A 915,533-nucleotide genomic window follows, 5' to 3' on the forward strand; every position below is an offset into this window, starting at 1 on the left:
TCGCCTCGCCCTCCCCACCCGCCGGCACGGACACCACCACCCCCCGACGGCAGCGGGCCCGTACCTCGCCCCCGGGGCCAGCCCCTCCCCCGCGCCATCCCGGGGCCGCCCCGGCGGGGGAGGCCGCCGCGCCCCCTCGAGCGAGCCCCATCCCGCCGGCGGCGGCGGCGCCCGCGGCGGGGCGGGCGCAGGGCGCGGGGGGCGGGCGCGGGGCGGGGGGAGGCGGGGCGGAGGCGGCCGGAGCCCCCGGGATCCGCCGGCACCTCCCGGGCCCGGCACTCGCCGCCGCCGCCAACTTCGGCCGGGAGTCGCTCTCGGTGCTGCCGCTCCCGGAGCCCAGCGCCGCCGCGGTGACGGGGAGCGCAGCGCCGGCAGCCTCCCCCCACTCCCCTCTCGCTGCCGGCGGGGGGCTCGGCCCGGCGCGGCGACGGGGCCGCGGCCCCCGGGGCAGGTGCGTCCCCTCGCGGTCTCCGGCCGCCGCGACGCCGCGGAGGGGGGCGCGGAGCCCCGTGCCCGCCGCGGGCGCCCGCTCACCTGCCGCCGCCGCCGCCCGGGGACGCGGCGCCCGTGAGATGCAGGTAGGAGGCGGCCCCGGCCCGCGGCGGCGGGGAGGGCGGTGGCAGCGGGGGGAGGAGGCCGGGGGGCGGGAGGTGTTTCCCCGTGCCGGGCGGCGCGGATGCCCGGGGCCCGTCCCGACGCCGGGCGCCTCCCGGGGCGGCCCCCGAGGGGGCGGGAGGTGGCGCGGGCGGTGCCGGGGGGTCGCTGCTTTCTCCCAGCCCGGGAGACGCGGCCGCCTTTCGCCGCCGACCACCGGCAGCGCAGCCCGGGGGCGCCCCCGGCCCGTTACGGCCGCCGGTCGGAGCCGGGCGGGGCAGGGGCTGCGGGGACCGGTCGGTGCGGGCTGCGCGGAGCCCCCGCGGCGGGCGGCCCGGACCGGGGAGAGGGGCCGTCGGGGGGCCGCCGCCGGGCAGCAGTGCCCGGGTGAGCCCTCCACACCGCGCAGCAGCGGAGGGGGGACCGTAGCACGGGGCAGGGGTCTGTCGCGCGGTGGCCCCGGGGTGGCCTTGGTACTGTTACCGCGGTGGGAGAGACCGGCTCTGGCGGGAGAGATGCTGCTGGGGCATGAGGCGCCGCAGTCTGGCATGAGAGACATTGCTGGGGTGCAGGGGACGATCCTCAGGGGTGGCAGACATTGTACTGGTAAAACAGATGTTCCTCAAGCATGACAGACAAGAGTTTGGCAAAACAGATGTTACTGCGGTGAGATGGACGTTACTCTGAGCGGAGGGATGTTACTGTCGGATGAGGGCCCTTTCCTTAACCGTGAGCACAGCGGCTTTCCTGAGAGCATGCAAACCCTGGCCCATGCCATCCTCGTCACCCATGTGCCCGCAGTTTGGCAGCACGTGCTGTCACAGGCCATGGCATGCGGTGTGGGAGAAGGTGCTTGTGTGTGTGGAAACACCAACATATAGCAATGGTGTGTATGGTCTCACAGTACCAGGGCACAAACATCCCTGTTATGTCCGTAACAAACATGCTGTTTTATGAAACTTGTTTTTTCCTGGGAATTATGGTGCAATACTTCCCGTAGTGGTATGGGTAAAATAACTTCCCCAAACAGATTTTCATATCATGTGACGTAATTCATTGCCCCATGTTTTTTGTACTTTTCCTCTGCCACTGGATGAGCATCCCATGGCAGAGGAAAAGAACATCTGGGTGATTTACCTGCCTCTTAATGCTTTCCTGCCTGCACTCCAGCACGTGATCAGCATCACCCTTGCTCTGCTGCCTGCACCCATGTACTCACCTGTTCATCTTGGGGATTGGTTTCTTTTTTTGTGACAGAGCTGTTTCTCACGCACGTACCGGCATTTCTGTTCTTGTTTCATGTTCTTTATAGCCATGTGCACGCGCATCATGCTCCTCGTGCACCTGCATGTTGTCAATATAACCTGCTCTACCACACATCACCCGCACACACGGACGGTCTTTTACACCAATGCCTCCTTGCCTGCCTACATGTTGTGGGCTCTTTGCTGTTACCCTTTATGTGAGCTTTTGTGTCCACCCAGCCTCAGGTACACACGTATAATGGGCACACGGGGTATCACCTTCCTTTGCACTCACCTTTGTCCGTCTGCCCCTTCAGAGCCTGCCTGGTACATGCGTATCTGTAATGTCTCCCATGCCTTCCCCTGCAGGTGGGAGCTCTGCAGGGGGGCACCAACACTCAGGTGTAAACCTGCTCTTGCCCTTCCTTGACACATTCGCTGCTAGGCATCGGCACATGGGCTGAAGGAACCGCTTTTCTGGTGGTGGTGGGTTTCACCTGCGGATGCCTGTCTTCTGTCACACGCACAGATGCTGTTGTAAATGCGGAACCAAGTGGGGTACATGCTCTTCGTCCCAAAAGAGAATAAAGCGGGCTTTCTCAAAGTTGGCAGGAGAGACAGACTCCTCTTAAACCACTGTCCTATGCATGGACACCTGGGTTTATCCAAGGTGAAGGTTGGGCACTCCAGGAATTTGGGTGGAATTTTTTTTTACCCCAAGCATCCAATGTATGGGATAAGTTGCCACATGTGGCAGTGAAGCTAGCCCAAGTACTCAGGTTTTTTTCCCTCCTCCTTTAAAGAAATTAGCCAAGTATGTGAAGAGAAAAGCATAAGGTTGAACTGCCAGTGCAGGGTAGGAGGCAGAGCTGGGGAGGTGAGCTGGCCCCATTCCAGCCGTGGGTTTCCTCTGCTCCCAGGCTCCGTCGCACATTTCTGTGCCTGGGAGTGTCTGAGATTCCTCCCTTTGGGAAAGGACCCCCTCCCTAGCTCCTTCTGTGCCTTCAGTATTAGCAAACCTCTCTTCTCAGTAGCTGTAAGCAGCCCGTGTGTCCTTTCCCCTGTCTCGTGCACATACAGTGACAATGTCCTTCCATATGTGGCTAACCTTTGTTTAGGGAAAGCTGAAGCTGAAACTGTGGCTGCAGGCTCCAAGCCCTGAGAAATCTTTTCTCTCAACCCCTTCCCTCCCAATGTGCCTGAATTCATTACCTCAGTTGAAAACCATGGAAGTTTTGAATGAATTGGGTCTAAAAAGTTGGGGGGGTCCTATGTTTTTTTCAGGTAGTAAAGTATGTCCCAATTGTGTTTTCCAGACTTATTCTGCAAAGACCAGAAACACACCTTCTTCAAGAAAAGTTCACATTCTTGTATAGTGAAGTCTCCAGGAGCTTGGACTTTTAGGAAGAGACCAAATACTGTGAAATGTAAAAACATGAATATATCAGTGCAGTCACCTTTATTGCTCTTTGTTCCTTTCTCTAGCCCAGTAGGCGCCTCTGTTTCTGAACTGCTTCGGATCTTGAGTCTTTTGTCCTGAAGTTGTTGGGTTTGGATGTCAAGGCGCACAGGGAAAGCAGTTATTTTCTGAAAACTGCATGATTGCTTATTTGAATGAATATAAATTGTTTCTATCCGTAAGATCTTTTCTCTAATGGCTGATCAAAGTTCGAGTGAAAACCATTTCATCATTTCCAAATTAATTGGACACACACACAATAAGCGTTTCAGAGAGACTTGTAAACACAGTACTTTTTAAATCAGGATGCAGATAGCCAAGGCATGTTGTCATGTAAGACAGAGCAGTCCATGATTTTGCACAGAAAGGGACCTTTGCTCGCTGGAAAAAGGCATACAGACTTCATTAAAATTGAAGGCAGTGCAGAGCAGAGTCATGGGAATTTCTCCCAGACTGGAAAAAGCCCTTTTCTAGTGGGAGACTTGAGGAATGTGGACATAGGTAGCATTTCAGAAAGAAAATCAAGAGGTAGTGTGGTGTGATACCTGAATGCTTTCTGCGGCACTGAGGATAACTGGTGCTTGGAGAGCTTTCTAATTCAAGAGAACTTGAATGTGTGGCTGGGCGTTTAAGCAGTATGTATTCACGTTCGAAACAGGCAACATTTTTAACAGCAGGGTGATTAACCATTGGAACAAACAACCAAAGAAAACATTAGCTTCCCCTGCTCTTAGAATCTTCAAATAAAGACTGAATGTCTTTTTGGAAAAGACACTTTACTGGAGTGCAAGTTCTTGGGCTCACTGCAGGGATAACTGGCTGAGCCCGTATGGACAGAATTACAGATGAGACCAGACCCTGTGATCCACCACCCCCTTCCAAGCGTTGGCTTAGGCCTTGATAAAGCTTACGCAAGCCTTCCCCTGCTCTGTATGAGGTAGAGCAATGGGGTCACTGCAAGCAGATTGTTGCTTTTCAGCACAGCTGTTTGCACAAAGTAGGGATGCTCTCGTGTGCCTTGTAATTGCACGGCCTCTCTCCATGAAAGAGCTTTGCAAGTGGAGCCCGTTGCAGATGGCAGGCTGTTCGTATTTGTGGATCCTTCATTTGCCCTTGCGCGCTGCAAATGGGCAGTGGGGTTTGATGGCTTGCAGCAGGGCTGCAGGTAGCATGGGGAAAGGAGTGGTGTGTGTTCCCTCCAGTTCTTGGGGTCTAGACAACTCAGGCTAGAGTTTGGCTGAGTTCGCAAGACTTTATCTCCTTGTTCTTGCATCAAGTGTCACGAGTGATTGCCAAGCCTCTTCTTTTACCCCTTTTTCCCTCAGAAAGGGGGCTCAGCAGGGCTCTGCCAACAAATGGCTACACCAGTGCTGTGGCCCCCATGTTTCTGGTTGGGTTTTCCCTGGTACTTTTCCTTTGCACAGACCCCATTGCACTGTGCCTGCCAGGGACTGTGGTTCTCCTCAGGCTGCAGTGTCCTGCACACTTTCCCCCTTCCCAGGGATGGTGCCTGGCAGAGAGGTGCTTGGAGCAAATGATGGGGAAAAACACCCATGCCCTCAGGCGCTCCCCCACCTGCTTGCCCCCGATGGCCCTATGCTGGGGTGCCCCAGCTCACGGCAACAGCCCCCCAAGCGGTTTTTTTGGAGGGTCCTCCCCAGGCCCTGGCAGTGGCAGATGGTGAGGGCTGTGTGAACCCCGTCTCTTCCCCTCGGTATGTTTACCTGTCTAAATTTAACTCCCCAGCCGGCTTCATCCATCCTAAGCCGACCTGTTCTCTTGTGGCTGAGCTGTGGGTCTGGCTCCTGCTGCAGTGTTTCCTGGCTGCCGCGGCCTGGTGGTTTGCCGCTCGCTCCCTCTCTTGGGTGGACGCTGGCTCTTTCGAGGTCCCAGGCAAGCCAGTTCTCCCCGCTTGTAGGTTTTATTTTTAAATCTGGTTGTGCAGCCCTCGGGACTGGAGGGTCCCTTGTTCTCTCACCCCAGATTGCCATGAGTATTTACTCTGCAGTGGGCTACAGGAAATCTCCCCTTGTCCCGCTACAGACCACAGCTGTTTTCCTTCTGGCTGTGGTTGCTCCCAAAGGGAGACCAGGCATGCTGAGGAGCTCCCTGGCCATCTCTAAAGGGATGATGCCTCTTTTTGCCCCCAGCAGGACCCCAGCGGTGGGGTTGGTAGGTGCTTCCCTGTGGAGGAGTCTTCCTCATTTCACTTTGTTCAGAGCTGTGCTTCTCCGAGCTGGCTTTTGTCCCGGTTTGTTTGGCAACAGTGATGTGCCCCTCAGCTTCAGAGGAGCTGGAGAGTGGGAGAAGCAGGGGAGAGGGAGTGCTACTGTTCCTATCAGGCTGGACAGAATTTGCTTTCTTTAGAATTTCAGCATTCGGGACAGTAAATATGGCCCAACCTGGCAGCCTTCTCCATCTAAATAAAACTGTCAGGATCAAACCATTCGTGTCCTGCATAACCCCACAAGAGACCCCCCTAACTGATCTCTGTTTTTCCAGGCATGCCTGCTTGTTGTGTAGCTAATGCTGTGGTCTACCACATGAGAGAGAGGGTTTGAATCCTGGCCGCCTCTGTCACTCTTTGAGCTAACCCGGTGGCCTTGTGTTTAATACTCTCATATTCAGAGGAAAGGTAATGAAGGCCAGGGTTTTCAGCAATGACTAGTGATTTGGGGTATCCGACTTGAAATGCTGTCAGAGATCCCGATTTTTTTCCAGAGTTCAGCTGTTTCTGATGCTTGGGCAGGCTTAAGTAGTCTGGACTTGATTACTCAAAATGACTAGCCCGTTTTTCAAACCTTCATCTTGGGATCTGGAGCAGAATTAGGCAAAACAAAATGAGATCAAATAATGCATGATGTAGGTCTCTAGCAAGGATCCTCAGATGGGAGTGAGTCTTCCTAGAGTGGGAATTGGTTGTGGCCGGAGAGCTCATGGCACTGTTGTGTGCAGGGATTTGAAAAAAGAGTTCTTGGTTTAGTTTAATTTGTGGTTTTCGATAGCTCATGAGAAAGGCTCTAAGGGTTTGATAGTTTTTCTCTTAGGGAAAGGAGAACAAATTCCTATCTTTATATATATATACATATAGATCTCTCTCTGTGTGTATATATGTGAAGTTCAAGTCTTAGTTTATTTGATGGGTTTGGGGAAAACATTTTTTCTGTAAACTCTCCCATCTCAGTTGGAGATGAAGGAAACTGAAGTGGTTGGATGGTACACGTATTTTGGATTGGTTTTTTCATCATTCAGGGCTGAGGGTTAACAAAAGTTGTATCAGTACTAGTACTTCAGTGGTCTCCCTAAATTTATCTTCCTTTTCCAGTTGTTCTCTGTTAAGCTTCTTGACTGGTGTGATATCATTTTTTCACTGAGTCCTGAAGCATTGTAGCACCTCTGTTATGGGCAAATTGGAATTGTAAAGCAAATTAAATGAGAATCTCCCTTGCTTTGCTGTGAAAATGTTTTTGAGCTTTGTTATGCATCAAGGAATGGCAAGAGAAACATATGAGCCCAAATATGTCTTCGTTAATGGAACATTTTTCAGAAAAAATAATTTTGTGACTGTCAGGTTTATTACTCTCTGAGGTGTTCCTAAGTACTGCAAAGTTGTCTCTAATCATAAAAAATTGATACTGTACAAAAGAAAATGAAGATCCTTTTTTTCTTCCTCTTTTTACAGACAGAGCAATTCTAGAGGTCTATTATATTCTGTGGCCCAGGTTTGTTAATAATTACTCTAAATATTGGTCCTGGCAGAATGTCAGGGTTTGGTTTAGTAAATATTTTGCCGTTATCATTTCTGTGTCACAGCTGGGAAGGTTTGGAGTATCTTGTGGCTGTCATCACTGTTGATTCTGCCCGGATTTGCATCTTTGAAGACTAACTGGAGCTTTATAATCTTGTTTTGAGATGATGCAGATACTCATGGGGTAGCCCCATTACTCTACATGCTGTAGTGGAAGCTTCTGGTTTGGGGCCAAAATGTCAGCTCTCGCTCCAGCGTGTGGTGTGTACAAACCAGATTTCTCACCGACATCTGCAGCCTTGCAAGTGGCTGCAGCTGTTATTCCACCTGTGGAGATTTCGCAGCCTGCCATACAGGTAGAGTGGAGTGAGTGCTCCAGTGAATTATGACCAATTACCTGTCCCAATTTATTTTCTGTTTTTATAACTATTCCCCATTTCCACCTATTCTTAACAAGCTGTTTGGGAGTTTTGCCAAGGTACAAAATGAACATCTATTAATTTTTTATTAACGGCAAGAAAGTTTTCAGCTGGGTAAGCTTGGTAAGTGCAGCACTGTTTATGTTCAGTTTTTACTGTAGCTGCTCAGGCTCTTTCAGCATCTCTGCCGTTTTCCGAGGAGACGGCGCAATCCTGAAAGGCTTAAGAGCTGCCGCTTTTCATAGCGTGCTGAGATGATCTAAGAGTGTATTTCTGCACAACAGTTGCACTCCAGTGGCTTAAAATCCCATTGCACATAATAGCCAAACTTTTTGTCCATGAGGCATGTAAAACTTCTGTATCTTCTGAGAAAACGGTGCCATTTAGGTCAGAGTGGCACACTGGGAACAATCTACTCCTATCAATCTCTGTCTGAATTTGGCTGCTTGTGTTAGGTCATGTCTATGGTAGAGTAGTGCCAGCATGGCTGGGCAGTGCCAGGCTCTTCTGCCCACATAGCTGTGACATCTTTCCAAAGACAGTGAATGCAGGCAGCAACAGCTCCTGCAGGCATGGCTGTGTCCACATGGGCATCTTTGTCAGCACAGCAGTGTTCACTGATGTGTTGGGGGGGGTTATGACATTTTCTTGTCGTTCCATGACCTAACAAAATTTTATGGGGTAAACTTGATAGTCTGGACCATGCCTTACTTATAAATGCCAGGTAACACTTCTAAGTCAAGCATAAAACCAAGCTACAAGCAATAGGGAGAGTCGTTCTGTTTAGACAGAGTCAGTTTGTGTTAGCTAAGCCTAACTTTAGCTTATGGACAGGGCTGAACTGGGAAATGTATTTTGAATACATTAGAGGTAAGGTCTAATTAGTCTGTCAGTTCATTGCCACTTGTGGTAAACCTGTGTGAGATCTGAGTTGGCAAACCTTGTGCTTCATGCAGTTGATCCCAAGCTGAGCAGCTGGGAGGTGACTGTCATAGCATGCCTCTGAACCAGCAGGGACAGCCTTGCCTGTCACCTATACCAATTTCTGCACCTCCCTGAGGCAACAGGGACAGTTATCCTCTTATTTCCCAGCTGATCTGGTAACTCATTCTTCCTTCTGGTAGAAGAGGTGGTGATCTTCACAGAGCCCAAAACCTTTGTCAATAGCCAGGGAAGGATTATCTGGCAGACCCGTGTGCAAGAGGACATGTGTGTGCTGCTGGCCTGCAGGGTATGCTGGAGTTGGGCCAGGGATGGGGGAGGATGCAGCTCTGTGGAAATTGTGGCTTATTCACATCTTGGGACAGGCATCAGAGGCTGCCATGGGGCGGGCACAGCTTTATAAACTCAGCCTGGGGATGAAAAAGGTCAAAAGCAACACCCATTTCCAAGTTATGGATTGCCATCCAGAAGGTCCATCAGTCTAGCAGGTGCTGGTCTGATGTTGAAAGCCACGGAGTCACTTGAACGCGATCTGTTTCCCGTTTGGGTTTCAGACAGATGTTGCTGCTCTGCTCAGTCACAGTTGTGACTCCACCTAAATGCATTTTACTTACCCCTGTGGCTCCTCTGCCTGAATGTGCAGGAGCCTTTGGCTTTTAATACCAACATCATCATGTCAAATTCAGCACTTGATCCTGTCACTCCTTCCTTGGTAGGGCTTTCTTTCAGTGTACCTCAGCATTGTGCTGAGTGGATCTTTCAGATCATCCTGATGACTTGCAGTCTGAGGTCCTGCATCTGTGACTAGTTGCCATAAATTGACTTGCTGTGCAGTTTTTGGGCTGCATGGACTTGCATGCTCATAGCCATTGTCCCATGTGTCTGAAGCAGTAGTTGTTAGTGGTGTAGCTGCCTTTTCCAACGTTTCCAACCCCACATTTGGGATATACTGCTTTCTCTCGTTGTCCCCTCTTCCACAGAAAGCTCTAGCTGGTTATTTCTGCACAGGGCAGAAGTTGCTGGTAATCGTATATCTGCCTAAAGATGTCTTCAGAAATTGTGTGGATTCCTGGAGCTCAAATTAGGCTTTTGTTTGTCTTTTTTTGCAAAGAATTAATATTAAATAAGTAACAAGTGGTTAAAGGTAATTTTATGTTTCCAGAGGCCCATTTTCCTTTTCCTTTCCAAGGTTTTGCAAAGCCAGCCTTTGGAAAGAGTCTGTAATCTTGGATGATGATGAAGTGATTCTGCTTTGGAGGGTATCTAGGAGTATCCTCAGACCCTGCTCCTCATCTGTGTGTAGAGTGGGTTTCATTTTGTCCACTAATCTGAAACCGTGGACCTTATCCCCTAAATTAAAATTTCTAATTGCTCTGTAGTATTACAGGTTCCTAAACAAATCTGGGTGCAGGTATTCCAAATTCCTGGATTTGTATAAGGAATCTCTGGTGTATCCCCAGTGTGGATATGCCCATTGCAAACACACGTATGCTTGGAGCAAGTGCTCAATCCTTAGGCAGCAAAACAAAAAAACATAGAGCTGGTAAAATAAAGTCTTCCATAAGAAAACATAGTTTGGTCTAAATTGAAATTTTCAGAAGAAAAACTTACATTTCCATAGTGATGTTTCAAAACCTAATGATTTCTGTTTCCAATTGACATTCAGACTTTAGTGTCATTTTAAGTTGAAACCTGAAACAAGAGCGTAAATTCCAGGACAACATTCTCAAGTCTGTCATTTTGGATCAACATTTCATTTTCATAGAATCATAGAATACCAGGTTTGGGAAGGATCATCTGATCCAACCTTTCTTGGCAAAAGCATGGTCTAGACAAGATGGCCCAGCGCCCTGTCCAGCTGAATCTTAAAAGTGTCCAATGTTGGGGAATCAACCTGGGAAGATTATTCCAATGACTAAGTGTTCTCATTGCGAAAAATTTTCCTCTTCTTGTGTCCAATCAGAATCTCCCCAAGATTAACTTGTACTCATTACCCCTCATCTTTTCCTTGTGCGTCCCTGTAAAAATGGAGTCTCCATCTTCGTAGTAGCTGCCCTTTAAGTACTGGAACATGGTGATAAGGTCTCCCCTAAACCTTCTTGTATCAAGGCTGAACAAACCTGGCTCTCTCAGCCTTTCCTCACACAGCAGGTGTCTCAGTCCTATGATCATCTTTGTGGCCCTCCTCTGGACCCTCTCTAGCTTGTCCACATCTTTTTTGGCATAGGGGGACCAAAACTGAACACAGTATTCCAGGTATGGCCTGAAAAGCACTGAGTAGAGCGGGATAATGACTTCTTTATCTCTGCTGGTGATGCCCTTGTTGATGCAACCCAGCCTCCCCTTGGCTTGCTTTGCTGCAACAGCACACTGTTCACTCCTGTTGAGCTTCTTGTCTACCAGGTCCCTTTCCACAGGGCTTCTCCCCAGCTGGGTAGGTCCCAGCCTATGCTGCACTCCTGGATTATGTTTTCCCAGGTGCAAGACCTTACACTTGTCCTTATTGAACTTCATAAGGTTCTTGTTAGCCCACTCTTCCAGCCTATCCAGGTCTACCTGCAGGGTGGCTCTCCCTTCCAAAGTGACCATTTCCCTACTCCATTTGGTATCATCAGGAAATTTCATCAGGGTACTCTTGATCCCATCATCCAGATATATCTTCATTATGAAGATATTACTCAGCGTTGGGCCCAATATCAATCCCTGGGGGACCCCACTTGTGACAGGTTGCCAGTTTGAGAAGAAGCTATTTGCCACCCCGCTACGGGTGCAGTCTGCTGGCCAGGTCCCCGCCCAGGGCACAGATCCCTCGGCTAGAACATAATACATCAACTTCTCTAGAAGGAGGCTGTGGGAAACCATACTGAAAGCCTTGGAGAAATCCAGGTAGATAATGTCCACTGCTTGCCCCACATCAACCGAGCAGGTTACTTTGTTGTAGAAGGCGATCAGGTTTGTCAAGCTCGATTGGTTCTTGGTGAATCTGTGCTGGCTTTCCCCAGTCATGTGCTTCATTTGACTTGTGATAGCCCCCAGGAGGATTCGTTCCATAACTTTGCTAAGGACTGAGGTAGGACTGATGGGCCTATAATTTCCTGGACCCTCCTTTAAGCCCTCTTGCAGAGGGGGTTGACATCAGCCTTCTTCCAGTCTTCTGGGACATCCCCCAATCTCCACTTCTCAAAGATTATGAAGAGTGGCCTTGCAATGACATCAGCCAGCTCTCTTAACACCCTTGGGTGGGTAACATCAGGGCCCATCAGTCTGTAGGGGTCAAGCTCCTGTAGTAGTTCACAGACCAACTCTTCCTTCACTGATGGTGGGTCCAGCATTTGCATCAACCTGGATTTTTGTTCCCAAGGTCTGGGGCCCAGTGGTGCTGGTAGGCAGAGAAAATGCTGGTAAAACATTTTGAATGTTTTGTTTCTATCAATAATGTCTTGAGTTCACCACCACCACCACCACAACCCCCGCATTTTCAAATCAAAAGTATTTGGAATTGTTCATGGCATGAAATAGTCTAATACTTTGACCTTTCATCTTTATTTGGGATGCAGGCAAATGTTGAAATCCCAGCCCTTCTTGGGGAACAGAGATTCCATTCTCTGACCAGATCCACAAAAGTATATTTCCACTGGTTTTGCTGGCCAGCTACTTCAATACTTTGTGTGTGATTACTTGTAATTCACTGCAGATTGAATCCATGGTGTGTCCACATGGCTGGTCTGGAGAGGCTGAGGGCAGTTAATCTTTCTTGCTCTGCGTCGTGGTTTCAAATTAATATCCAGATTTCTTTCCCAAGATAAATTTTCCTTTTGAACCAGCATTTGGTAGTGCACTGCACAGCTGCCTGATACATATTCCATGCACAGATGAGGACTCTGGTGCACTCTCAGTCTAGCTACAAGCTCTCATATGAAATCAGGATGTTTTAACATTTGAGACAGCTTCTTGGTCATCTATTGTTTGCAATCTCACAGATTGCCATATATCTTTCTGCTCAGAAGTTACTTTTTCCCCTTCCCACCATTGTGGGGAACTTTTTCCTGCCAGGCTCTGCGCAGTGTGTCTCTGAAGGAGTTTTATGGTGTGCCCCAGAAGCACGCTTTTGTCAAGCTGCCTCAAAGCATAATTCAGAGAAAAGTCTCTGAAACAAGAAATCTCCTTTTCTGTTTGGCTTTGAGGTGTTATCTCCTCTCTTCCAAAATGCAGTTGGCTCCATCTACATCCCAAGCTGTTTTGTTTGGAGCGAAGAGAGCTCAGAAAATCAAGGGAGGCCACACACATAAACAACTGTGTGTGAAATCAATTAATCTAAATGAGCAGGAGACATATTATTGAAGGAGAAAAGACTGGTTCTCACAGAAACCTCCCTTGTGTACAGCATTGGCGGGACTGTTGCAAACATTGTGTCACTGGAACAAGGATGAGCTAGGCGAGTATTTTAAACTCTTTGGCTAGCATTAGCCAATATTTAGAGGAAGCGTGGTGTTTGTGTTTGAAGAGTCTTCCATGCTATTGAAGGCACCTGCATTTTGACATCTCAATTTCGAATATTTGCATCATAAATTTTGTTCTAGGAATTGCATTCACCCAGTCAGGGATAAGAAGCTACGCCTGTCACTCTTGTGTCTTCAGGCAGCAGATATTGTCAGCAATATGTACACAAGCAACCTACAGCATAGGAATTACATGCAGGAGTTTTTATAAACAGGGTTTTTTCTCAAATTAGAGAAAAATCTTATGTTGCTTTCTTAAAAATCTGATAAGAAGAAGAGGTTTCCTCAAGCTTTATGCTATAAACTGTTATTCATCTCTGTGGTTGCAGGACTGTGAAACAGGACACTGATGTGCAGGGGTTTCTAAACCTGGTTAGCTCTTGGATCGTGGTCACACATGGTGGCAGTGCCCAGCTTTCCCGTGGGAGGAGGGTTATTCACGTCTCGGCACATTGTGGTCCTGTGCTTTAGGGTGCCCGAGGGTCAGTGATTATGATCATATCCCAGTTCCTTTCTGCACCTCTTTAAATAATAGTCTCCTCTCTCAGCTGGCTGGCATGGGGCAGCGATAACGTGTGCTGGGAGCAAAAAGCTGTGCTTGGCCCTTCTTGGCTGAGGGAAGGGCATGGAAAGGAAGCCTCAGGAGAGCTCTCTCTAGGGGAAAGGAACAAAAGATTGGGAAATCTAGGAGGAAACAGCTACTCCACTCAACCTCCTAAAATGTCACAGGAGAGGACAAAGTGCAGTGCAACTCTGAGAAATCAAAAGTCTTCATGCTTGTAGTGCTACTCAGACATTAAAGTCTTTTCATGGCTACAGACCTTCCCTGGCCCCACCTTACCTCCCATTTGGGGATGAGGAAAATGATAAGAGCAATTGCTTTGTGTTTTGCATTGAGGTCTCCCTAATGAATCACACTCTGCTTACTCCAGCTCTGAACTGAAAGTTCATCCTAGGGAGTGAAAGGTTCCCAAGGGCTTGAACTAAAACCAGCCATGTTAGGAAAAGCTGCAGGCTAGGGCTCTTGATAGGATACTCCTGTTCACACAACCTTGTCATTAGGTTTTGCCTTGATCTCTTGTTTCATTTCTAGTATGTAATGGATAATTTTCCTGATTTGAGAAGAAAAGAAAGTCCTTTACAACTGAGACTTTGGTGTGCAACTTTTTTGATTTGAGGCCAGGAGATTGTCCAGCATGGAACCCAAGAGGATGGCCTGTGCTCCTGAGCTGCAGCTGGGAGCTCTTCTGGAGAAGGCAGAGAGCCCCCTCTGTAGCTTTCTAGGTGGACGAGCATCATCACCACATGCAATGTGCTGGTGCCAAAACCCAACAGGTTGGTGGATGCTTCTGAGCAGCCACTGCCTTTTATTGTTCTGATCACCATAATTTGTTTTATTTGTTATCTGATTTGATGGAGGCTGAGAAGGAGATCACTTGCCAGGGCCCTCAGGGCAAAACCTGGGCTTCCTAATGCTAAGCTTGCTTTCCAGCCCTCCCACAGCCCTGGGGTGACCCCTGGAAGCATCTATCCAGGGAGATGGCTGCTAAGTCATTCGCAAGTTAGCTGGCTATACACTGCTGAAATTCTTCTCCCTCAGACACTTTTCTAGATACCAAAAGCAACCAGTGTGCTTCTTCAGGCACCCAAATATTGCTGTTAAAGTGGCTTATTGGCCTCCAGTTTCACATCTATGGAAGGTGAGTCACAGCGTGTTCACATGTCCGAGATGCTCGTGTGGTGCTTTACCATTTTCTCTGACAATAAGCCTGAGGAGGTAGGGTAGATGTTGTTCTTGTCGCCTATATTCCCATCTGGCACTGGGATGGAAATACAAAGAATATCTGACAACAAAAATAAATTAAACTCCTAATTTCCAGAACCTAATTACAGCTTCTGGGTTTGCTGCCTGACTTGAAAATAAAACTCTTCTTGCAAAGTTTCCTTGTTTGGTTTTTTTTGTTGTTGGTGGTTTTGTTTGTTTACTTGCTTTGTTTAAAGGAAAACAAACAAGAGCCATGCTACTGAATAGGAGAGGGTGGTTGGCCCGGTTCATTTGCCTGTATTCTTCCCTGGGTTCTGTTCAGCCAGTTGTGCCCCGTGCTGTGCTTTGGGAGGAGCGTACCAGGCTAAATATATCTGCACTGCCTGTGAAATGCAGTATGGGGTGCTGCGTCATTTGGTGGAGTTTACTTGGAAACTAAGGTGGGAAGCCAGCTTTTATTTTCAGCCTTGGGTCAGATGCATTGGTCAGTTGTCTCACCCAGAATTTTAGTCTTGATCAGGAGCTTGTCCTTGCAAGACAGACATAAAACCTACTCTCTAAAAAGCCAGGCTAACTGCAGCAACAAAATGATGTTGGGGCAACCATATTTTTGTGGTTCAGCAGCCAGATTTACGATCTGAGAGCTTCTTCAGATAGGTCACCTTAAAAAAAGAAAAAAAAAATCATAGCTCAAATATCATGGCTTAATGAGTAGAGGAGTTGGTGTGATGCTGCATGCTCTAAATATATCAGAAAGAACTCCAGCACTGGCAGCCTGCTGACAACTGGAGCCCTTGGGCTTTCACTTGTGTTGGGACAGAAATGTATACCCCCAAGAAATGTGTCAGGAGCAGATGCAACTTGGTGACTAAAGAAGACTTACATTTTTTAATTTCTACTCCTGCTTTTGGCTTGTCTTCCTCTGCTGTTTCTGCTAGTGCAGTGGGAGTGATTTCACAGGAAGGGAAGGTATTCCCACAGCATGGAATGCCGAGGGGTGGGTGCAGCAGGAGGCACACCTGAGCTCACTGTAGTCTCTGCCATGTGCAAGTGACAGCAACAGGGCAAGTGTAGCCGTATTGGTGACACAAACCTAGCGGAGACTCACAGGGACTTACGGAGGCAAATGGGTAGGTGGAAACCCTTGCTCATTCTACGTGAGCTCACCAGGATCACCTGCCTGCACATCTAGTATACATCAGTCACATCTCTGGCTGCTGAATACATTTTTCTATCTTCTTCATTATGCCACTATAAGTGAAAGGAATGCCAGTGTCACTATATGGCTGTTTTACTAAAAAAGAAGATAAGAAAACTCTTCAGTATAAGGTTTTATATTTATCTAGGGAGATAATGATGGTGCAAATGATTTGTCTTGTGGTTTATAGCACGTAGCACACTGGGGCATCTGAATATTACTGTGGTGCAAGGCACACATTGCAGACCAAAGCCATACCGCTTTGCCAGCAGAGAGCTCCTGGCACGCTGGGGTCATGGTCTGCACCGAGGGATCCTAGAGCTTTGAGATGTGCGCTTCAGCCTAATGACAATAAAATCTTCCAGGTTTCTCTAAGAGGATTCAGTTGTGAGCGTGAGGGCTGGGCACTGGGATTTCTGGTGTTAACCCAGGCTCTATGACCTCTGGTAAGCCTGAGTGCCTCCGTTCCTTCATGGGCTTCACCTGGGTGCTGGTGGCTGTGAGCAGCAGAGTGCAGATGATTGCAGTTTGCATTTGAACCTGCCCAGGTCGAGTTTCTGCTCTCTGTAACACAGGAACATTGAGAGGGCAGGTGGGAATTACTTTTCCTTAGCTTCCCTCTGGGCTCTGTGTCTGATCCTGCTTTTTCAGCTGTCCAGCAGTTCCTAGGAAGGTGGTAGATAAGTGAACAATTCTAGCAGATACTGTTGATGAAGTTTGGTAGCTTTGAATCTCCTTGGCTTTCCTGTACTTTGTTCCTTGGTGCTTTACATCCACAAAGTGGTCCGTTCCTTCCCTCTTCCCCTCCATCAATACCCCCACCTCAGCCCTGAGGAGTTGGTGCAGCTTCTGTAGCTGGGATTACCTGATTTCAGTGACGGGATGTCAGGGCTTGGGGAAAGGTTTTTTTCTGGCAGGGTTAGGCAGAATTCAGAAATAGCTGTCCCACAGCCACGTGCTCCAGCTGCTGTACCACATGCTGTGGCACAGACTGAGTATTTGTGTCTTTTATTCAGCCGTTATGTGAAAAGTAAAGGCTGTCTGCACAATATGCCAGAAAGATACCTCTGTTAGGTGAGGAGGCACTGGGTGGGAGCGTGTGTCTCTCTCTAGTCCACCTCAGGTTATTAACTAAACCATAATAACATGTAATTAACCATTCAGAAATAAGTGTTGCTCAGTTTGCTCCCTTCCTTCTCTACTCTTAAATCCCTTCTCCCTGTGCCCGTTATCACTATGGATCACCTCCTGGCCAGGCACTTTGGCCCTCTAGTATCCTTGGGCAGGTTGCAGCCTGAGTGTCTGCTTTTCGAAGAGCATCTGTGGCCTTGCCTTGGATCCAGCTGCGGAAAGTGAAACTCACTGAATTGGTCCCTGTGCCTGCACAGAGGGCAGGTTGTGTGAAACCCCCGAGCGGTAACACTCTGCTCGCAAGGACAGCCTGTGGTTTTGCCCATCAGTAACGCTGCTAATGCTCAAGCTGGAATTTCTGGGAGTGAAACTGGGAGTACAAGAGCGATTTGGTCTGCATTTCAGTACATTAGTGTCCCCAGTCACTATATGCTGCGACTGCACGGCAGCTGATCTTATCAGCAGATAAAGGGCAGAGATACTGAGTTCCTGAACTGCAGGTTCCCAGTCCCTTCTGCAGAGGGACGTGAGATAGTGTCAGGGGATGTGCTGCGCAGGAGAAAACATGCACCTCTCCACCAGTGCTGCTCCCTGTTGCAAGTGTGAATGTAAAGCAGTGGCTAGATCCTGGCAGACCCTGCTCTCCCTTTGGCTTCTGCATGGGACTCTCATTTTGGTGCCTTTGAGAGAACAGATGATCTCAGGGCTGCAGTTTTGGGGAGCAGCCCGGCCTTACAGCAGCAATTCATCCAGCCATGCCAGCTGGAGTAACCAAGACCTTCCCTGCTGCTGGTGGGCATTGGCTGCAAGGGGGTGAGGAAATGGGGGGCCAAAAAGGGGAAAGCAGCCTCAAGACTGGAAAAAGCAGGAACAGAAAAGGAAACGAACAGGGCAAGAGCATGTGCTAACCCAGCTGGGATGTGGCATGTGAGAAGGAGGGTGCAGGTTTGATTACCTGCCTCCCCAGTACTGACACTGCATGCTATGCTACTGACCCCGGCACAAAATCTCACATAACCGATGGGTAGTGGTGTGCATGGAAAGAGATGGGGAAGCGGGGGATGTGGTAACACAGGTTAACCCCACTGCTGTGAGCTCTCCTCTGTTGGCATCTATCTCCTCTTCTGTGTTTTCTTACCCATGCTTACCTGAGTCGTGTCATCTCCCAAATAAAACCTGCACGTTACTCACGTCCTGTGTAGGAAATTTGCAAAGAAACCCCATAGCTGAAGAAAACAAAGCAGGAGATAACTTTTTTATCATTATTATTCCTCAGCCATTACTGAGCCAATGTTCCTGGAAAAAAAGAAAAAGGGTGCCGTGTCACAGGAGAAACAATCTGTCTCATGGGATATAAAACTTTGTCTGACCAATGAAGGTCTCCTGGCACTGATGCAGTTGTTCCCAGGTTTTACTGTGCAGTACATAATGTAAAACATGATAATTCCTTCTGTAGTTTCCGTAGAAATTTTTCATTTCCTAAACAAGCGTGCTGTGTTCCTACACCCTGTGAAGCTGCCGCCATGTGCTGCTCCAGCAACTCTACCTTAACAGCTTGGCCGGTTTGCTGGGTGGTTTGGAGCCTTTTGATGGAAGGCGCTATTTAATTATCAGTGGTGTTATGTTCCCAGAGCGCGCTACATGAAAGCAAAATACCAGCAGCCTGTAATTAATCTAAGTTAATGTGCCACTGTTTACACTTCATCTCCCAAACCAGACAGATGTAAGAAGACACCCAGCCTTCATCTGGGATCCTCCCAGGTTATTTCTGAGCTATCTTTGGAGAACTGCAGTAAGCCTATCTACCCACCCTGCAAGTCCCTCAGAAATTAGTAGCTTTAAGTTTTCTAAGGAATGAGTGGGAGACTTTGTTTCCTAGCAGGGAGCAGGTTAATGCCTATGCATTTGTGTTACCACAGCTGACACTGCCTGGCAGGGGACAGAAGCACACACCTCCTCCAGTAGTCATGAATTTTGCAGTGTGAACGGGTCCAATGTAATCAGCCCTGCTTCTTCTGTTGCTCCCCTTGCTTTGGGTGAAGAGGTGGCAGCTGGCAGTGGGGATGTGCTGGATCTCTCTGGTGGAAAGATGAGTGGTTCTCTGGGACTCTGGTCTTAAAAATAAGTATCATGTGTTCATTTCCAATCACTCTGCTACAAATATTTAGCAGGAAAAGGTGATGAGAATTCTTAGAGGTGTGGAGAGACTGAAAAAATTACGCATCCTTGGTTAGACTGAAGAGTAATAAAAACCAACATGACAGAAGTATATAAACTTGGAAGTACAGAGAAGTAAACCAGGCATTCCTGTGCATACTTCCACATAATACGAGGTTTTCAATGAAACTGAAATAAAACATCTGATGTAGGTGAAACTTACTTTTTTCTAACAGCACATAAATAGTGGAGACCAAGAACATAGTAGAATGCAGAAAGGATTAGACATTTATATGGATAAAAATCTGATGCACAGTTTATGACATTTGTTCTAGCTGTTTTAGAAGGTATCAGGCCTCCTGCTCCTGGACAGTCTTCCAGCTGCAGCTGGTTAAATGCTCTTCCAGGCCCCATAAACTCTAATTCCTTTCTTTGAAGCATCTGACAGTGGATGCTAGCTTAGAGGAGTCGTTGCCTGAGCCTTGTGTTCCCAAACATTTCTACATTGAATGATTACTATAAACCTGGCTGGGATCAGAGGTGACCACAACTCTCTAATCACCTGAAGGCTGAGATGTAGGATATAAGGATGTTGTTGTCGGCATCCTGGACTATAGACACAAGATGACAATAATCCATCTTGTCAAACCACCAACTCGGTTGTCACTATTACCTCTTTGCTAGTCATCCACCCCAGTGGTGTCGGTGGGTCTGAGCCGCAGTAGGAAACGGTGCAACATCCGAGCTGGTATGGCTCCCATCCTCCTGGGGAACCATGAGTTTCAGGTGTTCCATCGGTGTCTTTTTTCTCAGCAGTATGTTTTGTTCAGACTGAAGTGAGTTGTAAGCAGCTTAGTCATGTGGGGAAGGCTTTCGTGGGGTTTGACTTTTCCTTGTTGAGTACATCTTTGTGTTCTAATTGTTTTCAAGGAACGCTGATATATCCTGCTGCGGATATACTGGTGCAGAGTAGTCCCCCCAGTGCTCTGGGCATGTTGTACACTGGGGCGTCCCAGGGATACTCGGGACAGGCTCCCTGCTTCCACACCCCAGTGTTTTGCTGGCTTAGCAGAGGTAGCCTGCTAGCATTGCTGGCCTGGAGGGGAGAAAAAAATTGTAATATCCAGTAGAGGGTGCTCATAAACAGGTATCTCAAGTAATCGGGTACCACTGGGATCTCTGCACTCCAGCTCTTTGGCGGCCAAGCCCCAGTTTTCGGTGCCGGTGGCCATGTTCACAGGTAGAGAGGGCCAAGTGGAATGGGTCTGGAGGGCGAACAGTTGGTGCTGAAGACCTGGTACCCACACCATCACTGTGGGTTGGGGGTGTTATTTTGGACTAGTTTTTGTCTGGTCCCACAGTTATGGAGGAGGTGTGTGAGGTATCTTCAAGCACGATCTCCTGTGCAGTTTCATCCAGAGGGAGTCCAGCTTGCAAGCTCTAAGGCTGCCTCAAGTTGCAAACCACCACATGGGCCGTGGGACTGATGGGGGATTTGCTTCAGAAGTGAATCCCTGTTTGAACTACAATACTGCAATACCGGCGTTCTCGTGGCTGCCTCGGTGTTGGCAGCGGTCAGATCTGCTGTCAAGTCCCTGTCACCCATGTTGAGCTGATCCTTTTTGCCATGCAGGTGAGTGCAGGTACTCCAGCTGCTCTCCATTCAAGGTAGTTTCCAGCCTTGGAGTTTTGAACCAAGTTTATGCCTAAACTGAGCTCAAACTCTCCAAGTGCATTCCGGTCAAAGCTTTCAAGTTTGATCAGATTTTTTTTCTTGTCCAAGCCAGAAGGTACAATGCAAAACTGTAACTTGGTCCCAGCCTGTGCTCAGAAGGGTCACAAACCTTTCGGTGAACCTGGGCTGAGTTTGTACCAAATCCCAGAACCAGGTGTGTTTTTCAGACTGTGTGTTGTAAATGTCACATGGCTCTGAAATGGAGTCCCCAGAGCAAACACAGCATGTGATCAGAGCCACTGGGATTAGGGAAGAAGAGGAGGAATTTTTCTTCAGATAATTATAGGCCAGCTGAGTTGCCTGTGGAAAAAAAAAATCCTGCTAATGCTCAGCACCTTTAGAGCACTTACGGTAGAGTAGGCATCACTGAACTCCTGCATCAAAGGGGGAAATACCTGTCTGGTCTGTAAACCAAGGCACTCCTGAATTAAAGAAAGATCGTAGGTCATGATTATATCAAATGCAGAAGACTTTACTGCTGTCTTTACAGAGTTCTCTTATTTTCCCTAATGCCTTTTCTACAGAAAAAAATCTTTTAACCTTTTGTCAGCATACCTAATTAATAGCGCCATCTCACATAATTCATCTTTATAGTGCTCTTTTACACGGGGTTTTCCACTGCTAGCTCTCAAAGCATTTTACAAAAGAGATTCTTCTCATGGTCCCCCTTTTGTATATTGGGAAAGCAAGGGAGAGGAGAAGGTAGAAGAGACATGCTTAGGATATGTGGCCAACCAAAGGTGGGGTCAGCGATAAAATTCCAGATTCTTAGTTTTGGGCTCTGCTGGAACTGTTCCTCCAACCATCGAAATGCAGTTAGGGCTGGATGAAACAGAGCAGCTATTGAAACAATTCAGGACAGAAAGTGGAGGAAGGCAAAAATATAATTACGCACATAGGGAGCAGTCACGTAGCCAAATGCCAGCGTCTGTGTAAAGTGACATGTTGTCTTTAATAACCACGAGTGTGGTCAGGCACCCATTTATTTCCTCTGAGAGACAACGCAAGGAGCAGGTCAGCGCCCTCCAGCACGATGCTGAAACACTGGGTCAGTGTTGACTCAGAGGAAGGAGCTCCACTGCCTGAGTCACCCGCATTACATCCTGAGGGACCCTGGTTTCCCCTGCAGTATCCAGTATCGGCAAGTCCCAGTGCTGCCATCCTGCTGAGATCAGATGAAATCATGACCTGCAGTGGTCTGGCTGCAGTTAAGTATAAAGAGATACTGAAAAAAACACATCTCACGCTTAAGGGCTAGAACTGTGGTGGGGTTTTGTTTGGGTTTTTTTAATGATTTTGTCTTGAATTACAGATTGACACACACACCCCCCCCCAAAAAAAAAAAAAAAAAAAAAAAAAGAAGAAGAAGAAAAGTCGTCTTTAACTAACTTGGTAATAATAGTATGGTTTTTAAAGTACTTGTTTAGCCAAGCTGACTATATGCTTACACAGCTACCTCTGGCCTGGGAAAGATCGAAACCACAATGGCTAAGTATAGAGGCCTCTAAAATATCTTCATATATACAGTGCCTGAATACACAAACAGAACTGGTCTCTCTTCTGTCTACAGGAGCAATATTTTCCATAGGATTTGTATTGACAGAGGTTTTCCCCCTAGAGTTATGCATATTTATTAAAGTAAAAATCCTCCAGAACTGCATCCATGTGCTGAACCCCATTCCATGACCACCTTCAACCTGACACAAGAAATATAATATCTTCCCGAAGAAAAGTAAGCACTTTTTCATTCTGTGGTGTAGCAGGCTCTTGACCAGGGATTGGTTTTGGGGGGTTTCTTTGTTGCTTTGAGTGTTTTTTCTTTTGTTTGTAAAGATGGGGGGGAACTACTGCCAGGATTTCAGCCTCAGCTCTTGAGAACCGCTAGCGCATGAAGGAGAGATGCTCCTGTCCTTGAAGTGTGGTAGGATCCATGGACTAAGCGACCAGAGCTGCACTAGATGCTGGCCATACCAAGACGCATTTGCCTCGCTAAAGAAAGCATGTCCGTACGCAGCGTGAAGTTTGCTGCTGGGATAAACTCCTCTTTGTGTTCAGTGCTTTGTAGTCTGTTTTCTGGAGCGCGAATCTGCATCTCTCTTGGAGCCTGACCTCTGACTTCTCTGTGTGCCTCCCTTTAATTCTTTGACTTAAAGTGCTGCAGTTGCTTTTGGGTAGTTGTGGGCAAAGCAGTTTTTCTGTTCTTCCTCTGTGAGTGTGATACCTCAAATATGTTCTTGCCAATTCCCAGCTGTGGGCTAGTTTTGTACTGACACAAGATATTCTTGGGTAAATGACAGATTTCCCTGAACTGGGGTTGGCGCTACTCACTTTGCACGTAGCTGTAGGCAGTGCGTGACATCGTTCTAGAGGGAGCCAGGAGGTGGTAGGAGTGGCACGCTGAGTGCATGCCCAAATTATGTGCTCCGGGGAGCAACACCTGGTTTATGAGACGTGCAGATGTTGCATAGGTGGTCCTCAGGCGCTTGTAGATTTTCGCGTCGTTTCTACTGTGATTATCTATAGTGGTTCTGGATCGTCTGCTGGCACAACAGCAACCCTGGAAACCCCCCAGCTTTCATAATAGAACTTGTCTTTCCCTTTTGGATACAGCAGCTTCTTTAAATGTTTGTAACAATATGCAGCTGAATATATAGACAGTTCTTTCAACACCGAGTCCCTGTCTGACACAATATGTCTGCAGTTACTGCACTCAGGCCGTGTTTTGAAACCCTACTGTCCACAAGGCCCGTTCTTCAGGGAAATGGTATGGAGGGGGCAGAAATGAACATGCGCTGGGACTTCGTCAAGAGCTGTTGGGAGGCTCTGACAAATTTCCTGTGCTGTGCCTTGGGCACAGGAATATCGGTGGTTATGTTTGAGACTTCTCTGTTGGCTTCCATGCAGAAATCTCAATTGTTTGGGTTTTTTTGAACTTCCAAAAATAAGCTTTTCTGTTCTTGTAGGTGTGTACTGCTCTTGGTTTAAGCACAAAGCATCTGAGATGTGGAGGGGTGGCAGGGTTTGCCTGCAGCTAAGCAGTGAGCCCAGAGCAGAATCCACTCTACTGGTTTTCCTGACAGGTACAAGTCACCAGAAGCTCCCACGTTGCTCTGGGACATCTGAGTGCCTAGATTTCTAAAAATTCAAGTTGTAAGCCTCTTCGCTTCCCTTGCTCCACTGCTGCTGATGCCCATTCCATTGCATACCTGCACATGAGGGTAATACTCTGTGTAAGACACAGAGTTGCAATTTCCTGGATGAGTAGTGTTATTTCTGTACTGTATTGCAGCTTGGCACTTCTGTTCTGCTGCTCCAGCGATGAGCCTGGAGCTGAAATTGTGTCTCGAAAATAGTAGTGATAGTGCAAGCAGGAAACTAGTACCTAACTGTGCACCTTCTGAGTACAGTGGCAGTCAGCATGACTACTCTGCTGAGAGCTGGAAAGGGTTTTTTTTCACTCTGTTTATGCCTGTGAGACATCCTATACTAGTGACAGAATTGACAAGAGCCCATGAAGTTCAAAGGTCTGTAATGCTCATGCTGGGGTAGTTTTGGTGCAGTGTCCCACTTGGACAGGAGTGGTTCCAGTTGTCATGGCCTGTCAGTCCTCTCTTTTCACTTGCAGCATAAAGCTATGCTAGAAAAATTAGCTGCTTCTGCTTTGTGCAGCTGTGTGTGAAACACTGGTTATCATCAGTCTTACTGAACTGAGCACACCCTCATGTCTCCATCAGTGGCCCCTGGGTAAGGGACAGAAATACGGTCCCTGTTGACTCCTGTGGGGAACACTGCTGTTAGATCGATGAGTACGAGAGAACACCCGCAAGGAGGATAAAGGAATGGGGCTGGCAGGTATCTACAAAATAAAGTAGCGGGATTGCTGGGACAGAAGGTAGATACTGAGTTATCTACATGTCTTAGGAAGCTTTAACAATTTACAAGCGGCAAGTTGTATCTTTATAGTATCTTTATGGTATGTATTATAACAATATTGTAAAAGATAAAATCTTTATAATGTCCTGGTGAGCAAATCACTTTACATTGTTGGCATTCTCATGTCAACTCTTGCAGGCCACGAACATTTGCGAGGATCGTAATAGTTTGCAGACATGTTTATCGCACATGTAGAAATCCACCTGTATAACGCAGCATGATAACTGGGCTCTTCACGAGGCAGACCCTGCACAGAGGTGGAGTTGAAGCATGTTGCATCCAAGGCGCATCTGCAGGGAGCGAAGCGTGAGGACTAGGGGAAAGGAGTTGTGGTCCAGGCCATAAGAGGTTGCCCTAAACAAAGAACTCCTCGACTCTTTTCTGTTGCCCATTGTGCAGAGCTTTAAAAAACACAGCTTAATCTGGAGATAAAAAATAAAATATTTAAGGTGAATAGGGAGAAAAATTATTAGAAGTAAACTGGAAGTGGTTGGGTAAGGGGGCTGCACGCTGTGTCTTTAAGGAGAGTTTTAGGAATGGGTAAGATAAACCTTTGTCAGGAATGATCCAAGTATATTTGATCCTGCCTCCATGCAGAATTTGGATGGTGATCTCTGGAAGTCCCTGGTGTTTCAGTGATACTGTAAGTAGGGCTTTTCAAGGTTATCGGTGGATAGCAGGCTGTGTATAAACTCCAAGAGTGAGGCTCACTGACAGCACTCAGGAACAGCAGGCTGGGGGGAAGAACTGCTTCCTTGGAAGTAGTAAAAGATGGCTCTCCTGTGGCGCTATGCCCGGCACTCAATTTATTAGGGAGAGAAGATGGAGCTGGAACTGACTCTTCACCTGACCTTACATTTTTAGTGCCACTAATGAATTGCACAGGTCACATACTACACTAGTAGTTACTGGTGATTCTGTGCCCCTTATCTTTGAATACTCAAGCTATCTTGGAGAGCAGACTCATTCGTCTTTCAGAAGTTAGACATGTGAAGAGTATCTTAAAGCACATCAGCTTTAATGAGCAATTTTGGGCAGGCTAAGCCATTTGTCTTTTTATCTTATTGTCTTAAAACTCTGCAAAAACAGTGTCCATGTGAATGGAGAGAATGAAGCAGAAAGGGGCAAATGACTTGATCCAAAAAAACCCCAAACCAAAACAAATGACTTCTAAGCAGTATTCAAAATTGCAAAATCAAAATCCCCAGCTTAGGCACCACCTAGCTCCTGGAGGCATCTTAATTCCACAAATGCCTTATCTGCCTTTTTCTCTGTGTTTGTTTGTCTGGTTTTTTTAAAATTATTTTTGTTTTAAAACCCCTCAGGTACTTAGGTGCCTGCCCAAAACTGCTTGACTCTGATCATGATCCAGAAAGCAAGCACCCTGGCCCCTCAGCCTCCCCAGGCGCTCTTGGAGCACACCTAGCACTCACGGACACGCTAAGATCGAAAACCCAGTGGCAGCTGCCACTTTGTTTTGAAACATCTTATATAGCAGCCAAATGGTTGGAAGGCTCAGGGATCAAAACCTGCTTCTCTGTTTCATCCAACAGCTGCTTTATGCAGCACCCCGAGGGGTTTCAGAAGGAGGCTGGCCCCAAGAGTAAAAGCTGGTGGTCCATAGCCATTGCTTCCTTTGTGTACTCTGCTTCTTGCGCTGAGTCTGGAATAACCATCCACACCATAGAGCAGCGTATATGGAAATAGCAAAAGTGGCTCCTTCTCCTGGCTGTGGCTGGAGGGCCAATGGTTAGTGCCTTCTCCAGGAGAGGTAGGTTTGAAATGCCGCAAAGGGAGGCAGGAATTAAAGAAAGTCTCCCGCTTCCTCAGGCTACTGTTTAAAAGCAGGGCATGCTGCTGCTTCCTCTGGGTATGGCTTGCTTGCTTGTGCACAAACGGGAGTGTGGCAATCTGATGGCAGAGGAGGAGCACTTAATTCTGGGTCTTGTGTGAGCGTAGGCAGTTCCCAGTGGCTCGGAGCAAGGTACGGAGCCCCTCAGGCAGGAAAGCTAGTGGCCTTTCTCTTCTGGCTGGCCCATGCTAAGCATGCTGACAGTAAGCGGCTCCATGCCTGGCAAGAAGTTGTTTTGGAGCCTCAGTGGTGTCTGACTCTTCTCAGAGGCCGTGAAAGCACCGAGGACCCTAACCCCGGCATCCGCCCTTGGAGCAAGGCCCTTAAAAGCTGGGTGTTGCAGTATATGCATCTCCGGTGCCAAGTCTTTTTTGGAGCTTGCTGCAAGTAACTTGTGCAAGGCGTCCTGCATAACGGCTTTGCAAAGCCAAAGCCCAGCCTGTCCAGTGGACCACATCCCTGCCTGCTTCTTGGTTATTCAGTTCAGCTAGGCTCACAGGACTGGAATAGGTTGCTTTTTCTCAAGTTTTTTGTTATAAAAAAAACCCCAAACTCCTAGTGTTGCTTCTGTGGAAAAGCATTTCTGTTTGTTGCATGGTGCTGGAGTGGGACTTGTCTAACCTGGAGGCTGGGGCCTGTCCTGCAGGACAGCGAGGAGGCGTGCCGCCCAGCCAAGCCCTGGCTTCGCTGCATCCAGCTGCAGTGGTTTAGGTTTCTGGCTGAGTCTGTCTGAAAGCGGCACAGAGCAAAACACAAAGAGAGGGAGGGTCGTAAGTACCGCCATTCTCTCCTGATAATCCCTTAAAAAATAATTGCGGGCCTAAACCTCTGGCCTCCAGCAAATTTTCCACTCGATTAGAGGCTTTTGTGAAGCTGGGGAAAGGGACACGCAGACTTGCACATTGTGCCGCTGCCTGAAACTTCCAGCTGGGATTTTTTCCATCAAAAGAGGATTTTAGTAAAACCATTATAAGGGGCTTAGTCACAGAAAAGCAGTTGAGCTGAGACAGGGGTAGATTAGCTTTAACATGCTTGTTTTTGGCACTAGGGACAGGGTGGAAGTTACACCCAGCCGCTCACATGCAGCCTCCCCCAGCCTCACTGACTCCCTGGCAGGTGTGTGCAGGAGATGATATGTCATGTGTGTCCCCAGTGTCCCCCTGGCACTTGCATCTGAAGCTGGCAGAGGTGAGGGGAGGGAGCAGGCAGCCCAGGCATGAGTCCTCACGCCGTGTGGTCTGGAAACCAAAAGTCACTGTCACTTGGTCGGTCTTTGGTGTGGTCTGGGTGCGTTTTTGCTAAGGGACAGGTGCCTCTCGGGAAGGAGAACCGTGAGGGGTGATAGCATTTGCAGCCTTAAGGACCATGTACCGCTGGTGCCTTTGATCTGTATGGGTGGTCGCTGAGCGTCTCCGCAGGGACAGTCCTGGTGAAGATGTACACAGAGCATCTGGGAGAGCTGCAATCTGAGCTGTACCTGACATTGTGACTGGACATTGGCCTTCAGGGCTGTCAAGGCAGCGCTTTTTGTCAGCTCCAGTTTTGTTTGGTGAAACTGTCCATTGCCTGAAATAAAAGCCGTGATGGCGGCTGATGAGTCTGAACAGATAGGGATGGTGGTTCCTGCTGCTGGGAGCTCTTCCACAGCCCTCACTCGTACACCACAGAAGCACTGGGTGGCACAGCCTGGTGTGGGAAGAGTAGGAAGATATCCTCTGCACTGTTTCTCTGTTCTGGCCCTCCCTCTCCAGGGCTACCTTAGGCTGGAATACTCATTTCAATTTTTGCTGCTGCAAGTGGCAGAGGCCAGCAGGACTGGAGACAGCAGAGGTGAGTGCCAGGCACTGTTTGGCTACTCATGAATTTGGGATGTTACCTTAGTAAAGTTGCTTTCACCTCTCTGTCCCCATTGGTGATGATTTGTCCCTTTCTGATGTCTGCATATGTAATAAGCTGTGCAGAAGGTGATTATTAATTCTAGTAAATTATCAGGTATATCTGCTTGTGAAAAAGACACCATCACCGTATCTGTAGCAGCAGCATGAGAAGTGGATTAAAAAAACCTATTCAAGCTTAGGTGCTAAAGTGGAAGGACATTCATATGGCTCCAGATACCTTAATCGCTGTGGGGATACCCCGTGGAGTAACTGTACCAACAACACAGCCCAGCCCTGCACAACAAAACTTACTGAAATAATCCAGTCCTGCTCCATCACCGCTTTCACACTTGCATGCTTTACAAAAAAAAAAAAAAAGAAAAAAGAAAAAAGAAAATTCTTAGCGTCACGCTATAGATGTCAAGAGGTGTGGCCTCCAGGCAGGAGTACCAGGTCTAGGATGGATGTTTCCCAGCAGGCGGCCAGTTCAGCTGAGGCGCATGGGTGTTGTGCAGCGATGGGCTGCGTTGACCACCCTTCCAGCTGTGCCAGCTGTGGCTTCCCGTCCTGGTTCGTGGTTCGAACCCTCAGGCCCCTTCACCGCCATCAAGTACCGATGGTGATGACGATGGTGATGACGAGAGCAGCTCACCATCCCTCGGGGCTCCCCGCGCTGCTGTGCGCCCACCCAGCCAGGGCCGCACGCCTCTCCCCTGGTGACCCCCGAGCGACACCATGACCCCCTGCTGCGGACCGCTCGCGGGACAGCGATTTTAATTAACGAATGTGTGAAGCTGTAATTAACTGCAGCGAGAGGCGTCGTGCGGCGCCGCGGCCCGGGCTACACCGACCCGCCGTGCCCCGCCCCGGGCAGCCGGGCCGCGCTGTGGCGCGAGGGGCGCGGGCGGCACTCGGCGGGCAATGCTGCCGCCTGGCGGAACGGCGCGGCGCCGCAGGCGGAGCCCGGCGGGGGGCGGCGGCGGGGGGGCGGGGAGCCGGCCGGTCCCTGGAGGTGCTGCGAGGTGGAGAGAGAAATTCGGGGCTGTGCGCCTCTGGGTAAGGGGTGGGGATGCAAGGGGGTGGGTGGGGATAAGGATGCTTCACCCAGCCAACGCATAAGCCCCACCGGTATCATGGGCAGCACTCACTGTTCTCTTACCCGTGCTGTCCCCGCCTGGTTTACTGGGTGGTAAACAAGCGGCCCGAGGGACCCCGTTGTCCCCATCACCTCTGGCCAATCCACACAGGGATTGGTGGCACGTAGGGAACTTTGGCCAAGCGGCCGGAGATTTGCCAGAGCTGAGCAGCCGGTGTTGCGTCCCAGGCGGTTCCATGAGCCTGGAGGAGCTGGCACGGTCCACTCAGTGGACTTGTGATGGTGCGTTTACTATGATCTCAAAGCGCAAAAATCAAGGCGACCACGCCAAGGGGTTATGCTTCAGTTAAACAGCACAATTTTATTGTTTGCCGTTAAAGCAGCGTGCGATAAGTAAAAAGACAGAAAGTGAAGGAAAAGATAAAGTAAAAAGAAAAAGGAAAGAGGATTATAGCTACCACCACGGGTCCAAGGCGTCCCTGTGGTCCCAGGTCCAGGCAGCATCCCACCAGTCCTTCCGATTGTCATGATCCTTGGTGGGGAAGATCTCAAATTGGGTTGATAAAAGAGTCCTCTTTTATGCCAAGCAATACACGTTGCTCCTCCTCTGGCCCATGGCTTGTTGTCAGTCTCTGCCTTCTCGAGCAAGGTTATCACGCATGTTATGGTTCATCGTAACAACAGTTGTATGCGACCTTATCGTAGTTGTTCCTTCCAGCACCGGGTATCAGGGAGCGGCATAGTACTCCTTGTACCATGCAGTTCTCCTTCAGGGTCTCGGCGTCTCGGTGTCCATGAGGAGCACATTCCATCTCCAGGTCTCTGTTAGCAATGTTGAGACAATATCATTCTGTTTAGACCGACTCTTACAGGAGCCGAGGAAACCAGCTCATCTGTGGCATGAGCAACCTTACGGGATTTCTCCCCAACATGCTGCAGGAGAAGTTTATAGCGCTGGAGGATGCGCATAGTTCACGCTGAAGCTGAGGCTCCGGGCATGCAGCTGTGGCTGTCACGGAGGGAGATAATGGCAGGGCCTTAGTGCTGCTGGGCGCTTGGCTTGCAGCTCACCAAACAGGGAGAGAGGCTGCTGGCCACGGAGCTGCAGCCAGCATGCCCCAGGGTGCTGTCTGTACACCTTTGGTGCCAGCCTGCCAAGCCCCTTCAGTTGCCCAGGGGTTGTAAAGCTGGGATGTTTTGGAGGAGAAGGAGGGGAAGGAGAAGGAGGAAGAGGATGAGCTTCATCCTGAAATCACTAAACTGAGCCCGGAGACACAAGACTTAAAGGAAGGAAAATAACTAGGAGTTGCTGCCCATTTCTAGATCTGTAGCAGAATACGAGTTTGGTTTATGTCTCAGTAACCGTCTCGTGGAAATACTTGCTCAGGGCATGCATCCAGGCCCTGGTATTAAACTTTTGACACCCTTTCCAAAGCACACCTCAGGCTTTAGGAAATCTTTTAGGAAAATCCCATTTCCGTTCATCTTTCTGTTGCAAGGACAGATTGGGTTTGGATTTCTTCAAAATCTCTATGGTGCTATTTCAGTGTGGGCTGCCATCAAGCTAATGCATTTGGTAGATTTAATTAAAGAAGAGTGAGAAGCACTAGCATGCCTGCCAAATATGGCTGGAGTCTAAGTTCTGGCACAGGAGCCCAACGAACCCTCTCCAGCTCTTTCTTTCGTGCAGCGTGGGGCTGGGGAATTGCGTGGGACGGCCTCGCTGGCTGGCTGTGGCGGGGAGCGTCACGCAGCCGAGCCAGCAGCTCTGGCATGGGGCCTCACTGGTGTCCTGAGGGGTCGTCACATCCAGCCTGCACCACCTGGCTGAGTTTATCAGTGATCTCTTTCCTCCACAGAAGGCACCACTACAAAGCTGTTGGCTAAAAGAATGGGATCTCAGGTAGAGGAGGGAGAGAGAGAAAATAAAAAAGGATCCACTTTGCTAGAAGCATCCTGCGTACATACGTGGCAAGGCTGCCAGACTGGAGGAACACCTACCCTTGAGCTGTTAATGGCAGCCTGTGCTAACTTCTAGCTTTGGTTCCAAAAAATTTGGGTGTCTTGGCCACCCAGCTCTCATTTTAACTCTTCCCTGACCTCCAAAGGGCAGGTTCAGTAGTAAGCTCTGTATTATCTAGCGCAGAGATCACCTCTTGTCCTAGCAGAGGCCCCAGGAGGTTTGCATGACAGCTGCCCCATGACCCTGTTATTTATTATCGGGGAAACAAAGGGACCCCAGAATCACCACAACAAACTGATTCAGTCGAACCCACAGCATGGGGCGGGAAGGTGTAACATGTATAAATCTGTCACGCACAGACCTCCCATATGCTAGTCCGCGGGCAGTAGGACCCAGGTGGAGCCGCCTTTTGCTCCCCATCTCCCAGGGAGAGGAGCCAGCCACTGGCTTGGCCAGGGGAGCAGCTGCTGCAGCAGCCCGGGGACCCCCTCGCACACGCAAGGCTTGGCCACAGCTTGCGAGCCAGCATCCCCCACCGCCGCCCCTCGGTCCCCGGCTGCTTCCTCTCCTGCCTGGTCCCTTCATCCTCTCTTCGCGTCGCTCCTGCTCTGTTCCGCTTTCTGCCACTAACTCTGGAGCGTGGCCCCTCTGCTCCCCAGAGCCACCGGTCCCTAAAGTGGGTCCCAGCTCCACCCTCCATCCTCCGTGGCCCAGCCTGCGTGGCTGCAGGCGAGGGACCCTGCAGCCCCAGCCGGCACGGCTGGCAGGGCTGGGAGTGCTTTTGCTGGGCGCAGCAGCAAAGGCTGGCACCAAAGCCACCACTGGGGCTCTGTGGGCTCCCTGATACTGATGGGAGACTTTCAGCTTGCTTTCAAATAGTGGTGTTTTGTTGGTGGGTTTTGGTGGGGGTTTTTTGTGGTTTTCTACCCCAGTTGCCAACTGAGTCATGTTCAGAAATTCAAGAGCGGCTGGAGAGTGAAAATTAAGTTTCCTTGTTACGCTCAGGAGTCATGGGGTAATTGGTCTATGGTTGTTGGCAATCGATTATTTATTTTAAGAAACGCTTTTCTTTACTAATAAACACGTGTGTTCCTCCAGCCCTGGCCTCACAGAACAGGGAGGCACACATCTGTGCCTCAGGAGGTGCTGTCACACTGGGGCGTAAGGGGAAGGCGTGAGGAGCCCTTGCTCCATCTACGGGAACAGCCCAGGGTGTCTAAACATTGGGCTTCAGGGTGGCTTTGGTTTCGGCAGCTTCCTTTGTCTTGGGTTCTCCTTAAAGAGCATGCCAGGCCATGTGGGCAGTGCTTTTGGCTTGTTATTTTTACATGGGGAGAGGAAGTTGGGGTTTTTTGGGGAAAAAAAAATCCTGTCCTAGTTCTGATTACAGAACTTATGAGTGCACAGATGTCCCATCGTTATCCATGTGAACATGGAGCTTAATAAGGAGATGCCATTTTCGCTCAAATCCAGCAGAAACTAACCTACCTTATGAGAGATGTATCATTTGACCTATCCCTGGCTGGAACTGCTGCCTACCCCAGGAACATTTACATTTTCAGAGGTAATGGGAACCTGACCTGGAATTCCCGTTGCTTTTAACATTCATACATACATCCTCTTTTTTTGGTCAAGAAGTTTCTGTAAACTTTTTCTTAATGCAGGAAAGACAGACCCTACACCTCCTTCCAAGTAGAGGAAGATGGATATAGTGTCAGGCTCAATTAGATCCAATTGTGGTGGCTTTCCCGAAAGCAAACAATGAAGCTTTTGTGATGGTCTCCCCACAGAAAGCTTGGAAGTCTTGGAAAGAAGGTGGAAAAAAGAACACGCATCCCAGAGACTAAACCTCGAGACAGCCCAGGTCCTTGGGATGCGGAGGAGATAGTGTTTCTTTTCCGGAGGGCCAGAGCTGGGCACTATTCTCCCCTTTGAAATGCAGCACTGACATAAAAGGGGTGAGGTGGTTAGAGCTGGCAACAAAAGAAGTATGCCCAGTCCAACCTCAGCCAAAAATACCTGTGGCGGCAGAGGCTGAGCCCCCGGGGTGGGCGCGGAGGGGACCTCCGCATCTGTCCCACCTGGAGCAGCACCCCGGAGCCGCTGGAGCTGGAGCAGGGTAGCGCAGGGGGGAACAAAGTGGCCTGCTCAGCGCTGGAAGTGCTTAAAATGCAAATGTACAGGAACTTCAGACCATCCCCCTCCCTCCTCCTCGGCGGAGGAAAGCAGCTTAAATACAGCCAGGCCTGGAGAGGAATGTTAAAAAGAGGGGAAGAATCGCCCTCCTCCTTTCCACAGGGACCCGGCCCGGCCAGATTGAGTATGCATGACTGAGCAAGCAAGCAAGGACAGCTCCTCTTTTAACTTTCCTGAACAATGGCTCCGGCTTCTTCCACCATTTCGCATTCCCCCTCCTTCGAGGCAGGAAGGGGGCAGCGGGCGAGCCCCGCCGCCGGGCTGGGGGAGACGGGCTTTGTCGCTGCCCTGTAAGCACCGCTTAGCTCCATCTCCAGCAACAATAAAAAACCCACACCGTGGAAGGCTACCAAGAGACCCCATCAGGTTAAAAGTCATACATTGAGGCAAAAGATTATGGCATAGGACAAAGGACACCTTAATTATTCAAACTTTTTTTTTTTTTTAACACATTCCCATTTTACTTCTTTAATCTTCTCCTGGGCAGCAGAAACCAGCCAAGCCATTTCAGATTTCCCAGGTCCTCATGTGCTGGTGAGGGCACCCTTTTTGGTGGTTGTCACTGCTGGGAAATGTTTTTATTTGATGGGTCTCCCACCCAGGGTGGGCCTCAATTTAAATCACAAAAAAAAAACCCTTAGCTATCTACCTGGAGCTTTCAAAAATTAAGAAACACAACCCTTCTGTACCCCCTCCCAAATGTCTTCGTCAGCCACTGAACACTCACTGGCTTGGCAGCGAGCTGCAGTGCTTTGGGTTTGTCTGACCTCAGACTGAGCTGACACTTCACACCGCCGGGCAGCTGAAATTCGTTTCTCCCCACAGATGCTGCGAGCGCCCTTGCAGACAAGGCCGGTCCTCCCAAACCCCTTCCTTATGAGCTCTTCATGGTGATGTTACTCAACATCCTGCACAGGAGGCACCAGGCTCTCTTCCTTCCTTCTCCTCCTCTGTCGCTCACTGGAAAAAGAGCGAGCAGCCCCAAACCCCCAGCATGAGTCGCACAGCATACTTACCAAACCCAACAGATAGACAGATAGATACACATCTTTAAAAAGCACAGACAACACAGATACAGCTTTTTTTTTTAAAAACATACTTCATATTTCCTCTTTTATTATATAAATATGTTTAACCTTTTACTGTAAGAATATAAAATGTTTTAAGAGGATCTTTGTTATTTTTTTTTATACAAATTCACAAACAGTACAATTAATCCATAGGGGTCTCTGGGTTTGCGTTAACTCCGTGGTCTGGCCTGTTACTGTGGAGGATTCGAGATTTTGAACAGATAAGCATAAAAAAAAAAAAAAAAAAAGCCATGATATTTTTCTTTTTAAAAAAAAGGCAAAACCAAAACAAAAACCAAACTTCCTCTTTAAAATAATAATAAAAAAAATATCTAAAGACCCAGCTCCATTTTATTGACAGAACAGAGATAAGACAGATGAACTTCAGTCTCCTCCCCTTCACATTGCAGCCTCGGGGCCTGCAGGCCAGCTCTGCTCCTCTCCACCTACAAACAGGCAGCCTGGCATAGTGACCTTTTGTAGGTGATTTGGGAGGGGAGGGGAAAGCATTTGCATATATCTATATATATAAATTCTTTTTTAAACAAACTTGCATTTTACACATTTCTGTTAACAGTAGCCCAATCCTCAGCGTGGATTCTCATGTTACATGTTTGTGCTAGAAGAGTAAAAGCACAGTTCGGGTCCCCAGTCCCTGGTGAAGAGGGAGGGAGAGGCACAACCAGAATGTGAAGGTGGGACACAGTAGGATAAGCTTAAAAACAAAAATTAAAAAAAAGGGAAGGGAGGGGAGGGGGGGGTGGAGAAAAAGAAGAACAAACCCAAGGGGCATTATTCCAGTCTAGGCACAAAAATGTTTCAGTCTCAAAATCTCTTTCCTGTAAGAATTCCAGGGCTTTTTTTTTTTTTTTTTTCTTTTTTGGCGGGGGGGGGGGGAAGGGGAAGTAACAAATTAAAACGAGGTAGCCAGACATCATATATATATTTATATATATAGAATATATTCAGCAGAAAAAAAATGTACTTAAAAATCCACAAGAACAGCAACTTCATATGTCTTTAAAAATAAAACCATGTAAGAAAATGAATACTGTAAAGAGGAGAATGAGTGAGGAAAACTGGGATCAGTTACAGGACATAAGCAAGGGATAGATGGGAGAGTAAGAGGCTGTTTTTGTAGCAGTAATTTTTTTTATGCATTTCAAAATAAGAACAGGTCACAGTATCTCAAATGAAGCAGAAATGAAGCTGGAGATTCTTCGTCAAGTCCCCTGGTTAGAGGGGAGCTAGCCACCCCTTCTACCTGCTCACCCCAACCCAAAGAGGAATGGATATGTAGCTGGATATGTCTATCCCTGTTGCCAAGGAGGGGAGAAAAAGAGAGAATGATGAAAGGGAAGACGACTCTTGGTAACTCCTCAGTGTCCCCCAGTGCGCAGGAAGGCTTAAGAGACTGGGGTCTATGTCCAGGCCCCACAGAGGCAAGAGAAAAAGGAAATGGTATCTTCATCTCCAGTAGAGAGATGGGGGGAGAGAGAATGGAGTGCCTAGGCTTTTCCATTAACCATAGTGCAGGATGACACAGAAACATACTGACAAAAGAAAAGGCTGAAGCTATCCCTAGTCTCAGTGCAGTGGAGAACTGGAATAGTGGGAGGTTGCATCCGCCCACACCAGAGAAAATAACATGGAACTGGAGAATGAAAACAGATTTAAAAAAAAAAAAAAACAACAAAAAAGCCAAACAAAAAAAAACAACCCCAAAAATACCAATGTACCTAGGGAGCAGTATTTGTCACAATTCCCAATTGACAGGGGAGGGGCAAGCGCAGAGGTGGAATGGTTATTTTACCAAAAGCTGTGTCTGTGCCCAGTGCAGAATGACTGGGTGGCTGGGTACATAAGTGTAGCTAGGAAGCCTTTTCTGCTGTTGTTATTGTTTGTTCCCATCTCCATTCCCACTCTCCTTTATATTAACAAAAAATAATCTATCCTGGATATGTGGCAGAACAAGGGTCTGCCTTTATCCATCCTTAGTGCACAAGGGGATGGAATCAGGGAGTGGGGATAAAGAGGGGTGTCTCTAGCCCCAGTGCATAACGAATGTGGGCTTCTACCTCTTCCGCAGGGAAGGATGCTGTGAGGGAAGGGGGAGCTCTGTCTCCCCAGCGTAGAGCTGGAGGCGTGACCTGGAAAAAGGATAGGTGCTTTTTCTCCTCCTGCCCCACCACCCTTCCTCCTCCTCCTCGTCCAGAGCAAGGGTAGGTAGGCAACACAGAAGGGTCGAGGATATACACTCTTTCTCTCCATTTCTCCCTCCAGTGCCAGGGTGTGTGGGTAGCATGGCTCTGTGCGTGCCCCTCTCTTCTCTCTTTCTCTCCTCCATTGCAGCAGTCAGTCAGTCAGTCAGTCAGTGAGTCCCTCCAGAGGAGATGGAGGTCTCGGGGTGCCCCCCTCCTCTCACCTGACCTTCTCGCTCTCAGTCATTTCCCAAAGTCCCAGGTTGAGCACCTTGAGGCAGGGCAGCTGGGTGATGCGCTCCAAGCCCCGCTTGGTAATGCGGGTGCAACCGTAGAGATCGATGCCTGTGAGCTGGCTGAGGTGTTCGGCAATGAGCTCCAGGCCCTTGTCAGTGATGCGGACGCACTGGCCGATGTTGAGGGTGCGGAGCCCGTGCATCTGTCGCACCATGCGGTTGATGCCCTCGTCGCTAATGTGGCAGGAGCAGAGGGAGAGGGAACGCAGCCCATCCAGGCCCTGTGCGATATAGGCTAGGCTTTGGTCTCCCACCTTGTCACAGAAGGAGACGTCGAGGCCGGACAGCCGCAGGCTGCCCATGGCCAGATGCATGATGCCTGTGTCACTGATGTTGTCGCAGGAGCGCAAGTTGAGGCTGCGCAGGCTGCTCATGTGCGACAGGTGCAGCAGCCCCGCGTCCGAGATGCCCCCGCAGAAGCTGAGGTTGAGCTGGCGGAGGCGGCCCAGCCCGCGGGCCAGGTGCTTGAGCGAGAGGTCGCTGAGCTTCTGGCAGTCCTGCAGCGTGAGCTGCTCCAGGCCCAGGCAGCCCTCGGCCGCGCTGCGCGTCATGCCCGCCAGGTGCCCGATGCCCACGTCGGAGAGGTGCCGGCAGGAGCGCAGGTTGAGGCTCTTGAGGCGCTGCAGGCCCCAGGCAATGAGGAGGAGGCCGGTGTTGGTGATGTTGCTGCAGCCCCCCAGCTCGAGCACCTCCAGGCCCTTGAGGTACTGGGCGATGCGGCCCAGGCTGCTGTCCGTGATCTGCTTGCAGAGGCTCAGGTTGAGCGAGCGCAGGGAGCTGATCTCCGCCACGAAGGCGTGGCCCAGCCCGTTGTCGGTGAGGTTGTAGCAGCCGCTGAGGTTGAGGCTCTCGATGTCCGCCATGCCCTGGATCACGTAGCTCAGGCTGCGCCGCAGCGACAGGATCTGCACCCGCCGGATGCCCCGCGCCGCCAGGCTGGGGAAGAGCGAGGGGTTGGCGCGGCGCAGGTGCAGCTTGGCCTCCACGCCCCGCCAGACCGAGCGGTGGTAGGCGGCGTCCCGCCAGGCCGTGCACACCTGCGCCGCGCGGCCCTTGTCCCGCACCTCCAGGTACCCGAAGATCATGGCCAGCAGCTCGGGGAACAGGCACGAGATGTGCGTTTCCATCGCACGCCCGCGCCCGGCCGCCCCCGCCGGCGCCGCGCTCCTCCTCGCCGCCGGGCCCGGCCCGCTTCCGCTCGGGGCCCGCCCGCCTTCCGCTCCGCGCCGTGCCGCGCCGCGCCTCTGCTCGCCGCCGCCGCCGCCCTCACATCGCCGGCCCGGGCGGCGCGGCGCGGCCCGGCCCGCGGGAGACGCTGCTGCGCGACCGCCGGCCCGGCCCGGCCCCGCGCCCTGCGGCTGCCGCCTCTACCGCCGCGCCGGGCGGGCCGCGCCGCTGCTGCCGCCGCGCTGCTGCCGCCGCGCCGCCCCGTGCCGCATCGTGCCGCCTCCCGGCGGGCGGGCGGGTGCGCCCCGGCGGCGGCGGCGGCCCCCGCGCTCCGTCCCTGGTGCCGGCCGCCGAGCCCCGCCGCCTCCCTTTGTCTCCGCGCTGCCGCCGCTCACAGCCCCCGGCCCCGGGCCGCCTGCATCCCGCGGCGGCGGCGGCGAGAAGGCAGCGAGGGCAGGGGGTCGCGCCGGCCCGGCCCGGCCCGCCCCGCCGTCGGTACCGACTCCGCCGCTCCGGGCCCGGCCGCCGCCGGCCGCCTGCTCCGCTCCGCCGCGCGCCGCTCGCTGCTGGGCCCCGGCGCCGCGCTCCGGCCGGGCGGGAGGGGGAGGAGGCGAGGCGGGGGGCGGGGGGAGGAGGGAGGGAGGGAGGAGGCGGTGCTGGGCCGGGCCTGGCGGCGGCGGCGCCGCTCGCGTTACCCCCGCCCTCTCTCCCGTCCCCGTCTCTCCCCCCCCCCCCCCCTCGCCGCTTGCGCAATGGTACGATCCGGAACACTCCGAGCTGTCGCCCTGGAAACAGCGCGGCCCATTCGCTGCGCCCCGCCGTTAACCGTTGCTGCGCCGCCGCCGCGGCGCCCCGCTGCCCGCCGCCCCCGCCAGCGCCGCTCCGCCGCCGTAAGGGGTGCGCGGGCCTCTGCGCCCTGCCCCCCGAGCGCCGCCGGCCGACGTCGCCCCCCTTCCCGCCCTGTCAGCGTGGGGAGGTCGCGGCTGGGCGTTGCGTTGTCACCCTTGGGTGACTCGTCCCCGGCTGGGCGGGGGCGGCGAAGCGCGCCGTGGGGAGGGTCGGGCCGCAGATGGCGGGCCCGCCGGCCCCCTCACCGCAGGCTTCCCTCCTCGCCCGCCGCCCGGCAGCCTGCCCCACGCCGCGGTTTGCCCAGGGCCGCGGTGGGCCGGCTGGAGAACGAAGCCCTGAGCTCCCTGGGGAGCCCGGCGCGGGCGGACCCCGTGAGGAGGGAGAGACGGCGGCCTGTGCCGCTGCGTGGGGCGAGGGGAGCACGGGCCACTGCCTCGCCGTGCCTGCGGGAGCACGGGCGGCTCGGCCTCGAGGCTGCGGGACAGCTTTGAGGACCAAAGATCGAGACCCCTCTGGCTGTGCGTCCCTGCAGGAGCCATAGGAGCGCGGCTGCAAAGAGCTCGGAGACCTGGGTAACTGTCAAGGTTGCTACACCTCTGGGTGGACCATCGCAGGGCCTCTGTGATAGGAAATGGAAAAACTTATGGAAACTGCTTTCAGCTAACGGTTTCCTTGAGGCAGCTCTGAAAATAATTGAAGTACTCACGTAAACCGAGCCATTTCAAAAAAGAATGTTTGAAATCCATGTTTCCTACAGGTCTGTAGCCTCGTGCAGGGGTGGCTGCACATGTTTTGACACTGGGCAGTATTGTGCAGCATTAAAAATGGGTTAAGTTCTACCAGAGATCAGGTAAGGCTTTTCAGAACAGTTTCAAAAGAGGACTGCACATCTGTGCCAAAGGGCTGTAAAGAAAAAAATAAAGTTCACATTTGTTCAGCACAACAGGGTGCATTCTTAATACCGTTCAGATTACTAAAGTACTACAAAAATCAGCCTAGTAACCAATGTGTTTGCTGTACAGAGTTTCACTCACCTGAAGGGACAGGCTCTATTTAATCATCATCTAAATTTATCTGCTACAGAAATGCCTGTGGCTCCATCTCCATGTACAGATTCCGTGTTTGTAGACTCTGTTGACTACTTGGAGGTTAATCATTTAGACTTCTACTTTTTCCTTTCCTTTTTGCTTTAAGTTGGAGGCAAGGCAAGTTGAAGGACTCTGAGGCCCTGATTCTTCAAGGAGATCCCCATGCATACAAGCATTGCTATCGACATTAGCCTGCGGTTTGGCAATGCAGAAAAGCCAGCAGTGCGACTCCTCTATTATTGGCTCAAAAATGGGGTGGCCACATGATGTGAAGCGCTAACCTGGTATTCATTCACTCACTGCTCAAGTTAATTCAAGAAGTTTTTAACAGGTTAACTTTTTACTAGCAGGCTTTATGCTGGATCAGGTATCACTGTACACAACTCTAGCCAGATCAGGTATCGTCTGCACCCCTGCGGCTGGCATATGGCCAGCCTAAAACTGGCGTTGGCTCCGTATTGTGCGCTCTGGCTCATTCAGCAGAAGTGTGATCATGTGCCTTGGCCCAATCCCGATCAAATTTGTACTCCTGGGTGATCCAGCAATGTGTAGACCTGGTTTTAATGATCGTGGGGCCGCAGTCCCACACAGATGCTGTCCCGGGGTGTCACCCAGTATGAATTGTCCTTGTAGCGTTATTTAGTTAGTTTTGTGCTGTTGAAGGGGTGGTGGTTAACCATTGGGTTAATAAGAAAAAGATCAGGGGCAATACATTTTGCTGAGCAGCCGCACTGCAGACCTACTGCGCTCAAACCAGTTGTTGAGCATCGCAACTGAAAAGGAGATTTTCTGTGAAGTGAGGAGCAGGTGAAAGGTGCGGCGTCTCGCGGGCTGCGTGGGCCTGCCTGGGTGAGGATTGCTCGGCTGAAGACAGCGGGATTGCTTACAAAAAGGCTGAGTCCAGTAGCCACCAGGCAACATGTGAGAGAAATGTGGTATAAAGGTGGTGGTGGTGTATCTTGGTGATTGTTGCATTACTCATAACTGGCAAAGCTACAAGCAAGTTATACAAGTAATTCTGAAAGAGTGCTAATGAAGTCTTTTACCGTATTATCCCAAATTCAACTGCAGAATCTTACCATGGAAGTAACGCGGTATTTCCTCTCTCCCAGCCTTCACGTTACCTTCAAACCACATTTGAGGAGGAATGAGGAAAGGCGTGCTCTTTAAGGCATAAAAGCTCACCTGAAGTACTTTTTTTCTTTATGTCTTAGCACGTTGTGTCTGTAACACCTGTTGTGTGTAACCAGGAAAGGTTAGAAATAGATGGTGCATTTTCTGGAGACCCTGCAGTTCCCTTTCTCACACGTATACTTTGAGCGTCTGCTTCCTTGTGAACAATTAAGATTTACATGTTAAATGGAACAGCCCTGGAATTTGAACTCATAATCCTAATCTGCTGTGGGGCTGAGTTTTTTGTGGGGGCAGGGGAGGCACAGAAGATATTTTTCCAGTAGATTTTTATTTCTGACATATCTAAGTGACAGATGTTTGGAAATAGAGGTTTAGAAAGATGAAGTAAAAGTGTGTGAAAAGGGCCAATCTATCACATGGTTGGTCAGCTGACTTTGTGTTTCCAGAAGTAAGGAAATACATGCCATGTTTTTAAATGATCTCATACGGTATAAATAGGAGGTGGTAATCACCGTGCGATAAACTGCGTTTTATTAAAAATCCCTGCCTGCCTGGTATGCACTCAGATGGCTGATTGTCCCCCTGGAACTGTCTCCAGCATTCCAGCCCCTTGAGCAGCTCCCAACAGCCGCTTTCTCTTTTTGAAAGCACTTGCCAGATAAATGTTTAATTCTTTTTTTCCCCCCAATTACCACTGGTGTTCGGTGGAGGCTGGACAGTTTTGCTTGGCAGAGGTTCAGGAGAATCTGTGTGACTCACTTGTGGCCTCTGTGATTGGAAGTAAGTCGTGCTGATAAAGCTGTCCCATCGTCTGTCCTGTATCTTTTATTGCATTGTTGGGCATAGTGTCCACCAGGTCTTTCTGCAGCTGCCATCTCAGTCTGCCCGTGTTTGTTTCTTTTGCTTCTCAATTTGCAGGGTAGCTTTTGGCTCAAATTAATCATTTAAGAGAAAACAAATGTGGAATCCTTCCCTAACCTTCCTTTTCTTCTGCCACCCTACTCCCTGTGCTTTCTGCATTTTTATGGCTTCAGCTGTGGAATGGAAAACTCATGAATTTACCCACAGGAATATTCCTGGCCTTTGGCCTCTTCTTAACCTATGGGTGGTGGCCACCAGCACTGCAGGATAGAAATGACACAGAACTGCTTGAATCGTAAAGCCCGTGGTCTGCTAACTCTTCTCTCTCTTTTTGATCCCTTTAACCTTAAATTAATTCCTAAAGTAATCTATTTTCCCACCTTGCCTAACCATACTTCTTTCGATGAACTAGCTCCTTGAGACTGTGTTCCTCCTTGCCTTCTCTTGTGCCCCGCAGTTGCTAATCCCTTTCATTGCCCCACTCAAACACGCTGTCCCACATCCCAGCATCTGAGGGAGCGGAGATGACAGGCAGCTTGGATTCATGCGCTCCGCTCGCTATGGCTAAGATGATCAAAGGGATATTAGGGAGGCAGGAGCCTCAGTCATGCAAACAGCTTTGGAGATCTAGGCTTTCATTTAAAACAGTGATGCTTTTACTTCCACCCTTGAAAGAAACAAGGCATGGACAGCCTTAGCCTCCCTCATCTGTTGCAGAGGCTGTAGGCTGGTGCCTTTTGGGGTGTAGCCTGATATAATCTGTTAGATAATTTCCTGTGACGAGCTGATGTTGGGTTTTCAGTCCTTTTGTCCAGCACACCACTACATTACTTCTCAGTTTAAAGCATTTTGCCGCAGTCTAAGCTGTAGTGGGGAAATTTCACCTCTCCAAAACATGCAACTGCCTTAATGAGTAGTTCAGTTGACACTGGTTTGGGACTGGTTCGAATTCTAATGTCAGCCACGCTCCAGGGGGCTGCAGTTGTCCTTCACAAATTGGCTTCCAGACCTTCATCAGATTTGCAGCGCATCCACAAAAATCAACTAAACCTAATACAACCCATGGTCTTAAACTGGGTTTAGAGTTGGTTTAGTGGAACTTCTTAAAAGTCAATTTGTGGAACGTTTTTTGTGTATCAATGAGACCAAAACGGTCCTTTAGCATTGATGACACCTAAGCCACCATCTTCTGACATGACTCAGGAAAATGAGGGTGTCACCTTGTCATGGAGAGAACGTGGTGCTCATCAGCATTTCATGCTGAGTGGACTCCTGGCTACTACTGCAGTGCTTTTCTGCTCCTAGCAAGGTGTCAGAGAAGCTGCGCCAGCGTGTTTTAGCCTTTCTTGAAGGTAAAGCGAAAATGATCCCCTAGAACGCTTCTGTGAATGCAACGAGTAATTACATGACAAAGATCTCTATTATGCATTTAAGTTATGCATTTAAGTGTAGGCAGAGCAGATGTGTAATGTGCATAATTTAGATTCATAAGCATATATACATATCTGTGTACATGCACACGCTCATATTTAAATCAGGATAGGGCTGTTAAGTGAATGGATCTCCTTTGGAATTCATGCTTGTCATGATCTTTTTTTTTTTTTTGACCAGCTATTATAAAGAACGTGTAACTAATCAGTGGGTTATTTGAAAATGGTAACATTAGGATCCTCTTGCATGCAGAGCTTTGTTGCGAAGCTTAGGTCACTATGAAGCTTTTCTGAAACATTAAAAACTAGTGCTTTTTCTGTACTTTGCAGGTATCATGTTGCTTGTATTTTAGGATTACATGGTTCCTCCTGCAAAAAACAATTCTGATCTGCCATGTGTTTCCCGGTGTCGGGGGTGGTTTATTTGAAATACAGCGTACTGTGAATATGTAGTTAGGTGCTGGGGCAAAATTCAGAGCTGATGTGTCAGTGCAGACTCCAGCTCTAAATTTGAGCCTTTGGGATTTAGGTGTTTTCTTCAGGTTTTGATTTTACTTGTCAGTCAATAGCTGACAAGAATATAACTATGCTGGTATGAGGAGGAATGGTCAGAGGATGTAAAGTGTGGGAGGTCTGGATTATATTCCCAGTTTTGCCATTAAATTGGCCAGCAACTGTTGCTGCTGTAACAGACTGAACCAAGCACAAATGAAAGGATCGCTTAAAGAACCAAAATAATATACTATGGTCCAGGCAACTGCACTTAAATGCCATGTACCTATCACATATGTTTTGGTCTGCTCTTGTGGGACAGGACTGTCTGGTGGTTAGAGCAAGCGACCTGGGCCCCTGGCCGCAGGCGATTCTCTGACTCCGCCACACGTGTCACACCCTTCGTGGCTTATAAGAAGCTCAGTACTCAATAGTTAAATCATTAAAGGGAAAGTGCTCTGGGAGGGTAGCACGTAAAATCTGAAGCCTCGGCGGTTGCAGTTCATTGCACTGGGTGCTATTTTAAGTGTTGGGCTTTGTCATTTCTTTATTAGCAGTACCAAAGAAGATTGAGATGGCAGAAAATATCTGATGTAATCATTATTATTAAAAGCAGTGGCACAAAAACAAAGAGACCTTTCAGGTAGTAATTGCTTTCATAAGCGATTCCTGGGGATTGAACTCTGAGACCTCTACAACTTGATCTAAAAGGGACAGCCCCTGCAGTTACAGCAGAAACATGTGTGTCCAACGTGCTGTGTGGTACCTGTTACAGCAGCAGGTTTGTGAAGTCTTCCTCTGTAACGGCTGTTCTGTCCAAAACCCAGCGGAGATGGCTGGATGCTGTTTGTGTGTAGCTCCACTGACAGCCAGCACGTTCAGCCTGGGGTGGAGATGTTCTGGCCTTTGGCTGAGGCTGAAGACGAGTGGGAGCAGCCTCCCCTCCGCCAAAGGTTTCCATGCAGTCAGGGCAAATGTAGCAACACTGGCCAGCTTGCAAGGTAAGGGTTATTTGGCTACCAGGTAAGATTCTTGGTGTCTTCTCTGTCAGAAGCTCCAAGGAGGAGAAGGCATCAGGAGCTGGGCTTGTCCTCTCCGGTCATGGCTTGCATGGGGCCCCCAGGAGCGAGGTCCAGGGATGGGTAACTCATACATTCTTATGACAGCAAGAGTTAGAGGTAACCTTGCAAGAAGGTAAGCTTGGCCCAGGGACGGTACAGCTGTAGCTGCCTGGTTCTTAAAACAGAGCATTTTTATACCTGTGGATTACCACAGCGTTACTTTTAACTATTAACTCCTCCCTCTCTGGGCCGTGGCCACCAGCACATTTTCAGGTAGTAAATAGCATTCTAAAATTGGCAGTTGACTAGAATCAGACAACGTTATGTCACCTGCCCTACAAGCATCGTCTCCAAAGTAAGTTCTTAGAGGAAAACTGAAAATTAGGGCAGTACTGTTTTGGAAACATGCTGTGGAAATCAGTCATAGTTAGAGCCCGGCAGAAACTGCAGGTGAGAGTTACAAAAACCAGTTTTATAGAAGGCAGGATAAAGATACAAAATACAGTTTTATACTTAATGGAGGATTTGCATTAGTTCTGGCCAAAGGAAGGTTACTTTAACATGTTCCTAAAAGTAACAGCACAGAAACTGTTAGTGCTAAATTCCCCTTGTTTTCTGAAAGTTACCTGCTTGCTGCAACTCCGTGGGATGCACAGAGAGGTGTGGCAAAAGGAGGTGCCTTTCAGAAACTGCTTTTGTTCTTGCTTCTGTTCTGGGATACATGTAGACACTCTAAAACCCAATTCAAAGTGCTTAATTCACCAATGCATGTTATCTACCCGTGTGTAACAAAGATCTTGAAAATCCTCTCTGAGAATGCAGGGGTAAAATTAAGGGCAGACACAGACAGGGTGGGAAGAAAGTACAAAGCTCACCATGTTGGAAGTGGAAATATAAATGGGTAATACAAGATCTCTGTTTTAAGCTAGTTCGTTCAACTTGTTTCTACGCCATTCAGAAAAAACACAATAATCCTTTGCTTACAGTATAATCTTCTCTGTGACAAGACCCTGTCATGTACAATGAGAACACGACTTTCTTTAATCCAGATGGTTCCAAATATTTTTTTTAAAATGTGTGTGCACAGGAAAACATAAGCTAGAAAAACTGCTTTTACTCCTTTTCCCCCAGCATACATGCTGACTAAATTATGTGGAAAAGCTGCTTTCTTTCCACTATTTCACCCCTGAGATCTAGTATTTTCCTAGTCTTGTCGGTGTTGTTGTTCCACACTTACTGCCAGAAGTCCTGGTCTGTATTCTTTATGTTCCTTTTGGAACAGTGAATCCTTTCGTAAGGTTATTCCTTGATGCCCTGAAGCAGGAAATGTAAACAAAAACCTTCAGACGTATTGAAACCTGTGAAAATGTTTATAGAATGGCAGTGGTTGCCAGGATGTGGGAAACAACAGGTAGCTAAATAATACTCCTTTGCATAGCCATAGCACCTCTCCTTTGGTAAAATTAGAGATCTATGTAATCATCTAATACCTGCAGCTTTGTAGCATTTTGGGTTGCTTTGCAGGTTTCAGTCCCATTGTATCCACGATGAAACTGAGCCCCGAAACGGATCTTCTGCATGGATGGGAAGTTAGTACCTGCGGCTTAACTTTGTTTGAAATCCTGGATGTTTGGGCTCACATCATCTCACGCTAGGTGCCCAGAAATATAGGCATGAAATCGGTTTTTGGAAACTTAGGGCTGAATGACTTTCCAGTGTCACATGCTGGGTTTGTTGCAAGGCCAGGAATACAGCCCAGATCTCCTGGCTGCCTACCCACTGCCTGAACGGCGAGGCCAGTCCTCAGCTCCATTTCAAGGGATCCTAGAGAGCACTGGCATTTTATCAAGTCAGCTGGCAACTTTGCTATATTTTGTTTAGAATGGTTCACATTCTTCCATCTAACTCCCACACTGAAAATTTCCAGCTTCCTATTCTCCCTGAGCTGTCCCAGCAAGATGTATTGAATATGCAGATGTGATGGCACACACTCACACACGTGCTTTTCCTGAAGCAACCCCTCAAAGTTTGTTCTGGATGTTTGTTTTACTCCAGTTCCTCTAATCCCCAATGTGACATTAAACAGATTTTTTTGTTTAACCTTTGTATGAAATGCTCTCTCTCCCTTTATTTGTAAGGATATGCTGTTTTAGTTACATTTTATTATATTCCCTTGTGTGTGGAGGAGACACTGCGTAAATGAAAACATATTATAATTATTACACACCACGCACAAATGTCTTCTCAGACATCTCCCATACATGCCTTCTCTAGAACATATTGAATGTGTATGTCACTGTATTTTGAAACCCATTCATGTAATAAATAACTGTTTTCTCTCTATGAGTGTTCAGCAATGTGAGGGCTGTTCACTCGAAGCCTGGGAAATGCATCCCAAAGGCAACTGAAATTGTGACCGAGAGCAGGGGTAGGAGCTAGGAAGCTTGGTAGCCTGTTTCCTAATGATGAATCTCTCAGTACAAAACTGGCACCGGGCTTGACTGAAGAACTGCACGCTGTCAGCGTGAGTGAAGTAAAGACAATGAAAAAGCTGGCTTCTGCTTCAAGTGAGGAAGTTATTTTGCTGGAACAGCATAAATCCTTAATAGGATTTCTTGCTTTCCCTGCAATATAGAGACTCAGGCAATTCCTTCTCTCTTCCTACACCTTGCCCCCTGCAGGGATGGGTGCATATATCCTCATACGCCAGCTTTCTGTGGTCCACACCTGCAAGCAAGGACGCAAGACATCACACACGTCACCCACCCTTCTGTGCAGTGCAGCATGCTTCCTTCAACTGCAAGAGAAGCAGTCCTTACCTCCTCTACAAATACACTATTTTTTTCAGGACAAACACATTTTTCACTGCCAAGAACTTTGTATTTGTCCAAAAAAGCCAAGACTGCATTCCAGATGTACAGCTGTTCCACCTACAGGAATTCCCTAGTCCTGTCTAGTCAACATATTCAGAAACATATTGCCAGAGAGGATAAATATGTTGAAGATAATGAAGCAAAAAAATCTCCAGTATTGCAAATATGCTTTTAGATGGCAGCATAAAATAGATCATTTTAATTTTTCCCTATTTGAGTGGCAGTTGGAAAAACTGAACCCACTGGATTTCTCCCACTGGGTTCATGTTTTCCCTTTAGCTTCAAGAGAAGAATAAACACATTTCTTTCTTTGAAAGAGAGCTGTCTACTATAGACCGTTCTCTTGGTTTTTGTAAGTTCTGCCTGAGTTATTACTGTGAGCATGGACTTAATAATAACTGTATCTACATATTTTCACTTTTAAGTGCCTTAGATCCTGTAACGTATCACAGCATCCACAGGCAGGATCACAATACCAGTCCTGAAATAAATTTACCTCCCCCTGGCAGATGAAGAAGCTGAATTTCAGAGTCTCAGTTAGTTATAACCAAAAGGAGATGGCTAAGCAAATCAGCAGCAGTGCTGGGAAGGCAAGGTCCCGACCTGACCCCTTGCTGTAGTCACCAGACACAGGGTCAGATCCCCACCTTGCCTAGATCAGCAGAGCTCCAGACGAAGTCACCGCAGCAAGGACTGTTCGTGCCAAATTGTTGGCTTTGTACGTGCTCCTTGCTGGAAATGCCAGTGCAGTGCAATTTAAGTGCCACGCGTTATATGGCCAAAGAGTACCATTAGCATAAAGGTGCGATGCAGCCTCAGTGACTGGGGAGGGGAGGCAGGCTGTCCCTGCACGGGACCTGACCTGATATCCACCCTGTGCCCAGGGTAAAGTTTGGCCACAGGAGAGGATTTTAGCCTCCGTCTTCCAAGCTCTGGTTACTTCTGAAGAAAATGCCCTTCCCTCTGACAAATTAGTGCACGACCGTATACTTACCTGAATTTTCATCAGGGTTGAGAATCATTCAGTAATTACTTCTTTCCTTCTTCAACTGTGATTCTGAGACCTGTTGACAATCTCACACCATCTGGTGCTGTAGATGTATGATCATTCAAAGGTGACATCAACCCACATTGTGTCAAAAGAAGCAGTCCTGCCCTTCCTCAGCTCTTGGTAGCAAACTGGATTGAAAAAATGGTTGGCATTAGAAGTGAAAGCATCCAAGTGCCTTTCCGAAGTGTGCAGGATCATAACAATTTGAATCAGATACCCTTATCCAGCCTAGCTGCACCTGCTGCAGGAACAGTGACTTTTAAATACATATTGGAAGGGCTGCAAAATGTGGGTACTACCAGCTGGGCTCTTAGAACACTTAGGGCATAATTCTCCAGCGTCCATCATTCATGGGCTTGTACACTACTTTCTGAGTAGATGAGGTGTTAGATAAGCACCTTCGTTTTCCAGATAATTTAACCTCTTGGAGTTTTTGCTTCTGGTGGTTACAACATTTTTCATGTCAAAAGCAGGAAAGGAAAAGCACAGTTTTCCACAGGCACCTCTGAAATCTGATTCCTCATTTTGAAGCCTAGGTGTGGGCTGAGCTCTTTGGAGGATAAAGTCCCCACTGGTCGAGTGTGGGATGTGCTCAGAAAACCTCATGATGGGTGTAAAGCCGGTCTGGTGACAACTTGCACTGGTTGTGTTGATGTAAAGCAAGTTTGTTAGCCCTGCTGGGCAAGCAGGGCTGGGGGGGGGGAGAAGATGGATGCTATTCTAGTGGCTGTACCACCAGCAAAAATGTCACATCACAGTTCATGTTGAGGAGAGAAGCAGGAAAAAAGCATAGCTTTTTTTGGAAAGCTTTTGGATAGCTTTGGCAGTTAAAATATCTATATAATATGCTTTGAAAACTGAGTCAAATTCAAAGTCATTGAAAAGGAATAAATTTGAGTAAAGTGCACTAGCAATTTTAGTTACTTTTCCAGTTCTCTTTTCTTTCTGCTCAGGGGAGGATTTACAAAGCAGCAAATACTAGTTGCTACACTGGAAACCTCATCTGTTCTGAAGCAGGTAGTTTTATACAGAGGCATTTTACTACCATGTTATTGCACTTCAGGCCTTGCTCTGATAACACAGGGGCTTTGGCAGCAACATGGGTTTAAGTAGTTCCTGTCCAAGAAGCTGATGCTCACCCTCTGTGTAGCTGTGCCCTCAGCCTGTCGCAGTGAGCTGTGAAATCGGTCAGGGAATGAATCCACAATCAAAAAAAACTCTCAGGAATACAACTTTCCTTGAAGTGCCGGTGCAAATCCATCCAAATTTAACTTGGGTGAAGGTGGTACTGCTGTGGCTCAGCCCCCTCCAGCCGTGTGTTCCTGCCCTGCTCCACAGCACTTCTGATATCCACGTGAACCAGTCCCGGCAGTTAAATAAGTAAAACCTGGTCTTTTCTTTTTGTAAGTCTAATTTTGAGTCATTTTAACTCCTTATCTGGTCTAACTGCTTGTATCATCAAGGGGCTGCACCTTGAAAGAGAAGTATCCTGTGGCACAGGGCTGGAATGACCCCCCCCGGGTGGGAGAGAGAGGTCTTTATTACCCCGGTAATGCCGCCAGCAGAACCATATTGTCAGGCTCCAGCCTTGGTTTTGGCATCCTGAGTTTTAAGGGACAAGCTGGCACATGAATAAATGGGCATGAGCTGACCATGAATAAATTTAGACTGGAAATTAGAGAAAGAGTCCCAGCTTTGTGCGTGGTGAGATGCCAGACAGAGGAGGGACCCCAAATAAACCACGGCTTTCAAGGTGCTCACTGAGTTTATGTATGGGATCATATGATGTGTTGCTGAAAAGAGGCACAACCCCTTGTTTGTAATATTAGACCTTATGTACTTAAAAAGAAAAAAAAAAGGCAATTTAACTGAACAGTCTAGTTAAATCAGTACAGATCTTAATTTTGAAGGCTTTGCTTTTGGTTTAAAGGGTAACTAACCTACACAGCACTGATATATTGATATAGCTCTTCCAGATTAGGTTTCCATGAATGCACATTTTGCTGAAAATTTGTACCTGGAGACTCTATTTAAGGAGGTAATAATGTTATAATAGCATTTTACAAACAAGATCTGAAATAGGATACTTCTGTTCTCTGCGGTTAGAATTGCACATACATGATTGGTGCTAGAATAAAGGTGAGATATAAAATGATCATCTTTTGGGTACAAATGTACATGCAGTCTGTTCCCCAGACAGTTTGAACAGGTTTAGCTTAAATCTGTTGCATCCAGAATTAACAGGAAATTCCTTCACTGAAGTGTGACAGTGTACAAGGTAAGTTCTGAAATTGGTTCAATCAGTGTAATCTTCTGATATAGACAGGGCTTTATTTATAGTGTTTCAGCCTTTTCTATATATAATTTTCAATATCAAAATATAATAAGCATGCTTGGGAAAGTTTTTTTTCTTTGGTTTGGAAACTGCGATAACTATGTAGGTGATGCAGTTGATACACTGGGGGTTTATTCCCAAAATGTTTTGTTTATTACTTGTGCTTTGAATGCACTGTATTTGAGCAGGAACAACATTTAATTCATGGCAGAAGTATCTGGTGGTCAAAAGAATGGAAAAAGCAATCAGATTTTAATTTTGATCCTGATTCAGCAAAACTGTGAAGTGTATGCTTATTTTCAAGCACCTGGTATAATGGTTTGCTGAATGGAGGTAAATCTGCACCACATATTTACTACTTTGAACCTGTTACTCAGCCCTTCCGGCACCTCCCTTTCCCTTTCTGTAAGGTAAGGGGAAAATAGTGGCTGTTAGAGCTGTGTGGTCTAATGTATGGGGTGTACATGCCTGCTTTGCAATTCTGAAATGGAGGAAGAGCTGATCATTAATATTATTTTCATTAGACTGGACTTCATAAGAACATCTTTGAAGACTGTAACAGGAAGGAGAGAGATTAAATTAAATTTGAATTTATTCCATGGCTTACTATTTCCTTTGGAAATGTATATATCAAGCTTTTCTGGCAATGATTTAACTGACAGGAGGCTATTGATCCGAGTCAGCCTGACACCGGTCCCTGTGACCTACACCAAGATGCTGAATGTCCAAGACAGAGCAGTAACTGTGCTTCTCCTTGTTTCCCCTGGTCATTCACTCCTGAAAAGCTAAGAACCACTGCAGCAGCAGCTTAACTGTATTTTAAATATTTTACTTTCTTGGCCAGTTGATGTAATTATTATAGTATGGAACAAACTAAAAGGAATACATACTAAGAGCAAAAATGAAGTCCAGGCCCGTGAAATGCAGAGACATAAATCTCGGTTTGGGACAGCTCCAGTGGGACTGGGAGAGCTGGACACCCCTGTAGGGAGGATGAAGTGTGCTCTGTGCTTTGCAAGATCAGATGAAGGAAGAAAAATCAGCAAGCTGTTTCCATCCCCTGGTCTGTTCTGAAATCTCCGCAGAGAAGTTGCTTCGACTTGGATTGCCTTTCGCTGCCTGCTTGCTCATGCTGTCGGAGAACTTTGTCCTCTTATCCTTCCTAATCTTCAAGGAGGGCTGACGTATGTGCTTCTAACCACCATAATCTGAGTCCAGAGTTCTCATGCAAATCCTGCAGCCAGCATCAGCTGTCTAGCAGGATGAGGGCTGCCCTCCTGTCACTGCTTGAGGGGTCCTTGGCACAGTCAGCTATGGCAGGTAACAAACCAGCTCCCAGGGCTGGCCCCTGGAAAACAAATAAAGGAGGGACATACTTTCGCCTTTTCACTTTCCTCATGTCTTACTCCTCTCTAGAATAGTTAATCCTCCATGTAAACTTAACACGGGAAAGGTGTGGGCTAGATGGCCTGAAGGGTAGGAGTCTTTCATTCCTAGAAACCTGCGATGTTGGGGAGCAGCAGCATGGACTTCCTAACCCTGCCTGGGCTTGTGTTTCAACTTGACCTCCTGTGGCTCCTTCAGGGGGGTCTGGGGAACGATTTCTGAAGAGGGAATTGTTAGTGCAAATTAAGGAGATGGGGTGCCTGTTTGGCGAGTAAGCTGTGACACTGTGGGCATGTTAAATAAGCCGCTGAATGGTCAGCAGAGGATAATACTTGGTACTTTTTTCCAATAGATGTATTTAGTGATTTGTTAGATTATGACTATACATAGTGGAGCTGGTCTAATTTCTTATACGTCTTGCCCATATAATTAAAGATGCTAAGAAGGTTTCAGTTTGTGATTACAGATGATTTGCTGCAGTCCCAGAAACCCTGGTATTCTAGTAGTCATGGGAACAAGAAGTGCAAAACTGGGCCAGACATGTCCCGGCTCAGGTCTCTGGCTCTCTACTGAGGTCACCAACATGCAAATAAGAGTTCCCATGGAAAAGGGTGGCCTGGATCTGTGCCTGGGAATATCGTAAATATGGATGGTTGCCAGGCAGCTATGTACCTGCAGGGATGGATTTATGTTGCTTCCTTCTTGATTTTGAAAAATCAAACCCTATTTTGTTTTAGCATATGCAGTTTCTGCAGGTGCTTCGCAGGTCACTGCTTTCCCTTGGGATGTCTGGGGCTGGTCTCAGTGGGCTCAACACTGGGATATAGTCTGCTGTAAGAGTACAACTACCATTTAATCACCTTGAGAGGGAGGAGGGTCATGTCCTGGTGTATCCATGGAGTTTGCTCCTTTTTTGGTAGTGGGTGAGATGGTCTTGCTCTACGTGAGTTTGTTGCCCGCCATGTGAAATACTATGGCATAAATGACAAAGTTCATAAGGCTTTACATATATTCTCTATCTTTCACTAATGAGAAGCTGTTTTATTCCTAGAACCACTGTCCTTTATACCTATTCTGGTTTTAAACGATGAAAATGTTTAGTATCTGGCCTCTTTTGTTGTCTAATACTTCTGCTTTAGTTGCAGCTTTCCTCCATTTTTGCTTTCCTTGGTGAGGAACTTCAGGGAGAAGCTGTCACTGGGTCTGCTGAGACTAGCAGGTATATTTTGGCATTTGCTGCACCACATGCCCGGGTGACAGTGAGACTGGATGTCATTGGCCAGGGGAGTCATGGAAAAATGAAAGAGCAAGGTAGTGGTGAAAAGAAATCTGGATCTGTCAGCAGGGGTGACAGGTGATGAGATACAGAAAAAGGTAGCACACGAGCACATCAGGAGATAAAACTGAGTCTGTAAGTTCCAAAAGAAACAAGCAGGACAGAAGCAGGAATAGTCTGCCCTTCCAGTGGAGACAGACAGCAGGTAACAATTTGAGGAGGCAAGACAATGTCAAGACAAAAGAGGCAGACACAAAGGACTGATATGCTGGGATACTTTGAGAAGGTTTTATTAACACCTTCTGTAACACCCCAGCTACATCTTGGCCTATGGAGGTGACTCCAGTTGCTGCTTAAGTACTAATCGCAATACAAATAAAATGATGCATTTAGATCTGGGAAGGTCAACACGGTGGTACAGTGCTGAGAGAGGAATGGCTTGGCAGCAGGGGAGCAGCACAGGCCAAATGAGTGGGAGGTGGTGGGATAAAAGATGATTTAGGTTTCAGTGTGAGGGTTGCAATTTACCTTTAAGGGACTTTTTTGTTTGTTTTTTAAATCTACACTCCTTCTAAAACTGGTTCAGCTGAATGGCCAAGTATGTGACTTTAATGAGATTCCTGAAATCTTAGTAAGAACTGTGGTTAAAACCAAACCTGGCTGCCAGAAGCACATGTATAGCAGGACATTATGGTACATCTCTTGGTGCTGTCAACCAGCAGGTCCGTGGCACAGAACCAGAGGGCAGGGATTCCCTTTCAAGCAGCACATGTAAACCCTCCTTCCAGGGCAATGTATCTCTGGCTCCTTAAGTAGAGGAGACTACTTAAGTGAAAAATTTTCTAGTCTTGGTGAAGTGTCTTATGTCAGGGAGAGCAATAAATGTTTCTGGATGCACTGGACATTGCGCGGCATTAAAAAAAAGCATTGAACCACAGTCAAGTTGCAGGAATAAACAGGAACTTGAAAGAAGCTCTTGATCCTTACAACAAGAATGTACGTCCAGTTCTCCCAAGCCTGGGAGAAACCGGGCAAATTGCACACATGAGGATCATTTGAGTTACATGGAAAGAGACCTATGTTTTCTTTCAGCATGCCTTATAGGACTTGCTAAAAATCTGTGTCGCACTTGAGTACCTCCCATATTTTTGAAAAACAATAAAGGGTAGAACAAGGAACTCTCCTTTTCTCATTTATCAGAGCTGTCTTCCAGCTAGGGTTCAACGTTTTTCAGTCTGCCAAATCTTTGCAAATGATCTCATGGACATGACCTCCCCTTCTTGGAGTTTTGCAGCTTCCCTCCAGCAAATGTGGTGGTATTGGGAAAGCAGTGATAGCTCTCCAGCTGCTCTGCCGTGACTTTGGAAACTCAGTGTGTAAATTTGTGCTTTGTGCCACCGTTGTCACCTCTGAAAAGCAAACAAAGGCAAACCACAGGTACTAACTTTAGGCAGCCAGCCAACACAGTAGACAGTTGCCTAGGGCAGCAGACTGTTGAATGCAGCAGAATGCCAAGGCTTTACAAAGATGCAGGCTTGCTGCTGCTGCTCTTCCCTCTAAGAAGGGAGCATTAGACCTTTAATCTGAGGTTGAGATTCATGTCCTGTTTCCAGGAGACAGCTCCCTATTTGGCCTAGGTGATCCTCAGTGGTCTGGGTGCAAGCACCTGCAGTGCTTGAGCTGCAGTGAGGGTTCTGTACTGCTGTCTGAGTGAGCCAGGCCCACTGAAAGGGGTAGGATGAGGCAATAATCAGCAGAAGCGAGAGCAGCCCCAGGTTTTGGAGTTCTTTCTACCGACCCTTCTTTCCCTACTGCACTAGGAGCAGTGTGAGTTGGTGTGAGTGGGATGCCGCTGGGGAGGGATGGTTTGGGAGGAAAGTGGGAATCCCTTGGGTGGCAGGGGGAGGATGGGGTTGATGGCCAGGAGGGGTGGTCTGCCTGGAGTGAGATTGGGCTCTCCTGGATCTGAGACAGGGTTAACCAGGGAACAGAAAGGCAGGTGAGACCAGCTTTTTCCAGGGCCTTCCCAATACCCACTAGTCCTACCCAGTACCCCTTCATGTCACTTATATGGAGCACCCCAAAATCCTGCTCACTCCTAGCCTCCTTCCCCTGAAACCTCTTAAGTCATCATGACCCTGCCAGCATCCCAGTTGGTCACCCAGGATTACCCACTGGCAGCTCCTTACCCGCCTCTCTTACCTGATGCTTTATGGACTCCATTCATTGCAGCCCACCAGCAGCCCCGCTTCACCCCACCTCTCATCCTCACAAAATTTCATTGACTTCTCCCACCCAGCCCTGCTTTGGCAAACAACCTCACCAAAAGTGTTTGAACCAGCCCTGCAGCTGGGCTTAAAAAATAACCCAAGCTTTTTATTTACAAAATTGAAAGCTTTCTTTCAGGATTTTGGTGGCAAGTAGAAACAGGCGCAAGAGGAATAGACAGTATTCTTCGGACCACCAGCCAAGTGTTTTGCAGCTTTTTTGTCTAGAGGTTGCTGGCTGAGGCTAAACCACTCCAACAATGCCTCACCTGCTATTACCGCTTTATCTGAAGTCATAAACACAGCCGGTGAAGAAATTACTTCCAGCACCTTGAAAAGGACTGAATTCCATAATTCACATCTTAACAGCAGTTGCTCTCACCAGCAGCAGAATTTAGGTAGAATTCAGAGTTTCAGACCTTTCCTGCTGAAGCATCTCCTTTAGTTGCTGCCTTTGACAGGATATTAGGCTGCCGAGATATGTGATCTTATCCCATCCGGCAATTTTAATGTCTGGTGTTTCAAAATAAGATCATTGCCTTGCTTGTGCTTGTTGGTGGTCAGGTTGCTACTAGAAGTATTCACAACACTTTGCTGTTGCTAATTGTCAGCCACCTTCACATAGTAATACTTAAAATGAGATATTTAATTAATACTGTGTGTTTCTGGACCAAGTTTCACATGAGCACTTCCCATACTTTAGCAGCTGGAAGGGTTTTTCTTTCCGCCATACCGCAGTGCCAGAGGTGGGCCACCAGTCCAGCACTGCATGGTGGTGCATCCGTGTCGCTTCATGGAGTGCTGCGGCTGCGCACATGGGCTCAGAGAAACTCACACGAACGCGGACGTTGACATCACTTGTATTTGTGGAAGTGCCTCATCGGCTGGTGCTGTCTCACATTCCTGGCTGGGAGAGGCACCAGGGCGGCTTGCCACGGTCTACTCCTTTCTCAGAATCCGCGAGGAGACTTGGTGAGGGCAAAGCTTGGAGATACACCTCTCCCATTGTGTCATCTATTTACATGGTGCATGCCTTGCGTGTGTGTGTGAGACAGCAAGGGCTTTTGTTTCCCCTGCCCTAGTTCTTCCTTCTGGCTGTGGTAAGATGGAAAGGTGGGACGCTCTCATCTCTGCCAGCGAGAAGGTTTTCTGTATCTGAGACTGGCTTGGAAATTCTTTAGATGACATCACACCATGTCTGTGCAGACTCATTGTTTGTCATGGAAAAGCCATTCATCCATACACAACTTCCTTCCTCCCCAGACTCCCGGAGATAAACTTTCCATTCTGTCTATTCCCTATAGAAACAGACCCAAAACATGTATGCGTGGCTACACACACATACACCTCGCCATCCCTCCGTCACGCTTGGAGCTGTGGGAGGAGGAAAAGGGAGGATATAGAAGATGGGAATAAAGTCACCCTGTTTTCTTCAGACGTGGATCCTGCTGTGCCCAAGCAGTAAAACTCCCCTCCCACCGAGGTTCTGGGTCACACAAGGCTTTTTTGTCCTGAGGCTAATTCTGGCACTTGCGGCCCCACATCTGCCTGCCAGGTGAGATGGGCCACCAGCTGCAGGTACAGCACATCTGGATGGGGGAGGAAGCGAAGCATGCTGCAAACAAACACAGCAAGTCCACCGTGGCGGGTGTGAGGAATTTGATAAAAAATATACTTCAGCGGTCTGAGCTGCCGAGTCTGGTGATTCATGTCTCGGGTGCTGCTCGTGAGGCAGAGCGAAGGGCTGGGTACTTGCGGGTCTTGGACCATGTACGCCGTGCCCACAACCTGGGGGGGACCTGCACGTTCAGCCTGTGTTCAGGGAGCCACCACCAGAGGGGCAGTGGCAGGGGGACACCAGGCCTGGTGAGAGGATTTCATGGGAGACGATAAGGGGGCATTTATCAGTGGTGGAGATTTGGGGACTGTGTGGCACAGGATAGGACAGGATGGTGGGAAGCCACGTAGAGATGGAGGCAGCAGCAGCGGTGTCGACAGCTGTGGCATGAGGGAGGCAGGGTGCGAGGAGTGTTTGTTCCAAGTACCCGCACTGGTCCAGGATGCCTGCGTTTGCTTTCTGCTGGTGTTGGGGGGTGAAAAGGGCCGAGGAGCTGCCAGATTACCTCTGCCTTTGAGGTTCCTGGTGGGTCCAGCGGGGAGGGGAGAGGGGTGTTTGGACACGAGGAGCCTTTGAAGCTTTTCCCCTGTCCACCTCCCCAGCCCATAAAGCCATTAGGCTGTGGTGCCAGCCCCGTCTGCGCGGCCGCCGGCAGCCCAGCCGAGCCCCGCAGATCCCCGCCCGGGGCGCGGGGCTGGGGCCCCGGCGTGGGGCCCCTCTGGAGGCCGTTTTGGGGAGGGGGCGGCCCATTTCCGAGCCGGCCCTGCGTTACGGAGGCAGCGGGGCCAGCGCGGCGCTTTGATGTGCCCCGCCGGCTCCCTGCACACCTGCGGCCGCGGGGCTGCCCGCCACGGCCCGGCCCGGCCCGGCTCGGCCCGCGGTGGCACCGGCGGACCACGGGCCGGGGGAGGGGGCGCATCAAAGGCGGCCGAGCGGGGGGCAGCCGGGAGGCCCCTCCCGACGCCCCTGCGGGCGAGGCCAGCCCCAGGCGTCCCCTCGCTCCCCCGGGGCCGGACAGGGAGCGTCGCTCGCTGCGGCGGAGCCCCGGCAGCGCGGCCCGGGCGGGAGGCACGGCCGCCGTCGGAGCCCCCGGGAGGCGGCGGCCGGGGGAGGGTCCTGCGGGGGGCGGCGGGGCGGGGTGGGAGGGGGCGGCAGCCGGGCTGTGCTCGCCGCGCCCCCGCCGCACGCAGGCCCCGCTCAGGGCTTCTCCTCGGCGCTTCTCCGCAGGGCGCCCCGTCCCGGCGGCCGGCTCTGCGGGGGCTACCCCAGCGCCGCCGCCCGCAGCCCACCATGACCGGGCCGAGGCTGGCCCTCGCCGCCGCGCTCCTCTGCAGCTGCACCTCGCCGGTGGCCGACGCCAACTCCTGGTGGTAAGTGAGGGCGCGGGGCAGCCGGCGGCGCCTTTGTCCGCCGCCGCGGGCCGGGGGCCGGGGGCCGGGGGCGGGCGGGGGAGCGGGAGCGGGGCGGCCGCCCTGCGCTCCCCGCAGGAACTTTCCTGCCTCCCGGGCGTCCTTCGCCGCAGCTCGCTTCTTTCCAGGTTCCCCCCTCCCGCTGACCCTGCCTCGTTTCTGGGGACGTGGGACGTAGCCCCTCTCTTCCAGGCGTTTCTGGGCTCTGTTTGTAGGGGCTTGGTGCAGCCCCGTCCGGGCTTTGAGGATGTGGGGAATGCGGGAGGAGAGGATGGGTAAGGTTTCCGACCCGCTGCCAAAAGCCCCGGGAGCAGCCGCGGAGCCCCCTTCGCCTAAGGAGCGAGAAAAATAGCCTGGCTTGAAGGCAGGCATGGCTCGCTGGCGGTCTGTGAAAAAGCAGCTCACTTTCTTCTTTTGCAGAGAAAGTGCTGAGCTTTCTCTCTGCCCCCTCCCCATCCCGGGTGTCCTCTGTGTTTAAACTCGGGTTACAAACGAGCTGTGTTCCTCCCGCTAGAGCCTTGGAAAAGCCTTGCATCTGGCAGAGCCGTAGAGGGAGGCAGCTGACATGAGAAATGCGCCCGGGCTTTGGGAGCGGGGCTGGGCTGGGCTGGCGGGGAAAGGTGCCGGGCGTTTCGCGGAGGGGGCCTCTCCCTCCAGGCTCCCATGGATGTTTTTCTCATCGTAGGTCTTTGGCCATGAACCCCATCCAGAGACCTGAGATGTACATCATCGGCGCGCAGCCGGTGTGCAGCCAGCTGCCGGGGCTCTCCCCCGGGCAGCGCAAACTCTGCCAGCTCTACCAGGAGCACATGGTGTTCATTGGGGAAGGGGCCCGCAGCGCCATCAAGGAATGCCAGTACCAGTTTCGGCAGCGGCGGTGGAACTGCAGCACGGTGGACAACACCTCCGTCTTCGGGCGGGTCATGAAAATAGGTAGGAGTACCCGGTACAGGGAGGTGCTGGGCGCCGGCTGGCTGTCCCTGTGCAGTGCTCTCCCTTTCGCCAAATACACACGCAGGAGTAATGAACCCCGTTAGCACTGCTCCTAAAGCTGCGCTTAACGAGCTTTTCCATTCCCTGGTGTGCTGGCATTGCTTGTGTGTTGCCCGCACCTGGGTGGGTGGCAGCAGGGCACCTGAGACACAGCAGGAGTTAGTGGGACACACACACTTTCTTCGGGGGGGCATGGGAAGGTCAGGAAGAGAGAGGCTGCTCTTGTTTTGTGTGCGTGTTTAAAGGTAGGGAGGGTAGAAGCTGGAGCCAGGAACAATGGTCCCATGCTATCATTCCTAGCATCTGGAGTGCCCTCGGACAGGGAATGCAGCCTCGACATGTGGGAAATGCAGACTCCTCTGGCATGGGATCTCTCCCCCACCTTCACTGTTCTGCCACTTTCTGTGTAAACCTAGGAGATTTTTATAATTCCTGCCCTGCTGGCCGCAAGAGGCACATTGACAGGCCATTGCTGCACTTGAATTGAGGTGTGACCTAGCTGCATTGTCCCAGCTCCTTTTGAAATGCAGTCATCTGATGGCAAGAAACTGAGAAATCCGGGCTCAGTTTGATGTGTCCGACAGCCAGGACAATAAAGAAAAGGTGTTAAAACAGTCACTCAACTCACACACACACACATGCACGCTTTCCAACCCCTGGGTAGAGGTCTTGTTTCCCACCCACAAAGCCAATCATTTACACTGAAGAACCAGTACTATTTCTTGGTTGTGAGGTCAGGGAAAACACTTAGCAAGGGATGGGAAAAGACCTTCAGCTCCTGCACCCCCAGCTGCTCCCAGTATTGCTTGCACCTTTTTGTCTTCACTCTCAAAAAAACCTGCGTAGGCAGCAGGACACCGAGATGCATCTTTAATACGTCTGGGGTGTCAAGGCGATAGGGCACCAGGGTAATCAAGTCCTGTGATCCCTTCCGTTTGATCCTGAAATTCTTATCTGTCATCTTAGAGACTTTTATAGATTTTTTTTGCATGTGTTACTCAGTCTTTCAGAATTTCTAATTCAGCCCACCACAGCCATTCTAATTCCTCCCTTTCTGTCCAGCTCATACCCCAGCAAATCCCTGCTTCTCTGGGATGTTCCCCTGGGAGATGCCGTTTCCTGAGGCGTACTTTCAGCTCTTGATGCACATCCAAGGCATCTGCACCCTTGCTCTCTTGCTTTCTGATAGAAAGGGTGGTGGCCAGGTGAGGCTGCATGCAATCCCAGATTGTTAAAACTTGTGCTTTGGGGTATGAAAACAAATTTCAGCCACCAAGAAAATACAACTCCATCTTTTCCTTCTGGTGTCCCTCCCTCACATGTGACTTATCCCAAATAATAGGGTAAGTTTAAGATCCCCAGAGAGATCCTAGTGACTCTGCAAGGACACAAGAAAATAGGAATCTCCCCTTCTGGGGCAAACCTCTTCTTCTTCGGTATTTTCCTGCAGCCCTGGGTAAGTCCACACTTGGAGAAAAGAAGTAAGGGTGAACTAAGACAAAGCAAAGATCAGAGCTGAAGGATGAAAAGCTGTCAGGAAGGATCAGAGGGTATGCAGGAAGGAGGGACTGGAGCGGAGAGTGGAAGAGGAAGGATCTTTCCCCTCTAAAATTAATTTGATCCTATTAGTTTAGATTGGGAGTAGGTTTGTTTTTTGATGAGGAAAGAGGTGTGGTGGGTATGTGATGGGTATGTCCGGTATTCCGGCTGCTGTTTGGTTTGTGTGCACGTGCATTTGTTTGTTAGGAGCACTGCTCATGGTAATGTCTGTGAGGTGATTGCCTGCTGTTTAAAAACCTATCCTAACAAAGAGTTTTGAACCTATCTCCTTTAGATTCTCTGGTTAGTTAGAGCATGTTCAGGTGTTTATACTCCAGCACAAGACAGCACAGCAGTAGGAGAAATGTCACTATAGGTGGCCTGGGGTATTAAAGGGTCTGTGATGATGCATTGCTGTTGTCTGTGTCAGTGACAAGCTGTTGTGGAGGGAGATGCTGCCTCTTTTCTCTTAGCTCCACCTTCCACTTTTTCTTACTTTGTAATGAAGCTTGCTCATCATTTCAGCAAATCTAAATTTCCATGCTGAGGAAGAAAACAAAGCCTTTCAATCTCTCAGGCTGTGCCAACTATAAAGTAATTCTTCCCTGCGATCATACTGTGTGCCTGTCTCCTTGTTTTCAACCTCTGAGCCCCAGTTCTGGACCACAGCCCTTTTTCTGTACTCTGTGCCAATGGCATGAGGAAGGTCTGGAGCCCAGAGTATCTGCAACAGTGCAGAGGCATGCCAGAGTCTTGAGGGAGGGAAAAGATAAGAAGGACCCAGAAGGTGTGTAGTATGCCAACAACCCTCGGCTGCCCACCCACCGATGCAGGCATGGTATATATTATATGATTTCTTGAGCTGCACTGGATTGTGAGAGGGGAGGAGAACCTACCCTGGCCAAGTCCGAAGCCTGGGAGATCCTTGTAAGAGCATTCACTCAGAAACCTGGAAGATTTGTTTCCTTTCCCCATACCAGAACTTGGCTCAGCTCAGAAATGGGAGACCTAGTTGGTCTGTGTTTAATCATGACACCTTCATTTTGTGCATTTCATAGAGTGAGGCCGTCCAACGATACAAAGCTTTTGTGGAGGCATCCGTAGCACTGAAGTTGGCTGCTTTTTTAGCATTGTTTTTTCCCTACTGTCGTGGTGTGAGAGTTGCTCTCGCATTTTAAATGTGGTTTATTCAATAATGATATCTGGTGATACACAAAAATTATCCTTCTGAAGTTGCTTCTTGTTCTGTTGATACAGATTTTAGGCTGCGCACATGTGCATCTCTCTCTATATATGTATTATTATATACAGACACATTCCTTGCTGCTACGTTTATGAAGAAGACAAAGCTCCCGAAAAGGTCATGTTAAAATTTCCTCATGGGAGGACAGAATGTATCTCCTTCAGTGCAATCCTAAATGCAAGGCTGGGGTTTCCAGGTTAGTCCACTCATTTGTGGAACCAAAGATCTTATCTCTTCTGCCTTTTCAAATGTAAAAAGAGTCATAAAAGAAGAGAACAAAGAGAAATATTTTTCCTTCGAGACTGGCAAACTCTAGGGATGTGCTTTTGAGAAAAATGAATCAGCTGAAAACTTTTTCATTAAAAAAAAGTTAGAGCAACACATTTTTCTCATCTTTACGTCGATCTCCCCGCTGGGATCCGTTCTCCTATTTCCTTTTTGAGCCGCTCCAGAAAAGCGACCCGTGGGGACCGACACCTCGTCTGGGTACTGCTCACGCTGGCACCCTCGGCAGAGCCCCCCAAAAAGCTCCTGCTGCTGGTGGCGGTGGCTGGCGGGCACAGGAGGGCAGCAGAGCTCCGCGGAGCTCCGCGCCGGCGGGCAGCGCCTCCCGCGCCCGCAGCCCCCGCACGGCCCGGGCCGCGCAGGGCACGGCAGCCCGGCTGGCTCCAGCCCGCTGCGCGGGGGGCGCGGGAGGGGGCAGAGGGGGGGCTACTGCCTGACCATCTCTGTAACCTCTGTTCACGTTCGCCTAAATTTGGGGAATAACAGCCCTGCCTTTTGAGATGGCAGCGTGGAACTGGAGTGAACTTTTGAGTTGGTCAGCAAAAACCCAAATAGTTTTCCAAGGCTGGAAGGTGTGGCAGGAGGGCAAAGAAAACTAGGGTTTATAAGCCCGCAATTGCCAGCTACAAATTTGCTTTGTGTTATTAGCACAGGGTTTCATGCATGCAGCCAGTCCCACCTCCCAAACCAAGCCACGGTCTTCCAAAGCTACATCTGCTGAGCACCATGGTTTGTTCTGCTTTGTGGGCAGCAAGGGGAGGGGGGTGAGCGCCACTGTGACTTGTTGCAGCCTGCTCAGCAGCCTGAACAACTCATGCAGATCTAGGGGCTGCGTGTGGAGTTGTGCAGCTACCTCTGAAACGTGAAGACGTTTAAAACGTGGACAGTAAAAGTGTAAATCCAGCCTGTGCTTTCAGAGATCTCAATCAAACTGTAAGGATGCTAAGCACCTGGAGTCATGCAGGCTCTGTCGCATAAGCTGTAACACCCGGAGGTCCTTCCCTTGTATTTATTTTAATCCCTGTAGATGCAGGGAGTGCTTTACTTAACAGGATGATCCTACTTAACAGGACGATCGGTGCGTCTGCAGGGCTGTCACCGTACAGGCACAGACTGGTAGGGGCAAAACTGCTCATTGGACCATTACCTTCAAATAGCCATATCATGCAAAACAAACTAGATGAGTAAAAGCTTGATTTTGATTATTGAAAAATGGCCATAACTCCCTTATGGGCCAGTCTCAGCCGAATTACCTTAGCTAAGAGTCACTCCTCTTTACCTCTTGAACCAGGGATGTTTGAGGGACATAGTCTTCTCCTGATGACCTGCTAGTAAGGCCCTCCCTTCTATATTATGTGTCCTGTAGCATTTTATCAGCCTTGTGCTGTATTCCAAAGCAGAAGCCCTTAGTGTACAATTCTCATTGGGGAACGGGCAGGGGGGGGACACAGGGGCAGCAGCAGCGGCTGTAAATCGCAAGCTGTTCTGCAAGGTGGATGCCATTGACAGCCTTGCCTTTATCTTGGGTCATTACCACTAAGCTGGTGATAAGCTGCTATTAATTACAGATTGTCAGCACATGCAAATTGGAACAAGAGCATACCAAAAGCATCAGCTCAGTCCTGCTGAGGGAGCTGGCACTGAGAGCCTCGTGGGCTGGTGACAAACTGTTCTTGGAGGATCTGCCCTCTGATGTCATTCAAATTTGTTTGAGAGCATCTTGCTGGGTTTTGGTGTAAATAGCTCTTCACAATCAGATTGTTTATTCCAGTGAAGCATTAGCAGTTGTTCTCTTTATCACCTGAAAGTTTGGTGACACACAAAATTACTCTGAAGGTGTCAGGTCAGTTATTTATTACACCCCGTGGTAAAAGTGCAGGTGTGGATTGCCTCCTTTTCCTCATCCCCCTCTACTCCCCCTCTTCAGACCCACAGCACTCTCTGTGGGTCTCATGCAGTGTTCTGGCTGTGTTGTGCCCCGGTCAAATTGGGGCTGAATCACTGCCAGGCATACATAGCTGGAGACCCAATCCAGCTGCTTGGCTCAGACTCTTAAGCTGTACAGAGCATACACTCAAAGCAGGGCAGCCTCTAGTAAACCTGCTAATGGAAAGTCTTTTCATTTATTATTGTCTACATGGGAAAGTTCTACTCGTTCCAGCACTGTGGTTCTGTAGGCACTGGGAGAGTCTCTGCCTTGATACTTTATTGTAAAAATGGGTTTCCTTCAGTTTTTCTCAAAATAATTCTCAGCTGACCTTACGTAAATATAGCTGATGTTTTACTTAGTCTTACGTAAATATATAGTCTTATCTATGATATATATTATATATGATACATATATCAAATGTAAAAACTATAGTCTTATGTAAATAAGGTTGATGAACTGAAGAGCCCTTAAAGAGCACTTGTCCCAATTAAATGAAAACCATTCCAGAGTGATATCTGACTTAATCAGAACGCTCCTTTTACACAGACCCAGGGTCTCAATGATTATTGGCAAATTCAGTGGCTAAGGCAACAGCTGTATTTTCAGCAAGGGAATAACCCTTTTGCTGCTTGAGTTTCCTCCAGGTTAAAATGAGAGGATGCTGAAGGGGAAAGAGACTGAGCAGTCCCTGTCTGTGGTGTTGCTATTTCCTTTGGGCAAGGCCCAGAGTTTCCAGGGCTCTTAAATGGACAAACATAGGTGTAATAAAAATAATAATCCTTGAGGAGCAGCACATACAAATTGATGAAGAACATGAAGAACATGCTCTTCCCAAGAACGTTCCTGCAGGCAACAGCAGGAATCTCAGACCCTTCCCTGGTGTGTGTCAGATAGTCATATTTGGGTTTGATCCTGTTTACAGACTGCCAGCTCTGGACAGACAATTGACTGTGAAATGAAAAAAAACAGGGTGCAAACCATGTGTTAGGGCAGACAGTTCCCTCTCTGCTAGAACGGGGTGGTGCCCCTGTGCCTGACCACCCCATTCCTATGTTCCAGTTAATTCTGTGCACTGTCTCCGAGCACACCATGTCCTACTTTCCAGAAGCTGTTTGCTGGCTCCTTGCTGTGCATTGCATTTGTTAAATGAGATCTGTCTCTTGTTAACTTTGCTTCTCATGTCTCTGTCACAGGTAGCAGAGAGACTGCTTTCACCTATGCAGTCAGTGCCGCTGGGGTGGTGAATGCGATCAGCCGGGCTTGCCGTGAAGGAGAGCTCTCCAGCTGTGGCTGCAGTCGGACAGCCCGGCCCAAGGACTTGCCCCGGGACTGGCTGTGGGGTGGCTGCGGGGATAACGTGGAGTATGGATATCGTTTTGCCAAGGAGTTTGTGGATGCTAAGGAAAGGGAGAAGAACTACGTGAGAGGTTCAGAGGAGCAGGCTCGCATGCTGATGAACTTGCAAAACAATGAGGCTGGTCGTAGGGTAAGTTGAATGCTGACCCTTTCTTCTTTCTCAGAGGCAGATTCAGAAGGCTTGAGATACCTAGATACCAAATTACTTGGAGGTTTGGTGAGGGATAGTCCAATGATGCCCCAGTAGCAGTGTATGGTGACATTTTCTGCATTGTAGTGAATATTACCGACAATATTGACAATATGATATTCCATTTTTGATGGCAGGCTTCTGTTGCCAGCTAAAGCCAGTGAATTTTTGGGTCTGTTGAGATACTGTATGACATATGTGTGCAGGCATGTAAACACCTGCCAAATAAACTAGGTGCTACCATGACGCACCTGCAAGGTTTACGTCTCAGAAACTGTCTTCCCAGAGCTGGGAAGTGGCAGGCTGGTGCTGAAAAGAAGAATCTCTTGGCTTGTGGAGTTTTCTTCTACTGCCACCATTCAGATTTAGGAGAATGTAAGGCCAGAAGCAAACATCCGATCAGGCTACCTGGCTATCTCTGAAACTTACGCCTTGCTCAGTTACCTGGGTATTGGGCAAAATAAATAATTTGCATCTAGGTGACAGACATTTTCTGAGAAGATATACAGTTTTGATCTGGAGATCCCTAGGGATGGAGAATCCACCTCTTCCCTTTGTAGTACACTACCGTCATTAATCACCATGTTTCAGCGCAGTACCCCGTCATCACATGAATTTATCTGGCATCAGCTTCCAGTCAGTTCTTTTTCTGACTTTTACAGCTAGATCCAAAAGCCTTTTAGTAATCGGAATTTCCTCTGACTAGAAGTATTTATCTGCTGTAATTTATTCATTCACCACTCTTTCTTGACAAACTCAGCAGCCATCAAATCATTTTCATGGCATTTTAGTGTATCCTTTCCGTTTTTTCCATATCCTTTTGGAAACTAGATACCGAAATGATGTGCTGGGTTCTGGTATTTGTATATTCTGATGCTGTAAACATAGGTGAAGTTGCCCCCTTTGTATGTGTTCAGCGTATGCACATATGCTTTTTACACAATTCCTCTGTCTGTGATTAATAGCCTGGAAGGTGTAGCATCAGTCATATGCAGTACAACTGTAATCCTGCCTCTTTCCAAATGGTAGAACAGGAATATTTACTTGAACATTTGTGCCTTTTACATGGGGTGTTTAAAATGTTTACCGTTCTTCCCTAGTAGTGAGCTTTTCGAAGGTTAATTTTATTTCTAATGCACATTAAACAATTCTAAGTGTACTTAGACTTGCTCTTTTGTACACTCTTAACTAATATCCTTAGTTCCCTTACCAATTTTATGCCATTTCTTACTTCTAATAGTTACTGAATTACCTTTCCTTTTCCCATGTGTGCCTGTCTTTTCTGCGTGTGATTTCAGCTTCATTTTGCCAGCAAAGAAGATTTGCTCTATTTGTTTGATTGTGAAATCAATGCGTCAGGTTGAAGCACTGCAAATACTTTATGGTTCTTTTGCAAAAATCAAATTGGGGTAAATTAGCAGTACGTCAAAAACTGTGAACTTGAAAGCTGTAGAACTCACTGGGTTTTTGATTTGGCGTTGTGTTTTCTTTGACTTGGAAGGGCAGAGGATCTGCATTTGCTTAGAAATGGGGGGGCATTCCTCCATGGTGTAGCTGCCTGAAAGTAACATTCTTCTCTGCATTACTTGTTTTGAACATCTATGTCTAGAGTCATGAACTTGGACTGCTACGAAAAAATACCCTGCCTAAAATAGGGAGTGAATATGTTATGAGACTTTTTTACAGCCAGTCCCATTTCCTTGAGGGATCCAGAGACAGAATATGGCCAATAGTTTGAGGTGCCAGTTGAACTGTAGTAACACCTGTGTTAGAAAATCAAGTCAGAAGATACTTGCTCCACAGCATGGGTAAAACACTACCCTGTCCTGTTATTCTTGTTATATGGGCAAGAATCTGACTGAGCTGTGATTTTGGATGATGGTATGGTTTTAGATGGAAGAAAGCTTTGTCTTGCTTTAAGAACAGACTTAAAACCAGTTATGTCCAGCCTACTACGGTGCAGAAAGTTGTTTAAATTGTACTTGAAATGCTACAGTGCCCGTGCTTCTCTGGACTCCATAGGCAAGCTCTCAAGGCGATTTCAGTTAACACAGGACCTGGACAAAAGCTTTCCAAAGGGGCCAGCAAAAGAAAATGTTATTTCAAGCTTGGTTTTTGTAGACTCTGTAGAACAGATGGCTGTAGAAAATAACCTTAGATTCAATGAATACAAGTAATTTTAATTATATTAAATGGAAGTATAAACCAGTGTGTAATTAAGCTTGTGGATTTCAAAGAACAAACTGATAAACTAAGAGAGCCAGTTAGTAAACTCAGCCGAGGAGCTCAATGTGGAGGAGGTCTGGAACTTTTTCAAGTCAAAGATGCTAAAGCCATTACAATTCTGCATGCCAAGCAAGAGGAAAAAGCTTGTAGGAAGACTATCCAGACCTCACTGAATGAATAACTACCACAGAGAAGCTGTTAAGAATAGACTGAGAGCCTACTACTAAGAATGGAAAAAAAGAACTGATAGCAAATAAATAATGGAAAGGTCTGTCTTAGAGGTCAAGAAGTGTAAAGATGAAGTGAGAGCAGTAAAAAATCATGCTGAGTCAGACCTTGCAAAGGGTAGTAAAATAAACAGCAAAGTTTTTTAAATTTTGCAAATAGGAGGAGGCTGGAAGAAAGGAGACTCCTAGTCAGTGAGGATGGGGCTGAGTCTAAAGACAGAGTCATTTTGGTCCCCAAAGTGAGTGAGTGCTTTACCTGGGACTTCAAACTGGAATGGGGGGCATTGCTCCCAGGGAGGGGTACTGCATGCCTGCTGCACAATGGAAATGTCTTTTTCTGTCCTCGGCGCTTCTGCCTAGGGGAATAAGTGCTTGTAGTGTAAATTTTTTAATCCCCCTGGGACCCTGCTTTTTGGGGGAAGTCAGGCAGAGTGCCCTAGGGGCAGGCACAGTCTATCACAGTAGGCAGTGGCCAATGGTGTTGGCATGATGTGGGAGCGAGGAAGGCATGAGGAGGCAGCTGGAGGAGGCAGCTGTCTTGTTCAGACAGGTAGCGGAAGAAGAGCTGAGCAGCAGGTACCGCAGTTTGGGGTCAGCAGACCCGAGATGGGTGGGATGGTGCCGGGGGCTGCTAATGGAGGGGAGTTTGGGATCAGGTCACATGATTCAGATGGCAGTCCAGTGGCAGCAAAGGGTTGACAGGACAGAGGTCTCTGGGGTAAATGAGGCTGGAGCTTTGGGGTGGATTGGGTGGATGAGGATTTGGGGGTAGTGAGCAATGGAGGTGCTGGGATCAAGAAAGGAGGTGGATGTGAAATGATCTAGGGATAAGACCCAGGATGGCTCTGAGATGGCATTGCTACAGGTTCCAGGGTTGTCTGGTCAGGATGGTATTTGGGCAGTACAGGGCAGCCTTTCCTCTTGGCTCTTAGAAGTATATTAGCATGGGAGCAAAGGAGAAGGGCTGGAAATGTAAATTATCACCACCAAGGTGGGTGCAAAGCTCAGGTAGTGTCATAAAGCTCTCAAGTCATGGGGAGTGCCCACTTTCTTTCCTGGCACTCTGAAAAAGATGGCACCTGGCAGCACAGGCGGTGTTACAGGAGGACGTGGGGGAAAGGATATCTCAGAGGAAGGGGCAAAATGGGAAATAATTGGAGAAGAATTTCTCAAAGATTGATCACACAAGCATTTAGAACATTACTGATTTCCTAAAAAGCAAGCTAGATCTGACAAGTCTCATTTATCTGAACTTCTGTGAGACATTTAATGTATTTCCCACATGAGAAATGCTTAGTTAAATTGGGAAAGGTAAGGAGAAATGCAGCAGCTATGAGATGGACAAGAAACTGATTCAAAGAAAGATGTCAGTAAGTTGTGTGAAAGGGCATCTCTTGGTCTTAACAGAGCTTAATTAGCAGAGTTCTTTCAAGGACTTGCTTCAAGACTAACACATATTATTTTTGTTTCTCAGCCTCAACACAAGATTTAGGAATGGGATGAAATTTACTGATGATGCAAAGGTGGCAGGTAATACGAATACAGGGGAGAATCTGAATTTTGTACAGCAGCTAACAACATTAAGACCATCACTTGAGGTCTTGTATAAAAAACATTTTTAGTCATTAGGAAATGAGTAGGAAAGAATTGGTTGCAGCAGTCAGCTGCAGATATAACATGGCTTGGAAGGTGGTAAATACCCTATAATTTACTAGGGAAAGCCTTTTTATAAAACATGCGGAATACTAATGTCATTGTATTGAGCTCTTGTGAGGCCCCAAAATATTGTATGTCTCATATTCCCAAGCAAAATGACCTCAGACTAGAAAAGGCTTGTTATGGCTGACCCAAGGGATAGGAATCTTTTCTTAAGAAAGTGGCCTGGAATAGCTTGCCATGTTTAGCCTAGCAGAGTGAAAGTTGAGAGAGGATATGACTGATGTCTGTGTTAGTGGGAGAAATAATAGGGAAGGAAAAGTACTTTCTAAGCAAAAGGCCAATTTGGCACAATTGCAAATGGGCATAAAGTGAATACATTTAGGCTGGAAATTAGAAAAAGATATTTTATCATTGGAATAGTGGTCAGAATAATGGTGGCTGAAAACCTAATTGCTTTTAAAAGGGCACTCTATACATTTAAGGAAAATATCATTTGAAGTGGTGCCCACAACAGCAAGAGATCATACTTAATAACCAAGGAGGTCTCATCTCATCCTGCATTCCTAAACTTCTGAGATTCTGGTTTTGAAAGTAGGAAGGTGCATGTGTAACTCCATACTCCCAAAAGCTGGTGCTGAAAGAAAGGAGTACTGGAGACATGGCAGTGAGCACTGCGAAGTGTCCACCGGGTGCTATCCCACATACAGTCTTGCCCCACTTTCCCAGGCAGCATTTCAGTTGATGTCTTCTGATTTCTAGGCAGAGTTTTGGCACGTCCCCTCACTGAGTTTCCTGTAGGTGAGAAAGTTCTCCTTGAACCTCGAGGAGCTCTGGTGGCAAGAGAGAAGATTGTCCCTGCTCTTCATGGCTCTCAGAAGGAGCTGAGAGGGATGGGAGCGGACCAGAGGTCTTTCATCTTTCAAGCAGTCCTGACCTCATCACCCCTTCACTCCATGTCAGAGTCTGTGGTGGCTCCTGGCTTTATTGGCCTTGTTTGTTTGTCTTTGGCTGTTATCTCAATACGTCCTTTCCTTCCATCTGTCTTCTTCCAATTGGTCTCCATTACCCTCTCTTATTTCCCCCCATTCCTTATCAGTTGCCCTGTCTGGCAAACTGTGGCAGTCAGTCCTTCCGTGCTGTTTACCCAGTCAGCATATGGCAGGTCTCAGTCATCAGTCACTCAAGCCAGTGTCAGAAGAGCCTGGAAGGGGGTCTGGCTAATTGACCACATAGGAATTCCCCATTAATTCTCTTCCCATTCCCATCCCTGCAAGAAAAGAATTGGAAGAGAACTTGGGCTTATGGGAAGGGGCTTTAAGCCTTTCCATTAGAGGCATTTTCAACCTGCTTAAGTGGCATGGCCATCGATCAGACCCTGCCCTCAGAACTGCATGTGGGGTCTGTTATTCTTTACCTTGACCTGAGCCTGGTCAGAGAGGAATTCTCCAATTTCCTCTGCTTTCTCCTCATCTGGGCAGCAAAGATGGAGAGTCATTTAGCAGCTGAAGCTATGGTTCCCTCCACAGGACGCTGATAGCGGGAGCTGCAGGGGGCTGAGTGGCGCCATGCTTACCTGTGATAACTGGTAGCATTTGCATTCCCCAGCACAGCTACTACCCACATGGGCCAGATGTTTTGAGCATCAGTTGCTTAAAGCCAAGTCAGAGTGAACTCAGTCCCATGACATTAACTGAGAGGGATCAAGTTGCAGTGTTTTCCTAAAGGAACAAAGCCCAGGATTAGGAAGAATCGTAATACTTCATAAAAACACATGCAAGGGCAAGGGAGGCATGAGTGGCCTGGGATTTGACAGAACCATAACCAAAAAGTGCTAACACAGGCTTATAACAAGCAGGCTGGCAATGCAGTGAGGATATAGTGAGTGTCTGGGGCTCGGGAAATTCAGCTGTAGCTCTGTCTGGTTATAGTACAGCAGGAATCCTTAAGTAACGGTGTGGTTGGTCCTCTGCAGTTGTAGTTTGATCCAAGGCAAGTGCTTAAGTCCCAGCCTGTAGCTGTTACATTGCGCCGTGAGGGATTGCCTCAGTAAATTGAGCTCTGAGGAGCAGAACTAAAGCTTCTCTGTTTTAAGGACTCACTCCATTGACTTTCTCAGGAGCTGGATTGGTCTCCATGTGATTTAGCCATTAAGCCAAATTGAATCTTCACTAGCTGTCAAAAGCACTAGATGTTAGTTAGACCAGGAGCAATCAGTTGCTGTAGAAGAACTCTGACCTCTTGCTGCTGGTCCAGAGCGTAGTTGTAGGCAGAAGGTTTTGCTTGCAGTATGCTCAGTTGCCTTAATCACCTACTCCTTGGCATGCGAATGCAGAGAGCTGGGAAGCTTTCTTCTGTGTCAGTGAGTGAGGCAGAAAAGAAACCTCAGTGTTCTGCAGCAGAAAAACCTGGCTAGAAGACATACTGCTGTCACCTTCAGAGCTTTTTCCCATGTTCTTTGATCTGCCCCACCAGATAAGGTTTGCAGCAGATGCCAAACACCTCTGCTTGGCACGAGGGATCTGGCAGAGGCAGTGTCCTGCGGACGTGCAGGACGCAGGATGTTCGTGGGAGAGCAGATGTGAGACTGACTGTGAGAGGATGATGAGCAGGGGCAGGGGGGAAGCTGCTCCGGTTGCGTGGGGATGCCGGCTCCTTGCTTTGCAAACTGTCAGCGCTCGTGAGTGCTGACGGGATCTCACGTAGCCTTGCAGTTCGGTGCCTGTCTCTGAAAATAATGGAAAGAACAAACCCAACCTGCATTTCAGTTTATTTTCCTAGGTTTTGAGCTTTGTTCTTCCAGAGTGTTTTTCAATATTTCTCTCTCCTCCTAGCTAGTGTGGGGAGGAGGAGAGGAACTGCTGTGCTCCTTCACATCATGTACTTGCTCTGCTGAGGGTTTAATGCTCACTGGCCTGAATTTTCAAGACTGTTTGCCGATTTTGATGCCGGATTTTCAGGGGTATGATGCATCATACAGACTCCTGAAAACGTAGCTGAAAATATCTTGGAAAGGACAGCGCCGAAAGCTTGCATTTGCGGTTTAAAACGTTAGGCCTTTCCGCGCGGCGGCAGCCCCGTTGGTGCAGGGACGTGTGTGGACACAAGATGGCGCCGGCTTGCAGTTAGGGCCCGCGGCCGGGCGCCTGGGTCGCACCTCGAGCTGAGGTGAGCTGCTGTGCTCCAGGCCAGGCCTGTCCGTCTCTCCCACCACCACCACCCCTGCTGGCTCCTCCTCTGGAAAATGATGCCTCCTCTGGACACTGCTCCCGAACGAGCTCCTCTCGGCAGAGATGGAGGGAAAGGGTGTGGGTCCGGGGGTTTATTTCCGAAGGATGCAGGTGCATCCCTGCAGCGATGGCGTCGGTCCCTGGTGTGGGTGATAGGACATGGGATGGTTCCCAGGTGTTCCCTTTTCTCAGCTCTGACGAGAAAAACATGTAAGACTGCCGTGGTCTGTGAGACTGGGGGAATTTCCAGAGTCCACGCGGAGAGGACTCTCTCATCTTTCCTGCTCATGACCCTGTTGTCAAGTCAGAAATCTGCCAGAGGAAAAGAAGGTGGGGTGGGGGAGCCATGTTTGGAGGCAGCATGACCAGAAATAGAAATATTTAGGGAACAGGAACGCAGCAGTCGCAACAGGAGGAAGAGGAGACTTTTGTCTTTCTGAAGGGTAAAACAACAGAAGTTGGGGGGGTAATCAAAGTAGTTATGAAAACGTGATGAATTCATTGTAATTAAGTCAGCTGCCAGTGCAGCAGGAATAAATGCAGCTTTGCCTGATGGCATTTCTTTCCCCACAGGCGGTGTACAAGCTGGCAGACGTGGCCTGCAAGTGCCACGGCGTGTCAGGCTCCTGCAGCCTCAAGACCTGCTGGCTGCAGCTGGCTGACTTCCGCAAGGTGGGCGACTTGCTGAAGGAGAAGTACGACAGCGCTGCTGCCATGAGGATCAGCCGCAAGGGCAAGCTGGAGCTGGTGAACAACCGCTTCAACATGCCGACGCAAGAGGACCTGGTCTATGTCGACCCCAGCCCGGACTATTGCCTGCGCAATGAGACCACTGGCTCTCTGGGCACCCAGGGCCGACTGTGTAACAAGACCTCGGAGGGCATGGATGGGTGTGAGCTGATGTGCTGCGGACGGGGTTATGACCAGTTCAAGAGCGTCCAGGTGGAGCGTTGCCACTGCAAGTTCCATTGGTGTTGTTACGTCAAGTGTAAAAAGTGCACAGAGATCGTCGACCAGTATGTCTGTAAATGAAAGGAGCCACCAAAGCAACAAATCTATATTATATAAATCTATATAAATATATTTTATATTTGTATAAATAAACAGATGATGATAATAATTAAAGAAGCTTATTTAAGAGACATTTTGGTTTTGAAATTTCCCCCATCAGGCCAGCTGGTTTGCTATTCCTTCAGTTCTGCTGGGGAGTTTGTCTTTGGGTGCATCTCCCCTTGGATGCTTGAGTCAGGGTGAAGAGGCAGAGGAGGTGCTGACAAAGTAAACTGCTCCCCTGCATACAAGCACATGCTATTTCATTACAGAAACAAAGCCAGCGAGGAGAAGAGTGAGTTCTTTCTGCTCTCTCATCGGTAAATCTCAGCAATTTGCATCATCATTGCACATCTGAAATGACAGCCAGACATGGGTGAGGCCTAGTTACATGGGCTTCAAACCCTGCCACCCCACTGGGGAATTTGGAACCAATTCTTGGTCCCTTTAAAGGGCTTTGTCACATTAGAGGGAAAGTTCACCAAGGCTCTTCTACAAGAATATGGTTTAAAATTTGCAGTCCTGTAAACTGTTCCTGGACACTGCACAGACCACAGTGTGGTGGAGGAAGGTTAACAACCTGCTGTTGTGAGGAAGGAAGGTATGACCTGTGGCTGACCAGTGCATAGCCTGGGAGTCCCCGTGAAGCCAGTACCTAGCTCTTCTGTACTGCCTGGGCCAAGGGGAAATCTGTCCAGCTCAGACTACATGGCTACATGCACAAGGGAGATTATTTTTTTCCCCCTCTTAATCCCATGCTGAAACTTAATTTGTCAATATAGAGGAGAAGCTGCTGGTGCCCAGGGATGTTTGCGAAGACAATATACTTCATACTTTGTCAGCAAAAAGAAGCATCGCATGCACACACATGCGCGTAGCTTCATAAGCACTCCTCACACTGCTGCGGGTTTTTCTCTTTGAAGTGAATGCAGGTGGTCACCTTGTTCAGCTCTTATAAATCCTCCTCACCACCATCCCAGATGTATAGTTTCTCTTTAACATTAAACACCCCTCAATGACATTTCTTTCCCTCTGTTGCTTGTGTATATGTCTGTTTTTGTTTTATTTTTTTGGTGGGGTGTCTTTCATTTTGCTGCTCTGTATTTCAGAGTCCAGGGGCCATGCTCTTCCCCAGCACAGGCTAATCACCGATACATTTTCTCCCAGAATTTGGGTGTATGTTCACCAATGGGTTTTTCCTCGGTAATAAAAGAGTATAATAAAATCATACTAGGGCAGAAGGCATTACCAAAGTCTGCTAATCAGTCTTACCATGTTGGGATTTCAGTAGAATCCAATTCATTAAGCAGGGAACAAATGCTGTTTCTAGCACAAGACATTTCCTGTGCCTCTCAGCATCTGCAGAGTTCATTTGCAGTCAGAACAATCAAGAGAAGCCATTTCCCAAAATATAAGGGTTTGCTAATATACGTCCCCTTTGTTACTGACATTCCAAGGGTGTTGGGTTTTTTTCTCCTGTAAATTTTAAAATGTGCATAATATGCCAGTGAGCAAAGAGCCAGTCATGAAGATTGTTATTTTTATATTAAACCTCTGTTTCTTATAAAGCATTGCAGTTTTACAGATTCCACCATTTCAACCACCAGAGAAGAATTTATATGTACCTTTCATACTTCAAATATTTGAGGACTCCAGAAAAGCACAAGGAAGAAAAATTATGTTTAATAATTAGGAGCTGTTGTTTTTTTTAACCGATGTGTCCAGTTTTTATTTTATTTTTTTTAATCCAACAGGCAATATATTTGCTGGCATCCCAGAATGCAGTTTCTTGGAATATAAACAGTGGCCTAGATTTATTTTATTATATAAAATCCAAAGCCAGTGGTATTGTAATTCAAAGTAACGGAAATAGTTTTCCATGCATGGAAAAAATGTGAGTGCAATGGCCTGATCCAGCTCCCATTAAACTTCAGTGGGAGCTGGACTGAGCCCAAGATTGGATCAAATGTGTAAGCTATTCACTCCTGGGATACTATATGTTTCTAGTCCAGTAATAAAACTTGCTCTACCTTGGATACATCTAAAAAAGACTTTGCCTCCCACCACCCTCACCTCATGTTCTTGTCCATCCTTATTGCGTCAGTACTTAAAAGTGTCAGCTATTTGTATATGACACCCTCAGGCATTGTTAATGTGCCTAATAATTCAAAATTATTTCATTTGGCCTTTCTGATAAAGACCACACATCTAAGGGATTCGCAAGTCTCTTTGCAGTTCGGCACCACAATTTATTTTGTGGGTGTAAACAACTTTGAGGGTAGAAATGTTGTCATTGTTATGGCTACTATTCATCTGGGTGTCCCTAGGTATGTCCTTTTTTCCACTGAAAATACTGTCTGGATGGAAAAAAGATTATTTTTGGCCTTTTGTACCAGCACTCCGGACCTCTGGCAGCCTGGTTGGAGCCAGCATTTCCTACTGAATAGGGACTATATAGCGATAGGGGAGAAGTGACCACTGGATTTCTCCCCCCTCCACTTTTTTCTTTTTTTAACAAGAGCTAGGTTTCAGTCTTCTCGACTTTCTGGGAGTTTTGTATCCAAAAATTTGATCCCACTAAACTCTAGCTTAAAACTTAATTTTTATGGTGCCCACACATAAAAGAACCTCCTTCGGGTGGTAGTAAGTATAAAATAAGAATACAGCCAGATTGGTTTGATGCAAAGCCAAAGAAAGTCGAACAGAAAGCTGTAGCAGAACTGCTTCTTTACCATGAGAGTTATAAAGTGGATTTTAGGTTGTGCCTTGTTAGATGCACAAAGTGGTAGAGGGATGTGGAGGTGGGAAGCTAAGCTTGATTTTGAGTTCTGCCGATTACCTGCTTTGTAATTTTCAACAAGTTACTTAATTTCTTTGCATTTTAGCCTCCAGCCTCCTTCTGTATAAAATGAGGAGCAGAATACCTCCTTTTTTCTGCAAAGCTTTTTCAGAAATACAGCTGAGAAGAACCATAATTGAAGGCCTACCTTCTACGCTCATTAACTCTGGCAGGCAGACAGCTGTATCCCCATTGTGCAGGGACACGCTCAATCCGGGACAAAAAGGCTCAGTGACACCTTGGGGGGTCAGCTGCTCAGAGGTTGTGGCTGGGGGCTCCGCAGGAGGCTTGGAAGCTCAGTTGCAGTGAAGCCCTAGTCTGGTACAATGCTGGAGGAAAGACTGTTCTACAAAAGAGAGGTGAACTTTGGGCTTGTTTATTTATGGGTATTGAATATCTCGTAGCAAGACTAAGGCCTTGGGAGGTTAGCCTGGCTTCTGAATCAAATACCTGCCTACTCAAATTCTGTTTGCAGTTTCATATGGATAAGATATTCACACAATACGCTATTATATAGTATGTGCTGGTAACTGGCTGCCACATTCCAACCCTGAAGTCACTGCACTTCAAGGCTGATAGAAATGACCACCCGTAAGTCATGTAAAACTAAAATATTTTGGAGTTAAAGGCACTATGCAAATATACGGTTATTGCAAGTCAGTCAACATCAGCTCCTAAACGGAGCAGAACAGGATGCAAATCTGTCATCATTTTCCAACCAGCTAGTAATACATAAGTTACAACGTGAATGAATGAGGCCTTAGTATTTTCTGCTGCAAGGTAAGCCAAGCAATAGCTGATCCTAGAACAAACAGAAACTTTCATTTGATATCAGTTATGGTAAAAAGATAGTGTCAGGGTTGTGAGAATATTTAAATGAACCTTTTAATACCACCAGACTCTAGGCCATTTGCATTGTCTGCAGGCTCCCATTCTTTGTCCCCAAAAGCTGTGCCTACCTGGAGCTCAATATAACAGAGACTGCTGCCTTTTGTGATTCAGGAAACAGCCAAGTGGAACCCAGATACACACTGTGAGTGTAACTTACACTTTCTATATGGACCCAAGTTTTGTAGCCCGGACAAAGCATGAATGAAGCAGATCTTGTTCAGTCATATAAAATCAAACATGCAAGGGTCTCTCTCTGCTCACTTGACCCCATCCAGGGAGAAGCCTAGTAGGTTTAAATTACGCTGTGGGAGCAGTCATCAGTGGCTACAGAAATATAGACAGTATTTTCATCAACTGACGCAGACATAGAACATCCCAAGGAGACCTTGGGAAATAACTTCCAGTGACTAAAGGGCAATTCTCAAGTGTCTGTCACAAGGTTTTCCAGAACCACCTGCTTATATGGTCATTCATTTAGCTTTTGTTTAACTACATTTCAGGTTAAGTAGTTTCCAGAGGATACTCCACGAAATCGAGTTCGCTGAAGGGCAGGCTCTGAAGGAACTGTCATACAACAGATAGTGAGCAGATGTGAACATAATATTGGATCCCCTTCTCCTCAAATGTAGGCTCTGGCTATGTCTAACCCATGGGACCCAGAGATGCATCCCATCTCCTTGGTCCAGATATGTATCCTGGCCAAACCCTGCCTGCCTGCCTGCTAGGGCAGCGTGGGCACCAATACGCTGTGTGCAAAGGCTGATGGATGCAGAGACCATCGAGTGGGTAGCCTTTCCAGCATAGATAGCTGGTGGCTTTGGGACTGGGCCATGTCATGAGCATATTAGCTCTGAAGTCTAAATATAACCAGCCTCAAAGATAAGCAAAACAGATTTCCATGGCCAACAGGACACATAGCAGAAAGGACAAAAAGAGTGATGATCAGCTGTTGTAAATCTCCAAACAACAGCAGTAAAAACTGTTAATACATATTATTAATTAACTGTTAATACATATTAATAATATAAAAACCCCAGTATAGTAGAATGATCACAGCATACTCATGCCTTCCATCTGAACGACAACTGCAATCTATTCTTTTTGCATTAGAATTCAAAAAGGCATGACCTACTCACAGCATTTCCTCGAAGAGAGACAAAGGGGGAACAAGCAGCAGGGTTGGGAGTTCTCCCTGAGAGCTGGGATAAAATGCAGCAGCCATAAAATGGAGGACTAAATACTGCCCTGTGACACTCAAGTTGGACACCTGCCCTAAATTTCAGTTAGCTCTCCATACCGCCTGCCTAATGCAAGCTGGGCCTGATGGCCCCATGGAGCAGCAGCAGCTCTGTTTGGAACTTGGTGGCTGCAGCAAGCACCAGCCTTCAGCAGTTTGATAGGGCATGGGGTGAGAGTCAGGCCCTTGGTGATTTGGGAGGTGAAGAAGACTGTAATAAGGAAAAATTACAAAGAAAGTGAGCAGGCACTGCTTTACTGGGAGGCAGGGAGATTATAATACCACCCCCAGGCCCTTTCCCTTTTAACATTGCCCCATGGTGCTGTCAAATGGTGGCAGCCATCCTGGAGAATTCAGAAGGAAGCTGCTCAAGTGTGTTTGCCAATAGAGGTGAAGAAGTTTAAAGGCTTGTAGCAATAAGGCATATCCTGAAAAAAAAAAGAAAAAAGAAAAAGGGTGCAGGCTCTTCCTTATCCTAGGGCGGTTATATTCTGAATCATAATTTGTCTTTTGGCTCTTCCTGGAGTGCCATATAGCTGTGTCAGTTCTTGGCATGACTGCAAGAGGATCATGATCACGTGGGATGGACAGGATGAGGCATTACCATGCAAGGACACATTACAATCCTGCTTTTCAGGGAAAAAAAAAAAAAAAAAAAAAAAAAAGATGTGAGGAAGACCCAGTGTCATTTAATGACTGTCACAGTCATTGTGCTGGAGCTAATTGTAGCCCTGCCTTGTTCACAGCCCGAAGGACCTGCACAAGTGCTTGGCCATTACCTTTCTCAGGCTGAGAAAACATCTAGACCAGGTTTTTAGAGCGGCAGCCCTCTGCAATTCACTGTGATGATTTTGCCCAGTTTCAGTTTCATTTACCAGAGGCAAATTTGTTTTTGCTTGCTCAGGAACAACAGCGGAGTTAACTAATAACCTTCCAACTTTCACAAAGTACAGGGCTATGCATGTAGGACAAAAACATTCAGAGATGGAATTAAGGCAGTGAACATTTTATATTAATGCTACAATTTCTAGAAATTCTTTATAAATTGTCAGGCATTACATTACTTAGTTTTAAAAAATGCGTCTTTCTGAATGAATACTTTGCCCCAAATGGCAAAGCACAAATTTACTTTTTGACTTCCAGGCTCCCAAACCTGAATAAACCACCCTAATTCCTTTTATTTAATATTTAATGAAACAGTCAGTATTCCTATCTCAATTTCTCTCTTAACTGGTTGCGTTATGGTGACAGGAAACGACAAACGAAAATGACATGCAGTTTTAATATAATTTTCGTCAATGGATCTCAAAATATTTTAAAATCATTAGCACCATTTTAGAGATGAAATACTGAAGACGGAGCAGGAAATACTTCATCTGCCAGGCACGGGGTGGAGCTGGAGCAAGCACTGCAGCTGTTACTCTCCCTGCTGCTGCCCCACGGCTGTCAAAATACATTTTGATTGATGAGAGAAACTGTAGATACATATAATAGTGCAACTGTGCTGTTTGTTAACTACCTTCACAATAATAAAGACTGTAATGAATGTGTGAGATGGGATATATTTTAACTGAGAGAATAGGGAATCAGTTCTATAAACAGTTTTAAGGAACGGGCAATATGTATAAGTTGATGGGTATTAAGAATCAAAACATTTCAAATATTAGTTGATAGGGAAAATTTTGCTTCCATTGAGTATCTTGCTCACAGTCAGTGGTTTGAGCTAAAATTTCTGGGTGTGGGTACAAGTGTATTGATTGGGTTGTGGCTCAGCAAAGCACTAAAGTGCAGAGCCCACGAATTACAGATGGGTTCCTCCCAGGTCGTGCAGTTGTTTTTGGCAATTGTTAAGATTGTACTCTGACTGTATAGTGTTCCCTTAGTGCAGGGGTCCTCAAACTACAGCCTGCGGGCTGGATACAGCCCCCCAGGGTCCTCAATCCGGCCCCCGGTATTTACAGACCCCCCTGCCAGGGGTTGGGGGGGAAACCAAGCAGCCGCAGATGACTGCCTGCCACTGTATCCGCGCACCAGCCCCCTGGTTAAAAATGTTGAGGACCCCTGCCTTAGTGTTTTGACTAGTCTCACTGTACAACATGCAGGCATAGGGTTTCCACCATTTTCTCCACAGATGTGATTTCAGGAGCTGAAATCGCCACGTCACATAGCTTTTCCTGCTGCTCTGCCTACACTTCCCACTACTTCAACAGAGGAACTTCTTGTTCTCTTTGGAGTTCCTCCTCCATGCCTCTAGACCAGACATGGATGTTTGGGCCCTATCACACAAGCCAGGCTTCCAAGACACCTCCAGCACCATCAGGCCTGGTAACACCATCTGGTTTTCACCAGCTGCGGCCTCCCCACCCCACGCCACGCACACCAGCTCCAAGCGTCAATCCCCAGCCAGGGCGGCTCGGAGTTGTCACGACGGGTGGCCCCCTCGGGCCTATTCTGTCAGGTCGCCCGGGGCTTTCTGTGGCAGCGCTTTCTCTAGGAGAGCGCGGCTGCTGCTCTGGGCCCGGAGGCAGCGGTGTCGCAGGAGAACCCTCCGAGGTGCGGGACGGGGGTTCCGCCGTTCGCCGACCCCTCCCTCCCCGGGAGACGGGCCGGGTGCGCTGGCCCTGGCCCTGGCCCGGCCCTCCCTGCGGGTCCGCCGCCCCAGCCACCGCCCCCAGGCCGTGGCCGCTCCCAGCCGGTCAGCGCCAGCTCCTGCCACGAGCGCGGCGGCGCCCGCACGCGCTCCCCCATCCCGCGCGGCCGGGTGCGCGCCCCGTGCGCCTGCGCGGCCCCTCCGCACTACGCTGCCCGAGACGCAGCCGCGCTCGCTCCCCGCGCTTCCTTCCGCGCGCCGTGCGCAGGCGCGGTGGCGCGTCCCGCATTGGCGGCGGGGGCCTCGTGCGATGATGACGGTATAGGGCAGGGAGGAGGCGACGGGGCCGGGGAGGCGGCGGCGGCAGCGGTTGCCGCAGGAGGGGGGCGGCGCGGGGCGGCGGGCAGCACCTCGCGGGCGCCGGCCGTTGCCAGGTGAGTGCCCGGGGGACCACTGGCCCCGCTCCTCACTGGAGGGGCTGTGCGGCCTGGCCGCCGCCCGCGGGGCCCGGGGGCGCTGGCCCGGGGCCGGGCGGCCGCCCGCTCGCCGGGACGGCGAAGGGGAGCGCCCGCTTCCCTCCCGCCGCTCCCCGGGGACGGTGGCGGGTCGGGGGTCGGGGCCGCGGCCGCCCCCGGCGCGGGCGGGTGGCCGTGAGGGCTGGGGGGAGGCCGGCGGTGGCCGCTGCCCCCGGCCGGGGCCGGGTTTCGCCGGCGCGGCGCGGAGCGGGCCCTGCGGGCGGTTGGCCGGGGGCAGGGGTGAGCCGGGCCTGCGGTCAGGTCTTCGCTTAGGGGCACGAAGGAGCACTGGGAAGAGCTCGGCTGGAGGAGGCTTTAGGCGCTCTAAGTGGGTCAAAAGCGCTGTAAGTGGGTCTTGTTTGTAGCCTTCTGCACACTTGTTGCTTGTCAGGGCAGGCAAATGTGCTGTTGCTCCTAAAATCTTTTTATGGAGGCGATAAAAATAATTCCTCCACTTGCACAATATGTGTGAACTTTGCTTTGCCTGCAGAGCTCTCTCTGTGTGTGCTTATGTGTATGTATGTATAAAGGTTGGAGTTATTAACAGTAAATAATGTAAATATTCAACACTAGTGTGACCACAATTTGGATATTGCCGAGTGACAGTTAAATAAACTCTTTAAAAGTGGGGTTTTTTTTATTGTTATTCCTGAGAGAATTAGATATTCATGTCTTGTTTGCTTAGGATGTGCAACAAAGACGTTGAAACATATGGTAATCGACTAGAAGACAAAGAAGATATGACAGCTGTTGTTCTCACTGAGCTTTTCAAGCAGTGTTGGTTTCTTTTTATGTCTGCCTTAGACTTAAAACTCAGTTGATTTAGTGGCTGTAGTAGATGTGCGTGTTGGCATTTAAGAAAACCATTAACATTAAAGTATAACTTTTTTGACATATAAGCTTTGTCACTTTGTGCATGTGAACTATTGTATCCGCCTGTCATGCAGCAGAAAAGCTTTTAGGTATTAGTCTTTATTTAAAGATACGTTTTGTTCTTAGTATGGCATTGAAGTTCATGAAACAGTTGTGTATCGCAACTGTGTTGTGTATTTTTGGAAGTGGACCAGGTTTTATAAAATTAGCCAAGTCCTCCGAGAAAACCCTTCTGGGCATAATCTGGTGTTGAGGTCTTAATGTGTAATTCAAACTCTTGTTTTCACTGCCTTGCTGTAGTCAGTGTCAGGGAGTATTAAATTCTTAGTTCTGTTCTGGCCGTGGTCTTCACAGATCTAGTCTGGAAGTCAGTGAAGAGCTGTGTACTGTACAGTCCTCTCTCGCAGTACTGTTCTACAAATCTTCAGCTTTCAGAGGCCTTTTTGTAGTATTTCAGTAGTGAGGTGCTTGCTTTCTACAGAACCTTAATGTGACTACTTAAAGTTTGGTGGTAGCTGCTGTAACAGAGGAAAAGCATTTATGATCAACAGAAGTGGGTGTTATGTCATGGAGTTATGGGTGCAGCACAGTCATAAAACACAGTCTGTTTTCCTTCTTATCTTTGGCAATGAACGAATATTGTTTATGCAAGAAAGGAAGAGATTGTGTTTTGAGTTTGTTTTTCCTTTTTCTGTGGGGGTACTACCCAGTTTCAGCTGTGAACATTTTATGTTGTGGCTCTTATGTTATAACTTACTACATGTAAACTTTATCTGTACTGTGACACTTAATCCTATATGAAGACTGAGTGTGTGTTAGTAGGCAACTTGAAACAAATTCATTGTTGTGTTGGAAGTGTAAGATTTGTTGATAAAATACGGAAATAAGTCCCTTGTCTGAGCTGATGGCTAAATATGGTTAAATAAGCCTGCGGATAAGGTTGTTGGCAGCTTTGTGGCAGAAACCATGGAGAATAGTTGCTAATGTGGAAAACTGAATTGGAATTAGAGATGGAGCAGTTAAAAGCTGCACCCTGACTCAGGCCAGGCTTTCAAAATTATGCTTTCTGAGTATAAATCAGACTCTTGTCCTTCACACTAGAGTTTTTTTGGTTTGGGTTTTTTTTGGGGGGGGGGCATAGTTAAGCAAAACCTTTCATGCTGAAAATTGCTTCAACTGATCCTTATCTATTATATGCATGTTCTCAAACAAAATGAGATGAGTATAGGAGCTTAAACTGTATCAGGTCTTCAAGAAAGCTAGACACAAACGAAGGGCTCCCCCTTACAACTCCATCGGTGCAAAGACTGGGGTGGGGGTGTATCAGTGCTGTTGAACTGGTGGCATTACTACTGGTTTGCTCAAGTGACTAGTGAGCAGTAGTTTTGGCAATGTGGGTGAGATTCAGACTTGAAGCCTGACTTTTAGATACAAGGTAAAAAGGCTTGAGTTTAGAAAGCTTGTACTTGTTCTAGGCTAAGAGTTTCTGTTGATTTGTCATGAAGGAAATAATTGGGAGAGCATGTAGTGCCAGTGATTTTAATGCTTGGATCTCTGCTGTTATGTCTTCAGTTGCATGTTCAAGGAGCTGTGTCAAGCATTCATGTACAAGAGATAATTAATATTAGACACCAAGAATTTTGCAAGTTTTACAGGTTTCTAGTTGTTGAACTGTATTGACAAAGACACTGTGCAAAGAAACAAGGCTTGCTTTCGGCAGTGGAGATGCTGTCTATGCATGAGGAAAATCTTGATGAGGAAGCTTCAGGAGATCATTGGATTATTATGCAGTCAGCAATTCAAATGCTTAAATAGAAGTAGTTCTGAAATGGAAATAGCAGTTTTGAGTATTTATGATCTGAAAGTGTCTGTGTCTGAGTCATTCAGTGAATTTTCTGGCAGACGGTGTTGGTAGATTTGAAAAGATGTTACACAAGATAATGGTAGCAATTATGAAAAAGTCTTTGGACAGTGTTTAAGGGGAAGAATGTTACTTTAAACTGTATTGATCTCTGATAAAACTGGTTTTAAATACAATGTCTTGTATAAAGGACAAGGCATTTCATTTGGTTGTACTTGACATGGTGACTGGCAGCCTCTGCTTTTCAAAGCAACATGTTTTTCAAGACAAGTTCAATAAAGAAACTGGTTTTCAAAATTATGAATAAGGAGACAAAGTACTATTTCAGCTTCTTCAGAAAACAGATTTGTGAAAACATTTTAACTTTCACTTGTTTACTTGAATATGCTACTACTACTAGAACATTTTACTTTTGAAGTAGGATGCTGCAGACCATTGTGTAGACTAATAAGCAAGAGGTGAATTGTTTCCACATAGTTCCTGTTGCTTTGAAAAGAACGATCTCCTGCCTTCTGTGTGGCAGACTTGAGAGATTCAGACTTTTATCATCAGGTAACTGTAAAACTGAGCTGGAGTTCTGACTTTCCCAGTGATTACATATGTTTTCTGAAAAGTTTATCTCAATGGTTTTCACATAAAAATAAAATCTTTATCCTAGTCCAGTTTGAAGATGAACCTCCAGGTTTCCTTTCAGGACACTGGCACTCTTTTTGTGTATGGAAGACTGCTCACCACGTTGGGATGTGGCAGCTGCTGCGGTGGTAAGCAGATCGCTCTTAGGAATGGAGGTGCACAACTTACACTGCTGTTTCTTGATTTGAGGAGAAGCAAAGAACTTGAATCAAGGAGGTGTTGGCAAAATTAAGGTGCTCAGAATTGTGAAGAGGAATTATTGTATGTTTAATACAACTTGCCCTCTGATTTAACATTATTTTAATTTATAACTTATTTGGAATTTTCAGAACCTCATGGAAATATCTCTGTCCTTCGCTCTGTTTTAAGTGGCATCTGTTTGACTTACATGGCCAGGGTAGGGAGAAAATTACTGTCTAGGTTTTGCTTGATTACTTTTATTTGTAGCCTAATGGTCTCTTGAGCAGATAATATGTTGTAGGGGTGGTGGGTATAAAAAAAAAAAATGACAGTTGTATGTGTTGCATGTAGCCATCATTACTCTCACATTCTAGAGTTGCAGGTCTCTGCTGCTCTGTTAGTGGAGGAGAGTCTCTTTTTCTGGCCATGCAGGATTCTTTGGCCTTCTGTGAACGGCATGTGCGTTAACAAATGTTTTGGGATTTCTCACAGCTGTCTTGTAGCTAAATTGCTTGCAGAAAGGTGTCTTCAAATGTATAGGTAGGTAGATAGAAGGTTCACAGGACATGTAATTAATGGTGTAAAAAAATTTGCAGCATGATTCAGATAAATTTCAGTAGCTGTGAAAATGCAGTGGAGTCTGCTGGGATGTGCCAGCTGCTGTAGCTCTCTGTGAACAGGACTAATTAAGCCCTTGTGAGAACAGAAAATAGTCAGGCACTATTTACAGGAAGAGAGTGCTGGAACAGGCAGAGCTATAATCATTGGCTCTAAAGGTACCTTTAGACAGCAGTAAGCAAGAGAGTAGACAATTTACTTGCAGAATAGGTTGAAAGTCAAGCCTGAATACTTAAAATGGGTATTGCAATGTTCTGCCAGCAAATCTAAGTACATTACAAACTTCTGCAGAGACCTGCTGCAGGAAAGTCTACTTCTTCCCCACCCCCAATTCTTTTATTTCTGGCAGTTTTTTATCTCAGGGTGGTTAGTATTCATATTTCTTCATCTAGTGCTGAAAACCAAACTTACACTAGATACAGACTTCATAATGTTACAACACTGTCTGCATTTGAATAGGTCATGTAAAAGTCCAGCTGCCTTTGCCAACATTAATTGTTTTTTCTAAATATAGCTATGATCATCTGTGTGTATTCAAAGGTAAGATGTGGCTAGCCTGACTTTGTCATACCAAAGCCACTTTTCCTATCAGTTTATCCCATTTTCCTCCTTCTCTTCTTTACCAAATTAAATGCTCTTTTCCCCAACCTATTTGTTTCCATCTGCTTAGAGGATTGCAGAGACTGCTGTTCCTTGTTTGAAGCCAAGGTCAATTGTGCTGCTCTGTTTAGGTCTAGAAGATGACAGCTTATATGCTATAGATTTCATTAGGAGATCACTGCTGTGTTAAACAGTTCCACAGCTTTTACGTAAGAGTCGTTTTGTTGGTAGGATCCTTTAGTGGGCTTTTCTCTGTTTTACTGACAGCATTCTGGTTAGATTCCTGTTTTAGCTCCTTACTGATGAATGTTTATTGCTTGACTAGTATGATTTTCTCAAAACGTCATGTGTTTTAGTAAATTGGATTGTGTATGGGTATTTGAATAAACAGGCTGTTCTTCTTCTGGAGGGAACATGCCATGGACCTTCTATGAAATGTTTTCTTCGCATGATTCTGAAGACTTTAATAAAGGCACTTGTGGTCTTTTGATTTCTTGTGCAAACTACTTGGTGAGTGATACTAGGTTTTGGGACCTGTTACCGTGATAAGGACTTCAAGTCTGCCTATGGCTATATGTTTTTTCTGAGTTTTTGTAAAATGCATGATGAAAACGGGATCGTTGAATTCAGGTGGTAAAAGCTGCCTTCTGAGAGAAATACCACCTCTGTCGTCTTAGATTAAATCTGAATGGTAAAATCCCTTTAGCTAATCTTTAACTCATGCTTGAACTATAAATACTTAGATCTGTGTCTCCCAGTGTGCAGTAGGACTTGTTTTAAAAAGGTGTGCAATGCAGGGATAAGTATAGCTGAAACCAGCTGTACTCTCAGTCCTGAGAGTATTGGCAAGCTTTTACCTGCAGGGAAAGGGGTTTTAGCATTTGGAAGTGGATGGCTAGTAGGACTTGAGATGAAGAACCACTGAATGTGCATTTCAGCTTCTCTCAGCTGATGGTTTAGGTATGCTTTTGTTATGGAGAATATTGCACTCACTGCATTTCCTAGTGGGCTGCTCATGAGATTTAGTGGTTGCCATTCCCTGGTGTAAACTGAAGGATGTACTTTCTCTGTTTTCCTTCCCAATGCTTTAATGTATGTCTTTGTCTCCATGGCTGGTGGTATTTGTGGGCATGTTTTACATAGACAAATACTGGTGGTGTGGAGATAAGTTAGTGGTGGTGGGTCAGGTGCCTTCTGACATGGCAATACAACCAATTTGCTTGTGAAGAACTGTGTGCTTTGCAAATTGCGTTAGTTTAAGCAATTATTTGTGTGTCTGTGTATTCCCTAGAACAGCATATAGCACTGTAAGGCTGATAACAGCAATGTTCTGCTGTTCTCAATGTTAATCTTGTAGGCATTTTTTATTTTATTTTAATGGAACATGGCTGTAGAAATAAAAGGAAGAGCCTATTCATAATTCTTATTAAAGTAGCTATGTGACAAAGTGCCAGTTGTTGGCTTTCTGCCTGCTGTACCTTCAGTGGGGAACGAAATGGACTATTTTCTGAAGTAGGTGTCCTGAGAGTTGAGAAAAGCATAATGGAGTCAACAAAAGCTTTACTTAGTGGTTTTCTGACCTTTATATAGTTCAAGCTAAGAGGAGGATGCTGAAAAAAGGCTTGTGTCCTGATGATCTTAATGTCCATGGTTAAGTGCAACTGTTCTGTGACTTCTTAATAAATGGCAACCATATGAATTCTGCAGCATTAAGGACATAGTTCAATAATAAATGTATTATAAAAATACTTTCCTTTTTGCAAGCTTTACTAATGCAGTGAAGGAAGTTGCTAGGTAGCTTAGACTTGATTTGTAAGATACTTCTTAAAGAGCAATTTTCAAATATGTTTTTGGTATAGAAGAGGAATGCTACATTTCTCTGACTACCTGATAATTATGAATTACTCATGTCACTTCTATGAAGGATATAAAGGAATTTTATTTTTTTTGGTGGTGTGGGTTTTGTTCTTAAGTCCTCTTCCAGAAACACAGAATGTAATTTGCCAAAGCCTCCTTTTCTTACTATGATTTTTCATATGTATACTGGCATTCTTTTATCAACTAGAACTGTAGAGAAGGAAGGTCAGTAATAAAACATCAAAACACTCTGAACCGCAGAAATCCAGTGTTTGATTCAGTAGGAGGTGACATTGCTAAAATAATTGACATGATGTATATTGGTTTTAGCTACTGTATCTGTAAAACTCCTCAAATTTGGCCATGACCCTATACTCTGGAGTTTAAAGGTAGGATATTTCCTGTCTTCTCCTGTGAAGGTAAACTCAGGATTTCAAGTTAAGCTGGATAGAGAGCGAGAGAGGCTGACCAAGTTTCATAGCACTTGCATAAATGTTTCTGTCCAAAACATCTAACTAGCGCGTGATGCTGTTGAAAATGCCAGTTATGTCAACTGATTTGGAAGGACTCCAGTATACGGGTCAGTGTAGTGAAATGGAGATGATAACACAAGGCTATCAGAGACGATACTGAAAAATCTCAAATACTTGGATAAGGTCAAGGTTGATATAACAAGTGCAGCTCTGCATGACTGTGGATAACCTAGGTCCACTTCAGGTTTTGAGCAGTGGAGTTTTAAAATGCTGTGGGAAAAGCAGTACAAGATGTTCTCAGGACGACATTGGTTTTTCATTCTTCCATGTAAGCCCTTTCCATCTGACTTTTTCTGTATCAGTTAACCAGTTCAAATACCCCCTTGTTACACATCACAGTAAAGTCATTGTGAAAAACAAAGCATGATCACAGAACCCATGACTGTTTTACTCTGAAAACTCATGTCTTGGCTCTGTTTCAATAGTTCATTATTATGGAAGTGCCTGAGGGCTAGTCCGCCTGCAAGACTCACATGAATATTTTGTACATTCTAAGGTCATCCTTGAAAAGGTACAGTTCCACATTCCTGTTCTTTTAGCAGTAAGTATGATGTGTCCAGTAGTTCTTGTAGTACCACCTGAAATCTTACCACTCTTTGAGAGGCCTTATCCTATGTAGAGATTAAAATTCCCTGAAAACTCGATGCTTCTTTCTTGGAGATCCGGTTCTGAAGTAACAGAGTATTTGAACACTTTATAATTCCAAGCCAAAGGAACTCCTGAACTGGGTTGTAATATAAGTCTTTGTAATAAATGAACAGTTTATGAGCATATTATTTGTTACAACATTCAAAGTCACGGGTAACAGTGGTGGTATTTGGGGTTGACCAATGCATAGTCGCATAATTCCTGTCATAGAATGACGTTTAACCATGCTAATGATGAAGTAATTGAGAATTGCTGGCACTTAAAATTAATTACTAGGCAGACATAAAAAGGAAAGCTGTAGAATGTATGCATTACTGCTGCTTGCATTGGAGACTGCTTCTTCAGGGGATGTGACAGGTAGTAGACCTGTATCAGCATATTGTGCTGATGGCAACCCAGTTGCTATGCAAGCATGTAGGATGTGTACGCTAAAACTGCTTCTCCTCAGTGATTGTCCAGCTGTCTTTATTAATCTTTGAACTTTGGATTTGATTGTGCTGAAAATCTTGGATCATCTGGTAAGTTGTCTAGAGAATTGGTTATACTAGGAGGCAAGTGGTCTGTCAGTGAAAACCAGTTCTATTTTCTGCTGGAAATACCGAGTAAGGAAGCCATACAACTGTAAAACTTTAAACTGTTGGGTGTAAGACTTTGTATAGAAATATTACCAGCACTTACTGTACATGATGTAATACGTGTAACATTTAAGCCAGCTTTTCTGTTTTGTGTCCTATTTGCAGGATGGATGAAGTACGTTGTGTAACTTACAAACCTTCCCTCCTCTGCTTGAGTGCAATGAATGTCAGTTTGAAGTTGGCATGTGAGTGCTGTATGCTTTACAACTCCAGTGACACAAGATCCTAAGATAAACTCAGCCTTCGTTTAGGGAAATTTTTAGGCTCTAACAACATGCCATCAAGTGAAGCAGAGAAAATGGAAATGGGTTACAGGAAAAGTCCTCTGCATTCCTTGCTGTTTTCATGCTGTAATATTTATGTCATAGAGGGTCTCTCCCAAGCTCTGATTTCAAACTTCCGTGTAGATCAAAAGCAACATTATATATGGCTTGACAGAAGTCCTTTCTGACTAACGTTAGGTGACCTGAGGCAGATTAACTTGCGGATTAATGTATTTGACAGTAATAAATCAGTTTTAACAAGTAGCAAAGCAGAGATTTGTTTGGCAGAGTTTGAATAAAATATGGAATCTGGAGTTACATTGAGCATTTTATGGAGAATGATGTAGCTGAGATAGTTAAAAAAAAATTCCTGCTTTTCTTGGTTTTGTGCTGATTCCTCTTTATAAAATTCATATGTGTTTTATTTAAGTCAAAGTTGTTATCTTGGTGAGTGAGCCTACAGAAATCAAAGGTTTCTAATTTAAATGGAATGCATGCATTTGTGATCCACTGTAAATGTTTACAAGCTGCTGTATAATATATATACTCCTAAGGACTTTTTTTCCCCCTGTCTGTGTACATTTATTATCTAGTTTTAGGACAACTTAGAGAAACAGCCTTCATGTTGATTTCACATCCTTCTTGTAGGAATCTTGGACATTAACTTTACCAAGCTTTAATTCAAACGTCAAGAACCAGAGGCAAGTTTAAGGTGAGAGAAATTAATCTATGTTTCTTCATAGGTAGCACAGCTGTTTGTCAGAGAGTAGTATCAAGTTAGAGATTAGGAATACTGGGTGTTTTTGAGAAGTGTATTTTAGTGGTTGACTGTTGTATGTTTCCTTATTCATGAGAGAAGGTAAAAATCATTGTGTTTAATAATCTGTATGCAAGAACAAATACTGGGGCACACCGAGTGTTTTGATTTCCTTGAGCCTCTGGAAAAAGGCAAGTCATTCTATTGAAACTTGGAATTCCAAAATAGTTGTAATATAAACAAGGCTGGGTCAAACAAGAAATCCTTCTGGCTCAGGATCCTACCTTCATTGTGGAGCTGCTGCTTAAGCTTCTGCCCCGTGAGACTCAGACCACCCTCTTGTGTGTAACCCAAGCAGACCATGCGGTACCCACCAGGTCTGCCTACAAGCCATGCTACAGAAACATCTTTACATTCTCATGCTTGCTTTGCTCAGCTTTCTTGCCCTTGTGCCCCACCCATGCGCAAAGTGACAAGGCTCCTGCCTGATGAGAAACCAGGAAGCTTTGGACTGGCTTGTGCTCAGCAAAGTGTGTATTTCACTGGGGATTAGTTGATGGGTAGTGTGAGAGTTGTGCTAGGGGTGCACTCAGGGTATGATTCCCTTGATGTATCTCTCTGCTGCAGAGTGAGATCCTGATAAGCATATGCCAAATGTGCCAGGTTGCAGCACCTCCTACTGAGGCTCTTACTGTGTTTTGTCCCTAACCTTTCTATTTATACCCTTTGAGTCTGAAGCCTGGCCAAGTTGTGGGACCACCTACTGGTCCCAGCCAAGCTAGCTATTCAGGGGAGAAGGAGGAAACTTGGCAAATGAGGTTCTGGCAGCTACAGGGTTTTTCTATTCCCTTGTCCTCTTTTGTAAGTTGCTGGCTAAAGCATGTCTCCGATCCCTTTAGGGATTTGTTGGCATTGCTAGGGTGCTTTGCCCGGTGTCTCTGAGAAACGTTCTATTTCAACCCTCATCCTTTTTTCCATGGAGTTTTTCATTTTCTGTCTCATAATCATTTGACTTTTTCCCTGTTTTGTCTTGGTTTTATTCATTAGGCCCCTTGCTGTCCTTCCTTGGAGAGGACCATAAAGTTTTAGTAAGGATGCCCATCCCCTAAGGGAGAAAATAGCTTCTAGAGCATGAATATGCAAGCAATATAGGGTAGACATGCACTGGTATTTAGGGCCTTCTAGAGCTAGCGGTGGTTTCATGTGCTTGATACCCTTTGATGGATTCATCCTGTGTGTTTGTCCAGTTTCCCTGTGAATCCTCATCTTGTAGCAAGGAGTTCCAAGGTTTACCTGCTTGATGTGTCAAGAATAACTTATTTTTGTGTTTGAGGTTGCCATCTGCTAACTCTGTGACCCTACCTTGACTGACAGGCAGTGCTTGGTATTTTAACTTTTTCTTGTTTTGGGTGGTGGTGCTGTTGTAGGCATGGAGATTGGGAAACGTTGTGCTGTGTTGAAATCTTACTGCAACATTGAGTGGTCAGCTGCAAATCCTTTCTCAAATCATTTGGTAAATGTGTAAAATGTGATCTAAAACTTCTGAATTATTACTGATTGAGTAGCATGTGATAAAAATAGATACCAGGTTTTGTATTTCATAAATGCAAGGCTTGGGACACTTTGTACTCTTGTTTTCTGAGCTACAGTTGCTTGCTGGTCTATATAGGTCACGACTTGCCTGGTTGTCTGGCAGATCAGTTGTCCTCGAAGACTGTACTTATGCTCTCTTCTAGTGTACTAAATTCTCAGTGCTGATTATTGACTTTTCTTAGGGCTTAGAAATCTGTTGGTGTCTACTTTTTTTTTTTCCCCGAAAGCTTGCATGCCATTACTGTGCTGTCAATAATGGAAAAACCTTTTGTGCTTTTCATAATAGTATACCTGGGGATTTTAGAAATGGATAAGGCAGTGTTTATGCCTGTTTATATCTGACCTTCTGTATAGAGTTCTTGGCTAGGTTTCCCAGTACATACATCTTTGGTATACAGATAAGTGGTTGGCTTCTACATATAGCATTTGGTCTCTACTGAGAAGCGTGGCAGGCATTTTCTCAGTATTGATGATAGCTGGCTGTCTGTGTACATCAGATGAATGTGAAGAGCTGTGTTGCCTCTCAGTCACAGCCACAGGCTTGATAGTCTTTGCATCGAAATTACACTAGATTATTCTCTTTCTGTAAGAAAAATAAACTTATACTATAATGCGATCCCTATTTGCTAACTCCTTGACAGTAGGAGTTTTGTCAGCATAAGGTATTCTTTCCACCTTTCCAGAGTAGTTTATCTGAATAGTTTTACATGTATTAACACCCCTTACAGATGCAGTTGGGCTAGAGTAAGAGTATCTTCAGTGGGTATTTGAAAACTAGGACAAATAACTATTCAGTAGTTTGCTGACCCAATTCTTGCTCTCTACTTGTGTTCCTTCTGTCTGGGCCCTTGTCCAGGAAATCAACCCAAATTCCTACCCTTCCTACTCTTAAAAGTGTGGATGTTTATCAACTTGGCCATGTTTCCTTCCTTTTCTTAGGGTTTCTTAAAGAAATTGAGTGTCTTCTGTGATGTCTATAACTTCTTTTTCAAACAAAGTGCAGACAGTGACTGCTTAGCTCAGTTTTTTGTGTTTAGGCATATATGAAAGGCCCTTTGGTACAAAACAATATTGACTGGGTCACCCTGGCACAAAGAGTTCCCTCTGGGGAAAGAATGTGTTACAAGTTCAGATGGCCCATTTGGTTGCTTTTCCTGGGGCTGTTTCAAACTTTGTTATTATATTGGAATTTTCCTGTGACATTTTAAAGACTAACAGTGCTCTTCAGAGTTGCAAAATGGGAGGAGGAATGGAGGACTCTGTCCACATTGTTCCATTTTTGTTTATGGGTGAAGGGGAAGTACCCGTTGTGTGTTTGTATACAAAAATAATGTGTGAAAGTAAAGCCAAGAATTTATTTATTAGTATAATAGAAATCTTAACAGTTTGACTCAAGAATCATTAGTCTAGGCAGTTCTTAAAGAAAAAATTAACAAGTTGCAGTTAGAGTACTTACCTGCATTTGACAACATTTTCTTGTATGTAAAATTACCACATATACTTTTTGGCTTCTGTCCCTTCCTCTGGAGTTTGTTTCACTCTTCCATTGCTGCTCTGAGTCTTTAAGTTAGCAGCTTTGGACAGCTAGAGAGGATAATGTGAGGTTGTCAGCCTTGGGAGTAGTTTGTTGGGAGGAGTATGATGTTAATGTTGCCTGTTTCTCCTTCCTCCCTCTAGGATGCACTTGGAGTTTTTTTGCTTGCTTGCTAACATGCTTTTACACCTCTTTTTTTCTTTCTTCATTGGTCTCTGCAGCTCCAGGTTATGTCTGAATTTACTAGATACGGTGCCTCTTATGTATGCTGGTTTCTATGTTTCTTGTTACCCCTAAAGCCAGGCTTGTTCAGCTCCAGGTCTGCATTTTTTTTTAACTGACCATTAGTGAATTGTCTATAGCCACGGGGTCTCTGGTGGCAAGCGTGTGCCCCACGTCTTATCCCACAGCTGCACTCCTCTGCACCACATCCCGTCTCTGCATTTTTCAGGGCCCCTGTTGCCATACTAGACCAGTTACTTCTCCACGTCATTGCAAAGGCCTCTTTCTGTGGAGGGTAGCTAGAGCTTGTGGCTCTATGCAAAGCTTATGGCTTGCTGCTGGCACTGGTAGTGCTGTATTTACAGGGCTGCATGGTTATGATTTCCCCCTCTTGTTTGATGTCTGCAAATCCCTGCTGACCACCCGTGAGTCGAAGAAGGGTGTGCAAACCCTCTTACGGCTGCAGGCACCCGAGCAGGACTGAGTGAAGGATCCTGGAGGCATCTTCTCTTTTCCGCTTCTCTTGCCTTGTGGTGACCTGTGTAGGTCTGAGGGTGGACAGTGGTGCTTTATTGTGATATATAGCTATTGTTAATTAGTGTAAGTGCTACACATAGTCTTGTGTCTTCCTTTATGAATTACAGTAAATGCTGTCTTCTGTGGTAAAGGTAACCTGGATGTCTTAACTGCAACTTTTCCTGGTTTATGCGAAATCATGGGTTTGTTCCTGTTTTGTAATAACGTATTTATAGGTATAAATATTGTGTCTATTTCCTTTGAGGATTTTTTTTGCTTAATCTCCTGTTGCTATCTTCTGTTGTGAGTTATCTACTGTAAATAGTTTGACATAACAATCTTCATTTTTCCTTTAATGGTGCTGATTGTCATTCATCCAATGTTACAGCCAATCCTCGTTTTACCAAACAAGCAGTGTAGCTCTGTTATCAAACTGTGGATTACACTTGCATAGTTTAAAGTAGGGACAGTATATATTTTCACTGGAAGTATATAGGAGTGAAGTATTCCTCATTGCCACAGCTCACTTACATCCCCCTCCCGAGACAATTCCAATGTGTATTTTAGGGGGCTTTTTTGGTTGTTTGGTTTTTTTTAGTTGGAAAAGACATGGATTGCACCTTCCCCCCCCCCCCCCATCCACGGCTATCTGAATGCATCAGTAAGTGATATTAAGTCACATAAAACATCTAATGTTTTTATTCCCAAAATGTTTCATGGTTACTTGGAGCATATTTATGACCTTAAACTGTTTCAGACTTTACGTTTTTCACTAGCATAGCTGTGCTGATTAGACTACAGGCTGCAGCTATACTAGCAAAAACCTCCACAGGGAACACAGTTATGCTAGCAAAAGGTGTTATGCCAAGATTGTTAAACAAACCACAGCAAGATGACTTTGTGTGAGTAACTTGGTCTAGGTCCTGTAGATGTGCTTTGAGTTGAAGCTACATCCCTACTTAAAGGGTTTTCATGTATATTGATAATAATTTTGGTTCTTAGAAATTTAGCAATAATCTCACAGGGTATTGTAAGTAGACTGTGGGTGTTTTGCCATCTCTCCTTAGTTATAGGACTATCAAAAGTAAAAGATTAACTTAACATTTTGACTCTTGAATTAAATCAGTGATGTATTGTGATATCAGTGTCCTTGGTCTTGTTCCAGAATTTGAGATGATTTCAAAACAACGTTACTAGGAAAGAAATACAGATCTGAAAGAGTAGTACTAAATGTTCAGAGGCCAAAAGTTCATTTCAGCTGATTTCTTAACTCTCAACAATTATTATCTTTTAAAAAACAAATTATTCTCTGGCTATTGTATTAAGGAACTTAAGATATGTAATTAATGAGTAGCTTTACTTGGTCTTATCTAGAACTTCAGCCCTGTAACTAAATCTGCTTCTGACTGACGGATTAGGCGTAGTCTAGTTACAGTAGATCTGCCTCTTTTGCTTAAGTCTCTGTTAAGAAAGAATTTGAAAAAGATACTGCACCTTTTTTTGATCTTAGACTGATAATGCTGTGGGTGTGGATGTTGGTTGTTCTTATAATGTAACATTTTTGCTACAGAAAAGTAGCAAATTGTTGGTTGTCTGACTTGTGGCAAAACAAAATACGCTGTTTTCAACTGAAGAAATGCCATTGTTGAGCGTAAGTAAAGGAGAAAGTTTTCTTTGATCATAGTTTTTACAAATATGGCAGTGCAAACATGTTTTGTAGGCCAAATCTCTCAGCCAGAAAATAAAACGTGGATGAGCAAGCTCACAACCTCATGAATAAAGCTTACCAACATTATCAGCAAAACTAGAGAACAGGTGCTTTCGAAAACTGGGAAGAGTGTGATGGTCAGCTTTTTGCAGCCAAGCTTCTGAGATCATGGCTGCTGTACTAAAATCAGTTATCTTTGTGTGGTGTTTGATATGCCAGGTGTGGTCTGTATCTGGTCAACAGGTCATAATAAAGGCTGTGGTATGTACATATATGACAATTAAAGGCTTGGACCAGCTGTCAGTCTGTAACAGGTTAGGCAAATACTGCCAGTAAATTACATAATTAAAACCTTGGGGGTGCGGTCCTGGCCTTTCTGTCATGTTGTCCATGCTGCTTCTCTGATAATGTATTGAGCCAATTCAGTTTGTTAGTCTTGATAGTAATCGGTTATCTCGTTCTCCTCCCTGGGTTAATGTTTTTCTAGACTGCCACCTGGAATGGGTTGTGACAAACATCAGTGCTTCTTGGGGGGGGGGGGGGGGGCAGCCATGAGAAATGAGAAGTGGGGCTGTTTGATGCCCACCCAGGGAAGAGTGGGGGCTGCCGCCTCTTGGCACCAATGAGCCCTTAAGTCTGCACAGTGATGGCATCTACATAAAGAGATGTCCAAGCGAACTGGTAAAAAGTACTGAAGGCATCTGTCTTAAATGCTTTCCTGCTTGAAGTTTGCAGCCTAAAACATGTGTATTCCTCTTTGGTTTTAAAAGCAAAGTGATAGTGTTTGGTTTTGTACAGTTGCTCTAGATCTTAGAGCATTTTCTTGACTCTTAAAAGATCTCGGTTTGGTTTCTAGGGAGATTAAAATTTATGCTTCCTAGGAGGGGAGTGTTGTATCTGCCAGGGCAGAGGAATGTTTGCACTCTGGATTGCGGCAGTTAATCTTGGTGCCATTTACATTCTTATGCATAGATACTTTGTGTTAGTGAGGTTAAATGAATGTAACTTCAGTGTAGTTGCCTACCTCTGGATTTTAGTGCCTGCTCCCAGGACTTTGGTTTCTTCATCTTCACCAAACAGTTCTGTGAATCAGATGTTGTTGAGGCAGTAGTTAAAAAGATGTTGTCTAAATTTTCACTTAAAAGGGAAGTAATGTCTGATTTCAGTCTTTCACTTTTAGACAGTCTGTGATCCAGAGTGTTAATAACAAACTGCATCTTTTTGTTGCTGCAAATGTAAAGTAAGTTGGTGTGAGTTACATGCCATAGAAATAACATCATAAAAGGGGGCAAAGATGGAATGTTTCTCACTTGGAGAAACTGAGCCATTTAATGAAAAATGAACCAAAAGCAAGTTTTCCAGGTCTGGGCTGTGGATTTTCATGGAATGTGATGCAAAAAGAACTTGAACTTCTGTTCCTTGTCTTGTACTGCTTTTGTGAAAATTCTCTTAGTTTAGTTTTACTCTTCAGTAAACCAAATTTACAGCAGTCATCCAGTCTGTAACAACCGGACTGACATTGTGTGCTGGGGGTGGGCCAACCTCTGACATAACACTTTAACCCAGTTAAAAAGCTGGGGTCCAATTTGCAGTACAAATTGGACGAATGTTGTAACAATGTAATGAGATCCTCTGAAATGGAAGCATTTTGTTAATGTAGGCAGGCTGCTGGCTTGTTCCCTTTCTTAGGATCCAAATGCATCAGAATGGGCTTGATTGTTTGCCTCTGCAGCCTGCTGTGAAATAGCTTAGGCTGAAGTGTCCAGTGACAGTTTACAAGTTACAAAGGCAGCTTTTTGGCCACTGACCCTCCGCGGGAGTCTAATCTTTGTTTTGTAGATGTCTCTTTATCTAGGGAAATTACATCTAAGAGAAGAGGTGCTGGATTGCTTCCTCATTGTTCCTCATTGTAAAAAAAATTACTTCCAAAGAATTTTTACAGCCTGGTTTGTACTTTAGGGTACATCAAGAAAACAAGGTTTTCTGTGATCCCCGCCCTTCTCACGTTCGTACATACATATGCTTGTTTGCTTTGTTTTGGGCTGTGGTTCAGGAGATTATCTGGAATGTTGCTATGGATGTTGAACACCTTAACTGAAAAAGACAACTGAATCATTGAAAGACTCTTGGAAAAAAAAAAAAGTTTTAAAACCCCCTTATTTCAAGTAATGCTCTTGAATCTTTCAGTATTACTGTTTTGTTAACTCTTTAGCTGTAGCCTTCTAACTTAGGGGCAATTCACAAATTACTTAAGATGTATGGATTTCTTGTATCTTCTGCTTTGCTCTATGCATAATGAAAAAAACAGCCAACTAGTGGATAGCCCATGTAGTTAATAAGTGATCCAGCATTGGTTAGCTGGGCCACATGTATGGGTGACTCTCAACAGCAGTCTTAAAGCATGTGACAGTGCTTGCTGTCTGAGGACAACTTCTTTCCCTTACCCAGCTGTATATGCCCGCCTTGTATTGGCACTGGTGCTTGCCCAGTTTCCCTGGTAGACAGACCAGGGTGCCATATAGGCAGAAAATTAAAGACCACCACCTCCCCTCAAAAAAAACCAAAAGCACAAAACCCAGCAGCTCGTTGTTGTTAAGCTCGGTTGCCCATCAGTAGTGGTGCTAGAGAGTAAGGGGACCAGATGGGTGACAGAATGATGCTAGTGTCACCTGAGACTAATTTAAGCTTTTGTGTGTTGTTGCTGAATACTGTTGCTGTCACTGTTCCATTTGGGAGGGACTACTTGTGACAGAATCTTCCTACCAGAAGATAGTAGTAGAAATACAGTGTGCTAAGAAAGTTACATTTTGTTTGGTATACCTTATTTCAGTTGAGGTAGTGAAGTTTTAATGAAATCAGCTATTTTGCAGGCAAAAAGTCCCCTCCATAGCTCTAGGTAAGCTCTGTTCTTAGCACAAACAATCTGCCTATGGGATGTGCTGGAAGTGCTTTGCCATTTGTACCTGTGCTAACAGTTCTAGAAATGGAGTTGTGCCCATTTTGTTACTAAGGCCTAGTCTAAACAACTTTGGATTTGGTAAAGTTACTCAGCTCTTGGGTGGATTACTGTTTGGTTAGCTTTGCTCTTCTACTGGCATGGATGTAGCTAGCCAAATAGTGATGCTGTTGTAGCTGTGATGGTGCATGGACACAGGTAAGGCAAAGTTTGTAGACTGAGGTGATATCTCTTACAAGACTTTTCAGGCACTCTGGCCTTTCATTCAACATTAATGAATGTTCTGAGAAATGATGTAGCCTGAGACTTTCATGATGACTTTTGTCCTTTTGATAACTAAGCGCGATTAGGGAGAATAAGCTAATCTTACAAAGATTGATCCAGTGTGTATACATTGCTTATGCTAGTTTAGAGGTGCTTTGAAGAGGACTAGCAAGGAAAGAGCATACACTGGATGCCATTGCCTTCCTGAACAGGAGTTTTTATCAGGCTTTTGGATGAATGAGAGGGGAATACAATTTTCATTCTTACAAATGCTGGCTACAGACAGAATGAAATACCGTTGCAAGGGATCATTCTTTTGCTGCTTATAGGAGGAATGTATTGAGAAGAGTTGAATGCTGGAGAGGTTGCTTTGCTTTAGGGGTAGTGAGAGGTAGTCTGGCCATCTGGGACAGTGTTGTATCCTAAAAAGGGAGTGCCAGATCTCTTGAATTTAAACTGCAAGCATGACCCTTAGTGGGCTTTCTTTGTTTTGCTACCATGTGGCATTGTTTAGTGGGTAGAAAACCAGTGCTCATGCCAGGTGAATTCTGTGAGGTTAGAAGGGCTGTATCACTTTTCTTGGGGAATATCCAGGAAAATTGTTCAAAGAATAGTAACATCATCTTGTGGTGCTTAACTTTTGTGGAACTACTGTTTCCTGTCATATTGAGGAGTGAAGCAGTGTCTTAAATATGCTGTAACTGTGGATGTTGACTCCTCTGACATTGCACAATTGTGGTGAACTTCTGAAATATTATTGCCTTGTGATTCTCTTTTCAGAAAGATGATGAGTGTTTGTCTATGGCCTGAAACTGGCACTGCCTCTCCTCACTGTGGTGGTGACTTCTGAACTGGGGTGAAGCAAGCAGCTGGGAGTGATGACCACTTAGGCTATTGTAGGTTATGTGGTGGCAGTGGCATATTAAGTTGACGAAAGGAGTGGTATGTTTTGTGTTTATATGCTATGTTTAGAACTATGGTAGTAATAAACTGGTATGTCCTTTCTAAAAGCTGACTTAGCCTTTAGAAATTTTCTGTATTAAAAAGAAAAAAATAACCCAACAAACCAAACTCTGTAGCTGCTTCTCTCAGCTGATTTTTCGACATGGCAGAAACTCACTGATTGATCTAGATGCTGATATTATGTTTATTATATATTCAACCATTAAGTAGATTTTAAGTTGTACATGGCAACTTCCTCTTTAAACGGAAGCTAATTTTAATGAAAGTTTTTAGTTTGTTGCATGCCACAGAAGAAGTTAAAGGAATTATATATAAGATTTATAATTGTAGTGGTACAAAACAATCTTTTCCAAGACCTCAAGTGTTCCATAGCTTTCCATTCTCTGGTTTTTGTTTTCATGAGCTGCCTAGTCTTGGAGACAGAATGGGGCAGTAAGTCTCTTCAGTGTTTCAACCATTGTCTTCTGGCTAGATGCTACTGACCACACTTAGGCTTCCTATTTTCTTAGGAAAAGGTAGTCATAGTCATTCAGACCCTTCACTGAACTGTGGAGTCATAGAAATGTTATAATAGAAATTAAAGACCATCTATGCCTTTCCTATTCCTAATCTCAGACTGCTTTCTTTCACTTGTGAGCAAACAGTTCTGGATACTAGCACTTTTCTGTTGGCAACTCTGTGCTGTATTCAGGCATGTGTTTTTGGCTTTTGTAGTACATTTTAAAAAAGGACTAAAACCCAGTAGTGATGCTTTTGGACTCTTTTGACTTGCTTACCTTTGCATGCTCAGTAAGGGCAAGTGTATTCAGTACTAAAAGGATCCTGCATGAAAGTCAATATGGAAACATCTTATTTCATTGAGCAATTCCACTGTTACATTTCTCAAGAAACAACAATTTCTATTTATGCAGACCTCTAAAGTTGAACTCTACTGCTGAATGCAAATCTCACTCACCAGAGGCGAAATGCATCTTTTATTTTAAACCTTAGTGATTGCTTGGCAGTGAGTGCTAGCGAAGTAAATATTCAAGGCCTGATTTAAGAAGTCTCTTGGCATTCTTGTATCTTTGTATATTAGAAGAACCTTTCGCAAGCATTTTGGTCAAATGTGGTTAAGCCTGTTGTGTTGGTTGTTACTGTGTCTCTTTGAGCATTGCTCCCACAATGTCATAGGGGTGATGTAAGGACATGCTCTTAGGCAGTATAGCAGGTAATGCAGCACACAATGGAAATTCTATTGCTTAAAGCTGGTAGAAAGAAAAACTAGTAAAACTTGCTGGTTAAATGTCCAATGCAGATTGAACAATCTGTGAAACTTAACTATGGCTGTTTCAGCTAACTACCTGTTTGAAATGTTGTGTGGAATATCAGGGGGTGTGTGTGTTTGTAACTTGTTTACAAACAGCTGCTCTGCTTGCTTGCATTTTTCTGGGTTTAGCTACATCTTCAAATTGGTACAGTGTACTATACTGAAATTGGTCTCTTGTAAGTTGCCTTTTAAATTAAGACACCCAATAAGTTTCATTTCAAAAAACTTAGTTGAGTTTTGCCAAATGGCAATGTGATGATGTCTTGTTTCTCGCATAAAAGTAGAATTGTGAGTTGGCTGCTTGAAATACGACAAAAACAGTCAAGATTTTGGTTGTTCTGTGGCTTTCTAAATATTTGTTCTTGGTCTTAAAAACTGCTTGCTCAACTTCTTCATTGGGCTTCCTGTGTAATGTTGTTAAACCTTGGCTTAATTCTCACAGGGTGATAGTCCTGTGGCTCTGTGTTTACCAAGTAAACAGTTGTGGCCATTTTAGATGTTACTTCCCAGATGGAGGTTACTGACCCTGTAGTAGAGTTAGCAGGAAGGTGGGCATACCATCTGCTCTGCTGTCATATTGTAAACTTAGCTTCTTGGGTGATGAAAGCAGTGTGCCATACTGAACTCGGACAACTGAGGTATCATTTAGTTTTGCAAAGTCTGTTACCTGCTCATTAGCAGCTCTCTCTTCTGGGGATTGTCAGGCAGCTGGGAGGATATAATATTACAAACTGCTGCAGCAAAATTAACTATAGCACATTTGTCAGAGCTGAGAATTAGCTTGCAGTTATAATATGCAAATGAGATTAGTCCCTGAAAGGAAGGAGTGCATTATTTATTGGCGTTTTGGATGTGACATTTTATTACAAAACTGCCAATATCAATCCCCCATCTTATAATTTTAATTTGCCCTCCTGCGTTATGGCAAAGTTCAGAATCTTTTATTGGGCACTAAAATTCCAATCCAATTATGCACCCTGGCAAGTTAAAACATGTTAGATGGGTTATCTTAATATTATGTGTTAGTCACATGTAAGTACTTAGATGCTACGGTAATAAGAATGACACCAAGTGATTAGTGCGAAATGAACAGGTCCTTATTCAAAGTGATTCTGAAGCCTCAGCTGAGCACCGATCCATGCTGATGGTTTCTGGCACTCATTGCAGAGTGCGGTGGCTGTTGTGCCTCCCAAGGCTATTGAACATCGCACAGTGACGTACGAGATAAGTGGGTAGCCAACAGTAATCTTGGATAAGGGCTTACATTAACAGGTTGTCATTGGGTAATTTTCTGCAAATTTTAATTAAATCTTTAGCATCTTGAGTTACATTTACCTCATCTTTTTTGCAGTGTTGTAAGCATAAAATATATTTACATTTCGGAGTAGGAAGCATGGGTTATGGGTTTTTTTTTGGAAATTACCTGTTCCTGATCGCAGTGATAGAATGAATGGTGTTTAACTCTGGTCTGATTCCTTACAAAAGTAAAGGTACAGACCCATTACTAGCAGTAATTGTGAATATGTTGTTTTAAGCGAGGGAACCATAATCACTGTGTGTACTACTGCCCTCCTTGCAGTCTGTCTAAAGTTAGTTGGTGCTTGAGCTCTGCTTGCTTGCTATTACTTGAGCAGCTGTACCAGTACTTAGTGTTCTAGTTTTGGTGACATCTAAACTAGATGATTGAGCTGGTAATTACAGAATGCCTTTGGTAAGTAGGTTATTTGTAAATAGTATTAACAGCTCAGTTTTTGCAATTCTATAAAAATAAAAATAAATTCTAAAAACATCACTGTGCCTTTTGTGAATTTAATGTTTTATGGAGTTCACTTTCTATCATGTTTCAAAGTTGTGATAGGATATGATAATATTAGTGGTTGCAGGATGAGAGAATTCATTGTCCAGCAGTGTAGAAGTCTATATAATTAATCTTGTGGGAGTTTGGGCACACATAAAAGCAGTTGTCATAGCTGTTCAGTAGCTTTTAAGCATGCTCATCTTCCAGCCAACTCTCATACTCACTCTTTGTTTTAACTTCAGTTCAGTTACACAAACTGTTTGCCTTTCAGAGCCAACACATAATCAGCCAAACTGAATCAAGAGGAAGGAGAATATTTGCGAAGGCTCCCAGCATCTCATGAATGAACTAACGGAACTCGATAATGCTGGTTCTCCAGAGCCAGGTCTACGGCTCAGAAAAGGACACATGTCTGACACTACAACACCACAGACAGCCTTTGAAGAGGACAGCTCTGAGCAGAGGCTTCTTTTAGTGGAGCCACCTCTGTCTTCTGACCAGGAAAATGTAAGTTATATGATTATTTGTCAGATTTGCTAGGAAAAATACGTTTTGACGTTAGTGCTTAAATAAGTCCCAGAAATGTGTACTGTGAGCCTACAAACTCTTTATGCCTGCTAAATAGTTGTAATGAAAGCAGGAAGATGCTAGAAATACTCGGTTGAATGTATGGGAACTTCAGTGACAAGACAGGGCATAAGTGTAAGTTTACTAGCTTTATAGTTTTTATTTTCCCCTCAAAGAGATGGGACTTGCACTGGTGTTTGTTCTCTGCTGGGATACTACTCTTAAATTTTTTTTTTTGTAATGAACTTCTGATTAATTATAGTGAAAGGAGAAGATCTACTGACTCTGACTGAATGTAATCTCAACTGTGGCTCGTTGCTGTTGGTTTAGCGATGAGGACAGAAAAACCTGTTTGCAAGCATTCTTGTTGGAAGATTGGCCATACTGGGCTGGACCAAACACACATAGTGCACAATACGCTATCTCGGGACAGTAGCCAGTAACAGACTCATAAGGAAGATTACAAGGATGGGGAATCATGTTGTGTTACTTCCCTAGGACACTATCCCAGCCTTTAGTAATTGGTGGCTCACAGATTTCCTGAGCCAGTGGCAATGTTTTTGAATTTTTGGTGCATGAGCCTTTGTAAATTTTAGCAGTCACAACATCCTGCGGAAAGGCGTTCCACAGTTTAATTAAGTGTTATACGAAGGTAACGTCCAAGCATTGGACAAAAGTACCTTCTGGTTAGAGCGTTTCAGAACTGTAATTAATGCTTCTCCCAGGATATATACAGATGGATATCAGCACAGTTAAGTAGAAGAGGCATTCATCTCAGGCTCACTTTAAATTTATCATGGCTTAATGAGTTTACTGTATCAGTTCAGTTATAGCAACTGTGTGATTTTAGCCAGCAGCAAAAATGTGCTGATCCTACTCAGTGTAGTCTTCTGTGCAGGAGAGCTGGGCTGTTGCTGTAACTGAATTTGCCACAGGTTCTGGGTGTGTGCACGGACAGCTATCGTGGCTCAACTAGCATGAGAACATGTACTAGACTGTTTTAACTGGGTGAGTTTGAGCCCTTCTGGAATTTAGTTTCAAGTGTCCTAGTAATAAGAAATCAGAACAGGTATTCACGGCTAATAAGCCAGGCCAATGCACTGTAAGTTGTACACTGCTATAACTTCTGTAGGGCATTATCAGCAAATACCCAGAGTCTTTTTTTGTGTGTGTGTGTTATGTGGAAGGTTGTAAAGCATGTATATGAGGTGCAAAGTCTTAGCCCATAGCTCATCTTGCTAAGGTTAGAAAAAAGAAAAACTGAGTTGTGCTAGCAGATATTTTGAACATACATATGTTTATCTTACAGTGTATTTGCCATCATCTTTTTTGGAGGCTGTTTTCCTTCTTGTCTCTGACTTTCCTGGTTGAATAATGCGAGTTACCTGTTGCCTGTAGAATGCTCCTAGAATCGGCTGGAGTAGAAGCCCATAGCTGATTATGTTCCGTAATTCTTTCTTTACATTTGCTTAATTAAACAGAAACTATTTGGATGAGTCAGTGTTTAATTTTAGAATTTTGGAAATAAATTGGTTAAAGTACTCTCATTCTCTCATGCTTTTTCAGACATTCTTAGCATGTGTTAGTGTTTGTTATGGTTTTTTTTTGGTGTGGTGGTTTGGTTTTTTTGTTTGTTTGCTTGCTTGTTTGCATTGATCCTTATGACAAAAGTATGTTTCTTTTTGTTTTGGCTCACTACAGATACTTAGCTGTCTTGTATTTCATGTCTTCTCTCTTTCTTAGTCTCCTAAAATGTTGCCACAGAAATTTTTTTTTGCCATTTATGTGTTGGCGTTCTGTCTTGGACTGTATCACTTTCTCTGCCCTATGTGGCCTCCTGCCTTTTTGACTTTTTCTAGTCTAAGCTTTTATTCCTTTGTGATTTCTTGTTTTTAATACTGTGATACCTTTAAATGTTTTTTCTTCTTAAGGGTTTGAATAATTGATGCTTCAGATGGATCATCCCAAAACATTCTGCTGTTAAAAGTACCAATATTAGCTTCCCACATGGCCTTTATTTTCTGACATACCGCAGTGTTCTAAATAGTCTGGAAAAAACATTAAGCTATATATCCTCTGTCTTGTGTAAACCTTAGCACAGCTGTTACTGAAATCCCAGCTAGGATTCACTTTTTTGCTCTACTGTACATTCTGGCTATGTGCAACTGCCTTAGAAGACATGACATACTAGTTGAAAAGCATGGTTTTCCTCTGGTTTCGAAGAGGCTGTTCTTTAGATGATGGTAATACAAGGTTATTGTTCTGTAGATGGCAGTAGTACTTGGGCACACAAGCTGAACATAGCCTTATAAAAGGACTCAAGCGATGGCTGCTGTGTTAGTATTCTACTGGCTAAATGCAACCAGGTTGAAGCTGATGGTAGCAATCAAGGAATTCCTGTGTTGAAGAAGGAAAGTCGATGGTCCAAGCACCATGATAATTTAATATGCTTTTAAATGCTGCTAGTTTTGACAAGTTAATCATACTGCCTTTCTTGAATATCATAACACAGATGTATTCTAGTAGATACAATACTTGCCCGAAATTTACTGGGCCTAAGACTTGAGGTATTACTGTAAAAATATGTGTGTATTTATCCTGTGGTAATATTGGATTGTTTACTTTTCTGCTTGCCTCCTATCACCCTATTTATATCATTGCAGCTCCTTTATAGAAAATCCATCCCAGACTCTCCTATACAAGATTGCTTTCTGTCTGCCTACTTGTATATCCACTTTCTGCTCCATGTGTAGGAGGAAGCAGTCTGAGCTCTTAAGAGTTAGGAGTTTTGATGAATTTGATGAATTATTTTAATAGCCTTTTCTAAAGAGGTGTGTGTAAGCATACCATTGTTTTGTTCAGAATTATTTTCCATCTCTCCTGGAGCTTGCATTGTATACTACCTGTTTCTAATTTTGATGGGCCAAAATATAGGTCCTCTTTAGAAATAAAGCATCTTCATGGAAAAAAATAGAAATGGTATTAAGAAATCAAATGTAGCCCCAGAAGTTTTTTCTTAGACCTTTGTCCCTGACACCAGTAACCTACCTGGATGGTTGCATAGCTGTGAACAAAAAATTACATTAGATATTACTTTCTGTAAATTTTGCCGTTCACTCAATACATGTAGCAAAGATTTACTAGCTGTGTTGAGCATGCTTATCCAAAACAATAAAACAGCTGCATTCTTCTGCCAGTGCTGTTAATTTGCCAGTTTTATGATGAGGCTTATGAGAAGATACGGATCATAAAATCAATATCCTTTTACACCTGAACCTTTTAGTCTGTGTTTTATCCCATAGCTCTGTCTTCTCTCCTAGAGTGCGTATATGTTCATAGATTATCCCCTCTTCCAAGTCTCTGTTCCAAAGAATAGATACACATCTTGCTATCTTGTTTAAACAATGCAATTAGTGTAGTGGCAGAGGAGTGGTGTACCTTCCGTGACTGAGCATTAGTGATCATTTATCTGAATGTCAAAGATTTTGTGGTGAGAAAAGGACCAGGCAAGCTGCATAGTTCTTCCCATTTTTTCAGCAGTTTAAACTTTTGGTTGTTCCCCTTCCCCCAGTTCATATGTGCTGTGTGTGTGCTGATAAGGCATTTTTCAGCAGATGCTTCCCTTCTGTAGCATGCTGGATTGCCTAGCCTTTGGGACAGCATTCATTCTCCTGTCCTAGAGTTTCTGTGTCTTAACTGCCTTTATAATTCCAGCAGTGATAGTTCCTAAAGAAATCTCACTGTGGCTTTGTTAAGCAGACACAATCAAATGCATGTGACTACTTATAACCTGATAAATGGGCTCTTCGTGCAGCCCTAAAACCTGTGTTTAGTTCTTTCCTTTTATGCTTTAACCTGTCAGTGACAGGAGATGAACAGAACTGTTTTCTTTGCCTTTGTTCCAGTCATCAGACTTCCGTGTTCCTGAATGATGATTTCTTTCATGCAGTTGAGCTGCATTGCGCAGTTGTCCTGTGTGGCACTGAAGTGTGCCCGTGGAGTGGAGACCTGTTGCTCTAAGTGTTTGATGACCTACAGTAAGGGTTTGGGAGGAGGTGTGCATAGCTCTGAAGTCATCTGAGTGGGCAGAAAAAAATTGGGCAAATACTTACCTGGATTGCTTCTTGGGGAGCATGGGTTTTGACTTTAAGTGGAACTTACTTGACCTCTGACAAAATTAATGATACCTGCATGTAGCTACAAGAGTCTTTCTAGAGCATAAATACCAAAGTGACTTGAGGGAGGGAGGCAGAAGGATGTAATGGATTTTAAGGTACGAAAGGATAGTTTTAGAATAATTGAAGGTGAGCAAATGACTTGAGGCTTTTAACTTGAATTGCGAACTTAAAGCCTTTTCTATTACAGAAGTGTGTACCTACTCTTTACAAAAATATGACTGAAAAAATAGTTATGACATTAACAGAAGGGTGTATGTAAACTCGTGGAATTGTCAGCTTGCCTTTATGGTGCCTGCTGAGTGCAAAAGATTTAGGCGAAGTCTTGAAGGTCAGAGATAGACAGTTGTCTTAACGGTCTTTCTGCAGCTGATACTCAAGTTCTGATTGCCTTAATTTTTTTTCTTTATAGATTTACTTGGAAGTTTCTTGCCCAGTTTGAAACTATTTAGCTTTATTTTCAGTCTAGCATTTTACTGTTGGTACTTTGGAGTTATGATTAAAAAACTTGGCATCTGCTTCTGTATTTGCTTTCTTCCTGCATTGCGTTACAGGTTTTGTTGGTAGAGGTTGTCTTTTGAATGTGTATGGGAGAGGCCTGGCATAACAGAATTTGGGGTCCCACCAAAACATGTTTGCTTTCATTTTAAAGCAGACTGTTCAAAATTTGTTGTTCTGTAGACTTCTTTATCACCTCTTCCTTTCTTCCATTTTTGTAACTCTTGGGAAAGAATGTTATTTCTTTGAAAGCATGCAAATTGACATTTTTACTTTGGATCAAAAAATCTTAACGTCTGAATTTCTCCTTCACTTGGTGTTCCAAGTAGTGGAAGTAATGTGTATTTTACTCAGACTGCTAGTCACTGAAGTAAGTGCTTGAATCTAGTATCTTTACAAATAGCTTTTTTTTTTAATGGCAGAGTGTGGATATATCTCCACATATTCCCACTTAAACAGTATGAAACACGTGATATGTCTGTGGAGATAGTTTACAGGCTCCACAGGCCTGAGTGGTTGGATGCTGATGTGTCCTTCACTGACAGTTGGCATGCCTGGTTTATTAACAGGCTTTTAGAGCTTGAATGTCTGCAGAAAAGGCACAAACTGGTGACCTAGTCAACCGTGAGCAGACAGTATTCTGCACGGAAGTCTGGTAACGTGTAGGAAATGGCCATGTCTCTGTGTCTGCCCCATCTCCCAGAAAACTCTCATGTAAATTAAGAAAGTTGTAATAGGTTGTGGCTTGGTAAGTTGCAGCAAGGTTCAACTGTCTCCTATTAGTCTGAAGAGTCTTAGCTCTTTGAGAGGGGAGGTGTTGGTACTCTGCTGAGTTTGCCTGCCTGCCAGCTGGTTTTGTAACCACTGCTTGCTGTGCTGTGTGTTGAAACTAGGAGAGGGAGGGAGCAGTTTTGTTTATAATTCACTGGCACAACTGTTTCCCTGGCCAAGGGTTAGATTCCACAGGTTTTGCCTTTGTTCTCCTGGAGGTTGTATCAGCCGGATCTGGGCAGCAGTACAGGACATGAGGGCCTTTCACAGTGATAAGAGTGCTGTACTGGTGGGTTAACTTGCATCTTCCTTCAGCTGCTTTAGACTGATTGACTCTTCTCTTATGTTGAGTTCAGCAGTGCACTTTCAGTCTCTCTTTGTTTATTTTTTAACAGAGCACTTTTTTTCCCTAAGCCCAGCATGCTTGTTTTTTTCTGCTGTCAGGATTAACAATGACAGAGGAGCACAAAATGGCACATGTGAATCTTCTGTAGTAGAAACAATTTCTACAGGGTTTGCTCCCGAGTGTATTGATTAGCACATGTGGGCATCGAGGTCCTTGGCCCTTGTCAGGTACTGGGCAATGACGGAAAATCGGTAGTTGCTACAGCTTAGAGATTCAGCAAACCCTTTTCACTGAAAGATAGTCCTAATAAGGGTGTACTAGCAAGGTTGCTGAAGCCAAAATGTGAGTTTGTCCTAGGACTAGTTGCTAAGCGAGTGTTAAAGGTTAGACCTTGTTTTTAATGAGTGCCAGCAAGCAGGCATCTATGACCAGTTGTATAAAACCATTTCCAAGTGCTGTACTAAATGGAGTGTAGCTTTTTATAAAAAGGTGACCTACAAAGGAGAAATGCTCAACTCCAGGAACCTTTGAGTACTTAACATTTTGACCAGTAGGCTGAAAGGGTCTTTGGCACAGTGCTAATGAAAGACTTTTTTTGGTCCTGTGACAGCAAAAACAGCTTTGCGCACCCTGCGTAGAGGGTGAATGTAGTTAGCCTTTTGGAAGCTGTGGTGTATCTCTGTTTACAAGCCTGTCAGATTAAGAAAGAACATAAACTCTAAATGGCAAAGCTGTTATTCTAAAATAACGTGGTATGTGCGGAAGCTGGAGGAAGTCAGGGAAAGTTTTAAGGTGCTGTGCTTTTCCAGTTAATTGCTTACAATCCAAAGAACGTAAACTGATGAAATTCTGAAAAATGTGCAACGAGCTTTTAGAAATGGCATGGCACCAACCTATCACTGCTTTCCCTTTATGAAAGACGGGTTGGTAAAAGGTCAGTTGACAGAGTGGGTACAGGAGCTGCTGAAAAAAGCAGTCTGGCTAGCTGAAAAGGATGTTACAGGACTATGGTTAGAAAAATAGCATTTTTATATTACAGCCTTGTGAATGTATCTTGGGCATTATGTTGAATGCTCTTGAGTTACTGAATCTGGCATGCTGCCTCAAGAAATGTTAAATGACTTCAATGTCATGTTAAACACTATTAATCATTCATCTGATGAGATCAAGATAAAAAAGAGCAAAAATTCCAAGTCTTTGTGTCTTCAGTTTAATATGGGGGGTAACAGTGGTATTAGAAAACTTATGCCTGCATTTACAACTTGCATTTTCAGAATAGAATTGTATACAAGTACCGAGTTGTATGATTAACACCAAGGTGTGGGATATTAAGTAATTTACTTTCTCTGAACTGTCTTGCCTGTGTTACAATGATGTGTTCATACCAGGACAGAGTTCTGGGGGGAAGCCTCTGTCAGCTGAAGGAAGCAAGAACTTTAGAACGTATTGAGACTGCATCGCGCTTTGGAAATTCCTGTGACGGGAGCTTTAGGGCACTGGTGACATCTTGATGGTGAATTGCCATCACAAACAGTTGAGCTTTGAGACATGGGACTCTATGAACTCCAGAATTTAATGCTACATAGGTATGTGCGCAGTCAGTTCGGCCGTCGAGTAACTGAGCAATGACTCTGTCCAAAAAGGAACCTTAATACAGGACAGTTCTGCCCTTTCTGGGGTTTAGGGGACTTGTATTACGGTTACGAGTATTACTGGTTAATGTGTGTACTTCTGGTTCTGCGTCAAATACCTTACATGCAACCAATGAAAACTGTCAAATTTCTGAAGGTGTGGTCCTGAAAGCTGTTGGAAGTTCTGTGAATACAGCAGCATTTTGAAGTGATCATTAGTTTAACCTTCCTTAATGCATGCCTAACTAGGTTCTTAGGCTCCCTTTCTAACTGATTAACACTACGCAAAGGAGGCCTGAAGATCATTTTGCATCCAACTAATATGTGTCAAAAAGAAACCTGGCCTCACACATGATCCCCAGAAAGTATTCTGTAGTGGATCTCAGTAAAATGGGAGCTGATGCTCCTGTTGTTTCTGTTGCACTAGCTTGAGCTCTTAAATTGCTTGGTTATTTGAACCAACTTTATTATCTGATAGGAAGGTCACCTAGCAAAAATGTGAGTAATTTCTGCCAGATTAGTATTGGATCAGCTATTCAACCCAAGGATCAGAGGGGTGCTAGAAGCAGTGTAAAGGAAGATTGGGATGAGAGCGAAGAGAACCCCTTTTGCCAGAGTAAGCTTCTTGGGTGGCTTCATTCAAGTGATTTGTTTCAGTTTGCACACTCTAGTAAACACAGGTTGATGACATTTTCTAGCAAAACTGCAGTCTGAAGTGATGAACAAGAGCTTGCTTGTCATCTGTGCAAGTAACATCCACGTGCAAACTCAGATTTGTAGAAATCTTTAAACTGACATAGAGAAACTCGGACCTCAAGAAACTGCTTTTACCATTGAAGTCCAAGTGGGAAAAGGATTTCTGGAATCTTTTTCTTCCATTACAACTTGACTTCTAACAGCCTTTTCCATTGTAAGGGCATTAATAAAAAGTGTGTCTGTTAACAGATTTGAGAGCAGTAGTATAAAAACTGTTTATCTATGTGAGAAGGATAAGCTGTTGTAGTAAACAAGAAGTATATATTGCACTTACTAGGGCAGGTTTTACTGAGATTTTCACTGAAACAGGATCTTTGGCTATGTGATCTGACTTTTGGACTGTATTCAAGCAACAAATTGTACTAAATTTAAACTTCTACAGCAGTTGCACAAGTTTAAAAAAAGTAATATTTTAATGTTAAACTTATTTAATGGTGGGCACTGTGCAATTGGGCTCTTAGGTTTCTTGCTCTTGTTTGCTCTGGTGCTCTAAGTCTTGGTTTAGGCATTGAACGTTTTCATACCTACTGAAGCATACACCGAAATTCTTGTTTAGAAGATGATCTGTCCCTTGAAGTGTGTTGCGTGGATCTCTGTACAAAGTGGTATAATTAAGTCTGATTTCTACCTTTCTTTTACCTTCTTGTCTATCACTTACTACAAAAGACTCTGGAAAACCTCCCAAAATGAACTGAATATGGATCAACCAGTAAAACTGTTTTCATCTGGCCATTGTCACTTGTCCTTCAGGTTTAGTTTATTCTCTGGTACCATTATTCAACCTACAGATGCTTTTATACTTCTGTCGTGTAATTTCCATTCTTGTTAGGTATCTGTACTATGTTTGTTGGTAGCTTTAACACTTTGAGTTTGCAAAGGGGGTAGGATTAAAGCTGGAAGAACTGTTTGGCATTTTGATGGAACTAGGTGTCCAGACTCTCTCAAGTTTAAGTATACAGAAGCCATGATTTCTGATTTGTATGAGTGATTTACACATCACTGCATATGTGCAGCAGAATGACAGCTGATGATTGCAACAAACTTGCTTGTGAATGTGAATGAAACAAGGGAATGAGGGTTTTTATTTAAAGATACTCTAACATGCTCTAAAGATTTCACAGAATGATTAAGTCAAAATTTGAAGCTGCTTTTGAAAGAAAATGAGTAAATTAGATGACACAAAAGAATCTGAAACGTTAGCTGAGTGAAAATCCTTTTGGTCAATGATCTAGAAAGTACAAAGGCAAAAATTATTCTGAAAGCACTTGATCCAGGCTATACCACACCTCATTAAAAGTGTCAGTATCAGTGTTTTGTTCTGGGCTCTCATTTCTTGCGTGGTTTTAGGCAAGTGAGATTATTTACCCAATGCGTTCCCCATTTTAAAATGTGATTCTGTGGATAGAACTTAGAAATAGTTGAAAACAGGTCCTAAAGCATATGCTTGTTTATGTTCTAGAATTTTCTTGAATTTCTGATAAGATCAGCCAAAGAAGAGAGAATGGGGGGAATCGATACAAAGGAACTTAATCACAGTGGAAATCTTAACAACGATATGCCTTCTGAACCAAAAAGTGGTATTTTTTTCCCCCTTCAGTCATTGTCTGAGGAATTGAAAGTCAATAGACTCCCTCAGGTTTCCAAGTGAAAACTGGCATTGGTGTTGCACTCCAACTATAGCTTTCCAGCTTCCAAGAAGCACAGTTTTCTGTTCTTTCTAATAGGATGATAAGGGAAGGAGTTGAGAGAGGGTGTGTATTCCAGAGCAGACCTCATTTTGCCTCCATAGCGAGAAAAGGACTAAGAAGCTGAGCTTTAGGTTTTTTCCTTGAATGCTAATTTTGTGGTTTGATGGCAGGAACGAGATAATAAAATCAGTTCCATTTTCTGGCAGTAATCTGGACTGTGTCTATGATATGAATTATTTTAATCACTAAAAGAAGCTCAGTAATGATTTATTTGTAGGCACGTTGCCAAAATGCAAAATTTTGGACCAGTTCATAAATAGCTGTGCTCTTCGAGCTTTACAGTCTGTTCAGATTTAAACCTTCCCATGATCTTAGAAGTGAAAGTACATGAAGAGGGGGAAATGAACATTTTTTTGGCTTTGAGTCACTGGGCAGACTGCAGTGAATACAGGCTTTGATTCTGTAAGGGACCTTTTTTCATTCAGTCCAACCCAGTTTTGTAAATTGAGGATTACTAAGTTGTTCACCCCATTCCAGCTGGTTATTGTGTGGTGCTGGGGGAGGGAATAGCTAAAAGGCATAGTAGTGCTTCTTGTATCAGGTATACTGGAACTTAAACACCAGCCTTGCTTTTCTGTAAGGTGTTTCTGGAGATGGAAATTTGTGCAGACTATCATGAGCATCTCTATCCAGACTCCCTGGCAGGGGGCTTGGGCTAGATGATCTTTAAAGGTCCCTTCCACCCCAAACCATTCTATGTTTCTATGGTTGTGAATTAATTATTTATAATATTGAAATCTGAGAACCCTAACCAGAGAGATCCATTAGTAGAAAAAGCCAATAAAATTGACAGTGTGGGAAATAATGTCAGTGAATGTTGTTGAGTCAGAATGAAACCAAGTTTGTTTGTTGTTAATACACTTTCTGGTCCAACAGGACATGTGTCTATCTTAGAGGGATATTAAACCTATTTACATTTTGATGTTGCCTGATGCCTTCCATGGACTTAATGGGATAATTTAGGCAATGAAAGTTTATTTAATACTGTCTTATAATGCTGTAGGATCTGGCTGGAACTGATCAATATTTAAATCAATAATCAGCTATAAAATATGAAATCGTTGCCAAGGCTTGCTCAGAGGTGGTGTTGACTGGAGTGGTAAACGAAGGTGAGTAGACAGTAAAAGGGACATGGATTATCTACAAAGATGCTTTTAGTCAATCAAGTTGTCCTAGTGTGGACAAGTGTGAGGTCATACATAAAATGCAAAGGATGTATACTATATATTACATAGCAGAGATCTGCATTCTGGATAAGTAAAACTGGGTCAAGAACTATGGGGGGACAGCTCTTCAAAAGGTGAAGCTTCAGTGGCTACTGCAAGCCTTGGGTACAAAAGCAAGTACTAGCATGTAATTTCTCTCTCTTGGAAAACTAAAACATTGAAATCTAGATAGCTTACTGTAGGTTGGAAGAAGTCTCCTTGTACTTAAAAAAATTAAACCTTTAAGCAATTTGTTCAGTGAACTTGTTGATGGATATAGTTAACAAGGCCTCACTTTAAGGAGGGAGCTATAATGTGGGACAAATATGCAGCCAGATCCGATCTCTGACTCAAAATTCAGGACATTAACCTGAACATTATTGATAATAATTCATAGATAAAAAATGTGAGGGTATATACTAGATTCTCAGCTGCTTTGGCATTTTCAGTAAGTGGTCTTGATTTTAAAGTTGTTAAACTTCATATGCAAATAGAGAGAAAAGTGGTGTGGTTTGTAATATGGAGGAGCCCAGTCTCAGAGCAGACTGTGGGGCTTTCCTGGCTTGGCCATAAGGTGCATAGCAGCTTTCTGTGGCAAGCCTGAAGGGTACAGAAGGCTCATTCTTTCTTTTCTAGCTTTCTCAAACTTGTTTACCTTGGAAGCTGAAGCATTGAGGGGAGTCTCTGATGGGCCATGAGCATTGTAGTAAGCAAATGGCAATCAATGTAGGACTCTTGTGGTCCCGTTGATTTTTTTTTTTTTTTTTTTTTTTCCTAAACGGAAAGCTAGAGTGTATCATAATATGTATGTGATGTGATAAGTCAACATAGGATAGAAAACTAACAAGTAATTAGTGATGTGTACAGCTGAATATCCAGGCTCAGGGGTTTTATTTGTTTTTGTTTTCATAATTCTCTTGTTACACCTTGAAGATATGAATGTTTCTCCTTATTTGAATTTTGTTTAAAACTCTGAGGTCTGTTACTGCTTTCTTTGATAACTTGCCTTTTGTCTAACCAGCAGAAGTTTCGTACTAGTTTCTGAAGTATCTTGAAAGTCAAACAAATGAGTCAGTGTCCATTACTGGATTATGAGCTGAACAGAAGTGTCGGTTAAACAGAATAGAACCTCAGATTTGAACTAAAAATTGAGGTGAATCATTTGTAACAGGGTAAACTGATTCCTCTCCTTGGCTTGCCTTTTATTATCCTAAAATGCCAGATACATTGTAGAGGTACTAAGGCAGGCATAGTGATATTGAAGCATAAAATAGGAAGTAATCCTTCCCTAGAGGTGGGTAGGCTGCAAGCCTCGGACTCAGTATCTGGGCTTTAATGAAGCATAACATATAGAAGAACACTGCTTTCTCCCAAACCTGGTGAAAACATGTGCAAAATGGATTAGACATGTGAGTTGTTCTCAGATACCTAAGAACGTAATATTTTCTTTTGCTGGTTCTTTTGAATTCCTTCCTCAGTGCTGTACAAGGAAAGAAGACGTCTTTATTTGCCAAGACCTCAAATCGTAGTTTTTCTAGGGAAAACAGCATCACCTTTCTCTGTTCATCTGTCTACAAAGCATTTTCTCTATTTATTTATTTTTTTCCCTCCAGTGTTCTGAGGATTATAAACACAACGATGAGTCACCTCAAGAAGATGAAGGGTTTATGGGTATGTCACCTCTTCTACAAGCCCACCATGCTATGGAGAGAATGGAAGAATTTGTGTGTAAGGTAAGGTTATCTGAAAACTGCTGAAGTAGTTTCCTTGCTTAGGAAGCTCCAGTGGGCAAAAGGCTGCGCTACTAATGTGAGAGCAGGTACACACCATCCCTGCATGGGCATATCATCAAGATATATTATATCTTGTTATCACTAATAACACTACAGCTTCTCAGGATCTCAGTCTGTCATAAATGAATGAATTGTAAAGCATGGAACAAAAGGGATTACAAATGAGACTGTAAAGCTGATGATGCAACTGAGGAGTCTGTCTTGAGAAACACTGGTGAGTGCAAAGCAGAATAAAAGCCTTCTGGTTCAAGGCACTTTGATTTACAAGGTCATTTTTTTCTGAGGTTTCTTCAGACTTGCAAATATTTTGCTTTTCCAGCACCATTTGCATCCATTGTAGAATAAGCTTTGTCCCTCACTTGAAAGGAAATCAAGGTTGTGTTAAAACTAATCTAAATAAATCCATTGTAGATTTTGTAATTGCTGACCTTGGCTCAATTTTTGCTGCTACTTAGAGCCATGGGGCTGTATCAGTGTCTTGCCCTCCTTTCTTAGTGAAAGGAATGCTGCCCCTTTATACACTTGTTCGTGCTGGTTTTAAAAACATCAAAGAATAGTTCATACTGAGACACCCTAGTTACTTGGTAGTCTTTAGTGTGGGGGCTGGTTTTTTTTGGTGTTTTGGTTTTGGTTTTTTTTTGTTTTATGAGTGTGGTATGTTTGTGTTTTGTGTTCTTTTTTTAAACTGTGCATCTTTTCCACTTTTCAAATATTCTGTAGGGTTAGTTGTGTAAAATTAATTCCCTCATGCTGTTCCTACCTCAATTCAAATTTTTGATTCATGAAGTACACCAGTTATTCTTTTTTTAATGTATTTAAGAACCCAGTCTTTAACTGGGTTGGTTATTCTGATTGGTTTTGTTTTGCTTCCATAAAGGATTTAAAAATTCTGGGTTCTTACTGTTGAAACAGAAATAAGAATGTAGCTTTTTAAACTTAGTGTTTCAGGATTCTTCAGGCTCGCTGCTGTGTTACTAGCCAGATGACAAATCCAAGGAACACTGCAGAAACAACCCCGGTACATAAAGCAATTCCCCGATACACCTCTGCTTGGCAGTGCTGCTTCTGTCACCAGACTGAAGACTCCATGTATTTTACGTTACTGAAGCAGTGCTAAGAACACCTGTGCACGCTTTTCCCATTTGGAACCAGCTGCAAGAATGGATGTGTGCACTTATGTTCTCTCTCCCTTTAAAGGAGAAATCTGATGGAATTGAGAGTCATGGATCTGTTGCGTTTAACTGATCTGTCATCATTTGTTTTGGGAGTGTGGGAGCAGTTGTTCTCCAACCTGCATCAAGGGATTGGACGCTTCTCAGTGGACTCTTGCCACTTCACGCTTTCTGGCCCATATTGGTGCTGATGCGTAGCTTTTTCGCTAGACTTCCCCAAATGCTAGCAGATGTATACTTGGATGGGCTTGTGGTTGGAAGACCAGGCTTTCATTATTTCTTGGAGAGAACTAGCTGCAGGCTTCTTCAATTAAATGGAAAGGATGATCTTTGAAAATAACAGAATGTGGAAATGAATTAAATGCTTCATTAGCAGTAAAAAAGCCCAATAGATGTCCTGTTCAATGAAATGCTGAAGTATTTCTTTCTCTGGTAGTGTAGCTCAACTTCATGATATGTTTTCAATAGGGAACAGTGACTTAAGCATTATATTTCAAGTGTAAAGCCTTTTCCCCAGACATGTGTGTCCCATCAGCCCTTTTCTATATACTGTACTTACCGATAAACATTTCTGCTAATAAGGGTTTTTTGACTTTTGCCATACATCAGTTGAAGTCAATTCCCTACATTTAACTAAAATCTTCTAACTTCTAGGTATGGGAGGGCAGATGGAGAGTCATTCCCCATGATGTTCTGCCTGACTGGCTAAAGGACAATGACTACCTGTTGCATGGACACAGACCACCCATGCCTTCTTTCCGGGCTTGTTTCAAGAGTATCTTCAGAATACATACAGAGACTGGTAACATCTGGACACATCTTCTAGGTATTTTCAGCTTGCTTTAATGCTAATTGGCTTTATTGCTGTCTGTCTTTGAGAGCAAGATAGAAAGGGATGTGGGGTGGTCAGCATTATCATTCCAGTAGTAACCTGTTAAATTAAAAGGTTGGTAACCCTCTCCTAATTTTTTCCCATGAGGGTTGAATGGGACTTTCTTAATTATGGCATTCAATACAAATGAATGGACTAAAAAAAAATCCTGAATGTTAATAAATCACTGGTAGGTATTCCCCCCCCAGATGTGTAGGTGTTAATTGAGATCACATTTCTTGCCACAGAAACACACTTAAATTGCAGCTTATATGAGTGGCTTTCAACTTGCAAGGAGCCTTGAAGGGAGGGAAAACTCTTCTCTTTGGACAGGCATCTTGGAAACCAAGTAAAAATGGAGAGTCCGTGCAAGTCTGTATTGTATCGGTCTAAGATGAAATGTGGTTGGGATGCGTAACTGAAGCAGGGCAGTACTTTATTCTGCATGTGCCTGCTGGTTGTCATGCAGCTCCTATGTTTAGTGCTCCTGTACATGACAGTTACACTTTTAGAAAGAAAAGCTTTCGGTGTGCATGAACTTGACGCCTTTCTGTCTTTCTGTTTTTCAGGATGCGTGTTCTTTCTTTGTCTGGGAATCTTCTACATGTTCCGGCCAAACATGTCCTTTGTAGCACCTGTGCAGGAGAAAGTGGTCGTTGGATTGTTCTTCTTGGGAGCCATACTCTGCCTCTCCTTCTCATGGCTCTTCCACACAGTTTATTGCCACTCTGAAGGTGTTTCCCGGCTCTTCTCCAAGTAAGTGCCTAGAGAGGCAGGGTAGGCCAAATACGAAACAGGTGGGAAAACAGGGTTAGGGTTTATGTCTGGAGCTCCAGTGTAGGAGTTGTTTGTTGCATGATGGCACATACTTTGGAGCAGAGTTGAGCAGAGATTCAGTGCAGCTTCTTCTAATTATTGTTTGTTTCAGCATGAGTTTTTGTGGTGCTGTTTTAGTCTTAACTCCTTCGTTTTCTGCTGTTTGGCAGGTGTGTGCATGCATCTTATTGCTGTAAGTAATAGCTTAGTTGCAAAACGTTGAATTTTTAATGCAACTGTCAGTTCTTGTCGTTTCAACAATTCTGAGTAACTCTGAATCTTAAACTTCTGTAAGGCAGCTCCACAATATGTGTCAGATGTCTTGGTCTTTTTGTTTTACTATGTGTTCTTATTTGGCTGCTCCTAAATATCTCTTACTTTCTAAGATTACTCAATCTAGGATTGTGTAATCTGCAAAACCACCTCTGAAGTAACCCAGCAATTAAAATCCCCTAAAAATTAACTCCATCTTTTGTAGGAGCATTTTGTCAATTTGTGGTAAAAAGCAACTGCTGTAGGAATTCCTTTTCTTCACTGGTGTTTAGAAACAGGGTTGAAAAAACGCAACATTATTCCCCAGTGGTCACTTTAAGCTGATGCCTAACTAACTCCTGCTTCTCAGATACTGAAGTGTTTGTATTGGCTGTGCTCTCACAACATTGTGTGTGCCCTTTTTTGTGTTTAGAGGACTCTTTTTTTTGTGCTGCTTTTTTCCTCATCTGGAGCTTAAATCTGAGTTTTCTTCAAAAAGCTTTGGTCTAAAGGCTGCTGTAGGTATTGCTGATGGCTGTCCAAAAATGGCCTTACTAGCTGTCTGTCAAGGTAATCCATTATTGTAGGAGGGGATTGGTGGAAGAGTTGCCTTCAGGAAGAAAGTTGCAGTAGTGAAAATAACTTCATTTTGCAGAGAGAAGTAGACAATTGGTCTACTAAGGACTTCCAATGGTTCACAGTTCTTATCAAACACTTTTGTTTCCTTCTAGGCTGGATTATTCTGGCATTGCACTTCTCATAATGGGCAGCTTTGTACCATGGTTGTACTACTCCTTCTATTGCAACCCTCAGCCTTGCTTCATCTACTTGATTGTGATTTGTGTCCTGGGCATTGCAGCCATAATTGTCTCACAATGGGACATGTTTGCAACCCCTGAATACCGGGGTGTAAGGGCAGGTAAGACCTGAAGTTAACTGTTTTGCTTCTTGACTGCCTTGCCTCCTTCCTACTTGCCACTTAGAAAAAGTCTCAGAAAGACTTAAGAGAGCATAACTTTGTAGAAAGCTAATGTTCTTGGATTGGGAGCTTGATTGATTTTCTTTCAGCATTTGTTATAGCCAGCTGGATGCACAGATAAGGGCTGGTGCAAGTCCTGGAAGTGCATTCCTGAAATGGACAGTAACACATGCAGTAGGAAAGGTAGTGCAAAGTATTCCTAGCTATATCTAGCAACTTTGCTCTCAAAAAATGATGGGCTGCTTGGTGTGTGTATGTGTACTTCTCCTGTTTGTCTTGTCTTTGTAGTACTAGGCTCAGACACTAGCAAATCATTGAATGATTGAATTAATCTGGGTGATTTGCCTAGATAAAATACATATTTAAGACAAAGAGCCTGAACAAAACCAGATTTGATTTCATGTTCTGAGGTAGGAAGAAAGAGAAAGCTTTAGGGGGTAGCTATGGAATGTGCACACAGCTGGGTTGAATAGTAGTATTTCTTGTTACTTAACCTGCACATGCTGTCTACAGTAAATCTAGATTTCCTGGACAAGCTGTAGGTATACTTTCAGAGAGTTCAGCCTTCCAAATTTAAAATATGTGGATGGGACACGATTATTCTGCGCCCACCCCCTGCCCCACCCCCTTTTTTTACAAGATATCTGTACTTGCTGATAAAATCTAGATGAATAAGCTGTGTTCTCATATATGGCAGATAAGATGATCTGCAGATGCTACTTTTCTGTTCCCTAGGACTACTTGTACAGTATAAGATAAATAATCTCTTTGTTGTCTCCCCTTGCCTTGCGTTTGGGAGATGATGGTAGAATGAGCCGTAGTTCGTGTAGTCTCAGTGCCCTCTACCGACCAACATGTGCAACTGACTCTGCGTTAAAGCTGGCAAACGCAACCAGTAAACGAAATATTTCAGCATCTGCTGGAACATATACCTAGGTAGCTTCTGGTATATGAAGGAAGTCTGTGCATTCTTCAACTTCCTTTACAATAAAGCGCTTCTGGGGACCTCCGGCTTCAAGAGTTGTCACCTTTCTGCTGCTTTGGCAAATACTGAGTTTTCTTTCCATAGCTTTTATGTTTTCATTGTCTCCCTTTACCGCCACTGTGTTCAAACCTGACTCTCCCACATTTTCTTTACCTCCCAGGAGTATTTCTAGGTCTGGGTCTTAGTGGGGTTATTCCCACCCTGCACTTTGTCATCTCTGAGGGGCTCCTGAAAGCAGCCACAATGGGGCAGATAGGCTGGCTGGCACTCATGGCATGCCTGTACATCACTGGTGCTGCACTATATGCTGCCCGCATCCCGGAGAGATTCTTCCCTGGCAAGTGTGACATCTGGGTGAGTCTACAGGATGACTGGATGAGGAGACCAACATGAAAGCTGTTCCCCTTGAGGCTGGAGGATGTTGTGTCAATGTTTTCTAATTGCAAGTATCAAACTGCTGCACCAGAAGCATAGGTCTTCAGGGGCCAAACAACTGTGGGGTCTCTGAGCCCTGCTTACCTGGTGCCTGCTGGTCTGAGGTAACTGCTGGTGTGCAAACTCAACCCAGCACATGCACTAGATAGCTTTAGTAGATAGGTAAGCAACTTTTTGAACCTTTTTGTCTGTGTGTGTTGAGAATCCTGCAAATACATCTTAACCATGCACTACTCTGCACAGAAGCAGGGTATTTCTCTCATGTTCACTGTGTTCTCTGGCACCTTCACCATGTCTGGCAGCTCATCTTGTGCAGCCAGTGAAAGTGCTGGATAGAGATGGTAGACTTTGGAGGGATCTGTGGCCCAGAAGAAGGGAAAGTGGGGTGAGCAGGCGAGTGGGTGAAGCTTGGTATGAGGGAAAGGATCATGAAGTCTGTGGAGGAGGGATTGCATAGGGAAGATGTAAAGAAAGGAATAGGGTGAGCAAAAGTAGAGATGAGAGGATGGTGTGCCTTTGGAAGGCCACTGTACTTGCACTAGCATAGTTTAAGGCTGCTAAAAGGGACCAGAAGTGAGAATGAGGCCTGGGTTGTTTGAGTGGTTTTGCATGGCACCAGTTTGCTACGTCTGTTTAAATGGCCAAACAAAGCCTTGTTATGATAATGAGCTAGACTCCAAAAGCGCTGGTGTACCACCAACTCTTCCAAGCTTCCCATGGAGCCTGCAAATACACATCTGTAGAAATTTTTCAAGAGCATTATCCGTATTTTGGTATGGCTGCCCTCAGACGAGGGCATGCTTTGTCATGTAGCTCCCTTCTGGTTTTCATTCTGCTGTACTATAATCAATAGCATCCAGGGCATTCATTCAGAACATCTGGTTGTTTCTAGGTTTTAAAATAATACCATTTTTTTCTGTTCTGTTTCTCTGTGGCAGAGAAATAAAATAATGTTTAAAATCCACTTAGCAAAACTCGTGCTTGTGACCAGAGCAGAGTTTGTATCTTTTATCTGTATGAGAGCCCTTTTTACCAATAAACCACCTGTGTGGTGTGGAGGAACTAATTTTAAGTGTCCTGCTTTAGCCTTTTGCCCAAAGCTCTGAAATTATGCTTGTCCCTTCGCAGAGAGGTGTGACCAGCTGGTTAAGGTGACTGAAAGAAATGGATGTGTGTGGGTGTGTAGAACTTGATTATTTTGCTAATGATGGGAGAGGGATGGACTTCAATACACAACCTGGAGAACTTTGCAGCTTGTGGTTTGAGGTACTGCTACGTGTTACTGTGTACTTCAGCTGAATGTGTGGCTTTTTTGGAAACAGGGTAGTGCTAGAACCCAAAGTACCCCGGCTGAACATAAGTGTTTTCTTTTCTGCAGTTCCACTCCCATCAGCTGTTTCACGTCTTTGTAGTGGCTGGTGCTTTTGTGCACTTCCACGGAGTTTCAAATCTCCAGGAGTTCCGTTTCACAGTTGGAGGAGGCTGCACAGAGGAAGAAGGGATGCAGTAAAACCAGCCTTCAGCCCAAGATCGTAACCAAAACAGTACCGCAAGTGCGGTTGAAGCATACAGGCTAGCAAAATGAATACCTAAGAAGAATCCATGTTTCAGCTGATGGGACACGGAGCTTCATGGGGATTCTGACTAACCAAGACAAATTCTATACCTCAAGCAATGGAATGAATCAATTTGAAGACCAGGAAATTCTGAAACCCTAACTTATTCTTGGGATCTACAGATTGAGCTACAGAGGACCCTTTCCAAATCGGCTTCTGTTCAATGCCATATTTATTTGTAGAACTGGGGAGGGATAGCTTAGCTGTTTCCTTTTTTTTTTTAAAAAAAAAAATCTAGGTTAAATTTATATCCTCTTGGAGGGTTTGGGAGTTGATTTTAGATGCTCTTTTGGGAGAAAAACAAATTGTAAATAAGATTTCTAACTTTCTGTTTAAATAAAATTTATATAAATGTTTTAAACAATGGGATGGGGGGGGGAAAAGGGTTTTTGTAAAGAATGCAACATGCAAGTACCACACACTGTTTCAATTTTGCACAAAATAAATGATTGCAGGAGGACCAGGTAAAATTCCCAGGAGTTAGGCATGTTGGCCCTGCAGGTTTTCCTGGTGGCCAGCATGCCCTGGGCAATGTGGGGTCCTGGCCAGCACTTGGAGTAGGTTCAGTACATGTGTACAAGGGTAGCGAAGGCTGGATTAATTGTGTTGTCATCCAGGTCTCAGTGTTAGCAAGTTTGTTTATTGAGCAGCTTGAAAGATATGTCTGTGCCCTGCCTAAGCATGTGGGACAGCTGCCTTCCAAGTTTGTGCGGCCTGTGTAGTTCTGGATAGTGGATCTTAGTTGGTTGGTTTGGTTCTCATCGTATGAAGTGGAGCACGATGGGATAACTGCACATGAAACGGTAAACAGTCCAACTCCATCAGTGCCTGCCTATATCCAAAGGCCCCCGTTGAGTAGATGGTTGCCATTTGCGGGCCTGCTCTGTTTTGTCTGAACAAGTGATGGTAATACACTTGTCAAAAGATAGTTGAGTGTGTGAGAGGAAACAGAGGTGGGGTTAAGATGGGCTGGTAAGAGAAAGCTGTGCGCTCCAGGACTTGGAGTTAACAGTTACTGCAGACCTCAAGCACATTACCTTCTCATGTGTCAGGCTCCATGTGCCAAGGGAGTCTGCAGGTTTTTCTTTTTAAGAGGAAAAATCCACAATCAGCCCAATGCAGTTCCTTTTATTTTTTCTTTTTTTTTTTCTTCCTTAGGTCTGCTTCCCATCTGTGCTTTAGCAATGGGACTGCTGGTATTTCTTAAACCTAAAACTAAGAGTTCAGTTGGATTGCTGTGGAGCAGATGCACCTCTTATATAAGGGGAGGCATATACCCTTCTCTTTGTAATTGATGTAGCTTGATCTTTGGAGCCCAGTCAGAAGCCAGACTGAAGGAGAATCTTTGGAGTTGTAAGGTAAAACTTGAATGTTTTGTTTGTTATGGCACAGGTATTGCTTGGGGTGTTTAGTTGGAAATTCAGAGCAATTACCTCTCTCACAGGTGAGTTAAACAGCTCATAAAATGCTGTATTTCACAGGGAAGGAAAGTAAAGGGAGGGGTTTTTTTTGTTGTGTACGAGTTTATTTTTAAGACTTCTGCAAGTATGAATTTTCATCAGTCAAGAGAAAGTTGTGAATTGCAGAGACCTTCCCATACCTTGAGTGTCATGAGGAGTGTGTTTTGAGGAGTTACTTTGCCTAACGGAGTCAAGTAGAAGCAGAACGCCTTCCTAAAGTTGACTGGATTTTAAGGCTTCACCCCTTGAATGGAGCCTTTGTAAAGCATCCGAGAGCAAGGTCAGCTTCAGAAAGAGGTGCTGCAGGAGAGTCTGCAAGCTTAGAGGGATGTATTCTCAGTAGGATCACTACACTGGATGCCTGTAGGGCCAGAAGTAGTTCGTCACAGGTCTGTGTGGTACTGAAAGGAAGTAAAGAGCAGTATTAACTTGGATGTAAGAGCTAATAGCACTGGCATCCTGGTCAAAGATGTAGATTTGCTTGGCAGGAAGTATACTGGTGTCTGAGGAAAGCATGATGGTACATATCAGAATCAGAGTTGTCTGTAAGGCACTTCGGGACGCCTCTGTAACAGTACCAGCAGAAGTGGCAGTCTCCATCCTGGATCATCCCACGTTCACTCCTTGAAGGGTGATTGTAACCTGGTCCTACGCAGCACAGAACTATTACAAAAACACAGTATTCCACCTGCTATTCTTAACCCAGTCAGTCTCTCCGTTCAAGAAGTTTGTGTGTTCCAATAAAAACGACCTAGCTGTGCACTTTTCTGTAGCTCTTGCTGAGAACTCTTCCCAGGTTGGCACCTGAATGCCTTACTCTCAGCAGTCAGAGGCTTGCTTGCTCTGTGTGCAGGTTATTGCCATAGAATAGTTAGGACCTACAGCTTCTTTCCTTCCCCATTAAATAGTGGCCTTGTTCAGTATATTTCTTTTTAAAAATTGCTTACTGTTGGAAGCAATGAAGCACATTCTGGGGTTTTGATGGTTGGGGACTCTGGTGATGGTTCCATATAAGATGGGATCTTATTACTTGCTGTATTCTTAACTTCTGCTAATAAAAGAACCAAATGGATTATTGTCTAGTTTGGGTCTTTCCACGCTGTGTGTGAAGCTTGAAAGAGTCGCTGTCACTTTCTTCCTTCCCAACGCTTACAGGCAGCACTTTGTAGGTAAAAGATTTCTGCTGGTGCAGAAACCAAACTGATACCTAAAGGCTTGTTTACCTGTGTTGAACTGATGCTTGCTGTGTGCCTTCTCGAGCAAAAGCCAGTGGGTGGGGGACTTTGCGTGACTAAACATCAGTTCTGCTGTGTGGCATCCTCGTGAATTACAGACATCAAATCAGGTATGTGCCTAGTCTTGATGTAAGATTTCAATACTGTCTTGTGCTTGTAAGCATCGCAGCAGACACAGTTGTCTATGGATTGTGCTGCCTCTTAGTTTCAGTGCTAATCTTGAGGGGAAATTTCTTTTTTCCAAAGTCTAGACTTTTATTCAATGCCCAATGGAGTTGCCAGTTGTAGTATGGGGCTGGATAGTGGTGTGGGAGAAGGAGATCCTGTTAGGTGTGTCTTGTGCCACCGCTTCATGAAGCTGCTTGTCATAAGAACTCCCGTGACATACAGTTTTTTCTGAACTTGCAGAGAACAAAGAGTCTGAGACAACATGTATCCCATCCCATGTCTGCTTGTTTTTTGACCTCTGCCATATTTTAAAACTAACTTGATGAAGTGGGATTGATGTTACTGCCGAGTTTCATCTGTTTTGGAAAGCTTAGCTGGATCTGTGGTGTTAAGTGAGAGCATTAAGCTGCAAGGTGGACTTGGGGATGGCTAGCCTTTGTCTGGTCTCTTTCTCCATCCTCCAAGCCTCCATCCGAACCTAGGCTAGCTGTAGTTTCAAGTTACCTATTTTTGCATGTTTAGAGACACTAATTGTCGGTGGCTCAGTTTTCCAGTTCCTGGTCTTGCAGATTTTAGGGCAGACCATGTGTACTGTCCCCTTCCTTGCTCCGAGGTTTAAAAGGGCTTTCTCTTAGGGCTGCAGGTTGAGTGCCAGGGGCTAACAGGCAGGCAAGGTAAAGGAACAAGCTGGCTAAGGAGTCAAACTGGGTGGAGTGTGGTGAAAGGAGCAGTAACTGTGATTTATGGACAGTATTGGAAAGGTAAAGGTGAAGTGCTGGGAGGTGAGAGTTTGCAAGGAGAAAAATAGGCAAGAGGGATTGAGGGTGGGAGAACAAGAGCTGGGGGGAAGAGGGTGGGTGCTGGAGACCTTGGTGGCTGTGGCTGAATTTTTAGGTGAGTTGAGGTGGGGAAGAACTATTGAATTCCTGGTGTAGAGGAAAATGCCTCCTAGCTTGTACCCATGTAAGGGATTGATTGTAGTCTCCTGGTATGCAGGCTTAAGAGCTGGTAGGGGTGGGAAGGGAGTGGGTTTTGGCTGGGGAGGGAGTGGGGCCTTCTGCTCCTTCATTGCTGTTCCCTGGCTGTCAGCAAACATCTGTGAGCTGCCTGGGCAAGATATGCCTAATCCTCCTCTTGTGTTGGCTCCCACTGAGTCTGGGCATCTACGGCTGTGCTATTTATCAGTTACTTGATTCAAGATACATGTTTTGCAGTGACTTCTAAGAGAGCCAGTTCCAGTAAATGACCTGTGACAGCTTGAGGTCTCAGGATACATATTTTTTTTTATATGCAAAGCAAACTCAAGGGGCGTGGAGAACATCAGCATCAGATTACACACTTATTACACTAAAAGAAACTTGCTGCTTTAAATATAAATTGCATTTATTCTGTTTTCAGAAAGCAGAGTGGTACTTGAAGTTGTTTAGGCAGGCTAAAATTGTACGTCCTACCATTTCTGCTTGTCGTTGTGGCCATGCTTTGTCCTCTCCCGAGAATTACTTGCTCCATTCACTGCAAAGGGTGAACGTACCCTGAGTGTGGATTAAAGTGCTGCAGTGAAGGTGAACATCTAATGCCAGACATTAACTGGAAATAAATGAAGCATATGATTAGGGTGAAGGAGCTGAATTTGGGTTAGTTGAAGCTATTACAGGCTTCCCTGTAAAACTGAGTTCTGTTTTCCCTTTCTTTTCATTGCCTTCTGTGTGGTATCAAGCGATTTGTTTGAACCAAACTCTCCTGTTGGTCAGTGCTTCTGTATTTGTCTGGAGTGCCCAAGCTGAAATACTCCAGGCTGATTTCCAGGAGTGCTGGGCACTGATGTCCTCCAAATGAAGTTCCCTAAAAAGATCCGCTCTGTGGAGAGGATTCCTAGGTCTGTATTGCTCTCTATGAAGAAGGAGCACCAGCTTTGAACTCACAGCAGCATCAAGTGCCTCACACCTGATCAGCTATTTTAACAATAAGCAATGTAGGAAAAGCGCATGAGGGAGTCCCCTGCCCAGCCTCACCTGGGCGGTGCTGCAGTTCAGCTGCTGCAAGAGCACCACAGTGTGACCCGTCCGTTGTTCACCATCTTGCTCACAGTCAGGAAGGTGGGCTGCTTGGGGGAGGGGTGGCAGGATGCGAGCCTAGCCCTCCTCTGTGTGTGCAAGGGCATGGTTTGCCAGCTCAGTATTACTTCTGGCATTTCCAGGAACTTTGCCTTTGCCCTTCTCTCCTCTAGTAAAATTCATGTTTGAACAACGGAGCTATTACTGTTCCTGAGCTGGGAAATGTTTGCACTAGAGATTCACGATCCTGCTTATTAGCAGCTTCATCTCTGTAGTGGTAAAACTGGGCACAGAGGCTCTTCGCAGTTGGCATAAAAACTGAGCTGGTCTAGTTGTAAATGAGATGGGAAAACCATGGGCCTGGCTGGGTTCCCAGAACAACAATGCGTTTCCCTGACAGAGGCAACTGATACCCAAGCCAGCTCCAGCAGCTATCTTTTGTTTTTATCTCTAACCGCACTGAACCTGTGCATACGGTTTGCAGTCTGCCTTAGTGTTGGATCAGTGTGCTACCAACGTTGCAACATGTGTGCATCCCTGTGCAACCTGGGCGCTGCTCCTCAGAATGCCAGCAGGAAGGACAGTGGTGCCTGACATCCCTGTTGAGCTCTGCCAAGGCAGAGACAGGGCTGGGTGCACTGGGCTGCTGCTGGCAGGGGCCTGCCCGGGGACAGGCAGCGTGCCGGGGCTGCCAAAAGTTGAGGTGGCGGCGGCAGCAGCAGCAGCAAGCAAAGCAGGAAGACCTGATGGAATTTCCTGCAGGGCCCACGAGGTATTTACTGAAGAATCATGCCTGGTGGCGTTCAAGCGGTGATACTACGGTTTGCATCACGCACTGATGACGAGCTGCATTGCTGTGGCTGATGTCATGGCAGGTAGCAACAGTAGTGTTTGCTGGCCGAGTGACAGAAGGTGTACAGGCTCCTTTCAAGTGCAGGCAGAGGCGGCCTAAGGGAACCTGCAGCTGGGGCAGGGCAGAGGCCTGGGGAACTGTCTGCGCCAAGGGATGGGGGAGCTCCCGAGTGTCTGGGGGGGATGGGAGCAGCAACAGTCTCCAGCGAGGGTCCAGCTGATGATGGAGTCATTCGGCACATGGGAGTCTGCCCCTTCCGCAGTGTTTTTGAAGAATTGCTTTGTGCAAAAGTGCATGCTGCGTTCGGCTGCCCTCGGCCCCCCTGCAAGCGGAGGCCTGTGAGCGCCCAGCGTTTCTGTGCTAAAGTACCATTGGGCTTTATCAGCAGAAAAAGCATCCTGGGAAATACTCCCAAGGAGCTCGAGTATGAGCGGTATGCATGAAACCAAGCAATGGTACTGGTCCTTCGCTGTGGCAGAGAAGAGCACACACACACCTTCCCCCTTAACCCACTTGGAGCATGTGGCTGTTTGCTGTGACCACTGCCATCCCCAGCCCAGGATGTGCCAGGCTTGTGCTAAATATAAGCCAATTCAGGCCAGCCTGCTGAAAAGCTGCTGCTTTTGTGCCTGCTCCCAGCTGCAAACATCTGCCGTAAATCCAGGGCTGATTTTCCTACTGTTTTGTAGGATGAAGTAATTCCTGTCTGGCCATACTTGAAGGTCTAGTCATCCAGTCATCTGTCTGCTCTGTCCCAAGGCGTGAGTCAAGGGAGGGCACGTGTACATGGTGTTGTGCAAGGTGCGTGTCGCTGCCCACAGCTCAGACTCCCTCTGTGCCCACCGCAGCATTCAGGAGGCACCCAGGGTTACCTCAGCCTGCAGTGGGGTGTTTCTGATGCCTGTAAGGAGGGTAACAGAGAAGTTTCAGGTCTCTTCCCAACTCCCTCTCCACCTGCCTGGGAGGAAATTGGCTGCAGATTTAGGGCTTGTGAAGCTCCTGATTTACGTGGCAGCCCGATGTGGCTGGGTGGGTCTGACAGACACTCATCACTGCAGAGCACCGCTGGGGACTTCCCTCCCGTCGTGTCTTGCCTTAATAGAATAAACCCTGATGCCTGCAGTTTGCACATTTATGGGGGTGGATGGAATCTTGCAGGAGGTACAGCTGTGATTTATAGTGCCGTATCAGGACGGCAGCAGGATGCTGCTCAGTGGGAAGTGAGAGATGGCTCCTCTCACAGCTGTTCTGCTGCTGGTCACATCCTCTGGCTTCATCTCTGTTTGCTTTTGCTGACCTATTTTTGTCTGCTGTGCCCAGCACATGGCTGAAAAAGTTGGGAGCTAGAGCAGTAGCTCTTCCTGGAGATTTTTCTCTTACTGTAGGGCCGTGAGCCACTATCTGCCAGGTAAGAAGAGCATGTGGTGGAATTTGCTTAACCCCATGCTGGAGATCAGAAATGGGTAGATGTGCTTGGGTTCTGCTTTGCTGGCAAGGAACAACCAAGCCATTTGCCTTCCAAGGCTAAAAGCGTACCTAGGTGCAGCTCACCCCACTGTGGATCAACAGCACCATAGGAAGAAAAGGGCTGTGTTCGCCTCGCAACGGCTAAGACAAACCCCTCATGGACAGAAGCAGGAGCTTCTGTAGCAAAACCAGGTGCTGCAGCATGCATGTGCTGGCTCCCCTGGGGAGCGCTGGCATGGGCCTCCTGCGAGCTGCTCCAGGGCAGCTGGGGGGGTGGGCAGGGAAGCTCCCCTCTTCCTCACCCCTTGCAGTGAGCCTGGGAATGGGCCTATAAATCACACTCCGGAGGGGTGCCTGGTACTGTCCAGGTGGTGCTGCTGTAGCTTTCCAGGGACCCTGGGGTCTTCTCCATCCTCCCCTACAGGACCTGGATGAGGAGGGATGCTTAGGACATTCCTATCAAGCATTGGGTACAAGTGTGGGGGCATCGTGGGAGCAGGTGGCCCAGCGAGGGGGCACAAGGAGATGTCTCCCCCCACAGCCCTGCAGCCAGAGGCTGAGGAGCTGTCCCCCAGGATTGGGGTGCCCCCAGCTCAGGTGGTGGGGGCCTGTGGGGTCATGCCTTACCCTTGCCCCCTCACAGAGGCCACTCTCCTCTGGAGACACACCAGAGCATCTCTTGACTATTAGCTGCTGTCTGGTTTCACACCCCAATCCCCAGCTCAAGCCCTGCAGCGGTGGGGTGGGGTGGGGGAGCTGTTTGCTGCAGGGGCATTTGGGGGGCAGCTGGTGAGCGCTGGAGGAGGCGGCACGTGCTGGCGGGTTGGGTTGCGATCTGTAGGACTCAGCCACACAGGCAGAGGTGAGTGCTTGGCACCCGTTGCCAGCCCAGCTGAACCAGCCAGCCGTGCCCACAGCCCAGCTCTCGCTGCCTGACAGGTGCCCGAGGAGCCCCAGCATGGAGGCACCAGCTCTTTTTGCTTTAGCCGGGTGCACCTCGGTGCCAGCTGCATGAAGCCGCTCACGGCAGCGGCTTGACACTTGGTGTGCAATGGTGTGAGTGGCTCTGCGGCCTGGTCCCCAGTGTGCACTCAGGTTTTAAGTCGGGGCAAACCTTCACCCTTAAACCAAAAAATAAGATATAATCCAGTTCTCAGCCCTATCCTATTCCCCCCAGTTACAACCTATGTGCAAATTTGCTGAGTTAATTAAGCCAGGTGTAATTCACATCTTCCCTGTCTCAGTGCAGGTCTCTTTACAGGACTATGTTTATTGCAGATTAATACACCTGAAATCAAATATGGATCGCATGTAGCAGGGCAATGTGTTTTTGCGTATTTTATTTTTTAAGCTGACTGGAGATGGGACTGCTAATCCTTTCTGACAGGGAGGTCACCCTTCAGAGTGGTGCCCCAGGAGGGCAGGCACCAAGGGCAAGCACGCAGAATGGGGGGAGCTGTGCCAGCCAACAGGGGATGCCCTGAGCTGGTGGCTCCTCAGTCTGTGAGCAGCTTTTGATTCCTCAGCCTTGACAGCAGCCCCTTTTCCCTCTGCACTGCCTTCATCTTCCTCGGCTGCTTCTGGCTCTGATAAGGTCACTGCATCTGAAGCCTGGAAACCATCTCCATCTCCGTATGTACTTCAGTACTGCAGTTGTTCCTCTCCTCTTTGCCCAAACACCGCCTCCAGCGAGGCAAAATCAGCCACGGCAGGAGCTGTAATGCCCTGAAAGGTCCCTACCAGGACCTGGTTGTGACCAGTACTGTCCCCTCAGCATCTGGTGACACTAGTGGCAAGAAGCAGCATACTGACCCTAGCACACCAGGGCTGCGTTTGTGGGCTCCTGCTCGTGTGGGGAAGGGGACAGCCCTGGTGCGAGGGTAAAGCCCTTTCCCATACAACTGCCCTTTTCAGCAGCTGCATGTGGGTCTAACGCTGGCAGCGGTGGCTGCAGGAGCGGCTGGCTTGGTGGGCTCAGTAAGGAGCCCTGCAGCTGTGCACAGCCAGCACATGGAGGGCAGCGAGCAAGGAGGGTGTGGGCACTTGTCCTGCAGGAGGTGGCAGCTTGGTATGACGAGTCACACCGCTCTCAGGGGGCCTGGAGCAGTGCACGAGGCTCGCAAAGTGGCCCACTTGCAGAGGAGGCCAGGGCAAGGTTCTGCCCTGCTGGGCTGCTAGCCTGCACCCCCGGTGCAGCCGCGGTGTACCCACAGGTGGCTGCCGATGGGGATGGTGCAGAGCTCAAGGTGAGACCCGGTTGCTGTCTGTAGCTGCTGGCTGTGGCATCCCCATTCCTGGCATGTACCCTGCCGGCGTCGGGACCCCCACCCTGCTTCAGAGGTGACAGAGCTGTGGGGTGCAGCTGGCTGCTTCACGGTGTTTGTGCTGTGTGGCCAGAGGCTCTTCTTCCCATGGCAGCACAGCAACCAGGAGCTCTTCTTGGCACCCCCGTTTTGTGGGGGGAGGGCCAGGCCACTGCAGCTTCGTTTGCAGTCCCTCCACCAGCACCCTGTCCCTGTGTGTTTGGCAGAGAGAGGGTTTTCTGGGATGTAACGTAGTGCTGCGCTTTGTACCAAACATGACATGCTGAAGCTGAAGTATCTATTTAGAATATACCATATATTTGTTTTTAACGAGAGGTATGGAGCAGTTAATACAAAAAAAAAAAAAGGGGGGGGGGGGAAATCAATGCTCCCCACCTGGGGTCCATAAAGCGCTGTGAGAAACAGCCCGTGCCCACCAGCTGGAGATGCCAGGCTCAGGGCTGCTTGCCCTGGGACAGCCAAGGGCAGCTTCAATGAGCACGGCGGTGCTGCTCGGGGGGGGAAAGTGCCCGTTTCGTAACCACTTCTGCAGTGAAATGAGCAGGCAGTTGGAAATGTACCTCCTCTTTTGGTGGGTCATACGTAACTCCTTCCCCGAGGTAAGTTCACATCTAGACAGGAATCTGGATGCCGTGCTAGCGGTGGGTCTCCTCAGCAGAGCTGCTGTAGCTGCAGCTAACTAGTCACGCTGTGCTACCTCCCGTTGTTGTCCAGTTAGGTGTTCAGTTACTGCGGTTCAGGTCAGGTGCCGTGTCCTGCCCCTGGGGTCCTGGGCAAGGACCACCCCCAAGACCAGGAGATGCTGCCTCCCTGCTGGGAACCACTAACGGCCCTGTTCTGGCACGGCTGTGCCTGGGCTGCTCCAGACCTGGGTGCTCAAAATGCTGGCGGCTCCCACCAAGGGACAGGCAGACGGTGTACCCTGCCCCCCACCCCGCTTTCCTGAGGTGCTTTCTGCCTCCGGGGCTCCAAAGTGGCTCCACAGGAGGCAGGCTGACGGTGAAATGCCACCCATGCCAATGACCTTGGCTGTCCTGGCTGTGAGCCGGTGGCTGGGAGGAGCAGCTCGGTAGGCGCGCGCCAGGGTCCCGCATGGGCCTCTTGGCGCGGGCTTTCAAGGATCGGCACCACGCTGGACCCTGTGGTGAAGGATGCAGGATGCACTGTGCCACGTCGGTAACACTCTGTCTCCCCAGGGAGCTGCAGTGGGCACCCCAGGATGGCCTGCGCCCCCACCTCCTCCCCTCCTGCCGCTCGGGCCAGCAGAAGCCCAGTCCTCCCGGTTCTCTGCCGCGTAAGGCGCTTTGCAGGCGGCGTCACCGCAGGAGCAGCACCAGGGGCAGAAGGAGCAGCATCGGTGAGACAGACAGCTCGGCAGTGCCACCGCAGTCCTGGGCATTTTCCTGGGAGATGGGAGAGAAGGCATCAGCTTGCTTACCCCCAGGGCGGCTGCCGGCAGAGGGAAGGGAGCCCACTGCTCGCCTTTGGAAGGGGGAGCAATGCCTGTGGCCAGAAGGAAGGGTCACCAGGTGCAAAGGAAGGGACTGGTTTGATGCCTGCAGGCCACGGTGGTCACCTGCAAGCTAGGAAGCCACTTGTGTCCTTGGCTTTCACCGTGCCCTGCCCCACACCCTGAGCCCCATCCCTCAGCCTCAGAGACCGCAGCAGGATCAGCTCCTGCCAGCAGGTCCCCCTTGCAGCTCCTTCCAGAGGCTGCTGCCCCTGAGCAGGTTGCCATGCCTGCTCCTGGCGCCGCGGGGCAGGGACAGGCAGCTGGGCTGTCCTGCACACTGCGAAGGTGCCCAGACCGAACCCCTGCCAGCCTGGCCGGGCGGGATAGCTGCCCGGCTGCACCAAGCCCGGGTTGCAAGGGCTAGTTACAGGGATCAGGGCTCTTCCAGCGGGTGAACCCCCAAAGAAACCCAGCAACCCTGTGATGTCTGAGCTCAAGTCCTTCCCAGGTGTCACTAGCGTGACCGTCCTCCTGCTAGGAAGCCCCTTAGGGAGTCAGGCGGCTGTGTCTAGGTCCAGCCAGCAGCATGGGCACGTGGTACACGCAGCCGGGGTGCAAGAGGAGGTGTGTGCATGGCCACAGGCATGCCCGTGGTGGACCCAGCCGCGTGCTCTCCCTCCCTCCCGCGCTGCCCCAGGGTACCTCAGGGTGAAATGCGTGGCACGCGTCCGGCCGCCGCCTCAGCTTCTGGGACCGCATCCGTTCACACTTCACTGAAGCGTTATGTGCGAGGCTGTTAAGGACACAGGCAGCAGCAGCAGGGAGGGGAGACGAGCGCTGCACAGACCCGCAGGGATTGCTGCAAGTTGTCTAGGTGTAACTGCAGAGCCTCAGAGACAGAGCAGGGAGGATGAGGGAAGGGCAGGTCACCCTGCATGGGCTGGAGACGTCTCCTAGCACTAAAAGACAGCAAGGAACAACAGGCAGCTCAAAGCGGCGAAAATGCCAGGGCAGGGCTCAGCTTCACAGTGACAAGCTGCACCACATCACTGCCCTTATGAGGAGCAAGGGATGAGGACCCAGCAGGGATGAGTTACGGAAGCACCTGGGAGCAGTGCTGGGGAGCCAGCCCAGCTGCACCCACCCCACCGCTGACCCTTTCCTCTGGCCTGTCCCACCCTCACCCTGTACAGCACATCTGACAGCCAGGCAGTGGAGGCTGGCTTCCTCTTGTGGGGCTGGAAGGCAGAACTGTTACCTCCTCTCCACTGCACTGCAACCCCACCTGCTCCATGTCTCTCCCCGCCTGTCCCACAGTGCCCACCATGCCTGTGGCAATTGCCACAGGAGCACATTTTACACCCTAGCAAACACAGAGATGAAAGGGCCTGTGGAGCTGTGTGTCTCTGCTGTGTGTGGAAGGATATATTTGACCTCTTTTGCATCCAGCAGGACAGGTGGGAAGATGCTGCAGTCGCAGACAGCATCTGTGACGAGGAGCAGCAGGTTACTGTTGGTGATCTGCTGTGCCACAAACATCCTGCAAGAAAAAAAGCAGGTGGGAGAAACCACATCTCTCTTGCTGCAGTGCCAGAGCAGCTGCCCTGGCATCACCCAGTCCACAGCATAGAAATCAACAAAACTTCGGAGATCATTGGAAACGTGATGTCAGCAGAAAGCAGGAGAGACACAGCAAGCAGCCATACGCACGGGGAGGTGGTGTTAGCACACCTCTTCGGCTGCAGGATGCTCCAAAGTGGCTCAGATTTACAACTCCACGCTAGGCACAAAAGCCAAAATCAAACCCAAAATGCAAGAACCCAACCAAAAATACCAACCAACAAACAAAACCCAGCACAAGTCTCTTCCGAATGGGGCAGGATGTCACAGCAGATGACACCTGAGAAGGCCTGGTTTCCATCCAGAGGTGTGCCAACGCCCATTCAACTTACATTTATGCATATGCTTATATAATCCAAGGATGTATGTACTACGTGGCCCTGCAAGGAGCAGAGTTTTGTTAAATTTCATGTTGCTGGAGTGGGACATAGAGGATCCCAGTAGCACTACACGTTACGTTGGTGTGATGGGACTGACCAGCTGGTGCTTGGTCTTGCCTACTGCCACGAAAAACACACAGCTTCACTTTGCAGCCACGATTTTGCCTGCCCCTTCCCTTCCTTGTTGGACAAGCAGACTACGGAAAAGGGCTGGTGACAAGAACCAGCACGTGCCTATGGGGATGTCTCTAGATGCAAGCGTTTACCCAAGGATGTGCACGTGAGGGCTTGCGGCAGCGCTGCTGCCCAGTTGCGCAGGCAGCAGACGGCTTGCATGGGCAGAGCAGGATGAGGGCAGGCACGTGCTTTGGCTGTGTGCAGGGCTTAGGGCATGAGTGTGCGTGCGTGTGTGCATGCACAGGCAGCTCAGACACGTCTCTGTGCTCACGAGGCTGCATGTGCCTGTGACTGTGGGTTTGCACACTGGCACGTGCACGTCTACGGCACCCCTGGGTGCGCACGGAGAGTGGCAGGGGGTGCGTGTCCAAGCGTACGCGTGCTGGTGTCACTGCAAGGTGCCGTACATGTCTGGGCATCTCACCAGCCTACGCCTCCCCCCGAGTCTGATGCCTCGCAGGCATTGCCTGCCCTCTGCCAGCACAGAGGCTGCAGCCACCCAGAGCCAGGCTGACCTGCCTGTGCTGCTGTGCTCCACTGCCTGCTGGCAGCTGTGCTGCTGCTGGGGACGGGGCGGCCGTACAGCCCTGGCAGGGAGCCTGCAGGCTGGCCTGGGGCCACTGGACACGGGGAAGGCCAGGGATGTTGGGCTTGGCATGGCTGCACTGGTGGCGAGGCTGCAACACTGCAGCCAGTATGTGGCTCTGTGCACTCTTGATCCTGCTAAGCGCTTCTCAGCCCAAGGAGAGGGCTTCTGGATTAGAAATACAGGTTTGTGAGGATGTGCCCGCTGCACCGACCAGTCTGGCTGCACTGGAGGACCATCCTGTCTCCTTGGTTTTTCACCACCTAGGCTGGCTGCCTTCTAGCCTCGGGATTTCTGTATTCACATTTTAGAGGTGTTGAATGTCACATGCTGCAGCTCAACCATTTCATTAGTATTCCTGGCCGACGACTGTTTTGGAAGCTCTGACAAGCTGATTTTAACCCATGCACAAATTCAGTAACCAGGATAAAAGTGCTCCGTGCACCGACCTGCAAGCCAACTTTTTGGCCAGGATGGAGCATGCAGCCTACCCTGGCTCCTCTGGGAACCACCTGGACTTGTGAAACATGACCAGGAGAGCCTGTACACCTGGGCCTGCCACTGGCTAACGCGCCACAGAGCATGTGTCTGTCCCAAACACCTGCATGAAAGATGCACAAAAGATACGCCTGGAATCCAGAGGCTGCAGCTACACCTGCAACTAGGAAGCAGCTGAGCAGGATGGTGCAGCTGCTGCTGCCTCCAGCAAGGAGGGGTCAGCTCCAGGCTGCGTTGGTGGCAGCAATCTGTGCAGCAACAGCTCAACACACCAGCAGGGCAGTTTGGGGGACTCTGGATTGGCCCAGAGCTTGTTGCACCTACACAACACCCTGTTGTCCCTAAATCTGCAATCTCTTCTGAAACAACATTTGGCAAGGCCTGGTTTTCCTCAAGTCATGTGGACTAGCGCAGGCTGTTTTCCTAACCTTTAAGTCTTTCCTGCAGTTGATCCAAGACTGAAGTCAGACTAGGTAGGATTGGTTTTGGTGGTGTTTTGTTTTTTTTTTTAAGAGGGATTCCAGTCAGATCTGTTTGGACGCCTCATGTTAGGAAAAGCTGGACCAGTGGAAATTCATCCTTCTGTCAGCTTTCCGCACGTGATTGCTGATGGTGCTACGCAACTGCTAAAAACTGCCTGTTTTCACAACGACTTTTCTGTTATTTTGGACTGTTCATTCTCTTAAAATGAAAATGGAAAATAAAAAAGTGGACCTGTGTTTTCATTTTTTTTTCAGTTTATCACTTCTTTTTTCCCCCTTCCCTACTTTTTTTTTTTTCTGTAGAAAAACAGAAAAGAGGGAAAATAAAAAAAAGGAAAAGGAAATCCAAAAGCATTGCGAAAAAAAAAATTCTAAGCAGAAAACTTTTGCCAGAAATGTGAAAAAACAGAAAAAGCTTCTTTCTGAAATCTGTGGAATGGAAAGATCTATCTCTATCTCTATCTCTATCTCTATCTCATCTCTATCTCTATCTCTATCTCTATCTCTATCTCTCTCTATCCCTATCTCTATCTCATCTTTATCTATATCTATAAATAAATACATTAAAAAAATGCTCTTTCCCTTGTTCTACAGTCACCTCTGCTTATTAACAGATGGTTTTAATTTTTTTTTCTCTTTTATTGAGAAGTGATAGCTTGGTCACTTCACCTCCTCACTGCCCAGCGTGGCTGTTTAGCTCTGCTCTCTGGCCACAGCTGTGGATGCGGCAGTGGCCACACCATGAGCACAGTGGCAGGGGACTCGTCTCAGGTGCTGTCGTCACCGGTGGGCTCTGTGACAAGGCTTGCATGCCATCAGGACCTGGGGAGCCCCCCAAATGAAAGGGAAGCTGCAATTCTTACTTTTGGCAATCTCCACAGTCAATCAGCCCATTGGTCTCCTTGATGGCCGGCTCATACACGAAAACGGGGTACTCGGTGTCACAGGGCTGCAAGGTGTCATGCTTCTTGTGCCTGTGAGCTGCGATGGTAAGGAGAGAAGGTGAGGAATGAAGGGCAGAGGATCTTACCGGTGTGGTCTGCACAGATGGAAGCATTTAAGACTGGTGATGTAGGTTACAGAAGGAGCCCTGCATATGTGTGTGTCCCCCGACAGTGGCCAAGAGCAGGTGCCTACCAGGGAAGAAAGGGAAGGAGATGCTGCGGAAAGCAGCCAGACAGCAATTCCTGCTCCCACTAGGTGGTGTGGGAAAACCAACATATGTGAGAAATGAAATGCGCCCAGTATTCCCACTCGCCTTCCCCAAGCACGCCTGGATCCTGCCCTGCCGAAGCCACAGCCGTGGGGCCACAGCAGCCACAGCACCCCAGGGACCCCCATGGCCAGTTAGGCAGGGACATTTGGGCACCGGTACCCCTGAGTTCAAAGGACAGGGGTTGTCTACCAGAGCAGCAGCCTTAATAAAGTCCCTCCTACCTAACCCAGCCCTGGTTCATGCACTTTTTTAAATATTCAAAGCTGTGACTGAGCTGGTCCTTCATGCTGAGGGATCTGCCCCTGCGGGGATCCTGTGTGTCCATGGTGGGGTTCTCCATCAACCGCTGATCCTTCCTGAGCCCTCTGACGTTTCAGAGTGAGCCCACAGCAGGCAATCTGAGGGGCTGAGTATGTGTCACATCAAAAGAAAACACCGCCAGCTAACAGCTCTGGCCTGAGACCACAGGGAAGCAGACAACGGCTCTGGAGGACCAGCAGAGACCCAACTAACACAGAGCGCTGGCTCCTGGAGGGAGCCATCCCCTGCAGAGACAGGGAGCAGCTGCTCCATCACTCATCAGTTGCACTCTGTGGGAATCCCAAACTGATTTGGGGATGAGGGGGAGCTGAACCACTTTGCTGAGCCTCCCTTCAGAAGCAAGGGCATCCTTTCTAGGAGTTCAGCAAAGTCCGTCTTGCCTGAAACTACTGCCTTGGGCCCTTCTGGCAATTATTTTCTGCAGCTGGAGGTAGCAAAGCCAGCTCCTGCCTCTGTAGGACACAGGAGAATGTCGCTGCTGGAAATGTGAGGCTTTGTTGCTAGGGCAGAGGTGGTTGCGGCTCAGCTAACAACAAATATAAGAAATGGCTTTTACATCAGCTTTGGGTCTGAGCACAAAAGACTCACTCTGCAGCCCTGCACCCGCACAGCAGGCAGCCCTACCAGGGGAACGGGCAGGGAGAGAGTCCTTCTGATGCGGAGGATGACCCTTGCAGCAGTGGTGCTGAAGATTTATAGAAAAATGCAGCAACATGAGTTTTAATCAGTGAACGTATGGTAAGAAGGCACCAAGAGGGCATCCATGATTCTGATGGGTAATTTGTATCACTGGAAAACCCTCACCGAAAGGCATGGTATCCTCTCCCCCGACACGGCCTGAGCACACAGCACGAGGCAGGCACCACCCTGCAGAGCCTGCCATGCAAACAATGCAGATTACACAAGAGAGGAAAGCTGGATGATCTTCTCTGACTTTTCTCTCCACTATGGCAATCGAGTGACACAAGACATCCATTAAGAGCCAGGAACTGCAGCCCAAGCTTCCCTCTAATGCCTTCCTCAGGTGAATATGATGGGTACTCAAACGCTTCCCTGCGGTACAGAGTGCTTGGTAAGTTGCACCTTGTGCTTTTCTTCTGAACGTTCAAAAAACATCATTCGCAAAGCAGCCTCCTACTTCAATCCTTCCGGACTGTGGGACCCACCTTTTGGTATCACGGTTAGGTGCATTTTGCACAGATCCAAAGCACGCAGGGTTTGATTTCAGCATGATGCTTTGTTCTGTATTCACCCTGGATTCACACTAAATTAATCAGCTAAAGTCATGCTTTCAGGGTCTGGCAGAAACCCTGCTGCCAGCCAGGAGCTGCCTGGCTGTGCTCTGCCACCATTTGCCATCCCTCTGTGCAAACCCGACACTGCAGAAGTATGGAAAAGCCTCTCCCATTTTTACTAATGGAGAACACCCTGGGTTAGTACCTGTCACAGGGATGAACAGTCCTGAGGATATTCTGGACGAGCAGTAGAAGGCCCTGTTACTGAGGTGAATTTCAAAGGCTTAGACATTTCTGATGAAACACACAGAATGTTTTTTATGCTGTAAAGAGAGAAGCTGCAAATGCTTTCCAGCTCAGACTGGCTACTAACTGTATTCTGGCCACCGAAGTCCCTGATGGGCTAAAGGAATGTGAGGAACAGAGCGGGAACCCTTTCCCTCAGCCTTCATTCACTGTACTAGTGGCTGGGAAAACAGCTCCAAACTCTGAAACAGGTGGCTAGACTGTCATAGTCTGGGCCATGGACAGACCTTCTTAGGGACATGCTTGTGGCAAGACCATGCATTGGTCCCTCAGACACAAACCATCAGAGTCCCATTGGATCCCCCCTGGATTCACAGCACTGAGTGACCAGAGCTGTCACCACAGCTCAGCTGTTGGTGATGGACTGTGCTGGTTCTTGCTCAGAAGAATAGCTGTGATGACCACAAAGGTGACTTGATATAGTTGGGACACATCTGCTTGCAAGAATTTAGCGTGTTCCCCATGTCAGGAGTGGCAAAGGGTCCTGACATAGCAGAGACTTTATCCAGGTCCTCATTTTTCCCCTGTTCCCGGTAAAAAATTACGATCTTCACTAGCTCCAGCTTCCTGGTATAGTGTCATCAAAACAGACGGAGTAAAAGCAATATAAAAACCAGTGGTGTGAAAGACAGGGTACAGAGAGGGGGTGAATGAAACCATTGGCTAGGAAAATATGGGATGGAAGGAGATCTGAGGCCTCCCAGCCTCAGCCAGTGTTGAATCAGGGCTGTCATGCTGGACTTGGAGGGCTTGGAGAACTGAGCCTCAAGGGGAAAGTCAGCTAAAGAGATGGCATGATCCACACCTGGGACAAGCCTGACCTGCACGCAGGGGCCAGAGCTGTACCTCGGCTCCCAACACGGGACCAGAGAGGCAACGCCTGAGCCGCAGTGGCACTCGGAGGAGCAGCTGGTGCATCTGGAGGTGTGCAGTGGGAAGCACACCAGGTTTAGTCCCTTCAGGGGCACTTTTGCCACTGGCAATACGGGCTCAGTCACTCACAGAAGCCACGTTTCTGTCTGGGTCTCGCATGACCGCCTGCGACTTGACTTGCCCTGGGTTAACTTTATCCCGTGCACCAAGCTGTATTTTTAAACTCTGCTAAATTGGCACAAGTCCCCTCCACAGACCATCTTAAATCAGTTTTTGGCACAGGCTAAATGAAAAGAAGCCACTTTAAAATCTCCTAACTTCTGCACAGAGACAAGACCTATGACAGAGATTATGCTTAGGCCTACCGCCACTTAATTTGCTCGGAAGCAACGCAGCTGCAGCAGTATCGAGAAGTTCAGAGAAGCCCAGCAGCATGTACATCATCAGCAAAACGCTTGGGCTGAGCCTTTGCATGCACATGCTGGACATCAGAACATTATCAGCACTCTGAGTCTGGTGGTCAGGGATTAGTAAACAGCCAGAGGAGCTGATAACAAATTGCAAACTTTATAGCAAAGAGTGAGTTAATTCCAGGCTGTTGTTGCTACCATCTGCACTTCCAGAAAGACTTTGTCAGACATTTGGCAACTAATCCTCCTGAGTAGCAAAGGCAGCCGCCGCACCTTGTTATAAACTATACCACCCAGATTGTGAATTCTTTCTCACCAGCATAAATCATGCACCCAAGTCAGCGGATTTACTCTGGGACATGAGACAAAATCTGCCACTTAGTTACAAATACAAACCACAGAATTTAATCAATTATCTTGTAAAATATCCTCTGTGTATACTAGCATGCAGTGAAAAAGAAACTTCCGTGAGCTATGGAATTCTAGAAATAGTCCTTTCTAGGCTGCATGCCTTGGCTGGAGGTATTTTTGGCTTAATGAAAAGCTTTCAAACCTGTGGTGATGTCCATAAAAGCAGAAGCCCTTACAAACAGAAAGGAATGAGATGCTGAGAGCGGTAAAAAATCTGGGGAAGCAAACATGTCTTCCCATCGCTTCTGAAAACAGATTTGCATGATGCGTGCAGTCTGCATATATCATGCCCATATTCCAACAGCATGACTCGCCCTCCCAGAAAGCAAGAGAACTTGGGAAGCAGAAATAGGCTCAGCGCTGCAGAGCCAGAGGTGCACAGGTCAGGCAAGGGTGAGCATTAGCTCCCCGACCATTAATTCCTCTGCACATATCCCTGAATAAATGTGTGCTCAGTTTCCCTCTCGCAAAATGTCTCCTTCTCTTCATATTTTTTGCATACACCAGCCTTGGCATGCAGTCAAGAAAATGTTAACATCTCTGGCAAAAATCTACAGCCCTTTCTCAACAACACGTGCAATCCATTTCTTCCAGCCCCAACAGTATTCTTCCACTCCGCTCCACCCCCTACCCCCCACACCCCGCCACCATGGACACTAATTTTTTTCATCTGTAGACACCCTTTCTTTCTCTTCCTCTTCTTCATACAGTAAGACACATTCCAAATGTCTCTGTTTCTCTATCTCCGTCTCACACATACGTCTTGCTGGGCAGAGAGCAAATCGGCGAATACAGGCTAGATATGGAAGCAGGGAGATAGAGACACAGCCACAGTCTGGACTCTGTCTTGGAGGGATTTCTAACTTGCCTGTAGGAGCGGATTTATGAGCTAGAGCATACACTTATCAGCTGAACTGCTTGAAAGCAGTTCTGCATTATCCTGGGGCTGGGCTGGGATTCATCAGAGGGAGCTGAGCTGTGTAGTGTGGAAAAGAAGACTTAAGTTGCCTCTTAGTAACTGAAGTCTATGAGACCCGTATAGTTTTTCCTGCAAGAAAGCACGGGTTGGTCTTTGGTTTTGGCATAACAACAGGAAAGAATGGGACAGCTGGGAAGCAAAGTGAAGGACATGCCATGGTACATGGGCTATGGGCCCACCTACACTGTAGTTACGAGGGATGGTGGTGTTTGCGCCCACAGGTCTTGAAGCGGCTGGTGTGCCCCTTCTTTTATTGACATCTTGGTGACAGACCTTCAATCACCAGCTCAGCCAGCTAAACAAGCAAGCGTATCACTTGCTGCTTCGCAGTGCAGCGAAATAGAGCCAGGCACTGCTTTGTCCCTGCCGCACCTTTCTGCAAGCTCCCCATTGTCCAAAAGGTGGAAAAAAGTCTTTCCTAGCCTGCGATTTCTAGCTAAATCCTCCTCTTTTTGCTGTTAAGTGGTTCTACTTACAGTGATGGAAGACAGCCTTGGCTGGAGAAGTCGCACGACACACAGAGACACACAATGAAGATGGAACCACGTGAGAGTTGCACATGATGGCACCGCAATGAAGAGATGAATTTTCATACAGCAGTCACGGGGGTGATGTGGGAGAGAGATGAAGAAAGCACAAAAGGAAATGGTGATGAGCAGGGCCGCAGTGAGAACCCCCCTCCTTTTTCCTCACATCTCCTCAAGTGAAGGCTAAATCAAACTGCGGTCCCCCAGGAAGAGCCACGCTGCCTCCTGCACTGCCACAAGCACTGCCCTTGCTCATCTGACTCTTCCTCACCGATTTCTGCCTGGGGCACTCCCGTTATCCTGATGCATGTTAAGCAGCAGCCAGGGCTGTGTAGAAGAAGATAGCTGCAACTTCTGCCATCTCTGGCAATCTTCTTTGGAGGCGGTGAGTGGGACCTAAACAGCATCCAGACATCGGGCTGGTTCTCTGACTAGAAGGAACTCTTGCTTTCTAAAAATGACTGTTTCCCCATTACACCAGGGGAGTTCAATGCAGAAGACTCAGCGCTGCAGCCAGCAGGGAAGGTACCACTGTCACCACTAAAAGCACCATTAGTGCTGAATAATTAGTCAGGATGGAATAATGGCACCTACATGGCTGTGCAGAGCACTCCTCACTTTCCCCTTTGGGTCAGCTCAGGGCCATGAACATCCCCCCTGCCAGCAGGGGCAGGGATGGGGCTGCAGAGACTCCCGGGACGTTTCCAGCAGGCAGCACTGCAGCTGCAGGGCAGGTCACTGGATTTCAACCCAGACATACCGCTCTGCTGCACTCAGCTGCTGTGCAATGCCACGTGCTATCATCTTCTCTCCTCTAGAGAGGGTCCACTGGCCAAGTGTAGACCCTCAATGTGTTATGGAACCTTACAGGTTTCTGGCTAGCTTCCTGGGACCCCTGCTAGGCTCCGGAGAGCCTGCTGCTCCAGCCCTGCTCAGTCCTGTCTTGTAGGCCACCTTCAGGGAAGACTGGAAGTCATTCCAACTGAAGGGCTTTGCAGTTGATGCTCTTTCATCCCACTGCATGTAGGTTGGGAGTCCTTGGGTAGAAGAGCCTCCCTCACCCCAGCAGTTACCCTGAGGAAAGCAAGCAGTGTGCTCCAAGCTGCACACTCCTCACCCTGACCGCTCTAGTGCTGTGGCAGCCTGAAATGGGGGTGGAAATGGGGGGAGATGGGGTGGTGGTGGGACCTGGAAGCTGGCTTCCAGTGTTTGTGGAGGGAGAGGTGGCAGGGCAGACAGCAAACTCCTTGAACGAGGCCAGGCTCCCCCATACAGCTTCTTCTGCCACCAGTGGCTGTAACACGCACATGCTATGGGGCGGCTGGACTCTTGTGTACTCACCATCTGCCAGGTTGTCTGAGTGCCAGAAGCTACTCATGTTAAACTCCAAAAGGAAGCTGTCAAAAGAGCAAGAACAGAGGATGCTTTTTCAGCAGCCTGGAAGGATGCAGGTGTCAGGGAGATGGCCCCGTCGCCCAGCGAGTATCAGTTCTAAAATGTTTACTAGAAATTTGCTGGCAGTGGAAGTCTGAGGTTTCTTTTTTTTTTTTTAATTTTATTTTTTCCTCTCCACATGATAGAGTGTAGCTCTGTATCATGGGATCTGTACTGTGCAATATCTGAATGGGCTTTTTCCTGAAGTACGTACTGTGCGGGGGCCTTGCCAGTGAAGGAAGGAATGAGCACAGCAGCCCCTGAGGCTGGGAGGGGATTCAGTCACTGCGAGACCCACCTGAGGAGCAGGCACGGATGGCCATCAGGGAGCCCATACCCTGGCTACTCGGAGGTACCTGCACATCACATTGAATTATTCTGTACCAATACGCTCAAGCTCTAGGAGCTGGATCTTTTCTGCACCTTCCCTTTTGCACACCCAGCCAGCTGACCAGCGGAACTTTCACCCTGATTTGAGCTTGACCTCCGATTCCCCCCCACAGTTTGAGGTGAGCCCGAATCCAGGCTTGATTCAAGGCCTCCCCTCTCTCCTGCCTTGCCTGCCACTCAGCTCTGAGCTCCCTGGCTTCCTTCCTTCAACCTTCACCCCCTGCGAAACAACGGCGTGCGTTTGCTCATCACGGGCAAAGGAGACAGGCAAGAGGACTCGGCATCAAGGATCTGCATGAGGTCCCAGGAGACCCGAGTCCTATTTCTGACTCTGTCACTTTGTACTGAGTGACTTCAGGTAAATCCCAGACCCACTCCAGGCCTCTGCCTCTCAAAATGGGAATAGTAATAGCTTTCTGTCTCCCAGGAGCAAGGTGCTGAGCTGAATGTCAGAAGGCTGAGAGCAATGCCCTCCGCGGGGGGCTCCGCCTGCAGCATTCTCAGCTCTCGCCCCCATTGGTCTGAGCCTCCCAAACACCCCCATCTTTTGGTACTCACATGAGGAAATCACTTATCAGCCATTTCACTGCAGCTAGAAAGGCATAAATTGGCTGGAGAACAAAAGAAGAAATGAGAAATACCATAAGGATCTGGTCAGAGGGTTTATAATTGTTATGCAGGACCCCACGTTTCAGACCAATTCCCTCTACTGATCAGAGTGCTTGAAGACAGACTGGAAATTCAAGGTCTGGGCATCACTGGAAAATGTTCAAAATACATCAAAAGCCAGCAGAGCTGCCTTGCTACTAATAATATCTTCTCACCCCCTCCCCGTCAGGGTCAGGGAGTTTATCACAAATGTATGAAGGACTTTGAAGATGTAATTGCTTGATGATTTCTCTCCAGTATGGATGACCTTGAGAGCTCAGAGCAGGAGAGAAGCACAGCTAAATGGGACACCACCAGTTTAGGATGCTTTTATGTTCTGATAGCAAGTGGTGTTTCTGGGACAAGTGACAGCATTGCCCAGGATTTAGTATTATCTGCCATTGATTGATTATGCTTAACTGGGCTTTCATCCAGCTTTTCCTCAAGATGGCATTACTTCTATGATCTTCCTGCTTTTCAGCTACAAATTGGAAATCCAGCATTGTCCCAGGGACAATCCATCTGCAGAGGATCCTGCTGCTTCTTTTCTTCATGGCAACTGTGTCTAATTTTCATCTTTCCCTCTCATAATCATGCCTGTATCCTCAAACCCAAAACAGATGCAGCAGTCACAGGGCACAAGACAATGTTCCGTAACTTACTTATATTCACCTAAAATAAGTCAGCAAAGAGTGAAATGTATACATTGTTGGGAATCGGACCGATTTTTATGTATGTATATGAAAAATGGACTTTTCTTGATTTCTTCCTTTTCAAGCATTTTGCTAAGATGGGAAAAAGAGAGAGGGAGGCTGAATTCTCATCTTTTTATTCTCTTCCCAATTCACCTCATTTTTGGCAGCTCATATTTTGTGACATTTCTTTCGGTAATCAGAATTGGAGGATATGATCGAGCAAATATTTTCACTATAATCACAATATTTTATCTATCCAGCTTAAGTATAGCCATTGCAAAGTTTAATTTTTTAATTGTTTAAATGATAACATGTTGTTAAAAAGTAGCATTTTGTTGAAAATTATTTTACTAGAAAAAAATGACAATGTCACACTGTAAGAAGTACTGCCATACCACATTTTAAAGTATCAAAAACCTGATCATAACAGTTTAGGATTGCTTCAACTAGTTTGAAGTGGCCTGCATGTTGAGTAATTACTTCTGTCTGTTCAAGGCCAGGTTAGGAAGGTAGAGTGGGATTAGGTTATTAGCTTGTATCAGCCTAAACAGAGGTTGCATTTGGGTACTGCAAAAAGATTCACTCTGATAGTTTGTTCCCTGGGCTATCAGCATTTCTCTGCAGCTTTTACCCCTCTCTCTCTTGCTGCAAGCCCACTCATGCTTCCCTGAAAGGCTGACAGTTTTCTCCCAGTTGCTCTGTTCCCTGACAGTGCAACTCTCCCTTTTGAGCTGCTGAGTAAAACCGTGCCCTGTAAAAGCATTCCTGTTCATTTCAGCTGCTTGCTGGTTCCTTGGTTTTTAGAAGAAGCCTGGCAAAGTCTAGTACCTGTTCTCTCCCTGGTCCTTCTGATTTTCAGTGGGATCCTATACGCCAATGGAGAGCCAAATTGGAAACCACTGTCAGTGGCCATCACTGCCTCAGAAATCTGCCTTAGGTGAGTTTGGGCATTCCCATTACTTGAAAGCAAACATCTACTAAACTCTTTTGGGGAACGTGCTACATCCGTGTGTTGGAGATGGCCTAGGAGAAAGCCTCTGCGGCCAAGCCCAGAGAGGGCTGCATGCTGACAGATACGTACGCTGAGCAGAGGCCGGGCTCCACTGTGGTGGTGGTAGGGTACTTTGCACATTGCTTGATAATCATACATGGTCACCCTGCAATCAAAACAAAACAAGTGAGCAGTCAAAAGCAAGCAATGCAACTCCCTATGGGACGCACACCTCAGCTTTTTCTAAAACATTTCCTGTACGGAAGAACTAAAGCAGTGGCCTGCTTACACGTGCCTTTGCTGTTTGGCCCATCCTGGATCTTGCAAAGCGGGAAATACAGGCTCTGGATTAATGTCACTGGGTCAGTACAGGAGGAAATTTGTCCCTAATTCCAGACGGTGAGTAAAGCAGGCTGTGAAGGAGGAGAATTATAATTCTAACTACCTCAGGTTCCCTTAGTGCCTGTTTCAAGCCACTGAAACTCTGAACTCTCTTTGACATGGGCGGGGGGAGTGGAGTGAGGCGAACAGAGATATATTTAGTAGTGAGAGAAATGTGCTCAGCCAGCTGCAACGCTACATCTGGGGGGCTCTCAGACAACTGCTCATAAAAGGGCTTTCCAAGTGGCAGAAGGAACTGAAGCACTTTATAGCCAAAATGCCAAGAAATGTTTCCCATAGCATCTTGCCCTGGAAAAGACAGAGCAGCAGCTGTTTTCCAGCCACACGGAGATCAGAGTTACTGTCCTTCTTGGTGCTTTGCAGCAGGTGGAAGGGCAGGAGATGAGGAGAAACAGGGTGTGTGGTGATGATGGCTGAGCAAGTCAGGGGAGAGGGCAGGTAGCTAAAGGAGCTCTTGTATCAAGAGAGTCACATGCATCAGCATGTGCATATTCCTCTGCTCAAGTGCTGCTTATGGGGACCAATAAGCTCTGACCCACACACCAGCTGAAGAAAGAGAAGTACAGCACAGAGATCCCCTGCTTACCGCCTGAACATGCCCATGTTTAGCAGCTGGGTCATTACTGAGCCTTCCACTGCACCCAAAAATTTTCCAGTCTGCAAGCATAAGAAAGGAAAAAAACAGAATAAACTGACAACAGTAAAATTTCCAGATTCTCAATGGCTCCAGCCAATCCAGTCTGTCTGGAGGCCTACTACACATAATGAGGGTTTTATAAGGAGGTAGCACCGAGCTTTGTCCTTTGGCTGGCTGCAAAGCCTGAGGGAGGACTTCCCCCATCGCCAGCTGGGCATCCTGCACCATTCCTATAGCACCTGGAAATTATTTAGCCCACGCAAGTCCCTACAGCTTGTGACAGAAAAAGGCAGAGACCCTCAAGCTGCAGAGACCAGGCATGTTGATTCACTGGAAGCCTGGGCTCTCCTGTGGGGTTTTGTGAATCCACGTTCTCTGGATGTGAACGCCTGAATCTCTTCCGCTTAAGCCTCTCTGCTTGCCCACAGCTTCAGGGGCTTCGGACACCCCTGCTCTCCTGCTGCCCCAGGCAGACTGGCTCACCACGCATAAGTGCACCGTACAGAGTTATTTAGGTAGCAAATGCAATTGTACAACTCACTGCTGCGCAAGTTTGAAGCAGACAGTAACCCAAACAACGTGATACAAACAAATTCATCCCTTAGCTTACACACTACACACTGGCACAGCGAGAACTGTAGCACAGGCCCCACCCTAGCAAAAGCTGCATTTGGGGGAGCAACAGCCCCCAAATGATGCTTGTGTGCCTGAACTGAAAGTGCAGCTTGTGGCCCTCTTGTCCCATTCACGTTTCAGAGTCAATAATCCCAATTACAGTCCCTGCTGCTTTAAAGACTTCAAACAAACAACAGTTCTGGCTTTCCTGATTAATAAACCATGACAAATCTATTGCAAAAATGCTTCGGATCTGCCAAGTCCACTGCTTTGTTTGCAAGCAAGTAAGTAAAATACTCATAAATAAAAGTGCAGATATGAGCTGTCCTCTGTCTGTTTTCCTGGCTCGTGGGTCTTGACACGGTAAATACCTCCCATATGTTATGGAAGTGTTTGTATATTGCAGTTTGAGGGGACATTTTACTTTTCCACTGATAGGCCAGCAGTCATTTAGCACGTATTAGAAGATGACAGATGACTTCACTTATCTGACTGGGGCACTTCCACTAAAAAAACCCAACCCTCAGTCAGATTTACCTAAGATCATACGGTAATCATCTAACAGTAGTGTTACGTGGTTATGAGCCTCTTCTCAACAGGCTTTAGAAGGTGTTTCACCGTATAAATTGATAACACAACATCAACTCCCCCTCGAGCATTTAGGCTGTAATCGTCTCAGACATAGTCAAATGTGTCTGAGCAAGCGCTAACTTTTTTCACCTCCCTCGCTCTTTCAATCTGATTAGGGTGGTGAGGAGGCCAGCTGCTTCCATTTAATACCCGTCTGCAGCCCCAGCGGGAGCCAGAGCAGTGGGATTTAGCGCAGTGCAAGCTGCAGCCCGTATGGTGAGGGGGCCACTGCAGGACTGCAAATGGGGCCCACCCTGTCCAGGGACACTGATGTCTGACCAAATTTCTCCAGGTAGAATGTTGTTCCTATAGGTAAAAGTATGAGGAGCTATAAGTGTAATTGAGAGTAAGGACTAGGGAATGTGTTCAGAAAAGCATCAGCAAACTGGCCTTTAACATCAAATCAGGCATTCAAAACTCAGCGCTGCCTTAGGTAGTAACACAGGAAAGCATCACTTGGCAGAAACCAACGTGGTCATATAATGAAGCAACATTTTGCAGAGCAGCAGCTCTTGTTACAACCCGCTTTCTCCAGTGATTGGCCGCTGCTGTCCTAGACATCCCTCTGCTGTGTATCTCCAAATTCCCAGCTCTGGGCAGGTTTCCACAGGCCCTCGCGATTTCAGCGGTTCACAGCACAAAGCATGGCCTCTGACATCCTCGTGACACATGCTGTATCACATTCCCCTGCAGCTGAGAGCATACAAGTACACATGCAGGCTGTGCACAGGAAAGAGATGCATCCTGGAGCACACATGTGACTCAAAATGTACATCACTGCTCACATGTACATGTCTATGCTTTGCTGGCTTGTTGAGCAGTTTGCACTTTCGGTACACACAAAAGCAGTAGCCAAACAGGCTCTGCCAAATGGGCCAGGCTTTGGGTGAGGGGCCAGCCTCCTTGCTGCATGGCTCAAACAAAGCCAGCCCTTGCTTCTCCACAAGCTCTGCCCAGCCCTGGTGGGATCTTGGCCTTTTAGTTGCCACTTTGCACCCTGTCCCTGGAGTCCTGCCTGGGCAGAGCATGCAGGCATACCCTGCAAGATGTCTTAGGGAGAAGGCAGCAGTACTAGAAAAAGAGGTTTAATGAGCCAGGGGACACCTGGATGCAGAAAGCTGAGGGAACTCAAGACACTGATCTGCAGCTGCGCCTCTGGCTGGCAGTGAAAGGTGGCTAAAAACTCAGGGGTGGTCATAGGACCATGGCTGCAAACATCAGCAGAAACCTAGCACGGAGCAGCCCTCGCTGCAGCCCAGCCAGAGCCTGCTATTTACTTTCCCTTCCTCCCCTGCCCTGGATCACCTGGTCCTGCCCTCACTCAGTCCCTTCTCCTGGCTCTGGCTATTAAGTCTTTGCTCCCTCCACGATGAATCTAGATGGGGAGATTAGCTCGAATTAAGAGATTACCCATTCTTCCCCAGGTAATCCTGCAGGGAGCTTCTAACTCGTCACTCATGAAAATCCTGAGTCCCTCTTTCTTCCCGGTGGCTTCTGGCTGCCAGTAAGCTTCCTGCTGCCTTCACACAGAGGTTATTGTAGCCGATCCCCCATACTGATCCCTCATCCCAAGGGCAGAGGAGACCAGAGCCTGAGCCAGGCTGTCCTTAGCCCATTCCTTCATGAAGTCGCTTTGCTTTCCAGCGTGGTCACCCAGGGAAGGTGGTGCGGGCAGCAGGCAGCCCCGGGCAGGCAGTGAGGCTGGGTGAAGCACCGCAGCTCCAAGGGAGTCAGATGGAGCAAAACACCTCAGAGCCCCCAGAGCCGGTCTCCAGCACCAGCTGCTCGCCCCGGGGGCTATGGGGACACAGGCATTTTGGCAGCTCTCCGTTATTCTTAGCTTGCGCTTTGCCCCAGGAGGCAGGTGGTTTGGACATGAAAGCTCCTCAGTTGCCTTCCTCAGGGAAGCAGGGATGCACGTGGGGCCCTGCTTGCGCTGAAGCTGCCACTGCCCATGTGGCTCAGCACAGCATCCTGACTCCTTTGGCATCTAATAAACTCACTCCCATCCCGGCTGGTGGGGCAGAACAGGAATTGTGTGGGCAGGCTGCCCTTCTCCCTGCTGCTGGGCTGAAATGCTGGCCCAGGCAGCTGAGCCACTGGCATGGGGAAGGGAGGGAGGGCAGTGACTTCTCTAGAAAGGCAAAATACCCCCAAAAATCCAGCAACAGGACTTTTTTTGGCATTATGCTAAAGGATGCACTGAGGGAAGAGTGTGCAGGGGGGCAGGGAAGGCCACTTAGCAGCAAGTGATCCCACGCAGCAACATCCAGGTGGCAAGGCTGTGAAACTCAGGGTATTGATTTAATGCTGCTGCTGTCTTGAATTCCCTGTAGGGTTTAACGCTGTGGACACTCATGGTGCCACCAGGAAATAAAAGCAGTAACTGGAACAACATAAAGAAATCAGAAGAAAAGTAGTGGTGAACTCAGAGGTCAGGGAGGTAACAGCTGGAAGAGACCACAGCTGTGGTGCCAGCCAAAATGCTTGCTCTTGGAGGCACGTGGGTAATGTTTATAATTCACCTAAATCTACTATAATGTTATTTTTCTGCTAGTCAGATCTTTCAGAGATGAGATTTTGGAAAAAAATTTTTTCCTTAAGATGCAGGAAGAATACAGAGACAGAACCCAGGAGGGTGGTGCTGAGGACAAACAGCAGACATTAGCTGAATGGATACATGCCACAGGACTCAGCACAGCACCTCTGAAAATGCATGGGAGTCAGAGGAGGAAACAGCAACTCCTGACTACCAGCCCATCACAAACATACAGTAGGACCTGGCATCCCAGAGTAGGCAGCCAATACAAATTTACAGCATTTTCCTCCCTTATTTTTCAAATTTTCTTTGCTTTTGTTTTTTTGGCACACCGCATCATTGAATGGGCACTTTTACTGGAATGTTCAGTGTGCCAGGTAGGTCACACTGTTTTCCCAACAGAAAAGAGGTTGGTTATTCCTTCCAATATGCTCCCCTTGATATCCGTCTGTATCACCCCCTGGTGCCACTGTGTTGCTGATTCATTTTGCCTTGTGAGTCTCAACAGTTCTCATCCTGGCCTCCCTGAATCCACTGTGTAGTGCCTGCAGAATTCACGATCTCACCTTTTTCTTTTGCCAGCCTGTTCTGAATATGCTAACCAACACAAGCCCAGATGGGAAACCATGGGACTCATATAGATGATGTTTTCTGTTTAAATACCAGTCTAAAAATTCCTCTTCTTTCTTTTCTGTCCCAGCTACTTTGAGGTCTTTGCTGCTACTTCACGTTTCACTCTTAAACCAGAACTTCTTTAACAGCTTCTTGTAAGGGACTCTGTTCAAGGCTCATAGAAAATCTGAAATGCAGCAGGTAATCCATTCTCCCTTATCTCCTGATTTACTCACACTGTCAAAGAACTATAGCTGATAAGATAGGTTTTCTTTCTTTATAGAAGCTGTGCTTCTTGTCCCAACCACATCCATTGGGTGTTCTGTTACTTTATATTTAATTTCCTTTTCATCCTGTTTGTCACATCTTGAAAAAAGTAATTTCTGGAATTGGATCTACTGACTTCTGGAAATACACACACTTTTTTTTACTGAAGTATTTTTTAACTCCAGTACTATGGCAATTTCAATGAAAATCCACACTTCCGTCAGTAACAAACCCACTTCATTTCCCGTTTCTTCTATAAGGCCACTGTTGCTATTGACTTATTGCTTTGTAGTTTATGAGACTGTTCCAACACACTACTTTCTGACATCCAAATCTATGGTCTTTTATTATTTTGAAACAAATAGCTTTGTGGTGAATTTACTGGAGAGCAGAAATGTATAGCTAAACCATGCAGCATTGCCTTTATCCAGGCTGCATGAAATGTCACAACACAAACTGTACTCCTTCATCTCTCTAGAAACGGTCAGTGAGGCACTGGTAGCAGGAGGAAAGGAAGCAACTTCTGTTGCTTATTTTTTATTACTATTCTGAGTCTTTTTCCTTACTCCTTTCACCTCTGCGAGTCCAGTAAATCCTCCAGTTTAGGTGTGCTTCTATTTCCAATTTGCTTAAATGATTTTGTCTTCCTTTTTGCTTTTGGTATTTTTCTCTTACCATCCCCTCAGTTTTCTTTCCTGAAAAGCACCTGCTTCGACTTCAGAGGCACTCAAAAATGCTGCTCCTCTCCCTTTCCTTCCCACGTCAGGGCATGCCTGTCTTCTGGGACTGTCTCTGATCATCTTTCAGTAGCATCTGTGCCAAGGGAAAGGAGTCTAATTTCCTCATTTCTAATAAAAAGATATTTTGACTAGTTTCTTCCTTATCACTGCAAACTTCTTCCTCACCTAGAATGTGCTGTCACTCTGCCTGGAGGCTTCCCCCTTGCTGCACAGCTGAATTAAATGACACCATGGCCACCCTTTTTACACAACTGAACTTCATTTGTTTCAAACAGCTCTGGTGGGTTATTTAGGAACAAGCCAAGCACACTCTCCTCCTTCTCTTATGCTCGCTTACCTCTGCAAGTCTTTTGGAAACAAGTATAAAGCCATTGTTATCAATGAGGAAGCAATTCAGTATCTGCAGAAATGAAAGAGAAGTAACATTAAAGACAGCTTTTTTCATGGTTTTCTGGTACGTACTGCTGTGTGCAGGATGGAGTGGTGTGGGCTTGTGCTTGTGGCAACAGCCTCAGTATTTCCATGCCTAGCCCCACGGCCCAGCTACTACTGGTTTTACACAATTTACTTTTCCTTCTCTGCCTCCATTTTGAGGTATTTAGCTCATGAGCTGTCTGTGACAAAGATTGTCTCCTGCCAGGGCTGTGTGCAGGCCTAGCAGGCTGTGAGCCATGCTTAAGAAGACAAGGCATCCTGCAGGAAGCAACAGTATATTTGGAGAGCACTTCTCTTTAAGTAAACAGTATCTACTGCTTTCCATCTTCAGATTTCAGAGATATAACCACCCATGAAGTAACCCTCCCCTCACTGCTGAGTATCAGTGCTGGTCTTATTTTTATCTTGCAGAGCAGGAAATGGAGGTACAGGTTAGGTCTCGCAGGGAAAATCTAGGATGAAGAGCAATTCCTATGTGAATACAGAACAAAACCTCTGCTGATCCTGCTCTGAAGGGCAGAGGACCTCCTGTCCCAAATATGCCTGAGACCAAGGCTGAAGCAGTGGTGTAAATGCAAAGAGGTATGCATGTCATGCTGGCAGCCACTCTCTTTGGAAGACCTGAGATGACAGTAAGATAGCCTTAGAGGAGACTGACTCTCCCAAGTCACTGGTGGGTATCCCCATGCCCCTGCCCAGGCTCAGCTGATGTCTCACAGCTGAGAGGAAGACCTACACTGGAGGTTTGTCTCAGCAGCACAAGGACCTGCCCCAGCTGTGCAACCTTTTGTGAGGAGACGATAGGCAATACCTTTTTTTTGAGCAGGGGGAGACAGAGACCTCCACAGAGCAGGCAGTCAATCACACCCATCACAGATACAGGGAAGAAATCTGGGCAACTTACATCATCCTGACAGCTTAGTGGGCAGGCACCATCGAAGGCACTACACTGGAGAGGAAAAACCGAGAATTAACCACAGTATGATTTCATCTTACAGTCTCCCCCTTGGGACTGCTGAGCTAAAGGTCTTTATACCAGCATCCCATAAAGCTCTGCAATTTAGCTGGCATTTCCACCAAGACGAGCTCTACAGCACGAACACGTACCACCCCTGACCTTGGCCACTCAGTGGCTCTGCGTGCTCCCCACCTCTCTGAGCAACATCTCCTCTGGCAAGGGCTCTGATCCTGCACCTGCCTCCCTGACATGCTTCCAGCAGTACCTGTGCACTCTGAGCAGAGGTGGCACTTGTAAAGAAAGGGACAGCATCAAGCTCTGGCTGCGAAAGCAAAGGTTACTGTGTACCAGTGAGAAACCAGCATGCATTTCAGTGTCTGCTAGTATCTGGACTAAAACACATGGCATGGTATTTTAGATCAGGATTCTTCTCAGGCAGGGATTTTTTTGTTGTTGTTGCTGTTGGTTTCTTTATTCTCCAGACAGCTAATGATAAAATAGGATGTGAATGGTGCTCATGTAGCCCAAGGCACCATCCATTTGTTTCATTTAGGATTTCTGTGTACCAGACTTGACATGTGTTTCACAACAGTGAACTGGATGGGGACACGAGGGGTTAAGTGGTGAGTAACAAAGCCCTTCAGGTTGTTCTGAGTGTGCCGTGGCTGCATGTGTCTGTCTCTTTGTGTTATTTTTTAATGCTATTTTCTGTAGCAGCAGAGGGAAGAAATCTGACATGGTGTTGCCATTTCTGTACATGGGGTCCCCTTCCTGCCAGAGGTTTGCTGGGGTCAGGGAAGGACACTGATGTGTCACGTAGCCTGTCTGCTCTCGGCTAGCTGCCCTTTATTTCTGCAAAACCCTTATGCATAAACCTCTGCCCCCTTTCTGGATGATTCTCAGCAACAAGAGATGAATTTGCCATTTCAAATCACAAGACCGTTACTTTCAGTTAGAATTTGTTTCTCCTCTTGAGTTCTGCAGAACAAACCCAATAGCTTCAGGTTTCTGTCCCTCAACTTCAGAGGAGGCTCAGAGATGCCTGGGTTTGTTTCAAGCCCCATGGTTTGCAATATTGCATGCTCATGCTCTGACTCCAACTGGCTTTTTGAGGCTTTAGGGATGACGGTTTAAAAACATCCCTTTACCCACAGCTGCAAGCATTGTCTCACCACAAACCAGCATTGGGTTGTTTTGTCTCTGTGGACATATGCATAGAGATGGCCCTGTGCTTCATCCCTGGTGGGTTCCTTCCTTTGGTCAGCAGAGAAATGTAGCCACGATGAACAATTATTATGGCCTTGGGGGATAGCAAATACAGCACCCAGAGATTGGAAATCAGAACAGAAACCCAGGTGAACCAAAGTGGTTTCCCACAAGAAGGGCCCGTGTCTCATGGTATCTTCCTCAGCAGTGTGAAGACCGAGACTTGCTGCCACTGCTCTTCCAGACCTGGAGATGCTCCAGCGGTGCCCGGTGCTGGGGTGGCCATGCAGCAGCAGCACTGTGGCGAGGAGCCCAGTCTGAGAGCACCAGCAGCTTGCAGGGAGCCCCTGGCAGGGGCAAAGCTGAACTTGAGCTCCCTGGTTGCTCTGAGACCACATCTACTGCGCTATAGGCACAGCTCCCTCCTCAGAGAGCAGCCTACCTCACAGCATCCTCCTGCTGTCGGTCAGGTCTCTGAAACGCTGCAACCCAGAGCGCTTTCAGCTTTGCCAAAGACACTTAATTACTGTGAAGACAAACACAGCCTACAACAGGCTTGGACTGCCTCCAGTGACTACAGACAAGGGACAGTGCCTATAATATGCTGGCACACAAGTGACACAATTACGAAGCTGAGCTGTGGCAAGGCATGCCAGGATGCCTCCCCATCCTCAGCTTTTGTCTACTTACATCAGTGTCATTGGGCTGGGAGATGGGAGGCACAGTATGGACATCCAGAGTGGCACAGCATGCGGTAAAGCAGGAGAGAGAGAGAGAACAAAAATCTGTTAGTCATTCCTGTCAAATGGTGGTCATATCCTGCGAAACTGTACGCAGGCTTTTTTCATACCAGCACCTCCAGGGCTGTGGCTTGCAGGCACCTGGCACGCAGGCCTCCTTTCAGCTTCTTTAATGAGGCTTCCCAGTTTCACTTAACACACATGCTCAGGCTTTGTTTCTGTGAGAACTGCCCGAGTATGGCCCTCAGGAGATTTTTTTTCAAAATGAAGCGTGCTCTGCTGATGCTTCAAGATGTGCTCATGTGCTTTGCAGAAGTCTTTTTAGCTCAGGTTAGGTTTATGTGATCTCCCACCTGCGAGGATGCTCTTGCCACCGCAGCCAATTTTGGGATTTTCTGTTCCCTGTGTGGGCTCGCCTCCTGCCCTCCTATCTTCCCTGTCATCCCAGTCTGATGACAGTTCCCCCTCCTGACAGCAGAGAGCTGCTTCTGCTGTGTGCTGCTTCGGTCCTGTCAGTCTCACCTCCCCTGAAAGCAAAGCCTGGGGGGAAAGCCCCTGGGTGGTAAGGGAAAGGTGTTTCACTTTTCCTGCCTCCCAGGCTGGGGGGGGGCTGTTTTAATTATTCCATTTCTCTCAGTCCAGCAAGAGTGTCCAAAATTAGGACAATGCTGAAAGCTTATCCCTGGAGCAAATGATTTTTGTTTTGGCAAGCTGATAGCGTTTTGTTACCATCATCACAATGCTAAGAGAGGACAGTAGATTTTTTTTCCATGTGCCCAAAATTGCAGATTTCCATGAGGCTTCTGAAAGGCTGAATGAGCACAAACATATTTCCACAATTAGATGTGTCATATGCAGTAGAGTTAATGCCAGGCCAGGATGCTGACACTGTCAACACGGCATTTGTAGAACAGACTCAGGGCTCACATGGCATTAGTGCCGTCAAAGGATTACAGAAATGTGTGACTTCAAACTAATCTACTTCACAGACCTTTTAATATGAATTTCACAAAAGCCTTCCTCAAAATGCCATGGGATGTGATGTAATATAGCATCGACCTAGCTGACAAAGAGCATTAAATTGTCTCTCTGAACAATTGCTGATGCTCCTACCTGTTGCATGGCCATCCAAAACTTGCGTTGGAGCAACTCCAGCTTAATTTGCACACCCACAGCTATGGGAAACAAAAAGGGGGGGGAGATGAAAAGAGGAATGTGCAAGAGAGAGAAAGACAAACACAAGTTAGGAAAGGAGGAGTAAATATTCGCCTGAAGTGATGGGATGGAAATCACAATTGCAACCTGCTTCCAAGTGTGAACGATAAGCATAGGGGGATCAAAGCTGAGTCAGACTGCCAAGTGAGAGTCAGAGGTTTAACAAGGTAGAGGAAAAGAGGACACTGACTGCAATGAGGTACTGACACCTCCCTCCCATTAAATACCATGGAGCTACAAACAAATTAACAAACCAAACAAACAGACAACCTCCCCTAGAATACCACAAAAAAACCCCTCAGGAGATCGAGCATGTGAGCTTTCATCTTTGTCTTTTGTGGATTTGCCTGGCCAGGGAGGATGTTTCTGATCACCCCAGCCTCAACTCCTGCACCACACACCATCAATCAGAAATAAAGTAGGCCAGTGCAAGGAAGGGATTTATTCGAAAACCTACTTGTCTCAAGGGGAGACAACAGTGATTTAGATTGCTCCTAAGCCACTACAAAAGCACAAAAATATCAATGCGCTTGATGGAAAAGTGTCGATTAGAAGTAGCGCTTCGTTACCTAGTCCTAGCCTAGTGCACGCTGGGCTAAGCAAATGTGCATGTGTGTGTGTGTTTCTTAATGAAGTGCGTCCTAATTTCTTGGCTTAATTTCTCTTCTATTCCCAGCATCATGTTCCTGAAGTAAGGCATAGCTCCACAGGAGAAGAAATAGTGCAGGGTCTCCCCGACAGAATAACCTGGCTGTCCCTGGGTAGGTTGCCTACAAGCACACATAATAACCAGTGCGGTCGTGCGCAGCCTGGCACAGTGATAGGGAACAACAGGGCTGTATGTCAACTAGTTGAATCCAAGAGCTCTGCAGGAATTACAGCCTCAAGCAGGACCTTGAAATAGAATATAAAGTGCAAGCAAGAGAGAAAAAGTATAGAGAGGAAGTACAGAGAGGGAGAGTTTGAGCCTTTTTTCATAACCACCAGTATCAGGTGGATGAAGTGTTGCTGTTCCTACAGATTTCCTCTGAATTAGCAGGAGCTTCAAAGGGGGGAACAGATCCTTTAAATCTGAATCATGCCATGTGGGTGCTTTTAAGTTAACAGTATGATCTGATGCTCTAATTCAGATGGGTATGAATTAAAACCGGAGTATGCAATGGTATATTTTCTTTCAGCATGTACAGAGACCCTGGCATCTGGCATCAGCTCTGCCTTTTACACCAGTGTCTGTGTCACATTCCCAGTGCTGGTGTATCTTACAAAATCCCATTCACAGGCACACTTCTTACCCATCTTTCCCTGCTGTAGATTGAATCTCACTGCCTGTACACGGGGGAAAGGAATGATTTTGCAGAGCTGCCTTGCCCTAAGCCTCGAAGAACACAAACCAGACCAGACAAAGAATGCAAACAAAGGAGGAAGGACAGGGCTGAGTCCAGTCCGGGTGAAGATTCATAAGCTTCAGTGGGGCTATCGCAGGCATGTTTTGGCTCGGTGCCCCTGCTGACAAATCGGCAGTCCATGACAGAAGGCAAACAGTGCTGTTGCTGCTGAGTCCAATGAAGCCCACGCATCCGATTTGGTATGTAGCTTTAAATAAATTCATCATTATCCTTTGAAACCATCTCAAGAAAGAGTTATTTCCCTTATCACGGCAGATCACATCAATGGGACTGAGCATTACCAAGGACATAGTTTTTATGAGACTTGAAGAGGAGTTGATACCTACATAACTAACCTTGCAATGCAGAGACTTACTCCATGGCTCATGTTTGTGCCAGTGGGAACATCTAGCTTCAAATTGTTCTTTGAAAGGAGCTTAGCCCCTGGTTGTGAATCCTTGCCTCTGCCCAGGAGGCATGAGTAGCATGTACTGAACTTGGACAGAATTGCCTGCAACATGAAGAAGGAGAGTACCTGGGGGCTTGCACCGGTGGCCAGTGGCAGAGACACAAGCAGTCTCCCATTCTCTTTTTACCTCTCTCCACCCTGCTCACAGCCATGTCTAGCCCGTCTGTGCCATCCATCAGCAAGCTTCTTCCTTTGGATCAATCTTTGCACCCCTAACTTCTCTGCAGGGCTTGTGCTTACTCACCTTCTCTGAACTAGCCCTTTCTTTCCTTCCCAGTGGTCCAACAATTTGCCCATTTTGCTGATGAATAAATCAGGCAAATTTATAATATGGATTTATAATCTACAGAATTGTGTGCCCATCCAGTGAGCACAGCTCTCCACATCACAGCGCAGTCTGAAGAGATCATTGAAAGCAAAGCTGGAGGCTATTCTGTATTGCAGTCAGGTTTGTCTGTCTGGATGGCACCTATCACAGGGAACCATACTTAGCAGGATTGCTCCATGCCAGTCAGTGTGGATTGGCAGCTCCTGGCAAGAACTGTGAGAAACTTCCACACATTCAGGTGACCTGATGAAGACATGGGAGCTGAGGGAGAAACAGGCCACAATCACCCTTCCAGTGCTACTAACAAATAGTCACCTGGGTGCCTTCAGGCTGTTGGTAAGGTCGGGGAGAAAAGAGGAAAGCAGTGATTCAGTCTGAGGTAAGGATGATGCTACAAGCTCAGGTGAGAGGGAGAAAACTGGAGTAAACCCCTGTCTGCTTGTTCCAAAGTATACTGATCGTTAACGAGCCTTTTTGCTCTGGTGGTAAAGAGTATGCTGCAGGAGTGGGAAGATCTGAGGTCCATGAAACAATGAGTGGCCCTGGCATGCAGCACAACAACCGTAGAGTCCTCAGAGAGATCATGGCTAATAGTTTTACTCCTACTCATGTGCAAACAACCTGTGTAACTGTAGCATCCCAGCAATGAAATAGAACATAAGGTCAAGCAATGCTGCACACCTTGTATAGTTAGATGTTGCTTCACAATGCTGATGAGCTACCCAGACCTGTGCACACCTTCCCACCAGCAGCACTCTGCCTGCAAAGCCAAGCAGTGCCTGCTGCATGGCTGCAGCTGGCTTTCTCAGTCACATGCTGCCATTCACTGTGGAGAAACAAGTCTTCCCCTCCACCTGTTCATCCCTCCGTTGAGCATGTCTGCCTCATTAGCTCATCCTCTGCTTGTCTCTCTTTCGGTCGGCCTTCCCTGGCTTCTTTCTTTGATTATCCATATGCTGTTCTCAGAAGGAGCTTTCCCCAAGATTTAATTTATGGGCCCGCTGCACAACAAAAAAGCATAACAAAGTCTCAAGATTACATCCTGTAGAGTGCTAACCAAGATTTACCTTGCCATTCACAACCTGTTTGCATGGCAGCTGGTCCAATGGTTAAATAAAACTCATGATTCAAATGGAAGAAGGTGCCAGAGCAGCAGAGCAGCTCTGCCCATACTGTCCTTTTGCATTCCTCATTCCCTGTTTCTGAAATACTCTCATTTTCCCTTCTTGAGCCAGCAGCCAAGCTGGCACACTCAGATTTCTACTTGAAGTCCCCTAAAAATTTTACTTAAAAAACAACTTCCAGGCAAATGAAAGTGAACAAAAATCCCAAACCAAGGGCAGCCTGCTTATGACACTGGACCTGACAAAAGAGGCAGTTCAAGTGCATCAGCAAAAGAGTGATTCTCGCAAACCCGAGCTACCAAGGTCCTCAGCAAGCTAGCAGAAGGCAAGGAAGGGGTCTGATTTGGGGGAGGGGGGCAGGTTGCAGGAGCCCATGGGAGGGCACAGAGGAAAGCCTGACAGCGGCAGCGGGCTGGATCTGGGTGCTCACCACACACCTGTACTGGCAGGCTGTGTCAGGGAGGGCAGGGCACGCCTCTGTCACTGCATGGATGTAACTGCACCCGACACTTGTGCTGGACATACGGCTGAGCACGCTCCCCCCGCCGCACACTGAATTCAGTGGGTGCAAACACTCCTCTCTTCCACCCATTCCCCTCATCCCATCTACCCCCTACCAGCACTCCTAAAGTTTTCCCGGAACCCCCAAGGAAACAGACACCGGCTTGTGCTGCATTCAAGCAAGGAAGCATTACAGCAGCCTGTGTGCTCAGCTGGTGGGGATGCCCACTGTGGCCGGGCAGGATGCGGCCAGCCTGCGGGGGCACCTCCCCCCGCTGCCTCAGGAGCACCAGTGGAAAGGAGGTGCCTTGCTCCCAAGCCCCTTGCTTTCTTCCCCGCTGCCTCCACTTTGCTGCAGCCACTCACCTCACCCCTATACAAAACCCAGGGCTCTTCCCTTCTCCTCCTCGCGCCTGCCTCTCCGGCTTTATTGTCATCAGCCATACCAGGCAGGGGAGAGATGGAGGGAGGGGAGGAGGTGTTTGGCTCAGTGCCTCCTGTCATAACCTGTGCCTGACCAATCTGCCTCCCGAGGGGCTGTGAGGAGCTCCCCCTGCTCTGGCATCTCCTCACCCCTCCTTGAGCCCTTCAGCTCCCGGCACCAGAGAGGGATGGTGGCAAGGGGGAGAGGAGGGAGAGAGAAGGACTAACAGAAACTGCCCTTTCTCCAGGATGGGTTAAGAAAAATGAAAACCTCCTGAGCTCTGTCCTCTGGGTGTTTCGGAGCAGATCTTGCCTGCCTGACGGGGTGACTCCTCTGCACTGTCTGTGCGCGCTCCTGTGCGTGTGCTGCTGCCATCGCAGATGTACCCCCAGCTGTCACTTCGCTGCGCGCAGTCGCTCCCTCTCCCGCCTCTCTCTCTCTTTCCCTCTCCCTCTATTTATTATTTACGGAGGATTATAGTCCCTTTCCCACGCTGCCATCTCACTGCACGGCTCCTCTGCCCTGCACACAGGGCAAGCGGCTGGCTAAGAGGGGCTCCTGCCAGCTAGGGTCCACCAAGAGCCCAGCTGGCAACGGAGGGACTTTCTGCTGGATTTGTTTTGGGATTGTACTGGGTTTGCTGGAAGAGCTGCTGTTCTCACAGGAGGGTCCATCCCAGCCCGAGAGAGGTAAGTAAAGACTTCTCTCTTTTGTATTTTCCCCACTCCCCAGCTATGCAAGACCAGTGGAGCTGCCCCCCAGGAACCGGCTTCCCCAGGGAGGAAAGCGGGGGTCAGGGGCTGCACCGCCTGCCAGACAGCACAGTGCAGGAGTCCTGGCTGTGCGAGGCTGACGGGCAGCGATCTTCCCAATAAGGCAGAATGACAGCCCTGCCGCAGAGGCTGCTGGTACTGGTTCCAGTCCAGTTTCAGTGTGGGCAGTTGGGAGCAGCTTCTCCCAGCTGTGAATGGCACCAGCATTTTTCACTGCAGCACAGGCAGCTCAGGTGCAGCTTTGAGGCTAAGTGCTCGCTGCTGTGGTCACTGGGTACCGGCCAGCTCCTGGGGAGCTGTGGCTCTTGTCCCCTCCTTGGTGCCGTGAGAAGGGCCAGCATGCGAGGTGCCACTCACCTGACCTGTGGTGGCTTTGCTGGGTATCAATTTGGTCTTAGCTGTCTTAAAGAACAACCTAAAATGGAGAAGCGAGGACCAAAATTGAGCAGGTCCAGCACTCAATACACCGCTTTAGTACGCCGCCCATATATATGTGTAAGAATGTGTGCGTGTGTGCGTGCACATGCATGTACAATTTCACACAGAAAGCTCACGGACACGACCACAGGACATTAAGCAAAGGATGCCATATCACAAGTAGAGCCAAAAATAAGTCCCAAGTTGCTTCCAGCATCCTTGCAGGCTGAGCCTGCGATTTCTGAACTTTTGGGCAGAAGGCACAGGGCTGAGGGTGGGGGTAAAATGCAGCACAGAGAAACTTCCTCACCTTTTCTGCCTCTGCCTGGGGGGGAAAGGGGGAGAATGAGGTCCCGAATGAGCTGATGTGAAGTCCCCTATGGATAGGGGTATATATGTAAGTGTTAGTGTGTATTTCTGTGTGCGCGCATATGTACGTGTATGCATATATACACATGCACAGACATGTGCACACATACATCCCACACAGAGCATTCTGCTCCCCCCTTCTCCCTCTGCTTGCCCAGTTTCTTACTGCCACTGCATCTCATGCTAATTAAGAGAGACATGTAAAATCAGAGCTCTCCTGGACTGGGGAGAGAGGATGCTTGGAGCTGTTGCTCCAACCAGGTCACGACCGAGCCAGGGCCCAGGACTGCCGTGTGGACTGTCAGGTAGCCTGAATGTGCCACATCCAGTGCATCCCTGATAGCAACAGTAACGCGCAGGGTACAGCACTGCTCTGCTGCTGGTGCCTGATCTGCCACCCAAGGATGGAGGGAGAAACTCAGATCTCATTTTGGAAAGGGCTGGAACAGCTGCTATTGCAGGGTTTAAAGAAGGAAACCCTTAAGAGACAGAGGGACGCTTAAGGGCACACAGGGACTTGTCACGAAGCAGGGGACATTTCTAGCAGTGAGGAGGAGGGGGTGCCTTCCAGAATTGCAGACCATTTTTCTTCTGAGCTTTGTTGCTCAGGTCTGTTGGGGGGCGGGGTGTATGTGGATCTTCCTCTAACTGCTGTGGGCAAACAACATTTGCAAGGGAATTATTCTACATGAGTGAAAGGCTTGGGGGAGTTGACTCCCTGTCAGACATCTGTGCCGTCTCTGTTAGTGTATCTTGCCCACTTGGAGGAATTATGGTAAATCTTGAGCAAAGAGGCTGTTTGTAAAGAGAAAGGGGGGAAGCCTTCTTATGTAATTTTTATACCAGATCATAGCTTCACCCTTGCCTCCAGCAAAGTGAATGCCACACGCCAGCAAGGTGCACTGCCCATTCAGGTACAAACTACTCTGGCTTGCTGCCCTTCCTCTGGCTTTTCTAAGCCTGATGCAGAAAGGATTTTCTAGGCTTTTCAGCACCACAAAAGTCTGATGAAGGCAGACCTGCATCTCGGTGCAGCAGGGAGGGCCAGTAGCAGCACAGGGTCATGAGGATACCTGGGCCGGAGCATCCAGAGAGCAGCACAGGCTGGAACAGGATGGGTAAAGCCTCAAGCCTGCAGGAGAGCATTACTGGGCAGTTCTTCAGTGACTCTTCAGCACTTGCCTGTTGCTGATTCAAAAGAGACCAAACAGTTTCCTTCACTTGCCATGTATGGTTACAAGCATCTGCTTACAGTGCTTGACATCTATCCCAGCTCTGGGTGGCTCAAGCCATCATTCAAGTGGCCATACTGGGACACTCCTGCCAGCTAGGTAATGCTCCAGAGTAGCACACAATGAAACACACTCCAGTTCTCAGTGGAAAGGAGCTGGAACTGGAGTCCTGGGCTGTTTTTGTCCCTACTGCATCAAAATACCTTGTAACACATATCTTATTCCTGCCATGGCTGTACCAAAATGCTGGCTCACAAACATGCTTTGTGTGGCTGAGGGTTTCCTAATAGCAAGATGCGTTTCTTCCCATAAACCAGTTCAATTCCAGGCTGGAGAGATGGAAATAAAAGTTGCTTCATTTGCGAGGGGTGGGATTATGTGAAATACAGTTTTATTCACATTGCAAAACCAAACAGTTGAAAGTTAGGAAACGCTGGGATCGGGGGCAGCGTGCCATCTGCACCAGGTTGCAGTCCTGACTGGTAGGATCACATGCTGTATTTTCATAAGCTGCCCCATTCAGGGCACTGGCTACACAGTGCTCAGGGAGTGAAGCAGGGGGCTATTATTTTTTTTGGTACTGCAAAGTGTGTGCCTGTTTTATTTGTTTACTGCCTGACATCTAAGCCCTGCAGGCAATACATCATTATTCATTGTCTTGTGGTGTTCTGAAGATGTTTGCTGCTATAGTTGCCTTGTAGGTGATGATAGAGAATTTATGCTCCTGATGAGGCAAGACAGACTGGTTATTTTTCTTGCTTTTGAAGGGAAAAGAGACTTCCCTTTTAGTCGCATGGGGAAAGCACGGCAGGTGCAGAACCAGAGCTTGGGGCCTCTTGGCTCTCGGTGGCATTGAGTCCTCGAGACTGTACTAGTTTGCTGGCTAAGCTGCCAGCATTTTGGAAAACAGCTGTGAGTGCTCAGCATTTCTGCAAAATGGCCTCTAGGGTCTCATGTTGGGCACCCGCAAAATTAGGAATGTACAGACTGCGGCCACCTGCCAAAACTGTGGTTTAATATTTAACGCTGACCATATAAAAATAGTCTTATTTATTACAACATCCTCATTGTCAGCTTGAGTATCATGTGTCATTTGCATTGAGTATTGGGCAGGGTCCTGTGAAAAAAAAGAAATAGCACTTGCTCAGGTAAGCAAAGGCTGTGTTATCATGTGTACGTGCAAGTGGTTGAATTAAGGTTGTGCAGGTATTAACTCACATTTAAGTGCTTGGCTTTGCAAGCCAAATGGCATAATTTATCACAGGGCAACTTTTTAAAAAAACAAGAATGACACTTGGTTCTTTTTTATGAATGGGAAAGCAAGAGAATTTCTGTTAATTTTACATTGCAACGCCCCACACCTGTCACGGGGAGGACTAAGACTTAAGTTTACAGCAGGGCCATACAAGTCCGAACTTCACGACTGCAAGCAAAGGATATTACTTTGAAGCCAGGCCCTGCTACCATGCTCCTCCTCATTCCAAGGAGGCTGGGAAGTTAGGAAGCTTGATTCCCCATGGACCATGCTCTCACATGAGGAATATAAAAGTAAGACCACATCCTGAGTCTGGAGACAACCTGTTAGAGGCCACTTGACTTAGCACTCATCACTTGGGCTGTCTTTCCACTCCTGGTGAGGCTCTCTGCTGCTGGTGCTCCCCAAAGCAGGGTGTGCTGCTGCTGCAATTCTGCTGCAATGTATCTGTATGGGGGCAGAGGGGCTGAAGGTTGGGCCCTGCTCTCCACACCACTCACTTTTAGTGATTTTGATGGGATGTGAATGTTGCCATGAATGTATCTCTTCTGTGCCTGCAAACCCTCCAGAAAACTAAAGTAAAATTTGAAGACCTTCCTCAGCCTTAGCAAGCTCTGTAGAGTGGGGCTGTGATCTGTGTGCTAACCCAGATGCATCCAAGGATCCTGGCTGGAGCTCTGGGTTGTGAGAGCTGTCACCACATCTTGTTGAGCTATGGGCAATGTTCCCAGCTTATAAAGTGTGTAAGTGTGTCCCAGAGATCCTCAGGCATCACTGGAGCTGCAGGCAGCAGTCTGGACCCCATGCAGTTCATGTGGACTTTGCAGGGATGCCCCTCTTGGATGCTCTGGGAAGGTGATAGGGGGGTGACGGGAGCAGAATTAGAGTTCCAAGGTCTCTCTAAGAGGCAGCACCACTGACCTCATGCCACAGTGGCCACCAAGTGAAACAGATCTATGCAAGTCACTAAGGCAGAACAAGGTCTCCTTCGGAGTTCATTATAAATGCACCATGTATGAACAATGAGAGTCAGCCCTTCCTTGGGAGGTTTGCCAGGAGCCGTGTGCACGCTGGGTCACCAATCCCCTTACGATAAGAGCAGAGAGGATTTTTACTGCTGGCATCTTGTGCTCTGCCCCACTGCTGTGGACACATGGATGGTCCCTGCCCCTGTGGACATGCCCAGGGCACAGGCTTGTGAGGTGAGACAGTAGTGAAGTTCTTCCCTTGTCCCACCGTGTTTTCTACCTTCTTTCTCTCCTGCTCCAACTGCCAAAGTGGCAAGCCCCTACCCTTGCAGCCAGTGGTCTCATTCTGAGAGGCTGGCAGCCAGGAAAGCACAGCCAAGGTGCTGGGTGAGGAAGAGGAGGAGGGACTCTCTCACGCAGCAGCTTAGGTGGCAGCAGTTTTCTATCACAATGGCTTCTCCACCAGAGGCAAAAGTAACAAGAGTCAAGTACGAGGAAAGCTAGTGAGCTTGGGGTTCCAGCATATTTCAGAACACAGACTACGAAAAAAGGCAAAGCCACTTCTTGGGCTAACAAACACATGAATGATGGCAAACAAGCAGGTGTGGGACATTTTGTGTGCACAGGATCACCCAGGCTTGCAGAAGTTCACCTGATTCTAGGAATAAGGAAGCACAAGGAGAAAGGCTTATGGCTGAAGTGCCTTGGCCCCTGTAAGATATAACAGGGGCTTCTTGGTATTAATCTGGAAGCCCCTTGAGTTGGCAGTTCAGCTGTACTGTTTGATAGACATCTGGCTTAGCATTCCAGGGACAGACCTGTGAACTGAGATCCTACACTGATAAAAAACCTTACATTTTCCTATCTTGCTGCTAAACTGATGCCCCTCCATTGACTACTCTGTGCGTGTAAATGTATCTCTCATCTCAGACAGGCTGGCACCTTCCCTCTTATGGATCTGCCGCATCTTTTGCCCCCAGTAAGTGACCCACGGAAGGCACTGGGTCATCTCAAAATTTCTGAGCCCTTATAGAATCTTTCACAAATACATACCCTCCTTCTTCAATACTATCCAAATAAAACCAAGAAAGACAATACTTTGGGACTGAGAGCACCATTTGAGTAAGAATTGTGGAAAATACCTGTGTGTGGGGCGGGGAGTGGAACGAGGACCACAGAACCGGGATTCTCCCACCAAGCCGCCTTCTCTGCCTGGAGCCTCTCCCTGGGGTGTGCCACCCACCCACACCCCCAGGGTACACTCGCCAGGAAGGGGGAAGTGGCATTTTAAATGCCAGTGAGCTGAAGGATGCTCATGGAGTGTAAAGGAGGAACTGCAAGCAGAAGCCTGCCTCCCTCAGACCTGCTGGGTCAGGAGTGGCCGCAGTCCTGTCAAGGGACTGAGTGCAAGGATTAAGGGCTTGAGCTACTACTGACCATGGGATTAACCCCCGCAGGAAATTAAAGCTGTAGAGAAGGCTCTTCACTCCACAGCTGAGAGAAAAAGAAAAACTGGGATCTGGATTAGAACTGGCAGGGCTGGTGACAAGCCACCACCCACAGCCAACTGTTCCTGGCTGGATCAGAAAATGTTATCTCAGCCTTCATGTAGAACCCCCCTCCACATCTCACTCAGTTACCAATTTTTGCCAACAGTGTGAGAAGAACAAAAACATCACTCTGTGGCAAGAAAAAGAGAAGGAAACTGGGCAGCCAGCTCACGTGTCCCTCCTCTGAGCCTCTCTCCCACTCTCTCACCCGCTTCCCTTCTCAGCTGCCTCCGTTTTGCACGGAGGAAACATTCACGTGGTCTGTCGCGTTCAATAATACTCGGAGAAGATGCTGGCACACACATGGCTGGATTTCTTCCTGTCAACTGCCCCCTCAGCTCTCCTCCTCCTGCTGCTCTGGGCCTCCTCCATATGCCACACTCTTGCTGTGCTGGGACTTTCCTGTCACTCCTGTGTTGGATATCCCAGTCTCCCCACCTGCTTCCACAGCTTCCTAAGGAATCCCACTTCTCCACAGCAGCCTGGGTGTTTCCCATCAGTGTTACATGCCCTGGCTTCCCTTTGGATGTTTTGTGCTTTCTCAGAGGGTTTGATGAGGCCTGATGCCCTTGGTATTTCCAGCCCCTCCAACATCTCCCAGTCTCATTACTGTGCATTGGTCAGGGAGGCTTGGGATGCAAATAACGTTTCCTGGTTAAGGAACGGGATGAGGAATCAAGAAAACTGGCTCCTCTCCCGATTTTGCCACAGTCCTGTCAGGAAACACTGGGAAAGCCCGGCCAAAACTCCTTTATTCTGTCTAACTTTGATAAGCCCTACAAATCATTTCTGCAGGACAGGAGAGTATTTACAAGCCCAAGTGATCCAGTGCGAGCACTGCACTTGGCAGCTTTGAGAATCCTGAGTGGGGAACCAAGGTGGTCTCATGATGAAGTATCAAAAGCTAGGCAGCTGAAATTTCAGCCAGCAAAGCTCAGCAGCCATTTTTACCTGTAACATAGTTTACCCCTCCATAAAATGGGGATAAAGCTGATCTTTCTTGGAGGGGCTTCAGGAGGAAACATTTTTTAATGCAAATCACATTTGTGTTTCAGAGGTGCCTACACATTGTCATTCCAAAGATCAGAAGCTTTTTGACCTCTTCACATTCCAGAGAATAGGGCGAGGTTTTTATTCACACCAAATCAGGAATGTGGCAGAGTCCTTTACAATACTGAGTGGGTTTTGCACACTTTCTACTTACTTTACTGCTTTCTGTATGAGATGTTCTGCCGAGCTGTGATTGATCACTGCAAGTCAGATGGCACCATTTCTTCTGCAGCTGGGTGTCTAGTATGAATTTAAAATATGCTTTCCATTGATTGTGACAGCACAACACTAATGAATCCTGAACACATGTGTTAATAAATCAGTAAGTGGTGGAAATGAAGCCCCCAGCTATTTAGCTTAGCAGCTCACTGGGGCAGTGATGCAGACCGTACGTTTCTACAGTGCTGCTGAGCCTGGCTGCCACCTCTGGGTGCTTTTCCAGTCCAAATAGAAAATAAATGAGGAACTGCTGCTGAGACAATGTGACTTCTTGTGGTCAATCATTTACAAGACTAAATCAGGTCTGTTGGGGGACTAAGAATGGGCATCATCTCCGTGCCATCTAAACCCACTTGTGGTACTGTCAGCAGCACGATTCCCCACTAGGACTCATCAGCCAGGTTACTTTATGAACTTGCAGCTGCTGTGGTCAGGCTACATGGGTGATGTGTTTCCTGCCCTCCCTGACTCTTGCCCCGCAAAGACTGATGAAGGACCATACATAGAACAACATGCTTTAGTCACTGGATGCTAGGGTACCACTGCTCCCCTCTGTTATGGAGTGATGGTAATAAAAGAAGAACCTTAAAAGCAACAAGGAAAGGGGAGGCAAAAAAGATAATCTCCTTCAAGTGTCCTCCATTCCCTCCCTTACCTTCCTACTTTTCTGATAAAGGCTGAAGCAATTCAGCATTGGAAAGGGGAAAGGGACTTTGCCATCGCTCGTCAAGGAGAATGTGGGGGAGGGATGAATATCTGTGTGTATCTCCTGATAATTTATCCCTGGCATCTGTTGCAGCCTCTGCTACCTACCCTTTTGTAATATAGGTCACCCACAGGCCCTGCCAATGCTCATAAGCCAGGCTTTTAGCAGAGTCTGATCCCTGAGCCGTGATCCAAGGGTTAGTGCAAAGGACTAGGAAAGAGAATGACAGCCAGAAGTTGCTGGGCTCTGTTTCTGGCAGTGGCTCATTCTAGTTACACAGTCACCTGTCTCTCTAGCCTCAGTGTCCCCATCTGGAAAATGGGATAGTTTTATTTACCTACCTAGAGCAGAAGCACTACTGGCTATGACCTCAGCCTTACTTCTGGGGGTCATTAAACACAAAATAACATCACCTACAACTGTGGTTAAGAGCCATTCGTGGAGCAGATGAAAAGCTTTTGATAGAAGGTACCACAGAATTGGGGAGTGTTACTAAAACAGTATGCGGATGCAGTAAACTGAAACCCTCCCCACCCTCACAGCATGCTCCTTGGGACCCTACTCATGAAAGCTAAAGCTTTAGAGTGATACTGCAAACATTACTGGTGTCTGGGCAGGGAGAAGGGAAGCACAAAATGGATAGAAAGCCTACTGTAGCTTTTATGCCCTGGCAAGTGATGCAGAGTCATTACAATCTCCTGAGCATCCCCCCACAGCAGTAAAGTTCCCTGTTCAAGCTAATTAGGGGAATCCTCATTAGAGAGTCCTCTAGAGTCTGACAGCAGGCCAAATGTCCAAGTGGCACTTCAGCTCAGTGTATTTTTGGCCACTGAAGCCCATGGGCCAGAAATGGATGATTTCATTCTGTTGCTTTGAGCTGAAACTAAAAAAGTTGTCTTTTACTGTCCTATATCAAACAGCAAGAAGAAAAGGCCATCACCAGCCCCACAGGCTACTCTGTTCATTTCTCCTGAATCTGGAAAAGGGATTCAACTCCAGGCACATGGAAGAAAGCTCTGGACACTGTGTCCCATGGATCACAGGGCATTCGGCTGACATCTTGCTCCAGGGAGAAGGAACCATCTAGTAAGCCCAGAAGAAAGCCTGGTTTGTGGAGCCCTTGGGTGACTTCAGAGCGTTCAAAGCTCCAGCAATGCTGATCAGCCTTGAGCCCCCAAACCCAGGCAATGCCATGCTAGTTCAGAATTGACAGCATGGTGCCTCTCCTCTTGCACTGGGGGCATATGGGGACACTCTTAGGTCTGACAGAGTCCTCGCTGCTGGAGAAGTCCCTGGCTGTCAGGCTGAAAACAGCCAGACTGATTCGGTGGTGCTCTGGAGAGCCTTGAGGTGTGGGCAGGTGCTAGTTGCCCCAGGACTACGGGGTTCCCAGTGCCGTGTTGGCAGTGAGCACAGCTGGCCTGGTGCTCTGTAGAGCAGAAGGCGTCTCTTGGGCCACAGTGAAACAGCTAATTAAGTCAGAATTCAAGACAAGTCAGAGAAAACCTTTAAAAAAGACACTCTCAAAAATCCTTTCTGCCTCCTTGCTGTCTCTTGGCTGCAGAATATTAATCACTAAAGGTCTAACATTCATGGGCAATAGATGCGTGGGAGAAACTGGGTTTTTCTGGTTCCTTGGAATTAAAATTTCTCCATAAACATACTCCCTCATGGTATAAATGCAGCAGCTCATTGCCCCTTGCACTTCAGCAGTCAGGAACCTATTCCAAATCCACTGCTCTGCCACCTGAGCATATGTTATACTTGGAGAAGCAGGCAATTTTGTGCAAGACATGGATGTTGATAAATATGGGTTACAGAAGAGTCCCTGGTACATGTGCAAGCGCAGCTCTGTGCACATATTTGTAAATGTGAGCTAGATTGGCAACTACATCTGCATACGTACATGAAGATATCCACTTTTAAGTCTTAGAAACGTGTATAAGTGCATGAAGGGTGGCTGCTATCTATGGGGCAGGGAGTGGTGTGTTTATGTGACATGCTTTTAAAATAACCTTGGGTTTATCAAGGCGCCTCCATCTTTGTGCATGTTGCAGCACAGGAGACAGCACTAAAGCCTGAACAGGTGTTAATCACTATGCACTGTAATAAATTCTAAACATAGGGAAAGGGCTTATTTATACATGGCTGCTCCTCCCACCCTGCACTCTGTACTTGATTCTTGGTGCTGCCTGAGAGAAAGAGGCGCCCGTGAGGTACCAGAAACGAATGCAAAAGCTAGACTTGCCCTGCCAGAGCAGAAGGAGCTAGGGGTAGAAACCCTGACCTCGTCACCGTCCTCGCACCCGGGTATGCTGGTCCTGCTCTCAGCCCCCAACTGTTGCCTGGGGATGGCGTGGCTGAATTGCACAGAGCAGTGAGCAGGTTGGGGGACACAAGCCCATGGCCTGAGAGGGGGCCTGGGCTGAGGGGTGATCGCAGAGGGAACCCGTATCACGAAGCACCCAAGGAAGCTGGTTTGGTTTTTTTCTTTTTAAAAAAAAGCTTAGCCCCCCTGATTGGAGCTGAGCCAGCTGATACAGATGGGGTGTTACAAAACAGAGCCAAAAGGCAAGAACACAAGGAACAGAGCTATCTATAACCCTGACAAAGTTAGATGGAGTGAAGGTGGGGAAAAGGGAAAGAGAGCGTGGCAGGCAGCCCCTGATACTGAGAGCAAGGACGCGATTGTTCGGCAATGGGATTTGGAGCTGATTGACTCCCGCTATCCAGCAGGCAGATAAGGCTCTGTGGCTGTCAGCTTAACTCTGCCGTTTATTCCTGTGCTGTAGGGAGTTAAATAGAGCACACGGAAAGCCTGCTGCCGGGGAGTGAAAGTCAAGGAGGGAGAGGGAAGGAAGAGGCTGTAATCGGGCACTGCCCAGGGAGTCGGGTGGAAGAGGCTGTGGGCAGAGACCTCCAGGTAAGTGCTTGCGAGTTTTCATCCTCCTTGTCAGTACTGAAAGCTGGGGACAGGAGACTTCAGGGGGTGGCATTTAGGATTGAGGCATTGATATGGGGGATGCTGGAAGTGTCCTCAGTCAGGGCAAGTGCAAGCACTGAATGGGGACAGCTATTTGTTGCAGCTTCTCCTTCACCAGGGACTGCAGGGTAAGGGCTCCAGCTTGTTTTGGGGAGTGAGGGGTTGCAGTGGGTGAAGGTTGGATTGGTTTTGGTGCCGTGAGAGGTATTCATCTATTTGGTGCATTGGCATTTGGGTAAATGATCTAAATAGCCTTGCAAAATGTACTAGTCCAGGCACTGAACCTGCTCATCTCTTTCATTGAGATGCTACTTTAAGTATTTCCTGGTGGTTTACATTCCCATATAAAACAAATCAGTCATGGGAGCCTGGGGGAGGGGAAGCAGCTGGCACGTGTGTGGGGAGAGTGTCCTGGTGGGAGTGCAGCGCCCAGCTAAAATAATGGCCGTGGATGTTGTCAGAGCCCCTCAGAAGAGATGGAGGATGGTTTATTTCTGTACCCTGGTTGAAATGTGTCCATTTACTTGCCTCCGTGACTGCGGTGGCACGTCAGAGAGCAAGCAGGAGACAGGAGGGTCTGTGGTGTTTCCCCTTTTTCTGCTTGCCTGTATCCAAATGGGAAGTGGGAGGGAAGTTGGAACCTGTTGTCAGTCACTTATTGTCAGGGGAGAGTTTATGGTCTTTGGGTTTCTAATTAGACTGAGCATTTTTCCTTCTTCTAATTAAGATGTAATTCCTCTCTTTTCAACACTCCCACTCAGTCTCCCCCGCCCCAGGTCCTCCCTTCTCCTCTGAGGCTTGCTCGCTCTTCAGCTCCTATAGTTGCTGCAGTGTGAAATCCCTGAGCTGAAGCCGTGCTCTGCTAAGCCCTGCTCTAGCCACCACATCCATTTTACCTTAAAAGAGAAAGGACGCACCGGTAGGGCAGGGAGAAGCAGCTTGGTAGCTGCTGGTGGCCAGAATTCAGTGAGCTTGAGCTGTGTGTCAGGGAGAGGATGCACAGGTGGTACCAGCCTGCGTGGAGGCAAAAGGGAATGAGCTGGAGCCTGCTGTCCTGGCAGGGTCACCTCAGCAATTCATCAGGTTAACCTTGAGCTGAGGCTAATGTAGCTACTGTAGCAGGCTACTCAAGCATAGGCTTGTCTCTTCAGCACTTGGGTGAATCAGGTCTTATTTCTGCACTGCGATGTTCAAAGCGAATTAACATTGTGCCTTTGTCGTGCTGCGCCTCTTGAAAAACCCTCCACCTCTCCTCCAAAACTAAGCTGGTGCAAGGCAAAACTCTAGTTGGGGAGGGCAAAGGACAACACTGAGCCCAGCCCTGTGTTCGGTGCCCCGGGAACAGAATCCCACTCGCTTTGCTCTGCTCTCCCCCTCCAGGATCTGGCAGGCAGGCTACAAGGTCATTCCTCCTCCCTTTGGGACCGTGTGCCAGGCTGGCTGGTGGATGTGAAGACACGCTGGAGAAGACAACAATGCTGCCTACAGCTGCTGGCCACCAGTGGAGGAGCAGGTTCCTCATGAGATGGCAAGAGGCTTGTCGTAAGTAATGCCTACTCAGGTACTAAGTACAATGATCCTGTTTGTCAAGGGAGTGGAAAGAAAATAGGTCACATCAGGGTTAAGAATAGGGGAGAGGGACAGCTAAGAATGGAGATGTTTGAACTAATTCCTGATTCCTTTAGAGGCCAGGCTAGCTGGGAGGGAGAGCGAGACTCTAAAGCTGAAGATGGGCTTAAAGTGGGACAGCAAGTGATGATTGCTTCTGAATTCCAGTGGGCCTGGCAGGTGAGAAACAGCAAGACAGATACCACTGCACAAAGATTCACCCCAAACATTTCCCAGATTGGCATCCTGTAAGCTGCAGGCTCCTCTCCGTGGCAGGGGTTTATACATAGGTTGCTGAGCAAGGCTCCAGCCTTTCACAGCAGCAGTCATAACAGATCTTAGAAGGGATGCAGGATGCAAATGCAGAATTCTCCTACTGGGCATTGCCACATGTAGTGAAAATCAAGGAGTAAATAAAGACGATCTCTTTTAAATTAAATTGTAGAAGTTCAGCCTGTGCATCTTCCCAGTGGACTGGGGCATCTGCTACAGTATTCCTGAGTGCAGAGCAGAGACTGCTGGGGTGATGTGGGCTTCAGGGAATGTACCTGCACTTCAGAGAAGCATCTGGGGACTGCAGCAGAGGAAAGGGAGCACTTGGGAGAGTGTCCATAACTACTGCATGCCTTGGCACCAAGCAGGTCTGTGGCTTCCCATGTTCCTGTCCCCCTGATCCAATTTGGGGCTGCCACTATAAGAAGCTGGGGGAATTACTTCCTTCTCCAGAAAACAGGTATCTTTGTAATCGGAATCTTTGTAATCCATCCTCACAGACTATACTGCTGTATAAATTATTTATAATGAATGCTACTGAGTCTTGACTTAATCTGATATACCTGGCTCAGCTTTCTTCCACCTACTAGAGTCACCAAACACCCCACAAAGTAACTTCATCATCCCTTAACATAAAAACACATACTACCCATCCTTCTGTAGGGCTGCAAGACAGCTTCAAGTTCTGTCTACTGTTTCCCTGCCTCTCTTCCCTGTAGAGCTGCATCATAACCAGTGTGATGAATTCCTTGGCCTCAGCTCACATCCTACTGGATGCACCTCTTGTAGGGACTGGAAATGAAATCAGACCTTCTCCTCTGTACGATTTTAGTAAAATATTTTCAAGGGCATAAAGCAATATATGGGTAACAGGACATTTTTGGCACATCCTACGCTGCTGCAGAATTTTGGCATAGATCCAGTTCCTGAACATAACCACAGCCAGCTGCCTGGGACTTTGTTTATACCAGCCACTGCCAGCACACATACTGGTGGAACTCCACAGTGACCTAGTCAGGGCCGGTGGCTGGGTAGGCATTTTGAGAGATAAGCCCTGAACAGAATGCCACCTGTATAGCATTACACAGAGTCTGCTCTTGCCTTTCTTGGTGTACAATGCAGCTAAGTGTTATCATCACAGCTGTCAATCTATTATTAATACTGTACTTTTGTTAAGCATCCTGGAAAAGACAGGGTCACTCGAGTGACTCACAGCTTGCTCTCTTCCCCACTCTGGCTCCCATTCTTTTAATTCTCTCCCTACAACAAGAGCACGATGTATTCTGAATGGAATTAAATATCAGCCAGACAGACAGTACCTGCACTGCACCAGTCCACAGGCTATGATCTGCTTTCCCGGAAATCTCTGCTGTTGACCCCAACCTTTGCATGACAAGAAAGCACAGAGATTCTCAGGGTAAAGATCTCTCCTGTATTTCACCATAAGGATCCATAATTATCATTAAAGCAGCACACAGATTGGCACAGCCTGGGCTGATTTACACCTGAGATCCCATCTGTAGGACAGAAAAAAATTCTTGAAGGAATTGTTAAAGATGGATGGAATACAAAAGAGCAGGGACACTCCCTCTGAACACTTATCCCTTGGTCCTTAATGAAGTCACATAGCTTAGGATCCAAACTGTGTAGTTCTCCTTAGGCTACCAGTCCACAAACCTGCCAATTCTCACAAGGATTGCTGGGAACACAAAAAGGCCCTATGCAGGATGAAGGCATCTGAGTATGAAGGCAGCAATGCTGACAGAAGCCAAGCTGATATAAAAAAATGGGTTATGGGTTAGACTAAACTCTGGAGAGAGTGGTGTGAGGGAAGAGGGGAAGAGCATGGCTGACTGCAGAGCTGTTCCAGGCAGAGCTTTTCCAGAGCATGGGTCTCCACCAGCTCTTTCTCCTGTGGCAGTACTTTCACAATTAAGAAACAAAACACCTGCTTGTTGGTTCTTTGGAAAAAAGCAGGACAGAAGAACCTGGTTTCCAGTCCAGGAAAAAACAGTGAGACAATAAATGCATCCACCTTAGCTATAGCTCACCCCTAGAAAGACTCTACCAAGCCCAAGTGACTGCCTTCTCTGAAGAAAAGAAAGGGAAAGGACAGGCCATGACATACAAAGTTGCTTCATTTTTAGTCAAATGCTCAAACTTGTCACCTTAAAAAACAGTGAGGGAGCAGAATTTGCTTCCCACATTGAAGAAACTAATCTCAATTCCACAAAAGGAATTAAGATGAAGGATGCAAATGTTTTACATAGTCTGCTTAAACATAACTCCCACTTCTCTAATGACAGGAGGCACAAAGCTTACTTTCCAGTTGCTGGTACTTCTTTGTCACAGAAATGAGAGTTCTAAAAGCCACTGGCTCCCACTGGGCGTTGGTAACAAGTGCCTTGATGCCACTCACAAGATCTGGACCCATGTCTGGAATGGTGATCCACAACAGCTCTAAAAAATGCTGGTTTGTGGATTATCCAACTTTACCTTTGAGACACTGCAGGAGCAAGGGAGTATATGCTAACAGCTTTCCTAACATCGCTTTCTTCAACTACCAACCTGCAATTTTTATCCTCATCTTACTTGCTATGGGCAATTTTCTTCAGAGGAGATACTTGTGGGGCTATTGCTGTTGGATTTGGAGACAATTCTGAAAGCAATGGCAAGTACCAGGCGTTGAGTGGTTTAGGGTCTCATTGTTACTTTTTAACAGCTTTCTTGGTCATCCCTTTGTAATGTAATCTAATTCATAAAAAAGTCTCCTGCCACAAGGCCCATGCAACACACTGTGGGTACGGAAAGCAGATGATACCCTGATTTAAAGGCTAATCAGACCTGAGTCTAATCTATCACAAAGATTAGGATTCAAACTGCAGGAGCACCACTGAAATATAGGTTGTAGGTTGTTTTTTCATTTTTCTTTAACACTTTTCATTAACATGTCTATTTCTGAAAAAATAGAGCTTCTTAAATATATACCTGTCCCTCCTCTCTCAACCCTGACTGTTTAGAAAGACCTGTCCTTTACCAGAGGTGACACCTCCCACTGCTCTCTGCTCCATCCTCCTCTGACAGACTCCAGTGCTCTAGTATCTGGTGGCAAAGTCCTCTGGGATGCACTGTTCCAACTTCCTTGTGAAACTGGAAGGATATTTACTTGCTTGCTCATGAAGAAAACAGGCTAAGAAGAAAGCGATGCTGCCAGGGTGCAGGCCTGCAGTAAAGGGACGTAGCTGTAAGGAAGTTTGTTACACTGCAGGGCGTTGCAGCAGAGTCTCCTGCTCTGAGGGTCACATTGTAGCCATAGCTGTGCTCAAGGCAGAGATGGGTGAGGATGGGAAAGCACTGCTCTAATCCAGGTACTCTCTCTCCCCTGTTTTTTACCTACCAGTCCTTGGCTGTTGGCTGTCGCTATGCGCCGCTGAGTCCTTCTTTGCTTGTCCTTCCTCCTGCAAGTGTAACAGTGGCAACTTGGAAGTGGACTGTAGTGGCTTGGGCCTCTCTTCCATCCCCTCAGACATCCCCACAAACACCAGGACCTTCCTCTTTCTCAACAACAAACTCAGCATCCTGCCCGGAGCAGTGTTTTCCAACCTCTCTGCCCTACAGAGGCTGGATCTATCCAACAACTTCTTGGACCAGCTCCCTCAGAACATCTTCAGCGACCTGGGGAACCTCACAGAGCTCCAGCTGAGGAACAATAGCATCCGGGCCTTGGACAAGGACCTGCTACAACACACAGCTCTGCTGCGCCAGCTGGATCTCTCCATCAATGGCCTGGCCCAGATACCCTCGGGCATCTTTGATGACCTGCCTGCTCTCCGCTCCCTCTCTCTCAGGTCCAACCGCCTGCAGAGCCTGGACAGGGTGACCTTCGAACCGCTAACCAGCCTGCAGCAACTCCAGGTTGGGGATAACCCCTGGGAATGTGACTGCAATCTCCGAGACTTCAAGCACTGGATGGAGTGGTTCTCCTACAGAGGTAGGTGCTTGCGCAGCGGGAGCCAAGTGCAGAAGTACTGGTCTTCCATGGAAAGGCGAAGGCAGGCAGGGAAGAAACATGAGCAGATACCTCTGGCAGGTCAGGCTGACCTGAATGCCTGACCTTAGGTGTGAGGAGCATGAGGACCACGCTATGATGCTAAAAGACAAGTTTAGCTCCACCACACCTTCATATAGCAACACTGCCAGGCTGAGAAGTCCTCTGCAGCCCCAGATCTCCTATTTCCTTGTTTTGTTTCTAATCTGAAAGATTACTTCTTTTTTTTCTTAGGAAAGAACTCAAATAACACCAAAATTTTATGATTATGAGTTCCTCTCACCCTTTCTGCCTAAAGAGAAGAAATGCTTTTGATGCTTGAAAATAACCATCCAATTCTCTCTCTTAAGCCAGGAGAACTAAAAGCCAGACTTGGCTGTAAAGCATCAGGTTTGCTTTCAACAAAAGAAACATAGGAAACAGTGCCACTTAGGAAAATACTGAAACTAGTATTGGCAAGCCCAAACTAAAGTCCAAATTTACAAGCCAGGCCCCAAATCAAACTGGCTATAAAATCATCATTTCAAACCAAGCAGTTTTTGACAAGTTTGTATTTCCAGCTTTTCCCTGAAATATGGAAGGCTGGAAAGGTACATATCACTTAGCAGGAATGCCGACAGGATGACACGCTTTGAGGAGCTGAGACTCCAAGAAAGATGGCACATTTTATAGGAATGACAAGTGAAGGCCTGACCTTCTGTCACTGGAGCCAATGAGTAGGAAAGGGTCTCAAATCATGCAGATAGCAACCGTCAGCTGTCACATCCCTGCTGATCACAGCCATGCCGCAAAGCGATTATCTGCGTCTATGGCTAGCTACACTGCAGTCTGAAATATGCATTTATGTGAGCAGAATCAAACAAGCATATGAGTGCCACTTTCCTCCTTTTTTTTTCTTTTTTTTTTTTTGTTTTTTGGTTTTTTTTTGTTTTTTGTTTTTTTTTCTTTTTTGACTTCCATATCACATAGTCTATGGAAAGCACATGGAGTTAATTTTGCTTTTATTTCCCCTTCCAAATAAATTGCCCTAACTTGCTCAAGCATTTGTTTCAACATCTGGCATTATCTTCAAAGAAGGGGGATGGATTTGTTGTTAGAAGATGGGACTGTGTGTCTTTTGCTGTTTTCAGAAGATAAAGCCTGGTCCTATCTTTTTGTTTAAATTTCTCCTTTTCTAAAACGGTTCTGCTGACACTTATATAACTCTCTAAACAGTATGAGGCTGACTTAATAGATGGTTTCCAAGGGCTTTCATGTCTTGGCCTCAAAGATGTCTATGCAGATACTATGCACCATGAGCTCTACTGTCAAATCCAACCTAGGCAGAAGCATACCAACCAGCTGCCGTGGTTGAAGCTGTTCCAGCTATAGAGGGCTAAGGCATGCAAAATGTCTCCAAGTTAGGCAAAACAATCATTTTAATGGATACTATGTGTGCTCCTTCTGCCTGACGCATGGAGGCACAGTCATTCCTCCTGCCCTCCACCTCTGACAAGCACTGAGGATCTGGCAGGCTCTCTTGAATACTCTCTCTTCTCAGCAATGCATTCACACAAGAAGGACTGGATTTTATGGCCCCAATGCTGTAATAAAGCAATTCCCCACTTGATAACCGTAATGCTGCTATGCCTAACTTCTATAGGGCAAAAATTTAGCAGAGTGAATGGAGTCATAGGAACTTATCCCACCTAAGGATCTAGCTCTGCTGTCAGGGTGAAACTGTGGTTCACTCCTATTATCTCTATTGGGACAGGTGGGAAAATCGACCAGCTGGCATGCACCCTGCCCAAGGAGCTGAAAGGGAAGGATATGCGAATGGTGCCCATGGAGATGTTTAACTACTGCTCCCAGCTGGATGATGAGAACAGCTCTACAGTGCTGGACAATACCGGCCCACCCTGCACTAAAGGAAGCCCAACTCCTTCCAAATCTAAATCAGGACCAGAAACAGAAGTGGAGCCCAGTGTGGGATGCCCTCAGAAACAGCGATATAGGCCTGTGAGCGTGCGCCGGGCTATTGGCACTGTGATCATCGCAGGGGTGGTTTGCGGCATTGTTTGCATCATGATGGTGGTAGCAGCTGCTTACGGTTGCATCTATGCCTCCCTTATGGCCAAGTACCACCGGGAGCTAAAGAAAAGGCAGCCACTCATGGGTGACACAGAAGGTGAACATGAAGAACAAAAACAAATCTCTTCTGTGGCATGAAACTCTTCTAGGAAGGAAGGGACAGCAATGAACAGAGGTACCTGAGAGCAGTCAAGCATGGGGTCCTCCCAAAATACATCTTCCCAGACAGACAGACAGACTGTGCTATCGCTCCACTCACCCAAGTAGTGCAACATGCTTCTGGGGGGTCAGGGAATTTCTGTTCCCCTGCCCCAGCCCCATTTTGTGCCCTTTCACCCTTGGGCCCTCCCAGACAAATAAAGTAGAGTCAGACCTCGAGTGCTTGCTGTGCCTCATGCCCTTGCACAGAGCTTCCCTCGCATGCCTGCTGTGGAGGCAGCTGGCACCTTCTGGGAACCTGTGTCATCCTCTCAGCTTCAGTCCTGAGTCATCCTGTATCCTGTCAAGGGCTCTCTGCAAACAGAGAGCAGCTCTGTGAAAACTTATGTGAGGAGCAGGACATCGGAAGCGTCCATGCCTCACCGTTAGGGCCACTGCTGTTGTGTGACAGTAAGTTGCTGCCCATCTTACAAGTCAGTGCTGCCGAGAGCACATCAGAAGGGAGGGAAGGTCCCTAGGGGATGACAACAGTCAGGGGGAGATTTCCCTTCTCACTGTTAAAGGTGGAAAGATACCTGTATTACTCTAACACACTGTCAGGGAGCATAGTGTCCTTCTTTTTGCTCCTGGCCAAATCTGCAAGCTGACACACATCATCTGCTATAGGTTCACAAATACAAAGCTGTCCTGTACACACACACACTGACTCATTCTGATCCCAACACACACAGAGTCAGCCCCAGCTCCAGATATCCCACCTGAGCATGCACAGCCACACGTGCCCATATCAACCTGCCCTCTGCGTGCAGCCATGAATACATTCAGCCACTTTACCTTACTCTTATCATAACAGTGCATAGAACTTCCTGCTTCAGACAAAATACACGCGCCCTGCCACCGAGGAGCCAACAAAAACATCTCAGCCATAGTGCAGAGTCAGTGGAAACAGTCAGGAGAAGGTGGATAGAAGCAAAGTTATTAAGGTTACAGCATGAGTCTGGAAATAAGTACACAGCATGAAAAAAATAATGTGTGTTCTTGTTATCTATTTTATGTTTTCTATGATAAATGGAGAGGGTAAGGATATAAAGCTTCCCTTTGGAAATGTTTGATTAGCAGAGCAGAACTGGGTCATCAGCAAAGACCAGGGGAGGTGGCTTACCAGCCTCAGTAGTGCAAGCCATGCTGAGGAGTAGTGTGAGCCTAGGGGAAGGCGGCAGGAGAAGACACACAACCCAAGAGCTGGCATGGCTGGCAGAGGAGCAAACATGGTGTATGGAATAGGTTATGCGGCTGGGGTGACTGAAGAGAGGGGGCACAATCTGGAGGGTCATGAGGTGCAGGCTGAAACCTGGACCACAGTGTGGCACAGGTGGGAGAGTCCAGGAAGGGTCTGGCATGGTGAGCAGCACAGCCTGCATACACGCCCTTCACAATCACTGCTGTGTTCACTGCCATCCACAGCTGCACGAGTGTGCCCACACACACTACTGTGCACACTGCCACTGTCACATAGGGTGACTTCCCCCAACCAGGTTTTAAAGTCCTCAGACTGCAGTGCCTCCTATTAGTCTTAGCTCCTTCCAACCTGACAGGGAGGAAAAAAAAGAGTGAGAGGGGAAAAAAAATGAAAGGATCTCAACATACGGACTCATTTTGTATCACTGGAAGTGGGATAAAACACTGTCTCCAGGGGAGAGCACACATTGCCATGGTAACCTGCTCTAACCCGTCACAGTGGGTATTCCTGGGCGAGGAAGACAACACCGAAGGTCGTGCATCTGCAGTGCCTGTGGATGGTGTGATCCCTGCCATCAGGAAACAAGCTGGCAGCCAGCCCAGCTTTGCAGGGTGTTTCGCTAGCAACCTGTGTTCAGAGCCCAGCACGCACTGCAGCGGACCCTGCCAGGGCATGTCACCTCTTCCTTCTGCTCCAGCTGGATTCCAATGCCTTCGGACGTCTCGCAGCCCTCCTGCTCGCTGCCGCTGGATCCCTGTGGAAGCAATGCATGCTGGCTCCTCACCCCCTTCTGGTCCCAGACAGGTGGTTGTACTGACCCGTGGGCACACAATGCCAAGTCTTTAATCAAAGCCTTGAATGGCAAAATCCTTCCTGGCCTATCCAGGGCCACTAGAGGCAAAGAGACAGGATGCTCTGGACTGTTTCAGCATGACTTCCCTTTGACACAGGGATGCACAGGACAGGGAAGGATGTTCTTCAGGAAGCAGAAGACCAGGCTGCCCTGGAAGAAGGACTGGGAGAAGCAGTCCACCCACAAGTGTGTGCACACATTGCATCCCCACTCCTAGCACACTGCTTGTAGGGAAGAGGAGGAGGGGGCTGGCAAGATGTGAGGAGGAAGGACTCTTCCCCCATGCACTGTCTAGCCACTCCAAGCATCCCATCTGCTGCAACCATAGCCTGCTCTGAAGGGCAGAACTCTGAAGGGCAGCACTGCAGACTCCATCTGTGTGTTACTGCTGCTCCACATTCCCAGCAAGCCAGGACTAGATTCTGCCTGCTGGATCCAAACCTCTCCCCAACCTCCCTCTCAGGGGAACTTCTCCCTTTATCATACTGGACTCCGCAATCATACTTGAAATGGGACTTGAGTCAGAGTGGTATATTTATAGATCTATATTTTACTTGCATCAAATAATGGTGAAATATTGCACAAAACAAATGGGATCTATATGTGTGTGTGTGTGTGTGTGTGAGTGAGCAAGAGAGTGAGAGAGAGACTTTTTAAGGAGATAGACTAGAAGTAAAATGAGTGGGAGGGAGGCAGGGGACAACGCAAGGGTTGGAGGGTGTGAAATCCTCCTTTCCCTGTACCTTCCCTGTGACCTCCTCCTGCCCTGACCAATTTTTCTTTGTTGCTATTATTTTCTATATCTTGTGTTGTGGGGCTGATAATGACCTTGCCCATCCTTTCCTTTTTGGTTTCATTTATAAGGCAGAAAGTCTGGATTCATTTCAACCCTAGCCAAGGGACTGCTATGTTTAGAAACCCACCCAGGAAAGGAGAAAACAGAAAAGGGGAGGAAAGAGAGTTGCTGAGAAACATGAAGGCTGGCTGCTATGGGAAGTCCCACCAGAAAGCAAATACTGTGCTTGGAAGGACAAGGCCCTGTCCTCTTTCATGCAGAGCATAGTAACAGGGTTCACTGGGAAATGCCCTCTTTATACCACTGCTTGCAAACAGGCTATTAGTCCGTTCCCTAGCACACCTGGAAAACAGGCTGCCCTAGTGTGACTGAGCTGCTGTGCTGTCCACAGGCACTCTGAGGAACATGGTACCCAGCACGGTCAGAAATTCAGCTCTCCTGTGGGATACTGGATACACGAGACCCAGTGCTCCTCGTGTGCCCGGGCAATGGGTCCCTCTGGTGTGTGGGAACAGGGTCTCCCTTAAGGTATAGCTAGGTATGGGGGGAATCCCCCTGAATGCACCCTTGGCTGCAGGCAGGTCTACCAATGCTGCATGCAGGTGTCTGCCCTCAGGAAATGGTCTTCTGGGGCAGACAGGTCCAACATGTGCCAGGGCAATGTAGGGGCTGGCAGGGCCACCAGAAACACCCCTCCTGCTCCCCCCACTTCCCTTCCCCACACACCCACCTGTGGTACAGGCAGGCGTATTTCTTGCAGGGAACAGATGGCACTTGTAATTCCTTTTTCTTTTCCTTACTGTTTGAGGGAGAGCAACAAGATTTTCTAAAATGATTGAATGGAGGTTTCTTTGGCATGAGACAGAAAATTTTTAAAGGTATATTATATTTCTGGCTTGTTGTTACAGAAGAATAATAAAGAATGTATTTTCCTATGCTCCTTCTTGTTTAAATGAGATCTCTAATAGCAACCTTCCCTCTGTCTCCTACCCCCTGCAAAAGCAAACACTGCAGGGATACAGCTGGCCAAAGGAAAAAGCCCCTAAATTCCCACATATGTGTGCTTGCCTGTACATAGTGTTTGAACTTGGAGTGAGCATGCACGGACATACACACACTTAGACTGTATCAGTGTAAATCCTAGAGTAAATACTGCAGTGAGCATGCACGGACATACACACACTTAGACTGTATCAGTGTAAATCCTAGGCAAGCACTTACCCATAGCCAGGGCGAGGCTGTAGGACTAAATGCACAGTTAGTCAAGGTGAGACCCTAGATCTAGAAACAAACACACAGTGCTCCAGGGACACAGCCAGACAAGGGTGATTGTGTAACAAGGATAAGGTACTGTGGCAATCAGCTCATTACATAAAAGTAGAAAGGGCCAAATTAATCCCTAGTGTAAGAATGCAGAAGCCAATGGAGTTATATTCAGGTCAAATCTGATTCCAAAATTATTATTTTTTAAAAATTAGAGCATAATGTTCAATAAAACAGTAACAAATAGTGAGCTATGAGTTCCTGCATTTCCAGATTCCTGACCCTCCTGAGCAAGGTTATTTTGAAATGAATGGAAATTGCTATCTAATCCTATTGCACCCCCAAGTACACAAGCTGTCACCCCTACAGCTAGAAGAGTCTCTCCACCAGCTGTTCACTGGCTTGGTCTATCCCACACAGCTAAGAAGTTGAAATTCCCCATTTTTCCATTTTTCCACTTTCAGTGCTAAGCATACACGATACATAACACGCTCTTCCTGTGAGAAAAAGCTCATCCTCATGCATGTGGAACCACCAAAGACGTTAAAACCTGCCATAAGCAAACCCTTGTGCCACCGTACTCACACTGTTACACGCGGGCACACTGTTATACTCAGTCTGATCTTCAGGGAGAAACTGGGAGCAAAACCCAGATACCCTTAATCCAGTAACAGCTGAGGCATCTGTTCTGCTGAAAAGGTATGTGCCGCAAGAGAATCACCATTATTGTTTAACAGTATGGTGTCTATGACACATAGTTTAATCTAATTTTGCCATGTAGGTAGAGGAGGGCACACAGATATTACTAAGTAGTTCATATAATACCAGAAATGAGAACAGAAAAAAAGCAAAGCCAACACACTCATCCACTGACTCTAAGCCTTTTCAGTGCATGTATTATCTGGGAGCAGGCTGTGATTTTCTGTGATTTGATAATTATAATTTGATTATTATTTGATATTGGCAAATGTATTTGCCCTGAATACATATCTACTCACACACATATGTAACACCCTATATATAAACATGTAATTATGTAAATCTATATAATACATATATAATATATAAAACAGAATTCCTCCTCAGCATCTTGTTCAGCAGCAGCTTGCTGTGCCAGCTTGAACAGCATTTGCTAGCACTGATTGGAAGCACAGGTCAGAGGGTCAGCTTCTATACTCTGATTAGATAAATGCAGTCCTAGCATGGGATTTCTGCAGACCAAAAGCCTTCCCTCTGAGAACACTGCGTAATACAGACAAAAGTATAAGTATTCCCTGGCAAGTACAGTTACAGAATGGAGTGCAAGTAAATAAAGATTTCCTGTGTCATTTTGGGGAACTCTCCACATCAACAGCCATCCTGCAAATCTGGGGACAAGGCAGCACCATGAGAGCTTTTGTCCCTTTAGAGGGTGGGAAAGAAGCAATCAACAGGGGCTAGACCTCTCTTTCCCACAGCAGGACTGTGCTGCAGCCAGGCAGAGGCCACATGCAGGTCACCTGGAGCCAAGGAGAAAGCAAAGCGTGATGCTAAGAATAACTCTGCCTTGTGTGGAGCTCCTGGGCCAGGACAACAATGTGCCGCTCTTTGCTCAGGGCTCCAAGTTGAGGTTTGGCCCTTCGTATTTGCTTTTTCTGTGTCCTGACTTGGGAATAAACTTGTTTGTTAGAACAGCTGCAGAAAATCAACTCAGAAAGGGCACTGAATGAGACACAAATTCAGGTATTTCATTTGAGGAAATACGCACAGGCAATACACAAATATTCAACCAGCTCTCATAAAGCTCAAGGGAAGTATCCAGAGTAACAACAATGCTTTGCATTTCTATAGTGCTTGCCTTTGGCAGCTCTTTGGGAGCTTGCAAACATTAATGAATTCACAGAGGCAGAGATTCAGAAAGTATAAAGGCCAGAAGGGACTTTAGATCATTCAGTCTGACCTTCTGCGTACCACACGCTACTTGGAAAGTGTGCAGAAAAGAACCACAAACATTATTTGAGGGCGGCAGAAAATGCCTTGCTGTGAAAGGCTTAAAGAGCTCAATCTGTTTAGCTTATGAAACAGAAAATAGAGAAGCTATCCTGTAGAAAGTCCAACAGTGAGTGTTTACATACAGCTAAGGCGAATCTTCCAGAAAGGCATCTGCCTTTGATTTAAAAAACACTGAAGAGATGAAGAACTCCCTTTTCTCCTGGTACCTTACTACAGTAACTACTCATGCTCACCATTAGCATTCATGCTTACTATCTCATTTGAAACTGCTTTCCTGTCACAGGTTTTTGTCATGCTTTTCTCCCTTAGATTGAAAAAACAAATGTTCAGTAACCAGCACCTCTCCCTGTGAAGGTACCTCATACTCTAATCAAGTAATCTCCCAGTCTTCTTTTTGGTAAAATAAGCAGGTTGAGTTCATTAAGTCTTGCGCTGTGAAGCATTTCCTCACCTCTGGAACAACACTGTAGCCTTTTGAGTCAATTTTCCCTTGTCCTGTTCGAAGTATGCTCCACATCCATCAAAATCCGTGCTCTGTATTGTAAATACTACTTAACTATTGCCATACAATAGTAAATATAACCTTTCCCTACTCCTTGCCACCAATGTCTCAGAGCACACTCACCAGGCTGTGTGCATATTGTTCCTACTTTAAAGATGGAGGCATACGGAAATGCTAGGGCAAAACCCTAACAAGTCACTTTGAGGGAGCCAGATTATGGGAAACTGGTTCTGATCCCACTCATAACAACATTTATATTAGTATAAATTCACTGGATTTTAAACAAGAGTCTCCAGATTTTTGCAATTATTGGCAAAAGAAAAATCTAGCCCTTTATTTAAACTGATGGTCCCCTTCTAGCAGTCTCCACTTTCTCATCCACTCATGGTCTTATATGGTTATCTTTCACATCTCTCCCACTAGACATAAATGTCTTCGATCCCCCAGTTATTCTTTCTCTTCCCCTTATTTTCATTCTCTTGTGAGTGATCATCCCCTTTTCAGGGACTGCCTCTGACCAGCTGCTTTTCAGATTCTCCCTTTTCTGATCTCCTCAACTGTCACTTCTCAGCTGCCACAAAACACACCAGCCCCCACACGCCCATCTGCTTTTTAAAGGCTTGTTATCATAAGCAGGGGCTTCTCAGATCATTCTTCTTTACTTTGCAAAACCCAAATCAATCAAGAGAAACCACCACGCTGTCAAAGGCTAAGAGAGGGGGTTAGGTCAGCCCTAACTTCTGGCCTTCCAGGTGCTTGTGCTGGGGCTTTCAGCTGCATTAACAAGCATATTTTTATTCAGTCACGACTAAAATTATGGAGTGTGTGAATTATTCAGTAAAAAGGCCCGGCCTTGTACCCAAAAGGAGTGCTGCGATGAACAGGGATTGCCCTGAGTGACCACCCTGTATCTTGCTTGCTGTCAACTGTACTGTAGCATGGTGAGACAAGGGACTTCAGCAGTTCCCTGGTGATGGAGAAGGGCTGCAGGGTAGCTGAGTCTCATCTCTTTCCATTCAAGGCACCACCACCTTCTTACAGTCTCTTCTAGCTCCAGCTAAAACCCATTTGTCTTTTTACCTCAGATTCCACCTAAAGCTGTATTACCTTATCAGCCAGAAACCCTCTTCTAGTTTTCTGTCTTAACTATTTTCATGGCCTGTCTATACTACAGTGTCTTCATACAAGCTGTGTGCTTTAAATGCTTCCTCCAAGACGCGTTTATTACAGCAATCTATCCACTTCAGCCTTGGTTGCATGTGGTTAAACAAACGGGGTACTCCCAGGCTCCTCTCACAGAGTGAGGCTTCCTTTTCCTCTCATCATCTTTCTGGCCTGTGTGTACCCATCTCAGCCTGCATACTTTTGGCCAAAACTGTAACACAAACTAGAGGAGAGGTCTCACGGGGCTCTGTGTAGGAGCACCAATGCATCCCCATCCTCACTGGGAACACATCTCCAGGTATGTTCTAGGACAACATTTGCTTTGCCCACAACTACATCACACTATCACTTGCTATCATCCTACCATCCCCTAATACAGAAGTTCTCAGCATTTTTCTCCTGAGCTTTCTGAGGATACATTTACCACTGAATCTACCCAGTTGCCTTTTGGCAAGGATCCCAGGATGGAACTTGGCAGATGATGAAGGTTCCCTGAAATTTATGTGGGCGTCAGGGGGTAATACACTGAAGATCCTCACTGAGACTTGGCAAAATGGGCCCAACAGCTCCCATAAGACAAGGACTGCCTCTAGCCTTGCTTGCTGTGCTCTCTGCCAGATCTCACAGAGTTCCCAGCTTACAGAAAATTTCTAATATTAGTTCTCAAGCATATGACCTTGTCTGTCATACTACTGAAATTCATTCTGTTGCTGGTACTCCTGCCAAGGTCAAATAAGGCTTTCTCTACTATATCCTGGTCCTTCCCTGTACTAGCAATGCCTTCTAGTGTTGAATCATCTTCCTCACTACCTATTGCTAGCTGAGTGAGGGTCTCAGGTCAATGTAAGCAAAGACTAATCCATGGGTGACCATGGGGGAGTGCTACAGGTAACCTTTTGCTAGACTTTGATAGGTGATCTTGCTGCTGCCATCTTCCCAGACTGACTTCTGCCTCCCTGCCCCTCACAACTCCTCTGCCTTTCCTGACCTCTAGTTAACTAATTGTTTATGTTGCACTGTATCACGTGCTTTACTGAAATACAGAGATGAAACCTTTGAAATTTCTTTTGTCTTCCAGGAACAATCATCTGAAAGAAAGCTTTTGGGTTAGTCTGGCATGATCTAGCGTTGATAAACTCATATTGCTTGACTCCCTTTCCCCCTAACTGCTTGGTAATAATTACATTTCCCTTCAAGATCTCCTCTAGCGTGCTACAAATGTTACAGAGGTCACACTTACAGGTCTGAGACTGACCAACTTACTTCTCCCCCGTTGTTAATCCTAACTGCTGAATTTTCACTTTTCCAGCCTGCATGGAGTTACCACTGCAGGTAGAGGCAAAAATAATCCCTCGCTACAAGCCTGTTTTCATGTGCCAGCTCTCCCAGGGCTGGAGGGAGGCTGTCAGGCCCAGCACTGTCAGTGCACTAAGCAGCTTGAGCTGCTTACTCCCCGTGGCCAGCTTGTTTCTTTCTCCAAGGACAATACTGCTGTCCTTATCAATAACTTGGGCACAGAGTCCTCTTTGGTTTTGGCCTAGACTACCGACTCCTTGACCTCGACTTCACTCTTCCTGCCCAGAAGTGGCCCCACTTCTTATTTTTCTTTCTATATTTTTTTCAAATAGCTGAAGAATATTTTGCTGTTTTAATCTTTTTAATCTCCTTTGCAAGGTCTAACTCAGCTTGCTTTGTAAGCAATTCTCACTTTATCCCTACATTTCCTGACCTCTAAGACCTCTAAGCTTTCTTTGCTGTCTGTTCTTTTCCCATTCTACGTAGGCTCTCTGCAGAGCCAGCTTAAGCGGCCTAAGCAGTTGCCTGTGGTGGCAGACAGATGGAAGGCAACAGAATCGGGCATTGCCATTTACTGACTCCTCCCAGAAATGTGGGCTCCATACTGTCCCCAAAAGCTGAACTGCTCCCTCCCCACACTCCAGGCTTTGCACTGCTGCCTGTGAAAGCAGTGCCAAAAGCCAGCAGCCAGACCACCCCTCCACACATCCTAGGCAGCAGTGTAGTCCACACGTAGGTATTTCCTGCACACACCTTTCCCCTGCCTCCCCACTGCCTTGGGAAAGCCTGGCACTTCCCAGGTGTTGTGGTTTAAACCCAACCAGCAACCAAGCACCACACAGCCGCTCGCTCACTCCAGAGCTTCCAGGCAAGGGCTCCCAGCCAAGCACCCCGGGCAGAAGCGGGAAGACTACCTTCCACCCGCTCCTTCCCCCCGCCATCTATGCCTCACCATCCAACACTGAGCCCATATCCGCTGCAACCCAGCCTGCATTCAGCACCTCCACATTTACTGGCAAGCCACGAAGATTTGTTGATATTCCACACCGCAAGGACAGGGAGAGAAAAAAAGAGAATGACTATCAGTACAGTCTCTGCACGGTACAGATGGTGAGAGCACAGTGTAAGAGCATTAGGGAAGAACAAGAAATATTTCTGGGACTATTGATGTGATGAAGCTCCAAGCAAACTGGTCTGGCCTCATAGCTGACCCTGCTTTGAGCAGAAGGGTGACTAGAGACCTCTTGAGGTGCCTTCCAACCAGAATTATCCTATGGTCCTATGAGTGGGGCTTCTGTATCCCAGTGAGGGAAAGGAAGAGAATAAAAAGGTCTTAGGAGGGGAAAGAGCTGGCAGTAGGAGAGCCATTACACAGCCTTGTGATGGGGACATTTGTGCCTTAGGTGGATAGGTAGGGCAGGAGAAGAACAACTCAGAAAGGAAACAGGCTGAGTTTGGCGGTAAAAGGAATGTACCTCAGGAGTAGACTGGAGCTGCCCTTGGATCTGCTAAGTTTCTGTGGTTCTCACCCTGCAAAACTTGTCTGCTTGTGCCTTGGCTGAATTTAAGCCAAACCATTTTACAAGACGTTTCCTGTAATTTCCTCTGCTGTAATATTTACCAACTTCATCCCTACATCTACAGACTTCTTCTGTGATTCCTTGCAGCATCTTCTTACATGACTTTGTTCCTCTGAACTATAGGTCCTAATACAGCTCATGACATCAACCACACCTGTGCTATGGCCTATGGTCCTTGCATGGACAACATCGCTTTACTCCATGTACTTCAGATGCACAGACATGGGCTGTTGTGGGGGGACAGGTGTAAACAAGGTAATGCACTGGCCTTGCATTCACACAGGGATTTAGGTTTTCACCCTACTTGGTCAGAGGTGTTAATGCCACTTGCTTGGCAGTCTGTGGATCTTCACACAGCTCCAAACGGAAGGTCCTGGCCCATTTGTGTCCCTTGCCCTTTGTCAGTCCCCCTGTATGCTCAGTGCATACTGACAGACTCTACACACTGGGTACACTTCCATGTCCACAGGGATTATTCATGTACATACCTGCATGCACACACAGAAAACACGTGTGAATATGTAGCCCCACCACAGACAGGAGTAAGTGTAAATCACTCCGTGAGTACCTGTACCTGTGCACACCCCTAGTTACACATGCAAACAGGTATCACAGCCACACAACACACTGAAGAGAAACGGTTTGTGTATGCAAATATACGCAGGTATGCACAATTCCCTTCATAAACTGTGCAACTACACACACTCTACATGCAATGTGCTCCCATGGGCCCACGTGGCCCTGGGCACAGATACAGGACCCTGCTGGTGCTAGCTAGGTAAGAGTTAATGCGAGAGAAGCTGGGAAGGAAATTAAAAGCAAAAAAAAAAGTTGAAAGCCCAGCACATGATTCTTCTCCTATCACATCTGTGAATCCTGGAGCGCGAGAGTAATTGTCTGCAATGAGTCAGACCAAAAGGCACAAGGAAATGGTTGCTATGGCAACCTGTGCACTGCTCTAATTCGGCTCAGAATTAAAATGATATCAAATAATTTGCAAGCAAAGGGAACATGGCAAAGGCGCTGGGTGCCAATCTAAAAAATCCAGCTATACACATCTCTCCTGAGCCAGTGTCAAGGGCTCTTTTCCCTTCAAGCGTGACAACCATGGCAATCAGAGGAGCTATAGACGCAGCAGTGATGGATAACCTTAGGCTAGATGACTTCTGCTGCGCACAGGCAAGAACAGGCTCCTGGGCTGGAGCTCCAGCCTGGAACAGGCTCCAGGACCAGGGATGTCCTGGAGCAATACCTCATCAGACCCCACAAAAGAAATCCCATTGCTCACAAGTTGTTTTGGTGTCCCACTGAGAAAATTCCTTGAAAGGGCTGGTGAGGGCACGGTCTGGGCACAGGCACCCACCCACTGTGGGGACATTTGCTCTGTCCTGGGTGAAGAACCACCTGCATGGGCCAAGGAAAAGATGGCTGATTCACTTTTTTTAAAGAAGGTTTCTTCCTGGCAAGTGCTGCACTGTGCAAACTCTGGCACCCAGCTGAAACTACAAGGAAATATTTATTCTACAGAATTGGCTATTGTCTTAGCTTTCTCCCCAGCCAAGCGCTCATTGCAAGGCAATAGGTAACGTCCACACACACAACGAGGAGGCACGATCCTCATACTGAAGATCTTACAGCCCATGCAGACAGCAGATACACCATGGAAGAAAAGGAAATTGCTGATGTCCAGCCAGGGTGGGCAGAATACTATGAGAGATGTCTCACATACCTATTTTTAACATTCTTTTGAGGATAAAATAAAAGTATTTGACCCCCTTGTCACTAGTTGCTGTCTGTGCATGGAGACATCTATATGGAGTTTTTCAGGCAGATACTTGCTCTCTTCGCCTGTTCACTGACCTGGCTGGAGGATAACCAGCTCTGAACAGGGAACCATGTGGCCCCAGCACTGACACCTTGGCAAAAGGCAGTCTTTGTAAGATCACAGCTAGTGCAAAATCAGGCAACCACCTCACTTTTGTCTGGCTCATAGAACACCTTGTGTCTGTTCCAGAAACACCCCAAAAAGCAACCTTTATGCTTACTGGTCTCTCCCCCAAGGCTCAGTATGAAAAGTAGAATGCAGTGGATGGCAGGCAGGCAGATAAATGGATGAAGGATGCAAGAGACACTGGTTTTGGCACACCAGTGGCACCATGTAATATTGATACCCTGGCCCGCGGAGCATTGGCTCAACCCTTAGGCCAGCCAAATGTGTACCGACTGATAATGGCTTCCAGACAGGTGTCCTGAGAGGTGGAGAAGGCACAGCTGCTGTTAGTACTAAAATCATCAGCATTTCTGCCTTACTGAGTGCCCCTAACACTTACTATGACTCAGGTCCAAGGCACGGGCCCTTTCAGATGTCTCTCATTTTGTCATATCAAAGGGATGCCTGAGAAACTGCCTGGGCTTCAGGGATTGCCAGAAGGCAATGGCATCAGGCAGAAACCAGATGCTGCAGGTGATGGGCTGAAAACAAGTTGAGTCTTCCTTCTTTCTACCCCTGCTGCCCCTGGATGCTGGGGAGACTGTCATTTCCATAAAGGCATCTGGTGATGCCTTGAGAGCTCATAGAAGTCCCTGCACTGAGACAATGTTGGCACAGCCTCCAGCATTAAAAGAGGGACAGCATTCCTTCTCAATACTGCAGTGCACATTTATAAGATCAGCTGCTCTCAGGTTTTGTATGGCTAATGTGATGCTGGTTTCCAAGCCAGCCCAGTGAAATAATTTTAATTTTCCAGCATGGATAGAGCTATTCTCATGTAAAAGGTGCTTATGATATTGTAGGTTATTTCCATGCATTTCAGCAGCTTCTGCAGGTGCAACTGTCACTTTCTGGAGAGAAGATTGAAATGTTTTATCCACCCAAGCAACAAAACTGTAGGAATACAGACTTGTGTGTAGATTAGTTTGAAAAGATGCCACAGAACAGAACTGCTGAAAGCCACCTGCAGCTCCTCTCTCTGCCTGCTGGTAACAGACAGCAGGTAGCCAAAACTGGGGACCAAGGAAGAGGGTGGAGAGACATCAAGTTGGCCAATAATTGCTTTTCAAATGAAGAGCTTCCACCAGACTGATAGAGGCTGGATTTTAACCAGAGGTATAATGGCAGTAGTACTCCCCATTATCTATTTTTCAGACTGATTGATTTCAAATACTTTTGAAAAAACCCTAAGCTTTTTTGAAAACCTGCTCCTGCTGTGAGTACAGAGCTCTTCTGAAAATACTAGCCTTTAATAATTCAGTGTCCCAAAACTCTCTCTGTAAAATAAAGACAATATTTTTTTTTCCTCTCACCCTAGTTGGAACTTGCCTAGGACTCTCCCCAAATACATCTTTATATACGGCTGGTGTCATGAGATAATGATTTCAGTATGGTCCAATCACTGCAGATAAGAACTAACAGTAACTTTGAACATAAACAGAGGAGAGAGGTATCATATAAAATAAACCGGCATCTCCCAAGTGCCCATTTGGACCGTATTTTATCTGGCACCACAGACCCTGTGTGTGCCCCGTGGTTTGCTGGTATCGGCAAGGAACCTAATGGAAAGAAACCCCTACCTGTCCCTGGTGGGACTGGCAGCCAGCTGACAGCCACGTAAGTCAAATAGCGATAAGGTCAGGCATTGAAAGAGACGTCATACCACGGCCCCAAGTGACAGCTAAACTCCTGTGCAGATTCCAGAGGTTTCACTGAGGCTTTAAATCACTAAAAGCTTCTGTCAGCAACTACATGTGACTTCTGCCTCACACCCCCTGAGGACCAGAAAGCTCTAGGCTACTGACTCATGGGAAGGAGCAGATGACAGCGCTATCTGGGGCAGGACTTGGCTTGGGGAGAGTGCCATCACAATTCCTTATTTTTCATTTCCAACAAAGTTAGCGTGCGTGAAAGGTACTGGACTGACATCCCAGGAGAAAAGCTGCCTTCTAATTAATTATAATTAATCATTCAGGCATTACTTAATGGTTGCATAGTGCTTTGCAGTGCCAAAGCACAATATAGCAGGTAGATACTATAATTCAAAGATATAGCCAAGACAGAAGCAGAAGCCTGTGTGGCTTCCCACCAAGGAGACCACACCAACTCACGTCGCACAAGTGGACCCTGCCTTGGTTCCACCATGTCCTCTGAGACCTGCAGGTACCTTGAATCCTTTGTGCATCCCCTTCATGCCCCAGGTACAGGGGCTTGGCCCACAGCAGAAGGAGAGGGATGGTTGAAAAGGGGAGAGGGTAGGGCAGGACAGAGGACACAGCTCCTCCCTCCTGAATTTGCCCACCTCCCTATCTGTCCTTGTGTGGAGCAGCATCTCTAATGGTAAGAGGAGCACCTCATACTCCCCCCAAAACTGTTCTGAGCTAAGCCAGACTGAAACGGGAGGAAGGAGGCTCTTGCACTCCCCACCAGTCCCTGCTCTCAGCCCTCTAGCCCGGTCGCTCTCTAATCCCGACTGACTGCTCCGTCATTCCCTGACAGCACCCAGGCCTGTGTCATCTTCCTGGACATTTGATTTTTCTAGTTTGCCTTTCTCTGCCTTGGCTGGGGACTGCTGTTCAGCTACCAGAAGAAAAAGGGCCCAACACTCCCTGTCACTGGTGTCCTCCCCATGGGAGCACTGGGGGTGCTCCCTTCCCCACAGGCATGGCTATAAATCCTAGAGCTCAGTTTTTCACTGCATGCATAGCGAACATTTCAGAGCACTTACAAATCCCCCCCCAAGCACTGTCAAGTCAAACAAGTGACAGTAATGATCAGCAGCAGAATGACAGGCCGATTCATACCGCTTGCACTTTTATAGGGGCACTTAAAAAGTCTCTGTTGTTCTCCTTCTACAGAACTGTGACAGCATTTATCCAGAAACTACTCAGATATGTGGGTTTCTGGGAACCACTGCTGGGTACCAAAGTTCTGGTAGTATCCTAACTCTATATGAACACATATCAATCCCACCGAGGGCTGATGCCATCAAAATAACAATAACAACAATCTGCATCCCATTCTGCTCTGATTGCCTCTTGCTGTGTCTCCACTCATTCCCCTTCCTCCACCTCTCTCCTGCACCCAGGATGGTATTGCACCACTGCCTAGCATCATTTGTGCTGCAGCCTCTGCTTGTTGGGGGAGTTTGCCCAGAATCAGGTCCTAGCCACTCAGGATTATTATGTTAGTGTGAGGGGAGATGAAGAGAGACCTACATCCTTACTCTCAAAGCTGCTATCCTCAAGATCAAGCAGTATTGCAATAGGTAGTGTGACCACAATTATTTCCCTTTTTTTTTTTTTTTTTTAATTTAAAATTACTACTGGTACAAAAGATTCAGATGATGAATCTAGACACTACTAGAAACAAAGCAAACAGTAATATAGATATAGTACTTTTTTTGCTCCCTGAAACCTCCAAAACATGGTGTAAACTTACGCCCAAGCCAGCAGATGGGACATACCTCAGCAAACCCTTGCACTCCCACTGAAGTCAACAGGGGCTACAGTTGAGGGCCTGAAGGACTTTGGACCCTTTGGTCCATGCAGCCCATACTTTGGATGAAATATAGGTAGTTTTTATCAATGCATAAGGATTTATCAATGCACACATCCATCTGTGTGTACCATGTGTGGAAGCAAGCAGAAAATGCTTGTGGTCAGGTCACCCAATGTGCCTCCTAGTGACAGAGACCATGATACCTTTAAGGAATAAAAGCAATTGAGAATTCATTTCTGTGTCTCAACTTCTGTGGTTACCAGTGAGGAAACTGGTTTGTTCTGTATCGTTTCCACAAATGACAGATTTTTTACTTTCTTGTTATTGTTTTATCATGATTTCTTTCCCTACCCTCTGCTGCTTTCTCCACCCTCCTCTTCCCTCTGCAGAGGATCCTGCCCCTTCATAGCACGTCTACACAGACAGTTGATTCAACATAACTGAGAGGGTGCAAGTCTCCACAGGGTTTGTGAAAAGCACTGCTGACACAAGAGAAATGGCTCTTTCAGAGGCGTATCCTCCTGCCACTTGTTCTTGCTTCAGCTCTTCCATCCAGAAGTTTCCTTCATCGTATTTATGCTGTGCCAGATGAATTGCTTGTGTACCTCCACTCTAACTCACAGGTCAGGAAAGGGAAGGAAAAGAACCATGAAAAACAATCTTTTTTTAAAAAAGATGGTTTTTCTCCTCCCAAATTCATGCTTAGAGAAATGCTCCAGCACTGCACAGAGACCACTGGTACAGTTTCAACGATATTTCATTCTCTGCTGGGTATATTCATAACAGTGCCAGCTAGTATCAGTTTCGAGAGCAGTTTCTATGACCTAAGAACCTACTTAACATGAACTTCACTGAAACCATCTCTTTTTCACAGGGGTCTCTGGACAGACTTCATAATGATTTCCTGGCTTTGGGCTTGAAATGGTGGTATATCAGGAAAAAGTGCTATTTCATAACACCCCTCCTTCAGCTTGTAAGTACTTTCTCAATGCTCAGGTCATACTTAAGAGAGTACCAGTCTCAACTAGAACTTACTAAAAGCCTGGAAATTAAGGAACGCTTCATCAGATACACTTAAACTACCATAGTTTTACTGACCAGTAGTACTGAAGACCATTTGTTGTATCCCGCCCAGCCTAGGCAAAAGCGACGGCTCTCTGATCTGAACGTACCTGTTATATGGCCTTCTATCGACTGGATACTCCTATAATGAAGTCACTGTTTGTATCTATTCTACTCAGTCATTCCTTCCACCATACAGGACTCCATTAACAACCATTTTTTCACAAGCAGCTTTGCATCTCAGCATATTTCTGGTGATAATTACTCCATTACCTGTTCCATCAACCTCTTCCCTTAATGCTTTCAGTCTAAAAAAAATTCCACTGAACTACATTCTCTTTTACCCCAATACTCCTAGACAGCATTTAAGTTGGCTATGATGTCAGCATTATTGATTAATGTTGCATTTCACTTCTGAGTTTACAGTACTTCCATAAAGGCTGAAGCATCTGCTGCAGAAAACGGTAACGCTTCAAAAGCTTTGAGGTTCTTGGAAATAACGTGCTTTACGAGTTTTCCAAAAGTAGACACAGAGACTAGTGAAGGTCTCCCAAAAGGGGTTTAAAGCTCACATACAAAGATAAGTTCGGCAATCCATACGTCTCACTTAGAAATCTAGCAACAAGCCCATTCCACCAGCAAGAGTTACTTTTTCAGCAGAGATAACGATGGAGATGCATGAACATGCTGTTCTTCCAAAAACAAATGTCTCCTGCAAACAGTTCAAAACCTGCACAGTCTCCTCAACCTACTCATGCTCCAGAGAAATAGTCTCAATCCACAAATTCACCAGCATTGAAGATGGGAAGCTTCCATTCAAATAGCCAATTTCCCTTTCAAAAGCCTATCTGCCATTCAGTACCTGTTCTAATATTCTGTTTAGCCTAGTTTTCAACATCACAAGCTATTGTGGCTCCCATCATTTCCCTTGAGTGACAAGCTAACAGCTCTCAGCTCCCACTCTCAATACAAGATGCAACCATTTCATGCAAGATAAAAAGAGAAAACAGAATGTCCTACCTGCAGCAATACCCATCTTCCCATCCACAGACACAGCCACAGCTGTGCTCACTGTCACCACTTTTGGTAGGCCACCTCCCTCTGTCAAGATACAAATACAGCAGGCTTGGTTAGCATACCACCAGAGAGGAGTGAAATGCAGCGGGAGCAGCTTGTTCACACATTTTCACATTCAGGCCGGTGTGTACAAGTGCCTCAACCATGAAACATCCATGAGCTTGGAAAACTGCATCTTTCAAGAAACATAAGCAACCTAAGGGACTATGAGTAGATTTTTTATTTTTTTTTTTTAATTCTAGATAATGCCCCATGTTAAAAGTAGCATCCTCAGCATAAAACATGAAGGACTGGCCTCCTCAATTTCAGCCATATACAGCTTCCCTCAGGCCAGAAAGCTCCACCTTCATGCACCAGCAAAACTTTGTACACAGAGGAGAAGCAAGACAGGTAATTCTGACACTGACTCTCACACAGCAAAGGCCAGGCTTACACTTAGCTCTGTTACACAAGCCAGGCTAGCACTACAAACTGGAGAGACACGGGTACTTCCAGGGTTCACTCCATTTTAGAAACAAAGCCTTCTGGGATTTTGCTGCCTAAATTCTGTTATGCCCCAGGGTCCCCCAGTTATCCTTTAGCTGCTGCTTTAAGCGCCTTGTAGGTCCTGTGTCACATCTGCCAGCCCCATGCAGATCTGTTAGCTCCCACAGGGCATCTAAAATAGCACGGCTGGATAGGTTTAAGCAACCGAACCCTACCTCCCCTCTCTTTGTTAGTGCAGTTGTTTCAGCCTGCCATTGTCCATGTGACAGATTCCATTTCTGTATTTTTTTAAAGCGATTAGATTAGCTTCAGCTGGGGCACCTCTTTTGGAACTGCCAGGGGACAGTTTGAAGGTCAGCATGATCGATTTAGTCTGCAACTGATTCCCTCCTCGCGTGCTGTACAGACAGATGGTCAGGGATTCTTTCCCTCCCAAAAGCTCCAGCATTTGTCACTGCTTTCCGTTTCTGCCTTCCTCTATCTAGGTGGTACCCAGTGTATCTAGAGCACAATCCAGTGTCTACCACAGTTCAGTCTGGAGTCTCTCACTTACATTTTTTTTTTTGGACTGAAGCCAGATTAACTTGCTCAAGGACATCAGAAATAGTAAAGCCCTTGTGAAACAAATAACCAGCCAATTTATGCTCACATGCCTTAAGCTTGATATTGCCTCTGTCATGAACTCTGAAAGTCTTGCCCTTCCTTGGATGGGACAAAGAAGCAAAATGAGCTTAGCATGTCTAGAAAAAAAAAAAAAATCCACCCAACACATGACAGATCTGGGCTGTAAGAACAGCTCTACTTGACTGGCAGAGTTTTCCCTGCTGTCGTCTTCCCTCTGGGACTTTTGGGTACTGAAAGGAGGTGCCCTGGATAAATTATTCTGATGACCTGCAGTTGTTCCTTACTGGTTTCCTCCCCAACAGGGAGGTCTTTGGTTTTTTTCCTCTTACGTGATGAGAAGTAAATCTACCACAAAAACCCCTTGTCACTTGGAGGGGGGGGGGGGGGCATGTGAAAAACATGAAAAGGGGACCTCGGCATCTAATCATCAAGAATTTAATAAGAAACTGGCTGGTGACCTTTTCTGGCCAAAAGGTGGGGCACCCCTGCTTCATCAGACATCAAGGAAGGTCCTGAACTCTGCTCCAAGAGTGAAACACTGTGGCTCAAAAGCACTGAGTATTATTTCCTGGCTCTTCCCAGGCATGTCGTGTGATCTCATGGAACACAGTCTTTCTAAGCCCAGCTGCTCATCTCTAAAAAACTTAGTAATTTCCTTTACAGTTTAGAGCATAAGCCCTTCAAGGCCAAGTACTACTTCCTACAATGTGCCTGGAGGGTTATCAGGTGAATGGGGTTCTGGACTTGACTGAAGCTTCTGACCAATAGCCATGTAATACCAAAACCAGTGGCAGCTACTTGTCTTCTGTCTTTATCCGTGCAAAACTACCTGTGACTTCTAGGGAAGCCACAACCCTGATGTTTAGCCAGCCGTGGTTACTGTGGCCTGGGTAATGGTTACCCTTAGGAAGTCCCACAGGGCATCACTGCCTGGTTTTCGAACACATGACCTATTTCAAAGAGCAAATGTTGTGGCACGCAGGGGAGTAAAAGGTCCCTCCTGCCATGCCACCCCCTCTCTCCACACTTGCCTGTTAAGTGAGGTGTAAGGGTGCTGAGCAGAGAGAGGCTTTCATGGAAGGTTTCAAGTATTTTCGCTTTACATCCTGGTTCATCTCTTGCCTCCCAGTCTGGTTTTCTCCTCTTTGCTACTTGCTTTCCCACCCACCAGCCTCCCACCACTGTGCCACAAAAAGCTTTAACAGCTAAAGTGCTGAGCTCCTGACAGAGATGGAGAACTAAGGGCCAGGGAAGAGCACAGAGGGGATTTCTGCCTTCTGTGTAGGAGTCTCACGAGTACTTTGTTTTGATTGTTTCTTTCTAGGCTCTTCTGCTCTCTTTCAGCCTTCGAGGAGGTCCTGACTGGCCCTGCAAATGCACAGGAACCAACACCCTAAGCAAGAGACACTGAAAAGCCGCTGCTTGCTTTCCTCTTGTGTTTGAGCTCGAGTGCCTTAGTTAGGCAAGAGATGCCATATTCTAGCAGCATGATCAGAAGGACACAGGGCACCGATGAGACACTGTCACCAAGATGACGCCATGGAAAAGCCTTCCCCCCTTTTCTTCCACCATCTTCCACAACAAACCCATCCTTTTCTGTCATGGAAAGTGGTGATGGGAAAAAATGACACTCTCTAAAGTTAGACTTCCTGACCGAGTGCTTGCCGATTCCTCACCAGTCACAGCTGTTACTGTCATCCAGTATGCCTGATGGTGCTGCCTCCCAGGCCTGGCCACACCTTCGTGTGTCACTCCTTCTGTAACACCATTTCCTTCCCCTTCTCACAGGTTCACATGTTCTCTAGACCCACAAGCACTTTGTGTTCGCCTACCTCCTGCCTCCCTAAATCCTTAGGTCTACCCAAGCCCTGCATTTCCACGTGTCCTTCACCTCCTCTGCACCCTCATGCTGCGCCGCCCTGCCTGCCTGCCTGCCTTCCCCGCGGCTCGTAGCTTGGTCTTTGGCCACGGGCCCTCTGCTTCCATGCTGGTGTGAAGGTAATGCCAAGAAGCCAGGTCTCAGCACTGCACACTAGGCGGGAGGCGGCGATAAAGGGATCGGGATGCGTGTGGCGTGGGACAGACGTGAGGCGTGAAAAGCTTTCCCTTCCCCTCTCCTCTGCCCTGGTGTCCGGGCTGGGGTTACCTGAATCGTCTTCTGCCACAATGCTGTAGATGAAGCTCCCGGAGGGATGCTCGGCGGCCCGGCGGTACCACAGAGGGAAGTGGTCCATAGTGAAGATGCTTTCCTTGTCCTTCTGTGTCAGGAATTTCCTGCCGGGGAAAAACCCGGGGCAGCCTCTGCACACCGTGCGGGGGAGCGGCAGCCCGCCTGGGGCAGTGCAGCGGGACCCTGGGGCTGGGCACGTTACCTGCACCTCCTCACCTGGGGCTTCCCCTGAGGCACAGGGACCCCCGGGGGACCGACACGTGACAGCGCTTGGGTCCTCGCGGAGCACCCCTCGCCCCGGGGACGCGGGGCAGCGTGCAAGGCCCCCCGTGCTACAGAAAGGCGGGCACGCCGCCCTGTGCTTCGCACCCCCCGGCAGGGGCGGGCCAGCGCCGCACCGCGGGGCGGGCTCCGCGCTCCCACCGGCAGCCGGGCCGAGCCGCCGCCTGCCGGACCCCACCCGCCCGCCTGCGGCGCAACTGCCGCCATTTTCCGTCAGCACCCGGGGGCCCGGCGGCGCCACCGCCCCGCGCCCCGCCGCGCCGGGACCGGCGCCTCCGCCGGCCGCCCGCCAGGTGCCGCTGTTGCCCCGGCCGAGGCCCTCGGCGCCGGCGGCGGCGGCCCCGAGGGCGGGCGAGGGGGTGCGCGGGGCGGCCGGGCGGTGCCTGCCCCGGCTTCCCGCGGCCGCGGGGGCTTCGTCGCGGGGGCGCGCGGGGCGGTGGATGTCCGCCTGCCGGCGGGTTACGCCGTGAGGAACGAGGGGCAGGGCCGGCAGCGAGGCGTGAGGCGCGGCCCGTGAGGGGTGCCAGGCTGGCGTGTGGCCAGCCGAAGGCCATCATTTACTGCAGAGAATGGGGAGCAGGTGGGAAAAGGAAATTAGATAGTCTCCTACAAAAAAAAACCCAAACCCCCAAACACCAAAACCCAACCCAACCCAACCCCAGCCCCACACCACACCGAGGGCCTTGCTGCTGTGGCTAAATGCCAAACTCCTAGAGACGCAGGGACTGAAGTACTTGAGGAAACAGGTGCTCCTGAAGGCAAAAGGATGAGTCCTGAGGGCATGGTGAGACAGGCAGCGGGTGCTCAGAGACACCTCATGAAAATTAGGTGACTGGCTTCCCTGGAGGTCCCTACATCTTGCCTGACAAATCCCCTTTGTTTTCAGGCTCTTGTTTTAATGTACGTTTTGATGTAACAGTAATTATTTATACGGTTCCTTCCTTTCTGGGGATTCCAGAAGTACCTCTGGTGTGATATGTGGGGCTCTGACACTGCAGTGTGGTGACTGTGGCTGTTTAAAAGCACTGAACGATGCTCCTGATGAGCAGTGTGGGGTAGGGAATCATCATATTAGCCTCCTGCAGCACATGTTTTCTCCCTCGTTGCCAGAGCCTGACTATTCTTGACTTCCCATGGCTGTCTCAAAACCACGAAGAGTCACCTTTCAGGCACAGCAGAGCTCTCTGCCTTGATCAAATGGCTCTGTGACCTGACCTTCCTTACAGCACCATGCACCAGTCTGCATATTCAAAAATGCAACACAAATGCAAACTATACCCTTTCCATGTCAAAACCCTCCACTGAACACACACTTTTGCCTTGAGGGAGAGGACAAGAGAATGAATCATATATGACAGATGTCAGTCACATCACTTAACGCCTCACTTGGGAGGCACTGGGATACTACTGCGATATGGGCAGAACAGAATAAACCTGGAAGAGGAATTGAGACAGAAAAATCAAACCTAGCCAAGCTGGAATATCACTGGAGTGCAGAGCTTCTGCACTGCAAAATGGTCCTGGGGGTATATAATGACTGTGGATATTTTCTCTGTTAGCTGACTGAAGTCAAGTTTTTCAGATTGAAGTTTTTCATTGAAATGAATGCACTTTGGGACAGTGTTTTAAGAAAAACAAAAAGACCAGAGAAAGACAAGGGACCTCTATCCTGACTATAAATCAGCACCAATGCCATCAAAGTGTTGCTTCTTTCCTTTCTGTTTCTGTCTCCAAATACGTTTCTAAGGCTGGCAGTGATTTCATGCTACCTCTTCAGAGACACTGAGAGAAACCCCTTAGTGCGGTTTAGGGACTTACTTGTTGGAAATTTTCTCAGAGCCCACGTATAGGGCACTCCTCATGAGTCCAGCCCGAGTGCCCAGAAATGCCATCTCAATACCTGTCTCAGTCTCCCTGTGGAACAGAAACACACAAGCAGAAGCAAACAGTTCTCAGAACAACCATCTCACTGCCCCAGGGTGAGGGGCTCTCAAACTAGAAGCTATACCTGGAGATGTGGTCCCAAGCTCACTTGCAATATAACCCATTGACACCAAGAGTGACACTGGCTCCTCCCTGCTAACAGCAACAGGTTGTTATTGGCTAACAATTGGCAGGCCTAGACTTGTACCTAGATTCACACCTTTGAGGTTTGCTCATTTCATTCTCTTGTAAGTAGACCATAAGCTCCTCTCCTCCTGCTAGCCCTGCCCCATGCTGCTTGCATGAGGCTGAAGTGAGGAAGAGGAACTGCAGAGAGAGACCAGCTGTATCAGGGATGTTTGAGAATGGGCAGGGTAGCACAATGACTCTGAAGCAGTAGATTGATTCTGACACATCTTGATGGAGGTATCAAGGGCACAGCTACATGGTGAAGAGCCGGCTGCAGTGTGGTGGCCTTAAAGTGAGAAGGGTGTGTTGGTGTGGTTGTTAAAGATATGTTGATAACTGGGTGTGTTAGCATGGTTGCCACTGGCTTACCACTCTATTAGTGGTAGGGATCCTTGTAACTGAAATGGGGACACGAGTCCTGTGGCCACACATCTGTGTAAGTAACATACTATCTGCTGAAAGAAGATCTGTATGACATGATACTAGATAGTACACGCAACAGGTGTCTCAGTGGAAATAATAAAGTAGAAAGTTGTTTATTGAAGCCAGCCTGTCCACTCCCTTCCTGAGGCTCGATCTGAAGGCATCACCAATAGAGACAAGATCAAACTCCTTTTTCTTCAGCGCTTGTTAAAGAGCAAATTCCTTTCCACCTGAGATGGAAGTTCTGCTGCAGTCATGTGGGAACTCAAGCCAAACCACGCTGCTGCCGTTCAAAGGCATAACTGATGCATGGGGAAATAACTCATAACTTTAAACTGAAATGCTCTCAGGTGCTCTGGGATACCAAACTGTCAACTAGAGAGGAAAATGCAGTGCATCTGAGTTAGGCGCTGCAAAGAACTGATGCTGAATACCCCTTGCAGTGGCATATGTGGATCACTGGTGTCCTCCAGTGATATTCAGACATGAGTTGTGTTCATGTTGCTTTACCAAAAAAATCCCTCACCAAACTAAAAGCTCTCCTGAGAAGGCCAGCCTGCTGAAGTCAGCTCCTGAGAGATACGTCTTGAGTTATTTCTAAAGCTATTGAGCTATTTCTATCAGCTTTTTGAGCTATTTTTAAGGTTTCTTATATGCTGTGCAAGGGTCTGTGATGGTTTTGGGCACTGCATAAGCCCATAGCATCTGGAGATGCATCTTCAATGGTGTTTTACCCATATTTATTTCTCATACACTTACACGGACATATTGAGGGCTAATGTTGTCCAGTAGGCCTCCATGGGTGCAGTAACCACTGCATCAAACAGCACTTCCTGGACCAACTCCTCATCACCTAAGAAGGGAGAACAAAAATCAGGAGAGAAAGACATGTTCCTCCCTAGATGTCTTAGAGAGTCCCTTGCTAAGGAGCACCTGCCTAGCCAGGACATTGGAGCGATATGGCACAAAAAGAGGCCACCTGTTACAGGGCTGAGAACAGGACTTTTCACCCTGGATGGCAGAGAGCACAGGAACAGATGTTCCAGCTGAGATCATCAGACAAGTTCCCCTGCAAACTCTTTGCCTTGCCAGGCCCCACATGTCTAGGATGTGTCCAAATCATATTTGATTTTCCTCCACAGCACTTCCAAGTCTTCATGTTTTCAGGCCCCCTGAAGCTTTCCTCCTCCTCCCCCGCCCCCACCCATGCCAGACTCTTAACTCATATATCTCCTCTTTTCAGCCTGCTCCAAACAGTCAGGAGGGGTCTGCTCACACTGTGTGAGAGAGGAACAATTAATGGATTACACTTGATTTTAGTTTCAAGAGATTCCCATCCTAGTGCCAAAGGCCTGTACCTCTCAGGTGGAGCATTACATGCAAAAGCTTGTACTTGGCACAACTAAGGGGGCTGAAGCCATGGAGAGTGAGATGGGCTGAAGGACAACCTAAAGCTAAATTGCTGTAGGGAGTTTCCATGCACAGCTGCCCACCTCTGCCCCCTGACAGAGATCCCACTCTGTAGTGGTGCTATATCAGCTGCTTGTGTGGCTACACATCACCTGGAGAATGGGACCTGCTGCAAGGGATGAGCAGTGGTGGTGGCAGGAAAGCTAGTAATTCTGTAACAATTTTTTCCCTGAATTAGTTACCAATTGTGTTTGGAAAAGAAAATTAATAATCCATGTTCTGAAAGAACCCATCTGTCTAGATGGCACTGTGCAGCCCTCGGAGGATGCTGGCTGGGGCCCTGGGGAGCAGAGTAGTCACAGCAGCTTTTCTGGCTCCTCCTGCCACTGTCCCCACTAGCCCAGCTGGTCAGTGTGTCTTAAATATGGTGTGCAGCCCCTGCCAGGCTCCAATCAAGCAATCCACTTTTTAGTATTTCCTATGCTGAGACCTTCAGCAAGGCCGAGTTATGTGACAGATTGAAATGGAAAAAAATTTCTTCAACAGAGACAAGGAAGTGGATCCTCAGCTCATTTCCACTTGTGAATTAAGCTGGGCTTAGAGTTCAGTCCTGCCTGTGTGAGCAAGTGCCACAGGAGCTCAGTCTGACACCAATCGGTTTGTCACAGTCCCCTCTCCCCCACTATGGGCACAGGAAAACGCCAACAGGGCCCTTTCAGTGCCTGGGACTCACATTCCAGGTCAGGCTCCTCTCCGGTGAGGAAACGGATCACAGCTTCCAGCTGGTTGAGTTTCCGGTGGTCTGGATCAATGTCAGTGATGCAGTAAATCCTGGTGGGGAGGGAAGAAGAAGCCCACAAGGGCAAAGAGAAACCACAGTCAAGGAAATGCTTCTGGAAAATAATAACTGCAAACAAAAATTCAGTGAGAAACCTTGGGCTGCAAAGATTTTATGGCTGCTGTGTGCTGTGCCTGCTCAAAATCTAACAATGTGGCTCTAAGTCAAACCCTACCAATAAACCAAACACCAATTAATCTGACTGCTGTGCTTAGCAGGGCTGCTGTTATGTTCTCCAGCATAAGCTCACAATGTTACATAGCACTCCCAAATCCCTCCAGCAGTTTTCTTCATTATATGTTGTGTAAGGTGTATACCTGTATCTGTGTATACAAAACAATGTGATGGAGACACCTGAAAAGCAGTCATGTGTAATGTGGGTAAGGCTAGACTGGGAGCAGAAAAAGCAAGAGACAGAAACAAAATGTGAGATGAGGAACGATCTTGCAGTATGATACGGTGGCAATGAAAGCTGTCCCAAAGGGACACAGCTGCAGGAGCCTTAGGACACAGTTTGAGGAGAAGCAGGAGAATATATTAACAAATGCTCTGTATTATAGAAGAAACCAGTCTTCTAATTCTACTTCCAGTTTTGACCACTTCATTGTCAGGACAAGGGAGAGGAAGGGGTTATAAGGGAGATTTACAACTCACAGAGGGGCTGAAAGGAGTGATTTATGAGAGGAGTCTAAGAGAAATGAATATGTAAAGTGTGGTAAGCTGACACCCCAAGTTAAGAGTAGAAGAAGGAGAAGTCACTGCTTGTGTCACAAATGCACTGCCTGTGAAACTTGACAGTGCAATGAGAGGTGTGAAGGGCTGCAGGGCTTGAATATAGTTATTTTGGCTTTGATACAGGCTGGGTTCGTGTGCCTGAGTGTAGCTGAATGTTGGGTTCATGAAAATCCCAAACCTCACAGCAATAAATGGAAAGTGCCATGCTTCACCCTGTTTCATATCCAAACCAAGCAAAACCATAAATTATGCTGGCTATTGAAACAGGGGCCATAAATCACCTCCATGTTCACTAGAAATTAGGTCTAGGCTCAGTTCAGAAGAATGCTAACCAAAAATAAGCTAGGATTTGAAAAAACATTTCAAACTCTTGCCAAGCTTGCAACAAAATTTTCTGACAGGTCTGACATGCTGTAGGTTTTGTAGCACAATTCTGAACAACGCAAGGAGGAACAAAATGAGTCTGAGTGCAGAAGACTGAGGATAAATCTCAGGAGATGTTTCTTAGCAGAGGGATGTGCCAGGCCTTGATGCGTCTCCCAAAGGAAGAGGTGGAACTGAATTGCCTGGAGACAGTCTCTTTGCAGGTACAGCCCCTGAACAGCACTGCTTTTTCTCTCGACCACGGAGGGTGGTGAACTCAAGCCAAATTGCTGGCAACTTTGCCAAAATCTCATGACAAAGTCCTGTGTCATCGACAGGATTTCCCCCACTTACCATTCATTCGCTAAAGACAAGTCTGGCTGGAGCAGGTCATGCAAACCTGAAACCAGATAACACACGGGGCATTCAGTTAGGCAGCAGACAGGCAGAAACATACTGTGAAGGGGAAGTGAAGCAGTGAAGTTCAGAGTAGCTACCTTGTCCCTTAGGACAGCGTAGCTGTTTCAGATTAACCTACCTTCTTCCACTGAAGTGTTCCCCAGCAGAATGTACTCCCCGTGTCCCCTGGACAGTACAACACCCAGGCTGAAGGTAGGAAGAAAACCAGAGGGCTTGTCAGCAAGAAGAGGTGTAATCCCTAAACACGACACTGCGTTCCCTGAAATTACAACCCTTAAAGCCATTAACTCCCTCCACAGCTATTAAAGAAAAGAACATCATCAAAAGAGGATTAAGTGAGATCCAGCTTCAGCGCAAAAGGCCAAGGAACCTGTCTGTTGAGCTATGAGACATTTTCAGTGACAATTTTTTTTGCTAATGTTGAATGTTTAGGACAACAACATTTCTCAAATTTGTGCCAATTTCAAACCATTTCAGCTGGGGAAAAAACATTTATTTTTTTTTGCTTGATTTCTTATGTGATGTTTTATAACTTTCCGTTTATAACAATGTTTTGTTTAGCACCATACACCAGAACATAAAACATATTTAGCAGAACTGCAAATTGAAGATATCTCACTTCTCTGAAATGAAACAACGTGCTTCACCAGAAGTACAGCTTTTGGACTCTGAACTTCAGACAAATTGTAATATTCCCTTTGAGTTAACCCCAAACAATATTTTAATAGCTATAGGAACAAAGAAGTCAGTTATTCCCACTGCTTTACTCATGAGTTGTAGCCAGTTTTACGAAGGGACCAGTTTGCAGACTGTTGGCAGACTTCTAATACACTGTATTGGTGTCATGCGAGTCCTTGCTCACCTGAAGGGTGTGTCACTGATGTCCGTGAAGAAATAATCATTGGTGAGGAAGAGAACTCGTTTCTGGAATAACAGTATGAATAAGAAAGTGAGAGACCATCTGACAGACCAAGAGCATAGTGATGATGGGGACCTGGGATATAGGTCCCCAAGGCTAAGCAAAAGCAGTTGATCTTTACCAATGCTTCACACCCTGCTAGGGCTGGCTGGAGCCAGGGATGAATGTGCAGTATTCAGCATATTCAGCAACTTGTGACTTTCAGGATCCAGGCAGCCACTTTATCTTTCCATCTAGGGCTTCAGTTAAACCGTTCTTTGCTCTAGGGCTCCTTGCACAGGCTGCAGGAAGGGGTGGGGGGAAGCTGCCTTCCCTCCCGCATCCTTAACACACTGGGGGCTCTGCTGCTCTTTTGCTATACAGAGCATCCTTGATGGCTTTGCACATCATCATCATTCCCAGAAGGGGGGCTCAGCGGGGCAGGTAGGAAGGAGAGGTGGGTTGGAGGAGAGGCAGGATAGCAAACCTACCCACTGTGTGGGTGGGCAGTTGAGGCCACGTCTCCCCACTCCTGTGGGAAATGCTGATATTCCTGACATTTGCTTTCATGTCAAACTGGAACAAAACGTTAACATATTCTGATTTTGTTAAAAAATGTCATTAAAAAATAATTAAATTTTCAAATTGAAAAAAAGTGCTGATTCAAATCCAAGCCATTTTGATTCACATGAAAATATTTCTTTCAGACTGACATTTCAACTGAAGTCATTTCAGATTATTGAAAGCTGCTTCAGAACTTCAGCTGTTTGCCAGACTGGCCTTTTCCTGTAGGAAAGTGTTGATTTCAGTGGAACTCTTTTCCAAAGGAGAATAGTTTTTGGAAAGTTTCTATCCAACCCTTATGCCAGTATATGAACCCTAATATGTTTAAAATCCCAGCCCCAGTCTGAAAACGAGGTGAGAGGATGTGTGTGGGAGACAGGGAGTGAACACAGAAAACTCAGTGTTCCCCAGGGAAAGCCGTGCCGGCTCTAACCTGCTCGTGTTGTGCAGCAGTAGAAGTGAAGCGGGGCAGGAAGGGCGAGCCAGTGCCAGCTCCACAGCGTGCCCCAGGTTTGTGCACAGAGCAGATGGGCTGATGGGGATTGGGATGGGGTTATTGTTAGGTGAGGAGGTGGCAGATGGCTCAACCCCTTCCCTCCCTTCTCTCTCCAAGCATGGCAGTTGTGTACTGCTGAGAAACAGGGTTCAAGTCTTTTGCTGAGCTGAGATATTCCCAAAGTGCTGTGATATCCCCAGGGAACATGGCATGGTGGTGTTTTGGTGGCTGCGGGAAGGCACAAGAGGTATTAAGCCTCCCTTTCCTTGCCAGTCTGATCTGATGGCAGAGGTGGGAAGGCATGGGGAAGAACGAGACCTGGGGGCATAAGCCTGTCCCTGAAGGAAAGGGTGCAGTAGAAAATGGCCCAGAGGTGCCACTACTCTGAGACTCTTTCCTTCAGCAGGGCTTGTTCTGCTCATCCTTTGTTCCCGTGACCTGTCCCTCTTCTGCACATGCAGCCACTTAGCACTTGCATCTGGTGGGAGGGAGGTCAAACCCCTGTTTGGACTAGGGGAAGGGATGGTTGGCCAGCTCTCCCCAAGATAGCTGGAGGCATCACCACTTATCCATGGGAAGAAAGAGAAGCAGAGGCACCCTTGAGCCAAGCAGGGCTGAGCATGACCAGGCAGGACTTTTCTACATAGTGCAGAGCAAGGGAGAAGATGAGAACATGGGTGTGTTGACACAGTGATAGCTGACTACCAGCACCTGCGGTCTGGGAACACATGTATTTCCAGTTTTGGTACTGTCACTGTACTGGGCAGCTAGTCCTGGCTAATGCCATTATCAGTGGTTTGCCACAGCTTCTACCCATCTCCTTGCTATTTTGCTTTCACAGTCACAACCGTTTTGTACCCTAGGTGCAAGCAAAGGCATTTTTGCCACTAGATCTCACTAACAACCACCCCTTGTCTTTGGCCCTTGCTTTTCCCTCTCTATCTCACTCTGCTCTCAGTACCTCCCTGGGATCAACCTGGCCATCAACGTTTGTGTGGCTGACAGAATAATTTCTATCCCCTTGACTCAGCCCTTCTCTCTACAGTCTGCCTAACTCATTCTCTTTGTTTCAAATCTCTGTCAGCACTTTCTTTGTTTCAACACCGCTCTGCTTCATCAGCTAGCAGAGTACAAGTGGGAATCGCCAAGTTTTACTTCTGGTCCCCACTCCATGTGTATTCTGAGAATAGTAAAACTGTCACATACTCAGCTTCAGTCTCCTCTTATGCTTCATGAAGCTTGCAGAGTTGCAGAATAAAACAGGTAATATCTCTTACCAAGGCTACTTTTTGTTATTTTTTTTCCTGGGTAGGGGAGTAGAAAGATGTCCCTAAAGTATTGAACTAAAAAGGCATCTTTGGATGACTCAGAAGAAACATTATTGAGGATGCACAGAGACAGAGAAAGAGGTTAAGCTAGCAAAATAAGCGATCTAGGCTTACAAAGAACAGATCTTGCTGGAAAACCCTGATTGCTTTCCTGACAGAATAACAAAGGTAGTGAATAAACAGAATAAAGGATGTGCAATGTATTTGGATTTATATATAGCACTTGAAACAGCTTCTCATGAAATTTTATTCTAAAGAATCAGTTAAAGTGGACTTAAATAAGATGTGGAGTGAGAACCAGCTGCAGTACTGTAAACAAAAAGAAACGGTAAACAACAGGACATCAAGGGAAAAAGATTTAATGAGAGGCAAAGATAGACTGTCTTAGGAGCCTTTATGCACAGTGATCTGTAAGACAAAATAAAATAGTATTTATCTGCACACTGAGAAAAAGTCCCAACAGCCCTAAAAATTAGAAAGACTGGACAAAAAAGAGGAGTGGGATTCATGTGAAAAAATGGCAACTGGAAAAAATAGCTAACACGGAAACCAAGACAGCTTTTCCGGCACAGCTGTGGGAGGGAGAAAAAAAATGAAGGGACAGCAGAAAGGAGATCTGGAGCTCCTTGTTCAGAAATCTCCTATTGCAGAGAACAGATGCTGTCCACAGAGCAACAGGGAAACCGTACTCAAATAATTCAGTGATGCCCTGGTACCTGTGCATCAATGATACAAGAGGCAAAGGAAACAAAAATAATTGCTGAACTGCTTGGACTGAAAAGTGGGCAAGTTTTTCAAATGCAGGTGTTGGCAATGCCCAGGAGAGGAAGGGCAAAACCATTGACAGGTACCTGATAGTTGCAAACACCAAAAATAAAGAGAATTTAGTTACAAGATCTAGCAGTACAACCATTTGGAGGAAACGGAGGGGTGTCTTCACTAGGAAATGGCACCATTTCAGCAGTGGCTGTGAGCAGTTTATTGGAATTGGTGATGGCTGTGGCTTAGCATGGGAACAGTTCAGCCAGCCTGATTGCTGAAAAAAAAGCTCTCTATAAAAGATGGAAAATTTTCCTGAAATATGGAAGTCTTCTGGGCAGTGAAACTTGCAGGACTCTGGAATACTTCCTAACAGGAAATGATGAAAGCCAAAATCTTTAGGAGAGTTAAATAAACCTGAATGAAAAAGTACCAGTGAATGTAAATGTACAAGATAATTTTGCACTGATTCCAAGTGAAGATGTGTAACCCTGCATTAGAGCTGGTAGGGAACATTCAAAAGGCTCCATTTCACTAGGATTTTTCATAAAACGTCTGTAAATATTTGCATAGAAATTTAATCCTGGACTTGGATAAAGGAAATCACATTCTGACAGAGTGAGGGATAAAGTTTTCATGAGTGTTTTCAAAGTGGTTTCAAAACCTCTTTCTGTCTAGGTCAGCTCAACATAGTCTTCCCCATTCTAAACTCTTGAAGATCTCTGATTCATTTCACAGCCCTATAAACAATGAACAACATGCTTTTTGGCTTTGCCTGGAGAAAGCAGGGAGCTGTGAGGCATTTCCAATACCTTTGTAAGAGCAGAGTGCTGGTAGGTATAAAAAGCAGTTTTAATGATGTTCTATTTTATGTCTTTAGCACGTGTTATGTATGCGGTGAAACAATAAAATCCGCACACTCAGAAATGCTGAGAATTAAAACCACATCCTTCGTGGTTCTTCAGCACCCACTTCCATCCCCTCCCTCATGTGACCTAACAGAAGGATAATTTCTTACCCCTTTATCCACAGGGACCTTCACATCCATAGAGAGGTAGCCTGTTTCCCCATTGATCATGGCAGTTCTCAGCTGCAGAGATGAACAAGATTAGCATTAGTGTCTCCAGTCAGGGCAGGATAGGAATTAATAGAGCTGCTTGTCATTAACGTACAGGGGCTGGAAGAAAAGAGTGACTGTGGGTTCACCCCCACCCCCAGCTCTTTCTTGCTGCTTCAAATGAAAACCTGTTCTCAGTGGTCAGGATCCTCATTCAGTCAGGCTAAGTGACACAGGATAATAATGGCTTATGCTGAAAACTTGATATATCTTTTTAGCAAAAAGAAAGGATCTGGAAGCTATGAAGTTGCCAGTCCAAGTTTCAGACCGTTTGGCAGCCAGAAAGCCGTTAGCACAGTGCTTTGAGAGCCTGGAAGAGGAGGCAACCGAGACACCCACTAACTCCCCCAGACCAGTTCCAAAGCTCTTTGACATTTCAAAACTGATTTATAGATTATAAGCTGTATTCTGCACAACTTTTAAGGTGCGGCAAAGCAGCTGTTTAACACAGCACAGCAAGACTCTGTGATAGCAGAGCAGTGAGAAGAGCAGTTTATTCCATCCAGGTTCCAAAGGCAAAATGTAATTTTCACATCGACTCTCAGCCTCTTGCAAGAAAGAGCCAGGGAATTTTTCCACAAGCGCAGAGGCTTTGACTTTAGGTCCAGCTTGCCAGAGCATATCAGCCTATTACTTCAGCTTGGATAGAAAAAAAGGTGGGAAGTAACTTATTCATTCGCACAGATTGCTTCCTTACTTCCAGAGAAAGGCCTCCATTCAGGTGCTGGCCAGTCTCAACTGCATTTGCTTTACAAGGCCACAGTTTTGTTTATGATGACTGCTTGATGTGGGTTATTTACAGACCTAGAATATAAAGCTTGTGTTTCCCAAGGCCCATGCCTTGGAAATCAAAACACTGACTGGTACTATTACTCCTTTTTGGCTAAGAGTGTTTGACCTCCTGCCAGAGCCACGACATATGCTCATCTGGTCTGACAGCCTGCAGTATTTGCTATGGGTTCTGGGTTTAGTTCAGATATTGTTGTTTCATCCATATCTTCTTGAATGTCAGGTGTCTTTCACTGCCCCATAAAGCAGTGGAGAAGTAAATGAGTGGATAACAGATCTCCTTGGATCTCCTCAGCTCCAGCTAGTCTGCAGGCAGGCTACTTGTCCTCTGCCCAGCCCCCAAGTGACAGTGGCTGTAGGCTGGTGCCGCAATCCAGGCTTGCTGCTTCTTCCTCAACAGCTTCAGCTTCTCTGGCATTGAGAAGTGTTGTGGTTTAACCCCAGCTGGCAACTAAGTACCACACAGCTGCTCGCTAACTCCCTGCCTGTCCCTGCCTCCGAGGGATGGGGAGGACAACTGGGAAAAAGGTAGAACTCAAGGGCTGAGGTAAGAATAATTTAATATAATAATAATAATCATCATCATCATCATCGTCATGAAAAGGGAAGAGAAGGGGAGAGGAGTAAAATCCAGAGGGAAGGGAGAAAAGAGAACAAGGGATGCACTATACAATTGTTACAATTACTCTCCACCCACTATTGGATGCCCTGCCAGTCCCTGAGCAGTGGTAAGCAGGCCTTGGCCAACTCCCTGAAGTTTATATACTGAGCATGACGTTCTATGGTATGGAATAGCCATTTGGCTAGTTTGGGTCAGCTGCCCTGGCTGTGTCCCCTCCCAATCTCTTGTGCCCCCACAGCCCTCTGGCTGGCAGGGCTTGAGAAACTGAAAAGTCCTTGACTTAGTATAAACATTACCCAGCAGCAACTAAAAACATTAGTGAGTTATCAACATTATTCTCCTACTAAATCCAAAACACAGCATTGTACCAGCTACTAAAAGGAAAATTAACTCTATCCCAGCCAAGAAGGCAATTACAATTCTGGTGTCTGGGAGCCCCCATAATGCTCAGTCCTTTTCAGGCAAGACACTTCTGGCAGCGGCTGGCCTCCACTTTGAAAAGTGTGTAGCAGAGTTTGCATGGAGGGGTGCTCTGGTGCATGCTGGAGCACTTGTTCCTGACACCCCGAACAGCAAAGTGTCTTGCTCCAGGGCAATGAGTCTGTGCCATCCCCACCACTGGTAACAAGTGCTGCTGACTCCTTCTCCTGCCTGTTTGTGTGGTTTCAAACCAACAGAGACATACAGTTTACCTGAGGGGTCTCACAACATCTTAAGTGTTTTGCCACTCAGTTTCAACATCTTTGCAGACTAATTTCTTCTTCAGTGGTTATGTCAAGGGTGAAGAAAATCTGTCTGGGTGACAGCTCCTAGGCTGCTGGGGAGGATCTCTTGACCCTTCTGATTTCCCTTCACACTAAGAATATCCTTGTGTTGCTTTTCAAAAGCCCAAACTTCCTTGCTGCCTCCCTCCAGATACTATTATCACGCATCAACTGGTATTTTCCAGATAGTGCCATCTTCCCTCCCCTAGATTTCTTTTTACCAGCTGGCTATATTACACATCATTAGCACTTGGACATATTTTTCCAGACTGAATTTGCTGCTTTTTAGTGTTGCTGAGATTATACTGCAACTGATGTTGAGTCTGTCATTGATCTAATACCATAGCTGCAAATCTAAGTGTTGAAATGTTGGCAGCTTTCTGCTGCAGTGGGTGTATCTTGAGAGTCTCTAGACTTGCTGAAGTCACACTGCAGATATTGATCGTGTCACTGAATGTCTCTGTACCCTCGGTGACTGCAACCTTTCTTTATTCTGGAAGATGCAGTACAGGAACACCAAGTAGCTTTGTTCTTCATGCTTTTTTTGCCTTTTATTTTTCACTGGATAGTTTTACTCTAATTGCCTGTGGACAGAAACCTTGCACTTTGCATCATATTTGCATTCAGGTATCGATGTTTTTTGGTCAGGCAGGAACATGTTAGCCAAATAAATATGACAGCAAAGTCATCATGTTTCCTGGATTTTTTAATATTTTTTTTTAAATAGCAAACTGGCTAAAGAGGAACACCTCTCAAAGTGGCTCCAGAGAGAGAGAAAATTGTAATGGGAGCAGAGCTCCTAGAAGACATCAGTGAACCCACACAAAGCCATTAGCAACCTGCATCTTGGTGGTTCCACTGCATGTAAAGCCTCTTACTTTGTCTTGCTTTCCATGTTTCACACCCAGTTCCATTGTGTTTCATTTGTCAATTTGCCATTCTTCCACTTCCCAGGTTCTTTTGGTGTGTCCTTTTGTACTTGGCCTGCACTGGTAGCAGTAGCTACTTCGATCCTCTTGCTGGGCAGTTTGTTTGTCCTAGCAGTTTAAGTGGATATCTATAGTATCAGATCCATTTATCTCAGCAGTGTCCCCTGTAATCCAGAAGTGTGTGTCCCACGGCTAATTCTATCTTACTCCAAATTCAGTTCTTAGTAACTTAAGTATCTCTACTCCCCTAATTCTTCTGAGCAAAAGAAAACCAGCCACAGAGGAACCTGTCTACCTTGTCATTATATCTGGGTTCCTAGTTGTGCAGTGCAGCCATGTCCAGGTGTTAAGGTGCATACTGTATCTTGTTTATCACTTTTAAATAATTTTGCTCAAAAGACAGTAGAAAAGGTATTTTCTAATCTTTTCCCTCTGGGAAGCTGGTTTTTTTGGTGCCTCCACACCTGTGCAATAAGGTGAGTTCTGGAAATTTGTTTTTCCTCAAGTGTCTAAATCCCTTGTCCACCTTACCTATTGGTAATAGTGACCACAAGCTTCAGTCTCTTTTTGAATGTACTTTTTTCCTTGTTACAGACCTCATTAGCTGAGTGGCTTCAGCTGTATGTCACATACTATGTGCATGGGACACCACCATACTCCTAAGTTCTCTTGGCTTTGTATTAAGATAGCATCTGGAACAAGTACACACAGACTGGCTTCCTGCAGCACCCTCCAAAGTTATTCCTTCCCCCTGCCAGCGCTTTTCCTGCACGTTCCATGAGAAGGAAAACTCATACTGGGAATGAAGACAAGCACTTTGTAGGGAAGCATCATACTTGTCCTCTTTTAGAGCACTAACCTCTCTTAGGGCCAGTCAGGCACAGAAAAAAACAGGAATGCCTGCGGCTCCCCCACCCCTTCCATACAGGCACACAAAGTAATAGAAAGAAGGAGCTACAAAGGCAGCTAAATTCACTTTCTGATACTCACTATTTCATCCTGGTCTTCCCATTCCACTTCTGAGAGATCTACACTGTTGTAGTTTGGCTTAGGCTTCAGTTTCTTTCCTTCTTTATACTGGCATTTATTAAAATAAAAGAAAAGGGAAAAAAAGAAAAATACCCAAGTAAGTGGCTAGATAACTAACTTTCTAAACTAAGCCTTTAAGAATTGATAAGTAATTTGAAAACTAGGCGTGTCTCATTTATTTTCTGACTAGGAAGGCAGTGTTTGGGTGCAAGTGCCTTCTTGGTCTCATGCCATGTATTTATGCGGGCAGTGCAGGGCTAGGAGAGTTCAAGTGGGAGAGGCTGATCCAGGAGCAAAGGACAGGCAGGAACACAGGTAAACTTCCAGGTAAAGGCTACAGACCTCCTCTGTGACAGCATTCTTCTAAATAGATCAGCACAATACACTTGCCTCCAGTTCTTTCCCCCAGCTAAAAGTGTAATTCCGTTACCACGATAATACCAGCAGGAGATCTTTTCTGAGGAGAATTAGGCTTTGACTCCACTGACAGAACGGTAGGCTTTTCACCTAGGGCTAGCTGATGCAAGAGAGCTATTTCCCTGTAATCTTCCAGGTAAAGGGAATGGTGCGAATCTGACTAAGAGAGGCCAATTTTACGTGGAAGATAAAGCAGTGCCCTCGCCTAGCTTTGCCGTGCTCCATCCTGGAAACAAAATGTGTCCCTTCTTTTCACATACTGAAGTAACTACCCGTCCGTGCCTGTGGTCTCCCTGTGCAAAGCTGCCTCTTTTGAAGACCACTGCTGTGAAGCCCTGTGGTGGCCCTCTCTCTTGCCAGTAACCACACTAATGCTTATAGCTGTGTGCAGGTGGATTTGTGCCAACAGGCATGTGTATGAAGTGTAAAATCATTGCATGCCTGGGTATCTGAGTAATGAGGCCAGCTGTGTGTTTGCAGACAGATGTGTGGTCTGGAGCTCCAGGTGGCACCATGAGGGAGAAATGTCCTTGTGTTGACTCAAGTTCCAGAAGGTCTTCGCAGCCTACTGGTCTCTAATTTATCTCTGACTTACCATGTTACTAGGGTTTGTGGTACCTGCTAGCCTCAGATTCCCAAAATGTCCAACACTACAGCTGCTGGGTAGCTATTATGGGGTGCTAATCATGCTGAATCTTCTCGTAGGAGATATGCCCGAGCAAGGGAAATTGTTCCTTCAGCCTAGCAGTGAAACCTTGCATGGACACAGATACATGTGCACCCACAGTACAGCAGATGCATACAAATATAGCCCTTGTGCACTCTTATGGAGGACAGACAGGCAGGGTACATTATGCTCCATACATATGTCTGCATATATATATACATCTATGTACGTGGAATTGATTTCTCTGGCCCTCATGCTCCTGGGTGCCTATATATCAGAGCATGGTAGCCTTCACAATTCAATAAAATATAAGAAATCAGGAGCATCCCTGAAAGTCATGGTTTCCAAGTAAGCAAAGGTTTTCAAATTCACAGCTGTACATACCAAAGGACGGAGGTCTGGGTGTGAAAGGATGTATCCGTTGTTGGTGTTAAGAAAGGCGTATCCATGGACACCCAGCTGGAGAAAGAGGCATTAGAATAATCAGTGCTTTAGCTAAAACCACTGCTGTGTAATGGATGCCACTGGTACCCTGGCACCACCAGGATTCAGAAATATTTTCCTTTTAAAGGTATTGACCAGCAGAATGTAGGGTCCATCTCAAACCGTTTATCTCTGGATCTCTGGCCGCTTGCTTTGAGCAGGCTGACTATGCCTGGACGCACAAAAGGATGGGTCAGGTAGTTGATTTGTGTACACATTCAGAAAAAGATGCCCTCCTAACGTCTTTTTGTCCTCGTGGACAATTACCACCCAGAGGCAGAATAAGCTCCACACAGCAGGCACAGCAGTGCTGCACATAAAATGGAAAACGATGGGGAATGTTGTAAACAGTACCGGCACAGTGGTGACAGGTCTGTGTGCCCGTCACTACACACACAGAGCAGTGAACAAACAAGTGAGTATGAATCTCACAGATGGCTTCCCTTGAAACCTGGTGAGTCTTCAGAGGAGCTCTGCATTATGTTTCAGTGTTGGCAAGACCAGACCTAGCCTAGGCCAATTGTACAAGCCTATAGTCTTAAAATGCTTGCTAAGGAATAGCATGATCTAAAGAGAGCAGGCACTGGCTGACCTGATCTGCAGGAGATTTCTGAGAGAGCAATGACTCAGATTAAGCCCATATATAATACAAATTCCAGATAAAACCTGAATTGCTAAAAATCTGCTGATAGCCTGTGCTTGCCAAAACAAGAGGTGTCTCAAGGAAAACAAGAATGGCTAGGGTTTCTATCTTCAAAAAAATGTTGCAACTTTATATTCCTATAGAGACAATCCTGGAGGGATAACAGTAGGGAACTGGGGAGGTAAGCCATTTACAATCCATCTGTGCCTTTCTGGAGGGAATGAATTCTTTATTTCACACATCCCAGATAAAAACTTTGGACTCCTTCTATGTGAAACAGTTTTATGCAAAGCACACTGAGCTCAGCTCTGTGTGGTAAGAATAAAACCAAGACATTGGATCAGAACTATAGCAAACTTCCTTGTTGGCCTATTAAAGCTGAAATTTCCCAGCCCAGTAAGTGCAATCATAAATGTACAAGCTTGCAAGGGCTGTAACTCTGGAACTGGTCCTTTGTAACCCGTATGTCAGGGGGTTCAAGTGCAGGATCATAGGTTTCCGAACTGGTCTTATGTTGGAAGAGCTTCTGGAAAGTTGTGTCCTGCTTCTGTTGTAGAGAAATCCTTCAAATAATTTTCCCTCCTTCCGTGGCATTTCTTGGAGGAAAGAACAGTGTCCCTCCTTGGCCCAGAAGAAAGATATCATGATACATGGCCTTTGAGTGATGTGGAGGGAGGAAGGTGGAAAGGTATTGGTCTTATAGAGAAAATAAATGCGTATAAAAATTGAAGCTTCTAGACAAGGTTCTCCCAGATCCAAACCAGTTAGCTTTTGTATGCTAGTGAATGCACCCTGCCACTCAGTTCCTGGGTTGCCTGATGGATCATTTCCTACAGCTGCATGTGAATGATCTGCCCTGCATCCATGTGGGGAAGTGCCAAACATATTCATAGCTTCTGACAGCACTTTCAGTCCTGTGAGTATTCAGCAATCAGATTTTGGACAACTGCCTAACTGGTAGTAGTTGTCTGATAGTTATTTAAGAGAAACCGAAAACTTGAAATGATGGCTCAAATTGCCTGATTTCATGGTGATCCTCAGATGGGCTTGCTGTCTCCTGGTGTGCAGACTGATTGAAGAAAAGGACACTGCACAAAATTTACAGCAGAAACCAAATGAAACAGTGCACCTCTGCTGGGAGTTCCTATGGACGAATGTACTTTTTTAGATATATTGAACATAGAGTTAATGGAAAATTGCTGGACTGACAATTCTGGAGAGCGAATACTCTATCTAGGTACAGCACAAGTGAGTGAGAGCCAGCTTCCTGCACACTGTCCTGCCAAGAAATCTTCGTGCTGATCCGGAGAAAGTAACCTCTAAGCATGACAAAAGTTGGCTCGCTATAGTCCATTCAGTCCTCAGTTTTTCTGCTAAGAATATTGACAGTGAAACTAATTTATTTTTTGCCAGTTGGCATGGCAGCTTTTGTTCACTGGGAACTGGATATAAAACTTAACTCTGAGATAGGCTGTCAGATTCATATCTCTGAGGGATTGAGGTTGGTGATCATCAAGATGCAAGGTTTCCACAATCTGTTGCCAATCTACTGGATCATCCATTCCTTGTGTTTCTGAAGCAACCTAAGAGCTTCTAGTAGTGAATGATTTCCCATGTGCTATATAGAAACAACACATTACCACATCCAACATGTCTTGCTTTATGCTCATAGTTCTTCCTAGAGGCAGAGGGATGATTTTTCAGTCATGCCCACTGAAGAATGGCTAGTGACTTTGCTGTGCAAAATGACAGGTTGCATTAGCTCAGTCTTACCTTATACCGTGGAGCAAGTTTTAACAGCTCCCTCAGTGGTACGTCAGAGCCCACCACACCCAGGAGGATACCATGAGATCGCTTAAAAACAAAGGAGAATCCTTTTTCAGAAGCAAGGCCAGGGTAGTTTTCTATCAGAATACACATTATTGCCTCCCTACTAGTCTCACATATACTCTCTAGGCTTGTATGAATATGTTCATTCAAAACCAACTAATGTACCTCAAAAAGTCTAAAGAGGTGGCTCCAGTGTTTATGGAGAGGAGTATTTCAACCCAATACTAGTCAGCATTTTTTACTATGATTCAGAAGTAATATAAAATCACTGAAAACAAGTTTTGAGTGCAAAACCCTACATTCAGTATGTGTAAATAACAATAAGGACAGGGCAATCATGCAAGACAACATGGATCGGTTGACAACTTGGGTCAACTAAACCAAATGGCAAATACAAAATTGTTAATCTAGGAAAAAAGAATGCAGGAAATCCCCACAAAATGGGAAGCTGGTTGTTTAATAAGCATCTGGGAAGCATGATGGAAAAATGACACACAGGGTCCCAGTGCAGCGCTGTGCTGATACAGGTTGAGGCTAGTCTCGGGTGGAGAGGGCAGACAATTGTTTTTAGGACCTGGATAGCAAGTTTGTCCCTTGTACAGCAGTGGTAAGGCACTTTCCACCATTTTAAAAGGATGCTGAGAAACTAGAACTGGTATGCAAAACAGTGTCTAAAAGGTTTCAAAACTCAGAGGAAATGCCCTTATTTTATCAAAAAGCAGACAGATTTGACTTCATTGAAGTGTAGAAGATGCTTCCCAGGAAAAAATACCAAAAGGGTACAGGCTTTTTAATCTAGTAGAGAAAGCCATTACGACAAGAAGGTGAGGCCAGACAAATTGAAAGTGGAATTTAGACACCAGTTTTTAACAGAGAGTGGGAAACAATAATGGAGAACTTGAGGCTGGATGCCTTTCTTCAATGACACTTTTGCCAAACACAGGTTATTGGGCTCAGAAGGAACTGTCTATATGAAATGTAAAGGTCTGCAATAAAATGCACAGACTAGACAAGGTAATGATCTCTTTCAGCCTGAAACTTTATGGGTCTGTGAATTAGGCTCAGTTTGAAAATGGAAGGGATAAAACAGGGAGAAGTGTCATATTTAAAGGGGTGTTTTGAAGAAATAGCATTCAGAGGAAATGACAGGCTATCATGTTGTCAGATAGATTATCAGCTGCCCATCCTGCCAGAGGTCCACCGCAGTCCCTAATGGCCGGCTGTTCTTTCAGAGATCCATTGGCTTTAAAAGCCCGTGAAGGGCTGCTGCATCCTTTCATCTGTGCTGGCTGGAAGGAAAGCGAAGCCTGTGTTGCACTCACCGTCTCGTTCTTTTTGCTGAAGACTGGCATAGCCACTGTTGTCATGAGCAACAGACTTTGAGCCTGAGATGCAAAGAGCTGCCACAGAACAATGAGCTGTGTGTTAGCAAATGCAATACCACAGATAACCCGAACGAGAGGCACTGGAATTCCCAAGGACCCCAGATGCTGATTACAATTAGCTGCCTCCATGCCTCCCACACCCCTTTAAAAACAAGATGGCAGCACTTTCCAATACTCTGTGTCCAAGAGGGTCATGAGATGGATGCTTGCTCGTGTGGGGTGATGAGGACGGGATGAAAGCCAGTGTAATGTGTTGAAGCAGGATAAATTAAAGAGCTGTTCTAATGAGGAGACAGGTACCTGCAGAAGTGGTGGCACAATTTATAACCACCATGTATTGGGAGTGTAGACACGAGCCCTTATACAACAAGTGTAAAAACCATCAACACAAGGAGCACAAAATAGAGAAAAGCAACACAAATACAAGCAGAATCACTAACAAGGTATCTTCTATATTGCAAACACATGAATACCACAAATGAAAAACACCACAGGCAAATATTTAAAATATGCACAAATACACACGAAGCCTGCTTATATATACTTGTTACTCAACCATCTAAGCTTAGGAAAAACAGAAACAAAATCATGATCCAAACAGATAAAACAAGGTGATCTATCTCTACAGAAGATACAGGACATGCATGTGTAATGGGGTAACAGATGCTCACAGTTCTGCAAAAGACAGGTGCTCTAAAAACACACATGAAAGGAGGTAAAACAGGCAAGACATGCAAAGGAATCTCCCAAATACGCCTATCAAAAGGACCTGGTCCCTCAATGCCAGTAGCATCCTCCTCCCATCTCTTATTTGGTCAAGTAAGTAGCAAGGCAAGAAATGACCTCCTGTCTCCATTACTATACATATTGGGAGCCATAAAGGAGCCAGTCAATAATCTATACAGTCACTTGATGAAGATTTGAGCCTGGCAGCTTGAATTACTGGTCTGGATGATTCTTTGTGGAAACTTGCCGTTCACAGCAGCAATTGCACTACCACACAGCAAGTAAACTTCTGTGGTGCTTGCTGGACATATGGAAAAAGAGATCCAGTGAACTAAGCTACTGCACAACACAGGCACCCCTACCTACTCCAAACCAACAGCACAACACAGCTCTCCTGTACATCCAGCATTTCCTCTCTTCTTGTGAGTGTAAGAGGGCTCCTTCAGTGCTGCAGCCCCCACCCCCCTCCAGATGTACAGGCCAGCTGTGGCTGAGTGCTGGCACCAACACACCAACTTGCACATGGGAGACAGCACGCTCACAAAACACAGGGGTGCAGTTACCTCCTCAGACTGTGGCAGCTAGTGAGAGACATGGATGAACAGATGAATGAATACATGATTGGAGGAATGAATCAAAGATGGAGAGGCTGGGGTGGAGGAAGAGCATGGCCAGCCAAGCCAAGAGACAAGAAAAGAGATGCAGCAAAAAAAGTGTAGCAAACAAATCCCTGTGGCTGCCTTGGTGCCAGTGCCAGTGGTGGTGTGCCTGCTAATAGAATAAACTTGCTGGGTAGTTAGTAGCATTTCTGGAGGTTTTGCTTAGCACACTCAAGTATCATGTCCCCAGCTTTCACTTGGCACAGCTCCTGCAGCAGAAGATATCTCCACGTCACCCTCATAGAGCTAGTGTGCCACAGCTGCAGCCTCAATGGTCAGCCACAGCGCAGTGGCGTGGGATGGTCCCTTCCCATAAGAGCCTCCTGAGTATAACATCTATGCACCGTGACAGTGCAAGCCTGGCTGCCTCAGAGGTATTTCTTGGGGTCTGTGTGGTCTAGACTCTGAGCATAACATCAAGCACTGCCATGTGTGACCTGGACTTCCACATTTCCTGCTACAAAGCTAGGCTCAGTACCCCTGGTTTTACTTCAGCTCAGAGAGTTCAGGTTTCTCACCATGGTTCTTAAACTTAAAAACTGTGGGTTCTCCCCAAGGCCATGGCAGACATGCTAAAGCTGCTGCTGGCCACACCAGAGCCAATAACTTCAGTCCCACAGTGGGATTTTGTATGGAAACACTCTCAATATTTCTAAAAGATTTCCCACCTCAGATAGTATAAACAGTCCTGAGACCTCAGGTTTGTTTCCGGAAGAGGGTAATCTGACTTCTGGTCAGCTGTAGCTGTCACAGTTATGCAGACACTTCTCTGGGGTGAAGAGTCCAGCACAGGAAAAAAAACCCTTTATCTCCTTGAAAGCACAGAAAGCCCCAAAAGAACTAACTTTCTTTTTTTTCTTTTGGAGACGTAAAAAGAGTTGGAGATTGAGATTGAGGAATGTCTTCTATTTGGGGAGGTGCAGGGAAAGGTTCCTTCAGTGGTGGTCTACTACTTTGTCCTTCCCTTCACTCCTTTGAATTTCAAGGCTGCCTCGGCAACATACCACCGCAACAGCACCTGCCCATGGTCTGAATGCCGTCCCGTAGGGCAGACCTGAGACAAAGGGGGGGCACGGGGGTGCTGACTGTCTGGTCCTTTGTGATGTGTCCTTTACCCACATCTGTGGTGATGTTGGGCCTTGCTAGCTCAAGGAGTGAAACAGTGAGCCTGTTTCCCAAACTGAGATCTGTATCTTTGAGAGGCAAAGCGGTATGCATTTAGCTACTGGGCTGGAGGAAATAAATCTCTGTGACCTGTATCCTGAGCTGTAAATCATCTTTCCTGCGAATAATCCTTTAGAAGGTAACCTGCTTTCATAGAAGCACTACTTAAGTCATGCTGTGCCTGTGTGATTAGTCCTGGGCTCCTGGGTCACTGCAGGTTCAGTATTCAGACCTGAGTGTGCATACACATCTCAACACCAGGAGTGAGCAGAGTCTTAGCAGAGCTAGAGACCAGTAATTTCTATCAACCAACTCCTGGGTTTACATAAATTTCAGGACTTCATTTAGATTCTGATACACATAAGATATTTAGAGGGGAAGCTGGAACAAGTTATATGCCTAACATACTAGCTGGGTGTCTAACACCTTTGCCAGTTTGGCCATAGGCCCTGCTGTTTGCTGACCAAAGACTTGTGCTGTAGGTTCTTACCGCACTGTCCATGTAGGCTTCGGTCCAAATAATGTCATGGTCGTGGTTGATGACCATGGGACGGCTGAGCACATGCAGGTACTCCATCACATTTTCCTGAACATCCGCCAGCGTTGAGATTTGAGTGTAGTAGCCTTCAGGGAAAAACAGAGATGTGAATCACTCTGCTAATGCATCTTCTGTATTTTTAAATGGCTGTCCGTGCAGAGCTAGAACACTGGATATCAAAGATACTATCTACCCAGACAGTTTACCAGACCTTTACAAAAAGTGCCTTCACATGTCCTGTAGCCACAAGCTTCTGTGGACACATGTTCTGTGGAAATCTAGAGTTTCAAAGCACTGTCTCTGTTCTTCTCAAAATACCAGACCAATGCTCAAGGTGAGAGTCTCGATATAACCAGAATCATGCTGAGCAGGTATAAAATGTTGCTTTGGGTCTTAGGCAAAACCATCCACTAATCAGGCTGCTTTTGGTCCTAAAGGCCAATCATATGCAAGCAAAGTATTCCACTAGGCTACCCACTTGGCCTGCCCAATTTTATGTTAAGCCAAAACACGCAACTTCTCTTCCAAACTTTTTCTAGTGCTCTACTCTTCAGTTTGCCAAGCTTTACATCCAAGGATGATGACTACTTCCATCTACCCATTGGAATCAGAATGTGAATGTGCAAGTTACGTATTTCCACAGATTTTCCCCTGCAGATGGACCCGTAACAGCCTAACACTACAACAAAGAGTAGAGAGGAAGAATGTTTTCAAGTTATCAAAAATTCCTCAAAATTAGCTGCTTAACTGGTTAGAAATGCTAACAGTATAATGACACAAGGATTCTTCTCCTGTTTCTCACTACATGGAACTGATTGGTTGTACTTGGTATAGGATGGAGTATGTGAGATAGACGGAAAACTTTTGTTATCGCTAGGAAGACACTGCCATGTGAAAGGGCTCATGATCTGATAAGCTTTGTGATGTGAGAACAGATTTAGTGTGCTTGAAAACAAGGACTACAAGAGCTATACAATGTGTAGAAATAGAAGAACCAAAATCAGTGAGCCTTCTGCAGAGCTCAAGTCTGGTAAGTGAGAATTCAAGTGCAAAGAGCATATTTCTGTTCTCTGGTTATTCAAGAGAATCCATTCTCACATTTTGTGGCAAACCAACAGCACTGTGAATTCCTTGTCACTAATCTTATGGCTGAATATGCAGTCTGAAATCCAGGTTTTTGTTTCATCTAAGAAAAACTAAAAATATTATGTGTGATTCATAGTGCTAATAGATGACAGTTTGAGCCTTGAACGTCCCCAGCTCACCGACATTCTGCAGGCCAGCAACTCTTATCTTGTCAATTATTTTCAGTAGCAAATGCATCCATGCATTTCTTAGTCTGCTGGAGACACTGCTCAGACAGGAAAAGAGCCGATATACCCAGCCAGTCAGCCCCCAGCTCCAGTCTTCCCTTCCTTTTCCTTTTTTAGCAGGATACTTGATGTAGCAAGCATTGCAGACTGCCTCCAGGCACACTGAGGCCAAGTCATGCCCAAACAGGTAAGACTTTTTTTTCCCCTTCTCTTCCTTTACCCTTGCAGACTCTGATAGGGCTAACTGGACTTTTTAACTGGCCCCAAACGCATAGAGGTGACTCACCTACTCCGAATGGATTTTCCCGTTAATGCCATTTCCTGCCAGCTCAAGAGAATATTGGTTTTGGGGTGAGTTTAACAAGCTATTCTGGGACCTCAGTGAAACCACTGATGCACAAACAATTTGGCCAAGACTTAAGGGTTAACCTGCAGACCTTGTGAAAAGTGCTGTAAAATCTTTAAAGAAGAGATGTTCATTTTACATCTCAGCCAAAAGATGTCAGGCTTTCTGACAGGGTTTTAGACAGGTTGTCAAAAGCCAGCAACTGGGACACAGTAAGCACAGGGACTTAGGTGGACTACAGCCAACATGAATCTCGGTCATAGTGTCCCTTGGCACTGTGACAGGAAAATGTGGTGGCTCAGCACGGAAGACTTGTGTTAGTTGAACACAGGCACACTTCACGTGGACTAGCAGGATCTGCTTTTTCCTTAGGTTGCCTTCCAACTAAGGGCTAATGGGCCCCAGTTGCAGTGGGTAAGCCTTAGAGGGGTCCAGGGCCCCATGGTGGCAATCCATGTGTGATGGGGGTTGGGGACCCATTTCCATACAGCACCTTTGTTGTTACAGGCAATCCATTTCACGTTGGGGGCAAAAGTGACTTCCCGTCCAATGAGGTAAGTGAAAACCCGGACCTGGGAACAAGAGTGCAAAGATAGAAGAATTAGGCTGTAACGGTAACGTGCTACCAAATCCAAATGGCTGAGCTTTGGCATCCTGTTATACACTGATGTGAATGCCTGTCTGTGGGGCACAGCAATAGCTCTGCCTTCACATGGAGACAGGAGCCTCTTGCTCCATTTGTTTTGCATTTTGTGGGCTGGAACTTAATTTCCAATTACAATAAGCCCAGAAAGCCAAGTAGCACACAGGATCATCTGAATAACAAGGCAGAAGTGCAAATTCTGTTTGATTTTATGATAGCAGCTCTGCCAGGCACTCAGCAACCACATGCGGAGAGGTTTATAGCTCACAAGAATCCTTTACCCAGGGGAACAGCTGGCCGCATGAATCATTTAGAGAAAGCTTCACCATTTCTCTTGTGTTTGACCAACAACAAAAGAGCCAGTCCTGAAATAAACTGCTTTAACAGCCCCATGATCTGGTCTCTCAGTAGGCTCCTTCTCTCCCTTTGTGCATTGCTGCTAGCTGCGATGAGGAAAACAAATAAATCAGGAGGGTTTAGGATGAACTGTGGTTTATTCCCCTTTCACAGTCTGCTCTGCCAGTACAAGCCTGTAATCACAGACCTTGACGTAAATAGGGCTGGAAGGCACCTAGAAGGGTTGTCTGGGCCATTCCCCTGCCTGCCATAAGAACTAGTAATAGCCAAAACTTTTCCAAACAGGACCAATGATATACAGTCCTGGATGGGATTAAAATTCTTTGCAAAAGTTTTGGTGTGGGGTTTTTTTTTTTCCTTTTCTTTTTTAAAATACTTGGGTCAGTCTTCATCATCTTATCAGGAGACTGTTTTGATTGCCCACACCTTTAGAAAACCAAGTGTATGGGGAAAAAAACACCTAACTGACCTGCAGATATCTGTCTGTGATCCTACTACCTCTAAAATCACTGCAGCAGGCTCCTGCCTGGCTACTTTTTTTTGTGTTTACAGCCGGATTCGCATGGGTATCGAAGGATGCGAATGCTCAACTCTGCTAGACGGCCCTGCTCACGCTCTTCTATTCCCACCATAGCAGAATAGCACCTTTCCTCTCCCTTTCTATTTATCATTTCCCAGACAAACCTTCCGATCTGGCCAGTTGTATTTTTCAAACACAGCTTCGTAATCCTCCACTGCTCCGTCTGTGATCAGCATGATAGCTTGGTTACACAAGCCTCCTTGACCAGCGTCTCTGAACTACAATCAGAGAGAAAGAGCATTAGTTATCTCAGCGTAGGCTCTTTGTGTGTAGTTGTAGCGTATTTATTCATGTTGGGCCAGATCCCGAGTCCCTCTTGCAAACCTCACACTGTGCTCAGAAAGAGTTCCGCTTGCATAAGGACTGTGTTTGTATGCTGCGTATAATTTTTTTATTTATACAGCCCTGCTTAACACATGTAGACACAGCAGGCTTTACAGAAGTAAAATAGTAAGGAGAAAATCAGTGCCGTGGAGGAAGGGTGTGATTCCCTGCTGCCTCACCTTTTGCACAGTCGCATTTGTTTATGCAAAATGACTATAGATTGACCATAAACACTGCAATTCTGATTTGACAGCAATAGCTGTCACTTTTTATGGCAGAAAATGCGAGAGGAGGGGGAAATCAGAGTCATTATTTCAGGGTAAATCCATCAATCTGCCAAAAAATAGCAGGGAAAGGCAGGAGCACATGAAAAAAGAAGGCTACGGCCATCAGAGCTGAAATAAGTTATGAATCTGTCAGATAGAAAGGCCATACATTGTGACAACAGATGACTGTCATTATTATCTGTGCACAAGTGATATTTAAGGTAGAGTGGAATTATGCTGGGACTCTAGTACAAGTGTTGATGTGCTCCCAAGGACACATGGAAAGGTGTTGAACAGGTATGTTCTAACATGCAAGCTAGACCCTGCCTGTTCAGCCAGTAAGACCAGTGTTTGAATGCTACTTATCTAGTGCTCCGGCATGCAGAGCCGTGTGCCTCTCATGCCCTCAGGTAAACCAGCTCTAGAGGACCAAGTGCTTTATGCAGCACCAACGCAGGTGTTGAATTAGCAGTCACCAGAGAAGGTAACAGAGGACATCAAGGCACAAAAATAAGCAGCTGCTTTGCTGCAGCTCCTAGCTCAGTGTCAGCATGCACCTTCTCCCTGCACAGCATCTTACTGCTTCTGTGCCCTGAGCAAGGAAAAGTCTAATCAACAAAGGAGGATACAGAAACTGATGCAGAGTGAAAAAATGTGGGAAGAGGAAGATATGTCAACTCTGCACAAGAGTTTAATGAGAGCCGATGGCATGAGATGGAAAGCATATGGGAGACTAACTGAAGGGTGACTAAGGTTATATCAAACACAGAAGCAATTTTAAACTGGAGAGGCTAGTTATATCTTATAAATGTGGGAAAAGGTATCCAAGTGGCAAGACTGCATAAAATAAAAGCAAGCACTGGATGGGAGAACAAGAGCACGGGGTGTGAACTGGGACTTTTTAGATGTTTTAGGCTTCAATTCACAAGTCCCTTCTGATTTGGTAATGCTATGTTAGGGCAGAAGGCAAATGTCTTTACCAACACGGCTGGTACTGTGGTTCCACTGCAAATTAACATCATGACCATCTATACCTGGAAGTCAACTCCAAGTCCAGACTTTCCCAGTCATTTCACCACTCCTACAATTACCTCTGTAAGTGTCCCTTGCAACGAAATTACCAGGTTCAGTGCTAGTATCACCATAATGTCTCCTTCCGCCACCATTCACATTATCAGTCCTGCCTCCTTCAATGTTACTTTTAGTACCACTGAAGTACCTGCTACTGTATTGCAGTAACCATGGACTCAACAGCTTCTGAATGACCACACGTATGAAAGAACCCATCTCTCCCAGTTTCATGATAATCCCATTACTTGTATCACTGACCAGAATCAGCACAGATGATCATGAGAGAAGGGTGGTGTAACAGCATCATTTCTAACTAGCTGTTCTCAGGCAAAACATCCGTGTGAATTCTTGAATCAGGATGAGGTGGTTGGGTGTGCTCATCCTCATTCATAGCAACAGAGCAGCACATTCAGGGGGAGACAGACTGTACTTCCCCTGCTGTGGTCATGGCACCCCAGCAGTGGGGATCTCCCATGTCTTTCTTTACAGAGTCCCCAAGGTCTGACATTTCCAGTGGTCCAAAAAGCTCCTACACCTTGTACCATGGAACAAAAAAAGAACACCAGTGCCAGCTACAGGGTAACTGGAGCTCCAGGAGGGGTCAGAGCACATGTGCCCCCTGTTCAGCAAGGAGATTCAGGGCAAAGGCTGAGGGTGCACAACAGGAACAAGCACGGGATGCTCTTAGGTGCAGACAAAAAGGGAAAAGCAGTTGACAGCAACATGGGATTCTGCTACAAACCATCAGGTTGGAAAAAAACCAAGGAGTCTCAAGTAAGCTACTCCTAGGACAGAGATCAACTGCATGCAGATTAACAGAGAGAATGGCTAGTGTGAGTGTCCATGAGGGAGACAAAGGATTATGATAGGGTGGGGGGGTCTGTCAGAGTGAGGTTCGGATCACAGATATGTGAACCTGCTAGTTACAAAAGCAATTTATTCCAGCCTGTTGCAATCTACGTGTTTTGACTATTATTAAATTAACACTTAATTAAGATCACCCACCATTTCATCAAACTGTTAAGACATCTCTTCATGTAGCTTACTTCAGACCTCATAATACTGAGATACGGAGAAATTAGATGCTGTGCCAGAACCAGCAATCTCCTAATTACAAAAGTAGATGATATTTTCAACAGGGAAAATGCGATCATCAATGTCATAGAAATAGAGATTAAAAAGACAGATTTAGAAAACAAATGAACAAGAAGTAATCCCTGATTTTTAGGTCCTTTTGTGGCTGGCTGCAGCTGTAGCAAATGATCTGACAGCATTCACAGCAAGCTCTGAGCATAATTCCCTATTCTGAAGTCTTGGGAGCATGAAAGAAAGGGAGATGAGGAACAAGATGTCCACAGAACAGATGTCTGTAGAGATGCAAGCTAGAGCTGCAGTCAGTGAATGAGGCACAGAGCTACATATTTTGTATAACTTTGGTCACGTTGCCAGGAGTAACAGGCATGATCTAATTAATTCAGGGTCACAGTCTCTTGTACTTCCTTGTTTGCTCACTGCCATTTACTTTGCAGTTATAGCCTGGCAGACATACTACTTGAAGCAATAGGAACCATCAGCGTAGCCCTGTGATGCGCAGACACGCTTGCCATTTATAACACATCTGGCCAGATGACTGAGCGGCTCCTCTCTGTCTCTTCCTGCCCCATTCTTATGCAGACCTGCCTCCAGAATTACTGAAAATTCATACTTAGTTGAAAGTGTGTCAGGGGTAGAAAATTAGTGGTAGAGAAGGAAACAGAAAGCCAGTGAAAAAGAAATGAGAGATGGCATTAAGCAGAAGGCATAAACTGGTAAACAGAAAATCCTGGGCCTTGCATATCCTGAACAATATGCTGCAGAATCCAGATCCATAAAAATGTGAGTGAAATCAAGAAAATATTTATAAAGGTTCAGAGAAGAAGCAAGAAAGGAACTAAAAAGAGTATGTTGCCAGATGATAAAAAACAGAGGAAAACGGTCAGACAGAGATGCTTTTATAGTCTCCATACCTCATCATTAAAAGGACAATATTGTAATGGCTGGGTACACTCTGAAGTGATAAGAAACAAAGAAAAGAATTCATGAATTACAGGCAGGGTCACAAAGTGGTAGTGTTAAAGACAAAGTTAATTGAAAGCATTTGAATAATCTGTGCTCAGCAGGAAGGGAAAGAATTGCAGAAGGTGTTGCTGAACTACTTGCCTCATGGGCTGAGACCTGACTGGGACTGTATTGAGATCCCAAAGGATGAAGAGGGAATCAACAGAAAACATGTTACAAGAAGGGAGGAAAATAGATGAATAAGTTGTCCTTAAACTTCTAGCACATTGCTAGAAAAATTAGTAACACAGTCCTCTTACGAATGTGCAAATTAAATGCTTCCCTACACAGGTGGGGCATAAGAGACCACAAACTCCTTTGATTGCTCACATCAGCATTATTTTTATCACACCCGTTTGCTCAATTTACACAGAATTTTACATCTCACTGAAATCCAGTTTGTTACATGTTTCACCATTTCTTTTTCACCTATAACTATTTTGGAGTGGCCTATCCATAATTAACCTCAACATTTGTATGATTTCTGAGCAGCAGCAAGTCGAGGCACCATTAAACCAGCTTGGTGTTAAGAGGAGACATTGTTCCAAGGTGGCCTCAGAGAGCAGAGCATGGAATTTCTTTTCCTCCACAGAGAACACAGAAACATCAGCTTTCAAAATACCTGCTTTGAGCAGATGCTGAGAAAGGAGGACCCATAAGAGTCACAGATTTTGTACTATCTCATCTTTAAAGATTCATGTATAACAAATACATGAATATATGTATGACTCTCTTAAGATTAGGGGGGGGTGTTTGCATAGGTATATATGAACACACGTGTATTTGGCATGTCTATAAAAATATACAGGAAAAATCTTTACAATTGAAGTATGTAGGAACAGATAGTCAGAGGCTCAAATACTGAACAGGAGGCTGAATACTGACTGGAGAGGAATACCACAGAGGCAGGTCAGCTGAATAGGAATTAACAATGTGACAGTGTCTGAAGAAACGTAGCTGTTGGCTTATGTTGTGTTAAGAGGACTATGGTGTGTAAAACAAGGAAGGTAATTATTCTGCTCTGCTTGGCATTTGATAGCTCTCAGCTGCAGCACTTCCACACTGATGGGAGGAGGATGGTGTTTCAGGGAAGGCAGGCAGCTTGGAAACAGCCGCGAGCAGAGCAGCAGCCAGAACAAAGGGGTATAAATCCTACAGGAAAAGGGTGAGAGGACAAAACATACCGAGCTTGTTGAAACAAAGAAGACAGCAGTGAGATAGACTAAAACTGATAAACAAGAAAAGAGCTCAAAAGATAGCACTTGACGCCTGAGAATTTTGAAGCACTTTATAAATGTATGCGGAAGACCATGGTTTCCCTGGGGCACATATTTTATTGAAACCACTTGGTGTGTAGCTAAATTGAAATAGAAAGTTTAAGTAGTTTATTGAGCATGGCAGAGAGGGGTAGGGGAGGCTCTGGCTAACTGTTCTCCTGAAGCTGTTCTGCAAATTGCATCATGGATTAAAATATGTCCTGTCTATCCCAGAACATAATGCAGGAAAACAAAGACGTGAGAGACCATGCTCTTCTTCAGCCCCTCTCTGCTACTCATACCTCATTGAGTAGGTCTCTGCTGGGCTATTAATTCTATGAGCAATTGGACTGAGGAAAATTACCAGGGAAATTTTGCAATCGCTTTCATTACAGATATTATTACTGGCTGTCTATTGTAATCAGCAAAGCCTTTTCATCAGTGTGATGTAGCAATTTTCATTTTCTTGCGTATGCTCCTGTGAACAATAACAGGACAGTCTGTGAGGAACAGCCATGATTACAAGCTGTGAATGTGAATTTTGTCTAATGGGAAGGGGGTGGGCAATTCCACCTAAGTTCCCCCTTCTGCCACCTGCATGACTGCAGCAGCAAGATTCTGTTTCAGGGTACGCTAATGCAAACCCTTTTCCTCCCCTGTTATTCATATAAATGTAAGAATCTCTAAGAAAAGATGTCAGAGAGTCTTTAAAGCATACAAGCACTTGGCAGGTGGCACCCTTTTGCCTTAAGCTATGGCACTTGCAGAGCCTGTGATCATCCAGCTGGTGATATCAAGGCACTCTTCAGATGAGCCCTTGCCAGGGAAGCTACAGTGTGGGGAAGGCTGCTGCAGGACAACAGGAGTGTTTCTACACTTGCATGCCTATGTATGTGCACCCTCTGGCACTGCTGCATGTGCACTGAGATACAACCTCTGTGTCTTCTGAATGTCACCAGGCAGACAGAAATCCTGGGATGATGCTGGAAAGTGAGTTGCAGGAGGTCCTGCAGGCCTCCTGCCATATGCACAGCCATCTCACAGCTGGCTGCAAACAGGGCTCCCTGCTGATGGCTTCAGTGACCTTGGACTGAGGTCCCATTTTGCTAAAGAGGCAATCATGGTCCACGCTGCAGTGAATGGCATGCTGCGAGAAAGCTGCGACCAGCATTACTGGGAAAGGAAAGCTGGGTGGAAGAGATACAAAGCCCTGCTTCACATCTTTCTTTGACAACAAAGTTACTGTTTCTGAACTCCTGTTCCATGGACAACATTTTCCAAGATGCAAAGAATTGTGACACCAGCAGTCACTGAGACAACAGCCACCTTTCCTCACCTGCAGATGCTCAAAGGAAAGATGCTCAAATGCCTGAGTCAGTTGCCCTCTACCCAGACCTGAGGTGATAGTGAGAGGCATGAGGGAAGCAGCACCTTACCTTGGGAGTGACTAACATCAGGTTTTACCACCACTAGGTGCTGTACTGTCTAAGAGCAATGTCAGAGCTGTTTTGAGCTCATTAGCCAAGGGAGAATCAGCAAGGATCAAGATAAGTGATGACTGCTTAACTGTTGACTTCATTTTTGATGCCAAATAGAGAGGAAAAATATTTTCTCTATCTGCCAAACAGTTTCTTCTGTATTACTGCAGTGGAGTTACGCTAGTCCACTGGTCTGCATGGACATCATTCTCTCTCTGGAGGTATTTTTTCATCCAGCTATGTCAGTGAAGGACAGTTTTTTCTGTCTCAGCTGTTCCACCATATACCTTCTATTTCCAGTGGGCATGCCTGGCTCAGAGTATGCAGGGTTTTATGAAGGTCCTGCCTCCTGGAGGCTTGCGGATTGCCTAGTCTAGTGAACCATGCCTGCCAGAAAGGAGAAGTGAGGTCTGCTCATTAGTGGAACCAGACCAGTTTTGGTGTCAGTGCCTGGCATGATCAGCTGTTATCTCAGCTGGGGCAAGCAGGCTTGCTTTAGGGTTATGCTCCATTATTCTCCACTGAGACCTTCAAACCTGTGCCGATTGAGAGTCTGCAGTTGTACTGCATTGGGCTTCTTTAATCTCTTGTCTTGGTACATACCTAGTGCTACATCAGATATTAAGAAATCATTTTTCCCCAGTGGAAAAATTGTTCAAATATTCTGATTCATACAACGCAGGCCTATATAGGTTCTGGATCTTTGGTTTTAAAGATAAAGTTTATCTTACAATAAAGTGCAAGGATATATGCAGACAAATCTAGCAGGCATCTAGCCCATGTAATTGTTCTAGGTTTATATCATTACTGCTTCCCTGGTTGTCTCAGTAACTATCTTCCTCCAAAGATGTTGAACCACTACTACTAGGAGTGTTGCCAATGTATTACTGCAATGCCAAGGCTATACCACACGCTCGTCAGGTTGCCATTAAAACTGTTACGCTTCTATTACAACTGATGAGTCAGCTCAGTTACCACCATCCCTGGGTTCAACTCTGATCATGCTTGCACTAGCTTTAATTAGGAACAGTATTATACCATAGCCAGCAAACTTAAACTTTCAGTTTGCAAAATAAGTAAGAGTGGAGAATCCTTCCCAGAGTGTCAATACCTCTAGCATACTACCTTTAACATCAAAGCCATCATTATGGCCACTAGCATCATACTGTGTACATGTTTTTATCATCGCCAAAGGCACTGGCATCTTTAGGCCAACCCACTATAAACAATGCCATGAGGGGGTGGGAGTGTTCAGCTGGTTCTTGGTCCTTTTTTTGTTAACATTTCTTAAGAAACAGAGTTAAGTTGATGCTTACCTGTTTATTGAAGTCCCAACTGTTCGCATAAGGCAATGAATTACTTATGCTTCTTACCACAGGACATGATCAGGCTGACTGATTAATTCTCCTGAACCTGTGATTTCTTCCCCAAGCACGGATACTCAGCAAAGTAACATTAAAATAAATCTGAAGCCTGAGAATAATTTTTCATGTCTTCATCAGCATCCACTTCCAAGGCTCACTAATAACATTACTTATGACCAGAATTGTTGCCCTCAGCTGATCCATTATATTTTACTGCCACCACCTATAACCAAGGTGCCTGGGTGGTGCCCGGCTGTGGGGCTCATTAAGGAAACGCTCATGAGGCCACAGCTTTGTGGGCTCCTGGTCCCTGCTGGGCAGGGATTGGCAGTGCCAGGGCATCGTGCACAAACTGACGACACCTCCCCAAAGCCAGGTCACCCCTGCACACTGCTCATTGCAAATCTGGGGCCTGTGAGATGAGCTCATACCACCTCCCCCCTGCAGCACCACCAGGGATGTGCTAAGTCATTAGATGTAGAGGGGAAAGCAGGGGTGGGCAGGGGCACTTGTGCTGGATGCAAGCATCAGCACCAGCTCTCTTACCTCCCTCAGGATTTTGAAGGACTCTGTCAAAGCCTTGTTCACTGTCCCCACTCCTTTTGCCTGCAGTTCATCCACCAGCTGCTTGAAGTGCTGGCAAGAAGAGAGAGCAAAAGGCAGCAGTGAGTTGCAGGCAGGGTGCTCCCTTTGACCGGGGGAAGAAAGGGTAACCTGGAGAAGTCTGTGCCATTGGGTTCCTGATCCTTCACCACTGCTGGCAGGGCAGTGCAGCACCATGATGGGTGGAGGTGGGAAAGTCAAACGGCCACTGCACTGGCAGTGCCATCATGTTGCGCCTCTGCCCTGTCATGGCAGACTGCATTTCTCAGCCTGTGGGCTGGGAACCATTGGCAGTCCATGAAACATCATGCAAGGGACAAAACTCTTAGAGACCGGACTTTCCCTTATCCACGCCTTCAGCAAAAAAAAAATATTCCTGTGCATGCAAGAGCCACAGAATTGGGAAAAAAAATTCTGAATGCTTGCCTACTACTTAAGATAGTGTAAAATAGTGTCCAAAAGGCTTGGGGATCCTTTGGGAAACACTGCAGGAGACATCACCCCCTAGAGTCATACTCCATGACCCAGAGCTAAGCTGGGAAAGAAATCTGGTGAGAAATCTAGTTGTTGAAGACATGGCGGGATGTGCTACCTCTGTGGTATTAATATAGAGAGAAGAAGGCAGGAAAAAAACCGCCAAACAGTAGGAAGGTTAAAAATACAAGTCAGGGGAGGGCAGTGGAGCAGCTGGATGCAGGCTGACCACCTTGGGGCTGCTGAGCCCTCCTGGATCAGAACAGCAAAATCCTTCCCCAGAGCAAGCCTGCTGGTGGCCCACCCTGGCAAAGGATCAGGCCGGGCTGAGGATGTATTCATCAGGAAAGGGCTGATTTTTCTCTTTTCTGAGGGCTGAGGATGTGGGGTTGCAGAGATGGAGAAACTTTGCCCCCTGCACACTGCCTTTCCACAGCAGTCTGGGCCAGGTCCGCTCCTGCTCTGGCAGCTGTGGTGCCAAGTCTGTGTTGACACGGGGAAGCTGGTTGCTGCTGTTCAGCTAGCCAGCTGACCCCATGTTACAGTGGCTTCGTGTAAGCAAAGGTTAACCATGGAGCCAGCGCAAACCACTGAACTGGTGCCTGTTTCTGAAACGCAAAGCCACATGCTTCTGGGAGATTGTTGTTTCTTGTCCCTGGAGTTTCCTGTCACAGCATATTAACCCGATGTAGTTCTTGCATTAAGAGAGCTACCTGAATAACATTGATAGGAGCCTGGTACTCACCTCTCTGTTATCTCTGTCTGCTTGGACCAGGATGCCCTTAAAACAGGGTTCAATAAAATGAACATAATCATTATACTGCAAAGAGAAAATGAAAAGAAAGGGGTTGTAATGGGAGAAAATTCACAAAATGGGTTCCTGTGCTAGGTGGATGTTCAGAAAACAGTATGGAGCATTAAGCCATTTTATACATATTTCCCTTTAAGAATTGTTGTAGTGATCAGGGCAAATTCTAATTTTGATAAATCTCAAATTTGTTTAAATAACACATTAATTATGGTGTCTGGCTGAGTTCTATCTGGGCATATCTAAACATACAAAGCTCCTTTTTTTCACTCACACTGTAGAGAATTTCACACTGTATTAGCTTGTGCCCCTGCTTTGCTTCTAGTACTATTTGCACACATTTTTGACTTCCTGAGACTCTGGGAGTTCCCAGTCACCAGCTGAACCTTGAAAAGTGGTTTTGTAGCCCAGTGTCTGATGCCTCTGGAGGATGGCTGAATGATAACACATCAAGTTACCACACATCCACCGAACTGTGACAATGAGTCAGGTGTGTGCTTCTAGCCTGATACATATGTGAGGTAAAACAATCCCATGTAAACCTTTTCCTGCAAGGCTTGGAAGAGCATAATTCATAAGAGCATGACTAAGAGGCCACTGCTACTTAACTGATCAACAGGAGTTTAGGTCAGGCTATAATGTGTCTGAGCCGGTAGGTTCCTGGTGTAAGTACAGTAAAGGAATATGCATTATATGTTCTTTCTGGGATTGTTTTTGAAGAACAGATGATATTTCAAACTCCTTAAATGACATCCCTTCCCTCTTCTGCTACACTGTTCACTATTACATCTATCCAGCTTTATAGAGACAGAGCTGTCACCACTGGAGTTTCTATCTTACTCAATAAGAAGCTATTAACAAAAAGCAGACTTCATATCTCAGTGACAGTGCCCCAGCAAACTCGTATAGAAAAAGGAGCCTGGGGAAAGGTATAGTGCTTGAAGTAGGTTTGAAAATTAGGAGGTGAGCAGCCACTTGCCTTTCACCTGGCACCAAAGTCCCCAGTCTTGGAATGGATCATGGAAAAGTTTTGCTTTCTGTGGTCAGTGGTGCTGGTTCTCTGTGGGTAACCAGCCCATCCGCATCCTGGCCAGGGCTTAAAATGGGAGAGTAACACTGAGGCAACCTGGCCAAACTCCATGCAGACCTGTGCAGGTTGACTCTGAACCAAATTGCAGCCTTGCAGGGTGTTGGTGCACAAAAAGGCATATGGTGGTGATTTTCTGGCCTTGAAACATCATCCTGAGTGTTATACGGCTACCGGACGCAAACACGGTATTATGCTATGCTATGCTAGGTGCATTTATTAGCTCAGGTGTCCCTACAGCACTTTGTTATCTGTTGCAGTCACACTCCTAAGTGAGCAAAAAGATGTAGTTGACATTCTTCATAGTGGGGGTGAGATGACTTAGCAGCCACCCTACTCACCACACAAAGCTGACTTCCCAGGGCAATTGGTTTTAATCTCGCATCCAACGCAGGTGCTAAATGTTGTAGGTACCACCACTGTAATGCCTGTAGTTTGCCAAGGGGACTGAAGAGTTGGTATGAGGCACAAGGAAGACAACTCAGTGCTGGAAATGGGACATACTTACTGCAATGATGTTGACAAAATCGTTTTCTCCCAGAGTATCTAAAATGGTGGTGATGGTGTGTTTGGCAATGGTCATCCGCAGGCCCTTCATGCTCCCACTGACGTCCACAATGATGACAATGTCCTTGGGAGAGGTGGCTGCTTGGATGTACCTTTATAAAAGAAAGAATACAAGGAAGCAGCGTGAGCATATGGGGAGGAGGAACACTGGCTGTGCTGCTGTCACATAACGCTCGCTGCAGCATGACATGCACCACAAGCACAGCTATCCAGCAGGGTCGGGCTGGGCATTCGATGGGTCCCTTCCTACCAACCTGGCTCTCCTGCTGGCCCCAGCATTTCACTCCCCACATTGGCAAGTGCTGGGCCTGCTGCAGACATATGTCCAGATTCAGCTGAGAGTGACAATTGCTAAAGCCTCATTTAGCTGTGCTGAATAGTCTAACTAAATGCCTTGCATTTCTGGAGGCTGAACAGCTCCATCCCTCCAGTTGCAGAATTATAAGGAGGATGGGACTTAGGAAGGTTACACTGGTGGCAATTTCCGTGTGGCACATGTTAAATGCCATATGGAAAGCTGGGGCTGGCAGGTGGTAGGGCTTCCTAACCTGCTATTGCCTTCGTTTATGTACCCTTCATCTCTTGCAGGAGCAGCATGGGACAGTAACTGCTGATCAGCAATTCACCAAGGTGTCACCTTGGAAAAGGGGAAGAGAGGAAGACTGCTTTGGCCAAGTTTCTCCAAAACTCTTACCAGCCACGATTCCTGCAGTCAAAGGAGATGACTCCATTCTCATCTGGTAACCACTTTATTCCTGAAGGGAGCAGCAAAAGAAGCAATCAGCTCACACAGACAGGCAGGCATCTGCTCCCCGCTCCCCAGGCACCAGCACTTCTGCTGTTCACTGCTGAGACACAGCTACCCTGCCAGGGCATACAAGTCTGGCCAGCAATAGCAGCAGCCATTCTGCAGAAATACAAGCAGATCTGCGTGGTCTTTGACAGTTCTCCGTGAACTGTCTATTACATTTCTATTTCTATTAAAAAATGTACCCTAGGCATAGTCTGTTCAAATTTGGGGAGCAGTTGCACTTACTTTGAACTTTTTGCCACTTTGATGTAGTTCTCAACATCTTTTTCTCCCCAAGGGTGGCTGAGAGCATAAAAAAGCAGCAGCAGTGACAGGGATGTGTCCCAGATTCCTTACTAAAGGCTCTGTTCACAGTCATCTCTGCTTTCCCCTTCCACAACACGTGACAGGTCACAAACAAGGGCATGCAGCCATCTGACAAAGGGGCCACCAGGCCAAGCTACAACTGCAGAAGATCTCATGGGCTCCTCCGAGCATGGAGCCTCCCTCTTGTGCCATGACCTTATGTGCCGCCTGCGGTTGGCGAGTGGATAACAATTCAGACTGACCAGCTGCATCTGCCATGTGTGGCCTCAGAGATGAAGAGATGCTGTGGCAACCACTGAAAACCGCAGGGTAGCATGAGGCAGGGAGCTCTTCTGCAGCCTCCGCACCCTGCCTGTGAGATTTGCAGGTCCTACTATGGTGTTTTGTGAGCTTTTTGGAGGGCAGCCTGCCAGAGGCACACCCCTGCACACAGACTCCTCTGGGCTTGCAAGGGCAACACGCCTGGGGGGCTGGTCCACATGGGAAAAAGGGATTTATGCCTGCAGTGGACACTATTTCTTCAGCCTAACCAGCAACAGTCCGTGCATTGAGTATTTTGCTCACTGCATCCTGCCCTTCATGGGGCCATGCTGCCCCCAGCCTTCCCAGACTGGGCTCTTCAATGGCACGGACCCTGTCCTGCAAGGCTACTGCGTTGTGCTGAGAGACTGAAGCTGATCTCTGCTCTTTTACCTGGGTAGAGCCTGAAGAATCCAGTGGAGCTGCCGAAGTACTGCCAGGTCAGCGTGGGATCCCTTTCGAAGTTGTCCACAAAAATAGGATTCAAGGCTTCTGACATGTAAACGCCATTCAGAATGTCAGGGTCTGTGGGGAAAAGAAGAGAAAATGAGGAAAAAAGTGTGCAAAAGAGGGGAGGATACCCGCCACCCCCGATGGAGGAGAGGAATGGGAACAAAGGCAACCCCAGGAGGAATGCAGCCTTGTCCAAAGCTTTGACATTGGGCAGAGAATTGGATGCATCATTCACATAAATCCTGGAGGGCAGGTCACCACCGGCCACTACAGGTGATGATCTCAGCTTGGTCATATGCTATTATCCTCATTTCTCCTTCTGACCTTGTCTGCCCTTGGGCATTATGTCTGGCTGGAAGAGGCTCCAAGAGACCCGGAAAACCAGCAAGCTGGTGTGCTGAGCACACTGGCACACCACACAAACAGGACTCAGCTGCTACCTAAGAGGGGCCATGTGGCTGTTTAAGGCAGCTAACTGCCTGATGCACCACTAAGTGGAACAGCCTTTCTACAAAGAGTGCTTAAATTTATGCTAGATGTAATTACCTAACACAGAGGAGATCTAGGATTTACATACTGTCTCTTTCTCTCTCCCTCCCCTCTTTTCCTTAGCAATTCTTTCTTTTCTTCTTTGTCTGTGCTTTCTTTCACAAAGCCCAGGCTGTCCTCCCTTGCCCCTGATCTCATCAGAAGCACTAGGAAGTTGCCGATTTGCAAGAACTTGTAAGAGGTAGTGTATATTTAGTGTCTTGTTGACTCATTGCCTCAGGAGACCAAACAGAACAGCAGCAATAGAAACAGGGAATTATAAGAAACGGGTCATTGTGGGATTAACTGTATTAACGTTGAAAGGGATGGGGCTTTGACCTACCACTTCCTGTTAGTCACTTTACTAAGGGCAGTTTTGTTCAAAATAGGGGAAAAATTGAACTGGACTCCCCAGTGATGAGGCCGAAGTAACTCATGCAGGAAGGGAGCCAGAAGAGTTGTGGAGAGCCAGGCTTGTTGCTGTTTGCAAGAGAGAGAGTGAGTACTGCTGGGCACGGCTCCCAGGAATAGCCCTGGGCATGGAAGCAGTCCTCCTCTTCCTCTTCCATCTCCTGCTCATCCTCCAGCTATAGCCATAGCAGCTGGATGGTTTGTGTCAAGCTGTACAGGCAAGAAATCAGCTAGCTTGGGGAGTGCCTCTCCGCTGCCTCTGACAGCGACCATTTGGCCACCTCTTTCGGTATGCTGCTGTAGCTACCCACAGCCAGCTCTGCTGGTGGTTCTATTGTGAGCAAGATTTCAGTTTCTCCGCTGTGAGACCAGATGGAATTAATTTAAAATCATGAGAGAAATAGAACTCCCTCTATTGTCCCTCTAAATAACATAGCAGTTGTGAACACGGTCACCAGTGCCTGCCCCACCTGGTCCTGAAGATTGTAAATGAGATCCATCCATGAGCGAAGTAATGGTGCTTTTGTTTTCTTGCCAAAACTTATGCAAGGGGAAGAGCTGATGGGGAGGCAGGGAAGGAGCCAGTTCAGGCAGCTTTGAACATTGGCCAAAAAGAATGGTAAACTTAGGACAATTGCAACTGGTGCCTCAGCCTGCAGATGTGGCAGTGTGCTGACCAGCCTGGAGATGGACTGGTTTCTGGTGTGTACCTGGAGTGGTGTGAATGTGCAGGGGGAGAGGACACAGTCTGGGCACAGATGAGGCCATGTAAGCCTTGATGCCTCCCTGGGCTCCTGCAGCTGTCAAGGTGCCAAAGGCTTGCTGAGAATAAAAAATAGCCCAGAAGAGTCATGTCCCAGTAGCAGCTGTGAATTACCCCCAGTCCCCTACTGATATGCTCACTGGGAATAAAGAGTGTCCCTGTAAGGTGTTAGTGATTTCAACTGAAATCAAGGAGATCCTTGACACCTAAAGACTTTGATAGATCTGGCCCTTTGTGCAGAGTAACAATTGCCAATAAATTCACATCACAGTTTGTTTCACAGCATCTTTGGTTGGGCAGATGAGCCCTAGGCAATATACTGCCTGCCTGAAATGGAGGACTGTCCATCATTAGAAGACTTCCAAGAGCAGATTATACCTAAGCCCTTTCACAGTGACAGGCTGCAGCACAGACATGACTGTGCCTTGGGACAATACCTTTCCAGCCCTGTTTTCTTTTGTTAGGTTGGTTTTTTTTTTGTTGTTGTTCCCATCCTTTCTTTCAGTATTATTACTGGTAATTTCCACAGCAATCTACTAGTAGTGAGGAAGTAGAGGCCAATAGAGGCCATTACCTTTGTTGTAGACGTTGGTGGGAAGCTGGATATCACTGTATGTTGTGTTCACCAGCAGGTTATTGAAATGCTCATTTGGCTCCAAAATGAATTCATCTCCAAGATCCACGTAATTGTCATTTTCATCCTTCTCATTAATCAGGACAGAGTTATAGTAATCAAACTGTTGAAGATGACAATGGAAAAGAGAAAGGCAATAAGAGAGAATAAGACAATTACTAGTACTGCCTGAAAAAAGCCACTCTAATAAAAAAGGGACATCTGGAGAATTCAGGTTTCAAATAGGATCAAGACGAGCAGCAAACAAGAGCCATTACCAACTGAAAAGTGCTAAGCTGCCCAAATGGTGGTTTCTGCCCAGTTTCTTATTGTCAGGTGGCCACGTGACTGAAAGTGTGATCATAACCAAGAGCAGAAGAGCTACCTGAGAGCAAAGGGACACAATAGCAGACTCCTGTGGTCCCTCAGAGCTATTTAAGCAACGAGCCAGGGAGGTGGAGTGTCTCACTGGGTCCGGCTCCCAGGTTTGCTACAGGACATGCAGATGCTGACCTTACTTGCCCTGTCTCTACAGCTGTTGTTTACTAGAGTTAACTCCTGATGCACATCCAGCCAGGATTATCCCCTCACTCTGTCACTCCAAGCAGCCGGCACTCGTCAAGAGCAAAGGATAGAGCAGAAGGTGCTCAAAGACAACACAGTTTTTTCCCTACAAAGGCCATCAGGCATTTAGCATCTACAGTCACTTTAGTATCTTCAGGACACTCTCCACCCTTGGGTAACAGATAATCTTCAGATGTGTTGGTTGACTTTATCCGAGGGCAGACGTTATTTAAAGATTTATGTTCAAGCACTAACCACACTCAAGGGGGTGTGAATTGTGGGTGTGAATACAGTCATGTACCCCAACTCACCCATGACGCTTACTCTGACTGCAGCTGACCCAGACAGCACGCCTGTAATGTGATTCTTAAATAAAGAGGTAGGAGAGGTGAAATTGGTATCTAGCTTGATTTTAAAAAGCATTTTCATTTCCACTCTTTCCTAGAGTGGAAAGATGTACTTGCAGGGGTAGCCTGCACTTCTGCTAAGACCTCTGCGCTTGTACTGTGGACAGCAGACTTCCTTCATCAGAGTTTTCACTCCAGTTCCCTTTACCAGCAATAATTCCATAGCTTGGCTACAACAAACAGTTATTAACAGAGAGCCAATTATCCAAATTGCGTGGCAGCACCAAACTTTCACCTAATGGGAAGTCCTGGCGAGTGTGTGTCTGCAAGGGCAGAGAAAAGCTGGGAGCTGTTGAGAAAGACGGTGAGAAACTCAGCTCATTGGGATTAACGGTTTGCTGTGGGTATGGGTAACAACATCCTCCTCATTGCTCACACACTCAACTGTCAGCTCATTTTCCAGTCAAGTAACCCACAAAGCACCAGCTAATTTGTGCTAACACATCACATAATGACAGTGTTGGTGCAGTAAATGTAATGCCAATAACATCATGCAGCCCAATGTCTACCCAAATCCTTCGCCTCCCAGAGCCATAGGGACTGATCTCCTTGGTGTTACTAGGTTTGGGATCTGCCAAGGGAGTCTCTTTCTTCTACTAGTTTCTAGACAAGCTGAGCATCCTGAAGACAAGGAAACTCCTAACCTGTCCAGGAACCTGAGGTGGCTAAGTGCAGCTAAGCCTGCCTTTTGGCTAGTCTCTCTGAGGATGCGTGATATATTTTGTTACTGACTGGGATAAACTTACCTCCAGTGAGGAGTTGTACTCATGGTTCAGATCTGCATCTTCTGCTGCTTCCACCAACCTCTAATGCAAGCACACAGAAAGAAAGATGAGAGGGTGCTGTGGAAAGCCCCCCAGAAGCTCTTTCTGCTGTATCAGCCATTCACACATTTAGTGAAAAGACACACGACTGCCTCCTTCACCATAACGCAGAATCACGGGGCTATAAACTTCCCTCTTACTCTCCTTTTCTGCTGACCTGTCATTCTGCGCTGTAGCTTTACAGCTTGGAAGGTATATTCACAGCTATTTATTGCCAAGTATATTCACACCTACTTACTCCAGAGTCCCTACTAAACCCCCAAACAATCTTAGATATCACAGGACATATACAAAGAGAAACATGTCCATTTAGAGAAACAACAGCCAGAGATTTAATTTCATTTTCCATGGGCCCTTCCAAAAAGCCATGGGAAAGGCATTTCAGACCCAGCCTGTTGTCAGAATCTCATCAAAGGAAAAGGTCTTGTGGGAGTCTCAGTCTGGTATTGTTACCAAGACAAAGACCATGACTTTATTTTGTAAATGGCTTGGTGATGCTGCAGCCATTTATAAGCTCTTACCATTTATGGAAGGTAATATAATCAACTAGTATTCTCCACTGTGGTGCTTCAGGGCACTAATTCTCAACTGGTACAGACTGGGAAGGAATCCAGCCAAACATGCACATGTTTTCAGAGTTGCACAATCAGTGACAGTCTCAGCAAAACTACTTTTTGCTCCTTCACAAAGGATAAGGCAATCCAAACACTGGAAGAGTCTGGCTATGAATTTAATGTTATGGGCCAAAGCTCTGGGTCTGAATATGCCCACATTTCACTTTGAGATTCAAATGATGTGTTTCTGGATGACTTTTCCACATTAGACCTGTTAAACAGTCAAGGCTCTGTGACTACAGAAATATGCTTTTCATAGTGGGTAAATATAAGGGAATACGATAGAACCTTAGATGCAAGAAGTAAGAGGGGCCATAACGATTACCTGCTCTGATCTCCAACACAGCAACAGCTAAAGACTTCTTGTCACCTCCTCCACATTTCCCCATGTACACAGCTGGAAATCCAAGCGCCTTCCTTGTGGCTCATGTTCAGGGGCTACAGAAATTTCCCTTGAGCCACACACGCAGCTGAGACAAGCTACTAGTCTTCAATGGCCAGAGCGCAGGACGAAGTTTATTTTCACTTGTGAGAAATTTTTTTCTCTTTAAACAGCTCTTTTCTGCTAAAGGAGTGTTCCTTCCCTGATATTTATTCCTAGGCTTTGTTTTTATCTTATTTCCTACTTTGGGCTGAGGGAGAAGCCAGCGTTCCCTTGTCTGAACGCCCACATCCTCCCACCAGTGTCTACTTAAAGCTCAGAGTGAGCAGCCAGCTGCACCAGCAGGCATTTGGTTGGGCAAGGAAGTCCTCATGCAACCTCTGCACCCACACACTCCTGGTACAGGCAGGAGGCCTGCACTTACTGCGCCAGGGCTGACAGAAGAGGACTTCCTTCCCATAGCCCCTGTGGTCATACCTCAACGGCTTCGACCTTCCTACGGAGCATGCTTTCCATCTGCTCTGAGAACTTCTTCACCAGCTCCAAGCCATCCACCTCTTTGATCTTCAGAGTTGGCTCCACATCTTTGTACTTCTACCCAAAGGAAAGCAGAAAATCCTGCTGAGCAGGAGGCTTATAAGGAGAGGGGTCAATCTATTATTGTTAGCTGGGTATTGTCTTTGGTGAAGAAAGATGTGTTGAAAGAACTGGTCTCATTTATCGCCTTCTCCCATCTTTGTCTTTCCTCCCTTTTCACACCATAGTTCGGGTGTGTGCAGATCACTGGCCATAACACAAAACATTTTGACTGAGCAACTGATCCAGTTGTGAACCTGTGGCTGTTGAAAACAGCAATGTACCTGAAGCTACAAGTAAGTGAGAAGCAGAATGCTGCCTTGGAAAAATACACATTGTACGTACATCCGTAGTAACATTATACAGGTGATCCTCCCTCTCTGCTCTGCCCTGGTGAGGCTGCACCTGGAGTGCTGTGTCCAGTTCTGGGCTCCCCAGTTCAAGAGAGACAGGGAACTGCTGGAAAGGGTCCAGCAGAGAGCTATGGAGATGACTGGGAGACTGGAGCATCCCCTTTATGAGGAAAGTCTGAGAGAGCTGGGCCTGCGTAGCCTAGAAAAGAAAAGGCTGAGAGGGGATCTTATCAGTGTATACAACTATCTTAAGGTTGGGTGTCAAGAGGATGGGGCCAGGCTCTTTTCAGTGGTGCCCAGCGACAGGACAAGGGGCAACGGGCCCAAACTTCAACACGGGAAGTTCCATCTGAACATGAGGAAAAACTTCTTTACTTTGGGGGTGACAGAGCACTGGTACAGGCTGCCCAGTCTTCTTTTTTGGAGACATTCAAAACCCACCTGGATGTGATTCTGTGGAACCTGCTTTACAAGAACCCACTTTAGCAGGGGGTTGGACTAGATGATCCCCAGAGGTCCCTTCCAACCCTGACCATTCTGTGATTGTATGCATCACATACCTGAAATTTGCTTAAGCCAGAGGGAAGTCAAGCTGTATGAAGCTGTATGCTGTCATGACATTGCCTCCTATGTCACATGTGCTCTGGGGCACTAGTGGAGAGATGTCATGCTAGTGCATGTCCTGTCCTCCCACCGTGACATCTTACCTGTAGGGTAACTTGTCAGGTCTGCAGCAGGAAGGGTCTGCTCAGCGCTTAGATGGGAGACAGCCAAAGGAAAGGTCAGCAAGACAGTTATGATGCTACTTATTCAGCATGCATGAGCATGCTTTAGACCAAGAGCACCACAGAGACGATTCCCAGAAACTAGGAATTACGAGCATGGCTGCTTAGGGATTCCTCCACGGAGAGAGATGCCATAATGAGGAGTGTCTGGATCTGACAGCCTTAGAGATACCAGTTTCTTCTGGCTACATTTCATATAATCTAGGCATTAAAAATCTGAGAGTACTCCCAAACTGGGTAACTGTTATCTACTTCCCTCTATCAGCCCTTTCAAGACTGGATACAACAGCCTTTATTTCTTCTTTTCAAAAAATCCCAAAGCTAACAGAGATAGGCAGAAAGACAGAGTAAAAAAAAAACAAACTGCAGAAGGATGCAATAGCATTAACCTCGTTCAGAAAAGACAGACCCTTATCTCCCCAGCAATGGGGAAACACGAAGGCAACTGATTGAATTTCCCTGGTCCCTCATCATCATTTCTCTCTGCAGTGTATACACATCCCCTCCATCTTCATGTTTATTAGCATCATAACAGCAATCTCAGCCAGAACTGGACTTCTTACGCTGATATAAAATGAGGTGGTGGAAAGGGTAAGAGGATGGCAGAAGCTTTAGTGGCACTTCTGAATTAGAAGAAGGTGGGGGCGCGGGAGTGGGTGGGGAGAGGATTTTGCGTATCTTTAGAGTGAGTGAGTGAGGCTCCTTTTGTTCAAAAGAAACTCATTGACCATCCGGGAGGGCAGCTGAGCACAGACGGAGTAAGAAATGCCTTGAGGATGGGGCAGGCTGAGGAGGTCAGACAGAAATAGCAGCATCATCCAGCCTGCGGCAGGCATAGCGGGGAGGCTGCTCGCTCTGTCTGGCGTGATTAACAGCGAAGGTTTTACTGGATTAAAAATGCGAGGCCTCGCATCCCCTCTGCTGCGTCTGGGTAGCTGGGGCGGGCAGGGGAGGAGGAGAGGGAGGAAGAGGAGGAGGAGATCGGGTTGAGCATGAAGGTTAGTGTAACCATGCTGCCAAAAGAGGGATGCGCAGCAGCAAGCCCCCAACTGAAGTCCCTGGCTGCTGACGAGACTGCAGCGCACATCCCAGCTGGTGCCTGTCCCATTTAACTCCATGTCATGCTTTCATCAGGAGGGAAGTGATCTCTGCCAGGCTAGGCTTTAATCAGGCCCTCCTCGGGGGGAGGAGGGTAATCTCTCCCAGTAAAGCTAGTGAAGGGGGGGACCACATCAGCACAGGCAAGCAGGCGCTTTACAAAGTGACCTGCTGTCAATTACCTTGGGTCACATCTTGAATTAAAAAGAACAGGGCTCTTTTCCTCTCAATTATTTTTTAATGTGCTTTTGACACATTGACAAGTAGATGTTAATAGGGTATAAGTAACCATGAGCGATCATGAGCAGTCTGCTAATACCGAACACACATCTCAGCCCAAGGAACTAGCCAGAGCTGGGAAGAGAAAAAAAACCAACAGAAAAAGACCCCAAACCACCAAACAAATAACCCAAAAAACTTTCTGCATTTTCAGTTGGCTGTGAGGAATACACCAGGTTTGAGTTCAGATCCCCTTTTAGCTTTTTCCTACAAACAATCCAGCAAACCATTCTGTATCTGTATTCCTACCACTAAAATTTCCTGCTACTAATGAATTTTCACGGCAAGAGTTCCTAAAGGCAGGCAACAGAGTAGTTAGTACCTGTGATTTCAATACTGTTACCAGACACCGTGGCTGAAAGTACGCAGCATATGTCAACACAGGTGCTTATAGGCAACCAAGATTAACCTGCCCAACGTGAGTTTAGGGTTCAGGTCATCAGATCATTATGATTTACAGAACAGGAATCAGCGACAGGCTTAGGAGAACTGGCTGAAAGGATCTGATGTTGAAAAGGGGCCACATTGTTAACTCTCATCTAACAGAAAATCTTTTCACATTCATCTAGTACTTAGTATTCCCTTAAAACAGCAGGAGCAATTAATTAAGATTCGCCTTCTGCAGTGATGGGGGTGGTGATTTAAGAGTAGAATATCCAGGATCCAGTATCCTAAACTTTATCTGTGAATAGAGATATGTCACCAAATATATTTTCTTGGTCCCAACTCCCTGAAACTTGGCCCATTGAAGTACACAGTGTTGCATTACTCACTGCTAGTGAAGTTATATTAAGAGTGTGAAAGACATCCCTTTCATCTTCACCTAGGAAAATGTCTTGACTGCACTTCTTGAATTTGTCTGTTCTTTGCTATGTAGTTATTTGTATTGTCTTCTAGCAATTACATAGCTGGAACCAAGCCCTGCTGTCCTTTCTCAGCCCTATCCACCGCGGAAGACAATGGGCGCCTCAGCTACAGAAGGAAGCAGGAGGCAATTCTCAGAAATACTTATGAGTCGTTAACACAGTAGGAGAAAAATCAGGTTTTGGGCCTGCTGAAGATGGTGGTGTTTCTGTCACTTGAAGGCAAGCCCTGAGAAGCACAGAACCACCATGGTATCCTCCTGGCATTGCTGTCATTGGTGGTCCCAGGTCTTTGGTGGCTGCCAGGCTAACTGCAGCAGCACAACTGTGACAAACAGACCGAATAAGCCACAGGCTGAAACCTTCTGTTCCTTAGCTCTGGACAGATGCTACTGCCCTCCCCCTATTCAGCCTTTTGCATTGTCTCTTTACTCCAGCAGTATTGCCCTCAGCTGTCCTAGACCCCAGCCAGCATTTTAATACAGACCCATTATCTGAGCCAGGTTTAAGTGTGCAAGCTTATCTTAAACCCTGCTGCATAATAGTCAAGAGAATAGAATGAATGCTTCGGCCATCAAACCAAAGCCACTCTTCAGCTTTTGCTACCTCTGTGAGGTTTGATTTGACGATATCCTGACTGCCTGGGACTTTCTCAAAGCTCTCTGATCCAGGGTAAGAACCTGCCCTTGTGGATTCAAGAGATGTCTACTCGTTCACCAGGTCTCTGGGAACAATAAGACCTGGTAAGAAATTGACTGGGTTTGCAACATGTCCTGGTTTCAGCTGGGATAGAGTTAATTTTCTTCTTAGTAGCTGGTGCAGTGCTGTGTTTTTGGATTTGGTGTGAGAATGATGTTGGTAACAGATGTTTTTAGTTGCTGCTGGGTAATGTTTATACTAACTCAAGGGCTTTTCAGTTTCTCAGGCCCTGCCAGCAAAAAGGCTGGAGGGATACAAGAAACTGGGAGGGGACACAGCCAGGGCAGCTGACCTAAACTAGCCAAAGGGATATTCCATACCACAGAATGTCATGCTCGGTATATAAAGCTGGAGGGAGTTGGCTGACACCTGCCAATTGCTGCTCAGGGACTGGCTGGGCATCGGTCAGCAGGTGGTGAGGGACTGTATAGTGCATCACTTGTTCCCTTTGTCCCTTCCCTTTGGATTTTATTCCTCTCCCTTTCTCCCTCCTTTTCATTATAATAATATTTGTTACTATTATAACCTTTTTCTCTCCTCTTTTATTTTATTCTAATGATGAAATTGTCTTTATCTCAACCCTCGAGTTTTACCTTCCTTCCCAATTCTCCCCCCCGTCCCTCTGTCAGGGGTGGTGGAAATGCACGAGTGAGTGGCTTTGTGGTACTCGGTTGCTGGCTGGGGTTAAACCACAACACAACATGGTAATATGGTTCTTCTAGGGGAAACAAACGAAAACCAAGAAGAAAACCAAACAAACTCAAAGCCACAGAAGGAAGTTTATGCTAAATATTAAAGAGAAGGTTTACATGGAAAATATTCAGTAACAAAGCAACAATATCTAGTTACTTCGAGTCTATTAGGCACAAGGGAGACATGAAGTAAAATACGAAAGGTGCCATTATCTCTCAGTTTGTATTTCCTTGAAGGCAAAATACACATCGACTCAAATAAGCACCAAGGAAAGAACTGTCTGGGCCCCTTCTGCTGGTCTGTACTTACTCATGCCCACAGAGAAGTATTTCATGTGAAAAAGAGGCGATGGCCCAAAAAGAGAAAGGTGTCTGGGGAGCAGATGTGTTTGGATTTTCAGACGTCATTGTATCTGGCTCCCCAGGCCTGACTTGTCTGCAGGCTGCACCAGTGTGGTGATCTACATAAAGCTATTTCGGGTCTGCCAAGGTGCATCTCATGGGGCATGAAAATGTTGCCTGTTAGTAAAAGCTTTGTCTTCGTCCTCCTGCAGCTGTCCTGCAGCAGCACTGTCAGGGATGCAGGGGAAGCCTTCCAGGATGGTCCCTGTTTTTGAGATTTGTGAGAAGGTGTCTGACCCAATGCTTGCTAAAGAAATGGAGGCCAAGAGAAGTACTGAAGAAGTGGGTGCTGGGCTGGTCCTCCTCTGTTTCCTTAGTCCCAGGGAAATAAGGGGAAATGAAAAAGCTCAAGAAGTGGGATCTGAGGGTTAAAAGGTAAACCTGAGCTCTTTAAACTGCTTAAGTAAAGTTAAGACAGGGCAGGACATGCATTTAGATGACTCTTTACTGGAGTGTTAACAGAGCAAGGTTGGATCAAGCTCATCTGTACCCCCTTATACAGTGGTGATAGTGACTCACTGAAGGACATTTTCCCTCTTGAGTCATGGGTGACACTGTCCCCCACTCAGGTGTGTCCAAAGGCTGTGCAAAGCATGATCAGTCTGTGCTGCATCCAGGCCTTGACACATGCAAGGGCAAACCAGACACCTTCCCCTCCCCAGGAACAAAACCATGTGGATGTGGACTGGGGCAGGCAAGTGCAATTATTCTATAAGGCTGTCAGACCGCCACGGAAACATAGCTCTGCCTTAACTCCCCATGACATGAATGCTAGATTGAATCTGGTTACATTCAGGCTTCTTTTTAATCAGAAATTATTTTTCTTTGTTTCCAGTGAATTAAACCAAAAGCTGATTTTTTTTCAGGTTCTGGTTGCCATGACTCTCATTTTTAGTGGCACTACACTAGCATCTGCAGGTCTCATATAACCCCTGCCCCAGAGAGATCAAGATCCCGAGAGACAAAACATGTAGTGTGGACAGAAGAACGTGAAATGATCTGGTGCAAGATCTCCAGAGGGCCAACACGGCACAGCTGTCTTGACATCCACCTCAGCGCCACATCTGCTATCCTTGGCCTTCATTGTTAACTTTCACAACACTGGTGTTTTCAATCTAACCCATGTTCTCCCTAGTCCCGCTGGCTTTTGGACCTTAAGGAACATGAACTCCCTTAATCCACTAGTAGAAACAGCCACAGAAGCAGTGCAAGTTGCCTGTGTTGAAGCACCCCTATACAGCATCAGGCAGAGATACCTGACGGTCAAATAACCCCAGTCTATCTCCTGCCCACTGGAGCTCCAGCACTCACCAGAGGTGCCTTAGCATGACACTTTGCCTCTGGCAGTTATTGCTTGAGGACTCTGTGGAAGAATAGACAATGCAGAAACGTCATCAAAACTGGTAAAAGCCAAACTTTTGCCTGCATGTATGCAGCCCACCACAGCTGCCTCATGAAGTATCTGTATCAGGGCTGACAGTTTTTTATTGCATGGTGGCACATTCCTCCTAAGAAGCGCTGATGATCAGTATAGACCTTTATGATGGATGCTGAAGGCTTTTCTTGGCCAAGCCTAGCGAAGGTGATGCTGCAGGAGATGCTCCCTTAGTCATGACAGAAAACAGCACTGTGAGGGGAGGGAAACTGAGGGCTCAGCAGCAAGGCAAGGCAGATGATACCCAGATCCTTTTGTTTGCACTGGTATATGGATGTTACTACTAATACGAGGACAGAAATTGGACACCCAGAAGGCCTGAGAGGCAATGCATGTTTTGTGTTGAGAAGAACCAGAGAAAGAGTAAAGAAAAGGAACTGGACAGCCACATGAGGTAGAGGGGCAAGTGCACCCCTTCAGATGCACTCAGCAGCCACCAGGCCCCTTGAGCAGTACTTAGGGGGTGCTGATCCACACAACCCTGCTGCTGCAATGCAGAGTTCTTCAAGCTTGAAAGAGGAGCAGCCATTCACCTCTGACTTCAGGAATCAAGGTAACGGGGCAACTTTTCTACAGCTGCAAATAGGACCATTTATTTAAAGCCCCTGGAGCTACACCCTTTCATGCTGTTAGAGTTCAGTGCAACAGTGCCTATCGTTTGATGACCAGGCCACGCAGAGCTCTGCACCTCTGAAGGATCACAACTTCCAGAGCACCTGCCTCAGAGACCCTGTTCAAAGCGGAATGTTAAAGGCACAGTTGGAAGAATTTATTTGTGACTGGAAGGAGACAGATGAGGAAGCAGAAAGGAGCAAGAGTGCCAGCTGGAGAGCTGCAGGAGGGGATGACGGGGTGACAATGAGCAGGTGAGTGATAAGAAGGAGGAGAGGGACTGATATGCACTTAGAAAGTGAGGGGAAACTTGAGGAGTACTGTTAAAAAGTATTTTTTTAAAATGGGACAATTTAGGTGGTGTTTGGTCATGCTAATGAGAGCAGGAAAGGCATTAGATGGATCCCCCTCCCCAGTTCATGGAGAATGGCCACAGGGCATCACTGTACTTATGGGTATGAACCTGCACGGTTTTGAAGGTTAGTTGGAGACCTGCGTATTTTGCTTTTTTCCACCCCAGGGGGAAACCTTGAAGGGCTACGTAAGGAGATGACCCGCAGCTTTTGCCTACCTTCTGCAACAGGAGAGAGCCTGAATACTTAGTCACAACGGAGTACAGCTCCCCACTGAAGGCATCTGCCCAAGACTTCACACTAGAAAGAGGAAAAAAAAAAGAAAATCAGTGTTAATAATTCAAAGTCAGCAGAACTGCTTACTTCTTCAGACAGGGAAAAACTCCACCTTCCTGAGTACAAAACCCTTCCACCTGCCCTGTATTTCTCTAAGCCACTGCAGGGACAATGGCAGTGCTTCCTCCCCAGACTGCTAGCCAGACAAACAGTAAGGCAGGAGGCAAGCACTGCTCTTAGACACCCTGTCCAGGACACTGGACAACAAGGAGAAACACTGGGTTCTGCTGGTCTCAATCACTATGTTTTGACTCGGAGTGGAATTTGTCTTGCCTAACTTTAGAGGTACAAAAGTTGTACATTTGGTCTTAGATTATCATCTGGTTTCCTCTACTGTTAGCAAAGTGAAATAAATAGCTCTCTGCAGACATCTATTTGTCTTCACTGACTGCAGACGGAGCCTGGAGTGAAGGACTAGACACCTAATGTCAAGATTGCTGAGGAGAAATAAGTGTCAGACCTGAACAAAGTTGTCAAGATTCACCCCTTGCCTTCAGTTCCTAGAGCTGCGTGGGGCAGAGACTAACAAGCCAGATGAATTCACTGCTCTCAGTGGAGATGTTATGGCTTGATAACACCAGAGTAGATTATGCACCTCATCATTGTAAAACACTACTCGCATTTGTGCCATCCTGTAAATAATTGATGATAGCAATACCACATGGAGAACATAAGGATGTTGAAGAGCAGCCTGAACAGTGAGCCATCCAAATCAAAATAGATGGCTCTCATAACTGACAGAGCACTTCATCAGAAATCTGTTACATGATTCACATTAGGCAGTTCCACCTACATGCAGTTCCTTCTACAAGGATTAATTTAGGAGAGATTTATTTAATGGAATAAATGGTTTTCTTCACTTACCAAAATACACTACTTATTTATGGGGTGCAGAATCTTACCTATGGCTTCCAGTAGATTTCTTCCAGCCCTAACAGACTTCAGGGCCTAATTTCTCAGTGCATTGCACCAGTTTTGTAGCAGAATAATACACCACATACTGCTGAGCTCTGGAGTAAAGCCAGCACAGCAATGGTGGAATAATCACAACAGCTAACTTTAGCCTAGGAAAGCCTGTTTAGGGCCCCCTCTTGCAAACAGGGACAGATAGGCAGCTATAGCAGATAATTTGGAGCATACATAAGGCTTCTGCTCCTAACTGTACCTCTCTCCACTGTCCCTACAAGGAGTGTAATGAAAGAGTGGGTGCCTTTGTTAATCACTGCTTAATTGACAACAGGGCATCCATTTCTAACCACTGAGTGTGATCTAGCACCAGTTGAATGCAATAAGAATGAGATTTCCTCTTTCTCTCTCTCTCTCTTTTTTTTTTTTTTCCTGGGGGGGGGGGCGGTGTTTTGTTGGGGTTTTTTTGGCCATTGTGCTCTGCATTTTATTTTGACAGCCAGAGCTTTTATCTTTACATTTCATTCTTAGAGAAGAAAGAATGTAGTTATTTGCTAGGAGACCAGGATTTATTGCCCCATATCAAAGTTATTCTAGCAAGCCTAGAATAAAAGAGGAAACCAGAAACAGGAACCCCATGGGATGCTTGCCTGTTTGTTGTAGTGACTAACACATTCCCTGAGGTATGAGGATCAACATTTAACTCAATGCCCATCTGCTGCTGCTGGTTTTCTGACTTTTATGTACGAGATGATTTGTGCTGATATTAACTAATATTCTCCAGTCTCCTCACCTTTTACTGTAGAAAGTGAGAACCTAAACGTGAAGTTTGGGATAGTAATTTTAGCAGGGAGGTTTATGTTTACCCCATTTTCCTCCCTTAGAAATGAGGTGCACATGATCTCGCTCTTTCTGTTTTGTGTCGTGTCCATGGCCATGTGCGCGCTCCTGTTCCTTCCAGCACTCATCATTTTTCAACACAGCAGGGTGGAAGATTCTTTGATATTAATTTCTAACCAGTGGGTGTGGCTGGGCAGCTTCTGCAGAAAGATGCTCTTATTGAGGTAAAAGGTCCTCGGTACTAACTTAGCAACCATCAGTCAGCAGAGAAGCCAGCCACAGGCAGCTTCACAGAAGCCCCAGCCCTGCTGCTTGTGGATCTGCTCATTTGTGTAGTCCTTAAGTCCAGCATGACTTGGGATTCTCCGCTTTCATAAAAACAGGAAAAAAGAAGGTGGGTTTTTAGCCTTTGAGGCTGTGGCAAAAGAAGCTGAAATGTATGAACGCTGAAACTTCCAGTAACAGCTGAAGTCAAGGAAAGAAAAGGTCGGGGCTTGTGTAATTTTGCAATTGCTATGTGGGTACCCTGTGTGTCAGGCGCTCCCCTGGGAGGGCTCTCCCAGCCCGCCTGGGGCAGCAGCTGCTCCAGCTTGGCAGTGGACATCTCTGCTGGTCTGAAATCAGAGGAGGAAGGAGGCACAGAGGAAGGGGGAGCAGAGAGAAGGCCAGAGGCTCGCATCTTTGGAGTGCTGGTTGGAAAGTTAGGGGGCACAGAAAGGTCCTGAAGCCCTGTGTGACAGGGCTGAGGAGCGGGTAATTAAAAATACATGGTGGCGTTTCAGGGAAGTTGAAAAGAAGGCAGGTGAAGAGGCAGAAACACACTGTCATTTGCATATTTAAAAGACAATTTTTTGCCAGGGAAGGGAGTGACCTTAGAGTACTGGGAAATTAAGGGCAGCCTGCCGAATTTAAATAGGTTTCCTTCTTTTCTTTGTAAACAAGTGAGAGAAAAGATCAGCCTAAAATTCACCAGGTTGCAGAGAAATTTCATCTAAGGTTGCTGGCTTTGTGAACTTAGAAACAGATGTACAGAGGCAATAGGGACAGCCTGAAGAGGCTCCTCTTCACCTCTCCCACCATCATTTCCTGATGGTTCCAGTACCCCAGGAAGCAAAGGCCGAGCAGCCATTCCCAAATCCTCACTATCCTCACAGCTGCAAGCGCTCCTGCCTGTGCCATGGCTAGCTGATGAGAAGAGTGGTGGCCAGGAGGGAGGAGGAGGTAGTTTTCATGCTGAACTTGCCCCCCAGAAGCATTGCTAGTAACTGATTGAGCAGATTTTTGCACCAGTGGGTTAAAGCTGAGTGAGCTTTGCAAAGACGTGAATGAGGTGGCGATGAACTGGGCATGGTGCAGCAAAGCCAGACATGACTTGGGGAGCAGCTCAGCCTCACCTGGCCTTGTGTCACTTAACTGTAATTGAACCCAGCTGGTGTTTCAAAGGCTGGTCCCACAGGATGTCCCACAGGCACTCCCAGAATATCCCTGTGTAATCTATGGAGCAGGTCCCTTTTCTTCTGATTTACTCCCTTTGGTCCTCTGGCCAATGTATTCTTCTACTGAAATTTCATTTCAAAAGGGCAGCTTTTGAGTTTTAGTTAAATTCATGAATGGATTTGAAACATCAAGGTTCAATTCAGCTGTTGGTCTGGTTTTGGTACCAGGGGAGAAAAGTGGGTTTTTTATTGTTTATTCTTCATTCTTGCACATGACAAAGTTCCAAATTGTGCAAAGTGACGTAACTCTTTTCTCAGTAGCAAAGGGCTATCACATTATAACCAAACACATCAGAAAAGGATTTGGTCAGAGATTGCCTGCCTGTAATCCCTGCACTTGCATGCAGTGGTGAAAACAGCAGAAAGGACAGGCTGGCTTCTTAATGCCACAGATTTCAAGGCCAAAAGGTATTTCTGTGCAGTATTTACACTGGGCATGGAAAGTTGATTTTTATTTTGTGTGGTTTGAAATTATCACGTCAGATTTTATGCTGTGAAACTTCTGTGTCCTTTTTGTGAAACCCAAATCAGAAGCATTTTCCTGAGGAAGGGCTTGATAGTGCAGCCAAGAATAAAAAAACGGGTGGCAAAGTTTCCTGAGACCCTGCTGGATAAAGTCAGCACAACTCTTGGTAGTCATGTGGGCTGTAATGGTGAGCACATCTGCAAGGGTCTTATCGGCAATTTTTGAATGTATAACATTTTTTCAATCTCAGGAAAGGGCTTGAGCTGACTTCAGTTGATGTATCAGACATATCTCCTGCTGAAACTGAATGGCAGTGTTGTCTTTTCTCCAGACCAAGCCACTGTCCTGCATAGACAGCTCCAGAGAATCTGCCTCACAACAACTTTTACCAACTGTGGTGCTGACATTTTTACTCCTTAAAGAATTTAACTTGACTAAATCAGCTTAACAAGGTGAAGTTTTTATAAACTAGGTTTGCTGAGAGCTGTTAGCCTGCTGGTCAGCTGCTTGGAGATGCCACGCTGCTCGTGGGGAGCTTTCCAGTAGTGCCCATGCCAGAGGAGCTGCTCGTGCAGAGCAACACGCACATGGGCACGGGTGCCCTGCAAACCCACATCCAAAAAGGTGCATCAAGATTCCCTGCATGTGCACTAGCACTTGAACCCAAATGCAGTGCATGCACAAAACGTGGCTGTGCTTTGTATTGCAGGTCACCTTTTCATTCCTATGCTCCAGAGCTCTGGGAAGGGCTATTACGCCCTGTGTAGTGAGGTGGAGCAGGAACAAGCAAGCAAAGGCGCTGTGGCCTCTTTCCCCTATCTCGCCGCCCCCACCAACATCCCCTGGTGTCCACACACATGAATAAATGTGTGTGTGTATTACCCAGGCTGTGTATGTGCACACCAAGGCTTTTTTTCAGCCATCAGTGTACCAGTAAGGGATCAGAGCTCTGGAGCTGCAAACCTTGCACTGCACAATCTGGATCTCATGTGTGTTGAAGAGATGCACCTTTGTTTGCTCAAACACCCCGTGTGTATGCCTCCCACTGCCAGATCCTGATGAGTGCTAAGCATCCCTGGGGTGTCCCTAGTGCCAGCAGTGTCTGCTGGAGCCACTCTGCTAAACTGGAGAGCTGCTAACCTGAGGCTGCTTACATCTGCCTCCATGGCTGAATCTCCACAAGTTGTATCAGTGATGGGGTTTTATGAACATGTCTTTAAATTGGTTTTGCCTTCTGCTACCCAGTGCATTAAGCAGAGCATTAATAGATGTCAAAGTGCTTAAATAAATGAGTATCATTGCTATGCTTGATGAACAGGGAAAATGAGGCATTGCATCCACTCTGGTCCTGGGAACAGAATTTGTGGCTCCCATGCCCATGTCCTCTCCCAGGAGCCATTGCCACTATCATAAGGGAATGTCACCTGCCCTGCAATGACGTGCCCCTCCAGAGGAGCCTGCACCCGCAGTGCCTGCCACCACCGGGGAGGCACTCCCACCCACGTGCCCATGGCATTGCCCACTTCACAGCACAAATGCCCCACGCAGAGAGAGGGAAATACTTACATCTCCAGTGGGATCTTCGTCTGGGCCCTGGCAGAGGGCAGGAGGCAGAAGAGCCAAAGCGTCATCCATGGGAAAGCCCAGGGCCCCATCCTCCACGTGCCAACCATCAGCAAGGGGACCGGCCGGTGGGGTGCGGGGGTTCTCTGCCCTTCCTGCTGCCCCGGGGGGGGTCCCACACAGCCCCTGCCATGCTGCTGGGCTGGGCACTCTGCCGCTGTGGGGCCGAGCCCCGGGTGACCCCGGTTGCCTGTGCCCCAGGAACGTTGCTTCTGCTGCCGGGTGCTGTCAGGGCTCTCCAGTGCAGGGCGGGCGGCCAAAAACCTGCCGCAGACCCTTGCCGGTGGGCACCCACGGGTGCAGTGTGTCTCCGTGCCCCGAGGAGCAGCCGTGCCGGGAGGGAGCTCCGTGCCGGGAGCCGCAGCAGCTACGTAATCCCCCGCCAGCCCCTTAATCCCCTCGCCAAGCAGCAGCGGCCACAGATTTAGGGAAGTGGAGTGGGATAAAATCACCCAGGATTACTCTGATTCCTGAAGACAGGTCTTGGCTTCTCCAGCCAGAGGTCAGGCCATGCCTGCTTTAAAGGGGGCGCATCCACACCCTTGAAATTTCCCCCCCACCCCTGACCTTTCATCTCCGTGAGCAGAGCCCCCCTGCCGTGCTGCAGGACACCAGTGGGTTGCTCCTGCAGGTGGCCCCAGCACCATCACCTCCCCTCTGGGTACCTGAGGTTGGGACCAGGAGCGTGGGGTGCATGGCAGGCTCCTGCAGGCACCAGCGGGTTCGTGCCATGCCTCCGCTTGGCGCTGAGGTTTGCACAGGACCGATGAGGCTGGGCAGAGCCGGCACCTTGGCAGCATCCAGCCCAGGTCCTGGTGAGGTGCTCATCCTCCAGGCCATGAGTGGGGACCTCCCACAGGTGAGAGGAGAGGAGGGAAAATGGGCAGTGGGAAGCAAAGATGGCATGAAAAAAATTACTCTGCTGGTTTAAACTGAGCATCTCCTAATGTGAGTGATTATTTATTAATAGTCGAATCTTTCCATTTGGGCAACATTCAATTGAGATTGCCATCCTTTCATCTGTGTCTGGAGACCAATGAATCAAAGGAGCCCAATGGCTGAACTTGATGAATAGTAGCAAGTAGCAAACTGCACACACAGATGAGGGGCCTGCTATATAAGCTCATTATCGTCACAAGAAGTATGAATTATAAATAACTACAGATATGTCAGTGGAAAGATTATAGATGACTAGAGTGACCTGTTGAACAGTTTGACTCCATGGCAATGAATTACCCCATTTATTAGAATATCTTACAATCATCTTCTGCATGTTTACAAATGCCTTATTTAATACAAAATGCAAGGCCACGCTAGATCGTTACGTTTCTTGTAAAGATGTGGAGGAGGAAACTGGATGTCAAAGCACTGAAGTAAAACTAAGGCATGTATTACAGATGTGCCACTGAGCGTTGTATTGGTGCCTGTTGTAGTTTTAATTCCAGCTGCCAACTAACCACGCAGGCACTCTCTCACTCCCCCCTGGTGGGATGGGGGAGAGAATTAGAAGAGTAAAAGTGAGAAAACTCATAGGTTGAGGTAAAGACAGTTTAATAAGTAAAGTAAAAGCCGTGCATGCAAGCAAAGCAAAGCAAGGAATTCATTCACTGCTTCCCGTGGGCAGGCAGGTGTTCAGCCACCGCCAGGAAAGCAGGGCTCCATCAGGTGTGACAGTTACTTGGGGAGACAAATCGCCATCACTCTGAACTTCCCCCCTTCCTTCTTCTTCCCCAGCTTTATATGCTGAGCATGACGTTGTGTGGCGTGGAATATCCCTTTGGTCACTTGGGGTCAGCTGTCCCGGCTGTGTCCCCTCCCAGCTCCTTGTGCCCCCCCAGCCCGCTCACTGGAGGGTGGGTGAGAGGCAGAAGAGCCCTTGGCTCTGTGCAAGCGCGGTGCAGCAGTATCTAAAATATCCCTTACATTATCAACACTGTTTCCAGCACAAATCCAAAACACAGCCCCATACCAGCTACTGTGAAGAAAATTAACTCTATCCCAGCCAAAACCAGCACAGCTGCTCATCAGATGGGATAACAGAAGTGGCAGAGGAAGTACAGAGAAGGGAACAAACCCCTGAAACATGGAATAGAGGTTAAATTACAAGATGAAGAGGCTGAAGGCCTGGGGTAAGCAATTACAGGAATAACTCACCTCAGGATAGGATGGTGTCATCATTTATTACAATCTTTACTCCAGACTGAGTATCATTTTGAAAGTTATGATCTTCTTCAAGCAGAGGTTGTAGGCCTGAAGGGCTGAAATTTCCAGATGATGTTCTTAAGTCTGTGCAAAGGGTTACACAGGAAGGTTGAAATGGTTCTTTATGACCTTAAAATCTACAGAAAATCAATTTCTACACACACAAACACTCTAGAGGCAGTCCCTTCAGGGTACTACATAGCAGTACAGCATATGCCATGGTCAGCGTATGGAGGCAACAGGCGGAGCAGATCTGGATGTCAGCAACACATTTCTCACCTGGCCAAAATGTGCTATGGGGGCTGTTGCCCCCAAGAGGGGCACTAACAGACCTAGATGGCTCCAGGGGGAATCTGGAGGTGAGGGCAATGCAGAGGAATGTCTTCCCACCCCCCCCACCCCCGCACCCCACCCCCCGAAATGCTCAGTGCAGAGAAGGGATGCAGCATGCTGCCCATGGGAACAGAAGGAGCTGATTGCCCTTCCCCTGACTCCGGATTCACACTGCTGGGACCAGGGGCTGGGCTTCTGCTGCCTCCTCCTTCCTCTGCAGCCTGAAAAGAGAAGATTGCTCTTAGCAGAGCTAGAAAGACTGACCACTAAGGTCTCATTTCTCCATGTTTACCAGGATTAAAAATGAGGGGTAGCATCCAGGGTGGCAGGCTCCCCTGTCTGGATACTTCAGGGAAGAGATGATAAAAATTCATGTTCTGAAAAAAAGCTGAAATGAGGTCTGAAGGCAGGAGAATCAATATTTTAGATAGTATTTTTTCTCTACATTTCTCTACATGCATAAAGCAGCATCAAATAGTTATTGTGAGTGATTTTTGCAGGATCTTTTGACTAACCCTTCCAGCCACTGTGTGCTATTTGCAGCTGGGACCCAGTTTAATCCAGATGGGTTCTAGCGAGAGCTCGTGGTATGTTTGGAAAACGCTGAAACACTGATAGAAAAGGCAATGAGACAGCAACATGCTGAACTGGGGGATCCAAATCCCTTTATTTGGACTTATCTCATTTACTGGCTATATCACACTTAACCCCTTAATGGTCTAAACTTGCAAGGGACTGAGATTTGAAGATGAAATGAAAATAGCACGGAAAACTGAAAATCCCCAGGTGACTAGAGGGCCCTTAATGGGATTAGTGTGCATCCAGTTACTTCTGCAGAGCTCATCCACGACAGCGTGTGAGCACAGTGGGAGCATGGAGAGGAGAAAAACGATAGCAGGATTTGACTGGGGAAAAAAAAATCCTATGATAAAGAATGAAAGTAAACACCTAACAAGGAGTAAGAATTTACATCTACAAGAGATATGGGGTGAGTCAGTACAGCACATTAGAGCTAAATTTTCAAAACCATGGGGCAATAAAAAGTGTGATTTTGTGCTGTATTCACAGGCAGGGGGAAGATTTACCAGCTCTATTTGTTTCTGGTTTGACTAGACCCTGAGTTCAGTTTGGATTATGTTGTTATGAGAATATACTGGCAAATGTCAAGACAGCCAAAGAACAAATATAATCAAAACAGTGGTGTAAGCAGTGTATGAGGAGAGTTTATTAAAGATGGTGGAAATCCTCATTTGTTTAATGCATTCATGTGGTGACCCTGACGTGGAAATGCCTGAGCAGATTAACATGCAGTCCTACGGTGGGATAAATATAAGGACAACGGGGCAAAATGAAGAAAGGGGAACTCTACACTAGAGCAACAGAGAAAGCTGATAAGAAAGATGTGCTGTGCATGGCACAACCTCTTGAGGCAACCTCTCTCCATGCAGTACTGGTCAATAAGGCAGATTTTGTGGAAGTCAAGTGCCTCTTTATCAGAAAGCCAGCTGGAACAGGGGATGTGGCAACAACCTTGAACACAGCAAAGAGAAGAGTATGCAGCTTCGTGGAGATGAAGAGCAGATGGGAGAGTGTCTCAGCCTCCTCAAGCATCAAGCTCCTTGTGATACTACTCCTATTGCCAGGAGGTTTACTGAGCTGAAACTAGTCACCAGAGACACTTCTTCCCCCTGGCACCCGTAGTACTCATCTCCCAGCTGGCCCATGTGGTGAGACCTATTTTCTAGGTACTTTGAGGCAGTGTCTTAGGGCCCACATGGAGTGAGCATCAGGGTCCTTTTTGCACTATAGATATTAGGACTGGGGAAGCGGTTGCAAGACATCAGCACTGACTTGTTCTTCATTCTGGAGACACCAGGGTCTTGCTGCGTGCCTGCCACCACTGCATACGTCAAAGCAAGTCTTTGCTCCATCATGATCCTGAACTTATAATCACTTAATAAGAATAACTTGTTTTGATTTTGAATAACTTAAAACAAGGCACAATGGGAATAAACTACGTGGTTCACAGCAGATGCCTTGATCTGAGATCATAATCTTGTGCCTCTTATTATCTCTTGGCAGGACTCCTTAGGTAAGCATCTGGGTACAAAAGCTCCTTTCTATCCTGGTCAAACGTTCTGCTTGTGAAACTGCACTCTTAACAGTGTTTGGGCTTGTGTCCTTTTCAGGAGATATGAGGACAATGTCTCTGGGCTGAATAGGTTTACCCATTCCTCGGTGTGGTTTGAAAAACAGTCGTGCAGTGTTTTGCCAATACTAGAGAATCTGATCTCCCTGTCCTGGCAGCTGCCAGGAGGAGGGGGCCCTTGCCAGAAGCAGCAATGGAAAAGTACTTTTAGTCATGGTTTTACTGGCTGGTCATGCAAATCTCTTCTGATCAGGTTTCAGTGCTGTGGAGGGTTAGCACTCACAAGCTGAGTTTGCAGAGGTGCGGATTTAATAGCTGAGCAGGGACAGGGAAAAGGGCTGCAGGCTCGCTTCTGCATGAGTGCTGATGCTGCATGCAGGCCCTGGCTGGGGGCTGGGGGGTGTCCCCGCAGCTGAGTACTACCTTCCCTCCCCGTTTGGTCACACTGGGGCCTGTGCAATACCAGATGAGCTCTGGGAAGCCTCAACACAACAGGGAGATGCTGTTGGAGCTGGGCTGGCCACATGGCTGGCGGCATGCCTGGGAGCTGGGAAGTCTGGGTTGGTGAGACCCGAAAGATCTGCAGCGCTGGGTGGTGCTGGGTGAGCACAGCCCCTTTGATTGACCCTTTCTCATCACAGCCATTGTGGGAAAATGCTAGCTCCCTCACTCCCAGGTGTGGTTTGGATTAAATTAGCTGCTTTTAACACCATCTGGGTGCAGAGGAAACGTTTGATACAGTCTGAAGCTGTGCATGGAAGGGTTCTCTGCCATCTGAGACCAGGCTGATGAGTGCCAGTGGTTGCAAGGAGACCCTGATGTGACTCCACAGAGGAGGCACACAAAAGTCTGTTTACCATGGGAAGGAAACTAATACCTCACTATGATCTCTGTAGAGCAGGAGAGATTGACCCCTAGCATGACACAAGGGGGATAATACAGGTAGAACAACTGACATGTAGGCAGACTTTCTTAATTTCAGGTTGACTCAGATGTAGTGAAGAATGGATGAATACCCAGCCTGCAGAGCATCATCAGATGTCAGCAGGATGGCTTGGACCAAATGTGTCCTTCTAGATGCCACATTACACCCAGCTGCTCTGTAAATATCTGCCTGCAGACTCAGTCTTCTGTGAGTCGCATGTTCTCCCTGTTGTTTATAGAAGCAGCCACACAGGTGTCATATTAATTAATGCCTTCGGCTGGTTACTTTGCCTTTTTTCCATTCTATTTTTTTCCACAGCTCTGCTCTAAATTTAGATTTGTTTAAATACTCCAAGAAGAAACTAGCTTTTTTTTTTTTTTTTCTAGCAGCATGTTAAACCCTCATCAGGCAGAGCATTCTGAGCAGCAGGAAATTTATGGCATGGAGGGAGACACCAAGGGAGAGCAGAAGGCACAGGAAACAAGCAGCAGCGAAGCATCTTCCCAACACCTCTGAAGACAAGGCTAGAAAAAGAAGAAAGAAAAAGGAAAAGTAATTGAAAGCAGGTGTTCAGTTTGGGCACTGTGAGCTGATTGCAGCTTTCCTGGATGCTGTCACAAAAGCACCCTGAGTAAAAGTTAACTTCATCCTTATCTTTCCACTCCCAAAGGGTTAAACTTAATCTTTTCCATTTCAAGTTCACATGATCTGAAGGAACTTGATTAGGAGGAAGGGAACCCTCATTATAAAAGAGATTGAAGCCTTTTGTGATAAGGTGGTTGCACTTAGAACAGCTTTTTTGAGGAAGTAGGCTTTGCTTCATGGGGAGCCCCAGGAATTGTGGTGCATCGTGACTAAATAAATTATGTCACTTATGCTGCTAATCTCCACAGCTACAAAGACACTTGACTCTGTACGTGTCTAGCAACATCTTTTATGTTGCAAAATCCTTCATATTAAATGCCTGATGCAATGGCCCTATTCAGAGGACATGCTACAAGTACCTCCTTCTCTCCACTCAGTGTGTTAGTAAGGATTCAGGATTTTGCAGGGTTATCAGGACAGAGGTATTTGGGCCAAATTAGGGCTGCTGTAGTGTGGCTGGGCTAGAAAGAAGGAAGGTCCCTCCTCCCATGTGTTCCCCTGTCAAGGTCAGCAGATGTGGAGGGTGCAGAGAGGAGTTACTTGCCTACGTGGTCTGATGTTACTGCCTCACCTATTTGCTGAAATCCTGATGAGGATTTATTGGGTAACAGTTGTGGGGTGCTTTGGAAATACAGGGTGCTCTCTAATTCTCTGCACTCTTGCAAAGGGAGACGGTATAACCTCTGGGGCTGAGGACCATCTTCTCTCACTTGGCAAGTGATCTACACGGGCAAAGCAGCAAACCACTCCTCTCCCCTGATTTATTTGGATCACGCTGTCAGTGGTGCAGGGGTTGAACTGAGCCTGCAGGGTGGTTTTATCTGTCCCTGGCAATAGGAGCGGGTCAGGAGCCAACAGAGCTGGGCTGCAGCACTCTGCAGACCTCTCTGTAGTGATCCGGGCATTAAACATCTGCCTGTCAGGGAAAATGGCATCAATACAGATGAGCTGACTATCCCCAGTGCAGTGTCTGTGGGCCATGGGCTCTGCAGCTGTGGGTTTGCACAATATATACAGCAGTCATGCCTGGCCCCTGGGGAAGCTGCTGCACTCTACTGTAACATAAATAAAGGCAATGTCTAGGCACAATGATTTTTTTGTTGTTGTTTTTTATTTTTTTTTTAATTTTCAAAGATTTTCTGTTAATTTTATTTGGTTTGATGATGATACTGAGTGTTCACATAAGAGCTATTGTAGAAATCCATATTGGAGTTTCTGGAATATTCAGAACTCAATTAAAAACCTTAAAAGTTTGATTATTTTTTTCCGTGCTTTTGATTTCACAGAAGGGAGCAGCGTTGCCAAAATTCTAGGTCACATATTATAACATTTCATGCTTTTCTCCTTTGAAAATAGGAGTATTTTTTCCCCACAAAAATCAGAGGCGATCAGTTTCAGTGTGATTAAAGATAAAAGCTGGGCTTTGGGTACATTCTACCACACATTGATGTAGGTGTAGATAAAAACAGTCCATTCTTTCATGAATATTAATGAAAACATGTTTTGTGATTTTAGGCAACCAGCAATTGTTATTAAAAATACCCTGACAGTTTTGAAGAAGAGAAAGGGGTGGAGGAAGGGTCTGCAAGGCTTTCCACATCTGATTAATACCATGTTGCAGCATCTTGTGTTTTGCTCCGAAACTACTTTGCAGCGGAGTGTGAAAGGTGTTTCCCTGACCTGCAGCTGCTCAGTGAGCTGACGGGGAACAGTCCTCAGCCCATCTGAGCACAGCAGCACCAGCACTGTCTCCTTTTAAATTCTTTTAACCTCTGGTTACAATTCAAGTCACTTCCTGTCACCCTAAATTGCCTCCGAGTCTGTAATTAGCTCAGTCACCTGCCAACTTTCATAACACACACTCACTCTTCCTCCCTTCAATATCTGACAGCATCTCGCTCGGCGAATGGCTTTCAAAGAGATTTCCCCTCCACCCCTGGGGTTTTCGTGCTGTGAGCCTGCCCCAAAAGGATGAAGATACAAATCACGTCGTGCCCAGAAGGATCATTAAACGCCGCCTTTGATTTCCTTCAAGGAGCACAAATTAGCTGAGGAAGCAAACCAGTGCATTTCTTCTTAGCAGTTTTTGCAGATGTTTCTTAACCCCTGTCGGCAGGAGATGACAGACCGGTAGCCCCCTGAGGTGAGGTCTCTCCAGGTTGCAGCCATCTCATCCTGACATGGGTGCTGGCCAAGGAGACTCTCATCCCCCAGGAAACAATAGCTCACAAGGATTTAGCCTGGTTTAGGCACATATGTTATGAGAGCAAATAACCCCTCTCTTACTGCTGGAGCATGTAACGGTGTGCAAAGTATGTGTCTGAAAAAATCAGTTTCTAGCAGCCTCTCTTATTGTGCTGCTTTCTGCTGTTGTCAGCATCTGGGCAGCATGTGGGACAATCAGGAGACAGAGGGAGGGACAGCTCGGCAAACCATTTACCTGCGTTGGGGACAGAGCGGTCTGCAGCACGCTCGATATAAAACTAAGAACTACATTCACTGTCCATGACAAAAAGTTGAATTTAGAATTACCAGAGCTAGAGTTAAATAATTAATGCATGCATATATTGCAAAAAAGAAAATTTGGATTCCAAGTTGTGATGTCTGTCTAAAATCATCTGCTATTTGCTAAAGAAGCACTCCAACTGCCTGCCTTCTGCTTAGTGCAGCATCAAGGGTGAAGTTAACATCTTTCTGAGCCAGAGGCTCTTGAAGTTTCAGACAGAAGCCAAACAGTTGTGTCCCGGGGGATTCCTTCGCAGGAAATCTGATGTGCATAAAATAGGCAGAGCGGCACTGAAATCTCATTAGTGATGGCTGCTTGCTGCAGCTCTGACCTTCACTTAATTCGTTCAAGTGGTGCTGGAGTTAATTGGCATTCTCTGTTTGGAGTGACTCCCTTTTCTAGCTGCAGTTCAAACCGAGAGCTACTCTGCTTGCCAGGCCTATAAATCCCCTACGAAGAACAAGCATTACCTGGCTTTTCTTGTACTCTGATGTACAGTCTCACGCTCTGACAGCCTCTAAGCTACTTCATGGCTGTGTTGGGGCCAAAATGTCACAATAGGCAATAGTGAGACACGTGTTGCAGTTTGCATGTTGGTAATTCTGGTGGAGCACTTCTGCTCCGGACGCTTAGAGCAGCCATTAGACTGTGATGTCTTTGTCCATTTTCAAAGCACTACATTGCAAGAAATGAAGACCACATCTGAAAGACCAGGATGGATGGAGTCAGCAAAGCTGTTCTGGCAATTCCAGTCCAGGAGTGTGCTGGCAAATTCTGCTTTGAAGGGGCATGTCCCCATGGAGGTGGCTCTTGCAGGGTACATGAAAGCTGCACCTAATTGGAGGGACAGGGACGGGGGCCTCTGCCAGCACAGGGGACCCAACACCATTGGTGGGGTGTCTCAGGAGAGCCCTGGGCAGACATACACGATGTTTCCATCGCAGGCCAGGACACCAGTGCTCCTAGCTGAGCAGCCGCAGCCGTGAGGTGACCACAACCCAGCAGCAGTGGCATGCTGTGCTGCACAGGGACCTGCCTCTTCAGCATTAGGGGCGTACGTGGTCTAAATTATTGCATCAGGCAGGTCATTCTCAGGTTTCCCCCTGCACCTTCCAGCTATATAAGGCTCTACCAGTCTCTGAGTGTCACCTACCTGTGTGGAACCCATTGCTGGAGGGAAACCAGGACCAAACACAACAGCTGGGTTTTACAGCATATGCTGTGATGCAGCATTACAGTTACCCACTCTCTGTCGCTGAGGCGCAGGGCCAGGCACCTCTGCCAGGACACTCCGCTTGGTCTCCTGCACCAGCAAATTCCCCTTAACTTGCACCTCCATCTTGCAAGCTCCGGCTCATTTAGGAGGTGACTTCCTGAGACTGGCTGTGGCTTTCTGCGGGTGCTGGGGCAGTACACAAGGCCAAGACCCAGCACCCCTCATCCCACTCTGGCGATGTAAATGGTGCCCCAGATTTCACAAGCCCTTTGCTGGGGCACCTCCAAACTGTACTGTGGCTATTATTGCAGTCCTGGTCAGTTTTGTCCCATCTTTAAAGTACCATGAGCTCCTACAGGTCTTCTAGAAGTTTTCCAGAGCTCTGCTGATATTTTTGCCTGCGCGCTAATGTCTGGCTTCACATCTACCAACAGCTGCTCTCTCCTTGTCTACCCAAGCAGAAATAGAAACTGCAAAGGTTGTTCACTTCCAAAGCTTTCCCTCCAAGGATGATCTCCAGCAGCAAAGGGCAGGCTGTTGTTCTTCCTCATCTCACTAACATGAACATCTCTTGAGGGTGATCAGGAAGGAAAGGAGCTCGCTGCTTCCACAGTCCTCCCAAAATTCTGGGGCGAGGCCAGCAGGCTTTCCCATACTGCATGCTGCTGGTCATACCCAGCCCAAAACATAAAAAATAAATAACCTAACGCATCTAGTATGGAATAAGATGGAAGGAGAGGAGGTGGATGTAACTAAAACCCCTTAGAACAGATTGCTTAGGAGGACTAGGAAAACTGACAGGCTACAATAGCCATGGAGCCTTTTTCCTGCTTTTTGGCAGGATTTAGTATGGTGCTGTACATGTTAACCAAGTAGAAAATTGGTATTAGCACTAGAAAATTGCAAGTTGTGCATATGGCAGTTCAGGGCCAAGAAAGTATAGAAACAAATGCAGATAATGTGCTTGAGAGCACACAGTGAACTCAATCTCGTGCAGGGGCTCTGTGTAGACAAGGTGAAAAGTCACTGCATTCAGGAGTCAGGAAGATGTTTCATCACCCACAATGGTTTTCAGCATTGCTGAGCAGTGCTGTGCTGGGCCATGGGCTTCCTCTGGAGCATGAAGGCTGGGATGGCAAAGGACAGGGGCAGAAACAGATCTTGATAGCTCAATCCTCCAATCTGTTCTGGCAAAATTGTGTTTGAGGGGAAGTAGCTAACACATGGGAGGTTTTTCCTTTTCTTCTTCCCTCTGAAAATGGACTTCTTGTTAATTCTGGGCTTTTCTGAAATGGTGGTAGCAATTGCTCACCTCTGGACAGACCATCAAAAAACCTTTAAGACTCCCATTAAGCTGCTGCAGTCATCTGGCAGAAGAAAAACATTTCTAAGGAGGAAGCGCAACAGCAGCTTTGTCAGCAGCACATTGCAAATCACATCAGAGACTCTGAGCAAAGAGCCAAGGGAAGAGTAGACGCTAATGAGACAGGAAGGATAATGGGGAACCTGCACTGACTGGCCTCTTTAGTGTCGTCTCTATTACACAGCTGGAGAGAGTACACTTCAGAGTAACAGTAATTTATTTTTTGATCAATACAGGAATTGCATATGAAAATACTGTTGCTGTTCTGTTAATTCCTGCTGGCTTTGTTCATTCGTCTGCCCTACAGCAGCCACAGGGCACACCAGGCTGTCACATGCCAGCCTGCAGGACATTGCAGAGGAATGGGAAGGGGAAGGGATTCCTGCTGGGTCATAATAGCACCTGCAAAGGGAAAAAACATAACATCAGAAATCCCGCATTTGTGAGGACTCACTTTTGGTTGCTAGGCTTCTGCTGTTGTCTCTGTCTGTTCTTTGCTTTTTCCAGTTTTTGCCACCTACACAACATGCTTATCTCTTATGAAGTGCTGCATCTGGGAATCAGAGTAGTTTGGGCTAGACTGAAGGATTTTTCTGTTTGCTGCAAACAAAAATGAAATGATGGAGAGAGGAGCAAAGCCCCAGTGAGGCGTGACTGAGCATCAGTCTCTGCCTTTGCCTTTCGACTTCTTCTGTGACCTCCATAAATCCATTACAGAACCACTCTTCATGTCCATTTTAAATGGAGATAATATTTCCTTCTCTCTCCTTTGCAAGGGTAATTTGTATAAAAAAGCACTTCTAGATACTTTGTCTCTATCTAGCTATTTGTGTAAAAGTACTTTTAAACCAATGAAGACATAGAAAAATATATGTGAGAAATAGGAATCCTTTAAAATCACGTAAGAGTTTTCATCCAAAGATGTTTTAGTGGATTATGAAATAATCCCTTCCAAAGAAAGAGCAGATCACTTTGGGTTAAATATTGACCAGAGTGTTTGTGTCCCTCTGTTCTGTACCTGAAGCTACCCATCTTCCCCACTATCTATATATTCAGACCTGCCCCCCTCAGCACCAGTGTAATTAAACATGTTGTTAATGGCGTGACAAGAAGAGCCCCTAACTTTTCTCTTTCTATCACCTCCTAAGATGGTATTTTATCTGTGACATTTTCCCTTTTCATGAGTTGGTTTCTTCAAGGTATGTGCAGCAGCACTTGCACTGTTACGCTTTGCAAAGCTGAGTCTGCTTTGGCTGCTGCTGCTGCCTCAGAAATGAGTGCTTGCTGTCTTCACCTTTGGTCGTCTGGCTGGTTCAGCGCACTTGACACCAAAGATCTGGATTTAGCAGCCCCCCACAGTGAAGGATTACCTTAGTGTTTCTTCTGAACTTTAATGCTGTCTAAATTTCTGCTTTTATACAAGGAAGTGAAAGTTTTCCTGAACAAAATCATGTTTCATTTGTGCTTTTCCATCTCCCTGTTCCCTCTTTCAGTTTCCACACTTTGACGTCTGTTCCTACAGGTGACTTGAAAATTCCCAGCTTTCACTTCTGTTTAGAATTATTCACTGACCTTTCAAAGACCTTGCTGGATTTTCTTGAGTATATAGCCAGCGTTTCTTCATATCTCCCAGTCAAAGGAGTTAACTGGAGACTCTTCATCTTCTTTATATTTCTACTCATGCCTTCTATCCTTTCCTTGACAAAGCTTGTGTTGTATAATCCCTGCAGGGTCTTTTCTCAAAGATAACAAAGCTTTTATTTGTTATAGGATTCATCACCTTGATCTTTGGGCCTGCTGATATTGACCAGACATTCCTAAGTTGTGGCACATTTTTGATGGGATGTGATGTGATCCACTTGAAAGCAGCACATGGTGATGGCTTGTGCTTGCTTACATGGCAGACAAGGGCAAACAGCTCCCTGCGAGCAGCTGCCCGGAGGAGCTGGAGATGGCAATCATAGGAACTGAGGCAGTGCTAGGGAAGAAGACATAAGCACTAAGTTTTGGCCTTCAGGTATAGAATCAGGGGAAGGGAAAGGTGTATCACAGGAGGGCGAGACAGCAGGGACGAGCAGCTGAACCTGCTGGCAAACGTACTTCTGACAGAGATGGGAGTCACACCTCTAGTGCCAAACTGCAAGCATTAAGTATGGGATCCCTGAACCATGTTATGATACTACAGCCTGATGGCTCCTCTAATTCAAAGTCTCAGTCACAGCTCACTGCATCCATGAGAGGAGCCAGGAGGGGCAGGACTTCCCTGGTAAGTACCTGAGAGGGGAGCCTCAGGCATTAAAATGAAAGCCTTAGATGAAGGCAAGATGCTGGCACTTTTACTAAGTGGTAGGTCTGGGGCTACTGCTCTAAGTGGAAAGAAGGCTGCTGTTAGTGAGCCAGGCTGCTAAGCAGCAGTAAAAATGAAGGAAAACAGAGCTTTTGTTCCCAGCCCGAGTAGTCCTGCGCTGGGAGTGCTGCCAAAAGCCTGCACGCTCCTTTCCTCTCTTTCTCTAAACACTGTATTGACAGGCAAGTGCTGCAGAAAGACACACAGGTAGGGAGGTTTCCGAAGTGACATAATAATAATATCTCTCTCTGGTTTAGTACCTTTCAGAAGCAGATTTCAGGTACTGGCGGGAGAAACACAGTACCAGTGGCTGCACCCGCAGCTGCAGGGTGTAACAGAGATTTGCAGCAGCACGGTTCAAGGCAATGCACAGCAGCTATGCATTCAGCACATGGGCCTATAGAGCAGGGTGGCAGTACTCGGACAAGAAAAGCATTAATATTTATCTAGGATCTAATGATGGGATTAGCATCCCTCTATACACATGGTAGCACCTGTAGGACTTTGCCATCATTTCCCATAGTTTCCTCATGGCGTGACAGCAGGCTATCCTCTTTCTGATACTAAGATGTCACCCTTTCTATTTCTTGACTTCAGTTTAGTTACCACATGCCAAAGGGTTTTTCTCTTCTGCCTTTATTGATGACTATATTTATTGGTGATGTTTGTGCAGACACATTGTTCTGAACTCAGAGCTTGCTTTGCTTTTCGTGGAATTTGTGTCCAAATATAGTAAAAAGGGCTTTTACTTAATATATGCCCCAAACGGTTTAAAAAATTTTATTTTTATTACATGTATGACTAAAGCTGCTGTTCTCAAAAAATGTGTAGTGACTTCCTATTGTGTACACCAGATGTTTATTATTCTAAATTCATTCCTTGGAAGCTTTTATGATGTTGCTCACCTTCTAAAGGAAGAAGCATTGAGATCACTTGCAAGTCAATTTTTTTTCCACAACAGCTATAAAGTAAAGGTGTTCATACACTGGACACATTTTCTCCAAAAGGTATTCTTTAAAATTACCTAAAAAAATCTCTTTTTTCTTTCTCCTTTATCTTTCTGCATTTCAGCAGTTTTTTTCAGCTACACATACAAAAGCAATCTGGTTCCTGCATTTCACATTCACTTCCATGCTGGGCAGATTTACATCTAAACAGTCTGTTCAGATTTGATGGTACAATCTTCATTAAATAAATATTATTTTTTTTTTAAAAAGGGAACATTCACTCAAACATCTGCTGTATTGTGAAGAAAGGTAGGGGCTGTACTGGTTCACTGCAGGATGGGGGGGGGGGGAAGGTGTTTGCAAAAGCTAACTTTAGCCCAGTCAATCTAATCTGCCAAGCTAAATTAGGTTTGTACTGACACTTGCCCTCAAGAGGATCCTGTCTTTCCACTGGCTCTGCAGACAGCCTGGAGAGATTGGGCTCACGAACAGTAGTTACCCTTTGTGGAGGTACGTGCAAACACTTGCATGGATTTCCACACGGAGCCAAGGTAGGGGCTAACAATGAAGTCACATGGTGGTCTTCGTGACATCTTCTGAGTCTCAATGCCAGGCTAGGGCCTCCAGATCACAGTTTCACAGAAGCTGCAAGTCAGTCTGAGGCAGCGCTGCAGCACATCCCCTGCCTCACTTCCCTCTCCCCACATCCCACCCCCTTACCCTCACGGCTACACACCCCTACCCACACATGGATACAGGTGCCTGGGCTCCTGCCCACTGAACTCATCCAGGTTAAAACCAGCCTTGGCACGGAGGGGGTCTTAACCTGGACTAATTCTGCTGCATTGCATTTTACCATGTAGCCATCTCAATCAAAATAAAAAAGGAAAAAATAAAGGAAAAAGGAAGGAAAGACTGGTGTGGGAGCAGCTAGGAGTGGGTGGCTGGGATGGGCTGCCTCTTCAGCAGCAGAGCCAGCCTGAAGTGTTTATAAAGCTACAACCTTTGTTTCTTTAGTGTCTTGCAGAACCACGTTTTCCTCCTCCTGTTTGTATATGCCAGGCTCCCTCCCTTCTGTATTTACAACTCGGCTGCACACACATTTACATCTAGAGGCCAGAACAAGCTAGTTAAGAGATATCTGTAGCAATTTGGAAAAGTCCTTAGGATTTAGAGCAGTAAAATTTACTATGGGTTGACTGAGGATTAATTTATTATTATTTAGTGCATTATTAATCTCCAGGACTACAATTTTGCCTTTTCCTAAGTTTCAGGATCCCTCTGGGTAAAGCTGCTGCCTCATAACATTTTCTACATTACAGCCTCAAATGCTTACTGGAAAATGTCTTTTAATTTTGCTTTTTCTTCAGCAAAGATCTCCAAATTTGCTACAATATTACATCACAGGTTAATATCCTAAAGGGACAATGATATCTCGGATACTCACCCCTTTTATTACTGGAATTTCAAAGCTCCACATGTTCTAAATAGATTGTCAGAGGAGACGAAGCATCTTGCTCCTGGAAAATTTTATTTTGCTGTACAATTTTAATTATCTCCTTTGCAGCTACAACAAGGAGGAGTAAATAGAGGAGCAACAGAGAGCTAATGAATAAAAATCAAATTAAGGATTTCAATTTTCTGTGAGAAGGGCCTGAGGAAAGATTTGGATGCCTTCATTGAATATTATAGATTTACATGATAAACACTGACAGAGATTATGCTTCACTGTTTCACCGACTTTCTTCTCCTTGTCTTCTCACTGTAGTTTAATAGGTGTGGAATTCTCTGAGGAAGTGGACAGTGGTTAGGTGAAACTGCACTGAAACCTAGTATCAGTTCAAGGCTGAGACTGGGATTAATGCATAAAACACTGCTGCAACTTCTGGAATTCTTGCTAAACCCCAATTTACAAGGTATTTATTCTACTGGCAGAAAAAAAATCCAAACCCTACCCAAAACCAGCAGTATTAAAAAATACACAGACAATTTAAAAAAAGCATTACACATGCATACTGTGGAAGCATCTGAAGTAGAGTTAGTATGATTCTTACATACCTTCTGATTTTCTGCTTGCTACTTCTTTTCCTTTTTCAGATTAAAAAAACAGGCCCAAAGAACGGCAGTCCTAACTGCTGTGGCCTTTTCTCTCCAAAGGCCTTGCTAACTTAAGGGCTCCCTAGTTCTAATAATGTCATAAAAAAATAAGGCAACCTGAGTGTTCAGAACCACTCTAGTTCAGAGGTGATCTATCAAACCTGAAATAAAACATTCTGATATCATGCACAGATCTGGCCGCATGAAGAAACAGTCGCAGCTGATAAAAAAGTTATTAAACAAAACACAATACCAAAAGGCAGAGATTAAGTTTTCAGTATTACGTGAGTATCCTCCAAGCTTTTCCACGGTACTGGAAGGCTCCGACTATATTTCTGGAAAAACCCTTTTTCTGAGATAGATACTTTAGTTTGCAGTAGAAAGAAGAGAGAAAGGTCTGCAGTATGGTTTTGCACTCCAGTATGACTCCAGGTTCAATTTCCAGTTCCCAAATGCCTCTGATGAAGCAGATCTGCCATTTGAAATGGAAACCTAGACAAGAAGTTTGGCTTCATTTATCAATGGAATTCTCTCACTACTTTTCCTCTTCTGTTCATTGTCACAAAATTTAGTTTCTTTCTAAGCCTTTCTATTTTACCTCTGTTGTTCTTGGTAAGCATGCAAATCAGCTAAAACAGCACCTCCCTTCTTCACTCCAAAAAGGCAACTTTACGCCTCCTGAACAATCCCAGAAATCCCTTATAGCATAATACAGTGAGATAAATCCAACTCCGTTGGTGTTACTTGATGTAAATGTAACCAGAAGGAAGGGCAGTGAGAAGAAACCCTGAATTAGCTCTATCCTTGTCTGTTTTAAGATAAGCCTCTACTTGTCAAGCATAGTACCAATACGACTGTTGTCGTAAGCATCAAGAGTTAGAAGATGTTTTGAAAAAATATGCCTTTAATTCTTGAAAATGATATGTTACTCTGAAAAGCAATAAATAAGGATGTTTTTTTTAAATTTCTACTTGCCTTTTTTGTAAATGTTTCCCCCAGTGTAAAATGTATCCCACATGACTAGAAAACCCATCACAAACACAGTTTGAGATGCTTAAGGATTATTTTTACCCACCAATTACAGAAGTTCTACATGTCAAATGAGGTCTTAACTATGTGTCCCCATGATCTTTAAATTGCACTCTCAGATAATGCAGCATCACAGACACCAATTATGTACATATTTAGTTTCACACAAACTCTCCTGTGTAGATTCCAATTTCTTCCACACCAGTTCATTCAGAAATAATACCAATTAACCCAGTAGAATCCCATAAATTATAATGGCTATATGAATTATTGTGGCTACAGGATTAGAATTAGGACTTGCTATCTTTAAAGTCTGCCCTTCCTGGTTCTTTTCACTGAGTCTGGAAGAACTGTAAGCAATTTGGTAACAAAATGGAACTAGAATACAACTTGCTCTCCATGAGCTGTAGGAAAAGTCTAGCAGTTTTGTAGGCACAAGTCTCTAGGGGTTATTCACTTGTGTATAAAGAAAGTAGCTCAACTTTTTTTTTAATTGATTTAGGCACTTTCCCAAGGAATGTGAGCAAATTCCCCCTCCTTGCCACCCCCCCCCCACCCCCCCCCCCCATCACAACATTAGAGAAAGGCCAGATGTATGGGGGTAGGGGCAACTGTTTGCATCATTAGAACTATGGTAATTGAAACCAGCATCCAAATTTACACTGAAGAACCTTCATAGATGAGGCTACTGAGTTGTGCCTACATCACTGCCCACAGTAAAGAAGAGTGTACACTCATTTGTGGATTACAATTAGATTCTCTGCACCCACAAAAGAAATACTTCCTCAGCAACAACTTTGGGTTTCCTGAACTGTAGTAAACTGGCATTTTAGCAGCAGATGCTAATAAAACTACACATTAAATTTCTTTCAGTCATTTATTCTAATCGATTTAAAACCTCATGTGTCTTCTGCCAAGTATAAAACCATTTTAAAGTCATACAAATACAAGTGACCCAACAATTCTAAATACATAGTCCATGGTACAATTGAAATCAGCACATAGTAGGGATTATTCATTTTATTTTCTTTAGAAATGGATCAATGAAATCACTGTGCTCCAGGAACACATTAAAAAAAATTTAATAGGACTTTTACACCAGGTAGCTTTCCCCTTAACAAAGTTGTACATTGCTTGTAATAATGCAGATTGGATCTGGAATAATAGAAACATGAATCCAATGCCACCCCAGAGCTACACTGAGAGCAAGTACATTCACAAACACCACCCCCTCCCCCCCTGCCCCTTTCCTCAAAACACCTGCAGCGTCCCGCTTCTACAGCTAGCTAAAAAAATTCTTGTTAAAATAGAAAAAGATTTTTCTACAAAAATTTGGGGGAAGTCATGACATTTCGTCTAAACTGCTTTGCAGGCAACTAAGCACGATGATGCATCAGTCTTCTCAAGACTTTCCCTTCCCAGATGTCACCCGGATCTTCCCGTTCCTAAACCCGGTCCCACATTGCCACCATGTGGTCAGAGGTGGCCACGTTCACCGGGCCACCTGGGTATGACGTTCCAGAGAAAATCCATGACAAATACCTAGACAATGAATAACCACGCTGCAAGTAAAAAAGAAAACTGAATTCTGAGAAGTAAGTCCTTACGCAGGGAAACCAATGCTAGGTATGGAAAAATATAAGAAAAATAATTTAAGATATTTTGTGATTAAGTCTTCAGTATCATGACGCTCCCCTCCCTAAAGGCACAATCCATTCCCGCTCACTTCTGTCTCAATACAGCATGTACTTGCCAACAAGCAAAATCTATGTGTATGCAAAACGCTTAAGACCATTCATTTCTTTAAACATAAACGTACTTGAAAAATGTGAAACCTTTTTCGTGGAGTTCAGGAGGCAATAGAAATTGAATTTTAAAATCATCTTTCACATAGACTTTTTCATTGCTGCCTTTCTCACACTGAAGAGATATGCTTCATAAATAATATTTAAGAAGTTGTCGTCGTTCTGCAAAACAAAACAGATAATTGTTAGTGCATAACAGGCGTTTTGGGTAAAGACATTACAAGGTTTCTTCATTTCATGGACCAGGTGTTTTTCAACCTTACTGTATTTTAAAAAGTGAGCAACAGGAAGGTGATTTCCTTTACCGAATATATGTATTATTTCCAAGCCTTGCTAGTAGTCTTAGAAGAACTGGACATGAATATAAACTTGACTGCAGCAAACACGACTGTATCTCTATAAGAAGTAATGAGCACACAGAAAACAGATTTCCCAAACTCACAGTGGATTTAATTTGCATCCACTACTCTTGCATGATAGTGTGGTGATGATACAACCCTGTAATTTCTGCTCTTTGCCCTCATTTACCTAGGGATTTCCTTCAGTAGTTTCCTCTATTAGGTCAGTGATAATTCCAAGCACATCTGAAGGAACAGTGAAACACCCTGGGTTTTTATCCTGTACTAAATCCTGCGTAGGCATATCCTTGCATCTTGTTTAGCTCTTTTAGACTTAATGCTCCTGACTGATGCTGCTCCTTTGGCTCTGATGCTTGTTTAACTTTTTCTTTCTAAGGATCGTTTTGCAAGAATGGGTCAACCCACATTAAGAAAGATGTCCTAAGTAGCTCACATAAACATATGAGTGTAATTAAAATCAAGATACTATTTGAGGAAAATCAGGAGCATCTGAGGTTGTAGTTTTATATAATGGAAAATAACAGGTAAGAAATTGGCAGAAAATAATTTCCAGGTAACTGCCACCAAAAACAGCAGGGTCAAATGCACATTTTACAAGTAAGTTTCAGAGGATAAAATTCAATTTTCCTTGACTAGTTTCCTTTTTCATTTCATATATGGATTTGCAACTATCCAGATACTCCAGGTATGTAAAGACAGGATAATGTGGTATTTTATTTTTTAATCCCAATCTAAAAATATGGGGTAAAATGAGAAAAGCCTCTGATTTGTTAAAGATTGTATTTTTTTCCGGGTCTATATCTTAAATCACATTTTAGGTAGCTTTAACATTCTAATAATTACTTTTATTTTTACTCCAAAGCCACACATGCACATAGTTTTGGCCTACAAATTGCATCCTTAAACCTCTGCGTCTATTCCTTGTGCTTTATAGCCAGGTCTTTAGTTATATAATCTCTCCTCAACTTCTACTGTTCAGATATTCATCACATGGCAAGTTAAGGAAAAAAATATTCATCATCACTCATATCATCCCAGAGCAGTAAACAATCATCTCATACATAATGTTAATGCTTTGTCACATTTAAACCTGAAAAACTGCAGCAAAAGGAATTTTAGCATTTTAACTAGAGAATTACATTGCATACACCAAACTAGTATATTTTTAGGTTATCTAACCCATATTTTAAAGTTGCTCACAGTTATTCTGCAATTTTAATTTCCCGTCTGAATTCCTCTTATTCCTAACATGTGTCTCTGAAATATTTGGCAGCCAGGATAATCACCCATTATTTAGCCTTAGCTAAAAATATAATAGATATCTCTCTGGCTTATAGGCCAACCTTATGAAGCTTTCAGTCATCTTTGTTCTTTTCCATCAAATTCATTATCTTTCCCGAACCCCAGAATCAGATGCATTAATCAAAATGCAGTCAAGCCAGTAGTGTGAGAGGCTATCACATCCCCAGTCTATCCCATAGTGCTCTGTTAACATGCAGCCGTAAGCAGCACAACCTCTAACGTGTATTTTTATTATTCATTTGGCCTCTAGACAGACAGATGCAACTGATTATAGGGTGCTTATATCAAAATGGGAAGCAGGATTTTAGGCAAAGTAGAATTCTTAGTGCTTTACCTGGATCAGGTGCAGAAGTGTTTCCTGCAGCTGCATCTTTGTCATTGAGCTGCTGTTGACCGCAGATGGCTCAGGGGTTTGCAATGGCAGAAGAAGGCTAGCTGAGCTAGCAGCAGGTTCTTGGCTTGCTCCTGCTAACCGCCCACTTTCATTTGCTTTTGGTGGAGCCGGTGTAGACTGAGTGAACACCATTGGGGACATCAACAAGGTAGGAGTCACAGTGGCAGGAATGCGTTGAGGTGAGATTACCTGTTCATATAAAAATGAAGTCATCAATTAAACCTATCTACTTAAGTCTATGGGAATAAAAATGATGAAGGCTGCAGAACAATTGATTGGCAACATGTACAGAGACTGCTGGAAATTCATACAGTTACGTGAAGCTCCAGCTCAGGACCACCTACATGATCCAGGTAAAAAGGTCTTCCACCCAAACTGAGATTGCAGCAATGGATTCAAGTCTGATTAAGTCAGATAGGCAAACGATCTTAGGACAAGAGCATTTTATTACAGAAATCAGACTACAATTACGTATCAGCAGTCTTAAAGAATGCAGCTGTTAAGTCTTCTACATGGGGACAGTAAGTCATTAAGTCTAATCTTTGAGAATATACTTACATGCAAATATCACTATTAAAGACAATCTTTATACCTAATACTAGAAAGTATTTTCCAATTATAACTTCCAAATTACTTTATAAATATATATGTGTATATATTTTTTACTTCTCATTTTCCTTAAGGAGAGGGGAAGGAAAAGATCTGAACAGCCACAGTGTGCTGGTGGCACCGTCAGCAACAGAACTGACTCCTAACCAACACGCAGCTGACAAAATCAAAAAGGCCCTCAAAGAGAAGGAAAACCTTGATGCTGCAGTAGTTCTGCAAGTTCTCTCAGTATCATATCCATGCCAACCTGCAAAGATGTGTCAAAAGAACTTTTACTTTTAAATTTCACAATGCATCTTAGAACTGCAAAACATGAAGGACTAGCAAACACCATCAGAAATAATATACAACATAATAGAAAGTTTATTCACTCAGTTTGCTGATATTAGAGCTCTGTCCAGGTAATTCTATTGATAAATCTTAATCCTTAATCAGCCATCTCCTCGCTATTCAAGTATCTGATTTTTTTTTTCAAACAACAGAACATACAAAGGAATTGTTATGAGTCACCAAAGCTCCTCTCTTTTGGACTGGAGCATGATTTATTGCTGCTGTATGAAGGTGAAAGGCTACTAAATCCCATCACTCTGTGTTCTGGGTTACATTTCAGTTTTGAAGAAAAAAATAAATTAAGAATAAACCTCTAAGGTTTATCTCCTAGGTATGCAAACTGAAGTAGTTTAATGTTAAAGAACATTCATATTTTTTGTAGCTCGTCTCACTCCCAGTTATGATTGTTCTACCCAAGACATTTCTGAACAATGTTAGTTAGACTGCAATACAAAGAGAAAAAGAAAGAAACAAAGAGGACTGAGATCTCATGCTGTTTTATACAAAATTTAAGGAAGCAGAAAGACCAGGGGTCAGGAAAGACTCATGGATATTAGAAAGTATGCAATGTGCACCTAATGCAAAAACCTCCCAGTTCACTTTTTAGGTAAATATTGTTTCTCATATATAGAGTACTACTTAAAAACCAAACTCTTGACCTACAGCTTTTTTCCTGCCCCATGGCATGTAATCATAACAGCAATCATCAGGTCTGTGTTAAAAGCTCATGAATGAGTTAAGGTATTCCTAACTCATTGCAGGTTTGCTTCAAACAGTAAGGTAGTGCATATGTTTGTGCACCTATGCTTGAAAAAACAATGTTCATTTTAGGAGAAAACCAATGTAAGTCCAAAGTGACATCCCTCTGTGGAACGAGACCTTCAGACTGTGCACAGATGTTCTCCTGTAAGTGAAAAGGTTGTTTTCCTGTCTGTGGAAGACTGACCAGCTCCACACACTTAGTACAATGCTTCTGCTCTATTCATCCATGCAGATGAAGTAACTCCTTCTCTACCTCAAGGAAAACTGGCAGGGTTAGCTTAAACGAGATGATTCTTCCTAATGTGATTTTAAAAATGCATATACAAACTGCTCCTCCAAGAGCTGGAACCTCCACCAAAGGGATGGTGGTGAGCAGCTGGAAGAGATAAACGGTCTCACTAATGTAGCTGAATCTATGACAGACTAGGTCAAAGACCTAGATGACACGTCCTTCAAAATCAAAAGACATTTCTCTCTAGAGTCCAAGGAAAATAAACAAAACCTGAGACAAACTGTGCTCCTAATAATATACAGTTACTACTGTCAAACACGTAGACATGTTGTGGTTTAAAAGACATACAAAAAATTATTTGTTTTCCCTGGACAGACACAGCTTTTTGGTAGGACTTGCCAAGCATATGGGAACTATATGGAATAAGCAATATTGCCATCTACTGGTGACACAGCTAATATATACAGGTTACTGCAAAATGAATGTGTCAGAAGAGTAGAAAATATATGTATCATTTTTTTCAGTGCATAGCATTTGTTTCTGTAGGCAAACATGAAAATGTATTTTTTGCTAACAGCTCATGCTCAAAGCTTCTGCCATTTAACAAACTTTTACATAAACAACATTTTTTTAAAAAAACATACAGGCAGATTTCATTTTAGATTTAGCTCGATCACCTTCAGTCACTGGGACAACTAACACTCACCAGAAAATGGGATGCTGATCTTGGCATTACTAGTGCAATTCCTATAACACCATGCTTTTGCTGAAAGCACTAAAAATGCTCTGCAGGGACATTAATAGCCTTTGGGGAAATCTTTTAGCTTTGAGTAATTTCTCAGCAGACATAACAAGCCCTTCCAAAATTCTGTTAATCAACTTCTTTTCCACAGAATCTAATCTGAGTTGCTTGTTCATCCAGCCTGTACTGAACTACCTTCAGCTTTATCAGGTCAACACTTAAATCTCTGAGTCACTAGTAACAGAGTAGGAGTCTACCGTCAGTGGTGCAGCAACGAAGAAAGAACACAAGGAAAAATGTGCAAAATAATTGTTGCAGCATATAGTATTCCTTCTCTGCAGCACAAATGCTCACCAAGATATCTGTTTGATATTCTGTGTGGCTGCTGGCAGCTAAAGAACATGATAGCTGGCAAATTCACATAACACCATGAACTAAGGAATGCACTGGATCTTCTGTAATGCAAACTGGCAGCCATTCTTGCTTCCTACGCATGCAGAATCCCACATGCATCAAGTGCTCCTCTGGAACATCAGCACCCGGTGAGTGCTGTGGGCCTCTGTTTTTCATGGCATTACTCAAAACTGAGCACATTTAAACTAAGAATTGTTCAGGAACTTTAAAAAAGCTGGCTACAATGCTAACATTACTTTATCTTTCAAGTTTAATTCAGCATTTTTAAATGTTGTTTAACTACAGAATCTTAAATTACTTTTCAAAACAAATTTAATGTACCTATCTGCATTCCTCTTGTGCATTTTTACAATCTCATGCAGAAACTGCAGTCAGGACAATTGAGAGGTAATGGTGTGATGCTCATACTAGGTACCATGCACATATGCAGAAGACGTAACACTACGTACAAAATACGTTATTGATGGAAAATGCTCTAAGAAATGAGAAAAATGGGAGGCAAGATACATGGCCTTCCAAAGAAAAGACAAATTTGTGTCAAGGTTATTGTAAGCACTTTTAAAACCATAATTCTGATTAACATAAACACTTAAGCATGCATGTATCTATAATCAGGGTAAGTCATGCCTAATACTAAGCATATGCCTAAAAGCCCACTGCAGATTAATGCTTTTTTATTGCACCTTAAGCACACGTTACTCACTGTCAGCATAAGGAATACTTCACAGAATAGGGCTGGCACCAGACCAGACCGAATGCTTCCGAGTATTATTCTTCAGCTTTTGCTTTTTTGATCCTCTCCCCCCCCACCCCCACCCCCCTTTTTTTCTTTGTAACTGGTCTCTTCCTTTCCATGTGGGAGATCACAGTTCTTTTACACCATATGGAGATGCAGCAGAAGCCAATTTAAACTTGGACTTGTAATGTGTCAATTGTGGAAAAGATTGTTGCTTTCATTTTCTTAGTGCTGCTGATGGATTTAGGGTGTTCCTTTAATATGATCTTTTCAACAACGGACACTGTCCAGATACCTCTCTACTCCTGTCAGACTTTTTAGAATTTTCTTTCTCTCTATGCTGAATTGAAGATGCAGTATCAAAAGATAAATAATTACAAGAACAAACCTTTTGCTGCATATGTCAGAATCTGCTTTGATCAATTTTGCATGAGCATGTGCAAATATATTAGTGCCAATGCAATTTCACTCGAATGTCTGTCTGCAGGCACCGCAGCTCTTAAAGCCTCTGGTCTACAGCAAGGATGGTATTATAAAAAGATCAACATCGGTTTTAAAAGTTGTTTCAAATTTTTATTTTCCCTCCCCCCCCCCAAAGTAGCCATATTTCGTGTGGCTAATTCATGGCATTCTACAGGAATACAGGCTTGATTATTCATTTTCTGCCTCCCCCCCCCCCTTTTTTTTTTCTTTTTTGGCAATCTGCTGCATGTGAAAAGAGGCCATTCCTCACAGACTGCAGAGCTTTTAGGTCTCCTAAACAACAATTAGTCATACTTTTGTTATAATTGTTAGTCTATGTATTAAACCTCATAAGCAATACTAAATGTGTCAGAAGAACTGCATCGAATACTGTTTTGATAGCAGCTGTGGCTGTGTCAGTCCCTGAAGCCGCTCCCAGGCAGTCTCAATCTACCTGGTCTGCTCATGGCCATGCAAAGTGAGACTCAGAGTCTCCTGCTTTTTTTTTTTTTTTTTCTTTTAAAGCAAACTTGCAGCAATAATCACAGTGAATGCAGCGAATGAGACTTATTACAGTGAAGATTCTTCTCTTCTCACCAGCTATTGTTCTGTTTGTACTCAAGCAGTAAAATTACTGAAATTGCATTATGTCAGACCTCAGTAATTCCCATTCCATAGTGCAACTAATGCTGGCATAATTTTTTTCAGATAAACTCAGACACTAAGTCATTAGCCATATCAGCATCTATATGTATTTTTAATCTGAAAATATATCAGCATACTTGCCATTTTTTATTTATGGATGCTGACTTAACAATGTATAGCCTGGCCCCTGTCTCGTTTCACTTCCACCTTCAAAGTAGGAATGTTTTATGCCTCCACACTATTGGTGCATGTACCAGTGAATCAGATAATTCCTTTCATTTATAACAGGCGAGTTCCATTCCCAGTGAAAACAGAAGTAAATTTTGTGACTCTGGATCCTCTTTTTATTCATTAGCACTCCACTGGAAAGTCAGAGCACCATCTGTAAGCAACTGATCCTGAATAATTTCAGTGACTAATCCCCCAAAAACTTTCACACACGTTCAAAGTCATGCTGCTTTAATTAAAAGAGTAAAAATAATGATGGTTATTTGCTGTATCAAATTAATCTTCTTGTGACCTCTCTCATGGAATTAGAAATCTTGACCTGTCACAGTTTTAGTCACAGATGTGGCCCTTAGTATTAAATGACTGTTTTGGCCTCTTCACATGTAGGATAACTTTTTAGAATAAGGAGGATTCTTGGAGCATGCTGAAGTATTCTGTAGTCTTTCATTCAGGTTTTTAAGAAGTTGCAAAAGAAAAGCAGCTTTTGAACTTTACAATAAAAAGCTAATGCTTTTTCATTTGGATAAATAACTTCTAGACTCCAGCACAAGGTCAGACTCCCATACAACACAAGTCTTGTGGACAGTCTGTCCATAATAAAGGATGTTAAAAGGGGCTTAGATGCATCCCAAACAAGACATTTAAAGACATTCAGATGTAGAAGATCCTACAGAAAATAAAGTTGTGAACAAAGACACTAGTTGTCCAGGATGGGGCATTTTGTAATTACATGTGAAGCTTTTCCAAAGAACAGAAAACAGCAGCCACCAGAGACACAGTCTCTGGTCTCTTGACATCTCCTGAATTTTATAAGGTACAGTCTGACTTTTAGGGTTATCATCATCAGAATTAAGGGGTTTGGGTTTTTTTGGCACAAGTCCTTTTTTCAGAATAATACATAGCAAATAAAAAAATTGCTAATGAATAGCTAGAAGTAGTAGCTATGGTACAAGATAGTTAATTCACTGATACACAAATACTTTAAAAAACTGCTGTTTGAAAATAAGTGACCTTTTAAGAACCTTCAACAACTGGCATACAAAGGGATGCATACCTGCACAAAGAAAGCTACAACTAGTTTTGTGAGAAAAATTATTAAACCCAACATATTACACTCTGTAACCAGCAATTATACCCAACAGCCTGAGACCAAGTATGGCAACTGAAAACTACATGACTTTTCAAAGTGCCTCCAGAAAAACCCCAAGACTGCAGTATTTGTGGTCATTACTGATGTGCAAGTGATACAGTCTTCAGTATTTACAGTATCACAGCTTGGTAAATTAGAACTTACTTGATGTTGTTAAATCACCACCTGCAGAATGAATGACGTGCAACATGTAGTAAGAGAGTAACAAGAATATACTGGACAAAATTAAACACAGAGTAACCTTACAAAACACCAAGTTCAAAAGATTGCTATATTTTTATTTATTTTAAATGTTGAGGTTTCCCATTTACCTGAAAGAGAGCGCTCTGTTTTTCTGTACCTGGTGCCTTTTCTATCCAGGAATCCAGTGGTTTCAGCGGACTGGTATTCTGAGTAACAACCGGAAACTTAGCTGCCAAGGTTGGTCTGCTGGATACATGTAACTGTTGTTCTTGTTGCACTATGTGGAGTTTTTTCAGTAACTCTTGAGGTGAAATCACCCCAGAATTGGCTGCTTGATTGCCCGAGAGAGAAAGTGGCTGTCTAGGAAGTTTGGATTGTTCCTTACCAAGTGTCTGAGAATCTAAAGTCTGGCTTGGTAGGGAACCATTGAAATATACCAAAGGTGGCTGGCTCATATTATTTACTGTTGCTGCTGGTGCTCCAACAGCAGCAGGAGTCCTGCTGAACACTGAAGCTGTCGAGTTCACAGATCCTGTTGCGCTGGGGTCCATTTTAGTCACTGACCCTGACTGACTCTGTAACTTCTGTAATAAGCTCTGAGCGCCAGCAGTATCCTGAACTACATGAGATGTTGCAATACCATGAGAAGTCACAGGTTGGAAGAGTCCAGTGAAAGTCTCACCCACAGGGTGGATATTGCCATTTTCACAGAGTCGGTTCTCAGGAAACTCAGCAAGTGGATGAAGGTCTGTCCCACGCACCATAAGCTTCTGAATGGCGGGGCAAAGTTGTTTCTCGGCAGAGGGTGAATGCCTGCTGGGTTCTTCATAGGATAGGGAACGTACCACACCCTGCCTAACAGGAAGATTCTCTTGATGCTGCTTATTAAGTGGTTCTGAGACATCCGGCTTTTCTTGTTTTCCAAACAGTGCTGTCAAAGACAAGTGCTGTGGTTCAGGATCCACGTTCTGTGAGGGGACAAAAGAAAAAAGTAAACGTAGCTTCCTCACGCATAAGTTACATTAAGTGGCAACAATATTAAGCCAGCAGTATTCAAAGAAAAGCTGAGAAAACTGCTATGCTCTTTTCTCCCAAGAGGATTTTTAATAGTTTTGTCACATAGGAAGGGCAAGAAGACAGTTCTCAAGCTGCTAATGTGGGAACAGTGAATCTGAGATAGCCATGGCTTCACTTTAAATACCAAGAAAAAGCATCTTCCCTTTCAGTCATCAGTACAATGTTAGTAAGAGAAATCTCCCCACGTATGAAGTAGGGCCACTTATTGTGCATCTCCCTGTCACAGATGAATTCAGCTTTTAGGATTTTGCAGCGTGATTTAGCTTGAAAATATATCAAGAGACATTTCTTTATTTAGATTAACTCAATTCACCTTAAAAAAGGGACACAAAAACTGTGGTGCAGTAATTGACTAGACCAGCTTGCAACCAAAGCAACATCTGAAATTTGAGAGAGAAGTATTTCTTTGTTGCATCAGGATAGTAGGCCTGTAATTTAAATGCTCCCACATCATATGGTGGGGGTTGTGGAGCTTTTTATACAACAGATTAGTTTTGCATTTAAAATCATTCCTTACAGTGGTTCCACCACCAATTCTTGCACTGACCTTCCGACTCAAATATTCCTACACAGTTACTCAATCACAGCAGCACTAGTCAGAAAACACGCAAAACATTTTACCTTGCTTTGCTGAGATACTCGTTGATGCTGATTTTCACTAGGCTTCACTGGAATTGGTTTGATTAGGTTGGGGTTGTTATAGATTGCTGAGGAGCTGGTTATTTGTTTTGGCTCTGAGCAGGTCTTGCACTGCAACAGAAAATAAGTATTTTTTAGTAAGTGTAACAGTATCTTTTCCCTTAGTTCTCCACTATAGTAAAATACAGGCATAGCCAGGTATTCAACAACCAAAAATACTACTCCGAGCACTCATTATGAAATACTATGCTACTGTCAGAACTGTAACAACTGCAACGTAATTTTCTAAAACGACAAAGCACATGTCCACTTGATTTCAAGATTTCCCAAGTATGAGGCTTCCCTCTAATTTAAATCCCAGTTTTCTATCTTCTGCTTTTCCCACACTTAAAAAAACATAAAATCATTTTTAAAAAGCACCTTATAAACCAAGCAACAGACGTGCTTTTCCTGCATCAGTAGGCAGCTAGAAGTAGTTTAGATACATGAAGGATTAATGTGCCCATAAAGAACATTTTAAATGCTTTTCATTAAAAATTGCAATTATAACTCACTCTCTTACATAAATATTCCACATTGTAGGAATGTGGAGGATGCATATACCCACACAGAAAAATAATTAAAGATTTAATCAATTTGTAGAATCAGTATGTTTCCTTATTAAATATGACAGGATTAATAACAGTATTTATAAATAAAATGGGCAGAGACAGATGACTAGAAGTGATCAGGGACATGAAATGACTGATATACGAAGAGAGAAGGGCATGACTTAATTCAGAAAAAACACAGAAAATGCAGCACAAAAGAGAAATAATGAATGGAATACGAAAATGTGAATAAGATGGTCTTATTTACATTGTACAAAACCCAAGAATACAGTTAATGAAACTAAAAAAGTCTTGGGTATACAAGGAATACAAAGGAAACAGTATATTGGAAGTCATTGTTGCTCGATACAATTGAAACCAAGAAACTGGGAAGAATTTTTAAAGAATTATCTAACAAAAAGTTAATCCTATCTAACAAGAATATTCATAGTTAATTACCTGAATTTGATGGGCTCTATGTTTTATACTGCAGGACTAATGGCTGGGTAGGGAATGATCGGTTTTGGTTTCTCATTCTTTCCTCCAAAGAGCCCAGTCTCGTGCAATACGGGGGACAGAACTCTGGACCGAACAGACTGCCATATGGACACACAGCAAGAGCCAACTGCTGTGCAATTATGACAATGTCTGTGTCCTTTCCAGAACCTTCTGAGATAAACTCCTTAGGATGAAAATGTGTTAGGTGAGAAAATAACCCCCACTCTCAAATATACAAAACTGATCATTTAATCAATTTCTGGCACCCACCACAACAGTGAACAAAGACACATTGGTTCCAGGGCTGATCAGTAAAACACAACTTGAATTCTCCAAGGGATTCAAGGGACTCTAGGAGGTACTCAGTGCCTTCTTTGCAACACTGGTCCTCATGAATCCCAGGCCCTTGAGGCCGGTGGGACAGTCTGGAGTGATGAAGACTTACCCTTGGTAGGGGAGGATCAGGTTAGGTAGCATATAAGCAAAGTGGACGTACAAATCCATGGGACCAGACTGGATGCACTCATAAGAGCAGAGAGAGTTGCTTCTGTCACTGTGAAACCACTATTTTTAAAGGTAATGGCAACTGCGGGAGGTTCCCAAGGACTGGAAGAAAACAAATGTCAGCACCAGTACCACCTTCAAGAAGGGCAAGAAGGAGGATTGAGGGAACTTCAGGCCTGTTTGCCTCAACTTGACAACTGGGAGAGTGATGAAACAAATGGCTTTCTAATGGACACCATTTCTAGACATATTAAGGATATGAAAGTGATTGGGAGTAGCCAGCATGAATTTATAACAGGGAGACCTTGCTTGCTCAACCCCGTAGCTTTTTACAGTTAGATGACTGGCTCAGTGTATGATGGAAAAGCAGTGGATATTGTTTACCTTGACTTTTGCAGAGCTTTTGACACTGCCTCCCATAACACTGTCAAAGACAAACCGATGAAATGCAGACTAGGTAAGTGGACAGTGAGGTGGATAGAAAACCGTCTGATCTGCTGGACTCAGTATATTGTTGGCGTGAAGTCCAGCTGGAAGCCAGTCACTAGTGGTGTACCCCTGGGCTTGACATTGAGGTCAATACTGTTTAACATCTTCATTAATGACCTGAATGATGGGACAGAGCAGGCTTGCAGACAATATAAAACAAGAATGTGTAGTTAATAGACTAGATGGTTCTGCTGCCACAGAGACCCTGACAGGCTGGAGAAACCAGCTGACAGGAACATGAAGTTCAGCAAAGGGAAACTGAGGAAGAATAACCCCTTGCAGTACAGGCTGACCAACTGCTGCTGACCGACCAACTGAAGAACAGCTTTGCAGAAATAGACCTGGGTGGACAAGAAGCTGAATACGAATCAGCAACATGCCCCTGCGGCAAAAGAAGGCTAACAGCATCCTGGGTTACATTGCCTGGCAGAGCATTGCCAGCTGATCAAGGGAGGTGATCCTTCACTTCTACTGAGCACTGGTGAGACCACTGGTTAGACACTTCTACTGAGCACTGCAGTGCTAGGTCCAGTTCTGGGCAACTGTCATGGCTTAACCCCAGCTGGCAACTAAGCACCACAGAGCTGCCACTCGCTCCCCATGCATCAGGATGGGGGGAAAGAATCAGAAAAGTGAGAAAACTCATGGGTTGAGATAAAGGTAGTTCAATAAGTAAAGCAAACCCCCCACACACACAAGCAAAGCAAAATGAGGAATTCATTCACCACTTCCCATGGGCAGGCAGCTGTTTGGCCATTGCCAGGAAAGCAGGGATCCATCACGTGTAATGGTTACTTGGGAAGACAAATGCAGTAACTCTGAATGTGTCCCCCTTCCTTCTTCTTCCCCCAGCTTTATATACTGAGCATGACATTCTATGGTATGGAATGTCCCTTGGGCTAGTTCAGGTTAGCTGTCCTGGCTGTGTCCCCTCCCAATTTCTTGTGCCCCTCCAGTTTTTTTGCTGGCAGGGCCTGAGAAACTGAAACCTCCTTGACTTAATGTTAACATTACTTAGCAACAACTGAAAACATCAGTATGTTATCAACATTGTTCTCATACTAAATCCAAAACACAGCACTGTACCAGCTACTAAAAAGAAAATTAACCCTAACTCAGCCAAAACCAGGACAGCTTCCCAGCACAAGAAAGATGCAAACACACATGAGTGATTTCATTGGAAGTCTATGAAGCTGATTTAAGCACCTGTCAAGCAAGGAGAGGCTTAAGTCTCCAGAAGAGAAGGCTCAGGGTATAATATCAACATGTATAAATACCCGATAGGAAGAAGTAAACAAGACTGAGCCAGACTCTTCTCAGTGGTGTCCAGTGAAGACAAGGCAAAAGGCAAAAAACAGAATATACAAAATCTTGCTTAAAATTAAGAAAAAAACTTTAAGGATGTTTGAATGCTGGAACTGGTAGCCCAGAGAGTTGTGGAGTCTCCACCCATGGAGATATTTAAAATCTGACTTAACATGGGCCCTGAGCAACCCACTTTAGCTGATACTGCTGTAAACAGGGAGGCTGGACTAGATTATCTCCAGAGGTCTTGAAGATTTTGTGAGTCTCTGCTGAAAAAACATCTTGTGGGTGTTCGGACAGTCAAGGACTCCTGCAATGAATTTCTGAAGACATGATCCTGCTAAGTACAAGTGTAGTTCCACTCATGTACCTGGGTTTCTTCTATTGTATGACCATTTTTGTTTCAAATGTTGCTCTTAGAAATAACTTTAAAGTATGCACAGGCAATCATGCCATAAAGTGGTTAGCTATTCAGTTTGAAGAACTTTGCCTCTTCTTTCCTGCTATACCCCTACTGCATAATGTGAGAAACTTCCTCAAGCACTAGACTGGAAAAAAACATGAAGAACAAAGTACTGACTTTGCCAGTAATGCAGAGCTTCACAGCAAAACTGAATTTCAGTTAAATATAAGTGCCTCATGGCTAATCTGAGTGGGCTGCATTCAAGATGTAAATATATTTAAACTGTATTTAAACTCAGCTACACTTTTTGCCCTCTCGGGGCAAAGGGGGAGAAATAAAAATCAAAGAAATAATTTTACTAAAATGTGGTATCTCATTCATCCAGAGCCTTGCTACCCATCTCACAGCACAGTGCAACGCTGATGACTAAAGATGTCCTAAAATTCAGATAAAGAACTAATTCCACAGACTATTCACCGTAAGCACAATAGTTTTCTTTTAAAGCTAGTTTAAAATCCCTTTTCTGTGATTCAAAGTCTGATTAATGGAAGCACTCAACAGAAACTGAAGTTTCAGTTTTGCCAAGCAATTATTATTTAAAATAGTTATGAATGGAATGCTATAAAAAATCGTAACAGAAAGAAGTAATACTAGGCAACCCACAACACTAAAATATCTATTAAAGCTTTTACACTACGGAAAAGTTCCCTTTGCATTTATTAACTCAGAGTTAAATTTATCAATGCACTGCTCAAAAAATTGTTTTCTTAGGTTCTTCCAAGCTTACACATTGTTTAATGTTGAATTTGAATAACATACTTTTTTGTTGTTTTCTACAAGCTTTATTTTCTCATAATTTCCAGGCAGTTCATATGGATTCTCAACAATGTCCTAGTATGGAGCCTTCTGCAACTTCATCAGTTTTAAGCTTTAAATACACCAGGGCAAATGACGGAATTATTCTTAATCACTTTGTCACTGAGTTTCTGACTGGTGACTTATGTTGTCCCTCATTCACTTAAGGACGGCTAAGCATCTAACCTAATTAATTACCAGATTTTTTTTTTTTTCATAGTCCAAGTAAGTGCTTCCTTTAGCCCCTATCTGATCTATACTAAAACAAATAAAGATAATTTTCTTTTTTAGATTGGACAGATCCTACATGATACTACACATACCAAAACCACACCAGTGAAATTAAATGGCTTTTTTCTCCCGAACTGTTTTCTTTCTAATGATGCTGACTTTTCTTCAATATACCTCTTTCTTGTTGCTATTTTTCAGCATAGCTTTTTTTGGCCAAAATACATATAAGCCTATATTTAAACTTTTTTCTTTAACATGATGCATAGCATGCTCTTTGCATATTTCACAGTTAAGTCCTGCAGAATTTGAATAATACCATTATTTCCCCAGGGTATTTTTATAGGCTGAACTCATCAGAAACCATGAGTACCTTAGATGCCACTCTCATACTCTGCATGATCACAGAACTAAGCTTATAAAAATGAGGTGAGAAGCAGTACAGTCTAATGGAGTTATCACTACATGAGTGTTTTTCAGACCAAACTCCTCAGCAAAATGAACAGCAGCATACACAAAGGCCTATTAGAGAATGCCATTGACCTGTCTCGGTATCATCCCCATGATTTGATAACATAGCTAGTAGGCTGGTATCAAATACAAAGAAGAATGTTGAAGAGTAAAAAATCTTGTGATGATTTCAAAGGGATCTGTAACTACTGGAGCTCAGAATATAAGGTCATTTTGGCAGATGGGTAGCATGGCCTTGCTGATGAGTAAGTTAGCAGCACCAGAATGACATTTTAAGCAATTGTCAGGTGGACAGGTAAAGAAGATATCAGATGCCATCATCAAGAAACAGCATCAAGCAACATGAAAGAAATGTCACCATGCTCTTGAATGATAGAACCAGAAGAATAGTCATCAGCTAAAACACTTGACGATTACTACATCTTGCTTCACAGGTCTGTCCTTTAGTCATGTGTCTTGTTCAAAGCAATGCTCCTACAAAAGATTAGTAAGAAATCAAAAGGTTCTAAGATCAAGTCAAAGAAAGGCTAAGCAACACTGGAAAAAAAATAGACATAAGTGATCAATGTCAATCAAAAGGAACAAGACCATCACTGAGGATGTTTTAGGCAAGTCTGGTATAGTCAGAGACATCTGAGGCAAACAACTGCTCTGTGTTGTCAGATTTCACAGTCTACCTGTACAATACGAAGCTTAAGCTGAACTCGACATCGTCAAAGGAAACACGATGACAAGCACAAATAACAAATGGACAAGCGCAGTACCTCAGTATTGCAGTTCTCCTGAAGCAAATACCATGTCACATCCCAATCTCATGTTCTGTGGCAAAAACCTGACTTTGAAACATGAGAGCTGCAGAGACCTGCCAAGTTCAAGGAGATGCTAGAAGGAAAGAAGGGTCATCCAAGACCTGATAGAACTTAGAAGGGCTTTGCAGATAGATGTCTATACTGAAAGTGATGAAAAGGACTTTGAAGTTGTCAGAGCTCGAGTGCAAAGCTAAAAGCCCTGGAAACTGGGAATTTCTACCTAGCCTATGTAAAGCAGCCACAAGATGACATTAATGAACCATCACATGAAGGCGTACAAGGTGCTCAGCAGAAGAAAGGAACTAAGGAGGACAAGAACTGTCTCAAAGAAGAGCAGCACCAGCAAGGATTTCCAGTCAGAGCCCTGCTTAAGTGAGACACACAGAACCAATTCAGACTTTTTAAGAACAGTAGCGTAGACTCTGCATCATCCAGGCTGAGTATGGCACAATGCCCTCAGGGAAGCTAGGCCTTCTGGATCCTACTATCAAGTCTTTCACACAGCTAAATGAAAAGCACCTGAAAACTTAGAAACTATATTCCTGTTTGGGCAGGACAGTGCCATTGGAACAGTTTGCTGAAAGACAGTGAAGAAGTAGTCAAAGTACAGAAACAGAAGTCCAGAGACCATTCTTGCTTACTGACAGAAATGATGTTCTTATCAAATGGTTGTGTGTCCTTAGTAATGAAGAAGGAAGCTTCAGTTATTCTGGGCACATCAACCAGACAAAGGACATCCACCTAATCTGAACTTTAATAGATCAAAGATGGTGTGGTAAATGGGTAGATGTTGTAGAACTGTGCAGCACAGACCTAAATCCAGAGCTTGTCTTTAGTATAAGACATGGACAATGGTTGAAGAGAAACACATTTTATCATGCTTTGTTCTGTACCCTAGCAGCTCTTCAACTGTTTATCTCCTTAGCTATCATTATGAAGCCAGCTAATACCACCTCTTCTTACCAGAAATCAAGAAAAGGCAACTGCGTACGTAGTACATTTTCCAAAAAATACTTTAATGTTTTAGCAACTCAAAGCTCCATTAAAAAAAAAAGGAGGTGGAGGGGTGGGCCTTTGTATTTTATTTTACATGTAACCTCTCAAAGTGTAAATTAATTAGGGAATAAGATATACCCTTACAAGTTAGTTACACTCTAAAAAATAAATCTCATCATAGGACTTAAAAAAATTGACCAAAATTTACTCAGATGCTTTGAAAATTGATGTTCTTATCCTACAGCTCCAAATACTTTAAACTGCAAACACTCCTTTTTCTCCAAAACCACACAGAATTCCAAAAGGAGAACACCATATTTCATAACTGATTTCAGATGCTGACATCAGCATTATAAGTTGTATGACATACTCTGGCAAGAAAGTAGATATCATAAAGCAGGCAAAAAGCATGACCGCTCTGAAACATTGACATTAACATACAAAAAAAAAAAAAAAGGTCATTGCCTTTATTTATCACACCCTTCTTAATTTTATACTTCTAATGAAATAAGAAAAAAATTTTACAGTTCTTAAGAGGTCAGATACTCCTAGCACTCATCTCCCAAATGAAGAGGAATTTTGCATGTTACTTCCTTAGTGAACCCTTAAATGCGGAAAGATTAAAGATTAAGTAAGAAGAAAATTTGCAAAAGATCTTAATTGCAGGGGGAAAATTAAAAAAACCCCAACTATTATTTAAACAACAGATCTAGAATTTCCTCTCATTTGTCTTGATTTTCTGTGTGCTATTCTGTGTGCTAATGTAGAAATGGAAGGTAATTTTTTTTAGATCTATTACCTCCTTCTCACAGAATCCGAAGACAGCCTAATCTCCAGTTTTCCCTTTTACAGTATTTTTAAGGTTATTTGATGCAAACTGCTTAAATATTTCATAATATCTCAAATCACACTCTTTTACGCCAAGACTAGATACTGATTCAGTATTAAAACATAGAAAAGATACCAGGTTTTGAAGGTGTTTGCCCACTATAACACATTAAATTCCTATTACAGAAAATATGAAGATCCTAAGATTCAAAAAAAGCTATACCACAACAAAAAGTGCTACATTTCACCATAATTCAAATAGTTTGCTACTACCTCTCTGAGGATCTTATTAGTAGCCACATTTCAGAAAAATAACTTTTTCTTTCTTAAATTGCTTATGTTAAGATATATATGTTTCTAGACACAGACCACTTATGAGCTTTGCTATTGCATGACAACACATATAAAATACAGGGAACAGCAGTAGGAACCTGCAGGCTCTGTAATAATTTGCAGCATATATATGAATAGTTAAAATTATTAGATTTTTATTCCCCAAAGTAAAATGTTTTTGATTGCTCAATAACAGAGAATGTTATTAGTCCATTAGTTACTTGTTTATTTAGAAGCCTCAGAAGACCAAAACAGCACATGGACTGAAATCATGCTACATTTCAACCTTTTCATTTCCTGCCATTAGTGTTTGAAAGTAGCTAACAACCGCAATTAAAAGCAGTAACTTCACTGCTAAAGGTCTTCTCTGAAGGAAGTTACTTCTACAACCACAGAAACTATTAGCAGGTTTGAATACTTCACCCACACAGAAGACACAACTTCCAGCGGCTACTCAATAAGCACAAGAGCTTCACGGGTCAAAATGCAAGCCAATTTATACTTATTCTTACCTGCTAGCATTCAATAAATAATCAACCATATACATATTCTCCTTTCAGAAGATTTCATTGACAGCATTAATTTCTTTTGAATCTTAACCAAATTCTGACAAAACTTTTCCACCAGCCACTTCTACACAGAATGAAAGCACCCTGTCCAAAATCAGTTTCACTTTGAGTAAAACTATTTAAAAACAAACTAAACCGAAACCTTTTATGTTTTAAAATGTAAAGTGTGAGCAAGTTGGTATCATAGTATCACCAAAAAGAAATGTCCTCTTTTTATAGACAGCAAGTCTCACCTTGGTATACTCATCTTTGGCCTTGGTAAGCATCCGTAAGATATCCACTTCTTTGTTATTAGCAGAATTCATTATCATTGGGGACAGTCCTGTTCCCGTTCCCTGCTGTGCTTTGAATTGTTCCTGCTGAGTTAGGCTAAAAGTTGGAGGTGAGAGGAGAATATACAAGACAAAAAACAGATATAAAAAGTTTAACCACAACTACATTACAGTAATTAATAAAAATCGAAATATTTTCATTTCCCCCATCTACATTAAAACATGTGTAAAAAAATCTCTATGAAAAGATCTATATTAAAACAAAATTTGACCAGGCATGAGATTCATTTTCTCCAATCTTGAATACACTAGGCCACAGACTAAAATTTCCATAACTCAGTCACAATTTCTATACCCAGAAGGGAAGGAGCAGGGAATTTAGAGTGTTATTCAGTTCTGCTGGTGGTGGAGGATGGCAAACATACACAAATCAGTCATTAACTACTAGCAAATGACCAATTTCCTGCCCCAGCTGTTTTATCATTATTGTAGAATGCTGAGAATTAAAACATGCAGCCAATTGGCTGAACGACAGGGTATTTTTTATCTATATGAAACACTGCTATTATAAACCACTACACGTGGTTTACAATTGCATGAATCCTCTGAAAACTAGTTTTTATTGTAGTAAATTACTAGTCTGAGATTACTAATCACCACCGACTGAAACTTGAGCTAGTTAACTAAAATCAGCTGTCAAAAACCTGCGTTTCTCAGGGTCCATTGCTTATTTCTGTAAATTCATCCCCATCAATTATTTCTTGGGTCACAACTGACTCATTGTAGAGCTGTAGGATATACAGCAAAACCAACGAAAACGCCTAAACAAATCCCCACTACTGTCACAGTCTGTGTTTCACAATGTTTTGTCACTGCAAAATGAAAACCAGCAGGTATTACTTTAGAAAGAGATACTGAGGAAACATGATTACCCTCCCATCCAGTATTTTATAACAAATCCTATCTGGAACATAGTAGTAGAAGAGTTAAAGCACTTTGCTATGGACTGAGCTGTGCGAGGATAAGCCTTGTTTGGGCTTGTACTGCAGGGCACATAAATGGGCTTTTGGGCATTCTGTAACTTTGGCAATCAAAATTGATGTCACTTCCTCAGCATGCTTCTGGCTACAGAAGCTGTTCAGACTGGGACAGATGACCTGAAAAGGAGAGATTCACAGGTCTGACAGTGCCTTTGTATTGTGCTCTGTTAGTACCTAATGCGGTCATCTTGACTGTATCCACCTCCCATGGCTTTTCTTGGGATGACAAAGACCTGGCTCTACATCATCCTTCCTCCTGTCCCTTAAAAGAATTGTGACACAATGACATGTCCAACCCTATATACCACAGGCAACTGGTATAGCCAATCTCTGCCTGTTCCAATCCAGCCCCTTTACTATCCTCTACATTATAGCTCTGAAAACTTCAGATTGCACATGTTGATAAAACCCTTAAGACTTCAGCTCCTTCCTCCTCCAAACAAACAGGAAAACCTGCACAATATAGTCATAAGAAACGAATCACTGCAAACAAGCCCATCATTAGGCCAGTCAGAGGGTAGAGCAGAAGAATGAGCCCTGTCCATCCCGGACACAAAAAGGAAGTACTGACAGTGAAAAAACTATCCATGACCTTGTTAGATTAAAATACAGCTGAAAATACAGTTCTGCTTGAAATTCTAATCTTTGATTTGATTGCAAAATTAAAGACTGTATAGCAAATCTAAAATAATATTATGTATGTAAAAGTAATGATTTCAAAGCTAATTAAAGTCTTGCTTTATATTGCAAAACCAAAGTGAATTTTGTACATTTTGCCAAGAAATGAGGAACAGGAATTCAGCCATGATGTAGAAACAGGATATAAACCACAGAAACTGTGTTATTACAGTATGCCTTCATGATAGCTCACACTTACATTGACATAAGGAAAAAAAGGTTAACAGCAACATTACAAAAGAAAACCTCCCTAAACTGAAAAATATACTAAACCCCCAAAGAATACAATTCTTCAAAACAGATCTCTGAGTCATCAGGAAATAAATAAAATGAACTGTTACACACTGATGTAGCTGGACAGCTGCACAGCATATTATGTAAAAGTATATTGCAATACAGTGACTTCTGATTATACGAAGTGCAGGTGTGACAACTTTACTTGCAGCAAACTCTATAAATACAGGTTTAAAGTAGAAAGGTATGACCATCCTAGTAATGTAATGTGCATGTATGTACAGAAATACATACATAAAAAAAGCACAAAAAGTCTCGTTTACCCATCACTTACTTTTTCATGAGCTCTGCAATTCTTTGGCATTCTTCCTTATCATAAAACCAAATCCCATATATGGACACTGTAAATGCACATCAAACACAAACTATGAGCATCTTCTCAAACAGCAATTCTACCTGGTAGATATTAAAGTGACCTGTAAAGGAATTTTAAAATTTATTTATTCTTATGTTTTCCCTATCTATAAACATAGGAATGACACCTCAGATCCGCCAAAATAAAAAAGATCAAAACCATATTTCTAAGGATGTAAATTACAAGCTCTTGAACCTTCAGTAAAGGCAGAGGTATTTGATTCTTTTCTTTAGAATACTAAACTAGAGGGTTTTCTCTTTAAAACTTGTCCTCTGTCATATTTTTCAGTTGTTATGTCATATTCATTAGACTCCAGTGGCTAGCATACTATGGGTAGTGTGACATGCATTATGTAAGCAAGCAAGATCTGTTTAGTTTTCAACAACATTCAGGTCTATCTTAAATATCATCAAAGTTGTCAGAGTAGTATGAATGCACCTCTGCCTCCCTGCAGATTTCCTATAACGTTCCCCGTTATTTTCACTGCCAAAGAAGTAACTATCCATAGCCAACCACAGGGTATCTAGGTTCAGACCTCCACTAAAGTAAGCACCTGGAGCTTTGCCCAGCAACAACAGATTTAAATTTACTAGTAGTTCAAGATTCTCAGACATATACAGCACTAATGAAACCATCACGATGGCAACAGCTGTACTGGAACTGTAGTTAGTGTAGGTTCCACAATCATCATAAACAGGGAGCTTTTTCCACTCACAACCATGTTATATAGCCCAGGTAAGACAGCCTGGGAATAAATCTACAGCCTTAACACAATCTGTCTACATTTGTCAGGGTAACTATCCTAGTTTTAACCTCAAGCACAAATCTGCTATGAGAAGAGGAAGGGAGAAGCACTTAAAGGCTTAACATGGATCTTTCCCTCTCTGTCACCACAACCTTGTGTAACATCCACATTCGTTTTACATGACACAGTAGCAAACAGGTAGTCCCTGTGTTTCTTCCCCCTTCCCTGTCCTACCACACTGCAGGCAAGAGTTTTCCCTTAATCTTCCTAAGAAATGGCAACTCCTAACATGTCTTCAGACACCGTAGGGGCTAGATTTTACTTGAAAGGCACATAACTGGATTAAATACCTGTTTAAAAGCAATCACAACACTGACCCTGATCATGTTATATTTCCTTCTCTTAGCAGAATCCAAAAGCAATCACTTCTTCAATTCCACAGAACCAAAACCATGGCATATGAAGTGTAAATTGGCTTTGTTAATGTTTGGAAAGAAAAAAAAATGTACAGCTGTTTGTAAGGCACAAGTGTAATACTTATCTCCATTCCTCCTCAATTTTTCAGCCATGTGTTGTCTTCTCCATAGCAAAAATGGTTCAACTGTCTAATACATTATACTGGTGAAAGGCTTAAAAAAACCCATAAACCAACAGCCATATTGTAGACAAACAATAAATAACTTTTACAAGATGTACAGGCCTTTTTATGATTAACTTTTTAAAACTGTGATGATGATTTCTATTATTCACCTAAAAAAAGCCAAGTAACACAGTACGTGCCAGTGGTTCTACAAAAAGTGTAACATAAGAGCTGATCTGAACTGCACAAAAAATCTGTTTTGTAACATAGTTATTAAAATATGCATTTAAAAGAGACATTAATATTCTAAAACATTCCCATAAGCATCCAATAATAAACTGCAAACCTGTAGAAAAGTGTGCGTATGATTCACAAGGTTCCAAAACACTGACCTATTATGCAAAACTACACATCCTTCTGACAAAAACACCTTTGAAAACATGTTGCCCATGCTACAAGTTACCCTAGTGTAATAATATAGCAAGCAGACCAAAACCTCCAGACAAGTCAAATTTGTTTTAATCAAGTTTCTTCTTTGTTGTAATAGAATCTCCAGTGCAGTACAGTACTGATGAAACTTGGGCCATCTGCTCCATCTTCTCAATTATTTTTTTTTGTCTGCCACAGCTGGTGGCATCACCGATAGGTAAGGGAGGTTGAACAGCTTCACCTTTTGGCTGATTGATCAAACATGTTGTAGACTACTCATGAATATCTAATAAATTTGAAAGCTGAAAGTCCCACAGAAATACTGCAGTGCTTCTGGCCATTAGAAGTCGAAAGAGTGGAATCAAGAACAGAAGCAAGCTAGCTTACCTCAACTCAGTGAAAAACACAAACTATCTGACTACCAGTATAAAAGACCATTTCAGATTTTACAGAACTACAACTAATATCTTCAAATATAAGGGAAACAAATGCACAGCCATTTCAGGTCACAGAATAAGGACACTAATTATTGCCTGTCCCACCATACCAAACCACCACTCAACAATACATCTCATCTTAACTGAAGCTTTAAGTCAGGATATTGCAGATCCAGAGACCTTTAGTGTAGATGTTACCTGAGCTTCAAATCGACTCACCCACATTTACTTTCTCACCTCAGTTAAATGTTACTTTCAACCTAGACTAGGAAGCACCGCTGAAAGCAAGCTAAGACCAAAACTCAACATCTTCTGAGCTTACAGTTCTCCCATTCAGCAGTGAATTCATTCAGAAGTGGACAGTCCCCCTCTTCTTCCTTCCACACTTCTTCCATCTGTCCAGAACACATGAACACTTCAGAAATACACTAAGAAATAATGACACAGCCACTCTGTTTTTTGCAGGACAACGTATCCCAAGCTTTTTCATGCACGGGAGAACAATGGACCAGTGAGAAGGCAGTAATTTGGTGGAAATCTGAGATACCAGGTATCAAAGTACACTAATGTATGTTTTCAGATTGATTGCTCATCATGTGGAGTAACCATTGCATAAATCCATACCACCACAGTATATTCTGTTATAACCTACATTTAAGGAACAAAAATGTAAATAATAGTAGTAAAAGTGTGTATTAATGGCCATCTTTCTTGCTTAATGACAAATACAAAATGGCAAAACATTTTTTTTAATGTGTATGACAACACACAAAATGCCAGGACCAGCAAAAGAACCTGACACAATTACAAACTTTAACTGTCAAGCTAGGAAGCTGGCACACTCTCCATTAATAAAAACTAAATACACATACAATACAAATTTCACTACAAGCTTTCTTCCAGCATGAAAACACTGAAAATCTTACCAGGATTAAATCTAAACAGATTACTTTAATCCGTCTTCCATCTCTATCAGACTGTTAGATAAAAAGGAAATCCTGACCTAAGTATCATCTGTAGAGTAGTAATTTCACTAAAATGTTCATGTTAAAAATGAATCATTTAAACAGTGGAGACACAACTGAATCACTAAACAGCAGAGGCACAAAGCAAATTCTTCTACTGCCACACAAAAGAGGAAAAATTAAGTCACTTTTAGGCCCAGCTTGAGCTATAAAGTTAACCAAGAACAGATTATTGTAAAAAAACAGAAAAAGAAAAAACAAATTGAAGTCAAGTATCTTCTGCTAACCAGCTGAGCCACTTACATGAAAAGCAGCTAACAAAAGCCCCAAAAGGAGAGCTACTTTTATACTGACAAGATAGTACACATCTGTTCATCCCTTTCAAAAGTTCCAAAGTAATTTACTAAAACAAATTAGATTTTGTAATGAATTGATCACATTAAAGAAAAAAAAAAGAAGGCACCAAAGTTATGATGTTGTTAACAAGATTACGCAAAACTAGAAAGATGTAATACAGCTATCAAATCAACAAGATACAATTAATATTGAACAGGAATAAAATAAATAATGTGGTTGAAATTATTAAATATTAAGGGATATCAGTCTTTAGAATTTTTAGAATTTGAAAAAGGTAGGCTACTCATAAATCAAAACTGAAAAATTTTAATAAAATCTGTGGTGCTCCTTTAATATAGCTCAGAGATTGAATTTCATAAAGTATACTATTTAAGCTTTAAATCATGACTTCAGAGACGATCCTACAGCTTCTGCTTTACCAATTTCATTTTTTTTGGCTATGGATATCTCCTGTCCTCACAACACTAGAGCACTCGATACTACTTATAAGCAAAAGCTGACAGATGTTATCTACCAGAATTACAGATGACAATTTCTAACCTCTCAAAATCCAAAATGTATTTATTTATTATTATGATGAAGAATATCTTATTGATTTTCATAATTATGCTAAGTATCCTATTAAAAAGGAAGAAATTTCTCTTAGATTATTTATTTTACTCTTCATTTGTCTAGCTTCAACTTCCAGCTATTAGGTTTCTGTCTTCTGGATAGATGTTTCCATTTATCAGAATTTTGGGTTCAGTGTACCTGCAACACATTATTTTTAAGCTATTGCTCCACAGACTGCATACAGTATTTAAGCCTGGTAAAAATAAATAATTATTCTTCAACTTCCATGGTTTTTTCTTGATATCATGCTTCTTAAGGTACTTTATTCCCTACCTATGGCCTAGACTTTTGCTCCTGAATATGTAAATCCACTCTTGGCTACATTAAAACAGTTTCTCTATGTGCATCTTACAAGGTAGCCAGACACCTTTATGCTGGTCATCACTTCTCTTGGCTGTCCACCATTCATATAATATTTGACTCTTCAGCACACTATCAATACCCGCATTTCATTTTCTAATACTTTCTAGAATATTGCAGTCTCCACTTTGCAGGACCTAGTGAAAAAAGAACCAAAGTAGGTTATATCCACACTAACAATTTTGAATCGATGAGTTCTTGACTTAAAACATGAATTAAAGTATGCCGTGTTAATTTTGTGCTCGAACCCTTTGTCCATGACACCGAATTTACAAGTAAGATACAAACATATGATGTTCCTTCCACTGTGCTCAGGCTCAAGTAGTGGTGAAGGAGACTTGCCTGTTGAAGCTCTACATCCTGCTCTCCAGCATAAAGCAAGAGAGGACTGCAACAAAGGAAAGAACACACAAAAGCAGCTGCACGCTATCTTGGAAAGCTGAATTCCATCTCTGACACTGCCCCAGAGATATTATGCAATGATACGTTAAGCTGTGAAATGTCATCTTAAGTGGCTGTCATTGACTGTGTACTTTTCATTTGCCAGTGTTTGATTCAAGGTCTTAGGCCTGGGTGTAAGATTTGAGTGCATGACCTCCAAAACCACCCGTTACTTTTAATCACAAAGTCTCTAAGAAGTGTTTTTGAACATATGAATGATAAATACATTGGAAAAATTAGGCCCAAGTAATTAAAGCCAGACACCCTGCATCTATTTGATCTCTGTAATTGTAACTACTCTGCCCTAGGATCCCAATTTGTAAAATGGGAAGAATAATACTTCTAATTTGAGCAAGATACAACAGTTCAGCTTATTCACAAGTTGTCAGCTATTATACTGATCAGTATCACTGAAAACAACAAGAAAAAAGCAATATTGCAAAAGATTATGATCACATAATTTAAAATTCCATAAGTAAAAAAAAAAAGGGTGCACAAGCAGCCGTAATTTTGGTATTTGCTAGTTTAGGAGCCTGAAAGTTCTTTCAAACACAACTGATGATCAGACACGGAGAGTAAAAAAGCTGTTTTTCAGCTTGACCAGTCAAACTCAAGTGAGGAGGGAACTGTTCAAGCAACTTTCTTAAATAAAAAAAAACCAAACAACCCCAAAATAACAAGAAAATATACAACACCCCACAATGAAATGCAAAAGCCTCTCAACCCCCCTTTCCCCAAAAGCAGATGGTTTTAGAGTGGGCAATGCTGATTGGCAACACAACCAAAGTCAAGAATAAGTACGTCACCACCATCTGTTTAATCGTGCCTGGAATTATGTCTTAAAAATCAACACAAGAAACATTTTTTGTTAATGGGATGAACCCTGAAATATCCTTGCCATCTTCTACCAATCATGAAAGCTGGGTGAACAATTTGCAGAATTCCAGATAGAGCCAGTAAATATTTCACGAGGCAAAAAAAGGGACAACTCTGAGATGGTGGATTGTTTATTAAATCATGTCTGTTGCTCTACTGTGATAGCCTGACTTCAGGCAGATTTTTAACCACAATTTATCAGAAATTCTTTATGAAAGAAACATCAACTCTGTAGCAGACATAAACAAGATCAGCTCACTGGAATGCCCCTTAAATAGCCTCATAGCTAAAGTTATGTTAGTACTGTAGGAAATTTTAAAGCCCATTGATCCATTTATTTCCACAAAGTTCAGCAGATGTAAGAGGCCATCAGCAGGTTCTTTACTTTTCGGTAACAAGCCCAAAAGCAAACTGAATTTGCCAGATTTCCCTTAAAATTGCATTCTGTTGATGCTACAAGAAATTTTTAGTCACAACACAGGAATAGCATCTATGTTATGATCCATCTGGTTTAATGCATTTATTTTTTTTCCTCCACCACTGGTTCTCCAGTCATAACCCCTGCCATTGCATCAGTTCCAACTGCTTTTTAAATCACGATGATGATGACACAGATATTAAGGCAGGAATTCTGAAGATGCCAGACTATCAAGTTCTTAAACAACAAGTTGTTCTTAATAAATGCTTTATTGTTCTTTTTATAAGTTGTTAAACAACAAGTGGTTCTCATTACTATTTCACAATAGACTTCTGAAATGTCCACATCAGACCGGAGCTCCAGTGTCTTTTGCAATGGAAATGATTAAACAGTCTCACCCAAGGAGTGTAAAAGCTAGGTGAAGAGGCATTAAGATAAACAAATGGTGGGAGAAAGTACTGTTCCATTTTCAATATAGAAAAATGACAGACACTGACTTTAAAAAATTGAGTGGAAAAGTCTGCAGGAAGGCTAAAAACTAAATCCAAATATCCTGAGTCAACAAAAGCAACCTTCCTGTGAAAAAATTCCATCAGAGGATGGGCTAGTGGAAAAGAAACAACTCCTCTACATCTGAAACTATTACCTCTATTAGTATTAGCTTACCAGTAATCTATATTCTCTGCTAACTTTTAAAGCAAACTGTAAAACATGTCTTCAATGCACTGAATTGAAGCCAGGCCCTGATCTACAGGAATCACCTGAACATAACACAAAAATGCTATTACATAAATCTAGGCTAAATATCTGTAAATCCTACTAGCAGAAAAGCTAACACTAACATAACACTATCACAAGTGGAAGAGGTTAAACTAGAAACCATGCTTTTGATTCTGTGCACATCACATTGTACCTTGTAGCTAAAAGCAATGAGAACCCTCCTCCATCAAGGAGAAGGTGACGATACTGCCTTTCCAGCCTGGAGGCAAAAAACCAGTTTGCTTTTATTTTCAAGAACAGGAAGGAGAAGCTGACTTTACCTTCTCTGTATTTCCATACTGCCTACCACTAGGTTAAGAAAAGTAGCAGCTTCTGTTATGATTCTTATGGAGTATCTGGGCTTCTAGTCCTGTGGGGATAAAGCCTGCTTTACTGCATGTGATATACACGGTTGGTAGAGGACTCATCAGGACTTGAACATCATTATTTTCATTTATTATTTACTCAAATATCAGAATATGTTCCCAATTAATTTTAAAGTGCATCTCTGAGGTACTTGACAAAGGTCAAAGTACTTCTCTAATTCCAGGACTATAGTAAAGTTCAAAGTCAAGTTCTCTTCCAACCTCTGTTGATGCCGCTTTTTCAGGGAAAAAGAATATTTTAACCTCAAACAGGTGTTCAATAATATGTTATTTTATGTTATTTTTTTCCTGAAACATGAATTTTTACTATAATAATTCTGATTAGCTGTCACCCCAAATGGTTTAACTCCCACAAAGTAATGAAAAACTTCAAAAAGGGCTTCATGAGGAAAATGGACAACTTTAACTATAGATGATATTTCTACTTTTGACTGTTGTGATCTCATCTCTTATTTCTTCATTGCATATCTTCAGATCCTAAGTATTGGAAATACATTTGCAGATCTGGACTAAGTTCTTAACCTGCAACAGCAAAAATCTAAGTTGCTTGTGTATACACACACACTTGTTCCTGTAACAAGTTACACCTGAGAAACACCATCAGATTACAGAATTTAAAAAAAAAACACCACCTTCGGATTTTTGCATTTGTATACTCTGTACACGCCATCATTTTGCAGGCAGGCAATTACTTCATTTTTCCTACACTATTTCTGAAATGGTTAGGAAAAGAATAAAAAAAATAGAAAATAGAAATGGGCAAAGTCAACTACTCTTCCTGAAATTTCAAGTGCTTAGTTATTTACAGCATACCTTATGTATTTGCTTTTATTGATTTACCACAGCCTGTTAGTGTCATATTCAACACATTAAAAAGTTCTTCTCTACTACTGTATAGCCATTCCTTCTCTTACAGTCAGCTGTTACATTGCCTTCAACAATATCTGCTTATCTGTAGAGTTGCTATTGGAAATTTTTAAGTACATACCATTTTTAGTGATACAGTACAATTTCATGGGCATAGAAAGGCCTTTCACTGCTCTCATGTAATGACAGGTAAACACTAATAGGTTTACAGTGCGCTCACAAGCTATATTTCAGTAGATGGCTGCACTGTGGCCCCTTTTATCATTCACATATGGCCACTGAAATTTTACATGCTTGAAAACTGAGGGATCATTAGATTTAATTTTAAAGTATCAAAAAAATGTTAAAGATACATTTTATGACCTACTTTTTTCTTGTGAAAGTTGCAACTTAGTTTGTTTCATGAAGATACAAATACCACCTCTTTGAACTACATTACTGCTTTTTCCTTTTGATTGCTGTAATTTTTTAATGTATTTGTGTATCTTTTTTTTTGGTGTGTGTATCTTTTTTAACTACTGATGCTAGTGTTCAGATTACTATGAACATTAGCAGTTTACTGACTTTTCTGCCTTCTCGCACACAAGACATTCTGTGTGAGTATATGGACAGAGTAGAAACAGAATGTACTCCTAAGATCAAGTTTGTCACCAAGAAAATGCAGTTTAAGCAGTAAGCATTTCCTTGTTTTAAAACCTGTAATCCAACAGAAAAAAAACACATTTATCAAATTCATTTGATATTAGCAGCTAGACATTTCACAATAGGAGCACTGGGAGGTATCCTGCAATTTTGAATCCCTGAATATAGTGATATATTTAAATCCAAATAAAAAATTGGAATTTTGTATTGGGAGATTTTCATTACAGCAATTGTATTATTTTCACAGAGAAATTAAAAGCATGTATTTCATTTTGCTTTACAAGTCAGCAGTATTTTACTAGCTCATGAATAATCCTTCAGGAATAAAAAAATATCTGTCATCATCTGCTTCCTCAGTCTCTCCCCTCCTTCAGCTTTTAAATCTCTCAGTGCAAATCTGAACCTCTATTTTTTCTGTTTGAGACAGATGTACAAAATATTCATGTGAGAGAAACCAGAATAAAAACAGAAAAGAGATGACAACAACAACATAAAAAAGGCAGCAAAGCACTGAAGGCAGGCATATGATACCTTACACAAAAATCCAATGTTATTTCTCTCCTTTTCTAATCACTATGATTTGTCATTAACCTCTTGAGAGACGCTACACATTCCTGTGTAGAGGATTTAACACTCTTATGTTGTTAAGTAAGTTATACTGAAATTTTACAGAAAGGCAGTTTGTGGGACAGAGACAAAAGAATTGGTGGAGCTCAAACTGAATATCCATATCCCATCTACGACATTGAGTAGCACCAGATGATTCACAGGAAGAATCTTCCTAGTCCATTTATTGTTGACTTCTGACCTGAAGCGTGTGTCTTACATCACTTACATTTTTCTTCCCTTGGCTACAAGATCTCTGGTTGGTTTTATTCATATCAATAATATCTCTGCTATGCAAAAGGATTACTGAAACAGGCTCCAAAAGACCTAGGAGTACATACATCCAAAATAATGAAGCTAGCAGGTAAAACCACTGTCTTAAAATTAATCTTAAAAAAAAAAAAAAGACATTATAATAAGAGGAATTTGTATTTTATTACATTTCATTAAAGAAAGCTATGCATTGCAAAGCCAACAACTGGGCTGCAGCTGCAACCATTAAAGCACAGCAGATAGCAAATATTAAGCCCAATGCTGTTGCTAGTTTGTATGCCAGTTAAGATGAAAAAGCAACACTGCATTTGCAGTCTTAGTGAAATTCCACTGGAGCAGTTGCACCGTGTTTCTGTATAGAACACATTCCTTGTCCTTTAAAGGGTATGCTATCTTATACTTGAGAAGGGTTTCTTTCTTTTTTCCGCCTGTAATTGAAAAGTATTGTTTACTGCTGATTTAAGGCTTGTTTTGACAAAGAGAGAGCTGATGAGGCACTCAAGAGCTTGTATTAAATCAGTATTAGACAGAAGTGAGCAGCTTGTATACGCACTGTGGGATATACTTGCTCACATATTTATCTTCCATGTTTTGAGAGAAGGTTACAAATATTTTTATATATATACACACATATAAAAGAGTGCGAGTGAGCAAGCTCACATTCCAAGAGAAGTTTTCTGGCTATGTCAGGAGTGAAGTTCACCCCCTCCTAGACAAACCTATTTTTTTCAAACACAAGAGGATATTATCAGAGAAGTCCGTGCTGATATACAGAAACCAGAGATCGTCATGGCTCGGTGAGGTGATGAGCTGACGGGTGGATGGCCCTCATTATCTTCACTTCTCAATCCAATTTTTCCTGAAAAACCACAGGAGGAGGAGGAGGCTCCAACTGAGCATAAGGCACAGAGGACAAGAAAAGGATTAGGAGTGAAGAGCAAGGAAAGGAAGGATAATACAAGAGATACTGCAGAGGTTTCAAAGAGCTAGAAAATAGTTTCTAGATTAAAAGACCAAGTTGTCAGTAGTGTAAAGCAACATCCAGGTTTTAACTTCTGTATAAGGCTACTACATAAAATAACTTTGAAGTAAGAAACAACTGACCAAAAGGAAGTTACCTTTACTATATATAGAAAATATACTCAGGTTCAGCTGTTTCAACGTTCCTTGGAATTTTAAAATGTTTCAAGCCTTTGTCCGGCAAGCGTATCACCCACTACCCAGCCACCAGCCAGGGGAACCTGAAATGAAGTATAAGGGGAAGCTGGTGCATGAAACTCAGCTTAACTGCTTCTACATCAAACCTGGAGGTAAGACAACATTGCCCAGTTGTGTGCATGCAAACTATACCGGTATCTACCTGTTGGGGTAAGTATTCCCCTTCTATTTAAATTGAACAGCCTGTACAATGTATGAAACTAATTACTTATAGCAATAGTTGGCATACTGTACTGTGAAGTCCTGTACGTGTCATCACACTACCACAGGATTTAGGTAATTCTGGGAATTCTCAAATCTGTGCAGTTAAGTAGATGGATGGCTTCCCCTTGTAATATATTGTCTTTCAAGCATCTAATGAACATCACTTTCTGACTTCCACTTCCGACAGGAGAGAAAAAAAAAAAAAAGGTATGTAAGCATAAGGAACAGGAAAGAAAAGACAAAAAGGCTAACAAGTTTAAAAGCTCAAAATATTAAATGCATGTGTGTGTGAACAGACTAACCTGAAAAGATTTCCAAAAGCAACAAGCTCTGTAATATTTTCATTTGCTGAAGAAACACATAGGCATTCACGTACATATTTACACTGGTCTGAAAACATCTTCCATTTAGGCTTTACAAGGAGGTGGGTATGAAGTAGAGGGTATACAGGTAGTCACATGAAAATAACCTCTTAAAAAAAATAATTATCTGTTCTAACTTGAACTCTTGAGCTTTACTGCATCATATGCCTATCTTATCTTGAAAAGATGTCCGGAATTCCCAGCACTGGCAGTACACTCTCAGCAGTAAATGTCCAGACAAGCTATTATGCTGCTTATATGCTGACATCCATAAATGGGAAACAAAGACTGCGTCTAGCAGATATATGAAGTACTATACTCCTTCCATTCTATTCAGAAACTCACCCACGACTGCAGGACACTCGATAGGTACTTTTAAATCTATTCCGTATACTTTTCATACCAATTTGTTTGCCCAGGCAGGGATACAGTTCTACCATACAGAAAATAATTATCAGCCATTAAAAAAACTGCAGAGCTTTGTTATCTTAGCTCCGTAGCCTGTTTCTTCTCACATGACATATAGTTTCTCTGACTTTCAGATTGGACTCCATCGGTCCACATAACTGAAAACCTATGTTAGTATTACTGCACTTCTTTTCCTTACACATTTTTGTTACCACCTTCATTGCAAAACAGAAACACATCATTTAGAGCGAAAAGATGGCTGCGGTCATCATAGTTACAGTTGCAAAAAGCCACTTTACAAATGCAAAGCATTCTAAATTGTTTGCTTTGCTAGCCAAAGACTTCCACAACTGGTATGAAATCCTCAGGGTAGGAAGGGTGAGGAAGAAACAACAAAAATATCCTTTTAGGAATGTACGAATAGAAATAACTGTTATAAATTGGGCAGGGTGACAAGGGGCATGGTTTTACACATCAAAACTTCTATCTTAATCTTAAAGCCTTCACAACTGGTATGTACAATTTCCACTGAAAAACATGTATTTATTTACGTTAAAGGAAAATATGAATAATAAGGCAGCCGTGGAAAAAGTAAATTTAGAAATATTAGTAACAATAATTTCGTTTAAAAAAATGAGCAAAAAAGGGATATTACAGTTCCTCTCTGGTTTTTGTTTGTTTGTTTGTTTTTTTAATTATTTAAACCCTAAAAACCTAAATCACAGAATTACGTTTATCCACACTCTGAAGCAGAATTAACCAATACCTGCTAATCCTAGAATCGCATTAATAATTTAGTTTGGCTGGGGCCTCTGCAGTTCATTTAGTCCAACCTTCTGCTCAAAACAGAGCTAGCTTCAGTAAGCCAGAGTTAGGAAAAGAAGAAATTCTGATCAACCACTAGTTACCATAGAAAAGTATATTCTGTGGCACTTTTTCAGTCTATTTTTTTTTTTAAGTAATTCTCACCTATGCAGACTTCTTTGCTCTACAACAAATTATCCAGTCCCTTTCACTACATTAAAGATCTACTCCTGCTTCCATAGACTCAAGCAGAGTTTAGTTACAGGTTTCAAAACCAGCAGCATCAAGTTGTATACTCTAGAACAGGCAAACCAACTATTCACTAGACAGCAAGGTCATGATTCCTGATCTTAAAAATCACCTGCCTTGAACCAGCACTGCTGCATGTCCATCCACACCCGACTGCAAAACAGCATTTACTTATGCCATCAAAATACAATAATATTCAACAGGCAAGCTTTAAAGATTTTTAGGTATCCTTGAAAATTAAAATGAGAGACAGAAAGCACAGAAGTCTAAAATATAATGTACTTATTTTATGGGTTTATTTATAAAAATGAAAATAAATATCTATACCATTTCCAAGGGGCAGTTTATTATTTTTCCTGACATTCTGACACAATTTTTACCAACTTCTAAGCACATTAAAATCATTAGACGATTGAAGTATAGACCACAAAGGGAGATACCACATGGAAAATGTAGTAGGAAATTAGTAATGTTTTTATATATGCCTTATAAACTGGTCTAAGAACAGATGATTTCTGAGTGTAGGTACAAGGAAGTCTGTAAACTAAGCGCTTTACAGAATCTCACATTAAAAAAAAATAATCATAATCACTATGCATTTGATAAGCAAGTTTCTTCCTGCTATTTATTTGCTTCTCTCAAGAAAATTTGTACATGACAAACTATAAAATAATTAAATTGGACACAAACTGTAAAACAGGTTTAAAAAAAATAAAAATGCATGTAACGTGACAAAGCTTATGCTATGATGTTAATTTTCTGGGCTTAGAATCAGCTCTCTACAACATTAGTATATTTTCAGTATGTATATTTTCCTTTTAAATTTAGAAAAGAGAAACAGTATCTATGCCTAACGTGTTAGCATTCTAATGCTCTCAGCAAAACTGAGTTTTCACTTAAGGTCAATAACATCCAGGCAAGATAATAGTGACCTCTGCTGCTGTTCTGTCTTGCTGGATGCATGATGAATTTTTATAATGCTGATCAAAGGAGAGAAAGTAGAATCGGAAGAAGGAGGAGTGAGTTGTTTATTTCTCTGAGACAAAAATGTTTCCACGGACATAACCTCAGGTAAACCACAAGCATGAACAAATGGCAGTAGTCAGTCCAGGCAAGATTTTAAAAAACAGGCTTTAGCCAAATCTGTTTAGTAAACAATAGGCTGAGAAGAACATACTTCTAATGAGGGCAGGGTCCTTCTGCCAAAATTACTTCAAGTTTCTGTAGTTTGAGCTTTCACTTTTCAAACACTTTTTTCCACATTGACAAAAATTTTTCAAAGAGTTTTACGCTACAGAAATATTTTCTTCAACAAATCGTGCAGGTTCTAGCAGACCAGAATAATAATTCTGCAACCAAACTTAATCTAAAAAAACCTGTTTTTAAGTTATTCAGCTGTGACAAAAACACTGTGTTTTGTTTAATGATGCAGCAACAGAAAGCCACGTAATATTTCTGAATCAGCAGACCACTGAATTTAAAGAAAAATAATACAAACTGAATGAAATTAAAAACATCTAAAGGTATTTATTTCAAAATTCAAAAAGACCAATGAGCATCTGGGGAATAATCAACTGAACACACATTTCAATTTACTGTGTTCATCCTGTTTTGGTGTTTGGGTTTTTTTGTTGTTTTTTTTTTTTGTTATTGGACCAGCTACTGTATGTTGCCCCATAGGAGGCTAATAAATAAGGCTCTCCATTTTAAATTGACAGTTTTACCAAAACCAAAAAACAAACAGCAACTCTATTACATCATAAAAACAAAATCCCGAAATATCTATTTTGCCTGTCTCAATGGAAACAATTGAGCAAGTATTTGTTTTTTGGTCAATATGCAGAAGGCTGAATCTAAATATATACAGAAGTAAATTTAACCACCAAATTCTGGTTTCATTCTCAAAAATCATTTCAGAAAAAAAGACGAAATTTAAAATTCTGAATTACAGAATATATAATGTAGTATAGATTTAAGAATCTATTTCAGGGTAAAAAAAAAAGACACTATAGTATCCAAAGGAAGACTGTTTTTCATGACATTTGTTTTTACGTATCACACAAATTCTACTGCTGTAGTCTCCTGCTTTCCCTTCAGAAGTAAACTTCTAATAGTCTTCAAACTAAGATGTTCTTCACAAGAGAAATGCTATTGCAGGGTAATGGGTTTTCAGAAACACCTACAGAAATGGGACACTTGTTACCCATTTAGTATACTTTACCAGGATGTATTTACTTAGAGGGGTGAACTGAAACGAGACACAATCAGCCTCCAAGAAGATGAGCTGTTCTATTTGAGAGGGCTCTAGGATGGTGTAACATAGAACTTAAGAATGAAAAATGTTAGTCTGAGAAAATATACACCATTAACTTTTCCTAAACATTTTACAATCACTTGCCCCCAACCATATATTAAAACTAAATTATTATGACCTACAGGGGAAAAAAACCCCAAACAACCCACAAACAAAAAACAAAACTTACGCTATTTCTTTGGACAGCTGGCAAACTTCCCTCTCTCTCCCATCCCATCTAGTGGATAGCTTTGCAGTGTGGGAATCCGAGAAAATAATACTAAATTTTTAGGGTTCTGACAGACATATGATGGCAGGTTAAACTGGACAACTGAAACTAGTGTGAGGCTATATATGTATCACATGTGTCTAGACAGTTTTACCAAAACCAGGCATGTCTGGTCTGCTTTTGTACCACTTCCTGAACCCCTGCAAAATCTCAAGTTCAGTGGAAAAATGTCGCATCTGACTAGGAAGCTTCATTCCGTTTCAAGCTTAGGAGATGACATGATCAACCTTGCTACTAACATGGCACAGAAACAAAAACTAACTTCTATGCCCAAATAGGTACAGAATCTAGTCAGATATAGAGTATTCGTTGATCTGTCACACAATTTCTTTCTCCACTTGCTATAGCATAAAATCACCCAATTACCCTGTATCAGATCATCATCATCATAATTAGCATACTAACTATTATAAGGTAGGATCTTGTATTTTTTTTTTGGCAGCTGAAATGCTCAAGGTGAAGCTAACTCTTGCAACTTAATATTCAAAATTCTCTGTGTCCTGTAAACACAAAAAACAGTATTCAGTGATGAAACAATAAATTAGTCAACTCAAGAAATAATTCACTGCCCCAAAACACACCCATATACAGCTGGTACAATATATACTTGGGAATAGTTATGAGTAAATTATTATATAGCAGATCAGTGCTAAAAGACGAAAATGAAGTTATTTTTACCAGTAATTTACAGTTGTGCATTTCTTCTGAACTTTTTGATATTAATCAGCATAGTCTTATGCAACAGGCTCTAAACACTGGTTTTCACAACAAATATCACCAAAGAATAGGGAAAAAAGTAGCAATTATGTAGTTAAGATTACTCAAATACAGAACTCAGGAAATTTTTTAAAACCTTAAAATCATTAGATGATCTAAACAAAAACAGAACTATTGTTTTGCTCTTAGAAAGAATCTGAAAGAACTTTAAACAGTTAAGATTAAAGGTCACATTGAAAATACCTATACGATCCATAAACCTTCTGTTTCTTGGTGGACATGGAATTCTCCTGGCATTAAAAACCCTAATTTCAGCTTCCCTCCTGGCTTTGAAATTAATAACTTTAGCTCTAGCCTAACATACCTCCCAAACTAATCTTTTCTGTGAAAATACTGGATCAGTGCAAACATTAACTGGCATGGATCTCAAATCCAGCCTGAAAAATCCTGGGATTAGATTGTAGGTGTCTGCAACACGGTGTTTAGACAGCATTTCAGCTTCAGATGACCAAGATCATATGGAACAACAGAAGTAATATAAAACCCAGTAGAGTAAAACCTAAGATCAAAACATTCCTTTCCTTATTTTAAGAATTCATAAAACTTGTATTTGTTGTGTATAATTTTGGAAAGCTTTTTCTATTGTAATCATATACTGGATGCAAAGCAGTCTTCACAAAATGATAGCTATAACATGACAACAGGTTGGTGGACTTGTCTGGTACAGAAGTACCACCTTTTCCTGCCAAGAGCATTTATTTTAGACTCTGTGATACAACCAGACATAGCTACTCAGCTGTACTGAAATGAAGTTGATTTCAACAAACATGCAGAGTATTGGAAGAAACAAAACACTGGGCAGGACACTTCTTTATTCCTCCAAATACTTGCTTTTGCATTTTTCTGAAATTTGCATTGTCACAAAACCCAAATGTAAGGCCTGTTATATGGGAAAGCAACTACACCGATTAGAAAAAAAACACAGGAAACTGCTATGTTATATCTAATATGCAGATATGTATGAAAAATAGAGTAAGAAGTAACCAGGTCAAAAAAAAGGTTAGGAAAAGATAACTTGTTTCCAGATCCTGTTAAGTATTACTGCCAAACTGTCCACTGTTTTTCCAAGTAAACAGGTATTATTGAGTACTCCTTGTTAGTATCTGGAAGCAGGAGATGAAAATAATAATTGAAGATTAGGGCCTAAAACCCCCAGTTTTGGATGAAAACTTCTTTTCATAAGGCAGAAGCCTGAAGCCTTAGTTTTGCAAAAATTATAAGGATAATTGTATAATAAAGCAAAACACAAGGAAAATATTAATATAGAAAATTCAAGATGGAAATTCAGAACTGTGTTTGGATGAGACCCTGGTGAAAACAAATACTTCATGTTGAGAAGGTTCCTTTATTTTATGTAGCAAAGGCTTTGAAATACACAGTAAGGAAGAAACAGCTAGAGGTATTTGCATCTCGGTGGACAAATCACCACGTGAACGATCTGTAGGGACCTGAAAAAACCCCTGGAGATGTCAAATGAGGTGGTAAATAACTTTTCTTCTATGGGTCTGTAATGCCAGTTTGCTCTGGAAACACAAACGATTCCATGAAAATCTGAGAAAACAACAATTTTTCCTTTGAAGTACCAAGACATTCAATTTTCTTGAAGAACTACAGATTAAGCCTTTGTAAGAGTATTTTAGGAAGATAATAAACTAGGGGTAACACAATTGATACTAACTGAAATCCTAAGCTAGTGGATCTATTTAGCAGAGCAAATATGAATCTTCTCTCTTTGATCAATCATCTCTTTTGATGAAAAGACATAAAAATTCTTAAATAACAGATACAGATTTATCCATGGTTAGATCGAACAGCTAACTGTGGTAAAAATCAGACCCACAGGCCCAGGCTGAAGATGACTTCATAAAACCAGGAGTACACTGGCTGTGGATGTTATTTCTTTTTTCATGGTTACACTTAAGGAATGATACAGTAAAGAGTGCCATGAGGTCAAGGAGCTATCAGGTCTTGTGGCTGAGAGATCCTAAACTGAAAGAAAGATCTTGTTACTTTCATGTTGCCACTGGCAAATGTCAGCATAGGTGTTGAGGTTTCACTCCAGCCTGCACCTCAGCCCCACACAGCTGCTCACTCCCTCCCCTTGGTGGGATGGGAAGAGAATCAGAAGGGCAAAAGTAAGAAAACTCCCAGACTGAGAATAAAGATAGTTCAATAGGCAAAGCAAAGCTGTGTGCACAAGCAAAGCAAAACAAGGAATTAAATCGCTCCTTTCCATCAGCAGGCAGATATTAAGCCATTTCCAGGAAAGGAAGGTTTCATCACATGTAACATTTACTTGGGAAGACAAACACTGTAGCTCCAACATCCCCCCCTTCCTCCTCCTGCTTTCCCCAGCTTCTATTGCCGAGCAGATGTCATATGGTGTGGAATATCCCCTTGGTCAGTTGAGGTCAATTGTGCCCCTTCTCAAATTCTTGTGCACCCCAGCCCCCTCACTGGTGAGTTAGTGTGAGAAATAGAGAAGGCCCTGATGCTGTGCACACACAGTTCAACAGTAACGACCCTAAAAGAACAACTGCTTAGACAGAAGAACCCAGAAAAGAAGCTCTTCTGCATTCTGCTGTTGCAAAATTAGCCAAAAAGACCTGGACAAGGACATAGGCCCAGCGCAGAGAAGCACATGTTAATACTTATATTTGAGACCCTGCAAATCTAAAATTCTGCCAGCTCTTGGGGAACAAACAGCTTACACCCCCCAAAAGCCCCCAATTTTTCTCCTAATAAAAAGCCAAATGAAACACAGTTTACATGTAGTAATCAGACTCTTACTTCATGCCAGCATAAAGTTACAACTTCTAATTATTCTTTATGCCAATTGTCTCAACAAAAATGAAAAATGAATACATCACATTTCAAAAGGTAGATATTAGCATATACATACATATACTCCTAATGGAATTTCAAAATGAGATAAAAAAAGATTACATATACATAGGAAAGACTCTTCAAAATCAGACAGGGTAACTAGGTCTCATGGTCCTTAAAATGTTAATGTCTGGTCTAGTCTAGGTTTGCCTAGAGATGTCTGCATTTCTTTTCAGTTTCTTTGGGAATTTCAATTCTTTGTCAGCCTATCAAATACTCTCAAAACCAGAAGTTTCATTTAGGCTATTTAAAATGTTAATTTTCTGTTGTTTCTACCACACAGTGTTTGTGAACAATAGGATTCCCTCTTGATATACTTTCCAACTCCAAATTAGTTTATGAAGTAAAAAGGTCTATCAGATTATCAAACTGGGCTGCTTTGCAAGTCAAAAATTTCCTCTGCTTTTACTTCATCCAGAGGGACCACTTCTGCATCACAGTTTACATAAAACATTTTTGCAATCTGCTTTTATGCATCAAGCACAAAGTATAGATCATACTACAGCTCTGCTTCTAAGTACAGATATAAACTCTGTATTTATAACTGCTCATTCTCATATAATTGAAACATTGTAACATCTTTATGTATACCTGCATGTAAAAGCACAGCTTCCTCATGTCTTCCACTTATTTCTGAGTTTGCCCGACACTTGCTAATTCTTGTATAAAAATAATAATGCAAGATAAACACAGAGTCCAAAGCTTTGTCTTTCATGAAGGTTTAAATTAGGCTCAACACTATGTTGTCAAGAGTTACCCCTAATAGTTGAGAAGTAACCTGCCTTCCAACTTGCTGTAAGGATAGTATTTTGGAGCTGGAACAGAAGACAGGGTTTGAAATTGGCTGCATTTGTCTATTTTTATGCAGAAAACCAAGACTACAAATATTATGATGACCCTCAGTAGATCTGCTTTATGGCAAGACTTTCCGACACTGACTAGGGCATATTCAGAACACACGCAATATCTCTGTGAAGTCTCTAAGCTCATTACATACACACGACCACAAAAGTCTACTATTTCTTAGTTAAATGAAGAGATTACTGTTAGAGCACTTTCTAATACTTTCTTCAGAAGTGCAGCATTTTAGGAAGCACTGCACAACTCTTCTCTTTCAGCACATCAAAAAGCAAAATGTATTCCTTCAATTGTCACTCTTAACCAGCTAGTTTCAGCCCTTGAAAGCTGTGGTCTAATCATTTGGACTGCCTTAACCAAGAGACTGAAGAGGAACCCAACATATCACATACTTACGTCTGGCATTTCTGTACAGTAGAAAAGGGTCCTGCAGCTGGAAATCAAGGTCTTTAGTAATAGGTTCTGTTCGATTTTCCATGCTTAGCCTGTTCATAATTGTGAAACCATGCCTGGGAGAAGCCGATCTGAAAATTATCAAGTAGAAATCAAATCAAGTCAAGAAAAAAAAGATATTACTAGAATTTCTTCATCGTATAGTTCTCCAAAATTGTGGTTTTATTTCTAAGAGATACTAGAAAAAACTAATTTTGTTGCCAAGGAAGTAACAATTGATTCTTGCAGTGTTTTGTGCAATCCTTTTAATTATGGCAAACCCTACATCATGTATGAGAAATAACAGAAGCACCATTGGTCTCACAACAGCTAAAGAGAGTATGCCACAGTTGCAGCACTACCATTTGAGGTCCACTGATTTAGTCACCGCATAATCACATCTGCATGTGCACTCTCCAAGTTATAAGGCCTACAACTTCTGAACAGGCAAGATGTTACAAAATGCCACTCCATCCCAGACCACTACCATCATGTTGTTCAAACACCACCATCTACCCTGTAGTTTCTTGCTGGAGCAGGAAACAGCAATTAGAACAATTCAGGCATGGGCCAGAGCAAGTGTATTTTTTAACACTTAGGTTAATAATTGCAGACAGTCATCCCAGACAGGATTTTTCCATACTCTCTAAAGCATAAGAACAAAAGCGAGGGTGGTGAGACACTAGAACAGGTTGCCCAGAGCAGCTGTGGATGCCCCATCAGTGGAAGTGTTCAAGATCAGGCTGGATGGGGCTTTGAGCAACCTGATGTAGTGGAAGATGTGCATATGGCTCTAAATCATTATGTTCATTCATGGGTGTTACACTTCAAGTCACTTAAATGACTTTTATTAATGTCAGCTGTTAAACCTATCATGATCCTGAAAGGAAACATTACTTTCAAACCAAGTATGACAAAAAAGGAAAAAATGATGGCTAAATGTTTGGGAAAAGTGTCGTCTCTGGTAATTGCTAGTGTATGGATTTCTCTATGAAATCCAAAGCACAGGAACCAGCATTATAGGCTTGGAGTCAACAGAAAATTAAACAACAGTGGAACCCTTAACAAGAATCCTTGTTTGCAACAGTCAGTACTTCAAACAAACAAACAGCCCACTTCCACTGGTGCTAACCCAGTTGGAAGTCTGAGTTTTTGACCATTCCTCAGAATTTGCAAAGATGAGAGGCAATAAATAAGTCTGCTCAAGTAAAATGGTCACATTACTCTACACTGTCACAACAGTCATGAGAAGCAACAAAGGCAACACCCATGGTCTCCAACCTACGGTCTATTGGCATTGTCTTTTCCACCGGGCTTTCTCTGTTCAAAGCCACAGAAAATTAAAGTTAAAACTGATGGGGATGGCAGCGTATGATATTACAGCTCAACCTGTTCCATACTGTTGCCTATAGGGCATCCAGGGTAGCCAACCTCTGCTGTAAATGGAAACTTCCTCAGGCAATAAAAAGAACAATGAAAGATCATAGATGCTACAAGTGCCAGGTTACATGTTGTCAGTTCCAGAGTTTTAAAACCAACATACCAGAAAAAATACTACTTCTGGTTTTTGGTACACAACTACTGCTCCACTGCTAGCACAACTAAGGGCTAGTTATTTCCTCTTGTGCTGGTAATTATAATAGCATCTTATCTCCACTTACCTGAAAGCAGCTTAGAAAAATTACTGATGACAATTCTACTGCTGGTACAAAAGAGCTCGAAGGATTAAACCCAGCATTCCCACTTCACACAAAGCTCACAGTCTCTTGGGCCCCTCTATCACTTAACACATAAATCTCTCACCTTCTGAAAATAACCTCTTGCTTTCCGAGTTCTCCTACCAGAGAGATGTTGAAGAAAAAAGTTTCTGCTTTGGTGTCCCATCCCAGCAGCTACTGCAAGACCTGCTTACCTTACTATATTATTTTCCAATTTTAACAAGAGTCACAGGGAAATGCTAAGGCACTAACTTGGAAGACCAAACATAGGGCAGGCTTCACAACAGATCTAACATACATGCTAGAATAAATGCTCTGAAAAGCCACAACCAGAGCTGCTGCTAAAAGCATTAAAAAAAAACAAAACCAAAAAACAACTATCCAAAATGTTGGATGAAATATGCATAAAAACTTAATAGTCAGACACATGCAGTATGGAAGTTTCCTAAGTAGGGAACACAACACTTCGTAAGTTTTATCATTCCCTCACTTTAAGGAATATCTTTATTTATTTCACTATTTGTTTCTTGGGGTCTTTTTTGGTTTTGTTTTTTTTTTAACTGCAAATGCTACATCCTACTTAAAACAACGTAACAGTTTTCTATGGTTTACCCACATTAAGATTTAAATCACATTTGGAAATCTTCCCAGTGTTTTCTTCCCTGTATTTGCTTCTGCCAGTTTCAGTTTCCTTTCACCCTTGAACAAGGGGGAACATTTTACTTCATTCAGCCATGCTCCATCCCAGCTAGCTTTTCCATATCCACAGGTTTCACCCACAGATGTTAAAACATTATGTCCTCACCTTGTGTAAACAAACAGTGTTCCCTCCACATCAGTCTTCTCCTGAAGAAAAGGAAAGTCAATGAAGTTGAAATCAGGGCAGCATTTTGCTAGCCATCAGTGTGCCCTCCTTTAGCTCTGTCTTACCAATATCATCAGTTACACCTCTCTCACCTAAGCCATGAAAAAATAACTAAACTCAACTTCATCGGCTGGTGGCAAGAGACTAGAGCTAGCACAGGTCACCAGGCAGCTGACCCAAGTTTTGTGACAAGATATGAAAAGGCTAAAGGCTCGACATCATGAGACTAAACACTGCGCTCAATTAATTCTCCGCTACACCCGAAGGTGTCACACAGGCCAGATCCAGGGAGAGGATTTTCCAAACGGTGCCTGCCCTCTGGGGTGACCCTCGGTGCCCGCCCTCCGGGGTGACCCTCAGGCCGGGTGAGGAAGAAACCAGCAACAGGCAGATTGTGCAGGTTCTTCAAACACAGGCCCTAAGCTGACCATCACAGTAAACCACGAACTACCTGCAAATAGCCAGAATGTTAAATTACCAAAAGATTCCCCAAATTAAATGTTTTTAATTTTAAATGGTCTTTTTAGTATTCGTAACTCCAACACTCTTTTACACTCATTTTGGTCTGTTAGAGATGTTTGAATGGCAGACGAGCTCCTGAGGCCCATGCCCTAGTTTAAACCCCAGCCTGTACAGCCCTAACATTTACGATAAAATTTTACAGCCCTGACCTTCACGATGGAACTTTTACAGCCCTGCAAGCCTTTGAAAACCCACTTCCCAGGCACCACGGGACTTCCCACAGTCCCCAGACAGCCTGAGCCAGGCCCAACCCCTCACCCATCTTGAGGGCTACCAGGGGCACCCCAGGACACAGGGCCAGGCCAACACCTGGGGCAGCCCCTCAGCACAGCCCTCACCGCCACCCTCCCTCACACCTCAGCCATGACAGCACGCACACCCCACTCCCTGCCCCGAGGAGAGGGGCGGGGCCTCCTTGCCGCCCGCCCCCTGCCCGACGCCCCGCCCCCTCCCGGCACAGGCGGGGCCACTTCTCGTCCCGCCCCGCCCCTCCCGGCAGAGGGTGCGGGGAGGGGCGGTCTCACGTACCCACTCGTTGGCGCGGTGCCCGAACGTGTAGAGCGCCACCTGGCTGGCCACGTCCACGATGCTGCTGATGTAGGGGTCCTGCTGCTGCAGCGCCGCCAGGCTGATGTCCAGCCCCTTGCCCAGCAGGGCGGCCCCGGCCACCGCCGCCGCCATTTTGCCTCCGACAACAACACAGGGTTCCTAGTAGGCGCAACTAATCCAACGCCGAGAGGAAGGGTGGCGGCTCCCACCCCCGCCTGCCCAGTCGGAGCCAGAGCGGGCGGGAGAGTCGGAGCCCAGCCGCCGCAATCGAGCGCCGAGCGCTGGCGGCTCAGGATTGTTGCCGTTGGCGACGGGGCAAGCTGAAGGTCGGCCTGGCGGGGCCCGCCCCGGCGCGGGAGGCACGGAGCGCCAGCCGGTTTCGCAGCCCCTTCTCCGGCAGCGACCCGCGTGCGGTGGCTGGTGCCCCCGCCGTGCTGTCACTATTCGTTTCCAGGCCTCTCCCTGCCACCGGGGAGGCCACAGACCGGCTTCCTTTCCAGAGTGGCAGCTGCGCGCCCGAGGAACAACATGGCGGGAAGCGCGGCCGGGGCGCAGGGCCTGCTGGCTGCGCCGAGCAGGGCGCTCCTGCGCGCCCCTTAGCCTGAGCAGGAGAAGATGTGGGGTGCACCACAGCACGCGCAGCCTCGGGAGAGCAGGGGGGCATACGCAGAGGTGGAGCCGAAGGCACATAAGCTCGGCCTTACATGTGCATGGAAGCATTTGAGTACGCTGGGACTGTGCAAAGTTAACATGTGTGTCTGTAAGGACATGGGTGCTCCCTGTGCCCTCAAACATGCACCACTGCAATGCGTGCCTAGCACCTGGCGCAGAAAGAGAAGCTGGCTCATCGATGAGTATACACAGCCTGTATTTGCTAGCATACCCTCACAGACTTCTGTAGGAACTTAAGGGAAAAAAAATATGAGTGCAGATTAAGCCATCATACAACCCTGGTACATATATATACACACACACATGACAAGCAGCTGAAACACAAACAAGCTCCATGATATGGAGATCCACAAACAGCAGAGGAACAGATGGACAAGACCATGAATTTAGTTACCATATTTTCCTGTCAGACACACATATTTATTATTAATATATTGATATCAACAGTTTACAGAAAATACATGAACTTTATGTGGCATGAAGATAAACTCAATACATACATTTAAAAGATTTGCTTAACCATTCAGCCTGAACCCTCACAGAGATTTTTTTATTTTTTTATTTTTTTTACTTCATCACCTCAGACCAACATAGCAATTTTAGGAGTTATCACTTTTTGTATATGGAAGCAGCAGAGCAATGTATTTCCTTCCAGAGAATGGAATAACTAAAGGCAAAGGTAATGGATGCTATCTTGTTTACTTGTAATATCCCCGATGCAATATATTTAAAAGGACAGAGAATTGATCTAGGGGATGAATACTGCCATTTTGTTTTCTTCCCTCCTTTTCATTCTAGGCCAGATGGAGCCTGTGGGATAGAGTGAGCAGTAGCATCTGCTCCAAGATCAAATGGGCAAGCCCAGATGAAGAAGCTTCTATAGTGTGAAATGGCGATAGGAGAGAACTGAGAGACAGCAAGCTGGGAATCATAGTCTTAAATGTAGGGAAAGCGAGTCTCTTGAGTGGAGTTAAGAATGGTCATGCTCTCAGAAAGGACAGAAAGATAGACTGTTCTTTGGGACTGAGGATAGAATATGTAGGTTCTGTGCAGCCCAGAAAGTCACTAAAAATTGGAATAAGGATCGACAGCTTCCTCTGCAAGCATACTGTGCAAGAGGAAACCTTTATACATACCCTTTTATTATAATCTGCCTCACTCTTCATTCCTCTTTTTCTAAAGCCACCTTGTTTCAGTTGGGGCTGTAATGAAACACAGCTTTAGAGTTTAGAAGTTTTAAAGTGGTTTTGGTATACTCGTGGAAGGAAAATGGCTCTAAGCAGTTCCATTGCAGACCTCTGGCTGACTTACAGATCCTGTAACAACAAGGAAGATATATGGGCTCATGATGAACAAGAAAAACTGCTGACATGCTATGGAAATGACCAAAGCAGAATGGCAAAAAAAGAAAAAGTAGGAAGTAGGAAAGTCACATGGCTCAAGTAGTGAACAGATGCACAATCATTTCTTTTTGCTGATCAGATAGTCCTCAATTGCCAGTTTCCAGGCACACCTAACTACATTCCTCCTTGTGTTGGAGTTTCTCATTCCCATCTCATATCCAATTCTTTGGCAATTCTCCTGCTTACAAAAAGTCCGGACTTGTCACCAAGGCATAGAAGTACCAAACTCTTGTAGTCCCACTCCTGGAGTTTCCCTTTTCAGATGCCTTTGCTCCCTCTAACAATAATACTTACAAAAAACGGTGCCCTGGGGTATGTTTGGTGGGGTTTTTTTTTGTGATGGTGGGGAGAGGGTATTGCAAAGTCCCATAAGGAAAAATGTGTTATAGAAAATACGTATTTCAAAAGCTTTTAATTTGAACTGGAAATAGTTACTCATAACTGCTGTTGGGTAGGAGAAAGCAGTATACAGAATTTAGAAGATGTTATCAGCCCTGTTCCAACCAAAAAAGACGTTTGATGCAGAAATAAGGTGTCTTTCAACTTCTTCAACTTGCCTTGTTTCTGTTGTTGCCCTTTTTGTCAGGTCAAGCACTAACCAACACTTGAAGCCTTGCACGTTTGTGATCTTAGAGAGACAGACTGGCTCAAGTGTGTCTTCTGCTCCCTTCTCTTGACATAGAAAGATTGTAGTGTACTGTTTCCTTGAGCTCCATGGAAGGAAACCCAACTGTGACGTTAAATATCTTGAAGTAGGCCTGTCAAAAATTTGCCTGTCTGTTTTTGGTGCCCTGTTTCTGGATGCTTCTTCAGTACTACCTTCCTCCTAGATTACTGCACCCCTTTTTGACATAGCTAGACAGACAGTTCCCTAGCCCTGTATTTTGAGTCAGTGAACCTGTCAAGCTTCTGATCAGGCCTTTTTATATTTTCTGTTGCACTGTGTTGTGGCTTCTGCTGGTTCCAGCTGTTTTGCTATGTAAGTGGGATGTAATTTCTCCTTCCATTTAGCCTGAAGTAAAGGTACTTAATAAAGCCATTAGTTCTGCCCTGCTTTATGGAATCACTTCATAGTAGGCTAAAAAATTTCCAATGAAACAAGATCTTGTTAAGAGAAGCAGTGTGAATTCTCACTGCAACTAAAAAGGTAAGGATGTTTTAGCAAAAATGTCACAGCTTAAACAAGTTAATTCTTTAAGCTGCAGTTATTTGCTTACAGTCAGTAATCCAGTAGTCCATAATAACATAATATGTTTATGAAACAAAATAATTTTCTAGCTTTCAAAATGTCATAATTTCATGAAGTATATAATTATAATGTTGCATTTCTGTCTTCCATCCACCTGGATACTATTCTGTTAACCCCCCCCAAAGACCTATGCCTTTGACATAGTATGAAAGGCATTTTGGGTAGGTAATATCCAGACCAATTTAGGGCAAAATCCATGCAGCGTGATGTTCCTAAGGTCTCTGTTAATAATAAACATCAAGATGGTTAGGCCAAACCTTTTCACAAGAATTGTTCAAACAGATATTAAGCCTTCACATTAAAGAATCTATGGTACTTGTAAAGACTAAGCTGTGCCTCCTACAGCAAATTACCAACACTGAGGATATTTTATGTGAAAATATTTGGTGGCACTGCTGGTCATATGCAACCCCTGTCGCAGGTCCCAGCCGTACAGTCCTGTCATTCTGGCACCTTGGTACTTTACTGGTGCAGGTGCATATGTGGCCACAGCGTGAACCAGTCAGACTGGGTAAATGAACTGATTGAAAAACAAGCATTCATACTGCTGCTGAGATCACAGCCTTGACTGGCTGTTTTCCTACCTGTTCACATTCAGTCCTTTCTCTGAGCAGCAATTTTTTTAATAAACAGCAGGAATCACTTGAGCAAATGTAGTGTTGAGCACCTCATTTGCTTCCCTTCCTCATCTCCAGCCCCTTTGGAGCTGTTACTGCATGGTAGTTGCCTTTTCCTTTTTATTGATTCCCCAAGGCTGCCATAATTTTCTTCTCACTGTGACTGGTGGCATCACTGCTGCCCTGCTAGCAGAAAGGGTGCTGAGGCAGCATTAATAAGCTCCTCTTATCCATACAGGGCCACTTGAATATCTTTGCGTGGTACTTTCCAGCATGCAAGCTTCCTGGGGAACAGTGGGTTGCTCTTGTGGAGCCAGGGTGATCCCACAAGGCTTGGTTACCATGTTCCACATATTTCTGGGGATGTACTTGCAACTTTGCAGCATGGTAGCTCTCACCACTTGGGAACTAGTGCCCCTGTGGTTTGTGCTGAAGGCTAGCTGCATCCCTTCCCAGACACTTGAAATGTACAGTTTTTCCTGCCCACATTTATTACAGCCTCTCAGTAGCTAGCATTAGAGTGCTTTCCTCATGCTCAAAACTTGAAATTGCTGGTTATACTGTTGGACCACTTCTGAACTCCAGTCCTAATGGTTAAAGCAATTTTAGTCTTTTTGTTAGTGATTTATTACTTCCTAAAGGTTCCTTAACGAGTATAGGGTCAGAATATATAGTTTCATCTGGTGCAGTTATTAAAAAAATATCTCTCTGCACTAAAACTAAATCTGGTTACTTTCATTCCATTTCAAAACAACTCTCCTTCCTGTCCCCAAATAAAACCCAGTGCATGCACATATGTGTCTGTAATGTTGCTCCCTGGTAAAGTTTATGAGACCATTTTGAAATTTTCTGCAAATGTTGGTCCACACAAGAATGAGATAGTATTCTTTGGCATTGTTTGTTTTGAAATTCTGATATTATACATACCATGTATGGAATAATTAACTATAATTTACAATGATTCAGTTGAAGGTTGGTTTTATTCTGCATACAAGAGCCTTACCAAAAAATCATTTCTTTCCTTGACTTACATTTTGCTAAGTGATTCTCATAGTAAGAAACTCTACACTTTTTCTTTTGCTGTACATTTATTTGCAAGATACTGAGCTTTGCCTTTTTTGTATGCCCAGCTTCTGCTACTGGCCTAGCTGGAGGAGAACTAAAGGAAAGTTCCCTACTATTGTTAATTGAACTATAGTTTTTTCTTTCTAACTTCCTATGTAGATATTCTTCTGGAGTGAAGATTTATTTTTGATTTAGCTTTAGCCACTTTTCAAAGGGCATAATCTGAGCTAAAAAAAAACCCAAAAACAACTTAATACCAAGAAAAGACTGTTTCAGGAGGAGGAAGGGAGAAGCTGTACCAATATAATTGCTTTGAATGATAGTGTTATACAGAAAAAAAAATTGTTTCTTGTGTACATTTAATCAGTAAAAACTCTGATTTTTATCAGCGTTAGATTTTCAGTGTTTTAGGTGACTGTATGATTTCAGTGTCTTATCTTTCAGTGTCTTATCTTTCAGTAGAGCAGAAATGAAAAAATGATAAACCTAAAAAAGACTCTTCTGCATGGAACATTTTTTCCCAGTTATACTAGTTGATAAAATACAAAGATGTTACCTTTATTCACAGACTTTGCCTGACTTCTATAACTATACAATTATGAGTATGATTCTGTCAGATCTTTTAATAAAATTCTAGATTACATCCTCCAGCCTCTCCCTAATGCTGAATGTTCTAAACATGCGTTGCTGATTTTCCTGCTGTACAAAGTAAAAATACTGTCAAAACTTGATGGCTTTTTTTCACCTTCTTTATTTATTCAATGTAGCAGAAATCACTGACTTCCTTCAGTAATATTTCTCATAAGGTTTAATTTCACAAGTTCCTTTACTTTCACCCACACACAACTTTACAGGTAAAAAAATTGAAACTGGATTTTACTATGAGAAGACAACCATTTTGGGGTCGGTATTTGAGTTCTTCAGTGATTTTATTACCACAACTATATGTGCTTATAATAAATAAAATATTGTTGATAGCCAGTATGTTATTGGCATCCTGATAAACTGCCATAAACTCTTTCTATCCATCAGCTTCATTCTTTGCAGTTGATCAGCTAGACAAACTACCAAAATACTGATGAGGATAGGGCATTCCTGCTGTTTCCCATAGGTTAATAAGATGTAACAGTAATTATATCTTACCAAAGATAACATCTTTCCAACCACTTCTTTCTGGTAATCACCATTTAATTTGGCAGAATCAAACACCTGTAGCTCTAAAAGAGCTGTTTTCCAACTAGTTACAGAGAAGATGGCCTCATTTAATTAATTCCTAATATGAAAAGTTCCATTAGATAATTACATGAAGTCAGGACCTCATTTTTACACCTCACCTGGCATAGGAGCTCTTGATGTATTAAGGAAATGGCATCATGACAAAGATGTGCTACTGTTGCTGCTGTGAAGAAGCTGGTAGCAAGGCTGGAGGAGTACTGGGGCTGAGACTAGCCAGGGGGGCTGGGATGGGGTGCATAGCGAGTTGTGCCTGTGGTGCTAAAGTATCTTATTAGGAAAATGAGTTCTGTAGGTCTAAATCAGCTTTTCTTTTTAGTTAATTGATGAAGTGAGGAGGAGCTCTGAACAACTGTTACACCTGTAGCTGTTACAGTGTCACTTTATTAAAAGAATTTGCATTATTACTGTCTCTACCGACAGAAGTATCTTCTTGGGTTTTGTTGGGGGGTGTGTGTGTGTTGTTTTTTTATGAATAATGTTCGTGTTTATTGAAGACTAATGAAGGATTTCATAGCTTTAGACATAGCATAAGTGAATGAAGTTAGAGTGTTGTAACAATACTGAATTCTAGAGAGCTACAACAGATAAATGATGCTATAAGGAAGGATCCTTAAAACTAAAATAACCAAGCAAGTCAAGTGGGGTTTCTGCATCAAATATTCCCCCAATATTTTTGTATTTTTGATAGCTGCTCATGAAAATTGCCATGGGGAAATTCTTGTGGTGCTGATGGCTGTTTCATATCTGTTCCTGCAGGTGGTAAGAGTTTGTGAAGGTTCTCACAAATGTATCTTTTGCAGTTAAAGTTAGGCTTAAAAGCTATGGTATATGTCTTTTAATGTGAGATCACCTAATTTATAGTACCATGATTTTTATGGTTTTGGTATAACACTTTGGATGATCATTTTTATTTTTTACTGGCTCTATTTGGCTAGAAAATATCAATGATCAATGAAGTAATTGTTTTAAAGTAAACTTCTGTTCAAACTGATAACTGACTTTTTTCTTTTGTTATGCAGCATGTTGTAATAAGGATTCACGACTACCTCCATGCTTTAAATGCAATTACTTGCTTCTTCCTGAAACTTAGGAATGCTTTGTTTTGATTTTATTTCTTCAGTATGGTTATTATTTGTGCTGCTTGAGGCTTCTATGGGAAGAAAGGAGCTCAGACTTGTGTAGCAGAAGATAAAACTTGATAACATTTGAACTGTTGGAAATAATGAATGCAGTCTATCCCTGGTTTTTAGGAGGGATGGATTTGGGCAAAGACACCTTCCAGCAGGCAACCAATAGAATATTTAAGCACTTTGAACAAGATTTTGAAGTGGATACTAAAGGTATTACCGCCACAAACCTCCAGTGGCTATCTGAGTCTGGGTTTATTACACTTGTGTGAATTTGTTTCTTCTGGTGAATTCTGAGAGCTGTGAAAGCATTTGGTAGTCCCTTTCCTACAATCTGATCTTGTCATTTTCTGGTGATTCTGTGCTATGTCTTCTGTCAGATTAAATTTACAGGCATATTACCTTGCTTGACAGAAACGTGAAGTACTTGAATTTTTCAAAGAAAAACTTCCACAACCAGTAACAGGCTGAGGCTTATTTCTTCCTCTTATTTTTCCTGCTGGTTTGCCCAAATGTGTTAATTTTGTTGTCATCCTAAATTAATTTTATAAATATAATCCTCAGCTGAACTTGCTTTGTGATCTACAGTGAAATTGCTGTGTCACTTAAGCACTAGTAAACCTAACAAGACCATGTAAAACTGAACAGGTTCAGGATATTTTTGTGAAGGTGCTTCTGGTATTTACTCTTGACTTACTACTCAATTATAAGGAAAGATCTTTCTGAAGCAGTTTTATGTGACTTTGTGGGAGTTCAGTTATTAACTTATTAACAGATCAGATAATATAATGTATTTCATGGTGCTCTCGCAATCACAGAATGTTTGAGGTTGAAAGGGACCTCTGGAGGTCATGTTGTCCAATGCCCTCAAGCAGGGCCACCTCGAGGAGGTTGCCCAGGACCTCTGATACTCCAGTTAGGGAGATACTGCAACCTTCTTGGGCAGCTTGTGCCCATGCTTGGTCAACCTCACAGTTAAAAAAAAAAAAAAAAAAGTGTTTCCTGATGTTCAGTGTGAGCCTCCTCTGTTTCAGTTTGTGCCTGTTGCCTCTTGTCCTGTCGCTGGACACCAGCAAAAAGAGCCTGGCTCAGCCTTCTTTGCACCTTCTCTTCAGGTATTTATATATATTGTTAAGATACTCATGAGCCTTCTCTTCTCCAGGCTGAACAGTCTCAGCTCTCTCAGCCTCTCCTCATGGGAGAGATGCTTCAGACCCTTAATTGTCTTTGTTGCTCTTTGCTGTACTCTCTCCAGTATGTCCATGTCTCTCTTGTACTGTGGAGTCCAGAACTGGTCCCAGTACAGCAGGTGTGGCCTCATCAGTGCTGAGCAGAGGTGAAGAGTCACCTACTTTGACCTGCTGGCAATACTTTACCTAGTGCAGCCCAGGATACCACTCACCGTCTTTGCAGTGAAGGCACATGACTGGCTCATTCAACTTGGTGTCCACCAGGATCCCCTGGTCCTTCTCTGCCTAGTTCCTTCCATTGTTGAACTTCATGAGGTTCTTGTTGGACCATTTCTCCAGCCTGTCGAGGTTGCTCTGGATGGCAGCATGTCTCTGGTGTGTCAGCCACACCTCCTAGTTTGTGTCACTTGCAAACTTGCTGAGGATGCACTCTGTTAAACAGGAGTTTTACATCTTAACTCCTTTAGTCCTTATTCTAATTAATATGATTCCCACCCCTTTCTGGTGCAAGGCCCAGGATGTTTGGTTTCATCTCTGACTCAAAAAGAAAAAGGGTGTGTAGGGGGTGGGGAGGGGAAGGAGGGAGAGAAAATGCATGAGACAACTTGGTAGTTTGGATATTAAGGAGAGAGAAACATTGGGAAAGAACTAGTGATAGTATTGCATTATTGTTGGTATGATACGTGAGCATACAGGCTGGGAAAGCAGGGTGCATGTGCAGTCACAGCTGATGAGATGAGAGGACAGAAGAACAAGGAAGAACTGGGATGGATTACAGGAAGCAGAGCTGAGCTGGAGCAAGACCTGCCATGGTGGAGTGGAAAGCAGGATTAGCATGTGGGCAAAACTGAAGGAGGCTTGCAGCTGGAATGAGACACCTGCTAGGAAGAAACTTAAATAGGAAGGACAGAGCTGTGTAGATCTTGGGGCAGAAAAATTCAGGTAGACTTTTATAATTGGAAATAGAGTAAGAGGAGTGTTTAGAGGTTTTGATAGAATGAAATGCTGATCACAAGGATAGGTAAAACAATGTGCCATAGTTACTGAAAACTGCCCTTCTGTCTGCCACAACCATTTTTTAGGTCACTTTAATTGCTACTTGTGACATGACCTAGTTGGAAGTGGTTGCTGTTATGGAACAGAACGTATAGAGACTCTTTCCTCACGCAGCACTGAGCAATTAGGAACCAGATACAGCATCACATACATTTCAGTGGCTCTGTCACCGAGTGGTTTCTGATAGATACAAAACAACAGGCCTGCTTGAGGAAGAAAGGGACATGGATTTAAGAGTTGTAGAAGTTGGTTGACTGTCAAGAGAAATGTTGTAATGATTGATGAAGCGTTTAGGAAAGGATAAAACCTGCTAGAAAGCATCTCTTTTCCCTACAACTTGGCAACAGTTGCCACAAGATGTAAAAGCCCCCTGTACAGTTCCAAAAGAGATAACAGTCTAACATTTTCAAATGTTTTAGTAGCACTAATTCCCACTGATAAACAGCAGTTACATTGTATCCTAAAAGTAACTGTATCTCAATGGAGACTGCTGTTTGAACGGTGGTTTAGGATATAGGAAGAGGAAAGGGCACTGGGTACTACCTTTAAAATTCTATCTTGGATATTGCTGTTTGCAAAAATTATATAAACTAAGCTGTTTTGTCTGTTTTGTTGAGCTTTAGGTAGTATATGTATATGTGTTTGTATTTAAAAAAACCACCAACAAAAAGCCAAAACAACAACAAAAAAACCACAAACACCAAAGAAAAGGCAAAGGAGAGGGGGGCTCATTTAACTTGTCACTAAAAATTTCAAGCAACGAAATGATGTAAAGCTTTTCTGAAGTTTGATTTCCTCTAGCATTTGGTTATCTATGTTAACTCCATCAGTGATGGCACAATTTTCATTCAGTGTAAGTGAATAAGATGGCTTAGCTTGTGGATTTTTCTTTTCACATGGCAAATCCATCTGGCTATGCTAGGAGAGAATTATAAATGTGTTAAGTTTGTAGTTTCATTGATTCTCAGGTGTCCTGTGGTACTGAGGAATATGATCTTTGTTCTGTGAATGAGAATACTGTTCTTAAACTGCTACAGTAACAGAAAAAAAAAAATTATCCGAAATTTGCCTTTTCCATGAAAGTGGCTCTGAACAGATCTTTGATTTCAGTCTAAAATAGTAGCAACAAGAATGAAGATTCCACAGCATTTCTGGGCAACCTGTTCCAGTGTTTTACTACCCTCATAATGAAAATTATTTTCCTTATTTGTAACTGGAATAGCCTTTGACTGGTCTGCTGCCTTTCATCCTCTCACTATGTAACTCTGGCAAGAGGCAGGCACCAACTTATCTATACTCTCCCCTTGAATACCTGAAGACAGCAACAATGTCTACCTTAGTCATCTGTTCATCAGGCTTAACAAGCCCAGTTCTCTCAGCCTGTCCTCATATATCATGTGCTTCAGCCCTCTAATTTTCTTAGAGGCTCTGGACTTCCTCCAGTATGTTAATATCTAGTACTACATGGGGTACTCTGGTTATGGTGTCACAGAATGACTTCCCTGTGATATGCTGGCAACATTATTGCTAATTAGGTCCAGGATGTGGCTGGCCTTCACAGGCAGGGCATGCTACTTTCTCATTTTCAGCTTGTTGTCTACCAGAACACTGGGTCCTTTTCTGCAAAACTGCTTCACAGCCTCTACTGGTACATGGGACTATTCATTCCAGGTGCAGGATTTTGCACTTGGCATTGTTGAACTTCATGTGGTTCCTGTCTGGCCATTTCTTCGACCTGCTGAAGTCCCTCTGGATAGCAGCTCTACCTTCCACCATACTGACTTCTGCCCCGGTTTGGTGTCATCCAGAATCTAGCTGAGAGTGCATTCCTTCTGATAGTCATGAGTGTTAATAAAGGTGCTACACAGTATTGGCCCCAGTTTCAATACCTGAGGGACATATGCCATTAGTAGTTGGCCACCAGTAGACTTTACACTACTGAGCACAACCTTTTGAACATGCCAGTCTGGAGAAATTTTCATCCTTCTTACTTATCCAGTCCACATCTCTATAATTTGACTACTAAATATTATGGCAGACTGTCAAAGGCTTTGCTAAAGTTGAGGTAGGTGATGCCCATTACTCGTCCACTTGTTCATGGAGCCAGTCATCTCACCATAGAAGCCAGTCGGGTTGGTCTGACATGATTTGCCTTTGGTAAATCTAGTCTGGATGTTCCTTTTTGTCCTTCAAGTGTTTGAATATGGCTTCTGGGATGACTGACTCCATAATCTTCCCAGGAATTGAAGTTAGGTTTACTGCGCTACAGTTCCCTGGGTCTTCCTCCTTGGACATGGGTGTGATGTTTGTCTTCTCAGTCATCAAAAACCTACTCTGATAGTCATGACCTTTCAAAAATGAGTGACCTTGCAGTGATGTTGGCCACCTCTCTCCATACCTTCAGATTCAGCTTGTGTCATTCCAAGGATCTGTGTATGTCCAACTAGCTTAAGTGCTCCACTTCTGCAGACTGCCACTGGGCTCAGAGACCTGGAAGGCCTAAAGACAAACCTTACTAGAAAGGAAAAAAAACCCAAAACACAATAACACTCCAAAAATGTAAGGCAAAACAGGTATTGAGTACCTTAGCCTTATCAATGTCCTTTGTCACTAGTTTCCCTGCTACATTGAGCAGTGGGTCCAAATTCTTCTCAGCCTTCCCTTTGCTGCCAGTGTGCTTACAGAAGCCCTTCTTGCCTTTCATATCTTTCACTATTTCTAGCTCCCTCTGAGGTTTCGATTTCCTGACTCCATCCCTGCATTCTTGGGCCTTCTCTGTGTATTCCTCCTGGGTACTCTGTTGCTGCTTCCACCCTCTGCGTACTTCCTTTTTCGCATTTGAGCTCAGATGGGAGTTCCCTTTTCATCCATGCTAGCTTTCTGCCATGCTTGCGTCACTTCTGCCTATCAGAACAGCCTGTTCTGGTGCACTGAAAAGGGGGTCCATGAGGACCAGCCACCTGTCCTGGGCCACTTTGCCTTACAGAGCAGCCTTCTGTGGGATCCCACATAGCACATTCCTAAACAAGCTGACATTTATCCTGAATTCCAGAGCTGTGATTCCAGTATTTCCCTTGCTCACTTTTTTTCTGGATGTTGATCTGGGGAATATCATTTGCTGCAGCCTTAACCTTCACATCACCCAGCTGTTCATCCTTTTTCATGAGCAATAAGTTGAATGCCTCTCCTAGTCATCTCATTGATAATCTGCATCAAGAAATTGTCATCAACATCTTAACATGATTATTCATGAGGAGGATTTGATTTCATGAAATGTCTAGTTCAAAATTACAGACTAAAGAAGTCTGAGTAAGTTTCCAAAACTACTGGATAATTATCCAGACAGAACCGTTTAAAGCTCTCCCACTCCGTACATTAATAGGAGCCACAATATTCCCATGCTGGCTATGAGGGGAAAAATCAATATCAGCAAATGTACATTCATATTGATTTATCTTCCCTTTTGGTTTTCTAATTTAGTAAAGGCTACTAATGCAACATTACATAAAGATTCTCAGGAGAGTAAAAAGGCTAATAAGATCAGGTATCACTGTTTGTTCTGTGGAAGTGAACTGACTACTGTACGTAGTCAGCTGTTGAATTGCCCAATACAGGAAGGCCACTGTGTACTTTTGAGCCATGTATCAGAGGGCTTCATTACAGGGAAGTGGACTAAAAGGAGACATCAGAATGACTTTTTGGAATGCAGGCCCAGCATGCTGTTAGGATATGCATGTTAGAGAGGAGATGTCCAAGGAACCAAATTCTAAGAATTTTTTTCACATAGTATTCCAAGAAATGTTGTACTTGTATTTGAATGTCCTATTATACACATCTGTTCAGACCAATTAGTAACCTTTATCAAAGTAGGATGGAAAAGGGTTTTCTGGTCATGTCCAAACTCATATGCAAATATTTGATTTTTAAGATATTATTTCATGTATTGTATGTGGAAAAAGCAATGCATTAAGAAAATGATGTTTGCTTTGCTTAATCATTCTAAACAAATTGAAGGGGGGAAAGTGTTCTTGTAATTTGAAAACTGAAATTTATGACTGTCCAGAACACCAGAAAGTTGTCTTGTGGGAAAATAAGTCAACTATACGCATACATGTCATATACTTAGAGATGAAATTAGGACATGATATAGTGCAAGCTTTTGGTTGAAAGGATATAAAACTTCAGAAACAAAAGCTGTTATTTTCACAAGCAGTGTACACTTCACACAGCCATATAAATCTTGTAATGCTCTCTCTTGCACTGAAGATTAAATGGCAAGATATTTGACCTTATAATTAAAATATATATTCCTTGTTATGTTACAAACATGGAAGTGCAACAAGTTATAAAATAAAAACTGTATTATCTATGTTCTTATTGTACATCATCTGTATATACAGATTCATGATTGGAAGTACTTTTTGCATTCCACATAGCTGGGTTTTCCCCCACCCTCTCACCCCTTTTTGAGGATAAAACATTCATGAGGGCGCTGTCCAAAATTAGGACATCTCCTTATCCTACCAAAGGACAAGGAAAACAGGAGATTACTGAAAAAAAAGATTGAATAATTAGGTCATTGAAGGCCCAGGTTCATAGAGGTATTTACTGTCCCAGAAGAACAGCTGATAATCTGCAGCTGAGAAATCACATGTTCAGGATGATTGTAAAAGTTGAGTTCTGTCTCTCAAGCCCCAAATTCCTAATTTTTCCAACCTTTAATTAATTTGGCCATCAAGGCATTCTACTAGAGATGTAAATGCAAGAACAGACTTTGTCCCACTATAATTGATGGAAAATTCATTTTCATTAGTCACTTTCATTGGACCATCAACAAGTTGTTGCTTATGAGGAAGGATTACATCTTGATTTGGAGTACCAAATCAGAAGGTGGCTATCTCCAAATGGCCATGACATCATAGTTTAAAAACAACTGTGTTCAGACTGCTTTTTCCAGGTTGTCCACCAGCAGAGTGTGACTTTTGCCTGGAGCTACAGTAATAGTGGCTTGTATCAGTATAGAGATGTGCCTTTTTCCTAAAGGCAGAGATTTTACTGTGAATATGACCTCTTTACCAGTCCTTTGGTTCCAGAGGCAGAGAAAATAAATCAATATCACAGAAGCAAGGTATTCCAGTGGCCCTATCAGAAAGCACTACTCGAACCTAACTTAAATATTGTAAGACATAACTCCATGGAAACAAAATACAAGGTTGCTCAGCTAGGCTTAATTCTTGTTTCTTTCACAGAGTCTTTTGGATATAATTTTCTTGTTATGTGTCTCCCGAAACACACAATTTCACCTACCCATAAATTTAAATATACAAAATGTTATTACTGCACAGTTTATTAAAACAGCTGAAACATTGCTATTCATAGCCCTTATTTTGCCATTTGAAAAACAGGAGTAACTGGTAACAAGCGTGAGTGATCATACTGTTATGTCAGCCCTGGAAAGAAAACAGGGACTAAAATTGCAGAAGATGTGGAAGCTGCTCCCTCTGAGCAGAACAGTGCTAGACATCCAGGCATGGAGTATCAGTCTAGCTTCTGAGGTCCGTGAGTCTAGGATGTTTCTGGCCCTATAGCTTGTTCTTTTTCCATATTGAGCATACAGAAGCCACAATTCCACAATTCTTTTATGGAACCTTAATTTGACAAGGTTCAAACCATGTACATGAGAGAAGGCCTTGAAATCTGAGCAATTTTGCTTGTCATATCACAAGTTCTAGCTCTGAAGTATTTATTACCCATTTTCATTGGGAATTTCTCATATATGAATTTTTGAATATTGCAAGAAACAACACTTCTTACCCTTCTCTTGGAAATGCCTGATTTTGATTTTGATTTTTCAGAAACTTGTAGAATAAATTCAACCTGTAGCCTGAGAAATTTGAATCCAAACAGTTAAAACTTTGCTATCAAAACCTGAAAAGAATGCTTTGTAGTAGATGCCTTGTACTTATGTTGTGTAAAAGACAGTTATTTTAAAATGAAAATCAAATTACAGGGTACCATTTAGTAATACCATAGTTCATGTGTACTAATATGGCTTTTCAGCTCTTTCACTACAAGATCTCAAATAACTTCAAAAATACTATCTCAGTGAGATGCAGAAATACTATATTCATCTTATTTTTAAGTAAAAATAGGGGGCAAAGGCTGCAATTGGTCAATATGAGTGAAGAGGCAAGATACATTTGAGGTTGAAATAATTTACTAAGTCCTTCCTGTTAACCTTTGAAACTGGAGCTCTTCTTTCTGAAAGGATCTTTGGAAAAAACTTAGTAGTTCCATCTTTGTTTAGGATCACTATATTATTCATTCAAGTCAGTGTGACTCTTTGACTGCAGTAAGGTTTTGATTAGGTCTCATTGTTGCTTGCACAGTCACAAAATCTTGCTTAGTGAAAGAATCCACATATTTTTTTACACCCCCCCCCCCCCCCCCCATGTTCCTTTGTAGGTAGTGTTCTGCATGTGCTGCCGAAGTACCTGGTCAGTGAATTAAAAAGTATTTTAGCTATTTACTTCCATCATTTTTGTCTAGTTAGTGCAAAACCGTGAATTCCCATGACATCTTGTTGTCTAGAAAAGTGCTTGTCAACATACAGACTAACTTGGAAAAAATTCTGGATAGCTCCTATTAAAGAACACTCTTGGTGCCCTTTCTTTAAATAAAGTCTATTGACTGTAAATTAAGTGGACACTATCAAACAAAAATTTGTATAGGGAAAAATTTTAATGCATTTTAACCATAGGCCTGCATCTTTTAGAAATAATTTTTAAAAACTCAACACTGATACTTTTTATCTTTTGCTTTTCATTCTTATTATAATGATCAGTGTCATTCTTCATTTTTAATCACTTCCACCTTTTATTTCTAATGCACTAGTCAGTAGTTCTTCATCTTATGTAGATTGGTGAAGTTATTAATTTCTTTTCAACCAAGGATTTGCCCATATTAATGAAATACATCTGAAGATACCTAATACATCACCTGTCTGAACAAATTTCTGCTGGTGATAAAACAATGAGAATTTTTAAAAACCATATTTCCAATATTCAGAAAGTTTGCCAGTATTGCATGTAAACGATGCAGTTTCCTTCACTGAGATGTCAATGAATTATTAGCGTCTGCGGGGACACCATTTTCCCCAAATCATCCTCAGACTTCTTCAGAGGTTTATAGCATGTGTTACTTTCCTGAAAAATATATTTTCTAATTATTAGTTTTCTAATCTGAGGAATGGAGGCCTACGTGTAGTTTTCCCCTGTCATTGTTTATCCAAATGCCTGGATGACATTAGCAAAATACTTGAAACAGATAAGTCAAAATTCAGTCTCAGAGAGTGAGATGAAGTGATGGATGGATGGGAAAAGTAATACAAAGAAATCGTGATGCACACTGCCTCCTGTCATGAGGAAATCTGCCTGAAGATTGAAAGTGTTTGCAGCCTTATGTTTTCCTAGGTCTTTCATTACTTCCAAAAATCCATAAAACTTTTACTGCAAACCAAATCTCTTCCACCTGAGGTTAGCAGGAAGAATGCATGTCCTCATGTGTATCTTAGGTTTAGTCATAGAAAGCCACGTGCATGCCATGATCAGGTTTCATTCTTGTAACTGTCTCCCTGGTGCTCTCTTTGCCTGTAAAATGTGGAGGCCAGAATCTTTGGGGAGGGGAACACAGAGCACAGAAGAAAGATCGATTTGATTAATAATGTTACAAGAGGCTAAAAATCTTGGGAGTATACCTAGGCAGAGATACAACTAGAAGTCTGCAAGATGTCAAGTGCTTTTTTCCATTTCTGCAAGTTTTAATAACCAATTACCCTGCACTTACAAATCTACTCCTCCCACCCCTAGCTGGGAACACACTAGCTTCCACAGTGCCTCTCAGATGGAGCGGAAAGGTGGGAAGAAGGTCAGTACAAACATCCTTACTAACTGTATAGTACAAACGTCCTTACTAACCGTATGTGGTGGCTGGGAAGTAAAGGGTGGAGGACATGACAATTTGGCTAAATCAAGATATGTCTTGAAACCAATATTAAGGAAGAAATTGTCTTTCTCTCTTTGTAGTACTTTAAATGTGATTTGAACCAAGAAAGCTAAGTAGGGATAAGAATGAAGAATGAAAAACTAAGAAGGAAGTATGCAGAAGATGCTAGGTGTTATGATACTTTAAATAGTGCCAAGTACTGAAGAATCAAAAAAAAAAAAAAAGTTGCACATTCTTTTTTTTTTTTTTTTTTTTTTTTTGAGGGGGAGATGGGGAGAAGAGCAGGGATAGCTGGTACATCTCCTTTATTCACATACAGTGTATTTTAGGATATACTCTGGCTTATCCTCTGGAACCTGAACAGTTTTCATGTGTTTAGTAAGCCACTGAATAAGAGAAAGTATCTGTAATAACAAAGATCTTTAGTAAATCAGAGGTCATTGATCTTTCTCTGATTATTCAACAGTCATTCTCACTTGGGTATTAAGGATGATAACACTGTCTTCCTCAATATTTTGTTATCCGGAGAGTAAATGATTCAGGAGCACCTTCTTTATCTACCACCTGTAGTAACTTCCATGTGTTGGCCCTTCATAGGCCAACATTTTACTCAGTGAGCTCATGTTCACCAGTAGTTTTCCCCTGACCTTATAACTCATGGCTCAGTTCACTTGGTGGGTGTTTTTTCCATTCAGAGCTGAAGATAGTTTACTTAGAGAGGGGAGTGCAGAATGCTTTTTGCTTTGCCAGACAATCTGACACAGATAGCTGCAGGTAAGTGGTACCCTCAGTCCCTCCCAGAATCGCTTCTTACATTCAGAATAAATAAGGTGGTGGAAAACATCAAAACATCTTTGTTCCCACCCTGCTGCATGCATGTTTTCTGGTGCGAGATGGTAATTCAGCTGGTGATGCATTCATGATGTGCATTGTAGTTTTTCAGGTTCAGTTCTGCCAGATATGCAAACCATAACAGGCCAAATGCCATCTTTTACTTTTGTCTTCAAAGAGCTGAATTTGGCTCTGGCATTAGTTTTAACTGTTTAAAGTTACAAAACAACTTTTTTTCCTTTCTTTTAACCCTACACAAGCGAGAAGGCTACTCGTGTTGCAAAATAATTGAGTCAGAGCCTGTTGCAATCAAAAGATGATTAGTTTCTTGTGTTTATGTGTGTTCTGATGTGAACCAATCTATTATGTCTGTTTTGTGTTCCCAGGGATGCACTATTTTTATGTGGAACTTGCAAAAGCAGACACAGTTCACTGATGTTTATTAGTGACCTTGTCTTGTCCTCTGAATTATGGACAGTCTGCTTTGAACATGGGGAAATGCTACCAGCAGATATTATGTGGATGTTCAGGTTTTTTGTAGTTTAACCTCTCCAAGGCCCTGCTGCAGTTCTAGATGTAAAAAAAAGAGAAACTGAATTATGGGTGTTTAAAGCTGAAATATTTATAGAAGCAGTTTTTTATTTAAAAATAGCATTTGTGCCTGAGAAGATCAGATGTACCACTTCAGTATGAAAAACAAAACCAGATTTTAGTTGATTTTATTAATAGAAATTGCATGAAATTTGATAATGTAATTTAGCTGAAAATATTTTCTTCTAGTCTAGGTTTTGGAGTGTTTTTGTGTTGCTAAATGTTAAAAAGAAAAAAATACTATGTATTTTTTATAGTTAGAGGTTACAAAGACAAATAGCTGAATTACTGTTTATGAAAGAAGAGAATATACCAAGTATCAGAATAATACTCTAGAAATTAGATCTTAAAAAAAAAAAAAAGAGGTAATTGATATCAGAAAAATAATTTTGCTTACTAAAGAAAGGCAGGATTCCCATCTATCACCAACAAAATGCTACAAATTAAGATAAAACTGTGTTCTAGAAATAGATTAAAATTAAAAACTGGATTATCTAGGATCAAAAGTTTCCTTAATTGTCTGTGAGGGAAGCTTATGGGGACTTTCAGAATCCATCCTTATTAAAAATGAAAAGCAACAGTACATGGAATCTTTATTGATTTGAAGTCACTATTGAGGTTGATTAACATTTTACCTGAATGAATGTCAAGTACCACAGAATGTGGTCCAATGGATTTTAAGGTTGTGGCAATCTTTAGTGCTCCAGTATCAGAAGTGTATCCAGATTTGGTCATTTGGAAATACTTCCTGATTTGAGAACTCATCTACTGATGGGATTGAAAGAGTAAAAAGGTATCCTATGTTTCTCTTTCAAGGCTCAAGCAAAGAATGTAGCATACTGTGGTGTTTTTAAAATGCTAAATTGTGACAGGGAGTAAAATGAATGACTCTTGAGTTTTCAAATACTATCTTAGAGCAATCTGAGGGGAAGTGGAGTGGCCTCAGAGCAATGATCCACAACTCCAAATAAAAAGTGTAAATTTGAATGCGTTTTGGAAAGTTTTGCTCCACTTTCTTCAATATTTGAAAATACTCCCAGTACTGTGACAACTTTATTGAATAAAAATATGAAGGAGAAGGTCTGCCTAGGACTTTGGGTACCAATGATTGAAACCAAAGCCTGTCTGAATGAAGAGAAAATTCCTGTTTCATGTTTCCTTAGAATGACCAATCTCCTTGGCTCTGCAGCCCGCTCTCCACAACCAGCATGAAGCAGCACTCTTGATTAGTCAAGAGAAGGCAGCATGCAGCCATTAATATTAACTGTATCACATCACACCATCTGGCTCCACCAGCTTGGAAATGATGGCCTGTATTTTTTAGTCACAGCTGACAGAAAATAGCAAATTAATTGGAAGTACAACTGTGATTTACCTTTTACCCCTTACCCTTGACCCACCACGGTCTACCATTCATTTTGCCTTTGAAAGACCTAATACTTCTAACTTTATAGGTTGTTCTATTAAGAAGAGTATATTTATTGTATACTAGAGCACGAAGTATATAAAGAAAAACAAGAAGTAGGTGGAAGCTGGTGTAGAACTTAAGTTTTATTTAAAAAAAAAACCCAAACTTTTTTTTTACTAAGGACTTGAAGGAATATACTCTTCTATGAGGCTCCATTTAACATGTAATCTCAGAGGTATTTATGGACAGAGAGAGGAATGTCAGCATGTAAGAATACTACTAGGCAGCCACCTACTCACCTTTTTATTTCCTAACACATAATTGACCTGATACCCTTGCTTTATCTGAAAATACATTTGATCTTACTTCCATAAGTATAGTTCTGCTACAAGGAAAGTTTCCAAGATACCTGCAATTTAGTCTGGTTGAATTTGAGCATAAAGAACAAGATCTTATGTGCTGTCTTCATAGATGCTTTAAAAATTAATTAGCCCATGCTTTGCAATGCTTTATATCATTAAAAATGCTATGTAAGCATTATAATTTGGTTCATCACTAGAGTGTAGTTCAGCTTTTAATTGCTTTGTTTGCCATATTACCAGGAGTTGAACTCTTGCAAAATAAGCAAAACCAGTCATAGTTATTAATCGAATGAGACTTCAAGTAGAATTTAGGGTGACACCAGATGTAGTAAAGCTAGTGAGCAGATTGCATTCTTCTCCTGGAATAAGTACTGAGCCAACAAAACTATATGCTTTGGGTATCACTGTGCTGCCTAATATCTTACCATTCTGTAACTAACATACATCTCATAGCTCAACAATTTATGGTCATTATAGATCTCACTGAACCTTTTCATAAAGTTTAGAGGACAAAGCCAATTTCCCATTCTTACAATTATATTCTGAACAAGTTCTTACAATACCTAAATAATTTCACATGGCATTTTTCAATTCCAGTCTCAAAGTATGGTACGTTGTTAATTCAAAATGAAGCTTTAACTCAAATGTCAATTCTATCTTTGTGACTAGTAAAAGTATTTTTTTTAAAAAAATTGTGCTCTGAAGTTTTTTGGATGCAAGGCACTCTGAATATCATCAGTGACTGTATTTGATGCTGCTGCAGACTATGGGAGCTTCATCTCAAGGACTGAGAAACTTAGAACATGGGAAGTCACGAGTATGTTCTTAACTAGAGCCAGAACATCAGCTCAAGCTGATTGCTCCTTTGTGTCACTCTTAGGGCAAGAGTGTGATTCATCACAGCCATTTTGCTGAATACTGAACTGCAGATGCATCTTTATGGGTTAGATCTTACTTCCATTGAAGACTAAATGGCATCCTGATCTCATTTGTTATAATGTAAGTTGGGAGTAATTTAGTAAAACTGATTGACCTACATTGGTATAATTCTTGTGTGAGATCTTGTCAGATTCAGCAGCTTCACTGGAAATAGGCTTGGTCTTAGCAAATACATATATTTAGTTCCTTTGAAAAGCATGTGGATTTCCCATGCACTGGGGAGCATGTCTGGATTCTGACTGGTATTGACCAGTATAGTATTAGTAAAATAAACTCACTGAACATGTTTAAGCCATGTGTTTTTCCTGTGTGAAAGTCCAGGCATGATGTAGCTTTCAATGAATGACTAGACCACCATCTCACTTCCATTTTGACAATAATACCATCTGCCATTCTTTCATAGTGTGCTTGTTCCTCTATCTTTGTAACTGCTGATGACTACATTGTTTTGATATGCTAGGCCAGTTAAGCTGCAAAAGTCTAGTTTAAAAATAGCTGTATGATTTTAAAATGATTTTTAAAACCTGGAGGAGCACAGAAGAAAAAATTGTTTATATATGGTTATAGATCTATTTCTGTAGTTCTATTTCTGGTAAACTGAAGCTATCTGATACACTAGACTAGCATAGAAAGTAACTTTGATGTAAGTATAGATATGGATTCATTTTGGCCTGTGGTCAGGATGATCTTACTGGCATGTCTTTGGGTCACTAGGCCAAGGAAGGTTTGTTTTGGTTTTTTGTTTTGGGTTGGTTTTTTTTGTTTGTTTGTTTGGTTTAGGTTTTTTTCTCTTTTTTTTTTCTCTGTAGCATTCTTCTATCAACTTCTTTTATTTTGAGAACAGAATTTCCTTCCTAGTTTCTTCATTCTTCAATGAATAGATGTCTTTCACTTCTAGACATCAGCTAGGCTGCAGAACAGCAGGACAGTAATGTACAGCTAAATACAGATACTCAAAACGTGAAATCTGTCAGTCCATCCCCTGGGCACAAGTCTGTGCCTATTCATGTTACAACAACAGTCACATATCTTATTAAATGAGTTACTCTTTGTGAAGCCCATGTATTGTGGATTTGCTCTTCTATATACTGCATAAGCTCCACTGTTGTGCTTGTGCTGATAAAAGAGATCCTTCCTCAGGCTGCAGTGAAAGCCAGCAGCCCCTGCTGTGCATGGTAGCAATTGCCATAAACACTACAGACTTGAATGAAAGAGAAATGGAACCAGAGGGGTGTAATAGTCCTATATTACTTAAAAATTCAATTTCTAAATTCTCAAACTCTACTTATCCTGAACTTTTAGACTACCCTTTTCCTTTGGGATTGACAGGCAGCACTGACCAGTAGAAAGCTCGGAATGTTGATGACTCCATTTTCCTGTCTTCCTCCAAAGTTCAAGCTGTGTTTCTTCAGGAGGTGGCAGCAGATGATACAGTAATTGTAAAAGTCAGAGACTCTCCTACGAGACCGAAGAGGGGAAAAAAAATGATCCTTATTTCTGTCCAACAGTTACTCAATTAAGTAACAGAATGATCAAGCCTTTTGCATTATGATGATACAGATGGCACTAAGATTTTGAGCTTTTTGTGTTCCTTTGACACAAGAGAAGTATCCCTCAAACTAAAGGAAGATAGTAAAGTACAGCTGAAAGTGAATGAACAGTTTTGTTTCACCTGTTCTTTTTTCATAATTACAGTATATCAATAGACATTTTATACCAATTACAATAAAAGAAACACCAGCAAAGTCTCATAAAAAATTTGGCATTATTACCCCTTTCAATCTTAGAAACAGAACAGCTTATGTTGGAAGAGACCTCAGGAGGTCACCTACTCCTGCTTGAGGCAGGGACCAGGTTGCCTAGAGTTTTGTCCAGTTGACTTTGAAAACCTCCAAGAGATGCCCTTCTAAGAAACTTGCTCCAGTGCCTGACGGCTCTCAGGGTGAAAAAAGTTTTCTTTCTGTCAAGTTGGACCATTCTGTGTTTTAGTTGATGACCATTGTCACTTGTATCTGCTGTAAAGAGCCTGGCTTTGTTTTGTTCTGGAAGTATAGAAGAAGAAACTAAGGAACTGGATAGAGAGACTTCTTCAGGGATTTGGTCATTAAGGAGCTAGGTCTGAAATATTCATCTTGCTTTCACTCACCCAGTCTTCTGAAGTCAGAAGGCTCAAACTGTCTAATGGAAACACAAGTAAATGAGATATAAAGGACATCTGAAAAGGCAATCAGAGAACTAAGTGGGAAATGTGTCCTCTTTTGTTCTCTTTACAGCTTGTTGCTTGCACAACATTGGGTCAGACATTTATTCTGTTTTCCCCAGTTTGTAAGATTACTTATAAGTATTATATTTTATCAGTTTATTGGTTTAATGTCAAAAATTCTGGATCAGGATCAAGGCCTGAGTTCTTTATAACTCCTGTTTTTTCTGATTTAAGAAGAAAATACAGAAAGTTGAGGAGGACAGGACAGCAAGGAGGCATAATGGCAAGGAATGTAATGATGCAATTGCATATTCCTGCTATATGTCTAATGGGCATTCACTTTCCATTCTCTTTTGATTTCATTTTTTCTTATTAGAAAATTATTAGTTTTTATTCCCATAGTGTAAAAGGGGAAATTAAATAAAGACTGAAAAATTCCATGGTACTCTGAAAAAGAGTGAGTTATCAATAACATAATCTATTCTGAAACCTGCCTATTTTGTTACTTTTCAGAATAGTGTAATCTTGATTAGCTGGTGAGGAGGCAGCAAGTTTTCCCCTCAGTGTAAAACTATTACTATTTTAAATTCCAGCAAAAGGTGGTCTTCCTGTAGTTCTTGCTTACTCTGACCTTAAATCAAAAAGTATATGGAACCTGATATGCATTTATTTTAGATAAAACTGCTTCCCCACCCCCCCACACCCCCTTTTGTATGTGTGTCTTAGAATCTTAGCTTGGTCATTCTTGGTCTCATGGAGTTCTTGAGAGGCTGTTCTTATAAACTAACGTACACATCAATGTCATTATAAAATAACTGAACTCTTACCTATTTATGTTAAGGAAATATAAATCTTTCCTTCAGAACATGTAGAACTAGTGAGTAAAGATTTTAGAGTTGTTTATTTGTTTCATTTTTCTTATCTACATGTTTAAGCAAAGATGGGAAGAAATGAAGGGGGAGACATAAATAAACTTCTGATTGCATGCTGGAGGGGTAGTTTAAATAACAGTATAACATTTTTCTCAGCTGCTAAAGTTTTTTTGAGAAACTGCAAACATAACCAAGATTTCTTATGCTGTTGACTCAGAACCTACGTTACTGTATTATCCCCCAAATCAAATAATGCTCTCAACTTTGCTGCCTGCCACTTCACCCATTTTACTGCCTCTGTTCCATCAAGGTTTCACTGCAGCTAAGGAAGCTTTGGAGGGCACATGTTCAGGAAACTACCCATTACATATTGCTACAAGTATTTGGAATATTCTGCAGCAGTCATGGCGTTCACAAATAGTGACAGCCACACAATCATTTTTAAGTTAAAGTTATTTGAATAACTGTTGTGTACAAGCTCAAATCCATGCAATTGAAGCACATTTAATTTATCCAGTATTCAGGAACCTTTCCAGGATGCCTTTAATATCTCTCCAGCAAAATACACTTTGAAACACTGTTTAACACTTCTAGAACTTCTGTAATGTTTTAATGAAATCCCACTAAACGAGCTTTTGGATGTCCTAGGAGAAAGATCAGTCAAGATGGAACCATAATGAAATATACAGTTTTAAAGTTGATGATATAACCAATTCAATTAGGGTTTGTGTAGCATTTGCTTATGGTGTTTTGATGATGATCTTTATGGAAATAAAAAGAGCTATTTTGAGCAATCTATTGGAACTAATTTTGTTTTAAAGGGTAGTTTGGAAAGAAGGGCTTTAGATCACTTGAATGCAAGGTTTAGGTGGTACTGAGATAACCCTGCATAGTCTGTAACCATACAATTCTGGAAACTGGAGTTGAAATCAAACATTGCTACGTGTGGAAGTTGTCTTTAACTTACCACCCATTTGAATTCACCACAAAATCATTATTCAGCTAAACACAATTACCAGCCATTTTAACAGGAGGCAGTGGGTAAACTGCAGGTTGTAGGACAGATTTTAAGATCACGTGAAATAAAGGTGCTGTAATTAAAATAAAGGCTGATTTCTGGGTGTTATGATTTTCTCCATTTTTGAAAGAAATAATTGTGAAAAAAGCCAGAAAACCACAAAGATTGCATTATAACCAGGTACACTTACTAAGCAAGTTTAGTCTTTCAGTATAGAAAAACCCGTTGTTCAAAATGAAATGTTGACATTGTGTGTAAGGCCAATGTCACAGTAACTGACTATACTAACAAACTAATCTAATCATGTTTCTTATGGCTGATACATGAGACCATGTATTTTTAGACCATTGTATCTCATTAGTGATTATTGTAGATCCTCAAAAATCTGTCAGAATTCTAAATTGTTGGCTTCCTTGAGTTTGTCAATAATTTTCTACATTGACAAGGCAGATTTAGAAGTTCTGAGACTTTAAATGCCAAAAGAGAAGGAAGGAACTTAGTCTTAAAGCTCACATTTATATTTTTTTATTATTTTTTAGCTTAGTTTATGACTTTTCTACTTGGAATTAGTTGTACTAGTTAAATATATTTTTCTGCATGGCCTTTTCATTTTGACTTTGTGTAGTTTTCATTCTTTAATAATCAGATCAACTGAGGTTTCCAAATGCCAATGTCCTTCTAGTCACTGTAAAGTCTTCCTTGACAGCTTGCAAAAATTTACTCTTTGAAGAATCCATCCCTTCCAAAAAAAGTCCATTTTGTACTTGCCCTAAATCTCAATTTACATGTGATACTTAGTTATGAACAAGAATGAAACTACATATTCCAGAATATTTTGTAGAACTATGTTAGAAGATTAGAATGGTAATACTTTCTTCATTTTTGTTGTGTAAGCAGTGGCAAGTATCTGAGATCCCCTGAACAGTTTGCATGAAGATTTTTTTTTTGCCAAAGTGTAGGCTGATTGGGTTAAAAATTCATTTTTCATTGTAGATCTCCATGTAGACATTATTAGGTCATGTCTTTTGTCTGACTGATGATTTCAGACTATTATTATTGTTATTGTTATTATTGTTATTATTATTATTACTATTATTATTAAGAAGTATTATTTTGCTTTTTTGTCTGGTTAGTTTTGGGGGTTTTGTGCTTTTTTGGTTTTTTGTTTGTCTTTGAATTGGTGGTAGCTAATGATGAACTGCTGAGTTTAAATCTCTTTGTACCAGTACATATCCAGTCTAGATGGGCCAAATAATTTCTTATCTAAAATAGAAACAGTGCAACACTTTAATTGTCAAGTTCAGGTCTTCCCTTTATGCTTTTATGGCAGAGTCAACAATTGACCTTTCCCCTCCTTGAGGAACAGGAGCTACTTCTGTATTGAAATTCTGCAGAGGTGTTAGACCTTCTCAGAGTGCTAATTAGCTCTGTGGTCGGGTGTCTGTGATGGCAATGGCACAGTGAAAACTGCCACAAGTTCTCTTCAAGTCTGATAAGCATACCTGTGTTTGTATTTCACTTGGGCTAAATGTGGATTGTGTTGTTTCAGATTGTTCAAGTATTTGTTTGCTGCTACACTTCAAATCTGTGCACAAATTCATACAATGCTACCAGTAATCATTAAACACTAATCACCTTTTTACAAGCATAAATGGTGAGCTCTTTCATTTCTGCAATTGGAATTTAAAAAGCACCACTGCCACCACCCATCGAAATCACAGATCACAGCTGAAAGCTAAGATAGCTAGCAACATTTGAATAAAATCACACTTTCAGCTATCCAGGTTATTTTCTAGAAGTTCTGCAGTCTAGAAAATCAAACCCTTACTTAAATGCTATCAATTTAATCTACTTCCTTCTCTTCTGTGTCTAATGACAGTTTATTCTAACTACTAGCTACTTTCCTACCCAGTTGTCAATTATTTCATTCTTTTTTCCCCTTAGATCTAATATTTTCTATTGTTTATCAATATTAGGCCTTAATATGCTCTAGTAGACCACACGGATTTCTTGATAAATCTTACCATTTTCCTTCTAACTTTTTGTAGTTGCTTGTTGACATTTGAATGTAAATATAAAGCTAATGACTAAAATTTCAAAGCCAAGTAGCCACTCCTATTAATTTCAATGTGAAAAATACAGCTAAGTTTTCCAAGTTGACTTTGAAAATCAGTCTTTCTTACTGTACAAAAATTTAAAAGTTTCTGTGCATATAGCACTGTTCCAGATTTTAAGAAATTAAATCACCTAGAAATCTTGATCATCAACCTTCCTTTTCTCTTCCATCCCAGATTTCTTTTTTCTTGAGAAAGTCCCCTGTGTTCTAGGTAGTTGATAGTTTTGAAAGGTCTGTAGTTTCCTGACCATACTTTGAATAGCTTTAGATAGGACTATCAATTGCTTTCATTCCAATTAAAATTAAGCAACCAAACAAAAAAGTAAAATAAAGAACATTTTTAGAATCCATACTCATATATGTGAACAGGTATTATTCTTTTTTAATAACAACTAGGGAGTTCAAATGGAAAGGATGATACTCACATTTTTAGATTATATGTAGTTCAGAACAATCAAAAATAACTTTGAGAACAATTCTGAAGAGAGTAGTCCCAAAATATAAGAAAAATTTGCTATCATCAATATTTGATTTAAAACAAAAATTACATTGTAGTCATGGAACACCAGCAAGTACCAAACGACCCAACCCAATCTGTTATGCTGTGTATGGACCAACAATGCATAAGTTGTTAAGAGTATTATGTTATTAATACACAATGATTCTTCTAACGCACCTAGGACTGATCAAGCTATTGCTTTGGGTTTGAATGGTCTGAAGGAAACACACACTAGACAGAAACCAGAATTATTTACATGTTAGCCTTTGAAAAAGGAAGGTCAAAGTCTTCAAGCAAAGATTGCACTTTGTTTAGATCCCATTTATTTAAATCAGTGACAAAAAAAAATATCATCCCATAGTTTTCAGTACAAGAAAGTGCTGATTCTTATGGGAAGCCTTCTCTGTTGGCAGAGGTGCAAAACCTTAAATCTTCTGGGAAAAAAAAAACACCTTTCAGCAAAAAGAGCTGACAAATATAAAAATAATATAAAATAAAGAACTCTGGCACTACTTCTCTGAGCTGGCCCTGGAAAGAATCACATTTGTATGTGAGATGTGAGCCTTAATACTGTTTCTGGGGTTAAATAAATTTATTTTCCACTTTTGAATAATTTACCTTTTTATTTTACAGTAACAGACATTACTGCCAAAATAGTGTGAACATAATCTACAGCAATTAAATAGCTAGACAAGTTATGCAGTAGGCCAGATGAAAACCCTAGATAATTTTAAAAGTACTAAGATTGCTTAAAAGAGCCTTTTACATAATTTTGTTATAAAGACAGTTCAATGCAGAGTTATTGTATGCTCTTGTCTGTTTTCATCTCACTGCTTTCTACCCCCATCTTTAAATACAGCATGCCAGTAACTCTCCCTTTTTGAATCAAGGAGACATTCTCCTGAGAAACCTATTGAGGTGATTTCTGTTCTGAAGATGGATGTAGGTTTTGATACTGGATTTTGAAAAAGCTGTTGTGCCCAGTATACTCTATATATGGCTGGGTAAATGGGAATGACTACTACATTGTACACAGAACAAAAAATTCCTGACATGCAGAATGGACTGTTGCATGTTCACATCATGCACCCTACAAATCATCTTTGACACTTTGTAACTTTAAATAGCTGTTTTTCAGAAATCTCTGTCTTGGTACTTTATATGGCCATCATTACTATTGTTCTCAGAGCAATTGGAGAACAATTTATCTCCTCTTAGCATTCCTGTGGGGTCGAAAACTAGTAACTCCACTTTAGAGCTGGCTTAAGGCTGAACATACATTGGATCAGTTGTCCGATCTATAGTCGTCTGCTTAGAGGAAGTCTACAAGCACAGATTCAGCCTGGTGTGAGATACCCTTGTTTCTGATGATTACACTGTCCATCTTACCTCCAAATCTGCTGGCTGCTGTATCAGGCAAGGACTAAGAACTTTCTAACTATTTTTTGTATTAAAGGAATAATTCTTCCACAATTTTTTTCAAGATCTCTCTCTCACTTGTATACTCACCTTTGGGCTGCATGTGTGTGGATCTAACTCTGAAGAAGGCTAAGTGTGCTCCCTCTTCAGAAGGCCTTAAAGCTTTTCAGAGTATCGGTCATTCAAAAATAATAGAAAGCCTTCTAATTTACTTAAGCTGTATGTTCTACCTTTAGAGTCCTGGCCCAGAATGTACCTGATTGAAGAGCACAGGATTCAGAGGCCATGCAGGGAAAGGCAGTTGTCCTCCCTGATGTCTCCAAGCTGCAGCTCTGGAATCCCTAATAAAATCCCTTCTCTACTACCTATATGAAAAATGGAAAAAAAGTGTAAAGAATGGAAAGAAACAAATTTTAGGCCCATTGAATTTTCCTGTGGAGGGCAACACCTCGGGTTCTTTCCTGAGAGAATTATTAAATGTGAGTTTCAGTCATCATGTTATTAAGAAAAAAATATTACAAGCACCTTTACTTCAAATGCCACATCTTTACCAAACCTGCTTTCATGGACTTCATCTTGTAGTGTACTTTGACAGTACAAATGATTTTGGGGAAGCTGTGATGTTCACTCATGCCACCTGATCCTCCTTCATTAGCAGGATCTTTCCATCTTAATCCTACAATCGGTTTCTTTCCGCTTCTCTGTATAGAAAACTATTTGCATCAGAACTGCTGAGTAAGGAAACCTCAAGTTATAGTAGAATTTTATTTATGCTGAAGAAATTAATGCCAGCTAATATTCTTGTTTCTTGTTCTATTTTTCTTCTGTAATTGATTTTTGGTAATAGGCCCAACTTATGTCCTACTGTGGGAGCTTGGCAGAGAGAGAGGGATAAAGAACAGAGGAAAAGATTTGTAGGTGGCAGGGACAGCTTGTGTATGTGGCTGCATACATACGTGAGCTGGCATAAAGCAAGGCTATGTGGATGTTAAGTATTTAACTAATACTGTATATAAATCCTTAGCTAGCTGAGAATGTGACCCAAAGAGGGCAAAAGAAATATTTACAGATGCCCCACTGGTGTTTGATTTCTGTACAAGAGTGATCAGCATGCCCTTAATTACTTCCCCAGAGATTATGTCCATGCAAGGGTGAATCATGCAACTCTTGGTTGACTCATGGCTGGAAAAAAATGGAGTTAGCACAATCCAAAATGGCAAGGATTTATGGTCACAAGGAGAAAAATAAAATATATATTTGCACAACAAATGTAGGCAGCGAAGGATTTGCTGTTCAGTCCTTCTTATAATGGTGAAGCCAGGACTTTTTTTTTTTCAAGAAAAAGGCAACTCAAATTAAAAATGAAAGCTAATGTATTGCCATTCCACTTCTGGCTCTGATCTTGCTTGATCTGGTAAGTTAAACAGGGTAAGTGCATGTGACATTATTAGAGGAAAAACTAGGGAATAGAGGACAGAGTATTTTAATTGCTCAGAGGAACTCTTCCTCCTGAGTCAGAAACAAAGCTGCATCTCTACATGCTGTCAATGGCAATATGTTGTTGGTGAATTACCCTTTGAATAGCATCTAATACAGAAGTTGTGATGATCGGTGGTTATTAGAAACCAAAAAGACCTTTTTTTTAGGAAAAGTGCTTTGGCTGCATCCAGTTTTCGGTAAGTGCTTTACATCTATTCCAGTCTTTTTGTAGTTCTGAGTGGATGTGTTGTTTTCTTGTTTCTTTGCCTAAATCTGTTAGGTGGTGGTGTTTTCTATTACAGTTTGAGTTCCATCCGAGAGACAGCTCATTTAAAGTGGTGGGGGGAAAGCCTCAAAAAGAGACGGGTATTTGATACATTGCACTGAAATCCATGTGAAGGGAAGGCACTAAGTTTGTTTGAGAGTAATTCCTTTATAGGGGTATTACCAACTTTAAAATACTCTTTTTCTAGTTGAAGTGGAAAAACACTTGAAAGGCAAGAACTACTGTGTTTTAAGTTCCACAAGCAGTATTGCATGCATGTGATGTTAAACTGGTACTCTGTTATCATGAGAACTGACAGCCACGGATTTGCATGTAGGACACAGCATTGTAGACATTCACCTCCACGGCTGTCAGAGCGGTTTAGTTTCTCAGGTTGTGGCAGTTTCTGCAGTGGTTCCTGAGGGGTGTTTTTGAACTCTGCATCTCTTGTTTAACATGGCAGCTCGGAGAGTCCAGATATGTTTAACATGTACTGCATTCAGTTCACATTTCATCTTAAAGAAGTCATTTTTGCTCTCTGTGAAGGCTTCAATTACAGAGGGCCAAATGACAGGCATAATAATTAAGGCAAGTGGTGGGATACCAACAGAGCACTTTGGTGTTTCCACCAAGGATTTTGCAAATCCTAGATTGATTAATCTGTTTAAACATCTGTGCATCCTCTTGTCTGGGCAACTGATCCCTGGGTATCTCTTTCCCTTCTGCTGCCTGCCACCAGTGCCGGTCTTTGCCTGCTCGTAACGGAGCAAACGCAGCCGCAGCCCGTTCTTGCCGTTTCGCTAAACGCTCGCACGCGATGCCGCCGGTAACGCTTCGGCAAACGGTGCCGTCCTCCTTGAAATGCAGCGCACAGTCGCGTTCGGTAGTTGAACCGCAGGGCAGAGCCCACAGCACCGAGAAACCGGATCGAAGCGGGGCCGGCGGACGGCGGCGCCGGCTGCCGCGGGGTGCTGGGCACGGGCGGGCGGCGAGCGCGGCTCCGTGCCGCCGTGCCGCCGTGCCGCCGTGCCGCCGTGCCGCCGTGCCACCGTGCCGCCGTGCCACCGCCCCCGGCCCGGCCCCGCCGCCGCCGCTCCCCGCGCCTGTCCCCCCACTTCTCCAGCTCGCCTCCTTGACGTCATGTCTGTAGCAAGGCTCCAGCAGGCGCAGTGAAGGCAGGCAGCGTGTTAAACTTTCAGATCAAGTCCGGCGGCTCCTAACGCCGTGCGCGGGGGGCTGCGTGCAGCCACCGCAGCTGGAACATCTGGAAGCGTTCAGTGTGTCTGTCTGTCGGCAAGAGAGCGGGGAGCGAGCGCGCTGAGGGAGGGGAGGGAGTAAGGGGCTGGGACTGTGCTCTCTTCCTCTGCAGAAACAGCTCCCTGCCAACACAACGCGCTCAGAATGGCTTTGAAGAGGAGGAGCAGCAGCATTTGAACATCTCTCTCTTTTTTTTTTCCTTCTTCCTCCTTTTCTTACTCTTGTAGTTGGTGGATTTTAAAAAGACATTTAACCCTCAGAGGTTTGTCCTGGATGCTTTTGCTTTTGCTTACCCCCCCCGCCCCCCCTCTCTCGCGTTTCCCCCCTTCCTGTTCTTTTTTATGGTTTAACAGCCAGAGGTGCTGTGCTAAATTCTTGGAAGGGGCCCGGATGTACTGAGGATGCATTGCAATTTCACTAAAGGAGGCAGTAGTGGAAAGGATCAGTTTTTGGTGTTTGATGCAATAATGGGAATCAGGTAATAATAAAAGGGGAAATTCTACAGCTCCATTCTTCCTTGAATTTTACCAAGCCGATTTTCGGAGGGATTAATCTGGACTCGTTTTAAATGGTCAATGAAAACAAGAGGATGTACATTCCCGAAGAAAACCATCAAGGTAAGCCTGAGATTCACCTCCGAGAATGTAGCAACCATTCTCTCCCCTACCCTTTGTCCGTAATCGCTCGGTTCAGTTCAGCCGCTGCCGCCTCTGCCACAGCCAGCGGCAGGCGGAGGGGCCGGGGCAGAGCAGCCTTTGACACCGGTTTCCACTCGGAGCACACGGCTCCCCTCAGCCGGGTGTGCTGCAGGGAGACCCCCCCAGCCCCTCGGGAAAAGGATGTTTCGTAGGAAGCCCCGGCCAAAGAAAAGTTGCTTTAAGTCCCCGTCGTCGCCTTCTAAGGCGGAGAGGCGCCCGGCGAAGGCGCTGCGCTGTGGCCGGGGGCTACGTGAAACCGCGGAGCAGCCCGCTCGTCCGTGTCAGAGGAAGATTAACCAGCAGCGCGGCCGGGATTAGGGGATCTTTCCCAATTAATGTCGTCCCGGTCCTCTTAACCCCATCTGGGTACGGCTGCCTAAAACACCGGGAGAGGAGCCCTTCCCTTACGCTATTCCTAATCTCTCACACGAAAGGGGAGGGGAAGGGGGAATTATCTGTTTACACACATATACGCCATACACGCGCACATACCGGGAGAATGAGGGACACCTCGTGAGGGGAGCGCCTGCATTAAAATTGAAGTTGGGTTTTACTTGGGGCAGCGATTTCTCGCCCAGCTCCTCTCAGGGTTGCCCGCATCATGGATACCAACGCGTGCTGCTGCTCCTCGGCATTACCAAATGTCCCCCCCTATTCCCTGTAGTAAAACTTTGTTTGTCCAAACTCCAGAAGCCTCCCCCCCCTCCCCCGCCCAACCCAGAACTGCCGTTCCTGAAGTTATTTTTAGCCTGTTACCTGCATGTTGTCACCCCCTCCCCTCCCAGCCCTGGCTGCACACACACGTCGGTATTGCAGAGCAGACAGAGCCATTTCCATTCCCTCCCTTCGGCAAGAGAGGAGCAGTGCTCCAGCGGGAGCGGGCTGCCTCTCCCTTGCCAGCAGAACCCCCCAGCCACGGCCAGCTTCTTCCTCACCTCCCTCCTCACCCTCGGCCTTGCCCTACAGGGCAGCCCCTCCCTCGACCCGGGCTAGCTTGGCAGCCTGCAAACGTGTCCCCACCCGCCGTGATTGCACACCTGCTCTGGGTGCGAGGGTGCTGGGGGCAGCAGCCTGGCAAGGGCCCCCAAACCCCTTGCAGAGGTGGCCGAGGGTGTAGCTGGGGTGATGCATTAGCACTGTGGCAGCCCTTAATGGTGGGGGAGCAGTGGGTTTCAGAGATAACACCACCCTCCTTCCCATTAATACAGATTAAAAAGAGAAAAAAAAAAAGCCAAACAAAAACCAAAACACCCAGCAACCCTAACCATAGCCACTCTATCAAAATGAGGTGGGAGGGGAAAGGAAGCAGCCCCTAATCCAGAGTGCTCCTTCCAAGTGGGAGCGAGTCTGCAGCACATGCATTCAGCAGTCATAACTGGGCTGGTCTTCCTGGACTAGAGCTGATAAAGTGGACGAAGAGCTCAGCCTCCATAGCAATATACCAACACTATGGCAACCTAAATCCAGCTCCCTCCTTATCAGCTGCAGTGATTATATAATTGGAGGAACAGTTTTGCATCTGTCACTTGATGCAGAGTGTCATTACTCACAGGTGAAAGCAACTTCTAAAGCAAACAGAAAATCAGCTGGGTAGAAGAAAGTTCTGTTCCCTGATAGTGCTCAGGCTGCCATTATTTACAATCTATTTTTATTTTGTGCAAACAGCACCTGAAATGTTAAATTCATCAGTAGCCAAGAAAACCTGGTGGCAAGGAGATGGGAACAAACCAATCACAATGTGGAATGGAGTAATTAAAGCAACCACAGATTCCCAGTTGCAAGGTAGAGATAAGAAAGAGGAATAGATTGTAAAGCTAGGTCTGTGATCCTAGTTTGCTCCTTGGCTATAAGAGGGGGGGGTTGATTTAGGTAAGTCCTTACTCTTGCATTATTTTCATTTGCTGGTAGCAAGGTGAATGTTCCAGGTACAACCGATGCAAGACAAATTTGTATCTGTTCTTCAAATGTGACTGACACAGATAGGCCTTGGCTGGTAGTTGCTTTCTGCACGTATTTGTTCTCAGTTAGCCCCTTACCAGTCCACCTGAATAGCCTTATGCTCAGGAGAACTGGTGTAACAGTGGCTTAGCTAAATGAAGTGTGCTAGAAGCCATTAGATTGCAAGGACTGTGGGGAAGAGGAATTGTATTTGAAAGTGCTTTGTTGACTTCTTCACTCCTAGTTTGGGTAGGCTTGTGATATACTTGCTTTACACTTTTGACTATGACTTGGTAGAACTAAAAACCTTTCATCCTGAAATAAGAATTTCCTCATTTTTTTGGATGTTGAAATAGAAGTCTACTGTGTCTTCATTGCAGTCTTCTATCGCACAAAGATGCAGGAGCGATAGTATTATTTGTTGATGCCGAGATGCTTTTCAGTGTTTATTTCTGCTACACAATGGAATGTATTTTTATAACAATTAATTATTCATTATTACCATAGAACATGTGTTTATCCAGATATTTTTAAAAAGCCACCCGACAAGCACCAGAAAAAGCTTTCAAAACTCACTACATCCCATTTAATGCACATGTGGGATGGGGTGGAATCCTAGATGGGCATCATTAATGCGCTCCCTCATAATACTTTGAGAACTTGCTCTCGCAATGGAAAATCGGTTTGCAAACCCACGCTCCGCAGCCCTCTCACGGGAGGCACCGGGATGAGTCACCCCGGCCTCTGGCGCTGCGAGTTCCCAGCTGCGCCTCGTTCGCACACCTCGTTACGCCGGCGCCCGGCGGGATGTCTCCCGGTGCGATGCGGTGACCAGCCCGGAAATGCAACAAACCCGCCGTTCGGCCGCGGCGGGCAGTTCCGGGGGGGGCGGGCGGGGGTCCCGGCGCCCCTCTCCCGGGAGGTGGCGCTGCAGGGCCGCGGGCCGGGCGGCGGGGCGGGCGGGGGCGCTGCCGGGAGCGCTGCCGGGGCCGCCCGCGCCGCCGGGAGGGAGGGAAGGCCAGATGTAGCACGGACAGGTGCGTACCTATCCCGGGATACGGTTCGTTGGGCGTGAGGAGCCCCCGATAGGTCGCCTGTTCCATGTAGTGCCGATTCTCTGGGTGGAAAGGCGTTTCTGATACCGTGCCTGAGCCACCCTTCCTGCAATTCCAGATAATGACTTTGGGCTTTGTCCTTACCGTGTATTTTGAACAGACTTCTACCTGCTGCTCGTAGAAAAGGACTCCCTTGGGTATTTGTCAGCCGTAATTAGGTCTTCTTGCAACCTCCTTTCCTAACCTGCACGCACTCTGTTCTTGAAATCTTTCCCTGTAAGAGAGTCTTTTCATAGTCCTTTTATCTTCTGCAGCTGTTAAATTAGGAACTAATTAGTATATCCGTTATTTCTCGGAAGCCTACTGACAGCGAGAGGGTCAAGGCACAGGCACAGTCCCTAATGTGTTTTCTGACCTGAAGCAAGGGTCGAGCCCACAAATATTCCCCTTAACTTTGCAGGTATTGATACAGAGATGGTTGTGTACACTTTACAGCTGATTTCAGTTGAAGGGTTGAAATTAGTCCCATGCTGTGCTACAAGACAAAACCATTGGCGATATAGACTAGAATTTGTTGGATGTTTGCTTTAATTTTCTGCTCTATTTTCAGAATGCCGGTTTTATTTCCTGTAATATTTTTAGGGGCATGCTTTTACGTGTAGGAGAAACCATGCTCTTTCCATGGTGACAAAGTGATCAGATTAGCAAACCAAGCCTTAGGTTTTAAGTATTTGTTTTTGTGCTCTCGTTTTGCTGTAAACGTTTGTCAGAATAGGCATTAGTTTTGGGCATAAATAATGCAACAGCTTATCTTCAGGATTTTCAAGGGAAAAAAAATCTGAATCAGTTTTAAAATGCAGCACTAAAATGCCAACCCTGATGGATTTAACAATAAAAGCTTGTGTTTATAAAGTATGATGTTCTACTTCAAAGTACTTGGAATGTTCAGTAAGTGTAAAGCATTTAATTCAATATAATATGAAATAGCAGTGTAATGTAAAAATATTTAATGTAATGTTAAATAACAGTACTTAAACATTCTGCATAATACAGTGCACTGCACGCACTTGTGAAAGTTGCCAGTAGTCTTCAGAAAAGTATTTAAGTACTTTCGACTATTTCCTGGCCTTAAAAGGAGTATTTAAGTGTCTTGCTAAAGGCATGGAATTTAAGGCATATACTTTTGAAAGGTTTTCTTTGAAATTGTCTCCAGTCATAGAGACCAGTTTGGGTTAGGTCATCAGTGTTCCTATTGACTGATTCTTCCTGAAGTTTGTGAGCTTCTGCCATCACAAGCACTTACTTGTGAAGACCTAGCTACTGCTTGCTCTGCAACGAAAACACCTTTATGAATCTCTCTCGGTTGCATCTCTGCTCCACAACTGAATATATTTTTTGGGTAACGTTTGTGCAGTTCACTGCAGCAGATGTGACACACCCTTGCCATGTGGAATCAATGTAGCCTACCGAGATACTTATTTTTAATTATTTGTCCTCACCTTTCTGTTTTGTTTCTTCAAAACACTTTAGAAAGCGTGTCATATAACTGCAATATAATAACTATGTATGCTTAGGTTTGGCTGGCTTGCTTTCACTTTTGTGGAAAATGAGTCTACATCTGTGCTTCAGATAGGATTCACCTGAATGGCAATCACTCTTAAATTTAGGTTTCGTGGGAGTATGAATTGTCATAATGGCCATTTGACTTGTTAGGAACTGTCTTGTTTAACCCTTTCTGGGAATTAATTCAAGGGAACAGACTTACTGAAGTTCAGGAACAGCAAATACAAGATCTTCTGAGCAAATGTGTTCTCTAAATTTATTGTCTATCAACCAACATAACAGATGTGACTGCAGTAAAAGTCCCTCTTAAATTATTGAAAACAACAAATCAGATCAGCACTGAAGAAAGCTTTTATCAGTGGCAGATATATGCTTTACAAAACATAATGTTATTAAATGGTTCAATTGTGTTTTTTTTTTAATTTAAGACTGTAGACAAACCCGATATATTTGAGTCAATCATTTATCTGAAACACTGTTTTTTATTTTGATAGTGGGGATGAGATGAATTTTAGAGAAAGTATATAAATCAAAATGTTTATTATTGGATTTTAGCATAATCAATTTCAAGAAAAGAAGACAGTATTAACCATTCAGGCATATTGGTTACAACTGAATACTTTTCCTTTTAATGTAGTTCATCTATTAACTAACACAAAAGTGACTTTTTTTTCCCCTTGTAATCTTACCAATGGAAGTTTTTTTTTAAAAATAATGAGTATTTTTACTTTACTGGAGTAAAGGCATTGGGTGTTTAAGCTCCTCCTTCCCTTTTCTCTTATGGAAGAGGAAGTCACAGTCAGTCTTCTGTGCAGAGAAGATGGTGATGAGCTTAAGGTGCTTCTGCCAAAGAGTAGGTATAGTTTTAGGTGGCAGAGTGCTCCTGTTGGGAGCTCTGAAATGCAGAGATGAAGTTATATGATCACAAGGGCACCTGTTGCTATTGCAAAGTTGTTGTGGAATAAGTAAGGGTGTAGTCAATAGTATATATAAATCTTTGTCTGAAAGAGTCCTCAAAAGAGTTTCTGTCAGTTTCTATGAATGGGACACAATGATGAGAGTGATATAAACTTCATTAAGGGTCTGAGAGAGATTCAGGATAGCTCTCTTTCCACTGGAATAGTCACTGTACTGTGTGTATAGATTTCTAGAACAAAAGGCCTTGCTAGATTTCTTCCAGAAACCTAAATATAACTTCAGAGGTTGTATGGTTTGGATCGTTGAATTTGACAGTCCATGGTGGGGTGGGGAAAAAACAAGGAGAAAAGATTAACATATGTGTCATAGAAAGTGACAGAAGATCTGATGGGATCACAGTTTGTCTTTATTTTGTCATATTTGCAGTTGTCAAGATACCAAGGTTGAATTATTATGATCTACAGTTGAAAGGTCATTAGCACGCTTCATCTTCAAGAGAAGCTTAGATTGAGGGGAACCCACTGATGATGGTTTTGAAGGTGGTCTGCTCTGTATGTCACCTTCCCAGGCATGTTTCCCAGAAAGGATAGTTCTAGGAGACACTGCTCTCAATAGTAAGTGGTTCACTGCAAAGAATTGCAATTCTAAGGAGCAGGGATTGGATGGAAGAGACCTGCAGAGGCTAGGTAGTTCAATGCCCTGCTCTCAAAACAGGTCTAATTAGATGAAGTTGCTCAGGGCCATGTCCATTGAAGATCCAAATCTTAAATGTCTCTGAGGACAGAGCTTCCATGAACTCACTGGGCAGCCTGTTGTGGTATTTAGCTACCGTCACATTAAAAAGCAAACACAAAAATCAACATTTTTTTTCCTAATATTTACTCTATATATTTATATGTGTATATTTTAAGATGGAGAGTTAAATGACATATACCAGCCAATAGATAAACTGCTACCATGTTTCTGTGTTTAATCAGACATAGTAGCTAGCCATTTGTGGAACCCGTGAGATTAAGTACTTGAGGGACTTCTGCCTCCACGCATCACATGAGTTTCAGAGTAGTTCGCTTGGTTTTTAGAAATCTTGTCAAAGTTTATAGGTGAGATGAGATCTGCCTGGAGTCTCAATTGCTCCGATAGACATGCTGTGTTTGTAAGTGGGTTGTTTTCCTGCACTGTACTAGAATAGCTTTCATGCAGAATTGTGGCTACAGAGACTGGCACATGTAATGATGAGGTAGAAGAAATCTATGAGTCGTTCACATTAATGCTCTAATACAGGGGTCCTCAAATTTTTTAACCAGGGGGCCGGCACATGGATGAAATGGCAGGCAGTCATCTGTGGCTGCTTGGTTTCCCCCCGCCAACCCCTGGTGGGGGTTGGGGGTGGGGTGGGGTGGTGTCTGTAAATACCGGGAGCTGGATTGAGGACCCTGAGGGGCTGTAGTTTGAGGACCCCTGCTCTAATACATGTTAATACAGCAGGTCAATAGATGAATCCTGCTATAATCTACAAACGTTTAGCTGAATTTAATTACTTACTGTTGGGATATATATACCCACACATAAAATCGCCACGGGAGTGATGGCTATAGGTCTTGAATCCAAACAAGATTAGGGTCCTAACTTTGGTTTACATCCCTTTTTCCCTATGGACTAAATAAAATTGCGATAACTGTTAATGGATGTTCTCTGGGGTATTAGAAGCTTATATAGGAACTCTAAGACTATGTATTTACAGAGGAGTTCTGTACTTTTCCTTTTTCTCTGTGTGTGGTATTTTTAGTCCCAGATATTAAATTCTAAATCACAGTGGCTGTTTCAGCAGGCAAAACATTCATAATCCATGAAAAGAGACCAGCAAGTTGAATCTCCTTCAACAGCTGGGAGGAGTTACCAGAGTACCAGTTAAAGCCTTGTCTGTCTGTCTGTGTGTGGTGGAGGGGGCAGGTGGGTGGTATTTAACCTGGCACCTGTAAGGAAATAAAATAAATCCACAAGATTCATCAGTCTCCACAGCTGGACACCAACAAACTTAGCACAGTTAAGAGACAGGAAAAATTCGTTGCTTTGATAAAACCCGGAAGATTAGAATAAAGTAATTCTTAAGGGTGACTGGAGATTTAGCAGTTTACAAACCAGACCTAGAAATGACCAAAAATTCTGACTAACCCCATGGGAACATTCTTTGCATCTTGTACATAAATCTTAAGAGTTAATTGTTTCAAGGAAGATATTGTTTGAGATCCATCAAACCTTAAAGGATGCTTTATCATATGTTTAAAATACACTTCTCTAAAAGGTATTGTTATTTATCTTAAATTTTTCAGGTTTTCTGCCCATGATGTGGATGGTTGCCTTTGGGTATTTTGGAAAAAACAATTAAATATGACTGAACATGACATTATAATTACAAAGTAAATATGCTCTAATTGAGTAATTAACTCAACATTTCTTCCTAAAGGCATTGTAGGAACGAATGCTGTTACTGAGCAGATTTCAGATTCTTTATTCCAAAGGAGAAAAAAAGACTTCCATTCTTCAGTATGGCTGGTTAGTTGTAAGACTTCCTAAGATTTCTCAGTTTTTGAAATTTAATAGGTATGTTTTTTTTTATACATCAGATGTTCCTCTAATGCTTCTTGTCACATGAAATAATCTTTTAAATATACAAAAAGAGTACCTGAGTCTCTTTGCTTGCAAGTCTGCCCAACTCTGTCAGGTACCAGCTATATTCTGCTTCATGCATTATTGACCAAAATAATAATTCTGAAATTGAAACTTGTATGATATAACAGTAGTAGAGTTCATGAATTTGATACTGAAACGCTACAGTGGACGTGTGAGAAGCAATGGAATCCAGGTGAATTCAGGAATTAAAATTGATGTTCGCTGAAGATAGAGGGAAAATTAATTACTGTACTTAAATACACTGTATAGTGTACGTATGTTGAACTTATGTTTAAATCTGATACAGATTGACAAATATTGGGAGGCTGAAAGGTAAGACTGATACACAATGCCACATTTCACTGTGTTTTCTATCCTGTAGCTTTCAAGTGGTTCACAAAATAATGTTTTCCATGCAGACCCTTTATGTAAATATTAGAAATCTGGATTTAGCTAAGTATGGGGGAGTCTATTTGCTAATTTTGCCGTCAATATGTTACATTCATCCCAAGGAAATCAAAGTCATAAGCTCAAGTGCCATCAAGAAAACTGAGGAAATCCAAAGTGTCCATTACTTTCTTGAGTTGTAAACAAATAGACTTATGTAGGGAGGAAAGCTTCACCTATGTGCTGAAATTCTCATATGATACTTAAAATGCCTGTTATTACTGTTCTATAAATTTTATAGATGTGCAGAGTGTTTTCAGGTGTAATTTAAAATTGATTTGGTGTCTTTAGAGAGAAAAAAAATGCATTTATAGAGTGACAGTTGAAAGTGATCAGGCTTAATTGTGGTTTGAATGGAACTTTCCTGTGACTGTATTCAGGAGCAACAGGTAGGAGTAAATTAAATAAACTTTTTACATCGCTTTCACCTAAAAAAAAATTTAAGTGAAAAACCTGAGGCTTGCAGACATCAGTTAGGTTTGGTGCAGGCAATGTCAAAATTGAATGGCTTGAATAATACAACTCTAATACCTTTTGTCTGTCAGGTTCTCTCTGACTTTGGCTCAACTGCACAAATCCTGTGCGTGGGAAATGTTTGTTAACAGGTGTTTGGGATGTGGTAGTCCTCTATATAGCAGTACACTATCTGCTCTGCTCTGAAACACATTTCTCTAACAAACAACTCTCTTCAAAGGAAACTGTAATGAAGCTTATTGCTTAAATCAGAAGTGGGGGAATCCCAAATTCCTGGCAAGTTCATGAGGGACTATGCTGAAGCCTAATTTCTTAATTTGTTTTTTGGATGTACATTATGACCAAAAGAGTTACAGTTTAATTTTGGGTTTGGAAGCAAATGCAATGGAATAATGGTGACAAATAAATAGAGTATCTCTTGTCAATTTGACCGTTATAGCAGAAGTCAGAAATAAAAGCAGAGTGTGAAAAATTAAGATGAACGTGGCTTGAAGGCTTTTATCTGCTTTAAGGCAAAGGGTGTCAAGAAAGATCATAAGAGATGAAAACTTGTGTCTTAATTAGCATGCAGTGATAAAAGCTGTTATGCATGCCAGGAAGTCAGTCAAAAAATAACTAGAGGTACTTGCTATTGACTGTTCCTAAAAACAAGTAAAGTGTTTTAAAATAAAACAAATTAAAAAAAAGTCAGATATCAAGCTTCAGAAAATTTGAGCATGGAGCTCTACAGGTGCTTGGCTGAATCTCCAGGCAAGTATCTTAGCACATGGTCAAACCTGAAGCGCTTTAAAAAGGATCAAATATTAAAATATGAATAATTCAACAAAACATTGCAAAAAATTTCAATGCTGATAGTGCAACTTCTGTTACTGCCTATAAAATATTATGCTTGGACATCTTAAGTGCTTTTAGTTTGCAATGTGAGTTACACAACTTAAAGAGTATCTCTGTCAATAGATATGTAATTGACTAGAACATACATCCTGCTGTCTTAATGCAAAGTTTGTATTGAATTAAGTTTTTTTCAAATTTTACAGTACATATGGGTCAGAAGTTTTCTATATATTTTTCTAGTATGTGGCATTCTTGTTGAGAACTTTACTGTTACCTTGCTTTGCCCTGATTTTGCTGTTATTTCACCAGAACACCTTTTACTTCTATTTTGGGGTATGCATTTCTTCTGTTGTGCTTTAAGGTGGTTTCTCATGGAGAACATTAGTGTGTAGAATACAGAGCTAGGTTTGACTGGATGTTGCTAAGGATTTTGGCATGCATGCTGTAGGGCCAGAGGATGCATTATTTACAAGAAATACGGATGGGAAAACCCTTTGTGGAGTCAATTCTACAAATATCAGAGGGTGGGAAATTTATTCTTATAGCACATATCAGTAGTGTGTTGATATTTCAAAAGGAATGTGATGTAAGCTCATCCAGATGGCTTAATACATTGGTGAATTTTGTTACTTGTCTCCCTGCGTCAGTGTTGAAATACTATTTTAAAATACTATTTCAAGACAGAATTACTGTAGAAGATGGAAAGCCCTACTTGTCATCTTAGGATTTAAACCTTTAGTTCATGTAGCTAGTTTTTTTTAATAACAGCAATAGAAAATATATAAACCTGATTCTGCAGCTACTAAACACTGAACAGAGAGATTTGACAGACTGCCAGGTGCTATTTGGGAGATTAATGTGAAGACTAGAGTATGGACATTTAGAGGATCAGACTGTATTTTAATTTATTTCTGTGTTAGGATGTGGACTTCCAGAAAGTCTGTCATACCTCCACAAAGGCTATATTTCCTTCCTTCTTGAAGGCTGGCAAAGAAGTGTTTTCTCTGAAGTTATCTACCTACATTCTTATATATTTACATGGTCACGATCCCTGTAGTATGAACATTTCCCAGTGTTAAGAAGTCTATTGCTCTTCCCAACATGCCAGGTCAACAGGCTTGGAAAATTAATTTTCCTCATTAACTATTCTGTTTGTGCATATGTGAAGATATGACTCTGGGAGGTACAGGCAAAGAAATTAATTTGGCATTTCATTTTAATAAGATGTGTGTTATGAAATGGTGTGTAGTTACTGAAGTCATCAAGCCTGTAACAGACACAGACATGGCAATACTGGGATGCTCAATCCACCTGGGTGCAAGCCTGGGAAAGCAGCACCTGCCCTGGTGGTTCTGACTGCACAAGCAGATTTGAATCTTGTGATATAGTCAGAACAACAGGTTGGTTTGTTGTACTGGTCCAGCTGTGGTGCTCAAGTGCAGGGCTCCTGATGGGTACCCCCATACAACTATTTTCTCATGATCTGCATTATCCCCTTTCAGTTCTAATGACTCTCCTTTTCTCTGACTTTGTGCTTCCCTTCTCTCTCCCTGTCTTCTCCAGAATAAACAACTCAATCCTAGTTAGGTTTATTTTTTTTCCCCACTAGTCTCAGCTTTTCTACATCTATACCTAAATTTGGTGGTTTTGATACTGGTACTCAGTAATCCTGGCCTTATTTGGAATCACTGTCACAGCTACCTGGGCACTGTTGGCCTTGCAATACTCCCCAACAGGACTCCAGTACTTCCCTTCAACTAACTGTGAAGTTTGGTCATCTCGGACTCAACTGTCTCTTAATTGTGTGTGAAATCTGGCCATTCCTCACAAAGCTACCTGTAACTCCCATCAGCTTCTCACTCTGTTGTCATGTCTGGTAACTTCTCATGTCATATCCAGTAGTTTTCCATGCCCTGTTCGTTACCCAGGCCAGGACTGAGTCATCTGCCTGCAGCTAATACCTAATGCCATGTATTCCGAGTAGTCTTAACTTGGACAAGTGGGTGCTGTACCTTAATAAGCAAAGAGGATTCTCTTCTTTGTACTTAACAATATTTCCCTGGTGATCAGCAGTTTTACACCTAGGAGATGTAATGGTCATGGAAGGAGATCAGTATCTTAGGTTACCTGAAACAAATGATCAGGCAGATTTGGTTAAAGATCTACAGGTTTATGAGGAGTCAGTGCAGGATCTTGGTATGAATTCTGAGCAAATACTTCATCATCAAGGGGGGTGTGTGGGGTTTCACTCTTGGATCTAAGTTGCAGAGATAAAGTATGCTGCTCTTGAATGTAGATGTTCCCATGATGAAATGTGAATCTGATGGAAAAGGGGACTGCCGTCTGGCCTCTGGGGACTGCACATGGTAGCATGTGGTGTGCGTACAGTGTACTTGGTGCTAATAGATAAGAGCAATTATGTGTCTTTCTTCCTCCCAACTCATACTTATCAGTAGGCACCACCAGGGCTTCAATAGCAACCTAGGTATGCAGATATTGCTGATTGTATCTGCCCACTTTCCAGTATGTGTACCATGAGGCGTATTTATTTTTTGCTTTCAAATAGTTGGAAAAAATTTATCTGTGCTCTGGAACCATTAGAATGTCTCAGAGATGTCTGCAGTTGCACTGTGCCTACACAGTTGTGTGTCTGTATGTATGAATCTCTAGGCAGAAGTATAATTTGTTTAGTGGACCAGAATGAGTAAGTGACTGTGATTGGAAGGATCTAGCTGTGTTCTGAAAGATTTGGAAAGGAATAAAATAGTATGAAATAAGAGAGAAATGGTTTATGTTTCCAGATTGTCATTCTTCATATAGTAAAACTAATAATTTCATTTTACCTCACTGTAGGTGTTTAAATTGTCTAGTTGGAGCTAATCATGTAGAGTTCCTGTGTAGTCAGTGGAGAGGAAGGCAGCCATGGCCACAGAACATCATAGATACCTAAAATAGGTGGAGTGGACTGCTGCTGTTTTTTTTTTTTTTTTGAGGTACTTAACTCTGTCTTGAACATATAGATAAAGCTTTGATGACTAAGTTAGGCTAAATGTCAGATTTTTAGAATGCTAGAACTGGTGACGTTAATTCCACCTTCTGCATCTGTGTTGATTTCTAAGTCAGCAACAAAAGTGCCGTGTGAAGAAAGGAGTTATGTGCCTTTAACAGGTTTTAGGAAGTTACCTGTCTTTTAGGTGACCGGTGTGAATGCAAATATTTGAAATGTATACTTCCTGCCTGAATACATGCCATTAAATAAAAGAGATTGTTAAAGAAAAGCATGGCGAGAAAAACAATAACTCAGGAAAAATCCCTGTTGGAAATTGAGGGAAGCTGCTTCTTGAGGAATATCCCTGGCTCCATCTGGAGTGAGAACAATTAATTTTTCCCAAGACCATGTTTAGGAGTGTAGAATATTGTGAATGTAAAATAGGTAGCGTCAGGAAGGAGATGGGGCTTTCCAGGCAGTGTCAGAGAAGGATGGCAAGCATGCCAGAAGACTGTGTCAGAGAAAACCATGCTTTAATCAGTTCAGTCTGGTTCTCCTAGCTAGCAAATGTGGTTAGCCGGACTGGCTGGAATATACAAAATTTGCAAGGAAAGATTAATAGTTAGGTAATAGCAATGTAGAGAGAGTTCTTTACACTAATGCTTTGGTTTGTGTGTGGTGTTCACCCAAAATTTTGAAAGTGCCATTTTGGAATCATTGCAAACTTAGTCACAAGGTCCCAAACAGAAGATAAATTAAGGTGCAAAATTCATTTTGGCCTTGTTAACTTGGCAACTTTGTTCAGTTTTGGATGTGTTCTGCCTGTCAGAGCCTCAGTACCAGACAAAGTGTGCTGGGTCAGTGCCTTCAGCAAGAAGGATGCAGCCAGAGGAGGAATAGAAGGATATTTCATTCCAGTGACATCAGGAGAAAAGGTTAACACATCAGCAGGGCAAGTTTTTATTGTTGTAAATAAAGGGTGGCCAACACACTTTCTTTGTATCTTTATAATACTGTATTATCTCAAAGAACATGTATCTTCTCAAAATTTCTTCCTCTAGCTGCCACAGGCAGGGATATGAAGCCTTTATGTATCATCCTATTATCTCTTCAGAGCCTCTTTTTCCAGAATTTATAGCCTTGACTCTATCAGGCTTCCCTTTGCATAAGCTATATAGTGGCTGAACACCTGCAGTGCCCTGGAGGAAAGGCTGTGCTGCAGCAGCTATGGTATGTGAAGCAACTATTATAGTTTCCTGAAGAGCATCAACAAGAAATTCTGCTTACAGAAATTGTCATCTGCAATGAGGTAGACCAGTTCAAAGTGATACTTGCCCTTCTTATGAGGTTCTGGTAAAATAATTGAATTTTTTGAACTCAAATTTGAAAACTGAATTTTGAAAATAGGAAGAGATATTTTTTATGAAATAACAATTTTGAAAATATAGTATTTCCCGTCAGTGGCTTCTAGTTTAAACTTTCTATAGAAATAGCAAACATGCTATGCCTCTGTGGAAACCTATTCTGTAATTTTGCATAGAGTTGTCTATGATGCTCTCTGTCATCATTTCACCATTTGCTTTTGAATGCTCTTTCACTGCCTGTGCTTAGTAATGATACAGTGACTCAAAATTTGAGACAAGAGAATGTTTCAGGAAATGTATAGATTGAAGTGGGAGTAATTTACTTAAAATAACATAACTGTTTTTGTAACACTACTTTCTGATTAAGCCATTGTGCTGCAAATAACTTGAAATAAGGACAACAATGGGGATCCCCAGTCTATGTGTGAAAATGTTGCATTTATCCCACTACAGGCCTCATATGTTCTAAAGGATACCATTTTACAGAGAAATTTCCAACTGATGTATTTTAAATATGAACATAACAGCTTTGTGTTTCCTACTGTCCTTGGGTTGTCTGCGGGTAACAGATTTTTGATGGCATCTTGCAAGCTGAAGAGTCTCACCCAGCAGTTTCTGAATCCTGCTGTTTGAGCACCAGAAGGGACATTAGAAAACATACCTAGACCTGACCTGAGGAGACAAAGTGGAAGTGACCCCTAACATTACACAGTTAAGTTTCCCACTGGTTAGGCCTCCTCATTGTTAGCCACGTATATATATTTAACTTCATAAGAGTTATTGCAGTTAGTTGAAGTGGTCATGTGGTGTCAAAAATCTTTCACATGCTCACGCTGATAAATTGCAATGAATTTTTTTTAACTGTCTCTTATATAAGACTAAATGATTCGGATATCTTTAGTCTCTAGTTGTAAGGTATTATCCCACTATATTTTCTTGTACCTTTTTTTCTCAGTTCATTAAACTACTACTTTTTTTTTGAGGTGTGGATTCTAGAATCGGGACCTGCAATGTTGTGTTCCATAGTGATGCTCTGTACAGCTATGTTACCTGGACTTTTAGGCTCACACATAAATTGAAACTCATTGAAGTCCATGTTGTCTTTGCGTCGGCTCACTCTGACCATGAGTTAGAGCCAGCCAACTGGCTCTTGGGACAAAGCAGCTCAGACATGAGAGGAGCGTGTGCTCTGCTTCCAAACAGGGATGGCACAATACCAATGGCAAACTCCAGAGGTGACGAGAGCCTGGAAGACTTGGGTTTTCAGTTTGTTTTTCATTCTTCCTCCTAATGAGCAGTAGAAATGTAGAACTTCCTGAGAAGTGTTCAGACGCTATCAGAGTATATGGTTTGTAGGAAATTTCTCACTACTTTTGTGAAACTGATCCTACAAAGTGCAGAGCACCCCAAGAAAGGAACAAAAAAGCCTCAGCTTTCAGAGTCTTCAGGGTGATCTGAAAGCTATCAGAAAGGCAGAGCTGGAGCAGTGGCTGGAGCACTAACTCAATGGCAGTGCTAAAATATTACCCACTGCATTCTAAGCAAGTGCTCTACAAACCTGGTGTGCATCTGCCTTTGCCACCTTTGCTCTGCTATATGTAAATTCAGTAATGATCAATGAATCCGCTTTTATATAAGCAGGATATTTTATTTTTAGAAAGAATCTATAAAGACTGTCTCAAACATTTGTCTGCATCTACTGCAGAAAAGGTCACAGAGTAACTGGTTAATAATGTTTGTATAGACAACCAGTGACATAAGAATCATTTCAGGGTTACAGTGCTCAACCAAAGATGTAAGCCAGATGCTGTTTTTTCTCATACAGGTGCTTACCAAGATTCTCTCTTGCCAAGTTTTGCACCTTTTATCATCTCCCCCCCCCCCTTTTTTTTTTTTTTTTTTTTGTTACTTAGATTTTGAAATGCTTTTAACTAGCAGAGCAAGTCAAGAGTGCTTGGTTTTGCATCTGGGTATTACACATCCTTAATATCCAGACTTGGGACATTCCCTAAGAGGATACCAGTAAATAGAAAATAATGCTAGAGAAAAATCTGCATGCTAGAGATAGAACATATTACTTCAGATAATAATAAAAAAATCAGTAAAATTATTTTCTTCTATGTAAAGTGACTGTAAAAATATAACTCTAAATCTGTTAATGCTGCAATGCCTCTAGAACAAAAATGTCTAGTTTGTGTAAAAGTATGGGTGGCTGTTTTCCCCCAGACTGCCTTTTAATATCGCCGTGGAGTTGAAACAAGCCGCTGTTTTCCTTTGTTGTATAGCATGGTTTATATTCATGTGGTTAGTAATTTTCTGTGGGTTTGCTTTAATGGAGGCTTGCAAGGACTTCCTTTTTCTTGCTTTGCAGAGCACGTTGCATATGGAGCATCCTCTTGAGATTCTGTGTATGAAAGGAAATAGGACAGGACTGAGGCAGCATTTTTTTTTTTCTTTCCTCAGTTCAAATTTTGCCATTTCTCATTATCTTTTTCTAGCACCTTAATGATGGCAAGTTACATATAGCCCTCCTGTTCAAATACTTCTATTTTGTCTAGAATTATTTAAAAATAAGATAACATCAGATGACTGAAATTAGGAGAAATCCCAAACTTATGCATTCACTTGCTTAATTCTTTAGATTTGTAGAAATTTTTGTATAGTCTTGTTTTTCAAAACTTTCTTCTTCAGTTGCTTTTTCTGATGTTTTTTTGGCTTTACTCCAAGCAGCAGGGGGAAAATAATCACATTTTAAAAATAGAAAAGTGTGGTTTTTAGAACACTAAGAATAATAGCTGAAATCAAAGTCAGCTTTGACACTTGAAACATCTTTTAATACCTTTCCTTTGAAACTGCCTACACTTCAAGCAGGGAGTGCATCTTTAATTTAGTAGGATATTGCATACATAATCTAAAATTAGGTGAATGTAGATTAAAATAAATTCTAAGTTTTGCCTTTCTGAAAAGCAACAAATAGTTTTTAGGTGACTGTTCTCTGGGGGTGCTAATGATACAACTTACAGATGTCTGGTTTTCACAAAGTATAAGGTAGTAGGTACCTCTTAAAATTATATGTTCTCTTGGTATTATATTCTCTTAAATTGTATGCCCAATACCTGAATGAACCTTTGATTTGGGTGCCTACTGTGGTCAGTTCTTGCAATCCTACATGCAGACTCAGAGACAGTAGTGGTGCAAAGTAGGGTGCTGGATAGCCGAAGAGGTTGGATGAAATTTTGACCGCTTTGAATGAGGGGGCTAAAAAGGAGCGATGTGGACCAGATGGCCTTCAGAGGTCCCCTTTAACCTAAGGTATTGTAGATAATGTGGATTAGTGGCTTTCTGATGTGGATATCACCACTGGGAGTGAGGGGTGGCAGGGAATACTTACAGCTTGTATGGGAAGGTTAGATATATACTCTCCTTTTATACACTTGCTAATCTCTTTCCAACAAATTGCCTGCTCTCTGGAGTTGCATAGCTGAACACTGACTCCATAAACAGCAAAAAGAAGCAAAAGAACTCAGCCTGTAAGAATTTCCACTGTCTATCTTTTGTCAGGGCTGATCTCCATTTAGATCTGGATGCTAAAGGTGGTTGTTTGTGTTTTGAATTTATTTTTCTTTTTTTTTTGGGGGGGCAGTGTTGGGTTGGGTTGTTTCTTGGTTTGTGTGTGTATCTATCAAAATTCATATTGTCTGTAACTCGGATACAGACCTATACAGAGATCCCTTTGTGCTTTTTTTTGTCATCATCTGATGTAACTGAGAACAGGCTGCTATTTCTGGAGTGAGAATACTATGAGTTGTGGAAGAATTGTGATTGATTTTTCTAGGATGAAGAATCATTGAAATTGCAGGCTTTGAATTATTTAGATATAATATATTTGTACGCTTCCCAAATTTTGTCACATGTTTTGGGCCAAAAGCAGCTACAGAGTTGTTTTGTACCTTGTACACAAACACATATGCATGCATGTACTCTCCACACATAAGTGGAAGTAATTTCATCTCATTCAATCCACTAAAATTTGATGTGCAATTAAACTTCTGTTTTTGATTACTTTTGTACAATCTGAAGATAGAATGGTACTTCCAGCAGATGGTTTCACTTGTATGTCAGACATCTGTCTTACGAATGGAAAAAATGGTCCCGTGCATTGACTATAAAGAGAGGTTAGACAAGATCCGTTTTTTAAAATGGTTTGGGTAGTGTGATGCAAACCACTTTAACAGGTTTGTGTACTGATTTCTATCCCACTCTGCATTGTTAGACAAAGAATCTGGAGACCATTTAATAAAGAGTATTTTAAACCTTTAAGAGCTTCATTTCTGTAAGGAAGTTATATTTAGATTACCCACTAAGAGTAATCATTCACCAATAAGAAAATGATTAGTTAAGTTTGTCAGAAGAATCCAGTCTGATGAGTTACAGTTAATCCCCAGAGGAATTTTACTGAAGTCAAAGAAATTTTACCAAAGATGTGCTTGATCCCAGGATCCTTAATGGTGTTAACTTTAATTAATTGTTGAAGGAAGGAAAGTGTTCCCTGACTTGACCTCTGAAAGCTTAATCTAGGTGCCACCAGAAACATGTCTCAAGAAACCAGAAAGGATTCTTTGTGAGTTTCTTTGCATTTTCTTGTAGCTTGACAGCCACAAGAAAATGCACATGCTTCAAAGGCAATTGGCCCTTTAACACACATCCCCCTACCCCTGGCCTAATAAATTTATCTACTAGAGAATTTGTAGTCCAGCTGAGTTGTATTATAGACTTCTCTGGCTCTCCTGATATCTACATCAATTGTCAAACTTTTAATATTAGACACTTGCCTTGGGGCTTAACATTTAGTAGGCTCCATGCTTCTTTACCCCTTCCTCCTCCCCAAAAGAGACCTTAACTCCCAATCTAGTTCTCTTGAATCCATAGTTACAGAAGAGAAAATTAGAAGCTAGATGGATTTTTGTGACTGCTGAAGATTTTCAGACTTGTGGCTTTCTAGATTCTTCTGAGTCAGATTTGACAAGATGCCCCTTTGGTGAAGGAGGCAGAACAGATTGTTGCTTTACTTCTGTTTTGTTTAAGAATGGAAAGACAAAACTACAGAAGTAAAAGGAGGGACACTCAAGTGATGAAATTTTAGATGATAACTTATCACCTGCTAATTAGAAGGAGGCAGAAGGGGAAATTCTATCATTAGTAGTATTGTAGGCAGCTGTAAAAACCCAAATTTGCTCTCTTCGTTGAAATGGACTTGGTTTTTTTCACATTTCTAGCTAGCAGCTCACCACATCTTATGTTAATGGCATGCAGCAAAAGAAAAACCCAGCTCTGCAGGGGGGAGATAAAGAAAACAAAGATCTAGTTGCAAATGAAGTATGGTTCTTGAATAAGATTTTTTGTTTATATTTAAAAAAAATGTTTAGTCTCAACTATGGCAAATGAATAGTCTTAAATCACGTATTTTTTATGTGTGTGTTCTGAAGCCCCGAAACAATTTACAGGAAAAATTCTTTAACTCGTTTATCTGGGCTAACAACTACACACTGAGTTTTAGTCTGACATGATGTTTAAAAAGAGTATGTGTGTATTATAAATTGTGTTATAGAAAAAGCCGTAGTTTGGGTTGAAATCCAGCTTTCATTGTAACTCCTATCTCTACTTACAAATTAACTCCAGAAAAATCTTTTTTTGGGAAACACTAGTGTCACTTTAGATGTTAGCTGTCAGAACTAACATCTTATCAACTTTTTTTTTTTAAAGGCAAATAAGGAAAAAATCATGCTTTAAAGAAAGTGAGTTTTGTATGTCTGCAGCCCTGCATTCATTAGGGGAAATATTCAGGGTTGTCAGCTGAAAATTTAATAAAGATGCCTGGAAAAGTCTGCTTTTTCACATAAAGTGGATTTATTTCACTTCAAGGTTTTAAACTTTGTGTGTGGCTAGTTGTTACTGTCCTGGGCTACTGAAAGACTTTTAGAAAAATATATGTGCAGAATGAAGTTTAAAACCAAAGAAACTGAGTTCAGAGTTCTGGGTCAGTCACTGGACTGGGGGCCCTCACCTCGCCACCCCCTGCCTCCGCCCCGAGTGATGAGTGTGCGGGGCAGAAGCCTGACAGTGCTGTGTAATGTCCCTGCGATGGCCTGAAAGTTTGACTGAGGCAGGGTTTACTCGGAGGGGGTCTTTTGGTAGATTAACTGATGGAAGAAATACATAAGTTTTCTGTGGTAAGGCCTTCCTTCAGGTCAAACTTGCTTTAGACTAAGAAAAGAAACTAATTCGCACTATAAATCTTGCCTCATACGTGTGATTCCAGAGAAATGTTTTTTCTGGCCTGGTCTAAAAGACTTAAATTGTGTGGGAGGTACTGCCTCCAATCCAGGAAGCCAGTACATGTGCTTCATTGTCATTACAGTTAGAAAGTGTTTTCCGAAGGTAAATCCTGATTTTTTTTTTCTTCCTGCAAAAGCCGTTGCTTCTACTTATTCACTGTGACTGTGGTGACAGATAGTTCCTTTTTGTTCTTTGAAATAAAATACATGTGCATCTAGAAAAATATATAAAAACATATATATGTGTATAATATACACACACTTAAAGACTGTTATCCTACCCTCCTCACCCTCACATCCTCGGGAGCAGCAGTCCAAGTTCTGGCATTCCCATTTCTGTCTCTGTGCCTTGTAGTTTGCGTTTTTTAGGCCTTTGGTTGGCCTCTCTGCTCTCCTCTGGGCAACCTGAACGGAGCCATGTCTGTCTTCAAGTGTGGAACCTGAAACTGCTCCCTGTATTTCAGCTGAAGCCCTGCCAATGCTGAGCTGAAGAGAAGGATTACTTGTTGTGTCACATAGATTTCATCCCTGTTTATATACTACATTGTGATGATTGCCTTTTGTGGGAAGAAGGAAGTATGACAATATCAGCTCCTGTTTTGTTGGGGATCTAACATAACCCACAAGGCTTTTCTGAAAATAATTTGGGCAGATGACTCATTTTGCTTAAATACTTTGCATTTGTCCCTGCTGAACTCCATTCTGTTTTTAAGACATTTCCTCCAATTCATGAAGTTCATTTTGAATTAAAATCCCGTTCTTCAGTGTATTTGCTTTGCCTCCCAGCTTCACAGTTACGTGCTCATTTAATACCATTCACCATGTCATCATCCGGATCATTACTGGAAACATTGAACAGAATCAGATCCAGGGCAGGCACTTGGGTACCTCCATGTGACACATCTTCCAATTTAGATGGTGTACCAATGATAACTGCTCTCAGGCATACGCTGGTTTCATACTCATGTTTTATAGCAATTTCTTTCTTGCTTGTATGTCCTCAGCATCCTTGTGAAATTGTCATACAAGACCTCATAAAATTATTAAAGTCAGAAGATGTGGCACCTACAGCTTCCATCTTGCCTGTGAATTCTGTTACCCAGATCTGGAAGGAATTAGTTTTCTTAGACACAATGTATTCATGACCGATCCATGTCTGCTCTTTTTTTCCTTGTCATCCAAGTACTCGCTGACAATTGTTTATTTTACTTATTCCAGATTTTTTTTTTTCTGGAGACTGAAATTCAACTGGATTTAAATTTTCCCTCCTTCCCACTTTTTAACTGGGAGGTCCATTCTCCCTTTCTCAGTCCTCTGAGATCTCTCCTGTCTTTCATGCATTCAAACCAGCAGCTAAGAGCTTTGAGATTACTTCAGAAAGCTCTTTAAATGTTCTGGTATGTTCTAGGTTGTGGTACTTAAGTAGCTGAAACAATGAATGTTGTCTAAGTAGTTTCTAACTTGTTTTCCTTTTACAGTTGGAAATGATACCTGTTTTGGTTTGGGGATTAATTATGCTAGTCACCTGCTCTTGATGGGTTTTTCTTTAGTAAAAATGGATGCCAAAAGGTCACACAAAACTTAAGCCTTCTTACAGTCGTCTGTCAAATGCTCTTTTTCCATTGGTTAATGGATCAATCTTTTCCACATTCTTTCTCCTGTTAACAGATGATCTCATACACTGCCTTCTTGTGTGTGTGTTATTCTTCATGTTTCTTGTCAGGTGTCTCTCACTGCAGAGAGTTTATTATTTTTTCTGTGTGCTTGAACTGGTTTTACACATGATCTTAGTGACACGTTTCCTGCTTTCTGTTTGTTTTCTTTCAGTGTTCAGTTAAGACATTACAATTTAACCAGTACTGTCTTCTACTGTACCCACCTTTGCTTTGGAGAAAAATACAGTTGTGCAACACAATTTAAAGGTTTGAATTTTTAGGATTCTGGTGTGTTTTAAAGTGATGGCAAAAAAGAACAGTGACGCTCCGTATTGGCATAACTCTATTTTCATTTAAAGAATTAATCTAATCACAAATTCCTCAAAAATAAATGTGTGGCTAGCTAGATGAAGTCAAGAAACTCAAAAGTTACAGTTCCATTGTGTCATTAACTTGCCCGCTTCTCATATAGAATGGTCATGTATCGTTTGTTTTTTAAATGATGCTTTTGAGATAGTTAATAGGTGGTATGATAGATGTTATTAGAATGGAAACAGCACTTTTTAATAAAGGTATTAGTGGTCATCATTGTATATTTTAGTAGTGATTATGGTGAAGACCATTTTGGTGATTTAGTTGTAAGCTTACAATGTCAGGTGTTTTGTGCGACGTTGTTCATTTCCTATTGTATAGCAATGTTATGTGTTGCTTTTTTTCTGACTTAACTGATTTTTGAGACCTGTATTTCTGTTGTTTCTCCATTTGAAGTACTTCTGCAACTTTGCATTTTTGCAGAAATTAAAGTCTTTTCCAAAGACTTTATAATCAAATTTGTTCACTTACATGGACTTTTCTGTTTAATTACTATTCAAATGTTTAAACTCATGATCTGTAGCACAGAAGAGCTTTGTGAACCAGCTGCACATAATCACCAGTACAAATTCTTGATAAAGGGTGGGTAGGGATCAGCAGGGTGATGATGCTGTGGATCATCATGCTTAGTGCGTTACTGCATTTGGGTGGGTGCTGAATCTCCATTTCCCAGTTCTGGTCAACTTCCAGCTTAATAACAGTATAAACAAATACAATTAAAGTGACTTGGGTTTCATGAAACTTCATTTGTAGTGAGGAAATAGAGTGAAATATCTTAACATTACAAAATGAAAACAGCAAATCCAGTAACTGCAGCTCTTGGGTTACAGCAGAGTTTTGTGGTGGGAGAGAAATGAGTGCCATAGGTGACATTTAGCATGATGCTGTACAAGATCCATATGAATTGTGTTCTGTCTTATTCCTAGGAATTAACACTAAACATTTAGATTATAGGGTAGATTTTTTTTTTTTTCCTGAAATTTTGGCTATGCTGTCTTTGAAAATATTTTGCTCAGTTCTTGAATGTCCTTTCTGTGAAGTTGCGTGAGCTTCATTCTTCAATTTGAGCTATTTCCATAAACTGCCTGTAGATCAAGGGATTTGTCACTGCCATTAATTACTCAGTATAGTCTGCAGCCTCTGAGCTTCATAAAACAGACAGATCCTTATCAGTAATCAATATTTGTTAATACAAATCTGTCATTACTGACTCATCTTTTGAAATCAATTTGAGACAAAGCACTTTATTATGAAACTGGTGGTCATGTTAGAAGCAAAAGCAATGAAACCACCAGAAGTTGCGTCCTTACCTTTGCTGGCACATGAAAGTCAAAATGGATGGACTTGAATCCTCATGTGAAACCTAACTAATAAGCAGTAATAACAAAGAAGCTTGACACATTCCCAAATTGCAGAAAAGTCTTCATTAAGATGCAGCAGCTGTTAATTTTCAGGACCACATGGTCTAGTCAGCATGATAAGAACACAGGGCGATGGATCAGCAAGTTTGCTTTTACTGGAAACCACACACCTCTTATACATTCTAATGGGTCAGTATTAAAGAAGAGCTGGAGAATAATTAGAGTAATTTTCCATTTATTTCTCTTCCCAGCATGCCTCAGGCTAGGGAGGTCAAATAGATGCTAAAGAGAAAAACTGCATCTGGAAGTAGTCTGAAAATAAATATGTATCCTATGAGTAGTGCTGTGTACAATTTGCTTAGCTTTAGAAAACTAAGTTTGTCTGCCAGTTGATTACCAGCTTCATCTAGGAAATCTGCTTAGCCTGTGTGATTCTGAAAGCTCTCTTTCTTCCGTTTCAAAATTTGAGGGATGTGAATTAACTATTTCCCGCTTCTTGTTTCTTTCAGCTTTCCCTTTCACATATCGGAGTCATATTGCTCACCAGCTTCCTTTGGCTGGTTTGCAGCTAGGAGTTTTTTCAGTGAGCAGAGACAAGCTCTAGATTTTGCTGCTGTGCAATAAAATTGTAACAACCTGGAAATCTTATGGTAATGCCTGACATAAAATAACATCTGACCCCATCATGTCCTTCCTTGAGATTCAGTGAGATAAATTTTAAAATCTTGTATGCTTTCTAGGTAAAGGCACATCCTGTTACACTCTGTGTGTCAATGTAATTGTATTTATTCTACCTGCTTTAATTCATTTGTAGTGCAGTCATTGCTGTGATATCTTGGCACTGCACATCCACCTATGAAATATGCATCTTGGATAATTACTTTTGTTCAAAAACGGCTTGCCAGTTCCCCAGTTTAGAAAGTCTGTCTTTCGATATTTTAAGAAAAAAAAAACAAGTGTCATGTGGTCTTCTGCTTGTTTTGTCTCATAGTCTATAGAAGCCACCTGGTCTATTTAGTAACACTGTATTTCTGTTAAAGTGGAACAGTCAATAGCAGACTTTGAGCCTGCTTTGAAATAAAGGTGATCTAACTCCTTTGCTGGGTTTCTACTGTGTGCCCCTTGTGTGTACACTTTTTCAGAAGCATAGTCTGCTGTTAAGATGTGAGGGGAAACATAGTCCCTTGAGTGTGCAGTGTTTTGAAACTGAACTCTGGTTTCATAGCCTGTGAAGGAATAAGATCTGTAGACTATTTGGGCTTCCTTTTACCTGCATCTGAACATGTGGGCCACAGGCAAACTCACAAGTCCACAAAAAAGATAAGTAGTCTCAAAAATCTTCTATAGGATGTATCTAAACAAGACTTGCTCCCTAATAAAAGTTTGCCGTTGTGACTTTCTGTGGATTTTATGTTGCACTTTTCTAACATGGCTTATATTTTGTTCTATGAAGTGTCTGTGGCAAAGTTTGGTTAATCTTTCACAAGTTCTTGAATATCTCGATTGAAGCATACTCCAAAGAGTAAGGGATTCTGTTCTGAAGTTTCAAAATTCACTCATTTTGAAGTGATTGAAGCTTTGAGTTGCTGAAAAAGTCTCACTGAAGAGACACCGGTGACTTAACTGTCTTTACTGAAACAATGGAACAATTGCACTAGCTTGAAAGGGTGACTTTTTTTTTTAAACTACTAAGACCTTCTAAATATCAGCCACATGTCATCTGAAATACCTATTCTATCATCATGATTTGGCAAAAGCATATACTTCCTCAGTTTTGGCTAAAGAGGTGTAAAACTTGGAACTGCTAGGTCTTAGCATTCTTGTTAATACTTTGAAAGTAAGTCTTACTCCATTGATTTCAATAGTTCATCTGTCTTAAAATCAGTTTATCAGGATAAGGACTCTGTTCCAGTTTCTAAATATATGTTGGTTGGCCTAAACTATCTGCACAGCATCCTATAGAGCACAAAAGCTACAGTTTCTGCTTTGGTATACCTTGTAGTCAGGTTATTCTTGGGCTTATACATACATGTATATTGCAGAGAGAATTAATCTCGTTGTTAAAAAATTATTTACCTTGAGGTAATCTTGAAAACATAAGGATTTTTGTGATGGGGTTTGAATATCTCATTTGGGTGCTTTGCTATGTACTAAATAGCATAGTGCTGCATGTCTGTGGTAAAGTGATGAGAACTAGCCTCATCTTTTGAGCTTCCAAACAATCCAACTTGCAAAATGTGTGGGTAAAAACGGACCGTTTCTTTTCTGTGAATCCCTGGAGACTGTATTGATTGGAGGCACTTCTAACAGCTTAGTGTCCATTGGGTCTTGTTGGGAGACTGTTGCAAGACAAATGCTTGCATAGTAGCATTACTTTAAAATGAAGAACTTGAATTGGAGGAACAAGCTGGTAGTAAGTGGATACCCTATACTTAACCTTAGCTCTTGCTTTTACGGATGCTTAAGATTACTGATACTTAAGATATTAAAAAACACTACTTCTCTTTTCTGTTGCTTAAAAAATATCTTCACAAATTTCTGGTTTGTTTGTTTGTTTGTTTTTTTCCCCTTTCACAGGTTCCAACTATGGGAGTCCCCGTCCAGCTCATGCCAACATGAATGCCAATGCAGCTGCAGGGCTTGCCCCAGAGCATATCCCTACTCCAGGGGCAGCGCTGTCCTGGCAAGCTGCAATTGATGCTGCCAGGCAAGCCAAACTGATGGGTAGTGCTGGCAATGCAACAATATCCACAGCCAGCTCCACGCAGAGGAAACGGCAGCAGTATGGAAAACAGAAAAAACAGGGTACTACCACAGCTACACGTCCTCCCCGAGCACTGCTGTGTTTAACACTGAAAAATCCCATCCGGAGGGCATGCATCAGCATCGTCGAATGGAAATATCCTTTTTGATGTTCTCATTTGGAAAAGAGCAAATTGTTTGTGCACATCAGGTGCTATTCATAAGTGTGAAGAAATCAATACATTAAGTTGAAAGGCACCACTGGGAGTTTAAAGTACACAAATAGTTTCTGATGTCTTAACTGAGATCATTTATGTTGGGGTTAAAAAAGTAGTTTAGGACTGGAGCCTTAACTATACTTTTGTGTAAGACGCCACTAGAAATTTAAATGATAAAGGTTAGATATTTGAGGCCAGAATTGAACTGAGACTATGGGATTGACAGCAGCTGCTGGCTTTCCCCTTTTTTTTTTTCTTCCCCCCCCCCCCCCCCCCCCGGCACTCCAATAGGTGCCACCAGTTAAACAGCTCTGATACTTTGAATCATATACTTTTTTTTGTTAAAAATGTGGCATCACAATTTCTACAGTATGGAGAAAAGAATGCGACAAAAGGAGGAGAAGAAAACCCAAACGTACGCATAAGATCCTGAAACAGGGCTAAGGTCTGTTAATTATATTGGAATTCCACTTAAACTAATAAGGCTTACTAATATATGGTAAGAGATAATGGTTATTTAGAAGCAGGGGAAAAGACAGGCAGTAAAAGTAGTGCTGCAACATGTACAAATGCAGTACAGGGACAGATCTAGTAGTCTGAACAGAGACAGACTGCATCACAGGTGATGGATGATAACCACTGACACACAGCTGCAGAGTCTAAGGGTCAGTGCTGCTTCCCTGGAAAGTCAGTGAGAGTTTGGCCATTGGTTTCATCACATGGAAGGAGCAAAGCCTTTTTATTCACCCCAGTCTGATCATCACAAGCTGGAATTTGAGAATTTGGTGTGAAACACAAACTGAAATAAAATATACCTCCCTGTCCTCCCCAAAGAGAAACGAAGACTAAGCCTGAACAGTAATTGTCAGTACATCATAAAGCTAATGGGGTCTTTCAGCAAATGCAAAAGAAAAAGCATGTTGTTAGGCATAGATAAGCATGTCAAGGGAAGGCAGTACATAACTTGGCAGTAGTTAATATGATGAAAAATGAATGATGGCATTTAAGACAATGTGATAATATTGTTCCTTTGGGGTCTGGTGGGATGTTAGAAAGATGAAAACAGAATATAAGTATATTAGGTCTTGCTGATGTGGACGTATTTTTCAGATGAAGAACTTGTTAAAAATGCTCCTGTCAATTCTTAAGTGTCCTTAAAATACCTGCCTGCCTATTCCTTTCTTCTTCAGATGCTAATTTTTAATCCCCCTGATTAAGTTTGCTACTTTTTATCCCTTCTGGCATAGCTCTGATACTTTAAACATAAGATGATGGATGATGACTAACAGGATGAAGCTGAATATTGGTTTACTTGCCAGCACCCCAGTAACCACATGTCTTTAAAGAAAGAGCACAGAGTGACATTTGATAAATGAATAAGATCAGCAATGAATGATGGGAATAATGTGTTGTAACACAGGATACAGCACTGCTGAGATCAAGAGAGGACCAAACAATGCGATTAAAGCAATCCAAAGGTGCTGATGCTTGCATTTTTTCGTATTGTTTTAGGTGAGTTGATGGAAGTATTTTTTTCCATCAAAACCTCTCATTGGACATGTAGTGTTTATAAATGTGAAACACTTCGATGACAAGTAACGATGTCAAAGAATTGTGATAAGGTTTAATTTCATTCTGCACTCTGTCTTTTCCTAATTGCTAAAAACTACTGAGAATAGCTTAGCTTAATTTGCTGAACCACTGAAGTCTAAGCATAGTAGATATTAAACAAATATCACATGGTAGTTTTGTTGTGTTTCTTACACGAACGTTATAGAGTTCAGAGGCTGGAGGTGCTATTGCATATAAGAAGTGAAATGAAGTAATTGCCTTATTTTGCAAAGATTTAGTTGTGTACTTAATTTTCTGCTTTGTATGTACTGTATTTATAGATTTTATACTATTTTACTGTGCATAAAAAGAAATAAAAGAAAATATGCATAAACAGTGATATGTTAATAGCTAATAATCCTGTCAAAACCAAAAAGTCTAAGGAAAAAAGTGATTAAGAGAAGGAAAGCCTATGGAAATTCAGGTCTTCATGCAGCGAACACTATATATACAGCCTGGGGTTTCTGAGAAGTCCCTTTGATTTCACATGTAATCTCCCTGCCCTAATCTGTTCTTCCTCCATATTATCATATATCTCCTACTATTTGAAGGTTTAAGCATGGCAGCCTGTCAAATTTGGAACCCTTTGACTTTTCCATATGTGAAATGTAGAACATATCTGAGCGTACACAGTGGTCAGGTGCCTGGGATTTGTGTATGTCTTGCAGTTCAGGCTGCTGCACATCCCAATCTCCAATTCTTTCCTGCTAAAACCTGCTGAGAACAGTAGTCAGCTGACCAAAACCATACATGCTGTGTTGACATTTGCTGCAAAGCCAGTCCTATGGTAGGTAAATTCATGCTCAAATGCACCCGATGGCGCAGGTTAAACTTGGCAATCTCCCTGTCCTATCCTGCTCTTCATTTCCCTCTGGAGTACTGACGAGTTATCAGAGAGCTAGCTTCCAGGATATTCCTGAAGGCAAGTAAATGTTTCCAAACTCAGACTGGAGACCAGACTTACAGTCTGTCTACATTTCACAGCAATTAAGGTTAAGGAGTCCACTGAAGAAGATTAAGTACAGTGCAGCAAACTGGTCAGTAGAAAAATGCCCTTTGATTCCAATGGACAGTCCAGTGGAGCATCAAGGTTGTACAGGATTTGTTTGTGGAACACCCCAAATGTTTGGGATTTTTTCCCTAACAAATTTGATGCCTGGCTGAAATGCTTCTGAATTGGTGCTAGTTTCTCTGTTATAAGGAACTCTTAGGTTCCTGGTGTCCCTAATATACTGTGTGGGCACATTTGTTTTCCCTATGATGCCAAATAAAATGCAAATAGAAAAAGAAATGCTCCTTCAAATAACTTTTAAGCAAAACAAGTATACATGGCAATGTGCATATTTTTGACAAAGGCGCTTTTTTAACTTTGTCATCATTTAAACATCTTCTAACTGAGTCTATGCATGTATTTCTCAGGCCCTTGCATTAACTTTGAGATATGAGAGACAGAGAGATTGAGAAAGGGATAAAAAAAAATACAAACCCAACAACAACAACAAAAACCCCCAAAACTTTTGTTAAAATTATTTTAGGGTTTGTAAATGCAGATGGAAGAGACCAAGAGAAACTAATTGTAAGATGAAAGATGACAGTCCAAGAACAGGCTTCTGCTATTAAAAATAGTACAGCCACGCTTGAAGGAAAATAGGGAAAATGCAATCTAAATAAATAAAAGAAGAAAAAACTTATAAGAAATCTGTGTTTACTCTGGCACGCGACTGGCCTACACTGCTTTTGACATATTAGGAAGATTCTTGGCTGGGAGCTCCTAAAAGCACTTAAAAAGGCATGTGTTTCTTTTCAGAATATAAGGGGCTTGGAATGTCTTCTTTAAACAGAATTCTTATAAATCTTTTTTGTTGGTGGTTTTTTTATTTTATTTGTGTGTGCACATTTTGGAACAATTTCCTTAACTCCATTCCTCAGACCATTTGAAATAATTATATTACTGACTATTTTTGCCAATTGTGTGGCCTTAGCTATCTATATCCCCTTTCCAGAAGATGATTCCAATGCCACCAATTCCAATCTGGTAAGTCCTTGATAGTGTTTAGTCTTGCTATTTTGAAAGTTCTTTTTGAATGTGACCAGAGAGACTGTTGAAGTTAGGGAACATAAATATATTCACCAAAGATGAGAACTTAATAAAGTAAAAATTGGTTTTGAGTGCTATGTCTCCTCTATTCGTGTTACCACATGTTTCAATTGAGTTGGTTTCAGAAAAGAATGTTCCAAAAATTGCACAGGTTCTGTATGTGATGTTTTGGTTAACAAATTTCTGCATGCTGCAAAAGTGCTTGGTAAGTTTTAAACTGCAGGTATTTGTGGAAGTAATCTTTTAATCATGGATTCTGTGGTGGTTTTTTGTCTTAAAAAGTGCCAAAGCGTGAAATTATACTGTCCTCTCAGGTGATACATGAGAGCACAGCTTGACGACTTATTTCAAGGAAGTACATTAATGCTTGCATTTCACAGATCTGTGTGTTTAATTGAACAATGTTTGTGGCTTTGGCATTTTTTGGTGGTGTTTTTTCTCCTTTTCCCCTCTTGTTGGGGGATTATAGCATTTCCTCTGTCACCACTGATGCTAATGTTGGTACTTTGGGATAGAGCTGTTCATGTACGAAAGTAAGAGTGTTTAATTTTTGGCTTAGCATGAAGTCATAGCAAAGAATTCTGTAAGGGCACAGCACAAACCAGCTCTGAATGCAGTTAACTGAATTAGCAGAAGACATTTTTCTTCCTTTCAAATATGTTAAAGAATCTCCTACTCATCTGGCTGGATCAGGATGAAAACTTGCTCCCAGAGTTTAAGAGTTGGGATGCTATTTTCTGATTAAAATTTACTGAGACGTTAGAAATTTTAGAGCAACAGAGGAGGAAAACAAAAGCCATAGTTCTATAGTAGGGATAACTGGGATGGCTGACAGACATTGCAATTAAAATGATCCATGTGGTTCTTCTAAGTCAGTCATTTGATTAAATATCTCTTGAAGTTGTATAAAACCAAATTGTGCACTTCAGGACTTTTGGAACAGTACTTCTGTGTTTAAAAAGAAAAAAACCCAACCAAAATCCCAAAACAACAACCACCCCCCACCCCCCCACCCCCCCAAAAAAAATTGTAGTGTAGTGCTTTTCCACTGTAATTTCTTTAAAGTTTAAAAATAGGAGCAGGAGGAAATAAGTTGTTGTTAACTTTTAATTATTCTCTATATTTACAGAATATGTGAGTTGGTTTTGTTTCTCTTTTATTGCTGTCTCTTTGTTAGCTTGACATAGTGTTTAACAGTGATGAATTGTGTGGTGTGTGTGTTTAAATTGCTTCAGTATGGTACCTTTCAAAAACAGATATCTTTTATTAAAAAAAGCAAATTCAATTGACCCTCTAGCAATGAAAGACAGAATGTTGTTTATTGCACGTTCTGACTTGCATGGTTGAAGGAGGAAAAAGAAGCAGAGGTGAAGGTCAGAGGTCTCTTAATTTGTCTTGAGTTTAATTGGGTGTGGGTATTTGCCTTATTTCAGTAGGGAGACTGCTGGCTAATACTAAGTTAGGAATATATTCATAATTGAATGAGGTGTATTGAAACTGTTCTACTATAAGAAAACATATGCACCTTGTGAGCAGAGCTGGTATTCCGCATCTGTTTTCCAAGATATCTTTTGTATTGTTTGGTCAATCTATCAAAACACACCTGTTATTTGTGAGTAGGATTTAAAAAATCCCAGCCAAGCAAGAAATACTATCTTGGGAAAGTTTAGAAATGTTATAGCCTTAAGGATGAGGAGGCATTGTTAATTTATATAAATAAGCTATAAGCTATTTCACAGAAGTAAGGGGAAAAGAAAGTAAAATGGGGAGTCTGCTTGACTGCACTTTTTTCCTTGGGTCTTAATGCAAAAAAGTAATTAAAAACAGAAAATGGGACTTGCACTAGGGGAATTAAAACTTTCTTCTACACTGTAGATCAAACCCTGGAACTCTGACTGCTCAGTAGCCTTTGGTCCTGTGATCTCCTGTTAGTCCCTGTTTGTGGTTGCTGGATTTTGTGTGTTTTGGTTGCGGTTTGTTGTTGTTTTCTTGGGGTGATATACATATATCTTGGCATGTATATACTGCTGTTGGGAAACACACTTCTTGAGTGTATGTCATGTACTGCATTCCAAAACTTTTCACAGAACTGTGAAGAGTTGTATGTCATGATTAGCGAGTAAAGTACTGAGTAATAGGCTGGGGAAGTAGAGGCAAATGGGCAAGATAAGGGTGAAAAAATGTTAGTTGTGTTTTGGAATGGTGTTTTTGAATGGGATGAAAGAATAGATGAAACTTGGAGTTAAAGAAAAGCTATTTCAGATGGCAGGCACTGCAAAAGAGTGGGACTTGGCTCTTAAAGGGCCAAACTATACGTGGAAGGCACTAGAAAGAAGCTGGGGTTAATAATATTTTCCTGTAAAAGGTTATGTACTCACATGATTATTTTTTTCCTACCTGTGAACATGTATTTTGCAATCAGATTTACTTTGTAGCCATGAAGTATAGAGCTCCAAAGGTTAAATCTGAAATTGAAAAGGAGTGTATGTCTGCGGTGTGTGCACTTAGTTTAATAGTGTGCACAGATGTGTGTACTGTGCAGAAGTGTGAGTCTGACCAAATGTATACAGAATCTTCTTAGCTGCCCAGAAGAAACTTTCACTTCTGTAGGAGCTCTTGATTAATTTCCATTCTGCAATTTAGTTTTTTTTAGGGGTAACGCTACCACAGAAACTCCCACATCCCTGATTTCCTTGAATCATCCCTAACTTCCTGAGACGTGGAGAATCTATCTACAGAAAGCATATGATCAATAGTAACTGTTTTACAAAGTCTGAAAGTGACACAACAGTTTTCCAATAAGCTGCACTTTTCCCTTAGGGTCCAAGTATTTCTGCTCTAAGGTTTCATCATAACTTTAAAAAAAAATGTTTTCTTTGGGGGTTGAGGTGAAAATTCAATCGATGTTTTTAACAAGCTAATGGAGTAGAGGGTGGGGAGACAAAAATAAAGGAATTCTAAATTGTGCAAGTGGTTTCCTTTCCTCTGTAAAAGCAGAAAAATGATAGCTAAATAATGTTGTAATAAATAATTGCTCTATACAAATTTCAAAGATGTAATCAGCCATTGGTCAAATAGCGCATACTTATTACTGTATGTCTTCTATGGAAGCCTTGAAGAGATACATGCCTTATTTGCCTGTACAAAACCAGTAACCTATAGCCATATCTCCATTTCAGTAAGCCTTGTATTTAGGTGCAAGACCTATTTGATATGATGCCACAGTAATGAGTATAAGCATTGAAACTAAATACAGAAGAGTCCAATAAATAATTCCCTCCCTTTTTGTGTTAGTAAGGAATTGTGATTAGCTGTTATGTATTACAAGTTTAGGCCAAATACCACACAGATGTTCAGACTGCTTCTCTGCAATCTGGCTTCCTATAATAATAATTCCTATAAATCCTCAAGCCATTTTTATCAAGCCTACAGATTGTAACTTGGACTGTGAAGCACTTGCATTTTTCAAATGTACGCTTATACTAAAACCCAGATTTTGTGTTTTTATGCTCACTGCAGTGTCTTTATCACTGGCTTCAAGAAAAATGCATAGTAATAACAAATGCTTGAAATTGGCTTCAGTAGTTTTTGTTTCACTTCTGCAGTGTACTCGCACAAATGGAGAGGAGTTGCACCCAATGGTGCAAAATTTTTTTTGGTATTAATGAACTCTGCTGAGATTTTGCATGAATTTAGAAGTAAAGAAAGGTCATGTGTGACCCTGTGCAAAGAACAGTTATGTAGTCTCTTCATGCAGTCAGGAAAATTGGAGCTAGTTTGAAGGGAATTAAAGTTAGCCAGCTGTAACTGATATAGAGGCTTTCTGCTTGTTATTCCTGCAATTATGCATTAGAATAGAGATAACATACATTTAGGAATAAAACTATAGACTGCCTAAGAGAGGAAGTTGAGAAGAAAATGCTTCTGTCACTTTACTGGCAATTGTAAATGGCACAAGCCTGGTCAACGTCACGGCATGGCGACAGCATAATGAGGTTAAGACCAAGGTTTACAGTGCGATCTGTGGAAGATGACTCAGTCAGTTGTTTGTTTTGGAAGAACAGCAGGAGAAGATTCCTTGTGTTGTTTTGATAGCTCTGCTTTCCCTCCCTCATCCTTACAGGAAGGTCCCTGCCTCATCCTTATTACAGGAAGGAAATCCTGTTGTACACTAGTTAATTTTTTTTTTTTAAATCTCTTGTGTTTATAGATGAGCTTATAATGGGATGTCACCTTCAGACTAATTTATTAAACGTGAAACAGGACCCTGTAAAAGATGAGATTTCTGCTTGATTGTTGGTGTTTGTGTTTGTGGGAATGCCTGCCTATGGAAAAGGGGCTTGCCCTTCAGGAAGGTATGGCTGCTCTATTAACTGGTGATTATGGTAGTATCCACCTGAGCAGGTGGTTCTTGTACAAAAAAAAAGAAAGTGTTTTTGATCTTTCTGCATTTGCAGCAGACTGATGCAATAGGTGTGGATGTGGTGCTATATATATGTATTACGTTTCTAGATACTGGTATAACAAACCAGTATTTTTTTTTATATCAGAGAATTCTGGAGTCAGTATATTGAACAGTCTCAATTTTTCTTGTGCAAAGTCAGAAATTGTTAGAGAGCAAAGTGGGGGTGAAGGGGTCAGAAAAAGAAAGAATGGGCCTTCTGGATAAGGCTAAGGAAGACTACTGCACAAAAGCTTTTGGTTCTGTCATTGCTATTGCCCTCCTTTGTGACAGTTCTCAACTAGTAAGTGAATACAGTAATGAGCTATGCTAGCATTAGGGGTGAGGTGCAGGGCAGGACAGAGTGGATACCAAGATAATAAGCTCTGATAGGTTTATTAGCTTGGGCCTCATGCCAGGATGGTTACAGCTGGGGGAAGTTACAGAATTTGAAAAGTGAGGAGTAAGCAACAGAAGCTGGAAGAGAAGAGCTGAGGAGACTGGAAGGGGACTGGAATCAGGACAAGAAGAAAGGTGTTTGTTCTGAAAAATCCTTGAGGACTTTCTCCAGAAAGATTGCAAACCACTGACCTGTGGGATGCTAAGGAAGTTGAATAGTATAGAATTTAAGCTTAGCATTTCCCAAAGTCCTCAGAAGTCCTGCCTCTGGCAGAGAGAGGCTGATACTCAGCATCTCTAGCGTAGTAAAGCACAGGGTGGAAGAATAAGCATTGGGTTTGAGAGGAAGACATTCAAGCTTGTCTGCTGGTTCTGGTGTTGGCAAACTATGTGTCTTTGGGTAAATTGCTGTCTCAATTTTTCCATCTGTAAAGTAGGTTGGTTACTGCTTTCATGAAGGTAGTTAGTGCCGTACATCACGCAGACCATTATAAGCAATGCTGTGGAAAAGACTGTCAAGAAAAGAATAAAATCTGTAGCAATCATTTTCAAGCTGGTGGTCACCAACTGAACAAGAAGGGTAAAAGGTAGGATGGAGACCTCATTTCTTTGTGCTGTCGGGGGCAGAATTTAATTACCGCAGAGAAGCATGTAGGACTGCATTGTCACAGTTTGCTTATGTGTGTTGAATTAATTTGAAGGGGACTCAACTTTTGGTGCTTAAGTTTGCAGTCTTTGTATCTTTAACATAGTGGTGTTACTTTCTAGGTTTTGTGAAGATGAAACTGGTAAAGCAGAGATTAACACCTATATGTGTTACTAGCAGGACCAGACCTGTTATGTTTTCTGGGCAGATCTCTGCCACTTGATTTGTCTGGATAATCAGTAGTGGTATGAGGTGGTTCTCTGTGTTGACCAGGTGAGGATAGGATTGGGAAAGTTTGGCAGAGGGATTCAGAGGTGTTTGCCCACAACAGAGGAATAGAGGATTCTATTCCAGGGTCTGGACATGAAGGTACTCAAAAGGCTCTTCTGTATTGGTATTTTACTGTAGAAAAAGGACTTTTTCTGGCTCTTTCTTCCAATAATGCTTCCTTCTGAACCTCCTCCCATCTCAGCTGTAGTTGTCTGGGCTATAACTCTTCCTCAGTTCTGCCATTTCTGTTGTTTTTCTTTAGTGGACTTAGAGTCCATATGTCAGGTTTCTTATCTTTCTACCACTTCATTAGCAGTTTTCTGTCCTGCACAGGGCTTGCTGTTGAGTCCCGATCAAATCCCAGCCTTCTGCTTCTCTTCATACCAGTTGGTTCCAGTGTCCTCACCCAGTCTGTGCTGATTGTTTACCATCTCTTGATCTGCTCTGAGATTTCTCATGTCTGTGTGACCCATTTTTGTCGCTTTTTTAATTCACTATCTTTGCCAAGTAATTTTTCTCCTTCCAGTCCAGCTTCCATCAGACCTGTGTTTTTGCTTTCCCCTTTTACTCCTAACTGCAGTTTTCCCTCCATAGTGGTTTCATTTGTGATTCATTTGATCTCAGTGCTATCCCCACTTGGCTTCAGCTCCCTGACTGCTGCTCTTGCTAATTCTAGTCCACTCCTAAACCTGGTCTCTCTAACCCAGTGCTCCTTCCAGCTGCTGATTTCTTATTTTCTAGGTCCATTCTCAATGCATTGGTCTCCGTCATCTGTTAAACTGTTTTGCCTGAAACATTGCACAAATAGTCACCCTGAGACAGGAGCCAGCTTGAACTGTAGTATTTAATTGGTAAAATCACAATTAAAAGCAGTGCAAAACAGTATCTTAATAATGGAAAGTGTTGTGTAGTTTTCACAGAAGTAGTGCTAGAGATTCACCTCTATTATTATCTTCCATATTAAAATGTAAAACAGTGCTTCACTGAATCAGTGAGATACTGGAAAGTGGCATAATAGGCTTTCAGAATTATATATAATGCTGTAACGATGTCAAGTACATTTACGTTATGCAGTATGTAATGTAGTAAAGAGGAGAGGATTTAGAGATACAGACCAAGGGTAAAAAGTAGGTTTCAGATAGAATTTGAAAGAGAAACATGTGCCTTGGAGGCAAAATTCAGCTATTCGGGAAGGTCTGTCCTGGTTTGGAGGAGCTGCAGAGGAAGGACCTTTGTACAAACAGCTACAAGATTGGTAGAAGAAATGGATGATTATATTTGCTTACAGTAGGACTGTAAGTTGAGCAAAAAAAAAAAAAAAATTGTTACACAAACTAGTCCAAGGTTATAGAAATAGTAGTTTAAAATTTGCAGGTTGTATGTTTCTGTGTAAGTGATTTTGAAATTTTAACTATATATTTTGCTTTTGATTGATGGCAAGTTTATTGGTTTAGTCCAAACATTAAGCCATTTATCCAGTTTCTTTAGACAGCTCTGATTACCATTTTCCCTTTCCTTATGTGTAAGCTTTCTAAATCTCTGACTTATCAAGTGTGTTTTATAATTTTTTTTTCAGGTAGTAATTACTGTTGTTTATCAAACATCAAGTTCACTGTAAGATGCCTTTTTTTTTGTGGTGTCCTCTTTTGTTTGTTTTTTTTGTTTTGTTTTGTCCTTGTTCAGAAAAGATAGGAAAATTGTGGAAGCAGGCCAAATAAGAAATTTTAAGTACTGTTGTTTACACTGTAGTCTAATTCCGGCCCCTGCAAAAGTAACACTGTCTTTTAAAAGCAGTGGAGACTTCCAAAATGGCAGATACTTTTTGTATTGCCTTTTTGGTACAAGTATCCTTCTTCCTCTGTAAGTCTGTGGGATATTAGCCTTCTGTTAATGAGTTCATCAAAATCCTTTTGATGATGTTAGGAAATAGAAATTCAACAGATGGTTTTACATATGATCTCTGGATTCCTTTATGTATAGTTTGTATTATACCATATTCTCAGGTATATATATGTCAGGCAAACTTCCCGTTGACTTCACTGCAGTTTACTTGACTGTCACCAAAATGCATCCACTAATTTAGTGCATGCTATTGACAAAAAATTGTTGAAATGTGGGGCTTTGCTGACATCTACAAAATCATTGACTCTAAAGGCAATACTCGTTGTGCTTGTGCAAACTAGGAAAAAACCCACCAACTTTTCATAATGCCCTTAGAAATAAAAGAATGGATGTGCTGCTTGCCAAGGGGCAGAATTGCCAGAAGGAAAGAATGTTTTGTATGTTCATCAATGTTTGGCCTGGTTATTTCTCTCGAGGACAATTCCTATTTTTTCATGTTTTCCAACTTCTAAATCTTGAGGGTCCCTATGTCATAACAGCTCTGAATGGCAGACAGCCTGTACTTCAAAGCAAGCTAATACCATCCTTGAATTTCACTTTTGAGTAATGCTGGATGACTTACAAATGAGTTTGTCTACAACAGGGGTCCTCAAACTATGGCCCGCAGGCTGGATACAGCCCCCCAGGGTCCTCAATCCGGCCCCCGGTATTTACAGACCCCCCCCCCCCGGGGGTTGGGGGGGAAACCAAGCAGCCGCAGATGACTGCCTGCCACTGCATCCGCACGCCGGCGCCCTGGTTAAAAAGTTTGAGGACCCCTGGTCTACAACCTCAGGGAACAAAATCTCTTTTCTTCTGCAATAACCATGAAAAGCCTATACTTACCAACGATATTTCTCTATTAAGAATATGGTGTTGGAAGCTCACCAGTTAGGGGAAGGCTTCCAGTAAGCAGCAGGAAATACCCATTAACATCTCTTCAGTATGTTGCATTTCTGGCAGATGCTGGGAAGTTGGCACAGCAGGTTATCTCCTTAAGGCATCCTTAGCATGTTCTGTTTCACTTAAGCCTAGGCAAGGGAGCTCTGGGCCATCTCTGGGCTGCAGTGTTTTTCTAACATTTTGCTAAAACCTTAATAATTTGTGATGGTCTGTGGGACACTAAAGAATGCATATATTCCTTGGTTGAGACACTTCAATGATGTATACCTATAAAGTTTTGTACATGCATGATGTGAACAGATGTTCCGATGCTCATAGTGAGCTTACCCATGCAGACCTCAGGCTCTAATGCAGAACACCTGGCCAAAGGAGCATACCTGCTCTTTGGAAACCGTTACCACCCTGTGGTTGCTGGTAGAACAGTTTCTTTAGTCTCTCTGACAGTGGTGTCAGCCCCTTTAGCCCCATGCACTAAATTTGGATTTGGCAATGGCACGAGCAAGATGCTCAGCTCCCACAGTACAAGCTTTCCAAAAGGAGCACGTATGTGGTTCCCCAGCTTGCTGCATTGGCAAGTGTGCAGCTGTTTTTCAGGCTGTCCCGATAAACTTGCACTGATGGAGAATTTGGGGTTTTGAAATTCTTCCTCTTCTGCCGGCTTGCTATTGTCTGTTGCTTGTAAAGTTTATATTTAGGTAGCTTATATCGGAAATTGGAGCAATCATATTTTGCATATGATTATCTACATCTGATATATTGACATATTTTTTCCAGTTAGCAATAAATGTGCTTAATCTCTTACTGTTACTCTTTGATCTGAAGCATGGTGAATGCTTTTCATGTGGACATTTTAAAATGTTTTAGTTCTATTACATACCCTCAAATATAAAACCTCACACAAAAGCGGAACTTGCATGTTATTTTATTATTATTATTTTTATCCACTGAATACCACTTACAGTGCTGTTTTCCTTGTGTGGCCTTATTGTTTGTTAGTCACTTAAAAACAAGAATCCCTTTTTAAATGAGATTATGCAGCCAAATGTGGTCACAAAAAGAGTTCTAAAGATCTAGTTGCATAATTGTTTCACAATCTAAACTTGTATTTAAAAACAAACAAACAGAAAGCTTCTCCTCATTATGGTCACCAAGATAATGTCTGAGTCAGAACAAAAGGCACATCAATGCCCTTCAGGAGCAGCTGCCTGAGACGAAAGACTGCAAAATGAAATGACATCAAAGAGAATGAAAAGCTCCTATTCACCTCCTTTAGCTGTTAATGCTAAACCATAACAATGACAAAATAGAATCTCATATGCACATAAGATTTTTACTGCTGTAGTGAACAGGTATTGAGGTATTTAACTGTTAAGGATTGTTTTTCTCTAGAATAAGGAAATCTGCTGCCTCTGTTCTTTAAAGCCACTGCCGTCCTTTCAACAAAGGGACAGAACTAGAGGATTTCCAGCTTCCCAGTTCTATTAAATGTTTCGGATGCCTCCTGAGTCCAAGAAGCGGTTTGCACAAATCATGAATAATCATGTGCAACTATAATAATGGAGCACTACTATATTTTAATCTAGGGTTTTCTATAAAATCTAGTACTCTATGTCAAAGTAGGTAAAGTTGGCATCTGCATGTAGATATCTGGGCTGGAAGTGCAGCTGTGGTGTACACCTGATATTGCATTGATTTCTATCAGCAAGAAACTGATAAATCTCCTTTCAAACCTAACAACTTGTATCCTAATTTCTATAAGTCATTAACCATGATTTATTCTTCCCTTATTCAACCTGAACCAGGTTTTAGCTGTGAATCAAGGCACTGACTTTTTTTAGATCTCTTATTTAACATTTTTATTTTATCCTACTTATCATTTGACAATTATATAATTTTTATCCAACTCAGGGGTGATGCTTTCATCTTGACATAAATAAGCTCTTGCTTATAGCCGTTCAAACTCCAGCATTACCTTGTACTTACTCAAATGTTTAACACATTTTACAGCTCACTTAAAAATTACATTCCAGTTTCAGCCTCTTTTTTTATAGTGGATATAAATATTAATGTCCAAATCTATTTTTTTTCTCTGATTTTCATTGTCCTTATGATAAAACCAGCCCTGCTGCTACTTTGTTTTCCTTTTTAAGCATAAGACTGTTGCATGCAAGTATTTGACGACTGTCCACAGGGGAAAAAGGAAGAAGCAGATGAAGCAAAGCTGAATATTTTAGCCTTTCAGTGGCCATAAAATATGAGAATGTGCTTGAGTCTTTCAGATGATTGTTCTGTACTGAAGTCTTATGGAGTGAAAGAAAAAGGAGGAAAAAATATATGCTGAAATGTTTGTAACTGTCAGAATGTTTCGCTCTCCTAAGTTTTGAGCATGTACATAGCAGTAACCTCACAGAGGAAATGGCTATATGAGGGACATGGTGTTTTAAAGGTTTAAGGAGCAGGAGCTAACCTAGGGAAAATACAATGCAGTATTTGAGAGACTTGCATGCTGATACTACTATTGAAATATTTGATAAATAACTTTTGAAATTAATTCAGTCCTGGCTGACAGGTCCTTTTGGAAATGTTTACCTTTGCTTTCACATTTCAATACTGTATTGAAAAAGGATACCACAGAGATATTGATCCCCCTTCCAGAGGAAGAGAGATCACAGCTTGTATTCAAGCAGCTGCTTGTGTGCTTTCCTTCTCTATTCATCTTGGTTACTCAAGTAATTTTCCACAGTAGGCAGGTAACATTGTTAGGCTCTGGTATGAATCTAAAGGAGTATGCTTAAAACAGTCAGCATGTTTTGTGGTTCATTCCCCTCCCTCCACCATCCAGACCTGAACTAACGTGGCTTCCAGCCTGTGTGCCCGCTGCTGCTCTTCAATAAAATACAAAGAAAGGTTTCATTGGATAATAACTTATTATAACATACACATTTTTCCTTTTCTTTAAAGAATAGTACTTTCCAAAGAAGGGGTTTTGAGTCACTGGTTCATCATTATATCTTGGCTATTTTAAAAGGCTCTGTTGAACTAACACATTGAAGCAGAACTTGAAGAGCATGGTTCCACCTTTGCTAGGATCCAGTTCTGAGACCATGGGGGCCTGGGTTATGGATGTTTCTGGGTGGTGCTCATAGGAACTCACATCACTGGGAGGCTGTGCAGTTGTCAGAGGTAGGCCTTGTCCCTGTCATTCCCTGTTTTCACCAAAGCACACACTCATAGACACAGACGTTCAGGCTAACAGGCACCAGTCTGGAGGCACCTCCCTTGTCTCTGTGCAGACACAGCAGCAGCTGCGTGTGTAGGAGTGCCTCTTCCTCTTCCTTGCACCTTCCCTCCTGTCTCACTGGGATGGGTAGCAGGTCCATTTCACAGTCTGTGCAGGAAAGGAGGCTGTTCCACTTTTGAAATAGTGGCAGAGCAGGTAAGGCTTTTCACTGTTCTCCTATGGGTGACTTTTAAGCTTTTGATCAGGAGAGTGGTGAAAATTGCCTCTAACCAATGCATCTGCATATAAGGACAGAGGGCTGAACGCAGCTAAGTACAGTGATAACCACGTTGCTCGGTGTGCCTCTGGCTATAAAAACTGATGTGCCTTTACTGTTCCAGCCCAGAAGGCAAACTGGGCTCAGCAGAGCCTTTGACCTTTTGAAAGCATTAAAATCCATAGGGAGCTGAAAATGATTCCTTATTTGTTGAACTGCTTAAAATAAAGTGGCTTATGACCTCCTGAAAGTATTTCTGACCCTGTGGGACTGGGAAGACACCAAATGGACTATCCTACAGCAAGACCCAGAGGTGAGCGCAAGCTCAAATTTGCAGGCAAACTCCGTACGTCAGACTATATTGTGAAGTGGGAGATGGTGATCTCAAGCATCTAATCTTGCTTTCCACTTGTTATACAAATTCATGCAGTAATTCCCCTATCAAGAAAAGGGAAGATGTGTATAGTGTATTTGTAAGGGCGACCACAATTCTAATTTAAATCCGCTTGAGAATAATGTAACCTGAAGAAAAAACCTGAAAAAGGTTTTTCTCTTTCCTCCATACATTCTTCTACTACTATACAAATTTACATCAAGAATGAAAATGTCCTTCCTAACTCCATGCAAATTCTAACAGATTATGCTTGAGTCATGGCTTAATTATCCCTATTATAAGGACCTTAACTTTTTTCTGTGCTTTCATTGATTCCTGATGGTAATTCTTATAGGTTTTTTTTGTCCTGAAAATAATCAACATCATCTTTGAAGGATGGACATTAGAGGTAGACAAAGTTTTCAATAATGCTCCCACTAGCACAGCATAGAAAATTAATAACTCTTCCCTGGTTCAGTTTTTCTCCTTGGGCATCCTAGAATTTTATTAGTCATTTTATCCAAAAACGTTGCCCTGATGCTTGTGTTCAGTTGACCTTGAATGTGACATGGAAGCAACCCTGGAGAGCTGTTGCTCTCCAATATGTAATGACAGTTTGGCAAGTCTAGCCTACATTCCTTGATCCCAGGCATGTGCCTTTGTTTTTAGCTATGCTGAAACACATTGTTCAGTAGTTCCCATTTCTCTGACAAATACACCTAAGCTTGCACTGCTTTAGCAAAATTGGAAGCATCCGGACTGTTCTCCAGTGGTGAGTGTCCCTCAAACAGCTTGCAAACAACATGTGTTTCTTCTGCTGTCTTATGTATGTCTTCTCTTTGTCATACCTGCTGGAACCCCATGTCATATACAAGTAATTATGCAGTTACTCTGTTCTGCTATCAGTAAATAAGTTTTAATTGGACTAGAGAGCAAGAGAGACCAATTGTGAGCTTTGAGAGTGTTGTATTTACTTGCCATATTAAAACTTGTTATTTTAGATCCCCTGGTCTGAATCAGAAAAGCAAGAACTAAAAGCTTGTAAACAAATCCAGATCCTGCTTCCTAAGACACAGGTGAAAACATATTCTCCCCCATCATACATAAGTGAGAAAAGCAGTGATGACTGTAAAGCAAACATTAAGGGGAAAATGGCCCATGGAATAATGTACAGAAAAAAGCACCAAGTGAATTTTAAAAAGCCCTCATCTTATGCCTGGTCAGCAAGGATTGTACAACAATTTGTTCAGACATTTAATGTCAGGAAAAGAAATCGTTTCTGTTTCAGGATATTTGCCGCTTTCTTTACAATAGTGAAATGCTGTATACAGTCCTAAATGTTTTGGAATCTAATCTCATCATGTCCATCAAATGACCATGCTCGAGGTATTTATTGATGAGGCTGGATAAATCCTAGCTGAAGAGAACACCACTTGTCATGGAGTGAGTAAAATCCTGGGCATGATGCCAGACTCTCAGGGACGATTTTGCCTTGATGGCATATAGTGATTTATACTTGTCTTTGCTTCCATCACTGAATGCTGGAACAGGGAGAAGGGAGGAAAAAGGAAAGCAAAAACACTGTATTTTCACAGGGATGTTATTTACTTAAATATTAAAATCTTCTCATTGCCTCAGTATTTTCTGAGGGGGGACAAAGTAGACTTCTAACTTAATTTGAAATTATATAGTCTGTGCAAAACATGAATTGGATATGATGGTTGTGATGACTTTTTCTCACCCTAAATTAATTTTTTTGATGCTGAAATACTCCTAATCCTGTGACACAAGAGGCTAGTTTATGTTAAATAATCGTAGACTGGACTGCTGATAAATAGGCTGAGTTCTTGGTAGAATTTTTCTTGTTACTCAGTGATGTTTTATTTCAGTGAGAAAAAGTTCATTTTCCAGTCTGCTTTCAGTGAATCATGGTGTCATGGTTTAACCCTGGCTGGCAACCAAGCACCATGCAGCTGCTCACTCACTCCCTCCTCACCCAGAGGGATGAGGAGGAGAATTGGAAAGTAGAACTTGAGGGTTGAGATAAGAACAATCTAATAGGTAAAGCAAAAGCTGTGCACACAAGCAAAGCGAAGCAAAGCAAGGAATTAATACACTACTGTCCATGGGCAGGCAGGTGTTCCGCCATCTCCAGGAGAGCCGGACTCCATCATGCATAACAGTTACTTGGGAAGACAAACGCCATAATACCAGATGTCCCTACCTTCCTCCTTCTTCCCCCAGTTTATATACTCAGCATGACACCATATGGTATGGAATGCCTCTTTGGCTAGTTCGGGTCACCTGTCCCACCTGTGTCCCCTTCCAACTTCCCCTGCCCCTCCAGCCCTCGGGCTGGCAGGGCCCAAGGAACTAAAAGGTCCTTGACTTGGTATAAGCATTACCCAGCAACAACTAAAACCAGCAGTGTGTTACCAACGTTGTCCTCACATCAAATCCAAAACACAGCACTGCACCAGCTACTAAGAAAATTAACCCTATCTCAGCTGAAGCCAGGACACATAGAGAAGTCTATACAGCTTAAAGATGGAAAATGACCAACACGTGGAAGCCTTTTATAATTTCAGTAAAGCTTTTTGTTTTACTAGCTTATTAAAATGAATTTTTGTGCTTGGGAGCTGACTGACTTGTACAAGGAGCAGGAGTTTCCACCTACTCCCTGTAACTTCACAGGAGAATAATGTTCCTAGATAAAGGTTGAGTCAGGAGAGAGAAATGCCTCATTCTTTGTACTGTTACCCTCTGATATTACTTCGTGAACAATCAAGAGGTTTAATCTGAAGTATTAGTGTTGTATAAGAATGCAGAAAGTTTACGTTAACTCTGGGGTCAAAGGAACAAGAATTTGGAAGAGAGGGCCATTGAGGGTTAATAAACTGTATTAGGCTGAGGAAATCCCCTGAGCTGTAAATAATTGAAGGATGGGAGAGCATGCAGGAGATGTGCATGCCTGTCCTGTGACAGGCATGGCTTTTCCTTTGGCTTTTGATTATGTTCGGTCTTGGAGACATGGTGTTGAGTTAGATAAACCCATTTTTTTTTTTTTTTTGGTGCAGTGGGTGGGTAAGCCGGTAACCCAGAATGTTGGGATTGAAAATCCAGAAAGAGTTCAAGACTTCTCATTTTATGGTTTTGTGGCCAACCTTCTGCTGCCATGGAGGGGTAGGGAAGAAAAGAAACTGATGTATTTTGAATATGTGGGACTCATAATGCTGAAACTGTCCTTTAAGGTCAGTAGTCTTTGTCTTTTAGTGAATTTGTTTTAACAAAACATAATCATAAGTGAAGCTGAAGGTTTGTGGCTTGTTATTGTAATTAAATCTGAGGAAAGAGGAAGGTTCAAGGTTGTCAGCTGAGAAGATCATTCTAAGACTGGAACGTAGGAGCCTCCAAGGCTAGACATCTGAAAATGCACTTTTACCTCAAATTGCTAATTCTGTTGATAATAAGCTTTGGCTTCGTATATATTGTGGATCCCAAAATAATTTGGGAAATGAAGTCTGAATGTGACTGGCAAAACTGTTCATAGGGAATTTTCTTTTTTCACATGCCTTCACAAGGGAGAATTCTTCCCAGGATCATCATTTTAATTGCCTCTTAATTAGGCTGGTCATCAAAGCTATGTTTTTTAAATCCAGAGCACTAGTGATTCCTGCCATGAGATAATACTGTCCAGATATGTGTAAGGTGGCATTGCTAACAATAAAACTGAATTCTGTCCTTTCCTGAATCTTTCAGGATGCTGTCATGGATTGTCCAAAGCACTGAAGGTGAAAGTGGTATTCCTGTTGTATGAGGAAGTCTTCATTTTGGGAGTTCAGTAGCTGTGAAAGAGTATCCAGCAAAAATTCCTCATCTCAGGAGATGGCAATATCAGCTATAAAATAAGGAAGGAGACAGATAATATCACAATATCAGTTTGTTCATTTGTGATACAGACCTCTATTCAAAACATATCTTTTTAAATCTAATTTTGTTTTCACACTGCAGTTAAGCAAGAGAAATTGGAAATCTGTGAAGTGACACCACACATCCAGCATTAGAGTCTTAGCAATGTAGTGTCACAAAGAAGCTGACAACTCATCATCAGACTTGTGACACTTTTTTTTCTGTTCACAATGTCCTTCAGTAGCTTTATTCAAGGAGTTTTCGGTGGAGAGTCACATACAAGGACTATGAAGGAGATGGCAGGACCCAGGACATTTCAGCCTCTCTCCAAGGAAAACAGACCTAGCAGCACGGTCTAGATACTGTCCCTATTTTCATCAATTCCCTAGCAAGTTTGAGCCCAGATATAAGTGTCCCAGATATTAGAAAAATGGATCTCTCTAAGGCCTCAGAAACCTTGCCTGAACAGAATCTTCTCAGTCTTTCCAATAAAGTTCCTGACTGGGGAACTTTCTTAGAAGACAGCTTAAAGAAACAGGCTATGCTTACTGCTTACACACGGTATCAACAAGTGCCAGCTCTAATCACACAGGGGTATTCTACCCATTTTTAGCAAGGTATCTGCTTCCCTTTTAGTCTTTTCACTTTCTACATAGGGGAAGCACAGCACCAGTTTGACATTTTCTGGAAGTGATGTAGCCAGTTTACCAACTATGCAGAGGTCGTACTGTAAACCATTCAAAACTGGGTGTGCAGGAACTTTGAGGCAACTGTGTTCACTCTGTATTAGTAACGGAAGTGAATGTCTCTGGGCTCAGGAACTAGCCTGGGATGATCTCTGTGGCACCTGGGTCAGTCTCTAGTGTTGCCTGAATTGAAGGTCTCGATGCTGACTCTTTATCTTGAAAAATAACCTGCTGGTTTTGCATTTTTTGGCATTTCTCAGATTCTCTAGGAAGACAGTTTGGAAAAATTGTTCTGAAAGCCAATAAGAAGAGACTGAAAATCTTTTTGGCTTGGGTTTTCTGCGGGTTTTTCTATTAATTTTGCTTTGTTTTAGCACACTAGTGAATCACCAGGATGCCATTAGAATCCACAGATTGATATATGACCAAGTCAAGGTCCTTTTCTCTATACACACGCCTCTGTTAAATTTTGCTGTTAAATTTATCTTTTGTTGATAAGGTTTCTTTTATGGACCACTAGTGGTTGCTGCTGATCTCCTGAGGATGCTAATCTAGTGAAACTTGGAATTGCTGTTCTGAATTTCTAAAGATGGGCAAAGTAAAACTGCTGGGTTACATAATCTGTGGTTGGATCTACTTGACTTCTAATTCGCAATTGTTCTCTCTGAATCAGCAGATGTGGAGGGTGACTAGCATGAACCACTTTCTGGTTCAGTGAACTTTTGGGAATCTCAGATTCAAAACAGGACAGAAACATAGGAACTCATCACATAGGGTCAAGAGGGTTCTATAATGACTCTTCAGGTCACCAATTCCTCTTTCTGAACTTACTGGAGGTTCAATCTCCATGTGAAAATGTTGATGAAGCTGCTTTTTTTTTGTTTGTTTGGTTGGTTTTTTTCAATGGCCTAGATGTCTGACCAGAATTTGAGTTAGGTGCCTGGATTTAGGAGAGGCATCAGCTCCTATATGATACTTACTTCTCCAAGAGAACAATTTTAACAAATATAAAGAGAACATCGCAGAGCCCATAGAAGTATCATCTGTTATAGTATTTTCCACTTGTAGATTATAAGTGTACATATCATGACAATGCCTTTATAATTTTAATAACAGTTAATACACTGATTTGAAGAAAAGCAGTTCAGTTTATTAGAAACACAAATACACATTTGAAAAGGCTCCAATAGTACATAGGACAAAGAAGTTATAAAATGGTTATGAAACTCCTTGAGTTGAAACTTTACAGTAAGTGATTCAAACTGATATTCCTAATTCAACTAGCACAAATAAATCTAATAAAAATATATATGACATAAATTATGTGAATAGCTCTTACTGTAGGCTCTGAGAACGCTCTGAGTATAAACACTGATAACCACTTTTGAAAAGACTTAATTTAAAACTGCAGAAGAAAATGTTTTTATTTTCCTCTCTACATTAAATTGTCGTTAGCAGAAAAATAGTCACTAGCAATTTAACTTATGTGTTTGTTTCTTGAAAGAACTTTATCAGAAAAAAATAAGGAAGTTATAGTCACTAATATTTATCTGATTTTTTTTGAGCAACATGGAACTATATAAAATAACATGAGCAAGATAATGTGTAAATACTGATTTTTGAATTGTTACCAATTGTGAGTTGTTTTGTGGTTTTTAAGTGAAATTGATCTCTCAGAGTTGCTATGTCCCTTCCATTACAGGTACAACTACTTGTGGTATGGTTGGCAAGACGTTAGTTCTGAACACATGTCAGTGCTTGCTGTTTAGGAGAGCATGTCTGCCTGTGTGTTTGGGAGGGTGGAGGACGGTCTGTGGTCACCACTGTTCAGGTGAGAGCAGTATAGTAGCGGTCAGCTTCTGAGAGGGGTTTGAGAATTGGAGTAGGTTGAATTTCAATAGGCTGGAACTAATTCTAGAAGCATTGTGTGTATCCTTATGAAAATATCTTCAAATATAGTTTTAGATGAAGCTGTCTTCTCTGGTTTGCTATCTTGAGTAAGTACAGCCACACAGTGAAATAACACTTGAGTAGCACATAGCATTTGCATTAGCAGCACAAGAGTAGTGCATAGATTGATTCGTACCATCTGTGCCATTAGACTGCAGTAAAATTATGTAAAGAATCAAAGCTGTTAGGAGCCTTAGTGGTAGGCCAGACCCCATTGTGCTATAGATTATAGAGAATAAAAGATGTTCCTTGCCCCACATCCTTTGGCGTAGTGCTTGGAAGAAGCAATCCTGTGTAACCCAAAGTGCTAGGTTCTTTTTCCTGAGTCTGAACAGAGAATGTATATATAAATACAGGCTGATACCTGAGTATCAAGAGCTGTCTCAAAGCAAGAGACATGTATCATAGCAGATTACTGCTTCACATGCCTATGTTTAAGAATGTGTGAGTTTGCATAGCATTTTCAGTTTCTTAAGCTGTACAAAGTGACCAAAACAGGAGGAAAATGTTTAGGACTACTCTGTCATAGCGCTGTATCTGTCAGTGTAGTACTGATTAATTTTTCTTTTTAAGCTATGTTTTCTTAAATGGTACAATTGGAAGAAGTGTCTGTTGGCTCTTGCATGTCTAGAAGTACAGTAAAGTACTATTGCTATTTGAAACAAAATATATGAGAATGTAAGAATGTCAGTGGGATTTTTCTGTGCTTTATAAAATTAGTTCTGAATTATGATAGTTGTGTTTCCATCTGCATCTAATGAATGTAAAAACTATGGGGAAGAAGTTTTTAATAGAAAATATGCAACATTATTCCAATGATCTTATAGTATTCTCCGTAGAATAGCTTGTAGGCCATGTCAGATTCTCTTTGTTTTGTGAAGAGAGAGAAAACAAATGGTGCTAGTGTTATCTTCAGGCCATGTTTAATATTACTTTGCTGCTTTTTATTTTTTCACCAGAAGATGAATGCTTAACAGTTGCAATATTGGATACCCCACCGTAAAAGTTTTGTGCCACCTTTACTGCATGTCACATTTAAATTTAGGGCAGCAGGCTGGATTCAACAGATGGAGTTGCTTCCATGCAGTTAGGATTGTTGTCCTGAGGTTCCAGTCAGTGGCATGTGCAGGTGTTCCTTCCTGTCTTACTGTGAATAAAGCTAGTTAGGGCTTTGAAACTGCTGATACATACTTGTGGGATCCTTCTCTCCTGCGTGCTCTCTATAATGTTTAATATTCCAGTTATCAACTATTCTGAAGGGCATGATACATGTGGCCACTGATTTGAACTGAGTTTTGGCAGAAATGGGCAGGCTTTCGTTTTAGAATTTCCTTGAAGTACTTTACATTCTTATTCAGTTTATGTAAGGGTAGGACAACATGACAGGACTAAGGAAGAAAAAATGTCATTTACTTTTCAGAACAGGGCAAAGTAAATTTGAAACAAACTAAACCAAACCAACCAACCAAAACAAAACAGAAACAAAAAAAACCCAAACCAAAACAAACAAAACCAACCAACCAACCAAAAAAAACCCCAAACCAAAACACCCCATAAGGTGGGATTTTGCCCAGGTTTTACTGACCCTTTCCCTTTGCCTGGAATAAATGTCATGAGACGCCACCATATTACATTGCTGACAAATGTTCAGAACCTGTGTATTCAGCCCCATCACTAAGGATTTGAAGAAAAGAGCATTCCCACTATAATTACTCAGTCCGCTTCCTACAAAATTTCTGCTTAGAATTTGTATTCAGGTTCTCCTTGTGCCCAAACTTCCTTAATTTTTGAGATTTAATGTTTGAGAACTGTCACAGCTTGAATTGGTTAAGCACCAAGAATCGTGGATATAGCCACAGTATTTTGAAGTTGATCTGTGAGTCGTTGGTTTGAGACTGTGGCTAAAAGGTTATGTTCTTTAATTTACCAAAAGTTTCCAATCTTGTACTGCTGGAATTAAAAATAAATCAGGAAAGTGGTGTAGGTGGAGAGAAGGAACAATAGGCAATGAGGACAGTAGTCTCTCACTGCCTTCAGATACTTCACAGGTGGATAACAATTCCAGATTGGAATGAAGCACAATTTCTTATGAACTATGGTTATGATAACTACGTTAAAGAATAGTAAAAGTGTCTGTTAAGAAAAATATGGTTTATAACTAGCAATTTGGAATACAGTCATCAAAATAAGCTGCATCATTATTCTGTGGCCCTTGCAGTTCTGCTTTCTCCTTCCTTCCTTGACCTCTTCCAGCAAATGCGATATAAACACTTCAAATTCTGCATTGCATTCCTGAAGTCTAAAACAGAGGGAGATTTGTTGTTACATGTTTACATGCTATAAAGCATTGATATAGGACCAGGACAGAGAATGAGAGATTTCTGCTAGATACAGAGTGATTCAAATTGAATAAAAAATGTAATAATTCAACTTCAGTCATTGTAGTGAGTCACTGTCCTGAAGACTTTATGTTCTAAGGCAGACTCTTCCATCTTTTCTTTGTGCACAACAAGTCATTTGGAAGAACTGTGCAGCTGGCAGGGAAGAAGTGTGGGCATGTCTATCTCCTTGACAGGCCTGACACTCTTCCAGCTACATTAGGTAAAATTAACTGATATACTAGGGGCAACTTCTAGTTTGTGCCAGAACAAGGAAAAAAGAACACCTTGAGCATGATTTACCTTCATTTTGTTTTCCATAGACTTTACAGTAATTGTATCAAGGCTAAACATACTTGCTAGAAACACAAGTAATTTTTTTTGTTCACATATAGCTATGTGCAGAAATTTGTGAAATGCATATAGGTGTTAAACTGTAGGATTTACTGATAAAACAGTGTGGTAGATGGACTTCAATGCAATAATGTAATGGTGATAACAGTTTAATTATGCCATATACTTTGACATAAGAGGTTAGCCTGCGGTAATCAGTGAAGTTCCTTGCATCTCTATACTTCCCACAGGTTCACAAATTTTTAGTCTCATCCAAGGGTATGATGGAGATTTTGTGCTTTCCTATGAAATTTGAGAAACTGGCCGCTACCCAATATAGGTTATCACACTAGATTCATTATTTGACTGTACCGGATGTTACAGGGATTCTTAAGAAAATTTATCATTCTCTGACGTCCTATGTATCAGGGTGGTGGAGCTTTCATTGTGTGGTTGTGCTTGAAATTCGGTAGTCTGAGTATTGTTGTCTTTAATCTGGAGTATCAAAATTTGTATTCTTGATAAACTCATGACTATACAGTGGTATTAAGACCAAAAAGGAAGAATGTAACTATTTTTGTGTCCATATATGGTGCAATGTAAGAGGGATCTTTTAACTTCAGAATGTGAACATGCAGTTTTAAAGATGAGAACAGAGTAGTGCTGTAGTGAGCTTTAGGGTGTTTCATGAGAGCATTGCTATTGCCACATTACAAATTAGATCGGCTTTTTTGTTTACTGTCCTTCTTTTGGTGGAGGACCCATAATGGTGTCTGAATAGAAGACTGGATGAAGAAAAGCCATTATAATGTGCAAGCTTATCTGAGAAGAAAAACATTTTTCCTCATACCAGTTGGCTTAGGCTCTAAAAGCCATTTTATTCATGTGCATTCCTTTTAAAACCTCACGGAAGTTCTGAACTCCCTCATTTCTTGTTGCAGTGAATTCCAGTATTGATATAAAAGTTTTTATTTATTTACTCAGGCTTTTTTCTGCTTCACTTGTCAAATTTTCTGGCTGTATCATGAAAAATAAAAGCAAAACACCAAATAAACTCTAAAAAACACACTTTAAAAAAATAAATAAAATCCACATTTCAGTGGCCTTTATTCTTCATCCTGAAAGTTAAAGTAGGAGCTGTATGCTCAGCACTTTTCAAAAAGTAAACCACTGCTTAAGATACCCAAGTATAGGCATAGAATGCTAACTTCGAGCAGTCACTTTATGAATTCTTGGCTTTGGTTACAAATATCAGTGAATACAGGTAATAGCTGAAGCATTACCGCATCATGCCAGAATCTAAATAGTGAAAAGACCTCTGTGATAATAGATTGAAATCTATTATGAAAGCATGAAGGAATTATTATAATTAACTCAATATCGAATGACTGAATAACACGTGAGGACATATTTTAAATAAATACTTTTTTTGCAACACAATAAATATTTGGCTTTGGAGCACATACAGGAAGAGGAAGGACTTAGAAGTTTCTTTTTGGGACTGATGGAGGCAAAGAGGGCATCACAAAGGTTACCAAAGGGTCTCAATGATGTGCCATTCCCTTGTCTGCCCATTTTAGTTTGGAAGGTAAACTCACCTGCTTTGGGAATCATGCTGTTGTACTAGATGGTGGAATGTGACTGCTGAATCACTGGCAGACGTTCTGCATGCTGCTACCCAAGCTCTGTGTATGGATATCCACAGTCCTGTGAAATGACAGAGCAGACCACTTGACGCAGCAATTGTTTTTACACTGGATGAATCCAAGTTATTGCCATATTCAACTGTCTCCAGGTTTTCCCATGAAATCAAACTCTTCTTCCTTCCCACCCATTGCATTGTGCAGCAGTGAGCACAATGCACCTGTCCTCCAGTTGCTCCAGTCCATGGATGGGTGCCCCTCTGCTACTCTCAGCTGCCCCATTACCACTTTCTTTTCTCTGTGCTAATACTGCTGCTGCCGGGATCACAACTTAAAGAACTGTCTGAAGAGCCGGAAATAGTAGGGTGGTAAATATTTCTTATAATGATGGTAATTTTTACCAGTTTACAATGGCAGGAATGCATAGACCAACCCTTTTTACACAGGGCTAGGAGTAATTCAGCTATTAAGTGAGGGAATTCTAATTTATTAGCAGAGGTGTTTTGATGGCAATTTACGTGGTTTTATTATTGTGAGGCTTGAAGGAAAATATTTAAAATGTGGTTGAAAGTTAGATGGAAAAAACAAGAGAGATGTTAAACTATAAAATCATCCTGAAGGCGGCCATTTAAATGCATTTTTCTACAAGAGTAAAGGGAATAAAAAATAAAGGTACTAAGTTTGACACAATAAATCATAAGAGAACTAATTCATTAGAGCCTGAAAAAACTTTTAAAAACCAGAAATTCTGTCCAAACACCATTAGTAGATTGGAGCACAAGTTATGACACAACCTGAAAATAATATTTATTGAAAGACAAGAAGATAAATACAAACAATAAAGTGCTCTGAATATATGATATAAGGTAACTGAATATATAAAGAGTCATATCTGCCCTGGTAACAGATGACCTAGAGAATCCTCAGTGTTGCAGCAAATATTGAGGAAACGGCTCATTTAAAAGTATTTTTTTGATAGAGATATTTAGCATGGCCTCAACTGAAGATAAAACTTTAGGAGCAGAGTTCATGTCTTTTAATGTATTTGCAGTTTGATCTGCTTCTTGACCAGCTCAGGACTGACTGGCGTTTTTTGGATTGGGGTGATGGCAGTTTGATGATTTTTAATTATCTTTTATTTAAATACCTATAGTAATAATCAGAATACAGGGGGAAAAGGAAAGCACCAGAATCAAATTACGTTCACAGAAGCATTTCAAACAGATGGACGACAACTGAGAAGTTTGGATTTGTATTCCAAAATCTGGTATGATTTAGCATATTATTTTATTTCCAATCAGTCTCTAGATCTAAAGCATGAAAAGAAATGGCAGATATGGGTGAGGAAATGTTATGCATCCACAAAAACAACTGTGATCAAAAGACTTGAACTTGTCAGAAAAAAACCCACCCGACAATCCTCAAACTGTTCAGACTCTGAAATTGAATCTATTTAAAGACAGAATTGTTTAAAGACCTGAAATCTCTTTTGACCCCAGAGCCTGCTTTTGAGCAGGAGGCTGGATCAGATGACCTCCAGAGGTTCCTTCCAACCTAGGTTTATTTTACCATTCTTTGATTCCCTCTGATCCGTTTTACAGTAAGCACAGAGAGGTAAATTTTACCCTGTACTTGTGCCAGATAACTCAAAGGCATTGCAGCACTCCAGGAAATGCCTCTTTTATGGTACAACTTGCCACGCCCAAGTATCCCTCTCAGGGAGCATGTTGGCTGGCATGTATGTCAGCAGTGGGCCTGGCCCCTCCTGGCAAGGCAGCACAAGGTGGGTAGGGTCCCAAGGTGGTTGGATGTACAGCCAAGAGCTGCAAAGGTGCAAATGCTACCAGGAGTGAAGTGAAGATGGGTGGGTTAGGATTTGGATTCCCATCCTGCAGCAGATACTTTGCAAGTGAACCGCTGAGCTTGTGCTCAGTAGCAGTCATGAATGATATTTAATCTTCCTCTATTTGGGAATTAAATATGGCAAGTTGTGTGTTTGGAACTGTCATGTAGTTCATGTTCACCTACATGCGTATTGTACCTGTTTTGTAAGAGTAAGCCCAGATAAAATCATTTTCCTTTTTGAATAGTCTGGGCAAAATTATTTAAAACAACCCTTGGGTTTTGATGACACTCTATGTTCATTAGGACAATATCTAAATCTGCTTGAAACCTGGCTTGTTGTAGTCCTCTATGCATTGCTTGGTGCCTAGCAACCATGATCAGGGCCAGTATTTTCATCCACTTTTCCTCTGAAGTGTTTTCCAGTTTCTTCTAGCTAGGGTATGAAATAAAAACAGCCTGAGAGACACTTATCTCTGTACATAACAGCAATAGTTGGTTTTATGTACTTCGGGGCAAGCTTACTGTGGTAGGAAGCCCTCCAAATCATTCTTCATTATTATAATATTATGATTTTGGATCCTTGAATTTAATCTCTTGGAAACCCTTCCCATGCATGTGGTAGGAAGATGCAAGAGTCTGTGCACTCTGTCACTCAGAAAAAAAAAAATCACAGGTCATCTGCAGGGAGAAAGAGAAATGAAAAAAATAGACCAAAAGGTTCATTTTCCTGAAGTTGTTTCTCATGATAACACATTTGAAGAATAGTCTTGAATGCTTTCTAAATAAGCAGACAGCTTGCAAATACAAACATTTTTTCATCTCCGTGCTTTTTAGACAATAATCTTATTTTCTCAATATTAGTAACTGCAGGGGCTTTAGGGGAAAAACTGCTCTTGCAGCAGATGTTAAACCAAAACTGCATAGCCTAGACCTGATGTGCAAACTATTGCTTTCTTGGCGAGGTTTCAGTTGGAAGGTATGTTGTTCAAGCATTGTCCTTTTTTCCCGTCTATTAGGAAGGTATAGTGCCTGCGTTACTTGAGTGGTATCGTGAGACTTGTATATGTATTTGCAAGTGCCATTTGTCTGTTGCATAAGCCTGCTTTCCTCAGTAGTGGCTTAGAGCAATTATTTCTCTCGGCAGTAAAGTAAAAGAAGGCAATAACAACTATGTTTGTTCTTTCTTTTAAATCAAGTAGCTTTAAAATTGACCATCAACATTGCTAGATGTAACATTTAATTTCTTTAGAGTTTAATAGCTCAGCTAGGGTATGATGGACCTTGTAGTTCACGAAGGTTCATCTGAGGCAGTTCAGGCCACGCTGCCGAACTCATGGTTCACTCGGACAATAGCAATGCTTGCTTTAATGGAAACACGGTTGAAACCAGGCAGGAGCCTCTGGACTTCTACTATAAGTTATTTGATTACAGTTCATGGGAAGCTAGTGAGATGAGATAATTTCTGCCCATAGGAGACTCTTATGGTGATGAGCTATTTGTGAAGATGAAATGGTTTACAATAACAACAACAACAACAAAAGCACCAGTCTTCCAGTCTTGGAGCTGGATCCTCAGACTCTGTAAACTGGTGTAACTCCACAGATTTCAATAGGACTAGGTTATAACTGTTTGAAAACATGGCTGTCATGTTAAAACCATACTTAACTGTGTTGGTGGTGGGGAACAACTTACCTATAAGCTCCTCTTCCCTTGGTCTTTCCTTATTTTACTACTTTGCTGCAGTCTTCCAACCTACATAATCTTCTTTTTTTTCTTTAACAGTCATACCAAGAAACAAAATCTATTTGTGCAGTTACAATACATTTCAGGAGGCTGTCCTCAGAGACTGGTTGATGTAGCACAAACAAACTGAGGGTGTATTACCTGAGTCATATGAAGTATGCTGTTTGAGTGAGAAAAGATCTTCTGCAAATATTCTTTCAGATGGTGACTGAACTTTGCCTAGAGGAGCTTTGGGGTTTCCTATCTGATTAACTCACTTTCCTGAAACATTGTACTCCAAACTGGGCTTCAGTATCTAAGCAAATTTAATGCTTATAACTTTGAAATTAAATGTTATGGATTAAAGTCTGGTTGTCTTATCTAATGAGAAATACATGTGCATTATCTCTTGCTGAGTCAATGGCTGTTCTTTCTCAGATGCACAGGCACTGTATGCCAGTATGTATTTGTAATTAATTTGGTACTTACTGCTGCTCAGTCACATCCCAGGTGAAATTTTAAAATATTAAGCTTATGTATATAACAGTAGAAGGTCATCTGGGACATTTGTTGTGTTTATTTCCTTTGAAGTACCAGTTCCGTTTCAGAAGCACCTTCAAGTGTTAAAAAAAAATGATATATATAGCAAATTATGTAACATAGTTAATGATATTCCTTGATTTGATTGCAAACTTTAGTTTTAGAATGGCCTACTGTCCCAGTTTTGGTTGTAGGGGAGAAATAAGTTAACAGTAGAGGGATAGGAGATTATTCTTTTTGCCAGCTCCATAGTCTGTGTGTTCCTCAGAGCATGAGGAGCAAGGAGATTAGCAACACGATCATCAGAGTGTGCTTGTTAAAATGATGTGTGGAAGGAAGGTGGTTGAATTCGCTTGAGATGGCATCATCGTATTTGTCATCATATTTCCTCATGTGTGCTAGCTTTTTACTTGGGACACCTAGGTTCTTGTGGTAGCCCATTTATACAGAGATGAATGAACCAAGGCAGCGGGTGAGAATTTTTTGATAGAAGCCTCATTTTTAAGAGAGCGAACAACAAGCAGTTGTGTCCTCTAACTGAGATGCAGCCTGAAGAAACATGAGTTTCCAACATATAGGCTGCATAAATGACAGACTGAAATTTTCTGAGTAGCACATGTGTCACAATAGGCACTTTTTATAGCAATGTACGTAACCAGTTTCTGCAGGAAAAGCTTTTTGAGTTCAGGGTGGAATTTATAGTTAAGATGAGAAAACACACAATCTGAAACAGCCACTAAGAGCTCAGTGTCAAGTGCACTTATTTGATGGGGGTGATTCAGATTCAAGTCTTCAAACAGCTCAGCAGCCTTTTTAAGTGGTGGCTCCTCTACCCAGCAAATGTCCCAATTATCAGGTTACAGAATCATTCTTGGCTTTTTACCTGTCAGAGATATTCTTGGTAAACATAATTAAATGCAGTGTGGAAAAAGTGAGGGGACTGGATCTGTGTCCACATTTAGGACAACCACTAGAGATGTGCAAAAGAGATTCAAGCCTGGTCTGCAATCATTTATATTTACATACTTATATATAATGTATGTTATATACTTATATACAATGTAGGTTACCATTATACATATATATAACGAGGTATCTCCAATAGGAAACCTTGGGAGAGAATAATTCCATAATCTAGTTGCTAAGACATTATTTTAAAAAATTAAGATTCACATCCTTAAATAAGCAGAGTAAAGATCTGTACTGGGATTTCCCAAACCTCATATAAATGCTGTAATCACCTGCAGAGCTACTGGTTATGCTGTGGGTAAGGGCTCTCTGTTTTTTCTTGTAGACTTTAGAACACCCTCATCTGTTAGAAGGATTTGTTTCACTTAATTTCAAACTCTTGCATTAGGAAACTACGGAACTATTTCATGCTTAGATTCAGTTGTTTGGGTCCAGATGGAGCATTACATGGTGCCTCAGTGTTAAATAGGCAGCTCCACTCCATTGTGTGTATATATATATATGTATATTCTTCTGTTGCTGCTGTTTCATTATGACCCTCTGTGGATGAAGGATGTGCATCTCTTACCAAACTAACTATAGCTGGCTTCTCTTTGCAGTTCCCCATATAAATGGTCAGAAAGAATGATGAAAGCCAGTAACAGCAGCAATACCATTTGCACTATTAAACTGCCTTCATTGTTTTGAAATGCCTCAAGTGTATTACAACAGGAAAAATTTTAGCAAAACGCCTGTGCATGTGTCAGTGGGATGTTTCAATTACTTTAACCCTTATTTAATGAACTACAGTAAACTAAGTGCTTAAAAGCCTTCTAAATAGTCACAAAGGTTGTAAGCAGCTTTTTTGAACCCAAAACAGGCAGATGAGAAACATTATTTAAAGGAACTGAATAACTTTGGCTCAAATTAGTAATGAGATGAGAGAACATTTTACTGCTTCAATAGCTTGTGTGAAATGAATTGGTGGCCCCAGTCCAGTTTCTAGTAAATGTTTCACTGCTACAGTAATAGTCTCTCTATAAATCATTAGTAGTGCCCACATCAGAAAAGTCACCACTAATATTTGACCGTAATTGGCCGAATGAACATGTTCATGCAGGATTGTCCTCAGTGCCTTTCAAAGGAGTTTCTCTTTGCTAATGTTAAGAGGCATTGGCAAGGAATTTGGGTGGCGGGGTTTGGTAAGTGCTGCTGCAGATGTTCTTTGGGTTAAATGCCTTGATTTCTAATTCTTTAGAAGTTCTAATTCTGTAAAAATGGAGGAATGTAAAGAAAGGCATTGGTCTATACAGTCCTGACTTTTTTCCTGTTCTGATGGCTGATGATTCGATTATTCTTATGCTGCTGCCTTTGCAGTAGTATGGACAATAGTATCAGTAGTAGTAATTCTATTTCTGGGTGTTCACAGAAAATGTCTTCTGCAATTCTTTTCTTTGTTCTAGCACTCACTGCTGTTTTCTTTACCTTTAATACAGTAAACCTGTTGTATACTCGAAGAGTTGCTCTGAGTTGGTTGCTATTTTAAGTTTTCCTTATGAGAGATACTGTCTTGCCTGCTTGTCCCATTGTTTGCCCTAGGGAATCTCCACAATATGTTCCTCTTAATGGGAGCTAGTAAGATGTGCTTGGTCAAGCTGCCAGTTTGTCGGCAAAGAAACCTCTTCAGGGTCTTAAAAATCTGACATCTGTGTAACAGTGCAGCTGTAAGAGCCACAGGACTGTGTTATTAGAGCACGTAGGACAGCCATTACAAATAGGTGAATCAGTCTGGATAAAATTAGAACTGACTCTGTTCTTTACCAAGTCCTTGAACAAAACCTAGATCAGATTACTTTTAAAGTAACTGTCAATCTCTCACAGATTTTTAAGTGGAATCACTCATTCAGGACTCTGATCTTTCAGTTTTGTTAAGCTCTTAAAGTTAATCCTCTTTTGTCTTATTTTCATGCACTCCACACTTCCTTGTTCTAGTGGTGGCCCTTTGTGCAAAGTCTGCATCATGAAAGGGTAGCTGTTCCAGCCAGACTAGACTTGGAGGGACCAGAAACTTCCCCATGGAAAAATAAAATCAACCCAACCAAATACAGCAAATCAAGAAACATAAATTCCCACATCTGCTCTTGAAAGACTTCCTTCTCTGTTAAAAGACCAAAGGGATTTGGTAAAGGTTTGGGTAATCAGCCGTTTGGTGTACTTAACAGAACCTCAAGCCTCAAGTGGTTTAACTGTCACTGTTGAAAGTTAAAAAGGCTTTCCTTGCTTGAGTGTATGATGTGTATCTATCAGCCAGTCTCTTTTTTTTTTTTTTTTTTAGTGTGCTTCAGACACAGTAGTATGCTACAAGCATTAGCAGTCTTAAAGGTCAGATGAAGTCAGAGAAAAATATTCCTCCATGATAATGAAATAAAGCCAGAGCTGACACTTCAACAGTGCCAAGGAAAATGCAGTCTCTTTGCATGCGTGCGCCGCACCTGAATCAGAAAGCCAGTCACTGCATTCTTTCAGAACACCATAATAACTTCATAAAGAGTTGGTTCCACAGAGAAACAGAATATTGACTCCTGAAATGAGAGTTTTGTTTGGTTTTCTTGAAACACTAATTAAGAAACATCAGTGATCCACGTATTGCAGCTAGGAAACCGGCAGCAAAGCCTATGCTGGTTGCATTTGTATAATCTTTTTGCTTATAGTAGGCTAAAAGAATAATATCATTTGAGATCTGAAGACTAATTCATTAGGAAGGTGTTGGATAAAATCATGGAACTTTTTGATTTGTCTCATGCTACTTTATTTCCATATGCTGTTCAAGATAATTGGTAAGTAAGACTTCAGAGTGGCATGACAGATGATGCTAGGAATGGTACTTTGAGGTTATTTCAGTATTTACTCTACAAACATATTTAGTGTAACTGGGGAAGCGTGGTAAAATCAGAAAAAACAGAAAAAAAAGAATGGCCCAAAGGCACTCCCTCCACAGCAAATACTTAAAGGTTGGATTTTGGAAGGCTGTTTTCTCACTCAGCCCTACTGATCATGGAGTCCTAACTTGGAGTAAACCGCAGCAATGTGACTCAGTCATGTCTGCTGGGTTATAATATAGCCCTTGTTCTGTTATGAGTTAAGAGCCACGGGAGTCTCCTGCAGTGTAGAAGAATGAAGCCTGGGAGGTGCACAGAGCTGGACATGAATTGCACACCAACTGTACAGAAGCATCAGTGGAACAGAAGCAATCATGTAGTGGTTCTCACACTGGAGGTAGGTTAGCAGTTGTGTGCCTATTGACTGTTAAAAAAAAGAAAAAAGAAAACCAATTTACTTTAGAAAAATATTTGTTTACATTTTCTGGAGCCGCAGTTATATTATCTGCATTATGATCATAACATTGTTTAGGTTGGAAAAGACAACCATTTCCCTGAGTGTCACATCTACAAGTCTTTCAAATACCTCCAGGGATGGTGACTCAACCACTTCTCTGGGCAGACTGTTCCAATGCTTGACAACCCTTTCAGTGAAGAAATTTTTCAAATGAATCAATCTATAAGCTCCCCTGGCATAACTTGAGTCCAGTTCTTGTCCTATGACTTGTTACTTGGGAGAAGAGGCTTGACACCAACCTTGCTGCAACCTCCTTTCAAGTAGTTGTAGAGTGTGATAAGGTCTCTCCTCAGCCTCCTTTTCTCCAGGCTAAACAACCCCAGTTCCCTCAGCCGCTCCTCATAAGACTTGTGCTTTAGACCGTTCACCAGCTGCATTTCCCTTCCCTGGGCACACTCCAGCACCTCAGTGTCTTTCATGTAGTGAGGGCCCCAGAACTGAACACAATAGTCAAGGTTTGTCCTCACCAGTGCTGAGCACAGGGGGATGATCACTGCCCTAGTCCTGCTGGCCATGCTATTTCTGATCCAAGCCAGGATGCTGTCGGCCTTCTTGGCCACTTGGGCACACAGCTGGCTCATGTTCAGCTGGCCATCAACCAGCACCCCAAGGTCCTTTTCCACCAGGCACTTTCCAGCTGCTCTTCCCAAGCCTGTAGTGTTGCATGGGGTTGTTGTAACCCAAGTGCAGGACCCAGCATTTAGCCTTGTTGGAAGTCTGTTCTCCCTTCCCGCCTCCATCTAATATATTGGCAGATAATTCTCTTCAGAAATTAAAGCTGCTTCCTAATTAGGCTAATCTTTGGAAGCTAATGGAGTTTCTAGAACATTGATGATAAAATATATTATTTGTAGAAAAGTAACTGTCACATCATGTTCACTGGCCATTTTCAAAGTCAAGAGTAAAACGTCTTATTACATATAATGAGACCTTCAACACTAAAAAGAAAATAAAATTTCTATGAAATCTGAAGAGACCATTGGCAGAAGGTCCTATGAATGTATATCATTCCTCCCTCTTGACACACAAGTCTCTTACCTCACTCGCTTGTGACCTCCTCAGCTAGTTTCAAACTCCTGATCTTCTTACTTCTGCACCTACGTATAACCCATTTGAACCACAACACGGAGATGTCAGTTCTGCTCCTGAGTCTGGTGCAGAGGCAATTGGCTCAATGGGACAGAAGCACAGAAGCTACCCTTTAGGCAAAATTCCATTAGGGTCCTTCCTCCTTCAGGACTTTAGGGTGTGTGAGATGATGGATGCTCAGAGAAAAATGTTAGAGAGGTTTGAAATATGTGCAAGTCTAGATATGACTGGCCAGGGGGAGGTGATCATGCAATGTAAGATCTGCTTTGAAAACAGGCCTTGCAAAAGAACAGTGGGTGGAACAGTAGGATAACTTCATCCTGTACTCATGAGAGTTGTAAGATGCTTCTGTCCTTAATTTGGAGAGCTTGACCTTGAAAATAGACTCACAGAATAAGTTAGGTTCATAGGGACTTCTTAGGGTCATCTGGTCATCTACTCAAAGCAGAGCCAACTTTGAAGTTAGATTGAACTTCATAATCAGATTGCTCAGTGCCATGTCCAGGTGAGTTTTGATCATCTTCAATGATGGCGATTCCACAGCCAAACAGTTTGACCACGTTTGTGATGAAGTGTTTTTCATAATATCTTATCAGAAATGCTGTACTAAGGTTTTCTATGTATGTAAAGTCTAGTCTGAATTACATCCTGCTATGACAAAAAGGATATATATGTAGTTTGAAACTGTTTGCAATTTATTCCAATCAGAACATTTCAATACTAATTTCTTTCTGTTCTATTCCATCTTTTTTGTCCTGGCAAACTCTAGTTACAAAAGTAGAGGAAATACTTCCATTCTAAATAATTTTTAGGCACATAACATTAGGAGAGAAAGCAAACGAGGTGTATGAACTCTGGGAACTAGATAGCTTTTTCTTTCACTCTTAGTCTTCAACATCTGTATGTTTCTATGGGGCACCAAAATGGAAGGTATTATTTCTTAAAGAAAAGTTTGATTCCTTTTCATTAGATCAGGTTTTTAAATGAACATATAAAGTCTTGTGATACCAAAATTACACTAAAAAGATGAAAAAAAATCCAAACCACTTAATATTTCTATGTTAATATATACCTGTGAAAATCATACTGTCCTCTGCAGCAGTAAAACCTATATATAGAGGAAATAAGTATCTAAATGTCTTCTCAGTGTGCCAGGAATTAAAAATCTGTACCCTAGAAACACTTCCCTTTTTTGTGTTTTGGATGGCTTCTAACAATGTTTCACGTTGTTTACCATTTTCTGTGGGGTAAATGTGTTTATTATGTGTAGGTATTTCTTCCGTGGTTTTGCTTTCTTGAGTGAGACTTTTCTAGCCAAGCAGCTTTCCTTCCTATATAGGCATCTTTTGCACTGGCTCCTTGATTTGACCTTTGTTCACCTGTACTGCTGCTTAATCTGACTTAATTTTGCCAAGATGTGCCTGCTCGCTTTGCCCTTCCTTTAGGGAACTAAGCACTCGCATCTTGTTAGTTTTATTTCACTTCATAGCCAGGTGGTGTCCATGTTCAGACCATGTTCAGACTCCTCCTTTCTGTAAACCTGAGTAACAATAATTTTCCTGCTGTGGCAGGGACACCTTCCACTAGACCAGGTTGCTCAAAGCCCCATCCAACCTGGCCTTGAGCACTTCCAGGGATGGGGCACCCACAGCTTCTCTGGGCAACCTGTTCCTGTGCCTCACCACCCTCACAGTAAAGAATTTCTTCCTAATATCTAATGTAAATCTACTCTCTTTCAGTTTAAAGCCATTCCCCCTTGTCCTGTTGCTACATGCTCTTGTAAAAAGTCCCTCTCCAGCTTTCCTGTATGCCCTCTTTAGGTACTGGAAGGCTGCTATAAAGTGTCCCTGGAGCCTTCTCTTCTCCAGGCTGAACCCCCAACTCTCTCAGCCTGTCTTCCTTCATAGGAGAGGTGCTCCAGCCCTAATTAGAATGTTTTAACATGTTTGTAGTTGCCAGTACATCATTAATCAAAGATTTAGCAGGAGTTTGTGGCCAGTACATTTGGATGTGTATAAGAGAACCAACAAAGTCTTTTTGGCTTTTGTGAATTCTTTTTTTTGGAGTAGGCAATGAAGAAAACATGCAGAGATCTAAAAAATCTGATCTGGGAATCAAAATTTTATCTTCCTTTGGGGTCTGACATTTAGTTAGGGAGTAGTCCTATCTCCATGGTAAAACGCCCACAAAACAGGAACACGCTTCCAAGATGGATGTATCAATTAATGCTTTCTTCCTGTTAGACTCGAACATAATTGATTGGTTTGTGGAGCTCTACTGGCCTTAGAGATCTGTTTCACCCTGAAAATTGCTCACTATATACACAGCTTGTTTTTGTGATGTGTTTTTCAAATCAGATGTTCTTTGCTGGAAATACTTCTTGTCTTTATGTGGAATTTATATGTCTGTTATGCTTTTATACTTGAAGATACTTTTGTTTAGAGACTAGCAGGGATACTGTTTCCTTTGCAATAGTGCATAGCATACCCTGGGCTTGTATATAATCGTTTGCATCAACCACATGTGAGGCAGGAGTTAGTAGCTGGCTGCAGACAGTGCCTAGGAGATACATGGCAGGTTTAGCAAGCTTGTGTCGTGCAGATGGAAACTAAAGACATGTTGTTGATACACTAAGGGGTAAAGGAACAAGCTTTTATTTTCAGGATGACTATGATAGGCAAACGTTTCTCACTAGATGTACATACAGTTATGGATATCGATATAGGTACACAGAGCTATTCAGAACCCCAGATTTCTACAACAAATTTTGATTAAAATTAATGGTTTCACTTTGTTCTCCAAATTAGCATGCATCCAGAGGAGGGGATTTTGTTTGATTTTGGTTTTGGTTTGGTTTTGTTTGGTTTTGTTTCCCATGATGGAAGTTGCCTGAAAACTAACATGTTTTGTTAAATGTTTTCTTTGTCATTACTGACTTTGACTAAAAAAAATTAATGACGTACTGAGGAAAGTTGCTGGTCACTAATGAGGCATTATCACTGCCAAAGAAGAACTGATATACAAGAACTTGATGATTAGACTAAAGTAGTAAAAATCAGATATGGTCTTACAGCACAAAACACAAGGTCATGCCTTAAGTACTAACAAGATGAAATTTTTAGTCTCCTCTGGAAGAGCATTTTTGGGGAAAAGCTAAGATAGTTACAGTTTGACCAGAGGATGAATACGATTTTACAGTGTAACTTAGCAGGGAGGGAAATTAATGTGTCACTTGTGTCAACAGAAGTCCAATAAATTGGAAGAGGTATTAACCCTATTGTACATGGTACTTCACAGATGATGATCTTTAATGTTAAATGTTAATGAAACAGAATATGGGGAAAGGTTAACAAGAGGAGTGGGAGAATGGAAACCATTATCTATCAAGTTGATTGCAGTAGTTTCACTAGTCCTGCTTAACAAAAACCAAAGCTGGAGAGAGGGTACAGTTACTGCCCACAATTTCTCAGGAAATAAGTACCAAGGAGAAAAATACTTTGTTTAAAGGATAATTTAATAGTTTATAACATTCCTGGGGAAGTAGTTTATTACACTGTTAAGCCTCATTTTAAATTTGTGCATGCTTTTATATAGAAACAAACAGACAATTTTTTTTTCATTCCTCACTAACACCCAAACAGCCACCACTTATTTTGAAGCAGAGAAAGTAATAACTTAAACGGTCATGAATAGCAATGTCTTCTATATAGAAGTGTGGGATTTGTAGTGACTGTAAATACCGGAGTGCCTCAGCTGTAAAATGGTGCCTATGTGAGCAACAGCACGGCACCCTCTAAGAGTCTGTCAGATCAGTCATTCAGTTATTGATTTATCAATACTGGCTTTTGTAAGAGAAAGCCATATGCTGAATCATGGATGAGGCTTTCTGCAAAGATCCTATAGAGATTCTGCTGTGTGCTTCCCCCCCAGTATAACCCCAGTATATATTTAAATAGCCAGTATAACCACAGAGAAGCTCAGGAACAGAATTTTCCCTGGATGCATGTTTCAAGTTACGCTACTGTGCAATAGCCCTTGTGCTAGCAGAATGGTGGAGGCCGAGCAGAGCAGAGGGTGAGCATCTTGGGGAAGTGAAAGAGGCCTAGGTCTATGACTACTGAAGAATGTTCTGCTGTTCATTACAAGTGGAGACAAATTTACATAATTTTCACAGTCTGTCCTAGTTAGATTGATGTCCATGTTTCTCTTCAGAGCAGCAGAAAGACTAAGAATGTAACATCATACATTTGGAGTGTCCCATTCAAATATTGTGGACAGCATGACTGCTTTTTTTTTTTTTTTTTGCTTTTTTTTTCTTTTTTAATACCCTAATAGAGTCTAAAATCCATTGCATCTGCAACTGTGGCTTGAAGTAGGGTTTTCTGGTTTCTCAGGGGTTGGAATAAATTGAATACTGGTCACAAGTGAAGCAAGCTTATCTAATAGATTCTGTAGATCTGTAAGTTTCCACAAAACTGGTTTGATTATGTTCTCCAGTATCCCCTTCCTTGTGATCAATGATAGCATCCCTGAGGTGCTAATATCTCAAGGTCAATTTGCAATTTTATTAGGCTTTTCTGGTCCTCTCATTTTGTGAAAAATATGGCTAGTGTTAAAGAAGCAGCAAAGGAAATCTAAACTTAGCAAAGTGCTGAAAAATGCTTGCTTTTTGCACTCAATTTTTTCACAAGGGTCTGCAAAACCCTTAAAAACAATTGCATAACAACTGAATAGGGCTGGTCTGGACTCTTTCAGCTAAATGTTTCATCTGAAAATGAGTTCAATGAAAAGAAAGCTTTTGTAGGGACCTAGCACTTTTGACAAAACTTAAATCAGGAGGGATTCTGAGATCTTGGATGGGATTCCTGGCTGAAAGCAGGTCTATGGGCTATAGTTTGCAAGTCACTGGTTTCAGTACTGGTCATTGTAGACCTCTTATTGGTGCTACAGCTGGAGAATCCACAAGGACAGAGAGCAGAAGTAGCCAGAAAAGAGTTATCTGCCTGAAATAACAGAATTGAAAGCAAGTAATACTGCAACAAGTGCTGTTAAAATTACACATTCTTCAGAAACCATATAGCTATTTGAAATGAGGTATTTACCACACCAAATAACTCTACATCAAAATGAAATCTGTTGCCATTCATCTCTCTTGCATTTGATGTATATACAACAAAAATTTATCAATGAGGTTGCAGACTGTTTTGCAAGGGCATGAATTTTATGACCTTCTCATCTGGCCTCATTCAAGACTCTGAGGTGCAATATATTCCATCAAAAGGGGGTCGGTGCTGCATGTTCAGTCTGTTGAAATACGAGTCAGCTATTTGGAAGAGGGACTACTGTATTTTTATTTTTAACACATTGTAGAGAGTTTTGGTAGAAAACTAACAACGTTTTTAATTGTGTATTTATTACTTTTATGCGGAATTATTAATCAAGCTGTTTAAAGGTAACAATTAATAGAAACAAAATGCTTTATCACATTTAGGATAGAAAAATCACATCAAAGAAGTTACAGCAGCATTTCAGTTATTTTAAAAGCTTTCCCACCATCTGCCCTTTACAAACTGCCCTAATAACTAGAATGAAATAACTTTCAGGCAAGTTTGTTCTGTTTTTTCCTACACATTCTTAGGTAGGTTTGTTCTATAAAGAAGGGAGAAAGTGATGCAGGGCCAAACCATGTGTTTTCCAGTATATTCAATCTAAACCACCCCTGGTGCAACTTGAGATCATTTCCTCTTGTCATAAGGCTTGTTGCTGGGGAGAAAAGAACACCCATCTCACTAGAACCTCCTTGCAGGTAATTGCAGAGGGTGATAAAGTCTCCCCTCAGCCTCCTTTTCTCCAGGCTAAACAACTCGGAGTGTGAGTGACAACACCCGCTTGTGTGAGTGACATATTTTACAACCTTGTGCAAAACGCCTTTCAGTTTCTTGTAACACTGTATGAAGCTCTAGCCGACTTGGTCAAGGAAAAAGGTGTAATATAACAAGAAAAGGTATACTGAATCTGAGATGAGGTTTTTGACCTCAAAAAGACCACCATGAATGATAGCTCTTTGAACTGTGTTTTTTGCATAGGTTCTTCAGGAAAAAAGCATAAGTGATAGCGCTTTCTGTCACTCCTCTGCTAATAAGTTTTGAGTTTCCTGGCAAATTTTAATCAAAATTAGTATGTAGACAGAGTTCTCAAAGGTGTTCAGTTCCTAAAACAGTTATCAAAAAGGGTGGCTGATTAGAGGACAGAAAACCTGTTAATGGCCCCACTGAGAGAATGACAGAGAAAACTCGACAATTATCCATTGAGTTTGGCAACAACCGACTGGGCGGTCAGCACAAGAATACAAGTCAAGCAACCAGCATACGAATAGCACATCAGCAAAGAGCATGTGTGGCTCCAGACAAACTCATGCTGTGCCTTTCCCAAACAAGAAAGGCCAATGAGGTTTGGAGCAAATGAGGAATATTGCTGCTAGGAAATCATTTAAAGGAACATGGAACATTGAGAACAGTATGGAGAAATAATGCAAATATGGAGAGGAACAGAAGGTCTTTTGTGGATAGCTGGTATCGCAGGTATCTAGGGAAACGTAGAAGATATAATGGAAGTACAACAGGAAACGTGATGAGTTGAGCTTCTTGTCATAGAAGCAAAGGCGGCAGAAGATGTCTGGTGTAACTCTGTTGGAACCCTGACTTTATTAGTTCTCCTGACTCAGGAGCTGTTTTTTCCCGTTTGTTTTCGGGGGCTGTAGACTGTTCCTCTTTTTAAGTAGAGCTGAATATGGTAGGGATGCTTGCATCTCTCCATAAGGGTCCTCATCCCAAAGATGGGTTTGAATTGTACTGGGTTTATTTTAAATGTTGTGCATATTTGCAGACTCCATTATTGAGAAAGAAGATAATTTTTAGGTTTAATTTGACTCTGTTTTGTTTGTTACATTCAATATTTTTTTTAAGAGATTTGTGCTACATCAGAAACCCTTCAGGAGAATCAGAAATATCCATATTCAAGAACCTCATGTTCTTTGGATGCTGATCAGCATCTCTGTTTTCCCTTTTGCACTTCTTTTTAGTTGAAGTAAAAGAATGTGTCATGCTACCTTTATTTTCTTTTTGTTGTAGTTGTCGTTTTAAATGTTTGAGGCTGTCCTTGGAAGTCAGTGTTTAATTTATCATCTCATGTTGGTTTATTCCTCACTTAAAGTCATAACTAAAGCTGATTAAATCTTTCCTTTTCTCCCAAAGAAGATGTTTCAGTTTTGATAACAATTACATAAAATCTTGTTTAGAATTTCAGCAAAACAGGTACGGATTAGTGTAAATCGATGCATACACAAAATATGGGTGATACATGATCAAGTCCTTCATCTGCTGATCAAAAAACAAAAGAAATCAAAACTTCAAACACTTTCAATATGTAAATTTGTTGTTTTAATGCCAGCCTTACCAATATTCCATATGGATAACAGTTGTTTGAAGGTGATGAGCCTGTTTCAATGAGGTGGTCTAGAATAATTAAAAAAAAAATATGGTAAAAACTATAGATCTCTATGTGATCTTGTGATCTTAGCCTTTCCAAATGGTGTATCTAGTTTTCAGAATTCATTCATCCCTATGTATTAGCACCCTGAATAATTTTGAGAAAAAAACAGTGGAGAACTGTGAGTGTTGTGAAGAAATTAGGTTGAAGCACTAGGGTGGAGAGACAGGAATGAGGCTGGCTCGGGGCTGGCAAGTCTCCTGGCCTCTCTTACGAAGTAATTCTCAGAAGGAAAATGGTGCAGAACTCCTGCAGCAGATCAACGGGTTGATTTCTAGCCCATTTTGAGAGCTTCCCAAGAGGTAGGAGATGGTGATCACTCCTGAAGAACAAAGTTCTGCTCAGTTCCCTTGTACATATCTGAGGAAAAGGCACCCTTCCAAGGGGCATATAAAATGACTGTCTTGAATCTGAAGATACCTGCTGGAGCTTTGCATGTTCATTATGCCCACTTTCTACTTTCATAACTGACTCAGACCTCAAAGCTTGAAAGACTCCTTAAATTGCAGTTCTTCTCAGAAATGCGACTTTGTTTAAAAAGAAAAAAAGATGTGATAGGTTGTCATGTTTCTCTCTATATAACTTCAGATCAAATATATTTAGATTACAGATATTTTTGCTGTCAACCTTGCAGACTTAGCAAAGACAAGCCTGATTCTTTCCTACTTGCACATCATCACCAGTAATATTCTGCAGCATAGATTTGACTCTCAATGAAACCCATTGTTTCAGTGTAGTTTTACAGGTGCCGTAAACTTCCAGATCTGACACTTCAATGGAAACTTACGAATCGATATATCAGCCAAAAATGAACCTTTCTGACTTTGATCTGCACATTTCTTCCTTGTTGATAGAAAGAAGAAAAGTAAAGCAGCACCTAAAGCTGGTATAACAATATTGTGTAGCTAGCATTCATGTTGATAGAATTACTTTCATGGGTTGCTTTGTAAAGGAGAAACCATAAAGAGATTTGTGAATCTTTCAAGTATATTTGAGTCAACTACAAGTTTTTAGTGGAAATTAGCAGCAATTCAGTGGTTCTAGGGAGGATTTTATTGTAGGTTTTAGGTTTAATTAGAGTTAACTGTAAAAAAACCTGTTCACACTGAAATGTATATGCATTAATGAAAAACCATTTTAGATGTGTACTTTTGTGTCAGAAATTCTGCAGTTCTTACCCAGCCAAGGGACAAGAATAGTGTCCTGTAACTTATTGAATTTGTTACAACATAGCAAAACCACAAAAGAGTCTAATGAAGGAAAAAGATAAATATGTCCTCATGTGAAGGTATTCCAGAATATCTATTTTATTTTAAATTGATACTTTGCTGCTATATTTCATATAACTTCTGTACATAAATGATGACATTTTAAAGAGATTTGGCTTTCTAATGACTAAGTGCTCCTTCCTTCCTAACTAAAGGTGTAAGAGATGGTCATGTTACTTAATTATTCAGAATGGAGAGGGTGATACAGGAGGCAATTCCAACACATTTAGAACAAAAAATACTTCCTCAGATAACATAATAATTTTATAGTGCATTTAAGGTGAAATTTTCTCAAACTGAACAATGGTCCGGTAGAATTTGAGAGATGAGATTGAAGCACCCTCATTCTAGTGCTGCACAAGAATGAGATCTGTGTTCGGTTTGGGTACAGGTCTCATCGGCAGTTCTTCCTTCAGCGTGCAATCTCTGAATTTTGGATTAAGAGAGAGATATTTGTTGTGGTTTGCATGCTTCTTGGTGTGGGACTCCAACTAGATGCTTTCTCCTGCTTGTCTCTTGGGTTTTTTGATCTGAAAACAAAGCTTTTATTTCTATATTGCAGTGAAATAGGTTAATGTTATTGCAGCTTTTTTCATGTACCTCCTGGAGTAGCTATTGTTTAAACCATAAAATATAATCTAGATTTTAAAAAAATAATCTTGAGGCTAGAAGAAGGATATATACAGAATTGTTTGAATTTAAGTGATATTTTAATGCCAATATTTTGGAGGAAAAGTAATAATCGGGTTTTCTTGAGTGTATTCAATTCAGCTAATGCTTCTGGGCTGCAACTGTATTCACTGGAAGAGTCATGTGAATGAATGTGAAATGAAAACTAGACAGTTTCTTGTGTCTAAAATACCAGATTTTCTCCTCCATGGGAAATTCCAAAATTTGAGTAGAAAATATTTTCAAGTTGGAATATACATCCAACATTTTTTGAATGAAGATTCAAAATATAACAATCACTTTAGTGGTATCAAAACATTTTGATTAATTTTATTTCCCCTTTTATATTGTACCACTTCACTAAGTATAATATATATTATTTTTATATATACAATTACAGTTAATAGTTTAACATGAGGAGGAGTAGATTAATTGCTACATTCAACATCTGAAGTGGGAAGCTTTGACAATTTTCTGTCAAAAATTTAGTTGATATCAACATGTCTGCAAAACATTGCAATTCCAATAAAATTATTTTTATGCAAAAGAGAACTTTTATGCCATTGTGGGGATTTTTTGTTGGTTTTTGGTAGTTTGGGTTTTTTTAAGCTTTAAAAGATACCAAAAGTAAGACTTACTGTAGGTAACAGAAGTGCAGTAGAAATAAAATAAGAAAGACTTAATGAGACCATTTGATGATGGCTGTTCCATTATTTTCCATTAGTACTGTACATCTTAGAATTAGAAATAAGAGCTCACCTCTCCCTTCTGCCTCCCCCACCGTGCAACCCTCCTGACTGCCTCTGTGATACCAAGTGAGGAAACCATGCTCTAGCGTTGCTAGCAGCCGTGGCTGGGCTTTGCTCTGTGTACCCAAGGCAGTGTTCAGGCCCCCCGTTTGGGTGTTGCTGAGGGACTTTTCCATGGAAGACTTCTTGGGGAAGCTTCCCCCTAAATAGTTAAGCTCTGTGGAGGCAAATGGAGTCTCGTGCGTGGCCCAGAGAACAGAATGTCTTTATAAAGTCATGCGGCTTCATGCTCCTCTTCAGGGGAACTGCTAATTTGCACCTCCATATATGCAAGAATTTGGCTCAGGCTAAGGAATCCCTAATTATATTTTAGAAACAAAACTAAGAAACTCAGAGAGTTCAAAATAACTCTTTTGAACTGCAGAAAACATTGTATCTCTGGAAACCAATGCTGGAAGGGTATTTGTGTTTCCTGAGGGTATGCAACAAGAGGGAAAAAATCAAGTCAGATTTTTTCAGTATTAGAGTTTGTGGCTTCCTTAAAAGTTATCATTATATGTGCAGTTGCTTTGTGTTTTCCTGTGAGTTGAAGCCCATCTGGACAAAAATCAAATTCTAGGCTGAAATCAGCAGAGTTAAGATACAGTTTCATTAAGTGTTCCGTGTGTCTGGCTAAATTAATCTTATGTGATACTCAGCAAGTCAAAATGTATAACATTCAGTGATGGATGCCAGAACAAAGGGAGATGGATAAGAATGATCCTTCTAACTAGAAGAGACATTTTAATTTTAAGTCCTTTCTGAAAACAAACAGTCATTAGTAAGAAATCCAGCTGCCCTTGTTTTAGCTTTCTTTGTATTGTTCTTGTTCATTTTTGGAAGTAATTTTCCACTCAAATGTGGCCCTTTTTTTTTTTTATGTAGCGCCTTTGTAGGGCGTGTAAAGATGTATTTTTAGAATATTCTCAGTAAATCCACTGCTTCTTTATGTCACTGTTTCAAAGGTCCTTGTGCACAAGGATGTTATTCCAGTTTCTCAGATCTACCATGCTGCTATTAGGTGTTTATTGTGACATTTTCCACTTGCCATTGATTCCTAATATACACTGAAGAAGATACAGTATTTATTGAAACATGGGTGGTGGAGGCAGAGGAAAAAAAGAGAGAACCTTTTTCATTATAGTGCAGCTGATGTGTTATGTCTTTCTAAACACTGGGTCATGTACAGCATAGAATTTAGGGGGAAAATACTGTCTGGGCTGGGTGCTTGAAGTAGAAGAGGACTGAATATTTTCATTGAATTTTACTGAAACATACACATTTTGCAACATCAAGATGTTTTAGAAGTTCCTTTTTTTTGTTGCCAAGTTATTAATTTGAAGCAACAATGTTCAAAAGCCACCAAATGTTTCAGTTTAGCATCTTCAGCATTGAAAGTTTACATTATTTTAATCTGCAGTTACTTTCCATTTCAGAATTCCTTTTTGGTTTATGTCATTACATTTTGTTTTCAGTTTACAAAAAAAGAAGAAAAAATGTTTACTAGTAAAAAGAATGAATGTTTCTTCAGATTTTCCTTAATTGAATGAAAACAAAAAAAAGTAAAATTCCTTTTTTAGTTAATGCAAAAGAGTTTTTATTTTATACACTGAAATGTACTCAGACTTGATATTTCATCCTTTGTCTAGTGACATTCCTCTTCTTGTGAAAGGAGTCAGCTGGACAAGCAATTTGGCCCAACACTGCTGTATTTCTGCCATGGGCTTATCCCTTGAAACCTCCAAGGAATGGTCCCGGGGAATCCAGCAGCACAAACCCATGCAGATCTTGGAGTCAATAACTGTAAACCACTACTGGTTAGGATCAGACTTGATTTTGATATTTTATTTTAAAGGGACTCTTACAGCTTTCTCTCCTCTAAAATACTTGCCGCCGGGAAGAAAGGTGCTGCAGATCAGTCCCTCCTTGTGACCTTGGTGTGAGTAGTGGTTGGGGTTTTTTTGGAGGTTTTTTTGGTCATGTGTCCATGTAGTGATGAGGAAGAAGCAGTGAAGGCCACCTTTTGTTTTCTTAGTTGCAACTTTTATTAACTTCTGTTGGAAAAAGGTTTCACTTCAACAGCCTTTCCTTCCATGGTGATGAGCCTTTGCAGCGTTTGCTTTCATAAACCCTGTTACAGCTGGACGTGGCATATCTTGTATTCCCATCATGTCCTCGATCTGAGAATGCCAAAGCCCTTGATGCATTTGGTTGCACAATATTCTAAATTGCATTTTCTCTTACTTTATAGGGTCCATATGCATAGGGAATGTTTAGGGATGGAAATGAAATCTAGTTTTTCTCTCATCCCTCAACTGCAGGACAGTTCCCACACAGACGATGTAAACCAGCAGAGCTGCCACGCTTTCCGACTCTGCTGATGTAGAGATTAAGAAGGTTTTTAGTCTTTTATCTGTCAGTTTCTTTGAATATTCAGAACAGTTTATCTCCTTTCCTGCTTTTTAGTCTCATGTTTTCATTGATTTGGAAAATCTTCCCACTGTCGTGTTTTGGTTGTTTTTGTTGCTTAGAAAAATGTGCTAATTTTAAAAGGTGATCAAAGCCTGCAGAATATAAACACCCCGTAACTGCAGAGATCTTGAGGGAGTTTTATTATTATTTTGCCTGTTACACATGAACATCTAGGAAAAAAACCCCGACACCTTTATTTTTAGGCCTTGCTAATTCTCAGTCTTCTCTTAGTTGCTGGCTACCCGGCAACAGCCAATTGCCATGGCAACGCCTCTGATGAGCCAGGCTCAGCCTGTCTGTCTGGGTCCTCTGACAGATAGAGCTGCAGTGGCTTTATGGCCACCGAAGGGCATAAACCGACAGACTGCCTGCTCACTCGAGATGCTGCAATCTTGCCCGGGACATCCTGCTTGCTGTAGAGGTGGAAGGAGAAGGAAGGGAGGAACTTGTTGCCTTGGGGGTCAGATTTTTGTTGGGAAAGAGAGAGCTATTCCTGTCATATTCATCTCCTCTTTTGAGTCATTATCCAGACTCTTGATGCGCTCATTATCTTTGTTCAGTTCACAACTGCAGTTGCACTGGTATCTGTTTGTGTTCCTTACTCTGCTTACTGAAAATGGTTTTTCTTTTACTGTTTCTGTTTTTTTTCTCTTAGCCAGAGGCACCCAGCCCATGATGCTAGAATATGTCCTGATTACATTCAGATGGTTCATGCCTGGCGTTGTACCTTCTGCAAAACACTGGTGGTAGTTTTGTCACTGATGCTAGAGTTCTGCCTAGGGTGTGGTGCTGAGGTTGCAAACCAGAGCAGAATTTTGACGATGTAATGTAATTAGGTTAAACTAGCCCAACAGGAAAGAGCTATTCATCCTTTTGTAAACTAATGTGATACTTAATGCTAGTTCAGAGGTTAGATTTCTTATTATTGTTTGTGTTTATTCCACTGAACACTCAAAACATAAAATTTCTAGTTTCTGGGACCTTGGCATCAAAGTTTGCTAGAGGAAGTTGTTAGACAAAGGCCATTCTCTCCCCTGGATGTTAGGACACATTGCTTGCTAGCTTTGCTGCCTGCTTTGGATTGCTCCAAATTCCATACCTTGGTTGTAACTCGGTGGAATATGACTCAGGCCTGACTGCTTTTCTTTGCAAGGTTGATGCAAATTTGAAATGATTGGCACCTTTGCATTAGAAAATGTTTTTATTGACATTCTCCTCATTGTGACTTGAGGAGTGAGTGGATCCTGCAGGTGAACAACTGGTTGAACAGCTGGTTTTGATAACAGATTCTGCTTTTATGGCCATGGGGTCCTCCTTAAGTATCAAGGACTGTGAGGGAGGGATGGGATCCACCATACCAAGTGGGTCAAAAGCATCTTTGCCAACAGGCTGGCCAGCTGGGTAAGAACTTCAGGCTAGGAGTGATAGGGGAGAGGAATGATGACCCACAATCAAGTGACAAAGGTGTGGACTGAGTTCATAAGAAAAGGGTGCAGTGTTTTCCAGACAGGAGAGAGCTCTTAATCCATAACACTGAAGAGGGTCCGCATCAAGCTTATGTATGCAATAAAGAAGTGCTACAAGACAGCATTACAGGAAAAACTTTCATAACTTTTCTGGAAAACCAGCAGGTCCCAATCTGAAGAATCTACTAATGCACATAGTGTAGGGAACAGACAGGAGGAGTTAGGGGTCTGCAGTTTCAGAGCTGTGATCTCATCTGAACTGCAGACATGGTGGGAGAGCTCACACAAGAGCAGCACCATAATGGATGCATACAAGCTCTTTAGGAAAGATGGGCCAGGACAGTATGGGAGGAGTTACTTTTCGTGTGAGGGAGTGGTGGGAGTGTGTGGAGCTCTGCCTCTGGAGCCAGCTGAGACTTTATAGGTTAGAGCTATATGGAAGCCCCATGTGGGTGACCTTGCAGTAGGGGTCTGCTGCGTACCCTCTGATCAGGATTAAAAGGTTGATCAGGACTTCTTCAGGCTATTGAAAAAGCCTCATGTTCAAAGGCTTTGGTCCTCAGGTGGGACTTAAGCCACCCCAATATCTGCTGGAAGGGCAATACAGGAGGCCACAAACAATCCAGGAATTTTCTGGAGTGCATTAGTGGTAACTTATTGCCAGAGGTGATCAAGGGCTGACAAGAAGAGGACACTGATGCACCTCATGCTTGCAAAGCAGGAAGAAGTGTTCAGGGATGTTAAAGCTGGGGGCTACGTTTGCTGCAACAACCATGAGGTGGTAGAGTTCAGGATCCTGAGAGAGAGCTAGACAGCAGGATCATAACCCTGGATTTCAGGAGAGCAGACTTTGGTCTGGTCAGGGATCTGCTTGGAAGAATGCTATGGGAGACAGTCCTGAGGAGCAGAGGGGTCCAGGAGAGCTGGTTGGTTTGGTTTTTTTTCCCAAGAATTGTCTCCTCAGATCTCAAGAACAGTTGATCTCAACGTGCAGGACATGGAAGGTGGCTGGAGGCCTGCATGAATGAACACAGAGCTCCTGACAAAACTCAGATTTTAAAAAGGGAGCAGCCGATAGGTAGAAACAGGGCCACGTGACCCAGGAAGACTACAGGGACACTGTCCAAATGTGAAGGGATGAGATTTAGAAAACCAGAGTCCACCTGGAGCTGAATGTAAAGAACAATGTGAAAGGCAACAAGAAGTGCTTCTACAGGTATATCAGCTGTAAGGAAGTGGAAGGTAAATGTGGACCTGCTGATGAATATGGTGGGTGACCTGGTTACAAAGGACAGGAAAAGGCCAAGGTACTTAATGCCTTCTTTGCCTCAGTCTTTACTGGCAAGACTGTCTTTCAGGAATCCCAGGCCCCTGAGACTGGTGGGAAAGTCTGGAGTGACGAAGACTTACCCTTGGTAGGGGAGGATCAGTTTAGGGAGCATGTAAACAAGACGGACGCACAGAATTCCACAGGACCTGATGGGATGCATTTACAAGAGCTGAGGGAGCTGCGTCTGTCATTGCGAGACCACTTTTTGTTGTTTTTGAAAGGTAATGGCAATAGGGAGGGTTCCTCAGAAGTGGAACATGCTGTGTTGTTTTTTTTCTCTGTGAAAACAGAGTGTGAAAACAGAGGGGTGTACTAATCATAATAGAAGAAAAAGCAGATTCAAGAATGCCCTCAAAATGGTATTTAGAAGCTGAATTTCTTTTGGTTTTCCAAAAATCTGAACCTACTAAAACATTGTATGTCAAACTAAATCAATGTCACTTACAGAAAAGCAGACTTATTTTCCTGGAAAGTTCACTTGTTTCAAAACTTGATTTTCCTCACAGAAGTTTCTGTGGGAACCAAAAGGCTACTCTGTATACTCCTGATTTAAATATGGTACCTGCTGGTTTGCCATTCCTTTTGGGTTGATGTCAGTGTAACCAACTTGATCAATAAACATGTCATGAAGTTCTTTGATGTTGTCACTGCCATTTTGAACGTGTAAGGGAGCTATGAAGTATGCTTCCTTAAGGCAAAAGGAGCAGCCTATGGCAGGTCTGCTAATGGTCAAACACAGCAGGTACTATGTGGCGCAGAGCAGAGCCAGCACAAAGGCAGATCTAGGACACCGATCACCCTCCAAAAACATTTGTGAGGGCAAATGCCTCCCAGGGCCTGCTTTCAGAACTCAGTGGGAGCCTTTGCCTTGTGCTCATGAAGTGAATGATAGCAACGTCTCTTGGGTCCTGCTGAGTTTCCACCAGCATATTCAAATATTCAACATCTTGCCTGGGAAAGAAGCATGCCATTTGATACACTGCTCTTGGCAGGTAGATCACTGATGTTTGCCTTGGGAATTTCTCATCTTGAATCTGGATTAGTAGTTTTGGGACTTTTTTCTTTTTTTCTTATTATTTGTATTTTCATGTCTTTGCTTTTCTAAATATTACTATTTGTTCGGTTCAGTAATACCACTTTGAGGGTTTTGATAATATAGAAGTGAAACGTTTTTGATTTTTACCCAATAATACCCAAATACACGCTATTAAATATGCTTCCTGTCACGTTGCTTTGAGGGCTTGTGTTGCCCATAAAAGCACTGATTGATATGCTCATTTCCCTTATCTGTCAGTGAATAGAATACTCTGTGACTGGTCTGGTATTTTAGTAACTGTCACCTCATACCACTGTTAGTAGAAGTAAAATACCAAGTGCTAATTCTCAATTCTGTACTTGAACTTGACTGAAATTCCTGGGTCGGTACAAACTAGGTAAGTAATGAATTTGTAGAATACATGCCGTGATTTAAAAAAATTGGGCATTACCTCATTTTGATATTTTTGAGGGAATTTGAATGTATATGTATTACAAGAAATGATGAAATCTAATATTTTTACCATTTACTTTGCTTTCTACACCATTCATAATTCATGGACGAAATGCTGTATTGTTACATGTGAAATATGTTGATGATTATATGCAGCTGCACTTACTATTTTAGATTGAGTTTAAAAAAAAAAAGATTTGCTACAAAGCTACAGACAAAACTGATTGATCCTTACTGATTGAGAGTATTATGTTTAGCATCAGTGGGAGTAAAACCAGTTTCTTGGTCTTGGTGGGTGGGCTCTGCATTGTTGAACTCTGTGAATTAAATGATTTCCCAAACCAAGGTACTGACCTACTTGTGGGAGAATAATTTTTAAATAAAACCTGTGTTTTGAATTTATTGCATATCTTTAGCTATGTAATACAGCAATCATTACAATCTCATTCCATCAGTAACTGATCTTTACTCTGAGTCTAGATTTCACTGGTAGATTGCTGAGGTTCTCATGTAAGGATTTGTGGAAGTCATAATAAATAGGAATTTAAAAAGAATTTAATTAGTGCAAAGAAATTATAAAGGTTCAATCAAATATTTATAAAAAGATTCCTTTTTTTTTTTGATCATAAAATAACAGTACAATTTGGAGCTACTGCGTGGCCTTTGCAATCCGTGGTAGTTTTCAGGTCACTGAAAATGTTAAGGTTATCTTATGTTAAAGACACATTTTATTCATTAGATACCTCCAAGAGGCTTGTAATTTTAACACTTAAAAGCTGAAGTTACAGTATTTGTTGCCTATACTTCAGTTTTAGGCCTCCAGAAGTCAGCCCAAGCCCTTAACTTAGCTTGGGAGCACTGGGAGTCATCTTGGTATCTGTGGAAGTTGTCCCTGGAAGTCGTAGACAAACTTTGTAGCAGAAAAATGTGTGTCTCTTGCTATTAAGAGTGAGGAAGCTATTGGAAAGAATACATAGACAAAAGAGAAATGAAAGAGAAACCTCTAATCACTCAAATGCTCTTCCAGTATGAGAAGTTAGCAGCACTGGGCTGCATTGTGTTCATAGTGATAAGATAGAAGATGACTGACACCTTTGGAAGATAGGGAGGAAACGATATGTTGCTATGAGCTTTGCAAGAGGAACTTCTTTTAAAGTTGAGATTATTCATACAGCCATCATTCTTTATTTTAGCTTATAACTCAGTTTTGGGGAGAGACTTTATAAATGTTCCCATGGGGTTTTTTCCAGATGTAATTACCCTGCTGACACAGTAAAACACTTTATTTTCTCGATAACATAATCTGTCCAACAAACTGTCAGCAGGATGGGGGATGCTTTAGAATACATCTAAGCTACAACTCTTTTTGCAATCATAGCATTGTTGCAGGTGGCTGCTTGTAGTTCATCATTCTTTTGGGAATAAAAGCCTTAAAAATTTGCAGAAAAGTGCAGCTATTACAAATAGCACTGTGTGTCAGCGGGAAGGACCATTGTCCAGGTAGGCTTTTAGAAATATATTCAGAATTGTAATTGTGGCTGAGCTACAGTTTATTCTCTCTTAGCATCCCAGTTCTTGAAACTGGATGTTTGAAAAATAAGAAATGCTGCTCCTCTCCTATTTCTGTAGGCCTGGCAGTACTTTTCTGTTAGGAGTTTCCCCTGCCAGCCACATGCAATTTCCTCCCAGTTCTTTCCAAATTCCGTTTTTTCCCTCTCTGCCTCTCTTCTCCTGAAGCCTCTCACCATAGCTGGGATATAAATACAACTTGCAAATACACAGCACTTCAAAACTGTCGGGAGCACTTAAGAGAGAGAAGGGCATGTGGGAAAGTTTTGGGTCAGAAACAGAACCTAAGATGCATTTCACCAGTAGCTTTGAGGGGTGTGCCAATAGTTTTCTTTAACTTCCCGTTGATTGCCTTTAAGCAACAAAAGCAGAAAACATTTAGATTGATTTCTCCCCCCACCCCCCTCTTCCTAATCCATTAAAGTTACTGGGTATGTAACTTGCCTAAAGAGAGAGCCAGTGGGCTTTGATGATTCACGGTGCTAAAAAGAGGAATAAATACTGAAATTCTTTAGGAGAACGCATCTATGCAACTCGTCATTGTAAATTACAATTATGGAGGAGAGCCTGAATCCTTTTATTTTTAACTGTGAAGGGTTGACAGTGTGTTATGTAACTTCAAAATATTGCCCTCACACTTCCCTTGAACATCTTACTTAAAATCCAGGAACAAAAGCATATGAAAAAAAGTACTTTGCTGTATCATATCATCTGTACTGTGTGCTCTGTAAGCATCATCAGGCTGGACTGAATGTACAGTGCTGTATACTGTTGCTATCACAGATGCATTTTTGCAATCAAAAGTTTCCCCTTTCACCAGATGAAAAGATACTTTCTTCATGTTCATTACAGTGTTTTAAGACATTAGTGCTCAGATCCCTTCAGTGCATTAGACAGAGCATTGCCATTCTTTTTTTCTCATCAGATGAAATAATCAGTTCTCTGAAATTGCATTACCTTCAGATAAAACAGGGAAGAATATGAGCTCAAGCTTTGACAATCAAGGCTTACTTTAGGTAATGCAGTTAACCACTTGAAATAGCAGAGGGAGACATCTGAGCCATTGCCACGTAGCAAACCAGCAGAAGACAGGACATTACTTTTGACTTGTTCTATGACACTGCATGCCTATTTTGAGACAAAACATAAGGCAAAGGTCAGTCCACTTGTGATAAACTTTCAAGCTGACTTAGCATTAATAGGTGAAATAGAGATGAGAAGCTGTCAAGAAAAGAATAACAACATTATATTTTCATGAATTTTTAGATTTTATATAGAGCCACAGATGTTTGTGGCATTCTGCAGGCAAATAAAACAACAGCTCCTGTCACTGAGGAATTAAGAATACAGTGAAATGTTACACAGTAAGGGATGACAGTATCCACAGGGAGATTAGCAGAAAATGTTTTCATAGGAGTGAAGTATCTTGTAATAGGTTTATTACACACATTTTGATGTCTATCTAATAAAATGTCAAAGCAAAGCTATATTTAATACTGTAAGATTGCAATTGGTGTCCCAGAATAAGGGTTGAGCTGAAGGTCATTGATGGAAAGATGCCTGAAAAATTTAGAGCCATCAGGTGTCTGAAGATGAAAGTCTGGATCTGGGAGAAAACTGCAAGCAATGGGGAGAGCATGGTTGAAAAAAATATGTATTCTGCTAATTGCCAGCAGGTAAGACTCAGACTAATTATATGTCCCTGAAATTTAAATTCTGGTTGCCATCCCAACCTAAGGAAATGGATCTGTGTCTTGGTGCGTAGTCCAAGGCTATTCAAAGGCCCCATTCACTTCCACTCTCCTATGAAAAAGTGTCTTTTCTCTCCCACTTTCTTGTGGGTGAAGGGATAGTCTATTGCAAGGTGGTGGGAGTGACCAAGCAGTCAGCGGAGGGAAGTGAATAGCAGGAGACAGCGGTGGTCTAGATTCAAGCAATGAATTGAGGGAGCATTTAGACCATTTAGGCTCTACGGAAATAAGGGAATTAAGCAAAGTGGGAGAATTTTCTTGTAACGGCCTACATGGCTAATCAAATCACACTAACTTCAGAAAGCACTGGTTTGGGGAAAATACCCTCTTTTTTCTTTCAGGCAACTTGTAACATGGCTTTTCTCAGTGTGCTGTGGAGGTAAAGATGTAGAATTTGTTTGGAGGTGTTCAGTTGAGCCTTCTGTGTTTTATGACTAAAATGAACTTGCTACCTCTGCTTTTGAAGAACAGAGAATATTTTCCAAGAAAGTTTGAATTTTTTCCTGTTATCCAGAAACTGAAATAAACTCTGTTCATAGAGAAGAGAATCTTCAGCAGAGACCTGCTGTTTCTTAAGAAATACTGCTTCCTGTTTGATAACTGCAGTGTTGAATGTCTTAAAAGAGACTTCATGGCATGTTGAATGTCTTAAAAGAGACTTCATGGCAATGTGTAGTTTGCTTTTTTTTTTTTTTTTTTTTTTTTTTAATCCAAATACGTGAAGATCAAAGTTTGAATTCAAGGTATTTCTGCATGACTTGTAGATATTTGGATTTGGACAAGAAAAAAAGTGAAATTATCCATTGGCAGAATTTGACATATCACAAAATTGTTAGCATTTGTCATCTGCTTAGCAGTACCTCTGTTTTGAAGTGAGAGATGGGGAATGGAGTAATGATTGCATATTGCAAATAAAATTCTGAATTTAAGTGGACTTTGAAAGGCATTGAGGACGGACTATTGGGTGTAGTTTAGTCAAAGACATTTATCAGCTTTAGGGGGCTGTGGTTAATATGTGTGATTTTTCAGATAGGAGTGCTGAACTGGAACCAAATAAAAACATTGTCATGAGTGTGCTTTTCCAAATGCATTTTGGACTTCTGAATCTTTTAATGAATCTTGATTATATTTTTTTTTTCTTAATCAATCTATAGATGATTAGATGTCTAGAGATGTTCCTGAAGATCTTAGGAATAAAACCATGTGCTTTCTTTCTTTGAGAGGCTTAGTTTTCTGAGTTAATAATTTTAGCTATTTTTAAGCCTATCTAAATACATTTGGCATGTAAAATGACAGCTGGAATGCACATTGTGTGCTGCTGAGAGGTGTATTTCTTAACAAAGAATAACCAAAATCTACCAAATCCATTTTAGTGCAGGATAACAAAGATAATATCTAAGGAAGGTCATTTGCTTCCCCCTCCACATGCACAAGAAAATGCTACTTTCCTGGCTCAATCCAGGTTTCCTTAATCAGTTTTGACTTGGTCATTATTTAAACAGGCACTTTACTAACTTCACATTCACTGAGGAAGGAACAAATAAAAATACAGGAACTTGCCCCTGGAGGCTTCTTCATGGTAATTTAATATAATGAAAGTGTGTTTTGGGATTAGAAGAGAATTCCATTGGAAGGGATGATGTGCTTTTGAAGTGAAGAAAGTACAGTTAGCTGTCACAGAGTCATTCTAAACAGTTTGTGTAATAAAAAATTGTTTACACTTCTATAGGTCCTTTCAGTCAAGAATCATGAAGTGCTTTATGAAAAAGGTCACATACAATTATCCACAGTTTGTAGATAAGAAATTGAATTAAACAGTATTTGAAGTGCAAGTCGAAGGTCTCAAATGAAGCAGGCATATCCAAGTTCACAAACAAACTTCCTTTTTAAACTGTAAGACCATTCTTCTAATCCTCATGACACTTCTTTTTAGAACACAAACTTTAGCAGATTGCAGTGAGATTTTTCTAAACTGACAACAATTTGGGCTTTATGGTGACTGTTCTTAATTATGCAAATTTGCAATTATTGCACAAACTGAGATTTAGGACTAGTTGGCAATTATCTTTTCAAACTGCTGTTGGCCAGTTGTCAATGCTTTGGATTGGCTGAAGAGATTCACACTTGGGTGATTGATTGACCTCTATGTGAGCTGGTGAGCTGCCTGGGGTTTTTTGTTGTTTTGGTTTTGGGTTTTTTTTCTCTTCTCCCCTTTACTGTCCTGGTGGCTCTTAGGTTTACTCAGGACTTTTAAATGCATCTTTTATGAATTTGGTATCTTAATGTACAATTTAATTTAGTTACATATTTCAGGCACTAATTTCCACACAAGAAAAACTGCATAAATTTTACTTTACCTAAGAATGGCTGAAGTTGAATCTGTCAAGGAAAGTTAAATTCTTGCTGCACACTTCCACTGTCCTTCTAAGCAATTGTCCAGCACTGCATTTGAATGGACATTTTCAGATTCAAGTTCATGGTTCAGTATTAAAGACAAGAGATCTACTTCCTGAACTAGCAAAAATTAGGACCCAAAATTTAAGTCTCAACTTTCCAATATACCTTATTTGATGTCAATGGGAAGGCACAAGAACAGATTAGCCTTCCTTTCTGACCATTAGCATCCTTCAGTTCCACTCTCTTCTTTTGGCTGGAAGCATATTATATGTCTTTTGTTTACATTCTTCCAGTTCTGTTTCTGTTGGTGGTTACTTACTGTTTTATGGCCCTTGGTTCTCTTGCATCTGTCTTCCTTGTCCATTTAACATCATAATGTCTTTGAGACAGCGACTGTCTCAGCTGATGTAGAAATATGATCTCTGAAGTGATGGGAATTGAACTTCCATAAGCACTCTCAGTAGTAAAAAAGTAAAGCTTCAGAAAAAATAATAATTCCTGCATCTTGGCTGATATGGAAGAACATTATGCAGACTAAAACTTTTTCAAAACCTACCCAAGAAAGTACTTAAGCATTTGTTTCAGTCTCTTCGTAGGACTGCTGCACAGGCCTAAAGTTAATCATATTCTTATGCATTCTTCTCTATCCAGAGCCTGAACTATATTCTGTTGCTGTGTGATTATTTGTTCAAATGAAAACTTGCATTAAGATGGGAGTTTTTATTACTATTATCCTTTGTTTGGCAAATTGCATAGAGAAGCCACTGGAGAAATAAAAACCAAAAGGACAGGTAATGTGGCATAACTGGCCAAGAGAGCCCCACTGAGACTAAATCTCATCAACATTGTTGTAGAACTGGACTGCGTAATCTCTTTCCTGATTTCTGTTTTGCATGAAGAGATAGTTGTCACGTACATCAGTAGTAGAGAAGAATCCCATCCATGCAGTTTAAGTATTTTTCTTTATTAATCTTTGAGAAGGTCTATTTATGCCCTATTTTGTTCACTTGCATCCAGTAAAGTAACAATGAAGGAATCACTTCTTAAAAACATCAAACTTCAAGCAAGAATCCCTCCACATCACTGTGGAGGTTTTTGAAGCCGGGGATAACCTTTGTTCTGAAGCCAAACTGAACTGTTTAACCTATGCATCAGTAACGGCTCTTTGCTATTAACTTTGCTATTAGCCTGTTAGTTTCATGAACTTCAGAAATGAATTTTATTGGCTATAGGCAGGCTGCAAGATCCAAGATCTTGATGTGACCATGGTTAGCTAATCCGATGGATGACATAATTTGCAATGATATGATAGTGATTTGTTAGACGTTTTGCCATCTAGCTGAATTGTGCCATGTAAACAAGGCCCTAGTGGTTTGAAATGTTAAAACAAAATAGATCAGTATGTAAAAAATCAATGACACATCTGAATAGCATCTGGATATGCAGTTTATCACATAGATTTCAATTTGGTATATGCATGAGCATAAAATATAAAATATGTATGAGGCATCCTCCTAGACCTGTAAACACAAACTACTTTGTCTGTCATTAGATAAGCATTAGCAGTCTGCATCCAATTCAGAGAGAAACCTGATCTCACTTAAGATTAGGTTATTCTTAGTGAGTTGATAGCATCTGGGATTAGGCATTCTTTTTCATTCGTGGAAAACTGAAAGGAAACATTCATTCATCATCAGAGAGGATGGCTTCTGTGGTGCTGTATTATTATATAAACCTACCAGAAATTAATTCACAAAGGATGCCTGCAGAATATTGTCACAGGAAATGAGGACCAAGGAGACCTTCTGCATGGTTCTGTTCAGTTAGGGGTGCCAGGAATCAAAACACCACACATCTCTGCTTGTTTTTGTTGGGTGCAAATAGAGAATCTGCTGAATAGACCTTTAGGTTTTAATATGATCTGTCCCAGCTTTTATTTATCTGTTCCTCTCCAGTCTACAGGTAGCGAGTTGAATTTGCTGCTATGGTAACTTGGGATCTAAATCCAGCAGAAATTTTTCTATTTTAAGTATTTCCTTTTGCCATTCTCTCCATACTCTTGCCAGAGTCATATTCTGAAGTTGTATTAACAGATAAGTAAAAAAAACCTAAAATTGTATTTTTTTTCAAGTGAGAATTCACTGTGCCAAGAAACAGCTGGATAAATTAGTCCAGACTGAGGAAGGTGAGGTACAGAAATGCTTGCTATATGTCTCCAGTGCTGTGTTGTTGTGACATTACCAGAAAACAATTCAAGCAGGATACTTTCAAAGGTCTGCAGAGGGAAGATGACACTAATTATATTTGCAGATCATAAGGATGTCAGTAGGGACTGTATGGCGCATGTACCGAATTGCAGGGCTTACAGGATTGATGTTGTGGTTTAACCTCACCCAGCAACTAGGTACCACGCAGCTGCCCACTCACCACCACCACCACCACCCCTGGTCCCCCGGTGAGATGGGGAGGAGAATCAGGGGAAAACGTAAAACCCATATGTTGTGATAAGAACAGTTTAATAACTGAAATAAAATATTATAATAATAATAACAACAACAACAACTGTAATGAAAAGGGAGATGATGACAACAACAACAAAAAGAGAACTAGAACCCAGGAAAGACAAGGTATTCACAATGCAATTGCTCACAGCCTGCTGACCGATGGCCAGCCAGTTCCAGAGCAGTGATTTCTGCCCCTCCCTGGCCAACCTCCCTGTTCATATACTAAGCGTGACATTTTACAGTATGGAATATCCCTTTGGCTAGTTTGGGTCAGCTGTCCTAGCTATGCTCCCTCCCAGCTCCTTGTGCAACCTCCTCGTTAGCAGAGCATTGGGAAACTGAAAAGTCCTTGACTTAGGGTAAGCACTAGAAAACACACTGATGTTTTAGTTGTTGCTAACAGTATTCTGATACAAAATCCAAACCCACAGCACTGTAACAGCTAATAGGAAGAAAATTAACTCCATTCCAGCCCAAACCAGGACAGTACCCACCCCTTGTTCTATACCATTTGCATCATGCCCAGGTCCCACGCTTTCTAATACATCCCAGTTAACCCCATCACTTTTCCTGTCATTTGATATACACACAGAGGTATCATTCCCTTAGTCTATGGGCTATCCCTATAAAAAATCCATTGAGTTAATTTAGTCCATGACTTTGGGCTGCATCTGTCATAACAGTCTTTCAGGGCAGGAAAGATGGTGTGTGGTGTTGGATTGTTGTATGCTGAAGCCAGTTCTGATTCCATCATCACTGTGCTTGTCCAGTTTCATCAAAGTTCATTCATCATTAATCTGTGTGACTTTTACATATGGCATATAGCCATCACAGAAGTGATGATATACTGTATTATATAGCAATTGTCATACAATTTAATTCATTGGCTATTCTCACCCAGAATCAAATCCCCTTGATGCACACAATGGACTTCCCCATCCTCCCACATTACCCACCAAGTGCACCCAAGTCCTTAAGCAAAAGTGATCCCACAAATGCATTTGCCTTTGCCCGAGGCACAAATAACCCAGACTGTTTTTCCTAGCATATTTTTTATGTGCACTATGGGAACTTTATCCCCTTCTACAGTTATGTAAAAGTTTTGATTGTGCAGGGCCATCCTGACTGGCAGATCCTCTAGTGACTAACCAGTGGCTTTTGCTAATGTGTATCCCAATGTCTGAAGATCCCACCACCATTGCTCTCAGTGTAGCCTTTAACAGTCCATTGTATTGTTCAATTTTTCCAGAGGCTGGTGTGTGATAGAGAATGTGATATACCTATTCAATACCATGCTTTTTGGCTGAGGTGTCTATGAGGTTGTTTTGGAAATGAGTCCCATTATCTCTGTTATCAATTCTTTCTGGAGTTTTGTGTCTCCATAATGTTTGCTTTTCAAGGCCCATGTTCTGGGTGGTGGCATGGAACACAGGGTATATTTCCAGCCATCCAGTGGTTGCTTCCACCACTGTAAGCACATGGCACTTGCCTTGGCAGGTTTGTGGGCGTGTGATATAGTCAATCTGCCAGGCTTCCCCATATTTATATTTCAGCTATTTTTCTCCCTGCCAAAGAGGCTTTAACTGCTTGGCTTGCTGAATTGTAGCATATTTTTCACATTAATGAATAACCTGGGCTATAGTGTCTATGGTCAACTCCACCCCTTGATCATGAGCCCATCTATACATTGTATTTCTTCCTGGATGGCCTGAGGTGTCATGGGCCCACTAAACTATAAATAATTCCCCCTGATGTTGAGTGAACCACTTCAGTCGTAGAAGCCTGATCCGCTTGGTTGTTTTGATGTTCTTCAGTGGCTTGACTCTTGGTACCTGAGCAGCTAAGTAACATACCTTCCCAGCCAGGTTCTCCACACAGGCAGCAATAGCTTGCCACAAGCAGCCCAGATGGGTTTGCTTCTGTGCTGCCAGTTACTCTGCTTCCACCCGCCCAGGGTATTTTCCACCATCCAAGAGTCAGTATAGAAGTAAAGTATTGGCCATTTTTCTCGTTCAAGCAATGTCTAAAGCTAGCTGGATGACTTTCTGCTCTGCAAACTGACTCAATTCACCTTCTCCTTCAGCAGTTTCTCTGGCTTGTTGGAGGGGGGTCCATACAGCTGCCTTCCATCTCTGATGCTTCCCTATAATATGGCAGCACCCATCAGTAAACAGGGCATATTGCTTCTCATTTTTTGATAATTTATTATACAGTGAGGCTTCTTCAGCATGTGTCATGTCGTCCTCTGGTGACATTCTGAAATCTTTGCCTTCTGGCCAGTCCATGATCACTTCCAAGATTCCTGGACAACTGGGGTTTCCTATTTGAAGTATCTGAATCCACTTTCTCCATGTAGAATCAGTTGTATGATGTGTATGGGAGACCCTTCCTTTGAACATCGAGCCCAGCACCAGCAGCTGGGGTGCCAGGAGGAGCTGTGCTTCAGTACCAATCCACTTCCAAAGCAGCTCAAACCCCTTCATAAGCTGCCAGTATCTCTTTTTCAGCTGGAGGTACAACAAGCCTCAGATTCTCTGTATCCTCGACTTCAAAAGCCTTGGGGTTGATGTTGAGTCTGCCCTGGAGCTTTCCGCTAGAGGTTCCAGGTAGGGCCATTCTCCCTGGCTGCGGCATAGAGCACATTTTTTACATCTTGCCCTCCCCAGACTGGCCCAAGGGCTACTGCATGAACTATCTCCTGTTTAATTTGTTCGAAGGGTTGTTGTTGCTCAGGGCTGACCTTTTTTATCACAATAAGCTTAAAAGCAACTATGTTAGCATCTCCTCATTTTGTTCCCTTTCCTAGAAAAGTAAGTAAGCATAGTTCATAGATTCCTTTGCAAAATCTTTTCAATTTAAATTGAAAAAAAAAAAAAGAATAAACTTGTTTAGGAGATGGAGAAGTTCAACTCTTTATTCTGACCTAAACCATACACACACACACACACAAAAAAAATTATCTATAACGACTCCCTGGAACTTGTTAAAAATAAGGGATGAAGTAAAAGAAGAGCAAAATCATACAAAAGTGTACTAAAACACATTCCCTAAACAATTATATTTTAGGGGAGAACTGATCAAGAAGAATAATCTTAACATTTTATTTATTACTTGATAATTTAAAAATGGGTGATGATAAATTTAAACGTGAAATTTCAAGCACTGTATGCTTACATTAGCATGAAATTGAACCATTTATTCCCCCCTGCCTCTATTCTGTCTGTATTCTCTACAACTAGATTCTCTTAGTCAGACATAATCCCCATCTCATAATGCTTTCCTTGCTGTTGTACAAATCCTACCCCACTTCACAGTGAGGTGGAATTTGCTGTAATTCTCATCTGCTGCTGGAATGCTTGGTGGAGGAAATAAGCCAATTTTATTTTGCTTTTTTTTAAAAAAAATAAACATCCTAAGATACAGATATAAGTTTTATATTAAGACAACTGCTCCTCTATCATGACAGCTTCATTTATCTTTCTGCAAATATTTATGGATATTATTTGATCTGGACTTCAGAAGCACTTAGTAGAAATGGGCAGAAAAGGCTGTCTCCTGTCCTGTGAGATGCTGCAGCACTGAAAATATTGATTCATTTTTTTAGATGGACAAATGTTTCAAAGTAAAGAAAGATGCTCCTAGAGCAGTAGGACAGGCACTCATTTACCATGTTAAGATCTATGCTTGCTTGGAGCAAAATTTTAAACTTCCCTCTCCCATTGGAATATGAGTTATTTTCTACTTACCTAGATTTCTCTAACTGCCAAATTGAGCTTGGTTGAGCCATTCTCCTTTTTTGGGTCAGAGAATCCATCTTTGTTGACACAGGCGTAGATGTTAATTTTAAGTTTTTATTTCAAGTTATCAACACCTTTCTGAAAAAAAACCCAACCCCAAACCATTCAAAAATCTTTAGCCGGCTTTCAGAGATGCTATGGTTGAAGTGCCTTCTGCCTGGTGACTGAAGTCAGACTTTGGACAGGACCCTTTGTCTCAGATGTTTGCCCTGTGTAATGGGAAGCATAACACCTGCCTGCCTCACACAGGATTTGAGAGGGTGAGCAAATTTATGTTTGTGCCTTACTAGGTGTTCTTCCTAACGCTAAATGCTGCCTCAGAATGAGAGTGCTGACCTTGAAACTGGATGTAGTACTGTTATAGGCACAACTTACTACAGAGCAAATGTGCCACCCCCCTGTTTATCACTTAGCCAGCTGTTTTGCTAAATTGCAGCTCCTTTAAAATTACACTCTAATTTATCAATAATTCACCGGTAAAGTCTTAAGAAGAAAACACTAGATGCCATTTTGAATAGCTCCACTATCAAATGATAAGCTATTCAGAGAAAAGAGTGGGAATACTGCTGGGATGCTGTCTCTCTGTTACCAAGGGAAATTCGGTTGACATTAGAGAAAGCTACAAGACAACAGGACTCGGGAGATTATTTCACAACAGACCTTTGGTACACACGTAACAGAATGACGGAAAGGGAGAGGGAAGCCTGTGGGGTAAATATATTGATGCAATCTTCTTGCAGCTTTGCAGGCTTATCTGGGTATTTAAAGCCCACAGAAGAAAAGCAGATCAATGCATAAACCAGTGTACTGCGCATGAGCGCAGGGGCTGGCATCCTGCCACGTTCTACCGACACTGCAATTAGTCAGTGTGTGCTAAACAGATGTGTGTGTGGTATCCCTTTAGATCAGTGCTAGGCTTAACTCTTTCGGTATGGCTGGCACAGCACGGGGCCTGAGCACAGGGTGCTGGTTCTCTGCGCTTGTATGTGGGTCTGTCCTGTCTACCGAGTGTCTGCTCATCATGCAAAACGCTGTAGAGGGGAGGTTGCAGCAATGCGTTTACTTTCAGTTTTGCTGTGATAGAGTAATTTCAGTAGGATTTATTGGTACCTTGCAAGTGGGACCTCTCTCCTAACTCCTTTTTTCTATTCGTGCTTTACTGTGTGACAGAACATTTTTAATTATGTATCTGGATACGGGTGTGGATATGCTATATATATGCATTAATGCTGTAGTAACACTTAATGGCTGAGATAGTGCATGTTAAATCATGGCTAGATCAAATGGATTAAATCATTGCAAATGATTTAACTTGTACAGTAATTTACCTGCCTTCATTTTTGGTTTGCACTGAAGTTCTGACAGGCTTTTAAGCATAAGGGTACATCCAATATATTGTAAATTTTCTTCTAATGAAAACATATTAATGAGATTATGAGAGGTCTTTGGTCAAAAATACTGTATGTTTGTAGCTCTATCCTTTTGTATGACAGAAGGTGAAGAAACCTTCTCACAAAACAGTTTCCATGCAAAATATCTGGACCTTGGAACACACAGTTCCCTGAAACACTGCAAAATCAGCCCCAAGCTGGAAGCTGTGCTGCTCATGGCATATACAGGGCTGGCCACCCCCTTGCAAAATCTGAGATCATACAGAAGCCAAAGTTGTCTTATTTTTCAGTTCTGGTTATGCTTGCTTGTCTGCTTGGTCCTGGTGATGCTGGTCTTCTGTCAGGTTTATTTCTCTCCATGCCTTCCCCTTAAGTCCCTGAATTTTTAAAATTTATCTATCTCTTTTTCCCTTAGGCTTCCCTGGGGATTTGCTTCATGTTCCATACCTTGAGACAGCAGCCCTTAGAGTCCCTGAATTGGGTAACAGCTGCATTTCTTTTTCAGGGACCACCCGGTAGCTCTGAAATGAGCTGCTCTGTGCAGGTGCTCTTTAGCTCTTAATAGGAAAAACTCACCATTGCCTCAGGGTCTTGGGGCCACTACTAATGTTAACTGTGGTTATTTATACATGGTAATGCCCCATCCTGCTCAGACTGTCATTTTGATGCCAGCAAAATTAGAATAGTGTTTGTATTTATAAAGCACCCTCCATTTCTTATTTTATTCTGTTTGTTTAAACAAAGAATTGTTCATTTAAACATAAAAATTCAGTAATACTAAATAAATAACATAGTATTAAAATGCAGACAGATTAAAAACAAAGGCAGCATCCTACTATCCCTTTTTCTCCTACACATTCGCAAGCTCAGAAGGGAGACAGAGTAAGATGTAGCATTAATAAACATAAGGCCAGAAGCAATCATTAAATAAATAGCATTAAAAATTTTCCCTTGATATTTAAAAAATGCTGAAGGCTTTTGTTTAATAAAAAATGGGTAGGAATATAAGATGAAATGGGTGTTGTAGAGTAATGAGTTGCAGTGTCAAGAAATCAACCATGATAATGTACAAAGACCCACCACTTCAACAGGCAGCAGTGGAATCCCTGGAACAAGGATGATGTCAAGTCAGTACAGGGGCTTGTATGTTGTATAGGGTCCTTCCAGTTGGGGTTTTAAAATTTGAGGTCACCTCCAAGTCAAAATACCACTCTGAGCAGCCCACAGAAAGCACTCACAGCAGACTAAATCTGATGGCTCTCTGCTGAACAGAAGAGCAGACGAGCTTATCCTTTCTGAACAAGCTGCAAGCTTCAGAGCTGCTCTGCAAAGACACACAACATCTCCAGCCATGTGGTGGTCAAGGCACATGTTGCTGATGTGAGGTTGCCATGGGATAAGTAAGGGCACAGCATATGCAAACTACGCAACAGGAAAAACATTTTCAATCATATATTCACATCTCTTTCCAGAGAGAGTCAAAACTGATGTCAGGATTCAGCTCACTTGATTTCAGCTTCTGTGAAACTTTGGAGGACCACAGAAGCGGGAGCCAGCAAGGGAAGTGGTAAATTGTCTAGTTCCAAACTGAAGTCTAGGCCTGATATGTTCAAATCACCAGCAGCTTTAAAGAAAATACCTGTTTCTACACATACTGAGGATTGTAGAGTGGGAAGTATTTTCCACATACAGACAATGCAAAGACTCTTGGCAGTTATAAGACTCTGAAGAAGCTTCTTATTTAATCTGAATAGCTGACATCTCTGAACTATGATGTACATAACAGCAGCTTGTACAAAAGTAGTGGAGCTAGCTTTAAAACTGAATAGCTTGGCTAGCAGTAGCTCTTTAAACACAGCAGCAGAGAGGTCAGCAAAAGCTAACTGCCCAAGTATTTTCTGAGCTTCTCAGGAAAGATTTGCAGCTTGTTCAGCATTCTGGGATTCTCCAGCCATGCTGGTAGCAGAACATCTGTAAGCACTGTTTGGGCTTAACTGTGTGAACATAGATCTGTGTGTATATCTGCATACACAGAAACTATTGTGGAGATAGATATTTTATCTATGTCTGAAAACACAGTTTATAGATTTAATGTAGATTTAAGGGTAGGATCTTCATATATTGAAACAGGCTGTCCAGGAAAGTGGTTCAGTCACCATTCCTGGAGGTACTTAAAAGATGTGGTGCTCAGGAACATGGTCTAGTGGAAGCCTAGGGACATGGCAGTGCTAGGTTAACAGTTGGACTCTCATCTTAAAGGTCTTTTCCAACCTAAACGATTCTATGATTCTATACCCATTCACTCTCTACAGCAAAACCAAAGTAGTTTATATTGTTCGTTTCTCCTCCTGTGAAACGTAGGTCAGAATATTTTGCATATAGTGGAAACTCAAAAGTTCTTCCAAATGAATGTGTTGATGGTATTCCTGGCATCATATAGAAAATACTTGGTAATGAAGAGCATTTTTGTTCATAGATGGTGTGAATCCAGACCATTCATTACAGACCTCTTAAATCTAATTGACTTTTATTGTACCTACAAAATGGAAATGCATTAAAGAGCATCTCCATTTCACTTATAAGACCAATAGCCAATTTTCTATCCTATGTCTTCTGAAAATTCTTAATTGTCTTCCATAATCAGATATTAGGAGTATAAACAAATATATGAGATGGTAAGAGTGTTTTTTTTAATGCAAGGTATGGTGTAAGCATCTAGGAGTTAGGTTGCCGCAGCAGTGTTTCCTATTTTTCTTTTGCATTGAATTTTACTTTTGTAATTCCTATTTCTTGTTCAGTTCTGTATAATTTCTTAAAAAATAAAACATTAACAAAAGTAACAATTTCTAACAGTTGCAAATTATGTGGTCCCCACAGTTTTTACTGAGGCAGTAGGATATCAAGACACCCCAAAGGGGGTTCACAGTTTTTCATGTAGAATAGTTAGTGTTCTGTAGCATCTGGAGACATCAAAACCCATAGTTTTCCTAATTTTTCTCTTTCTGGCTTCCTCGACAAAAATTCCACGAGCAAGATCACACTGGTATGCTTTGCAAAAAACCTTACTTGCCTGAACTATTCTGCAAGTCGAGGAACATTTATTTTACCCTCCAGAGCAAAACCAGGTAAAAGCAGAACTATCACAAGGTATTTTTATTGAAATGCAGATTTCATACTATTTGATCTATTTGGATGCATGCAACATTTGAACTCCATAGTGGTTTGCCTTGAGTAATTTCATTTGCAATGACAGTGGCTCTCATTTCTGTCTGAGACTCATTATGCAACTGGTGGGAATCATCATATTATGTCCAGTCTCGCACATACTCCTTAGATGAACTATCAGCTGGGGGGCTTAGATACAAGTCTTGTGTTCACACTCATTCATCTCTGCTGGTTTTGAGGGACTAGTAATCCATCAGTCCATCCCATCTTTTCCAATGACTAGGTCATCCAAGCTTCAGAGCTGTAGAAGAGTTACTCAAGTAGAATATCAGATAATATTTGGACAGCCATATGATACCACTTTGTTCTGAAGAACATATTCAGCTATCGGAAGGAACAAATTTGTTCAAATAAGCCTTAAAATGGACTTTATGGACCACAGACATAGATCTTTGTCCCAAGGTGCTTCACATTGTTGCTGTTGCTTTATAATGTATGCTGAAGTATGCATTTTTGTCCAATTTCTCTTCTCTTATTCTCATCTTCTCCTCTGGGCTTAGCAGTTGATATCCATAGTAGTTATTAGGGATGAACAGGGAAGACTCTGAGTCTCATAATGAATGGGCCAGTGCAATGTGCAAAGCACATGCTATATATCACACTTCCTCTCTTCCACTTTTTCCCCTAAGTTCCTTTCTGCTGTAACAGTTTTGCCATATTTCACTACAGTTAATAACATGCTTTAAATACAGCAGGCCCTGCTTGCATCAGTAATAAGACCTCCTTTTTTTTTTTTTAAAGGGTGGTTTTAATACTAGCAAGTGGCTGCTCCTGTGATGTTTTCAATATGTTGTTAATCCACAAGTACCTGCTCCTGTCAGTGGCTGAGGGCCCCCTGTGTCGTGGGTAGTGTGCTTGGCTTCCCTTGATTTCAGCAGAAGCCGAAGGATAATCAGTACCCTGCAGGACAGGCCGTAAGTGAATGCTCCAGGCAATGGCAGCACAGAGGGGTAATCACAGAGCTAATGAAAGCAATAGGTGGCTGTCTGTGAAATAGTGCTTTTCCTGTTGAGTTTGTCTTGAGACATTAAGAAAAGTTTTGCTTGAATTAAGTGTGTATAACAACAGCAACAACAGCAGCAAGAAAAGTAGGAGAGATTATTCATATTTCAAGTTTCTGTTCTCAAGCTGCCATGCTAGGGCTGCTCAATGGAAATCGCTGGAGTTCTTAGATACAGAGGAAAGAATATTTTCCCATTGGCTAATAGCACAATTATTTTTACTGAAATAAAAAAAAATAAAGTATCCCTCCAAACTCAGCTTAAGACAGGATGAAAAATTTCTAGCAAGACAGTTACATGTCAATAATGTGCAGTGGAAAAGAATATTTTTCAATATGTGGCATTTAACAGCCTTAAACTAGATGTTGCTGATGAGTATTGCTACCTATGGTAGCTTGTTTGTCCAATAGCAGAGAGCAAGTGGGGACACAGTAGAATGATGTAAATCTAATACCAAAGAGAACATTTTTTTTAGGCTGGAACTAGAGGGTTAAATAGAGATAATGACAGGAAATTATAACAAGGTAATTTTAGACCTGAGGGGAATAGATTGTGGAACAGAGAAAAGATGGGAACCCTAGCTGTTGACACATTTAAATATAGACTGGACAAAATGTTAATAAATGTACAATAGGGAGTGATTTGACATTGTGCTGAAGGAGATGGAAAGGATGCAGTAATGACTCTTAAAAAGAAGTGTCAAGTTCTCTAATATACTTTATTATGAACTTTGTTTCACTTTAAACATGTTTATGTTTGATATAAATACAACAGAATCTGTCCTATTATTGAAGGAAATTTTGCGCTGTCTTTTTTTTTTTTCTGCTCTTTCTCTGTTCAAGCATCACACTTTTGATACCAACCCACTGTCCTTCATTGTCTTGTAGGGCATAGGGGGCTCTGCTGACTTGCACCTAGTAATTGCATAGACAGTAGTCATTTATCTTTTTTTACCTTAAAGGCACTAACCTGTTCAGTTTTAGCAAATTGCTCAACAAGTAGCTCCAGAGAAGTGAATGGCATTCAGGTATGGCCCTCTGAATCTGAAAACCCACTGAAACTGTGGAAAGGAGGAATATTTTTATGGGAGCAGTCAGCAGGATCTGTGAGACACTGTCTTGATATTTTCTGAACCTCCTGTCAGTATCCCACAGTCATAAATCACCAATACTAAACCATTGAAAACAATCAACAGTATCAAAAAGATAGTTTTTAATTTGCAGGCAAAGCAGTGTGAGAATGGTGGAGCTGCCATCTAAGGAATACATTTTTTATATGATTGAGTTGTGCTAATTTAGTTTATCCTTTTAAGCTCAAGCAAATCTTCAGAAAATTGTGTTTGCTTTAGTATAACATGTTGAAAGATAATTAACGGTCCTTGACATTGAAGTTGTAGGTCAAGTGTAAGAATTTAGCGTAAATCTAGGGAAAAGTACCTTTCCAATGACAGATAAAAATAATTTATATTTGGTACTTTTTTTCATCCTGGAGGAGGTCCAGATATTTTGCAGCTACAGTACACGTGATAAGGTCTTCACTTCTCACTGAGAGGAATTTATTGTTTACAAATTGTTGGTTTATAAAATGTCCTGAACATTCTATAGATATAGGAGAAGTCGGTCATTGTCCAGAGAGTTTGTAAGCTAATAATAATCATGGTGCAGCAAGGGAGACATGATAAAATGAGGTCAACAACCAGTCTTAAGATTATAACATAACTGAGTAAAAGTCTTGAATGTAGAAGTCTAGTAAGAAAATATTTCTCTGTACTATATTTCCCTCAGCTTACTAAAATGATTTTAACTTGAGAATATCCTTCTTACTAATTGTCACTCCTTACTCTGGCATTTCACTTCCCAGAACATTCTTCCTTCTACTCCCCTCCCTTCTGCTAGCCACCAATCTGGCTGCTTCCTCTGGGGCACTACCACAGGCCTTGTTGAGTGAGGAACAGTACAGAACATAGGTGAAAACCAAAAGTGAGGAGTTGAAAACAGATTATAAAGTATCCTCATTATTTTAATGTACACCAGAATTATGCTGCCTTTCTGAAAATACATGGCTTGGCTTGACTTTACATTCAGATGAGTTCATGAGACAGCAAGTAAATTATATATTTTGTTGGAGAACTATATAGCTAATCAATTACCTTTCTGAGATATTGTATGTTTTGAGGTTCATAGTCACATCAATTAGGAGGAAAATGTGTCCTCCTGTTCATATGTAGTGTTCATTATCTTTAAATTATACATAGCAAAAATGTATTTTATGCATCTCCTGTCTTTCTTAAAAGAATTGACTAGATTATGTGGTAGGAAACCTCCTTGAAATTCTGATCAACAAGAGAAAACAAGTCACTTATCAGAGGTGTGATAGCATAATTTTAACCCAGGCAGCAAAATAAAGAAACGTAGTACGCTACTGAGATTTTTTTTTTGAGGAAACCAAGCACTGATACAGTTCAGTATTATAGTTCCACTAACAGACAGTCCCCTGGAAGTGGAAACCCAATATTCTGTCTCTCACTTTGTTTTCTTCACAGTGCTCCTTCCCTTTCTTATGGTCATACTATTTCATAAGAGAATATTAGATGAGTTCCTGTGAATAAAATTAATGGTATTGAAGAGTTTTTCCTTCTTTTAAACTGAGTTGAGCATTACGACATGAGTTGCTCATCCTAAATGGAAAGTAGTGAATATTCAGCTTTTTTTGCTTCTCAGGATGTGAGCATCCCATGCCTCAGTTCTGAAGCAGAAGGAACATTTTTTGTGTTGGAAGGGCTTTGGATCTATAAACATTTGATCTATGGTCTCTTAAACAGTTTGAGGTCCCAGTTGATGTCTGAGCTAATGGCTCATAATGGCATGTTTTCAGCTGGGACATTCAGTATTGAGGGCTGAAGGAGGATCTGCCTCACCAATGTCACACCTACATGGTATGATTTTTTCACTGAAGTGCATGTTAGTACTGCAGCTATAAAGGCTTTTTTTTTTTTTTTTTTTTTTTTTTGAGGGGTTTATGGGGATTTCTGCTTTGGCAAGCATGGAGGGAGAGGGTATAGGGCAGGCAGTTTAGCCTGCTCTTCAACAAGTCCAATGGAGCTGGGAGTGTATCCGTGATCATATACTCCATTGATTTTGATTCTTTTCTAGATTCACATAAAGAGAAGTTTGAGGATGCCTTTAAGCTCAGGAGCAGTAACTGTCAAGTATGAAAGATATGCAGGAGGGAAAAAAACTGAGCAGTGAAGAGCATTTCTGCTCTGTGAAGGCATTATGTAGGAAGAGCAAAAAGGTTTGGCCATGGGTGAGTGTTAGTAGCTGTAGTTAAGGAAGGGCAGGAAGTTGGGGGCATCCTGAATTCAAAGTTGGGGACATGTGGTATCAAACAGGGCAAGACAGAATAAAAAGCTGTCCATTGCTAAATAGTGATTTTCGTAGCAGGGACAGAAGTATGTTGAGGAAAAAGTAGGAAAGATTTAACGTTTATTTTATTCTGTACTTTACATTAATTCTAAAAACGTGTGAAAGCAACTGTGTAGCAGCCAATTCTTTGTGTCACCTCCTGTTCACCTGCCCTAGAAATGTTTTTATTAAATGACCCAGATATCTCAATAATATCAATTAAAAGTAAGGGAGAGGGAACATAACTGTATGTGCAAATTCCTGAGCTAACAGGGAAGGGACAAACAAACTTACACTGCGTACTCAGTTTTGTTTTCCTTTTTGATGGAGTAATTGCCATTTGTACAATCTTGTTTGAAAGAACTTCTGCAGCTCTTAAGAACCTTGTGATAATAGGCTTTTTGTAGCACATTGGTTAGACACAGCTTTGTTGCATTCATGTTTGCATGTTGGTCAACATTCAGGTGAAGAAGACAACATCAGTCTGTCAAAGCAAATCCACTGTATCTCACTCTGATTTGCATTCTACATGCCATGTTTCAATTTTCCATCATTAAATAATAATTTGTAGCTATGTAGAATCTTTCATTAGGGATCTCAGAAAGCTTTACGAACATCGTGTGAATGAATGGAGCCTTGCAACATGTCTCTGAAGTACAACTGGGTAGGAGTCATCTCTATTTTATGCAGGAGCAATATAGGACATTAAAGCGTAGGCAGATAGATTAAGGCTCTGAATTTCACCCCCAAGTTGTGAAAGGACTATCTCATACCAAACCAATCAACTGTTGAACATGTATATTTGCAAAAAGTTGATATATGTATATGCAGGTAACTTGAGTGCAGTTTCAAATTAAAACCTTTTTTCTTCAAGGTCATGTAACGAGTTTAATCAGAGCAAGGAAGAGAACTTCTGTCTTAAGTCTCCCTGTACTGTGCTTTAGACATAGAACTATTTATCCTCCTTGAAAGACTGAAATTAACAGGGAAGTTGATATATCCCAGTGAGGATTCATCCTACTTAGAGCTTCATGTAGGCCTCTCTGATTTGTTTTTTCTGTTTGCTAAATGTTTTTTTCTCACGTTGTCTTTTCAATTGGATTGTTCCCCACTGAGCTAAAAATAAATGTCAAACAATATGACTTAAAGAAAAATCTGTGTGTTCCAGAACTGTCTGCTTTCCCCAGGAAATACTAGCCAATTAATAAAGCAGAATGAGGGATTTTGCCTAGGGAGCCATCATGAAATAAGAAGTGTGTATAAATACATGCACAAAGAGACACATACAAACCCATTAAAAGAGCATTTCATTTGGACAAGATCTACTTATCAGCGTGGAAATTTATGAGGCACTGCAGAGCATGGACAAACACAAATCATGGGGAGGATGCTATTTTGAAGGGCTGATGAAGTTTTCCTTCTATATTTTTTTGTTACTGCAACAGGAAGCATCATGAAGACCTTGAAGCTGTTACTGGTTAACTCTGTGCTGCAGAAGTTTTGAAGTAGTTGTTTTCCCCCCAAACCCTTAGGAGGATGTTACAATTTGGTTATATACTACCATTTCCATACTAGAAGAAATTTCCCTATGTCATACAGCTTGAGTGTCTCTAATCACCTCCAGTAAGAGTTTTACCTTTCTCTACGGAGATCTGCTCTAATACCCAATTGCACTTAGTATTAAGATAGTTCCTTATAGCTAATGAGACATCTGGCTGAGGTTCAAAACCAGATTTTGTGTGTTGACTTTGTAAAACTTGCCTGTGTTGTTTCTACGTCATCTGTGCACATTAAATGTAATGCATATTCATCTCGCAATTACCCATACTTGTCTTGACCTTTTCCACCTAGAGGCTTGTATGTGTTCTAAGATGGAGCTATCACAGCCATGCCAGGTGGGAAAAAAGGCTCCTTAAAAGAAAGACTTACCATTACAAATGCCAAATTCTTAAAAGGAATATCTCACTTTCTGAAATCTTAGGGATTACTAGTGGCAGAGGCAATAAAAATCTTCAAAGTGATTTGTGAATTATTAAATAAATTTCTTTCATACTGCTTTATTACTCATAGGAATTGTATCAATCAACAGTGAGAGCTAAATTACTAGATCAGTCAGAAAATATTGTTGCTGCTGAAGAATCAATGCTAATTGAATCATTAAGGCATTATTATATGAAACACAAATAACTCAGGATGATAACTCTTTGCTCTGCTTGATCTATAGTCTACAAAGGAGACATAATACCAACAATCGTAATGCTTCATTGTTCTCCTCCTAAGCATTATCTTTTCTCAATACAGTATTTTTCTCTATAATTTTGCTTGTAAATCTCCTACTAGTGAAAGGGGGGGGGGGGGGGGGAGTGGGGGGAGAGGCAAAAAAGCTGACTTAATGCAGTATACATTTACACTGTAGTTCAAAGGTCAAACTTTCTTCAGCCAGACTCCCACTGATTGCGTGAAGTTCAGAGCTGGGGACATTTTTTTGCTTGAACTGTTTTTGCACTTTTGAAGAGCCTTTTCAGTGCTGCCCTTACTATGTTGTTTGAAGCAAGGTTGGATCTCATGGAAACTTTTGACAATCTATGGTAAGACTAAGGGAACTTAGCACCTTGGATCTCATCTATGTGAGTGTTTTGCCCTGGTTTACTCTTCACTGACAGCCAGAAAAGTTTGCTATTAATGCAGGAGGTGAAGGATGTGGGTGTATCAGTATCCATGAATTTATTAGGTTCTGGTCACATGCGATGAACAAGGATGGTGTGGTATCTTCTGATTGCTGCCCAAGCCTTCTAACACATAAATAACTACAGTCAATTTGCTAGACTTCTCTGCTGTGAGATTCAGTGAGCATTTCTCTGTCTTCTAGCTGTCATAATATCATTGTATCATGGCAAAAGTATAGTGACAGTCCGGCAGCCCATGGATTATGTATGTATATGTGGGTGAGAGAGGAAGTGAGTATATATGAGTGTTGGTGCATATGTGCTAGTAGAGGTGATGAGGATAATAGATGGAGGTTTGCTGGGGTAGATGGGAATAAGAGCATCTATGCAAGAAAGGAAGTGTGTGAACATGTAGGCTAGAGTAGGTTTGAGATGGTGTTTTTCTTTTGTTCTTCCTACTCCCTCTATTTTCCCATGAAAAAAACAACTTTGGGCTTAACATATGTGCTTGCAGTCATAGCAGGATTTTCATATATGGGGTATGCTTTTTTTCCATCTTGTCCTAACAGTAAAACCTGCATCTTGTGTGCCAAAGAAACCCATGGTGTTTCCAGCCTCTTGATTTCTCATCCTTCTGGATCAGGAACATCATTTTTATGTATAAGATAATACCTTTTACAAATTGACACCTTCCACACTCGTCAAAGGTTTGGAGTAGTGTAAATGCATATGTATGTGTGTATATATAGTGATCAGGTGAAGAGCTGTATGGAGCTGGAAAAAATAAGTCAAGGAATCACAATATTCTTTAATTCTAAAGTTCATTGGCTGCATTAAGATTAAGGAATAAAAGAATTTGGTGCCAGCAAAGGCCTGGAGTGCACCTTTTGAGTGTCTGTTAGTGTAATTTAATGGGCAGAGCAACACAGCTGCATCACTTTTCTGTTGTGGTTTTTTTTATTATTATTATTTTAAAGTAAACATTCTGTTTTGTATTCATGCTGATGGCTCTGCCACAACCTTTCCAGGCAGTTTGCCTGCCAGTCCAATGTATCAGCTGGGAAATTTATAAAGTGCTTTTTTTCTTTTTCTGCCTTTTCCATGTTTCTGCGCCTCATGAGTACCCCAAAGTGAGTGGTCGCCAAGTTCTGTAATCACAGGACTGCAGATGCTCATCATTATAGGCTGGTGTAATACGGTGCAGGATGGAGTGGGGAGGCAGAAAACATCATGGAAAAATTTTTATTCAAGTCAAAAGGTATCTGAAGATTTTTTCTTGCCTTTTTTTTCCCCTTCCCCCACTAAAGTTTCCAGACATACATTCACACCTCACCCAATGAAATCCTTATCTTAACCACTGTTTGCAAAAATTGGGTTTGTCTGTTTGGTGAACAAACAAATCCATGTGAAGTCACCTCCATAGTGAAACAGAAATTGTTTTAAAATACCCACAGTTACAGAATAATTTTAGGGGAGACATTTCTGGGCATATCAGATAGTTAAGAAGTAATTTCCTAGGTATTGAAATTCAGCTGAGGTACCAGGCCAACAAACACATGCTGTGAATATATGGGGTCTGTTAGGAGAGACAGAGATCTGATACAAAGCTATTAGTGGTCCCTACCTACAACCACAAAATGTTTCAAATGTAGCCACATTCTAGTACTAATTCACTAACAATTCTTGCAGTACTTAATTTTTTTCTTTGGTTAGTCTCCATTTGTAAGTCACCTATTCCCACCTCACTCAGCTAGAGGTGCTACTAGCTAATACAGTGAAAACACTACGACTGAATTGAAAGATTCACAGCCATTTGGGGGATTTAAGTGATTTGCTATCTCATCTGTCTTGTGCGTTTCTTTTTTGGCTTTCCAATAAGGACCTGTCAGCAGTTTCTTCAGACCTCTGAAGTTTATTTCATGGGGTCTGTGACTAATCCTACTGACATTCTTGAGGTTTATTCCATGTTTTTAGTAGGGACAGGATTTGATCTATAAAGAGCATAAAATTTTTTTTAAAGGAAAAGAAAGTATCCTAAGCTCTATTTCACGTTAGTTACACGTGAAAAGTTCTAACATATGGAAAAGTGAGGCCAAGGATAAAATGGAAAGAAGGTCCTGCTCCTGAATACTGAAGAGTCTAAAAGTACCATAAACATCTAAAGATAAAGACACAGAAATCAACAAAATCTTTTCCATCACTGGTGATTGTGATACATCTCAAATCCCAAATTCCTTCTACAAGTATGATTTGATACCTTCTTGGCTCTAAAGTTTATTAATTTGTCTTACTAAGATAAGTATATTTCCCAGTTGATTTCAAGAGATTTTATTCCCTCCTGCATTGCTCCGTGTTTGAACAACAGGGCTTAGAAAGATTTTCCTTGTTTGTACATGAAAATCGAAAAACAACTAAGGGTAGTGAGATGCGCTTAATAAGAATAATGAACCTAAGTCCCATTTTGGAGCTGCACCTTCAGAACATCAGTCGCTCCATGCTTATATTTCAAATGTGCACTTAGGCCATGCTTACTGTCATTCACGTGAGAGCTGTGGGGAGGATTTAGACCTCACAGTCAGGTAAAGCTAGAGATGATCTTGCCTTTTAATGAAGCCTAACTTTGTGAACTTAATACTATTCCATTCTTCCTGCTGCCTAGCTTCTGTTCAAAAGGTACATCATCTGTTGATTCCTGCCTCTAGAGGTGTATAGTGTATGAGGTTTTGGGTTTGACATATCTGGATGATGGCTAGCAGACAACATATGAATCTAAGAAATGTTCAGAACAGAAAAAGGACACGTATTTCTCTATATCTGTTTTCACCCTGCTTTTGTGATTTTTCATTCTGTCCCTTGGTAGTCCTCCAAAAATAAATTTGGACATTTCAGTTTCTGAAATGCTTTGATTTTAAAGGCTTCTTCCAGGAAGTAAATTTAGCTCCCTATCATAAATCCTGAAGAAATTATCAAAGAAAACAGGTGATTAAATTTTTCAGTGTCAGATTCTCAGAATCTCTTAGACTGCAAACAGATCATCTAGGCCATGCAAACTGAATCTTGCCTGAATTAAAGCCTAGTTTCTAGGTAGTTTGAAAATAGTTGTTGAATTCTCCCACCAAGTGGGCAGCTTCTGGTTGTGTGTTCCATAGGACCTTGCATGCTATCCTTCCATGCAAAATTTCTCCTACTGTTAAAAAATCTGTTGACTGGGATCAGTGGCAGCAGCAGACTTTCTGCTCGGTCTGGTGCCAGTAGTTGGCTGTGTTGGGACCTAATGAAGCTAAGTTGAACACAATGAGATCTGTTTGGAAAGTGGCCTTTGGACTAGAGGTATGCCGCTTATAATGGTTTGAGAGGAATGTTTTGAATGGATCGTGAATGGAAAATAAATTTACTGAACTGAGCCTGATGGTTTAGTAGTGAAATATTCATATTGGCTTCACTATCATGGAGAGATAATAGGAAGCACTGACTCTCCATTTGTTTCCCGTGAATGTCCCATTCTGAGTCCTGTAAGGTTACTTACTGTCAGTGATCTATGCAGCTTTGTCCCTTCCTAGCTGCAGCTGTATTATAGCAGTGGGAGAGAAGTCTGCTCTCTGTTCTGCCCTACTTTCTTCCTAGGCTATGGAAGTCAGAGGGAGAATATCACTTACATCTTCTGGGGGCAGTGGTGCCTCTGCCGAAATGTAGTCCCCCTTCTCCTCCAGAGGCACTTGAAGCAGCTCAGGGTAGGAAAAAAGGGAGAACAGACTGATGATAGATAATGTGAAATATCAGAAGCAGTTCAGTTTGGCTTAGTCAGACCAATAACTGAAACCACAGCTGGTCTGCAGACTGTATCCTGAGCGCCCTAGCTTCTGCTGCTGCTGGCCCCTGTCTGCAGAGGTCTGCCCAAGCACTCAAGTTAGGGAACTTCTCAGTCGTACACATTCTGAGCCCAGCCCTCTGTGTGTTTGTCTTTGCAGACTCCCTCTCCCTGCCCCGGCTTCCTGCACCCCTCTCCCAAGCTGGATGATACTGTGTTACATTCTCTGTGTCCCTGAATCTTGGCAATCTTGCTAGAGAATGTAGCAGCTCTCCAGCTGCTCTAGCTTGACCCTGTTAGCTGTGATTTGTAAGGGCTCACACGCTATGTGGCATACAGCATCCTGCAATTACTTTCTTCCCCTCTGCTTGCTGCAGCTCAGACCCCTGGCTGGCTGGATGCTGCCCAGGGCAATTCTCTGCCTGCTGGTGGCTTCCTTGTTTAAACACTATTCTCAGCAGAAGCACAGTTTGGTTGTAGAGAGTCTGTCCCAAAGCATTTACTGTGAGCTCTCCAAATCAGTTCTTTTAATACTCGCTGTGAATTGATTAGCTTCTGCTTTTTTACGTGATGGTATGACAGTGCATCATATTGATGTTGGGACACTGTGATGTTTCATTATGCAGAGCTGTATTTGCAGCCTTTGTTGTTGAATGAGTATGTGGTTGGATATCGCTCACAATCCTCAAACTCTCCAATAGTTTTTGCTTTGTTGGAAAATGGATCCTGTGATAGTATTAATTAAAACTTACAGGTTTCAATAATTTAGGTACAGATTCTGCCTTCAGCTATCTCTGTACTTTTCACAAACAAGTAAGAGCTCTATGTTTATTTTAGATCCATCTGGCCTCATCTTCCTTTGATTTTTCAGAAAGGCAACTGCTACTGAAATTCGGTGTAAAAATAAGGAACAGAAAAATATAGAAACCTCCGTTAAAATTCAGCTCTGGATAAGGCCCTGAGTTTTCCCCTTCTCAGATTTTACCAGAGCATCCCTTACTCACAGAGGCTCAGCTCCTACAATCCTGTCTCAGGAAAGATTCAGATTTAGACTTTAACACTCCTGAGCTATTTTGAAATCTAAAAGCACCTAAAATGGCTCAGGCGGAGTCTCCATTTCAGGATAATCATCCACGCATTTTACATTCCTCCTCAGATTGTTTATGATGAACATTCTCTTAATCTTGCTCGCTGTAGTGCCATCTTCTTTGTAAGAAATAATAAATCAAGCTCATGGTGTTCTTTCCTCTGCCCCCCACCTTTAGTCCAAGGCCTGTGCAAGAATGAGCAGACCCAGCCCTGGTGATGGTGCAGGAATGCCTGGAATCTCTCTAATCTGTTTCCAAGGAACATTTCCCAGTGGCATGGCCAATGAGCAAGGAAACTTTCCTTTCCTTTCCTTTGTAATAAAGCTGAAGCCCTTCCTCCACTCATGCTCCTCAATATGTTTAGCTTCTAGCTGCAAGCAAAGAGTTGGGTCCTTGGTACCATAGAAACTGACAGGTGATAAATGTTGCTGGTTGGCATCCTACATAGGAAATAGATCATAATGGAAAGGTGGTGGCACTACCTGATGAATGAGAGTTGTTTTCTTTTACTGGCACAAATTCTGTTACCCTCATGCAGGCTTTACTCTGTCCCATGAGAGTTACCAGTGATGCTCAGGCTGTGCCTTTGAGCTCTGAACATTCATGAAAGTGGAGTGTGACACAAGGAGTAACAGTAGATGACACTTCCCACCCACTGCATTAAAGTCAGAAAGTAATACTGTGTTATGCCCTTGGAGGGGGAAAAGGCTCATTGATTTTTGAACGTTCATCTGTCCTTCTATGCAAAGTGAAATATTTGAGATACTCAGATGATGGAAAATTCAACTCACATAATTAGAAGAAAATCTAGGTCCAGGCCTCAAGTAAAGTCTAAAGGCGTGATGAAAATTAAGCTTCTGCATCTTTCATCACCCCAGATGGGGAGCTACTGAGATCAGTGACTTTTGAAACCACACTGCGTTTCTAAATATTCAAATATGAGTTAGTAGCTTCTTTTCAGGAACCTGGTTATTGAAACACATAGCACAGTGATACAAACATTTTTCTTACTCCTCCTCCTTTTAATAAAGATGGCACTGCTTTGCAGTTCTTCAAATTATCTATAATGTCCAGCAGTTTGACTTCAAAACAAACTTCAAGTATTTTACTCTTTTTAATGCATAGAGCCATATCACATCCTTGTTCAGCAAGCTAATATTATAACTTCTGTTTTGAGATTAAGGGACGGAATGATTAAGATGATTGTCCAAAGCTGCTGAGAAAGTCTCTGGTAATGCTTTAGATGAGAAGAAACCCTGGTTATCAATTTTATTATTTTTAAGGCTTTGGTTGTCTTTGGCTTTAGAATATTCTAAATGATATGGTGTTTTTTTTATAAAAAAATGATTATTTGTGTTACTTGAAAGAACAACAAGGGAAATGGTTTCATTACTTTGTTTAACATTTCAATTGCATTTACAAGTATAAAAAACATGACTACTTTAGGGTTTTCTCCTTGTTAACTACTGAACACTTTTTTTTGACTAAGAAACAGAGAAGATGATAGGAAGTCAAAAAGTACAGCTAGGAATTTTGCATCAGGGAAGGGTAACTCCCCATACTTGGGCAATGGAAAAAAATCTAAGGGAAAATGTTAAAGCTTATAAATGAATTACTTTCTCTTATTCAGTTTGGATTCTTCTGATGATGAATGAAAATTTGAAAGTTTCTTCGGTTTCTTTCTTATATTAAACTTTCTTTTCCTTACAGGGAAGTTAATTGATAAAAAATAGTGAAAAGGCATTTAAATTCCCTTTCCAAAATTTAAAAATATAATTATAAAGAAAATGTTTTCTAAAAACAATGGCACTGAGTAAAATTAGGTTATCAACCAAAATAATGAATACTTTTTTTATCAAACTTTTTTTTTCCCTAGCTGAAGCCTGAGGCCTCTGTCTAAATCAAATCAGTAAATCTGATTTTAAAATTAAAACTTCTGTTTCAGCAAATTAAAATTTTACCTAACCATTGCCTTTCTGTCAATATTTTGTACAATATTAAGTAGGTATATTGTTGGGTCTTAGCTTTGGTGAATGTTCATGCAACAAAAACCGGTATATTAAATGTTTCATTTAAAAGCTTTAATTTAGCTGTGTTGAAAGTGGTATCATATCCATGGATTTGTTTTTGTGATGGATCTTTGAAATTAAGCAGTTTTCAGGGGAGTGAGGGACCAGAGAGTTGTATTTGACCAGAGAGGGATCTATTGGAAAGTCTTTAAGCAATATCCACACATGTACCTGCTACATGTGTGAGCCTTTGTAGTGGGTTTTCCATTTGTAAGCTCACCAGAGTAAACAGTAAATGAAATAAATTTTTGAATGTGGGGAAATCCTAGCCCAAAACGATCTAGATTCAAACTACTGAAAAATGTACTTGTATTTGTGCTGGATTTGGTAAATTTCAATTACATTTCAATTTAAATTTCAATTTTAAGCATGTAAAAAAATAGTTAAAGTCAAAATATTTCATTCTTTTCAAAATTGATTGTATGTATTTTGATATATAAAATGGTAGGAAACACTTCACCCAACTTGCAAGTTTTCAGCTTTTAATTTGGCGAGGGAAAGGGAAGTTGTTTCTCATCAACCTGAAAAAAACCACCTTTTCAGCTCTTGCCTAAGCCAGAAAAAACAGTAAACATTTGTTTAGCTCTAAGGAGAAGTCTGATTTCTGTATATCAGAAAAAAATCTGAATTAGGATTCAAGATCCATGGTGTAATTTCACTGTCTCCCAATACCTCTCCTCTCCAAACTTGTGATTTCCTTCCTCAAACTGCTATCCATGCTTCCTGCTTTCCCATGTAATTCAACATAGTTATACATATAACCAGCAGGGCAGCTGCTGGCGGGGGACCTGAAGGCATTAAACCAGTTTTTTCACCATGTCAGATCCTCACCATCTTCACTTTGTGGCCTGTTGTGGCCAGTTGCAACTTCAGGGTAATGGCTGAGAACATCCTGCAGTAAATTTTGCTGTTCCAACAGCACAAACCACATGAGTTAAATGAGAGTCTGTCTCATATTGATGGAAGTGGAAGGGCTATTGCACACTCATAAAAAATTTGGGTTCTGTTCAACGGAAAGCAATGGTGTAACGTACACATTAAGAGCCAATTAAGGACAGTGTCATTATAAGTAATCTTCTTGTTGGATAGCTGACACAGCTCTGTGACTGTGTCTTATCCTCTTAAGTTATGTTGAAAACCTGATTATTCTGCTTCCAAAGGATAAAATGTTCTGGAATTTAGTCCATTTTATCTTATGTCTGAAGTGCCAGTGCCTGGCTGCCACCTGTTTTGTGATATTTGGCATTCTGCACGTATGGACTGTTTCAGAATCAAAAGCATGCCCCTCAATAAGTGATAAAATAGTTCCTTGGGCTAGGCAATCTAAGTGCTCTGCCAGCTGTAAGGGTTTCATTTTACATACATATAAAAATAATGTTAAATAAGAATTTGTTAAAATGAGCTCACAATCATTTCCAAGAATGGGTGTGCTCATGCCACTGGAGTACTGAAATGCAAAGCTTTGTACCTGGTCACGTATTCATAGAGCTATCTGAGCAGGAACTCACCTTCTCCCAGTTTACTAGGAACTAAACTTGAGATGGGCAATGTAGGAGCCATATGTTCCCTTCTCATACATACATCTGTACTGGAAAAGTTTTCTGAGGGATTGCATGGAGCTTCTAGACAAAAGAAGAGGGAAAACACAGATTCAAGTTCCATCTCTGTCTGCTAAGGACTATGTACTCAGACCTGGGTGTCTCATATGCCTGTGACTGCTATAATCACAAGAATTGCTGCTGAAAGGGGCTATGTTTTGTTCTAATCTGGGACACACACCAAAAAAAAAGAAATACGAGAATTTTCTAATAAATTGAATTTATACTTTTCGTCTGTCCTGGTTAGAAAATGGAAGAGAATGTCTTATGATATTAGAAAAGTTGACTTGTGTTTAAATGTGACATAGAAATGAAGTGGAGGGAGCATGAGCAATACCTTGTGTAAGCATCGTGAACTCTGTAGCTATTTTGTTGCTCCAAAATGAAAGTTTCTAAGAAATGTCAAATATGCTTTTAGTTCACAAAGAAAGTGTCACTGTTTCTTTTAGGAGAAAGGAAAATTTTTGGTCAGGAAACAGAAAAATAGGGAGAGATACGGAATAACAGCCCTTTCAAGAGCCCAAAAATAAACATTTCTGTTCACGCTGCTCTCAAAGGGCATGTGCTCACAGAAACTAACAAACACTCCTTTGGGAAAGTTAGCAAATGAGTACATTTTTGTGGAAAGCTTATATTTTTTGGCCCAGGTTCTGATCTGGCACCTGTTTGACCTGGCAATTTAAGCTCCTTTCTGAAGAACAGGGTTTGTCTGTTAACTATATTGGAAATTGGAATCTCAGTGGGAATTTGTGATCTCAGTTGCTTGTAAACAGCCTTTGTCCTTCCACATCTGTCTTCCTAACCCCTGTAGAATTTAAGGCATACAGAAGCCTCCTAAGCAATGACTTGTGCCATTTCACTGATTTTTCTTCTATTACCACAGGTAACAACAAAAGCAGTGAAATGAAAGCTGTAACAAGCTGCTGCTTTGGCATAATAGCTTGGAAGTACTTTACCCGTTGTTAGTATGCACCTGGTGCACTCTCGGATAACACCCCAAGCAGGGACCAGAATAAAAAATGTACCCAAATACGTATCTGAAAACAATACAAATTATCTTTGACATCGATAGGATCCTGGATACACTGTATGTGTATTCCTCACATCTGGAATGTGTTGGCTGTTGGTTGTATTGCTGTGAATCTCATCTTCCCTAGAGATTTTTTTTTTAAAAAAATAATCTTCCTGCAGTTCTGAGAAAGGTAAAGAAGAGAGGCAATAATTGATTCTAGATGAGCAGACAATGACCTGTCAATTCAGTGTCAGGGATCTGGATCTCATACCTCCTTTACATTTTAATTTTCAATTACTTTGTAAGAATTTCTGAAGAACGTAGGGAAGTTATGGTCGGATTTGCCACCCTGAATCAAGTTGTTGGTTCCTCAAGTTTAATACCTTTCTGGGAGTGGCCATCATTTGAGGTATCAGAAAAACATAAAAAACCCCAACCAACCAACATTCAAGGAATGCTTGATCTTTCTGGGATGAGGCATAAGACTCCTGTTCCCACAGAAGTCCATCCTGGACACTGAAAATAGCTTGCATTGTTCCAGATGCTATTGATAAAGTTATCCAACTCTACTCCATATCCAAATCAAAAAGGCCTCCTCTTTTGATTTACTAATTTCTTAAGTTCACTATAAAAAGATAAAGAGAAAATAAAGTTTCTTTTTGATCTACTGAATTTTAATTTTAAAATGGTGTTTGGAGTTGTGTAGTTCCTTCTAATTTTTGTCATGTCTGTGGTAATACCTGGTTTTGCATCCTGTACCTCACAATACAGTTAAGTTGAACTACAGATCTGGATCAGTTTGCATCAGACCTATGGATTTGGGCTAGTAGGCTTTCTTCCTTGTAGACATGCATACTTTTTACATGCCTCTGTTTCTAGTGCCCTTCCTGACTGCACTTTTGAACTGGTTTGTCTGCCTTAAATTGTTATTAAATCTCTGTATTTCAGTTTATAGTTCTAATTTAGGAACCAAATAGATTATTTAATGTCTAGAGACCTCTGAGTTCTTGTAGATGTTTATTAGCTTTTGGTGTGGAGCAGACAACTTAGAATTAAAAAAACCTCAGCTGGAACCAAAGTGCAGCGTAATCTTTCACAGTTTAGTACTCTGTTGTTTCACCTCTCTTTCCTCCTTCTCAGAAGGTCATGTTACAGTGTTAAGTGCAAATTTCAACGTAGTGTTTCTGTCATAATGGCTTTGCTTAGTGATTTGGTTGTGCCATATAAACAGAATGACTCAGATATGTTGTACTGAGTGTAGACTTTATGGCAAAACTGTCAATCTGAAAAGTTGTTCAGCCCTTTTTTAAAATATTTTTTTTCAGGCTTCTGCAGGTTATTTGATGAGCCAAACAGAAGTGGCTGCCTATTGGCAGCCAACCTAAGGCCTACATATCACACCCACCCCACTTACAATGCTCGTATTAGAGCTGAAGAAGTGCAAGGGCTCAAGCTTTATGCTAGGCTTGCACACAAAGAATTCATCTCATCATCCCACTCAAAAGGAAACTTGCATTAGCACTTCAAATGGCCTATTTAATGATATTAGTACATATGAGTTAATTTCAAAAGATCTAAAAACTGTCTAATTTTCTGTTGAAATATTTGTGTCTATGGAAGAATGTGTTAAGAACTGTATCATCTGAATTACATTTTCCCCATCCTGCAGAATCACTGCCAGTCTTTTGAGGGTATAAGAGTATAAGAATACCATTTACACAAGATTTTGCCCATTCATAAAATCTGAAAACAGGAGTCTTGACTAATGTTTTAATATACAAATAAAGGGACAACTTGACCTGATTTTTTTTTTTAACAAAAAATTTTTTCCATGTTCAGTTTATTGCTGTAATTATTTCTAAAAAGAAATAATTTAATAACTCGGAGGGTGAAAAGACTTCTTCAAACAAGAATATTTTTGATAGATACTCCTTTTAGTACAGACATTTCTTTTAAAATATTTTGGCAGATAGTAATTCCCAAGACCGCAAATCACTTCCAAAACTCAGCCAAATTATTTAGCTCTCACATACCACGATGTCTTAGCCCATCAGGGTTGAATGCCCTTAGCAAATATTACAGCTTTGTTGGACTGAAAAAAATGAGCAAGTTTGAATCTAACAGGGTTGAAAGCTGCTGGATCACAGACTGGGAAAATATTATTCCCATTAATTAGCATATTCAAGGGACTATAATAGTCAAGTAGACTTTCAGGTCATAGAAGTATCTCTGCTGATCATAAAATGATGCAGGACATGTATTTGTGAAATTTTGTATTCACCTCCTCAGATAGTACTTTTCCAGCTGAAAAAATGGGACACAAAAATAAAGAAATCTGAGGTCACTGTTTATACTGTGACAGACAAAATAAGTGAACCATACCTTACGATTATGTGATGCGCCCCAGGTTTCCCATGTGATATGAATAAATCCATGCAGTTATCACAGTGCTGAGGCATAAGTCCCTCTTTCCACAGCTCTACGCCTTCTATGTTCCGTATCAAATTCAGACTTATTCCCATTAATCAACTGGTTTTTTTCAGTGATATTCGTTTATTTTTAATTATTGCACTACAGCCAAAATGAAAGGTGGCTCTATGTTAGCATTTTAATACAGAGAAGCAATGCAATTTTGAAACCAGTCCTCTGATTGTCCCCACTTATTACATCTTAGTGCATTTCTCTTGTGTGGTTTTTGTTAATGTTAAATAGTTTCTTCTCAGAAGAACTACAACCAAAATCTCTGATCTGGGTACATATCCAGAGGACTTAAAATCCTAAAGGGAGCATGAGGATCTGAACCAAGGATTAATCTGCTAGAGAGCTTTACACCACATACATAATGAGGATGTTTTGATCCAGGATAACAGATTCAATTTAATCTGAAGTAACAGTGGAACTTCATATGGTGGAGACATAGAGGCCTGAATACCAGCTGGTCTGACCTACTGATCCTCTTCTGTTGTGTTAGAAAACTTCCCCATGTAGACATAGTCAAAGAAACCAGTTTTTGCATCAGTGGGTTTTCAGTTTTGTTTTAAAACTATCACCAGCCATTCTCTTTCTAATTCTTCTTTCTACCTCAACCTGTTGGGATATTGTACTGTGTTGTAGAGCCATACTTGATGGTTGGAAAATAAGGTATGCCACAGAAGATAAAAATGGGAAATACTGTCATAGGACAATAGTATTTCATGCTTCCAGCTCTGCAGGCAAAGAACAGTTAGCTGCTGCTACAAAACAAAATTAAATGACATATAAAATGCTAACGTGTCTTCCTAGTGGGAGTGCTCATATTGGTAACAGGTAATTGCTAGTACTCCTGCTCTGGCAGATCATTCAGGATTGAAACACAGATGCTCCTATCTCGTCCTTGGTGTGAGTACAGTTACAGCACGAAGAACAGGCAGCCTGGTTTAATGGGAGCCTGCTGCTACTGAGCACCTGCTAAAGGAAATTCAGGATAATATGTTTCTGAGTGTTCTGCTACTATGAAAAGAAGATTAAAGGATAAGTGGCTTATACTGTTACATTGACTTGAGCCTACAAAACAAAGTGGCAGAAATTTTTTTCTGTGACAGTTTTGATATGCTGTTTATGAGTAGTGTGTGGCTTCCATTTGAGAATTACAGTATTAAAGAAATAGATGGGGAAATGTATTTTGCCCTGTAGGGAGGAATGTATTCCAGTGCAAGAACTGTGAGAAACACAGAAATTGGTTTTCTAACTTGCTCCAGGACTTCAGGTAAGACATACTTTCCAGGTTTTTCAAGCAAATTAGGTAATTGCAATATTGAAGCTTGCCTAACTAAATGAAAGAAATGAAGAAGGGTCTGAGCCCTGCACATGGAACATTTTTCAGGTTGACAACTTCAGTTGTCAGGAATCCACACCACTGGGGAGAATTTGCTGCTTTCAGAAAAATCAGTGGTTTTATGCTGTTGTCTACTAAGGGAGGCTTTTTGAATCAGCTGATTGAAAATCCTATTATAAAAATGCAGCAAATTTCCTATGTAAGATAGATGTGAAGAAATACTAACTTCCTAAATCATGTAGGGAACACTTCTAATCCAGTTCTGTCACCTAAAATTAAGAGGGCTCTTATCAGCCAGAGAGTGGAGACACACATAATTGCCCCAAATCACTGATGATTTGCTATATAGGTAAGGGGCAGCATGCATAAATGACCGTAAATGACATTGCTAAAAATGATGCACTTCTTTGATGTGCAACACCAGCTTCCTTTTGCTAGGATACAGGCATGTGATTTCTGTTTCTATCTGTGTAGTTCTGCTCTGCTGGAATCTACTTACAAATCCCTTGCTGGTTTTCTTGCAGGGCCAAGATAGATTCTTTTGTTAAAATCCATACACAGACTCTCAAGATCTCATTCTTTGAGATCCAAGCATGCTTTTCTTCTCCATCCAAAGATCTGAGTATACTTTTCCTATCTTCCTTTCTCTCACCAGGGATATAAACATAGATTTAGTTCTTAAAAGGCACACAAACTCTATTCTTTCTGCCCTTGTTACCAATAAACTCAGTGCTGTTCTGTGGGACTAGACCTAAAGCTTTAAGCAAAATTCTTATGGAAGCTACAGTTTTGTGTCTGTGGACAGCGGCATGTGATCCTTCCAGTCTCTGTTCATGTAACACAGTGAACTGAAACTTTCTTTATATCTGGACTTTTTGACCCATTTTTTCCTTGCTCTCCTGATGAGTCCTTGGCCAATGTGCTGCAGGCTACTGAGAAGTTTAATCTCTAGGGTAAGGACAACATATAATTGAATGCTCATGCACTGTCAAAATACTGACACTTACAAAATGCTCTAACCAGTAACTTTTTGGAGAGCAAGCAATGAGCAAAATGACTTCAATATGCAGAAGAAATTTAGATGTCCTGAGGGAATTTTAATTCAGAGAGATAGTGGTAGGGATTACTGCTTGATTTATAGTGTGGCTTAAAAGGAATCAACAAGACCAGACCTGCTGCCTGCATGTGCACTTAGCCATACAGTCACAATTCAGAAAGGAAGATATTGACTGTCCATCTTGCCTTAATGCTACCTTCTGCTCTTCTGACCTCTTCTGCTAAGACACAGGTGGATTCTTTTCTGTCTCTAGTTAAATAACTTCTCTGTGACTTCATCTGTCCCTCCCCTTTTCACCTTGTACCTTTTTTTGCTTCACCTGAACACTTAGTTAATAATTTGGAGCTGTTGCCCCAGATGCTGCCTCCTCATGTCTGATAACACATATAACCCACTTCAGTCTGTTTTTTTTCTTCTCTATTCTGTGGTAGCTTTACTCATTAAGGTCTAGAAGAGTTTCTTTGTAGATGAATTTCCTGTCCTCTTTGCCACTCTGAACTCTTTTTGCTTGGATGTATCATTCATAAATAAGTTTTTCTCTAGTCTTCTTTCCATTCCCTCCTTTATGTTTTCCAGTTACTGTGGAGTTTCTTCTGGCCCACAACCTCCAGTCTGGAAAAGGAAATTGCACTTTGGCATGTCAGCCTGGAAATACTGCTGACCCCTCATTTAATTTCAGCTGTCTGACATGCTTCATGCTCAGCCCTCCGCTCTTTTGCTTTGCAGTGTTTCTTCTGCCACATTTTATGGAAAAGAGTCAGAAGATGGAAGGATCATCTGTGAGTCACTTGTGCAATGATGACTTGCAGATTTCCTTCTTTCCTTCCTAATTTTCTTTCCATTTTGCCAATATTTTATTTCAGTTTCTTCTTTAAAAGGAGTAGAATTCATTTATAAAATACATTGAATGCCTCAGTTCTTATTGCAAAGCATTTTAAAAATATTATCAATACTTAGAACAGAATTTTTCAACTTTCATCTGCAGGGTATATTTAGAGGATTTTTTTTCTTTTTGTCAGAAAACACAATCTTATAGATTTTAGAGCCCTATTCATGACAGCTCAGACAGGGAGATTATATACCCTTTGAACTCTGGTTCTCTTATTAGAAGCTGATTGGAACTTCTTGGTTGTGTGCTTGTGCTTTTTGTGTCCCGTCCCCCCGCTCCCCCCCACCCCCCACCCCCCAGTTGTTTAAACTATTCTGGACCATGGAGATACTGTAATCTGATGATTTAGGATACTGAAAACTATGAAATTTATTATTTGGGACCTGGGATGTCTTATTGTGTGAGTGGCTGGTTGAGGGCGTAGGTATAATTTGGTTTTGCTCCGGACACTTTTGTACTGAAGTGATTCAGTATTCTGGAAGTCATCTGAAGTTTCTGGCTGGGGTATACAGTTCCCGTGCTGTGTGTGTTTATCAGTGACTGTCTAGGTGGGGAAGAAAAACTCACAAAAGAGAAATGAGAAAGAATATTATATAGTTTTATTTTAATGTGATTGCTGATAGCTTTGTTTTGAATATATCATTTGTTTTGATTTATTTTGATCTGCCCATGAATTAGTTATTGCCATATGCTCTATAAGTAGAACTTGTGTGACTGCTCAACAGTCATCATTTGACTATGAAACTTGACAACATTTTCAGGGTTTCCTCTTTGACATTTTTAGGGTAAATATGTTTTTGCAATGGCTTGGGTTAATACGTTGTTGAAGCTGCTGTCATAGAGCTACCCAGGCAGTTCATCCACGGGCTGCGACAGCTCATTACTGCAGGCCTGTGACCTTCACCCAGCTCTGTCACTGTCTCTCACATTCTGATTTCAACTTTCCTCACTTCTGCAGTTCCAGATATGCACACCACCTCTGCCATATGTGATTTGCAAAAGCCTTTTCTGTTCCTTTTAGAGTTTCTCACATAATCTGCCTAATGCGTTTCACTTCTGACCTGTGTAATAGCTTTGCTTTTTGAATCACAGCCCCTACTTGAAGAGACGTTGTCACTCATGCTGTGTCCTGCCAAACCTGGTGCTAGTCCCGAGTCATAAAAGAGTGTATCCCAAAGCACACCTCCCTAGCAGAGCAATTCCTGTCATGAACCTAGATCTGAAGCCATCTCTAAAACCCTGAGTTTGTAAAATTCATACTTGGAGATGAAGACAATACCATCAGAGACTCCTTCCCTTTCAGACACGCTACATGCAAAGTCTCGGTAGGGAAACTAACTCTTTTGGTCTTGTGATGTTTAAGCAGAACAACAAATTGAAATCCTTTTTATCCTGATAAATGTCTTAAAGCTTTGAGAGGAAGCTATAATCTTATTCTAGTTTCCTGGGATGGTATAATGGTTTTATGCTACACAGGTTCTGAGTTTTCTTAAGGAATGCAGGAGCAGATCTATGAACCCACAAATAATTGAAAATTGTGATTTAAAAAAAAAGGAAAAAGGTCAAGAAATTAATGTTGTTATTAGAATAAAGGGGATTATTTGCAGCTGATCTCAGAATTCAACATGTAAAAGTTCCTGGTTTGAATAAGATTACTAAAATGGGAAAGATCTCAGAAATTATGGACTGGGAGTTAAAAATTGTTAGATGACTGATAGACTGACATTTTATCATTCTTCAAGAGAATATGGGAGCTTTCACAGCTCATAGAGCATAAATCTGAAAGGCTGCTTAAGTCTTTAATATTTCTTTAAGAAAGTAAGCTATGAATAATGAAGGACACAGTCAACCTCCTATTTTGATTTATTTCTGAAATGTAATATATTTTATGAGATTCCATAATACATATTGCAGTTGGAGTGAGATACTTCTTTTTTATTTTTTTTACAGACTAGTAGTATTAGTCACTATCATAAAAATGAAATATGTAACTACTAACTAAAGAAGCTAGCATGTTTATGTTGCTAGCAACATGTGCTTGCATGGAAAAAGTTGCTGAAAGCTGACCCCATACTGGGAAAATTACTAATCTCCAAACAGAATTCTAAACAACTTAACCATTTAACTGCATGCATTTTTAAGGTCATATCACATGTTCTGAGACAGAGTTTCATTGCATATTGGCAATGTGAATAGTCTTGTGCCTCTAAAACACTGCTGATTTTTTTTTCCCCCCAAGGAATCTTGTCATCCGTGTGCTGTGCCACGTTTGCCCCATTTAATATTTTCTCAAATGGAACACATCAACCCCAGCCTTGCTTTTGTTTTTTTTTTGTGTGATTTTTTTATTGATTATTCAACAAAGACATCTTCTCAATTGTCATGTACTTGGTGAAACTTGGTTTTAGTAGAGCTCCAAAAGGATTCTCTCATTTAGAATTTCTTACTATAATCTAGTTACAAATATACACGTAATATACATATCTGTATACATATATACATATATTAATATACATCTATATGTATTTAATATGTATGTATGTAATATACATATTATGTATTTAATATACATATGTGTATATTCTTAATATATTATTATTATTATAATATACACTTAAATATGTTATATGGATATATATGCACACACACACTTTCAGAAGTAGTGAACTACACCTTGTATCTCTCTCCTGTGTCAGAATGACTAGTATGATCTGAAGCCCCACCAGATTATTAGAAAAGATGCCCATCTGAAATACTCCACTGTAAAAACCAGCAATAGCCAAATCGGGAATATATCCCCACTTTGGTCACTTGGGTACAGACAAATAAATGGAACAAGCTGAAGGGCCAGATTTGATACAGGTGGGTGCCCCTCAAGCAAGAGCCAAACTCCAGTGAGAGACTTCCTACAGAGAGAAAAGAATCAAAACCCAAGTGTCAGTAAGCCAGCGGCACTAAGAAGCCTCTAGCTTAGAAGCAAAACAAAGTGCTGTTTGTTGTCTTCAGTAATATGATTATCTCAAAGTCATGCTGATTTGCAAGTCTTCGTTATGTCTTTGGGAAAAATGTGCTTCAGTTCATCCACGAGGACAGATCTGATTACCGTAGAAGTTTCTTGTAGCCTCACAGGACTGAGTAAAATCCTATCTTTGATTGGAATTGGTGACAGAACTACTGAGCTCAACACAGCCATGGCTTCTTCATCTGAATCCACTGTCTTTATATACATTAACTATTCTAAACACAATAATGATTCCCTCAATTTATCTTCTTTAAATATTTGAACGGTTTCAGATGAAGGCTACTTTGTAGATATGAAGTATTAGTCTTAATACTTAAGTGTACATCTTAAAAATATGTCTCAATTTCTTTTGTATTTACTTAAATGAATGTGATGATAAAGTCTCCTTACAGCCGTGATGAGCCTTCACTTAGAACATCTTCCCACATCATTCTAGAGAAAGTGGATGCTCTTGACCTGGATGGGTGTACTCTTTGCTAGGTAAAATATTGGCTGGATGGCTAGGCCTGAAGAGTTGGGGTGAATGGAGTTAAATCTCGTTGGCAGCTGGTCACAAGTGTTCCCCGGGGCTCACTGTTGGGCCCAGTTCTGTTTAATATCTTTATCAGTGATCTGGATGAGAGGATTGAGTGCACCTGCAGTAAGTTTGCAGATGACACCAAGCTGGGGGGGAGTGTTGATCTGCTGGAGGGTATGAAAGCTCTGCAGAGGGATCTGGACAGGCTGGACCAATAGGCCGAGGCCAGTTGTATGAGGTTCAACAAGGCTCAGTGCCGGGTCCTGCACTTGGATCACAGCAACCCCACACAGCACTACAGGCTTGGGAAGGGCGGCTGGAAAGTGCCTGGTGGAAAAGGACCTGGGGGTGCTGGTTGATGGCCAGCTGAACATGAGCCAGCAGTGTACCCAAGTGGCCAAGAAGGCCGACAGCATCCTGGCTTGGATCAGAAATAGCATGGCCAGCAGGACTAGGATCATCCCCCTGTACTCGGCACTGGTGAGGACAAACCTTGACTGTTGTGTTCAGTTCTGGGGCCCTCACTACATGAAAGACACTGAGGTGCTGGAGTGTGCCCAGGGAAGGGAAATGCAGCTGGTGAATGGTCTAAAGCACAAGTCTTATGAGGAGCGGCTGAGGGAACTGGGGTTGTTTAGCCTGGAGAAAAGGAGGCTGAGGAGAGACCTTATCACACTCTACAACTACCTGAAAGGAGGTTGCAGCAAGGTTGGTGTCAAGCCTCTTCTCCCAAGTAACAAGTGACAGGAGGAGAGGAATTGCCCTCAGGTTATGCCAGGGGAGCTTTGGATAGGATTGGATACTAGGAAACATTTCTTCACTGAAAGGAACAGTCTGCCCAGAGAAGTGGTTGAGTCACCATCCCTGGAGGTATTTAAAAGACTTGTAGATGTGGTGCTTAGGGATACGGTTTAGTGGTGGAACTGCCAGTGTTATGGTAGTGGTTGGGCACGATGATCTTGAAGGTCTTTTCCAACCTAAATGATTCTGATTCCCCTTCTGTATCCTCTTGTTTTCATATTTTTGTGAACAGTATTTTGTGTAAAAAAACCTGTACTCTGTGGTGTGTTGTGAAGTACCTTGCCTTGTGAAGGTCTGAATCCAGATGAGACATCTAATGTTACTGTACTATTAATATAATCAATAACACTACATTTTACCAAATGCTTATTTAGTCCTGCACTAACAACATTTAACACTCACATTACATCATTGACATAATATTTATGTGAAATAAGCTACAAAAAATTTCTAGTTCTACAGTATAAGTAGAAGTCAGAGAAATGGCTGGTGAGGGGTTGGGACTTTGTGACAGAGCTGCATTCACAGACCCTGTTCCACCTTCCAGGCTTATGCTGAATTCCCTGGGCAGGCTGCAGCAGGAGCTGTACCGCTAGGGTTTTCCTTCTAAATGGGAAGCACTCAGTTTATAAAATAATACGCTACTGGCCTGATGGTCTGCATCTGGATATTAAGCTAATTAGGTTTGCCTGTCCAACGTTCAGGTTACAGTGGGTCTGGAGTTTGCTCTATGGCTTATCGCCTCTCTCGTTAGCACATTAAGACAGGCTTTAGATTTCTCACACTTTAATTGTGTTCGAAGAGAGCTGTTTATATGAAGCCCCAAAATGGATTTGTTTTCCAGTGCTTCTCCTTTGTTGCATATTAACATTTAATTAGCAAAAAGATCCTATTACCTCAGCACTTGAAGTGAAAATAGCTAAGGGACCTGCTAAATATAAAATCAGATGAACAGTCAACCTTTAATCTGGTCATAATGCTGTTACCTAAATATTATTATAATTCCTATCATAAGCTATGATTTGATTGATTTTGAAATGTTTATACCCAGAGTGTCTGGCACAACTTGTTTTTGTGAGTACACTAAAGTCAAAATGTCTGAACTAAAGAGACAGCTACCCCTTACAAGCTTTTTTTGGGGTTTGCTTTGCTCTAAGTGGTTGGTCTGTAATGTCCTTCCTTCAGAATGGGAACTGAACTGGAATCCAAGCTGAACTTAAACCAAGAAAAACAATTCTCTAAGCATACTTTAATCACCCGTAAATGTTCTCATGGCTCTGACGACCATCTTTCAGTGGAGTCTGTTTGAAGGAATAGCAGGCTTTTCCCCTATGGTACTGGCAATTGTGGGTGCGTAACTAAAAGGCAGATGTAACAAAGAAATACATAGGAAAATGTATTCGTTTTCCAAGAATTAAAAAAAAAAAAAAAAGTTTTTGTTCTCGAGCGAGAAGCATAAAGCCAAAGATTAGATGGAAGTTTTCACAATGGGATGCATAAGGAATGGCAAACGAAAGGGCTTCTAGTATGCCTGTCCTTCTGTGGCTTTAAGGAGAGCTTTTCTATTTATTACAACTATTACCACAACAGTTAAAAAGGCTTTTGGTAACATGCCCTCTGCAAAAAATCTTGACTATTTTTTCCACTTAGTTTTTGTTGCTAAGTTCTGTTTCTATACATGACATCTTTGTGTTTTGTTTTGTATTATGGTGTCTCAGCAGCAATATTTCATCATGGACAGTTGTTTGGATACATATTAATATAGCAATGGGTCTCTCTCACATCCCTCTATTTTAAATGTGGGCCTGCTGTTAAAAATCATGGTTCGAGAACACATAGTAAGGTTGCTGGGATGTTATGTGGCAAGACACACATCTGAAATTTTCTGACAGCATGTAAAATATGTTTGATCCATCTTAGAAAAGAATAAAAATTGAGATATTGTTTAACTAAAATTTTGATTATTTTTACCGTTAGAGCTTCCAATTTGGAAAATATCTTCGTTATTTTGGTTTGATCCTGGAAGCTAAAATAGTTTGAAAATCACACAAGTGATTTGTTTTTGTAATTTAGGAACAGGATATCTCTTGAGAGGATTAGGTTTTGTGATGGTTTCAAGCAGTTTGCAAATGAGAGAGTATTTCTTTAGTTTGTATTACTATTTATTACAAGATTTTCTACAAAAAATATTTTAACAAAAACCTTGTCTTTTGAAAAAATTTACATTTTTCTTCAGAAATTTTTACCAGTCTTTTCTTTTTCTTGAAAGAAAAAGCAAACAATGTATTTCATTTTGAGCCTGGTTAATCTGAAAAAAAAAGTTTTTCATTGTGTTGAACTGAATAGGAACATTTTCCCATTGAGTTTATTTGCCTTTAATTTCCTGAGCTGGTTTAATGCCTCACAAGAGAGGTAGTTGAGGTACCTGCTGCCTGCCTCCTCCTGTAAGGACCAGCCTTGGTCTACAACATACTCGCAGCCTGTTCTCTGGTTGTACACTGAGCATTCATCATGGGAGATGTAATCCCTAGAGCATGGCCTGTCATGTGTGACTGACATGAAACACATCTAAGACCAGATGTGGTCTTAGATGGTCTAAACAGCAGAAACACATCTAAGAAGCAGTATGACAGGTTGCAAGAGTTTACATTAATATTAAATCAAACTTGAAGAAAGAGATTTCTTTTCAGTGGATGGCATCAAACAGAAACAATTTCCAAGTAATTTGAAACAACTGCTGGAAATATTTAATTCTTAAAGCCTTATCCTTCAGCATGTTTTACGTACTAAAGTTCCTGAGAGGTGGTTCTTGGTTGTGATTCTGAATGGACAAGTATGAAAAAATAAATACAAAACGAACCACATTTCCTGGTGTGAAATCTTGCAACGCAGAGTAGAACACCTATTAGAAGACTATAAATATAATTCAAATCCCTTTGACCACCATGCCTTGGCAGGTAGGCTGCAATTTCTGAAGCACACAATTGCTGTTAGTATATTGATTAGTATATTGATTTTTGTGGTTAATTCAATGACTAGCTACTCTTGGGATTTTTCTCTTTCCTCAGATATTTGCTAGTGTTATTTTTACTGCATATTAATTAAGTTATCTCATTTATTCAACTTTTCAACTCTGTTGCTGGGACAGATCTAAAGCTTTTCCACTAGATAACAAAAAGAAAGTCAAATGAAACTGCTAATTCCCTGAGAATACACTAGGGACCAGATCTGTATCCCTTTCCAAATAGGCTATTTGGTAAACAAGAACTTTTTCTGCTTCTCTAAATATTTGAGAAATGGGGAACCAACTGAGAAACATTTCAATTCACAGACAAGAAATTATTTTGGTGTTTGTCTATATTATGTAAAGATCAGATTTAATTTAGGTACTTGGAACGAGAACATCATCCTTCAGGACAGTTTAGAAACAACGTCCTCTTTGACATTACAGCTCTCCAAATGTTCAAGTTGAATAGAAACACCTGAGAATGGACCCTAGCTTTTAAGTCATTTCAACTGAGCAAAAGAAGTTATTAGCCCTCCTTCTGAGCGAGACAATTTAAATGCCTACTAAAATTAAAAAGCGGACAAAAGTTGTCTAAGGGATTTGGAGTTCCAGAAAGGTGGTTTTGAAAACACTATCCAAAAAGTTGTTTTAAAAAAAAAACAAGAGAGAAAGGAAAAATAGTGCGAGAATCTGAGTAGGCCTAGTCCTTCAGGCTTCACCTTTATATTCCTGGCTTTCTTAACAGATCTTTTTTCCATTCAGATCAGTGCTGCAGCAGGACAGATGGCACTGGAGATGAAGCAGGATCCAGCAAGTCCCTTTCTATCCCCTGCCTCTGTGAGACCTCTTCTGGCTCACCCTCTGCCCTCTCCTTGTGTTTCCTAGCTGAGACCTGAGCTGTTACATTACTGTTGCATTGCAGGAGCTCCCTCGCTGTTATATTACTAATTTGTGTGCAAAGTCCTAATTACAATTTACCAAAATGTTTTTCCATTTTCTATCTATCATGTTCTAAGTCTATAAAAGAGTGGGTGAGAAGACTTGTCAGTAAGTCACACCTCTTCCATTTTTTATGCTATATTTTTAGTTGACTGACTCAGATGGACTTGCTGTCAGAACATCAAAAAAGCCTTACCCAGCATGTGTTTCTCTTTCCACGATCAGTCATTTTGAATTCAGGATTTGAGTTCATGAGGGGATGTATTTGTATCCTCAACTTACTGATTAATTTCAACTTACATCTTGTTTCAGTCTTCTGAAGACTGAAGGTAGATTTCATGAAGCTGTAAATATCACATACTGCAAACTTACCAATTGCTTCTTCCAATAGTTTCAGAAGTAAGCGTTTGCAGTATGCGGCCTGATTGCTGTTGATATGTAACCTGAAATTTAGTGCTAATTATATGCATGTACTGATGAGTCTGTGGTCCCTGCAATGACAGTGAACATTTTCATCGATCAGATGGTTTATGTAGAGGGAATAAAAGAACTTGGATGTGCAATAGGATGTGGGAGATCAGTTGCTGCTCTTGTTTAATTGGTCTCATCAATCCTCCACGTCTAGCACTTTTTACAATGCTGCTGGGTTTTCATTTGTACTATTATCATAGGATCATTAATGGTTTGGTTTAGAAGGGACCTTAAAGATAATCTGGTTCCAACTTCTCTGCTGTGGCAGGGACACCTTCCACTAAACCAGGTTTTGCTCAAAGCCCCATCCAGCCTGGCCTTGAGCACTTCCAGGGATGGGGCACCCACAGCTTCTCTGGGCAACCTGTTCCAGTGCTTCGCCACCTCACAGTAAAGAATTTCTTCCTCATAGCTAATCTAAATCTCTTTCAGTTTATTATGTGGTATTCTTTAATAATGCTCAATGTTACTGAAAAACATCTGTAAGTTTAAGTTGTTTTCTCTAGTAATAATATTTTTTTCTTATCTTTTCCTTGCCTGCTTGCATATACCCACAGTCACCCGTGTGCTCATATGCCCACCTGCATACAGCAAACGCACCTACATAAGCACATGCAAAAGTCTTTTTGTGGAAGCTGAAACTGCTAGAGTCTTCCTTATCTTTATATGCCAATCATTCCGCATAATGGTGTACCATCTTTTTCCGAGATGTATTCTAAAGAGCTGCTTCAAACTGAAAGCCCAGCTCAGAACACCCTGAAACTGGAAAAACTCAGTTTCTGAGCTGAAACTTTGCAGCTAATGTGGTCTTCAACACAGAGGCTTATGGTAATGCCCTGGTGTGAGGAATTGTCTTCCCAAAGTGTATGTCAGTCTTAAAATTTAAGTCACCCCTTTATGGTCAGAGTGCCTTAAATGTAAACATCCCTAGCAGGAAATAATTCATTCCTCATTGATCTTTTCTGGCAGCTTGCTTCCCCCCCCCCCCCCCGCCCCCAGTGGAGTGGAGAAGTGCGCCTTTGGGTTCACCTGGCTATTTCAAAACCAGTATTGATATTACTGAGGCTTTATGGAGCCTACCCACCAAGGGGAATTAAGGCTGAATGTTTCATATCTCCTTAGTGGTTGTTACAAAGAAGAATAAAATGCTGACTGAGTGATTGCAGGGACAGACCTGACCCAGCTGTCCCAGACAAGGTAATAGAAACTACATAATATCACCATATCGGCTTTGTTTCTTTGATCTAATCTTTTCACAAGCTCTTACAGAAACCAGTGAAATTCCCCTTTTCCTCTTATTCTGCCTTTGGTATCAAAGTTATAGCAAATTTCTGCCCAACTCTATATTATCTCTCCTACGTACACTTTTTCTCATGTTCATATGTGTTAAGAAATTTCTGTTACTAGATTCTTTGTGGTCATCTTTGTTTCACAAGGTTTCTACAAGCACATCACTAGCTTTGATGTCCAGTAAAATACATAAGTACAAGTCCAGGGCACAGGCAGTAGCAAAAGAACTGAAAACCAGGGTGAAGAAACTTCTGTCTTCATTTCTTCTGGTTCTAGGCATCACAGGTCACTGAGGTGGTCTTCAGAGGGGCTCATTTATAAGTTGAAATGAACACAGGAGTTAGTGCTGATTTGGCCAGCACAGGTTGCTCTTTTTAGAGCAAATTGCCTCTGAGAGGGGGCATCTGCTGCAGGTTCTGCCCAGGCTGGAGCAGGGGGAGCTCAGGCTGTTGTGCTGAGGATCAGAGGGTTGCCCATGTGTTCTCCATTCCCATTAAAAATGTGGAAAAGCTAGTCTTCCCTGGGGCAGTATAGGATATAAGGGTGGCCTTCTTTTCCTTTTTATGTAGAAATGAGCTTTTTTCCCCCTCCCCTAAGACAGTCATCTGCTGAGTGGCAGCTCCTAGTCATCCCTGGCCCCTCTGCAGAAGCACCCATGTTGAGTGCAGCATCTGACTGGTAATCTCTTGAGTGAGGATGTTTTCTGCAGTTTGTATTCCTCCTCTTGAGATTGCTGATCCTTGCCTGTTAGCAGCCTTTAGTTGTTATTTATGTATTTCTGGTATATATTTAGTTTATGGTAAGCCTATATTTTTCCTGTGTTGTGTTCCATTTACAAGTATAGCTTTGTACAGGCTGCACAGTGGATGTTAACAGTACAGCCACTTGCATATACAACAACTGGATGGGGGGAGAGGATACTGTACATACTAATGAACACGCTGCTTGATTTGCTGCTATCTAGTAGCTCTCATAGCCTTTGTTGAGTAATATTTAGTGTACTTAGTTGGAAGAATGGTGACTGTCAAAACGTAGTGCTAATAGGTACATTTGACCTGAAAATTATACTATAAGCTGCAGGGCAGTGTATGTAGTATAGACAATTTTAATTAAACTCTGTTCAAAAGCTATGGAGCTCATTACAAGGACAGGATGCCAAGTTGTCAACTTGCCAATCAAACTAAAAGGGGTTTCCATCTAACAAAGTGGGCCCATTTGAAAACTCTGGTTTACTGAAATTCAGCACCTCTGAATAATTACACACTAAATACGTCTGCCCTATGAAGCAATGCCACAATGGATGGAGTTATGCCTGGCAGGCTGAAGCTTCCTGAGTAACAAAGAGACTGAGAGACAAGTACAGTTTGTGTGTTAGGAGCGCTTGAAGGTTATGGCAAGGGGGGTGATACACAGTGGGCTGGAGGTTCAAGACCACCACTACATGGATATCTGCTGATTTAAAGATGTCTATTCAGCCTGTAAACTTTGTGATTTCTGCTAGACATCAGGGATTTTGTGCAGCCATGATTGGGCCATTTGAGATCATGGCTACCTAATGTTGTAGTTGGGTTTCTTGCTAAGTCATTTACATGAGTATGACCGTGCTATAGATTTAAGGTAATGCAGTGGGGGTGTCTGTACTAGATGCATTTTAACTGTGCTATGAAAGTGCAGGCTTAAGCCATTACCAATTATTTTCAGTTTGCTAATTAGGCTCTATGCAAAATAGTATTAAAGCTGACTTACAAAGAAGTCTAAGGAATTAAACAGCATAATTTCTTAATTCAATTAACCCATTAGTAATGGAAAACACACTCTTTGTTCACTCTTGCTCTTCCAAGGTCAAGGTTATTCATAGGCCCCGTGTTAACAGTGTATCCAGTATTCTGACCATTTTGATATATTTTATCTTTACCACACAACTCTGAGGGAGAATAATACTGTCTGCTCTGATAATCTCAAGAGGAAGGGGCTCTGGAAAACTGTTCCTACCAATAACTTGGAAGAAAAATAAAAGAGAAATATGCCCGTTGTACTTCAGTAACAGCTTTTGCTGTTGGTGGTTCATGTGAAGGATATTCTCAGGTTTGCATGACTCTACTGTTCATTCTAAAGACAGCAGGGAAAGCAAGTGAGCAGAGTTGCACAGAAAGGCTCTAGAGTAGTAGACAAATGTGTTTGTTGTCCTAGATGACTGACTAGTATTATAAATGCTGGACCTTCCTTCTTCTCCAGCAATAAAAACACCAGCCAATTTCAGGGATTTGGTTTGAAAATGCTGCTGGGACAGTTTCAGGCTATCAAGAACATCTGAAAGATGTCAATGCACTCGACGTAAGTGAGCTAGAGCCATTACAGCTGTGCAAAGGATGAAGTATGGAACAAACCAGGAGCAGTATGTGTTGAACTTATCTTGGCAGGTCTTGGGTCTGTTGTCCTGCTTGTGTTGAGTAGGGGTGAGTTATTTTTGTCTAGTGAAAATACTGCCGGCATCTTTCAAATCCCAAAGGAAATTACTGGGAACACTGAAGGAAGCTGCTTTGATTTGGTAACTTTGCAGCATTTCCACCAGCATGTAACTTAATCACGTAATATTGTTGGGTCACACTTCCTGTATTTATAAGCAAAGTCACATCCTTGTGCAAACTATAATTCATGGCTATAAGGCAGGCAGTAGTTCTGCTTCCCATGGTGTTGGGGACTTGTTACTGTTTCCCAGAAGGGCCCAGAAGTAGCCATGTAGGTGCACAACAGCTGGGCAATGTAGTAGAGATCAAGACAAATGCTTTTCTAGAACAGTGGTGCAAAGGTCATATTATGTTGCAAACTTGAAGAAATACTGAACAAACTTGAAGAAATGTTCAGGATGTTGGGAGTGTGAAAAGGTTGAATCGTAGGGCTTTTGTTTAGGGACAATAGACAAATAAAAGCAAAACCGTGGTTTTGTGGTCCTCACCATAGAGGTACTCCTGCCCTTTTCTTGCCTCTGACTCAGTATTTCTGCCATATCTCTTGTGCTAGCACTTGCTTTTGAGGCTTTGTCGTGAATCAGATCATGGTGAAAGGTAAACTTGCAGGAGAGCCATGACTGGTTTTCCACAGAGCTGATCCCTCCTCAGGTGAATGGGAAAAGTCTGGGTATGTGAGACTGGGGATGAAGAGCAAAGCAGGCAGGACAACTGCTCCTTTGGATACCAGCAAGTGCTCAGATATTGGAATTAAGCTTCATGAACCATAGCTTCAAAGCTACTGTGTTCAACCTGTTTATAGTCAGAAATGGCACTTTGTAGGATTTGGGATGTTAATCACTTGAACTTTAGGAAGGGTATTCCTCTTTTCCAAATCACTCTTCTGGCTGGCTAAAATAAGCTTCACAGACTGGCTTTTATGTTGTTACAAATACTTTCTTCTCCCTCAATTCAGGTGGGGAGGGCTTCAGCAATGGGTGAAATACTTATTATTTCTTCCTTGCTTCTTGGGAGGTGTTGTGATGCTAATGATCCAAGGGTACTCAGAAACTGTTGGATCTAAAGCAGTATAGAAGGCCAGAGTGCTCTTAGAAAATGCAAGGAACTTTCTAATACAGCTTTCGCTAATTTGCCGACAGAAAAATGATGGTTTTCCTGCCCCTTTTAGCAAAAATGTAATAGCAGAATGCTGCAGTGAGGTTTTTTATTACTTTAAGACTTCATTGCTTTTAAAAATATGCCAAAGGACATTTAGTGTTACATTATGAAATATTATTGTAAATAGCTAACACTATAGATGACATTTGGAAAATAAATGATCAAAGTACTTTGTGTGATGCGTTGTGCTTGCTTTTGTGTTAGTGTTATTCATTTACTTAGAACCTAAGAAAATTCAGGAATTTTCTACCTGTTTTATAATGAAAGATCTGAGAAATGACAACTAGTGCATAAATTTAGAGACGGAAGGCTATAGTTTAGCAACACAGACAAATAACTCCACTGACTTCTGTGAAGTTGTACTTAAGTGCCAAAAACTGATGTTGAAAAAATTATGAAAACAAGTGGAAATATTATAAAGAATGTAGTTTTGTGCATGGCAAATAATGACTAAGTGAAAAAAAGACACTTTTTTGACTTCCTCAAAAATGGAAACTTTTGTATGCTGAAGTATTGCATTATATATATTGTAGGCTTGATTTTTTTTTTTGATGAAACGCATTTTTAAAAATTAATGATAAGATGAAAGATTCTATTCTGAACACAAGTATTTTGATATCATCAATTTTTTTTATTCTTTCAACCATCAAGGTGTTGGGTTTTGGCATTTTTGTTTGTTGTAATCCAGTCATTCTTGGAGTATTTTGCCACAAACCAGCTCTACCTGCAAGTTCTGTCATTTCTGGTTGTTTTACCTCTATTTCTCACTTCATGCAGAGTTGGTTTTTTTTCACTTGTGGTGCACAGCTTACATGGAGATGTACCTTAGTCTTGCCCTCATCCCTAAATGAATACATACATTTTGTTTCTTGGAGGAAAGATGAACAAAATGAGAAGACATCTAAAAAGAAGTGAATTGGATATTAGTTTTCCCCGTTTCATGCATTCCTTCAGAAGCCAGTTCCTGTTTCAATAATGTTACAAATGGAAGATTAGAAAAAAATATGGGGCCTTGAAAGAGGGAATATAATATCACTGTAGCAGTCTAGAGATCAAATTTTGTTGCTATCAAATTTCCTTTCATTTTAAGGAATAATGGGCATATGAAAAAGCAGCAGAAATTTGGAAGTGGAATAGCTATTCACTACTATACATGCATGCAGCCACACACAAGCTGATGTTATCAGATGCACTTTTGCTGAACACATTGGAGAAATTTTTAAACAAGTGAAACTCGATCATTTCAAAGGACAGCAATGATTCTAAGATATTAAATATAGGCGTATTTTAGAAACCTGGTATTGACAGAATATTGGGTTTTGTTCTGCTTGGTAGGTCGTCATCTGTTCTTTTGTTTTGTTTTTTGTTGTGTTTTTTTTTTAAGAAATACGTCAGCTATTTAGATAACGGGAGAACTTGCTAGCACAAACTATTGCATGCAAAATCCTTCTTAAATCTAAACTGTTCCTGTTAATTTCTGTAAAAAAAAAAAAAAAAAAAAAAAAAAAAAAAAGCATGTATTCATTTAAAGCTGAAAAATCTCTGAACAGACCACTTTCAAAAGGCCATTTCATTTAGTCTGTCTTTCAGTAAATACAGTAATTTAATAATTAGTTGCCAGAACTGAGAATGATTAGGGTTTCATTGCTATAGGCTTTCTTATGCTGGGAGTATGCCTAAAGCTGCTGACTGTTTAGAAAACCCTCAGGCTGAGCACACTAATAGTATATCTGTCACTTTGTGGGGACATGAGGAAGTACTTGGAGCTTGGTGCGTCCATTATTTTTACCAAAAACTGCTCCTTGTTAAACTGTTTGTACTCATCTTCTGATAAATAAAAGGTATTCAGGTGGGAAAAAAACCCACCAAAACAAAAACAAAACCAAAAAACCACAACTCTCCTGCCTGAGCTGATTTCTCTGAAAAACCCTTATGCTGAGCAAAAGCTTTAGCTGTTCAGGAGCTATATTTAAAATAGAGCTATGCTTTTCACTTGTTTTTATTTTAAATGGATTATTTATCCTTCCATATCCACAAACACAACTGACATGAAAGGCATAAAGAATAGTTATTTATTTCCACTCCTACTCTCTTGTTTCTTCCCTATTAACATTATCTCCTTGGTAACACATCCCATGAATTGTGTCTATGATATGTCAGTTACCGCAGTTCGTTTTAGTGTCTTGCTACTGAAATGTATTTGAATTTTGTCTGTGAGATCCCACTCTAAATGGTGAACTTAAAATTTCATTCTCCCATCTTTCTTAAATATGTTTTTCTTCATATTTTTTTATCTTCATTGATCCCAGATGTAAGATTACCCCTGCCTGTGAAATGAATGACACCCAACCTAATTGAGCCAGAATTTCTGAAAATATTTTTCTCTTTTAATCTATTTTAATATCTAAAAATGTTCAGATGCATCTTTTTACTATATAAAGTAATACCTCACCCAAACGTGTGTTTGTGCATAAACCTAACAAAAAAGACTGTGACATCTGTTTTTTTCCTTTTGGGAAAGAACCTACTGACTGTTGTTTTAAATATTTGATAATGTATAAACAGAATCCATCTGAGCCTAAAGTGTTACTACTTTTAATACCAGCTATAGCTGATAAGGTATTCTCTTTTGCAGGGGGCTTATCAGACATGTTTATATGTAAATTTTGGAAAACTATGGAAGTCTGCTGTTTTTCAATAACGTGTACATTCTATATAGGAGTCCTCACAGCTGCTGAAAAACTAGTTAGCCATTTGGGATAGGATAATATTAAATTCTGTGAATTTCCAAATTGACTTTGATACAGGCTACTTGAACTTGTTAGCTTCAGCACCAAAGAGAGGACCCCTTAACTTCCTTGTCAGAATAAAATTAAATTGCATCCTGGAGGTCTTTCTCTTTCATCTATTAAAAAGTTATTAAAAGGCTTTCCCGAAAAATCAAAGGACACAGAAATTACATCCAGGCCCTAAAAACCAGTCCATTTGGAACCAGCCCTCTTCACAGAATCACAGAGTGGTCAGAGTTGGAAGGGACCTCTGGACATCATCTAGTCCAACCCCCTGCTAAAGCAGTTTCTCTTCTATGAAAAATTTTGGCTTTGTTGATTCCGAATTTTCTAGTAATAAGAAAGACTACATTAGCTAGTTAAAAAATGACTTATTTCTGCTAAATATCTCAGTAGATTCCCTCTTTTTATAGCAATGAACATAGCCAGAGAAGTGAAGATGCTATATTCCTGGTTCTGTGAAGCAGGAGTTCTGGCTCCCATGGCAAATGCTTCCTTTGGTGTGTCCTGTCCCACCACGCAAGGCAGAGATCTCAGCAATGGCTTCAGATACCTCTGAAATACAGTCCAAATGAGTTCGCAAAATTACTGGTCATTAGCAGCAGTGCTGTCTGTAATATATGTTTTATAGTAGAAATGGAGATAATAACGGAATTAATCTTTGTAAAATACATAAGCATTAATATTCACAAAGTGAAACTCTAGCCCGTGCAGGCTTCAGAAATGCAGTGTCAAAAATATGCAGTAGTGTGCTGGAGATGTTGCAGAGGATGACTTCCGTAATTTAATGCAGAGATAATCCTGGTGAGATAACTGAGTATTGGCTGTGTTAGGGGAAATAAAGCTTGGCATGAATAACTCACTAATAGGACTTGTGTGTCTCAGGTGTTAAAAGCAGCTTAACAACCTTCATGTGTGGCTGTGCTTCTGTGTGGGTACATATAAAAATGTGTGTGTCCTGGTGACAGCTAAGGCATTGCAAATACAAATGAATAGGCAAACTCTGTTTTTGTCATCAAGAAGATCAGATTATGTTGAGCTACTCCATTTGTCTCGCCTGATTCATTAATTGGTGATAAAACTGGCACTTGTCTGTATGTGAAACATCCAAAAAATTGCAATAGGTTTTTGGCAAATAGATGAAGAAATCACTCCAATTCCAACATTAAAAGGTTGGGAGTAGTGTTGTCAGTCTTGTGTATCTGAGAGGTTAGGTGCTCATCCATGTAGAATTAGAGATGTTGTACTTAAAGGTACAGTTTTGATAAATTAAAGGCTATGCATTTATTTGCTTTGTCATTGTCAACACATGCCAGGTGGTGGTAAGATCCTTTATTCCAGTAGCTTTTACAATGAATGAACCCTGTGGACACTTTTCACTAAGTAACCCTTATTTCCCTAGTGAAACAGGGTTTAGTAAAATAGGGGCTTGCTTCCGAGTTAGTAGAAATGTTTGCCCAAAATATGGGTGCCTCAGTCTGCAAATATAATATTCAATTATCTTTATCCTTTCTGACTGGCATGGTGTTCTATGTGCATGGGAAGCAGAGAAAGTAGAAACAGCAAGACTGAGAAAGAAAAAAAATCAGGCTTTTTAATCATTGTTCTGCTATATAGCTTAGAGAAGATTAATAAACCAATTTGAAGACAGGTATTTAAGTAAGCAGTCCTTGAATCTGCACATCTGAATAGCTAGGAAGCCCAGTGCTTTTGCTGCAGCAAAGCTCAGAGGAGGAGTGTCAAGAGTCTTTTGTTCTCAGAAGATTTCTGAGATACATAAACTAAGCTTGTGGCTGCTGTGAACCTAGAAGAGCCTAAGCCTTTAACGTTTCTAGTAGGCTGCCCAAAATCTGTGCCAGTACTTCTCAGGAATGACTTGTGAATGGCACGGTGATCTTGCAACTAGGAAAGGGATGGGAGTGGAAAGAGACATGTTAGTTGCTGGGAGAAAAAAATGTTGATAACGTAATGTAGGCAACTTGAATTTTGATTATATTTGCAAATTTTCTGAACCCGCTTATTTCCTCTTGGTTGACATGTCTAAATTCTTAATGTCAGTTACCCGCAATGACGAGGAAGGCGAGAAGGGGAAATTACCCTAGCTGTCAGCACAGAGAGCTGCGCTATTGACAAGGAGCATTTACCAGAAGTGTTTAAAGGTTGTTTGCGTTATCAGCCACATTGGCTGTGTTATAAAAGAGATACAGCAATCTTTCACACAAGCTAAAACTGACAAATATAAAGCCTTTGATGGAAACAGACACTGTTATTAGGTTACACATTCGTAGCAGGATTTTCTTATTATGATATCACCTATTTCAAGAGCATAAAGGCTGCCCAGACGACAGACTTAGATTATAGGCTTTACTCCCTTTCCCTTGCCAGGGCAGGAAGGTGGTGTGCAGAACAAACCCCGAGGAGCTGGGGTTTGGCGAAGGAGGAGCGCTGATGTAATGTGCTACTTTAGTACACCTTCTGGGTATGAGAGAAATCTGACCCCACATCTCTGTAGGAGTCCTTATCATGGTTTCTCACTTTTTTTTTTTTTTCTTTCTTTCTTTCTTCCCCCCCCCCCCCCCCAAATAAATTGCCCTCAAATTTCAGGAGTCCCTTTTGGTACAAGGCACAATTTTCATTTTTATGATTAGTTGCAAGGGAAGTTAGAAATCTGGCCTTCTGACTTCACGCATGCAAAAGACTTGCAGTGTACTGAGCTGTGACAGTCACCAGACTTTGCTTGTTTTATGCTGGGCTTAATTTCAGCCGTTCAAGTTGAGCTGTTGGGTATTATCATTGAGACCATAAGTTTGACCTGTCATTATTTTGTTGAAGTCCAATAGGAAATGTCCTATGGACTTGGGTGTCGTGATTCAGGCAAACAGCGTTATACCTGTACCTGAAGGATTTAGCCTGCAAGCACATCTAAATTTGGCAAGCTGTCTGTGTTTGCGCGTGCGTGTCATCCATGTGGATTTTGCATATGTTTTTATATTACTCTGGAGGTGTTTGGATGAGTGAAAAAGATTTACCAAGAAGCCTGAGAGGATAGTTTACAGGGATACCATAAGATTATAGTCTGCATGAGTGGCAAGTGAAAGGGCCCATCCAGGTGTCAGGGAGGATTTAAAAAGCATTAATGGTAATGAAGAAATTGGGTCAGACAATCTGCAGCCCAGGCAACAAGGACAAGACATTTTACTGCCTTCCAGCTTCAGGATCTGTTCTGAAGGTAGGGCTTTTAGAGCTAGGGATTTAATCCAGCGTGATGGTTTAACCCCAGCCAGCAACTAAGCACCACACAGCCACTCACTCACCACCACCCCACACCCACACACACGCAGTGGGATGGGGAGAGAAATGGAAGGGTAAAAGTGAGAAAACTCATGGGCCGAGATAAAGGCAATATAATAATAAGTATAGCAAAAGCCACGCACACAAGGAAAGCAAAGCAAGGATTTTGTTCACCACTTCCCATGGGCAGGCAGGTGTTCAGCCATTGCCAGGAAAGCAGGGATCCATCATGCATAACGGTTACTTGGGAAGACAAAACATCATCACTCCGAATGTCCCTCCCTTCCTCCTTCTTCCCCAGCTTTATATGCTGAGCATGACGTTGTGTGGCGTGGAATATCCCTTTGGTCACTTGGGGTCAGCTGTCCCGGCTGTGTCCCCTCCCAGCTCCTTGTGCCCCCCCAGCCCGCTCGCTGGAGGGTGGGTGAGAGGCAGAAGAGCCCTTGGCTCTGTGCAAGCGCAGCGCAGCAGTATCTAAAACATCCCTTACATTATCAACACTGTTTCCAGCACAAATCCAAAACACAGCCCCATACCAGCTACTATGAAGAAAATTAACTCTACCTCAGCCAAAACCAGCACATCCAGGCAAGATAGTTAATGGTTTTCATCAGCAGTCCCATCAGCATGATTGTGCAAACATGTTTCCCTGGCAGAAATTGCACTGGTGCTATACAGGAAAATACTTAACAAAGGGTAACAATGGAAGATTCACAGAAGCCTGCTTAGAAGGCTACTTAGGGGACAATTTGGGTCAAGTCCAAAGTTGCGTTCAAGAAAAGTATATAAAAGAAATAATAGCATAAGTTAGTGTAGGCCTAAATATTTATGTTTTTCCTTTTTAGTTTTAAGATATTTCTAGCTGTGTACAGTCAAGCAATCTTAAATCCTGTTCTGCTCAATTCTCTGCTTAGAGGTATTCCCCTGTTACATAGCTATATCTGAACACAATAAATTGTCCAAGTTCACATCCTTAGTGGACTGAAATAATTGCATTTTCGAAATATTTTAAATACAAGCAGAAAGTGCCCTATGGCTTACAAATTGTCCTCAGATTAACATCAGGACATGTCAAATAAGTGTTCAGAAATGGTCATGATTGGTTAAGGTATGTCATGAAGGTAAGCAAACAGAGGCATGTTGGCCTGTGTATTGCAGGGAATGCAGGAAGGCAGTCAGTCCTCTTAAGCAGAATAAGAAACTATATAAGAACTTGTTTTTCAAATTTTTCACTACGGATAGCAAAATATTACACTGTTCACCTGTCGATGCATTAACTGCAGCTGTGTCAGTGACAGCTTTCTTGTCAGCTTCACAGTAATGTGTCTCTGCCATTTGGACATCCTGAGTTACTGGAGACCAAATAGTACATAGAGATGAGTTTCTGGCTGTAAGTGATACCTTGGAACTGTTCACAGGGATAGAAACTTTGTACATATATATATACACACATATGCCAATCACATTCTAATTCAGGAAAGTAAATTCACCTGTTTGATTTTTTTTAATTTCTTTTTTGTGACGTTACAGCTCCCTACTGTATTCACTTCTAGTCCTGGAATGCTATGCAGTGTTCATTCCCGGTGCTGGTTTTATGGGTCAGGTCCCCTATTCTGAGTGCATCCTCTTCCTGGGAAGGTCCCCATGCCTGGACCTCTTTTAGAACCTTGCAGTTCTCTCTGCCCAGACTCAGCACAATACAGCTTTTGTTGCTTCATTTCCTGAATTTTACTACCCTTCTATTCCCCCTGTTCATACTATGTTTCTAAAATGAAGACTTTTATGAAGAAGAATGATGTATAATGTAAAAGGAAGATGTTTTTAATAAATTATGGTATTCTTACACATTGAACTTTCCTAAGCTTCTTCAAGCCTCTTTACCTTTAGGAAGGGAATGTTTTTCAAGAATCCTCATGAAATGTCTGGGGACATCAGCCTGTTACCTCTGCACATGTCCTGGAAATTGCTCTCTGCCAAGATCATGTGTTTTGCATTAAAACCTTCCTGTAGCCTTTGCCTCTTCTCATGTCTTTTGATAGCTGAGTAGCATATGGGTTAGCTCCATACAGGGTTAAACCATGACCTCAGTCTTTTTATTATCTCAGGTATTTTTGGAGATGATGTTAATGAGGTTATTGACCTCCTTCCTGCCAGTGTGCAACTCAGTCTGTCTTGAACCAACTCCTCATGTATGTACAGTTAATCCCTGTGGTAGGTTGACCTTGGCTGGATGCCAGATGTCCACCAAGCTGCTCTGTCAGTCCCCGCCTCAGCAGAATGGGGTGGGGGTGAGGAGAGAAAATAAGATGAAAAAAACCTTATGGGTCAAGATAAATGCAGTTTAATGAAGTAACAGCAAATACTGCATGTGTGGAAGCAAAGGAAAACCAAAGTTGTTATTCCCTACTTCCTATCAGCAGGTGACGTTCAGCCACTTCCCGCGTAGCAGGACTTCAGTACACTCCAGAAGACAAATGTCGTAAATAATGAATGCCCCCCCTTCCTCCTCCTTTCTCTGAGCTTTGATATCTGAGCAGATGTCATATGGTGTGGAATATCCTGTTGGTCGTCAATTTGGGTCAGCTGTCCCTGGCTATGTCCCCTCCCCAGATCTTGCCCACCCCCAGCCTACTGGTGTGGAGCAGGGGAAAGGCCGGAGAGACAGCCTTGATGCTGTGCGAGCGCTGCTCAGCAGCAGCCAAAACCCTGGTGTGTTATCACCGCCTTTCCAGCTACCAATACAAAGCACAGCACTATGGGGGCTGCTAAGGGGCTCAGCCAGACCCAATACAATCCCCTTTACTATAGTTATTTTGCGCCCTAGAGGTGATATATTTCAAGGAAGAAGACAATGATTTCTGAAAGCGTGTTTTGTAAGGTAATTTGAAATCTTTTGAAGTAAAAGCTGTTGTTTATTCTGCAGCTAATGTTACTGCTAACATAAGTATTAGAATTCTTTCTTTTCTTTCAAAAACCACTGGTAACTCTTCGGTCTAGGCATTACATCACACCAATTTTTATCCAGTACAATTACAGTTTTTTAGGGGAGCATGAATCCCTCATATTATGTGGGTTTTTTTCACTTTTGGCTATGCTGCAAATTGATTCGGTATGAGCAGTATTTATCTGAAAGTATGCAAGATCTTCTGAGAATATCTATAAATCCTTCTCTTCCCAGCATTGCTAGTGGAGCTAGAAATAGAAACTGAGGAGTGTGGTCTACTAATGTCTTTGTCGCGTTGAGAGTATTCTGTTTTGATGAGCTCTAGGTGAGGCTGCATCTTAAAACTGTTTGGGGATTGCAGTGATTTGCAGGCAGGAAGGGCTTTTGTTATTTCTTTAATGAATGTATTAGCCCTGTCCTCTTAAGTCCAAACATTCTTTTTGGTTTTCAAGATATATTTGTATATGGGTTTTTTTGTGAAAATTTCTTTAGTTTGTGTCTACTGCCTAAGAAACTAACTCTCTTATCATAATGTTTTGTTATTATATGTAGAAGTGGTAGAAAGGGGGAGGGAGGGAGCAAGTAAAGGAGCCTGGCTGGCCAGACTTGCTTAAGTTTCTCATTCTTCAGTGTGCATAGCAAAAAGGTGCCCTTTTTTCACTCACTGGTGAGGTAATACATGCAGGTCTTTCACAGGAGTTCAGAAGTCTGGGAGTTGTGTGGGGGGATGTTAGTCCATTATATTTATATTCACAGATGAAAGATTAAGATCCATTGAGAGCATTTACTCTGATCTCTAGAATTACATGGGCTGCAGAATTTCACTAAGTGATTTCTTCTATCAAGTCATTAAACTAGAACATACCTTCTAGGAAAGGAGTTCATCCTTGATGTATGACATCAAGGGGCAGAGAATCCATTGTGCCTCAGTAGTTTGCTTCAGTATTTTATGGTTGGGGTTTTTTTATGTTTTCCTTGGTTATTTAAGCTGTGGCAAATGCATTTTGTGACAAGTCCAGAAAGGGTGTCCAGGGCAGTGGTTGAATCCTCTGTAGAAATTTGTACCAATCTAAAGACATAATTATTTATTCCAGTTTGTGGTCACTGTTCAGTTTTTCATCTACATGAGATGCATTCATGCCTGTAAGAATATTTGTGATACATTTCCTTTTGTTGATTAATATCCATGTAACTAGAAACAATGGCTCCAAACTACACCCAAAATTTTACATTAAGTTCTGTGTGTCATTTGTCTGGATTTTGACAGATTTTTTACTACTGATTTTGCTTCTCTTTTGACTATTTTGACTCTTGTGTGACTAATGACACCTGTTTCCTTGGGCAAGAAACATCCTTTTATGTCCAATGGCATCCTTTTAATAGGTTATACAGATGCAGCAAGCTAGATTAATTTGTTCAAGAAATACATTAATGAGAGAATAAGTGGAAGATTATGTATACTTCTTCCTCCAAATGCACAATGCCTCCTTGGGGGGGGGGGGGGGAGGGAGCGGGGGGGCTTATTTAATTTCATTGTGGTATGTTTTGGTAGGGTTTTTTTGTTTGGTTGCTTTTTGGTTTGGTTTTTTTTTTTAAGTAAATGGAATTAATCTCATATTGTTGGTTGACACCTCTGGCACTGAGATGTAAATCTCTATGTAGCATTCTGCTTATATCCTTAGAAATATTGCTGTTTTCCAGACTGTTAGAAGGTGGCAAATAAAAGCTGCAGGAAGTAGGCAAAACATGCGAAGTCTTTAATGGGTTAAAGAATAAAACTCCAAGAAATACTGTGAATTTGCTCCCCAAAGTTTTTCAGACCTATTTTTAGTTGTTTAAACATATTGACTTTTACACAAGATTCATACAGAATATATAAGCTATTCATTAAAAATTCCCAAATGTGGAAGAATCATATTTTATTTCTGTCTTTCACAAAGCAGGCCATGGGAGCATTTCAGATACATTTCTGTAATAGCTGCATGGAGTTCTACCACTGAATCACAAGCATATATCATATATTAATGATGTTGTAAGAAATTCAGGACCTGGGCAAAGAGAGATAGGCTATTTGAGAGGTGTGTGTATATATTTAAATAAGCTTTGGATCTTGATAAATTAGTGTGGTGCTCTTTTTTTCTCTCAAGTCTGCTACATTGCAAAGCTATGGCTGTGCTGATGAGCTTTGCAATACAGTTAACTTGATCACTGAGTTACTCCATGATGTATTTAACCATGGATGTATCTGTACTGCTTTTGGTAGCTGTGCTGGAATTCAGGCTTGGCTACACAGAAGTTGAGTTTTATCCAACTGTCCAGAGAGGCAGAGGTTGTACTTGAACCCAGCCTTATGTTCCTGAGTTTTTTTGCCAATAGAGGAAAAAACAGAATCTGATTAAAACCTATTAAGGAATTCTGGTCTCAAGTGCAAGACTGAGCTTTCTGGTAAAGTAAGATAACCACGTTACCTCTCTTGTTATAAGGTGTTGAGGGTGCAGTAACAGTACTTGGCTTTGCACAAGTGTAGCTCACTCTCCTTATGTGGGCAAAGTTATGGCTTCCAAAAAAGGAACTTTTTCCCCCTGACCACTGAAAACTACTGAACACTTAAAGGTTATATTATGATTTATTCAGTCTGCTACTTCTTGGCTCCTACTAACTTTAGGTATAACTGCAGTGTGATTATGCATACTGTTGATGACCAAGATTCTGAGACAACCAGGGGTGTTGATCTAAGGAGGTATGACATTGGGGCAACAGATTCCACTCTATACTTTAATGAAATTTTATGTCTGAAAAACTGCAGTGTAATTTGGATTAGCCTGGTCTGTTTAGGTTAAATATCTTTTGCAATACTTTTTATTCATATGTAGCAATTTAAAGTGAATGGAAAAATATATTGACATATCTCCCTCTTGTTTATGAAAAAAATCCTCAGCAACTATTTGGTGACAACGCTGAAGAAGGATAAAATAAATGCTCTGATACCCAGACCTTCAATCTGACCACTATCTTCCCTAAATTCTATTGATCTGGAGCACTGCGTGAGAGTAGCTGCTGTGTCCAGTAAGAGAAGAAAGAGATGTCAGATCCTGTACTATTTGTCTCATGTGCTTCTTCCTGCAGGCAGAATTAAGAGCCAGCCTGACACAAGTGTTTCCAAGCATATGCAGAATAAATAATAGGGAAGGGGAAGTGTTGGAGAGATTTAAAACAAAACACAAAAAAAGCTTTCCAGCCTTGCCAAGCTAAATCATTTTATATAGTTTTCTTTTCAAGAAACAGAATTAAAGACCAGCATTGCAAATGAGTAAATGTCTCCTGAATATTAATCCCTGTTCCTATTTCTCTCTGCTTAAGAGAGGGAGGGGGGAATTACTTCTGCTGTTGCTCCCCCTGCCCACCATTCTGGAAGTGGTTGCAGCTCAATGCATAAATCCTTTTCTTTGACAGCTGTGTGTTTCCTGACCTGGTTCTGCAGGGTATTGCGGAATATGGAAGAGCCCAAAACTTAATTCCTCTTTCCTAAAGGACGTTGCTTTACTTAACAGCACGAGTACTCTTAAATTCACAATGTCTCCCAGATGTTGCCAGTGGTGGTCAGCGGGACTGTATTGCTGCCAAACGTTCCTGTACCGTAACTGTACTTGGGGTTGCATGTAGCCAACCTGAAGGTGATTTGCAGGGTGATCACTGTGTAGCATGTACAGGATTTAATTAGTGCCACCACCACCACGCCTTTAAGCCTGCAATTAACAGTTCACATTAGTACCAAGCGAAGCAAATCAACTGTTACAAGAACAAACACAACTGAGTGACTTTGTTCCTTTACCTGCAAGGCAGAGGGAAATCACTGATGATTTGCTATTGTGGATCTTAACAAAAATCATCTTACTCTTTCCTTGTTACCATAATAATTTTGACCGTTACACACTGGGGATGGAGTGCTGCATGAGGAAAGCTGAAGTGCTGGGATGTTTCATTTCCATTATGAAGTCAAGACATATTAATCTGTGGGCTGATATGATCTGAGATTACTTAAGGGGGGTCATAACTGGGCAAACACCACTAAAGCTAATTCTACTTTAACAGAGGGCTTACAACCTCCAGTTATGTATCCTAGACATAAACGAACCTGCCTAGGAACCTACACAATCCCAACAAGTAGTGTGTTGCTCAGGGGAAGCAATACAGGGTTTCCACAGAATAGAAACACAGCAAATCTAATTGGAAAAAGGAGGTTAAAAATCTTAAGATGCAGGATAAAATAGCATCTAGTGAAAACAATGGAAAAAAATATTGACAAAAACCAGGGCTTAGGGCTAATTAACAAACATCAGCCTGCTTCTGAAAGTCTGCACAAGGAAACAAGCTGCTGTGTGACTGAACAGTATGCATCAGATGAAGCAAACTCCAAACCCATTTTGCTGGTACATGGAGATAAACTATTTCAAAGATGACAATTTTAGAGTCACACCCTGCATAAAGGAGGTGCTCCAGACAGCAGCCACCTCTTGGGGAAGATGCTGTGCCTGGGACTGGCAGCACCTGTGGCTTGAGTTAAGGCTGCACAGTGATGCTGCGCCCCGCCCCCCCCCCCCCCCCCCCCCCCCCCCCGCCCCACTGTAAGGAGAGCTGGCACCGCCACAGGCAGTGTAGTAGGGAAGGACAAAGCAACAGTTCCTTCAATATTGTTGCCAGCCCTGCTTCACCCTTCTCTGCCACCTGCTTCCATTCCAATTGGGAAACTAATCGTCTGTGTAGATGTTGAGAAAAATGATAGCTTATGTAGGGAGTTTATCTTATAATATGCATATTAAATACATAAATGTATACACACACATTTCTTTCCCTAAGGCATTAGCAATTTTCTACTAACATGTTTTCTTATGGGGGAAACTACAATTTTGCCCATTCTCCTTGGTTTTTTTTCCTTTTTGGAATTAAAAATTATTTACTTTATGGATTCAGGCTACTGAACCAATGGATGTCATGTCAATTGATTTTAATCTTTGTTCACCTGAATTGCTGTGATTCCTTGCAAGTGTTCCTGTTCCAGTGGTGTGTGTCCCTGTTCTCTTCCAGGACTAGGCCTTTCCTTGGGACTCTCTCTGTTGTGATACCCTTTGTTTGACCATTACAGTATATTATGAGACTTGTATATGCCATGCAAAACAAAATGTTTTTATTCAAAATATAGCTTTGAGTTTCAATTTGACATTAATGTCAAAATGAAAAATATTGGCACATCTAGTTGAAATTTTCTGGTACTTCATGTTCTACAAAAATATGTATGATGTTTTGGCTTTTTGACTGAGTTTTGGCACACTTTGATTAAAAAACAGTGCTGAAATATCAAATGACAGTACTGAACTTCCCATTTTTGATTAGTTCTAGCCTTTGTTTACACTATTCCAGCTTTAGTGTACTTGATCTGCTCTGCAGCATTACAGAAACCCATATTCCATACCACTCAACTCCATCAAGACTTCAGTATGTCAATAACAATTTTTATATACTCCTACCAATCCTACTGAAACGGAAGGAAATATGTGTTGCCCAACTAGTAGTAAGCAGATAGTAGTGGATAGCAAGTGCTGGTAGTAATGGCATGACAGCATCCTCGGCGCAATGTTCTATCAGTGGCATGGCCGTGCAAGTGACATATACCACATGTTCTCTCTTTAATCAGAAAATAACATTTCATAAATGTATCTGTTCAAATAGCTCTATCTACATCATATTTCATAACTCTTAAACCAAAATGCTGTTCCTTTGGTAGGAATTGCATTGTATTTTCTCTTAACCTCTGCCTGTCACTTTATGTGTATTTGTGAACCAAAGGGAAGCCTTCCGTGCTGAGTCATACATTTTCCTGAATATATTTTCCTGAATATTTGCATGTTCTCATACGTTTCAGCCAAGGTCACCAATCTCTGCTTTAATTGCCACCATATTTTTTTTTTTTTTTGTGAAATGAGAGTTCTGCCCAGATGGTGATATTTTTTTGTGACTAGTACATTTTCTACCTTTTGAATTAGACGTGTAGCAGCAAAATAACATTTAGCTTCTAGGTTCCATGCAAAATACCCACAAGATACAGCTGCACATGCAGTAAAATATGAGAAATAAATGCTGCATTCTCAGTTTCTATTGCATCTCTTTATATATTATCAGTTTGACTGCAATATGTTTGTAAAATTGAGATCCTCTCCTGTTGTCTTCATTCCATTTTACGAGTTTTAATTAAAACACAACTTCTCCTGAAAATCCAAACTGTCTTTTGATGCTAGTTCACAATTCAGTTGACCTAGCTGTAATATGAGACCAGTTTAAAATAGGCAAGAATGCCACCAAAACCCAAGGTAATATCTTTAAAAAGTTTTATTCCTGATATTCCAGAAAATTAGCCTTATATAGAACAGTTGTCCAATAAGCTAAAACACAAAAATTCAGCTGATCCACTTAGCGTTTCTTTTGAATGATTACTGAAATCCCAATCTTTTAGCAGTCTTATCTAAGCAAACAGCAGAACTAAGCACAGATGCCTCCATAACCCAACGTGCCCATTTGGACTTCCTTGGTCAACTCACTTAGGGTAGGATTCAGCAGTCCATATCTAAAAGGAGATCCATCTACTTGAAGGTAGATGTCTCAAATAGTGGGTTGAATCTTAGCCTAGAACTGTGTCTTGCTTGCCACCAACTTTAAATAAATAAAAAAATAAATAATCCGGTTGACTAGCTTGAGTAATAAAGATGCATCCTCTCTCTTCTCTACCAAACAGCTGGGAATCTCATGATGCATTTTATATAATCCCTTATGAGAAAATGGAAGAATACTTTCTCCTGGAATAAAATAGCTATGATTACATATGCCATCAGGCCTGACTGCTGGTGGAAAACACTTCCATTCAATTTACCAGATTTTACTCTGAGGGGACGGGGAAGAGCCATTTGAGCAGAACATGTTATCTGAGCACTTCAGCACCTCTCTTACCTGCCTCAGTGTGCTGTCTGCTACTGCTGTTGCCATTTCTGCTGCAGCTCAGAGACAGACTTAAAAAAGAGAGGGCAGATGCCACTAGGGGAAATGGTACCTCACAGCATCAACAAACATCCCCTATGTCCCCAACAGTGGCAGAAGTGGCAAAGCTCTGCAATGTTGTGGGAAGGAATATGTTTGGCATCTGGTTATGCTTGACACAGATGGGAATAGGCTTGGGAAGGATAGGTCAGATGTCACGGGGAGGGATTGTGGATGGAGCAGGGGTGAGTAGGGGGAAAGGAAGGGGCCTTAGACCTGCCCTCACGTGGCTGGAGGACCCTGCTGTACACTGTGAGTGAGTCGTGGTGGTCACTGCCTGGCCTTCTTTTCCAGAAACACAGTACTTCTGGAGAAGAGAGGTGGCTGGATGATTGCAGATAGGTCAGGTATGAGCTTATGTCTCCATTAAGTGAAATACAGAAAATATTGACAGCTTCCTACAGTTTGCTTCTCCCTATTTCTGCGCTGCAGCAGGGTAGTGTTTGGAAGAGCAGGGCTGCTTCCGTTCAAATGACCTTTGACTAGTGATTTGGTTTGCAACTGTATGGATTGCTACAACAATCAGACCATTTGATGAAATGATCCTCTTCAGCTGCTGTTAAAAGGAATGGACAAAAGCCTTCTTCCCCATTTAAGCATTGTTTCCCTTAAGCTGGTAATGGATTTCTGGCTCATTTAGCAGTTTATACTGTAGTTTCTTAAAACACACGGGTCATTTTTGTAGTTCTTAGAGTTTTTAGAAATAGTTAAAGGTATTATTCAGCTACAGGAGGATATGAAGCCATGAAAGTTTTTTGTGGGTGATGAATCAACAAAAAATGAAATTGTATGTAGCCATGAACAGTGTTTCGACTATGTGCCAAGACTAAAAAAACAGCTAACACAGAAGAGAATAAAAGAAGTCTCAAGAAAATAAAATCTTTTTCTTACACTGTATATTTTGTACAGCTACTTTTACAGGTGTTTCTCTTGTTCAGGGTAGAGATTATACTTCTGACTTAAACGTTATTTTACCTGCAACACCATTTTTCATCCTTGTAAGATCTCTGTTCTATAACAGAGAACTGGCTTAACTACAGGCAGAATCGTAACAAAGCAAGAACATACGGCCCCAATCCTGAATGATAACTGTCTCTTGATGATGACTCTGAGGTCCTGAATGTTAGAAGCCTAATTCTCCTTTGACTGACGTCAGTTGGTGTTTTTTTCCACTGGATTCTGTTCAACAGGAGCCAGGCTCCAGGTGAATGACAGTCTGAGGATGGACATAAAAGAGGGCATGTTTTTCTTTGCTGTGACTTCTTGAGGGTTTTCTTAGCTTATCTTACAGTGTCATGGGGGTTTTAGCAAAACTAAACTCTATCTGCTGCCTAATCACACATTTTTAAAAAAACTGCATTATGGAAATAAATTATCTTATGACATTTAATGTCAATGTGACAGCATAAGCCTCTAATATGTGCTGGTTTTGGTGGTTTTTTTCAAAGTGCAGGTTATTTTTTTAAAGGGCTTAAATAGTAGATAAGATAATAGACATTCTAACAGCATAGCTTTGAAATTTGTTTTTTGACTAAAAGTGATTTTTATTTCTGGAAATTGAGTAAAACTTAAAGTTTATAATGTAGGAAATTGATGCCTCCCCCCCCTGCCCCCTTCCCCCCAAGTGGTTAAAAGATTAAATATTTAAAGTTGAATTAGTGCATAGTTTGAGGTAGCTTTGTTATCCATATAATTAGCATATACTGTACCATTTATAGGTTATATCGATAATACCACTGTCATGCTAATTGCAAGCAGTAAAACTACTAATTCTTTTCAGTACCTTCTCTTTGCCTTCTGCACATGAGAGAAATGCAGGTTGTGCATTGGCATAATCAAAAAGATTGGGCATCAAAATGTGTTTTGGATTAGCGAGTTGTAAATGCATTCTTACAGTTTTAAAACACCCAACGTTGTTAAAGGGTGTATTTGCCACTGAAGTCAGTAAATACTGAAACTTGTAACCTATCTTCTTATGTTAGTAATAGGATATAAGGAAACTGCTTGTGTACTATTTAAATGTAGCCAGCTGTCTGGGGTGCAAAGGAAAATGAATATGAAAGCTTCACAACAGCACAAAGCAATGTTACCAAAGAGTTTGGGAGGTAAAGTTGAATACCATTTACAGCTGAAACTGCAGTGAGGATTTCAAAAGGCACCCTCTAATCAGCTGGGTGGGAACGGTGAATGTGCTGCCATATACAGAAAATATTGTCACCTCCTAAATCACCAATGCTATATGTGTTCTTTGGAGGACTTCCACTAAGCAGCTGACCTAATATAACTTTGTGCGGCTCCTAAGACCTGGTGATATAGCAGTGTCAGAAGGGATGGCTGTAGGCTCTCAGTAGTGTGCTGAGATACTGGAGTCCCTGTAGCAGGGAAGGTGCGTATCACCTTCGCAATAAAAATCCTTTGCAGTAGAATGATACAGGTGAGGCAGTTTTTGCCAGGGCCCATGCACACATCAGAGGGGGACAACAGATACAGAGCCCTCAGTCAGTTAACAGTGTGCACTTTCCCACTGAATCTGTTCTGCTTTTAGCCTCCATAATTTGGTATTGTTGTTTTTGCCATTCATACCCACACAATCAAAAGTAGTTTCTTTAATGCTGTAGAACATAATTATAGGCCTGACAAGCTCTGACAAGTTGGTAGCGACGTTTATTCTTGCAGCCGGCAGATGCTTAAATGATTTTGTATTGGAAAATACTGCCTGTGAAATGTTCTGTCTTAGTCTGTTACTAAACCCAGATTCATAATGAAGTCTAGCATCAAATATTTATGTGAAATTACTTTAATCTGTAAATAGTTTTATCTATAAAAGATAAAAACAGCTGAGAAAATTAGTAAGGGGGGGTTTCAGAAGTTTGTGTTACAAAACAGTGATGTGTTTTTTTCTGGTCTCTTAAAATTGTTACCCAGCTGGCACTTTACAGAGAGAGAAGTCCACAATATCCACTGCTGCATGAAAGATGCTCATGTTCTGTTGTATTAATAGCACTGTAACCTATCCCTCTTGGGGTCACTATTATTAAAATCCTCTCACAAGACCCATTTGGAAGAGCAGAAGGCTTTATATAACAACCATGAGTCTGTCATAAATAAAACACTTTGCCACAGAGTTGTCCCAAAACCAGATTGGTTCTCATCAGGAAAAGCCAAATTGTATACACTAGTTGTACCTGTGTAGGCCTCCTAGTTTAAGCTCCATTATCTTTGAAAATAAAAACAAGCAAGCAAGCTCTCATTTGCCATGAACCAATTCCAAGTACTTGGAAAGCCACAAGGAAGAGAGGGATATCTTCAGCTATTTGAGTTCTTACTCAGAGGTTTTGACAGTGACTGAGTTTCTTTTAATGAGTTGAGTCATTATTTGGAAGCTTCGGTAGCTGGCGGTTCATCCGCAGCATGGTTGAGTCTGAAAGTGACGGAAGCCTGGTCCTATGGAATTGCACATTCCCTAAATATTTTAATAACAGCAAATCTCCTTGGGTCTACTTTTTCTAGCTTGCAGGCGCTCTGATGAAGGGCAATATGGAGGCTCTGCTTATCCCTACCACGAGGGACGCATAAATCTCAACCACTGACTCTGCTTACAACTTTGTTTTTCATAAGGTTTCTAAAAGTAATCCCTTCCTAGCCACTAATCTGACCTAGTTACTATAAACTGATTTGTCTAGGATGAAAAGGCCTGTCTTTCCTCTGGGACTACTGCAGTGGGACTCACACAGATTACTGAATGAGTTTTATACTCTCATCTATGACTGCATAATTTGGAGACTATCTACTGAAGTTTTTGTATAGCCTATGTAACTGGGATATCTGTATGTCTCAAAAATATTTAGAAATTAATGGCCTCGGTCAATTCCTTTCCAGTTTGGAGAAAGGAACTGCTTGTTCCAGTCACAGGACATTGTTTTTATTTGCTCATTTGTTTGTGCCTGTGGGTGGGCAGAAGTATGTCAAGGGAAAGCTCAACAGGAAAAAAAAAAATTTCTCATTTGAAACTAATGAGAACGTGATCAGTTTTTTCTCTTGTAAGTGTAATCTTACAAGATAGACTTAGCTGCTCTGAAAGTTGTGACATCATTAGTTGGTGTTTAGCTGTGTCAGTGAAAAATATTTGTGTGGGAAGGCTTGGACCAGGGAAAAGGGTAGTTCTATGATGGTCAAGAATAACACCAAGAAGATTTGTTTTTCTGAACAGGGACCTCCACCTCTGTATCCAGCAGACTGTTGGAATAGGAAGCAGAGTATTGCAGGAAAGTACCTCTGTTTTGTGTTTCCAGCTGCATAGAGCTCCAAGATAAGCACAGCAGTGTCTACAGATACTTGGGTGATAGTCTCCTCTCTGGTCCTGTTTCTTTCTAGACATGCACGCAAGTGGGCTTTCTTGCTACAATGGCTATTTGGGTGATGTCTTAAGGAATCCAGAGGAGACTAAATAAACCCCAGTTATAAAATCTGAGAAGTGTCTTTGAGAGGAGAGGAAGAAGCTGCTTCTTACCAAAGTTACAGTCTTGTGTAGGTTGTTCAGCTGTAGGTAGATACCATGCCTCCACATGCTGTTTTCATAGAGGTACTGAGAAAGCTGAGGGATGGAGCTGTTTACGTGTGATAAAAAGGAGACTTAGAGCTGTGGGTTGGCTCACAGACTGCCAGCATGGCAGTGTTTGTTATTTTACCAGCTCTCCCAGCAGCTTTGTACAGGCAGTGGGTAATGTGGAAGAAAGATCTGATTCTTGAGGACTCCTCATATGAGGACTCTGGAAGTGAAAGGGCAATTTCCTAGACCTCTTCTGCTCAAGTGAAGCACAACAATATTGCTATTGACTGCTGTTCATTCTCTCCGGCAAAGGTCATGGATTAGGCATGAGATGTAGTGCTTTGATTTCTTTATTGAGGTCTTGGAAGGATTAAAGCTATCAGGCTCTCCTTTGCTGATGAATGCATTAGAAGGAAGCCCAAACCTTTCCTCCAGAACAGTAATTGTTTTGAATTTTGAGTCCTCCACGTAGTGCTTATTATTCATAAAGGTCTCATAAAGCTTTTGGTAGAAAATAAATTTTGCCCCAAACTCAGTTAATGGAATCAATGCTAGTATTTCCCTGCACACTGGAAGTTACCAGTAATAAGAAAATACTCCCTTGGATTGTATGGAAGAAGGAAGAGGCTTTCTTTTTTTCAAAATAAAAAAAGTAATGGAGACTTGAAAGGAGAATTACAGAATATCACTTCTTGTCGATGGGATTAAAGCATGTAACTGCCAGATTTACTCCAGCTTAAACGCACATTATAGAAAGGTGTTTCTTATGCTTTATTGCTGAATCTGTTGGATATCTTGGAGTTCTTATACTTCTGTAGGCACCTGTGAATTAGCTTGTAAAGAACATGTTTTTTCAGGGATCTGCCTTTAGTGTCTGCAAAGTTCACTAACAAGAACAGGACTAGACAACTCAAAAAGGAATTGCAGAATTATTGTAATGTTTGCTTATAAAATGCACAGTTCAGGTTCCCACCATTACTTGCAATATGCAAACACTCTTGATCCTCATGCACTATACACTAACATCCCATGACAACATTTACCTACCACGCAACTCCGTATTTTCTTTCAGAAACTAAAAAATAATTATGTGGTCATTTCACTGAATTCATGAGTATGAAAATTTTTCTACAGTCTTGACAGCAGTCATCCCAAAGGCTTAGTCAGGGCTATTGAAATGTTTCCATTTCTGATGGGAGCTGCAGCTAAACCTCTTAATGTGATAAAAGGCATTAAGAATATAAAAAGGCTGTAGCAGGTATTTAAAGTATTGGAAGGTCAGATTTTATAGCCTGTAATCATATATTTACAGTGCTTCATTACTCTAAATTAAAGGTGTGATAAGCAAAGCAACAGCCACGTTTCATAGACATCAAGAGAGGGGTGCCTGCCTTGGCTGAGCAAATAGCTATATTGTTCAGAACAACAAGCCAGAAAAGACCTATTTGTTCCACCCTCTGGGAAAAAAATAAAGGGAAAGAATTAAGGAGAGAGGAAAGGAGGCCAGGGAGCGAGGAAGGGAAAAGGAGAAGGAGAATACGTATATATTGCCAAAGCTCATATTAAGATTCCACAACTGAATACAGCAGGTGAGGAAATATAGACGTTGTTTTCTATTACAACATCAAGCTCACTGCACAGCTGAGACTAGATGCTAACTTGCATCTTTCACTTTAGTACCAGTTATCCAAAACAAAACATGTAGTTAAGGTCAAATTACCTTAATATGGTTAATGTCTGTATTTTCTAGCAAAGGAATGTTCAATATTGAAAAATAAGATTATAGCATCCTAGATTTTTGCATTTAGTTTCCCAAAAGCAAATGTAAAAGAATTAAATACAGAAAATAATTTTTAAAAGTTTGCAGCATTAGTTTTGGGAAGTTACACAATTGCTATTTTGGCATTTCTGTAGCCTGTATACATGTGTCTACTGTAGATATAAGAAGTACACAACCAACCCAGAGCTGTATGACTTACCATTTTATTTGCCTTGCAGCTAGAGAAATGCATTAGGGAATAATGTACCTAGAAACCTGCTGATGCTTTTTGCTGTTGATGGTGGCTACCCATTCAGGATTAGGTCCTCCACTGCATTCTAGGCTGTGCTTGCTCAGTGCCCTTAGAGGACATAGCTAAGTTGTGGTGTAGGCTGGAAACTGTTCTAGTTGCCAGTGTAAGAAGCTCACAGCAGGAGTAAATTATATACACCTAGGGACCCAAATGGCTGTTCTGGCATCCAGAAGTTGTTGAGGAAAAGGCAAGATGCATCTTTGACAGGAAAAGCAAGGAAGCTGATACTAGGAAACCCGCACAGAGCTATATAGCCCATTATGCTATTATAAAGAGAGTAGATGCAATCTTGGGGTGCATGAGCAGGAGAACAGGCTGCAGAAGAAATGACAGAACCCTTCAATCTTAGTGAGCATTGGTAAGACTAGGTGGAACACTGAAGCTAGTTCTGTGTAGTGCATGTTAAAGGTGTGCACCGGCCACAGGGAGTGCAAAGAAAGAATGACCACATCTTCACTTGCAGCTTTGGAATATTTAGTCTAGAGATAAGAAGTGCAGACTAGATATTAGGAAAGAAATTTTAACAATAAGGGTGGTGAAACTTTGAAATACATTGCCAAAGAAGGCTGTGGAGTCTCTTTCATTGAAAGTTTTCCAAAAGACTAAGGAAACATCTGTTAAAAAACGATGTAATATATTTGATTCTCCCTTGGAACATGGAGAAGGAGTAAATTATGCTTAAAGGCATGAAATAAACTAGTGGTTTTCAAATTCTGGGTCATGCTACTCTTGAATTCAAAGGAGTCTTAAAGTGTTAGCAGTGGCTACATCTAATAGCATTTGACCTTGAAGTTTCTGGCCCCTATTCACATAATTGTTGCAAAAAGATATATAATCCAAAAGGGAGCTGTGCTTTTCAGAAGATAAAGATCATCGTAATAAATGGCTTTTGAAGGTTTCTCCTGTCCTTCTGACTCTGTGATCCCACAGAACTGCCACTAGAGCAATGCAAAGCAAAGTAGGCAGAGCAGATCTGAAATTCAGATATCAATTTAGGTTAATCTCTAACTCATTTTTAATGCATAAAAATATATAATGGTCATTGCTGTCAAAATTTAAGCTAAATGGTCATTGGTGTTGTAGTAATTATTTTTATAGCTGCTCAAAAACTTTCTGCAGAAAGACATGCAAAAATATTGTATTTTTCTCCCTGTGTAATTTATAAAATGGCCAGAAACATTAGCTCACTGCTGTGGAAAACAAATAATTATAAAATTTTATACCCTACAGACATTTTTAAAAGGCTTTTGTATAAGACCAGGCATGGCAAAACACAGGAAGTATTGAAAATCTACCATGAACAAAATCTCTCTTTTAGTTTTGGTAATAGAGGAAGGCTGCTAATTCTGAAACTGGGGCACTAATGAAAACATCTGTACAGTGCATGAGTGAACCATGAATTGGTCATTTCGTTTAGCGGAACACTGCCTGAGTGAGAACCACTGCCCATACCTTAGGAAATGACCATGTATTTACATCATTTAAATCTGGGGTTTACGCTAATGGCTCATCTCTGTTACTGGCTTTTAATATCTGTCTAAAGAAGAAATGTGCTTCTATGAGGAAAAAAAAAAAAAACAACAGAAAAAGAAAAACTAAGAAATTATACAGTATAACAGAAGCACAGAATAATTTAGATTGCAAGGTTCCTCTGTGGGTCATCTTGCCCAACCACATGCTCAAAGCAGCGCTGACTTCAGTTAGATTATCTAGCTCAGAGGTTGCTTTCATTTGAGGTTTGATGGAGATCCCACAGTCTCTGTAGGTACCTTATAAAGTGTTTGTCTATGCTCATTGTAAAAAACAAACAAACAAACCCACCAAAAAAACCCAAACAAAAACCCCACCAAAAAACCAAACAAACAACAAAAATATCTGTATTAGAATTTTTATTTCTTGCTATAATTTGTGTCCATTGCTTCTTGTCCTTTTGTTGTGTAGCTTTGAGTACAGTCTGGCTCCACTGTCCACCCACCCTCCCATTAGGTAGCCGCAGCTGAAGGCAGTAGCTAGATCTCCTCCACATACTACCCCCACCATCTTCAGATTTCTCCAGGCTGAGAAAACCCAGTTCTCTCTGCTTTACCTCTTACATCATCTGCTCCAGCCCCCTAATCATCTTGGTATGTCAGTATCTTGCTTGTATCTTTGGTGGGGACCTGATGTAGCCTCACATGTACTGAATAGGGAGAAATGACTGCTTTCCTCTAATTTTTAGCATCATTCCTCTAAATGTGACATCTAGATCGCTCTGTTAGCCAGGTGGTTCATACTGCTAGTTAAACACCTGCTGTGCCTGGGTTTGTGTCCAGGTGATGAGTAGCAGAAGGCTTCTAATTTCTGATGTTTTCAAATTATTTGAGCAGTGATCAAGGCTCCTTCTAAAGAGTTGCCTGTTTTTAGCACCAGACATCAATGTCTAGTTGTCTCCTTACCACAGGAAAAAAAAAATTGATAATTGAGAATCTACTTACACTCTGATCTCATGCTTAACCACATACAACTCATATTTTATGTAAGGGGCATGGTTAAAGCCTCTGGTGTAGTCAGAGTTTAAGAGGATGTACTGACAAGTGTCTAAAAAACAACACCCCCCCCCAACAATGCAAGAGTTGTTCTCTCAGTTTAAGTTCATCGAGGTATTTCTGAATATAGGGCTCACTGTCTCTCATCTGTTAAGGTGAGAAAACTCTGTATAGGTCTAAGCACAAAGATCAGATTTGTGTTTCTTCAGCACTTGAGTTGTTTGGATCCACCATTATTATTTAGCCCTGTTCAAATGAGATTAAAATCATATTTTGCCTTTTCCTCCCTCCTTTCTTTTCTCTGTTTCAGAAGGCTCTTGTTTTAATTTTTTGTTGTTGTTGTTTTCCTAAGCTTATCCCTTCTTTCTACACAGAAGAATTGCTGTGGTCTGGTATCTTAGATGCATTGGTTGAATATTGTTGTACTGATTAAAAAGAATCATGGCTTGCTTTACATGTCTTGATACACAGTATCACTGAGAAACCAGGAGAGATTTTGTATAGAGCTACTGAGGAAAAAAGCTGACATGGATAAAACTGATGAATGAGTTCTTTTTTGCTTTTTTTGCTTTTTTTCTGGATACCTATCATAAGGTATTTTTCTTGGTATCTTTGTAAGATGTTTATATAAACTCAGACCCTAGTAATGCCATTTGAGACTTACCCTAGGCAGAGAAAGAAAAAAAAGAAAAACATTTAGTTCGAGTTGAATCAATTTTTTTAAAATATATCCATTCAGAAGGCAGAACAATGGGGTTTTGCTGGGTTATATATATATGTATATATATATACACTTTTATTAAGTTTTTGTCATTGTTCTATTGCATCAAAGGAAATTGCAACAGGGAAATCGAACAAGCAAAGCATTACTGCACTGCATGGCTAGGCTTACTGTCTTTGTGTGCTCACATGTGCATGTGTATACAGGCAGATCCAATAATTAGTTGCATCTGGGACTCTGCCCAAGATAATTATGGGTCAAAGTTCCTAATGGATGTGCTGAAAAGGAGTTGGAGCAGGTGTAGAACCTACACAGGGCTTGTCCCAGGTGGAAGTACTTGCTGAAGTATGACACTGCTGATGATCAGATCAGCGCTCCCTTAAATGCAAGATTCATGTTTTGTATCTGAAACAGGAAAAAGCTACTGAAGTAAGATGGCACAAAAATTATCACTTCAATGCTATAAAACTGTGGTCCCAATGAAGATAGCAGAAGCTGGTTTTTAATTGTTTTGGGACACAACAAAGTCTTAACTGTTGAATGTGGAAGTTCTGGCATGTGGACTATAAACTGATTGCATTTTAACCTAGTTATATCTATCAAAACTTGAACCCCTTTAGCTGCATTTGATTCTTGTCAAGAAGAGGTTCATAATTTCATAGATGCATGTTTGAATCTTTATTATTTAAGGGTGTGCTTGGCATAATTATGTCTGGTTTAATTTTTTTACAGAGGTTCTGTGGAAAATCTTAACAACAGTGTTTCTGCCATTATTTGGATTTGTACTCTAATGCAGTGATAAATACAGCAAAGACTTCATTCTATAGTGATTTTTTTAAAGTAAGATTCCTTAAAGATCAAAATATATTTTAAACATATATTCTGAAGTATGCTTAGTACTAGGGCTCAATGTGAGTTTTTCATATTGAACATATGCTTTTGCTAGGATGATGGACCCAGGGAAAATATGCAATAGTACAAAGTGCCTCAGCATAAATCACAAAGAAAGTAGCATTACTAGCTTAATAAGTCTGTCTCTTGCTAAGATTGCCAGGAAGAAGGCCATTTGGCAGTAATGTTGACTGGAATATGGATAACTGTGGTAGGACCTGAAATGAGATCAAGAATTCAACTTATTTCTTTATGGTAATACCTCTTTAGAAGAACCTTTTGTAACAGATTAGATCTCTTTGATACATGATCCAGACATAGATGATGATAGGAAGTAGCTCAAGTATATTCTTCCAAATGCAGTGTAAGTCTTGTCGGCAGAATGATGGTGCTTCTTACTGTTTCCAGCTATCAGTTTGTTTTCTGTGAATGACCAAGTAAGGTTTTAATGTGGACCTTTTTTTTTCTTATCGTCCTATCACTTTGTTCAACCAATGTCAAATTCACACATTGACACTACCTAATAATTTCCACAAATGCCTCCTCTTGTTTTCTTGGTTGTAATTTCTGTGAGTTTCTGTAATTTTTATGAGCTTTCTCACAAAACAAAAACTGGAGAGAGAGCTGGGGGAAAGAAGAAAAAAAATAAATATTTCACGTTCACTTGGATATCAGGCTGCCTGGTAGTTTCAAAACCTGAGAGCATGCTCTCAAGTGTTAACAAGGACTGTGCCAGAATGAGCAAGCTTTAATTCCTGTATTTAATTCCTTGAGTCTGTGATAAAGTCGTGGGTTAATTCATAAGGATTATAGTTGCAACCTAAATTCCATCTAAAGATGATTGAAAGCTGATGTTCTAATCAACTATGAATGCTCTTTACAAATGTGACATTATTGTCTAGGGTAGGCCAACACTTTAAGAAAGAGCACTTCATTTTTGTTACTTGTGACATAAACATAATAACTTCTGCTATTGCCAAAGGTTCTATGTCCAAATAGCTGTCTACTTACATCTCTCAAGAGCCAGTTCAATGGTGCATTGAATAGAAGCAATTTCAGTCTGTTAGTCAATCTTTGATAATTTTTGGCAGCCATATGGAGTTTTCGGCACTCTTTTACAAAGCATTGTTGCCTAGACTTGACAGGAGTTAAGGCAGCAGTCAAAGACTGGACTGTTTGGGTTGCAGAACTCTTTTCTGGCATTGAATCACCATAATCCCTGCCAATCTTATTTCATTTTTCAGAATTCTATGGATTTTTTTCCACCTTTTCTTCAATATCTGTTTTCCAGCTTGCTGGCTGTGCATGATCGCATTCTTTCTCTTTCTCTCTAGCCTAGCCTCCTTTAAAATGCTACTCCAGGGACCAGCAAAAATGGGTTGCCAGACAGAGCATTACCTCTAATTACGGCCAAAAAATACTCCTCGAAACAACATGGAATAACTATTTTAAAAAGAAGGCTGCCCGATTGAGGCAGTCATGAGCACAAGTGCAAGTACTTAGGGTAAGAAAAAGTTTAAATATGTTTGAAGAATGTTTTTCCACTCTACAGGTTTTTTGGTTGTGTTGTTTGAATTGTTTTGGTATGGCTTGATTGCAACTTCAAATATAGAACCTGATTAAAGCACTGCTGCCTGTTGAATTCTGAAAGTTTTTTAAATCTTTTTTTGAAGCCTAAAATTTAGTTTCTAAGACTGGCAGTTTGATAGGATTCTTTGGAAGTTACTTAAATTCTTATACTTCATTTTTCTTTGAGGATAGTAATATTCTAACCTTCCCAACCAGTAAGCTGGGCACTCAGATACTGTTTGACATTGATCATAGTAGTTTTTAAGTAGTCCGTGTGGGCCATTTTACAAGATAGGAGCCTGCAGCCTCTGTCAAGAATATTGAAGTTGCTATGCAAGAAAATTTCCTGATGCAGGAGATCAAAAGTTTAAGCTTTAGGAGCTCCTGTTGATCACATGCCCCAATTCAATATTTGAAGATAATTCTTTCATCATATCAGCTCAGAAATCAGTCGCAGTTTCAATCTGTGAAACTGTCATACAGGTAGGCTACTTTTTTTGGTTTTTAAAGTAAGTGTAATTGAAATACTAATAAAAATTCATCATGCTGATGGCCAAGTTAATTATTGGTCTCGGCATCAACACTAGATGCAGGATAAAAGACAATATGAATAGTCTTTGTGCCTTTCATGATGAATCTTCCTGGAAATTTTATAGGACTACATTCCAGGTTATGACGTTTACTTTGCTTTTATACCTTACATCACAATGATCGCACCATTTAAACTTAGCAGCAAGATATGCGTATTTTATAAACAGATCACTTTTTTCAGTGCATCCTTCTGAAATCTGTCCTTCTGATGAATTTAGGAATGGCTAACTTACCAGCATAAAATAAAGGGAAAAAAGAAAAATTTAGGCAAAGATACTTCTTAGATGTTTGAGCATTGGAATGTGTATTCTGAGACACCTGTAAAAAGCACTGAGGTTTAGGTGGCAGGATAAGGCATCCCTCCATTACCAGTTCAGGCATTCCTTCTTAAACATAATCAGGTTACTTCCAGGTATACAGGTCAGAAGGACTCATGGTCATTTCTTGAGATGTCTTTTCTACTGACGTTTTGAAACAATTGCAGAGGCAGTTTGAGATCTGATTTTCTAACAAAATGAATGAAATGCAAGTGAAGAAGCATTATGTGAACACTTTTGTTCATGTTTCACTGATTGCACATATTTAGAGGAAATTGTTTATTTCTGCCTGCGTTCAGTTCAAGGGTCTACAGTTCCTATTTTTAGCAGTCACGCACTATTGTTAATCTGAGATTTTTGACTATCCAATGAGTCAGAAGGTCTGAATGCCCAGAGATACATGAGTCAGACAGGCAGGAATAGTCTGTTCTTCTTCAAGACACTAGGAGACATAGATTTAAAAAGGAGATTTCATACTTAGTGTACAATACAAATGGAAACATAATGTATAAATAGAAATCCTTTTACCCTTCACATTGGATTTTTTTCCCCGGGAAACTCTTGTCCCAGAATTGTTACTTACTACACTATTTGTATGTGAAAAGGGATAGCTTGTCACCCTTCTTATTCTTTTCCTATCTCCTGTCCATTGCTTTGTTAATGTATTTCTAGGACACACAGTCCTCTCACTGTGACATAGTTATTCCCACAGTAATAGATGGAATATGTAAGAAGCATAGAGAAGAGGTGTGGGTCAGGGAGGAGAATTTCATAATCATTTAAATTTATCTTCTGAAATTGTTTCTCTGGGAAGGGGAAATTCTGTTACAACAGCAAAGCACAGATGTGTATGTGGTCCTGAAGTGTCCTTCTGCAATGTATTTTGGTTTTATTTTCAAATGCTAATATGTGAACCTTCCTGGCAAATAGCCATAGGGCTACATATAACATGTAATCTAGGTATGTAACAATAGTCTGCAAGATGATGAGTGTTACAAATTGACGTTCAGCCCCAATCTCTGCAGAGTTTCCCTGAGGAAGGCAGAAACATCCAACCAGCTATAAAATCTGGTGGATTCTGAGCTAAGAATCAAGTTTAATAAGCAAATACAAGATACAAATCCATACTGGAATGCTTAGTAATGGAATAACAGTTCTTTGGCAGCTCAGCAGTTCAGGAATTAAACAAAACTATTACTCAAAGGTCATTGGCTTAAAAGCCATATAAATCACAAGAGACTAAAAGGCATGGTGGTATTCAGAGGAACAGTGGTGATCTTGGGTCTAATTAGACCAGATGGGAATACATACAGAACCAGCTAGCTGCCTTTCGGTCAATTTGGGCAGAAAGCCATAGGATAAAGATTAAGTTACCTACTCTTTGGGCGAAGAAAGCACATGAATCTCTAAGAATCCAGAAATTATTTTTAAGAATGAGTTACTAAGTGATGCAAAGAAAATGCATTTTCTATCTGTATGTTTCAAAAGAAGTTCTGAAGATCTCCATGGGCTTCTAAGTTGAGTGAGAGCTTAGTATACTCAGAGTCCACTTCAGATCCAGTTCAAGACAAAGTAGTTTCACGAAGTGATTTGGACAGCCAACTCATGGAGCTATTTAGAGAAATAGTGGCCTGTAAATGAAGCGGAATTGAATTAAATATGTAGTAAAATAGTTCCAGTTATTTTTTTAAAAAACAAAGGAAATTGGCTTTTTATTTAGCCTGTAGTTTGATGTATGTAATATTAATCTCTGTTAAGCTCTCCTAGGACTTGAAGTGGTGCATCATTTCTTTTGAGCCAAATATCTTCCACGTGACTAGGAGATTAGAATAAAATAGTTCAATTCAAAGGGGCCTCCAATGATTATCTAGCCCAACAGCCTGATCACTTCAGGGCTGACAAAAGTTAAAGCCTATTACTAGCAAGAAAACCTGTTTGAACTACCAGCATGCCTGGCGCTGTCTGTTCTTAATATGTCAAGAGCCACCTCTGTCCCATGGTCACTTGGGTGTTATTTCCAACAGCACAGTTAGCTCTGCAGTTGACAGTGCAGAAATGTCCCAGCTGAAAGGCAGCCTGAATAAGGGCATTGTCTAGTAAACAGTAATGAGTACATCAGTTTTCCATTGCTGGAGGCATCAAGATGTATGACAAAATTGGTCCAAGTTTACTATTTTCCCACATAACAATAGGGAACATGAATCCAGACTTCACTGGATATGGCTTATCTAAATTTCAATTGTCTCTTCCCTCTCAACAAAAGTTCTAGAAAGCATTGTCTTTGTCAAGAAAACTAATCAGAGCCAACGTTTTCACAAAGATATCGCTGAGTGTGTTAAGTCGACCAGAAGAGCCTGTACAAGTTAATGACAGATGTCTGTATTGTTCCCAAAAATGGAACTTTTGTGCATTGTAATACATGCAGGTTTTGGCACGTACTTGTTTCATGAAAAGTACCTTTAAAGATGGTAGTCATTTCAGTTCTTTGGGCCAAGGGATGCCAATTCTTGATGATTGATCAACATGTGATATGCAGAGATTAATAAAAGGAAATTAATTTTGCATAATTGAGTGGTCATTTCTTTGTGTGGTCAACCAATCTATCATCTCACCACAAATACGTTGTCTGACTTCACACGCTTTTACCAATATAACTGGTAAAAGGAATATTAAAAGTTCCCCATGGCTTTTACACCAAGACCAGTTACATTCTTGTTTTGCTTGACATTTAATTATCTGGACAACTTAAAAATTATTGCATTCATGTGACCTCCTATTGATGTTCTCCTGTTGATCTGTGTCATTCAATCTCAAGCCAAAGCTACTTAAATCGCAATATTGCCCAAGCTGAAGCCAGGCTTAAGCAAAAACAATCATTAAAGCTAGGAAAATGATAAGGATTATTCTTTAAAGGTTCTTTTGAGGAGTCTGTATTTAATTTTGATTAGCTCATATTCACCCCTGAACTGTACCCCTTCATAAATTTATTAAATAAAACTAATAACTCTTTTAATAGTGGAATTTTATTCATGAGAACATTTGAAAAAACTAATTTTGGATCCAGTGCTAAAATTAATTTCTAAGGTGATAATTTCAGGTGGAAGCAGAATAATAGATTAATCTACTTATGAGTATATGATTATAATATTAATCCAGGTGATCTGGGAATAGAAACAACACAAGTTCATTGATATTAGATGTCAGGATAATTTTGAATTGAGTTCTGACGCAGATCAGCAAAAATAGTTAACCACAGTCCAAGGATTTTAAATATACTAAACTGTTAAGGAAAGTGTAAACACTGTGATCTGTAAGTGGCACAATTCATAACAACTGCTCAATTTATTGAATAAATTGTAACAGTTCTGTGCAGTACTGTAGATTTGCAAAAGCAGTCAGACTGGTATCACTGTGATTTCCAATAAATGTGTGATTCCAAGCTATGTTGCTTTACATATAGGGCTAACAGTTAATAGTTAAATAGAGAAACCTTTTGCACCTCTTCAAAAGAGCTGTGTACTTCTTTCAACAGAGCAGTAGTGAACAAGGTCTGGGGAAGTAGCAATAGTGAGTTCAGGACTGTGGTACTTTGGAAGAACAGTATGAGTGGGGGGTTGGAGGTGCAAGGGTGCTGCTTTATACCCCTGGACAAATTTTAACACTACTATGATATGGCACAGCAAAAAATGTTAGAGGAACACCATCTAGAAGGCCAGAAGATCTGGCACGTTGTGATTTAATGCTTTAGAGACAAAAGTTTGTGGAACTGAGCCATCACTTGCCTATACTACACCCAGGTCAAGGCAACAACATGACCCCTTTGTTTTTGTGGGGGAAGAAATCCCCCCAAAACAAAAAACCAAACAAACAAAAAACCAAAACAATCCCGAAAAAAACTAAAACCAGGGAAAGAGGACATACGGGAGAGAATGAAAAAGAGAATGAACATGTTCAGACCAGCTCTGGGAAAATGAAAAATAAGGGCATGGACTCCAACTCAAGAAATGGAGGGAGAATCCCTGGTTAGGGCTCACTCCTCTTCCTTTGGGACCCCATCGTTGCGTCCTTTGGTCTGTTTGGTCTAGTGCGTGTGTGCTGCCTGTTCCTTCAGCAGCAAGAAGCCTGAATCCATTCCAACACCCACAAGCTCCCTGAACAAAACTATTCTCCATCCAAAGCGAAGAAATTTGAATAGTGGTAATAACAGGAACCAAAATATCTGCTAAAGAGAAGACGACCTAATAGATTATTTTCAAATATTAGACAAGTAGAGGATTACTTGCTATTAAATATTATCGCTTACGTCTCTCCTTTTCTGTCCATCAAGTGTTACTTCGTGACAATCTGTAGCTCAGAGATAATTGTTAAGTTTTATTCAAATTACATTACTAACCCTGTAACTCATACTGTGTGTAATCTTAGCTATCTGAAATTATTCTGTGGGAGGGATGGTTTTCAATTTAAGCCAACATTTCTAGCCTTTTTTACCCCTCCATTGTGCAACATTTAGCATCAAGTCCTAACAGACGTATCAGTGATTTGAGGTAATAAAAATTCTTGCTAAAATATTTCATACTTCTCCTCTTGAATATGCTGTGCTAGTGTTCTTTAGAAATTGTTAACTAATCTGATTTGGCAAATGCATCTTCTGGAAGTTTCATTATTATTTGATTGATGTCAATTCAGTCTTTAACTACAAAAGCATCTACTTTCCATAGTTTTATCATGATGTGTAATTTCTTTTCCATGCTAAAAGAGATGAAAGATTTTAGAATTTACAGTTATGACCATTAATACTATTTTCTTTTACTGGATCTGCAGTCAGTTACATGAGCAAAAGAAATTGTTGCTAAATTTCTCTCACTATCTGCTTGCCAAAACTTTATAGTCTCCAGCTGGAGTTACTCCAGTTTTTCACTAATATAGATAGAATTAGAGTGAATGGCAAATGTTTCAAGATGGAAAAAAAAAATCTTCAAACTTTAAATCTGAAATATAAGGCTCTGATTTTTATCTACAATGATGAAGATTAGAAACACCCCTAAAAAAACTAGCAGAGTTAACACTAGTGAAAAGTCAATGCAAATGAGGTTAGAATCATGTGGAATGGAAATGATCCTTTTCTGTCAGATCCAAAATCTGGTTCAGACTTAATTTATGCCTGGGCTAGGAGCCAAGAAGATCTTCCTCATGAATATACAGGCATTGGTTATGGGTTAAGGAAAGTAGAGGGCTCGTGAACTGCTTGGAAGCAGCTACCTTGACCATGAGTAGTTGTCAGTTTATTTTGTAAATCTGTCCAAATAGGGCAATTCATATTGTGAAGGATAATGCATATCAATCAATACAATTATTATTCAGTTGCTAATCTGGAGAGAATAAGGTGGAAGCTGCAGGCAATAAGGAGATGTGAAAGAAGCACACTGATATTCAACCCCCACAGAGAGGGAGTAAACAGAATCAACAAATATATAAGAAGTATGTCTGATGAAAGGAGCAGGATGAAAGCTTTCAGCTCTCCAAGAAGTATTGACTCTTGTTACTGAGGCTGGCTCCACCACTGATGTAAAAATCAGAGTGGATTTTATCCTCCCTTTTCTTCCATTCCCATCGTACAAAAGTATATCATAGCATTGTTTTTTACAGTGAAATTTTGTTGTAGGTCTTCATAAATCTCAGCATGAAACAGTGTCTAGAGCATTAAAATAATTTTATAGCAAGACCACTTAGGATAATTTGATAAGGTGCTCTGACTCCAGAAGAGTAAAAGTCCTTTCTGCGTTGATCCTTAGCAGAGCTTGAGTAAAAATTTCAGAAAAAGAGGAAGCCTGGGGAAGAATTCATACGGGATCTACTTATCCACCATGCTTTATTTCAGAATCCACTTCAGTGGTCTGACATCTTGCACACATTGTTCATAAATCCTGATAGCCACATGGTCTGTATTTGTAGAAGGTTTGATGCCATATGGAGAAGATTTAAAAGTGTGTGCTAAATGCATAATCTCATATGATATTTCATAACAAAAAACGTGAAGCTTCTCCAGGGAGGAAAGGAAAAGCTTTGTCCAAAGGTCTCTTAGAACATTGCTGCTTTTACTCCTGTTGGCATCTGCGTGCAACTTCGATAGGAGTCCTTTACTTAGGCATTTTCAGATAAACTCCTCCTGAAGGCAAAAGTTAGTAAGAACTCTAAGATTCCACTAAGTTTTGCTTCTTCTTTTTCTTACTAATGAGATTAATATTATCAAATGTCTAATTTTAATTCATATTGTTTTGGCTTCTGCTTCCAAATCTGAAATTTGCAAGGTATTTATTGTATGCTTTTGAAATGACTGTGGTGTCCCAGAAGTTTCTGATTGTAGTGAGGATAAACATGATTAAAGGAGCTCCAGAATAGGTAAATGATCTGTTTGTCAACAGATTAGCTAAATAAAGATATCTTAAAGTCAAGCACCTTTTAGTTGCCAAAAAACTTGGTTTAAAGATGTAAATTTAAAATTGTATTACAACCAGGAAAGCCTAGTTGCCCGTTATATAATTAATCCACTAGATCATGCCACCACTTAGCTCTACTATTAATAAATGTGTCTGTGTAGCCTCTCTGAAATGGGGCCTCCTGATGAGATAATGTATTAGAAAACAATGATGGGTTGTTATATAATGAAACCAAACTCCCTGTAATCTATGGCTTTGCTGGTTAAACAGGTGAAAAAAAATGCTGTTCAGTCTATTATTTTGAGAGGTATTATTCTGGGCTTAGTCCCTCCTTTCAAAAGCACTGTAAAATAACTTTCCAGGATCCCTTTTCCAAGGTCAAAAGCTGACTGCATCTTGTGAACGCCTAGATGTAAGCAAGAACAGGCAATAAGTAGATAAAAAGTTCAATTGTGAGAGAAAAGAGACCAGAGTTTCAAAACATACAGGTATCTGAAGATGCAGATACATGCCTAATGAGATTTTCTAAAGTGCCTAACAGGTTAAGACCTGGGAGATGTGTGCCTTACTTGGCTAGCTGTGTCTGAAAATCTCACTTGGCTCTATTAGCCATTTCAGTCTCCTCAATAGCTTTGAGAATTTGGCTAAGGGAGCTGAAAATGTTTTCTCTGTTCCAGAAACCTGGCAAGCCCTGTATGCCCTGGGTGTTGGGGAAGTTCCAGTGACTTTCAACAGGTAGATTTAGTTATCTGTCCTCTTGGTTTATAGGCCTGTGTTCCAGACAGGGAAGGCCATTACAATAGCCAGGAATTCCTATTCCTTTTGTATTTTTATAGTATCTGTTCAATGTGGTAAACTTTTGTGAGGTACGTATACTGCTATATGAACCAATGTGCAGGCACAAGAAAGTAAGATATGCTATTGTTTCAGTAACACTCAGTTAGCAAGCATCATACATATATGTGTTTGCCTTCACTTGTTTCTGCACCTCAACAGTTCACAGGGAGTCTAAAACCTGGGCCTTTCCAAGCTGTTCTTGCCTTGGCTCCTGCTCAATCCAGGGAGCAAAGGCAATTGTATTGCTCTGTTTGGCTTCTCCAGTTCTGAGGTTGCTACCTGGTATAAATTAGTTCTTTTCCCTATTTTTCTAAATCATGGGATCAATTCTGTCTCCATTCTTAACACAGGCTTCTGTTGTCATTATCTCCTTGTAACCAAAGAGGCCCATCTGATATTTTTATTGTATTTTTTATTTATTCTACTCCTTAAGATGGCTAGATACTGTGTGCTCCTGGTCCAGAAGAACTGGTCAGGGATATCCCTTTATAAAAGGGAGTTACATGGATGACATGAGTGCTTAATTGTTAAAAATAGAAGGCACTAAATAGCAAATGAAAACTGGAAGATAAAACAAAATCACTTTTTCTTGGCCTTTCCGTGAGTTTGCAAGTCAACAGAATTAATACGGTAACTGCAGAAGGCCTAGTGACAAGACAGGCCTTCAAGCCTCCCTCGCTGTTTCATTGTGCTACATTTCTCTAATGCCTCGTGTATGCTTTTCCAATAAAATCTGATTAACAGAGACAGAGGGAAAGAGACAGAAAGTAATCCAAAGCCAACCCTGCTTTATATAGGATTTTCTAGCTGATTGGGTTCATAGTAAAGAGGACTATAGAGAGAAAAAGAAGCCATTTAGTAGCAATTATTTTTAAAACATTTTATGGTGGGGTGGAGACTATCAAGGCAATAACCCTATAAAAATCAGATTAACACACACACACCAAACACAGAAAAAGGCACTTGATTTGTGAGGATTGAATGTAATTATAAAAATTCTGATCAATTCTAGTCCTGAGATGGTAATCTTATTATCATAGATATAGAAGCCTGAAGCAAGAAGGTAACAAGAAGAAAATATCTGTTCCTTTATCATATTTTTTTAAATCAAAACATGTGGCTTAAATGGGTCTTTGGGTTGTTTATAATTAAATCTTCCTGAACAATGCAGGAGTTGGCCATTTCTCAACTGTCTGGGGCATCTGTTTTCACATACTTCAAATACAATAAAGATTTTTGTGTGGTTTTTTTTATTCTTTTTGGACTTCCTGTACAACACAAGTAGGAATGGATGTGTAATTGAATACGCCTTTTCGGTGTAGACAGCTGGAATAAAAACTGCATGAACCAAATTTTGCCCTTAGTTATTCTTAGATAATCTCATAGAGCTTAAATTCTACAAATGTGGAGAAGAGACAAAACTATTCTTAATCATTCTGTGTAGAGCAGCTGTCTTCCAAGGAAACACTGGTTTAGCAATCCTTAGTCAACCTGAGCTTAGTATTTTATTTCAATCTGTTTTGCAGTCAAGTTCTGTCTCTGTCGTTTGTCATAGAGTTGGTGTCAAAATATTTTTTTCATCCCTCTTCTGAAACTTAATTTTTTTTGAACTTTTCAGTAAACTGCAAATTGCTTTGGTAACATGAAAAACACCCACGAAGTTGGGACACTAGACCCTTAACTATTCAAGGAGCTGAAAGCTCTTAAACTTCTGTTGCACAAACTCATATTGGCTTAGTGTCACAGACTCTTTGGGTTTTTTTCCTGCTGGTTTTCATAAACTCCTCGTGCTTAGAAACAAGGTTGGTCACTCTTTTCTCAGAAAAGGCATTTAGTATCAAGATGTTTATCTTCATTTTACCAGTCAAATAGAGCTTGATTTATTGTTCTTTTTACAATAACTTTGAGCTTTTCATGTTAAATCACTGTGAGGAAAAATTGTACCATTATATTTAAAGCATTTCAGCAGTATTGCAGCCTGCTTTTTCTCTTTCTGCTTCTGTAAAAGGCTGCAGTGGGTGTAATCTTTTTATTTATCTGTGATTCAGAAAAGGCATGTTCTTAATGAAGCAGCTCTGATCATTTAAGAAAAATGCCCAATAGCAGCACCGTGCTACCACACACTTTGTTTTTTGTTTGGTTTTCTATATATTGGAAACGGTACTATTTATTACAGTAAAGGCAAATCATGTTTCCAAAGGTGATTTTTTGTTTTTAAAGCACTTGGCTTTGTACTTTCCTGGAATTTCTCACATTTTAAACTTGTGCCATTATCTGGACTATTGCTTCAAAAAGTAGATTTTTGACTCTGAGGAGAGGATTTTTTACTTTGTTCATGAATACTGATAAACTGCAAGGATTTGGGATGTACCTGCAACACTTCACTCTACACAGTCTGACTTACCAACAGAACTATGCAGCAGATTGCATTGTCAGTGTTTCAGGTATTTTCCTTCACTATTCTGACATTTCCATGTAAAATTCTGTCATTTTAGGCAGTTTCTAGATAAATAATAATCTAAAACCTTTTGGATTTTTTGGGGTTTGTTTTGTTTTGTTTCTTGGGCTTTTTTTCCAAAAAATGCAAGAGTCCACTTTTCAAAGACAGTTTATTTTCGGATAAGCTCAGCAAATCTTTTTCAAGAAAAAAATGGAGTGTGCAGAGAACATACCAAACTAGATGAGCAAGTCTGTGTAATAGTGGGCTAATGCAAGGAGTTAAATATTGCTTATATAAATTTCTTGTGGTTCCACAATTAGTTCCTCTTTCACTGTGAATTTATAGAAGGATTGTCTTTAGAAACACAGTAATAGAATAATTTCTTGTTTTCAGCCAAACTGTTCTTTTATTTCCATTGTGTGGAACAAAAAATAGATCATAGAAAGTTTTTATATGACAAACTTTCTTAAGAGAAGGTGATTTGGCCCAATATGATAGCTTTTTTCTCCTTTCTTCTCTTCAGTTCTATATTCCTTTTATTTCCCTGGTAATGTGTGTCACTGCACCAGCTTTGGTTTGAGATTCCTCTTCATAATATGAAATTCCACCAGGAACATACACATCAATATCTCTGTCTAGGAGACTGATCTGTCAGGGTTAGAGACTTTTTTCCCATAACTTAAGTGTTTTTATGAACTGATGGTTATCCCCTCATATTTTGCATAATATTTTAGTTCATTTCTCAGACCCATGAGCACTGCTACAATTTTGATAAGCCATGGAAAAATAAGCCCATCTTGTAAGTTTGTATGAAGTCTGTTTTGCTTGAGTAATGTTTTGAGTATAGTCCAGGGGGTGAAATTTAGTATGTGAATGGTGGAATAAGAATCGTTACTATTATATTCATTTTGTGTCTTTGTGCACTGAGCTAAAGGCTGTAGAAGTCTTTCTGGCTATTTCTTATTTTTCTTATAATCACATGTTGTAATGCCTTGCCCACATGTATTCTTTTTCTTGATTCACTACTATAAGACTTAGGATTTCACTATATTTTTATTTCCAAATTAAAAGAAAAAAAAAAAGATAATTACTGTGACCATTTTTTCCCATCCTTTTCCCAAAGCAGTGAAATTTCTCAGCCAGCACACACAAAAACATGTGATTTCTTCTTTGTTTTTCTGTATTAAAAAATGGTACTTCAGAGTTTTGAAAGATCAGGTTAGAATCTGATTAAGGTAGTGTATGTAGCCTAAAGGATGATAAGAGTTCCAAATAGTCTGGCCATGAAAGCAGTTTAGGATATATAAGCAAGTTTAGATAAAATATGAGCGAACTGCAGTCCTCCCACAAAACTCAGATGGAGCTCTTTTTGTAAATCAAAAATGTTCAGGCACTTTTTTGCCTAAATTTTTCATATCTGCGCTTTGTGCAGAAGTGTCAAGAAACCACAATAAAGACTATTCTGCAGACTCAAGGGATTATGATATACATCAGACATTCTGAATGCCCATCTGAACCTTCAAGGTGTTTGTGGTTTGCCCATGACTAATTTCCAACTGGCTCTGGAGGAAGTACCTCAGGATAACAATTTTTCCATAATAGTGTACCTGGAGGTACTATTTTTTTTTCACCGAACAGGCCTTTAAGAAAGTTTTCTTCCCCTTTCTAGTTTGCAAAACATTCCTTTGATTTTTCTGCCACAGGATGGAGGGGAAAAAAATCCCCCTAAGCGCTCTGTCATTTCTTTTCTTTTAGCTGATGCCACTCATTTGCTTGCTTAAAGTGATGGTAGGGATTGCTAATGCATAATACAGGGTCTGCCAAGTTGCCCTTTTGCTGTTAATACAGATCTTTACCTGTTTACACTAAATGCATGTTAATTGTTAGGGTAGCTGAAAATAAAAGAGCAGTGAAGTTAGTTAATTTGATGAAACACAAGGGAAAATCTACCCTTAGTCATACCTGACCAAGCTCCCAGGTGTCAGCAGGATTTCAGGTGTAAATGGAGGCAAACCATACATGAATGTATTTTTCTGAAAAGTCGAATGGTAATAGCGTCCTCTCAGAGGAGACTGTAGTTACAGGCTTCTGCTGTTGTCACTATGCTTGAAATCTCAAGGGAACACACTTCCCTCTGATAACCTGGGAAATCACCTTTTTCTAAGAAGGCTAGAGTGTTTTGACAGTAGCATTTTTTGTGGTATTTTGAGGATTAGTACAGAAGTGTAGAAGCTTGCAAGTAGCATAGATGCAGGGCTCCTTACTGATAAAAAAAATAGCTGGGGAATATATGTGTTTTGTTTTAGATGAGGACAAAAGTGCAGGTAATGTCTTTTTGGTTATGACAGCATTTGTCTGTGCCAAAAGGACAGCTCTTTAAAATGAAATTTCTGTGTCTTTAAAGTGAATATTTTCATCCAGCTCTTCCTGACCATCAACTAGCATTGTATTTAGTCAGGAGAGAAGGAAATGGACATGTCGATTTTTGTTATTAATCTCTTTGTTGGTCATTTCTCTCACATCTGAAAAGCTTCCACTTGTAGAACACTGGTAGTACACAAAGAACTTGAGGGCATTTCCCCACGTAGCTACAGCAATTCAGGATGCAGGACATTTTCAGAAGAGTATGTTTGACTTTACAAAATGATAAAGAAGAATGGGGAGCTATTTTCAGGGACAGGCGTAATTCATCTGTCTCTGTTATTTAATTCTGAGTCTCAAGAAATATAATCTATGGTACAAAATAAGACTTGGTTTCTGTAGGTTCATTAGTGAAGCACAGATCCGTCCTCCCAGCCAGTATTTCAATATGTACTTCAGTCTGATATGTGCTTAAATCTCTTACTAGTCATTTGCTTTAAGACAAACTTAACTATCATCCTAGACAGGTAAAAAGAAAGACACCCAAAGTGATAATTTACCTTTTTTTATATACATTTGAGGATGTAATTATGCATAACAGAGGATAACGACTAAAAGTTATCTCTGGAGTAACAGTGTACAAATTATTGAGGTAATACTACATTTAAGCATATTTAGGCCTTGTGGTAAACCCTATGCTTAGACGACTTGTCTCTGCAATGTGGAACCCCTTTGAAGAATCTAACACTAATGCCTATTCCACAATTTTGCTTTCAGGGAATTGTTTAGAAAACCTTTTCTAAATAAATTGTGCAGCAAATACAAGGCAGACAGAGTATCAGCTGGAGATGGGAGCACATTCTCACTTAGTTTGCTTTTTCTGCTGGCTTCTTCTTTTTAAGTTGCCTCTGTAACATGTTGGGATTTTTCCTCTTTTGTTCTTGCTTCTCCTTGACTAGCTAGCTGGTTTGGCATCTTATACTTGTGAGTATTTTTAGCATCTCTTGAAAAACTCTGAGATGGATTCCTGCTGCTGATCAGCTAATGCTGTTTTATCCAGTAGTTGCCATTAAAGTATCTTCTACCTGCTTCTTTGGCACTTTTTACTCACCTATTTTTTCCCTTCAATATCCATAATATGTATCTCCTAGCAAGTGTTACAGGCTTTAGGGAAGGAAGTCCTGTGAATTCTAGCTTGTACCCTGGATGTCTTATGCCCAGACTCTTGACTTGCAACATGTTTACTGTAGTATCTGCCTTGTATGTTTCTTATGTAAGGGGTCCCTTTCTCTCTTTGCATGTTTTTTTGTGACACTACAGGAATGTGCTTTACATTCATTCTGACAGAATAACCTTTCTCTGTATTCAATGCAATGGATTTTTTTTTTATTATTATTATTGCAGAATAACTAAAACTAAGAGAGGAATTGTCTTCTGAACAAAGACAGACTGTAGAGGTGTTTTTTTTAGTCCTACCCAGTACATCTTCTCCTGATGCAATAGCTGCCTTATATAGAAACCTGATTTTGCTCACTTTAAAATCAGAGGAAATGTTCTTAGTTATTTCGGGCTGTTTATTAGCAATGGCAGTCTTCATATCAAAATTTCCAGATCAGTGTCCTTCTGCCAGGCCTCTCTCATGACACTTGCTGGGAGCCTGGAATGGCTGTGCAGTATTTACTGCTGTGTTCCAGGGACATGTCTTGCCGAGGATTTTTCTGGGGTAAAAAATGAGTTTGAAGCACAGACAAACAAGTAAAAGGCAATCCTCAAAGTGAGGTAAGATTGGGTTCACCTCTCTCATTACCTGGAGTGCTGTGTGACTGCTACTGCACCTGCCCCCTTTTCAGTCCACAGCACAAATGACCAGGTATCCATTCACAAGTGAGGTCAACTGAGGACATTCTTTTACACAATTTCGGTAGGAGAGTTCTGCCACCTACATCCCTGAAATGAGCACCATGTTCTTTATTCCTTCATAACTCTTCTCGCTTTTAAGGGCCAGATTTCCGACCCCCAAAATACATGAATTGGACTGAAATCAAATTTCTGAATTAGCAGACTTTTCTGGGAAGCACTCTAGGAAACATGGGAACATGGCTGTTGACATGAGCTCTCTTCACCTCAGTTTATCGAGACAGCATTGCAAACAGTGCATGTGGCACTGGCAGGTATTCCCCAGGTGTTTCTAAAGCCTTTTCAGCATTAACCTGGAGAATGTATTGTTGTAGATTTATTACTTGTCCTGTGCCTGTCCACTTTCACTATTTCCTAGTCATGTGGGAAAGTTTAAGCCACGTTATATTTCTTGCTTACTAACCTGAAGCAACTGCACCTAAACACTGCACATTTGTCATTAGAGGACGGAGCAGCATCTTGCAAACTCCTGGTTTATCAGTAGTAACCTTGTGCAGAAAGCCCTGGATGTTGAGTTTCACAGTAAGGAGCATATGTTTGTGATGCATGTGCTTAAAACGGGAAAAGAAAAAAGAAAAGAATGGAAATGCCTACTGATGATATCTGGGTGTTTTCAGTCCACTAATGTCAAAGCATACTGTAAAGAGAGGGAAGAATCACTGCTCACCAAAGTGGGGAAACAGAGGCACAGAGAAGTCAAAGGGCTGATTCAGCATTTCCATTCTGACTGACGTGGGTATGCACGCAGCTGATACTTGCTGTATCATGTCCAGCTGCCGTCACACCTTAAATGTTTTACCAAAACCTAATTTGTTCTCCTCTAGAAGCTTATTTCTTGTCCATTCAAAACTTCCAGTGAGGTCAAAGACTTGGACACACAAAAAGTTACAGCATTGTGCCCTAAGGGAAGCTGGTTTAGAGCTGCTCAACCCCTTCCTTCTTCTAATGCAGTTTATATATATAAATTGAATTTCTTATGTAAAAAGATAAGGCTTTTGTTTTTCAGAAACAATCAAATGGACCTCAGTAATGTCCCTAAGGTTTTGCTTTCTTCTGTTTTGCTAAGAAAAAAGATACCGACTCGTATATCTTACATTTTGACAGTGCCTTTCTTTAAACAGAAACTGATTTAACTGAACTCTCAGTTAATTGGTTTAAAAATATGAAAAAGCTCAACTAGGGTGTGCAGTCAGCTTTTCATAGCGCATCCTGGAGTCAGTTACCATGGCACTGTGAAAGATTTTGGTCTCCATGGCAACCACAGGTTGGCTTGTTGCACCTTTTATGCAGACTGAAAGCAGCAGCTTGTGGTATCTGGAGTTAATATGTCGAGGAGGAGGTAGATACATTACCAGAGAGGTGTTTGGTTTGTTGGGTTTTTTCCCCTGCTTTAAACTCAATCAGTCCCTTAATAATTGCTCATCAGGCTAATGGCAGTAAGGGCCGAGTGGAAGCGGCGGCGTGGGGAGGCAGGGTGCTCCAGGGGGCCTTGCAGCAGCAAGGAAATCTCCCCCTGTCCCTCCTGGTGAGCAGCCAGCAGAGCTGGAAAGCCACGGCTCCATGTACTTTCTGGGACTGTTTTGCAGCCATTTGTTCCGGGCGGCTTTTTGCTAAACCCACAGCGAGACTGGCTGTGCCTTTGGTCCCCTGTGTGCAGTGTCGGGCTACTTTGGCTAAACACTGGCTATGGCCATGCAGGGCCCGGACCCTGCTGTTAGCCACCCTGGTGTGCAGCTGTGTCTCCTGGCCATTCAGTCCTTCCTCTCGCTGGTGGGCTCAGCTCTGGCTGCATCTTGATACGGGTTTGGCAGGGCATTTCTTGCTGCTGGGGTGCTGGGGAGGCTAGGGGTGACCTTCATTCAATGAAGCAGGGCAGGACAGAGGGTAGGCACCAACCAGGGCACTGGGATATTATGCTTCAAGTACACTCTCTCTGAAATCACTTGTCATATAAGTGTTGGGCAACTTACATGGGGAGGTGGAAGCTGGCGGTGTCCTTCAGCTTTCTGGTCCAGCTGTGCAGACTGTGGTATATGCTTTTGTGTGATATTTTTGCTCATGCTTGCTTATCTCTGTTTCAAGTGAAGCAGGATACACATTTAGGTGCAGCTATTACTGGTGCTGTCGGCCCTCTGTAGCTGCAGGATCTGGGGCTGGAGGGAGAAGCTGCATCCTTGCTTTTATGGTCCAAGGACTACCTTGCAAAGCAGGGCACAGGAACATGCAGTCTCAGCACTCCTAACCTCCCTTGCCCTCCCTACTTTCGCACGTGCTTCACAAGCATTACTGTGTCGCCCTGGTAGATTGCCATGGTCAGGGGGTTGCTTTTACAGAAGATAGGGTGGTGTAGGAGGCCCCTAGGAAGACGACCTCTACTCATTCCTTGGGCTTGTCTCGCAAAAACGTGTTGGTGGTGTTCAGGTCCTGTTGCTGGAAAGCATGGAAGAGTTCCTGGAACTGCAAAAAAGGAAATGTAACTCTGGCAAATTGGTGCTCAGAGCTGCTTTAAATGGGCTTTCATACACTCACTGCTTGTTTACCCTGAAATTGTAATGGCAGAGAGAGCAGGCTGGTGAGGAATGCTGGCAACAGAGGGAGGAATTAAGGCAATATTTTCTAATTCCAGAACATACTGAAAACTTTCTGTTGATCTTTTCAGGGCATTGTCACTCTCAGGGCAGCATGGCTCACAGAACCAGAAGATAGTTGTTTAGCAGTGGGTATACGTAGTTAGAAGTTAAGCCTCTCTAGTTACACTGTTGACTAAAAATAGCTAATGCTTAAGTCATGTTAATAGTGATTTCTGAATGTTTTGTCTACCAGAAACTTCCTTAAAGCAGAACATATTACAAACAACAGAAGCAAGTAAGTGTTGCTTTCAATGATGAATAGACCATCTTCATGTGAAACTGGCAGCCCTGAAAGTCCTAGGTAGCTGGTAGACAGATGAGCTTTACATATTTTAAATGCCCTATGTTTTTTGTACATATTGTTTTGAATTCACACAGCTGCCTGTATTGGGTTTATGTGGCAAGGTGGGGGGCGGGGAAGCTACAGGGGTGGTTTCTGTGAGAAGCTGCCAGAAGCTTCCCCTACGTCCGACAGAACAATGCCAGCTGCTCCAAGACCGACCCACTGTTGGCCAAGGCTGAGCCCACCAGCAATGATGGTAGTGCTTCTGGGATAATGCATTTTAAGAAGCAGAGGGGGCTGGAAATTGCTGGGCAAGAGCAATTGTAGCTGGAGAAAGGAGTGAGAAATGTGACAACAACTCTGCAGACACCCAGGTCAGTGCAGAAGGAGCAGGAGGTGCTCCAGGTGCAGAGATTCTCCTGCAACCTGTGGTGATGACCATGGTCAGGCAGGCTGTTCCCCTGCAGCCCATGGAGGACCCCGTGAAGGACCAGAGCAGGTGGATGAAGTAGGCTATGACCCATGGAAAGCCTGTGCTGGAGCAGGCTCCTAACAGGACCTGTGGACCTCTGGTGAGAGAGGAGCCCATACTGGAGCAGGTGTGCTGGCAGGACTTGTGACCCCACAGGGGACCCATGCTGGAGCAGGTAATGAAGAACTGTAGCCTGTGGGAAGGAATCACATTGGAGAAGTTCATGGAGGACTGTCTCCTGTGAGAAGGACCCCACGATGGAGCAGGGAAAGAGTGTGAGGAGCCTCCCCTGAGGGAGAAAGTGCAGCAGAGACGACCTGTGATGAACTGACCGCAGCCCCCATTCCCAGTCCCCCTTTGCTGCTGCAGGGGGGGGAGGCAGAGAATTCTGTTGTAAAGTTAAGCCTGGGAAGAAGGAGGAGGTTTGATGGGTTTTTTTAAGATTTGGGTTTGTATTTTATTACCCTACTCTGATTTGATTGGTAATAAATTAAACTGATTTCCGCAAGTCAAAGCCTGTTTTTCCCGTGATGGTAATTGAGTGATCTCTCCCTGTCCTTATCTTGACCTATGAGCCTTTTGTTATATTTTCTCTCCTCTGAGTGGGTGATGAAAAAACCTCAGGAGGACCATAGATTTGTTTAGGAGGCTTTTATTAAACCTCATTTGGCCTATATGCTGCTCCCTTAATGTGTAAGGAAAAAAAATCCTCCTCCCTCATGTTTCTCAATTTTGTTTCCAGTTCAAGACCATTGGAATGAAAATCAGGGCATATGGAATATTTTTAGGCCTCAAAATAGATTTATATTTCATATGGACACAGGCTTTGGTTGAGTCTTATCATCTGTTCTTAACCTAATGATGAGGCCAAGGAGCAAAGTTTGAATCCAGTTTTGGAGGAGGAAAGTATGTGTTGCAATGAAGACTGTATTTGTGATGGTGTTAAGCTTTCTGGCTAAATTTAGAAAGTATGTTTTAAGATTCAGAAATGACATTTTTTCTATAAAGCATTGATACATAGATCCATATGCTTTTAAATATATGAATTTCATTTAGAAATTTGACAGCCAGAATTGAAAACACTTAGCTATGACAGAATATTCCCTGTTAAATATCAGGGAGAAAAGAAGGATTAGTGAAGATGGGAACCAGGTGTAAGAGCATGTTTTAGGTTGATCCCAGCATTAGAGCAGAGTGCTTCTTTTCTCACCCGTGCACCGGCCATTCTGCACTGGAGTCGAGCAGTTTTCCTGCAACTTTCCCAGCAGGCAGCTGCTCTGACAGCATCACAGTCCTGCTGCCTTGAGAAGGCAGAGCTTTAAGGATGAAGCTCTTGTTTACATTTCAAACATTGCTCTGCCCAGTACATTGAAAGATGGAAATATATACACCTGTAAAAATCCAACAGCTTTTTCAAGTTGGTCCTAACAATGGAAGCTTCCTTGTTTATTTTCCCATCGCACTTGTCTTCCACAGAAACTGGTGACTGCTGTAAGGGGCAATTACTTGCTCTGACTGTGATGGTTTTCAGTGCTTAAAACAATGCTTAACAAGTGCATAACATCCCTGTATGGTGTTTTCAGGAATTGCTCAGTAGCGACAGAGGGAAGGAACAAGCAAAGGCAGAGCACGCTCTGCCTTCCGCCTGACTTGAGATAAATGACAGTAATCACATAGACAGTAATCTGGCCTTTTCTGCTCTGCCCACCTGCTGCTGCTGCTGTCATGCTCTGCACTCTGCTGCCATCCTCCGTGACAGCGGCGCCTCCAGCTTGGCACTGCTGGGAATAATGAGGGGTGGCACAACTCCGCAGCTGCTGCAGTGGTAAAAGGGGGGTGCTGGCAGAGAGGGGGTGAAGAGCTGGGCTGGAGCCAACATAGTGGGAAATTAGCTGAGCTGTCATTCCTGCAAACAGCGAGTGCTTTAGCTCTAGTGTTAGCAGAGGGCGTGAGAGGGAAGCTTTTCTATCTGGAAGTCTGGCTCACAGGGGAGAGTAGAGGGCATCATGCGAAGTCCAGCCATAGCTGAAAGTGTAGGCTACCATAATGCAGCCCAGAGGGCAGGCCTTGGCATCTTTAAATACGGTCACGATCATTTAAAGTTTCTCCTGCTCTTCACAGGGCAGCTCAGGGCTTCAGTGCAATTGTACAGGGCAGAAATCCTCCCCTGGACAACAGGCTGTTTGAAAGGGCAGGCACGATCTGTCTTTCAATACAGAGCACATCTTAAAACACTTCAACACATCCCAGCTGTAATTAATGAGGAAACAAAAGCCTATAAGTGTGTATTATTTTTTAAATAACTGTTAATGGTGAATTTAAGAATACAAACCCTACTGGATGTAGCTAATTGAGAAGAATATGGGGATGTGGAAACTAGGTAATGAGCAAGCTGGTGAAGAGAGCAGGGTAAAAAGTGGCAGGTTGTAGGACATGGAGTTCACAGACTGAATGTTGGTGTAACGTTAGGGCTAGAGCAGTGGCTTTTGATCATAGGGAAGTCAGGGGACAAGGCAGAACTTGTTTCTAGAGATTTGAGGTTTCCCTGTTAATGGGATGTATCAGCACTCATACTTGGCTCCATCGTGTGAGGTCATTATTTTATCTAATCTAGCTATTTTAGGCTGACCCTCTATAGTTCAGCATAAATAAGGACAGTTGGAAGAAATATAAAGGAATTAGGCTTGTTCTGAGGACGTACTAACCTACATTTTTTGTGTGTATCTATGCATATATTTATATGTATTTATATATATGCACACACACTTAATAGTGTAAAATTGTACACTGCTATGACAGTGTCTAATCATTTGGGGCTGATTAACTGAAACGCATGTAACGCAAAAGTTTAATTTTCCACTGTAGATAAGAAAGAACTGTTCTTAAAAAGTGAAATAAATAGGGATAGTTACTGCTTTTCTGTATCTTTATTGAAAAAAGGAACTTATTACTATTTGGAGACTTCTGACATGAAAGATGCTTAGAATCTATCATCAGTGCCAGTGCCTTTGGTAGGCCTCTGTGGATGGTGGTTTTGAGTCCTTGCATATTTTCCATTGCTCCCTTTCTTTAATCAGTCCCTATGTGCTATGCAGAAATGGGCACCCAGACCTGAAGCCTTCTAGTTGTTCAGTAGAATGGAAGGATAATTTTACATGTTACCTTTTCTTATAAATATATATCAATATATATTGTTTGCATATTAGGAAGTAATCTCTAAAATAGCGTTCCTACCAATTTGCACCTATTTTCATCCATTTTCTAGTTTTCTACATTTATGGCATGTAAGAGCATGTTACATGTATTACTGAAGTCAAGATGTACAACATCTAACGTCTTTCCTCTCTCCCCACAAGGCCTGTTACCAGGTCCTAAAAGGAAATTAGATTGGTGTGACATGATTTTTTTCACAACCAATCTCCGCTGGGTGCTAGTAATTACCTTCCATATAGTTACAAACGTTTCATAATTTGTTCCAGAAATTGGAGTTAAACTGACTGTTGCTAATTCCCTCGCTTCTCCTTTCATGTCTTTTAAAAAAATAAAAAACTAGAGGAAGGTGGATGTGATGTCTAATACCTTGCCTAGTCTTGATGACTTCTCAAAATATCTGCTAAAACCTCTAGATTTTATCAGCCCTTTAGGCTTAGGCTGGGATGAAGCTCATTAGGTTTGGGTAATTTGAAAACAATTTAATTTAACTAATACTTGTTAATCTATGGAGGTTTTTTCTATTCAGAAACTTAGATCTTGCTCTTTTGTGACTGGAATTAGATATGATAGCCATCTGGTGGAAGCTTCTCTTTTGTGACGATCAACGCACAAAAAAGCATTACACAACTTGACCTTTTTGACATCAAACATCAATAACTTTCATTCTCGGTTTCACGGCAGACTACTCTTAAGCTTGTCTTTATTGTTAATGTCTTTATTGAATGATTTCTTAATGTTTCTTGGTTACATCCAACTTTGTACTCTGGACGCTTTGTGAATAACACTGTAATTTGATGTAATCTTGGTGGACTTTTGTACTTTTGCTTGGTAATCTGACTTGGTTTTCACTGCTGGTTTGCTTCTTTTTCATGCTGCAGGTCAATGAAGAGCTCACAGTCAGGTTCAAGGTTACTGTGTGACTTGTCTTTGTCTTTTCTCCACAGTGAAACAGCTGGCACATAGGACCATAAGAATTATTTCATTAAAGATCTTCCATCTCTCTTTAATGCCTTATTCCTTAGACCATCCCCTGGACTGTTCCCTGATAATCCTCTGGGACTACTGAAATGTACTCTCTTGGGATCCATTCCTTTGGCTTTCCTGTTTTGCTGCCTTCCCATTCTAAGTTTTTAAGAGTGGAAAAATGAAGAACTCTGAATACTTTTTTATTTTCTCCCTTCAAGTGATGCCACCAGATTTTTTTCCCTGTTTGTTATTATTTGTACAAGCCTCCTCCAATTGTCCCAGGTTTGATACACAAAAGGGTATTCATTCATGTCACCTGCCTTACTCGGGTGCCCAAGGTCAGAGGTTGGTCTTTGTAGGCACTTGGAATATTTGATGGAAAGAGGTGCGGGGTGTGTGTGTGTGTGTGTGTGTGTGTGTGTTAGCAGAGCGTGATTCACAGGCCACTTCAAATCTTGCTTTGAGTTACTCTCTAGCAGGGCCCCTTGCTTTTCTAGAGAATGTAAAGGGAGAGTGAATACCAAATTTAGGCATTTAAGTTTGGTGCTCAAAATTAGGTACATTTCCATGTGATGCCTTTCTTCCTAAATGCCATTTTAGCCTTATGCTGCATGGCAGTGTCTCTTTAAAGATGGAAATGGAGGATCTGTGGGGAAGTAATGTGATCTGGAAAGTCACCATGCACTGTACAATTTTCTGCATTCTGACTGATAAGTTATTGTGTCCTCAATGTGCCCTGGCATGCAGTGCAATTTGTCCACGTAGCAGTGATGATAGGTTGTCCTGAGCTAATAATCAAGACCCCTTTGTTTAGATTCCTCAGCCTTTTAGGGAGGTCTTAAAAAAGAGTTCTTATCTATTTGTCAGATTTTATTCACGTTTTATCATAAATGGAGCAAGGTTTTAGCTGTGAGAGTTTTACTGTGATCATGTTAAAAGACAATCTAAGAAAAGAAAAATAATCAGCACCGTTTGCAGTGACAGATTGTCTTTCTGCATTGCAAGAGAATACAGTTAATTGAATGTTGCAAAACACTTAGAAAAGGAAAGCTGCCTTTCTTGTCATAGGTTTGAGATCTTTGTGTCACCAGAACGTAACAGTTTGGCTTTGCTGCATTTTTCACACTGTTTGTACCCTGTACCTAGTCATCTTCTTTCTACCTCGCAATCAGGGTGCCACCTAGAACAGTATTCCAGCATATGCTCAGCAGCCTGGTACCCTGTCCCCCACTCTCCATCTTCTATAGCACTTCCTCACCATATGAGCTGAAAGGTTCATTTTAGTTTAAAAATTGGCTGGCAAGGTCACCGGCAGGGGCAGTGCAGTTTGCGTGGAGAAAAATGTTGGAAGAGAGTTAACTTAGCTCTTCAGCTTTAAGCCTGCATTATTAGTGGCTTAAATGTGATCATTTGCACCAAAAATATTGTGTAGTCTCTCATTCTTGAGGGATCAGGACTGTTTTCTCATGGCAGACGGACTATTGATGGAGCAGGAATTGTTCCATGGCTCTCCGATGGCAAAATTAAAGGAGGTTGAATGTGGGTTGTCTCCTCTCGAGTGCTTGTGATAATAGAATGCTTTCCCCTTCTCAGTGTGACCTGCAGCTCAGCTGTGTCATCTTTCATTGCAAAATGTAAGGATCTCTTATTGATGTATTAATTAAATTTAAGAGTGCTTAAATTTTGTTTTCTTGACTTCATTTAATGGTAGAGATATTTGGGCCTCAAGATTCCCCGGTTCTTGCTTCGGAAACTTGCTTTGTCATGTTAGTCCAACTTCATGACTATGTTTTGATATCAGTTTTAAGTAATCAAATTTATATGGAGGCAATTCAATGGTTTACCTACCTAGTACTTCTAAAGGGTTTTTACAACTGATTTCTATGAAAGTAGCCATTCACTTTACTGGGAGAGGACAATTTAGCAAAAACATTTTTATTTTCCAGTATCTTAATCCTTCTTTTTTTCCTGTGTCAACAAAGCATAGCCTACCAAGACTGATGACTCCAGCCCTGTGAGACATTACAGCATGTACTCTACTACTAGTGACACCGTGGAACTAGTCATTAATATTTCCATAAAAATTACATTTTTCAGAGCAAGTGGATTCATCAAATCTGAACCAGTTCACATCACAAGTTAGTTTTGATTAATTTTTCAAGACAAATATTTTGGGAGGAGCGGAAATTTTCCAAATTTGCAATACATCGATTTTGACCTTTTTTAGATTTAAAAATAGTACTTTTTCATTTTAAAATGACCTTTCTTTTAGAAAGCCAGGCTAATTATCATTAAAACCCTTTCAAAACTAAAAAGTGTAATATTAAATCTTTTCAGCAGTCTTAATGGTTTTTTTGTAAATCTTTCTAGTTCTTCTGGGACAGAAAACTACATTTTGCACAGCCACAGTGACCAGCATGGAAGCTAGAAGCCTGCATCGAAGCAGAATACCACCACTTTCTGGTGGAGGTTTCATAGGGAGAAGCCTGCAGTCTTTTCCAATTCAATTACATTATCTGGAAAAAGCCAAGTTGCTACACAACACAATAACTATGGTAGCCTTTTTATAGCTGTAGATCGGTCACCTGTTTAACACAGCTAGCAACTTCTTCAGAAACAATCCTGACCCTTAAATCAGGAATTATGCTTGCCATAACTGCAGCACACACATTCAAGAACCTTTTTACTCCTCTCCCCTACTTTCTTGTGAGATTTCATGTGTGTTTTGTGAGTGAGTGCTTACCAGGTTGTGGACTGAGGTGGTGTACTTCTATATTAATGTTCTGAAAAAATCCTAGGGAAGATCCAAAAGAATTGCTCATAGTCCATGCAGTAAATAAGTATCAAAAAGATGTGCAAATGTTTATTGCAGAATGAGCCCTTCTAAATGAACTCAGCTATCTTCCGGTAAACACCACACCTATTTTTATTATGCTCTCCAAAATTATGTACTTTTCAAGTAATATCTGCCAGAGTGAAGAGTGGCTTGAGTTTTCAAAAACACTGTGTCTAGAAGATACAAAACTTCTTTAGCCCATCAAACTATGGTTATTCAGTCATATATTTTCCTACCAGGGTGTCGTGGTTTAACCCCAGCTGGCAACTAAGAACCACACAGCTGGCTCGCTCACTCCCCATCCTGCCCCAGTGAGATGGGGAGGAGAACTGAGAAAAAGGTAAAAGTCATGGTTGAGATAAGAAAAATTTAGTAATTGAATTAAAATAAAATAAAATAAAATATAAAAATTGTAATGAAAAGGGGAGAGAAGGAGAGAGGAATAAAATCCAAAGGGAAAAAACCCAAGTGATGCAGAATACAATCACTCACCGCCCACTGACCAATGCCCAGCCAGTTCCTGAGCAGCTCTTGACAGGCCCTGGCCAACTCCCCCCAGTTTATCTACCCAGCATGACATTCTATGGTATGGAATACCCCTTCGACTAGTTTGGGTCAGCTGTCCTACCACGCTCTCTCCCAGCTTGTTGTGCGCCTGCTCATTGACAGAGCATGGGAAACTGAAAAGTCCTTGATTTAGAGTCACCATTACTTAGTAAACTAATGTTTTAGTTGTTGCTATCAATATCATTTTCATACTCAATCCAAAACACCGCATTGTACCAGCTACCAAGAAAAGAATTAACTCTATCCCAGCAGCAACACACCTTTTAAGGCCTCAATTAGTCCTTGCTACAGCTTCCTCATCTGAATGCTTACCAGACTGCTGTGTCTTGATCCTACCACCTAGAGCCTAATTGTTCATCTGTTCTTACTTTTCCTGATAACAGCGCTAACTGAAGTTGCGAGCAACGCAGTACTTACTGGGTAGAAGTTTGCTGTCTGCTGGTCCTCCTTGTAAAGTGCAACTCATTTGCTCTCTCTCTTCAGGATCTGTGCTGACCACTTATCCCCTACCTTCAACCCAGGTCTGCAAGTTCATAATGGGCTTTTTGCGTGATATATAATAACTGAAGCGTAGACTCTCATAATATGTATAGGTTCTTCATGGTATTTATCGGGTCTCTTTCTGCCCTAACTAGCCAGGCTTCTCCTTTCTCAGTAGGTTTCTTAGGTCCATGAGACCTCTGAGCGATGAAGTCAGGTCCAGACCTGCTCAGGAGTCTTTGTGAGTCTTTTTATGTTTCTTGCATATCTCTTGGGCTCCATGATATTTAAGATAAGGACCAAATTTCTGAACTCTTTGCTTCCTTGTGTGTATGTTCACCACTGTTCATACGCAGCATTCTGCACACAGTTTGGAGGAAGCTTCTTTCAGCCATCCCATCAAGAGAGGCATCAAGGTTTAACGAGTGCCCATTTTCCTTGGCCTGGGGGGTACACAACAGTATAGATGACTCTGTATGCTGAAGCATCCCATGGATCACAAATTACAGAATTAATAAACTGTACATGGATAGATTCCTTAAATGTTCATGAGATCTTAAGCCTGAAGAAGCCAAGATTGCTAATTATATAGATAAAGGTCTGATTCTGTGTTCTGGAGTAATCACCAGCATCCTGGAAGTAGGATGAAGAGATGGGGATGATGAGGCTTGACAATAAAGATCAGAACTGGGGGAAAAAAAGAAGGGGGAAAAAAAACCAAAAAAAAGGGGAGGAGAAGGAGGAGGAGAAAACTGCTGTGAAATCCCCTTTCAACAGCATAGTTGGACATCATGGCTGTAGATTCCACCTTTTTGCTCCCTCACCCATGACAGACAAGTTTGATTTGTGGAGTTTACTCTGGATTTTCTTATCAGTTGCAGTACATTTGCACTGATGTTATGAAATTAAGACAGAAATCTCAGCATCAATGTCAGGTAACAAGAGAACCCACTAAACTCTAAAGTCACTGTTTTCGGTATTGTATTTTTGCATGTGGTATGATATTGAGGTTCATACTGTCCCACCAGCTAGTCTTCATTTCCATAGCATAGCGCCTTCGGTGATAACCTTGACATACCGTCTCTGTTATGCAAGAAAACTGAAATAATGTATACTACCTTTTTCCTGTCTAATCTTGTCATTTGTTCCGTTCAGTTCTCCTTGCAGCTTTGTATGGATGCTATGTACATCGAGAATCTGTAGCCCAAGGGGGAATATATTTAAAACAGGGACATGGAATAATCCAGTAGAAGTAAATTTTATGTTACTGGGAAGATACTCATTCTGAAGTCATGTGGCAGAAGACTTAGGAAAGCAGGTAGAGGAGGATCTGCTGCAGTTATATACCTTAATACACAATAGCATGTCTGTCAACAGTGCTACTTGTGACAGATTCCTGCATTACTGAGGGGATCACACAACTTAGCATGTCCAAAAGTGATTTCATCACAGCACTCCTTTTTTCCAAGAGACATTAGATTAATTCAGTGGCGAGTGTCTGGTGCTGAAAAAATCAGGTCCCAGGTTTGCAGCTGGTTGGCTTTGTCTTTTAGGATAAAGACGTCTAAGTTCCCTGAGCCTATGTTTAACCATCCATAAATGAGAATAATTCTTACTCATCTTCCAGGCTGCTGAAATGTTTAATTAATTAGTGTTTCAAAACTGTTCTGGACTATGCAGATATGAGGAACAGTAAAGTGCTGCTATTATTTCTTTAGCACTACATTCATACCTTCCTTCTGTTTTTTTGTAACCGTAAAAAACCCCTCTGCTGCAAGCTACTGAGGCCGCATAGTGTTCTAGTCTATCATGCTATACTAACCTTCCAGCCAGAAAAAAAGAACTGAGCCAGACACTGAAACGTTTACAGACACTTTTTGGTAATCACTGCAGTTAATAGAAACTCCAGTTGCTTTAAGAGAAGTCTCAGTTTACGTCTGCGTTTGAATTTAACGTGCCATGAAACCACTCTGACATGCACAGAGCCTGAAGCTTTTGCTGCTCAAACCTTTCTCCATGAAGCTGAGAATCCTAATGAGAAATGAAGGCCCCAAGCCAAGGATCTCACAACAGGCTGTTGCTGTAAACAGAGCAGAAAATGCACCCCAAGGTGAGAAATCCTCTTTAAAAGCTTACTCTGCTGTGGAGGTGGAAGAATGCCAGAGCTTCCTTTAATGACCAAATAATTTGGAGCCAGGTAGGTGTTTTGGCAGCTGCTATTTGATGAAGGAAAACCCCAGTGCACCTTGGAATATATCTGCAGCAGTGCTCTGTGGCTGCTATGAGAGCACCAAAGAAAAGCCCTTCTGCTATCAGACCTTCTTTTTCCTGACAGTTTATTTAATTGTCCCATCCACCTACCCTTTCTTCCCTCCTAAGTATACATCGACTCAAAGGTTGTTGGATGTACTAGTTGACAACATTTTGCAGAAGTGAGCCAGGTCAATATTAACTGTGGCGTACCTCTGATATCAGGGAACATTTGAGATTGAGGTCTGGACTCCATTTCACTGGGCATGTTGTGAGAGCCAGCTCACACAGAGGGCAACGTGGGCAGCAGCACAGCGGTGTCCTTCCTTCATCTTCTAAACAGGCAGGTGAATCCTGCCACCTGCATCAAATTCAGAGCAACCAAGTTGCACCCAGTCAAGGTCTATTTCTGGTATTTGGGTTATTTACAAAGAGCGATTCAGTGCAATGCAGCAAATCTAGCCTAAATTCTTGGTTTGTGAAGTTTCTTCATAAAGCTGGCCCTGGTCTATGATAGGCCATTTTTAGAGGGATGGCTGCCGCCAACCAGGTATGAGCTGCCTATCTCAGCAACACCCACTCTGTGTTCTCCAGAGGAATTAGTGTGAAGTTTTTGGGCAGGTTAAGCATGGGAGGGTTAGATGCAAAAGGCTAGTTTATAATAGCCTCTGTTACTCTGCCCAATATAATCTTGAAACAGATCTGTGTAGTACTATTGTGGAATTAAAAATTCATATATAGGTAGAATGTGTGGTTTCTCAAGGCAGTAGCGAAATCCATGGACTGTGTGCAAATCTGATTAGTGGCAATTTAGTGAGGGTGCAAAACTGCTAACTTACCCCAGGTGCTTGCTGCTTTACATCAGGAACATTGGGGATGATTCTGTCTTTGCTAAATGAAAAGATTTAACAAACTAGAATGTGTATAAAAAGACATATAACTATCCACACACATAAATAAATGAATTAATGTGTACTAAATACATATAAAAGATCTATATAGAGAGAATTATTTCTCATTTGTGTTGATGTTGCCAAAACTGAATGAACACAGCAAATTCAACAATGCTCTCTGATCATTGTTGTAATCACATTGAGGGTAAATGTTTTGGCACAGACTCTAACTTCTGTCAACAATTATTAGTCAAAAATATATTTGCTCTTTGACTGAAAAACAATTTTCATGTATGTCACCAAATTTAGCTACTTCAGAGCATATTTTCATTGTTAGGTGTGTTTGTGCATTACACCAACTGCAGAACTTCCAGTTCTCAAATAAATAAATGTGAATTATTTAACAGTTGTTTGAATCTTTATACCTATCCTATCTGGTTGCTCAGTGTGGAAACGGTCATCTTATTCTGTAATTTTTTGTATCTTGCTATGTAGTGGTAGATTTGGGAGAAGATAGCACCATATGTAATTGCATATGTCTGGAAAACAATTTGATGTTTATTCTGATCACTTATTTGGGGGTTTATTTGCCTCATATACTCACCTGTTGTTTACTTTGAATGCAGATAGCACAAGTAACATAAACTGCTCACTGACTTTTTGACTGATAAATATTAAAATCATTAATGGTCACCTGCAGCCAGAGAATGTCCCTGTATGCTGGGCATTGATCTCCCGTTTTACCATGCTGCCTGTTCCAGAGCTGCTCCTCTACACTCTGCACTGAGAATTTCCTCAGTCTGGCCTTGACTGTTTTCAGTGTTTAGATGATTTAATTCAGCTGACCCACAACATATAATCTCCTCTTACATCCTCCTTCGCTGGGTCTCTCAGTTGCTTGGCAGAGCAAAAGAGCTCATCAAAGACATTTGAATTCTTGTTTGGTATAGACAGCTTATTGAAAACAGAAGACAACATTCTCTCAAAATAAATTTTGCAGGTGTTTTTGACAAATGTGTTCTCAAAAAAAGAGTACAATGCAAAAATAAATTCAAATCCCTTTACTTTTGTAAGTTGTTTCTAGTCCACAGGGAAAGTTCAGAGTTACACAGTCGGTTTTACCAGAGGCTGTGGGGTCATTAGTAACATTTTTGTCTTTCTGAGGAGAGAGGAAAAAAATCAGTAAATCAGATTATCCGTTAGTTGGGTAGAAGATTAGTATTAGAAATTGGTTTTTTTCAGCCTTCCTTTCATAAAGAGAGAACGGGGTTTGGGAGGTGGTAGCTTTGAACGCCTAAGAGAAGTGTCATGAATCACCTCGTTGCTCCTGAACAGGGAGGTCTGGGTGGTTTCAGGCATGTCACTTCGCTATCAAAAATGATCTCTTGTCAAGACTGTTCTAGTAGCAGGGTTTTCATCTGGATTTAGAGACACTGTGTGACAAATTCTCTGTAATCTGGAGGATTCTTTTAGCTTGGTTACAAGATATGATAGAATTTGTAGGAATTCCTTAGGAGGATCTTTGAGTTCATATGCAACATGGCTTCAGAGATTTGGCAGGGGGATGGTCTGTTGAGAAACCTGAAAGTGAGTAACATGACAAACAAAAGGAAATGAAAATGCCCTTTTTCTATTCAGCAATATGGGGTTCTTCACAGACATGGCAGAGCAGTACTGTAATTGAAGCTGGAGAATTGCAGCAGCTTTTACAGGCAGAGCATTGCTTTTTTTGCCAGTTTTTGTAATGTGAACAAGCACTAGCCTGTAGATGAGGAATGGACATTGTAAACAATATTGCTGAGTCACTTGATAGGACATTTCCAAGAGAAAATAAACCAAACAAATTGATTATCCATCATTTATCAATGGAAATGGTGAAATACTGTACCGAGAAATCTCTGAGCTCTAGTAGCCTGTCGGCTTTGTTAGCAATAAACACATAGCAGATGCCACGTTGTTTGTTATTGGTGACACCTTTAGAAAGCAGAGAATAGGGAACAGATTTTCTCTGTACTAGTGGGATTCAAAATCAGTCTCTTGCAAGGTTTATGATAGCAAAGTGTGTATTTGGCACATATGAGAAGAAAAAGGAGTGTTCTTTATGTGCGATCACCAATACCCCATTGAGAAATGCTGGCAGGAGTAGGGTGGAGTCTGCGGTGTAAGTAGAATGGAGGAGAGCATGTGAGCCTGGTGGGCTGCGTGAAGGAGGGAGCTGAATAACTGTAAGGCGACTGCAGGAAAAGGGTATTCTGGTTTAAAGCTGTAACAGAATGAAGCAGAAGAGGGTGAACGTCTGGGGGAGGTAAGATGCTGAGCTGAAAACTGTCCAGGGGGAAGTAGAAAGGTTGGGGCATCCTTGATTTGTAGGACAGACTGTAGGCTTCATTAGTAATTTTGCTTATTATTATATTTTTTGGAGGAAGGTTAAGATATGTCATTGTTTCAAACAATGAAGTGCTGGAGTAGTCCTGCAATCAACAGTGTCCTGCGCAGATGATGTTACACAGAGCTGGCCCACCTCTGCCAGCATTCTTTTTCTTTTTCAGAAACTGCCGTTGTCTCTGAGGCTTAAGAGTATCCTGAAAGGCGTGAGCAGTGAGGGTTTGGTTTGGATTCCTTTCTGGTTTGATTAAGCTTAGCCCATTCTCTGGGCCCTGAAACACAGGCTGGCTCTCCATGACATGTGGCATCACATGGCACCATCATCACTGCCAGCCTGAATTAAAAAATACTTGGTTTGATGGGAGAGAGGTGTGAGCATGGATGGATGTCCTGACTTAGATGAAAGGAAGGAAATTTAATACACTAAAGCAAGATACTTTCCTGTGCAACATGCAATTTCACCTGTGTTACAAATTGGCAAATAGGTTACTGAGAGAAGATTGGACTTGTATTTGAATAAAAATAGTGATTAATCTGGTGCGGATAAGATTACAAGCATGTCAGTTCCCTGTGTTTTAAGGAGCTTTCAGCTGGCATCAGAAAGAAATCATGCATGTATGCAGCTGGTTTACAGTATCAAGATACTCGAGGCTTTGTGGAGGTCAAATACTTAGATCTGGATTTTCTATAGATCTTTTATTGCATTTGCATACAAAGTAGCTCACCTTGTTGGAGAGTTTCGGTCTGTATCAATTTATTTGTTATCCTTGGGAAAGAAAGACTGAAGGCAAAATTTGGGAATGTCACAGACCTCCCTAATCACTGAAGCCAAGTCTCCTAGTACTGCAGGCAAACCATGGAATAACCCCTTTTATAAACTGATCAATAGGTTTTATTATTTGAGAGGCTGTCCCAGAACCTCACTGCTTTTCTGGTTAGAAATCTTTTTCTAACTCCTGCCTGAAACACAGGCATGCACTGTTTCTTGAGCCACTGTGTCCTTCTGGTTAAATAGGTCTTCTCTCCCTCTCTAGTATTTACCATGATTTATGTATAGATGGCAATTACATCCCCCCAGTATAATGTTATTCCTGACTAGCCTCAGGTAAAGAGATTACATACCAAACTCGCCCTGGCAGTGGTGGAAATGCATTCCCTTACAAGAGAAAATAATGTAGCCCTATAATTTGGAACTGTGTGCTAAAGAATTTGAAGTGGTAAAACTTTCAGTGTTGATAAAGCCCATGTTTATTTCATTCCTCTAATCAGAAGTGATGAGTCATTCTTCTGTGCAAACCGAGTCCTGTGGCATGTCAGCAGCTTCTAGGAGAGAATAATTTCTGAAGAAACATTGTCACTTCTGTAGTGCTGCTCATCTTGGTGAATCCAAAAGCTGTTTGCGAAATGATGTTTAGACTAGATAGGAAGATTATCTGTCCACTCCTGAAGTGAAGCCTTGTCTCTGTGGTGGGATGTAGCCGTTTCTTAGCAGAGTGTTTTATTACCACCATGAGAACAAATGAGGTGAAGACCAAATTTACTTACAACTGCAGGGTAGACTTGGGAGTTTGGAGGAGATGCTGGGACAGCTGGTGTACCTGCTTCTGCACTGAGGCCTGCGAGGTTTCTTCTTCCTTCTTGCCATCATTTTTGTCTGTTAACTTTACAGCTCCTTCAGTCATGTCTGTCATCCCTGGTGGAGCAGGAAAAAGCCTTAATGGTAGTGGTGGGTCTGCTTTCCTTTCTTTTTGATTAATTTAGGCTTTTTGATTAAGTGACAGTTTTCATCACTTTCAGCAGTCACTCTCTGACAAGGCAATTTATAGATGTATTGGTATTATATGATAAGGACAAGCAGAGTAAATAACGAATGAGTGTGATTTATTTTGAAATCTAAACAGATCCTCCTCCAAAATTCAACATTCATGCTGGTTTTGTATACAGAAATATATTTTATTTGTTTGCTGAGCAATCTAATACTCAGTGCACCTTTCAAGGATAACTGCTGCCATGCAAGGATGAGCACAAAAGACAAGATATTTAATATCACTGCGAAATTTGGGCTGTATTTCTGCAAAATCTGAACTAACTAGATTTAAAGAAGGAAAAGTTAGCATTCAAACCGCTATTTTGGTGTTTCCATCTTGTGCCAAATCAGCTGATAATTAAATGTCATGCTCTGGTTAATCAACAGCAGTTAATCTCCAGCTACCAATGTAACTATCTCAAACTCACAGCTTACAGTCTCTCACCGGGTGTCTTAACCCAACTGTGCAGAGGCAGACAAGGACTAGTGATTGACACAGCTGCTGGAATTGGTTAGACGTTTTCTGGAAGTATTTCACTTCTCAGAAAGTAATTACAGCAAACTTGAAATGCTTAAATGTGTGTTAACTTAGACAACATAAATAAAACACAGAAATAAAAGAGGCAGAACATTCTAAGATTTTATTTCCAGATTTTTGGAGTGGAATATTTTGATTTTTTTCATTTTGAAATGTTTGTTTTATTTTCAACAGCTATATTGATGTTATACAATATAAAGCAAAAAGATAAAAATAGAATTAAAGGTTTAAGTTGCTCTGATGAGACAATTATTTGTTTAAGTGTTGGAAGATTCAAGAGTTTCAGGGTTCCTTGATTTTGTTGAGGATGTTAAGTGTTATGGACTAGGATGTCCCTGGGAGCTGCAGGTAAAACCAGCGCTAGCTGCAGTGTGGTTGTGTACAGTCTCATGGGGACAAGCTGAAGGATGACCAATATGAGCAAGTAAGTTCCTGGGCTTATATGATGCTACAGTCACTTGCAAAATTTTATTCAGATGTGATACCTCCTCTGGAGAGGCAGTAATATGAAGCACACAGGTCCCAAAGCGGTACATTTTGATAGGTATATTTTCAACCAAATGTTGAGAAGAAGGAAGGGCAAAAGAGTCACTTCAGTAGTAGATGTTATAGGTGCACATATCAGAGCATGATCAGTGAATTGTCATGTATCGGTGCCTGATGATGGACTAATTGCAGCTGTTGATACTCTAGCAGCTGCTGCTCCAGCTCTCAGACTACCAGCCCAGGACAAATAGTAAGGTTTAGAAGCTCATGAAGTTCTCAAGACTGAAGCCAAAACTTGCTCACCTAGCATATTACCTTCTCTGGGAATATTCTGAGCAGATCTTATCCTTGTCTTTACTGCAGCAACTCCCTCAAATGTGTGGTTTCTTTGCACTCTAATACTAGTTTTGCTTTTTTGGAGGTGAATGTTAGAGCAGCATGTAGTTGTCATTTGGTAGTTGGTTATAAAAATAAATCTTGGGTCTTCACATGCCTCATGAGAGACTCCTAGAGAGGCTTCATTCTGTTCTCACTTTCATTTTACATGTCATACTAATTGCCTTCATTTCGAAAAAGGCTGTTTGGTCTATTAGTCTTCTATTAGTTTGTCTCAGGCATTTAAGCCTGAGAGAAACAAGCAGGCTTCCTTATTTATTTTGATAAACAGGTGTGGATTTGAGTAGAGGCTTGCATAGAAATAAAAGGTTAATGCAAGACTACTACCAATCAAAAACAAACAAAAAAAAAGGCTTGGTTGTGGTTCTTTTTTAAGATAAGATAATAGAACACTGAAATGTCATGAAAGGGCTGGCTGAGACATCGCACATAGATGGCTGTGCATGTTTGTCTGCAGACACCTACAAAGGTCACCCAAAGTGCCACGCATGGATCCAGGGTTCTGCAGTTCCAATGTTTTTACACTGGTTCATGAATGTGATTAATTTATTTTTGAAATTCCTTGAGATCCCTGCTAATGACAAATTCTTCTTAAAAGCATTTTTTTCTTCCTAGATAGCTCCAGCTGATACAAGACTATCTCTCAGATTGAGTAACATTATGTTTTAGACCTTGTTCAGAATATCTTTAGACCTCTCCTGTTCAATCTTGTTAATAATCCGCCCTTGGTTTGCAGCCACAGAACTGGACAGCAGAATTCATCATCTTGTTACAGTGAAGTGCATGGTGCAGCCAGGAATTACTTAAATAAATATGTGTAATTTCTATCAATTGAGAAATAGTATTTTCTGTGCGCTGGGGTGGGAAGTCATGGTGTGGAAGATGACAGTTCCCTGTGGGGATTTAACTTTCATTCACTGAAGGGAGGGACAAAACTCTGCCAAGTTTAGAAGTCTGTTAGAAAAGAGGTGGGGTTGATGGATAAATAACCTAAACCGCAGATGTCAGGATTCAGTAATGCTGTTAAAGATTAAATACCATGAACGTTAGTAGCTGGCTTTCCCAGAGTTTAAATGCAAGGGATGGTGTTGAAACTTGTCCCTTTTTCATGCACTGATATTTTGTAGGTAGACCATTTAATCGTAAAGCACAAATTCCTGCCCAAAGCTCCCTGCCAGACTTGGTGATTTCTAGGGACGATCTATGTAGAGGTTTCCCTGTGGTGGGCGGGGAAGTGACGAGCCCACCTGCTGCCAGCAGTCAGGGATGCCCTGCAGGGTTCTTGCAGCTTCTGACTCAACAGCTCAGCCAGATAATTCTTCCTCCCTGCTGATGTGAGGCTGTACCTAGGCTCAGAGCTCTGGCGACTACTGGAGCTCAGCTAGGCTGAGTGTCTCCAGGAATGCTTTTTCCTCTAGCACACACTTCACTGAACAGCTCTGTGTGCTCTAAGATGCTTTGTCGACCTAATACGCTGACTCTCAGGTTAGCCACAATGGCCAAAAGTCAAGTGAGCCCTCCAGTTTTTCCTGGTAGGCTGCAGCCCTTCCTAAGAACTGGCATAGCCCTCCTGCTTGGAAATGTTAACCCCTCTAGGTTAAGCATATGTTAATTCAAATTCTTGGGAAGCTGTAAATTGAAGGATGCATTTTTGTCCTGGATTCTGCCTGCCTGTCTTCAGGTTTTTGCTTCTGTGCTGCTGCTGTTGCTATATGTGTTGGTTAGAGGCACTCAGACACTGGGACATCCGTGCTTGAGAGGAGAGTGTGGGTGTATTGACAGAAGTACCAGGAGGTACTATACATGCTAAATCCCAAGAGGCTGGAATTAAAACAAATTGCCGCATGAGAGCAAATGAGTTGAAATTATGTGCTACTTAGAGAGCAGGCATAAGGATTTCTTTTTAACTCTTCTCACATATCTCATTCCAATGCACCTTTTTCCTTTGTGAAGACAGGAATTAGTTATAGCTGTAAATATTAAGTTTATAGCAGTCATAAATCATGACCAAATTCATGGGTTTAAAAATTTGTGTACTTGTGGAATTCTGGATGCATTGTTAGCAGATAATTCTTTTCCCTTTCGTATATAACCACCACCCAAATTTAGACAAGCCAGGACATAAAATAGGGACATAGATAAATTTGGACCTTTTGGTCCAAGTTCGTTTTTGCTTTTCACACTGACTTTTTAAAGTCTAGCAATTAAAAACTAGCAATTTCTGCTAGTTGCCAAAACTGAGCAGAATGTCAGTGGCTGAACGTGCTTGCAGAGCAAAGCATGAATGCATTCAATTGCATGTTTGCACATGAAGAGGCTATAACTGTCTCTCCAGATACTAGGTAGGTGTAAACAAGTGGCAATTTCTGCATATGTGAACCGAGAGCATTTACAGATACTGGGAAAAGTGGATTTTCTGGAAGCTGTTAGGAAATATGATTTTGGATACCTCATTAAGACAGCATCGTCTCTGAGTTGAGCTTACATCTTCTTTCTCTATGAAAGCTCAGTAAGAACTGACCTACTCCAGATTTCTGGATCTCGTGCTCCTGCTTTGGAGATTGTATTGAAAATCTTTTTCTCTGTCATCTTCTGTATTATGTATCCTTGAGTATTGCAGTGTCAGCCACAGCAAGTGGGCTCTACACCTCCCCGGCTCCTGAGGTGAAGCAAGTCCCAGAACAAGAATGTGCAGGCAAGAACAGAACACAGGCAAAATTTGGCTTGGCTGCTCGATGAGATGGCCGACCCAAGAGCCCAAACCAAGTCTTAGTCTTGGTTTCAGCCCCTCCATCAGTAATTAAAACCCCGTGCACCTCATTTCCCCTATCACTGACTAGTTTTAAAATATGCTGACATTTAAGAAAGGAGCCCGGGTTCTTGGGGAGATGCTTTCCAACTCTAGCTCTGCTGCAGATTTCCTAGGGCAGGTTGCAATGGAAATCCTAATGGGGAAACTGAAGGGATTCAAGTTACGTTGTGAGTTTACCATTGCTGCCTTCTTCTGGCACGGTTTTTGTACACATCATGTTTCTTAGATTTGAGAACTAACCCGGGCCCAGTACATGCCGATAGTGATTTCTCCGAAGTTTTTTAGGAATTATTGGTTCCCAGTAACTAATATTCAGTCCATGTTTTGCTGATGCTTTGTACTGTGTTTTGAATAGGAGCAGCATTGGGTAGTATTTGCATATAAAATGAAAAGGATTAAAAGTTGCATTGTATGGGTTCTATACTGTCCCTACTCCTGATCTGATCTGTAAGTGGAGAAACATGTTTGTTTCTGCCATAGCAGCCAGTTCTGAAAATATGATCTGAGAGCCAAGCTGGGCTCTTCGTGGTTCAAGTAGAATGCATTGTTCTGAGACACAATTACACCTTGATTAACAGTTTTATTGCTCGTGCTTATGACACAGGAATGCAGTTTCCTTTCAGGATGCAAACAGATGGCCTTCTCCATTGTATTTTAATGAAAAGATTTCAGATTCATCTGATATTTTTTAAATCATTATTATTTTTACTGCATTTCACTTTAAGGCATCTGTTTTTCAAAGTACTTTGCTAGTCCAACTAGTCTCAGGTATGGAGTGAGCCTCTCTGCAAACTGCTGTTACTGAAGACATGATCACCTACAGCTTTGTTAATGTCAAATGAGATTTCTAAGTGCTTAGGGACCTTGTAATCAGGTCAGGGATATTTCTTTTTCTATTTTCTACCTGAGGTGGTAGGTAGACTCAAACAAGCTTTCTCTGTTGTGGTCCTTAATTAGGCAGACTTCCTACTGTGGCTAGAAGTGGTCTAACCAGCAAAGATTCGGGGCCTAAGGCTCAGTTTTAGGACCTAGTTGCAGGTTGCAGTCTCCTTTGCAACGTAAGGAGCTGCTTGCCTCCTCCCCTCACATAGCAACAGCATATTCCCACAAGAGAAAATACTTTTCTCAGTTGCTGGCCTGCTTGTGTCTACAGCCTTTGCCTGGCTTTTTATTTTGGTGCAAAAGGAGGTAATCTGTAATTTGGGTTGCCAGCTGCATTCAATCACAGCTGAACTGTGATTTTCAGAGTTTTGCTGCATAAGCTGCTGTGAGTTTTCATCGATTCTGCAGGCAACTGAGTGGAAAATATGTTTGGTTTGGGTTTTTTTAATACTTTTACGTAAGTTTGGCTCTGTGTATTGACACTCTTAAGCACAGCACATAGCAGTTTATCACCCATTAGGAAATGAACAAGTGTCACTTAGGTTGATACACATATCCAGGGCAAGCTCTGACATGGTTTGCTACCAAAATAATGTTCAACGCTGATGTAAGTTGAGCTGGTGTGATATATAAGGATAAACATTGCCCAAGAGAGCTGTGTAGGAACACTGCCTTAGAATGGGAAGAATCCTTTTCGTTCTTACTTTTCTTGGGATGAAACACCTATCCATGTTGTGTTGTAGGTTCATTTTTTTCTTCTTGTCCCAGCTATTTTGAACAAAGAATGCAAGACGTAAGTGCAGATGGGACGTACAGCTAATGATAATGTCTGTGGAACCGAGTGTGCTATTTTAGCCCAAACAAAGCACATTCAAATATGAGTAGCTGTAGGTTAAGGATTTCAGTGGTAAAAGTACATCTTCATATACTTCTTTTCATCACTCATAGCTTCAACAAATGTGTTTCATATTGGTTTATACAAGGTCAGCAGCTTTACAGAACACCAGTAAGTTACGTCTTGCCACAACCACGTTTCCTGAGTTCTGTGCAGTCAAAGTCTAAACTTTATGCCCACATGGATTTTTAAACTGTTACATGCATATGGAATGGTTTTAAAAGGTCTCCCACAGAGTGGTTGGTTGGTTGGTTGTGTTTTGTTTATATTAGTAGTAGTAGCTGACTAAAGATATATCAGTGTCTTTGAGCAGACTTATCCTTTATGCGCATATGTATTTGTGCATGCATAAAAATATACTTTTGTCTTATTTTGTAACTCTTAGGCTATTTACGTTGCTGTTCATATATTTGTGTTCACACCCAACCTTGATCTAAAAGCATTAAAAATTTTCCCCTACTATAATTCTCCAAACGTTGTATATAGGCATTAAACAATACTCCTGATGGATGTTTTTAAGTGATTTAAAATTGTGGGTTTCTTTTCTTAGCAGTGCAAAAAACCCAATCAACTTTCCTAATCCAAAAAAAATCCAGATTCAGTTACCAAAGCCGTAGCTCTAACTTCAGCTCCAATATGCTGCCTACAGTTTGTCTTGGTAAGAGATTGTTTTGCAAATGGAAATGATTAGCAATAAAATGTATTGTAATAAGGAAGCGTGCTAAGGTTACATAAGTGCAAAAATGCACAGTAAAAACAGACTGTCATTCGCCTTCTCATACAGTTGACCCAATTAAAAATGCTTGCTGTGCTGCATTACAGGAGCAGCTGTCCTCTCAGTTTTCTCCACTTTTCTCCTTTTCTTCAGGTTCCTTCCATTCTTTTTCCTCTCCTCTCTTGATCTAGTTCTTCCCAATTAATGTTTGCATGTCCGATCTTAGCCTCTGCTCTTTTATTTCCACAAGAAATACTATATTCCTTCTTTATGGTTCTCTGAGAAGGGAAGTACAGAAAAGACTGTGCTGTGATTCACCCCGAGGTGCAGGCGATGCCAACTAAGCGAGCAGTGCTGCTGCATGAGGCTGGGAATACCTGTATGTTGATGTGGTGGCAGGCATGAAGGTTGCCCTTTGTATTTCTTCCAGGAATATCCAGACAGCAAATGAATCAGTGTAGACGGCAGGCCTAGTTAATGATAAATCTTACTTTTCCCTTCCCACCCAAGACATAAGGAAAGAACTTCTCTCCCACAGCAGGAAAAAGGCAGGGGCGAATGCTGGAGCTAAGGAAGATCTCCTTTGCCTGGCAGTGCTTGTAGCAGCTGTTCCCTTATCCTCTGTTCAGGATGGCTGCTGAGGACAAGAGCATACGGGTACCACAGACAGTGTATTGCACTACAGTAATCCTGAAAAAGCCATTTTGAATTGGGCTGCTTTAGTGAAGTCTGTGTGAAGCTGCTCAATGAAGTTTGTAGTTAAAAAAAAGGATCAGTTCACTGAGGAGGGGGAATGTGTAAGAAAACACATTTAGATTGCCTTCCCCCAGTTTGCTTCATCAAGTATGATTTTCTGAATACCTTCTGTCATGTTAACAATGTACAGTAATGACTGTACAGAAGAAAAAGATAAGCTAGCTTTCTCATTCAGGGAAGCATGAGTAGGATAAACACCAGAGCTTCTCCATGGATCTTTGTGCTTTGTTTTTAAAATCACAGCTGGCACCAGGTGGGGATATAGGGAAGTAACTGTCCACCATCTTTTCCTACACATGAATTATGGAAGACAAAGGATTAACTAGCAAGGGATAGGGCAGGATCAAAGCAGTCAAAAGAACCTGGCTTTTACCGTGCCTTGGGATTCATCTGTGGTGCTCCTTCATGCAGGGTGTTGTGGGTATCAGAGTTCACAGAGGTTCAAGAGAGCTGGCTCAGTCACAGAACAGAAAGCCACCAAAGGCTGTTGGGTACAAAGATCCTACTTGTGGTTCAGAAAGTCCCTCAGCTAACATTGTAGTGCTACAAAAAGTGCTCTGCACTGGAGGCTTGCCTTCATTCTGGACTGTTCGCTGAGCAGCAGTTGGCCGCTGTGAGATCCGGGATAAGGGGCTAGGCAGATCTTGCACTGAACTGCAGCCTAATATGGTTGCTGTATTTTTATTCTGTCTCTTCTTTCCTAAGCTCTCCTTATTGCTCTCAAGGATTACTCCTATTATAAGAAATATGAAACTGTATTTCAAATGTGATGGCTGGTTCTGATTTGAGCTGACAATTTTATAATACACCCAACCTCACGTGGCAGCTAATTGAACCAAGTGATCTTTCTGCCCCACCCTTTGATGGGTTGCCCACCTTTGTACAGTAGCGGCTATCAATTTCTGCACAGTTCAGGCTCTTTTATCTCACAAGATTGTTGGAGAATTAGAAGATTTGATGCTGTTTGTCCTGATTCTCTCCTCCTCTCATTGGGTGTCTGGCTCTACCTTGTGGTCTTCAACATTTAGAGTGCAATTCAGCTGCCAAAGCTTGGGCATGTTGTGCCATTTTAGGTATCCTGCCTGGTCTCCAGGGGAGCTTTGTTCTCCATTAGATTTGGTGTCATATCTACCAGCCCAACACAGGTGCCTCAGAAAATTTAAGTTTTTCAAAATGTCTCTGTTCAGAAAACTCAAACCCATCCTTAAAACACGTGTTTTTCCTTTAGCAGTTTTTAGTACCTTCACATTGCTTGTGTGCTTTGAATTCTGTATTTCCTTCCTTTCTTAATGTATTTCTCTATCCTTTACTTTTAATCTTCATACCCCTTCCTTTTATACTTTGCCCTCCCTTCCTAGTTTTTCCTTCATTCCTCTCTTTTTCTGAATTTATCTTCTTTTCGCTTCCTATCAATGTTACCTTCTCTTCATGCCCTCCCCCTTTCCCAATTTTGTTAATGTGGTTTTCCTCCCTTTTCCATCCACATTTTCATCTTTCTATCCAAAAGGCATTTTGGAGTGTGGTATGTTTGTGTGCTGAGACTAGCATATGGATTGTAGAGTGAGCTCTATATGCATGTGTGGGACTAGAAACTGTTGGGAGACTGGCACCTCCCAAGGAGTTAAATTACAGAACAAAAGAAAATCACTTCAGCTTTAACCGATGACTTGGGGCTTCTCACATGCCGACTAGCCAAGCTGCAATTGGGATAATTCATTAATGAAATCATCTTCCAATAATAGCTGTTTGTATTGGATCAGCAGCATCTCTGTACCTCTTCCTTCCGCCTGCCTGTTGTTTAGAGTATGACTCAAAGCTGTAGTGCTGAGGCTGTTCTGATTACCTAGCCAAGCTTATAGGCTCCGTTACATGGTGGAGGCTGTGTGAGGTGGCTGTGTCAAGTGTGCCATCTCCCCAGCCCTACCGCAAGTGAGGTCAGGGCAGCCTCGTCCTCGAGCAGGTGGGAGCCCAAAGCCCCTTACGAGGCATCCCCAGCAGCTGCCCGGTCCTCGCTCGCATCCCTCCCCTGCCTCCTCGACCCTGCCAACCACAACAGCAAAGCTGTTTCAAACCCACATGACCAAGGAACGGGTTAAAACGTTGAACTGGGAGAGTGAGCGTGTGTAATGCCTCCACAGCCACCCACTGCCCGAGCCCCAAAGGGAAAGTTTGGATCTCCTTATATGGGGATCTCTGGTGGGGAGCTGAGCGTGCGGTGCCTGTCTCCGTGTGTGCGCAGCGCTGTCACCTACTGCGTGGTGGCTCTGGGGAGCTCAGCACAGGCTTTCTCCAAGGTGATGGTGGGGAAGCAGGGGCTTCAGGACCGCTCACGTACTGCTGCTTTTAGTAGTGCAGTGCAGTTACAAAGGGACCTGCTTGGTATGCTTTTTACTTTTGTAGATTTTTTTCAAGACCGGTAAATGATTTCCTAGTTTCATTATAGTGGTATTATAGATCTGCTGCTCCGGCACTACTGCCCAAAATTATTAATACATTCTGCTCCGATTTTTTTTTTCTCCCATTACTTTCCAGGAGTGGGCAGACGTGTGTGTAAGAACACCCGCACATGCACTCAGCCCGGTAAAGCTGGCCCGCTCATTAGCTCAAGGATATCGGAACGTACAGGGGGCTTGGGATGATTATTTAAATTTCCTTATACGGGGATCTTTGTAAGTGTAGTTTTATGGTGATTCATGTTTTGGCCGAGGCTTGACCTTGAGCCATTTTCAGCTTTTTCATTAAAAAGACTGTTGCATTTGGTTGGTACAACTATCAAATGAGAAGTGGTATTTTGCATTTTTCCCTCCTGCCTGCCTTGACCTGTGCAGCTCTGCATGTTGCACTGCTGGGGAGGAGAGAAGGGAAAGCAAGCTGAGACATGGGGGTCGCTGGTGGGTGCAAATTAGGACTGTGGGCCAAAGACCTGTCCAGTCGTTTCCCAGTGTTCTTCCACAGAGTGACAAAGACAGAAGCTTCCACTTTCCCTTGCCTGTCAGTCAGGGCCCCCAGCTTCTTGTTTAATATTCATGCTGTACCCAGTGGGAGAGGGGCTGTGCTCCACACACAGGCTCATCTCAGAGCCATGGCCACCCTTAGCTATCTCTCCTATGACCCTGCTCCCCCTCCTGCTGTCTGGGGTGGCCCTGGGGTGCGTCCTGGCAGCCACAAGATGAGCTGGAGTCTGGCTGTGCCAGTCAGGTCTGCGCTGGAGGGAGGTTCCTGTGGCTGCACATTTACAGGGTGTTTCTCTGCTGTGCGTTTTCAGTATATTCACCTTGAAGTAGCTGCATGAAATAAAAGCGGTGCTGTAGCCTGTCCTACAGGCTCAGCATGGCAGCTGCCTGGCCCCATGGCATTGTAAAGAATGTGTGTGAATGCGCATGCTTTGGAGTGGAACCTGAGGATGAGTACAAGGTAACAAGACATCAAAAAGGAGCTGACAAGCTGTGTGGCGCACCCATGGCTAACCCTGGACTCTGGCGTGTTAATGACTCCAACAGCTCAGATGCTTCTATTTGTTCGTTTGGTTTATGCAATAGATGTAAAAAATGCTGCTCCCTCCACCACCCATCCTTTCAGCTTCCCTATAAAAAGTGCAAAATTGAAGGAAAAGGAAGCTTTTGCAGAGACCAGAAAACCTTTAAGTTCAAGGCCTGAGCTTCTTTTCCTGGGAGACCTCACCTCTCAAAGCAGAGAGCACTGTGAGGATGGGCTCTGGGGAAACTGCAACCAGTCTTTCCTCTGTAATCTTAGTCTCGTGCCTGGACAGGAGGGCCAGGGAGCCATGTCTGCCCATGAGACAGCAGAGTGTTCCCATCTCTCGGGTATGAAGGAGAGGCATTGCCCCCACGTTGGTGGTTTGACTTTAGAAGCCATAGCAGAAAGCCTCATCGTGTGGAAATGCGTATGCCACGCTGTGGGCCAGCAGTCACATGGTCACTGTGCCAGGTATCCACCAGCAATACAAGCACAGTACCACTTTGCCATTAGAGATACAGCCGCTAAGTTTTCTTTCCTAGGTGAGATTACAATTGGATCCAGTCTACCCTTCCCCTCCCCGTTCCTTAGGATCCCGCAATAATTTTCTGCTGCCTTCAGCTGTGATAGTGTCCAGCAGTGGTACTTGCACAGCATCAGGTTTACTCCTGGAGACTTAAACACCGCATGAAAGCTGCAGGCAACTACAAAGTGATCCAGTGGGATCCAGCTGCTGTCCTTCATTTCCAACAGCGAGCAGTGACTTCCAGCTGATGCTTTCCGTTTCCAATGGTGATGCAATTGCTTCATCCCTTTAGAAGGACTTGAATTAATATCTGAGGGATTGGACTCTTCTCATCAGCTTGCTTGTGACCCCTGGCAGTACTAATACTGCAAAAACAGACTTGATTAATCATTAAGCTTTTAAAGAAGATTTCCAAGTCTAGCTGCCTGGACTATCTGCAGCAGCCATTGCTGACACTGGCAGACGAACCTTTAGCAGAATGGGACATAGCTGATGTTCAGCTGTGTGTGCAAGCATGGTATCTTCTCTATGACAGTACGGTTTGGGAAGTGCTTTTTAAATACACTGAGTCTGTTTTCACTAGTACAAAGCAGAAATTACCTCATTTAAGGTCAGAAAGGTCTCTCTCCAATTCTCCACAGATATAAATTCACCCATAATACCTGAATGAGAACGTGTTTCATGGATTCACACTTGATCATGTGTAACATGTACAATTCTTTTACTTTTGACCCTTCGATCTATAAAGGTCCTGTTCATTTGGAAGGTGCTTTTAATACTTCTAATAGACACATTTTTATATTTCAGTTGTCACATTACGTTAATACAGCTAAGTGTATCCATTCCACCATGTGACTGGTTTGGAGCTGAACATTTCTTTCATTTTCTGTGATTGCTAGCATGCTTCTTAGTACCTCTTATACCTTAGATTTACTTAAAGTACGTTTCTTTTAGATGCAGTGATGTCAGAGTATCCAATAAGCAATGTATAATACTTACATAATTTATAGGCCCTCTTTAGCATGAGAAGACAAATTAACTTTCACCATCTTCATGAGCTAGAAAATCTCATTCTAATGTTTCGTTTCAAAATAGATATTTAGAGAAGTCACAGTAAGAAAAAAATTACTAAATCATGCCACTTCTCTGGCTTTCAGTATGGAATAGTTTCCCTACAGAGCACTTTCAATTACTTGTCAAAAATCCTCCTAAAGACCCAAAGCAATGTATCTTTGGAACTTTCTGTTGGAAGACTGCTTGATATCATACTAGAACTACTTGTAAAGACAAATTGATGTTTCAATGCAAGTTTATCTTTTCTTAATTTAAAGTCATTACTCACAGGTTTACTACTTCTTGCACAACTCAAAATTCCTCTCCTTTCTTGGTGTTTATAGCTTCAAGTATTTGTCATTTCTGGTTGTATTCTTTTCTTCATTGTCTCGGAGCCAAGGTCTGTGTATTTCATTTTCTTAGTGTCTCCTTTTAAATCAACCCCCGGATGTTCTTGTTTCTCCTCTGCTTCTGCTTTAGCTAGATTTCTGTTTTAGTTAATGAGATGTCTCAAAGTGAATTAAATATCCCTGAGTGTTCTAGAAATAGGAACTGAGTCTTCCTGTTCTCTGATGTGCTAGCCCCAAATGCAAAACTATTTTAATGCATGAGGTTGTGAGGTCAAAAGATCCCTGAACCAATGTGGGAATTCCCAGATACCCTATTTATTACAGGATTTACCATATACATAAATGTCTTGTATAATAAGTGACTTGACATGATTTTTCCTCTGTTTCTGAGGAAGCCATCACTCACAGCTTGCAAAGGCTGCTAATGTACTTGTGCAAATAAATTGTGCATGTAGTGTAAATCTGGTGTGTTGAGTTTGGTGTGGAGGCTCATCTGAACTCTGTCCACAAGCTGTGTGGATGTAGTCAGACTTGTCTGTCTGGAGTTGTAGAGACAGTTAATCATAGTTGTGTCATGGGCCACCAAAATCCTTAAGACCAGCCCTACCTTATCCTCAGCTGTACTGGGGTTACTTTGCACATCTTGAGCCCTGAAGCTATTTTTCAAGGGACAGATTGGAGGGACAGTTGCATTCTTACTAGGTATGTAAAGAGAATCTGGCAGTGGCATTTTTGCACTGTTGCAATCCACAGGACCAGATATGATCCTTGCAGCCAGTCTGTGACAGTGGCTAATGCCTTTGTATAGAACTCCTTTCAATCTCGTTTTCCAGTTGTGGTTCCAGCCTTTAAAGCTACCTTTCCTCTCCTTTTCTGATTTCTGATCTGACTAATATTTTTTAAAAAAATTACTTTATAACCATGTCATTAATTGTTAACAGACACTGGAGCAATGGCAACGATGTTAGGCAAATAATGGACTAACATATTTTCCTATAGTATTCCAGTAAGTTAAGTGTGCAAACTTTATGTAGTGCCAAAACCTGGATTTTGTTTACCGCCATTTAGTCTGTTCTTGCTTTGATTGATTTTTTTCCATTGAGATTGAAGTGCATTAATTCTGTAAGTAATATTTCCTGAGATGCTCTGTCAAATGCTTGAAATTCAGATATATCATATATACTATATTCCCTACAGACACTAATTTTACAATTCTGTAAGAGATACTCAGGTTTTTCTGGCAGTCTTTATTCTTCAGAAACTACTTCAGCTGAAAAAGTTGCTCTATTATTCTCCAGATTAGAGCTGACTGACTGTGGTCTGCAAACCCTAGTTTTGTGTTTCATGTGGTCTGCAAAGAATTGTCTGGTCACAAAGTGCAGTCTTTTCCCCTAGACACTAAATTTTGTTACAGGCAGTTAGAGTACATTAAACACATCTCTTAATACTAGTCATGTATATAAGCTGTTCTTCTATTTGCTGTGATCACCAATAAAAGGGAAAATAATCTGTATAATAGCAAGAAGAAAGGGTGTTGTGTCTTGATTAGAACAGAATATATGCTCTGGTTAAGAAAGCTCAGCATCTCTTTGGCATTTGAAGATGTACACAGGGAGCTACAAAGGACGTTCCCACACCTTTTATACCCACTGCTTTTGCTGGAAGTCGTTGCAGTTCCAGTCCTCCTATGCATAGAGGAACTTTCTCCATCTGTGTGGTGCCAGGCTTACATATTCTTCTTGGGGGACTAAAGAGTAAAGAAAACTGTAACGCAGACCACTGTACTGGCCTCTCGCTAGCTGGTCTGGACATACCTCCCTCCTTGAGTTCTTGCTGCATGTCTCTTGTTCCCTGGCGAGATGCGATCCTTGTCCTTGTTGGTTTTTCCTCTTTTAGTTTAGACTTCCTGTTTTGATCTGTTCCAGTTTGTTGCCATATGAAACAAAACAGATAATCGTCAGTGCAACTACAAAGCTTGTGCTTTTTAAGTGTGTAAGTGCATTGCCCGCTCAAAGGGTTTATTGCATTTGTGTGTTTTCTGCCCCGATGAGCAAACTGTGTTACTTGCCCACCTCCTTCCAGCTCTGTCCCTTAGTTCCCTTCTTGCCACAGGCTCTGTGCATCTTTTTGTACCCTTTCTTCCTGTCTGTAGTTTTGCACCCCTGGTTTCTCAGAGGCCAGGTTGTTCCTTTAGTCACTCTATGCTGGGGCTCCAGGCTTTCCTTTCTTCTGCGTGGGGGCCCACAGCTCATTTCTTCCCTTCTCATGCCCTCCATTCTTCAGCATGGCGAGGATCTTTTATCTTCCCAAATATTTACTTGCCTCATACCATCTTCCTCTTTCCCCTTGATTCTTTTTTATCATGGAGAGAAAAGTGAAGCCTTGCGGAGAGTCAGTGTTACGATTCCTAGATGGGAGAAAGGTTAAGGGAAGGTAATACTGACTCTGGTGGTTCTGTGTTTTTCTGATCTGGAGACAATTACTGAGGCACTAAGATGGGGGCTTTCTTAAGCTGTAGGCATTCTTCACTACCCATTTTTTGCTTTGAATAATTCTCTTTTCTTTTTCCCCAGACCAATAAATTTCTTCCAAAAATGCTTCCTGAAATTATGGAACCAGATTGCTCAGTCAAAAGTTCCCTTACTAAATAAAGCAGGGCAGCTTGAATATGAGATCTCCTGGTCCATTTTTCTACCTTTTCCAGAAAACAGTGTGAGAAACTTCAGACATTAGAAATTTTGCTTTTTCATACCTTTCTACATGCTCTGCAGTTTTTTGAAGGTGTTTTTTTCTTTGTCATTTTGGCAAAAAATAGTTGCTTTTTTAATTCTCACATTACAGAACATAAATATACTTTCTTTTCTTCCCCTTACCCCAATATCCATACAGTAAATATTTTATTCCATTTCACCAAAGTGGAAGAGGGTGGGGTTTTTTCACAGAGGGTGTTTTTTTTCACAAGGTCCGTCTCCTCCAAATAAATTGTAATCCCTTATTTTATTCAGTAAGTATCCTCACAAGAACAGTCAGTGAAATGCACTGTTAACATTAGTTCTTTAAATCTATGTTTGGACAAATATCAGTAAATTATTGACCTAGGAAAACTGCTGTAAAAATATATTAGATAAGCAAAAAAGTCTTATACCATGATGATAAATTTTGGGACATGGAGAAAACTATTTCTTAGCGTACCTTTGTCTTTCATTAATACCAGTAATGTACAAATTCTTTCACAAGTGATGGCAGATAAGATAACCACATAAAGTATATCTTTATATGGCTCTGACCCAGTTAGCTGTCCTCAGATGGGAACCAGAATGCTTTTGTCTTAGTTTTTGCCGGCCTGTGTTTTTCTGAGTAAATTTTTCACCTGCTGGTATCTCTAATTTTGTATTACTGCTCCTGCTACTGCAATCCTAAGAGATTTATCTAGCTCACATTAGCATCCTCTCCTGTTGAACTTTTAACACCTGTTGAGTTCCCAGTGATGAAAAGAGCCATACTTCCCCAGGTTGCATTTGGCTAGCAGCTGCCCCATTTGCTTAAGCTCTGTGATAGAAAGAAATTGTCCTCGTGCTGTTTCTGCACCAGCAAGCCAATTTCTTTAGTTATTTTTTTATACACCATTTTCCCACTCTCCCCAACTTTTGCTGTTTCAGGCATGTATTTCACTGAGCTGTGATTTGCAAGGGGTCGATAAAGTCAGGAGATACTGGATAGCTTTTCCAGCTGGCAGGAGCTGCGGAGAAGGATATTGTGATGATGGGGTATGATATTTTGGGAAGGACAGAAAGGGGGCCTTTTGCGAGACAAGAGGAAGCAAAAAATGTAGCAGACCAATAAGATGATCTCAAAGCTGTAGTTAAAAAAGAACCTTGAATTTCCTTATGTGCTACCTCAGAAGATGCTTGTGTTCCTGTACCAGCTGTTTTCCCATCACGCCAGTCAGGATTTGGGGAGGAGCGGGGAACCCGTGCTTTCCAAAGTGCACCTAACTGATCACACAGCTGCCTGGTCTCTACTATCTAAAGGCTGATCTGAAACCTTTCAACATCTGACATGGCTGAGTTGTCTCAGATAAATTGTGAAGGAGAAGGTCACACTGGCTTAGGATCAGGCAAGCGGGAGTTAAACAGCTTGGCTTGTGAAATGTCCTAGATCTGTTTGAACAGTCCTGAGAAAATTCCCTCTGTTACAAGATTGACTGCAGTCACCCAGCCACCTTGGGACAGCAAAAGGAGAACAGCGTGCCAGCACGCTCTGCCAGTGCAGCTGTTGGGGTCTGGTATCTCTTGTTGTGAGGCCTGGCTTGGAGCTTTCCCAGGATTAAATTGCTGGCACTCGCTGCATTAGCAATGAGCCAGAGAAAAGTCCAGGTTGTGTCTGCTTTGTGCTACTTTGTTTATATCACCTGAGTTCCCTCCCTCCAGGCTGCACCTTTTTGGTCTAAACTTAGAGACTCTGCATATTGCATTTTGCTGTCCTTGCGCTTGGTTATGTTGTCCTTCCTCCTGCTGACATAGGTGAAGGTCACAGATGAACATGCTATTCCCTGTGTTGGTCACTGTCATCAGGAGCTGTGATGATAAGCCAAGTTATTAGAAATAATCTTCCTGCCTGTCAGCTGCCTATTAAGAAAATGTTGGAGAGAGTGTGCATGTTTGTGGAGAGAGCACACATGTACTTTTAGCCAGGCCACCACGGGGAGTGAGCTCACCAGCTGTGACAGCCCCGGAGAGTCAGTCCAGAGGCTCCAGATCCCCCAACACATGGTTTTTGCCAATGAGTGCCACCAAACCACCTACTGAAGTTGGTGAGACAGTTGGTGTGGATGCTGGCTTGCACGGAAGGCATTTCAGAAAATGTGACCACAGAGTGGGAGACCAGCAGTTTCCAGCCGCCTTGGCAGGCCTTAGGTTAAGTGAGACCTCACATGTGGGACTCCACAGAGTCTCTTCTTTTAACCTTGAAAAACCATGAGCAGCGTTTCAGCTGAAAACAAAGCAAACTTTAACCTCAAGGCAAAACCCATTTTCCGAATTGTGTAGAAGATGCCTCATCTTGTCATGGGAAAACGCACTCCTTTGACAAATGCACCAGATTTCATGTCACTGCAAGTACTCCCCCATTGGTGTGCAAATGACACATAATAATCTTCTCTGGTTAATTTTTACCCCCATCTGGAAGCCATAAAGACTTTAAATCCAGATTCTTGCTTCCTTTGATGACTGAGTGTCCAGAACAGTCCAGCTTGGAGAGGCTAAAGACAAGCTAAATAACTGAACCCTGCCCCTTTTTAATCTCTTTGCAGTCCAGTAGTAGCAGTCCATAAATCCCTGTGGTTAGTTATATGACTTTCTCCAGCCCCATCTTCTTCAGGTTCCAAATTAAGTGGATTTCATGCAAATGTATGATGGACGGCTGCATGGAAAAGCCTTCTTTTATGGGCTGAGTGTCTTCTGTCCTTTTATGTACAAGCTGTGAGGTGTGTGTACCTGAGTGATTAAAATTTTGAAGTGCTCCTGTTGCTCACCTCAGAGAATGCAATTTGTCACCTCCAGGCCTGGGCTCCTGCAGTCTTCTTTGAAGAGGAGGGATTGGCTTCAGAAGGAAAAGGTTGATGCACTTACCTATAAACTATTGTTTTCATCTCATCTATACATAAAAGACTTGTACATTGTACATAGCAGGCTTCATCTGCAGCTTCATGTGTTTTCCACGTAGGAATAACCCAAAATAATGAGTTCTTAGGATGCAAAAGTACAGAGAAATACTTCCTAGCATAACCATCACTCTAGACTGCACAACAAGCCTTGATCCAAAGGAGTCTTGTTCTTTTGGGAATGGGAGGGTGAGGGGAAGTGCACTGGGCAGAATCCCAGTCCTCAGGGAATTGCTTAATGCACATCTGTCCTTGTGTTCACTCCAGCTATAAACAAATGGTGAGGTCCAAGTGTGCTTTGCACTGTTTGAGTCTAAATGTATTTTCTGGATACTTCCAAATCCTGTGTCTGGAGGCATATGGTCTTTCCCTGGGAAGGAAATCCAGGCTCAGGGACCGACAGCATGCTTGTGGCATGCCCTGATGTGGACAACAGGGGACCAGAAGACTAAGACATGCTGCGTAGTGCATCACAATTTGGTTACAGCGCAGTGATCGAGCCTTATGTGGTGGATCCAGGCTGCTCTTCCATCCTGTCTTTATTGCAGCCCGTGGCTGGAGGGTGCTTAGCTTCCTCCAGCTTCAGCAGCAAAACCACTTGTGTTTTGGTCTTGCTTATCCTGTCACTGATTTCACCCTTACACCAGTCAACGAACCTTGAGCTAAGATGCAATCCTGCGGCCCTGCTGCTTGGGCAGAACTGGGGTCTTCCCTTCAAATTCCATTCTCCCTCCTCACTGAGAGGTGGGCTGCCTCTCTGAGCAGCCTGGGGGCAGCAGCACCGTTTGCTGTAACCCATCAGGCTGGTAAGACGGGCTGGCCCACAGGGTTGCTGGTGCTCTGTGGGGTGCAACATTCATATATGGACGCTAGGTTTGGGGATGTTAGTACATCCGATACCTTATCCATTTCTGGTTATAGGCTTATCGTGCAGAGAAGCATGCTGTGTTGGTAAGGAAATGGTAACTTCTGGTTAGACATCACAGGGCCTCATCTCTAATGCTACTGCAGTGTGTGATTGTGTAATTTGAATCAAGGTGACTTTATTTGAGCTTAATTCACTTTTCAATCTCATTTCTGTTTTGCATACTCTGGGGATGCGCCTGTCCTCCCTTTCCCGCCCCAGTTTTAAAAAATCTCTGAACTTATTTTGGTAGACTTCTTTTTGCTACAAGGTACTGAATAAAAAAAAAAAGGGGGGGGGGGGGTTGATTTCTTAGTGCAGAAAAAAAGGCCACACTTCTGAAGCATTTAGTTGGTGGCTTTTTTCCCCAAAAGACTGAAAAGAGAACTTGTTGGGTTTGGAAGCTCATTTGGAGGAAGGAAACGGAGTAAAAACTAGCAGTATTTGACAAATAAAATGATGACTGAAGAATTAGGAAGCATTCTAACTGTGAGGCAACCTGGCTTGTAGAAAAGGCTCAGAAGAGAAATAGTAGAAGCTCCATCTGTATAATATAAACATAATAAAAGTAGACTAGACATTGCAGGGGAGAATATGCTGTAGAGCTCAGTCCTATTTCTTCATCTGCAACTGTTAAAACTTTTGTAACTTCCCTTTTCACGCTATTTGTAGCTTTACTTCTGCCAAGATAAGAAGTGTGCGTCTGTGTGTGATGTTAACCATCAGTTGAGGAAAACAGGATCCCTCAAGGCTAGGGGTAAAAAAATGGGTAATCTCTCTTTTCTCTGTTCATCTCTGAAGGCATTCAACCTCCTCTTGCTCCCTCATTCTCCACTATTCTTTGTTGACAACAGGAACAGAAATTTAAGTTTTATATATAGCATTTGTGGGGCCTCTGCTCAGCAGCACATTCTTTTGTGGTTTTGAGGCTGGAAAACAATGGTTAATGGGGCATGATGGAAATTTCTCTGTCCTTGGCTGCCGGTGTTAATATCTGCAAGAAATAAAACTTGAGAGAAATCTACAAATCTTGGGTCATAATGACTGTAGCAGCCGGGCTGAAACATGAAGGATGCTGTGGCCATATTGATTAGACAGAACAAGAAACTTTCCTAATGAAGGTGAAGATTTTAAAAGTTTATATCATGAAACATATGAGTCTTCCTGACTCTTGATCACATACATATGTTGTTGAGAGAGATCCTATTTTGGATAGGCTTCCAAATGTTACAACATTGTTTCTCCAGCTCCAAAGTGATTTTTTTTTCCAAACATACAAGTAGTGTTACTGACTTAAAATGCAATGAGCCTGCAGACATCGGGGGCTCTGCACAAGGCAAGCATCATTATTTGATTCCAAGGAATTTTAAATTTTGGAGGACTTTTCCCCAGCTGTGAACAAAACTGTAAGCTTGCAGCAGTCTTTCACGGCTCTGCAATCTGACCAACCCTTCAGTGAACATACCTCCAAATTATCGGGTGTATGCATGTGTTGTTTGCATACTTTAGCAGCTGTCACAGTGCTGTTGATCTTGATGATATATAACCACAAGGTGTTTGATAAAGTATTAGCCTTTGATATTCATTAGTCAGTTCAGATGTTTATACAACTGAGGGAAGACCAATTATTGATAATTAGAATATGAAAACGTATATAAGCTAGGTTTTAAAAGTGTTTAAGCAATAAATGTTGTTCGTATGGCCAAGATACTAATTAACCATGAGATGCTGGAATGAACTCTGCTCTCAATTTGTAACTCCACTCCAGGTTAATAAAAACAAAACAAAACACAATTGTGAGAAAGTGGTGTAAGGATACGGAGCCTTGAGGATCATACATGTAAGTTCACTGCATACATGTCATTATTAAACTGTGAAGCTGTGAATTGCAGTGATATGAATACCTGAGAGCAACTTTCTTCTCACATGATACCAAGCCACTTGAAATTCACTTGAATGCTTTGATAATAGCCTCAAGGTTAAGGCAGGATGAAGCTGATGGCGGGTTATATTTAGCCCAGGACCTTGACTCCAGGACTCACTCCCTTGCTGATGCAATTGGACCCATCTCTAATGACCTTCAATTCACATTGCAAGGTGAATTTAATTTTGGAAATAGGAATTGGGCATGGATGAATTCTGGTGGGCTGTGATTACTTGCATGCTTAGCCTTAATCTGCATATCTTGCTAAATCTCACAATTTTACCTTGAGTTTCACAGTAGTTGATTATTTTGTAATAGCCCAGTTTTCTGCAGTTCAGTTGCTCTCAGCTTTCGTCTTTGGTAAAATTCTAGCCTGCATAGTTTTTGTAGTAAAGTTTGAAAATGTCCAGTAAAGCTTCAGAAACTATAAATCAAAGAAAAAGAATGATAAGCACAGTAATGCTGTTCTTAATAGGTCCTTTTAAGGCAAATGCAGGATTTGTGTATTTATTCACTGTTGTATTATGTACCAGTTTGAAACAGATACAGAGTCCATAGAAAAAATATTTTTTAATATGGCAATGAGCAGTATACAAGAAAGTGCAAAATGGCATGCGAAAGAGCTGATTTATAATCTTCCCTAAAATTTGCTTGAAAAGGAACAAAATAGGGGACAAGTTACAGGACAGTTTTGATTGGGATTTTTAAAAAGAAATTATCCTTCTTATCCATTAATGAAGCTGGAAGCAGCGCTACTGAAAACTGTAGGAGCTGTGCTGTTTTTTTCGCCACTGGGAATAGAAGTTGGCTTTTGGAAGGAAACTGAACCGTAGATATCCTACAGGCATCTCTTCTTTCTAGGCACTCTAACAAAAAGTACACTGGCAGGGACATGTTGTTTCTCTCACCCTGAGTCAATGCACTAAATGTTTTGCTCTTTGTTTTGCACTATCAAAGACTTAATGCTTCTCCTGTCATTGTTTCCTAAGTGCTTTCATGGTGTGAGCTATGTGGTACAATGATGGAAGGGGCTCCACCTGTGACAGAAGCCTTGCTCTGCTGACTCTGCAACTGGCAAATGGAGTTCTCAAAACCATGCTCAGTCAAGCTAGAGTGTCTGAGTAATATATGTTTCTCAAGTTGAGAGCTTGAGAAATGGAGTAAAAGTCTGAGGGAGGCCAAAGTCTTCATACTGTATTGTTTCTGCATCATTCATCTCATTCCATGCTGTCTCCCGTTGCAAAGGAAGGATGAGTGCTGCAAGTAGGACCTGCTCCTGGGAATTAGCAATATTCAGAGGTACATCATAACTGAGTTCATGTGGTTTTCTTTAGTCCTGCTTCATAGTCTGTGCCTTTTAAAAAATACCTTACTGAGACTGCTGAAATCTGATGGCTTGCCGTTTGTGGCAGAGCAGAGCTGCAGCCGATGTGCTGTGGCCCCGCTCTCAGGATCCTGCTGAAAGGCAAGAGTTGAGTGTCAGTGTCTGTGCCTCCACTGCCCTTGCCCATTCCTTCCACTTAGGCCTGCTGCTGTTTTCTGGCAACCTGTCTTGTTTGTTAGTGTCAAGAGAATCAAGCAAAGCATTCCTGTATATAGAGCTTCTCTTGGGCTCACAAGATGAATGTTGACTTTCAAGTACAGCTGCTGCATACAGATCACAGGGACCATAGAAGATCCATTTAGATGCTTGCTTTTGTCTATACCCTTGAAGGGGGAGGAAGGATTTGGAAGCTGTTTGTGCTGGCTTTGATGGCAGGCAGGTGAATTGAGTATTCTGCAAAGCCTTCAAAACGCAGTGAGGAGGCTTTCTGTCTGTAACTAGTGTCCCTTTCTCGACTGCTCTTTCTACATCCTAATAAGTATATCCAGATCAGTTATACTAATGATAATACACCAGAAGCCCAAAGCCTACAGTCATGGAAATTTACTTCCCCTTTCAGTGAACCAAGATATAAGCAAATAATTATGTTTTTAATATTTGGTACTGTCACCCAGAAAAATAATACTCATCAATTTCCTGACACCAAAATCAAATGCAACCCACTTAATTACTAGCAAGTAAACAATGATTCTTCCTCCTTAAAATACCCAAACACGTTCATAATTAGCTAATTAAGCTACCATATAAATGATTATTCAATATAAAAGAGCGATTGAGAGGCGGGCAGAGGAGGCAAAGCAGTGAAATCATTACCCACAGACACACTTCTTTCTCCAAGGAAGCTAGTGAATCGTTACAGGAGAGATGATGGGTGGAAAATAATAAGAACAGCAGCAATAATTAACTTGACAATATCTGCAATTTGGAGCCAACCAGTATGTTTGTTTTGCTGAGAGAAGGCCACATGTGAGAAGATGTTTACCTCTTTCTCAGCACTTTTGCAGCACACATTGCAGATGGTGTTGGCAGAACAGGGTAGTGAGAGGGGAGCTCTGGGTTGTGCCCTCCAATAGCCTCAGCTCACTGTGTATGATTTGGGTAAATCGCATAGACTGGAGTTCTCATTGTTGAATGTCCAGCTTTAAGCAACAAATTCCATGTTTGTGCAGAGATTCTGAGTGGGCCTGAAAAACTGCCGAAGAGTTACTCACAAAACCAGTCTTGCAGTTGTATTTTCTGCTGTAGACAGAGTAGTTGCCCTAATTAAGTGCTGTTGTGGGCCGAGTGGCCCATGTAAAACATCACTGTGCTTGATGAGCCTTCACTCATTTGCAGTCTACGACAGAAGTAATGCCCAGCTTCTCCCTCCCTCCTTTTTAAGATAACTTGAGAAATCCTTGAGGTTATGAAATATCTTAATATTTTACTAAAGGGGGCCATTAGAGTAGAACTACAATTTGATGTCTTTTCTGCAAATTGGTGAGAATGGTTAAAAAAAAAAAAGGTCATCTTTCCCTGGTGACTGGGTGTCAATGCTGAGTTTTTAATGACACCACTTCTAATATCCAGGCAAACCAGCAAACTCCTGCTGGTATGTAATTTCTTATAGACAAATTTCTTCATTCAGGTGCTCTTGAGATCCATAAAGAACAAGTGTTTTGCTGCAAGGAGATCCATTGGCTTCAAAATTGATTATGTAGGTTTAATTTCCAAAGGCATACCAAAGTGACATTCCTTACTTTCTGCATCTTTTCTGTGTTTCCACAGCCACTCTTGTAGCTGAACATTGCCTTTCAGCTTCAAGATGGTTGTGTTTCTCTCCTCTTTCCCTGCAGGAATCAGGCTGAGGGAATTCCAGTGATATTCCTCCATCTCATACCTCATGTATCAAATATCCTATGCAGGTGTTATATTTCTTTTTTTCAGTTGAATAACAGCTAAAAAACAACTGACTGAAAGGGCTATTTGGTAACAAGGCAAAGAAAGCAAAAGTTGGGAATACTGTTCAACAGGATGAAAAATGTGTGTGCCTACTGGGTAATGGAGACAAACGTCCTTTAGTAATTGTATGAGTCAGATTAATTATTATCCAATGTTGTAAACCTGTCTGCTGTAGTCTTTTTCCTTTAGCAGGTTGGTGGAAGACATAGATCTATTGGTTCTCTTCCCTCCCTTAAATCTAAGTAATCTTTGTAAGACTCTTCTATATTATGGTATTGGAGATGCTGCTGGTTTTGTGATCACTTGTGATGTACTAAAGTGGTAACATTTCTGGACAAACATTGCAGAGGTGAGGTACAGGTTTTGTGCCCTTCAGATTCTGTTTCCCAAGAGAACTGTCTGGAGTGTGTGGGCCTTGGTAACTTCAACTGGGCAATAAATTGAGGGATATCTTAATTGCTGTGTGGTTTAGCTTTTCTGCCTTGTCACTGAGATGTTTGTAATGTTGTAAGGGGAAATGTGCATTTTGTTTAGAGGCCACTTAACAAGAAAACTACCTGGTGGCTAAGGAAAAAAGAAAAAATGGAAGTGAAGCCCAGGGATAGGGAGCAGACATGAGGGATGCCTGCAGAATTGATCAGTCTTCCCCAGAGCACTCAGCAAGCAGCAGCTTCTGGGCAGCCAGGTGAACAGCTGGGCTGAAGACCAAGTGGGCCTGTTTGGAACTGCTGCTGGAAATTACTCATGAGGAGGAACCGAAAATAATAAGATGCATATCTGCCACAAACACAATAATTGTAAAATTTGGTATACAAAGTACAAAATTATTGGCTTACTTGCAAAATACAACCCTGTTCCTTTCCCTGCTGAAGACAGTAAGAGCTACTGAATAACTCAGGAAACATTGGTAGGTGCTTTGGCACAGACAGAAGAGCCAGAATTTGGATGGGTGGCTTTTGAAATTTTTGTCTCTGGTTCACTGTTGTGCCAATTGCAGGGCAAGCAATAGCATAAGGAAATGTGACTGTGGGATTCTGGGTTCTTCTGTTTTCTGGGAATTGCTAAGGAGTCATTTTGTCCATAATGCAGGTTAGAAGTTTAGTAGCTCTTGCCTCCAAAGGTCCAGACTAGCAGTTGGAATACTTGGCTCTCCACGTACCTGCTGTTCAAAACCCTTGATGAACAGTAGGATGATACTTTTGCAGCATTTCTCTGCAAGTCAGGAGGAGAGAAGTAGAAATCAGTCTTGGGGCCAGCAGCAGTGGTTGCTGCATGGTCTTAAATAAGAGCCAGAGCACCACAGATCCTCAGACCACTTGTTTTTCCCCAAGCTGAGTCTGGCTTTGTACCTTATGCTTTCCTGGTACTATCTTGTTTGGACTTTTCATGCATCCCTGTCAGCCTCTGATGACTCCTAAGAAATATAGTTTTCTTATAGGTTTTCATTAAACAAAACTAGTCTAGGGATTACAAGCATCCTTTACCATAGGGTGCTTGTAGTGTTTTATCAGTGTCACGGGAATGCTGGCAGTGTGACAAAAGGAAAAAAACAAACAACCAAACAAGAAAACAAAAAAACCCAGCCCATAAAAACATGTTTTTAAATAGGGTAATAAAGTAGGATGAAAATGGGAGAAGTCACAGGAAGGAGGAGAAGAAACAAAAAAAACATCTAGTGTGAGGAAGAAAAACAAAGGACTGAAGTAATAAGCAATTAATTTGTAAAACAGTTTCCAGGTTAAGCTCTGCTTCTATGTCTGCCCTTGCTGCAGTCCTCCATGTTGTCTTGTGTCCACTTCAAGGGTCTCTGGAGACAGCAAGCCGCCTCCTTAAAATAGGCGTCTATCCTCTGTGTGTTGCAGAATGCCATTGTCCTGTTATGCAAAGCTGCCTTGACTCATTCCCTGGGGTAAACTGCCTTCAGGCCTTTCAAAACCATGTTCAGCTGTCAAGATCTTCCAGGAGAAGTTAGCCAAATAGCATTTTTTTTTTTTTTTTTGCTTTTACATATCCCTTACCTTCTTTAAGCATCCTGAGTTCAAATACCCTTGCTTACAAGAGCATCTTATTTTCTGATCTCTTCTTCCATCTTGTCTATGTAGCTTTGTCTTTCCTGGTTAAGTTTCACAGCCAAGTAATCTTACTTAGATTTTTATTGTTTTAACCCATGAAAAAGATAGTAATTCTTCAGAGCAAAACCCTCAGGCTAAATTGTGTTTTCATTGACATTCATGCCCCACCATTGAATACAGTGCTGTAATCATCTGCTTCACCTTGAGACAGCTTGGCTTCCTCCTGTGTGCTCTTTTGAAAGCTGTCTGCTGTGTTGACTGAGAGCTAACTGCTGTAATGAGAGAGGGAAAGGAGAAATATATATTTTCATATAGGGATATTCATGCATATCCCTTATGCAACTGGAGGCAGATGTCAGCACTTTCAAAACAGGCAGCAAAAGTCATGATTTGGTGCAGAGATGGCTGTCCTCATATACTGGAGTATTAGGGGCGTTTGGGAGCTAGGTATTTTTGAGGAAAAATTGAGGTGTAGAAAGATTGGCTACTTTAGGGTAAAACTAGACACACAACATGAAAAGGAAGTTACCCTGAGCTTAAATTGGTATAACTGAGAGGAGACGTACAAGTGCCCCAACAGAAAAATCTCAATGTGAATTCTTTCTTCCTGTGCCTTGGGAGTCTGTTTCTCATTGTGCTTTGGTTTAGCTTTTCTTTCCTCCCCCTCCTTCGCCTCTATCATTTTTGTTTATCATTCTCTAGCCCTTCTAGCATTAGCATCCCAAATTAATATAGCACAATGTAAATACCATGCACAACTCTATTACCTAATAAACAAGTGTACATGTTAAATATTAGAACATGATTAAGCAACAGAATACATCCTGTGTCCTAGATCCTGCATGACTCATATGTCATGGCAGTTAATAGCCAATCAGCTATAATTGAGTAAAGCAAGAAAAAAGGATAATACTGAAAAGGAGGGGGCTTGGTGTGTTTTGGCTTTGTTGTGTTTTGGTTTTTTTTAAATAGTACAGGATTCTTTTCCATTAATAAAAGAAAATAGATTGTTGTGTTGCCTCCATTTAAAGGTCTGGGAATACTCTGTGTTCCTTGCAGGCAGATTGGGAGTATACAGAGGGATTAAGCAACTCTCCGCAGGAATGCAGGCATGCTGGGCAGAGATACAGCTTTTAAATGAGGCAAAGCCACTTAAGATCTCAGGGTACAAAGTAGAGAAAGCCTCACCAGTCAGAAAAATGCAGAACATGGGAATTTCTCTAATCAAGGTAGGCTCTATTTATCTAGCAGAGATTAGTCAAAACAGAGAGAATGACACTTCTAAGTCATGAGGGAAAATCCCTCGGGATGTTAATATCACATTTTATTAAATTGTTCTGAAAGGAAAGTTTCTTAAGAAAACCTGGAGTTTCTGGTTACGGAGCAGTGCAGATGACGTGGTACATTTTTAGATCTTGCTCAGACGTGGAAAAACTCAGAGGGTAGATATAAGAGAAGAATGTATCCATTAAAATATAGGGATGTTCATAGGCCTGTATGTGTGACAGCACATATTTTTTTCCCTTCCTAACTGGGCTGAGTTTCAAAGAGTGAAAATCAGAAACTGATAGTACCTGCTACTCTTGGGTTCTTTTTTTTTCCTAAACACCAGCATATTCTTAAATGTTTAAGAATAACTGCTAAAACTGCAGTACTCCTCTCAGAAATTACCACCTGGTAAAACACAGCCCCATAAAGATTATTTTAGAAGGCTGTAAAGCTCCCTTTGGGAAGCTGCGAAGTAGGAGCCCTGGTGAGGGAAGGGCATTGCGGGCACAGCTGGGGCTGGGACGAGGCCACATCCCTCTTTCTGGGGACACCACCATCCTACCACTGGTAATTAAAGGACCCAATTTCCTTCCTTGTGAAGGTCTTCCTTGCTCACACCACAACGGCCCAGAGCACCAGCCTTAGCAAAAGCTTTACAGTACATGTTTGTAAGGAGTGTGGTGAGTTTACGTTAGGAAGGAATGCTTGCTGTCAACATAAAGCCAGTATTCTCTCGTTTTATTTATGACCTGCTCAGAATTTGATCTTGGATCTCCATTTTCATCAATCTACCCACTGCATGAATTCTTCTCATTGCTTTTAAGGAGTGCCATGACCTTACCAGCGAGTTATACTGTACCTATTGTACAAGAAAGACCTAGAGATGTACGCCTCGTTGTGCACTCAGTAGGTGCGCCATCTTTTTATGTAATTCGGTATTGTTCTGCATTTTAAAGAGCAGAGGCCTACTGTGTTACTTCTCGCAGTCCTGGAGAGTGCATCCTGTCAGATACTGGTTTAGTTGAACTGAATCGCAATTTTGCAAAGGATGTTTTGGTTCCGCACAGAAAAAAAAAAAAGCAACAGTAGGAGGAGCGGCAGGTTCACGCACAGGGTCTAACTCAACTTCATTAGGACGCTGGCAACTGGTTTAAGTTAGGGTTCATAAACAGAGCCACGGAACTCTGTTTTGGGGAAAAGTATTAAAGATCCCTCTCTGGTGAGTGTCAATGCAGCTTACCTGTACCGTACGAGGCACACTGGCACCTGCTGCACCCCAGTTAACAGTCAATTGTGGATTAAAGAGCAATGAGGTTTTAGCAAATGAAACCACATAACCACTACAATACAATAAATTCATTATGCTATGATATATCATATCCTCCATGCTTTTAACCGGTGTGTCAGCAGATGGCTGCTAGACTGTTTTTGACATGGTTTTTGTTCAGATATAATTTGCTGGCTGAGAGAGAATTTTGATGCTTCTGGTCCGCATTGGCACTGTGGTTGCATTTGCAATTGTGACGTTACAATGCAAATGTTATCAAATAATATGTGTGTTGCTATAATCACTATATGTCAGAGTAGTTTACAGAAGTGACCCCAAAAATATCTTTCTCAGATAATGAAGTTTCTTTGGCATCTCGCAAAATTGCCTGGTATGTACACCTTATCTGCAGCATAGAATAGCAAAGTGTCCCCTCAGGATTCCACCACCCCACTCCTGATTTTGTCATAAGGTGGTAATCAGGTAGGTCCAATTTCCAAATGTGCCGCTCAGTTTTGAACAGCTTGTGTTTTGGAGATGGAGACCCAGACACCTGCAGTTTCAGCTGAATCTATGGAAATCTTTGTACACAAGAAGAAAAGTGGAGTGCAAAACAAAGTAACAAAAAAGAGACAAAAGGATAGAAAGATGGCAGAAACAGAGGCAGGAGGTGGAGTGGAAGCAACCGAGTGGGACAAAGAGGGGGAGAGACAGCAACATCTCAGTTTTCGTCCACCAGGAATTAATCAAAGATTTCTAAACATTTAGACAAGGTCTTTCCATGCTTGTCAGAGGTTTGTCTTCTCTAAATTGCTATTAGCTCGTTAGCTGGTTAAGTCAGCCAAGTCAGTGTGCCAAGCTCCTATCCCTAGAGGCATCATCGCTCCAATTAGTCAACAAACCACTTGGTGTCTCTGAAAAAAAATAATTAGGCTGTCATTGTCCAAAAATGGGTACTTAGAAATGGAAGACCTCAAATCTTCAAATACCTTTATCCTATGCACTTCTCAATTTTCCCAGTTGTGAAATGGAGACAGTTTCTCTTTTGCCCATGTGGTATGTTTTATATTTTAATTCATTCATTAGTGTCTATGAAGTCTATTGCAATCCTTGGATGAAGGAGACTCTATTTATTCAAGCTGGTAGTATTGCTGCTTTGAAGACTTCTCTGATCTATGGAAATCAGTAGGTTCAGAGGCCTAAGCCAAATTCTCAACAAATGCCGACTCTTTCTCTGCTGCCTTTAACGAGGAAACTCCAGTGTTGCTCCAGAGACATAAGGAGTTCAGCAATCCGCTAATCCCCAAATTTCTCTAAGTCCAGGATTAATTACAAATATGATCAACAAAGCTCATAGATTTTTGCTACAGGGCCTCTAAGGACCCAAAGCAAAAGAGATCAAAAGAAGACTAAACATTCACAAGGTCATGTTCCCTAATGCCCTTTGGAGGCAGATCCACTGAGGAGGAGAAACTTCTGCCATAAATATCACCAGCCTAGATGAGAATCGTTCAGAATTATAATGCTTGAGAGTCTTAGAGAGGGGAAATCCTTCCACTTAAAACTCAGCCTCTACAATGTAATCTTAGAAAACTCTGAAACTATACTGTAAGAACAGAAAAACATACTTTGTGGCCAGTGTGATGGCAATGACATTTCTAAACCAATCAGGCCTGGGGTGAAGCCTGAATTCTGTTTCCCCCTAGAGAGCTATTGATCTCCTTTTTCAAATGATGGCATATGAAGGCATTCCTTGAAATCCCAAACGACTAACAGATTTCTTGCATAGATCTGCCATAGCTGCATGGGTGTCAAAGATATTTTGAAAGGCTATTCAGTCATGAATACAGAAGGACTGTCCCCTGGTGTTTTTCTGTCCAAAACCAATAGGCAGTTGCCTCCTTGATGAGACAGATCTGGCTGGATCTTGTGTCCACGAACATCTATGAGAACCTCAGGAATAGGAAAGCTAGGGCTAGAAAATACCTGGAGGGGGGCATTTAATCATTCTGCCCCACAGGACGATTCAACCTCTAGCGATTTCAAGTCTGTAACTTCAGTTGTAAGTACTGTAAGCAGCAAAGTACTTGGCACAGCTCTGTCACCAATACCAGCATCCCAAGGAAAGGTTTCCTTAATGTCCATCCTAAACCTTCTTTGTGCCAGCGTAAAGCCATTAGTTCCTGCCATATCCAAAGTGAATGCAGGCAAACAGGTTATTCACCACCTCTTTGCAGCAGTCTATATATAGCCTTGTCTTGTCTTGCCTTCTCTATCCTGAACAGCCTCACAACAGTCTTTCCTCTCAGATCATTTTTCTGCACTTCAGAAGATCCTTGCTGCTCTCCCCTGGTTCCTCTCCAGTCCATCCATGTATTCCTTCATTCACAGAATTTCAGCAGAACTTTCACTCCTGCTGTGTATAGCAGAAGGATTTTTTCTTGCTTCTTGTGGTTTGTACGTTTGTTTACACATCCCAGCATGTTGTTTGCTTTTTTTGTTTTGCAATAGCATGACATTGAGTCACATTCAGTCTGTGATTGACTATAGCCCCTGGAGCCTTTTATGAAGATCTAAAGCACTAAGGTGGAGAGACAAACTTATCCCTGGCAATCTCATCCTTTCAGTCAGCTCTAGAAGACTTGTGGAGTAATTTAGCCCTACTTGTTTCGTATCTGGCATGTTATACAAAAGATTTCACTGTCATTTCCTTTTTCTGTGTAACAGTCCAACTAAACATATTATACTACAGTGAATGTAACGACATCAGTTCTTGGTAATTGAACTTTTCATGAAGGGAATGATTGCAGAAAGGAAGCTAATTAAAATTAAAGAATTTCTCTTAATTATTTTATGGCATTTGCCACAGCCCAGTGGATTCATAGTCCTCCTGACTTTTTTTTTTTTTTCATCTCCTTGTGAAATCTGGTTGAGTTTGAAATAAAGCAGTGAGACACCATGGGAGAGTGAAACAGAGGACACACAAGCAACAGGTGTGGTTGCAAGAGAAGTTATGGAAAGCAGCTTGTGGAGTCACACTCAGGGGCTTGAGACAAGTCCTTGTCACATGCAACCTTACTGTTTTTCTACATCTTCATGAATCCTGATGGATCCTATAAGGAGGGAATGGCTATGAGAGAAATAAAATTATTTTGGAAAATTTTGGTTTAAACTGATGGACTAAAATGGGAAGATTTCAGCAAAACAGAAGTATTTCCATCCGTAAAATGTTTATGAAAAAAATTTTAGATTGCTGTGTTTGTTCTTGCAGTCTTTCAAGGCATCAGAACAAACTGTGGACTGAGCAATGCTTATTACCTGCTAAATTTGTTCTTCTTCCATCTGTGTGTTATTAAGGGCACCAAAGAGAGTCAAAACAGAATGAAAGAGTAATATAAAAATTATTTTTCACCCTTTCTGTGTTTGTTCCTTTTTACAGCCTTTTTGCTGTTCTGTAACTAATAGCATCTTATTGCGTTTAATTATAGTTTTTAATCAGTTCCACCATTGAGCTCAAACATTAGCACAACAGTGCCTTAGCATGGTTTATAGACAATTAGAAAACACTAAAATCCCCCAAGTCTGTGCAATTTGATTTAGTGTTACTACAGGAGAATATTTCTGGTAATACTGGGCCTAAGCTTACTGTACTTTCTCAGTTTTTACTCCATTCTTGCTCATGCAGACCTTCTGGAGGTTGGTGGATGTCCAAATGAGTACTTCACTTAAAATCCGTTCTGTGAGAGATTTTTAAAATATTTGCAAACTCTGTATTTTTACACTCTTCTTCTTCTTCTAAAGTGAGTTTAAGCTTATTGTGCAATAGATCTTAAAAGCTTTACCTGCAATGCCTTACCATTCATTGAAGATACTACTTTTTGCAGTATTAAATAAGTAGTTTGATTTGATGTTTCTGAATTTAATGTGGTAGTCTTAGTTAAACACAGGAATCGTTGCATGTTTGACTGGGAAATAACAATATGGTAGGAGAAGAATTGCCTTAAAACAGCATGCAGGAGTTCATCCAGCTCCTGGCACTTCTGCGCTGGCAGCAATGAGTCCAGCTTTACTATGTGTGATCTATAACGTACAGAAAGCAGAGTGGGAAAATCAGGGGGGAAGAAGCCAGAAAAAGTCATGGGATGACACTATACAGAGCGTGTGAGGCTATGAGGGGTATATACCGAGCACAAGAAAACACTTATGCCCCACCAAAGTCCAAGTACAGGCATCAGCCGTCTTTTATTTCTGTGGTGTGAGCTGGGACTTGGCCAACAGCAAGGCAAAAGTGATAGGCTTAGTGTATTACAGATCAGTCAGAACAACTAGTCAGGATGAAAAACCTGGAAGACATCCAGTAGAGCAGCCAACAACATTAATAGCATTAAAAATAATTTTCAGGCAGATCAATATGAATCCTGTTTGCTTAGAGCCCTGGGGTGATGGAAAAGAGAGAGAGCCTTGGGAACAGAGTAAGTGAAAACAAAGTGTATAACATCTTATTTTCATCAAGTAAACACAGAATCTTTGAAATCCAAGCCTATTTGGCAAAACACTTGCCAGCCCCAAGCAGTAGTCTGTCTGACGTAGGGGAGATCTGGCTGAGTTCTTAGAGATCATTTCACTGGGAGTGACCTCCTGAGTGATGGATGTCATAAGGATTTGACTATAACTGATGAAAGGGAATTCTGGTTGCGGGTTGGGATTTAGATACTTTTTTCAGACAGGCCAGCTGAAACCTAATTTTCCCTTTAGACAGAGATCCCACAGCCTGCAATACTTGTAGGAGATAAAGCCACCCCTGAAGCTAGGGAATGTAAGAAGAGCATGCCTTTTTGCAAACTAGCCAGAAGCTAACCAGGCTGAGTTTAATTACAGAGCATTATAGGACATTAATAACATTCCTGACCTTTCACTATTCAGAGTTTAATATTTTTCTTAGTTTTTATTTTAAGTTTATCCTGATAAGAATAAATTCTGTCTTAAGGGTTTATCATAGTAAATTAAAACACAGGTACATTGGCTGCCTGTCCTCTGGCATGAAAATTAGTAGCTCACTATAGTTCTTTACAGACTTTTCATTTGCAAATAGTGGCATGGGTGCGACGTTCATTCCTTATTAATGCCTGAACTTCATCAGAAATCCTTCTTCCTTATTTTTAGTGAATTAGATGTGCTAGCATGCATTAACCCATTTTGAAGCTGTTTCTCTTCTTTCCATTTTCCCTCCTGCTGGTTTGCCAGTCAGGCTGGTGGAAATCTAGGCATTGCCTGGGAAATTCCAAAATTTTGAAATTTGGTTTTATTGAATATTAGAATAAAAAGGTTGAAGTAGTCTATATGTGATATTTCCCCTCTTTACAGTCCCTAAAGGAAATTTCTCAGACAATTCCAGTGCAGAAATAACAGTTTTATTATGTTTAAACATTTTTATTGAACAAAAATGTTTTAACATTCTCAGATCCATGTGTTTGGCTTGCTTGAAGCAAATCCAAATATTTTGTTATGATGTGACCTTGCATTACTCTGCATCCACCCAAATGCAGCGCTGTGGGCTTCGTGAGGGTGATCTAGCATCCTGCAGGCTGAGTTTGCACCAAGTAGACACCTAGACCCAGACTAACCGGATAGAAGGTGGTGGCATTTGGGAAGATTATTAGTTTGCCTCTACTTTGCATATTACCCCTGCAATACGCACACCTATGAGGGTGAAACACATGCTTATCTTACAAGAAATGAAAATACATGCCCCAGTTTGACAGGGAAGTAGGGGCACAAGAATCCAAATTCCATTTTCCAGCTTCTTGTCCCTGGGTCTGTTTCAACGTAGAAGCCACTACAGTGAATGCTGGCACAGTGGCTGGTGGGAGTCAACCGAGGGACAGAACTGGCAAAGAATATCAGTTGTTTGGGGGGGATTTTTTGGTTAGCTTACTAGAGCATTTCTTTCACTTCTCCTTGCCCAGAAGAAATCTTCCTACTCTGCAGAGCTGCAGCCTTGTGAGCTTGATCTGTTTACAATGAAGTCCATTTCTATTCTCTGGGTACTGCACAGGTCATAGTCATGTTTTTAATTACCAATTAGACTTCCATTAAGGAAATAAAATGAGTTTTATGTGCTGGTTGTCAAAGGTCCTTATAGCTGCCTCATTTCATGTGCCCTGTCCGTTCAAGCAGCAAGCAAAGGAACAGAAACTTACTCAGGGGTAGTAAACAAAAACTGGAAACCTTTGCCCCACAAAAGGAAAGATAGAGGCTGTGATGGAGAAGCTGCAAGGACTTTCCGTTTTCCGTTCCCTTCAGTTGTGTTTTTCGTGTCTGCCATGAGCAGTGTGAACAGAATGTTAAATATGCCCTTAAGTTACTCATGGAAAGAAAAGGTCACACACACGTACACACGCTATGGCTCTCTCTTTCTCTCATGTATGTGTATATATTGTGTTTGTATGAATGTGTACAGAGAGACCGCAACCCTAGAACATTGAACTGTGGGACCAATTTATTTGCTTAGAAGTTTCAAGAAGGAGAGGTTATAAATAGTCATAAATTCAATTTATTTATAAAGCATTCCCTGTCAGGCATCACTGCACTGCACAAACAATTTTAAAAGAATTGTAGTAGATTAAAAACATAAATTAGAGCATCATAAAATGCACGAGAGCGATTGGATTAAAATGCATTTGACAGAAATGTTTTAAAAGTGGGATTTGATGAGCTCTTCTGGGTGGCCGGTCAGAGAAAAGTCTGTGCTCAGTGGCCTGTTAAACAAAGGTTCAGGGCCAGATTTCCACAGGGGTTCTCTTGTGGCTCTCTAGTTTTTAGCTGAGTAGTTGAGAGTAATTCACAGAGGGCCTAAATTGTGCTGGATTTAACTATGGTTTGTCAAGGAGCCAATGTTTGCTGACATCTGATCCCATGCTAGCTCCCCAAATACTTTCTTTGGCTGTTCGCTTCTTTCTCCTGCTAGTCCTTTTCTCTTCTAAAACCGTGCCCTGTGCCAAGGGCTTGCGCAAGAGAGACAATACCAGTCATTCTGTCACCTCGGTATGTGGTGGTGCCCTCTCCAAATTGGGGTTCCTCCTGCAAGGCAGTTTAGGAAAGGTTTCTAATTCTTTAGTGTTGCCTGAGAAGTTACAAAGAGGATGAAGAGAAACAGGGAATTCAGCCTGGAGACAATTACTGACTTACCTAGTTGAGAAGATAATACTTTCCATGTTAAAATTAGTAGAAAAATTCTCCCTGATTCAGACTGTATTTTAGTCTAACCTGGCATGTACTAGAATTACTCAAAACCTTGTAGGATCAGATCATTTGAAAAAAAATAAAAAATGCTTTCTGAGAGAAAAGATGCTTCATTAAATTAAGTGTATGGAATGTAACTCCTCCACACCCTTTATTCATGAGGGCATTGTAAAAACCATTGGCACACAGAAAGTCTTGTTATGGGTATACTTCCAAAGGAACTCACTATCCTCATGTTGAGCTCTGCTGGAAATTCAGTCCTTCATTTTGGGGCCAAATTCTTGGCGATTTCTTAGAGAAGATGGCTGAATATGAGCATGAGCATTCCTCAGTGTGTTTGTCCATATGACAACAGCCTAAGTTTACAAGGCAGACAAACTACAGTTGTCCTAATGTTGACTCCAAGCAGTTAAAAAGTCATCAGCTCCTGAAATCATGTGATTGACTTGAAATTAATAAATCTCATGGGGACAGGGTCACTTCTTTTCAGCAGTCAGACACTTGGGATTTGCCTCTGTAAAGCTTTTTTCCTACCACTAAGAAGTTTATAGAGTTGTTGAAAAATAATGCACTGAAAGCACTGATTGTGTAATGATGATCAGATTAAAACAATATAATGAGAACAACTGCAGACCTGTGACTTTAGGAACCAGCTTATGGATGGTGCAAAACAAAAAAATGATTAGAACGGTTATTGCTGAGGTCATGTAGCTTGTTTCCAAAAACAAGCATGCTTGTGTATGCTGCTTAGATGATGGGCTGTAAAGAAGACCTTTTAGAAACTGTCCTAATGAGTCAATATTTAATTAGGTCGGTTTTTTAGAATTCCTCCTAAAGTGGGATATATATTTACTGTTCTGTCTGGCAACAAAATGCTCAATATTTAACACTAACATGGTTTTGAGCATAGAAAGGTTAGGTTGTGCTAGAGAGGACTGGTTTTTTATTATTATTAATAATAAAAAATAATAAAATGGAGCACTGAAATATTTTATGGTTAATAGGCTTGTATATCTCATTGCATACATGATCAAGTTCAAACACCTGAGCATGGTGAGTAACCAATTTCTAACTTATTTGGGTCATTTTGGGAGCTGGATGAGACATGATATGCCTTATGATGATCTGTTAGATACAGCTGTCATACTGGGGCTGCTCTGATTTAAATGGATTCTTCTGGTACCCTGTCCTTAATCAGCAGCTGGTAGATGGACAATGTGATGTTTCAAATGGCTGTATTGACTTTGTGAGAAGACGCTGGACTGCCTCACTGCCTTTGAAACTGCATAAAGGAAACTAGTAAAAGCTTTCTTCTGGGGTGAATTTAATTCGTAATCATGGGAAACCCACAACACCTAGCCAGCTTTTAATTTCTATCCAGAGATCCTAAATGAGGTACTCTAGGTCATAAGCCTTATGCTGCCTTCCCTAATGTTGCTTCCTCCTAGAAGAGTAATCTCTTATTGGTCTGATCAGAATATAAAGTAACAGTTCATTTCAGTTTAATCAGAGTAGTGAACCAAAACAAAAGAAACTAAGGTATGACATTCTTTGCCTCCAGAGCTGCTCAGTTTGGAATATTTATACATGGCCTGTCTGAATGGCTTTAATTCTTGGTCATGCCAAAGAAAAACTGAGCCCATAAGGAACACATTCTCTGGGTTTAATTCATATATAGGCAGGATCCTATTGTTCTGTTTCAGTCCAGAAAAGAAGAAAACTTGAGAAACGACACCCAAGAGATTTCTGCTACTGCTAGACAGAGACCATATAGAAAAATATTACATAAGTTAGACATTATCTAGTCAGCATTGGTGTCCAAATTTTAAGTCTGAATGGATGCATAATCCTTTATATGAATCCAGAAAGGCACATGCTTGACCATGTCTGTTGTGGAGAATGAGGCATCCCACTGGGAAACATTGATGTGCAATGGAAAGGAAAGAGTGAGTTTGCTGGATTGTTCTGAGGAATAGAGGTGCATTTAGAATTATAAAATATGCATATAGTCTTAGAAAAAATACAGGTTGAAAGGGACTTCTGTGGGTTGTCTAGTCCAAATTCCAACTCAAAGCAGGGCTATCTTCAAAATTAAATCAAGTTGCTCAGAATCTTGTATAGTATGAAGGTTTCAAAGTAATACTCCTCTTTTACTGTGGTCCAAATGATATTGGTATGTCAATTCCTTCTGAAATGTAGCATTTCAAATAATTACATGATTATGTATAGCTGGAGCTTGTTTCTCCACCTAATGTTAGTAAAAAATGAAAGTGACATGATAGTACATCAGAACAGTAATGTCATTCATAGCTGTACTTTAGTTTGAGTGAATAAGGAACATATGGCTCACTGAAAGGGAAAGTGTGTTTGTACAAGGTACTAGCACAGGGGGTTGACCCCCTTGTGCCTTGGCTTTGTATTACAGTTGGACTCTGACACAAAACATAATTCCACTGAACCCATAAATAAATTCAAGCTGATCCCTGCCAAAGTGCTGTAAGAAAAATACAGAGCTTAGTCTAGATCCCACAAGAGAGCTATGGATGAAGTATTCATTGATTCGCTAAGGAACTCTTGAATATAAGGCACGTGTATCAGGTCTGTAATCATTCAAACCTATTAATGTCTTCTCTTCTACAAGTTCTTTAAATGCATCATGGGCAGTACTGAAGGCTAGCCTGCACTACGTTCCTTTTTTATAGTTTTTTTTATTTCAGATTAGTGAGATTTCTGGTTTATTCTTCCCATGTTGGACACCTTTAAAGTAGCTGTATATAAAAGTATCTCCCATTCACAGGTGTTAGTTAAAAGGTTTTATTTCTTCAGTGCTTGGTGTGAATTAAACTGCTCATTGTAAACCCTGACATTATATAGACACTGCCTTTAGTTGGAGAGAGGGCAATGCTGATCATATTTGGAATGTAACCTTTCAGAAGCTGTTCTGACTTCTAACATGGTGGGTTTTTAGTTGAATGCTAGTCATCCACTTCCTTTTTGGGGCTTGTTTTATCCTTGTCAGGTAAAATCAGACAGTGTTCTTTTGCTCAAATTTTAGGAATATTCTTTTTGGGGAATGTTATGTTTTAGAATCAGCAGTAACAGCAAATAGAGTTATGTTCAACAGCATGCTCTCTTATCATCCCTTTCTATTTATCAAAGAAATGGATATGGCCACTTGTTTCTGCAGTGGCATTAATTTTAAGGAGAAGGAAGGAAAAAAATCCAAACATGTTCTCTCCTTTAAGTTTTATTCCTTCATGTGTTTGTGTACTATTTTCACACATACTTAGCTGAAAATGTTTCCTGAGTAACTGAGTACATTCAGAAGTAACTCATTGTCAACAAACCTGTCTTAACATCTGCTTTATTGAATTAATCCTTTTAAGTGCACACATGTGTCTCTTCCTCACTGAAGGTCAAAGTCACTGATGCTAACAGCAGCCTCCAGGTCATCGTATTCACACAGTAAGGATATCCATATCTCAGATGTGATGATAACTAGTAATCAAAAAACATGGAGCCTTTTTTCATATTCTTCTGGGCCATGTTTTCCAGCACTGCAGTTTAGTCTCCTTACTGCCCATTTTCCCTACTAGGAAAAAATCTTGAGCGCTTCTACTCTGACTTTTATCTTTCAGAGCTATTACTGCAAAACATCCTATATGACAGAGGCCCTTAAAATACTACTGTTTTCCTTGGACTGCTGAGCATTTGTGTTACTGAAGAAATGTATTCTCTTATGTTTAAGGAAGCACTAGGGAATAATAACTCAGACACTGACGTAACGTCATGTAAGGTCAGACAGGCAGCTTCATAAAGGTTCTAGCTGTGCAGGGCTTGCTGCACATTACTTCAAATATATAAGCTCTAGGTTTTGAAACATGGTTTGTAACAAACTGAGAAGAGTGCAAGCAGAGAGAGACAGCAAAGTCTGAGAAAACCTTTAGTGACTGAATTTGAGACTGTAAACTCTTTAGAATGGAGTGTATGAGGTGTAAGAACCTGATGTTTATTTGAGCCTTGAGTAACTCTTGCACAGAAAATTATAACCTAGTTGTGCTGCTGGGTGAGTAAGGTTTGGAGAGCTAGGATCAAGATAAAGTGAATCATTCTGAGAACCATTTCTCAGAAACAGCACTGGTCTACTTACTGCTCTCCTGACAAGAAAAGCCTCATGGCACCTTACAGTAATTTCCTTGCATTTCCTGTTTTCAGATTCCTTTTATGAACCCAGGATGCCATTAGGTACAGTTTAAAAATTATAAACAAAACAAAATCTATGACTTCTTCAGAAGGCACATGGGATTTGAGGGATTTTATACTTAATACAGTATCCTTTTTCGGAAATATATCTTAGAGCCTTAACGGTAAGTTAATGTTTGTTTCTTTGTTAAGAGTATGATGATGTACAGTTTGTTTCTTGGCAAAGTTAGTGACAACTAATCTATCAGCCCGAGTAGCTGACGCTCATGTCCTGTATCTGTACAAAACAAAACAAACACAAAAAACCAGTGGTAAAGCCAGTCCCAGAACATGTGTATGCTCCAGACTGGCCAGTTTTCTAAAGCTTTTGTCCTTCCTCTTCTTCCACTCATATATTGTTGGGGGTTTCTCTCTGGTTTTCAAAACATCATCATCACCGTTTCCCAAGCAGGAACTTCCTGCTTTGTAATTCTGCCATGTGCAGGATGCTTCACGTGTCTCAGCCAGTCAGCATGGTTCCCAACTCTAAGACACAAATAAAAAAGATACTGTTCCCCCTTTCTTACAGCTCCAAAGTAAGCTCCCTCTCTTTTGATGCTGTGGCTTGGATTTGTGTTTCAAGGGGCAATGCTGTTGCTGTCTCCTTTCCCTCCCACAAAGCTAGTGGGCAGTTCCCTCCCTCCCCATCAGCAGGGAACTCCCTCCAAGAGAAATGTCAGGTTTTGTCTGGCTTGGTTTCTCTGGAAATGGCACCAAACTGGCTTCTCAGAGAGTGCAGGTTATGGATACTTTGCAGTGCTATGTCACTTGGGAGCTTGAAACACTGGGGCCCTGTCTGCCTAACCTGTGAGAGCAAAGCTTCAAATGAGCAGCCAGAAGCGTAGATGCCCATTTAGCAAAGGCAAATTAATCATTCTGCAGCTGCTGAGACAACAAGTCTTCCTCTCATTTCTAACCTGAGGCAGGGGTGGTTGAGTCAGGTTGGTAAGTTCATCAGGCTGGGTGGCATCAGAACTGGGACTGCAGCCCAGGTTCTTGGGAACGCAGTTATGCTACATCATTATTGAGTTACGCTGTGTTCATAAAGGCTCTTGAGTTTTATAGTATAAGGAGAAAAGGGAACACAAATTAATTAGCAGGCTTTTCAAATTCTGCTCGAGTCTAAGCAGGAGTAGCTGCACTGAAATGGTCTTGAAGTAGCTGCACTGTTTAATCTCGGCAGTATTTTTCCTTCAGCTTTAGATCCTGAAATCATTAATTTAAGTGCAGAGGATCATAAAATCTCTCTCCTCTGCTCAGCATTCTGTATCTTATGTTCATTTCTGGGGCTTTTAGAGAATTTTATTTTTTATGGATCTTTCCACCTCAACCAGATATTGTAAGGAATTTATTCAAACAGCTTGTAGTTGTATATGGTATAGGGGTGGGTGGGTGTGTATATGCACGTGTGTGTGTAATATTTTGTCATATTATTACCTCAATTACATGGTTCAACAAACTGCGTTATTACAATAACAAAACAGGAGTCTGTAGTCCCATAAGCATCTTTAGAGTCAAAAAAGTATGAAGCTCCTAAACCGAACCAAATGGAACCTGTTAGTTGTTGAAAAACTGCCTGCTCTGTGCAGTATTAAATATTAAATCAAAAAGCCCAAACCAAACCAAAACAAAAAAAGTTGTTCCAGAATTTTCTTGAGTATTTGCTTTCTTGGACTTTTGATTGCATTAGTACAGATATTTCAATGAAATTTGTGGTGGGAAAAGGCTGTTCTGGCCAGGCAGGCCTGCACAGCCCTGTGGCCGCAGAACCACAGAACCAGGCAGAGCTGGCAGCAGCATTTGTCCCAGGGTGCCCAGACCTCAAGGGCAGTGTTTGCTGTTAAAACACTGAGCGCAGGATCAGCTCTAGGCCTTCCTCTTCAATTGTGCTGCCAATCCCCTTCAGATTGGACCTGGAGTTTAATTAAACAAGAGGGTGGGGCTCTCAGCATCCCCTGGCACCAGTCTTGGCTGTGACTGCCACGGAAGGCTTTAGGGGAAGGCTGGTTTTTAGGGTGTGCAGCATTTCTCCATGAGCCCATGTCTCTGTTTACAGAGTGGGATGATGGATGAATTGAGTGCACAGGGTAACCTAGAAGGCAGTCCGAATGAGAGCGTGGTCTTGGACCTGCTGTGGCCCTTCCTAGGGGCGGGGGGGGGGGGTGGTGCTGGGGGGGGAAGGGGGCTTGCCCACAGCTGTGGGAAGTCCTTGGCTGAAACAGGGAGTGAGGCCCACTGATGGGCTGGGTTGCAGTGAGAGAAACCTTTTGTTTCCATCCTAAAATATATTCATTCATCCCTAGTGAGACCATCTCTATCCCAGGCACAGCAATCCCTACTCCCACCTCAGTTCAGGGCAGGTATTTCCCCCCCAGAGTCCATTTCCACCCTTCTCCAGGCTCTGAAGAGGCCTGACCTTGCCCCCTCGGCGGGGAGGCATGGCAGCTGCAGGCCTCTGCGGGGTGGCGCCCAGCCTCGCGCCGCGCTGGGAGAGGCCCGGAGCAGCCAGAAAGGTGTCGCATAGACCTCCCAGCACACAACTGTTTTGTGCCTTGTTTTGAGGGTTTTTTAAGAGGTTTTGTGACAGCTCATCTGACTTGACAAATGTGCGCATAGAGCTTGATTGTTTGGGTCTGTTTGACTTGTATGATTTGTACATCAAAGAGCACCCCTTCAGCTGTCAGCAGCAGTGGAAGGTGGAGGGCTGCCAGGTTAGTCCCTTCTAGGAACACGCAGGCCATTTTGGAGCTTTTTTCTGTGGCCAAGCCCGTGGCCAAGCCCATGGCCAGACTCCTGGTTGTTAGCACTTACATGCCAATTCCTGTGCTAAGTAAAATAACGCATATACTGTTTGTAGAGCTGGGGACAGAGTAGTCACTAGTATTGTATACTGTTGTTTCCTTCCCTGAGTTCAAGGGTAGGGAAATGCTTAGTGTGCTGACCTGTCTCCACTTGGGACAACGATGGACAAATTCGTGCTGTGGGCATGTTCAAAAGCTTTACGACTGGATCACATAACTACAAAGTGATACTTTTTCTTTTTTAGGTGTTCCCCATACTAAGCACTGGGGAATACTGCAGGCATTATGAAACCATTGTCTGAGGGAAACCAACAGTATTTTAAAGCACAAACATGTGCCTGCTACTGTCAGATGGAAATTCTCAATCTTGTAAAGTAATATGTTATTGTAAACATGCAGATGAACTGGAAATTGCCTTTTTTGATCAGTGGGTTGCTATTGAATTGTTAATTACCTGGAGCTGAATGAAAGATGTTCAAATGGGCAGCTGTCAAACAATGGAATGATTGATGGAATACATTTTGTATTGCTGTGTCATATGAAAGTGTCATACATGCATTCAACTGGCCATAGGAACAGAGCAATTGCAGTTCGGAGCTGAAAAGAAAAACAAAGTAGTTACCTGCCTGATAGACTTGATGGGTATCCTGTAAGGATATGACCAGGAATGCCTGGGATGTTTTAATTTGTATTTATCTTAGACTTCTATTTCTTTAATGTGAACTTTTAATAACTTTGTAGTTTAATTTTGTAGGGATCTAGTGTTCTTTTGCTGTCATCTACTTTTTATGTGGTTTTTTTTCCCACTCAGCTTGCCATGCAGCACTTTTGTAGTGATTACCTAATGCTGCAGTTTCCCTCCTACTTACGTGGACGTTCCTACCATTTCTGCAACACTGCTATTCTTATTCCACACTGGGGCTAAAAAACCAGAGATGAGAGACAGTGAGCCTATGTACCAACTCCAAAAGCCTGCTTGCTTGTCCTGAATCAGACTGTACTGTCACTGGAAGTGACTTTGTTTGGATATGCTTAATTGCAGCCTGCATTTCACAGGGACATGTACATTTCTGGTGGAATGACTAAAAGCCTCTGGCATTAGTCAGCCTGATCTGTAAATCATTTATCACCAATATTCAGCCTACCTATTCCCCAGCAACAGAAAAGGGAATCCCGAAGGCGGCACAGTTTAACACATGCGTTAGTCTCAGGTGGGCCCTTCTCTTTACTTCTCCCTCTCTCTCTCTGCAGTATTGCATCCAGCAATGTTTCCCCTTCAGAGGCAGAAGAGGACTGGATGCAGTTGATTCTGATGGCTGACAATATTTGGCAATGTACTCTGTAGAGAGCTGAGTGCTCGAACATGCCTGTTGACCATCTCCCCTCCTCCTTCACACAGGACTCTGCAGTGGTCAGTCCCTGCCAAGGCAAGGGCAGCAAATCTCAGAGCTTAACCAAAATTTACTGCCACTGTCCTGTCAGACTGGCTGCACTGTGCAAGGGTTAGGAGAAGAGCCCTCTGGCAAGCCATGCATGTTAGATGAATCCAAGTGGCGAGTCAGTGAGTTGGAGGCTGCACAGGTGGACTGTGACAGAAGAAAACATCCTTATCCATGGTTTGTCACTCTTGCTAACCATTGTCTCTCTTGTTCTCTTCCCCAGGAACGAGTGGAGTATCTCTTTCTCATAATTTTTACAGTGGAAGCATTTTTAAAAGTAATAGCATACGGACTTCTCTTTCACCCCAACGCTTACCTCCGCAATGGCTGGAATTTACTAGATTTTATAATTGTGGTAGTAGGGTGAGTACTGACATTTTGTCTTTGAATGCACTGCCCGCATGGGGATACTGGCAACATTTAGGAGCCTGAGAGTGGGGGAATGCCTGGTACATTACATATGGGTGATGTTAGAGGTTGCTATACATCATGCTCCTCCTGCAACCACCATTTGTCCCTCCTTTGTTAACACCCCTATGAGTCTTTGCAAGTTTAACCAAGTTTTACTGTGTAACCTAAAAATACAGTTAACCCGCTGGTCTTCTGCAGGTGTAACTTGATTCATGCTAATTTCAGTGTGTAGCGATGATTTACCTTGAGGTAAATATTAAGGATTAGCAATCCGTTGATGTACATTTTCTGTCTGGTATTCCTTGCTGCTTAGCCTTTTCCGAGGCTTTTAATGGTTTGCAAGGCATGGAAATGAAACTGCTTTTTTACAACGGGGATAAAAAGGGGAAGCAGCGCAAGGCTGTTGGATAAAGTCAAATGCCTGAATGTGCTTAACTGGAAGAAAATCCCTTTGTTTGTAAATCTGTGAGAATATTAAAAAAAGAATATCTAGATGGGATCCTTCAGTTAAGATTGGATTGGATGACAAATAAATCTTGCCATCTTGTGAACATTTACTGATATTTCTCATTCTCAAAGATGGATGAAAAATTTAAATCCCAGGTTTTCATACTTTTTCATACAAACAGATACAAGGTCTTCAGTTTGATTGCACTTTTCTGCTGGTGATTTCAACATTTTTCATTTTGACCCTTTTAATATTTTAACCTCTTTAAAGACTAATTTTACTATTGTAGATCAAATTGCCACTTTGAGCTGCAACCTTTCTAATCCCCTTATTCCTCTCTGTGTTTTTCAAGCTTGGCATTTAATTTATTCGAATAAAAGCAAAGTCAAGCTCCTTCTTCATTTTCTACCTAAGAGTAAGAGATAAGCAAGGGGTTTGTATTGTGATTGTTGAAGGGAAGAGGTGAAGGATAAACTACCCCTGAAGACAAAAAGAACAAGTATTTCTTCACCTGAGTAATTTGTCCCATCCTCCTACCACTCCATTGTCAAAGAGTTTCATCGCCCACAAAAACTTGCAGTTTTTCACTTCTTTACCAAGGAAAGCCTGCATCAGCTCCTTGGGAAGCTGTCAAAAGGGACACTCTCAGTCATCAAAGCCTCCTCATAAATTCTGCCCCATACAAAAGTCCATCTAGCTTCTTGACCATTTTTGTGGTGGACCCGGAAAGCTAAGTCAGTAAAGTGTGCTACCCAATCCCTCCCACTTCCCATCATCATGGGGAAAAGTGGGTGGAAGGAGAATTCCCAGTGAGGGGGAAGGAGGACAAGCTGGAACCTATTCTTAGTCCCAAGACCTCTCTGCCTCCGCATGGGTGTAACACTTCTTATGGCAGTGCCCAGTCATCTTTCTGCTTTGTTCCTGCAGCCAGAGGATCCCACAACAAATTAGTAATTGGAAATTGTAAAATCCCAGCCCCTCCACTGACATCAGTGTCCAATTCTGTAGCTGGTTCTGCCTTTGAATGCCCTCAGATATCTCACCCACTTGGGAATTGCTGCTTGAGTTGAAGAAAGATTGGAGAAAAAAGTCCTGTGAATGTGGTTATTCTCATTTCATTTTTATGAGAAAGAGACTTTTTAAAGAAAGGACACATTACCTCCTCTTCATCCATTAGAATGTAAAAGAACGAGGCTCCAGAAATCACAGGGCAGCTTTATATCTAGTTTAAGTACAGTCCTTTTCAATTTTCCTACTAGGGCAGTTAATCAGCAAGATGATATTCATACTGAAATTAATTCCATTGCCAATGACAGAAACTGGAGCTCTGAGCTCTTCTATCTGCTCATGCCTCCAGCAGCTCTCAGTGACTTGATGGGGAACAAAAAATGTAACTGGGGAGGGATTACATGAGAATAATAAACGTGGCCAAAACCCCAAGGTCTCAGTTAAATAGTAACAATCTCAAGTGACAGATTTCACTTCAAGGCCAGATGGGTTTCTTTGATGTTTATCTGTTTAAAATCACTCGCACAGTGCCACAGCCTAGGCTGGTGCACTGCTTTTTCTTTCCACATCCCCTCTGCAAAATCTACATGGTGATACCATCTGTTCCTCTTCTGCCCTGTCCTCTTTTCCTAGGGGCTATCTGAAATCCCTCAATGACATTATGTTTAAATTTCAGTGTATTTGAATATTTTGTCAGGGGGGAAGTCCCATGGAAAAGGTTTAAAATAAATTTTAAAGAGAGAGAGAGGATAAAGAAACAAGTGCTGGTAACAACATTTCCTTGAGGTATGTTTTTCTGCCTATTGATGGAGCTATTGGAGAAAGCTGAGTGGTTTGGACACAGCTGTAGCACTGGGCAGAGGGATTTATTTAGTATGTGGGGCAAAGGATAGTGTGGGACTCATACTGGAAGCATCAAGTCCCAAAACGACTGTGGTAATTGCCATTTGTGCTTGTTGTGCCTTAGGAATCATCTTCATTTCCAACAACAATTGTCCTTGCTACAAAAAAAATAGAAAGGCTAGGTGGGAAGTACTTCTCCTGTACTGTTGGAAGTCAAAGGAGCATAAAGAAGACAGGTTTTAATCTTCCATTTGTCTCAAAATCCACCTAGTATACATTGCTTACCACATATATCTTGAAGAGATAATACAGCACAGTTGGCTACCTTTTTGTTAAAATGTACAAGTCAATAGAGTAAGAGGAAAATGGACGTGTGTACAATCAAGCATAAAGTCTGGAGGGGAGCCTCAGTTTCTATAAAAAATTTTTATAACAATGTGCCTGTATACTTTCCGCTACCTTCTGAAGATAGGTTCTCTGGTGTCTGAAGGGATTTTAGTGGCTCTAACAAGGCCACAGGAATACACAGCAGCAGCAGAGGGTAGCACCGAACACAACTGTTACATTTTCTGGGGAAAGGATGGACTTTAGACCTGTCAGCTTGTAACAGCTTATCGTTCTTGCAGTGTGGGAGATCTGCTTATTCATCAGCTAAGTCTTTTAAAGCTTGATTCTAGCTTATCTTTAAATAGCCTATGACCCTTCTATAGCAGCACCATTAAATGCTGCTTTGAAGAAAAATGTCTGTGTGAGGGTATCAATCAGAGGCTCTGTGAATAAGAACATTATTAGTTAAGAGTAGAGATCATACCCCTAAGCTGCCTAACGAGGCACAACCCACAGACTCTAATGATTAGTCAAATTGTTTCTTGTTTTCTTCAATTTTACTGTTCCTTTTTTGGAAAACATTAAAACTTTCAGATATAACAGTGATATCCTTTAATATTAGGCTGTTGGAGGAAATTTCTCTTGAGAGAAGACTAACTTGACAATGTTGTGGTAGGAGAATATCTGTCTTTCCTGGCAGTGCTGTGGTTTTTCTGCCAAGCACAGTCATCCTCCAAGGGCCCATAGCTTCTGCCAAAGGCAGTCTTACTTGGGAAGGTAGGCAGTGAAGGTATTTGGAAAGGATCTGAAATTCAGAGCGGACTGGAAGATGTGGTCACAGTGTTTGTCTCTCTGAAGACCTGTGGGGAGTTTCTAAAGAGCAGACCCAAACACTTTCACACTCACAAATCCAGGTGAACTGTAAAACACTGCAAAAAAACGATCATTGTATTTTACTATTTCTTTATACCTATGAGGATTCTTCCAGCTACGTTTTTCTGCTGAGATTTGGTCTTAGAAATACCAAGCCCTCTGTTTTCTCTTTATATTCTGGAAGCCCTTGGCAAGTTCTTTTCTTGTGAGATAAAAATCAGTGTGGCCTCCCCACAGAGGAAGAGATGAAGAGCTGTAGTGCAGGTTACAGCCTGTTACAGCCTTATCATGCTGCTGTTGGGGTCATCTAGCAAAGCAAAAACCTTTTTCAGATTTCAGATGTCAAAAGGGAAACAGTAAAATATAAGAAAGAAAAACAGTGAAGCTAGCATCATACTTCACAAGTAAATGTTAAAAAAAAAAAAAAAGGTGGATGTAGTGGAATGAAGCTGGGTTAATTAACATTGATAATATACAACTGTGGGTTGGCGATGTAGATAAGATGCAGGTGTGGCTGGTTAAGTTAAGTGGTTGAGAGCCAATGAAGAGAGAGCAGCCGAGGAAGAAGTAGGGAGAAGAGAGAGAACATACATCCTGGATGAGGTGAAGTCAGCAGAGAGACTGGTATGAAGAGTATGCTGGTATGAGATGGTAAAAGACCTTGTTGTAGCTGGTAGTTTGGAGAGTGCTGTGACAGGTGGAGGGTGTCCATCCATCCATCCATACAGGTCCATATGAGCCAAAGATTTGTTTTCTGCTTTATCATTCATGTCTGTCAGATAAATTTAGTTTAGGTGTAGTCATATCACAAGTGAAATTCAGAAATTGAGATGCTGTTAATTGTGCTTCATCCATGGAAAGTACTATTTCCAAATGAAAATAGGGCATGAATTTAGACTGGCAGATAGCTAGCTGGAAGGAAATAAGATTGATTTCTGTATTTAAAAAAAAAAAAAAAGTGGTGAAATTTTTAGTGCCCCTAGAGGTTAGCCCTCTTGCATTTTTATACCATCCAAACTTTGATTTCTCTGTTAGCACAGCATTCTCTTCTACCATGCTTGGAGCATGCATTTCAGCTGAATCGCCTACTAAGAAGACAAGGAACGAACCACTCCACCATACCTACTGTAATCTTTTCCCAGAGGTTTTCATTGAAGAGCAGATTTTTCCCATGTAAATATAGGGTAGAAGGACTCCGGCTTCTACTGTTTTATGTCAGTAGCTTAACATCCACCTAGATCTTTTACAGTTGGAAAACAATAAGCTGAAAACCTAGAAAGAGTCTATAGAAGAAGCTACAAATTTTATATAGGTTGTGGGCTTTTCCTTAGTAGAGGATAATAGAACGGTCCATCAGAAGCCTTTACCTTTCTTCTGTGTCTTATCATTGGCGATATTTCTGAACAGGCTTCCCCCCCTTCCCCCCTGCCCACCTCTCCAGGTCAATAATGAGTTACAGCCAAAAAAGCATATGGTACTTGTAGCCTCTGAGTCATAGATGTCTGCCTGTGCCCTGACTCAGGAGGCAATAGGGACAACGAAGTAGGATTGGCAAGATGTACTATAAATTTGAAGAGTGGAGCAGAGATTCAGGCCAGATTGGGCACAGTCTAGACCCCCGTACAAAAGGGAAAGAGAGTGAAATAAATAGAGAAATAAAAAGTTGTATAGCATTGATAGAAAGAAGGATTAGTACAGGGGGAGATATTACACATGGAGTAAATGTGTTAAAGCAGGATTAGAAGGAGTAATACAATTCAGATTTAAATTTAGGTTTTTAAATTAGGAGTAGCAGGAATTACTGCAAATTATTCCTGAAGTACAGCAGGCAGATGACTGTGGATACCTCAAGGCAGTGTGTTTAGAAGTCAATGCTCAAGCACACCAACAGGGCCAGCTGGCCTATGGTGGAGCTGCATCAGACTGGGAAGGCAGGTGCTAGCTCCAGTGGAGTGAGCTGTCCTACTGATTGCGTTTCTGCTCCTCCTGAATTAATTTAGTAGTGTACCTTGTCTCAGAGTGCAGAATTCTAGAGTAGCCAATGGTTTGCTCATTGCATGGGTGACAGGAGAAGCGCTCTTAGTGCCAGCTGGCAAGAATTGCTGTTTGGTAAAACACAGGGCCAGTGATAATGGGGACCACAAGAATGGACCCTCAGTTTTGCACAGTTACTGACTCAGAGTTCCTTGAGATGTCTCGTCTTCAGCATTGTGAGAGAGCTGAAAAACAGCATAAGAAACCTTTCGCAGTGAATTATTTTTTCTCCAGAGGGTTCCAGGAGACTGGGACTGTTGCATAGGTATGTCACTCATCATCTAGTATGGGAATTCTGTTGACTAGGAAGATAGAAATGTTTGGGTAAGAAATAGAGCACATTTCTAGAGCTTAATCATTAGTTTACTGAAAGTACATTAGGACAAATTTGACCTACAGTGTTTCTATTATGAAGACCAGCAGAAAATTGCAACTGTATAATTTGTGTACACAGCTCAAGAAATACATACATTCCAATAATTCATGTTCTTTGCATCAGCCCTTGTTTATTTCACTCTGTGAGATCTGTAGCCAACGGCAGTATTTCTCATAGGCTCTGTTTTTGTCTTCTCTGCATCCTGCTTCTCAGTCTGCAACACCTACAAACTCAGCATCCAACCTCCCCACACGCAGTTTTTCCCACGCTTGTTACCTAGTTGTTAAATCTTTCTGCAGTGCTTGAAGTTGAGGCTTTGAATAGATCCAGTTAGGAGTTCCTCAGTCACAGCTGACAAGTTTTATAAGACTCTTTATATGAATTTTAAAAAAAAAAAACAACAAACAACCTGCTTAAGAAATTGATTTCGCATTTGTACTCCCTTAATCCACGATTTTGTGTGGCTGTAGTGCTGGGGAAATGTGTTGGTTTAGATGCTTCAGTAAGTGAATCCTCCTGTTTCTATTCAGGGCAAGCTCCCTATGTTTGTGGCCCTATCAGTAAGCTTTAACTGCAGACTGCAGGCATTGGAGCTCATTGTAAAGCAACCAGGCAGCTCAGGCTGTGCTTGATATGCAGTTTGGGGGCTCTCTGTGGAATATGCCAGTCAGGGCGTATAGATGAGATCCTGACAGAGGCACTGCAGACTGTGAAGTCTGAGAAAGAAACTAGCCAGGCTGAATCCAGGCCACGCCAACTAGGCTGTTTCTGCCATCCTAGGCAGCTTCTTTAAAGTTACCTCTGGTGCCTCCATGGCATGCTACAGACCAAGGGGTCTCTGCCACTCCCAGGCAAGCATTTTCTACAGAGTGCCAAACATACATTTAGGCTGGAACAGCTTTTAACCTCTACTGAATTTGGCTGGGTTCAAGCTGATGACTTCAAGGCTGAAAGCAATGTTATTAGAAAATTCACAAGGAATCCATCCTCCCCCAAAGGTACTAATGTTTTAACAGAAAAAAGGAAGGAGCTTCCTGAAAGCTAATTTATTAAATCAAGTTCTTATTAACACATAGGGTGAGCCTTCAGCTCTTTCACAGAAGAGAGTTGTCTTTTCTGCCTTGCTCTGCCTTTTCAAACGCTTTCTGAGACATCTCCTTAAAGCAGCTACTCCTACTAGCCAAGATAAAACATTAAGACTAGTATAATAAAATATTCTGATAATAAGACTCCTACAGTTTTGCACTTTCTCTAGCCAATGCATCACAGGATTTACAAATGGATATACAAGCACATAATCTGAGGATACTCCCTCATCTAAAAGTTTGCACCTTGAAGGATCCCTGAGTTTTACACCAAGTTCTACCTGCAGTGACCTCGGTGCATCTTAATTCCTTGTAAAATGAGTGACAGCTAATTAATGATTGGATTAATTATGAATGTTAATTTTTTTCCCAAGGTGGATTATTGGTTAATGAAACAAGCAAAGTATTGGAAGCAGAAAGAGCAAAACCTAAAATTTGTGATTTCTTGCCTTTATGTTTATCCCCTACTGAATATGTTCAGACTGGTAAAGCCTGGAGGCTGCCTTCAAAATCTGATCCACATGCTCTGCTATTGATGACCCTTTAAATTTGGCACAAAGTATTGCCAGAATGGCCATTTTGAAGCATCCAGTATGCCCCAGCACACAGGACAGGGAGCACAGCTCCACATGCTGCCAGGCAGGCTGGTCACTGTGGTAGTCTGTAGCTGCCTGCAAGGAGCCATTAGGCTGAAGGAGGAGCATGTCTTGTTTATGTCTGCTCCAGAAACAAGTGTTTTGCAAATGGTATAGACATCACCATTAGGTTATTGCATATGGGAAGAGTCTGTCTCTCCTCCACCATACATGAATGTCGACTGAGATGTGTGACACTCTTTGCAGGTCTGTGAGATAGTTTGGGTGATATGATGATGATGATCTCTGTTCCTGTTTAGCCCAAGCCTTGCTGTCTGCCTACAGATTGTTTCCTCTTTCTTTTTGCAGGCTTTTTAGTGCAATTTTAGAACAAGCAACCAAAGCAGATGGGGGGAATTCAATAGGAGGAAAAGGTGCCGGATTTGATGTTAAAGCACTGCGGGCTTTCAGAGTATTACGTCCATTACGGCTGGTGTCTGGAGTTCCTAGTAAGTAACATCATTGGTTTTCTTTTGTGTATGTCTGTGGTGTGGCATGGGACATGAGTAATTTATGTAACAATTTTGAAGATGGAATGTGGTGAAGATTATTTTTGGTGTGTGTGGGAGGCCTTTTTTCAAATGAATGTGTTTGTGGTAAATGTGATGTTAATCAAAGGATGACCAAACCAGAACTGAAGAGGGAAGGAAGATTTATGGTATGTCAATCTGATTGTGCAGCCATTGTAAACAATGAAAGTGGGAGATCCAAGGTTGTCATGATTTCAAGCAAAAGATCCTTTAAAATTTTTGAATTCACAATGCATTGTTGGTATTATAAATATTTGACCTTGATGGAAATGCTGTATGGTCATTTGTGTTGATTTTGGAGGGAGAGGAGCATTTTCATTAAAATTGCATTGTCTTCTTTGCATGTGACGTTCTGATCAAGAGTGCTGTGAACAATTTAGAACCAACAGGACATAAGGCAATGGCACAGTCATGTTGTCTGTTAGCCTTACTTGCTTAAATTATTTGTAATGCCTCTGAGAAAATCCTCAAGCAACTTCTGATAGTCTAACATGCACTTCCTTATTTACAATGAAGGTATGAGTAACTGGAAGTCTACTGATTCTGTTGTGGAGGTGGAATATGGACATCACAGTATGGGAGGTTTATATCATTTGGCTTGAGAGTTTGTTATAGATGGGACCTATTGGCCTCTTGGAGAGAGGGTTAGTTGAAAGTTGTCATTGCTTTCCGTATTTATAGCAATGAGAGATCTAGTTAGCAGGAAAGGAGTTAATCTTCTCCAGAATAGCTGTGGAGTGAGCTTTGTTTAATTCTATTTGGCGAGCTTGCTGGTTTGATATCTTAAAGTACTTCTAACTTTAGTCATTCAAAAACCTTGAGTCAACTTACCATAAACTTGGTGAGATCGGCCTAAAAACCATGATTTATTTGTTAGGAAAAAGGTGTGAGGTTCTTTTCCTTTGGTTTGTTTTCTGACCCACTAGGTTATATCATAGCTATGTATGCAGGCTTTTCTCCACAGCCTTGAAGGGTAGGAACTTTTTAAATGATAGGTGAGAATCTCTGTGGGAGGAGCTTAAGCACAGACAAAAGCAAAAAATACTGAGGCAATTGACAGCACTACTATTTGATCTCACAAAGAGCCATGCTTGGTAAGCTGTCTGCAAGGCCTCAGCTTGTGCACATCTTGGGGTTACTTTGAGCATCAGTGGGCAAGAGGAAATATTGAAAAGTAAACGCTGTCTATTAGCCAGCTAAAGACCTTCCCCTCTGATTCAGAACTAACATCCACTGTTCATGCCACCTCTATCGGGGATTACTGCAGTGGGTTGTTTCATGCAGGCAATAGTGTACCATGCAATACCTTCATTCAGTCCATGCAACTCTGCTTTTGGCCAGATTTATCTCATGAAGTGTATTCTGTCTGTGGTCTTCAGTCTGCACTGTCATCCACTTAATTCCTTAAGGTTTTGTTGTTCTTTCCTAGTCCTTCTCTGATGAGTCTTTTGGCACTTTCTAGTTTGGTACCCACTGTATGGTAAGGGTAAGGTACGGAAATTTAAACATCTGTGAACTGGAATGTTCTTGGTAAGATGCTGATTATGCTGAGAGTTGTTCTGACATAGGCTGAGCTTAACTGTGCTTATAGTTCTTGCTCTTTTGGAGAACAACATGTGTTTCCCAAGACAAAGGAGGTTTGTTACTACTGTTCAAGTCTCTTGGCTCTAGTGCTCTTAGAAGGCTAGACGAAGCTGAGGGAGCCAAATCTGACACTTCATATCCACGTGTGTATATGATCTTGGTCCCAGTGTAGACTATCTAATAGTCCATTTGTGGGTTTTCTCATCAAGAGAAGTATTTAATTTGCATCAGAACAGAGCTAAGGAGCCTGGTGCATGCTAACAAATATTTAATCTAGACAGTGAAATGCCAGTGCAGAGTGAAGCAAGCAAACCATCAACTTGACCTCACAGACATTCTCTGTTATGTCTTTATGGCTCTGACTAGGGACATACTTATTGAAACAGCCTTCTTTGGGGCTTGCATGGCTTTTGGAAATCCTACTGAGGTCTGTAGCTAATACAGCCTCAATCTTCACTGGGCATTTTTTAAATGCACAAGTGCCTATTGATTAGCATAGGTAGAACTTATCACATCCCTATGTGTTAGGGCATAACTTTTCTCATGGGGCCTTTTAGATAAGATTGCCTCAGACAACCATAAATAGTACATGATAGGATTACATTATTACATGATAAGTCAGTGCAGAGGTTTAGAAGTCAAAGCTCTGGGTCCCATTCAAGTTCTGTCCCCAAGACATGATAAACAAGAGTGAGTGAGTTACCAACATTGCACTTGCTGTGTTTTGCCATCCTTAAAGAATTGCCTTTTGCTTCCTTCACCTTCCAAAATGTTGTAGACTTTTCCACTGTGAGGAGGCAACCTGCACAGATTTGTCCTAAAATTACATGAATGTAACATGCACTGTAATTTCTTCTCACTTAACAGACTCTGTAAGTGTATGGAAGCAGCATCTCATTAGTAAGAGGGGATCCTCTGGATCATTGGCAGCCACCTTCTGCATGGAAATCCCAACATCTGCTGCTTGGCTTGAGGTCCAGATCTAACCACCACTATTTGGAAAAAAAAGTATAAAGCACAATGAATCTTACAAACTAAATTTATGAAGCACGTGGTGAATTTTTGCATGCAAATCTTAAATTCATCAGGATGGGGTTAGGAAATAGGTTGTCTGAGGTGGAGACATTGGCTTGCAGCATGGAATAATTTTTTATGATGTCAAAAGGAGTTTGGGTGGATTTTGTTTCTCTTTGGCTTAATCCATAGGAAATAATCTAATTTAAAAAGGATATCTTTTGTAATCAGCTTTGGGCATTTAAAGATCACTTTCAGAATATATAGTTTCCACATAAGTATGATTAGAAGTAAGGAAAGAACATATGAAATGCCCTGTAAAGTAAACTACTAGTGTTTTTATTTTGCAGATAGAGAGACTGAAGCAAAAGTTCAAGGTTTAACACTTTCATAAGTGGCTTCTAATTCTGTATGTTTCATATTGGCTGCCAGTGATAGGTAGATCAGGGTCAACACAGGTATCTGAAAGCTTCAGATGGTCAAATGGAGGACATGAGCCTCATATGTGAGAATCCCTCCCTTTTCTCTAAGTGCCTTAGGTCCTGGGACTTGGGTATCTTTTGCCAGAAAACATCTCAGCAAAGGGGCTGTTCAGCACAGGAAGTGGTTCATCTGCAAGCAAAGTTGATTCACCAACAGGCAGATGAGCAAGGGTGCCTTTGACAATCTTTGTTAGGATTGAACTGTCCCAAGCCCCAAATTACTTTAGTGCCTCCTAAAATCAAAAGGGTTTGAGGTCACGAGTTCAAAAAAGCCTGAAGACTACATTTGGGTGACTGTCATAGGCACATAAATATTTCATAATCTTTAAGAGAACAGATGATATTTTTATTCTTTGCAGTTATATGGACATTTACAAGACCACCTGTCATAAGGAAGGACATAGACATTTTGTTTAAAAGATGAGACAGACATCTTCTACTCATGCCACAAAAACAATTGTAGGCACTGAATTCAATGTCTTTGGGTTACCATTACACCTTCAAAAATTGGTGTTAAGTATTTACACATTTTCAAGAAGTGCAATAGGGATTGATTGGGTGGTTGTGGGTTTGGTTTTGGGTTCTTTTTTAAAAAACATAGTTTGAGTTGCTTTCTTGAAAACGTTTTTTGGAGTGAGTAGTTTTTGTTGTGACTTTGAGGTATATGGCAGAGCAGTAGATTGTAGATACTTCTCACAGCTCTCATCCCAGTGCTGACAGTTGCTTTGTGAACAAAATAAAATTTAATATGGATAATTAAGCAAATTCTTTTTTAAATTATTATTTCTAATACTTTTTAAAGTCATATTGCTTCTGGAAAAATTGTCTGCTCCCAGTCTGTTTAGCATGGCATTAACTTGTAAATTAACGGGGAATATTTTCAAAAGCACATGGATGATTTAGGTTTCACGGTGGTAAGTTACCTTTGAAAATTAGACATAAGCACTTTATATCATTGATACACAGGCCAGACTTAACGCTTCAACTATTCTGTTACTGTCATACTAATGTAAGTCTTGTAGCACATACTTTATTTCAGTTGCTGAAAAAACTTTACTGCTGGTGTACCAATGCAGTCTTGTAAAAAAACCCAAAACTTCACCTGTAAGTAGAGCACCCGTCTTAATATGGCATTAAGATCAATATATTGTCTGAGAAAGGAGAGAGAAGGAAAAAGGTTCCCTTGATGGACATAAGTAGACAAGTGCAAAATCAGCATTTACACCAAAACTTAATCACTTCAGTGTCTTGGAAACTGTTACCCAGTATCTCTTTGGCAGGAGTATAAAGCATTGCAAAGTTTTCTAGGGACAGAATCAAGGCAGCCCTTTTGTGTTAAGCCTTCTCTGTTGATTACTCTTCTATCTCCATTTTACATTATTACATATTTTAAAGACTTGTTTTAAACATTTTGTGCTTGAGGAGGGCAAAAAGAAGCATCCAATTTGGTAATGAAGAAGCATCATCCAATTAAAAAAGAAAATCACTCCTGACTATTGGAAAGGGCAATCAGTTACTCCTACACATGCTAACTCATGCCCATTTAACTTATTAAATTCCATTTATATCACCTTTATTCATGCTGCTCAATTATACCACCTCATACATGTTGTTCATCCTCTTTATGTTGTATTTTGTCTTCACGTAACTGTGGTGTTGCCACTAGTTATTGCCTATCTGATATTTGCCAAACAATTTATAAGTTCTTCTAGATAACTTGAAAGCCATATAATTTGAGTAGATGTTGTGTTCCATACTTGTATTTTCAATGAGATCTCTGCTGATCAACCAGAGTTATATGGGCAGAAGACCAAGCTAGAGAGGACACCTGACTATTCTACTAGAACAAAAACTTTTCAAAAAGAACCACAAAAAGCTAAGCCTGTGATGTGTTTGAGCTTCACTGGAGTCTCCTAGCAGGAGAGAGTTACTCAAAAGTGTCGCAGCACTCTCCAAACTATCAAGCTACAACAAGGTCTTTTACCATCTCATACCAGCATACTCTTCATGCCAGTCCCTCTGCTGCCTTCTCATGTCACCTCATCCAGGATGTGTGTTCTTTCTTCTCTTGCTTCTTCCTCGGCTGCTTTCCCTTCATTGGCTGCCCAACATCTTAACAGAACCAGCCACAGCTGCACCTTACCTACATCAACCAACCTGCTGCCCCTGAAGCCAACCCACAGCTGTATATTATCAATGCTAATTAACCCATCTTCATTCTTCTACACAAAGGTAGTGTAGGTACATCTCTAGCACCAGTTCTTACATGGTGTACTGGAGATGCAATAGTCGCGCAACTGGGAAATGGAGGGTATGAGCAAAAGAACCTAAGCCAGATCCTCCTCATGACAGTGCAATGTCTATCAGTGAAACAAAGGTGTGTAACTGGCTGAGTATATCTTTTTTATTTGAAATGAAATAAGATCAGAATTTTCATCCATGAATGTCTAGAGATGACTACCTTTACATGTATTTAAATAACTTACTAGATCAACTAATTTTTCAGAATGATGCTACTCTTGAGGTCTGTGATTGCTCTGAGTTCATGTGAAAATTGGGCACCTTCAGACAAGGTTAAGGAAAAATTTAGACATTTTTAGATTTTGGACTGTCTTGTTACAATTAGTCCATGTTTGCCCTGAAACACTCTTCTCTAGTAAAACTTACAATGCTTTCTCAGTCCCAGCAATGGTCTCTACCCCATATTCTTTGCAGTGTTTTCTCATCGTCACAGTCTTGTTCCATCCTTTTCCCAAACTCTCTGGCATTAATCAGATTGTTAGTATGTAGGAAAGTATCCTGTCTTAACTTGCAATGTCCTGATAGATCTGAGCCATTCAGGTGTGTATACATGACGGCATATTCACCACAGTCAGCAATGAAGATGAGAAGTAAAAAAGCCACTGAGGGCTCTATGAGAAGAGTAATGCACAAGGAAGTTTTTGCCTATTTGAAAGATGCTGGATTGGCAAAGTCGTCCATTTGGGTTTGCTGTTAATTTGTCATATTGTTGCAGGTAGGTGAAGCAAGGAAATCCCAGGGGTGATAGGACTGGATGTTTTTTCTGTCTAGATTTTGTCTGTGTGGGACACTGCCTAAGTATGTTGTACATACTAAGTTACAGTAAGGTTTCTGGGAGAAGAAAGAGAAAAAGGCTTTCAAATCCTTACAAGGTGTTTAGGCTATAGTCTACATTTTCCAGTGAAGATTGTTCTTGACTCTAAGACTGGCAATATTTTTTTCAGTTATCCCATTTTTTCACTAAATATGATCTAATCTAATAATTTCAGATTATAGGGAAACTCTGTATGATCTCATAATGCAGAGTTTCCCCCCAGAAAGAAAAATATGGGGGGACATTTATAGCAGAATATAGAGTAGCTTACAGAGTTTAAGACAGCAGGCACATGTCAGACCATGGTAATCCTCCTATGTAAGACTTATAAGCAGATCAGCCCTCTATCTCATGTTTGATTCCAGGACTCTGCATTTGCTCTTGAATGATTTATGAAAAGTGGGGATTTGATGCTTGCTGCCTATCAGAAGGCCTTTTAGTGTTGTGAGATAGAAACTGGTACTATAATGAAGACTTAGTCTTCAATGACACCCAATTTGGAGGTAGCATACCTAACCGGGGGGCAGCAGACATAGCATTTTCTCTCTTGTATAATACTTCTAAAGCTGAATTTTTCTAGAGGCCAAACTGAACTCAGGTGTAATTGAGGCATCCTCAGAGCCACTCTACCAGATGTTTGGAGTAGGTTAGGCCAGTAAATGAGGATTAAGCACCACACAGAGAGCCCAGTTGTTGCTACAGGCACACTGCTCCTGAAACCTTACATTCTGCCTGTACTGTATAAAGCAGGGAGAATGAAATGTGATTTTTAACTACCCTCAAATGCCTTCTCCCAGGGGAGATTCACTATTTTCATTTATAGCATCATGTCAACTTGGGTGTGCCAAACCACTTTGCTGGAGGGTGAGGATGGGATCTAGAGCAACTGTGTATGTTAGTTCTTTCTGTATCTCAGTGTGCAGCAGTGATGCTTGCCTTACTCCATCCCCAGCACCTGACTGTCTTGGCCTGTGATTGCTCTTCTGCTTGGGCATGCAATGCCCTTCCCAGCCACTGAGACAATACCGCTCAATCTATTGCAATGATTCTATTTTGCAGCCATTGAAATAAACACACCCAATGCAGTTATTTGGCTTGTGTTTAGGATTTTTAAATTTTTTTGTAGTGCACAACCAAAATTTACAACTGGAATTTCTCATTGTTTTCTGCACAGACCAAGAAAATGAACACCATTTTATATAGTGAGGAAGTAATGCAATTGAGGTAACAAACACAAAGAATTCAAGAAATCCAAAACCACATTTTATTTGAGAACCATGCATTTTTGGAAAGTGGTAAAAAAATGTGAGCCATTACCTGCTTCTATATGTTGAATAGCACATATTAAGTCTTAAGTTTTAAGCAAATACTAACTGGAAGTCAGAAAGACAATAGTTTTTCAAAATGTGTATGCTTCTGGCAAAGTATAGTTGACAGTCATCTGTTTTGCACATGGTTCGCTTTTTAAACACTGTCACTGGTGGAGCTAGGGGCTTAAATTTACCCTCCTGATGCGTGTGAGGTTATGGCATAAACAGCACACCAGTGGAGAATTTTGACTTGCCTTCAGTGTGAGGAGATAGGAGAAGTGGCCTCATCAAGGCTTCCAAAATGTGTAAGATTTATGTGCAGGTACAAAAGAGTAAGCTGGTGGAGACAATACACTTGGCAGTTTGCTGTCACCAAACCCATGTGATAATGGTCATTGACAACAGAAGGAATGGCTGCAAATATATATGGGCAAAATTTAGCTTCCAAATCTTAATTCTGCCTTAAACTTTGTTTTGTTGCATTTAATAACGCCAGCTTTTGCCAAGTCCAGTTTCTTTCTTTTCTTTTGGGCTCTAAAAGCCGTAGGAAATGTGCTCTCAAGCAGTTTTCTTACGTTCTCCTTCATTCTTGAACAAGACTTCTTGACCATCTGTACCATCTCTCCAGCACATACAGCACCGTTGAGGACAAGTTGCACCACCTTTCCCATGTCATTGCCTAGCTGTTTTTAATCTCAAGTGGCCAATTTGTTTTGCTTTCCTTACAAATGGGAAGGGAGTGGAGAAAAAAGGAGAGAACAGTCTGAACCAAATGTCCTCATTAAGCTTATTTCTTCATAGTTAACTTAAAACTCTACACATGCTTGCAAGTCCTTTATTTACTTAGGTCACCATTACTCAAGGGAGTAAACTGACTCCTGCGTAGTATCTCCCATAGGTAAAGATCATTCATGTGAGAAGGGCTTGCACAATCAGGAGCAAAAGCATGTTTCCTTAAGTGGTATAACCTGCAGAATGATGTAAATTATGGCAGAAGAGTATAGCAAAAGAGGGATTTTCTTAGTAAAGAAGAATACTCTGAGGCACAGACATCTTGTAATAAAGATTTCTCTCATATTTAAGGAATGCCAATGAAAACAGGGAAATATTTGTTGTTTGATCTTGGCTGTGTAGCTCTTTTAAAAATAGCACTAACTACAAATGTACCCAATAACTGTGTCAGCTTTTATCCTACCAATTACTGTGAGTGCTGGCATGATTATTCAACATGTCTTCACAACAGAACAAAACAAAAAATCCCAATACCGTAATGTGAGACCACATCAGGGTGTAGGCAGCCCCTTCCAAATGAAGGAAATAAAACCCACGCTGACATCAAAGAGCAGACATGGAGATAGTAAAAAAATCCTGGCTTGGCTTAGTGAAGAGGTTTTTCAGAAGAGCTCTGGATGGATCAGGCTTTCTAGCACCTTTTTTTATTCTTCATGTAATGCCCAGAGTTCTCATTCAGAATGCACGTAGGGCATGGCTCTGAGAGAGAGCCCATGCCATTAAGATGCTTGTCCTAAAGCAGCTGAAAATCTAGGAATGCCATCTGCTGTCTCCTAAGAACAGTTTGAGTTGTTTAGAAATGCTTTTGTCTGGACCATAAAGGAACAGAAGTATACATACAGATTGTAGCTAACTGGTATCAGCAGGAGTGTGTTGGGTTCCCAGTTGCTCATTTGTAATTGCCTCATTTGTTGCTGCCTCCATGACGGGCGAGGGAAGATATTGCTGTTCCAGATCAAAATAGTAAGGATATGATCTAGTCTGTTTTCTTCTTGTGTTCTCTCCCAGATGACATCTCTACTGTATCTTATGTAGTCCCAAACTTACATCAAATGTTATTTCATACTTTGGTTCAAATTGGCTAAATTTTGCATTGCTTACTAAATTAAGTTCTGGTAAGGAATGATTTGAACTCCTTTGTTCATTTTCTCTAAAGTGAATGTACATCTATTAATTTGTTACTGAACTGTTGGGACTTTTTAACATGCCTGAAGCTTTCTCATCCTCTCTTGAAGAGGTGACTAACACACCAAGTAGCATTTGTTTCAGAAGTGGGACAACAGAAAGTTCACAGAAGAGTGTTTTCCTCAGGACACAAGGCATGCTCCATGACTCTAGTATCATTTGAATTGACTCTGTTTGTACCGGCCTTCCAAAAGCATTGTTAGATGCCTGTGGTCATTGTGATTTTCACAAAGTAATATCAAAACATCAGCAAAGCACAGAGCAGTGGACCAGTCAGATAGTTCTCTCCACCAGTGAGTACATTTTAAGTCTTGTTTAGTCTCCAAATACAGTATTTTTTTCAGTGATTATCTGAATTTGTAATAATATTGCTTCTTGTACAAGTGCTATAGGAAGAAAAAACCCAAAGCACACTGAACTGAGAGGAGGCAAATCTGAGGAAATATATTTTAAAATTTCAGTGGCTACATAAATCTATTGGAGACCTTCCCTCTGCTCTTTAATCAAGCTTCTCCAATATCAGCTACTGCCTTCTGAGTTACATCTGCTTGATATTACTGTGCTAGCTGAGAACACAGAAATATTGGCTGGTATGAACAACTAATAAACTTTTCTATGCTTAAGATGTTCACTGATGGAACAAATCATATGTTGATGTGATCATAGGGAAGTATTGACCAAAGGCAAATACAGCCCACCTAACTTGCCCCGTCTCTTTATATTTTATCGAAGTTATTTTATCAAAATTTTCTTTCTGCAAGGGAGAAGGGAAGATCAGTCATCTTTCTTAATCTCCCTTTTTCCCAGAAGCAGATCCAATTCCTGTTTAACACATGTAACAATAACCTATCCCATATGTGTTTTGCCCTTTGTTGCAACTATTTTCCTGAGTTGGCTGAATAGCTATGCCTCTTATTTTTTGAGTTTTTATCTTTTCCTGGTTTGCCTTGCCACATCAATCACAATTCAGAAAACATCTGCTAGCCCTCTGCAAAAAATCTTTTTTTAAACTTCAGTAATGCTAAAGCTGCTCAACATCTTTACATCAGAAGCATTTTTGACAGAAAATAGCTGATGAAATAAAATAAATAGAAGAAAATATAAAAATTCTATTTTTGTCACTTTTTTCATGTGGCGTACTAAATTTTGTTTTCCTCAAGAGTGGAAAGATCTATAGAAATCCAATTTCATTATCAGATTACAAAACCTCCCCTCTAAATTTTCTTCAAGAACCTAATCTTTCAATCAGATACCATTCTTGCAGAGGACTTCCCTTTTTTGAAGGCAGTAGTACACACCTGGTCTGAGAATTGGGACATATCAAATGCTCTGTATCTTAGATGTAGAATCTGTTGGTTTGTTTCCTCTTATATTACTGTTAACACATTAAACTAGAAGCCTGGCTAACATTTCTGTCTTGTTTTGTGTTGGTTGTTGTGTTTACTGATTTTTTTTTCTGCAGTAACTGTTGCTTCTTGTTGTTCAGCACATTTCTGCAATTGATGTTTTATCACAGGTTGTTGTTGTATATTGGTTTTTTAATATGTGATGGAAGTTACCAAAAGGTAAATTTCCTTTCAATCAGGTTTGATTTCTTGGTCAGAAATCAAACCAGTATATCCATGTATCCATACACACAGGCTTTACAAAGGCCTGTTTTAGATCTAACAGTTCTGTTGTTTAGTATAAACAGCACCCAATGAAAGAATTTAGGGTTGAATCTCACCCCTATTCTCAAAATATAGGTGAAAATTTAAACTCAAGCTTTAGCCCATCTTTTTCTTTTCACATTCCAGTGTTGACACTGTTATTTCATTTAAAATCCGTAATTTGGAGGGGGGCAAATACCACTCAGATTTATATTTGTAGACTTCTGTATCATAAAGAATTTAATTTAGCTGTTTATTTTGTAGCAGGAAAGCCTTATTATTCCCTCTTGACAGCTTATTATATGTAAAAGGAAATTCAAAATAAATAAATGTTTAGTTCCAATGCATTCCAGCAATATGCACGCAGTCTGTACTAAAATCTTTGGAATTGTGCAAGTCATAAAGAAAGTTACAAAGGAAGTAAATATCAATAAAGAACCATTCTTTTGTCTGACAAATACATTTTTGTGAAAACTGCAACCATTAATTTTTCTGTCCAAACAGCTACTTAGTGAGCTAAGGGAGGTTTTGCTTATTATATCAGAAGGCATTTTTCTCCCTAAAGCTGTTTTATTATCTGATGCCTGCAAGCAGAGCTTAAGCCTAATCAGGTTTCTAAAAATCAAAAGCAGTAGTCTTACTAATGTGGAAAATAAAAAAAGCTGGAGCTTAGGTAGTCTGAGTTGGGACTGATTAACCACTGAAAAGATGAGTCCCTAAATCCAAACTCTCTTCTTAAAACTAAGAGGCAAAGTTGTTCAGATTTATCTGGCCATGTCTTTTCAAGGATTTTGCCATTGTACCATGAATTTTCATTAACAGCATTTTCAGTAGTTTAAAAAGAGAAAACAAATCCCATGTGTGCATCAAGACAGTAACATGGCAGTGGTCACACATCATGTGGTTCACGTAAATTCTTTCTTTACCTGATCAGGTAACTTTCTATTTTTAGGTTCTCAAAATTCTCCTGAAAACCCTGTATGACACTGATTTTGAAAACGTCATGCTATCTATGTCTCTCCAGAGCTTAGTCTAATCTAAGCCCATTAAGCACTATCCGAAGTTAGGAGGTGGAGTGAGTTTTCCTCTCCGGGGCTATATAGCCTGTTTTTGTCACATACAACGCTGCAGTTCTAGATAGATAGCTATCTAAAGAGAAAGTTTTAGGGTTTATCCAGTATTTTGTTGTACTTTTTCTATCATGAGATGGTAAAACTTAGCGTAGCTCATGGTATGCCAGTTATGATAGGCTTGGAGCATTTAACCTGCAAGATCAATTTTTGTCATCAATGTATTTTTCTCCAAGTACCACAAAACTGTAATATTATCATCTCTGGGTGCACTTCTACATTTACAGGATCCCTGTTAACATCTGTTACCTTGCTAGCTTTTACCTTTTCTAAACCTGTTCACAAGTGGTAAGTTAGAAAGAGCAGCAGGAGAATGAGCTCAGACAGCTAAAAGACTCTTTGTAAGACAGGAAGGATTATTTAGTGATGAAAAAAAAAGGGGCTAATGTCCACTTACCTGGGGAGCTATGAGAATGAACAGTTAAAAATAACGCTGTTCATGATCCTGAGGTTCTGGCAGCTTTACAAAGGCATTTGTAATCCAGCAGTCATTAGTCCTCCACTTAAATGCTGGTACTGTCACAATTGAGACCCAAGTGCTTTGAAGCCCATTCCTGTTACCATGATGCTTTAGCACTTACAGGTGTCCATAGTTCCTTGTTTCAAAAACTACATCCTTAGGACACAGTAATGTGTGTAGTTATTCCTCAGAGCTGTGTACAAACAACATCTGGCATTCTGAAACAAAGCTCTTTCATCATTTCAGTTTTCTCAGTTCAGAGACTGAGATATATTGGTTTGGGGGTTTTTATGTTCACTTGACCAGACTAAAGATGGTACAGCATTTTGACACATTCCTATACCAGTTATGTGAGTGAATCCAGTGGCACAGAACTGGATCAAAAATTTGCTCCGGTACTGCAGCTTGCAAGATTGTCACAGCTGTGCTTGAACATGAAGAAATTAAAAAAAAGGTGGAAGTGTGATGGATCATCTCACTAAGAACATGCGCAGTCTTCTGGCCAGACTGACTTTGGTTTTGCATAGCTCCGCAGGGAGAGGGGCAAATAAAAGTTCTTCCTATTTGTGATCATTCACAGTGATTAGGTATAGATAAAACCTTTACAATGAGCCCAAGAACAGTTTTCTTGGAGAGCCCATGATTGTCCATCAGCAGAAAATTAAAGCCATTTCCTGGGAAAGCATGACAGCTGATTCTTGCTGGCCTAGGAACTGCCAGGACTCCTGCATGCCCTTTACCTGCCTTACCTTCAGCCCATCTTTAGGAATCCCTGTCGGGCAGTGAATGCCTTACCTCACCCTCCCCCATCTCAGTGTAAGACTGCTTTACAGCACACTGTGGTCCTTGTTCAAAACAGCCTCAAAGTAAACTTACTGAACTTCATTTGTGGTTTTGCTCGAAATGGTCTTTTTTCTGTGATGTGCAGTTTTCAGCAGATAGGCAGTTGCCGCTTTTCTCTCCATGCTCCTTCTCTGTATGCAGGTAGCTGCATGGGAGGGACACTACAACTTTTTTTTTTTTTTTCTTTTTTTCCACTTTTTTTTTTTTACATTCAAAGTCTGTATATCTTGTGTGGACCTCATCCTCAGCTGAAATGAGCTAAGATCAAATGGCTGGAAAATAAAGTTGAGATTGTAGGAGCCATCTGATGTGCTGGGACTGGAAAGATGGCAAGGTCTTCTAATCAGCAAGCAACTTTGTAAGAAAGCGAATACTTACATACTTTGAAAAAAAGCTGCTAAAAAAGGTTGAAGTCCCCAGGAGGGGAGAGGGATGCCTCTGTGACTGGTAATAGAGGTTTCTTCCAGCAGAGAGGCAAAAAGCCTAAGGCAGTGTGTACATTTATCCAACCATCTTCCTCAGGCACCCAAAAACTGCAGCTGAGTGGCCACCATGCTGAGGGCAAGCTGTATTGTCTGGCTGCCTATGTTAGGTCACTGACAAGCAGAGGACATTGAAGATTAATTGCTTCCCAAGAAGAAAGGATCCAGAAGAAAGAGCTGGGTTTTGTTGTGGCTTTTGTTTTTGTTCTGCTATTCCTTTCTCGCCTCAACGAATGAGGCAAGGGCAGTATTGCAAGACTTGACAAGTACAAAACAATAGTATTTGTGTACACATGCCCATTTGTATGAATCTGCTTTTGTGTGTGTGCATGTATTTCAGTTTGAGAAGTCAATGAAAACATGGTTTGAAAACAGAAGAATGAGAGCGTTGGGAACAGATGCCAAAACTTTCTTTTTTTATGCATTCCAGCACATGGTTTTGAATTGTATATTTGTATATGTTTAGATGGCATTACCTTCTCCAAAATAGTCACTGTTCAGCTTAAAAACTGTCTTCCCTGGTTTTTCTTTCTTTTCACTTCAGCTGGTTTTCTAGTCCTGCGTCATGTCTTTCCTTCCTATTCCAAGACCACCTTTATTATTCTTGAAATAGAAATGACATCTGCAGCCCAAAGAACGCTGCACTACACCCACAGAATTTGCTTTATCTAGCAATCTGCCACTAATATTTTAAGACTCCAGCAAGACAGTAAGGGGCTACCTCCCCAAATTGTTACTGTACAGCTGTCCTTATCTGAACTGTGCCATATGAGTTCCCTTTGCAACACTGCTGAAGAATGTCCTTGTTTTCCCTCACAAATCATTGCAGAATGTACTTATCCAAGATATCTTGCCATGACTGTGGACAGTTTTGTGATAAAAATGTCTGTCTTTTTCCAGGCTTCCTTTAAAATTGGTATAAAGCCTTTCATATTTATGAATATTTAATATTTTTCCATTTTCTTAGCCAATGCCTATTTTATTAAGCAATAAACATCCACTTTGGGGAATATTACTGGTTATATTGCTTGTGCTTTGGAAATAGAGATAACTGTAGTGGCAGTCTCTTAGTGTATCATCTGAAGTAACTGTGATTTGTGGGTAGGCCTAGCTTGTGGCTGGGGATGCTGCATAAACTCTACCACTTAAGAGTGGTTCCCAGAAGTGATCTGACTCAGGCGCTGTGCTGAGTCACAAATCCTCCCCTGCTTCCTCCTTGCTTGCAGAAAGTAGTATTTTTCTTCTGAACTATATTAGCAGAAAAATAATTACCTCCCACACCTTTGGCACTGGCTTAAGTATGAAAATCTGTGTGTTTGTGTGTGTGTATCAGGAGGTGGAGGAGGGATGGATGGAGTCGAAAGCCCTCTCCTTTCCCTTTTATTCCTACTCATTCCCAGAAGGTCATTTGTATGAGACTGTGCCTGCTCATACTCCTGATTCAGGCAACACCGTGATGTAAGCAGAACATAGCCCTGCAAAACTAATGAAGGGTTTTGACTTAGGATATGCTTTCTCTGAATATCTGTACTACTAATATGATGAGAACAGGAAACCACCCTGTCCCGCAAACCAAGTTTTATCCAAAATTGAAGACACTTGAAAATGTGAGATAGAGCTGTGCTTGCAAAGGCTGAAATGTTTTTTTCTGAGACCAACCTACCATTAGTTTCTTTGGATATGTTCCACAGCACAACAATGCCAAGTGCATTTTAGCAGCTGGGCCTGGTATACTTTTTTTTTTTGTTTGATTGTTTTGTTTTGGTGCCATCTTGCTGTGCATTGGTTGAAGTCCAAAAAAGCTTGTAAGTACACAATGGGGTGTGTAGGTAATCCCATTGCTTTAGGTGCAGACACTTACATGCCTAGAGATAAACACGTTCTTCAATAACTGCCTGAACTGATGATACAGCAACCAGCCTCTCTCATGATTGTCTTCCTGGAAGAAAATCAGCATCATATAATAGCTCTAAAATACCTGCAGCATTCCTAACAGCGTATTTCTCATAGCTTTGAGACCGATCAGTGTTGCTTCCTACAACCTCTTTTCCTTCTTTCTTCTGTATTCCTTGTAGTCCCCAGTTGTGCCCTAAACTTTTGGGTTGACGCAGTCCTCTAGAGGCTGAAAAGGGCTTGACCTGGTATAAAAAGCAATGTTGTTCCCATGTAATAAATATTTAAAATGTTTTATCAGTGTAAATAAACGCTAAATTCTGTAAGCCCAGGGAATGGCACTAACATGTTTTCCTTACTAAAACATTTATGGAGTCAGTGTCTGCCAGCAGAATGCAGCCAAGATGGTTTTTTTTAAAGGTAAACTGAAGTGCTTTTAAAATAAATACTAAGAGCTGTTTAAGATCTTCAATTATTAACAGAAGAAAAACGCGGGCTGAAAAACTGCAAACAGTCCCTTTTGTGGCACTTTCCCTAATCTCTCTGAAGTTTTCTCCTTGTCCAGCCTGGAGTGAGTTCCTTAAGGCAGATGGTGTGCCTTCACAGATGTCTGGAGAGGGTCTAGTACATGAAGAGAGCTTCCATGAATGCATAAGTACATTTAGAATACCAGATATTTGAAAACCATTTATTTTTATATTTTCTTGTCAGAACATAAGTTCAGGAGACTGAATTTATGTTGGTCAACGATGGCATTGCCAGCCTCTGTAGAGCAGTGGTAAAAAAACAGCTCTTCACTCTGCTGTGGGAAGGCAGTTTTGGCACCACCTACCTGAAAAACAGCTTTGCAGCCTGATCAGGTCACCAGGCATTCTGATTTAGTTATGATTATAAGCTGCACAGCCCATTGCTAGGAGCACAAGCCTTACCTCCACAAGGGAGAAAATGTCAAAGGTGTGCAATGGTGTATTACAGGAAGCGTCAGACAAGTGGAATTGTATTGCCCCCTGTATGTGAGCACCCATACTGGCTGATATCAGTGTGTCACAGATTAAGAGCATGCCTGAGACAGGACAGATAAGTCTTTTTCATATCAGTTTGACACTCTTTTCTGCCTCTGCTCAAGGAAAGAGCATGTACAAGTGTGCAGAATTTCTCACCATTGGTTAGAAAAAGCTTTGTGGCTGCATGTAAGGGCATAATTTGCCTTGATTTACCCTGATTAGAAATGCATCCGAACATCCACAGACACTGATCTGCACCTCTTAGATTTCAGAATACAGATTTGATGTGTTTTGAAGCGTGAGGGTTTTTTAATATAAAAGTATCTCTCTTTGTTCGACCTACCCATGGCTTTCCCCAGTTCCTTTAATCCTTCTTTATCTGCTCTCCCTGTTCTCCCTGCTTACTACCACACTGACTTTTCTGATTGTCCAGGCTTGGTTCTTCATGCCATTCCTTGCAACAGCTTTTCATGCTGCAAGTGGCTGCCTGAACTGAGAATAAAGTAATTTACTAGCAGCAGCTATATTGCAGCAATAACCTTGCTATAATAACAATGCGGGGAGCGTGGTGATGTGTATATACCCCTTGCCCTTCTACAAGTAGCATTCATTACGTCTTCTAAGAGGACATTTCTGAAGTGGTTGCATAGTTAGCAGTTTTAAACTTTTAGAAACTCTCTGAATACTTTAATGGTAATGTATTTAAGCTTGCTAATCAGTGGAGTCATGTGGATTTAAAAACGGACTGCCCTAACGGGGTACTGCACAGCACACATCGGTTCATGCTAACAGTATTCAATAGCTCTAAGTTGGTTTACTATCCTCAAGAAGCTTTTCTCTAATTAAGCTAGCTGAAGCTCCTGTAAATGTTCTGGTGGTACATGTTCCCCTAGACTGTCTAAAACTCTTGTCATCTCATGGTTAGGGTGCAAGCCTTTGATTTCACAAACACTGCTTTGTTAACACAAAGGGCATTGGTTTGTGCGGGTGTTATCTTCTCTGGACATCTGTAGTACACTGAAGCACTTCCATGGTGTGGGTGATAATGAAGCTGTATTCAAAATGAAAGAGCTTTTTGTTCAAAATTGTGTCTGTCCTCAGTACCCTCTCAAGAGCACTGGGTATATCCTATGATGAATATTAAATCAATTAATAACAATAATTAAGGGTAAATTACATCAGACATTTTATTAGAACTCTTAACTTTGTAATCTTGGCTACATTTTGGATTAATAAGACTCCTAAAATCACTTAAATTAGAGGCCTTTCTTCACTTTTGTGTAGATTTATTTGAACTTACAAATATTTCAATCTGCAAAGTTTTTGGGTTTTTTCAGGTTCATAGCCATCTGTAGTCTTTTAACTTTCTTGTATTATACCTTGTTTGGGAGAAGGTGGGACATCGTTTTAATTTTCTGGTGAATGTAACATTCTCAACTGCTGTAAAGTATTGGAGTGATGTTGATGTGGACTGCAATCAATCTTCTGTATATATTTAGAATTAGTAGACTGAATGAGGTGACTATCTAGGGAGAAAGGCTGACTGCCTCACGTAATCACAGCAATATTATTTCCCCAGAGACATTGCTTATCCAGAATAAGTTACCTAGAGGTAACTTTGAGCAAGCAGAATGGCCCACTCTTGCACTGGATGAGTTTTAATCCTGGCAGTATTGTACTTCGTGCAAGGATCTCTTTATGAAAGCCAGAATGTTTCATACTGAATATCACTCCCTTTGGATAGTAGCATGAACCATTAACAGGTGACTGAACTGACTGCAGACACCTAAAAAAATGTTCTGACTAGAGGGATGCTAGTAGCCACCTTTGGATTAATAGCAGTTAGTGAATGATCTTACTGGCCTGGCAGCTGATACCACCTTTTGGTTGCTTCTGCTGCGTTCCTACATGGCTGGGGAGAAAATGCAGAGGCACAGCCTTAGCTGTGAATTGACAAGTGGATTGTCTACAAGTGGAAGTGCTTGTCAAGACATGCGTCATCCCTTTTAGAAAGTATTTAAATTATTTTTTTTTAAAAAAAGCAATAAAAATGAAAATGTAAGATCTTAGATGATAGATTTTAAAAGTTAATAGTTATCGCAAACTCTCTTGGCAGATGTATAACAGACATTCACAACTCATGAATCACTTTTTTCAAAAATCACAGCTAATATCAACTTCCCTGAGGAGATGACAGCATTTGCAGGAGACATTAATGGCTTCTGGTGCTCAATCATTGCAAAATCATGAGCTCGTAATTGTTCTGATCTGGCTATTTGTAGAAGATAGAGTTCTAGAGGTCTCTCAATACTTCCAACATTAATAACTTGCCAGTGACAGTTGTTGCCATCACTGCTACCAGTGATAACAAATTTAAGACATTTGTAAATGCAAATCCTTACTAAAGGTTTGTGATGCTGGCTTTGTTATTCTGGTTTTACAAATGAGGAGGAGACAGAGGCAGGCCCATGCATCTGCAGCTTGAGTCAACTGCATCTGAGGGTAGAGCTGCTTAGCACTTCAGCAAACTGGTACAAGTCACCTTCCCTATGCCATTCTGGAAGTGTTTGGCTCGCTCATGATTGTGTCTCATACCAGCCTCATGCCTTAACAGCCATGTAATAATATTTTGTTCATACCCCTTTCTAGGGACCTGGACAATCTCTGTTACAGAGTGATCCCTGAATCTTGGGGCAAAACCAGCACTGCTGGTTCTGACTTTCCCTCTGTTCAGACTGAAGTTGGACTGCAGGGAGATCCTAAGAGGGCTGGGAGCTCTCAGTCGGTATGGGTTTGATGCTCCTTCAGCATCTCAGGTGCTGCCTGACACTGGTTGGACCTCTGGACAGACCCAGAATCAGAGTAGGGACATGGTTTCAATTTGGCATCTTTCCCCATGCTCTGGAGTGCAGCTCTATGGTACCCCAGCACTTACCTACTTGCGTGTTCCCACTGTCCTTGTCCTGCTTCAGTTCTGGTTGTTCTTTGGTTTTCCCATGCTTTAACTCTCCTCAGTACCATCTGGGGAACACCTTAGGTCTGGTTTTCAAGAACAGGCAAAATAGCTAATGTGTTCCCTCCCCAGGGCAGTGGTATTTTGGTGACAGGTAAGGTAATAGCTGCTTTACTTTAGTCTGTGATCCAGGGTGCAATGGTAAATTTGTGAAATGTTGGAGATCTTCTGGAGGAACGTGATACGTAAATGTACATCTTATAATCATCAAGATAATGAGTTCAGTGAAGGGGAATGAGATAAAAAATGACATATTATTTATAAAGTCTCTAAATTCTGTTTCTTGCTGGTAAGTGCTTCCTTCTGTTCTCTCTGCAGGTCTCCAGGTGGTTTTAAATTCAATTATCAAGGCCATGGTCCCTTTGTTGCACATTGCCCTGCTGGTGCTGTTTGTCATTATTATCTATGCCATCATTGGACTGGAGTTATTCATGGGGAAGATGCATAAGACCTGCTACCATGTTCAAGGGGGACTGATAGGTAAGGGAAACACTGTCGTGCACACAAAGACTTTCTGAGGGAGGCTTTCCTCATACACAGTGGGGCATTTGTGCTGGCACAGGACACAGGCGGCTGTTGCTCTGTGCTGTGTACTTGTTTTGGGGTTTCACAGTGGTGGTTCCACTGTTCTGCTTCTTGGTTATGAATCACCTTTGATACAGAAAGACTGTCTCCAGCACTGAGTTTAGGTTGTTCATCTTGGGCGCTTAGTTGTTGGCCTGACTGTAAAGGCTGTATGTAAAACTGTCTGAATTCCTGCCAAACACAGCAGTGGACTTTTTAATGTGGGCCTTTGGTACTACAAGCCAGCCTAAGTTCCTTAACAAATCACCCAAAGGCTCAAGCAACACTAAAGTAGTGATGTTCACCACTAGCAGACTGAGCTACAAATGAGATGGCATCGGGAAAATGAACAACTCTTACATTTTATTATTAATCTTGTACACAAATACATAGTCATTGTAAACCAGTATCACTGTAAAGGAATATCTAATTGAGGCCCAGTAGTATCCTTTTTTTTAATCACAGACTGTGACTGTGGTTAGAAGTGCAGCTAGTAAAAAAGCAAAATTATATTAATCGGAAAAAACTTTTTGCATGAAGTCTAGCAAGAAATAACTTTCAAATTATTTACAGAAAGAAATATTCAAATTTCAAAATAATTCAATTGTATTGTCACTCACTTATCTAATCATCTGCTCTTTCTCCTTTGATTTACTGAACTTGAACAGCAGTGATTTCCCATGTGGTCGTGGGTGCTAATGTCTAGGATCCAGTTCAGCTCATAACCAAAAAAAATATTGTATCATAGGAAATTGTTTCAGAAGTTCTGTATTTTCTGGGTTTATAAAGTCAGCAGATGTCATTTTCTGGAAATGATGCTAGAACTATAATGAATTGTCAGTCTGGTTTATACCTTTGAAGTGTATCTTTCCCCTTACTGTCTGGAATTATTTACATTACAACCTCTAATTCTAATATTGCTGTTTCTGGCATGCTTTTTAATAACGAAAATGTGATCATAACTCTTGGAAAACTGCATTTTTTTGCCATGTAAGATGAGAAACAAACATAATTACCTGCTCCCACACACATACATACCTGTATCTGTTATAAATGTAGCACCAAGCTCTGAAATATGTGTATTTAAAAAAATCCTATTGCAAGAGGTTTTATGCATATAAAAATGTCTTTTATGGCATTTTTCATATATCAAAGCATTTAGGCAGGCTTGGTGTATGGGTTCTCAGACCTTTAGAAACACCTGTACAGAGTAAGGGGTGGATAATCGAGCAGTGGTCTTATAGAGCTTCTGAGTGCCGCTGTACTAATGATAAACTGCCACACAGCTTCTAGACTCTGAAAGAGCAGAGCCCCAGACACTCTCTGCTGTAATTTAGCAGTGGCTCACCACCATATCAACCTATCTCCAGAGCACTGAAGCCTGTCTGCCACAGGAGTTCAGCCTCCTTCAACGCAGCGCCAGTGCGTGCTGGAGTTCCCTTCCAAGACTAACCCAAATGCCAGTGACTGAAGTATGAAAACACTGGTCATAACATGCAGCCTAAAGAAATGTAACGCACTTGATTGAATATTCCCTCTCAAGTTGAAAGGCATGATTTCTTCCTTATATGAGGATATGCTTTAAAAAAAAGTCCATCTCAGTTTTGACTGTAAAATTTGACAGCTTGGCCATTAGTTTTACAAAAAGAAAGTGAAGCATAGCAAAACATCCCTCTGCCCATTAAAATGAATGTAGTTGCTTGTGTATTCCTAGAAAAATCTGTCAAATCAACTACAAAATGAATCTGTTAAAATCAGATATACTTCACTCACTTATCATAGTGTGTCAAACAGCAATTAGTTCTCTTCATCTCCTTTTTCTCCCTCCTCTCCTTTAAGATACACCTGCAGAAGATGATCCATCTCCCTGTGCCCCCCAGTCTGCGCATGGGCGGCAGTGTCAGAATGGCACAGAGTGCAAAGCAGGCTGGGAGGGACCTAAGCACGGCATTACGAACTTTGACAATTTTGCTTTTGCCATGCTGACGGTGTTTCAGTGCATCACAATGGAGGGCTGGACAGATGTACTGTACTGGGTACGTATCCGAAAATGATAACCTGAAAGGCCTGCTTATCTACTACAGCTATGTTGAAACTTCAGGGCTTTTGCTTTCTTTCTTGTTCTATATAGTGAAGGCATGGTTGCTAGCATGGAGATTTAGTTAATTAATAATATTAGTGGGGAAAATGGGAGGATTTATCTGGCAAAGTTAAATCAAATGTAAATTTTGACTTTCTGTTGATATTTTAATGTTGATAGATGGCACGTGGCTTATTGGTTTGAAGATTTGCAATGTACCTTTGTTGAGCAGAATGTCATGTAAAGACTCTCTCTGCAGGAGTGGAATATCTCGTACATCTCCAGATTACTGATGTAAAAGTATTTGTGACAGATAACTGCGTGCTCTACCCATGGCATTAGTGTTACAAAGGCACTGCGCTGATCAGCTCATAGGTTTTACAAGAAAGGCCTCACAAATCCCTTTTCATGATGGTACTGCCCCTGATTAGGACTTTTATCATAATAGTATTACAATAAAGTCTTCTAACTCTGGTATTGATACCGATCACGGTTACACATTTAGTCAAAACATTATATTATCTTTAATCTAAATACAGTCTCATCTTGTCCTTTGCCCTAATTCTGGAAGTTTCAGTAGCTTTAGTTGCTACTTTGTAATTCCTAATGTTGGGAAATTCAGCAGCAATACAATTATACTGTTGGAGTTAAAATCCTGCTTAGCCTTCACCTGTAAACCAGATATAAACGTCTTTCTGGATTCCGCTCTTGCCATCAACTTTTGCAGCAATACCTTATGGTTCAGGAATTTAATTCACACACCGATCAGTCTTGCCTGTGAAGGCTAACCTGGACTGTGACTAACTTTGAAGACTGGCATATTATGACACCTGGTTCTCCAAGGTGGTAAGATGTGCTACAATGCATGATGGAATTTAACTCAAGAGGACCTAAAGCACACAAAAGGATAATCTGGACTGAGGCAGCTTGCACTGTTAATCAACATCAGCTTCTCTCTTAAACATGAGCCAGAAGCTGCCTTCTACCCACCAGTGAGTTAGAGTTTACAAGATTTCCCTTTGAAGATTTAGCTTATCTGCAATAGATATTCTCTGTGTGGAACAGCAAGCAGTTGTCTCTTTATCCTTGTAAATTTAGATTAGAATTGTGACTCTAGCTTCCTTCTAATGCCTAAGATAAAGAGTAGAGATTAAGCCACAAGAAGAGTCTGGGTCTCAGAGCACAAAAATTGCCTTTATTTGAAAAGAGGGTATAGATTAAAAAAATAATGAGGAAGAACAGAAGCAGAGTCAGAAAAGGAACTGGGCAAAACCACGTCACAGCTCAGCTGTGACTATATATATCATACTTGTTTTTTATCACATTTAGCTCACATTCCTCCAGTCTTTTTGTGATTGAGAGGATTAATAGGTAGTTCAGGGGAAATAGGAGAGTGTAAAAGATATCAGAAATAAACACGAAAATATTGGCAGAGTATACCATTTAATATTGTGAAACCTGTCCACAAGTTACCATCATTTCCTCCAAAGGCACGTGTTATGAAAGACCGTGCCAATCCCCACCCTTTTGGGTCCATGCGTCATTTAAGTGACTGTATGTGAATCATGCAGAACTCAGCTATCAGTTACCTAATAACAGGAGCCAAAAGCATATACTCACTGCTAAATGATTTTCTATCATGACTGCTGCAGATGTTCTGATTATTTTATGGTGTTCCTGCAACAACCTGGATTTTAACTGTTGGTTTTTGTTTGGTATTGTCAGCTTTTTTCACCAATTTTCTGAGCTTTTTCTTTAGAGACAGTGTGATGAACTGAGACCTGCAATTAATATACATTTATGGTCATTATTGTTAGGGGCATCCATATATTTAGCCTTTTATAGTATGGCTTTGATAGAATGCTTGCTTTGGAAACAAAAGGCTTATTTGTTATCAGCAGTTCCCAGTTATTCCTAGACAAGACTATAAAAGTTAAGAGTTAGCACTGCAGATAAGATTTCAGTAATTAAGGAGGTGGAATTACAGTTTGTACAGAAAAAGATATATCACTTGCGTTTAAAGGCCATGAAATACAAAGTTTTAGTAAATACCTGAACACCTGAGCTGGCAGACATTGTTAAACTGCTGTAAACAATCCTAAGAGCACTATTGTCTCATGTCTTTTTGCCTCTTTGTGTTATATTGACAAAGTGGATAGAAGTCAGCTCTGATCAGTGTTTGCCATATGGCAAAGAAGGTATCTGAGATGCGATGCATATTTCCTTCTGCAGAGGGGTCTGTGCTACTCTGGGGGCAGATGTTGACTGGGCAATTACTACAGGGCACACCTATGAGAAGCATTGTGGCTTTAATACTTATATGTAGAAGCAGTCTGTAAACATTCCCACTGTAATTGTGGCTATTTCAAACCGTATCTATTCTGGTTTGTGCAGTAACCTTTCCAGTCCATGAAAAGAGCATTCTAGCTTAAGCTAGCCAGATCAAAAGGAAGAGTACTTCTGGATAGTAAAGAATAGAAAAGATGCAACATTTCAATTTCTGAGAGTGAAGGAAGAATTTAGTAAGTGGGGTAGGATATAAATATCTATTTTAAACTTAGTGTAAGCCCCTTCATTGTTTCTTTAGTGAAGTCTGACTCAGTTATAACTCTACTCCCTGGCCTTTGCCTTTTCAGCCAAGGAAGAGTGCTTGTAGACAACCCGTTGGGGGCTGCATCTCCACAGGAGTGCAGAAATAGGAGGCCATTTTCTTCTCAAGTAGACAACACTTTGAAAAATCTCCTAAATCCACAGTGAGGTCATGGAAATTAAAATTTACTTTATTAGGAAATAAATCTGCACAGCTTATTAATTTAGAAATCCAGACTTAAAGATCCCCTCTCTCCAACTACATCTTGAGATACTTAGTTGTCCATTTTACACTGAAAGCAAAGTACAGATGAAAGAACAGTGTAAGGAAATGTTGCCTGCAAATCAGTCAATTTTGTAGCTGAAAATTTTAGGTGATGATTTTCAGAGGTCATTCCTTAAACTTAATGATGTAAGCTACTGGGTTAATATTAAAAGTACTGGCCATTCAAATTTCAAGCGGACTGTTAGGTTCTTAGCCCCTCTACAACACAGGGTAAATACTAGCTTTGAGTCTGGGGTCCTGCTGGGGTCAATGGTAAAATTCCAGTTAATTTCAAAATGTCAAAATCTCACCTTCTATTTTGTTAAATCTTGATCATGCTGTTGAGATTTTCCACATGCATTCATGGGTACAACATGAGAGCTTACAGGTGCCTAATCAGGGCCTTGGTGTCTGTTGTGATAGAGTCTTCCAAGGACATACATGTGGATGTAGGGAGTTTTGTTTGCTCCCTCCTTAAATGTGAAAACAGGAGCCTGACCTAAAACTCAGCAGAACAACAGATAAAGCTCTGGGCTGAATTACTTGGCTGGAAATGTATGGACAATGGAGCAATTCCCTTGGTTTGAACTTTTCTATAAGTGCTTTTCAATTATATCTTCCTATTTTCTGAAAAACAGCTTTTGAAAGGTACCTCAGTCTCTGCATTCCTCTCAGTGGGAATGGAGAGAGCTTAGCACATTTCAGCATGTTGCCCTGAAAAATATACTAGGAATTTCATGAAACCTATGTCTGTCTTGTGCCACACTTTGCAAGGTTAAACCTGCATGTTTAGAAGTTAGAAAGCTGTATGACCTTCCACAAACCCTGGACTCCTAACCCACTTAATAGCTCTTCCAATTTTACCTTCAGTTTCCTGTTTCCTTCTTTATGCTTCCCTTCGTGCCTTCTCCAGCTTCTTAACTCTGTAGTGAAGCCTGTCTTCTCTCTCATGGAGTACTATTTCCCAGCTTGTGATCCACATCCCCACAAAGAGATAATCAGAGACAGGAAAGCAGTAAACTTTTATTCCCTAGAAGGACTTGACATCAATAGGATCAATACACTTTTCAATCTCCTCTCTCACTCAGCTTATAAAACTTGTGAGTAGATTGGCTTCTTTTGAAATGTGAAAGAAAAATGTTAGGGAAAACAGTTTGACACTGCTACAATGGCAAGTAAGATAATTACTTATAAGGAGCCAAATTTTTAGTGTGAAATAACTATATTGGACAGGATGAAAATCTGTGCAAAACAGCCTTGCTGACTCTTCACTGAAGAATTGATCTTTGTGGAGGGAGCGTTAAGTGTTTACAGAAGCACGTCTCCTACACTGCCTCAGTCTTACGAGGTTTACTTCATCCCAGTGTAGCTGCCAGGTGGCTTTGTCTCATACACAGTCAGTTTATAGAATCATTTGAGTAGACAAGCACCTTTTATGATACGTCACATCATATTTTTTCCTATGCATTGTAGAAAGATCCAGCTTACTATTCTCAAAACTCTCTTTAATGTATGGTCAGCCAGCATTAGCAGCTTGCTCCATTGTGCAGGCACCAAGGCCCATTTCTGAAGACCCCTCAGTCTTGGAAACTTCCAGCAGCAGATGCAAATCCAAATGTTACAAATTGGGTCATTTGGTATTTTGTAATCTGTCTCTGCTGCAGTCCATTATTTCTTACTGTTTTGTTGACTTAGGAAGAAAATTAATCCCTATGCAGTTTGTAACATCCTGTTTAAGAAATTGTAGTATTCCCTTAATCTTTTTCTAATCTAAGCCAATTCAGTACTTTCAAACTTCCCTAATGGAGCTTCTCTTTGATTATCTTTAATCAGTTTGTTACTGTCCTTCAGGGGAAGCTTCGCTTCTGAGTTAAATGGAAGTCGGACAGAGCCCTGTCTCTAGAAAGGCTTTCATCTTTGTGTGGAATGTGCTTTCAGCAGCTGGAGCCCTGTGACACTGCATGCAAAACTGCCCACTGCAGCCTCAGTTTTATTTGCCTGGTCTCTCCACTCCCCTGCGTCTAAGAAATCATATATATAAATGAAAACAGAATGCAGAGCAAGTGCAAAATGCAACCATACGTTGTTGCATTGGGCTATTCATGCTGCTGGGCAGTGGAGAACCTGATCCTGAGATGTTCTGCATACAGCTTGCTCATTACAGCTTGAATTCTAGGATTAAGTAATTCTACTTGATCTGCTTGATGATTTTTAATAATGAGCAGCCTTGAGCCTGCCATTGTTTTTGAAGTATTGGCTTTGTCCCATGTCATTTGGACAACACGTCAGAATATTGGTTAAGTCTCTGAAAATAACATGCAGTACCTCCAGGGACAGTTTACCTCAAGGTCCTAACTGTAAACTAAAGAGTGTGCTATTATTACAGATGGACAAAAGCCAGGTCTGGATGAGATCCAGGGCAGTAACCTGTCCCTGGAAGAGATGCCTAAACTGGCACAGAAGTTGACTCTCTCAAATTTAACTGAACGATCCTTGGTATTGCCCAATCCCTAGGCAAGAAAACATTTTAGTAGTCTAAAACAGTGCAGTAGAGCCACCACAATGTAGTGAGAGCCACAACGTAGTGAGATTGAATCAGTGAAAATATTCAGAAGCATCACATCCCCAAAGACAGAGTAGCATATGTAGATGTAGTGGCTTAAACAGGCTGTCCTAGAAGGTCCCTCCATCTCTGAATCTGTGAGATCATACTTCCAAGTCACTAAAAAACTTGAAAATTGAGCTTACAGTCACCTTTACAATTCCCATCATGAAATCAAAATGGAACAAACTGAACAACAGATATAATTTACTTTGTTGACAGCATTGACATATCTTGTAGCTTTTCTCATCCCCCTGCAGCCTGTGCAGCCAATGAGGAAGATGATGTGAGGAATACAGATATTGCCACAAAGTGGAAGACATTAAACGCAGAGCTGCAACCCCCAATTTTCACCAGCTGTGTTTTTCCTTCTAACCCTTTATTCTTGCAGCACTTAAGCTTGAATTAGTAAGGCTTTCCACACAAGAGAATGATCTGATTCTAAGAATATATCTGTCTACATGTTTCCATGGTATTTATTCTCCATCCACCCCCACCCCTCCAAGAAAATGCTGGGCTTTTATTGTTGTGGGGTTGAGGTTTTTTAATCATCTTTTTGGCAGGGTTTTGCATGGATGTGAAAAATTTACAAAGAATAAGCACGCAAGTATGAGCAAGCCATGTGTGTGATTGCAGAGGTTATTTCAACTCCATCTGCCGTAACAGTGTTGGCTAGGGGGAGAGGACCAATAGTTCAGAGCACTGAAGGGCCACAGCATTAATGCACTGAAAAAAGCAGTGACCACACTTAATTTGCATAAATGCTGACCTAAACCTGTTTTTCTCATGAACAACTGCATGTGTAACTGTCCTGGTTGCCTGTACTGCTGCCTTGAAAGTGACTGACAGCAGTGACTTGCTGGTTGCCACCTGCCATAAAAAACTGCTGCTGAACGTTTGTCCAATGCAAAACAGGCACTTGCTGCGTGGAATTAAGCTTTCATGAGCCCTTCAGACCTCAACTTTGGACCTCTCAGTCCTCCTCTTCTATATGGAAAGAGACTTTCCATTAAAAATAAGCTTCTTTGGGTTGGTTATGGGGAGATGTTAATGGAGACCCTCTGCCCAGTGCTCCTGCTTGGGAAGGACCTCTTTAATATCCCTGTCTTTCTGTTGCCCTTTCTCTGTTCTTTCTTCTTTTGTTCTTCCTTAGACTGTTTCCTAATTGCTGCTGTCTAATCACCACAGAGACCTTTCTTATCTTTAATCTTTTATCCCAAAGCTATAAAATTAAGAGCTAAAATACTGGGACACTTATATATGACTTAGGATTTTGAGTGCCTATGTTTGTGGGTGCACTGCTTGAGCCCTACTACTAGTTTTTCAAAAACTGATGAATATTGGCTTCTGAAACAATCATCTTCAGAGTTGTTAAGTTTGGACCCACATCCACTAGCAAGTTCACAAATAACAGACTTTGGTTCATTATCTAGACCCTGGGAAAGAAAAAGACAGGGAAATATGCCCAAGGTCAGAACACAAGTGATGGCTCTAGAACTGACTATAAAACTCCTGTTTATTTTGTTTCATCATCTTATTTTCAAGACAAAGGGCAATACAACTAAAACCTCGCCAATCTTCCTGTAAATAATAAGTTTTCCTGCCTGCAAACAGAATTGGTCTACTAATACTGGCTTTGTTCATTGATTTCAGTGGATTTTCTGCCTGAACAGGACTTGAGGGCTCAGTATGATGGGTGATCATACCATTATAAGTCTGGCAAGTTTAGCTATGCCCGTGGCCTCCTCTAGAACTGTCTCCTTCTAACTCCAGTCATCTGATCTGGACCCAAATTGGAGGCCTAAAACCAATATTGAGCACATGTCCCTAAAGAAACAAAGTGACCAGAAGTAGAAAATGAAGGGTTTAGGACTCAGACAAGTATTTACCACAGAACATCCACATTGTGGAGTTTTAAAGAAAGCATATCTAGAAGAAATCAGTCCTGGACGTTGTGCTGATCTTGCCTACTTGGTGTTGCTGATAAAACTCACAAGAAAAAGAGAACTGTTGATAATGCAGTTGCATCGCATTCAAGCTCTTTGATAGTAGTCTCTCCAGTGAACATCTAGTGCTTATACATTATCTGCAAGTGGCTAGTGTGCCTATCAGATGAATGTTTATTAGCTGTTTGCCATGATTTCTAGATGTTGTACATTTTATTTTACAATTTCAGGGGTGATTTCACAACTGAAAGCTGGATTCATCATCTAAAATGTAGAATGGATTTCTAGGAATATTATAGATTAGGAGCTGGCTACAAAGGAAACTGGGATATACTGATCAAGTGCAAAAAAAGAATTGATAGTCAAGCCTTCAGTTATTAAAGAAGGTAGTGATTATCTACAGTTTACTGTACCGTTTTTCATTATCTTTATTTTTAAGGACTTAATTGACTATGTAAATCAATGAACAGTATGCACATGTGTATTTTTGTGCATGCAGTAATCAGTGCTGCTCTGAAATACTCATGGTAGAATTTGCTATCAGTCTGCACTGAGATAAATAGAAGCAGTTATAAAATAGCAATACAGTAAAATAGGCAGAAAATCCTTTCTGGATAATCAGCCATGCAAATATAAATACAAAGTAAACAGAGACAGGAAGGGATAGCCCAGAATTCTAAGATGAAATGAAATCTTTGGATTTGGAAACCTACCATCCTAGGGGATATTTTCTTGCTTGAAATCAGCACTTTATTCTTTTGGAGTGGATTTCCAAAGCTTTTAAAAGATGAAAAGGTTTTTAAAAAACTGAGCAGCAGTAAGAGATGGAACTGCTGCAGTAGCTATAATGAAAGAACTATCAGCCCTGTGGCTAAATAGCCTTTGGGCTTTTGGATGACTTTTTCAAAGATCAACCTTTTCCTTTTAAAGGGGAAAAAAGGCTATACACACTTACATGGGAACAAGGCAACTCACGTAAAGCTCTGTGACTTTTGCCTCTGGAGACCTGAATTCAAATCCTGATTAAGTCGCACAAATCCAAATAATTTTTGGAGGTCACTACATGGCATTTCTGCAAATTGCAAGTTCACCCAACAAGCTAACCCACTCATGTCATCAACCACATGAGGGAACGGAGACCTTAAATGGGTGCTGTTACCTGTATAGGGACCTGACTTTGGCAGAACACTGCAGATGGATCAATTACATGAATCCAAGTAGATCTACTGTTCAGGAACCAAGGAAAGCAGTGTAATAGGAAGGCAAAAGTAATGTCACTAGTGATGTTAGCTGTAGAGCAGGGAAGAGGTAGGGAAGGTGGTCTGTCAACCATCTGTATCAACAAGCAGAATGGATCAAGAGCAAGGGCTTAGCCTACTAGACTCCAGGCTGTGTTTGTGGAAAGTCCTGAAGACCTGCTCAGTCTGGGCCTAGTGCCTTTTCAGTCTGGGCCTAGTGCCTTTAAAAGCTCTGCCTGGGTCAGTGTATGGCCTGTTCTTTCACAGCTGGTCTGTATGATACAGTCAGCCTCAGTGCAGACAGACAGTGACCTGAAACACCACTGGGGGGGAAAAAAACAACAAACTTTTGAGGGAATAGTTTAGAGGGAATTATTTACATCCTCAAAGTGCAACAGTTCCAGCACACTCTAGAATGTGAGTTGCTTTATCGCTTGGCAATAGATGAATTTCAATATTTTACTCCTGGGTGACATGTTCTAAACTGAATTGAAATACATTTAATTATTGTTTTCTCTTTTACCTGTTAAACCTGGAGAAAGAGAGTGAGGTAGCAAAGCAGGAGGCTTATTGGAGCTCAGAATTTGTCTTTGATGTAAGGAATTCTCACTATGTAACTAATGTTTTCAGTGGGAGTTCATAATCCCTGTATTGCCAAACATGCTGCAGAGGTATGTAATCCTCTCCAGTTTTCACAGAAAAATAAAGAAGTCCCACAAGAAAGCACAAAGCATACAGGTGGGATGGGTGGAGGTGTAAATAGTAGCTTCCTGATTATTTGTTTTCCCTCCCCTAGCATAGTTAACTGTAGGAATTTCTCAGTGGTACTTGCACTAACAAAAATTTAATATGTTGAGATTTTGTCGGCAAAATCCACTTTTCAGATAGCTGATTTGCCATAGTCATCCATGTCCCTTTGGAACAGTACTAGTGCTAATAAATGTTGCAACTTTGTGAAAACAAAGCCCAGTTAATGCTGCTGTTTTCTTTAAGTCAAGGGAGAGCCTAACTTTTTTCCTTTGTTTTGAAATGAAAAGTGTGAAGTCAAATGCCAGTGGCCTTTGCCATCAGTTGCAGTTGTACAGTAAACTTGTGTGAAGGTCGTTTTAAATTGCAGATTTAATTAAGAGAGTGGGAAACACACCCAAGTCAATATTGCCCCCCTACCTGTCTAGCAAGCACAAACTACTGTGCTGTAGAAGTATGGGATCAGCAAGCATTTTCAACAGAAATAGCTTGCACTAGAAAAACAATTCAGCTCAATCGGTGTGTGCCACAGACATTTTGACCTGCTGGTATTTGAATGCAAGTTTTAATTCTCTTCCCACTCTCAGACAGGGACCTTACATTTCTTATAACAGCTCAGTCTGTTAAAGAACAGCTGACTGCAAAAGACAATGTGCATCCAAAACGAAACCAGCTAAAATATGAATATAGAACTTTACTAAAGAATGAAAATGTTGTGGAGTCCGTTGGTTATATCCTGGGGACTAAAAAACACAGTGGAATGATTCAGTGTCAGCATATAGTACCGATATTCTGGGGCTAGGTGGTTGAAAGCTGGGTTTTTTTCTATGTGTCTCAGACTTTATACAGTCCTTCCCAGCTGCGAAAGTGTGTGTATACCTGAAAAGGTGGGGCCAGTATTTAATGAGCAATGAAAACATGACTTGGTGCTGTTATAAAGAAGTAAGCTTTGCAAATGCTACTGGTAGCAATGCACTTCCCTCATACTGTATGCAAAAAAAAAAAAAAAAAAAAAAAAGCAAACAGCTATTTCACAGGTTCTCACTTTGCCATCAAGCAGCAGATGTGGTTATAAGGCAGTTCTTCTACATCTCTGCTGTAGTCCTGTTCTTGCACAGGTTGCAGCAGTCCGTTAGGGCTCTTCTGCAGGACTCCTGCCTTTACACAGTCTCCCCAAGAAGTTCAAGTCAGTCAGGATGTATCTTTTGCAGGAGTGTGTGTTCCCATGACACCAAGGTTGAGCCCAGCACTACTTTCACTTATCTTCACTGTAGTGCTGTGTGGGAAGCTTGGTCCATTTTGAAAACTTCACCCCCTTGTCAGGGAGATCAGGCAGCATAACAATGAACTATAGCCATACCCACAGTTTTTCTAAAATAAATCAGGAATTACGGTTCACCTGGTTCAGTGCAGGTGTACTTGGGTGTGGACATCTACAGGAGATTCAACATAAGTCTTTGTTAACAGGAGTGAAGAAGCAATCTCTGCAGTCTTCATCTTCTCAGATCTGTCTGCCCCCTTCCCCTTCTCTCTTCTGGACACATCTTCCATTGCTGCAGTTTCTTGATTATTTCTCAAAGGTTCTCTGTTGCCAATTAATCTCTTCCCTTGATGTTTCTGTTGTCCTCATTGAGGCAGTCCTTTCTCAGTTAATGGCCCCATTTAGCTCCTGCAGAGAGTTCTGTACAAATTGCCAATATTTCTAGCTCAGAGTGGAATTTTAATTTGCTCTTTCCATCACTACAGAGCATACAGAATAATTGGGGAGCCAAAGTACACATAGGAATCTTATTATTCTTCCCACTGCCCACGTATGACAAATCTTGCCTACGTTATTTGCTTTTATCCTATAGTGACCATATAGCAGAATAACCTGCCTAGAGCATTCTCTGCCCTGTCTCATGAACCCTGTGTGCTTCTCTTCATCCAGATGTCTTGCCTTTCTCCTGAAGACACTCTTTAAAAAAAAGTTACAGATGTCTATATGTACATATAGAATGCACATATGGAATTTGTAAAACTCCATAATTGAGGCAATACAGTAAGAATAGCCTTAAAAATAAGTGCTTGGAGAGAACAACCAACTTTAACATTTGCCTTCTCCTTCAGTACTTCAAAATAAAAGAAATGTGATTATCAAACCATAATTTTTAACAGGAGCAACTGATCAAGTGCTACTCCTTCCCTTGAGTGTCATCAGTTCAGATTGAAGCTGGGTTGAACTCTCCAGTCTCTCCTTCGCATCCATCTGATAGATACAAAATGCAGAGTATTTCAGAACAGTTGTAAGGAACAGCTGTGGCTTGGAGTCCCTTTAAGACTATTAGGATGTTGATGTTTAGGGAAAAAAATCTACCCAGAATAAAAGAAAAGGCATCTGGAGTGCTTTGCTTATATTTTAAGCCATTCAGAAGCAATTGTATTACATCGTTCCTAAGTCCATAAAAGTAAGTAGTTTATTTTGGGGTTTATATTTTTGCTTATCACAAGGCTTGAACTTTTGTATTTTTTTACCCTCATCTCTGTCCTTTTGCCTTGAGTCAGCTTGCAGACCATAAATTCCCACTTCTCATCACCTGTCTTAAAGACTCTGGAAGGCTGAAAGAGTATTTCAGGTTGACAAGATAAATTATAATATCTCTCATGATACACTTGAATGTCTAGACTGAAATGCTTAAATCTTTTTGTCATTTTTTAGTGACTATGTACATTAAGCATCTGATTTTTCCCAAGAATTTCAGAAAATGAGCTCCTTATCATATATTTCTCCCAATCCTGTGCCCCATTGCATTCAGGCAAAGCACTTATGCATATCAGTTCATTTCTGCTGGTGACAACAATATTGACCGTTGACTTCAGTGGAATTATTCATATGCTTTAAATTATGCACATATATGAGTACTGGATTAATAACCAGCCAAGCAAAAACAACTAATTAGATTTTAGATTGAAGGATCTGCAAGGTGGAATCTTCATCCTTAGGATAGCAACGTACTAAGTCTAAATCCAGCTTTAAGGATCTATGATGGGTAATAGGAAACATGATCCTTTTCTTGCTCCTTCTGTGAATGGTGCAGTCAGATGGATGCATGCTGTGTATAGGCTTACTTGAGGTACATGTGAAGACCAGCCAGGAATTCCTCAAGTAAAAATGTGTGGGGTTTATGTCTTCATTGACATGATATGCAGCAGCCTCACACCATTCAGGCTCCAGACAAATCAGCAGATTCAGGATGTGTAGGATTTCAGTGCTAAAGAAGCAGTCCCATGATTTGTCCCACAAGTTGGAAGAAGTGTCTATGAAGCCTAACATACACAGAAAGTCAATTTCAGTACTATGTCCCTTTTTATTTTACCTTTGCTTCTTTGTCACCTCGTTGAAATCTTTCTGGGGCTTCTTTTAAGCATTTATAATTTTGTGAAAAAAATAGAAATTGTGAATAACAATGAACAGTTTCCTTGTTAAAAGCAATATTAAGAGCAGTAGGGCTTACGACAAGTCGCAAAATTAATATATTTATCAAAAGTATTACATGAAAAAAACCAGTATGCCATAAGCAGTGTACTGTTTAGAGATCAGAGAAGATACGATGTGCAGGATTTGTTACCAGAGCTAACCAACAGTATTAAATGTTTGCACGTTTAGAGGTTGGTTTGTTTGTGTCACAGTCTCAATAGTCCTGGTCCAGTTACCTAGCCCAAGTTATTTAAGAGCATGACAGCTAAAGAGACAGTTGTCAAGTGTCTTAGATCTGTAAGAAGAAGCTGAGAGAAAGGCGTCAGTCCTTCATATCACAAGTCCTCTGTCAGCTCTGTCTACTAGCAAGACCTTCCAAGGCAAAGCCTGCAAGTACTGCAGAGCCAAGGTGTTCTTAAGCCCAAATCAGCTCTGCAATTAAGCAGTTAACTAGAAGAGAATGTTTCATTGAACAAATAGTTTCTTTCTTGTTTGCTGAGCAGCTTCAGAAATCATGCTATCACCAGTTACAGTTGTTGGATGTTCTTAGGAACTGCCAACAATATCCCTTTTCTTATTTGGAATGTTTTGTTTCTTAGCTATTTCTGCTGATGTAATGTACCTGTACAAGGAAAGGTAGAAAAATGAATCTTTCAAATTAGTTTTACTTCTTCACTGGACAAATTTATCTGGACGCTTTCTGGGAAATTCACCCCATTAGTTACTTCTGAAGAGTTACATTGGTTTTATGAGACCTTTTTTGTTCCCTGAATGTATGAATGCAAAGTCTTTCAGTCAGTCTGTGAAGTTTCAGAAACAAAGCAAAGCTTTAACTATCATGAAAGCAGCTCAAAGATTTAAAGGAAGCCAAAGAAGTTAGAGTAGTACTTTTCTTTCTAGGCGACATAGCCCTTGCCTGAGATGTAGGACTTACTGACTGTCTATAATGTAGGTTTATTATTATTATTTTCTGTAATATTGTCAACGCAGCTGCAGCTGTGAAGGGTGAAGTTCTATCTTCTGTTTATTTCAATTGGTTTTGTACCTGAATTCTGATTAAAAAATTTGGTGGAGAACATTTTTCCCTCTCAGTGCAAAACAGTGCCTCATCCTATATAAAAAGTTTCTGGAGTTGTTTAATCAAAGTTTAAACTTGTAGTTCCATGAGAATATGTGTGAATGAAATGCGTTCACCCAAATATTCATAGGAAGAGAAGGAAAGAGAGAGTGGAAAAGAAAAATTTATGTTTCAATGCAAACCTCTTTACTTTGCAATAGATCAAGGGCAAATACCTAAATCTCACATTAGTGTATACGTGTATGTATCACGTGAGCCATGCCTGCTGGTAGGCTACTATTTGATCTTCAGTCTGAGCTGAGGAAATAACTTCTATGCATCCTTGAGATTAATAAGGCGCTTAAGTGCTTTGCCTGAAAAGGATGGTTTTTGAAATGAAATCTTCAAGCGGAAGATCTATCCAGCAGCAATGAAGTGTTACATCTTCTTTCTGCTGTCTCCTGCTCCCAACATTCTCAAATTTTATATTGCTACAAGAAAGACTTGGTTTCAACTAGAGATTTTGCTACTGGCCATAACCATTACATTCGGCTAGATCATTTCCTGAGGCAGTGAATTCCACAGATAGACTGCATAAAATAGCATTTCCACACAAAATTTCCAAATTTACTGCCCTTTAATTTTGTTGAGTACTCTGCTCCTCTTGATTAATGTTACTCTGTGAAAGGTTATACACTTCATTAAAGAATACTTGAACCACTTGACTTGTATTTAAAAAAGGCTATCATAACATGCTATAGTCATTAGGAATCAATTAGCAATTTACTCAAGAAATAGACAACTAGCTCTGGTGTCCTAGCTAACTTACTTTCCCTCAAGCTGCAGCTCTCCAGTATTGTGCACTGAACAAGACAGACATTTTTTTTTCTCTTCAGCTTGCTGCTTTGTAGTGGCAGCTGCCCTTCTGTGATGGATTAAACTTTTCCTGTAACTTTCGGTTATTTTTAAATGACATTTGGCATAAAGTGTCAGAGTGTGGCTGTGTGAATTGTAAAATCACCAGAATTTAGTGAATTGTGTCTACTCCTCTCATGAAATGACTAAAAGACCTCCACTATGCGCTTGGTGATGTTCAACCATTATGTTAATAGATAATATGCCTTGAACATTACCTTTGAACTATGATGCCTGTGCAGTGAATGAGATAATTGCAAAATCTGCAAGACTATTACCCCTGGGGGGGGGGGGGGGGGGGGGGGGGAAATCTCTAAACAATTATAGCATGCATATCTTCTGTGGCTTTACCAATAAGACTTCATCTATGTCTTCTGAAGAACCAAAGGTCTGTTTACAGAGATAAATAGACTTTTATTCCTTGGCCCCTACTGAAACTGATGGTTGTAATTGTGATCAGCAAATAACAGCATTAAAAATCCTGGTGTTATTTCTAGGAGATTATCTGTACCATTGAGAGAAAAGCCTTCAACTGGACATTGAAATCCTATAGTCAAGGTAGCAATTAAGGATGCTTGGCAAAGGAAAAGCTTTTCCCCAGTACACAAGGTCCATCAGACCTCAAATATGCTAAAATACCCTCTTTTCATCATGACACCGAGTGGTTTATTTGACAATACCCAGTGAGACAAGGTAGTATCCCACTTTGCAGATTGGAAAGCTGAAGCATAATGAGCCAAAATTATGTCCACACAGTGCCAGATAGGGTAGCAAATCATGAGGAGTCTAACTAAGATCCTTATCTCTCAGGTCTCTGAGAGATGATGTGTTAATCTTAGCAATGTACCAACTTTCTCACTGTTGACAGTAGTGAGATGTGAGTGTTGAGATGTGAGCTGTGAAAGGTCAGGCAGTTTGAGTTCTGCTCAGAAAGCAGAATTATTTCTATAAATGACAATCTGCAGATTCCCATCAATGCTGTGCTTCCAACTGACCTAACAATTGCTCCATACATGCTTATATTGACATCAGGTTGCAATCACCTTGGCTACTGTAGCTGGAATATTGTAATTCAGACCTACACTGGCTGATAGTCCTTGTTCAGAACTGTAAATTTAGATGATCCACCTTTTCTGCTGAGATTCATATGGTTAATTCACACTCAGGGAGAAGCAGTGCACTCAGTGACCAGGGAGCTGAACTCTGTGTTAAGGGATGTACTGTTGTCCTAGAGAGGTAACCTACAACTGAACTGGTTTCTGTTCACTGCAGGCAACCATACAAAACGTATTTTGCAGACCTTGTTTTCTGCACTCAATAGTGTTCAAATGGTAACACTCCTGATCTTGTCATGACCCTCTGCAGCTTCTCCACTTCAATAGCATAATTAGGAAAAATCAGCTCTACCACCTAAGTTACACTTGCAGTGAAAGTCTTCAGCTGCAATTAACAGGACACATGCATGCATACACACATGATTAATAGCTACATATTCCCAGAATGTTGATAATGATAAGTTTCCAGGAAGTAGTTTCACTCAAACACAGGTACAAGGTTTTTAATGATATCATATGGGAGCATTCGTCTGTTGAGGACAGTCCTGGATTTTAGCATACTTCCATTTTGGAGGAAGTATTTCCAGATATTTGGAAGGATACAATCTTAGCCAAGAATTTAATGGTTTTTAAATGTTGATATGTTGCTGTTACTGTTTTGAGTAAGTCTGTTTCCACACACACCCCGCCCCAATTTCTGCCAAGCAGCTTTCATCTGCATTTCTCCTGCAGTTGTTTTTCAAGAGCAAATAGTAAGCTCACAGTGTACTGTCTTCTTATCCCAAGGGGGTTTTAAAGATAATTTTCCAAATACCTAATGTTATATCAATATATAACATACATTCCTGTCACCTGTAGCTCAGTCCTATGATGTATGGAATAATCTTGCCTTCTACTAAAGAAAATGAGATGTGAGAGCGCCAAACACAGGGAGCCCAGCAACAGAGAGAGATTCAGCTGTTTGCCAGATACTGATGGTTTCTCTACACTTGAGAAGCTATCACCGTCTCTGCCTCTCAGCTTCTCTGTTACATATATGACTGGGCAATAAAAGAGATGAAAAGCTGACCTCCTAACTGTTCAGTCTGAGAAGTCCCAAATGCTCTGCTGTAGCAGAATGCAGGTCTATTTTTCAAAACCAATTTGTGCTGATGCTAGCTGGTACAATCACTATGCAATTGTGCAGACTTTGGAAATAGCCAGAGTACACTATACTGTAGTTATATGCTTTACCAGGCCAGGATGGAAACTTATTGCCATCTGGAAATTTCTTCCTGCCAAAGTACAAAAGGCACTGTGACATGCACCTGAATTCTGTACCTGGCACCCTGGCATTTGCTGTTTAGGATTCACTTGCACCACAGCTTTGAGAAGTTCTACTTTTCCAGCTGACTTTCCCAGCTGACAAAAAAAAACCAAACCACAACCAACCAACCTGTCGATAGATGAATACCATACAACTGAGGCTTTTTTATCACCACCTGTCATAGTTAGAGGGAAGTTGAGTCATCATTGTACCTGCACCGGTAAATTCTTATAGCAGTTTTTCAAAGTCATCCATACTCATTGTTTCTGTGAATTTCTTTATATAGATAGTGGGTTTCTTTGTAAAAGTCTCATTATCTTCACTTAAATCCAGCTTGGGCAGTCACATTTTGCCTGCCTGATTTCTCCACTGTGATTTCAGGTGAATATTGCTTCCATCTTTATATACCATGTTTTGTTCTCTTTAAAACACTGACTTGTTTCACACCAGAGGTGTCTACTTTTTGGTCATGTGGGATGAGATGTGGCTTGCAAACATAAAGAACTATTACTTTATGGTTTTAATTTATATTTATTTATATTTATCAACTAAACAATTCTACAAAAGTATTAAAAGGAAAGCTGGTTAATATGCTTAGGGAATGTTAGATGTTCATGTACTTTGTTCTGACAGCTAAATGTATTAATCCTGTGGAAGGAGCTCATGAACTGTTTTCACAGGGGCAGATTTTGAGCTTTTTTTTTTAGTAAGTCCAGTTCAGTTGCAGGTGAAGGAGCTCTGAGATAGTGTTTTGGACTAGCCCATTGACTATGGACTGTTGCCAGACAAGGACTTTAGTGACTGCACCTTGAAAGAAAAATGGATAATGGACTTCCATCCACAAAGAACTGATTATATTAGTGTTACTCTCCTGCCTTGTCTTACTGAAGGTCTGAAATTCCTCTCTTGGGTTGTTATGAATCTTGAGTCATATTGCCTTCCCTGAAGTGCATCTCGGTGCCCATGTATGGAAGAGTGTTTCTTCTGTGATCACAACAAATGTTTAGGTTGCAAAGGAGAGAGCGTTTTCCTGGAAGGAGAGGACAACATATGATAAAATTTTCAAAAGCATGGAAAACAAAGGAACCTAGAGTGCTTTATGCCTTTAGGTACTTTCAAGTCTGCAATTTATGTTCATAAATCATTTTAGTGCTGCTGAAAATGGTAACCACCATCTGTTTCTTTAATGATGCTATGTCTGACTCAGAAGATGAATGTTTATGAAAAGTAAAGAAGAAGAGACTCTGATATTTTTGATACCATCATGAAAGCAAGATTCTATTAAGGTATCCAGCAACTTTCCAAAATTTTGAATTTTGAAGGAGACTTCAAGATAAAATAGTGTTTATGTACTACATGCTTTTAGAATATATACAATATCTTATTATGTGCAAGAATGACTCTACACACAATACAGGTTCTGTGATAAAACAGTAGTCTGCCTGCTTCGTTTGCACATGCCTATAGTAGTGTGAAAGCCAGACCTATGCTTATGTCATTCAGTTTACAGTCTAAAGTTCTCTGAGTATTCAGTTGTGTAGGAATTAAATTTTGAAGGAGATTCATCCTTCAAGGAGAGAAGTTTGTGAGAAAGCTTTAGAAAACACTTGACTAGGTCAGAACATGGTGAGCCTTGAAAGGACCTTCCTCAAAAGCATACAGCTACTGCCACTGTGGGAAACTATAAAGATGACCAGAGCATTGCTAGGGGAAGATCAGTATTTCCCCATAGTTACCACATGCTTCTCTCTGAGGTACGTGTACCTGTGCTACACATGGGAAGTAAATGTGAGCTGACAACACACCGTGGAAGTGCTTAGCAAAAACTAACAACATTTTCACTGGCAGCAGAGAGTCATACATATGTGCAGTGGTTAGAAGTTTTGAAGTCATCGGGTGGACCCCTGTGGTGCTGTAAGTAAACAGAAAGTGACAGTCCACAACTTTGAGTGTGCAAAGAAGTGCCAGTGCAGCACATGCTTATATCTCAGCCCATATTAATAACTGCCTGTAAGGAAACAGCTAGAGGAAAAACGCAGTTAAAGGAGTGGTCACATCACAAAGAACATACAGAAACACTTGCTATGATTATGTGTAAACCAACTGCAGGCTCTGTTTACATACCTTTCCATCTGTTCCTTTGCCTAATCATTTCTGCTTTCCCTCTCTGTCTTCTAACTTTCCTTCATCTTTCCAGATGCAGGACGCTATGGGCTATGAGTTACCATGGGTGTATTTTGTCAGTCTGGTCATCTTTGGATCCTTTTTCGTTCTAAATCTGGTTCTTGGTGTGTTGAGCGGGTAAGCTGACAGTTTTGGTGTCCTTTTTCCAATGCTACAGGGCAAGACTCCATAATAAGGGTTCTTCCCTGTCACCAGGATTCTTTCAGAGGGGTTAAAAATCTGAATCCAAGGAAGCTTCACATCAGCTCTCAAATAATTTGACAAAATATTCAAACATTGCAAATAACAATACAGGTAAAACAAGAGGTGTAACTCTCTGACAAAGAAATTCAACCTCAGGGCATTCAAAATCGCTAATGTCAGCCTGTCATAAATTTCCAGAAAACTGGCTATTGAAAATCTTACTGCTGGTGACTTGGGATCTCTTTGGCTGGAGCCTTGCGGTGCTCAGAATCTGAGCTTGTCTCACTAATTATCATTCCACTCTTCCAGGTCAATGATGCCATAGGAAGGGACTGGCCCTGGATCTATTTTGTTACACTAATCATCATAGGGTCATTTTTTGTACTTAACTTGGTTCTCGGTGTACTTAGCGGGTAAGCAGTACCAGGAAAATGTTTTATTATTGTTTATTTTTTAAAATTTGTATTTCTATTCCTACTCTTTTGTTACCAAAACAATGGGCAGTGATGGGCTGATCTCAAGAACCTTAATAGAAGGTCTAGGCTATGGCTGTGCCAACAGCAAAATATGGCATTCCTAATGGCATGGAAGGAATCTTTTGACTAAATCAAAGGAATACAAGACAACTCTTTGCCAGTAACATGTTCATCTATCTAAAACCTCTACCTGTACTCTGTTGGATGAGGATAACACTATGCTCCCCTGTGGGTGAAGCATACCATTCACCATAGAGGAAGCGATTTATAGTAAAATTTCTGGAAGAGTCAGTGGGGCTGAAGGAGGAGTGAGAGCATGAGATAAATCTTTTCACATTTGTGGGGTGAGATTCCTGCCAAATTATGTCTTCTCACATAAGAAATTTTCACATTGCTTAGTATCTCTAATGAACAGCCTAATGGGAGACTCTTTTTCTCTGAAGAGTGTCTTGTGCACCTTTCTTCTTCAATAAGCACATCTTCTCTATTGTGCAAATTGCAAGCCTAGCATGATGCAGGGAGAAAAGATCATTTCCCTCTGACCTTTTCTAAAGATGAACAGAGAAGCTGGAGAAGTCCTTTTATTGTTTAAACATTCCTAAGACATCTAGACATTTAGCTGTATTTCAGTTCTGCAATATAACCCTCACTGCAAAGCATCATTTTAGTAGCTTTGATTAAAAACAATTGATATTGTCCCCAGTAGTCAAAAATTTTACTGCCCCTGGGGAGCCACATAATTAGAGGAATCAAGCCAGCAAACATTCCTCGCAAGATTTTTAAAAAAAGATCTCCTAGAATTAGGCTTCTAATTCCATGTTTGGGCATGACTGGGCGCCTACAGCTATTCCATGTACATGGATAAATATGGTATGAGGACTTTTATGCATTCTCTTTTTCTTTGTTTCTAACATCCTACCTCCTTTAATGAGCTCTAAATGAATTTGGTCAGAGCCTGTACCTGTTGCCTGAGTGGGGCAGCCCTGAAATCCCCTGTCTTTTGATCATAAGAGAGGGAAAATGATCTCTGAGCAGGAGAGGACTTGATGCCTCACATAAATTATGTCCTCAGTATTTAGGCCAACAACACAGAAAGGGCAGTAGTAGGACTGGAGAAGAAGATCCGCCATTGGCCATCCTGCAAAGAGACAGGTAATAGCAGATCTACAGGAGGTATTACTGCTATCTTCATTACTCTATTGAAGGAGACATGCCACTAAGTCAGCTGCTGCAAAGAGAAGTGTTTCCAAGCAATAATAGGAGCGGGGGGAAATCCCCAGTAATGAAATGTTAGGCAATAGTCTGTGTTTGGATATCTGGAGAGTGATACTCTGGGTACAATTTTAAAACACAAGCTTCTCATTTCTCCAGGTGGATACATCGATCAGCAGATAATGATGTCAGCACTAGTGGAGGATGATAACCAGCTGACAGAGGGAAGGTGATCTGTTGTACCACAGGCACCCTCAAGGACCACAAGACAGTGGTTAAAGAATATATAGTATCTGATTGGATAAACTGCCTGTGAGCCCAGCTCTGAGGAGTGCATACTGATGAAGCACTGCTGAATTCCATTTACCTACACTTGGATTTGTGTCTGTACATAATTAAAAACTGAATTTCCTCTCTTTCATTTTTCAACTGAAGAAAGTGTTTTGGGGCCTAGATCTTCCAGCTCCTGACATACTGCAGCTAGACCGCCACAGTTAGTAGTAAGAGATGGAAACAGTCTGTAGAGAGAACTGAAATCAAATATGAAGTTCACCTTGTTTGAGCTGTGAGTCACTCTTTCTGGATGTGTTCACAGTGTTATGACAGCTGCACTGTTTCTGCAAAATTTTTCCCAACTCGAGAAAAGTAAAAAGAAACTTAAGAATTTGCATCCATGAAAAAACACAGAAATTATGGGAGAAATGTTCCAAATTTTCTTTGGGCTAAATAAGCAGTTCTTAAACAATTAACTTTCTAGAGCAGTTCTAAATTCTGCTGAGTTGCAAAGTGTCTCCATTTTGAAGATTTGGCTTTTTTTTTTGAGACTTGCTATTGCTATTAGTCTGATCTGTGTAGATGATCCACCTGTCTGTCCTACATAGATACAAAGCAGCATTCACAGGCATCTTTGTATATCCATTCTAGGCATCTCTGATTTCTTCCCATTTATCTATTTCAGGAACTTCACCAAGCATGTCATGTAGGTACACTTCATCAATGACAGATTAGCTTAGGTTTTTTTAATCACTTCTAAGTATGTAAGTGTAATTAATTGTACTCACAAAGACACCCTGATTGCACCTGCAAAATCAAATGCTGAGTTCTGCTCTGCTAAAGAGCTCATTTGTATTTTGTTTTTCCTCAGATATGTCATCCATTCATGGTTCTACTGGTGAATATACTAGTCACATGCTAAGCTAAATAGTATGACAGAGTATTCATGTGCAGAGCTATAATCCTCTTCCTGTCTTGACTGAGCACAATATGAAATTCATGTATTCCAAAGCAAATATCCAGTCAGCAGATAACACAGTAGACCTCTTCAAGCCCAGGCAAAAGGATTCTACATCATTGCTCTGAGCAGTGAAGCCCCTCTTAGAGGTATCTTGGGATCAGAGATGTTCACATCTGGGTTGTCTATTTCAGTCAATTAGTGAGAAAAAGATGGCAGCATGGGTTCAACTTTCAGACCTGCACACCTAAGCGTATAGATTCACATTTCTTTTATATTTTGCCTAGCAGTGATCCAAATCCCAGGACACAGACCAAACAAGCAGTTGCCTAGGGCAAATGGAAGGCAGGAGAACAGCCATTTCTTCTGCTTTGCGGGGATCCTGGAAAACCCAGCTGGCTGCTTTTGATGCCCTTACTGCCAAGAAAGAGGTCAGAGTGAATGGGGGCTGGTTATGATTGTAGCTGCTCCTGGAGCAGTTTTATGACCTTTCAGGGCCTTTTCCTAGTCTTCTCTCCCCTCTTCCAACCATTCCCATTCCTCGGTGTACTTCTCAGGGTGGATGAGATTTGAAGCCTTGTGCTGCACTTTTAGTAGTAAGCAAGAGTTTTGAACTGCTAGAATTCTGCTGGTTTGCTCATTTTGCATCACTTCTCTAAATGTGAGAAATCATACTGAGATCAGATATAGACAAGAATTACTTATATTCCATCATCAGGATGGGCAAGAGAAATTTTCTTTTGCAACGGCACAGGGCACAGAACTATGTGTTTATGTTTATGATCTTGACCCACTCTAACCTCACACAGAGAAAATATCTCTTCAGAATGCTCTGCTTTTTGGTATTCCCATTGGCAGACGTATCTTAGAATTTTCTGGGAAAAGACAGGAAAGTGAAGCAAACTGAAATCTGATAAAAGCAGCCAGATTCACTGACTCTTAAACTGATGTTCTCTTGTTCACTGAAGAGAGACAGATTGCTTGGTAGTTCTGCAACCCTTTGTCGACCTTACCCAGACATGATAGTGCAATCTGTTTTGAGAAGACCACCTCCAGATTCAAAATGGCATTTCCATCAGAAAGCTCATGTGGTTGTTGGCCTCCCTGCTGAAACTGCAAACAATGACCATTTATTGCCAACTGTGATGGTGGCAGAGGTAATGTGCACACCTGCCTGCAGTAGGAGCTGGACTGAAGTCACCAACTCATTTCACATGGGATGGCAACTGACCATTGATATTAGTTCTTGACTGTGAGCTACGTTTGCCTGAGTACAGGCTGGCATTCCACATGGGAGGTGGTTTGAATTGCACTAGCAATTTTCCTGAGCCACCTGTTTTCAATGTCTTAATGTTAGTAGAGCATAGAAATTAAGATAATTTAAATAAGTTGTCTTCTTTGGAGAGCCATCTGACATGTTGAGTATCATACATTGTACAAAAGAATAAAACATGCAATTGCAGATCATTTAGACTAGGCAATCACAGTATTTCCATTTGTGCCATTAAAAAGGTAGGTAACAAATTCACTTCTATCAGATGGTCAGTGTAAAGACATCATGCTAAAATATCACATTGGTTTAGTCACCTCTCTTGCCAAACCTGAGCACCCTTTCAGAGAAGACAGTAAGTGGGGACTGAAAGGACCCAAGTTGGTATGCAGCTTAGATGCATCTAACATGAACGATCCACTTCAGTGCACAGTAGGAATTTCATCTGCTGTAGATGGGGCTGTTTCATGATGTTTTCTACTTTGGTTCCGAAATTAGCCCCTTACAAGTTATATCCATGCAAGTATAAATAGTTCTCACTTGAGTTGAGGGCTCAGTCCCTTTCAAAATTGGACGCATTTGTTGTAGATTATAAAATACCATCTTAGGAGCAACAATTGGAATATTGGGATTTGATTTATCAAACAGGCTTAATAATACATAGCTTCATTCAGTAATATTTTTTTTTAGTTAATTTATTAATTTGGATAAAGCACTATGTCAAACCCAGAGGGAAGTAGTTATTGGAGCAGAAAATATAACTGCTATTGATTGATTTTTTTTCAAAAATTCTTTGTATGTTTTTTATTATTGTTGGGGATTTTTTGTTTGTGTTGCTCCCAGCATGAGAAAATTTGATTTTTCATTCTTGCCATGCTTGCAATAGCTGTCTCTGCCTTGTGGCTAAGTGTGGTCCCAGGGCTGACTGTGATCTACCTTCAGACCTGAGAAGCCAATGATTCTCTGCCTCATTTCCACCTTCATTATTACATTCCCATAGGATGGGCAGAACCCTCAGCAGTGTGACAGGGGTGAAGATCACACAGGCATCCTTGGTCATGTAGTTGAAATGAAGGCATCATCCTACTTTCACTCTGTTGCTGTGCAGGTTTCATGCACAGCTCATGATATTGAAAGCCTGATCCAGAGCCTGTGAAGTCAATGGAAATCTTTCAGAGGGAAGTACTTCACCATCACTGTCAGAAAAGTACCTCCATCTCAGTTGCTTGAGAACACTTCACATGGAACTCATTAACATTTTGAGTAAGATTTTCATAATCCTAATATTATCCCACCAAAGTTAGTGGTAGGTTTCCTGTTTGATTTTGCAGGAACAAACCTAAGCCAAATATTTTGTGGATTTTTTTTTTTTTAAAAAAGCAGTTACGGTCATCAGCCAGGGTAGTGGATAATGCATTGGAGAGTGACGTTACCTCTCATTTCTAGAAACAGTGGGCCATATTATTTGCTGTGTGTGCCTTATGTAGTGATCTGCTTCAGCATATAGAAGACAATGCTTAAGTAATCTTGGTCTAGCACTTTTCAGAATCATTAAGCTTACTTATTAAAATACAGGTGTTAAAACCTGGCTTGGAACCAGAGGAGAGTCTCTAAATACAGGTAGGTCAGCATTTCTAGGAAAAAATGATACAGTATAGGGGTGTCTGAAAGAGAGGAAGAAACAGCACCACAGCCAAGAAGAAGGTAAAGCAAGCAGCCAGGTTCATAACTAAGCAACACAAAATTCTTGTTCCTGTGCCCTCTGTTTTAAGCCTGTATTCCCAATAGTGGTCTTTCATAAAACTATCAGATGTCTACCATAGTTCACTTTCTGGCAGAAAAGTTTGTCTACCCATAATTTCTTATGGTTTTCTACCCAACCTGATATTTGAAAAATATGTTTCATATCAGACAACCTCAAATACTGAAAGTCTGCAGTAAAACATTGAAGTTGGATTTTTTAAAATATATTGTCCAGGTGAAATTGCCTGCAATTAAATGTGTACAGAATTGTGAGTACTGCTAATTTCACTTATTTCAATTACACTAATTACAGTTAGCCCAGTTTAATTGTTATTACACTTATAATCTTAAAGACAAATTGAAACCTGGCTAAAAATTAGAGCCATCATCTCACTCTCCAGATGTCAGATTATTGTCAAACAGTTCATCATTGAATTAAATTAACCATTATTTTTATAGATGTTTATGCATAACTGTTGGAGAATATCAAGTGGTAAAGAATATTAGAAAGTGTATGGTATTGTACATGAATGTTACATATGCATTTTATTTGAATTGTCCATCAAATGTTGAGAATGAAAGGGTTAAAGAAGGTATTCTTCTTTTCCTAAGTATTGGTAAGAATGTGGACACTCCAGCTGTTTTACATGTGTATCTAGCAAGGATACTTCATTCATGTGTCTGTCTTAAAAGAATAGAGAAAGCTGGGTGTGCTACACAGAATGTGGAGACTTTCTAGTGGACATCAGTCTAACCCATTGTTTTTCAATCTCTTCCTCCCTCCGCCCATGTCCTGTCCCTCCCTCCCTCTTGCTAGGGAGTTTTCCAAAGAAAGAGAGAAGGCTAAGGCTCGGGGTGATTTCCAGAAGTTACGGGAAAAACAACAGCTAGAGGAGGATTTGAAGGGATACTTAGACTGGATAACTCAAGCAGAAGATATTGACCCAGAAAATGAAGATGAAGGCATGGATGAGGAGAAGCCTCGAAACAGTAAGCAATTTTCTTCTCTCTTTCTCTCTTTCCATGCTTTTAGCAAGAGAGCCCATGCCCACCTGCTGTAGTGCTGAGATGGCTTATAAGGAAGAACAACTTCTTCCTAAGACTCTCACTATGCTTATACATGATTCCAGTGTAGTATCTGTACAAAACTGTGGGAGGGAGAAATATGTGTGGAATAGTTGATATTGTTCTGCAGATCCTCAGTTTATTGTCTGTGATACTGACATAAGATCATGGTATTAAAGAGAAAAAAACGATGAATACTTGCTGTTAAGGCCCGCTACTGAGATAAGTTTTAAAATATACATCTGTCTCCTATTATTTAATTGCAGTTCAGTGATGCAGGCTGTTTACACATGGTTAATTCCTTTGAATGCAAAGGTTTCTAGGCAAAGCAGTGCTACAGTACCGGAGAGGGGCCAAATCAGCCCTGTTGTACATTAAGTGGGCCGTCTGTAACTCCATTGAAATCAGTAGCATTGTGTTTGCTTTTGCCAGGCTGGAATTAAGCTGTGACGTTTCGTGTAAGGGAATTATCTCTTTTTCTTCTATTCTGGAGTTAAGATGTTTGTGCAAAGTGAGAATTCACCAACTGTCTCTTCTTATTAGAAGTCCTGAAGAAGGAAGGGCTTGAGGAAAGCAGCAATTCCCTAGATTTCATTACCTTCATTGAATCTTTGCCTTCCACCTCCTTTTTTACCAATAGAAGCTGTGTAACACTTCAGAAACACCAGAAATTATCATTATGGATTGCGCATTTGGGAAATGTCAGACTTGGAACCTTTAGACAGTTATATAGTAAAATGAGCACTGGCTCTACTCTTGGCTTTCATGACCAAAATGTGCATTTGCCTAGTCTGGTTTTGAAAGAGAAGACATGAGACATTTCCCTAGTGATCACCCTTTCTACCAGGCAAGCAAAATCCACAGGATTCTCCAATCAGAAATGTATATTCTAGAAACAGGAAGACTGGACATGGGAAAGTTTTCCCTACAGAGTAAAGCAAGGTTTGTATTAGATGCTCATTCTTTTGGAGAGTAAGCACTACTCCCTATTGCTGCCAGAACATTTAAGTTATTTTAGAAAAAAATTATAGGGTGATTAATATCAGGTTATACCCATGATACTTAAGTATCTGGACCTGAAGGACTCACTCGGATGTCTTGCTCAGACTTTCCCCAAATCAGGTTATTTTGATCTTTATGCTGGTGTCTTCATAGCTTGCTTTCACAATTTAACCTTAGTAATCACTCAGAAGTTAATTTATTATTCATGGTCAAAGTTTGAAGCCCTGTGGTGTATAATACATGGAAGGTGATGTCTGGTGATCCAAATTAATTTGTATGTAGACAGAATTGCCTATTAAAAGAAAAAAAAACCCCAACCAAAACACTACAGTAGTGGGCTCTGGTTGGTATATTTATGTGATGTCTGAGTGGAGAGGACAAGGGCTGGGTTGCACACAACTCCACTGAAGTCTTCAGAAGACTTTCCATTGACTTCAGTGGAAATTGGGTCAGGTTTATCACATATCTTCTTACAGACATGCCTACTAAAGAGAAATATAGCCATAGTGATGAAGTAGCGTGATGAGAACTTGCCTTGGTTACTCACAGATCTGAAGTTTTTCCTTTTTAATTAGCATAAAAATAATGCTGCTTTGGTAACAGCATTAGGGAATACGTCCGACTTAGGTTCATTGCATGTGCTGTAGGGTGGAGTCAATCCACTTTTGAGCTAACAAGCTCCTTTTGTGGGTGGTGATGGTAAGAACTGAAAGATAACGTACCTTCAGCTTGTTTTCAGTTCTTCCTGTTCAGTTTAAGGTGAGCTTTGTAAGGCATGGTTTACAAAATCAGTCCTCTTACATCTGACGGGTTGTCTAGAGTTTCTCACAGTAGGCTGTTAATGGCAGAATTATATACTAGCAGCAAACTCACTTATTACCCATTTCTTTTCCAAACTATTAATGAATAGAGTATCTTCAGTGCCGTTGGTTCCAAGTGTGAGGTCTAAGGGCAGTGGTTGCTGACTAGTCCCTAGCACACAGCACATTCTCTGCAGCTTTGGGTCACTTATCCACTTCTGTTCCATGACAGACCAGGCTTGGGAACAGATGTCTGCAGTGCCTAGCATTGAACAGTAGAATTATGCATCTGTTGACAGGAATTGCTCAGGATGTGAAGGAAGGCTGTGGACTGATTTTGGCCATGTACTGGGGACAATGGTCATGCTAACAAAAGTCTGCATAAGAGAATAGGAGAGACCAAGCAACTGGCTCAGTCCATGAAGTTTATTTACCTGTTCTTTTGATGTGTGTGTCCCATCTAGAGCAGGCTGTTGATAGCAGTATTCTTGTCACATATGGCCTGCATCTGTGAATGCCAAATTAACCCTTCTAGCTTTGGTGTACTGTCCAGTGCTGTACTTTGGTCTCCCTGCCACAGGCTTTTCTGACAACAGAAGTAAAGGGTCTCAGTGCTGCTATGCTCTGGTAAGGAAGCAAATAGCCTCTGGGTCAGATGGTAAAAAGCAACACTCCCCTGCCCCACCCCTAGGCCAATAACAATACCTGGATAGATGTCCTAACCTGGCAGATTTGTGGAACTTACATCTTGGCCTTTTGTATTTCATAAATCGCATTCATTTTTCTTTTCCAGTAGGCTATTGTATTTACTTTTGCACAATTGCAAGTACCATATTGTTTAAGCTAGATTGTATTTCTTGCTATTTCTGAATGTCAATCCTTACTCAAATGACAAGTGAGAATGTATTTTCAAAGCCAAATGGCTTGCAGATGTCCTCTACTAAGATGTCATATTCGCTTATTGGTTGTCATGCTTATCTGTCATGTATGTCACATGGGAAGAAAGTCCTGGTATATGTATTGCACCTAGCTATCCTACATCTCGCTTATCCTACTGCTTATGAATATACCTTCTGCAGAGCCATCTCAACCCATTCAGGTGCTGGAGACGAGTTTACTAACCAGGTCTGACAAAGCCTGTCTGCTCTCCCGAAGCTGAGTTGCGTTGCAGCTGTACTGCTCTTGGGGCTTGGTAGATCGGCTAGAAAATGGGTTGGATGAACACTGTGTAACAAAATCAAACTGAGAATACAGATCTTTTGCTTAATGGCTTCAGCTTAAGGTAATACCACAGGAAAGGTACCATGAGTAAGTGACAGAGTGTTTTGTTTAGGGTTTTGTGGGTTTGTGTGTGTGTTATCTACTGTGTTGAATGTTTTGGCATTTGTGCAGTCAGTCACTAGTAGGGTTAAACTGCGGGAGATAGATGGTATTAATTCTCTTCCAGAAACCATCTACAAAATAAGCTCGAAGTATAAGGGACAGATGGCATAGTTGTAAATTCCCTCAGGAATCCCTTTGGCTCGAGCGCCCCCAAGATGTTTAAATCCCACCTAATAGCAGTGATGAGCTTACATCACCGAGGCTCCAATGTCTTCCTTGTAGTCTTGTGTTTAGCTCTTGCTGAAAGAGTTCCATTGCCTTCTATGCAGCTTCGATGTGTTTTTCTTTCAAGTGCTCTTCAAAGCTCACTGCCTTCTGTCTCTAGTACAACGTCCTGAACTCCACAGAAAAGTGTCCCTGCCCCTCTCCAGCACACTTTTTTCAGTCATTGCTTAATGAATAATGTTGATTTTTAAGGTATCAGCCCTCAGCCTTTCAGATAACAATTCGCTGAAGTGCACAGGGCAGTTCAGACCTCCTTAAGCTGTTGGTTTAGCTCAACAAACTTTAGGGGTTGCCTTTGCATCAGTTATTGTACTGATTTTCAGGAGATGTGGGCTCCTGCCTGAACTCTGACAGTGATTCACACAGTTACTTTAAGGAAGTCACATCATTTTTTGCTTCTTCAGTCTCCCTTTGGAGGTTGTTTGGGGTTTTTTATAAAGAACATCAGAAGATTTCAGAAATGTCATTAAAATATACTTACTAAACTAGAGTGTCAGCTAATGTAAACTCTGAGATTCAGCAGTTTACACCATCTGGGCTCTGACCCAGGTAGTCTACCTAAACTGAATCATCCCAAACACAGAGAACATATGTTCCCTCTTCTCTGTCTTTGGCTGCAGATGCAGGTTTTGCTGTCTTCTTACTCCATAGAGGGGGCTGCCTGCCTGTCAGCAGTGAACTGCCTCCTGTAAAACAGGACACAAGGTGGAAGAGAAGAAAAATTCCCTTGCATCCTTATTTGGTTTGATTGCCTGTGCCAGCCTTTAGGGCAACATCAGTCACATTTTGTATATGCCACTGTATATTGCTATGTATATGCCAAACCAAGTCTTATTGGGTGTTTACAGCCCTTAATGAAATGGTCAGCAAGTCCAAGCAATACAACAGCAAGGACCTTAGTGGAAGAAAGAGTAAGAAAGGAAGATAAATGAAGTCAGAATTGGACAATCTGTGCAGCCTTTAGCTGATGCTCTGCAAAGCAGAGGTCTTGGCATTCTTCTGGGAGTTTATTACCAGGCATCTCTCACATGCATTGAGAGCATTCACAGAGCAGGCTGAATTTATTCTCTGTGTTTTGGGAAGTACATGTTTGATGCAGTTTTTCCTTGTTTGCAAACATGATTATGCCATTATGGCAGATGTGAGGTGGGAAATGTGAAAAGGCTTCTGGGGGCTCTTTGTGTTGATGGTTTTTTTCTGTGTTCTTTCCCTGATGGATTCCACATGGGAAGAAAACATTAATTTGACAGAGGAGAGAAACACATGTCATGGCACAAAACAGTTACTGAATTTCAAAATTACATGATAGCAAAGAGAGCTGTCCCCCCTGTTGCCAGGGTAACTGGGATTTTGCCCTTTTATTTCTTCTTGAGAGTGGTCTGGAATGCATCTGTTTTGCAGTGGGCAGAAGCAGGAAACCTCAATCCAACCCAGATTCTCCTCCTATTGAAATTAGTTGGCAAAACTCCCATTGACTGCATTGGGGTCAGGAAATAGCTGTGAATGAGCAGGGAGAAGTAATTTGATGTTTCTGACTGCTCAGATTTTGCCCTCCCTCTGTTTCCTTCTATTTCAGTTCTATTTGGTGCTGCTGTCTGCAATGTGAGTATGACCACTTTAATATCAACCAAGTCCCTAAAAGTAACAGAGCCCACTGCTTGGCCTGGGATCTGATAACAAAAGCATTCTGTGATTCAAGACAACTCATTCTTCTAGTTAAGTCATATCCAACATAGTACTGTAAAGAGCTGATTTGTAAGTAGCTACCCTACAGAAATTTAAAGTCTAATCGTACTCCAGGGCTCTATTGTAATGGGACTGATGGCTATAGGTAATCAGGTTTTCATGTAACAGCAGAAAAAGTACAAATCAATGTGTTGCCTATCAAAAGCACATAGCAATATATCAGATACTATTAAATAATGAAAGGTGTGGGAAGGAGGTTGACCGTATGTGCATATTTATGCCCCAGCTAAAGTAGGAGTAGAAAGTGCCCAGTTGAAGTCAGAAAGTGCAGAAATACAGGCAGGTTCTAAAATATATGAAAACCTAAGCTGTTTAAAAATAGTGTCTTGAATCTTCACCTTCAGAGCAGTTGTGGTAGTGCGTTAGTGGCCTTTGGAAATGTTTGCTAACATCTCAGTTCACTGCCTCTAAGGAATCAACTGCAACCTAACTTTTTGGTTGACCACAGATTTTCTCTCGCTCCTACAACTGGTGTTACCTGTGAACTCCACTAGTCATGACTAGGCGGTAGAGTGCATTTAATCACAAGCTTCTAAGAGTCTTCCCTAGAAGAAAAAGGTTTTGAGGCAAGGAGGAAGTTTTCAGCTGCAAAAGTAAGACTTTTAGAAGAAATGGGGACCTCTTGGACCATTAGAACTTTTGGAAATTCTGTGTCTTTCATGAAAACGCTTTGTGCTTCTGAACATCAGGCCAGAAATGAGAACAGGAGGGCTGCTGGTTCAAACAGGAGAAGAAAAGAATTTGAGAACTCCAGAAATAGAAGCCTCAGTAATTTCAACCCAAACAGGGTTTTATTCCCAAGAGCTCCAGTAGTAGTTTGACTGTATTACATAACAGGGATGAAAGCATGATCACCTTTCTCTGAAAGTTCAGGCTTTTTAGGATTTATCTATCCAATTTCTGTTGACTTAGTTTTGCAAAGTCAACTTACATACCACAAAGAGTCTCTGCTGGTTTCAGTGAGGCCCTGTACCAAATACTTTCCATTGACTTTAATGAAAACTGACACAAAATCCTGTGCAACCCTTTGGGAAAGTTAGCGGGTTTAAGTTGTTCGCTAGAGAGAGTTTTGTGTACAGATCTAATCAGGATACCAAGATAAAAGAACACCAACTTGTTCAATTTTTATATTTAGTAATTTGATATGTCAGCTTGCCGTGGCTTCCAATTCGTGTGCTCAGTGTACTGGTAAGGAAGAAGCTTATTACTTTCTGTCTAAGAAAATAGCATGGTTCTGTGGGATAATGTCTAAGGTAGAAAATATATAACAGGATTTTCAAAGACTTAGTTACAGGCCAAAATTTCAGGATGACCTAAAAAACTCTTGGTCCATTTTCTATGATAAAATTTAATGGGGAACTTCGCAGCTAGGGAATTAACATGCAAGATGCAGAAGGTAAAATGAGAGAGAGTATTTTTACACAATGCCTATTTTAAATTCAATCTTGACCATCGCTGCCTTAAAACTTACGTCTTTTTACTCTGTGAACAGAAGGATGGCATACTGAGTTAATTTTTGTCTCCTGTTTAACACAACACACTTGAAACACACTTGAACTTGTATGTTGACAGCAAGTCAGTTCACCCTCATTTATTCTAGTTTCATCCACAGAATTTGTCCCAATGTATCTCACAGACACATGGAAGGACATGGGCAACCACCCCTTGACAGGCATGTACAGCTTGGTATTTTAGAGGATTTTTGCCTATTGTCAAAAAGCAGTTAAAAAAAAAAAAAAAGCAGAGTGGCTCACACGGGATTTAAGATCATCTAAGCAAAAGCTGTAAGAGGCACAGGCTGGAAAATGAAACCTTTATCTGTTTAGTTCCTCTAATACCAGTTGGTGATTTGAGAATGGTGTCATACAACCTGGTTGCATTTTGCTTTCTGTGCATAAATACAAGGAAATAAAAGCCAGGGAATAAAATGATTTATTATCTGTCAAAACCCCATCTAAAGAGGAAGAAAGCACAATGTCATCTACTTTTCTCATTGTCCACTGATGTGGAAAATAATCATCTGGTAACTAAGAAAAGATTAACTGCAGCGCCAACAACTGTAGGCCTTTCAGAAGGGCACCTGATACGTGTTTCACAAGGAGTTTAGTAGCCATGATAGATTTATTCTCTTTCACCTGGAGACAGAGAGACAAAAGAAGTGCTCTTTGGTGTTCACTGCACCACCAGTTTCTTCTGGGGAAAAAACTCCATGTACTCAGCTGCAGAGGTTCCAAAACATGGTTTGCTTGGACAGGAGTGACAGCACTTCCCAGCTGTGCGCTGTTCCCCAGTGCAAGCACAGTCCCAGTGGCTTTTTTCTACCTTGCCTTCTTTTGAAGAAGCTCATACACTTACTAAAAGGCTTTTGTAAATGATAAGTCAGCTTTGGTTTTGTTGTGTGGTTCTTCCCTTCCTCACAGAGAAGCTCAGGTTGCAGAATGTTGCATGGATTTGTGCTACAGATGTCAAGCTTGAGTCTATAATTAGCATGCTGCCTAGAAAAAGTTTCTGGGACATTAGTTCTCACATTGGGCTGAATCACTCCATCAGTCCTCAGGCAAAAATCCTACTGAAGTTGCTGGGGATTTTGCCTGGGTAAGGACTTGGGCCCCAATCTGTTTCATCTGAGGTCAGTAACAAAACATGCAAGTGTCAGCACTTGAAAATGTTGCTCAACATGAGGTCTTGATGCACCAGACGCTTTGTACTCACACATGACTTCAGTATTGTGTAACTGTCATCCACCAAGGGGAAACCATGAGATATTCAGGATGTGAAATCGCATATAGGACTGAATAGTCCAGATAGTAGTGTTGGCCCAGCGCATAATTCCACTGGCATAAATTTGACCCACTGTCATTGCAAACATTTTGCTTCCATAACTGTACTTAAGGAAATGTGGGATTGGACCCAGACAAACTTTTATAATCTAAAAAGAAAAAACAGCATATATCAGAAAAGAATGAGAAAGCAATTGTGAGGCTTCATAGTGACCTGTAGGTAGCTGCAGTTGCAGAGTACCTAGCACAATGATACTCACCGCTATAGGTGAGAGAAAGCGAAACTGCCATTTAAAAGTGTAATTTTTGTTGTATAACTCTCCGTGCAGCTGAAGTAACAAAAAAAATATATCTTTTAGGGTGATTCTGCTTCCACTTTTGCCTCATCAATGTCAACAAAACTATGATGCCAACTTTTGACTTTTTCCTTTTGGAATAAAACCAAAACTGAGAGTAGACTTCCCTCCTGACTCTCTTCACATGTTGCTTTCTGTTTTTTATTGTGAGTGAGAAAGCAAGGAAGCAGCAAGGCCTTATCCTTGATTGTTTTGTCTTTCTCCCCATTTCCAAGAAAAGAGGAAATACTTGGAGAGGAAAAAAATTAGTTTTCTCAACAAAGTGAAATTAAAAACTGAGCTTTAAGTTAAGCTTAGAAATGCTTCATATACAACACTGATTGTTAAAAATACATATGCAGATTAATATTTGAAGAGGGGAACAATGTTGTTCTGAGCTCTTTTGTCTAATTTAAAGAAAAAAGCACAGGGAGGCTAAGCAATTTTCTTCAAGATCACCCACCCTCTCAGTGCCAGAGTCTCTCACACCATTCTCTGCCCTATAGACCAGAATTTTGACCTTGGATTGTATCACATAAAGCATTTACAGGTTTGATCAGGGTGATTTTGAACTATTTTCCTTCTCTTGGAATTCACCATAATCATCTCAATCACTTTAATAGATAGAATTTTCTTGTTCCCCTGAATGTATGGATGGTTTACCCTGTGTAAGCTATTCAACAGGTTTGCTTTTTATTAGCAATATAATTTAACAACCCAGCCTTTATGAAAAAGCACCATTTAGGTTCATTGTTCTGTAGATTTCTCAGCTTCCCAGTTTCTTTCTGGCTGAAAGAAAGCTTTGATCATAAAAAAGAAAAGTGAGCAACCACTAGAAAACCTTCTTCCCCTTTCTCATCTGCTGAATAGTTACTGCTGAGGGTAGATAAATCCCATCTAACCAAATGAGATATAGAAACAATTTAGCTGAAGTTTGCATTTTATGTCAAAGCACAGTATGGAGAAAACTAATTGTTTCCTTGGTTTGAATGGAGAGCAAAAGAAAATAAAGCTGCTGGTATTCAGGAAGCCTCAGGACAAAGCTGTGGCCAGTGTTACAATCTGTAATTCTGCAGTAGTTTATTCCAACATAGCATCGGGAGGCCTGATATTGTTTGCTGAAGTGGAAAAAACATTTCTAGAAAGTAGAGCAGAGTAACACTTCAGTTTGGGGAAGGTGGGCCAAATTCAGGCATATGTGACTCCAGCAGCCAGCTTCTTGAGTGAGTGCTGGTGAATAGTGACAGCTCTGAGATAATAAAGTGACCCTGAAGCGGTCACTGCAATGAGCATCTACCAAATCTCCGTGCCGCTGCTGCCACTTTTGCTTGGAAGAAGAGAGGGCAGTGTGGAGAGCAAGTTCCAAAACCGTGCTGGTTTCTGCCCACAGGCTCAATTTTTCTTCTTGCTCCCTTGCAGGCATCAAAAGCTACATAAATTAGATAAGCTCCCAAGCTGCTGTATTTCACATCTGGGAAAAAAACTCTTCCTATAATATCCTCTGTGACTGGAAAAGTTTTTTTGTGATCTACATACACTCTTGCTGTCTTGTAACTGAGGGTCTGGCTTGTGTTGTTAAAACTTACAGGTTTTTTCCAGCTTGTCCCTTCCCTGACTCTTGTAACCTGGAGCACAAACAATATTACAGTGAGAACTGCTAGAGCAGTGATGTGTGACCAGCTACAGCATATAGAGGCTGACATTAATGTTGATAGGGCATTCAGTTTATCTGCTATAAAAGCTATTTCCCTAGCGAAGACTGTCTGGTGAGATAACACCTCTGTTTTGCCTGCTGGAAGAGACTTAGGTTGATGTAGGAATCCTCTTAGAGTACTAATATGTTACAGAGGAATATCTTTGAAGGTAAGGCTTCAGAGGAAATCCATTGTTTATATAGCTGCAGAAGACACCTTAGAGCAAATAAATTAATCTCCATCTGCCCTGTTGGGAACTACTTCTTGAAGCTGTCAAGATTTATCCATTGACACTGTGATTCCATTTCTCAAGAAAAGACATTAGAGGAAACAGTCTGTGAGAAAGCTGCCATTGCCATACCTTCTGACAGATCAAACATGTTTATTTCCCATGGTTAGAGAGGCATAAAAGGCATTCAGTACCAGGATCTCCACAGGAAATTTTGGGTAGAAATGCCACAAACCCCCAAGCTGAGCATTTATACAGCAAGCCCCTCCCCCCCTCCCCCCCCAATAAGTAGATGCCTAAAGTGTGCTCTTAAATATTTTAAGTGTTTTTTTAAAAGCTGTGGAGTATTCAGCAGTTCCTGCTGAAATCAGTAAGAACGACCTGTGGTAAGTGTTTGAAAATCAGTTAACATTGCAAACGTAGTCTTCAGAGTCTCTTCACTGAAAAGAAAGCATTTCTGAGCAGGACTGATAGCTGCTGAAGCCCCAAGGATTTTTTTTATGTGTCATAAAGAACTGTTAGGAGAGAGACTGTGGTGTTCTGTAATGGTAGCTGAGGGACATGGAGCATGTGTTTGGAGTTAGAAACAACATTAGCTGTATTACAGTAACACCAGCTGAGATCAAAGCCACAAGTGTGTCTGGCACTATATATACACAAATTAAAAGTATGTGTATGTACTTCCTTTTTACAGGAAAACAAAGCTAGTATAGGTGGGGTTGAGCTGTCTAAACATATTAATCTATTGCCAATTTACACACTTCATGGTACCAAACATCTTCATTGTGGACTGGCAGATCAAGTGTAGCAGCCGAGGCTTGTACTTTTGCAGTGTGATAGTCGGAAAGGCATATACTGGGTGGGATGTCAAAAATGCCATCCAGTGCCTCAGAAGAGGCAACTGAGTGTGTTTAGTCCAGAGACATGTAGTTTAGTACAACTAGAATCTTCAATATGGATCTTGTAAGCTGAGTGCAGTAGGACCAACCGTAACAGAAGCTGTTCTGATACAAGCTTTTTTCCCCTCTTGTCCTAAGTGTGTATTCATCATAACCTATCTACCTTTCTCATTTTCTTCCCTTAAGTATTTTATAATATACCTTGAAGATTCATGTGCAGGAAGATAAATACACTGCCCAGACCTTGTATTCCTTGGCCCAGACCAAGAGCTCTGTGTGGGAAGGGGTCAGGCTGGGAAGCCTCTAAGAGACCAGGACAGGCTGAGGGAGGCAGGGCGAGCATTAGCAGAGCTCTTTCTGGGAAAACCGTCATAACCTCCACCTTCCCTGCCCCTGACTGCGAGGTAGCTCGAGTAGTCCATCACTTGCTTAAATCAATTCACAAGCAAGCATACAAGAAGGTAAAGATAACAGTATTTAGATTTAAATGCAAGTAGGGTTAGAAAGCTGACCCTGCTGTTGAGAAGGCAGTGCGGTGGAACAGTGCAATGAGCTGTATCTGGCAGGAGGTCTGCTGCGCTGTGATGTTTCTGTGGCAGAGCTCGGAGGCAAGGAGCCTGGGCAACCTTACACAGCTGAACTAGTATATATGTTACCAAATTGAAGGCCAGTGCTGGTGCAGCTGAGAAGAACCGACAGCTGTGAATGGCACCCAGCCCTTTGTAGCACTTTGGTGGGAAGCCTGGGAAGCTTGCAGCACGACCCCAGGACAGGCATGGCTCTGAGGGAGCAGCAGTCACGCTCTTGCTCTGTGCCTGCTCACTTCTGCTTATTGGGTGAGAAACTTCCCATCCGCTCCAGTACAGTCAGCTAATAGGATAAAAACCTCCAGTTCTATTTGTGCCTGGGAAGAGAAGCAGGTCTCTCTATCCCAGTTATCTCATAAACAACATCAAGCCTGGTGAGGTGGCGGGGGAAGGAAAATGTTTCCAACTGGGGGACCGAACTGAAAATAGCTGTGGCACTGAGTCTGCCTGCTGATTACAGCAGCTCTTCACTTAGCAGGATTGTGGAGATAAATCAACAGATTAGAGAACTGGCCTTTCAGATCTTGAGGCCTGAATTCAAATTCAGCTTTAGGGCCCATGGGTGTTCATAATGCTGCTGTTATCCTCATTTCAGTTTACAAAGTTCACAAATCACAGCATGATGCATCTCACTTCTCCTTGTCCACTGGAGGAATGACTGAAGTCAGACATGTCCCTCTATGTGCAGACTACAGAGGTCTTGTAGTGGACCCAAGGATAGATAAGGGGGGCCACTGGAGATCAGGATGAGGATGTTACCAACTACATTAAAATCCGTAGGCTGAAGTAGCACGAGGGTTAAGCGTCAGAACAAGGATGCAGTGGCAGAGCTACATGGATCCTCACAGATGTGCAGATCAAAATGTATTTTCTAGCTGTTTGAAGAACCATGAGCAGAATAACAGGGCTATACCAGGTCACGAATGACTTGTTTTAACACAGCTGCGTGAGGGAAGCTTGCATAACACCTGCCCACACTAAGCTTAGCTCAAGCTGTTGTTATCAGTCCCTCACTCTCCTGCCTGCTGGAAATATTTGCAAACTAGGAATCTTATTTCAAGGCCACTATACAATGCCTGTTTGTTTGGCTGGTGGTAATTGACCTATTCTCAATGCCCTACTCAAGAGGTATAAAAGGTTTAATTACAGGTATTTTAAGGGCAAAAACTCTTTAACTTCAGTTCTTTGCTTTTCTTCTGGCTGCACAGTAACACACAGCCTGCCCAGCTAGCATGTCTCATGCTTCTGACTCATATGATATTGTGATAATAGTGTCTAGTATCAGACTCGTCATTATGTTAGCAAAAGTGTCTGAAAGAACACCACATGCAGGAGCTGCACACAAAATCACAAGCATTTTATTTACCAGGCACAGAAGAAATGTAGCAGACTAGGTTTTCAAAACAGAATTTTATGCACATTTCTGAATAGGAGAGGTCAGTTCCATTTCAGATCATGAAGCTGAATAGAATCTGTTCGGTGTTGTCCATGAATGCAACTATGGGGTCCAGTGCTTTCACATAGCCCTGGCTCCAGAGTGACCTAGATCTGATGTGTGTGTTGCTGTACCTGTCTATCACTGAACTGTATTGCGTGATTGTTTACCATCGAGGAAGGCATCATCCAGAAGCCTTCTAACACATCCCACGTGAATACTGCTATTAGAAAATGTCTGCACTTGCTGAGAATTAATGTCTGTCAGACGCTGCCTGTGCAGTGGGACTGCCCTGATGGACAGGGCCTTGCTGCTCTCTTTTCTTGATAATATTAATGCTTAAATGTTTTAAGCAAGTCACTCCTAAACTACGTCTTCTTAGATGCAGGAAGCCTACACCGCTCTTCCAGCTTGCAGAGTGGTATTTCAGATGAAAATATTCAGTCACTTGTTCTCTCCCACAGTTCCTTCACCTGTGTCCCAGCCTCTACCCAGTTGCCCTGTCTGTCCTTTGAAATAATACAGCACAATTTCCCCCTCACATTCACTGTTCCTTTTTTTGTGATGTTCTGCCAGTAAGGGCCAGCCTCCTGGAGAAGTTTCCTTCTTCTATACCACATCTAGTCCTCAGAGAAATGTACCTTCTTATTGGCACAACTCCTGCCTAAACTCCCTGTCTGCAGGGTTGTATGAGCTCCCTCTGGGGAAGATGTCCTTTGTGAGCTATCAGGGCATGACTCCCCACCCATCCAAACAGTCCCTGAGGACCTGACATATCCTCTTATGTGCTCTAGCTCACAAACTGTCGGCCACTCACTGAGTTTTCAGGCATCACCCACCTTTGAAATGGCTTGTGACAGGTAGGAATGTCATAAAACAGCCAGAGCTACATCTCAGTTACTTTGAAGCTTAGCAATCTAGGTGGCAAGCAGCAGCCTCCAGAGAGTTTCTGATGACCTAAGCAGATCAAATTGGAACTAGCTTCTGTAATTTTTTTGCTCCTTCTGGACTCGGCAGGGAAGATGAATTCACAGGGCTGTGAACTGAAAGAACAAAGATGCTTTTGCTGAAGTAGAGATCCTCATCAAAGTTACTGGTTCACCACACAGTTGTATATTTGTATGGGTGGGCAGATGGGAAGTTCCCCCATGCACAAGAATTTCAGGAAACACGTGGCCTGCTTTAAAACCATATTTGTGCTTGCAACGTATGTGCTGGTTGTTTTCATTAATAACAATGGTAGTGAGCAAAATATGAATAGCATCGTGATTATTAAGAGGGACAAAAATGATCAAAGCAGGAGAGATTTTTTTTCTTTTTGTTGTTGATTTTACTGTCTTGAAGGCACTTTTTGTGGTTAATTGTTTTGCTCATAATCGATGTTTGTATCACTTCCCAACACATTATCTACACTGTTTGCAGTTCTCATGCCCCCATTTCTAAGGCACCTGCGAGAGCAGCCTGCAATAATAGGATCCTTCTGGTTTTCAAGTGAGGTGCTCCTGCTTGTTGTGCCCATGTACCATTTTGCGGAGCAGATTCAGGCACATTTGATGGCATTGCTGCTTGTGCTACCTTCCTCTGCTAAAAATCTTACAGAATGAGAGAGAAACCTTGCAGAACCATTCAGGATGTGCTATTGTGATTTGTTCACCATCACAAAATACCATTGAAGGAGTCATGGAGCCTCAATTGTTTTGCTTTTCCTTTTTTTTTTTCTTCTTTTTTGTCCTTTTTTTTTTCCCCCCTTTTTTTAATGAATTGCTTCAAAAATTTTGGGGGAACCAGAGGGGCTGCTGAAAAGTATTAGATTGACACCAGAAACCATGTCCTGGCAAGTAAATGCCTTGCACTTTGGCACATTAGTCGTTGCTCCTAGCAAGGCAAACAACACAAGTCATTTATCAGACAAGAAAACCAGTTTAGGATGTCATAGGAGGATCCAGATTCAGGATAGAGACATCTTTCAAGATCTGTTCTAGTAGCAGCTCTGTCACCCTGTGACCCAGCCCATCTGTCCTCCTTCAGCTGCAGAGATTAAGAGTTACTTCCATTGCATTTGCAGGCAGATGCTCTGCAGTGAATGGACTCCTACTGCAAACTTAGATGTTTGCTCAGCAGTACACCCAGTTACCAAGAGACACTGCCTGTCTTCCCCTCTTTAGCATAAAGTTAGACTCCTTTCTGTAAAGTCTGCATTTGGGTGAGTCCCACATCCTGTGCTTATGAGATATATGAGATACCACAGGTTATGCAAAGAATACTTTTGCCCCTCAGACAGGGAATTGCAAGGAGGATTTTAAGTTCTTCCTTTCCGATACAGAACAGAATATGTGTGAGGCTTGCAAATGCTGTCTCTTGGCAGGGCCGGGACTTTGTGCCCATTATGTGGTCCTCTGTGCAATGTGCATTCCACTCACCAGCTGAAATTAACAAATATTTGTGGAACATGGCATATTACGGTCAATATCACTATAAAAAGAAGAAAAATGACAGCTGTTTAAAGTAGCTGAGGGGTTTGTTATACTACAGTAAGTCCCAGCAAGATTAGTTATTAGCAGGGTAATGCATTCATAGGTGTGCAGTGATCTGCACGTGGTAATGACAGATCTGTTAGTCACATGCCTGCACAATTTATACATATTACTATCTCTCCTATTCCACTTTGTGGATGGTATAAATTTACTTAGCCCATGGCTATATCCCCTCAACATCACAGGATGTGTCGGTGCATATGGTGACACTCTGGACGGGGAGAAGGTCATGTAAAAGCAAGCCTTTTTATATAAAATATATACATTGTGATTTATATTGTAAAATATGTAATTTATCTGTGAATTAAATGTTTGATGATACAATACTCCATCTCAGTATTGGCAATGTTCCTACTTTTTACTGCTTCATTCACTAAAATAGAGCTACACTGCATCAGTCTTCTCTGATGCAGTCCAATGCCTTGCCTGGTTTTACTGTAATGACAGGTCTTGTTACTACATACCAACTGCAGCACCTTTGCTGCTGGTTCACTGGTGTAAAGATCTTTTTACTGAAAGCCTTTTTCTGTTTGACTCAAGTGGATACAACTGGCAATCATTTTATGGCTCTTTATTACTCTCAGACTCTGTGTCTGACCTTGAGTGAAAGTGTGAATCAAGCTTCCTCTCCTTGCAATTGCAGTCATTTCTACATAACCCAAAATTAGTCTATGCAAAGTGTATATTTTATGTGTATTTAATATATTGTATGTAAAATACTGCCCATATGAGCATTGGCCTCTGAGCCCTTAGTAAGCATTTTCCAAGTCTTTTGATGATTTTTCTGCATTTTCTTTACTGTGCTAGATTCATTGATGCATTCTGTCTAACTTTGGGAGGTATGTAACCACCAAGATCCTACATTTAGTTAAAGTTCCCTTTCCACTTCTCCTGTAGAAGCTTTCCTATTGCAGAACTCCTTTTCACAGAAAACACAAATGTGTTCCCCAGTCATATCTAATATATTTTCTTGGCAAAATCAGAACGTCTAAAGAAAACTAATCATTTACCTCTGCACAGTTTACTTACTGCATGCTGTTTGCATTTAAGAACTTTCTGATTGTTCCCCAGACGCTGTATGCATGTAGCAGAATGAAAGCTGTATCTTATTTAAATTAATGAATAAGATGAATGAGTGCAGCACTTCCAAAACCGGCAATGAGAGGAGGAAAGCTAAGCAATATTCACATATTAATTAAAATGAGAGCTCTCCACCAAAAAAATATGAGTCGATTGATATTCTGACAGCTGCCGATAGACTCATTCATGAAATGATGGGCATGAGAGGCACCATGAGAAGGAGGGTTTTTACTGGAGACAAAGTCATTCACTTGATGCACATTCTGTTAAAAGAAGCAGCCTGGATATTACAGTTTATTCTTGTTGTGCTTGATGGAAAAAGAAATTTTAAATCCCAGCTGGAGAATTCACGGGACTTCTTTGCTCTTTAGATTTGCTTTATAGTTCTGCAGAGTCCCGCTTGGGAAACATTAGCATCAGTGATAACTGTAGTACTTAGTGCTTATTGTAATGTGTTTCATCTGCAGGTCTCAGAGAGATTTGCAAGGTGAGTGCAGAATTATAATCCTTTTAGAGAAACTGAACAGATACGTAGAAAGGCTTGGTCATATGGCCAAGGTGACACAATAAGGTGAAATAAATGGTGGTGGAGGTCTTCAGGTCCTCCTGAGCTCAAATGCAGCGTGGGCAAAAGGGGTTATTTAGACCCATATTTTGTAAAGTAATTCAATACCAATAGAAATTGGAGTATTAGAAAAAATGGAGTCTAAGTGAGCATATTAGAAAGCACAGTCAAGTGGGTTGTTGCTTTTCTTCATATACGAACGAACATGCTGTTGGATAGTCACACTGTTTCAAGGCAGGTACCTAACCCAGAGGCACAAGGTAAATGCCAGCCTGTCCATACAGTTGAGGGAGGCATCAGTATGGCATTCAGAAAACCTGTGATAGGAATCTATCTGCCTCTGTAGCCTAACTCAAACAGCTAAATCAGAGATGTGAAGTCAGGCAATGTGAATAGCCTCTGGCATATCCAGTTCTAAAACTAGTGCCCAGATCTGCAAAGTCATGTAGTAATGTCTCATTAAAATCTGTGAAAAGTTTATGCTTTGTCTAGGTTTATGGAACTGGGCACCCTTTGCTCAGGCATGATCTTCTCTGCATCTTAAATTGTCACAGTATTAAAGTGAGATTCAGCAACAAGTGTGGCAACATTATATAATCCATGGAGATAAATCTGAATATTAGAATTACTTCCACTGCCAAGATATAAAGCATGTCATAAATACAAGATGCAACAGTGGTAATGATACTTCTGAACTGGGAGCAAATATTATTCTCCAAGTGTGTAAAGGAAAAATTATCTCAGGGTTACACAGAAGCGTATTTGCTTGTGCCAGCTTTCTGTTTCAGTGGTTGCCTGTCTTTGGCAACCTGCCATCTAATAATTCATTGCATGTCCATGGGGCATTTCATTGGAGGAGAGACATATGTTAGTGCAAGGGTAGATCTGGTATCAATGCTTGATGCCAGTGACATGGAACAGAGGCTCTCAAAGGGTCTTGCACATCTGTCTGTCTAACCAGTCACAGACTGCAGACTCTTTGTCATTATTTCTGTCTGTTGGGTCTCAGAGCTAGAATTAACATAACATGAAACATTTTTCAGATTTATTTTTCAGAAAGCTGCTACATAGCTTTTGTTGCTGTGTTAGCTGCTGCGGGGATGCTATGTAAGTAATGTGAAATTAGAGTTTAGGTAGTCCAGTAGAAAAAGTCTGCATTCAGAGATGAGCCACACTGTGGCAAGATGTAAGTGCAAAGGCTTCAGAAGCAACCGTAGAGTATAAAACGTACTGATCCTTATAGTTTGCCTTCTGTTGAAATCATGAGATACTTGTATGCCTTTAAAAAGTTTGTTTCATTTCCCTTTAAAAAAAAATGCTGTGCTACCTAGAGAATATGTAACTAGTGGGAGTTTTCATCAACCAGAGTGAATTATGGATGTGATGATAAGTTGGGAAAAAAAAAAAAGATCCCCATGCAAGCAAAGCCACTGTGATTTGCCACAGGAACAGGTACACTGGAACAGGTTGCTCAGAGAAGTTGTGGATGCACCAGCATTGGAAGAGTTCAGGGTCAGGTTGGACAGGGCTTTGAACAACCTGATCTAGTGACAGATGTCCCTGCCCATGGCAGTGGAGGTGGGCTACATGATCTTTAAAGGTCCCTTCCAACCCAAACCATTCTATGATTCTGTGAAATATATAATGTCTTCTATGGGACCCGTTCCTGTGGTTTTTGTGGTTTATGGGACTGGTTTGGTTGAGGTGAGCTGCCCACTCTGTGTACTCATTGTCCTGTTAGCTGGACTGCTGCTCCTAGTCCAGTCAGGCAAAGGTAAATTCCCTGGTGGAAGTGCCTTCTCACCCTTTAACAATCCCCTGTCACTTAGGATGGATAGGTGTGGGGACAGAGTTGTTCTCCACTGTCAGGAAGTCACATATATACTACATCGGTATTTAGTCACTTGACCAAATACTTTAGGGTATTGAGTAGGCAGTTGAATAGTATGCCCAGGTGTCAATCATGGCCTTGTCCATGCTGCAGTTTGGACACTGAAGTGCCTTCAGTGCAAAGTATGTGGTAGACTGAAGATGTACTGGTCTGCTTGAAGCCTGGGAAGAGGGGAGATCTGGGCCCTCTACATCTGGCAGAACCAAGCTCCCTTGGGATCTCTGATCTGCTTGCAGGCAGTGGATCTTTTGAAGTTGACAGGGAACTACTCCTGTAAGAGGGCATGTCACTGAACACACATGGCACAGGATGCAAAGCACCAGGATTTCCACTGCTAAGTTGCTGTGTGCCCAGATGGGAGGAAATCTGCATTTGCCTCTTTCTTGCCTTTGTCTCGACTCTTGAAATTACATGCAGGAAGTGACCATTGAGATGGCATGGTCTGTATACCGTGGTCCTAAACATAACTCTGGTCTGGACTAGAGCCCACTATTTAGAAAAAACATCTCTTCCAAATTAAAACATTCCTGTGGTGGATTTACCACCAGCATTCTTGGTACGTGGTTCCAGTAATTAATTACCTGGACTGCAAAAAATGCCTGCCTTGTTTCTAGAATGGAGCTGGGGTGTGCGCACAAGGCCTGTGTCTCTGAGAACTGAGTCAGATCATAAAGCTATCTGGGCAGTGTTTGAGCTACTACCTCTTGTATTCATCCCCAGTTTATACACAGCTCTTCTGCAGCACCTTCTGTTTTCAGGATTTGTTAACTGGCCTGAATGAACCTCACAGCATCTGCACACATCATTATCCCTATATTGAAGGTGATGTGAGGTGCTAGGTAAAGTGATTGCCCTGCTGAGAGCATACCACAGTGCGGATTACAGTCCTAATCTCCTGTCTGACCTTTCACTTCTAGGCCATCATTCCTCTAATACTTGATACCATTTTAATAGTTTGTATTGTCCTTAAGTTTTCCATCAGTGCAGTGTAATAAATGCCTGTGAGCTAGTGCCAGCAAGCTAGCCTGAACCACAGGAGTCTCTTCAGCATCTGCCACTGTGCCCGCATCCCTTACTTTACTTAAATTTGGCTTTCTGCAGCAGTAAGATTTGGGAAGTGTGAAGTTGTCTATGTGCATGCACCTCTAATCTGTGTGAGCTGAGAAAGTCTGTGCATAATAGGCAGAGGATCAACATTAAGTAATGTCATGAAAAGCCAAGTAGCAGGAGGACACCAGAGGGCAAATGCCAAATGTAAACTCAAATGCAAATTATGAGACATATTCTAGGGGTATCCCAGTTAGGGTAAGGCAGTGTACATCCAAGTGCTTGATGAAGGTTGTTAATCTCTAAAGATGGGGAAAGACAGAGAAATGTGATTACCTCAATAACTCTCCTGTAGCAGCTCTGACAGTTTTGGAAGAGTTTCTAGATCTTAGAGCAGTTTAGGAAGAAAGCCAAGAAACCTCACTGAAAAATAGGCTAGTCCAGATTCTGACCCTAAGCATCAGGGGATAACCTCGGGACACATTGCCATTGCCTTCATCTCATCAATTTCAATAGGTCAGACAGTCAAACAAGAAGAGTTTTGTGATAGACATCACTGGAAAAAGGATTTGACGCATAAACTTAAATTCAGCAAGTTCATGTTTTCAGAAGCCAGACACAAAAAAGAGCAGAAAGCTCTTTTTAAGAAGAGTTGTCCTCTGATGATCTGTTATGATATTTCATACTTCCGTGTACCTTTGTTTTTCATTTTGTACTTTCAATTCACATGATGAAGTTTTCAGACAGATGTGGGATGTCATGTGTAAGCTGAGTTCCTTGTTTTTTTCTTTTGCCTGTCACTGGCTGCATGTTCTCTATTGATGTCTTGTTCCTGGTACTTGACACTGACCATCTTGTCTGTGAAAGGAAGCACTCCAGCTGGCTTGCCTGATAAGAAGAAAGGAAAGTTTGCTTGGTTTAGTCACTCCACAGAAACCCATGGTAATGTTCCACTGCACTCTGTGTCCACACTGCGTATATCTGTGTGTGTGTGCGTCTATATATCTCTAAACAGACTGACATATAATATAGCTTTATATACTTCTGCATGTGTGTGCCTTGCTTTTTCTATTGCTTGTGCAGTGTCTTCTTCATGCATTCAAGATAATAAGCCGCTCTGCAAATCAGTCTCTTGCTAATGTCTTCAAAATCGTTTTCCATTTGCAAATAAGCTCAAATATGTCTTGAAAGTGCTTTACCTCATCTTCAAAGATGACTTGCAAAATAGTAACGGTTTGGTTTTTTTCTTGTAGGGCTTAGTCTGGACCAAAAATTTTAATTATGAATGTTGTTTTTTCTTAAAGTTTGCTTAACTGTTTCATGTACATCAAAATATGAATTCAGTTGACTCCTTAAATTGTCTTTCCAAATATACTAGATTAATAAAACATCTAGTCTTTATAAAAGAACAGGCACTATTAGAGTAAATATTTCATAGTTATATCAAGAGTGCTGGACAGTTCATTATTTCATATGGTCCAAAGAACACAGGACAAGAACTTTAGATTTCCTAAGACATGTGTTATAGGCATGTGAATTTTTGGGATGGGATGTTCATTTTGAGGGACATTTCTGCCATGTTTTCAAAGCAGGAACCCTGGACCTCATTGGAAGAACCTTCTGATATCTTTCTAGCCTCTAGACCTGGTCCCATGGCCCATTAAACATCTGCCCAATTGAAAGGCAGAACTTATTTATTCTACATTGCCTCCTTTTGTGTTAAGGACCTACAAATAGATGTGTTCTGAGTATTGAGTAACGTATCCTTACAGGCTATTAGAAGGCTCTCCAACAGCTAATAGTGCATGTTTTCAAGTCTCATCTAAGATATATATCCAACTGCTAATACAGGTCATGTTCTGAAGTTCTACCAGGCATCTGAGAGATCTATTTATCTCCTCCATTGTTCAGTTTTAAGTATCATTTTTTCATTTGTTTTGTGTATTTGAAAAGGGGGCAGGAGGGAAGAGGACACATATGGGATCCTGTCAGTTGTCCTAACCTATGTTGAATGAATTATTAGAGCTCATACAGGAGCTGGAAGCAACTGGTAGAATGGATATGGTGACTATTATTTTTTTTATGATCTGTAGAAGCAAATAAAATACTGAGGTTCGTTAACAGATGTGACAGGTCCTCACATCCAGGTGATATAGGTTCACATCTAAGGTTGCTTTCATTTTATGTTTATTCCATGATACTTTTGCAAAAGCCTAGGAGATACTGTCCAGTTCTTAGCTGCTGAGTGTCAACATTAAATCTCCACCATAGTCCATATTCATTCGATGCTTTGTGGGTTATATCTGAATGTCAGAGATTCAGAATTCTGCTCTTATCCCTATAGGTCTGGTTTATAGGTTTTAGTATATGGCAGATGAGCCATCAGTATTATTTATGTAGTACTTGCTATCAGGGTAACAGAAGCCATTTCTCTGAATATGTGTCAATCTGGTACTTTGTATTCTAATCATTGTACAAAAGATTGGGGAGGGCACTGAGGATGTTGGGCTGGTGCAAATAAAAGGGCATTTTCAAAAAGTGTTCTATTGAATCTTGTTGGCTTTGCCAGGTTCTCTAATTTTCAATGCTTCTCATTCATAAAATTTCCAGAAACTGACTCTTGAAAGAAAGAGAGCAGCTGCTTCTTCCCTTTTCTTTAGCATTTGAGTAACCTGTGTATGTTCCTGAAGTCTACCTGCCCAACCTGGCCTGTGCAGGGAGGCACTAGACTTGCTCAGCAAATTGCTTAATCCTTAGGAACTGCAGCTGAAGGTCTTTTCATTAAGCCAGTACCTTCACTTATGCGATTCTTTAACACATGTGCCAGGTTCTAATGGCCAACCCTCTCTTTTTCTTCCCTTTGACTCTTACAGTGAGCATGCCCACCAGTGAGACCGAGTCCGTGAACACAGACAACGTCCCTGGAGCAGATATTGAAGGCGAAAACTGCGGTGCTAGGCTAGCGTGAGTACATATACACAGATATATGAATGTAAGGGTCGGGTTTAGCTTGGTGGGTTAAAGCCAGGGCAAATGTCAGGCTTTTTAAGGGGAAGAAAACCCCACAGTGTGTGAAAGGAGAGGGTGCAGAAGATCTATTGATCCCAGTTCTTATCTTAATTGCAATGTAAACTCACTCTGGACATTAGTGGAGAGCCTCTGGGTTTATATAGATGTAAATAAAGCACAGAATGCCCTGGATAAGCAGATCTGGTTTTGCATAATAGTTAAAAGAACTGATGGATAACAGTGTTCTTATTTTAAAATTCATCTTTGGAGATAGATAATCAAATCCAGTATATGTAAACCAAAGAGTGGAAATTTCCGGTCTATTTTAATTTCTCTAATGATTCTTGTACACTTTACACTGCCTTGTAATAGAAATACATGGATGATAACTCCCATCCTGTGGCCTGAATTACACCCTTCAAATGCTGAACACAATACTGTAGCGACAAAGAAATATATAAGTTAGGAGGCAGTAATACTACTTTGAAATTGCACTGTTGTAGTTAATAGATATGCTCAAGAATGTGTGAGAGAGCACTTATGGAATACCATATTATATGGTATATGTTTTATCATCACAGAAAGCCAGAATAGGCAAGAGGAGTCCTTGCTTGCCTTTTGCATGATTTAAACACAAGTGGACTTTATGCTGTGGGAGAATATGTTAGTCCCTCTAAATTTCCTTGAAAAATCAGCTAAGCATATCAGTGCTATAGCTCATACCATGCTGGAGTATTTTGAGGCTCTGTCCTGTCCTTGGGCATACCTCAAGCCCTTCAGTGTTAGTCAAATGCTTATCACAAGTGCGTAAGAAATGCCCTGTTTTATCAGACCTGTGTTCGTGCTGGCTCCGTGTCCATGTCCTGACAGTGACAGAAGGGCAAGTGCACAAGTCTGGCCATTTCCTACTTTCCAGTCCCCTTTTGCTGCTCCCAAATTTGTGATTATTGGATTAGAGATACTAGAGGGCACACTTCTACTTTTTGCCTTTAGTGGCAATTTATGGACTTGTCATCCATGGATTTATCTGAGCCCACTAAGGCTGTTGGCTCTCACAGTCTCCTGTGGCAGCAAGCATCGGAAGTTCACTACCTGCTGTGTAGACAAGTACTTCCTTCTATCTGTTTTAAGCTGATCTACTACTACTTTCAGTCAACGTCCTCTTCTTCTAATACTGTGAGATTTGGTGATCAACAATTCCACATTCAGTTTATCTATCAATTCCATGACTTTGTAAACCTTCATTTTATCTCACGCACACCCCGTCGGTCCTATTCTCTACAAACTGAAGAGGAGGAGATCTTATCCATATTATAAGATGGCTGGAGAAAGACTTTTTACAAGGACATGTACACTTTTTACATAGGACAAGGGGGAATGGCTTTAAACTGAAAGTAGCTTAGATATAAGGAGGACATTTTTTACTGTGAGGGTGGTGAGGCACTGGAACAAGTTGCCCAGAGAAGTTGTGGAAGCCCCATCCCTGGAAGTGCTCAAGGCCAGGTTGGATGGGGCTTTGAGCAACCTGCTCTAGTGGAAGGTGTCCCTGCCATGGCGGGGGGGGGGGGGGGTTGAACTAGGTGATCTTTAAGGTCCCTTCCAAACCAAGCCATTCAATGATTTTACAATTGTATAATATCTGGAATATGTTGTAAATTCAATCTGCTTTCCTGTGTCAGTCAGCAACTTACAAACCTTAGAAGAAATTATTTGTGATAGCTTTACTTCTGCCTGCTGTTGCCTAACTGCTGAATCTTTTAGTTTAGATTATGAACTCTTTTCTGAAGGAACCAGGCTAGATCTATTCACAGTTCTGAGGCAGTTGTAGCCCTTCCTTTAGCACCCCACCAAGTTGCTTGTGCTTTTATCGCATTACAGAAAGCAGCAGCTGGATATGTGACCACTTCTTCCAGCTGGATCCAATTTGGAGAACTATCTTTGTTCTGCAGTTATGGTTCCCAACACAATGAGTTCCCTGGTGCTACACAGTGCCAACAACAATGGCAACTGTTACTATAAAGTTGCATATATTTTTAATATTACTGCTTGTATTCATTTATTGTCCTTGATCCCAAAGGATCCCAAAACACTTAAGGGATTGTTTTCACGGCATTCGAGTTCAGCCATCTTCAGGGTAAAATGTGACAGGTGTTTAAAAACAAGTGGCACAAGTGTATAAGGAGATGTATGAGGATGGCTTGTTTTGCACTGAAGCTGCATGGGGAATTTTGGCAAGCTGAACATAATCATCTTAGCTGGAATGTAGCCAGGAGAGCTGAAGTTAAACCCAACTCTAAACATAATCATGACTTAGAATGGAGTTTACTTCAAATAGCTCAACATGTGCTCACAGGAGAATGGCAGTAGTATGGTCTAGCTCTGCAATCATTATGGTCCTGACATTAGGAGAAGGGATGGCTATGTCCAACATATTTGAGGGAATAAGACATAGGAAAATGATGGGAAAACAGGGCTTAATTTCTTCTTCCCGTGTTGTAAATGTTAAAATAGGGCCGTAAGTTTCACTGGAGCAGGACCTGTAAGATTCAGGGAGATAACAGTCTCCTTGCCACTTTCCACTTCATTTGAAAATGGGTGATGTATAGTAGAGGGACTGAAGTCTGTTATTGAGAAGGGTTTTTTACCCCTTACCCAAGGACAGTTAAAATCCTCAAGGCCTCACTCAGATTGCTTTTCATCTCTAAGAGATGGATAAGCTCTTTCATCCAGGAAAATTAATGGCTGTATCATTGTGTTTGAAATACTGGAGTGAGATACAAATTTTGCTAATGCTTCCTGCTTTTGTAAAATGTTTGTTTCAAACTTGTTTTTTTCTGAAGATTCCTTAGTTATGGGTAAATTCAGGTCTGCCTTTGATTCTGAGGCTTGGAATCCTTTCTGGTTTGTTTTCTTACCTGCATCACACATTCAGACAGAGAGAAAACAGCTTTTCTGGTTTCAAGAAGTATTAAGTCCTTCTCTTTCTGAGCCCTCATTTAAACCCCCCATAGGCCAATATTCCTGCTGGGACATAAAAAATGTAAGCAAGAATTTATTTGAATTAGTATCTTATTTTATTGAAACCTGACTAAGATAATCAGGATTTGGCCCAGTGTTCCAGAATAGAAGTAATTCATATGTGAAGTCAGTTGAGCTTTTCAAGTTCCTCATCTAGTATTAGTGATTTTGAGTAAACATTAATAACTATACTCATGCCATCCTGATTTACTATAGTTGAAGATTAGGCCCAGACTTTTGAGCAGTCACCTGCCCTCTGGATTTTGGGTTTACAGTTGGAATGGCTAGAAAGGTTTTTTCTCAGTTGAGTTTCATCTATTGAAGATGAGTCTTCATTTATACCAGCCTGCTAAAATCACCTGGTGGCCATGCGTCCACATTGCCTTGCTATAAACGCTTTTTTTCCCAGAGGGCAGAGACTGCACTGAGCAAACTGCAACCAGACATGACTGAAGCAACAGGGAGATATCAAGTTAATATATTTATTTATTTAGTGGCATCAGGCAGCTAGGGCATTTAACCACCCCAGCACCACCACCATGGTTAAATACTGAGCTTGCCATCAGAATGCACTCATGATAAAAGGAAAAAAGTACCCAGGAGACTGAAATAAAAAGTATTTTTATTGAAGATAACTTAGAATTACTGGCTGTTCTTTCTGTTCTTATAAAAAACTGTAGAGCTTTGAAAGGCTGGGTCTGTGAATGACAGATCTGCTTGAGAAACCAGGCTCAAGCATGCCTTTTGGAAAAGATCTTCCCTGACAGCCTTTCTCAGCTCCACAGAGACATATGCTATGTGAGATGAGGAGAGTACCTCTCGAACACAAGCTATCTCCTAGTGATGAATTGTCTCAGAGAAGCTTTTATTTCTATAGTATACATACTATAGAAACTGCCTTCATCAGCTGTGCTGTCTGGAGAAATGCCAGTCTTCAAACCAGCAGAGGGAGTTTCAGGAGGAATCTAACATCTAATCTCTCTTCACTTATTGTGTAAATCCGGTTTCTTAGAACTAAAACAACAACAACAACAACAACAAAAACCTGATTCATATTCATTCCTTGTGTAATTCTACTGCTATCAGGAGAGCTGTGGCAGCGAGTAGTTCCCTTCCTAAAATGGGTGTTAGCTTTAGCAGGCATCTGAATTTGAAAAAGGATTTTTGTAGGGTTCTAGGACACTGAAAAGCATCCCACAGCTTCTGCAGTATATCATCCCTGTCACGGTATTGCCTTGTACGGCACTGACATCTGCCCTGCAGTAGAAACACAACAGCTTGTATCCTCAAGGACAACATTTGGAAGTGGAACTAATCTTACTTCTGATGTGTCACAGTTTTAATAACCTGTTGCTTCTGGGTACAAAGAAGTGTGTTTCCTCTGCAGCAAGCATCAGTGGGATAAACCCAGAACTAGGAGCAATGGGGTTTTATTTGCAGGATAGCCTTATACCCAGGACTTCCCAATTGCGAGTAGTTTCCCTGAGCCTCTGTGGTTACTGCTGTGCAGGACTTAGATTCTGAGGACAGGCAATTGCTCATAACCAGCAGTAATATGTTCTGTATGGGATGTCGGCATATATAATCTTCCAATAGAACCAGAATGTTAATTTTCTAAGACAACCATACAGATCTGGAGTGCCACAATAGAGCTTGCTTTGATACATATGTATTAGCTAAAAAAAAAATAGACCTTTGTGGAAGCTAATGTTCCATAGAGCCTCATTAGAAAAGTGAAGCCCTTGAGCTCAAAGGGAAAGAGAGCTTAAAATTATCTGCTTTTGTTGAAACAATAAGCCACTTGGCATTTTCACCTTGGCCAGGATTTCCATACATTTGGGGGACAGTTCAATTGCTTTTCCACCAAAGAGGGTTAAAACAATAAAACAGGACAAACCAAAATGAACAACCTACACTGGCTTTCCAACTGAAAACAGTGTGTGTGTCCTGAAAACTATGAACAATGGAAGCTTTCCCTGGCAGCGGAACCATCAATGATTTTCCCTTGGTGCTTTTCTGGCTGGGAAAATAATTCCTATGCAGTTCTTGCAATAATCAGCCTAGAGGCCAGTGGTAAAGGCAAAAGAGTCAATTTGCTTGCAGGTTTGCTGTAGTTGCTGCTGGTTTGCACCTAATGAGAAGATAGCTTCCTTCTGTGAGGACCAAAGTCCCCATCACATCAGGAGCAGTGGTAAGAAAAGTCTGCCAAAAGCTCTGAAACTGCTGCTGACTTCAGCAGGAAAATACGCAGGATCAACCCTTACTTGTCGGCCTCAGCTGCTGCTCTCCAATTTATTATGAGCAAGGTGCTTTTGATATTCACAGTCAGCTCTATATGTGTCTAAAGGACAACAGCATGCCCTTGTGGAGGAGGAATTATCTTCTTTCTTCCGATTTTGTGACAGCCTTGCCTGTGACTTGCCACAGAGAGCACAAGATTATTCACTAAATGCTGAAGTGCTGGCCTATTTTCCCAACCTGTAAGAAAGCCTGTTGAATATCAAACCAGATCAATTTTAAGCTAGACAGATCCAGTTTTCTTAAGGATGTTCTGTAGGTTTTTACTGCTGCTGGCCAACAACTGCCTCTCTCTTAAACCCAGCATCAATTCCGTGAGGTCAACAGGCTCTCCAGTGCTTCTGCAAGAAGGGCAAGAATGTAAAAAAAGAGAAGAGGCACCACGGTGTGGACTCCACTGAAATTCAGTGATTGCCTCAGCAGGAGGATCGCAGTCCACATCAGAACACAAGTTCTTCAGGGCACATCATCTGTTCTGTTTTGCTGGAAGCTTTTAATTAATGGTTAGAAATAAGAAACGGTCATTGCATGTCCCTGTACATTTTCACAGTATTAACTGCATTGTGCAGAGGATAGCAGGCAGAAGAACGGAGTCCCATTGCTTTGGTGTGAATCACAGAGGCATAGCTGAGGGTAGAATTAACCCTAACACTTCATTAAGCTTAGAGATTATCAGGTATGTAGCATGCATACCTCAGAATGTCATGTCACTGTATGCTCTTGTCCCAGTAATACTGGGAAAAGGACCCTAAGGTGTGCATCTTCTCTTCAGGATGGCAGCATCCTAACTAGAAGCAATGAAATGGCAACAGGGATAGAGGGGAAAATGTTGTGCCACTTGACCAGTAACTGCATGAATGCAGTATGTTGCACCAAAACAGAATCAATATCACACCTGCATGCTGTTCTTACAGTTCTAAATCTGTAAAATATGCACAGGGCAGCTCTTTGGATGTTCCTCAAAGTTGTGTGTAACCTAGAAGCACAGTAAGTCAATTTCTGCATTACTGCTTTTCTGAGAGCTTTTACTAGTATCCAAGGGCTTTGTAAGTTATCACAAGGATAGTTGCCTATAGGTGGGATCATATACCGTAAAAGTAGCTGTGACCAGCATGCAAGATAATTTCACGGTTATGTTTAGTAATTTCTATACCCAGAAAACAACTGTAACATGGCCTTTGTGTCGTGCTTGGAGACTGACAAGTTTTCTCCAGAGTTGTTTGTTCAGTGTACAATTACACAAAGTCCTCAATCCCTGTTATACAAGAGTGTTATACATCCTTCAGAAGTGTATAGTTTCTCTTCTCTGGTGCCCACCATGATAAACAAAGACTTTATTTCCCAGAATGTGGCGTATCTCACTGCATTTGAATTGTGCCAATTATTCTGAATTTATGTTGATAAAATCTTTAAACTTCACTGTCTTATCTGTATGTGGTACATAACTATGTAAGGTTAGAAGAGTTTTAGAGTAATTGAAAGATAGCTAGTCCAGCAGCAGAGGTCTGATTTTTGTGTTTGTCTTTCTAAAAGATCATTTGAGTTACACGGTTCCTATGATAAAAACACTCAGTAGTGAGCTGAAATGTTTGGATAGGCTCCTATACCATGATTTTAAACAATAGTTTCTAAAGACATTCCAAGCTGGACACAAATGTGGACGCTCTCTTTCCTCCAATGGCATAAAGTTCCCAGGGTACCAGGTGTGCAAAAGATCCATGTTTAAACTCAGCAGAGAATCTGGTCCACTCTGAACTCCTGGCAAGCACCAGTTTGGAGAGTGACAAAGAAGCTATGGCAAGGCCCCTAACCCAGGCTATTTGACAGCCCTTAGTGATGACATAAAAGATTTTTTTTATATGATATAGTTAACCCTGCTTCTGAAAGACAAAAGATAATTGATCATAAGGGTCATTGAAAAATGTGTTTCAGGTTCAGGCATAATGTTTCCAGAATCAGTTATTGTGCAGTTTGTGTTTCCAAAATTCCATTTCACTCTTGGATTCTGCTCTAAATATAAAGCTCTTCCTCCTTCCTTGTCCTGTTCTATATATATAGCACACCCACATGTGATAAAGCCTTCTGCCATAGCAGTAAGGCAAGGTGTGGGGTGGGGGGAGGCTGTAGCTAACCTGTGGGAGCACTGAATGCACTTGGCTGCTGCTCATAATGCTCCAAAGATATAATTATCATATGCATGATGAGTACTACACCTGCTGCATCTCTTTTGCTTAAATAAATAAAAGGTTCCTTAAATGCCACAGAGCTCCCTTACTGGGAAGCCATTAGCCAAAGAGGTCACCAGAGGACATCACATTCCCTGTCCTTCACCTTCCATCAGGCAGGTTCCCCATGACATGTCTTTTGGTCTCTTCCCTCCCACCGCCAGCCTCTTCCTGTGAAAGTCCTTGCCATCTCCTTTTCAGTGCCCAGCTTTCTCCTTCACTGTGATTTTTTCTTCTTTTTCTTTCCCCTGTCTTTGAGCCTTCTTTCCTGTTGCCTGTAAATCTGATCCATCACGGTTTGTAGGTAGCACTGATAAAGCAAGAGTTCTCAGTGAGGAGCTGGGATAGCTTTAACATTAAGGATGTGCTTTGTAGGTGCTTCACTCATCACCCTTGTTAAAGCTTACTTTGTCTCTGCAGAATAATTTAGCATGTTCTTTTCAGCCAGTGCCAACAGTGCCAGCTCTTTACCAACAGAGTTCTTGCATGTGTCTTTAACCCCACTGCTGCCTAGTATGTGGCCTACAAAAGCTGCCTGTGACACAGCAGGAATGATATATTAGTGCAAAGGCTTTTTTTTTTTTTTTTTTTTTTTTTTTTTTTGGCTTGAACCATCTGCTGGTGAAATGTTTCTTTCATTAAAATCTCTTCCACATAAGGAAACTGACCCATCACTGATTACTTGTCAGTGACTGATGTCCTCAAATGGGGACATGACCATTCTTAAGACTGCTACAGAAAGTGGTGTTAGATGCTTTTGAGAATTGTTTTGTCCCCTACTAACAGTGAAGCCATTTTTAAGCCAGCACAGTAAGACCTTTGCTGACTGTTGTCAACAATGGATCACTTTTGTATCATGGAGGGAACCTTAAGAAATGCTTCAACCCAGCAGGAGTATCTTCTTCGTAGTCACTCCCCAGATTCTCATTTCTTCTGTTATTGGTAGTGAATTTTGCCACTTCCTAAATCACATCTGACTGATGTCATTGCATCCACATACGTTTATTTCTCTCTGTGCACCATTATGTATGTACCAAAAGACAGCCAAAGAATTCACGGGCCTTGTAAGATGATGTGTCAAGCAGAGCAAGGTAGTGGTTAGAGATTTGAGGTCTATCTCTAGCTTTCCCTGTGACTTCTCAGAAAAAGCTAATGAGCTTGTTTAGATGAATAAATCCAAGTGTGTGGAATTAGATATTTAAACACATATATAGTGGGAACATGGCCAAATTTTCAGGAATACTTAATTCCCAAAATTTCATTGATAGCAGCAGAATCTGTCATTGCTCAGACCCTTTTGAATTCAAACCAATTTGCATAGTTAACAAAGACAAGTGTTAGTTTCCAAGTTTGAAAATATCCACCATGAACTGTTTTTCCTTCAAATGCTGGAAAAAAAAGAAAGCATTATTTTCCCCCTGGTTTCATAATGTGCTTATATATGTGACAGGTGATGTGTGAAAGCAACAAGTCTGTCTGTATAAAGTCATACATATTTTAATATAAGAAAAAAAACCCAAAACTAGTTACTAAAAGAAAAAAGAGTCATACTTAAAAAATAAATGTAACAGATGTAGAGTGCCCCTAGCATTAGGCCTGCCTTTTACCCAAGCGAAAAGCTAGCTCACTGATGTCTGTAGGTGGTAGAATCCCGTCATGGCATGACTCCTGCTTCATGACTTCTGCCAAAAACCAAGATTTGTATGTCAGGGAATTCTAGTCATGCCCAGTGCCTACACTGACTTGCAGGGGATTCAAGAAGAAAACTGCATGCATTAAAAAATTAATTGAGCTTAACTTTGTTTCTTTCTCTTGTTGTTATAAAAACCTGGGAGGTATGGGACAGCTTCAGAGACTCTAATGGCAATTCTTATCTTTCAGGCATCGGATCTCAAAATCAAAGTTTAGGTAAGTAAAACTGACTTTTACTTTTCCTCCTTTTCACTGGTTTTGTTCCTTACTTTATGAAGTGTTTTGCTCATGCATCTGTGGGACACAGTGGTGATTCTAGAAGATACTACCAAACTTGTCAGATTTTAGTCAGTCATCTCCTTTTTCTCAGTTTCTTACTGAAATAAAGCACAGAGACTACTAACAGTATTTGACTCAGAAGTACCTATCTGATTGCTACCTACATATCTCAAGTCATAAAATATAAAAGCAGAAGGGAAAAAAAGTTCAACCACATAATTATACTACATCCATCAACATCAACCCTGTCAGCTCAAGGTTCTCTTCCCTACATTTTATTGCACTACTCTGCTTTGCTTGATTGTAAATCTTTCAACTGATGAAGTTTGCATCTTATTTCTGAAATTCTCCCTTTCACCATGGGACATGAAGAGTTTTCATGGTGGTATTTGTTTTCCTGTTAACTTAAGGCTTTTGAAAATGTGAAGTAGTCCCCAGGTGGTCATCAGTGGGCTTCTGATGGAAAGGCTGGCTGAACTCATGGAACTTGGTAGTTGAGGTTCCAGTCCATTTCTGCCTCTACAGTAGGAGGCCAGCTGCCTTCATAACTTTGATTTCAAAGTCAATTTTATAAAAAACTAAATTAATTTTCAGAATAACTGAAACAAGTGAGAAACTCTGTTCTTTAGCTTACCTGAATAATGAACAGTAATGTAAATTCAGGAATTCACATATGCGTACATACTGCCTATATGCATCCCTGTGCAGAGCTGCATACATGCTCACATTCCTACAATCTGTAGAATTATTTGTGTGTAGATGTAAGCACAAAAACCCACTCATATCATCACATGGTCATATGCATGCACATTTGTGCACAACTACACACAAAAGTGTATACAGGACTGCTAATGATTTCATGACAACACGTATGTCTAAGTCTTGTGCCCATTTTGAAAATTGGGAAGATCGTTTCTTGTCCCAAATCCACTGCAAAACACACAACCCTTATTAAATGTTTGTGGGTGCTAGCATGGGTGCCTTTATAAATTGCATAGCTAAAACAGCTTGGATTTGATTACCTGTAAAAATGTTGTCACAAAACTCTTGGCCAATGTGGAATTTTCACACCACCTGGCTTTTGTTCATATAGGTGCTGAACCCTGACCTCAAGCATGGCCATAGTTTATCACTGGAAATAATACATAAGGGAAGACTAGCCAAGAAAAATTCTTTCTTCCTGTAGTGTTGTGTATGCGCACACATACACACACACACATATGTATAATATCTATATAAAACTATTAGATTTATTATACAGTGGCAAGTGTTGCCTGGAAACTGGTTGCTATGCAAGTTAAATTCTGAAGAGTAGGAGGTGTGTAATTAGCTTTAAATATCTTCTGTGGTTATTAATTACCCTCAGAAATCAATGACACGAGGGGATGCATTCAGGGAAAGCAAACTTTAAAAGGTCTGTTGATTAGCAAATGGTATCCTTAGTTCCAGGCATGAAGGTGAGATGCTGAGGTCCCCTAAGTTTTATTTTTCTGTTCAGAGTCCTTGTCTGTATTGGGCTTACTCCTGAACATTGCTGAATGTCAGAAATGTTCCACAGATTTTATGTGACCTCACCTCTCCAAGGACTTATTCCAGAGGTCCATGGTATATTGAAAGTATCTTCTCATTGACTATCCTGAGGCTGGGCAAGGTCCCATTGCAGGCCACAAGCATTAAATACAAGAAGAATAATTATTTTTGTGGGAACTGGGCTGAAAAGCCTCTCAGGGTAGCTGCAATGGATGTCTTAATCAGATTAAGACATTGCTTGAAGCGGTTTATTTACCCCTAAATGTTGCAAATTGGCTTATGGCTAACTTTATTCCTCTAGCTAATGGACGGATGATCACAACTGTTAACTTGGATGAGAATGAGAGAACATTTCTCAGGGTGAACTTTAAAGTTATTCTCAGCCATTCTTGAACAATAATCAAGACTAGAGTCTCTCTTGACAGAGATTTGCAATAGCCTTAGGATCTCTATCTGAAAATATCTTCTCCTTTTCCAATTTTTCAAGTCGCTACTGGCGCCGATGGAATCGATTCTGCAGAAGAAAGTGCCGTGCCGCTGTCAAGTCCAATGTTTTCTACTGGTTGGTGATCTTCCTTGTGTTTCTCAACACCCTTACCATTGCCTCTGAGCACTACAACCAGCCAGACTGGCTCACGGAGGTCCAAGGTGAGAAGAGGCTGATGGTTCTGTTTATAGTGGTCAGTGTCAGAAAAGAGGCCTCAGGGAGGAGCTGATGCATTAAACCACACAATGTAAAAGGAGCGTACACAGCTCCAAATAGTCCTCTCTCTGTGGAGGATCTTAGATAATACAACAAAATTTTTGCCTGCAATGGGAGGAGTTTCAGCAAAAACGCAACTTCCTTGTTTCCAGCCAAAGCAGTGTTCACTGGGTGTAGGTGAAATCAGGAGCTTATGCTGAATATATATTTGCAGCAACTGGATTTCTGGTATATGGATAGCCACTGGGAGCTATAGGTTCTCCAGGGTTTTCCCTGAAATGGCGTTTGTGATAAAGTCTAGTTACCGGGGATGTGAGGAAGAGTGATTATTTTATAAAGTTCTTCTGTCTGCAGAACAGTTGAATCCTTACTGGAGGTGAGAGCAGCTGAAAGGCTTAATTAAGTAGCAGTAGGTAGCACAGCAGCTCTTCTATTCCCACTCTCATCTGCAGATGACAAGTGTGATGGGAGGTTGTGCACAGGAGGGCATGTCACTGCCACGGAGGTTATATGGTTGTGTAATACATCGCAGCTGTATGTGCAATACATAAGAATCACTGTAAGCGTCTTTGTAAAACATTTCTGTGAATGAGATGCCCACGCTTTTGAAGTCCATTCTTTGACCCAAGCTTGTCTGAAGTTAACCTTTCAGACTGATCCCAGAAGGAATTTCTTACAGGCAAGGGCCTATGGTTAGCTGTGATGATCTTTTGACTAAGTTTAATTAATCTGTTTGTTTTTCATGAGACACTGCCAATAAGGTGCTGCTAGCTCTGTTCACGGCAGAGATGCTGCTGAAGATGTACAGCCTTGGTCTCCAGGCCTATTTTGTGTCCCTCTTCAACCGCTTTGACTGTTTCATTGTATGTGGAGGAATCCTGGAAACTATTCTGGTTGAGACAAAGATCATGTCACCACTGGGCATTTCGGTGTTGAGATGTGTTCGACTCCTAAGAATATTTAAAATCACAAGGTAGGTTTGTGCTTCTTTGGGAATGAAGGAGGGCTACTGCTCAATGCACAACATATATAGGTACAAGTCACTCACATTCCTGTTTTTTCACTTTTTCTACCACTAAGTGGGTAGTGAGAGTGCTAGGCTGGCAGTCCTCATCTTCTGACGTCTGTGGCAAGATGAGGAGGGCTGTGCAGGCTGGGTATCCCTGATGTGAGTGGTAAGGATTGGTGAGGAGTCCAGCTTAGGGGCCTGGAGACACTTGATACCATGCAGATTATTAAACTGAAATCTGGAAGGACAGTGTGAGCTGAGCTTGGGGTCTTACAGTTCCCTGCAAAAAACAGAGTGAAAATAAAACAGCAGATAGCCTTGTGACCTTTTCTGTTGCTTTATGGTGACAGAGAGGAGCCTGAAAGACTGCTTTGAGCCAAAACAACATTTGACTGAGGATCCCATGCCAGCTCCAGTAGATTCAACAGTGGCCTGTATGGCAGAGTGTCAACACCAGCTGCTACAGGCAAAGGACGTTGCCACTCTTCTTCTTCAAAGGAGTCCAGCATGAAGCAGCAGCTTTACAAAGAAACCAGCCTTTTCCACATTCCAGTCTCCCCTCTTTTTCCTTTTCCTTCTTTCTCCTCTCCCTCTGCGTAAAGGCACAGTAGTGTCTATTAGAAAGTCACTGCTTCTTGCAGTCAGGTACTTCCAAAACACCAGCCTGGTGGCAGGGGATGTTCAGCTTGTGGGGAGGTTGTAGGAGAGATCAGATCCCAACTTACTCATTTGGGAGTTTTTGAAACAAATCTATCCAAGTGCTCACACGAAGCAGCACAGGGCCTGCCTTTTCCCATGTGGGTGCCAGTCAGCACCTTATAAAAAGCTTGACTGAGATGATGGAAGAGTGCATTTTCTGCAAGTTCAGCTATGAAAATGTCCCTAGAATCACTATAAACTCCCCCAAAGGAAATTTATGACAAATTTGAGATAAAAAACACAGCGCATGACAAAAACAAGACCAAAACTGGAAGACAGTCAAGATGGCAGAGCTGAGAGGCATTAAAAACCAGCAGACTTGGACTTACACATCGTACAAGATTTACCCTTAAAGCTTCTGAGCCTCAGCTCTCTGGCAGGGTGGATAATTTTCAGGGTCAGATGTCAGAGACAGAAAATCAGTTTACACTCTCAGAGAGAGAGGCCAAAGCAAGCCTACAACTATTAAAAAAGAAAAAAATGGTGGTCTGTTTAGACTTGTGATCATAGAAAAGGGAAAATGTTCCAGCTACAAGAGTTTCCAGCAGGAGAGGCATCTTTGCCCTTTCATAAATAGTGGGGATCTCTGGTCTGGTGACTGTTTTTCCTGGACTTTTGGGTCTGAAAGCTGTCATCACTGAGTCCCAGGCCTGGTTTCTGAGGAAACCAGTAGCTGTTTGAGGCATTGGGTAATCAGATACACCCAGGGCAACATACCAATAGTTATAAACGCATAAGTTTCAGCATAGCATCCTGGAGAGGTCATTGTTTTTACAAGACGTTTCTCCACTCCTACACAAAATATATAATCTAGCTAAGAGAATTCTCTAATAGAAAGGCAAATGCTGAGAGGATATCATTAATGCTTTAGGAAGCTTGAGCTATTGGAGTACTCAAATATTCCTAAAGCTTCTGGCAGACACGGAATGTTCAAACCAACCAGCAGCAGGACTAGGTATATTTACTTTCATTCTGCAGCAGAAGTAAAATACAATTTTGCATGGATGCAAATGTTACCTGGACTACATCTCCTGAAATTTGTAGATGGGTCTATGTATAAAGCACAGAGCTGAGGAATAACTCATAATGAATAATGTATTCATCTGATTTTGCCTTCTTTCCTGTTCCTAAACTATTGGCAAGTAGGTGGCAGTAGTCTTAGATTTATCTGTTTTTTAATTACTCATAATTTTCTTCATGATTTTTCCCCTCTGTGGGTGAAGTTCGCCCTCATAGGGAAGGCCCTAGCACAAGACTCCAAAGCACTGTTTTAGGCCCACTCATGTCTTACTGCAGGAGAGAATTAAAGCAAAACTTTTACCTCTGGTGTTCTCCAGTAAAATACAAATTTTTCCACTATTCACTGAGTTCTAAGTACAATGATGATTTATTGACAGCATTATCTATACTAGTGGAATACACCACCTGAGTGCAATGATAATACAGAAAAGGTACAGTCCTAGAAAGCTAGGAAGGGTAGGAGGGATGACAGTGGTGTCCTCGTGGTTTCAGCTGGGATAGAGTTAATTTTCTTCTTAGTGAATGGCACAGTGCTGTGGTTTATGTCAAATACATATATTCATGAAGAATACATGGGGGGACACAGTGGAGATGGAAATAGTGATAACCAAGGGCATTAAAAAGACACAAAGGAGGAAAATTACTCTGGTGAGATTATATCAGTAGGTAGCCTAATCTTTATATATTTGTATGGATTTTCCACAGTGAACACCAAGCACAAACAAAATCTGGGTGCATCAAGATGATACACTTTTAGGAAAAACACAAATACAGCCCCCTGATATAATAGAAACAAATAAAAGACACCATCAGATTAACAATGCATCATTTTAGAAACCACATTTACAATTTCAAGAGCAAATGTTTCTTCCAAAATTATGCTCTTCAGAATCATTTAGGCAGAAAATATAATCTGTTTGGTTTATTCTCTCTAATTTTTACAGGGCTGTGCAGAAACTCTCCCTTTGCTATGAGAAGACAAATTACTTTCTCTTTATAAATAGTCCTTTACTGCTTTATAAATCCCTGTATTTAGTCCTTTATACTTAAAAAATAAATCAATTTATTGGCAACAGCATACTGAAAGTTGATATTTTATGCCTAATCTCACCACTAGATATGTCACTGTTCATAGGGAGGAAAGACAGGGCACCTTTTTTTTTTTTTTTTGTACCTGCTTTCAAAGTGGTTTTATATTGGATGAACAGTGTGGGAACTTTCCTACAATGAGACTGCCAGCTGTTGCTACTGTTTTAAACTCTGCATCTGTGATTGCCAGTGTCATAAAGACATAGTGGAAGGCAATGGAGAGGAGAGGGAAGAGAATAAAAGAACACATTAAGTTCTAATCTAGTTCTGCAATTGATTTTTTTGTGAGATGTTGAATGAACCATTTAACTTCTCTGCATCATTCCTCCATTTTGAAACAGGGATCATAATCATGTCGTACTCACTGGGGTTTTGCAGTGCCTCATTCACTGGCATCCTTAAGGGTCTGAGATCTGCAAGTGGGAGATGTTAAAAAGTACATTCATTTCCCTATAAGTCTGAGACAGCAGCAGCACTTACTCTTGTACCTCCCATTATATGCTGCTGCCTGGTTCAAAACCTCTGATTCCATGCAGCAGTGTCATGAGATTTATTGTAATTATTTTTATTTTGTAGTATATTAACCAAGGAGGATGAAGTAGCAAGAAACTTCTTTGAGCTTCATTCCTGACTCAAAAGCCTTATGTTTCATGGAGTAACCCCAGATCTCACTTTGAGGGGGTGTTCGTGTTAGTTCTGTAACCACCTAATGTGACAGATGGTAACCTTAGGTCAGGCTTCTAGGACACTAAGATAAGACAATTGTTATTTTCACATCCTAGTCAAGTGAAGCTTTCCTTATCCTCTCCATTTTCCTTTTTCTCTTTTTTTTTTCCCTCTGATTGGTTTGTTTACTTTTCTAATGGTGCTGTATTTCTAGCTAGCCCTCAGTGCAAAGATAAAACAGCACTAATCTTATCACGAGGTCATCTCAGTTAATAGCTGTGAGTTTGATAGTTACATAAGAATCTGAATCTCAGGTATTGAGCCTTTTGTAAGAAATGCAGAGCTGATAGAACTCTGTGCTCTGAGATAGCAAGGCATTTAAGCTTAAAGTGAGTCACTGAGACTATTCAGATGTGTAACAGCTTTACTGTATGCCTTTTAAGGGTACTGCTAGAAAGACCTAGAAAATGTGTGTCCTGGCTGACACTGGAGGACTTGGTGAGATATTCTGGACCCCATCAACTTCTGATTTAAGGATGCTAAAGTCAGTCAAGTTTCATCAGAGATTAATTTTTCCCTTTTCCTATGTCACTTTCCCTTCCTTGCAAAGTGTGAAAGTATGTGAGCTGTAAGCATAAATGCAAATACAGTGAGCTGTTACATTGCACATTCAGTGCAGATATTTGGTGGCACTGAGCCCACAGCTTCCATGCCCTTACCTTTGCTCTGTAGTGTTCCATTGCTCATCTCCTTAATTGCAGTTAAACTTTAAAGCATTCTGGTTTTCTCTGAAGTGCTGAAGCTGGGCTGGAGGGAAAACATCACAGTTCTCTTTGAAGCTCAGTCCTTGGAGATGAACTACTTGCTGAACTTCAGAGGACATGGCAGTGTCCCTCTGCAGATCAGATCGCTAACCTTCACAAAGTGATTGGGCTGCTCAAACATGCCTGTCTTCCATGGGACAAGAAAAGTCTTCTTTTTACACTGACATGTTAAAAATACTAATTTGACTGGGATTTTAAGAACCTTTGTCTCTAACGTCTACACTACTTTCAGAAAAAAATTGTATGTTGAAGGATCAGGCTTCCTTAGAGGAGCGAGAGCACTAGACACGTCTGCCATCCTTCTCAAGTGGAACTTTTGTCTGAGGAAAATATGGCTAGAAATTCAGAGTCCTCTAAGGAAAGAAAGGTTCAGTGTTCAGGGCTTTGGGAGAAGGGAGTAGAGGACATTGGCCATAGTGGAGTCTCAAAGCATGGTGGTAGACCACAAGAGATGGTACTAGAAGGAAGTCTTGGAGATCACAGGCAAACATTACTGGCTTGCAGACCTGTGAAAGCTGTTGAAGTTTGCTAGTAATGTGCATTCAAAATGAGGTGACTGGAAGATGACAGCTAATACTTCAGCCCAGTCTGAAAGCTCTGTCAGACTCAAAACTGCATAAAAGAGAAATGGTCGTGATCAGCTAAGCAGTAGACTAGGAGTGGTTGAGCAGGAGCAAGACCAAAGTGGAAGATGCTTCATGGTTGATGTGGATTCTTTAGCAATTTTTTCTGAAGTCTTTCTCCGACACATGACTGCTTTGCAGGCTGGCAAAGAATGCAAGCAAACTGACACACTGCAGCAGAGCATGCTGCTGGCATCTCTTTGAATCCTAAAGAGGAAACACAAGAGCAAGAAGGTCCTTTCTCTACATCGTATATCAGTCTGATCTGGGCACAAGCCTGAATATGCTGGGAGAACAGGTCTTAGGTGTCCTTTCTCTTGGATGGATCCCTTCCAAAATGTTCTGCAGCCTGCTCGAGGAAGTATAGTGGGTTTGATACCCAAAAAAGCAGTGATGGTGTGCTCTTCCAAGAGCAAAGGAAACTCTGACCTTCATGGATGTAGCTCTGGAGTCTCTTTTAAGGTCCGTGTAAAAGGACCTTTAATATCTTTCTCATTCCTCTCAATCCCAGAAAGCTTAGCAACCTCTATCTGTGAGTGAGCCCAAGCACACACTCACACACACCAGATTTTGGACAAGTTTGTATTTGCATCCAAACTGTTTCCCCATCTGCTCTTGTTAGTTATTACAGGCCATTCTCTGGAGTGAGATATTCTGGCTGCCATAACATCTGTGAGTGTTGTAATGAGGTTGGTTAGAATGTAACTCACTGAAGCAGCAAGAACTAATCACTGTATATTGATAGATTTGCAGAGCCTTAGATGGAGAGTGCTGCAATAATCTTCTGGGTGTGTGTATGGGGTGGGAGGTGGAGAGAATTGTGTATGTACACGTGTGGTAGTAAAATTACTCATTAGCTGCAGTAGGTCTCATTATCTTAGGGAAGCACATCAATGATTCAGTGTTTAACAGGGTGGTTGGAAGTGCCTGCTTATACACAGAAGGCAGCCTGAACTGATATCCTGTACAGTCCATGAGCACCTGTCTTGGATTGAAGGAATTTTAACTGCTTCTATTTTCTTTCCCAGATACTGGAACTCCCTCAGTAACCTTGTGGCTTCACTCCTGAATTCAGTCCGCTCCATTGCCTCCCTGTTGCTGCTTCTCTTCCTCTTCATTATCATCTTCTCTCTCCTGGGGATGCAGCTCTTTGGGGGCAAGTTTAATTTTGATGAGATGCAGACCAGGAGGAGTACATTCGACAACTTCCCTCAGTCACTCCTCACTGTGTTTCAGGTAAGGGCAAAAGTGGTCCCAGCGGGGCCAACACATTGTGTTCACATGGTGAGACAGAGAACAGGTCCTGCACCCTTCCCCTGCAACCTGACAGTCCCTGAGACTGGACATCAAGCTAAGAGCTCCAGGAGCAAGGTGCCATGCTGTGCTGCCAGCACAGGGGTAATTCCTCCCAAAGTGGGGAACCAGAGCCAAAGCCCGTGTGTAGCAAGGCCACCAGGACTTAGCAGGGTCTAGCAAGGGAATGGCCATTGCCATGTCCTAGGGCAGCGCCTGCATGACAAAGCCCAACTCTGCAGCTGTCCTCCCCTGTCCCACAGTACTGGGGAACAAATATCTGCAGTTTTGAGAGTAATCAACCAAGAGCGTCAGGATGATGATTTTACATGCAAGGTGAAGGGAAGTGGCAGAGAGGGCTGGGCTAAGGGCTGTCTTCAGTGCTATAGGTTGTGCAGCCTGTCTGAAACAACAGGCACATGGCAGGGAGATGCCTGGGAGAGGTGGGGAGACTTGAACAGGGTTGTCTGGGAGAGCCATTTGGCTGCAGGCATCATCTTCAAGGGGACATCTGGGATTTTTTTTACACTTTGAGAACAGTCTCTCTTTGCATTTTCCTTGTTCTTTTTTTGGTTGGTTTTGTTTGTTTGTTTGTTTTCTAGATGGACACAGCCAGAGTCTCCAATCATCCTGGGGGAGGGGGGTTTCTTTAGGATCAAAGATATCTTTATGTTTATGGGGTTTTCAAATTCTTTGTGTGGTCTAACGCTGTATCCCTTATTGGTGGGAATATGTCATTTAGATCCTGACTGGGGAGGACTGGAATTCGGTGATGTATGATGGGATCATGGCTTATGGCGGCCCCTCTTTTCCAGGAATGTTGGTCTGTATTTACTTCATCATCCTCTTCATCTGTGGAAACTGTATCCTTTGATGCTACCCTTTTCTTCAAGTGGGGCTGAATCTAAAGCCACCCTTTACTACTTTATATCAGAAAATAATGAATTTCATACCTTACATTTTTACCTTTTCCCTAGGTTTGAATTTTGACTTTGCACTGCCAAAAGTTAAACAAGTTTGTTTAATTTTAGCTAGTGCTAAGGCATATAAACAGTTGTAAGAGCCAGCTATGTGCCAGTTCTGCATGCTAGCTTTTATTTAGTATCTTTACATGTTTAGTGTTTTTATTTTTCATTCCTCTTAATTCTCTCATAGGTTTTTCTTTCCTATCTTCTCCAGAAACTAATCTCTGTGTGTACCTACTGTACTTAGTGCCTATTTTTGCTTTAATTGCCTTTTCAGTAATATATTCCATGCGCTTTCATCTAATCCTTATGTGGAATAAAAATATGTATAATCTACAATATGGTATATACAAATGCTGTAATAGAGGTAACATATGTTTGACATAATTGATTTATGTGAGATCATATATTAATTCATGTATAAACTAACAGGAACCGTGTTCCATTTCAGTTACCGCAATCTGTGTGTTCTTCGAACAGAAAATCGTGTGGTCTGTCATATTCCAGCCTGTGCTGGTATTAAGTAACTTCAGTTCTCTCTGGCTTCAAGGTGAAGTGAGGGCACTGTACATATCCCAGGAGGTCCAAAGCACACTGCACGATTAGTCTATGAGTGTCTTTTCACAGTATTTGAATATAACATAGAGCTTTTGTTCTATTCCATATCTCAGTTTGCTCCAAATTTGTTCATGTTTAGTTTCTGCTTCTTTAGTGGCCCTCCTGTGTCAGAGGTGACATTTTGTTTTATAAAGGTTCTTCTATAAAGCCACATTGTAGTCTCAGCCTGGATCTTCTGGCCTTTCCTCGTAATTCAGATCTCTCAAACCCTGTTATTTGACATTTCAGTTGACCTGCATGCCTTCACTTCAAAGTGAGACGGTGCAATTCCACTTATCTGAAGGTCAAGGTAGGCAGTCTGCCTGACAGCTTAAAAAAGCTACAATTTGGACCTCCTTGTGAACTACAGAGGAAAATGTGAGCCAGCTCTACGTGCTGGCTGACTTCGGAGCCATTAGACCTTGGAGCCCAGGGAGTGGGGTGGCTGTATTTCCAGACTAAGCCTTGAACTGGGGTTTACTTAAAAGTTATCATGGTGTAATAAACCCACTCTCAAGAAATTTATAAAAGAAGCTGATGTTCAGATTTGTAACACGAGATCCAGCAAGACAAGAAAAGAATTGTAATTCCTTGCCCTTTGGCTACCTGGGCATGACTGGCCATGCACGGACTCTCTGCTAGGAGATGGCAGAGTTGTCAGCTCAACTCTTCAATGCCCAGACTAAACAAATTTCTTTCTGGTTGCCTCAGAAATGCTAATGAGAGTGCTATACTTGCTGTCCATAAAATCCACACATGTCTGTGGGAATACCTGTCATGAGGTTGTTCAACTCAAGTACATAGGCCAAAACTGGAAATCCCTGGTGCCTTATGGTATGAGGCTCTTGAATATGAGTGTTTAATAAAAGTGCCTGAAGCTGTCAAAGATGCAAAACTTTCAGCACTCCCTTTATCTTCAGGGGGATTTGTTGCACAAAGTGAGACTCTTTTGGGAAATCGGAAACTAAAATCTAAGTCTGGACTTCGGTGTCTTTTATCGGTCATTCTGTTGTGAAATTCTGGTAATGGTACACAGTATGTTAGCCATTTAGATCGAAGGTGTAGGTTTGTGCATGCTGGATATACACATCCTGAACATCTGTGTGAGATGGAAGTTTGGAAAATCCAAGAGATCTGATGACAGGTTGCTAAAAATTTTCAATTAAGAAACCTTTGGTATAATGTTGTTGTGCAGTTTTCAAAGCCTGTTTTCTTTAAGTAGCACACAAACAGATATCTTACTGAATGTATTTTTGGCCATTGCTGTGGACAACCTTGCTGATGCTGAGAGTTTAACATCTGCACAGAAAGAGGAAGAAGAAGAAAAAGAAAGGAAGAAGCTAGCTAGGTAAATCCATTTGCATACACCTATCTCAACTCATATGCAGGCATTCCTGTGAGTGTAATTACATGCATTATGCACATACATATGTGCAAGTATGTGTGTATATGTAATATATGTGTATAACTTCTCTGTGGGTGTGTATAGATTATATATGTGATTAATGTAATTATATATAGAATTATGTATGTATATATTTTTATGTAAAACAATTCAAACTAAAGGACAGAAGGTGTCATGAGCTGGGAGTGCCCACAGCTGCAATGCCATGAGCAGGGAAAAGGAGATCTGAATGACTGATCAGCTTTCAGGGCATCAGCAGAGGATGAGTGTGGAATGCTGTCAATGTTACAATCCCATTTGAACCTCCCTGTTACCTTCTGGTTGCTTTGGACCTCAAGGCGTGTTTTCAGACTGTTGTTCCCTCGACAAGATTCAGCAGCTTCCTTCTCTTTTGATGCCACATGCTGTTCTCTTGCCAGTTTTTTTAGTGTTTCTGCAGACTCTTGGGAGGCACAAGCTGGATGTAGAGCTTCTTTGTCATTCCCAGCTGCCAACAGCAGAGAAGCCTCTTCTTACTGGTTATTTCTGTTCGCTGTCTTCAACGCTACTTGAAGGGGATCTCTTGTGCAGATCTTTCTGCTTCGTGCTGCATGCTAGTCAGCAGGTTTCCATGGCCCTGGGAGTGCAGTGAGGGGCAAAACTTTGTAGGCAACCTAGTGAAAGTCCACAAGATATGAGTTGAAATGGTTCATGCCTTTGTCATTGGGTGAGCAAAGAGATCTCTACTGACAGACCTAAACACATACTTCCCCCACATGCACATGCACCTACCCACCCACAAACACAAACACATGCCATTGAGAAAGATATAAAATAACAGGGTGCTATATAAAATTAGAACAGAGTCTGTGGTTTTGCCTGCAGATGAGGACACGGTGGAGCCACTGGTATGTAAGCTGGACTCTGAATGGAGGTGCCAGCCCATTGTTCTCACGGTGTGTGCTGTGCTACATGAAGTTAATGAAAAGGAAACAACTTTTCACCTTTGTAACTCTTCACTTTTTATCTTGTAAAATTGTTAGGACTGCTAGTCCAGAAAAGAAACAGGAGATAGAAAAAGCAGCTGTGGAGGAGGAGACAAAAGAGGAGAAAATTGAGCTGAAATCGATCACTGCTGATGGAGAATCCTCACCTGCTACCAAGGTAAGGTCTGCTGCCAGCCAGCACTCTCTGTGCAGTGATGGCATGAACAGCCTGAGTGTCTGAGGGAATGAAGAATGTCTGCCTTTTCTGATAAAGGCTTTGTTGCTCCTTCTTTATTTTGTCAGATCAACATGGATGATTATCAACCCAATGAAAATGACGAAAAGAGCCCATATCCCACATCAGAAGTGCCAGGTATATATCTTCTTCCCCTTATCCCTGATTCGACAAAGAGAAGCTCCAGTTACTAATGTACATAAAGCCAAACTGTGGCAGCAGGTATACTGAACATGTAATGCTTTCGTGATGGAACAGTATGATGTGCTTGTCTGTGTTTGCACAGGTATGGACTTAGTTCTTTGCAGTCCCTGTACCAATTAGTCTGATTTGATTTGATTCTCTTTAAAGCTCTGATACAGAGCTTTACAGAGAACCAAATCAAATCATATACAAATCTCTGTATATGAAAATATACATATGACCTTGTTTTCAGTCTGTTTTTTCAGTACTCAGTGATCAGAGGAGACTCAGAACAGATAGTCATGAAGGGTAAAGTGCTGAATGCCTTTTTGCACTTTTTTCTAGTCAAAAAAGGTAGTGAAACTTATTAACATAATTATAAAGGCATAAGATCTCAGCCTAGAATCGGAAAAAGAAAGCTAGAGCATTACTTAGGCTAGTTTTCAAGTCAGTTGGACCTAATTAACTTCATCCTCAGATACTTAAAAGATTGGTTGAAGAACTTTGAGCAGTTTTTCCTCAAGAGATCCTGAATGGGGAGGGGGATTGGAGCAGAATTACAAGCTAGTCAGTTCAACTACCATTCTTGGAAAAGTGCTGGAACAAATGATTAAACAAACTATATGACTGCAAGATAAGGAGATGACTAGCAGCCAACATAGATTTGCCAAGAACAAATCACGTCAAACCACCCTTATTTTCTTCTAAAAGGATCTGACTAGACTTGTAGACAGGAGAAAAGAAGTAGATGTCATATTCTTTAGCTTTTCTAAGGCTTCTGACTGTCTCTTATAGCATTCTCATAAGCTGGCTAGAAAACCATGGTCTAAATGATTGGGAAAGTTGGTCAGACCCTTTGTGTGGAAAGTAGTGATGGCCCAAGTGAGGTTCTACAACCCAAGAGCCTGCTCTGAGTTCAGTTCAGTTCATTGCTAGTGACCTGAATGATGGAAGAGGAAATATGTGTATTACATTTGCAGATACATGAAGCTAGGAAGGACAAGAAGCATGCTCGAGGGCAGCATTAGAATTCAAAGGGCTCTTGAGGAACTGGATAAATCGTCTAAATAAAATGGAAAGTCATAGGCTCTGCATATAGGCAGGAATAAATAAAGGATCTGAGGTGACAGCTAGTTAGGTAACAGTCTCTTAGAAGAGAATCTGAATCTTGTGTTCACAAGCTCAACAGGTGCCAACAACATTTTGCTGTCCTTCAAATGGCAAGCAAGTAGTGAGATTTATAAACAGTGAAAACATGACCCTTTAGTCCAGTTATGGGTTTCTTCTAACTGGCCAGTGAAAGCTAACCAGAGCAAAGCAATTGGTTTATTCTGTTCACTATTAATAAGATCTCAGCTGGGATATTATATCTCATTTTGGATGCTCTGCATAGAAGTCAGGCTGAATTGGAAAGAGCGCAGAAGAGCATGGTGAAAGCAACGAAAGCAACGCTAGCAGGAAGCAAGAACTAAGATGGAAAGAACTGCGGTCATTTGAGCTAGGAGAGGCAGGAGAAATGCATAAAAGCCTGTTACAGGTAGGAGGGGAATTATCTTCATTAGGAAGAAGTAACAGATTTAAGATTCACACCAGGGGAGAATTTTCTAATAGTGAGGCTGGAAAAGATTGTGAAGATGGTTGTGGAAGCCCAGCATCACTGAATATTGGCTGTAATAGGTAATAAACTACATTCTCTTCTACTCCATGATTCCTAATAAATAGATGTCTGATAATAGGTTGATGTGATAGGGTGAAAACAGACACAATAGTTAATTTTAAATAGATGGACAAGGGTTTCAGACAAGCAAAAAGGAAAACTGTTGATCGCATTTGATTTTCAGTACAAAAAATCCCCACATTTGCTATGCTTACATTCATCCATATTTATAGCCCATTTATCAGGAATAGAGTGTGCAGTACTGTTTTAACATTGCCTGGGGCAGGTCACTCTGGCTTTAATCTTCCCAGTGCCTTTACAGGCCCAGGCACTTACTGGACACACATCCCCAGTTTCTGAAGGGTTTATGGGAGCCTTTAGTCAGAAGCACAAATTAAAACAGCTTGATAGAGTTCTGTTTTGCAACTGGCTTGAATTTGAAGACCATTATATTTTTTTCCAAGTGACAATACAGTCACCTGTAGATCAAATTTAAGCCTACTGGTAACAGAATTGTGTTTTAGTTACCTTCTGTGAACAGTTTAGAAAGAGTCCAGCATGTGAACTGTATGACAAAAACTACATCTACAGTTTGTGTCATGGACATTTTATCTGCAGCTATGCATAGGATTAGAGTGTGGAAAATTAAGTAAAAACACTTTTAACTCCTGCCTTGGAGTGCTAAGCCGTGGCTTGGAATTCTTGAACTGAACCTAAAATTTGAATGGATGGTCAGGTTTTCTCCCATCTCCTATTAGAAATGCAAAGGGAGAGCATCTTGGTTATTTGCCATTGTATGATGCCTTTTCTAAACCAGCCTGTTCCCTGAATTGTTTATTAATTCTTTGTGAAGTTGATCTTTAACAGCTCACAAAATCACCTGACCACTTTCAGGGTTCATGGAAGTGAACCATATGACTCAAACACAGTGAAGTTTTGTAAATCCCTTGTTAGATCAGCTTTACCATAGTCATCTATTCCATTCTGCTGTATAAAGCTCAGGAACACCAAGGTCCTCTCAGAGCTGATGTGGCATGTCACATCGCCTTGTATAGTCAGTATTGGGGAACAAGGCTCCAAAGCTTTCCCTGGCATTAGCAAGCAAGAATTTCCCAGTCCCCACATGCACCCCTGTCCAGTTCCCTTGAGGCCATCTGACCAGTCTGGAATCCTGCTGATTGCTGACTGGTCCAGCTGTAGTACAGGAGATGCTGTGCAGACATATAGAGGGCATCTCAGAACACACCTTTTCTTGCCCACTTGCATGTGGATCCATTTCAGTTGTGCTTTGAGTGAAGCATCCTATTGCTTCTTAGATGCAGTCAGCTGGTTCTACCTATTTTCTGTTTATGATTTACTTTGTTAGTGCCTGTGACCTTTCCATGGGTGTGTACCATTCCATCCTCTGAAAACATCCTTCATCTTAACCCAGTGTTCAGAAACAATTGGAGGTTGTCATTTGTTTTCCCTTTTTCTTTCAAGCTACCTTTCCCAGTCTCCTATTTTGTTTCCACTGCCTCGACCAGTTTTCTCAATAACCTCTTCCAACGCTGTTCACTATACAGTGTTGCTCTTAGCCCCCAGAATACTCTGTGTACTTGCAGCTCATCAGATCACCTATCCACTTTGTTGGAAGGAGAGACTAGTTCTTCCAGAGATTTGTGTACACTAGAAGCATTATTAGGATGATATGTTTATTATAAGAAGACAGGGAGCTAGTCTTGCAGTCTAGTACAGAAACAGACAAAGAATTCAGAATGTCAGATGAAGGTAAAAGCTTGGAATGATTCATGGGAGCTTGAATCAAAGCAATGTTCTTACACAAGAGTTCTGGTCTTTGTACAGTAAAAAAAAAAAAAACCAACATCCTCATCATTGAATTTTTCACTGATGTTGCACTGTAGCCTGTGTGTGCTTATGGCTTCACAGCTAAAGGACATCACCAATCTAATCAAGCATAACTCAAGGTGACAGTCCCAGATTTGAATTTCCTTGAACTTTAGGAGACTTCAAACCTAGATCTAAACTTGGCAACTCTGAGTCATGTTTCTTTATGATTTCGTGGCAAGCTTGACTAGAAAGGTCACTTTTAAAACACAAATATACCTTAGGTGTAGAAAACAGTCAAAGAACAAGTGTTGGATTGCTGCCTATGTGCTGCCCAGCCCATCTGTGACCACCATGTTGACCTTTGCTTCTACAAATGCTGGCAACTGCCCAATATACTGGTTCTATATGTAAGTAGATAGCTTAGGTAGTGACCTTTGCTGAGGCTGTTATCATTTTATACTTTGCATATCTGGGCCTCAGTGTTTGCTTTCTTCTATGCCCTGGACCCTACTTTAAATGAAAAATATTTAGAACATTATTCCTTATTTATGTCTGCGGAACTGAACATGCTTTCCAGTCTGAAGGTATGTGGGTGCCAGAATCATCAATATATTTCTTGCTATATGGCAGACACAAGAAAAAGAGGAGAGAAACAATTGGCTTTCACAGGGCTGATCCTTCTGCTAAGAGTCCATTTTCCTGAAGCATTGTTCCATACCCATTTAAAAGTGTTTTTTTTAAGCATTCCTCTGAATAAAAGAAAGAGAATGATCTCATAATTAAGGCACAGAACAGGGCCTCAGAATACTAGTCTTTTTAAGTCACAGTCTCAAATATCCCATGTGATCATGGGTATTGGTGTTTCGGACTGTTAAAGAAGAAAAAGTATTTGCTTACCTCGCTTATTGTCAGCACACTCTGAAACCTCTAGATAAAAGGTGCAAGTGCAAAGTATTGTAATATTATACAAATATTGCCATTACCATTAACACCAATTTTACAAGTACTATGCACAAAAGTACTTCCGAAAGAACGTTTCTTTAATAAAGCCTGTAGAAGAAGTATTATAAAATATATTGCAACATGAAATTGAGCTGTTAAAAAATAGACTGGCTTTAAAAGTACAAACTTTATGTACCAGCTCAAACATTTATGCAAAAATCTATCAAGTGAACTCTTGCTACTGGAAGTGTAAAGAGAGAATCCTATTTGCTTGTAATAATGGCATGCATTGGAAAGGCCACTTTTCTCCTGTCTCTGATTAGGATCTGTGCTGATTCATCTATTCTTTCTGATGTGTCCATTACCAGATCAAGTACAGTACCTGACCCTAAAGGAACAGGCTTTTCCTGGAACTTATGTCACTCTATGGACTCAAGATAAACCTTTTAACTAGAGTTTCTTCCTTTGCATGGGCTGAAAGATGAATCTGTTGCATCTAACCTGTCAGGCTCCTTCTTAAAATATTTTTTCCTGTCTTGCTGATTAAGTGAGAGGATTGAGATCTTTAAAATAGCAAAATCCTATCATGTAATGTACAAAACAGCATCCGACTTCAGCAGGTAGAAGAAATCCTAAAAGGTGGAAGTTTCTCTTTCACATACCACTTATCCTCCATCTGCATTTTTTACCTTGAGGAGGGCGCTCACAGATCTGCACAGTGCCTGGAGATCTGCTCCATAGGCATCAGGTTCAAGAGCTCAGCCTTGTTGCCACCTTTTCAATCTTTCCCCCACTGAATTATGAAAAGGATAATTTTAAGAATTTCTGATTGGTATAAGTCAAAGTGGCCATGCTCCATGTTTGCTTCAGGATATACAGGCACTCATCCAGACACAATCCCAGATGTGGCAGTGGCTCCATGGAGAGCCTTACAAAGAGGACAAAACCAGATCTTGATAAACTGGAGGAACAGTCTGGAGAAAATAAGATGCAATTCAATTAGAATGAGGTCAAAGTGCCACTCTTGGGAAAACTCAGCAGCACAAATGCAAAGGGGGGAGTGACAGACTAGGCAGCTGTTCTGTGGTAAATAATCTATGCTTTGTGCAAATCAGAACTGATGGCAAATTAATGCCAGAGTGTAATACAAACAAATGCCCATGAAGGACGTTTAAACAGGAAGGTAGTACTTAAAGATGTAAGAAGTAATCCAGCTGTCCTCTGCACCAGGAAAACATCAACTGCAGGTTAATCCTGCAAATAATCTGGAGGAAAGTAGCAAGAATGGTCAGAGACCTAGGGAACACAGCACCTCAGGAAGGACTCTTGTTTTTTTGCTCTAGGAACCAGAAATCCTTGCAGAGGTGTAATAACGATCCTCAATATATAAAAACCTTCTGCAAGAGGAAGGGAATTCTCTATTTTCTGTGTCCATGGAAAATAAGAAAATAGACAATGGATTTAGACCATAGCAAGAAAGATTCAAGTCAGTCATTAGAAGAAGCCTTTTTTCAGAAGGGGCAGTGAAGCATATAAGGAGACTGTTGTGATGATATGGTGGGTTTACAAGCACTAATGGTTTTACAGAGAGATTAGATCAATGTCTGCCAGGGTGAGCACTGGGCGGTGGGTGCTGCCTGGGAGAAAGCAAGCGGACAAGGAAATTCAAGCTTTTGTCATCCTATTTCAATGATTCTTAGTTTTTAGCTCTAGTTATGACAGAGAAAAATGCCCCAGCACTCCAGAATAGATTGTATTTTGCATTAAAAGATTAAAACGCTTCTTGCAGCAGAGGAAGATGAGGAAGAACCCGAGATGCCCGTCGGCCCTCGGCCTCGCCCGATGTCTGAGCTGCACCTCAAGGAAAAGGCTGTGCCTATGCCTGATGCCAGTGCTTTTTTCATCTTCAGTCCTAACAACAGGTATTTAAGAGACTGCTTAGCTGGAACAAGGAGGCGGAAAGCAGGTACCCTTTTCAAGCTGGGCCCTAAAGATTATGTGGTACAGAGCTCCCTTCCAGCACTTTATACCAGCAACCTCTGACCGGTCTCTTCTCCAAACACCCCGGCATGAAATTCTTATGAAAGCACAATTGCAGGGAACTCCCAACAATATTCAGTGGGAGTTCATAGAACCTGCAAGGCTGATTAAAGGCACAAATCATGAAAGCTTCAGAAATAAGGGACTTGGAGGCAAGTCAGTAATTGGAATCCCCCAACATACTCAGGTCCAAATTGCAAGCAAGCCATCATGCAATCAGCCAAGCGTGATGTAGGAGCTTCCTGTTCTAGTGGCTGCTCAAAATCCACTCCCAGTAGGGACTTGATGTGTCTCTGCTCGTTCTCTACACATCAAAAACAAGTATAGAAGGAAGGGAAGGAGAAAGAGGAGAGTCCATAGCTCTGTGGGGAGGCTGACGGGAGTAATTCTTCTCTCATATTCTTCCCTTGGGCTCCTGCAATGTATCTTCACATTGCCCCGTTTGCCTTTCCCACACAGATGTGTGAGACCAGTACTGCGAGTGAAGGGCTGAGCTATGACACAGGGGATTTAATCTTTCCAGGGGTGCAGAAATGAGATCACTGCCCAGTGTTCTGTGCAGTACCATGTATCCCAACGTTTTCCTTGGGGACTTGGCCCCAAAACATGGCCCCAAAGTAAGGCAGGGCTGTAAAAGCACAGCTGAATTCAGAGCCAGTCTTTCCACAGCAGGGCTTGTGCCACCCCTCCTTGGGTATGTGCAACAGGGAGGGACTGATGGTGATTGGGACTCATGGACTCTAATGCCAGCTTTGCCACCCACCCGCTGTCACTTGTTGAAGAAGTAAATTAACCTCTGCAATCATCTGTAAAATTGCTATAATAGGGGCTTGGAGGCTTAACATCCAAAAGCAGAGCTAAATAGATTAATGAAGTGCCTCTGGAATTATGCATAGGACTGTTACGAGGTTTAACTCCTCGTATCCTGATAACATATTGAATGTGCTGTAAAGTTCTCCAGTAAGCATGCTGCTGTTTAATGGGAGACTGCTGCTTCTTTACCTGCTGGTTTCCCACTAAAAGCACCAAGCACTTTTTATACTGGGCTGAAGTTTAGCAGACAGCCTGCATGGCAGGATGTCCTTCCAGAAGCCCTTTGCACATGCCAGCCTGCCCTATATCGGTTTGGCCAGGTCTGTGCCCTGTTAGCAAGGTAGATCCCCCATAGCTCCTGCTCAGTGACACTCCAGCCCCAGCTCAGAAAGATACTGGCCACCCCAAAGCCCATTTCTGCTGCTTTCCCCCTAAGTGAATGGGGAATGGTTCTGTGAATGAAAGCAAGGGATATAATTTTAGGTTGGCAGGTTTCAGACCACATCTGAATGACAAAAGGCTCTGTCAGGAGGGAGTGACTGTTCTCCATTCAAATGCACCAAGTGTGAGTCCTGCAGGCAGCGGATCACTCCATGTGCATCACTGCATGACCTGTATGACTTGGAGAGCCACGGCTGCCCAGCACCCAGCACAGCTTCCTGGGCCCATCGTCCTCCCTGCTGCTGGGGCAGAGGGAAGGTGCTCTGCAGAACAATCCTCCAGGGCCAGTCCTGCTGGCAAAAGAGGAGGGGGGAATGTTTCCCAGGTCTTGCTGTTCTCTGATAGATAAAGTTGTGCCTCTCCTCTCTCTTGCAGGTTTCGTGTCCACTGCCATCGAATCGTTAACGATAACATTTTCACCAACCTGATCCTATTTTTCATCTTGCTCAGCAGCATCTCCCTGGCAGCTGAGGACCCCGTCCGACACCTCTCCTTTAGGAACCAAGTATGCTTCCCATCCTCCTTCCCTTGCTGTGTGGTAAACCTGTGGTACAAGCAGATCATGAGTTGAAGCCAGGAAAGGCAGAGAAGACTGCATCAGAGGCTTTGGGAGTGACTCTTTCCTGATCTGTGCTTTTTGTAGGCTGTGTGTGAAATCATTGGGTTTTGCAGGGAACATGAGTCAGTGCAGAATTTGGCCTCTTGTTCATTTCAGAAGTGTGTGTAATGGAAGGAAAGACAGGAGGCTGAAGACAAGTTATTGTTCCCTGGGATTAAGGCATTAGAAATGGGCTGGATAAACATTGATTGGTATGCAGATAATTCTAATTTAGGGGATTTGCAGGTTCCCTTTGGAACATTTGCTCTTCTGCCACATGCTTTCTTTTGAACTAAAAAGCCCAGAGCCTGATTTTCACTTTGTTCACACTGGTGTAAATCAGGAGTGACATTCTTCAGTTTGATGCAATCACTCTGGAGGAAATTGGTGTCATCAAGGTTAGAATCACACTATTTGAATGCAAGCTGCAAACCTATCATTAAATTTGAGATAATCCTCAGAAAATATGCTGTGTTCCTCTCCTTACCAGCCTGGGGGAAGGAGAAGAAGGCATTCAGCATGAATATACATTCTCACCTTCTTTTCTGACCATTCTTATTAGCCTTTTGAAACATTCAGTGCTCCCTTAACTTTGCCAGTGGTTGTTTCCATTAATCTGGGGTCATTGCAGGAACCAGAAGTGTCAGCTGTCACATGTGAGACTTCTGATTTCTGCTGTCTGCAGTGGCATTTTGGTTCCTTTATGCTGGAAAAGCTTGCTAGGCTTAAAGAGTGGGACAATTTTTTTGTTGTTGTTGTTTAATAAAACCTTAATTTAATGCTCAGTGTTCTATCTCCCTGAAATATCCTGGCCTGAGCATGCATTTAAACACATATGTGCATGCAGAGAAGGTGTTAGTGGAGGTTTATTCCTGATCTTATCTCAGAACTACTTTGCATTTTGTCCTGAAGGAGGGTGCTAAATAATGCAGTCAAACCTGTGCCACCAATGACCCACTTGTGCACAGCTGAGTGTGCCCACCATGTAGAGATAAACGTATGTCAATATGTATTAGTGCTGCAGCATGATGTCAGCTGGCATATGGGCTCCTGACATGCCACAGAAGCTGCTGCAGAATCTGCAGCAGAGGGGTTTAAATGAGAAAAAAAGTAGTCAAAGCTGGTTATCCTGAAAGAGCTGAAAGTTTGGGGCAAAGTGTTGTCTTGTGTATTTGTAGCTACTGATGTTGCATGAAAATCTGTGTTTAGTTTTTGCAGATGTAGATGTTTAAAATAGATCACACAAGGGGACACTGACAAGATGTTTTAGTTGCAGATGGGATCTGCCTTTACACTTTTGATGGTAGAACAGTAAAATTGTGTCCTGCCCTGTTGCCCACACAGAGGTCTGGGAGAAAAAGAAAGCAAGCAAGCTGAAAGTGAACTGCCTCTACCTTCCCTTTGGGACAACATAATCAGGCATTAACCTGTGCACAAGGACTTCTGCAGACTAGTTGCTGCTGTTGACACAAACTGTCCCAGAGCAGGAAGGCAGGAACAGAGAGCCCAGCAAGAGCTAGCAAAGAGGCTTGGACACTGCTTCTGTTCCAGGGCAGGCTAGTAGCTGCATCTTTCTTGTGTCACACATGGCTCAGGCAGCAAGTTTTTGGAAGTGCCTCCCCAATCTGATCAAACAGCCTTTAAAGCCCAAGCAAGTCCTAAGACCTTGCATGCTCACAATATTCTCCTGTTTGCACCCTGGCAAGGTGCTCATTCATTTTAATATATTCTAGAGTAAATTCATATTTAGATAATAATTAATATGCCTGCTGACAAACAGCCTGCACAGGTGGAGCAGTGATCATTTTCATTAAGCATGATTTCATCTGTAAGGGACATCTTTACTAGCTGCAGCTTTGGGGCTAGTTTCACCAGTATGCTCTAGCTGCTTTGCAGTGCTCTAGTGTTATAAAGCAGCTGCAGGTACAGCTTAATCATCCACTTTAATCAAGTTTATGGCTGCTTTATGTTGGTGAAGTCATGCAGAGCAGCCTGAGAGTACCCATGAATCTGGCCCATTGACTGTAAAATTATTCCATTGATATAATAACCAAATGTCAAGACCTACAAGGCAGCAATGCAAGGGGACGTTTCCAGTTATAACATGTCTAAATTAATACAGGATGCAATTGAGATCTGGCCATCCTTAAAATGGCCTATTTTTATTGTCTAAGTTGCAAAAATCTACAAGGCCCAAGACAGCCTTGAAGAAGTGAGAACAAATCGGGGTCAAAAATTGAGCAGTGACCTGAAGAACTTTAAGTTACATGGTAGCAGTGATACGGCCCCCCCACGTGACATTCAGTGTCTGCAAACTAGTTCAGATTCAGATTGTGCTTAAATAGTGCAATCTAAAGTAACCTTGTAGTTTGCAGTAGCTACCCCACTGCCCACGGCATACCAAGCTGTAGGGATCTAGCCATCTGCAAATCTGAGTTGTGGTGTGGGCACTGAGATACAGTAAACAGCTGTGGGATGAGAGGGCAGCTTACTGCTGTATGTTTATTGGTGTTTTAGCAGTAAAGGTTTAAATTTCACAAATTATTAGTTTTCTACAGCTTCAATATATTGGCCTTCTGGTTTAGAACTTTGTTATGGTGAAACAAAAGTAATTCAAGGGCACAATACTTTTGATTTTGACCCTTTGTAGTGTAGATAAGACTAAAATGTCTTGGAATATTGGAATACATTGGAAACAGAGTTTTATTCTGGTCCCATTAGTCAATGAGAAAGTTCCTATTTGCTTTTGTGGGATGTCATTCGATCAGCAGGAGAAGACATTTCTGTCCTTGATGCTGTTAACTTTGAAAATCACTTTACACTTCCAGACTTTCTGTTGCCTTCTGTGACACTCTAGGGCTACTTTTTGTGGTCTGCTATGCATGCCACCAATATCCCCATCACCAGGTCTTAAGTTCATGGGAATGATGAGTGTTTCAGCTTGCCTGTTATCCAGGATGCCAATAGAAAGATGCAAAATCTAAGTTAGGCGCCTTTAGCACACAACCAAATTATGGTTGCAATACAAGACCTGGGATTCTGTTCAATTGGCAGAGCCTTTGTTATTCATCCTAATCCAGGGCAAATCAGGACAGAGAAAAAAAAATAGCCAGAGCATGAATTTGCAGTTTGCTTTTCTTCCTTTGCAAGAGGCACAAGAACAAGCCTGAATGGAAGTTAATAAGAAGGAATCTTATGTTTTCCACTGAGAGACCAGGCATCCTTGTATTCTCACTTTGGAAGTCTGTTTGGGAAAACCCTTGAATCATCTGTTCTTTATCAGATATATAGATATATAGATATATATTTTTTAAAAAAAAAAAAAGGAAGAAAGAAAATAATACTGCAACCAAAAAGTTATTTTGCCTCTAGAGCCCTCGTGGGATTGTAACTTGGAAAAGCTATCATGTAATGTGCTTCTTGTCCTCTGTGCCAGGACCTTCACTGTGTTCAACAGGACGTTGTTACAAAACCATGTCCTCTATAGTCTTCCTTGTTCCCTTGTTAAAAGGCATATGTATTTGATTTTGAACTTTGATTTCCCATTCAAGTGATCAGTCACTGATCTACCCTCCCCAATCCTATTCCCTTTTGTTTTTACAGATTCTCTTTTATTTTGATATAGTTTTTACTGTCATTTTCACCATTGAAATTGCTCTGAAGGTAAAGTGCCCATCTTCTCTACCATTACTTGTTCACAACCTTACTAGTTTTCTGCCACTATCTGTTGCTAACACACACGCCTGTTTGTTCCTGGGTCACGCTCAGTACCACTAACCCAATTGTGCTTATTTTTCAGATCCTAGGCAATGCAGACTATGTCTTCACTAGTATCTTTACATTAGAAATTATTCTTAAGGTAACCAATCTGAGCAATACACTTGTTTTCTTCTTTCTTCTTTCTTTCTTTTCTTTCTTTCTCTCTTTCCCTCTTTCATTCTCTCCTTCTTTCTTTCTTCCTTTCTCTCACTCTCTTTTTTTTAACCCCATTATTATCTCTACACAAAGGTTTGTTTATCTTTTGATTTTAACAGTTTTATAGTTGCTTAAAAAGTCTTTTGTGAAATTTTGATTTTCCAACTTGTAATTCAGGCCCTGTATCAAAACAGTGCTTTTTAGGGGAATCACAATGGAAGGATGATCCTGTTGGGAAAAGTAAAATGGGACTAAGAAAAAGTCCATCACTCCATAAATTTCTCCCTCTACCCTGGCCAGTCTTTCCAAAACAGGTTTTGTTTGCTGTGCAAGGAACCCTGAGCACATAAACCTCTTCTTACACATGCTACAACCCAAACAGAAGGTGTCTGTTCTGCACAAGTCATGAGGCCGGGCCAGAAGGCAGCTGATGACTTCTGTGAGGTTACAGGGTGCACAGTCAAGTAAGAGACAGGGAGCACAGTGCCAAAGCTCACTTTTTAGGTGTGGAGAGGTAACCAAGAGTACGAATCACTGAAACACCAAGGGCTGTAGCTGTGAATGAAAACTGCTGCATCGCCTGTTTGAAACTTGGCTTCCCATTTCCCAGGAACATGCTCTATACCAAGGGAAATGTGCAGGAGAATGGTTTAGCTTGAAAGAAAGTAAAAATAGGCTGCCTTGTTCTTAACTCTAATTTTCCCAAATTGGTAGGCTAATAATTTAAATAACAGTAATTGAGCAAAGTGCTGGCTTTCTAAATGCTAGGTTCACTTGGCAGCTTGTTTTTTTTTCTCAGCAAGCTAGTTCTAAGTGCTGGCAGGCAGTACCTTAGAGTTGCTCAAATCTTGCAGCTCAAGACCCTAATAACAGTATCCATACTAAAGGCTGGCAAGCAGGGTGGCCTCTGCATATTTTTGTAGAGGAATGTGCTTTTTGATATAACTTAAAACTCACCAGAGCTGTCATGTTCTCCAAAGAGATGTACATATTCTTGTGTGCAGTGTGCATCTGTTTACACAATAGATCTGAACATGCACATACCAAATGGCTGACCAAAAAGGCCTGTCACAAAAGGAAAACATCTCAACAGCAACATTTAAAAACAAAACCATGGTTCAAGGCACCTGTCTGAACATACAATTACTAATTCTGCTCCCACTGAAGCAAATGGTAACACTCCTAATGACTTCAGTGGAAGCAGAACTTAACCCAGCCTGTTGGTGTGTTGCTCTGTTTTCATCAGGGGAGTGTACCGCATAGTAACTGAGCCTTCCCAATGTCCTCCTGTTAACTTCCGTGGATTTATTTCGACACTCCTGGATATTCTCTGGGTTAAAGTGGGAGAGGAGTGCAAAAACTACAGATGTTTAAGAAATTCTTCGCTTCTTATCCTGTCAGTTCCTGCATCACAAGTTGCTTAGTTTCTCAGTGTGTGTTTCTCTGCTGCCTTGCATTAAGCACAATGTTTTGCACAACAGCAAGGTTAGTTTAAATGGTAAGAAACAGAAGAATAAATAGCCATAGGATGTTCAAGGCTGTAGAGAAACAAGCTTCATCTGCCCTCATGTTGCTGATGACACCTGCAAGCCTCACACTGCCGTGGTGGAGCCTGGTGAATGTTACCAAGGTGACCACCAGATTTTTTTTAATTGGCATCCTAAAAGCTTGTTTAATGCCCTAGATGGGAGGCAGACATAGATTATACACTCTTTGAGAGTCTCTTTTGAGATAACAAAATCTCTCAACAGGCTTGAGAGATCTATAGTTTATATAGAACTTAAACTCAACAGACCTTCCCCTCCTGATTTCAATGGTGTCTCCTTTCTTTCAAGATTGCCATACAAAATCTAACCAGTAAAGGGCATCTTTACCACCTTTGTTATGGCAAAAAACCCTCCCTGCTTCCCCAACTGAATGTGTCTATAAGTATAAATTCTAAGCCAAGACCAGAGTTTATACTTCCTCCCCTTCTAAGTTCTGTCTGATGGATTGATAGTCAGTTCCCTGATGTCATGGATGTTTGGTGAAAAAAATAATCTGATATACCATGTGCTCTTCCGCCCTCCTCTGAATAAAGTTGTCACATGTAGGTATGACTGGAAATCACTAGCAGATATGCCATCCTGAGCTATTAGTGGGAGCCACAAAACTCCAGTTTGAACTTCTAGTTCACACTTCTCAGCTGGGAGGCTGGCTAGAGCTCATCATTGAGGAACAGTCTCATGGTGTCCTTCACATTACTTTAGACATCTAACTTAGATGAGATTCAGAGGACCAGATTTAGAAGCCTGTGTTCCTAACCCAGGTAATGGAGGGAAATAGCAGTTGTGGGGATGGGCTTTCTTCAAAGCAGCTACATTAGATTGCTCGCCAGGTCTAAGGTAGGTGGTACAGATTCCCCCATCACCTCCTCTTCCTTAGCCATGCCAGACTCATTTAGTCATATTCTGTAACTGAGCTCAGTTTAAATTTCAGATTCTGAGCTCAGAAGTGTTCAGGTCTGACAATTGTGTTTGAGACCCATTCCTGATTACACTGTCACTTAACCCAATTCTGGAGCTGTGACATCCTCCTCAAAGCTAGCAGGTATTCAGTACCCCTCCATACCCAGATGAGGCAGAAAGTCTCTTGTAAAATATGTAAAGTTTCTCCTTTCCTCTGCTGGGTGATGTTCATAATGGTTACCTCCATGAAGAAACCACTCTGTCTTGAGATAATCCTACCCTGGGCTTTCTAAGGAAAACCAAGGGTAAAATGCAACTGCATCTAGAATAAAAATAGAGGAAGATGGGTAGGGATAGGAAAAGGGATACAGGATTGAGCTGAGCAGAATAGGCAAATTTAAAAGAGAAGGAATTTCTCCTGTTGCTTCGGTTCAGCTCTGAAGAACCAGATCCCTGAGGGATCCTGTTTTTTTATTCACGGGCAGAAAAGAACTCAATTGTCTGCTCCAGCTGGTCTAAGCATTGAAAAACATTACTTATTTAATTTTATATTTTTTATTTCATTTAGCTAAAGAGACTTTTAATAATCAAAGCTACATACTCACAAGTGTCCTCTGCCACTGAAGAAAAAGGGAAAAGCATACAATTGTAAAGAGTAGTTTCTGTGAACAGTTGTTCTGCTGCTTTGCTGATTCTAAATGTTATGTACTCAAAGTGCATATTTTCCTCACTGAACCTAGTATTGGCTTTCCCTAGTTAGGTCTTTCATAGCTATCTTACTGTCTTCTTCACTTTCTTTTCTTTCAATGGGGACTCAACTTCTCCTTTGGGGTCTGGGGGTAAATTGTCTGCTATGTTAGAAATACTGCCCCTCCCCAGTTATATACACAATCAGATGCACAACCAGATGGGTTTGGCTTCTGAACAGATGCTAATGGCAAAGTGTGTTTGTGTGTTCATGTGCCTTCCTGCAGATGACTGCGTATGGGGCTTTCCTCCATAAGGGCTCTTTCTGCAGAAACTATTTCAACATCTTAGACCTGCTGGTGGTCAGCGTTTCTCTCATCTCCTTTGGGATCCAGTGAGTGAGCTATTTTTCAACTGGCTTTTTACTTTGGGATCATAGGGCTGGGTTGGGATACCTCAGGCTCATTGTCTTATCTGTGTAAGATTTTTCTCATGAGCCTGGAGGTATTTTTCTCAAATGATTCAAGACCATTAAAATTCACCCTCTAGAAGGGAGGTAATAATTGGTAAGTGCTATACTAGTGACCTGGAGGGGGGACCTTACAGAAAAAACAAATGAGAACAAGAAACTGGGTCCATTGGGATTGATGACATTTAGCTTTGTTCCAAGATCTCTGATTCACTGTATCAGTTCAAGACACTTGAGTGACTTCCTGTTCCCTCCTAGAGCTGTCATAAACTCTTTGGAAAATGGGGTGATAATGTTTTGCTACTTCCTAAGATATTGTGGGTCTAGGTCAATGGAAGACCGTCAAGCCCTTGTAAAGACCTGTGTGAGAATCCATAGAGTACTGGTGACAGTGACAGCTGATCCTGCTTTTGTCGTGCCACTTTGTGTTGGCTGATCTGTTAATTTGCTTAATAAGCTTATAGATTTACTTGATTATATGGAACTGTATGTGTAGAATAGGGAGTTTTCTAAGCAGTATCACATCTCATAAGAAATCAGCTCCCAATCTTTACCATTACAGATTAGCAGCTCCTGTACATTATGTTCCAGAGCTAAGCAAGCAGCAGGATTTGTCAGGTCCATTGGGCTTTCAGTCAGAGTCTTAAGAATGGCACAGTGCTCATTTTGACATACTGTTTCTTTCTTACAGACCTACCTAGACTCAATACATTAGCAAAAAGCCTGTTCCCAAAATCAGTAGGAGGGCCTGATGTCATACAGCATGGAGAAGATTCTCAGTCATAGTTTTAGTCTTGGAAGATGCAGAGAGCTCTGTTGTAGCAGATAGTTTGTTCAGTACTTAAAATTAAGTACATAAGTCATCCTAATCAATTCAGTGGGAGTTTCCTCATCCTTAAATTTATGTACACACTTAATTAATTTGTGGGATTAGAAGCCAAACACACTGCAGGATCAAACTCCAGGTGGACAGTATACCTTTAATGCTGGAGTCATCTGGAGTTTCCATTCTTCTATGAATATTTCAGTGGAGTGCTTCTTTGAGCCTTATCTGAAAATGTCTTGTGATGACTACATCTTGGCATGATTTCCATATCATAGATAACTACAGAGTATTTGGCAGTTTGCCTTGCTTAAAAAATACCCTGCCCATGTTCCATTCCCTTCATTAATACAGGAGAGATGGTGAAAGCTAGGAGAATATATACTGAGCCTGTCCAGACCAGGAAGCAAAACCTATAAAGATAACATCAGAGAGTAGTTTCCTTACCCCTGAAGTGCCATAGCAGAGTTGACTAACTATCCTAAGCAGTCTAAGGCTCTAAGCAGTCTAAGGCATGTCAGATTTCAGACAGGAAAGGGTGGGTGAAATCCATCTGCCCTTGTGGCACACTCCCTATATTGCTGTATCTCTCAAATGTTCTAGTACTTTCTTCCAGGTCCAGTGCCATCAATGTGGTGAAGATCCTGCGTGTTCTGCGAGTCCTTAGACCTCTGAGGGCCATCAACAGAGCCAAAGGACTAAAGGTTAGAAGAGTCCCAATGCATTCTGTAAACTAAATTCAAGTTATTTTAGGCTACAAGGACTTTTGTAATGCTTCAAGTAGTGTTTCAGCAGAATCACCAAATAGTTGAGGTTGAAAGGTCCCTTCCTCTGGAGGTTGTCTTGTCCAACAACCCTGCTCGAACAGGACCACAAGAGCAGGTTTCCCAGGGCCATGCCCAGATGGCTTTTGAATATTTCCAAGGGTGACACCACAATCTCTCTGGGCAACCTGTTCCAAAGCTTAGTCACCCTCACATTAAAAAAAAGTGTTTCCCAATGTTCAGATGAACCTCCTGTGTTTCAGTTTGTGCCCGTTGCCTCTTGTCCTGTCAGTGGGCACCACTGAAAAGAGCTTGGCTCAGCCTTCCCTGCATCCTCCCTTCAGGTATTTATATACATTGACAAGATTCCCCCAAGCCTTCTCTTGTCTGGGCTGAAAAGTCCTATTTGTTGTCTTTGCAGTGAGGACTCATGTTCAACTTGGTGTCCACCAGGACCCCCAGGTCCTTTTCTCCCAAGTTGTTTTCCATCTGGGTGGCCCAGCATCACCACTGAGGTTAAGTGATGCACTTTGCTAGGTTTACAGACAGGCTCACAAGCCTGTTTAAACGTAGCCTTTCTGTATTAGATACACTCCTTCCTGTGGGCTGGTGGGTGCCCAGCTGTGTAAGTTGGTGCTGCTGGAAGTTTCACAGAGCTGAGCTCTGGGATTTTCCTATCCCTTTCTGCCTGCTTCTAAGAGTACAGTGAGGAACGTAACAAGTTGGTCTTCTCTCCCCTTTCCTGAGTCATTACTTAATGAGCAATAGTTAAATGAAATTCTTTTATTTGTATTTTTAGTCTTGGTCTTCTCCCTTAGCCAAAGCAGCCCAGAACAATCTTGCAAGTTACCTTTGTTCCTATCTTCCATTTGCAGCATGTGGTCCAGTGTGTGTTTGTCGCCATCCGAACCATCGGAAACATTGTGATTGTCACCACTTTGCTGCAGTTCATGTTTGCCTGCATTGGAGTTCAGTTGTTTAAGGTAAAACCATTGGGCCCATTCATTCATCCATTACAGGAAGCTATATTATGGGATGGGAAGAAAAATATCATGAAGAAGCTTGAGGAAGGAGAGATGGTATCTTCTGTGTGAAAGGCAAAACATTAGAGGCACTGTCAGTGTTACCTGGGCTGCTGCCAGCAGTTCCCCAAAACTGGCCCAGGCACATTCAGAACTCCTGCCCTTCATCCGTAACCATACAAAACCATCAGTAAAGTCAGTAACCCTCTTCTTCCCTAAATAGCTTGTGGCGTGACTTAGTGCCAGGGAAATGAAGGGGGTTGTTCTAAAGGACTGTTACTTGCAGGCTGTCTACCCACCATCTTGTAGAGGAACGGGCATGCCAAATAAACATGGAAGGTTATTCGTTCACTTCTTTATGTCTGCTTTTATTTCTTTGCCCTTCACCATGCTTCTGACAAGTGTTCTGCAGCACTCAGTGGTCATGCACCTCAGGACATACACATGAAAGTACTGTGCAAGCAGATGAAAAAGCCTGTACTCTGAACTACCCAGATGCAGGCAACTCTCAATCCAGTTTCCTCATATCTATCTGCAAAAGAGCATGTAAACATACTCATATTTAGTTAAGCAAGTAGTAAGCACAGTCTCCTTGCTACACGATTTGCCCTAACCCTTGCACTGTCAGGAAAGGAACCTTCATTCCTCTTTCTTCCTTTTCAAGGGTAAGCTGTACAGCTGCACTGATAGCTCCAAGCAGACGGCAGCAGAGTGCAGGTGGGTCTGCCTTTCCCAGTTAGCCCCCTTCACTGACCACCCTCTCCCAGGGACTCATACTGGAAGTGCAGTTCTGCCATGTTCTCTCTCTGCTCTCTATCCACAGAGGGTACTATATTACATACAAAGACGGTGAGGTCAACCAGCCGATGATACAGCCCCGGAGCTGGGAGAACAGCAAGTTTGACTTTGACAACGTCTTGACTGCCATGATGGCCCTCTTCACTGTCTCAACCTTTGAGGGCTGGCCAGAGTGAGTGCTTCTTGGACCAGTGCAACGCTAGCAATGTCCTCATTCATTTCAAAAGAGAAAATTCAAATGCAGAGCATAGTCTCTCCCATTCTAAGTATTGAAATAAGTCTAAAGCATTAAATGTAGCAATAGTAACAGCAGACATTGTAGTATTATGTACTTTGTAAAGTCCTCAGGGCCTGCAGGAATTGCTGTTCCTGTACTTGTAAACAGTGCATAGCACAGTCTCTAGCTCTTAAAAAATGATTGCCAGTAGTAACAGTGACAGCAATATTTGTTACAAATATTATGAATATAAATGGATATGAAATGCCTGTCAGGCACTTACCAGTATTGGTAGGTGTTGCAAGTTTCCCAACGGAGCCAGCAGGGCAGTACGAAACACAGCAGTGCTGTCTCTGCAGTATGGGCAGACACAGAATGTCTTACCAGGCTGTGCTGTCTGTGCCACTGTGCTGGCTGAGGACCCCCACGCCTCCACTCTGCCAAAGTGACACGAGCATGCAGGGTATCAGGGGGTTGACCCTGACCTGTGTACCCCAGTAATGCTAACAGCAGCGTTAACAAATGTTAAAAGTGATGAGAGCCCCTTTTCTCACAAAACTCAGTTCCCAATGACACAGACTCTCCTGTCTTCTGCTAACTGCAGGGCACACTTTTGTTTTAAATTTTAATGGTTCAACTATGAAAGCAATCCACCCCTGAACAGGTTCAAATGTGTAAAATTAGTAAGAGCCGTGTCTTCTCTTTTGCAAGAGTTTACACTCAGATCAGTGCAAGTCTGCACATCTCTGAGTAAATTAATTTTGATACAAGTAGAAGAAAATCACAGAGTTAAACTTTATACCATCACCTAAAAGGCCTCAAGGCAGTGGCAGATTTTCTCTGCATTGGGCTCCTGTTTGCTTTCAGGTTGCTGTATAGGTCCATTGATTCCCACATGGAGGATGTGGGACCCATCTATAATCACAGGGTTGAGATCTCCATCTTCTTTATTATCTACATCATCATCATTGCTTTCTTCATGATGAACATCTTCGTTGGTTTCGTCATCGTCACATTTCAGGAACAAGGAGAACAAGAGTACAAGAACTGTGAGCTGGACAAAAACCAGGTAATTTATAACACCTTGTTGCCACTAAAGGTAGAAAATACATCAAGAATAAGCATTTAAGGGAGAAATGCATACAGAGAGGAATATGCAAAGATTGCCAAGAAGATAGAACAATAATCTGGCTTCACTGCCACCTTTCAGGACTCAGATAAAAATGATCATGCTGTAAGATTTGCTCAAGGAACAATATTTACTTAAGAATGTGTGCTGTACCGTTTGGTTCACTGAGATTAAATGAGCATGACAGCATTGTCTGGCCGAAGTAAATGCAAATGAAATGCTTCAACAGGTAGAATATGCACATTTATAGAATATATTATTTTATATAGAATATATATAATAGAATATGTTATAGAATATGCACAATATACACACAGATTACAATCTAAAAGAGATTCTTCTACCAAGCATTTTCATTTTAGTAAAAAACTTGAAACAGGTATTTTTATTATATTTGGAGGTAGCTCACCAATCCTGTATTTTGTTTTTGATTTTTAAATCTACCCTGCCTCTTTCACAGCGCCAGTGTGTAGAATATGCCCTGAAAGCCCGGCCTCTGCGGAGATACATCCCTAAAAACCAGTACCAGTACAAAGTTTGGTATGTGGTCAACTCCACCTATTTTGAATACCTGATGTTCGTTCTGATTCTGCTGAACACCATCTGCCTGGCCATGCAAGTAAGTAAGCAAACAGAAAACCGTACAGGTGATGAATTATTAGACTTTGTTGGGGTATACATAGAAATGGCCAATGTTGAGACCTACTTTCATCTTCACACCAGGTATTGAGGGAGAGAGACAGGGACATGATAAAAAACATTGTACCATGTTCACTCCTGATGTCATTTAGTTAATATGAGGAAACTGCCTCTCATTTTCTTCCTGCTAATATCTGACACTTTCAACAATTCTTTTTTAACTCCTTAAAAACAAACAAATGAAAAAAAAAAACCAACAATAGTTGCTTCACAGACCAATTCAATGGCCACTATAATAACAAGTGATTTCTCAATTCTGACTTGTCTTCTATGAAATGCAGCAGTAATCCCAGAACTGCCACTCACCTGAGAGCTGAATTTTAAATTTGGGGCTTTTCTGTGTTAAAAAGTGGAGAGAAAATATTTCAGAAAACAAGGCAATCAAAGAAACTGGGGATAGAGGGCAGGAAGGCCCTAGTATCTCATTTATTCTGTGTTAAGAATCATAGAAACTGTATAGAAATAACCTCTAAAGGTCGTATTGTCTAGCCCATCACCTAAAGGCAGGATTAGCTCCACCTAAAGCATTTCTTCATAGGTGTTTGCCTAACTTGCTTCACAACCGAAGCTTGTGCTACGGATGGCCTTACCACCCACTGTGCTGTGCATTCATTTGCCTTACTGTGCAATGGTTTCTAAACATCAAATGTGAATCCACTAAAGAAACATTTGTGACTGGATCTACAAGAATAGAAAATAGACGCAGTAGATTACCATGGGCAGGTGGAACAGCACTAAAGGGGAAGGAGTCAAAACCTTTACTAAGTAGCCAGCTTATAAAACAGAAGTCTTACATTCCTTTCAGTCAGGAAATGGGCCCTCATAGACACAAACTGTTCTGTACATTTCCCCAGGTCTGTACTTTCCTGGCTTGTTCCTTCCAGCCTGCCTCACTCACCTCCATTTCATTTCCAGTCAGTCCCAGACTCCACCTGTTACGCCTGTCTCTGCACTCCCAGTTTCCTTGGCCTCTTGAGCCCTGTTCTCTTCTACATTCTGTCTGCTTAAGAGCTAGTCTGCCTGTCACTCTGCTCCCTAAGACCCAGCCTTCCTCCTCACCCAGTCTGTCTCTGAACTCTCTTCCCTGATCTGTGGCCCAGACAGTCCAAATCCCCTCTCCTCAACCCATCCTTCTCACTACGCAGACTCCCAGTTGCAGTTACTCCTCCATGGACCTCCTTTCTGGTCTCTCTCAGCCCTTTCTATTCGATTCTCTGCTATACTTTGTTCCCTTCTCTAGTTTGTTCCCTTATTGTGAGTCCAACTCCCCATGCACTCCCACACCAACTTTCCTTTTGACCTTAGCATCGCACCACCACATTTTCCACTGGATCAATCCCAGTCTGCCCTATTCCCAGCCCCCCTTCAAAACTAGCCTCTCTTTCCTATCGCTCACTAGCAGTCTGTCTATATTCACAGTCAGTTTTCACTTTACTTTCTCTCACTGTCTCCAATCCCACCAGATTTCTTGACCTCCCTACTTTTTCTTCACCTTGTCTAGCTCTTTCCCATCCCCATTGAAAAGTCTTCCTCGGCTGTCTTGCCTAAGGTGCCAAAAAAGGAGTGAGGCAGCATGAGCACAGGAAAGTGCTCTGCTCTCAGCTGAAGTATCTGCTGCCCTGCTGTCATGAAGACAGACCCAATGGAGAGGGACTATTATGTTCACCCTGAAGCATGCTCAGTTGCTGTGACAGTGGTCATGTGAGATGTTTGTGAGCCCACAGGCAGGACAACATCTCTGGAGATTCCAGAAAGTATATATATCTATATCTTGAGAAAAGTACAGTTTTTCAAAGGATAGGTTGAGTCAAACATCGTAACAGACAGCAAACACAAAAGCCAATTTCTGGTAAAATTCTAAGTTTTTAAGCAGAGTCCTGCAGGTACTAAATTCTTTCAAGGAAAATACTACAAGCAATTTTGAAAATGCCTCAACAATTATTTTGCCCTGACCCAACTTTCAGCTGCAGCTGAATTGTTTTAACTAAAACTCCTTTAAATAAAGCACCCTGAGCCAATGCAGAATATGAAAATTCATCCCACCTAGTTAAAGTTTATCAAAGTTAAGCAAATACAAATGCGATCTTATAACGTGAACTGGAAGATGACCTTAGAATAAGGCAGTGCAATCAGTCTCAAGTATAATGATCTGGACACAGGGATAGGAAGAGTGTGGTGGTAATGTTTGCAGAAGACACTACTTGAATTAATCAACAGAAGACAGAAAGTAACTTCATAAAATCTTAATAAAGTTAAGTGAATGAGCAGCACGATTGCAAATTTAATTCAGAGTTGAAAATTGCAAGATAATGCATATTAGAAAGATATGATTTGAGCTGCTCATGTAGTTTGCAGAATCCTGAATTAAGTGTAATTACTTGGGGAATGGCTTGGTATCATTATGAACAGCTCAGTGAAACCCCTGTTCCCTGTGCAGTAATGATCAAAGAAGTAATCCAAGTGTCAGGGAAGGGTGAGATAACAAACACAATTGGACACTGTCTTGTACCATTATGCAAATTTATAATGAGTCCTCAACTGGAATGGTAAGTGCAATTTTGGTAGCCACCATTCAAAACTTTTTTTTTTTTTTTAAAGATAGGAGATCCAGAGCCAATGCCAAAAATGGCTACAAGTATGGCAATGCTTATGTGTGAAGGGAGATGGGAATTCTAAATTGAAAAAATGGAGTATGCTGGCATTTTCTTTAGAGAACCTCAACATATAGGCAGATCAGGAGGGGCCCTGTGGATTCCGAACTGGCTGGCATGTCCTTTCCTCACACTGCTGCCATGATGCTATTTTTCAGCACTACGGTCAGAGCTGCATGTTCAAGGAAGCCATGAATATCCTCAACATGCTCTTCACTGGCCTCTTCACTGTTGAGATGGTCCTGAAATTAATCGCTTTCAAACCCAAGGTAGGTGCTATAGGCATAGAGTTTCCTGGCATCTGTGTGTGTGTGTGCATGTGTGTGGGGCAGCTGTGAGGAGAAGGAGGAGGTGAAACTTTCTGATCTGTTACCCCACGAATAACTGAGCTGGACAGTTGCTCTCTGGATTGGAGTCTCACATATATTTAATAACTTTTTCACTGGAGAGTAGACACACTTGAGAAAAAAAAAAAAAGGCAGCACCTGTCAATAGAGAAGGCTCCTAGTTCTCTGTTTTCATTAAGTTATAATAGTGACACTATGTTAAGGCTATAGCATGTTTTCCATTCTGAATGTTAATCTAATGCTCTCTCTGACTTTCCTTAAATTATAAATAGCATCCCATGATTAGTCTCCTGGCCCAAATGAAGTTAATCAAGAATGACTCATTTTGAGTTATGAGCTTTGAAAAAAAATGTTTCTTCTGTGAGGGCTACATCTCAATGATGGTTTGGATTGCTTTAGTTTTGAATTTAAGACTTCATTGATAATATTCAGTACCCCAGCAGGTCCTGTCTGAAAGTACTGTCCTGTCCTTTGGGCCACAGCATTCTGCTAGTATAGCTGCATCATGAGATATGATTATAACCTATAAGCTCTTCCAACTAAGTTGGCACAGCTGCTGCAGGACAAGGACAAAGATTCTGACCTCATGTAATTTCAGATTACACAAGGCTTTCTTCTTTGGGGCTTTTTTCTTCTTTGGTTTTGGTCAGCCACGTGGCATAAGGAGTGGAATCCAAACACCTACATTCAGGCACTTCATGCCATCTCGTGCCTTTTTGTATCTTCAATGATACCTTGACACATGGGGTTGTGTCTTGAAGGATACTTTGAGACATTGGGGTTGACAAATACTGCCTGAAGCATCAGTTATGACATTGGTAAAGATGAGAACAATCATGTCTGACAGTCATGCTTGTCCTTCATGTTAAACATTTAGGCAATCACTGAGTTAAGTGCTTCTCCCAGCTCTAACCTAACATCTTGCTCATCCTCAGCTCAGAAACTTTGCTCTCCAATTCTACTGAATTCAGTCTTACTTTTTCTTGTTAATTCTGTGTTGACTTTACACCCGCACACACCTCTCTCTTATTCCACATGTTCTAAGACTTCTTCTTACAAGAGTCACAATTCTATTTTTTTTCTGAGCCCAGTATCACTGTCCTATCTCAAATGTAGTTTTCTTGAAATTCAGGAGCAACTTGTGCAGTCCTGGTGAAGGACTGATTTTTATTCTTTTTATTTTTTTTTTTAAATTTTCAGAGGAATCTACCTTTCATTTTTGAGATTTCACCCTATCTATTAGCAAGCAAATCTTCTTGCACTCTGTAAAAAGATTATCTGCACACTATATACCCAGAAATGTATTTCACAAGCTTTGTAACATTCTTCTGATTTCATGGCTCTACTTTAGAGGAGATTCTTAACTTTGAGAAATACGAGGTTCTCAGCAGAATTTGTTTTGAGTATTTAGACAAAAAGTTCAGCCAGTTCAAACGGGCTTTGTACATGTACAAGGAAGGCTTTACCTGACGTGGTTGCCCGTAACAGTAAGGAATTGGCATTGATGATATTGGAGGCCCTTTCTACCTCCTGTCTCTTACTTTCCTGTGCTTAGTCTCTTTTCAAGTTTTACTGCACAACAAAGTATTAAACAATATCAGGTAAATATGTATCTTCTGGATAGCAAAATGTTGGAGCAGATTGCCTAAAGAGGTTGTGGAATCTCCATAATTTAAAGTTTTAAGATTAAGTTAGGGAAACCTTTCATTAGAAACAGTTTAGTAATGTATGATCTCCATTGAAACAGGGGAATTGACTAGACCATCTCACGAGCTCCCTCTCAGCCCAATTTTTCATGATTCTGTAATTTCCAAACTAAATCCCCAGCAACTACACTATAATGAAAGTGAGAATATAAAAGTTTTCCTTGTGACCAGAACAGTAGAGTCTCAATAAAGTCTTCTTAACTAACGATCAGACAGCAACCTCAGGTTGGGTCCTGCCCATCCTGAAAGAATAGCCAGTGGAAAGAATCAATCTGTTTCAAATGCTAGCCTGGCCTGTATGCCAAACACAGTACTAACTCTTAAACTGCTATTTGAATTAAATACCTTCAGGAAAATAAGCAATTTTTTTAAAAAATGGAACCACAGGATTTACAGGAAAGAAAAACAGGAATGAACTTGTGAAAACGACTAATACAGCAAAAGGACTTGCCTCCAGCAGTATATTCATACTGGATTGTTGAGTACCAGTTCAATGACTCGGGTTTGGAAACATCAAAATCCCTTGTGTAACTTGCCATTGTCTGCTCAGTACAAGGATTTGGCCTGCAGCCTTCATTTACTGCTCCATGTTGACTCAACCTGATCTCCAAAGAAGGACACCCCCTCTCCCAGATGAGCACTTGGACTGATGTGGACCAACACTGGGCGGCACAATCTGGTTCCTTTTGGGTTGCACTTTGGGACTGAAGCTGAACTTGCCTTGAATATGTTCTCATGTGAGAGTCTCCTAGCATGGAGAAAGTTGTTACCTCAGCCCTCTGCTTGGCCAGATCTTGTTTCCTCCTGTCACTCAAGGTATAAAACCAAACTACGTCTGCAGATATAGGTTGTCCTCAGGAACACCAGCTGGAAAAGTCTGAAAGGATTTCATTGTCACCTGGATGAACATCATTACAGCACAGCCATCATCCTCTCCCCTCTAACCAACCAAGTCCCTCAGACAAAGAAATTAGATGCTAAGTGATATTAGTGTTTCCCAGATGTGAAATGGTATGATTAAATGCTCATGAGATCTCAGCTGAAGATAGATTGGTCTGCCATTTCCTGAGCAATAAAACACAATGCTTTGTCTTATTTTGAATTTCTGCCCAAACATCACTCTTTTCTACCTGAAGAGTACCCTAAAATGAGGGAGCTGCAAGATTTATGACTGACAACAGGGAAACTTTGTTAGCTGAAGGTGTTGTGTCCTCACTTTAGCAACAAGCCCCAGGAGAACGTGGCAGAACAGAACTGAGCACAGAACTGACGCTGGCGAAATGCACTCTGTTTTTTCCATCTTTGTGGTGCTTAACCCAGCAGTTAGTCATTCAGCTAACAGCAACATGATAATGGACTTGTAACTCTGAAGCAGCCACCCAGAGCTCTCCCTTGCACAGCCGCTTCCTAAAGGCACCTTGAAATGAATGGTCTGCAGCAGCAACAGAGGATCATGGGTTTCTCCATCTGTGCAAGGTAGAACAAGCTGCTATTTATTCATGCCTTTACCAGAGAGAATTGCTAAGGGAACTGGAACAGATCCCCCAGGTAATCAGAGCTGCTATCGCCCTACCTTCTTGCAGAAGTCACCACAGGGACGTTCCCATGCAGAACAGCTTTGGGGGAAGCCTAATATGCAAAGTACCTGCTGCAGGCAGTGGTGTGGCAATTGCTGTCATCTGAAGTAATATAATGCACTACAGTGCTACCTGTTACATGCTACTATGTTACATGCATAACAGAAGAAAAGGTGGCAGTCTCTGACTGAATAGATTTTTTTTACTGTGTCCAGTTTTTATTTCTTCACTCCCATTTTGTGAGGAGACATATCCTTCTTATTTGCTACTCTTGATAGTAAAGGTGAAAAAAACCAAACACCATCAGTTACACAGGCATTAGGCAGGATCACATATCTGCCTGACTGCAAAGAATTAGCATGGATAATACAGCCCTGCAAGTTGTTCTTGCAGTAAGAGCAAGGATTTACTTATTGAGAGGCTAGCTATAGGAATAAGGAGCCAAGTCTGAGTCAGGGCTCATCTCCTAACACTTACCTAAAGTATGCAAAGGGAGTAGAAAGACAAGGGCTTTCCTAACAAAAAGTACTGTTACTATTGGATTGGTTGCTTTAGTCAGCAAGTCCCCTTGGTACGTGGTCTTTATATTGGCCATCTTCTGTGAACAGTGTTTTGATTTGTTTAGTCTCCAGGGAGGCTATAGGGAAGAGGGGTGGAGCAGCCACTGCTGGTGTAGGCAGCACATGCCAGGTGGCGACAAGGCCAGCCTCTGAGAGACCTGTGTCTCTGTGTGGCACATTTTCTGGATGAGAAGATCAGTTATCCCAGGTTTTTTGCAGGGTAAAACTAAGCAGTGTGTGAGACAGTTCCTCTATCTCTGATGCGGTCTTGACAGGAGGGTGTGCTAACAATGAGCAAGAGAGATTTGGGATGATTAGAGCTGCTGATAAAGAAAACATCCAATACATGCCCTGCATCTCCTTACAGAGTATTAATGTGCTGCTCTGAAGCAAAACTCCCAAATGGACCTGAGTGTTTGTCTTGGCTGATGCTTATAAACTGATTCAAGACTAGTTACTTCAAAGAGACAGACAGTCCAAAAGGGACGCTGTCGAGCCAAGGCCTTTTGCTCCTTTGTTTTTCTAATTTTATAAATTCTCCAGCCAGTCTGGTGAGCTATTTTCCAGTTCCTGCATAGAGCAAGCTGCTGCTGCTTCATGCTTTTTCCAGAGAAAACTACTGAAGGACAATGCTGTGCTGTCTGGGGTGTTCTGTCTGGACAGCTACCACTGTCCTAGCTTCTTAAAGAAATCCCCACAAACACCAGTCCATGAAGGACCAGCTGCCTTACAAAACCTGCTTGGGGGTTTTTCAACTCAAAGGCAGCGACTTAAAGTTCCTATTCATATGAAGCTGCACCATCTGTCAACATGCATGCTAATATGGGGATGGATATTCCTCCAGCAATTTCAGATCTTTCCAACTCCCTGGAATGGGCTATTTTACTGAAGAAGCACATCTACTTTTTCTTTCAGGAACGTTTCATCTATCCCCGTACTAGCTCGGGCAGGAGGGCAGGACTAGTAATCCAAGAACTATGAATTCTGCCGCCGTCCCTGTAATCTCAGACTAGGGAAGATATATCAGTGGAACTAGTCCCATGCATAAAGTAAAGCACATGTTCGTATATTTTGTCAAATCCACAACTGGGTGTGGAAAGGGAATCTTGGGGATTTCCTCTGCGGAATTATGACTATCAGAGAGACTACAGATCACAAGTCTATTCCATTTCCCAGACACTGTCAGCACCTCTCTTCCCTGGGTGTTTATGGATGTTACTTGTAAAGCAGCCTGTAACAACACCATCTGTCCTGCCTCTGTTAGTTCAGTCCCTCATTTATCACTGCTACTTTACTCTGAATTCTTGACATTCTTTAATGTTATTTTCATGTAGCAGAGTTCAGACTTCTGTGCACTGTTTCAAACCAGTTTCACATTCAGCACAAGGCCTGTAATCCCATGTGATCCCAGGAAGAGCTATGACCCTTTGAGTAGTGGAAGACACGAGTGTTACCCATGGTTATTCCTTAGCCTCTATTTACTGATGGATCTATGTCTCCTCAGTGTTTCATTCTCCCCTGATGCATTTGCCCTTCTTTATTTCTCTTTAAGCTCCTCTCAGTCAGCTTTTATCATGCATTTAATGCAGTGATATCTCTTCTCAAACCTGCAAAATGACTCATCTGGTTTTGTTCCCTTTTAACTACTCCATTTCTTGTACATTTATGCCTATAAACAGACCTTTGAGCAGTCCTTCCTAAAGTCACACTGGCTGCTTCATACTACTTGCATTCTTCTTTCTCACCATAACCACAATCTGTCATTCCTTGGTCAGGTTAGAGGCTTCAGCATTTTCACAAACAACTGAAATTTATATCCAGTCTATACCCTTTCAGCCCAGAAACCAGGTTGTTTAATTTTGGAAATCTAATGCTTTTTGTACTTCTTCATTCTAGTACTTTTAGCAATACCTGAATAACTTAGGATGCTGCCCTGGCGTCATTCATCACAGTGTTTTATTTCTCCAGCTTATACAGAGAAAGCAAAGTAAAGACATTCTGCACTGATGTAAAAATGTCAGGAAAAGTGGTTACAATTGAGTGGTCTTTTGTTCAATGCAGAAAAACACTCCAGGTCCATCCAACAGACATGGGAATCATATTTCATTAAAAATCACATGGTCTGGGGTGAAATATAGTGGTATAAATTAGTAGTTTAAGTTGTGTAAATGTATACATGAGCTCATGGTGCAGGCAGCTGCCTCCCTTTCAAAGACTTTGGCCACACAATTCTGATTGTCAAATGGCTCTTATTTTGCAGATTTTCTCTGCTGGTTTTGGCAGGTTCATAACCTAAGTAATTATCTAATTGTTTCCTCTCCTCAGCTTCAGTGTTACCCTTTCTGTTTTGGAGGGGCAGTGTCTAGACATGGAGTATTTTCTGACTGAGTCATCTACCCAGTGCAATAGGAAGGGCAGTCTCCAACCAACACCCTGCCTTTGGTTGGAACAAGTGTTTTAAAAGGCAAAAGGAGGGGTGAGAAAGCTAGTTGGTTTGTGGGTGGGGGAAAATATACTTCATTCAACAAAAAGGAAGAGTAAGCTCTGCTTGATGTTGGGTAAGAAATAGTGAGCATGGAGAGAACTGGGAATAGTCAGGTAAGAGAGTGTGTGAAGTGATGAAAATGAGAGAACTAAACAAACAGAAAGGACCGTGTCTGGGGTGAAAAGAGAGAGAAACCAGACCTGGAGGAGAGGAGAAGCTGTACACATAATGGAGACAGAATATTCTTAAAGACAGAAAGAAATAAACCAAAGACCCTGAAAGAGGAGAGTATTAATAAAACAGAGAAAGAAATGATTGGACAAGAAATGATGCAAGGAAAAGAAACACAGAAACAGGGCTGAAAGGAAAAGTAAACATAGAAAGGGACTTTTAGAAAATTAAAAATGGAATTAAAACCCATAGCTTTTAAGCTAATTAACATCTTTTTGTGATTCTGCATTTTACTGAAGTTCCCTGGCAGACATCCCAGGTCTCCATGTTCAAACACATCAGTATCTCAGCCACAGAGCCTCCCTGTGTACTGTCTCATCAGAAGAGCTTGCAATAAATGTCGGGTGCAATGTATTTCCCTACTTCTGTGGATTCATCTCAGCCACCTTGCAAAATGCATCAGCATGTTACCCAGAAATGCTTTCCTTTTTCACCCCAAATTTTTTTCTGGGTGGAGTCTGAATGTGTTGTGTGTTCCTCTGGACCTGCTACAGCCAGTAGCCCAGCTGGAATTAATCTCAGCTACTCCAACAAGCCCAGCAGCTGTATGACCAGAAATCCCTGAAATCTCTGTAGTGCACAGCCAGACACTGCACTGTATGTGTGCAGTCAGTCTGAGGCTCTCAAGGAATTGCTGAATCAGGCTCAAGGGTTTTGGAAATACACTAGAAAAGGGAAAAAATCTTAACCCCTTGTTAATCACTCCTCTGCTTTCTCTTTACTGTGATTACCTGTCTGCCAGGAGGTTCATGCATTTTGCATAGCATACCTATCATGTAGGGATTTGACCACATGTTCTTTCATGTCTACAGGTCTGGGAGGAAGAATGAGCCTCTTTTCTAAGCCCTTTCTGCAAAAGTAAATACTGAAAGTACTATGTCAGAGCAGCATGTTTAGGTGACTTTGATGTGAGGAAATACTTGGGATAATTATTCTGGACATGGATGATCAGGTCATCCCAGTCCTTTATACCCATCAGTGGGTTGGAACAAGAGTAATCAGGTAACCTTGCTCCTGGATGCTGCTTGCCTAACAGAATTCGTATCTGCCCATATGTCCAGGAGAAAAAAGAAAAAGGGAGGCTAAGAAAGTAACTGAGCCTCATGTAGCACAGTCTGTGCCACAGTACTCTCACAGCAGCTCGGCATTGAGACTTTCTCACAGAACATGGAAGGGCATCACACTAGCTGAGGGCCAAAGCAGCTGCTTTTGTTATTCCAGGCCTTAAATCAAAACTACTCAGGAATCTGTGCTGCCAACATGTTACAAGGCTGTGGCATTAAAAGAAAGAGGAACAACATCCTGGTGTTTTAGAGTGCTGGCCCTCAAGTTAAACAGTACACCTGATGTAACTGTAGAGCCTCAAACAACAAATCTCCCAGTTAATAGAGAAAATGAAAATTTGCAACTGAATGCTCAGGGATGAGGTTGGTTTAGCAACAATTTTCACAAATGAGGAGTTAGCAAGCAAATAACTGCCTTCTCTGTCACATGAAGGTAAGGGAATCCTCTTTGATAATTCTAGATTTCACTGAGTTCCTCACCAGTTCCTGAGCATGTGGGAGGGGAAATCTGGCCATTCCTGACACTTCAAAGGAAAAGAAAGTAGTGCCAGGCTAAAGTTTTTCTATTGTGCATATGCTTATATTCTGAGACAGCATAGGCGTGACACCACCTAAACAAGTCATGCAGTGTGAAAAACATTTGGTAGGTGAATGTAACAGAAGAAACTAGACAGATGATGAGAAATGGAATTTCGCAGTAAAACCTAGCTCATACATCTAGTTGAATCTGGGTCAGGAAACATCAAAGCCTTCTGAACACTGGTTGACCTCCTGTATGAAGTATACTGGTCTCTTTCCTGTTTCCTCATGGAAAATGTCTGTTGCAGGAAGGCTCATGAGCAGAGTGGATCTCAGTTGGTTTCTTTGTTGGTGCCCCGGAAAAAGAGGCCAAGAATGAAATGAGTACACAGAACAAACTTCCCTCTTCATGCAAAAAGCTTGTCCTTTCATGTTGTGATGGAAGCGATTGGTGAGGGACAAAAAGGCTGTTTGATCTGCTGCTTCCCATGTTACATTTGTTGTTTTAATGCAGGATGTTCTTCCTGGAGGACAAGGCCAGCAATTTTCTGCACACAGATAGATCCTCCGATTACTATGTAGAATGTGTGAAATTTCTAACACGGATCAGCCAGAGCTATGCAATCTTCCACTTTTCTGAAGGATTAAAGAAGTTAAAGAAGTTGTATAAGAGCTTCAATGAAAGAGGACCTTTTCCTTTACAGCAAATGTACCCAGGGAATTTGCATATTGCTCCAACATTGTGACAGATTTATTTTCAGTCTGGCACTTGGGGGTTTTAATGTCATTATAAATGATCAAAAATAATTATATGACTGCACAATGCAACAGTGTGGGAAGTACTGTATTAGCTATTACACGTAATTATTTAATACAGAAAATTATTCACACAGTGTTAAAAGCCCAGTGGGATGGTGAACTGGGGTCTCACTCACAACAGCATCGACAGCGTCAGCAGCAGCATGTAAAGGGAACAGTTCCAGGGAAAAGTGACTTGCTTTCACTCTCAGAAGAAAAATCCCAACCCAACCTTCACATGAGGTTGTTTTAAAGGGTCAAAAGTTCTCTACAGATGTGAATCTTCTCCTCACATAAGAATGATACCAGATAACAGCCTGTGATACAGGCTCTGTTAAGAACTGTTCATCGTGTCAGGAAATGACATTTCCACTGCCAAATGGTCATCTGGCTGAGGTCTAAGAGAGTTATTTCTCTTCTGTATCGTGCATCTGGCTTTTGTAGGACCTTGGAAACTTTAGTTTTCCAAATTTCTGCTTCCCCAAGTGTAAAATGAGAGTTACTATCCTCTTTTGGAAAGTTATGATTGATGGATTACATGAAAGTAATGAAATTTTACTAACTATAATCCTTAAAAAAGCAAGACTTTTCTGAAAATGGAGATAAATTACAAAAAAAGGAACTATTCAAAAACCTATTGCTCATACCTACCAGCCTGTTTCTAGAAGATGTGCCTTTCTTCCAGCGAGTATCCACTATCCACAAAACAACCATGTCAGAGCAATCCATAGCCTTTTCCCATGGTATGTATGGAGACAGGGAAGCTATTCCAAGTCCAGCCCCATGTTCAGAATGCTTTTTCACCCATTACTTGCCACTGTCTCATCCTCCCACAACAGTAGGTGGTTCTTCACTATGAAAGATGTGTCACTTCTGTTATTACAGGTTGAGTTTTACTTCTTGGAATCATTCTTCCCTGGGCTGGGATGTCAGTCCAACTTTAGAAGATAGACTATTAAACAGTGAAGCCCATCCTTTTACTCTTTTCATAGGACTATTTCATGTTGATGGTTTGATTTTTTGCCTTCAAGAGTTATCTGTTGGCTCTCATCAAGACCTGCTTTTTCTAGATCTTGCAAAGTCTTTGAACATTTACAGCTTCTTCCTAAAGGAATCTGATAGCAAAATTCTCACGGAATGCATTTTGTGATAAATGATCTGTTCAGATGTAGCAAGCCATCACATTCACTTTCCAGTCTTTCTTGTAAGACCGGTGTTGATTTTGTTTCTGTGCTGAGAGCAAGTCTGGTTTCTGACTGCAGGGCAGTCTTTGTTAAATGTTTGCAATATAATTACTATTTGTGAGGAAAAGGACCCAACTCCTCACAGGGTATCACTGTGCCACAACATGCCTGTAGGAAAATCAAAATTTTTATCTTATTTTTCTAGGCGGACAGCAGATCTTTCTGTTGCTTTGCCTCCATCTTCATGTATTTATACCAAGGAGGCCTTAGGCATTGCTGTTCTGAGGCATTACTCACCCTCCCTTCAAAGGCAGCTAAGAGCAATCCAGGCCAAAAATTACATCAGGGTCAGCTAGTTGAATCATTCCGTTTCAGCATGTTTTACTTTATCATTTCCTCAGGCCTTCTCAGCATGATGCCTTGAAATACAATCTTTGCCACGTTAAAGAGATGCTTCCGTAATAAATGCTTCCATATTGCCTTTGCCATGCTTCTTTCCCAGTCTTTAGAGGACCTGGGACCATAACATTACACCTCAAGCCTTCCACGTGGCTGAGTGCTTGTGTACTACTAGCCATTTTACAGTAGAAGAAATACAAAGAGATGCAAGAGAACTGTACCACCATGTAGGTGGGCATGGAGGAGCTCATGGGACCATCTAGGAAACACAGCTCAACTCTGGTGGAATGAACTGGGTTGCAAGATCTGGAAATGGGAATTATCAGTTCACAGAACAGGTATGATAAAGACTTTTCTTGGCATGTCCCCCAGACATTGTCAATTATCAGTAGGTGTGGAGAGCACAAAAAAAGGTCTGTTGTGATACAAGAGATTATAGAGTTCCAGCCTCTGTAAATGTTTAAGTTTGTCAAATGGGGGCTTGGGGACCTTGATTCAGGGAGGGCTTTTTCTTTCTGTGATGGAGAAATTTGTTCACTAGAAGTACAGGTGAGACCCATAGTTTGCTTTAGGACCTATAGGCTCTTTCTGTGATGGAGAAATTTGTTCACTAGAAGTACAGGTGAGACCCATAGTTTGCTTTAGGACCTATAGGCTCTCAAATAATAATCAGAAGGTGGCCACTTCTAAACAGTAGCAAGGTACCCCAGTTTTATACCAGTGACCTAGAAATAAACATTTGGGATCTTTTTCCAGATCACAGAGCCATTCAAGTCCTGCAAGTCCTTTGTTTCTGTCAAGCAAAGTGTCCATTATGTCCAGGCAGGCCCTCAGACCCCTGAGGGACATCTGTCTGCTTTCACCTGTGTCCTCATTGTGAGAGACAGCATGAAACAGAGGATAAAGGAAAACATCTACATGATTAGGCACCTATCTTGGCCTACAAGTTGGTCTTGTGTTCTTATGCAATGAGCAGAGAGAGGCAGGAGGCTTCTTCAGAACTGACCAGACCTTTAGAATAGTCTGGGGAGCTGAAAAGTTATTCTCACTCTCTGTCTGCAGAAAGATTTGATGGAGTACAGGGGGACCTTGAAGAATTCCCTGCAGCAGTGACTCATTACAGTGACTGGTAGGTGAACTGCAGGGAATCTGTGTCTCAGAATTAATCCATCAATGGATGAGGGCTGATAGATAGTATGCAAATAGATGCTGTTTTGCTGGAGCCTGTCAGGAGCTCCAAGCACCTGCATCCTCTACTTTATTCCTTCTCTGTTAGGTTCTGCTAATTTCCCTGATTGCTGTTATGGCTAAATGGTATCTTAGCATAACAGAATTTGCATCTGACACAAATCTCCATTTGGTGTCAGGAGCTATTGTAGCTTTGTAAGATTGTTCAGGATACATGCAAATCACTCAGATCTGCTGTGAGAAGGTATGCCAAGAATCATGGTACTGTTTTCCAGTGAAACTGTCCATTTTGCAAAAATACTTTCAGGGAAAGCCTCTTTTTATGAAGTCTGAGAACTGATTCTCACAGCTCCAAATAGCCTGCAGCATTTTCAGAAACAAATTCACATACTAAGCAGCCATCAACCAAACTAGCAGTTCATCCCATTTTGCAAATCCCCAGCAAAGTCTGCTTTGGTGCCCTTTACAATCAGCAGGAAATTTTTGCTAAGAAATCACACTGAATATCAGGGTATCAGCCCCTTTCTCTCTTTCCTATAAACTCTTTCCAGCTGATTGAGGCTTCTTTTTGTGGTTTTAACATGCAGGTTTATTTCAAGTAAGCGGTAGCAAGATTCTCCTGTAGTTTGTTTTCCTCCTTTTAGGGTGTGTAGTTATTTACATGTCTTAGTTTCTCCTCCTTGATGCTTCACTTCTCTGTTCATACATGCATGCATGCATTCATGCATGTCTTTCCCTTTTTTCCTATGACACTGCAGCATTTTCATCAACTGGGGACCATCTGACCTACATTCTGATCCCACCCAGTGAATAGCCTTGACCTTTGCTGTGCTCTTCATCTTTAGAGACTTTTCTCTCAGAGGGGTTTGTTAAATTTTGCCACTCATCATGTAAGAGACAGAAATGAAAACCTGGGACTGAGCAGATAAGTAACAGCACATCAATTAACACACAAATGACCCTGCAGCTCCCACAGGGCTGGATGCTGAAAACCCAGCTGGTACCATGACTCAACAGCACCCTTTCCCTGAGGATTTCTATGTTTCAGTGTAGGTGCCTAGCACTCTGTCCACCACATGTTCTTATTATGGGCCCCAGGTGACTCTGAGCTCAGACCTTCAAATAGACTCCAGTGGGCAATTTTCCCTGCTGTTAATGAGGCTTCTTAGATGCTGCATTTAGGGTCTCATATTCACAAAAATTAAAATAAATGGTCTCCAGAGATTTCAATGGCTCCATAAGTACCAAAACAAACCCTGTCTTCTTTGATAACTAATCTCAGCAACTAGGAAATCTAAAAATGATTGGCATACTCATTCTGAAATGCTAAGATGTCTGCTCCCCTTGCACAAATGAGATTCCATTCCAGTCAGCTACTGCATATTTATGCTCAGCCTTTTATTAACTTACTGATCATGTGATGATACACTATCCTGTGCTACCTTTGGGGAAATAAAAAAATGGGGGGAAAATGTGCTCTAATGGTGGGGCTATTTCATGCTTCCTGAATATTCAATCCAATCCTCCTGGTCTCTTTCTGTCCTCCTTTCTCCCCAAAAGCTTCATGGATCTCCAAAGATATCCCACAAGAGAGGGTGACTACCATTCCCCAGTAAACCCTGAGGCTGCCATTATGTGGCATGCAATTATACAGCTAAATCAGGGTCAAAAATCTCCCTTTAAGGGTAAAATATGGTATTACACTCTAAATTCCTGTACTGCAAAAACAAACAGTGCCATCAATTCATTTCCAGTCAGACCTCCACCCCCTTGGGAAAAGTATACAGAACTTTCTGGTGGGAAAAATAGTTTGGAAATACAACCTCTTTATTAGACTGAAAGCTTTTCCTTCATTCAGCTTATCTTTCATTAGCCACCCTGGTACACTCCAGTGAGGAATGTGGCTTGAAGAGGTACTTGGAGGTCACAAGAGGCAAGTCCCAAAGGGGTGTAGTTCACTCTCGATGTATACTCGTAACTCCTGACAAGATTATGAGGTCTGATCCAAAGCTAAGTAACCACATGGCTGTTCATAGGTAAATGTCTTTAAGGAGGATGGCTTTTTAAAGAAGAATTCCATTACCTTGCACACAAGTGAAGCACCTATGTTCTCTGTTTTCTTTGAGCTCTCTTACTGTGAATAATATCTTCCTGTTTTTCACCCTTCTGTTTGAAACACAGAGGGAGCAGGTGAGGAGGAAAGGAAGGTTTTAAAATTCATGTGTTTCCTTAATTCAACACTGGCATATTGGATGTTGGGTTGAGTAAAATTGCATTCATATCCATGGTTCTGCTCTATCCCTCATCTAAGAGGTACAGGAGGAAGAGAAGAGCTCTCTGAGCTCACCTTACAGACACACAATAACAGACCACGATGCTTTTTCTGTGATTCCAGAGCAGACCTGCCCATGACTTTCAAGCAAAGAGCTGGCTGATGAGGCTCAGCAGAGCATCCCAGGAGAAAGACCTCACAGTCTAAATCTGGAGCGACACTACCAAAGTTAGTAGAGTGACTCCAGATATGCTGTGGTGTCACAAAGGTCCAAAGCAGCTATTTGTGATGGCAATGAAAAAGGGACCTTTTCTTTCCAGGTCTGAATCCCTCCTGAGATGTGTCAACTGTGTCAGTGCAGTGTCATTGCTGCCAGTGAGGTTGCATTACTGCAAATGGGAGCAAAATTTAATTCACTGGCTTCAGCAGTCACCTGAGGACAGGATTCAATGCTACTGGTCACCTGGGTTTTGTACCAACAGCAAATGCTGGTTTACCAGCAGCAGTGGCTATTGGGTTCTATGCAAGAAGTTGCTGAGTAAAAATAAATTGTGAATTTGGTTACACCAAAAACATTCTTTGCAGTATGATGCCAATCATAGTAAAAATATCCACCTATCAATCACCATTGATTTAAAAATAGATAGTCATCATCTTGCTGGGCACAACCTGAACAGTTTGTTTTGGATCTTTACCCTTGCAGCTGCCCAAAAGCAACCTCTGATTTTTTGGAGTTGTTTGGGTTCCTGCTGAAATCCGTAATAGTTCCTAAACTATGCCATTTTAGAAGGAACTGGAAGATAGCCATGCTATTGAATGCATGTATTTGTTTGGCATGTGAGCAATGCCATTGCCTTCGGCAGGACCGTGCACATGAACAGGGGCAGGAGGATTGGGTCTGTTGTCTGTCCGTTCTCTCTGATCCTGCAAGTGTACTGTCTGCCAGGGTCGCATCAGGCTGCAAAGGCACTTTTTGCAACTCTGTATGGTCTGTCTGTCCTTTATTTATTCAAAATGCATTTGCCTCTACAATTTAATCTGCTGTTCTCTCCCTCCCCTTCCTCTTGGTGAAGTCTAATTACAGTTTTATTCCAGGTCCATCTGGTTGCTAACGATGCTGGACATCACTGCTGAATTCATTCTAATATTTGTTGTGTATTTTCTAGGCTGGATGCTGAATAATAATATTCTCTGAATTTGCTTTTGCTTCTGTTTCCTTCCTCCCTGTTGTAGCTAATTGCGTAGTAATATGTAGCCATGGGATGACTACTCCTCCCAGTGTAGATCTGCTAAGAGTTGCCTATTTCAGGCTGCAGAATAAAGGGGTTTTTCTTCTGGTTTTGAGGAGATTTCAAAGTCCACTTTACCAGCTCCCTTCACTGGTGTGGAACCAGCTGGGCAGTGGCTTTCTCTGATTCATCCTTTTTTCTTTTTTTTTTTTTTCCCTGCCCCAAGTGTAATGCAGTTTATAACTGTGAGTCTCAAAGCATCCTGGAGGCAGTGTTTCAGCATTTACAAAGACACTTTTTGCCAGTGGCTTCTCCACGTGATGGTTGAACCCACAGTAATTTCAGGTTCCCAAGCATGGCTTGTACAGTGCCAGTGCTGGGATTTATTTTTTTTTTTCTTTCCTTTCTCCTTTTTGCTTTCTGCAACACTGCCTGGGAACACAGACTCACACTTTACCCATGACCTGCCTCTCTGGCTAAGAATAGCAGTCACAGTGCAACTTGGGTTCAGTCTCACTGGAGACATGCTGCAGCTGGGAAACAGGGAGGTCAGAGTAGCCCATGCTCACAAAACCAAACACATAAAAAGGAGCATGGAGGATTTGTATGTTCGCCTCCTTTTAAGACTGCAGAACAAGGGGAAGAAGTTGGCACAGGTGTTCAGTGAGCCAAGATAAATTTTCTTTGCTCATGACATTGACTTGTACAGGAAGTTTACATATAAAAGCTCATTTTCTGGGCTGAACAGAACCTTTTCCAAAAGGGTCCTATATCCTTACAGCCTATCCAGTGAAAAATCATGCAGGATGGGGATAGTAAGCAGTGTTGATTAGCATCTCCTGAGCTCTGCTTAGGACCATGAGGTGTCTGAGATAGCCCCCGAAAGTGATTCTGCACAGCAAAATGAAGGTGTGAGTTTAGCACATGCTAGGGGATCTGCCACAGCTTGTCCTAGACAGCTAATGTGACAGTGATGCTGTGGCACTATCTCTGGCCTGAGTGAGCACTAAGTCTCACTCTGAGCACATGCTGAAGCTGACTTTGCTCTTGTTCGTACCCCTTCCTGGCAGGATGTGCCAGCACATGCTACATTCACACCTTCATTTTGTGATGCAGACGTGCTTTCAGAGTAAAAGAAATACCAGTCCTGCTCTGTAGTTTTAAGACAGGAGCTAAAGCATTAGTAATAGAAACTGTTAGGCTGCTGACTGTCATAATACTCATTGTGGCCGCGTAAAAATAAAGGTGATAGCGAGGTTTAAATAGCACATCCCCAGCTCAACTGTGCCCTCTGCTCCACCAGGACATGGCAGCTGGCCATTCCCAGTGCCAGCGCAGGGCGTTACATTTGGAAGATGGACTGGTGGATTGATATTCACACTGGCAGAAGGGGAGCTGTTTCTTGAGAGACCTGTATGACACCATTCCTGTACTCTTTCCCCAGCCAAACCTAAATCAAATGGGGAAGGGCGCTGTGTTGCTAGGAGTCGGAGATATCTGGAGGAGCTGGTCCTACAAGCCCTACTCCTGTGAGCAGCCATGCTCAAAGTGATCTGTGGGGCTTCCCTTCACTCCCCATCCCACAGCTGGAGGGGAGGGATGGCTGCCTGGGATCACATTAGCTGGAGAGTGGCTCCTCACACAAGTCAGGGATCCCAGGACTGGGCTACAGCTTGAGACGCAACAAGTAGACTTAAGAAGAAAACCCCTTGAGGTATCAGGGCAGTAATTCTAATGGTAATTTTGAACTGTTTTTGTCTGTCTAACATTCCTTTTTAATCCCCATCCTGCCTGCCCCTTCCTTATGTAGGGTTACTTTAGTGATCCTTGGAATGTTTTTGACTTCCTCATCGTAATTGGCAGCATTATAGACGTCATTCTCAGTGAAACTAATGTGAGTATTACTCTACCCTCCCCAGGATACCACCACCTCCTCCTCCTCTGCTGTTCCTTCTTTCTTTCTCTCTTTCTTTCTCTCTCTTTTTTTTTTCTGGTTTTTTTCCCTCTAGTCATGCTTTTATTGAACTTGCCGTCGTCCTTCTCCTTCTCCCAGGGAAAAAAAAAGGAGGGGGGGGAAATGCCTCCTTCTTTTTCACTTGTCATAGCTCGCCCCAAGGCTGTGACTGGTGAAAGCGCACAGAGTTTGGGGCATGTGTGCTTTTTTTCCCTCCAAAAGGTAGACATGCTTGAGTGTAACTTTCTGACTAACCAGGCTTTTGTTGATACCCTCCATCATGTGAAATGTTACAGAGGTTTGAACAACCAATACTGTAGAGTGGTAAGAGACTATTTAATATGCCCACGTAACCTCTTTCTTTTCTTATTTTTTTCCTCTTCTCTCCCTCTTTCATGCTTTTGTTTTGTTTTATTTTGGTTTTTTGTTTTATTTTATTTTATTTTTTACTTTTTTTCCCTCTTTTCTCCCTTTCCCTCTCTCTCTCCCTCCCCCCCTCCCCCCTCCTTCATTCTTTCTTTCTTTCTCTTCCTTTCTCTCTCTCTCTCTCTCTCTTTCCTTGGCTTCTCTGCCACATGCAGCACTATTTCTGTGATGCATGGAATACATTTGACGCCTTGATTGTTGTGGGTAGCATTGTTGATATAGCAATCACCGAGGTGAACGTAAGTAGCTGGCGTCTGTCCATGATCGTGCCTGCTCTAACATTCATTTGCCTTTCCCGGGTTCTTTTTGGTTTTTTCCTCCCCCTTCCTCCTTTCTTTTGAGTTTGTTTTCAGAGCTTTTTGTTTAGTTTTGAAGCGCTCTCTCTCTCTCCTCCTCCCCCCCCCTTTGTTTGTTTTGTTTTCTTTTTATTTTGTTTTAATTTTTGGAACGACTTAAAGGACTTTTTGACTGTTGCGTCATTTTCTTCCCTTCATAACCCGCCTGGCATGAATTAAACTGTATAGCAGGAAAAGTGATGGGAAACGTGGAGTGTAAGTGAAAAAGCTATTTGTGCCATGGGAAGCTGCTAGAATAGTCCCAGGCCAGCACTTTGGTCTACTCAGTGTAATGCTTTGCTTCCCATGGCAGTTCAGTACTCTCCACCCCACAGAAAGCTAAACGTCAGTTCTTTCGAGGTAGAACTGCGGGAACCAAACCAGGAATCCTCCCTGTGCCTCGTCACCCAGGCTTTCTCCAAAAGAAATAAAGACCAAATCATCTCTGTTTAGAGGAACCTGCTCCTAATGTTCCATTACTTATTTGAAAAAAGGTAAATCAAATAAAAACAAAACAGAAAGCCCGAAGAAAAACAAAGTTTCAACCCATTTTTGGGGGGTTTGCAACCCGGTTTGCTCCATCTCACAAATTCCACCGGCACAATTGAAACTCATTGGCCCCACTAGCACCCATCTCAGCAGACAGGTGAAGGATTGAATGAGCCACGGAGACTGAAATGAGCAGCTGGTGTTCAAAGAATAAATCACATCAGGCAAACTTTTTCCTCTGTCTTTTTTTGGAGGTGGATGGATGTAGAATTATAGAATAAATAGACAAAGGACAGGCAGGAAATGCACAGATTCCCAAAAGAAAGACTACAAAGGACCCACTGGGTTTGTGAGCACAGACAAAAATTGCATGGCAAAATTCAGCTTAGCAAGGCCAGGAAAATAGAAAGATTGAAAGAAAATTGCTGTAAATATGTTAATGAAGAGCAAATCAATCATGAATTGCAAAATGATGTGGCTGTTGAATAAACATTCCAGCTTGGAATTGTTATGTACTGTAGAGGCAATCCATCGCAAGTAGAAAAGTGATAGCATAGTTTTCACTCAGTGCTGAGTTTAGGGAAATATGTAGGCAACATTTTGAAAAATTCAAAATGCCTTACTTAGAACTTTCCGAACAAAATATTTTTTTATCTTGGTTCAACCACTTTTCTTTTTTTTTAATTCTGAAACAGGGACATTTATCCAAGTTGTAATATTTTGATTTAGAGTAAATGAAATATTTTATTTGACACTAGTCTATGTTCCTTGTCTTTTTGAGAGAATGGAAAATAGTTTCTAACTGAAAATGAACTTTTATCTTGCATCTCTTAAATTTTCCACTTTCCGGACATAGAAAGTTGCTTACAAAATTTCCCCTAGAATGTTGTAAACAATTTTGGGTACCCTTTTATTAGAGAGATATTAGGATTGGGCTGACTTTGTAGAGGGCAATTACAATGATCAGCAGGCTGAAGTTGTTAATTTTAAAGAATGAAATGAAAGCTTTTTGTATGCCGTACTAGTTGCAAGAAAACTAAATGGGGAACCTGGCAATAGCCTTCAGAATGTGGAAAAGGTCAGTTCTCATCCATAGAGGCAGAACTGTAAATGGTAATTGAGGAAATAAGTACAGTTAACTGGAGATGAATTAGGCTAAATATCAAGAAGACTTTCCTGACTGTTGTATTTGAATCTATACAAAAGTCTTCCAAGCAGAAAGGAGGGAAATCCTTGTGCTTTGATAAATAAATGGAGGTCTATCATAGTCAGAAACCCTGTACTGGAGGGAAAATCTAATGGATCCTTTGGAAGAAATTCACAGTAGTTTCCTATAAATTAAAGATCTTTTTACATCATGGGTTCAGTCACTTTGATATACATCTCATTAAACTTTAGTCATCTGAGAGGAAGACAGATAGTCACTCAGGCCTCCTCTTACTGTCCATGGAGAGAAATGCATCCCCCCCCAGGCCAGCTGGTGTCTCCCTGTATGTGTCTATGACAGGGGAAATGAATTGCTCTTTGGAGGTGCCCATCCAGTGACTGGTGAGTGTCTAGGTTTGTTAGGTTCGTCTAGACACCCAGTGCTCAGAGAGTAAATTTAAGTAGGATAAATCACATTTGTTCTTAGTAGGTTGTCAAGAAGGTCACGCTGCTGCTAATTGTGCGATGTTCTGATCTTCAGTCTCCAGGGCTATCCATACTGGTGTGCTTAATTACCACTGACAAGGCACTCTCTCTTTTCTGTTCCCTATCTAAATTCAGGTTTGTGCCAGCCAAGGCCCAGAATCCAGCTTTTGGTTATAGAAGTCTATGAAAAATGAGGGTGTGCCTCTGTCCAAACAACCATCACCTGTCTTAGTTGAGGAGGCAGCAGGAGCGGCCCTGACTTTTAGGAAGGGTTATGAAGAGCATTGCGTGATGGTCCCTCTGTTTCCTCTAAAGAATCCTTTCCTTCTATACAGTTTTTACAGATTTCTGCACACGTCTTTTTGTTACCTGGCATGTTTAAATCTTCTCTTTTTATCTAGGCAAGTCCTTTGCTACTAGTTTCTAATGTTTGTTACTAAAAACTTGCACAATCTTTTGATGCACTGATAAATGAGCAGCAGCTATGGATTGAGTTTGTTCTGAAATGTTCTGAAATCCCTTTGCACTTATAACCCTTATTGAATAAGAGAATGTTTTGTATGTTGGTTTGTCCTGTTGGATTCCCTTCCTGCTAGCAGCACTTGATATGTTACATCTGTAGCAAACGGGCTTTGGAAGTAGCAGCCCATCTTGGATGGACAGTTGTTATCTTCCCAAGCAGTGTGAGGCAGTTTCTCAGATATACTCCTCCCCTTCTCCTCAGGAGCTTGTTGCTTTCTTGCTGTTTGTGGGTTTGAGCAAACCCTGCCTTGTGTTTCTGTATACTGTCTTGTCTTGTTCCAAGACACCTGGCGTCCGAAAAAGAAAGAAAAAATAAACCCTAAAATGCCAATAAATTCCACTAATTGGAGACATTTAGCCTGGTCAGGTGCAGGTAAGATGTTTCTGTCCAACTCCTTAGAAGCCGAGGAATATTTCTGGTAGGGTCTTGGAAAGTGCTGCTTTTGGAGCTAAGGGACAGTTTTCATTGCGGTCAGTTAGGGGAGATGGAGGTACCTGGCACAGGTTAGTCTGACGTGGCCATAGAAATGTAAGCGTGAAATGTCTGTGAGGTTCACCAGACGTTTGCATACAGGGGAAGCATACCCAGCAGGTGCTGAGCTGCGATAGCTGTAGTTGCGGTGGGAACCCTGACTGACAGGCTCCACAGTGTGCATGTAGGTATGCGCTTGCATCTATTTGTGCATTTCCCCATGCTCTGTTTTTTCCTTTTGACAATTATTTTTGTTTCTTGAAAAGGAATTTCCCAGACTAAAATCTTCGTTAAGATATATGTGAGTGTGCATGGGTGGATCTTCGTGTGTGCACTCCATCGGCTGTAGTTAATGTTCCTGAATGTGTTTGGATGCCTGTGTACGGGCTACAAATCCATGGGAGAGTGAGCAGACATGAATCCATGTGCGGGGGAAAGAGAGAGTGAATGCAAGCCTACGTATTTCATACATATTTGTGTTGTGAATGGTTATTGATGGAGGCACATAGGTTGTTGTGTATGAAACTGAGTCTCTAAACATGTTTTCTGAGCCAATGTGGCTATCTTACTGTGCCAGTTTGATCTGCTTATGGATGGGTGTTTGTATCTGAGAGTTTCCTGTATGCAGGCATGTTCATCTGCATGCCGGTGGGTGAGTGTACGCTTGCATGTCAAGCTCAGCATATTTTTGTTAGCATGGCTGTGCATTCAAAAATAGTGAGAAGGCATGTACTCATGAGGTAAGCCCCCAGTTTGCCTTCAGCATTTCTGAGTCCTTTAGGAAGCCTCCATTTAAAACACCTCCATGGTGTGGAGATTGTCAAGTGGTAAGTCCAACAGCATCACATTAGGCCCACTTGCTTACTGCAACGTGGGAACATCTCCCAGGTCCCCTAGTCCCACCAGCCAGCTCCCTGTACAGACACATGGATGTGCATCTCACACAACTAAGTGCATGCAAAGGGCACAGGGCAGGTTAAAATCTGGTGGGTTTGAAAACTTGAGAGAGTGGCACAGTTTCCACCAAATTCACTTTTAAATTGCCTTACTTTCAGGCTGCATTTTCAGAGCCTTGCTTCTCACCGAGTGTTAAGATAACTAATTTCCTAGTCACAGAATGAAGATTTTTCAGAACTTACTGGAAATACTCAATTGCTCTGTTTTGGGCCACTCTTAAGCCACTTCATAAGTAACTAAAGAGGGAAGGGAGGACTTTTTAATCTGCTGTGTAAAAAATAATTTCCAAGTCAGAGACCACATCTGAGTGACAAGAGTGTCAACTCTTTTTAAGTGCTAAGACCAAGAATGACTTTTGGGAAACAAGATGGAAGATGTTGTAATATATAGTGCCTGGAAAGCAGGGCCTGTGGCTTGTATTCCTTGGACTTTGACTAGATTCCTATACCTCAGTCTCCCCATCAGTAAATTGGAGATTACTTTTCCCAATGTTAAGAAAGCATTGTCATTAGTGTTTACAAAACCCTTTAAGCTCCTTAGAAGAAAACATTAAGGTGGTAAAAATCATCATCATCATCATAATAATAGGAAAAAAACATATTACGGGGGTTGAATAAAAGCCAGAAAAATTGGAATGTATTATCGCAGAAGTATCCCAAGGCACAGGCTTGCATTTGCTTCCTTTTCACATCAGCAGACAAAGCCTGGAGTGCTGTGAAGCTGACTGACAGCCTGCTGTCCCCTCCTCCAGGCAAAGAAAGTTGCTCATTACTATTTGTTGCACTGTATCAAAGGGGGAACTCAAGTTTAATTTGTGCTCGGTGGTACAGTGCCCAAAGTGATGGACTAAAACCAGTCAGACCCTGAGTCACTGGGAAAGCTGCTAATGCAACCTCCTTCCTCTCAGTCAGAGAGAAAAGCTGACACCTCTCTGGTCCCATGGGGTCCTTTTTCATTCACCCTTTCCCATGCTGGTGTCAGAGCAAAGATGTACTGTGGCTGAGGCTTTGTTTGCCACCGAAGCGATGGCCATAGAGGTGCCTGCTGAGCTGGATAAGTCCCTGTGGCCAGCCAAGAGGTTGGCCCATCCAGCTGCAGGGAGCAATTCACAGCATGCAGATGTGTTTGAGTTACAGAGGCATGTTCAGGTGGGAGCATGTGTGTCTCCAGAGCACCAGCATAGGTACCAGTGACAGTGTGTTTGATTGTCTGTCTGTCTTGAAAGAATGTCAGGGAGGAAGGGGTTGTGCCTACTTGTGAGCCTGGTGCCAAGGGCTTCTGCCAGTGCCTCTGAGCATGTCTGCATGTGCGGGTACCTCGTGTGCATCAGCTGTGTCTGGGAGTGCATGAGGATGACTCAGCAAAACCATCTGGACTGGTATCCATCCTGCCTGTTCCACTCAGTGACCATACTTGCGTGTCTGAGTGTGTCTGTGAACACTGCAGGACAGAGGGAGAGATACCCATGACAGGTATGCAGTGCAGTACAGGAGACATGACAAGCCAGGGGGGTGTGCATGGATATGAGATGAGAACTGTCAGGGACAAGGGAATTGGTGACTTGCGGGCTTTTGTGAAATAATGGAGTATTTCCCTGCCCTCCTGTTGTAGCAGCACACATTTGCCTAAGAGTGAGCATTGCGACTGGTTTGAGGGTTGATGGAGATGGTGGGTTTTTTTAATGGAGGAGGTGACAGGAAGAGAAAAAAAGGAAAGTACAATGTTATGTGAGATATTTGATCCAGGGCGGCATCTGGGAGACACAGGACCTGGGTGCTTCAGGAAGTAGCACCTCTATGAAGAAGGTTAGAGAAAGCCAAAAGCCATCTTGCCCTATGAGTTCCCCTAGAAAACATCGGTCAGGTCTATAGTTCCCAGGTCTGCTGGGCAGTGGTTTGGTGTTTGTCTATCAGATATTCAGGAGAACTGAGTACTTCATATCTTGCACTTCTGTAAAAATTTCCAGATTCTGGTAGGAAGTCAGCAGAGGGTTGCAGCTTGGTTGATTCCTGAGTACTGATGCAGTAAGGCCAGAAAAGTACCTAAGCATCCAGCTCCCAAGAATACTTGGAGACCTGTGCAGTGATTTCTCCTTTAGTCATTTTTATTTCTGAAGTAAAGCAGCTCAGGCTTAAACCTGGCGCATGGGGCCTTTCCTTACAGTCATCTTGCTTTTGATGTCGAGAGGCTTCATATGATTTGTCATGGGCTCCTGCTCCCATTCTTTGGAATAGCTGACAGCCTATACTCAAGTCTCCCTCTCACCTTCTGCTGCACTTCTCCCTTTTAACCCACCCCCTGCCTTTCTTCCTTTTCTCCCTTGCTGTCCTCTCCCTCGTCTCCAGCCACACTAAACCTCACAAGTTCATTTTCACCCTCAATCAATGTGTCTGAAGGCAGAGAACCAGTGGCATAAATCCTGCGGTCCTTATTCAGGCAGAGCTGCCCCAGGGCATTTCACCTGTGCAAGGACCAGAGTGGTCGCCCCCTGTGACACAGTCCTATACACACACACCCCCGCAATGGGAGCAAGGATCGGTGGAAGGACGACATACATCTAGCCTGCACCTCAGTTGGGACTGGCATTCATCTCTGTCGCTGCGTCTGTCTGTCTTTCTGTCTCTGCCTGTCTGGTTCTCTCCGCTTCCGTGCCCTTTGCTGCTCAGATTTTGGCCATCAGCTGCCACTGGACACAAATCTTTGCAATTCCTGGAACGCACAAGTTCGTTTACCCAAACCTCCCAGAAGAGGTAGAAAACATCTCCCTCCCTCCCTCTCTCTCTCTCTTTCTCAAATGCTGTCTGAGTAGCAGAGGCCTCCAAATTATGTAGCAAAGGGCTGGAGAAGCACAGTGGCTTCTTTTGACATCTTGTGTTGTCATACCCTTACTGCTGCCATCCTAGAAGTTGTGCGTAGTCCTGAGCTATCCCTGTGTGCGTGTATATGTATGTATATATGACTTGTTTTCTTTTTGGGAAAACTACTGATAAAATTGATGGGGGTGGGGGTGGATTTAGTTTGCTTTTTCTAATATCTGGGGGTGATTTTATCATAGGAATAATCCAGGTAACACACCACGGTGGCCCCAGCTTCTGTATGTAGGAAGCCAAGTTGAAGCATGGTTGTGAGCTGTAGCAGTGGCAGTTACTAGTGCTTTATTTTGCCTTTGGTGAACATCAGGAGAGCTTCTCTGAACTCCTCCCCAAATGAGTCTTAGATTGATTTGAATTTGATCACCTACCATGCTTAATCAAGAATTCTGCTGCATGTTTTTCACCCTGTGTTGGTGAGAAAGAAGTATGGTAACACTATCTGACCACAACCATGTTTGAACGGGGGTTTTTTTGGGTTTATGTATGTACATTTCTGTCATGAAGATGGGGCCTCTTTTTTTATTCTCTTTTGGCTTAAAAACGTTGATATTCTGAGTGCATTTCCAGAGTTCATGATGTGATTTGCCCATTCAAAGTTAGGTGATTTTAGTAACTGTGCAAGTTTATGTGTAAGGAAACCTATATGAAACATGGGCAAACAGAAAAAAGTACATATTTTTTGCAGAAAATGGAGATAGTAAATGCAGATGAGTCCTTCCTCAGTTTACCTGAGTATTTGAACTGTTACTGATGACTAGCAGTATTAGCACCATATGAAGAAAGCATGTAGCTCCCACTTTGAAAGACTCACCATACTACCCAGTTTTGAGGAAATACCTCAATATTGTGATTTCCACAAAACTACTTGTTATACTTGGCTTCCAACATTATTCCAGGTGTGTGGAATAATCAGAATGTATTTTAATGCAGGGGAGATTTAAGAGTAGCATAAAAATAAATCTGCCTTATTGGATAAATTTAAGAAAAAGAAAGTTATATAGCCCTATAGCTGTAAGACTTGATGCACAAACCAGTCTGGAGTCCTTCTGAGTGAAAATGTTCAGACCTCTCTTTAAAATGGTGGGGCACAGTGTCTTACTGACTGCACTGAGGAGTGACTCGTGCTTGTAATTACTGTGGGCTTTCACATACCCAAAACCTTGGTGGGTTTTAAGACTTTTAAAGAAGGAATCCTGTTTTCTTGTTGGACTGTGATTTATTGCTACAATAACAGTAATAGCTAATAGTAGGAACAAAAAGTACCACAGGCCTTGTCCTGTGTTGGTTCAATGGTAAAATGTGTGATGTATATTTCAGTACAAAGAGCTCTTTAAAAAGCCTACATCCAGATTTTCTGACCAGCACTTAATTTTTCTTGTAATTTTTCTACCACCTCACTTTAAAAAAAAAATACTACAATGTTCTGGTATCAACATTTGTGATATAATACAGTTGTATTTCATTTTCCTTTTAATTCCAGTATGTTTTCCCACAAAGCTAGTTAAAAAGCTCAAAAGAAAAAATAATAAAAAACACTAGAACTACCCCAAGCTGGTTATATTTTCCATTGGCTTGCTAGCCAGGATAAATCATTTCTTTTTGCCTAGCAAAAGTTTCTTTTAACTTTCCCTGAACTCTAGTAGAGATTGTATCTTTATATGTATCCATAGAAAAATCTGATCCCTTAGATAGCCTCTGAATATATTAATGTTAATTAATGATAGCTCCCTAAACACCATAAGTTAGATGGTCAAAAAAGTGCTCAGGTGAGTTCAAATCCAGCTAGTTCTGTCATCTAAGGCAATTCCTTGAAGAAGTGAAAGATGTTTTCTGGCATTTAATTCTCCTTTTTCTAAGACCTACTTTGACGAGAACGCCCAAGGAACTTTCCAACATTGCTGTTCTCCACACACAGACTGCAGTAATAAAGTGTGCACAATCCCCTGTATTTCACTCATTCAGTTTTTCTGAAAAAGGTTCTGTTCTTCATCCAAATTACAAGACCTTTTAACATTGGGCCTCCAAGACCTCACTGCATGCACCATCTCGTACTATTATGCATATTTAGAGATCTGCTAACTGGTTCCAGATTGCCCTGCCAGTTGCAATGAAAGCAATGAAGGTGACAGAAGAAAGGAAAACACAAGTATTTTACTTGTTTTCCTCTTTAACTTTCTCTTCTCCCCTATCTTCTTATCCCTAGTGACTTTCTCCAAATTTTGCTGGAATCTTGGGTGGCAGAAATCATGTTTCCCATTCCCAGGAGCACTAGGAATAGTTTTCAGCAAGGCAGTCATTAGTTCCCCTTTACATACTGTATCAGTGATTTTTCTTGTCTGTGTTCAGCCCAGATACTGTTAGTCCAGGGGAAAGGCTGCTTCCCTTTGTGAAAGTTTTTGTGCCAGGCACTGGGCAGCAGTTAAGCATGGTCATGGGTACCATTTTGCAAACCCAAATGCACATTAACAGGAATTTTTAAGGTTCACGTTATATAAAGACCTGATTGGAGTTTTTGCTGGTAGGCAAAATAATGTGGCCTCCAGGCCAGGTTTGTAATCAAAGGTAAACATGTTTAAACTAATCCTACCTTTTCTAATACAGTCAATATATCAACCTCATTTAGCTCCTGCCCTGCTCCTTCTACCCTCATATGTACCAGCCAAGCAAACGTAACATGGATTTTTTTATTTCTCACTAGACAACTCTTTTCAAAAAGGCTGTGCTCTTACCTTCCCTCACTGATCTGCTCTTTGTGGAGACTGTTTAGCACAAAATGCCAAGAAAATAACTTCTGCTTCATATATATTCCTAGACATCTGCTAAATGGGACCCATTCCCTGATGCATCCCGATGACCTAGCTGTAGAGACTGAATTGCTGCTTACGGTCAGCTGATTGATGGCCAAAAAAGTGGCTCCAGCTCTAATTGCTAGTAAAACTGTTGCAGAGTAATGGGACATCCCAGCTAGTCACATCCCAGTATTCTCTCACTTTTAAACTCAGAAATAACAGAAGTGCCGTCTGCTGAGCCTTGTCTGAGTGACTGGGAAAAAATCTGCTTCACCCAAAGTCAAATCAAGTGACATCTTTTCCTAATATGAACAGATATGAAGGCAAAGATGCCTCAGTAGTAAAGAAACACTGGTCAATAGAAAGACACTTGTCAATAGAAAGACACTAAAAGAAATCGGTATTTAGAGCTAGGGATTTTGAGGCTCAGCTGTTTGCCCAGACTTGAACGGGGTAAATCACACACAGTGAGCGTTACATATAATCCAAACTATCCCTACTATTTTTTTTTAACCAAAGAATTCATCAAATCAATAATCATTTGTCCTTGGAAAGAGGTGTAGAACAAAAAAATGTTGCGCAGTAGCTTTGTAACAGCTAGCTGCAGTCTCCATATGATCACATCTAATGTGCTCTGATAATGCCTGTGATTGACATTTCCAATCCCAGAATGGCTCATAGGCTTTGTTGTATCCCATATTAACATACAGAAATCCAGTATGGCTCTGAGGCTGCTGTCTTCCAGGAAACATTCTGCATCAACATTAAATAACTTTCTAATTTCAAAGGCAATGAAAAGACACAGCCTCGGAATTAAATACTAACTGCTACAAATCTCACATGAAAATGGTCCACAAGAAACTCTTTCCTTGGGCTGCTGGTATCTCTGGCTATCCTCCTTTGAGCAGAGATTCATTACTCAAAAGTAACAGAGGTGAAGAGTTCACCTGTATCTACTGTTTCTTGCAATCCACATTCCTGTTGCATTTGAATGAAGGTGGATTGGGTTTTCTTCTGTTTTCAATGGCTTGTGCAGTTTCTTTCAGCACCTTCATCAAAGAAGAAGATGGTTCATTCATCTTCACCCTGTCCCAGAGTCTCTGGGCTTGCCAAAGGAAGGGTCCCGGCAAAGCTGCATGCAGAGTCTCTGATCTAATGGACTGCTTGTCTTCCTCCCTGGAAAAACCTGCTCATGAGCTAGTCACCATCTGGCTCCATTAGTCCCCAGAAGAGTTACCATACTAAGGAGTGGGTATTTTGCTGCAGACCACAGCCCTGCCTCTGACCCTAACACCACCAGTGTAATTCCCCATCAGTTATACAGGAGCTGCAAAGATGCTGCTGAAGCTTCCTTCTGGATTCACGTTCTCCTGCCAACCACATCACAACAAACCTTTCATACTGAGCTCCCAGCAAACCTCTTCACACATGGAGCCCAGGAAATTCCAAAGGTCTCCAGCCTCCTTTCTGCCCTAGGCAGATGAGGCTGCCCAGAGAAACCCCAGTAACACCAGTACACAGAAGGCACCAAGTTTCAATCTGTTCTTCATTTTCCCTTCTTCCTTAGCCTTTTCCCAAAGCACAGAATCCTATCAGCTAATTAATAAGTAATTAACAAATAGCTGCGGAAGTACTGAAATGTTCAGTGCACTGAAGACAAGCACAGCCATGACAGAGGGACATGCTTGTGGGAGTTCACTTAATTCCTCATCAGCCCCCAGGGAAGATGAAGCCAGTAGATGTTACTGAGCCTCTCAGTACTAATGGAGTATTGCAAGGTGTTGGAGACAAGGAAAGCTCCTGCCTACCTGTGTCTCGGGAAATTCATCTTAGAGAAGAGCTCTGCTGCCATCATCCTTTCTGAGACAGGCTGTGGGATGTTACAAGAAACGGCAAAGTCAGTACTTGAAACAGCACACAACAGCATGTCTTTAAAGTAACCAAGACTGCTATGAATGCTTTGAACAGTCTCTTCTTTTTCATTTCAAGATCAAAATCAGCGGCACGGTCTTAGTACACAAGAACCTTAGCTGGCCAAGCCATGTCAGAGATCGTCTCCCTGCATGCAGCCTTCCAGATCAGCTGTGCTTTCACAATACTGGTACAGATAAGAAGTCAAGCTGGTGGATTTATTTGGGTGTTTGGGATGGGAGAACCTGGATATGAAAAGAACTGACATTCAGAATGAGTCAAAACCAGATACAGCCTGTGCTTCTTTTGGAAGACCAGCCCCACAGATTTCTCTTCCCTCTGTGCCTCCCAGACAATGAAAATAAAAAGGAAAAGAGAATAATGATCAATGTAATAGAGAGGTAAATCTTCCTAAAGAGGTGGAGGAACAGGAGACTGCCCTTTCCAGCACAGTGATAAACATACTGCTGGGTTTGGTGTTTAAAAGCCATATTAACTTTGCTATAGGAAAGGCAGTGAGGCACATTTGACTACTTAGGAACAGCAATGAGAAAACCATTGGCATGGATGGTAACAGAGATGAGGAAAGCTGGAGACCTGGGAACTCTAAATTTTCACACTTGCTTTCTCTCTGTCTTGCTTAGTGGTCTGGTCTGTTCCCAGGGTCACCCCCCTCAGTCTGCTCTGGGCTGGGACAGCCTGATTGCCTCCTTCGGGAGCCCTTGCCCTGTGGATCAGGAACTGCTCAAGTGGAAAGGCAAGCTGAATTAAACCAGTCCAGTTTGTCACACATGGCTTCTGGCAGAGGTATTCAAATCAGCAAAAGCTCTCCTCAGATGATACTCAAACCAATCCTTAAGGTCACTTCAACTGTAAAATGAAAGCAAAAGGTCCTGCACGCGAGTAGTCTTTCAACATTTATTTTCATGGCTCGGTTTATCTTCAGAGCCTTCCTAGCCAGATGCTCTAGGGCTTTTTTTGGCTGCTTGTCCCACAAAACACAATAAAACACAGGCGAGCTGCACCTGCCTCTCAGAGTCAGACCAGGACTTGTACCTGAAAGATGGAGCACTACATCTTTGATAGTGTTTAATATCTACTTGTTTCTCAGGAGCCCCCCAGGCCTGATTACCATAAGACTTGAATTCATCATTTGCCCAGAGCTAATGACAAGTATTATTAAAACATCCTGAAAATTGAGAATAATTTGCATAGATATACTTTACCAATTGTTCTGCTTTTCTGAAAGTCATGGGAAAAAATAGAGCTTTCCACTGTGTAAAAAGGGACTCTTCATTAATTGTCCAGTAATTGTCAGTCTAGAGTAATCTGCATAACCAAATTAAAGCAATTTACTTTCCTTATATTTACCTTAAGCACTTGGAACCATAAGATTACTGTCTGACAATTTCATGGATCTATATATATGAAATTAATTAATAAGCTATTCAAATTGGTATGATTTGCATATTTGAAGCTAATTAGAAAAGCGAGCTCTAGAATTTCAAAATCTTAGAATATATAGGAAATGAAGGGAAAAAACTGATAGCTGCAGGACTCATTTGCTTTAAAAGTTACCTTGACCTTATTAACTGTGTTTGAAATAGGCTTTTGTTGCATACGGATATGTTAATATTTCCACTGAAATCTGAAATCGTGTGGAATCTATGTGAAGTATAAATGCATATATATTGCATTTGTCTGAGCTGGCACTTGTTGTCTGTTGACCCACACGAGTAAGTGCAGGCAGAAATGTAACGGCAAACTTCATTGCAGGTGTCACGTTTTTCCTAATTTGCCTTATTGCACCAAATAAAATTTTAATTCCCTAGTGCAAGAGATTCAGTCTCCTCTGCAGAGCTTTCTGAGGATTAGCATATTACATTGCACTGCAACAACTCAGAGCTTTTTCCAGAGAAATCAACAAGGTGTTTACCATTTGCCCCAGTAAAGGCAGCATCATACACCTTGATACCCTGTTTTCCTGTAAGATGGCACCCTTTTCTAATGGGCATGAAAATCAAACTTCAATTTATGGAAGTGATCAAAAAAGCCTCTGGTGCTTCACCCAGATTAGAGGTATAGGAATGCTTGGGGGTTTGATCCACAAAATACTCTTGTAACATTTTTTTCTGTTTTAAAATAGAATAAAAATTTAAAATTACCATATTTTCAGTAAAAGATCATTCCAACAGAAATAAATGAGGAAAATTGCTTAAGTAAAGTAGAAACAGTTTAGTCTGGGATAGATTTTTCATAGTTATATAACATTTCTAATGGAAATGAAAACTCAAAATGTGCAAGGACAAAACATGAGATTTCAATCTTACATTTCTGAAATGCTTTTTTTCAAAATTGACATGTTTCTACAGAACATTTCACTTTCAGCATTAGCATTCTGCTAACAAAATATTTTTGTAGGAAAAATAAAAATTCTGGCTAGTTTTATTCAAACTATTCCCATAAATTCTCAAAGAAGAAAGCAGAGTTTGAGCAGATTGACTGGCTTTTTTATTATTTTTTTTTCCTGCTAATAATTTGATTTCACTGTAAGTTGTGGGAATTGAGAATTATGCCATCTGCAATCCAGTAGTATTCCCTGTCAGCAAAACACCAGATACATTTCTGCCTGGTCTTATAATAACCTCACACACTTTGGTGGCAGGTGGATTATTCCTAGAGTTCTTGTGATTAAAACCACACGCAGCAGTGGCAGACAGATGATTCTGGAAGGGATTGTGGTAACTCCCCAGCGTAACAGCAGGCTATATCCTGCCAGCAGCCAGGTTGATTTGAAACCCTGACTTTTTCCAGTGCTCCACAAAGACTTGTGTTAGCCAGCCTCCTGAGGTCACTTCAGACTTTTGACACGACAAGCGCAAAAGAAAGTCTAGTGTCTTCTCTTTTATCATGTCTCCATGGTACCGGAAAAATTCTAAGCCTCCCTTTCACCTATACTTTGGTAAATTCTTGTTCTCCTTGAAGTTCAAGTCCTTGCAGATCCTATCTCAGTGTGACCCACATGTGTGAAAGAAAAACCTCCAGAACAGTAGTGCTGTTGGCTTGCTGTTGCTCTATTTGTGCCCTCTACATCCAGTCAAGATGAAGTGGCCAAGCAGCTGAAACAGCCCTTCAGTTCTTTCTCACTCCCCATAGCAACAAAATCAAATCACTGTGCTCATCAGGAATACCTTAATGAAACTGGTTTTAATTCCCTTCAAAATCTTTGTATGATGTGCTCATTTCCCCAGAATGTCTCTTTCCACCCTTCATTTTGTGCCCAAGAAGGTCACAGTTGCAGTATGACTAATGTAGGCAAGACTCTTGGAGGGCCTGAACTTGAGCTTGAAAAGACCAGTATCCTAGAGCTGCAAAGGAGCTAGCTACACAGCATTGCAGCCTGCTCAGGCAGACTCTACAGTGTGGATTCTCAGAGGCATCCTTCCTGCAATGAGTAGAAAAAAGTAAAAAGTGAACATCTATCATACTCACTCACTTCCTCACAGGAGAAGGCTACCAGACCAATGGACAAGTTTCCAACAGATACAACATCTTCATAGGTAACTTTTCATCTCCAAATGTCCACAGCAATGAAGGAAACATCTTAGCAGACATCCATCACCAACAACCAACTACTGCAAGTGGTCTTCTTAAGAGCTTCATCCACAAGCCCTATTTTGCTCAGTGGAGAAATGCCATTATAGATTGTTTGTCACAAAAGGCAACATAAGCATATGACCATTTGTTTTCTTGAGAAATATGAAGATACTCTGTCATATCATGGTGCCAAAATCTCAAACGCGTATTGCCTCTCATATCCTCAAACCTGGGGCTACCAGGCAAAATTAGAAGGCTGCCATTGTACCACTGCATTGACTGAGACAGCTGTAACAAAGCAATAGTAACACTGTGCATTTGCCTGCTTAAATGTTCCCCAAATTAAGGCAGGACAAGTTCTTCACAACATAAAGGCTGGATTCTGTCTTGCAAAAAGATTCCTCTCTAGAAATGGAAGAAGTCTTCTCAGAAAGTAAAAATCTATCAGCAAGGAAGTTTTACTCCTCAAATGCTGGGAAAAGATCAGTTTGGATTTCCTAGGAAAGACTGGATCCTCTGAAGAAGCTGTACTCATCATCTTCGGTGTGTCCTGTGGTGTAAAAACATTATTAACAACAATGGTGCTAGTAGTGGGAATGCCACCTGCCTGTACTGTCATCTCAGTGGCAGTCAGGCTTCTACAACTACTGAAACATACTTACCCAGCAGTCAAGGAGCCTCATTGGATATATTGTTTAAATATACGTTGTGCAAACCTAATGGAGCTCCCCTTCAGGCATTTCTAGGTGCTCCTTCTCTGGATAGCCATTATAGTTGTCAGCAAACCAGCCAAAAGCCCCAGGGAAGTCAAATCTCTTAACATGATCCTCCATCTCCAGTGTTCCACAGGGATGCGGTGGGATTGATATCTCTTCTCAGGACTTTTCTACTGAAACTTACATTTCAATCTATTTATTAACAGACCTTATTGTTTTCTTCCAAATCTTTATCTATCCAGAAGATATTCTAAGCCTTGCATATTTTCAGGGGGCTTTGATACTAACATGATGATACATTTTTTAGTCTTTTTGCTCATATTTTTGCTCCTCTTTTTACAGCTCTGAAAAGCCAAGTCATCCCTTCTCAGAATTTCAGAATGGATTACATTACAGCATAAATATTGTATGATATTGACTGTTACATATTGCCCTTGAAACATTGAAACTGATTCTCCTGGAGTCCAAGTTTTATCCTTTCCTAGCTTCCAAAGCATTCATGCTATAATCAGGATCTGGAAACCCATAAACACAACCTGTTAAAAATTATTTCCTTGACTTGATGGCAAGATCAGACACTAAATTTGATATGTGAGTCAGTATGGAGGTTCAGGAGACACTGATGCTCCTTGTATCCATCTGGAGGTGGAATGTTCTTTGCAAATAGCCACCAGTAGGGCTTACTCCCATCTACCCAGGTGGAATATGATTAGCAGGAACACAGTGCTATCAGTTACCTTAGTTCTGTGGTCTCTGAGATTTTAAGTATGTCTCCATTGAGTAAACCTGTCTTCTTTCCCAGAGACTTCCTTACTTGGGATGCTGAATTCATGATGGGCTTAAGCTGTGCCTTTTGTGCCTGTCGGGGCTTTAAGGATGCAGACAGGTTAACAGCAGCTTGAGCAATGGATCTGTTTAAAATGTAGGTGTTCTGGTACACATTGAACATAGTTAAAATCAGATATATGCAGGCAACAATATTCTGAGGAGCTTTTCAGACATGCTTCAGGGATCCCTGTCTTTATCCTACTGAATCTTTACTTTGGCTTCCAGAACTTGCTTTTCTGTTTCTTGACTTTTCTGCTCTTTAGTATCTTTATTAGTTTTTTAAATACGGTGGCATCAAGAGGAAAAAAAAAAGAAATGGCCCAAGCAGTTTCATTGCATTCATCCCCGTTGAGTGCCTTTACACAGATGCACCCTGTCTCAGATATTTCTCTTCCCACTAAGCCTGCAGGTTACCTTCTACATCACTCTTAATTTTCCCCCGACTTGTTTGTGATTTAGACTTCAGGACCCTCTTCTCTATGATGGAAATTGTGCAGAGCATGACCTCTTGACTGATCTCATTGTTGTTGCCCTTTCTCATTCAGTTATGTGCATGCTATTTGTGCCACAAATGACAGAAGCAGGGTGGAATACTTGAAGTTCCTGTGCAGGTTAGACCACACACAAAAGAGATGGCTGCAAGTAAAATAGTACAGCCAAGGCCATCTTCTGTTAAGTGGTGTAGCTTCTCCAAAAGCTCTCTCAAAGACATCAAACAGATGAGAATTTGCTTCTGTACATTGATTTGAGATTTGAAATGGAATCCTGTTCACTAGAGATGGACATTAGACACTAGCTTTATTTCCGAGTACCTATCACCATGCCTCCATCCCTGTGAACTGATGTGACTGCTACGTTCTCAGGTGCTTGTCCTAAAATTGGCATACCCACATCACTTGCAAGGTCAAAGATTCTCGGAAAAACTAGCAATAGCTGTCTTGAGTTTATAGTTAGGAATGGCCACATTCAAAAGTCCCAGTAGCAGGTTCTCAAATATCTGTGCTCAGGTCCATATGGTGACTTCTTGGCGCAGGTGAAAAACAGTAGGATTTGGCTCCTCTCTGAAACGTCTGTGGATATCAGAAAATGTATTCAGCAACCCACAGCTGGGGGTTGATTTCCCCCTCATATACTCACACACAGAATACTGTAGGCACAGGCAGATCAGGAACCTTAGCCCACAGTGCTACAGTTTGTACAAATACCACCTGCCAGCATTAACAGCAACTTTCTCATGCTGCTTTTGAGCCTTTACTCTAGGTTGTGATATAATTTGCTACATATTTGACCCCATGTTAAAGCACAAACCAGTTAGGTCAGGGAACTAGAGAGGAGTAAGTCAATCTCTACTTCACTTTCTTAACAGTGCCAAGATACTCAGAACCTTTGGTTTCTGGTTTTTCAGTGTGATGCCATCTCCTCCAAGTTGAGCATCCTGTATCAACAGTGCTTTATATAGTTATACCCTTTTATACATATTTTTTTTAGCCTGTTACATTACTATTATCTGTACTTTCTGGTGAAATACTAATGATAATTAAGGTATAATATTCCACAGTAACTTACAAGGCTCCTTCAGCCAGTCAGTCACGGATGCACCAACACTGTCAGCCAGGGAAGGATGGAGAATCCTGAAAGGTGCTGAAAATTGTTGGGCTTCCTTCAGTTATTTGAAGGGGCTTTGTATCTTCTACCAGGAATGCAGCAACTAGCAGAATAGGGTCCTCCTATTGTTAGAAAAGATGATTTGCAAAACTGCAAAGAGAAAAAGGGATGGGACAGAGAAACTCTGCTGGAAAGGAGAAGTTTGTCCAGCAACACAAAATCAAAGTCTATGTCTGGTCTATAAGAAATGTCTCTATGGGCACTGCTCCTTTATTTCCTATTCAAGCCAACTTTTGCCGGTATGTGATCTGAAAAGAAAATACAAGAGCAAATATGTGAAAGAGCAGGATAAAAGCAGTGAAAGCTGACACTACCAAACCAATGAGTTAACCCAAAAGACTATGATATGATTAGGTGTACCTTGGGTTTTTCAGTTGTTCTCATTTGCCTATATCACCAAATATCCTGTGCCTCCAAACTACCGTTTTTATTTAGGTAATACAATGCCAGTTTGGTTACTGCAGTGTCCTTGGTGAACAGGAGCACACTCCATGGCACTAGGGGTGAATTCTGCCATTGGCAGAAGAAGAAATACATCAGTTTCAGCTTTGCTAATGTTGTCACAGGAAGTAACGAGAGACAGGTTTGGCATGTAGGGCATATGGTAGAGGTTAGGCCTGAAGGACTATGTTACTATTGAATTGAATGGCTCCCGATAAATCTGGTTTTATTTAATTTTCAATTGTGCTTCTTACATCTAAGGATATGTGTAGCTTTGGGTGTTTTTTAGAATTGCTCTCAGCATTGGAAATAGCCCCAGAAGTTAATCAAGGCATGTCAGGCAGAGTGTTCACAGCAACTAGACTCTTCCAGGCATGAGCAGGGCTCAGCTCAGCTCTGTTTGGCCTGTAAGGATGCATCCATTGGGTCCCTGGAGCTTTGCTGTGAGGAGGGTGAAGGTACAGCCAGCTAACCAGCTTTACCAACTCACTTTCCACAGCTGGTAGTGGGTGTGGTAAGGTTGCCAAGAGCTGATTAGACTGTCCCAAGCCATTGTCTTAGTGACAACAATGTTATTCCCCAGAACTACGTGTAAGGGAATGGGGATATATAAATAGAAAGTGTTGCTTTAGCACTGGGATATTATGGGTTTAATAAATCAGACTGATGCACTAGAAGCTGGCTGGTCCCTGTGCAGACATGGCCTGGATCTGAGTTGGGGAGCTAAATCGGCCCCCATATTGAACTTGATAGTAGTGATGCAAGAAACATTTTAACAACATCAGTACGTCCACTGCCTGGATGCCAGGATGTCTAGCACTCAGGAGATACTGGGTGCAATTCACATGTGGTGGTAGTGGATACAGCATACATCAAATTCAATGGGAGTTGTACCTACTTCTGCCATGGCCAGCTTTGATCCTGGGCATCCTAGGGAATAAGCCCAGCCTCTTGTGCATTTCTTTCAAACTCCCTTTTGCCCTCTTCTGCCATTTTGTTGCTCCTGTGTTAGCCAAGACCTAGTTTACTAGGGCTCTTGATTGGAGACTTATTACAGCTTATTTCTGTCTGCCTTTCTTTAAAGCCAGCTGAACATACCCAATGCTCTTCCTCTATGGTAAGACCGAAAATACAGACCACCCTCCCAGCTTCTGTGACACTCTTTCTAACACACTCCTTTATTCTCTTCCCCTTGATCACAAGTTCTCTCTCCAAGCCCAGCCTAGTTATTTGTGCATGAAGCTGCCATGTCGTGTATTGGTGTGAGTCTGGTGTTCACATGAGCTGTGAATATGCTGCACATGTGTATTTCTTGTGCATCCTGAGCTTTCCTTTGGTCAAGTTAACTGTCGTTCTGCCTTCTAATGAATCACCAAGAGAGAACTAGACCTGGTAAGATTTCTTGTTAGCAATGAACTGTGTCACTATCGTGATACTGAATGAGTTTGCAGTATGACTTGATGTCCAAGCCTCCAGACTAGAAAGGACTGGGAGTCTGAACTTCCTCTTCAATGAGGGGATTCACTGTAACATTTGAGTTCATACTTGGCACACAAAAAAATGTGTGCAATGGTGCACACATACTCTGCTGCCTTGGCATACAAGGCAGTTCTCTCACTATCCCAGCAGAATTGCAGTAACTAATCTCTTGATTGCCACTTTGCAGAACCTCCCTCCCCTGGCAAGGGTATGCCTTCAAAATGCTGGATGAAAGCCAGGACAAAGCAAGCAAGGCTACTCAAGTACTGGCTAATCTGTAGCCACCTAGTCCTAAAATTACTGTAATCTCCCGAGGCATCACTGAGTGGTTTTGGCTGAGTGCTTTGATGCTGGTAAATTGTAGATTTGCGTCAGGGAGGAATTTGTTCTATTTTATCCAGTGCTTAGACTTAACCTGCTCCAGGACTGTAGGAGAACAGGGATAATTTTCTGCCTACAGCAACTGCCTCCTCTCAGCAAGGAAAGGCAAAGGAATGCTAAAACCTCTGTCCAGACCCACGTCCCAACTTGCTGCCATCTAAAGGGCCAAGCTGACAAAAGCAGAAGCAGGTAGAATAAGAAAACGCTTTTTTTCCCCTTTTGTTCACAACCACAGCCATACTGCTGTCCTCACAACCTTTAAATTTGGACCTCAGCTCTCTTTTAGGTGGCAGTTCAGCTTCTTAGGGAAAATGGAAGGGAGGCCATAGGACTTCTGTTGGATTGGGAGAGATATGTGACCTTATAGTTAGTCCTCTGGGACTCTAGTGTTGAGTGTAGTGAATGCCATGTTTTTTGATTCCTTGGAGGTCCAATTCCCTCCTGCACCTCAGAGCAATTCCCTCCGATGCACTGAAACCCACAGCCTGTCATCCAAGTCAGAAAGTTAGAATGATGCGAGACGTAGGGCGCACTCAGGCTTTTCCTTGCCACACAGCCTGTTCCTCTAATCTTTTTCACCCAGTTACTGCATGGGCAGCGAGTATCAGACTTTGCTGCAGACTGCAGGAAGCTACCTACGATATCCACTGGTGATTCACCAGAGAGGCCGACAAGCTCGGGTTCAATCCTGAACTATTACACATAGCGCTGGGCTTTCTGTGCCCACACACTAGCAAGCAGCCGTGGCCCCTGTGTGCCCCCATGGCTGCACAGCAGGAGCTGGGGCTCGGGCCCCACTAGGGACCGACATTGCTGAGCACCGCTCTGCTCATCCTGGGTTGGAAACAGAAGCACACACAGCACACAGGTACACATCCTCATCTGGAAATTTAATCCCAAAACCATACGTCCGGGCAGTTCCTGTGCCTTGAATTTTATCAAGAGCAGACAGGCAAGCAGCTGCTGTTTTCACTGCCTGATGACAGGAAATCCAAAGGGTCTGTTCTCTCTTGGTTTACACAGTGGTGAGTAGTTAACAGCAGGAGTGATCTGCACTGTTTCTTCCTCCTAAATGTTGCTCTTTTGGTGGTGTTCAGACTCAAACAGCTGTCTTTGCAGCCAGCATGGGGACAGAAGGGGGGTTTCTGTGCCCTTCTTTGCTCCATGGCAGGTCAAATGGCAGGGTGACAGTGTTATCTCCCCCTGTGACAAGAGGTCACATTCCCACAGTCCTGCAGCTAGAAGCCACCAGCTCCACAGGCTTTGCACAGTATTTTAGGCGGTTAATGAACTGGGAAACACAGATTTTCTGGGCCTTGCTGCCCCTCAAGCTAGGCAGCCGGTCCTCTGCTGAGGCCCAGGTGAGCCTGCCACTGCAGCAGTGCTCAGACCCATGTTGCCTTCACACGTGTGAAGGCTGAGGAACGTCAGAGCTGGTTACAGGCCCAGGGGAAAATGCTTAGGGACAAAGCAGATGCTGTGAGAAAAAAACAGGCCAGAAGAAAGACTATTTTAAAATACTGCAAGCTTGAACAGTAGCAGTGAAGCCAAAATAAAATGTCTTTTAAAAAACAAGCCAGTGCGGAGACTGTGGGAAATACAAAGGGGTCATGAGAAATGTAAAAGGCACAAACACAGAGCAGCAGGAGCAGGCAGCCGTGGCCCAGCCCCCAGAAGCGTGGCCACAGCAGCGCAGGGATAGCGAGGCTGCCAGTGATGCCAGCAGCCGGGCAGCAGGCAGCACACATCGTACCCCCACGGGTTTTCACACCCTGGAGCAGACCTGGGGACTGATACTGTTTCCCAGCAGAGCAAGCGGCACATGGCTGACACCCAGCACCAGATTCACCAGAACTGCTGGCTGAGGCACCTGCTGGGGTAAAGCATCCAAGACAGGTCAAAATGGAAAATATCTTTCTCCTCCAGTACAATGTCAAAGGAGAATTGCATCTTTCCAGTGTGCGGAGTAGGTGTAATGGAGGGATTTATAGCATAACATACTCCTAATCCCCAAAAGTGCAGGCAATCTGAAGGGAGACACTGAGACACCTAGAGAGCCTCCATAGAGTAGCCTCACCACCATGGGACAGAGGACATGCTTTACCAGCCTCAGCCTGTCCCTGGGGTGCCAGGGCAGTGCAAGCCCAGGGAGTGGTACCAGGACAAGGAACAGTGCAGTGAGCTCTTGGCGTAGCGTCCTCTGTGGCCCAGGGCCCCCATTCCTCCTGTGCTGTTGTAACTCCTGCCTCTGTGCCAATGGCTTCCAGAATGCAGAGGAAAACTCTCGCATCTCAATCACCTTCTTCCGACTCTTCCGCGTGATGCGTCTCGTGAAGCTCCTGAGCCGAGGGGAGGGCATCCGGACACTGCTTTGGACCTTCATCAAGTCCTTCCAGGTATTCTTTCACTTACCTCTAAGTAAGACCTATCTCCTTTTTATTTCCCCTTGGTGGCCTCTTGGGGTGGGGTTTCAACCCAAGTGCCTGAGCTCAAAAAGGCTCCTGGTCAGAGCTGCCCGCACCAGTGACAAATGGCACAATGACAGTCAAGTAAATGCAGCTCTCAAGGGATGACTGCCTGGGTATGAGTTCCATCTTTAAAACATGAGTAATTGCTTGAGATCTTCCTGAACAGCCTTAATAGTTCAGTTCAACTCAATAACCACCTGTCTATAACCCTTCAATCTCCTCTTGCTTTTTTTTTTTTCTATTTTAGCAGTATTTTATACCTGTCATTTTAAGCAAAATACACAGCTGTGAGGAAGGTCTGGGTCCCAATTAAGTTTCCCTTAAGCCTTGTTTTGAGGATTTCCAGTGAGTATTAGAGTTGAGTGGCCTCCATGCTTTCATCAAGGAAGAATTTCACCTTTTCAGCCCCACATCTTTGACCCTGGTAACAATGCCAAGATATTAAATTGCTGCTGCTTTTGCCCTGGAGGCACGTTGCATTTCAGTGGTAGGTAAAGTACCAGAGTAGATAGGGGAAGGTAAAGGAGACCAGACTGGATAAGAATCAACACGTCTAGGGGAAAACGAACACCAAGAGAGAGCAATTTGCTAGAAAAACTGCTTCCAAACCAGCCCCTAACTTAGCAACATATAGAAAAATGGTGGTTAGAGATGAAGCATAGCATATTCCTGCATTTTAGAAGTATTTGACCTGGATTTACTGGGCCAGTGCAACCTGGATGTTAGCTGGGGCAGGTCTGGAGGAAGCATCAGGGACAGGAATACAAATGGTGGTCTAAACATGAGAAAAGATGCAGGACACCGGACAAAGGCATGGAAGGGTAACTTGTACAACACACAGATCTTGAAACAGCAACCATATATCCCTCAGACTGAGGCTTTAAATGGTTGATGGCATTTGTATTGACTCAAATGGGAAAGAAGCTCATCCACACTTCAAAACTTGAATGTCACCAGCTACAACACAAGCCGAGACCAAAGCCTGCAGTGCTGTGGATCACCACAGCTCTGTCTCTGTCAGCAGAAGTAGCACATGTGTACACCAGGGATCAGCCTGGACCTTTTCCAGTGCAGCTCTCAGGTGGTCTCAGTGGCCAGACCACCAGGCTCATGCAAGGGACTCTCATTTTGCACACTTCTTGACTGCCAGAGGATCTAATATTGCACAGCAGTTTTCTGACACATCCATGCCACAAGCAAATTTTTCCATTGCTTACATGGTTGCTAACTTCTAGGTTGTTATTTGAGCTCCAGTGGGAACCATTTTGTCTATATGCATAGGAATGAGATTCCCTTGGCACAGTTTAGGCATCCCTGATGCAGGGGACAGAGTCACACTTTCCAGTTCCTGCTTCCCCTCCCATTGCTCCTGTGCCCCTCCAGCCTCTTTAGCAATAGCTCACTCTTATCCTGAGCTCGGCTTGCCACAGCCCTTGGCTGGAGAGGATGAGAGGGATGGGAAAGGGAGCGCTTGGTACTTCCCTCCAGTGACCTTCAGACCTCTTTGATTGGAGAGCCACTTTTAGGCAGGGTCGTAGGGTGATGTGAGAAAGTCTCAAGGGAGGTATCTTCCACGGTGGGGGGCAGGGGTGGGGAGCAGGCTGGGGGGACAACAAGGCACTGCAAGCAAGTGCCTTTTCCCTTGCAAGCCATTAGCCGTTTATAACATGGCATTCTCTGCTCAGAGCTCCTCCTCTTGCGGCTACTGGGAGGCTCCTTCGGTAGCTAAGAATAGCCGCTGTGCAGGGCTCTGAGCTCAGCCACTCCCACTGTCAAAACCTGGGACCCCTGCAGTCCCTGGCACAGGCTCCTCTCTGGGTCCCCACACGCTTCCAGGGAGCGTCTCTGCTCGCACAGGGCAGCCTAATGAGCAACGATCCCATCGCGACTGCCATGTGCCCTGTGCATGGCGCATAGTGCTTCCTTACATGTTAGGGCACCAGTAAGAGGATCATGTGGTGGGAAAATGCTTAGTGGGGTTTCCGCCTGCAGAGATAGCAACAGAGCTCAGGCTGGCGAGTGGGAGGAGTAGGAAGTGAGAGGGGTGCTGAGAGCAAGGCAAGGCCGTGGGAATCACAAGGACAAAGGAGTAAAGGCAGGCAAGGACAGGGACAGAGGAGGACAGAGCCAGAGGAGTGGAATACAGGAGATGGGAGGCTGAAGGCGCCATGGGGAATAAGGGGCAGAGATGAGCTAGAAGGTCCATCAGTGGAAGGGAGTGGGCTGAGCAGAACATGGAAAGAAAGCAGAGGGCCAGATGGCCAAGAGAGAAGACACTTTTCCCATCCCCATTTGAAAGAGAGAAGAACTGGTAAGGTTATGCACCTCAGGTCCTGTCTAGACACTATCCCAGGAACTCTTTTTAGGTCTTGTGTGTATCAGGTCCAAACTAGATCATCACAAAACGTTTGAAGCCCAGTTCTTTGCTGGTGTATGTCCACTGACATTGTGGGGTAACCATACAGAACTCTCTGACCCCATAAAACACAGAGGAATCTGCCACTGAGCCTCAAGACAATGATTACATTGTTTAAAGGTTTGAATTTTTGCCATTTTAATATTCAGATCTCATGAGATCTCCGTCAAATTTCCATAGTGGTCAGTGATTTTTTTTTTTTCTTTATTCTTCCTATAGGATTTAGCCCTGTTGAATTTAGGCATGAACTTAAAATTTGTAAATAGTCTTACATTTTAAAAAATAATGAATCTTTAGGCTTTTTGTACTCTGTGAAATGGGGTGTTCAAAATCCAGATCAGGGACTGTACTCACATTTTGAGGATGAAAGTGTCTGTCCATTGCCTCTGAAGTAAGGTCTGGAAATCTCTGGTCTGAGCAATATATATTACAAAAGCAACAGAGTAGAAAATTCCTCCTCAAAAGCCTGAGCCTGTGACATCCCAGGCTGTGCCCTTGATTCTTGCTAGTGGTGGAGGAAACAGATAGCACTCAACACTCTGCTGATTGCACTGGCCTCTTCCTTACCAGGCAGCTCTGCATATCAGGGCTCTGCATTTCCTCTTCAGCAGCTGATCACAGACACTTAGTGCACTGCAGACACCATCAGAGACACCTAACACTGAACATGGAACACAGCTGATGCTGCTTTAGGTACTTAGGATAGTACCAGCCATTGTAGAAGAAGCCTTGAATTTGGACCTCTGCAGCTGTTGCATTTTCTGTTACACCAGACTGGATCCAGAAAAAATCCCGTTGCCATTAGTGTCAGAATAATTCTGGTTATGAGAGTTTTCTCCTCTTGGTAAGCAGCTGTAGACACAGTTTTTGGCCTCGCTTTCCTCACTCCATCAAGGGCAGGACTGACTTGAAGGCAGCAGAGCTCCACCATCACGAGTGGGAGCAGCCAGCGCCTGCCTGAGCTGGGTGGCAGCAGCCTGGTGGCGGGAGGGGCAACCAAATCTGGGCCTGTAGAGGCATCTAGTGGCCACCTGGCAAATTACAGGCTCCATGTTCGGGGCCAGCTTCTGCTGTTTCCCAAAGCCAAGAGCATGAACCAGGTTCCAGTGTGCCGGGCTCGATGGAGACACAGTGTTCTCTTTTGTTTTTTTCTTTTTTTTTTTTTTTTTGTTTTTTCCCCCATTTCTAGGCTCTCCCCTATGTGGCTCTTTTAATAGTGATGTTGTTCTTCATCTACGCTGTGATCGGGATGCAGGTAAGTGATGTTAAAAAGCTCAACTATGCTCGTCTTCTTCTGTTGGAGTTTTGGGAACTGACTTATAAAGGAACTAGATCAATGTGTGGTTGTAGGGGTTTACAAGAATGTTTTTGCCCAGTAAGGTAAGATGGCAACTAACCTTGGTTGGAAAACATTGCCTATGCATGTCAAACAACACACTCCAGGGAAAAGAAGAAAAAAAAAGAAGAAAAAAAGAAAAAGAAAAGAAAAACAAGAAGACACATTTAATGGCGGAATGCAATATGAAAATAATAAAAGGACTGTGCCTGTCCTCCACACTTTCAAAGGAATACCCCGCAGTGGTGGCAAAGGAAATTTACTGCCTCGCTTACTGGTTCAAAATACTTGTTTCAGTGGGATTATGGCCATGGTGCACTGAACAAAGCCAATTTTTCTCTCACATCGCTTTCATACTGGCATAACTTCCACTGAGTTGTAAAGAGCAGCTTTTGATTCACACCCGTGAAGGTAAATACAGGATCAGACTCAATGTACCGACGCTCTGTATTTGTGCCAGTTCTTCACGATGCTGCATCAATACAATATCCTATTCAGTTTGCAAAATAAACTTGGAACCAGCTTGAGCATTCACCTGTGCAAGAACTGATGTTGCATACAGACCATTGAAGAAAGCAGGTGATACAGGCACAGTCTGTGACAGTCCCAGCCCCACTGGCTCCTCTGCTTTTCAAACTAAGCTTCACTTTCCACTTTGGTGTTAATCAAAGATCTCAGAGAAGTCAGCCATATGGGACCAGAGACCAAAGTATAGAAAGGCATGGCATAATTGCTTCCAGAGGTCTTCAAACATGACAGGCTTCTTGGTTTCACAATGCCTGCAGAGTTTGTAACAAAATTGATCTGACCTCTGTGACCTTGTTTTAATTTATTTCCTGTTAATATAATCAGATCTTTTCACAGACTCCATCTACCCTTCCCTAGCTTGAAAAATAAACCTAATCTTTTCTTGAATTATTGCAGGTTATCTCAATGTCCCCAGTAATTACAGTTGCCATTTAGGCTCATACTGTAAATTTGCCGGTTTTGCCTTTAATACCCATCTAGTTCAAATGGCCAGGACCTTACAGGATTACCTGTGCTACGCTGAAAATCACTTGAGAGTATTACACTAGTGTTTTGTAGCTACACAAAGCATTAAAAATTACTTCCAAGCACCCACACAGATGGGGTCTGCAATGATCGTGGCACTGCTAAGGATGGATATTTTATTCTTTAATTCTATTCCCTTTTCTGTCAGCTAGTTCTAACGTAAGCTTTGGCTTACATTCAAACCTCTGTTTAAATCATCTCAGCAGCCTGAAGACCATACACCTGTCTTTCACGCTGATCTAGATTACTAGATCGCTTCCTGCCCTTTTGTCTTCCAACAAGAAAACCAACTTTTCTCTTCTTCCTTCTTTGCTTTGGGCCCACAGACCTGTTATCATCACTTTTTGTCCAAATGGCATCTCAGACGTCTTGTGTGCTGCTCTCTTGAACCTGCTGATGCAGCATGTTCCCTCACACGTAGGGACAAGTAGGAAGGAAAATCCTTCCTCACTCCATTAAGCAGCTACCTTGAAAGACTAGCTGTACCAGGTCTGATGAAAATATAAGAATTTCCCACATAAAGGACACCGACCACTTTATCTCAGCTACTGTCCTGGCTTGGAGCGTAACGATGTTCAAGGCTCACTACCTCGCGTGCTCAAGCGGAAAAATCCAAATTGCCGCTGATGGATGAACCCACTCGGATCATGGCCCAGGAGGCACAGGCTGGAGAGGCTGTGAGAGAGGGATCTCTGCCTACAACTCCTCCTAGGTGCCTAACGCAAAGCACCCGTGTAGCAGCTGCCACCAGTGTCTCGTGTGTAAGGGAAGTGGCAGGGTTGAAAGGAAAATCGAACTTCCAGCATGGGAAGTTCCCTTGCCTGAAATGAAAAGTACGGGCTGCCTCAGCTCAAGCTGCCTCTGAGCATTAAACTGTCCTTGTGCTCCTCCCCGGTGCAGCTGGGGCTGTCACTGCCACCCGTGGTGGGGGGCGGCCGGGGCTGGGGAAGGCCCCCGTGTCCATGAGGAACCCCTGCAGAAAGCCTGCCACATACAGACACTCCCTCCCATCTGGCATGGCCTCCCCACCATTGTCCCTGTGCTGCTCTCCACGTCGTTTTTTCTCGTGGAGTGTTAATTATCAGTGACATTTGCTTGAAAAGAAGCTCCGTGTTCTCTCAGAGCTGCTCTGTTCCTGCTGCTTGTTTTGGCTACAAGATTACAGCTCTCGGTCCTTGAGATCTCTGTCATGTTGCTATCGTTGGGGAATAAATAGTCCTGACTGACTATGCTGTGCAGAGGCCTTTCTGCCAGGCAAGACTTGTTAAGCTCTCAGTCCCGGTGCCTGAAAGTACCAACGCTACACAAGACTTTTCCAAAGAAGCCTGAAACTCTCCAGCAGTGGGGACTTCACATCCGAGAGCAGGCCTCTCCAAAGGTTTGCTGATGGCTGCAGGCTTCGTGCCGTGGCTGGACGAACTAATTGCTGCAGCGACAGTCGGATGGGCATGGAAGGAAGCCGTAAGCCATCCTTGTCTGGGCAAATCTGGTCAGCTTATTCGCACTGCTGCATTCTGCAGCGGGGGGGGACGGAGCTGAAACACCTGCTGGTGACAAGTGTGGCTACTAAAAGGGCAGGCATTTGGACAATCTCCAGATCCAAGGCAACACACTTTACATTGTTTTGGGAAGCACCCCACAGAGTTGGAGGCTCAAGACTTTGCAGCTGCTGGTCATTTACTATCATTTCCTCCTGGTGAAGACAGATAAGCAATGAAGGAAGGACCCTTTTCTTGTTAGTGATTTTTTCAGCTGAACCTCCTCCCCGTATGAATGCCTGTTAAAATAAGGGCCCGTATCATGTATTCACAGCATTTGAAATAAGGAAGGATGTCTTGTTTTAACAAAAGATGCCTCTTGTTACAAAATGAATGCTTTTCTGGTGATAAAGCACAAGCAAGGGAAGGGACAGCAAATATGAAAGACCTCTGGAAACCAATTTTAGGAGGAAATCAGATTCGGTTAAATATTAGAGTTAGGGTGAGGCCAAGAGCTACAGGTGGCAAGAGGTTTGGGGATTTTGCAGGGCTAACCTGAAAAGACCTCTGCTTTCTGCCAGGTGTTTGGTAAAATTGCGCTGAATGATACCACAGAAATCAACCGCAACAACAACTTCCAGACCTTCCCCCAGGCAGTGCTGCTGCTTTTCAGGTGGGTGTCTGACAGCGCTGGATTGTGTCAGTCTGGGAGCACAATTCCTCTGCTCTTGGGCACAGCTTATCTCTTTCTACCGTGTCATGCTCACGAGGTGAGTAGAAACATGTTGTCCCTTAGCAGGGGAGCCTAAGAGTTATGTCAGATGAAATAATCAGTCCGTTAATCTTTGTACCCTGCCAGCTGATGCAGGCCAACACTCAGTGCTGGGGAAGGAGGCAAGTCCTCCTACCCAGAAGGAAGGTAGCCAGTTTTCAGTGCTCTCAAATGTTGATACGCACCACAAACTCTTCCTTTTATTCAAATCTAGCCAGTACGACTTCCACCTTATTTTAGCAGGGAAAAGGACATGAACTCATGCTTTGGCCTGGCCATGCCCAGCTCAGCATAGCACAACACCCTGCTCCAGCTGTGGCCAGGTATGGCAGGGCCAGGGAGGGGTGCTGAAGAGGTGGTCTCAATGACTCTGGCTGGTTGGAGTGTGACAGCCCTATACCCAGACCAGCCAAAGCCAGTCAGAATAACACGCTGATGGTGGCAGTAAAGCCAAAAAGAGGAGTAGGGTATGCCAGTGTATGTCAAAGCCTGGCCATCAGCCTAACCTGCTCTTAACAGACCTCAGTGGCAAAATTCCCGTTAATCTTCATGGGAGCAGGAACAGGTTGCTGATGTGCCAGTCCATCTTACATGGAAAGTCACTGCTGTATTCCCTTGCCCTTTGCCATGCCCAGGTGTGCCACCGGTGAGGCCTGGCAGGAAATCATGCTGGCATGTCTCCCAGACAAGAAGTGCGACCCAGAGTCGGAGCCAGCCAACTCCACCGAAGCCGATCACTCTTGTGGCAGCAGCTTCGCCGTTTTCTATTTCATCAGCTTCTACATGCTCTGTGCCTTCCTGGTGAGTCTGCCCCAGCAACCAAAAGCTGACCTCTGTCAGACTGAGCCTCCCCATCAGCACTGCACTGCAGAAGAATGATCTTAAAGAGGGGAAATCCCCCCATGGGGTCTTTCCCAGCAGCACTCTTTCAGTGACATCACTGCCTTGGTCAGTGCCATTCCTGCCTCTCTCCAGCTCTGGGGGATGCTCTCTCTGCTTCCAATCCCAATACTTTGCACACAGCAAAGGAGCACTTTTCCCCTTCCCCCTCAATGAGAAAACCAAATTAGCATGTTGTGGGCTGTGCTGAGGCTAGCAACGCCTCAGCCACACTTCCCACCTTCCCTCCTACCTTCCTTCTGGCTGCTGAGCAGGTTTTTCTTCCCATGCCAGCAGCAATGACTGTGAGAATACACATATCCCATTTGCATCTGCTCCATGTTGGCAATGCGGCATTGCTCAGAGCAACAGCACATGCTCTGCAGCTGGCATCAGTGCGCAAAACTGTCTCGGTGAACAGCAGCAACATTTTGAAAGTTTTGGTCTTGGGCCAGAAGAAAGGACATTTATCTCAGCCCCACTGCCTATAGAGGATAAATTCCAGGTTCTCTCACCACTACCCATCCTTCTGGGCAAAGACACAGGTAAATAAAAAGCCATCACAGCAAGTCTAAGCATTCAGCCAAATTGGGCCTCATCCCTGTAGTAGGGAAGAGAAAAATGCGACCAGCTGAGAATATCCTGCCTCTGGGATGTTCCTGTTGTGGAAACAGAGAACCCACCCTCAATGGCTTCCTAGTTTTATGAGTCCAAATCCAGACCTTAAGTGGAGAACCCAGTAAAGTCTATTGTTAACCTGCCTCATCAAGTTATCTCTGTCCTTTTTTGCAGATCATCAATCTTTTTGTAGCTGTTATAATGGATAACTTTGATTACCTGACACGGGACTGGTCCATTTTAGGACCACACCACCTGGATGAGTTTAAAAGAATCTGGGCAGAGTATGACCCTGAAGCCAAGTAAGTAACCCAGCCTGGATATCAGAGCTCCTCAGGAGAACAAGCCCATTATTTTCTGTTCTCTAGACCCAGTGCAGTAAGTGCCATGTTTCTCCTGCAGGAACACTTTTTTTTTTCTGCAAAAATTCTAAAATAGATGCCTCCACAAGGTATTGCTGGTGAGTCTGTAAGCCAGCAATGCAAGGATACACACAAAAATCTCAGCATTTAAGCTGCTTTGTCACCTGACAGAACATTGATTTGCTTTCGGTCAGGGGGAGATACAGACTGTTTAGGGAGGCGCAGCAGGAGATTGAGCAAAGGAGGTTAGAGGGTTGGTTTATTGTTGCATGTGTTTGGGATATTGAGCTGTGACTCTTCAGTTTGACTTTCTATTTACAGTAGAGCTGCTGGGCTCAGCTCTCCATTTTGTCATATGTCATACAGGTCCATCAGAACCTGTACCTTCACATGGCTGTGTTACATTGTCTGCATGATTATTCACATCAGACTTGCAGGGATTTTACACAAGAACAACTCACACAAGGGCTTAACTGACATTCAGTATTATATGCTCTGTTTGACACATGCTTAGGCTTAAAGTGCATTTAGATCCCATGGCATTACAGTACAGCTGACAATTGTAATTGCAAAGCCCCCTTCATAATGCAAAAACTGTGGAAAGAGATATTGGCATAAACTCAAAGCGGATCTCTTTAGGAGACATAGTGTCAAGATAATTTGGACTCAGGTTCTGCAATATGTGAGTCCATGTCACATTATCAGAGTGATATGTAAATTGAAACCCTTCTTCCCATCCATGGTGACTTTCCAGAGAGACTTTTAATATGGATAGGGGATAAGCACAGTATTCTAATAAATATACTGTTTGTTAACAAAACAGATGCTGCTATTTGTGCTTGTTTGAAGGCAAGATGGCAGTGGCTGAATCCATATAATAGGTAGCCACTCAGTCCAGATGACGGCCTGTTCTTCCCATCTATAAATGGGAAGCTCTGTTTTTCCTCTTCCTCATCCATATCCCATGCTTGAAGCCACACCCCTGGCTCTGGTAGCTCTTCTCCCTCCGTGAGAGAATTCTTCTTTTGAGATGCCATTTACAGAACTTAAAAGAAACCCAAGTGCTGCTGTGCAAGAGTTTCAGCACTTTGTTTTGGACTGGCTTGTGACAGCCCCAAGCATAAACAATTATCAATAATATTATAAATAGCTTGGGGCTATTTATATGGCAGGTAAAGTGCTGGGAGGAAGAAGAGACCCTTTGCACCTCTGTGCCTGTTACAGCCCTAAGACCAACAAGTAAATATGCAGCCATAAATTTTGAGCAGGTGGGGAGACGACCCCAAACTGTTCATACACTTAGAAACTGCAGCATTTGGAACACTAAGTCGATTCTTGCAAGTATTGACTCGTTTATGACTAACAGCCAGGTTTTCTGTACTAGCAGGAGTTATATGAATGCTGGGCAAATCCTGAAGAATGTACCTAATGCAAGAGGCCTGAAATAATACCTTAAGGCTTAAGCTATGTCTGAGCCACTGGCAGTGGCAGCGTGGGGCTGGAAGGACCTCGGTGATACTTGTAGCTGCATCTGCACTCTGCAGACGGGTCAGCAGATCACCCCACGGTAAGGATGCGACCCTCACTGTCCTTTCTTCTTCAGGGGACGGATCAAACACTTGGACGTGGTGACGCTGCTCCGGCGGATTCAGCCCCCCCTGGGCTTCGGGAAGCTCTGCCCTCACCGGGTGGCTTGCAAAGTAAGGCACGCTGTGGCTTGGGGAGAGCTGGGACTCACAGCAGCAGAGTAGCCCGCGGTGGCACGTTCTAGCAAGCGCTGCCGCGCAGCCGGGCCGCCTGCCGCTCCGCTGCCCGCCGAGCCGCCCCGCTGGCCCCGCCCGCCCCGGCGGCGGCGTCTGCTGCCCCGCTGCGGCAGCGCCGGCAACGGTGCCCCGGCCCCCCGCCGGCGCCGCTCGTCGCAGCAGCCTCGGCGGGGACTGGGGGGTCACCGGCAGGCGGGCTGCCCTCTGGTCAGAAAGCAGCGCACCGCCAGCCCTCTCCAGCTGGGAGCGAGCATCCCTGCTAGCTGCACCTGTCAAATACCGGGCACTGAATCAGCCACGTGTGTGTTTGCGGTAGCAAACGCACTTCCCAAGACAGATTAGGACAGGCAGAAATAACGCTGCAAGTAAAAATATCTCTGAGATTTTCTTTGGACTAAGTGGTGCACCAGAAACCTCTCATTCTTGCTTAAATAACTGATGGGTATTCAACAGCAAGGGGAGTGTGGTATTACAACACACGAAGGGCAAGGGCAGATGTTCTGTGAAAATGTCTCACTCCTTTCTTTGGTTGTGAGACCTCAGCTATGAAAAAGGACTCTCTTTAGTGAATAATGACATGTTTATAACCTTCGTGCTTCCTTCACTTGAAGTTCTGTGTTCATCTCCTCACAGGTCCCAGAGTTTGTATGTGACACTTTGTAGTTGCTTTTTACGTCAGCCTCAAAGCAAAATACAAAGCCTGGGGCCTGTACACAGAAATATGACTTCTGCAGTCTCCTGCCAATCCCCTGCAGTCGGCTGTCTAGCAACTGTTCGTAGTCTTGACCTGGTTCAAAACCCCAAGTCTATGACTGGCGTGGTAGTGATGGGGATGACACCCTTTCCTCCAATTTGGTACCGAACCAGGCCCGTTGCATGAAAGGGGCAGAAGACAGAGCTTGAACAAAATCAACCCCCTGAAAGCATAAGAGTTCAAACCGAGTCCCGGGTGTCTCTTACCTCCTGAAACAGAAGTAAGGATGTAAGATCTGGCAACTCTGCTACATCTATCTCGGATAGATGTCTTTGGTCTCACTGAAGTTCACACTGCAGCTGCAACAGTACTCGCACTCACTCTTGGTCCTACATAGCTTTAAAGAATTACTGCTAGGCAGACACAGCCTTGTTTTAAAAGGGAGAGGGGGAACAGCTGGATAAAGCAGACCGGCTTTCAATTTGGCTAATCCCCTTTCTTCAAGCGTGTCACCTAAAAGAAAGATTCTGGCACTCTTTACATACATTTGCAACAGGCACAGCTTTAGGACAGGCAAGTTTGAAATGCTTCATGAGGTATGAAGAAATCAGGTTGCTCCTGATAAGAAAAAAAGGTGTCATTTAAAAAACAAAATGGTTTGGGGTCTGGAACAAAACTCTGTCCATGCAATACACTGTGGGCAAATGCTCAATGGGGAAAACAAAAGTTAGAAAATTATAGCAACATTGAAGAAAACAGAGTATCTAGCAATGGAAGAGACTCCAGGGCAAACACACCATGGTTGGGACCATCAGTGGAAACAAGTACTTATATAATCAACTAAACCCACATGCCATGGATGCTCTCATAAGAGGGGTGGCAGGTCTAGAGGGCATCATGAGGGCATAAGGAAGAGCATGCTTCAGTCCATGTGTCGGCAATATGATTGTTCTCTTTCTTGTCCTTATCCCGTAGCGCCTTGTCTCCATGAATATGCCACTGAACAGTGATGGGACCGTCATGTTCAATGCCACTCTCTTTGCGTTAGTCAGAACAGCATTGAGGATCAAGACAGAAGGTAAGAAGCTTGCTGACTGCAAAGGCACAAAGGTAGTTGAGTGGTGCTCACACCAAAGTGTGCTGAGCTGGAATACAACAATAAGGGCATCTTGTGTAAAATGATCCTAGTTATTCATATGCAGCACACAGTACAAAAAACAATGTAAAGATGTTTGGAGGAATACTAACTTCTAGGGAGAGAACAGTGTTTCCCATTACCTAGAAAGCTGGTGCTTCCCATGGTATCATTTCAGGTTATTATCACGTTCTTTACAATGGTCTCAAAAGTTTTAGATCGTCTGCTCAAACAGCAATCAAGGAAGGAAAAAGGGCAAAGAGGCCTCTCCTTGTGCAAACTGGCCGCAGAGCTGGGGCGCTTTTTGACTGCTCTTGCCACTGATCTTCCAACCCAAGGGAGGCAAAAGAACTTGAACTCGAGGATCTCACCTCACTAAAATTCCTCCTGTGCTTCCATTAGCATGATTTGACATCATATTGTAGTGGCAGTGGTGGTGTAGGCCTAAAGACAGATAAAAAGTGAAGGGACTGTTATATAGCTCTGCATAGACCAGCAGATAAAGTTGGGGAAAGCAGTCAAGATTTTTGGTTTGCCTCCGGGGTACAACCTTTGTTGCACTCTGTCACCTGCTGTAACGAAAGGTGTTGATCCTGAGTCAAAACCTGGCTTCATATATTAATGAGATGCTCTAAAAGAATGTGTAGGTCTGTGATTCACAGCTAAACACCTCTGCCTCAGGAGTGGCTGCATTACATTTCAGGCATGGGAAGGCAGAGACCAGCAGAATCCTAGCTCACTGTGCCAGGATTATACTGACAGCTGAGCCAGAAGAAGTGGTAAAATTAAAAGATTATGTTAAGGCCTTGAATGTTGTGCTAAACAGAATTTGACTGTAGCCAAAGAGGCTCTCCTGAGGAAAAAGCCAACCGCAACTCCTGTAGGACATCTTATGTCTTATGAAACAGAGACCCAGAAAGGACTCAATTTTCTTGTCTGTCTTAGCCTCGAACTCTCAGAGTCATTGCCAGTGAACCCCTGGGAAATCACCTAAAGCCTCAATCTGCTTGCTTCCTTGCCTTAGCAGGATCTTGTAAGTGGTTAGGGCAGGAGTTTGGAATTGGCCCTCCTGAGTCAGATTTCTGCCTTTGATGCTGTCTACCTAGTTCATCCTCAGCAAGTTACTCAATGTCCCTATTTTCACTGCATCCTGATAAGAGAGATACTGCCATGCAGGGCCCTATGCAGCACACAGAGGAGCCTTAGTGCTGGGGAGCAATAAGAAAAGCTGCAGGAACAGCACCTTTAGGAGGAGAAGGTAGTGGTTTCACACACCTAGAGTCAGAAGAGAGCTTCAATTATAAGGGGTTTGAATGTACATAAATCAAGAAATAAAATTGATGGTGGGTCGTTTGTGAGGAAATGGGTATCTAGAAGGAAAGGATATAAACCGAATCTGCTTCACTCACTCTCAGAGGGGTACTGTGGCTTGATTAATATCTCATTTTGCTCAGAGCCCCTTGCAGGAATATGTAGAGTCTAAGTTCAGACAGTTACATAAAAGGCTTGTTATAGCCTATGCTGTTCTTCTGAGAATAAACACAAGTACCCTGGGACAGTCCCCTGTGTCAAGTAATGAAAGCCTTGCACATGCCTGTAGTGCATTGTTAGAGTGCTGTGCAAACTCTCCAGGGCAGACTCTTGGCACCATGTGAAGAACTTGGTATCTGCTGGGAGGCAGTGATTGCAACAGGTAATTCTTGGGAAGTGCTGCAATCAGGCCGAGGTCTTCAGATTTCTAGATGTGTCCTTACCACCAATTATTTCTGTTCCCCAAGCTGTTCCCATTAACTGACCTCTATTCCCATCATGTTTAACCTTCTCTGGATCTCAATTAAAATTTGAAGCTTTGGATGAGATTGTTACTTTTTAGGATGAAGTAGCACCATGGTTCTACTGTTTCTGGCTGTTGCACACTATCAGTCAGCAACACAGTCACCTTCCTACCTTGACTGTGCATATTTAGGAAGAAGACCTCTTACTGTGAGGGGGCTTTAGCAATGGTCAGAGCATCTCTTTGCCCAAAATTTTCCACTATTGAAAATGCTCTGGTATTTTCCTCCTAAGATTTCCATGCCAAACGTGAAATTGCTCCTCTGCAGGGTCTGCTTAATTCCTGTCTCTGATGTTTTTCACCCTGCAGGTAACCTGGAGCAAGCCAACGAAGAGCTGAGAGCAATAATTAAGAAAATCTGGAAGCGCACCAGTATGAAGCTGCTGGACCAGGTGGTGCCCCCCGCAGGCGGTGAGTGCAGGATCTTGTTGCAGTCTCTGAATCTGTCTTTTTCCCCACCCGACATGTCCTACTGCAGCTCATGATCATCAGGTAAAATACAGGGGACAAACTTTTTTCTACAAGTTGTTATCTGTATTTCACCAGCCTGAGATCTGCTTCTGCCTGTACTAATATAAATACCGTGTTCTTACTGCTGAGAAAACAGGGAAGGAAAAAAGGTGCATAAATAGGAGTTAGAAATCTTTATTCCTAGATCTTGCCCCAGTTTGTTCATAGGCATTTGCTCCCCTGGACATTACCTGGTGCCTTCTGGGTACAAAGGAAGCAGGCAGAGCAAAGTAGCTTCAGGGAGGATGATGTGGACTTTGCCTAAGAAATATGGCCTTATGCTCAAGCTAAGGATGTAGCCCCATTTCATAACCCCTTCGTATTTAGCAAAACTACCTGTATTATGGCATATAACTTTTTTTACTCACATAACTGCTTTCTACTATGATACCTGTCAAAGACTCATGTACCTGGGGACATACCTCAGCCAGTTTGAATGGGTGTAACAGATTGCTGTAGGTTCTATTCAGCATCCCTGGTAGGCTTGGGATTCCAGGTGCCTGGGAATCCAATGTGGCCTTCACTGACCCTCCAGGTGGCTCCAGGGGTTATAGCACAAAACAGGACTTGGCAGTTAGTTAACAGCTGCAGCCAGATCCTGAACCTTGCTCGGCCTGCTCTGAAACCAGTGGACTATGTCTCATAAAATTTCCAGAGGGTTTGGAGAAGGGAGGAGAGCTACCCGGACAAAAACTTTGTGCACATTTTGGCTGACTGACTGTATCGAGTGAAATATGTATGTATTGCAATGACTGTATTTCTGGAGAGAGGTGATCATTTTGCTTCACTCACGGCCTTGCTAGGCACAAAGAGACAGAATTTCAATGCAGAGGAGAGCTACATCGGGTCTGGGATGGACGGTCAGTCAGATGCTGTTGGTGAGCACAAACTCTGAGTATGAGTTACCCCAGGCTATCATAAGACAGAGTAGCATGCGTTGACCTAGACTGGGAGGCTGCTGCTATAGCAAGATCCTATGTGGTAAACCAATACCAGAGATTGCAAAGATTAGAGGCACTTCACCATAAACAATGTACATCCAGAGGTACATAGCTATAGAGTTCTCTGCCAGCAGAGCCAGTCTATCCAAATGCCACATGCACCTCTCCTCCTGACTACTTACAGCAAGCTCTGGCTGTGGAGCAATCCCTTCCTTCAGCCCCGCATCCTGATGCCATAAAAAGCAGAGATGTATTGCAGTGCCTGTTGTTTCTGCTGCAAATTGCAAGGCTCACATTAGCAAATACCCTGTTTAAATTCAGTTGCTTATTTAATTTATTTTTTTTAATACCCCTTTGCAGATGACGAGGTGACCGTTGGAAAGTTCTATGCCACTTTTCTGATTCAGGAGTACTTCCGGAAGTTCAAGAAACGTAAAGAACAGGGGCTGGTGGGCAAGCCCTCCCAGCGCAACGCACTGTCCTTGCAGGTGACAAGCGGGCACACGATGGACAGGGGTGGTACATTAGAGACATTTGACCCCACTTCCCTCTCAACCATTCTGGGGGCTGCAATGGGCTATTCCCACTGAAAAGGAGCTTGTAGACCCCTTGAATTACCACATCAAACTTTTTGAATAAATACGTATGTACCACAGGCCACATCCCTTAGCTCTGCACATGGAAGGCACAAGTGAGCTATATCCACAGTTTATCAATCTGCTGGTAATATTTGAAATTTTGGGTTGTTTGAGAGAACTGGCATGAAGTGTCCAGCAGATGTTTGCTTATTACCACATTCAGTCTGCCCTTTCTGAAGGGAATCACTATAACAGGGTCAGGGAGAGCTTGATGCCAGGAGGCAAATTCAGTCGAAGAGCAAAAAGCATACCTGGATGCCAGGCCATCCAACAGCTGGGGCATCAGGCTGTAAGACATGGGATCTCTTCACCCCTGTGCTTCATGTTCACTGGGTGGACTGCCAGGCTGTGTAAGAATGAGAAAGCCCCATTGACTGTACAAGCAGCACCATTTATGTCCCTTGCGTGTACAACAAGGAAGAAGGGTGAATCTGGAGTTCCAGCAAGCTAAAAAATGCTGTGACACAGGCACAGGTACAGACATACCCATAACTTACCTCCCTGGATGGACTCCCGGAATGGATTCCAGTCAGTGAGGGGTTTGAGGACTGTCCAGGTCCAGATGCCAGAAGTTTAGCTATTAAATCCATATTTAAGCAGCTGATTTAAAACAAGAGATTCTCAGAGACATGAAGTACATGGTTCAGCTGGAATTGTGGCTGCTCTAGGGCTTCTGGTTGCAGATCTGAGAACCCAAAGTTGAAAGCCTGCAGACTTGCTTAGTCAGGCCTGTGGATTTATGTCTGTGTCCTGTTGTGATGAAGCCAGGGGAGTAGCAACAAACATTCCTGGGTTGGATTGCTAAGAGTTTCTCCTTCGAGAAGCTAGAGATTAAAGAACAGAATTTGTTGGTGTTTTTCTAGGAGCTGGGGACGCTATATTAAGTAAAAGGGCTTCACAGTGCTTAGGCAAAAATAGTACTGCTTTTATTTCTCATATACCCACTCGGAGATATGAAGCTCTATAGTTTGCTGTTTTGCAGGCTGGCCTGCGCACACTTCATGACATTGGGCCAGAGATCCGACGAGCAATTTCTGGAGACCTGACAGCTGAAGAAGAGCTAGATAAGGCCATGAAAGAAGCTGTTTCTGCTGCCTCTGAAGATGATATCTTCCGGGTAGGTGCTGAACAAGTTTGCAGGCTGAGGCTAGACTGGTAGCTGAGCTCAGAGTGCTACATTCTCTTTTATGCACTCTGTTTTTCAGCTGGGCCCTCCTTCTTTGTCTTCTAGCCCCTACTATGGTGGTGAACTCAGAGTGCCGGGTCCTGAGATCTTTACACAGTTTTTATCCCATTTTCTTCTCAATGGAAGTTTCCCTCATAAAACCTAAATAAAATCAGAATGAGGATGAACAGATCAATTCAGCCATCTTACAGTCTGCAGAGCAGCAGCCCAGCACACTTCAGTGTTTTGTTCACTCCTCCTTTCAGTGGCACAAGTGGCATCCTCCCAAAAAGTACAGCAGAACCCAACAGAGCCCCTATGGAAGGAGGAAATTTTCTGAGCACATTACCTAAATCTTTTCTTTCTTATTTTATTCCTGTTTTTTGTTACTGTCCCCTCTGGTAATATTTCCTCTACTTTGGCATTTTCCTTCTGTCATTACAGAAAGATGCTGCCAGTCCCTTTCATTACTCATCATCTAAACAGTACATAACTGGCTCATTAAATCTTTCTTCACTTGTTCCTCCAGGTGATTAATAGTTTCTGATGCCCTTCTCAAATTCCCTCTCAGGTCTAAATGTTTCTTTGCAACCTCACTGTGAAAACCAGAGAGCAGTTACCTGGTTCTTGCATCCCTACCCCGTCCTGCACTCCTAAGACTGGTGGGAGGTGTAGAGACACCTTTGCCTCACCTATGCACCTGGCCGGTCCTCTGAAATATCTTAGAAAGCTAAAGCTTTCACAGCCTGTATGTACCTAGTCTCTCTGACAGAAAAGTCCGTGCACCATCCTCTAGAAGAGAGAACACTAGTGCTATCATGTACACTTTGGTCCTCACATTTTCTTCCTCAACAACAGGCTAAGCAGGAAACACCAGGGGCCTTGCACGTCTTCTCACTCAAAGGGAAAATCATTCCTGTTTCTCTGACAGAGAGCTGGAGGCTTGTTCGGAAACCATGTCAGCTATTACCAAAGTGATGGCAGGAGTGCGTTCCCCCAGACATTCACCACCCAGAGACCTTTGCACATCAATAAGTCTGGCAACAACCAGGGAGATACCGAGTCTCCATCTCACGAGAAGCTGGTGGACTCCACCTTCACTCCCAGCAGCTACTCATCTTCAGGCTCCAATGCCAACATCAACAATGCCAACAACACTGCCCTGTGCCGGTTCCCCAGCCCACCCAGCTACCCCAGCACTGTCAGCACAGTAGAAGGCCATGGGACCCCCTTGTCACCCACCATATGTGTGCAGGAGGCTCCTTGGAAACTACCTTCCAAAAGGTAAGCTTCACAGCAGAGAGTGAGTCAAGGGGCTAAGTGTAGGAACATGTATGCAAATGCCAGGGCGCTGCTGCCTAGCTGAAGTCATCCACGAGGTGCTGCCCAGCCTGCAACCTGGATTGAGCCTTCTGGTTCTCCACTTGTGCCAAAGCTCGCAGTGCAACAGATACGCATCAGCTGACCACTGCAAAGCAGCAGCGATATTACTGACCAACACACTTGATTTCTTTCAGCTTTATCATGAAGAAACCTTTGTAAGAACCAAAAGGAGCCTTATTTATTTCTCCTTCACCACAGGGAGGTGTTTTATCAACTGGTAACTGAAACAGACTGCAATGCATCTCTTAAGCACCCAACAGGGACCTTTGTGGAAGTCAGTGGTTTTCCATTCAGTGGGTCACATTCCTTCAGAGGTCACCAAAGGCATTCTGGGGGGACAGAGGCAAGGTTTTCAGAATTGCAATACTGTGCAAAGCAAAGAAAACTGCCTTCTCTGGAGGGCTCTGGAGAGCTTTCAGGCTGTCTACACAGAGATGACTAATACGAAAGGAGTATCATTTTTATCAGTGAAGGATTTTCTTTAACCCTTTCAGCAAGAGCAGGAAGGAGCTGGCTTTTTATTTTTAGTGCAGAGAGCAGGCAATGTGAAAAGGTGGAGAAATGCTGCCACAGCAAAGTACAGAATAGGACAGTAAGATGGAGGAAATTCAGTGGGTGCAGAATTGCCTAAGAGTCCAATGTTTTTTCTATTTCATGCCTTCCTGAGGGAGGCCACAGAGTTGCATAACATGTGTTACCATCTGCCCTCCCCGTTGCTGACTTGTGCTGATGTGACACTGCTAACATGGTGTTCTTTTCTCTCCTTGCTTCCTTGGGCACCTTCCTTGAATTAGGACCCATTACTACGAAACACTGGGACGGTACGTGTTCTCCCTCGTGCTCTAATGCTTTCTGGGTGTAAGACCCATTGTTTGTCTCATTGAAAGTCCAAATCCCCATTAACGCTGAATATGAGCTCTTCTTTTTGGTGTCAGTAGGGCTGAGAAAGATGTAATGATCACCATGACATCTCCAGAAAATACTCCCAGCTGAAGGCTTTCCTGCCCACAGGCAGGTAGTGATGTGTGGGCTGTTTCTAGCTGCTTTCTACATTTGGGGTTTTTTTAGAGTTTCTAGCTGGGCTCACACATCTAGGCACTCTCTGATCACAGCACAGTGAAGAACACTGTCATTTTCATACAAAATTTCTGTATGGCTTTGGCTAAACACAGACTGTTGAACGGGAGTAGCTGCCATATACCGATTTTCTCCCCTCTGCACCTTAGCAGTTTGACTTGCCTCCCATCTCAGGAGGAAGGTCGCTCCAGCACTGTCCTACAAGCTGGTTTATACTATATTTATGCACATTTCTTCCAATGTTTTTTTTAAACCAAATGATAAAATAATGCTTCCTATCCAGTCCCTGAAAGATGAAAAAACTCTGCCACGCTGCTCTCTTGTGCGAATGCTAGTGACAGACTGACATTGGCTCCAATAGCTCCATGTCAGTATCTCAAATTCACACTACCTTCAGATTTTATTTTACTTCTCAGAAAACACAAACTCAGAATGAAGTGAAATATGAGGGCCAAGACATGAAACAGAGGACAAAGAGGAGGCAAGCAGGGAATTAAGGGCTGTCGCAACTAAGCGTTTGAACAGATCCTACCGAATTCAGTAGAAGCACTCTGCAGTTAGTGATGAGATAAAAGGACCAAAGATGGAAAAGTCAGCAAGAAACAAAAGCATGAACAGGAGGCAGAGGGGAGAGATGGTGCAGAGTAAGGCATTTGGGAGGCAGAGATTATACACCCCAGAGCTGAGAGGGTTACTGTTAGTGTCTAGGAGGCTTCTGTGAAATTCATAACCAAGGCTTTTGCAACAAGGGGAAAAGCTGTATTTCCAAGAGCCCATCTCAGTTTTTACTTTGAGTTCAGTGAGGTATGTCTTTGGAAATGTGATCAGTGAGATGTGCATATTTATAGGCTACATGCAGTCACAAATGACAATAATATGTGTACAGTATTGTTCAGCATTAAGAAACTCTTCCTCTGAAAGTGGACGCAGGCAAAGGTTAATGTTTTGTATTTGTGAACTCTGCAGCTCTGTTCAGTCGTTGATTTTTCTATGACAGCTCTTCAACATTATGATAAACTGAGACAGATGGAGCCTGTCATTCTTGCCTTTATAACAGGTTGTCTTTACCATCTCCATATCTTGACTTATCTTTTTTGCTCATTAGCTCCAGTTCCAGAGACAGCCAGCTGGCAATTGTTTGCCAAGAGGAAGTGTCTCAGGATGAGGCTTACGATGAAAATTTGAATGAAGACATTGAGTACTGTAGTGAACCAAGTCTGCTCTCTACCGAAATGTGAGCTTTGCTGCTTTAGTCAAGGTGTTTGGGTGGTTCTTTAATTAAGGGGGAGAGGTGGGAAGAGGTGACATTTTTCTACAAAAATTACAATTTATGGGGTAAGACCAGAAGACCTAGTCAGACAACTAAAATGTCAGAAAATAATCTTTGTAAGATGCAGTTCAGCCACGAGAAGTAACATTGAAAACAAGGAAAAATCTTTCACCTTCTCTGAATGAGACATCTGGATCTGCAGGGCCTCCTCCCACATTCATTTCTACCACCTAACATTCCCAGATCTCATCTTTAGAGCATTCTCCGTCTCATGGTCTCTTGTTACTGCTGCTTAACCAGTTATAGCTTGAAGCTGGCTCACTGTTGCATCCATCTGATAGCATGATCTTCCTGGCTTCCTTGCTGGAAGAGGGGTTATCGGGTCCAATATCAGCTGCTTTTCTAGAATCCCTCTATTCTCCTTTTCAGGCTTGCATACCAAGATGATGAAAACAGACAACTTACTCCACCAGAAAACAACAAAGGAGAGGACACCCGGCACTCTCCGAAGAAAGGGTTTCTGTGCTCTTCAGCGCTAGGTAACCTCCCAGCATGAGCGGCGGGCTGTGCTCCCCTCTGCCTCCACTGAGTTCTCACATCTCGCTGGAGGAACCCCAGCGTGTGTAGGCAAGGGTGTTGCTGTTTGCTGCATTTAGCTCGTGAGACCAGAAATCCCACAGCATGCATACGAACTTGATCATGCACATGACTCTACTGTCTTTATGCTCAGTCAGCAGATGAAACTGTGTGGCTGTTTGGATAGTTCATGTGATCTGTTTGATTAAGCCTCCCCTGAATTAGGGGAGTTCATTAGAGCGCTTGTAGACTCTCCAAACAATCACCAGGGAGTCACCAAATGAGTGAGCCTTGAGTATATGGTGTTCTGTTCTGTATGTACTCAGCATGGAGAAAGGAGATGTTGTCTCTTTCGTCCACTATGAGGAAAACAGTGGATTTCAGATTAAGTTAATACAATACACATTTGCTTTCTGCTGTAATTGTACCTGGAGATTTTCAAGTGCTTGAGTGTCAGGCTACGCTCAGGTGAAATCCATGAATCACAAGATTTTATGAAAGTATCAGGACAAATGTGAGAGTCTGGAAAAAAATAAGCTCTTTTACGTAGAACATTTTTCAACCTTTTTCCTGATTACTGGTATGGAGAAAAAGGACATTTGGGAGAGGGAGAGCAACCAAAAGAATCCTGTATATAAACAATATTCCTGCAAAATGAAAGTGACAGACTAGGTAGTGTAATGTTTAAAGTGAAGCTACTGAGTCTTCACTCAGAACCTTCAGGATGCTTGTACAACTGAGCATTTTAAAGCATTTACTTAATTTCAAAACTTAAAATATTAGGCAGTGACAATTCCTATATCTATCTGTAAGGCAAAATTTGCAGTCAGTCCTTGATACAATGCTTCATTACCTACATTCTTGTGAATATTTATACAGTGATTCATACTCGTTTTACTAGTTTTTTTTCTCTAAAAGAGGGAATACTTTTTATCTGCATTGTAGCACGCATTCTCTGGGTTATAACACTTGTTTTCTCCAATCCCTGAGAGGGCCTTTTCTCAATAAATCAATATTTTAGATACTTACTCTTTTCAGAATTCTAATTTTCCTTTCTTCTTTAGAAAAATGTCAATGGGATCACAAAGTCCATGAAATATTTTAGTGTGCCATGCAGCTCTATCTTTAATACTGCATTTATTTGCCATTCTTTGCAAGTAAAGCCTCTGCACTGGTTCATAAACGTACTTTGCAGTAATTTTAAATTCCTGCATAGACTTTCTTATATTGATAGAAGTAAAGTTTAATTTTATAGCAAGTATACAATGCAACTGTTTCAATAAATCATAATTCCCCCTCAAGCCTTCCCCCCCCACACCCCCTGCCCCCTGCCCCGGCTTTTGCTTTTTTCTCTTCCCTTCTTTCGAAGTTTTGAAAATGCTACATGTTTATATAAGCAGCCTTCCATTCAGCAGTGAATTATTCAACCATTGATTAATTCACTTCCACTTGACCTTGCTATAGACACAGCCTCATAAACTGTGGTATGTCTGGCAGCTAAGGGACACAGATCACATGCAATCAGGAGGCCGATGTCACCTGAGCAGCCTGACATCCCCTCTTGCACATTGCGTACAGCCAGGCACAGCACCAGAATCTCAGCTGCAATCATCAGTCCTGCTGAGGACTTTACCTGAAACAGAGGTGTCTAACAAAACTTCCACTGCTTAGGAGTGAAATCAGTTGCATAGTATCTACTAGGACAGTGTTTTAAAAGAGGAAAAATAAAAATCATCGTCCAGAATTTTATCTGGCAGCTTGCTTGGAAGGTAGTGCTGGTTGGTTCATGATGCTTGACTGCTTTTTGTAAATACAGATGCTTTGGAAAGGGCAAGGTGTTAAGGGAAAGCGGACAAAGCCTAAAATGTGGGTGTCTTTGCTGTATCTCTAATTGGACTGCACTAAAAGAAATTGAAAACAGATTACCTGTAGTGTATTATGAGTGATGAGCATAGTTGTGTCTAATTGCCATTTCAGGTCGAAGAGCATCTTTTCACTTAGAGTGTCTGAAAAGACAGAAAAACCAGGGTGTAGATGTCTCGCAGAAGACAGTTCTGCCTTTGCATCTGGTACATCATCAGGTAAGCATTAATAACCACAAAAGGCCCAGCAATGTAACTGAGACCCTACCATCTCCAGTGCCCCCCCACTGTATCCCAACCAACTTTTTAAAAACCATTTGGGATAGCTTCTCACCTTATATCAAAGGTCCAATTTTTAGAAATCCTGTTGGCCATCGTGGTCATTCCTGCTTTCAGGATTTTTATCATTCCTAGAAAAATGCTACAGGAACATGTCCTTTGGAGTCAGCAGAGTTATCACTTTCTGATGTCCATGAAAGAGTAAATTAAGAAACCAGCTAAAAGATGAAAATAACTATCCAAACTGCATGCTGCAGTGCAATTACACTGGTTTTGATGCTAGTATGCATATGAATAAAACGTGCAGGGTCTACTCTCATATTAATCAAAGGTAACCAGTAACTGTAATTAATCATTTTAAAACATAAACTGATTACATGTCATTAATCACCTTCTTAAGTCCTTTGTAACTGCATTCAGCAGCCTAGCAAATGTATGCTTAGCCACGTACCTAGATGATTAGCCAGCTGTCATAGTCCAAAGTAGATTTCTGTCTTTTTCGTTTGATGATGCTGTGTTTTGTCACCATAAAAGAAACAGGCGCAGATGGTAGTCCCAGCCTTGCAAGTGGAGTGTCCTGCTCTGTGCAGTCCCCCGGGGCAGGGCAGAATGGCTTTCCCACCTCCTTAAGCTGCCACAGGGGCAGAAAATGCTGCGTGGGAGGAGTCAGAAGTCAGAGCAGAGGAGTGAGAGATGAGCATCCTTGAGGCTCCCTGGCTTTTTCACCTCCACTCCTAGCCAGTTACCCTTTAAGGATCAAGCTCTAGAAAGCAGTGGTCTGCAGAGAGTCAACAGCTGTGGCAGGGATAACCAGCAAATGTGTTGGGCTAGGGTGAGAGTGGGCAGGAAACACCTTCCCACCTTCCCCACAGCAACAGCCCTCTTGAAACTTCCTGCCCTCCCACAGTAGGCCAGGCAGAGGGGACACATGCCTCCCACCTTCTCAGCCCACCCAGAGCTACTTTACCCTTCCCCATCCCACCATGCAGCTCCAAACCTAGAGGGATGAGACTCTACCAACCCCATCGTCACTCAGCCAGACTGAAGGCGTCTGGCCTCCAGCTGACAACACACAGCAGTGTTCATATGTTCACAAAAATGTTAGCTTACAACAGTGCTTAAAACAAGAACATAAAGTGGAAAGGTTGCCTCTGCTAGGCACAATGGATTCTGCTGCTTGTGAATGCTGGGAGGGGTATTCCTATGAAATACTCATATATCACAATATGCAAATACATGCAGCTGAAGCTCAAAGCAATCCCTAAGAGCTTCTTTCAACTTCCTCACAACCTTACATTTTAGATATAACATCTTGTATATGTTTCTGCCAACAAGCTGAAAAACTGGTTCAGTTGTCCTGCCTGACAAATCTAGGGCTGTCCTTGAAGTCCTGGCAGCTTAAGAGATGTGCTGAGGCCACCATGGCCTGCAGGGCATGACTTGTACAGAAGAATTTTTGAGGGCTTTCTTCCTTACTGAAAATTGATAGGAGTCTGACACGTAATTCCGAAGAAAATCTTAGTGAACCTTGTAGAAGACTAATAATTCTTTTGTTCATCTGTCACTGAAATCATCACCACAGCATGGTTGTCAGTTCCTAAGGTTTTCTGTGGTGGATGGACTGAGTTTCACTTAACTTTAGATATCTTAAAGTTAGCTCTCTAGTTTAAATCAGTTGGTTTGGTCCCACTGTGGTCCACAGAGGGAAAGAGCATCTCCAAAGGGCTAGCGTAAGTCTTGTCTGAGTCTCGTCCTCCAGATAGCATTTTCAGGCAGGTATTGAAAAGAGGCAGGAGGCTTGCTGGTGTCTTAGCTAGCTTAGACTAAATATATAGCCTTCAGATAGCTGAAGCTGGGTGAGATTAACCCCAGCCCAAACAAGAGGATTCTCTGTAACACAGTCCACATGCTTTTGTATTTTCTATGCATTTATTTCTTTGCTCATACTAGGCAACAGTGAGCTCTGTGAGATGAGCTTATGACTCTGACAGCAGACTCTGCTTATGGAACAAGGCAGCAGTCTCCATGAATAAGGCATCAGATCAGCCCTGTGCAACGAGGGGCTTCTTGAGAAATGTGTAGTAAAAGGAGGCTGGATGACTCAGACATTGCGTATATGATTACAGGAAGGACTGGATGGCTCGAAGCATAATCATCATTTTCCACCAACAGCAGACACCTTAAAATCCAGTGGTGGATTTATAGTTGTTGCCAACTGCAGACACATCTAAAATTCACATGTGGTATCCACTCAGGTTCCACAGTAGACACACAAAACACAGCAATTGGCAGTAAAAGCTAGTGGTGTGAGTGGTGGCAGTGGTGGGAAAATGCATTGATGTCTCACCCATTGGAGGAGAGGTGGTGTTTCTGGCAAGGCTGTGGGGAGCGGGGCCACATCCCTCCCGTCAGTGCAGCGGCTCTAAGGCTGAAGAACTGCAATCATGGATGTTTTCAGTCTGGTGCTTGGCTCTGGCTAGTGCAGGATACGCCATTCAAAGGAAAGCTTGCCAAATGAGTTTACAGCAAATGCCCAAACCGTTCCAGGAGATGGCAGCTGCTTCCACAAGCCTTGAGACCCTCCAAGTCTTTCTCGGGTAGTTTCTCCAGAACCTCCTTGTTCCAGCCCTGCTGCTAAGAGCAAGCTCTCACTCATCTTGTTCCTTTGTCCACAGGCATTAGCAGTGGCCGGCCTGAGTCCCCTACTCCAGCGAAGCCATTCCCCCACCATGTTCTCTCGGCTGTGTGCTACACCCCCTGCTACACCCTGCAGCCGTGGCTGGCCGCAACAGACCATCCCGACTCTGCGCCTCGACAGGGCAGAGTCCAGCGAGAAGCTCAACAGCAGCTTCCCGTCAGTACACTGCAGCTCTCGGTACCCTGACAACACCGGCTGCAGCAGCCCCAGGAGAGCCAGGCCAGTCTCCCTCACCGTCCCCAGCCAGACTGGAGGGAGCAGCAGGCAGTTTCACGGCAGCGCTGGGAGCCTGGTCGAAGCGGTAAGACTGCAGAGTCACGAAGGACACGGGCAGTGTCAAGGCCAACTAGAAATGCATCCCTGGGAAGAGCAGGGCAACACATATATTGCTGCCTGCAGTGCCAAGGGTAGGAGAGCCCGTCTCGAAGCAGGGGTTAGCAGTGTGAATAGGAAGATGACCACTGGGGAAAATACAGCAGTAAAGAGGGTTGTGTTAGGGGTGCAACAGGGCTGATGTTGCAGTGTACTAATGTGTGTCTTTGTCTCTGGTCCCCTACCTGCTTTTGAAGGTCTTGATTTCGGAAGGACTGATGCAGTTTGCTCAAGATCCAAAGTTCATTGAGGTCACAACCCAGGAGCTTGCAGACGCCTGTGACATGACGATAGAAGAGATGGAAAATGCAGCAGACAACATTCTCAATGGTAACAGCAAGCAGAGCCCCAATGGCAACCTCTTGCCTTTTGTTAACTGCAGGGACCCAGGGCAGGACAGTGCAGGAGAGGAAGAGGAAGAGGTGCAGAACCCGGATTGTAGAATAAGTCAGGAGGAGCTCAAGGACAGCAGGATTTATATCAGCAGCCTGTAGTTGCCAGGGCTGGAAGCGATGCTGGTTTTTTATTTGTTTCAATGTTCCTAATGGGTTTGTTTCAGAAGTGCCTCACTGTTCTCGTGACCTGGAGTAACCGGAACAGCGTTCTTCATTCATTTCTGTTGGGACGAGTCGCAGAGTTGGGTGGTGTAAGAAAGCTTTTCAGGAGTGGATATAACCCCAGCACGTGTCCATGAAGGAAGAGTGAGGAGGATGAGGAGCAGGAGGAGGAAGAGGAAGAGGAGGAGAGCCAGCTCCCTCTTTTTTTCAGTCCCTGCACAAGGAACGAGGACTGCCTCCCAAGCGCGAAGGGGAACCTCAGCTTCCTGTGGATGGCCCTAGCCAAAAGGACCCTGCGTCAAACGGGTGTCTTTCAACTTTGCTTGTAAAAATCATTTTGCACATATTCTGTATGAGCCTCACCGTCTCCATAAAGCCAAGGCCCTTTGATTCGGAAGGAGAGGAGGACTTCTGCTGGAGGAAGCAGAAGAAGCCCGTGGGCGCCCAAGGGGCGGGTGGCAGCGCTGCCCAACCCTGCCAAGACTCCCAGGCAGCAGTCTCTGCCAACCAATCCACACTCAGGCAGCCACTCCTGCCAACCAATCGGAGCTCGAGCAGTCACTTGCCAGCCAATCTGAGCTCAGGCAGCCTCCTGCCGACCAATCAGAGCTCAGACAGACAGCCGTGCCAGCCAGTAGGAGAGCGGGGAGCAGGCTCTGCGGCGGGGCTAGGCCAGCCTGCCCCGCACTTGCTGAGGTGGTGGTGGGCTTGTGTAGATCTCTCCTTGTTTTGCAGTTTGGTATTTTCTTGAAAGCATGTTGCAGTTTTTATTTTGACTGTTTTATTATTATTTTTTTGGAGGGAGAAGGGAGTGTTTACAACGTTTTGTAATCACCTACCTTTTTGTTTTGGTTTATTTTCACCTTTGCAAATGTTAAATTGGTTTGATCATGTTGTATTATTTAAACTGGGTTTTTTTCTCCATTGAAATTTGGTAGAAGTATAATGATAGACGAGTTTTACCATTATGTACACCAAGAATTTGTAATTTTATTTCCTAGTAATTGAAACCTCCTTTTTTTGTTGTTGTTTTATAATTTAAAGATAGTAGGCAATGCACTCGATATAGTCTTGCACATTTGAGTGATTGATTTGGGTTCTTTTTAGTGCTAAGTGTATCTGTGAGTGTGGGAGCAATACCGAGCGAGTGTGCGTGCACGCGCGTGTGAGTGTAAGTGCATGCAGTTCTCCACATCCTGGTTTGAGCTGCAGGAGATCTGTATCTGGGGCCATTTGAATGCAAAAACAAACCACTGTCTCTGCTTTTGAAAGGGGAATCAGTAACTTTGCATTTTCTGTTCCACAAGATATGCAAAAACAATGCAATAATATTAATTTAAAAATACAATTGTAAGTTGTGTTGGCATTAAAACTGTATAGAAAAAAATTGCGGGGGTGGGGGGAAACAACAACAACAAAAAAAAAACCAGAAGGAGTTACGCTTCGATATATTCCGTGTGATGTTTTATTGCATTGATAATGTTTCTGTTGAAGAAACCGTTATACTTGAATTCAGGTCAGTTTCAGTATTTTTCAAATATTTTTTTAAAATGAATTGCAATTGTGCCAAGCAAAGATAATGAATTGAATTAAGTTTGTTTAAAAAAAAAAAGAAAAAAAATAATCACTTCTTGTATATTTGCTGCATGTCAAGTGAATCATTTCGTATTTGGAATGTGCCAAGCTTTACCTTTGAACTTTTAAGTGCTTTTCTACGTGTGGTTGGGGAAAGGGGTACTATTTTTTTTCCTTTTTTAATTTGTACAATGAACAAAAGTGTACCTGGTGTAAGTAACTATTCTGCAATCCACTGACAGGTTGAACGTTACTGATTTTGCATATCTTGTGTTCATTTTCCTTCTTCCTCGCTCCCTTTAAACATGCACGATGACTTTATTGGTAGAGAATCTTTCTTCCTGAGACCGGGACATTTTATTCAGACTCTGTTCTCTTTCCTTTTGCTCAGCCTCTCTAAAGGTCTTGTCCCACTTGTAGCAAGACCCCCCAATCCCATTTGGCAGATCCATCCTATGTGTTCAGTTGGCACCAGCAATTCAAGGAGCGGGGAAAAAAGTCTGCTTTCAGATTTCTTTTACTAAATAGCTAACCCTGATCGATTATAGCAGGATCCTGGGATAAGCAAATGCAAGAGTCTAAATCACTGGCAAAGTTATTTGACTCTCGTCTGGACTGAAAGCAGAAGGTAAGTGAAGGAGAGAGCTCTGGATCGTTGCTTAGGAGAATTGCTGCAGTCTGGTCAAGATGCAGATGTTAAGTGACATTTTTGCATTCCTATGCACAGTCTCATCCCCCTTTAGTGGATGGGTCAGATTCTAAGTCACAAAACATCTGACAACACATTGTGTCCTAGCCTCTCTTGACTTTCCTCACACCAATACTTGGCCCTAACCCATGAGAGGCTGAAAAATTGTTAGGTTGTGTGCAGCTGATTTTTGTTTAGACTGCTGCTCATTTTTCTCCCTTCTCAAGATGGTTCACAAACTTGCAGATCAGTGCTGAGCTAGAAGGTGTGATCTGACTCAGAGCTAAACTTTCATTCAAATCTTGAGCTGCTGCAGATGTCTGAGAACATTACTTATTGCATATGTTGATTACATTATTTTCGTAATGCCTTTGGCTTTCTTCTTGATTCTCTCGGTCACAAAGCAAAAATAGCAAAGGGTATTTTTGGCAGTGCACTTTTTCAGTGTCATTTTCAACTGGCCAGTAGCAGCTCAAGATACATTGACAAAACCCAAATGCTTTTAAACTAGAGAAATAAGAATCCATTTATACAACCATCTGGCATCGAAGTTCCAATTCAAGACTTCCCAGGAGAAACTAAACAGCTGATGTCAGTCAGCCTCATCCTTTCCATCCTTCGTCCCTGTATCGAGGTGGGCACACAGGCGTGTTTCCCTTTGAGAGTTTGCTGCTGCTAGGGCTGATGTGCTCCAAAGCTACTTGAAAAGAAATAATGCTGTGCCTGACTGCTTCTGAAAATGAAATCAGTGTAAGGGCTCCCTATCTCATTTTCTTCTGCTAGAAAGTCCATTTGCACCAGGGGCAGTTTAGTTTGGTTATTAGGAAAAAATTATTCACCAAAAGGGTTGTCAAGCACTGGAACAGGCTGCCCAGGGAAGTGGTTGAGTCACCATTCCTGAAGGTATTTAAAAGATGTGTAGATGTGGTGCTTAGGGACACAGCATAGTGGTAGACTTGGCAGTCCTGGGTTAATGGCTGGACTTGATGTTCTTAAAGGTCTTTTCCAACCTACACAACTCTATGACTCTGTGGCCCTCCCAGTGAGAGACAGAGGTGTTCTCTGCTCCCGAGAAACAACATACTGATCTAAATTAGTGGTGGCAATGGGCATTTTGGATGCTTAACAGCCCTTATCATCTTTTAGGATTTTTCTTGATGGGAAGGAAAATTATGCCCCACACATTCCCGGCAAAAGCTGTGACTCCCTCACAGGTCAGAGCCTACAGTGGCCAGGGGAAACCACACTCTCTGCTGGAAGACCCCTTAGGTCCTGCAGAGTGGCAAACATGTGGCTAGCAGAGAATGCAGATGACTTGCAGTTTGAAGGACAGGTGTTAAATTTCATAATTGCTGGTGCCAGCTGTGCAAATTTCTCTTCCTGGGGAGGGTGGCAAATTTTTCTTTTTCATTTGAGGTATTTCCACTGTGCACATTGTGACAGGTCTGAGCATAGAGCTACTGCCTCCTTCAGGTTAGGTAGTGTCTGGGGGTTGGTAGGAAGGCAGGGGCAGGTTTAGTTCCTGGATTGTCCTTCTTTCCCTGTGTATGGGAGTGGATGGTGGGTACAATCACTGTGCTGTGGATGGAAGCTTTGAAGGAACCAATGGCTGAGGAATGGCATGGAAGGAATGGAAAGAATGGGGGAAATGATCTGCTGTTTGCCACTGAGCATCTCTGACTTGCAAGAGTACGCTGCAGACTAAAGACATTTCTTATAAAACAACAAACCTCCTCCCTGTATCACTCCTGCTCATTATTCCAGGCAGTACTGGGCCAGCCACACCGGGTGCATTTCTTTTTTTCTTCCTTATTTCTGTGTGGCTGATGTGACAGGGAAGAAAGTGGAACTCACAATCCAGAGCTGGAGTTTCGTTATCCACAGACCTTTACTGCATCATCTGCCTCTTCAGCTGGACATGTGAACGATGATGGTGTAGATGTTGCTGCTACTGCAGGGGTCCCGCCTGTTTTATTACCCTGCCCACCACACCCCAGCGTGGAGGAACAGCCAGAGAGGCGCCATGTACAGAATCGCATCTATTTCTGCTTTGTTTTCTGACTCAGAACCCTGCCCCTGATGACTACGACAATGATGACAACAACAACAAAAAAAGGGCAAATGCATTTTTTACATTTCTTGATAATTTCCAAAGCAATGTATCATTGCTTTCTTTAGACTGACGCCAATATAAGTTGTATGGGTCTCAGCCAGGCTCCTGTGTCTTTTCTGCCTGATAGTTTCAGATTGCTGTATGAAATGTATGCGCGTTTGCACACAGACACAATCGTACGAGGTGACAGCACTGCAAGCCCATGGGGTTGTTCACCTGTGTCATAGATGAAGTTGGAGGCCTTGCTTCATACGTGTAGATAAGAAACCCCAACCCATTGGTCCAGTGAGCTGAAGTGAAGCAGCCCTACTGAGACAGAACTGAGTATCCTAAGATATATGCACGGTCCCGTTGTGATGGTCCCCATGGCAGGGGCAGGGTTGGGGAGAGGAACACTGAATGGGGAATTTGGAGCGCAATAAAGTTGGTAAAATAAGTCGAATCTAGTCAGGGGCTTCTGGTACCAGTGAGATTTTATCTGTTCCCATAATGAAAACTGTAGTGCATATAATATTCCAGGCCCCAGTTCCCATCTTGCTAACATGAGGCTGGAGGACACTAGAGGCCAATGAGGTTGTATTGATGCAAAGAATGTGGAAAACAGAACTGGGTCCAGAAAAATGTGATTATATCTTCCCTTCAATTGTTTTCTTCTCCAAAGAAGTCCAAGAAATATAAATGTCAACGGCTGCACAGGTTTGGGGTTTTTTTTATTTCTTTTGGATGCTGCAAAATTTTTGAAGTCTGATTCTGGGTTAGCAAGCCCAGGGATCCAGAAGGCTTCCAATGGGATCTCAGTCCATGGAGCTTTGCTCTCTGTTGCTGCTTTGTTTCTGGACAGCTGAAACCACTACGGCCTTGCTTCTACAGTACTCCGAGATAGAGCGGGCAAGGGCAGAAGCACAGCTGAGAGATATGTCCTATACCGAAGACAGTCTGGGCTCCAATTGCTTTAAGAAAAGTCAGTAGCATCACACTGGAATGGGAAAAAAACCTCTTCTGACATGAACTTTAGTGTTCTGGTTAAATCCTCCATTCTTCCCCCGCCCCTTACAGAGGACTCAACGCAACTGTTAACACTTGAGCATAAAAAGCAGGCCTTCTTTAGGGACACAGGGCTTGACTCAGTTGCCTAAATGTGGGCATCTACTGGCTCTTGAGATACACTACAGTACTCTGCCCAGCCTGCATCAGCTGGTCCAGAAAGGCACAACTCTTCCCCAGAGCTAGTGTCACAGCTACCAGCCCCACATGCATGGCAGAGATCTCAGGTGGCAGGAGACCATTAGGCAACTTAATCAAGTCCCTTTCTAAAGGGCTAATTGAGAGGAGCAGCACCAATGACTGATGTAATAAGGGAGTCTTCATTAGCATTACCAAGGGCTTAGTTAGGCACGATCAGGAGCTTGCCTCCACACTCCCATGCTGTTGTTTTTCTACCCCACACCAGGCAGACAGCCTCCACTCCTACCTACAGCCTGAAGTCCATGGCACTCTGCCCAGCCCTTACACTAGGCCAGGGTTAGCGGCTGCATCCCAGGCCCAGCAGAGCGGGAGCAAGCCCAGGCGAGAGCTGGCATCACTCTGCTCGCCCGACAACAGATTTTTCTGCCAGCATTTGAAGAGCCCTTTTCCAAAGCATTTTCCTATTCAAGACAGATCCGCAAACTCAGACACCATTCATGAGCCTCATCATTTGGACAATGAAATACCCAAGTTTTTCTGTTGCGTTTTGCATTTTGCCCAGCCAGGCAAAATGCATGCTCTTTCCCAAACAGGCTGCAATGCTTTTAATATTTCAAGCATCCTAAGCCAGTCTGCTCCCATTTCAAGCACCTAGGTAGACTGGCAGCCAATACTATCTAAACATCATCAACTTTATGATTGCTCATAGAAGTGATTGTTTCAGGCTTATTCAGACTTGACAGTTTAAATGTGGGAAGATTTCAGAGGAGGAGAGAGATTGTAAATATCTCTTTGACAAACATTGCTGCATCACACACAAAAAAAAGGGGGAGATACTTTTTAAAACTGCCTTAAAAAACAATTCTGAATGATGAAACCTCCCTCCAAACCATTGCCGCTTGGTAGAGCAAGGGTTAAGTCGCTTTGGGTGAATTCTAGCAAGAAGTGGTTGGAATCTAGTCTGGTTTCAGGACTGAAAGTGTAATTTAGGAGCCAATCTCTCCCTCAGTCTGAATTCACGTCAGCACCAAAGACTGAGCACTGCAGGATCAAATCTGTTTAAGGTCTGGGGGATACTGTATCTGGCCTGCATCTGCAAGGTTTAGGTCTGGCCCAGCAAAGTACTGCATACCTGTGTTTCCCAGTGACTTCAGGGAAGATGGGGTTCCTCAGCACCTCTTAAGTTCAGGCCCTGGAGCACCATTTCCTGCTCTGATCATCAGCTATAAATGTTGATAAATATAAGTGTTTTGCCTTCATTTGAATTGCCCAGAGCTGTAAAATGACCTCTCTCAAGTATAAATCAGTCCAGATATAAGCCTCCTCTCCCACTCTTCCCTACACTCTCTTCCCACCCTCCCAGCCTTACCTTGCACCTCAACCCAAGCCCTTTCCCATCTCAATTCTTTACCTCCTTCCACAATTTTATATCTAGTTTTCATGAACCCACAGAAATGCTTTTGTAAATAATGCTGTACAGTTTGTAACCGTCATGTAAGCCTGTCATCAGTGCCAGAGTCCGTCTTGCCCTCTCGCACGTTTTAAAATCAACAGAGGAAAGTTAGAGCAAATGGCCCACCAGTGAGCTATAGGGTCATCTCTGTGTGGGACAAATGTATATTCCTGTAAGATTGCATTTTTATCTAAGGAATGATGTTATTTTAAAATTGCTAATAAATTTCTAAACAATGTCCAATTTGTTTAATATTGTAAATGTTATCAGAACTCCTTTGACATTGGTCCCTGCTCTCAGCAGTGGCTGAAAAGTAAGACAGCTTCCCGCAGCCCCTTATTTCCCACCAGCAGTCCCACTGCATTCGTGGGCTCTCTCGCGTGTTAAAGGGGTTGCAGAACAGTCTTGGACAGTCACACCCTGCCCTGTTAAACAGTAACTAAGGAAATCCAACCACTCTCTGTACTGTTGTCACTACAGAAATTCTGCCATGTCATGATGTCCAAAGTGTGACTCATGCATAACCACACACTTAACATTTTCTCCACAGGATTCTTTTTTACCAAGTGTATGCAACAAAAAATGAATGCCCGCAGCCTAAATATAGTGTAATTAGTATATATATATATATATATATAAGCCATGAAGATAACGGGACGATAGTAAGTAGCATACCATGCATTTACTTTTTGATTGAACAAATTTGTTCTACCATGGTTATCAAGCGATTATGCTGCAAAGCCAGCTGAGCACTGTATTTCCTGCCACAGCACGAGAAATCATAGTGTACTCAGTCCAAGTACATTGGTATAAGATTGAGAAAAATAATGTCTAAAGAAAAAAGAATATTTTTCTTCATGTGTTTATTTTTTTTTCCCTGACTTGCACGCAAATGTCAGACATGCAGGCTTTGCTGCTACTATTAATCAGTGGTGTCACAAAACGGTAAAACCCAGGAAGTGGTTGAAACCTGTGGGTGTCATCAGCATGAGGTGTGGGAATGGCAGAAAGGGTCACCAGAAACCTCATTATCTCCAAGCTCAAACCAACCCCCAGTTAGACGTTTACTGCCACAGAACCCTATGAAACTGCCATGCTGACGGCTGTCAAAGCCCAGCACACGGTCCAGCTTTGCTGAAAAGCTCACTGAGCTGGAAACCCGGCTGAGCTCCCCAGGGCCGGCCTACAGCTTTGTGTGAAAAACCATGAGGTGAAAACCATGGCAAAAAGCGGGTGAAAGCCAGCTTGGGTGTGCTGCGGTATGAAGAATGGTGTGAAACCCCCAGGTGAAACTTGTGAGACAGCCAAAACGCAGTGAGCATCAGGAGTGAATGAAAGGTTTGCACAGCCTCCTGTGAACTGGGTGCATTTAGAGTAGCCACACGACAGGAAAAATACAGCAATACACCTGTAATGCTTTTTACTGGGTAATTGCAGACCGCTGCTGATGTTGGCTTTTAAACCTCACGGCATTCACCCGGAGCTAGAGGCGTGCGCCAGGGAGGATGAGCTTGCAGGCCCGGGGGACTGCTGCGTCCGCTCGTGACCAACAAGACAAACCCCGGGTAAAACCAGGCCTGGCTCCCCGGCCCCGACCCCCATCCAAGGAGCTGCCTCCGGCGGGGCCGCACCGCCCGGCAGGCCTCGCTCGGGGCTCACAGCAGCCCGAGGCAGGGTGGGAGGCCGGGCCCTTCCCGGGTGCAGGCCACGGCCGCCACCAGCGCGGCCCGCCCGCTCCTCGCGGCCGCGCCCTGCCGGGCGAAACGCGGGTCACACGGGGCGGGCGGGCAGCCGGGGCCCCGCCCCCCGCAGCCGTAGCGCCGCCTCGCCGCGGCGGCCCCTCCTCAGGTGAGGGCCGGCACCGCCCCGCGCCCAGGTCGGAGCCCGGAAGCCCCGGGGCGCTGGCGGTGGCGGCGGGGCCATGGCGGTGCCGGGGACGCGGTGGCTGCCCCTGTTCCCTCTGCTTCTGCTCCTGCTCGTCATCGCCATCCCGCCCGCCGGTGCGGCCCTGCGGCTGCTGCTGGGCGCCGCGCCGCCCTTCACCTGCTCCCAGCCGGTAAGCGCGGCGGGGTGGTGGGCGCCTGGAGCCCGGTGGCGCCGGGCAGGGGCACGGGCAGGGGCCGGCGGCGTCCCCGCGGTGCCCGCAGCGGGCCAGGCCCGGCCGCAGGGATGGGGGGGCCGCTTTCCGCGCTGTCCCGCGCCGCCGACGGCCGAAGGGGCGGGGGGCGCGTTCCCGCGGGGCCCGGCCGGGGACGAGGAGCTGGCGGCGGCGGGAGGCCGGGAAGCCGGGGTGAGGGAGCGGCTTCCCGACTGGGGCGGCGCGGGTGTCAGCGTGGTCTCCCTCACCCGGGAACGGGTTTGTGGGGAGGGGGCGCGGTGCCCCCGGCTGGGGCCGGGGTCTGGGCCCGTTCCGCTCCCTCCCGAGCGGGGAGCGGAGGGGAGCGTGTTGCGGGGCAAACGCCCCGGAGCCAGGGCGCGGGGGCACGGCCCGGGCCGGCAGCGGGGGGGCCGTGCCTGGGGCCGCCTCCGAGCCCCCTTGGCCGGCCCCGGTGGCCTCGGCCCCGCCGCGGTCGGTGGCGGTTGCGGCCCGGCCGCAGCCTCAGCCAGGTGTCCGCTGCGCTGCTGGGTTAAGAGCCGGTACTTGGTTTTGAACGGTTTGGGGGCTTGGTTGTGGTTGATGTGGGCTGTACGCACTGTGTGCAACTGCGCTAACTTAACGTTAAACCAGAATTATGAGTACCACAGAGTTAGCCTGGCCGTGTGATTGCTGCCAGGAAACGCCTGCCACTGACATCTGTGAGGGGCCGTGGCTGGGGCTGAAATTTGCTTTTAAAACTGCCTGAAGTTACTGAGCAGGATGTGAGTCTTCGCTCATAGCAGAGATTGCCTAATGTACTCCATGTTTTAACCTCTTCCTTGCAGCCCAGAGGTTTTTAGGAGGAAGCAATGCATCTCTGCTGGAGCAGTAGATAAAAAAATACTGTATGTATTTGATACTTTGAATCAAAGGCAGATTTTGATTGCCTTTTTTCCCTGTGAAACCAGCTGGAGAAGATCCACATTAAGAGGTGCAGATGTGGTGTCTATATATACGAAGCGAACTAACCAACCTGAGCTAACTTTGGCACCCCAAAGTATGAACTCCTAGCTAGTCTCTCTCTCTCTGGGGGTTTGTTTGTGTAAGATACACGTAAAGAGTGTGTAGAAGGGGGAGGAAGTCTGGTTTTAATTTTGTTTCTGTTAACAGCGGTGCATGTGTGAACAGGATAACTGCCTTCTAAGCTAGACAGTTGTATATGTCGTGACGCACTCTCAGCAGTCTAGTGAAGGCAGCTAGTCAGATATAGTTGTAGGTATACATAAACCAAAACATGTCCTTTGGGATGAAAGCTTCTATATTATTTTCCTGTCCTTTGTCTATTCTGCCTCCTTTCCTAAAGTTTGACCGTTAACTTACCCCTGTTTTACCTGACCTCTGGTGTCTTCACTCCTATTTAAAAATACCACAAGAAAACAGACCACTTCTGCAATTTTACTTTAGGCTGGGCATTGTGGAGTACAAAATGCAAAGTCTTAGAAAAGGGGAAAGAAGACATTATAATATTGCTTAGGCATCTAACATAACCATGAGTATCCCAAACATTGTTAGTCACAGAGAGCTTGAAAGTAATACATCACAGAGTTTCTTTGAGTCCTCGAATGCTTGGACGTTGACTGACTTTCTCTTCCTGGCCGTAGCTCCTGTTTTTTAGGGAACGTGAACCACAGTAAGTTGATGGGGGGTTCACCAGTACATCACCAGCTTTCACTGAGGAAATCTGTTGCCCCACGCTCTGGTTGTACTCATAGATCAGTGAATTTGTAAGCCTGCTACTTTGGCCTTTTCTTTCAATGAGCCGTTTTCTAAAATGCAGACAAACTTAAGCCCATAAGCAACCTCTTTAGAAGCAATTGTGAAGCTGCTGACACATACATGGAAAAAGTACCATCAACTGACTTATGACAGTTGAAAACAATTTCCCCTTCCTTTTATCAGCTGCAGTGTTTTCAGGGGATGATTTGGTAACCCTTCCAATGAGTGACTGCAGTGTGGTTGAAAAGGGAAACTGTTGCTGAGCAGGGTTGGTAAGACCCACTTCCTTTTTGTAACCCACCACACTCACGCTGGTGTGGCTGAACTTGTAAGTAGGTCAGGGTGAGCAATAGCAGTTTTTTCAGCCAAAGTCTCACGTGGCAGAGGCTGTTTTGGAGGTGGAGTGGTGGAGGGGAAATGTAGGAAAGTGTTGTATCAGTACTGGTAGACACTGAGCATTTAGTTTCACTTTCACGTTAACTTATTAATGCTCACATCTTATTAAAATGCCAACAAATGCACTTAATGGGCCCTGTTCACCACCACTCCATCAAACCTGCTCAGCTGCAAGGCTGAATAGCACTGCTGCAAATCCAGTTCCTTCTAGTAACTATTGTTTGAATATGTCATCTGCAGGGAGGTGGAGTTCAGGGTGTTTTCTATGCACAGGTGAAGAACTTCCCACAGCTTAAATACCCATCCAGTTGTTCACCATCAAGTGTTTAATCACTGTGTTCAGTCATTGGGCTATAACTGTTTCCTGACATGGCACACCTCAGTGTCCTGAAGGAGTGCAGTGTTTATAACCCTGCTACCTTTAAGGGGCTGGATAGGTGTACATAGTTTGATCGTAGAAATCTAGTTTGCCAGCTTGATGGATATTCACTCAAAGTATCTGGAGAAGAATTGATGTAACATGTCTCATCAACATGAGCAATGGCAATGCATACGAGGAAGATTTTTTTTTTTTCTGGTCCTCCTTGACAGATGTGTTCATTTTGCCTTTTGTTATTGACTAACTTCTCTTTCCCCTCTGTGGCATAGTTTTGCTGTGTAGGATGTTACCATAAACCATGGTCACACTTAGTGCCACTAAAATATTTCCTGGACTTCTTGGTGTGAAAAGCATTGGTGACCAGAACTACCAGACATCAGCATAAAAAAGATTAGTGATCAAAACTACCAAAATGTGATAAAGAAAACTTTTAAACTGATTTTTGTGAAGAAACATCAAGTTTTGAGTTTGGATTCGAGTTTGCTGATAACTTATATGAGGGCAGGAGGAAAAACGTAGAAACTATAGAGAAAACAGCTTTAAAAAAAATCAAAGTAATTTTGTAAAAGATGGTTGTTTCCTAGCAGCCTTAAACAAATCAACTTTCTGCAGTTATTCCTATAATGTGTTCATGGCCTGTTTATCTTTCCTTCTTTTAACTAAGGAATCAGGAAAGGGAAACTGCAGTAAACTTCAAATATGCCAAGCCTCAGAAGATATGTAGAATGGCTTATAGGTGAGAGACAGATTTTGGAAAGCTGGAGCCCTTCCTGATCAGCAGCCGCTCTTTAAAGGAAAACTGGACGCTTGCCCAGCTCACGGCAGTTTTCTTGCTAGTTACCACAGCATCCTGCTGGGAAATCTTGGCCTCCTATTAATTTAATTGAATTGTTATGACATGGTGCTCTTAATCAGTTTCCTGTTTTCTTCAGATTCATATGATTCTCCATGGCATATGATCTGTTGGTTTTTTTTATGTCAAAAGCAAGAACAATCTTAGAAGAAAAGAGTGAATGAAATGTTGCTTAGTTTTCTGTGAAAATATGGCAAGTAAACAGTAAGAGTGACCGTGCCTGTCCTCTTCTGCTAATAATAGTTTTGGGCACCACCTCACAATCATCTTGTTCTCATATTTATCCCTCCCACGTCTGTAGCTTTGCTTGTTTGGCCTGAAAGGCAATAGGAAGCTGATGAGAAGAGAACATCTCAGTTTAAGCCCCTTCTGTAATAATGTGCAGAGAATGTTGCCTGGCTGTGGGCTCCATCTTCAGCTTTTCTGCAGAGCTCTTCATTTTTGTTCCTTCTCTTCCTGTTTGTCTACTTGTCTGTTGCATGTGGACTGACATGTCTCAGTTCTGTCAGTGCTTCTTACATGCTTCTAGCTCTATGTGGGTGAGCAGAAACAATCGTGGCTGTTAACTATTTCTATTGTATAATCTAAATTTGTGGTTGCTGAAGTAGGGAAACTAAGTTAAATACTTCTGCTGACCACAGCTTTGTTAATGCACTCTGAGCCAATGCATCAGATAAGGTTTTGGTTGGTTGGATATTTACAAGGGAAAACCAGCAAGTATTCCCCCTGGTGCTGAGGAGGTAGCAAATCTGGAAGTAGTTGACTTATTTTACTGAAAAAATGACTTTTCCTTTAAAGCTTCCTGGCTTTTGAATATCATTCTCTGGAGTTGCACTTTCTTGATATAAAAGTGTGCCTTCAGCTGCAGTCCAGCCCACCTGAGCAGTATCCAAAAAGGAGGTGAGGGTTTTCGTTGTAACTGCTTCCTAGGTATCCTTTGGGGTTGTTATATCTGCCTGCATCATGGCTTTATCTTTTCCTGTTATCTTTGCTTCCTTATGCCAATAGCAAGGACTTCCTGGCTGGATTAATTGTTGTTCTGGGCATTTTTGGCTCTTAGGTTATCCTTGTAGTGGTTTGGGAACTGGGAAGGGTGTGGACCAACAAGTGAGTTTGTTCAGGCTGATGTGTCGTGGGAGAATCCTTTCTGCCTTCTTGTGGTAAACCTGCTAAATTCATGACCAACTGGTGGCAGCTTAAAACAATCCAACATAGTCAGCTACACACAAAAAATGGTTACTGGCACAGCAGGTAAACAGGCTAGTGTGGAGTAGGAAAAAAGCGTGTGTAGGTAGCCCCTTGAAAATCCTGAGTGAGGTTGGGAAACAGTGAAAACACCAGAAAAACTATTGTTGTTTGTCCCTGTAGAAACCCGGTGCTGAAAGGTAAAAGATGTCTTAACTGTCAAGTTTCAGTTCTGAAACTGACTGATGGCTCCTGATTAAGCTCTTGGCTTTTTAATCAATATCGGAAAGGGCACAGCCTCATTGTTGCTGAGAACGTAATTGTGAACACTTTCCCTGGGACAATAGACCTGGAGGAAGAAAGAATCCATTTATAAGCTGTGCTGGTTCAATATTCATATTGATCATAAACCAAAAAAGGTGAGATGTAGCACTTAACCATGTCTTGTCTGCTAATAAACAGAAACACCAACACTCAAAGCAGATATTGCCTCTCCTCAGGTGAATAATGCCTTATAATTAAGGGCTTTATTGTGATGCAATTTACAATAATCGCTGATAACTGCAACAGGAGGAGGACAAAATGACTGAATATTAAGTCGTAGGTTTTAACAGAAGTTATTCAATTACAAACAAAACCCCATGGTTAGTAGCCTTTTGTTGTTGTTGCTTGTTGTGGGTTCACCCCATAACTCCACACAGCCACTCACTCTTTCCCTCAGTGGAACGAGGAGAGAATTGGAAGGGTAAAAGCAAGAAAATTTGTGGATTGAGATAAAAACAGTTTAAATAAAGCAAATGCTGTGTGTGCAAACAAAGCAAAATAAGGGATTCATTCACTACTTTCCATCAGCAGGCAGGTGTTCAGCCATCCACAGGAAAGCAGGGCTCAGTCACATATAATGGTTACTTGGGAAGACAACCACTGTAACTTCAGATGTCCCCTCTTCCTCCCCCCAGCTTCTATTGCTGTCACATGGTTTGGGGTATCCCTTCAGTCAGCTGGGGTCAGTGGTCCTGCCTGTGTCCACTGCACCCCTTTATACAAGGGGCATTGTCAGGCTAAGTAATTCACCTAAGAAAGCCTGATTAAGCATTTTGGAGTGTTAGGAGTAAATTTTTTTCATAACTTAATATGCTTTTCCATACTAGTTGTTAGAACTTTTTTTTTTAGTGATTGTTAGATAGTTAGGCGGGAACCTGATTTGGGAGGTACAAAACTGCAATAACATTTCTGTTAACTGTACTTGTAACCAGTTTTCCGTAAGTCTGATAGGATCTAAATACTCAATGGAGGATGTCTGCAAGTACCTCTTGCATGTCCTTACACAGTGACATTAAATTCATAGATTTAGTTTGCTCTTGGCTATGTTAGAGCTCCTCTGCCTTGCACAGGGCACCTGCTACACAGCTTTTGGGGCTGCTGATCTCAAGGTTTCTATCTAGCAAGACTCTGGGTGTTGCCAGAGTTGTCAGTGCCACAAGGTAGCACTGAAGCTGGGGATCCAACAGTGAGGTCAAAACTTTGGGAAGATCCAGAGCAAAGATGCGGGTAGAGGCAGGTGGTTTCTGCAAGTCACCTGCTTTCTTCCTTTCTCCCCTGACCCCCAGGTGTGAACAGAGTGGGTGAAGGAGAAGGAAGGGTTGTGTGTCACTGTTTATTCCCCTTCCTTCCTCATTTATAACATAAACTTTGATTAATAGTGAAAAGTAGTCGGAATATTTGTTCTGACTGTGGGATGTTGCCTTAGTCCTAACTTAGTGCACCAAAGGTGATTTCATTTTGAAAAATCAATGTTGCTAGCTTGCTGGTAGGAAAACAATTCTTCACCAAAGTTCAGTTCTCAGCCAAAGTGCTACATACATTTGTGTGTACTTAGGAGTTCAGGATGGCCAATAAGGCAGATACCTTCCTTTGACTGGCTTGAAGTGTTTCCTAAACAATAACAAAGTTGGTCAGTATTACATAGCTTAAGTGTTGCATGAATCCTTCTCAATATACCTATTGTCTTGAGTACATTTGTAGTATATTGGAGCGTGGTTGTGTTTCTTGTGAAGGGTGCCTGAAAACTGGATTTATACCTGTGTATTGTTTTGACTTGTGTAGCAAAAGCCTGGAAGAGATTTTTCAGGTTTTATTTTTTTTTATATAAGCATGAGAAGCTTAATGCTAAATCTGCCTGCTTTCGCTCAGGTTTGTCAGAACATAGATACATTAGTTGAAATGTGAGCATTAATGCCTGAAGTATTTTTTTCATAGTCACTGGAACTCTGCTTGTTTGTTTGAAATCAGTTGCTTGGCGCAGCTTGTGGTACCCGATTTCACCAATTGCTTATACTTTTTATTTCCCTCAAATAAGAGAAAGCTTATTAATTGATGTGATGTTTTGCCTTCACTAGGAATGCTTTAAAAGTAGGATGTAATTCTACCCTGTTACAAGCAGACAAAGGCCAGCACAGCTGTGAAAGAGCAGTGCCCACCTTCATCCTCATGTCTGGTGGCTTGTTCCCTACCTCTACCATACAAGCAGGAGCAGAGGTGCAGGAGGGCAGAAGATCTGTTTCACAGCTGACCTCCCTTCCTTCCCTTGAGGCTGCTTCAGGCTGTAGCCAGGTGCCCACATGGTCACACACATGCTTGTGCCAGCACAGGGCAAGCTGCAGTGCTGGTGTAAGTGAAGGGAGGTCTGGGGCTGTGCCTCTGGCAGTGATGCTGTCTTATGCCAACTCAGTGTCTGTGAACTTCAGCTTTCCGTGCCATGCTGGAGGGCATGTTCACTACCAAAAAGGCACGGCTGGCTTTCAAGCATGCGTTCCTGAAAATGCAAATACAACCTTGGATAGCAACAGCTACACAGCATTAATAAGCTAAGCCCCAAATACACTTGGAGTTTACCTTAATGAGTTGCAGAGAAGCTAAAAGCCCCACTGCCTTGCCTCCTCCACTGGAATGAATTATATTCTGGCAACAGTGTGACAATAACGTCCACCTTTATGTGTCAAGGTATAGGAAGTGACTGGGGGGAAACCTAACCCTCATCTTGATTTACGAAGTCAGTGAAAACTTCAGACTTCCTTGTCACTAGGACTTTGCATCATATTAACCAAGCAAGCTTACATGCTTTTTCCTGGTGACCATGAGGTCTTACAGTATAAACAATATATACCAGGGGGAAACCAGGCAGAGTCCACATAACTTCTGGACATGCTTAATTTAATTTAAAGAGAGTCTAATTCTGATATTTTTTTTCCTTCATGGGTTGCCTCTCAAATATATTTCTAGGGATAAAAATAACCATATCTGCTTTCAAGCCTGGCACTTATTAAATGTTGTCTTTTCCCCTGCCTGCTTCTTAATATGGCATAAGGAAAAAGACCAGCCGTAACTGATGTAACTTTCTGTTCAGGGGATGCCCTGCAGTAGGCAGCACATAAGGCAGTACTTCAGTGGCAAGCCTAGCTGCAGAGAGCTTGTGCTTCCAGTCAGGTGGGCTTAGACCTTGCAAGATTTGCCAGCATGATCACTGCTGGGCAGCAGTAACTTAAAGCATTTTTGCTTAAAAAAACATACCCATCTACTTCAAGCAGTCTCTCATGTCACACATTGGTTTCTGTTTTCACAGTCCTGGATCCTGGAAGTTTTTTTCTATCATCATCTTGCATTTTTGACTCTTCAATTTCTTTCTGCTGCGGCAACTACTGCTGTCACATATGCAGTTTCGGTGTGCACAGGTTTCATGCCCTGTGTCCTTTGGTTTTGTGATTAACAACTTTGTGCAATGTTTCCTGATGGTTCCAGTTTGTATGTATCACTATTCACTGAACTGTTTTCTTCCTACCACCAACCAGAAGCAAATTACTGTCAACCCAGTTTCTATTCTGAGTAATATTCTTGTTTCTTTTCCCCCACAGGATTTAAACTGCCTCGTAAGAAATAGTAAGTAACATTTTTCTCTTTTTTCATCAGATCATGCATTATTTTGTTTCAATCTGAGTTCACGCAACAAATTCTTCCTGCTAGAATCAGAGATGTAAAGTGAAGCACTGCTATCATGCCTTGCTTTGAGAGTGTGTGGTTTGATCCATAATCAGCTCCAGCTAAAACAAGAGTGGGAAGTTGTCTTTTTCAGGATAGAGTTTGGGGGTGGGTTGGATAGAACACAACCCAACTTGTTTAGTTTCTGTTTAAAGCTGGGATGGTCAGTTTATAAAGAAATGGGAATTTTAGGACAAATCTGTTAGTAAATGTTCATTACAAGCTATTATGTATGATAGTACTTGATGAAAAATTAATGTATGAACTAGAATAGAAAGGGCATAAAGGGGTGCAGCTGAGAGTGATGTAAATTATTTGGCATAAAGCCCAGTGAATTAACTAAATGATCTTAAAGGTCTTTTCTAACCTAAGTGAATCTATGAATTGGAAAAGGAAACTAGAGTTACTCGTAAGTCCCACTGAACAAATAGATTGGACCTATTAAGTGTAAGAGGTTGAGTCTTAGTGATGGCACACATCTGAAACACTTTAAGAACATTACCCGTAATTATGCTAAAGGAGACTGTTCTGCATTTGTCAGTTTGGTACGCAGAGGTGTCTGGACGGTGCTACAGAACTCCTTGGCCTTTCTTTGCAGTTGTTCTAAGCAGGCTCATTTCTGCTTCAGTGCCCAATCCTGTATCATACTGGCACAAGTATTTTTGTAGCTAGCCATGCTTGGCATGCCAGATTGGGGAGATAACTGCTGAAAATAATCAGATTTTAAACTTTTTTGGCAGGAGAGGGATTGGGTGGGATCAGATTGGATCATATACCCCACTGGCAGATGGCCATTGGAATACAGCTTGACAGCACAGCTAAGCCAAACTGCAGCTCTGCCATTAAAATGCTGCCTTATTTGAATATTTGGTTTAAATTTTGCTTTATGGTTTTTGTTATGGTTTTCTGCTATAGGGGAAAGATCAGTGGTTTTTTTAGTGCTTAGTACACTCTTTTCTGAAAGGTACTTTAATCTTACCAGGTTTTCTATAGATATTATTTGGTAGAATGAGCATTTGAGGATTGTCTAATTACTTCCTAAGCATAAAACTATGCTGTTACAAGAAGGGATAGTGCCCACTTTCTACTGTTCCCATCAATGACCCAGCAAAAAAGACTGAAAGTGTACTTTGGGGGTGGCCTAACTGTGCTATTTTTAATATGCTCTGATAAGTCAAATGTCTTACAAAAGTCTATCATGTCTGTCTAATGCCTGTCATACCCGATTTCATTTTCTGATTAATTACAGAACCAGTTTTCCCTAACACTGTGTTAACTAGCATAAATTATTTTTCTGTCCAGAAAGCTCATTAATTTAGAAAAAGCCTAACAGGCAGTTGTTTGAAGCTAAATTCAGATGCATAGGCAAATTAGAAGTAAGGCAGTTTTGAAACAAAGTAATAAACTATTGGAACAATTTCCCTGGGCAGCTTACAGACGTTATCATTGGAAGAATGGTCGGTCTTCTGACATCGGTCTGCTTCAGCAGTGAAGTATGTATGGGCTTGCAGCAGGAGATACTGAGTAAATTTACTTGACCTGTTTAGCCTGACTACATTGATTGTGGCAATTACTAATGGATTTTAAGGAAAAGAGGAAGTGTGAGTTCGTAATATTACAGAAAACTTAACCTGCTTGCTGAAAACTGCCTTTCTGAACTGTGAAGCAAGCAGTCTGTTACCCAGTTTTGCCCTCTTGAGTAACCCTGACCCAAAGGGCGGACCATAATTACAGTTAAGCAGAGCTTCCTCGGCCCTGCTTTAAATGCTGGTTTTCATTTGCTGGACAGGTACCTGCATGGAGGCAAGCTGGCTGCAGGTTACCACGTGGACTCCTTCTGCTCCAAGCAGTCTTCATGTCTCTTCTGACATTTTCCAACAGACAGATGGAAAACTGCTCCCTGTGCTTCGAATAGAATGGAAAGTGGCCACTGATGGTAAGTGGTGTTGTTTAATGTGAACGTGGAGCGGAGCAATTGGGTATGATCTAGTAAGGATATGGAGGAGAATTATGACTTGAAGTCTTTCACTGATCTAGTCATGAAAGCAAACCTTTGAAATCTGGGGGTTTGGCTGTTTCATGTTGTTTGGTTTGGGGGATGCTTTTTTATTTTTCTTAGTGATTGAAATGGGGCTTTGAGTGTGCTACGTATTCAAGAGTTTAAAATGTTTCCACTAGTATGGGGTAATGACATTTGAAATGGGAAAAGCAGGTAAAAATGGAATCAAGTGGCCCACAGCTTTACCACTGTAGTAAGGGGAGGAAGGAGGTTCACACTGCAAGCATCACCTTTTCAAGACATAGTAATGACTGCAGCAGTCTCGTGCAGGGGAATTGCATCTACAAACTGAAGAAATGAGAATTAATTTGAGAGTGCATAAATAACGTATACACTACTAACCTAGTGCAAGTTCCTCCCATTTCAGGTAATGTAGTCCTTGTAGCTTAGGTTTCCTGTATGCACATGTGTCTTGACAGAGGAATAATTGTCTCATTGCTTGGAGCCTAAATGAGGACCAGTAATTCACATTTTCTCACTGTACAAACTGTTTGTATATGGTGTTTCCCTTGTTTGCTTTTGTCCATGGTTTTGCACTGATTCAAGACAGACTTAAACACATTCATTTCTTCCTTCTGCAGGGCCTGTGTCTGAGGGCTATACAGAGTTGTTATTTCGGTATAGCTATAGTAATGTAGAAGCAGGTGTGACTCGGGTACCCAGTCATTTTCTGTAGCTATGGTTATAAACTTTCTCATTGGGACTGTCTGTACCAAAACAAAAGCATGTTTGCTTTGTTGCCCAAAGTGCACGAAGCAGCCTTGAGAGGCAGAGCTAAACACAACACTGAACCTATGGAACTGCCAGTGTGTCTGGAATTACGAAGTTGCCTTCTACTTTACCCCTTCATTTGCACAGATGGAGCTCTTGCCATGCAGGGCAACCCTTTAGCTGAAAGTGCTGTTAGTCAACCTGCACGTGCACTTTTTCATTGCTATCTTTGTGGGGATCCTCAGCACTTCAAAGGAGTAAGACTGTGACAAGACTAGGCATGGTAGTAATCTCTGTGGGGGTTGCAATCTCTAGATGTGCAGATGACATATCTCTCTGTCGCTGTGCCTGCAGCTAGCATCCAGTATCTCCAAGGGGCAGAGCTGGCTGTGATGCAAGTGAACAGCAATCAACAAATCTGCGCTCAGTTTGACTTCCAGAACAACTTGCCACTTCAGGTCCGTCCAGATGGAGGCCGGGTGAGTGCAAAGGGCTCCAAACTACTTTTTCTAGTCCATGGGTTTGTTTCTGCTTTCACTGCCCTATACAGTGAGGTTATTCATTTTATTTTTTTAAAAAAAGTACAAACTGGTTAAAAGAGTTGATGAAACAATAGATACTGGGCTTGAGACCTGCTGTTTCCAGTTTGTTTTACTTTTGTGTGTAACTGCATACAAGTTGCTTATCTTGGTTTCTCTTTCACTCTCCTGTTCCTTCAGGTTTTAAGAATTACTGCTCTCTGTGCCTAGCACGTGGCATCATTTTGGTTGTTGCTTAAAGCAAATAATTGTAGGAGGGTTTGTGTTCTGCTTGACAGCTGTGACATTTATAGCCTTTTTAACCCAACCCTTCCTTTTACTTCCACTTCTTTCTTGCACTCTCTTGCGGTGGAGGGAAGCACCAAGCTTGGGGGTGGTCCTTCAGCTTACACTCAGTCTAGGAAGCGCATCAGAAAAATGCTGAGCATCCACAGCTCCCTTTATGAACAATAGGAATCTGGAGTTCATTGCTTACCACACAGAATTTGGCCATAGTTAGCTTACCATCTGGAGCTAGTGTCTCTCCCAGAGTTTGCACAGTATTGCTGATGTGGAAAACAGTATAGATATAAGAAAATATGCATGGCATGGCCAGGTACAGACTATGTATGTATAAGTGCAATTTTAAATGCTTAGCACTTGCATAGCACTGGAAGATTCATACTAGACTCAAATTCCCATCTCAAAAACTACGTATTTTAGCCTAAATCTCCTTTTAGTTCAAAATGTAATTTAGTAGAAACTCCACACAGTTGTTTGGCATAAGACTGTTGTATATCAGCGTGAGGATTCCAAGGAATAACTACTTTTCTCCTTCCAAACAGAAGAATTTGGGACAGACCAAGGGACTGGTATACTTGAGTTCCATTGACTCTTTTTTTTTTTTTTTTTTTATAGTCAAGCTTCAGAAGAAGGGTGGGTCATATGGGATGAGCGAACACAGTGGAACAGGGCCAACTCAGCCGTTAGTTTCAATGCCTTTATAGAACAACATTCTCATTTTAAGTCCTTATGAATGCATTTTGTTTTCAGTGGAATTTCACTTTTGACCGTTTTGAAGTGGAACCTGGCCAGACTTACCACGTGACTGTCTACCACTTGCCCAAACTGAGTGTAGATGGAGACTACAATTGCAAGTCCATGTCTCTCACAATACCTGGTAAGAGATGCTCTAGCTCACTTAAGCCTTCCGCTTCGGACTGCGGTGGTTTGTAGATCTGTAAGTTGCAGGCTTTGTTCCAGACCAGATCCATGAACTGTGAGCGTGTTTGGCAATAAGCTGACAGTATTATAAAAACCTGTCGTCCTTTCTGAATATTGCTGTTTGGAAAGTCCATGGTGCTAGCCTTAGCTACAATACCCTTGCAGTATATATCCAAAATGCATATATCATTTGTGCTACAAGTCACCATCTGTCCAGAAGTTTATCAAATCTCTGCTTGGAATAAGGTGCATGTGGAGGAACTGTTCTGTGAAGGACAGACTCTTTGACTCTGGTTGACTATAGCGGATACATGGAAGACACTGCTATAAAATTTTGTATATGCTTTCTGGAAAGCTGGACAAAGCTTAGGACTTGGGCCTCTGATTTCTGAGAAATTGTGTTTGTAGTTTGTCAATAATTCTGCTACGGCTGTGGCTAAAGAGAAATTCATGGTTAAACCTGAAAACTCATATAGGTGCCCCTCTGAGGGGCTGTTTGAAAGTAAGTTACAGCTCCTGGATTTTGTTTCTGAAATGTTCATCAGGGGAGCAGGCACAAAGAAACTTCATCTACATGAATGGGGCTGTAGAGCAATCTTCCATGCTCTCTGCAGACTATCAGTGCTGGTTTTGCTCACCATGAGATCTTTCAAAGTTACCTTTCTGCTTGTGGAAGCTGGAAGTACAGGCCAGAATTTCCAGAGTGGAAGGAGTAAAGTTTGGCTTCTAATATTAAATCTTAAAGTTTGATTTGAAAGGCGCAGTTAGGCATAATTTACCAAGAAACTTGATAGAGCTGAGTGCCTGACCCTTTCTTGTGTACGTGAAAATTTTCCTATAACTAGAAATAATTTTTGTTGTTTTCCTCAAAGATGCTGAGCATCTGCAGTGCCCTCTGGCTGTGCTGCCTAGTTTATAAATACTTGGCACTCAATACAGAGCTTGAAAACTTGATCATAATTTTCTTCTTAACTTGCTTATAGTTGTCAATGTGACTTTGTAGTTACGGAGTGGCAATGTGGTCTGTCAGTCAATGTGAGCTGAAAAAGAAGGGGGCATTTGGTTTTCAGCCCTCTTATCCTTTCTTATACCTGTCATTCTTAAGAACTTCCTGTCTTTTATCCTCCACTGTTGTTCAGAAATCTAATGCATTGTGTCAAGCTCAGCAGTTGCAGGGAGCTTTGCTGATTAGAGATTACACGTGAATTACAGGGGCACTGTGAATTTTCAAACTTTGAAAGTTGGAAATCTAAGATACGGAATGTTTAAGCAGGGAGTTGTTCCTTTTCCTTTGTCCAAACCCTGGAGGAGAAACATAGTTTAAGCTGTAATCCCACATTGCTAAATGTTGAATGTGTAACTCTGGATTTGACTCCGAAGAAAGTCCCAAAGAACAGGACCAATCTGTTAAATGAAGCAAAGAGAATTATAAACTGTGAAGTGTGTTTTGTGATCAAGAAAGATTCCAGCCTCCTGGTCCTCCTGGGGCAGAATGCTTTCAGAGGAATCTATTGTAGTGGCATGATTACAAGGTCCAAAGGTCAATATGAAGTTTTAATTCCACTGTGACCCTCTTGGCTCAAGTCTTAAAGTAGCAAGGGTTGTTAAATATTACTGCTGTAAGTATTGTATGTTTTCAGTCTTTCTTATTAGTAATCTTGGTTCTGGGGGGAAAAAAACCCACCTTAACATCAGTGGAGGGGCTAGTTTATACACTGGAAACCAGTACTATTCTGCTGCAGAATTTTGCTGCTGCTTTGGATCAAAGATCTCTACTGACCCAGGAGGGCTTGGTTAGGTGTCTGGCTTCTGGTAAGGTAAATGGAGATTTTTTCTGAAGTGGAAGTGTAACATTCCTGACTACTCACTGATGGTCTTTTTTGCAGACTGCAAGGACTCTCTGATGAAAAGAACCATCCCATGTATAAAGACAGGTAAAAAAAAAATTGTTTGAGTTATGTAGACATGGGTGCTCTGAAATATTTCTGACAGCTGAGAAACTTGAGAATATCTGCACTACTTCCAGGCAGCTTGTGGGAGCCCAGGATCCAAGGTAAAAGTCTAGATGATACAACTCTGCTTGTGAGCTTTAACCCGTGGATGGAATCAGCCCGATACCAAATTCATGTGGCCAGTTTTCTGAATGAGAAGAAGTGTAAAATGATCACACGTGATTTCATTGAGGTAATTGCTTTCCTAAATGATAACCCATGTGGTAATTTAGACAAACATTTATTTAATAGTTGTTAAACAAGGACTTGAACCATTATATTGGAGATGTAACAAATGCACTTGAACAGCAATTTCCAAGATTATTTTCACAGATCTTTAATTGCCTTTGGAAAGAGGAACTTTTATTTCAGGAATTTGGTCAATAAAAGATCAAAAAGAGGTTTTATAATGCATGGAGCAGTCTGTAAACATCTGCAAAGATAACCAAAATTTGATATTTAACTATCTGGGCTTTATTACCTTTGTCAAGACAATGCCTGGGGGATAAGGCTAAATCAATCAACCAAAACTGAGGTGCAAAGTTTCAATAAATTGAGTAGTTCATCAAACGTGATGGGGAGGTTAATTAAATTTTTTAGATCATGAATGAGTGATTTTCTAATAATGTTGCAATCAAACTGAGAATAAATTCCTGTAGGTCTTACAGCCGGTGTTGTGGAGAAGTTCAAAGTAGATCCAGAGTGTCTTCTGATGTAAGAAATGTTCCCCTTCAGGCATCTGAGGGAGGAGAAATGCTGAATGCTTAGGACACACCGCCCTTCCTTGGGCAAGGGGAGATATATTGGCATTCATTTATTTAATCTTTCCATTCCTTCCACACTTAAAACCCTTCATACTGCATGCACTGGTATGATACAACTTATTACTGGCACAGCAAGTACAGCTGTGTGCATATTTTCTTGGTAGAGGGGAATATACCTCACTTTGGAGTATGTATCTGCTAGTCATTGTAAAGACTAGATTTAGATTATGGTGATACTGATTGTATGTAGCAGGTAACAAGGGCAACTTGCTTGTTCTAGTGTCAGAAGCAGCAGTGTTGACAGCTGTTTTTAATTAAATGAGAAAGGTTGTTAATGTTTACACATTAAATAAGTGAAGACATTTACATTAAGAAACTGTAAGTTTAAGTTAACGCATTTGAAGTTATATGATGTACTTCTTTAATTGTTTCCTGTTACCTGTGCAGCTTTAGCCTGCTGTCTTAACTGTATTACCATGTCCATCACACAAGATGTGCTGTGATGCTGGCTAGACCATTTATCCATTTTGTTCTCTGTGGACTTCTTGTTCCAGGAAAAAAAAAAATCTGCTTCTTTGGGCTACTCTGTATTCTCATATCAACTCCTTTTCTTTAATCCTGCTTTCATCTGGTTTTCTTCCTTTATAACTTGAATCTAATTTCTGCAGGATGGACTACAACAGCAAGTGAATGTCACAATCAAAATAGAGAAGAACATAAGAGCTTGCTGCAATTACAAAATACAGGTAGTGTCTCAGTGTTGTCCCTGTGTCCTTCCTTCACCACAAGGTGTTGAGCAGTTTAGGAAGGTTATGGGGTTTTGCACAGTGTTTTGTTCTGAGATTGGCTAATCTCTAATTATTTGCATCATGAAAACAATGATTATGGCTGAAAACTATTTTTTTTATAGGTATTCTATGCAGACAGTGGCTTTTCCTTAGTACAGGGTTGCCAAGTCAGAGACCATGGAATGAGAATGGCAAGTGTTCAGCCTCAGGAGCTCACTGCTGCCTTAATATATAATGCAAGAATTCTGTGTCGCTGTGCAAGGCTTGTCAAGGCAGGGGGAAAGTAAGGTGGGGAGCAGAATTGCTTTTAAGAATAGCTTCTGTTTTCTGAATTTTTCAACTGCAGATTCAGCCATTCTTTGCGAACTGTGGCACAGACTGTCTGAGACACTCTGCTTTCATCCCATGTTCACCAGCTCCAAGTGAGAACTGCTTTTCTGTAAATTAGATTCCCATTGTCGTACGGATCAGAGCTGAATTTTTAATGTTACTCTTGTCTTTTGCAGGTGCAGACCCATCAGGTAAGAAGTTCTTCCAATACTCTGAATCTTTTTTTGCTGCTCTTTTACCGTTATGTAGAATAACAAATGATCCTCCCTGGGAACAAACCAATAGGCAGGAAATGTCCCCTTTTAACACTGAGTTCAGAATGAATTTTAAGTTACTTCATGATTTAATGAGGCAAGTATTTGTATGCAGTGTGAACCTTAGAGCAGGTTTTTGTAGAGCTACTTCACTTGCATAAAATTCTTTGAGGAACAGTTTTGACAAGAAGAGTCTTAATATAAAATACTTTCTGTCACTTTGCTCAGTGTTAAAACATTTGCATAATACCAAGCAGCTTTTGGAGATAACAGCTTGCATATATTCATTTTTATGAATGTCAAGATAAATCATGTGCATAACTGTTTGCTGGTGGGTTTTTTTTGCTGCAACACCTGTAAGGAGCTAGTTTGCCCAAGATTTAAAAAAAAAAAAAGCATCACCCAAATTGGTGATTTTATTTATATTTTTTTTAAGATGGATTACATGAACAGGCAGGACATGGGTAGCATGCCTGTCAAAGCTGGATAAACATTGCTGTTTAGAGGAAGGTTATTGATCTGTGTGTTCAGTGTGCTGCACATACGGTTCTTTGTGGAGCAAGTTTATGGTGTAGAGCATCATCATGGAAGTGGGAATTCATTTTGAGAAGTGGCTGTGGTATGTTGTAAAGGGGAAGTGCTGGACTACCCATGGTTTTGGGCAGAGCCAGGGTCCTTCTCCCTTGGCCTCTGCTGCTCAAGAAACTTCTGTTTTTCAGTGAAACTGTTATTTGTGTAAAGCAATGTCTGAGCACTGTTTTTGTACTCCAGGCGATATGATTATATGGCTTTACTGGTGCATCACTGGGATCTGTGTGTTACTGGTGGGATCAGTCATAGCAGGTGTGATTTGTATGACCAAAAAACGAGCAGGTAAGACTCAAACCAGCTAGGAAGAAAAGATTCAATGTTAAAATATATTTTTCCTACTTCTGTACCTATTCCTACTACTGTTTTCTTCCTTGCTGTTCTGATGTCTTCCCACTGAGCTAATTCCTACATAAATACCTTCTGTTTTACATCATAGGACTTGTAACATCCTAATACCATCCATCTAGTTAAGTAAAGCCTTCCATGGGTTATGCCATCTGATACTCCATTTTCATAGTGCTTCAGAGCTCATGAAGCAGGGAAAAAGGAACTTCATAATTCAGTGTTGTTTCCTGCAGATTGCTATAGATATCTTTTCATTTATTGTTCTCCTGCATTGGGTAAGAGTTTTGCAGGACAGAATCTTCCTGTTTGTCCTCTACAAAATTCATTTTTACACAATTTTTGAGCTTAAATAATGTTTTTCAATTAATGTGGAAGAAGAAAAACATGGCACAGAGGTTGACATTGAGCAGGTTGGAAAATTGGGTACTTAAGGACTAATTCCTAGGGGGTTTTGTGCTGCAAACATGAGACAGTTGTCATAGAGAAACTGCAGCTTGCCGGGATATTTTTTTTACCCGAGAGGAGGAGTAATTGGAAATCTGGAAAATTTCTTAACATCAAACTTAGCTATAAGGTGCAGCTAGGGACATTTTAGTCACGTCTTCAGAGAAGCCTCTTTAAAAAAAGCTATTTTTAAAATATCCTCCTCTCTTTAAGGAGAGGTAGCAAAACAATTGGGGGTTCTGTACTTCTTGAGACTGGCCAGATCTGGGGAAGATGGAGAAAACTGGGTTTGAGTGCATTCCTTCTCCTCTCAAAGGAAAAATATAGTGCAGTACACAGCAGAATTGGCAGTAGAAGAGTCTTCATTCATTTAGTATATATATTTTTCATTACGCTTCTCCCTCCCCATGGTTTTATCCCTGCATAGTTAAAGATTATGGGGTTTTTTTAACCTAATCTTTGGAAGGTGTTGTCATTTTAAGGGTTTAATCTTACTTCATGTTTTCAGAACTGACAGTGACTTTCTCTCCCTTCCAGGACACCTGCGAGGGAAATGCAACCACAATGATTTGCAAACTGGTAAGATGTCCTGCCTGTGTTTTATCAGACAAATGTAATGCTCTCTGGAAGTCTCACACAATTGTCCAGAAGGGGCTTTCATAGGCTTTACTACTTTGTAGGTGCTTCCTAAAACTAAGAGGTAGCCTTAGGATCTTCCTGTTTAACTAGAAAAAACTTTGCATGTGGAATTTGGAATGCTGTATTTGCCAGACAGGGCACAAATGCTTGGTAAAGTGGTGAGGCTTTTGACCCAGCTGAGACTGCACTGGCAAAAGAACGTTTGTTAATCATCTAAACAATAGCAATAGGAGATTGTTTTGGGGTGGTTGCACTCGGCTCTCCAGCAGATGATATAGCAACATTTGTAAGCCTCTTGAAGCTGGTGCGTTGTTGGATGGTTCAGGGCATTTCACCACACAAAAACAAGGCATTATTATAAATCACAGATCTACTGTCTGGACTTTCATATTAAATTTATACAATGAGATGTTGTCGGCATGTGTTGCCAAAACAGCTTCAAAACCAGTAGTTGCTAGAATCTTTTGTTAATATTCTCCTATGTTGATTGCTGCTGAGTTGCGGCATTACAGTGTTGGGAATGCAGCTGGGATTACTATTTTTCTGTCTTCCAGCAGCACCATACACCAACCTTCCTCTGCCACCCCTGAAGCCCCGAAAGGTTTGGATTGTGTACTCTGCTGATCACCTGCTGTACGTGGATGTGGTGCTGAAGTTTGCAGAGTTCCTGATGACAGTCTGTGGCACTGCTGTAGCCTTAGATCTGCTAGAAGATCATCAGATTTCAGAGTTAGGGGCGTTACCCTGGCTTACTCGACAGAAGAAGGAAATGGAAGATCTGTCTTCAAAGATCATCATCTTATGTTCACGGGGCACCCAGGCCAAATGGCAGGCCATGCTTGGGAGTGAGCCTGTGTGTCTCAAGCAAGATCAGCAAAAGCCAATGGGAGACCTGTTCACCCCAGCCTTGAATTTGATCCTACCAGACTTCAAGAAGCCAGCCTGTTTTGGAATGTATATAGTCTGCTATTTTGAGGGAATAAGTAGTGAGAAAGATATACCTGATCTGTTCAACGTCACATCCAGGTACCAACTGATGGACAAGTTTGAGGATATTTATTTTCGGATTCAGGATTTGGAGAAGTTTGAACCTGGGCGCATCCATCGAATCCAGGAAATCACAGCTGAAAATTACATCGATACCCCTAGTGGGAGGAAGTTGAAAGAGGCAGTACAAAAGTTCAAGAACTGGCAGACTGAGCACCCAGACTGGTTTGAGAGAGAAACCATCTGCCTGGATAATGATGAAGAGTTGCAGTCCCAAAACAGAGAGAGCCAGGTGGATTCATTGCTACATGAACCAGGTGGAATTGTGAAACACCAGCTGCACCTACGGGAGCCTGACCCTAATGGCTATGTCATCAACCTCCACATGCATGAAGGTGAAAGCAGAGGCTGTAAACTGCAGCCTCAATTTAATTCATGTGGGGATCCAACTTATCAGACTATGGTCCTTCCTGTGGATGAGGCTCCTCTAGTTCAGGTAGTGGAACCAGTCTCTTCCACAGAAGATGGAAATATACTTGGTCATCATGTGCTGAGTAATGAGGACTGTATGGAAGGAGTTCCTCTTCTGGAAACAAGCTTTCCAATGAGGAATGTCGTCCTCCACAATGACTCTGAAGTTTCAGCAATAGATGACCAGGGTCCTGCAAACCTCTTAGGTGAACTGAGACACCATCTGAATGGACTCATGTACTCTCTTTATCAGCAGAGTGTCATTCCTTCAGAGCGATCTCTCTGCCAAGAGGAGGCGGGCAAGCAACACCAGTTGGTCTTTGATGACCAATGCAAAGACCAAAGACAGTCAGTGCAGTCGGACCAGGGCTACATCTCTAGATGTTCTCCTCTGCCACCTGATGACCTTGTGGAGGAGGTGGAAGAGGAGGAGGAGGAAGAGGATCAGGAAAAACAGGTGGTCTTCAATGAACTCTCTCCAGAGGTCTTGAACAGTCTAAAGAGCCTCCAGCGGCAGCTGTTTTTCCAGGATGTTCAACAGAGCTCTGACTGGGGGTGTCCAGCTGAGGTGGTGGATGTTGGCCAATCTTTGGAGGATTGTTAGGCTCTGTCTAGGACGTGCTCCATTTGAAATACAGGGATGGAAGGTGGTACCCTACACAGTGCTGAAACTGCATTTCCAACACCGCCCTTGTCCTTGTATTATAAATTACTTACTGGGCGGATCTTCCTGTCTGCTGCTAGGAGGCAGGATTGCCCAGTAGACTGGTAAGGCTGCTTCTAGTCTCTGTGGAGAGCAGTAGTGACTATTAGCCACCCCCGTGAAAGAACAGGCAGCAGTTCTGTTCCTTGGGAAAATGTATTACGTTGAGTCCTCACCGATGGAGGTCAGAAGAACTACCGTGGCTCATCCACTTGTGCCTTCCAGCTGTACGGATTCTATTGCACTGGATAGAAGTCATGCCCAGGGTTTGGGAAGCAGATATGCGGCAAAATGTGTTGCCATTTTAATACACGTTAAATATTTTGTTGAAAGTACTGTGTTAAAGATGTGCCTTAAACTTCAGTTAGGTTAGGGCTGTCTCTACCTGGTCGATATATGTATCTGGAGATTTTTTTTTCTCTTGCCACTCATTCGTTTGCAACTGCATTTCCATGGCCGTTCAGGAAATCAAGTGGAGTAACTGAACAGATAGTTGGATAAACTTTTAAATTGGGAGTCTCCATAATTCTCCCTACGGGGAGGTACATGCTTGAAAACCAGCAAGAGGAGGAAAAGGGAGAAGGGGATGGTGGACCAAAAAATGGGATTCAGGCTCATAATACAATTACAAGAAGAATCTGGGGCTGAATCAGGAGAATTACTGAATCAGGTGAATCTGGTGTATTCTATAACACACTGCTGCAGTGCTGTTTGCTTTTGGATATCTTAACACTAGGAAGACTCCAATTGAAGATGTAGATGGTGACCACAATTAAGGAAATGAAAGACTTTTGGTGGAGAAAAAAAGTGTAGCTTCAGTAGATGCTGGTTTAGAGTGGAGACTATAACTGAATTAGGGGAGGCTGAGCTAAAACAAGTATAAGATGTACTTATGTGGGTATAAACTCAAGTTCAGGGTAACCATTGTGAAATACTTAATAGACTGAGTTCATCTTCCAGGAGCAGTGATGGTAACTCTTATCAGTTCCAGTGTTTTTTAAAAAACGGGGTTTGATGCAGTAGAAAAAATTATTCCCTGCAAGTGACTACATGTTGGCCTGTGTAGCACCAACGGGGTAGCAGATTAGTTGGGGCTGGTGTTTACCCTGTTTGTTACCAGGATTTCTTCAGTCCAGCCCACTGGATAACAGCCTGTGAGATACAAATACATCCAGGCCTTTCTCCTTTGTGTTCAGACAAGCTTGTCATCTTCCTGTCCTTCTAAGTTTACTTGTCAAAAATCTTAAGATAATTTTGTTTCAGCTGTTTAAAGACCTGGTACCTCAGAAGATAATCTGTTCTTTTGACTTGCAACCCATATTGTATTATGTATATTTTATAATTGTATTTGTTAATATCTTGTTTTGTTCCTTAAATTAAAAAGCAAGAATACTTTTTGGCTATATTTACTTAAACACTTTTACATCCTCAGTTCTGCCTAACTCCTTATGTTAGTATTTCTTACAGCAATCTGAGGCAAAACTGAGAGCCAGAACTGAACTGGCTGACATGTCAAAAGATTCCTGCAAAGTGTTGCAGCTGTAACCCGTTGCGCTGGATACAGCTGAGGGCCCTCACGTGTGGGAAGTGCATGGTCCTTCAAAATGGGTGTTGAAGAGGGGATGTTTGTAATTTCTGTGCAGGACTGCTCAGTGAGGCAGGACTGTTAAGACAGCTTGCTCTCTCTGTGGTCTCTAAGACTAACAAAGGGACAGCCCCTGCGCGGACCCAGGTGTAAGACTGGGTGCCACCTTTGTTTCCTGTCTGTGCAGGACCTAACCCACCAGGAGCTGAGCAAGAGGCAGCTGTGATCTCGGTGCTTCTCCAGTGAGAACCCATTTCTCAGATTATGTGAATAACTGTCATCTTGATGATCCCACTTAAAAGTTTCTTCTATCTTACAACAATTAACATGTAAATCTGATATTTTTTTCCCCCCCTATGAGCCTTTTTAAAGTGGTATGAATGACTATAAATCATTTAAATAGGAAGCTCAGAAGCGTTATCTGGATTTTCTTGCCTTAGTAACTCCCTTCTTAAATAACTCCCTTGATGCTACAGCTTTCAGAATTCACTTTCACAAGAAGTTTGTTGCAGGGGAAAGATCCAGACACTATTTTAGCAGTCTACTATGAGGAAATCAGGTAACTTTAATGCATCTGTTGGTCCCTGATGGAAAAACCGAATAGCCCAGCAACACCCAAAGGAGGCAAAAAAGAGCAAAATCAGTCGCAAGTTTCTAATTTTATTGTGACAATCTTGCTTTTTAAAAAATACAAGTTCTGATTAATGCCTGGGGGATGCCAAGTGTCTGTTGGCCACAGGCCTTATCTCTTACCAGTTTCCCCTCCTGGGAGTAGTCATCTCTCTTGTCAGGATAGCAAACAGAGAGCAGTAAAATGCTAAATAGCTGAGTTGCGTTATACAAAGCTTGTAACAGAATCCCAAGGGACATATTTCTTACTATGGCACAACTTCATTTAGCAAAGTGTTACTGACCTGGACCAGTAATTTAAGATTGGCAGAGCATACAGTAGGTATGCAAGGTGCATCGGGTGAGGTATTGTTTGCACTTTAATGGTACCACTCTTTCTTTCCTGCAAATGGATCTATTATGCTGTAGAAGGGTTTAAATACAAGTGAGAGCTCAATTACCAAAAGAGAAGAGAATTCAAAAGGAGAAGCAGGCTTATAAACAAGACATTGAAGAGCTTTAAATGTTTCTCTGTAGTAATTGAAGTGCTGCCCTTTTAGTTGCAAGGGGGCTTCTGTACAGCCAGCTCCTACGAGAGCTTTGTACTCTCTGAACAGCACATTTACTAACAACCTAGAAACCGTGGCACTACGAAGAACCACTTTTTCTACAAAGGAATACTATGCAACAGAAGCATCGTTTTGCAGGGTCATCTGTCTCAGGCAACCTTTGCATCCATGGACAAGTTTGAACTGTAATTTCACTGTGAATGGTTTAAATATACTATGGCTAAATAATTTTCAAATATGCCATTTTCTCAATAATGTCCTAACTGGAAAAAGGCACTACTCACTGTTGAAACAGCAACTTTGTTATGTGTAATGGAGGGGTACTGAAGCAAGGTTTGTTAGTAATTCTGCTGTGATTCTTCTAGTGTCAACTATGCTTATGCTTCAGCACATGAGGGGTTAGCACTTTGGTGCTCTTGTGAACTTGGCCGTAGGAGTAGCAAAACATAATTGGGGGTGAATAGCTGCTTTGCCTTCACCTTGTTGTTGGCTAAGTTATTTAGGGTTGGTTTTTTTTATTTTTCTTCAGCTGTTTGACTGAAGCATGGAGTACTCTTACGTACAGGTACTATCTCATTCTCTCTTGAATAATTAGAAAGAGTAGAGCTTTTACTATCAGTTCGGTGCTGAAAAAGGAAGGTGCAAGGAAACAACTATCTGCACAAGCGTAGCATACCTGTAATCACACCTCTTTTGGCCAGGAACTTGGCATCCCCTCAACACATCTCACATCACATAGGAAAAGTTCACAGTACCAAGTTTTACAATCACAGTCACTCACAGCACCAAGATTGTCCAGACAAAAAGAACTTACTGAAGAGAAAGGCCACTGGCCAAAATTCACACAGTTGCCCATGTAAGGGCTCAGATTAAAAATAAAGCACTGGTGGGAAAGTTAAGCCTAGCCTTTGCCGACTCTCCATTTGGCATGGGGAGAGCAGCAAGTCACCCATCCTGGCTGCAGCTCTGAACAGAGCAGCGCTATTGCCCCATCTTTTCTGGGGTGGGGTTTCTAGCCCCTTGTAACTCATCAGCCACTCAAGAGCTGGGGGAGAAGAGCCCCATGGCACCCCCACTTCTACCGGTGGGAGCTGGAAGTTACCAGACTGTAAACATTTTGTTGGAGCAGTCCACTGGAGCAGGCAGTTGATCTCACTCTGTGAAAAGGGAGGTGGGACAGAGGCTCGGTCCCACTGAAGCCCGAGCCCTGAAGGAGAGAATGGAGACGTGTGTGCAGGAGAAGTCTGGGCTGTGCCTGCAGTTGGCTCTGGGTAGCGGTTGTGCTTTATTTCCCCTTCCCGTCGGGACAGCTTGGAAAAAAGCTTGGGACAGGAAACTGGCATTTTTCCCAATGAATGCGGCCTTGCCCAGACAACAAAATATAAGCCTGGGAGGGGCAAAGTCCTTCCTCCAGACGTGGCCTCTGTGCTCCTGCTCCCATTTGGCTGGTTCAGGGAGCAGCCATAGCCAGGCAGAAGAGCAGGCCTTAACCCCCACCAAACATTCATGGAGTTTAAAACCAAAGATAACTGTGTTTTCATGAGAGGTCACTAACAATTAACTTTAACCCCACCTACCCGTAACCACATGCACAGGGAGGACAGGATGCTGGTATAAGGGCTTTCACCAAAGCTCGGGAGCCCCTCTGCCTCGAAGGCTCCTGCAGCGCTTTGCTTTCTGCACCGAAACATGGGTTTCGCCGAGCACAGGGGCCACCCCGAGCAGCGCTGACATCCTCTGCTTTTTTGAGAGGGGGCGGTTGGCAGGCTTAGCCCCCTCTGCTCCCTCAAGCGGACACAGAAGGGGGCCTGAGAAAATCTTTCCAGCCTTCCCGGCCTATGTAAAGGGAGACCCTACACGCTGCATAAAAGAAAACCAATGCTGATCCCATAAACATGCATATTCACAGAGAAATGAGAGCCCCAGCACCGGGGTGCTGCTGTCTGAAGCAAGCAGTAGGCTGCTGTAAACCCTGTTCTCACCAGAAAGAAATTGTCTCGGCGGTAGTGAAATGGGGTCTAAGCCCCTGGATTGTGTCCTTGCCAGATTCACGTGTTTCTGTAGTGTCTGAAGTCAACATAAGAAGCAAAAGGTTGAAGCACAGAGGTAGACATTTTCGGCTTGGAGAAAGTGGCTCCTAGGCTTGAAATGACCCGACGGGTGGCATGCTCCCAGAGGTTCCCCCGCCAAGGCCCTCGGCGGCTCTGCTGCTGGGAAAGGGGGGCGGCAGCCTTGCAAGAGCTAGGAAACCAAAGCGTGCTTCCCGTTGTCCTGAGCACAGCCCGAAGGCACGTCTCTGCTGCTCAGGCCCCTCTCACATCTCGTCCTTGTCGTGGTCAACAGGAGTTCTTAAAGGAGGGGACAAAATCCACTGGTCCCTGTTGTTTAGGAGGAAAAGGAAAAACTAAACCTGTAGGGTGACAAAACAACACGATGTCCTGGCGGGGAGCAGGAGCGGGAGCGTGGGACCCTCCGCACAGCGCGGAGAGGCAGAAGTGTGAGAAGCCGACTCATCGCGAAGGGCAGGTGCGTTTTCCGGGGACAAGCGTCGGCCGTAGGCTCCTGCGAGAAGCCAGGTTGGCGCTGGGCTTCTACTGCTGGATTTCTCGGCGGGAGAGGGAGGAGGAGAGCGAGGGTCCGGCGGGAGCCCGCAGCCCCTTCCCCTGCTCGGCCGCGACGGCGGGAACCTGAGCAGAAACGCAGAGAGACTCTGCCGGGAGCGGACCCAGAGGCGGCAGGAGCCCCCCGGGGGCGGCGGCCGGGGGGACTCAGCCCTGGGCGGTGACCGCCAAGGCGTTCACGTACCCGTGGGGGCCCACGTCGGCGTCGGAGAGCCCGTGGGCCAGCGGGGCGGCGGCGGGGGCGGCGGCGACGGCGGGGCCGTACTTGGCGGGCGGCGGGGCGGCGGCGGGCCGAAGGAGGCAGCAGGTCTCCAGCGCCTCCAGGCCGCGGCAGGCCAGGAAGAAGAGGTTCTTCAGCATGAAGAGCGAGAGCGGCTGCTGGTAGCGCAGGAGCAGGAGGCAGCGGAGCGCCAGGAGCGGGGCGTCCAGCAGCCCGGCGGGCAGCAGCAGGTGCAGGGCGAGGCGGGCGGCGCCGGGCGGGCGGGCGGCGCTGAGCTCGTAGAGCCACAGCACGGGCGAGGCCAGGCAGAGGAAGTAGACGGCGATGAGGAGGTAGCGCAGCGGAGCGGGCAGCGGCGCCGGCCGCCCGGGCTGCAGCACCAGCTCCAGCAGGGAGAAGCTGTCGAGCAGGTCGAGGCAGGTGGCGAGGAAGGCGGCGGCGGCGCGGTGCTGCGGCGGCGGCTGCGGCGGCAGGAGCAGCTGCCCGGCGCCCTCGGTGCCGATGGCCCGCAGCAGGCAGTACAGCAGCGGGGCGGAGAGCGCCAGGGTGATGCGGAAGCCGGTGGTGCCCAGCGGCAGGCGCAGCTCGATCAGCTCCAGGATGGAGGTGCCCAGGATCAGCGCCGCCTTGGGCGTGAAGGCGATGGAGTAGATGAGCCAGGCGAGGTGCGCGTAGGCGAAGTCGCCGCCGCGGGGGGGGGCCCCGGCCCCGCGGCCCCCGGCCCCGCGGCCGCCGGGGGGGCCGTGCAGCAGCAGCGGGTGCGGCGGCGGCGGCCCGGGGGGCGGGGGGGAGCGCTCCCGGCGGCGCGCCCGGCTGTTGCGGCAGAAGAAGATGCCCCAGCCGGCCGCCAGCACCAGGTCGGTGGCGATCCAGCTGCACCAGTACAGGTCGGTGACGGCGATCAGGTAGAGGTCCAGCAGCGCGCCCTGCCCCAGCAGCAGCACCAGGGACAGCGCCTGGAAGCCCCAGCGCCGCCCGCCCGCCGCCCCGCCGGGCCCCAGCAGCGCCCCCGCCGCCGCCCCGCCGCCCGCCGCCCCGCCGCCCGCCGCCGCCGCCCCGTACAGCTCCGCCGCCGTCATGCTGCGGCCCGGGCTCCCGCCGCCGCCGCCGCTGCTGCTGCTGCTGCCGCTGCTGCTGCTGGGGAGCGGCGAGGCGGCGGCGGACAGCGGGGCGGCGGGCGGCGGCACCAGGGGTTTGCTGATGCTGATGCTGTCCTCCTCCTCCTCTTCCTCTTCCTCCTCCTCCTCCTCGGTGCTGCTGCGGGGGCTGCAGGGGCGGCGGGCCCGCGCCGAGCCCGAGCTCGACCCCGAGCCCGGCCGGCTGCCGCCGCTGCTGGAGCCCCCCGGGAAGAGGGGCTGCCGGTCGGCGGCGTGCGGCAGCGGCGGCGGCGGCGGCGGCGGCGGCTGGAAGGAGCCCGAGGAGGAGGAGACCGAGCGCTGGTTGGAGGCAGCGCGGTGCATGGTCCTCCCCGGCCCCCGAGCCGGCGCGCCGGGCCCGACGGCCGCGCCGCGGCCCCCGGCCCGCCCCCGGCCCGCCCCCCGCGCCCCGCGCCGCCGCACCGGCACCGGCACCGGCGGCAGCGGCGGAGGCAGCGGTGCGGGGAGCCCGAGCGGCGGGAGCCGGCGGGGCGCGGCGGGGGAGGCGCCGAGCCGCAACCGCTGCAGCTGCCGGAGCCGGGGCGGGCGTCTCCGCTGGCGGCCGTGGGTGGGCTGGGGGTGGGGGTGGGGGAGCGAGAGCGGCTGTGCGGCCGGGGGAGGGGAGGGGGGGGCGGCAAGGGGAGGGGGAGGAAGGGCCCCCCTCCCTGTCCCCGGGGCTGCGATAGAGCCAGATCCCGGGAAGCGTGGCCTGGCTGCCTCCTGCTCCCCAGACCCCCGTGAACGGAGCCGGCCGGGCCTGGGCGAGTCACCCACGGGCGTGCGGCAGCCCTCGGCACCCCCTCCGGGAAGAAGCACCTCAGTCCGCCCCGACCCTGCAGGCTGCTGCCCACCAGGGCCGGTGGCCTGGCGCAGAGCCTGCCGCGAAGCGCTCACTGGTGGCTCCCCATCTGCGGCGCTGGATGCGTGGCTTTCGGTCAGTTGTAAGTAATTGTACATCAAAGTAGGTGGCTTTTACCCCACCGATTTCCTGAGCTGAGCCAGGCCACATGCTGAGGGCTCTGCCCAGCTTGCTGTGGTGGCACAGTGGCTTTAAATTGGTGTGAATAGCCCTAAAGTTCCTACCTCTACTGAAGGCACCAGCCAGGGCCTTCATTGACCCACTAGTAATGGCCTCAAATTGAGCTTGGCTGGCTGGATCTGCCGCAGCACCGCCACTAGTGACTTGGCACATCATGTTTCGAAGTGGCTTGGTGCTTGGCATCACCAGTCCCTCATTCCTACTAGTACCCGCCGGTGACGAGCCAGGTGCTGCCTGTCAATGACGTGAAGTATACTGAGTAAGCTGTACCCACAAATGTATTAACTAGACTAGATAAAGATCCAAAATAGCTTGACTTTTGAGGGTGTTGCTAATTAACACGTGGGGTTGAGCAAAACCCAGATGCTTAGTACTGGGAAAGGACATCCAGGACAGCAGTGACAAGCATCTAATAGAATTTGGTGCAGGCTGCCTGAAGAGCCCCACTCCAGTAAATGTCACTGGCTGCTCTTGTCAACAAGGAGAATCGGTCTGGGGTACCAGCTTAATCCTGAAACAGATAATTGAGAAAAGGAAGGGGAGAACTCGAGGTGGGTTGACACAAAGATTTCTTTAGACACAGCAGTAATCAAGAGGAAAAGCAGGGGAAGAAGAATTACAGCAAAAGCATTACTGTCAGTGGAGACTGGAGTGAGGGGGTACAAATACGTTAGTTTTCTAAAAGCACGGTCAGAAGAGGAAGGGGGAGGTAACTGGAGGCTATGCAAGCTTTAATGTAGTTATTGGGCAGCACAGTACTGAAGTGGTACAACCTCTATACTGGGTCACACCTAGGATGGGGGACACCTATTTTCTGCTATACTCACATTGTGTTTTCAATGCTAGGGTGCCCTCACCAAGATTCACAGATTCAGCCTTGCATCAGCACTACTTGTGTTCATTGCCTTCCTCTAACTCACCTTGTCATGGTACGTAGCATCAGATGAGACAACACGCATGTGCTCTCTTGCTGTCTAAGGGTCCTTTCTCCCTAATTCCACATTTTAATTAGCAAATAAAATTACTTCACTTTAAGAAGGTCGGCAGTTATAGCATATCACAAGAAACATGACTGTTCAAAAGAACAGTCCAGCCTGGAAGGCGGTGAATGGGCTGGTGTGTCCTAGCCTGGTGTCAGGATGAAGAACAGGAGGCTTCGCCTCAGGGAAAAACAGGCAGGACACCTATGCAGATGCTTACAAAGGGACCAGGATGCAGCAAGCAGCACTGCTAGCCTTGTAACTGTGACAAGTGTCACTGGTATTCACCAGTTTAAGACCAGGTGAGTCCAAAGAGGGCTGCTGCCATTTATTTTCCAGCAGGTGACTCCGTGGCAGCCTGAGGCTGAGGACCTCTCACCGCAGGCTACCAACAGCCCTGTATAGTGCTGCTCACATTCAATCTGGGCAGCTTATGGGCCTCTGTAGAGGCACTTGGCCCAGGCATCACAGCTCCAGCACCCCCTCTGCCATACGGAGCCATGGGGCTGCCCTTCCCCAGGGGCTGCTCCCCACGATCCACATCCCATGTCAATGCCTTGGAGGCGCTGCCACATCGCTACCTCCAGAGTGACGCAGGGGACACTTCGCTCTGCATTGCTGGGCTGTGGCACCAGCCCACAGCCACCCAGCACAGCAAAAAGGCAAGCTTTTGCATGATAGAAGCAATGCAGCACCACTCTCAGCTGAGCAGCTCAGTCTGAGGTCACTCAAGATGCAAGAAGACAGCGAGCGGTGAGGCACCTCTCCTTTCCTTGCCAGATACGCTCCCATTGTGTCTGCTTTGCTTTCCAGCCTCGCAAAGCGTTTGGACTTTGTCAGAGATGAAAGTGCTGTGCCTGGGCTCTGCCGCCGAGTGCTGTGTGTTTCACTGGCAAGGCTTTCTCTTGTTGGCAGACTTGCCCGCCAAAGAAAAAAAAAACCACGGCCAAACAATTGCTTTGGCTACAATTTTTGTAGAGCTGCACAAACACCTTGCTTAGAGCTCTGTTGAATGGTCTCTTATGAGCATAAGGCTCGAGGCCACGGCCAAGAAGGATGTTTGCTGTCTGTGTTGCTCTTTCAGGTTCAAGCAGGGCCCAGTGCTACTTCTCTTTGACCCGTACCAGTTCAGGACGGCTGAGGGTGGCAGCAAGGGTCTGTGAATGACACCAGCATTCTGTCTCCTAATTTGGTTAAATGTGTCTCCTAATTAGGCTGGGTTAGATGGCAGTGTGTGTGTGATCAAGGGTAGAGGGTAAAACCACATTCCTGTGTACTGGATCCTGGCCTTTGTCGAAGGTGGGTACAGTCACCTGACCCTTCTCAGGATAAGCCAACGCTGGTGTCGCTGGCATGACTAATGTGTGGTCAGTTGTGAGGATTAGCTAAACCGCTCTTGCTCCTACCACATCAACCTATTCCACGGCAAGTTTTCCACTTCTGTGAGAGGACGTGGAATGAAAGCCAAGCATCCATCTGGGCCGCTCAGGGCAACAGCGCTTGCACAGGAAGGGTTGCTCCAGCCCTACCTGGGCAGTAGACAGCGACAGCTTTGCCTCGTTGGCTTTCTTGCTCCAGGTTTCCTGGGCAATGTGCCTCCCTGTGCCCCCGGCATCATAGGCTGGAACACGCTCACTTAGCTGCCCTGGCAGTCTGCCCGTAGCCGCTCACGTCCCCTCTGCTTTCAGTCCAGAGGCTCATTGCACAAAGCAGCCTTATTTCCCAAAGGTCTGGGTGTGTTTCTTGCCAGGCTTGCATCTGTCTCACCTGCTGGGGTAAGTGCACTTGGGTGGGGGTCCCTGGGCCTTGGGAGGGACGGGCTGTCACCTGCAGCTAGCCTGCCCGCCTGGGGAAATGGGCTCTGACATGCCAGCCGGGTGATGTGGCAAGCTCGGCCCAAGGGAACGGGGAAAGTGAGAACCTGGGGGGCAGCTAGGGTGCCAGGCGGGCCTGCCTGGGCTAGCACGTGCTTGGTGGTGGGGCTTAACGCCTCCTGTACCCTGGGGAGTACAGTCCTGCTGGGCTGAGGCTGCATGAGCAGGGTGAGAGGAGTCTTACAGAAACAGTTCTCCAGAGACCAAAGGATCCCTGCTGGAGCTGGGAAGGTCCCTGCATCCAAGGTAAGCAGGTGGGAACAGGCACTGGTGGCTATAGGGCAAGAGGTGCTATGAGCAGGGATGGGGGAGCACTGGAAAGGAGGGTGGGAGCTCAAGATCTACTTGGGCTGAGCATGGGCTCCAGCAGGGCAAGCACAACGCAAACAAAGAGGTAAGAATAAGAAAAAAGCTTATTTGTGGGGAAGGGAGCAGAAATTGTGTCTGTACCTTAAAATGGGAGTGAGGGGAGAAACGTCTTCTACTCAAGAAAGCACTGAAGAGCTTTTTGTAGCACACTGTAGGATGAGATACGACAAGCTGATGCTTCCCGTGTGATCCAGTTATTTAATGCAATGTGCAGCCCTTGGAAGTGTTAGTGCTTAACCATTACTGTTAAAACATTAAAAGGCTAAACTATAAATAGCTTCCACTCTTCAGCAGCTCCAAAGCTATGTTTCTGGCATCTTTATGTATTTATGTGTATGCATAGATGTGTGTGTACACATATATTTAAAGGCAAGCAGCAGACAACAGAGTTTTGTGAAACAAGTCATACTAAATATCTCAAATGCTGCCATTTCTAGTTTACACTACTAGTGGAAACAAGTAGTGTGCCCTCAAAAATACCCCTGCTGGGGGAAAGACAAAACTTTCTTGAGGGCAGAATTCAAGAGGAAACAAAATAATGATTCAATTTCTTGGGGGAAGGAAAAAATAAAATAAAATAAAAAAGGCAAATATATGCCTGAAAGAAAAACCAGAAACTAAATCCCTAATTATACCCTGCAGTAAGCTGTCAGAAACTGGCAGCAGTGGGAGGGAAGGAGGCAAAGCTCATCTCAGTGAGTTTGAGCATAATCTGCTCTAACCATACTTAAAATGCCTTTTGTGTGGGAAGGGAACATTCTGGGATTCTCTGACACATGCTTTGTACTGTACTTATCTAATCGTTCAAATGTCGGTTAAACAATGAAGGGTTGAAGTTACAGGCAAGTATAGAAGAGTTTCACCTGGCCAGCACAAAAATTCAATTTTGGTTTGTCTGCCTCCAAATGCAGTCTTTGTAACTAAACTGCTGATCTGGCATCACAGTTTGGGGAATACAGATGCTCTTCAAAAGGGTATAAAACTGTAACAATCTATTGCTTGTAATTACGTTTCGGTTCAAAGAGCTTTTGATACCAGCATAAAATGCAAAGACATTTTTTTCACGCTTGTAGTGGGGTAGGGCTTTGGAGAGTGAAGCAGATTTGGGGTTTGCTCTTATTACTTTGTACTCAGTCTTAGCACACAGTGTGTATTGGAACTGACCTTCAGGAGCAAGTAAAAGTTCTCAGCAGTTGAACTGACTGAAAGGGAAAAGCAGGTTTATGATAGTGGATTAGAGAAAAGTGCTTTCTTAATGGAACAATTTGGTTCCTAGAGAATATGTAGCTGCCTTGCTGGTGTGGGGCTTTAAACCGTGGCAGACTGGATTGACTGTGTGGCTGCAAAAATCTGTAAAGACTTGTGCTTTTATAATGGAGGTTAGATAGATTCGGTAAAGGAAGGGTTTGGGCATGCCTCTAAAGAGCCAAGGTCTGTACCAGGTAACTGCTTAGCTTGTGTTCAACGCCCACCAGAATCCATAGACTACGCACATCTCGGGGATTACTCTGGTAGGCGTTTCTCACTGCATCCACCCTGGAGCAAACTCCAACCTGAACAGGGCTCTCAGTCCCTCTCGTTCAAGTTGTTCCTTCCGCAGTGTTTCACGATGCCAGTGTTTAACTCTGCTCCTTATGTTGGTTAAGGACTTCTATGGGACTTCAGCTTCCAGCTAGAGCTGTCTCCTACAAGGGACAACTTAACTCCAGGCTGCCCTTTTGCTTTGAACAATGGTGTAGTGATTAAAAGCATTCACCTGGGGACGTTCAGGTTTTAATCTTTCTGCCTAACTGAACCTTGATACGCCCTATCTTGGGCAAGTGCTCCAGCTGCCGGAGTACTGGATAAAAGGAGAAAGCTGGTTAATGCTTTTTATTATTATTTATTAGAGGTCGGGGCCGTAGGTCGCTTCTCCTGGAGGTAGAATACAAGTCAATTCCTCTCTGCTGAGAATGGGAATCCTTGTCCAATCCCTCCAAAACTGCTTTTACTGCTTTATCGATTGTTCCTTTCAACATCAGGTTCTCAGGACTCTGAATCATGCTTGTTTTGCTGTCTAATGTGCCTTCTGTAAGCCGTGAACTCTGTAGACGGAAAACCTTCCAATGGAATGTCTTATAAGAACAATGCAAGTGAATTGGCTGTTTCTAGACCACTAAGGCTGATGGTTTTCACCTAGTAGGATCTTTAATTTTCCATTTGCTGAAATCAGTGGAAGCTTCTGGCTCTAATCTGAAAGTCTGCCAGTTAGTATGTGTCTTCCTAACTCCACTCGCCTTTTTCAAAAGGTACCAGGGCATGACTCTTGTCAAACAAATTGGGTTTCTTTTATGATCACAAAGGGTTTCACACAGAGCCAAGTAATAGTGGTAAGGATGGATTTCCATATGCCCTTAGGCTTGTTCTTCATCTGCAATAGCAGATTAAGTTGGTGGAATCTAGCTTGTAGCTTCCATACCCAGTAGACATAATCACTACAAACTGCTTAGGTCAGGTCACAACTAAATGCCTACCCTGAAATGATCTCATGCACAGGTGGCATCCCAAAACTAGCCTTGACGGTGAACAGACTGTCAGGGCATCATAGCTTGTGATGTGTCCTTCCCACACCACCCCCAAGTTGGAATGGTCAAAGTTATACTCATCTCACCTGACTATGGCAGATGTGGAGCTTACAGAGAATTACAGTTTGGCTTAGTCAAAAGAACTGCTGGAGGGGTATCTTTCAAGGTGGTTCCCTCAAGAAAATCTGAGAATGGCTTGATGAACAGAACAAAAGACAGAATTTGTCCTGATCGTCTTCTAGGGCAAAGATATGAAAAAGACCAGGATAATACTCATGAAATGTACACACAAGAAGTTAAAATTTATTTCAAAGAAAACATTTTTTATTATTTTATATATGTGCTAGATCAAAGGAGCAACTCTGGAACTAAGCTGAAATTAATATGAAATCTAAAATAATCACAGCTTGTGATTTCTTTGCATGATATGTAATCACTCTGCTACAGTGCACATGACATAATCTGAAACATTATGAACCCATTTATTGGAGGGAAAAAGACACACCAGGATTAAGATTGGAAGAAAGGGGACATTAGCGTCATATGACTCCCTGAATGCCAGGCTAGTAGTTGCATGTGTCTTGTGGAATAAAGGAATTTACCTCTCTGGCCACCATGTTATTGCATGACATAAAAGACTACACTTTAGGTCCAAAACAAGGTCTGTCCCTCCTTCATTTCCCCCCTGCTATTCTCAGTTGCCTCACCTCACTGCATACTCCCTTTAGGCTTGACTAAAACCCATCCATCTGTGGAAGATGGGAGTCATTAGGATCAGGTCTTCACCGTGTTTGTTGTATAAGGCAGTGCACCGTATAAATATTGAGGTATTACATCAGCAAGTGAAGTCTCCTCTCTGCTTGGTCCCATAATCTGCACAGAAGTACACTTGCTCCAAATGAGAGAAATACAGCTTCAGAAATACCACTTCTGTGCAATACATGAGACAAAGGAAAAGTTTTGTTCCAGCCATGCTTGAAGCTAATTCCAGGAAGCTGCAGTTCCTAGGAAAAAGGACTTCACTGAATTCTAGCAATAACAGATGTCCACAAATGAACTGCAGATAAGCTAGAAGCCTGCGCAGCACTCTAGCACAAAACTCATGGAATGGAGGAGACATGGCAAGCACTTTTGTTTGTAGAAATCTTCCATAATCAAGTCAGTATTCAACAGCAGCTGAAGAACCCAGATTGCCTACTCCATCCACTGTGTCCATGCAGTTCCTAGGCAGTGACTTGGACAAAGTGCACTGTTTCAAGGAGCCGAGCAGGGAAAAAGGGGAAAGGTCTCCGTATTACTCAGACCAAGGGCAGCCCATCTGACTCATCAGTGCACAGACCAGCAAGCAGAGCCTTTTATGCAACCTTACTTGGTAAGAATTGGGGAAAGGGTACAAGATTCTTCTAGATTCCTTCTGCTCCCTTCTTCCAGTTTCAACTCGCAAGTGAAGCATTTCTTAACTTCCTTATTGCTGAAGTTCCTCCTACACATTTTTAAGACTCCCAGAATGGTGAAAAAACAAATCTGGAACTAAAAGCAGATCTGGAACCTGAAGCAGACTCACATCAGTCAGCTCATCTCCACTGCTGTTCCAAAGACGGAGATGCCTAGATCACTCTCCATGCAAACGCAAACCTCTTGCTTTCTTGAAGGAGGTGCTACCTCCTTCCTTTTGCTACCTATCTGACTTCTGGCTGAGATGTGCCGTGCATGCTGATATGAAATTACAAACCAGTTGTGATTTCTCAAAATTCTTCTGCACGTTCCTTCCCCAAAGCTATGGCCATCACTGGAGAACAACCAGCTCCCTGAGGTCTATGCAGTCATGGCCTAGAAGCCTGTTCCCAACTAATCCTATGGAAGTTATCGCTCAAGTTAGCAAATACTACAAGGAAAGGGAGCATTCCTCTTTCTGCATTGGATGGCACCTCTGAAAAGTGAGCCTGAGGGACACCGGAGCTAGTCTGTGAATAAATGGGGTTTGGACCTCCAGTTTCAGGCCATGCACACTGGGTCCACAGCATAACTGTGCCTGTGGAGATGCGCTGAAAGCTAAAGGACCTTCCCTATGTTATATGCATAGTCCTTCCCTGTACTTACTCTTCTGGAAACTGGAGTCAAGCCCTTGTCTTATGCAAGTAGATGAAATGGTAATTTCTCTTTCTCTCCATTGAAAGGCAAAGAATTCAAATCTAAGATTGTGTTCCTCGCACCCAGCTGCTTTTAGAAGCAGCCAAGCAGTTCTTGTCCTGGTAAGGCAAAGGAGAAGAATCTCAGCTAGCGCTAAGGGAGGAAGATACTGCTTCCCACTATGGATTTCACAGGAGGGTAATTTACTCAAAGAGGTATTTTTCTGCTCCTATTCAGAAAATAAGGTATAAAGAAGCCACAGAGAAGGACCTCATTGCCTGGGTCATTGATAGGGCACCAAGTCCCCTTCAGACAGTGAGCCTGGCATAATGTAAGAACAGAGCCTGTTCTTCAGTGTGCCCTTCCTAGGAAGATGCATCAGTGTTGAGAGGATGGAAAGCTGCTGAAGCAGAATGTCAGTCCACATATATGCTGAGATATGAATTAAGAACAACTCAAACTTCTGTGCAGAACATCTTGTTTGTACCCTGTGTGTGGAGCTGCCTGGTAAAGCAGGAAGGAAAGGAGGCAGAGTAGACCTACTTCTGATCTCTCACTGTGGTGTGAGCTGAGTATAATTAGGAACACCAACTCAAGCTGTGTTGGCTCCAAAGGCTCTCCATCAAATAATCAGATTTATGCTTCCAAAATCACGGTGCTTCTCTGGAATTAACATACTCCTTGCTGAGCCAATCTTTCACATGTAGTTTCTCAGGCAATGCTTGTTTAGCTTCTTTGGACTGTCTAAGGAGACACAGGTCTTGATATTTCCCTGCATAGCCCCAACTAGGGAGAACAGGGCAACAGAAGGTGCATGTCACTAAGGATATGGAAATGTTCCTGGGCAGACAAGTCCCAGCTGCTGCTTCATGTTAGGGGGACTCTACCTGCATGTTAAAGGAAGAGGAGGGAACACTGATCAGACTGTATGGGGTATCCCTGAGCTGCAAACCACAAGAGGGAAGAGAGCAAGAAAGGAAGTGAAGGACAGAGACATTTGTATTCTTAAAGATGAAGACTGGGGATTTGGGACTCAAGTACCATCCTGGCTTGATGATCTCCTCTTTCAATCCTTGCATGCAAGGAAGGAGCAAAGGTGTGCTGTGACTTTCTCGTTGGCCTGAGTTCCAGATGGGGGCCCCTCTTTGGAAGCTGTGCCAGCTGGAGCAGGAGGATGTTCCTTGCAAAAGCTGGGGTCAGGGTGGGTGCCAAAACAGCATCTTGCTGCAGCATTGAGTTCTGGACAAAGACAGCTCTGGAAATTCAGACTCCATGGTGGTTTCCTCCGATACTGAGCACAGGCTGCTGGCTCCCTAGCAGGATGCGAAAAGCCAGAAGTGTTCAGAGAATACTAAACAGGGGGGAGGGAACAATGTAACTTTCCCCTCAGCCCTGCAGCGAGTTGCTTTGGCTACTGCAGCTTCCTTTGAGGGGCCCTGCCTCTCTATAGCTGCCGGAGGACTGCAAAATGGGACTTTGTTTCAGACTGACAGTGATGCAGTGGCAAATCCCCAAGCAAACAGAATTTGTTATAGTCCATAGGCACTTATTCTTCACAAGGAGGCTGTTAAGACTTAAAGCCTTCCCTTGGCACAGTGCCACCACAACACAGTTTCTGGTGTGCTCATGTCACAGGCTGGATGAATAGTACACTGGATGAATGGCATGTTGGCTGATGGTGACTCCTTGCACAGGGAAGAGCACATTACGAACAGGAAGGTGGGCTTGCCTGATTTTCACACACAAAGGGTGGAAAAGAAAGAACTCTGATGGCTGAACAAAACTGAGACTGCTGGGACAAGCCGTCTCCTTATACCCTGTTTCCATTATGGTTCAATTATTGATGGCATCAACATACTTCACAGTTGAGAGCCTGCTGGCAGCTTGTCAGGATTGCAGATAAGTTATCAATAAAAGCAAGGGGATTTTTGTACTGGGACGGGGAACTTTTTTTCATGTTGGCTAGATCAGATCACCCCAGGTCTCTCCCCGTTCCTCCCCTCTTCCCTTCCCAGTACATAAAATCCCTAACAGTAGATCTTTAGGCACACATGTCCTAACCCTAGCTCCAGTTCTCTTTCTTGAAAGCAAGCTGCACAGCATCATTCACATCCTGCACTATGTAAGATGCCTCCACCAGGCTGGGGTCAAAGCAGAAGTCCCGATGGCCGTGGAACACTGTTTCCGTCATGCACTCCTCCGTTTTACTGGGAACATCTGCATTGTGGCGGTAGACCCCAGTGCACACCAGAATCGACTCACAACTCTCCACTGAATTGTTGCATTCCTTCCTCAGCTCGAGATCCTCAGTTTGGGGACTGGCAGCCTGCGGGCTCCTCTTCACCCCAGCCTGGACCTGGTTCTGGTGAGCTGACTTGAGGTAGTTGTTGTACAGGTTTGCCCCATAGATATCGGACATAGGGTTATCCCTGGATAAGGTCACAGTGTGAAACAGAAATGAGAAACTAGCCCATCCATCAATTTCTGGCTCTGGTAGACTAGGATTAAGGCAGCACAAAAGGAGGAAAGGGTGCAAGGCACTTGCTAACATCAGGAGAACCACCCAGATTGGGCCAGTGAGTTCATCTACTGCTGTGTCCTGTTCAGCTGTGGTGAAGGCCACATGCTTCACAAACATCTTTCAAAGGGGAAAAGACACGTCCAAAGCACCCACAGCAGTTTCAGCCATTACTATAATGTATTCCCTATGATCCCGAAGCGTTTGGCCTAACTGGGTTAATGGTACTACATCTGGGCCTCTTTTTCTTTAATCTGGTCATGCTACATGCACTCTGCATCCGACAGTAAACAGCTTTGCTAGGGTGACAGGTCCCTTCAAAGTATTAAGTGTCGAGTGCAAAAAGCTAGCAAGCCTCTGTTCCAGGATGTGATACTCCAGAGACACCATGGGGATTTACGTATTCATTTTTGAAACAGCCATTTTAAAAAACACTTAAGAGAAGTCAGTATGCAACTCCCTAAGGAAACTAGCGGGAAAAACAGTCTCTTACCCAACTGCATAGAGGCGTCGGATGGGAGACTTCCAGCCCTGTTTCTCTGCCTGCTGTTGTATCAAGTATTCGGCATAGCGGTAGGTGACTGTGCTGGGTTTGCCAATCAAGGCTTCATACTTCAGTTCCCGGCCTGTTACTTTCTTGTAGATGTTCTCCAAGCAGAGAAGGAAAGTGCCATGGCCAAACCTGCTCCAGAAAGGAGATCATCAGTATCCCCAGTCACACCACTTTGGCAGCAAACACCCCCTGGTGAGGAGGAGCATCTGCTGTAGCCAGGCTACCACCTAGTTTGGACACCGCATCTACCCACACACACCTCCACAGGCAATCGTTTAGCTTTTGCTTCTTGAAAGTTTTAGTCTTTGTTTCTCATGTAGTTTTCATCTCTCTGCTACTAATTACACCACACAGTCAAACCCTAAAACAGTCAAATGCTAAAAAATATCGTAAATAAAGATCATCTGCAGGAGAGATGTATGAAATAGGCTAAAACAAGTATCACACATGCTTTCACCTGGGCATCTTGGCTTCAGCCATCCACAGGAGATCCATGTTGCAGGCAAGGACAGGCAGATGGGGGTATGGTATATCTCGCAGCTCTGCCCCAGGGTTCCCGTTGCTCAAGAGTACATCAGTAATAAGTTGCAGGCTTGTTTCCCACCTCACTGGCTCACCAAACAGAATCACCCCTGAAAGATTTCAAGAGATGCTTGGAAATTCACAGTATCCAGGTACAGGACCCATTATTAAAAGCCACCCACTAGGGAAAACACTCCTCTGCTGGGATGCCCTGGCCAATACAGCTACCATTGGAACACGCCCGGTGGCAGGGCTCCAGTCTGCATATCCCTGCACTGCATGCACCACTGGTCCCAGATACTGGAGCATGGCACAGAGAAAAGTTGGCTTTGCTTTTATAGAGTTTGTGCTTCACACTGCATGAGCGCAGCAAGGCTGCCTCCTGACTGCATCCTCTGAATAAGCTGCCTGTGGATACCGATGAGCCGACAGCACGTCATTAGCTCCCATCCCAGCTGGCTTGCCTTGCAGTTATTTCTGCTTGCTGTTCATATGTAAACAAAGACTACTGCTTACCTTCTATAGTGGGAAAGCCAGTGGTTGGAGGAGGCTGCCAGAAAAAAGAAATGAAGGCTGGGTTAGTAATACAAAACCTAATGCCATCTCCAAAACAAAACTAAAAAGGCTTCCTTTGAACCTGCCAAGGCAGTCCCATAAAGAGGCAGGACAAGGCCACCTGGAATCCTGAAGAAAGATTTCCCCTACCCCCACCTCCCAGATTGAATTTCACAGATCTTGCATTCCTGTCTCAAAGCTGGAGATGTCAACAGAACCATCTTACCACTCACTGCAAGGAACAGCAAGGGAAGACAGGCATGGCATGTGAAAAGAGAGGGGAAAGGCACTGCCTTTCCTGCAGAAGCCATCACTGGAAAGAACAGCAAGCTGCTGGCTGCTCAGTACCAGTCCCAGGCTCTCGCTAAAGTCACTAGCAGCCAGTTTCTCTGTGTCTTTGCAGCTTCTCCACCCCATGCTATATGCTACAAGTACCACCAGACCAGACCACCCGTTCCACTGATGCTTCAGGAAATTACCAGTTCTTTTGGCCGCCGGCTCTGATCTACCATGTCTAAGAGGGGATATGCCTTCCTCAGTGCCTCTATGGTGACCACATGCTTGAACCCCAGGCTATTTCAGACCATCAAGGAAAGTTGCGGAGTTTTTTAAGTTACTTGCAAAAGCATCTACAGGATTAAGGAATACAAGTCCCAGTAATAGTTATTTAACCTGGTAATGCATAACCTCATGGCTTTCAGTCAAACCGTATGCAGTGCTTCAACCTACAAGTGGCCCTAAAGTTTACAAAAAAACCCCAGATGGGTGATTTAGTTTGTGATCAGCGATCCCTGGCACTAGGCAAAGAGCAGAGGCTGCTCCAAGACTGAATGGATGCATTCTGGGAGACCTTTAAGGCCAGGGTTCTCCTATCAGTGCAGTGCAGGTGTCTGGTCAGGCCTCTTGGTTAGAAGCCGAATCAGTGAAGCTCTGATCAGCTCAGCTGGTGGAAAGAAAATGGTCTGTGCTATATAATTACGCAAGTGGAGAATGCATCGCACTTGATAGCAGAACAGCTTGCCCTTACTCACCCTACTGGCCTTGGGGAAACAGAGACGGGACAAAGTTTTGTACCAAATGAAGTTAAATGTTAAGTATAGGCTGTGACTCTGTGTGTACAGGCTGAGATGTCGCAAACTCTGCATTCAGTTCTTACCTCCTTGCAGACATGGGGTATGTCAGACCTGCTGTGCCCTCACCTCAGCCAGGCAATACACATGTGGGGTTGTCATTTAGACCTGTACTGGGACGCTCTGACTCTAATGATACTTGAGTTCCTTCAATTGCTGTCAGATTTCCAGGGAAAACCTTAGCTTTGGGAGAGCTGGGAGCAATCTCTAATGCACTTTGCCATGAAAGAATGGGAAGAGCACAATTTTATCTCAAAAGTGAGACAGACCCAAAGCTGATGGAGTCCTCGCAGTGACATCCCACCAACAGGAACAGCAATTACAGGAGAGGTAATCAGCATTAGAAGCCAAACACAGAACAAGGACAGCCAGGAGGTAAGTGAGATGGAGCAACAGTTAGTTCCCACATGCGAGCCTTTCCATGAGGGTGCATGCATCCCCCTAAGATGAGACCAGTGACCATTCTGTCTCCTTGCGCTTCTACAAGCTGACTGATCAAGTGGCAGGGGTAGGGGCAGGGCAGAAGCAGCAGCGTGTAGCTGGGAAGCTGCAGCAGGAAATGCAGAGCACCACGAGATGCGCAGCAAAGGATACTTCTGGGCATTCTCCTCCACGGGCCCCTGCCCGGCTACCAGCATGCACTTCTGGTGGAACTGGCTGAAGAGGCGCAGGGGGCTGTGGGACAGGATCACCTGTTCTGGAGACACCTGCGGGAGGGAGGAGAGGCTGACAGGGGATCCGCAGGGAAGATTCCGGCCCCCCCCCGCCCCCCCCCCCCGCCCTTCTCCTTGCGGTAGGGTAGCATCCCTTCCCGTGCCGCCACCTGCCTTCCTCCACCCTCTTAGGCTGAGGCAGAGCCAGTCAGTCGCTCGGTGGTGCTGCCACCCCCAGCCCTTCACTCCTCCCGGGGAAGCCGTGCTGGGTGGGCTCCCTCCTCCTCCCGGTGCTCCCCTCCAAAGTCGAGACACCCGAGCCGGGGAACGGCGAAGCAGCCCCTTCCCAGCGGCGTGGGCGCTCCGACCCTTCCGGAGGAGCCGCCCCGTCTCCGCTCGCCCTGCGGTCCCCGCCGGGGCACGGCCCTGCCGCCGTTACCTGCAGCCCCAGGGCCTGGGTCAGCTCGTGGGCCTTGGCCGACCTCAGGCAGTTGCCGGCGTTGGTCAGGAAGACGACGGGCACCCGCAGCCGCCCGCTGCTGTCCGCCAGCCTCTGGAAGGCCTGGCGGGCGGCGGGCACCGCCTGGCTGCCCCGCACCAGCACCCCGTCCACGTCGAAGAGGAACCCAAAGGTCGGCGGCTGCAAGGCGAGCGTAGGGGACGGTCACCCGCCGCCGGGAGTCCTTCCCGCTTCCCCCCCCGCGCACCCGGCCCGCGGCGCCCTTCCCGGCCCGCCGCAAGGACGCGGGCGGCGGGCCTGGCCCCTCGCCCCCGGCGCCGCCGCTCACCCGGCCCCCGGCGCAGCCCCCGCGGGCGGGTGGCCCCCGCGGCCCCGCGGCGCGCAGCAGCCCCCCGCCGGCCCGCAGGCAGCCGCGCAGCGCCATGCCGCGCCGCTCCCGCCCGGCCCGACCCCGGGGCCGGCGGCGGAGCACGCCGGGGCTCGTAGTTCCCGGACTACAGCTCCCAGCGAGGCGCGGGGCGCGGCGGGGCGGGCCCGGGGCGGGCGGAGGGGTGGGCGCGGCGGAGGGGTGCTGCCCTCAGCCCGAGCGGGGCCGGCAGGCGCTGCCCCGGCGCGGGCGGCGGGTGGCGGGCGGCTGCGGGCGGCCGGATCGGGCTGAGCCGCCGCCATCGTGGTGCCGGGGAAGGGTGCTGCCGGCTGCGGGGGTGCGATGTCCTCGCCCGCTTCGGAGCAAAGGGTTGCAGGTTCGGGGAGAGCTGGGAGAGAAACTGGAGGCGGCGAGGGGCTGCAGAAAGCAGGTGTCGCAAACAGCGGCGAGGCTGGCGGGGCTTGACATGGTGGAGGAAAGGGACGTACGCCGCGGGCACGGGTACAAAGAGCCCTGCAGTGGGAGAGGCGTGCAAAATCCTGACGGGAGAGATGTGGGCAGGAGGGAATGAAAGGCTTAGACCCCTCCAAAGCAACTGCGCCGAATTTATCTAACCCGTTCACAAAATCACAGAACAGGAGACTCCTGAGTGAAGCTGCTCCAGTGCTGTATGGTCCAGTCCTCACAGCTGCAAAGGCATCTCCCGGGATATCGCCTGGTTTCAGTCTAAGGTGGTTACAGCTCACTGCCCGCTATGCACATGCAAAGGATCTTCACTGCAACTTTTTACCTCTGCCAACCGCTGCCCTGCCTTTGCTCAGTCTTTCCTATGCAAACCCAAACCTTGCAGTCTTTTTCCTACAGATCGTACAGTTTTCTAAGACGCTTGATCATTTTTCTTGCCCCCTGCGGCACTGTGTCCGGGGGGCTCCCTCTTCCCTGCGGCGTGGGATAGAAATTTTGGTGCTGAATTCAGCTGAGGCCCTTCCAGACTTGAGGAAAGCAAAACATTCACTTCACCTCCATGGAGATGAAACAATGTTCGTTTGCTTTCTGGCTAGGCTTGAGATCTGACTCCTGTGATACGGCAGGTTTAACACGTATGACTTTAGGCATCAGTTACGCAAACAGAGTAATTGTTTGTTTTTATGCTTCCATTGCCATGAACACCAACCTTGATTCGATTTTGATCCACTTGAACACCAGAGCCCTTTCTGCAGAGCTATTAAAGCACTGGCGACTCAGGGTTATACACCTGTACAGATGGTTATTCCTCCTTAAGTGCTTTTGCCTTAAACTGAATTACCTACTATTTATTTTACATAATTTCCTCAACTTGTCAGGATGACTTTAATTTGTTAGAAGTGTTTGCAGCTTCTCCCGCTCTGGCAAAATTTATGCTGGCCTTGGAGACATTACTGAAAGTATTTAGTTCCCTGCAGAACTGGGCTTCAAACCTTCTTCCACTAGCACAAGGGAGGCAGTTACAGCTACTTGCATGTACGCCCTTCTCAACTACTGACACACCTGCTTATAAACCGGGGACCTCCAGCTCGCATTTCCCTTGGCTGCTGGTGAAAATACAGCCAGAGAGAGAGGCGAGGGCTTTCTGAAATTAACGACAAATGCAAGAACCTTGTCTCGAGCATTTCTCAGGTGTCCACCAAGTGGAGAAAAAATTTGATTGGTTTACTGTGATTTCTGCCTGGAGTATTGGCTAACATGGATTTATGGCCTTTTAGCAAACCTACTACTTGCAAGTTAAATGGGTTGGTTTGGTTACCGGCCTCAGCACCTCTCGCTGCTGCAATCAGGCTGTCCGAATTGCATTACCGGGGTCAGTCAGTCCCTTCTTTTTAACTGTAAGGATACTTTTGCCCTTTTCCTGTTGCAAAATAGCTGTGAGAGACACCTAGCCAGTTCCCTATCGTAGAGAGGATTTAATTAGCTTTATATTTATCTAAGGATATTTATCTAGATATCTTTGAAGGGGGGGGGGATTCTCCCCCCGCCCCGGTTACGGGCGGCGCTGAAGCCTGAGGCGGCACTGCGGGGCGCGGGGCCCAGCCGCCATTTCCCCTCGCACCCCCCGCACCGGGCGGGCGGTTTCTCACCTCACGCTGTTCGCGCCGCTCAGGGGCGCGCGGCGCTGCGCGGGACGGCGCCTCCCGGCGAGCCCGGCAGGGGGCCCCGCTGCTCCACGGCGCGGGCGCGCGGGGGGGGGGCGGGGCGGGGCGCGCGGGGGGGCGGGGCGGAGGGGGGCGGGGCGGGGCGTAGCGGGGCGCCCGCCCCTCACCTGCGGCTGCAGCGGGCCCCCCCCCCGCTCAGCGAGTAGCAGGGCTCCGGGATGGGGATGGCGACGGCAGTGTCTTACTGGATGGAGGGGGTGTTGTTCTGCTCCAAAGTGAACTCTGGCAATGCGGAGCAATGGAGGAGCAATTTCTAACCTTCCCCCCCCAGGTGAGGTGCTGGCCCTGCTAATGCCGTTTGCATGCTTGGCAGCATTTTTCCTCTTGCAGAACACTCGTAGCAGAAAGCATTGGTGTGGTTTGTGCCACCACAGCACAGGGCGGGATGTTGGAGGTAGGACCTGGGGTTGGGGGGGGATTTTATGGCCACTGTGACTCCGACACACAAGGGTTGGTGGACAGGGCAGCCATGTTATCAGCCAGGGTACCCGCTGTTGAAGGTGTGCCCCCAAAATATGTGTCTGCTCCAGTGAGCATTCCCAGTAGGCTGGCAGAGCAGCTGTATTTGTTTTTGCAAGGAAGACTGTCCAGCAGGCTGAAGTTCTTATTTTTAAACCAACACGGAGGGATTTTGCCAGTGGTTGGGCACAGGCGGAGCCTGGCATGCACAGAGGGACCAAAAGCAGCATGGCTGCCAAGCACTGCACCTGACGGTACCTGCTATGGCTGCTGAGCCCCCATCTTTCCAGCAGCAGGAGGCAGGCTTTAGCCCATCATCCCTATGCTAAATGCCTGCCCATGTAATTTTCCCTTCAAGAGTCAAGACTTTTTCTGGGACTCTACTAGGAACTTCCCATTCTGCATGTTATACATGGACAGACCACAAGATTTCTTCTGCAGGCACATCTGGCAACAGCCATGTCCCTTAATACCCCTAGAGATGGTCTGTCTGCTCTTCTCACACCAGCCCACAGGAGACTCCCTCTTCTTCCCCTGTCTACACCGTACTTAGATGTTTCCTCCACCCCCTTTCATAGCTGCCTTTAAAGACAAGCAAAACAGGCGGTTGCCCACAGCCTTCTCCCGCGGGTTCCTACGTAAACCCTGCATCTCTGTTTTCCCTGGACTCACAGCCCTGTCATCACACTCCCCCCACCCCCCGCCTTCCTGACCTTCTAACATCCCCCTCAAAAGCAGCTGTACCTTCTGTCTCTTTTCTTACAGCAGAGGCTCTAATGGCCTGAACCAGCCCTCCCCCCCTCAGTTTATCTCTTCTCTTTCTCTGCTGCAGCCTGCTCATGGAATGATGGACAAGCTAAAGGTTGAGAAAGAGAAAATACAGTAAAATGCCTTTCTTATCCTGTAATGACCAAGGGGGAGGACACAGCCTGATAAAAATGACAAGCAAGAAGAATCAAGAGCTAGACCCTTCACCTGCCTGTCTCTCAGAGGACAGAAAACACTTGATAGACCTGCCATGATTGCAACTGCTGCAAGCCTGAAAGAAAGGAATTAAGTTCTGAGTCAATTAGAGCTACAGGTTTCTGGCCAAAGGAATGTCCTTCTGCTGCTACTTGTGAAAAGACTAATCCAGAGACTTACAGGAGAAAAACCTGAAGCAGGCTGAGTGTTGGGACCTAGCAGAACACACATCTGTAGCCCTGTGTCCTGTGGCCAGAGGGCTTTGCTTAGCATCTGGTATCTGCATCGTTCTGCTGCAGTGATGGAGGCCCACACAACATTTAGATCCAGCTGCTGTCTTGGGCCTATCTCTATTTTCAACCAGCTACTTCACTCCTCTGTTTTTACTGGCATGAGTTTTGACAGCCACCACTAGTGCTGGATCAGCCATTTCCTGCCGGTGAGTGACCAGGAGGCAAACATTTCATTTGTTAAAGTGCTCCAAAAGCAGCCTAAGCTGCTCCGCGACAAAACACTGCTAGACCTGTGTGCTTCGAGCAAAGCCCCATCCACCTCCCCTTTAAACAAATGGAACCTGAGGATGCCACGGGGAGAGGTAGATGGGGGAGATAATAGGCATAAGGCTTTATGTATTCCTATGGCTGCTTGAAGTAACCATCACAGAAACTTCCATGGATTTTCTACTCTCCTTCCTTGCTCCTTAATCTGGATGGAGACTGAAAGGGGGCTCTTTCTGCTCCTTTAGGTCTGCCCTACTCAGCCTCCCACCACCCCTGCGGCTGTCTCTAGCCCCCCTGCTTGTCCGAATACCTCCTTTACCAGGTTTGCAAGTTCGCTAGCTGGCCCTTTCTTCCCATGCTGACCACCAGTACTTCAGGCAAAGAGCCTCAGGTTGTACCATGTAGTCAGCTGGTGCTGCACGAGGCACTTGCCAGCTTCAAAAAGAATGGGCTAGTCACTCTTCTCCTTGTTTCCCTGGGTTAAAATCATGCTAAGAGCAGGTAGAATGACCTTCAGTAGTTCCTTTTACTTTCCCGTGCTGTAACTGCCACAGATACGGTACTAAACTGTAACAGGAGAGGTACCACAAGCAAATCATGTCTGTCTGGTGGTCTCTGTATGAAAACACAGCCCTTGAGCTGGATGCAGCTGCTGTGTGGTTTGGGGAAGGGGGGGGCTGGAGGACTTGTGTCTTGTCTCTGCCAAGTGGCTTGGGCTTGACTCCACAGCGTGTTAGCCCCATGGATCAAATTGCCCTTTGCAGCATGCTGTGAAGACATTTCAGACTCCCTGATAACTGTACTCCAGGTTAAGTGATGTGAAACATCCCCCTCCAATGCACACTCCAAATTAAAACCTCACGTCAAACACAGGCATCCCCAGTTCTTTTTAACTGGGGGAGGGAAAATAAACCCCACAACTTAAAAGAGGTTTAAAAATTTAAATATATACTATGTTCTGAAAGAGACAGGTAAGAAAGCATTATGTGTGCAATGTATTTCCCAACAAATGTGAGCAGGGAGCCAAGGTACTGAGGATAAAGGAATGGACTGGAAGCAAAATCCTTGAAAAGTTACTGCGAATGCTCAAAAGCTGAGTCTCAGTGAAGCTCCGCAGCCAAATTTACCCAAAGCTTTGAGGATATCTGAATGGATTGATCTTTCTTAACTGCTGCGGTCCAGCCTAAATCCCTCCTTTTGTGAACACCTGCAGTCAGAGAGGTGAGAATGCCGTCTGGGTTTCTCCATTTGTACCTTTCTCCAAACAAAGGCTCAGTCTAAGGCAGAGTTGATCCCCAGCAGTAAAGCAGGCTGGCCCTCCTGTCAGACTCACTAAGGCCCTAAGAATGGTTAAAGCCCAGCTACTTCCCACGAGGACTTTTGGGAAGCCCCAGTCACCAGACATGGCAATGCCCTGTTCAAGGAGGAGTACAAGGAAGGCTACGCCACTGGAGTCAGTCTTGATCCATCCAAGAAAGATCAATCCATTCAGATATTCCATTGTGGTTCAGGTTCTCATTTAAAAATATGTGATCAGGATGGAAAAGCTTCTGCTATCTGACCAACCCCAAGAGGAATACCATCAGCAGAAGCAGAGTCACTAGGCTAGTCACAAAACCAAACACAGCCCTGTAGAGTCAGGCCTCAACTTTCTGAGGTTTTCACCTTAAGATCACCTCAGACCTGTATGATTTTAAACCCCAGTGATTTTTGTGCTGTAATTCCAAACAGCGTCACCCACTGATGGCTCCAGACACCAGGCCACATCACGTCGCAGTTCCTGATGCAAAGTAGGTAAATGGCCAAGCGCACAACAGGCTTTTCCTGGGAAGGCAAGAGCAAACTGGGCACAGCAGGTAAACTGGACCCAGCAAATGTTTGGCAAACAGAAGATCTAGTCACGCTGCTAGCATGGGTTATGAGGAGGGAGCACTACAGGTAACCAAAAAGCCATCAGTTGGTCAAGCCCTCAAGAGACCGTGCTTGGCAAGAGCTGAAACCTTTCCACAGCAGCAGAAGAGGAAGGGACATGGGTCAACCCGTATTGAGGAACCCAGCTTCTCCCACACTGGCTCTGTAATGATTAGCTTCACCTTGGCAGCAAAGAGGCTTACTTAAGGGAGAATCAACTCAGGGCAAGTAAAAGTTCTTCACCCATCCACATATAGCAAAGGCAAAAGATCAGGGAGCTGAGAGGGACATGGCTTTGGGTCACTAGTTAGCAGCCAGTCCACCTGTTTGCAGCAGTCTCCCTCAGCAGCATTATAATTTCCCAAGTCAGCATTTATAATCTGACCATGACCAAAGCCTACCTTGGGGACTTTAGACTGCGCTCTGTACACAACATCCGTGGAGGAGGAGGGAAGGTGGCTCTACTCTGGCTCCTCCTTCAGTATAAAGCTCGTCAAACCTGCATCAAGGCCCGGGATTTAAGCCTGCAAAGAGCAGCTGCTGGTGCTGCAGAGGACGGTGTGGGGCATGTGGGCAGAGAGCTGGAGCAGAGGCAGCTGTGGCTGTAACAGGGCTGGGGGTGTGAGGCACTGAACCCTGCGGGTTAGTGAGGTCTGTGACTGAGTTCTCGCTTGTTGCTTTCTGTGGTTTGTGTTGCTGACTTTTGCAATATAGAGACCTTTGGTTTCTTGTGGTTTTATTTGTTCCTTGTTGTGGGGTTTGTAGTGTGGGTTGTTTTGGTTTTTTTTTTTTCCCTGAGATGACTGGAGGTGAACTTGCAGCCTGTGAAACATGGGCAATTTAACATGGGCTGCACAGCTTGATCTGCTTCTGTAGTGAGTATATTTGCCTCCTGCTAAGGTGTTTTAAGCAAGGTCAGTGGAAATAAACACTATGGGCAGCCAGCTTGAGACAATTAGCAGAAAACAGAATGAGAGCCAATTTGCCCAAGCTGGTCAGGTCAGGAAATGACAGTCCTCACAAGCCTGTGGCTCAGAGGAGGGAGATGTCTTTCAGCGGGAACTTCTGTAAATTCTCCCCTGGCTGATGCAGACCAGCATAACTGTACTGAAGTCAGGGAGAGACACTGGTGGATCCTGGCTGTGTACTTGGGATATGTGTGCCAAAGGATTTTGCTGAATTTATTTAGAATCCTGATGAAGATTTTTTTTTTAATCTAGCTGCAATTAGTTTTTTTCCTGATATTTTGGATGATGTTAAGAAAGGGAATTTGCTTGTCATGACACTATTTATTCTGTGTTTTCTGCAATACCTTTTTGCTAAAGAGCTGGAAACTACAGAGGTCGAAGTGACCACTATGGATATCCACAATGTGAGAGTAGCTCTCTACCAGGGTGAAAATCTGTCTAACAGGCTGAATGAGGGCACATTTGCACTCTGAGTTAGGCAGCAAAGGCTGGTAGCAGAACCCCATGAAATCAAAAGGTGTTTCCTATAAATGCAGAGGCCTTATGGTAATATGGCCCAGTGCAGGGGGACAGTTTCAATTAAGCTGGATGGAGGAAGCCAGGATGTTTTTTCTCAGCTGAAAAGTGTTTTGGCTTCCTTCTGACCAGAGGACAGGAAAAGATTTTGCTTTGGGAACTGAGGCACCTCTTCTTGGCTTTATGATCACTGTGCAACCAGGCTTAAATGTTCTGGGAGCAAGTTCCATCAGCTCGTTTCCAGCCATGGTAGGTCCTGAAATAGCAAACATCAGACCTATGACTGGTTCTTCGACCTAGCAGTGCTATTTTGGCAGCAGGCCCAGGGTTAAACATAACAAGAGTAATTTTCAGTCCTTACTCTCATGAAGGTCAGTGTCCCAAATGGTTGGATGTTTGTCTTAGCTGTTTCCGGACAAGGTCTGCATTTTGTAATGATAAGGTGAAATTCAGAGGTCCTCATGCTGGCAGTCTCCTGCTAACTCTAATTAGAAAGCCTGCTTTTCCTAAATAAGGATGTCAGGATTTTGGTCATTGCATTGCCAATTTTTAATGGTTATGACTATTTTGAGTGGGGTGTTCTTTTGTTGTTGCTGTAAGGGCTCACTGTTCCCTTTTACCTCCAGCCCATGACTTTCACAGGATAGTTCAGCCCATTCTTAGCCTTAAGCCTAGCTTACCAGAATCGCCCATTGCCAGGTGAGACTTTGAGGTTCATTCATCTGCTCAGGTCACATGGAGGAAGCAGTCTCCCTCTTAGCAATAAGCCTGGCTCGCTCTGGCTTGCCAAATGCCTTCTGAGATGTGTCTCCTCCCCTCTAAAGCTCCCTCAAAAAGCTATCAGAGAGGTCAGCCACAAATTGGTCCCATTTTTTCTGCCAGACATCTTTGGCCTTGGCTTTCTCATCTGGTAGCATGGCACTGTATCTGTGAGGAGGAGAAAAGTCAGTATCAGGCAGGAGACAAGGGGGCAGCTATTTCAAGATCAGTGACCAAAATGAAAAGGCAGGAAGCAGCAACAGATTAACCCTTGCAGGGCATGCCTACACTGCACAGAGTAACGTAGTGTAAAGAGCTTTGCACTCCTGCCAGCTGGGCTCGTGCTAGAACAAGAAGTGTCATAGCCGGATCAACAGCTACCGAGTCCTGCACCATGAGGACAAACAGCTCAGTCTGTGTAAGCTGGAGATCGCTGGGTGGCACCCAGTGACTAGTACAGAAGAGACAGCACTGCTGTTGCTTTCAGATGTGCCTTGGGCTGGGTCCAAATTAGTAGGAAATAAGAGTATTTGTTCTCTCCCTGGCCATGCGGAGACTTGGGATTGACACAAGGACTGTCATGGGATTTGGCAAACAGACAAAGCTCTTGGAATGTGTAGAAAGGCCCTGGGCACCACATTCAAACTATTTTGGGACATTCAGAGCTATCCAGATAAACAGAAGAAGTGGCTAAACACACACAAGCTACATGCTGGTAGATTGTTTTCCTGTGTTTCCCCAGCTGGCCATGGCAAATGCCACAGCAAGCCAAGTTTTGGCAGAAATAGACAAGCGATACGAAGACGTGAGCTTTCTCCCATAACCAGAACCAAGTGCTGGAGGCAAGTTTGCAAAGGATGGAAAAGGAGGAATGAACTGAGACACCGAGTTAAAGAAAGGCACTCAACGGCATGGGCAGGGGAGCCTCAGGGGCCCGTGTGTCCTGCCCTTGGAGGAGACATGCAGAGGAGACTTTGGGTTAATGGCAGCCCAGTTCACGTGGCAGAGGAGACTCTGGGGCCAAAACCAAATACAATGGGTTTCCAGGGAGCAAGCTGATAGTCCCCTTAGCATTACTATGGCTGGATGAGAGAGGCAAGGAACTTACTTTATGGAGTTGAGTGCAAGTTGTTTTAAGGTCCTCAGGTCGGCACTCATCCCTCCGATGGCCATGAACACCTCATAGAAGTCATAGGAGACTCCCTTTGCCCCAAAGATAGGGGGATCATCGGGGCTGATCACAATGGGGTGTCCTTCAGCCATGAGGACAGCTGCAGGGTGGCTCCGCAAGTCAGCTACCAACAGCAGGACCTTGGCGGGGAAGGGTGGGAGACAGCATCACATCAGGTTATTGCTGTAGCCATGTTTGCATTACAACACTCGTCGCACTTCATACCTGCTATAGCCGCTTCTGTCAGCAGGTAGTCATGAGGGAGGAAGAGCCTCCAGAGGGCTGTTCAGACTGTGTTAGGCATTCTGCTCTGAAAAGCTGCAGAGGGAGACTACTTGTCTCCACTGACTATACAAGGAGATGAGTTTCTTAAATTAATCACCTAAATCAAGGCCAGTGGGATGAATAACTTCTGCTTATTTATAACAATTTGACTGTGAGCATTTCAGGAACAGTCTTCTGGTTATGTATTTGCCATGATGCCTAGCCCAGGGCATCTGGAGCTGGTATCAGGGGTTCTCTACCTCAAGGCTCACACCGGTACATATCTAGCCCAGGGCATCCTTTCTGCTGCATCCAGGGGACAATGGGCAGCACACTAATGTGTTGCAAAAGAGTTCTCCATGGTTATGAATTCTACAAAACCAGAAGACTTCCAGGTACAATCCCAGCTTCTCAGCCTCTGGCTCTCCTGGCTTTGAAGTATTTTCCACTATGTCTCTTCAGGCACCTCCCTGGCTCTGGGCCTCATCTCCCCTAGGGAGGACTGCCTTCCCAGGTTCCTCTGGACAGGAATTTAAAGGATTTTGAACTGACTGGCATTACAAACCTTATATATACACAGCATGTGTCTACATAGTAGGCTGCAGTGTGATGTTGTGCAAAGGAAACTGAGCCAGCCTGAGTGCGACAAAACGTCTAGCTGCCCCCAGCTCCCTGCTGGTCCTCATTGCTATGGTAAAGTCCCATTCCAGTGTCCCAGCCCCAAGACCTAAGCTTTTACCAACATACCTGGTTGGAGATAGGACAGACTTCTACAGGAACATCCCTCTTCAGAGACAAGCTTTTGGCTACAGGGTGTTTAATGAGGGCAAGTCCATGGCCAATCCGACTGGTATTCAGTAGCAATGCATCCAGCACATTATTGTCTACAGAGGTGCCCTGCCAGTCTGAGTAGAGGCAAGTAAGAATCACTGCAGTGCTATGAGCAAATGTATCTTCTCAAACAGCTAGATTATTTTGTTAATAAATGTCCCAGTTGCAAGGCAAGAGGGTTGCTTAAACTCTGAGTTCCCACTTTGCATTTTCAGTGAAACAGGAATCCAAATTTGCCCAGGACATTGCCCAGCACAGAGATACCCACTCATCTCACCTGGCTTTAGATGTCGATAGTATTGCTCTTACAGCTAAGCTAATCATGCTCATCTCCATTCATAGCCAATGGAGAGAAGTAATAATTTCTGGGGAATAGCCTGTGTATTATGATGAGATGCATTGTGCCTTAGAAGTGCTTGTTACTGTCCATGGCTATAAAGTGAGCCTAGAGTTACAGTTCAGATGTAGACATCTTCTCTGTAGATGCCAACATGCAATAAGCATAACACAAATTAGACACAACTGTCATGCATGGTTAGGATAAATCCCACCCACACGGACTGAATAATATATTGCTAATAATGCATCGCCCCAGGAATGAAGGGTGACAGTTACTTTGATGAGTGTATTCAGTTAAGACCTGAGGCTGGCTAGACATTCCTTCACCTTAACATATAAAATAGTGGTTGAGGAATTCTGCTGCTGCTGCTGTGGATGGGAGGTGAGCACAGCTCTGAGGAGGAAACAGCTACCAGCAATAATTCTTGCAACATGACTCCATGTCACACAGAGGGCAAAGACGCTGAGCAACATGAAGCCTACAGTCAAGAGCAGGGAGCAGGTAGGGGAGGTGCCATGTAGGAATGCTACAGCAACAAGCTGATATGGGGAGAAGCATAGGGAAGACCACTTATATATACATGTATACAAACACGTATCATCTTGATACAGCCAGGTTTGCTGTTTCTGTGCTTTGCAAGACTTCTTGCCTCTGCAAGCAATAACAGGCCCTGAGTCCTCATGCTTACCAGTCTCGCCAGCATGGAAAAAGTATGGCAAGTTGACCCCCAGGGAATATGGCATGGTCAGGGCATCCTTCAGGTCCCATAAAGAATGACCTTCATCCTCATTGCCAACCTGGGGGAAAGAGGAAAGGTGGTTTTGAACATGCTCTGGAAGATGGTGGGACTCACAGCTGTATATCACCAAGTGCCAGCTGTACTGAAATTACAGTGCTGTTGGGTAGGGAGTTGATTCAGGGGATTTTGTCAACTGCCCTCAACAAAATCCTTAGTTGAAGGATTTGCGATTCATTTACAATGATTTCAGCAGAGAAGTAGAGGATTTGGTTCTGGTCTAAAACGTATGCCATATTATACATGTAGTTATAGTGCACGTCTAGGGGTTAACACAGAGCCACAGAAGAAATAGTTACCAGGTCGAAGCCTGCCACGGTGTCTGGGAAGCGGGCTCTGAGAGCCATGGCAGTGACGATGGCTTCTTTAATCTGGGAAACATTCAGCATCCTAAAGAGCAAGAGAAAGAAAGCGGTGCAGCGGCTCACTCCCACAGGCCTGCCTTGGGTTTGAGTTGTGAAATGGGGCCCCCAGGGGTATTTCCAAAATGCAAGTTGCTCCTGAATCTGACAGCAGCTTCAGGTCTCCAGAGTAATAGCAGTAGAAAATTGATATTGTGAAAGGAAACCCCTGAATGACCAGGAAATGCCTGGCTAGACCCTGCTGTCACTTGAGTTGAGGCATGCTTGTCTGACTCATTGGCTTTCCCATATACCAAGCGGGGAACACAACAGCATGGAGAAAAAATGTTTAGATTTTTTTTTTCCTCTCAACTGTTTTGCTGGGAGGTGGGATGGTAACTGCATTTCAAGAGAGCTTTACATTTAGAATTCTTCCAGTCCTATTGAACTTCAACATCACAGTGCTTTTTGCAGACAGACTCTGTCCATACCCAAGTTGGCCAGAGGCAAGCCAGCTCTGAACTGGGAACAGCATCGTGCTGAGCTGGAGTGAGTAAGTGCTGCTGAGAGGTCTGTTATATTTGCTCAGGATCACCTCACATGACTTCATAGCATCTGGCTGACTTGGAGAACAGCCTTGTGCCCGCCTGCGAACAGCAGCATGAACATACCATACAAAGGCTGCCGGGAGAACCGCATTTGCAGGGTTCCACAAGGACCTTTGCAATACCGAGTGCCCACACTCGGGTACTGCCATCACTGCTTCAGCTTCCGTAGAGAGGGGGAGTACCTCTAGGCTTGGGAAGAGAGCGTGCACAGCTTGGACACGCACACACTCGAGCAGCCCTCCCCTTGCTCATTCCCGCACCTGAGGTTCACAGACGCTTGTCTCTCTGGCGCACGCCATGAGCTAACCCTGGTCGCTTTGCACGTATGCAGACTTATATAGATGATTTCTCATCCTTAGCCTTTTACATGTGCCAGGGAATGCTCTGGGACTCGACACCCTGGGTCTGATGACACGTGGGCACTGCTAACCGACTGTGGCACTTCAGCCCAGCCCTCAGCATCGCTTCTCCTGGCCTGGACCCCTCTCCCCCACCACCACCTCCACCATAGCACAGCCAGCCATGCACAGCCACTCTTAGCCTCGCTCAGCCTCTACCTGTGTGCTGTAAATATAATTTTGGCTCCAAGAAAGTCAGGGTGCTCCTTCGTAAACTGCCTGATCACTTCCTGGTAGGTTGCCACGGACCATGATTTATTGTGCCGGGTGCCATCCAGTTCATACACCTGCAGGATGAAAAGCACATGGCAAGCAGAAGTTGGAAGAGGTGTTTCACTGGAGGGTGAGAGAAATGAACTAAAGAAAACCTTGGGAGAAGCAATGTGCTGCGGTCCTGGCAACAGGGCAGAAAAAAGCCGTTAAATCTGTGCAGAACATTTTCTTCTTGAAGCCTTTACCAGCTGGCAAGAACCAAGGAGTGGTTTTCCTCCCTCCTATGTGATACAAGAAACAAGTTTCTCCATGTTCAGACATGGCAAGCGAGTGCCCTTGAGTACCCAGAGGAGACCATGACCCCTTACTCACATCTATATCAAATGCTGGAGCGTTTTGTCCAGCCGCCTGGCAGCTCACATGCGCTCTGTGCCTTGCAGTGGCAGTCTGTCAGCCAAGGCAGCCCCAGGGCATGCAGAGGTCTGAGCTCCATAAGCTACCAGCTGGGCTGGGCTTCTGCTCCCCTCTGCCAGAGGTTTGCTCCGTGACCTTAAGTCAGTCATTTAGTCTTGCCATGGTTTCCCAGTTCTCTGGCTGCAAACTGGGAAAAATAATCCTTTTGGCATGCTCTGTCTCATCAGCTTTGTGAGTTCCTCACTACCAGGGCTATACACAGGGCTTTTGCCCTGATTTCAGCGGGGCTGTAGACCCTGCATGCCCCAGTTGATACTAATCCACAAAGGCCCTGCCTGGAGTCACTCACAAACAGTGGCTGAAATCACTCCCGTCTGTTCCCTTCTTATCCTTTTTTTATCCATATCTTCTCTCTTTCACCCTTGTCCTCCACCCTTCAGCTGGTACACTCCACCTTCATACTTTCCCTCCGGTGCTGCCCCTTGCAGTGATGCTCCTCACTAAGCCCCCACACCCCATCACGCTGTGGCATCCCCCTCGCAGGCACCAGCAGCCGTGGGGTGGCCACAGGCGCTCAGAGGGAATTTTCCCCTGCTGCAGCCCATGGGAATGTGAGACTTTGCACAGCTGAATTTGCAAACACAGCTGGGTTTGGGGGGCTTTTCCACAATGTTTGCTGTTTCGCACTAAATCTCAGCTTTCATTTACTTTACTTCAGGGGCTGCTTCTGGCGGGCTTTGCTGTGAGGCGAGCTTTTGCAAGTGTCAGCGCTGTTGGCCAAACCTTGCAGAGGATCTCCAGCCAGACAAGCACCTCGCTACTCCTGTCACACCCTGCTCACCTTGACTTTCACAATGAAGTGTTTCCACTCCCTCTCCCCTGCTCCAGCCCAGCTGGCACTTCCCTGCCGGCACTGCCCATGGGAGCCAGCAGCCCGGCATGCCCACAGCTCCTTGCAGCGCTACCTGGGCTTCAGGCAGCCTGCCTGCCTGTACCTCGCAGCACCTCAAGAAAGCCCTGGGGCTCTGGAAGCTCCCATGCCTGAAGCCAGCATTAGGGGCTGGATGGGAAGCAAATCTTCCCTGCCAAGCCTCTCTTCAAAAGACATTACAACCATGTCTAAGGGCTGCCGGTAAAGGCAGGGTATTTTCCAGTCAGGCCCACGCGCTTGTATCATTGCAGAAACTCTTGGCCCGGAAACCTGTGTAACCTGGGAGGATGCCAGCACTCACGCTGTCTCACAGCACAGGAATTTTGACATTGTGTTATATTCTCTTTCCAGGTACCCCAAAGACAGATGGTAACTGAGTTCCGAGCAACTGGCCCATAACCAACCCCCAGCAAAGTAAGATACATATAAGCTTTGTGGTTTTCTCCACCTCTTTTTTTTTTTTTTCTTTCTCTTTTCAATAAACCCTTCTCATCTCGGGCATGACAGAGTGCCAGTCTGCAGCCCTGACACTGAGACCTGTTTTGCTATGGGGCCAGACAAAGCCACAGCAAGGCAGGGTTAGCAGCCCCACTCTCCAGCTGTTGGGGGGAGGCATGCACAAAGCTAGATCAGCCTCCAAATTTGTCACAGCACCTGCCTGTCTGCTGATAGGGTGGCTGCAGAGCTGCCCAGCAGCAGCGGTTCTTGCTGGGGTGCAGACATTCATCTGCAGTAAGCTGGAGCCCACGAGCCATTGCATGCAAGGGCAATGGTTTAAGGAAGTTGCTAGCAGGCACGTTTGGGAGTTGGGCCATAAGCAGGTCATCAGTATGGCTGTGGTGCCAGCAGCAAGCTGCTACCTGCATTCCCACACACAACCCATCACCACCACCTTGTCCTTCAGCTGCTGCTGGATGGACCTTGCACAGCAGCTTTGCTCCCCTTGCAATGGACTGTTAAGAACGTGGGGGTAGGTGCTATGGTAAGGAGCAGCAGCCCCGGTTCATTTGATTTCGTAAGGCATTTGCCTCTCTGACAGAGCTCCCACCCCCATGGTGACCCATTTGGAGCTAGTCTGGAGAAGTGTATGGAAAAGGTGTGCCTGTAGTGTCAAAATAGCCACTGGGAAAGTGGGAACCATCACAGCCAAAGAACAGTGGTGGGGTCTGCTAGTGCTTGGGAAGGCAGTGAGGCAGTGTAGGGCTGTAGGACAATCTGACCAGCTCCAGCTGACATGCAGAGAGAAAGGCCTAAACTATCACTACCGGATTTTAGCATTAGTGGCAATGAAAGGAGCAGTTGTATTTCACGTACATAGCCAAATTTTTATGTTGTCTGCATAACTATGGAAGACTGTGCTTTGCCAGTTGGTTTACTAGCCTGCTCAGAGAAATCATTCTGAAATAAGCTGTGGATTTAAAGTAACTATTCCAGAATAAGTCTCTGTTCAAGATGGGAAATTGTTCCAGAAGAGCTGCTACAGAACAGGTGATTCTGGTGCAGACAAAGCCGAGATAATCTTCCCAACCAGCAAGTTTTCAACACAGCTCTCAGTCAGCCTTTACAACGCAGTTTTGTGCTGTTGCCACAGTAGGTATCTTCCTTAGCCATTAAGAACAAAGCATCTCTCACTTTCAAGCCCTTGCCTATGCAAATCTCCAACAAAGACCTTTGAATATGATCAAGGTTTTCCAGCATCCTTAGAAAGGCAGGTATGCAAACATCCAAAAACTAAATTCAAGATAGGGCTTGAGAAAACTTATGGAAAAATAAGGATTTAAAAGAGTACTAGAGAAGCCAAAAAATACGTACCGGAGGCAGGATAGCTCTTATCTCGACATACTGTATGTTATCTTCATAGAGCTCCAGCAGCCCCTGGTAGAAATAGGCCTTGAACACAGGTGCATAGCAGATAAGTCCAGAGGCAATGAGGAAGACTTCTTCAAATCTTTTCCAAATGAAAGTCTGAGAAGGGTACGCCAGCTCAGGGGCATCCGTCACCAGGGTCAAGTTTCTCAGCAAGCTGTACAAATGGAGAAAGAGAAGAGGAAGAATGAGAAGAACAAACAAGACAACTGGCTTTCAGTATGCAAAAAGCCGCCGGCTGGCAGCTGGGTGTTTCGTGCAGGAGGAAGGAGGTTTCATCCGAGACAGGTGTGAGTTTTGTTGTCAGAGCCCAAGCTTTGTGGACGGACGTGACACCCTCCCAACCCACCTGTTCCGGGGCACAGCAGGGCAGCGGCAGTGCTGAAGGAGGCACGTGTTCTTTGCGCAGGACTAAGAAAAGGTGCAAGGCTGTTCCTGCCACAATAGGGGCCCAAGGTCTAACTCTGAGCCTGTTGCTGCTGCAGTGCAACCAGTGTAACAACAACTGGTGCAGCTAGGAAGCATTCAGGTCATTTTTCTGACACCTGTATTTACTCCTCTAACGACTAGTACAGGTAATAGCTGACAGGTAAAAAGGCATATGCTACTTGTTGAGCTACAAGCAGGGTAAGACTAGGTGTTCAAAACTTGCCCCTTCCTTTTATGAGGGCAAAATCTTGAGGAGCAATAGGGTTATGAAAGCAAGTATGATGTTTTTATATTGTAAGAATTGCACTCTGCTACCCAGGGGTATCCTTAATCCAAAACTAGGCTAGTACATTACTCCTGCAGACAATATATTCTCACAAACATCTCCAATGCATGTAAGGAGTTATGACACCCAGTCCTCTGTTCACCACCTAAAGGCAGACTGAGTCTCCAGGAGATGCCACGTACTGGGAAACCATCAACCTACTTACTAAGCCTGTAACTTGCCCTGGTACCTTCATATTGTCAAATTATGTAACCTAATATAAGCAGGGGGTAAGCGGCTGTGAATCAAAAATCCTTTTCCCCTGCCAGTGGTACAAGCTGATATCCTGCCTGCCTTGCTGATAACTTCTCCAGATTGTCTGCTGGCAAACAACTGATAAGAATCGAAGGTCCGGGCTCTTCCTTAGTGGGACGGAAAGGTATTTATTTCCTCCATAGGCTCAGCTGGCATATAAGCCTCTTTCAGAAATCCAGAGATGCGGTGGGTAGTTTTATCAAGCAGAGTTTAAGGAAGCCAGTAATCGCAAGATTATCTAGTGGTGGGTGACAGCTCGCACCCTGTGGTGAGTGCCTGTGCCCCAACACTGTCCTCTGACAAGCTGATAGCCTTCATCCTGCCCCAAGCCTTGCCTCTGGTAACAGCTCTCCTCCTGCTGCTGGTGGCCACCTGAAGAAGAGTTTGTAATACATTTCTCAGGCCAGTAGGCAAAGCCTAAATGGCAATACGGGGGCGATGACCTTCATTCCTGGGTGGACAAACTGAAGCCATCACAGCAAGCTACAGAGCCAGTTGCTTGCAGGCAGGTGGGTTTACCAGTCTGGCCAGGCCTGATGCTTATCTCGTGTCAGGGACTAATCAGATTCAGATAGAAATACCTTCAACCATGCTTCATCTTTCATCTGAGTATATTGTTTCCCCTCAGTAACAGCTACTGATCTTTAATAATGCTTCATGTTTGAAGTTTTGGCCCTCATCCTCATGCAGTGCTCTGCTCTGTTATATGGGAGGTGTGGGTTTGATTTGTACTCCTATTATCTTCTTCCAGGAGGCTTCTGTGGATGGAATTAAAAACCTCCTTCCTACAGATGTAAAATGTGATCTGGTCCAAACTCATAAACTAAGACATCCCAGGCAGGGACATCCCTTTTGAGTTCCTCCATCCTGCCCATAAAACAGAGCCCATTCCCCCAGCATTTGCCTCTCTAAGGACCCTCTCCCAGCGGCCGCAGTTTCATTTAGTCTTCACTCTGTTAATTTCTTTTCTGGGAACAATTTTAGAAGCAAAACTGTACATAAAGAGATGCTCATACCATGTTAAGGATGAGATTTTCAAATGTCAAACAGGCAGGAAAATTCAGAGTTCAGGTTTCCACAGCAACTTCAGCTCTGCCCTCCCGCACATTACAACAGGGGCTTTGGTGACATATCACAGGACATGGGGTGACCCCAGCTACTGTTCAAGCACTCCATGCAACCAAAGGAGACCAAGCTGGACCACGGCAGGGGCAGGTGGCATTTCGGGTGGGCAGCAGGGAGTACGCAGCAGTGGGAGACACCACAGCATCACCCTAGAAACCAGGAATGCAGGAGCCAGGGGCATCTGGAGGCGCTGATCCAGCTGCCAGAGCTGCGGTGGAGGCCAGCCGCCGGCAGAAAGGGTGTGCTGCAGCTTAGCAGGGAGGGGAGAGGAGGTTTGGTGTGGGAAGAGCTGGGGAAAAGAGACTTTTCCCTCCCCTCCTGGCCAAAGGGCAGTTCCGTGCCAGCCCCGCACAGCGGCGGAGAGCACCTGCCTGAAGCCAGGAGCCGAGTGGGGCTGTTCCCACCAGCCCTGCAAGCACCGAGGGAAAAACCTCCCCATGGATCAAAAGGCCGTGCAAGCCCGTTCTCGCCACCCCACGCAGCTTTGTTTCAGATAAGGACGGGCGGTTAGTCGGGCTCCCACCGCATTCTCCCCTTGTCCTGTGAGAACTCAGCTCCTCCAGCAATGAGTGCACACAGGGCTCCGCTCCCTGCCTTTAAATCTAGCTGTACAAACTTGTAGTTGTTTACTTAGCCTGTGCTCTTGGGCTAGAAACAGCAATAAATCCCCACACTGCCCTGCTCCTAAAAGCACATAAATCAAATCGTGCATTTTTTATAATCCCCTTTCCTTTGAGACTGATTATTGATCCCTATAACTGTTGAAGATTTATTGCGTAATAGTGATCCATCCTTGATAACTGGATAATCTCCTAAGGGTTCAGGGGCTTTTGCCATCAGTAGCTCATGCAGATGAAGCAAAGCTTTCTAAATACATTTTTTTGCTTCTTTTCTGGAATGGGCCTTCACCAGTGATCAGGTGCAGACTACAAATAGCCTTCCGTGTCATGTCATATATGCACTGAACAATGCTATTGCAATGCATATGCCCAAAGGGGCACAGCTAAAACGACCAGCTAAGGATTATTTATTTTCAGCTGTGGTTTTGCTTTCTCTTTTCCTGTTCTTTCTCCCCTAATTCCTTTACTTTCTTGTGCTATATAATGCAGAAGTGAATGGATTTGTTGCCTTGTTTTTAAAGGGATTCTTTCTCCTGCTTCTTTTTCTTTCTCGATGGGTAATTATAACCCTCTCCTCACCGTAGTATCTGAATGTCTTCCAGTGGTGCATTAAATAGTGTGACTAACATCTGTCACATGTGGTTCATTCTCTTTCTCTCTCTCTCATCCCTTCTTCTCCCCAAGGGGAGACTTGTAGAGGGAGTGGAGTGCTTTGTTTCTGTAGTGCATTTTTACTCCTTTTTTTTTTTTTTTCCCCCTTGTAATGCACACACTGCCCTATTTTTCTGTGAGATAAGGCAGTTGGAGGGCACGGAGGGGAAGGTGATGGCGGTCTGGGCAGCCACTAGTGCCCAGGGGAGTTGTCCCCGCAGCCTCGGCCATGGTGTCAGCTCCCTCACAGATGACTTCATCCCGGTGATAGAGAGCTCCATTGGGCCGTCTGAGCTGCGCCGTCAGGCACGGTCTTAATCCTCAGGCTACTGATGGGGGAGTGTGTGCGGTGGTATTTTACAAATATCTGGAATGTCAATGCTGTTTCCCTAAATATCTAGGGGCATACTCTTGCTTTGGAGATGCTGGACAGTATATTACATCTTGAGGAAAAAAATGGCATTCTCCCATATCATAACTGATTGTGAAGTAAATAAGTGAGGAATATTTTTTATTTTAAATCTCAAAGCAAAATTCTCTTCCATTTTCTGTCTCCTGGCCTGTGGTCTCCTGACACTCATAATAGCATCCTTCTGGAAGCTTACCAGTAACAGAATACTCCAGGGTCTTGACCCATAAGACGTGTATTTTGAATAGGAATGATTAAAGCTTCTTTTGAGGGAAACAAACATAAAGACTTCCATCCATAACACGTATGTATATGTATGCATATGTACCTAAAAATGCAAACAGCAAAAATGTAATGCAGATACCTCTCTCCCTTACCCCTTCCTGGTCAGGAATGCAGTAAGGTGAAAGAGGTGCAGCCTCTCGGAAACATTTCCATTGTTCCCTTCACATTTGCTGATCCACCCTGTCTTGCGTGAGAGCCCTTCCCTGCTGCCATATTCCCTTGATACTTCCCTGAAACCACCCAACTATCCATCCGTTCCTTCCTCTGACATCTGCTTTCTCTCAGCTTGTCAGTGCTCAAGGGCAAAGAGGAGTGCAGGGAAGAGGTAGCCTGGGATGCACATGTTCAAGAGACTGGGAGAGTTTCCAGAAACTGAGAAGCAGAACAGATTGGGGCCTATTCCTGGCTAGAGACCTATTTCCAGACAGCCAAAAAACATTCCTAACCCCTAGACTAGTACCCGGGGATTAGATGAAAATAGGAGGGGAAGCGCTTCAATGTGGCTGTTGTTCATGTTTGCACATTATGTGAAATGACTCCTCTGCGATGTTGTGGTGATAAGCACAGAAGGGCAAGAAATGAAGGACAACATACTCATTTGAGTAAGTCCGAGCACCCAGGATGCAGGACATCCAAGTACGTACTTGGCTCTGGCAGGCGTTTGCTGAGGAAAATCACTTCATTGGTCTCTGCCTCAGTTTCCTATCTGCCCTTGGGGAGACCCCTTGTAACAGCATCTGTCTTATGTCCCTGTGCAGTGACTGCCACCCTGAAGTCCTGCTCTGACTTGTGACTACGAGGCATTGTCAGACAACTAATACAAAAGAAGAGGAATGTGATAACACTGCCTCTGAAAAGAAGTTATGTTTCCAAACAGGAACATCAGGAACCAAATAATGCACAGCTCCACCATCCCAGGTGTATAGGATGCCATGGCCCCTAGCCTCAGCCAGAAAAGGACATCACACTACAGAAATGCAATCAAAACCAAATATAATGAAGCATTGCTCCTGATACAGTTCTCAAATAGCCAGTGCAATTGCTTGGGCTTTAAGAAAGTGAAGCTGTTTCAAAATGCAATCTCTTGCACATTATTTACTGGTCTCCTGGTGGGGTTGAAGAGAGCTGGTGCTGTGGTTTTCCCTCCTCATTGCTCCCAGTAGAAACAGAAGGGAGATAATGGGGAACCAGTTTTCTCTCTGGAAGACATAGATAAGTGACTTTTCACTGGATCTTATTTCTTCCATCATCTGTCAGGGCAGTTGAGCTTCAGGATATAAAACATCAAGAGTCCTGGGTCTGGCATTACTTTCCTTCTGGACCTCTGTAGGAGAGGGGTGGTGGGTGCCCTGGCGAGTCAGCTCCCTCTGCCCTGCCCCTTGCTGTTGTTGGGGAGGGAAGGCAATACCATGCCAGAGGTCTGGCAGCTCCTTAGCTTCCCAACCTGACCTCCTTCCCAGATCTGTAGGGCACAGATCCCAGACAGCTTCCTTGTGGAGGAGATACCAGCTCCCTAAGAGTTAAGAGGACTCTATTTAAGAGCACACACCCCCACTGAAGAGCACTACAGTAAAACCCATCAAGTTTCACTTAGGAAATGCTGTAATTAGGGTCACCTGCATCTCCTTGATCCAGCCCTCTCCTCATGTGTTGGCGTAGTGACACTGTCTGTAATTACATGACACCCCGTACTATTTTTTTACGCAGGATCCCAGCCCCTGGAGCGCTGTGGATGGCAGTGCCCTCTGAATGGATCACTACTCAGTATTATCCTTTGTCCTCATCACTCAGTGTCTGACTTCATGCATTATTTAGCATGCTCTCTCCAGCCCCCTGCACGCCACACAGAACTACGTGCTGTCTCCTGGCCTTTTTGGCAGCACTTTGTCCTGGGATCAGTGGCTCCTGGATGGGGAGACAGGGCTCCCTTTTCCTTGTCAGCACCGGCTGGAGGGGGAGCCAGGCTAATCCCACCCCTAAGTGGGATAAGTAAGTAAATAAATGGTAGGTGGCTGCTGAGCAGCTAACTAACACCTGGTCTTGGTCCAAGACTGCCAGCAGTGAAGGTAGGAGTTGCCTGCAGGGAGGGAAGCTCCCGCAAGGGAGCGATGCCTTGGGGAACCGTCTGAAGTGTGAGCTCCTGGACAGCTGTAGGAGGTCTCACCTGTAATGGGAGAAGCTCCATCAGCAGGAGGGTGTTGAGTGGGGGAAAAGTGTTACCAGGCAGAGGACTTGTATGTAGGGCTCACTGGCTCAGCCAGTGCCCAGACTGAGACCTAACCCCTTACCTGAGGGCAGGAGGGCATGCTGCGGTTCCTGGTGCCTGAGGGTCCTGTTGGGAATGAGTGCCTTTTGCTTCGGTATGGTGAGTACCACTGGGGTTTCAAAGGTAGCCCTCAGAAAACAAGGTTGGTGTTTGGAGTAGGAGGTTGGGTTGGTTTTTCTTTTCTTTTGGGTTGTTTGAGGGGGGGTTTGCTAGTGTAGTAACTAACACGAGTAGTTTGCCCAACTTCTTGCTCTGAGAGAAAACAATGACTTTACAAATTACTTTTCTGATGTGGGGGAGAGCCTGTCCATCAGCTACCTGACTTCCTCATATCCTGTTCCTGGGTACTTCAATGGATGAGGCTAGTCCTTTCACATACAGCCCTGTCCCCCATGCTAGGAGTACATCCAGCCTGGCTGCTGAAGAGAGGTGGGAGCAGGTGGCATAAATCTGCTTAAATCAGTCTTCAACATGTCTATACAAAGGACCAGAGTGAGGTTGTACAGAAAACTTCAATTTTGATGGTCTCTCTGGTGTACTTAATGCTTCAAGCTCTTACATTGCTATTTGCTTGTTCTATGTATGCAGCCCTACATGGCATTCCCCACTTCCAGAGCAGCAACCAAATGGGAAAGCTGGACCAGAATGGTCCTGCTGGCTACACAAGGCTATTGTGAGGTACTGGTAGGCTTGCAGCTCTCTCCACTCACCTGCTATCAAACTCTGTCACATTGCGCAGCTGTTGGCGGTAAGTCTCCAGCAAAACCCACTGGGAGCACTGGGCTGGCACTGGGTGAGGAGGGTGAGGCTTGGAAAAGTGAAACCGAACAGTGCCCATGTGGGTGAAGCAGATGTAGCAGTCAGGGAGGTAGGTGGCATTGTACACCAGCCAGTCCATGCTCAGGATGGCATAGTCATGCAGGTGTAAGACAGCACCTGTTGGGGGTAAAGTATATCCTAATGAGGCAAGGCAGCTGAGAAGAAGGAACCAAAGTTTAATGAGATAATAGTTTGAGTTTGCCCATCCAGGGGCATCTGGAAAATGCTTCTAGATGGCTGTGAGTGACCTCTCCCAGCAGAGACTATGGGGCTGCTCTGCCTCCCTCATGCTGGGGATGTGGCCCCCTCCACATCAAACACAGGGCAGGCAGAGCATGACAGCTCCTGCAAGCAGAGGGAGGGGGGGGGGAATCAATAGGGAGCTCTGCTTCTCCGCTGGGATGGAAAATGCTCAGTTATTAAAGGTCTTTCAGACAGACTTTGCTGTGAGCTGGCTCAGGCCCCACTGATTTAAAGAGGAACTCGCACAGTAGGTGGCAGTTTACAAGGCATGCTAGCTGACTGGCAGACCTGAAGCAAGCTTCTGTATAGAAGCCATTTGTATCCCAGCCTCAGTTTTTCCACCTAGTCTGTGTCTATCCTTTCATCTCCTTGAAACTCTGGCATATACCAAAATCCCAGACCATGACACACCAGGGAATTGCACTCAGATGCAGAAGTACAATCTACTTCTACGCCTTATCAAAAGCATGCTCACTTATATCGTACATCTGCTGCTGGACAGCATGAAGGGCCTCTGGGATGCTCCGTTATTGTGCAGTATGTTGGCAACTGCCAGTCTTCCTGGCATAGGAAGCATCCTCTGCATGCTCACCTTCCTCAGCCCATCCTTTCTCTTTGCTAAAATCTCCCCTCTTGTGGAGCTTTCTTATTGGTGCTTGAACTAAACTTCACATTTGTAAAGAGAAGTTACAGTGAGAGCTGAAGTCTTACAGATTATGTATTTTGTTAGTCTAGGGGAGACATCATAGTCAAAATAGCTTTGGTGTCCTTAGGGATAAAGAGAGAACATAAGTAGCAAGAACAAAACAAAAGACTGATATGTTTGTGACGTTAGACAAAGTTCAAGGCTATAACTTAGAGTGGGCTAATATAATACAGACTATAATGTCTATAATCTTCCACTACACAGGGTCTGACTGTTAAGATGTGAGTGACTGTGGTTGCCACTCTCAACAGAGCTAGTGTAACAGAATGGGCATGCCACAGCTCTCTAGATCTGACCTTCCTCTCACTGGCAATGCCATCCTCTTTCCTATGTGAGCAGCAACAGAAATTACAGTAGTGCATGAAACAACAGCAATTTCCAGGGGCTCTGATCAAGACCGAGGCCTCTAAGACTAGGTCCTACTCAAGCAGCTACAAGGATGTGATCTTAGCTTTAAAAACTTATGGCTCTTACAAAGATTCTGAGAACTCATTTTAATATATGGATTAAAAAGTTCTAATTTTTTTTTTTTGATTCCTCCTTGGTATCAAAGATATCCCATTGGAGGTGAAGAGGAGGGTACTTTTAAATTCCTTACTGTTCAATTCAGTAATGGAAGTGATTAGTATATCAGAATTGTCATTATCCTTATGGTAACATAGGATGCTGCAAGCCAGGGTTCCTCATCCCACACCAGAGGCTGGAAGGGACAAGCTGGGAAGTGAGAAAGATTGTTCTTATCCACATGCCAAGTGTCAAGCCTTGCAAGTGAAAAATGCCGTTATGGAAAAGCTGACCCGCAAATCTTCCAAAGCAGGTCAGCAGCCATGTGGGCAAGGCCATGGGATTCTGAATCTAAAAAGGGACCACCTGGAAGAGTGAGCATAGTGGTCAGAGTCGCAGGAGTATTGACAGTGTTTGCTGCAACTTTCTTGTATCTTTAGTTAGAGAAGGCACCTTGTTCAAATACTTCCTTACTGAATCAGAGATGCAGAGGGAGAAAGCAGTCAGTCAGGAGTCAAGGTTTCCTCCTGTGATCCCCTCAGCCTCCTGCCTCTCTGCTGAACTGCCAGCAGGTCAGGTACATGGGGACATTAGGCTTCCTGCTACCCAGCCTAAGTGATTTAGATTTCACCTTGGCTAAAAATATCCTCTCCCCCTCTCCATTGCAATGCAGAGTACTAAGCTCAGACGCTGCTGTGTCCCAGCTGCTCATTGGAGGATGTGCCATCCTGTGCAGTGAAGGTATTGGACAACCTCATGCTGCTATCTAACCTAAAATGGTCCAAAGGCCTTTAAAACTGTGTGTGTGCTTCAGAGTACAGAAACCTCTTGGTACAGGGCGTGGGAGCCCATTAGCACATAGCCTGCTGCACAACAGGGGAGAAACAACAGCTCCAAAGATGAGAAATACCTGCCTTCACAAGCAGAGATCTCCCATAAGTACACAGACCAGAACCTGATTAAGAAAGACTGAGAGAATACAGTAGCTTTTATATCATACTCTACAGGTCACATCAACACAAGCTTTGACTTGCATTCAAGTAAAGAAACTTGTACTGCTGGAGACAACACCTTTCTCTTCTAGTGCCCCCAGACTTTCTAGTAGACTTCCAAGTCTGCTACAGGACCACCTGCAGAAAGACTTACTGGGGAATACAGCATTTCTGGCTAAGATGTGGGCTAAGACAAAGGTTTGTAGCATGTCTGTGGTATGTGTATGTGGAAAAAGGAAAAGCCCTGGCTGGAACATGCAGAGCACGCATCTGATGTCGTTTTCTCTTTACTTCCTCTGCCCTTTCTCCACACTTGAAAGGCTGAAGGATCCGTATTGTGAGTTACACCAAATGCTACAATTGCTGGAAATGTGTATTCATCCAGTCCATCCCCCTCTTCCTCTCTCCCACTGCCCCATCCCCAAACTCGGAGGCAAGGCTCTTCCTGGAACACAGCAAGCACGATTTACAGCTCTTGTAAGCTTGTCTGCCACACCTCGTGCTTTGTCCCAGCTCTGCCATAAAAGCAAAAGGCAAGAGGAGGATGAATAAGATGGGCGACTCTTAGGCCAAGCCTACCTTTTGGCATGCGCTTTAAGATGCTGAACACCGCACTCTGATCAATGAGGTCTTTTGCCCGAAAGAAGTGCATGCTTGGAGGAAATCGTCCCATCGTTATGGCTGTCGCAACCTCCTTCTTCTTGAGGTTTACAAGCTTTGTACTGAGCTGCTGTTCTTGTCTACTCAGCACCAAATTGCCACCTGTCTGACAGGCTTTCTCCTCCTGCATTAGGGAGTTCCGATCCTTCCAGAGTGGGGTGGGAAGGCAGAGGGAAGCCAAATTCAGGAGAAAGCATGCCAGCCTTATGCCTTGCCCAGATGGAGGCTTCATCTTTGAGCTGCACCTAGGAGTAGGAGAAGATTGGAGCATTAGCACAAGTCAGAAGCTGACATCTTAGTAATGACCCATTGGGATATTAAACCATTGGCCCATCCTGCAGAAGTAGTGGGTTAATTGGATGCTCAGTACTGGGGGGAGCATCTGGTACAAACATCCCTCGTATTTAGGGTCATGCATCTGTACGCTCCCTGTGATGCTGATTGCACACAGCAAGGCTGTGGGCAGGGTGGAGAAGAGATACTGCTCCCTGGATCAGGCTGGCAGCACATCATGTAGACCTGCACTATGGCAAAGGTCTAGCTCTGGGATGGGGGGATTGGTGAGGTCAGGACTCCACCTTGCAAGCTGGGATGGATCCCCCTCAAAAGAAGGGGTGCTGGTGACAAGGTGCTAGCTGTGCTGTTAGTGTCCCAGGGAGGGAAGCAGGGGGCCATAGCGCCTGAGGTGCTTTTGGTTTTTGCTTGAGCTAATCAGATCCTGATTCCCTACAGTCAAGAGAAGACCTTGTTGCACCCTTATAGTAACATTCCAGCTATCAGAGGGGTTAATTTGCAGGGAGAAAACACAAAGCTTCCTCTGCAGTGACCAAAGTGTGTCCCTTCCCTGCAGTTGCGGAAGAGAGAGGACAGAAGGGAGACCACGGCAGTAGTAAGAGATCACAGGAGACGGGCACATGAGAACTCTGCCTTTCCCAAAAAAGCACAGCTGCAATATAATCCTCCAACGCCAGGCTTTACTGACCCTCCACACCAATCTCTCCAGATCTAAGCAGGCTGGAGAAAGCCTCAACATTTTGAAACGGTCCCCTGTGAATTACATAGCAAGTCCCTGCTTGTGCACGTATCTTTTGCTTCCAGTCTCTCCTCCACCCATGGGGCCACCAGGATGCCCTCAGCCCCATCAGTGGGTCCCAGGAGACAGGCATGCTGGTGGAGCAATCTGCTGGGAACAGAGGGGGGGTAGATGCAGCCCTGCATCAGGCCTGACTCTGAACTTAGAGAAAGAAACATCCTAAAAGGTGCTATCTTATCCCTGGTGAGACTGACTCACTTACTGTTAACTTTCCTTCTCCTTGCATCCAGAGCTCATCCAGCTGCTGCCCGAGAGAGCAGGGAACAGTTATCTCTTGCGAGCCAGCACTGTTCCAGCAGAGATAAAGAGGCAGGATCCGTCACAGCGGTGCAGAGAGGCACCCGCCAGCGCAGACAGTTCCTCTTCCTGTGCTGCTGCTCTGGCTTGCTCAGCTTTTATTTCTGTCACTACTGCTTCATGAATATATAAAGAGGAGGAGGAGGCAGGGGAGGTTATGAGAAAGCAGGACACAGGCACCCAGGCAGGCAGCTGGAGGGAGCTGGGCTGGGAACTGGGAGGCCAGAGCAGCAGGGTCACCTATAGGAACGCCTCCAGTTCCCTCACAGAACAGAGGTGGAATCTGCCCTATCATTGACTGCCAGCAAGGCAATCAGGGGCTTGTCTGTGCAGCCCTCCCACGTACCCCTGATACGCATATAGAGCTTTTAAATATCCTGGAAGAAACACTTGGGCATGCATTCCCAGTACGGGGAAACTCTTAAGCCCCGCTCAGGCTGTCCTAGGTAATCCACGTGAGCTTGGGTATCTAGTCTGATGTAGAGCACCATGTATTTAATGCCAAAAACACTGCAAACTTTACTTACTAATGGTTTGCATTTTTTTATCTGAGAAAACAGTAATTTGTCAAAGTAGTTTTAATGTGCGAACCAGGCAAACATCAATCCAACCAGCTGCACCAGGGCTGCACTGGGCACACAGGGCTAAGCTCATGCCTGGGGAGTAAATCAGGTGGAGGTGGGTACAGCCTGATTTTTGTTTTTTTTTTTAAATCACAAATAATATTGTAATTTCACTGTTTTATTTTGAACAGTTGAATGGACTGAGTTTTAAAGTTATTCAAAACAGATGTCACATAAACAGCTTCCAGTGGAGAACAAAGTCCATTTGGTTTAATTTAATAAAAATTTTAATGATTTTAATTTTTTTAATAAAAAAAAGAAAGACCTTGTAAACCAAGAACTATTGAAAACAACCCACAGCAGTCACCAAGATCGTTTTCAAGGTAGAGAAAGTGCAATCTGGTCAATAATATGTTAAATTTCATTAGCTATCACCCCCGCAACAGATTGGAAGCAGAGTGGACAGGCCCCCCTGAATATTCCAGCTGGACATCTGCCAGCTTTTCCTCCTCTCCTGGTCCCTTCACCCTTTGCTGTCACCAAGATCAGTAGATCAGTCCCAGCATCCATGCAGGGATCACCCAAGGTTCCCCAGCGCTCTCCAAGCCCCAGCCAGGGCAGCATGTCTGGAAGGTGGCTGTGGCCCATTGCCTGCTCCTCAGCAGGACGGGGTTTTTCTTGAGTCTTGAGATGATCCTGCTCCCAAAGGGAGATCAGAGGAGCTGAAAGATGACCCAGCTACATTCTGCAGTAACTATTAGTTGATAAAAGCAACCTGAGGATGGGAGGGACCACAGAGGGAAGCATGTGGAGTGGAAAAGGGACGGTTCAGTAGGGACAAGCATTCTGCCTACAAATACCTTCAAGGGAACAATATAAGCAAAGGAAGGGAATTGCTTTAATTATCTCAAAGTAGTAAAGCCTGGTGTTAGGACCATAAAACCAAATTCAGGCTAGGCAGTTAGAAAACTGTCTCTGCGGTGAGCAATTGGGCACTAGAGACATGTTCCCAGGGAGGAGCATTGAGAGGGGTTAAAATGCCGTGCAAAGGACCTCAAATAGAAGCTCAGAGCCAGGCAGGGGTCTTGGAAATGCCTGCCAGAGGGCTTCTGAGATCTGCAGCACTGGTTCATCCTGTCAAATTGAGTTTGAAGGCCAAAACCAAAGTCCAGTGCTAAAACACTTCTTTAATGGGACTCTTTCATGTTAGCAATCACACCCATTGCCAGGAGAGTGCTGTACTTGCTGTTGCAAAGGTTGTGCTAGGAAATAAGAAAGTACTCGAGATGCTTTGCTCCCTATCAAAATGTGGTGCATGCTCTGAAAACAAAAATCAAGGGAGGCCAGCACTGGTGAAATAAGACTGCAATTGCTTTTAGGCAGGATCTGTCTGGATGTGAAGGGTGGAAGGAAGGAGGATGGGACAACTCAACTCAGCTTACAGTTGCCACTAACCAGGAGCCCCATTTGTGGAAGGACCTGGGTTCCTCTAGTACCTGCAGACATTCCCAGCTCTGGCTTCAAACCTCCCTGGGAACCAAGGCACGGTATAGCAAGACTTGTCCTGTATAAAGGACCAACAAGGAATGTTACAGGGGTCATTTCCACACTGATGCATCTCTCGGCTAGTTTGAATTCTTGCTGAGAAGTGCATAGCCTGTCTTGAGGTTGTGCAATAGCTCTGTGTGTCTGTCCACAAGACTGTCATTGCAGTTCCTGTCCAGTCTTGACTGGGTCTTGAAATAATCTTAAACACCCTAGCTCTGGTCCCGCTTGCTGTTTAGCTAGGGCTGATAAGGGCACCGGTCATGCCCTGCTCCTACTTCAAACATCCCAGCTATTCCCTGGTTTCTTGAGTGGTTTCTAGCCCATGCTGACCTCTTGGCTGCTGCAGCTGTACCTAGCAGTGTTCAAAAGCCCTGTTTTAAAGCTGTCAGGGCCATGTCTGTGCAAGCTGCAGGCACGCCCTTTCTCTATACCCAGCTGCACATCACATGCATGTGAAGCTTTAAATAGCTGGTGGCCACTACTTAGTGCTCTCAGTTAATTCCCCTTGGTACAGTTTCAGTTCCATATGTAAACCTGGGTGGTTTTTTTCAAACTCTTCAAGCTTCTCAGAGGTGACAACTACCATCTCCTCCAGCATGTTTCCCCCTGCCCTCCCTTCTGCATCTTCCCTGTTGCTGCCACAGCTGGGTGTCTGCTCCCAGTGTTCAGTCCCTTGGCTGCAGCTGTGCTGCCAAGGTGAGCATGGACAGTCCCCGGTGGTGGGGGCGCAGGAAGGGACTGCAGAGGCAGCGGCAGCATCGGGGTTGGAACATGCAGGTTTCACTTCATCTTTCAGCTTGGCATTTCACACAGTGCCTTACAGCATCCTGTAAAGTCCATCTTTCTGCAGCAGCCTCTGCACGGAGGATCAGCTTGCTGTGTGCCACCGCAGATCCCAGCCCCAGTTTAAAGCCCTGCAGCAACAAAAGCTACAGTGATGACAAATCCAGCAGAGGTTAGATCTAGGGGTGGTGCAGACCTGGCTGCGTTTCTTGTGTTGGGCAACCCATTTTGCATAAGCCAAATCCAAACCAAGGAGTGTTTCTGGTAGTACAGAGGGTCGGGGTGTCTTTTAGCTTCCTAGCTTCTCTGAACATGCTGAAGTCTAAGCCATACTCTGGAAATAGCACTGTAAGGCCAGGAAGAGAAGGCTGGAGCTGGGAAATGTGTTCACAGGTCTACCAGTTAGCTATCTTTTCTGTGCCAGCTGCCTCATTTGTGAAATGGGACCAATTCCCTGCCTAGCTGCCCTGCCTGACAGTGGTGATTATTTACTGTATCTGATGGTGAAATAGCCACGTTCCCTGGGCCAGTGGCTAGATGGCTGCAGTTTTAAAGCAAATCTGCCTAAGAGACATACTCCAGGTTTGGGAGGAAGACTGTGAGGTGGGACAAGCAGCTGGAAGACAGTCACAGGTGGGCAGGCACAGCAGTGAATGAAGGCAGGCTGTGGGAAGCCTGCTCCTTGAACCCCTACCTCTTTGCTACGCCTGGGTGAGACAGCAGTGCCAGTCCCTGCTCCGAAGTGGTCTCAGTCTCCCAGCCCCCAGTTAATGCCTGCAAAATGCTTAGAACATGTAAAAGTGCTAAGTGCTATAAATCATTATTGAGAATAGACTGGCCCAGGATGCTTGGGATGATTAAAACCTCCCCACTGGCCTGCTAAATAACCTCTGCTTTGGTCTGGCTGGGCATAGGTGGTTGCTGTCATCCCCCCACACCACCACCCTTGTGTCCAGCCAGGCAAAAATACGGGCCATCTACCAGCCAAGCAAGGAGGTCAGTGGGAGCCCTGCAGCAGAGAGGATGCTGGCAGCATTGGTCCCCAGCCTACAGCTGAGCTCTGCTCACCCTCAAGGTGCTCCGCCCCCCTTCAGAAACCCTCCCTCCCCTTAGCTGTCCAACCATGCCTCCTTGCATCTGTCCTGCTCCTCCTCAGCTACATCCATGCCTATCTGATGATTTTAAATTAGTAAGACACTCAAGATGCTACAAGAACTGAAGCTGGCAATGGAGAGAGCCAGGGTAGGAGCTAAATTCCCAGGTTAACGATGAACCACTCCAGGAGTTGGAGTCATTGATTTGTAATCATTGTCTGGCTCCCAGATATAACAGCCGTGAATTCCTCTGGCCAGTGACCAGGATGACGTGCTTGGAGCTATTCCCAGCACACCTGCAAAAATTCAAATCCGTCTTTATCGCAAGAGCAGGTCTCATAGCTCTGGGAGCCCAGCAGCTCCATTGGTGCTCATCTTCTGACAAGTGGAGCGGGTGGCACTCAGCAGCAGCAGCCTGCACATGCACCAGGCTGTCGCTGTGCCGCTGCTGAGCTGAGCTTGCAGATAAGTAAGTCAAAGTGCATAATTTCCTTCAAAATCCTCCTCCTCCCCAGGGTTGTTCCCTGCTGCTGTCACCCTGCAGTGGAGGGCTGGGAAGGACAAAACGAAGCGAGTCGGTGTGTATTAGCACCTTGTTGCTTTGGGAGCAAAAGTCAGGCTGCCAAGGGCTCCCAGTGCAGGAGCTGAGAGCCCTGGATATTTGGGAAAGAGGCTTCAGCACCATCCAGGGCAGGTCCCAAGTTGTCTCCAAGGTTTCTGTGCGAAGGTTCCCTGAGAATATCAGCACAGGTTTCTCCCTCCTGTATCTACTAGGGACAAAAATAAGAGCAAACCAGAAAATTAAAACATCCTGGATTAGCAAGTGTACTTCACTCACTCTCTCTAGGGAATGACTTTAGGGAGGGAAGAAGCCCAGTGCCACTGGGGGAAGTGTTTTCTTGCTTTTTGCATTAGTCATATTGGGGTTTCTGCATGACCTGCGGTGTCTATCCTTCGCCAGGCTGTGGTGGCTCCCGTGGATCAGCACGGTTGGATCAGAGGGGGTTGGCCTTAGTATAGTGAACAGGGCAAAATTCCTGTTCCTAAAAGCTATATTCCATCTAAACATCATCCCCACTCCTATCCTCCTACTCCACCCACCTGACTTCCCCAACTAGAACCTAAAGCAAACCACATCTCTGCCCTAATCCTTTCGCCTCCGCCCCAGGAGTTGATCACACCTTGATACAGATGATCTGAGTTCATTCCTTGTCGCACAGCAGCTGTGAGCATTCCTGTGACCTCTGCCAGGACACCCTGTGTCTCCACACCAACCTTCTGCTCATCTCACTGGCTCTCCATTTCTCTGTATCTACATCACCCAGGTTGCTCCACCATCACACAGACTTCAAGCCTGATCAGTAAAAAGTACCAGGCGTTGCAGTGGCACAGCACCATGGTTTCTCTTTCTCTCTCTCACCCTGAGTTCTCACAGAAGTCCCACCAGCAGACACATACACTACTGCATCCCAAAGCTATGACTCTACCTTATACTCTAACGGTCCAGAAATCCTTTGGAAGAGAAAACAGCAAGGGCTGGGGAGCACACTGCAGCTATGCCCAGCCTTCAGCTGCTCAGAAGTCACCCCATTGTGTGCAGTTTCTTTTCCTCTTGTGCATGAGGCAAGCAAGGCAGCATTTAGAATGGATTTATACTACAAAATTAACAGTAGTGAGGAGCATTTCAGTTAAAACCTGACTGCCCAACAGTGTCTGCCTTGTAGCCAGGCTTCATCCTGCCTAGGCAAACCTCCAAACTTTATTAAAGCCTTGAGATGTCAAAACAAGGCTTCTGCCTCATTCCCTTTACAGGTACCTCCATACACCATCACTGCAAATGCAGACACTGGCTTCAAGCCAGCTGGCAGTAGCAGCGCTGCCAGCAAAACTTCATTGCCCCCAAACATTACCAGCTTCTTAAGCAGAGTTGTGCTCTGTGTGAATGTGTATTGCTATCAACTGTAGCAACACCTAAGCAACAGAGCTGAAAGCAAGGTGAAGGGTGATCATCACAACAACAGTCACCTGCCCAGGGTACGCACTCAACAGCAGAGCCCAGCCACTTGGGATCATTACAGAAACAGCTCAAGGCATTTCTGGCATGCCCAGACTTGCTAATCCTGTTCTTCAGAGGTATTTCAGCCCAGCCCATAACACTTTGTCTCTTGTCCCCTGGCACCTCCCAACCCTGTAGTGCACATAGTGATAGCTGCAATCTTACCTTTGCCTAAATCACTGCATTGCCCCAAGAGATGCTCTTTTACTAAAGCACTACAGCACCACTTGCATCACAACAGCAAGCAGAGAAATCCTCAACGCACCCACCCAAACCTGGGTGACAAGAAAGGCACGAAGCACACAGTTAAGTCTCACTTTTGCAAGCTCATCAGCTATAAGCTACAATATGAACACTGACCTCACAACGTGAAGCACAGAGACTGCAAGAATATGGTTTGTAGGGTCTTCAAGCCAAACAACTCATGTCTTTTGGTAGTCATGGGAAAACAACTTCCCAGCCCACCCCAGGAACAGATAGCTCAAGCCCACCTTCTTTCAGTCACTGGTGAACAAGCCTTGGCTCTTGAACCTCACTGTCAGCTCTGAGAATGGCTCCTGTGTGAGTAATACACTGTGCGACGGGACAGGGAATGTGCTGCTATGAGGTCTGCTGTGTAACCTGAATCATCAGCTCTGAGAAGAAGCATGACTGCAGGGATGAGCCCCTCTGGCTTACCCTGGGATCCCACTCCACATCTAGCACAGCTCCCTCCAGAGTGACATGTTAGGAGCCCTGGGGAGCCATTATCACCATCTGCCTAAAACTCCCCGTTCCCATGGCCTTCTTCAGTTTGAGAGACAGCCCTCATGGCTCTAGCACACATTAAGATTTTGGTATGTGGCACACACGTGCAGGAATGCTGCCCATCACTGCTTTGCATTATAATGTGTGAGAGCTGCTGCCTTTTATATTCCGCCTGATCGATATGTCTGCTGCAGATGAACAACTCTATTTCCCACTGTGGTTTCACTCCGTTGGTGACAACCAGGGCAGAATCACAAGCAATGTCAGGGATGTAGGCATCAATCAGCATGTCAGCTGTGAGGAGGCAGCAAGGGCCAGCTGCTCCACGGGAGAAGGTGAGCCTGGAGCTGAGGGTGACAGCAAGGCACACTGGCAAAGGCACAGCCCCACAATACCCAAACAAGAAGAGCAGAATAGGACTGGTGATGGTAACCAGGTTCAGCCAAGAGTCCAATTATTTCTCCATATCACAGTGATTGCCAGGCAAATCCACAATGACAAGACAGATCTGAAGTTAAGTCAGGGATTGAAGTCCACAGGCGAATGTCCACATAAACAGGGTACGTGGCACAGGCATAGCTGCAACTCAGCTGCAAGGTAGCCCGGCTGGGGACCAAGTGCAAGAGCCTCAGCTTACAAGTGAACAGCAAGACAGGCCCTCGCTGAGGCTTTTTAGCAGAGCTTTCTCAAAGAGCTCTCTTCAACATCAGACACCCTGCATGACTATCTAAGTCAGTGCTGAGCCTGGGGAGCCAAACCCCCAGGGGATGTGCTCGGGGCCCTGGCACGTGTGGTAGCTTACAAGCTTACAAGCTACCACGCTGCATAAGTCTTCTCAAGTCAGGTACAGATGCCAAGGATGAATATAATTCGTTGCCAGTCTCCAGATTCAAGGACCACACCTCCTCAAATGCCCACGGTAACAGCAGTGGGCATTTTAAGTAAAAGATCCTTACCAGACAGCTCTCATCTGTATCCCAAGCTCTCTGCCTGGTTGGGACAAGCCTGTGTTGTAACTGGTGTTCATACAGCACTCTGATCCTCAGTTCTGTTTCCTTGAACACCACCGACCCCTGCCATAATACCACCTGATGCAAACCACACAGTAATTAATACCTGTGTTCTGTGATTTCACCAGGTCTTGCCTCTGACTTTTTTAGCCTCTTGCTTTTGGTCTGCCAGCAAATGCCACTTAAGGCTGGCTGCCATTTCTTTTCCATTAGTGTGAGTTCTCTACTGCTATGAGCTCTAGCTTCCCTGCCCATCTGTGCCAGGCACCCCCCGCAGAGTCAAAGGCTGGGCAACACCAGTGCCACTTCCCCGGCTTTCCAGGAAGGCACAGGGCAGCGGAGGGAGGGATGGCTGACAGCATTACACCCAAGGCGTGGTTTGCCATCCCTGTGCCTTCTGCAGCAGTGAAGTCCTCCACTCTTAAAAAGATCCTGATCACATCGAAAGAGTATGGAAAATTGTTGTAAAAGAAAGGGAGTGAACAGAGAAATTGCCAACTGCGTAAAAATAACTGTGTTTTAACAAAGTTTTAGAACAGTTCTGGAGACAGAAAGCAGTGCAGTGCATAGGAGGGAACCCTGCCTCAGGGGTAATGTGTGCACACATCTTCTTATGCTAAAACAGTATTAATAATAAAACTCTGGAGAGGGAGAACTATAAGCCAAGCTGAATTTCTGACTGACTCCAGTGCTGCTAGTAGTTTCTGTTTATTCACCCTGTTGTGAGTTGGACCTGAACCAGATCCTATCTGCATCTCTTACTGGTGTTCAGAACCCACCTCTGGGAGACAACAGGAAAGATGAGATGTTCAGCATTCATAGAATCATAGAATCATTTAGGTTGGAAAAAACCTTAGAGATCATCAAGTCCAGCTGTTAAGCCAGGACTGCCAAGTCCACCACTAAACCACGTTGCCAAGCACTGCCTCTTATGTGTTTTTTAAATACCTCCAGGGATGGTGATTCCACCACCTCCCTGGGCAACCTGTTCCATTCTTACCAGTCTGCAAGGAGTAAAGGGGGCTAGCAGCCACCAGCACCCTTTCTGGACCAAGATGAAGATGTATCAAGGTACACTAGTGTGCGAGGTTCAAAGATTTTGATCAAAACTCTGCATCCAGCTTCTGCCCTGGCGAGGCCCTACTGCAATACAAGAAATGAGGCTTCATAAAACATACAGAGGGCTGTGCTGCAGGCGCTGAGACACAGCCAGGCTGCAGCTTGTTGGAAGGGACCATCTCCATTAGCGTGAAGAAAGAAGATCCAACAACTGCATTTAGTCTGTGGACATCTTGATGTCTCTGAAACGGCTGGCCCATCTCCTCCCACCACCAGCCCAGCCCAGCACGCATCACCGATCGCTGCGCTGATGTAAAGCTGTAATTGCCAGCCCAGGGACTGGGGCCAAGGGGAATTTGCTGAAGCAGTCGGGCTCTCCGGCAGCCTGTCAGCTCCTAGGTCCACAATGGAAATTAATCACTGAAGCTCAAGGAAGCGCACCTTAAAAAAAATAAACCCACCAGCTATGCTGAGGAGGCAAGGCACGTCCAGCCTGTTGAAATGACATTGTAATTAAAACTTAATAAAAAGTGGCATTTATCGATGAGTTGTATTAACCTTGTCTAAAACCATTTGGACAACTTAAAACTCCTCTCAGTCTTTCCTGCCACGTTAAAAGCAGCAAGGCATGAAACAGATCAATAACACTAGCCACATTGGCTCTTTGTTCAGGGCAGAAGAAAGCTTTGCTGTTGGAAAGCTTCAGCTGGCATGGCTTCAGCCACCGAGACACTGCCTCCTGGCCTCTGCCAGGGCCCCTGCTGGTGAGCCCCAAAAGAGATTGCCAGGGTACTTACATGGGCACATAAAGAATGCTCCCAAAAACGCTGCCGGGGACCAGCTGTCCCACTCCGGGGGACACTTCCAGGTTATTTGCATGAGCAGATATAAATGTATGCCCCCGAGAGTGCTGCCAAGGCCCCTGCTGGCATGCAGCAGGGGCTGCTGCCAGGGTACTTGCCCAGGCACAAAGCAGCACAGGCCTCAGGGTGAGGCTGTCACGGACCCCGTGTGTGCACGTCACACCCCTCTGAGAGTGCTTCATGGCACGGCCCCTCGCGGGATCATAAGCACCCAGAGCCCTGCATCCCAGCTGGATTGCTCTCCACTTCTTCAGTGCGGGCTACAGACCTGTAAGGCAGAAAGACTGCCAGACCTTGAGCTCTTTCCTTCCCTCGCCCAGCTGCGTCCGTCTCTCTCCAGCCACACAACAGCTGAGCAGCTCAGCACCGTGCCACCTGCTCCCCACTTCCAATCCCCCCTCCAAATCCCATGTGTGGCCACCCTGGGGACGCTCAGCGCTTTGCCCCTTTGGCTGCACCATCCTCCCGCAGGCGCCGTGGGGCCGATCAGTTGGTCCGCAGCAGCCGGGAAACGAGTGGGCACCTTGGGAGGAAACTAAATACACCCGGCCAAGGCAGGGTGGGCAAGGCAGCCCCATGCATGCCTCCTCCCCGCACAGCTAGGCGGGGTGGGCAGCACTGTGCAGGAGAAAGGCACAGGGACAAATGGGATGTCTCAGTCTCCTGTTCGCTGTTGGGCTTGCTCTCAGTTAGACACAATCCACTTGCTGTGAGCAGTTTCTGTAGCTTCTGCTAAAAACTAAGTGCATGCTCACATTTGCTGTTAGGTTTGCTTAGGCTGTGACCCTGGTGCTTCCTCCTTTTTGGGTTCTGGCAAGTCCTTGGTCTCTGTTACAGTTTGCAGCCGGCAGTGACGCAGGAATCATGCTCTGGCTGCCAGCAGTCCTTCAGCAACTGCTGTTAGTGCATGCACATTGCTGGCATGATGCGGGCACCCTTTAAGGATGCTTAAAACAGGTAAAACACTTTTAAAGAGAAAACATTTAGGAACTTTCTGTTTGGAAATGCCAATGTTGCAGCACAGCCAGTGAAACCAACTTTTGGGAGAAATTAATCTGATAAAAAGGAAGTTTGGTTTTTTGCTTCCCACCTGGGCGGGTAGTTAAGCTGTGGAACGTGCTGCCCCAATACATCTGTTTAAGGCAAAGGATTTTTTGCACCTCTTCACAAGCTACTAGCGCAAGCCCTTATTGGATTAAAGACCCTGCAGGCATCACCCTTGAGCCATTCCACTATCCTTGCATTGGCTTTAGGACTGGGCAGGATTACAGTGGGCATATTCAGTGCTCAGCAGTTTAAGTAGAGGAACCGGTTTGTGTTGGAGCAGACTAACTCTTCCTCTCTTCTAGCACCCCATTTTTGCCAGGAGTCAGTGTCATGGGCAGGGATGCAAAAACCTTTAGTAGGCAGGAGCAGAAAAACATCCCTACTGATGAAACGCTTCCCAAACTCCACAGGTGAAGGTTGAATTCAGCTTTGGTAAGCAGGGCTTACTTACATCATTAGAAGCTTTTGTTATTTACATTATAGGTTTTAATATTGCCTGTAAAAATGTTTAAGACCTGCTGAACTCTTCTGAATCCTGCTAAGACCCCTCAGCTCCATCGCACATGGCAGAAGCAAGTTCCACGGGTAAGATGTGAACAGCATGAAAAGATACTGCCTTTAATTGTCCTGATATGATTTCTAATGCCATTGAATATCTCTGGATTTCACACAATGAAACAGGGAGATGAGTTCCCAGTGAATCTTTTTAGGCTGCTCATTCTTTTATGGAGTTTTATCAAGCTGCAGCCACAAAGGAGGGGAAAAAAGGACTTTGGCTCAATGCTGGCTGGGAAGGAAAAAGCCTTTGTTTTTACTGTGGGGTTCTGCTTTCCATTTGCATTCACAATTCAAAGTACTCTGTCCAGTGGCAAAAGTAAGTTCTGGATGCTTTTCCCCTTCCTATACCTTGGTTTCGTCCGCTCTCCTTGCAAAAGCAACACCAGCACAGGAGATTAATATAAAGGTTTAGCAAGCAAAATCTGCCACGTTGATAAAGCCATATGAAGAGGAAAACCAAGATAAAGCCTCAGGCCTCCTGTTTAGTTTGCAGGGTTGCAAAATATAAAAAATTCCCTGTTCAGTAAATTGGGCAAACATGGTCCAGAGCAACTGAGAGACAGATGTGGAACCCCACGATGCCAGTGCTACAGACTCGCTTTTCAAGCTAGAACAATACTTTAAAATGAAAAATTCATTACCCGGATCTGTGAAAAGCAAATGAAGCTCAGCCTTTCCTAACCTTGACATTTTCCAGACTGCTGGCCAAATCCACGGGTAGGACACACACACGCACATCCACCCCCACCCTTCAAAGGGCTAGCTGGTTCACCAGAGAATGCCTTTCAGATGTGACTTATCTTCTCTGAATGAGCTGTGACACCACGGAGTCCCAGCGTACGAGGCACTGTGCAACTGTACTTCTAATTACTGAAACTGGTGGTGATAAAGGCTGTACAGATCTGTCTGTGCACTGCTCTGGTGTAGTCCCCAAAGATACAAACCAGAGAAAAAGTGGGTGAAAGCAAAGTGCAACAATTAGCGAGTTCATTTGCCAGAAGATCATTTGCGCGTGCTATTGCCAGTTGCTGTTCCACTTAGCCATCGTGAGCTGTTTTGGCACGCAGGGTCTGCTCGCTGACGTGAGGCTATCCTAACACCGCCCTCCTTGCTGTGTGTTTTGTCCCCGTCCTCCCCCGGCTCTGTCTGTAACGTGACAGTTTCTGCCAAACAATGTTAGTGCATTAGCCACTTTTCAAACGATCGCTTCCCCACTGGGTAGGGTCTCTTCAGAGTGAGAGGACGGAGACCACAAGCCTTGCAGCTCCAAAGAGATTTTCTCCTCTCCGGTTAGTGGTATTCCCTGAGCCCTGCTGATGAAAGACACAGATGTGTCTGCAGAGGAGCAGCTCTCAGTGCTTGCCTCATTCCCCAGAGCCCTCTTCAGCCAGTTTGATGTCTAAGTGGAAGGGAAGAAAATAAGCTGACAGTGGGGTTACCACCCAGATGATTTTCTGAATTGATTAGCTGTTTTTTTCATAGGTCTCACAGCCATACAAACAGCAACCTCGTTGGATCTCACAAGCTAAGTAATGACCTCGGCTAGGAGAGCTCTAGAGAAAGACCAGCCATAATGATGTGCTGCTTCCCTAGGAAAGAAACAAAGGAAAAGCCAGGGGAAAACAACATGAAGGGAACTAAATAACAGCTAGAAAGAGGCAAGGGAAATGCAGCTTGCAAGAGTGAGAGGAAAAATAAGCACATTTCAGCAGCAGCTGGTGTTTTACTCCAATTTGTATGTAAAGGGCTGGGAAGGCAAGGAAAAGAGCTCGGACCACAACTTTTTGAGATCAAGCCTGTGAGCGGCGGGGCAGGCTCAGCAGCACCAAGGGCCTTCTTCGAGTGTGTTATGACAGAGGTGATGTAATAAAATCCAGATCTCTCCAAGCTGTCATGTGCTGGCCAGCCCACCACCAGCCACATGTGGGATGGCCAGGACCAGCGGCAGCAGCTCCAGCCACAAAGTCCCCGCCAACACAGCCGAGCCAGGCGGGGTGAGCATCACCCCTGAAGCCAGGCTCCTGCACCCCAAACCTTCCGGGACATGTGGCCTTCCCTTCAAGTGGCCGACCCCCGGCGTGGGTGCTCGGGGAGAGGCCGCGGGGGTGGCCCCCCACAGGTGCTGCTCCCCGCAGGTGGCAGCCTCAGCCCCGTCGCAGCTGCAGCCCCTGGGCTGGGGGCTCCCCGCAGTCCACGGGTGGGAGCAGAGGCGCTGGCTGGTGGTGCACGCTGGCTGCCTGTGGCAAAAGGCAAAAGCACTGGGGTGCGCAGGGCTGCCAAGCCCGGTAGCTCTATCAGGGCTGCCTCTGTTTCTGTCACCGTTTCTGAGAGGGAAGGCAGGCTCTCCTTCAGCATCCCTGGGCAGCCCTGCTCGTGGGGAGCTGCATCACAGCAGGGAGGGCGGGGGGGAGGGCGGGTGGGTGAAGCCCTCTCTGACCAGACTGCAGAGCACTTTGGGGTCCATAAGCATGTCACCCAAAGCGTGAGCTGCACATGCCTCTGGGCAGGGACAGACTTCGGGACAGCTGCCACTTAGGGCACTGTCTGCTGGACCCTGCAGAGACAACGTGTGGTATAAGAGAGGTGAGTTGTGGCAGTGGGGAAACTTAGGCTGGACTCCAAAGGACTATGCTAATTTGGATCAGATACTGAAAAATCTGTCTTTGAAGGGGAACAAATGGTCCAGCCTTCCTAACCTTTTGCTCTTGCCGCCTCCTCCTCCTCAAATCCTGAAATAATGCAGATTAGAAGAGGGAGGGCAGGAAGGGTGCTACGGAGCCTCAACTCATTGCTCCTTCCCATCTGTGCTGTGCTAGTCCTGCCAGAGGTTTTATTTGATGACAACCCCTCCCCCCAAAAAGCTGGAAATAAAACCCACCAACACTATATTCCCTCTGCAAGAGCCCCATGACTAGAACTGCAGGCTGCTGCTCTCAGGGCCTCTAATTAGCTAAGCAAGGCAAGCACTCATTAGCCCCACCTGGGTCACTCTGCAGCTGGGAAAGAGGAGCATTAACTCCCACATGGCTCCAGAATAAATAGGTGAGAGGCAGATTCATTCCTTGTGGCTGCCTGTTCTGGTAACAGGACCTCAGACAGCCCGGTCTTATAGCAGGGCACCTTTTGGGTGGTGGCTATGCTGGGAGGGATGTCAGTGCAAGGAGGCTAGGCATGCTGACAGTGCTCCTCCACAGAGTCTGACCTCCCTGTGAGGTGCTACTAGCTGAAGATTTGGAGGGGGAAGGATTTGTTGCAGCACCACAAAGTATAGCACTGCAATTTTAGCTGTTCTTGTGCTGTAAATGCTTTGCTGGTAGCATCTCCTGGAGCACAAATAGAGGGAGGCTCTGGCATGATGGGCACAACTACAGCGACAGAGCGCAGCTTGGCATTGATCTGATGTTTCATAGCCATCTTATTCTCATACAGAGAGCTAAGCAAAACCAGCACCCAGTCTAATAATAACAATTAAAAAATAATCTTAGATGTGTGTTTTTGTTCAGGATAGGGCACAAGGGGTAAGAGAGCACCAAAACTATTCCCTGTGCTACGATACAAGTATTCATCTGCTATGTCAAGGCTTCTCTCTGATAGATCAGGTATTTTTTCAGCTGTGGTAGTGCATCAGGCCCCAGTCTAGAGCCTGAGTGCTGGGTACAACACATACGTGTAGGACAAATCAATCACTGCCTCAGGCTGTATATAGCCTTTAAGTAAAGGCACTTATACACTGGATTAATCCAAAATGGGCAGGCAGAGTAAGCTGGAGAATAGGAATAAGTGTGTGGTTCCTTCTTCAGCAAAGTTTATTATTTTTAGGAAATTGGGTCTAAACCATAGAAGGCATCTGCTTGGAAAACGACAAGACAGGAATAGGAGCAACTGCTTTGCCTGCAGACAGGAGATAGTGAGGAATATGAAGCAGCAGAAAGTGCTGAAAAGAAAATATGCCTGTGTCCTTCTCTCTCTGTTACAAAGAAACAGCATGGGGCACAGCAGCTGCAGCAGCAGGAAGAGGATGGAAAGTGCTTAAAATACTTCATGACTCTGACAATCTTGGGGCTGCAGAGAAGTTCTGCCTTTGTCTGTGTCCCCCACCCTGCAGGTGGGAGAAGATTTGGGGCAGAGAAGGCCAGTGGTGGAGTCTGGCATGAAAGACACCCCTTCCAGGATCAGGAATTATGCTAGGTATACTAAAAATATGCTATCCTGCCTCTCGTTTATCTTTGGCAATCAGTTGTGAACAGCTAAGAGACCCCCTGAGTTCCCCAGGGCAGGCTGCACAGATGATAGTACAGCAATGAGCCACTGAATCAGCAAGTGACCAGTGACTTCAAGTCACCCCCCAGCTACTGCTCACGGACTTCTTTTTCTAAGGACCATTCCTCAACAGGCATTGATCAACGACGTGGAGGTATCAGAAACAGATGTAACAGGCTGACAGCCATCGCCCTGAGCTACCTAGTAGCCTTCTGGGTACAGCCAGCAAGTAAAACATTCCTCTCCGAGCCCTGCCTTCTCCCATGCTGCTTCAGATGAAGGGCCAAACATTTGGCCTGAGCTGCTAGACAGATCTTTGCTCAGCCGCTTTGAGATTTCCATGCAGTTTCCTAAGCAGAAAGGTTAAAAAGGCATGGTCTGTATAGGCTACATGTGTACGTACGCAGGTACATGCTCATGCACACGTGGGTCTCCTCACATTAGTAACACTGTAGGAATTTCTTGCCTATCCTAACTGTGCGGGCTATCAATACAGGCAATAGAGCCAAAGCACAGCTATTAGCAGCAAGGAGTTTGTAACACACAGTTAAGCAGATCTTTTAGTGAACAGTGACATATTTGGCAGTTCACTACAGCACTTGTGTCCCTCTACAGTTTTCCACCTATAGCATCTAAGGGCATTTAACAAAGACTTGTTAATAAAATTGCATATAGCTACAACAATATGTTAACATCTTCATTTCACAGACAACGATCTTGAGGCATAGTGATCATTTATACTAACAGCAGTCTGAAATACTAAAACTGATAACATTAAAAAAAAAGGGTTACTATTTATGCTAGTCCTTTTCCTCCTGTATTTTTTCTCAGCTGGATCAAAGAAATTACTTTGGCTGGTTTCTCTTCTATTTCAAGTCATCTTTACTTTTCTTTCTGTTTGTTAATCTTCCCCAGCATGGTCTTCAACGTCAGGGTTGGAAAGACTGCAGGGGAATATTGACTGTCGGTTTGGTTTATATTTAATATCACTGTTGTAATGGTATCTGATTTTTTTCCTAAATGACTTTTGGCTTGGTTTTGCTTTCAACTTTACTCCTATGGTGCTGCTTCAGAACAATGGTACCCCTCTCTCAGGGGAAAGAAAAAAAACAGTTGAGAAAAGCACTTGCTTTGGAAAGATGAGGGTAGAGTTGTGATGGGTATTTAGAGACTCTACATCAGAAAGAGAAGGGAGGGAAAGAAAAGCAAAAGTAGTGAAGTTTTGCTTCTCTAAGCACCACCCCAGGAAATGGTGGCCTTATGTGGGACCCCTTTCTGAAGCCTTAGAAAACTGGGCACACAGAACCAGAAATCGTTTAGGTGGTCACCTCAGCCTAGGGCTCGTGGGCAACCTGGTTCTTGTGGCCACAGGGCTGACGGGAGAGCACAAGCCAAAGGTGAATGTATATGCCAGCGGACCAGCTGATGGACCTGGGGAGGAGATGAGCTGGGAAGAGGGCTCACTTCTGCCAGATGTAGTGGCTGCTTAGAAGCTTAAATTAGAGAATGCCCAAAAGATTGTATATTGTCATCCCAACCAGAAAGCTCATTGAACAGGTGCCACAAAAAATCAGTTCTTCAGATGTTTACAATGAGCAGTGCTTTATCTCTTGTTGGCAGTGTTCTCACTTCCAACAAAGGTAGCAAAGCACAGTGTTGTTTGCTACTGCTTGTGCCCTTGAGCCAGCAGAGTGGAGACCGCTGGTATCGGGTGTGCCTACACAGTCAAATGAGAATGACTCCAGCAAGGGCAGGCACACCCACACTAGCTGCCAGCTCACCAGCCCAGTAATAACAGGAGTGAGGACACTTGTCACTGATAAACCAAATTCATACTTGAGTGGGCTGGTCCAGTTCGTGCTGAAACCTACGCTACTGCCTCTCCACCACCGCTCTACATGTGCTGGCTCAGATACACGCTTCCCATCCCACTTTACTCCGAAGACATGCAGGCATTTGGCTCAACACATGCACGCAAAAAACAAGTGCCCAGCTCCTGCTTCTTCACAACACTTGATCAAAGAGCAGTAGACTTAAACATGAAGTATATGGCTGGCAGCTAAGCGATGCTTCCTGACAGATGATACTCTGCAAAAAGAAGGGTGGCTTTTGTTTCTCTGCTCTTTGCAGAGTCTTGCCCAGAGGAGCAGCAGGATGGGCATGAACTCGTGGTGTGCGAACTGCATGCCATAAATGTCCCAGACATAGTGGGCAAGAGGGAGCTTCTCTGCCATGTCTCCCTCACACTGGTGAGGGTTTTCTCCCATCTAATTGCTTCACAGAGAACACAGAGAACAAAAGCAGTGCATTTGGGGAAGAACAGGCACTGGAAGACAAATGGGCCAGGATAAGTTGATCTGCCCCGTCTACACATTGCAGGACGAGAGCTGTGCACTGCCACTTCCCTTGAATGGGGCCTTGCAGGACTCGTCTTGTCTCTGGAGACCGGCCCCTGTCTACTCTGACCACTGATCAAAAGTACAAAACATGTTCCATTCAAAAGCATCTCCACAGTATACACTAACAAGTTGTTCTCCCAGCAGTCCAGCTGCCTCTAGCATAGACTGTGCACATCAGGGCAAATTTCACCAAGGGAAGGGGATGATCAATTCTTTCTCCAGCTGAAGTTGTCTGGAATTGCTTTAAGGCCAGCAAAATGTAATTGGTCAGGTTGCAATGTGCCCAGAGCATGTGTGCCAGGGGATTTTTAACCACCAGGACTGGCTAGAACCTATATACAATATAATGCCTTAAAAGATAGAATCTCTGGAAATTCCCTCACTCTTCCCTCCCCAAATGCACCCTGCCCTCCAACACCATGCCGCACTTGGTTCAGCAGTGACCCATGGGGAACACTGCTGACTCTGGACATGCTTCTTGTACTCTCCTGGGTCTCCCCAGAGGCCTCCCATCCCATACAGAGCCAGCACACCTCACAAGGGCTCGCACGAACTGAGCTTTCCCCTCGTGGAGTCCATGTGAGGTAGCACGGTTCATGTCACTGATAGGACAGCCCTAGCTAGGTGTTCAGGGTGACAGGAGGCAGTGGGAGGATTTGCTATTTGCCTGACATGATGGCTTTCTGATTTAAGTTCCTTAACCCCCTCAGGCTCAGCTGTGACTCACTGCTGGTTTTTGATCATATTTTCAGAGCAGGATTAATTACGCTTTATTGGCTTGTTCACATAACAGATCAGTGTCATAGAATCGTAGAATCATTTAGGTTGGAAAAGACCTTTAAGATCATCAAGTCCAACAATTAGCCCAACACTGCCAAGTTCATCACTAAACCATGTCCTTAAGCGCCATGTCTTTCAAACACCTCCAGGGATGGTGACTCAACCACTTCCCTGGGCAGCCTGTTCCAGTGCTTGAAAACCCTTTTGGTGAAGATTTTTTTCCTAATATCCAATCTAAACCTCCCCTGGCACAACTTGAGGCCATTTCCCCTTGTCCTATCACTTGTTACCTGGGAGAAGGGTCAGACACCCACCTTGCTACAGCCTCCTGTTGGGTAGTTGTAGAGAGCAATAAAGTCTCTCCTGAGCCTCCTTTTCTCCAGGCTAAACTCCAGTTCCCTCAGCCGCTCCTAAGGCCCATTCTTTGGAGGAGGAGGAAGAAGACATGCCCTGTAATTTAGTGACCATTGCTTCTACATGAGAAGGTTAATAGCTTGACCGCTTCATATTTTAACCCTCAAGCCTTTTCCCCTCCCTAACTGTAAAGCATAAGTTTTTTTATTTTCATACAGCAGTTCCCTGTGGGGCTTTGTCTAGATGTATAAACCAAAGCCTTGCTGCTATGTTTTGGAGCTCAGAGGCAGATTCTGCCCTCACCCAGAGCATAAAATGGGGTCATCCCCACAGCTGCCAGAAAAGTTGCCCCATTTTGTTTGCATATTGCTTGGAGAGGCCCCTGGGAACAGGCAAGGGAACAATGGCCACTCAGATAACCAGCAGGATGGTTGGGTGCTGAGTGCTTTTACAGATTGGGCTGTTTATCTAGGTGATTACATACTGCATTAACTTCAAGCAGTTGACTTTTTGGATGCCATGGTCTAGCGGGGCAGGTGGCATCTTGGGGGCTGAGGTGGACAGACAGAGCTGCCCGCATACATCCCTGTCTTCCTAGCAGGAAAATGAGGCTTAGACATATGGGTGAAGCAGGAAGGTTGGATGTGGGAAACCTAAAACTTGAAAGTTATTGCGCAGAAGAAAGCATAAATCAGCCAGCCCTTCCTCCTGCCAATGCAAGCCTTTCTCCATTACACAGTTTCATCAAGCCACAGGTTTAAAGCAATTCAGGTGCTTTCATTGGAGCAACCATTTCACCAGGTTGTTTGCAGCAGAATCCTCACCTGCAATTTAGGGGAAGGTGGAGGTGCATTGGCAGAGCTGTTTGGGGAGGTGGGAGCAAAGCCCAGAGGTTCCTCTGGCCAAGACTGTGATCCATTTATCAGATGTCTGTTCAGGAGCCTACAGCATCCCTCCTGCATAATGCCTGGCTGTACAGGGTGCTAGCAGCTTGCATTAACCTCCTGTAAGCATGGGAAACCCTGGAGCTGAGCCTCAAATGCTTGATGAGTGGTAGTAAATGAAAACCAGCTGGAGGACTCAATGGATGACAACATCACTAATGGTGCAAGCAGGTCTTTCCACTGCTACACTGCTGGTTTAAACTGGACTAGTGACTAGGAGAGGTGACCAGCTGCTGTCATTGTGTGGCCTGTTTTAAATACATCACATGGCCTAAGTCCACACCTCTGAAAGCCTCTGAACAGTAGAGTTGCCATGGAGGACACAAGGGCTCCATCAGCCAGGCCAATTTACTTCCCAGCAGACAGTTATTTCACCAGTAAGAAGACCACTACCATGCAAATTATGTCCACAAAACAATCCTTTGGATAGCTTCAGAATATTGATTTTCATGTCAGCTGGAGCCAAAACCTTGCACAAGCACATGCAAAAACATACCAGTGGCCCAAGCTTCATGGACTTGGTATTAGATCTATGTGCAAAGCAGTGTGCTGAGAGGAAGGGAGAACCAGAAGGTCTAAGGAGACAGTAGCACTCCACATCACTACTTGTACTGCTCAGTCACCCTGTGCACTGCAGCATGCGTAATGGAAGCAGCCGTGCTGCCTTGCAGCCCCCCTGCCCCCATTCACAGTGTGGTGCTCAGACAGCATCAGACCCTGGGGAGGACTGTTTCTGGGCTGGGTACCAGGCTGAGGCACAGGGGTGTGCTGCTCGTGCCTTGGAAGAATGAAGCTGGTGTCTGCAAAACGTGAAACTATTTCCCAGCCCCAGTGGAAATGCAGCAGGAAGAGCAGCCTGCTTTTTCTGGGCTGTTACCCCTGGGCTAGCCAGGCACCCCCCCACCTCAGTAGGCACAGCTGCTGGAGAGGCTGGGGTGAGAAGAGGTGAAGGCAGCTCCTCAGCCCCCCTGCCAGCATCTCAGGTCTGTTCTAATGCACATTTGGCACTAATGGAAATAGCCCCTAAGGTCAAGACTGTGCTCCTGTGGAGAGTCAGGCTTTCCCTTAACTGGTCGACAGAAAAAGCTCAGTATCTTAAAACTCCCTAGTTACAAGCAGGACTGTTCTGGGAAAGGTCTGGAGATGACTAACTGGATTAGTCACTAGCTCTTTCCCTTTGAGGCTGGGCACTTAAATTCCCTTCACTCCACGAATCTGCCAGCCATCCCCCACTTCAGGCTGACTACAATCACTTTTCTCTGAGTGACTTGACATCCTAACAAGTTTTGAAAGTCTCTCATGGACCTTGTTCTGATGGAGACCTGCCTGGATTATTTATGCCAGAGGAAGCGATCCTAGCTGTTTTCCTTGTGCTGGAACCAAAGATGTGTCTAAACCAATTTAAATTGTGTCTGTGCTGGGTGAGTTTGATTATACATATTGAATTAAGGAAACCAGTAAAAGTGCGGCTTAAACTGGTTCAAGAGCAGCTACATTAGGAATCTGGAAATAAATAAATTCTGTTATATGTCAATGAAACTTTTCTCCAAGTAGGCCAGACCTCGTACCAAAGCTGTTACCGGGAAGGTCAACTCCCTGCCTTTGGTATTTACAGGGAAACTGGATTAAGTCTCTCCACCTCATGTAGAATAATAATGTTTAGCATGTAAGCAGCATTTTACAATTTCAAGGCAATAAACGCTGAGATACCATGGTAATGAGAGCTGACAAGGCACTAGTATTAACTAATTAAGCCTTCCAACTTCCCTGAGGTATCTAAATACGACTGTTCCCATTTCATAGATGAGGAAAATCTATATGAATTTATTTACTCAAAGGCACAGAGCAATTCAGTGCAAGAGCTGGAACCACAGCTCAGTCCTGCTGGTGTTTGGATGGCTATTCAGCCCTCCATGAAGCTCTGCCTTATTTCTAAACTTGTGCATCAGAGTAACCTAGTATCCCATTCTCAATAGGATTTAGAAATAAATTACTTGTAAATTCTATTGACTGCTGTAGAAAGAATGGGATTCAAATACCTCCCTAGTCAAATGCAGGAGCATCAAGGGGAGGTATTGGTGAGGTTGAAAACGGATGCCGGTGAAGTCACGGCAAGCTAGCGTTTGCCAGTTGCACTCACCACAGAAGTAGCATAGCAGGAAAAGCAGCTAACAGGTGGGTGTCAAATGAAGCATTGGAAAGGACTGTATTAGCTTAAACTATCCCAGGTCTTGCCTTTCCAACACCCACCATAGCTGCAGTAATCAATACGCAGACAACCATACCATTTTTTAATTTATATGGACTTAGTGGTTTACGTCAACACTGAATCTGGCCCATAAACCTCTGTGGGGAGCACAGCTTTGGCAGCAGTGCTGAATGGGAACCCTCTTGCTCTGCATAGGTAGGTACCCAGCAAAACCTCTCGCAGGTGTAGAGATCTGAGGCTTTAGACAAGACATCAAGTGTTTTGTCATATCACGACTTAAGATCCAGACTACGGAAGGTTGATAGCAACAAAGAAAATTTCAGCTGCATTGCCAGAGCTGCTTTGATACCTCTAATCCCTGTCTAAGGTGTTGAACAGAGAACCAAATCATTATGGGTTGTAAGCAAAATGGTCTTTTAATTCCCCTCAAGGAACATATTTTTTCTCTCCTGGGGTGACTGATAGGGAGTTTCTCTGTGCATGGAGCAGTGCCCTGCTGTGAAGCATCCTCTGCATTTCATCTGGGGCTGTTCTCTTTGCCTGTGAGTGCCTCAGCTCCACAGCACGCTGCACCTGAGCCAAACAAGCTCAGGCTGCGGCAGTGAATCCCAATGAGCCTCTCGCTGGGTGTTCAGAGGCAGTCTATAGGAACCAGTACTGGAGTGCACAGTTAGGCATATCAGCACCGTTGCTAACTGTCGGTCTGGAAACAATTAAAATATCTCTTTGTCTATGCCGTAGCAGAGCTGCCTGTAGAATAGCTGCGGACTGCAAAAGTAGAGACAGCAGACCTGGAGACACAAAAGCGTTTGGGTTTGCGGGTGTCTCCACTCTGCCTCCCACCAAGGTTTCCAGGGCAAATCGCTAGCTCCCCATCTTGTTTTGCGGCCATTCAAGCCAGCCAGCATCTGACTTGTCTTTCTGCCAGATGTACAGACCAGTGCTCGGCAGCATCTGTGAGCATGGCTGACCACAAACAAATGCATGTGCAGTGGGCCCCTCTCAGTGCTACTCTTTGGGGAAGATTTGGAAAGATCCAGACTCCGTGGCTTTAAATCCATTGCCACAAATTATCGTTCGCCTGTTGATTGCTCTCTGGGGAACAAAACATCAAGTTACAGCCTGTGGTTTTCAGCCCCAATGGATTAAGAGCAGAAAGTCTGTTGAGATCTATGGCTTAGATCTGTTGGTTTGATCTGTAGTTCAGTAAAGCACACAGGAGAAGAGCCATGATGGAAGATGTTTTGCCACATCAGTGCTAGCCAAATTCCCAGTAGGTAGATGTTTTTTGACCAAGAGAGCCAATGCAAGCTAAAAATGGCATGATGTTACTAATTTTCTGCCTAAACTGGTGGTGATGTGTGTGACTGTTATGCTTCATGGAAAGAGTGGTTACACTTCAGTACCATGAAATTACTTCTACTTTCCAATGGTTTGTGCAGCTGCAAATAGTGTTGTGAAGTAAATATTTGGGATATTACAAAAAGCTTCGATCATTTTTTCAGATGCTAGATGAGGTTTGCAGGAGTGACTGCTTTCACATGAGCTTATACATTGAACAACTTGAATGTGTACATCCAAGAGATGAAACGAATAGTACACTACACTTCCACAATTGCACCCTCCATGGCATAACAGCTCAGGTCTGTGCATGAGAAGTTGAAGGATATACTCTGACCAAGCAATAGGTTCTTTAGCACATGAGCCTCAAACCCACATTGCCCACCATGCGGGCTGCAGGAATCACGGAAAACCTCCTGATTACTTAAATCTAAAGGGAAATATTTGTGTCCTGGCTAAATCTGCAGCCCTGTTTATCTTAGCTGAAGTTTAAATGTAGCTTTACTGTTACCACATACCCGACTTCAGCAACAGACCTTGTGCAAGCTGGTTCACTGCAGCACAGTGCCAAATGAGTGAGAATGTCAGTTTTTTCTTGCACTGCTCCTGTTTCCAACTCCTGCCTCCCATGCTTTCCAGCACTGTCCAGGCAGACCCTGTTCTCTCATGCCTCCACTCAGCAGCTGTTGTCTGTGCCCGCCCATCTCTTCCCCATTCATTCTCTGCCTTAACATCTGGCTCTCCTTTTTATTGACTCCCTCATCTTTTCTCTTGATAACTTAAATTTTCACATTGTTAGGCTGCTCAGACCTCACATTTTGTACCTTCCTCATCTCACCTTCTTATTTAACCCTGCAGCATCGCACTCACCAGCATCGCCTCCTGCTTGACGTTGCCTTCACTGTGCATTTCTTCCTTTTTCTCTATTCAGCTTCTCCCTCCCTGACTTTACCATTTCTTTCAGCCACTCCCTGCTCTTTCCCTTTCTTCTTTACACCATTCCTGCTCCTTCCACTCCCTGAGTGTTTGTGACTACAGGCTGTTCCATACTCCCTCCTAAGTAGGAAGGAGATGTATAGACTCCTCCACTTAACACCTGTCACAGTATTTACGTTTCTCTCATCCCCTGCTTCACTTGTGTCTCTCTCATCCTACATAGTCTCTTGACTACACTGATGTCCTCTATTCCAAATGTTTCCTTCTCCTTCACCACTTTCTGGCCAAAGAAACCAGAAAAAAGGACTTTCCCTGTTATTTCACTCTTGTTGGCTTTCATGCTTATTTCAGCCCCTTGTGTGCCACTGCTGACCCTGCTTACAAAATCACAACTAGTGACTCAAATGAAGTAATTATCAGAATGCAACATGGCTTTCTCCTCTCAGCTCTCCTGGTTTAGTTACAGGAAGCAAAGTTTCTCACCCGCTTTCACACCTCTTCTGTGATGCCTCCAGCTGCCTCCATGACCTCAGCCCCACGACTACCCAGAAAAACCTGTGCCCTCACTTTCACTGCATGTTCCTTGGTTTCCTGGACTTGTTGTCTGAGTCAGAAAGGCAGATCAAGGTATTAAAGCCAGACCCCTGGATGCGAAGTACTCCAGTCTTTGCTCTGTTCAGGAAGGTTTTTCAACCATCCTATGTAAACCACAAAATCTCTTCACTCCAGAGGCCTTGAAAGGGAAAAAAGGAACTGAAGAAGGATCAAAATACAAAGTCCTAGAAGGTAGAAGTGGCTTGGGGTGCAAGTAGGAGGCTAAGTCACAACTGCATTCTACTTCATAACTCAAAGAGCAAAAAGAAGCAAAAGCAGTGAGATTTTCTGGTGCTAGACTGCTGGGGGAGGTCAACACAAACAAGGGACCAATAAAATTCAGGCTAATGCTAGAAAAGGGAGCTGAAGCAATTCACACAGCAAAACGAAAAAGTTCTGTTTTGAAGAAACATTGGGTTTAATCTGTGCTTAAACTGTTTCCCCTGAATCAGGAAAACCTGAACCTCCCAAAGCCCTGTGCTTCTGAGAATGTGCTGCCAGTGAGAAGAGTCTGAGGTTTGGCTGGTCCTTCTGCAAATGCTTTTGAGACTTTACAAGGGAAGACTGCAGGTCCTCCTTTACCTAGTTTATAGAAACCTAGTCAGTGGGGCTTTAGCTTAAAGCCATGAAGTAGAAATGCAAGGAAGTTAGGAGTTTTTTAAAAGAGATCCTTACTAATGGTAATATCCTTCTAGCTGGTGAAGAACTGACTTGTACCTGTCAGTAATGCATTCTCTTTCAGAAGTGGGCTACAAGAGATCTACCTGTCATTAACCTAATATTCCATTTAAACTTTGCCAAATTTGACACATATTGCTGGTCTTCCTGGAGAAAGTGGAAAGCATTCCTCCCTCCTTTCTGTTTCCAGGTGAAACTATTTGTCATACAGGAATGGGGACATTCAGTCCCTGCATCTCCTACAACCTTTTTACTTCCTTTTGCCACTTCGAATTTGGCATTTTTTTTCTCCAGGAAACAAGCTCAGAAATCCGGAGATGACCTCAAACAACAAAAACATGAGGCTTTGACATGGTCCATCAGCCTCAGAGTTCTTTCTTAGTGTGGCTCTACATGGTACAAACATTCAACTTACAGCCAGTTTGGGAAGAAAGAAAGAGAAAAAGCACAGAAGATAGGGGAGGAGTGCAAGTATGGAAGGCAGTGAGCTCCCAAGGTTGGATAATGAGCTGAAAAATCTGTAGGTAGGTGAAGTCCTACCAGTAGCCTGGAAAAAAACCAAAAGATGATCGAGAAGAAGAATATAGCATACCTGGAAAGGACACTGGTCAGAGCAGGCTTTGGTTCTGTTAGTTATGAACAAGAAACTCATAACCAAAGGTGGCTTGGAAGGAGAGAAGCACACGGATTTGTGAATGGAGAGCATTTATCAAAGAAGAGGAAATGGCATATTGTATTCACTAAGTCTTTGCCTACTAATGAATAGCAGTGAGAGAGCTGAGATTTTTTGTGCTTAATAGTAAGTGATTTAAGAACAGTGTAAGAATCTGTCAAAGTGAAGCAAACTTGAGTGATCACGGGTAGCACCCAGCATCCTTGCAAGAAAAGAACAATATAAGAGAAAACACAGTCCAATAGAAATAATGGGGACGATAGAGGGAGCCAAATTGATTCAAAAAACTTTAGGCAACATTGGGACCATAGCTCTTCTGACAAAAACAGAGGTTAGGAATCTTCATTAAGGTTCACAAAATTCTTAGTGGGATAGAGAGTGGGGATACTACAAAGCTATTTGACCTAGTGTCAAGAATAAGCAAAGATGCAGCAGTAAGAAAAGCCATGACTGGACATCACAGGAATTCAGGGAGGAATGTTGGGACAGAGCAAGGCAGAAATGTAACATAAACTACCCTTGCATGACCAGAGGACAAGAAGTTTGCTCCAGGGAAGGATCGAGCATGAAATGATACTGTAGAGTTCTGTAACTGGCCTAAAGGAAACTGTGTCAGGATTTGTCACCCCAAGATTTCTCACACAGAGCTATTGTTATTTTACAGTGATCCCGTATGTTGACAAAGTACTTTAAGTTAGCCTGCACTCTCCTTTTCAGCAGTTACTGTATTGTAGCTAGAGCTGGTTTAATCCAGTGCAGGCAGATACAATACACGAGAGATCAGATACTGTCTTGCTCAAGATCAAGTCCTGGAGTCATTGTGCCTTGAAACAGAGTCAGGGTTTCAGTATAACATATTGGTCTCCTGCAAACAATATATTAACTAAGTAAAAAGGAGTTTTTTTTGGAAACAGATGCAAAGACTGTACTTAGAAAGATAACCAAAACCCAATTAAACAGTGCACATTTTGGCAAAAACCTTGGTGGAGAAGGTCTAGGAAATCTATGCTGTGGGTGGGAAACTTACAGTAAAGGAGAGTGAGGTCTGTGTCTGAGGAATAATTTAAGAGGTCTGATGCTACCTCTTGTACCTGATCTTCTTTGCCACTTCATTTCTCAAGTGACCCTCACAGCCCCCCAGAGAGCCCAGCAGTTGCCATACCAGATCAGCCCAGTAGCCTTCCTAATCCTGTCTTCTCCCTTCAACAGTTGCCACTCTGATACTTCAAAGAAAGGTATAAGAAAGCCCGTAGTGGAAAATTATAGAATAACTTGCCCACAGGGGAAGTTTCTCCCTAATCCTTTGCCATCAGTTAGTGGTTATGTTGTGTCTTGAAGCCTGATGGTTTATATCCCTTCTAAAATTTATTTATATCCTGTCTAATGTGACCATGAATGTTCTCAGTATCCATATAAATGTCTAATCCTTTTCTGAATCCTGCTAATCTCCTGGCCTCAATGAAACCTCATGGTAACAAATGCCATGTGTTAATTACACACGGTACAAATATTTCCTTGCACCATTTTAAATTTGCTTCCTTCCAGTTTCTCTGGGTATCCCTTGAGCCTGCCATATGAAAAGGGGCTATGAAATTAGAGCTTATTCATTCTTGCCAAGCCGCACCGCTGTCTCTCGATTTGTTTCATCTCTAAACTAGCTGTTCCCACCCTTGGCCAAAGTTTTCTTGGGTCAGACTGTTAGGCAGCAGCCAAGGGCACAGCACCGAGCTTATGCCTTCACCTTATGCTCTGTTGCCAAGTTCATTTTGAAGGGAGGTGGGGACAGGAATCCCTGAAAGTCTCAAAAGTCCGTACTTTAGGTTGCAGGCTCTGAAATCAGATTGCTGTGCGTCAGCCAGCATTAGCTCAGCAGCAATACGATGACATTGACAAATGCCACTGGCCTTTACCTCTATGATGCCTTCAAGTCAGAGACAGAGCAGGACATCTGCAACGTGGTTTCCCATTAACCTGATCCAGCCGATCTTCAAGCTGCTCCTGAAAGGGGAGGTTCCACTCTCCCTCCCAGCCCATCTCAGGCATTTCACTGCTTCCTTGCATCTTCAGTTCTGGACTAATTGCCCTCAGCCCCAGCCCAAGCTCTGTGTGTCTCCACTCTGCCTCCTGCGCTGAGCCCACGCACTCACAAGCAGCACCGCCTGTCACCCTCGGCCAGTCAGAGATGGCACTGGAAACAGCAAGGGAAAGTGAGGCGTGGAGAAAATTAACCGCATAACGGAAAGGAAAGGATAGAAGTGGGACTGGTGCAAAACCAGCCCTGGCCAGGTGAAGGTAGGAAGCAGTGGAAGGAAGGAAGTCCTAAACTGTTGTTGAATACTGGCTGTACAGCGGTTTCACTGGAGGTAGGATCCTAAGCTGGTACAGCTGTGCACAGCGACACTTTGCAACCGTTTTGAAGCTAACTGTGGAGGCAAACCAAGAGGTTCTAAAGTGACACAGGTGACAGCATGCAAAGTTACAGCGGCTTGGTGTTTCACTGAAGCGCTCTCTGATTAGGGCAGTCCCACAAGGAGGTAATAGCTATCTGTTACTGAATGTTTTTCTGCAATAGATTTCAAAACAGGGCGACGTTACCCTGTTCATTTCAGGGCCAGGAGAAATGGAGGCGCTGGGTGCATGGTGAGGCACTGAAGGGCCTCAGGAAAGAGGAGGGCACCTGGCTCTCCGTGGCAGTTGCAGCAGCAGGTAGAGAACAAGCACTGTTTGGGCTCCCTCACTCAAAAATACTAAGCGAGAAAAGAAATCCTGGGGGGTTCCCCCCTCACTGCACCCAGGAGCCAGTCCTAGCAGCTCCCCACCACACCAAGCAGCCGCAGCCACCCCCGGTGACCAGGCAGAGGGCCCGGGTGGGGGGACGCGGGCCTGGCACCGGGGCTGAGGCACTGTCCTGGGCAGCCCGACAGCCAGCCCCCGCGCCCGGGAGAC

At 43.0% G+C, this 915,533-nt stretch overlaps 11 protein-coding genes and 1 long non-coding RNA gene across 36 annotated transcripts; 5 read left to right on the forward strand and 7 right to left on the reverse strand.

The window, feature by feature from the left end:
• The first annotated feature begins 259 nt into the window (after nt 1-259).
• Nucleotides 260-76,618, forward strand: WNT5B (Wnt family member 5B). The gene is made up of 5 exons (XM_037389128.1): nt 260-578; nt 59,491-59,633; nt 60,358-60,605; nt 66,856-67,148; nt 75,121-76,618. The coding sequence occupies exons 1-5, from the start codon at nt 573-575 to the stop codon at nt 75,577-75,579; spliced, it is 1,149 nt and encodes a 382-aa protein (XP_037245025.1). The 5' UTR covers nt 260-572; the 3' UTR covers nt 75,580-76,618.
• FBXL14 (F-box and leucine rich repeat protein 14) lies at nt 35,820-38,604 on the reverse strand. The gene has a single exon (XM_037389127.1). The coding sequence runs from the start codon at nt 38,500-38,502 to the stop codon at nt 37,300-37,302; it is 1,203 nt and encodes a 400-aa protein (XP_037245024.1). The 5' UTR covers nt 38,503-38,604; the 3' UTR covers nt 35,820-37,299.
• A 6,878-nt stretch (nt 76,619-83,496) lies between the features above and the next one.
• On the forward strand, nt 83,497-129,138 carry ADIPOR2 (adiponectin receptor 2). Of its 5 annotated transcripts, XR_005104624.1 has the most exons (9): nt 83,497-83,588; nt 106,262-106,497; nt 119,301-119,420; nt 121,307-121,478; nt 122,093-122,279; nt 123,323-123,510; nt 124,716-124,909; nt 126,119-126,256; nt 126,369-126,470. XR_005104624.1 is itself a non-coding variant. In XM_037390303.1 (8 exons), exons 2-8 carry the CDS (start codon nt 106,330-106,332, stop codon nt 126,498-126,500), a joined length of 1,161 nt encoding a protein of 386 aa, XP_037246200.1. In that variant the 5' UTR covers nt 83,497-83,588; nt 106,262-106,329; the 3' UTR covers nt 126,501-129,138. The 5 variants fall into 5 exon arrangements, 4 of the variants coding, with proteins under 4 accessions (XP_037246200.1, XP_037246201.1, XP_037246204.1 ...); XM_037390303.1 differs by lacking the exon at nt 126,119-126,256 and having other exon boundaries at nt 126,369-129,138; XM_037390304.1 differs by lacking the exons at nt 83,497-83,588; nt 126,119-126,256 and adding an exon at nt 93,020-93,082 and having other exon boundaries at nt 126,369-129,138.
• Nucleotides 128,600-268,494, reverse strand: CACNA2D4 (calcium voltage-gated channel auxiliary subunit alpha2delta 4). 5 transcript variants are annotated; one of them, XM_037390298.1, is made up of 40 exons: nt 268,060-268,494; nt 262,668-262,749; nt 254,780-254,896; nt 253,229-253,288; nt 251,473-251,635; nt 249,137-249,268; nt 248,021-248,081; nt 247,268-247,418; nt 245,610-245,684; nt 244,334-244,423; nt 236,036-236,149; nt 234,845-234,923; nt 232,645-232,778; nt 230,895-230,912; nt 229,543-229,620; nt 228,164-228,244; nt 225,649-225,723; nt 224,142-224,228; nt 219,949-220,020; nt 215,748-215,809; nt 215,004-215,071; nt 214,820-214,865; nt 213,263-213,360; nt 211,879-211,972; nt 210,403-210,498; nt 208,279-208,406; nt 204,966-205,046; nt 162,694-162,755; nt 161,531-161,545; nt 159,581-159,625; nt 158,579-158,641; nt 152,788-152,858; nt 151,890-151,965; nt 150,024-150,076; nt 148,983-149,038; nt 147,591-147,611; nt 142,227-142,344; nt 139,048-139,160; nt 138,323-138,405; nt 128,600-137,570 (listed from the first exon to the last, which is right to left on the reverse strand). In XM_037390298.1, exons 1-40 carry the CDS (start codon nt 268,164-268,166, stop codon nt 137,484-137,486), a joined length of 3,312 nt encoding a protein of 1,103 aa, XP_037246195.1. In that variant the 5' UTR covers nt 268,167-268,494; the 3' UTR covers nt 128,600-137,483. The 5 variants fall into 5 exon arrangements, with proteins under 5 accessions (XP_037246195.1, XP_037246198.1, XP_037246197.1 ...); XM_037390301.1 differs by lacking the exon at nt 204,966-205,046; XM_037390300.1 differs by lacking the exon at nt 147,591-147,611.
• On the forward strand, nt 166,960-186,925 carry LRTM2 (leucine rich repeats and transmembrane domains 2). 2 transcript variants are annotated; one of them, XM_037390308.1, is made up of 6 exons: nt 166,960-167,715; nt 176,486-176,651; nt 178,358-178,488; nt 179,929-180,090; nt 183,830-184,420; nt 186,231-186,925. In XM_037390308.1, exons 4-6 carry the CDS (start codon nt 180,024-180,026, stop codon nt 186,683-186,685), a joined length of 1,113 nt encoding a protein of 370 aa, XP_037246205.1. In that variant the 5' UTR covers nt 166,960-167,715; nt 176,486-176,651; nt 178,358-178,488; nt 179,929-180,023; the 3' UTR covers nt 186,686-186,925. The 2 variants fall into 2 exon arrangements, with proteins under 2 accessions (XP_037246205.1, XP_037246206.1); XM_037390309.1 differs by lacking the exon at nt 176,486-176,651.
• Nucleotides 268,495-270,007: 1,513 nt separating the features above from the next.
• Nucleotides 270,008-270,694, reverse strand: LOC119148297. The gene is made up of 3 exons (XR_005104360.1): nt 270,598-270,694; nt 270,271-270,402; nt 270,008-270,192 (listed from the first exon to the last, which is right to left on the reverse strand). It is a non-coding gene; the product is annotated as an uncharacterized LOC119148297 (long non-coding RNA).
• A 16,186-nt stretch (nt 270,695-286,880) lies between these two features.
• Nucleotides 286,881-333,897, reverse strand: DCP1B (decapping mRNA 1B). The gene is made up of 9 exons (XM_037387943.1): nt 333,628-333,897; nt 332,518-332,558; nt 329,959-330,086; nt 309,381-309,447; nt 307,056-307,191; nt 297,927-298,055; nt 296,357-297,196; nt 289,676-289,924; nt 286,881-287,842 (listed from the first exon to the last, which is right to left on the reverse strand). Exons 1-9 carry the CDS (start codon nt 333,778-333,780, stop codon nt 287,762-287,764), a joined length of 1,824 nt encoding a protein of 607 aa, XP_037243840.1. The 5' UTR covers nt 333,781-333,897; the 3' UTR covers nt 286,881-287,761.
• Nucleotides 333,898-366,448: 32,551 nt separating this feature from the next.
• Nucleotides 366,449-808,167, forward strand: CACNA1C (calcium voltage-gated channel subunit alpha1 C). 15 transcript variants are annotated; one of them, XM_037387941.1, is made up of 50 exons: nt 366,449-367,143; nt 393,777-394,098; nt 397,700-397,805; nt 607,836-607,975; nt 615,962-616,101; nt 636,457-636,618; nt 638,542-638,738; nt 658,157-658,260; nt 665,076-665,248; nt 686,423-686,497; nt 688,429-688,519; nt 697,987-698,013; nt 700,094-700,254; nt 701,057-701,282; nt 707,268-707,475; nt 708,275-708,395; nt 710,328-710,442; nt 711,522-711,642; nt 711,768-711,837; nt 718,101-718,233; nt 719,981-720,110; nt 724,003-724,062; nt 727,540-727,646; nt 729,161-729,248; nt 730,184-730,291; nt 730,995-731,047; nt 731,154-731,300; nt 732,213-732,414; nt 732,935-733,093; nt 735,983-736,093; nt 753,194-753,277; nt 774,075-774,107; nt 777,118-777,246; nt 780,924-780,989; nt 784,183-784,274; nt 785,009-785,174; nt 786,045-786,172; nt 787,836-787,932; nt 789,665-789,767; nt 791,968-792,069; nt 793,470-793,597; nt 794,715-794,864; nt 795,844-796,196; nt 797,090-797,116; nt 798,478-798,606; nt 799,072-799,181; nt 801,196-801,299; nt 804,035-804,358; nt 804,627-804,759; nt 804,989-808,167. In XM_037387941.1, the coding sequence occupies exons 1-50, from the start codon at nt 367,095-367,097 to the stop codon at nt 805,018-805,020; spliced, it is 6,396 nt and encodes a 2,131-aa protein (XP_037243838.1). In that variant the 5' UTR covers nt 366,449-367,094; the 3' UTR covers nt 805,021-808,167. The 15 variants fall into 15 exon arrangements, with proteins under 15 accessions (XP_037243838.1, XP_037243839.1, XP_037243825.1 ...); XM_037387942.1 differs by lacking the exons at nt 658,157-658,260; nt 686,423-686,497 and adding exons at nt 658,636-658,739; nt 723,807-723,866; nt 753,919-754,002 and having other exon boundaries at nt 794,730-794,864; nt 804,627-808,167; XM_037387928.1 differs by lacking the exon at nt 724,003-724,062 and adding an exon at nt 723,807-723,866 and having other exon boundaries at nt 804,627-808,167.
• A 5,616-nt stretch (nt 808,168-813,783) lies between these two features.
• Nucleotides 813,784-836,915, forward strand: IL17RA (interleukin 17 receptor A). Of its 2 annotated transcripts, none has more exons than XM_037389183.1 (13): nt 813,784-814,056; nt 822,578-822,602; nt 824,491-824,637; nt 825,826-825,950; nt 827,043-827,169; nt 829,100-829,147; nt 829,240-829,397; nt 830,637-830,714; nt 831,103-831,178; nt 831,263-831,277; nt 832,112-832,213; nt 833,258-833,299; nt 833,917-836,915. In XM_037389183.1, the coding sequence occupies exons 1-13, from the start codon at nt 813,922-813,924 to the stop codon at nt 835,419-835,421; spliced, it is 2,583 nt and encodes an 860-aa protein (XP_037245080.1). In that variant the 5' UTR covers nt 813,784-813,921; the 3' UTR covers nt 835,422-836,915. The 2 variants fall into 2 exon arrangements, with proteins under 2 accessions (XP_037245080.1, XP_037245079.1); XM_037389182.1 differs by having other exon boundaries at nt 813,828-814,056; nt 833,914-836,915.
• Nucleotides 836,916-838,806: 1,891 nt separating this feature from the next.
• TMEM121B (transmembrane protein 121B) lies at nt 838,807-842,584 on the reverse strand. The gene is made up of 2 exons (XM_037389776.1): nt 842,312-842,584; nt 838,807-842,113 (listed from the first exon to the last, which is right to left on the reverse strand). The coding sequence occupies exons 1-2, from the start codon at nt 842,582-842,584 to the stop codon at nt 841,052-841,054; spliced, it is 1,335 nt and encodes a 444-aa protein (XP_037245673.1). The 3' UTR covers nt 838,807-841,051.
• Nucleotides 842,585-849,367: 6,783 nt separating this feature from the next.
• Nucleotides 849,368-858,075, reverse strand: HDHD5 (haloacid dehalogenase like hydrolase domain containing 5). The gene is made up of 8 exons (XM_037389016.1): nt 857,936-858,075; nt 857,587-857,787; nt 857,089-857,201; nt 855,844-855,937; nt 855,326-855,359; nt 854,745-854,919; nt 854,228-854,416; nt 849,368-853,645 (listed from the first exon to the last, which is right to left on the reverse strand). Exons 1-8 carry the CDS (start codon nt 858,029-858,031, stop codon nt 853,279-853,281), a joined length of 1,269 nt encoding a protein of 422 aa, XP_037244913.1. The 5' UTR covers nt 858,032-858,075; the 3' UTR covers nt 849,368-853,278.
• Nucleotides 858,076-863,065: 4,990 nt separating this feature from the next.
• On the reverse strand, nt 863,066-886,177 carry ADA2 (adenosine deaminase 2). The gene is made up of 10 exons (XM_037389403.1): nt 885,997-886,177; nt 884,621-884,946; nt 881,488-881,713; nt 874,359-874,569; nt 871,148-871,275; nt 869,941-870,031; nt 869,534-869,642; nt 868,422-868,579; nt 867,348-867,550; nt 863,066-866,407 (listed from the first exon to the last, which is right to left on the reverse strand). Exons 2-10 carry the CDS (start codon nt 884,931-884,933, stop codon nt 866,299-866,301), a joined length of 1,548 nt encoding a protein of 515 aa, XP_037245300.1. The 5' UTR covers nt 884,934-884,946; nt 885,997-886,177; the 3' UTR covers nt 863,066-866,298.
• Between the last annotated feature and the right edge of the window lie 29,356 nt (nt 886,178-915,533).

This window comes from Falco rusticolus, chromosome 5 (assembly GCF_015220075.1).
Source record: "Falco rusticolus isolate bFalRus1 chromosome 5, bFalRus1.pri, whole genome shotgun sequence".
NCBI lineage: Eukaryota > Metazoa > Chordata > Aves > Falconiformes > Falconidae > Falco > Falco rusticolus.

Excerpts from the sequence above, each read along its gene's own strand:
- ADA2 (XM_037389403.1), bottom strand. The coding sequence starts at position 884,933 with ATGAAGCCTCCATCTGGGCAAGGCATAAGGCTGGCATGCTTTCTCCTG. Across the intron at positions 868,580-869,533 it reads TTTCCATGCTGGCGAGACTG|ACTGGCAGGGCACCTCTGTA; the intron begins GTAAGCATGAGG and ends GCCTCTACTCAG. Across the intron at positions 867,551-868,421 it reads TCTGTCCTATCTCCAACCAG|GTCCTGCTGTTGGTAGCTGA; the intron begins GTATGTTGGTAA and ends TTCCCCGCCAAG.
- ADIPOR2 (XM_037390303.1), top strand. The coding sequence starts at position 106,330 with ATGAATGAACTAACGGAACTCGATAATGCTGGTTCTCCAGAGCCAGGT. Across the intron at positions 119,421-121,306 it reads TGGAAGAATTTGTGTGTAAG|GTATGGGAGGGCAGATGGAG; the intron begins GTAAGGTTATCT and ends TCTAACTTCTAG. Across the intron at positions 122,280-123,322 it reads GTTTCCCGGCTCTTCTCCAA|GCTGGATTATTCTGGCATTG; the intron begins GTAAGTGCCTAG and ends GTTTCCTTCTAG.
- CACNA1C (XM_037387942.1), top strand. The coding sequence starts at position 367,095 with ATGGTCAATGAAAACAAGAGGATGTACATTCCCGAAGAAAACCATCAA. Across the intron at positions 731,301-732,212 it reads ACCTTTGAGGGCTGGCCAGA|GTTGCTGTATAGGTCCATTG; the intron begins GTGAGTGCTTCT and ends GTTTGCTTTCAG. Across the intron at positions 753,278-753,918 it reads TCATTCTCAGTGAAACTAAT|CACTATTTCTGTGATGCATG; the intron begins GTGAGTATTACT and ends TGCCACATGCAG.
- WNT5B (XM_037389128.1), top strand. Across the intron at positions 59,634-60,357 it reads GCCGACGCCAACTCCTGGTG|GTCTTTGGCCATGAACCCCA; the intron begins GTAAGTGAGGGC and ends TTCTCATCGTAG. Across the intron at positions 67,149-75,120 it reads ACAATGAGGCTGGTCGTAGG|GCGGTGTACAAGCTGGCAGA; the intron begins GTAAGTTGAATG and ends CTTTCCCCACAG.
- DCP1B (XM_037387943.1), bottom strand. The coding sequence starts at position 333,780 with ATGGCGGCGGCGGTGGCCGGGGCCGCCCTGCTGGGCAAGGGGCTGGAC. Across the intron at positions 330,087-332,517 it reads ACACTGTTTGTTTACACAAG|ATCGGCTTCTCCCAGGCATG; the intron begins GTGAGGACATAA and ends GATAATTTTCAG. Across the intron at positions 298,056-307,055 it reads CCAAAGATGAGTATACCAAG|TGCAAGACCTGCTCAGAGCC; the intron begins GTGAGACTTGCT and ends TTTCTGTTGCAG.
- LRTM2 (XM_037390308.1), top strand. The coding sequence starts at position 180,024 with ATGCTGCCTACAGCTGCTGGCCACCAGTGGAGGAGCAGGTTCCTCATG. Across the intron at positions 180,091-183,829 it reads GAGATGGCAAGAGGCTTGTC|TCCTTGGCTGTTGGCTGTCG; the intron begins GTAAGTAATGCC and ends TTTACCTACCAG. Across the intron at positions 184,421-186,230 it reads GGAGTGGTTCTCCTACAGAG|GTGGGAAAATCGACCAGCTG; the intron begins GTAGGTGCTTGC and ends CTATTGGGACAG.
- FBXL14 (XM_037389127.1), bottom strand. The coding sequence starts at position 38,502 with ATGGAAACGCACATCTCGTGCCTGTTCCCCGAGCTGCTGGCCATGATC.
- IL17RA (XM_037389182.1), top strand. The coding sequence starts at position 813,922 with ATGGCGGTGCCGGGGACGCGGTGGCTGCCCCTGTTCCCTCTGCTTCTG. Across the intron at positions 825,951-827,042 it reads TCCGTCCAGATGGAGGCCGG|TGGAATTTCACTTTTGACCG; the intron begins GTGAGTGCAAAG and ends TTTTGTTTTCAG. Across the intron at positions 827,170-829,099 it reads CATGTCTCTCACAATACCTG|ACTGCAAGGACTCTCTGATG; the intron begins GTAAGAGATGCT and ends TCTTTTTTGCAG.
- CACNA2D4 (XM_037390298.1), bottom strand. The coding sequence starts at position 268,166 with ATGGTTGGCACGTGGAGGATGGGGCCCTGGGCTTTCCCATGGATGACG. Across the intron at positions 224,229-225,648 it reads ACCCAGACCTCCGTCCTTTG|TATAAAGAAGGAAAGAAACT; the intron begins GTATGTACAGCT and ends AATAAATGCCAG. Across the intron at positions 152,859-158,578 it reads TTTCCAAAAGACTTGCAGAG|ACTGGAAAATTTTTGGGTGC; the intron begins GTAAGCGAGCAT and ends TTATGCTTGCAG.
- TMEM121B (XM_037389776.1), bottom strand. The coding sequence starts at position 842,584 with ATGCACCGCGCTGCCTCCAACCAGCGCTCGGTCTCCTCCTCCTCGGGC. Across the intron at positions 842,114-842,311 it reads TCAGCATCAGCAAACCCCTG|GGGGCGGCGGGCGGGCGGCG; the intron begins GTGCCGCCGCCC and ends CTGGGGCCCGGC.
- HDHD5 (XM_037389016.1), bottom strand. The coding sequence starts at position 858,031 with ATGGCGCTGCGCGGCTGCCTGCGGGCCGGCGGGGGGCTGCTGCGCGCC. Across the intron at positions 854,920-855,325 it reads TGGCTTTCCCACTATAGAAG|GGGTGATTCTGTTTGGTGAG; the intron begins GTAAGCAGTAGT and ends GAAATCTTTCAG. Across the intron at positions 853,646-854,227 it reads CGACGCCTCTATGCAGTTGG|GGATAACCCTATGTCCGATA; the intron begins GTAAGAGACTGT and ends GACCTTATCCAG.